Source organism: Arvicola amphibius, chromosome 12 (assembly GCF_903992535.2).
Source record: "Arvicola amphibius chromosome 12, mArvAmp1.2, whole genome shotgun sequence".
Taxonomy (NCBI): Eukaryota; Metazoa; Chordata; class Mammalia; order Rodentia; family Cricetidae; genus Arvicola; species Arvicola amphibius.
Window position 1 is genome coordinate 27,509,622 of NC_052058.2, and position 1,128,531 is coordinate 28,638,152.

Genomic DNA, 1,128,531 nt, shown 5'->3' on the forward strand with positions numbered 1-1,128,531 from the left:
ATTAACTGCACGTCACACAAGGAACCTTTAGTTCCTGCTCGCTGCAGTTTTCTTTTCGTAAAGACTGCGCCCATTCAAACGGAGAACAGAGATGCCCCACACGGCCCACCGTAAACCCGCCTAGTGTTTACATTTGCAGTGGTAAACACAATGGTATACACAGACATGCATACACACGTGCATATACGTGTGTGATAGAGCTCAAAATCTGGCGGACATGGACGAAAGCGTGAGCTTCTTTGGTTCATCTCTGGGATGTTACAAGAGCAACGCACTCTAAAACAATTAAGTCGCATGCATAATGCCGAAAGAATGTGAGCAATTCTGTGACCAGCTTTAAGCCATCTGCTTGACTCCTCTCTCTTTTTGAAGGAACATATATATAGGAAAAGAGAATTCCGTTTTTGTTCTGTTGCATATAGAGAACTCTTTTGAAGCTTCCAAATAGTTTGCTTTTGGTAAATTTGTCCGCTCTTCTATTATTCGAACACATAGCAGTCCTAAGCTACCCCTGTGGCTTCTCCTGAAAACATCTCTCCACGTGAATTAGCTAAAGGACAACTGAAACCTCTTACCAATATACAAGTAACATTTTATTTTATATTCTATCTTCCATTGGCATAAGCCTTTCAATGTTTCTTTAAACCAGTGAAATATACAAATCACACAAGGCAGAAATATGTACATTAAAAGTACAGAATAAAGGCCATAGAGGATATACAAAATATCTGAATGACGCGTAGAATATCTTACATTAAATAGTTTTTTCTTAAAGCTAGGATTGTTAAACTCCACTCTGCTCATGAACATGAGTCACTAAAGAGAACATGATCTAGTTAGCAAATACAAAGAGCGTACTTCGTGGTTTTTGTAGAATAAAAACCAAAAAAGTGACATGTTAAACTAAATTAGTGCTTTTTCATTTCAAGATCTTTCGTTTGCGATTCACTGTGGCTGAGGGGAAATGAATATTTGGGGGCAATAAGTTAAGAGCCACGGGGCTGAGGTGACCGGAAGGCCACCAAGCCAACGAAGGGAGACAGACATCTTTTTATACCTTGAAGAACAGCATCAGGTCCTACAACAACACAGCAGATGCCACTTTGGGAATAGAGGTGCCCTTATTTTCAAACCTCGTTTAAACTAGCTAACTATGCAGTGAGCTGATTCGCTTCAGGGACTCGGGTCAGTCCTGTCAGACAGGGCAAGCACAAGTCCTCACTGAGAAATGAGCAAAGCAAATCGAGACGGGGTTGGTGCTCCTGGGCTCTGAGAGCCTCTCAAGGTCCACAGCTGTGACCAGCCAGCAATGCCCTCCCCGCACAGGATACCAAAGAGAGGGTGGAGAACTGAGGGGGGGGGCAAGGAGGAGAAGGGCCACCTTCTAACCAACATGTATTTCAGGACACTAGCCCTGAAGGCTTCTTCAGAGCCTAGCTTGCTTCCTGGTGTTCGTGGTAGGATCCCAGAGAGTCACGTGCCAATGTCAAGACTCAAAATTTTGGAAAAGAAGAAGTCCCAGTTGGACTTCAATGAAGGACAATACTCCAGGCAGAGTGCAAGCCCAGAGCAAACTGTAAATCTAAACCACGGACTGCACTGAGATATAATTATATCTATATTTATATATGTATATTTATATATATGTTATGTACAAAAGACTGAGATATCAGGCACCATTAAACCACTCCCTCCCCCCTTATAAATGCCACTGTTCAAGTACACTGGAACAGTTTTTGCGTCCACCTGCAGGATAATAGGAAAAGCACAAATGGATAGTCTAAACACAGGATTATAATGGTCGCAACACCTCTGTGGACTCCTTGGGCCGAGTAATATCAGCAAAACCCAGGAAGTTACTGTACTTCCAAAGAAAAGCTATTAGAGAAAGACGCAATCCCTACGTAGCTGTTTTGAGCATAACTCCTCACGTGCATTTCCTGCCCAGCGAGCCATGAGTATCCACGGGAGTCACCATTTCAAGCATGGCCAGCATCCCATCCCATAAGGGCACAGAGTCTAGAGAGAGTTTGGGGTCAACTAGGAAGGTGGCTGCCAGTTTCTCCTCAAAGAGGTATTCTGTCCTTCTGCAGTGCTCAACTACATGTGATTTCCTTGTCGTCTGGGTAGAGGGTCTGCAAATGGAATTCATGGGTAATTTTAATTTTTAAGACAGTAAGATGGCTTCCAAATTGAGACAGTTTTTGAGTCAAAATTCCTTCCCAGACATAAAGTCCAGTATTTAGAATGTGGCCTCAATGTAGGAAATTTCAAGTTTTCTAATTTCTGGGGACATCCTGCCCCTGCAGCCTACCAGCTCCCCAACTTTCATGAACTGTTAGAAAAAGGCATATCCGTAAATGGAGTATCTGTAGCTGGGCTATAATAACAAACATGATATGCCTGTTTAGGAAGATAGGAGATTCTAGCTCTTACATTCTAAGAGATCATTCTGAAAATACAAAAAGCAGGCTGCTAACCTCTGGAATGGGGAGTGTCTCATAGTCTGTATTTTTGGCATATGTGTGTGTGTGTGTGTGTGTGTGTGTGTGTGTATTTACTATATCTAGATTTAAGCTCTTTTGTCTTATAGCAGAGCATCTGCAATTCATTTTGACCATAGGAACTGAGTCATACATGGGTCTGTACCACCCTCTTTCACTAGGGTATCACCCATTCCATAGGACTCCATATTTGAGAAGAAAATAGTTCCTATACCTTCTAGATGTGAACCCCAACCATGCAGCTAAGTCAGAATATGTGTTATTTCCCCTTTATCCTGTAGCATCAGAAGAGAGAAATTTTGTACTAACTTTGCAAAGATTCATAAAATAAATATTTTTCTTGGTTTTTCCCCCCGCTATTGCCAGATATTAATTACAATATTAATAATAAACCACAGAGTTCTTAGATGGTAACAGAAAAAAATATGGTTCCAGCTGCAATTCCTGGGGGGGGAAATAAAAAGAACCAGAATCACTGTACGTTCTATAAATAAGTGGGTCCTGGGAATGGGCTGAGTGATGGGCAGGCACACCACTATTTGCAAACGAACTGATCCACAATCTCCGTGCACTTCTTGCACTTGACATAGCAGCACCAGTGAAACTTGCAATGGCAGCGTTCAGTCTGCACTGTCTTAAACTGGTCATAGCCACGGCCGCAACACATGAGCTCGCAGCCGTCCATGCCCTCTGAGGTCTTGTTGCACAGGCGGCCTTGTGTGCCCAGCGAGCCTGTGCTCTCATTGCGCACACAGTAGTCCGGGCTTGGGTCAATATAGACCAGGTCCTGCGTGGTCGGGGAGTTGAAGCGGCTGTTGACCTGGACCAGCTTGCCCCGGCTGTTGAGCCTCATGGCGGCAGCGCTGTCATACTTCTCCTTGAGGGCATCGCCCACCTTTCGGAAGTCCGCCAGCTGCAGCCAGCACGTCTTCAGGCTACATGAGCCAGACACTCCATGGCACTTGCAGGCTACATCTGCCAGGTTGTACACTGTCTGCAGGAGGAAAGGGAGAAGGTTACTGCGCGCATTCTCGGAGGAGCTGAGGTTTGGGCACGAGCATGGTGAACGAAGCTGTCTTCTGCTTTCTCGGGGCAGCCATGTCTCTTGGCTGAATCAAGGGCTGTGTTTCACTCCTTCATCCCCCAGCACGGGAAATACTGTTACCTTCTTTGAAAACCCTACAGCTCTTTAGCATCTGCCATTCTGTCTACAACCACCGCATTCAATGGGAACAGAAAAAAACACAATGTTCCAGTGGCCTCTACTTTTGCAGGGAAATGTCACCCGTACCACATGAAGTCCATTTCTTGCCTGTCTTCCCTGAATGCAGACATACACCCAAGCTTCCGAAAGATGGGCTGTTATCTTTCAACTCACAGAGAAGGGAATAGAGAGCTAGACAGATGAGTTCCTGCCCAGCCACTGGCAAGTCGAGAGTGCTAGGATCTGTATCCAGACAGCAGGCCTTCCTACAATGACTTGGATCCATCCCTAGAGGGCTCAGTGTTCCAGTCTTCCCCCATCCTACCATATTACTGTGTCCTTCTAATGTCAGAACAGCCCTGACACCTGTGATCTCGTCCACTCAGACCAGCAGCTTTGTAGCATGCACAGAAACATGCTAGCACTGTGACATGGCGAGCAGGTGGCTTACACAGGTCACACACCAGGGTGGAGGGGAACTTGATCTGGGTCTCAGGTATGCTCACTGCCATCCACTTCATAGCACCTACTCTGTCCTGCCCTATCCCAGGTCTCAAGGACCACCTTGCAGTCACAGATGGAGAATGTCTGATTTTGCCCTTGAACTTAGGCAACTAGCTCTTCCTTTCTAAGTCTGTTTGCCACCTGTAGATGGTACCAACTTCCTACACAGTTGGGAGGATAAAGAAGAGGAAGGCAAGGGAGCATTTGGCACTCCAAACCCAGTCAGTAAACCTGGTTTTTCACCAAGGTGATGGGTCCATGGCCCTAGGTTTTTGCCCAGTCACCTTGGGCAAGAGCAGTACCCAGAGGTCTGCCCCCACAGCACTATGCCCAACAGTCTGGGAGGTGGTGGCTGCCTATTTATAGTCCTGACTGCCCACAGTCCCTCATGCTAGCAACCTTCCAAAGTCATCATGGTGTGGCAGTGCTAGCTGGGGCCTGTGCAGTACCCAGTCATTGCTGCTCAAACGACTACCTTCCTCCTCTCAGGACTCACAAGGGCTTTCTTTGAAAAGAAGCCTCAGTACATTCTCGTGCCATAAAGACTTTCAGTCTGAGGAAGGTTTTGTAAATATATTTACTCTTTGCTCCCTTTTAAGGAAAACCAAAAGCTAATGACCTAAAGAAATTTTAATATGGTTTCCTGGCATAGTGTACAACTTTCAAAGGTCCCAACCCCTAACTTAGAGAAGAGCTGGTTCCTGTGTCACCTCCCCAACCAAAATCCTTCCTTTAGGTTATCAGTCCCATGATAGAGCACAACCAAATAAATGTCACACATCAAAATATGACAATATCAAAGTATCGATACCAAGGGCAACACAAACAGCAAAGCCACTTCTCAACTTCTCCAGGGGTCCCTCTCGCCACTTGGAAATGCTTGACCCTCTTCTGTCAGTGGCCAAGCCCTGCAGGAGTTCTTTCTAGGGAAGAAGTGATAACGACATCCCAGAGACAGCCTGGCACATTTCTGGTTGTATGCACCAGTCAGATCCTACAGAGGGGAATAATGTCAGGAGGGTGGCACCCTGGGAATGGACTCTTAGGGGCTTCCAGAGAATGGAGCTGGACCCCTCCCCTGCAATGACATGTGGACCCATGACAACCACAACCTAGAGAGGACCAGTCCCTGAGGTGAAGACCTGAGCAAGGGCAGCAAGCACACGTCCCCTCAGGGAAGCATAAGCAAAATCACATCACACTTAGTCCTTACCTGTCACCCTCAACTATTTACCCTCCAATTTGAAAGGAAGTTAGCTGGAATTATCTGCACAATCTTTGACTTCTCTATGTCCTATTATTCTGTAATGTTTAATAACTTATCATTTGTCAAGTACTGACTACTGACTGACACTAAGCTAAAACCTGAGACGGAAGCAAAGGCAACATCGTTGTAGGCCGGGTTTCCCATGATATACCCTAACACCTGACCTCACTTCGTCTTCACAGTGACTCTGAGTGGGAGCCATTGCCATGGCCATGGAAAGGTGTGGAAACGTGGAAACTGAGGCCCAGAAACCGACAGAGACAGACTTGATTTAACGCCAGCATCTCTAGTACCACAGTGCAGCTCTTCGGCCCTACACTCTGATTATGGCACGTTAACGGAGGTTTATAACACAGATCCACTGGCTGTCTTACATGGCCACTAAGAGTTCCCCTTGACCTCAGTTTCCCAGTCTGTGAGATGAGGCTGTGGGACCAGAGCGTTCTAAATCTCTTTCCAGTCCTCGGGTCTACACTGTGATTATCTTCCTCTTTCCTCACCCCAAAATAGAGAAGAGTGAGATCTGCAACCAGAAAGTTCTTGGCACCTACCTTGGATTCTGTGAGAGAGAAAAAAATAATGGTCCTGGTTTTCAATGCTGCCAAAGTTAAGAAACATGTTCACCCCTTCATTTTAAAGCGGTCATAAAGTGCCATGTGTTTAACCGCAGGGGGAAAAAGGGGGCCTTTTTAAAAAATACCCTGGAGTAGCTTTTCATATCTCCAGCAGGATAAGGAAAGAGCAGGGACAAGAGGCTCAGGGAGGCTGGGGACAGATTTTCTGTGTCTAGACTCTCAAGAGCCACCCTGGACTCAGACTGAAGCAATGCCACACTGCTAAAACTTCTGTCTTTCCCCTAACAAAAACCCTTTGGGAAAACTCTTGAGCCCATCAGGTCTGCTTTAGTCACAAGGCAGATGAGGAGAAAGAAAGGAGGGTCCAAAGCTAGGTAAGGCCTTGCTAAGTGGAGTACCTAATGCTTTCCCTAACTGAAACCTGGCCATGAATGGATGAGCTCTGATAACCATGCATGCATAGAGACCCAAGGTATGGGTGTCTCCCAGAAACCTGAGCTGAGTGATAGTGCCAGGAGAGAGAACCCAGCTCCTGCGCACAGGCAGAGAGGAGGGGTGGCAGGGAGACTAAAGTACTCACCCTGCGGCCTGCTTCATTGTTGTGCAGGTTCATGAGGATGCGCGCGCTCTCGTAGGAGCCCTTGGCATGGATTCGCTCCCGTTCTCGTGCGTCCACGAATTCCTTGGCGAAGCGGTAGCCGTAATCGATGTTGTCTCCACAGCCGCCCCACAGCCAGTCCCTAGGCAGGTCCTTAGGGCGCGCAGCACGACTGCAGCCACAGGTGGACAGCTCACCCTCGCGGCATGCTCGGCTCATGGCATTCACCACCCCAGCTGCGCTCACCGCATACGTGAAGGCAGTCTCTCGGCTGCCTGCGGGAGAGGGGAGAGGATGAAGGGTCACCAGATTGCCTGCCCCATGCAGAGCCCTAGATTTTGGGTTGTATGTGTGTGTGTTTGTGCGCGCGCAAGCGCGGGTGTGGAAGGGGGAGGGGGTGGGAGGCGGTACTAAGAAGACCTCCATCTCGCTGGCCTGTGTAGCAGCTGGAGAAGACTGAGAGAGCCCAACACACACCAGTTCTTGAGGAGATGCTCCAGCACACAAGGTCTTGAACCCAATTGTGGAGGCTGTGGCAAAACACAGGAGCAAGCAATTCTCAGGACCACTGAAGGCAGGAACCCCTCTCCCCTATAACAGCCCATAAGAGAGAGAAGAGAAACTTCCAACACACAGCAAACGGAGATTATATGGTAAAAGAGAGAGCATCCCAACATGTCTCTCAGCTGCTACTGGAGCAAACAGGCAGAGATAAACCTCAAGCTGATGCCCTACACTGAACCCCACCCTGAAACACACACGCAGGCCCTGGGCCCACCTTGACGCAAACTCAGAAGGATGGATCAAGTCACACAGAAGCACCAACTAACAAAGGAGACAGAAATACCTGCATCTACTGGGACATTTCAGAGCCTAGTCAGGAATTCAGTGCTGCTGGATTGATTTTCCACTAAACACTTTTTAAAATATTCAATATGCCTTATTTCTTAAAATTCACACAAAAGAAGCCACTAAAAGAAAGCTCAGAACTGGGCCAGACTCCCTTATCCTTGTTCTAATGTTGATATTATTTTCATCTTGAACAGAACAGAATTTACTAGGCTCAGAAGCTTCTGCGAATCTCAGGTTCCCATCCTCCGCCAGACATTGCCTGGGGGCCACAGATACTTTTCACCTGGCACCCTCCTCCCTCATTAGCTACAACCTCTCCTCCCCTGCAACCACCTTTTAGGCTCTTTACCCTGTCACCCCTACAAGGGTTCTAACCCTGCCCTGAAATCTCTCATTTGAGAATGGGTGGTTGAAACAGCCTCCTGGTTGGCCTTGGTACAGTACGCCTCTACCACTACCCTTCACCCCACAGTCCCCAACTCTCCTGCCCTATAGCCCCATGCATAGCCTTTGTCTCAGAGAAAACAGACTTGGGGAAAATGGGGGTGGGGAATAAAAGAGTTCTTCCCTCCCCAGAAAACACTCACAGGAGCCCTATTAGCAGAGACTAGCTTAAGTTTGACTTGCAAACTGAGAAATTTCTCTGTATTTCATGTAACAAGAAGCAACTTGATAAACAACTGCACTGTGAGTGGGAAAGGATTAGCGTTCTGCCCCTGAAGGAAGCATGGCCTGGGTTGAAAGATGGGGCCTTCCTTTCAAAATCAACTGTAAAATAAGGGTATTGAAATTGATGCCCATGAAATAAAGGTCTCGTCTGATGCTCAAAGCCCATGTATCAGATTGGGTTTTCTTTCATATAGTGAGAAATCTTGCTGGCATCTTTCTGGAGTAGGGATAGCACAAAGGACAGCAGATCTCAGCAGGACCCAGCCAGCCCCAAGAGAAGGTCTGTCCAAGAGCGATGGTCCTGTTGTCCTGGTTACCCTCTCCCCTCTCCCGGGAGAAGCTCTGCCCCACAGCTCACTGGGGCCATTTGTGACCCCCAGGAAGGACCATGGCTTTGACTTACACAGACTCTCCCCTCCCACACTTAAAAAATAAATAACTTCAGGAGTGTGTTGGTGGTTGGCAAGAGGATTCATGCAGAAAGTTCCAGTGGGGCTTTCTATCTGTCTAGTTCAAATTAGACAGCAGAGTCCATGGAGGAGTAGAAATAAATAAGGAGGGTGGATAGATTGGAGTAATTTGCAGATTAACACTGATAATAAGAAAATGCTATGGCCTGGGCAGGACTGTGGAATAAAGTGTTGTGGAGAGAGGAAGAGGAGATAAAGTGATCCTGAGGGGTGAGACACTGTCCTGGAGCACACAGAGCATAAAGGGCCTTTTTAAAAACACAAACCACCCAAACTTTTTTTCATAGGCCTAGTTCAGTCATTTCCATTTTCACCCAGAATATAAAACCTGGTAGGACTCTCTAGGCTAACTGTTGGCTGTGCAGAGACATCAGTTTAAGAAGTGCTGTTTGGCTGCTGCCAGAGCATCTATCTCGCTGGTCATCGTGCTGGCTCATTGACTGGGTCTCCCTCTGCATGAAATCTATTCTGACTTGAATCCTCGTGCCCCTTAAAAATGGTGCCTTCCTGACATCTTTTCACAGTGTAGAAACAAAGACAATCGAGAGACAAAAGCTGGAAGGCAAGGGGAACACGATGAAAAATGAGAATGTTTCCAACATGAGGCCTGGGCCCTTCAGGAGGCGACTGTGCGCAGGGCCTCCAGGGCAAGTGGCACCTTAGAAAAACGAGCTGAGAAAAGGGTCAGAGGTGGCAGCAGGAGCTTCTCAGACACTGGCCTCTCACAGGGTCACATTCTCACAGTCAAGTCTCGTTTTCCACGTCCCTGGAGTACTGGGGGTTTTGGAGTGACATGGGCACACCTTGGGCACCAAAGATATTTTCAGCTTTTCCCTAAGATCATTGACTTCAAGCAAAGCCTGAGTTAGGGAAAGAAGGTAGAGACAATTTCCCGTTCTTGGAGTCCAGTCCCTGTCCCTTCTCATCAAGAAAAATCCATTCTAATTTTCCTGCTCTCCTTCTCTGGTTTCAGAGAGTTAAGAAATAAAAGTCCCACCTAATCTTCCAGGTGGCTTTCTTCTCTAGGACCACCAGGTCCTAGGGGACCTCTGGCTAGTGAGGATATAGTCTGTGCTTCCTGGGGCATCAGATGACCTACCCATAGCACCAGCTCCTTCCTCCCCACCAGGCTATGAGAGGATGGGACTCACACAAGCCCCACCATCCAATCCCTACCACCCAGTACCCACCACTGAGTGCCACAAGGCAAGGACCAAAGAGGACACTGGCAAGGGACAATTAAATGCAGGTATTTGAAGCATCAGGCCTTGAGGAGACAAGCACTTTGAATCCTGGGCCACACTTAAAATGAATCTCCATCAGTAGTGAGATTAATTCATCAAATCAGAGTTTATTCAGTATGCTGTGGGCCAGAGCAGGCTATGTTGAGGATGAGGAGGGGATGTTAAATCAAATCTGAATGCACGTGAGCACACAGTAGAGTACTTCCAAGTACCCTCTTCCTCTGGCTTTTTCTAGTTACTGTCCCCTTGAGAAAGCAGCGTTCCCAGGCTTTAAGAGGCTATCACACTGCATACAAGAGGGAATGCTGAAACTTAACATTGTGAGAGGGTTTAGAAGGAGGATTTAGCTCCTTTCTTACAATATCAGAAGGCAGAAATGTCTCCACCATAGCCCCATGTGTCTACCTTAAGACAGCCGATGTCCAGGGACCATTCTTAGTCCCCTAGGCTTAGCTACTCCAGTGGAACCCCAGCATATACATTAGCACGTTTTAATCATTGACAGAAAGGACAAAGCCCCATGAACCCTGCAGGCTGGGGCTACAGGCTGTTCTCCCACTAGACTGAGGAGTGGCTTCCAAACCTGTGTTAGTTTATGAAACCCGTTGGCTCACGCATCCACTCTTTTTTGTTCTCAATGAAAGCATTTTTTCAGAGTTTTCTTTCAAAAGTATTTTACCCATCTGTGATGGATATTAAGCCAACTTTTTATCTCCGGTCAATATAAACAGTTAAGTGCCTTGATAAATTGCTTCTTACTTTTGGAGTCAATGCAATATTATTAATTATAAGGGCTTGTTTGCATAAAACTAAAGAGACCCACGATATTCACACTAGAAACACACAGGGCCCATCTGTCAAGTAGGATTCTAGACTATTGCAGAAAACCACAGACAAACTGAGTTTTTTTTTTTTTTCCTCTTGGTCAAATTTAAATGTTGTCTCCTCCCTGAATGGACCAACAAATTCAACACCATATTTAACATTAAAACTCAAGCTGCAAGCAAAACATTTAAACTGCTATTTCAAAGTTTCTCGGTTGAAAGCTCAAGTGTGTACTTTTCTGCCGATAGTCGAAAATCGCACACATAAATTGTATCACTTCTTATTAAAATTCTTTTTGGGACTAAAAATAAAGCTTTTAACTTTATATATCTCCGTAGCCTCAGGAAATGTCTATATTAGGAAAATTAAAACCTTACTGCCGGCATTGCCAGCGTTCTGAAAAATGACAACTGGGGGCGTTTGGATGGTGCTTCAGACACTTCTAACCATCCCAAGTGCCTTTGGATTTAAAAGGATTTCAATGGCTCGGCTTCCCCCATCTACTTTTGATAATTCAAACCAAGTCTCCTGCTCTTCTACTTTAAATAAAATGAAAAGAAGAAGAAGAAAAGGAAGAAGAGGAAGGTGGAGAAGGAGGAGAAGGAGAAGGAGAAGGAGAAGGAGAAGAAGAAGGAGGAGGAGGAGGAGGAGGAGGAGGAGGAGGAGGAGGAGGAGGAGGAGGAGGAGGAGGAGGAGGAGGAGAAGAAAAGTGCTGCAGGGAATGGTGGTATCTGTGGCATTCCCTCCTGAATTGTTTCAAAAAGTTTAGAAACTAATGGTCAAAGGTGGGATCAGAATTAATACTGTTCTGGATAATGACAAAAATCTTCTAGCCATCACCGAGTTGTAAAGTGGACACCCCACTGAGCATTCAAGCAAACATAAGGGCATAGGACAAAGCCGGTGGCATCTCAAGTGTTTCCTTACCTATCTGCATCACCCTGCCAAAGACAGAGGTGTTGTCCACTGTGCTGCAGTTCCATCTCCGATGCCGAAACTGGTACTGGCATTCTTTGATGCCTGTCTTCGCACCTTCCCCAATGTACTGCATGTGATCCTGATACAAGTGGCAGAGTTTCTTCTGTCCTTGAGAAAGTCCCGCCAGCTGGCTGCAGAGAGGCTGTGCACCTATGATATATACCTCCGACATCTGAACAGGGTTATTCATACCTAGAGACCTGCAAAGGGGAGGGGGAGATGTGCATTCAAGATTTACGTGAATTCTGGAGGTAGCTCCCCCCCACCTCCCCGAAAGCATGTCAGCAATACAGGGCTTGAAGCATATAGATGCCTTTTCTCTGTGTGTCCTCACAACAAAGTCTGAGAAGGACTTCATAAAAATCCTCTGTTAAAACTGTACTAAGAAAACAGAGGTATTGTGTAGTCCCCACCCGGCCATCTGGCTCCCTCAATTGGTATTTTGACTGCCTTCCTTTCTGGTCACTACATATTTGAGCCAATATGTCTAAGAGTCACCCAGAAAAGGAGGGAAATGAATGTTGTCAGAGACCGGCCACTGACTTTAGAGAAAGTGACTCAGTCCCCACAAAGTGGACAGATATGTCTTTAAAATACAGGAACATCAAAAGCAGAGACACAGCAGTACCTTCCGATGAGTGGAAGAACAGAGGGGTGTTTACACAGACTAAAGAAAATCACCCGTGTTTTCAGACACATTAAAAGGGAAGGATCTAAGACAAAATCCAATGTCCAGAGGTCACAGTCAGAGAAATGCTTTCTCGGGAGAAAATATCCAGAAAGCCATCACATACAATCCCCTGGATAGTTTGCAATTTAGAGAGAAGCCCTCATTTAAGGGACATTTGACTACTTCAAGTTTATTGCCTTTTGATCAGATTTCAAGAGCAAAAGTCTCTACTTGGGGGTTAGCTGTCTTCTAGACAGCTTCTGACACTGGGGATTAATAATTTCAAATGACAGAAAAATAAAGGCAAATAATTATTTTTTATTTTACCTAGAGGTAGCAAAAAGTCAACTTTATAGATACACTTACAATTATTAGAGAAGTGTATTTCCTTTTTATTACACGAGGTACTAGAAGCCCACAGCTCAACAAGGGCCTCATAGAAAAAAGTTCAGATTTATAGATTCGGGTTTCCCCCGTGGAACTGAGTATGTGATTTGTAAAATTAGCAGGTTACAAGAAAATTCATATTTAAAAGGCACATAGAACATATATGCATCTGTATTAGATAAATGTACCCAAGCTCAGTCTCCAAAGTTCAACGCTGTAGCATAATGTTTGTTACAGTTTAAAAACGGCAAGAGTAGGCACACAAAATCAACTTACCACCAAGAATTAGCTTCTATTACAACCTGGGTGAAGGAGAAAAATGTGGCCAAAGCCATTAGGAAGAACTTGGAAGACATTGCACCTCCAGCCGTCCCCAAAGCCACTCCTGGGCTTAATATTCCAATGGACTTCTGGAGAGGGAAGAAAGGAGCAGACATTTATTGCCTTCAGATAGTTTTCAAGCATACAAGTTTAAACAACGGAAACATCCGAGGTCTCAAGTTTACTGTTGACTGACTGCGCTTCTCCGTAAGTTTTTTGATGTCAAGATATAGGCAGTTTCTTTTTCTAAATTAATCCACCCACGCAACCTCACCAGGAAATCTTATTTCGCTGGGATCCTGCGCGCGGGACACGCCAGCGATTACAAACATGTCTCAATGCTGTTTGAGTCAAAGCCTGGGTGCCAAGTTTCCTGCGACTTCCAGTCCCGCACACCGCCCCCCCACGCTACCCTCTAGTCTCCCGCTGCGCTGGGTCCCTCCTCGGGAATTAACTCAGAAACCCACCGCCACCCTCGTCCTCTCCCAGACCTGGGCAGAAGCAACAAGTGGAGCCAGAATTAATTCCATGGGCGAGAGGAGAGCGAAGGCGAGTGGAGCGCACTGCCGGAGGCTGCCGAGGAGGCGGGGTGGCCGGCACGGGGGTGGGGGTGGGGGCAGGACGCGGGAGGGAAGGGCAGGGGGTGGGGGCGAGGCCCCAGGGACCAGCGCGCGCGCGAGTGCCCAGCTGGGAAATGCAGCTCCGAATTAACATCGTATGTTTCATAATCAGTTTACGGGCCGATTTTGGGAAAGCCATTTCCAGATGGGGAAGAGCAGCCTGGGTTTCCTTTAGGATCTGCTTCAGCCAGTTTGGGGCGGGAAGTAGATGGGGTTGGGGGTAAGGGATAATGAATGGGAAGAGAGGTCCTTTCCCCCCCCATCCAGGGAAACCGGAAAGCCTGCCCCCTCCTGCCAGCCAGCGGCCTCCTCTCAGTCGGAGAGGAGGGATACAGGTCTCCCGTGAAAAGACGGGTCCGGCCGACTTCGGTTCTTTTCCCTGCCGGTCCCTTCCCTCCCTCGTACCCCATTATCCTGACGTTTTCCTCTCCCTCTGGCCCCCAGGTGAAGCAGCTGCTGGGAGTGGGGGATGGAGACCACAGAGGGCCTAGTGTTTCTCTTGGAGTTGTCCCCCACGTTTCCATCGCACCACTGAGCCTGTGCCTTGAAGTTACACTGCCACCCTTCCTCCAGCCTAGCCTCTCTGGCCCAAGTCGGACTCTTCGGTAAACCGGCCGAAAGGACAGGTCCCCAAGCGGAGCCAGAGATGCATACGCTCCAAAGCATAAGCGGTGTCCCTGACTTCCAGGGCGCAAGAAGCCGGGCGGAGAACGTTCCCTTCCTGAAGATATTCGGGGGGCAAAAGGTTCAGTTGTTGTTCCCACTGGTGACTTTTCCACCTGCAGGCGGCGGCGGAGAAAGGAGAGTGTGGGAAGGAGGAGCAGGTTTCCAACGTCCCTTTTCACGTCTCTGATAAGTGTAACTCTGCGATGCCCGCAGCCCCCGAAGGAGCCCCTTCCTTTGGAAAGGCAAGAAAGGTGAACCTTGTCCAGGCGATGGAAGGGCCCTGCCGAGGTCAGCTCGGTAAAACGGATGAAGGGGACCCTGTCGGCAGTAGAAACACTACAGAGCCCTGGAACACGCGGTAGCTTTCCCTTGCGGGCCACCCCTTTGGCTTGAACACCTCCGGGCTCCTGGTAGAGGAAATGCTTATGTGCTTCCCAGCGCCGGCTAACCAGTGCTCCAAACTGCGGCCCGGTGGTCCCCAAAGCACCGCAAAGCAGGGGGCGCATCCTGGAGAATGGAAATCTGGAGTTTCCCCAGTCTTGGAGAGAGAAGGTTCAGTCTCCTTCCCTACCCCCCGCCTGAAGTGTCAAGTTTCCTCCAGGGGAGGGGTGGGCTTCGGGGTCTGTCTTTGCGCGCAGCCCCCGCTACACAGGCTAGAGTGGAGGCTGAAACCATTTTCGACAGTGTGCGCGCGCGTACAAGCGTACACACACACACACACACACACAGTCGTGCACACTTACACACACGCGTGCATCGACACAAACGTTCCGAAGGACTCCAGCTCTTAGATCGCGGCGGGCCTCACTCACTTTTGGAGCTTCACAACGGGCGGGGCGCGCGGGGCGGGGCGCGGGTGGAGGAGAAATTGATAACAGATTCGGCGGATTACAGGGAATCTCTTTGTTAGAGCCGAAACCACACAAACCGAACCCTCTCCCGGCCTGACGCCCCCCGGGGCAAATCCACTAGTTCCCAGAACCCTCGCCAACTGCGAGTGGAGCCACCCGGTTTCCTCAACTCCTGTCTCCTCGGCTCCAGAGTAGGGGTGTCACGATGAGATCTCGACAGGAGAGCCCCGAGAGCAGATTCTGCCTTGGACCCTCTGCACTTGCCTGGAAACACCTCGGTTTTCTTCCCTCTCCACTCTGTCGCAGCCCCACAAATTTGAGCGATTCAAGGAACTCACAGCGAACTCACTAATGAACACCTCCACGTTAGAGAGTAAAACATCCGTCCGGGTGTGTTTATCAGAGATCGGAAGCGAAGAAGACGGTGTGAAAGGAGAACTTTCGTGAGACTGCCACAGCGGGGCTAAAACAAAAGTTCTGGTTAGAGTTATCCAGAGAATGAGCAAAATGTTTTCCAACAGGGGCCCCCGGGAAAGCAGACTGAGAAGCCGGGGTATCTGTCCTTGTGCGCGTGCAGAGGAAGCGGCGGGCTTTTAAGCGAAGGGGTGGGTGAGGTAAAGGAAAGGCGTTCGCTGGTCTCGGAGCCAGAACAGCTGAATCTCGATGATGCTGTTTCCCCATAAGCGAACCCCAAAGCCTTCAGGATGTACTAGATCAAAGGTGCAGACCGTAGTGCTGTTCTAAAGGTGCCGACAGGAGAGGGAGAAGAAAGTTAAGGAAAAAGAGACTTCCTCGGTCTAGAGATACAGGATGAGGGAAAAAAAATTCAGTCATCAAGTGCAGAGACAGGCGGTCCCTCAAGACAAACACTAAAAAGGCTAGGCAGAGTCTCGCCACCCCCCGTGGTGGGGGGCAGTAGCCCTACCTCACTGCTTGGTCATTGCCTTCTACTAGACTCTACATTTAGGGCCCACGCTCTGGGAGTGGAAATGATGAGATATGCCAACTAGGCGGAAGAGAGTGACCCAGGCTCAGGGTGGCGAAAAGCAAGATGGGAAACTCCCAGAAGATCTCCGTTCTTGAAGAGGTGGAAAATGAATTGTGTTTCCCGGTTTGCTCTTTCTCTGACGCAAGAAGAGGGATGGAGAAACTTGCAGACATAAATTTGGTTCCTCAGCTTCAGGAGCAGCCAGAGAGAAGACCCTGAAGAATGACCAGTAGGGGGTCTACTTAAGAGGGGTAGACAAAGGAAACTGCTCCCCACTTCTCCCGCCTGGGCCCAGCTGAGCTATAGCTGTCCCACACCGAGAATGTGTGACCATGGCACTGTGTGTGTGTGTGTGTGTGTGTGTGTGTGTGTGTGTGTATGCACACGTGCAGCAGGCAATAATAGGCAATGTTATAAGTCAGAGGTTGTCTGGAGTTGCAGATAGGGCAAAGAAACTTGTACAATTCCAAAGCCACCGAGACTGGCTAGAAGGTCGGGAACCGTGATAATACAGAAGAAGATTACTCTAGCTTGATTCCCCTCCATTTCCTGGGCCTCAGCGATGCACCACAGGACTCTTCAGGACCAATACACAAATACTTCTCCTAACTCAGCAAGTACTTAGTCCAAACCTGAGCTGAGTATTGACTCAGGTCGAGCACGAGAATGAGAAACTAAAGATCAGTTCAATCTCCAATCTTCACAGGGATTTTTTTAAACAGACAAAGTTTATAGACAAAGACAAAGACAGGTTTTTTTTTTAATAGACTAAGAAACAGGCTGATGGAGGGAAAGCACCACAGAAAGAATTGGTGAACCGACCAACGCCACACCCGAGGCCTCTTACTGTGACACTCCCTCTCCAGTAACCAGAAAGGGTAGAAATCCTTTGTACAATTTCCTGAGGCCCTTTTGCTGGGTTACACCTATGGCCCTTTCCTATTCGTAGCTCTAAGCAACACAAATTGTCCCCTGGCGGAGATCTCAGAGGTCATGGTGGGTGAGAGGGATCGAGTGGTCGTCAAGGGATGCAAACTGAAGGAATGGAACTCGGAGGCGCCCTACTTCCCGATGGCCAACAGGGGGCAGCCGGCACCGCGCGGTCGGTTAGAAAAGGCCGGGTTAAAGCTCCAAGTTTTGCGGGCGCAAAGCGCACCCCTTAATGCACAGGAACGCTCTGAAGGGGAAAACCAGGGGCTTGGGCTGGGCGTCCTCCGGAGGATCTTGAGCCGAACCGCAGAGAGGAAGACTAAAGCCAGCTTGTCCAAGACTTTAGAACAACTGATCTCCAGTGCCCCCCCCCCCAAAGCAGAGCAAGGGTCCCCACGTGTCCATCCATAACTCCACTTTCCATCACTCCCCAGTTGTTGGGTACTCAATTGTCTCCTCCTACTGACCCCCAAAAATCTCCCTTGATGGAAACGGTCTTGAAACCAAATCTGGCTAGGACAGCGGCCGATGTGCTAATATCAGCCTGAGGGCAAAGGCTGAGGAGCTGCGACCTCACTACAGGGCCCAAGTTATTTCCCCAAGAGCCAGTAGTCCTTTTAAAGTACGGTCTGGTTCGGACAGGGCACGGAGAGTAAAACGGGGCCTCGGAGCACCAGGGTTTAAAGGCCTTTCTTTGAGGGAGGAAGGCTACTTGCTTTTAGGAAGCAGCTTCCTTCCAGTTTTCATCTCATTCTCTAGAAAGCTGGAAACGAGAGATAGGAAGTATAAATGGAATTTGTTATTGAGATATGGAGGGCAGAGGAAAAGTTGTTTGGAAAATTGCTAGTTATATTCCAAGACGAAACGTTAACTTTTTTTTGTAAAAGTGAACTCTCGGTGACCCTCAGAGTGTGTGACTCGGCTTTAACATACAACTGACAATTAAAACAAACACGAGTTCACAAACTAGCCCCCGCCCGCAACGCTGAAACCCCAGAGTTTCTAAAGCACCGGGCTGACTCCGCTCGGGGGGGTTAGGATTAAAGCCACTAGGACCACTACTCCCCGCCCCCACTGCCGCAGTAAAGGGCCTGAGCTCACCCAGAGGCCGCTAATAATGCTAATAACGCGACCCCGCTCCCCGCGCAGGGTGCGCGCTGGCCCCCCGCCAGGCACTCTTAAAGGCACAGGGGCCTGGAACGCTCGGGTTACTTGACCTGGATAGCCCAGAACCCGGCCCTGGTCGGAGGATAGGGGTGGGAAGTGCATTGCTCGTGGGGGGGGGGGGTGGTGGCCCCTAGTTTCCCTAGTCCCGAAGCCGTTTCTTCTAACCCAGTAGTCCTGCCCCTCAATTCTCCAGCCAGTCTCCCCGTGCCCGTGAAGTGAGCGTTTGATAAATATTTGATGAATCGAATCACTATCCTGTTGCTGAAACACACAACACTCCAGGTTCTAGGGATAAAAAGGAACGCAGTCTGTGACCCCTACTGTTTTTCCTGCCCTTGCTCTTCTCCATAGTTGAAAAGGTTTGAAGAATAGTCCGTGCGAAAAGTCTTCAAGGACGCAGAGGCAGTGTCCCCAGGGCAAGGGACGAAGAATCAGGAGTCCCTGCCAACGAAGTTGGGGTTTAGCTTTCTCTAGGCGGTCGGAGAAATGGAGGGGGTAAGAATAAATGGATGGAGTTCAGTTAACTTAAAAAAAAGTAGTGAGCGTCGGTGCGCACAAAACACTTACCTTCATGGCGAGGGGGAGGGGGCGCGGGGAGGAAGTCGCCACCCGAGCGAAGGCGGCCTAGGAATCCAAGCGAAGACGCCGGGTTAAGCCTAGGGGGACGAACCAGAGCAGAGCTGTGGAGTCCTCCTGGGCGCGTCGGGTGGGCGCAGCGACCCGAAGCAGAAGCCAGCACTGGCGCCCGGGCTCCGGCTGCCGACCTGGTATAGCCTGGAGATGCGTCCGGGAACCGAGAGGGTGCAGCGCGCGGGCCAGCAGCAAGCGCAGGGCCGAGCCGGTACACGGTGCAGGAGCCGCGGGTCCGACGAGGGTGCGCAGGCGACTGTTCCGCGGCTAGGCGCTCCCTCTCTAACGTCCATCAGCGACGGCGGTAATTAGGGCTTTCCAACCCCAAATGTGGGCGTGATTGTGCAAAAGACTTTACAACAAATAATAAAAAAAATTCTTCACAAGAGGGTGAAAAAAATGCCCCACTACTCAACTGTGGCCCGAGGCGGGAAAGGGGGGGGGCGATCCCTGTGCCCAAGGTGCCCCCAGTTCATTCACACCACGAATTCTGCAGACTCTTGGCGGCTCACGCCTCCTGATCGTCAGCTCCTCCTCTCTGGGTCTGTGGCCGAAACGTCTGCTTCCAGGGGCTGTTCCTGCAGCTGAGTTAGCTAGTGGACGTCTGTGTACACACAGACACACACCCAAACACAGACACACACACACAAACACGCGCACACGCGCGCAAACACAGACACACACACATACACACACACACACACACACACACACACACACACACAAACCCCAGCAGCAGCAGCAGCAGCAGCAGCAGCAGCTTTGGGGACACAGAACAATCAGGCACACATGGCTTTTTCTCCGGGAGATGCCGCGGAAATCGCACAAGTCGCCATCAGAGCTGCAAGAGTCAGCGCCAAATTTTATCCTTTCATTTTAGGGTCTGGCACAAACCAGGCGTAAAATGGGTGCAAGTCCGCCCTGAACTTTCCGCCGCGTGGTGGCTTGAGCCGTTAATGGACAGCTAGCCGGTGAGGAACGTTGGCTTCCCCCTTTTGGTCCCCTTCTTTCTTTCTTCGGGTTAACCTTCTTCTTTCCAACCCCAGCCTTTCCAGAAGAGCGACGGAACGGCGGGCGAGGAGCTCGCCGGCGGCAACTCAATTCCAGAGGTCCATGGCGGTCGAGGCTGCCCACCTCCTCGGTCGCGACTGGGGTCCGAGAGAGGCGGTAGTGGGGCCCGGAGGAGGCGGCGGAAGGAGCTCAAGAAGCAGCGGCCGCACAAACTGGACTCCGGACGGCGGAGGCGGCGCCTCTGAGCCTGCAGCAACTTTCCAAGCGATGCGGTGCCCCTCAGACTGACTGCCCCAGCTCGGGGACTGCGTGTCCCCCCCCACTCCTGGCCAGCTCCCTCACTTTTGCTTTCCCTCTCTCCAGACTCCTCTTTCCCCTGGTGTACTCAGCGGAAAAAATACATATACTTTTTTAAAGTTGCAGAACCAAACCCGGCTGGAGAGGCAAAGGGGGGTGGGGGGGGGGAGAGAAAAAAGTCAACTTTGCCTATGCGCATGCGTGGTGAGGCTGTCCTATGACAAACTTCGCAGGATTTTAAAGCTGTACTACGAGCCCGGGGTGCCGGGAGGCGGGGTACGCTCCCTCCTTGGGCCCCCTCCTCAAGGCTCCCCATCCCCCAGGCATCTGTTGAACGACGTCCACTCGGCCGCTGTTGCCTGCCAGCCTCCTGACTGGTTCTTCCAAAGCTATCGACCAGTTTAGGAACCTGAACCCCAATTTTCCGACCAGACCCTTGGCTCACCTATCACAAACTGCACTCACTGGGGCCTCTGCAGAGACGACCTCCCTGATGTAGACCCTCCTAGGGATGTCTCCTTCCTACGCCCGGTGAAGGGTACTTAAAGCCTGGGCGAGGAGGGTAGGGTGGGTTCGCGCATTCAGCAAAGTCCCCGGTGTCCTCGAGGTTTGGTAGACAGGATTGCTTCTCAGCCTGAGACCCTGCGCGGCTGGGAAAGATTAGGAGGTCATGCCGCCGCCCACGTAGCTGCTTTCAGGTGAGAAGACCGCAAAGTTGAACTGAACCGGAATTTGGACTCGGGAACTTCTAGACACTTCTAGATACCTGAAATGTTAAGATTTCGGAGCAGAGTTGGTGGATGTGCTCCACCCTAGCCTACATCATGCCATGGGTGCCACCATTAGTGTCTCATGGGGATAGTGCTGTTCATCTCCTCCATCTTTCCCATCTCCCAAAGGCCAAGGGGGAAACACACACACACACACACACACACACACACACACACACCAGAGCAGAGTCAGTTTTGTTCATCCACAGGCTTGCCCTTGACCTGAGCCCTTGGCACTGGCAGAGTTTGCTGCTTTGGTCCCACACCCAACCCACATCCCTGGCAGCCCACCTTAGCGCATACAAAAGCCAGAGATGTTCAGTTTCAGATAGGTGACCACACCTCCATCAGCCCAGTCATATTTGCACCCACTGATTGCCTCCCCATCACTTCATCCCGGTCCCTTTGCTGGGAATGCAAACATTGTTCTGTAAACTGTGCAAACTGCCTGAGATGGATGGATGTGCTCCGCCCCCAGCCCCTTACTGGCTTTCTTTTTGCTAAGGATGCCTGAAACCCTAAGGAAAGCCAGAGGATCTGAAAACTCCCCTCATCTCTTGGATTTCCTTTCCTCCAACCCTTTCTAAGCTTTCACTCCTTATTGATCTGTGGGCATTTTGCAATTTTTTTCCATGCAGCTTTAGATTTGCACACTTGAGGAAAAGGAATAAAAATGAGGGATTTTTACATCAGGAGAATTGCTTCCAGGCGCCGGCTCCTCCCTTCACTCCCCTTCCAGCAATTCAACCCTGTAGCAGCTGCAAAGATATTCCCATGCCCCCTCCCCCAGCCCAGGTGTCCCCAGCTCTGCCCTGGGGTAGCACATCTCCAGGATATAACTCTCCAGCGGCTGCTGGGAACAAGCAGAGAGTAGCTATGAACTGTGAACAGAGCTTCCCAAAGGGCACTGAAGCCACCTGGCACCCAAGTGCCCTGATTTCCAGACACAGGCTACATAAATGAACAGGGTCAAAGCAAAAACACTGGCTTCCCAGCCCTGAGCATTTTCTTTATCTTACTTAGCTCTTGTCTGAGTTACCTGGATAATTGCTTGATTCTCTACAGTTGCCTTTGTGGGTTAGATTCAGCCTCAGTGGTTCATGCCTTGATCCTCTAGTGGAAGATGAAGCCTGGAATCCCAATTCCTCCTCTGCTACTTTCTTGTTGCTCATAAGACTTCTAAGCACCTCCATAGCTTCCGAGATGCACACAGAGACACACAGGCATACTTACACACACACACACACACACACACACACACACACACACACACACACCAAGCAAAACCAGCCAGAAATTTGATGGTACACTCGAAGGGCACTTAGAATGGACAGGATGGCTTTGGCAATTAGTGGGTGGGAAGGATGCACCAAGAGGACTCATTGCTAGACAAGGACTCTTTTAGAAAAAAAAAAAAATCAGCTCTGAGAAACTGAGGTTTTCAAACCCTCTTTGTGGCATACAAATTTTGACTGGACCATTTCTTGCTATTCCTTATTTCACTGCCAGAGAATGTTCATACTTTTCGCCGAAGAAACACAACACATTTGATTATTGGCTATTTCCCCAGACATCACCCATGCTATTTGAGTTATATACTATATTTTATTGCTCAAGAAAATATCTTGGCAAGATTTCCAGCAAGCCTATCTGGTCCCAATGACTTCAGATAAAGGGATGAGAGTTTCTTAGCTGGTGACTCAATGGCTGTACAGAAGCCTATGTCACTGGAACGCTGAGCTCCAAGTACAGAGGAACTCAGCTATATCCTTCAGACATGGGGCCTAAAGAAACGGGAAATCCCCTGTGAGCCTGAGCCAGTTCCCCTGTGGGTGCTGTTGGTTGGTGTTACTGGGAAACAGATAGAACGCAGAGAAATCAATGCCTGGAAAGACCTGTGGAGACCTGGGAAGACTCTGGAAGGAAAGCCTGTGTGGAAGTCCTGCATCTCTTGGCAAAAGATGCCTGCACCGGGCGTGTGTTCTCAGATTAAGTCATCTGAAGACATGCTGGCAGGGCATCACCATGCCTCTCTCATTAAACATGCTTTGGACTCCGTGGAACAAATAAATCAATATTTTCTGGCTGCTTTCCCAACAGGGTCCTTTCCTGAAGCACAGTGCAAGATAAGGAATTTATGAAGGACGGCATCCGTGTGCCGCCTTTCCCAGCAGGAGAAAGCAGGACCTGGGTTGTCATTCTGGGAAAATCTACCCTCCTTTTATGCCTGGCAAATAATGTTTTATGGCCCTGGGTTTATGGCGGGTGTTTTAATGATCTGCTGTAGAAAGCGGGTTTTCTCTCCAGTCCCTAGAATTTGTCAAGAGGGCCTTGAGGCCATAAAAGAGGGCTGGGCCCCAGGGACAAACAGGCTCCATCTTCTGAAATAAACTAATAAAGGGCCCCACGATGTTCACCTCTCTGCTTCAGAGTCAAGAGCAGGAGGGCTGTGTGAGGGGACAAAGAGGCCGGAAGGAGCCAGGAGGCTTCCTCAGCACCACATGGCCACAGTCAAAGTAATCCCCTCACATAATGCTGCCACTGGCCACTGGCCTGTGAGGGACAAAGGCTCCCTTGAGGTTAGAGGCCATTTTGGTCTCTGGGCAGACTCAAGGACATGTCTTAAGAATCTCAAGCCCAGCCAGGCTTGGTGGCCATGAAGGCACACGTAGACACACATATCTCATCCCAGCACTCAGATGCAGAGGAAGAGGCAGGAGAATCTGTGTTCGTTATCAACCTGGTCTACAGAGTTCCAGGACAGCCAGAGCTCTACACACACACACACACACACACACACACACACACACACACCCTATTTCACAAAACAAACAAACAAACAAAAAGAACATGTTCTCTATGCCCCGGGCCTGCCCTCTCCAGAAGCCCTTTCTCATACTTGTGGTACTTTCCCCTGGCCTTGAATGGATAGTTTGTTCTTGTCTGCATTGCTGCTGCTTGTTTGTTACTGTGGCTTGTTGGTTTTTAGGGGATAGCAGGGACAGAAAGAAAAAAAATGTGACTTTTCTGTTCTGGTTTTTGTTGGCCAAATGATCCAACAGTGGCCACATGTCCCTGTGAGTCTCGGTGTCCTCACGTGTAAAGAGGAACAGTAAAGAACAGAACTGAGGTGGGTCCGACCACTGTGACTGTACAGAAGGCCACAGTCTACCTCTGTCCCACTCTGCCAACGGTGACTCCTGATGTGTGGCAGATGCTGTGAGTTTGCACCACCATGGTGGCTGGGGGACATCCTGAGGAAGGTGGAGCCGGATATGGCAGGCATTTCAGCATCATGTGGCCGGCTACATGGTTGGGGGGCATCTCTAAGGCCAGTGCAGAGGTGCTGGGATACTGGTGGGCACTGAATGATAATTCCATCGGGAACACTTACCCAGCTCTCACTGCCAGATGCCAGTCCTGCCTCAGCTCATACTTATGGCCTTACTTGGTCCTCTCTTCGGGAAGTAGATCATAGTAGCTGAGAAGGAAGAAAGGGGAAAGCCAAAGGAGGTCACAGATCCCCAAAGCCCATGTTTTCAGGGGCAGGATTTGGAACTTCTGATTCATGCTTCACTGCACACCGGATCGGCCACCCCAGAACGGCCACCCCTCAACCTCCATGCCAGCTGAGTTTTATGGCGGTGTCAGATCTTTGTTCTAGCAGGAATTAGCTGACTTGAAAGCCAGGACTCCCCTTCCCTCTACACACCCAGATCCAGCAGTCCCCTCCCCCCATCCCACCCCTGAATTCTTACCTTTCTTCCCGGCTTTCTGGAAACAGCTTACATGGGACTCCTTCCACACAATCCCGCAAGTGACCCTGGCGGCGCGGGGAGGGGACGGGGTTGGGATGCTTGCTCTCATCCTGCAGCTCAGGCCCTGTCTCTATCTTGTTTAAAGTTCCTCAGGGCCTCCCCAGACCTTATGGATCAGCTCTCAACAAGTTTACTAGGTTACAAGTCTCCTCTGGGTGTGCCCTTTGTGTTTGGTCTTCCACGTGTATGAGATACAGTGGTTTTCTATTTGGATTTCCTCACTCTCTTGGGGTCACCTCCTCCACGACCTATTGATCTGAAGCAGTCTCTGTCATCTCTGTCTGCAGAACTTCCCACCCCTGTCCCTGCTCTGGGGATGGGTTTCTCCCTCCCTGCTGATCACAAACAACCTTATTTAAATTTACATGCATATTCGCCTGTTTTCCATTTGCCTGCACTAGAATGTAAATGCAGGAGGGCAGGGGTCTCTATCTTGCTCAAGGCTGTGATTCCCCATGACTGCCCTGGTGAACACGCTCTGAAATATGAACGAAGGGGTTGTTCTTCCCATGCTGTTGGCCTGAGTAACAGGACATAAGGGCTACAAGTCATCCACCTGTAGCCTTATAAGGACAAAGATAGCCCTCCGAGCTCCCGAAACCCTAAATGTTTTCCCGCTTTTCCCTCAGCCTTTCCCTGAGGTGCAAAGAGTCCACTAAGAGAAATCATTTTTCTCTACAGATATGTGCTATCCCACTTTCTTGTCTCATCACCTTGACCTCTGAGTCTGTCCGCTGAGTTGGCATTTGCTTCCGAAAGGCAAACACTGTGGCTGTTGTCTGGGGGGGGGGCGCTGAAAGCAACCTGCTCCATATTCATTGGGGGCCACCAAGAAGTCACCAGCTGAGTTGAGGAAAGCACAGACTGACCATTTCCAGACAGGGGGTGGTTCTTTTCTCGGCTGGATTTCTTAGAGAGAGAGAACGAAAGGCTGGGTTTTTGTTTTGTTCTATTTTGTTGTTAGCCTGTTGTGAGTGTTGTATGTCTAAATCTGTGCCGTAAGGCTTTGGAAGTCAGGGTGAGCTTTTTTCAGAAATTCTGTTCATTCCCCCCAAAACCCAATACATAGCCACTTCTGGGTAGGTATTAGCAGGTTGCTCTACCATTTAGTTAAGCTCCCTCTTTAGAAGGGAAATCGAGATACATGGAGTTTATCTCACATTTTTTTTTCTGACTTGAACATGCTGTGACACCAGCTGGCAGAAGCATCAGAACTCTCTGAGAAACAGCTGCGACTGTGCTGGTCTGGTTCTAACTAGATTTTCATACAGGTCAAATCTGTCCCTTCTCCCGAGGAAGCAATGGCCAGCCTTTTCAGGATTACCTGTCAAGGTGAGACAAGCTGAAATGAATACTAAACCAGGCTCTGAAACAGACTCAGCCTGGGAGCCAGGCATTTCCCAGTGCTGATGAACAGGAGCGTCTCTCCTCACCAGTCCCGTCCCTGAGACTCAGCCTGGGAGCCAGGCATTTCCCAGTGCTGATGAACAGGAGCGTCTCTCCTCACCAGTCCCGTCCCTGAGACGTAATCTCTAAATATTAGACTTCAATTTTATTCATTTCTAATTGACAAATAGAAATTGTACACAGTTGCAGTGCACACATGTTGTGGTGTGTGTATGTTAGGGCTAAGTCAAGCTACGTTGCAGGTACAGAGAGATCATTCTCTCCTGTGCAAGAAACATGGTTGTTTTCCTTTGGGTCTTTTGGGGATCTAACCCAGGGCTCTACTCATGCTAGCTGGGTGTTCTCCACCATGCTACAACCTCAGCCTAAACCTCTAAAATAATCCGTTCTCAGTAATTTTAAAGTATCAAATACATTATTAACTATAACTGACATGTTATACAGTGTATCTCTTGAATTTTTTCCTTAATATAATAGAAATTCTGTATATTGATTGACATCTCCCCAGGCTACTCTTTCTCCTCAAGCCTGGTAAGTTGGCCAACTTTTCATTGTTAGGACAAACTGTCTGAAAACTAAGGAGGAAGGTGCCCTTCGGTTCACAGTTTCAGAGGGCACCATACATATTCGGGTGGGTCTTTTGCTTTAGGCCTGAGGTAAGGTGGAAGAATGTCATCTCAGGAAGGGAGTGGCAAGGTAAAGCTGCTCACATCACAGCTGCTGGTGGAGAGGGTGGGATCTTAGGTTTCTAGGGCTATTGGAGACACCATGAGCACGGCAACTCTTATAAAGGAAAACATTTAATTGGGCTGGCTTACAGTTTCAGAGGTTTAGTCTATTATCATCATGACAGGGCATATCAGCACACAGGCAGACCTGGTGCTGGAGCGGAAAGTCTTACATCTTGATCCTCAGACAACAGAAAGTGATTGACACAAGGCATGGTTTCAGCATAGGAGACCTCGAATCCCACTCCCACAGGGACACATTTCCTTCAACAGAGCCACACATACTCCAACAAAGTCACACCTCCTCATAGTGTCACTCCCTTTGGGGACTATTTTCTTTCAACCACCACAGGTGGCTAGGACAAGATACACTACTAACAGGCAGGCCATCAATGGCCTACTTCCTCCGATAAGGCCTCACCTCTTACAGTTTCTACTACTTCCTATTGTCCATTTCACTGTGCCCATGACAGATTAATACGCTGGTGTGGTCAAAGCTCTGATAGGTCCAGTCACCTCCAAACACTGTTGCATTGGAGAGTATGTCTTCAACTCATGAACCTTTGGAGCCAAATTATAAGAGCTTATGACCATTGTTCTCTACAGTACTTCGAGAAATCTGATTTTTTTACAAAAACAATATGCATGTAAGCAAGATTATGTGCTATTTGTCTTTTGTGCCTCACTGACTTCAGTTCACAGAGTGTCCTCTTGGTTCATCCTGTGCTAAATGACAATGTTTCTAAGAATAGGAAGGTATTCCATATGCATGTATGCACCCTGTGTTCTTTCGCCCTTCCTTCCTTCCTTCCTTCCCTCCTTCCCTCCTTCCTTCCTTCCTTCCTTCCTTCCTCTTTCTTTCTTTCTTTCTTTCTTTCTTCCTTTCTTCCTTTCTTTCTTATTTATTTTACAGTACTAGGAAATAGGCCTAGAGCCTCACACATAATAAGCAAGAGCTATATCTTTGGGGAACATCCCCAGCCCTTCTATTGATGACTACTTAGATTGATTCTGTATCTTGACTATTTTTTTGCTGCTCTGAACATAAGAGCTCAGATATCTCTTCCAGTTACTAATTTCAATGTGTGTATGTGTGGTGTGTGTGTGTGTGTGTGTGTGTGTGTGTGTGTGTGTATGTGTGCGTGCATATGTGTAGTGTTTACTAGGTTACATGTGTGGTGGTTTGAATGGGAATGACCCCCAAAGACTCATAAATGTGACTACTTGAATCTCAGTTGATGGAACTGTTTGGGAAGGTTTAGGATGTGTGGCCTTGTTGAAAGAGGTGTTTCACCATGGTGTGGGGTGTGGTTGAGGTTTCAAAAGCCCACACCTACCCACCATTCCCAGTCAGCATTCTCTGCCTCCTGCGTACAGATCAGAACAGAAGCTTACTGCTACCGCTCCAGCACCTATCTGCTTGCTCCCTGTCATGGGTCATGCTTTCACTCTCTGAAACTGTAAGTCCGATAAGCCTGGTCTTCTGTAAGATACTTCAGTCACAGTGTCTCTTCACAGCAATAGAAAAGTAACTAAGACAACATGCTAGCTTTTTCTATTAGTCTTTTTTTTCCAGAAATATCCTTGTCTGTACTGTCTGTACTGGTCATACCAATTTTCATTCAAGTTTTTGGAAAAGGTCATTTTTTTTAGTGTGTTTATGTGCACCTGCATGAGCTTGTGCTTGCTGTGCTGTAGAGGGACCTGGGGGAGCCAGAGGGAATCAGATCCCCAGAACTACAGCTCCAGGTAGCTGGGAGCTGCCTGATGGGGGCACTGGGAACTCAACTCAGGTCTTCATCAAGCACGGCAGGTGTTCTTACCACCAAGCTGCCTGACTGGCCCACATCTCAAATGTGTTTATCATTGTAGTATATGCGGATGTGTGTGGAAATGGATCCAATCATGCAGAGGCCAAAGATGACAGCCACCTTCCTCAATCTCCACATTATTTTTTGAGAAAGGGTCTCTCACCAAACCTCAGCTAGTCTGACTGGCCGACCAGTGAGCTCTGGGATCCATTAGGATTCCAGGTGCATGGTGCCTGGGCTTTTAATGGGTTTTGGAGACTGAACTTGGCTCCTCATGTTTGAATTGGCATCTCTTTAGTCCTGACCTTTAATTTTTGGTACAAAGTCCATTGTAGAAAAAAATGTTAAAAGAGGGCCACACACTATCAACATTTGGGTCAAATATTTTGTCTTCTTGACCCCAACATTATGCAAAATATCCAGGAAGTGGACTGTATTTTAAAACTTGTCCAGTTTTTAAATTATGATTTATTACATCAAGTTCATATTTAACTGAATTTTAGGCGGAGTTATTTTAATAGCATTTTTAGTTTATATGAATATTTCCAGCCTACTTTGGAGGAATGTCACATAATTCTAAGTAGCAGAATAAATTCTGAGTCATTTTAATTTTGTATACTTTGCCATTGTCGTGTCCAAAATGATACTCTGTTATGACTTCCCATATATATATATATATATATATATATCAATAAACAATTTAATTTTGAGTTAAAGCTGCTTTTTTTTTCACTTAGTTTAATCCCCAATGCAGTGATCTCTATGTATCCACTAAGGTCAAGTGACGATTCATTGACTTTGAAAGGCATCACTAACATTCCCTCAGCAAAAGATCCCTGTGTGGCTGTATGTATTAATGTAAGTGGTTTTGAATTAAGCAAAGATCTCTACTTCACCCAGAAGAAAAGCAGTTGCTCCTTGGTAAGACCACAGAATTCAAGAAAGTGAAATGAAAAATGGCAAAGGATTAGATTTACCTATTCCGGCGGGTACATATATCTACTGAGTATATACAGGAACACGATGGCTCCGCTCATGTGTCATGGTTGGACAACCCTCTTCTACTCAGCCCAGGGGCACGATCCTACCCCCACGGCCCCCACTCCTTATTCATGCAGATATGTCATAACAGAGATTAGCTGGTACATAAGGGCCATCCCTCCCTTGTCTTGCCTACTCCATTCAGGGAGGTTTGAAAATATCTCTTGACTATTTGAAACCAGGATTCAATGCATAGGAAGCCAGCCTCTATTTCAAAATTCAGCAACAGAACATACAAGCAAATCATAAATTTAGTGAGTCAGTTTGCTGGGACTGTATTATGGATACAAAAAAAAAATAAATCACAGAGCAGCTTAAAACCCACGGGAAGAAATGGCTGTAGATGCCATTGGTGTGCCATTCGCTCCCCATTCATGTATTTAGCGTTAGCTAACTCAGCACATACTCCAGATATGCAGCTGCTCACTCATCAAGCTCTAATGGCATACCACTCCTCTCCTTGTTGAGTTAGGACTGGGTTGGCCAGATCCTGATGGCTTGGCCGCTTTAGTCCAGCAATAATGACTGAGTAGCAACTAGATGCCAGGGGTGGAAGGAATTGTAGAAGGAGGCCTCCGAGGCATGGGTGGGACAAAAGCTCACAGAAGTAGACACGCACACTCTGGATACTACCGTGCATTGGTAAGTCTGCTGAGCTGAGATCCTAGCTAAGAGGAGTGTGCTGGAAAGGGGACAAAAGGGTTCACAGTTTAAGTTCAACATTGGGGTCCTCCTTTGCTGACTGGCAAACCCTAGAAAATTTCCAAACCGTGTCCATCCAGACAGTGGGTCTGACGCCCTTTGAGGATTCTTTACAGTGATTGTTTATTACTCATCAAAGAGAAGGTTTTGATAAAGTGGTAATTTGGGCATAGTAGAAACAGTCTAGTGTTAGAGAATAACTTACGGCTATGGTCTTTCTCTCTCTCTGTGTATCTGTCTGTCTGTCTGTCTGTCTGTCTGGTTGATTAAAATTTAGATTCCTGTAATAAAACTAAACTCACCACACGGCCGTGGTGTGTGCACCTTTAATCCCAGCACTTGGGCGGATCTCTGTGAATTCAAAGCCAGCCTGGTGTACAAGAGCTAGTTCCAGTATAGGTTCCAAAGTTACAGAGAAACCCTGTCTCAAAACAAACAAATAAATAAGTAAGTAAATAAACCACCAAAAACTTTAACTGCCCTCCTGCTTTTCTCCAGAAACACCCATTTTCATCTGCGAGGAGCGCTCATTTTGCATACAGACTGTCTTTGATCCCCAACCACTGAAATTAGCAAGAGCCTTGGTCACTCTGACATTGCAGGGGAGCAGAACAAGCTGAAAGAAGTAAAGAAAGCAGCTCACCTAAGGAGCTGCAAGAGCTTTAACTCGAGCCCCACTTCTTTAGAGCTGAAGCAGAGGGAAGAAGCAGAAAGAGAGGAACAGAAAGGGAGGAAGGACACAGTCGGGTACCAAGACAATCCCCCCAGGAGAGGACAGGAAAGAAAGTCCATCTGCTGCCTTCTCTATGACTACAGATGGCAATCATTGATGTTTAAGTCAGAACTTGAGTCATATATGTCTTTCATACACATGACAAAGGATGCATGGTACTGGAACTAGGTTGTCTTTTTCTTTTAAGCCAGTTGTGTGGTTGTAACATGGTCCACTATTCCTCAGTTTCTTTCTGTTTGCCGTACTTTCCTGAGGTGTGTCACTTCATCTGTATCTATATCTTTGAAGAATGTCACCCAAGGTAGGATCTTGATTTCCAGGTGGCTCTTCCTTTATCTACTACGCATGTAAATACTGGTGATGCAGAGAGGATGAACCAGGGTTCTCCTCTTCAGGGCTAAAAGTAAAATGATTATCCAGGCACGCACAGTAACGGTGATCGGAATAAGACTTTTCAATGCCACACAGTGAGGTATGTGGCTAGCAGTGGGTCTTAGTTAGGGTTTGTTCTTGCTGTAAGGAGACACCATGATCACAGCAATTCTTACAAAGAAAACGTTTAATTGTGGGGGCTTGCTTACAGTTCAGAGGTTCAGTCCAGCATGGCCAGGAGCATGGCAGCATGCAGACAGGCATGGTGCTGGAGAAATAGCCAAGTGACCTACATCTTGAAGACAACAGGAGTTGACTGACACGCTGGGCAGTATCCTAAGTGGAAATAAAGGTATCAGCTCCCTGGGCTTCTGTAAGGATGAAGCAAGAAAGCCCACTGGCAGGGTTCAGTGTAATAATTGGCGTAAATCTTGTTCTCAGTGTAGTACTGTACCTGGAGAGTCGAGAGATTGGGGTAAATCAGTCACGACAGAAGAATATACTGTGGGAATTTGCACAAATCCACAACACAAAATTGTTTCCTTCTGATTTGTCATTTTTCTAAATCTGGAGGGCTCTCAGAACGAGGCCGCTGTTAGTGGGTGGCTGTCGGAGAGCCAGGTTCTTGATAAGCACAAGTTCTGATGAGGGGAGCGTGGGGTGAGGAAGGACCAAGCCAGTGCTCATCACATAAGGGAGAGACGCAGTGACTATCACGCATTCAGGACCATGGTACTGTTTCCTGACAGGTTAGCAGGGCTCCTGCTAGGTATCAAAGAGGCACACAGAGATCAAGTGATTTACTTGGGGTCACCCAGCCAGGAAGTGACAGCGACAGGTCTCAGTCCTAGTTTGAGTGACCTCCCAAGGCAGCCTAGGCATTGCTAAGGCAGAAACGCTCCGAGGAATTGTGTGTTGTTGAAACAGAGGAGCAAGTGTGGCTTACCACAGCAATTCCTTCTTGTTGCACCAACAAACACACCAGAGGTTTCTGGGTGATGAAAACCCGGCTTTCAGAAGGGGCTGTTCCTTAGCTCTGAGGAGCAGAGACATCCCTCTGTAGCAACAACACACTGAACTCAGTCCTTCCCCGCCGTGAACATTACCACCAGGCATCACCAAGGCACAGAGACATTTTCTTTCTTGAGAGTTTCCCAGGACTTTACAAACATGACCCTATTAATCCACTCAATACCCGGATGAGCTAGGTAGTTGGAAGTTATTATCATTCTCACTTTCAAAGTAGAACATCTGAAGCCGAGAGAGATTAAGCAATTAGTCTGAGGTCAAATGGCGAAGCAGGGACAGACCTGGGAATGAAACAATTATCTTCTGAAATTCCAATCGAATGCACAAACTGACTGGCTTTTCATCAAGACTTCTACGGTTGCAGCTGCCTGGCTTTCCATGGATTGCTTTAATACCAACACCCAAACTGACATCAGGTTTCCCTAAAGCATTAGCTGAAAATAAGGAAACAGGTGAATATTCCCCCACATAGTGCCTTACGCCAAGTAGGGTATCAATTTTATCTCCATCCACAGAGCTTCATTCATCTCACCTGCGAGCTGTGTTGGACGACTAGAGCCAGGAGGCAGAAGGATCACATGCGAGTTCCTCCCTTCAGGCCACATCCACCCTTTTATTTGGAAATGGGGTTCTCTCTCTCTCTCTCTCTCTCTCTCTCTCTCTCTCTCTCTCTGTCTCTCCCCTCTCTCTCCAGCCCATAGCAAACATTTTAAAATATTTTGTATTCCTTTTGGAGAATTTCATAACATATATTTTGATCATATTCTTTCCCCCGACTCCTTTCAGATCATCTCCTCCCTACCCACCTAACCTCATATTCTTTCTCTTTTAAAAACAAAAACTAAAATCAAAAAAGCACATATGCACACACACACACACACACACACACACAAATACATCAAACCAACAAAACAAACAAGAACAAACATACATCACGGAATCTAGTTTGTATTGGTTGCCTACCCCTGAGCATAATGCTTGCCCCAGAATGTGCTTTGTATACCCAGTGACAGTCTGCTGGAAAACAAAACAAAACTGATTTTCCATCTCCCAGTGGCTACCAATCTTGCTAACGGGTGGGATTCTATGTCCACTTTCCCTGCTTAGTTGCTGGATTTTGTTGAGGTTGAACTTGTGTAGGTCTTCTGTGTGCTGCTACAGTGACTGTGGAGCCATATGTGTGATCAGTCCTGTTATGTCCGGAAGATGGTGTTTCCTTGGAGCCAACCACCAACTCTGGCTCCTACATTCTTTCTGCCCTCTCTGCCACATAGATCCCTGAGCCTCATGGGCAGGGGTTTGGTAAAGACATTTAAAGTATCTCATTCTCTGCACACTGTCCTATTGTGGGTTTCTGTATTAATTACTGGGTCCTACAGAAAGAAGCCATCATGATGAGGGCTGGTCAAGGCAGTAATCTGAAGTTCCGGTTGAAGTTCCAGGCTCAAGGTCCAAGCAGTCCCAAGACAGGGTATTTCTAGACAGCCCATACTGACTTCAACTGGTGGTCATTGTGCTTCAGCCTCTTGAGTGCTGGGATTACAGGAATAAACTAATGTGCTGTGTTCTTTCTTTTGGGTGCATTTCCATGTGTGCGAGCATGCACATGTTCATAAGTGTGTGAGTGGTATGTATGCAGTTGTGTGTGAAGGCCAGAGGTCAACTTAGGGTGTTATTTAAATCTTCAGGACCACCTTGGTTGGTGTGGGAGATCCATCTGTCTGTGTGTGTCGCTTTTCTTCGTTAATAAATAAGAAACTGCCTTGGCCTGTTGATTGGGCAGAGCTTAGGTAGGCGGGGAAACAGAACTGAATACTGGGAGAAAGAAGGATGGAGTCAGAAATGCCATGGATCCTCCACCTGTGATAGATGGTGGTTAGAATCTTTGCCAGTAAGCCACTGCCACGTGGTGATATATAAATTACTAGAAATGGGTTAAATTAATTTAAGAGTTAGCCAATAAGAAGCTAGAGCTAATGGGCCAAGCAGTGTTTTAATTAATACAGTTTCTGTGTGGTTATTTCGGTTCTGGGCAGTCAGGACAAACAAACTGTTCCAGGCCCTCCTGCTACACTTGGTTGTTACTTGTTTGGTTGTTGTTATTGTTTTGTTTTGAGAAAAATCTTCCACAGGGACCTGAGGCTAGCTGATTAGTCTAGGCTGGGTAGCAGTGATCCTCAGAGACCTTACCTTTGCTTCCTCAGTTACAAGCCCACCACACCTGACTTTGATGCTAGGAATTGAACTCAGTCTTCACACTTGTGTGGCAAGCATTTTTATTGCCAGAGCTGTCTCTCCAGCCCCAGGTATTCTTTTCTTTAATGATAATCTGCAGGACACAAAGGGTTAGGGAACATTCTGCAATTTCTCTGATGTTGAGATAGAAAAGATGAATATAAACTCTTTTTAAGTTACATAAATGTAGACACCAACATTCCAGTTCTGAGTGCTACTACAGCCTTTAAAGTCTCTTTAGTCTCTGGGATGTACAGTTCTGACAGGCGACATCGTATAACCCAAGGGAGGAGGGGAGCCAGGAGGAAGTCCGGCTTCAGGCCAGCATTTCTAAGGGCATAAGCATAGGAAATTGGTCTATGGCCAATAATAATTTTGTGGGCCCTCCAAATACCTGGAATGATTTCCCCCTTTTTCTGACTACGTCAATCTTTACGACTCACCTTACAATCACCCACTCTGTTAATGATTTTGTCTAGCTTGGGGTAAAGTGACTTCAATGAGCTTTTCCCTACTGGGTGAGAAATATGGTGCTATTTTGTTCTCTTGGTGGGAGACACTCACTTTATAAGTAGTTACATGCTATACTCTGGGGGTTGTTTTTTGTTTGTTTGTTTTGTTTCAGAATTCATGGTGGTCACTCTTGGATCTGTTGGATTTCAGTCTCTTTGAGAATCCACATCAGACTTTTGGAAAAAGTCTCCCATGCCTCCACAATTTCTGAGAGTGCCAGAGTCCTCCAGCTGGTCACCAGAAATTCTGCTTCCATCCCTATCACTTCTTGCCCTCTGTAGTGTGAATCTAATTGGTCTTAATAAAATAAAAACTGGAGTCAGATATTAGGGGGTGAAAGCTGAGAGATCAGAGAAGCAGAGCAGCCAGCCACTAGTTCTTACCTCTATGAAATCCTCACACCAAATGGTGTCCTCAGACTGAATGCAGTGAGCTCCTGCCTCCTCCCACTTTATATTCCTCTCTCCACCCAGTCACATCACTCCTGTCTCCACCTCCCTAGTGCTGGGATTAAAGGTGTGAGCACTGTTTCTCTTTTAGACTGATTCAAGCTCATGTAGCCAAGGTGGCCTTGGACTCACAGTGATCCATCTGCCTCTGTCTCCCGAGTGTTGGGATTAAAGGTGTGTGCCACCACGGCCTGGACTCTATGGCTAACTAGTGTGGCTAGCTCCACGCTCTGATCTTCAGGCAAGCTTTATTTGTTGCAGCACAAAATATCATCACACCCCTCTTTGTTTTTTTCAAACACACTCACACACACACACGCACACGCACACGCGCGCACACACACACACACACACACACACACACCACTGAGCCTGCGCAAAAAGAAAACTACTTTCTATCATATACAGTATCGCCACTGTCTTCTGTCCAGGAAACAAAACACTGGGGGAATCCTGAGGTAGGGCAATTCTTTCCCTGTGGGCCTCTACCTCCCTTTCTTCTACACTGACAATATGATGGCCAGAAGCCGGATCATCACCACCAGACAGGGGTTCAAGCCCACATTCAGAACCTTGGCAAGGACTCGCTTGAGCATTTCCACATGGAGCTGAGGTGTCACATTGCCCCACGGATCTTCCAGGATCTTTCCACAGAACACGCGAAACTAGCTGTGCGAAGGGCATCATACATTATGGTACCATGCACATGCCTGGATGCCTTCCCAATTTACTTAGACTTGAAAGAACTGTGGTCTAAAATCAACTAATCACACCACAGATTATGGCTGCAGCTACTGATTGCCAAACAACCCAGAGCTAATCTCACAGAAGTGTGAGCATCTGTGTGGAAGAAAGGAAACAAGCACCAGGTGATGGAAGCAGCTCCCCAGCGTCGGGCCTACTACTGTTTCCCACCCTAAGGAAGCTCACATTTCTTAGTGTACAAGTTGGGCAGATTTTTTCCCCCTGCTTGTTTCAGCCCCAGTGTTTTATTGTCCCAAATCCTTGCTCTTGACTTGAGTTCATGTGTTTCATGGAAGTACAAGTGGTAATTACACAAGTCTTTCCTTCCCTGTCATTGGCAACAGTCACCAGGGAAATTTACAGCCCCCAATATCCAGATCTGGAACCTGGTTATTAAGCTTGGTTGAGGAAAACCCTGACGTGGCAAATGGCATGCGAACAAGGACCGGCTCGAGCAGCTCTTGGGAGAGAATGGCTGGGAGCGAGCCAGTGACCAGCAACGTAATTTCATTACGTGCTTATTATTTATGATATATTACTGCTAATAATAGCTATTATCTCCATTTTGCTCATGACCTAGCATTGTAACTGTCATTGTGTTAAGTGTTCATTTGGTCCTTTTATGATTTTTTTTTTGTAATAAAACAAACTTCTAGTTCTGAATGATAATTTGGGATGAGAAAGCGAACAGCTACGCGGCAGGCCGATGCTGACTTGTTTGGCATGCAGTAGAATTGGAATTCTAAAGAGAGTCATAAACTCAGGCACACTCAGATGTTGGCAGGCAACACAATGGGTGGGCTTGGCCAGGTGTCAACTTCTAGAGGACAGTGAGGACAATGGAGGGATGGTCATCTCCTCTAACACTTCCCCACCCTCCTAGACTCTGAGCCATCCGTGACTACGCTTTCCAAAAACACTTTCAAAAATAATTTATTTTGAAACAACTTCAAACTTACTAAAAAGCTGGAAGAGTATAAAAACTGCATCTACATCTCCACTTTTTAGCATGTCACTGCACTAGCTCCTGGGGCTCTTTTCTTTTATGTTGGTGTACAAATCCATTATTATCAATTTCTCTCAGCCACGTAACCACAAGCTACAAGGCCCTCTGAATTCACCAGTATAGATTTCTCCTAAACAAGACCATCTCTGTATCACAGTATGATGTGGGAGTCCCCTCTGTATGCTGTGAATACCATTGGTTAATAAAGAAACTGGCTTGACCTGATAGGGTAGAACAGAGCTAGGCACAGAAAACTAAACTGAATGCTGGGAGAAAGAAGGGTGGAGTCAGAGAGAAGCCATGTAGACAGGCTGAGACAGACGCCAGAAATTTACCCAATAAGCCACAGCCTCGTGGCAATACCCAGATTAATGGAGATGGTTTAACTTAAGATATGAGTTAGCCAGAAATATGCTTAAGCTATTGGCCAAACAATATTGCAAATAATATGGTTTCTGTGGCATTATTTCTGGGCTGAGTAGCCAGAAATAAACAAGCGGCCTCCTACAACAATAGCAACTCCTAAATAAGGAAGCTATCTTGATATAGCACGGGCATCCAATCTCAGGTCCTCTTTAAATTTTGATGCCTGTCTCAACACACAGTCCACAGTTCCATCTAGAATCATGTATACACTGTGGTCTGTTTAATTTGGGTAATTCCTCAGCTTTTTCAAGTACTGGGAGTTAAACCTAGGGTCCCCCATGCTTATCAGTCCATGGCTCCACATAATCCTAACTTTGTAAATAATTTCTGGACTAAGAATTCAAATTCTTGTGCCTACAGGAGAATCTTGTCTTTTTCTGGGTTTTATCTGAAAAGACTCAAACGGAAAGTTCTTTTCTGTCTTGGACTATAGGAAAGGTTGCAACCTTAGGGTATATGGCAACAATTTCTCCTGTAGCTCTTGCTCTCAAGTCAGTCACTGGATACAGTCCCTCCCAAGGCAGGTAGATATCTTGAGGCACTAATCAGCAAGTAAATGAGAAAATGCCCCACCCCAAGCCAGTCCTAACAATGCTTAGGCTTCCTCCCTCAGACTCCATGGCTGGTGGCTAGCAGTTAGTGTTCCTGTGGGCTCTGACCAGACAGTGGCTACCTTCATATGTGGTATATGTTTCCCAAACTAAGTTTGAAAGAAAGAAAGAGAGGAGGGAGAGAGAGAGAGAGAAGAAAGAAAAGAAAAGAGAAAAAAACCTACGCAGTTAGTGACTGAGCAGCAGCCGCCTGGCTTGCCGGTCTCATGCTGTTGTACTGAGCTATGGTCTTCTTTGGGAGTCATGGCAGAATGAAATGTAGCTTTGCTATGAGCTGTTCCTTTCATTGTGTAAACTGGATGGTTGCATCCCAGCACTCATTTCCTGTTTTTATTGAACCTTGAGCAGGAGACTCTATGCCCAGCAAGGAAGAAAATGAGTCTTTCACCCTCACCAAGGAGTTATGAATTCCAAGTTCTCACCTGTAGGGCTGAGAGTGCCCAGGAATATATGTACGCATGTGTTTGTTTAGATTATGGAGCCCATAGCTGCCTTGAGCTCACAAGCATTCCACGCACGGTGGTTACAGGTAAGCACCGCAATCTTCACTTGTGCACTGATTTATATTCATGAAACTTCTATTCTTTTCTGCTGTGTGTAAAGAGTCCATCCATGCAAAAGAAAAGAAGAGAAAAGCCCTAGTAGATAAATGCCCATCTTTCCTCCGGCAGTTGCTGAGCCATAACTCCCTCATGGGTAAGGTACAGGACTTATCAAGGTCTCTGTCCTGGAGTCTTCCTACAGGAAGTTACAATGTTGTGACAGGCATTACCTTAAACCAGCTTGCACTTGGACAGGGGTCTAGTCCTCTCACACCGATGTTTCTGTCAAAGATGCTCCCATAATCTAACAGGAAGATAGGACTGGAGGGACAGCTCAGCCAAGCAACAGAAGCTGTTGACCAAACTCTTTTGCTCCTAAAAACTGGGAAATTTTTAAAATCATCTTGGTACTGTGTCTTTTGCATTGCCACCAAAACATTCTAAGGTAGAGAGTCAACCATTTATCTCTGTACCCTGCACATGTGGTGTGTGTGTGTGTGTGTGTGTGTGTGTGTTCGTGTGGCTGTGCATGAACCTGTGTGGAAACCATGGTGTCTTCCTCTCCATTATTCTCCATTTTAGTTTTTGAGGCAGGGTCTCTCTGGATGCAGAGGTCACAGATGGCTAGCGCTGTGCGCAGCAAGTCCTGAGAGCCTCCTTCTGCTTCCCAGTGCTAGGGTTAAGGTAAGTATCATAACACACAGGTGGGTTTTGTTTTGTTTTGTTTTTCACATGGTTGTTGGCCATCTGAACTCAGGTCCCCATGCTTAAAAAAGCCAATTCCCAGCCCCTACTTCAACACTCTCAAAGTCCAACACAGTGGGAGGACCAGAGCGACCTTGGTAGTGAAAACTGACAAACACTGGCCCAGCCAAAAGGGCAATGTCAATATCAGTGTAGTCATGTTTCAAGTATGGGCCCTCCTTGATAAGCTGCCCGAAAGACAGCCATTTATCAGCTCTGTGGCCTTCCTCTGAATGGCCCTTAAGTTCCACAGGCTGAGCCCGAAAAAGAGAGAGCTGTCAAATCTCAGCAGAATGTATCCTACAGTAGACCTGATTAGTGACCTCGGGAGCAGCCAAGGTCATACGAACAAGGACAGTCTGAGCGGCTCTCAGTGATAGGAACTTACGGCAGCATGACAATTGAATACAATGTGATCCCCTAAATGAAAACAGAACAGAGGGGGTGAACAGAAAGGAATCCGGTATTCACTCCATCCCTAAGGTGTGATATTACTGCAAGGAGGGGGATAAATATCGCCCATTTATCATCTTCACAATCAAGAAAACCACGTATCTGTGGGCATGGAGTCTCATGGGTAGGCTCTGTGGAATGGGCTTAAACTGGTCTCTTATAAATACATATTTATGCTTCATTCCACCACTGGGTATCTGTGAGGGCTCCCTAAAAGCACCGGCATTATGGGATTGTGGTGAAGGAACCTTCACAGACCCATAGCACTGAGCGCACTATGCCACTAAGTAAGGGCCCTGCGTGGACTACATCTGGTCATCCCCATGACTTCACGTCTGGTAGTTATGTGAATGTGGGTCACGGCGGTGCTCACTGAAGAGCCGTTGCCAGGGCGGATGCAGGTAGGTGCTCAGACATCATCAGTTTCAGTGTCCTGATGCTGGCAAATCCTCAGGTCAGGTCATACGAACAGCTCTGGATCCAGGATGAGGCTGTCTTCTCTGGTCTTCTGGAAGAGCAGCTTCACAGACAGTAGAGGCAGTTGTGGGAGACTTGGAGACCCAAACCACAAGTGTGCCCAAGTCCCACCTGTGAGGCCCCAGGGAGCTCTGCAGTGGCCAACTGGTCCAACAACATGTGGGCTGCTGTTTGTATCACCCATGGGCTAGCTTTGTGGGTTACAAAGTAGGGGTTCCATCTGGCCGGCTAGGTTGACATGAACAGTCCTGAAAAGTGCTTCAGCAGGCCTATGATGTGAGAAATTCTTCCCTGACAGAGCTCTCTTTCTACCAAAAGACAATAAAACAAAAAGGACAAACAAGGCCCCAGTGTATGTCAGAAAAGTCAGCCCCATAAACCGAATGATTTTACTGAGGCCAAATGATATTTTCCTTGTTGTCAGGGATCAGCTGGGACATCTGCCTAGATCAGTTGCTTATCCCGGACCTCAGTTTCCCCAGCTGGTAAAACACAGTTTCTAGCGACCACTCAACGGTTTTGTTCTTGATAAGAACTGTAATTCAGAGTTCTAATGGAAAGCTGGACCTGGTTTTGTAGTCTTCAAATGGACATTGAGCAAGATGCCAACACTGTGAGGGAGTGTTATCTGTTATCTAACTCAGGCTGCAAGGGCCCATGAGTCCACACACGGGTGACCGTGGACATCCAAGCAGGGGGCAGTGCTGATCATAATTCTTCCTAAGTTTTTCATCTCTCTTTTCTCAGATGGAATCCACGATTTTCCCATTAGAAACCTCCCTCCTACAGGCAATGAGGCTGTCAACCACACAGCCTCATCCTCTCAGCTCCCACAAAAAGGAAAGATTCAAAATCCAAACAGAGCTAAGGTGTCTATCCCTTTTGGGGACATTTGTGGATATTGAAAAGGAAAAGGTCTCTTCTCTGAATACTTCAAATGCTCAGAAAGATCTTTGTTACCAAGGAGAAAGCCCGCACAGACTAAAGCCACCAGCACAATGAGGAATGCGAAGAAGGAGAGGGGTGGGAGGGAGAAGAAAGAGGGAAAAAAGGGAAAATAGAGGGTGTGTGTGAAAGGAAGGGAATGGAGAGGGAAGGAGGCATGGCCCACGACCTAACTTCCTAATCTGAACTGCATGGCCAGCTGTCCATCAAGGCAGATTTCCATCCTGGACTTTCCAGTTAATAAAAACAATAACTTTTCTACCGCCCTTCTTCCTTCCCTCCCTCCCTCTACCCTCTCTTTCTTTCCTCTTTGGCCTGTATGTTTCTTCAAATGGTAACCAAAGGCCCCCAAAGTGTTAGAGATGGTCACACAGCATATGTGTAAAAGATGGAATGCAGTCACTTCGGAAAGAAACAAGGTTTATTTGATGAATATAAATAAGACAATCAGCACAAAGTACTCCTCATACACATGATAACAAAGTTATGAGCTGTACATACCTTGCACATGGTATTTCTACTAGACATGAGGTTACAATGACTGGCTAATACATGCCCACTGGTAGTTTTGAGGGTTCCTTAATTTTATTTATTTATTATTTATTATTTATTTTTCACATCGATGTCCATAATCACATGGTCAATATCACAACCCACATGCCACTCACTTGAAGAAATATTACAAGAAGCACTATCAAACAAGGGTCTCAGGGAACTAGATACATGGACCCCTGGCAGCATCCAAATGCACTCTACACAAAAACACGGCAGAGAGAGCTTATTATCAATACATTTGAGGTCTCCTCATAAACACTGTTTAAAAAGTAAAATCCACTTTCAAAGGAAAGTTGACACACTGTGAAGGTGCATACTGAATACACAAAATCATTAAATACAAAATCGAGACTGTATATAGAAATCAAGAGGGGTTATAAATACAAGCCTGCTCTTGCGCAAGGTAAGACTTCAACCAGTTCCTCCTAAGGGTTAGCACAACCTTGTTTTTGTCTAGTTTCAATTATACTGGATTAGAAGGGAGCCTGCTAAAGTTGCAGAAAGGAAATACCTCCCGAATATCACAGTGTTTGCTGTAAACCCAGACACTATTTTCAATGAGTGAAAAGGGGTTTCTTTTGTAACCCCCAAACATCGGAGAATATTACAGAACATAGGAAAAGATGTTGTGTTGGATGGAATTCACTTTTCCAGGGACCAAATGATACATTCGCATGAATGTGAGTTCAAAAATACTTTCAACCAACAAGAGTGGGGCCAAAAAAATAAAAAAAAAAGATCCCCCAAACAATAGCTGTGACAAAATTGGCACAAAGGTAGAAATAGGTAAAGACACACGGTTGATCGCTGTGTGTGCTACTTCAAGGACCCCGCTTAGCATCCTGCTTCTCCTACTTCCTATTTCAAGTATTTAGTTGCAGAGTTCAGATCATGACCTGGTGGTAGGCTGTGAGGACTTCTCTGAGGATACCCACACCATACCTGGGGACCAGTCTGTGGCTTGGGTTGTCACTGCCACACTCCACCAAAAAATACTAAATAAACTTGCAAAGAACTCTGCTCCCTTCCCTAACAACGACCTACACCCTTCTGGTAGTTAAAGGTCAAACTTTTTAAACACTAATGTATTTGGATCATTTATGTTAACATGTAAGCTTTACATAGTTCACAATTTACCGACAAGAACGAAGCCCACAGCAGGAAACCTGCTTGAATATATTAGTCCTGATGCACCAGGAATAAAGGGTGCGGTTCAGGAGCAGTTTCCTTTCCCCAGCAAACAAGGGGTTTGTCTTCTATCTCTATGGCTCATGAGAGAGGTCCAGAGTTAATTGCACCAACATTTTGGAAAGTTATAATGATTTGATTCAATGCAAGATTTCAGCAGCTTCTGCTTAGAACCCTTTCCACAGCAGCAAAGAAAGACAATTGTATGTATTAAGGCCACTCATGCTAAAATTCACTGTTTGTCCTTTAGGAATGCAGGAAAGAGGGTTCCTCCCCTCGACAAGAATGGGTCAATACAAGAGCTGCACATTTGCCAGGCTCAGTTGTGTGTTTTGTATGAAGTTGTAATGACTAATCATTTTTTATCTTCAGAGGAAGCAGCAGGAGTAGAAATCTCCTAAATACCTTGTCATTGTATGTAGAAGACCTCGGAATGCGGTCTCTTTCTCTGGCATGTGCTTTCGATAACGACTCTACCGTACCCACAGACAGCCTGTGCAATGCTATTTACAGACACACAACTTTTGTGATTGTTCTTCATTCATCAATGATAGCACGTTTGATGCTGAAAATGCTTTGGAATCCACATTAGAGACATTTTCTTAAGAAAAAAAAGAAAACAGTGAGAAATGACCCTTCATTTACAGAAGACCCAAGCTCACACTCACTGCTTGCACAGCATTTGGATCTTGAAACATGAATGAATCTTTCAGCTTCTGCATGGAGCCCTGCATGTGTGAGAAGGAGAAGAGCCTGAGGCCGGGTCACGTCCCAGCCGTGCCTGGGGATCAAGGAACAGGTGGAGTAGCCACACGCAGACGCCTCAGGCTTTTGCCACTCTCTTGCACATGAACAGGACGATAAAATTATGAATGACCAATTTAGATGTGCCACACACCGTCAGAGACACACATCATGTTCTCATAAGGCGATTTCTTGGCAAGTTATTAGTGGTTTAAAAAATTGATTTCATTTCCAACCTGGCCCAGAGGTAACAACTGATAACACCATCGAAATGTGGTTCCTTGACTGACAGATTAAAGAAATAGAGGAGGGCTCTCAATTTTTGGTCTTTTGGTTTCCTTGTCAAACACTCCACGCACTGTGGTGTATAAATGCCACCAGCAGCACTCATCCACAGCAAGTTTAGACTGCACGGTAATCTGATGTGTTAGGACCACTTAGACCGACCAGCTGGATAATGGGAGATGGGGCGAGCTGTCCAACAGATACTGAATCCACAGTTTGAATCCTGTGCAGTGCCAGTGTATCCAGGAGGCATAGCAGCAGAAATAAAATGCTCACCATGTGGCTTTCAGCAGAGACGGTCATCCTGTAAAGGTCCAAATCCTGACAGAAAATGAAAGGACTGTCATCTTTCTCCTTCATACTCTTTCTTTCCCATACACCCAAATGCAGGAGGCATGAGGTGACCGGAATCATGCAGGAACGCGAAGGTGAGAATCCCCCTTCCGTTCGGACCTGCCGCTGAGGCTGGTGGTGGGCAATGGAGACAGCCACGCTGCAGGAGAATACGTGGCTATGACTGCAGTGCGGAGTTTTCCCTTTAGCCAACCTTTCTGACAGCTGCAACGAGAAAGTACATGATTTAACAGGGAAGGACACTGGTGGGACTATCTGCCACATATGGTGTGGCAGAGGCTCCCTCCCCTTCCCCGACCCCGCCATGGCTACTCCCTTTGGTTCTGGTCAGGTGAGAATGGAACGGGAACAGAGAAGAAGGACAAACAGAACGGGAAGTGAAATTGTGTCCCACCAAGTGTCTTGAGAAAAGGCCCTTCAAACCATGTCCCGTACTGCCATATCAGTATCACACATTACTGATAACCACAACGAAAAGGAAGGGGAACGAATGTGTCAGATTCTCCTAAGGGTCATTGTGGCATGATCAAACTGCATGTCACTTTTTTCTTTCCATGTTTGCTTTCTACAATGACTATGGTTTTACTTTAAAAAAAAAAAAAACCCTCAACTAAGAGATTAGAATGTTAAAGGCCATCAATACGCCAAAAAGCGTTAGCACTCACTTACAAGCCAGGTGACAGCAACAATTTCAAAGACCTGTAAGCCATGTGAGAGCAATGACAAGTGACTGTTGGAGCCGGCAATTCCATTGATGTGTACACGCCAAAGAACCGAAAACCTGGACTCAAACAGATTCTTGAACACAAGCGCTCCAAGTGTCATTAGTCACTGCAGCACCAAGTGCCTGTCAACAAAGGAGTGGACAGCAAAATGTGGTGTACGTGCCACACCACACTGGAGTTGCAGCTGCGCCTGGCTTCTCCGTTCATGCTCAACCACGCGCTCTACGCACTGCCACTCAGAGACCCTTGGAATGCTGGGTGTTTCCAACATACGGATGTCATGTGGCTATCTGGAGACTGTGGCAGGGAAGAGTGGGTGTACACACGCACACACACGCACGCATGCATGCACACGCACACACATTTTGTCTCATTTTACTTTTTGAGACAGGGTCTTGTTACGCATTCTGACGCTGAATTCACGATCGCCGATCCTCTTGCCTCAGCCTCCCGAGCGCTGGGAATGCAAGCACACCCCACCAGGTCCTGCTTTCTAGCTCACTTTTTATACTGACCCTTGGATGTCTGACTTGGCGGTTGATGCACAGTTACACTCAAGTCCTACCGGCTGATGAGAAAGTCAAAGATCTCTGCGTCTGCCCAGGCAAGCATCTACCTCGGGACATCCTTAAGCAGTGTTCACGGAACGGATGGTGTAGATAGAATCGGCAAACTCATACTTTGGGGAGTTTGGGGTAATTCTTCTGGTTAAAAAAACTCGATTCAGGGCAAAGAGTGGGTGCTGCAGAGCCAGAAATTTAGGGAGTTTCTAGTGCGGGTCACGTTACTCACTCTGGCACATAAAATCTCTGCAAACTTTGTATGAAAATTGTAAGTCTGAGCACGCTTTCTGTTTCATGAGCTGTGCATAGCTCTCATTCTTTTGTGTGCTAAGCATTCCTTAATCATCCCTTTAAAGGGCTAACCGATATATTAAAGGGCCTGTGGTGAGGCGGGAAAGGGACTCCTGCAGCAGTGTTAAAGCGCACAGGTTGTTTCCTTTGCAGATGGGGGACTAAATGACAAATAATTACGGTCGATGTCCAATGTCTTTGATATTTTCCCAAGATAAAGCAGCAGAGAACAATTGTTTATTCGGTTTTGAGATGAGTTCCCAGCTGGCCACCACCAGTTCACAGAGCAGAACACAGGTCTCTCCCATGATTGCAGTGTACGGCTGCGGGGAAGGCGATCCTTATCTTTAGGCAAGAGAGCTCTCAAAAGTCCCCGATGGTTTAAATACTGACCTTAAAATGTCATTTAAAAAAAAAAAGTCACAAACAAGAGAACCAATAAGTAGCATGCCTGTTAGACATTTAGTGAGGACCCCTCTGAGCCCTTACATCAGCTACCTCTTTTAGGTCCTATGACACTTCTTAATTTTTTTTTCCAGTAGAAAGACAACAGACAACTGTCACGGAGGTAGTCATAAACTTTAACAGTCTACCATGCAAATAAAATGATTTTTAAAAAAATGTTGCCACCCTTCAATGAAATAGTTTTTCACCAAGAGGCTCAGATGCCCCTGAAGCTGAAAAATCAAACCAAACCAACCCCAACCGGACACTGCCAGCAGTTCCAATGGAGAGCATCACTCCTTGAGGGGCAAGCAAGAAGGGACTTTTTAAAACATTTAAAAAATGGGATCTAGCCTCCCTGCAATGCCAACCAGGGACCCTACACACTGTAAGGTGATTCCCAGCTTGGCTGATCTCCCTCACAAGTATGCTTAAACCTCTTCAGTATTCTCTTGCAAGGAAGATCCAGCTCTGTCTTCCGGGCAGCAGACAGCTCTGCTGTGATGGTTATGGCCACTCCAATGCACAGTTGTTTAGAGCGTGCCACCCTTGTTCATAGCTCTCTGTAACCCTGCAGCACTTGGGATGGAGGACCAGGCTGGCAAGGTCGCCTTTAGCCTTTGCCAGCTCTTTACTTCTCCCCGCGCTGTACTCTCCGGCATCACAACATTGTACGTCTCCTAAGTGCGTCATTTTCCCACAAACAGTCCGGTCATTTCTCCATCGGATCGATATCCTCATTCTCAGCTGAGATAGTGTGTCACCCAGGAAGTCTCCCACATGGTCCTTCTCTTGTGACTTTTCTAGACTTGCCCTAACCACCATGGTAGCTGCTGACCATATGTGGCCACCGAGCACTCAAAACACACCTAATCCAAATCGAAACACACTTAAAGTGTGAAATGCACACCAGATTTTGAAGATTTAAAATGGAAAGAAGAATGTACACTATCTCAGGAACAATTTTTAATACTGACTTCATGTCAAAATACTTTGGATGTATTGAATCCAGTAAAATTCACTGCCTAAATTCTACCTATTTCTTACATGTGGAACATGTGAGCACTTGGAAACACATGTTACAGAGGTGACTCTCCGTTCTGTTTCCAGTGAAACCTATAGCCCAGTTTGGTGAGGGCAAGGGCAGACTGCTCTTGCTCACCCAACATCCCCTGAGTTTGTACAGTTGCTGGAACAGATGTGACGGTGTGATTAGAGTAGACAGGGTCCTGAAATCTCCTCCCTACCCAGCCTCCCTTGGAACAAGCCTTTCTACCCCAACTCCAACTCCAACCCCAACCCTTGGCTGTTGAAGTGAACTACAGCAGACCATAATTATATTAATTAACCTATTTAGGGCTACTATTCAGTTTGTTTTAAATTAATATAAAGGAAGTTTGCCCAAATAGATTTAGGTTAAGGACGGGGCCTTCTTTAGCAGATGTCTTTCTCCTGTCATCATTACTAAAGAGAAAGCCAAGTGTGAAAGCTGTGGGGACACAGTGGTGTCATTCCTCAGGGGTGAGGAAGGACAACATCCTTTAGGACAGTGGTTGGTTCTCAACCTTCCCAATGTTGTGTGTACCCTTAATACCGTTCCCTGTGTTGTGGTGACCCTCCCCACAACATAAAACTATTTCATGGCTACTTCATAACTGTAATTTTCCTGTTATGAATCATAATGTAATTCTGGGGCTGGAGAGATGGCTCAGAGGTTAAGAGCACTGACTGTTCTTCCAGAGGTCCTGAGTTCAATTCCCAGCAACCACATGGTGGCTCACAGCCATCTTTAATGAGATCTGGTGCCCTCTTCTGGCATGCAAGCATACATGGAAGGAATGTTGTATACATAATAAATAAATAAAATATTTAAAAAAAATAATGTAATTCTGAAATACAGGATATCTGATACTCAACTCCCATAAAAGCACTGTTTGATATGCCCCCTCCCCTGACACAGGAGTCAACGTTCACAGGTTGAGAACCACTGCTTTGGGTGAGGAGCCTCTCCACAACACAAGTGACAACCAGAGTAGAAAGAACCTCAGTTCTATACCCACAAGCAAGTCAAATCGGCAGTAATCTAAAAAGAACTTAGAGCCCAGGGCTCCAAGAGCCTTCCCTTTCAAATCCTTTAAGGTCTGCCTAGACTTGTGAGGTAGGAACCCCTCCCCCCCCACACACACACACACACACACACAGACCTTCTAGGCTTCCCTCAGGAGTCTATTAGCATACCAAAGCTCACACTGGCCCCCAGGCTTTCTCAGCACCTTGAAAACCTGTTACAGAGTCCCTGCCAACACCTAGGCTCCTCTCAGCTCTTCTCACCCCCACCCTTCTCACCCAAAACTTCCCCAGCTTATGCCCCTGCCCCTTTCCAGCTTCTCACTCCTATATAACCCTGACATTTTGGCCACACACTGTTTTTTGTTCTCTCTCTCTCTCTCTCTCTCTCTCTCTCTCTCTCTCTCTCTCTCTCTCTCTCTCTCATTCTTACTGCCTATATGGGCTGTAAGAGGGACCTGTGGGGTAATACATGGGTGTTGCTTGTAAGATGCTGTGTTTGAAGGAATCTTTTTGGAGGAACAGAAATCCAGCACTTTGCACAGGCAATGCGCCTGGTGTTGGCAACAGTCACAGGAAAGGGCAGGCACAAAGCCCACGTCCTCACTTATTCTATACTCTCATGGGGAAACAGACTATACACAGACATAGGAACTGACACCTGAAGGAGGTTTTAAATCTCCATGCCCTGAAGGAGACAAACACCTGAGATCAGGAAGGATACATTTGATTGACCAATTATAAATAACCAAGAAGGGGCTGGAGAGATGGCTCAGTGGTTAAGAGCACCGCCTGCTCTTCCAAAGGTCCTGAGTTCAATTCCCAGCAACCACATGGTGGCTCACAACCATCTGTAATGAGATCTGGTGCCCTCTTCTGGCCTGCAGGCAGAGTACTGAGAATACTGTATACATAATAAATAAATAAATTAATAAATAAATAAATAACCAAGAAACAGTATCTCTGACTTTGGATGGGGAAGGAGGTTTAAAAGTTCTTGGTGGAGGAGGGAAAAAAAAGCAGATTGACTTATTTACACAGTTTTATCTCATGTCTGCACCCAGACAAGCAATTACAAACATCCGCAAGTGTATGTACCCCCAAATATTGATGATGTTTTATCATGGAGATATTTATGTTTTTCTGAGAATTTTTTTCTTGCACTTTTTGGAGATTTTAAACTGAAGAATGTGGGACTGCTGTCACAGCAGATGTAAAGTTAGTTCTTTTATGGGAAGAAAAACCCCTAGTGGTGTCACTGCAGCCTAGGGTGCAAGAGGGCCGAGGGACAATGTACCCCAACAGGGAGATTCTGGCCCAGGACATTCACCCCCAGGAGAGCCAGCTATAAATGTGCCTTCAGACTGTTTTTCTTTGGAATAAAGGCACCTGCCTGGTTATGGCTTTCTTCTCTGCCCCTTCATCGGTGATTTGCAGAAACGGGCTGGGAGAAAGGGGTCTTTGGTAAACACAGAAGGGTTAAAGGGGAAACTGTTTAATAACAGTAGTAAAACGCAGGCTATTTTTGACATCTGGGTTAATGTCCACTCCGTTCCATGTGCTTCCCAAATGTGTGCAGTGTGCCCCAGGTACAAAAACAGACACCCATTCACGACAGCCATGGATGCCCCTAACATATTGCACACGGTACCCACATAAAAGGCCAGCCCCTGATAGACTAATTAACCGTGGAGGAGGAGAGGGCTCCTTCTGGGCCTGGGGCATCCTTTAGAACAGCTCCTCTGAGCAGCTATGCACAGGAAAGCCCAATACAGTCGTTTCTGCTAAAAATAATAATAATAATAAAAACATATAACTACATCTGTGTTATAACTCAACATCTTTTAAAATGGGATGGATTGGGTTTCCCGTTTTCTTCATGAAGATTTATTTATTATTGTTGTGATCAAAGTGGCAACAAATTATGTTAAACCATTTAATTTTCTTGATTGGAGCAACCACCTTGAAGCCATAATTCAAAAATATGAGTGGAGAGCAGCATTTTACCTTGAGAGTGGCCTCCTACAGCTCACAGGGCAATAAAATGTAACACTTCGGAGTTACACTGCAGGGCTGGAAGGGTGGGGGTAGGGCTGGCCTTCCAGCCCTGCTGGGCTGAGGCTGTTGGGATGAAGAGCTGCAGGAGGCAGCAGAGGAGGGCTCTGCCTTTCATCTCTGCCCTCTTTCCGCTGGATGGGACTCACCCATATTTTAAAGGAAGGGCTTCAGACTGATATGCACCCTATACCTGGAAACGGCCTCACACGGGGCTGTGAATTCCTTGGGATTTATTTTTGTAATTATTATTGTGGTCAGGAGTATTAATGGCTCATGTTTGGAGCAGGCTGTCTGCCCAGCATCTCCTCATTAATTATCTCAAAGAAGTCGTAGGGTACCACCCATCCACTTGCTTGGGTTGTAGCCCCTCGGCATCCGTGAGAACTGAGTGTTTGAATCACATGCCCTCCTTTGCCTCCTTTGAACCTACATCCTTTTGACTCCTCAGTCCTTTTTTTTCTTCTTAAGTCAGAATTTCTTAAACCTTGGTCTTTGTCTCTTGTCTTTCACCTCTCCAACTTGCATGAGCTCTAACATGGATAGTATTTAGCTCATATCTTTCTCTTGTAAACAACCTCTAAACACAACATACTCTGTTTCATAAAGCTTTATTTTAATACTTTACCGGGACCAACTTTTGTCTCTTGTCTATGAAAACCTCCAGGCCATTGTAACACGAGGCTTCATTCCCCGAAATCTAGCGGACAACACCCTGCCACATATTAGCCTTGCCTTGGACCACTCCTGACACCCAACAATGACCTTATCTCAGGGGAGCACCTGCTATGTATCATCTGGCCGTGCATACACACTTCCATGGCCACCAGCAAGCTCTGATGCCACCTTGGTTTACATTTGGGGGTCTAAGTATGGAGGACTGAATTACCTCCTTCACAAAAGCAGAAGGAAACACCAAAGTCCCCCATCAGCACAGGTGGGAGGAGCTCCATCTAATCTTTAACACACTGGTTGAGGAGTAATGAGTGTTCTGTTGTAAATTTTTTCTTAAAAACAAACAAACAAAAAAAACCAGATCCTTGAACAGCCTACTTTTGAAGGACTCTATTCCAGTTTCCTCAGTCTCAAACATATGGACAATTGTGGTTGAAAGTTCTCCGCTGCCAAGCACTGACCTCAATGGACGAGGTCTCCAGTCTCCTGACCTCTGTCACTAAGATGCCAACAGCACAGCCTCACTCCTGGTCGCGACAATGAAAAGACTCCAGGTATTACCAACTATCTCAAGGAAGAGCACAGCTACCGCCAGGTGAGACTCCTTGGTTTAAATAATTGTTATGAACAAATCGGCTGGCTGTGGATTTTAAACATAGAAATACGCATGTGTATACATACAGTTACCAGCCCAAAGGAGAGATGAAAAACTTTCGCAGAAATAAAGATTTATTTCTACACTACTTCATATTACTTGAGATACAGCTGCCTGAGCTTAAAAGTCCCTGGAAGTCGGTATAACCTGAGCACCAAACATAATGAAAATGTACAGCGATCTGACATGAAGTAGACAGGCCGCTGTGCTGAGAGAGCAAGGCACCTAAGACACTTGCTGAGCTAAGTGAGAAGGTAGAATCTAGTTTAAATTTATGGCATTCCTCTAGTGTCCCTCTAGGAGCTTGGCATTTCGCCAGGGTTCCTTGTTAAAAATTTGTTAAACGTGTTTGGCATTAACGCAAACACAGAGTGGCCATTTGTTACGAATTCTATTGGAATGCATTCATTTAAGGCAATGAAGTAGTTACTAGAAGAGAAAAAAAAGTTCATTAAGTACATTTCAAAAATACAATGATGTATGCAGCCTAAGTGTGGCGCCCCTGTGGCTATATAAATCGCCAACAGAATAACCACACATTGTGTTCAGTTTGAAACTGGACTCTCTTAAACAGAAATGATAGAACAAAAACTCGTTTTGTTTGTTGTCAAAACTGACGTGAGCCCTTCTTTTCTGGACTAGTTGAAACAACCCACAGTTTGGCATGGATTTTCTAACATCTCCAATCAGGAGAACACACAGGTTAAAATAATGCTTTGGGAGTCTTTGGGGGAGGGAGAGGGCACTGCCGACCATACTGGACATGAGAGCTGATTCAGCAACCAGAATTCCCATGCTCTGGAGAGAAGGGAACCTACCCTGGGGAATCCTGCAGCCGTCCACTCAGGTGGGGCCACACTTCCGCACCCTCCTACTTACAGGAAGCTGTTAAGTTACCCACAGAGGGGGACCATACGCGTTCATCACAGGGGATGGAATCCTATGTGCAAATACCCTAAGCCTGTGTACAGACCTCCCGTCTTCCTGTCCCACCCCCAGCCTATTCACAACCAAGGCATTACTGCTGAGTAATAGCTGCTGCTTGGCTGGCTGAGAATGGTTCCAAAGCTGAGCTTCAGGAGAAAGTGGCCATGGGCCATTCCATGACACGTGACCCTATAACACAGCTTACTAAGGATGTTAATTTAAAACATGTCATTTGGGGGCCCACTGAAGCTTACTTGTGGGTCTTAAAACTGAATTAAAATTTAGGCTTACCCAGTCACCTTCAGAAAGTCTGACTGGAGTATTCTTGTTTCTGAATGAGCATCCCAGCAACCAGATCCTAGTTCTCAGAAGACACTGGAATAAGCCCACGTGAGTAGAACACCCAGGCCTCTCCTGTTTGGCTCTTTTGGTCCTCCGTGCTTGGTGTAACCTGGGCTGCCCTCAAAGGGGACAGAGCCAGGATCTCTTTCTTGGTCCCAAGCTTTTAAACCATTCTCCCAGCTCATGTGTGAATTTAGAGAAAACCTAGAATTCTGTGGGTGGCCTGGATGAGTCTGGTTTTCCATTCACAAGTGTCAAGTGGGACCAGGAGACAAGAGTGAGCAGAGGGTACTTACTCCAAAGGAGGCAAGAACATGAGATTCAAAAGGAAAAACCAAACAACCAGAATAACACAAAGCCAGTTTCAGTCTGTGTGCTTTAAAGTTCATGCCATTTGGGAAGACCCTTTTAAAGAAAACACACACACAGAGAGAGAGACACATACACACACACACACACACACATACACACACACACACACACAGAGAGAGAGAGAGAGAGAGAGAGAGAGAGAGAGAGAGAGAGAGAGATGGGCAGGAAGAGAATAGAGGGTTTCACACTTGACAAGGAAAAATACATAGCTATAAGGACACAATATAGGATCCCTCAACAGGGAAATTGAAGAGTCACTCTCCATGATAAATCCCCACTCCCTCCAGCACAGGCTTGTTCAAAGTCAGAAGAGAATAAAGTAATACACGTTTTAACTCCCTTATAAGAACTCTGTGTTAGGATCAACTTGTCATATGTACGTACATAAGAGAGACCTTTCCAGAAACTGGATACTAAGAAGGGTGTTGTGTTCAGCAAAGAGATGTTCCCTCCAAGTAAGAGGGCTGGAGAAGCATTTTGGAGAGTCTGAAATATGAAGGGACAGTTTGATAGCTTACCGACCAGAAGTGGCTCAAATGACAAGTGTTTCCAGCAGGATCCTCAAGGAGCCCCTGACGGTAATTAGTCTCTGGGATTTGAAGGCACCCTTCCCGCCTTGCTGAGGTGGAATGCCATTTACTCTTGGGCTGGTGACTAATTAGGGGTCTCGTTTGAAGATCAAGGTTTTGCTATCCCTGCTTCTTAATAACATGGTTTGCCTGTCGGCCACCTGGGTCCAGGCAAGACCTCCCTTTCCCCCTCCCCAAACTACCAAGCACTGCCTTAGGCCAGAACAAGTGTGGGCAGGAAACCACAGACCCAGCCTTTTGAGCAATTTAACCCCTTCCTCACCAGCATCTTGCAATCCTGCCCTTGACTGAGTTGTCCTGAGGTGGAGAAGTCTGACCTTGTTTCTCAGGCAGAGTGAAAGGCTAGGCTTCCAGGCAAAGGAAACGCTTGAAGGTGCAAAACCCTCTGTGCATGCTTCCTCACTGAAGGAGAGAGTGGAGAAAACCCCACTTTTCCAGACAAACAGAGGATGAAGAGGCTCTTTGCATTTGCTTTGAGTTGGGCCATTTCTGGAACATACTTTACAAGTGATTAGCTAAAGCAAGAAGGAGAAAGAACCCCAATGCATGAGACGCAGACTGTGTCTGCATCAGTACACCCCTCCCAGGGCTCGGTGGGCATGCGACAGAGCCTGGGAAGGGTGCTACAGTCTTTAAGATGTGGCAGGGGAGATGCCAAAGGAAGCAGAACAACCAGCTGCAAAGCGTGAAGGTCTAACAACTTAGGCAGAGCACACACAACCCCTGAGGTTGGTCCTTTGGCTGTTGACATGTTCTGGTCTGGGTAGGCTTTGATCACTAAACCCATCAGCGTGCCAGTGTGACAATAGGTGGTGCAGCAAGTCCAATCTGGTTCAGTTTAATTTCTAAATGCCCCTGCATGCTGCCAGTGATGGCCAGCTGAAGGCAGGCAACCCCACCACCGTGAACACAGCCATCCTTGTCACCATTGTGAAATTCATTTTACAAACTGTTCACTTTGGGCAGATAGAAGTTTTGCATTTGATTAACTAGGCTTTGATTTCCATTTACTGCAAATTGCTTTGTGTTTTCTAAGCAACCATCAAGAGATTCCTCCAACAAAAGGAAGTAGCCCTCCCTTTGGGAGGAGACCCTCTTTGGTAGGTGGGAAGGAAAAGAGAAACAAATACAGGCCAGTAACCAGCCAGGGGGCCCAGGTTTTAAGGGTATTCAGAGTCTCTAAGGCTAATAATCCTCACCTTTCAACAATTACAGGAACAGGACAAATGCTACCTCGCTCCCGGTGTGTAGAGTGGAAAGTGAAGAAACGCATCCTGCAATGAACTGCACCAGCAGACTCAGTCTAGATTTTATATTGTCTGTGAGCTGTGCTTACGAAAAGCACAAAAGCTGACCCATGCCCCCTTTCCGTTCCTTCTCCCCCTTTTCCTTTCCTCCCATCCCGCTGTGGGAGTCCTAGCTTTCTCAAGTGTGGAGGGCTTCCCGTTTCTCTTTCCGTTCACCAGGAGCCATGCTAAACTCTGACTTCATGCAACACACACCTACTGGCAAGTCGGCCACTGTTTTAAACAAATCATTATATGGAGCATGTGCTTAATTAGCTAAAGCCATGCTGAGTATCAAGCTTGATAAAGCCTCATTCATATTCACCTTTGTTCGTAGTCACCCTTGCACTCTGAGAGTGGGGAAAAAGCACTGTAACGGGTGGTGGGATGGTGCTGTGCTCTGTGTTCCCGGACATGGCAAACTCCCAGCTTAAAGCAGCACCCCCAGCTTCTGAACTGATCTGGGAGGAAGATGGGAAGAGTTTCTGAGGAGGAAGTCAGCCTTTGGGCCTTCCACACGTGTGCTGGAAGCACGTGATCCCTGTTTTCGGACGGTGCTGACGGAAAAGTACTGCGTAGTTCTCTATGTTTCCAGGGTTTTGCCAGGCCTCTGCTTCAGTCAGTCTAGTGCCCCAGTGTCGGGTCACCTAGAGCTTCCTTTAAAAGCCTCTGCTCTAGAGGATCAAGACACAGGTAGGTAGACTTTCCTGGGAAGACTGCTTTATGGTCTTCTGGCTTCTTGGTATTCTGGATAATTAATCATTTTTAAATATGAAAAAAATTAACATGTCTGAAGCGTTCTTCCAAACTGTCAAATGTTTTGCCTTAACACAGATCCTGTGTCTCCATTTCCCAGTGAATCCAAAGCAATACATTTTCTGTTGGAAAGTCAACTCTTGAAATCCCATGCAGAAGCCCCAAGCAATATATCTTAACATCTTAATTTCATTTAGGAGGAATGCAACGATTGATCGTTTATCATCCTGAGATTGAATGAACTATCTGGAGGATTCCAATCTATTGCTTCTACAAAATTGATGGAATATCCATATGTCTTCTGGCTGCATGGGGGCTTTGGAGTCTAAGTTATCTTTGAAGGAGTTGAATGCTAAAAAGATTACCGAGGGAGGGTCTGCCTTTAAAGACAAAGTGTAGCTCCAAAGCTTGAGTTGCTTCACTCCAGAACCTCCCCCAGCTATGACCAGGATGTCTGCTGCTGGATTACTCCCCTCTTCCACCCTTTATGCAAATCCTGTCTTCCTCCCCTTATCCCTTCATAGATAACCTTGAAATGCTTGGGGAAAATAGCACAAAGCCCACTGGCATTAGTGGGACCTGATTTCTCATGCATAAACTGCCTGCTTAATGTACAGCTACTTTGTCTAAAAGGAATTTTGCTGGAGTAGAAACAAAATGATGCCTTCCCGGGATCAGTGTTGAGGTCATTGGCATTATAGATGCCATCCTGGTTCTTATACCATGTATCATCATTATCTTATCCTGTATTTATATTGCTAGGCAGAACTGGCCAAAATACCATCGGATACTGTGTAATTACTGAATAACGCTTTAGAGGAGCGCCGATAGTGTTACAGATCTTTTGCTACAGGTATGGATAGGAGCAAGAAGTAACATCCTCAAGTGTATGACTTCTACAATGGTATTTCTGCAGTAAGTACCCGCTCTGTGATTTCCATAGGCTACAAAGCTGTAGGAAATGCACAAAGCAAACGATGGCTCCAGATATGTCTGAAAAGGCTTGCATCCCACTGCCCAGTGGGCCACTGAGAAGGGAAATGATGACATCCCCTCCAAAGCATGAGGAGTGTGATAAAGGCAGAGGTGATTTCGGAGAGACTCTAAGGCCAGCCATATTCTCAATGTGCCAAAAAGCAGACATGCTCTCTGGTTTGAATTTACATTTAAGTCCCATGACGAAGTCTGACCTTGGAGGGCCGCACACGAAGTGCAGGGACCCAGGGCCGCAGCCCTCCACCTTCCATCTCTACTCCAGGTCAGGGAGCTAAGTGAACTCTGCAATTGTCCTGAGACATCAAGGCTCCAAGTGTAACCAGAGCAGTTAACAATGGGGCCCTCTCCTGGGCCTGTTCTCTCAACGCCATGGGGCTTCCTGCTATCGCACGTGTTTGACACGTCGATGTGTGAGTTCTCTGAGGAGGGGGGGTTCTATACAGCTTTTTGTCACTGGCCACTCTGAAGAGCAAAGACGAGAAAGAGCATTTTCATGATACATGAACCAGCTAGAAGGTTCCTTATTGGGCAGGCTCAGCATTCAAGATGGAAACTGTCTGGATGAAGTAAGGCAGAGCAGGTGCCTGAATCTTAAGAGTAGCCTTCAAGCTCCTGCCGTCCAGTGCAGCTGATTGCCAATGTCCTCTGAAGCCAGACCTGAGAGTGGGCAGCACCTGTCTGGGTTGCGAGTGCTGCCCACTGGGACTTGGTACACAGTTCTTTCAGACCTGAGCACGGTGGCCCTGGCCTTTTACCTACTCACCCTCTGCTTTCCCATAGAGGTCAGTCTCAGTGACTCTCCTTCGGGGACCTTCCAGCACTGTGGTTCCTGGTCTCTGCCAAACCCTTTCCCACATTCCCTTCCCAATGTCTGTCCAGCAACCCCTGGTTTACGGTGTATGTGTCGGGGGGGGGGGCACATATCACATATGTCTATTGTTTGACTGCAGCCTGAGGTGGCCTTCCTAAAGATAGGCTGGGTGTGTGTCACTCACTGCTCCTAATGTACCTACCAAGAATGGACTGAGGAGAGCTGAGTCTATTGGAGATAGCAACTGTTTGCTCCATGTTTACCATGTCCCAGGCAATCCCATAGCTTTCAGGATTTTTGACCTGGAGCATTTGCTGTTGTCCTGATCCTTAAATGTGACAGTGGGATGGGGTCTAACTGTGTGTGCATCCTGTGACCTCTTCTCCTTTCTAGTTTGGGTGAGCCTGGCTAAGTTCCTACCCTCTACCTGCCCCCTCCGCTTTTCTCATTGCTCATATAAAGACAGTAATTCTCAGCACTTCAGGCCAGAGGACAAACAAATGAATCTTCTAAAATGACTAACTCTGTCAACCTGACAGACTCTAGAGTCCCCACGAAGACACGCCTCTGGGCACACCTCTCAGGGACTAACTGCATGAAGACCTACTCTGAGGTGACAGACACCCTTCCAGGGCTGGAGTCCAGGATGGCGGCAAGAACAAGAAGAAAACAGTGGGTTGAGTAGTGGCATCCGTTCTCTGCTTCCTGAGTAAGGGCGCGAAGTGGCCAGCTGCCTCCCACTCCCGCATCCCCCCCCCCCCATCCATGGGCTTGTTTTCTGCCAACTGTAAGCCAATATAACCTTTCTTCCTCGTGTGCTTCTACTCAGGCATTTTGTCAGAGCGACGAAACAAGTATCTAAGGTACCTGCTCCTCTGTGGCCTGCCACCTGCCTTCTAAGCCCCATCAGCAGCAATCCCCAAGACTTGGAACTGTCCATGAGGAACAAAGACCTGGCCATCAGGTTCAGCTAGCCTGGGGTGTTTGTACTTCGGATATACATGAGCTGGGCACGAACCCTGTCATCTTCATGAGAAAAGAAAATGTGTAGAAAAGAAGGAGTTCACCAAAGGGGCCAGGAGGAACAGTGGCAGAGGAAGCCCAAGCTTTCTTCCAACAGTGAATTCTGTGCCTCCCACCTAGGGCACTCCAGTAGCCAGGCCTGTTGGCAGCTTTATGCTCTCTCTTGGGTTCTTCCTGTTGGCATGAGCCACTTTGCTTCACAAAGCTTCAGGGGAGGGGGAAGCTCATGGTTCCAGCTGTCAGACAAACTTTCAAGGATATTTCTGTGCCAGGTACAAACCTGGACAGGACGGGTGGCTCAGGAAGAAATCTTCAATTAATTATCTGTAGGCGTTTAAGCCACAGGAAGGAGCAGTTCGCCTAAGTTTTGGGGAGGTCAGAATCCGATTTTTGGGCTGTAAATGCGAGGGAGTCAGGGACTCCCTTGTGAACGGGTGCCAACACAATGATCTATTTTACATTCCTTCACAGCTTGTTTTGGCTAAACACAATGAAAAAAGGGAGAGGGAGGGATTACAGCTTTTAATTCTTTCGTGGGCTGGGGCATTCAATCATGCAAAAGAGTCACACCACACATGCACCAAAGCCCAAGGCGTTAGCTGAGGTTGCCTGCTTTCTCGCTCTTGAAGAAAGAAATGGAGCTGAAAACTCAGGAGGCCACAGGCTATGCCTCGAGGTCTTCGGTGTGGCCTGTACTGGACATTCCTGATGGGAAAGCCAGACTCTAGTAACTGCCCTACTGGCCAGTGCTCAATTCCAGTCGAGCCCCAGGGCCTGGGGTAATCTATGAATAACATTTTCTGGGAGTGTGCCACTTGTTGAGTTGGAATGGTGGGGAATATTAGCAGAGAAGCAGAAAAGCCCTCAGTTTCCCCCAAATTAAGAAGACAGCTAGGATAGTGTTACTTCTACTTCCTACTTTTAAAAATCCTTCTCTTCCCCTTCCTTTCCACCTATATACAAGTGATCATTCAATACAGTAGGCATTTATTTTTTCTAGCCATGAAGTAAGGTTGGGGAGTCAGTAATACAGAGGTCCTGATATTTGAGGTTTGCAGAAATTGGGGCCAAAGAGAAATACCCAAGAAACTGCCATACTGTATGATAAATGAGCTAACTGCGGGGCAGAGGGCAGAAAGAACAGGTGGCACTTCTCAGAAGTAGCCTGAGAATCAGAAAAGACTTCGGCCAAACACCCAGGCTAGGATGGAAGGGCTAAGAAGCTGGAGCCCCAAGGAAAGGAAAGAAAGGAACATTCTAAGGGTAGGGTTAACAAAAAGGAAGGCCAGAAGCAATACAGAGTAATGCAGACCAGAGACAGCTGGGCAGGGGAGTCTTCTCACTGATGTTGTAGACAAGGTGGAGAGACAACCAAGGTGCCAAGTCTACAGAGAGCCTTTTGGCTACGTCATGGATGTGGGAGGCTTCCTTTAGGGCAGAGGTGGATAAATGTGTCGTTAAAGAAGGTCTATCCAGCCGGGCGGTGGTGGCGCACGCCTTTAACCCCAGCACTCGGGAGGCAGAGGCAGGCGGATCTCTGAGTTCGAGGCCAGCCTGGTCTACAAGAGCTAGTTCCAGGACAGGCTCTAGAAACTACAAGGAAACCCTGTCTCGAAAAACCAAAAAAAAAAAAAAAAAAAAAAAAAAAAAAGAAAGGTCTATCCAGGCCAAAGGGAGACTGAATCAAAGAGATGGGAGGCCAGATAGCCTCCCCCCTAAGAGACAAACAACCCCCTAAACAGTGTGAGTTGAACTGTATCCTCTAGGAGACAGAGTCAAATCTTTCTAATACATTTGAGTGTCGCAGCATACCCTTGATGGAGCTGGTGGTAGACAATCGCTTTATGCTGTCTGCTGACTTTCTCACCTGCTTGTTCATCCAGTTGCGTATCTAATTCAATAATCATTGAAGTTTTCTGACCACAAACCTATGGATGTGACTTCATTTAGACGTAGCCATCCGTATACAATTCAATATAGTCATGCTGGATTAGGCCAAATCTTAAATAACTGGGGCAGGTAGAAGAGAGGAGGAAGACGGACACACAGACACAGCATTCCTGGCACAAGAGGTAAGTCAACCGGAATGAGGTACTTACAAGTCATGGAACACCAAAGACTACAAGGAAGGGTTTTTTTCTCTGGACCCTCCAAAGAAAGCAAGCCATGCTGGCACCTTTATATTGGACTCTGGTCTCAAGAAGAATGAGGGAATATATTTTGGCAGTGTGTGTGCTAGTCATGTTTTGTTAACGTGACCCAGACCTAGATATACCTGGGAAGAGGGAAGCCCATGGCCTGTGAGCCTGTCTATGGGGGCATCCTCTTGAGCCTAACCCACCGTGGGCTGTGCCATGCCTGGACATGGGGGGCAGGCCTATATAAGGAAGATAGCCAAGCAAGCCAGGAGATCAAGCTAGTAAGCAGCTGCCCCTGCTTTAGTTCCTGCCTTGGATGTTCTAAACGATGAACTGTAACCGGTAAGCCAAACAAACCTTTCCTCCCCAAGTTGCATTTGGTTAGGGTGTTTATCCCAGCAATAGAAAAGCGAAGTAGGACCAACATGGGAAGTCATGCAGCTTAAAGTGCTTTGTTGGGGCAGTGCTAGGGAACCTTCCCAGGTGTCTGTGGGGGTCCTGCAGCTCTGTACCCAACGAAACGAAAACTTCAAGGTGCTGGGGCCCCGGTAGCCGAGGGCCATCTGGGGGTCAAGAGGCATCTCCCTTCGTTCCACACTCCAGTTACCCAATTGCACAGCATGTGCTCTGAGGCCGGGGTCAGGCTCTCTTAAGAGTGGCCATCTGTGAGAGAATTTGCACCCAAAGTCAATATTTGTTGCAGGCAGCTGTTGTGTTTGCGATCTGAAAGCCCCAACAGGTTTGTTAGAGATAGCAGCCCGTGTGGTCTCTAAGCCATCAAGTACCCTTGTCCCCAGGAAACCCCTGAAGATAAACCAACAGGACAGTGTACCACAGTGGATTCTGGCAAGCAGCAGTTCAGGAAGCCTGAGGGGACAGCCCAGGCAACGGTCTTCAGAGAAGCTGGGCACACAATTGAGGTACTTGTACTGCTGCGGGGTGCAGATGGAGCCTCCCTGCCCTCCCTTGGTGCTCATCAGCTGTTCTCAGCTGGAAGCAGTAAGGTCATCCTCTTCCCAGGGACACTAGCTGAAGCAGCTGATGGCACCGCGGGCCAGCAAGAGCACACATGTCACAACGCCTCCCAGGAGGATGACATCTAGGTGACCACAGTTCTGACCTGAGTGTGGTGTGGTCAGGAAGTACTGTCCTGGTTATTTAGTGCACAATAAAGGTCTTTGGGTAGTTTAATCCATGGAGGGTGAGTTCAGTCCTGGCCTTGTCTCTGGTTAGGTGTGTAACCTTGAACCAGAGTCTGGGCTTTGAGTGCATTATCTGTGAGACAAACAGAAAAATCTAGATGACACATAGAGGTGTTAAAAGGAATAGCAGACACTGTACATGTTACTGACTTTCGTGGAGAGTTCGAGAGTAATGGAGCCTTAAAAATATAATATATATTTTATATGTATTTTATAATATATAATACATTTGTTTTCATCATGATATCATGAGTCACTCACCATCTCAGAAGTACCAATTGGCCAGCTCTAGGCTTGGGAGTCAGGGAAAGGAAGGTGGCAGTGGGTAGAGAAGTTCTCATAGGAACCCTGCTACCAGAGGCCATTTATTTCCTTGATCTCTCTTGGCTATCATGACAGTGCCCGTGTCATCCCCACTCTGCTGAGGGAACCTGAGGTTGACAGTCTTTAAGGGATGTGATGATTAGCAGAATAGAGCCCAGCCAGAGATCTTCCCTCGACCTCTGCAGAACACAGACCCTCTCCTAAGTGAATTCAGGACAGATTCCTTTGCAAAGGATTTTCAGGCAGGTGGGAGAGGAACTAGGGAGAGCCCCACTTTCTGGAGGGCTTTGGAAAGTTCCCTCCTTTCTCCAACCTCTGTCCCCAAATCATCTCCAGTTTCCAAATTCTAGGAGGCGTTGTAAGGAACAGCCAGGGGCTCCTGACTCACTCCCTGGAAATTAATCTGCTGAGCCTCAGTTTCCTTATCTGTCAAATGGAGAAGGTAGCTCGCCCGCCCACAGACTTCCTGAGGCTTGAGGGTAATAGGAACATGAAAGGGTCCTGTCAACAGTTGGGATATTAGAAAGGATGCACAAAATTATGGCAGATTGAAAAAAAAGAGAACCGGAAGGAAATGGCCCAAGATAAAATGCATTAATATTAACCAACAGGTTTCTTCAGAACAACAAAGCAATGAAACAATAATTTTAGAGAAACAAAATCCTGCCTAGGAGAAGTCTGCCAGAGGGAAAGGAAATGAAGGCACAACCAAGTGGCCCTTGGCTTACCTATCTGAAAAACACAAGATGAAACAGATTCTTTGTAAACCAATATTTGTAAAAGCCCCACTGGGCTTTTTGCCTGCACAGACTGCCTATTATCTTGGCAAGGGATGAAAACAAGTGAATTCTTCTCTAAAACGAGCATGAAGCAAAGTCAGGTGAATTTCTTGGCATGACTGAGCTACCATTCTTTGAGGCCCTACTGTGTGCTGAGCACAGTGCAAGGCACTGGGCACCCACGTTTCATTTGACAAAAGAAATCTTAGCACTCTTACGGATGCGCAAAACTTAGTTATTCTCCCATTCATTCATATGTTCTGTGCCCCACAGATGTTCCTTGAGTGTATAACATGTGCAGACTTGGCACTAGATGGCACAGATACCATCATGGACAGAGCCTGGTTTCTTGAAGTCGGGTAGGGTTTTCAGCCTCAGCATTTCTAATTTGGAGAAGAGGTGAGAATTCTTTGTTTGGTAACTGTGTTTGTATTTACTTATGCGTATGTGTGTGTGGGGTACAGATGAGCCAGCAGCTTGTGTGGAGGTCAGAGTATGATTTATAGAAGTTGATCCACTCCCACCATGGGGGGGGGGGCAGGATTGAACTCTGGTCCTCAGGCTTGGCAGTAAACCGCCTCATCTGCTGAGCCATCTAACTGGTCCTGCTTTATAATTTGTTGTAGTAAGGAGCTGTCTTGTGAATGGTGGGATATTTAACAATGTCCCTTGGCTCTAACCACACAGATATTACCCTGCTGTAACGACCCAAACTCTCTCCAGATCTCGTTCCATGTCTTTGGTGGCTGGAGTGGGGAGGAGACTGCTCCTGCTGGGAACTGCTGCTTTCGGTTAAGGGATGAGAAAAGTGAATCTTAGAGAGGATACAGCCAAGGTTACCCTTGCAGTAAGGGAGTCGTACACATAGAGCAGAAGCCAGAGCTGATCTTTGAAGTCTATACGCCTTGTGTCTGCATGATGAGATCCACCAAGAGGTGGGAGTTCCTGGGCCTGAGCCAGCAGGACCCTATCTCTTTTACAATCAAGGCATGTCTACCCTTCAATTACGCATTTGGATTCTCTGGCTTTTTTCCTTTCTCTCTCTGCCAGATCACATCAGCCACAAACATTTCATTCCTGAACGTAGGAGGGGAATCTAGTTTTCCTGCATTCTGGACCCAGATACCCTTGCATCTTGCTATGAGACACGAGTCAATCTCCAGTGAGCTGCTAGATTGCATTTGGAGCAAAAGTCATGTTTTGACTCCTTAAACAGTAAAGTCGGCAAGGAAAGAGAACTTGGCTTATATCTATTATTTTCTCTGTGTAGCCCTGGCTAAAACACCATGGAACTCTTAAACCTCAAGGTTGTGTTCCAGTTCTAAGCGTGGCCTAACAAACTTCCGCAAAGGTTGCTCAGCCAATATATGTTAGATAAAGGATTCCTTAGCAGAATGCCTGCAAGACTCCTGAGCCTGCATTCATATCTAATTTATAATCACCCTTTGAAAAACAAAACAGGTTCCTCTTTCAAGGAGATCACATTACCCAGGCCTCGCATTGTGCAGGGGAGCGACAGGTGTAATTTATGTGAATAATCACCCACAATCAGCTGCACTTAAGAACCAACAAGGAACATGCTCTTTAGAGGGAGAAACTGCTGAGTCACACGCTCGCTCTCTGCTCCCTAAAGGGTGCCAAGGCCACTGACTGCTGGCATACCAAAAGGAATATGGCTGCCTATTACAATTCTGGTACCTTGGCCTGGAGGACCTGAGACCTGTGCCGATATGGCTGTGGGCTCCTTGTGTGCCCTGGGAGAAGAACTTTCTCTTCATTGGGACTCAGTTTCCCTAAGTCAGGTCTAGGTTCTATGAGACAGGAAGCCTTCTGCTTTAAACGCTAGTGATGGCTTGCCAGCTGTGGCATCTTCTCTGAAGGTATTGCTGGAGCCTTTTAGTTTCTAGGTGAAGGATACCCATGGGAAGGACCAGGACATTAACAATATCATCTCCCTGCAGACACTCCGCTGTGTCAGCATGCGTGAGCTTTACCTGCATGACCCTGTCTCTGCTGTCCGGTTGGAGCCAAAGCCAGCTATACACAGGGACACAAGAGACCTCCAGGTTTATGCTACAGACCAGAAGTCAGCAAGCTAGCAAAGGGTCAGAGAAACAATGCCCCTATTTCTGCAGATGTTGGGGTCTCTGTCACAGCTCTGTTCTGCCACGGTAGCATGAAAGTAGCCACAGATAATATGTGAACAAGAGCGGTGCAAGCTTATAACATAAAAGGAGCTGACAACCCAGATCAGGCTGTTGTGTGGTTCCAAGCACCTGGCTTGGTTCCTCTCGATTTCAGCTCGCCACAGTATTTTGAGCCTAGAGAAAGAAACCAATGCTTACCAAGAGTGATGCATATGCTATAACAGGTTTGTCTTCCTGGGGTTGGAGCCTAGGCAAAAACCACTCAAGAAGTGTGTGTATGCTTGAGGACCAAAAGCCTCTAGATAATCACCATCAAAAGTGATGCCATCTCCCTTCACTGGACTGGGGTTTCCACTGCCCGAGAACTAGGAAGAAAGGATGCTGGGAGACAGGAGCACTTTTCCCAGTGTGAGGAGAGATCTGGAGCCCAAATGCTGCAAGCAGCAACTTGGGGGGGAGGGGCTTTTCCTCCCACCAGAACACCTTTTCGGCTTACGCGTGTGCACAGTTGGATCAGAAGGGAACAGTGAAGGAGTAGTTTGATTGTAAGGTCCTCACAGGGAGCCCCAGAGCCTGACTGACCTTTTGAAGTCTGCTGGGGGTGGGGTGGGGAGCACCTCCTTATACTGTATTTCTGACTAGATCCTGTCTCTGATTTTCCCAGAGTGCCTTCTCAGTGTTCCTTTGATGGTGAGATTTCTGCCTTGATAGAGAGGCGCAGGCTAAGGGAAGAGACGGAGAGCAAAGCAGAGGGCCAAGAGGAGAGACCTACTTAGTGAGTGGATAATCCACACCAGGGACTTGGGCCTGCTACCCCTTATTCCCCGCTGCTGGCAAGGATGTCTTAAGGAATTGGGACTCTCCAGGAGGTGGGGTTCTCATGGGCTCCTAGCACGGCTTCCGATGTGTAGATAGAAGTTCCAAGTCATGTAGGAACCTATGCCAAAGCAAGCGCTTAGTTCCCAGTCCCGTAAAGCAATTGGAACCACTTCTAGAGAAGCAAAAGTGGGTCCCTCCCTATGACAAGCCATGGTGCCCTTGTCACCTGAACATTAATATTTGTTCAGCACACTGTCTTTGCCTGAGGTACTTTGGACTCCTTGGTGTCATTTTTAATGCCACCTTCCTGCTAGCAAAATGTCATAGTACAAAGAGGTCCCCAGGATGATAACGGGTGGCCTGTTACAAAACCACACACACACAAATCACCTAGGCATCAAGTCTCGCAAGGCACTTTGATTGTAACTTGCTAAAGAAAGGCTCAGCGAGCTCAGGATCCCTCTATATGGCTGTCCTTCCTGGGTGGTGGCAGGTCCTTTCCTAAGTCACCATGATAAGGAAGGGACACAAGTCTCTGCGATGGTACTGTCTTCAACATACATGAAGAGTTTCAAGGTATAAAGCAAACTGGCAGGAGGAGTTCTTGTCTGTTCGAAGGATTTGGCAATATCAGTAATCAATCACGATTGTCAAGGGGCTAGGCAGAGAAGATGTTGTCTTCAACTCCATATGCCGATAACCTGCGTCTAGGGTGGCTTTGGGCCCAGATCCCACGGACACGTGAAACCTTTGGACCAGCCTTCTAAGACAGGATCAAGCTAAAGTACTGAGGTTAGCCAGCGTGTTATAAGGTGTCATCGGCCGAGGGTGTTTTGAGCAGTCAATTCCTTCTCACTGGGGAGACAAGAAGCTGTGGCAGGTGCATGATAGACAGGAAGGAGTGGCCAGACTGTGGCAAAAGCTCCTGGCCACAGGCTGAGTTTAAAAAGGGTGTGTGGCATTGCGGTCATTCGGAACCTGGGCTAGAAGATCCCATCTCTCCAAAGGCTCTCTCAAGACCTGCGGTGTCCTTCACCCTAATAGTACTTGGTAAGCATTACCCGAGGAGCAACAGTGTGCTAGGCGACAGCACCAGGCACCCAGCAGCCCTCCCGATATGTACTGTGACATCAATTCCTCACTGCTACCCTCTGTGACAGGCTACTTCATCCCCATCCCAACCTGTACCAACCCGCCATACCTGCTGCCCCAGGCGAGAAGAGCCAAAGGAGCCAGAGCAATGGTTGTAAAACAACAACAACAACAAAAAAGGGGGGGGGGTGGGAGAGACGATGTGAGAAGAGAAGAAGTTGGAGAGGTGAAAAAATGGGTGGGTGGGGTAGAGACTAGGGCCATGTGCAACAAGGATACAGTGTTGGATGGCCACGCCACCTCCAGGAAGCCCTCCCCTGTTTCCTATCTGAGTTCAAAGGCCCTTGTCTTTTTTCACCATGCCTCAAGCCTTGGCACTTCCCTGACACAGCTGTATGTACTCCCAGCTAGAATGACCACACAAAAACAGGGAACCTTCTCAGGCTGTAACTGGACCACAGCACTGTGCCTGAAGCAGAGGATTCGCTTGAGAAACTCACGCTAATCTCTTAAGAGGACTTGATTGGGGGTATAGAATCAGACCCAGACCAGGGCATGCTAAAAAGGCAGCTGAAGTCATAGGCTGGAAAAATGCACAATATAAAAGTTGAAATCTGCTGAACATAATGGCTGGTACTGAATATGAAGTTTTGCCGGTGTGTGGGGGGGGTGGTGGTACTTACAGGGGCTTCTGGGAAATGGCTATGTGGGAGTCCCCTTTCCTCCTACTTAGATACTGACAGACCCTGTTAGAAGTGGAGGCCGCCCTAGATGGTGAGCACGCTGACGGCTCCCCAACCCTTCTGTGCGACAGGAAGGGGCTTTGAAAACTCAAGCTTTTGCCTTGAAACTAGAGGCATCTTAATCCATTGCTTAAGAACTTTTGCCACATATAATTATTGGCCTGAAATATCAGTCACTTTGCAAGAATTCTATGCTGACAGAGGGCAAAAGAGAAGCGTCTAGAATATCAAACGGCAAAGAGTCCAGATTAAAAAGGGAGATGCGAGACGGGCTGCTCCCAAGTCACAGCCTCTATTGAGTCCAGTCTCTGCACAGCACCTTGGCCCCTCTGTCCTCGTCCTGCAGGCAGCTGGGTCCTGCTGACACCGTAACTCACTGCAGACCCTGCGGCTGGTCGGTCACATTTCCTGGAGAAATCCCTCCTTACTACCCTTCTGATTGCCATTAACAATCAGTGTCTGGAAGTGACGAGGCCGTTGAAAGAAGAGAGGTGGGGGTGCCCCCTGAAGGGACCAGACTCCAGAAAGCATCTAGAATATCACAAAGGGGAACACTAGCCTGAGATGAGACCAGTTTCTTTCTCTTTCTGCGTTGGTGATACCTCTAGTCACTGGCCATGGGTTGGGTTAATCTCAGAGGAAGCTGGGTTCCTTTGTCTGCACCCTAGCCAGCTTGCCAATTTGAAGGGTTCTAGAAGGTGACTGGGATCCTCTGTCCCCTGGGCCTGTGCTGGAGTGTCCTTAAAATATGGAGTGGAGTCTTTTCCTTAGAGAGGCAGCAGAATTTGGGGTAACACTAACAGATAAGGGGGCAACTCCAGATCAAGGCAACTCTGTTCCCTTTCAGATATAAAGAGATCACAGACTGCTGGGAAAGGAAATTAAATAGAAAGAGCAAATCCCACGAAAAGCCTTAGAAACCAAAGTCTGTGGAGAACACAGGCTGTGGGGACAAATGTCTGAGTCCCTGCACCGTGGCCGCCCTTGTTGTTATTAGCATTTTACTTCTCAGCAAAGAAGTTCAAATGCTCAGACCAAAGGGCTTTTGAACCACAAATGTAGTGGGGGCTACTGGTCCACAGGAACATGGCTTCCTCCCACAGCATGGGAGCCACTGCCAACCTGCTTGTCCTTTTGAAGGCTTGGAGGAGACAGTGGGAAGACATCTCTGTAGGTCAGTATGTCCAACCCTTTAAGGTCATTTAGGATGGAAAAGGAGTGGTCAGGCAGAGACTCTAAACAAGTCAACTGCTGAGCAGCTGCAGAGAATTGCCGTCCTCTTCTTTGGGGTTTTGTCTCTAGTCTTTTCTTTCTTCTCTGAATTCCCCACCAGCCCATGAGACTGCTGAGCAAACCACAGCTCTCACCCTGTCACCAGGCTGTGCTTATGAAATGTGGGTGAATGTCAATGTCACCCAGCTCATTAATAATTGATTTCCAGCCCTGTCTCTATTTGCAGAGCAGAAGCCACTTACAGAGTCTATTATTCCAACTCTGTGTGGGGGTCACGAGGCCAAAGAGGTTCCACCAGGGGTAACCTTTGTCGACAGCGATCACCATGACAAACACCACACATCTCCAGTCTCAACACCGATGGCCTGGAAGGTGCCAAACCAGCCCCCCACACTGTTGACGGGGTTAGAGTTTGCTGAGTTAAAGAGCTCTATATATGAGCCATGCAGCTGGCAAAATGGGATTTTTCCGTTTTAATTTTGGTCTTTGTTGAACAACGTTGCATTCTTTAATGAACATTTTTGGAAACGTTCATGGAAAAGAGCATTTTCTAATTCACAAAAACAAAACCCCACTTTTCTTCCTGCCTCCTCAGGCAAAAAATAAAATAAAATAAAAATAAAGAGAAGGTAAGAGCCCACCCCTGGCTACTTGTGGGTCATTTTAAGTCCGTGAAACCCATATAATCCCAGAATAACTGTTTGTGTCTTTTTCTACCTCAGCGACGGCAACCAGTTTAGACAGGAATTACTGTTTTGCATTTACCTATTAATATTTTTGTCCTACCAGCCATGATTCCTTCTAGCCCTTCTTTGAAGATTCCCTCAACACTAAAGTAATGTTTAACAATTAAATGAAACCAAGAGTGTTTAAAAAAATCCTCACGATTACGGCTCGGGGGTTGTGAGAAGTCTTTAAGAGGGAAATGTCTCTCCAATTACGGCCTGAGACCTTAGAGCTAATTACATAATTTTTTCTGTGTCTGAAAAAGAACTTAATCTGGAAAAAAATGTGTGAGGAATCACAGTGATAACGAGAAGGATAAATCTGGAGGTGGGTCCATCCACAATCTTAGAAAAGGGAGCTACGGAGACCACACGATACTCGAATTAAGCACAGACCTATGCTATGTGAACTGGTATCTACCCTAAGCATGACAAGCGGGAGGAGGGTCCTTCATGAAACAAGATCCTTGTGGTCCAAATGCACTAGGAATCAGTGACTATTTTCCCTATGGCTGTAGATTTCCTGACATGTAGTTTTATACTTAGGGCTTTCCTAAGCCCTGTAATAAACCAATATGTTGAATTTTGTTTAGCAGAGAATGGACAAAATGTATGTGGTTAATTTTGTTTTTTAATCTGGAGGTTTGGGTATATCACTGCTACAGGCTTTGCTTAGCATACACAAAGCTTGGGTTCAATCCCCAGCAATAAAATTTATTTTTTTAAAAAAAATTAGAAAATAATTCTTAGTTAAGGAATGTTTATTTAGATAATAAAGATTACTTACTACAAATAACACTGATTTAATATATCCTGTACAAATATTTTCTTGTGGATTAGCTCTTCCCGGTTCCATGGAACCTGGGCATCCTGGAATATTCTTTTGGAAAGGTTAGTTGAATTCTGTGATTTATAAAGAAAGACCCTCAGGTACAGACAGAAGAGAAGATTCACTTGGGATCTATGGATTATCTTGGGAGGTCTCAGATAGTTACATTTCCAGGGCAATACTCTGTGGGCTAGACCCCATTATGGCTGACCTGAAGTCATGCCCTCCCCTAGGGTACTCTTGGAGTCCAAGGTTGGAATGGGTTTATGCTTATTTCTGTAATGATGCGTTTAAAGGACAACACACACACACACACACACACACACACACACACACCTGAGGATCTGGAGTGTGGTTTATCACAGCTGGGGCCCACTGAGAGAGTGTTCAGGTCCAGCATTTCACACCTCACTTCTGACTGAAAGCTTGATGTTTTAAGAATGATTCAGATCTAGAGCTGGGGAGCTGCACTGGCAGAGCCTAAGACAGACAGTGCTTCAAGAAGGTAGCTCAGATTAAAAGCTTGGCCACTGACTTTGTGCATGAGCCCAGAATGCTTTCTTGGAGTCTTCAACTCCCCATCTGGAGAAGGGGAGAGGGAGACAGCTGGAGGATTCTAAAGGCCCCACCCAGCTTTGCCATTCTTTATCCTCCTCTCCTGGGAGTGACCCTCCAAGCTGAACTCTCACAATGACTGTATCATGAATAGCTGCTTTTAGAATCAAAACATTCCCCTCTGGAAAAGACATGTCTTTGTTCCTTTAAGAACACAATCAGGGCTGGGCGGTGGTGGCGCACGCCTTTAATCCCAGCACTCGGGAGGCAGAGGCAGGCGGATCTCTGAGTTCGAGGCCAGCCTGGTCTACAAGAGCTAGCTCCAGGACAGGCTCTAGAAACTACAGGGAAACCCTGTCTCGAAAAACCAAAAAAAGAAAAAAAAATAAAAGAAAAGAAAAGAACACAATCAAGCTGGATTGGTGCCTTACAGTCCACTCGCTCATGCAAAGCTCATGCCATCTCTGGGAGACGCTGATGAGCACAGTCTTGGAAGATCTGATTGTCCCCTTTCCTTATAGACTGCCAGATGCGCAAGAATAGCTGCCTTAGCCATCACCTCCACTGTAGGTTTCTACTCCCTATGGAGCAACTTGGAGGGACAAGAATATGTAGACTTTTTTTAAATGAAAATTTCAAAAACTGAAAAATTAGGTCCAAAGTTTGGGTTCAGCTCAGGTCTTCCTCCTTAGAAAAAGTCTCCATTCCTGAAACAGTATTTGAGAGAGAGAGAAAAAAAATTGTATTCAGGACATCAGCTGTGAAATCATCCAGTTTTTGAAATATCAGCTTCCCAGACCACCACCCGTTATGCAAGCTATGTGCAACTGGCGATTTTTCTTGGCCAAAACTTCAAATTCCATGTTTTTAAAATCGAGATCACACATAATTGACTTTTCCAAAGATCTTCAGCCAGTTATAAGACAGTCTAGTCATTCTTAGGACCGAGCAAGATCACAGCTCAGCTGGGAGGCCCAACGCTGTCCAGTCTTGCCACTGGTTCTTGCTGGGGCTTGGATCTCTCGTGGAGCATGCATGACAGGAGTCCAGTGGGGGCCTCAGAGGAGAAGCCACAGACACTCTACCACAGTCAAAGCTAGGGGCGACCATTCTAATTCTCAGTGTTATCTGGCTTGTGCATCTGATTATCTTTGGCAAAGAGAGGTTCACAGGACAGCTTATCCATTCATCAAGAGGAGCTTGCGTAACTTCGCATTGCCTTCTCCAGCGTGAAAACTGTCCTTTTCTCAGCACACATCATCCACACAGTCCAAACACTGGGAGCCTAAGAGTCTCCACAAGATGAGTTGTCTGGAAAGCCAGACAAGGACTGTCGTTAGATTCCATAGAATAATCCAAGCAGGAATCTTTTTGCCCTGGTTAGTTTCACAAATGTTCAGAATAGATAAGCCTTGGTGGTCATGTGCCAAGACAATGTGCTTGGATCCCTTCAGCCTAAGACATGCTAGGTCAAGTGACCAGACTGGAGACAATCTTAAGGACTTCTGCAAATTCTGCCAAAATACCCTTTCTCAAGCAGCCACCGTGTCCCAGGCACTGTGGAAATTGATGGCACACACCATCTTTAGCCCTCTAAGCAGCCTGCCTAGTCAATATTATAAAACCCATTTTAGAATCTGAGAAATTGAGGTTTTAAAAATCTAAGAATTTAATCCAGGATCAAGCTTTAAATAAGACTTGGATTAAGACCAGGGCTTGTCTGTGGTGGAGCCAAGACATGAAACCAAATGTGCAAAGCCTGGCTTCTTCTCTGGCCCCTGGAGATGGAAGTTTGTTATTCTTCTCTTTAAAGGCTGTAGCAGAGGTCGCCACTCCGTGTGCTCCAGTTCTGAGATCTCCAAGAGCAGAAGCTCTTTGGAGGCTTTGGCAAAAGCTGGGAGGTCATGGTGCTGGAGATCAGGGATGTCTGTAGCTGGGGTTTCTCATTCCACCTGTGAAGTTAGACTAGTCTCCCAACTTGATTGAGTTGATAAGCACTCAGGCTATTAAAAGCTCACTTCTGGAGGGACCTGTGAGGGAAACGTATTTCTGGATGTCTGTCTGTGAAGGTGGTTTCAGAGCGGATTAAGGAAGGGGTGGAGGAACTGCCTTTTGCCTCACAGACTGCAGACTGGGTGGGAGTGCAGGACACAAGGAGAAAGGGAGCTAGTGAGCAATGCACTCTTGTGCTCTCCTTCCTGGCCAACAGTAAGTGAGCTGCTTTATTAGGCCCTCCCAATGTGCTGGACTGAAATCTCTAGAACCGTGGGACAAGAGCAATCCTTCCTCCTTTAAAACCAGCCCCGCTGTATGTCACACTAATGAAGTGTTTAGCTACAGATACCAATATCAGGATTCGCAGCTCCCTGTTTCTCACATTTTGAACACGAGCCTCTGTCACACCTAGTCCTGAATTTCCTCTCAGGACTTCTATCTGCCAAGAAGGTGGTACAGTTATGATCTCAAGGGAAAAGAAAGAGCTTGGAAGGTGTCCCTCATGACTTCCCTTTTGATCTTTCTCATTGCCAGACACTTTAGGTCACCCTTTTCTGGGTAGGTTTTTGTATACTTCAAGGTCATCAACCTAGCTGCCTGAGGGTAGACCAGATGTCTCTGCTTGACACACAAAGAAACATTCCAGGATTCTTCAGCCAGACCCCCTCATAGATTCCACTGTAGCCAGTATATCTTCCTTCTTGCTTTTATTTGCAACTAGAACATCACCGAATTTTTCACACCGTACTCAGACTTTGGTCCTTAGAGAAAGGAATTCTTCATAGGGATGTCCTCCTGCCCTGGGCTATCAAGGTGATTTTCTAGAACATTTGCTCAAAGCTTCTGTTGGTTCTCTACAAAACCCGAGTCCCCTGTTTCCTGGCTGTCGTCCCCTTCCTGAACCCACAGTGTCTACGACATTCTTGTATCTATCCCTGAGGCCTCCTCTCTGAGGAGCATAGAGGACTAAGGCTGAAACAAAAGGACTGTGGGGGAGAGCAGCAGTGAGAGGCTAGCCACGCTTAAGCAGTCAAATGTCTGAACTCAGAGGGAGAGCTGCAGGCAGACAGGGTTTACATCAGCCAGCAGCACAGAGGGCCAGAGCAGGGACTCATCGGAAGAAATAAAGAATGGGAATGTTCAGCTGGACATCAAGAAAAACATCCTGATAAAAAGGAAAGGCTCCCACAAGGGGGATGTTCTCATAAAGATGAGCAAGTGGCCAGGTCATCCCTGTACCCTCCCAGCTCTGCTCCAGCGGCACAAACAAGGCCTGGCTGCCTCAGCAGCTAGAGCCCGACCTCCCTCCAGGTCCCCTCCCCTGGTAAAGACAATAGAGGTGGCGTACACAGATGATGGAGTGGAGCGAGGGGGTCACTGTTCCCTGTGAGGCTCCTTAGTTGTGAGAACTGAGGCAGCTTTTAGGCGGAATCACAACAGTGGTGGTCTCGGGGAGCATCTGGCCAGTCCTTCGGGGGGTGGAGAAGTATCAGGAGGTCAGCCAGCAAGAAAGTCCTTGTCCCTGCTTGTGTTTGTTGGCTCTGCATGCTGCTGGCTTCTCTTGCTTTCTGCTTACACACGACTTCAGCTCATGAGTTGGGGCTGCTTGCTTACCCTTTTTAACTCTGGCAGGCCACCTCTTGCAGCCAATCCGCTCCACCTCTGCTCCTCCACTTATAATTCTAAAAACCATAACCTGACTGCCCAGCCCATCTTTTCATGGAGGTGAGGTCACAAGCCCCATCCAGGCAATTACCAGGCAATTAGCTGCCAATGAGTGATTCGGGTACTGGCCTAATAGAACAGTGATGTCCAGGGCAGGACAGGGTGGCGCTTACCTGACTGCCTGGGCAGCAGATACCCTATATGGGAAGTTTTTTTAGAATATGATATAGGCCCTTATGTATCAACTTACCTGGCTGGGACTATCCTTTCCCATGTTCCAAGCACTTAACTCACTCTTCCAAAACTTCAGGGCTCAGCCTCCCCAGCTACTCTCCCCTCTGAGCTCTGAGTTGTCCTGCTTGACTGGGTGACTGCTCACTGGACAGAGGCAAGGCTACCTTCTTACTCACACATGAACGTCCATTGGGTTTATTAGGCTTCAACAGCAGGCTTTTATTGGTGACTGATGTGCCATTTGTCCTGCCCTTCCTGACCCCATGCCAGATTCCACATTCCCACCCTTTGCTCTGGCTATAAAAAGAACAATCCTTCCCCACCTATTAATGCCACTGAGTCCCCCACCTCATTCCCGATGCTGTGTCGTGGAACAGAGGAAACGAAGAAATCGCTTCTGAGGTTCTTACCAAGGAAGGAGAGAAGGAAAGGGAATGACTACATGGCAACCGTAGCTAAGACATCATAGTAGTGGATGCTGCCCATCATATGCCAGACACCATGCTGAGGCGGGTGCCTCACTTCATCCTCAAACAACCCTGAGAGCTAGGACTCGCCAGCCTCTACAGGAAGTAGATGAAGAAACACAGTGTATAAAGTTTTGCTTTCTTACCCAGGAACTTATGGTGGCACGGATCATATATGAGATTTGACATCCATCCACACCCTAAAATACGTGTACTGTTGCTGTCACTGATAAGCCACTGTCACCTCACATGCTGCAGCTCCTGCACCTTTACCTGCGATGATAGATTGTTTTCTTCTGGCTGTTTGCTTCTGCCTCTTGCATAGAATCAACAGTACCAGGCTCTGCTGGTCCCCCTCCCCATCTCTCTCTCTCTCTCTCTCCTCTCTCTCTGTCTCGTGTGTGATGTATATACACATGTACTGACACATGTATACTCTAATGCTCCCGTGCTGAGAACAGCAGGAGCTGTCAGGTATCTACGGCTCCATCATTCTCTATTTTACTCCTTTAAGATAGAGTCTCTCACCGAACCTGGGACTAGGCTGGGAGCCAATAAACCCTAGTAATCCTCATGTCTCCAACCCCAACAGTGCTGGGGTTGCAGACACAGGTGCAGTCATGCCCAATATTTTAGATGGGTGCTGGGCATTGATCTCATTTAGATGGGTACAGCAAGCATTAGGACCCACTGGACCATCTCCCCAGGCCATGTTTCTGCCTTTAGAATATCTCTGCAAGCCTATGTGGAGGCTATAGTCCAGCTTCATAGGCACCAGGACCACATCTCATCCGTCTCCTGAGCTCCTTGCAGAGCTTCTCAGGAAGACCCACTGCATCACAGCCCTCCCTAACCATACTGCAAACAACCAGAGGGCTTCTCCTAAGAGGCAGATCCAGTTACAAGACTGTTGTGGAGGAATTAGGACGGAGCGGTGAGGCACATTCCTGGAGCACTATGGGAGGCCTAGGCTGTGAGTGTAGCTCGGGTGGCACTTGGAGGGCTCGGGTGCCTGGGGCAGAGCAATGTGCCAGACTTCCAGTCAGAGAAGTCTGGCCCCTGAGCATCTCATGAGTGTCCATCTTCCAGGTAAGAGCTCTCAGAAATAACTGTCAGCTCAAGAAGCACTTGTAGCATATATTGCTACCTTTCAGGAAGGTGTCACATGGAGCAGAGACAGAGTACACACCCTGCAAAGACGGGGGGGGGGGGTGTGAAGGGGTCAAAAGCTCCGCGAGCAAAGGATGACCTGCAGCACTCAGGTGTACCCCTGGGGCCAGGCTTCCTGCCCAGTTTGTAAGAGGTACAGCCCAAAGTTCCTTCTGTGGTTCAAACATGCTGGACTAGGTACCCGAGAGCCCCTACTGTTGCCAGAGGTGCTCAAGGGACAGGAGAACTAAAGACTCCCTTGAGAGGCCCTAAGACCCACCATCCTGTTTCTGGTACCTTCGTTACAATCCTTGAGCACGGGCAGGGCCACTCAGTAGATATCTAAGAAATGAGTAAGTAGAGAGTCCAGAGACGATAGAGCAGCAGCTTTCCAACCGGGCATAGGTAAGCCTGGGAAATGCTTCTTTTTGCAGGGAGGTGTCAAGGTGTCTACTTCATTGTTAACACAAAGCAAAACTAGCAGAAGCTACTGAGAGCCAGGTACTGAGCAGGGCACCCTACGAGTGTCTCCAAACGTCAGTGTTCCCTTCCTAGCCCAGGCCTACTAGCAGCGAGGGTCCCTGCTGTTCTCTCCTTCTTCAGGGGTACCCTACCCTTGCCCCTGCTAAGTCCAAACTCCCCATTTCCCTCCGGGAGACCCTCCTTGATCAGCTTGTAGCCCCTTCTCCTCGGGCCACTCCATCCTACCCTTTCTTCTGGACTTCACTTTGTCCCAAGCTGTTCACAGTGTAAGGCACTCAGTGTCACTTGCTTAAGATTTTATTGGTAATCTGGTTCCTCCAGGGAAACCCAGGGCCTATAAGGGGAAATATTTTAATGTCTGGTTTTCTGCTACATTTCCAAGGCCCACTTCAGCCTCTATTCAAAGTGTGTGCGACTTTACCACCAAAGCGCTGGGACGCAACGTGGTGTGCAGTGACTCTTCTTTCACAGCTGGGGAAACTGAGGCTTAAAGCAGGGTAAGGAACTTCTGAAGAACAGGAAGTCAGTGAAGCTCTCACAAGGAAGCTGTGCACAGAGTGAAGCCCAGCCCAGCCCCTGCCACTTCAATTGAAAGCAGGGAGCTAGGATCTAAACTCTGATTAACTTTCAAGGCTCTCTCTCTCCTAAGTCTGGAACTCAGTTCAAGTTCATAAGCATTTCCTCACGAGAGGCAGAGCTGCAGGTGGTTTGGGGCACTTCCCTCTAAACAGAATTCGAGATCTGTTTTTCCTACTCAGCTTTTGGACTTGGGGCACTTTCTCAAGGGCTGGTAACAGCACCTGGCACACAAAGCTGTTGGCTGCGGAGGCTATGTCTCTCTGCTGATTGTCCAGAAGAGCTCCCTGCTCCCCAGGGCTGAGTCTGTGTTTGTTCCTCCTCCATGGAAACTCCTGATTCCTCTGTTCCTCTACCTCAGCTTGCTTTTGCAGCCTCTGAGAGGCAGGGCAGGACCCGGTGGGCCATGCTTGCAGCCTGGCAAATGTTCCTGGAGCCTTGTTTTTTGTTCTGTTGCTGGGCCATTTGTTTTTATAGCTTATCATTCCTGCAGGGGGGCTTTGAAAAGCTGCCATTGCTCAATGGATGTTTCCGGTTCGCCTCCATCAAGCCACATTTAATGAAAACCAGTTTAAGGCCCTTCTTTCTCATAAAATGTCTCAGTGCTGCTCCGGCAGCTCCTCTTCAGGAATAATGAAGATGAACACTCCCTTTCTCCTCTGGCTGCTTATCCTCAGGACGGCACACAAAACTCCAGCCCCAGGAGGAAATCAGGCAAAGCCACCCTCTGGGAGCAGAGGAGCTAGCTTCAAGAATGCCAAGTCTTCCACTCTGGACCACGGGAGCTGGTTCTTCACCAGAACTGAGGAGTTGGCAAATCACAAATAAATTTGGTTAAGCCTCTCAAAGAACTCTGGAGAGTCCGTGCTGAACTCTATACCTAGAGTCTCACAGCAGGGCAGGGTTCCCTGGGGTAAGCTGAAAAGAGAGGTGGCCTAAGTGGTTTCATCCAATGTGCCCCTTTTGCTCTGGAGGCTCCATGAGGCAGCCAGGGGCTCTTCTTTAGTGTCTTAGCCAGCTTGGGAGATGCCCCGTGAGTAATAGGATTGGCCTGCAGCCGGGGCTGAGGAAGCTACCAGTGGCTGGTTTCACAATAGGAAGAGGTCCCTCTGGTTATCCATGCAAGCCCTGGGTACCACACTTCCAAGGAACACCTGCACAACCCCAGGTTTCCCTTTGCCCTCTGGGTGTGCCCAGTCTATGTGCATGACTGTGGCCCAAGGGGGTCCTTCCCTCCTATACCACTCAGCTGTTCGAATAGGGCCCATGTTTTCTTCCAAGGGCTATTTATTAATGTATTTACTTTTCTATTTTAAGATGATTTCTGTGCACTCAGTCCTACATTCCTAGCCCTGGAGAGGTAGAGGCGGGAAGATCAGAAGTTCAGGGTCATCCTGTTCTACACAGATAGTAGCAGGCCAGCATGGCTACAGGAGACCCTGTCTCTAAGAAACCAAATGGTCCCTGTGATCTCAGTCTCTTCGGCTTTAGCCTCCCACTGACTGCTGCGCAATGGCTGCAGGTGACCTAAAGGGCTGACCGCAGTGGGCCAATCGGCTTCTCCGCCTTGGAGATGTGGACCCTGTTTTCCTGCGTGGGTCCCTACAGTGACCATTAGTTTAGCCGTCACTCCACCCACCACACATGTTCCATGTTGTACCTGTGAGCCAGGAAATGGAAGCTTGTAGCACTAATAATAAAAACTCAAGATCAGATATTGGGATTCAACCTGAAGACCAGAGAAGCAAAGCAGCCAGCCACAGGCTCTTACCTCAACCTCAGTCTGAAAATGGCAACCCTGCCTCCAGGAAACCTCAGAATGAGACTGAGACTGAGAGCTGTCTCCTCCCGTTTCAAAATCCTCTCTAGTTCTGGGATGAAGGGCATGCATCACTTCTGCCTGGTTTTCATGGAAAGCTAGTGTGGCTACCGGGATTAGAGGCGTGTGTCATTGCTGCCTGGTCTGTAAGGCTGGCCAGTGTGGCTGTTTTATTTTTTTGATCCTCAAGCAAGCTTTACTGATTAAAATGCAAATGAAGGCTGAAGAGACATGGCCACTCTGATAATGCCTTAGTTGTGCTCACGACATTTTGCTGTTAGTGAGGAGGAGTGTGGACCTGCCATGAGTGGGGACAAGGACTGAGTTAGGGGAGATGATATCTCAAATAAGTCCACCCTAGTTCCGGCAGTCAAAAGCCACCCGTTTTCTGGAAGGCAGTGGGTTTTTCTGAATCTCAGTTGTTCTCCTGCAAACATGGCTGACCTACATGGAGGCTCTTCAGTGTGTGCCCTGCTTACTTGGAAGCCAGGCAGGCGGCAGTGCTGCTGGGAGAGGAAGCAAAGCTGGCACTGGAGAGAGACTGTCGCTTTCCCTCTGGCTAACATCATTTCAGAAATGGAGCTCCTCAGGGGCCACACCCCACACTTAGTAAGAGAAATGGGAAGCGGATGTTGACACCAACTGACAAACTCTTCTTAATATTTGGTAACAAACGCACTCAGATGTTCAAGTCACCTGGCATGCTGCAGGTTCACCAGAACAAGAGTTACAGTTGTTTTCAAAACTCTTCAGTCAAGACTGAGATGGCTCATGAGTGAGGGTGACTGACACCAAATCTGATGACCCGAGTCTGGTCCCCAGGGCCCTCCTCGCGGTGGAAGGAGTCTGTTTTCTGGTTGTCTTCTGACCTCCACTCATACACAAACTGTGGTATGCATGCACCCAAAATAAAAAACAAAACAATTTAAATGTAATAGAGAAAAAAAAACACAAACAAAACGATTCTAGAGTGTGAATAAAACATACAATTGAAGTCGACTACTTACTTAAAATATGGGTAACCTCTACTGCAGAAGGCTACAGGAAGGGAACTCAGTGCTCCTCCTACGGTCCCATCAGGATGGGGTGGGGATGAAATGAGGTCCCTTCGTGAAAGCACTTGGTGAAGAGCAGAGAACTGTGCCCTGGTTATTCTCAATTTCTAAAGATGCTTGTCTGCACTGCTGAGACCTGAGCCCCAATCTGGAACGCTGCAGCCCTCCAAGGCGGCCTTCTTGAAGCAAGATGCCTGAGACAATATGGAAACCAGATGCGCACACCGTCTTACCTCTTTTTTTTTTCCTTTTTCCCTATGCTTTTGTAACTTTCAAAGCTGTTCCACATTCATAAGCTCTGATATCACTAAGCTCCCAGCTGCTCTGCCAAGCTGTTAGACTGGTTATTGCCTTCCAGAAGGGAAACTGAGGCTAAGAGATTCAGAGAAAGCAAGAGGCTTGAAATGGAAGGCTTTGACCTAGGCAACTGCCCACTGGCAGACCTCTGCTGCGATCTATGAAAGATCTACCTTCCCCACACGCTTAACCACCCATGCACAGGACTGTTCTCCCAACACTTTGAGGAAACTGAAGCATCCTGGTAAATATTACCCTGACAGCAATAATGAGAATAGAAAAGCAGCAGCTGCTTCTAAGCAGTCCTCTCTCTCCACCCTCCTTCCTTCTCTCCCTCTCTCCTTCCTACTCTCTCTCCCTCTCTCCTTCCTTCTCTCTCCCTCTCTCCTTCCTTCTCTCTCCCTCCCTCCTTCCTTCTCTCTCTCCCACCTCCTTCCCTCTCTCCCTCCCTCTTTTTCTTGCCCCCTACTTTCTCTCTCTCCCTCCCTCTTTCCTTCTCTCTGTTCCCTTCTCCCTACCCCCGTCTCCAAAATGCTAATAGAAAACCTGTGCCCTAAATTATAGGTCATAATTTAGATCACAGACTTCACCGTGACTTCTATCCTAGCCAAATCTGGTCTCTGCACCTTTGCCCTCTGCTGCCCTCCCTGGCTTTATGCATACGTGCTCCTGTTCCTTCTCTCCTCATCAAGGCCTCTAGTAGAGATATCTGCCTCCTCCCCTCCTTCTTATAGGCCTCTCATGACTCCTTTCCTCTGCAGTTCACATGTTCCAGCCCCCCGAAGTCTCCATTCTTGGTCACAGTCATCTTTCACAGAATTGTGGTCCTCTCCCTATAGGTTCTTCTCTGAATGACTTCATTTAGCTTCATCTCTTCCACTGAAATTGAAACCGCTAGAAGGCAGGGAGGGGTCTCATCTCAGAATTCAAGGTTCAACACCAGGGACAGTGTGTAATAAATACTCTTTGAACTAATATATAAATACTAATATGTCAGTTAGGTTCCACGTAGGCTGTCCCTTAATTTGCAAGTCTGATGAGGTCTATAGGACACCTTGTGTTGCAGAAAGCATGTCACTCATTTGCCCGAGGTCCCACGGCAGGGTGGAGGCTGACTCAACCACTAGTCTGCCTGATTTCCAAATGTCTGACCTAACACAATGAAAGAAGTGATGTGGGGAGCCTCTGAGACAGTCCAGGATCTCCAAAGAAGCAAGACTGGGTTGGGCATGCCAAGGTAGAGAAAGAGCTATTTCAGGAACCTGTTCAGGTTCGGAGGCAAGTCCCAAATCTGAGAGGACAGGCTAGCTGGCTGGAGTCCCGGAGGAGTCTGAAGCCTCAGATAGGGTATTGCAGACTTGCTAAAGCTCGCTTTTGGTTCTGCCAAGGCCTCCACTAGTTGTCTGAGGCCCAGCCACATTACAGAGGGCAGGTTTGCTTTGATCAAAGTCCACCAATTTAAATTTCCAACTCATTCACAACACGCCCTCACAGAAACATCTCCAGTAATGCTTCAGTCACGATCTGGGCATTGAGGGCCTGGCAACGACACAAAATTTAGCAGCGGTACTCCTGACAGTCACTGTTCCGAGTCGGCCATTATCAGTAGGCTGCTGCATTCACTGCACCTTGCTTTTCCTCTTTGTCTATTTTCCTTCCCCTGGTGAGCTGTTCCGAACATCGCCTAGACGGCATCCCATCCTTGTGTCTGCTTCTAACTCTAGCTCCAGGGCCGCCCCCTTCAGAGCAGGTTCCCTGAGACTTAGGCGGCACCACCGGAACCAGGGTCTGATTGGCGGGATAATTTCCACGGTCTCAATCTCTTCTATGCACAGGAAAGACTGTATACTAATGCCACCTTGGCCACTGCACGTAGGGAATCAACTCTCTGGGTTCCCATGGACACCATTGTTTCCATTTTCATGTTGGGACGGCCTACTCCCATTGATTGCTTTCTGCACTCTCTTCTCCCTCCCCTCAGCTCTACCTCTGCCACGTCCTCTGCCTCGTTCTCCTCTGCCTTTGAGGTGTCTGGACTCATGCACACCAGAGAACGGGACCTATCTAGTCTATCGTATTTACAGGCTCCGTAAGCAAGATCTAGTGACTGAATCATGGAAAATATTCCTTATGTGAAAAAGGTCATTTATGACTTTGTTCTATTAAGAGTGTCCCGTGTAACTAACCCCACCCAGAAAATTAGGGGGAAAAAGAAAGAAAGAGAACCCTTAGTGTGCCCCTGCGGTCCTCATACTTTCTCACACAGCCATAGGCATGTCATTTCTGGTGATTAAGTCCAGCTGAATGGAGTTCTCCTCTAGGGAGGAGATAAAGGGTCTGTTTCATGTTGCTTTCAAATAATCTCTCCCTTAAAAAAAAACTGCATTAAAATTTTGTCCAAATGGACTTAATAAGAGGTTAAAAATCTGACCAGATTAATTCTATTCTTGAGTAGCTGAATAATTTATAAACACTCTTCTCACCAAGACTCATTTTGTTTGGCCTTTTCGAGTTAATAATTGTGCTTCTGCATCATTACTGTGGAGCTTCCAGCGTTCACTGTTTTCCTTTTGCTGACAACAGTGAATTATTTAAAAATGTGCAGAACGTCCTTTGTTAATAACTGCCGATCCTCTAGGGAGCCTCACGAGGACCAAGTCACAGCTAGGAGATGGTGGTTTGAAACTCGAACTTTGCTGTCAAACCTCTGCACTGAAGTTCAACTGCCAAAGAGGATGGAAGCCCATGGTCGTGTCTGTACTCGTACGGCTGAGCAGGGAGGGATAGGAATGAAGATGCCAGCAGGTTGGTTCTTTATTGTGTATTACAATGTCTCAATGTCCCATGGCCGTGTGTGGGACATTGAGTGCTTTTGTGAATGGTTCCTTGAGAACACCAGGAAGGAAGTAGCCTTCCCTGGCCTTATCTAGGGAAGACCCAGTGTCCCTTACAAGCATGTGAAGACACAGGGGAGGCCCAACTCTCAACTGGAAATCTTATCTATCTATCTATCTATCTATCTATCTATCTATCTATCATCTATCTCTGTCACTTTTGCTGGAGTAGAGTATATTGTTCTGAGGTGCAGGACACCTGAATAATTGTTATTCATGGAGTTCGGGGTTCCTTTCCTGGTCTTCAATTGTTCCATTTTCTAGATGAGAAAGACGGATTGAAAGGGCTTCAGAGCGCCCCCTGGCTGTAAACTTCCTTGATCCCTCTCATAATCTATGAAAAGAACTTTTGAGATCAAAGATGGGCTCTTTTCCACCAAGTAGCCAAGGATGCTGCCTGATAGGAGCACAAGGTGTCTTTAACAGGTAAGACAGGAGCTTGGGGATCTCTCCTTTCTTCTAGTATGTCTATCTGCTTTCAGCAAGGAAATTCAGAGATTACTCTAGGGAATCTGTGTTCTGACTGAGGTCTCTCTTAGGAGCATAGGCCTGTTTTCAGGGCACACCAAATGGATAACTCTCTCCTGAGGTGTAGTGGGTCCTGGACTGCAGCAATTGACCCTTTCTCATTATCCCCAAACTCCAAACTGTCTTTCTTCACTGACAAGTAATGACCCTGCTGGACCTCTTCCCTGCTGCTTGCCAGGGACTTGTTTTCATGCAGGTCTCTACTGAACACAGATCCTGTCTTCAAGGGCAGTGCCAGCCCTACATCTGAGTCACCAGCTGCATGTGCAAGGTTGGCAGATAACCCTCTGCCCAGACCCCAGACAAGGTGAAGCTGGATGTCCAGTCTTTGATACCTTCAGTACACAGTGACTCTGGAAAAGAAGAAAGGAAGCAGGGAGAGGGAAGGAGGGAGAGAGAAAGGGAGGGGAGGAAAAAAGGGAGAGTTCTTGGACTTCAGCTGGCTAAAGCCAGCCCGGAACACTGGCTCCCAGAAACAAGTATCCCCAGGGGGCTACTGATTCCATTCCCTACCATCATGCCCTGCCACTGTAGGGAAGTCAATGCTAGGTGCCATGGTCAAAAAATCAAATCACACTCACAAATAACAGGCATAACCCTAATAGCAGAGACCTGCCGGCCCTGCTCACGGGACCAGAAAGGGCATTTGTTTCTAATTAAACACCAAAACCCTAAACCTTTCAACTCTGCATCCACAACTACTGTAAATGTTTATGAAAAACGGGAAATTCTCATTTAATTCAAACCATGCCAGAAAATGAGTTTTCATTGTCTCAGTCTAGAAGCCCTCTGAGCCCAGCCTGAGTCCATCTGAGCTTGAGATTGAGAGAGACATGTCCTGTGGTGAGCCCAGCCCTTGCAGGTCTAGCTAGGAAGCAGCGGCCTCAGGGAGCTACTCTCAGGGAGCAAAACAGACCCTGTCTTCCTGAAAGAGATATGGCCAACTGAGAGTTAGGTCTAACAGGAGAGTCACAGACATCTAAGGAGGTCAATTATGTAGTCCAGAAAAATAATGAAGATGGGAAAGTCTAGAATCAGACAAGTCACGCCAACAGCTCTCTGCTGGGAGGACTTGGACAAAGGAGTTTACCTTTCTGAGTCTCGACTACTTCAGAAATCATGACAGCCATGGAGGAGATGAAGCCCCAGCAAGGAAGTGGTAAGGTGGAAAGGGCAAGCAGGGACCTCACCTCTGCTCTGACAGGCTGTCTGTTCCTCATGCAGCTCGTACTGAGAAGCCTTAGCAGGAGACACACCCTTCCATTGATTCTAGCGTAACTGTTCCAGTGCCTGTCTCCCAAATCCCAGTCATAGACCATAGCACCTGGGGGCATCACATCCAGAACCAGAGGGCTGTAGAATTTCCCAGAATAGGCAGGAACTCTGCTTCTTACTCAGAGGCTGGCTATGCTCCCTGAGGAGAAACATTTGGCTAATGCAGGCAGGGTAAAGAAGCCTTGGGGGCCAAGTTGACATATTTCCTAACTCTTCATTAAGCCATCCACAGATTTCTTGGGCAGATCTTTGGAGAAGAGGGTTAGCACCGAAGATCTGAATCTCCATCTCCCCAACCCTCCCCGAGTACTACCTAACACTGCTAACAGTGGTCCTTTGAAAGCGGAAGGGCTGGCCTCCCCGTGTCCCAAATGTAATGGCATAAGGGCCACCAGGCAGGGTAGAAGGCATAGGTTTAACCCCACAGTGCTTATTCATCACACCTATAAGGAAGGCTGTGGCGATATCTTGTTTGTACAAATAAATCTTCCCTGAAGATTAAGAGTGTGGAGCTAGCCACTAGCTAACCATAGAGGGCTGGAGGTCTGTACAGACAGACAGGAAGTGATATGGCTAGGTGGGAGAGGAATGATAAGGCAGGAGAAGACAGGAACTCACCCTCTTTTGGCTGGGAAGTTGGGTAGGTAAGTAGGCTGTGATTTTGCTCCTTCATCTCTCCGATCTCTCAGCATTTCCCCCTATGTTTGACTCCAGGCTTTTATTACTTAGACCTATCAGAACTCAAGCTACAGAAGGTAACCAGGCTCCTACCTCTTCCACCTCCAAGCCACTGGTGGATCTGCCACTCTCCCGGGCCACCCATAATGTCAACTCCTTGAACCGCTCTGATTCAGTGTGATTCTAGCTCTGGGCCGAGAGTTCTGCTGAGAGGAGCCGCCTTCTTTTTGCAAGAGGGGTCAAAGCTGAGAGGAGGGTGGCTGGCAGCCATATTGTCTATCAGCTAGAGCCTAAGCAATAACCAACACACAGAGGGAGGCCTAGTGGAGGGATATCTAGTCTTAAGTATCATCAGAATCCTTGGAGCTCAATATGCCTGAAGGTGGAGCTGGCTCTAATTCTAGTAGCCTCGAAAGCTCCCCACCTGCCTGGTAATTTAGAACTGGGTTCTCTTTGACTCACAATCAAACTAATAGGAAAGAACTGCTGAGCACACGCGAGAAAGTGAAGCCTGTGGACAACATCCAACAAATACTCTCTGTCTTCTCCAACCTGGCACCATCATAGGTCATTCGTGGGGGCCACGGGTGTATCCACTCAGAACCTCACAGTTCGCATCCTTTAAAGAGATGCGCCACGTGTGCTCAAATGATGGCACTATAAAGAGAACCATGGCGGGCTCGGCGAGAGGGGGCATAAAAAGTTCCGTTGACGCACGGCTGAGGGCCGTAAGATGGATTCATGGAGGTAGCCTGGTAGCAACAGTTGCAAACGACAAGCAGAGTTGGGGATAGGAAGTGACACACGGTATGCTAACCGAGTGGATAGTGTAAGCAAAGTTGAAGAAGCCATCTCTGGGACGGCAGAGGCAGTGTTGACAGACATCCATCAAAGAATGCTGGTAGCTATTGGGAAGGGCCCTGTCCCTCTCACACACCCTGGGTGCTGCATCTCCAGCCTGGAGCCCATTCTGCCCACTTTTGCCATTCCACGCTTCTCAGTCTGTAAAGGATTCGAAATTTTGTTTCTCCTGGCTTCCCTGGAGAGAGTCATTTGTTTGAAGCTTGCCCCTAAGCTCTGCTGCCACAGAAAGTTAAACCGCTTGCATGACTTGGTGTACTCTGAAGGCAGCTTCCAGCATGAAGCCACGCGGCATAGGCAGGAAGTGCATCTTGGAAAAGGTCAGAGGAACTCTATTCATTGCCTTGTTTGCCCTTGGCAACCTCTTCCCACTGTGTGATGCTGTATTCCCTGAGGTGTCCATTGCCCGGGCTTTGCACCCGCTGCTCCTTCTCTCTAGAATGGCACCACTTTAATGACTCAACTCCAAATTAGTCCTCAGATTGAGACTCACATACCACGTCATCATGGAAAGTCCTCCTGGACTCCTAAGGTTCAACTCTTCTCAGCGCAGGGTGAAGAGCAAGGACTCTTAGACACAGAACACCGGGGTGAGAATTCTTGTGTCAGTATTCACTAGGTTGGGTGGCCTTTCTGTGCCTCAGAATTTTCATCCATAATGTTGACATTGCAATCGGGAGGCTCAGTCGCAACAGCAGTGTTCCCAGACGATACACCCAGTGAACATGAGTCATCACCCCAGGCTTCAGAGCAACTCTTCCTGTCTCAGAAGCTCTTCAAAGGTGCAACTGAACATGGCCTTGTGTCTGGATTGCCATCTGCCTTTGCCAGCTGATCAGTGAGCAGGGCAATGTCTGGTTCTGCTTACCAGTCTACTCCCGGCACTTAGAACACTGGCACATAGTAGGTGCTCAATAAATTACTTGGGAGTTTGGGCATGGATAAGAGAAACCAGAGGAGTAAAAATAGAGGTCCAAACAGTCTCATACTTTGTAGAAACCCTAACCTCCAACTGTCCCTCCAATTAACCAAGGAACAAGATTGCCAAGGTTGCAAATAGCTGTGGTTTCAAAGCAAAAAGGTTTCTGATACGCTCCAGCCATCGGATTCCCCTTTAGCAGCTCATATTCTCCTTGCAAGTGGAGCAAGGCTCAGAGTACACATGGCCGGCCAACCAGATGCAAGAGCCCGAAGTGTGCAGAAGTCAGTCTGATGTGCATCAAATGACTCTAATCCCTCTTCTACAGTCCTTGACAGCTCCAGAGAAGTGTCTGTGTTTGTGACCTTTGGCTCAGATTTTACATAATATTTTGCTTTGCTTGGCAATGCTATTGTCTGAGCACTTACATGTTTGGGGTATGTTTTTAATACTTGTCTCATACCATATAATGGGCTAAATTCTCCTCTGAGATCCATGCTGAATCTTGGAAGTATGGAATATGTTATAGATCTGGGATAAACAGTGCTTTCCATGCCAAACTTCCCATCCATCCTAACTCCATGACCCTCCAGAGATCAGGGCTCAGCTTGCAAGTGACCGAAAATGAACATGGTTTGTAGGGAGATGCTATTCATAGTTTGCTCTACAGAACATGCTGAATGAATTCTTCACGAGTCTGCAAAGCAGATGGGCAGGCTGACACGGAGGGACCAGAGGCGGATGGTCAGCCCTGAGGCTCCAGTCTTTAGCTTCCCAAGGCCTGCAGCTCTAAGTAGTTTTTAATCACCTGAGTGAGCTCAGCCTCTCTCTATGGATGTGAACAGGAGATGCTTCCCTCCATAATTCTTTAGCCTTCTTCAACCTGCTTGTTCTTTGCCATCTCTCATCCTTCCCACAAAGCCATGCATGGTTCCTCAACTGTGGGATTCTGGTTGCTTGAGGCACCCATGGTAGATAGCTTTGAACCGCAACCCTCAGCTCCCCATAGCTTCTAATGAAGAAGAAAGTGTTGAAGGGTAAAGAGATGCATTCATGAGTTTATGTAAGGCCCACATGCTACATTGAGACTGAAGCCAAGACACCAGGCTGCAGAAAACCCATCCTGCCACCTAGCATGCCACCAGTGCCAGCCTAACCCCCAAAGCACTGAGCCCTATCTCATCAACTCCTTTCAGACCTGCTCCACAGCTAAGCCGTCAGCGCTTTGCATGCTAGAAATCCAATTATCTATACTAGACAACACATGTGTCCCCAAGAGGCCCAGCCTGGGAAATAAGGCTGGAAGGCATCCCGAGTACGTGGACCCACGCCCCAGGGTTGCACAGGTTTGGGGATATGTCAAATTGTTCCCCAAGAGGCTGTATGGGACAATGCCCTCAGCCAATCCATTAGTGCCTTCCTACTTCTGGACTCTCCTCTGGCAATGGTACACAAAGAATAAGAGAGACTGATTTATGTTTGATCTTTTTTTCCCTCAAGGACATGACCCTGTGCTCTAATCTGTTTCAGCTTCTCCCTGGGCAAGGCAAGTTCATGTAGACTCATCTGCTCTGGGGGAATGGAGCCCTACTCCATGAGGTAAGATGACTTTCCTATTCAGCAGTCTAAGAGTGCTCAGACATGATCTCACTATCGTATTCCAGAAGCATAATGGGGAGGAGAGAGTTATCTCCTCTAAGCCATGGAAGGAAGTGCCAGGCAAACTCTTGGCAGCTCTCCATTCTGGGTAGGCCACAGGGTGGTGAGGTTCTCTTTGAACCTTGATTAGCCAGGGCCCTGAAAGGCAGCAGTGGGTACATAAGTGGGCATGGCTATTTGCCAATAAACCTTTATTTAAAAATAAAAACAAAAGCAGGGCAGTGGTGGTATTTAGCATCCTAACCACCTCTATGTCCCATACACCCAGATGGAGACAGACTTCTCGCCCTAGAAACCATCTGAAAATGCAAAACAAGAGCAGGGATTATCAGCCTGTGTACTACTGACAATGGGGCCAGGTAGCCACTGCGAACTATAAAAAAAGGGCTGTCCCTATGTGCTACTCAGCAACATCTCTGGTCTTCCCTTTTAGAGGCCAGCATCATCCCTGATTCACACACACACACACACACACACACACACACACACACACACACACACACACGTCCTCAAACTTTGTCAGAGAGTTCCAAGCGAGCAAAATGGCCCACAGCAGAGTAGTTCTCTGACATTTGAAGCCTTCAGCTGTGCCCCTATCTGATGTCACACAGCCTCTCAGTTTGCACATCTTCTGGCGGAGAAGCTTGCCACGTGGCAACACGCTGCTTTCACAGGGTGCTATAATAGCTCCCTTCTTGGTATTCACACTGCAACAGCCCTCCCCAGTGGAGAGCCACCCACAAACACCAGAGCAAAGCTGGGTGGGCCCTAGATTACATGGCCAAGGAGAAAAATGGAGGATCTCGTTTCTTTCTTTTTGTAGAGTGTTCTCACCATACGGTGCTGTTTCTCAGGAATTGTTTGCGTTGACTTTTAAAAGGACAGGGTCTCTCATTGTGGCCTAAGACTTACAGACTAGGCAAGCAAGGCTGAATGGCCACTAAGCCCCAGAGAGTCGCCTATGCTTATCCTTCCAGCCCTGGGGTTTACAAACACATGCTGCCGTACCTTTTCTTGTTGTTGGGTTTGTTTTGTTGGCATGGGTCCTGGGGACTGAACTCAGAACTTAGGGGTAAACACTTTACTGACCAAGCTCTCCCCACCACTGTAGACTGAGATTTTAAGTGTAGTGGCTGGAAAGAAGCATATGCTCTTAACCTAGCTGCTGGCCCAGTCATCCTCCTTCATTCAGCCAGTACTTTACATCTGAGGGCTATTTGTCTTCCCAGAATACTCTACTTTTTGCCCTATAGGTGGAATACAGGGACAAGAGCTAGCCCTAGCTAGGTCTGCTCAGCTCTCTGCCTTAAGCAAGAAATTCACCGAGGTCCAGTTTTAGATTCTTTGTCAATAAGCCAAGGGCAGTGTTAGTGCTGGCTATGGAATACGTCCATAGACAGGAGAGACAATGCAGGTTCAAGGCTTTTGCACCCCTTAAAACTGCACTGACTCTTACCAACATTGGAGACCATACTGCCTCTCTAGAGAAGTGGGTCTCAAACTCTCTAGCACTGGGACTCTTTAGTACAATTCCTCATGTTGTAGTGACCCCCAACCAGAAAATTACTTCATTGCTACTTGATAATTGTAATTTTGCTACTGGTAGGAATTGTATTGTTAATATCATCTGATATGCAACCCCTAAGGGGTTGAGAAGCTTTGTTCTAAAGATTCCTACCCGACTTTCCCTTCTTTTAATTTTAATTTTTATATTTTAGTGAGCATTGACTGGTGTGTTGTCTGCATGTAAGTCTGTGTAAGGGTGTCAGATCCTTTGGAACTGGAGTCACAGACAGTGTGAACTGCCACATAGGTGCTGGGAGTTGAACCTGAGTGCTCTGGAAGAGAGTTCTTAATCCCTGAGCCATCTCTCCAGCCCTCCAATTTCCCTTTATATCTGCTTTTTTTGGGTTCTGAGACTCCCTGAATCCTTTTCTGGCTTTCCATTGTATCAATCCTTCCACCCCAAATATCCAGAGTGCCTTTCTTTTGTTCAAATAGAAGCTGAATCTGGGATTACCTTACAGAACAGGATGAGTTATAGAAAAACAGTTGGAAACCATTACTCTTGGGGTGTTCCCTAAGTGTCCAGCTTGAACCACAAACATTATTTGGGAAGTTGTAGGTTAAGGTCTCATGCAATACCAATTAGCAATGTCCAAAGATCACCCGAGAAGCACCTCTCTGCCAAGAATGAACAGCTCTGCTCTTGGGGTCCCCTGTTCTGGGAAGTCACATATTATAAGCTCCTCGGAGGCTGTGGCCTAAGAGCTCCCCTACTACAAATGGGACTGACTGTCAGGAAGTCTGTGAAAGCTGCCACTGGGAGATCCTTTAGCTTTGGTGACATCTTTGCAAACCAAACAGCGTATGTTGTAAGGGAGTGAGTTGATTCTCCTCTGCTTCATTGCATGCTTTTCAAAATGGCCACAAGAAGGGAGCTTGTTGTTCCGCCCCTTGACACTGCTTGGGTTACGATAATTGATGAACCTGGTAGAAATTGCCCATCTCTAAGACTACCAGCTTTTCCCTTGGTCTCCCGAAGCCCAATGCTACCATGCAAGGCACCAAACTACCCAGGGGAGACCATTCTAGGAGAACGATGTGGAAGAAAAGCCTGGCCTTCAGCATCCCACCACGTCACCAGACAGGATAGAAATATTTCATAGGTTCAAAGCTAGCAACTTACTGTTACCAAGTGAGCTCCCTGCATGCCATATAGAACCACATCTCCAGCATAGCTTTGATGGAATGGCTGAACCAAACTAGCCTAAAGACAAGTTTGGGGTTGTTACTTATGCAACAAGAGGTAACTAGAAAAATTTCAGAGACGAGGAAAAGCTATCATTATGTCACAAGTCAGCTTAGAAATATGACCAAAGAAGAACCTAATGAAGAAATATTCTGTCATGTGGCTCAGTTACTAAGGTCACTGCCCTGGTAAACTGCTGGACCACTGAGTCTCTAATATCCCTCCCCAAGAGCATCAAACATCTTCTAGCAAGACTCAGGGGAACAAGATTGTTCCCGTATCTTGTGGCATGCAAGAGGTTAACTCATCAATCTGTCCATGGTTAAGTGCAAGCCTGGCTTCATCCATTCAGGCAGGTTTTGACTATCCTGACATTTTCTCAGTAAAAGGTTTACCAAGCTATCACCTTGTCTTTTTAAAAGGAGACCAAAGAATTAAGGTCTTCCATGGACTTGGATGAGGGTAAGATAGACAACTCAGTGAACTGGGCTCTGGACTCTATAGCTCTGTTGCAACAAAAAGTGTTTAATCTGAAGTGAAAGTCAAAATTATGCCTGCAGGTACCAATCTTCATGGTTTGTAACGACCTTTCCAAAAACTTTAATTCTCTACCCTAAAGATAGGAGAAGAAAGCCAAAACCATGCCTGCATGTACCAATCTTTGTGGTTTGTAAAGACCTTCTAAAACCAAAATTCTCTACTCTGAAGATAGGAGAAGAATAGCAGTGGCATTCTGCACATCTGTGTTCCACATTGTTCCTTTTAGGCAAGTAGGCATGACAGGCACTCTTCCTGTATTATATCCATCCTCTTCATAATAATAACACTCACAATTTCCTTGAGGGAAATTATCCTTCCTCTGCTTTCATTTTATGCCCCTCGTGAGTGAGGATACTTGACTAGAATTGGCCAACTTCATCAAAACATGCACAGGCAAGGGTAGTGAGGCACCAGGATGCAATCCAATACAATGCAGGTTTTCTCTGAGATGTTTATTGGAACAACTAAAAGGCAGTCAGTTACTTGTTAATGCAGATGGTACCAGCCCACAGTCACACCAGTGTGAAAACAGGACCCAAACAAACCCAAACCAAAAATGAATCCAGCCAAGAGACGAGGAGTGCCTGGGATGGAGAAAGAGGGTGTTTTGATGGTGTCACGTGGACTCCTGAACTTTCTGGTTATATAAACTGTAAAATTCTAGATTTCCTTCTTTTGAAATTAAGCCAATATGAGTTGAGTACTTATTACTTGAAGCCAAGAGTCTCAACTAACAGAACAAGTTCATATGTCTTAATTGAGTTTAGTGATGTCATCAGCAAGTCCCTAGTTCTGTGTTCACTATCTACAGAGAGATGAACTTCCAAGGCTGGCAGTGAGCAGTGAGCACCAAGCACACAGGTCCAGTTGCCTCCCTCTCTTCTTTTCACTGCTTTCCAGCTGCATCTTTTTTTTTTTTTTTTTTTTTTTTTTTTTTTTTTTTTTTTATGGAGCTCATCTTTCTCCAGCTTAGACATCCCAAATGACAAACTATTGGAAGGCATTTCTCTCCATGCTAATACCTGTGTTTAACTTTTTTTTTTTCATTGTTGGTTTAAAAAAAAAAAGATCATGATATGATAGCAAATGAATGTTGGCGAATTACCAAGTGACAGGCGTAAAATTTTATGAAATGCACATTCCAGAAGAATGTGGAAATAAGCCATCCACTGTAGTCCAGTTTGGCAGAACTATTACAAAAATATAAGTTTGGCATATATTGTAATTCATTTAAAGATGCTTAAAAACCCATCCATCAACCATGCACTGAAGGTCAAAGAAACACATGAATCCCAAATTAACAGTCACTGGGGTATAAAGCAGAGGCCTGAAAGTCAGCTCTGGCTACCATAGAGAATGCACATGTGACAAGAATGGTGGTCTGCTTATTTGGAAGACAGAATATCTATAACCTTACTTAAAAATAAAGAATAACCACCCATTAGCAGTAAGTAAAGCAGGGAGTGGTCCTGGAATAAACATCTCAGTTTTGTTCCCTGAAGAGGATTTTGGCTAGTAAGAATGTCTCCTAAGAGTCTGGATTATATTTTTGCCTGTAAGGACCATGACACTAAAGGGAGCAAAGAGAGTATAATCATTTACTAGTGCCATCCGGTACACTCTACCCTGTCATGAGCTCTGAGGGTTCACTTCCTTCTCTACAGATTACTCAGTCCTTGGGCTACAGTGATTGGCTCCAGGATGGGCAAATGTCCTGCCCAGTCCATTCATATGACCTGTTATGTGAATGCTGATATAGAAATGGAATGTAGTCATGTTAGTTAGGTTTTCTAGATGCACAGAGATGTATTTCAGATGGAGAGGTATTCCTTGAACCTTTCAAAGACCTACAGAATAAGACATTTAAAATGTTTTAAGAACTTAGACATTTTTCAACAGTGAGATACGTCTGCTTCTGGCAGCACCAATTACTTCAGAGAGGTTGATGAGCATTGGAAAAACTCATTATAGAATATGCCTTCAATGTGACAAGGTTAGCCATCTGGGCAAGAAACTGTTCTTGCCTGAACTTCTTGATGTTATGCTGTAAGAACTTGGCATGCAGGACCCACAGAAAAGTGACTGCTGGTCTTTCCAAAAGATAGAATATTCCATCAGTGTTCCTGCTTTGCAGAAGAAACTGCCAGACATTCTGCAGGATACAGAAGAAAGCAACTGATGAACTTTGCCACTAGAAGGTAGAATAGACTTTCAAATTTCCTCTTCACTAAAATGTCTGCCAGATATTATGGGCCTATGGGCTGAATATGGATGACCCAAAATTTATGAAAGAACTTTGGGTGACTATCCAGGCAGCAAGATGTCTCTGTTAATTCTAGAGTTTTGGAAGTTGCTTACAATGCACTTCCTGTTTACGTAGGTAACAGTATATTCTTCTGGAGTCTTTGATGGAGTTGAATACAGATAGTTATAGTTTTTCTTAGTTATGATAAAATATAAATTAGTTATGAATCTTTAGACTCACAAAGAAACATTGTAACAGTAATTCTTGTTCAATACCTGTATAACATGAGGGCCTGCTTTGTTGGGGTTTCTGTTCTGCCCAGTTCCCACAGCCATTTAGTCCCAGAGAAAAATCACACAGAGAGTCTACATTAGGTTATAAACTGATTGGCCCATTAGCTCAGGCTTCATATTAGCTCTTATAACTTGTATTAACCCATTATTCTTATCTATGTTAGCCACATGGCTCAGTACCTTTTTCAGTGGGGTAGGTCACATCTTGCTTCTTCAGTTATCTGGGTGTGTCTGGGAAAGAATAGGCTCCCTCCTTCCCAGCATTCTCCTGTTCTCATTTCCCCACCTCTACTTCCTGTCTGGCTACTGGCCAATCAGCATTTATTTAAAATGTAATTGACAGAATACATAATTGCCCCCTACCATACCTGTTTTATTATTATATGTATGTAATTTTATTATTAAATTATTAAATTTATTATATTTATATAATTTCACTATGCTAAAGCTAAAACCTTCCTTTTTAATTAGACAGAAAAGGGGAGATGGTGTGGGGATGGCTTTCTGTATATGTGTTGCTTTTATTGGTTGATGAATAAAGTTGTTTCAGCCAATGCCTTAGCAGAGTACAGTCAAGTAGGAAATTTAGAGAAAGAGAAAGGGAGTAGATGGAGTCAGGGAGAGGCCATGTAGCTGCTGAAGACAGGCCACAGCCTCGTGGTGATACACAGATTAATAAAAATGGGTTAGCTTAAGATATAAGAACTAGCTAGGAATGTGTCCAACTCATTGGCCAAGCAGTGTTGTAATTAATATAGTTTCTATGTGATTACTTGGGTCTGGGTAGCTGGGAAACAAATAAGCAGCCTCTGTTTACAGGTGACAGAGGTGGACCCCTTTCTTCCAGGATACTGAACAGAAAATAATGAGGAATGTAGAGAAATGGCTGCTTTCTCCCAGGCCACCATGTAAAGAGAAGCAAAGAGAACAATACAATAGTGTGGGAGGGGTAAAAGATGGAGAGATAGATGGAGAAGGCAGAGGTCTGAGATCCAGCTGTGCCTGCAAGCAGAACCACCCCTGCCTGGACTTTGGAGGAACTTTAGCCAATAAATATTCTTTTCAGCTTTAGCCAGTTGGAGCTGGGCTTTCGCCACTTGGAATGGAACACATTTCCACGGGCATAGCTACCCACCATACTTACAGCATGACCAGCGCCATAAAAGAAGTTGGACGGAGCAGAAGGACGACCCAGTTCTTACTTCAAAGCAGCTCCCAGTCTGAGTTCAGTGCGCTGATGGTTCGCTAGGCACCTTCTTGGTTTGAGGCCGAGGGAGGTACTAGCGACTCCATGGCAAATGTTAGCCAGCCCTCCCTTGACAGAAAGGATGGCTTTCTCCTGACAATTTGAAGAGGGGAGATTTGAGTTTATCTGGAAGTGGAAAGATGCCATTGTGCTCTTAAAGAAGAGCAAAGCCTGAGCAGCATGGATGTGAAGATGATTTGCTTTGAGTGCAGTAGAAGCGACTGAGTGAGAGATCACAAAATGTCCACTCTTTCCTAACATCCATCCTTTGGGATTCTGAAGTGCTGTTTCTAAGAAGCTGCACAAATGCAGCAGCCCCAGCTTCCCTGGCTGTAAAGAGGGAAGTATCATCCCCATGTTGACGGATCCTTGGGATGAAAAACTGCTAGGTGTACAACCCACTTCTTCCCTCCCTTTTACTATGGGATCTTCGATTTTTAGCTGGACTCCTGGCTACTAGAGAAAGGACTACATTTCCCAGCTTCCCTTGCAGCTGTGTCTGACCATCTGGTTAAATTCTGGTGAGAGGAATGCAGGCAGGAAGATCCTCCAGAACTTCGTCTTCATTTTCATATCCTAGAACAAGGTCCCCAGGGCCATTCTGAGTAGCCCTTTGAATCAGAAGGTAGAAGTCACGTGCACAGGCAGGTCCCAGTCAGTGTGCTTTGCTGGCCACTGGCTTTCCATGGTAGCTCCTTGACTCTGCTGGAGAGCAAAGGCAGCCACGCACTGCACATGTGCAAGGACATTTGAGTTCAAAGGGCAGCTGCTGAGTTGAGGCTGTCATTTGCTGATCCCTTGTCTAGGACCAAAGAGTGGCATGGAAGGGGAAGCCAGGTTCCTGATGACACCATGTCACCTGCCCAGCGCCCTGATGTAGACTGCCATCCATCAGATCTATTTTACATAGGAGGAAAGAGGTTTCGTGATGAGGCTAGTATTTCTGTCATTCTAGGCAAAACTTGATACTAATTAAAATCACTGAGAAATACGATAGCTTTATGGTATGATTCTGTAACGTAACATTATTTTACAACAGAATCTATTTCATGCTATATTGGTTTAGCATAAGTATCAGAAATGGATATTAAAGGAACAAGGAATTTACTTATGATAATTAGATAGCTGTATATATATATATATATATATATATATATATATATATATATATTTAAATTTACCCCACACCCAAGTTGGGAATTCAGTAGTCAACAGGCATACCAGCCTGCTGGAAAGGGAAGGCAATATGAGCTGCAGGCTAAATGGGGCTATTAACCCTTTCTGCCCTGAGTGGCTCTCCTTACTCTAAATAAAGTCTGTACATCAACCCTGTGTTAGCACACTCTGCCCTCTGTTAGATGGGGCTGGCACGCCTTCCCAGTCTGGGCCATGCTCCGAGGAAGGAAGAGCGCTAAGCTTTCTTAAACATCATAAAGAAGATGTGACTGCTGAAGCCTCGAGGCTCACTTGGGTTTGAGCTCCCAGGCCTGGCTGTAAGTCACCCTCTGGCAACCAAAACCACATGAAGCACAGTGTTGAAAACTTGCTAAATCATTTATCACTCAGAGGCTTTTAAAATAAAATACTCTCAGAAACAGTCATTTGATTTCGGAGCCCGCACCCCGGGCTGTGCTGCGCAGGGTGTAAATACTTGCCATGTAGGCGTGTTCCACACTGCTCTCCTTCAGAAGACATTCCTCTTTCATTCCACATTTCTTCAGAAGGTTCAAACTAGATTCTTGCATGCAGTGAGGAGCAGCTATCTCTGAGGACAATGTCCCAGGGCTTTAGCTCTCTGGCTCTGGAATTAGATAGGTGCCCTTGGCTTTTACTCTATGATAGCCATTCATTGAGCTTCTACTGTGTGTGACTGCATGGGCTGAAATCCAGCCCCACTATATACTCAGTGTAAGACTTGGGGAAAAGGCAGACTCTCCCGACCGAAAAATAGATTCACGGAAGAATTAAAATTATTTCATTCACTATGAAGAAAAGATTAAGCACCTGCTCAGGGCTAGATTCCATTTTATATAAGAAAAGTAGGCAGATATAAGTAGGCAGAAATCCTGCCCACATTAGAGAGGTGGAAATAGTTACCATTTCCTGTTACACCAATGATATCTCTCTCTCTCTCTCTCTCTCTCTCTCTCTCTCTCTCTCTCTCTCTCTCTCTCTCTCTCTGTGTGTGTGTGTGTGTGTGTGTGTGTGTCTGTTGGAATATAGTCTACATACTGGAAATCCAAAGGAAAACAATGTCCCCATTCCCATGATACTTGCCTACTGAGAGAAAGGAGACAGTATACGGGTCTAATCAAGACTGGTTTCCAAGGTCACCATAGGGAAGAGTAGCATGACATAGTGTTGGAGAGGTGGGTCTGCCCCAGTCTCTAGGACCTGGATGTTCTGATGAGTCATTTTGAACTTCTCGACATGAAATGAGATTCCAGTGGGGTCATGGATGTGTGTGACTCTCTCTTTCTTTAAAGCCTGATCCTTTAAGAAGGGGGTGAGGACCATGGGGAGGGGGAGGGGAGGGAGAGTGACACAGCAGGAGCTGGTGGGAGAAGGTGAGAAGGCAGGAAGGCCACAGGGCAGAGGCTTGTCAGGATGAGGGCCTGAGATACATTCCCCAGCAGGTAAGGGATTTGGGTCTAGCGCCCTAACTGGGGCCTCAGAGAATCACCCAGGTTGGGACATGAAGCCACAGTGGGGGATGAGGTCATGTAGTGATTAGTGGAACGGCAGACAGCAGCCTGGATGATTTCCTTCTGGCCTTCCCTCTCTACTGCTTTATCGCTATCCCGTGAGTCTTGTTCTTGGTGCAGGCTTCCCTCCTCGGGCCCTGCTGGTCTGGTTCTTTTTAAAGGTGACTGCTTTTGGTGCTTTTTCATTTTTCTCTGGACTAATTTTATTGCTCTTCGGCTGCCTTGGCAGGAAGATGCTGTATATTAAACTAGTTATTATTTTATTTCATGGCTCAGTCGAATCCATATTCAGCTCATTACAAGTATGCCGGCCCCTCTAGCCAAGTACATCTTTGCCATGATGGATTCTCACCAGCAGAGATTTGTTCTTTGTCTTCCAGGTGAAGAACTGCACATGGCACAGCTGCCCTGCAGAGTGAGTCAGTGCAGTGATACGGCTGTGCTAGTCCCACTAGGCCTCAAAGCAGGGCCCTATGGACTATGGGCTACAGGCTCCGTGTGATGGGAAGGGCAGCAACCAGCAGGCAGCCAGCATCCCAGAATGACAACGTTTAACTCCTATCTGCTGCCAGCTCAGGGCTTCCTGGAACTGTGTCCATTGGAGATGGTGGCCTTGAACTTACAGAGATCCACCTGCCTCTGCTTCCCGAGAGCTGGGATTGAGGGTGTGCGCCACCACTCCTGGATTCTGACCCGCTCTTTCTTGCTGATTGCCTTTCCTTTCAAATCACACATTCTCCCTTTCAGGCCCCTCTGTTTCTCCTGTCTTACTGCTGTTGCCTGGGCCTTCCTCTGAGATACATTTTCTGGGTTATTCCAAAAGCTTTCCTGTCTTTTTACTTCTCCTGACTGGTCTCAAATAAGCCAGAGAAATCTTATCAAAATAAGGTTTGTTTGTGACAAAGATCTGCCTGCCTTTTTCATAAATATGACTTGATTCACTTGACTGCTCACTTTACTATGGCCACAGGTGCCTGGTGCATTTGGCCCTGGTTCCTCCTAATTCGCTCAAGTTGACCATTCTGTCTGTCTTCACTATATTCTTGTTAGATGGCTAAAACATACAACAGATACCTCCTCACCCCAGGGCCTTTGCACGCACTGCTTTACAATGCCAAGAGTGTTCGTTTCCAGATGCCTGCAAGGCTTGCCTCCGCTGCCTTCAGATTCACACACACACATGACATTGTTGCCGGACCTTCTCTGAATCCCCAGGAAACGCTGGACTTATCCATACCCACATATCTTCCTTTGGCTCTGTACTTAACAACAGAGACACATTTATCACCAAGAAGCATTATCGTGGGCTTATCATCTTAAAATCCCCTGTTCCCAAAAGCTACAATGGGAGCTGCTGAGGGGTGGAAGCTGCCCTCTGTTTTCTTCCGTGATGATCTCTAGTGATTCCTCTGATTCTGAACACACAAGGGAGGCTCAGTCAACGCTGACTGTAGTGATGGAAGGAAGAGACGCTCTTTTAAAAAAATTGAGTGTTTAGCCAGGTGTGGTGGTGCATGCTTTTAATCCCAGCACTGGGGGTGGGGGGACAGAGGCAAGCGGATATCTCTGAGTTTGAAGCCAGCATGGTCTACAATGCAAGCTTTAGGATGGCTAGGGCTGTTACACAGAGACGCCCTGTCTTAACAAAACAAAACAAACAAACAAAAAAAAACCCTGGCTGACTGTGTATTAGTCTAGATGTGCCAAGTTACGCTGATGGCCCCATCTTTGGGTGTGGTTTTACACATCACTCCCATTCAGTCATGTCCGCCTGGGGCTTCCTGTCGTGGTTACTTGGGCTCTGGCTCCAGGGTCCAACAGTCAGGAAGGTAGGCAGGAGAGACCAAGGTAAACCACTCACAGACACTTCAGACTTCTCTCATTACCTCTGCTTATAGCTCATGGCTGGGACACTACTGATTTCAGGAGGAGCAAAGGAGGTGGCCATGTTTCCCAGAATGACATTGGCGAAGGGCTCAGGCTATGTCTGCTTCCCTCAATCCCTGCAGCCTTGCCAATTCTTCCCCTTCTGTTGGTCAACAGCCTTCCAACAGAGTCCTTTTTCTCCGCAACACACATACACACAGACCTCAAGAGCAGGCACCCACAAAGTCAGAAGTTTCACTTAGCCACTGGTACCTCAGAGTTGGGAGGGGGTGATGGTTCAGTTGGTGAAGGTTGACTGAGGAGAAGGCGGGAGAGGCCACAGGTCATTCAGCTGTGTTAGGCAGCAGTGGCACACGGTATCCTGTCCACTGGCTAGAACGAGGCCCTGCTGATCTCTGTGTGATACCACAAGCAGCCGGAGGAAGTGAACCTTAGCTTTCTCTATCTTAAGAAAAAAATCTATTTTTTCTTAAATGTAAAAGACCCATGATGGCTAACCAGGCTATGTGCTAGCAGAAATTCCAGATATTCCTTATTTCCCAACTACTGCTCTCAACGGGGATGTTGTTATGTCAGTAATTTTACGAACATCTAAATCTCCATTCGCCATTTTGACAACTGGTACCGAGTATCTGCTATGTGCCAGGTACCTAGTCAACAGAATCTTTGCCCAAAAGGGAACCAAATTCTACAGGTTGACAGAGAGTGAGCAAGATAAATACGTAAATATGTACTCACTCTCTCTCTCTCTCTCTCTCTCTCTCTCTCTCTCTCTCTCTCTCTCTCTCTCTCTCTGTGTGTGTGTGTGTGTGTGTGTGTTATTCAGGACAGGAGAGGAAGCTGAGGAGGGGACTCTTCAGTGTGACTGGAGCTAGGTGTGTCATTACAGGAAGCTGCAGATGCAAGTCCCTTGAGGATGCAGGAAGATGACATTAAGCCATCCATCACCTGTGTGGTTCAGGAGGCAGAAAAAATGCTCTTGACTACTCACAGGCACTGCAGAAGGTGCACATGGAGGGACCATGACATCCCATCCTCTTAGAGTGGTAATCGAGGGGTGGATTTTCCATTTCCCTCAACTTCTAGTCCTCTCTCCTTTGGACTATTCCAAGAAGTTCCAGGGAATATGGCTGGGGGGTTAAGCAAACAGTAGCCTCACACTTATTTCCAGGAAATATTACCCAAACCTCAAATTCATTCTTTTTCATGAGAGAAGCTACCCTTGCCTCTGAATGGAGCAAGCAACAGTTTCTCAACTTACCAGGTTAAACAGATACTTGCAAAGACCATATTTGGCAGCCACTGAGGATTAAGAATTCCTCCACGAATGTCTTGGACTCCATCTAAAGAAGGAATTTGCATTCATTTCCATGGCATGATGAAGTTTAGTGGCTGCAAAGCTCTGAGAAGCTGGGTCCCTGCTCAGAGAGGAAGGGATGGACCACAGAGAGCTCTGCCAATGGGAGGGGAGAACCCAAGGAGGGCAAGATAAGAGCCAGACGTGTGTGGAAATATTTCTCTTTGAGGATATTCTTTGTACCAATTACTCTTCAAAGATATCACGTTAGCATTTTTGGCACAACTTGACAATTAAATTAGATGAATGGTTTTCAGTGTTTTTGCATCTGCCGTGCCTGAACCTCTCCTTAAGCTAACATTTTCAGCCTGTCACACACATTTTTAAACTTTGGCAAATCATATAAACACTGATTTCAATTAGGCAAAGAATTTAAAAACATTTCAGCATTCATCTTTTTCAAAAATGACACGGCAAATCATTAATTGGGTTTGATTATCTCTCTCTGGTGCCCACGGTTTGGGAGTGGAAAGATACAGTCAGCAAGCCTCCAGGGTGATGCTTTTCAAGGTGGCTTCATTTCTTATAGGCAGAGAACTGCCCATTCCCCAAAAGGACTAATGCCTTGAGCGCCCCTCCATTTGAATTTACTCCTCTAGAGGAGCTTTTCTTCTGGGACTTCTATTCCCATGTGATGGCAGGTCTGGTGGGCAGGAGGTGACAGCTGGGACCGACCTGGTGAAGGAACCCAGGCAGAGTATGGCCAGAAGCAAAGTCAAGCCTTTTCTTATCTCTCCGCTTGTTGATGCCCCAACCAAGCTTGATTTTCATAATGACTTCCAGATGGGTTCCAAATGGTCTGGGAGAAGAAGGTGAATGCAGAGGGTGGCCCAGGGTGATACCAAGAGGGATGGAGACAGCCATTATGGGGCCCTGTGTTCAAAGGTTTCCAAGGCCTCTGCCCATACTGTTCTCTAGCTCCAGGGAGGAACAGATGTTCCATGGTCAGATAAGCCACGAGGCCCTTGGAGGTGATTAGGAAGTTCAAGGAAAATTCCAGACCTTGGAGAGTCCTTCCTCTGTCCTTTCCCCACACTGGCCTTTGCCCCTGCAGAGACTTCACTTCGCTTTGTGTTTCCCTTGCTTTTGACATGCTCCAGGTCAGATTCCATTAGTCAGCTATGGCTAGCATCAGTGAGGGAGAAGATGCACTCATCTCCTTCCCTGCTGTGAGCCGAAGGCTTAGCCCACATCTTCAGTGATAATTGTTGGCTCCTCCCCAGCTTGATCCCTCAGCACACTTGAGGATGCTCAGCACTTTGCTGATTCCCTCCTTGGGAGAGGAAAGCTTCTGAGACAGTGATCTGGTGGGTTTTGTGCACTAGAGATCCAGGGCCTGGCTACATTATATGCTTTTCAGTTTGGATGCTGTGACAGCTGAGGCCTGAGTGGCTAGAAAAACTATGCTTTAAGGGGTAGCCAGTTCCTAGGGATGGCCATGGGATAGTTGGCCTGGCAGGGGGTGGGGGGCATTTCTTCTCTCTCTCTCTCTCTCTCTCTCTCTCTCTCTCTCTCTCTCTCTCTCTCTCTCTCTCTCCTCTCTCGTCCCTCTCCTCCTCCCTCCCTCCCTCCCTCCCTCCCCCTCCCTCCCTCCCTCCCTCCCTCCCTCCCTCCCTCCCTCCCTCCCTCTCTCTCTCTCTCTCTCTCTCTCTCTCTCTCTCTCTCTCTCTCTCTCTCTCGGGATTGGAGGGTGGTGCTCTACAAGTCTACAGGGCTCTTATACCCAGAGCAATCTTGCCCCTGGGCCAGGTACTAGAAGTCTAGAAGAGGCCCTCTACCCCAGAGGCTGCGAAACTATTCAAATGAGTCAGTCCCTGGCGGGGCTTGCTGCGCCCCGCAGAAACCACTACAAAGGCTCGCCATGTTTTTCCTGGCTCCCTCTGCTTTCAGATCACTGGTGCTGCCCAGGTGGCCCCTGCACCGCATGCTGTGGCTCCTCCTCTTGGGACTTTGAAGAACAAAGAATCTTTGAGTGACCCTTGTTGTCCTCTGGTATGTTAGCCTCAGCAATCTGAATAATAATAAAACCCCAAATCCACAAGCTCAAACCCCAGGGCTGTGATACTCACATAGTAGGCACTCAGTTAAAGACCCCCAAAGCTTGGGGACTGAGAGGCCAACCCCAAACATACAAGTCTACTGTAACTTCCTGCCTATTGTTTCCCCAGGTCTCTTCCTTTCCCAGGAGATAAGGGCCACAGCTGGCCACCCAGTCGGTGGAAATTCAGGTGATCCCTCCTCTCTCTGGGCCCAGGGAGCACCGATCTTCCAGCCAGCCACCGGTGGAGTGTGCAACCCAGGAAGGTGAGGCTGACGGAGCTGCTGAAGGGAGGTGGCATTGGGACACTGGAGGGGCTTTTCCTCACTGCCTGTCATTGTGAGACATTCCAGCTCAGAAGAACAAAGGCAGCAGCCAGGGAGCCTCTCCTTTTATGGCTCCATCCTGGCAGCACTTCAGAAATGACTTGGAGAGTGGAGAACAGGCCAGGCCGGCTTAGTCACCCACCCATTCCTGTGGACCCGAGCCTCTGGTGCTGGAACAAGAGGCCAGGGATCGGAAGTGAGAATGGGGCTGCTGAGGGGACATCATTCTTAGTGATGGCCTTTCCTACATCCATCCCACCCAATGGTGGGTCCCCATGTGGGCATCGAAAGGAAAGGCTGAAGCAACCATGCTTAAATTACTAAAGTGGTTATTTTGACACTTGGGTAGGGATATTTGGAATCTTCTAGAAAACAACAAATCGAGTGTCCATTTCAGGCCAGATGTCACATGGAACGCTTTGTGTGTTACAACTGAGTACCAACAGCCCTGTACAGGAGCTACTATGCTCACTTTTACATGGCTACATGGAGTCGGACCAGGGTGAAATCACTAGTCTAAGGTCACTTAGGGAAGGTGGCTTATGTTTAAACATTTGCCTTCCAACCACAAAGCCCATCCACTACCCCAGACAGCCATCCTCAAATATCAAATGTTGTTAAATGTTCAAAAAACCTGTTGAGGGCCTCTGCTTTCTCTGCTCTATTATTTCAACCCAAAGAGCAGCAATTCTAAATTGCCAGCTTCCTCCAGAAGCTAAGAAAACGATGAGGCCTATGAAAAGTTCTTTTCTATACTCACCGTGTGAGTTTGATCACATTGGTTAACTTCTCTGAGGTTCAAAAAACTGCAACAAACAGCACCTGCAGTAGATATAATTGGCAAACCAACCCCGGCTTCTTCCCACATGCTCTCCCCCGCTATCACCTCTTAGGCACTTGCCCCAAAGTAAATACTTCTGGAACATTCTAGAACCACAGAACACGGCATGGTAAAGAACAGGTTTGGGCGTGGGCTAGATCTACACATATCTCTACGGCTTGCTGGCTAAGTACTTTCTTTTCCCTGAGCCTCAGTTGCCCCATCTGCCAAATGGGCACTGGGGGGTAGCAAAGGCTGCACCAAGAACTGCCTGGGAGGAGGCGTTCTGCACAGGGCTGGGCAACAGCAGGCACTCAATAAATGTCAGCCATTAAGATGCTCGTTGAGCTTTACGATTCACTCAGTTCCTCACATGCCTCTGTATCTGGAAGGGCGCAGTGAAGAGCAACAGATGCTGGAAGCTGGAGTCGGGACACTGGGGCCGGAGGGTGGGCCCAGAAGCCACGTCCCAGCTTGCTGGAGGCATGCCACGAAAGGGGCGGAAGGGTAGCTAGATGACCTATGTGTGTGTGGGGGGGTCCTCCTCATGTGGTGTTTACACATTTTTTTACTTATTCCTCCACTTATCCAGCCAGGATCGATCTTCCTCTGATAGACTTCCCTTACCATAGTCAGCTGCCTGGCCCTTCCTCACCCTCTGGTCAGGCCTCACAGTCTACACGAATGTCACGGCGCAGGGAGACACAGGATGCCTCTTGCACACCACAAGTCTAAGTAATGGGTCTGTCAACAAACTTATGGCCGTGGAGAAGACCCACAATCTCCTTAGCTGAGTGGTCTTATTCGACTTTCCTACTGCTCTGAAGGGAGGAGGCGCTAACTTTGGGCCAGTATGTTTAACAAAGTGCTTGTTCTCAGCAGCAAAGGCCTGTTCATTGACACGAGGGTCATATTAGAAATGAGGGAATATACTCAATTATGTTGGCGTTTGTGTCTAGATTAGACACTGCCTTGCAGACAAGACGTGATGGGCAGCTCCTTGAAGTTCTCACCTAGACCATGGACTGCGCATATGTCTTCCCAGCCTCAGAAGGACGCTGAAGAATCAGTGCCACTATTTCCATCTAACCTCTACGGACGCTTCTGTCTATCACACAGAAGTGACCCACTGGACGCTGCGCAGCTCTGTAGTAAGGACCCTGGCTCTACGCTGCCCACTACCTGCTCCATCCACATCCTCTGGTGGCTGTTGTTTCTCTCAAATCCCTGATAAAATCTGTCAGCTTCTCCCTTTGCCAGAGTTCTCTAAGTAAACACTGTCCCGAATCATACTTTCACCTGCTAAGTCTCACGGCCTTTTAAGGGGCTGCACAGAACGAATCTTTCCTAACGGGAAGAAATTCCAGTAATAAAACATGGGAAAGGAGGAGGATGTCCGAGGGAAGGGTATCAAGGAAGATGCTAGCCTTATGAAGACCTAGGGCTGTGGTTTAAATCTCCTGTCCTGTTGGTCAGTAGTAGGCATGGGACCTCAAGTGAGTCATGGAGGGAGTGGTGCTTTGGAAACAGTCCGCTCTGCCTTGAGTCTGCAGGGGACTTGTACTAACCTATCTAGAAGTTTGTATCCTGAAGCAACAGCCAGAATAGTCCACTGGCAACTATGTTAACAGAGTAACTATGCTAAAGGGGTGACTACGTCAGATGTCACTAGGAGAGGATGAGAGGCCACCACACACATCTGGGCTCCTCAGACATGCGACCATTGTTTCTGTATTCAGAGCTTGAGAGCATTGGCCCAGGGACACTTCCCCTGCTGAAAAACCAGCTACAGAGGAATCTCAGAAGGTTAGGAGCTGCCTGGCTATGGCTGGAGCTACAGGCCAAGTCCTGGGCAGTGACTTGCAACTGCTTCATGCCTTACTGTGATCCCAAGAACGGGTCTTTTTACTAGCCCAGTGTGACAGGAAAGAACCTCGGAGACCCAGACAGGCGGCGGATGATTGATTTACTTGAAGACCACAAGGATGTAACTGAACCAGACTCAAACCAAGCTCTCGGAGATGCAAAGGCTCCTCTGGTTAACCTCTATCAAACTTCTTCCATTCAAGCCACTGTCTATGGAATGCAGATCAGATCAGAGAGGACCAGGGCCCAGGGCAATGTTGCTGCAGGGACAGAACCTAGACCGGCGTGTGCTCTCTGAGCATATGTCCTTGGCATCACTGTACCTCTGGTCTCTGGTTTCGCCTTATGGAACGGGACTGAAGCAGAAGTCTCTGCCTTTCTTTTTGGTTCAGAGACAAAACATGAGATGGAACAGTGGCATCTTCCTACACAGCTGACTCTCCAGCTGCCTGCCTAGCCCATGGCCCCCAGGCTCTCTCTGGCCTCAGCTGACTGCTGTGCCTCCTGCTTCCCATCCCTCAGTTCCCTGTCTTTGGCACCTTGTCAGAACCGAACTGGTGACAAGAGTTAGTCACACAGCATCCTGCAAAGTTTAGGGGAGACTCCCTTGAGGGTAAGGTCACTTTTGAAGTCCCTGAGCCCTTTTCCTCAGCTGATTGAGAGTTCTAGGACCTTGGGGGTCCATGTCCAGAAAAGATGCGCCATGCTTCATCCTTGATAACTGGTGCTTATAAGAGACCAAAACCAAATGAGGTTCTGACTGCCAACCGGGCTATCTACTCTCAGCCACTTCCCAGGCCCCAGAGGCCTTCATGAGCCACTTGCAGCAGGGCTACCTTCTCTTTCACAACTGATTTTTTTTTTTTAAAAAATCTGCTCTTAATTGCATGCTGTGTGTTCAGATTTCCTGAAGTTCATGAACTGCTGTGAAATTCAAGACAGGTCTGTGTTCCCAATGGTTGCTACTTTTTAATTCTCAGTTCCAGCCACCCTCCCTGGGGAAAAAAAAAGGTGGGTGAGAAAGAGAAAGTCCAAGCAGAGTCAGAGAAAATTTATGTCAGTTAGAAGGAGGAGGCCAGCAGTGAATAATTCTACTAATAAAAGGACGGCGTGTGTGTGCTTGCGTGGATGCATGCGTGCGTGCTTGTGTGTACGTGTGTGCACCAGTCAGGGTGCTCCGTAAACACTGCCGCACACAGTAGGCCCCAGCACAAGTCTTCCGGGTGGGTTGGTAGAAAGTACAAACCAGAGGAATCAGACGGCAGCTGAAAGGGGAGCCAGGAAGCCTGAAGACTTCCCTGGGTCACAGGATGAGTCAGAGGATCCCCAGAGAGAGAGAGCCCAGGCAAGCTTCCACCCTGGGGCCTGGGCGAGGAACCTACCAGGTGGTGGCCACAGGCCCTTAAGAGGTGATCAGTAGCAACAAGCCAAGCCCTGCAACATTTTCTGCTTTTCTCAGGCCTTGGGAAGAAGGAAAGAGAGGCCAGGGAAGGCACCACAGTTAAAAAATGGGAAGAAGAACATAAAGTATTATCAAGGCAAGGGTTTTCTCAGTATAAGGAACTAGCTCTTGTGGACCAGGATGGCCTTGAACTCACAGAGATCCTCCTGCCTCTGCCTTCTGAGTGCTGGGATTAAAGGCTTGCACCACCGCCACCCAGCTACAGGCAGGGGTTTTCTTAGAGCCCACTGTGTGCCAGGCCTTGAAGCTGGAGAGATGATGGAGGTAGTCCCGATGCCCTGAAGGTCACCTACAGGCTAATACAGCAGGTGCTAAGGGTCACTAAGGGTCTCCAGCAGCAGGCAGACAGGGGGCTTTGCTCACTCCTGGCCAGTAGTATTTGAATCCCCAGTACTTGTCCTGTGACCTCTGCCAGAGTCTTTCAGGTGGGCTTCCTGTGTCCTCCCTTGCCAGTGTCCCCTGTGACTTCTTCAGCGCCCTCACCAAAATCTAATCTGTCACCCTAGCCTGGCTGCTCCCTATGTATTCCCAGACCTTGCCTCAGCCTTCCACATATTTCCTTCTGCTCTGGCCTTGGCTCTTACAATCAGCCACCTCTTCGTCTTGCTTTTTATTTAAAGTAGACAGAGACTGCTCACATGGCACTGGCTATTTCCAGGAAGTGGTGGTCCTCTCTGAACTCCCCTCCCTTATGGATTTCCTTTTTTAAAATTTTATTTTTAAAACAATCTTATTTTACATACTAATCCCAGTTCCCTCTTGCTCCTGTCCTCCCACTCCTTCCACCTCCCCTTAGCCCCACTTCCCATCCATTCCTCAGAGAGGGTGAGGCCTCCCATGGGAGTCAACAAAGTCTGTTGCATCATTTGAGTAAGGACCAAGGCCCTCCCCCTGTATCTAGAGTAAGAAAGGTATCCCTCCATAGGGAATGGAATAGGGATAAATACTGGTTTCACTGCTAGTGGCTGCCAAAGCTGCCCAAGCCACATAACTGTCACCCACATTCAGAGGGCCTAGTTTGGTCCTATGCAGGTTCCCCAGCTGTCATTCTGGAGTCACTGAGTTTGAACTTGCTCGGGTCAACTGTTTCTGTGGGTTTCCCCATCAAGGTCTTGACCCCTTTGCTCATAATATCACTCCTCCCTTTCTATGACTGGACTCCAGGAGTTGGGCCCAGTACTTAGCTGTGGGTCTCTGCATTTGCTCTCATCAGTTATTGGATGAAGCTTTTATGATGTCATTTAAGGTAGTCATTAATCTGATTACGGGGGAAAGGGCATTTTAGGTACCCTCTCCACTATTGCTTAGATTATTAGCTTGTGCATTCCTGGGAATTTCCCTAGTGCCTGGTTTCTCGCTAACCCTATAATGGCTCCCTCTTTCAAGGTATCTCTTCCTTGCTCTCCCTCTCTGTCCTTTACCAACTCCATCTTCCCAATCCCCCATGTTCTCCTCCCTGCTCCCCATTTCCCCGACCCACTCCCCTACCACTATGCTGCCACATTACGAAAGAGATCTTGTCTACTTCCCCTTTCTGGAGGATCCATGTATGTCTCTCTTAGGGTTCTCCTGTTGGGAGCAGTGAGACCCCAGATCCTGAATTTCTTGTAATCCCCTGATCTGAGTGCCTACAGCTGCTCTGAGCACGAGAACTTCAGGAGTTCCTGATGGCAGGAGAGTGGTTTCTGGTGGGTTTGGCTGGGGCGTGGCTATCTCTATATAATCTGCCCCTGAATACAATAAAGGGGGCATTCTTGGGGAATTCAAGGATAACCCGTGTCGCTGTCTCGCTGTCTGTGTGTGTCTGTGTATTTTAACCTCCAGCCCCTTGCCCGAAGCTCAGTAACTGGGTAATAGCGCACAGAGCTCAGACACGGGGACGCGGTGCGCGGCAATTGGAGGTCGCCACCGAGATTTCGGCATTCTCCTTGTTTCCTGTCTTCTCTGAAGTTGTGGATTGTAGGTTGGTTATCCTTTGATTTATGCCTAATATCCACTTATGAGTGAGTACATACCATGTCTGCCTTTCTGGATCTGGGTTACCTCACTTAGGATGCTTTTTTTCTAGTTTACTTGCAAATTTCAAGATGTCATTGGTTTTTTTTTCTTCTGAGTAGTACTCTATTGTGTAAATGTACCACATTTTCTTTATCCATTCTTTGGTTGAGGGGCATCTAGGTTGTTTCTAGGTTCTGCCTATTATGAATAATGCTGCCATGAACTTAGTTGAGCAAATGTCCTTGAAGTATGGGTCTGCATCCTTTGGATATATACCCAACAGTAGTATTGCTGGGTCTTGAGGTAGATTGATTCCCAGTTTTCTGAGAAACCACCATACTGATTTCCAAAGTCGCTATACAAGCTTGCACCCACCAGCAATGGTGGAGTGTTTCCGTTACTCCACATCCTCTCCAGCATAAGCTATCATTGGTGTTTTTGTTTTTAGCAATTCTGACAGGTATAAGATGGTAACTCAGAGTTGTTTGGATTGCATTTCCCTGATGGCTAAGGATGTTGATCAGTTCCTTAAGTGTCTTTCAGTCATTTGAGAGTCCTCTGTTGAGAATTCTGTTTAGATCTGTACCCCAGTTTTAATTGGATTATTTCATATTTTGATATCTAGTTTCTTGAGTTCTTTGCATATTTTGGAGCTCAGCCCTCTGTCCGATGTAGTTGTTGTTTTGTCTTGTTGTCTGTGTCATTCGCCTTATAGAAACTTCTCAGTTTCATGAGGCCCCATTTATTAATTGTCAGTCTCAATTCCTGTGCTATTGGTGTTATATTCGAGAAGTGGTCTATGGTGCCAATGAGTTCAAGGCTATTTCCCACTATCTCTTGTATGAGGTTTAGTATGGCTGGATTTATATTGAGGTCTTTGATCCATCTCAACTTGAATTTTGTGAATGGGGATAGATATAAATCATTCTTCTACATGTTGTCATTCAGTTATGCCAGCATCATTTGTTGAAGATGTTTTCTTTTTTTCCATCATATAATTTTAGCTTCTTTGTCAAAGATCATGTGTTCATAGGTGTGTGGATTAGTATCAGGGCCTTTGATTTGATTCCATTGGTCCACCTGTCTTTGTTGTGTGTGTGTGTGTGTGTGTGCCAATACCAAGCTGTTTTCATTACTAAATCTCTATAGTAGAGTTTGAAGTAAGAGATGGTGATGCCTCCAGAAGTTCCTTTATTGTATAGGATTGTTTTTTGGCTATCCTGGGTTTTTTTGTTTTTCCATATAAAGTTGAGTATTTTTTTTGAGGTCTGTGAAAAATTGTTTTGGGATTTTGATGGGGATTGCAATGAATCTGTAGGTTGCTTTTGATAAGATTGCCACTTTTACTATGTTGATCCTTCACATCCAATGGCATGGGAGATCTTTCCATTTTCTAATATCTTCTTCAATTTCTTTTTTTAAAGACTTAAAGTTCTTGTCATAAAGGTCTTTCACCTTTTTGGTTAGAGTTACCCCAAGACATTTTATGTTGTTTGTGGCTATTGTGAAGAGTGATGTTTCTCTGATTTCTTTCTCAGTCCATTTCTTATATGTATATAAGAGGGCTACTGATTTTTTTTAAGTTAATCTTGAATTCTGCCACATTACTGAAGGTGTTTATCAGCTGTAGATATTCCCTGGTAGAATTTTTGGGGTCATTTATGTAAACTATCATATCATCTGAAAATAGTTAAAGTTTGACTTCTTTCTTTCCAATTTGTTATCTTCTTTTGTTGTCTTATTGCTCTAGCTAGAACTTCGAGTACTATAGTAAATAGATATGGAGAGAGTGGACAGCCTTTTCTTGTTCCCGATTTTAGTGGAATAGGTTTGAGCTTCCATTTAGTTTAATGTTGGCTGTTGGCTTGCTATATATATATATATATATATATATATATATATATATATATACTGCCTTTATTGTGTTTAGGTATGCTCCTTGTAGCCCTGATCTCTCTAAGACCTTTATCATAAAGGGTTGTTGGACTTTGTCAAAAATCTTTTTCAGTATCTAATGAGATGATCATGTGTTTTTCTTTCAGTTTGTTTATATGGTGGATTACATTGACAGATTTTCATATGTTGAACCATCCTTGCATCTCTGGGATGAAGCCTACTTGATCATGGTGGATGATTTTCTGATTGGTTCTTGGATTCAGTTTGCCAGTATGTTATGGATTTACTTTCATATTGACAACCTCCTGTATGAGTTAGCTATGGTATGTGACAAATTTTTCCCATAGCTATTGGATTAAAGGAGCCACCAGTTATTACTGATCATGTGTCTTGGTCAGTGGAGTAATTTGCCTAGCCTTGACTGGGCTAACTCATGCTCCAATGCCTGTTGACTAGGTGGCTAATCTTGGCTTGGTTCTCTCATGTGTTCTGGAAGTTAACTGGGACAAACAGTCGCTCTTGTATGGGCCTACCCTGGGTTTGCTTTCACACAGCAAGACAGAGTTCTGAGAAATGAAGACAGGGGTAAGGGTGTTCTGCATGAAACACAAGTTCACGCGGAGATCACAGGTCCCATGGGACTGAGGCTCAGAAAAGTCAAGCTTTTATTTCCACTGCATTCTCTAGGCCACTCTCTCCAGGGAGTCCAGACTCAAGCAGAGGAGAAACTGAATCCTACGTCTTTATAGAAACAACGATCAAGTCCCAGTGCAAAGAACAAGAATATGGGGAATCTGGAGGAGCAGAGGCAATTTTACAATCAATCTACTACATTCCTCTAAAGCAAGTTCTATCAGAGAAGGGGCTTCAGCGAGCACATAGCGCTGGCCACACACCACAGAGGTTTTCATCTGCTAGTGATTGTGTGTGTGTGTGTGTGTGTGTGTGTGTGTGTGTGTGTGCAAGCACATGCACACATGCACATCCATATATTTTTGTTCAAGGTGTGTGCTTGGTGTGGTTTTCAACTTGAAAAAAAACCAAAGGCAAATGACAAACCCTTTTATCACACTGGCTTCAGGGACAAGGTTACATTCTGAGTGAGACAAGCTACAACAGGCATCTGTAGCATGGAGCTTTTCTATGCTGGGAGACATATTTGCCCCGTGGGATATCAAAATCCACGTAATAACAGGTCATGTTATAATGAGGTTTCGCTGCACATGCTTGCTCTCAATTTAGACAGCAGGCCTTGCCAGGTCTTCCTCCAGCTGCTGGCTTCAGACCTCTCTTTCCAGCAGGATAAGAACTACCTGTCAAAATGCAAAGCTCTACCAATGAAATATACAGCGCGCGTTGTGGGAAAGCCGGCGGTTTACTTCCACAGGCTGCAGCTGGTGTGCATGGCTGAAATGATTCATTCCTCCAGCCAGCAAAACAAGTCCGCATACAGGGTCTCCGAAACAGAACACATCCTCCCCCTTCCCCATGCTCCACACTCGGTGCATGATTTAACCTCCTTTGCACGGAGGAGCAGCAGGCTGGAGGCTGGAAGAGGATGCTCTCTTCTGTGCTGCCCCCTGCTCGGAGGCAATATACGGTTACAGTTCTAGGGAAGCAGAATGTCTTTTAAATCCTGCTTCAAGTATCTACACATTCCGTACTAAGCTGCAACGCTTAATTTAATATCTCCATGGCAGTGGTAAGGGTTTCAAACAAGACCGTCTACAGTCCCGGAGACATCGGAAGAGGGCCCAGACAGTGATAAAGTAGCCTAGGGATGGTTGTAATTGTGAGACAGGCGAAGACTCCACAATGAAAGAAGGGCTTCTCATGTCAGGTGTAGCCACACCTGCCTTCTAACTGTGGGGAGGGCAGGCTGTTCTTTCTCGTTTGAGGGCTCAGGGTTGCATCTGAGGAAGTGACAGGCACTGCAAGAGGCCTAACAATGAAAATGATCATTTGGCTAAAAATCTAAGAGCAAGAAACTCATCTAAGCTTCAAACAATGGCCTTTCAGTGTCAGAGAGCCCTGGACCCCAGAGCCTGGTAACCAGAAGAAGTTGAATTCATTTCTTTTGGAAACCACTGTCTGGATGAGAGAGCCTTAGATTTGCTACCAACTCCCAGGAGATCATTGGAATCATTTCCCTGAATCAAAGGTGCTAATTGCTTTCATAAGGGGGCAGGCTCCAGTGGAATCCAAGAACTTGGCAAATAGGATGTCCGCATTTCTCCAGGATCGAGCTGTGGAAGACAGTCTGTTGACTGACTCCATGCATGCAGATGACCCTAGAGGTGCTTGTCTCTGTTAAATTGGAACCCTGCCAGTCCACAATTCAGAACAGACTGACTGAGAGCTGGCACAATGATTCAGTGGGTGAAGGTGCCCGCTACGAAGCCAGCTGACCTGAGGTTGATCCCCGGGTCCCACTTGGTAAAACGATATAAAGCAGAACCGACTCTTGCAAAGTTGTCCTCTGGCTCTCAATAAGTTCACCATGGGCCCCATGTACCACCCTGTGTCCCCCCCAACACACGTAATATAATAAATATAATTAAAATCTGTTTAAAAATACTAACTGAATGCCGCAAGTACTGGAATTGAGTACTCTTCTAGGCACAGTCAATAAAGCAGCCTCTGCGCTTGGCTGCGTTGGGTTTATAAGCAGAACCAGGAGTCAAGCACACAGCTTGCCGGGCTCATGATAATGGCAGATAGCACTTAATCCAAGAGGGAAGCCAATGGAAGAGGGCGGGTGGGTTTGGATGAGGCGATGAATCAATGCAGAAACTTGCCTGGCAGAGGAGAATCCCAGGCAGAGAGTACAGTCCTGCCAGAGCCCAGGCAACCGATGTCTAGGCAGCTGGGAAGACAGCCTATGGAAAGAGGTAGGCAGGAAGGAAGGGGACCCACTGTAGGAATCTTGGGTGACTCCAGTTTTAAGGAGGCAGCTTTTGGTGGCTTCCATTGTTTGGTCCTCCAAAGAATTGGCTTTTAGAGTGAACAGCTCAAAGAAGTACTACAGGTATCTCTCACTGTCCATCGTGCCCCCCACACCTGAGCCCTCCTCATCTTACTCAGACTTCCTTAACAGAGTGAAGAAACTGAAAAAGAAAACTGCACACATCTAAAAATATACATGCCACGCGGAAGAAAGGGGGCACGCAAGTGCACGCATGTTGGAGGGGGTCGTCCAACAAGGTAAGATATAGACTTAATCTCTTTGAGGCAGTGATCACCCTGCTGACGATTAAAGTGGCAAGTCTAAAGGTCCAGGAAGAATGCTGGGTGGGCTCGTACAAAACGAATTTCCTATTTGTGGCCAGCCAGCACTGTTTCCAAGTGGGAGTCACGGTGAAGGTGAAAGTAACCAGGGTCCTTGACCATTGGTCCCAAGTTCATGAGCAGGCTCTTGAAGAAGTGATTTGTAACGTTCCATGTACTAAGTATGTTTTCTTGGGAAAGGGTCCAGACCTTCTCAGAAATTTTTGTGACCGTCTACAAAATGAAGAGCCCTCTTTACATGGAACAGTATCTGCCCTGACTTTCCTTCCCATGGGAGGAGTCAGCGGATGGTTCTTCCCTTCCTGTCCCAGGATAACTCTGTCATCAGGGAGAGCATGCCCGTGCAAGGGTCTTCACCAGTCATAAGGCAGGTGCCCACAGTACTCGTCTGTGAATTCACAGTGCTGTCCCTTCCTGTGCTCCAGTGGGCCAGACCACTGTCCACTCCTGCAACTGCACAGAGGTTCTAAGCTCCAGACACACGCTCTCCTCTGCTAGCACACAGCTTTTCCCTCCGCAAGCACACAGCTAAAATGACAATTCTATGCTGTAGACAGCAATGCCCTATGGCCAGCGAGAGCATGGGCTGAGGTAGCATACTCTGCATGGCCTCCATCACTCAGATGCTTACATTATGACTTGTGACCATTTAGGGGACCTTACAACTGAAAATGGGGGTTGTGAAATATTTCATGGTGATAGGCAGTTTTTGAACTTCTACAATAACAAAAAAGAATTCAGAATCAAATGTTTGCTGAATATGTTTCTGGCAGCACTCATTCCTGCTGTCTCACACGACTGCCCTACACCTTGGGCTCTAAACACGCAACACATCACACTTTGTGCTATGTGTTCTGTGTTACTAAGTCAGTGCCACCAGTCTCCTGAAACACCTTGGTTCAGATTCAAGACCCCTGTATGTTATGACTGCCTTGTTCCTACTAAACAAACAAGACCCTATGCTCCTACAGAAGCATAATGGCTTAAGGAGGGAGAGCCAAGGCTTCTCTGGTATCTCTACCACCATTCACTAGTCTGTATGTATAAAGATAGTATATCTTTGAGCTGTATTGTACAGGAATGTTTGATTTTTAAAAATTCATGTTTGGGTTGCTGATGTGAACTTAAAAAAAAATCACTAAATGAATTTTGGTTTGAGATTAGAACAGAATTTCCAACAATTTCTGAAATGGCCCTGAACACATCTCTGTTATTTTGTACTACATATTTACGCAAAGTGGTTATCTTGGAACTCATGATTATAAAGTCAAATTATAGGTCAACTCTGAAAAATGTTGAAGAAACTCTATGTCCTGCAGAATCCAGTGTTCACAATTTAAGTCTCTTTGTAAAAATAAGCAAGCAGACCCAGCTCACTGGTATGTAAATTTGCTTTCATCTTTAGTAAATGGTAAAGTTATATGTTTTTTTGTTTTGGTTTTTTTGAGGTAGGGTTTCTCTATGTAGACCTGGCTGTCCTGGAACTCGCTCTGTAGACCAGACTCAAGAGATTCACCTGCCTCTGCCTCCCCAGGGCTGGAATGATTACTTTTTTAAAAAAATAATGTTTGGCTTTTTAAATTTTATTTTAAAAAATATTTATTTATTTTATGTGCATTGGTGTTCTCCCTGCAGGAATATGCGTGTGAGGGTACCAGGTCCTCTGGAACTGAAGTTACAGACAGTTGTAAACTCCTTGTGGGTACTGGGAATAGAACCCAGGTCCCTCAGAAGAGGGAACCACTGAGCCATCTCTCCAGGCTGTAAAGATATTTGTATACCACTCTTTTAAAATACATTTCATTATGATTTATTATCAGTGGATATTTCATTTGTATACCTATTTCATGTACCTATATTCCTGGGATTGTGTGAGAATTTCTCAGGTGAAGGGGTTGCAAGCAGAAATGATAGAAGCCTGGCCCAGTTACTCCCCTCTGGAGCTAACAGAAAGCTCTAGAAACTTTCCCTGCTCTAACAGAAGCATGGTGAGGACAGAAGGGGGAATCTGCTCGGTCAAATAGAGCCCCAAACCTATAGGCAGTCAAGAGGCATTTATAGATGTATGTGCTGATCAACTCCTTCTCTTTTTCTGAGAGGCAACTTTATCTGAATTCCAACCTGTGGCTGGGTTAGGAGTAAGGGTGGTCTATTACAATTGAGACTGCCTGTTCTCATGGAGTGTGGGGGTCACATCCATAAGCTACTACCTCATTGAGTAGACTTGCCTTTACAAATGATTGATCTATCACAATGTTGCAGAGTTGAATGATTCCCATTTCAATAGTTTTCAAAGTCAGCCCAAACTGTTGACTGCCTTTCTATCATGTGCCTCTTCGGGACTCCATTCAACACTTCTGCCAGGCTTCAACTACTGGCTGTCCTTATCTAAAGGAGTATTTGCTGAGCCTGACCTGAAAGACCTCGTTAAGGCAGGTGACAGATGTCTGCTGAACACAAGTTTCAACTTTGTAACATATAGCAGAGGGGCTGTGGCAATCCATCTGTGTCTCAATTGCCTGGCACATGAGCAGCGCTTTGGAGAGGAAGCCCTGGTTAGAATAATGACCTAACACTTGCCAGCCCAGGAGCTTTCTTAATTTGTGATTGTCTCACTTGACAAAATAGGAATAATAGAGTTTTATTTATCAAAAATGGACTATTTATCATGGAATCTGAACATAGTACCAACTAGTTACTGACTTAGTATCATTACTGCGTTAGCTTCATGGTTGTTATTATGTTATGAGGACCAAAAGAAGGACAGACAACCTTACAACTAAACCAGAAAGATGATGGCCAAGGATATACCAGGCAGTATCAGTTTCTCTCATAATTTACCAGGTACAAGTGTATGCCAGCACTATGCTTGGTGCTAAGGTAGTATCCTAACTGGGAACTGTACTCAGCCCAGGTGAGGGATCCAGCCAAGTATATGATGGGAGAGACCCAGCTCCTCCCACGCATTCAGGGATACACTGAGTTGTTTCCCTTTTTGTGACCTTCACAGGGCAGCAGAGTGCTTATATGAGCTCTCACCTGTGAGCCCTTCTTAGCCTCTCCCTAAAGATACAAGGCAGGAATCTAGCTTTTCCAAGACCTCCTGGGCTAGCATCTTGGCTCCTCCACTTGTTAGCCATGCTGCTCTATGAGTGTCACGCAAGCCTTTGCTTTCTTAATTGTAAACCATAATAGCCCTGGACCAACTCAGAGAGGTTCTTCTGTAACTGCACACTGCTTTAACACCAGCAGCCCCGGAGAACACACAACACAGCCTTGTAGCACAAGGTAATGCTCTAGGGCTCGGTGACCGATGACTGAAGTTGGGTCTGCCACTTCTTAGCTCTGCCTCACTGAGGGTAAGGTACTCATTCTTTTGCAGACTCCTTCCCCCTCTGCAAAGCTGGAATGAAAACAATACCCATCCCCTGAAGTCTGGATACAGATTCAGTGAGCTGCCAAGCAGGAAGCCCTCACATCCATGCCTGCCTGAGATCCGGGGCAATGAAAGCACCCACTGCTCCATCAGATCTTTGTGCTTCCTAGCCAGGCACTCTGGGCTTACCGCCTGGCTGCACCCTTGGCTCGCTGCGACGGCTGGGAAAGAAAGGCAGACCCTCCTCTAGATGAGCTTCTATTGCCACACGTCTCCCATCTTCCCGGTCACTTCATTGAATGAGGAGATCCAGAGACAAATCCCAGTCCATTTGCTTCTGTCACCTAAACTCAGCAGAGCAACCAAGGCTCGTATCTCCCTGCTTAGGTCATCGCTTTTGCAAGAGACATTCAAAACTGGGTGGGAATGGAGTTTAACACAAGACAGAGAACCACAACTCTTGGAAAGATTGACAAGCTAGCCCCACAAGCAAATTGCAATCACCCATGTAGCACTTGGGCAGTCCAGGCCTGAGAGGGAGGCTACCCAGATGAATGGCTTGTCTTAAGCTAAGCAGAGGCCCAGATTTTATCTCAGAGTCAATGGACAACGAGAACCAGACCTGCCTGCAACATACCCTGGGAGTTCCAAATCCAAATATGGTCTTGTCTTGGCTGTTCTGGGAGCCTGATGGATGTCAGTCCATTTGGTAGGAAGTGGAGAGGCACTCAGGTGGACACTGGCCTCCTTTCGGCTGGCTGTTCCTTCCCCTGTGGTGCCAGAGATTTAGTGACTTGGGCTCTTTGGTTTAATGTCAGATCCAGACAGTGCTACCTGTTCTGTCTTCTTCTAGGAAAAGATCTGCAGGGCTATTTGTCCTGTCTGCTGGGCAGCATTTTGTAAGATTGACGTTTCTAAAAGGAACCTCTATCATGTCTTGGTTTCTCCTGCTTGCAGGTAGTTTATGCATCAACAAAGCTCCGGGATGTCATGTCAGGTGACAGGGTTAGGTGTACCACTGCTGAACTATGGCTTCCTTCCTCCAGATGAGCTCCAACAGGCTACCTGACAATGTGGCCACATGGCTAGTAGGGTCTAATGACCCAACCACAGGCTCAGTTTTAAGTTATAAAGAAAAAGACCCCAATATCCATGCTTTTGCCTGTTTGATTTTTCTGGGGTTCTAGACCTTAAAACTAAGATCTTAGGCATGAGATCTTTCACGTTGCCCAAAAATCATAGGCAAGACCTAAAAGGAGGCAATAGGAGGGTAGATGTAACATATTACAGTCATGCATGAAAATGTCATAATGAGGCCCATTAGTATACATAATTGATATTTATTAGTAAGAAATAGGTCATGATTTTTTTTTAAAAAAAAATAAAATGTCTATATGAATTCCTGCTTAGAGACTTGTTTGAGGCATGGCATCTTGGAAGACAATAAAGCTACATGGTTGCTGTTACTTGCTGTCATGGCCAGGGAAAAGGCTAGTGAGCAGGCCATGGCTTTCAGGTCTCTCTGACTCCCTGCCTTTCCTCTGTGGCCATGTGAGTGACTACCTTTTCAATTATTAAGAACACAGCCTGACCTAGAAAAATCTGCAGGTTTTATGGAAATAGGGCCCACAAACAAACACAGCTGGGCCCAGCTTTGATGCTGATAAACAAAGCGAAACGGGGCAGAACCCCAGAACAAAATCACAAGCCTGCCTGGGACACAGAAAAGGAACGCTTTTCCCTCAGCCTGCAGCCATAGGAGGGAAGGCTCCAGCAAGCTGTGGAAGCAGCACTGGGAGCTGGGCTTCCTGAGAGACATGTGGGAGCACAGTTCACTCAGAGGTCTCCTCTGCAGGCCTAACTTAGAAGCATGCTGGTGTACCCCCAAAAACCTGGCAGGAGAAGGAGCAGAGGCTACAGAAGGTTAAGGAACACAAAGAAGCAAGCAAGGGGAAGTTGATAATTCCCAAGAGAGAGGGGACTGAGTGGGTGGGACCAAAAGGAGAATGGCTTGTTCATCCAATTGGGAAGCAGGGACCCCACAGCTCTTCTCAGCAACAGGGACCCTGGCCTTTAAGTGTTTCAGAGAAGCCCTGGGCAGTCATATGCGGGGCAGCCTGTGGATCCAGGACACATTTCTATACTTTTTTATGTTAATTTCTTTTTTTCTTAAATTTTCTTTTATGTGCATGTGGGTTTTGTCTCCATGTATATCTGTGTTCCATGTGCGTGACTAGTGCCTGTTGAGGCCAGAAATGTGTGTGTGTGAGTGTGTGTGTGTATCTTCTCCTAGGATTAGAGTTAAAGGTAGATTCTAGCTACCATCTGGGTCCTCTGGAATAGTGCCCTTAACCACTGTGCCATCTCTCCAACTCCCCCTTAGTTTCTTTTAAAATGAAATTTATTTCTTTTGCGTGTAATATGCACACGTATATGCATGTGTTATATCACATGTATAGAGATCAGTGGACAATCTTGGATGTCATTTCTCTCTTTCCACTTTACGGGTTCTGAGAACTGAAATTGGGTCATTGGGCTTGGGGCAAGCACCTTCACCCACTGGACACAATTTTAAACAACAAATCACCTCAGTCTAAGACAAAAGCAGATTCTAGTCACAGTGTGTAGAGAAACTCTCTTCATAAAACCATAGTATAGTATTCTGGGTGAAGATTTATAAGTGGGTGTGTGTATATGTATATGTGTGCCGTGTATTTTATGTGCATGTATGTTATATGTGTGTGTGTATGTGTGTGTGTGTGGTGTGTACATGGAGAGGCCGGAGAAGGACATCAAGTATCCTGATTTATCATGCACAATCTTATTTCCTTGATACAGGGTCTATTCCTGAACCTGGAGCTAAGCTAGTGGCCCCAAGATCCAGCCACCCTCCTGTCTCTGCTACTGATAGGCACAAGCAATCATACCTGATTTTTTTAAGATATGTATTGGGGATTCAAAACCAGTGACTCTGACCCACTGAACCATCTCCTCAGTCCCCAAGAGCTTGTGATTAGAGTGTAGGTGTGCATTCGTGTACCTGACCATCCCAACAGAAACACAGGACTGAAAGCATCTCATCAGAACCTCTTCATAAACACAGAAACACAGCTGAGCTGATGACTGAGCTTGGGATCTCTTTGGTCACTATGAATTTCTTTAGTCAAGCATGCTCGAGAAAAGTTCTAGCTGTTCTCTTCTACTAACTGCTTTGGAACTCATACAGACTCCAAATTCAGACCTTCAGTGGTGTAGTTAATTACACAGAATACTCAGCAGAGAATGAAGGATGCTCATTGCAGCCTTCCTGGTACCAAGCAAACCCTGGAAATAGGCGGAAGCCCTGGGGAGAACCCTGTATGAACAGTTTCTCCACAGCAAGAGACAGTGCACTTCATGGTACTCAGTACAGAAGGCTGAACCCTTCCCTGACATCCAAGGAGCAACTGGGCATCACATCAAGTGAATTAGAAAGACCCCAACAGGAAAACTGTTAGCTACGTTACTGTAAAAAGTCGCACGTGACATAATCCATACATTTGTAAATAGAGAGACCTGTTTTAAACTCAGATTTGGGAAGGACATACCATCTGTCAGCCGTCAAGTCATCTGGAGAAGCCAAACTATGCCAAGGTAATAGGTGACAACATGAGCTTCCTTTTCCATATTTGAACCCAACTCTAAGGGGAAGAATTTCCCTAGGCTTATTCTTCTCGTTTCGTTGCTGTTGATGTTAATTCTTAATTGTTGTGTTTTTGCTTTTTAAAGCAAATATTCTTGGATAGAGCGAATGGGAATTACTGGCAATCCTTCCTCACTTTCATCTTCTTTTAAGTGGGACTGATAGTCACATATGGCTTCCTGTTTACCACTTCGTGAGACCGAGTGCTGTCAAAGAGAGGTCTAGAGTTCAGAGAACTCCAATGCCAGGGCAGAGCCCCAGAGCTGGGTGAGAGGAATGAAACCCTGCTCGTGTGTTTTGTTTTCCAGATGTGGACACTGAGATCAGGGCACAGGCAGGGCGTGGAGGATGCCATTACTCATGGAGACTAGAATGACTGACAAGCAGAATGACCATGGACAGTGCAAGATCTGCATGGTTCTGGCCAGAGCAGCAGCTGCCGAGGTTGTACCAGACATCTGTAGCAAAGGTGAACGGTGGTCTCTGGGGCTCTCCAGATAGGTTCACTGATCTCCTCTTTGCCAGACTGCTTGTCAGCAAATCCATCTCCTTTATTCTCATCCTTACCACCCCCTAGGAGACCCAGAGCAGGCAATGCAGTTATGGAAAGTCACAAGGCCTGTGACAGGAACAGACACGGAGCCTGTTATACCTGCCCAGCGCTGTGCCACATGCCTTCTGAAGACACTTCTCTGTCCCTGAGGCCTTTCCATAAGAACAGCTATAGAAAAGACTGGTGTCTGAAAAGATGCCAGCCCAAAGCTAGCCTTGTGAGGCATGGCACATCGACAGGTCCATGCTGCCTACCAGTGACTGCCAGGTGAGTCTTCTTACCCTGACACCCCTGGAGAAGCAAAGCTGTACCTGTGCAGCCAGTGTCCTGGGCACTGGAAAGTATCTCTGTGGGATCTCACACACTGTGGGCACGCCATAGACCCTTTAAGGATGCCCCATCTCCCCTGGCTGTATCTCTGTACAGATGTTTCCCCATTGCTGTCTGGGGATAGTACTGGCAACAAGGACGCTAGTGAAGGGCAGGGCAGTGAGAAGAGGGACAGTGTGCAAGACAGGCAGGCTTAGCGTTTCATTTGGACCCTGCCCTTATTTCTTTCCCATGCCAGAATCTCAACTTCTTATCTATGGTGAGAAAGTGACTTGTTTCCAAGAGCTAGAGGGAGAAACAATGAAATCCCCTCCGATCAGATGGCTGAAAGCATAGGAATTCATTTATCTGGGAGGCAAACTGTAGGTGCTTAACATCAGAGAAGTTCTGGCCAGGCCCCACGAGGCTCTGCTGAGAGCAGTTCCCTCTACCCATCTGCCACCGGCAGTTGACATTCGACCATTTCAGTCAGTTCTTGCACTGGTGCTGTGCATGCTAAATTGCATATGGGAATAATAGCCCTCCCCCCATTTGTAAGGATAACGAGGTGTTTGATGACCTCTCTCCCTCCCCTTTCACTTTGCACATAAACGGTACAAGCATCTCATGCGTGTCTGGCTTAGGATGACATGCTGATTGCATAATGGCAAGCAAACATAATGTGATGACACTCTATGCTACGGGAGGGCACAGAGGAGGTGGGCCAATTAGGCTTGAGACAACAAGCTGTGCCCCTTACTCCTGATCCTCTGGGTGGAATAAGGCCTTAGTGCTTGGCCACTGTCTGCTTCTCAGCACGTCGGCCCTCTGGGTGAGTTCTGCTCGCTCTCTAAGCACAAATGGGGATGGGAGACGATGGAGAGTCATGTGGGGGGTATGCGAACACTGGGACAGATGTGGGATGCCAGGCTCACTGAGTATCCCAGGACCAGAGCAGGAAGAGAATTGGAGGTGGAGATGCAGAAATGCCGTTTCCCCTCCCAGGGCTCCTGGCAAGTCTATTCACGACTGGCTAACATCCTCTGTTGTTAAAGGCAGTTGTTCTTCATGCCTAAGCCAGGCTCTGCTGACATCAGAACACTCATTTTTATAAGAAGCATCAGTTGATTCCTTTAAGAGGGCCATGAAGCCTTACTGAGCACACACCCTGTGTCCTTGCTGTGCTATTCAGGGATATGGGAATATTTTATGTGCCTTATGGATGAGGTGCTCCTCCCCCTCCCTTCCCCACTCCAGGACCAAACATCTGCCTCTTCCTACATTTGTACCTTCCCTCTTAGTTGCCTCTGCTTCTTCCTCTTGGTCCCCTAACAGGCAACATTCTCCCTTGTCACACCAAGTATGTCTACTTCACAGCTTTTTCAACTTCTCTCAACACCTGTCGCTCCACTGCTGAACCTCCCGGGTGCTCCTTAGCTCTTCTTTCACTCATTGAGGGATTGTGTGTTCAGTGTTGGTCCTGGACAGTCTGCCTCAGAGTAACAGTTTCCCCAGGTCCTCTTCACTTCAACCTTCCTCTCTAGGAACTGTATTTTGTATTTCGTTTGTTTGATTTTTATTTTTGTTTTTGTCTTATCTCAGTGACACTATGCTCTACTCTTTTCCTACCTTGATGCTGGCCTTTGCTTCTCATGTATTGCCTTAACACACACACACATACACACACACACACACACACACACACATTTCTAGAAAAAGAGATTGCACAGACATGCCCAAAGGTACAGCATTCAAAAATGCCCAAAGGTTTAGGGAGATAGATGAGATCAAGAGTAAACAACACAGACCAATAATCCTTAGCATTTCCCAAATGAATATACTTTCCAAAACACAACTGATGACTGAGCAGCCTTCTGTAGTTTTCTCTCTGTGGTAGAATTTTGTTTAAGAAGACCTTGTAGTGACTAGAATTGTCCAAGTAGACACTTGGAAACCATGGATAAGATCTTAAGAGATAAGTGTGCTTTTCTACAAATACTTTGATTACATGATAACTTTGCAGGATCTCTTCAGTATCTGGCTATTACCACAACCACCATCTTCATCACCATTATTTCCAACACCGTCAACATTTTTATCACTAGCTCCTCCGTCATTGCCAGGTTTATCTTCTTCATCACCCGTGCCCCATCAGTGCCAAATTCTTCATCTCATATCATCATCATCATCATCATCATCATCACCACCACCACCACCACCTCCATCATCATCATCCGATAGCACTGGAAAAACATCTCCTATGATCCAAGTTTTATGTTGCACACTTTATGGCCTTACTTAATGTCCACATCAATTCTACAAAATTGGTTTCTTATCTTGGTTTAACAGATAAGAAAACCAAAGCATTCATTAGCTATTCATGACCACACAGGTCCTCTACCCAGAATGCCATGCTGACTCAGCTAGATGGAGATTTGTTTCCCAGTCAAAGAGACTCGAATGGATAAACCAAGCACACATCCAACAAGATATCACCGAGAAGGGAAGCCCTTTAAAAATGAGCAAGCAACCGGTCTTGCCATAAATTACAGATATGCTGATACCAGGGAACGTCACCTCCCAGTCCCAACTGGATTGAGACAAGTCTGTCTTTCAGCACGTGCACATTCCAGCTTGTTAAAAAGAGATGATGGCATGGTTTTTTTTTTTTTTTAATGAAGATTTTTCATGTTGTGCAGATCTAATGCAGTGACTGGAAGATAAAATGCCTCTTTTTTCCTATTTACTTAGAAAGACCTGACAGTTTAATCGCTTTGTCTGCTAACGTATACGAGGGAGCTTATTGATGCAAAATCAAGTTATCGGTTCAGATGTCAACTGAAAGATTGAAAGAAAAGACATATGTGACTTGCTTATCTTCAGCAGGATGCACTAAGACCAAACAGACATTTTAAAGCAGCGTTCTCTTCTACGGATGCCTCTGAGGATTACTCTAGGCTGAAATTGTCTTTCCCTAACACTAAAGCTCTTCAAAGACTCAGTTCCCACTCTTACTGTTCTGGAGACAAGGAAAGAAGAGTAGGTGAAAAGCCCTCTTACAAATTGATTTCCCCCAAATCTTTGGCTGAGCAAAAATGTTTCCATGTAAGAGCAGGTGACATGAAGAGCTCCCATAGGTAGTACATTAAGACTTTCCTTAGAAACAAACAAAACTGTGAGGATGAAAACTAGACATCCCTCCCGGTCAGGATCTAATGAAAATATCAGTGTTCTATGCTCTTTAAAACTGACCACTCAACAGCTTTACAGGAGTTAGTCCATGTGTATCATCGCTTACAAGAGCTCAAATGCAGACAAAGGAAAGTGCAACGGAAGAAATCAAGTCCCTTTGCTCAGAACTGCAACGGACCTGGGACCCATGACTGTGCAATTTTCAGTTACTAGTCTCTAGCAACAAAGCACAGCCTTGGCAGAAGCATGCTGGGAATCCACACTCCTAGATATAGTCAGCGTGACACACTTAGCACTTTCTGTTCAACCTCACCTCATTAAGGACCCAAGGCTTAGGGAACCAAAATAGTGGAGAAGACCCTTAAAGCCAATCTATGGCGTGCATTAAAAGCTTTGCGGGGGGCGGGGGGGGGGGCGAAGAGGGGGTTGTCAAATCCTGCTAAAAAGAGAAACAGAATATGTGGCTTGAAACACAGTAGAGGGGAAAGTACAAAGCCTCAAAGCCAAGAAAGGACCATCAATTCAAACAGGGCAGTAAAACCGAGAAAAGGAATGAAAGGAGGAAAGAAGGATATGAAAATGTGCAAAACAAGACGAAGTTAGGGCAAAGCAGTATGCAATAAAAGGAATTAATTTCATCCATTTAAAGACAGAGACACCGGAAGTTTCTCTTAAAAACTATTCATAAAAATGGACCATTGAAAGTCAAAGGCTAAAACAGCAAAACTGGAAACACACATTCAAACCAAAATGAGGCTGCATCAGAAATATTATCAGACAAAGTTGAATTGTAAAGGCATCAACAGGGAGAAAGGGGATTTTTAAAAGAAGTCATAAAGAGTAGCAATACTACATAAGGTGCTTCCTATATCTAGGAAAACCGATCCCGGAAAAGAGAAATAAAAAATTGACAGGGTTACTCAAAAATGACCAAGATCCTCAATCAAGAGTATTTTCATCTTAAATCTCCCAGAGACTGAGCAGTTAGCAATGAGAACGCCAATAGTGATTTGGGAGATATAGATTTATAAGTTAGTAAGATCCATTTAAAAGTATGCATTATCTCCATGTGACTGTGGAGTGTTTACAAAGCCAAACGAGTACTCAGTCACTGAGTTGAATCAACACATCCCAAGACATGGGGCACTATAATCAACACCTGACCGGAGGTACAAGTACCCTGGGTATGCGAGAACATGCCTGTAGCTCAGGAGAGTGGGGCAGAAAGGTCAAGTGTTGCAGACCAGCCTGTGCTGTATATAGTGAGCTCCAGATAATCTGCAACGCAAAGACGGACTCAGACAAAAAAGGGAATAAAGACAGAACATTAAACTTCAGGACTTCCCACATTAAGGTCAACTCACACAACTTTCTGCCTAGGAAGCAAGTTTCACTTCCTGAGGTGTCTTTGCGTTTTCACTCTTTAGGAAAACCGTTTCTGACCAGCATAGGCCCATTCCCCTCAGTCCCAGTCACTCCACTGTGTTTTCTCCATGGCACGTACCCAAGGCGTCATCATTATCTGTATTAGCTTCCCGGTTTACTATACTCAGCCTCACTGAGCAATACATGATCTGCAGTATCGGCCTCCCAGCTTGGAACCTTGCACACGGTAGACACTCCAAGAACATTTGCAAATGCCAGCCTGACTCTCTGTAGCCTGTAGTAGTCATGGCTCCTCAAAAAGACTTCAAAATCTAGATGGGATAGGAGGATGACCTGTGATACAGTTTCGAAAGGAAATGGCGAGTGGATCTGTCATCGTGCTTGTGGTATGTCCTCCATGCCAAACAAATGGCTGTTGAGTAAATGATTAGACTATGATTTCCATGTGGAGCAGCTACCTCATAGCTTAAGAAGCCATGTTGCCTGTTGAAAACCGTATCTTGGTAACCAGAGAGTCTGGCTCCTGGCTGCTTTTCCCACAGGCCTCTACTCCTCATTGTAATACATCCTGCCTTTTAGAGGCTTCAAGTGTGGACACAGAAGACAATGTGTAACACCTTTTGCACTAACCTGCCCTGTTCACACCATTAGCCTACAAGCCTTTGTCAAACAGACTAAACTCGATGCGTTCATTTCTTACAACGGCTGCACAGAGACAACGATCGCTCTGTCCAATTAAAGAACAACTTCGATAACTCCAAATAAGAAGTGTGTTTATGGGCTGGAGAGACGGCTTAGGGGTTAAGAGCATTGCCTGTTCTTCCAAAGGTCCTGAGTTCCATTCCCAGCAACCACATGGTGGCTCACAACCATCTGTAATAGGGTCTGGTGCCCTCCTCTGGCCTTCAGGCTTACACACAGACAGAATATTGTATACATAATAAATAAATAAATATTAAAAAAAAAGAAGTGTGTTTATGTTCCTAGCTCACTGGGTAGAGGAGGAAGAGGAGGAGGAATTGCAGGGTGGGGGTGGAGAGGAGGCCCTGGACAAATGAATCATTGGCCTCCATCTCACTTCTAAATCTGCAAAATCGTCATGATGTTGGTCTTTATTTTAGAAGCAACTTTGGATATTTAGGAGGTTACTCCATTAGAATACTAAATACAGTGTGTCCTAATAACCTTGATCAGTGTTGCTAAGACTTCTGGCCCTGGCATAATAAACTCATAGCCACTTGGTATTGGTTCAATAGTTTCCCTTAAGAAACTGGTTTTCATGTGGGCATGGCGTTTCCCACCTGTAACCCTAGTATGCAGGAGGCTGCAGCAGAGGACTCCAAGTACGAGGCCATAGCAGACACTTTGTCCCAGAGGCCTAAGGACTGCGAGCAGTCTTAGAGGCAGAGCTCTCTCTTAGCACACACAGAGCCTGATGGTTCCATTCACGGCACTCACTGCGAAACAGCCAGGAAGCCCTAGCCAGTTGTTGTGATGACCTGTCTTCTAAATCGCTTCTGGAGAGCTACCACTAAGATGGAGTGAGTCTTAATGATCCTTTGAATCTGGTTTAATCTGCTCCAGACTAAAGCACAGCTAGATCGACCTGGGCCAGCACCACGTGTATTTGTTAAGTGGCCTTTTGGTGAAGGTTTCAAAAAGATGGGGATGGTGGAAGGGTGGCCAAGATAATACTCGACAAAGGGCAGACTATTGCTATAGTCTTCTCTGGATTGACCCTCTTTCCTCGGAAGCAACCCTTCTAGAATGCAAACTTTCCGTTATAAACATCTGCTTGCCAGATCTGCTTCAACACCATGGCCAATGGCAGGAGCCATCGGCCACAAAAGAGTCCCTTGGATTGTTGACTATCCAAAGAGCATGAACAGTCTTTACATTGGTTTCTGAACCCAGAATCAGCACTACTTTGATGCTGACTCTTTGTAAATATTAGAAAATTCTAGAGGGCTAGTCCCAAGAGTTACCGCCTAACCTTGCTTCCACCCAAGCAAAGACATCAGGAACTCAGTGATACTCTTAAATGTTTGTGTTCTAAAGTATGAAATGCCTTCATTATTCAGAAGTCACAAAACTGTCTATATACATAGTAGAGAAACTGCCATCATGGTCTAGGGATGAGTGCATGTTTTTCTGTATGTATGGCTTCTCATGGGGCTTCGGTTAAGCACCACTGACATTTTGGGATGGCTAATTCTGTGAGGAGAAGGTTATCCTCAGTAATGCAAAATGATGAGCCAAGCCCTCCCTACTTTGGATAACAAGAGCCCATGCTTTCTCCCCAAACTTTGAGTTATGACAAACAAAAATGACTCTGAACACAGCTAACTGTGCCAGAGTTGGGGGAAAACAGTTCCCAACTGATATGTCTCTGTTTTAAAGTTTCTCCTTCTTATAGTACTTTTGAGACCATAGTTTATTGAGAGAATCTATGCATAGTTTATTGAGAGAAGCAAGAATCATTCTAAGCTAGGCAAGTCTCAATTAAACTACTCATACTTCGTATGTGTGAGGTCTTGGTCTGGCAAGAATAGTGACTTTTATGTTTTGTGCTTCTCAGATGTGATCTTTATTGGGAGCTTTGGGGTCAAAGCAGGCCCTTGCACACTTCCACCCTTACCAGGAGGCAACAGCATGGCTGCTGACAAACCACATTCATCTCTGGGACTCAGTTTCCCCATGAGTGGCAATGCTCTTATAGGGCGGGCACTGATGCAGAGGAATATATCCAAGATGGGAAACAGAACGGGTTTCTACCATTTACCTCTTACTAAAAATGCGGTGATGGCAGAACAGGTTTCTACCGTTTACCTCTTACTAAAAATGCGGTGATGGGACCACAGCCAGCATTAGAAGTAGTGACCAGTTGCATCAGTAGAAAATATTGAAGAAGAGGTCATCAGTGAAAGAAGTTATAAATTTGTAAATTTATTCCAGAATATGGAGATGCAATCTAGCGCTCCTAGATGATGGATGGATACAGGAATTAGATAGCAAGAACTGAAGATAAGAGATGGTCCAGCAGACAAGGTCCAAACTAAGCCAAGCAGAGATAAGCACACACAGATGGAAAACACATGGGCTTAGGGAATACCAGGCACATGGAAAAGAGGCGAGCACTAGAATAGCTTGGCATAAAGAACTAAAGAAAAAACACCCATAAGGATCTGCTAAGAAAAATAGCAGGTGGCTCTGAGGACTACAGATTCATAGGCTTCAGGAAACAGCATCCATGGAAGGGCTACCCATCACACAGAAGGGGATTCAAGTGTCTGTTCCCCTCTCCCATTACAGCCCAACTTCCAGCTGATATACTTGGGGTCCATTTCACTTGACTATTGGAGTGTAAAGGTTTGAATGAGAATGTTTTCCCATAGGCTGACCTATTTGAACATTTGGTTTCCAGTTGGTGCCGTTTGGGGAAGTATTGCCTTGTTGGAGGAAGTATGTCACGGGGGGCTGGGCTTTGGGGTGAAAAGCTTCATTCCATTTGCAGTTCTCTAGTACTGCTTTGGGCTTGCATTTGAAGTTGTGAGCTCCCAACGTCCTGCTGTCATGCCTGTCACTTGCTGATATGCCTTCCTGCCACGGCGGACTCTTACCCTTCTGGATACATGAGCTAAAATAAATTCTTTCTTCTCTAAGTTGTCTTGGACACTGTGACTTCTCACAGCAGCAGAAAAGTCATGGCTAGTTGGAGGAAACCTTCTCCGCCTGTGTGCCTGAGTTCTCAGACTGCAGAGGCATGGCATATCTGTGGTGTCCATGTGGGTCTGCCACTCAGAGGAGTGTACTGGCTTTCATTGAGAAATAGTAAGGCCCTGATTGAGGACAGGAGATCTTAAGGTATTGAGGAGACTTTCCTTCCCTTTCTAGGGAGGGCTTTACAAGGTAGGGGGATTCTGGGGGCATGGAAGCTGCACCTTCCCAAAGTCCACACCTCATTCTACCTGTTTGCACCTTCAAACTGACTCATTGCCCCCTTGTAGAAGATCACAAATAAGCACCCTGGTGAGCAAATGATGTCCTGAACCAGGGATGCTGCACTCAGATAGCCATAGGCTGTTACTGAGGATACACAGCTGGGGATACTCAAGACTGCAGCAACACCCAGATCCCTTGGCCTTGTTCTCAGACTCAAAAGGTCTGGATCTTCAAGAACCCTAAATCCACAGGAAGCCTCAAATCCAATTTGCTTTCCAAAAGACAAGTCAAATGTTAAGCTTTCTCCTTTAAACAGAAGCCTGAAATACGATGTTTTTCTTCTTCTTCCTTCTTCTCCCTCCTCTTTGTTCTTCTTAGTTTGAAACAGGGTTTCACTGTGTAGCCCTGGTTGTCCTGCAGCTAACTTTCTAGACCAGGCTGGTCTTGAATTCACAGACATTCACCTGCCTCTGCCTCCTGAGTACCGGGATTAATTGTGTGCCACCACCACCCAGCAAGATATGCTATTTTTACATTCTATAAAAATCTAGCTGGATCCTTTATTCCCAGAGTACATGATTCCTTAATGCTGCAAAGATCCATATGGACATTCATAGTTTTTAAGAACGCAAATTCTAACAGACATGGTCATCATTTTTACTGAAACCAAACTAAAACATCAAGAGTCTTTCATCAGCTCCATTCATGTAATGGTGTGACACACTGAAGTGGGATCTCCCACCCATTTATTCAGTTCCCACTCTTCCTACCTAGTCAGTTCAGAGAGAAAAGCCAATAAAACACATGATGCTAAGAAGAGCTACACTCTGCTCCCTACATTCTTAATGACTTGACAGTCAGCCTCAATATGAAGCTGATAATAGCAACAATTATACAAATATATTATTATATCTATCTATATAATACTATATGAATGCATCAACCAATGAGGACAAAGGGATTAGACAATATTCTACTTTATGGAAAAGAATTAGTTTATTACTAATGCTTTACCAGTCTTTATTTCCTCCTTCCTGTCTATGTCTCTGCTTCCCCATATTTGGATGCAGGCTTGGGGATCTCTAAGAAGGCTAGCATCAAGCTGAGGAGCATCGGAGGAGGGAGGAAGTGCTAACAGATAAAGATGGAAGGTAGGCAGAGCAACATGCTAGTCCTTGAAGGACTGATAAACCTTTATATTCACTGAAAAAGATAAAATAAAACCACTTGGAGTACATTATGAAGTAAGTTCATGATATAATTTACATTACATGACGATCGCTCTGCTTAACTGGCTAATGGGTTTATGCTTCATGCCCTTGATGGGTATCAGTCTCCTGGAGAACAGTACTTGGTTATGTCCCTTGAATGTCCTCACATCACATACTGGTAAAACCAATGACTTTGAGAGTGTTGTATACACCTGAGCACCAGAGATACCTTCAAGCACAGACTTCTGGGCCCTACAGAAAGTTTCTGAATCATTGGAGCCAGGTGGGTTCAAGTATATAGCTGAGGCATTCCCATGCGATGCCAGGAAACAGGCTGCTGGTCCAGGCATTGCACTTTTGCTAAGTCTACATTAGCCAAGGAAGGGACATGAAGACTCTGTAAGAAGAAACAATGGAGCAAAGCCATGTGGTTTGAGCATGTCCTGGAAGAGCGATGACTTAACTCTAACTATTCCTCTTTGTCTTTTCCAAATCATTCTCTTTGTCAGTCTCTACGATGACAGCAGCAAAAGGATGAACCCCCCCCCACACACACACACAACCACTCTGAAAGGAAACATCCTCCAGTGATTAGACAAGATGAGACGCTGTCGAGACCACACTGCCTGGCTTAATTATATATTCAATGCCATTCATATATATTTGCAAAAGAATGTGATTTATCTGTGTAGGCAGTTATTATCTGACTCAATCTGGAGAGGATATGAGATGGTGATCCATCCCTTGGTAATATTCTGAAACTCAAAGTCAAATTAAATTTTCCTTAGAATAAAGATCATCATGGCCCATGGCTATTTGATTTGGAGTATGTGACGTTTGTGAACACACAGACCATACAACAAAGTGGATGCAAACCTTTTTCTAGACGAACACTTAGAATGACAATCTTAGGAACTTATTTTGCTAAGAAATATAATCTCAAGATTACAAGGTAAATGAGACTCAGAATAGGAGGACATTAAAGGGATATAACCATGGGAGAGTGGATTTGGACCTGGAGAAGGTGGGTACAGGTGGCCACACACACACACAAAAAAAAAATCCCAAAAAACAAAACAAAACAAACAAAAACAAAACAAACAAGAAAACCAAGCACACAGTTAAGGACCTGTGGCCTCTGTGGGTTTACTTGTGAAACCTTTGTTTCCATACAAAAGCACCACTCACAAGCAAGTTGTTACTGTAGGCCAATCAAAATTGAGCAGTTCACACTCAGGGAGAGTTTGGGGTTTGGGGTCTAGTAGAAGGGCCACTTGACTGAGGCTTGAGGTGTCATGGGTCTATGTTTTCAAGGAAGAAGCTGGTTAGACATGTTTCAGGCTTGGACAAGGCCATACTTAAACATTGAGGGGTATTCCTGTGTGAAAATGCATCTACTCAATAGGAATTCAGGATCTCTCCACTGTGAGGTCATTTGGGATGGGGGTGGAAGGTCCAAACAAACAAACAACAAACAACAAAATACTTTGGCAAAAAAAATCAATGTAGCATTCACTACATAGCATCAACCAATGATCCTCCTCTCTATCTGCACAGCCAGATGCAGGACAGTGCACAGCTGCAGTAGTAACATATAGTGTGTGTTTGTTGGGCCTGGATCCACAGTCCATGATGATGGAAGTCATGGAACAAACAGTGTGGCTAGGAATTAAATATAAAAATAAGATGCAATCCTATACTCCAGAAAAATAAAAAGAGTCCAAATGAGTCCCAAATCCAAGGTCTCTCTTAATCCCAGCAGTCCACATCAATTGCAGTTACCCACCTCCGAAAGGGCAAGAGTAAACACTGGACCTGCTCTGGTGTTACAATGCCACTGGATCCTCCCCGCTGTCTCCCTCCTCCTCTTCTTCTTTACAGACAGGTAAAGTTGGATCTCTTGAAGGAACTGGGGACTCCCACTCTAGGCAAAGGTTGGACAGGTGATCAATGTACAGCATGAGATTTGGCTGTGCCTACACGTGCCTCCGACAGAGCTGGATCATCTAGGGCAATGAAAATTGTAAGCAACAGAGAGCAGTATTAACAGCATGGGCTGGGAACCACAGGCAGAACACACAGCTCCGCAGCACACCCAGCAAACACTGGGGACCGCAGGCAGCACACACAGCTCCCCAGCACACCCAGCAAACATTCCTCTCCTTACTCATTCACTCCATACACTCCAGCACCATGCCAGGCTGTGGATGGAGAGAGAGATGAGGAACACCACACACACACACACACACACACACACACACACACACACACACACACACACACAGAGGCCCTGCTCTTGTGGATCTTTTGGGGTACTGGGGAGACAACAAGGAAAGTGATCACAGGACAGTAGAGTTGAGAAGCCAGAGCTTGCTGGGAAGCACAAGGGCAGTCAGTGATCAGGGGAGGCTTTCCAGAGTGACATTTACTATCTGATCTGAGAAGTGAAAGGGTTGGGGGGGGGGGTGGTCAGCATGTGCAGAACTCCAGAGATAGAGAGCAGGGAAACGAGGGTGCTGGGGTGGGCTTTATTCTCCCTCATTCTCCAGCCCATGAGCCCACACCATCTGGAGCACCCAGGCTTGGCATCTGCTATCCGCTTCGTGAGTTGCATCCCATAAGCCAGCTGCATTTCTCCTTTTGGTACGATCTTACCAGAGCAAAGGTTTTAGGCAGGAACTAGTTCTGTAGGAAGCAAGAGGAAAGCAGAGTCCAGAATACTCTGCAGTCTGTTGTAAAGCTCACCTAAGGGAGGTAAGCTTCACGTGATGGTGTTGATTTTAAAAGTCTGACTCAGAAGCACCTAGGGTTCCTCCCGTTGACTCTCCTACTGTGCCCGTGCTCTTCCTCCCAAGACCCTGGCAGACTGCAGGGGAGCGAGCATCTTGTGCCTGCTAGCCTGGGTAGTTTTCATCTTCGCAGAAACCCTCCCACTTGCCTTAGGGAATTAAGAGAAACCAGACAGCTGAAGAAACCAGTGTTGTCAAGGGCCCCGACACGGAAAACAAAACAAAACAAAACAAAACAAAAAGTTTGGGAAAGTCCCAATAGCTTGAATGCTGCCCAGGGTTCTAGCCGCTTCTGCGTTATGAAAGAAACCATTGTAAGGTGCAGTTAGAAAAGACAACTCACGCCCTGTCGTCACACCAGAAGCTCACAGTCCGGAGTGGCTTTCCTTTACGTTCTAATATTATCATAAAACACGAGTCTTGAGAATATCCCCGACTGAACCCAGGAAGAAACAAAAACCCTCCCTTCTAAGAAGGGGAGCAGGCAGCTACTTGAGAGACAAACAGACGATGTCTTCTTAACCTCTGACAACACAAATTTGTTTAGGTTTGCCTTCCACTAAGTAAGTAAGCAATTAGGTTTTTTCCAATAAAAATATCCCTGTGCATGTGCAAACACCAGAGGCAATCATATAATTACCCTGCCCAATCAGATTCAATTGCTGACAGTTGAGTTCCCACTGCTCATTAGCTTCAGATCACAAGGAGGTCTTACGGAAGCTCTTGCCGGCTCCTCACAAAGGCTCCTATACACAGGCATAGACCTGGCACTGCCTCACGCAGAATAATCACCCCTCAACAAGCAGTGCCAAGGCAAGCCCACTCTGGCTTTCCTCTGGAAAAAAAAATGAGAGAACTTTGAAGACCCACTGCTTTAAAATGCCCTGGCTTCATTTGGGGATCTCACTGCTAAATATAAGGGCAACCTTTCACCCCCACACTTTAAGTGGCATAATTACATAATTAAAACCAATTATGTCATTTAACAGAGATGTTTCCAAGCCAATTACCTCAATCATTGACCTCAGAAGATTTCCCACACTGACCTGTGACAATGAAGATTGGGATAAATTTAGACACTGACTTCCGAAACAAGGCTGGCACAGCTGCTTGGTGGGTTGGCACTAGTGCAACTGCAGAACTGAATGGAGTGGCCTGGTCTAATGACGCCATCACTGTATGTCTGCACAGTCTGCCCAACACTCTAAGGCAGTGGATAACTGGCGTTTCATTCCTCTTGACAGAGACGTCTACATGTGGCTGGGAAGGGAGGTGAGGAGACTCATAATGCTGTCTGGGTGAGTCAGCTAGTTGACTGCAATGGTGGGGTACCCGTGTCACCCCAACTTCCCTTTGCAGGCACACGTCTGCGTTCAGCTCACCTGACACGGATCCATGAGGCTCCACTCCAGCTCATGGATCTGGCACCCCTAGGTCACATGACAGTCTGTTGTCTCTTAGCAAGCTTCTTGTCTCAGCACTAGTTCAGAGTGAGCACACGACCCCACGATGAGACACAGGGAGCCTCTGCTGGGGGGTCTTGGAAAGGGAACCCACTTTTTTTAACTGTGCTTACATGTGGAAGGAAGAAGATCCTGGTGTTCAGTAGCCATCTTTGGTCCCAGAAAGGGAATAAGAAAACAGAGACAAAGAACTTGGGTCTGGGAAACAGCCCCCATGAATCAGTTCCTGCAGACAGCATATTTGGACATATTGGGTCAGCTCTAAAGGAGAGCAGGAAAATGATGAGGGCTGTCACGCCTACGGCTTGGACCCGCTTGCTAACAAGGATGAATTGAATGGAGCATGGCGGTGGGCAACAGTCTTGGCCCCTGCTCGCGACATGGTTAAATGCTGCCATTTTCTGACTTATTTAAAGAACATACCATTTTATGGGCAGGAAGAAAGACTTTAATCTGCAAGATGATTTTTATCACTAACTAAACATCCTTGTAACGTTTTGGTCCTCTGCTTTTGTCAAAGTTGTCTCTCCCCGGAGTTAAGGCAGCTGTTGGTGCTGAGACCTCCCTTAACTGTGCACTTTGCCCAGTTAGGGGGATCCCTTGTGCTTACTGATGCCTGAATCCACATGGGATGTAGGAACTCCGGACAATGAACTCATTTTAAAAAATGGGACATTTTCTCTCTTTTTCCTCAGACCTTGAGGAAACGCAACATGAGCAAAAATTCCTTAAACGCCAGGGTTTCAAATAATATCATGTAAGTGTGGGACAAGAATGTTATTTGTTATGAGGATCACCTGTGTACACTGGGTTGCAATAGCATCTTCAGCTACCTACCAAATGCCAGTATCAACCATTCCTCAATCTGAAACAATTAAAAATATCAGCAAACAGAGCCAAATGCCCAGTGATGGGGCTGGGACCAGAACTGGTTGAGAGCCACCATTCTAATACAGCATTTGCGCAATGACCAACTCTCACCAGAGCATCTCTGAGAACATAGTGTCTTGTAGTACTGTGGTCTCGGAAGAGGGAAACACCACTTTCCTCAGTACTTTAGAGAAACCATGTAAAATAGCCCTGGGGTGAGGTAGCAGAAGGAAAAGCAATGTCAAAGGTAGCTATGGCTATTATCTGTTACAGGTGTGGAGCCTCTAAACTGAGTCATTCAGAATCAGAGCTGAGGGGAAAGGTTTCTATAGAAACAGTACTGCCTAAACATCGAGAGCAAAGGACACCAGAGGAAGAGACTATCACAAACAAAGGCCAGGCCACTGGATGGGGCGCTACAAAATAAGCTTTGACTTCACCAGGAAAGAACAGAATTTAAGAAGCCTTACCCTTTCTGAGGAGTAGATGGAGTAGGGGGAAGGTGGGGGAGCATGAGGAGGGGAGAGAGAGGGAAGAGGGATTGATATGTAAAATGAGGAATATTTTTTAAAAATTATTGCTGTTCTCCTCACATTCACATTTGACCAAAAACAAAGAAGAGGGATGGCCTCTTTTAAAGAAGACCTAAAAGTCACCTACTTTAGAGAAAGAAAAAAAGAAAGCGAAAACGTGGTGAAACCTCACTGATTTAGACAAGTGAGAGAGGACATTTAAAAGCAGCAAAATTGATGGTTTTGTAGAAGTTCTTCCAAAGAAAGGCACATGGTTGCACTGTAATAGAAGTGACTGAGAGCAGACCGTGGATCGAATGAGAAAATAAGATAAGCTCACTGAGTTAACACATCCATTGCACTACTGGGAAGAAGACTCAGTTAGCTTCACCTCCCCTCAATGAGGACAACCAATTGGCTGGCTGTTCAGATGGAAGGCAGCCTCCTGGAGCTCCCAGAGCTCTTGGCTCTAGGCACAGATTTCCAACTATCTCAGGGCCCAGTTCTGTAGTGTGGAGCTGCGGGCTGCTTCCCGCCGCCCTGCTCTCGGCCACCGGCTAGCTTAAAACCCGAAATAACAACACACAAATTGTATTCTTTTAAACACTGCCTGGCCCATTATTTTCAGCCTCTTATTCACATCTTGACTAATCCATATCTAATAATATATGTAACACCATGAGCGGTGTCTTACCGGGAAGTTTCTAGCGTACGTCCATCTTGGGCTGGAGCTTCATCGCATCTCTCTCACTGAGGAGAGGCATGGCGGTCTACTAACTTAGGAGAGGCGTGGCATCTGACTGAGCCATCTACCTCACTTCCTTCTTCCTGTTCTGTTTACTCCACCCACCTAAGGGCTGGCCAAGGCAGTTTCTTTATTAAAACAGAAGACCCTCCCACATCACAGTTCAGATCAAGTGAGTCCAAAAAACCATGTTAGTTTATGTGTGAACACTGGGCCTTTGGAGGCTTATTGGAATGAAAATATTTGGGTCTTAGCAACTGTCTAGGCTAGAAATTGTCTAAGGCGGAGAGATGAAAGGGAGCATAGGCTCCACAGAAGGGCATCTCAGCTCCCTCAAGTCTTAGGCGGCCTTATCGCTAGCTTTCAACTTCTCAACACCAGCTACCAGTGTTCCCAATCTTCTTGATCCTCACCGTCCAACTGCCTCTATGCCTCACTGACCTCTATAAAATCTGACTACGAAGGAGACATGTCTCAAATAGACAAAAATCACGAACAAGGGTCTCAGAGGGGCCTTGGTACCCCCTATTGTTTCTTTCTCTTTCTTTCAACTTTTTGTTAAATCACATTTAGAACAATCAGAGAGAAACAGAAGAGCGTGACTTGAGGTTCCAGCCCGTCAGTTCTCAACCTGTGGGTGGTGCAGGGGTCACCTATCAGACATCCTGCATATCACGTGTTTACATTACAGTTCATAACAGTAGCAAAATTACTGTAGCAATGTAAAGAATTTTATGGTTGGGGGGGTCACCACAACCTGAGAAAGTGTATTAGAGGGTCGCAGCATTAGGAAGGTGGAGGACCTCTGTTCTAGCAGAAACCGAGTGATTCTCCTAAGTCCCATAAGATAAATAACAGCTGCTTCAAGAGGCTGGTGAGTAACTCTAGAGAAGCTAGGCTTTAAGCATAGAAAGCTTCACAGGTCGTACACTCTTATAGACCAGTGTGTCCATACTTCATATGTACTGTGTTCTTGTAGACCAGTGTGTCCACGCTTCATATGTACTGTGTTTTTGTAGACCAGTGTGTTCACTCAACACCCTTCCTATCCCACGTTCTGGCCCATTTGTGCCCCTCAGAGTACCTAACACTAAAGTCACACAGTGAGTTCTGTGGGTGTCGATAAAGGGGCGTCCTAGTTAAGCCTGCAGTAATGGTACACAGATACGCCCGGTTTGTATCAAGAAGTTAAGGAGGGAGTGTGAGTCTGCTTCAGTAGGAATGTATGTCTGCTTCTTAAACAAACCCAGGGCTCTATCTCACCCACAAGACAAATACTGCCCTCCTGATGTGCCGTCTGTATGAAAGGCACAGATTCTCGATGGACCATTGTTAGAGCCAACAACAGGAGACTACCCAAAGCGACAGTTCTGTATGGGGGTTAGTGAGGAGTCCCACTGCCACTGCCCAGCAGTGGACAGAATCCCAGGTGGCACACCAGTGGCATCCAGCGATGAGCTTCTGCAGGCCCAGAAATTTTACAAAAATATATCCTTAAGAGTTTGATTCTGAGATCATGGCTTTTATCATATTAATAAAGAAAAACTAAACAATGCTAGCCTTAAGTTTCTTATAATTTTCTGAAATGTAATTTATCATCAAGTTCATGCTCTTGAGTGTGAAGTTCAATGATTTTGAGTAAATCAATACCAGTTTCGAAACATTTCTATGGTCCATGCCCCAATCCCCAATCCTGTCACTGTTTACCGAAAATGTTGTCTAATTTCTGCAACGAAAGTTCTAGGGCTAAAAGAAAAGTGCTTTTAAAAAAAAATTCACCTTTAAAGTGTGTGTGTGTGTGTGTGTGTGTGTGTGTGTGTGTGTGTGTACAGGTTTCCAATGGAGGTCAAAGCCACTGGCTTCTCTGGAACTAGGGCTAGAGGTTGCACGTTGCCTAACGTTAATGCTGGGAACTGAACAACCAGGAAAGTTCCTGCTCTTCTCCATTGAGTCAGCTCTCAAGCCCTAGGACTTTACATTTATTTATTTACTTTTACTTTTTATACGTCTGACTGTTTTGCCTCCATGTATGTATGTGCACCACATGCTTGCCTGGTGCCCGAGGAAACTAAAAAAGGGTGTTCATTCGTACCCTTTCAAACGGGACTTACAGCTTGTTGTGAGCTTCCGTGTGGACACTGGGAGCTGAACCAGAGTTCTTCTGCAAACAGAACATGCTTTTAACCCAGCCAATTGCTCTAACACCCCCAAGCCTTCCTATACTGGCTAAATATGGCAATCCTAATCCAACACCAAAGCAGAATTAAGCCAAGAAATGATTGTTTGTGGCTCAGAATGAATGGGAAATTATAAAGAAACCTGAACTATTTCGGTAGATTTGAAGTGTCTCAGCTCTAAGATAGTCAAAACCTGGCTCTAGATAGAATTCAGCCACAGTGACAACTTAAGGAATTCACAACTCGATGCTGTTTTAAGAGGCTGCCTGGGACCTCAGGCACTCAGAGGATTATATGCCACATTTGCCTTGAATGGTTAAAGGGAATGTAATCCTTAGTTCTGCAACTCGCGATCAGAACAGGAAAAGTGACTTTTAGGGGCACAAATTATAGGGAAGTCATTCTTGACCCTTCTAGGGGTGGTCACAAATTTGAGAGCATTTGGTAAAAGTTGTGGACCCTTCCCCTTAAGAAAGTTCATTTACAGTTACACTCCTTTACAAAGCATTACTTTGGAGGCAGCTAGAGCTTCATAGAGCCCATGATATCCACAGGCCATTTAAGGTCCAAGAGGCTTCCAGTGGGACTGACTGCATGAACCCCCAAGTTCTCTGCCTTGGTAGTTCTCCCTCTTATTTGAGTATGGATGGAAGACGCTGGGGCCACGGTGAGAAACTAAAGCAGGAATACATGGCTGGCTGCTGTGCACCGTCTGTCAGTTGAACAATGGAGCAACTCGCTGGGCTCCATGGCCTCTGGTTTCATTGCTGGGGAATGAACAGGCCAGCTTGACTGTGTGCACAGGTCATGTCCTTCAGACCCAGCAGCCAGGTTTCTGGGAAGGGCTCTCTCAGGTTCTGGAGCACCGCCCAAGATTTTGTATTAAATTTTTTTTTTTTAAACACTGGCTATGTGGTGACCGAAGTCAACAAAGCAGTCTTAGTTCTAAATCATCTGATTATCAGATCCTGCATCTGCAGCACAGAGGTCAGGAAACAGTTGGGGAGGTTCTGGGACATTTTTCTTTGAGTCTAAGAGAAAACATTTGGCAGGGACAGAAGAGAATGACATCCCAGCCTGACCACTTTCCCATTCACCAACATTCCTTTCCTCTTGCCAGCTGCTGGCCTTTCCTCACAGGGCAAGCTGTCTACTGCTCTAAACTGGCTGCTGGGGCTCCATTTTACTTCAGTTTTATGAAGTTAACTTTCTTTGGGGGTAACCAAGTGACCAGACACAGACTGTTGAATTAGGTAATAGTCTCAATGGCCAAAGAACAGGTGTGTCCAGTTCTAAACCTCACAGAGTTTAAAGATATCTACAAATTAGACTCTGCTCGTTTTCAAGAAGAAAACAGCTAGGGGCGGGGGGGGGGCAGTTAAATGCCTTACACAACTTTACTTACACAGCCAATGCAGAGAGCGCTATAGTCATACTGGCTTGAAGAGATTAATCATACAACCTATAACGGAAACTAAACAAGAAATAATGCATGTTTTATTCATTTATTTTTCCTCAAGACAATCTACCACTTTAAGGAAGTTTATTATTATGTCCATTGACATGAACCATAAAACTAATTCGAACGTTTATTGGTACTCGCTGACATCTAAGCAATGTAGTCGTTCACGGTTATCACCTCAAAGACTTTGTTGTTCAGGTTTTATCTTTTTCTGCCCTAGATCATGAACAGAATGAGAAACGCACAGCCCCTGTTCCTGCTTGTCAAAGGGTACTAATAACGGCTGCTGGAAAGAGCATGCTGGGAAGTAATGTTCTACACTTTGTGTGAAGACTTAAGGGGGAAAAAATAGAGAGCTTGTGTAAATTACAGACAAAGTTGACAAATTTCACGGCTTAGTCATGGTTAACATATCAGATTTCATGCTTTGACAGAGATTAACAAGAAAATCATATTAGAGTTCCAACTATTAGTTGATTCTTAGGTATTTGATAAAAAAACTCCATGGTCTCCAAAGTCTCACTGCCCATTCAGTCCCACTTCGGTCTTTCCTGCGATGGATGCCCACACCTCCCCCCTCTCCCCTCCCCCCCCACCAGGCCAGCAGGAGCAAATGGGGTCTCCCAAGTTCCTGAGTTACCCTCTAGTCAGGGCAGGGGCCAGTAGATGCTTAGCAGGGCCAAAGAGGGGGCTCTCAACCTCTGTGGAATCAGGCAAAGTTTCACATTTGCAACTCAGCTGCTAGCACCATAGAGCTTAATATCCAGCCTGCTTCTATGCACCATGGAAGTCTGCCTCGGTGCGTGCACTAGGGAGGGAAATGAAATGTCACTTTTGAACTATGATATTTGAGTTGAAAAGTAAGTTTTCCTATCTTTATGAGGAGGCCATACAGCTGAAGTCTTGCTGTTAGAAGTGGCCTGCAGGCAGGGACTTCAAAAAGCCTGCTGCCTGCCATTTGGCCTCAGGGTTCTGCATATCCTCTTTCTGCTAAGAGCCCTGCTTGCCTGTCAGCTTTGCATAAAAGATGCCAATTTGTCAGCCGTTTGCTTTTCTTCTCTCTTCCTAAGGAGAAGCTCCCTCCACCTTTGGTCTTCAACATGGCATGTCCCACTAGCAGCGAGAAATCCATTTGAATTCTCCTTGTCTCAGACCCATTTCCTTCCCAGGCTGTCCTCCTGGACCTTATAGGATGTTCTTAATCAGAACCACATTACTTAGCGAGAGGAAGTCCTCCAGCAGAGGCTGGCAAGATTCAATGGCAAATTAGTTTCAGAATGTGGAGGGTCACATTGGGAATAAAAGGCGCAGTTATCTATTGTGTTTTCTTTAGTGGAGAGAATTAAGGCAGGGTGCCAACTCTGAAGAAACCTGGATTTGAATGAGGAGTGGTTGCTTCAGAAAGGAGCACCACTGATGGTGAGCACAGCCCTCAGCGGTGGAAACTCAAGCCCTTCCATTCCAGGTATCTCCAACAGGGGCAACAATTGTCTCTCAACCCAGATGGGGCTTCTTTACTTCAGCGTACCCTACGTGGGTAAGATTAAAAATAGCTAAGTTTGCTTTTTTCAAGGTGACTGTCTTATGACTATGTGTTTACACACACTCACCACACATCACTACCTTTGTGTGTCAGATGAAGCACATTTAAAGAATAACAGCCACACTGACTGTCTCGTGTGCCATGATAAGCACTTTGCACACTTAGTTTCTCAAATCAGCACGGAAGAGGCCATCTTTGTCCTTATTTTACAGACTGAAGGTGACTGTACCCCCAAAGTTAGAATAGAGAACCCAAGATCACATTTAAGAGAACATGACTCTTTACGCTGTGTGTGTGTATGAGTTTGTGTGCTTGCACGTGTGCGCATATGATTGCATATGAGTGCATTGTGTGCATGAATGTGTGTGTGTGTGTGTGTGATAGGCAAGGGTTTCTGAGCGTGTACTTGTTTGTGTGGTTGTGTGTGTTCACACATGTATGTGGTGAGTGTATATGGAGACCAGAGGTTAACATGGGATGTCTTCGATTGTTTTTCCCATTTTACATTTTGTTTTGTTTTTGTCTGTGCATGAGTGTGTGGTCACGTGTGTGCCAAAGTGAATGTGTGAAGATCAGAGGACAATCTGGCCTTCTACCATGGGGGTTTCTAGAACTGCACTCAGGCCATCAAGCCTGGTGGCAAGGACCTTTACCCGTGGAGCTGTCTCACTTTCCACCACGGCACATTTTTGAGACAGAGTCTCGTTCCTAACCGGGAACTTGCTGGTTCAGCTAGACTGGCTGGCCAGGGAGTCTCCAGGGTTCTCCTGTGAAGGGAATCCAGATGTGTATCACCGTGCTTTGCTTTTTATGCCGTGCTGGGGACCTGACTTAGGTCACTTCTGGAGCCACCTCCTAGTCCCATCAGTCTGTGTTGAAACTACTGGGCATACCCAGCTGCAGAAGTGAGCATGGCTTCCACTAAGTGCCCATGTTGATAGTAGGGAGAGTCAGATTTCTAGGATAGCTTTGCAGAAGGAGCCACGTCACTTGACTAAGGCGTGAGTGTTAATCAGGGGTAGGCTTTAGCTGAGTGTGAGGCTTCCCATGCAAGGAAGGGGACAAAGGGAGAAGTTGTGGAGAATGCCAAGATTAATTTCATGAATTTTTCCAAGTCCAGCTTGGCTGGAGAGACTGGGAGAAACAGGGGGGCGGGGTGCTGAGAGGAAATCTGCCCCCAGCCACTTTCAAACTGCTGGCGTTCCTTTATCATGAGTGTGTGCGCCCCAGAGACCTGGAAAGCACACTTCCAGGTCACCCCCACCTTCTCTAACACCTTGGGGGCAGCAACAATTCGAAGGAACTTTTTCATCAAATGCCCCTCCATAAAACCATTTCCCAGGAAATGGAACACAGCATGGAACCAGCAGACTGCATTTTCCAACAACAATGAGCATTGTGGGGAACAGGTACTGTATTGAAATGATTTCCCTCCAGCTTTCTGCCAAGTCTGTTTTTCAAGGAGACCTACATTGCTGGGTTGAGGTCTCCTTCCCCTCTGGCCATCAGGATTGGAATAGGGAATAGGCCCCTGTCTCTTCAACACCCATGTGTAAACCGCCAATAAACAAACCAGCAAAGGCCTACAGGGCCTAATTGCCTTTTAACTCCCCCAAGATGATAAACTCCCAGAGCAAGAAGGCAAGACTCCCAGGGGTTTAACAAGTTTATCTGTGGCCACTTGAACGTTTTCTGTCTGCCTACACTTCAGTGAATTCACTAATAAAAGGATAAAAGGGCCTGAGCCCCAACCCTTCAGTGACTAAGAAATCCCAGATTTAAAACGTATGGCCAGCAAAAATTAAGCCATTAGCCAAGCTTTCCTTCGGGTGTTTGTAAAGGTTGAAGTGACCGTGGCCGGCCCTGCTTATTCCCAGCACTGGAAATTTCCCCTCTCTGACTGAAGACACCAATCTTACCTTAAAAAAAAAAAAAAAAAAAAAAAAAAAAAAAAAAGCAGTCGTCTCTGAGTTTAAGTGATGGTAGTGACAGGTGAGAGAAGACCACACTGGTGATGGGGGAGGGTCCCCAGTACTCTACTTCTCCAAGGGACTTGGAAGTTTCACTTTGTGGCTGTTTCTGTTAATTTACAACAACTCGGGGAAGGGGGTTGGAAATCCAGGCACTCTGCACTTACTAGGATTAAACTGAATAGGAAGATCCGGTGGGCGCACTGGACACGGGAAGTGGGGGCGTGGCCTCCCGGGAAGCTGGTTCACAACATTTGCCTGTATCAATGTGAAATTTCACTTTCCGAATTTATTCTAAAGAGAGGATAGGATAAACAAATAAAGGTCAAGCACAAGGAACTTTCTCAGGAGGCATTTTTACAAGGTCTGGATAGGCAAAGCCAGCGGTGTTGGAGGCTTTATACAGAAAAACTAAAAAGACACATAGTTCCCTCAAATGTTAGTATTTCTATGAGGTATATATATGAGGTATATATATGAGGGAATTTTTGCTTTCTTATACAGGGACTTGCATTAATTGATCACTTATTAACTTGCAGTTCTGGGCTAGGCAAGTCCTCTGCCACTGAACTTTTCAATTTTCAAAACCTTCTTATTTTGTTTTTATTTGTGTAGGTGACATGGGAGAAGGGGAGCATACATGCACCTGGAGGTCAGAGGTCTACTTGCGGGAGTCAGCTCCTTCTTGCTACAGTGTGGGCAACAGTGATCATACAGGTCTTCAGGGTTGGCCACAAACACCTTTACCTACTGAGCCATCTTCCCAGTTCCAATTATTTAAAAACATTAATAATAAATATAGGTTGTATGCTGGCTAGTTTTATGTCAACTTGATACATGCTCCAGTTATTGGAAGGAGGGAAACTCAACTGAGAAAATGCCTCTGTAAGACTGAACCATAGGCAAGCCTATAGGGCATTTTCTTAATTAGTGATTGATGTGGGAAGGCCCAGCCCATAGTAGGTGGTCCACTCTGGGGTGGTAGTCCTGGGTTCTACAAGAAAGCAGGTTAAACAAGTCAAGAGGAGCAATCTAGTAAGCAGCTCTCCTCCACGGCTTCTGCATCAGTTCCTGCCTCCAGGTTCCTGCCCTGTTTGAGTTGTTGCCCTGACTTCCTTTAGTGATCAACTACAATGTTAAGTGGAAGCCAAATAAACCCTTTTCTCCCCAACTTGTTTTTCGTCATGATATTTCTTCAGAGTAATAGGAACCCTAAGACATATTGCCTTTAGAAATTAGTTAAGACACACACACCCCGCCAAAAACGCTACCACCATCCCCACACCACCACCATTCTCCCCAGCAACAGGAAGAGAGCCATGTCTAAGACATCAGGGGACGACCTTGCTTCCCTTCATCTGAGAGACATGAATACAGGACGCATATGATAACATATGACTTTCATTGGTACAAAATCTCCAGAGAAATGAGAACTAAATGGAGCCACTAGCTGTAGGCTCAGTTCTCAGCAGTGACCTTATTGGGCAGCTCCTGTTTCTCCTGTCCCTTTCACCAGGAGACAAATGCTCTGAGATTCTCTACCACGCTGACCTGCTCATGTACTCCAGCCAGAGCAGCCCTGAAGCAGGGAGACTGCCAAGGGAAAAACCTGGAGCGCTATTTTTCTATTAAAACCTTGTCCATGTTTTTCCTATTGGAACCTGGAAACAGGACAAATTCTGAAGGGATCCAAAGGAATTTCTTTAGAAAAGAATTCTGTTAACACCAAAAGCTCCCCAAGCGCCACACAAAGCAAATGCTAGACTTCATTAGGCTGAAATGTACAAGCAGGGTTCAAACCCAAAACGATCCGTCCTTCGCAGCAGGCTGGGCTACATCAGGGCTTATGCGTTTGTACACTGATCCCCTCACATGCCTGCATCTCCCTGCTTCATCATCTCCTAATCAGGTCCAGATTTTTCTATTGCTCCCACAGTGTGAGCCATGGAGTTTTCAGATTTGGGAGATGCACTGTGGAAGGCTATGGAAGTACACAGGAAATCTGGATAGAAATACACTCCCAACTGAAGTTATATTGCAGACCCCTGAGAAGGAACAAATGGAGCGCAGAACTTGGAACCTAACTGGTCCCAAGAAACTGTTAGAACGTGGGTGCCTGTGAGGGTTGTGTGTAGAAACGGTGGGGAGAATTTCTGACCAATGAATGGAGTAAGCGGGAGTTGAAAGGATTCCTATGAGCAACACTGCATCTGTGTTTTAGGTATGCCTGCCAGAGCCCTAGACTGCTTACTGAAGGATCAGATTTATGAGGGATAAGCTTCATCTCCGCAGTTCAAACACAAATGACCTCTCAGTGGATTTCATCTGCAACTTTATTTGAAGGGCTGTTCTTAAAGTCATTTTAAGAAGGTTTCCTGACTTCATAGATGACAGTATTATATAACATGAGCCCTTCGTGGCCAAGCAAGTGACAGTCACATCTGGAGCCTGCAAATCGGGGTTAGGCTGTTTGTCGTTCCCCTTGAAGATAGCTCCACTCCATTGGCCAGTGAGTCCCCAGGGCAATTGTGTGGCTGAGCAGTGTTATCAAATTGATTTAAGCTATGCATTCTTCTCAAGACTGGCTTTGTTTTTATGTTTTTTCAAAGTGGTAGCCCTGCTTGATATTAACACATCTCTTCCAATAAAATAATCAGAAAATGAACCAAGATGTAGACAGCTGAATCTAGTGTCCAGCTGGTTCAAAAGCCAGGCAGAGTGTTTGGCAACAAAAACTCATTTTAAGTCTGCCTTCCATTTCATGTACTCCGGAACCAGAGACAGGGAGGCATCTCCTCACAGCTCACGTGGATCTAGGGACCAGCATCTTCTTGCTTTTCCCAGTGACTCTGCAGATTCCAGGGACGCCTAGGCATAAACACACAGGCTTTCGTCCTCTAACCCCACACGGTCTGCTTCCTCTGCACCACACCATCGGAAGCATCTCCTCTTCACAGGTATATGGTCTTGGATTTGTCACGCTGAATGCGAGACTTTACGAGGCCAATAAAATGACAGCTGTATAGAGGGGGACTGGGTGGCTTTTACCAACTATGACACACCACTGCCTTTAACTCCAGAGGATCAGGAACTTGAAAGCACTGAGACCCACTTAGCTTGGTGTCTGTCATAAAGTTCAGGCTAATCACATTTCCCCCAACTCACAGCTCTATCTTAAATCCTCAAGCTTCTCCTAGCAGACTTAACTGATGCAAGTCTTGATTATGCCTTCTCAGGCCATAAATTCTAGATATTTATAACGTAACTGTTGTCATTTGGGTCAATTAAGATGCTTTTACTGGCTTGGAACAACTACCTATGGGGCTTGTCAAATACCCTGACAGTGGTTTATGACCCTTTCTGGTGATTTTTATCTCACAGGGTTATGAAAGATGGCTGCATACAAAAATCACCAGGAAGCTTCTGAAGCATTTTCCCTGCTTCGTGATAACCCATACCTGTCTCTCCTCTCGCTCCTTTTCTACTCACACAGAAACACAATTCTACTTTAAATCCTCTCCTAGAGTTGGTGCTTTTGGTGGCCTATTCTCCTCCCAATGCCTAAGAGGAAGAGAAAACACCTCATGAGACACTCTATCATTAAAACACAACACAAATCAAGCACCTAAGTAGTAGGCTGGCTAAATAAGCAGCTGGAAATGCCGTGCTTTCCAGGGCCCCACGTCTCTGACGAGAAGGCTTGCCTTTACTTCTCATGTGGAGCAAACAGTCCCTCCTGAAAAGCAGAATAGATGACAACAAAGAATGGAATTTATTGGGGGATTTCACCCAGACAGGTTACAGCTTCTGCTTTTCTGGGATATTACATCCTGCTGTGCTTCCTTTCACCGAGCCCCTAGGTACCTACTGTTTTCCAGGCACTGGGCTAGGCCAGGGATAGAGAGAGATCAAGGAAATTGGAGGGGGGGGTGCTGGAGAAGCAGACATATTCATAATGACTGTGCCAAGTGTTAACACACTCCGGGAGAGTTATGTGCACTAATGTCAAAGGCACTGACAAGTAACTTTGCTTCTTTAGGGTAAAGGAAGGTCAGAGATGCTTGCTCGAGAAGAAGCGTTTCTAGTTTGAGTCTTTGCAAATGCCAGGAGACAGATAGGCCAGCAGAGTGGATGAGCATCTCCAGCAGGCAAAGCAAAAGCAAAGGGTGGATCTGAGGAAATAGGATGCATGGGGACTTCCCACCATGCTTTATGTCACTGGTAGCGGTAGGGTGAGCTGAGGTCAGAAGGATGCCACAAGACAAGGCATTGGATTCCTCAAGGCATTGGATTCCTCAGCTAAGCGCTTTCTCCTTCCCGAGTCAAAGGAGAGGAGGCACAATGGCTTTCCCCAAAGCCAGCTGAGTAGGAACCACTGCCCCACCCCCAAGTCTATTTGCTCCATGGCCTCATCCACATCCAGGTAAATCTCCCAGGCTAACTTGGCACCCAGCATTCTGAAACTGTGGTCACACTTCCTGAGTGAGAGAGCACTCCAATTTTGATTATCAAAACAGCACTCTTTGTAAAGCCAGGTGGAGCATCCACAGTTACACCTGGTAAACACACAACATGCTGACACCATGCAAGACATTGTGGTGAGGATGAGTCAGAAGGGTGGTGGCACAGGCATGACTTCAGAGTGCAATGTGATCCCGAGGGACTCAGGGACACACACTGGATTTTAAGTTAAATGGTCTTTAATCGACTTGCTTTTCCCATGCCCTAACAATCTGATAATACAGCTCTGTTTGAAATGGAACACCAGGAACAAAACATCTACCACAAAGAAAGATAGTGTTTGGAAGCTACAGTTACAGCTTGTAGAAATCCATACCACAGATAATGCAAATTACTGGCTACCATTCACTTCCCCAGACTGGCTGCTTATAAAGGCTCGTAAATCTACTGACAGTGTGGCTCAAAAGGCCGCAAACCATCTAGTGACAAAAAATAAATTTTCAAAAAATATTTTGAAGGTGTTTGTTGGTATTAAAAATGTAAAATATCTAGCTTTGCTTTTTTACACTCTGTTCTGTTACAAAAAGGATGAAAGCATCTAAATCCAAATAGAAGAGGCTCGTGTTCCTAAGGAGGGAGCAGGGGAGGCTGCAGTCGCATCCCCCGTGCTTGGAGTGGGATTTGGACAGCACTCATGTAAACTTGGAAAGCTTTTAAAACCGAGCATCCCCATTCAATACCCAGCTCTCCAGCTCTCCTCCAGGAGCAGGGAGGTGCTCAGGCCCACTCCTGCAGAAAGCCTAGGGACAAAGGAGTCAACTTTCTTTCCTTTGTCCTGAGGCTCAGGTACAAGTCTCCTTGCAAGTAGTGGAGGATGGCAAAAAGCCACGGAGCACAGGGGTCAAAGTCCCTCAGCCTGCTTCGTGCTGCAGAGTGGGAGGAAACCCTTCTGTGTCCTCTGGCCCTTGACACGAATGTCAGTCTTTGGCTCAGGGGTGTCTTGAGGACGCTAGATGGTAAAGCATGTAAGGGTGCCCACAACCTGTGCACTGCTCAATAAATATTAGCTATGACTGGTATCCTCTGGTTCCCTCCAAAGGCAGACCAGAAGAAGGGGAACAAACAAATAAGCAAACAGAAAACATGCACGCGATCGCACGAGGACCAATACCGGAATAAAGAGGAAGGTCTGAGAAATGCTGGCCACTAGTCTCTCAGAATAGTGAGCTCTGAGAGCTTCAGTAGTCAGGAGAGGGAGACAAGGCCAGCTTAAAAAACTCAGAGGAGGCTCCTGAGGGGGCATTTCGAAGCTGACTTCCAGAGAATGATTTAGGGAAATAATAAGGGCATTTTGGATAATGGTAGGCCACAATCACAAGGACCCGGTAAAAGCAATGAACACTATTTTCATAAGAGGAAAAAACACCCCATTATCTGGGAGTGGTGGAAAATTCATAAAATCCATACAGGGAACCATCAAGGGACTAAGACTAGGCACTGGAGACGGAACCTGAGCAACTAGAAACAGAAAGGGGATGGGTGAGTTGTCACAATGGGCTGGGACTATGGGTTAGACAGGCTCCCACATCTGGACGCGGGGAATAGTACCAGGAACTGAAGGTATGGTGGTCACTCTAGAACTATACTAGGACAGACAGACAGGAAGCAGTAGCCAGAAGAGGTACTCTGTGGGGTAAAACTGGGGAGCTTCCAGGGGTGATGAGCTACACAGGGTCTGGAGGCTACAGGGTCTGACCCTCAGTACCCCTGAGAGACCCACCAGACATGGCTCGGGCCCTGACTCATTGGCAATTCAGCTTCCCCCATGCGGAATGTGAATAAAGTAGGCTTATTTCACATGGACTTTTGCTAGGCTCATCCTAAAGTGGGAAAAAAATGGTGACTATTTTGGTCATTTGGTTATGATAAAGACAGAAATAAATCAATAAGTCTGCACATGGTCCTAAGCTAGCAAATGAGACCATGGCCAATCCTCAGGTCTCCCTTTCAGGTCACTGGCATCTAGCATCAGTCACTCCATATTTGTCAAAGAAGTCACGGTGTCAGTGTAAACGGAAACACAGTGTTCCTGTGTCAGCCACCTAGCCTGCTTCCATAGAGATTCAATACAAGGCTCAAGGAAAAAGATGATAGTTCTCTTTCACTTAAAAGAAATTAAGTTGCTTTAAAAAAAATTAAAGGCTAGTACTTCTTTCCTAAGAGGAGGGAGGAGATGACACATTGTACTAGTGATTACCTGCCCTTTTTAAGCCCCGTCAGCAGCACAAAGGCTTAAACTGAAGCTAAATCCAGGGCACATTATCCCTCTAAGCCCACGCCTTAACTCGAGGGAACTGAAAGGCATGTCTGTATTTCTGCAAGAGGAAACATTTTAGGGAGCACCCTCTTCTCAAGTAGGTGTGTGCCAAAAATATCTAAATCTAAACGTAAAATGAACTTCTGCTTTAGTTACTTTAAAAAAAAATAGTTTCTCATCTCTGTGTTTCCCCAAAGTTCATCTTGCACAATACAAACTACAAAGACAAGCTGGGTCTGACCTGGTGACCTGGTAAGTCTGGAATGAACAGCTAAGGAAGTGGGTAGCTGGGGAAATTCTTGCTTAGCATGTCTTTTTGATCCTTGAAAACCACCATTGAGGGCCCTGAGCATACATGCTTTTGCCTCTCCATTAAGCTCATGGTATTTGGAAACCAGGTTTTGAGAAAACCCACATAATCAGAGGGGATCAGGCAAATGACCAAGTGCTGACGACTGTCAGTGACCAGCCCTGGGGCTCAACAGACAGGAGGACTTCAGATGGTCCAAGAACACAGCCGAAGAGAGGTGCTGGGGTACGGACCGAGGGTCTTCTCTGAGAGCCCCACAGCCCAACTGGCTCTTCACTGCTTGAGTGGATATCATTTTTCCATCTCTTACTTATGTAACAGACGGATATTACAATGTAACATTAGCTTTTACTAGCCAGCTTTGCTGCCTTAATGAATCAAGTCCAAAGGCAATGATTGCTTTGATTAGAGAAGGAAACAGGTGGTTTATTGGGCTTTCTGGATGGGTAGCACCAGAAAGGTAATGTCTCCAAAATGCTTGGCCTCAAAGATTTGCTACTGTTACCAGAGGGAAAGACACCCATTCGCCTCTACAGAGGCGAATTGGCTTCTCATGATTTGCAGCCAATGTGGGTTAGCCAAGGTTGAAGGGTTCTGTGCAGGGATTCTGCGTGACCCATAAGACCCAGGTGTCCTTGGGGGAAGTGACAGCATCTTTTGAGTCCCATTTTCTAGCTTCTGAACTGAAACCTCTACTGGCCGCTGAATGAGTGTATATGTGGGAACCAGTACACAAATATTCTCCATTGCTATGAATACAATATAAAAAAATCACATCTTCTACCTCTCTCAAGTGTAGTGACTCAAATCCATGGGTAAACTCTTTTGAATGGAGAAATTTTCCCTTAGTAACACAGGAACAAACAGAAACGTGGGTTCAGTTCCATTGTATCACTGGGTTGACTGTTTTAGCAAACAGTTCCTCTTCTCTGGATCTCCTGAACCAAGTGGATTGGCCATGTGGGTGACCTAATGTTGTCCCTTTATGAGCTGAAAGCTGTAAATTATGTGGGTGAGTGAAGAGACAGCATCTTAAAGTGACACAGCTTCAGGGTCACAGAACCGCTGGGCTGCAGAATCCCTGAGCTCTGCTCTTCCTTGACATTTCTCTAGAATTCAGTTCATCAACTGGACCTGGTGCCATTGTTCCGAGCAAGGAAGAGAGGGTAGAATCTCATCACAGCTACTGATTCCATTCTTTTAGTGACTGACAGATTCTTATTTTTACTTAATTTTGTGATTTTTAAGTAAATGTCTGAACCCAGTTTAAAAAACAAAAACCAACCAACCAACCAACCAACCAAACAAACAAAACCCCCAAAACACTAGCATAAGTATTTGTGTCTTCTTTACCTCCTTTCTCTTCTATAAACAGGACAAGAGGAGACCTTTCTGTGAAAATGAAATTTTTTACTGTCCCAGGAGACTAGAGCTCGCCAGCACTGTCTAATGCTGAAGCACTAACTACCCACTTGACATAGCCATCGAGTTCTTTGGAAAATGACCAGTATGATAGAGGAACTATATTTTAGTTACTATTGAATTTTAGTGGATTCAAATTTAAACAGTCTCACAGGGCTAATAAATACCTCAAAGATTCACCTTTTACCCCTGTGAGTTATCTCTTGCTGTTCTGTTGTTGATGTTGTTTTCTATTTTATTTACTCATGCCTTTGATTTTTATCTTCTTGTCTGTATTTACTCTTAAGGTTTTTATGAAGACCAGGCATTAACGAAGAGACAGATTACAACAGCACTTGTCTAGCCTTAATCCCTTCTTCCCTAGATCCCACCCAGTCCTCAGGCTCAGGAGAAAATAAACAAACAAACAAACAAAACCTTGAAAATGTAGGTAGAGAAGATGAAAAACCGAGGACTCCAGACAAAAGCAGGCCAGGCCCTCGCTAGTGCGGTTGTCTCTCTTCCCCAGACAAAATGAGTGGACTCTAGTGTGACCATGGAAGGGAAGTGGAAGTGCCGGGGTGCAGTGTGGCCTCGAACTCCCACATAGCGGGATTCCTTGTGGGGTGGGGAACGGGGGCTCTGACAGATGTTACTTTGTGAGTGTTCTGCTGGTCCTGATAAAATGGAGAAGCTGTGGAACATTTTTATGTGGAGAAACTTTTCATATGACTAGAACTGAGAATTGGGAGGTTAGCTTGTCGGGATTCAAGCAAAGAACAGGTAGCTGACCATAAAGGGCTTTTAGAAGGAAGTGCTACTCAGGTTTGCTGACACTATCCCTCCATAAACGAAGCATCCAGTACTCCCTAAGGCCTTGCTACCTGCTTCATGCCAATGAGCAATCTGCAACCTGAAGCTTGGCATTGGAGGGACAGCGAGGCGGGATGAGAACTGAATACCCCAGGAACAATCAGAAGCCCCGAGTAACGAACTCTGGGGTGCTCAGGTCCTTTCGTCTTTGATGTCTAGACTTGGGTGGTGTTAGAAAACTTGCTCCAAATCCTAAGAAGTAAGAGGGACCAACTAAAAGAGCACTACTTAAAAGTGATGTGGGAAGTACTTTAGATGATGTTAAATTTAGTTTTTTATTGGAGTTATTCATTGTTTCTTACTACTTCTGGATTGTATTCTAAATGGACAAGGACTCCTAAGCACATATACACATAAAAGCCATTTATGCCGTAAAGCAACCAGCTGTACTAGGCTCACAGTGGTAAACTCTACAGAGCGGGCACTCTGCTACTGAACACAGGCACCTACGTTGAGAAGCAACAATTCCTATGGTGACAAGTACCATGGGAAGAGTTCAAAACAGGGCTCAGTGGCAGAAAGGCCCTGGGATACGTGGACAGCCCTGGGTTGGTGTGATCGGCGTAGTTCCTTTTAGGAAGCAACAGCTGAGCTGAGACGGACACGATGGGAAACCGTCAGCCTTTGGAGAGAGGGGGTGTGGGTAGTGAGGTCAGGTACAGCGGCTCTGAGACGTTGGGTGGTAATAAGCTGGGTACATTGGCAGCAGAGCAGAAAGCTGGAAGTCCAGGACTGGTTGAACATAATGTGTGGTTTGTGACAGGAAGGGGAGGGGTATACATGGGACCAGCTGGACCGTCCCTGGCAAGCAGAGTAAGGGTTACTGAAATATGCAGAGCCACTTTCTTTGAGTATACGATCAGCAAAGACACTTTCTATATTGCCTTCCTCTCTCCAAAGAGATTAGACCTTGATTGATCAGAAAGAATTTCCTCAAAGGGAAAATTTCACAGGTACCTGTTGAGCAATGAGCTGGGGGAGGAAATTGTGTTCTTCCAAATACTCACCATGCATCTCTAACCATCAAAGTCACTACCACAGGGGCTTAACAGAGTACAGGAGCCTCCATGGTAGGTACATACAGTCACCTCAGGTAGGGGACTTGGAAGCTGTACCACCTCTAGGTTTAATATAAATATTTTCCCTGCCACTGGGAAAAGTACAGAAAAAAAAAACGGGTATGCACTGAAAATTAAATGGAGAGTAAATACCCAGAGTAGCTGAGCCGAGATCTAGATAAGGGTGGGGAATCTAAGAGTGGGAAGTCACGTAACACAAAATAAGAAAGAAAGAATTTCGGCAGTAATGATTGGTTGGGGGGGGGGGCTAGATGGAAAGAATTTGGAAAGTAAGAACTTCCAGATGGCCTTGCTGGTGAAGATAGCTATATATAGAGACAGAGGGGCTAATTAGTTCCTGGGCCAAGGCCCCAGTTTCTGTTGAGTGAGTGATTGTCTTGTGGTGGTTTAGTTCAATACACACCACATCGTGAGTAAATTAAGTATTTGAGGGTTTTTTCCCCCCAAGCAATGGGAATTGCCCAACCTTAATATAATTAATTAAGAGTCAATGAATGTTTAATTTAGTTCTGGTACTTGTACCAGCAACACAATGAGCTCTTTGTCTTGGCCGAGGTTCCTAAATATTGGGAAAGGGAGAAAGGCTGGAAAAGAGCAAGAGTTAGTCAATAGTTTTCTCCCAAGTACTCTGATGCACAAGTTGCCTCCCCTGCACAGCAGCCCATTCAGTGAAAACCAAGAGCTTATCCCTGGGGAAGGCTGTGGATCTTCTAGGAGTGAAGATGTTGCCTCATGCCTCTCTGTTGGCATCAGGAAGTACAAGGAACACTTTCAAACTGCAGTTTTTTTCAGCTGACCAGACCCTCTTTTCTGGGTACCAGCTCAACTACACTCTCATTTTTCTGGGTACATGCTCAACTACACTCTCATTTTTCTGGGTACATGCTCAACTGCACTCTCATTTGACGTGCCCTTACTTTTGAGTCATAAGCAGCCAAAAGAAGGTTAAGGAAACCTAAGGGATAGAGATGGGCTAAGTTGCGGAAATATTGTCTCTAGGATGCTATAACCAAATGAACAGCTTTTGGCCAGTCTCCAACCATCATCTGGCAGACGACTAGACAAAGATGTGTGGATTTTTATTGCTGCAGAATTCCCATTATTGACTCCTTGAGAAAAATTCTAGTAAAGACAACAGTGAATTGGAAGGTGCCTCCATTCACTGTCTCTACCGAGCGTCAGCCCTATGAATGGTGTTTTATTGTTGTTCTCTGAATCAGTGCTCACAACAGCACGAAACATCCAGTGTTCTGACCATTCTCCATGGAGCACACAGAAGCTGAAGTTTGAGGTACCCTCTTGGTTAGTAAATAAAGAACCTGGGGTCACAGCAAAAGATGCTCAATCTTCCAGTCCACACTAACTTGCATTCACACCCCATCCTGTGCCAGGTTATTCTCTCAATGAATTCTCACCGTGTGTAAGAGCTGGAGAGACAAACAGCTGGGTGACTCTGTGTACCCCAGCCGAGGAAGGCACCGGTGTTTTTTTTTTTTTTTTTTTTTTCAAAGAAGATGCTGGGTGCTGTTTTCATACCAGCCTGCGGAGCCGTGAAAGGGTTAAGAGTGATCCCTGGATCTGGGGTCACTGGTTTCTCATCCTGGTCACGTTTGATTGAGAACTAACACGCTAGAGAAGAGAAGGCAGGAAACCCGGGGCGCAGGTGAACATGAGAGTGGAGTCATTTTGCCTCTGGAAGCTCCTCTCAGTCCACTGCAGCACTGCAGTGAGGTGCGGTGAGAGGGAGAGAGGGAGGCCAGGCCAACAGGTCCAGTTCGCACTTGTCTATTCTACTAGTTTGGTTTCAGTGGAAAAACAAGGACACCCAGCTGGGCCCAAGGTTAATTAACCTTCATTCCTACCACACCTTGTAGGATTTAAGTGTCCTGTGATGACTGCAGGTCTAACATAGAACTTTATAGCAACACCACAGAAGACAATCAATGCACCACAGCCTTACAGGCTGAAAGGGCCTTGGGAATTTTGGCAAATATAACTTTTTCCTCGCTACAGTGCAATTCTGTAGGGGAAGAGAGTGGAGAAGAGGGGACTGGTTAGTTTCAATTCCTCACTAGTTAAAGGGCTTAACAGTGATCCCAACTTAATGACCAGGATACCCTTAGGCATCCAATTCTTAGCACATGTCCTCTTCCCATGCTGCATTCTATCTTCAGCTGTCCTGCACACCCTTACGGTCCATCTGTCCATCTCTCCAGCTAATCCAGACAGAGCCCTTATTGCCTGCACCTGCTGGCACCAAAAAATGCAAAGTAAAGTTCCTCCTTTTAATAGGCTTTGGGACAGATAACCAACGAGAGGTACTTTGCCTGGCTTACAGACACACTCAATAAATGCTTTCTTAAGATTCACACAGAAACCAAGACAGGACAGTCGTGGGAACCGGTATTGCTTCAGCAGCTCTGAGAGTATGTGGTGCAGAGGAGGCACCCATAGCATTGATTAAAGGATGAATGGGTAGCTAGAAAAAAATTTAGCCAGTTCTGCATGGGGGGGGGGGGGCGCTTTCCAGGGACACCAGGCAGTGGTGTCTTTGGAGGAATGACTCCCTTCTAAGGGATCTTGTCTTAGTTCAGGAGCTGTGATCTCAGGACTTTGCAGTCAGAAGGACCCCAACAGGAATCTTGCTCTGCCACCTCATTACCATACACCCTGGGGCAACAGTTATTTGTCTTTCTAAGAGGGCAAAATAAGAACCTCCCTTTCGAAGTTGCTGGGATGATTAGAGACTGGTCAAGTGAAATGTAGAGGAGATACAAGCAAATCCTACCAGGAATTCCTATCAGGCCTGACTAAAAGCTCCTCTCCATCCATCACCCATCAGTACTTCCTATTTACCAGGCATTAGCTTAGCCCTCTAGAAATGTCAACACACTCCATGCTCATAATAACCCCGTGAGTCAGGTACTGTTATCGCCCGTTCTGCAGATAAGGAAAATGGGAGCAAAGAGGGTAAACAGCTTGCTAGAGTCACGCAGGCAGGAAGTGGTCTAGCAGGGATTCCCACACTAGCAACCTGGCCAGTATCTGTGCACTCAGCCCCTGTGATGTACTGCCTGCCAAAAGAGTACAGGCTTACTTACTTCTATCTTCTGAGGCGGGGGAGTAGAAGTGGGGGTGGGGACAATGTTTTCAACACTAACCACACCTAAACCAAACCTCAAGGACATTATGTGAGATAATACATATTAATTAAAAAACAAAAAACCGTGATTGTCAAAATGGCCATATTAATATGTCTGTCATCCTGACAGAGTATAAGTGAACCCATGTAAATGGGACACTAGTTTCTATATACCCCTTCCTTCCCTCCCCTGAAGCTGTTGCTATACCATATTTATATGACCATTTTAACAAGTACATTTCTATTCTTTAATTACTATGATAAAATTTATTCATTAGCATAATTTTGCAACAACTCAATGACATTAGGTGTTGCTGTCCGTGATTTGAAAATGATGTGGAGAGAATTTCCTTCATTCCAAACCTCCATCCCCACCCCAGCCAGGCCTCTTCCCAGTCTTGACACACTGTGAAGCCGAGTGCAGCCAGAGCCTGCCTTCCTGGAGACAAACCACATTCCACAAGCAAAGGTAGCATGTCAAGGAGAGTGCTGGGTTGGAAGAGGGCAGCATGGTGCTGTTGAGGGCCTGTAAGAAGGGCATCTGCTCAGACCATAGGGACGAAACAAACGGCGAGCACAGTTTGGAGCCTAAAATCTACACAATGGGAAGAAAGAATCCAAGACCGTCTGGGTTCATCCCTGTCTTGTCTGGGACAACTGAACCGGTCTTAGTGGGAGTAGGACCCATCTCATGCACTGTTCTGCCTGCCCGTCACAGGGTGTGAAGGTCATGCCCTCTCCAAATAATAGCATTTTAACCATGGGGGAGATACTAAAGGATAACAAACAAGTATCAGACATACAACGAGCCTGTGTTTCACGTGTTATCTACCATACTAAACATACATGTTTGAAAAGTGAACAACTGTTCTCTATCTCTTCACTTACTAGCCTAGTGGACAGCCAGGCACATTTGGGGACTTCATAAAATAAGCCCCTGTCCCTTGCTTATGGAGACTTAAACCATTAGTTAAAATGTCTGACTCCCTTCACTGGACTGAACATTTTAGGTCAGATTCTATTCTATTTGCTGGCAAAGAACAGGTATTTAACATAACATGTGCTGGCAGCACAGGCACATACATGACTTCTTGGCGATCTGTCTTGCATGTAGTAAGAGGATCTGCTCAGACCATAGGGGGATTCGGGTATTAATTGATATTTACTATATGCCAGGCACTGTCTAGTCTCTGAAGTCACAGAAGTGATGAAAATAGATTGTCTTTATAGAGCTTACATTCTACTGAGGTGACATGACATCATGTCTCCTCCTGTCTCCTTTTCTTCCTCCTCAGTGTATATACAATGCTTGGATGCTAAAGGTGCTGGGTGAGAAAGGCCATGTATTCTGTCACCTCCCACATGGCCTTCTAGAGGCTTCATTCATCTTTTAAGAGCTGGGGACTTAGCCATGGATGGTTTCAGGTGTTGTGGGCACATCAGCTAAAACCTCTGCCTTGAACAATTTAGCACAAAGGGAGGTTCCCTCTTCTTTCCGAGTATGTGGCTTTGAAGTAGATCTGAAGGCATGGCTAGGAGCTCAGGTGGTGGACTATGCAGACACAAAGACTGGGCGTGAGAAGCTGCTCACACGAAGACAGGCAAACAGAAGCTGAAGGCACAGCTTGTCCCCAGCATCACATGCTGTCTGTCCGTGCAGTCTCCCAAAATGCCCAGGCTATAACAGCCTTGAAACTCCCCAAGTCCCATGCATATGACTGTGCTCCCGCTATTCATTGGGACCAGTGTGCTCTACTTCCACCATTTTGTCTGAACTTTACCAATCAAACACTGTTGGTTCTGGCTATAATCTGATCCTGACTGAGATTCACCTATGAGAGGTAATCTTGACAAGCCATTTGGAATCTCTCCTGAAAGAAAAACACAAGTAAAAGCCAGCATTCTTCCAGGGGAATGGAGCTGACTAAAACGTCCCCAGGTGAAGCGCCATCCGTCCGCATTAGAACCTGCCTGGAGAACACTTACACAGACACTAAGATTAGAGCATCTTCATAAGCGGTCTCAGAAGGAAGTGTGGCCCTTCTGCTACGGCTCTCGTCTCCTGTTTTCAGTTAGAAATACTACCTTGCATGCATTGTGAGAAAATGCTGGCAAAGCCATGTCTAGAAGGAGCATTAAAGATATGACAAGATCTCACTCTGCAGGGGTCTCTTGCAACCTGTTGAAGTAATTCTTCCGTCTGGTACAGCAAGAGCAAAAGCTCCCAGAGAGACAGCCTGCCTGGATTTATTAGTTCTTTCTTTCTAAATATCCTTTTTTTGGGGGGACCTCTTATCCAGATAATCAACCACTGGTTATTTTAAAAGTGTGCTAATATTTAGACAAATCCTTCTAGATCTCTCTCAGGTTGGAACAGGAAATGCTTCATGTCATTTTAATGTTTATCAACATTAGTGGTGAAATCATATCATTCTGAGGAGAAACCTTTTCAGATGGTTTTTGATATGGCTTTATCAATTAGAATGTAAGGTCAGGACCATGCACAAAGGAAAATCACCTATAAGGCATGTACTCATCCTCTCTGAAGGTCAACAATTTCTCCCATAGATTTGGTTTTTAAAATTCTTTTTGATTTGTTTTAACCTTTTCCCATTCTCACGATATCCATAGTAACCAGGGATGGGGAGAATAAAACAAACATAAGCAAATTATCAGAGGCGGGGTTAGCGTGCAGTATCTGAGAACTGAAGTGTCTGCTTCTAGTCTTTGCTTTACTGGCTGGTGACCGTGGGCAAATCACTCATTCTCCATTTTGCCATCTGCAAAATGGGTAGTAGCATCCTTCCCCACGCCACACAATGGATGCAGGGTTGAATGCCATATCTCTGATGCCGTGGGCCTCACCCAATGCATAGGGCATTTTAGACGATCCATAATCATCTAAATCAATGAATGGTTCTACAGATTCATCTCTCCTCACCAAACCAGTAATCCTCAAAATCGGGGTTTGGCAAGCTACCCTTGTGAGAAGCCAGCAAGTAAATAATTTAAACATGACTGGCCATATGGTTTCCATCACAGTGACTTAATTCTATGATGCTGCATGAACCTAGCCACAGAAAACAAATTAATGGGAGTGGCTGGGCTCCAATAAAACTTTATTTACAAAACCAGGCAGGCAGGAGACTAGCCTAGCCTAGTAGGTCATAGTTCCAAAACCTCTGCTTGCTAAAATCAAAGCCTGATCTGAGCATGCACATTTTACACTGGCCTAAAGGTTTAGTGTTGGACCAAATCCAGCAAAGAGGAATGAAGAGGTGAGTCTATTATACCCAGGTTCACTTCCAACACTCACTACATTCCAGTATACTTCATGGTATATCAATTATAACAATCACCTGCCTCCCATACCATCTCCTAGCTACTCACCCATACAGGAAATCAGCCTGTTGTACACCCAGTCCCTTAAAGAGACCAGGCCTATGGCTAATGCCTTGGCAGGCCAGAAGCTCTCTTGAAAGGTTCCCTTTCTCTTCCTACTATCAAATCAAATGATAGCCCTTCTTTGTCTAATATTCAGAGATGAGTCAGTAACTTTATTACCCATATGTAGACAAAAAAATGAAACTCCTTCTTCTACTTCCTTTTATTCTGTGGGGGATGGGCAGGCATGAGAGAAAACTGCCAGAGGGTTGTTGAAGTAATTCATTCTCATGCTGAACAGCTACGTGGTCCAGGCTCTGCAAGAGCTAGCCCAGTAGAGAGTCAGAGCTCAGAAAACATGGAGGACTTTCCCCTGTGCCAATACTGGAGATAGAGATGTGCTGACCAACTCTAAAGGCCAAGTTATTAAAATCTATATTGTGCTCATAGGTGGTTGACAGTGCTAACCTACTCCGTATCTTATGTGGCCAGATATTCTAACTTAATACAATCTACAAGCATTTCACAGATTAATGCGCTTATTTTTCAGGTGTGTGTAGGGGGCTCTCCTACTGGATCATAACCGTAAAAGAACCAACAGATCTCTAGATCCACTCTTGTCCTTGCTCCATGAGGCTTTTATTGTATATCTGTAGAAAGAGACTCTAGATTGCAGTAAGGGCACTAGGTGAATAATTTGGGCGGAATCATCTCTCTGACTCCACAATCGGCTGTTGTTATTTCCCCCATTTTACTGATGATAAAACTCCGGCCATAAAGGTTAAGTCTTCTAGCCCTAGGTCAGAAAGCTAACAAATGGCAAAAGCAATAACTGAACTCAGTTCTATTAAGGGCCATAACCTGACTCTTCTGATTCCGTTCAGTTCCCCTACACAATGATTCCCGTTGTCCCAGCACAGACAGTGACTCCATCGGCCCTGTGTATTTCAAAACAAAAAGCGATCATTCTCTTTCTGCCCTGATCATGTTTGTTCCTAGTGTCTAGGAATTGCCCTCACCTATAAAAAACAGGGTGATTTTCCATTGTCAATACCCATTCATCCTCCTCCGAGAGATCCCTGTGTGAACTTACTCCATGTCTCACATTCATTAGGCTGTGAAGAGTACAAGTAGCTTTTTCTCCATCTTTCCATGGCTTCCCAACTGGTGAACGCTGAGTTCTTTCTTGGTACAAATACAAGGCACTCATAACTTTTCAATGGATTATGAAAGTTATTCCCCCAGGGACTCAGCAAAGCAGTCATCTCTAGGCATAGCCTTTGCATTACGTCAGGGAATCCAGTCCTTGCTAAGCTAATGGTGGTTCTTAATAATATTATTGGAATTATTATTACCTTCAATTAAAAAGCTGGCCATGAATGACTTACTACTTCAGAGAGACTCCCTAAAGAGTCACATCAGAATTTGGAATCTTTTCACCTAAGGGTACTGGGAGAGCAGGAGCCAGAGTCCCTGCCCATTCCCCTAGTAAATACATTATTTAATAAATATACCACATTCAAATACTTTTATGTTTTTGGCTGGTTACCAGGTTTTTAAATTGCCTTCCTTAAAGGTAGATAGGGCTGGTTAATCACTACCACTTTGTTCTAAAACATGCAAGGAAACCAAGAAAACTTGAAGCACTTACTCACCAAGGCATATTAGGATAATATTCATACTATGGCAGTGACCTTCAGAGTGCCATCCCTCTGGAGGTCATGGGGAGCATAGGGTGAGAGGTACATGACAGTACTAGCTTTTGACAACACCTTGGAAGCCAGGAACATTGCTCACTGTATTCAAGGCCTACGGGTTCTTATTCTGTATGTATGCTTACAATTAGAGGGGGTTCCTGAAAAGACAAGTTGGAACACACAGGCAGCTCAGAAGCAGGCTTTGCTGTTCCCAGAACCTGATGTTAAGACAGAATATAAATAGGTCCCCCACCTAGGAAGATGAAGTCCACGGCTAGGAGGGGAACAGCACCTTCAGCCCCAATGCAGTGAGAGGCGAGTCATCTCCTGGTTTAGGACTAGATCTCAGCGACCCAGGTGTAGAACTCTGGGAGATGGAATTTCTGAGGTCAGGAAAGACCAGAGACAGAGAAGCCAAGGGGCCTGCAGACAGGAGAAAGAATGCAGGCTCAGGGCTAGAGATGAAGATGCAGGGACACATTGTTTGGCTCCTGATACAAAATATAAGTAAATATTTGTTTAATAAGTGAATGAATAACTGAGACAGACAGCATTCTGCCTGACCCAAAAGCTCTACCTTTCCTACATCAGCACCTACACAAACTCTGACTTTTAGTAAAAGATTTTCCCTTCCTGCCCCAACCAAGGCCAAGGCATTTGTATGAACGGATGGCACTTCATGAAAGTCTGTGGAGCTTGGAACTGGGTGTGCACACATGCATAGGCACGCATCCAGGTTCCCTTGAGTTCACAAAGGGTGGGAAGGAGATGGAAGGATAGGCGGGGACTGCCCAGTAGGCATCACTGCTGCCTGGATCTGGAGGGCTGGAGCCCAAGGAAGTGTGCCATATCCTGAGGAGTTAACTAGGAGGGTCTCTGACAGACTCTCCTGATGTGAAGGATGCTGAATAGAGCAGATTCTGAAAGGTTTTGTTTTTGTATTTTGGTTTTTTTTTTTTGTTTGTTTTGTTTTTGCATTCCCACGAGGAAACTGAGGCTGGGTATCTGAGCTTCTTTGTCTTCCTACCCCTTCCCTAGGTGACTTCCTTAGCTGTACTGGTCCTCAACAGCCCAATCCTGATCATTCATTTCTTTCTCTCTCTCTCTCTCTCTCTCTCTCTCTCTCTCTCTCTCTCTCTCTCTCTCTCTCTCTCTCTCTCTCTCTCTCTTTTTCTTTCTGTCAAGGAAAGGGGTACCACATTTACAAGGCTCCAGCTCTAGGAACAGCCTGGGACTCTTCTTCTGGCAAGCCTTTCGCTGTCCTGACACACACCCTGCTCTTACTATGCACCTTATGAAGGTCGTGCTCCACTCAGCCTCCATGCAGAACCCACAAGCAGCCTGATCTGCATAACTTGCAGAATTGAATGCACCAACTCAGGACTCCAGCTTCAGGCAATTCCATCTCCAGGACTGGCTGATGGTGTGCCCTTGTGACCCAGTTCTGAGATAACCAAAAGCGACTTCCTGCCCAAAGACTAAGAAAGAAAGTTTTCAAGCAATGGAATCAGTCATTGATAAGGCTGAGGGGATGTTCTGGCTGCGACAAGGGCGTGATAACGTGGAGGAAGCAGGGTGAGACAGTCCCCGGTCTCCATCTGTAGGTCCAGGACAGCTGTGCTCTCCAGAGTCTGACCCCACCCCACAGACTTTCCACTAGCCCCCTGCAGGCATATTTCCTGCCTGCTTGCAACTGGCATGGAAGCAGTCTGTGGCTGCATCTTGATGCTACTTTGCAGACTCACTCTGCATTCTCAGACTCTGGGGAGGAGAGGTGATGGTATGAAACAGGCCAAGGCAATGAAGATTCTCTACTTTATACTCCAGGGACTGGCTCACTAAAGGGTGTGTGACACCAGTGAGACTCCATGGGCTAGGAAGATTGTGTCTATGTTTTCCTGGGGTATCCACATTGACACCGAAACTTGGCGGGGGGGGGGGGAAGGGGGTTCTCAACATCTGTTTACTGTCTTATGTGAATCTGATGTGTGTCCACTAGAGAATAAAGTCCCCTGGAAAGTACAAAGCCAAAGCTCTCAAGAAGCAGGGTGCTAATGACATCCTTTAAAGCCCCGGGTGCAACCATCCCGAAAATCATCAGACCCTGCTTTTTCAGACATCAAGCTGAAACAGTTCCCTTCTACCCTTGTACTAACAAATGTAAGCAGTTGCAAGGGCTCTTCCACATTCAGACGGGTGGGAGAGGATCCTGCTCTCTTTCGAGAGGGATCGTGTCCCCACTTCCTACAGGTTCCTTGTGAAAAAACAAGCAAACAAAAAAAACCCATTAGACCAAACACTCCCTTCTAACTCAGGCCCCATGAAAAGAGCAGGTTCATCATGAGCCTATGTTCCATCTGCCAGCCAGCCTCAGCTTGATTCAAGTACTTCCTGAAAGCTGAAATGACAGAAGTGTGACATTCTGCCCAGCTAAGGAACATAGTATTGACCAACAAGATGTGTACTCCAGTCACAAGGGCCAGTGCACGGTAGTGAAGTAGATTTTTGCTTCCCCAGGCAGCAGCGTCGGCTCAAGCAAAGGGGCACATTCCGGTGGTCTCACATACTTGCATGCTGTGCCACCTCCGAGGAAGCACTCAGTATTTGCTGGGTGAATAAAGAATGAGGAATTTGTAGAGTTGGGGACATGAGCAGTTCTGGGGCTCTTCTTTTGGCTTTCCCATATCTAGGCTGAATGGAATTTGAGGAGCTATATGCCATTGTCACCCGTGACACATTCTTTCCCAGGAAAATTTCAAGAGCGGCTTTTGCTTCAGTCACTGAGAAGTGTCTCTTTTAAATGGTTTGTGTGTGTGTGTGTGTGTGTGTGTGTGTGTGTGTGTGTGTGCATCCATGTGTCTGTGCATGTGGATGCTTGTGGAGGCTGAAAGATGGAGTCAGAGGCTGTGAGCAGCCCATGGTGGGTGCTAGGAATGAAACTCCAGTCCTCTGAGGGAACAAAAGGGTCTTAAACGCTGAGCCATTTCTCCAGCAGAATTCTCTTTTTGGCTCTCATGCCTTTTGCCAGCACGTTCTCTTCTTAAAACACAGCTCCCTCCACCCAGGCCAAACAGTCCCTTCAGTGAGATGAAGACGGGAGAGGGGAGAGTTGGTTTTACACACTGACTTATCTAAGCTTTGCTTTTAAAACTAAGCAACTCAAAAAACAGATGAGGTGCAGCATTTCCTTGATAGGAAAACAATGCTTTGTGAGACTATAGCCTGTAGGTGCGTTTATTTGCCTGGAGGGAATAATTATAAAATCTTGTTACCACGCCATTTACCCAAGACTTACATTTTCATGAGCAAATGTGGCTCATGAAATCAATTCTTGGGAGTCTTAGGCTGAGAGGGAGTGGCCTGTTGGCTTAGAGAGTCTTCTCCGAGGGGTTCGCTACCTTAGCTGGCAGCTGGGCTCTGGGATAGGGCTTTCTGATATCCGGTTCGGGTTAAGCAAGAAGTTGCATCTGTCATAGAATACAAGTCAGGACTCACTGACAAAGCTTTCTGGGTCTTTGCTCTCGTCTATGGGTCCCTTTCAGTCATACATTAAGCCTTTAAGCCTCTCCTTTTGATTTAATACCAATGCTTTGCAGCTTTTAAGAAAATCTGCAAAGTGAACTTTGTTGTGCAAAGTTGAATTTTCAATTTCTCCTTAAGTTTTTATTAGGTCAACATGGAGAATAAAACAGATGCAAATTTCTCCCACAAACTATCTTTTCATTAAGGTCATAGTGATTTGTTAAGAGGATTATTCCGAGGGGTTAGAATGGAAGTTAAAAATCAGGATTAGCAACTACAAATGCTTAAAAGAAATTACACACACACACACACACACACACACACACACACACACAAACGAGAACAAAAAACAGAAAACTGCCCCTTGAATACTACTTAATATTAGTATTTACTTGTCAAGAATTTTCAAAATCTTGGTCTGCTTCAAGTGAACATCAATGTATGATCATCAGTCATCCTGTGGTGCCCCCTCAATAACTCCGGGGTCTCTACACCTTGGCCAGATGGAATTTGAACCTTCCTCCTTAACAGACAAGGTTCTTCTTACTGGAGGGAAACTGGGACTTGGAGAGAGCACCTGCCTCTTTAACAGGACCATTTTCATAGGAATTCATGGGGAAGAGATTTGGGGTTTCATTCTTAAAATAAGACCAAATTTTGGGGAACAATTATACATAAATTATTTTTTAATAAAATTTCCATAGTTCATGAGTTTTATAAGGAGGAAGAAATGAAACAGGTGTTGGCTTATTCAGTCCATTTTTATTTCCTCAGCCAGATGGTCTGAGGGCTTGGTGAGCCACCCCTGTCTTCTGTCAGTGCCCTCATCAAGAGAGTAAATCATAGTGTAGACATTTACCATTTTACCCAGCATTGCCGCAAAGCCCCTCCCCCTGCCGTGCACTCACTCACTCACTCACTCTGAAGCCTCTAGGTTATCATCAAGCTTATTAAATTCCCTATTTTTAATTGATATCACTTGATATTGAGCTTGCGGTGACACAAGCCAGTCTTCCCATGTGCCTTTATTAGCATGAGAGCGCATGTCTTTGGAAAGCTGTACTACCTCAGTTCCCACGTGTCCTGCGGTTCTATTGCACTGGATGGTTGGATTGAAATGCCCAGATCATTTAGAAAAAGACAGACAGAGCTCATCACCGACCTGGTGGGAGGCTCACATCAAATGAAGAAGGATGTCTGGGGAGGGGAGTCAATACATTCATGGATGTTTTGATGTGATTTTGACTTCTTTGCAATCTTAAAAACTCCAGAACAATGAGCTTCTGACATGCAGAACGCAAGGAAAGCCCTGTGCAGTTAGTCCATGCTGCTACAAGGTAGGTGCAGGGAGAGGAGGGCCCTTCTGGTCAGCCTCCTGCAAAAGTGCTGCGGCAGACTGTGGCTCATGAGGGGGAAATAATACATTTCAGGCAAGTGTAGGTTAAATAAGCCCTTGAGGACCAGTCCATGAACTCCACTCTAGTGGAAAATGAGGCCCACATTCCAAAGCAATTTCACAACACGCCCAACCCCCCCTTTTAATAACAGCCCATTTTTATGTAGGGGGTTGCCTATTCTGCAATTCTGTAATAGTGAATTTTTGCTCATTGTGTTTCGGCATCACAAGGTGTGCCTGTTTCTTCCCTGCGTATCAGTTTGCAGAAAGTAATTGCCCTGCAATTCTTAATCCCACCGTTCACACATTCCTTTCTACATTGTCCCGCTTTGTCATGTCTGACCTGTCACCTAAGAGCTGATCTTCCTCAACTAAAATCCATTTGAGAACCATCTTTTCTCTTCATGATGTCTGGTATGAAGGTGTACTGTTTTGACTAAACTAGCAAAACATTTACAGAGTGTCTTTCCCAACCCTAAGGACAAACCTGTTTGTATAATGAAATGGCACACTTGGACTTGGGACTACTACTTAGTAAGTGTGATCTAGTGAAGAATAATCTTGATATTTTTCCTTTGCCTGTGCCACACACTATGCTAGGAATTATACACGTCCAATCTTTTTTAAATCCCTGATAACCTTCACTGTAGGTTTGTCCCTTCTCTACGCCCATGGAAAAGTGCCATTAGGACCAGAAATGTTGTCCCTGCCCTCTTTTATTATTGTAGCCTTTTATAAAGCCAGCATCTGGAACAGAGCAGGTACCCAACAAGCATCTTCTGAATAACCAAAATCCCCACTTTACAGATTGGGAAACAGAGGTACAGAGAAGCATTTTTTTCTAAGGTCAAAGAAAGAGTAAGTAAAATTTTAGGCTTCAAATAAAAGCTAATAACAACACATACACTCTTGAAAGATGTATATTCTCCTCTCCCCAATACACACTCATATACACACACTGTACACATACACACACGAGAGAGAGAGAAAGAGAGAGAGAGAGAGAGAGAGAGAGAGAGAGAGAGAGAGTCTCAAAACTCTACCTAGTTCCTCCTCACCTTTAGCTAACCACTGGTCAGTAGCTGAAGGACGAATTCATATCCATCCAAATCAACCTGTCCATACTTGGTTGGCATATTTAACTGGTTCTTGGTGACCTCCCTGCCCCTCTCCTTTGGTGTGCTGCACCCCTGGACTACAGACTATTTATTGTAGCTACCACAAGGTATATAACCAATCAGCCTTGGAGAAAAGCTGTTCGGCAGCAGCCGGGAAAGCTGAACAAAGTTATTTGGAAATTAATCTGAGGCTGAATGCTGTCTCATGAGTCTGGCTTTGGGAGAAAAAAGATGAAAGGAGCCTATGCTTGTTGTTATTAACGTGAACTTACATATATCACACAGACACACCACCAGTGCACTGACTGAAAGTTAAAATATGATTATCAAAGGATAAGAGGGACTTACAACTGTGATATAAAACATCAAGAAATATGTCCTGGATCTCTGCATTCTGCAGGGTTACAAAGTATGTTCTGAGCTAAGGAGAGTTAAAAGAGAGAGCAGGAGTGAGCAAATTGAAATATCTTTAGGTAGACTTAAGTATAGCTTCTGAGATTATAATTCAGATCAGGGCTTGAAATCCATTTCAACATTCCTCAGCCACTAGTCATCTGACAAAGGCCTGCAAACAGGGAGGAGGAGGACGGCTACCACTGCCTGGGAAGAGGGGCTTATCTGATTCCTGTCCATCTTTCTGCAGGTTCCAATCCTAGCACAGCTGGCCTCTCCTCCCAGAAAGCCTCAGCAGGAGAGTGTAAAACCCAGCAAACTGAAGGCAGCGGCCTGTAGTCCTGTAGGGCCCTTCTTTGTGGGATGTACCTGGCAGGGGAGGAGACATGCTGCTGGCAGAAAGTCAGGCTCTGGGATAGGACAGCACCTACTTGTACCCTGGTAGCAGAAGGCCATTCCATGTGGACAGCCCACAGGGCCACCAACAAACACTAACCGATGGCTCAAAGTTTCCCCCTCCCCCCTAGGACCAGGTAGACTTCCGAAAGCCAGAAGCATGCATGCAGGGCTAATAAGCACTCTCTTTCATTTACATACTCCAGCATTCAATCTTCTGTCCATTCAGGGTCAATTCACCCACCTTCCTTTGTTCAAACTGTAACAGAGAGTTGGGGTTGAAGTGTGAATTGCCCACCGCAGACTTGTGCTTGAAGCACTTGGTTCTAAGCTGGTGGTACCTGTTTCAGACGGTTCTAAAGACTGGGGGGCATAGACCTCGCTGACAGGCGCACACCACACCTACACTGACCTTTCCTCTTTTTGTACTTCGCAATGCTCCAGGGTATGAAAGCTTCCATGAGAGCTGCTGCCATGATGCTGTTCTGCCACGCCTTGGCCTCCATGACGGTCAGTTCTTCTGCAGCCATGAGCACAAATGCTTTTTCTTTTAAACCCCTTTCTGTTGGGTACTTCTCCACAGGGATGAGAAAAGCTAGCACACGGAATAACTCAGTGCCGTTAATTAAATGCACAGACTTGGGTGGGCCTTTTGTGAGATTTCTGGAGAGCTCCCAAAGCTGACCAAACTCCAGAACCCTCATCTATAGAGATGGAAACCAGCACAGCCGACCCTGGAGGGCAGGCTGCCTAGAGGTCCCGAGTAATCCCCAAACCCTTACTGCATTGCCTGGTGCAGAGGAAGTGTCACACAGCTAGTGGGGTGCACATGTGGTTGGGGGCTCTGTGGAAGCTGCTGCAATAGAGGTGGCAGGCGCCAGCCTCCGGGCAAGCTGAGAAAGACCTCTGGTCTGTGTGGCTAGCCCTGGGCAGGGGATGTAACACACGAGCAAGATGGAAGACAGAAAGTGATAACAACCATAAAGAAAGGTCCCCGAGGAGGTGAAGAGGCTAGAATCAGTCAGCCTGAGAAGCCTTCCTGTACCCTGCTTGCCTCAGAAGCCTGCCTGGATCATGCCTGCCTGAGAAATCTGTCTGTACCATGCTTGCCTGAGAATCATGCCTGTACCATGCCTTCCTGAGAATTATGCCTGCGTCATGCCTGCCTGAGAATCATGTCTATATCATGCCTGCCTGAGTGAGAATCGTGCCTGCATGACTTACACAGGAGACAGGAACCTTTTTCCCTTATAGAAGACAGCTCACCTAGAGTTTCAAGTAGCCCAAGGAAAAAAGAAGCCTAGCTCCTACCAAGGTGGCCTTTGTGGTTACTGGGGAAAGGAGAGAGGTAGAAGAACACAGTGTGAGACACAGGGTGTCTGCCCCTCTGTGCTACTGTGGAGCGAGGAGGCTAAGAAAGGACAAAACAGACCTGAGGAACTCAGGACTATGCACAGACCAGCTCCTGAAACTGTCCTGAGGGGCCTGTTCTGAACGATGCAGCTCAGCTCCTGTTCCTCAGGGGCACATCTGTGATCCCCTGCAGGAAACACATCCCGGTGCGGTGCGTGGCTTGTCCTGGAGACTGGCAGCGCTCATTTGCATACTTAAAACCCCAAGAAGTTTGACAATGGATAACTTGTTTAACTGGCTTGGTTCAAAATTATCTCACCTTAAGATAATAGTTACATCCGGTACTCTCTACAGAGGAAGACCGGCAGGTCCCAGGAGAAAGAGCGAAGGGGACGGAGCTTGACCAAGCTGAACCTGAATTCTGTTGCACTGGGGAACAGATCTCCCTTGTCCCTCTCATTCTCATGGAGTGAAAGTACCCTCTCGCATGCCACTGCTCTTTGCCATAAGTAGTGACAATGCTGACATGTCTGTCAAGCAGAAGTCACTCAAGGGGACTGCCTTTTAGCTAGCTACCGAAAACAAACGGCAGAATGTGCTCTCAAAGAGGTCTGATGGGCAACAGATTTTCAATCAGAGCCACTGGAGGATGTGGAGGTGGGCACAGAGGTAGGGGGGCAGGCAGGGGAGAGGACTCAGTAATCCACATCGAGGCACCCCCTCATCCCATGCCCTCACTGGCTACGCCCTCAGTTTCCTTATGATGAAATTAAGGAATGTGCTGCCTTTCATGTCTACCCGTTTGTCACCCTAAAGCAAAAGGTCTTGTGGAATTCACGGTGGCCACCATCTAGGGAGCCCTAAACCCACTCCTCAGATGCCATCTCCTAGCATGGTGATTGTCATGCTCTCTGTCTCCTCCCATGGTCAGGACAGCATTCTCTGGCTTACAACCCTCCATAGCTCCCTAGTTCTTTTAGAACATTAGGAGGCCTGCTCTAGTCTGAAAGCTCGGCCCACCTCTCCTGAGTCACCTCACGACGCCTGTCCCTTCAGGTTAGGGACTGAACCTTCCCAGTCTGGGAGTCTTCCCCCATCAGACTTTCCAGAGATTTTATCTGAGAGATTATCCTGGTTCTTAGTCTCTTCACGCACCCCTCCCCATCTCGTACTGACCACTATCTAACTTGTTCATTTACTTATTAGTATCTGATTTCTGATTTCTCCCAAGGACAGAATGTTATCAACTGCTCTGCATTTACCTGACTTATTTACTTGACAACTGCTTCCTTACCTGGCACAAAGACTTAGCAAGAAATGGATGCTTAGTACATTTCGCTTAGAATAAGGGGTGATTGGTCTCTGTGAAGAGGCGTCCTGCTTGCCCCTTCTGGGCCCATGGCAGATACAGTGTGCTGGAAACCACCCAGGTAGAGTGAAGAACCATGCCCCAGCACCCCCTGTTTTCCATCCTTGCTCCACATGCTTGTCCTGGCCCCTTAGAGCACACTGTGTTCTTTCTATCCTTGCTACTATGAAGGGAAGACCTGTGCTTGAGTTCTTTGTATCTTGGGTCTCTACTGGACTCCACGGGTCTTCCATGGGGATCAGAACCCAGATTGCTCTCCTAGACCCAAAGCATCTCTACACCACGCCATCCAGGGTGTCTGACCATTTAGGAGGGGCTCACCTTAAGTATTTTAAAATGTATTAAATTACTGCTGTTTTCTTCTACTCGTGCATCATCTCAGAGAAAGGACATTTCCAGCAGAAATCGTACTGGCGGAGGCCTTGAACTCAGGGTTCCTGTCTCTAGTCTTGGCTGGGGGTCCCTGAGAAGTCCTTCTCATCTGTCCAAACCTTGGTCTCTCTAGTACATGGAATGAACCTGAATGCCCCCTTTCTTTGTTCCTACTCTGAGCCTTAGGCCTCCATACCTGCCATCTTACAGTCCACAGGCGTGGGTTGGTGAGGGGTAAATCTGAAAATTATAGCCAAACAAGTGTTTTCCCAAGAAAACCTCACACTCAGGGAAAAGGGAGAGCAGACAGTACTCTCTAATTGGTGTTTCAATCCAGACTCCGCCTGCCATGCACAAGCTTGTACCAAATGAAGGGATTTTCATATCCCTTTAAGATTCAAGACTTTCCACAGACTGCAAAACTGTCAAAATTATAGCAGTGCCCATTCTAGGCACCTCCCATTTCATCATTACCTACTCCTGCACGTTAGCTCAGTCTGCTCGGTCAGCAGACTCTGAGGCTGGCCCAGGACAGCACAGATCTTCACGGATCTCCCCCAGGACCAGAATGCCACAGTTCCATAGAGGAGATGGGCCATTCCTTCTCCCGTGAACACTCCAGAGCAGGAGGCCCGCCTTCCTTCAGATCCTGGGGGCCTTCGGGAGATTGTATGACAGCTTCAATGTAAATAGGACACATCTGTATGAGTCAAAAAAAAAAAAAAAAATAGCCGCATCCATGCAGGGCCGTGGCCTGTGTTTATTTATCATCCACAACTGGACATCAGGTTCTGGTTTTGGTTCAGCTGATGGTTTCTGACAACCTCTAAGGCATTTTGAAACAATTTCAGCTTACTATTGACTGCAGAAATTATCCTCCGTCTCTTTTGTCTCCCAGTAATTTTTTTTTCCTACTACCTGGCTGAGGAAAGATAGCTGGCATCGACAAAGGTGTTTGCATCTCTTGGACCAGGACCTGGCTACACACGTGTCTGATGAGACACGTGCTTCTTGCTGGCAATCAAGACCCTCTGGCCTGCTTTGGCTCTCTGCTCCCTGCCTGTGACACTTAGTGTCAGGTAGGAGGGCTTCTGAGGCATTCCTTCCTCCGATCCTCTTTACCAGTCAAGTGAGTGGTTGTCTTTGTCATCGAGAACTGAGGAACAGAAGGCACAGCAAGAGTTAAACATATTGACAAAAGGTCACATCCTGGAAAGTGTCAGAATTGGAACCTGATACTATGGCCTATTCCTCACCATCAAGAGTCCAGACAGACAGGCAGGCAGGCAGACAGACAGACACACACACACATGAAAGATACTCAGTTATGAAGGCAACATCGTTAGTTTTCCTCGGAGACACTATTTTCTCCCCTGAAAGTTACTATATTGTTCATACCCCATACACTTCACATCCAAATCACTGTTTCTATCATCTGTTTACCTCAAATTCCTGCACAACTTAATTCTATTGGACTCTGCAGGTGGATGATAAAAATGACTTCTACTAGCAGTAACACTGGTGGTGTGTGCTGCTGACCTTTTGTTGACAGTAGGTTGTCATTTGGGGGAGTGACCTTCAATGTTACCTCAAAGTTGTCAAGGGATTACTGTAACCTATCAAAACAGCACCTCAAGCAAAAGCCAAGCCTGGACTGATGTGAAAAGATACCCATAAAAAAGGAGTACAAGAGAGATGCCTACAGTTTTTGTAGAACAGCTTAAATCTTGTAAAAATAAAGTACGTGTATATACGCACCCCTGTGTGTGAGTCTTGGGAATCTCCACAATGACATTGTTGAGGGGAAGGGGCTGAGGATGTGGAAGGGAACTTTCACTTTTATATTCATTCATCTCTAGTCTATCCAATTTTTATAAGCATGTCATTGAAAAAGCAATAAAGAAGGCAGTTTAAAGTATCTTTGGTCAGTGGGCATAGGCAGATCCATCACCTGTGGTGAGCGCTGCATGGTGATTCTGTCCAGGCTATATCATCCCCTGGACCTCCTGCCTGCTAGCTCACCTCTGTCTTAGAGAGTCCACATGATCTACCTCTTTTCTTCATTTAGAGCAATTCTCATTCCTGGTTACATATCTCAATAGTCTTGCCTTCTGCATCCAGGCACATCAAGGCAGTTGAGAACAGTTTGTACCTCAGAGGAAGCTGCTGAACTGAGTCCTGTAGACAGGGAAGACTTGCAGCACCCCAGCTGGTTAGGAGGTGACCAAGGGTCTCACAGGTCTCAGGCCCCAGCTAAGCAGTACCCAAAGCTTCACCCCCATTTTGAACCAGGCCTTCTAGCTGTGCCACCCACACTTAGCATGCACAGCTCTGTGTTTCAGAAGACAGATGTCCCGGCGCATTGGCAGGACATGGACCGGGTGCTGGGTAGTAGCACCTGCCAATCAAATTGCTTTTCCGGTGAGCCTACTTTGCCCAAGCTCTTAGAGTACAGTTTCCAATCTGACTTTCATGTTTCAGGCTGAAGTTTCAAGGACGCATCTGGACAAAATATGCTTTCCATATAGGCCAACAATTTATTTATTTATTGCTTATGACATTGTACTTGGCAGCTAGGAAGACATAAAACAATTTGAACCACTCTGCAGAAAACGGGTGCAGGGCTGTCCCCAGAGACCCTGATGGAAGATAATGAGGGCCAATGGAATGGAGCAGATCTTTCTATAATTGACAGGCAGAGCTTTGAGAGGCAAGGCCAGCAGTTGGCATTCCTGCCAGGATCTCCCATATCTTTCTGCTCTGGCTCCTGCTTTGGCACAGAGAGGAGACCAGAGACATATACTGGAAGCCTCATCTGATGGTTCAGATTGAAGCCAGTGTGAGGACCTTTGCCATCTGCCTTTCTTGCCAGGGTGCAGGGAGGTTTTGAAAACTCATAATGAAGGGCTAATTTCACTTCCCTCCGTCTTTCCCCTGACACCAAAGGAGCCCTTCTCCTGGCCTACCCTCTCCTCGCAGAACAGAGCTCTGCCAGTGACTGACAGGAGAGGAGAGGGTGTGTACCCAAGCTCCTCCCTCTTCTGATGGTTGAGGCTTAAGCTGACACGCCACAAGTCCGCTGGAACTTTCCAGCAGGCCTATCTGCAGGTGTCAGCCACCTACAGTTAGGATTTGACAGCTACACTTCATTGCTTGCCTTTTCCTTCCTGTCCTGTTCCTCACTGCCAATCTGATGCTTCCTGGGACACACTTCTCCACTGTAAGTGTCTGTGTCATACCCATGTCACAGGGCCTCTTACGCAGCCCCCATTCAGACACTTCCTACCACAGTCTTGGCTGGTTTTTAAGGCAGAGGCTAAAAATTAAAGTCCTATGATTGTTCCTGGCATATAGGCCCATGGGCCTGCACAGGGTTTAAAGTAATTCAAATCAGTGTACTTCTGTTTTTGTTTTTGTTTTTTTTTTTTTTTTTAAGGAAGATTTAACAAGTAAATCTAAATCTTGGCTTGTACTGAAACAAACAAACAAGAAAGGATGTAGTTATAATTCTACTGGGCATGCATTTCCTTATGGCCTGGGTGGAGATTCTTGTAAGTCTTCTTTAGCCAGGCCTTAAAGGTGAACTTATCTCTCCACTGATGCTTCTGTCAATGGACATGTTTACTCGACTCTTGAGGCTCCCTAGGCGAGCCACCTCAGCTATGAAACCAGGTGGTCTTTCTCTGCAAGAGTTTTGCTTTGTTGAAGGCCGAAGGCACTGCATGGAACAAGACCTCAACTGTATACAGAAAAACATGAGCAGAGGAATGGGTGTGGCCAGGGGTACCAGAATGCCAGTCATGGTAAACTTGCTCACAGCTCGCAAGTCTGTGTCGGGTGGCTGGGAAAGCCCTCCCCTTCTCTGTTTGGTCCTCACAGATGATCTACAAGGTAGTGTCTACTATTATCCTCATGTTTTACATGAGAAACTTCAACTTCAGAAGGCTGTAAAACATCTTCAACTCATACGTAAAGATGGAGCTAGGACTTTAATTCCTGTAACTCTAGCATGCAGGTTGTTCTTTTTCTACATGATGTGGCTCAGCTCCTTTATCAAGGGCCTTGGTGAGTCAGACACCATGACATCTTCATCCAGGCCTGACCCTGAGTCTGAGGGGTTCTAAAGTTGAACTTACCAAAAAGCAAAGGGGAAATCCATCTTCAAAAGGGCAAGATCTCATCAGTTAACAATGCAAACCAGAGGTCCCTGAGATTATTTCACCGGGACAACTGTAACAGATATATGGACCCAAGCACTTGACAGCTTTGGACCAACCCAGTATTCCCTTGTGGGAACTTTCGGGAAAGCACAGTTAGACTGTGAAAACCAGTTTCATCTACAATGCCTTTGGGCCATGCGAATGTGGGAAAGAGGATGCATGGCCAGTACAGTCCTCTCCCTGCAGAAGCACTAGCTTAAGTATATGAGTGAAGGCTTAAAAATGGCCGCAGAGCACAAACAGGACAGCCTGTGATGAAAAGAAGCTTGGCATGGTCCAAAAATCTGAGATGCTGGCCAAAGGAGTCATTTGAGGGCACTGGGCTAAGACTCATTGCACTAATTCACAATAGGATGGCAGCTTTCAGGGAGTAAAATCTGCATGCTGTGGCTCCACTTGCCACTCACCACCCTGCAGGGACCGTCTGGGTGCTGGGCAAGGCCATAGAATAGTGCTACCATGCATATCTCCCAGAAGCCCCTCTCCACCCCTTATTCTTTGCTCTCCTAGTAGGATGACAATTCTGACACATTTCTTCCTTTCTTGTCTCTTCCTTTCTTGTCTTGGCGTGTATGCGTGCGTGTGCATGCATGCATGTGTGCGTGTGTGTGCGTGTGTTAATCTCATCTGCCCTGACTACACAAATCATTTCCTTTCTGTCTCTCTGAAAAGACTATGAGTTACCGGAGAGATGGAGGCAAGACAGTAAGTCAGTAAGGATCCTTTATGAACACGGTACATCACAGATTACAGCCTACCCCAATTGCTATTATTATTAACCTGTATCATTATTTCATCATTATTTAATTCATTAAATCTCTACGTCAAAGTTTCCTTCTCTGATAAAGGCAGATAGTTACTCTAACACAAAGATTTGTTTAGAGTCAAATGAAATAATTTGTCTAAAGGAACATCAAAACAGGGGAAATGCCCCTCAAATGAAATCATATTTATTACCATTACTGCTATGAATACACCATACCTTACATTTTCTCTGTTGTTCTGAGGTGTGTCTCCCACCACACATTTCAGCAAACACTTGATAAACCAACTTGAACTAGGACTCGATAATGAATGCAGTTCTATGTTTCTAGAGCCCAACTGGGTAATAGTAAAAGGTATTAAATTGGCTTCTGTAGCTACATCACTGAGAAGCAGGCTAAGCTGTGCTATGAAAGAATTCAGGATCTCAGATGACGTCTCTTGAAATCTCTATCTGCCTACAATTACCCTTGTTTCCTTCCCTCTTCTTTTGTTGACCTTCAGGCAGAGTTCTCTTCCTGATGTGGCCCGGCAGCCTGTGACATTCCATAATTTCCCATCTTGTCTTCCACTTCCAAAGAATGTCTAAGGATTAAGACTTAGTGGTCAAGCTCTGTCATTGATCTAAACATGACGATCCCAATAGGAACAGCTTTCTCAGAAGGAGCAGACCTGGAGAAAGCAGACTCCGACTGGCTAACTTGAGCCAGCAACACAGAACTGGCTGCAGGATAAACCCCAGACTTGTAGAGGACAACCAGCACCTCTTAAAGAAATTCCATATGCCAGTATCAGAAGAGACAGAGAAAAAACTCAGGGGCAAGTCAAAGCAGAGGACAGCTGTGTATCACTATTACACATTGCATCCATTTTGTACACAGGCTCATGAACCCCTGAACCCCCATACTAAGTCACAAGAGGTTAGGGGATCACTTGAGCGCCTTTCACCTGTCAGTATGTGATGAAGCTTAGCTATGGGGTTATGGTTGCCACAGGCGTGCAACCAAGCAAGGGCCACCAAGCTCACTGACCTGTGGACTCAAGCTGACGGGCAGCCCCGTTGTGACACATCAAGCCAAGAGTCAGGACACCTGTTAAGACATCATCATGCCTCAGGTCTCATAGGACAGACAGGTTACAGCTGTCCTGGGCCTTTCAGAGGCTCGCAGAACACCTTGCACCTGTCACCCTCTGGAGGCAAGCCACCTTCTCCAAAGAAAACAAGCACAGGGAAAAACACACAACATCTGAAACTGTATCTTTTCCTGTTTCTGGGAGGATTTGGGCTTTGTTTTCTTGAAAGCTTTTTGTCCCTTCTGTCATCATATTCAAAACAACCCAGAGGAGGAACCTGTTCTGAAATCCCTAAGACGCCACTTACAGAGCTGCCTCTAGCCTAGAAGGAAGACCTGATTGTTGGCGGTGACTCTCTCTTCTCCTTCTGGTTCTTCTTCAGCTACCCACGCACACACTCTGGCTGTCTTTCCCAGCACTAATACATTGGACTCTTTATCCATCACCAGCACTGTGCTGTCTCCGCCACCTCTATCTCTGCTAGCACTTCCACATCACATGGACCCCGAGTCTCCCTGCTGGAGGAAGCTCTGAAGCACTGGCTTTAGATACGGGCCACCACTCAGTGTTTCTCCGCACATTCCCCTGCGTAGAAACTCTCTTCTAGCAGAAGGCTTTTCTGCTATTCATCCTCAGAGCAACTGGCAACATCTTCAGAATTCTGGCTGCTCCCCTGTACTCATGCGTTTAAAAATGGAATCAAAACCCATGTCAACACGACAGACACATTATAGGCCTGGTTTTTGTTATTTCTGAAGTGGACAGGAGTTTAGCTTGGAGCCTTTTGCAAGTTGTTTGTTTTCTTTGGCCTTGGCCATTCTGCCTCTTTGTGTTCTATGGTCTAGATATTCTCATGGACATTCATGCGCTCTTGTATATGTCACACACATATATACATACACACACATATATATTCCATATATATTACCACATTCTTCCCTACCTTCTATGCACCTGGCCAATACTTATTTCCCTTCTAACTCCCAGTTCAGGGGTCTAATTCTGGCATCCAGATGCCCTCCACACTGATCTGCATCTGTCAGCTTTTCTAGCCTTCCTTCACTAGCTTGGAGCCTCTCTGGATAAAGAGCTCAGTTTGCCCATCGCCACATACTCAGCTTCCAGGGCAAACTCTGGCACAGTTCACAATCCCAGTTCATGTGTTTTACATGTCCAAATGCATGGATGAATGAGACAAGGAGGTGCATGTCACACGTTTAAATCTTCCCTGAGAGAATCAAAGACCACACTCTTCAAAGGACAGCCAAGGATGCCTCAGTACAGCAAAGTCCTCCCTCCTGTGGTAAAATGATGGCAATGTTGGGCAATTATTTCACTTGACTTTTCCTTTTGGCTCCTGATAGTACGTCCAAGATGTCAACATGCCTCCAAGACAGCTTTCACCCATGGAATTGAGCCATTGGTGTGAGGAAGGCACAATCGCTGCCACAGTCTAGAGCTGAAGGGACCTTTCCCCTCTCTAGAGCTGAAGGGGACCCCCATCTCTGCAAGAAATTGAGAAGAAATGTGTGTGTGTGTGTGTGTGCACGATCTTCAACTTGAAGAGTCTGGGGAAGGAAGCTGGAAGTCTCCGCTTTCATTGACTTCATCTAACTGACCTTTCCTCCTCCTTGCTCAGAATCTGATGGTAGAATATTCCAAGGGCATCAAAACAAGGCTGAAGGCTTTATGTGATGAAAGGCATTCTTGATGGTGAGTGCCTGCAACCATTTAACATATGGAAAGACAGTAGTTTCCTAGTTACTGGAGTGGTGTAGTGTATTGATGCCCGTAATCCTGAGTGCTATGCCCTACAGACACAAGCCTGAGTCACAGTCCTGTCACTTGCTCTCCGCCCAAGGTCCTCACATCTTTGAGCCTCACAACCCTTACCGGCTAAAATGATGATGATGATGATGATGATGATGATGATGATGATACAAGAAGCATCAGTTCTTGTAAGGTGCAGAAACATCCACTCCTGCCCCTACCATGCTGGACACACGTAGACACATTGCTTTGCTTCACAGCATAACACCAGCCTTCCTTGCTTCAGTTACTTGAGGGAGGGGGAAATGTGCCAGCTTAACCCATTTCTGCTCTGGCCAACACTAAGATGCTAGGCCAGCTTTTGCTGTTGCTGTCATGAAAATGACCACATATTTAGGAGTTTATCATTGCCACCCCAGCCCTTACCACCCACTCACAAATTCTGCAGGACAGGAGTCAGGCATAGCGTGGCTCAGCTGTTTGTCCGTTCTTTAGAGGTACATTAAAATGGAATTGTCATTCTATCTGCAAAGTCCTTGCACATCATGCATGGGTGAGTTTTGACCAAATAACCAAAGGACAGAAGTTGTAGGGCAGAACCTTTCAATTCTGTTGATTACGCAATATACATTGCATTTAAAAACTGAATCAAGGGCCGGAGAGATGGCTCAGAGGTTAAGAGCACGGGCTGCTCTTCCAGAGGTTCTCAGTTCAATTCCTAGCAACCATGTGGTGACACACAGCCATCTATAATGAGATCTAGTGCTCTATTCTGACATATAGGCACACATGCATGCAGAACACTGCATATACAATAAATAAATAAATCTAAAAAAGAATTGACTCAAAAATACAATGCACAATACATGGTTGGTTTTTCATTTCTAGAGTTGGCTTATTTGGGAACTTTTAAAAGTAGTTTTTGTGTTTGTTTTCCCTCAAGAAAAATGAGACTATCTCCTTTCCTTGGGAGACTGAAACTCAGTTTAATGTGGAGGGTTTTTTGTCTACCTATCAGAGAAATTCTCTTTATTCTTCTCTTTTCTACCTTTTGTTCAATGAAGTCCATACCATCTCAAGACAATTAATTATTTTAAATGTAAAGTTTTAAAGTTTTTATCTGTGAAGTTTGATTCCAGACTTGAAAGTGTCAGCCAGTGGGGTCTAAACATGGTGGGTGGGCGTGTGGATCCCAAGTCAATCTCAACAGGACAGCGTGGGCTGAGAACCTTGAGACTCCGATTAGAATGCATCTTCTAATTTCTGTTCTCCCCAGTTTATTAGATCCATCTCACATGGAAAATTAAAATCCTGGGTCTCTATTCTATATCTGCAAATATTCTATATTTGCAAATGTAGATAAAACGTGCACACTAAAGTGCTTACTCCAGTCTTAACTGTCATATACAGAAAAGCAGTTTCAGCTGGGCGTTTAATCTCAGCACCCAGGAAGCAGAGGCAGGTGGATCTACTGGTCTGAAACAAAGTGAGTTTCAGGACAGCCAGAGATACACAGAGAAACCTTGTCTTAAAAAAAGAAAGAAAGAACAGCAACTTAAATATTTAGTAACTGTTAACAGCGAAGTTAGCTTTGCCAGGAGGAGTCTTTAGTATAACAAAACTACTTATTGTGACCACTAGAAAACAATGAGATGGGTCCAAGCTCTCTGAAGTCGAAAGCTTACACAGAGGAACCGTGAGGAGAGAAATGCCAATCACCAGGAACCTACCCATACAGTGCAGTCCATGCTACATCAACGTATTGTGTGTAGATACACACAAAGGGACGCGGCAGATCTCAGGGGCCCGTTGCTTCTAACGAGAAGCATGAAATCACTTCAGGCAGCCCTGGAGCTGAGTCCTGGCCAGAGAGGCAGAGGGGGGACAGCACCCTTTACACTCACAATAGCTACTCAACACATACTGAAAGAATAAGGGAACTGGTGCTGTTCAAGATGGGAAAATGTGACACCCCCCACCCTCACCCCAATTAAATCAAGTTTACTAAAATTCTGACTTACCCTGGTATAGACAAGACTTAACCCAATCTCTATCTTGGACGGCAGGAAGGAAATGCTTTTCATTATCGAATGCAGGCAAGGAAGACATGGAATGTAGGCAACCTGGCTGTATTTTAAAAGAGAAGGAGACACAGCGGGCTCTGAAAAGCCAGACCTTCCAAGCCAGATCTGCACCATGTGTAGCCCCTGGGATCTGCCTCTTATGCTGCACGTTGCAGAAGGGCTCAGAAGAGCTGGGTTTCTGCCAGGGCTGTCCCTTTGGCAGAGGAAGTCAAGAGCTGGGATCACTTCAGGCTAGGCTGCCTTCCCGCTTCAACCTTCAGGCCACCTAGAAGTGCTGTTCTGGTGGCTCTGACTTCTCAAGGGAGTTGGAATATGTCTTCCTCTTCAAAGACAAAGGGCCTTGGCTTTGAATGTCAAATGTCAGTGTAAACGAAGCCCCCAGCAGTCCCTGCGGACCACCTGTCAGGGGCCCAGGCTACAAGAAGGCTATGGCGGCCTCTTCCTTTTAGAGGCAGAACAGAAGGCAGTCTATGACAAAATGCTCTCAGCACTTAAGTATTATTTTTGAGTTCTTAAATGAGTTTTACATTTGGAGGCATAACTTTCACTGTGGATTTACCAGCACAAAGTGTGGCTATATAAATACAGCAAACAGAAGTACCCCAGTGACCCCCCTTCCCCCCGGCATTTTAACACTAAGAAAACAAGGACCCTATTTCTGATGATAGCGACTTGCTCTTAGCTGCTATTGCCTTGTTTCTGTCTGTGGCAAGTTCCATCTTGCAGTGACTAGCCTGTGACCATAAGGGACTTCTAAATTGTCCCAGATACTCCTCCCCAGCTAGCCTGGCCCCGCCTGTTCACCAGACCTTCATAGTTTTCTGATATACACTCTTGCCGTCCAAAGCATGGGCCTCATGCCGGCAGCAGGCATGCCTCTCAGGAGTAGAGTTGCCAGAAAAGTTCGGGACACACAAATCTAACTAGCTTTCTTCATTTCCCTCCTCTTTCTCTCAGAATCTGGCAGCTCTACCTGGGATCTTGTCAGAAACACAGACCCTCAGGCTCCACCTCGCCCCCAGGGGAATCGGAATCTACATTTAACAAGATTACGGGTGGTTGTAAAAATCTTTTGGAGTCTACTTGATTCCTACTATTTTAACCTTTTGGACTCAGCTGTTAAATTTTGATCTCACTTGTCACAAAGAGAATCACATGTCAACCTGTTCAGTTGGTGTGCATGCTTCTTCACCAGAAACTCACAATATATTCTACATGTAAACCAGCATTTTTCTCAACCCCGGGCACACAAGGAACCCCCACTTTCAACTCCCATGAGTCAGAACTGGTCCTGAGCTGAGAATCCCCATCACTACCAGGGAGCCGCCAGACTGTGTTAATTGCTTTCTGGGTGGTGGGGAAGGGGGCGGGGCCAGCATCTTGCCTTTGATCAGGAGGGAGAAGGAATGGTTTTACTTACATTCGGCTTTGTCTCTGCATAGGCCCAGAGTCCAGGATCCATTTCAAGTTCCCTTTTTCTAACTGGTTTTCTATTACTGCATACATACCTCCACCCAGGGCTTGGGGATGTGGGAAGCAAATGCGCTTTGTGGTACACCCACATGACAGGCTTCCAAATGGAAACAATATTTAAGTTAAACCTGGAAGATCAAGTTTGCTCAAATCTCACAACACAGGGATTTTTTTGAAAACTTTAGCAGCAGGTCCCTGTTTGATGGAGAGAGGCAAGCCTAGATGGAGAAATGAGGTCCTGTTAGCAGTCGCCAAACCCTCTTCTGGGCTGGCACCATCCCACTTGGTTTAATACTGGAGATAATAACGATACACCTAGGCTGAGCTTGGAGAGTTTCAAGGTGACTTTATAGCCACACTCATAAGGAGAGAGGTGAAGCTGTGGAGCAAAGACACAGGCAGGATTCTATAGGAAGATGGTGCCCAGGATGATGGACCACAAACTAAAGAACCACAGAGGAGATTACCCACAAGCCACCAGACACTAGGGACACGCAATGGAGACACCCTCTTAGCACTAGGAGGGTACCACTCTGTTCATATCATGATCAAAATCTGTGGTACTTCGCTGTGGCAGCCATGGTAAGGAAAGATGCTAGGGGGGGAGTTGTCATTGCGGTAAGAAAGCTGACAATGCTTCTTGCTGCTTCTCACTGAGCAGAGATCTCCTGATTCCCTCAGGACTCAAAACGATTAACTCTGGGTGACAGGACCCCAAGGGTGAGAACACAGAGGCTGGAAGCTCTTCCGAGCTGAACTGCTCTGCCAGGCTCTCACAGAAACACATGGCTACACTGGGTTTACACCTGAGCAGCCTGACTCCAGACCCAATTTTTAGAGTCACTTAGTAAAACGGCTTTCGGCCCAGTGGACAGGACAAGTGATAAAAATCTATCGAATACTTTCTATAATATGTCATGGATTTGACAATTCCCACCACCACAGTAAGGTAGAAAATAATGTGTTTATATTGTGTAGGAGAAGAAACAGACATTCAGATTGAATACATGGCCCGGGCTCTGAGAGTAGCTAGTGGTGGAGTGGGGTTTAAATCAGGCCTGTGAACTCTAGGAACACCTCAGTCACTGTAGGGACAGGAGCTGGGATCTGCTGTACCCTTGTGTAAGACTATTACCCCACTCTCTGCTCCACCACCCAACAATACACCCTGACTAGGATTCCATACACCATGCCCTAATGTGCACACCCGTATCCACTGTGTTCAGAAAGCGCCTGCCCCCGTGGAAGCTGTGCTTCCTCTGAACAATGAAGAAGTTGACTTCCCCCTGTAAAGCCTATGAGGAGGCTTCAGTTTGTGGACCAAAGCTCAATAACTGTCTAATGAATTCTTGATGTAGGAGGATCTTCTGTCTATGTGTTACTTTCATTGGTTAAATAAAGAGACTGCCTCAGCCTTTTGATAGGACAGCAGCTTAGATAGGCAGAGTAGACCGAACAGAATGCTGGGAGAAAGAAGCAGAGTCAGGCAGAAGCATGGCTCTCTGGCCCGAGACGGATGTAGGCTAGAATCTTGCCAGTAAGCCACAATCATGTGGTGATACACAGATTTATTAGAAATGGATTAATTAAGATGTGAGAGTTAGCCAAGAAGAGGCTAGAGATAATGGGCCAGGCAATGTTTTAAATGAATATAGTTTCTGTGTAATTATTTCGGGTAAAGCGAGCCAGGAGTTGGGTGGCGGGAAGCGGCCTGCCACACCTTTTACTACAAATTCTAAGAATTCTTCCAGACCATGCTTCTACGTATAGATATGAGATTCTCAACTGGGGGTGACTGGCCACACGAGGACATTCAGCCATCTTTGAAATGGGTTCTGGTTGTTACACTGGGGGATAGGAATGTTACTAGGATCTGGTAGCTAGAGGCTCAAGGATGCTCTTTCATATCCCACAATACACTGTGTGTAAGACCAGGACATCCCTAGTCCTGACTGTTAGTAGGACAAAGGTTGAGAAACTTGGACTACTGCATTCCAGGGTCCAACTGCCCATTCACAGAAACCAGCACTACTATTCACTGTTTGCAGCCTCCTGGGGACAACTTTCATGAACTCCCCAGGCTCTAGCTATCTTGAAAATGAACTGCTATGAGGGCCACCTCATGGGTTTGTTAGGGGGCAATAAGGTAGTACATGACAAAGTGCTAAGTCGTGCAGCAGTGCGGTGGCTCAGTAAAGTGGCCCTGATCCCCAAAGCAGGAGGTTAAGCACCAGGCTACGGGGCTTCAGAAGCTGTAGCTTGGTATGATTCGGTTATTTTAGCAGGGCAAGGGATCTCAGAATTAAGAATGGGAATCTCAGATGAGAATGGTTGATCCAGGTACTTACCATGTCTGTGCATACACAGCAGGGTTCATCATAGAGAACACATCCCAACAGGAAGTCGCTTTCCTGTTCTTCCTTCTATTTCATCTGTACCTTGCCCTTTTCCTTCAGTGCTGGTATTCAGGCCATACCATACATCTCTCTGACAGCTGCTGGAACTATTCATACTAATTGGTACCTAAACACACTTGATGTTAGGTTATACAGTGTGAAGTTGCCTGATAGTAAACTGTTTTAACTGAAGGCAAATGTAATAAACAAGTTATGTGGCCCTCTCTAAAATCATTCAAAGGACCCAGCTATTATCTTTGCAATATTTTTAAAGGTTTCTATGTATCAATACAGCTAGCATGTTGCTTTCATAACACAGCAACCATTTTACATGGTTTAAAGGATTTAATTCACAAAACAACTTCATTAAATGGATACTAGCTCCCCTCTTTTTTAATTAAGGAAAAACTAGTTCTAAACTCTTTGTGCCTAAGATCACTGAAGGCTTTTCTAAAGTCTTCACTCAGTGGTCCTGGTTTTCCTACTGTATGTTAACTATCATCTTCCTTTACATGTCACAACCTTTTCCACAAGTAAAGGAGTTTTAGGAACCTAACAAAAGCTTTTGTCAGTGTAGTGCTTTGAACAAGCATCCCCCCAACATAGACTCATGGCTTTGACTGTTTAGCCTAGAGAGAGTGGAACTATAAGAGGCATGGCCTTGTTGGAGGAAGTATGTCACCGTGGGGGCGGGCTTTGAGGTCTCATATGCTCAAGTTACATCCAGCGTGGTTGCCTGAGGATCAAGATGTAAAACTCTCAGCTCCTTCTTCAGAACCTTGCTTTTTGCCATGATGATAATGGACTAAACCTCTGAAACCTTCAGCCAGTCTCAATTAAATGCTTTCCTTTGTAAGAGCTCCCATGGTCATGGGTCTCTTCACAGCAACAGAAACCCTAACTAAGACAGTTGGTTAGGTTAGGTGGAGTACTTAACAGGTCATTTAACATATAATATACTATGTGTATTATATAAGATATACAAGGCACAATTATTTATATGTAAACATATGTCTCATGATTTGATTTTCCAAGCACAAGTCAGCTGGTTCATATAAGTCAGTTGATGCACAAACTCTTAGAAATTCAACTATTTGGGGACAGACTTCGCATGGGGTGTAGGAGCTGTGTCTACATCACACCACCTCTAGGATGGCTCCCAATGGTCACACAGTGATAAAGATGAGGCAGGAAGCAGGACAGTAAATGCTATAACTAAGCTCCAGGCAGGCTTTTCTACCTCCATAGACGCCTCACTTAACCTCTTCTCCTCAACTGAGAGAAAGAGAGGGGTTACACGCTGTGACCGAAGAAAAGGAAGTACAGGTTTGTGCAGACAGACAGCCCTTGATGTCTGTCCCTTCATTCAAGACACATGGAGCTGGTCATCCTGACTCTGGCTCCATGGCTGTGAATCTCACAGGACTCCGGTGGGCTTTTGCCAGCTGGCTACTATCCTACATCCTAACACATCCCAACAGGAAGTCGCTTTCCTGTTCTTCCTTCTACTTCATCTGTACCTTGCCCTTTTCCTTCAGTGCTGGTATTCAGGCCATACCATACATCTCTCTGACAGCTGCTGGAACTATTCATACTAATTGGTACCTAAACACACTTGATGTTAGGTTATACAGTGTGAAGTTGCCTGATATTAAACTGGATGGCTTATTATCAGATCCTTAGATTGACAGATAATTAAGAATATTTATTGTACCAGTCAAGGTAGTACCTGCTGATAATTTCAGCACCTGAGAGTCAGACACAGAAAGATCAGAGGTTCAAGTTTAGCCTGGGTTTTATAAATAAAAGGGTATTCTGGGATACATAAGACCTTGTCTCAAAGAAAAAAAAAGAAACAAAGGAAGGAAGGAAGGGAGGGGAAAAGAAAGGAAAATAAAACAAAATTCATTTTTTAGGTAAAGTTTTCAAAAGAAAGGGCTTTGCCTAGTTTCTGTTGAACTGCACATAGTAGGTACGCAACAAATATTGGTTGAAGTAATTATTAAACAGATGAGGCCTTAGTTAAGCCTCATCTATTGTGGTATGTGACTCCCCCCCCCGCCCCAGTGTCGTCTTTCATTTCTTTTCAAATCATCTGAATAATTTGTAGGCAGGGGCACAAGAGTTTAGCCTTTAATCTCATCAACAAAGGACCTTCCAAAGAGGGGACATTCTTTTGGCGGTCGTTTTGGCATTTCAGATATAATTACATTTTTCACCCTAAAATTTCCCAATGAGATTAAGACTTACATTCAAAGTCTCCTTAAGTCTCTCTCTCAGAAGTCTGCACCGGTAGCTCTATCCACTTTCACACCGTTTCTGAGGGAGGCCAGCTGCTGGCAGCCATGAAAGACAAAGCACAAAGGCCTGTCATCCACCAGAGCAAGGCCCGCATGCACAGCTCCTTGGAGCCTCTCTGAGACTGCATCACGACCAGCAAGTGTGTACACGCTTTTCTTCAGGCAAACGAGACACAACCCAGTCTTTCTCAACATGCTGTCTCCAACATTTCCTGTTTCTACTTTAGCGCAGTGGCGAAAACCACACAGACATCTAGGAAATGTTTTAGCTTTCTCTTTGCACTTGGCTGGGTTTATGGTACGTGGCAGAACTGTTCCTGACTTCAAAACATGGTGGTCATTCTCAAATGGCTGGAGATTCTAAGCCTCTTCACTAACTGAACTGCAACAGGGCCACTGGTGGCACTAGTTTACTGTGACTGCCTAGGCACAGGGTTTGGAACCTGTGAGGATACAGTTTTCATGGCTTAGACTACTTGCTTACTCATGAGTTAGTTGTAACCCATTCTCAGCATGGAGATCCCCGTCAGGCAAGATGCGCTACTCTGGAGTGGTGACAAGAGGCAGATGAGCGCTTCTCTCAACCTTAGCCTAGGAGATGGGAAGAAAGACATCCAGATTTTTTCCCACCCCACAGACACTTGACTGGTACTTCTAGACACTGTACTAGCTTCTGGTGCTTCCAATGCTTTCCCCTTTTCAGACTCTGCATTCAAAGAAGGGAAAAAGAATTCTTTCCTGTGCCAACTATACTGAGGGCCTGGGAGCCTGAATGGCATTGGAGATTGGCCATGGGAAGACTATAGCCGGGCCCTTCCTTTCTCAGGAGAAAGCAAGCTGTTACCATCCTCAGATGTAAAAGACCGGGAAGGATTTCTTATGACATGCTTGCATCATGCTCCTGAGCTAGGGCCTGATGCCAAGGAATGAGGACACAGAGAATAAATAAAACTGGTAAAACCATGCCAAATCAACAGCAGTCAGAGCCTGACTAGGAGAATCAGTTTACAGCCCAGCTCCACGAGGCAAGGAGACTCCCTTTCTAATGGCAGCTGTCAGAAATCAAGATTCACACAAGTCAGCAGCTAGGTGATCATCAGGTCTATTAATTAAACTATAAGCTGATCCAAGGCCGCCACAGCCATCTCAAGTACAGCAGGAATAATGATGCTCCAAACATTGCCATTAGCAGACCCACTGGGCAGTGGTGTTTCTCTATGCTCCTGCATGCCTAGAGGGACCCAGAGTGCCAACCTCAGTCAGCTACCTGAGCCTGCCTGGACTCCCAGCCTGCCTGATAGCTGAAGAGGTATCAACGTTCTGAAGAGATGCCAGTTCATCCATGCGGAGAGAGGCGTGTGGTAGTGACTCCGTCTGGAACAACCATCATAGAAACTCTCTGATGTACAATGTACAAAAATTTTCTACAATGTGCAAAACAGTAATCAGCGGTAAAAATGAATGGGGGTTGGAGGAAATGCAAGCTGCGCAGAGAAGGGGACCAGTGTACCTTTTAGTCTGGAACTCGGTCCTGGGGTTTCCTCTCAACTAAATTCATGAAGATGCCTTTAACCACAAATGACACTTTGTTTTAATTCTGGGTCTAACAAGTTCACTAGGTTTATTGAGAGAAATGACCTTCTCTCCCAGAGAGTATAACAACCTGTACTCTACATCAGTGCTTCTCAACCTGTGGGCAGCCTCTTTGGGGGTTGAACAACCCTTTCACAGGGGTCACCTAAGACCCTACGAAAACATGGATGTTTATATTATGATTCATAACAGTAGCAAAATTACAGTTATGAAGTAGCAACAAAAATAATTTTAAGGTTGGGGGGGGGGGTCACCACAACATGAAGAACTGTATTAAAGGGTCACAACATTAGGAAGGTTGAGAACCAGTGGTCTATATCCTTCCAAGATATCAGTTAAATCTAGTTTCTGGATGGTCTGACACATTCACTCAGACAGAGACCCTAAGGACATGTCTGGGGACAGGCAGAATCTATAGCTGCCTATATCCTGTGACTACCAACCAACACAATCCCAAGGAGGTCCTGACTTAGGAGCAGGCACTGTGTGCTGTCAAACAAGGCAGGACAGCTCTAGGGTCATAGGAACCTTCATGAAGGGCAAAAGGATTAGAAGTGTACCTCCTATAGAGTCTTTTCAGTGACCGTTGTCATCTTGAGAACAGTTCTGAGAGCAGCAATAAGGTAATTGTGGTTGTCTCATTTGCTGGAGCTTTTAATGTCTGGTAAGGGGTGAGGCTGAACGGAGAAGAAAACTGTGCTCCAGCCTGTGACAATGCCTACTAGTTAGATGGCCGCACGGCTGACGTCCAGGAAGTGCCTAAGAGTAATGGCTAAGGATGGGAACAAGAGCTGGTACCTTGTCACATTGATAAGTATTCCAAGAGGAATCCTGAGGACTCAGTGAAAATACCACACATTGGAATGTGTGGTCAACACACTCTAATGCTGATGCTGTGGGGGAGCTCAGATCCACAAGCAGGGCAGAATGAAGTCCTGTCTTCATCGAGGGCCTGTGTTCTGTAAACTCCTCATCTTTCTGGGAAACAGCATGTATAATGTATGAGATCCTAATCATAAGACAGAAGCTATAGGGCAGGGTTGTCACAAATGGTCACATTGATTGTTCTGGTACCTACTAACACAGTAAGGGCTCACTGACCCTGGCATCTCTCTGCACTGACTGACCCATAGTACACTTGTAGGCTTCCCAATGTGTGGAACTTTTTTTCTCTCTTGGAATTCAGTATTTCATATTCCACCCACTCATACCTGCATCTCTGATTAATTTCGCCAGATGTGAGCATCTGGATTCCCCCAAGAGTTGCCCCCCTACACATTCCTACCCTTCTTTAGGCCATTTGTATGACTTTTCTAACCTCATGGTGTTCCCAACACCTCCCAAATTGGTGTCATCTGTGGCCTTCCTTTGTTTGTTCTTTTTATCATCTTTACAGATTATTAATAAAGAAGTTAAACAAGACCAGACCACCACAACCCTCTGAGGCAAATGACAAGAGGGAGGGAAGGCCAGAGAACTCTCTGTTTACCAGCCTTGGCAGAGGAAGGATGTAGTGTAGAGACAAAAAACTCTGCTAGCAGCATCCCAAGGCTAGCCCAAGTCACTATCAACACCTCTGCTAGCAGCCTCTCAGGGCTAGCCCATGGCCACTATTATTTTTTATCCTCTTAGCCAGGTTCCAGGTTCCATGTTCCGGGAGTGTGGTCCTATCTAAGTCAGCATTCATACATAACTGTGCCAGTCAATGCTAGTGAGTTCCAGAAAAGCCACAGCACGAGTGTTCCGGCTTCTCGATCCTGCTGGAGATCTCCTACTCCTGACTGGAGTACGGGAAGAGCTGGATTGGGATCTCAGGCCCTTAGCTCCCTTCCAGCTCACCCAGCTGCAACTGTTCATTACATAGTCACTGGCTTCCCGTGTTACTCATTAGGCTTTCCTTTACCTGAAAGAAACTCTCTGTTAAAAGCATGGACAAGCCCAAAATGCTTCTGAAAATCTCAAGTTTATCAGAGACAGAACCAAGTAAGAAAAACAAAATATAATTGGAAAGGGTGTGCTTTGGGGATCACATGCCTGCCTGGAGACACAGAGGAAGCCCATGCTCATCCGTGCTCACGAGAATTGATGTCCCATATTCATTTTCTACCTTGATCTCACCACCCCAATTCACGAGCCCCATTCTTCTTAGCTGGCAGAGTGAGGAATGCTGAGGCATTGTACCCAGCTCAACTTATCTGGTACTTACTGGTACTTACTACAGTACCAGCTGTGTGGAACAGCCATCAGAAGAGGAAACAGAAAGCCAGACCACTATGGCGCCTGCATAGGTCACCCAGCCTAGTCCAGCGGTGCTGGGTTGAGGCCCAGGCCTGCCTACATCCAGAAATCATACTAGCTAGAGATGGGTCGCTCTTCCTTGGACCTCTGAATGTCCCCTGGGGATCATGGGTGCTCTTCTAGAGGAATATGTCCGCACCCACACAGACACCACAGCACACAGACTCTGCAGGGTTCCTGACACAAATGTAAAGTTTGTGAACAATCCCCAGTCCTTTCAGAACAGCAACTGCGCCTTTTTCTTTACCTGTCTCCTTTACTGAAATGAAAACTTTTACCCAATAAAGCATGGACTACAAAGATCGTGGATAGGACATTCAAGTTCTAGCCCTTAACAGTAGCTTTACTGTCTACTCAGATAGAAGATAAAAAATGTATCCAAAGGAATCACTAAAAGAGAGACAGTAGCAACGGGGACAGAAACGAAGCTTAAAACCAACTCACTCAGCTCAGAAACTGATTTTGCAACTGGAAGCAGAGACATTATCATGCCTCTTCCGAAACATCTCAAAATTGTTTCTGGTTGTTTCTGAAGAGAGAGCTGAAATCCACTTCTGCAGGGCAATATCAGCAACTCTAAAGTTCCAGATGGGAAGCGAAGCACCAGAGACAGCCAGAGCCTGCAAGGCACGCTGAACTGTTGGGAGTCCTGGCTCTCTCAGGAGAATCTGCAGGTGATAGCGCCATTGTTCTCCCCTCTCCAGGGACTTGTTGGCCTCAGGGGCTCTGTTTTTCTCCAAAACACCCCCTCCACACATACCTCCTCATTCCTTTATTCATTATTTGTTATTATTGCTATTATGATTTTGTGTGATGCTGAAGAAGAGCATGGGGCCTTATGCAAGGTAGCGTGCACACTATCACTGAGCTATAACCCGGGTGTCCTTATTTGTAGTTTTTATTTTGAATAGAGGACTCACTAAGTTGCCCAGGATGATGTTGAACTAGTATCCTCCTTTCTTAGCATCCCAAGTAGATTAGTTTGTCAGCCTGTGCCACAAGGCATTGTTTCTTTGTAATCTTTGCTAATCAAGTTCTCGCCTTTTCTGAGAGTCTGAGAAGCCACAGTCTTCTTAAACTTGGATTTCGGCCACACTTTAAACTCAGCTTGCATATCACTGCAACGAGAGGCCAAAGATTCCTAGGCTGTTACTCAGGCAAATGTGAAAGAGCACAGGTCAGAAGCCTACATGTGTCTTGGCCAGGATGCCTGGACATCTGGATAAGAGTCCTGGATCCCTATTCCGCCCTCCACCCTCCAGAAGCCTCTGTAACTCCGACACCCACAGAGGCGTTCTCACTTTCATCCCTTGTCCGACCGCCTCATCCGGCCCTCCTGGCTCCCCTTCCTAGTCTCTTCTCCAATGTGTACACTTGTCTGCATCTGCGCTGCCACTGCCCTGGGCACCATCAGTGCGCACAGAGAGTGGAGATGCCACCACTTCTGCTTTCCTGCCGTGACAGCTTAGCCCTACATAGCATCCAGGGCTGTTCTCCATCTCCGACCAAAACTCAATTATGTCATGGCCCTGCTTATGATCTTCCAATATCTACTCTTTTTTCTTAGGCTAAAGTCTGAGCTTTCTATTTGACCTTGAAGGCCCCCTTTCTACCTTCCCACCCTCATCTCTCTGTTCTGTGCTCTACTCAAGAGCTATGGCTTCCCTGAAGGTTTTCCTGCTCCCAGCTCTCTGTGCACCTGCCCGTGACTACGTCCTAAGCCCATCTTTACACGTGGTACACCTTGACTCTCACTCTTTCAAATTGGCTGAAAAATGCACTTCCTTACAGGGAACTCACAGAGCAGCCTTGTCTAATAAGATCCTCTTCCACTCAGCATCTTCCTGGTTTTTCTACCCAAGCAACTAATAAAACATGTTAAGATGATGATAAATATGTTTAATCGTCACGTCCTGCTCTCTGTGATGACATGGTCAGATTCACAGGGGATTGCCGCGTGTCCTATAGTCATCATCGCCCTCCTTGCATGTAAGAACTTAACCGTTTGATGATCAAATAAAACTGAGTGGATGAAAGAACGTCTTAACATCCAACAGTACAAGGCAGAACGACGTTGGCCCAATAGCTGTAGGGGACCTAACGTAGAAGAGGCAGGAAAGAAAACCCCAAAGGAAGGAGGAGCAAGAGGCTTCCAGCCATTCCATTTCTCCAGCTCCAGGACAAGCACAGGTATGCTATATGCAGAGAGAAGCAAGAACTCTACAAACGCCACACTTCCGGTGGGATATCCCTTCCCCTATTCTTCCATCTTTCCTGGTGGTTGATGCGCTGGGAGTTCCACTGGCCTTCAGAAGCACCTGTGTTGAAATGCTTTATCTGCTGGCCACGCTGCACAGCTCCGACTCTTCATTTATTTATACAGAGACGTACCTACCAGCATCGTGATCCCACACCAGAAGTTGCCAATGCTACGACTAAATTTTTATCAGTCAGGTCATAAATTTGCACATGCTCTCAATAGAGAACGATGGTCCTTTCTGCTGACTTGAGGAATAAAAATGATGTTCTATGCCTGCTCAACTGTGAGAATTGATAACAAGAGCTCAAACAACCCAATGTCAAAACAAATGTGGCACTAGGTCTCCAGGTACCCTAACTTGGTCTCCTACTGCCCTACCTCCTTGAGTGTCCACAGACAAAGCATTACTTGAGACGCTAAAAAAGAAGCTTCATTCAATGAAGGTGACAAGTTATTTGTTGACACCCGAGACTGTCACACCGGTGGGTTTTTGGCACGACAAGCAATAGAGAACGGAAGAGCTGCCTTCGCTGCTTCTGTGAGCACAGGAGATGACGTAGATAAGCTTCCCTGCACAGTTTCACACTCAAAAATGCATGTGCTGAGTGAGGGGGATAGCCCAAGGATGGTGGCTGCAAACGCACACCACAGGGATGCCCACAAGGACAGCTTGCTGGAAATGCATGCCCAGGTACATTCTCAGGGTAAGGAAAGAGGGGTGTTGAACCAGTGGGGTCAGGAGCACACCAGAGCAACAGTTAGTCTGAGGGTGCAGAAATACATGCTGAGTACAAGTTGCCCCGACTTTGAAGTTTGGGGGACCCATTGCAAAATGAAAATGTAGAATTGCCTTGTTGGGAAATGTTAAGCATGTCACAGTGGTGACAAAAGCCCTTTAAGTGAGGAATGGGCCCAACCCTTCAAAGGGCAAGGCCCGTGGATTGTATAGGCCACCCCCAGATAAAGCGAAGGTCTGACCACAAGGATTAAAGGTGGAGCAAGGTTAATTCTAGGGACCATTGAAACTCCTTAGAAAAGCAAACTTCCCCAGTCCACTTTGCTCTCATAAAACACCACTCTTGGATGATCACAGGGAGACAAATAATAAATCAGGCCTGGGCCTCCCACTCAGAAGTGCCGATAGAGGGAGGAGCCGGGGGGCTCTTATGCTAATTCCGATTTGTTATAAATTTTAGAAAAACTTGGCCTAAATTATGATTCATTTCAGCACCAGGACTCCAGTTGCAAGCAAAGCCCTCTGAAGCTGTTATGGGCATATAACTGATGCCTACGTAAAAAGCATGTTGTAATGTTTCTTTTATAAGGGCTATAAATCAAAACATTCAAAACAGTTTTTAATGTACCAGTATTATCCATCTTTAGTTATAAATTTAAAGTCTCTTCAGGCCTCAGAAATTGTAATACAACCAGAAACATGTGATGGTTGTTCAAACATAGAAGGATCCCCCAACGTCTCATTATTTCAACTCTTAAAGGAGCACCTTTAAAAGCCCAAGGTTATCTGAGTATGCACCTAAAGAAAGATAGCACCTTCCCCCCAAGAAGTCTATAAAACTTACTACAACATAGTAAAGTAGAATAATATATTCACTTATTTTCTGAAGACAGTTGTTTTCTGGGATGTATGGTATTTGGGGGAACTTGACAGAGCAATAAAGGGACAGGGACTTAACACTATTCTTTACATTTGTTTTGAGCAGACTTCCTAGTGATCTTAGAGCTGGTTCTGTTCCGAGAGGGACACAGGAAACAGCAGAGCGGATGTCCTGAATCCAGGGAAAGAACAGTCACTATTCAGGAAGGGACACAAGTACTGCCTAGTACCCTAACATTTGCTTATTGCAAAGGGTGTGCCTCACAGAAGGACCCCGAAGAGGAGCTTCTTAAAATCATCTCCACACATGTGGAGCCTTCTTTTGGCTATACATACGTGGCATGTTTGGTGGTAACAGTTCCATGTTTGCTTTCCAATGTCATAAACCCTCTCATTTAATAACGTTCTAGGTAAGTATACCTTTTCTCACTTCATGTTTTTCCTGGGCAGGCTCCTAGGGTTTTTGACTCTTGCTGTCAGGGACATCCTGGTATCACCACCTCCACATACTGACAAGCTTTCTTCTGGTCCCATCAGCATCTAGAGTGTCCCTGCCAGTCCTGCCTTCCCACTGACTCGGGAAAGAGAGACGAGAACTCTCAACAGCAGGCTTTGCTGATTCTACTGACTCGGGAAGGAGAGACGAGAACTCTCAACAGCAGGCTTTGCTGATTCTACTGACTCGGGAAGGAGAGACGAGAACTCTCAACAGCAGGCTTTGCTGATTCCACTGACTCGGGAAGGAGAGACGAGAACTCTCAACAGCAGGCTTTGCTGATTCCACTGACTCGGGAAGGAGAGACGAGAACTCTCAATAGCAGGCTTTGCTGACATGGTTCTTATTGACTATGCTGACAGATGTCCTCCCTGAAAACTAGTTCCTGTGTATTTCCTGTCGCCAGAGCCACCAAAGTCAAACGGCACACTTGTGGGACTTTAGTAGGTTCTCTGGAGAAGTGAAACACAGTAGTGAAACCAACATCCAAGTGTGAAACACACCAGTTTGGGGTTAAAATTTCATGGACTGTACTGTATGGTTCAGGAAGGCAGGTTTGGAGAAAACACACACAACCAGCTGTCTCCATGCCAACTCTCCAGCACTGTGCTCCCTCATGTTTGCCCCAGAACAAAGACCTGCATGTGGAATACTTTCTGACCAGAAAAAATTCCCCCGGCACAAAGTCTACCACATTCCTTGTTCTGAACAAAATGTCATGTGCAGTGTCATCAAATTCAATGGCATAGCCATGTCACCATACGAACATTCAACTCCAGGGAGTGGGAGGTAAACATTCATGGTGTATGGAGAAGAACAATTCCCAGCTACGAGCGTTCAGTGTTCCATTTCTAACCGTGTGGTATTTATAAGCACCCCTACTCAATTACAGCACAGAAAACAAAACAAAACAAAACAAAAGGAGGATCAGCTTTTAAAATAAGCAAAACCCCCTCTATAAAATGCAGTGCACATAATTAATAATGCAAATACTAATCAAAGCCACAGATAAAATACCACTGAGACCTCTTTGGCGACACATCCATTCTAATTCCCTGGGAGAGTCCCAGTTACCCACTGACCATTATTATTGCCTTGATCCTCCTGTGCTCTTCAGACCTGCCACAGAAGGGACAGCACAATCCATTCAACAGGTTTCTTAGAGATGACAAGTTCAGCTCCACCAGACATATACTGTTATTTTCCTTATTCCTTGCCAAACATTTGACACGACCAGAAGGACACAAGAGTCACAGCACACTGGGAAATCTGGTCAAGCGAGCAGTCAGCTGCAAACACAACTGGAGACAGTGACAGTTCCTGAGCCTGCAATCATGCCTTGAAAGAGTGTGGAAGAATCCTAAGGGCATCGTTTCATCCAAAATGACATAGAAAACATTTGGATTTTGCTAAACCCAACCCCAACAAGGCAGAGCAACAATGTAGTGGGGGTGGGGGTGGGAAAGCAAGGTGGGACGGACTGGGTTCTTGAGAATGGTTAAGAGCACGCGGCCATTCTGCGCTCATGGAACACAGTAGCAAACACAGGACACAATCACAAACGTCAGCGAGCACAATCGAGCACACACACAATACAACACTAGAATGCAATCTTTTTTTTTTTTTTTTAAGAAAAATGATAGAAAAGATGGTTTCTCACCCCTCAAAACAAAACTGGAACTTTGGTTTACAGGCCCGGCTATGCCCATATGCCCTCCTCGTCATCCTGCGGCCGGCCCGAGGTGGGGAGGTGCACAGAGGGGAGGAGCGCCAGAATGAAAGAAGAGAAGGTTAGTCACACCAACATGCACTGAAAGCACATGATTCTGAACTTTCTGTTTCATCTGAAAGAGCAAGAAAAAAAAAATCCACAGTCACTTAAATTCCACATTGCTGGTTTGTCAAACGCATAACCGAGTTTTGTATCTATGGCAACCCCACACAAAAACATTCCACCCACTCAAGCTGTGATTCTGTCAAGATTGGATTAGGAGATTAAAATTAGTCTACATTAGCAGATGATTATTTTTTTTGGTAAGCATGCAATCTGAATTGCATATGCCTAAGGAGTGGATTAAACCTTTAAAGTAAGCAGAGAAGTAATTATAGTAATCAAATACCCTTAATTTCTCTTAAGCTTAAAGTATCAATAAAAGATGAAGAAGAATTAAAGAAAAACTTTCTACTTAGGTGGAATAAACTCTTTATCATGGGATAACTCACATTAGCCACTTTACAAAGTCTCCGACACACTGCAGTCTTGTTCTAGTTGGTACCCAGCATAGAGAAAGGTGTGCATCTGTGCAACGACTGGTTTTCCATTTATAACCAAAGAAGACTGCAAACTTTCAAACCAGCAGAATGCTCGCAAAAAGGGTATTGCTTAGCTTAACACTGTATTCATCTACGGCTAAACAAAAACCAATTTGGTTTGAATTCTGGTTGAAAATGCTTCCAAAATGCCCTGGCTAACTTCTCCTAGAGAAGTGGCCAATAAGCAGGGAGCTCAAATTCTTGAAGACAGTAGTATGCCCTATGATAGCCTTTGCTCTATGGCAAAGTCTCAACTGAGAACAGTTCTCTCTGTCATGGGGTATCTCCAAACAAGCATGTAGGACAGAGCGGTCTATGAGCTGGCCCACACATCATCTGAGGGCAGGATGTTTTTAACAACTCACCAATGATAACAGAATTTGCAGGACTAGCTTCTTTGGAAAAAACTGGAAGTAAGGGGAAAGTAACTTGGAACATTTCTTCAGACTTGGATCTGTACTGTGGCAGGTGTGGGGGGTGCAGTAGCAGCTTGAATCCCATGGAAATGCCACTACCTCAGACCTCCACAACCAGGAATTACAGTTCAATACATGCTTTCCCACACTTCAGGAAGCCAAGGTAATTGTTATCTACTCGACGATTCAGATATATTCTCTTTGAACTCATTCCCAATACAGTTCTCTCCTTTGTTTATCTTATGAATTTAAAATATTATTTTGAGAGAAGAACCAGAGACAGATTGTCAAAAGAATCAGTGGTCCATAAACTTCAGAATTCCTCATGGGACTCTCGCCCAAGAGAGTTTGAACTGGGAAAGTCGGTCTGAATCTTCATTTGATAGTTTAGATGGACATATTCTAGCAGGAAGCAAATTCAGTGATCAGTTTGGAGAAGGAAGTGCTCCTGCAACACACATCTTTATCCCTACAGGATAGAGGGACGCATACTGTCACACTCACTGACCTTCCTCTCTGTCTCTGAAGAAAAGCAAACTTGATGTCCCTTTCCATGTTAATAAAGAAAACACGGTTATAGCAGGGCACCCCAGGGCAGGATTAAATAAGCTTCAGGGAACTAGCAACCTGTGAAAGTCAATGTAGAATTTCAGTGGGTATGTGTGTAAACATACTCTCTGAATAGAGGCCCTGACTTTCATCAAAAGGTTCTTGACCCCCAAAGTCACCTCTTAGGGAAACTCCAGGCATGGAAAGATGCTACAATTTGCCAGTTACAAAGCAAAATTGGAGGGTTTTCTGTGAAATGCAGCCCACAGCCCCTGCTGACCGCTTCCTAAATGGCTGTCAAATAACTTTGCTTGCAGAGCAATTTATTTCATTTTGCATTTAAAGCCCAACAGCATATTTACATGGAGTTTGTTCCAAGTCCATTCATACAGGGTTTCAATTTCAAAAAAGAGGAAAGAAAAGCCAATGCCACCAAAATCTGCCACTGCTTTTCTAACAGTGAAGTGTGGCCTAATGCAAATCACTTTTAGCAAATTAAATATATTAGAGAGTGGTAATTAATTATGATTGAAACAGACAGGAGTTGTAGCTGGAAAATATACACTGCCAATATCACTACTGTTCCTCGTCCACCATAGGAATAAAAGGGAGCTCCCAGATGTCGAGGGTCATTACAAACCAGATGTTGAGATCGACGTCATGTATGCTAGCGGATAAAGTAAAGAAATATGACAGCCCAATATAAACTCAGCTAACATTTAACATGGTGCAAAGGTGGGGAAACTTCTCTCACGAACTGAGAATATTATGTATTTTAAAAAGTTCTTCATTTTCAAAGTTTAAGAAGGTTTTAGAAAAATTAGAAGGGGAAATGGTGGCCATTTCTGGTCTTTCTTGTCTTCAAAGCGTAAACACAAACTGCCCCTCAGCACAAAGTCCTTTGGGTCAGAGTGAGTGTCCGCTTGAGAAATAAAAAGCAAAGACGCAGGAGCTAATCTGAGAGGCAGCTCCATGTCTCCCAAACATTTGCAACTGTCTGACTGTTCCCTGCTTGCCTCTCTTTATGTAAATATTAAGTTCTCCAGCAACCTTACCCCACAGAAATGTAAATCAGAAGAAAACAAACAAAAACAAACAACAACGTAACACATATGGACACTTGATCCCTAACTGCTGCCCCATCGTTTAGAGATGCCTGCAATTTAAAAATGCCTCCTCTGACGTTTCTGTCTCCAGCGGCTTTTCTGGATTCTGACTGGTGTTTGATCCCTGGTGTGTCCTTTGTGAGCAACTGCTCTGCCAGAAGTTGCCAAAATATCTGGATGGGAAGAGGCTGCTCTGGTCCGTCAGTCATCTGTTTGCTTTTGTCTACAGCATCTTAAAGCTGGGAACATGCTCAGTGGATTGAAGCCCAGAGACGAGAGACCACAAAACAGCCAGTTCTGAGGTTAGGGGAGGCTTAACTGTCAAACAACCTCAGGATGTGTCTACAGCTCTGAGGATGATGTGACGGACAAGAGGCCCTGATGGAAATCCTTACAGTCCAGATACCAGGCTCTAATGGGATTCTCCAAATACTGAGATAAAACAAATTCCTCCCTAGATGGGCTGCTCACTGTGGGTTTGTTGATGACAAGACCTAGAAGCAAAGGAACTGAGTCATTGTTGACAAGTCAAAAGGCTTGTTGTTATGTGTGTTGGGAGGGGGGTGGCATTTATTAGCCCATCAAGGAAGCCCTGAACAGGAACCTGATAGCCTGGCATGATAAACGACCCAGGGTAAGCCTTTAATGGATCTCGACATTGAAGTGGTAGGTATAGCAGGTAGGCAAACGCAAGCCCTTTTGGGGTTATTAGAATGATTTTTCCCCTTAAACCTGGAGGAGTAAGTTCTTAATGAAGACCTTATTGTCATACCTGTCTTACATAGAAAAGAGGAAGAAATCAAGGGAGAAACACTTTCAGTGGCTTTTGTCGGAACCCACCACCATCTGCAAGAAAGCAAGCCTCACCCCTGGCCAGGAGTCCTTACTGTGTGGGATGGGGGTCAGAGTGAACTGTCTCCAAACCATCCCTCACCCCTACTTTTGATCATGGCTTCTCTGAAACTTCAGGTCACAAAAGCAGGGCTAGGGTGTGGTGTTCACGACATGGCCTAGCCCAGGTTCATTAAATCATCCTCTTGACACTTTCGGCTGCAAAGTGTGCGAAGGGAAACAGGCTTGGAGAAAGCCAGGGAGGGGACCCTTGACAGGGCACTGCATTGTCTCCCATGTTCAAGTCCAAATCTTCCTCTAAAGTCTGCTTATTCACAATCTTTTCTCGGTCTAGTTCATGGATGCTTGATCTACAGAACAAGTGTCTACCCAGGTGATGGAGTCAGGTACGATTATGGTCTCCTATGTGACTTCTATTTGCTTCAGCTTGCATGTTCCCCAAAGAATAAGAAAGCCTCAGCCAGGCTTATATACATGTTCCTGGCTGTTTTAAGTATAAATGCTTGCTTGTTGCTGAGTTGTTTCAAAGCCACCAGCAAGTATCTGTGCCTCCTTTAGGTCAGAGAGACGACTCATAGCCATCTGCATTTCTCCACTAAGTTTGACACAGGTGTCAGGTAGCTTTTGGTAGAGATACAGGAAGGTGAGCTGAGGGGAGGATGAGGCAAAGTATCAATGAACCTCTGGCAGGGTGCTGTGGAGCCAAGGCAAAATTCCAGACTGGCCAAGTGGAAATGTGTATCATCCTGACTCTGCCCGAGCTGAACCCTAGAAAGCCTATTTGAATCTCCCTTGGTGGTGTGTGTTGACTCAGCTCGGAAGTACTCTGGACCATACACGAACCCCTTCCCCACATGGGGATGATCCCTGTTCGTGGGTGATGCTACAACCTGGGTCCAGTCCTTTGACTCCTGTAGGAAAAGGGTCCTCGCAGGCCATGGGACTTGTTCACCTGGCCATATCAGCAGCAGTTCAGCAAGTTTCCACGTCTCTGTGGGGGGGGGAGGGCAGTAGCTTACTCCCTTCAGACTGCCTGACAAGTTCTCAGACACAGGAGCCCAAGAGATATTTATAAATAAGTACCAAGGCCAGGTTTCGTTCTTGATTTTTCAAATGAGCCTTCTGAGAGAGAACCCTGTCTGGCTCCCCGAGCTGCCCAGGCTTGAGATTTGCTGCCCATGTCTCCCTGGCATATTTTTGCCCTTTCTATCACAAGCTCCATCCTTCCCTGGCTCGTTCTTTTCTCCCTGCCTGGTCAGGGCTGGAACTTCCCCGGCTGACTGGGAAATGACTGAGGGGTCCTCATGTGAAAAGGCGCTGGAGCACCTCTCAGGACAGAGGCAGACGGGACGGCCTGCGGAAGCAGGTGGGCTGATCTCAGGAAGAACCGGCAAGGCTACCCCAGAGACACCCTTGCTAAAGCTCTCAAAACATTATAGACACTTGGGTGGCAGCCCTTTCCTTTCATTTTTAACTTGGCATCTTCGGGGATTCGCTCAAAATTTTAGTTCCATGTAAGAAATTTATCCTTATTCCTTTCCAGAGAAAAAGACAGTCAGAGAAGACAGTCTCTCGTGAATAGATCCAGTCCTCTGGGTTGGCGCGGAAACTGCTGGACGGCTCGCCATTGGCCAGCAATATTGTTTGGGAGCACAAAGTCAACATCTGCTAGCAGCAGAGTCACTGCCAGGGAGCCATAAAAAGGGGCGGGAGTGAAGACAGGCTTTAGTTTTGCTCCTTCATCTATCAGTCATTAACACTTGGCTTTGTTAAACACAGTAAAATTTGTGTTTTGAACTGGAATATTTCTTGGCTGGTGGGACACCAAATTTCCTAGTTTTTGACTTTGCATGTCCCCTGTTGCTCACAGACAACAACAGGATCCATGCGATTCCCACACTTCATGGGGCGGGCGCTGTGAGAATTAAATCAGGGAATGAAAACTGAACTACTTCCAACTGGGCGCATCACTTGTATTGGGAGTGTCCTGGCATCTTCTCCGCACACTAGTAAATAGGTGCATGAATTGGGGTGTGTGCAGTGTTGTGCAGCGCCAGTATTTCACAAACAAGGTGTTGTTTTATCGAGTACCTATCAGACTTTGTGAGCGAGTGCGGCATGTATTAAAAGAAGCCTCCAGCTCCTTTCCCTCCGTTGTCCTTTATCTGGGAAGAACTGCAAGTGCCTGCGGTGTGCGTGTCAAACAAGATCCTTATTCCATCCGCTCAAGGGGGAGAAGAGGGAGTGGTATTTAGCAATCTAAAATGGATTTCCCTGTTTCCCAGCACTTCAAGGTTGGCCACCCCCTTTCAATAGTGAGCTGACACGCTGCCTGTTAGACAAATGTGGCTGGATTAAAGCAGCACGTTGAAAGGGAATCCAGCCTCTGATGTTGCCAAGCCTGAGTTCCACTACAGACAGACCGGGGAGTCAGGCTGGGCCTAAAAGCCCTGCTGACTGCAAAGACACACGGCAACAAATCTCTTAATGAAGCCCTAATACTGCAAACACAGTGCAAAAGTAAAACAACTCAGTAAACGGGAAAAGACCTGGTTTACCCTAAACAGAGCAAGAGTGCAATCCTGTATAGGTGCTAGCCTCCTTCGAGGAAAACTCTTTTGGATCCAAAGGGTCCCAACACACCAAGAAGCGGTGCTCTTTTCTCACACTAAGACTACCCCTGCAGGGGTTATCAGGACTTGCCTCGTGAGCTTACACAGAAGGAGTTAACATCCCACCCAGATTAAAGGGCTCTGGCAATAATCTACAAAGCCCAGGGCCTGCTAGTGTGCCTTCTTTCCTGGGCCTAGAATGGCTGGCTGAGCATGCACTGAAAAGCCTTCCAGGGCAGCATCGGTCCCCGTCTCCCTCTCTGCCTGTGGCTCCACAGAGTGTCACTCCAGAGTTCCTGCTCTTAAAAGTAAGCAAACAGACTTTTCCTTATTGTTCCTAGTGGTGAGAAATGGCACATACATTTTAGTGGCGTTGAAGATTCCTGATGGTCATTGTGAAGATCATAAAAAGGTGATGTTTATGCCATCGTTTTAGATCATATATTGATTTTTCAACCTGCTGGGTTTTAAACGAAGTATATTCCAATCTACTTATCACCAAAGAAGCTCTAGGGAACGAAGCAAGTGGCTCACAGAACGTAGCTTCATGGACACATCAGGAGATCCCTGGCTCAGCGCAGAGAGTTCTGGCCCCTGAGTAGCCGTGGTAGGAATCTCTGAACCCTTATCTCACACAATAAACACCAGCACCCAGAGTACAGCTCTTCATGGGCTGCTGGGTTTGAAGTCAAAAGCTGAGGCTCCTTTCAAAAAGTGGGCCATGGAATCAAATTTGCATCACACAAAGCAAACAAATAAATAAAAGGAAAATGCTTCCTGGGGCAAATTTCTAGACACACCCACTAAAATGAACAGTGATTTGAAGAGCTTTGGATGTACAACTTCATGGAGAACTAAAAATGATTGAGTCTCACTCATCTCTCCTTCCCTTTCTTCCCTTCCTCTCCCCCTCTTCTTTCTCTTTTTCTCACTCTGAAACTACAGTTTTATAAATTAGACACACAGTGGTTAATTTTTCTTCCATGTAGTAAACATGAAAATACATTTATACACATGCGTCTACGGGAGAGAAATTCCTAGTTAAACATGATTGTGTGAGATTCTTCCATATGTGGAAAAGTCCTCAGTTCATCTGACACAGAGCGATACATACATATATACACACAGGACTCTGTGTATACATTCGTCTCTACCCATTTAACCTCAAAACAGAAAATAAATTCTTTTTTCCTTTCCTAAGCAAAAGCTAAGAATAACAACTTTTACATATAGAGTTCATCTTCTGGGGGCCACAGAGCACACTGAACTCTATCAGGATTCAAAGGGCTTTGTTCTGGCTAATCTACTATTGAAGACATAGGGACCCAATAAAAGGCCCCAATCTCATATTTCACAAAGGGCAGAGGGGTCTCATGGGCTTTCCAATGGTTTTGTCAGAAGTCACAGGGACCAGAAGGCAGACTGAAAGTACCGCCTCTCTCTGGACATATGGGCTCTATCAGATTCTCATTGACTGCACACAAAACATCAGAGGAAAGCTTGTGGGGTTTGCTGGACAGAAAGCTCTAGGGCCTGGATAGGTTCTTTGCCTCCAGCCATTACCTCAGTAATGGTCTACTTGCAGAGTTGACGTCAAATTCCTCTTCTGCGGGAATGCTTTGAAGGAACATGAGTTCTCTACCTAGAGCGGATACTCAAGGCTCAGGTGTGAGCGGTGCATGAGGTGAGAAGACACGGGAGCAGGAACTCTCTTTTAATTCCCAGTTTAGCAAACCTATAGGAACTGGCAAATGGAAGGAGAGAGACAAGGACACATTTGGGGCCTAGAAGCCTCAAGAGTAAGGCAATGAGAGTTACGGTCCTTGAAGTAGGTCACAGGTTAAGTCCCCTGAGCATCAGCCTCTGTGTGAAAATACCACAGCTAAGAGGCAAGGCATGCTGGAAGCATGCACAGAAACTAGTGGCAGCAGAAAGAGGACCAATGATCACTATAGCTGAATACAGAGGCAGGAAACTTGCCAAGTGGAGTAAGCCAAATATTTCTGCAATCAATTTTCTGGGGAATAGTTTAGCAGAGCAGGCCCCTAATGTCAGAATGCAAAACGAAAAGGCCAGTACCTGCCAGGAGAGAACCAGTGCTGAAACTAGCCCAGTGTTCCAGGTGAACGGAAGACAGGCCTGGACCAAGGGGAAAGGCCTCGATTTCTTCAGCCTCTCGTGGTGCCAGGGCTCAAGGGTGAGTGAGCAAGGGCATACTGGCCCTGGTGGTCCTCACTAAGAATACTCCATGGTCTATAATGACACTCCCACTCTGGGTTACTTTTTCTTCTACTTGAGAGTCTCACTCTGGTGATCCCATGGTAATAGCAGAGTTTGCAAGAAGCCTTATTTTTTTTTTTATCAGGAATGTGATTGTAAGACTACAGAAGTATCAAGGGGGCCATGGGAAACGGCATGGGGGTGGAAAGAAAGGACTAAAGACACAAGACAGACAGAAGGGTGGTAGAAAGCAACCAAGTTGGGACAAACAGGAAAGAACTGATGAAATATTTTAATTCAACTTTGGGGCTAAAGATCCCACCATTAGAGAAAATGACTATTTTCAGCAGGGAAGGAAAAGCACGTTTGCATTCCAGAAGCGGTGGGTCTGATTTGGCCATAAAAGCATAGCTAGGTGTATCTGCACAAAAATCCCACGTGGATACCCATAGGGTTTGCAACCAATGCACTTAGAGCATGGGCACTTGCTTTGGGGTTTTGAGTTTCGTGTGTTTATTTTCTTTTAATGAATTCATTTCACTTTGTGTTTATGTGTGTCTGTCCTGCAGGGTATGTGAGTGCAGGATCCACGGAGGCCAGAAGAGGGTGCAGGAACTCCTGGAGCTGGAGTTATAGGTAGCTCTACAGCACTCAAGTCAATGCTGGGCATTGAACTCACGTCCTCTAGGAGAGCAGCAGTTGCCCTTAATCACGTAATCCTTTCTCCAGGCCAGTTATGTGTCTTTAGATCATGAAGAATCCTCCAAATACCAGTTCTTAACCTGTCTAACAGGGACATTTCCATCTGCCATTATTTTTTTATATACATAATAGGAACGGAGTAGTCAAGAAACATTGAATGTGCATGTGGAGGTCAGACAGGTGGCCATGTGCTTCACAATAACTAACACAGGACATCAATACAGAATTCAACCACCTCTCGCTTTTTCTATAATTTACATAAGCATTACATTTCCATATTCCTGGAGTCTATAGTCCTCCTAGAGAAGTAGGATTTCTTTTAGTAAAATTAAAAATTTCAAGATCTGGAAATCATGTAGGTAGTGAAATACACGTAGCCCTCCCCCCCCCCATTTCCTTTGCTTGGGTTTTCCATTCAGTGAATGAGGGCAGAAGACAGAAGCCCTTTCTCCTGGTCTTGGAATTTGTTGTGTACTCTGGGGTTTCAGTGCTAAAATGCTCAGGTTCTGTGTCCTCCAGGCCCAACTCCCACACCATAATCAGAGCATCAGGTGCCTTTACCTATATACATGCATTTAGAATGAGCAAGCAGTGAGATCTGGACTCTTAAAGATCTATTATTCCAGTCCAGTACCCAGGATAGAAATTCCTGGCTAGAAGGGCTGGCTGAACTGGCCTAGCTGTCCCTGGTCTGAGTGGGCATGCCGCTGTGCCATGCAGATTTCTCATTGATGGGTTGAGTACAAATGTGGAAGACAATAAAAAGTACTCACTAAAATACGCCTTTTTTTTCTGGGACAGTAAACGTTCTATGATGCCCACAAAAAAGAAAGCAGAGACTCAGTATCACCAATACGCTTACTATGTAAGGGAAAGAGCAGGTGGTGCTCATGACTACAGGTGCGAAGGGCATTTAGGAGAGATTGTGTTTTCACTTATTTGATGACATCAACCATGGTAAGTTCAATAAAAGATGAATTACTAATGTGTCTCTAGCATGTTCCATTTACTCTGGTCTTACTGTGCTGTGAGAAATAGTTTCTGTGTACTAAACTTGGCTAAAGGGGCTTCCTACACTATGGTCACAGTGTTGGAATGTTCTTTTCTATTTAGATATATATGATGACTGTAGTCATCCTGGAGTGATTGGCCTCTGGTTCTTAACTGTTCCTTTCTTAGGCAGGGGTTAGGATGCTTGCCCGAGGTACTGTCATGACTTCTTCAATGGATCTTCAAGTCCTACTATTCCCTCCTCATTTACTTGGCAATCCCTGAGTGCTGCGTATTTATGACTCTCCTTGATTTCATGAGTCCTCACCCTGATTTCATGAGTCCTGTTATTCAGATCATCTGGGTTGTGTGTGAGACACCTCACCCTCTAGGAAACAAATGGAAGAGGTGCTCTATCTTTCCACGGTGCAAACCACTAGGGTTGGTGCCTAAAAGTCCTTTCCTCCCTGTGAAAGTTCTGCTAGAAATGGGACCAATCATATTTTAAACTAGGTAGTCTCCTGATTTACCTGCTAGTCTGAGAACAGAATTTCTCAAAGCACAGATGTTACTATAAAAAAAATAAAACCATGATCAAATAAGTCTGGGAAATGCTGGATTAAATAAAATTATAGAGCTTTCTTTATTATATGCCTTTTAGATCCTTTGATCTGCTAATGGCATCAGGATGCTAGGAGATAGAATCAAAATGTACAGTACTTTCCCAAAGTTCTTGGCCCACCAAATCTTTGTCTCAAGACATCTCTCATGGGACTAATGTTCTAGAAGTTACTGGGGGAATGTAAGTTTAGACTTATAATGCTTAGATTCAGTTTCTTTCTAAGAGAAATCAAAAAAAATCACAGTAAAGGGCAAATGGACAGGAAAGAAATGGAAAAAAAATATATAAGTCTTCAAGTGCCTGGTAATCGTGTTTCCCAAAGAAAGATGAATTTCTCTGGAAACATAGCAAAGTGACTGATTTTTTTCATAGTTCCTCATTTTTGCGTCTTCTGATCTCTTCAGAGACCTCAGGAAACAATGGCAACGGTGGAGGCCACTTATCTAGAAGACATGGTTGGTTGGACCTGATAACGACCAGAAGGCCAAGGAAGAGGTCATTTCCCTTCATATCACCTCAGCTAATTCTGCACAGTGGACACTCAATGGAATCTCACCCAAACTAATTCAGCGTCTAGACTCCAGGATGCCACATTCTGATACAGGTCTCTCACTTCCTGTTAACCAGTAACTCCACCCCCAGGGCATCCCTATCCACAGCCTATACAATCATGCATAGGGTAGCTCCACCCCCAGGGCATCCCTATCCACAGCCTACACAATCATGCATGGGATTGCAATCACTTGGGAAGACTTTGTAGGCTTTCACAACTGCCACACTCTGTGACCGAGTTCCATAAAAATGCTAATGTTGACATCTAGGTTGTTGATACAGTGCAGGGGAGGGCCCCATTTCCTAAACCTGGAGGCCATGGTCTAAGAGGGGCTCTGGCTCAGGAAGTCTAATACTTCTGTCTCTGAGGCCATCCATATATCACACCAGGGGTCCTTGCTTAACATTCCTTTGCCCACTGAAAGGTTGAAATGTGGCAGCCTTGGTGATGCCAACTTTAAACTGTAAAAGTCCCCTCCTAGGTAAGGCCATTTTGTTTTTACCAAGTACAGAAACCATGGCCCTAATTAGCTTAAACCTTTAATCATCTATCTTGTTATGAATGACATGACCAAGGAAAAAAATTCAGTAGACACTAAGGGACCTGCATTGTTGCATTGTAGGGCTGGACAGTAAGCACCTTGAAGTCAGGGTTTTGTCTGGCCTGCATGCGTGTTCTACTCCAGGCTCAGCATGTGCTGGCACGTGACGTCTGCTCCAGGGATTACCTGGCAGAGTAAATGACCAGCAACCAGAGTTCATCCAGGTAGACTTCCTCCTGGAGCATGGGATTTTCCCCTGAGGACAATGCCGCTACCATCTCTGTGCCCAAGAGTTGCTCAGAGCATTCATTGTTGACAGCAGTGACAAACACGTGTCTGAGTTCCTAAGGACGTGTCTCAGCCAGGCACTGTTCCGGGAGTACTAACTAATTTTTGGAACTCCAGCACTGTACAATAACTGCTATTCTGTGGACACATTTAATGACGTAGACACATGGGAGGCGCCAACTGAGCAGTCAAGACACCCCACTGCCAGCCAACGCATTGGTTGGCTGAGACATAACCATTCACAAAGCACACAGACTTGATCTGGCCACTATTTCCAGGAGGGCATGTTAGGACGCACGTCTGGTTATATCAGCAGGTCCTTGTGTGACTCACTCCAATTCCTCCTGGTATCCTTCCAGCTCTCCCTGTTAACTATGTCTCAAGTGGGGGGGAGGATACCCACGGGGGCCTTCTGGCATGCATGGCTCAGAAGGATAGCCATCATGAGGTCTGCAGGCCTCCCACCAATGAAGTCTCACATTGACCTTTCATGGGAGAATGCCAAGGAACAAAGGGTAGTGTGCCAAAGGGCAGTAGCCAAAGGCAGGGAGGGGGAGATCTGAGACATGCTGGGATAAGCAGGTGTGAACACATGGTGCTAGGTGCCAAAAACTGCACACAAAACCAGACAAAAACAAGGACATGTATGGTAATGACATATATTAATCTTTCCATCTTCCAGGTCACCAGCCTCTAGAGCTGCTTCAGAGGGATGCAGTCCATGAACTAGAGCCTTTCTGCTTGTGGCTTTGGAAACCCACAAGTCCTAGGAAAAAACCTTCTGCAGTGCTGGGGTCTCCGAGGGGAAATTCTTCAGGGCACAAAGGCTGGGATCTCAGTGGTGTGTGCTCTATAGAACTGGCTCCCCCTGGAGTTTATTCCTGACAAAACATTCCAGAGGCTAAACCTTAACTAACTTCCTTGGGGTGCTAGTGAGGTGAGCGAGAGAGGAGAGGCATCTGGAAAGAGTGACAGGGGTATAATGAGCACAACCTCCCTAGCAAACACTGACGCCCTCTACACACAGTTAATAACTGTTTCTTGCCAAAGTCTGAGATGTGCCGGCTTACACAGAAAAAGGTGCTTTTCCCTAATGCCCCACAACTACTGGAATTTGTTGTATACACTATATTATGCTCATACAAAGGTACAGTAAAGGAAGAAAAACTACTAATACTGACTGTGTTGTTCTGCTTATTCGTATTCAATTTATTAATCTGCATATGCATCACCTTCGGGAGCTTTGCTGCTAGACCCTATAGCTTCTGCAGGTAGGGGATGAGTGTGAGCGCAGCTGAAAACTGCAGGCATCTCCTCTTTTCTTCTTTGGTTTGGCAACTTCATCTTTTCCCTCGCTTTCCTTAGTCAAGGGAGAAGACAGGCTTCAAAGCAAAGAAGTCAGGCTCCTTGACTTCACTGACTCAAAGGTCAGCAAAATGGATTTCTCCTTTGGTGTTTTACCTCACTATTAACTTGCATCGTGGAGGGACTGTCTAGGAGAGTGCTCAGCAAACTCAAGGTTTCTCGGTTGCCAAGCTCTTGGGAAGAGTGTGGTTCCTTTTAAAAGTTGCAAAGAGACATTCCAAAATAACTAGCCATTAGATATGAGCCAGCAACAGGATGCCTATCTATGAAAGAAGAAAGGAGGGGAGGAAAGAAACTGCATAACATAAACAAGAAAAGACAAAACCTTAAAGAGGAAGGAGAAAGGAAAACATTTAGATTCCTTGAGTGATGGAAATAAATACCAAAGCTATTAGTTTCAGTTCAAAGAACGTATCACTTTATGCTGTTTATTATTTCTTGAGGATTATTTATTTTATCTTAAAATACCCAAAGCCTAAGAGGGGTTCTAGAGGTGCGCAGCAGTGAAACTGACCTGGTCCGGAGAGGGCCTGTGGTTGGAGTGCTGTGACCTCCCAGGAGATCGGTGGTGGTGGTGATGGTGGTGGTGGTAATGGTGATGGTCGTCGTAGTTGTCTGCCATCAGCTTCATTCTGTTCTGAGTCTGCACAGAAGGAAAACCAGGAGAGAGCCTATCAGGAGCTAGACAACAAAGCCACCAGACACGGCACACTGACAGCACCTACGAGAAGGGCTCCCTTTACTCCACTCCCAAGCTTCTCATTTCTAGGCACACTGAAACCTAATAAGAAGCTTTAGTGAAGGAAGCTTCACCATACTCTTGAAACTATGTGACATCTATACATGTTAAAGTTCTTTTTTTGGGGGGGGGGTTAGATACATCCTAAGGTACAATTAGACATCCAAAGTAAGCTAGCAGCCCCAAGGTGCCCATAGTTGCAGCCTACATTCTAGAGAAGGTCAGAAGGAAGCCTTGGAAGGAATGCTGGGAGAGGGCTGTGTGGAAAAGCAGAATGACAAACAATATTCTCCAAGGACAAGGAAGGCAAGTCCACTCCAAGGCTGCCAAACGCAGGGACACTGACGGAGACGGGTCACCGCTGCAACATGACGGTATCTTGGGAAAGGTTGTCTACAGACATTTAGCTGCCATTGTTCTTTGCGGGAATTGGTGCCAAGTCAGTGGAAAACAGGCTGACTGCTCTAATCATGTGGTGTTTGTCATAACGGAGACTGGGAGTCATAGTTAAGTCCCGAGAGCCACAGGGCTGTATTCCTTTATGTTTCAGGGCAAGAAAAAGAGCAGGCATGAATTGAGTTAACGAGGCCACAATAACACACACACACACAAAATGCCCGAAGTCCTTTGAGAAGGGCAGCAGAAGAAATCAGCTTGCCTGGAAAGTCAGAGAGTCTGGACTTAAGGATAGGACTGCACAGATTCAAGTGTTGCTCCACCTAACATGCTGGCTGTGCTGTCCTAAGGTGATTAACTAAGCCTCAACTTCCTTACCTCTAAAATGGGAGGGATCCTTCCTGGGATTGCTGTGAGGATCAAGTGTCAGTCCAGTGCCTTTACTACCACCGTCTTCTCTGTCATCCTGCGCTGCAGAACTTTCTGCTTTGTGTGTGCTGTGTTCCTTGCCTGCAGTTCTTCTCCTTGGCTTTTCCTTCATCCTAATTCTTGAGTCTCACTGATTCACAGCACTTTCTGCAGCAGCCTGCTCTTGATTGTTTCTTTCCTTCCTTCCTTTCTCTCTTTCTTTCTCTCTTTCTCTTCCTCCTTTTTTCTCCCTCTTTCTTTTTCTTCCTTTCTTTTACTTTCTTTCTCTTCCTCCTTTCTTCTCTCTTTCTTCCTTTCTGTCTTTCATTTCTATCCTTCCTTTGTTTCTTCCTATTTTTTATTTTTTTCTTTCATCTTTTTTTTTTAGCAGTGCTGGGGATTGAATTCAGGGTACCGTACATACTAAGCCTATTTTCTGCCATGGAGCAATATTCTCGGCCTCCTCTAGGTGCTTTCCTTGTGCCTACCCTTGAAGCTTGGACTGCAGAAGCAGACACCAAGCTGATACTACTTCAAGGAGTGGCTGGAAGGGTGAAGGATGCTGTCATGCTAGATAGGTGCTGTACATCTTTCTTCAGTAGGATAGGTCACCAAGAGTTGAGGACATAGTGTGGGTTGCTATAACAGTTCAAGATGGCAGTGGACCATAAGTATTCTCAGAGAGCCAGAAGATGGGGGCCATCAGGGCTTCCAACCAGTCAGAAGTTTACTGTGCAATATAAATATTTAATAGATATAATCTACATGGGAGGTAGGAAAAGACAAGATCTCCTGAGTAAATTGGGAGCATGGGGACCTTGGGGGAGGATTGAAGTGGGGAGAGGAGAGCAGGGAGGGGAGGAGAGAAAAATGTAGAGCTCAATAAAAATCAATAAAAAATAATTATTTAATAGTAAAGAGTATTATAGACCCAAAGTTGTGCATGCTCATGGTATTTTTTCATGCACAGTTGTGCTATCCAAATTTCCTTTGGAGGAATTATTACTACTGTCATTCGGCAGCCAGGAAAAGAAGGCACAGACTTTAGCCTCAAGAGTCATTTCTTAATAAAGAACATGGACATTTCTGGGTCTTTCCATTTTCAACCCCCAGGCCCCTTTCCTTGTCAGGCTGCTAGCAGAGAAGGCCAACAGCTGAACAGGTGAAAAGAGCTATCCCTTAAGTACCTAGGGTCTGTTAAGCTTTGGAAACACCTCATGTCCCAACTCCACCTGCCAAAGGATGCCTCATGATTTATTCGTTACATCTTTTTAAAAGTGTACAATATTTGAAAGGTCCCAAAGTGAGCATAAAATGCATGTATATGATAAAAATAAAAATATAAAATAGAACAACTTAAACATTAAATAAAAAAAATCCAGGAAATCTATGGAAATCCACGCAATCTATGGCAGCTGACAGCATTCCCATTCTTCATTTGTCCAATGGACAAGTGAGACCTCTGAGAAAGAGCAGGCCAGTAGAGCCCTTGTGGACAAGATTCTCCTTAGTCCTCCTGCCATTAGACAGGAGATGCCGAAGTCCAGCATTCACATCTAAAACCCCAGTATCTCCACAGAGCACTGTACTTTTGAACTCACTGATTAATAAATCTGGAACAGTTTCTTCCAAATAGAACTCTAGGGGCCTGAAGGGAGCTATGGAGATCTGTGATGGTGGAGAAGGAAGGGCAAGCCCAAGAACAAGCGATCAAAGCTAAACGAACAAATAATAACACTGCTAGTGTAAACATCGTAATGCCCTTATCCTTCAGGGGAGCCCCTGTGACTTTATGAGGTCATTCTCTTCCCAGCGACAATCCTAAAGCTCCCTACCTTTGAACTGTGTTCCATAAAAGAATGTGCAAGCTAAACAAGATGCTGTATGCAGCCCTAAATGTGTCCGCTGAAATGAGGTGTGAGAGAGTAGGCATGTCAAGGGATGAAGACTGTAAATGAATGATGTCATCTTTCCAATTTGGTGCTGAAATATAAATAAACCACATTGTTCATATGAATACCAGATCTGGGGGAAATGTACACAGAGCAATCGTGAGCGGAAGAAGCTTCTTTTGATTAGTCTGGGATGAGAGAAGAGTGTGAAACAGAGGTGAAAAATTGAGTTTGGTCTGATACTTCAGACTATTTTTATTTATCTTGCTTGTAACATATCTCTTAAACTGTGACCGAGGCCTTACAGCCTGGGTGATCATGTTAGGTCCCATAAAACAACTGGGTAATCTGGCTCCTTTAACATAAATTGAAAATGGACTTCTTTTTGTATCCTGTCCCCACAATCTGTACTACTCACCCCATCCCTGCCCAGTTATACTGTTTTCTACCACACAAAGAAAGCCAGAAAGTATAAGAAATGGTAAAATAATACTTCTTAATGGTCAACAAAAGAAAGCCTGCAGGAAGTTTTTTTTTTTTTTTTTTTTTTTTTTTTTTTTTTTTTTTTTTTTTTTTTTTTTTTTTTTTTAACAAGGATTCAAACAAGGATGCCAGTTGTTCAAACTCTATAGAGTTTCAGCAGGTGGCCCACGTCCCTCCAACCAAAGGACACATAAAAGATCCACCACAAAGCATCAGGTCTTCGGGGCAGACCTAACTGAAAACCTGAAACCATTCATGGGGACTTGGAGATGGACAACCTTTCTGAAGTACAGCATCTAGGAACACAGGGACTTGATTAGTGAGTCACCTGGGTCCCAACCTGTCACTTTGAAGCTCCCATCTCTGGCCACCTATGTTTGACTCTTTTTTCTATATGTGACATCATGATTGTTGAGACAAATCTGGAGCTACTAGCTAGTCAATTTGTTCTTCTTTAAGGAATATTCTATTTCTCAATAAACTGGACCTAGTGCCAACCTGCCCAATTACCTCATCGTGAATAAGGAATACCTAGGTGTTATGAAGGGCATTTTCTCACTGTTCCCTAGCCTTTGGAATACCAGGGGACTTTGGAAGGCTTTTACCAGTACCAAAAGTCAACTTGGGAAACCAAGACTTTATCCATTAACTAAAATACTTGATAAACACTGTATGTACAAAGGTGCTAGATTCTGTATCCCTCTGATATTTCAAAAGGTTCTATCCATGCAGTTTTCAAAACAAGATGAAATCCTTGATTGACTAGTAGATGCCATAGCTTAATGACAATGCATAGCTATAAAAGTATAATATTAAAACTTTACACCTATCTTAGTCAGGTGGCAGTAAGGAATCAAGCTTTGTCCCGTCATCTAGATGATATTAGCACTTAAACCTACATAAGTGTGGTTTAAAAAAACAGAAGGAAAAAGGCATACGATAAGATTTGTTACCATGGGAAAGGAAGACCACACTGCGCCATGGTAATTACAGTTCTTTTCTATCAGGCTTTCTCTTTTTCCTCTTTCCCAGCAGGGGAATCTAAAACATTGTAGAATTTTTCTACATGTCTTTCTCTACCTGATCTGAGGACAATGGGAAGTTCCTGTCTGCAAATAAAAGATGAGAAACTGGCTGACAACCATAGAATAAGAAGGATGAAAATTGGGGCCCTTCTGAATGTCCATGAATCTTAATTGAGTAGGGTCTGGGTTTCAATGAATGCTGTGGGACAATGGCCTGTACCCTGTCACTTGTATTTTAAATAAATAAATGCTGATTGGTCAGTAGCCAGGCAGGAAGTATAGGCAGGGCTATCAGACAGGAAGTAGAGGTGGGACGACGAGAATTCTGGAAAGAGAAAGGTTAAGTCTGCATTTGTGACCCAGCTGCAGAGGAAGCAAAATGAGACTGCCTCGCCGAAAAAGGTACCATGCCATGTGGCTAACACAGAGCATAATTATGGGCTAATATAAGTTATAAGAGTTAATAAGAAGCCTGAGCTACTAGGTCAATCAGTTTATAATTAATGTAGGCCTTTCTGTATTTCTTTGGGACTGAACGGCTGTGGGACCAGGTAGGACAGAAACCTCAGTCAACAAATGATGAGGTCCCAGTGGACAATAAAATAAGCAGGAGATGAAGAGGCTACAGGAATCAATAAGAGGCTCCATGTAAGAGCAGGAATCAGAGAGGTCAAGTGTTTATTACGGACAATTGTTCAGAAAGTCATTTTTGCTGATCAATGACAGTAATAATTGTGTGCCAAGTTAAGTGTATGTAGCATGTACTTTTCAAAACCTCACTTTTGGGGGCCAGGGAGATGTTTAGTTGGTAAAGTACTGGCCATGAAAGCATGAGCACCCGCGTTTGATCCTCAGCATATGTGTAAAATTCTAGGGGTGCCTGATACATGCCTATAATCCTAGCACTGGGGAAGCAGAGACAAGAAGCTCTGTAGGGATTGCTGGATCAGCAGCCTGGCCAATTGGTGAATTCCAGATCCCAGTGAGAGACCCTGTCTGAAAATCCAAGGTAGATATTTCCTGAAGAACAGTATCCAGGTTGACCTCTGGGCTCTAAAATCCTATGCACATAAGAACACGCATAGGCACTTACACCTCTGTACCTCTAACACACAAACACGCACAGTTAAAATAATTATTATAAGTTTACTTGGCAATGAGAAAGAGCTCCTAAGTTCATAATCATTCTTCTAGTGAATGAAGGAACAGAAAAAAAATCAAGATTTGTGGTTTCAGGATCTGACAGTAGCAACATGAAGAGTAAGGAATGAATCCAGCTGCAGAGGCCAAAGCAAAGGTAAATAAGACACATGGGGAAGGAGGGCTGACTATAGCAGTGTGGGAAGAGGATGGGAGTGAAGGGGGGGGGGGTTTACATGAATAACCAGAGGCAGTAGAGAGTCAGCTAAAGGTAGGGGCATCAAGCTAGGCTCCTTTGTAGCTAAGAGTTGAAAGTTGGCTTGGATATGAGTAGAAAGAGGCAAGGATAGGCAGGTGCTACAGCCAACAGGTCTACACATGACCATGAACAAAAATGCAACTCAAGACATACTATGTGGATGTTACTTTCTTTATTCTTTATTATATGTGGAAGAAACAGAAAAAAACTATTTGAACTAACCACTCACCCTTATAACTAAGAAGATCCTGTCAGTTCTGGAAACAAGGGGAAGACTTTAGGATAGAACCACACCATACACTCATGTATGCCAAACTGTGACATCTCTGGGGAAATGGGCCAGGGTACTGGTGTCTGTTCACAAATATGGATTGGCCTCTTCTCCCTCAGCCCTCACTTCTCCCCATTCTGCCATCACATATTTTTTGTTATTACTTCCCATGAAATGTAAAAAATTCCTGTCAGACTTTTTTTTTTCAGAAATTCCAGATAAAATCCTCCCCGGATCATCCCCCAATCACATACCTCTCTTTTGTATGGGAATAATATACTCAAAGTCCACTGGTCTCCCTTCTACAGATACTGCAGGCTTCTCACTGTCTTGAACGGCAGCTGTCATAGTCTCTGGAGAAGCAGCACCTGCCCAGCACTCAGTTTGTTTCTATCAGATACTCATTGTGAATCCCAGCGAATCAGTTCCATGACTCAGTTTCTGCCTCTCGGGAATGGGAAAGCATAGGAATGAGGTCTTCATCCCAGGCAGATGCTGACTCCTCTCCTGGTTCCTTTAGAGAGCAGAACTTTCAGTTTTGTTCTCTCTCTCTCTCTCTCTCTCTCTCTCTCTCTCTCTCTCTCTCTCTCTCTCTCTCTCCTGCTAACATCAGAAGAGGAAGGTTATCCTATCAAGCAGTTTCCCGCTTCTTAGGAAGCTGGGGGAGCTGAGGGAATTCTCTGGAGGGTCATGCATAAGGATTAAAGCCAGCATTTTCTCTGTCCTGCTCCAGCCAGCACAGTTTACTGAGGGTGGGTGATGATTGACAGGGAGAGACCTCTACACTCTGTCCATTGTAGGGAGCAAGAGTTCCCTCACAGTGTGAGGAAGAATGTGGGCCTCTGAAGAATGGACCACTTGCCAATGTCAATAGTTATCACTCTGCTTACCTGGCCCTTGCAGTGCCAGGCAGAAATGGTGTGCTGCTCTATCATCTTCGTCACCTGGCACAACAGCCCTATGACAAAGGCTGTGATGGAGGCCTACTTTAATAAGGACAGAGGCCCGTGACAGTAAAAAGCTGGGTAACTGTGCATTACTGACTACTAACCCATAGAGGTGATTATTATCCTGGCTTAGCTGAAGAGGAAATTGAGACAGAGAGACTCAAGCCCTACTGACTAGGACGGTAGCATGCCTGTGGGACACCTGTATACTACACTTGAATCTTTGTGGATTGGTTCCCTCATAAAAAGAAAAAAAAAATCAAGATTATTCTGGAAAGGAGCTAGGACTCTGGAAAGACTCTCTGAACATAAAAGAGAAGCAGCTCACATGAGTTTAACGTTCCTGGTGAGAAGGATGAAATCCGTGGAGCCTCAGCTGAGGTTCAAAGCACTAACCCTACCGTAAACTCACAAGTCATCCTTGGCAATCCTCAAGGTTCAAAGGGGTGCGTGTTGTTCACTAACCCCACTATCAACTCCCAAGCCACCAGCTCCAGTCCATACTGCTTCAATCAGCACCAGAGCATTGGATCTGGCTAACGAGCTAGCAACTGCAGACTACCAAGGAATTTCTAACATCCTGAGCGCTGGTGCCTGCAGTGGGGTGTTAGGGGAAGGGGGGGGGCCTAGAAGTTTCCACCATTGAGCTCCTAGGCTAAGCGCAGGTCTGTTTAATTAAGTAGTGGGCAGCACATGCTATACTTAGCTTTTAAACACTTGTAAAGTCCTCTCTATTCATTTATCTTACTTGTCACTGACAAGCTCCTCAAGGACTGTAACAGTATGCAGAGCATGAAGAGCCTGGGTAAACAACACATATTTTATGTGGAATCTAAACTGTTTCAACCTGGAGAGTCAATAGAGGGTCTCAGAGAAGCCGGGACTCCTCTACTGAACTGCGAGAGGACTCTGGGCAGGGTCTGTTTTGAGCATCTCGACAAAGCAGACTTTGAGATCAAAGCTCAATTAAAAAAAAGAAAAAGAAAGACAAACCTGAAGATATAAAGGAAGAAAAATAATTGAGCAGAAAGAAGGACTGGAGATGGAGAGAATGAAAAATAGAAGCAAGAGAAGGAAGGAGGGAAGATGAAAGGGGGAGGAGCTAGAGCGAGGGCACAAGAGGCACTGAGGAAGGAAAAGGAAAGGAAGAAAGTGAGGGGTGAGGAGAAGAAAAGCGGTGAACAAAAGAAAGGAGGGAGGAAGAAGAGGATGATGGCATCTTAAAGTATTATGACGCAAAGTTGTGCAGATGAGGAAGGCTGAGATCTTCATCTGGTGCATGATTCCACAGATGTTTGTCCTTATTGGCTGAGAACGGCCCCACCAGATCATCTCTATCCAGTGCTGAAAGCAAAAGGAAGCCCTTACGGCTGGCACAACGAGTGGCCAGGCCAGCGGGCCCTGATGATAGGGGCCCTTGAGGTTGAGAAACCAGCAGCAGCTTAGAAAGGGACCACAATATTAGATGAATGAGGGAGATATAGAGAAAGGAACAGGTGCCCACAGAGACTTCATAGAACACAGAAGAGTCACAGATAATACAGGGCCCTCTAATAGCTATATCTTTATTTTAAAACGCACTGTAATAAATTATAGCATGTGCCTCAGAGAGAGCATCTAAAGAAAGTACACCTTTGGACTCAGAAGACACACAGAAAGGCATCCTCAACATGACTGACACTTGAGAAACTACCATCACAATGAAAAAGCAAAGTAAGAGCTGAGGCTTGGGCTGCCGACAGCAGAAACTGGATGTTCAAAGCAGCCCAGGGACGATGAACACATCCAGAAGAACCGCTCTGTGGCAGAGGGACATTATTCACAGAGGTCTGGATGCTTGTGCAAAGCAGGGAGCCAACACCATCTGGATCTGCTCTCAGTTCTGAAAGTGGCCAACAGAAAGGCGAAAACCGAAGACCTCTGAACATCAACCCTACCGAAGGAAGTAGCGACAACTCAAGGAAGGGAGGGACCTTGTGAGCAAGGCCGTGCACGCATGTAGTGGGGCTGCTGGCCGTACTGAACACAGCCTGAGCCAGGAGAGAGGCTGATGAGACAGGAGGGAAAGTCTGGCAGGACCAAAGGTACCCGGCAGCCAAGAAAGAGAAAGAGACTCAGAGGGAAGAGATGGCTGGCGCCTTGGACAGGGAACAAATCAGTCTCCCCAGCTGGTCTCCGGCTTGGGTAAGACAAGTGGAAGAAATGTAAACATACTCATTCATTTTCCGATTAGTCAGAAAACAAGTGGGAAGAGAGAATTCACAGCAAGTGTCCCAAACCCCAAATCCCTGAAACCTTCTTTGCAGCATTTATCTTCCCCTGGTGGCAAGCTGGCTTTGCATCCCTTCTTTCTGTTTGACCTATGAGATCCTTGCTGGCTTTATACAACAGACTCTGAATCCACCAGTCCTAGCTGAAGGGAGATTCTAAGTCACATATTCTACTCAGGATGGGTTTCCACTGCCCCCTTATAGATGATCAAACAAGATGGCTTATCAATTCAGTCCTCATAGGCTCTTCATGGCTGACATCCTTCTAGCACACAAACATGGAATCTCATCTGTAGCAATCACACCTTCTCCTCTATTTATAACCCTGAGCCAGAGGCAAGGCTCAGGTCTGTGTATCCGACAGAAACCCGACTTCCAGAAGGCAAAAAATGATGCTGTGCTCCATCATTTTCATTTTTTTAATCAACATATCAGGTTACATTAACAAATGGGTACATTAAAAAATAACCTCTAGTTATCTTTTAAAAACAGAACCCTCAAATCCTTTCTATAGTCCTGAAATTGAAATAGCACAAGCACAATGCTTGAACCTACACGAAATAGATATTCAAGTACATACATGATACATGTATGCTTAGAGGCTTAGGGAAAGCTGACTGGAGAATGGGAGAGATCTTCTCAAAGATTCTAGAGAATTTTAGGTTCTCAAATCTTTTCCCTGTCACCAAGGACTTTCCAGAAGATAGGTTCATTAAATGTTGGTGGTGGGCTACACTTTTAAGTAAGAAACGCTTACAGAAGTTCACCATGGTCCAGAGGAGGGAATGAGGCTTCTACAGGGTGAAGGAAACGTCACCACTGACCGAATCAGAACTGAGCCCAAGATTCTTCCCTGTTGAGCCTTCACGGTTGCCATCTGCCTTCCTACTGCTCTGGAAGGGAGGGCAAGTCTACCCTGCCTGAAGCCTGGAATTCCACAGGCCCATGTCAAGACACAGCTGTGGTCTGAGTACTTTAGTATGAATTCCGATGCCATTCCCAGAGTCTGGACAGCATTAAACATCCAATCAGTTTCATTTAGGTAGCTACAGACAGGTTTAAGAATTGTCCTATTCTTTTGAAGTAGGAGCCCTAGTTCTCTAGCTGCATTATTGACTTGGCTTTATAACTGTCTTCTATTTGAATGCCCGTAAGTTTTTGTATTACACAAGTCGCATTTGCTGATAACAAAACTAAGCAGGACCAGAAGCTGATTACAAAAAGAAAACCCCAATAGCCACTCCTGACATTGAGGTTACTTGGCTAATGTTTCTAAAAATGTTTGCAAAATGCAAGCAAACTCACATACATCCACACCCTGTAAAATAAAGTATCAGAAAAAAATAAAAGGGAGATGGCTCAGTTGCTATGCAAGCTGAAAGATCAGAGTTTAGATTCCTACAACCATGTACACATTGGGCACAACCCTGTAAGATCAGAGTTTAGATTCCTACAGCCATGTACACATTGGGCACAACCCTGTATGCCCTGTAACACTGGCATGAGAAGATGGAAACAAGAGGACAATAGGGACTTGCTGACCAGCCAACCTAACCAAAAACAGAAAGCTTTGGGTTGAGAGGAATTGTATCAAGAGTATACAGCATAGAGCAATGGAGCAGGACACTGACATCTTCTGGCCTCCATATGCATGCACACCAGCATACATGTGTATACACACACACACACACACACACACACACACACACACACACGCACACACATGCACACACATACACAAACATATCACATGCATTACAAATACATCAAACAACTGGTTAAAACTAATATCCACTATGTATTGATGGTCCTACCTTGATGCATTAGGATGGGGATCCTGGGAGGCCAGAGATCTTCATTTTATCCAAGGAGATAACCCCAGGCCCTAGAGTACTGGCTGCTATACAGTAGATATAAAGTAAATACTGACAGAATTGGACATCTGGGTGATTTTCAGCTTTTCTTTTGCCAGTAATGCTTCAAAGAATACGTTGGCAAGGGAACAACTTGCCTACTGACATGAGTTTGTTCTCAACAAGGATGAATGCTTCAACATACCACAGCTGTTTCCATAATAAGCTAGGAAAAGAGAGATTCAAACGATATTCCTGGAATAAAATATAAACATTTTAACCTTGGAAAGATATCACCAAATTCAACATCCAGTCAGGACCTCTTTCCCTGAACTGTGCTTACATGAACTTTCTTCAAACACTTTAATTTTCAAACATCTCATAGGTGAGACAGTGTCCTGCAGGTATAGCTCCCTAATTATAATTTAAGATGGAATCTTCTAATTCACTTAGAGGCTATTACTATTTTATTAGCTAGAAGACTCCTTTTCATGTTCTTTTCCACTTCTGGGTCATCTGGAGAGACTTTCTTACTTTGTAATGAGAAGAATTGTATATGACAAAGACAATAGTGGTGACCAATTTTAGAAAGAGCAAAAATGAGGTGGGGAAGGGCATTTACAATAGGTATGTGCCGAAATCTCGGTGGAGACCTCCAATTGCTGTGCATGGCGCCCCTGTGTCTGCGCTCAGTGAGCTTGAACCCAGTTCACAAGCTTAGGGCAAGGGGCTGGAGGTTAAAATACACAAATACATACAGAAAGAAAGACAGAGACATGGGCCATCCTTGAATTCCCCAAGAATGCCCCCTTTATTGTGTTCAGGGGCAGATTATATAGAGATAGCCATGCCCCAGCCAAACCCACCAGAAACCACTCTCCTGCTATCAGGAACTCCTGAAGGTCTCGTGCTCAGAGCAGCTGTAGGTACTCAGATCAGGGGATTACAAGAAATTCAGGATCTGGGGTCTCACTGCTCCCAACAGGTATGTGGGGTTGCACACAAGAAGTAAGGTTCAGGACGGAGAGCTCTGATCACTGGGGCACATCAGAATCTGCCAGGTTCACTTGTGAGGACAGAATCAGGAAAGCATCACTAGCCAGTGAGCCAGGTTGCAGTCGGTTCCCCTTTTCTTTATGCTATACCCAGGATGGACAGCAGTTATTGATAGACCATTAGGAGTTTTGGCACTATCAGCCAATAAAGTACTTCTCTGAAAAAGACTTTTAGATTTTGGCAAAGTCAAGTTTACTGATGGGAGTGTTGTGCCCATGTAAATACTGCCCAGTACATCTGTATTGGGGAAAAGGGTACGGTACAACTTTTCCCTAGATGGGATTTCTATTCATAGTGGCATCTAGATGGTGACCTGGTCTTTACACATTGCCACTAGAAATGGGAAACTCAGCACCTCAAGAGACAATGATTAAATGAATTCAATATGATATCTCCTGACCTTTTGCCTATTTGGAATTCTCTAGTTTCATTTTCAGGCAGTTGTGCCTCTTCTGCCTTTTTCCAGTCTAGGGGGAGAACTTGGACCTTCAGATATGTGAACACAGCTATTGTATGTATCTAAGCTCACCACTCACAGTGCTCTGCATTAGCCATGCCTTGTCTCCTCCTCTCCTCTGTACTCTAACACACGCAAGGTCACTATTCAGTCAGAGGAACTCATCTTATGGAATAAGTTCCAGAACACAATCTAAACTTAAGTCTTCACACGTGTCCTCACAGGTGTTAACACTATTTAAAGACAGTTAATAGGCTAGTAAGGTTCATCGATTATTTTTTAAAAAGCATAGGTTGTGATGCTAAATATTAACAATGTAACTCATTAAACTTTTATCCTGATTGCCAGTTTCCTTGCCAGTCATTTGCCAGTCATTTACACACACACACACACACACACACACACACACACACACACACACACTTTAATACTAGGTATAACTTTTAACTGGATATTTGATTTACACTCATCCACACTATATCTGAGTCTATAGTCCATCCTGCCGATGCCTTTCTCAACTGTGATTCTATCTGCTATTGTTTCACTGACCTCCACAATTTTGAAGCACCCCACTTTCAAAGGCCACATATAATTAATTCCATGTGCATGCTGGGAAGTCAGTGTCAGCCCTTCTAATCATCTCTCAGTAGAGGTGACAGTATTCCCTTAGCTAATCTGAGAAGGGAAACGTCTCAGTCATCTGTGAACCCATCCCCAGCCCTTCTTTCTCAAACTAGTTAAGAGAAAAGAAAGCATAGATGGGTTTGTCTAGATGAAAGCCTGGTGCCCCGTGTCTACACCAGTCCATTGACCCGATTTCCTATTGAACTTATCAGAAAAGCAAAGTAACCTGAGCCTTATTAAAATTAGAGTCAATGGAATCTAAGTGACTTTTGATTTTATTCCAAGTTTCACAAATTATTAATTTAATAACTTATTTCAGAACTTGGACATGGTTCAATATTGGCGCTACGCCACTTTATATAAATGACATTTGTCTTTGAGATATTAGAAGTAAATTTCTAGGAACAAGTAAATTTAGAAAAAAATCCTAAGAAAGGGGAAAATCCATCTCCATTTTTAGTTTTTTTGATGCTTTTATCCACTGCTAGCAGTGCAGGGTTGTAAACCTGTACAAATGTTCTCAAGAGTAACATGGGACAATAAGGCTTCCTGAAGAGACAGTCTCCTGAAAAGGCAGTTGGACAACTGCTCATTTGGCGTGGCAGTGGTGATAAAAGGGATGGCCCTGAGATAAAAATCACATTGGCAATCAAAGAAAGTTATAAAATGTTAATTGATCAGAATTAGTTTTAACAAACCATTGACTATTCATATAATGGTATATGTATAAACCACCCAAAAGAATGATATATATTTATATTTATTAAAAGAAAAACATAGCATAACATAGGGTTGAACAGAGAGAAAAAATCAGATTATCAAATAACCTGTTCATAGCAAATAATATATAAATATCTGTACATAAATGTATATGTATGTTTTTAAGCACATATGAAAAGGATTTACATTAGTGAGCATAAAATACTGATGACCATCGCTAGATACTTAGATTTCAAGGTAATGTTTTCTCTTTTCTTCTCTCTTATAAGATGTGAATATTTAATGCATGTCGTACACAAAATCACAATTATTTTTCTATATCATACACAAAAAGGATGAGATAGAAATTGCTTCTCAGAATATGAAATGCTATGGAAATCATTTCAGTTCTGCAGAAGGGACAGAAGTTTGGCTTTTCGGGAGAAATGGAGGAGCTTAACTTTAGAGGACTCAGGCTCCTGCCATCTTGTTTTAATGAACCCAGACAATCCAGAATTAAATGGAGGCCCCTGAATAACTAACTGGTCATAGCCCTTCCCCTTTCACCCTCGTTTGTTTCCCCCCTTCAAATTCTGGTGTTTTGTTTTTTTTAGCAACCAGCATCAGCAATGTTTTTCTAGTTTTAGTAAAATACAGTGACTTCCTCCTCCAGAAGGTCTCAGAAACCTGGCCCCTTTCAAATACTAAGGAATTCCTACTTCACAGCTGTAAGAAGAGGCATGACTGGAGATGCACACACACACAGCTGGACAGAAAGGGAACAAAAGTTCCCAAGACCCTGTCAGGCTCTGGACCAAGGCGCCAATGCCAAACTCAAATCCTCCCCAAGAGCTCTGGGGACCTCAGCTGGATCAAGTCACTGTCCATCTGAACGTAGCACTGTGGCCAGAGATAGGAGTCTCTTTGGTTGGGTCTTTTCAAGTTGAGCGTACAGCTCCAAGCCCGGGAAGCAGCCTGAGTACAGCAGTACAGTAATGTATAGGGTAGAGTCATGCAAGAAATATTTGTCTCATTCCCACACAGTCAACTTGGTAATTATATAGGAGCTTGGACATTAAGGACCCAGACATAAAGGGCTGGGTTAAAAGTGTAATTAAAGCTCAGAAGCAGCATGTGCCTGGGGATATTGTACTACACAACAACAACAAAGGAAAACATACAAAATCAAGTGGCGATTGGGGTCTGCTCTTTACTGGTGGGGGGGGGGGGGGGGGGGGAGAAGTCACATTAAAGAATAATGTTCCATAATGACTATTCAGGAGCAGACAGGAGTCGGAAAATGTTAATAAACTAGGTCTTTAGTTCTCTGGAATTTTAAGGTTAATGGACCAAGGTTCTCTCCAATTCTGAACCTTTATGGGACACTTTATTTGACATTTGTGCTACAGAGAAAACTCCTTTAGATGCCCTCATCCTATAACTGTATAACTAAGGGAGGTTATATTGTTTGCTTGGGGTGACTGGGTGGAGATGCCTTAACAAAAGAGCCAAGCTATACCCAACTGACTTCTATAAAGTCTATACACAATGAGATTCAACAGGCTCTCTTGAGCTGAGATGATCTTTCTATCTCATCCCAGGAGACATTTTATCATTAATTGAAAATTCTGGTTCCAAGCTTGCTTTGTGTTGACAGCTTTCATATCACACTCTTGCTTGGGAGAGCACAATGATTTCCTATTGTCTTATGCATCAGCTAGAAATGGCTCAGTTTGCTGGGCAGGGCCAACGTCTCGCTAAACTATCTATCTCCTCCCAGCTTCCTCCATAGAAACTCTCCCAAGAATAGTCTGTCTCTAATTACAAGGATATACAGAATCGGCCCTTCCCTAGGGCTTCTCTGGTCTGGAACAAGCCCCTCTCTACAAAACCAAACTCTTCAACTCCATCAGAGCTGGGCTCAAGATGTACTCTATTAAGAAAATTCTGGTAACTAGGAGTGTGCTAAGAAATCTAGAAGAGGGGTCAGAAGTCCCAAGCCAACGGCTAACCCTAAGCCACATTGCTAGCCATGTAGCCTACCAGGGTGAATGAACCTTTGGTTCAATTCTGATTGTGACTAGATTTTATCTATGTATATATGAGGCACCACCTTGAACCCGGGAAAAGTTGAAGTTCAAAGCCACTGTGCTGAGTATGTCTCTCTGCTTCCTTCCAAGTTCTTGTACTTCCTCTTCCCATTGCCTCTCTTACTGATAAAAACTTTGGATCTAAAAACAGGTATGAGCACGGTCCGACTCTGCCCTGAATAACATGTGGTTTGTTCTAAAATTAGAATTCTTTTTATTTCACCAGGGTGCGGATCTGACATCCTAACATACCAGTAAAATTCGAAGAGACTGTTATATTTGACAAAAATGAAGCTTCTGTCCTTTGTTTTCGTTGAACTTAAATATAAATGAATCATAATGAATGAAGAGAAATACAAATGGGAACCAAGACTCTATTTCAGATATCTCTAGGTGAGAGCCATCATCCACAAATCTATGAGCAGGTCATGCAGAGAGGGGAACAGGAGTTGTGGTTTTTATTCTTATCTGGGTTCCAGGGACCCTTCAAAAGTCATTTGGCTCTGCACACAGTACACAGAGACTGTTTCTGTCTTTGTTAAATCCCATTTTTATATGGAGATAGGACAATTTAGGGTTCTGTTTTTGGGAGAGGCTGAAGGGCAGGTACACCTAAAAGACCATATGTGACCACTCTTCCAGCAAGCACCGAAGGGTTAAAAAAGTACCTTCTTCCTCCTTGTGGATTTGCCCCAGAAGATCCTCAACACATAAAAGTCTACAAAGCAGTTCTGTTGAAGCAAAGTGTAAATTGTAATCATGACTACAACAAGCCCATTTAAATATTTTTTCATCTGCAATACCGAGTGATTCAGTCATCTCAAAAGCCGGACAGAGCCATCACACTCTATAGACTCCAGTGCATGAGGAGTGACTGACCACCAAACCATGTGAGATCAAAGAAGAGGGGAGGGATAATTGCTTTTGACCCAAGCAATTTCAAACATTCTGCAGTGGCTTTCAGCATGCAACTATCCTGGCCAAAAGAGGAGAATGTATTTCCAAGCATATTTTCTAGATTCAATAGTGGCAGTGGGAGCAAAATGACAGGATCTGCCTGAGGTGGTGCCCAAGCAGACCTGGTTCAGGAATGCGGGATGCCTGGCTCACAGCCAACTTCTTGACCTCTCCTTGGAAGAAGGAAAGACCAACGTCAGTAGGCTACTCTGTCTGCCTCTGGCGGGCTTCCTCTGTCCTCGGTGAAGTTGCCATGAAGTGGATTCATCACACAGTATTCTAGTATTTTCCTCAGAGAAGCCTTAGCTTTCTGCCTCCTTCACTCTTTTGGTCTTGGTCAGAGCATTAATATTTTCTCAATAGCATGGTTTGGGTTTGTTTTTATTTAAGTGGGAAGAAATTACAAAATTCAGATATTCTGGTTCATTTCAAAGAATATGTTCTCAGCTACAGCCTGATACTTTCCTCCTGTGGGGGCGAGCCATAGTTGGCTGTGATTCATCTCTTTCCACCAGTTAACAATAAAAAATTATGTCCCATTCTGAAGAAACAAAAGAAAAATTACAGTGGAGTTGTGTATTTCCTTTTCCATCCCCAAAGAGAATCTGAAGAATGGATTCAATATGCCAAATTAAGCCATGAGAACTTATCCATATCTGATAGGGGTTAGCAAATGTTATAGCACTGAACGTGGCTTTGACATAATTTATATTCCAAATTCTAAGGCCCTGGGTGCAGCATGGTCTGATTCCAGTTCTGACAGAGCAGTTGCTGCCCTGCGTCCTCTGAGAACCCTTATCATGTGTGTGACAAGCTGGAGGCTCCTCGTGTGACAAAGGAAAGTTTCCTTTCACAGCAACAGCACCCACGAGCCAGAACTGGTAACTAATCTTAAGGAACTCACTGCCACAGGGTCAAGCGCCGTCATTTCCTTGCAAGTCTGTCTGAGAGCAGAAAGCTTGATAATGTAACCTACCTTGTCCTTGGCCAAGACAAAGTGTCCACCTGCAGCTTGGATGACTCCAGAAGCTATCTTAAAAGCACATCTTCAGAGCTGGGAAGATTAGGACTCCTAAACCTTGGGCTAGCAGCTCTGGCTGGGTCTGCTCCACTCTACTTCTATCTAGACTTGCCAAGAGCACAAAGAGGCAACTGGGACATTCGCTCATTGTATCTGCTATTAAGATAAATCAGCAACACTTCAGTGTCCCAGCTTCATAAAAAAATAATCCCTTAGAGACACTGCTTCACTCTCCAAAATATCAACTGGTTACTCCCTCGCCTCACCAAGGGTTGCATCATTAGGAAGCTCAGGAATGCACAGGCTTGTCCTGAGAGACAAATCTCAGCTCTGAAAGCATCAGAAACCCTTGGCCCAACAGGCCTCCTGTTGCCTGGACATGCATGATCAGGGATGGGAGAGATGGACATTCCTTTCCCAGAAGGAAACGCTCCATATTCATCTAGTTTCTTTTTTTAAAAAAAAAAACAAAACATGTGTGAGCTGGCAGCGGTGGTGCCTTTAATCCCAGTACCCAGGAGGCAGAGGCAGGTGGATCTCTGTGAGTTTGAGGCTAGTCTCGTCTACAAAGCAAGTTCTAGGACGGTTTCACCTAGAAACCCTATCTCAACCCCCCCAAACAAAACAAAACAAAACAAAGAAACCATGTGTGTTCTTTCTGATTCATTTATGATAATTTTGATAATTCATGATCTGGTACATCGAAAAGCAGAAGAGGGGAATTCTGGCACCCTGAAAAGCAGAGGGAGGGGATCTATTTGTGAATGCTCATGCTTAAATTCCTCCTTGGCCAGAGAACAGGTCAAGTGGACTTTGGCCTATGTTGAGAGACTGTCAAAAGAGATTGTTTGGAATCATCAGTCCTATGACATTGCATGGAAACCCACGGCAGGCCCCATCTGCACATTCCCACACCTTTGTAGAACTCGCATGGCTTTTAAAATTGGGTCACACGCTGAGTGTTTTAAATAACACATCTCTGTGGGTCAGGTAGCAAACAATGGACCCATTTTACAGGAAGGCAAGTTGACTTGTTCATTCTTATCCAATCAGCAAAAGGAGACAAGTCCAGATTACACTTGCTAAGGGAGTAAGCTTTGAGTCCTCCCTCCCTACTCTCACTGACTCCTCAAAGACTGCCTGTGAAGGAGCAGCTGAACCCTAGGAGGAAAGGAAGGACGTGGAGAGTAGAGTCCTGTGTGGAGCGTTTGAGCCAGCTCATCAGCACTGACTGATGTTACCATCTGCAAACTGGGCATGGCGATGATAACAGTACATCTTCAATCTTCTGTGAGGGCTGCAAGAAAATAAATCAAAGGACACCATTGTGCCTGGCGTATTGCTCATTTAAGAAGCACTGGCTGTGCTCACAGTGTGTGGAATGATGCATCCTTCTTCCTTGACTGTAAGCTCCATAAAGGTCAGCACTGCCCCTAAGCTGTGAACCACACGCTGTGAGTGTGCCTGTGCTGGATCAACCTCAGCACCACCAAAGCTCTGAGGATCTGGGAGGTCGGCCAGCTCATCCTCTTCGCCATACAGATAGGCACTGGGTCCATGAGAAACATGTCAAATGCACTACCCAAGTTTCCCAGGGTGCTGGGAACAGAGTTAGGCCAGAACCACACTTCTCAGTTCTACTCTTAGATCATCAACCTTCCATACCTCCTGGGACCTTCCTGGTGAGGTGAGCCATCTCTTTTTCATTGAAACTTAAAAAGCTAGTCACAGACCCCTGCCTTGCACGGCACCCCTCCCCGCCCCCCATGTCTGCCCTCTGTGTGCTAGAACCCAGTTCACGAGCTTCGGGCAAGGGGCTGGAGGTTGAGAACACACATGCAGAGACAGACCGACACACAGACCTTCTAACACTAACACCAAAGCCCCCCTTTATTAACACCATGTAGACTTAAATACACTGCAGTCAATGGCCAACAGGTGACAATCCCATCCTCTGATCCTCTAAGCTAGGCACAGCTTCTAGTAACTTTAATTAGAAGGTTTTAGGAGGGAAGAGCAGTTGAAGGCCAGGACTCATTAGTCCCAACAGACCCCAAACCCAGAAAGCCTGACAATAGAAATGGCCTGACCTTGTGATCTCAGAACCTCCCTCTTACTCCAGCTTGCAGAAGGCAGAGTTGATGGTTGGGCCACAGGCTGTGTTTGTAATTCTAGGTGGGCTCGCCCAAGAGAAAGAGGAAGTAAGGCAGCCACAGGACGAGCAGCTAATTGGAGGTTTCTGGACACATAAGCACAGTCCTGCATTTGGCCTTCTGAGGTGCCATTCGTGCAAAGTCTCATGTTTTCTGGGATGATAGTGTTCCCTCTGATCTGAACTTGTAACCCTTGCACACGGTTCCATTACCAGATGGTGTCAGGAAGCACTAGGATGCAGACTCGGTGGGTTGTGCGCAGCAGGCATTTCCTAACGACCATATTAGGGTCAAGATAAGACAGCAGAGCTTGGGCTGTTGTATGCACTAATAAATAAATAAATAAATCTCATTTAAACAGTGGTGTTGTAGGGTTCTGGCTCCCCCACCTTGTCAATTTGGTAACTGCACTTGGGGAGCAGACTGAAGAATGGACTCAAGCCTTCTGGCGAAGTGTATTCATTGAGTGCTCCACATGAGTGCTCCCCTCCACAAACCCTTTATTTTACATAGTCTTCCTTCAATGTGTCTTTCTTGGGGATCCTCATCCTGAAGTTCTTCAGAAAACATCAGCATTGGGTTTCCCCACTGAACTAGCCATTACTGCACGACTCCTGTTAGGTGTTTATATTTTGCCTCTTCTTTGTCTCAGCCATTAGGAGATAAACTCCCTCGGGTGAAAGCTTTTGTCTGTTTTGCTCACTGGAACATCTCCAGAGCCCAGAGCAGTACCAGGAAAATAGTACGTGCTCAATTAACACTTGCTTTCTCACCCCCCCCCCCCAAGTCCTCCTTCTGTCTTGGTTCTCTCAGTTCCCTGGCCACTGGAAGAGCCTAGCAGCAGCCTTCCCACAGTGGTTAGTGGCATGTATTTAGAACAGAGTCTGGCAAGATTGAAGTAAGAAGTTGCCAGTTGCCTAAGCATCAGCATTAGCAAATGAGAGATGTATTTACAGAAGACAGCTATCCTCAATTCTCTAAAATCTTCAATAAGCAACCCCAACTTCAGTGACTCCACTTTGGGGTTCAGGGAAATAATAAAAAAAGGCTACATATTTAAATGTTCATTACAGTGTGATTATAAGAGCACAAACTAGGAACAAATCAAAACCCCCAAGTACAGGGGAATGATAAAAATTAATCTGCTTTTGATAGCTTTCAATGGGACTCAGGAAATACACACAATATGAATGTATAGAGAGATAGTGAAATCTGAATTCTTCTGTGTGTCTCGTCTACAGACCAATGTCTACACAATGGAATGTAGGAAATTGTAAATCTTAATGACGGTTACTTCTGAGTGGCGGGATTATGAATGATTATCAAATTTTTCTTTAGATTCTTTTGAAGTATTTTAAATGAGGATATATTATTTCTATGCCAAAATATTGACATGCTTTCTACCATGGAAAAGTTCATGTAGGAATGGCTATACAATTGAATCGTGCACAAATCAGTGAAAAATATCAAATACAAGAGAGTCTGAAACCTTTACATTTGCTGTCTAGCTTATTGCAGAGCCAACAACAGCAACACAGTCAGCATCTTAAGATGGAGTCAAATAAGCAAGAAGAAGATGTGATTTAAGCCTGTGCGCAATTTTCTGTATGGTGCCCACCTGCAACCCTGCACAAGCCCAGGATAGCACAGACTGGTCTGCAGAACAGTGCAGATCCACAGCAGCATGGTGTGGCTTGGACACAGTTACTGAGGGGATGAAGCACAAATCCAGAGCAAAGGGCTTTTCATCCATTCTGAAGTTCAGCATCAGGAAGACACAAGGGCAGGAAGCTGGGATTTTTCCTCATTCATTTGAAATGATAAGGTGAAGACAGCCCGGAAGGACTTTTAATTATGAGGAGTAGGGAGGGGTGCAGCGAAGGAAGGGGGGAGAGGAACAGGGATGGGGACATCAGGATTAGGAGAAACCGGTTTTTTAACTATGTCAAATGATGAGAAAGAAGTTGGAAAACTACTGAGGAGAAAATCTTCTAAGCAATTACCTTGAGATCAAAACCCTGCAGCCATGGGCAGATAGGTACCAACATCTCAGGAAAGCCAGCACTCCCAATGGGATCCCTGGTGCCCGGATCTGGTGACACAGGAAGAGAAAGGGCACCCTCTAAAGCCGGCACAGGGAAGCCTGGGATCACCAGGGCACACTGGATCCAGATGAGTGTGAATGAGTGCTCGGAGTCACAGAAGGAACCTCCCTATGCTTCTTGTCCCTCCCCCCCCATTCTTTCTTTTGCATCATCTCCTGTGCAGAGTATGCAAGAGGTATGGTTTGAGACCTGCCTGAGTTCTGCATCTACCCTTCCTAGAACTGGCACCACACAACCACACAGTCCCAGTTCTTTGTCTCTGCATCTCTAGATAGGATTATTAGTACCTGAGTTTCAAGGTTCCTGGAGAATTAAATGAGGGAATACATACATACATACATACACATATGTGTGTGTGTGTGTGTGTGTATGTGTGTGTGTGTGTGTGTGTGTATGCTGTACCAAGTTGAATTCCAAACCAATTTAATTACTCCAGCCTAAAATGTGCACATTAAAGTAATAATGAAGAATACGGACTTTGATTGTACCACACAAGCCTTTAAACAATGTCACCCTAAGATCCACACGTCAACACAATGTGACAATTGAATTCTTTCTCCTTTCAGCATCAGCACCTTGACAAACCCAGCAAACCTGATGGCTCCCTTGCTCCTTATGATGCCGTGTGCTGATGTGGAGACATCTTATCTGCACTCTGCTCTGGTGGTCGATCTGTATTTGTTGGAGGCGGTAATGAAGAGGTTAAAGTTGAGGGGATTTCAAACATGTCTAATCCAATAAGAGGCTTGATAAAACATGCGTTATCACTTAAAGAATAAATGTTTAAAAATAGAGCACAGATGTGCAATTTGAATAAGAGAGAGAGAGAGGGAAGGAAGGAGGAAGAAAGGGAGGGGAGAGGGAGGAAAAGAGAGAGAGAGAGAGAGAGAGAGAGAGAGAGAGAGAGAGAGAGAGAGAGAGAGAGAGAGAGAGAGAGCAGCATGTGAGAGATCTTCTTGGCATCTGCACACAGTTTTGTTTGGTTCCCTAAGCCTACCATTTTGGTGTGTTCTGCCAACATGGAGGTATTATTTGGGAGCTTCAAATCATGGAAGTTGGCAAGCTGCTCAGACCCAGTCCCCACATACATGTTATATTTGCCTCCTCATTAAAATTTCATTTTTATTTTGCTTTTGAAACATATGGCTCGGGCTGCCCCAGAACTCATGATCTTTTCGGTTCAGACTCCCTCCCACAGTGTCTAGATTATAGATTTTGCCTCCTAGCTCCATGCTTTTCCATAAACAGGAGAGCATAATAGTAAAGCTGCTTTCTTCAAGTTGTTCTACTAAAGAAAACCAAACATAAGCTAAAAGCATATATGCTATTTTATCTTCTAACCAGTATGTTAAACCCTTTGTCGCTGTGACATACACCAGAGAGAAAAGGTTTTAAAGGATGAAAGATTAGCATGGCTCACCGTTTCAGTGCCTGTCTGCTGGCTGTACTATTTGCCACTTGTGTGAAGTAGCACAGATGACAAAGGGTCAAGGAGAACAGAGTTACTCCCCTTACGGGTGCCAGGATGTACATGGAATATCAGAGAAAAGGTATGTCTTCTAAGGGCAAGTCTAAGTGACCTGCTTTCTTCAAATAGGTTCTAGTCTTTACCTTCCCCCAAAGCCTTCGACACAAGAACCTTTTAAAAATGGGACCCCTCATAACTAAACACTAACAACTAGAAATACTTATTCTAGGAACCTTGAAATATAATAGGACACATCCAAATTAGACAGGGATTTGTCACAAAAGACAGGCTTCCCATCAGACACCTCAGCAATTTCTGCTTCTGCAAGAAGTATTCTTTGATCCTGTGGGCAAGAAAATACTTAACAACAACAAAGAATCAAACAAACAGAAACCCCCTGTCTACTCCAAGCAACAGAAATTTGCCCTGTCTCTTTCATGAGCGGCTTTACCAGTGGTAGAAACCATAACTGTACAACCAGTGCTCAAGGGTGAAGTCATTGTCTCCTAGGTTAGAGTGCCGACGTACACCAGAGGTGCTCCTCCACCCAAGCCCAGAAACAGGAGCTAACCTGTTCACATGACTTTCTGACCAGACTCACAGGTGGTCCACAAGCATCCCTCTCATGGTCTAGGAAGATGTTGTTCTAAGAAGGTCTGGAGGAACACACAGATAACAGAAAATAGTTGGCCTCCACAGTTTTTGAACATACTCTGGGCTGCACTGGTAGTGGGACAAATAGATTCCTTGAGTTTTGGGGTTGAAGCATTAGCGTAGGAGAAGGAAATTATGCAGGCTGAGATAGCAGACCAGAATCCTGTCCAAATACAGGATATTAACAACAACAACAACAAAAACATTTTTAGTAACACTGAGTTTTGCCTTCTTGGGAACATGCAGCCTTTGACCTTGGAGAAGGGATCTGAGCATGTTTGAAGGGGGTTCTCTGTAGCATTCTTCAGCCCAATGCACTGAAGTCAAAGAGGGAGATGTGGCCACATCCTATCAGGGGAAAAGGGACAACTTAACCCAGTGAGAGTCGGCTGTAGCAACCAATGCATTTTCATTGTGGCAATTCAATCTGGTGTAGGTCTGTGATGCATTACAATGCTGGGATCAAATCAAGCTTTGTTGGAGCTCATCCAAGCACAACAAGAGGCTATGGGAACCCTGCTACATGGAGCTCCTCTATTGCTGTTTAATTGTGCTTACCCCACGCACTATAATAGTCATCTACATACAATGCAAGAGAAACAAAAGTGGACAATAGAGTTCCCGACTCTCAATGGGAGGGGACAGAGCTGGCTGATCAATGGGTTGCATTTGGCTTTCACCTCAACATGCTCAACTCAGGCTCATATTCAGTTGTGACTAGGATCCCAGCCTCAAGAAGCTCTCTCCTGGTCACTTTCCAGGGTGGCCTCTCTCTTCTGCCATGCATGGCCATATCTGTTTAGCTAATCCTTAAAACATTCCTGACTTTTAGACAACCCAAGGGAGGCAGGGGAGATTGTGCCCTGACAGAGTATCCTGTGATGACCTGGCATGACCAACCAAATGTTTACCAAGAAAAAGGCCCTCCCTGCCACTCTTGGGGAAACAGTGAATCAGTGGGCCTGTCTTCTCCTTTAACGCCTTCCTGCTCCCAACTGACCTGCTTATTTCCTGATGGCTCAGAGCGATGCCCAGATCTGGAAGGAAAGGAAAACAGAACCCAAGCACAATCTATCTGATCTCAGAAGTATTCTAACTGGTTCTGAGAAATAAGCTGGTTCTAATTTTCCCTAAACAATGGTGTCTGGCCCTCATTTAAAAAGGCATTTTCATCAAGGATGTGCCTATCAGTGCTTCAGCAACAGGGAAGCATTTGGGAATAAGGCTTAGGGGGTAAGATTTAGATTTAAGCTTTCTTCAAAAACCCTTTAGCAGCAGGCAAATCCAATGGTTTCAGAATTAATTATTTTGAAGTCAGCCCTTTTTTTTTTTCAAGGGCAAAGGAAAGGGGTTGGGGGCTGGGGCTAGATGCAAGACACCAAAGACCAAAAGATAGTAATTTTCGATAATTTTTAAGAACTCCCTAGAGGAAGAAAAAAAAAACAAAACTTAACTCATTCCCAGTTGAGAGCCACTCCCCAAACTGCACAAATCTGCAAGCCAGATTTTTTTAAGAGGTGGGGTATACCATTAGAGGTGTATGCTTCTGAAGGAGCAGAAATGCAAAGAAAAGAGAAGTTAGATAGACTCAGTGCCTCCTCTACCACACTATGTCTCATCTTTTCTCTTCTTTTAAAAAATGCAATGGGAAACAGAAGGCTAATCTGCACGGCTCTCTCACTCCTAGAAACTCAATGTCAACACTCAAGGAGCGTCATAGGCTTCTTTCATTGGCAGGCATAGCTGGAATTTCTGAACTCACTTCATATCACCTCCAGCTTTCCTGACAGCTGTTTAAGAGGAGTTAGGTATTTCTCAGCAAGTTGATTTATGAGACACTCAGAAGTTGCCAGCGTTGGAATGGAGGGGTCCCTGCCTAATGAGAATCCTCTGCTACATCTGGGAGCTGAGTGACATTTTACTCAAGAAAGACCCAGGATGCTGGAAGGGATTCAAAGGAGAACAAGGTTAAGAGATTTGGATGAAGGGCTCAAATTAACCACCCTTTCAAATGCTTTGGGCATGGGGCAAGGCCCCAGCAAGGGCCTTATGATGCAGCAGAAAAGGGGAAGTACCCTTCTGACCTCTCTACCACCTTCAGGAGAGTTTAAGACCCTCGAGTGAGACTTAAGAGGTGAAGTATTGACCAAAGGGAATGCGATACTACCAATGCCCCATTTCTCATCCATTCATGCACTGAACAAGTGCTTGCTAAAAGTCTGCTATAAGCCTGAAGTTGTGCTGGGCCAGGAGACATGGTGAACAAAAAGGTCACAAAGTCATCTTCTTGATTGGAGATCATAAAGTAACATGGCAAAAATTCATCTGTTCCGAGCGCTAAGAAATTGACATGTAAACAGGGTAAAGGGGTAAAATGGAGGCTGTGACCCCATTGGGAAGACTCTAGAAGGCTTCCTTGAAGAAGTGAGAGGGAATGAAAGAGCCAGCAAAGAAAAGAGGGGAAAGTATTCTTGGCCAATGGAATGGCATGTGCAAGGCGTACACTGGTCTCAGCCTTTATCTCTATACCAAGGAGAAGCAAGCAAGGGTTTCAGTAGTGAAGGCTGGAGGGTGATGAGAGCAGAATGAGACTGATCTTTAGAGAAGATTCTGTTCTGCTCATTGATGCCAAGAACGGCCCAGCTGCCAGCTATACTTCTAGGCTTAGATCACATCACCATGGGAAGGTGCAGCAGTCAGCCAGCAGGCTTAGTGCTGAGGCTGCCAGTAAGTGAGGGGAGCATTGTGACAAAATGCTTTGCTCTGGGACAAACTGAAAATCTCAGGACATGTGACAGACTGGTGTGAGTCTTTACTGTAGCTTCACTGGAAGTGGCAATACTTCTAAATATGCAAGCCAACTCTTGAGGACCCTGGGAAGCTGCATCACTGGATGCTGAGATGTATGTGTTGGAGGGACCGGGCTCTGCTCTTGGACAGTGTGAGTACTACTTCTTGATTATTGAGAATGTCTAGCCCAGAGAAGGTCTCTTTTAACAGACACTATACCAGAGTCCTGCAGAGCTCACTTCACCCCCCCCCCACACACACATATCTTGCTGTGTCCCACTACACCCCATTCTTCCTCACTTCCATCTGCTGCTCTCTCCTGCTCTGGCAGCTGACCTCTTGCTCACTCTTAGCAGCTCACTGGCTTGCCTACTGCTTCCTGAACTGAATCCTGTGTAAGGGTTTTACACAGGTTGTCCATTTCATGGAATATTATGATGCTAGAGACCTGCAAGACTTCCTCTCTCTCTTTTGTTTCACCTTTGCTCAAGGTTCTCCTTCCTGAAGAAGCTTTTCCTATTTACCCTAGTTTTAATTCTCTGCCCCCAAGTACAAGACAAATATCTATAGGGCACTCGGTCTCACCAAGAAACCAAGCCTTTCTCTTCTTTATTATCTGAAATACTGGAATTGGCTGATACCTGTGAAATATGGGACCAATGGTTCATTCAAGGTAAGGAGCATACTGGGTCTGGTTGTCTTTATCCTAAAACCCAGGGGAGCTAAAGAAGGTCAACCATACCACAGTGTTCAGCCTAGCAGGAGCGAAGGCGTAACACTCTACCAGCCTTAGAGCCCAGGTCTGCACTGCAGGGCGCTATGATGGTGGTTAAGTCATCTGGCCTCTTGGAATGTTGGTTTGGGAAATTTCAAATCAAGATGACGTATGCCTTTCTCACCATGGTAGGAAAACAGATGAACCCCCAGCACCTATCAGAGATCGTGGCATAAAGAACATAAGGTGGTTGAGTGCGGATGAGAAAAAAAGAGACAACAGTATGCATGTGTGTGCGTGTGTGTGTGTGTGTGTGCATGTGTGTATGCACACTCGTGTGTGTGCGTGTGTGTGTGTGTGTGCATGTGTGTATGCACACTCGTGTGTGTGTGTGTGTGTGTGTGTGTGTGTGTAGTACTCGGTATGGTATTTACAATCTAGCAATCATGCATTCCTAGAAGAAACGATCTTTGAATGCCCAGTTTGTGCTTAGTATGGTTCGGTGACTGTGGGAATGGCTAATTGAACCACTCTGTCAAGTCACCCAGGACTGAACAGTGGAGAGACTTCCTCGGTACAAGATACACTGACTAAAATGACAGTTTGTATAACATGGTTTCTCTCATGAACCAGAAAACCTCACTGCCTGTTCAGACTCAAAAGCAACTGACCCCACAACCATCCTTAACTTCCATTTTCCTTGCCTCTGGGAGACATACGTTCTCCCCAGTCATCCAAGAGGAGAAAAGAGCTATCTAAGGCTCACTTTTCCTGGTCAGTATCAATCTCCACAAGCTGCACCCACAAACCAAGGAAATTTAATGAGTGGCAAGGGACTCATCGGACTGAGCTGAGACTGAGGTCTAGGGGTCTTGACATGTCTGCCCAATGCTCTTCCAGAGCTTGCGCGTGAGGGGAAGGGCACTGGGAAGACTAGGTGCTAGCACCCGTCTGCTCTTTACCATACTTCCTCAGTATGTTATTGGCGAGCAGCAACTCTCAGCGGGGTGCACTACAATGGCAAGGAATAAAAAAATTAAACTGTCACTGAGGACTGGCGGTACTAGTAATTAGAAGTCGTGCAGCATTAGCAATAGCAGAAGAAAGAGGCCACATATATAAATAGAACACTCCTTATGTGACAGGCATGTGCAAAGCACTCTAAATACCACCCCCCCCCCCTTAAAGTCTCTGGGTCAATTGATTAGCCTGATACAAAAAGAAAGAAAATGAAGATCAGGGAGAAATCTGAAACCATTCAGAGAGATAACCATCAGTCTGTCTAGATAACAGATTCAAAGGAAGCAGTTCATCCATGAATGTCTTTGGTAAAAACCGCTGAAGACTGCGTGGCCTAAGCAAAGAGCTTAGCCTCTCTGGACACTGTCTTCCTCTCTCTGAGAGTGTCAAGCCCCCAGTTCATTGGAGTTTGATGAGTGAGTGCATGCAAAGACCTTAGACTCACTCCCAGCACATGATAGAAGCTCACAACTAAGACTAACTTCTAAGGCAATCAAATACCGAAGCCTACGAACTCCAGGCTGGCATTGGTGGAAGTCTTACCTGGGCATTTAAGCAATGACTTATAAGGTACCGGAACTTCACAATTTCTGGAAATATCCTGTTAGTTGTCACTCAGGATTTCTCTCCGCATGTGGTGGGGTGTGTGTGTTTTGGGGGATGGTATGTAGTCCTAAAGCCTAAGGCATACTACCTGCTGTGGGTCTTTGGATAATAATTCTACACCCTTGAACATGAGTTGTGTCCCCTTAAAAAGAGAAAATTCTGCCCATATGTGCAGAGCTGCTATGATGATAAGGGAAAATAAATCCCTGAGGGGCTGTGAACACATAGCCCATACCACAGAAAACACAATAAAAGGGAGAAAGAACTGACATTTCAAGTAAATGAACTATTATTCTTAGAGTCATAATCACTTGCAATGAAGATACCCAAATGTGGGATTTTTATCACCGTGTGGTAGGTGGGGTAGGAGGAAGGATGTCAAAGCTGAGCATGTCACCAGGGAATCTGATTTCCTTCTTTGCTTTTCCTTTCACCGTGAAAACCCTTCCAACTTTGCCTCACTCTAGGAGGAAGCCTAACTCACACAGTTAGGATTTCCAAGAGTCCTATGACCCCCAAGCTGAACCTGCCTCAAGAATAAAGGCTTTGTGCGGTTTCCCTCAGTTCTTACTTGCATTTGAGAAAGTTCTTATGATGCTGAAAAACAGAGAGGAAAGCAGCTTAATTTAAAAAATATACAAAAAACTGAGAAAAGTAGAAATGATATGGAGAAAAACCTAAGAGCTGGAAAGGAAAAACAATCCCCTGTGACTGGTTGTACCACTCCTGCCCCCACCCCTGCTTGGCAGCCTGACCAAGCTATTTGACTCTGAAGGGTGGCCACCACATTTGGAACCACTGGGAAAAATAAAACCAATAAAATGATACTACAGATCACAAAATGATGTTGTCTTCTGTGTGGTCCCGGACTTTATGGCCACCAAATCCTAGAAATCTGCACAAGAGGTGACAATCAAGATAAAAGTAGTTCTTCTGTATTCCCACCCTCCACAGTGGGGTGTCTCTCCTTAGCAGCTGACTGACCTGAGACCTTTGGCTCATGTGTGCATCGTAGCTGGAGCCGTGGTACTTGGCCGTAAAATCTGGGCTGTAGCCAGCATCACAATTGCACGGTATATTTGAGCACGGGGGCTGTTTCCTAGGCCTATAAACCTGTGGGAGAAAGCTACAATGGTTAGGTGCAGGAGGAGAGGGTGCTAGGTGCTCAGGGAAAAAATTAGGGGAAAGCAAAGAAAGAGGCTCATCTTGACTTACTAAGGCCAGGTGGTTGAAAAACCCAATGAAGAAGATGCACAGCCCCAAACAGAGGTCAGTTATAAGCAGTCCCCGAGCCCCGGGAACAATGCTAGCGAGGCATGCCACTCTGTGGAATGACCCCAATGTCTGGCAGCAACTGAGACCCTCCCTCTGCAAGGAGAAGGTTGCCCAGGCATGCCAGGGTTCTCTCTCTGTCTTTCAGCAAGGCAGTCCTATGGGAAATGGACTGAAGCTCACTGCCAAAGAATGCCTTTTCCTTCCCAAAGAAGGAAAGAGAGGGCATTTTGCGGGGTAAGGAGGCTTATTCCAGGTACTGTGTTCAGTAGAGTTCATCTTAGCAGGTAAAGAGTCAGTTCCAGGGCCCCCAATCCATGGAGACATTCTGCATAGTAACCATGTGCCATTTAGAGAGTTCCACAGGTTCTAGATGAAATGTGGCGGCCATACACCCTTGAGCAAAGTAGGTTTGATAAAGTAAGAATCTGAATGTATGCTTAAGCACTGCTCTACCCAAGTCCTCATCATATACAGAAGTGATTTCTTCACCCCCAACCCATGTTGGGGAGAGAACACAGGGCTAGTCAAATTCCCTACCACTGAGCTACACCTTGGTCCTTTGCCAAGTTACACACGGTGAAGAAAGATCATCTACAGATTTCAGAGATGGCTTCCCAGTTACTTCAGGTACAATTATTTCTTCTCAAGCTCCTTCCGGAGAGCCCTCCCTCAAGCAAAGAGCTTTCGGTAAAAAAGTTAGGATTCTCCCTCCTTCCATTTCTCTAAGATGAACACAATGGCCTCGAGAAGGATATAAAGGATAATGGGGCTCAAAAGGTGACTTTAAATTAGAATGGATCATGGTAGCCAGGTCTCTAAGCCTAGTCTAGGGGGACTAGAGTTGGGAAATGCTCCTTCACCGAAAGATCCTGGAGGAAACAGCTGGAGAACACAAGCTGGAAGTAGAAAGGGAAGGAACCTCTTGAACTAGATGAGCGGGTTCGTCACAGAGCTCAGAAAGTGAGCAAGACCGAAGTGAAAGATAGTCCCCAGAGTTTAACTAGGCATTTCTCGGACTGAACTAGAAGTGGGAAGCTACTGAAAGGGAGAGAGCTGAGAGCTACTTCTGGGAGATGATACAAAAGAAAGAAAAGCCGTGCCAGTCGCAGGCCACACAAGCCCAGCCGCATGCACATCAACAGAGAAGCGGTAACGTGGCGTTCCAGCAACAGTGCAGGCCATTCTGCTCCTACCTGGTTGTAGCTGCTGGAGCTGCAGAATGGGCATGGGAAAATGAAGAATAGCAAAACCCAGGGAAAGCACCGAGGCCCCAGACCCAGCAAGACACACCTTGCGTGCAGGACGCCCCACCTGCTGCTTTAACTGATGCACCAGCCGGTCTTTCTCCCGCTTCAGAGCCATGACTTCTTCCTGGGTCTTTTTCTTTTTGGAGGCAGACAATTCCAGCAAGGCAATGTTTGCATCTTTTTCACTAATGGCCGCAAGAAGTGCTTCCTGTCTGGTAAGATAAAGATGATTGTGATTCTTTTTTGTAAAATGAAAAACAACAACAAAAGTCTTCAAATAATTGGCATTTGTAATTCAACTGAGCCACAGACTCTGACCTCTGCGGGAAAGAATTATACACAGTGCATAAGATGAGCTACACTTGGCTCTCAGAGGGACAAAGTAGCTGGGTCAGAATCACTAAGACTGGTTCACTGTGTCATCTGATATAAGAGTCCTTTCAAAGGCTTCAGAGATACAGTGACAAATGAAAAAAAAATGGGAGAAGCCAATTATCTATTCCTAACACTATTGTATCCATCCATCAACCCATCCATCAATCCTCCAAGTAAAACTCTCTGTCTCCAAAGCAACCCCCAAACAGTAGGCAGCAAATTCACTATCATGTGAGATTTTTTTCATATGACACTTTGTTTCTGATGTCAGGTAGAGATCTTTCCAAGGGTCTCCTTTCCACTTGCAATTCGCTCAGTGAGTGTGACTCTTGTGTTCATTTCAGAGGCCTTGCCTGTGTCACACAGCTCCTCTGCCTCGAGATTCCAGGCCGAATGTGTCTTCTGCAGAGACGTCTGTTCAGTTAGCAGCTTTCACATCTGCCCCACCTGTCACCCTGTGTCCCTGCTTGGATTCTGTCACATACTGTTCCCCACGGTACCCTTCACCACGTGACAGGATAGTTTGTGCTTATTACTTGTGATGCCTATGAACTTGAGACCTCATTTATTCTCAGTGCTCAAACATTGATTCTACTAATAGATATGTTCACTTTATTTTATTTTATTTTATTTTATTTTACAAACTTTGAAAGCTCATTGGCCTTCTTTTTTCCTCTTCAAAAGTAAGAAATCTAGGGTCAGCAAGATGGTTCAGCAGTTAAAGGTACTTGGGTCACAAGCCTGATAAAGTAACCAGAGTTCAGCTTCCGGCAACCTAGCTCCACAAAGCTGTTCTCTAACTTTTACATGCCCACTGTGCATACATACTACACCCTGCCACATCATCATGCATTCAAGAATGCATGCACAAATGTGTGCCTGTACACACACACACACACACACACACGCACATGCACACGCATGCACGCACACATGCACAAATAATAAATAAATCTACTTATGATCACGGCCTACTTGGAAATCTCCAGCTGTTTCAAACTGCAATGTGGGATCGTCTGGGACAACCTTTGAAAAGCAGATGGCTTTACTGGGGTGTGTTTCATGGATTCCTTCTCTTCCCCTACCCTCTGGGTCACTTCTGAAACATTCTATATGTTTCAGAAGACCTCATAGCTCCAATAAAGCCTCGATACTGGGAACTTTTCATGCACTTAAGTTCAAGCCTAAAACCTGGTTTTTAAACTAAGACATGCTTCTGGGCTGCATTTCTTAACCCTATCATCAGAATTGCCCTCTTCTAGATATTTGGACAATGTAGTCATTATTTGAATCTCTGACCCCTGTGGTTCCCCCCCTCCCCGCTCTTTTTCATGACAGGGACATGCATGGGTCTTTCTGGCCTCCACTAATGCCTGGCAGTAAGAACTTCTGCCAGAGGCTCAAGCTGATGGGTGCGTGAGTGGAGCACATCAGGAAATAGCTCCACTTTTCAAATAAAGACTGGTATAACTCAGAATACTTGTAATAGCATCAGTACCAGCTTCACGGGATAACGTGTTGAGATGGCAGAGCTGCTTTTACCAGGCTTCACCAGATCACATGTCAAGATGGCGAACCTGCTTACCATTCTACAGGTACACATCTCTCAAAAACGCCGTGCCAAAGAGTCTGCATGGACTTCGCAGTGGGGACAGCCCATATGCACAGGCTTACATTCAAGTTTATTACCCATGGACTCTTCAAAAATACATTGCAAAAATGGTGATTGAGAACTGAAAATACTTTTATTTTAAGCTTTTGAATGGCCGGACCAAATTTTTCCATAGGGGGAGAAATGCAGAAATATTTCATTTAAACCTCCTAATCGACTCCAATGTTAGCCATTCATTCTCTCTAACAGGCCCAGGTACAACACATAGGTTCCTGCAATGTTTTACTCCACCCTAGGCTGGCATCAAAAATATTATTTTCCATGGGTGTTACTTAAAAGAAGGAAGCTTGTGAATCCCTATGATTTTTTCTTTACGGCTATATGAAGCCACTGAAAATGCTAATAAAATTAGTGGTATGAAAACATTTAAGGTTGCTGGGAAACCGTTCATTAGAAGTCTTATGATTTCATACATTTTAGAGGCAAAGGTATTACCTTCTTTTCTGGTAAATCATCTTTCCAGAATATTTGTACAGCAATGAGCCTTCAAAGACACAGGTGGTCTCTTTCTGGGTCAAAGGGCAAGATAGGTTTACTATACCAAATCATAGTGATGAGCACTGGGCAGGTATGCTGCTGCCTATTATTACAAAAGCAGGAGCAATGGGCAGGCATGCCATTGCCTCTTCTAGCTCCCTAAGCTCATAGTCGCTCTCCTGTTATACACTCAACTGCGTGTAGACGTTCATCTGATCTCTATGGGACCAGCTACAAGTGGAATAGATGCAAACACACTAACGCTGATCACTGAAGCAATAAAAGGTTTCATCTCTGGCACAGGTGTCTCTCCTCATCTCTTGTACTCACATTAGACATGGGGAGCCTGCTACGTGCCACCAGAGATGCCTCAAATTCTCCATAGCTCTTGAGATAGTGTATATCCACCAGGATCCTGAATGGTGAGTGTGAGAGGCATGGAGTTCCCTTGACTAGTTTCCTGCTTACTCCTTTCTACATTATCCTTCCTCCGCAAAGACATCATCAGAGTAAATGCAAAGGATTCTAAGGAAATCCTTGAACTCACCAAGAAACATCGGGTACAAGCTTCCAGAGCTTTGTAGATTAAAACATTTTCACTGAAGGAATGACATCCTGTCTGTCTTCCTCAGACTTGAGGGCACACAGGGGCACACAGTTTTCACATGTGCAAGCCTGGGACCATCCAGTTTGACACCCACTTGAAAAATATTGAGAATCTCCTAACAAGGCTTTCTGTGTATACTTTGCCCCCTTTGCCTACTTTCCTCTTCCAAAGTTGGATGGTGCACAGCTTGACCAGCAACTTGGAGACGCTACCAGAACCCAAAGACAGCATTTAAAGCTTCCTCTTACCTCAGAAGCCTAAAATTTAGAGTCTTAAGTGTTTAATACTTTCTTTTTCTTTTATGACACCATTAAAAGACCAATAACAATAATAAAATCATTATGAATACAATAATATTATGATGAATTATGATGAATCACAGATATAATGATATTATTTATTTTCATTATTACTATGGCCAGGAATTGAACTGGTGCACTATGTAGCCTTGATAAGCACTCTATCAACTGAGTCACATACTTTGTCCCAATAAATCAATTTTTAATTCTCACTTTAGTGCTAAAAAATACAAATGAGTTTCTAATTTTTTATAGATAGTATCAACAAAAACAACTCACAAAACAATTCTGGTACAAGTACTTTCAAGGCCATTCACCAACATTAATACTCAAAATAATCTATTTGGTTCTTCATATTTTTATTTTGATTGACCAAGCTGTCTTACATATGTTTGTGCAATACAATTATTGAATTTGAAGTAAAATTTATTTAATGGAGATCATATACATTTTGACCTCCTCACTGAAATATTGGCTAGAAATTAACAGTTCCCCTTAAAAATATTGACATTTTATAGTTAATAATTGCATTATTTAAAACGGCAACTATCATAAGGTAATAAAAATGCATGAAGATACAAAAGCATGATGTCATCATGGACCAGGACATTTGAAAAGGTTAAGATTTGCCTCTGTCTGCATTCGTACCGCAATCTATGCCAGGCTAAGGTTCTACGTTGGCAGAGTCATTGTACTGTGTTTTATTCAACTGGCTTCACAAAATGACCATGGCGGAAAATTCGTGGAACTGTTCTGTAGTATTTTTAAATCATTATGAGCTAAATTCTGTGCACATATGGATTTTCATCATATTTACTTTAAAAGTATTCTTTTTCATAGTGACAGTAAACATCATTTAGTAAAGATGAGCTTTATTTTGCCATCCTTACATCATCCATCTCTACTTTTACAGTTCCTGGGCACTCCCTTGCCAATACACGGCCACAGAGCACCCACACACAAGTACTTCACTGAAGCGTGAAGACCTGCTTGAGAGAGCAGAGTGGGAGGCTTGTGTGAACTATTTCCATGCTTCCCCATGAGGAGAACTCTGCTTCGGCCTCCTGAAAACTTAAAAATAAAAATATTGGCAGTTATGAAGCGCCATGTTAAAACATGTCAGCTTAGAAGACGCACAAGTGACAAAATGCGTGCCAGAGACACAAAGAGAAATCCTTCACTTTCCAATACACACGCCAGAGACGCAAAGAGAAATCCTTCACTTTCCAATACACATGCCAGAGACGCAAAGAGAAATCCTTCACTTTCCAATACACACATTGCCTCCTGCACCCAACGCTGGGCTTACTCCGCTTCAGAAATTGATTCTGTGTCACCAGCCGGAAGTGTTGCTAGACCTTTAAATCACTTCCATCACTCACGCTACCCTTTCTCTTATTCACGGACAACATAAGAATTACATATAAATCCATCCTTAGTCATTTAGTGTGGTTAAGAATAGACTGGAAGCTTGCAATATTATCCTTAGAACACTGCTCAACACTAGTATACAGTTACTGAGGTAATCTGTCTGGGTACCAAAATATAGCTTAAAATATGAAAAGGAAGCCCAAATATGCTAGCAAAGAAGATAAGATAATGCAAAGAGAAATAAATCGCTGGGGTCTGCTGTGTGCCAAGCTGAGAAAGTGGAGCATAGACAGCGTTTTATCAAAGTGCAGCCTAAACAAATGTCAAGGAGAATAACTTCTTTAACAAATATGGGCAACAATGGAAGGGAAAGAGGAGGAGTTCTGCGCCCCCTCATGCATTTAGTAGGGGTTAACAATGGATAAAAATACGCACGGGAACACACTTAATAACCCTCAACTGTCATTCACTTTGTAGGAGGTAGTCAAGACACAGCTAATAAAACACCAGAAAAAAATGGTTTTAGCCACCCTGAAAACATCCTCCAGGGGCTAGCACAAAAGAGGGCTGAAGGCTACCTTCTGCCACGATAAATGCCTCCTTTTGTGTGTCGCCCGTGACTAACCCTCACAAGGAGAGCTTCGGTATCGGCTGACAGTAATACCCAGCTATGACACTTATTACCGTCAATTTAAAAGGGTGCATGATAAACATTTCTGTTTCACTCCCTGCTGCTGTCATTCTGCTAATGATGATTTGAGCTTGGAGAGGGGAACTAAAATTAATTTTAAGAGTTTCAAGTGAAGCAAGCCAATTAGGGGCTGTTATAAATTGGACCAGAGCAGAAGCATTGAACACTTTTTTTCTTGGGGGCTCTTGTTTTAGTTAGCTGGCCCATCTTTAGGAACACATTCAATTACAAAAGCAGATGCTTGAATAAAACTGCATTCCATGAAGAAACATTTGGATAATGACATATGAGGGTGGGCCTACATTATGTATGGTGCTCAGCCTCAGGCAGTCATGCTCCAATCAGACTGTGGGGGAAAAATCCGCTCAATCAACTTTTCCCAGTTAATTGTTGTTTTCTTTCCCTTATGACCCTGAATCTTCAACCGTAAGTTCAGTAGGAGGTGACTTAAGACAGCCGGTGACGAAAGATCTTGCTCAAAACAGTCTCTCTCACAGCCCTTGGTGAGTGCTGGGAGGAGGTTAGCTGTGATCGCTCCTGGGAAGGGCTGCTCGTCTGCTTCTGTTGGAAAGGTGTCTTTTCAAATGGCAGCTGAAGATAGAAGTGGTCTTTCATATCGATTAACATTCACCCTGCCTACTGACACAATGATGCGTAGAACCAGTATTAGAGCTTTTGCAAAAAAGTGACGTAGCTCACAAGGTGTGATCTAAAAGGTGACATGTATTGGAGTCTCATCAAAGACCAAGGACAGAGCAGATGCAAGCAAGGCTCTGGCACACCAGACTCTATAGTGTAGCTCACTCTGTCACTCACCTATACCTGACCTTTAAAAAAGAATAGCTAATTCCAATTACCAAGGATGCAGTCTTTGAAACTTCATAGAACGTGACTGGGATTTCCTATCTCAGAGGCCTCAGAATCTTGGGAAAGTCCTTTGCTCAAGACAGCAGCTTCCACCAGAATTCTAGCCTAATACATGACCAGCGGGGTAGCTGGTCAGCCTAGCTCTCGCACGGGGACACCTGTGGTACTGAGATGGCAAACGCTAGCAGGTGTAGCCTTAAGGAAGGGCAAGTGCTGTGAATATAACAATTGATTTCCCCACATGAACAAGGCTTAAGGCCAGAGGAAGTGGAATGTCAGCAAAAAGCTACTAGCACCACCTGAAATCACCCAATTTCTATCCCTTTGGTGAAGTTGATAAAGAGGCAACATATGGAAGAAGAGTGGGGGGGAGGGCTATTGTCGAGTTACCCAAGTCTTAGCACTGAGGTATGGCTGATTACTGTGTGCTAGATGCCAAAGCAAGAAACTGGGGCAGTGGGGGCTGGAGAGATGGCTCAGCAGTTAAGAGCACTGACTGCTCTTCCCAAGGACCCAGGTTCAATTCTCAGCACCCACATGGCAGCTCACAACTGTCTGAAAATCCAGTTCCAGGGCATCTGACACCTTCACACTAATGCACATAAAATAAAGTTAAATAAACCATAAAAAATTTAAAAAAAGAAACTGGGGCAGGGAGGGCAGGGCTGAAGGCGGGGACGGGGGAGAGAAACTTTCTTTTGAGTACCTTAGTTTCTTAAGAAAAAACGTACCCACATAAATAAAGTATCACTGGGGTAATTTCGAGAAGGTACCATTCCTTAGTGCCTGAGCTTTGCCATCAAACATTCCTGTAGTTGCATGTTAACATTGCTTACTGTTTGGCTAACTGGGCAATCATTTAATGTCCCTGAAACTTAGATTTCCTTGTAAATGAACCAAGGACAATAACTATAAAAATTAAATGTGATAATGCACACAAAGACCTTAGTTTGGTTTCTGACTAGATCACGTGATATATGCTAGCAATTACTATTACAGAACACCAACACCATCAAATTTAGAGATTTGAAAGTTTTGTATGGTGTATACCAGGCCCCTTTTTGCATTAAATATATTTAAACATGTAATGAGTCTCTTATTTTCAAGACAGGGTTTCAAAGAAACTCCTAAAATTGGTTTCTGTTAACTGAACATTTGACTTTCATGAGCTGACATCTGTTTCACAAACAAACTTAAAGGAGAAACCAGATTTTGAGTGTGGAAAAGGGTCTGTGTACCACAGAAAAGTGGCATCCCAGACAGCCAGGCCTGACTTGGTTACTAACTGTTCAGTCTCTCTCCAGCCAAAAGGCCACACAGGAGTGGGGAAGCTGTGAGTCCACGCAGCATGGAGTGGGGAAATGGGAATGCGTTCTGAAAGGTAACTCTTTGAAAGCCAAGGTCAAGTACACAGTCAAACCAGTGTCAAACAACTGGAAAACAGCAACCAAAACCTCCCATTAAAAACAGTTTACAGAGGGCTGGAGAGACAGCTCAGTGGTTAGAGCACGGAGTCCAGAGGGTCTGGGTTCAATTCCCAGCACCCACATGGCAGCTCGCAACTGTCTATAACTCTAGTCCCAGGGGATCTAACACCCCTCACACAGACATGCCTGCAGGCGAAGCACCAACGTCCATAAAATACAAATAAAATCTTTATATTAACTGATAAATGTGGAAATGTGGAAATCAGGGAAGGTGAGAGAAACGGACTTCCATCATCTACCGCATAGATATGGTTAAATGTCAAGACTTGATCCTTAACATCATTTGTCTTCTGGAATGAGAAGGATTCTCTGTTGCCATTTACTTCCAATAAGACCATTCTATGTGAAACCAAACACCAGAGACCTGAGGGGTTACTGATGACCGACAGTAAGAAATCATGTGTCTGGACTTCCCTGTTGACAAATTTTGTTTAATGACTACCTAAAAGAAATCTCTTGTCTATGGTGATCAGTGACTTGTTCAATGGTTTTAACTGTTTGGTTGGTACTCAGCAATGGCCAGAGAATAAGTCATCAATTTCAAGGGTTAGCCCACAGGGTACTTGTTCATTTGTTCCTTTTATTGGCAAGTTTCAGATGTAAACATGGGAAAGGAAACAATGCATCACATCTGTATGTCTTATGAACGATGGTGTGGCCAGGCAAGGCTGCAAGGAAGACTAAGAAAACATAATAGTTGCTGGAAAAGGGGCTGAAAGAGATGGCTACTAACTGAAAGCCCTCTCTCTTGCTGTGCACACAATGAATTGGCCAATAATTTAGGATAACCTTTCCCTGGGAAAGTAGATGCTCTTGAGGCATCTTCGTCAAAGACATAATCGCTCATGCTGTGTCTGTTACTTTGAGAAGTCTGGATTTTAAGTCTGCCATCTCATGGCCATTGCCATAAATACTGTCATTTTCTTTTCTTTACACCTGTGTTCCTCCCAAGTAGCTTCAAGTCTAACATCAATATTACTAAAAAGTGACAAACAGTACTCATTTTTTTTTTTTTTAAAAAAAGAAAAGGACATCGACACAGGACAGATCCACTTTGAATTTTAATTTCATTTCTGCCAACATTTCTTCTTTTCATGAATGTAAAGATTCAAAAGACCACTTATCAATTGCCAATTTATTGATACCAGATTGGGGCTGCTGAGGGATCAGTCAAAGGTAAGAGATTCAGCTGACTGGTTTTTTCTGCTTTTATTGTCTTTACTTTAGAAGGAGGTCACTCACTGGACATAAAATTGTTTCAGCATTTATGAACTTGCCAGGGAGTTGGTAGAAGAGCATTCATAATAAAACTGATTATAAATCCTCTGCAATGATATCAAGAGGATGGGATTTCCTGAAAATTATTTATAGGCCAAATGATTGAGATTACACACACATATGTGAACATGGTGTGAGAGAGAAGCAAAACTGTATTCATCACAGCTCTAAACAAACGGGAGAAACTGCTCAGATGCTGTCATAAAAACAGAAGCAGCCTGCCTGATGTCTGCTCACTAACATTTGCCGTGTGCATCAATGGGAGAGAAAACTAAAGTACACAATGGTTTGCCTGGTGAGATTTTTGTCAATATAGTGTGGCCTTAATCTAAACACTGGAGTTAAGTAGGATTCCCCGCTGTATGCTGTGAATATGTTTTATTACCATTGGTTAATAAAAAAGCTGCATTGGCCTATGGAAGGGCAGAATAGAACTAGGCAGGAAAACTAAACTGAATGCTGGGAGAAAGAAAGCGGAGTCAAAGAGACACCATGTAGCTGTTGAAGGAGAAAGATGCCAGAACCTTACTGGTAGGCCACAGCCTTGTAGTGATACATAGATTAATAGAAATAGGTTGATTTAAGATGTAAGAACTAGCTAGAAATACACCTGGGTCATCAGCCAAGCAGTGTTGTTATTAATATAGTTTCTGTGTGATTATTTGGGTTTGGGCAGCTGGGAAATAAATGAGCAGTCCCCGTTTACAGTGGAGTGGGAGTTTATTTGATGGTTGTGAATGGATTTCAGAGCCCAAGTTCCAAAGGCATTGGTTTGTGCTTCTGTAGCATCTAACTTAAGTCCTGAGATGCTAAGCAGCTGATAAAGAGACATCAGTGACAAACAGCTGCAAAACTCAGCCAGTCAACCCAGAAATAACAGAAAGTTCTATATGCCAGCTACCTGAAATTTCCAGATTCATGACTACCTCTATGGGACACTACCAGAGAGGTCCGCGTCAATGGGCAAGGCAATCCAAAGCCAGAAAACCAGCACAGAATGAGAATCCAGTAAATACCCAAACGTCCCACACCTGAAAAAAATCATGAGGGAATCAGCACAATAGTACAGAAAGCCATCTCAGATTTATAGTATGGGTGGCCTGTGGCCAAGGAAGTGAAATTTCCATCCTGGGAGGAGAGAACATACAAGTGGGAACATTTCTGACACGAAGTTAAAAAGTCCAATCTGAACTAAGTCCTCTTCTGGGGTGGCTGTTTCCTGACCTTGGGAGTAATACTAACCATATGGATGACCAGAATCGGGGTCTTTGATTCTTTCAAATCTTTCAGCATGTATTCACCAAGGGCCCCTGGGTACCAAGTCCTGGGGAATAAATGTATAAACAGGATAGATACCATCCTTGCTTCAATGGCATTTATGATGTTGCCAAACTCAGAGACCCCCCACCCAGTCCTGACGCAGCTGTGATGGCACAAAATACCAAGAAATGGCCTTTTATTGTGTGTTGTGGGAACTCCTTCAGCCAATAGCCTTTAAGATACCAGCCCACTCTGGGCATGGTCCCCTTTGATATGACTACAGTTTTGAAGAACAAAAGCAGGCTCTCACAGAAGATCAGATTCCTATACATCCTACTTAGAATTCACTGGCTGTGCATAAGAACCCACAGGTGTGGCACGCAGCTCACAGGTGTCAGGCTGGAATGACAAGCCCTATGGTCTGTATTCTGGCATCTAACACTAAGCAGAGACTAAAACACAAGTGGAAACTTCACCTTCTATCTGTAACTGGTAGGCTAAGTGGTAGAAGGATTTTTTTTAGGGCTGAGGGGTTGAGACAGAGCCTCTCTATAGAGTCCTGATTGTTCGGAACTTACTATATAGACTAAGCTAGCCTCAAACTTACAGAGATCTGCCTGCCTCTGTTTCTTGAGTACTGGGATAAAAGGCATGCACCACCATGCTCGGGCAGGTAATTCACTTTTTTTTATGGGACAGAAATAGATGAATATTGACACTTTCATGATTCAACCTAATACATTCCAAAAATAAAAGGAGTATTATTGGCCTCTTTGCTTGTTTAGCTGGTTATGCCACATGCCAACAGATAATATTTTTAGCCGTGAAGATGAAAAAGGCTGAAGCAGTTCACTTCCCACCACTAGAAGGGATTAACTCAGTGTTCAGCAAAAGCCTGTTCCATGAACTGGAGGAGAGGGAGGGGACTAGAAGCTCACACTAGTGACAGATTTCAGCCCATTATAGAAGGCCCTAGACCTGGAAAACCACTCACTGAGAAAACATCCTGGCGACCAACCTGAAGCAAATTCCCATTCCCTGTGATGCTGATGTGTTTACTGATTACTTGGAGACCAAATCACCCTTCTCCCTGGACAGCTCCGAGGCTGCCCAGCTTAGGAGCAGGGTGCTCAGATCTGAACGTCAAGTCACACATCAAAAGGCAGGAGACAAAGAAGAGTCAGACTGTACAGCAAGTTGCCTTTCCAAAGAGCCACTGAAGAAAGGACCACTAAGAACATGTCCTTAAAGGTGAGTGCATGCCTACAGGTGGGGTCACAAAAAGGCAATCTAATGTTGCTAACCAATATCCTGGTGTCTTCCATAGTCAGAGACAGTTTGCTAAGGACAGGATACCACACATATGCTAGGAGACAGAAGCAATTGATGAGGCCATAAATTATTCTATCAAGTAAAATGAAATAATGTGAAAACTAAAGTAATAAAAATAGACCAATAATGGTCGTTTTTTGACTCTGTTAGAGTAGAGGCTAAGCAAGCATGAATAATTCTCTTTATGGTTACTATATAAATAGTCAAGGCACAATAAAGCACACTGTTTGACTTAGTCCTTTTAACACAGCTTTTAACAAAGTTAGCACTGCCACGGTAAGGTTGAATGGTGAGACTGCTTTTAAAGGAACTGGAATTTGAACCCAGGTCTGACCAGGTCCTGGAACTTTCTTAAAATGTTTGGCTGTAGTAAGAAAGAAATGTGCTTTTGATCTGGGAGGATGACAACGATACCTTAGTCTGAAGGCAGGAAGGACCAGAAGGACTGGGGAGGAAAAGGGAGGCAGGGTGGCTTCTAGATGGTTTGTCTGGAGAAAAGCTAAGGGGAATCTAGCATTTAAAGTGTATCTCTCCTGTATATATATATATATATATATATATATATATATATATATATATAAACTATGCATTGCTTTCAGGGTGTTGGAAGGTCAGCAAAGGACAAGAGTGGTAAAACTAAGTAATTTAGAAGTTTCATCTCAAAGACTGGTGATTAAACATATATGCACACACATGTGCATGACCGCACACGCAAACAATGGGCATTAGGAGTAAGATTGCTAACATCTTTTCTGGAGAAAAAAACCTTCTGAAGTATTGCAATTGTTTTTTCTCATTTTGGTTACTAATATGCTCTTTTCTTAAGTGATGTTAATGACATGTAATATTTGAATATTCATATTTAATAGCATTACATTGTCAAGCATATGTTGTTTTCAAAAACACTGTTCTATATTTTTGTCCACAATATGCAAAGTCTAAACAGTATTCATTCTATTGTTGAATATTACTATAATTAGGATGGATCTGAGAAAACATGCTTGGTCCTTCTGTATCCTGCATAGATGGAGGCCTATGTTTCTCTTCAAAAACTGCTCAGAATTTACTTAAATACTGTTGAGAATGTCAAGTTGGCTGACTTAAAAATGGTTTTGACTTAATTACTCCTATGATAATATCTGTTTCAGATATGATATCTTTAGGACACAGGTAGACTACTTTTGATTCCACAAATAGCCTATATCAGACGTAAGATTCAGGTTCCCTCTGGGTTCCTCAGTAATCAGAGTAGGAAGGAAAAGCTGAGTTGGTTTACGCCAACCATTGGGAAAACTAAACCTGAAGATGGATGCTGTTGTAGGAGCCCACTTGTTCATTTCCCTGCTGTCCAGACTCCCAAAATAATCACACAGAAACTACATTATTTAAATCACTGCTTGGCCCATTAGCTCTAGCTTCTTATTGGCTAACTGTTACATCTTAATTTAACCAATCTCCATTAATCTGTGTATCATCACAATGTTGTGGCCTACCAGCAAAGTTTCAGTGAGTTGTTCCCTGTCTCCAGTGGCAGCTCCATGGCTTCTCTCTAGCTCCTCCTTTTTTCTCCCAGCATTCAGTTTATTTTTCCCTGCCTAGATCTGCTCTACCCTATCAACTGGCCAAGGCCGTTTCTTTATTCGCCAATGGTATTCACAGCATACAGAAGGAGAATCCCATATCAGGATGCAAGGTCCAGTGTGAAATGCAAAGGCTGCTGCCTCACCCTGTGTTGTTCCTTTGGGAACAATAAAACTTTTAACACAATGCAGTATATAAATTGCTGGAACATATGAATAAGAGAATTATCAGTGCCGATGAAGACTCAGGACATGGCAGTTCCCTCCTTACCTCTCTGCTGGAGTGAATTCTTGGGGGCACCTTCCCAAGAATAAACTATGATTTCAACTAGGGCTCAAGGATACAGTCATAGATAGGTAAGAAGAAAGTTGGCCAAACTACTTGCTGAGCAATATTCAACACTGTTGAGTGGCTGCCTCACCCTAACTCTGATTGTATCTGGTATAAGCAAGCTTTATAGCAGACACTGCTTCTACCATTTAAAACAAACATATCAAGCCAAAGGCAAATCGACAGATCAAATGGTTGATAGAAATCACAACTAGGAATCTATGGACAAAAAAAAATCAATAAATGTTTCCAAACATATTTAAAGTATGACCAACTGGGCCCAACCGCCAAGACGTCTCATTTTGCATATGCACATATCCCAAGACATGTGGGAAAGCAGAAGATCCAAAGCACTTCAGGTCCCACACGTTTTGGATAAGGAGACCCAACATATAATATATGAGTGAGAACAGGAAAACCAGTTAGCACAGGTAGCTTGCATTTATAACAAGCACTTATTTCTACTATAATGTTAACTTGATGATTATAATTATTATTAGTGTAAATAAATCGTACATTTATTAGCTAAAAGATAGGTGCATTGAAATCACCAACCTTTAATTAGGAGGAAAAATATTACCTTAAAGAGGGGCTGGGGTGTTAAATAACAATATTCTTAAACTATTTTCTCTACATGTTTATTCGTTCCTAGTGTTTACAACAGTATCAAAATTTCACCTCGATATACAAAGCCTACAGAGTGTAGGCAAGAGAAGGAAAATTAATTTGTCTGATGAAGGGGAGATAAAAGAACTGCTTCATACAACTGATGGTATATTCAAGATAATGTTTCCATTCTAAAACTTTGACTTCCTCTCTTAATTTCTGAGCAGGACTCTTGAACACTTAAGCCCATTATTCAAATGAATCATTACAGCCAAAAAAATATCTGGAAAGGATTGAAGAACTGGCAAAAAGTTATCAAGAATATGAAGTTAATTTGCTTTAAAGAAAAAAATATACATGGATATAATGGTTACTCATTTTTACCTAAGGACTTTTAAAAATCTCTCAACATAATAGAAAAACCAGCAAAAGTAGATGCAGGTGCCCAAAACGTCTCTCTGTTCTGTTAAAGAAATCTGAAATTCTTCAGCCCGTCTATCATAAACAACACATGTGAGCTGTGACCATTTCAGTTCAAATGGAATTAAATTTGCCTATAGATTAAGGAATACTAATGAGGTGCCTAGAACAGCAAAATAACAATTGTGATATGACAGCTGTGCTCTTTAGATCATCCCCTTCTTAGAAAAAAAGCAGAAAGGTGGCAAGGTGACACTGTAATTTCCTGATTATGAAGACAAAAATTAATCTCACATTTATGGCTTTTAAAATAATTTTACAAATAAGAAACTCAGTTACATTGATTAGTATTCATCATTCTCATCTTAGCCATGTGCTCCAAGATCATCTACACCTCATTTATTTATTTCACCCATGAAGACTGCTTATAATTCCCTTATTTCAAATTTGAAAATACTGCCCTGTCTGTGAATATAGAAGCCTAGAAGAAGTCCCAGTAATTGGTGCTTTTAGCTGAACCACTTAATCTTGCTTAAATGCCCAGCATACATGAAGGGGAATGATGGAGAGGCCCAGGGTTAGAAACGACCCGAAGGTAAGTGCCCGAGGAGGGTTCATAAGCACCCAAGGAGTTCCAAATCATGGAAAGGAACAAGTCACCGAGGAAGAGCGCTCCACTAGCTGAAAGCAAGGTGACAGCCAGCTGTGAGAGTTAAGACATTATTGTCTTCTGTAAAGGCTGAACTTAAGTACAAAGTAGACATGTAATCTCCAGCTCCCCAAACACCCCATTTGGCCACTAAAGATTGCTGTTTTCCATTTCCAGACATTTCCCCTGTCGCTGCTTTTTAGACTTCGGTTTCTCAGGTTGTAAGTGTTCCCTTACTTGCAGAGCAGCCCCCTTTAACACTGAATCATAGCGGCAACTGGAACGAACTGCCAAGGGGGCCTGCCAAACAAAAACTCCCTGCTGGTGACATGACCACCTAGTGACCCTCTAAAAATGTTGTAAACAATGTGAAAAATAGCTCCCTCTTGTAGGAAACGGCAATTTTTTAAATTAAACGTACATCGAGTGTTCACTTATATACAGATAAATGGTGTTCAGAATCACCTTCTCTGTTTCCAATTTCAATCTTTTGAACTCAGCCCAAACCTAAATAAATAAACGTTGATACTAAGAAGAAACTAAGAACTCAAGAGCCTTGCGATTTCGCAAACAGCTTTTTTTCATTTTCGAAAATCTAAACTCCGGGCCAGACAGAGAACAGGTAATGAGAAAGAGCGGGCTTGGCAGTCCCTCTGTGGGTCTAAGCTGAAAAACACGTCAGGCAGCAGTAAGTGGCTATAATTTGGCAGGCTTAATGTCTTCAAAAGTTTGCAGCTTGCTTGAGGAAAAAATTTAAAAACAGTTATAACATTTACAAATTGAAATACAAACACTCAGCTAAAAAGCCACCCTGGTGACATGTCATCATCCTGTGACTTTCAAAGATCGCCTTCCTCTGCACCTCCAGGACAGGACACAGCCATGATTGTTAAAGCTGGGCAGTGGGAAGCCACCTGATGCTGTTCCATTCGCGGTGACTAACATTGGTACATTCCGTTTACGCTAGGGATACCAAGACATTCAAGATGACTCTTGCTTTAAAAGATGAGATGTGTGCCCAACAACACAAAGAAGATGGGAAACTACATGTGACTGAGTGATTTCCAAGGCATCAGAGTGCTGTGTTCCCAGAGAGTTTATCTTTCTAAGTTCCAAAATTAGAAATCTCAGAGCAACAGAAGTACGGCATGTCAAGGCTGTTTGACTCTCATTGCTCTCTAGATCATTCTGATGTCTTTGGATGAATTATTTGCAAACACTTGCCCAGGCCATAAAAATTCAAAGTGCTTCTGAAACAACGTGACATCAGCCCCTGTTTGATTTTAAGCCCCTAAGATGCCTTGATCAACCCAGCACGGGAGTACCAGCCCTTTCCACCCCTCCCCACCCCATCCCCATACCAAGGCAGGGCAAACATCTTAGAGTTCCCCACTCAAAGGGAAAGCAAGGAAATTTATGTTCTTCTAATTCTGATTTAAAAAATAATAAGATGAAAAATTATGCTTACATTAAAACCAGCTCATCCTTTTCAAATTTTAGCTTTAGAACTTGCTTTATTAATCAATGAACACATCAAGTTCAATATGCTTTGGGTGAACGTGCCACACATGGAAGTAAAAAGCCATTCCCCTTGACACTAAGAGGTGAGGCAGTATTCAGAAAAGAACAGCAAATCATGTCCACATGTTGGCATGGGAAATCACTGCCCATGCACCTACTTCTCATTTTGTGGCACAGTCCCCCAACCTGAATTAGCAATTTTTAACATATCTTTTCTTCTAGGGCGAGGGGACGACTAGAGGCAAAAGAACACTGCCACATTACTGGGCACACTGCAATGTTGGATTTTTTTCAGGGTGTTTGAGAAGTAACTGAAGACATGCCCCTTCTGTCTCAGTATTTGAACTGGGGAAGTTCTCACTGATAGAATAACTGATCAGTAATAAATCTAAGTGTATGTTTTAAGGAAATAATGAAAATAAAATGATGTTAAGTAAACCTATTTAATTCCCAGAGTCTTAGCGTGCTCATCCTACAGCCAAGACACTGTCGTAAAGCTCACTCGATTACTGCCAAAGGACTGCATTTTCCGACTTCTAAGTTGAGCCCAGTAATAATTATCTCACAGGATTGATGGAGGAAATCAATGAGATATTGCATATGACAAGTTCCACACAGGGCCTGGCACGTGGCCAGTGGGCAGTGACGAAGGAATGAGGGACAGAAGGGACTAGAAATCAATAAATATTGTTAATTATGGTATTTCACGCTTACAGAAACTATTTATCCTGTGAGCTGACAGCTGAGGAAATGCCGTCAGCATCCTTAGTGAGAATGGCGGTGTATCTGCTCTCAGGTCTCTAAACCTCCACTTAATGTTAGGGTCAGGTGATAGTTCTTTTTCCTGAACGACAAGGCAAATAAGGATAAAAAAAAACCCATATATATAGTTGGCTCAATATTCAAATATATTGTTTAAATATTCATACATATATTCAAACAAATGGACACGCCTTTAAATTTCAATTTGCCACATTCAAAAAGGCTGCTGTTCCTGTCTGCCTATAACTGTATTGCATATGTCAGGTGGAAGTAACTACTAGCAATGTTCTAGGTTTCCCAGAAATCCAGTATTTGCCGGCAAAGTCTCTGAACTGGTGCCAAGCACTACGGATTCTCTAGTATTCTCCAAAAGTTAGCATGGCTTGTTCTAAAACCATGAAGAAGAGAAACAACTCAGGTTTACTAAAATTTCTTCAGTGCAAAAACTATATCATAATGCAATAGTCAGAAGGATGGGCCGAGAGACATGCATACCTTGTCTGAATGCAAATAAGGCATTTCCTAGGAAGTCAGGATTTTTACTTGAAAAGTTCTCAAATAAAAATAGGGATTCCAAAAGACCAAAGACCCCCTGAAGACCATACAGGGCCACCAGAGCTCTGAGAAGGTCAAGAGAACCTCCTCCTCCCATTCTCCTCCGTACACTTCACCATACCCAAGAAGCAGTCCAAAGGATGCTGAGCTTCCAGAAGCAGGTGAGCTTCTGGAGGATGAGACAGATGCCGAGTCAGCTGCTTCTGTGATGGACTCCACCTCCTGTGTTCTCATTTATTCTCTTTTTCTGAGTCTTTTAGCTACCTCATCCAAAACAAACAAGCCATTTAATCTAATGAATTATATACAGGGACCTTTCTGCTATTATTATTATGTGCTAAAAGCGAAAACAACTTCCTTGCAAAAAGGAAAAGCACAGACTGTATAATGTTATCAAGATTATAGTAATTTTAATCAGAAGATAATGAAGCTGAATGGATCAAATGCCATCTCCAGTAAGTTTTTCCACATGATAAACCAGGCTTAAGCCTATTCAGTAAAGAGAATTCAGAAACACGTAGATTGGCTAAGGTGAACAATCCATCAAGTTTTCCACCAGGTAGACGTTTTTCTCCCCCAGATCTTTTTAGCTAGGTTCTGGACTAATGTTTTGAGTGATTTTAGTCTTTTGTAGTGGAATTTCAATTTGGGACCAACTTTATACTCCCTAACAATTAAGCCCACACAGCAAAAGCAGCTGTTTTTTACAACATCTGCCGACTGCCCAGTTTACCTATCTGGTCCCTTTCCCAGCGACCAAGAGAACATGAATCAATGTCCATCATCCGTACAATGATTCTGGAAAGGACACAAATCCTAAACTGGACAATCTTACCACAGGTTCACAAAAACCCAAGGATGAAGTCCCTTCCACAGTTCCACAGAAATTATGCAGGCTTCAAGTCTTGCCACAGAAAAAAAGGGGTGACCATTGTCTCCCCAATTGCTCCAGGAACAGACCAGTTGGACATTTTCAGTCTCTTTCATTTGAAAACAAAGACTGAGGGTAAAATATAACAAGTGGCATCTTTCTATCTCCATACAAAAGACTAAATGATAAGCAAAACAGTATCATTAAAATTTACTGAAGTATAGGAGACTGTCTTTCCTTAGCTTGTAATGTAATCAAGACAGAAAAGTGAGGGTTGGGAAAATCTGGTCTGCTCTGAATCCAGTAGTTAATTTTGCAGTTGCACATTCCTTCAGTTTATGTTTCTAATTATCGGGGATGACAGACACTTTTCAGTTTTACAGTTGATTCTGAGAAGCAGAGTGCACTTAAATTTACACGAAGTCTATTTTTTATTCTTAACGAAGAATAGTAATTCAGATATGTTTGGCTTTCTAAGGTCTTCTTTTTCCTTCTGAAGTTGTGGCATGATGGTTGAAAGCCCTCCCAAAGTAAATTCCAGCAGGGACTTTTTAGAATGCAGTCTTTGCCCTCAAGGCTTAACCTTTTGCCAGCACTCCTCCCTGACATGAACCCCATACCACACAGTAGTCCAGGGTCAAGGTCATCACATGAAAACAGAGGACAGGTTCACCCCGTCTTCTAACAGAAGCACAAGGCAAATGGCAGACCTGACACAGGAATGAGCCGACAGGGCAGAGCCACAACACCGCAGGCAGATTAATGTGCTTCCCACTGCCCGGGGCCAAGGAGCAGTCCAGGCTCCGCAGAAAGGCTCGGTGAAGGTGTTTATCTCCCAACCATCATTCATTTACTGTCCATAAGGAAGCACGGATCTCATTAAGGCTCAGAATTACATTGATCAACTTAATAACTTCTTTTTTATGTTCTTTATTTTTTTATTGATTTTTATTGAGCTCTATGCTTTTCTTTACTCCCTCCCTGCCTCTCCCCCCCTCAATCCCCCCACAAGGTCCCCATGATCCTAATTTACTCAGGAGATCTTTTCTACTTCCCATGTAGATTAATTAGATCTATGTAAGTCTCTCTTAGTGTTCTGATTGTTGTCTAAGTTCTCTGGGATTGTGATTTGTAGGCTGGTTTTCTTTCTAGGCGAAGGAAGGGAAATCTTCTTTGACTTTAGTTTAGAAACCTGAAAAGAGGCTAAGCAAGCGGTGTGTAGCCAAGTGGCTATACAACCTGGCACACACACCTACACACCCTGGAAGTTTTTTCATACGTGCCTTTGAGAGAAAGGCAGATGAAAACTGATGGTTGGCCATGGCTGGACCATAATGGGAAACAGCTGGAAGAACACCCTGAGAATATCACCATTAAATATGCATTTCTGATCAAATTCAGCTGCCACCGAAGTGTCCTGAATGATTTATATGGAAGTAGTATGGCACTCACAAACAATACTATAGAAATAATGCTCAGATAAACAATGCTATAATTATTCGGTATCGCGACTATGCCTACAAAGTGAGTTAAGCAAAGAGTGACCCATGATGGTAATTTAGGAGTACCCAAATTTGGTTCTAGAATAATCACCTAAAGAGTGTGAATTATACCTGTAAAACAAAGAGCCATGATGAGATACACATTTAGTCCAAAATGAGGGAGTAAGGCCAAAGCAGAGGGAGCACGTGGGCTAAGACGGCAGGGATGTGGACTACAGTGTCCCCTGGCTCACTGTGTGGAGCAGAACCTGCGCTAACCTGCGCTAACCTCAGGGGACATGCTTTAGGGAGAGAGAAGGTAGTGCATTGGCACCGAGAGCACCAACACCAGCAGCTGCTGCTGTCATTGCTCTTACATGCTGTTCCCTTCATCATATCTGTAACATGCACTGGTGTCAGCTAACACTCTCCATAAAGAACCAAGTAATTGAACATCAGAGTCTGTAAAAGGAGATGCCAGATTCCGGCATCTAGTTAAATGTGAATGTCAGATAGACAGTGAGTATTTAGGTTTGTAGTAAGGGTATGCTTTCTTTACCACTGAGAGACCTAACGGGGAAACCCACTCATTGCACATCTGAATTTTGCTTTATCTTACACTTCTTACATTTTATTTGGCAGCTACTTTTATGGCCCCTGGGTCTCTGCTGCAGCTATCTGCCGTGGAACAAATGGGGGCGGTTACGCTCTGATCAAACTTCATGTACGTAAGAAGAGGACAGATGATGTTAAAAGTTGACCCATGGGCCATACAGAAATCTAAAGCTAAGTCTGCCCTGAAAGAAACACTAAGATTTCACAAAAGGATGACCAGCCTCAAACATGGTGAGTGGCACATTTTATGGCAGTAATAGAAACAGAATATGCCTGTGCACTATTCCTGAGTATTCATAGTTGCTTCTTTGTCTCAGAAAAAATGCTTTGACATCATGTGTGGATACTATTGCAATTGGGGGAGAGGAAATCAACAGTAAACAGGCATGCATGGTCCTTCAACAGCAATGATACCCCATCCCTACCTTTAAGGGTCTCACACTGGATTATGAAGGTCCATTAAAAACAGCGTGTGGGGGCTGAGAAGATGACTCAATCAGTAAAGAGTTTGTCACACAAGTACTAGTATCTGAGTTCAACCCCTTCATCCATCTAAAAAGCCAGACATGATGGGATGTATCTGTAATCACTAGGGCACTGAAGACAGGCAGCTCTCTAGGACTCGCTGGTCAGTCAGCCTAACTGCTAAGTCCAGGTTCCAGGAAGAGACACTATCTCTCTCTCTCTCTCTCTCTCTCTCTCTCTCTCTCTCTCTCTCTCTCTCTCTCTCTCTCTCTCTCTCTCTCTCTCTGTGTGTGTGTGTGTGTGTGTTTATTCTCCCCTTCAACCCTCTCCCAAGGTCCTTATGCTCCCAATTTACTCAGGTGATCTTGTCTTTTTCTACTTCCCATGTAGATTAGATCTATGTAAGTCTCTCTTAGTGTTCTCATTGTTGTTTAAGTTCTCTGGGATTGTGATTTGTAGGCTGGGTTTCTTTGCTTTATGTTTAAAAACCACTTATGAGTGAGTGTTGCGGGAGCTCCTTCTACTCCTTCAGCCAATAGCCGCTGAGATACCAGCCCATTGGGGCATGGTCTCTCTCTTTAAAAGAGCGGCCACTTCCCTCCACTCACTCTCTGGCTTCCAGCGACTAGGCTCCCTTCCTGATTGCGCAGAGGGCTGTTGTCTGGGACGGTGATCTGTAAGTTTTTCCCCTTCAAATAAATAACCATTCTATTAATCATAATTCCTAACTGGTGTGGGATTGTTTGTGACTTACGCCTTCAAGTGAGTACATGTGATAATTGTCTTTCTGTGTCTGGGTTACCTCACTCAAAATAATATTTTCTAGCTCCATCCATTTTCCTGCAAAATTCAAGCTGTTGTTATTTTTTTCTTCTATGTAGTACTCCACTGTGTAAATGTACCACATTTTCTTTATCCATTCTTCAGTTGAGGGGCATTTAGGTTGTTTCCGGGTTCTGGCTATCTATTTCATAAATAGTACGAACACAGACATCTGACTTCCTTACATTATGGCATTTTTTTTTTGAACATGCAAAGAGAGTAACATAATGAATACGTAGGAGACCACCACTAAAATTTCACAATTGTACCATTCCTTCCTATCCTTTGTCTCTGAAATATTTTAAAGTTGACTATCAGGATATTACTCTATAAAATATAGCAGTTCACGTCTCTAAAAATGAAGAACCTTTTCCTATATACTAGAGTCTAATAAATGAAAGCCTCTTTACTTTGGCTGTCTTATTGAAAAGACACCGCATTCTCATGATATGGTTTCTGAAGGCAACATTAGCCCATTCACTAAAATGCACTTTTCAGGAGAGGTATGAAGTTCCCCAAACAAATTCTCAAGGATACTTTTCCTGTTTTTCCAGCCCTACTGAGCCCAGAGCAGGGTTGGCAATGTTTCTCTTTGCATTTAAAGTAGGAGGACACATTGTCTGCATGGTTCTGTCATCAAGAGCCCTGCCATGCTCTCCAATTTTAGAAAAACCATTTACCTCTCTGAAGACAGATCATTTTAACTTAAATTGTATTTCCACAATAGCCATAACAGATGAGAAGCACATTCATAATTACTGCCCCAACTTATAAGCCCCTTATTTTCCTTTTTAAACAAGCTTTACTTCCAGGAAAGCCCAGGGCACTCCCTCCTTTTTAGAACGGACTTCAGCCATACATGTTATAATGTGTGAGGTTCTTTCCTCCTGGACTGTGCACACTGGGTATGTGTCCGTCACAGTCTCTCATCGCTAGCAGGCAGGGAAGAATGCCGAACCTTTAGTTAGTGTTTACTTGTGCAGGAGCTGCCTTGCCATCCTGGGTAGGTGAAAATTTCTTTTTATTATATGTAAACGTAACATTCTGTTTATAACCTATGACTCTAAATTAACATATCCAAACTAGTAAGATTTTCTGATTTTTTAAAATTCAATTGTGCATGCCATTTTTGGCAATTACCGGAATGAACCGTGATATGTATCTGATCACAATTTGACCAAGGTTTTACCCCCTCACAGACCAACTTGCATCTAAGAAGATCAAACAGCTAAGACCTGCACAAGGAGCATTCTTTTTCAGTTCTTAAGTGAGAAGAGTGCATCTCCATTGTGCAGAGCCAAATGTGACTTGGAGCAATGGAACAAGTGCCAGCGAAGCCCAATTTTGGTGAAGTTTTTCTTCCTTTTTTGGCACGCATAGTGTTAGAGTCAGCTGCCAGATTGTACAGCCCTTCAACTCTGTGCCAAACTCTGTCAATTTAAGAATGACCGATTAAAGCAATTTTTAGAAAATCCGTTTCCATCCAAGTGAAGACAGTCTTAGCAGTTGTCAGTGTGCTAATGGGCTCCCAAGTTTCCTCATGGTCAGGAAAGTGAGTCATGATCTAGTCACCCTCTCTCGCTCCTTCTCCTTCCCTCTCTCCCTCCCTCCTTCCCCCCTCTCTGTTTCTCAGCTCAATCATCTTTCCTTTTTTTCTGAATGAAGCAAGAATTCCTAAAGTAGAGATTTCAGAGCAGAGCACACATTCATTGACTACAGCATCCTCATAAATCAAATTATGCAAAACACTCAAAATCACCCACATTACCTACTTGGGGGGAAAAGGGAGACTTTTTCTTCTTCTTAGACCTAAGAATGATCTGAAATATACTTTTCTTGGCAAATTAAGTTGCCCATCCATCTCCAGCTATTGGTTCTTGTTCAAACTGGTGTAATGGTTCTACATGGGCTGGTCCTAAAGGGTCCTGAAATTTGTATTTAATCTAGAGATAAGTGCAGCAATCAATCTTTCCCAGGGTCTAAGAGAGGCATTGTATTCTACCCGCTGACACAGCACATACAGCTATTGTGATGGCTTTCTGCCTATGACTCAGAGTGAGCATTTTCAGACAAGCCAAACTGGCAAGGAATTCTGGGGAGATGGAGCTCCACATCAAGGAGTGGGCTGTTACAGGAGGTTCTTCCTCTGGATAAGGGAACGGCTATCACTGGAGCTTACACAAGGCCAGGCTGTGCAGAGGCAGTGGCAAGCCAAGGGACCTCTTCCCTCATCTCTAGCCTCTCTAATTAGTGTCTGCTCAGGTGAGCTTGGCTTAAGTGCATTTTGACAATAAGACTCCATGTCTGCCTTGCCCTTGCCATCCTCAGGATAAAGATAGCCAACAACAGCAGTATCCAACCTTTCAATGGAATAAAAATGAGAAGGCTTTAAAAGAGTTGGCCTAGCACCATGACAGAGAAAACGAATCTGCTCAGGGATCCAAGCTCTAGAACAATAAGCAGACTACACGAATCTACAGCCCAGGCAGCCAGAGGAGCAGCTGACTAGAAAGTCCACCCCCACCCCCAGAGACCCACTAAGTGCCAGTGCCTCAGGATGATTCGTATGGCTGCAGGGCCACCAGCTAGGTTGAAAAGGGACATTTGCACTATTCAAAGGTTAGAACATGCCAGCTGGAGACACAGAGAGGAAACAACACCCAAATCCAATGAAAGGGAAACTGTGATGATCAATTTAGATTAATATCTTGACAATAGCATGGGGACGTGCCAGAGGCGACGGGTAAAAGAGATGCATCTTTGAGGGCTCTGTAGAAGGAATTACTTGGGTGTGTTGTGGGGTGTGTGTGTGTGTGTGTGTGCAGTGCGTGCGCGCCAGCGCGCGTGTCGTGGGGAGGGGCTCAGATCCAAGGAAGGACAGTACAATCCCATAGAAGGAGCTGAAGAAAGAAAAACAAAAGCGGGCATGGGGAAGGCTGCTAGCGTGAATATGATTATCTCTTCTCCCTCCTCTGCCTCTCTCTCCCCACTGCCCTCTGTCCCTCCTTTCTCTGCCCCCTTCCCGGCTACCAGATGTGAATTCTGCTCTCATCAGCAATCCAGACCTTACTGAGCTGAAACCAGGAGCCAAAATTAACCTGATTCTCTCAAGTCATCTGCATCAAGTGTTCTGTCAAAGCAAACAGGAAAAAAAATCAATACAGAAAACGGATATAAAAGTTTTAGTGTGCATACATTTATGGAATAGAACCACACAGCAAAGTTGTGTAGCCTTGCAAACAATGGAAGGAGGCAAAGTAATGCTGACTCTGTGGTGAAGGTGGCGTCAGTCAGAGGAGAGCTTACCCCCAGGGACAGTGGCTGAATGAAATGTGGGGACAGACAAGAGCCCTTTCTGCAGGAGCTCTAGGAAGCAAGTACACATCTCTAAGTCTGTTTCTCACATCTGGCACACTGGGAAGTGATGTGGGAGTCCCCTCTGTGTGCTGTGATTACCATTAATGAATAAAGAAACTGCTTTGGACCTATAGCAAGGCAGAACTTAGGTAGGCAGGGAAAGCTAGGCTGAATGCTAGGAGGAAGAAGGGAGGAGTCAGAGAGAAGACATGGAGCTGCTGCCAGAGTCAGAAATGCTGAAACTTTGCAGGTAAGCCACTGCCATGTGGTGATACACAGATTAATAGAAATGGGTTAGATTCATATGTAAGAGTTAGCCAATAAGAAGCTAGAGCTAATGGGCCAAGCAGTGATTTAATTAATACAGTTACTATGTGATTATTTTGGGTCTATGCTAGCTGGGTGGCCAGGAACCAAAAAAGCAATCTCCCACAACAGGGGAGGGCTGGCTAAACTTTTGGAAACATCAGGTATGCTAGTACTTTGTTAGAGGCAGGACTCTGAAACTGTAATGTATAGCATACCTTTGCTAAGAGCCCAGAACCAGGGAGAAAGGAAGGCTAAAAGGAACTCTGTAGGTTTCTATGACTAATAGCACCTGGGGAGGGGTCTCTGGGATGAGTTACCTGGCTAGTGTCCCCATTAAGCAGTCGAGCTAATCATGTTCTCCTGTCACTTGCGGTTCCTAGCTTCTACCAGTTTGGGCTTTAGAACAGTTCCACTCATTCACACAGTTAGCAAATATTTATTGAACATTTACTGTGAATCAGACCCCATGGTAGGCATCAGAGATAAACAGGTGAGCGAAATCAACAGGCATCCTGCTACCCTCATGGGTTTATAAATGAACGAGGGAGAGAGCAATAAGAGAAGAGGCGTTAATTAATTAGGCATACTGAAGTGTCAACGTTAAATCTCTTGTGGCATACTTAATTACCATGGAGCAATTATAAAATGGAAACCGCAAGGAAGTTTCGAGGGTTTTGTTGTTTTTGTTGTTTTACCAGAGTGCAGGTTCCAACCCACTGGCACATTATTCCATTGCTAAGACATCTGTCGCAGGTGGTTTGAGAGGCTGTCATGGCTCCCAGAGGTACCAGCAAAGCAGCTGGCTCAACTTGCCTCTGCTGTCCTAACTGCAGGAGCCTTGCAACAGGTGAGGAAAGAAACATAAGCTCAGATGACAGCCAGGCAGAATGACTCAACTCTAACCCTGCTTCTCCTGAGTGCCTCACCTGCCAGGAAAAAAGGCTGGAGGCCTTTCAGGAGCTTTCTAACTAGATATGCTTAGCAACACCAGGAGTGTCACAAACCAGGGACAGCAGGGGGACTCACAGACCTGTTCTGAAGATGGATGACACCTTCATGAGGGCTGCAATGAAAGATATTTTGAGAATGAGCAAGAATGTTGTCATACGTGTGGTAGAGCCATAAAAATGCAATAGTCCCTAGGGTTTAGTTCAATAACTATTGGAATCGACACTATGTCGGACCATGGGAAAAGGCTAATGAACAATGTGGTACACCACGAGCTTGAGAACAAAGCAAAGGTAGCCCTTTGCATTATTCATCCACTTTCCTTGTAACCAGTGCTGTGCTCCACCTTGGGAATACTGCTCACACCCCCACATCTCTGGGTCCTCTGCCCTGAGAATACCGCTCACACCTCCTCTTCTCCACGTTCTCTGCCCCAGAAATACAGCTCACACCTCCTCTTCTCCAGCTCCTCTGTCCTGGGAATACTGCTCACACCTCCTCTTCTCCAGCTCCTCTGTCCTGGGAATACTGCTCACACTTCCTCTTCTCCAGCTCCTCTGTCCTGGGAATACTGCTCACACTTCCTCTTCTCCATGTCCTCTGTCCTGGGAATACTGCACACACCTTTCCTTATCCATAAAACACTTCCTTAATCTCTAATGTCAACATTTCATGCTCTCCTTTTCTTATGTTGGGGGTTTCTACTTAACACTATCAAAATATCTTATTTCCAGGTATAACCACACAAATTTCTCATTTTAAAATATTTTGATATCAAGTTTTTTCAGGTATTTGTATATTTTGGAGATCAGTCCTTTATTCAATGTGGGGTTTTGGTGAAGATCTTTTCCCATTCTGTAGGCTACCCTTTTGTCAAAAATCAGGGGTTCATAGGTGTGTGGATTAATATCTGGGTGTTCAATTCAATTCCATTGGTCTTCCTCTCTGTTTTTATTCTAATACAAGGCTGTTTTTTTTTATTACTATAGCTCTACAGTAGAGTTTGAAGTCAGGGATGATGATGCCTCCAGAAGTTCCTTGATTGTACAGGACTGCTTTGGCTATCCAAGGTTTTTTGTTTTTCTATATGAAGTCGAGTATTGTTCTTTCAAGGTCTATAAAAAACTTTGCTAGGAGTTTTGATGGGCATGCCATTGAATCTGTAGATTGATTTTGGATAGATTGCCATTTTTACTATATTTATTCTACCTACCCAAGAGCATGGGAGATCCTTCTTCTGGTGTCTTCTTCACCAACACCACATCAAACAGAGAACTGATCTTCAAAGTATACAAAGAACTCAAGAAACTTGACATTAAAAGAACAAATAATCCAATAAAAATGGGGTACAGACCTAAACAGAGAACTCTCAACAGACAAATCTTAAATGGCTGAAAGAAACCTAAGAAAATTCTCAACATCCTTAGCCACCAGAGAAATACAAATCAAAACAACTCTGAGATTCCATCTTACACCAGTCAGAATGGCCAAGATAAAAAACTGATGACAGCTTATGCTGGAGAGGATGTGGAGTAAGGGGAATGGTCTTCCATTGCTGGTGGGAGTGCAAACTTGTACAGCCACTTTGCAAATCAGTATGGCAATTTCTAAGAAAATTAGGAAACAATCTACCTCAAGACCCAGCGATACCATTTTTGCGTATATGCCCAAAGGATGCTCAATCATACCACAAGGACATGTGCTCAACTATGTTCATAGCAGCATTATTCATAATAGCCAGAACCTACAAACAACCTAGATGCTTCTCAACTAAAGAATGGGTAAAGAAAATGTGGTACATTTACACAATGGAGTACTACTCATTAGCAAAAAGTAATGACATTTAGTCAGGCAGTGGTGGTGCACAACTTTAATTCCAGCACCCAGGAGGCACAGGCAGGCAGCTCTCTGTGAGTTTGAGGACAGCCTGGTCTACAGAAGTTAGTTCCGAGACAGGCCCCAAAGCTAGAGAAACCCTGTCTAGAAACACAAAAAAATAAAAAGCAAAACAAAACAAAAATGACATCTTGAAGTTTGCAGGGAAATGTATGGATCTAGAAAAAAACCACACTGAGTGAGGTAACACAGACACATAAGGACAAATATAATATGTACTCACTCATAAGAGGCTTTAGACATAAAATAAAGAAAAACCAGCTTACAATCCACAACCACAGAGAATGTAGACAAAAAAGAGGACCCTAAGAGAGATATACATGGATATAAATAGGAAGGAGAAAAAGACAAGATCTATCCATCCAGACTATCAGGGAACTGCATCAGTTTTGTTTAAGACATTCTACCACCTAGAACAGTGTTTGGCATAAAGTAGATCCCCCAATACAACATCTATGCAACAGATATGGAAGGTGGCTGGGTATTTCTGTTTCAACATGTTGACAATAAAATAAACCAAACTGCTGGCAGGTACTCCTAGGGAAGGCAATTTTGGTTAAAAATATCCTGGGATCCTTGAGAGTACACAAAGGAAAACTTTAAGTTTGTGTTTCGGTTCACTGAACACCAGGGCTATACTGAAGAGAGCAGGATTACAGAGAAAAGAAAGTGGCCTTTGTGTATATACTTATCCAATTTGAGATTCTTGTCTTGTTAGTCTCCTCCCTCCAAATCTGGGCTGTTACCCCTGCCTGATACCCAAACTCTTCTAACTAGAAGTCCATAATCATAATCTTTTCACGAAAACATCCTTCTGGTTGTATTGCTGAAGTTCAGTGTAGTAATTAACCTCCACTGCCTTTTGAGACACTCATTTAAGCCATACTTTCAATATGCAATGTTCAGACTCCAGAAGAGCTAGGGAGGTAGGGTCCTTACTTTGAGTAGAAAAGAGGACACAATCTTCACATCCACAGTAGTTCAAGAGTCAACCTGGTTGGAAAGGAATCCCATGGGAATTTTTTGGAGAGGTCCTATCAACCTCAGTTCTTCTAGTGAGAGTCCCAAGACCCATGTTCAGCACCAGAGAACATTTAGACATCAAAGAAAAATCTCCCCAGACCTGTAATCTGGAGCAGAGAAAAATCACCCAGGCACTCCTAGACCTTATATTCTTTCATCAATTTCATAATGCTGTGGTGTCCCTGGTCCCTCAGCTCTCCTGTGACCTTACACTGTCCCTCAGACTTGCTCTCTGTGTTAAAGTGGTGTCTTACCGTCTTAGTTTGAGGAGGTCACCAACTTTGTGCTCACTCTGCAGATGTGGCTCTATGTGGCAGGCCCTCCCTCCTTCTGAGGAAGTGGGGGAATCTCTCCAGATCCTTGGCCTTCAGCATAGGTGGCTGTTACCAGGTAATGGGCATAGTCTGGCCCAGTGGATGACAGGCAGCTTTCTTCTTCCCTGGTCAGCCAGGGGAAGTCAGTCTGCCTTTTAGATGGGTTCCCTTTACTTCCCCATTTAAAAAAAAAGCAAGCCCTTCATTAATACTAATTACTATTATTTCTTTGACAGAGTTAAGAGACATGTTGCCAGTTTTAGGGACATAAAATACAGGTCCATTTAGTTCTTGCCTCATTAATTATTCCAACATTCTCAACTATAGCTGGAGAACACATTTTTTTTTCTTCACTGGACATTTTAGGACAGTCACATCCTGGGAAAGCAAGGTCTACTCTCTCTGAAATGGACCAATATATTCCCCAGGTATCAATCTCCTTATTGAGTTTTGAAGTTATCCACTGTCAGGGGCACTCTGTCTTCAATTTACAATTATTCCCACTTACTAATGGTAAAGGGAATGGGAGAGAGAGGATGGAGGAGGGAAAAAGGTGGGGAGGAGGAGGAGGGAAGGAAGGACACTGAATACATGAGAGAGAATGGGACAGATAACACACCAAGGTTGTCCTAAACAGGCCCAACCAAAAATGTCCAGTGGGAAGACCCTTTCTCTTCTTTATCATCTTCCGAGGAAGTGTGTGGCAAGGCCAATAACCATCCAAGTGAATTCCAATTCCCATAGACACATGAACTAGCTAAACTGGCCTTTCATTTGTGCTTTTGTCTCAGGCCCTGAAAACACCAGAAACAGGTATCTGTCTCCTAAGTGGAGGGCAGTGAAATGGGCACAAGGAATTGTTGTCAAAGGGATTGGAAGAAACCTTTCCTGGCTGCAAACAGAAGTTAATAGCTAGAACTGTTGACCTAGGCCTTTGACTCAGACTTCTTTAACTATGGACCTTCCTTTTTCTAGGTGGTACCCATTCCATTAATAAGGAGAAAGTGAAAGGTCACATTGATGTGGGATGTCCTTCTGTATACGAGTTGCTTTTATTGGTTGATGAATAAAGCTGTTTTGGCATTTTGTAAGCAGTCTCATCTTACAAAATGGCACCCAATGTGGGGCCCAAACAAACAACCCAGAGATTAAGAGTCTCATGCTCTACTGACTGGCTCCATTAAGAGAAGGCTTCCTTACTCAGCATTAGTAGCAAATACTGCATGACTTCTATAAGAGCTGGCTTCCTGGTTCATGCCAGTCCTGTTACAGAGCACTTAAAGGGATTTGTGAGCAGCATGTTATAAATTGCTCAATGGTGACATAGACCCATTGTGCCTCTGGAAATGGGGTGCTAAGCATGGCTCACAGAGGCAGTGATCATACCTCTGTCATGTTGAACTGGGCAGACAAACAGGCAAGGCCGTGGGGTTGGTCCTAACCACACCTGCTTAGCATTAAAAAAAGGCGCTCCTGGTCTGAAAATGATTACAGATACACAATAAACACAGATTCAGACAAAAATAAACTGAATGGTCACAGTGTGTCTAAAAAATGTATGTAGGCTTGGGAGAAACAGGAAAAAGAGTATAGACAGTTATAAAAAGACAGTCATAGATTAAAGGATAAAAGATAATAAAACAAATATTAAAACGTAATAGAGGAAAGGAAATAAGCCACATACAGATGGAAATACACAAACAGTCTGGATTATGTATATTATTGTGTTTTCTTTGAATTTTTTGACTGTGAATGAGCTAAGTACAGAGAGACATTTCATTATATAGGCTGCTAAACTAAACCAACATATATTTTAAAGGTATCTTGACTTCAAAATTTGACTCCAAGGAAGGATATATTATTTTGGAAAAGAGGTTCTGCTTTTGTTTCCCCAGATGGGAACCTATGAATTCCTTCCAGGCTAATATGGTTTGATGGAAAAAGAGCCCCACAAAGGTCTCCATGAATCCTAAAAATACTTTGCCCAACAAACAACAGAAAGCAGTTTGGAGAAAAACACACCCACATTCCCAAAATGATTGTTTAAAAATATTTGTTTTCATTTAAAGGGGGATATGATATAGAAATGAATATTTTGCATTGGAATGAATCTTGGTCTATTGATACAAATTTAATGATGATTTTGTTACACTGTGTGTATATATTTCTACTCTTATTTAAGGAATTATGTTTATAAAGCTCACTTAAGTAATATATAATTAAAATTACAGATTAATCATCATTTATAATAATCAAACTTTAGTCATATTAGTTAGGTTTTCTAGATATACAGAAATATATTTCAGTTAGATAATCTTCAACACTTCAAAGATCTACAGAATACAGCATTTAAAATGTTTTAAGAACTTAGACTTTTCTTGACAGTAAGATATTTCTGCTTCTGGCAACACCAATTACTACAAGAAGATTGTGCACTGAAGAGGCTCCTTATGGAATTTGCTAGCCATTTGGGCAAGAAACTGCTCTTGACTGGACTGCTTGGTAGTATGCTGTATAGACTGTACAAGTAGGACCCACAGAAAAATGACTGCTGAACTTGCCTAAAAAAGGTGAGATGACCCTTTAGGGTTCCTGCTTCACAGAAGGAACTTCCAGACATTCTGCAGGACACAGAAGAAAGTGACTAACAAACTGAAAATATAGACAAAATAGTCTTTCAAATTTTCTGCTTCTTGGAAAAGTCTGCCAGACACACACTATGGGCCTGTAGGCAGAAGATGGATTCCCCAACATTACAAAAGAATTTTGGGTGACTTTCCAGACAGTCAGATGTCTCTGTCAATTCTAGAGTTTTGGAAGTTGCTTACAATGCATTTCCTGTTTACTTAGGTAATATTATATTCTTCTGGGGACTTTGAAGAGATGAAGACAGATAGTTATAGTTTTCCTTAGTTATGATAAAAGATAAATTAGATATAAAGCTTTAGACTCACAAAGATAGGATATATGATAGAGTATTTCCTTAGTTTTCCAACTGTTTTGTATATGTAATTTTATTATGTTAAAGTTAAAACCTTCCTTTTTACTTAGACAGAAAGAGAGGAGAGAGAAGTAGGAGGAGTCTAAGAGATGCCACATAGCTGCTGAATGAGAAGCACCCTTACCGGTAAGCCTCAGCCTTGGGATGATACACAGATTAATAGAAGTGGGTTAATTCAAGATGTAAGAGCTAGCTAGGAATATACCTAAGCTATTGGCTAAGCAGTGTTGTAATTAATATAGTTTCTGTGTGATTATTTGGGTCTGGGTGACTGAGACATGAATAAACAGTTTCCACTTATAAAAAATACCTAGACACACCCGAAACATGTACAAAGACATTAGGCATTAGAGTGGAGTTAGAGTTGCCATTAGCTGCAGTGCCAGTTGCAGTATTTCTGTGGATGTGACTCTATTTAGTTGGAGACATCATAGAGACTAGTAGAGCTGCCTAGAACATCGTCTTTCCATTTTCTCTGGAACGTTTTACTTACAAGGCAAATGCTTTCTTTCCTCATTTCCAACCCCTTGCCCCAAGAACAGTTAAAAATAAGTTAAAACAACAATAATATCTCATCTAGGAATCATCTCAGAAAGGCATGTGATTTCTCCTCATGGACAATGGTGCTTTACATTCAGTTTGTACCTGATGTCAACTTGTCAAGGCATCAAAAAGGATCTTCAATTAGCACAGAAAGCATGGGACTTGAGTGTAGCATCTAAAAGCCACACAAATCAGGTTCCCAGGCCACACCCTGCTGTAAACAGCTATTCCCAGTCAAAACAGGAAACAGATGCATCTGTGCTATGAAAATCAAAGCTCAGGGAGGGCTTTTCATTAGGCCTACAGATGCTCCAGTCCACACTCAGGGCACACCTGGCAGGCTACCTCAAAAGGTATGTTTAGGAACATAAGTGGATACACAGGCACCTACCCCAACCAGGGGAAGGAAGGCACAGTGCAGCTCTGAGTCTAATCGGGGCTTATTTACAGCAGCCTTCAGCTCCACTGGAGATGTTGTTCATTACCCAGAAAGTCAGATTTCCGTGAGTTAATTTACAACTTGAAGATGTGATGTTATGGGCCAGCCTAGACTTTGATTTACAGCAAATTTCCTACTGGCACGAGTTTTTATACACCAGGCTTTAGGCTGATCCTCTGACCGACAAATAATGCTCCGCAATCATACACCATCGGGCAAACAAGCTGCAGTACACACTTTTACCCCTAATCCTGTATATAAATTTTACTCGTTAAACTTGTGTGGTTCTCCTCCGAATGAATCGAGGAATACGGTGCCCATTTGGTGTGTTGTTTATTATGGTAAAATGTGACATAATTGACTATTTCCTTGGTGAAACAATTTTTAAAGTTAGTTTTTTATAAGGTTTCTTAATTTTTACTTTTTAAAGGGAATCAAAGCTTTCAGGGTCCAGAAACATCTTGATGACTTTATGAATAAGAATGCTGGCTTCTGAATGGCAGGCCTGACATCTTTTCAATGTAATGTATGCAAGCGACTGTGAAAATATATTTTAAATTTTTTCCCAGAAGAGGTTTTTTTAAGGTATTGCCATATGTGTAAGTGTGCATACTATGCACAAGTAAATACATTGATGAACACATTCACACATAGGACACAAGATCACAGTGTTCCCTAACTCCTGACAGTATAAGTGTGGAGATATCTGGTCTAATCGCTTGTTTGGGTAAATCTAGCTGTTTCCAAGACAACTGATGACATCATTTGGGATGGTGTGATGAGGAAGAAGGGAAAAAAGAAGAAAGAAGTATAGGTTGAGAAGGAATATTTTGTAGATCTCTACTGCAAGTGCCTCATGGTTGTGATAGGTAATGCCAAGTTATTTTATTGATCAACATTATTTTCAAAACCTTGGTGGTGGAAGAAATAAAATTCAGATGCTGGGAAGGCAAAGATTGAGATTCATATATAATCTTAAAAAGTCTGTGAGACAAAACTAAGAAAGTATATCAGCAACCTGAAACTAACAATTGTCAAGATCCCATACAAGTGGAAATTTAGATAAAAGACAAGAAGGTCAGAAAATTTTAGGTAAAAATTTATGCCTATAATGTGACATTAGTTTAAGAAGAGGGTCCATAACAGCTAAAATGTGGACAAAAGATTAGACCAGACAAATAACTGAAAAGACTTTCAAGTAATGGATCAATGAAAGAATGGCCACATTGCTAACAATTGGGAAATTATGATGTCAAAGCATTAGGAAGCTGAGGCAGGGCATCCTGAGTTGAAGGCTACCATATGCCACATAACAAGTTTAACACAAGCATGGGTAACACAGTAGGACTGTATCTCCACTAACCAACTAATCAACAAACTAACCAAGTACAGAAGTCAAATGACAAACAACCTTCTTCTCATAAAGTTGAATCTATTAGTAGAAAAAAGCAGAAAGGAGTAAAGACAGAATTCAAACAAATAATTCCAAAATGACCAAAAGGAAAGTTATTACAATGGATAAGAGATTAGAATATGGCTCTGTATGACCAAGCTAGGGAATACTTCAAACATAGCCGAATGTTGTTTTGCAAACCATGACATAAAATGGGCATACAGTGCAATGGCAATGAATGATGTGGGTTGCCCCTCTATATGCTGTGAATATGATTGGTTAATGAATAAAGAAACTGCTTTGAGCCTATAGCAGAGCAGGGCAGAACAGAGCTAGGCAGGGGAAAACTAAACTGAATGCTGTCAGCAGGTGGTATGTCCAGAAGAGGAGGGCAGCAGGGGGCATAGACCTTCCTAACTCAGCACTAACCCAAACATCCTCACTGGAAAACAGCAACCATAGGCTTTAGGGAAGTCAGAACTGACATCTGGGGCCTCAGGTTGTGGTATGTCACCCAAATACATTTCGACATTCTGTCCTGGATGTTGATTTGGGCTTTTGCCCAAGATTTTGTGTGAAACCTTGGACAAGGAAGTCTGTCTTTGCCATAGCAAAGACTCTGTCAACAGTCAAAACAATGCTGAAGCAGTGACAGCAGAGTCTGGGAAGAGATGTTCAGGGCTGTGACACTTCACAGAGGACACTCCACATTCATCACGGTGCTCCAAGTTCAGACCTGCCCGTGGGACCTTTTCCAGGGCATGTGAAACTCTATGCAGCCCTTAAATGCTGGCAGCAGAGGCAGTAGAAAGGGAACTCTACTCCTCAGCCCCCAAACCACAGGTCCTCCCTGCCAGGCCTGTTTTCCAGGCTGGGTGTCAGCAAACGTTCCGAGACTTTCCTATATACCCCTAAGGAAGCACTGGGGGCGGAAGCACTGGTCTGTGAGTTTTCAGGCTCATGTAATGGCCTCGTCTCTTTTTTAAAAATGCCTTTTTTCCCCTCATGCCTTTGTTCCCTGTTCTATTTCCTGTTTTCAGAAAGTCTAAAGCCCATAAAACTTCCCTTGTATCAAAAGGGAAGAGTTCTTCAAAAAGTGAAGGAGAATTAAACACAGAAGCAGTTCAGGGCTTAGAAGTCAGTCACAGGAGGGAGTGACTTTCGACTTAGCAGCTAAGCATGGACCAGGGTCTGACAACAGAATACAATTCTGAAATCAGTCGTTAACTAGCCTTCCAGCATTCTTCCTGACTTCCAGTCTTCCCAGGGCCATTCCTGAGGATGTTTTCTAAACAAGGATTCCTAATAAATATAAAGAGTGGTCTAACATCGTGGATGTCGGTCTGAGAGGAAGATGCAGTCATGAGAAAATGTCCACGCATTCACGGCAATGCAAAAATAGCAACAGTTCAAACACCAGCTTCTGAACAGTAGATAAAAGAATTTCTGTTTTCCACTTAATCAGCATTCTTCCCCTAATTAATGCTGCTTCTATCCCCATTTTGCAAAAGAAAAAAGTCAGTGGATAATAACTAGGTAGGGCTGGCAAGCACCGAAGCCAGGAATTTAAAATATGGCTCTTTCCTTATACTTGCAGCTGGATGTGTCCTGCATAGAGGGCTAATTCTCCACCCACAGACACCAACAATCTTCCCCAAAGGGACACCTTGAGGATACTAAGATGACTCCGTCTATCCTGCTGCAAAGGGTTTCACACAGAGAAAGCAAGCTGAGTAGGAAGGACCTCCAGCGGACACTGAAGGCTGCCTGTCTTAGTGCCCATGCTAGGCAACCACTCTAGCACAGAAACAGTTGGGCACTAAGTTTCCCCATGGATAAAATAGAAGCAATATTTATAATAGCAAGATCATAGGCAAAAATGAGAAATCAATGAAGTTATCCGAGAAAAGCATTCATACAGTGCCCAGGGTAAGCTGGTACTTTCTGAACTATCACATTAATAAACATATATTTTTCTTAGTCCAGTAGCCCATCATTGTTAAATACGCCAGTATATTTGATCTAGTTGCAAGTAATAACAAATGTGGAATTTACTGCTTGAAATAATGTTCTCTTTCCCTAGAATAACAGCTCTAATGAAAAACTTCAAGTTGATCCTATTTTAAAGTATGATTGTTTTCCACAAATTAAGGACAGACAGATAGTGCCCCCTCCATATGCCTACCATTTGGATTTACTAAGGTTAGGGAATGCCTTCTATGACAATATGGAAAAAGAGTTATCTGGTTGGGTGACTTGTCCCTCAGATGATGACACCAGATAGACATTCCTAATGTCCCTACAGTGGAGACCAACACTAAAAGCCACAGGGGACCTTTGAGACACTGGAAGGTCTAACTGTATACACCCATAATCCCAGGACTAGGAAGAACAGGGGTTTGAAGTGGCCTGGACTGTATATATACAAGATCTTGTATCAGAAATTTTAAACAAATATCTTTTTTTAAAGAGAAGAGAAAATAAACACAAACCAGAACTGTCACAGTCCTAAGGTGCTATGTCCCATGTCACCTTTCAATCTTTCCTTCCAACCATTGCAGGATACCCCAATGTCAGTATTTCGTTATGAAAATATTAAAAAGTAAGTTCAAATACTGACGATGCTCTGTTAAATGGGGTTGCTTTTACTATAGAGAGGGGAGGCGGGCTTTTATAGTAGCTACAACTCATTTTGAACTAGGAAATGTTTCTGACGAGTTATATAAAGGAGACAAAATCCTTCATACTTGAGTTTTTATATGTGTTTTAATTAAAAAGAAAAAAAAAACGGTTTCTGATTTGTCATCCACGTTTTTGTGTCCCCCCCTCCCCGTGCACAGAATCCAAGAGTAGGATGGAAGGGCAACAAATCTGTTTCACAGCAGATTTAAGACTTACAGAAAATTGCCACGGAAGTTCATCACTTCTGTGTTTTCCCCAAAGCAAGGAGTCCATACTGAGCTTGTCAACTATCTTCATCTTGGTTACCAGTTTGTGCAGCAAAGGCTGCCTGGTGGGGTCACTGGACCTTATGGGCAGTCATGTCAACAACAGAAGTTGTGAGACTTGGGAATACCTCAGACAAGCTCATAAATTACTGCAGCGCAGAAAAGGTTCAAGATGGTCTGTTCATTTTCTCCCTTGCCTTTTTGTTTTGTTTTGTTTTTGTTTTTATTTCACCTTGCTGGAGATCAAATCCAGGGCTTTGCACGTAGGAGGCAAGGGCTTCACCACTGAGCAACAGCTCAGCCCAGGAGGTGCTCTGTTCACTGTTTCAAGTTCCCTTCTTCCATGGATGCCTCAGAGAGCTTTCCTTGCTCCCTAGGCTCTAGCATCTAAGATTTCCTGCTCCTCTTACATTTCTTGCATATACGTTCTATTAGCTTATCATCTCCATGAAGTCTTCTTTTGTCTATTAGTATCTGTCAGGTATTCTTTGTGTGAGTGGGGGGGGGAGAGAGAGAGAGAGAGAGAGAGAGAGAGAGAGAGAGAGAGAGAGAGAGAGAGAGAGAGAGAGAACAGAGAACAGACAGGCATATATAAGGAGTTCAGAGGTCATGTGTCTGCCTTAATAATTCCCCTTCTTATTTTTCATAGTGTCATAATGTGTCACTGAATCTGGGGCTTATTGATTTGGCTAGGCTGACTGACCAATGAGCAACATCCTACTTCTTCCTTCCCAGGGCAGGAGTCACAGAACCACACCACCATGCCTGGCTTTTTAGGTGGGTGCTGGGGATCAGAACCCAGGTCCTCAAGCTTGCACCACAAGCACTTTACCTACTAGGCCATGTCCCCAATCCCACAAGCTAGTTCTCTGCACACAGCTAGATGCTGTTGAGTACTCACAGAGGAAAGCCCTGCACATTTACCCACAATGTGAGCGGTGAAGAAACACGGGGAGGAGAGATGCTCCCAGCACTCATGGAAACCCCCAAACAGATCCTGATTTGGAAATCTGTTTTCTGTGTCTTCCCACTCAGTCTTTGAATGTTAGCATCATTCTTTGGCTTCTCACCCAACCCCTCCCTCTTCAACTTACTGGAACAAAGGGACCGCCTAACTTGCAGTGTTCCATGCTTTCTGTCCTGACGCTCCTAGGGCTTTCCTTCAGCTGCCCTCCACTCTGATCTTGAGTCTCAGACTTCTCACTGTCTCCATGGGTGGACAACAGCAGCACACAGCGGCCGTGACATGAGTGTTCTTTAATGACTAGCCAAGGGTCTGCATGCATGAAAGGCAAGTTGCCCCCAACGCTGGGGACTTGGGAGGCAAGGAAGGGTAGTCTGAAATGTGGTAATCAAAGGCCAGTAAGACCATCTCCTGAAGCCTGCCCACCCCACACCCTCCCATCGCGCCACCTGGAAACGTCCCACACTTTGCTGTCCCGCCTTAACTAAGCTAGTTCTGTGGACCAGACTAGTCAGAGGCAACTCTCCCCACCCTGAGCCCAGTTTGTTTCCCTTGCTTCACTGAGCTCATAATGATTGCTTCTGATGGCTTCTTTAACATATGAAGGTCGCAAGGAATTATAACCCTTTCCTGCAAGGTGCCAGCTACTTCCGCTCCATCTCAGTGGTACTGGGGTACTGGGACTTTGAAATCAGCCATGTGGTTAAAATATTGAGCAAAGACTTAGATCTTGAAATGTGCATTTATCCTTTCATTTATTTTCTTAATTCATGAATTGACTGCTGCTGTGGATTCAGCCTGGACATCTGTTTTAGATGTGGAAAATTTTTAAGTTCATTCATCACTTGAGCTAAACTCACCATAGTGTGTCACACAAAGCCTGCAGAGAGCCAGCTTACAGTAGGACAATTATCTTTTCCTTTGTAAATCTAATAAAAGATTGAGCCAAGTTCCACCCTGCTGTGGAGTGTATGTGCATTGTAATGGGGGCAGAGTAGTAACTGAAGCCCGGATTATCTATATATTTTGGAAGAGATTTCAGAGTCCTCTACACATCTAGCCATGAAAATGATTTAATTGCCTACTTGGTGCCAATGTCCATGACTACCAAATATATTCTAAAGGCACAAAACCCTTGGCCTCCGTGCTAAAATAAGGCCTTACAATTAATTCCATGTGTCTCTGTGTGGGGATCTGTGCAAAACACTCCCTTGTTGTCACCTCTGAGGACATATAATCATATCTATAATTTTCTGATGATTACTATGAACTGGGCACTGGGCTACACAAATTACCCAAGTATCTCATTTAGCCTTCTCAATAAACTTGTGTTAGGTAATTACAATTAGGATCCCCATCTCAAAGATGACCAAACCGCGGCTTGGAAAGGTAAAACCATATGGCCCAGATGATACCTCTATTCCTTTTCTCCACAGCTGTTATACAATGCCAGCCAAAGCAAATTAAAGGAGAAGGGGTTTACTCTGGCTCATAATTTAAACGGATATAGGCTATCATGGCAGGTGAATGAAAAAAAAATAAAAAGGAAAAGACATGACTGCTCCTAGGTATTATGGAAGAGAAAGTTTATTGCAGATAAAAGGGAGAGTATAACCAAAGACAGAGACATCTGGGAGAGTCCCGTGTGGACATGACACTGAGCCTTGTGAGGGTGAGAGGGACTGGGGGACAGAGGTCTGGATCATATAGGGAAGAGCAGCCCAGCTCCCTGGACTGGGGAGTTCAGGGTAGGGGGTGGGGTATGCCAGCCAGGAGGACCCTGCTACAGGTAGGGGCTGAGGGATGCTGGGAGAACCCAGCTGCCAGAGTCACTAAACAGGAGCCTCAGCCATTTGTCCCATGTATCAGGAGCTTGTATCTGAGCATGTATCACAACACAGCTTTTTAGACCTCAATGGGGCAGGAACTAGAGAGCCAGGGAGGGAAGGCAGGCAGTCTCTAGCTCTCCAGGCTCACCCGAATGGTCTTCTACCTGCTAGTTAGTCCCCATGTCCAAATGCCTCTACTCTGTCTGCACAGCATCACCATGGCAATCGGGTATTCAAATACAGGAGCCTATGGTGAAAGGGACACTTCACATCCAACCACAACCACCGGCAGTGCCACACTGAATACATGTAGGGAAGTGTGGGAGTGTTGGTTATTGGTTTTGGCTATGGTTAGAAGTCAATGGCAAAATGTCCCTCAAGATGATGAATAATATAAAGAATGACTGGGTTGTGTCTAGAGAGAAACACTCACTCAGCTAATGCTCAGCCTTTAGTAAGGTCACTCCCGGAAGTCCATAGGAAAACACATTATGCAGTTCTACACTGGAATATGTGTGCATACAGCATGGGCTGGGCAGACAGCCTGCTTTGATACTCATTCTCCTAACTACTATCTATATGACCCTAGGCAAGCCATGTCTCTGGGCATCAATTTTCTCCTCTGTAAAAGGAGAATAAAATTAGTATATGTCTACTAATATGTAGCATGGATATTGAGAAATGTTAGGTAAACCCCACCATCTAGATGTTTTAATAATGATGACTGCTTTTGCTGCCCTTAGTCACACTAGACTTGATTTGGCTTCTCAACTAGTTCTTATGCAGTAGAATATTTCACTATTAACTTTTCATTCATTTTGCTTTCTATAGTATCTTCTAGTTCTTAACACTTAATTATATTTTATTGTAAGTGGAAAACTCGAACAGGGAAAATTTAAAAAAAAATCCTTTCCAGTAAATGTACAAAGATTCAAACTAAATGTCTACTGAGCCATCAGAATCCACTGGCAAGACTTCTTAACTTCCTATTTTATCATAGGACTCCTATAGGTCCAAAAGAGTTTCAAAATCAAATTTTGCAAAAATGATTATAGCTTGCCGCCCAAGAAGTCCCACAGCAGCCTCTGAAAGACAGGGGCTTTCCAAGGCCTAAGACCTTTCGATCTCAGGGAGGAAGATGATCCATGTCCTAGAAACTGCCCCTTCTCTCTCTGGAAGCCACCACTTTACCCAGAGAGACGTCTGACATGGTACAAAGCCCTCATCAGTGCTGCTGATCAAGCAGGCAACAACACGTTCTTTTAATTCTTTCATTTTATGGCCATGCAAAGGGCTCCAGGGCTTCTGGAAGCTTAAAAATTAGCCATGGTAGAATAAGGGCCACAAAAGGAGTTTGTTGTTGTTGCTTTTTGTTTTGTTTTTTTAAGATGTATGTATTTTCATTCTATGTATATAGGTGCTTTCCCTGCATGTTATGTCTGTATACTACATCCATAAAATGCCTACGGGGATAGAAGAGGGAATCAGATGCTCTGGACCTGCAGCTAGAGGTGGTTGTGAGCTGCCATGTAGGCACTGTGAGAATTTGTGTAAAATTCTCAAAAAACTTAAAAAAAAATTCAGCCTCCTTTCTATACCCTGAGCTGGATATATTGAGTATACTGTATAACTACAGGGCTATGATAGGACTTACGGCCTGGGAAAAGGTCTCTTTGGGCATCACATTGATTATATATTTGGTTAGTTGGTTTTGGCCTTGAACACATGATATTTATTCTCTGGGCCTTGGTGTCCCAGAAATAAACAAAAACAGGCAGGACTAGATAGCCATTAGGATCAGTTGTGTTCCGTTCATATAGCCTACAGTTTCTGTTTTCAATTTGGTCTTGTTTTAATAAACAATTATCAACAAACGTCCTACACTTAGTAATTTTTACACACCGCATATGTATGTAGCTGCATGAATTTTCACAAAATGATCATATCTGCGGACCCAGTGCATTTGAAGACACAAAATCTACTTACAACCTAGAGGCTTTTTCTGCCTCTTCCAGTCACTTTGCGACTTGAGAAACCACTGTCCTCCCATTGGGGTTCTACCATTGGCAATTTTTTTCTATTTATGCTTCACAGGGTTGTATACTTTTTTCTTTTTCTCCGTAATGGCTTTCATTCAACACACCAGTTAAGCTCATCCCTGCAGCAGCGTGTTAGAACAGTTTGCTCTCATCTAGCATGCAGTACTGTGTGAACACGCCACTAGCCCAAGGCTTACTATTTGTGGTTATTACCAGATGTCTTCAATTGTATCCTCCTTGTGTGGGTGGATTCGGAATGGAATGGAGGGAGAGGATGGGGTGAACATGATTGAAATACATTATATGCATGTAGGAAATTCTCAAAAAATAAATAAAAACATTATTTAAAAAAAGAGCCTTACCGGGCGGTGGTGGCACACGCCTTTAATCCCAGCACTCGGGAGGCAGAGGCAGGTGGATCTCTGTGAGTTCGAGGCCAGCCTGGTCTACAAGAGCTAGTTCCAGGCCAGGCTCTAAAAAAGCTGCAGAGAAACCCTGTCTCGAAAAACCAAAAAAAAAAAAAAAAAAAAAAAAAAAAAAAAAGAGCCTTGAAGTCAGCATGATGGCACAGGCCTACACACAAAGATCTCAAGTTCAAGGCCAGTTTGGGCTCTAGAAGGCCTTGTCTAAACAAACAACAGGTTCAAAAGCAGAAAAACTCCCACAATAGCTTCAACAAGACTTTGCTTATTGCCTCTTGACACCATGGGCACCATGTTTTTCCTAAATCCTCAGGGAAGCTGAGCATCTTCTAAGTCTCTAGAGATGCTGAGTGGGTGAGCATCACCAGTGTGTTATCAGACTTTTCAGACTTCACAGTGTTCCACTAGAGCAGTGGGTCTCAGCCTTCCCTACACTGAGACCTTTTATTACAGTGGTTCCCAGCCTTTCCAATGCTGCGCCCCTTTAACACAGCGATTCTCAACCTTCCTGACACTGCGACCCTTTAATACAGTGGTTCTCAGCCTTCCCAACACTGTGACCCTTTAATATAGTGATTCTCAACCCTCCTGATGGAGGCCGGTCTTCTATCAATCTGTTGATTTCATTGGTTAATTAATAAAGAAAACTGCTTGGCCTAATAGGTTAGAAAATAGGTGGGTGGAGTAGACAGAACAGGAAGAAGGAAGTGAGGTAGATGGCTCAGACAATTGCCCTGCCTCTATAACGAGATGCGATGAAGCTAGCCACCAGGTCAGACATGCTGAATATTTCCCGGTAAGACACCGCTTGTGGTGTTACATAGATTATTAGATATGGGTTAGTCAAGATGTGAGTAAGAGGCTGGAATTAATGGGCCAGGCAGTGTTTAAAAGAATACAATTTGTGTGATGTTATTTTGCGTGTAAAGCTAGCCATGCAGGAGCCAGGCGGCCAGGAGCGGGGCGGCGGGATCCAGCCCACAGCTCCTCGCTACACCCTCCCAGTGCTACGACCCTTTAATACAGTGTTTCTCAACCTTCCTAACACTGTGACCATTTAATATAGTGATTCTCAACCCTCCCAATGTTGTGACCCTTTAATACAGTTCATCGTGTTGTGGTGACCCCAAATGATGTAGGAGTGTTTCTATCTATCTGTTGTTTCATTGGTTAATTAATAAAGAAACTGCTTGGCCTGATAGGTCAGAACATAGGTGGGTGAAGTAGACAGAACAGAATGATGGGAAGAAGGGAAGGGAGGCAGTTGCCATAATTCTCCAATCCGAGATGGATGCAGGTTAAGGTCTTTCCCGGTAAACCACCACCTTGTGGTGCTACACAGATTACTAAATATGGGTTAAAGCAAGATGTGAGAATTAGCCAATAAGAGGCCGAAACTAATGGGCCAGGCAGTGTTTAAATGAATACAATTTGTGTGTTGTTATTTAGGGGCATAAGCTAGCCAGGCGGCTGGGACCCAGGCACGACAAAAAGCAGGCCTGTTCGCCTCTTCACTACATCCAAACTGTAAAATTATTTCATTACTACTCCACAACTGTAATTTTACTGTTATGAATCTAACGTACAGATCTGACATGCAGCATATCTGATATGTGACTCCCGTGAAAAGGTCATTTAACCCCCAAAGAGATCCTGACCCACAAGTTGAGAAACACTGTTGCTAGTGGTATACCCCTGAGGTTCCAAGTCCCTTTACAACAGACAAGTCGAAAAGACAACAATGTTGCCCCATCACATGACCCACTTGGCCAAGAAGCCACCACACAGTCTAACCTGAAGAAGACCTGCTGAACATCACTGGAAGAAAGCCCTTTGAGAGCAAGAAGAGGGCTAGAGGAACATAATGAGATGACATTTGAAAACCCATTATCATTTCTCAAACAATTAATCTTGGGAAGAACTTATTAGGAACACTGGAAGAGAAAGAAACATTGTTTCATGTGATGGTAATAATCAGGATAGAGAATTTCAAGAGAAATTTAGCCACCTCTTTCAGAAACACGGAAGATTAAAAAGGACCCCTGTGTTTGCAGAAAGACAAGTCATCATCCACATCTCTTGAGAAGGCCAGGATACATGCCAGCATATATAGGATGTGACGTGGCAGCCAGTGTGGACACCGGTGGGCTGTGCTGGCCTGAAGACAGACTCTAGTACATTCTCGCCTGGGCTTCCTGCCCCTGCTGCTCCCCTCCCCACTTTCTGAAAGGAACCACAAGGCTTTTCCCCAGATATACACCTAATCCCCACAATGTTCCCCACCTAAAGCTCATCATGACTCGGTGTTGCTCATGGGATTAAGTCTGGAGTCTTTTGTGGATTTTAGCACTTAGGCAATCAGAATTTGACTTCTGCTTGTCTGACCTGCTCATTTCTCTTCTACCTGGCTGAATGGAGTTTTTTATGGTTCTCTCTGTCTGGGTTCTCTGTCCATTTCAGGTCTGTACCAACCACTTCTGCTTGCCTCCCAGGTCTCGCGCACCTGCCCAGTGTCTGAATAGGTTCCTGACAGTCTCTTCATGATCCTGCAGTCCCTCTAACACTCAAATTATGGATCGCAGCCTGGACCCCTGCTACAGATGCCTTGGTCAACACCTCACCTCATACCCTTAGCACTCCCTAACGAGACACTTGTCAGCACAGCTTACAGGGGACACCTGTGACTGCAGCTAACAATATCCTCTTGACAAGCAGCGCCTATACAATTCAGGGTCATCGGACAAAACTGCTCCTCAGTTCACGGTGGAAGGAAGGCAGAGGGTGAGTACCTCTACCTTTTGCCCTTCTGCTTAAGCTGCTAACAACATTCAAAAGGCCTGCCTCTGAGGAAATCAAACCTAGACAGCCTGTCTACCTCCCAGCTGGACTGTGAGCTCCGGGGAGCTGGAGGCTGAGATGGCTCATCTGTCAGTAGACAGATGAGTCTGGTGCCGAGCAGAGCCATGTCTGCTGGATGCATGCATGTGAGCCACTCAACGAACACTTGTCCCGCTGCTGCTTCCTATTTAGAATCGAAGAAGCCCAGCAAGGAACTCAGGCTGGGTTCAGTTCAAAGGGTGGACACCCTGCTACTGACTGTGTAGCCTGGAGCAAGAGGATAGGTTGAGCATTTGAGCCCCGGATCTTCTAGGCAGCGAGGGTTACAGGAGGGGCAGGGGGAAGAGTCCCCAAGGATGGCACACATCTGTACATATGCTTATGTGGGATGTTCAGGTCATCCTTTGTGAACAAATTCTCCCCCACAAGTCTCGGGAGCACTGGAGGGAGGAGAATGATATTCAAAGCAGGAGTGGGTGAGCTGTCTTTACAGGGTCAGACTTCTGTTTTGATAAAGATTATTTTAAAAAAATCCAGAATGGAAATCAGGGAGAAAAACTAGATTAAAAACTATCTAGACATAATTATTACATATAAATAGACATAAAAGAAGCAGTTATGGTGGCTTACGTTTCTTTACCCAGGAGCTCGGGGGAGATCCTGAGATTAAGGCTGTCCTAGGCTACAGTGTAAGACACAGTTTTTCTAAAAAAAGAGAATGCAAATAAGTAAATGTATGTCAGGGATGTGTAGGGATCTATATCCCCTACACATATGAGAGCAGACATGTAATGTCATATTATGCATGGAGATTTTAAGTTTCTTCTTTGAATTTGCTTTTAACAGCTCCAAACACAAACATGTGAAGACTAAGAAATGCTTAACACATTTTAGAATCAAACTAAGATCAACTGTCTCAATGCTGCCTTTATTTGAAAGACTTGTAAAAGCTACATTAACGCACCAGATTAAAAGCTTCGACTATGGGGCCAATAAAAGAAACATAATAAAAATTATAACATGGTCTAAAACAGATGAAATCTTTATCTGTGACTGAGGCCGAATTAACTGAACATCTTTTGACACCTTAGGTTTAAAGCCACCATTAATAGACAAACTTCAGAAAGAGGAGGAACTCAAATTCCTTTTCTTTCCCTTTATCTAGCTGTTTTGTGTTTTAGGAGGGAAAACTCCAATCTCGGAAAGAATGGAGAGTGTGTGAAAGTTTTCACCCCAAGCTCTCAAAGTTAGTGCTTGCAGGGCTGGGCTTTCTCTCTCGACCCTCGCCCACGACTGTGTATCTTATGTATCTACGCACATGGAGGACATAAAATACATGTCAAACAAAATAAAGCAAGTTATTAAGTACAACAAAACCCTAAATCTTAGTGGAAGTCAACAGATAAACAGACTATAACAGTAGAATAGTCTAAATACACAATGCATAATTCATGGCTAAACCAAGGCTGGGCTTGAGCAATATTTCACAGGCTCCCCCTTGCAGTGTTAGAGGTTAAGACTGGGTAAATTGCACTGCCTTTGCTAACTCAGCAAAACTGTGGACAATTAAAAAGGAAATCTCCAGTCTCTCCAATAATGGGAGCAAGGCAGCAAGGCAGGGAGCTTAGATGGAGTTCTTTAGCTCTAGAAAATAGACATTAAACCTCTCCAAATACTAGGCCACCAATTGCCATATTGATAAATCATCTTACAGTTGACAAATGTTTATGTACTGTTTCAAGTACTGTGCTGCTGGAATTAAGGAAGTTGATGAACCTCATGCCAGCACCTCAGCATACCCACTGTGCTCAGTTCAAATAGGTCTCCAATAAACACTGCTGAATAAATGTCCTTGTGATTTCAATTTCTTGTCTACCAGCTACAACAATGAGATACGCAGGTGAATGTGTGGCACATGTTCATATTGCCAACATGGCAGCACCTAGAATCTCACTGAGATAAACCTCTGGGCATACTGTGAGGGATTTTCTAGATCTGACTAAGACGGGAAGGTCTAACCTTAGTGGCCTCCCTCCGTGATCTGAGATCCCTGCGTGGGTAAAAAAGAACGAAGGCTATCTGAGCTCAGCTCTGGCTGTTTCCTGCCTGTTGGTACGTTGTGACCAGCAGTTTCTCATAGTCATGCAACCATGTCAGCCCCATCATGATAGCTTTCCTTTAAACTGGAAGCCATAGCAAACAAAACCAAACAAACCCTTCCTTACTTAAGTTGCTTTGATTAAATACTTTGTCTCAACAATAAGGATAATATCTAAGGCAGCACCCAAGAAACAGTGGTAATAGAAAGTTGAATAATAATGAGCATACTTACTCAAGCTGAGATCCTGACAAGCCCTCCCATTTATTTCCTCAAACACAGACCAAGCAAAGGAAACTAGGAAGACAAAGCAAGACCTTGGCAACTAGCCAATGGCGTCAGTGAAGCTCTACGCTGCTAAAAATCAGTCTTACAGAGACCATAGGGCCACATCAATGCTGAGATACAGAGTAGAACATCTTTTTCCACACCTAAGAAACGAGACTAGGAAACAATGCCAAATAACTACCCAGAAGCTCGCGCACTTGCTGGCAAAGCGGAGGAGGAGCTATGCTCGTGATATCCTGAGCCTGCACTTTGGGGAGGAGCTGCATCCATCACGAGCTGAGATCACGGGCTGAATTTTCATGGCTTCCAGCACTTTACAAATACTTAAAATTGCAGGACTTACAAGAAAGACTTGGGCAGAAAAACAATATGAGAACTCCACTGTTCAGACAGGTACTGCCTTTAGAATGTGCTCGGGTGGGAGCGACAGATCAAAACAGCCACGTGACATGTTAAGAGAAAGGTGTCTTTGGTAGGCAGTCACCACTAACTGACATGGCCTCAGAGTGAGCAGAACATTGCAGCTCTTACCGAATTCCATGGGGAGGTTTTCTCCACTAACTTTTCTAGCAGTTCTGAGAGATTTGCCAGCCTCCAGCCGGTTTTCCTTTGATAAACTATACAACTCAAGTTCCTTTGACAGATTGGTGGCATAAATAAACAAGAGGCCACTACTGTTGGTGAAAACTGGAATGTTCAAAACGAATCAGAGAATTGAAGTAAAAAGTCATCTACCTAGACATATCAGCTAAGAGGGATGGTGGTATACCCCTCTTGAAAGCCTGTCTATAGTTAACCACCTTAGCTCAGTCCACCATTCAGGAATCAAGAGAGCGAGGGTGGCAGAGAAACCTGAGTGCTAGCATCAGTTGTCACTAACTGTGGAAGATGATGGTGAGCTGGTGGACTTAAAGGAACAGGCTAAGCACAGTCTGGGGGACAGTTGGCCCAGTGTCAGGTTTCAGCAGCATAGACACACAAAGTAGACTTTCTTTCCAATATAAAATATATATTGAAAGCAAAGCCGTGCACCTTTCACAACATGGAAATAAAACCCCACACTCTCCTTGGGCCTTCTCTGGGCTGCGCTCTAACGACAGGAGGGCACTTGGTTGGGAGTCGTTGAGGAAGACGGTACTATGAAAACCGCATCTGCATTGGCTGGAAAGGGCTGGCGAGGACATCACCCGTCATGTGGTTTAATACTCCTGTAGGAAATCAGGCCCCAGAAACTCCCGAGTATCCAGTGACAGGAAAATCTCTATCTTTGCAAACCAGTCCACTTCCTTCTTTCCAGTAACAAGAATGGTACAATTTATTCTGTTGCCCTTTTTACCTTGGTTGCCAGGGATTTCGGGGCCAAACTGGATGATCAATTGCAATGATTATAATAGACTCTGTAGCTAAAAGAGTTATTTCCTTCAGGTCTTTTCAGGAATTTTGTTTTCCACTTTTAACTTTGCTAATCACAGTCCGTATTTTTGAGTCTGCAGTAAGGGCACATGGTGAAAGCTCACATGCGATGAGGGATTTAATTGTAATTTTAGTTTTCTTTACAGAAAATGATAAATTGCATATAAATCATGATGGTTGTAAACTTAAGGGTCACGTCCAAATAACACAATAAATATTCTTTTGGTAGATCTGGGTGAGTCTAGAGGGTGCATCTTTCTCTCTAGGGCTAGGTAGCTATGACTACATAAGTTATGTGCTAAGTTGCCATTGCACTATTTTATATTACATTATTTTGCTTATGGATTATGACTTTGACAAAATAATACACACTTATTTATAGTTGGTGCCATACAGAACATGAATGCCATAATTCTGTAAGTCTTGGTGAAGCTCACAGTCACAGTGAGGTCCTGAGAGCTGGTGCTGAGGGTTTGGCTGAACCCACGGACTCTCGGCAAACAATTCATTTCTACTGCATTCACCGGGTGTTTGAAATGGACCATCATGCCATTTTCACTTTGCCTCAATGTTTTCTTTTTTTTCTTAAGTAATACATCTGAAATTAATGGTTGATTTGCTTCAAATGGTCTATTTTCCTGCCCTGAGCCTGTTCTATTAGCCAGCTTACATTTAAACATATTTTAGTCATATAGATTTTCCACTGACTAATAAGCAAAACACAGCTTTCCAAAATCCTAAGAAAAGTAAGTTGACTTTCTTTCAAATTGTTGTTTGAAAAAAAAAATCCACATACATTCCCAGGCTTGGGACAACCCGGAGAGACCCCCCGAGTTTTGAAAACGTATCCATTTCCTTGCGCGTGGGGGCTCTACATCCTGGATGGCACAATGCACTCAGTCCCCCTGTCAGTTAGAATTTAGGAAGTCATTTCTCTTTAATGGTTGCCAGACCTCCTGGATAAGCTGGGGCACTTTGCTCTGCCCTAGGTCTCTGCTGAGAATGGAACCTTCCTAATTCCTTTCCCTGCACCTCCCCAAGAACACTGGGATCCCGCTGGCATGCAACTGTTTTGACCCTGGATCATACTGCTGTACCTTTACAGTGGGGTTGCTGCAGTCTGGTAACTGATCCTTTCCTGGTTAACTCGAGTCAGCTCATTTGCCTCATCCGATACTACCGCCATGCTTCTGTAACTCCGCCTCGCCACCCCCTATGTCTCACTTGCTTGACCCAGCTCCAAGAATAGCTGGGGAGCCTTGTTCTTCATCTTTGCACAAGACCAAGAAACCAAGGGGCCCACACAGGGACTGTGCATCTGCAGAGAGATCCTCTTGGGAAAGCTACTCAATGGTATGGAAGCTATGTTAGCCCTCCAGTCAAGTGTGAATTCTAGTTACGGCATCAGCCTCCTGGAGATGCCTTAGGATCAGATATAAAGATTAGGCAGAGTACCTGCTATGGCAGGTATTGTGCTAAGTGCTGGTTTGAGGTGAGAGTAAGCAATGAGCCTGCATTCATGAAATTTGCTTCTGGTAGCAGAGGGATCAGATGCTAAGTGAATATCTGAAAATTATATAGTTACAACTTTTGGGAACTGCTGTCAGCTAAGTGGACTGGTGAGAAGCAGAACCCTCTGAAGTGAAGATGAATAGAGATTCAGTACACAGAATGACTCGCTCCAGAGTTTAGAACAGACAGAGGTCAAGAAACTAGAGTGCATGGACCCACCGCCTGGGTCTGTAATAAAAGTCTAATTGGAACCCAGCCACATCCGTCTGTTTACATCCTGTCCCACTGCTTTTACACTAATATAACAGAGTTCAGTAGCTTCAATAGGCACACACAGCCTAACTATCTGGCCCTTTAAGAAAATGGTTGTCAATTCTGAGATAGAGTAACCCTCAATAAATGTTTAAAACAAAAAAGTCATTTATATATTCTATTTTAAAACACTCAAGAGAATAAATGTATTCTGCATACCAGAATTCATAAGAAGGAAATACTTTAGGTTCTGTTTTCATACATGCAAAAGGATATTTAGGGTAAGTAAGCAAAGGGCTTTAGTCTAAGGAGATTGACCAAGGGCTTAAATGGAAAATTCTGGAAAACTTGAAAATGTGTGACTATTATAAAACCAGAACTTCAAACTGAAAGGCCAAATAATATACAGGGTCACTCTGGGAACAAACTATAACATCTAAAGGATACAACTTTACTGTAAGAAACAGAATAAATGAAACAAAAATATTAGCAATGCAGTATAGCAGGACTACCGAGCAATAAGGAAAGACATCTTTAAAACAATCCACCGTGAGCCGGGCGGTGGTGGCGCACGCCTTTAATCCCAGCACTCGGGAGGCAGAGGCAGGCGGATCTCTGTGAGTTCGAGACCAGCCTGGTCTACAAGAGCTAGTTCCAGAGAAACCCTGTCTCGAAAAACCAAAAAAAAAAAAAAAAACAAAACAACAACAAAAAAAAAACAATCCAGAGAAAGGGTAACCACAATTTTCTGAACCAGAGTTTGGGAAGTAATTCTAGACACAAAAGAACAAAGTTAAGCAAGGCTTCTTGGTAGCAGTATTTTCTCGGGTGGGTTCTGTCTGCTAGAGGCAAACATGTCTCGTTTAAGAGAGGTTTCCTGATTCAGCTTTAGCTGCAAAAACCTTGCAGCTCTTTTTAAAGGCCCCACCAGAAAATACTTAAATGGTATTTATGAATACCCAACAGCTTGCTTCTTGGTGGTAGCAGGACCTTGAAACTCCATAGAGTTGTGGCAATAAACATGGCTCCCACCAGTACCTCCACTATGAGAATAGACTCTCAGAAAGCTAAGGAATGGGGTGGATCCAGCTGTCAAAAACACGGCTCTAATCCTAGCCATATTGCTTAGCAAATTAAAGACTCATGTGGTCAGAAAAAGAGAGATATACAGGAAAGATAGATTCAGATGAAAGAAAACCTCTAAACAGTTAACAGTGTGTTTAAAAATGTATGTAGGCTTGGGAGAGAAAAGAAAAAGGATAAAGTCCTTCTAAAAAAAGAGAGAAAAGTTGGGTGTGGTGGCACACACCTTTAATCCCAGCACTTGGGAGGTAGAGTCAGGTGAATCTCTATGAGTTCAAGGACAGCCAAAGAGACACAGAGAAACCCTGTCTCAAAAAGCCAAAAATTAAAAATAAAAATAAAAGAAATATAGTTTAAAATAAGGTTATAAAAATATAAAATACACAGAGAATCTTAATACTGTATGTTATTGTGTTGTCTTTGAATTGTTTGATGGCTGAGGAAGGAGAAACAGCTGCTAAAGACATTTGATTATAAATGCTGCTGGATTAATCCAACCTATATTTTGAAAATGCTTTGACTTCAAAATTGATACGTTATTTTGGAGAAGAGGTTTTGCTTTGTTTCCAAAGGAAATGAGAGGCTGTGGATTTATTCTGGGTTAAGAAAAATCAGGTTTGATCAAGGAAGACCCCCTGAGAAATCTCCAATAGGAGCGAATGTCCCAGACGTCTGAGTTCTACATCCAGAACAGCATCAAGATGGAGATGATCAAGTCTCACAGAATATTCCAGTCAGGACTTGACCAAAATTCTAAAATTTTTTTAGGTACTCATATGATTATCAGTGCCCCCAATCAGCAGGAAGTAGCCTGGAAAACTACACCAGCATTCCCCAAAAATGGATTATGGATGTTTTTCTTTGTTTAGAGTGTTGGTTACAAGTTGTTATGGGTAATGGTCAGGAAGAAAGCTAAACAAAGGAGATTAGATTCAGAGTTCTTGTTTTGAAAAAAAGGGGGGGAGTGCTGTGGGACAATGATCTTGTACCCTGTAAAGATTTTTCATTTGTATTGTTTTAATAAAACAGTGATTGGCAAGTATAGGCAGGTGACCAGACAGGAAGTATAAGTGGGGCAAGGAGAACAGGAAAATCTGGGAAAAGGAAAGAGTCAGTCTGTAGATGTTACCCAGACACAGAGGAAGCAAGATGAGAATGCCTAACTGATAAAAGGTACCAATTCACGTGGTTAACACAGACAAGAACTATGGGTTAATGTAGGCTGTAAGAGTTAATAAGACGCCTGAGTTAATAGGCCAACCAGTTTATAATTAATGTAGACCTCTGTGTATTTCTTTGGGACTAAAGGGCTGTGGGACCGGCTGGGACAGAAACCTCTGTCAACAGACTGGAAACCTTTCTATAGATGCAGTGGGAACTAGAAAAACAGTGGAGAGAAAATAACATCAATCTAAGAATGGATGATTTGAGAGTGAAGTAAAAATCAAGACAGTTCTCAAGATGCAAAATCTGGAAATGTTCATTGCTAAATACATTATATCAAAAGTATTTCTAAGAGCATAAAGAATCACACAAGAGAAGCTTGACATATAAAAATGATGAACAAAGTAATTCCTCAGAATATTATTTTTTAAAAAGATAAACATGGTGGCATGGGTGTTTAATCCTAGTTCTCAGATGTCAGACGCAGGAGGATTCCAAGTTCCATGGCATTCATGACTGCATAGCAAGTTCCAGGCTATCAGTATATCAAGACTCAAGACTCTGGCTCAAAATTACATGCACATCACATAACACACACACACACACACACACACACACACACACACACACCTAGAGAAGTTAATGAAGCATAAAGTGATAGGTTAAGAATATCAGATTGACTTTGGGAGAACTAGGGTTTGCCTTAAGTAGGATAGAAGCATTTTGCTGATGGATTTCCTACCTCTTCTCTCAGCACTTCATCAGAACCATAATTCTTGTGTGTGCCAAAAGTCTTGCATAGCATATGGAACCCTGCACAACATCACTACCAGCTCCTGGAAAAGACTGACTGCAGAGGTAGTATATAAATGGCTCTTTTAGCTGGAAGTACTAGCTTGGTACCAGCTGAGTGACAACATACAAAGAGGTTAGGCTGCTGCCCCATGGCAATTCAGAGTGTGCCTCAAGCCAGTGCACGGAACATGGTGTCATTTCCCTCCAGGATGAGTTCATAGTAAACAGGGCAAGGAAAGAGTACTTCCTCACCCAAACACCCATAACTCACTGGAAGACTATTGTTTCCACCAGAGAGTAATGCTGTGATCCGATAGACTAAAAGCCAAGACTTCCCTGTGTTCATTCTAGGTTACTCGTTCATTCTATTAACCCAACCATCATAAAGGAAATCAGCGTTATTGCCACTCAACAGGGATAAAGGTGACATGTGTAATCAAGAGATTCATTAGAATGCCTAGAAGTGAAATACACAGCCAGTGAAGAGAGTAGTCACAATATGTCCAGGTCATCATGGACTGAGATGACCTTCACCACCAAGAGGAGACAGAAAATGGAAACCGAGATTATCCATGAGAACTTGTCCCTGGATGCAGAAATGGGAATTAGAGCAGTTTTATGTCTGTGATGGTTAGTTTCAATCATCAACTTGAAACAACATAGTCACCTATGGAGAAAGCCTCACTAATGGGTTGTCTACAGTGGGTTGGCACTATAGGCATGTCCGTGGGAATATCATTTTAATTAAGGTAAATGATGTGGGAAGACATAGCCCACTGTGGAGAACACCATTCCCTAAGCAAGCATTCCTGAACTGTTAAAGAACAGAGACATCAAACTGAGCATAAGCAAGCAAGAAAGTAAGTGCACACACATTTATTTCTCTCTGCTCTTCATTGTAGATGTGATCTGAATGGCTGCTTCAAGCTTCTGGAACAATGATGGCTCTACAAGCATGACTGTTCCCTGAATTGTAAATTAAAATAAATCGTTTTTCCTCTAAGTTGCTTTGGTTGGGATATTTCATCACAGCCACAGAAATAAAATGAACACATTACCCCATTATGTCTTTTCTCCCCTTTCCTCTCTTCTATCTAGCAACAAAAAAAGACAAAATGTATCATTGTTCATGTTTGATATATGGTTTAAAATGTCATTATATCACAGTGACATAGCCCTCAAGGTGATTTGTAACTTTCCCTAGATAAGGACACAAAGGATGTTAATATATCCTGCCCGAGTTTCTTTCTGACTTTTTTGTGATAAAATACTCTGACAAAAGCAAGTTAAGGGAGGACTGACCAAATATCTAGTCCACAGTTCAAGTGGAGGAAAACCAAGCAGTCGGAGCTTGGTCACATAAAATCCACAATCAGAATGCAAAGAGGAATGAGGGCATGTCAATCTCAGCTCTCCTTCTCTGCTTAGAGTCGGGGATACAGCCAGGGATTGGGGCCACCCACAGTGGGCAGATCTCCCCAGATTAATGTTAATTCACACAATCAAGATACTGCCCCATAGGGACAGCCACAGGGTGGTTGCTCAGGTGATTCTAGAGTCTGTCAAGTTGACAACTAACACTAATATCACAGATAGCAAGACTGTCAGGTACTATGCATCTGTCCTTTTAGCTCCATCTCACGTTTCAACCCTTGCTCCATCCCTACAGGACGGCACACTTGTACACTGGCATTCTGTGCATGCTTGGGCATTCAGCAGAGTAGCTCCAAGGGCGGATGTACGCACATACATAAGATTGGGGAATTTATTTCCCTGTTTTCCTCCCTGCTAAGTCCTCCTCTGAGACTGTGTTCCTCTAGAGAAGATCACCCTTCCTGGGGCAGCTCAAAATGACCATCTCTCCTTCTACATTCTAGAATTCCCTCTTTCCTTTGTCCTTTTGGGGCTATAAGTGGTGACATCTCTGCTCTTACTGTCCCAGGTTTCGGCACAAATGTTACTAATTCCCTATACCTTACCCACACTGTTAAAATTAAGCCTCATGAATGAGGATTGTTGGATTATCATAATTTAGAATATCTGCTTATCTATATGCATCACAATTACATGTTGCTACAAATCAACACATCTACAAGGGAAGATTCTTTGAGACATATTGTACCTAAAGATTTGGGGGATACTAAAACCAGCATTTGCAACACATGATGATATTAGAAAAAGTAGCTAAAAGATTTTCTGGGTAACTAGGAAAAAAAAAACAGTTCAAGGTGGTTTGAAAAATCAGCACACTTCACTTCTGGACATCTCTTGGCTAATTTCTGTGAAAAAGTCAAAGCTGCCTAAGACTCGTCTAAAAACCAAGTAATTCTGGTTAAGTAAAATATGAACACAATTTACTGATGCCTTCTCTTGGGGCCAATGTCATATGGATGACATGAGCAGGCTTTTCTTTATGATCAAATGGCCAACTAAATGAATACTGGGAAGAACCTGTATGTGCCGGGTAGACATGAGTTTTCAGACTGAGCATGCACAGGCAACCACCTGCATGAAGGACTGGCTCTCATTTGGCAGGCCTGGGACAAAAGTAAGTAAATAAACAAATACATACACACATACATCATACATACATATATACATATATACATACATACATACATACATACATACATACAAAAAATTGTTAAGCAATCTTTACAAATTCCAAGATGGCCTGTCTAACATACGCATCCCAGGATAGCTTTGCGTGGCCTAAAACATCTGTAGATTGTATTACATTGCAGTCAGAAGGCTGGACTCCCTTTGCGTGTATACCCATTACACAAAGGCTCTTATACACGCAGAGTCTGTGAGTGGACCCATCACTCACTTACGGGGCCCACTCTACAGGAAGGCTTGTTATGAAACTGGCTGCTTCGGCCCACTTCCAAAGCCTCAGATTCTGCAGGGATGCAGGGGACCTGATGTCCACATCCCTAGCGAGTTCCTGGGAGATTCTGAGATTGCAGGTTCAGGAACCACAACCAGAGAACCAAGGTAACATAATCAACAGGGGAAAAGATCAAAATAAAGTGAATGCTTAACCAAATAATTTATTTAGAGATAAAATTCTTCTTCTGAATAGCTTTTTAAAAAAACCTCGTTGCCAAGCATATCTCTAATTTAAGAAGAGTTTGTAAAAGCACCCCTTTATAAATTGCCAGGTATAAATGTAATATCCTGGATAATGTTAACTATTCCATATTTCTGTGTTCCTTCCCTGGCTAAACGCTACCTCTGTGGCACACCACTAGTCAGCAGCACACTGTGCTCCTTCACACATTGTACGTAAATAGGTCAGAACCAGAGAAAAGTGTGATTTAGAACAGAGATCTGAAATGGGAGGTGGGAGAAGACACTGTGTTGGGATGAGTGACAAGCTCCAGGTAGGAAAATTAGAATCTTAAAAGACCAGGTTGTTTTTAATTATCTACTATTGGTCCAGTTGAAAAAAATATAGTTGAAGAAAAACATTTTATTTTTTATATAATTCATATTTAAAACAAAAAAGCGTTATAACTGGGTGATTTCTTAAGTATTATAAAACCCCTCTGTTGTTTGTGTTTCTGAGGTTTCTGTCCCGCCTGGTCCCCGCAGTCATTAAGTCCCAAATAAATCACACAGAGGTCTACATTAGTTATAAACTGATTGGCCCAGTATCTCAGGCTTCTTATTAACTCTTACAACTTATATTAGCCCATTATTCTTATCTGTGTTAGCCACGTGGCTTGGTACCTTATTCGGTGGGGCAGTCACATTTTGATTCTTCTGTAGCTGGGACAGGACTGCAGACTAGAATTTCCTTCTTCCCAGAATTCTCCTGTTCTCACTGACCCACCTTTACTTCCTGACTGGTTGACCTGCTTATACTGCCTGTCTGGTTACTGGCCAATCAGTGTTTATTTAAAATATAACTGACAGAATACAGGTCCCACACCACCTCTCATTTCAAGAAATAGTGAAAAATTAGGTTTACATGCTGACCTATAAAATATATTGAAAACTATAGAATGTTGTTCTTTTGAAGTACCCAGCCTATATGACAAAAACAAAACATTCAGAAGATTCAGATACTTCAAATGGAACAAACAAGCTATTGGTTGGGAAAATTAAAAAGTCCGAGATCCAAGGGTTTTTTGTTGTTGTTGTTGTGTTGTTGTTGTTATTGTTGATTTTCTGTAGCATTAACAGAAAGTTAGAAATCCTTCGATGAGCCAGAAGGTGGTGGCACACACCTTTACTCCCAGTACTCAGGAGGCAGAGGCAGGTGGATCTCTGTGAGTTCAAGGCCAGTTTGGTCTACAGAGCAAGTTCCAAGTCAGCCAGACAAACCTTGTCTCAAACAAGCAAAACAAAACAAAAAGAAAATAAAAAGAGAAAGAGCAAAAAGAAAGAAATCCTCCTGTGAAGATTAAGCCATCTCCTTGTCTCAAAGTCATTGACACTTTATTTGCACAAACATTCTCTGGTGAAGAGAGCCAATGCCAACTTCAGTTTGCTGGTTTCTTGAGTATCCAGTGTGGTTGGCAGGCCAGCATTCACCATTATTATCTTAAAGGTTGAAAAGCACCATTATGTGGAAGGTAGGGACTTAGCAGCACTGAACTCTATTGTTCTGGAAGAGGAGAAAACACAGGACAGTGGTGGCCCTGAAAAACCTGGTAAGTTCATTTTAGGCTTCAAAGAGGAACGGAAACTGCAATTCCTTGTACATTCTGCCCTTTAAGCCCTGAGGCCTGGAGGTTCACTTCCTGCTTTCCTGAAATAGTTTACTACCTTTCCACTTGTAATTTTGGTAAATTTAAGCAGTTGAAAATTTTAAAACCTTTAAATCAAAATGAAAAAAATAAATATTTCTCCTCACAGCTTTCCCACCTTGGTGAACACGCACTGTGATGAACACTAATGACGGAATGCTGAGAAAGTGCACTATTGGACTTTGTGTTTAAGGAAACATAAAAAGAGGCACTATGCTGGAAATCCTAAAATCAAAAGCATTTTAAACATGTGAATATTCTCTATGATATTTTGGTAATTTTTCTTTTTTTGCAAAGCATAATTTTAAAAGAGAAGATCAAAGAGTATTTTATATCTGGTCCCTGTTGATTTATTTCAGTTTAAATGCTGATATTCCTTAATTCATGATGAAATTGCACAGAGCTCAATTTATAAACATTTCTGTATGAAGTTAACAACTGCCAACTGCAGTAGTGTGTCAAGCTGTAAACACAGTCATGGAATATTGGTTCTTTCCGAGAACAGATGTTGGGCCATCTCCACAATGGCTCTGATTTTCATAGGAAGCACAATAATCAGTATCCTTTTAAAGACATTCTCGGGAGAACAAACCTGGCTCTTGAGTACCTGCTGTCTGCGTTCTTGGTATAGTGGTAGACATAACTAATCGGTCCTAGAACTCTCTTTGGATCTCAGACTAGCCTACATACACTTCCCAGCAACCATTACTGCTTTCACTTCCTACAGTTTAGGAGTGGTAACTGAACTTATTTTCTATTTAACTCATATACTGTGTTGACTCTCAAAAAGTTTTCCTGGATAGTATATTTTCAAATGTTACAGAGGTATAATAAAAGTGTTTAAAGAATGAAAAATTTACATATAAGTTTCACAGGCTGGGGTTGCTGCTCAGTGGTGGAGCATATGATTATTGTATGTGAGACATTAGGATAAATCTCTAGCACTTGGAAGTTGATGATGAAAATAATTATAAACAATATCCATATTGGTTATGATGTTTAGCTCATTTGGCATCTAGTTCACCCTTTAGGGCAACTCTTGGCGGCTTTGGCTCTTCCTGCAAGCACCTGCAGAGCAGCCCATGCTCCTTGTGTCTTCCTTGTGCTCTGATGGCAGCTATTCTTTAGATGGAACACTATACTTAATGAGTGGTAACCAGAGTCCATGGTCTCTAGACCCTAGGGACAGAGTGTTTAGATTCCACTGGGAGTTTGCTGAGTATTTATTTGCCTTATTTCCTTCCATGCTTCAGCATTCCTAGGAGAAGTAAGGTTTAGAGACAGATCATCCCTGCCTCATGACTTTTACAAGGAAGCTTTGACATACACAGGACACTAGACAGTAGCTACAGATGTCCTCAGAATCAGCATCCTTAGATGCTCTGTCACTCTGCCCTTGGGTGAGTGGCATAGACCAGTGACCTCTGAAGCAGGCATGGACATGGAATTGCACAGCCATAATCCTAGGATGTGGTGGAGGCTATTCACCATGTGGTCTTCCACCACTACTTCAGGCAGAGGTGATTTTATTGAGGGAAGGCAAGATCTGCTTGGAATGGTCTCCAAGGGATCACCCCTTTCCGCTTCCTTCAGCAAGCCCCTCAGAAACCATCCTTCCATCGGACACGTGATAATTTACAGGAGACAAAGTGAATAATAAAGTTTTGTAAATAATACAAACCATAGCCACAACAATGAGAACTTATCCAAATAACTGACATTGAGCCACATTTGGCACCAAACATTTGGGGTATGAGTTCACAAAAAAGCCATTTGCCTGTGGCTTTTTAGCCACTGACACAGGCCAGAGCTGGAATGGGAGTTATAGCCCCACCAGGCTAAGCTAAACATTCTTTTCCCTTTTTGCTCAAGCTTATGAGCAAGTTTGAGAATTTCTTGTTGTAGCTTCTCTGAAACAGTCTCCAGCTGCCACCCAAACTCCAGAAGCACCTGGGCTCCAAATGCCACAAGACTCCCTGGGCCCCTAGACTGGCTGGTTCTGCCTTTAGGCAGCCCCCACTACACCTGTTTTTTTTCTTTTTCTCTGAAGCCCTGTACGTTTTTCAGACAGTTCTCTCTCTCTCTCTCCCTCCCTCCCTCCCTCCCTCCCTCCCTCCCTCCCTCCTTCCTCTCTCTCTCTCTCTCTCTCTCTCTCTCTCTCTCTCTCTCTCTCTCTCTCTCTCTCTCTCTCTCTCTCTCTCTCTCTCCAATCTGGGTATGGACTCTCCCTCAATCCCCTTCTTGGTCTGCTGTCAAACTAGGTAGCTGCCTTGAAATCCAATCAGGCTTTTACTGTTCTACACAGCAGCAGTAAGTCTCACATCTTCATCAACATCATCAGTAGATTTTATAAGACAATTGGGAATTATTAAAGGGAGGAATTAATTAAAAGAGAGATTTTTTCCCACATTAAAAAAGGGCACAAAGCATTAAAATAGAGGGATTTAGATTTCTGTATGTTAATATGCTAGACAGTTTGAAATTGGAATGATTAAATGAGAGGATTTATGAAATTTAGATTTATGAAATGCCAATTGTAAGCATTATTAGTTTATCATTTGTGTCTTATCACTAAAAAAGTTGATTAATCTGAGTGTTAAGATACAGGCCTTAGAAAAACCTAATAAAACAGATCACAGAGATGTTCAAATACAGACAGAGGAATTTAATGGAGAACCAATTTCATCATTGCATTATAAGAGTAGAGAGGAACAGCCTCAGGTTTTCAGAAACCAACCTTAATATACCCAGTAACCTTATAGAAATTTCAGAGGTTCTGTTACAGCTAACTGGACTCCCATGCCAATGTTATATTTAATGAGATTCAAGGAGGCAATAGTCTCAAATGGCATGCGTTCACCTTTCGTGAAGCAAACGTTAAACTTGTGGTCAGTTTGCAATAGAATTATCCCTAAAGAATGGATAGACTTGATTAAAGGTGTTTTAGAGCCAGATCCACAATTATAATAAAGTATGTGGTTTAGAGAAGAGGCTACGATTACTGAACAATGGAGTAGATTTAGGGCTAGAGAAATCTCCCAAGATCAAATTCTTGGAAATAGAGATTATGCTAATATAGAAAGGCAAGCTGTATATGATGACCACACCCTGGATTGATCCCATGCAGCAGCTTTGAATGTTTGGGACAGAGTTGGAGAACTAGGAAAGAAAATTGAGTCATTTACTAAAGTTTTACAGGGCCCAAAGGAAGCCTTTATGGATTTTTTTTTTTTTTTTACAAAGACTGATTTCAGCAGTAAACAGAATGATACCAAATTCAGAAGAAAGACAAATACTAATTGCATCTACGGCTTTTAAAATGCCAATTCTCTATGCAGAAGGATAATTTGGCTGTACAAGGGAAGGTCAGCACCTTTGGAGGAATGGATTTGAGATACAATATTAAATTTCATGACCATGATAGGAAAGGTGATTTCCACAGGTTTGAGGGAAAATAAAAATGTAAGATGTTATAATTATGGCAAACAGTGTCACTATAAAAGGGATTGTAGACAAGGAGATCCTAGAAATAATGTTTTTTTTTTAAAGAATAATCCATTCAGAATGCCCTTTCTTCTGGATTATGTGACTAGGATGGCAAAGGCAGACATTGAACTAATGAATGTAGGTAGGTCAACGAGGAATATTCAAGGTAATCCTTTGCTGTCTGGAAAATTAGGTTCAGTTGTTTCTTGTCATCATAGAGGAAAGTTTTTCCCAGAGTAATTAAAAAACATAATACCTATAGTAAGAAATCATACTGCTCGATAAAGAATAGCTATAAAGAAAGAACAAAAAATTCACAAGAAACCATAAAGTGAGTATTTTGGCAAACTTCAATAAACAAAGACCAAAATTAAAAACATGAATAAGTGATGTCATTGAAGGTCATGTAGACACAGGTGCAGCTTTAACAATAATTTCATCACAATCTTGGCATCCAAATTGACCCCTTCAGGATATAAATGTTCAGTTTTTAGGTATTGGAACTTTACCTCAGGTAAAGCAGAGCATGAAATGGGTTGAATGTATAGGGCTGGAATGACGGAGAGGAATAGTAAAGCCATATATGACTAACATAGCAATTAATTTGTGGGGACATGATTTGTTAAAGCAATGGAATACTCAGAATAACATTCCCCCAATCTTAGAAACAAATCATAAATGAGCATATGTTTCCGGGAAAATATTAATAATATTGCAAAAATATTATAAAGATAGTCACTGACCATTCTGCTTGTACAAGAACAGAGCACAACAGCTGCTGGTATTTCAAAGGCACCAACAGCCCTACCTTTAAAATGATTGACAGACAAATTGGTCAATGGCCTTCAACAATAGAAAAAATGCAGATATTAGAACCTCTGGTACAGGAGTAACTAGATGCTCAGCGTGTTGAAGAAGAAACCAGTCCTTGGAATTGTCCTGCATTTGTTGTTAAAAAATAATCTGGAAAATAGAAAATGGTAACAGATCTAAGAGCTGTTGATAAAGTGACTCATCCAATGGGCTCTCTACAGTTTGGCATTTTATTGCCTTCTCCAATGCCTAAAGGATGGCCTCTTGTAGTTATTGATTTAAAAGACTGTTTCTTCACTATACCTTTACAAGAAAAAGACAGAGAAATATTTGCCATTACAGTGCCAACGTATAATAATTCTCAGCTTGCTAAAATATATCAATGGAAGGTTCTCTCACAGGAAAAGTTAAATAGCCCTACCCTGGAAATGATACATAAGCAATTTCCTGAATCTATAGTTTGCCATTACATGGATGACATTTTGCTATCTGATTGAAATGTAAATACTTTAGAAAGAATGTTTGAAGAAGTAAAGAAAAGTTTGCCTTGTTGAGGAATACAAATTGCTCCTGTAAAAAATACTAAGAGGAGATTCTATTAATTATTTAGGTTATAAAATAGGTTTACAAAAAAATTAGATGCCAAAAGGTAAAAATTAAGACAAATCAACTTCAGACTCATAATGACTTCCAAAGATTGTTAGGAGACATTTCTCATCTATGATGCACTATTGGGATAGGGATAGGTCCCGATGACCTGATTAATTTAAATAAAACCTTAGATGGGTGACAAGGCCTTAAATAGTCCCAGAGAATTATCAGCTGAAGTTGAGAGAGAATCGATTTTGATTGAAGAGAAATTACATAAAAGAATATGTGGATTATATGGATTCCAATCTTACCTGCATTCTGGTCATATTACCTCCAAGCATTCCCCTATAGGAATTTTAATTCAGAGGGAAGATATTGTTTCAGATTGGATCTTTTTTACCACATAAACAGAACAAAAATTAAAAGCTTATGTGGAAAAGGTTTCTGAGATAATTCTACAAGGAAAATTGAGACTTCACCAATTAGGGGGAATAGACCCAGCAGAAATTATAGTACACTTTAATAATGATAAAATTGACAAATTATGGGAAGAAAGTGAACCCTGGCAAAGAACTTGTAGTAATTTTGGGGAGAAATTAACAATTGTCCTAAAATCAAGAGAATTCAACTTACAAAGAGAACTTACTGGATCCTTTCTCACATTGTAAGGATACACCAATAACTGGAGCCCCTATATTCTATACTGATGCAAATAAATCAGAAAGGGCAGGTTACAAATCAGAAAATTTAGGTAAAGTGGATTTAAGCCCTTAAGATTCTGCACAAAAGTCAGAATTACATGCTACTATAATGGTACTAAAGAATTTTAAAGAACTTCTCAACATAGTTACCGATTCTCAATATGCAGGAAGAGTTGTTTCTGTATAATGAAACTGTTGAATTTATACCAGATGATACAGAATTGACTTCTTTATTTATTCAGTTATAATATATAATCAGGAATAGGAATCACCCCATATATATATAACATACATCTGATCCCATACAGATATACCAGGTCCTCTAGAATAAGGTAATGCAAAAATAGATAATTTATTGACTGGAAATGTGCTGAAGGCCTTAGAACTTCATAAAAAACATCATGTCACTAGCAAAGTTTTAGAAAAGACTTTTTCATTATGTGGCAACAAGCCAAGGAAATTATAAGGAAATGTTTTTATATAACCAAATACTGCAGGAAGTAACCCAAAGAGTACTAAAAAAATAAAATATGGCATATGGATGTGTTCCATTTTGTAGAATTTGGAAAGCTAAAATATATACACCACACCATTGATACCTATTCATGATTTCAATGGGAAACTGCTTTGAGTTTGTAAAAGGCTGATTTGTTAGAAGTTACAGCCATCATAGGGATACCTGTACAAATAAAGACAGAGGATGTTCCAACATATGTCTCTAAGAAGATGAAATGGTTTTTTGCTTATTATAATACAAAATACATTACAGGTATATCACACAATCCTACAGGACAGGCAGTTATAAAAATATCAAATCAAACTCTAAAGGCTATGTTAAATAAACAGAAATGGATGATAAATACTGCCAGGAATAAATTACGTAATGCTTTATTAACATTGAATTTTCTAAATGCTAATGAGAAAGGAATAACAGATGCAAAGAGACATTAGATAGTAGAAAAAAACCTACAGAATTAAAACAGCTGATATACTTTAAAGATGTACTGACCTCAGAATGGAAACCAGGACATGTGTTACATTGGGGACAGGGTTTTGCTTTTGTTTACATAAGAGAAGAAAAACTATTGATAAAGATTTGATTTGAACAAAAGACACTTCTTATTTATAAAAGATGATAGTTCACTAAGAACCATGGTCATTTAATCTAAAATAAAGCAAATGCTTTTCATTTGATCAGATATTATTTGCCTAAAGAGAATCTTCCCAAAATAAGGGTTTAGAAAGGATTTTTTTTCTTTCTTTTTCTTTTTTTTTTCTTTTCTTTTTTGCCCCCTCCCCCCATCCCACCCCACCCCTATGTTCCCATTTTTTGTCCGGCAATCTTGTCTACTTCCAGTATCCAGGAGGATAACTATATGTTTTTCTTTGGGTTCACCTTCTTATATAGCTTCTCTAGGATTTTTACGAATTATAGGTTTTTTTTTTTTTTCAGGAGAATAAAGGTATCCAGCTAAGGAATCTGAAGACCTCTAGACAAATGAAGCATCAGAAAAAGGACAAATCATCCAGAAAACAATGTATCATGTAAAAGAGTAAACTGGCCTATTGGTATATCTCATTTCCAACAGGATAAAATTTTATAAACTTTCCCAAATGTCTGTTAGAGTTCTGTTCTCTACAGACATATAATGTGAATGGTCTTTTTGTAGTCCGAGTCTAATTAAAAATTAAAGCTGACTTTTGAGTTGGAGTGTGGCTCTCTCCTTCTCTAAACCCAGGAATGTTCGTTAAAGTGAAACCCAAAATGTCTGTCTCATGTCAGAAGAGCCACCTCATATGGGACAGAAGAAAAATAAAAGGATTCTTCTATTGCCACTAATTTCGTAATCTTTTGGTTATATATTGACTCCTTAATAACTTTTCTTAAGGTATAAGATTTATAAGATTAATATATATGTATATGTGTTTTAAACTTTTGTCATGATATTAATGGTCATGTACAGTATTAACTAATTCTAGAAAAAGGTTTCATCTACCTTCCTGTACATGATTTCAGGTTTGAGTCTTTATCAGTTTTCTGCAGTGAACCATGAGCACACCTAACAGTGACCATTGAAGTCTCCAAAAAGAGCATGGGGCCCCACAATGATGATTCCTCCAGGACTATGATAACACCATAAAGCTGAAAAACACCACTTAAAGATTAGCTTTTGACTACAATCTGCTCAGAAAAATTTCAAGGTGGCTAGCTGAGATGATCCTGTATAACATACTGCTCTAGCCAGGACTTGAGAACAAGCCCTGCACTTTCCTATTACACAGAAACTAGATAGGATTTGAAGATTAACCTAAATTTTTATTTTCAGGATCCCCTAGAAATACCATTTCCCTGAGACAGCAGGAAGTAAATTTAAGAATAAGACACCCACATTCCTAAGAAGTAGGGTGGGTGGCTTTTGCACTCAATACGTTATAGATATTTGTTATTGTTGATGGGGGTTAGTTATAAGTTGTTATTGGTACTAGTCAGGAAAAATCTAAACAAAGGAAATTAGATTCAAGGTTCTTGTTTTGAAATGAAAAAAAGGGGAATATAGATATGATAGGATAAAAGGGTAGATTATGGAATCTACTCTGAAAAGAAAAATGGGGGATAGAGATATGGTAAGATAAAAAGGTAGGCTATTGAATCTACTTTTAAAAAGCATCTACTAATTTTAAAGGTTTTACATTGCATTAGACTTTTGTATATTGATACAAATTTGAGATTAATTTTGTTAAAGCATACTATACATACATTTCTAATCTTGTTCAAGGTATTGTGCCTATACGACTCACTTAACAATGCAATGCAAATTTCTAGTCCATTTTTTAGGATAATAAGGAAGTGCAGGTTAGTAATTAATCACCTTGCCAAACTTAGGTATATTTTCAAGGTCAGAGAGAGATATATTTTAAATAGGCAGGTCATCTTGAACACTTTAGAGATCTACAGAATATGGCATTTAAGATGTTTTAATAACATCAGTTCTCTCTCTCTCTCTCTCTCTCTCTCTCTCTCTCTCTCTCTCTCAGTGAGACATGTCAGCTCCTGACAACACCAATCTACTTCACAGAAGATGATGGGCATAGAAGCAACTCCACATGGAGTTTGCTTTCTTTCTTGCAAAAGTAAGCCACTGGGTAAAAAAGTGTCCTTACCTAGAGTGCTGATAGTATGCTGTCCTAATTGGACAGACAGGACAAAAAAAAAGAGAGTGACTGCCAAACCTTGCCCAGATGAGGTATGACAGTTCTTCAAAAACCCTGCTTCATAGAAAAGTCTGTCAGATATCCTAGGCCTGTAGGCCAAAGATGGATGCCCCAACGTTGTAGAGGAACTTTGGGTGACTGTCCAGGCAGCCAGTTGTTTCTGTCATTTCTCAGTTTTTGGAAGTCACTTGCTCTCACTTCCTGCTTACTCAGTTAATATTTCCTTCTTGTGTTTCTGTGGGAGTTGAAGACTAGATAGTTACAGTTATAGTTTTCCTTGTTTCCCAGATGCAGGAAGCAAGTTACAATAAAAAATAAATTAGGTACAAGACTTTGGCTTACCAAGTTAGGATAGATAATGGAGTATTTTCTCCGAATTTGTCAAATGCAAATGGACTAGACATTGTTGACATATTCATTGTCTGTATACATTATATAGAGCTATTGTACTTATGGTATATAGTTTTCTTATATTAGTTACAGCCTTCCTTTTTATTTTAGACACAAAAGGGGAAACATAGTGATATTTCATTTGTATTTTAATAAATACAGCTTGCCTGAAAGCCAGTACAAAGCAGGCACACTAGTCAACCATACAGACCAGGTAGTGGTGGTCCACACCTTTGATCCCAGCACTAGACCTCTCTAATTATAAGGTAGGATGAGACAGAAACTCACTTCTTTTTCAGTCTGAAGATTTCTTAGAGGTAAGAGCTCTCTAGTGGCTTAGCTGCTTTGCTTTTCTGATCTTCAGGTTGAACCTGAATATCTGTTCTGGGTTTTTATTACTCATGCTACACCACTAATGGGATCAATACGTTTATCTTCACTTTTTCAGGCAAAGCAGCCAAGGAAAGAGAGGTTCCCTAACCTTTCCATGCCAGCTCTGTACAGATATATTACACACGTGCATACACTGAGTCTTCACAATTGCCACCATGGATATATTTTAGTTTTCTCTGGCTGCATTTATCGCCATATCATCTACTATATAGTTTACCAGTTTCATTTGTTTAGTATTTGTGCAATTCATCTCCCAGTAGACTCACTGTTTATATATCGATTCAGATCTTGGTCTGATTTATTTATCAGTATACCCCTAACCATGCACAAGTGGGTATCTGGAACCAGCCTCGGAGCATACCAAGGAATGAAAAACGTGGCATATATGCATAATGAGATCTTATTCAGAAGAAGAAAATTAGGTCATTTGAAAAAAAATAGACCTGGAGGCTATCACGTTAAGCAAAACAAGCCAGATTCATAAATACAAATATTTTTCTCTTACATAAAATTTAGAGGGATTAAAAAGTCCCTGAAAGTAAGAGGACAGATACTAGGATTATATAAAGAAGTAAAAGGAAGGGGGTATAAAGAAGGAAGTAAAAGTCATGAATACGATCAAAGCACACTATATAAATGCATGAAGATGTCCCCACGAAACCCTCGATACAAATCATACATGCTGATGGAAAGAACGTGAGGACAGGGCAAGATGTCCAAATCTTGCAGGGGTAAACTTGTGATTAGTTCCTTTTTCTTCTTTTCTGAATGTTAAACAGAAATGTGGTCTAGACCAAACTTCAGTCATACTATAGTTAAGGTAAACAATTTCTCTGTGAAGGATTAAAGCAAATATTTCTGACTTTGTAGCCCCAAATACCAAACTCTGTTGCAGTTCTTAACTCTGTTGCTAAAACAAAAGTGTTGCTTTAGTAGACAAGAAGTGGGTATTGCTTAATTCTACAGAAGTATCTGTCATTTAAAAAAAAAGGACAGGATAGTTTGTCAACCCTGTGTGAGAGATAAAGGAGCAAAAAATGGAAAGAACCTGGGTAAAGGATGGACGTCATGGAATAGAACTTCCTTATGCACTTAATAGTGGGTCCAGCTTTGGAGCATAGAACCTGTAGTATTTAGAAGTAAATGCACACACACACACACACACACACACACACACACACACACACACATCATATACACATATGCTCATGCATGCACGTGCATGCACATGAACACATATTTCATAGCTAAGCTTTGACCTAATTAGCACATGGGTTTCCCAAGAATCTTTGGGTTTTAGAATCCCTTGGGAACCTAGGAACTGCAGATACATCACAGAGTCTTCCACAGATGTAACATTAGGCTGTCTGATTGCTTGTGGGAGTTGTTGCTTCATCAGAGTGGGTTACACTCTGGACACTTACTCTCCACCAAAATGAGGCATGTATACGAAAAAGCCCATATCATCTAATTATATAAGGTGAAAGGAGAATTTCTTCTGGCCTTTTAGACCAGGAATTCATTATTTCTGGCTTGTTCTGCAGCTGTTTTGCTGAAGAAATGAGAAGGCAACAGTGCCCCAGGCAGACTTTTTCTAAAAGTTTTTGAGACTATTGAAACACAATAGTCATAATTTTCTTTACATCCAAAATATATTTGCATTGACTGCTATATTTTAGGCAACTTGATCTCTTAGAGAAATTAATCACTGCCAAATCCTGAGACCATGACAAGGCAAAGCTAAGCTTGCCTGAGGCCCAGCCAGTATGCTTGAGCTGAAAGGAACTTAGAAAATAACTGATTTTCCCATATCCTAGGTGAAAAAACAGAGACCACGAGAGATTAACCAACTCAGAACCACAAAACATTAGGTAATGATTTTAAGAGAGAAAAAAACAATGAATTTATATTTGTGGGTCTTTTCTTAAGTAGGATAAAATATCTCTACTGCTTCATTTTCACCTTTGCTTAAAAAATCCAAAGAAAAATGCCAACCACAATGTTTTTATGGTGTGTGTTTGTGTATGTGTGTCTCTCTTTGTGTGTGTGTGTGTGTGTGTGTGTGTGTGTGTGTGTGCAGACTATGTCATGTGAAGTGTCCAAATGAGGATGCTGGCTGTAGTGTTCTATTACTCTGCCATATTCCTTTCAGACAGGGTCTCTCCCTGAACATAGACTCAACTGCAAGTTCCAGGGCTCTTCTCATCTCAGACCCCTACCTGGACGGGGGTAGGTAGGTAGGACAGGAGCTCTTTACCTGCGTGTCAATGATTGAAGGTCTTGTCTTGATGATGTGCAGTTGTCTTTCCAGACCCTACATCTCAACCTTTATATAAACTTTATGAAAAATTACAACTATGACATCAGAGTTAATAAAAATTCCAGATTTTTTTTTTACCAATTTCTTAGTTTTATTCAGTTTTGAAAGGAAGTTGTCCTGGGTGGGAGTTCTGTTGGTGCTTGCCAAATAACAGCTGCTATGTCTCAACAGGGATGCTTTCCCCTTCACCTCTAGAAAACGCTACAGCTCTCAGAGAGAAGATGCGGATGGAGAAGTACTAGTCACATCTACTCAGATACAGAGAGGTTTTGTGGGTAAAAAAATTTCCCCGTTTACTAAGTAAATTCTTACCTGACTTCCAAAGTATATTATGACTTATCTTGGGTATAGAGAAAGAGGAAGTATTGCACCAGGACGCACACTGCAAGCACGGAAACCAGGCAGCCATCATTGAAGACTTCCTCTTAGCTGTAGAAGCAGCACACAGGGCATTGGGAAGGCCCGGCTCTCAAGCTTAAGGCATTGGGAAGGCCCTGCTCTCAAGCTACCATGGCTTTGGACCATAAGAGGCAGGGCATGAAACAATTGAGATTATGGGCCTAGGACTTCGATTTCTCTTATGCCAAATAAATACATAAATTACATAAATAGCAAGAGTATAGATGATTCTCAACTTACCATAAGGTAAGAAACTCCTCTCTGGTGAAAGTATTGTAAAGTCAAAAGTGCACTTAATATTCACAACCTTCCATACACCACAGTTCGGAAGAGCCTACCTGCCAGGTACTCAGAACACTTACACTAGGCTACGGCTGAGTAGAATCATATAACTCTAATGCAAAGCTTCCTTATGATCAAGGGCAGGAGGACACAAGTAACTTACTGTGTAGTGAAGGGAGAGAGAAACTCTAGTGGTTAGATAAGCCATCGTTTGCAGCATTATAAAAAAGAGAAATTGTAAGTCATAACAAGTCAGGGACAACTTAAAGGCATCATTTCCCCAGTGTGGTACTCATAAGAATCAGGAAGTCTGGGGCCTCATGACAATCTCTCTTAGAGTACACAGGAACTATCACCACAGTCCAAAGCAGTGCTGTCCCCAGCGAGCTTTTCTACAAACTGGTTGGCAGCCATGCCTCAGATCATCAGGTTTGTGGCAAGGAAGTCGCTCAACAAGGCCGGCCTCACTTTGATCCCTTAGCTGCTGAGAGCAGGCACGTGCGAAGCCTCTTCATCACATCCATGTTGCGCACGTGCGTGCACACACACATACAGTGCACGCGCGTGCGCGTCTGCACACACACACACACACTCACTCACACACATATACACCTTATAGTAAGGGGCATCTCAGGTGGAGCAAGAAGTTCTGCTGGCTCTTGAGCCTGGTGTTGAGGGGCTGGAAGGCTTCCCCAGTAAAGGGCTCAGGCATACTGCACACTGAATAATCCATGATGACAGTGTTTTATGGAGATGATAAATCCCTTTCTTTGCAAAATAAGCATAACTCCCATGTCTGCAAATCATCAGGCACCTACCGTATGCTTTGAAAAAAATGTGTCTCAGCTGCTGTTCAGACAAGCACTTTCATATCCAGGCATGTGCAAACACTTCTGCTCTCTTTTTCTTTCTTGGTTACATGGTAACATGTATCAAAAGATTCAGGAGGCAAAGTAAAGACGAAATGTAAAAAACACACTATGATTTTATCAACCTAAACTCACTTTCAGATGCTAATAAATGCATGACGCCAATAGGCCTGTATTTCTCCCATCAGTAATACTTTCCCCTTTTCTTCCCTGAATACAGTGTGCAGAGACACACACCCTACATGTATGTACCAAATAACATCAACCCACGCCTTCACTACATGTAGAATATTGGGTTTCACCATGTGCTCCTGTACATATATGAAGCTATATAAACATAATACTATCCATTCAAAAAGGCCCCAGTATTGGACAAATAAGTCTCTTTACCCTGATACACTTTCATAAACAATGTTTTTAAAAGGTATGTATGCTCATGTACCTAAACTTTTCTATAATTATCTAATTGTTTCCCATAGATACATTCCTTAAAATAATGGCCACATCAAAAACTGTGACTGTATCAACAACGCCTCAGACCTATAGTTTCTGCATCAGGATGAGTCTAGTTCAGAACTCTGACAGAGCTCAGTGCTGTGGAAAAGCCGAACATCTGCATTAATACAGTAGCCACTGCCTACTTGTGGCTTCCGTGCATTTGAAATGTGAGCAGTGGACCGGTTTCTAATTTTATTTAATTTTAATCTAAATAACTAGACTTGGCTAGAGGCTACTATATTCTAGGTCCTACATCCACTTCATATTTCTTAAGCTTTTTAGAGACTATATCCATTACGTCTCTTAATGAATCCCATATACAACCTTTCAACCTTGAAATTAAAGGATACTGTCTTTCCTATCAAAGAACTTTATGTCCTGTCCTTCAAAGAGGGTTTATAGCTCGGAGAGGTAAAAAAGGCCAAGCATTGTTTTGTTTTGTTTTTCTCGTTTCATATATGATGGAAACTGAATGTGGGGAAGGAGAGCAATCTGCCCGCAATTAGTTAGAATAGGCAAATGACACATAATCCGTGCTTTCTGCTCTTTATCCATTATTCTTTATTATAAAGTTAGTTCATATTACCTGAGCCTAAGGCAAATGGAGTCCTGCCGAAACTGCATACTAGCCAGCCCACTCCTCAGCCTTGCCTTTGCAAGAGACACTGGCTGACTCTTCCATCATCCTTTCTTACCATAATCCACTTCGAAGCGACCCACTTCTGCTGGAAACCTTCCTTGACTGGGACTGACTTAGGTGCCACCAGCTCCTTGAGCCCTCACTTATGCACATGCATTGTAGCTGCCTGCTTCCTTATCCGAAATGAAGTCTGTGAATGCAAGTGCTATGCCACTTGCATTCTGCAGTTAACAAAACAATCTCTCGCCTAGGGTGGGCCCGAGGACCACTTGCCGGATGAGTAAGAGAAACCAGTAAAATGAGTAAATCCTGAAAGCGTCTTCATTCATAAGATGTAAGCACTCTGGGCTTAAAAATAAGTTTTGAACACCACTAAAGGGATCATCAAAAACATATACATAACTACGAGGATAAATGAATCTTTCTGGAAGCGATTTAGGATCTCTCCATGTATTTATTGTACACTGTACATTCCCTAGCCTTGAAGCTCCGGAGAGGATGGAAAGGACAGACTTGCTTCTGTAATATGACACAAGAATCGGGAAGGCAGCGGCCAACTTCAAGCAGTGAGAGGTGTGACGGCTGAGGTCAATGGGTCAGTCGATACCCAGAGACCTGTACGGAAGACCTGAAAAGAGCAGAAGGTGACCACACCCCGCACATGGAACACTACCATCTTATAAAACTGTGGAAATAAAAACACAACATCCAGGTATGGGTAGGAAAGGGGTAAAAACCCACGCAAACATAAAGCTATAATTAATACTTTGATTCTTGGCATAAAGGGAATGTAGCAGGGGTGAGATGTGCATGTGTTTATGGGTCTCTTGGGCCTGTGCTAACAATATGTCCTGAACCAAGCAGCCTGGCTGAAACAATTCTATAATCTCTGGTCCATTAAAAGGATGATGATCGATGGGCATCATACTTATTATGTTGATTCTCACAGCTGTCCAATGAAGTGGCTACAACCTTCATCCCTTTTTAATCCACTAAGAACCTAAGGCATGGAGAAAAATGTACAGGCTCATCACACAGAACGCAAACTGCACCAAAACAGGTTGACCCCAGGCCCCCATCCTTTCTCCCTCACTATTCCATAAAATGTCTCGACTACAGAGGACACTTACTACAACCACACTGGACTGTTTAAATGAACTGAATTAAGGATAATTTGAAATTCTGTTTCAGAGTCACAAAAACCACACCTCAGGTTCTTGAGAGTCACGGAGAGCAGGCGGCCAGCATTCAGGCGAGTTTAGTCAAGGAATTCTTCACCACAGAAAGTTCTACAGGGCAGCCAAGCACAAGACTTAGAGTTCAACATGGCCCAATTCGTGGCTCCAGGATCTTTCCAGCATTCTGCCCTGCTTTACAAACTTAGCTTCCCACATGGCAGCCTTACAGGAACTTAGCCTATGAAGGCCCTTTGGATCCTGACCCCACTCGGGACTGACATGGTACAGGTAACCAGGTGGTCAACTATTAATGCCAACCTCGCATGCTACATTGGCCATTGTTCTTCACGAACGAGAGACCCCAAATTGTGGCACACAGAACTGCTCAGCATGTGTGAATAGTTACAGGAAAGAAAATAAAAGGCTTGCCACGACATCTTCAAAGAGCCGACCTTAATAGAAACACCGAATTTTTATCATTCCTTCAAAATGATTTCTCCTATTAAATGCGAGCCCCTCCATCAAAGCCACACAGGCTCGTTTAGTCCAGGGCTCTCCTAGCCCTGGGCAGCACATGCTCGTTCACATCTTCTCATGTAACCCTCTCGGCTACTGTGAATGCTACAAAACCCACTTCAAAGAATGTGGGAGGCAGGAACAGGATCTACAAGGCCAGGAAAAAAGACTTCAGGGATGGGCTAATAGACAAAATTTTGAAAAGAAGATGAAAGCATTTATGGATAGCTTCGTAAAACTATCTGCATCAGTAAGCTGCAAATGAAGCAAAAGGATAAACAAAAATATCTCGTCCTCATCTAACTCCATTTGTTAAGAACTCCAGCGTCGTAAGAAGCAGGAGAGTACTTGGCAGTGGTTTGGGAAGCTTTGGGCCATTGTGTATACACCTCCTTTGCAGTCTCATGACAATCCCATTTGTGCACACCAAGTTAGCAGCATAAAAGTACGTGCATTTTTGCAAGTGTGAAAACCAAGATAATTTCAGCCTGAAACTGCCAGAGTGTCTACATAGGATTAGGATCAAAGCAAGATTTCCCACTGTCCACACTGAAGGATTGACGCCGTAATCTAATTCATTTTACTTTACGTTTGTATTTTGAAGTATAAGTCATATTCTATATTCTTTCCTTTCAATTCAGACCCACAGTAGCCGGGCTTGCATAAAAATATGTCTTTTTGAAATTCAAAGCTCAGGCATGAAACAAATAGGAAAAAGAAAAGACAAAAGTTGGCTGACATCATTATTCTCTCTTCAAAGCGAGTTGGATTGGTAGACGACATGTTGTAAGGAACGGTGTGCTGGAGAGCACGGGCTTCTTATTTTTAAGCCTGTGTGTAATATGAATAGCGGCTCTGGCCCATTTCCTCCATCACATCTCCAAGCCTTTACCTGCCCAGTCAGAGTCACAGATACAACAGCACATGCTAACATGCAATGGGGCACAAGAATGACAGTAAAGTCGTTAAATTGGGTATTGGCTGAGAAGAGCACCTTACGCCCTGTTTCTTAGATGGACTGACTACATCTCACCCTTTAGCTTTGTCTTCCTGGGACCCACTGGCCAGAATTCTCCCTTGACTCTGTAATACTCTTAGACTTTACTTTAGCAACCTCCCAGTACATCCCTCCCACCCCTGCAGGGATGTCCTTGTTAAGCCTGCCTCGACTACTACTGTATGAACAACTCAAAGGCAGATGCTTTACATACTGGGACGAGGCCCAACATAGAGTAATCACCCACAATATCTGTTGAAATACTATTTGTTGACCAAATCAGCACAAGAACAAACAAGAATCTAACCAGTAGTTTCAACTCCACATAGGCAAAATGCTCCCTTAGGAGAAATCTGTTTGGGCACTTGTTCTCTTAGTGGGATGGGGACTAGTGTTGTATCAATGAATAGATGACAAAAAAGGACCTTGCACATATAATTAATATCATTGAAAGAATGATGTTAATAGGGGCAAATCATCCGGGATTAACCTAGTGAACCCAAGGCAACCACCTAAGCCCTTAAAAGCAGAAGAAGCTGAAGATACCCTGCAGGCAGGAGAGCTAAAGAGATTTGTAATACAAACACTATACCTATGTGGTTGTCTTGTAGATGGGGTGGCCCATGAGAAAAGCAAGAGAAGGAAATTATTTTTCCCACAGCCATGAGCTTGGAGCTTAGGTAAGAACCATAGGCCCAATTTAAAGCTTAATGGCAGCCCAGTGAATCTCTGAGTGGACCATCCAGCTCAGCTTGGATTCTTTCAGTTGTGGAGATAGCAAATTGATGTGATATACTTCTGTACTTGTATACCAAGGCAAGGTTCTCCCAGATGTGGAGATAGCAAATTGATGTGATATACTTCTGTACTTGTGTACCAAGGCAAGGTTCTCCCAGATGTGGAGTTAGCAAATTGATGTGGTATGCTTCTGTACTTGTGTACCAGGGCAAGGTTCTCCCAGATGTGGAGATAGCAAATTGATGTGGTATGCTTCTGTATTTGTGTACCAGGGCAAGGTTCTCCCAGATGCAGCCAACCCCAACATAGGAAATAGGCCAGCCCAAGCTGTGAAGATTGGAGACTGGTCTGGAAAATGGAAATGATCCATATACAGCATGTGAAGGGGCAGGTTTCCGCAGTACTCACAGACCACTGGGGGTCTCTAGGAAATGCAGTGTGCCCAGTGTCACCTCTGAAAGTAGATGCTGGCCCATCAGCTCATACTTCCTCAGGGACAGTAACCTCAGTACTCCCAACCTCCCCAGATCCCGCTGGTCATGTGGTCTCTTCTATGAGAGGAACACACTTGATCAAACAGCTCCTCAAACGACTAGAAAGTAAGATGGGACCCCTTGGGCTGCTATGCACGTAGACAGTGGTTTACAGAAAGTGGGTAATGTTTAGCCTTCCCAACATTATATCCCCAGTGGGAGAATTCTTCACATGTATGTGATAGGGTGAGGCTTTCCATGTAGTGGTAGATGTAACAGATGTAATTTCCCTGACACATTTCCCCTCACTGAAGTCTGCCTCGGCACATTGCTATATCCACTGGGGAAGCTCATCTTCCCTCCCGCTACAGGACATTGGAACTTACTAGTGAGTCATCACTGTGATGACAGGCAAGCTCCTTCCAAAATGTGACTGTTGGTAGTGTCTCCTCGGGCCACCGTCCATCCCTCAGCTTTAACCTGTGCCAATGCTTTAATACATTAACCTGACTCACACAAGAAATGGGTAGTCCTCAGCTTATCAAATCCTACAACGACTGCTTCATTCTAGAAAGCACTTCAGTTTGCAAATGTGAGATTTATGCTGTCATAAAAATAGCTTGGAATCAAATTTCATATACCTAGAGGAAAGAACAACCCAAACTTCTACTGAGGCCCTTTTGGGTCCTGGCTATCCCTATTCTCTGAAACAGAACCTCTGTGTGCACCGATTTTATGAAGTTCACCTATTCTATTTTCTAGTGCTTCTGTAGTTCAAATGCATTCCGCCAAAAGTGTGTGTAAAATTAATCCCCAAATGAGTGCTAGAAGGTAGAGGCCTAATTAATCAAAGGCATCATGCCATTATCCATGGAGTGGGTTCCTAATAAAGGAAACTCAAAACTCTCTTATGCTATTATGGTTCTCTCTCTCTCTCTCTCTCTCTCTCTCTCTCTCTCTCTCTATCTATCTTTCTCTCATGTGTGTGTGTGTGTGTGAGACGATGGTTAGTGTCACATGAAGACCTTTATCATACGTAAATCTCTCAATCTTGGATTTTACAGCCTCTAGAACTGTAAGAAAATAAACTCATGTCATTTCCAAACTAGTTTATTTGTAGGTTTTTGTTACCGAAACACAGAATGGAAGAGAAAGGTAACTCATGGAAACAGTTAAGCTCTGAGTTTTGGTTAACCTGTCTGTCAAATGGATCATCTTAGAGTACCTGCCCATGGGCATCTGTGAGGATCAAGAAGAATGTATATCGGGAGCTTTGGACTCTTTCTAGACTACAGCAAGCCCTCAACGAACATTAGGCTCATCCTAATTATGACCATTGTACCTCTTTTCAATTCTGCATCATTAGTGACAAACTTCCAGCCAGCAGGGACACAACAGGCCGAGCAAAGTCAGGATAGCTGCCTTCTAGCTCTCCAGCTGGATAAAACTTTTAAACTTGGCTTCTCCTGCTGACTCTTTGAGCCAGCCATCTGATGACTTGTCACCATCTCTTTCACAGGGCACCACACTTCTGGGGAGTCGTTACTAAGATTTAAGGTCTGCATGATTAGACTGTCGAGCAGAATTCCTCTTTTCTTTGGCAGAACTGCCAGGACCGTCTACACCTGCCTTGGAAGAAGACCATAACCTGAATGTTTCAGTTCATTACAATGCCTTGGGTGAAACACACAGCCTGGGAAACAAGCTTCATATTCAGAGCTGAGTGCACAGTCAAGTCACCAGAATAAAGGACTTGGGATGAGTAAATAAACCTAGCAATCAGAATCCAAAGCAGTTCCCTCAGTTCTTATGCCGAGATGAACACTATCAATATTAAATTATCTCTGAATCAAATACTGAGCAATTGTTTTCATTGACCAAATGTTACTGCATGAATAAGTTGTCTATAAAATATATGGCACAATACTCCCATCACCTTTCTCCTTCCAGAGGCAGAGGAAGATCGTGGAATCTGACCTCTGACTTAGATGGATGGATGACTGCTGGCAGCTAGCCGGGTTACTCAGTCCTACTCCTCTGGAGATGTGGAGAGCACCAAAGTCAGAGGGTTGCTGTGTGATCATCACAACAAGGCAGCTATGTAGTTAGGACAGTACCTGGTATGTAAAACATTACAGAAATCTATCGTCTTATTAAAATGCCCCAAAACACACTATATAGATTCACCGGTAATTCCAGTGAATCCAGCTTCCGAGGGATGCTGGCTTAATATTCTCTAATGGAAAGCACTTCAAGTTGATGTAGCCTCAAGTTCATAAATGTCTGTATGTCCAATTGGGCATGGGGGAAGGGACCAACTTTTGGAAGATGAGAGTATGCACACTTAAAGCTCACACTGTTGACAGCTAAAGCTTCTCTCTGTCTCTCTCTCTGTCTCTCTGTCTCTGTCTGTCTCTCTCTTTCTCTCTCTCCCTCTCCCTCTCCCCACTCCTCTCCTCAATTTATTTTTAATGGTCCTTTCTCCACTGGGCAGTAAGGGCTATGGTTTGAAGTAAATGCCTTCAAATAAACATCTCTTGGTGCCAGAACTGCCTTGGGCACATAGTTTTCTTTCAATGGTCCTGGGAAGTGGTTTGTTAAACTATTGTTCTCGATTAAAAACTCATGTGTTTGTTCAGTCCAATATGGGTCGCCACTTTGAGTGAAAGATCCCCTTGACATGGCGAAACCCCTACTTGTGACAGGCCTGTGCCAAGCATGCCTGAGCCAGATGCAGGCACCGGGTTTCATTAGCAGCCACCGGATTCCATGTAAAATCAGATAATGATGGTTTTTCTCCTCTTCTCTGAGCAAATAGCCTCAGCTTTTAATCAAGTCTACATATGAGAAACCTCTATGTAAATAACACCACGCAGCACAATGGTTTTAAAACTATGGTTCATCTCAACTTTCCTGACCTCTGACTGTTTAATCTGAGAGGGACCTGTACAATAGCAACTGAAAATAAAGGGCTACAATATTTATTTTGGCAGATTCCATACAAATATCATGGGTGGACATGTGGTGTGTGGGAATTCTCTACCACACACAGAGAGAAAAGGAAGGACAGGCTCTGGAGCCCATTTCTCATTTCCCACTCGTGGGATAGCATCTATTGGATAATGGTGGTATTAGGACTGCAAGGACGCATGCTGCTTTGGAACGCGGTGCCAAACTCTGTGGCTGGTTACCGGAAACCTTCTGCCCCACCCCTTCGGATGTTCAAAGGGTGCAAAAGAAAACCTGGGGAACCCAAACCTCTTCGGAGGGGCTGAGTCTCAGCCTGGGCTTCCTTTCCTTTCTTGTGGGCACAATTTTGGGCGTCTGACGCTAATTATTTGCAGGTGCATTTCAGCTGCGTGCAAGGGACTGGGTTCCCAATTCGGGCTTCACAGGTGTAATTAGTAATTCCCACCTCAGTCTAAGGGGGCAAGTGGATAATTACGCCCACAAGGTGGTAACCAGTCCTTGTGGGGGTCTAGTAAGAATACTTATTCAAGACTGTTAACTTGTTATCCGGCTTCACAAAGGAGGATCCCAGGCATCAGAGGGCAATGGCTGTCAGGTGTGCATCTGGGTCTAAACGTGGAACCCTACTTGGAGGGTAGGTTGGGAGGTTTTCTCTGACTTGTTACATCCTTAAAAGAGTGGAACCGTAGACTGCCATAAACAAACAAGGAGCACAGGATGCTCAGAGGAATAAAGGAATAAAAGCCAGGGCTGATGACAGAGTAATTCAAGGACACCTACCTCTGAGGTGGCGGCTAATCAGAGCCATAGAATTAACCTTTGGGAGTACAAGAAAAGTGACCCAAGAAGGAAAACAAAACAAAACAAAACAAAAAACAAAAAAACAACTAGCTATTAAACTACTGTTTAACAATTAAATCCATTTCATATAAATCATCTCATGTAAGCTCAGAAGCTAAAAGTTATAATACTCAAAATTTTCATAGTAACGGAGTGTTTTTTGTTTTCTGACACTGTTCTAAAATTGTTTGCGTGTTCAAGTAATGTTCCTAACACTACAAATAATGACTCTACCACTTTTAAAGATGACAGAATTGAAGCAAGTGCCGGTAAAGCGACACGCCCAAAGTCACATGATCCATGGAGTCAGGTCTCCAAAGGCTGGCTTCTGATGCCAGCTTATTTGCCACACAGGATACCACAGTTTTCAAATGAGAAGATGAAGTCAGAAGCAGAAGGATCTGCCCTTCAAGGTATGTCTACATGAGGACATTCATTTGTTTAAATATTCATTCATTCATTTAATAAGATAAGGCACACCCAGTAACGACTGTGTTTTAGCTACTGTGCTGGGCACCAACACACGGTGGGGGGCATTCTTGGCACAACTGTCAGGCCAATTTATGATCTACTTTATGATCTAGAAATTTCCTGGGATTTGTGCTTAATGTGGGGAGGAAGAGAAGAGAGAACAAGAGAACTAGGAAGGAAACAATGAGCAAGGGAAAGAAATACAGAAGAAGTGAGAAAGTCAGTGAGGTGGCTCAGTGGGTAAAGATGCTGCTGCCAAGCCTGGCAAACCGAGTTCAAGCTCTGGAATCCACATGAGGAAAAGAGAGAACCAACTCCTAAAAATTATCTTCTACCTTCCACATATGTATCACCACTTATGCGTATAAACATGCATACACAAATAAATGTCATAAAAGTCTAAAAATTATTATTAAAGTAAGAGGGAGAGAGGGAGGAGAGAGAGACAGAGAGACGGGAACCTAGAGAGTGAAGTTAAAGGTGGAAAAGTCATCATTCCTAACTAGTTTGTCTTCTGAAGGTGAATATCTTATTAGTGAGACAGGAAAGTCACTTCCTTCAGCTAACAAACGGACTGAACTGTGCTGGAGAACGCTATGGCAGTTCCTAGTGTCTATCTCCTCCGCTAACTGCAGGAACAGGCACCCTGGCTATGGTGGCCTGCGAAGGAGAGAATTCTGAGTGCATTGTGGGCAGTCCTTCTGATGCACGGAAATGGGCCTTCTGAGGAATCCTTCATACAACAAGGCCAAGGGTTGCTAAGGCAAACCCCACACCTGGGCGCTCAGCGATTGGCTGCATGCATTTTATCATCTGTAAGGAAGCAAGCTTTAACAGCACATTTCTGTATTTACCAGTTGGTCAGATGAGGGCCTCACACCAAAGTTGGACAGAAAACAATGTTCTCTTAGGGATGCAGGAAGATTGAGAAGATCCCAAGACCCAAGAAACTTAACCACTGTCACCTGATAAACTAAAGGTCTCATGAAAGAGAGATCTGACATAGTGTGTGTGTAAGCGAAATATTTCAACAGACTGCCATTAATTTCTCATAATGGACTTAGGAGCACCCTGAATCTACAACCTTACTAAGAACTCTTTCTTTCACACACCCACACACTCAACCCCCCTACACACACAGCTCCTATGGACCCCATACTGCTGATAAGAGCTCTTTCTAGGACTTTCTGAGAACAGATGATCTGATATTTTAAAAGATCTCACAAGAGTCAGTAGATGCTGTGGCTTGGAAATTCGCACATCATACCCAAGGTGCCACAGCTGGCACGTGTCTCCACATAGCAGCGTCGGGGCACGCAGCTTGCTCACGTCACGCTGCTGGAGCGCACATGGAAATGTTTGGAAAGTGATATTTTCTTTGATGTTTCCTAGGACCTCACTTAAAACGTCAAACATCTTTTCTTTTTTGGAAAGGGTGGTAAGGATATCTCCACTGCATGAGTCCCTTTGCTTTACCAGTTTCACGAAAGAGCTGGACATCTGTCCTGCTGGCTTATGAAAGCCTTACAATAGAAAAGTACAACCCAAAGGACCTGAGGTTTCTACCTTGACTTGGTGTGCTCATCCAGGAAATAATGACCTTTTAAGATCTTCACTTGTTCTGCAAAGAATTTAAAAACCAATGAACACGAGGCTCATTCCTAAAATGTTTGCTGTTACAACGAAATTCACAAGCCGTCTTGAGGGTCAAGACCAGTTACACACCTTAGGGAAAAGAAGATGCACAAGGTCAGGGCCCTCCCAGTGAGCATGCTTAGTTGTAATTTATTTGTTTCTTTTTATATCCAGATGTACTGTTTGTGACTTAAGGAATTTTGAAGGTTTATCGTGACGCCTAGACTTTCCACAGCCTCCCTTCCTCTGTTCTCCTCTCCCTCCCTCCTGCAAGCTCCAGTCAGAATGGCTTTGCCAGGATGGCTTTGCCAGGATCATTGTGGCTCAACTCGGAGGTCAGGTACTGTGCAGTGCCATTCATTTCTACTTTAAAAGACATGGCGGAACCATTTGGCTCCTTTGTGCCGAGTTAGTGGACCAAGACTGGGTCCATTTTAATGAGACACTTTATGTCCATTGTAGTGAAGCTGAACTCATGAGAAAGCCGGTCATGGGCAGTCACCCATCTGAGTGATTTGAAGTGACCTCAAAAAGTTCACCTGCCCCAGAATCTGAAATTCCCATCATTGAAGAGAAGCCTCATGCAACGCTCTTTGCAAATTTCCCACATGCTCCCAAAAGAAACATATTGTTAAACTTTGTAGCGGGCACTTCTTGTGTTTGCGGAGACCTTTCACACTTTGGCACATGACCTTCTTCTCATGCCTTACTATCTCAGTGCGAGTGGGGTCCCCACTTCTCCCTGCTTCTCATGGGCATTGATCCAGTCTGGGTCAATCACTGTGTGTGTCCCTCCTAAGATTCACAAGTGACTAGCTCAGAGATGCAGCTCTGACCCATATGAGACTCACATAGAGGTGAGGGGAATCGGGAGGTATAACACAACCGCACAGAGAAAATTCATTCCCAGAGGAGGGGCACTTTATAGAAGGAGGTGCCCTGAAGGCATCCTGGAGGACACAACAGTAATCGCTGTGTTATAGCGCTGGATCCCTTGAGCTACCATGTGTGCTGAGTTCCTCTCTGAAGCTGTGTACTGACTAGAATGCTTTGGAACGACTTTGGAATATAGTTTATTCAATACTAATAGAGCTAAAGAGGTTAGCTAGAGAACTAAGGAGCTCAATGTTTAAGAGTACTGGCTTCTCTGCTAGAGGACCTGGCCTTGATTTCCAGCACCCACACGGCAGCAGACAACCATCTACCACTCCAGTTCTGGGGTCCTGGTACCATGTTCTGGCCCTATGGATGCTCCACTCACATAGCATATAGAGTGATCACTCACTGACATAGCACATAGGCAAATCACCCACAGACATAAGACAAAAGAAAGAGCTCAAACTAAAAACTACCTGAGTGAACAAGACAGGTCACAAGCAAGTGTTGGTGCAAGGCATGCCGAAAGTGTAAAGCAGGCAGCTGCCATGGGGGTGAAGACAGCTTCAGATCGTGAGGATCAGAGGGCCATGGGCAGGTAGCAAGAAAGGGATTTTAAAAATGGTTCCGAAAAGGAAAAATAAATGAAATGAAGAAAAGATAAACATTTAATATAGCCACTTCAAAATACAGTTTCACAGTGTCTACCAAGGCTAGAAACACACACTCCTCCGGCTTATCCATCAAATTCCAGCATATTGTAATAGCTCAAACAGGCAACAATCAACTGTCTACCAAGAGGACACTGGGTACTTGAATTATGACATAATCATGCAGAGATAGATGGTCATATAAAAAATACAAATGAATTAAAACACACAGTGAATGTTATAGACATAATGCTGAGCTAGAGAACCAGAGATAAGCGTAGGTAAGGCGCAGTCCCATTTGTTTCGAGGTCAGCAGGTAAACTTCTCCTACAGGTCTCAGAGTCGGACTGGGGTTAGTGCTGGGGAACGGTGACTGGCTGTGAGACAAGAAGCTAGTCTTCAGGGTTCTGGTCTAGACGCTTGCTATGGGTCGCCGGGTTTGCGTGAAGCTCCCCAAGTTCTACACTATTTTGTATACTTTCTGTGCTAATTACAAAACTAATAAAAGGAAGCTCTAGAAATGGCTCCACGGACAAGAAACATTGCTCAGCAAGCAGAAGGACCTAAGTTCAAATCCTCAGCATCGTGTTATAAAACAGAACAGGAAGGACTGGGGGCATCTGCAATCCCAGCATTAGGTAGGGGACAGGTTGCTCCTAAGAGCTTACAGGCTGGCAAGCCATCCTAGCTGAAAAAGCAGTCTTCTGGATGAAAGAGAGACCTTACTCATGGAAATAAAACATTGCTATAAGGAAGATACCCACAGTCCTGCTCTGGCCCCTGCATCCATGCACACAGGTACACAAATCTGCATACTCAGATAGATCCATGCAACACACACACACACACACACACACACACACACACACACACACACACACGAAACCAGTCTCCACTCCACACAACTGCTCAGTGGATGTGCCTTTTGCTGGCCTTCTAGTTTTACCCGTGGGACTTCTTTCTGCCTCTCCTTCCAACATTCCAACAACCAAGGGCTGGGACACATGGAACCCCTGTTCTGGAATTCCATCTTTGATAGTACCCACACTACTCTCTCCTTTCACACCTATGTAAAAGCTCTGATAAGGCTGGAGATAGGAATCCAGGAACTATTCTGGAAGAGAAAAGTTTCTGTAGACTGGCAGACGAGTGGTCCAAATACCGCACGATGGAACAAAGAGTACGCAGACTGCTCTAGACTATTCACGCGAGCTCATCTGATCTTCCCAGGCTTTGATTCCAAGGCAACAGTGCACTTAAGATGCCATGGCTGATTCTCACTTAACAGATGAAAATGATGTGTGTCACTTCCAGTGTTGCCGTTACACCCTTCCTTGCATTAGTCTCCGACGGTTTTAACAGGCTACCACAGCCCAAGTGTCTCAAACAACAGAAGCGTTTTTTTCTCTGCGTGCACAAGCCCCAATTTGCTCTGGAGGCCTCTCCAGCTTAGAGATGGACATTTTCTTGCTGTTATCTCTCTTTTGCACACCCGTACCTTAGGTGTTTCCATGTATTTCAGGGTACCAGCCAGACTGCTCCCCACCCCAAGGACCTCATTATAACTTAACCGCGTAAGGCCATTGTCTTAGGGCTTCTATTGCTGTGATAAAACACCATGACTAAAGACAATTTGTGAAGGAAAGGGTTTATTTCAGCTTATACTTCCACTTCACAGTTTATCCCTGAAGGAAGTCATGGCAGGAAGCCGGAAGCAGGAACTGAAGCAGATGCCATGGAAGAAAGCTTCACTCTGGCTTGTTCTTCATGATTTGCTCTGCCCCACTTTCCTTCTTTCAATTTTTTTTGAAATATGAACTTCAGTGTTGTCTGACCTGCAGTAGACATCACTCAAGCATGGCAAACTTTTATACTAGCACATGAAAACTGTTTGCATCTTTTACACAACCAGTGTCTATACTGACATCCCGGGATCCCTGTCATAATTTTCAGCTTATTTATGGCTGTAGATGCCTTTTCCCACTGAATGTTTTAGAAGGCTGTTGGTTTATGTGCGCACCAAGCAGCTGATCCCTCGTCTCATTACTATCTGGGCCGAGTTGTTCCATTGTGTATCTTTGATTGGCTCCTAGGAGCTTTTTGGATCCCTACTTATTATAGGGCACTGATTCATGTATTTGAACCCCCCATCTCACCCCTAGTGTGGTGCACCATGCCCGCAACACTGGCTTTTCATTTGCAGGCTCTCTTAACTCCTTAACATTGTATGCACCATGCTTCTGTCTGTAAACCTATCATCTCCCAGGAGTTTCCTCTGTGATCCCTAGTGCTAGCCACCAGATCCTGAATTTTTGCAACTCTGTCTGCTTTGTTATACCACCCAGGACTGTGTGCTCAGGGGTGTTCACAACCCACAGTGGGCTGGGCCATTCCACACCCATCATTATTCAAGAAAATGCCCCACAGGCTTACCCAGTGGCCAAACTGTGGAGGCATTTTTTTTTCAGTTGAGGTCCCCTCTTCGAAAATGACTCAAGATTGTGTCAAGTTGACCAAAACCTAATGAGGACACCCATATACCCAAATACAGTCACATTCTGAAGTACTTGGGACTGTGACTTTAGCATATAGACAGGGAGGGTTCCTGGTCAAGCCTATTTCTGATTTTTAAGCATCTGAATGTCAGCACACAAATGGTATTAGATATGATAGGTTAAAGACAGACAGGCCCCATTCGTCTGCATCCTATCCCATCATTCTGAGTCCCAGAGTGACCATGGGGGTAGTGGAGAATCCTGAAAGTGCATTTTTAATATGAGGAAAATATAAACTTCTGTGTGAACAAGAAGCAAACTCCAATATGATTCACTCTCTGTCCATTTTGGATTCTAAATGTCAAAGCAGACGCCGGTTACAGTGTATAGAAAGGACAATGACTTCTTGTTTGTTTCCCAATGTGAACCTGGGCAGATGCTGAGTATTTCTGGAGCTCCCAGGACATTTTACCATTTTGGCTGATATCACATGGTTTACATCAACACTGCGGAAAAGTGCTGTCAAAGTCGATTCCTGATCATCGAAATCTCAGTGCATATGGGGCCTGGAATAGTTATAAAACCTATATGTCATCTGGATCCATATTAACACTTAAGAAGCCCTGGCATATTCAGTTCATTCTAGTTTTAAATGAACACTGTGTGGGCCCAGCTGAGTTGCTCTGGCCTGAACATGGCTGGCATTGAGGTCAGTGTTTCATGGTTCTCCATGGAATTCTAGAACATGGTCTTCTCATCCTTGTTTCCCTCCTGTTCCAGATAATTCCTTCATCCATCAACCATCACCATTTTATCATGATTTGTCAAGGTCTAAGGTTGAGCTACCATTTTTTTCTTAACCATCACCTTTTTTTTTTGGTAACTTTTACTGTTTTTAAATGCTAGATTTATAGTTGACCAAGAACTTCAACAGGCGCACCAAAGGTTGAAACCCAGAAACTCTTCTTTGCACCCCCATTTCAAGCTGTCAACAGGGAACTTTAGATTTGGCGTCACAGTTTCAGGTTTGTGCTGAGGCAGGGCAGGTACAAGCCGCTGCGGCTACTCTCTGTTCCAACATATGCATGCAGGGGTAGTGGGTTTCCCAGAGTGTGCTGGAATCTTCTTAACATTCCAGCACTGCTAACAAGTAAAACCATTTCCAGGTCAGAGTAATCAGAACACAGAACACAAAGTTTTGCAGAACGTTGTCTTTAAATGATCATTTTCTGAACATCCAGGAATAGAAAATAATGCAGATTTTTTTTTTTACATATGTGGGTGCCCTTCTCTGTATAGTTCTGTGTTTATGTGACTTAGTGTAAAGTCACTATTCTCCACAATACAAAGGTCTGTCTCCAGCTAAGCACTAGTAATTGTGTGTGTTTGTGTAAACCCACACGGGCAGGCACATGCTAGGGAGTGAGAACAAGCCACCACTGAGTTACACTCCCAGTCCCATCTAATTATTCTTATCTGGAGTCACATCATGTTTCTTTTCTCTATAAATTGGCAGAGTTACTGTCTGAATAATATTAAATTGGTGCCATTTTTTCATGTGCAATCATTAATTAAGTCCTGTTACAAGGTCAGTCACATCTCTAAAGACAGTTTTTCTGTAAATCCAGAATTTGACTGGAGCAGAATCACATAGTCTAACCCACTGGCTAGTGTTAGTATCGTTTTTGTGTTTGCGATTTTGCTTAAACTACTCCATATAACAACACTATTCTACTTCCACCTCTCTTCAGTGTTGAGATCTGAGCATGTCCCTTTCTGGGGACATTTCAGTAAAAAAAAAAAAAAAGAAACACAACAAAAACAAGGAGACGAGAAAGCAGGAAAATGCAGCTGCAGAGACCGCAACGAGCCTCCAGCATCTCACAAAAATGCATGCCTGCCAACAGCCATCGCAGATACTTAACTAAGGCAATATTGGCTAATTGTAAGACGGAAGTGCCCTCAGGAAGCAGCTGGGTACATGGTACCTTTGCTTTGTCACTATGTCCACGATAGCCAAGAGAGTCAACCCAGGGTTGTTCTAGAGCAAACAACTATCATTGCCTCAAAATGATTGCAACACAATGATCTGGGAAGCCACGCTCATGTGATCCGAATAAGGGCTCTGGCTGACCTGTGTGACTGAATTATAATATATAAGGGTCTAAAGTCAGAATTCATTCACTTCAAGCATAACTGCCTGATTGTGGCAAATCAGGAAGCTTTTCTAACTTTAAGTTTTCCCTCATCAAGAGGCAATATAATATCCAGGAATAGCAGCATGTAACATAATCCCATCGCCAGGGAAGCTGAGGCAGGAGAATCATCACTAGTTTAAGGTCACCCTGGGCAACAAAGTGATGGAGGAGGGTCATCTGTCTATGTGTTACTTTCATTGGTTAATAAAGAAACTGCCTTGGCCCTTTAATAGGACAGAAAATTAGGTAGGCGGAGTAGACAGAACAGAATTCTGAGAGAGAGAAGGCAGATGCTTCAGGTAGTTGCCATAGGCAGTCGCCATGCTTCTCCTCTCCAAGACAGACGCAGGTTAAGCTCCCTCCTGGTAAGCGACCACCTCATGGTGCTGCACAGATTACTAAATATGGGTTAAAGGAAGATGTGAGAATTAGCCAATAAGAGGCTGAAACTAATGGGCCAGGCAGTGTTTAAATGAATATAGTTTCCATGTAATTATTTTGGGTAAAGCTAGCTGGGTGGCGGGAAGCGGCCCTCCGCCGTTCCATCTACAACAAAGTGAGTTAAAGCAAGCCTGGGCTACATAAAGAGACCCACCCTCAAGAAAAAACCATCCAGGAAGTGGCCTGGAGTGTGTGTGCAGTGCAGTTTGTTGTGAGCAGTGAACTCACCCATTGCAGTGCACACACCACGCAGCCTGACAATCATTGTTTCCAGTCACCGCTGGCGCTGTCGAAGAGACGGCCTTCTCCACCTCACCAAAGTCCGAAACTAGATCCAGAGACTAAGACCATGTCAAGGAAGCAAGCCTAAAAGCAGGACTTTCTGCAGTCATTCCTATACTTCTACCTATACTCGTTCTATAGAAGGTTTTCCTTGATCTTTCCAAAACATTCACTAATGTATTTATTTCTTTTCCTATAACTACCTAGAGGGTTACAAAGAGATGGAAATGGTCTGCAAATGGAAGGGCTGATGAGACAGATTCTGGTCCAGGAGGATTTCAGCCCTTCTGCCTGTCTCTCTTTGGGGCCCATGGCTATCATTGAGAACTGGAGGAAGGAGGAGCCATAGAACAGATTCAGCCTGCTTTACGTGTTGCTGACAACACCCTTCTTTCCATTAGCTATGGCACTGCCCGACTACCTGAAAAATAGAAGTCACATGTTCCAGTTGTTCACATTACTCCAAACAGTTCCCCTTTGAGGAAGGAACATCTTTCCCTGTGTTCTTTTGCAGGTCACTCCTGGCCTATTCCAGTGTGCTTACTCGATCCCTCTGTAAACATAGAGAGCAAAGACTGCAGTAAAAAGAGGCAAACAGGACAGTCAATCAACCCCTTCCTGCCGTCTACTGATGCTGTATCTAATTATTCATAAATGCCCATCTGCTGTGATGGTAAAGTCAGTGATGAACAGTTTGTCACCAAGGAAATCTCAGTAGAATAGACATCGGGTTTTTGTTTTAATATGCCCTTTTTCCGTTTAATGAGCACAATTCTTCTCTGAAACGTGACATTACTAACTCTTCCATGGTCACTGGCTCTCTATGATCTTTACTTCTCTTTATCTCCCTCACTGACAAAAGCCTGGGTTTAAAGCTATAAAATGTCTGGAATTAGAACTATATGACTCCTGCCTCACAAATAAGAAACTCTCACATGGAAAAATTTCTAGAATTCATAATACATGCAGAGCTCCTCATGAGGGACTTGGGGGTGGGGTGTTTACAAACCTGTTCTACTCAGAAGCAATGTCAAGGTCACATGGCATTGCGTGTATGTGGGACAATCCACTGTTGTGGCTATGGCAATTGCATGTACATGGGCCAATCCACCGCTGTGGCTATGGCATTGCATGTACATGGGCCAATCCACAGCTGTGGCTATGGCATTGCATGTATGCAGGACAATCCATTGCTGTGGCTATGGCATTGCATGTATGCAGGACAATCCACCGCTGTGGCTCACTGATTGAAACCAGCTGGGAAGTTGTCAGCCATCTTAAACACTAGCTAGGGTCACCGCTGTGCTACCAACTATGGCTGTCTGGAAAAATCGCTTATGCACTGAGGGGCACGAAGGAACAAATTCTGAGCTGAACTTTTAAGAGGGTGGGGAAAGCTCTACAATGGCAGGCAAGATTAACCCTTTGTAAGGCCAGTCTCTCTCACCGATCACAGCTAAAACTCCAGAAAACACAAGTGTAGCTTTCTAAAGACTATGATATGCTAGCAGCAAGCCATGACACTAAGAGTTGCAGAGAAACTTCTCTTTCCTGACTCCTAAGACAACAAGAAAAAAAGAAATCAATATTCTCCAAAGGACTTTGGCAAAGGATTTATACAATATTCAAACTGCAAGTACGAAGTAATACAGAAATGTTAACGAAAAAGTTTGCTCTTTGAAAATGAATGAATTGTTCTATATCTAGATATACTGATTGAGAGAAAGAAAAAGAATCCAGATATAACCAACAGAGGTGCGAAAGAGTCCATCAGCAGCAGGGACCAGAAAGCAGGAATAAGGAAACCTGAGTGATTTTATGTCCACGAATCTGAGAACACTGACAGAACAGATCAACAGCTTGACAGGAAAAACATGATAAAACTAAGCACATTGCTATCAAATTACTTAATATCAACAATACAGAGAAGTCCCAAAGACACTCATATGCAGAAAGAACATTAGAAAGAAAAATGAAGACTTTTTCAAATAATGAACGTTTATAGAATTGTCACCAGCAAACCTGTACTACCAAGACCATTAAAGTCTTTAAACACAGGGAATCTGATACAGATAGATATTTTGAGTCATAAAAAGAAATAAAGAACAAAAAAAGTTGTGCACTGGTAAATATGAAAATATTTTCCTCAGTATTTATAGCTCTTTAAAAGATAACCAACCACCCAAGCAAGTGTGATAAGAATGTTTTGTGGTCTAAATGAAAGGATTGAGCAGCAGAAAAGCAAGCGATAGGCGAAAGTGCACACTCTGGAGTTTGAGAGACAGCTGTAAATGTGAAAGCAATCGCCCAAACAACAAAGGCGACAGCTTCAGCGAACACACTGACATAGAGGACTAAACGTTGTCAATTTTTTACAAAGCCTTGGTTAAGTCAGACCACATGGCACATGCCAATAGTCCCAGTGCTGAGTAGGCTAAGGCAGGAATATTACAAATTTGAAGCTACATGGTGACCCTGTCTCATATTTTTCAATCCATAAAAGTTCAACAAAAGAGGGATTAAATAAAACATGAAGCAAGTTATAAAAAGTAGAAGGATGATACACTTAAACTCAACCATAACAAAACATCACATTGAATCAAGTTGTCCTAACTGATGGAGGAGGGTCATCTGTCTATGTGTTACTTTCATTGGTTAATAAAGAAACTGCCTTGGCCCTTTGATAGGACAGAAAATTAGATAGGCAGAGTAAACAGAACAGAATGCTGGGAAGAAGGGAAGTGAGGCAGTTGCCATGCTTCTCCTACCCAAGACGGACGGTGGCTAGAATCTTCCCGGTAAACCACCACTTTATGGTGGTACACAGATTATTAGAAATGGGTTAATCAAGATGTGAGTATTAGCCAATAAGAGGCTGAAACTAATGGGCCAGGCAGTGTTTAAAAGAATACAGTTTCTGTGTAATTATTTCGGGTAAAGCTAGCCGGTAGCCAGACCGAGTCTGCCGCTCTCCTACTACACCTAACTACCCACAATTAAAAGCTAAGCCTTTCCTATTGGATAAAAAGATTCATATATGCTGTTTGCAAGTGTAAAGATACAAACTGGGAAAAAATATAACATTGGGAAGATGCATGTTAACACCAATCAGAAGAGAAGTATCCCTAGTAAACAGAACAAAGAATATGTCCAAGAACAGAGAGGATCTTTCTAGGAAGAGCCACGTAAGCAAGTCTGTACTATTAAAATAGAACATCAGAAGAAAATACTCCCAAATCAGCTATTTAACAAAGAAATCAGATGTAGACTACCAAAAGAACTATCAAAATTCAAAAATAAGAATGAAGTGCAAAACAAAGTAGACAGCATGTCAAGAACTCATCAAAAGCTCTATGCAGGTGGAAACCATGTACAGCAGGAGCGCCAGCCCACCAGTCCTGTGCACAAGCAGATTAAAACTGCTCTGATGCAACAGACATCTATTAGAACAGCTCCCTGGAAAAGACAAGGCAACATCCTCGAGCGTTGAGCAAGGGTTTCAGAAGTTGGGATTCCCATGCACTGAGGCTGGAAAAGTAAAACAGCATGCACATTTCAGAAAACAGTAAACAACTTCTTAAACAGCCAAGCCTTGTGTTATCAGCCACCTGCTCCACTCTCGGGTCTTTACACAAGAGAAAAGGAAACATACACACACAGGGAAACATGCACAAAGGTAATGGTAATTTTGTTTCTAATAGCCAAAAGGTAGAAACAATTCAAACGTCTAACAATTAGATGAATGGATCAATAGTATGCCAATATTAATGACATATTAGTAAGCAGTAAAATGAATCGATCTCTGATTCCCATAATGTACCTGTGTGGAAAAAAATAAAGCAAATAAAGGTACATTTCCTAGGATTCTATCTCAGGCTGCTAAACAGTTCAGGAACGGCAATGTAGTCGACAGCATTGTGATACACAGCATATGTGTCTACAATTGGGGTGGAGAGGCTTGCAAAAAGCAGGGGTGGCAGATTACCAGGGTATTTGGAAATCTGAAGGAGCACAGGATATTTATTTCTAGCTTGACTATTTACACAGTCTAACTTTAGAGCCCCAGCCTCGACAGCTTCATTGGACTGCCATTCCTGCAGGAAGCATCTTGTCAGAAATAAGCATCAACTAAGGATGACTATATATGTGCTGATTAGAACATCTATTCTAGTCTCTCTATCCAGCAAGGCTGAGGTCCAACTTCATCTTTTCTTGGTCTTCATGCAGCCAAACAACTGTTGGATGAATGGATGCAGTGAATTAACTCAAGGCAAAAAGCAAAATTACACCGTGGTTCTTTTTCTTTTTTCTTTTTTAAATTGAGGCAGAGAGAAACTTTCATTATGATTCAGTTATAGAACTGCAGCTGGGTTCATCTCTAGCCTCAAAGGTTGAGAGAGACAGAAAATCAGAACGAGGTTAAGAAATGTGTTTAAAGTTAGAAAAAAAATGAGTATGAGTATGGCACTAGAAGTTAAACTCAGATTGGCTAAATTCAAAGTTCAATGACAACTGTCTCTTTTAAAAAAATGATGCTTAAAATTATCCTGACCAAAAATTATGCCCTTAAGACAACCATGAGTGGATCAGAAGTGTTGGGGGACTTCAGATGAGCAGAGGTATGCACTCACAAAGGAATGTGGCTGTCCTGTCTCAGGGACAGCAATGAATGCCTAGCTCTCCTTGTCCCAGAAGACAATGCATTCCAAGCTTTCAGACCTATTGAAGACTGGAAGAGCTCCTGCTATTCAGCTGTCCGGCACCCTTGCTATCTCAAGGTTAACTAATTATTTTCCTTTATAATTCACTGGAGACTGATAACTATTATCCCCCTGTCCAACACAGACTGACAAGTACTCTGGTTAAATATAGGTTGCTAGGAATTAGAGTGGGGAATTTGGGGATCTCAAGTTTATCAAGGGTATGTGAGCTCATGATTCCAGATCATTACCTTGGTGGGGGGAGAGGGAAGAAGAGTGGGAGTAAATGGGAATGGATACAAAAATGAATACACTCTTTCCTAGACTAAGACCCAAGGAAGAAAGAAGCAAGGTGTGTGTGTGTGTGGGGGGGGGGCTGCGGCACTCGCCATCCTCCTGCTTTCTGACTGGCAAAACACTCGAGTGATACAAAGTTCGTGTGTGTACATGTGCAATGTTGGGGCATGGAGGAAATCAAAGAGATGGCCATTTGGCAAAGTATCTGTCACAAAGACATAAGGAGATCCCTAGCAACCATATAGAATTGGGGCATAGTGCACGTGTCTGTAACCCTCGTACTGTAAGGTGGAGGCAGAATGATGCCTGAAACTCACTCAACAGACAGGATAGCCAGACAGCGAGCTCTGGAGACAATGAGACTCTGTCTGAAAAACCAAAAACAAGGCAGAGCATGATTGAGGAAGGTAGCTGAAACTGGTATGTACATATCAGTGGTTTCCATATGCACATACATCACACCCCACACATATACTCCCACATATACTATACTACACACACAACACACACACACACACACACACACACCTGAGTGGGAAACCTTAAGAGCTGAGTTATATACAAGAAGGAAAAACATAAGAAAAATAAAGAATGAGAGAGAGATGGAAAGATCAAAGTTTATAAATAAACATAAATGATAAAAATGCATACATTTGTCGGGCAGTGGTGGTGCATGCCTTTAATCCCAGCACTCGGGAGGCAGAGGCAGGCGGATCTTTGTGAGTTTGAGGTCAGCCTGGTCTACAAGAGCTAGTTCCAGGACAGGCTCCAAAGCCACAGAGAAACCCTGTCTTGAAACCCTCCCCCCAAAAAATGCATACATTTTAAGAACACACATTGGCAGAAATACTGGTTGTTCTCCAAAGTTCCCATCTGAGTTATCAATGTTCACTCCTCTGTGAAACTCAACCAAAGACACTATTTTTCAGCCTCCCTGTAACTAGATATGGCCTTGTGTCAAGAGATGGGTTCAGTCGTCATACAGAGAACATGCAGGCTGTACCTTTAAAGGAGGTACTATGTTCTTCCTCGTCCCTGTTCCAGGGGCAAATGCACAGACGAGAAAGAAGGATAACTAGAAGCTACACCATGCTGAGGGTGTTGGAGAACCAACACAGAAGAGTCAGGTCCCTGGGACTCTTAAAATGCCAGGCCTGTTTATTGGCCTATACAGAAGCTGATATAAGGAAAGAATAAATTACCATTTTACGTAAGTCATGAGACTCTAGCGTCGTCTCTTTGTTGTAGTTGACTGGCCAAAGCTCCAACCAGCATACCAGATTTTACGAAATTGATAATTTGTATAATATATTGAAAAAGTAGAAAGCACACTTTCATTTCCTCGTGCCATTCTCTTCTACAACAACCTTCTCCAAGCAGTGAATGATGAGCTAAGTCCAGGAAGACAAGTAAAGTGTAATTTACTGTCCCAGATTTAGGACCTAGAGAAATCCAGTCCAGTTGCTGAAATGGATCAACTTTCCATTACAATTTCTTTCTGACGATTTGAAATATTTCTCCTCTACTGTGGACTGCATGAAGCGAGGACTTCTTGATGAAAAGCACAGATTCTTCTATTCCCATAATCCCCCTGCAAAGCTGTGTGGCCCCAGTCCTGCTTGTCAGAGCTGCTGGCTCCTTCCCTTGCAAAAGCTAGTTATTATATCGAAATCACACTAGATCATATTAGTTCTCCCCTCCAGTTTCCGCTCTTAAGAACTTGGAGCCTCATCACATCACAGTGAACTATTGTAAAAATATAGGGTAACAAATGTTTTCTGCCAGGTTCTGCAAACTGGAATGAAGCAAGCAACATGCATTTGCACCAAATTCACTCCAGACCAGATTACCTGTAGAATCACTTGTGAGTTCTCAGATAAAAGCAAATAATAGAAATCATGCCAAAGCAAGTGAATAGCTTTCGATTCTTTAAATATTAAATAATGATATTTTCCCTACAAAAAGGGAAAATGCACAGCAATAGGTTAATTTTTATGAAAAATAAGGTTTATACTCTCTCCCATGTATATCCTACATATGTTTCTATTTCTGCGCATACACACAATGGAAGTGTGTGTGCATGTGTGTCCAAACACAAGCAGTGGAAAAGTGGGATAGCATACCTTTCCACAACAGCCCCTGTGGTGATTTGAATGAGAAATTTCCCCACAGACTTGGGTATCTGAACTCTCTGTCCCCAGAGTTTGGGGAGGTTTAGCAGGTGCAGCCTTGCTAGAAAAAGTAGGTCCTCAGGGCTGGGAGACTTTGAGAGGACATAAGTTTGGCCTACCTTTAGTTCACTCTGCTTTATGCCAGTGGCTGAGATGTAATCTCTTGGCTTCCTGCTCTGGCCACCAGGCCTGCATACCATGGACCAGTTATGTTTGAGGAAGCAGTGCCTGAAAGGGGTAAACTTCTAGAATGGTCAAAATATTCTGGTGTTTGTGATGGCAGTAATGTATTTATACAAGCGTACAAGTGTGTTCACTCCAAGCAAATTTATCAGCTGAAGTCTGACAATTTATGTACATTCATTTAAAGGAATACATGATTTAAAATTTTTTAAAGACCATAGTAATTCCAAAATATGATCATTATAATAGCAAAGTGTGAAAAGATCGCTACTATTTTCCATCTAAAACACGAGGACCGAAGCAGTGGTATGGGCACGGCTATAACAGTAGAAGCATTATGTCAGAGGACGAAAAGAAGAGGTAAAACTAAAAACACAAGAGTTCACAGGAAAAACCACTAACAACGCTTGGATCTGAGCTAAAGCGATAACTTCAACCCTAATTGCTTTACTTACAAGCTGCAGTTTTTACTCTTTCTTTCTTTCTTTCTTTCTTTCTTCTTTCTTTCTTTCTTTCTTTCTTTCTTCTTTCTTCTTCTCTCCTACAATACATCCAACTACAGTTGCTTCTCCACTTCTCCAGTCACCCACATATACACCTCCCCCACTCCTTCTCTGTTTCCCTTCATAAAAAAGCAGGCCTCCCAGGGATATTAACCAAACACAGCTAACACATTACAGTAAGACTAGGCCAAAAAAAAAAAAAAAAAAGTCAGAGACATCCCAACTCTCACTGTTAGGGAGTCCCATGAAAACACCAAGAAAACCACCCTAAGATATTTTTGCTGTTTTTATTCTTAAACTAGACCCATTGAATTATTTATAATTCATTTTTCTGTGACACATGTTGAAAGGACATCAGGACATTACTTCTCCTCTCTAGATTACCCAAGGTGAGGCAGAAGCTTTTGGGCTTCTAATGCCTACACCACTGGGGACAAGAGTCTTGCATTATAGGTTAAGGGAACGTGGTCACAGGAGTCCAATTTGATTTTCAGACGTGGCAGTCACCCACATCAAAGGTTGTGAAAGCCAAGCAGGTATCTGAGGTTCAAGTTGATTTTTCAGAGTTAAACACAAAATACCAACCAACCCTGACACTATGGACAGAAAGGAGTGACTCAAACGTCAAAAGGAAGAACAGCTTCAGGATTGGAAGTCTGAGGACTGACGTTCTAGCATTATGTTCTCCCTATACCTGCCTCCCTCCCTCCATCTGCCCCTTACCCCTCTGCACTGGTTGTAATATCAGGCTACGTGTATATGACCTGCTTTTCCAGCAGAAGGATGCCAGAGAGATGCCAAGCTTCCATTCTAAGACAGTCAGTGCTCTTACTGGTCTCCTGTAGCCAGAAAATTGAAGGGAAAGCTTAAACCACAAGGTGAATGGCAAGAAGGCAACCAAGACCTAGAGCTCAGGACACATACAAATACAAACACACATTTTCAATGAGCATGATAAAAGGAATATAGTCAGTGGTTCATCCGTCAAACAAGGACAACAGGGGGAAGAGAGAGGCAATGCGTGAAGGAAAAAGAAGTGCAAACAGACAAACTTGAAAAACCTTCCCCATTTAAATCAGTCAACCGAACAAGAGATAGACAAATAGGATTTCCCCTCGTTTCTACCGGGAAGGGAGTTTCCAATTAAAAAAAAATAAATATTAAAAATTGTCAAAAGTCACTGCTGGCAAGTATTTAGAAATGGATCGCTTCATATGCAAGGGCTTTAAATGCAGGATGCCTATCAGCAAGATCTGGAGACAAGTCCAATATTTAATCACAAGGAATAATTAGGTAGATCATGATGTCATGCAAAAGGAAGAATGCTCCCCAGATACTCAAAATAATAGGAAAATCTGTGCTCATATACAGCACCAAGCTCATACATGTTGCTAAGGAACCTAGGTGATACTGCAGGAAAGGACTATTCCACTACTTTCAAGAAAGGGAAGGAGGAAGAGAGGGAGGGGGATGTGGAGGGAGTGAGGGGAAAAAAAATCTAAATGACTAAAATATTAACAATGACTGTATCCACATGGTGATGGAGGTCACTCAGCAGAGCTTACACCCTTCGAAATGATTGATGTTACAATAATAGTAATCCTTTATTTTTATAACTATTAAATAGGATATGTTCACTTAGAAAAAACATGAATATAACCAAAAATAACAAAAGTAAAATATCTGAAACACACTTGGAACTCATCTTTATGACATACTCAGTCCGAGTGAAAAACCTCAAGCTGTCTTTGACTCCTTCTTTTGCTTTTCCTCCTAAAGACAAACTGTTTCCATGCTTTATTTCCCTCGACACTTGATATACATTTTCTGAATCCCACTTTGCTCTGTTTCTCTGTCTTTCTTTCACAGCCACTTCCTCTAAAGAATCGGCTGAGATCATTGGCCAAGCCTCTTGACCTGAGCCTGGGTCCTAACATACTTCTGTTCCCTGCTACATTTCAGATCACAGAGCCATCCTCCTGTCACCTCTAGTGACACTGCAGGCAGAGCTAGCTCCGGCTCCAAATTCCTTACTATGACATTCCAACGTGCTGGTCTAACTGGGCATTGCCGGCCCATCTCCACACACACACTCCCATCAGCTGCCTACTCCTCGGACAACTGTCCATTTGCTATGACTCCCGGACATTTACAGTTCCATGCTATTGATCATAATGTCACGCCTGATTCACCTGTTACAGAAACTAATTATCTCTCAAGATTCCAACCAAATTCAGTCACCCCAGTGAAGTCTTTGCTTAATCTTTAATTTAGAAAAACAGCAAACACAAAAACAATTGCTTTTCTTGGCCAGTATCCCTTAAGAGTTTTCCTCTCTTCGTTGCAATGAAGAACGTTCTTTAAAATCCATTTTCTTTTAAATTTCTTTTTATTCCTTGAGGTTCTTTGGGCAAGACATATATGTATTTTAGACACTTCAGGAAAAAATGTATTATACAGAAAGTTAAGGAACACTGCTGCCTTCCAGACTGTGTGCTAGGCAAAACTGCATCTGGCTGTTCTCAAAGCACACTCTGCTTTGTGGGCACTGTCACGCCTGTTTTCCACGCAGCTAGAAACAACATTGAAAGCGGAAGTGACTCGTCAGAAACCACCGGCTTTGGTAGGTCTGAGGTTCTATTCCCAGGTGGCCCCTCTCACTCTAGCCAGTTCTTTGATCATGTGATCCATGTTTCCACATCAATATATATGAAGCTGGATGGATCTATACACATAGAACATGCTGGATCCAAAAATCTAGTTTCCCAATAGAGAAAATGCCCATTGCGTAGCTTTCAGTTAGCTCTAAGCTAAAAATCCTATACCCCAGGATCTGTTATTTCTCTCAGCCTATGTTCCTACAGGAAGGCCACTACTTTGTGATCAGTGTCCACACTTACGTGTTGGTGAATTGGAAAGCTTTGCATGTGAACTTGGCTTTTTACTGAATTCAATGTCTGGCCTTCTCTCAAATCCCAGTGTCTTCAGTGGTATCTATACCAGAGAGGCCTTGCCCATTCTATGGTCACCCAATGTCTTTCTACCTCATCAACTACCTGGCCCTCTCCTTAGTCTGTATTTTAGTCTTAGAACTCTGAGGGGCTAATGAACTGGAGAGAAAAGGGTCTCCCCGTTATGCTTCTCACTACCAGTATGGGTTCTAGCATCTCTGTCTACTGGAGCAGCTGGAATTCTGGGGGAACTCTAGGGTTTTCCAAATCTTGAGACGCCTGGGACTTGATCTTCACCGTACAGAAAACTAATTCTACTCATACCCAACTTGGTTTCCCAGAGCTACCACAAAAATTACCACTGTGGTAGCTTCAAGTATTGCCACAATTCTGTAGGCCAGAAGTTCAAACACAAGGCTTTAGCCAGGGTGGTTTCTTCCTCAGGCTCTGAAGGAGCAACCAACTCATAGATCTCCTCTTGTTTCCACTAACACCTGGAATTCTTGACATTCTATGATTTCAATGCATCATTCCCATCTCGGGCATCTCCTGATGGACCTGAGCCACTGTCTCCACATATCCTCTCTTACTCTGACTGGTAAGGACATCTGTTAGTGAGTTCGGGCCCATCTCAAGCCAGGATGATCTCATCTTGAGATAATTTCTGTTTGCAAAAACTGTCACCAGGCCATGTCACAGGCTGAGGTTTATAGTGAACGACACTACTGCATTCACGTCAACATTGGCACAAGGCTCATTAGACAGCAGAGTTATTTTGAATTACTCGCATCAACTGAATTTACTCTGACATCAATGGGAAAGTAATGACTTTCATTTTCTAGATGAGGGCAACAAAGACATAGGTGGCGCAGCAGTTTCCCAGGTAACCTAACTCAGAACTTAACCTCTTTGACCAGGGGTACCTGTCTCAGAAATACACATCAGTACTTACGTGTACTGCTGAACAGGCGGGACCACCTCTACAGAGTCACATTGTTAACCTCAGGGTTCCAAGCCAACCATCTTTGGCAAAACACGACATATATAAGATTGCAGCTTCTATTTAACCATATCAAGTATCACTAATTGATCCTAGAGTTTACATTTCTTTTCCTGCCCTGCAATAAAATACCCTGGAAAGAGCAACTTACGGAAGAAAGTGCTTATTTTGGTTCATAGTTGAAGGGTGCAGAATATCATCATCGGGAACTCACAACAGGCATCTGAAGCAGCTGGTCTCATCACAGCCATAATCCAGAACAGAGAGTAAGAAATGCATGCATACTTGTGCCCAGCTCTCTTTTCTACCCCTAGCTAGTCTAGGATCCCCCTGCCTAGGGAATGGTGCTACTAGCAGTGGGTGGGATGCCAATTAACGTAATCAAGATAACCTCCCCCAGTTTATGCCAAGAGGCCATCTCCCAGGTGAGTCTAGATTTTGTCAAGTGTCAATCACAGGATTCTTTCCTACAGACCTTAAGTGTTCTACATGTTCACCACCCACCAGATCTAGGTACGCGGGATAAACTTCTTTGTCTAGAACCTTGGTTCTAGAACTGCCCCCATCCTCACTTATTTTTAGCAGTTTCTTTTTAAGAAAAAGAAAGAGGAGAGGAAGGAGAGAGAAGAGCACACGAGGAGGAGGGAGGGAAGAGAGACTGCCGTTCACTCTTCTGTGCCTCTGGTGGCTAGCAGCTATGGTCTCAGCTTCTTGCCCGCCTTCCCCTACGATATGTATGTATTCGCCTTCCGCAGATGACAGAAAGGGCAAGACTGGACCACATCAACACAATGGACAGCCAGACAGAAGCCCGGGCTCAAAATCCAGACCCCACCAGACTTTGTTTGAAATTCAGAGACAAGTCTGGGCTTCAGGCACATTCTTAGAAAAGCTCTGGTGTTAGGAAGAAGCCTGGCTTCAACCGCCGAGGGAAAAAAAAAAAGACAACCACATAATGAGTTTATTTCTACGTCAGGGATGGAGGCTGGCAGTGAATTGGGATACATATGGCAAAAAGACAGCAGGTGGTGCTTCCTGGAGCTGCTTCTGCTGTAGTATTCCAAAATAAAGCCCAGTCTTTAGTCTTACAACTCGACTTCTCTCTATCCATAAGCTTTCCATAGAGAATGGCACTTGGTACAGCTCTACTATCCGTCATTCAGTCACGGCTTTTATCTCAACACACATAGCAACTAGTGGGAAAACATTAGAAAAACAAGACAGGCAGTGAATAACAAGGAGACAGCCAATTGTCTATGGGTTGTATGTACAACCTGAACACTGGGGTCACTAGGGACTCCTTTAGTTTGGGTCACACTTTTCTTGTGTGGCACACATTAGTAGTTAGACTTGTTTCTCATCTGTCCTTCTTGTAGGTCTAAAAGCCATGTTCTATCTGAATGTGTTTCTCGTCCATTTCCTGCCCGCCTAAATTTTAAAAGGTCTACATATGCCAATGACTTCCACAGTAGAAGTAGACCAAAACAAAACTGCATGGCAAAAAAAAAGAGCTCACTTAGTCATGCAGTGTTGGCTGTAGGACTTTGTTCTCATGAGATGTTTCAACAGAAAGTCCATGGGTCCAGGTACCCATGTGTAGAGGGTGTTGTTCCCCAGAAACAATGGACTTGAGAGATGTGCTTTATAACATACCTGAAAGTCACTTGCTAACAACCACTTCTTCTTTTACTCACGCTGAAGATAGGCTCTTACACAGGTGAGAGACGCTCAGCCTTGAAAGATAACTGGAACCACTAAACATCTCCTGACCATTGACAGCAGAGCGGGGCCAAGAGCAAGTCTCTAAACTCCATAGAAACTGATAACCCAAGTCCTCACAGCCGGATTCCAGAAGGCAGAGCAACATCTGCTCTTTTGAATCTCCCCAGTTTTTCTGGGACTTTAGAAACTTATCCTGCATCTTCACATTATCAAGCCCCCAACACTTACTATGTTTCTCCCCATAATAAGATGATGGCAGGACAAACATTAATTCAGAACTACTTGCTACAAACATGGCCCGGAATTTCTTCCAGAGGTTCTGGTCACAAATGACTGGCATACTCACTAACTTTTGCTAAGCCACATAGTCTTGGGTAGGTGGGGTTATCCCAGGCAATGTCCTTGATCTCTACACACGTGATGCCAACAGCTACCTCCCACTTCTTTCTACCCCTCTCCCCGGCTGTAACAGCCCAGAATAGCATTCTCAGTGGCCAAACATACCCTTAGGAGCCATAATCACCCCAGGCTGAGAACAACTGATATGGTGAGAGATTATCTTAAAACCAGAATGACCTCCCGCTTAGACCCCACCTCTTAAAGTTCCACCCCCAGCCAACAGTGCCCCCCAGAGAGCGGCTGATGTATAGACTACAGCAAGCTAGTGCCACTGCATTGAACACTTCAAAATGTTCGAAATGCTAAATTTCATGTCCAGCATATTCCACCCCATTTTTTAACCAAATCACAAGTCCTAATCCCACAAAGCGCCTAGCTATGTTTGAAAACACTCCTCTTCTCACGCTTTATTTTTTCTGTTGTGGCTTTGTTTTTTGTTTGTTTGCTTGCTTGCCTGTTCTAACTTAAACTCCTTAGCAAAGGAATCTAAGGACTAGAATCTTTACCCAGAGGACTCTATGACTACTGGAGAGCAATGCGCACACATTCATACTAGCAGAATTTCTGGAGGCTCCTGATTTAAGAGCCTTCTTGTGAAACACATCAAATCCAAATCCCCTAAGGACCTGGTCTGTAGGCCACAGAAGCCCAAAGACCTTCCAATTGCCATGATGTCCTTGACAAAAGATTGTCTGGCATTGAGCTGTGAGGCCATTATTTTCATTTAAACCATACATGTCATGTCCTGTTTGTGAGAAACACGTTAAACAACTCAGAAACACTTTTGCAGTGGGCTCTCAAGCGTGATTCACATTCCTATGGGCGGTGAACTATAAACTCTGGGGAGGCCTCTAGGGAGGGTGGGACGGCTCATCCTCAAAGCTCTCCTGACACTGGAACCTTCCTGTCCTTGTCTGATGCGAGCCTTATAATATTCTTATGCCCCAAAGTATGATGAGAACGTATTATCTTCAGCAACTTGACTTCTTTAGAGATTCTGCCTTAGTAAAGATTATATTCATTATAATGTGAAGAGTTTGGCTAAGGAAATACCCAAGAGGAAGATAACGGCCCCATTTCCACAACATTGCAAGAAGTGGTCTGTCCATGAACAAAAGGCAACTTGGAGATCAGAACCCGCCCAGGGTTCCTTTAACCATTTTGACTGTGTAATTAATTTCTTGGCATTAAATGTATTTATAATATCATGTGATCAGCCCCACTATCCATGTCTAAATCTTCTCATCAGTCCCAATAGAAATCTATTCCTCTCTTAATGCTACAGCCATACTATATTTGTGGTTGTTGTGCTTTGCTTGAGACAGGGTCTCAATATACAGCCCTGGCTGGACTGAAATTTGTTGTGTAGACCAGGCTGATCTTGAATACATAGATGATCTGTCTGCCTCTGCCTCTCCCTCTGCCTCTTGAGAGCTGGAAACACAAGCTTACAGCACCACACCTGGCCAGCTACACTCTTCATGCAGAAACTAAAACAAACAAAAACTGACAAAATCTTACAAGGGAGTAGGCGGGCTGGGATGTGCATATATCATGGCTTGTTTGGGGTTGGATGAGAGGTCACTGATGAGCACGGCTAGACCTGTTATGCAGCACAGAGGAAAAGCACGGGTGAAGAAGGCAAGTCTGGAAAGATTCACTTTGGGGTACAAAGATGAGGACCACTCCATTGGGAATGGATTGATGAGTCAGCAAGTATGAATTCGTTTCTGGAATGGCAGCTTGACACCGTCCACCACGCACCCTGCAGTCAGCCACCAAGTCAGGCCTGGCCTCTTCTTTTCCATAGAGCATTAACTTAAAAATACAATGCAATTATTTCTCCATATCTTGGCATCAAGTATTAATAGTAATAAAGCACAGGAGGTGTGGCCTCCTATCACTGTCACTAACCCGCATGCGCGTGTGCGCGTGCACACACATACACACACATACACACACATACACACTTACACATACATACACACTTACACACACAGCACAACTAAAATACTTCTAACAGGGAACTTGTACTACTCAAGAAAAAAGAAATATCAAGAGAGCAGAAGTCTTATTGGTGGAATTAAGAAGACTTAGTTGCTATTCAGCACCATACCCTCAGCTTTATCTTCTCATGTCACTCCTACTCTGAGCTAAAACATGGTTTATATATTACATGTCTTTGGTCCATGTAGGAAGGAATTTAAATTTACTGTGCTGGCAGGAGAAATGAATTTATAAACTCTACATACTTAAGTGTGCTTAAAACACTACTGATAATAAGCTGCCACGAGGCAAATGTGTGATCTAAATGACTCTGAGCAAAAATATTTGTCTCTGCTGCCTATCACAGAAGTGCAAGGCTGCTCACAGTGGAACAAAGATGGAGTTGCAGCCCTGCCAAGAAGCCTTCAAGTTCAGGCAGAAGGTGTGCAGCACCTCACAATGACAACTCACAAACCAAGAAGGGACAGATTGGTCCAAACATATATCTCCACACTGGGCAGCAAGACAAACACACTGGGCAATCCAACCACACCCAAATGCGATGCCTGCATGCGTGGCTTTGCACCAGCATGGGGCTGATAGGAGAAGCAGGAAGAGGCCATCCCGAGCACCACTCTGCCTTAGGGCCAAGCTGGATTCTGTTTTCCTAGCATGTGGGATCAAAACTTGGACAAACATTCTTGTCAATGTCCCTGATGTTAGTAAATCTTCACAGAAAGAACTGCTCTTTTTGCCTAGTTCCTGTGCCCTCCTATTTCAAGAACGGAATCTTCGATATTGCCCAGATCTAGCCTGCCCCCAGCATTATGGAAACTGTGCCTGTGGCCAGTCACTGAGACATAGCAATGCATCTCCTAGTAGGTCCTCGCTTGCTGTTCACTCTCAGCCTCTAGCTTTCGAACGTCTTCTCTAAATGACTAGGAGAGACAGGACCTGAGGCTCTTTGCAACTCTGCAGAGAGGCCTCGAGACTTCTACAGCAGTGTTCCATGCTTCCCTTTAAGAACTTTTAACCCATAAAATAATTTCTTGGAAGTTTTTTCTCCTTTTTCCCACTATCCCACCCTTTCTAACACCTTGGAGTAACTCCAAGGCTTCCTGCAGGGCTTCAAAAAGCTGTCTTCACCATTGTCCGTGCCACTGGGCCTGAGGGACAGAATCACCCAAGTCTCCAGGCTCTCTTTCTCACTAGCCTGGCAGAGCTGTACCTAATGAATACCAATGGGCTTCCTTGGTGCCTCTGCTGGGCAGGGGCAGCCATCATGCCCTTACATCCTAACTTGTAATGTATCATTGTGCTTGGCTAGATGGTGTCATAGAGGTGACCACATTGGTGTGCATCCTTCCCTTCCCAGCATGCCCACATGGAGCCCTGGACCTCCTTTGAAGAAAGATAAGCAAGTGTGGGCCAAGTGCTCAATGCTCTTGTTTGGACATCCTAAGCAGGAGACCCCTGAGTGGGAGATCCTTCCTACGCAGGAGACCCCTGAACCCTGCTGGTGTCCTGTTATCTGTTCTAAGACCTCCTTGTGCTGAAGCAGGATATAGCACAGAGAGGAGAAAAGTCACCAGACCTACAGATGGTGGTCTGTGCCTACGAAACGGAGTGCAGGGTGGGACTGGGGTAGAAATGCCCTTCATCCTAACCTAAAAAATGAAAAAAACAAAACAGAAATCAGATCTCAATTCACAGAGCAGAATTCTTTTCCCAAACCTCCTAGTATTCATCTTCATTTCACAGATATTTAAAGCATGTATTATGTTGCTATGGACAATTAGCCTTTTATCCAATTTGACTTGAGAGTTTAACTCTCCCACCCGAAGGTTTTAATTATACCCTCAGCCCAGTACTTAGGCCCGGGTTCCTGCAGCTGGAAATCTGCCCCAGTGATGTTGTAACCTTGTTAATGTAACAAAAGAGGAGTTTACTTAAAACTGGACTCACTATGGACTTAAGCCAAATTTACTTGAAAGAGGAAAAAGTCTGTCAAAAGTCCTACAGTAAACACGGCAAAGCGGTTCTTTCAGAGCCTCCCCTAATTCACAGCGACAAGCAATTTACATGTAAGTGGATTCATATGCCCTACCGAGAGGCCGAGGCTCCATGGCGCAGACGCAGAGCAGGCATCCCCTCCCCACACCCATCTCCTCTTTTTCTTTTCTTTCCTCCCTTTCAGAGTTTTTTTTTCTTTCCCATTTTGGATATGCACAGTAAGCTGTTCTCCTGAGCAAAACAGCATAAACCCACAATGTTTTAATCGTCCAAAGCGTAATTAGGACCCTCTAAACATTTACCAAGCCAGTCGCTCTGAATAAAGGCATCCAGAATTTCTGAAAGCCACTCACAGACCTGAATGTCGTCCTGTCAAAGACATACTTTGCATTCTGTCTAAGCTGCTTGTCAAGTTCAAAAGCCTCCCCAGCTATCGAGGTATAAGTGGGAGGTGCTGATGAAATAACCGAGCCCACGTTTGTCATGGTTGCCAAAGTCTGGCAGGCATCTTACCTTCTCTCGTTAATTAGATTACCTTTAGAGGCCACAGCAAGCACGCATTAGACTAAACACGCCGTGACAACAGGGGAGGGGTTGAGGGGAGATCCTTCTAAAACGTGTTAAAGAAAATGACCACTCTTAACATCTCTGAGCACATGGGGAGGGGGAAATTCTGTGGGTGATGTCCGGATGCAAGGAGGCGGGAATCCCTGGCATCTTAGACTGAAAACGAAAGAAATGAACTCCCCCTACCCCAAGGAGGAAGCCAGGCAGGGGCTTGCTTTAACATTCATATTACTGTGCTCCTTAACAAAATCCACCCAGAGCAAACACTGGCCTGCACTCAACTTTCTTTCATGCTCTCTGAAAGCTTAATTGGTTCTAACAAGATCAAAAGTTGTTTTCCCCTTTGGCATGTGTTTGTATTGTTCCTGTGCTATCTGGAAGCACTAGACAACATCAAGGCGGATCCATCATTCTCGGGGCAACTCCATTCCAAGTAGTCATTCCAGTCCACATCCCCTGCACCGTACGTCTCATGGGTAGCAGAGAATCTGCTTGGTCTCTAGGGACAGAACAAGGTTCTTTCTCTCCCTGAAAGAGCAAGACACAGACCACAGGGTCTGGCTGCTCCTAAGACTGTGCCCCAATAAACCATTCAGTGTGGAAATGGCAAGTCCAAACCAGAAGACTTAGGAAAAGAATTCTACGCTTCAGATGGTCCAGAACTCAGCCCGGTTGCGGCTTTTCAACAAGCCTATCATAATGGGACCTCTTTAACTACCTCAGAATTATTCTAACCATTTCCCTCTCTTCTTCCACCTCTCTGTCTTGTTTTTGTTTTGTTTTATTTGAGGATATTCCATTTATAGCCTTTGGTTTCAAATTTTGAAAGGGGGTGAGGAAATTACCAAGCAAACCACCTTGTGTCTTTAGAGCTCTAGTGAGGGCTTCAGGGGCCAGAGCATAAGCAGCAACAGGCAAGGGCTCAGAAGCCAGAATTACCTCTCGCTAGCTGTGTCCCTTGGGCAAGCGCACTTAGCTTCTGTGAACCCCAGTTTCCTGCTCTGTAACTGGAGAATATTACCTTCTTCACTGGACTATTGCAAGGAGTCAGTGTGGAGGGAAGCAACAGACAGCACTGGGTCATGGGGGATGTGAGGCAAAGGAACTGTGTCTTCCTTCCACGGAGAGAGCTGCATCATTCCCAGGTCTGGCCCTTTAATTACACAGGTGAAACTTATCTAGGCTCTATTATTTTATTATATATACATACTAAGAACTAACTTAGAGATTGTTTACAAACATCTGATTTCTCTTTGTCAAATGGCTAAGCATGGTAGGCTCCACATTCTGGTTGGCTGTTTGCCTACCATTCTTTGCTTTTTGATGGAAGACAACATGGTCACTTTCCAACCAGTGCCAGCACGACATTTAAGTAGATGTCCCTTCTCTTTAGTAAAGTCATCTGGCACTTACCCTTCTTTCTGTTGGAACACAGGTGTGATGCCCCCTGAGCTATGGTAGAAAGTTTGAAACATATAGACAAAACCTGGCCATGACAGAGAATAAAATAAATGTGGTTGTCATAAGGTAGATACCCTCTTAAATTTTCTCTGGACATCTTTCTTTCCCCAGATACTAGAAATCAAGCCTAGTGCTTTTTCATGATTGGCTACTACTGATGACATCCACTATGTGTAATTTTTCTTTGACCCAGAAACTATGGCTACAGAGAAACAGGGACCCTAGGATACACTGAAGATTCAAGTGGACTTAAGAGAGGATTAAGTCACCACCTGAGGTGTAGATTGACTGATGTTCAGCATTGCCATTCCGTTCCCTGTCCCAGCATGCTGCACTACCACATGGCACAGTGTGGCTTTAAAATCGCCTGTGATAGTCTGGTTTCCCTTGACTTACAAATTACTATGTTTAGAAGTCTCCATGCTTACTCTTGGTCATGCTCCAATAAAACAGGACCTCACCAGAGAGCCTGGGTCTCCCCCAGAGTATGACGAACACTTCTTGAAGTGCGTGTGGTAATGTGTCCTCAAAACTCTCCATCTCCCATTTTCCCATTAGAGTCACTTTCATGTGGCACCCCAGGATTCTCCATAAATTGCCCTCTTAGTAGGGATTAGAGGGGTGTAAAGAGCCCTCAGTACCCCAACCCCAACAGTTCAAGCTGTCAACACCAGTAGACAGTCACACTTCACTGCCCTCTGATCCTGAACAGCAAGGCTGGTCTCACAGTTGCGCTCGGTCCCCAGACACTTTAGGCTCCAAGTTGGAGCTGCAACATTCTTTATCCCTAATACCTTCCTGTTTGAGGCCAGAGCCTCGATGTCTTGATTCAGTGTTGACAGGATGAACAGGAGAAACCAAGAGGGAAGGCAAAGGTGCCAGTGTGAGTATGTGGAGAACGTGAAGCGGCTAGACTGTGCTATGACTCCGTGGTGCAGTCCCCTTAATGTGGGGTTCAGAAGCCACATCTGATGTCTTCCCCTTTTCAAGGACACTGAATTAGACTCAAGCTTAGAACTCTCAAAGACCACTTAGTAGAGGCTACTGCAAATTGCCTGCCTCCTGAAGCTTCCAGAAACATATACTGAGTGTCAGGATGGTTATGTGATCTAAGGAGCCAAACTTCAGAAGATCAACTGAAAAGGACCTCCGAGCCCCTCCCTCTATAGTAGCACTTAGCAAATAAAATGCAACACGGGCCAGAGACCTTGTTGATATGTCAAAAAGAAAAAAAAATGGAAAAAGGAACAGTATAATAACATTTTAATTAAACGAATACATGCAAAATATTTGAGCATGCAATCAATGAAGGTTATTGCTGAGAAAATTAATATTCCTTTTGGTCATAAGCACTATTGGTGATCTGGCATTCATTTCACACGCACAACTAGGTCAGTTCGGATGTGCCATGTTCCCAGTGTGCAGCAGCTATATGTGGCTCAACCTGGAGTATTAGGTAGCAGTCCCGTGCACTACCTAGCCTCTCTGAGAACACAAATGTAGATGCACATGCATATATGCATAAATATATGAAAGCCACTGGCCCAAAGTGGGCACAGAACAATGAGTATCCTTTTGTTCCTTATAATATTACTAAGCTGTTGTACGCCTGACTCAGCTTTAGGTATATTGCAGCTTAATCCAGGAACAATTGCTAATAAATGATCTATGAAAATGGTGCTTTTGTAGGGTCCAGCTTTGACCTGGGGATTTCACAACTTCAACGGGGGTGGTCACTGTGAGATCCAGCATTTTTACTCTAGCCTATCACCATTAAGAATATTGCCACTCCCATTCCTCCTGCTAATATGCCCCTTGTCTATTATTTACTCTGTGCAGGGCAGTGCACATGTGGAAGTCCGAGGAAAACTTGCTAGAGCTGGTTCTCTTCTTCCATCGTGTGGGTTCCTGGGATAGGGCTCCTGTCACTAAGCTCGGCAGCAAGCATCTTTACCTGCTGAGCCAACTCGCTACTTTCCTAAGACATTTTCACTTCTTTACTGGCCTGCTTTCCACTCTTTAGGACCCACTCCAATCCCTCTCCTGATGAATTTCTCTCTCATTTCTGTGGAACTGCTGAAAACACTCTTTGTATATATCTGGCTTAAACATAATGATGCAATTATGCAATATTATCTGACTACTATTTAGCTATTAGCACCAGGCTTCATACCTACATAGGTCTCAAAATAAATACAAGTTGACGACCCTCAAATGAATAGGCTGAATGTCACTGTTTGCTAGCTGATAATGCCTTCAAATGGCAGTGTACCTTACTCTTGCTTATGCATTCTTTGGACACTGATTTAGAAAATTATCTTTGAGGTTTTGATCATATATACATATATATATGTATATATATATATATTCTTCAAGCAGGTTATGCAGGTTATAACCAAACATGGGCCATATGCTTATCCTTTCAGATTCCACATTCAATGGGTTTTGTGTATTACAGAATTAATAACATCATCATGATTTTCAGAAAATGTCCTTTGCCCCCAAACCAAACCCTGTGCCTGTTATTAGCAGTCAGCACTCCACCTCACTCTTCACTGGCTAATCACTCACTTATTCTGTCTTTATATCTGCCATGTAAGTTGTAGGATACAATAGTTGGCCTTTTCTGACTTCATCCACTTAATATTTGAGGATTGTCCATGTTGTAGCATTGAATCCACATATCCTACTAACATACCATACTTGATCATCCATAAAACATAAATTGGTCATGTGCATCATTTCCACTTTCTTCTCATTAACACAATGTTGCTGTGGACATTCCTGCACCATTTACACAGAGTGGTCACGTAGATGGAAGTTTCTGTCCTTTAATCCTAGCACTAGAGGGGAATATAAGACAGGAGGAGACCTAGAGGCTCAGGGCTCAGTCTGCAGTCACCCAGCCTTGGTAGAGGTAAGATTTCTCTAGTGGCTGGCTGCTTTGGTTTTCTTTTTTTTTTTTTTAAAAAAAAAAAATATTTTATTTATTTATTTATTTAGTGTACAGCATTCCTTCCATGTGTGCCCGCAAGCCAGAAGGGGGCGCCAGGTCTCATTATAGATGGCTGTGAGCCACCATGTGGTTGCTGGGAATTGAACTCAGGACCTTTGGAAGAGCAGTCAGTGCTCTTAACCACTGAGCCATCTCTCCAGCCCCTGCTTTGGTTTTGTAATCCTCAGGCTGAACCCCAATATCTGTCTCTGGGTTTTTATTATTCGTGCTACAGGGTTACATATTCAAAAGTAGAAAATAGTGCATCTTATGAGAAAACATCTTATCTCTGTGTTTAACATTCTGGGAAAGTACTAAACTTTTCTCCAACATGGACACAACTTTATAAATGTTCTAGCAAATGTATGAGGGCTCTAGTTCCTCTACATCCTCACTGATACTAGCTCTCAGTCCTTTGCAGCCATCTTAGCGGGTATAAAAGTGATGTGGGATTCCCCTCTGTATGCTGTGAATACCATTGGTTAATAAAGGACTGCTTTGGACCTATAGCAGGGCAGAACTTATATAAGCAGGGAAAACTAAACTGAATGCTGGCAGAAAGGAGGAAGAGTCAGAGAGAAGCCATGTAGCCCTGCTGGAGCCAGACAGGACTTTAGCTGAACTTTAAGCTATATCCATGTGGCAATACACAGATTAATAGAAATGGGTAAATTAGTATATAAGAGTTAGCAATAGAAGCTAGAGTTAATGGGTCAGAAGTGATTTAATTAATACACTTTCTGTGTGATTATTTCTGTTCTGAGCAGCCAGATCCAACAAGCAGCATTCCGCCAACATAAAAGAGGGTTTGCTGTGGCTTTGATGTGTATTTTTTCAAGTGATGATTTGAACCATCTTTCAGTGTTCGCATTGGGTATTTGTATGCACTCTTTAGTGAAACAGTCAAGACTGTGGTCTACTAATGTCCTTGGCCTGTGTCAAGACCACAGTAGAAGCTGTCTCTATGTGACATGGTAAAGGCTAAGAGAAAGAATAATGAAGAAATCCAAACTTAGTAGACGAGCATCAGAAATTAGAATATGGGTGGCAGGACAACTGGAAAGGTAGAGGGGCAGAAAGGTGGTGCAGTTCAAAGGACTAGTTCCTCAAAGCCCTACTACGATCTACTCCTCTTTGTGGAAGCAGGAGCTTCTATCTAAAAGGAAGCTGTTGCCAGGAAGGCCTTTAGTTTCTTTCCAGGCCGCCCAGTAGCTCAGACCCGAAATAACCACACAGAAACTATATTATTTAAAACACTGCTTGGCCCATTAACTCTAGCTTCTCATTGGTTAACTCTTACATTTTAATTTAACCCATCTCCATTAATCTGTGCATCGCCACGAGGTCATGGCCTACCAGCAAAGTTTCAGTGTGTCTGTCTCCAGTGGTAGCTCCATAGCTTCTCTCTGACTCCACCCTTCTTTTTCCCATCATTCAGTTTAGTTTTCCCTGCCTACCTAAGCTCTGCCCTGCTACAGGTCCAAAGCAATTTCTTTATTCATTAATGGTAATCATAGCATACAGAGGGGAATCCCACATCAGGAAGTCAGGCAACCGAGGTCAAAAGAGAATGGCTGTTCTAGTCACAAGACAAAGTCATGATTCTCAAGAGAATTGAATCTCCTGGAGTTGCTAGTGAAGCAGGGCACGTGTCAATGGTGAGTCAGAAGTTTAGTCATACACAATCTCTTGGATGGTGACAGTCAGTGACCATATTGAGCAGGAACCTACTGGTTAAGATTGACCTAATGTGGGCATGGTAACAAGGAACAACCACAAGAATACATGAAGTCCTACATCTCTACATCTTCCAGCAGATGGCAGCTAAAGCTTCAGGCCCATGTTGAAGACATAGAGTGACCCAGGGTAAGGTTCACAGGCACAAGGAGGCCCTAGCTGACCCAGGACACATACCTGACCACAAGAGAAAGAACAGGAACACAGCCTCTAGCCTTAAATATCAACCCCACAAAAGAAAATGGCATTTAAATCCTGATAAGACTTAGTCCTCTCCTGAATATTATAAACACTTGTATTTAAGGAAAAAGGCAACATTAAATTATTGAATTTAAGACATACATATAATATATAAAATAAGGAAAATTCAACCAACAAACTAACTCCAGATGAATAAATCCTAGGCAGAATAAAAAACTGTGTGAAAATCTAGATAACAGGTCTTCCCTGAGCTCCTCACTCCACAGCAATGACTTCACACACTACAGAGTCATAGTAACAAAACCAGAGTGGCAATGACACAAAACTGGAGACCATGGCCTAGAAGGGGCGAGCCACATATAAACTTTTCTGTACAGCGTCTTCAACAAACAGTGGTGGGAAAATGGATGGACACCCACATGTAGAAAAATAAAACTGGATCATACAAAGACCAACTTAAAATGCACCAATGACCTTAACATAAAACTTGAAATTCAGAATGTGTAATTTATAGTTTTCAAAAGAGATAAAAAAGTTTTGAAAATGCCACATCACTTACTATTTTTTAATATAAAAAAGAGAGGTAACATCATTTCCAATCAAGAGAAAGCACTGTTACAAAGATTTTATTCTATACAAATGTGAATCTATTCTCATCCTTAATAATGAGAACACAATGAATAGACATTATTCAATTTCTTGAGCTGTTACGTATCTAGCCTCATAAAATTTCTAACCACCGAGCAGATATGATCCCCATAACCATTTAGTCCTGCCATGGCAACAGTTATCTTGTCTTCTCTCCTGTGAGACCTACTATGTGTGCACATTTACATTTTAAAGACGAGTTTTCTAGTTCCTTTAATTTTATGGTGTCTTACTCAAGCTGGTCAAACTCCCAATCCTCTTCCCTCTGTCTCCTGGGAGTCCGGATACCATGCATATACCTATATCCAGCTTGGTCCTTTAGTTTTTAAATGAAGCAACTTCTACACCTGTGAAGCCCACCGTTTAATGCCTGAGTAGCATGTGGGGCCACACAAACGCAAGTTCACAGTCAAGCCCTGTGGATAGGCAAGCTGCCCTGGAAGTGCAGTGAGCTGGTCTTAAAGCAACCTGAGTCTTAGAGTCAAGGATCGATACTGAAGACCTGAAACCTAACTGCTGACTGGGATTAAATACCCTCTAGCTGATCAGTTCTGATCTGGATGTCACAAAAGCCAAAGTGAGTGCGGCTAAAAGAATTTCTGGGGACAAGGCCCTAATTTACTCAGAGTATGAAAACAAAGAAAACAAGGAATCAGAAGTCCCTGGCAGCAGAATTGCTATTCAGTCTGCTAATTGCTACTGTGAGAGTTCCTTTCTCCCAGCAGGCACTGGTTGGGGGGTTGGGGGGAGCTCTTCTGGGGACTTCAACATCCAAAACTGAAACCCCCCTGGTCCTACACTGGCTGCTGCTCAATACAAACAACATTCTCTTTTATAGCTTAATCATCATTATTTCCTCAACTAATAAAACTTAAAGAAAGAATGTTTTCAAAGATGCTAAAGGGCAGAGGCCCATTTTATCTCAAGTCAGCCTTGGTAGGAGTCCATTCCTCTTTTCCTTAGGCTTATATTCTTTTTTGAATTATCGTATTATTTCAACTATGAAAAGTTACGCAATAGGAAGTAGGTAAATTTGGTCTCACATATTTGTTGTGTGTGCAGTTTTAGCTGCATTAACAAGCTAAACTACAAGCTCAAGTTATAAACATATTTTCTGAATTTTTATTCTCCCTTTAACTAAATGCTTTCATTTATTTTTATCATGTTCTTCACTTCCCTCAAGTCCTTTAAGTCTCCCCACCCAACTTTATATTCTCTCTCTCTTTTCAAAATCAGACAAACCAAAAACCACCCCACGAAGACGCCAAACCAAACCAAACAACAAACAAAAGACCATTAAGACAAAAAGTGCCAGGACAAACAGTGAAATTCCTTTTGTGTTGGTCAACTACGCCTGGGCATAAGGCTTGCCTGATAGTATGGTTAATATACCCAGTGACACTCCCCTTGTCCCTCATTGGCAAGTATCAGTTGCAAAGAGCTTTAGGTTAGAGTGGATCCACTACCCTCTTCTTATGCTGGGATTCTGTCTGACTTCAATTTGAGCAAGCACCTGCATGCTGCTCCAGACTGCGTTCATATATGCATGCCTAGAAGTCACTTCATCCTTGGAGTTGCCCACACCTCTGCCTCTAATAATCTTTTACCTCCTCTTTTGTGTAGCTCCCTGAGCCCGGAGGGGAGGGGAGTCTGCTAGGCCTAACATCTCCAGGCTAGCTTTTAGAACCACTTTTTAGTTGTTATTTTTAAAAAGACCTTTTCTTATCATAAACATACAAATTATTATTATTATTATTATTTTTTTTTTGGTTTTTCGAGACAGGGTTTCTCTGTGGCTTTAGAGCCTGTCCTGGAACTAGCTCTTGTAGACCAGGCTGGTCTCGAACTCACAGAGATCCGCCTGCCTCTGCCTCCCGAGTGCTGGGATTAAAGGCGTGCGCCACCATCGCCCGGCTTACAAATTATTTCTAATACCATCATGAGGGAGACGCAATGCCAAAACTTCATACCCAGTTACCAAGGACCAACACCAATGTAAAATGTCAGCTTGATCTAATGTGACGAGGCCTGCCTGGAGTGGCAGCTGAGAAATCATGCAGTTAGCTGACAGCTTGCAGGGTCCACATGTCAAGAAGACTGCAGGCGCAGGCAGGACGGCTCCAGCTCCACTTGGAGCGGGCCAATTTGTTTTAAGGCAAAGGTAAGGTTAAAACTTAGGAGTCTTGAGGTGGATGACAACCTTGTTGCGTGATTACGCATTTTGCCCACCTTCAGCCAAAATCCCCAGTGCTGTTTTCGCCCTTCAGTGCAATCACATCATTCCAACCACGGGAGGGACTGTTTTACCAGCCACTTGAGTAATACCTTTGACTGTGGGTCCCACCTGAATGGTGGGACCTCCCTCCTTTGCCTCAACCATTCCTTTTATCTCTCTGGTCTAAACTGACTTGCTGCTCCACAAGAGAAGCTTCCAAGGGGAGTTTCTCCTAACCACTGATGGGTGCTTCCGGCAGCGCCGTGGAAGAATCCTATAACCCTGTGGAAGCGTCTTAAACCTCTGCAGTTGCTCTCCATATGGAACAGATACTCCAAACTTTCCTGATCTGAGCACTTGGCACACTCCACAGCAATTAGCAGCTTAGACTGCCAACTTCATCGTAACAGCATAAGCTTCACAAGGCAAGGGTCATGGCACCATGCCCAGACACCGTGCCCTTCCATAGAAACTACCCAGTAGCCAGCTACTTGTGGACTATGCAGAAGAATAATGAAAAGATTGTCCAAAGAGGATGGATCCTCAAAACCCATCACAGGAAGCGAAGGGGGAGAGTTTATTCTGTAGCTTGGAGAGCAGTTGGGAGAAGACAGGACATCAGAATAACCTTAGACACTCAAGGGTTGTGACAGAAATTCTTCAATGGCAAAATGGAAAAGACCCAAGAGCAAAGGTGTAAAACTATAAACATACAGTATAATTGAAGGCAAATGTTTTAAAAGGGCTGAGTTCATTTGCTGACTGGGGGATGCATCTCTCTGACTACTGAAAAATAGGTTAATTAAAAACTTATGAAGTAGCAAATCTGATATATACATATATATATATTCCATACTATATATATGAAAACATATACATGTATATATATTCACTTGATCCTAGAACTCTACAGAGGATATGACATCAGTGCATATTTTGCCAAGGTCACATAGTAAGAAGAAGAAGCATAGGGCCATGATTAAAATGCAGGGCATCCATCCCTATTCCCCAAACTCCAGTTACTTTATCACTTCAGGAGCCAGGATGGGGCTAAATGATACCCTTCCTGAGAGTCTACTGAGAATTAAAGAATGCCATTAGAGGAAATAAAAGCTGGATGCCATGACGCCCTGTTCTGTAACACCTAATTACTGCTACTCAGGATGGCCCGGTTCAATCCAAGTGGGACCCGGAACTTCCTCGACAAGCCAAATATGAACAACACAGATTCATATCACCTGAAATTCCATGTTTCTTCCTCGACAAGCCAAATATGAACAACACAGATTCATATCACCTGAAATTCCATGTTTTGAGATCGAAGCAGTTTTATATTGTGGAATATTAGTCGAAGATGTGGAACATTTGTTTCATTGATGCAAAGATGGGTTGCATTCTTTTATGTTGCATTTGTTTAACTGTGTGAAGCTGTGTTCCTTTGCCTGCCTGAAACACCTGATGGTTCTAATAAAGAACTGAGCAGCCAATAGCAAGGCAGGAGAGGAATAGGTGGGGCTGACAGACAGAAAGAATGAATAGAAGAAGAGAAAAGAGGGAGGAGCAAAGAAAGGAGGAGGAGAGGACACGAGGGATCAGCCACCCAGCCAGTAATGGAGGAGATGAAAGAAAGGTATGTAGATCAGAGAAAGGCAAAAACCCAGAGGCAAAAAAGGAGATGGGATAATTTAAGTTAAAAAAAAAAACGAGCTAGCTAGAAATATGCCAAGCTAAGGCTGGGCATTCATAAGTAAGAATAAGTGTCTGGAGCTGAGTGGCAGGCCCCACAAGAGCAAAGAGTTAAAAAAGAAAAAAGAAAAAAAAAACAACTACAGTTTTTTTTTTTAAACTTTCTTTTAATTTATTCTTTGGGTATTTCATTCTTTCACATCCTGCATCGTGATCCCATTCAGCTCCCCATCCCTTTGTATCCATCCTCTGCCCTTGCAAACCCTCCCCCAGAATAAAATAAAATTTAAGAGAAATAAAAGAAAAATTTCATCATGGAAGCTGTAGTGTGACACAGTGAGTCGTCACACAGTAACCCCTTTTATCCATGTATCTTTATTTGTTAAGTGTTCATTGCCAAGAGCCATTGGTCTGGTTCAAGGCCTCTGGTTTCTGCTACACCAATCAATATTGGGCCCTCACTAGGACTCTTCCTGGATACCCTGCTGTTGCCCTGTGTCTTGGAGATCCTCCAACTTTGAATCTGCAGCACCTGCTGTGAGTTCCAGAAGATTATAGACGGTGGATGGTGGATGTTGGAGTGAGCCAACCCTAGTTCTGGCCAGGTCTCTCCCCCGACCCCGTCCTCACCCTCAGGGGCTCTCCAGCATTGCCCTGGCTAGTTTACCCCTTGCAGCAGTCAGCAACTGGCTCTCCTGCTTTATGCCCTCAGGGTTGGCTTTTCCACACCTATACCAGCTTTCTCTCATCCTTACCACTACATGGCAGCTGATGGGAGGTGTGGCCATCTATCCCACTCCCACACCCTCAGGGCCAGCTCACCCACGAGGCACATCCACCAACAGGGTCAGCTCTACTGTACTGCCTAGGGGAGAAGCAGGGCCCACTCTTTTCCTGAGTACAGCAGCTAGGAATGTGGAGGGTCAGCTCTCAGCTACCACAAGTGGTGAAGAGTGAGGGGTGGGGGGCACTTCCCCATCCCCTTCCATGCTGCTACATGACAGACAATAGGGGAGCCAGTTATTCCAAGCTTAAGCCTGGGGGCCAGCTCACCAACAGGGTTACCTCTCCTGTGCTGCCCAAGCAAGGTGCAGGGCCTGCTCTCCTGAGTGCTGCAGCTGGTGGGTAGGAACAGCTCTTCTGCTCCGAAGACCTAAGGGCCAGGTCTCCCACCTGCCGCAGGCATCAAGGGACAGAGTGGGGGCATTCTTCTTGGGATACCATCTCTCTTCAACTTCCTTTTTATATTTCTATTCATCTATTTAAACATGTATGAGTATTTTGCCTGAAAGTATGTCTGTATGCCACATGGGTGCCTGGTGTCCTCAGAGGTCAGAAGACATCAGATCCCATGGAACTGGAGTTACTATGAGTTATGAGCTACTCTGTGGGTGCTGGGAATCAGACTTGGGTCTTCTGGGAGAGTAGCCACTGCTCTAAACCCCTGAGGCATCTCCCTAGCTCCTTCTCTTTAACTTCTACCGCAGCACTGAGTACAATGATTCCAAGTTCTTGACCCATCTGTAATGCTTTCAGGAGCCATTCTCCTCTACAGTAATCAGATTTGAAAGCTGACCCCCTCCCTCTGCCCTCTGCCCTGCCACCAAATCTGGATCAGCTAAAATAAACCATATGATTATCTACCTATGAGTTATATGGCTATGAAAACCACTCCATGACCTCTCAAGTCATCCAAATGTTACCAAGGTTGGACCTACAATAATCAAGACTAGTATATACTCCCAACAAGCAAAAATGACATCCCTCTGCCTCAACAACTAGTGTAGTGGGAGGTTCCTAGTCTTTGTTCCACAACTGATGAACAGCTTTCTAGTTAACGTGACGTCACTAGGTCCTAGTCACTGCTTCTCAACTGATGAATGACTTCCTAGTTAACGTGATGTCTATGTAATCACTGATAAGAAGCAAGGCAAGATGCTGAGTAGGTACATTCAGATCTTGTTTGATTCAAAAGCTTAATATCAGTATTATATGGGTATGATCTTGATCTCATTATCTACATTATAACGATGAGTCTCTTTATTAATCCTTGAGTGCGAAGAATGGTACCAACCACATATTTGAGTGTACAAATGTTGTAACAAGGCCGTTTGATCATTCCAGCCACTCAGCAGCTCAGATCCGAAATAAACACAAAATTGTATTATTTGTAATACTGCTTGGCCAATAGCTCTAGGTTCTTAGGCTAACTCTTATATCTTAATTTAACCCATTTCTAGTAATCTGCATTGTCACGTGGCTGTGGCTTACTGGGTAATGTTCTGTCTGGCTCTGGCAGGGCTACATGGCTTCTCCCTAAACTCTGCCTTCCTTCTCCCAGCATTCAGTTTAGTTTGCCCTTCATAGCTCGATTCTTTTGCCCTATCACAGGCCAAGCCAATTTCTTTATTAACCAAAGGTATTCACAGCATACAGAGGGGGAATCCCACATCATACAAAGTTTTCAAAATTCTGTTATTACCACTTAGTCAAGGAGCAAAAATAAAACAAAATAAAATATAAATCAAGTATCAATAAAAGACCTTCCCTTCCGCAGGCATGCACAGAAGCATCACTGGGTATATGAAGAGGTTGCTATATGTCAATCCCGAGAACATTGTTAAGTATAAACCCAGGGAGAACAGGGTCATAGGCTAAGGAATGAATCCTGTGGTATAAATCTTCTGGCTTTTCCATAGGAGATATCAAATGCTCCTTTTTGTTACTTTGTAACATCTTTAAAAAGTAGATGATTTGTACATTCGGTCACATAATAATTCCAACATTATGGAGAAAGGCCTTCGTTAGACTTTTTCTCCACATGAAAGTGTTTGTAATTTGTTGTACAAATGTTTATCTGAAAAAATAACATTTATACTCAAGTATTTATGACTAAAATGATATAATGTCTAGTATTTACTTCAAAAAAATCCAGCCATGGGGTGGGGCTTGGCAATAAAACAATTGCTAAAGTCAGACAGGAGCTCATTTTGATTTTAGGTGCAATTGACATTAGAGAAAAGATTTAGCCATAATTCATTCAAGCCCATTGGGCCACCAATTAGGAAAGAGATGTTGCACACAGAAACACTCACCTCCATCCCACATAGTTGTCTTCTCCCTCTGCCAGACGAAAAGTTCCATCTTATCAATACCAGGCCAACAGCTCTGCCTTACCCAGGGGCTTGGGTACACAGAAGGGCAGGGTGAGACTTAAAAATGTCTGACTTAGTAGGAACTCTCTTTGAGTTATATGCATTTGAGAGATTCAACTTTCCAAACAGACAGTTGATTTCACCGTAACAAAAGGCCTTCTCAGCAAATGTAGGCCTGTAAGGGGGCGCTTAGGACTGTGAGGAAAATGGCTGCTGCAGAAATACAGCATGTGGGTAACTGGGAGGGAGACAAGAGTCTCCTGTTGGGATCAGGCATGACCTCACCAGACTCTTGGGTTCATGGAACCAGAGAGTCCCTTATGCCACTAGGCTTTTGCAAAGGCAAGCACACTTATCCTGAAACACATCCACTGCCCATCACTAGCTCTGTCTCCCCACCTGCTTTTCTGTTTACTTAATATATCACACAAAGGTACGTCTGCATGATATTCTTACAACCCTACAGACTTCTCCTCTAGTGCAAGTTTATCCATGAGGTAATTTGGATTATTCTTCGATTAGACATTAAACCGTTGACCAGATATTCAATAAATGTTTGTTTGGTCTCTAGAGAAATAACTGACTGCCCCGCGTGAGTACTTTCAAGGACAAGCCAGTGGCTTCACAATGTCAGAGCCACTGAAGAAAGCTTAGCCTGTGCTTCAGTGCAGTGGGCTGCATTGCAGGAACTGCCACCAAAGGCTTTCCTGGGAACCAAGCATGCCCTCAGCTTCACTGGAAGAACACCACATCTCTAGAATGTTCTCTTTCATTCCACCTCAAGAACTTCTCCCTTTCAGACAAACGACTCCCCTAGGGTGACAGAACAAAGGAGGATTTGTGGAGCAGGTGCCCCCTTCACTACTGATGACAGAAGATGGCACTCAGAGCCCCAGAAAAAGACTTTTCCCAGGTAGGGGCTGCAGCAGTCATTCATGCTGAAGGATAATTTGAAACTATTCATCTTAGGAACCAATAATTTTTTTGTTTTAAAGTTCTGACTTGAGCATTAAGCAATCTGTTTCTCTTCTCCAAATTATTTAATATGTGAAATATAAATCTCGTTTTGTTTTGTTTTTTGAGACCGTGTTTTTCTGGGTAGCCTCAGCTGTTTTGCAACTCGCTCTGTAGACCAGGCTGGCCTCGAACTCATAGAGATCCACCTGTCTCTGCCTCTGCTGGGATTAAAGGAATGTGCCACTACTACCCAGTTCAAAATGTAAATCTTTCAAAACAATAGTTTCTTAAATCATTCTAACAGATTTCAAGTACTTGGCCATGATAGCACAGCTTTCTGCACTGTGTCCCTCTGGGTCCCAGAGGAAACAGAACTCACCACGTCTCCAATGAGCAGACATCAGTGAAGGAGAAGTAGACAGTGACAGTAAACTGAAGATACAGATGCTGAAGCATCGAGAAACTAGCAACAGTAGGCAGCCATTGCCATGGGCAGGCTGAGGCACAAAGGAAGCTGTGTGCCAACTCCCACGTCTAGAAGCATGGATGCATGCTAGCGAAAGAACCTGCAGCCAGAGAGGGAAACCCTGCTGCCAGGGATGTGCCTTGAAGCAAGGGACAAGCAAAGCTTTCTCTTTTCACCCTCCTAAGGCCAGTGCTTCTTGGTATTCCCAGATCCCAGCAGCAAGGGAGTCAACTGCAACTCCACACAGGGCTGGCTTCTAGAAGAACAACAGGTAGAGAAACCTGGAGAGCAAGCGCCACCATTGGTGACTTTCAGACACCGCATCAGCTCACGAGGGCCTTGCACGAGTGTCTAAGGGAACGATTCTTTTTCCCCCAAGAAAACTTCTCCGAGACATAAACCAAGAAAACAGTTCCAAACCTAGGGCTTGGAGAATGGGACACAGAATGCTAGTTTGAAAAGGGAACAGAAAGAAAGCAATTTAACTGTTATCACAACTCTGTGCTGGCATCGCTGTGCACACTCTCCAAGTTGCTAGAACAAGTGAAGCACATGACCTAAGAACAGTGGGCCTGATCCTCCTCCAGGTTGGAACTAAGATCGCAAGAATATTGGTTTAGCCTGAGGATCACGCCAAATGCTTCAGTTCAATTTATACAATCTGCTGGTTCCCAAACTCTGTCATAAACAAGAGACTTGGGCTGGACTTGATTGAAGGCTTGGCTTTCTCTTTATTCTGGGGAATTAAATGGCAAATACATTTCGCAGACCAGACAAAAGTGCCAGGTCCAGCTAGTCTCTGCTCCTAGCAATCCTCTCACCCAGTCCTTCTCTTTCCCACATGTTTGGTCTGCTGCCTGCCCGGCCCAACAGTCAAAACCTGAGTCTTGCAAGACAAGTATTATGTTGGAGAAGTATAGAAAATCTGTTGAACTGTGGGGGACTCAGAAAAGCACTTGGAAAGAGAAGAAAAGACAAGGAAAAAGGTAGGGAGAAATAAAGCAAGGAGCATGAAGAAGAGGGGGATGAGGAGGAGGAGAGTGAGTGGAAAAGAAGAACTGGAGACTTGCTGAATCAGCCGCACACCCGAGAGAGTCATGGCACATCATGGTGTCACATCATCCTCTTTAGCAAACTGTTGTTGAATGCCTAGCGGGGACCAAGAGCTTTTAAAGCCTCCTCCTCCAGCTGTTCTCCTCTACAAACATCTTCACAGGCCTGAAGCCTACTGTGATGCCTCCTTTCAGTAAGGATGTAGACGCTGATGCTCACTCTCTACATGCTTAGGGCTGTGGCTTTCCCAGTGTCTGGTCAGGGGCATCCTGGTGGGCAGCAGTCTCTCGACCATCCACTGACCTGCATCCTAGCCTCAGTGTTCTCAGTTTTCTTCTATTCTAAGCAAACATGGCTAAAATGACTCCCTGGGAAAGGACCAGAAGGACATCTCAGAGATATCAAATGAAAGAGAGTAATAAACGTGGGTGAGGCGGGTGTTGTAGCAGTCATAGAGTTGGCCTAAGTCTTGAGAACTGTCCAGTTCTTTATTTTACCCCACAGTTGGGGAAATGGAAAGCCAAAGACAGGCACAGATTAAAGAACAATAGAATCCCGACGCTAGAAAAGACTGTGGAATCTATAGAATAGCAGGCATTAAAGGAGAAAGTCTTCTAGAGCCCATCCAGGCTGCAGACAGTCTCTGAAGTCTTGGCTCGGTAAGATGGTGAGCTATTCTACAATGCCAAGATGGCAAGCCAGAATCAGGAGGTCAAATTCATCTACCCAAGCCTCCACACCACCATAACTTCTGGGCCTGATTATGATCCTGGGTAGAGCAAATGCCCTGTGGCATTTATATCCACTGTATATCAAACTAAATTAGAGATCAGACCCTGGAAAGTTTTCCCTTTCCCTACTTTATGAAATACCAGTCTTTAAGCCAGGAGGCTGCTTGTGGGTCTCTCAGGCTCAGTATCATGAGTGTCTTGAGTTGGGGACTATCCTAAGCCTTGCAGAAAAAATTCCTGGTCTCTACCTACAAGTAGATGGTCTGTGCCAGCAGAAGCTTCCTTTCACCTGACAGCCCAAACTGTCTCCAGACCTTGTCAAACATTCTGGAGAGGTAAAATCAAACCAGACGAAAAGCAACGGTGTCAGAGAATCATAGCATCTCAATGAGATCATCTGAGTCCAAAGCCCAGCTCCCAGATGTGGAGATGCAGCAGAATGCTGGGGCTGGTCCTGATATCCAAGGCCATGACAGCAGTGCTTCCGGTCCCTCGGTTCCTGTCTGATGCCCTGTCCTGTTTTTACCTTGTGGGGTTATAGCTGGTAGCATCTCCTATAAGTTTTCAACCAAACCACTCAGACTCCTGCCAATACGATGCTGCTTAACTGGAAGAAAATGCCACATGTCCCCCTTTGCTCTGCCTTTTTAGGAGAGACTGGAAGACCCCCATAAGTCTTCTCCTCCTTTTTAAAGGGTGACCTTTCCTAAGCCCCACAGACTGTTGTAAGGATAGAGATAGCATGAGGTACGGTGCTTGGAATTGCTTAAGTTCCACATTTCCCAAGCATGTGGATTATTTAACTGCTGATTGTGATTATTTAAGCGGAAAGCCTACACTCCTCTAACTCAGAAAATGTTTGTATTTCCATTAAAAACCACCAGGCCAATGGCCCTTTTGATTGACACTTTTCTCTATTAAAACGATATATCTACTTCATGTTTCCAGCCAAAAGACAGGGTGCCCCTTATTTTGTTTTAAGATAAGGAGCTGATTTTCAAGGTTTCCTTCATTCACTCCCTTCCTGTCCCCCTCATTCCCATCACCCCACCCTGTCGCTCTGCTTATCTCCCCACTGCTCCCCATTTAATGGACACTGGTCCCTGAATCCATAGGCTAGAGAACTATGCATACAGTAGCTAACATCCTATGCATAGTACTGAATATGCTTGTCCTTGAGTTCAGATCCCAAATCCTCCATGTTTGTAACAGTGTCCAGGAACCATCACACTGACCACCTGGCAGGAGACAGCAGTGATTCATGTGACATGTCAATAACATCACATAAATATATCTTGCTAAGTTTAACCTCACAGCCTGAAGCACAGAACAGTATTTTTGCCTGCATTTGATTCTCTGAAGGCATTTTAATCAAATAGCACATGCCTCTTTGTGGGAATCAAGGAAGGTCCTTGATTCTCTATGGCAATCAACTTAATCCATTTCAGAGTTTTCCTCTATATTGATTATTAATCATCATTTCTGCTTTGTTCATTTATTTCGTATCTAACGAGTGTTATGGGGAAAAGGCAATGCATAAAATACAGAGGAGATCTACTCTTGTCCTACATGAGAGGCAGTGTTGAACCAAAATGCATTTTTTTTTTTTACTTCGAGACAGGGTTTCTCTGTAGCTTTGGTGCCTGTCCTAGAACTAGCTCTTGTAGGCCAGGCTGGCCTCGAACTCACAGATATCTGCCTGCCTCTGCCTCCTGAGTGATGGGATTAAAGGCGTGTGCCACTACCGCCCTGCCAAAAATGCATTTTGAACTGCATTTATCACAGGAAAAAGAAAGAGTCTGGCAATTCCTGACTGATCCATTGTTCCAGGTCATTTTACGAATATATGGATTGTACTTGAAGGAGACTTTGAAGTCACATTGTGTCCCTTGACAGACAGAGAGACAGACAGACACACACACACACACACAGAGAGAGAGAGAGAGAGAGAGAGAGAGAGAGAGAGAGAGAGAGAGAGAGAGAGAGAGAGAGAGGAGGTGGGGACAGATAGAAACAGTATGGGTTAGGAATAATCTGTTTGAAGTGAATGCGCAATGTGGTGCGGCGGCTTACCAGCTGGTCTATTTTTTTTCTTATTCTGTAAAGAATTTCAAGTCCTCCCAGTACTTGCTTTCCTTTACTTGTTGATTTGCCTTCCACCGTGTTAGCTGTTCATAGTTCTAGCCACATAAAGGCTGCATCTTCCTGCTTGCGTGGGTAACATGTGTGACCGTGTGACTTCAAATTGGCTAGTGAGCCACTCCTTCCCACACCAGGGCATGTACAGTATTGGGTCTATGAATAGAACCTTTGTCAGGAGTATTTTCCATACCTTAAAATAGCACCTAGAAGAGTGCCCAGCGCTCAGAGCGGCCTTATACAAAGCAGATGCTCAGCAACTCTTTTTCGAATGAGCTGTGAACTGACTCAGATGTCAGTGGCAGATACGCGTAACTTCGAGGCCAGGGAGGTTCCTTTCATTTCCCTTCCTTCTGCTGGCTGGAACATGGATTGGACACTTGGAAACGAGGCCAGAATTTCAGCACCAAAAGGTGGTGGCCAAATGCCGCGAGTGGCAAAGCTTCAAGACAGAAGTTTGCTACTTGTACGAGTTTTCTGTTCCCTGTGTTGGAAGCTAACTAGAACATTCCACTCTTGTAAGGTTATTTTCTTTACAGTTAAATTTTATTTCTCCACTATAAGTTTTATATGCAGCAAATGTTTTGTCTTCTGCTATGGGCATTAAGCTACCAATTTCAGAATTAAGAGTGGGAAGCAGAACTCGTGAATGACAACTAACCATACTAATGCCATTGCCTGTAGCACAAATCAAAATCCACGCTGAACAATACATCCTCCATAACATCTCTTCCCTCCTTCCATGCTTATCATCTTTAATCTCCACGTGTAACTATGCAGCTACAATAAGCATCCCAAAAGTCCCATCTAATGCAAATGCCTTTCAAACCTGGGCAGACATTCTAGGACTTTCCAGACATGTGACCATAATACTTAATATATTTTAAGCTGGACTTTACGGTTTTTATCAATAATGTATTTTTTTAGAGAAGAAACTACGTTGCAATTTAAAAGAAAATTCTATATTGAATAAAATTAAAATTTGAAGATATAATTATTCTAAGTGTCACAAATGAATTAATGACAAAATAATGCACTCTTACAAGCTGGTGATTACTTCTCATGAATGAGGATCCCATTCAATTCCCGAGACGCCTCTGGGAAATAGTAGAGCCCCCTTACAACCAAGTTTATCAATTGGAAGTAATGGCTGCCTTCAGAATTCCTCTCCCAGACTCCATTTATCCTGTGCAAATTGCCAGGCACTTAGAATTCCTCCCTGAAAAAATGTGATTTGTCTTTTCTCATGATGGCATGAGGTAAAGAAGAAATTGATTTTATCATATTCTGTGTGTTGCCTCTGCTTTGAAGGGCACTTACCTAATGAGTGGCTCTCTCAGAAAGGATCCCAGATCAAAGGGGCCAATAAGATGATGTCGTAGCTTGAGAGGGTGCTGTAGCCCACGGGAATGCACTAAAACAACTCACTATATACAAAGGCTTGAAAACTATCTGGAGGAGACGTCTGAAATCTAACCATACCCAGGAAATGAAGATGGACTCCACAAAAATCATCAGATGAGTTAAAACGCTGAGGTTTACATAAAACTTTTACACAGGTATGGGAAATCGCCAGCAAAAATCAAAAAGACATACCTCAAATTATGGGACTGGCAAGTAGTTGTTAAAGCACTTGAAGTGACTTAGCATTTTATAATAAATGAAAAGTATCAGCTGCCTGTCTGCCTGGGAAATTATTACGACAGGTCAACCTGTCTGAGAAAATGCACAAGCAGGTCAGGGTCTCACGGTCGTCATTCCTTTTAGCTACAGATATCAAATTCACCTGCCAGAAATTAAATGACCAAGCTTGGTTACTGGAATGTAAGGTAATTGCGCAGTACTTAAAGCCAAACTTGGAAAGTTCTTAATAGTCTTTTAATAAAAGTCTTTCTTAAGTACGAGCAAATGTAACAAAAATAAAACATCATAAAACGTCTTAGCAAAAGCTTTTGGATATTTTTTAAAGTAGAGCAATATTCTCACACAGAGGGAAAGGTAAATACTGTCTTCTTTGACGGAAATACACAGTTATGAACTGTAAGTTTTTTCCAGTATCAGAACGATGGCCAGCAGTTTGGATACAAACCAATAAAAATCAAACTAAGAGAGTGTTGGGCAAAGAACACGATTTCTTCATGTAAATTCAGGGGATCTCCCTCACACTGAACTTACCTTTACTTCCTGCACTGATGTGGAAAGTAGTAAGGCTCGTAACATTGTTTCTTCTCTCTGTATCCCAAATAAACCGGAAGGCCCTTCCATTTGTAAATGGCTTTATAAGTGATGTGTCAAACCTCTCTAAAGGTTACATAATAAAACACTTTATTCATTCATTTCCATCACCCCTTTTACTAAAAGTGTAAGCTTAACAAGGTAAGGGGGATTTTCTATTTCCTCTAGGTTAGCACCTACCTTGCTGTAGAGGATCAGTGAGAAACTATGATTTTTTTTTTAAAACTAGTTCATCCTTTGGTTCCACAAATGCTTATTGGTTCCCCATATGCAGTTTTCAAAGGAAACCCAAGTGCAAAGTTACAGCATGAGATTAACTTCCAGCCAGAAGAACCAGGCACTTTCTCCTTCTAATTCTGATCTAGATCTAAATCAAAAGAACACTCTCTGCCCAGTGAAGAACAATGGCAGGAGAAAACACAAGTCAGTGTGACATGGGACTCAAGATGATATCACACAACACACACACACACACACACACACACACACACACATGCACGCACACTCCACTTAAAAATGAAATAACTGGGAACTGAAGAGATGGCTCGGACATTAAGAGGGTTTCCTTTGTACTCTTCCAGAGTTCATTTTTCAACACTCAGGTCAGAGGCTCACAACGCAGGGGATCCACACACATCACACACATATACACACGTCAACAAAACCGGAAACAGCCAAAAGTAAATGGCTACCAAAGTAGGACCAGAGACTCTTGAGGTAATAGAACAAGCAAACTGTTCTCAGGGACTGTATTATAAGGCCACGGATGATATATGTTCCATGTTGCTTCTCTGTGTATCCTGTTTCTCTCTCTCTCACACACAATATTATATTCAAATATTATATAGCAAATACATAAAAGGTTATCTCTTGTATGGCTGATGCTAGGGTCAATTTGGGTAAGGAAAACGTAACGAAAACAAGACAAGTGGGCAGAGTGCATGGAAAGACATTCCAGTTCATTGTGAGGACACACGAGCTCCTGTACCCGCACGGAACATGGCTGCTCCCCTTGGGAAGTCACGGTCTCTAACAAGAATGGTGCTTCCCAGGGCCTGGGAATCCTTCCTCGGCAATGACCCGCACAGGAGTCTCTAAGACCAGTTGGGAGCGTGGATCCAGCTGGCTTCCACTTCTAAAACTTCATACCACTTGATTTTGCAGATGAATTGTAACAGACACACACCTCTCAGTCTTTAAAAGCCCACGTTAGATTTAAAAGCACTTTCCACACATGCTATTTGACAGGCAATCCAGTCCAGTACTTCATTTCTACCCTGACCTTAACACACTTCCGTAAAGCAGGCCGGGCAGGCATTCCTCCCTCCATGTTAATGAAGAGAAAAACTTTGGCAATCAAAAGGTGTCTCCTCTCATGTCACAGTATGAGAAATAATGCCTTTGTCTTGACTCGGTGGCCCACCCTTCTTCCCTCTGGTATGGCATGGTGACTCTTTCCTACCAGGGGTTAGCAGACCTGCTTAAAGATGAGTTCCAGCTGAATGAATATTCCAAGCTTTACTATTGCTTGATTAGTAAGCATCAGACATTGTTAATGCACATCTGATTGTTTCAGCAGCTTACACGGGGCCGTCACTACCATGTAGCAATGCAACAGTTAGTTCAGAAGCTTGTTCCATACCTATGTCTCCTTAGTCCCAAGTAAGGCATCCATAAGCCGGTCTGTTGGGTGAATTTAATAATGAACTGGGTTTACATTGGGTTTAATGAAGCAGGACTTTGTTTCTTTGACCAACAGAATTAACAGAAGAATTCTGTATTTATTCTGCAGTGGCAGCAGATTAAACACTTCAGAAATAATGTGGCAATTCTCCAAAGAGGCCTTAGCTAGGTGCTATCTGAAATCATGAAATTAAGTAGGAAAACATACACATGGAAATGGCTTGTATGTTTTAGAAAAATAAATCCAATTTTAGATAAATGGTACTCCTCACAAAGCACCTAGACATATGACATTGTGTTCACCGGTCGACAAGGCCTTTATAGACACATATCATTTTCTGGGTGTCAAGCTCTCTGCTCACACTGTTAGAGGAGAAATCTGGGGGTAGGGGAAGCCAACAAGGTTAAGGGCAGTTCCCTTCCACAGTTACCAGGTGGAAGTACTAGGATTGTATCCCGGATCTGATCATTCCTAATCCAGTATAGTCCATTACTACTCCTTTTCTCAAAATTATGCAAATTCATACTCTTTTTATAAACAAGAATCAAAGGGCTCTTATAACAGCATATTGTACAATATGGGGAGCCACTGAAAACAATGAGGCCGCCTGCACACGCAACAGCACACAACGGGGACAGAATAGGGATGTGTTTGACACACGTGTGTGGTTTCACCGTCTCATCTACTCATTTGCCCAATGGTCAGTGAGCACCTGTCATGTGCCCAGCTCTGGGAATGGCAGCAGGATTTCTGTAGCGACTCAGGCAGACGGATGTTCCAGACCTGGTACAATGAGCACAAAGCTCCATGAGAGAAGGAAGGAGCAGAAAGGGAGCCTGAAATGGAAGGCTTTGCGCTAATCCTGGCCAGGTGGCTGTAAGCAAATTATTTGAGTCTCTCGGAGTCTCAGTTCCCTGGCTTCTAAATGGTGTATAATAATATCTGTTTTTATTATATCATCTTTTATTAGACAAAATACTATTTTATATGAGTTTATATGTGAAAAAAACTTACTTGTTCTTTGGTCTTGGAGAAACTGAGGTACTTGAAGAGACATAAAAGTTTTCTTCTCATTATTAAACCCTTCAAAAATATTTCATTCCATATTTTCCATGATCTAAGCTTCTCGGTTTAACTGTTAACCATGTGTAAGACTTGCTGGGTCACCATGAGGTCACTCCTCCATACCTAGCCACCAATTTCAAAGTCTGTGTACTGGCTTAAGGTGCCACAATTGTGGGAGGAAGTGGGATTTAAATTATATCTTTCGATTGTTTCATTTAACCATTATAAGAAGTGCAATTTCGTGATTGTTCTTAGGAACAAATACATGGCAACTATTTTTCAAATCATTAATAATTCTCCTTCCCATTGTCTCCATGCTGATCTTTCATTGGAAAGCCAAACAGGAGCTGGGTATATAGAGGAGGGTGAGTTATGGGGCCGCAGGAAGGCTGCTTCCCAGCAACCAGCCTCACTGTATTCACAGGAAGCAATGAAAGCAACCCAGTTCTCCTGCTACTCACCTGTCCCTCCACCTGAACCACAGTGTGCCTGTGGGAAGAGAGTCCAACCTGTCTTTTTAATCAGTCTACTAACTCTGAGTCCTGTGTCCTTGCAATTGAAAGTCAGTTCTAGCCAGGCACTGAAAAGGAGTGAGGATAACAACTGGCAACATCCTAATTGCTCAGGGACGTTCCCACTGACTGCAAGTAGCACTCAGACTAACCTCGAGGCTGAAACAAGGCCTCAGTCCTCTGCCACCGCAAACCTGGTGACAAACAGATCTGTGAATGCCAGTGCCGTCCATAAAACACAGACATACATATTCAGAAGCTGGCTATGCATGTTTAAAGTAATGGATATTGAAAAAATATGCCAAACGAGGCACCAAAGCTGTAATTAAAAAATCAAGCAACACCTCAAAAGTCACTAATTTTTTCTGAGCTCCTTCTCCAAGTATCCAGCCCTCCCTTTTCCCTACACTCAAAGGGAGGCACAAAGACCAGAAGAGCAAAGATGGCGACTCACTTCATCTCCAAGATCTCCTCTAGCTGTTTCCTCCTCTCTAGGCGGAGGTTGGCCAGGTGTGCTTCCTTTTCGGCCAGAAGACCTGCTGAGCTCGAGCAAGGCGCGCTTTGGTGGCATCCAGCTCCTGTCTGGTCTTCTCCAGGGCGTTCATCAGCTCCTCTATCTGAAAGGCATAGGGAGGTGCACAAGTGAGCTCTCCTTCAGTCATACGCAAGGGATGTCTCGCGACCTGTGCTCTGACAAGGAAACACAGAGAGACAATGGGCCATCTACAACTCCACACAAATGGGACTCATTTGTCGCCTGTCACTGATAAAAAGCGACGCTTTCAAACTCATGAAGTCTCCCAACTCCTCAAGGTCTATTTAATTGATTGGCAATGATCTTTATAGAAATTCTTTAACGTATCTATCAGAAGGGGGTTGCTTGACCCAATTCCCAAACCTATGGGTAATAATCTCAGGTACTTCTGTCCAGCTAGAGGAATGTAAGACTCAAAACACACTTTGGCTGGAACTATACACTTTTGTATGGAGCCCACAGTGCTTTGACAGAAAGTTAATCAAGTGTTTCAGATTCATTCATGTTTTAACCTATCAAACTTTGTTTGGTAGAGGTAACTGACGTCCACAGAGCCTCTGGAGCCTTGCTCACCTCGCTTCCCTGACATACAATCAGGAAAGCAGGGTTTGGCCAAAGGGTAAACAGAATTCCAGCCACAAAAGGTTCAATTTGGTTTGCCCCTGAAGCTTGAGAGGGTTCTAAACTTGAACTAAATGACATGTAACTTTTATAGGGTGCTAATACACTGTAGAAATAAGCCAGACTATCAAATATCTAGGATTTTCAGCCAGGTCTCCCAAAAATTGGACCAAGGATCTATGAGACAAGGCCTTACCCTCCTCCAAACCATCGGGGGCTTTTAAAGCCAACACACAACAAGGAGGGCAGGTGTTTATGGTCATGTTCCAGAGACTTCCATGAAACAAGCTGGTAAAATGTCATTCCCTGTGCAGGCGCAGGCTGCATCCACCCTGCTGATTCAAAAATCATGGTCTAGGAAGTTTCTAGATTCCAGAGTTGATGTGTGGATTTCTAAGACTCTCCTTGCAGCTGAACTTGGCAGCAATGGAATCATCCATCACTAAAGTCAACAGAAAATCCTTCACAATGTGTCAATGACATGTAAGGTCCCAATTCATAAAGACTTGCTACACAATTTCTGCAGTTTTACATGGACTTCATTCAGAATAAGCACTGAAGTTCATTTCCAAGGTAAATTACATGCTTTTAAGGTTCAGAAGACCTTCCATCTTGCCCTGATAGAAAGAGCAGATTTAATGAGCTTGTAAATCAAAGCTAAAACTAAAAAAAATTTAAAAGCACAGAATATAAAAGATAACTTACAAAACTCACAGAATCATATATGTTTAACTGTAACTAGTATTACTCTACTATGCATAAAAGGTAAAAAATCAATTAAGTTTTTTAGTTTCTCATAAAGACCATTAAATGACTAGAAGCCCTTCTGAAAAGTAGCATATCGAAAGGAGTCTAATTCTTTTATAGACTTATTATTACATAGCAGTATTTCAAAAAGATGCCATAGGTTGAAAGGATGGCTCAGTGGTTAAGAACATGAACTGCTCTTAGTGAGGACCCCAGTTCAGTTTCTATCACCCCACTTCAGGCAGTTCCCAACTGCCTATAACTCTAGCCCCAGGAGATACAACCCTACCTAGCCTCTGTCAGCGCCTGTACTCGTGTACATACATGCATGCACACAAACACCCGCGCATGTTTAATTAAAAATAAAGATGTAATAATAGATGTCATTCTAAAGACCAATTCAGGGAATGTGCCTGACTCTTCCACATAGGACAACCTATGTCCTCTAGAACCCCATCTTCTGTCCCAAATGTTCTTTACTTCAAATAGACTATTTATTCCAGGAATGTTATTTTTCTCTTATTAGCTGGAGCTTGAACTGTCTGAATCTGTAGATGCAGAAATAACAAACTCAGCTAGGTTTACAAGTTGTTAGCTCTCCTGCCACCATCCGGCTTGTTGGCAGATGGCAGCTAGCTTCACAATATTCCAACCAAACAACTTTTAACCAGTTCCGGTTGGCAGTATCAGTTGTTATATCAGCGACTCTACACAAAGAGCCTCTGGACACCTGGGAGGTGTCGGCATGGTGGAGATACCATTTCTTGCCAATCTGGCAGTCCTAGGATCAGGAGAGACTGGGTGTTTCCCAACATGTTGCCAGTAGGGTTTTCAAATGCGTTCTTCAGGCTCTTCCAACCCTACCCCAGTTTGTGAGTTCCTAGATAGAAAGTGCTGCCTGCCATGGCGCTGGCCCCTGAGCCACAGTTCCCGCAGCCACCTGCAAACAATCACTCTCGCAGGGCACGTTTCCAGGCACTGCCATGGTTAAACTCTGTTTAACGTTTTAGAGCTCGTGAACACAGAGGAGCAAGAGGTATTTCCCCTGGGGCAGGGGTCATTAGGCCAGGTTTCAGTATTCTAGTTCTCTACAAAATCTGAAAGTTACAGATATGAAAACTTAAGTTTTCTTTTCCTTTATAATTAATAATGTTATATTTAGTTAAGATACCCCCAAGTCCCATCTCCTAGAAATAAATATCATAACAGTTGGTTGTAATTTTCTCCTGTACTTATACACACACATCAGAGATTTTTTATATACAAATATGTACATATGGAAATAAAATTTTATAAATGATTAATGCATCATGTGTACTTTCCTTTGTTATTAAATAATCTTTGGAAATATTTTTCACAAATTAACAGTGCTGTAGCCTCTCTCCATTTTCCTATATATTATAATTTCCTTAGTGCTACGGTCTGAGGTTTATGTCCTATCCCAGAACTCATGCTAAAATCCTGAATCTCAAGGACAGGCATTAGGTTTGAGGGGAAGGATTAGGTTCATGAGGGAAGAATCCTAATTCATGATTACCTTTGATTAAAACAAGAGCCAGGGAACTGCTTCTTCTTCTTCTTCCATGTAAGAGCATGGATTAGAATTCAGCACAATGGCACATGGAAGTCAATCCTCTCCTGAACTAGACCATTCTGGTGCTATGGTCTGAAGTACCCAGCCTCCAAACAGTGAAAAACAAGTTTCTGTTGGTTATAAGTCACCATTCTGAGTAACAGCTCAATGAGCCACCACACTTATGAGCTGATTGTTTTTATTTCTTTTGCAAATTCCTCATCACCCTTAGCCTCAGCCCTCTGCCCCAGGAATCTGAGCATAGAGCTTTCCGTCTTTGGCACAGACACTGAGGGGTGGACGGAGATTCCCGTCTCTCAGTGCTCATCAGAAGTCTCTTCAGCCCTTAGCTCCTCCTGCCTACTCGGCTTCTCTCATACATATTTACCACCTTGGTCACTTCCATATGGATGTTCTCATAGCGCTTTAAATCAACTCTTGTCTGTGGCAACACCTGCCTGAACCAAATCAGTACTGTGCCTCTTCCAAGTCCCAGCTTGCCGCTCCCTAAACACACCTACCATATGGGCCCAACACTTAACCATTTCCCAATCATGTTGTGCTTAAAACCTCAAATCACAAGGGCCTCTTTCTTCTCCTTTCTCTAACACCCCACTTGTAACCAAGGTCCAACAGTTTCTATTTTGGAAACGCATTTTCAATCCATCAGTCCACCCTAGATTACTTTACTTTTAATGCCACTATCTCAGGTTTCTCTCCCCTTTCACGTGTATGACAGGGCTACAGTAATGATACATACATGCATACATTGTGTGCCTGTATGTATGTGCATGTATGTACATATGTATGTATGTAATGTATGTGTATATGTGTGTATGGATATGCCTCTGCTCCTGGCTCTGTCTCTAACCTTGCCCTCAGTGAGGACCTGGTTTCATCATCAGCTTCCCTTGCAATAGAACCTGTTTCTCAAGTCTGATCGATTTTCTAAAACATAATTAGAAAGGGGTAGCTGATGAGGGATTCCCCTCTGTATGCTGTGAATACCACTGGTTAATAAAGAAGCTGTTTTGTACCTATTGTAGTACAGAATAGGGCAAGGTGGGAATACTAAGCAGATAGAAGAGAAGAAAAAGGTGGAGTGAGAGAAACCATGTAGCTGCCACAGGAGACAGATGCTGGGTGCCAGATGGAAACTTACTGGTAGGCCATAACCATATGGCGATACACAGATTAATAGAAATGGGTTAATTTGAGATATAAGAGCTAACTAGAAATATGCATAAGCTAATAGGCCAAGCAGTGCTTTAATTAATACAGTTCTGTGTGGTTTATTTTGGGTCTGGGTGGCCAGGAATGAATGATTAGCTTCCACCTACAGTAGTAGCAAAGAGCAGACTAAAGTAAAGACCAGGAAAAAGATGTTAGGGAATAAAAAGGAAGACATCTTTCAAGCCAGGACTAGAGGGAGGTTTTGTTTGCTTTAAAGAAAGAATAAGAGATTTAAGAGGAGGAAAATGGGGGTGGTAGGGAGGAAAGCAGTGCTTAATGTTTATGCTGCAGACTTCCAAGTGTTTTCTACAGGTCTGAGTCAAGGTGGGGCTTCCCTTCCCATTGCCACTGTCAACGGTTTGGACTGCTTGTCTGGGAACTGGCCTCCATCAATCTGGGATTCAAAGAAGCTCCACAAGAATTATAACCTTCTGATTGCCGAGGATCTACACATTATCAACATCTGTCAAAAATATCACTGGCCTACATCCCATATCTGGAAGGATATGGTTATCCATAGCAGTGTGCTTCAAACTTGTTTGCCAGATATCAAGGGCTCCACTAAGGTGTCCTGGGTGCTGATAGGTTAGGAGAATGGGAAAGAGTGGATCAGCATTGGTCTCGTTCCATCATCCCCAACACAAAGGGAGTTAGAGGTCTATGTTTTTCTGTCTATTCATAGTATTTCACTTAAAATTTGACTTGAAATGTTAAAAAAATAAGGTTTTTTAAAACACTAAAGAATAGCTAAATGTAATATTAAATTACGTTAAATTAGTCTATATTAGTAATTCCTGCTTCAACATGTACTAGTTATCAAAACCTTGGGAAAGCAACTGAGGTCTCTTCACTGAGAGTGGTGGTAATTCCTTACAAGTCAGGACACGTCTGACATGAAGCGATGTACATGAAGTTTTTAGTGCAAGGACAGGCAAGTGGGGCATCTGGTACATTCTTCACACAACAGGCAGCTTGGCAAGTCGCTTAGTAGACATGACTCAAAAGCAAGCTGCTTATCACTTATAACTGGATAGCTCTGGATTACAAAATTTCTGGGCCTCAAGTTCCTCACTATGAAATGGGACTAATAACCAGCTTGGCTCAAAAGAGCACTGTGAGAATTAGTTAATCAGTTTTCTCCTTGCTGTGACCAGTACCCCTGAAGAAGCAACTTAAGGGATATGAAGCATTTATTTTAGTTCACAATTATAGAGGATATAGTGGCAGATAAAACTTATGGCTGTGCCAACAGGAGATTGAGGCTTGTTCACACTCAAGTTGTCTGGAGGCGGGGGAGGTGGATGTGTAGCTCACTTTTCTCCTTTTCTATTCTGCCCATGGCTTCAGCCTATGAGATGATGGCCACTACCACATTCAGCTGAAGGACTTTCTCTTTGGGAATCTGAACAACCCTCACAGACACACTCAAAGGTGTGTTGCAATCTCCTAGATTATTCTAAATCAAATCCAATTGAAAATAAAGATAGCTAGAACTTATGTTGTAAAAGTGATGGTTTTTATTAGCTAGCGCCTAGGGAATGTTTAACCCATTATATGTTTGCTTGTTACTGAATTCAATGATTTCATTCTTGCTGCCACCTACCTTCAAGCACACAGGCACAAAAACACATATTTCTGAACTTGACTTCCCTCCTTCTTAACCCCAAAGATGCTCACCTTCCAGTGTCCCATTGACACATTTCCCCTTTATGCCATTCATGACCTTTCAGTGATCAAAACCTGGAACTCTGCAAGGAGGCCTGGATCGAGTGTTGTCTGCATCTATAGTGATGGAGGAGGGTCATCTGTCTATGTGTTACTTTCATTGGTTAATAAAGAAACTGCCTTTGCCCTTTAATAGGACAGAAAATTAGGTAGGCGGAGTAAACAGAACAGAACTGTGGGAGAAAGAAAGCAGAGTCAGGCAGACACCTCAGGCAGATGCCATGACTCTCCTCTCTGAGACAGACGCCATGCCTCTCCTCTCTGAGACAGATGCAGGTTAAGATCACTCCTGGTAAGCCACACCACCTCGTGGTGCTACACACATTATTAGAAATGGGTTAGTCAAGATGTGAGAGTTAGCCAATAAGAGGCTACAGATAACGTGCTAGGCAGTGTTTAAATGAATACAGTTTCCACGTAATTATTCCAGGTGTAAAGCTAGCCGGGTGGCGGGACACAGCCTGCCATTCCTTCTACATATAGGATCCTTGGGACCTATGTAATTTTTTTCTTTAAGCTTTTTTAAACATTTTATTTTTGAAATTAAAATATAACTATATCATTTTAATCCCTTTTAATCCTTTCCTCCATCTGTGTAAAACCCTACCACTAGAATTCTTTCAAATTTGTGACCTCAATTTCTTTAGTTGTTGCTACACACACACACACACACACACACACACACACACACACGGTTTAGCTTGCTACATATTAAAATCACTTATGAAGTGAGTCAACTCCAACGCTTTGATCACACACAGAGGAGAAGCCAGGCATACATACTTTCTTAAAGATCCAGGTGATTTCAAAGTGTGGACAAGCCTGGGAACCCTGGATTGTTCCAACCTCTCTTTAAACTTGCAAATCCTTCCTTATCAAGTGGGAAGACAGAACTGTAATGCAGGATTGACAGAAGTCAAACCTGAGAAGATAAAGCGCCCAGCTCTCTCTGTCTCACCCAATGGGGCATTTACTACCCAGCCTTCCTCTCCTGAGCCCAGAGGTATTCGGTTTTCACAGTCTGCACTGATTCTGTATAACAGGTTTGCTAGCTATAGCTAAGCTATAATCACTGAGAGATCAGCACCCATCACTGTCCCTGTGTTCATGCCTAATAAAACCTGCACAATGGAAAGAGTGGGAAGACAAAAACAATTCTGAAATGCTCACTCTGACCCATTTTGTGCAACAATGAATGAATGAAGCCTTACAGCCAACCTTGATACTTTCTGCCCTTCAAAATCTTGGACTCTGTTTGCCTGGGACCTTTCCTTCACTGTGAAGACAAGAAGCTCAGGTATGGCTCCTGAAAGAATGAAAGCCAGGGCTCACTGATACCCTGGCAAGAACCAGGATCCCAGAGTTCCACAGTAGCCTAAGAAAAATGTCCTCAGTTCTGTGATGGAGTAGAGCCCAGTGGTTCTTAGGCCTGCTCTGTACTCTGCATGATCCACTCTGCTGAATACCAGCTACAAGTTCATCCTCAGCAGGTCTGGGTTGGCAGGAAGGCTCAGAATCAAAAGACAGGAACTTAATTCCAGTTGTGACTTTAAGAGGACTGTGGAAGGGAAGTCCTAAGGGATACAAAGGACCAGAGCAGCAGGGCCTCCCAGTATTCTTTCTTCCAGCCCTGAGGCCAGTGCTGAGTGCTCTCCACCCTGTCCTTTGAGGCAGAATCTCTCACTGACCCGATCTCTTGCCAATTTGTCTAGACTGGTTAGTGAGGTTCAAGAATCCTCCTGCCTTTGACTCCCCAACGCTAGAATTAAACTACAAAACTATATGCCACCAGGCCTGGTGCCTCTCTCTCTCTCTCTCTCTCTCTCTCTCTCTCTCTCTCTCTCTCTCTGGAAATTCAAACACAGGTCCTCATGCTTACATTAAAAGCACTTTATCAGCTGAACCATCTCCCCAGACTGGCTCCACTAATGCTAAAACAAAACCCCAAACCCTAAACAACAAACAATTATCAGTTATTTCTTACTTTATTGGTCTTTCTGTGTTACAGACTATAAAATGATTAAGTATTAAGACCATTCAGTCTCACTTGAATAATTCCTAACTCTACACACTTTAATAATAATGAAGCCATCAGCGGATAGATATCTAAAGAGTCCTCTACAGTTCTGGAGAAACAAGGACCTTTGAACCTGAACAACAGGGCATTAAAAAGATAAAATTTAAAACCCATTTAAGATAAAAAAATGCTAATATGTATCAACCTAAACTTGCACACACACGTGTACAACTGAAGACTTGAAAGCCAGTTTCTCTGTTACCTGCCAAGAACACTGCCCTATGTCCCTTTCCAAGGCCTGGCAGGCTCCTGAGCTTTGGAACTGCTCACTTGGCCTGATCTGATGAGAAATGCTTTGACGAAGCTTCCACCTGCCCCTTCGTATTACATGCCAGTGACAAGACGGTAAGTAGGTTGTGCTCCTGATCTGGAATTTTGAATACTGTATTTTCAATGCAGATGCTTGTCGATGGTGCGTTCCATCATCTATCCCCATTTCCTGGGATCCATTTCTAGTGTTTCAGTGTGCCCTCGCCTCAGCCAGGAAAATCCCCACAACCCAAGTTACAATAAACTGGACTAAGAACTGACCCGGGAGAATAGCGGGACACTGACAGTCCTACCGAAGGTTGAGTCATTAGGTGACAAGACCTAAGGCTAACCCCCAGCCTCCATCACCCACATGAGAAGCATGGGGTGCATGCTTGCCATCCCCACACTGAAGAGGTAGAAACATGTCTCTTCCCAGAGCTCACTGTCCAGCCAGCCTCATCCAAGCCACAGACTCTAGTGAAAGACTTCACTCAAAAATAGGGTGGACAGCACTTGAAGAAAAAAACCCAACGTCTGTCTCTATCTTGCACATAGACAAACATGTGCTCCTCATGAACATGCACACACGCACACACACACACACACACACACACATGCAAGGAAAAGAAAGATAGGAAGGGAAGGAGATAGGGAGGGAGGGAGGAAGGAAGGAAGGAAGGAAGGAAGGAAGAAAGGAAGAAAAATGATATAATGATACAGGCTTAACTCCTTCCTCCTCGGAAGCAGCAACTTTCCAGTCAGTAAAGCTGTGAGCCTTAGGATCCCTTAGGAGCCGGAACTACTGCTAACCTGGTCTTCCAATTACCTACACCTGCACTTGCCTCTTTCCCATCCTCCCAATCTTCCCCACTGCTGCATTCAAGGGACATCTGTTGGAAAATGTTGACACTGATAGCCAGACTGCCCATCACCTGGACCTGCGGAGTGTGTTTATAACTGCCTTCTCCTTGGCTGAATGAAGGCGTCTAAGCACCCTTTCCTCCTGCCAAACAACACCCACTTTGAGCTCCTCAATATTAAACCGCATTTAAAATGTCCTGTGTTCCCTTTCTCTTCAGGGGTGGTAATCAACAAATCACCACTGTGACAAATAGCGGTAGAAAAGATATGTGCAAAACACATACATCTGACCTCACAGGTACCATTAAGTCAAAGGGTACTGGAGTAAAAATAAGTACAGTCCGAATGGCCTCAGGCAATGCTCTAACTCTAGCTGGTACCAGGTTCTGTGGTGTCCCTAAAAGGACAGCTATGGGGACAGGCTTCCAGGTGTGCTTTCTGTGGGCACTCTCTGAGTAGCGGATGATTTTCTTTCTGTGTTCTGTGTTGCTGCTCTGAACAGTGTCATTTGCCCTAATTGGGCTTGGCATTCTTTAGAACAGCACAGAGCATGGTGTGGAGCATGGGTTCCAAAGCTAGATAGTTGCGCTCCCAAAGAGGCTAAGCCCCCAGCACACTGGGCTGTGCACTGTCATTATATTATCTCTATCTCTATATCTAATCCCTATCCCTATTCCCTATCCCTATACCTATCCCTATCGCTATCTCTATCTCTATCCCTATCTCTATCTCATCATCTATGCCAGTCTTCTTATCTGCCAAGTATGGCTGCTTATGGCACTTGCCAGGTCCCACGGGGACCACCTGAGCTACTGCAGCTGCCTGCCTGTTTCTAGTGTGCATGTGCGAGCCTGCAATGACTGTTGAGGGAAGGCGCGGTGGCTTAAACGCTGGTGTTTAGCGTTCAGACCGTGAAAGATTGAATAATAAGAAAGACAGAGTTGGGTTCTATCCTTCTGAGTTTTCAGAAAGATGCCTATGCTTCCTCAATCAAGGTGGAAGGTTTCAGCTTAATCTATAACAAGCCAATTAAACGTCTGCAAACTGTGCATTGTTTATCTTTTAAGCTTATTGATCCCAAATGTAAAGCTGGAAGGATGGAGAGGGGTAGCAGGACACAGTATCCCGAAGAGAACACCCTGCGCAGTGCGGTGCTGGATCAGCCTGTCTCGCCTGCGTCACCAACCCCCCGTGGGCTACGGAGCACTAGGCTTGGGGTCATTATTACCACAGGAATTGGATTTTCAGTTGTTCATTTTAACCCGCTTGAATCTAAACACCCATGCACTCACTTAATTGGAAGAGGCAGTATTGGAGCAGGCTTTATAGCTCTGATCACAAGAGGGAGGGATCCCCCCCCCCCATTTTATTCTCTGTGGCATGCAGTAAAACTTAAGAGTACCATTTGGTTCAGCTGTTCCACTTAAGTAATTTACTCTAAAGATATGATAGTGGAAGTTCCTGCAGGAGATTATTCTAGGTATTAAACATTCACAATGCTGTTTTAAGTATCACAATAAATGATGTGTGTATATACATGTTACACAGACATAGCAAAATGCATAGGTGTGTTTGCCCTTCCACAGAAATGAGATAAGCAATCTACTCATATACATGATAATCTTGCAAAGAATCTGTTATTTTACAAAAATCACAGGCACCCATTTGTTAGGATTTCAATTAGCTATTAGACACTAAGTCAATGATTCACTAAAACAAGAAAGAGAGTTAGGACAACCTAAGTGAGAAAATCTGGTTAATAAATACTGAACCGATTACAACTATGTGGGAGGATTTAATTGTATATCGTTGGGGGAAAAAACAGAGGGAAGTGCATCAAACTATTCTGATCGTTGGATGGTATCTAGCAGATGTATTCTAGGTAATGTATTATTTTCTGTCCTGTGTACTTTTTCCTGTAAGTGGGCACTGCTCATGAAAATAAGTAATTTTAAGACATTTCAACCCAGAACAGTCTGCATAAAGAGTAGCTGTCCATTGTGGGCAAATGGGTTATAGATGAGACTGGAGTCTCCAAGACGAGGAAGAGGAGGATGCATGACTGCAGAGCAGGACAGGGCTCACCAGCCGCAGCGATGGTGGTGACTAATTTGCCAAAATGACCTCAAAGCTGCTATACTTCCGAGCAAGAGTGCCTGGCTCCTGACAGCCCATTAGATTTATACTGATTGTAATATGGTCGCCAGGGAATGCCCATGTGCTTTGGGACTCCAGAGCTGTCAACAGCAGTTCCTGCCACCGTCCACCTCCATCACTGCTCTCCCTGCCACGTGTGCCTTGATCATACCTACCTCCTTTCCCCTGTTAAAGACTTCATGGGCTTCACCGATTAGACTGATAACTTGCTTTGGGGTTTTTGCTTTGTGTTGATACAGCGTTGTCTGATTTGATACCGTTTTGTTCCTGATGCACTCAAACTATACGATCAGGCTCTTGAAAAATCTGAACCATTTGCCCATGTCATCTGGCCGCCTTTATCAGCATGGTCTGTTCATGCCCAGTCGACAAAATCCGGGTAGTGGTTTTAGGCAGACCTACTTTCTATGATACTAGGGAAGTACTGAAGCAATTTTCCAAAGGGGAAGAATGAGATGGGTCTCCTTCAGACCAAGCTTAGGAGGAGACACCTATTAATGCTATCAAAGTTAAATCAGATTGGCCAAATCAAGCTTGAATCCAAGTCTGGCCTCTTCTTGTTCTCAGGCCACACGTCTATCTTCTTTGAGCAACAAAACTGGCTTCTCCAACGTCACCTTACTCCTTGAGCACACAAGATGCGATGCATGCTTCATAACCTTCCTATTGGGCAAAGCATATTCTCACATAATACATGATCCATAAATGACTAGGGAGATATGCTGAGAAGGGGGAAAAGAAGGCGCCATCTCAACAAAGACTTATGGCCCCTGACTTAACAGTAGAGTGTTCCATAATCCATTGAATCCCCACATAGTCCCAAGAAGAGGATCACTAAGCAGATAGATAACTCGAGACGAGAAAAAGCAGAAGATCTGCCATAGGATTGCATGGGGCTATTCTTCACTGAAGTATGAGTCTTCTAAGTACAAACACAACAGGCGACTTGTTAGAAGGCAGTAAACTGGGAGATGTTGGAAGAAGCTCAGGGCCCTGAGCAGAGAATGAGCTCACTCATTTTGGCTAGAGCCCCTATACCTGAAAAAAACTCCTAGAATATGCCTAGCGTATACAGACACATGCCAAACATGTTAGTAGATAGATCTTGTATCGTTTCGTTTCACTAAGTTCTTTGATCACAGTTCTATTGTAAATATCTTAGCTGGTACTTTTATAAACTTGATAACTTGGAGTTCTGTAGTCAGAAGTCTGGTAAAGTATGCCTGAGCTAGCCACTCAGTCTCAAGAGTTTGCTTTCAAGATATTGGCACATTGCTTCTCATCGGGAGCCTTGGGTCCTTTAGGCCCATGGCAGTGAGGGCAGAAGACATTTTCTTGCAGAAAGTAGGTATGATGTCACTATTCTCTGGCCACTCCAAGCTCATAGAGGCTGCCCACAGTTCCTTGTCATTCGTCCCCTTCAAACCTTTAGAGCTGGCAATGGAGAGTCTCCTCAACCAGACTTGTCTCCTCTATTGGCCCAACTTATTCAGAAAGTGCTTGGTTCATTTTCAGGACTTTACATGAAGGCCGGGGCCACCATATACCAATGCTCTTCTTAAAGTTGGCTCTATGCTATGTAATAACCTAAAGGCAAATGCAGTTCTCCTGTTTCAAACGTGATGCACACACCAGGAAAAGGAACTCTCATAGATCATCATAGAATTCTGCCAACCACCATTTCCCAAGCAATACCCATCATACGGAAACAACTGAACATGCTACCAAAATATGTTCATTGCTTAGTTTTCTTCCCTCTAAAGATATAAATTGTGTTTCAACCCATCTAAATATAGAGGTGAGCTTTTTAAAGAGATAGAACTTCTGAGGAAAATCTACAGTTATCACTTGTACTTCACAGAAACTTTTTTTTCCAAGAACAAGGCAAGGATATCAACAGTCTCTTGCCTCTCTTCTTCAAATACTTGGAGTTCTAGCCATTGTGATAAGGCAAGAAAAAAATGAAAATCGTAAAATCTAAGAAAAAAATAGATAAAGCTGTCTCTAAATGCAGATGACACATTGCCTAGAAAATTCCATGTAATCTCTTCAAGTTCCCAGACAAGGAAATTCAGCGAAATTTCAAAGATACAGAATCAACACACACACAAAATTGGTTTGCATTTCCATATACTAGCAAAAATATGTGAAAACAAATGTAGAGATAGATGCCACTTATAATCATTAAAAATGAAGTAGGTAATTGTAAGTTTAGTAAAATGAATATAGGATCTATACACAAAAAATTACAACATTCTGGAAGATCAATACAATTAAAGCAGAAATGTAGTATCTGTGGGAATTTGAAGAGTAAATACAGTAAAGATGTCATTTTTCCCATACTGATCCATAGTTTTAACATAATTCCTATCAAACTCTTGGCCAGTTTATTGTAGGCATAGACAAGCTACTGTAAACTTTATATGAAAAGGCCCAGGCTTCAGACAAGCTCAAATAAGCCAAAGAAAAATAAAGAGAGAAATAGCTCTACCCTCAGTGTAGCTCTAGCAAACAAGACAGTGTGATACTTGCATAGGAATAGAGATGTGGATTGACGGAACCGAATAGAGAATGCAGAAATAGGCTCACACAAAATATGACTGAGTGATGTTTGACACAAGCAACTCATTGAATAGTCTTTTTAACCATGTGGGAGTAACTGGACAAAACAGACAGCAAATACCAAAGGAATCAAGACATAGATTCCTACAAAAGAGAAAGAAATGTTCAAAGCACAGTAAGCATTAATCTTACTATGCACAAGCTGGGAAAGATCTCTGGCATTTTCAGCTGCAGATGGGTCAAACTGTAACATATCCATGGACGGGTTATTAGTGAACAGTCAAAAGGAAGGAGTTCTGATACACATCACTCAGATGGCTCTCAAGCAAATTGATTTTTTTAAAAGTAAATCTCAAATTTACAGAACATCTTGGTACATGAAGCTATAAGCAGCAAGGAGGAGGAAACCAAAGGTGGTCGAACGTTCTGGTTCCTCACTGTCCAGTGCTAGAGCTCCAGGTGTAGACATGGAGTATAGCTATGCAAGGCGTGACTCTGGGGTGGCCTTGAATGAAAGACACGTGAAATCTATCCCTACTATTTCTTAAGACTCTATGTGGATCTGCAACTATGTAAGAACAACTGTTTATCTTCCAAAGTTTATTCCACATAGCAGGAATTACATCCATAATAAAACAGCTGGGACCAAGGATGGGCTTGAAGAAAACAGTCACAGATGGGCAATTACACATCCTCACACTGAGGATGAGTCTTCCTAAAGGAGATTTAAGTGCAGAGTTATCATGTAAAAAGCCTTTCCGTTCTTGAGGCAGACTACACATCCAGGTAAAAGGTCACGATTGAAATCAGTGGTTTCACACCTACTGAATCCACACACGAAGTCCTGAATCGTGACAAATGCCCTCACTGTGCCCTGTCTTCATAAAACAAGCTGTCACACACAATGCATACACTTTTTAATGCAATAGTAGGCAATGGGCAGTATAACACTACATATGAAATGCCACCAGCAGAGACTGATTTCTTTATCATTATCACCCAGATAAGTGAAAAAATAACATAATACTTCTTTATCCTCAAATTTAATCTATTCTCCAAATGATTGGAGCATGGTTTGGTTAGTTCCTCAGTGAGAGAAAAGCAAAACCTAGGCATGAAGTGCCAAAAAGAAATCTTCCACTTCAATGTCTCCCATACTTATGTTTTATAGAGGCTTTGTGCTACCCTAGTCCTTCAGAAGAAAATCTGCCCATACGCATCGCATCCCCCAACATCTCCCACAGTGACTTGGTCCCCTCTTCTCATAGCTATTGCTGCTGCCTGGGAAAAAATATTCGTAAGTAGTTAACTCTGGGGAAATCATAAAGAGGAAAGCTTGGAATGAAGAGGTCCATCCCAACAGTCCACCCCATATACAAAGGGATGAGAATGAGAGATGCCACACCCACAAGGCAGCCAGGTCATGCCTCTCCTTGCCTTCTTTACATCTTTAAATGCAACACAACCGCAGATCTGTGGAGCCTGGCCTAGCTTCCATCGTATAGCCACCAATGTGCTGCTCAACATCCTCCCAGGACCCCAGAGAATGATAGTTTGCCTTCTGGTCATCCGTCTGAACTAATTAGAACAGAATTTTGATCCTAGACTCCCAGAACTAGGTTATTCTGGTTCTCCTTGGCTCTGCCCCCCCCAACCCCTGCTAAGTGCTACAGATTGGTCCTGAGGAAGCACAGACTGAAGAAACCCAGTGGCTATCAAGGGTCATACTCACACCCTGTCTGGAAACGGCCACTGTACACATCTTACATGCATAGTGTTTGTGCTTCAGAACAGACACTGGTCTTTCCTGATGACACATGTGTACAGATGTAGTCTCTGTCCCTCTAGGCAGAAACAGAAAGTCCCCGGTCTTCACAGACCATGTCGGAAGGGAAGGGTCTACTGGACAGCAGTTTATACTCAGGCATCCGGCTCCTGCTTTACTAAACACACACACTGTGGTTTACAAACATCTACATTTTCTCTAAAGGGCTCTTTCTCTTTGTTTGTGCCTTTGTATTCTATCTTCAAAATAAGTATTTTCGTTCTCCTAGCGGTTCTCCAGATTAAAAGTAAATTCAGTGTTTTGATTATCAATACAAGATTATAGTCTCATCTGATATAAAGTGGTTAGACTTAATCCTGCATCAAATATCACTCCAGTATTAAGTAGTCTCAAGACAAGTTTAAGAAAAGAGCTCGGTTTCCTTGCCTGAGGGGCCAAATATTCACTCAACGGCCTGGCTGCTTCAGCTGGGACTGTTTCTCTCTTTAAAGCCTCTCAAAATAAATGGCTTTGCTTAAAAGTATTCTTCATTCAGTTTCCTCTCCCCTCTTCAGGAATGTGCAGTGTTATACGTAGCTATAGCCAATCATGATATCCAGAGTTCAATGTGAGAAACAGCCTTGATATTTAAAATGCCTAACAAGGATGCATGTATTTAAACAAATACCACATTTGGTAGGTCACACTCGGTAACCTCAAAACCCCTCTCTCCAAGCAATAGTTCCTTTTGGACTACCAACAATTAGGCCATGTAACTACCCTGTGCTCAGTTCCTTCAGATAAACTGTGCTGCGCCCAGCGAGCCACTCTCCTGCTGGCGTTGGGGCCCCGCCTGTCAGGCCCACTTCTCTGGTTAATGTCAGTAGCACTATGTATAAAAGGTGACTCCAGTGTGTACAAATGTTGATCTTTCAAGAAGTCATGCCTAGGCTCACACACACATCCACTCTTTCCTCTACCAGGTCACCAGCAGGACCCGAGGACAGTCCAGGAAGGGACTTGCCAAAGGCCTGGTTTGACTTGTTAGGTTACACAGCACTTGGGACTTCCCTGCCTGAGATTAATCCATAATCCTGTTTTGTGTTTAAAGAACACAGGTTCTAAAGGCCTTGCCTTTGAGACAGTTTCAGAGGTGACGGAGACATGTTCTAATGCAGGGTAACAAATTAAGTGCCGGTGTGAACGTGCCCTGGGAGCAGGGAGCAGTCAGAGGTGGCACGAGATGCTCGCCCTCATCGCGTCATTTCTTAAGGTTCCTGTAACAGACACTAAAATCATATTTTAATAGCTGCAGTGTCTGTAGATAAAAATAAACACACACACACACACACGTAGAACCTGTCTATAGTTTTACTCGTGGCTATGCTAACTAAATGAAATAAAAATGCCATTGATGGGAAACACAGCCGAAGTTTCAAAGAAATATAATACTCGCTGATGTGACTTTCAAACTTCATTTAATCTGAATACCAAGTAGTAGAAATACTCTCAGCTCAGTGCTGAACAATCCCATTTTTATTACACTGAAATCATTTCTTCCCTTGCCAGCTCCATTCTACCCCCTTTTTGCTACAAAGTTGATGTCCAGAAAGTTTCGCCTTTCAACTCTAGCAGACCTGATTAAAAAAAAAAAAGCAAGATTTCCCACTGCTGTAGAAACGATCACCAATGTGTTTTTATCTGGATGCTTCTAATAACCTAAAACTCTCCGCTCCTCAGTGAAGAAAGGGGAGGCCCAGGGGACGGCGCTGCTGAATGGGATGGCTGTGTGGACCCCTCCACAGGCTGTGACCACCAAGGTGTGGACAGAGCCAGTTGGACTGGTGACATCTTCTCCAGTTTAGAGAGACAGAACCAGTGATCCACACTCCTGCTTCAGCCTGTGACTTGGCTAGCCTAAGACATCACTTACAAAAGTTGGCCAAAAGGCTGACTGTTAGAAAGACAAAAATGAGCTAAGAAAAATGTTTCCACCTGAACATGGCAACTTAGATCGTGTTTCTAAGTATGGGAAGAAAAGCAGAGGAATGAAACCGTTGTTTGTGATGTGATGTGTTGCATGCTCACCCTTCACTCTTTCTGGCTGGAGTGGGAAGGAGTTGCGACCTTGCTCCCACAGAGGATTCATCTTGTTTTGCAAAGGGACTGTGTGGATTAGGTGTGAGCATCGCTAGCTCCCTGCTTGCTCCTCTTGCCATGTCCCTGTAGCCCTGGGAGAATTCTGAGGGTAAGGTATCATTTTCCATTTTTGTATTTTCAACTTTCAAGTCTTAGACTTAACGCCACCATGTGCAAAAGTCCCCTTCGAGTCTCCTCGATAAAGCAACTGCCTACTTCACACCTCTCTCTATAATTCTTCATCTCAGCTCCCAGCTTGCTTCCTTGGTAGTGTGAATCACTTCTGTAAATGGCTTAGCAGTTTCTCTATATTTAACTTGCGTTCTCCATGCCAAAATCTTTGCTCCATGTCTGCTGTACCCCCTCTGCCCTCTGAAATGACCACTGTGAGGCCTGGCACCCACAGCATTCAGTTAGTGCATAACTAGAATTGGAAGAAACAGCTAGGTTTTGCATATATACCTGTGCCTGAAACCACTGGCACCGGTATTCTTGAGGCCGCACACCCCCATACCACCCTGGCCCTCAGGCATCTAATACCGGATCTGAAACTCTAGAGGTACAGCCCAGCAAATTGCATTTCAACTCGTTCTGCACATCTTGCTTGTTAAATTATGTGTTCTACCAGTTCACAGTCATGCTTGCTCCCAGAGGGCTCTCAGACACAGACATCAAGACGTGCTCTAAGTGGGGAAGGCAGAGCGAATGCTTTTTCACAGAGGGACTATCCTTACATGCAAGGGACTGTTCCCCGTCAGTCCAGGGCAGGCTTCAGATTCATGAGTAGGTCCGTGTTTGGGGAAAGGCTGTAGAAAGAAACTCGATCACTGTGTCATCCTAGGCAGGTGGCAGATCTGGCTGAAGGTGACAGTGCCTCAGCCCAACCAGCACTGTGTGTGGCCATCCTGCTCAGTCATGGTCAGGGTCCAGATGGCAGTGAGGACTGTGAACTCCCTGTCCTTACTTCAGTGGAAGGTTCCTGAGGACACAAGCATGGCCTGTCACTGTGGTGACCTGGACTTGACCCCACACCTAGCAGACTACTCACAGGTGGGTGTGGAAGGACGCATGGCTGAAGTCATTCTCCAGTCCATCCACGCAGCGTTATCCACTAAGTTTACCAGTGAACTAGCAGCTTATGTGTGGGAGAACATCCAAGGCTCAGGGCAGCCAGAAACAGCAAGTAAGATGATATCAGTTCGGTCCTGGCCACCTGCCCCTCCCCTTGCATCTCTGGCTAGGGTGCCTGGCCTCGTTAGTTGGAGAGAGCACACCGTGCCACTCAGGGCTGCTGCAGGAACTAAGGAACTGTAATTCCCCCTCGGCGTGTGGAGGAGGGGACGTGAGATGTCTGTGTCTTTGCTGTTATTTGCCTTCTGTAAGGCTAATGCGAAGGAGTTAGGGGATTTTATTCCTGCCTGACCCACAGCAATGAATGCTACAGAGACATACCACTGTCCAAACACGAGGACACACAGGTCCTGGGACAGGAGTGATGAAGGCTCAAATCCGCGCTCCACCACTTACCAGCTGTGTGACCTTGAGCGAACCACTTACACTCTCTGGGCTCCCGCTTTTGTGAACTGGAGATAGTAATACACTTCACTGGAGATCACAGTGAGGCCTAGAGATTAAAATATCCAGGAAACACTCAGCCCTGTGCCCTGCCCTTAGTAAGCACTTGATAAATGATAAGCATTATTTGCTAAATCTAACAAGAAGCAGCCTAGGATTCCAGCACTGTACAAGTGGCAGAGGCAGGGTGAGTAGCATAGAGGAGCTGGAGACAATATAATCAGAGGAGCAAGACAAGGGAGACGAGGCTTCCTGGAAGTGACAGCAGTACAAGGATGTTGTGAAGCAGGGCCACAAAGACAGACACTGGCTGGCAAAGAAGTCACAGCCACTAGTGAGGCCTTACAGGCAGTGACAGGCCCCTCTGCTGCTGCTAATACCCAGCATGCCTGGCTGGATTCTACTGCTAACAAGTTTCTCAAGAGATGCAGAACTTCTAGCTTGATTGTCCTGGGATATCTTACTGTTGAAGTGGTACTTCCATTACAGAGAAACAAAAATAGGCCTAGATTCACCAAAGACACATTTGTGGGCTACATCTGGATTATGAGCAAGCAGTGCCGACACATTGTTTTAAAGGAGGAGTGGGGGGTGGAAACTATTGAGGTACGGAACAGTAGGGCTGGGGAATCAAGGAGTGTTCTGGAAACCAGATATGTGGCAGGGTGCAGAGTAAGTGACCAGAAGCAAGGAACTGATGGAGACATTCCACGGTAGAACTGAGAGATGGCAGGGCAGGCCGAGAATGCTGACAGGGAGAAAGAAGTTCAAAGTGCAAAAGGAATAGAGACTAGGAATTCTCCGTCATTCTTCACCCTCTCCCTCTTGGTGGACCTCAGCTTCCTCCTCTGTAAAAAGGCTTCATGAGCAACCAAACTGACAAGGGGAGTGGGGGTATGGGTGGAAGGGAGGGGAGGGAAGGGGGAGGAGGAGGGGAGGAGATGGAAATCTTGAATAAAAAAAATGAGAAAAATTAAAAAAAAAAGGCTTCATGAGTTAGATATCTGCAAGGGTGTTCTCCAGCTCCTCCCAGACCATTCAAAATGCCTTCAGCCTTCACCCACTGCTCCCATGTCCTGCTGGGGGCTGAGACTATCACTCAGTGCCAGAAGGAAGAGTCCCCCTTGCAGGATCATCTGTACGGTCCCGGGGGACAAGATGCCTGAACCACTACAGAGTAGAACCCCAGATGAGGAGACACATCTAAGACTCTAACATTCACCTTCTTCACAGAACCTCCAGTTGGGCCAGACTCTGGTCCATTGGACAGACAGAGTTTGTATGGAGGGGGGCAGTCCTGTTATTTCTGTAGGAGAACTCAGGCACAAGGTCAGACAGCCAGACAACCAGAGGATTAACAGTCCAATAGCCTAATGCTAGTGTCTCAGTTTCAGCCACTCCGTCAGGCCACCTTCCTTCTGGAGTCTTTCAAAGTGGTGTCCTTTTAAAATGGTGGCTAAAGTTACATAGCTGGGCCACACGCACATTAATCAGGGCCAAGAGCCAGGCTTCCTCCCCTGCTCCAGAGGGTGGTATGGGTGCTTTAGTTCTCTTGCTGGGGAGGGAACATCAGGGCCTTTGATTCTCAAAACCGGATTCCTGCTGCAAGGAGCCAACTTGTCGGAATGCTGACAAGGGAAACACACAGGCTGCATGCAGGATTCTGCCTCGGGTGACTCAGGAGAGGTGACTATCCAGGTGTCTCTCCCTCAAGACTGGAGAAGAGAACCTGGGACTGACTAAAAGAACCAAGGTTTACACAGCCACACTGGGGCACACCAGGGACAGCACCTGGATCAGAGATCACACAGACCATGGGCCAATTCCTAAGCACTCTGGGTAAAGAAAAAAAAGTCTTGAAGTTTTTCTCCCTACCAGATTGAGAGGGTCCTCAAAATACCTGAGATTTGATTTTTCTACAAATTATGGAAGATGGGAAAAGGATTATATTTTAACATTAAATTTTATTTTTTAAAAAGTAAACTTTGGCATCTGTATACAGGGAATAAATTTGTCATGTATAATTATTTACAAGGACATATGTATCACAAAGGTTTCTTGTACTAGTGGACTTTTCTCCATCTGACTATGGAGATCTCACCTCTATTATATACAAACTGTACATCCAGGTTGCTTCTTTTTCTACATACTATGTTTAAGTTGATCCAATTGTTATTATATTTTTTTAAAAAGGCAAATTCTATTTAAAAATAAAGAAAATATTTATATGTAGAAACAAAGATTTGTTTCCATTTCTTCTTAACATGGTATAAAATATAGTCTAGGGTATTCCCAAGTTCTAACAGTAATATCCCCAAACTAATTACCAATAGAAAACTTTAACAGTTGTATGTGTTTACTCTATACTAGGCATTGATACAACATTCAAGAAAGTGAATAGCAGGGGCCATAGAGATGAGTTAGAAGTTAAGAGCACTTGCTGTTCTTATAGAGGATCCTGGTTTGGTTCCCAGCACCACATGGTGGATCGTAACAATCTGTAACTCCAGTTCCAGGGGATCCAAAGCTTTCTTCTGCCTCCACAGGCACCAGGCATGCACATGGTTCACTTACATACATGTAGGCAAAAACAATTTTTTTTAAAATAAACATTTTTAAATAAAATGTTGAAATTTAAAAATAAACATTTTTAAATGTTTAGAAGACTGAGAATAACTGTATGTAATGTCACTTCTTCCTCACACTTTTTAAAAATCTAGTCCCATTTTAAAGTTGTAAAACTAAAACAGTAAAAGGCTAAGCAATTTTCCCATGGTCACACAGCTAATAAATGGGATTTGAACCTAGGATCCTAGGCTTCAGATATGATGGTCTCCAAGAAAATTTGCTTTGTAAGATTTGTTGCAAGAGTTAAATGTGAGGCATTTGTCATTTTACAAGCTCCCTAGAAGTTCATTCACCAGTAACCAAAGCGTATTGCCTCACAGGGCCAGGCATGAGGTTCTCAGTTTCTGTGTTCTTATCCCCTTTCTTCCCATTCTCCTCCTGTACCTCTGTGAACAGACTTCATTTCCAGCTGCACTCTGAGACTCCAATGCACATTTCCTGAGGACATGAGACATTTGTTGCCCCAAGGAAACCTAGGGTGAGAGCTTTAGCTCAGTGATAGCCTGCTCACCTAGGATAGGTAAGGCTCTGAGTACAGTTACGCGTAAAGAGCACATATATACAGAGAAAAACATGTTTACAAATTTTTGAAGCACAAATCGCTAACTCAACTGGAAACGAACCCAAACTGCTGAGATATACAGCACCCAGCACGGAAATCTGGAAGGTTGGACAGATAACGTTTGCCAATGCGAAGTTTGTTCTGCTCTAAAGTCCACAAACAATGTGGCTCATAGAGGCCCTGGGGTCAGGGGCCTAGCTAAGGGCAATCTTCTTGTAAAGGGGAGAGCATCAGCTTCATGGCCAGCCAGCCCTACTGACAGCTGACCAAGACTGGAATGTGAAGATAATTATCTCCCGGTCCAGTCACGGCGTGCGTCTCTCTCCTACGGTATCACCTTGAGGACTGAGCCAAGACATTCCAGCCTGAACGAAGGTTTATTTATGAAAGGACTCAACACTTTCAGATCTCATACTGGTTGTAGGACCACTGATTTCCATTCCCAAGTATCCAATTTCTTCAGTTTCACAGGGCATAAATGAGATTTCAGGTCCTTGTGCAGGAGGGGTACTTTAAGAAACTGAAATTTTTTTTCTTCAATGGGGTAGAATTCTCTGCTAACACATCCACAAAGTAAAATCACCACTAGAGGCTGAGCATTAAAAAAAAAATCCTGTAAGTCATAATACCACATTCAGGTAGATACAACTAATTGTTTTAAATAACTCAAGTTACCTGCTTGTTCTTCTCCAAGCTCCAAGGTCAATGGAGGAACAGACTACAGCTGCTCTAAATGGGAAAGGAAAGCAGTTCTTCCTCTAGTCAGGAGGTGGTGTCCTCACATGCCTGGTGGCCAGAGACAAGCCATTAATCTGGAAGGTTATGCAAAGTTCTTTGTGATGTCCCAGGTTCCGCCGACATATTTTATGAGGAACTGGCCAAGAGGCTAAAGTCAGGAAAGTGTGCGGAGTGTAATAGGAAGAGATGAGAGCCACAGAGGTGGGACTGAGATGATAACAGGAGATACCCCAGAACGCTGGCCATTAAGGTCCCCACAGCATAATTTACAGAGAGCATGGTACCAATCACTCAATGATATTAGTGAATGGCAAATTGAAAATAGTTTACAAAATAGGCATGAAAAATGAGAGAGCTTTTTGTTGGACGCTCGTTCTATTTTATAATACCTGATTGTAGAGGAATTCCTAAGTGTGTGTTTGTTTTCATATAAAAACCCAACCCTCTTGGTAATCATTGCTATAATACTAGATGAACAGCCTTTCTTGGCTGGGCATGTTGGGAAGACATATCTCAGGTAATCAAAGGTAAGTTTACACACGTGTAACCCTAGCATGCAGAAGTCTGAGACAGAAGAATCACAAGTTCAGGGCTAGCCTAGACTACACAGTCAGATCTTGTCATAAACCAAACAAACGAAAAAGTAGATTAACTTTATTGATTCTTACCAATATTTAAACAATATATACTTATAGTATTTTTCAATTCTGAAACTACAAGGAAGTGATGGAGTTGAATATTCTATTTTGAGAGTATGAAAAAGTGAGAGGGGGAGAAGGGGAAGAGGGGGAGAATGAATAGAAATGATATCTGAGCATGTTGTCCTTGGCTAGTGACCTGGTCACTACTTAGCACAAATATTACAAAAGCACTCAGCATGTATTTCTCCAAGGTCTAGAGAAATGCCAACCAAGGACTCTCCAGAAAGACCATACGAACCCAGGGTGTGAGGCGAAAAGGATTTTCTTTACTTACGTACTTTACATTGTTACTGATATTTTGCTCAAAATTATTTTACAAAAGAAAGATGCCTATGACGAGCCTTGCCCTAGAAAGCTGAGGGTACAACTGTTTCTTAAGCTCACTTAGCTTGCCCCCGACCCCTGACAGCCCTGCTTCCCATAAAGTCGTCCTATATCACTGCAGAACAAGTGCCATGTCCCTTCGGGGAAAATCTCCCTCCAGGAAAGAAATTCTAAATAATCCACTTTTAGGTGAAAAAAAGACCTTTCAATTCCCCACTCTGCCCTTGAAGTTAATGCCATGCTTCTGGTCTCTTTCCAGTTCACAGAAAGACTTGTGGCTGCTGTTGTTTAGAGAGCACCTAGGCCACCAGACCAGAGGGGAGAAAGCAAGCGGGCTGACGCTTATCTTGTGCAAAGCACAAACACAGCACATTTAAAAGATATCCTCAGTGTCATGTTCTGAAGTTTGCTAATTCTATGATGGACAGATGTAACATGAGAAGAAATCTCAAAACACAGGGCCAAAGTTAGACAGCAGCCACTTTTGTATGAACTAGCTTCCCAAGAACTGGAACCATGGGCTCGCACAGCCCTCTGAACTGGCTTCCCAGCTACTTACTGGAGCCATGGGTTCACATGGCCCTCTGAACCCGCTTCCCAGCTACTGGAGCCATGGGCTTGCAGAGCCCTCTCTATCTCACTCCCTTTAGTGTCAACCCTGGTGAGGCTGGATGTTAGAGGCTTAGCCTTTTCTCTCTGAACATCCAATTCTTCTTCTTCTTTTTTTTTTTTTTTTTTTTTTTTTTTTTTTGGTTTTTTCAAGACAGGGTTTCCCTGTAGTTTCTAGAGCCTGTCCTGGAACTAGCTCTTGTAGACCAGGCTGGCCTCAAACTCAGAGATCCGCCTGCCTCTGCCTTCTGAGTGCTGGGATTAAAGGTGTGCGCCACCACCGCCCGGCCATCCAATTCTTTTAACACTCTCTATTGGCAAAGAATGAAACAGAAGCTTAGCACTCGGAAGCCATGGGCCGCTTCTGTCAGGTGTCACCTTTAACACCTGGGAATGCTGCCAGCATTTATTTTTTCTAGGGTGACCTATTCCGACCCAAATCCTTACTGTGAAGACAAACACAGCTCCATTCTCTGTCCACCCAGAACACGGTCACTCTACTGCTCTTCCTTGTTCGGAGGGCTGTTTCCACATCATCTCACAAAACTGGATGCTCCAAGCTGGAAGCAGCTGCAATTCCTCTCTGGACATTCTTCTCCTCCTCACCAGCCATCCCTGCAGTTCTTTATTTATTTTCATACATGATCCATTTTCAAAAATTTATATGAACAAAAAATGAACAAGATAGAACCAAATATTTCTAAGAGGCCTAATTAAACTTCACTTTTTAGACTATTCTAACAAAGCCGATGGCTATCCCATGTTCCATCCAAGTCTTTTCATGTATATGGCATATGAGCGTACACCAGTACACATGCATGTGAATGTATGTGGGGTAGGGGGACAGAGGCCAGTGTCCTGCTGTCTTCCTCTACCATTCTCCCACTTTGTTTCCTGAGATGGCCTCTCACTGAACCTGGGGCTTGCCTATCCAGCTAGCCTGGAGCTGGCCAGCAAGCACCAGGGCTCCTCCTGCCTCTGCTTCCTCAGAACTAGGATTACAGGCACACACACACGTCTGATATATTACATCAGCGCTGGGGATCAACCTGGGGCCCTCATGCTTGTACAGAAAATGCCTAACCAACTAAGCCATTGCCCCAGTTCCACCCTGCTAACTTACTAAATCTACAACATAATTGAAAAGCATATGTTTGTGGTACCCTGATTAGGATCAAGGAGTACATTTATCAGGATATTAATGGTTTTCATGTTAATCCCAACTATATCAAAGTATAAAAGTCCTGCATTCATTACTAACCCTTTTAGATATACTTATTACTAGTATTATTATCATTACCATCATCTTCATTATGTGTGTGTGTGAAAGTATCCGGCTTGTATTTGGGTGACTGTGGAAACCACAGAGGGTGTCAGATCTCCTAGAACTGGAGTTAGCAGACAGTTGTGAACCACCCCACATATTCTGGAAACCAAACTCAGATCCTCTAGAAGACAAGAAACACTCTTTACTGCTGAACGATCTCTCCAAGTTCTATTTCTCTATGCCTTTCCTACCTTCTTCTCTGTGAGTGATGGAGGCAAGGTAAACTCCCCTCCTCTCTAGAGCTATATGTATCCACAGCGAGAGTGGACACAGTGAAAAGAAGTCACTGGCTTTAAATACAGCAAAGGCTTGGTGTGCATACTGTATTCATTGTCTTGTTGTAGACAGCGAGAATCCTGCATGAGTAAGTGGGGGGGGGGGGGGGCTAATACGTGCATGGCATTCAAAGCAGCATTCGAAGTAGGAAGAGTACAAATGTAACCAAAACAGAATGGAGTGCAGAACGTGATGGTCCATATTCAACATTAATTCCTAAAAGAAGCAAGTAATGGCACACCCTAAACCACGGATGAGCCTAGAAAACATTGTTCTAGGTAAAAGAAGCCAGAAACTAAAAGCACTGTATATCTCCACTGACAGGAAGATTCTAGAATAAGTAATCTACAAAGAAAGAAAGCATATTAGTGGTTAGTAGAAAGTGAGAATTGCAGAGGACAGGAAGGGATGTGATGCTCCTGCTTAATGGGTGGAGTTTCCTTTAGGGATCATGAAATTATCCTACAACTAACTGCAATTGCAATTGTAAAATTCTGTGAGAATACTAAAAACCAGCAAGTATTATACTTCACATGAGAGGATTGGTCATTATGTGAATTTTGTCATAATAAATCTGACATATGATTTTAAATGGCAGTGGATATCTGCTGTATTTGAAGCACCAAGCTGGATAATCAATCCTCACTTAGACATAAAGTCTATAAATAAAGATACTATATGCTCGTTGAGAACTATGATACTTAAGAAAAGACTCATGGCTTTAACAGATTAAGTTAGAAATCTCAGGGGCTTATTACAATTTTATGAGGAAAGCATGCATTTTGGAAGTGGTGTTCATTCTGAACAGTTATTTTAGGTTCATTATGTCTAATAACTAAATTCTCTTCCACTATGGGCAGGTATGCAGAGCCCTAATCACTACAATATACCCACTTTGAAAGTGGAAAAAAATGTGTCCATTGACCAAAACTCAGTCATATGTCTCTTCACAGCTACAGGAGAGTCTAAGCAATGTTTCTATAGTGTACATTAAAGAAAGATGCCAAGTTTAGTAGATAGTTTAGTAGTTCAGGGTTTATTATTGTAGAAAAAGGAAGTAGAGCAAGGGACATGGGAAGGTCATAAGCATCTACTTCATATCACCGTCGTTTCTAAGATATTTCCTCTTAACAAACAGTTGGTACAGTCAGAGAATAATCTGGTAAAAATACATCAGAGTATTTGGCATCCATTACTGAAGTATAAGACACATGAGACCTGTGACCTAAGATGGCAGAGCTATGACCTAAAGTGGTAGAGCATAAATCACACGAACCTGTGACCTAAGCTTGATCATAAGACACATGAAGCTGTGACCTAAGATGGATCATAACACACACGAAGCTCTGCCCTAAGGTGGCAGATCAGAAAGAAAACGTCATAATAGTTTTCTTCTCTCTCATGCCTTGAATCTGGTTTGGGCTTAGAACTTAAATGAACCAAAAAAATATGGAGAAGGTGATGCTATGAGCCTCCTGGAGTGTAGATGCAGGAGCTTCATGGGATGCTGTCTAGAGAACTCTTTTTAGAGAAAACTGACCTTCCCGACAGTGGTGAGGATCTGAGGTCCATCAAAAGATATCAGCAACAGCCAGATATATAAGTGAAGCCATGCCTAAGAACTCATTCTGATTGCAACTAGAGAAAGAACACTAGAAACCACAGAGCTAGAACACAGACTGTGTAATTAATTATGTTATGTCAATAAGTTGGGTGTTACTTACAGAGTAACTGATAACTGACACAAACAAGAATTTCATCTCCAAGTATATGCTAAAGATAAATTCAGACATTTTTATTCCAAGAGAAATGCTTAACAATGTTCACCAAATTTGAAAAACATGGAAACAAAGATGTCAAACATTATAAAAATGGCTACATAAGATATATTTATACAAGGAACACTATGAATAGACAAATTAAGATAGATATATAGGATCCAACTTAGACAAAGTTCAAAATAATACTATTAAGAAAAGAAAGTCACCACATCCTACCTGATCCCATCTTTTTGTAGAAAAGAAAATATTAAATTACTAAAAGTATACCTTTATTCAACCAGTCATCTGGGAAAAGAAATAATTAAGTCAGACCAAATCCCCCACATCCCTATCTTCAATAAACGTGTTGTGGTAGTAGGAGACAGCCAATAATAAAAAAGACAAATAGCATGTATAGTAAGCCACAGATGGAAAAATATCGAAGAGAAGGATTCTCTAAAGGAAAGGAGGTGGCAGGTTGGAAAAATATGCAGCTTTAGGTAGTATATCCCAGAAATACCTGGCCAAGAGGTCTTGAAAAGGAGGTTTTAGTAAAAAACACAGAGGTCAAAAGACCTCTAGGGTTTTCAAGGACAGAGGTGGGGTCAATGAGGGATAGAGGAAAGGATGAAGCAATTAGCAATTTTGCTGCATTTAAGAATGTATGAAATAGGAGTGTATATTTCTTACAAAATTCATATCTAATAAAATTATAAAAATAGTCTATACTGGTTAGGAATACATACATCTGCCATACACTCATGGAAAAATACACACACAAGAGAGAGAAAGAGAGAGAGAGAAAGAGAGAGAGAGAGAGAGAGAGAGAGAGAGAGAGAGAGAGAGAGAGAGAGAGAGAGAGAGAAGGTGTTGAAGGAAGCCACTTGGTGGTTCCCGACTGCTCAGCCCTGAAATAATAACACAGAAACTATATTATTTAAAACACTGCTTGGCCAATGACAATAGCATATTTGTGGCTAACTCATATCCTAAACTAACCCATCTCCATTAATCTGTGTGTTGCCACATGGCTGTGGCTTACCAGGTAAAGTTCCGTCTGACTCCAGTGGAGCTACATGGCTTCTCTCTCACTCTGCCTTCTTCCTCCCAGCATTCAGTTTAGTTTTCCCTGCCTAGCTAAGTTCTGCCCTGCTATATGTCCAAAGCAGTTTCTTTATTCATTAATGGTAATCACAGCATACAGAGGGGAATCCCACATCAAGAAGGAGGCTTCACACACACACAGTGAGAAGGAGGCTTCCTAACTGTCAACCGCTCTATAGGTATCTTGGGTAGACCCCATTGAAAAGAACAACATCCTGCTTCATATCCATGACCGGATGGTGTTATTCCACTCATGGGGATCTACATTAACATATCAGTGCCTCTTTGCCTACTTCAAACTGCAAGCTGACATCGGAACATGGAGCTGCATTAAGGAAGGCAGACAGGAAGAGAGATCCAGTTCTGGGGTGACTATGGTAACTGAGTGCTCAGTACTTGTTAGTGACTTCCCCAAATCTCTATCTACCATGGCTTCATTTCATCTTCTTCATCACTGGATGGGGTTGTCTCTACTTGCACACAGAAGAGCAGGCAGAGAAGTGATGACCCAGGATCATACAGCAGAGATGTCAAGAAGCCAGACTTCAAACCCAGCAGCCTGTGTGATGGCAGAACCATAACCTGTGAGCTTTGCCACGAGCGCAACAGCCTCCTAGCATGCCCCCAAACTCTTCCCACAGCGTGCTAGTTGCAGACCGAAGTGAAAACCAACCATGCATGTGTCTGTGTGATTGGGCAATAAATTATTAACTGTACAGCTCACATTTGCTTTGGCTGATAGGATTAGAGGCTTGGGCTGAATCTATGTAAACCATAATTGCCCACCAATGTGAACCTGAAACCGTGCCGAGTCTTGTAATAAAAATAAGGCAATGAAATAGTGTCCAAAGAGTTAACCCTCTAAATGCTTCGGAACACTAGACTTCTTATGCTGGGGTTGGCTTTGGGGAAAGGAGGAAGGGGATGGGTGAGGCAGGGTGCTATTTAGCTTTGAAAATACACCCAGATTCTCACTGGAATCCACACTCCTGAAGGTGACATTTTTATGTGTGCTAGCGCTCTGCATCTATGAGGAAAGTTTGCTTACTGCTAAAAAGCGAAGTCTTAGCAAGACAGTCATCTGCCATCACAAACTGGTCAAACTTGAGAAAAATGGAAGGCGTGGTGGGGATACAAAAGTAAGAAAAACAGCTCATTGTATCATACAGTTGGTCACAAGGTGGAAAAGTAGCGTTAACAGGAACTTAAATACGTACACCACCTATCACCTATATATGGGAAGGACTAATCTTTATAACTGGAAAATCTTGTTTGTTAGGAATTATGAAGAACTTCTAAAGGATATTTGGTGAGACATATAAAAACAATGTTGGCCTGGAAGACGGCTTGGTGCTGGTAAGCCCTTGCCGCACACACCTGTGATCTGGGTCCAGCCCACACTGAGGTAGAAGGATAGAACTGACTCCACAACATTGACCCCTGACATCCATTTGACTGCCCTGGCACATGCATGTGCCCGCACGCAACATGGATACACACAATAAAGAAAATTCACTGATGGCTAATTACTTTAGGGGGATAATTTCTCTCGTAAATGTAACTGGTGTTTTTCCTTGTTTAAGCAATCAAATACACATCTCTATCTCCTGGAGCTTGTTGAATGCTGACAACTGCACAAGACAACCCAGAATGGCTGGCTCACCCTGCGGATGGGGGCATACAAAGACACATATTCAGAAACTCTCCCAAACACACCCCCAAGTCATTTTGTCTTCAAATTAAATAACTGAACTAGAATTTTCTAACAACTGTTCCAGAATGCTTCTTATCTATAGTTTCAAATTTCTTACTTTAAGTATATTAAAACTTGATTTAAATTATTTTCTTACTGGAATCAAAGTAAACCCAGTGCTCCCAGAGGGACAGTTCCAACAAAATCAACTTAAACTTTGCTTCACTTAAATATAGCCAACAGGAGGGAAACACCACACACATAGCAATTATGGTGAGAGAATCAAAGAACTCTATACAGGAAAAAAAAAATAAAAAACAAGACAAAATTTTTTTTAAAAACTACCCTCAAAATGTCACTTGTGGAATTTGAAGATTTTGGAGCCTTGAGAGCGATCTATTTTAAGGAGAAACCCAGAGGAAGTAGCATCCCTTGTCCCTCCTCTTCCTGCCACCCTAGAGAAGGAGCAAGGGAAGATACAAGGTGCAAACCACCAGGCCCCGCCCTACCCTCTCTGTATCTTTATCTCTATGGCTGTCTCAGAGCAAACCCACTTCACTCTGAAGTGAATCCCCTCCCCATTCACGGGGAGCTCCAGAGAGACTGCTGACTTCTCAGGCCCTGTGCAGGGAGGTCCCAGCCGAAACTGTCTCTGCCCCTGTGGGAAACCTGCAGTAGGAGCAAACTGGGTATAAAACGTGATTCAAGCTAAACAGACATCTTCAACAAAGATAGAAGAGAAAATGTTCACTTTCATCAGACACTGTGAGATGACACGCGCGTGCGCGCTCACACACACACACACACACACACACACAGATTACTACAGTCACAGCTGGCTGGCTAGAAAAAACATGGAGGAATTAGAGCACCCCTGCACACTGCTGGCGGAATGTAGAATGGTGTATCCACTGGGAAACAAGGCAGTTCTTCAAAACCTTAAACACAGAATTACCGTATGATCCGACAATTCCACTTCCATTGTATGGCTTGAGAACTACACACAGTGACACCAGCAGACAGAGTGGACGCCTCTGCTGACCACAACAGAAACAATGCACATAAGACACATGGATGGGGTGGATACAAAGTAGTTACTCTGCTAATACATTATTCATTTATAATTCACCCCTAAAAAGAAGAAAGTCCAGATACACTGGGGAGGGGAATGGTAAGTGAGATGAACCAGAAATAAAACGACAGATATGGTAGAGTTCCATTCATCTGCTATCCGTCAAGCAATGGAATTTGCAGAGACAGAGACTAGAATCATTATTTCCAGCGGTGGGAGGAATGGTGAGCTAGTTGACGCATAGTATATTTCTGCTTGGAAAGTTTCGGTGATTCTGGAGGTGGATGCGCGGCAAAGTACTTACTACTGCTGAGTACTTGAAAATAGCTACAATGGCAAGTTGTATTTTATACATGTCTTATGAAAATATTGACTCAGGGTATGGTCATACACAGAATTGTCCTCAACTATTGCGTATACAAATAATCTGCTGATCTACTGGAGCATCTATGAGGGTTTAGAAATATGCTGACTGGGTTACTAAGACCCTCTAGTTAGTGCTCTGGTTAGTGTCCGTCTGCTCAGACACTATGCTGTAGTGGACAGAACCACACCCACTTGTGTCTTTAACCCTCCTCCTGCCTTCAAAGGAGCATGCGCAGATCCTGACAGACATCACTTATCAATTTCAGCACTGAGTCCTCTAGGACTCCATAATCCTTTCTGATGGAAGGTCAGACAGCCTCCAGCTAGCCAAGATCACCTGTCAAGATGAAATTTATTCAATAGAGTGATCTAGTTGCCAGTATAGCTCTTTTACTCCCATGAAAATCTTACATATTACAAAACAGACATCAAGCTAACAGCTCCAGCCACAGACATAAAGGGGCAGGTTCACCCCATTCTCTGTGTATGACTTTTCGCTGCCCAGAATCTGACTCATACCCTAGAAAGTTGGCTTGGATAACAAATACAAGTATCCAGAGAGACAGAGGCTCAAATAAGCCTTCTAATAAAAAGGAGTTAGGCGAAGAGAATTAAGCCTGTCCTTACAAAGGGCACCATTGTCTTCTGGAGCAGGCTTGAAGATTCTTTTTTTCTGCAAAAGGATCAGACAGTAAATATGTCAAGCTTGGGGAGCCATCTGTCTCCATGACAACCACTCAACTCTTCATCATGACAACATACAAATGAATGAACAGGGCTGCAGTCCCAAAACTTACACACCTCCCTCCACAGGTGCCATGGTGGACTTGGCTGTGGGAGTGAGTGTGCCAAGCAGGGTTTTAGGCAGTTCCCTTTTAGTCTAGATGTCTGGAAGCCTTCTTTTCCCTTTCTTTCACTGCCTGCAGAGAAACCATCTCCATCCTCATCTGAGTTCCCACACCCTCCACACCCACAGTCGCACACTGGGACAGAGCCGTAACTCAAGACAACTCGTCCAAAGAGCAGCACTAATCCAGAGAGGAAAGAAGAGAGAGAGAAAGGTTCCATGAAGGCAAAACCTTGTGTTGTGTGCCGTCTGCAATACAGGCACGAGGTGGTAAGAGGAGACAGAGGAGAACTAAAGACTAAAAGCCAACTCCGTTGCCAGCTCCAGAGGCCAAGCGGGCTCAGCAGCGCAGAGGGACTGCTCCCTGATTTGACCTCATGCCACAAAAGCTGATACTCTAGAACAAGAGAACCAGTCATACACCATGAATCCTGAGAATAAGCTTCTAGAATCCATGTGTAAACCTGACATGACCAAGGCCAGATAGTCTACAGAATGTGCCCTGCGGCTAAGGGGAGTCCAGATCACTCTAAAGACAGACACAGAACAAAGACAGGTTATTTCTCCTACCGCCTCTTTCAGTGATTTCTACTCAACCACAGCCCAGTGCCACAGGGTCAGTACTGTGGCTGGAGCTTAAGGGGAGAGAGACTTGGCTGATCTGCATGTGTATCCAGGAGCCCTTCCTAAAGTCGTCACTTCCTAAAGCTGGAAGTAAGCTCAGGGGCAAAACAAGCCAAGTGAAGAACAGACAAGGCAATAAGACAACCAGGCCTTACATATCCCAACAAAAAGCTCTTGCCCGTGGATCATGTGAGGAGGGGAGGTGATGGGGGAAAGACAGAGAAAGAATCAGAAGAGAACCAGGGACCAAAGGAAAGGCTCAGTCAGGATATCTTGGCATAATTCGAACCAGAAGAGATGAAGGCCAGACTGAAAGCAGAGGTGGAAGCAAGAGGAAAGGGGAGCTGATCCAAGATTGTCTCGATGTGAAAACCAGCAGAACCCAGGGAGCAGTTAGATGTGAAAAGATGAGGATGTGAGGTCCAAGGGAGAACAAAGGAGGCCAACATCTGGGCTTGAGACAGCTGGGCATAGGCTCGGCCATGTCTCTGTGAGGTCATCCCCAGTATGATCCTCCCAGTGACAGAGAGAACAGCTCACCCAACAAGCAGATGATCGTAGAAACTTTCAACATGGGAAGATATAAAGCCAAGACAAAGTTTAGAAATACCTGGTAACAAGTAATGGAGCCATAATTACACACATCTAAACAAAAGGCGAGCAGATGCCAACGGCTGTCCCGTGTCATTGCGAAAGCGGCTTCACTGTACACGGCAGTATTTCTACCATGTTTTAGTGTGTTCTGCCTGTAAAATACACAAAGCTATAAAATGTATATCACACGTGTGTCTGTGTGTTTTACAGCCAGGCCACGTCTTAGATGAACACTTCCTGTCTGGTAGTATTTCATTAGACACGGCATTTTTAAACAATGGAAGAAATTTTAGTAAATGTATCTTTCAATTACCCACCAAGGAAAAAAAGATCAGAGCATGGTTATACTGATTTACGGTTTCTAAATGATTGTTATCTCTCTTTAAATTTTTCTCGCTATATAAAATAATGGATATGTCATTAAATACTCACCAAATTAATGTGGGAAAATGGCATTGATTTGCTGGATACTTTCCTGCCTCAAGTAGCTAAAATTGAAAATGTTTGTGGGACAAGGGAACAGGACAACGGGGTAGTAAGAGGCCCGGGGACTCAGCAAAAATATTCCCAGAACCACAAGTGATGTCTAAATGACAGCTAGGAACCATGATGCTAAAGCCCCCGGCTCCAAAGTCCACCCTAACAGAATGTTTGATAAAAACTGGAAAAGCAAAAGTCTTCAGATTGGAGAATATGCTCATGTTCTGCACCACCCATCAGAGAACGCAATAAAGAAGGTCACAAGCACTTCCGGGTCCAGGTTCATGCTCTGAAATGTGCAGTGGGGTGCCTGGACTCAGCTCAGACTCCAGGGTGCAGCATCATGCTTCTCTCTGACCATTTTGAGGTAGTTAGTAGGGAGCAATGTCAGAGTTGGGATTGGGATCACCGTTTCTCCTTCGGAGGAGAGGGTGACGTCACTTAGGCTGGATCTCTGCTCTCTTCAGTGTTCTGTTGCTATTTGCTCACTAGCCTAAGCTCACTCACACCTCTGAGCTGCTGTGCATGCTCTTCCTCTGGAGCGTTCTCCCCTCTGATATTCACATGAGTGCTCACCACTTCTTTAGCTCTTGGCTTGAATGCTACACATTCCTCCTACCACAGCTATTCTTCTCCCTTGTTATCCTCTAGAATACCCTACTAATGCCCTCAGTTCCAAGAAGAGCAAGGGACCAACCTACTTTTTCATCCTACCCACCCTGCCCCCTTTGGAGATTGGAGTCCAGGACCTTGCGCACTTTAAGCAAGCACTCTATACATCTGAGCTGCATTCCCAGCCACCATCCTGAACTTCTTTTCTGCTGGACAGAGTAATGGATCTTTAGATTGCTGTGGTGTTTCACTGTGTTTTATATTTTTAGTTGTACTAGTGACTTTACCATCACTTTGATGGAATGTGACCAGAGCAACTTAAAGAAAGAAGAGTTTATTTTGTTGCACAGTTCCAAGAAGGAATGAGTCCATCATGGCGGAGGGCTAGGCAGCAGAGCAAGCAGCTGAGAGATCCTATTACAGGGGCATGCAGGAAGCAGAGAGAGCAAACTAAAACGAAGGAGAAGCTATGCCTTCTCCTGCCTGCCTCAATGATGTACTTTCTCCACTGAGGGAGAAGCTATGACTCCTCCTGCCTGCCTCAATGATGTACTATCTCCAGCGGGGCCACACTTCCTCAACCTCCCCAGACAACACCACCGACTTGGGACTAAGTGTTCAAATGCCCAAGACTCTGGGAGACATTTCTCATTTAAAGCCCTGTGTTATTTTTACATTTTTCTTCTTGTAGAGCAATGAATCAAACCAGGGGTGTTGTGTGTGCTATGCAAGTATTTTCTAAGCACTGAGCTACAACCTCAGCTCTATCATGAGCTGTCTTCTGACAAGGAACCATGAAAAATAAAAGCAATAAATACATTTCTCTGATTAGCAAAACTGTTCTTGTTAATTACTATGAAAAAAAAAGAAAGAAATGAATCCTAATCTCAAGAACCAGCCCTCAGGTTGGAAGCAGAGAAAACTTTCATCTCTATGCGGAGATGAAGCCAAGGTAAAATATCTTTATTTCTTAGCAAAACAGTTGTATGCTGGTTTTGATTAGATCCAGTTGTAATTGGGAACTTGAAGAAATGATGGAGAAACAATAGAGAAACAAAACTGTGAGGCCATGGGAAAGAAAGAATAACAAATAGTTGTGTGTTTTTATTCCAACGGGCAAGTATACAAAGCACTTCTAAAATTTATTTCACAGTTGAAATCTGTGTTTAGCTTCATTTTGTGGCTGCCTCTGCAGGTCTTCAGGCTGTGTGTACAGGGTGTTATAAATACTTTTGGGGGTACTTCCTCCCACCCATGTACCAAACTATCAATCAAACTGACCAAGTAGCTGTCAAAGTCTATTCTGAGGACCCTCTGTGGCCCAGACCAACTGTATGCAAACCACATGGCCACAGGAGCTGAGCTGTTTGCTCCACAGATTCCTCTGTTCTTTGGCCTCTGGCCTGGAGACTGCACCCTGCCTCTTAACTCACAGGAACCCCTTAACCTCCTCTAGGGCACGGACATACAAGACCATATTTAGTTCAACCCACCCATAGTTTACTTCACCCAATCAGGTGAGGCCAGACACCAAATAAACACACAGAAGAAAGTCCTTTCTGTCCCAGATATCTGCTTATGCAAAGTTAGTGTCCTTTTAAAGGTTACCACTTTGGTGCCTAAGTGTCAAATTATTCTGGTGTCTAATTGAGGAGTAGAAAACACACCCAACTAATGTCACCAAGTGAATTAAGGAGGCTATGATGTTTCAAGGCAAGAAAATAAAGTAAGTAGAGAGCGAGTATCCACGGATGCATATATATCTATATGCGCACATATATACCATATGTGCATGCGTGCTCAAACAATGAGGGTAGGCTTGCTGCCAAGCATTAAGAGAAGTTTTAAAAATTTATGATGCTGGGAAAAAGTATACAGAGCCATAAATCTTAGACCTGCCTCCCAATCAATGCTGAACTACCAGAACAGGCATGCAAATCTTTAATACAATGTAACCAGAGGAATGGAGTGTTTAACTAAAGACATAAAATTAGCGATGACTCTAACAAAACTTAACAGAAAAGGACCGAACGTCTGAGCAACACAAGCTCTAGCAACAAGAAGGATGAGGACAGCAGCTGTGCTGGCCAGTTCCTGAGTGTGCTCCATATGCTAAGAATGGCAGCAATGACTTCCTGCTGGGATGCCAGCGACTGACACGCGCCACTGTGGACACTGCTCTGTTTTCTCTCCATTTTAAAGAAGAGAACACTGAGGGGAAGCGAGCTGAATCACCCTCAACATTGTCCAGTGCACACTGATAGACAGGCCTGTCTGACCCTAGATTAAAAACTGAAAGGAGAGACTTACCCCCTCTACAGTGGGAAGTGAGAAAAGAACAAAAACCAGATCCAGACAAAGAGAGGAAACCAGCACAAACTCGGGGAGTTTCTGGAAAATTCAGGCCTCCATGGAGCTAGCATTGCTTATGATGTTGACATGATTTTGGCAATGCAAGGTTTTCATGTGGTTATAAATGACTTTGAATTTTTCACAATATAGAAGCAGGAATTTGAAGAGTTGGAAATCCAATCAGTGTATTATTTATATGATGCTTGGGAAGCTAGAGTACTTCGTTTCAAAATAAAATCATGTGGTCTGAGGGGAAAAGAGAGATAAGTTTACAAAATATGCCAGAGCATTCTTATCTCCACGCACATCATCTGCAGACTAAGGAGCCGCAGCAGACTTAGAAGTCGATGTTCCTTTGCTACACACAAAGCTTTCCCCTCATGACCTTTTGAGAAATGCCTTTGGAGCCGCCTCTAGAGTCTGGCACAACATTCCAATAGTGTATGAAGCCTGCCATGTAACCTTACAGACACGTGACTTTTAGAGCCAATCAGGAAGCCAAATTAGGATATGCTATGTGTTTGGGGAAGAACAAGCCACGATGACAACAGAGGCCGTTTTGTGGATTTCAAGGCGGATAGAGAGGTTCCGGAAAGCGTTTGAGTAACAACTGCCATCCTGGGAAATGAATCCAGATTCCACTGGTGACAGGCGACAGGGAGAACATTCCTTCAGGGAACTGAGAGGTCAGTACTAATCTCCTGAGGATAAGGCTCAGGTGTGGCTGTGGCATTTACACAGCCCCAATGTGGCCCGAACTTCCCAGCACACAGCTGGTGCCTGACACAAACTTACAGATGACTGTGACCCTGTCTGCCAAATAAATCTCTGCTGGCCCAGTGAAAAAGCCCCTGCCCATGTAATAGCTATTGGTCCAGACCTAGAGACTCAGGAAATGTACAGTTGCCCCAGAGAACTCACTCAGAAAGAGCAAACTGCTCTATGAACTATCTGCTTCCTGTGCCACCTTCTGCCAAGTGTTTGCAGCTCACAGACCGTGTGCGCCAAGTGTGTGTACAAAGGAAGCCAGGACAGTGGCTCCAGGGCAGGGTGAGAATTGGGCTTGTTCTGGTATTTTGTCATGTTCTTCCCTGCTGTCTTGAACACCTTTGAAGACATTTGCCATGGAGTGGGTGCCCTCGGCAGTTAGCACTCTCGAAGAGGGAGGCAGATCTCCAGAGGTGCACTCAAGCGTTGACAAGCTCATCTCTGGCAGCCAATCTGTTCAAACCATACTCTTGACAAAATCTAGACAGTGCCTGTCTGATGTTCAGCCATCCGCATATCCTACTCTCAGAACAACTGGGGACTTATCTTTATCTTTTTACACACTGAGTGCTGAAAAAGACAGCACTGAAGAATACTTTCTCACAGGGAGATCAGCACTGGGTCTCTGCCCTTTCCCTCTGGTTCTTGCCCCCACAGCCTCCTAGCTCTTTATCCGAGGGCAGGGAGAAGGGCCAATGCATGGAATTGCTGCTGCGGGAGCTTACTGATAATTTTCCCTACTTGTAGCTCTGTTTTGTTAGTGATAGACTACTTCTCAGCTTACCATAGGCTAAATGTATTCTGGAGGTAGGTAACACGAGCCTTGCCTTCTAGAGGAGGGAGGGTGGAGTCCTCAGGCATCTGCTCATTGGAGAAGAGGCTAGGTTTACACGTGTGCAAATGACTGCTCACTATGGTTTGGGACCATGGGATGCACTCTATAAGGTAAGCATGTGAGAGTGAAAGGAGCAATTAATTAAGAAGAACGTCAAGGGAAAACATCATAGCAGAAAAGATGCTTGAGCAGGACCTGAACAGAGCAAAGGAAGTCACCTGCCTATCTGAAGGCAGACCATTCTGGTCCCGGGCACAGCCACAGGACCTGCACAGAGTGAAGGAAGTCACGTGCCTATCTGAAGGCAGGCCCTTCTGGTACTGGACACAGTCACAAGACATGCACAGAGGGAAAGAGAAAGTCACTTGCCTATCTGAAGGAAGACCCTTCTGGTCCCGGGCACAGCTATATCCCAAGACCCAAGAGCAAGGCAGGAATGGAGTCTGCTGTGCTGGAACAGTCATTGAGAGACGATCGGAAAAGAGAGGTCCCACAGATGCTCAGGACCAACTGCACAGGGTAAGAGAGGCTACAGAAGACCTTTACAGAGATACTGCCAGGACGAGAAGAGGTAGCAACTCAGCATGCATCAGCATCTTCATGGCACACCCAGTACTTCCTGTTTCCTAAATGAGCTCACTACTGTGGATCTCAGATGCAGACACTAATTCACCTTCCCCCACATTACACAACTATCCAGGGTAGCACCAGGTCATGAGGGTTCCCATATCTAACCAGTATAAAGAGCGCATGTCTTAGGGAAAGCAATTACAACCCTGCACGGTACAGATAATCAAACACGCTAAGTAGGAGTGGTAAGGTGAGCCCTGATGGTGCTATCAGTAGTTATCTACCGCTTTGTAAAAGACAGAGTGGGTCACACGCGAATTCCTAAATTATTGGAGTCAAACTTTTAGAGGTGAATTTCACATTCACAGCCAACTAGTCAGATGATAAACAAGTATCTAAAAAGGGCAGAAGACAGGTGTGAAGCCCAGGTCCCCCTGTTCCGTGCAGTCCTAGCATGGCAAAGGGTATATGCTATTTAATAGGTGATTTTTAAATACAATTAAATTAATCACACCAGTATCATAAGTAGATACCTAACTATCTTATTTAAATTCTTAAATATTTAAACTAAAAAAAAAAAAGTTCTCACTGGAAAATAGTAGATGAAATAGTAAAGGTGCCATGTCTCTAGGTACAAATAATATTTATTGACCTATACATAATGGAAGGAGGTGGCCATCAGGAAGGGAAATCTCCCAAACCTGTAGAAGCTGCCTTGAGTGGAAATAATAAGCCAGCCCCTCTTAGAGAGTGCCCTGTGGAGCCCATTCATCTGCCCTGCCCACTGGACCGTCTTTCCCATCTTCTGTTTGGCTGTATCATGATGATGTCTATCTACTACTGAGTGTGGAATATTTCGCCTCTGCAATGGTCCTTGAGCCATGAAGGAGGGTTTGTGATATAAATGTTTCATTATGGCTGAGCATGTTACAGTCATGTATCCTAAGATTCTGTGTTGACCACTATCCACTGCACCGAGAACGGGATATTTCCAAGCTGGAAGAACACGCACATACTCTGCCAAAGCGTCCTTCATCAAATCTGGATTTGCAGGATTGCCTAATGGGAGCTTATAACTAAGAGTCAGTGTGGACTTCAGAGGTGAGGAGTGATGGACAGGAATGCTAACTGTTTGTCACAAATGTTTTCCAGCTCCTTCTACACCAGCTTCATTCATGAGGCTCGGTTCCTTAAAAAGCACGTAGAACTGTCTCTATCAGTCATTCTGGTGAAACCCTTCCAATCAGTAAGGAGGAATCCGAGTGAATTCTGCTTCAGCAAACATGACTCTCTACTTCACACTGCATCTGCTCCATCAAAAATTAAGCTCGTGGAGCTTGTCCTGTTATCAGCACTGTGACTTTCTAGACCAGCACTTTTTAAGTTTAAAAGGAAAAAACTCTAATTTTGAACAATCTTAGTAGACATTCTAAGGAGAAAACTAAAGTCTTTTGTCAAGTAATTTGGAAAAATGCAGGATTAAGGAAGGCTAAATAGTTCTCTTGCCTTCAGAACTTCTCAGAGTCTTTTATATAGGGTAGAGTAGGAATTTTTTCCAAAGTATTTGATAAATGGAGCCATTCTTTCCTATATTACTGTATCTCATGCAACTATCATTTTGATACACATGTTTTGAGAAATGAAAACCTGGATCATATCAAACTGCTACCTGTCTGGTTAGTCCATTTTCTCTTTTCCCACAGCTCACTGTGACCCATACTGTCGTGGGGGGGGGGTGGGTGGCGGTGGAGGGAAAGATCCTATTGACATAATGGCATGTAAAAATAACAGTCTACTTCACAAACAATTACATTTGAAAGCCACATAGATCCTACCCTTGGGAAATTAGTTATGATCCCTCACAGCACAGCACTGAGAAGTCACTGCATTGTGTAACTTGTGTCCAGATTGTCATAGTTCTAATCTATCTTATGCCAAAAAGTAACAATTAATGGAGGTGTTATTACAGCCCACTGCTCGAGGGAAGAAAACATGCTGTGTCCATGCAGGCTATAGAGGTCTCTTCAACATGGCAGAGCCTGCCCTCCAGAAGGGAATCTGTCAGAGAGTGCAGAGTCATTGCATACATTGCCAGGCTGGTACCATCTTTCCAGAACCACCCCCCCCCCCACGCAGGGTCTCCCTGATCCATAAATGGGTGGCTCTATTTCGTTGCATCCCTCCAGGTGACACAGAAGTAAGTCACTCTTACAGAAAGTGTCATTTGGTCACTAGATATGGTCTTTCTTCAATAGTCAGACCCAGAAATTGTAGAGATGGGGGTGACTGTCCCCCACTACAAGCCTCTCTTCCCATAGGTAAGAAAACAGAGCTGTTAATGACAAAACTCGTTTGTTCAAGACTAACCAGCTCATTTGAAATGATGGCCACACTAGACGCCAGCCCCACTGCCTGCTTGTGCCCTCATTCCTCCCTGCCAGGATGGCATAGGCATCAAGGAGTTGGAACAACAGCCTTTCACTCACTACCTTCACCGAGACTCATTTGCTCATCTAGAATGGCTCCAAAGGCAGCAGAAACCTCATGAAGTCATTGAGAGTATCAAACAAGTCAACGTGTTCTCAGTGACTTGGTCAACTGGACTGGTGCTGAATGCCTCTATGTCCTAAGAAGAAGGAAGTTAGATAGGAAAGTATGGAGACCAGCCATGGCTGTCAGCTATGTTCATCAAACAAGAGTACAGCATGATTACTGCCAGCTGGTTGCTACATATCTGGTGGGTAAAAGAACAGATATCCACTCAAGACTACAGAACTCACTCCCAAACTGCCCTGAGTATACCTTCCCAAAGGCTGCCTGGCTGGGGTTCACAGCCACTAAGACCCATTGACCTATCGATAATAGGATACAAAAGGTAGCTCTAACCTCAGACGGCATCAATTCCCTTGACTACTCTAGGTCTAGGCAATGGCAGAGGCCTCTGCTGTAACCACAATGCAGTAGGAATGTTCCCCATGCTCCATCCTGCCCCACCTCCCTACAACAGTCCAACAAAACTGGTGTGGGATGTCCTTCTGTGCTTGTGTTGCTTCTACTGGTTGAGGAATAAAACTGTTTCAGCCAATGTCTTAGCCAAGTAAAGCCAGGTGGGAAATCTGAACAGAGATATAGAGAAAGTAGGCAGACACCATGTATCTGCTGGAGGAAGATGCCAGAAAACCTTACCAGTAGGCCACAGCCTCGTAGCCGTACATAGATTAATAGAAATGGGTTTATTTAAGATACAAGAACTAGCTAGAAATATGCCTGAGCTATTGGCAAAATAGTGTTGTAATCAATATAGTTTCTGTATGATTATTTGGGTCTCGGTGGCTGGGAAACCAAAGTGCAGTCTCCAGCTATGCAAAACTCCTGAAGGTTGTTCTCAGAGTTGCATTTTCTGCAAGAACTCCACAGGTGACATCATCCTTAGACTAGCCTACTGCTCAGCAAAAGGGGCATTTGCCATCCTTTTTGTTTTTGCCAAACAGTCCACACTCATTTTCTAGAATAGGAAACATCATAGGTTTCTTTATGGGCAACATTCTTTATGGATGAAGAAAAGTGGTAGAGATAAAATAACTGAAACCAATTTTTATTGTCATTTAGAGAGTCCTAAACTTTGTAGGTTAAACTGACAGCAATTTGCTCTACCATCAACCCCACTGCTTGAGTTACTTTATCTTTAAAGACAAACAATGGGCACAGGAAATGATAGCAGATCCCATTTTTAAAGTATGGATAAAGTTTGTGGGCATGGCGGCACATGCATGTAATCCCAGCACTCAGAAGGCTGAAATGGGGAGGACTGAGAGAGCAAGGCCAATCTTGGCTACATGGCAAAATCTTGTCCCAAAATAAAAGACCAAAAAATAAAAGTAAAAAAGATAAACTTTAGTTCACTGAGAAAGATTATTTCTTGTCGCCCTGGATAGCTGATGTGAAATCCACTACTACTGAGAGACACTGTGTTCTAAGGTTTTAATCATTCATATCCTACACAGTGCAGCTACAGTTGCAGAGCCAGAGAGAGGCACAGATGGCAGCAGGCATGCCAAAGCCTAGGATGCAGTTTTTCCTCTGCCAATAACTCCCTCTAGACTCTTAGGCAGGTCCCAGATTTTTGCTGGATGCTACTTCTCTCACCAGCAGAACAAGAAGCTTATATTTAAAATAATAATAATAAAAACAAAGTCTAAGGTCCATTTTAGTAAGGAAAACTTACGCTTGTTTAGCCTTACAGGTTTTTTCCCCAGGCAACATAAATAAGTAAGATGTGGAGGTAATGTGTAACAGTAGAGAAGATGTTAAAAGTGTCATAAATTCAAGTTACCCAGTCCACAAACATGAATTACAGGAGAGACTGTTAAATGAATGGGAACAGATTTTATAGCTATATTTTCCTTTTGCAAGGTTTCCAGATAAATCATTGCCTATGGCACTGACTGTCATTTCCTTAACCTGGAGTGTTCGAATGCATAGCTCAGCGATGGCGTGGACAAGCCACAAGTCAAAGGTAATGTTTTCTAGAAATTAACCATGTCTAGGTCTCTGCCTTGGGTCATGACATGCTGACATACTAGCATCTGTTAGGAAGTGGGTGTGGCATCGGGGTGACACACACTGTGATTTGCAGGTCCCTCCAGCCCCGGACTTCTGGTAGCAAGAAATGTCTAAGGACAAAGCTGCCATAATTACCCTGGCCAGGGAGAGCAGGTTTAAGTGGACTGGTGTTTTTGAAGCATGCTGAACTCGACTGCCCCCTAGAGGTGGCATGAACAGAATGCATGTGAGTTACATAAATTCTACCATGGAGAAAATTAAAAGGTCTGCCACTAGAATATTTTCTTCTTTTATTCCCTTGCATTTCAAATCTGGGTTCTTAAGCAATGCCTTCATTTATCTACTACAGAAATGGTGGGGTCCATGGAGAACACAAAAGTAACAGATGTTCTCAGCACACGCCTTTGCCTTGTTTGTTGTTATTGTTTCGCTGTGAGACAGGGTCTCACTATGTAGCTTTGGGTAACCTAGAACTTGCTACACAGATCAGTCTGACCTTGAACTCGAAGCTCCACCTGCCTCGGCGGCCCCCCATGTGACGGGTTTAAAGGCCTGTGCCAAAATGCCTGGCTTGTCAGCATATGTAATTACCACCCCACATCTCAGTGGTTTTCCCCGTACAATTCTGGTTCCGGTTTTAACCTCAGGAAACATTGTCTTCCACATCTTCTCAGGGCTGGGAGCAACTGTGACAAGAACAGTAAAACTCTGAGGTCTCTGCCACGTTTGACCTCCAGCAGGATCTACAATTGTCACAGAAGCCCAAATACTCCAGGCTCTGCTTCCCTGTTTATAAATGAAGGCAGTCACACTTGCCCCCAACCCTCAAAGGCAGTGGGAGAACACAGACAAGAGCATGCATGACAACACCCTAGGGGGAAAAGCAACAGTCTGGTCAAGGTGGGTTGCTGCTCTGTGACTGATGACATGGAATACCAGCGGTGACTTTAACAAACATTTTTAAAAAATTAAAAATAAAAATAAATTTTAAATGCTGTCTGCAGATTATAGCCCAAACTCCAGTAGCTGTTTGGCAGAGGTCAAAGTTTGGAGTAAACAGAAGCAGGCATTCTCCACAGGCCCTCCTAACTGGAGAGGAGAACACCTGGAAAAGACTTACTCTCAGCATTACCTAGAGCCCCAGGAAGGTGGCCACCTTTCCCTTGGGCACCACCATTCAGGAACCCAAAGGTGCAAAAATTAGAAAACATCTAAAAGATAATCCCATCCTCCTTGATGGCTGCCCTTGGGATGAACAAAAGAGTACTACATCACTGGAGCCGGAATCCTCTCGTCCTGCTCTGCATCCTGTCATTCCAGCAGACCGTGCCCTCTCATTATGAGGATTTAAGTTGACAAATACATTGAATTTCATTGTGCATGAGCCTCAGCTTTTGGCAAACCAACATCCCCTTTATAGGGACTGCCAAAGAGCCACTCGTGGAATGAAACCTGAAAACCCCACAGAAAAGAGGGAGCCCCTCTCTCCAGGGAGTAATTTAGTAGGTAGATTAGGCAATACTTGATTAAGAATAAACCTCTCTTTTCTATGGATATACACAGTGTTTGTACAGAAGGGCTGAATGAAGTGGAGGATTAGGTCACAAATCCACAGGAAAAAGCTGAGGACTTTTTTCTCAGAAGAAATATGCAGGTTCCTCCCCATTCGGAAAACAGTCATACTTTATTGGGGAAAAGGGAAAACGGAGACATGTACACACAACAGTTTTCTTTATGGGATCTCACTTGGCTGAGAACTGGGCAGCCCAAAGACCCTGAGCAAGGCATTTGACACCCAACAGTCTAACTGCTAATAAGAGCCATGGTTCGGAATCAAGCCTACCAGAAACTGGTTGTCAACTGAGATTTTTAAAGACTGCCCATATACAACAAAAGTCATTTGTAATTCTTGGGAATTTTAGTGTGAAAGAAAACCAGTGTCACAATAAATCCCAGAGAGAGAGAGCGAGAGAGCGAGAGAGAGAGACAGAGAGAGAGAGACAGAGAGACAGAGACAGAGAGAGGGGGACAGAGAGAGGGGGGAGAGAGACAGAGAGAGAGAGGAGAGAGAGCATTTCTGTAGAAACTGTCAGTACAATCAGAACAACACCCACCCCCTACCCCGCAAAACAGCTGCCCATGTCTTCTGCAAGTGAACAGTCACATAAACCCTTTTTATCATTTGAAACCATGAACAAACAGTTCAGGCCAGCAACGTGAGATTTACCCACAAGCCAAGGGGACACCCCAAAGTTCTATGTACCTCTATACATTGAGACAGAAAAGTACGAAACAAGCAAAACTCATCCAAAGGTTAAAAGATATATTAAATTCTAATGAAGTTGGAACAGATGTGGACACTCAAGCTGAGCTGGGATGGCCTTTCTCATCTTTCCATATGTTGAAAATGATGGCTGAAATGAAATCTCCCTAAGTCACCATGCGCCATGACTACCAGACAGCCATGAAAAACTAGGAACTCGATAAATGCATTTTGACAGTGATGAATCTCTGCGCACTGACTGGTCAGGTTTCCTCTCACGGCAGTTCTTAGGTAAGTGTGCCATAACATGAGAACATAGATCATCGTTAGAGGAACAATTGTAAGCGCACAAAATTGAAAGAGAAATAAATTTAAGTCCATGAGTTGAGAGATGGACAGAAAGACATGAGGCTTAAAATCGTTGCTTGATATATGCATACTGCCCTGTGAAGAAACAACTTAGCAAGCTTGGGGACTTCGCAATGAAGTGTCTGTTCACTGGAAGCTGTGCATTGGAGACTTGATGTTTGTACACTTCCTCTGCTAGTAGATTCTGACTCTAATTGGAAGAACAAAGTTAAATAAAGTCCCCTGGGAGGAAATATGGACATACAAGTTTACTTAATTTAAATTATTTCTAGATATTTTGTGATCTACTCATTTTGCTTGTTTGTTTTAGTTTTTAGAATTCTACTAGAACTAGAATAAATGGGAGCATTCACTCACTTTCCCAGCGAATCGCAGTGGGGTTTAATCACTGGTAGAAAAGGAACTTTACAGTTCCCTGGGAACCTATAATTTGGAAACGGAAGCACACAAGAACAGACTTTAGTTTTCAGGCAATAAATTGAAGAGAACTCTGCAGACATACAACAGAAAAGGAGCATAAAATATTGGCTTGCGTGTTTCTTAGAATGTTCGTTCATTAACTCGATAAGCTGCACAGGGAAAAATGGAGCCAAAACCTACAAAGAGGCCCACTGGGACTTCTAATTGGCATGTTTCTTTGGCAAGAAAGGAGTGGCGGGGGTGGGGGAAACATCCCACTCTAGTGAGGATGGTTTAGTGTGAATCTCAAGGAAGATCACTTGTTGAAAAGTCTCCATATGGGTTCTGACGAGACATACAGAAGCCCAAAGCCCCAAGGCCCAACATAAATATTATACTTCCATAATCTGTGTCCTGGGAAAAGTTCTACAGAATTATACAAGAAAAATATAGACATTCATATCTACCTTCATACGCTCAACATTAACTTAAAAAATGTGCAAATATTTCTTCCTTGTTGTTCCAAAGGTGCTTGACTGAAAATGTCCATTGACTAAGGCCATACTCTGTATCTTTATGGCTCAAAAAGATGAAACAGTCACCAAGTATCTGTTGGGTGATAGTCCCCAAAGATGTCATCGCCTGTCATTGATAATTAGCTTTCATTATCAGCCTCTGTGGGAAGAAATGCTACAAAAGTTGGAACCATACAGGACCCCTTCCCAAACCTAATCTTGTTGCATGCATGGGGAAGGTAGGGCTCACTCACAGTCTTGATGGGAGGAGGAAGGACTGGGGAGATTCTCTGTTTTCATTCAGGCTGCAAAAGACCAGCATTTGAAGATGATCTTGGCTCCTTCACAGATCTTTAGCCTTCCATCCCATTCTCCTTGGCCATGAGCAAACATATACCTCTATAAAGTTAAATCAAGAGCTCTCTCTTCCTACTAAGTATGAGTGTTCTCCTTTGAGAAACAAGATGTTTTCAGACAAAAAGAAAAGAAACCCTCTAGATGAATACTAAACTGCCAGCCCTCTTCAACAGACACAATGAGCGAGGTAAGGTTCATTCTAAGTATCGTTTAATACCAAAAGAATCCAGTGGGACAGAGTAAGTGGGACAGAGAAACAGATTATACACCAATGAGCAATTGCATACAGATGTGCGAACTCCCAGGTTGCACATAAAAGTTCACACTGATGACTTACTTTGGACAACCAGAAGATCCCACAAGCCTACACTGAGTTTCGTTAGAACAATGCTCATCAGAGTTTAAGACTTGTGTCCTTAGATGAGGCATGGGCTCCCAAATGCCTTACAGTCCTCCCCCCCCCCATCACATGCACAACTAAGGCCCACTAGAGCGGAAACCTGTCAACACGCCCACACTTGCTTTTCCTATAATTTAAAAACAGGTCTCAAAAATTTGTCTCTTAACACACCAAATGATTAGCCTCAGTTATTCAGTCTTTCTGGTACCTTCCCCTTCCATAAGCATAGTGAGTTCTCCAACCCTCTAGTCAGCCGTATGCCTTGCCAATGACCGGAAGTGGAACAAACACCGTCAGGTCAAGACGAGGCCTACAACTTCTCCAAGTCTGGTCACTCTCACTTGCTGCTGTCAGAGGCCAGTTTTCCTTAGTCTGAGCCTCAGAATGAACACACAAGGAACAGCTGCCCCTAGGGATGTGAGCAAGTAGGACAGATGCCCGGCAAAAACTATCCTGGAGCAGCAAAGACCCTAGGTCAACATGCAAATATAGAACAATACACCATGAGCTCTTTAAAAGCCTGAGTCTGGAGATGGTTGTTACAAGGCAACTACTAACCAATACATCTCTACCAGGCATCATCAGTTTTCTCCTAACATACAAACCCATCTCTTGCATGTGTTACTAACTGAGACCCTGAAGGTAGTTGCCATTCCTGCCATGAAATTATAAGAAACCAAAAAAAAAAAAAAAAAAAGCCACACGTCACGTCTTGCTTTTACTTACAGTAGTGATTCTCAACCTTCCTAATGTTGTGACCCTTTAATACAGTTCATATTATGGTGACCCCTAACCAAAAAAAATATTTTTGCTTCTACTTCATAACTGCAATTTCGTGACTGTTATGAATTGCAATGTAAATACAATTTACATTACAACATGCAGGCTACCTGACAAATATGTCATGCTTGTGGAAAGGTCACAGCCTCAAAAGATCACAGCCCACAGGCTGAGGACCACTGACCTGGAGGCTCCAATCTCTGTCATTGTATCCTACAGGGAGCAGGGGAATCCCTGAGTGAGTGGAGTCCTGAGTGCTGTGTTGTTGACACAGGCACAGCCATGTGAAGGCTTCCATAGCCTCAGGCTCAGAGGGATGACAATGCCTTCCTCTGGAGACCAAATCTGAGTGTGGAGTATGTACAGAAAATGCTCACCATGGTGTTAGCCACCTGAATATTTATGGCCTGGAGACTACTCCCCTACAGAGACTACTCTCACTGAAATTAACTAAACCTGTCTTCTTGATCCAACTGTGTACCATAAGCCCTGCCTCCTTGTTTATCTGTATTTAATAACCCTGCCTCCTTGTCCAGCTGTATGCAATAATCCTGCCACCCTACTCAACTCTATGGAATAAACACACCGAGCTTCCAGGATGCTTCAGTTTCTCCTGCAGAGAGAGCTGGTCACCAGAACCCAGCTATCTGTTCACACGTCCATCTGTCTGTCTTCATTTATTTGACACCCCAGTTAGATCCAACCCTGGAGCCATTCTGGACACAACGATGCCCTTGTTTAAACAATAAATGGTAACTCTTTAACTTTGTCATTAATTTTATGTATCTCTTTCAGCTCAGCATATTCTGTCTGTCTCTCTCTCCTCTTTCTTTGTGTGTCTCCTTCTCTCTCTCTCTGTGTGTGTGTGTGTGTGTGTGTGTGTGTGTGTGTGTGTTCTGCCTCCTCTCGTCTTTCTCCTAATAGAGTGTCACTATGTAGACACTATATATCCCAGACTGGCAACTTGTAGTCTTCCCGTCTCAGTGTCCTAGTGCTAGGATTACAGGCCTATGTGACCCCAAGCCCGGCTCTGAGTTCTTACTTGAAGCCTCTTCCAGAAGTTATTATTATTAGAGAAATGTGCTCATAATCTCTTCCTAGATACCATCAAGTTGGCTGGGTAAAATCAAGGCATCAATTGTCACAAACCACCAGTGCCGAACAAATCAAATTAGCCAGTGGCAAACGTTCAACTACACCTTAACCAACCAAATAAACCAAATCCTGGCTGACACTTAAGGACTAACATATGAACAGTAAGTACTTAAAAGAACACTAATATTAAAAATGAAGAGCATCTAGAAAATTCCATTCTCAGAAGGCAGCAATTACTGCATCTCAGCACATCTGCTAAACGATTCAGGCAAGGGGGAGATTCACTCCCTATTAACCTCAAGCAGAGACACTTCCATCTCAATTAATTGTGACTTCTTTTTATTGCATTTCAAATGTTATCCTTTATTTGGGGTGGTCAGGAATGCAACTGAGCAATTCCAGACCATGTTATCTTTTATGAACTGGTCTGCGAGGCAGTTATCAAGGCCCCTTAAGAAAACACAGCTATACAAAAGTTCATGGGCCAAAAACAAGACATTAATTTCTGTAACTAGATGTGTCCTAAGAAAAGAACAAATTGCTACACAGAGAAAAGACAAAAATGTATATGCTCAATGCAGACCAGAGCACAGCTATGTAAAACCTGCACATAACATACAACTCGTTTCCTTATTATAAGTGTTTCTGTGTGCATGTGCATGTATGTGTACATATGACATGGTAACCTACAGGTGTTGGTCATTTTTTCCCCCATGTGGGTTTCAGGAACCTATCTCGGGTTGTCAGGCTCAGCAGCAAGTGCATTCACCCTGAGCCATCTTTCTGGGCCCAGGCAACTCTTTTTCAATGATTTCTCATCTTTTCTTGTTATTTTAAAGACAGTCAGTTTTCAGCATTTTTTTCTGAGCACAGCCTGTGCCGGGAATGATTCTGAGCTCTTGAGAAACTCCAACTCAGCTCTAATAGTGCTCTGGAGCAGAAGCAATCGGTTCTCCTTTTCAGACCAAGGCTTGGAGAAGGTAAGTCATCCTTCCAGGAATACTCGAGCCATATATTTTGAAGTGTGGAATGAAATCCAGAGCCAATTAAGGAATAGCAACAATAATCCCCTCAATGGAAGTTCTCACTCCAAGCACTGGGAGTTTTATGGTTTATGCTTGGACTGTGCCTTGTTCTGCCAAGCAGAGAGCATAGCATCCTGCAGGAGGATGAAGGCAGAGAGCACAGCATCCTGCAGGAGGATGGAGGCAGAGAGCACAGCATCCCACAGGAAGATGGAAGCAGAGAGCACAGCATCCTGCAGGGGGATGGAGGCAGAGGCTGCCACTGCTGCTAGGATATCGGAATCCAATCAGGCTGTAGTTGCATGAGGCCTTTGCAGTTCATTTAACCAAAAGACTTTATCTCTTAGTTGAAATAAAGTTGTGCCCCCACGACTCACAATTAAGAGCCCTGTTGCTCAGGTAGCATGCAGTGTAAATGGGATAACAGCTAACATACAGAAGGCAGCAGAGCCTGGGACACTGAAGCAGATAATGAAAGGCAACTATCCCTACCGTGTTCCTCTGCCCTCATTTGTGGAGAACAGGAGGACCTGGAGTCCTTCAGATGTTTTTGCGATCTTTTTGTGACTTCTAATCACAACACACGTAAAGTGACCAACATTGCTCTGGGTAATAAATGTTGTGAGAAATACATTTTTTAAAAATATGATATATTTAAAAAAACTACAGCGTTCTTCAAATTTTAGTTACTACCTCATTCTTTAGACCTTGACCTAACATCTATGACAGAAGCTAAGATCCCAGTTCTTAGATGTGACCTGTCAAAATTACTGAGGAAGCTATGGGCACATTTCAGCTAGAACCCATACTAAAGTGGACCCATGAGCAAAGAGGACCCAGTGTTAACTGTGCTCTCACGTCTAAACCAAGCATCCATGCAAAGGACACTTGACTAGAACTGGCACCACAAGGCACGTCTAAGACAGAGAAGCACCGAAACTAAGAGGAGCTGAGAAACCTCCGTCTGGGATGGGATGCAGATTCTCCCCACATTCCTTCCTTGGAACAGTTATTCATTTCTCTTTTGGGCAATTAAAAGGATGAACTATGAGTACACACTAAAATTATCTACTTCTATCTCCAAGGAGGAAACCAATATATAACTGCAGAAAGACACTAACTAATAAGCAGAATTTAACATGAACTCAGGCCAAGTTGAACTCAAATTGCTCTGTTTAAAGACAGGACTGGAGTAAATAAAAGCACTTCAAAGCCAATGTCCTGTTTCAGCCTGAATGTTTTATTGAGCACATGGGGAGAGCTCTGTCCCAACACAGCTATAGTTAATGAGAAGAGGTTGCTGTTCTGGTCTATCAGTTGCTTTCCAAGGTAAGACTATCATTGAGAGATAACTGTACCCACTATATTCAGACAGAGTTATGATCTTTTTTGGAGCCCCAGTTTTTGTAAACTGATCAGAGGAATGCATCTGAATGCCTTTTCTGATAAGGACATGCATTCCCTCCCACACAACTTAAACACAATTCCAAACAGACTTGACTTGCCAACCATGTAATTGTAGCCCTTACCTTTTAAGGTGAGGTCCAGGAAGGAAGAACCTCTGTGTAGCAATTTCAGGACTTTCCAAACTCAACTCTTTTTGAACATTATTCCAGAAATGATGCTTTTTACTGAGAAAGACCTACTGAATTCCCTGGGATCTTCCTGTTAGTGCTGGACTCGGGGCAGTAAATCCCACCATTGCTGTGCACAGATTCCTGCAGCACTGGCTACAGCAGACAGTCTGTCTCTAAACATTTAGGTATTAAGAAGCAGAATGTAGACTTACCTGCAAATGCTGTGAGTTGTCGACCATGCTGTCTTCGCGCCGGCGGACTTCTTCTAATAACTGGGCATTCTTCTTCTTCTCCAGCTGTTGGTTGTGCTTGAGGCTAGCCACCTTCTTATTCTGATCTTTCATATGCCTGAGAAAAGCCAGCAGAGTGTGGTTATATTCAACGATACGGAAGGCATGCCACAATAGATTCAAGAAGGACTTAAGTGCAGAATGTCCTGGCACAGGCTTAGGAAAACCAGGGTTCTGAGAATCCTACATCTATTCAATCACAAAACTGGCAGGTGTCAGGATGGCACTGGGATGTCAATGGTAATAAGACAGGTGTAATTGTCATTTCTAAAGAGCAGTAAGTTTAAAGGGAACATAAATACTAAAGATATACAGTTTGGGTCTCCTAAAGCTGAAGGAAGTAAACAGCATGCCATGAGAGATGGTGGCATGCATACAAGGACAGACAGCAGATGGAAGGAGATGAAGTTAGACACTGTGGCCACAGAAAAGGTTTCCAAAACATATCAAAGGATTCATCCAGGAGGAGCAACCCAGGGTATCTCCCCAACAAGGCGGCTCCCCAGGTAGAAAGACATGTAATACAAGACAGAAGAAACTTGACTTCAGGGGAAACAAAGGGTTACAAAAATACTCCACGGGGTGGAAGTGAAGTGAGGAAAGAGGACTCTAAAGTATAGCGGGCAGGGCACACAACATCCAGTGGTCTGGGATACTGCTTTTATTTCCTTCAAAGTAGCTGCTGTTCTCACTAGTATTGTTCTTTTGAATCTTGTTCTTTTTCTGAAATATTAATCGACTATTTTGACTTTTAAAATAACAACCCAGAGTTCCTGATCAAATACATTGTTAACACATAGCTCAAAGTTTTAGCTAAATACAACGTTGTACAAGGCCCTGATACAGTTTCTAGTAGGTCATCCTGACATGGAGTGTCAAGATGGTAAAGACAAAGGATAAAGGATAGGTTAGGATTACATTCCATAGATGTAGGCTGCCATGTGCACAGCAGATATTATAAATCTAACCTAATACCACAGTGGCAGGAGAGCAATGCCAAGGGCTAGGGACTGGGCCCATGAAGAGGAGGCTAGGGTGTGAATCCTCGACATCCTCCCTAGTGCCTTCTCCTGTGTCCTCGGCACCCCTCCAGCAACCACTGTGACTGAGCCCTGACTCCCAAGCCCAGCATACTGAGGAGCACAGACGAAAAGAGAACTAGATGATGAACAGCAGAAGTGTCGGCTGAACTATCACAGAAGCAGATGAAGGCAGCTCTCCGCCAGCCATTCTTCCTTCAGGCCTCACAGAATGGTGCGCTCTCCTCCTTCTCCGCTCCAAGAAAGTCATGCAGTAAACTTGTAGCTCACCACTTTCACTGGACTAGTTGTCCAGCAAGCCCCAAGAACCCTACTGTCTCTGCACCTCCAGCTTAGAGAATGCAGGCATACATCACTACACCTGCTCCTCCCCCATATGTGCTGGAGAGCTGAACTCGGGTCCTCATGCTTGGACAGAAAGCGCTTTGCCAATGGAGGCACCGCCAAAGCCTGTAATTGCTTCACTAGAGAACACTCTCGGAGAAAAACATAGTTTATATTAATGCACACCATTAAATAGAACTAACTGCTAAATGCCCTTATCCAAGCGTGTGCGCGCGCGCGCACACACACACACACACACACACACACACACACACACAGAGTCTGGTGGCAAGTGTTTGCATGAAGAAATGGCACAGCATTCTCTGAGTATTCCAAACACAAAGACTCCATTTCTATGGATATGACAATTTTTAATAGACATATAGATGGATGGATACATACATACATATATAAACATAAATAGGTACATAGACAGATGGACAGACACATACATAGCTACATAGATAGATAAATTGCAGATTCCAGGTCTTTTAAAGTTGTTCTTCACTCCAGATGAGTAGCTAAGAAAAATGAAGACCTGAAGCCCCGTGGCTGCGGGGCAGGACTCTCTCCAGCATTTTCAGCCATCTCCTCAAACACTGCTTTATTGAAAACGCAAAAATTTGACCAAAAAAAAATTGGATTCCAGGCAGGAGGTAGCCAGGTGGTAAGAACGGATGGCAGGGTGTCCATGGGACATCATCAGCTACAAACCCAGTATACGCCTTCCCTGTGGAAGTACAGCAACTTTCAAATACATTTCTGACAGCTGAACTTTCTTCTGAGTTGCCAGGAAAACTAAAAAGGAAGAGGAAGATTTCTCTTTGGCAGTAGGAAGGAAGCAAAGAGCGGCACTGGCAGCATAGGAAGAAGGTCAGTGGTCTTTGGGTAGTAAAGAACTCGCCACTCAAGTGTCCCTCAAGAAAGCCAGTTTAAGTGGTACCTGGGAAGTCAGGTAAAGGAGTCGGGAGATGCAGCAGGCCTAGGTCCCTCAGCTAAGACAGGGTCTGCTTTGCACAGATCAGTGGCGTTCAGTTAAAGCATGACCACTGTGAGCTTTCCTGGGGCGCTTGCAGCTTCCCATAGTCACATCTACAAGAAGCCTGCCAGGCCCAAATATCTTCCCCATCTATAGAAACAGATCCACATTGAATAAACCAAGGTGCTGAACTCAATACAGTCTTCTACCATCCCCAGTGTATGGGAGGCAGGTTCTACAGGACCGCAGACTCCCCACTCTCATTCTAAACTCTTTGAGAAGAATGTCATTTGTGTCTCTTTTCTAACTCCCGCCCACTGGGTAACCCTGAAATCCCATGGGGCTCACTTAAGGAGTTTTGTTCTAAGATTCAAAATAAAGACTAAAGAGACTGGAAGACAGTTCAGCCGTACAGAATGCTTGTTCTGCAGTCATGAGGACTGGAATTTGGACCCTGGCACTCACATAACAAACTAGGCATGCCATGCATGCCCATAACTCTAACTCCAAAGGGGCAGTGAAGACAGGGGAATTGCCAGGACTCACTAACTTTTAGCCTACTCAAGAAAAGGCAGGCACCAGGTTCAGGGAAAGTGAATAGGCAGAAAGTGATACACACGGAAGCTTAACCTCTCTCCTGGACACACATACTCTCTCTATCCCTCTCCTTCTCCCTTTCCCTCCACCCCCCATCTCTCTCACACACACTGAAGCTCACAAAAGCACTTGCGCAGAAACACAGTACATTCATGAAAACATTTTTGTTGAAACTAGAAATGGAAATTTGAAAACTTCCACTTGTCCATTAGAAGGAAATTGACTGAAGAATTGAGTACATTGACAGAATGGGGATCAGGCTAGCTAAAAGATTAAGGCCAGATGAGAAAGTTCCTAGACTCCAAGACATTATAAACAGGCACAGAGAGCAACAGGATGATACATACAATCTTAACTGTTTATGTAAATATAAAGCCCATTTGGAAACACAGAAACATAAATGGGAAGCTGTGGAAATCTCACACTGGTCTACTAGTGTGACTAGCTAGTGGGGGAAGAAAAACAAGTGTGAGAATGGGATTGGGAGAAAGGAAACTCTGTGTGTGTGTGTGTGTGTGTGTGTGTGTGTGTGTGTGTGTGTGTGTGTGAGTAGTAGTAGTAGGAGGAGGAGGAGGAAGAGGAGGAGGAGGAGGAGGAGGAGGTGGAGGAGGAGGAGGAGAAGGAGTACGTGCAAGAAATGCACTGATAGACATTAGACATAAAAGGCACAAATCAGTGACTTCTGCCCAATCAAAACACGAAGCGTTGCCCTCCCAGGCTGAGGGGTCACTATCTTAACTTCTCTATATGGGGAGCATTTCACCCCCTCTTTACTTCACAGACACTGTTGCTGCAATGATTGATTGAATGCGAATTTAATTAAGAAAGCAATGCCCAGGTTTGTTTGTTTGTTTTACCATACCCCCCTGAACTGTAGGTCTAATTTTTTAAAATGCTTTTTTTTTAACAGTTCATGCTGCTCTTGTATCAGCAGCAGACAATAATTCTCATCTGTATTCTGCTTTAGTCTAAAATTTAAACCTTTTTTTGGCTAAGTATCTAGTGTAGTGATAGCTAGTCTTGTCAGTTTGAGTAGTATAAGTCACATGTCTCCTATTTAACCTATTAGGAAAGTCCTATGTTCTTGTCGCTTTCACAGATGAAGAAGCTACCCAGAGTTGTGGAGCTAACAATGTCAGAGCCTCAGTTGGTCCAGCTCACAAACTGTTCCTTCCCATTTTGGTCCTTCGCGTCTACACCATGCCAATCAAGCAGAGAAAGTATTGTAGCATTCTTTTTATTGCGCCCTGCATTCTCCTCTCTCAGGCAGCTGTAGCAAGATCTACAAACCTCATGACACAGCTGTGTTCTCTGTTCCAGGCCCTGTAATCAAAAGGGAACTGAACAAGATGATCCTGGGCATCAACTTGATGGAGTGTTAGAGACCTAAACGCACATGAGGGGACAGTCCTGGGGTAAACTATCCATGAGGGTGTCAAGATGCAGGGGAGAGGACCTCAGTGTGTCAGGCTCATAGTGGCAACAACGTGATGAACTGAGGACCGGCCAGGAAGCCAAACACAAGGTCAGCAGGCACCTGCAACCTTCCTGTAACTGCCTGTTCTCAATATGATCGCCTTCCAATTATGAAGTCTTGTGAACCAATCTATTCTCTTTGGCCAAATTGTTTCTTGACTCTAATATTCTGAAATATTATTGTCTTAAAGACTCTTATTCTAGCTGCACATACTAATTAGAGGTAAGGACAAGAATGACAAAAACGAGTGACAATTAAAATCAGATTTTAAAAAAGAAATGGGAGAGAAAGACAAAGAAGCAAAAAAAATGTTTATGTCATTTAATGGCTCCCCTGAGGATGGAACTCCAGGAAGCATGGGCAAACTTAAAACAAGGCAAGGCCGAAGTTAAAGCTCCCGCCATGCTCCTACTTCCTATCTCCTTTGGCACACCATTTCCTTCTCAAAGACGAATAAAAAATGGAATCTGAACATTTAAAATTAAACATTCAACATAATTGCCACAATTCCAGGGAGCATTGTATCCTTCTAGAAGCCTGTACCTCTGCTGTTAGACACAGGAACATTAGGGCCAATTTGGTGGGGTGTCAGCTGTATTTACAGTTTGGGGTAATATAAAAACATATGGAAACCGTGAAAATCGACTCCCAGGAGGCTAGTGTCAGAGGAAACCAGCATTCCACAGTCTGGCCCGAGGTTGGGGCAATCTGCCCAAACAATATACAATCAGAACAACCTCCAAGCATAGGGGCACTTGGTCTGAGCAAGACCTGTTTTTAACTGCATCTGATCTGGAACTGGACTACAGCAGTTCAGACATAAAGCGGGGGTATAACCGGGTAACAATCTTACATGATCATTTTTCAAATGAGAGTAGAGAAATAATGTGTTGGAGTTTTGATTCTTTGCTATGAGAAATCAATCGAAAAATGCTGCTAAATAATAAAACGTCTCTCTGTGTTTTCGGAAGTCGGAGATCATTTGAAATGCTGTGCTAAAGGCTATAAAAATATTTCTGCTGAATGAAATAACACTCTGACATGGAGGAAGATTTTATCCCCACTCTACACATGAATAAATGGAGGCTTGCAGAGGTGATTTGCCACATGTCATTCGGTTTCTAAGTCGGGAGTAGAGAATGTAAGCCATTGTTTCTGGGATGCCAGAGACCACAGTCTTATCTGCTGTACTACAGCAAAAGTAAAATACGAGATCTTAGCCACAAAACTATACAGAGCTTACTAACCAGGCCTAGACACTCACTTGGGAAAGTTAGCCATCTTTTCCTTATGGAGGAAGTGAAGCACCAGCCTCAATACAACCAGTTGTTCTATGTAATCATTGCAGCATGTGGTCCCACTAAAATGTGGCTTATTAGATTACCCCCAAAATAATTTGGACTGGTATTGAATTAGATATACTGAGGCACAAAAAAGTTACCATGAACCTATCATCCGCAAACGGTAATCGGCTATGCCCTTACAGCCTATGTGCTTTGGTAACACAGGCATGGTCTGGCCGGCTGAGAGCAGGGCATCATCCTGATTGTATTTCTCACCTGTAGCCTTAAAACGGGGAGAATGGAATTCTAAGTTCATGCCATTTGCTGGCCCAGTTCTTCCCTTGAAGCTGCCTGCTGGCTTGAGGCTGCCCTTGGTCCTTAACAATGCACCAAGTTCTTCCCATATGGTCCTCTGTCCAGTCTACAGTATGGATGTTTAGTTGCTTTTGTTTGCTTGTTGGTTTGTTTTCAAGCTTTCAGGAGACTGGCTCCGTCCATTCTACTAACATGGCGCCTCATATCAAGTCATGGGAATGCTACACTGGTACCTATGTCACATGACAGACACACCTGTCACATTTGTCATATTCCATCCTCTGGATGTGAGGCACAGACACTGGCCATACTCAGGTTGGGGACGGTTATAAGAAGGTGAGAGTATTATGGGGTAGATATCATGGGAACCCTATGAAAATTCTGTCTCCCCGTACACTACCCAACTGAATTATGTATGGAGATGGCCCTTTCTGTGTTATAATAGAGTAGCTATTAACCCCACATGACTAGTGAATGTACAAACATGGCTACTGAATCTATGGAACTACTTTTATTGTTTGTTTGGCTTAGTTTGGTTTTTAGAGAAAGGGCTTTTCTACATAGCCCTGGCTGTCCTGGAACTCACTCTGTAGACCAGGCTGGCCTCAAATTCTAGAGATCTACCTGCCTCTGCCACCCCAGTGCTGGTATTAAAGAACTACTTTTTAAATATCACAAATGTCACATTTGATATTTTAACTTTAAAGAGTCACAGCATACTAGTGGCTAGACAGCACACAGGACATCAACTAATGCACAAATTCCATGCGAATTTTAAATCTTGGTTGTTGTACTATGCTATCAGAAGTTTTGCCATCTTTTTACTGTTAATTTTAAACAATTATCAGGAACTGCTCGCCTCGGTGTCTACTCAACAGAATTAACTTTCCATTGTTCCAGACTTTTTCCAAACCATTTTCATCAATACAACCTAAAGAATCTTAAAGGCCTAAGTGGCAGCTGAGAAGGAATTACAGAAATTTATGCACTCTATGCTTTCCCAAGTAGTTATCCCCATGGCAACACACTACAAAACAAATGTCTGTTCTTTCCGCTCTTCTTCACATAACTCAAACCTCCTCGCTTGGTCTGATGCGAAGGAGTAGAACACCACTTCCTCTGAGACGGCCTCGGCATGGCCAAACCGGTTCCAAATCTCATAACACCACTGTTTCAGAGCGCCATGCTTTTCCTAACTGGTGGTTTCCAGGCAGTCTTCTAAAACCACTAGTTAAAGATCTGTCCATAGTTAGAAGCAAAAGCGTGAAGAGGAGAGGAAAGCGGAGGCCTGAAACCCTGTGGGCCCTGAGAGCACAGACATAAAGAGTGCTTACTTAACACCGTCATAGGATTCCTCGAGATGTTTAATATAAAATTACTGGGAAGCTCCGAAATGAGACAGCACCATGTGCTCACTGCTTTCTTGACCCAGACTGCTTTGACTTGCTGAGTCATCTGAAGCATCAAGCCTGAGAAGCAGATCTTCAGTCAGCTTCATGAACTTGACAGCGTACCCCTCCATAAGTCTGCCCCATCCGCCACCAACGGTGCTGGCTACTTATACATTTCTTTAAACCTTTGTATCTTAAATACGTTCACAATTTTAACTGAGCAAGATTTCAGGAAATCACATTTCTTCTGCAGATTATGACTTCATATAAAAAAACAGAGTATGAATACATAAGTGATCATTAAAGGTATTTTGGGGGCTGGCAATATAGCTCGGTGGTTTTCTTACTGTACAAGCTTGATGACCCAGACAGGTGGAAGGAAAGGACCTTCTCTAAACAGCTGCTCTCCTACTTTTATATGTACTATCTATGATTTGTGTACATTCACAGCAATAAATAAAGGAGTAAATTTTAAAGGATACTCTTAAATTTAAAAAAAAAATCAGCATGAGATTCATGACAAAGACTTAGGCCCCTGGCTAGAAGCAACAGAACAAGCATATGCAGCTTCTTGTTACACATGAGGAGACATCCACTCAGAGGAATCCACCAACAGACACACTTTTATTTGGCTGCTATAAACTAAACAAGGCTCTCAGGCCTTGAGGGATCTGTTGAGCAAACTGGGAATTTACCAATTCCCAGGGTTCATCAATTAAAAGCATTTCCGATGTCTTCCCTTTGTTGGACATCCAAGCAAGAAAATAGCCCCATCTGTTGTGGTCCAGGAATTTTTTACTAACCAAATGATGGTTAGTTCTGACTGTCAGCTTGACTAGATTAAGAAATACCAGGGTTGCTTGGTATAGGAGGTCCTTCTGTTTATGTGTTGCTTTCATTGGTTGAAAAGAAACTGACTTGGCCTTTTGATAGGGCAGAACTTAGGTAGGTGAAGTAGACAGAACTGAATGCTGGAAAGAAGGGCAGGGTGGCAGACGCCATGGTTCTCCTGCCTAAGACGGACGCTGGTTAGAATCTTGCCGGTAAGCCATAGTCATGAGGTGATACACATTAATGGAGATGGATTAAACTGATATGTAAGAGTTAGCCAGACATAATGGGCCAGGCAGTGTTTAAATGAATACAGTTTCTGTGTGATTATTTCAGGTGTAAGCAACTCGGGTAGCTGGGACAAAGGACTTGCTCTCCTTGTAACAGCTGCTGGGAGGCACATCTTCAGATGTATCTGTGAAGACAGTTCCAAACAAGATTGACTAAGAAGAGAACACCTGTCCCTCGTGTGGGTAGCACTACCCCACAGGCTGAGGTAGGTCCCAAATGAATAAAAGGGAGAATGAGAAAATGAGCTGCATGTTAGAATATTCTCTTCCTGCTTTTGCTTCTGCTGAGGTAGCAGATGAGGCCTCTCGGTGGCATCATGAGTCATTCTTGCCTGCCTTCTCCACCATGATGGATTCTATCCCCTCAACTAGTGAGCCAAAAGAAATCCTTAAGTAGCTCTTGTCCTATATTTGGTCACAATGGTGAGGAATACTCCAAGAATTTGAACATAGTTAACTTTTAATCTTTTTTTAAGAAAGCACAGCCCTCACCAGGATAGGTTCTGCTTGGATGCAACATGTGCCTTGTTCTTGCTAGGATGAAACTATAGGGTCCACATAGACTCTGAGAGTACCAAGCTAGAAGTAAGCCTCTGATAGGCCAAATGGAGAGTACCAGGCTAGAAGTAAGCCTCTGATAGGCCAAATGGAGAGTGGCTTAGGGTCTGAGGATCTGTGTTCACACCTTAGATTGGCAACTTATTCATTGAAAAAGCTGGAACAAGCAAGTTAATTTCTCTTTTATAAATACGTTATCTGTGTGATAGGATATGGGTAGTCACGTAGTATGTAATCAAAGAAGAAATAAACGAGTTCATGAACAAAATGTATGATTCAGTGGGGTTCATAAATGCTGCTTTAAAGTAATTTTAATGACAGAAAAGACTAATAATATCTTCTGTCCTCCTCACATCTGGGCTAGTTGACTTCTGGGTGGTAGATACCTACTAATGACTGACAACTGTTAGACCAAGCTGTTGGAAAGAGAGTTCCCATCCTCTAAGTCCTGTACCCCAAGACTCACACTGTGCTGTGAAGATGGCTGTCTCAAGTCCTGTACCCCAAGACTCACACTGTGCTGTGAAAATGGTTATCTCAAGTCTCACAGTATCTCAGATTCGATGTTGACATCTGAGACCTCAGAGAATGCAATGGGACAGACCCAGGGAGTGAGGGCTTTGAGAAGAGGCCATGTGGCCTCTACACCATCGTGAAAGTAATAACAACATGGAATGCAACATTTTCTGTCTTGAGTTCAGGGAACAGACTTCTACTCTGCACTGTAAGTTATAACCACTCACCTCCCAATCATAAGATATACCCAGGCAGCTCTCAGTCTACCTGTCCTGTATGGGAACTGATGCATGCCTAAAGTTCCAGATGTTTCTATGATTTCTCCATCAAACCTCTGGATATACTTGCGCCACAACAACCAGAAAATGTCAAAGGCTGGTCCAGACTGCCATTATTTTATAAATATTATAGAGAACAGAGAACATAGATCGCCTAGCCTGCATAGGAACCCATCCGTGTTTCCTGATGAGAGTACATAACAGACATCATGACTCCCCAATATGAATTCTTTTTCCTAAATAAAACCATCATTTCATAAAACACAATTTTCCATCAAGAGCCATCATAGGCTCATTTGCTCTCTGCCCCTCCCTATCTCTGTCCCTCACTCCTCTCTTATAGGACGCATTAAATCTCTACAATTCCCCATACTTTTTCCAGTTTCTACCCAGATGGCAGGACTTCTAGAGCTTGTAGACATAATGTGTTCAAATCCAGAAGAATTTAGTTCTGTCTAAAATCCATAGCGCAGCCACCAGGGACTCCCACTCAGGTTGGGAAATAAGAAAGCATGTATCATTTTTACTTCTGTGTTTTAGGACTAGGCAATGCTTATGCTATACATGACATCCAATTTGATCCTTACAGCCACCTTATAGCATGACAATCGCAGTAATGCATTGCTGAATGATGTAGAAATGTCCTGAGAAATGAAGTTAGGCAATTTTGTTATTATGCATGCACCAAACACCCATATATACTCTACAGGAAATTATGCACATAAGCTACAGAGTATATTCCATCAGGTGTGAAGTCCAGCATCGGTCAGCATTCCATTACATGCTGTATGACTGTTCAGACCAGAATGATGGTGCTGAGATAACAACTCATTCGGATGTTCTTCCAGGTAGAATCCATGCCGGTACGCTACATTCAACAATGCATGTCATTGGCCTCGCTTGCTTTGTCATTCTCAGCTTTCTGTCACCCACTACTTTCCTACTGTCATAACTAGCCAGGATAACTGCCTCCACTGCAGGGGGGAAAGCCCACTGCTTAACGGTAAACGTGTTAAAACTGCCACTGCCACCCTCCAAAACCTGCTTGTGCCGAGACGTGCAAGCTCGTCACATGCCCATTCCCTACAACATAGGACACACACATGTGGGTTTCATAGCCTCTTTCTAGTTTAGCTCTCTCCTATAAGCCTAAGCCATCTTTGTGAAGGCACCTCGTCTTTAGGCAAAGTCTCTGTCTGTTCCATATGCACTACACGCCATCTGAGGCTCTGTGAAGGCAAGCAGAGGAGGCCTTCTACAACACCAAAGAACCCATGTATGCAGTGAGCGGCTGGGCACTGGGAGATGACTCAAGCTGGGCAGGGTTCCCATGGGAAAGTGATTAATGGCTGTAGCTCTAACCCCATCACAAAGGAGAAGGAATGAAAAGTCAGATCGTATCCACTGCTGCTCTTATGCCAGCAGCAATAAGTCATGCTCAAATTTTACCCTTGTAAAAACTCTCAATAGCAATTATTAAAAGAATATAAATACCTAAGATATCAGATAAAGTAGGAAAGAGGAATTCCTTTGTAAAAAGTGAGTCTCTTAATCTCCCAGCACCACAGTCTCACGCGACCCACTGCAGCTCCATTTGCCGGTGTAAATCTCATTCCTTCTTGCATGTCACGAAATCAAAATTCATGCCTCAAACAAATTAGAAAGCAAGAAGAATTTTCCTGTTTTTCAACTGATGGATTAAAAACTTCTATAAAAATCAACATAACAGAACCCCTGGCTGTGATGAAAGCAGCATTCTAGCTGATGGTTTGTATGTGGTCCTAGGGTCCATGTGTTAACACTATCTCCAGTATAGCAAGCAGCCAAAGGAGGTGAGGCAGAACAGAAGATGCTATACCCATGGGTACCATCCTTCTGGGGGGGGGTGAAGGCTGTTAGCTCTGGAGAGGATCTGCTATGAAAAGATTCTTGTTCTCTCTTCTCTTCTGCCTTTAGCCATCAGATGACACAGTAAGAAGGCCTACATTATAACAGATGTTAGCACCTTGACTTCTCGACTGTGAGAAATAAATGTCTTCTCATTACAGAACAGTTACGGTATTCCATCACAGCGGGAATAACGCTAAATGACCTGGAAAATAAGGAGCTACAGCCCTAAAGCTTTCAGAACTCAAGTCCTCCATTGCTTTGCTTTTCTTTTTAATGAGATCATTTGAATGTTTGTAAGACTTTATTTTATGTGTATAGATGATTTGCCTGGATGTATATCTAGGTACCATGTGCATGTCTGGTACACAAGGAAGCCAGAAAAAGCCATCAAATCCTCTGGAACAGAACTTACATCTAAATATGAATCATTTAGAAAGATAAGGTTACTTTTCCTCCCTCTCTCCCTTCCTTATTCCCTTCCTCCCTCTCTCTCTCCCTCCCTCCCTCTCTCCCTCCCTCCCTTCTTCTTTTACTTCTTCCCCTTTCTCTTTCTTTTGCATTCTCAACATGGAAATGAATGAAAAGGATTATAGCTTCCCTGGTTATTGGCATCTACATTCTTTATGGCTGTGTGGATAAAACTAATTAAGGAAAAAGTCCTGGCAACACCCAAGAACATGATAGCCCATAAAAACAATCATCATTACCTGGTGACTGAACTGTCGGTAGTGGAATATTTTATGATACAGAATTACAAATCTCTGTGAACCAGGAGCATTTCCAGGCCAATTAATCAATGGAACTTTTCTATGAAAACACATCTTGATTGAGCTATTCACATGTGAACCCACAAGCAGCAATGACTAATTACAAGCTTCAGACCTGTGAAGTTTGCTGAATGCTTCTCCTCAGGCCATTAAAAACACCCAGACAAACTCGGCAGAAGAATAAATTAACTAAAGAAAGTTATAGTCACAGAAAGCAATCCATCAAAGTGTGTGACCTTTGCACAAGAATGATGCATATTTATTTGACACCGTAGGCTCTCCTATACTTCCCCCTTTGATGGGTTGGGTAATTCCCACTACCAATAATGAGAGATATGTGCTAAAAATGAATAGCTGCTAACTCCAGCCATCTGTGCATTCCTGGTACAAACAGAATTGAATGTCATCACTACCCTATTGGATTTCTTGGTAATGCTATTTGCTGATAAGAACTTTGAAAAAAAAGTTTTCTTTTTCTTGCTCATACAAGGCCTGCCCATTGCCCTTGCAGCATAAAGAAGTCCATTCTACTCTGAATTCAGGCAGCCCCTAAGAGGTGGGGTGAGATAAACCCATGCTTATCAAGATAACTGTTTCCCCACTCAGTATAAATTGAGACAAAGTATACCCAGACTCAAATGATTAAAACGTCCAGATTCTTAGCAGGCTAGCTCATTACTTTTCATCCCTCTCTTGCCAGTCCTGAAAGCTAAGTAGCTGTCCTGTCTTAAGAGCCTGTAGCTATCACTTCTAAACAACCCCTCTACCCAAGGACTAAGCTAAAATGGACTTAATTCATTTTCCCTTTATGAATTACTGGCTGTCAAAATTTTGAGAAAGGTCTTGAGCATTAATGGAGACCTTTAAAAAGAAAGATCATGTGCTAGAGAACCTGAGACAGTACGCTGGGGAGTCAGAAAAGCTGGGTGACTGGGAAGTCAGCAGTCAGTTCTCCAGTGTTTACATATGAAAGGAGATGCTGGTTTGACTTCATCACAGCCAGTGGCTACAGAATAGAGAATGTGCCATTCCTGGGCCTGGAAGCTCTATGCCCAGGTCTCTGGGCAGCTAGCTCATCTGCAGTGAGCCACCTTTCCAAGGGCACCATCACCTGCCCCTTGCGGAGGGGACTTCAGCTCCACTTCCGAAAACTCCAAAGTCTAATGATCAGGTGGATCACCCTTACTCAGGGACCTTACAGAAGGCTGTGGTACTTAGGATCCTCCCTTAGGTGTGATCATTAGATCTAATTTTATATGACATTCGATGACAGAACTGCTAAAAATATTTATTAGCTTGGCTAACAACTAAAGAAAAAATGGTAATCACAGCTCTCCAGAGAGGCTCTTTACATTCCATTTTATAGCACTATAAAATGAGGTCATACCCCACACATTTAAATGGGCAAATTATCTGGCTGAAAGTGGCTCAGTGCCTCGATAGACAAAAGCAGCTAAGGGGACGTTCAAGGTCAGGGTTCATTTCAAAGACAGTGAGGATCTCACCCAAAGGTAGGAACCCTTTACTTCACATGAGTGACTGCAAGTATGAGCATGTTGTTTAGGGGTGTGGTGCTTGGTAAGCTGCTTATAACACTACCTATCACACCCACAAAAAGCAGTGTCAATATAGAGCTATCAACTGATCATTTATAAGCAACGTATTTAACTTATAATAGCACAAAACTCTTTAAGAACCTGATTTTTAAACTTTGACCTTCATTAAAAATACTACCAAGTATAAGACAGAATTTTGTAACAGAACACATTAAAGATAAGTAGTTATTGCCAGTATACAGGAAAAAGTAAGACAGTAAATGAAGGTCTAGTATCCACAACATATAAAGAGCACAACTCAAGAAAAGAAAAATAACAGTTCGATTAAACATGAACAAAGGATTTCAAAATACTTTCATTTCAAAGAAGATATACAGTGGCCAATGAGACCATAGAACTACATTCTATATCATTAGTCATTAAAGAAAGCAGGTCAAAACCACTGCATACACTGGGATGGCCATGATCAAGAAGGTGAATAACAGCACATTTGGGTGAAACTGGAGTGAATTCATAATGATTATGTGTTACTGGTGCAGACATAAAATGAAAAGGCACTTTGGAAAATAATTTGCTGTTCCTCGGAAGTTAGTAAGAATCAGCACAGACCAGGGACTCCGCTCCTCCACCCCACTGGTCAGAAGATCCCAAGCTACTGTTTTCATGGTAGTTAAAAAGAGGAGACAGCCAGGAAGCTGATCAAAGGAACAGGTGCACAAAATGTGGTGTCTCATGCAATGCAACATTCTTCATCGATAGATATTAAAAATCAATCAACAAACACTGCATACATGCAATGCTGAGTATATGAAGTGTCCAAACACATAAACCCAGAGGGACAGCAGAAGAGTCCACAGAGGTTGGAAAGCAAGAGGAATGAATGGGGAGCGGGTGGGAGCAGCAATACTAACTGTGCGTGGGTTTCTTTTCCGGGGATACAATTTTAATTCCAGAATTAGATAGTAGAAATCGTTATATAACCTTGGGGATATAGGAAGACCAGCTTTTAAGGGGTTAATTTTTTGTTATATGCACTGGAACTTTTAAAAAGCACGCATACTCAAAATAAAACAGAAGTTCTATAACCTCTCAAGCTACCCCAGGAATCACTCCCGCTAAGGAGTTTTCATTAATCTTTCTAGAAATATGTTAGGCATGGTGTAAACATAAGCACACAAGCCCCTCTAAAATGAGAGAGCACAAATCTCTAAGATTTATAATCCGCCTTGGGTATCAGGCCTGTCAGGACCACAGTCTGTGGCACAGAGAAGAGGGATGTCAGGAGAGAGCGATGTTAGGAGAGAAGATGCTGGCAGGAACTTGAGACCACCCTCCGGAGAAATGAGGATCTGCGCCTTTCTGGAATTTTCAAACAGCTCTGCCTGGATATCCCACACACACATCTTAATACACTCCAAACTATATCTCCACTGCCCCACACCCAGAGCCGGAATCCCTTCCCCCTTCTACCCCCCATCTCCATCAGTCATTCCAGATTAGGAGAAAAGAAGACTAAACCCCTTCTTCCTTGCACGCCATACACAGAGGATCACTAGGCTCGGCTGTGTCATTTAAATAAAGTCTATCAAAGTAGTCCCTTTCTTTGTACCCTTTTTACTACCATCTTATGGTGTGACACTGAAGTAGCTCCCATCTGGTTTCTGGTGCCAATCAAAGTGCTTAGCTTTCCAGCTTCCCTCATCTTCTTATCCATCCACACATGATCAACTAATTAGTATCATCAACTAATATTCAGAGCACTGACCATGAGCCAGACACTGAGAATACAAAGCTGAAGAGGGAGTGGTATCCCTCTTCAACGTTTAAGGAAGCACGGAGGCAGGAAATAGAATGAGGTGCTTCCTACAGGAACATTAAGTATATAAGAATGCAAGAGAAACCCCTGCCTCTTGTCTACTAGAAGGTAATATCCAAAGTGGGAATTCAATGATGAACAGGCAATGAGAAGAAAAAGAGCATTTGCGTTATGTTCGAAAAAGCACATTTCAATGCAGAAAGACAAGAAATGGCTAGCAAGCGCAGGAAATGAAAAGAAATCCAGTAGAGATGGACACCATTTATAAAAAAGGGCTAAGGAAGGTGTCATATTCCATATCTGTGATATTAGCATGCAGGAGAGACAGAGGTAAAAAGGTCAAGAGTTCGAGACCACTTAGAGATACATAGTAAGTTCTAGACCAGTCTGGGAAACATAGTGAAACCCAGTATTTAAAAAAATAAAAGAGGAACAGCCTGGAGAAGTATTTCAGTGGGTAAGAGTATTTGCTGACCTGATTTGAGACCCCAGCATCCACATGAAAAGGTGTAGGCCCAAAGCAAGATAGCGTGGGGACAGAAGACTCACAAGGGCTTGCTGGCTCCCACCATAGCTCCAGGTTCAGTCAGAGACCCTATTTTTAAGGTGATATTTCCAGGAATGCTAGAGCAAGGCACCTAAGGTTCTCCTCAAACTTCCTTCTGTGCACATACACCTGGACACAACCATGGACCACACTTAAACGCACGCACTTTTTAATTTAAACTAATCTAACCATAAGAACGAGTGTTGTGCCTACAATGCATTAAGATGAGACCTGAAATCAACCAGAATCAAAGTAGGACTAAGTGTGAAAAAAAAAGTTGTGTACCATGTGGGGGAATTGTTGATAGTCTATCCAGTGTAAGATAAGGACTACAGGAACACCGGTGCACTGAATGCTCTCCCTGGCTTTATATGGATTGGAGACAGACTGACAGTAGACCACTGGTTCTCAACCTTCCTACTGCTGTGAGCCTCTAATACAGTTCCTCATGTTGTAGTGACCCCCCAACCATAAAATTACTTTGTTGCTACGCCATAACTATAATTTTGTTATCAACATCTGTGTTTTGCAATAGTGGGGAGTCGAGATCCACAAGCTGGGAACCACTGTTTTAGAGGCTCCTGCCCACCACGGTAGGCAGGAACGGGTAGAACAGGGCAGCTCACAACGCAGCAGCTAGGAAGCAGTGAAGTGCACCTGTGCTGACGTCTTTCTGCTCTTCTCATTGTGACTCGAGGCAGTGCATGGCACCAGAACACTCACAGAGAAGGACAGCTTTCTCTCTCTGGAAACATGATCACAGGCACACCCAGAGCATCCTTCTGTAGCCTCCGAGGAGCTTCCCATTCCAATCCAACTGACATTTACAACAGCGTAACATGACGATACACAGAGAGCAAGCGACCTAGTGTGTCTGGATGCTCATGCCTCAGACAGCCTGGGTTCAAAGCCATAGTGACCTTGACTAGATTATCAGTAGCCTCAGTAAGTCTCGATTTATTCATTTATCCACTGCAAATTAAATACTTTCTATGGAGTTGCTATGGTGATTAGAAAAACTAAAAAACAAAAACTTTACATAGAGCCTGGTCCGGAGAAAGTATGTAATTCATGGTGGCAAAAGTTTCGAAGAAAAGCACTTATCATCTTTTTACAAAATTACAACTGAAAATATGGTTCAACTGTACTTGAAGATAAGGTCTTGACAAAGCCGCATGTGTTTTTAAACATTACAAAACTTAGTTACTAGCTCCTGAAAAGGGCCTAGAGACAGCAGCTAACAACAGTAAGGATGCTGAGCAAAGTGAAGTTACTCACTCGGCTCAAAACATCTTCAAAGCCTGCAGAAAGGCCAATGTCTGTGGGAGAAGAGGAGGCAAAGCAAGCAGACTGACAAACAACAGGCAGCAGAGACCTCCCACTCTCCCCAGCAGCCCGGACGGGAGAAGCCAGCACAGACCCTTTCCATCAGGCAACAGACAAAGTCATTAAAGCTTCAAAGTTTAAAGTTTAAAAGTTTAAAAACAAAACAAAACAAAAGGCCCCAGCTCTGTAGGAAGAAGAGCATACAATCTGATGGCATGATACCTGCCCTCTGACCTGAGGCAAAGATGCGGACCAAGTGACCCCACAGTTGGTCACTGCCCTTCCCTCTGCCCTGCCAGCCCTCCCCCCTTGTCTCAGGCAAGATCAAGGCAGACGCAGACATCGCTCTGCAGAATGGCAAGCTCTCCTCCAGAGTTGTTTTGTTTTTACTTTGTTTTGTTTTCCCAAAGGAAAATCATCATCTATCACACCAGAGGCCTTCAGTTCTTTCCAGTGCTTTATGCTACAGGGATTCTCTGATCACACTGTGTGGGGCCATGTAGAACTGTCCCAAAAATGATTCCTGGAAGAAGCCGAAAACCCCTCCTAGAAATACATCTTTTCTCTTGGCTGCCTCCCCAGAATCCCCGCCGGGAACCATCTTAAGCAAGCAGGAGGATGGATGGCCCAAGGTCTTCCCCCATCTCTGCCGTTCATGAATCTTGAAGCGGGTCCAGAGCTGATGACTACCTTCTACAAAGATGCTGCCTCCATGGAGGCCACTCGCCAAGCCCATTCACACTCACTTCAGAGAGAGAAATTTCACATTCCTGCTCAGGAGAGGGCAAGGACCAGACCTACAGCTCGAAGAAGACTGCTTGGAGTGCCAACACAAACAGCTTCTCGGCTTCCATTGTGAGACGCTTTCATCAATGCTCAGAATCCTCTGTTACAGAAACAGATTTCCACCCCAAAAGAAGCACATTAGAGAAGTCCCCACGGTTTCTGGGGTGCTCGGGCCAAACCAATTCATACTAAATACAAAAAGTTTTGCTGTGGGATAGGACAGAGAGGTTAGACGCTGCCCCAGGGAGAGAAATGGCTGTGTGCGAAGACTGTTCCACAGTTGGTAGCTGTGTAAAAGCGAGACAATCACTTCTAATCCTGAGCCTTGGTTTCCTCCTTGTAAAAACAGGACTGGTGACGTCATCTTTCATCATGCTGCTGCTATAGGGGAAGCAAGAGATAAGCCTTACAGAATGCAGAGCACCGTGCCTGGCATCAAATAGGTACTCAGTGAAGACTTCCTTAAGTTCTGTTGCTATGACCCGCAGCAACAACCACTGGCTGCTGAAGTGTAGGGTGCGACCACGCCTTTTTCATCACACAGTAGTTTCATATGCTTCTTGTTTCTCCTCTAGCACAGTTATTATTGGGAAAGGGTAATTATTCTTCCAGAAACATGGGAAGCATAATACAAAATTTGGTTGACTTCGATAGCCTTTGTCCTTTAAAAAGGCAAGATGGCTCAGCAGTCAAGAGCACTGGCTGCTCTTCCAGAAGTCCCAGGCTTTGATTCCCAGCACCTACATCTTATTCCACAAGATATAATATCCTCTTCTGGCTTTCGTGGAAACCAGGCACACACATGGTGAACAGACATACATGAAAGCAAAATTCTCACATACATAAAAAAACATCAACATAAATCCTTTCTACAAAAGTATGTCTTCCTTATCACCAAGGTGCCTGCTCTGCTCCCTCCTGTGCTTACCCTGTTTAGGCATCAATCTTCCTTCTACCATTGGTTTCTTTCCCTGCCCTTCATCATGGGGAGACTCCTAAATGCCACTTACAACACTCCGAAAGTCCATAATATCTCTGTTGAGTATGCAAGGGATTCACTGTCTTGTCTGATCCTTCTTGTACATTTCTCCACCTCCTCCAGGGCCCAGCAGACCCGCCCTTTCTTTTGAGGATGCCTTGAATATTCTCACTTCCTTCACTTTTTCTCGGGCTCCTCAACTACTACCTCATCTGTTAAAACATCGTGCATATTTCTGGTCCTGAATAAAGACCATCACATGCTTTGAAACTTCCCTGAGCCTCCCCTCCCTTGAATGCTCACAACACTCATAGATCCTGCCACCCTTTGCCACATACAAGACCAAGCTTCAGTGTGTCACTCTAATTTGCCTACTAGGTGAGGCTGCTTACCTCCCCCAAAGCATTAGAAAGCAGGCTGGTTAAGCTTCTCTGTTCTTAGTGGCATCTTGCCATGCTTTCTATTCCTGCTCCTATCTCCTGCAACAGTGAGATGGGAACTGTCTGCAGGTAGAGCGTACGGAAGTCAGGGGAAGATGGGAAACTAGGATTCTCAAGAAAAAAAAACATGAATTTCTTGTTGCATCACAGAGAGGAGTATGGAGAAATCAGTCAGGATCCAAGTGGACACACAGCATGACACTACTCTATACAGAAAGAACTGTAGAACCCTCCCCACCACCCCCCTCTCACTGCCTCGGCAACTCACATTGCACTCTGTGCACACAACACAACAGAATCTCTGCCTTTCCGTGGCTTACATTATTCACGACTCACACAATATGTGTTGTGTCATATTTATGGAGCATCCACAGCTTGCAGAATAAGTCACTGCCTGAGAAGATAGAGTGAAGAGACAGCAACCAAGTGGCTGCGTACATGGTCTGTGTTCCAGTGGGATGCTGCAAGAATGCATTGTACAGCCTCAACCTGGGCTGGCTGAGCTCCAGCAAATAGCCAATGAAGGAAGTGACATTTAAACTTCACTTGACCTAGGAAAAAAATGAAGTTATATCCATACTTCAAGCCTTACACTAAGATAAATTCCAGATGGTTCAAAGGCTTAAATTCAAAAAGTCAAACCATAAAAGTACTAAAGGAATGTTCGCATCCTTTCAAAAATGCATATGTTAAAATCCGAACCCACAAGGTAATATTATTATGAGGTGGGGCCTTTTGGAAGTGATGAACGAGATTAATGTCCTTATAAAAGGGACCCAAGGAAACTTGTTTGCCCCAACTACATTGTGAGGAGAGAGTGAGAAGGTCCTGGGTTTCAGTTAACAGCAGGACTTCAGTGCACAGAGACTCTGATACCACTCTGACCTTGGATTTGCCACTTTCCAGAGCTGTTCATAACAACTCTCTGGGTTTTTTGTCTTTTTTTTTTTTAGATTTCTGTTATTAACAGCTAATTGGCTGATTGTATTTTGTTATAGGATCTGGAACAGACTGAGAAAGATATTAAAACACTGAAAGAGACCTCAGGACAATTGTCTGTATGGTCTTGTAGTATAAAATAGAATTCTAATGATACAAACTTTTGGCAATATTAGTAAGACAATGTGACAAAAATAAGAGCCGTTTCTAAACTGATTCTATATAAGTAAAGCCAACAGCAGTTATGGAAAGGAAAGGGAGTGAACATTTAAGATTGAGACCAAGGATGAACTTCCCCAACATGCAAAGAGTTTCTCCTACAAATCCATATGAGAAAATCAACAGAATACTATGGGGGAAGTGTAAATATACTCAAGAATATCCACTTGTGCTTGTAATTAGACCAAAAGAAGTCAGCATTTAACTAAAATGCCATTTCACTTGCCCTGGTGACAACACAGAAGAATTGGAAACATACACTCTCAGTCATTTGACAGACAAATGCCAAGGGGATGTCAAGGATTTTAGTGCCTGTAGAGAGCAACCAGCAAAGTCCAGAAAGATTAGAAGTATCCCAGCAACTTCACATCCAGGAACTTAACCTCCATCCCCATCCATTCAGAGCACAGCAGACAGCACCTTTTTATAGTTACAGTTCCAACTATGCAGGAAAAGAAAGGATCGGGCATACCTAAAAGGCTTTTGGGAGGCGTCTGGCACATGAAATAGTACGCAAAAGGAAAAAATATTTTGTGTTCAGAAAGGGAAGATCTCAGATATATTTATGAAGGGGAAAATGCCAAGGTTCATATCAGTGAGCATTCTATCACTTGCATAAGTGTTATATATATAATGACTATCTGTTATATACAATCATAATAATTGTATATTATATAAAATACTATCACTCTGCTTCAATGTCTTAGGATTCTTTTTCTATGGGCGGTCTTAGTTACAGTGTCAAAGCTGAAATTCACTTATTATCTGATAAATGTTTATAGCATAGTTAGAGGAAACACATAGATGGAAGAATACCCTGAATATGGGATCAAGCCTCTTTTTTTAAAAAAAAAAAAATCTGATCTTTTACTTCATGAATACAGAAAGGCAACGGCTTAGTCATTTAAGTGGTTCCAGAAAAACTTAAAATGTGTCCTAATAGAAGACAAATACTGAATGAATTCTTTCATGTATACATATAAGAGAGTCATCTCCATGCATAGGATGGGTTTCATATCTTCCCTGGCATTTGCCAGATAATGTTTCCAATGCTTCTGTTAAAAAGTCAACTTCTTGGGGGCCTACTGAAGAGCTTGGACACTTTATTGCAGCCACTTGGTTTTCTGATTGGAGAAACAATGACAGCTATCTGGACAGGGGTCCTCTCTTCCCTCTTGAACTTCCTGCTCTCACCTGTTACTCTTGGCATGAAAATCTTTATCACGGCCAAACTGTAACAACTAAAACTGCTTTCATTAACAGGTCTCTCTGAGCCTGCACTGTATTCCATTTTCAGTGAGAATCATGACCCCAAGCCTGTGAGGGATGAGCCATGACATATATGTCTCTATCTTTACACATAAAGAGACTTGGGCATATGTCCTGTCACATATACGAAATCAATGATGACACTACATTTTGGAATGTAGTCTAGCTCTTTTCTTACATTTATTGTTCTAACAATAGATAACAACATGAAAAAACTAGGAATGAAATATTAATATAATGCCTGGTCTAGGATAGACAGACAAGAAACCCAAGTGCCATGATTCTTTATCTAGTCAGGAATCCCTAAAGAGTCCCTACTTAGCATGCTTAGAAGGTGCAAGAGTACCCACACTTGGCAGAGTGATAGGGTACCTATCTGCCAATTACCCAGTGAGTGCTTCTCACCAAGGCCCCTTCATTGCAGGTTATCAGGAGATTCTCCAGCTAGCAATTACTATAGCCAGCTCATTCCCTCCACGGTAATTATCTGTGAGCAACGCAGCATGCTGTCCTTGGAACCATCAAACTGACAAATGATTAAATAGCAGGGGCTCTGTAGTTAAATTTAAAACCACTCTCTTCCACTTCAGTTCACGCACCCCAGTCCAGCCACAAAAATATCCCAGTGGCCAACGCCAAAGGCCAGGAGAGCCCATCCCATTAGGAATGATCCCATCTAAACAAGGTGGTCCTCGCCTAGTCAGGGTCTTCCAACACGGTTTTTCCCAAGACCTGAAGTGCAGATTTGCAAAGTAGTTCTCTACATGAAATTCTGCCCCACCCCACATCAAAGTAGTTGCTATTTTGTCTTTACAACTAAAGACTGGAGCCTTACACAGAGTAATTCATTACTTCCAAGCACAGTGGCAATCACACTCCCCCTTTCCCTGAGAAGAACTATCTTAAAGAATAAGCAACAGTGCATACAGCTCTTTATGTGTCAACAGGAGCAATGTTTATACTACCCAGGTTGCCAGCCCTCAAAATCCAGGAAACTAGCATTGAAGCATAGGCCTCGTCATTCTTGGGCTGAAAAGACCAGTTGTAGACTCCAAGGGAAACCCACTTCCATTTCCAAGACCTCTCTATAGTCTCTGAAATTCAAGTTTTACCATGAAAACGATTCTCCAAAATACACTGCATTTCCAGGGGTTGGGAAGTTAAAAAAAAAAAATGCCGTTTCCTATCTCCAGTAACAACAGTCACCCCCAATGAAAATCCTGCTGGGCTCTGGTTTCCCATCCTCCCTATCAGGTGGACTTAGTTTAAATTACAGTCTGTTTCATCTATTGGATATTAGGAGATAGTAAAACCATCGCAATCCCCCCCAAAGGGAACTTCCCAAACCTTTGTTCAATGTAAAAATGACAATGTATTTTCTTCAGAGGCAGACACGCAACATCCTCTCACTTTCAAACTGGCTCACAACCCCAGTGGCTTCACAGAGGCTCTGACGGGACACAGGATGGAAATTCCAACCCTCACTGAACACGGAAGAAACATCCAGCCCCTAGGTCGTCAGGTTTCCCTACAACTTGAGCCAGCATTGTGGGTAATGAAGTGATAGAATTCACATTTCATAAGGGAGGCTGTATAAAGGAAATATGATATTATTTTTTTGTAGAAAGTGATTTATAATAATACCAAGAAACCAATTTTTAAAATTCCTTCCCCATCTCAACATTTATAGGAGAGGCTAACGTATCTTGAGAGATTTACTATTTGCTGATATTCGTCCATATGGTGGCACCAAGCAAATGCTCAGAGAGGGGAGGGAGAGAATGGGGGAAAGATTTTGGGTAGAAAAGAGCAAAGAGCTCTGCTAATTTGGTATCTCTCCATGTGGACTGGACCTGGGGAGGGCTTCCTGGAATGAACTCTCGCCCTTGCTGCAGTTCTAACAGACCTACAGCTTAGGAAATGGCTTCCCTTATGTTTGGAAACAAAAGGAAGAGCAAAAGATCTCAACTACTATGTCAGTTGTGTTCCCTCCATCTTCACTGTGTTTGCGAGTACAGAAAGAATGCTGGAATAGCAGTTCCGGCAAAAACTAAAACATAGAAACACTGTGAAGCATAAAGTCCTGGTTCCATAAATCAGAGCCGGCTCAACGAACATTCACCATGGCAAGTCCCACTGCAGCCAGGCTGGGTATGTACCAGCACCCACCCCTGGCTACACCTCAAAGGTTCAAAATCATTTCTAAATATAGACCCTACTTTATGTCTGTAGGAGCTGTAAATCAGAGAAAACAACTTTTTCCATCCCCAGTAAAATATGTGCACCCAAGGAAAACTTGGGATTTCTGGCTTTCTACCAGCTTTGCTTGGGCATAACACTTTCTGACACTTTGCTAGAGACATCAGCATCGATACAAGGCAGATTTGAAGAGGGAAATTATTTTTTGACCTGTGGATAACCCCTCTAGCCTCAACAGAAAGGGAAAGGGGGCTAACAGACACCCAGAAACCAGTTTTTCCAGTTATTAACATTGGAATAAGTTGTTTTTCTTGGGGACCAAAATCCTTCCTTATAGGATGTGCTGGCCTTTGAACCAGTGAGCAGAGAGGTCAAGTGTGTTTTGTTGTTATATTCCCATCATAAAAGAACTCCCAAGAATAGTCCATGAGAAAGCAAAAAGGGAAGAGCAGAAGGAAGAGGGGAGGGAGGAAGGGAGGAAAGGAGGAGGAAATACGAAACAAAGGAAGTGAGGGGAGGAAAGAAGTAGCTTGGACAGAGATTTACCCTGCCACCATTTTGTCTGTGGTTTGTTTTTCTTGAATTTTCAAATACCTGGCTTGATGGAAAAATATTTCTTTTCTTTGGATTTCCAGTCTAGTGTCTAACACAGCCAATTGAGAACTCATGAGGATGAGGGAAGGGACCAAGAAAAGGGAGAGAAAGCTAATAGAAGGTCTTTCCTTCAAGAGCACACATTCAAGAACATCTCTGGCCTGGGGAAAACACTGTGGTTCTAGAAAAGATGCTTGAAGATCAGGTGAAGGCCACTGGAAGAAGTACCACATGGCTAGGAACTGGAAGAACAGCATCCATGCTGGGCCACAGGTGGTAGGGCCAGGATGACCCCCCCCCCCCAAGCTCCACACAAAGGCAGAGGCCAGCTGCACAGCAGACAAGTCCATTCTCCCAAAGCCCCTGGCACACACTCTCTACACACCATGCTTGGGGAAACAGCACATGGGACAGAACTGTCCAGCTTTCCTAACTGAGGGACTTCTTAGAACTGCTCCAACGGTAACTTTGGCTGGAGTCGTGGAAGTCGGAAGAAAATCAACACTTACTCACTGGCTATGTTAACACTGGTGAGTACTCAGCTTTTATGAACGCCAGTTTCTTCTTTTCTGACATGGAAGAGATTACAGTCCCAACCTTAAAAGTGGTAATTAGAAGAGGCTACTAAGTCAAATGTTATCATTTCAGCACCAGCACGTGGTGACTGTTATCTATAGATACCATTCCTCTTTTTTCTATTTCTGTTATTATTGTTACTACAATAATTATCAACCTGTACCATAAGCGTTAAGAAGAAGAATATTATTCTTCAATGTTAGGCCACTTTTGTCAGCTATTTTCTAAAATGCCAGCACATACAACTGGGACCAGCACACAGTAGATGCTCCCTATGTTTTAAAGGAGGCAATGAAACAAAGAATTGACTCTAGCGAATTGTGGGACAGTAAAAGAATAGCTAGGTGGTTTTCATTTTATGTCTTAAGCAACAGGTCTCTGAGGTCTGGGAATGGTGACTTCATCTTTTGATAGAAAAACAAGGGATTGAGAGAGCACAGTACTCAGTTGGGAGAAATGTCACAAATAATTTATTTGGGTAGAAAAGTTTGAAGTAACACTGCAGCAATGATTTTCGCCTGCTGCCAGGCACCAACCACCAGCTCAAGCCATTCACAAGGAGATGTGTGATGTCTGTCACACACAGCACATTCGTAGAACACATGATGCCCATATGCAAGGCAGAGCCGATAAGATTTGTTCCAAAAGCAACTCCTTCCCCTCTGCAAGGGGACACTAAAGCCCAGACAGCAAAATATTTAAGAAAGGATCCAAAGGAAAGGGGAAGCTGGGAGAACTTTCTGGCTTTATTTAGTTGATACTTTGGCAGGAGCTTGAACTGCATCCCAAAGGACTGTTTCTTTTCTAGTCAGCCCCTGCATGCATTTATCACAATAACCTGATCTGTCATAAGTCACAGGCTAGAAATGAGCAAATCTTACAAAAACCTGCCCCCGAGTATAATACAAGGATCCTGCTAAGTCTCTCCTGTTCCCACTGCTTTGTGTGCAAAGCGACTCTGCACAGATGTGTCCACTGCAGTGAAGACCCAAACAGGGTTGGACTATGACACGCTCACTTCACCAAACCCACATCTAGCCTGTCCACCCAGGCTTACGTGCAAAGCTTAGAAAGGAAATGAGGTAATCTATGAAGGCTTCTGCGGTGGAGGATTTCGCATGGAGTTCAGAGCACGTGGTAGAAAAGTCCAAACGTTATTAACGTTTCAAACTTGAGAGGTGAAAACACAGACGGCAGACCACAAACTCCTGAGCTCAGAGAGGTCAGACGTGATATGTCTAAAATCCACAGTGTCTGTATACATCCACATATGCGTATATGCGCATGCACACACCATACACACGCACACACGTGCATACACACACACACACACACACACACACACACACACATTCCAAGAGTAAGTCATACAAACACAGCGTATGGGCCAAAGATCCCACAATCAATTCTATTATTCCATTTCATCTCATTTTGACCGGTAAACTGGAAGTAGTAGCAGGAGGGGCATAGCTTATTCTGAAAGGCTGCCACAGCTTAAGAAAGACATCCTAGTCCTTCAAGAATGCCTCCTCTCCATAAGCTCCGGACTATCAAATTCTTCCTAGACTAAAAAGTAAACATCACAACGATGGCCCATTTCCCCCTTCAGATTCAATGAAGAGATAGGTTAAATGGTATTGGAATGATCTGGATCTCTATTTAGACTGTACCGTTTATCTATTAGATTTGGCAGTTATATTTTACCAAGCATCAGCGCACACTGCCCTTCACCTAGAGACTTGCTAGTTACTCCAAATTCCTGTCCATGGTAGCCTTGTACCATACTGCAGATAACAGTCCATGTTCATACACTAGGAATGAGAGAAAAACTAAATATATTGTTGCAGTTACTGATACAAAATGAGGATTAAAAAAAATGGAAGTCCCAGGCAAAGGGACTGAGGTATGTCAGCAAAGGCTTAATATCTAAAGGTGTAGATCAAGGGTAGCAAAAGGGAGAAAGAAAACGTAAGAAAATAAAAAGGTAGGCAGGGAGGAAAGCTGACAGCTTCGTGACCGAGTCCAAGCCCAGGAGAGTGGGTGGGGAGGGGAGGCTTGGATGCAAGTGGCTGAGCCTCCTGCCCACCTCCCATTATGAAGTGTGTGATTCTGCAAATAGGTTCACCCATCTGCTCCACTGCAGGAACCACTGACTCTCTGGAGATCGCCTGTCGTACGGCTGAGCTATGGACTCGGAGCATAGCTCTGAAGCAAAGCTTTTAAGAACAGAGCTTCTTGCGGTCTGAGGAAGTTCAGGAAGTTCTTGTGTGGTACCTGAGACCCAGAGACTATTCAGGGCCTGAGAGCCACCAGGGCTGGGAGCTAGTGCTGAGACGGGACCAGGATGTGAGCAGGAGGCCTCATTTTGAAATTATCTGCTGCTGATGTAAAGGCTGGTGGCTTGGGGCACAGAACAGATAGACTGGAGAGCCTGCATAAAGAGGAAAGCTAAATAAAGCTTGTCTCTCAAAAGAGTAACTATACCAACCACAAACTTGGGGCTTCCCTTTTTCTTCCATTTTATGTTTTCGAAGTCTACACAGCCCCAAACCACACAATAAGCAACCTTTATCAAAATCATAGTTTGAATGATAAAAAAGTCACTGCCAGATTAAATATTTCACTATTAATTGTATTAAGTTATCATGAATTACTAGACAAAAAAAAAATTCCTTGACTTGAGAAAGGGAAAATCATTGACAGTAGAAGAATCCAGAGTTGGGATAGACTTTTCAAACATAATGTCCACTTTTCTTATTAATCTTCAGGTGCACAGTCAAAAATAAATCGAGTTTTATACTTGCTTCTACATCCTTTGCCTCGGGTGTTTAAAGCATAGTGCCCAGCTGATAAAAATGAAACCGTTAAGTCAAAACTGAAACAATGACAGAAGTAGCATGTATGTACACTATGCAACGAACATACCAATAGTTTTCAAAAGTGACAGTAAGGGAGTCCTACAGAGCTTTGCAAACACAGTGATTTACTGAGCATAGGGTCCAGTTGGTTTGGTCTGAGCTAGTCCACTCAGCCATGACGTCACCCGTGCAGGGAGGAGCTCTCTCACTCCAGGCTGCACTTAGCATCTTGTATTGTTTATCTCCCCAGATCTGCACTGTGTCCTCATGCAGCCTAGTTTGGTGAACAGGTCCAGTGATCTCGCTTACTAAACAAACGCAAGCAGCAAGCTGAGCTCGGGAGGGAGGCAGGGAGAGGAAAACGGAGAGTACTGACCTGAGAGTCAAGCTGATTGGAGCGAGCGAGGGTGAGAGCAGCAGTTTGGAGACAAGCAGAAAGAAAAGGGTAGCAAAAGAGAATAAAAGGAAGGAGAAGCATTAGATTTAAACATACAGCCAACAGATGGTACATTAGCAGGTTTTATAACCAAGTGAAGGATAATAAAGCAACTTTTATCTGATATACACCCCCTCCAAAGCCCTGGGCTCACACCATAGGCTGTTCTGTTGTATATCATGCATAGAAAACCGTATCTGCTTTCACACACATAGTCACACCAGCACGCGTAGGAACCAGAGGGACATTCCTGCCTCAATACAGTGGCCACATTTATTTTTTTAAAGGAATATTTACAGAGAAAGTCCCTTCCTACCTACCTGGGTGCCCATAAGTTTTCATTATTTGCTATAAAAATCAAAAAATCCTGAAATCACTAAGGTCTATCAGTAAGCTGTGATGTCACACAAAATTTATCTGAATAGCGGGTTGGATGGTTGCATCCTTAGAGACATTTTCTTTCACTCCTAAAACCCAAGGGAGCTGAGCAATTTGGATTTGGGCTCAAAGATTCTCAGAAAATGCTTACAGGACACTGTGTCCAGCAGTGAGAAAAGGCCCTGTGAGGAAGGCTGGTGATAGGGCACCTCCTTCCCATTGGCCTTCATTCCTTCCTGTTGAGAAAACAAGGTCCGACTTTGCCACTGAGAATATCCAGATGCTTGTTAACTTGTTTGTTAACATGTATAACATGCCCCTCTAACCAGTCAGAACTGTCGTCTCTAATGGGAAGGAAAGATTAGCAGGAAAAGCTATGATCATCTTCCAAGTTAAGAGAGAAGCATGTAGTAGTTGTTTGTTTTGTTAGCCTGTAAATGCCCTTTGAAAAACAAAGTGGACACACAAAAGCAACACCTGCCAGCTGGCTGCCCACGAGAGTCCTGCCAATTTGTGTTGTGATACAGTCTTAAGGATCCCACATGAGAAGGAAAAATAAATGCTTAGGATAAAGTCTAACCTAGAACATTTCAAACAAAAACAATGTTGACTACTATTGTGGAATGTTACTTTAACTATGTAAAAATGTGTTGCATTCATTGATGCAGCATTTGTTTAACTATGTAAAGATGTGTTACATTTGTTTACACTGACTGCCCAAGGCACTTGATTGGTCTAATAACAATTCCAATGGCCTGTAGCTAGGCAGTAGAAGGATAGGTGGGCCTGGCAGGCAGAATGAGTTTGTAGGAGGTCGAACCTCGCTCAGGAGAGGAGAAAATAAGGGAGAAAGGAAGGAGACACCAGGGGCCAACCAGCCAGCTGCCAGCCAGCAGACATGTAGGAAGCAGGGAAGTAGGGCATACAGAACGCAAGAAAGGTCAAAAGCCCTGAGGCAAAGTGTAGATGAACCTAACCCTAACCCTAACCCTAACCCTAGGAACAGGTTAAATTAAGTTATAAGAGCTGGTGGGACAAGCATAAGATAAGGCTGAGCACTCATAATTAGTAATAAGTCTCTGTGCTATGGTTTGAGGGTTGGCGGTCCGAGAAAGCCTGCCACAAACTACAATGCTAAAACTCAAAAAGAAAACTTTAAAGAACACATATGGTGAGAATGCAGCTTTACTAAGCTTCGCAGTCCAGACCTTTGGGTCGGGTGTTTCAGGATCACATATGGACTACTTTTCCAAGGCAGGTCATTGTGGGGACTATGGCACCAAAGGGCACCTGCCGTTCCTAATCCTTCTGAATCCTAGGTGATTAAGCTGAGGACCTTGGCCAAAGGGTAGAAAATCCTTGTTCAGAACAGCTAGCACATATTTAAGATGGAGCAGCCTTCCCCAAAGGACCCTTTCAAAGGGTCACTATGTGGTGTTTAGCCACTTGCTATTTGTTTTAAAGAAATTTCTTGGGCTGGAGAGACGGCTCTGTGGTTAAGAGCACTGGCTTCCCTTCCAGGGGACATGGACTCAGTTCCCAGTGCCCACATGATGGCTCACAACCATCTATGACCCCAATTCCAAGAGATCTGACACCTCTTCTGGTCTCCTTGGGTACCAGGTGTGCATGTGGTACATACACACCCAAGCAAGCAAAACATCACACATAAAGAAAAACAAATCCCCCAAATAATTTTAAAACATTTCTTCAAATGCAATGAAAAACAAAATTACTCAGAAGGGGGAAAAACGTGCATATCAAAATAAGTAGACCTACCAGATTGCCCCCTTACTGTGAGGCCTTTAGAATACGTTAGCATACTCTAGAAGCAATAACAATGTTTAAGCTTGCATTTCAAAAGGAGTCCTGAAAGGCATCAAGGACTAATGTGTGTCAGCACATTGTTGAAAAAAATCAGAAGAGAAAATAACAGTTTCTTTCTCAATATTAGATAAGGGTCTGTTTGGCACCAAAAACCATCTCTCAATGTCTAAATGACTGATGGCATTAGCCCTCAGTTCAGATAATTCAGCGGTACCTTGTCTTCCATTTTGATGTTATGTCTTATGAGTGGAGCCTCCTGGTGCCCCTCCATCATCTAGAGGATGTGGCTGAGAACTCAATTTGAGCTCTGAACAAACACCAGGAATATCCCTAGCAGATTTAAGATAATTATGCTAAAGGTCACACAACTGATTCCTTCCCATGGGCAGGATCCAAGAAGGCCAGCGGCAGAAGGCCTTGCTTGACAGACTCGATTAACCTCTCTCCTTCGCGAGCCACCACAGATTAACTATGAATTTCAATAAAGCCTGGAGACTGTGAGGAGCGCTCACACAGAGGAACAATGTGTTTCGCCACCTCCAAGGTTCGGTCCGCTGCTCAGCTGTGTATTCTACATGACAGTTGACATCACAACAGAGCAAAGACATCGGCCTGTGTTGACCGACTTTCAGGTTTGTTCCAGGTAGGCCCTGTGGCCAACTCCTCCAGAGCATCCTACAGTTGAGACAGAAGCTTCCAGCTGGAACACCGGCATCCAGGACAAGAGTTCATCACGGGAGGGGCACATCAACTGAGACATAGCGTGGACCTTAAAGACTGAATCTACAACAGCTGAGGAGAAGCAGCACTCCTGTGGAACTGAAGGGGTAAGTTCACCAGAAACGCCAGCTGTCTGCTCTGCAGAATATAGCCATGGTGGAGAAACTTTTGAAAATGAGAGGATGAACAGAACAAGAAAAAGAAAAAAAGCCCACCCTCTGGGACAGAAGCTGGCCCGTGCCAGGGCATCAGAGTCATTCTTAGCCTCAACTGTTGTGTTGCAAGTGACAGAAGTTCTGGGACATTTTAGAACATGAGCTGCTACAGAAAGAGGGCTCTTTGCTCTGGTAGGTCATGTTACAAGTCAGAGACCACAAATTCATTTCAAGTTCAATATTTTGGTTTTCAAACTCACAAACTTAATTGCAAGCACTCTCCGTGACTCCGAAATGGAGATATATGTCATAATACTAAGAAATTTAGTTCTCAACATTATGAGGTATGAATCTTGTAGTTTCAGCCAGCAGACAGAGATACCGATGTGAAGAGAGCTGCCTGACAAAGTCGAGGAAGACGCTCTGGTAGGATGAATACACATGCAACCCAGCAGATAATGCTTCAGAAAGAGGCCAAGGCTGAGCCCACTTTTTCCCAGGACAGTTCCCTCTGGATCTCCAACTCCATCTCCTTAGAGGCCCAGACTAGGCTAGGGCTCAGACATTTCCCAGACTGTGATCTGCTGCTGGACCCAAGATGCAGGCAGGCAGAAACCTGGGGCAGTCAAGCCCTAACACATGTTTTATGAATTACAGTGCCTGGGAGGCATCAGCTTTAAGGAGAGGCAAATGCAGAGATAAAGAAAACGTGCAGAAAGTACATAAAGATAAATGCCTGTAAAATCACTGTGGCTTTAATGCCTTCCATATTGAAGAAATCAAACTGTGAATATTCGTGAAGATTTAATGGCTACACAGCCCAACTAAGACCTGTTTGTCCAACTAGATAATTAAGCCATTTATATGTAGACATTTATAGTAGCTGATCCTGATTTTCAGTAACAGGTCTCAGGAACTGCTTTAATGCAGAAAAATGCCTTCTGGACGTGCAGGGCATCACTTTCCTTTCGTGGAGACCAATAACAAAAAGGCAGGGCTCTGGTGACTGCGAGGCCTGCTCAGGGAGGACCCTCTGGCTTCCCGTATGACTTCGGTGCTACCGACCGAGTTAGTCTATGTCGCGGCATGGTGGAAGGCATTGTTCTCGGTGGCCAGGCTTTAATTCCGATCTTAATTCTTCTGAGCACTATCATCTTCGGGAAGTTACTGGATTTGTATAATTCATGCTTCCTCATATATAAAATAGGGATCATTATAGTTTCTGTGAGTAAGATTAAGTCAAATACAATACTCCAGGTTCCGTGCTCAGCAGAGTATCTGGCACACAATGATCATAAAATACATATACTTTATGGCTATGATTATAATTGCTGGTGTTGTCTAGGGCATCGTCCATTGAGAGTACTGCTTCTCAGAGAAGTAGACTAGAAGTTCAGAAACCTGCACTCTGGCTGCTCATCTCTGAGGACAGAATTAATGACCAGGAAGTTATTTAACTTTTCAATGTCTAGTTTGTAACAAGAATACATGGTCTTGAGCTCTTTGTGATCTCATCCTAGCATCCTCTCCTTCAGAAAGACTGATCCTGAAATATAATTCCAAATAGCCACGTGGATATATATATCTAAAATTAACCATGGTCAAAGATTTTTAACAACCAGGAGACTGGCAGAACATTCCTATACCTTAAGATTAAAATGAAGCCCTTGAAGATTTTTTAAAAATTTTTATTATGCTTTCAATTTTTCTTTTGCATGCATGTGTTCATGTGTATGGGGGAAGAGACATATATGTGCCACAGCAGGTGTTTGAAGATCAGAGGACAGAGCTCCCTCTTTTGATTAGGTGGGTCCTAGAAATCCAAGTTGGGCTTAGTGGCAAACACCTTTATCTACTAAGCCATCTTGCCAGCCTGCCCTTGAAGATGTTGGCTTGCATAGTCACCTCATTAAAAAAGAACTCTGCCTTAAGGTGCTAAAATTAGTCACACCATATCAAACCTAATTACAGTATCAACAAAAAAGGCTAAGACCATTAAAAAGAACCATTCATAAATTTGGTGACTGTATAGTCAAATACAATACTGAAAACATGGCTGAAATTCAACAGTGGATGATCTGACCATTCAACACCATCAATTTATCCTGAGAATTCATTTGTTTTGGTATTCTGCTCTTCATAATGAGGTTAGTGTCCCACCTTATATGAAAACTGGGTGGAGGAAAAGCAGAATACACTTTAATTGATTGTAGAAATTCAGTTTTCATGGGATTTAAGGCCACAATGCTGGCACATAGCAAAAGCAAAATCTGAACTCAGGTCTTTCTTTAGCAAAAGTCCATTATCATTCTTGTAAGGTCACAGCGACCACGCTGCACATGTCTTGAAGCTCTGTAGTACCTCCCAAGTGTCTCTGGCCAAGCTGGCCAACATTCGCTGATTTATTCAAAATTGGCTGATCTCTTCCATATGGACTGAATCTAGGAAAACAAATTCCACCTTATTGCAGAACCAATGAGGAGGCCTCGGAGGTTATACAGAGCTACGTAATAGTGTTCAGAAAGTCCTTTTCTTAGAGAAGTATAGGAAAAAAGCATTAGCGATAAGCTTATTTTTAGTGACCAGGCTACACATTAATATAATATAGGTATGGTTTATCTCAAAATCTAAAGACACTGGAAGCCTGTTTTAGACTCTACTTAAGCAGATTTAATTCCATTTATTTTTCCAAATAATCTAAGATTCTCTTAAAAGATGAATTCAAGAAATATTTTGTGTGGTGTGCCAAAAGACAGCAAAAAAAAGCATGAGGCCCCCTTCCTCTTATTTTGAATGAAGAAATTCCAACTATATTTCTCCATATTCTTTTTTGCTTGTGACAAACCAAAACCACAAATGTTATCTTTAATGGGAAAGAATGAAGGTGATAGTCCAAAACCCAAATTTTTGCTTATTTCCTGGCACAAGTACCAGATCAGAGATGGCCCTCAAGAAAGCCAGACACTGTTTCCCTAGACACTGAAGAGGTCCTTAGTCCCTGCCCCCCGAAGAGCAACCACGTGCCTCTGTAGCATTCCACAGGAAGACAACAGCATCCCTTGCCTGTCCGGCTATATTCCTCACACACAACTTCCTTTTAATTTATGGTATGAGTGTAAAAGTGTGCATTTCAAATCTATCACAACTCAGAATGTATACCAAGCTATCAGTATTTGCTCACCTCTGACAAAGCTAAGGACACAGAACTCACCTCTCAAGCTCCGCGATCTTCTTATCTTTGTCGTTCTTTTCGTTCTCCACCTCCTTGAGGATCTCCAGCAACCTGTCCACCTCTGCTTGTGCTTTGCCGCACTCATCGCGATAGTAAGAGGCTTCCTTGTCCAGCTGCTTCAGTCGGTCTGCAAACTCAGGGTTCATCCTGGAGTCATCTTCAATATTATGTGCCTTCAACATTACATTTTTAAAGAATGTAGTTAAGACAATGGTTCAGAACAACAGACAGTGTAGTCACCAATGGCCCAGAAAGTAACTTTGGAGAGAAAATAACCAACAAGAATTATGGGTATTCTGTCAGAGAGAAGGCAAACTGAGAAACAAAAATCATGTATTTCAGCTACCTTAGATAATATTGGCTTTAAAGTATATAACTTCCCATGGTGAGGGTCTTCTACTATTGACGTTTTGTTATGTTAAATTTTGCTACTTTTGACCTTTCCTTTCCTTCAAAATGTGTGGGACAGGTGAAGGAAGAGACCTGTGTCTTTGTTCTGTTCATTCAGTAAGAAGGATGGAGATAATACAGTTCCTCACAAGGCCATTTACATTAAATGTTTCCATTTTCAATCCAAGAGAATTGAAAGGCAGAGTGGAAAATTGTTCTCTAAGACCTGGGAAGGGCCTATGTAACCAGGTAGCATTGAGGAGACTGATTGACTGAGCATATCACCCTAATGAGAAATACCAAGAGAAGCGGTTTGGAATAAAGACTTCTTCAAGTAAGGAAGGGCTTTCCAGCTAACAGTCATACCCATAAATTCTTATTTACTTAAATAGGTTTAACCTAAACCATGAGGAGATGAACTAGGTGATGAACAAGCACACAGACAAGACTCTGCAAACACATGCATGAGAAGATAGCACTGTACACACCAGAACAGACACAGTCAAGAACAGGCAACATCACTGCAGAATAATTTGCAGCCAAAGTCTGTGAGGTTGTGCATGTGCGTGTGTGCGTGTGTGTGTGCGTGTGTGCATGTGTGCGTGTGTGTGTGTGTGTGTGTGTGTGTGTGTGTGTGTGTGTATGCAATTATAGTTTATTTTTTCCCCAAATAAACTTTTGGCTGAAATATTCCCAGACAGATGAAGGAACACTGCAATGTTTGCCTACCCCTTGTTTCCCTTTATTCCTAATTGGCTTCATCAAAGAGCAGGCAGGGAGAAAACAAGTCGTTTAACAAGGGTGCACGTTCAACATAGAAAGTTCAGAGAAGTCATACATGTATGGTTCTCCAAAACATCCGTGTGTGGAGTCATAGAACATCAACAAGTGATTAAACGTAAGTTGTTCTGCTTTCCAGCTAGGTGGAGCACATGTCCACTGTGCTTCTATGCACGTCTTGTATTCATTTCAGGGAAAAAACAAGGCAAGCAAGCTCTAGCTACTGTGGAGTTAATGGATCATGCACGGTTAGAAAAATTAATACTAATACTACTGTTAGGTCGACAGTCTTTGCAATGATTTAGTAAAAAAAAAACTCAAAATTAGTATAAATTAAATAAATTTCTTACTCATGACAAAATCATTTTAAATAATATTTTGCATGTAACATTATTTAAGCATGAGGATAAAGGGGAAATAATTTTTCATATTCTTTAAGATTTCCTTAAGAAATAAAATCAACTATGATAAGGAACTTGTAAAAATCCATCAATTCAACATAGTATTATGTACTGGTTATTCCCTTTCACCAGCAGACCTCAAAAGCATTTTCATCTTATTTAGTGTGCACTCTGGGCCTCTTTACACCAGATTATTGTACCTTTTAATTATTAGTAAAAAAGAAACATGAATTAATATGCTTTTAGGAGTTTGTTCCTATAATAATTGTATTTTATACAAAGTACTTAATATTTAAATAGCTTAACATCTATTCTAATAATTTAGAGAAGATAATTTCAATTTAAAATGAACTAACTATATACTTACTGCTATCTGTGATCAAAGTAAATTTCAATACTTTTGTGGCAGAAGAACATAGTTTTAAATAGCTAAAATATATTTTAATCATCTCTTTCCATTGTTAGACTGAATTACCATTATTCTATGACAACTAAAAATCTTTTCATATCACTGTCAAATTCTCCAATCAATATCATTAAGATCTTAAAAAACAATTAATGAACTAAGCAATGAGTAATTAGAAACATGAATAAACATTTCAGAGTTAAAATTCCTTTCCCATCTCTTATGTTTGATATTGACAAAGGGTTAACATTTACCCATGATATTCTATATTGTTTTATTTTAAATTATTGAGGTTATTATTATTACTACCACTACTATTATTATTGTTATTATTATTTTGATGAACAAATAAATGGTTAGTAACCATGAAACATCAGTTCTTCAGTTCATTTTTTAAAAGAATTTTTAAAAAGTTTTTTTTTTATTTATTATGTATACAATGTTCTGGCTGCATGTATGCCTGCAGGCCAGGAGAGGGCACCAGATCTCATTACAGATGGTTGTGAGACACTATAGAGTTGCTGGGAATTGAACTCATGACTTCTGGAAAAATAGCCAGTGCTTTTAACTTCTGAGCCATCTCTCTAGGGTCTCTCTCTCTCTCTCTCTCTCTCTCTCTCTCTCTCTCTCTCTCTCTCTCTCTCTCTCTCTCTCTAGGATTTCACTGTTTCACTGTGTAGCCCTGGCTATCCTGGAACTCAGTCTGTAGATCAAGCTGGCCCCAGACCCATAGAAATCCACCTGCCATCATCATTGCCTGGTTCAGTTCTAAGTCTCAATTTGTCCCACCTCATATGTCAGAGGGCAAATCAAATGCACTGTCTAAGGACAGTGAAAAACAAAATTACAAACAACTAGAACATAATATTCATGTTCTATTATGATTATGTTGTAATAATCCCAAGCATAAGACTTGTTGTATAGATAGTTTAATAGGTTTACTCAGTTTTCATCAACACATTCACTAGGGAAGCCTCTCTGGAAGGTTTAGGAAGAATGTACAGGCTGTTTCTGGTAGGCATCCATGTCTTTAACAGTGGGTGAAATTAGAGAAGTTTATACTAGGGAAGCCTCTCTGGCAGGTTTAGGAAGAATGCACAGGCTGTTTCTGGTAGGCATCCATGTCTTTAACAGTTGGGTGAAATTAGAGAAGTTTACACTAGGGAAGCCTCTCTGGCAGGTTTAGGAAGAATGCACAGGCTGTTTCTGGTAGACATCCATATCCTTTGTTTGATCATAAGAAGACAACCCAAGGCCAGTCTTTAACAGTGAGTGAAATTAGAGAAGTTTATACTCTTTTCAGTCAAATAAGTGAGTATGGATAAAGGACTCATTAATGTGTAGACAAACAGAAATCTATCAAAAAACACAAAACTGCCCTGCATCTTGAAAGTACCACTGATCACTCATGCAGTACTGAAAGTAGGTCATGTCACTAAAGCCCACTGGCAAGGTCACAGCTGACCTAAGTCTGTTAGGTAAAACCTGGAAATGCTCTTTCCTTTTTAAAATGACTATACGGCTTCATAGGTACCCATATTTAAAATCCCTCTCGCTCATCTCCAACACAAGACTACTGATTTCAGTGCAAAGAATTTCTGCCAGACTACCTTCAATCCTAAAGAAGCATCCTTAGAGGGGCCTTTTGATAGACACGGAAAGATGGCATTATAAAAGACTCACATCAATAGAAACTTTAAGAAAGACTTATATAAGGACATGAGGAAACTCTTTCTTAGGGTTCATGTAATGGTAAAGACAGTTTCTAAGACCTAGGAGATCTGTAAGTCCCCAGTCCAGTCTAAGTACAAAGGGCAAATGTCTGCATAAATTTCCAAAGAGTTATCAGAGTTAAGCAGCTCTGTGCAACATGAATTGCAACTGTTCCAGCAAAGGTGTAAGTCTCTAGTTGGGAGAGAATGAGTGTGCTGGGCTAACCCAGTGCCATGGGGCCAACACTGCACACCAAAAGCTATGGGAGGTAACCAGATTTATAGAACTAATGCTTCCTTCAAAGGCCTAAGGCAAGAACAACCTCTAAAAATGGAGAGGTAGGTAGACTGTTGCTTTTTCAAAGAACAAAAAGTTGCTGCATCTACAATGGATGTAGCCTAATGTATCCAAGATACTACAGGCTGAAGACAAAGTAATTTATATTTCAAATATAGCACCACTGTAAGAAACTACTGCCCTGGCTTCATTCTTCTGTGTTCCAGACTTCAGTGAAAATGAACAGCAATTATTTCTTCCTAGGGACCTAAAGGTCCAACAAGAGCTTGTCCAGCTGAGAACTGGCCCATGTCCTTCTACGGCACATCATTTTCTTTCTATTTTAAGTAATCAGAAATTGGATTCTTGAAAATATAAACCGGTAGCAGATTTCTCAGAATTTGTTTATCATGAATATGGCCAAGAATACAGACACAAGAACATTCCTCCAGTTACTAACTATTCATTCATTTAGTAACATAGATATTAAACTTTTGCAGTCATTAAAGGCAAATCTGGGTATCAAGTTCTGTCTCAAAATGTTTCTTGAGGAACTTAGAGGAACTCTCAAGTGTACTGTAGAAAAACAGGAAATTGGTAAAGCATAGGACAGAAATGTCAGTCTTGCATGCAAGTCCTGTAAGTTTGGGGTTCTCAACACCATGTCTCTTGTACTTTGGAATATGTAGAAATTCCCTATAAATTGTAATAAAAACAAGGGTGGAAGCCTCACTAATGTGGGCCAGCCGCAGCATCTGGATGTGAACTGACTCTAAAAGCCTGGATAAAGCACAAGGGGACGCTCACCATGATACCTAGCAATTATCGTAATGAAAGTGAGCAGAACTATGTCAGGAACCAGGCAGGATTTTAGTTGACTGATGTATCTCAATCAAGGAAAAGAGTGGTTAGCCCCAAAGCTGGCAAGGGTCATATTCACACACCTCGAGCTTATTTCTACTTAATCTTATAAAGGTTGGACACTGTTTCAGTGAAGTACTAATCCATAATTCCAGATGTCTAAAAAGGAAAACATTAACTTCAGTCCAGAGCCCTGCTGTGACAGAAGGCAGGGGACATTCACTTATAATATTATATAACACTCCCTTGGAAATGGGCCCTAACAATTTTTAATAAAAAATGATTTCCCTCAAAAACAATGATTAGTTGTATCCATAAAGTACAAGCCAACTGTTAGGTAATGAAGCTGTTGATTTTTCATCCCTGCTGCTTCTAGACTGCAGCAGTAATTTGCTAAATTTATGCACCGTGAAAATGTGATTCTCAGTTACAGCGCCCTGCTGTCTTAATGTCCACAGACGGTGTCGTCGACATTCCTTTATATCATAATAGCAGGATGGGGCGTTAATAATTTTAGATATTTACATAATTCTAGGTTATGAACAAAACAGACTCATTAAGTTTTACAGAACTACAACATGTTATAAAACTTAAATTTGGGTTCAAATAAAAATGAATACCAGACATAATTATTGACCCTAAGTAATATATTTTGAAAATAATAATAATATATATTAGAATCTTGTGTTCTATCCTTCTAAAGGAAGTTAGTCTTTTTAAAATTCAAATTGACTAAATTCAGAGCATTCATAATCAGCATATTAGAACTCTACCAAAAATTTTATTTCATAGATGAAACAAATATGATATATATAAAGAATTATTCCAAAGATGCACAAAAATAAAAAACAATATATTTAGCATATTTTATGATACTTCAAATAAAATGTAATTATTAATATAATTCCTCTTAAATCTAGAATTTCTGAAAATTAGAAACATTGAGAACTAAGGTATTATCTAGAGATTCTAAAATAAAACATGTAACTTTTAATCATGACATTTGGAATGCTATTTTGAGTTCTTTGGACATTGAAAGACTGTATCATTTGTTGGATATGTGTTTGTGTACATGTGTGTCTTTGCATGTACTATCTATATAGCCTGAATTATATCGCAAATAGTTATAAATAATTGTAGTTTTCTACCATGCCACAGGATATTGGTTTAAGAGTGAATCAAATAGTTTCAAGAAATAGACTTTTAAAAAGGAGAATTGCTAAGGCTAACCAACGGCCTTGGAGATGTGTACAGTCAGCACATCAGCTTCCTAGGAATGCACAGGACTGAAGGATATACTAGACAGGAATGTTTTTCTAAACATTAAGATGTTTTCTCTGTGTAGAATGAAAAAAAAATGCCTGAGTTTTGCTGTTATTTTTGTTTGTTTTGTAAATTGTTAAAGAAAACGTGAGCCCTGCACAAAGTATGTCTACCAGATATAGGATTTCAAACGGATATTGACTGGCCAGGGGTCTCATGGGAGCAAATCAGAGGGGTTTCAAGGGCACCCCTGACAGCAGCAAGGTGGCCTCAGTGCCCATAGCAAAGCACTCAACATGTCCAGAAAGGCTAAAGATTCTTCTAAAATATATGAAAGACTTCTGGATCCTAGGGCTATAACCAAGACAGCATTGGAAGCCAATGATAAACTCTTTATCTTGTCTAGACTTAAAAACGGAGGGAAGAAAATTATTCAACCTACATTTATTTGCCATGACAGAACAAAACTCCTCCAGGATCAGAGGCTGGCAGTTAGGTGAGGAAAGATTACTATTAGGAGGACCAATAATGATTCAAAAGCAAAAGTTTAAGTTCCTATAAAATGACAGTAGCACATTATTTACCAGCATGGAGCAGCTACAAAAATGAAGGAACGTGTTTACTAAATGTTGTATTTGTATTCTAGAATATATTTACAGAAAGACTTCAAAGCCCAATCCTTATTTACCCTGAATGTAGACATACAGACACTGTACTAACTGTAGCATGTGCTCTGTTGTTGTTGGTTGGTTGGGGTTTTTTTTTGTTTGGTTGTTTGGTTGGTTTTTTGTTTTTTGTTTTGTTTTGTTTTGTTTTGTTTTCCAGACAGGGTCTCTCTGTATAGCTCTGGCTGTCCTGGAATTTGCTTTGTAGACCAGGCTAGCCTCAAATTCACATATATTCTCCTGCCTCTGCCTCCCAAGTGCTAGGATTAAAGGCATGCAACACCATACCTGGCTTATGCAGAATGTTCTTATGTAATCAAAGTGACTATAGTAAATTCACCAGAAGTGTGAAGGTGGCCATATTCAAAATAAACACACAAGAGAAAACACTTCCTGGATATCAAAACGTGTTAGAAAACAAAAGAAAAAATATACCGGTTTCTGTAACAGCTTAAAAATTATATATGTGCATATGTTTCACAATAACATCAAAAATAAATACCCCAGTCCTGTAATAGAAACATGTCAAAATTTCACTATAGAGAACCACTAAAAAAAAGTTGGGTCATGTTTATGAATGGTAAGAAATGATATTAGAAATGTATCAATGTATAATATAAATTATCATATAGGATGAATATAACTCAAATTAAAATCACCAGCAATAGTGATTTTTTTAATTGACAAAAGTAACCTTGAAATTTACCTGGAAGGTTAAAAATAAAAAGCGAGGAACTCCTGAACAAGACAGGACAAAAACAGGGAGAATCAACTGAGGATATACCCCACTAGGTGTTTAAATATCACAGCCACAGAGTTAAGGTCCTCACCCAATAAGAGACACAGCTAAAACTGAGACATTCATCCCTCCTGGAGAATACAACACAAAACAGTGGCATCAAGGCCAGAGAACACTTGACAAGCAATGAAAATAGCTTATTATTTAGAAAACATATTTTACCTCTCAATTTAATAAAAATACACATGATAAGAGGTGTATTAATACAAAAATAGCATTAAAAATTTTTAATACATGTGAGTGAAATCAGAAAATGACCTCAAAGACTAAAGAAAATGAGAATATTCTAAAACATAATTCCACTGGTCAAAAGCTCCAAAACAATTCCCTCTTTAATAAAAAATAAAATTGTCACAATATGAGAAGAAATTGTTTATAGGATAGAAAACAACTCATATGAACCAAGAACAAACCCATAGATTAGAGACAAGAACTTAAATGGCCAAAGGAACTAAATTCCAAAAGAAAAAGTACTGAGCTAATAGTATATATTTAAACCCAAAACACATTAGAAATTAAAGAGAAGGAAAAAAATGACCTAGAGAATTTTTAGAAGTTATGTAAAATGACAACTCTCTGTGTGGGCCAGGGTGTGGTCAAAAAGTCACAAGGTCACATTTAATCAGTGCTGGAAGAAGTCTCTCTGAATTACAACTAAGTAACAACTATTGAGATGTCATTAAAAACCACGACTACGGGTGGAGAGTTTCACTCTATGAAAAAGGAAAAAAAGGAAAGGTTAAAAAAGGAGAAAGAAGGGTGGAGGTGGAGGTGGAGGTGGAGGAGGAGAGGAAGGGACAATGAAAGGGACAGATGGGTGGAGGGGGACTGTCACAGCTTTATTTGTGGAATTGGCACAATCAGAGATAATGTGTGATCAAAATCAGTGTAATAAAGAGACCAGAAAGCATACAACCATTAAGAGTATTCAGGAAAAATAGTGAATTACATGAGGAAATTCTACTGCTTTATTGGAAGAAAATGAGATATAAAAACTGAGCAAACATTGTCGTGGGATTTTGATCCATTTAGTCAATAACCTGGGGCAGCAAGCTCCAGGGCTCTAGGATGGTCTTGTCTGCTGCAGGACAACTGATAAGCTGAGGAGGGGAGGGTCTCTCACTCTAACACTCTAGTAGGAGTGGAGCAGGCAGCTTGCTGCTGGTGCTCTTTCCCCTCGGGCAGCACAACCACAGATGCAGCGTCTAACCTGTCCTGAGTCGGGGAGTGTTTACCCCTAACATACATCTAAATAAATTCTTTGGAACCTCTCTCAGACTCTCAGGGTTTCTCAGTACATCTGGCACCAAATGTTGTTTTGGTTTTTTACAGGATCCCATAGAGATATCATTGCCCCCAAGACAGCTGGAAATAATTCTAAGAAAATGACGCCTCCTCTCCCAACAGATGGGAGGAATAGGTTTTGGTTTTTCTCAGGGTTGGTTATAAGTTATTATAGGGTTGGGGGCAGAATAATAAATAATAGTAGACTCAGGAATCTCATTTGGTGCAGAAGAAAGGGGAATAGATAGGACAGTATAATATAGTAGATTAGTATATCTACTTGTAAACGATTTTAGCAACTACTAGTTTTAGACAATTTACACTGTATATTTGATACATATTTAAAATTATTTTTGTATTCCTGTCAAAGATAATTTTTTATTGATACAAATTCAAAATTATATTTGTCATATTGTGTATGTTCGTATTTCTGTTTACAATATTTTTGTACACAAACGTAAAATTATTTTTGTCATATTGTATGTATGTTTCTACTCCTACTTAAAATATTTTGTATATTGATACAAATTAAGGATATTTTTCTCATATTGTACTACACATTTCTACCTCTGATCAAGATTTTATATATATATATATATATATATATATATACAATTTTGAGGCCATTGTCCCAATGCTCACATCTGTTTAAAGACTGTTTATTTTTGTAATGTGAAGCTTTAGTCTTTAAACTACATAAGTTATTAAGAATTACAGGTTAATTACCCCATCACAACCATCAGACCCTGAAAGCTACAAATCCCATCCTGCCCCCAAACTCACCTATACCCCCCATCCTCATTGGACTATGAAACACAGCCTGCAAATACTACAAGAGGTAAGTGACCAGTCACCTAGCAGGACACCCAACTCTCTAAGCCCTCCATACCAGGGCAAAACCTTGGGCCCCTCCCCACTTGCCTCTGCTTCTCTAGCTAGCCAGCAGGAGAATTGCCTGCAGGTAGGCTGCTCCAATACCCCCATGATGTGGGAGAGTCTTCTGTTTGAGTTGATTTCATTGGCTAATAAAGAAACTGCCTGGCCCATTTGATAGACCGCCCCTTAGGTGGGTGGAGTAGACAGAACAGGAAGAGGAAGTGAGGTAGAAGGATCAGTAAGATGCCACGCCTCTCCTAAGTTAGGCAGACTGCCGTGCCTCTCCTCAGAGAGAGAGGCCAGACGCGATGAAGCTCCAGCCCAAGATGGACATACGCTAGAATCTTTCCGGTAGGACACCACTTCGTGGTGCTACACAGATTATTAGAAATGGGTTAAAGCAAGATGTGAGTAAGAGGCTGAAAATAATGGGCCAGGCAGTATTTAAAAGAATACAGTTTCCGTGTAATTATTTTGGGGCATAAGCTAGCCGGCAGCCGGGAGCCTGGCGGGATGAAAAGCAGGCCTGCCCGCCGAGCTCCACACTACAGAATAGCGCCCATGTGGACAACTGAATCCACAGAAAGCTTGAGAAAGCTTGGGAAAGAATAGAGTAAAGCATGGCTTCTTGGTAGCAGCAATTTCTCGGGTCTGAACATGTGTTTTTCAGTTTTCAGCCGTAGCAGGAAAAAAGCTGTGCTGTTTTAAAATGCCAGCTTTCTGGACCATCCTGCCAGGGCAAACTCTGACTCTTTCAAGCAGGCGGTCCTGACTATGGAGCTTTTGATTGTTGTTTAACACTGTTGCAGCTTGCTTGCTGGCAGGGACCTTGAACTGCCACAGAGTTGTGTGATAAACATGGCTACAGCGGGTACCTCTGCCATGAGGCTGGAAAGCTAAGGAATGGGCTGTATCCAGCTGCCAAAGTCACGGCTTTAGTCCTATCGATATTGTTTGGTAAATTAAAGGCTCGTGTGGTCAGAAAAAGATATATAGTAAAGATAGATTCAAAGATGAAGAAAAACTCTAAATGGTTTACTATGTGTTAAAAATCTATGCAGGCTAAAGGTTAAAGTTCTTAAAAGTAAGAAAAAGGAAGTAGTTTGTTGTGGTAGTACACACCTTTAATCCCAACACTTGGGAGGCAGAGGTATATTGACCTCTGTGACTTCAAGGTGTGGTAGCACACGCCTTTAATCCCAATGCCTGGGAGGCAGAGACAGACAGATCTCTGTGAGTTAAAGGTGTTGTAGCACACACCTTTAATCCCAGCATTTGGGAAGCAGAGACTGTGGATCTCAGTGAGTTCAAGGACAGCCTGGTTTACAGAGTTATTCCAGGATGAAGATATACAGAGAACCCGTCTAAAAAAATAAAAGTAAAAATAAACAAAATAGTAAAGGTAAAAATAAAGCTGCACAAAGATGGAAAATACACAGAGAATCTTGATACTGTATACTATTATGCTCTTTTTGAATTGTTTGAATACTGAGGAAGAAGCAACAGCTGCTAAAAGATATTTGTTTATAAATGCTGCTGAACTAATCCAAGAAAGATATTTTGAAAATACCTTGACTTCAGAATTTGGATCTAAGGATATGATACTTTGGAAAAGAGATTCTTCTTTTGTTTTTACAGAAAATGAGACCCTATGGATTGCATCTATCCCAATATGGTATGATAGACCACGCCCTCCAGAAAGGTTGCTGTGAACACCTTCAAAAAATTACTTTACCCAACTGCCGACTGAGATGAACCTGGCACACAGGTTATACCATGAAAGACCTAAATAACAGCGCCCCCACTCAGCAGGAAACAGTTTGGAGAGAAAAAACTGCGCCCATTTTCCCAAATATTGTTTATAAATGTTCTTTTACATTTAAAGGAGGATATGATATAGATATGAATAATTTGCATGGATATGGATTTTGCTTTAGTGATTTAAAATTAAGGTTAATTTTGTTATATGTATTTCTGATACTGATTAAGGTATGATTGTGTTGTTCATTTAAAAATGTAATGTGTAATTAAGAAATAAAGGTTGTTAATGGATAATCATCGATAATAGTAAAGTTTATAGTCATGTAAGTTAGATTTTCTAGATATATAGAGATATATTTAAGTTAAATAGGCATTCTTCATATCTTTCAAAGACTATGGAATATGGCATTTAAAATGTTTTAATAACTTAGGGCTTTTCATGACAATGAGACACATCTGCTCCTGGCAGCACCAGCTACCTCAAGAGGAAGATGGGCATCGAAGAGGCTACTTATGGAGTTTGATAGCCATTTGGGCAAGAAACTGCTCTTGCCTGAACTATTGCATAAACTGGACACAGAGAACCCTCAGAGAGATGACTGCTGAACTTGCCTATAGATGAGATGATCTTTTGGGGTTCCTGATTCAAGAAAAAGTCTGCGAGACATTCTGAAGGACACAGCAGATACTGACTGAACTACCTTTGAAATTTCCTGCTTCATGGAAATGTCTCTGGATACTATGGGCCTGAAGGCTGAAGATGGATGCCCCAACAGTACAAAGGAACTTTGGGTGACTGTCCAGGCAGCGAGATGTCTCTGTCATTTCTAGAGTTTTGTAAGTTGCTTAGTTCTTATTTACTTAGGTAATATTATATCCTTCTGGAGTCTTTGATGGAGTTGAAGAATGGATAGATAGTTAAAGTTTTCCTTTGTTATGATAAAAGATAAAATGGATATAATATTGTAACTAATTCTTACTTGATAACTATTTTGTTATATGTAATTTTACTATGTTAAAGTTAAAGCCTTTCTTTTATTGTTTAAACAGAAAAAGGGGAAATGATGTGGGAGAGTCTTCTGTTTGAGTTGATTTCATTGGCTAATAAAGAAACTGCCTGGCCCATTTGATAGACCGCCCCTTAGGTGGGTGGAGTAGACAGAACAGGAAGAGGAAGTGAGGTAGAAGGATCAGTAAGATGCCACGCCTCTCCTAAGTTAGGCAGACTGCCGTGCCTCTCCTCAGAGAGAGAGGCCAGACGCGATGAAGCTCCAGCCCAAGATGGACGTATACTAGAATCTACCTGGTAAGGCACCACTTTGTGGTGCTACACAGATTATTAGATATGGGTTAGTCAAGATGTGAGTAAGAGGCTGAAACTAATGAGCCAGGCAGTATTTAAAAGAATACAGTTTCCGTGTAATTATTTCGGGGCATAAGCTAGCAGGCAGCCAGGAGCAGGGCAGGGCGAAAAGCAGGCCTGCCCAAAGCCCTTACTACACCCCCATCCCATTCATTGGACCCCAAAAGCTACAAATCCTACTCTGCACCCAAACTTGCCTATACCCCCCTTCCCGCAACCTCAGTGAAACTCTAAAACACAGCCTGCTACTATACAGAGAGGACCAACAGGTGAGTCCCCAGCCACCCGGCAGGACACCCCACTCTATAGGCCCTTCATACTGGGGCAAAACCCCTTCCCCCTCCAGGACCTGCTTTGGCTTCTCTAGCCAGTCAGCAGGTGAGTTTCCTGCAGGTAGGCTGCACCAAAACCCCTGTGACACAGACAGTGACAGTACAGAGCAGACCAAGAACAGTTCCCAAGATACAGACATTTACTGCAAGGATTGAACCAAGATGCAAAGACAATGCTGGCATCAGCTGAAGGAAGAGATGAGTTGGTACCCATGTACAAATTCATCCAACAACCTAAAAAGCAACCAGAACCCAGTGATCAAACAATAGGAAGACTTGGCCATCCTAACCCAGAAGAAACAGAAGAAAACGATTTTAAACGCAATGTTATGAAGATGATGGAGACCTTTAAAGAGGAAATGAAAAGTTCCCTTAAAGAAATGGAGGAAGGGCTGGAGAGATGGCTCAGAGGTTAAGAGCACTGATTGCTCTTTAAAAGGTACTGAATTCAATTCCCAGCAACCACACGCTGGTTCACAACCATCCAAAAGGAGATCTGATGTCCTCTTCTGTCATGCAGACAAGCATATATTAAATAAAATAAATCTTTAAAAAATAAAAGAAAAAAGAAATGGAGGAAAAGATAAACAAAAATGGAAGAAATTAATAAATTTCAAAAAGAAACTCAAAAAAACCAAGAAAAAGCCATCAAACGGGTGAAGCAAACAGTTCAAAACTTCAAGTCTAAAATAGAGGCAATACAAAAAATACAAATCAAGAATATTCTGGATATAGAAAATCTGGGTAAATGAACGGGAACAACAGAGGCAAGCATAACCAACAGAAAACAAGAGATGGAAGACAGAATGTCAGGGATTGAAGATACTATAAAGGAAATAGATTCATTGGTCAAAGAAAACATTAAATTTACAAAAAGCTTAACACAAAATATCCAGGAAATCTGGGACACCATGAAAAGAATAGGGATAAAAGAAGGACAAGAATTTCAGCTCGAAAACACAGGAAATATATTCAACAAAATCATAGAAGAAATTCTTCCCAACCTAAAGAAGTATATTCTTATGAACGTACAAGAAGCTTACAGAACACCAAATAAATTGGATCAAAAAATCCCCTTGCCATAAAATAATCAAAACACAAAACATATATAAATAAATAAAGAATATTAAGAGCTGCAAAGTAAAAAGGTCAAGTAACATATAAAGGTAGACCTATCAGAATTGTGCCCGACTTCTCAGTGGAAACCATGAAAGCCAGAACCTGGGCAGATGTGCTACAAACACTAAGAGACCATGAATGCAAGCATAGACAAAGGTTTCAATCAACATCAGTGGATAAAACAAAATATATTCCATGACAAAATCATACTTAAGCAATACCTATCCCCAAATACAGCCCTACAGAAAGTACTAGAAGGAAAACCCCAACCCAAAAAAGATAACTGCACCTACAAAAACACAGGCAACAGATAACCTCATACCAACAAAACCCCCAAAAGAGAAAGACACACACTATCACTGAAAAATAACTGGTCATTAATATCTCTTAATATCAATGCACCTATAAAAAGACACAGGCTAAGAGAATGGTTACAAAAGCAGGATCCAACCTTCTGCTGTATACAAGAAACACACCTAAACCTCAAAGACTGACATTACCTCAGAGCAAAGGATTAAGAAAATATTTCCCAATCAAATGGACCTAAGAAATAAGTAGGTGCAACTGTCCTAATATCTAACAAAAGAGATGTCAAACTGAAATCAATCAAAAAAGATGGAGAAGAATACTTCATACTCATAACAGGAACAATCCATCAAAATGAAGTCTCAATCCTGAACATCTGTAAAAGAAACATTACTAAAGCTTAAATTGCACATCAAACCCCACACACTAATAGTAGGAGACTTCAACACCCCACTCTTCCCAATGGACAGGGCAACCAGACAGAAACCTAACAGAGACATAAGAGAACTAACAGATATCATGACTCAAATGGAATTAACAGACATCTACAGAACATTCTACCCAAACACAAAAGAATAGACCTTCTTCACAACACCTCATGGAACCGTCTCTAAAACTGACCACATTCTCAGTAACAAAGCAAACCTCAAGAGTTACAAAAAAAATTGGAGTAACTACCTGTATCTTATCAGATCATCATGGTTTAAAATTAGAATTCAACAGCAACACTAATTTCAGAAAGCCCACAAACATATGGAAATTAAACAGTGCTGTACTAAACCATCCATGGGTCAAGGAAAAAATAAAGAAAGAAATCGAAGACTTTCTAAAATTCAACAAAAATAAAGGCACAACATACTCAAACCTATGGGACACTATGAAAGCAGTGCTAAGAGGAAAGTTCATAGTACTAAATCCCCACATAAGGAAAGTAGAGAAAGCTCACACTAGTTATTTAACAGCAAAACTGGAAAGCTCTAGAACAAAAAGAAGCAGACTCACCCAGGAGGAGTAAAAGACAGGAAATAACTGAGGGCTGAAATCAATAAAATAGAAACAAAGAAAACAATACAAAGAATCAATGAAACAAAGCAGGTTCTATGAGAAAAATCAACAAGATAGACAAGCCCTTATCCAAACTAATCAAACGGCAGAGAACATCTAAATTAACAAATTTAGAAATGAAAAGCGGGGGAGACAGGGAAAGAAGAGGAAGAGATGAAAACGGGTAGCCTCCTCCACACAAAGGTGCCCAGCGAGGGAATGTACACGCATGTGCATTCCTCCTGCTTACATTCTAAGAGAGCTATCCCCTGGCTTTTTTTCATCTCCGATATCCTTCTTTATTCTTTCAATACCAAGGATATATAATATATTATTTTTAAAACTAGGAGAAACTCAGTCATTTTTTTCAAGCTATTAAGGGTTGAAAACCCATCAAGCTGCATTCCTATCAGACCAAAAAAGAACTGGATCCTGAGAATACCTGCAGACAGGGGAAGAAAATAGAACTGGCTCTATTCCCCAGATGCCAAACCATTTGGGTAGTTTAACTAATCTGGGGAAGAACACCAGTCTATGGCTTTGAATTAGTCACTGAAAAGCCCGCAAAGTTCCTTTTGAATAGCAGAGGTCTGGCCCTGGATGGAAGGTTAAGGGGAAGTTGAGGATGCCATGTTATTAAGTCATTTCGTCTTTGATGCTACCTACTCTGACAAGGACTAGTGAACTCCAGCTTATGTCTGATCATATCCCAGCTATAAAACACAGCAATCCCTCTATGTTTCAGACACACAAAGCACGACCAATTTGCATTCTCTTCTTGTCCCTAACTTGTAAATTAAAAAAAAAAAATTGTTCTAGAAACATTCACAAGAAAACATGCATTTTTATTAGGGTGAGTCTTCAAACTTCTAGATATTCTGATTTGGTTGGGGGCATCTTTCTTCACCTCTCACTATATCTATTCAAATGTTAAGGGAAAGAAAACTTGGGCAGTTTGTCCATTTGTTTTTGCTACTCTGCTAAAATCCATATGTGGGATGTTCCAGCAGGGCATTGGGGAGTGTGTCTACAAATATATATATGATGGGTAAAACGAAGGGTCCAGGTAGAATCTACTAAACACATCTAGGCATCTTGCCCATCACCCTGTAGGCAGGCAGAGCATGCTTAACAAATAAAACTGTGTTGACTGAATTGCTTCCTTGACGCATGGTATTTCTTTTATCTGTGATGGGGATTGATAAATAGAAGATAATTAGAGGGCATTGCTGGTCACACTTGACAAGTGACACATCCTAGTCACCTCCATTCAATACACCTGCCACTAAGTCAGTCTGGTGACAAGACAAAATGTCTTCCCCTTCCTTCCTACCTACCTACCTTCCTTCCTTCCCTCCATTTTAAACAAACTAGAGAAACACGTTTTGCACGAATGTCATTAGAATAAAGAACTAGCGGTGACATCCAAACTATTTTATTAATTTTGAACTGGTTACCTGCCTTTCAGACTTCATTAAACTAAATTCAGAATTGCTACGGTGTGTTACTAGCAGACTGTATTAGGGCTGCTGACTTTTTATTATTGTTGGGCACGTATCAGTCCCCATGAGCACAGCCCAGATTTTAAAGCTAAAGCCAGCTTAACATTTAGTTCAGAGATGCAGCGCACACGAGCTGCTGGCTGTTCTGCAAATGCTATCCCTGTGGCCCAGGGAAGCCTGTGCTTAAAGCATCTCACCAGCAATTCTATAAGCCTGCATCCTTGGCTGATTTGTTTTGTTTTGTAGTCTAAGAGTTGAAGTTAGGAAGAAGGTAATATCAAAGCTGGCCAAATTTCCTTAGTCTCTCAGTTTTTAAATTTTTGAAAGAAATGGCACTAGTTCTGTGCAGATCATTTCTGTTGACAGAGTGGAAATGGGAAGGGCCTGATTTCATTTTGGACACTTCCCCAGCGTGACACACTGTCACGTGGGCTCAGTGGATCCTCATGCTTTGATATGTTACAGCGGGGACTTTTGGAAATGACTTACTGGGTTGTACATTTGATTGAACAACTGCTCAGCTTGCTACATGGCAAAGGTGGGGAGGCATTGCAGCGCAGACAGGGAAAGAAGGAGAGACCCAGAAAAACAGCATTATTAGCTCAGCAAACCCAGGGCTCGCACAGACGAGCTGGTCTTCAAAAAAGAAGAGATTTCAGTTTCTAAACATTCCACAGTGGAAGTGAAAGGCTCTAGGGGAACGCAAATGTTGACTTTGGCTCCTAGAAAAGAATAGCTGAAACAAGAAATTTAAGGTTTGTGTTCCTTTCCCTCTCTTGAGTTAAATGCCCATGAAATAAAGAAAACGGTCCACTTCTGATGACACATGAAGTGCTGGCCTCCAACAATGAATCAGAAGGAGTGCTTCTGGCCAAGCCCACAATTTATTACCTGAACTTCAAAGATGATAATAATAAAAGATTAATTAAATCTTATCATTGAATTTATAGCTCTTCTCTGGAAGTACCAGAAGCCTACAGTTTCTATCTGGTGTCTACATTAAATGGAGGTTAGGAAGCAGCAGGCTAACAGTAGGGACACATCAGAAAGCAGGGCAACACCACACTGATTTAAAGGAGCAAAGGAAAATTCAAGTCTGGAAAAAAAGTAAAGGGAACCACAACACAGTGTTGCCTGTTACCAATTTCTCCTGTCTCAGTTATGAAAGATAGCCTGTAACGTTCCAAGGGCTTTAGAGTATATATAGGCTCCCATTAAATTTGTGCACAGTTAGATGTCAGAAATATTACTGTAAATAGTATTCTCAACTTGCGTTTATTAAATATCTACACATTAATTTGAGGCTCAAGATTGAGGTCTTGGAGGTGCAATACGAGGGTAACTATTAATTGGTACTAGACTGAGACACTCCTTTGAAGACAGGACACCTGTTTCTTCAACTGGAGGATAGTTGCATGCTTTTTAAGAAAAGTCTCACAAAGCATGGTATCAATCAGAAAACTGAAAAGAGTAGAAGGCATGGCACTTGGGGGTCTATGTCTTCTCAGGAGTTCCTAAAGACACAGGTCAGTTAACCTCTATAGCTTGAACCTCAAAAAAAATCATTCAATAGATGATGCAATCCATACATCAATAAGTAGGTTCTTCTCACTCCCTGGATAACTAACATTGGCGGATAGATTTAATTATTATGCACACTAGTAATTATGCTTACCTGGTTAGCATTGTTTAATGAACTCTCTAAAATCAGTAGGATTTCCTCACACGTGAGCATCTGATTGTCATTTCTAAGAGTTTCAGATAGAATTCACATAATCCCTTTTCTGTATAGAAGCATTTTTATCCTAAAATATTTGAAGGAATCATAAACCCTACATGAAAAAGTGTTAAAAATGACTATGTATGCAAACTCCTCCACAAATTTGTATGTAAAAAAAATAGCTTACTTTAGGCATGCATTATTAGTAGGATAAAAAGCTAAATCCCAAAGTGGATTCCATTGTTGCTGGCAGAAAAATATTCTTTTCAACTATATGCTACTAATATATGGATTTTATGAACAGAAAGGACCTGGACCATCACAAATCTTGAGCAAAATACTATTGGGAAAAGTCCATGGTATATTTATGATACAAAATAATTATATTTTCAGCTTTTATTTAGTAAATCTATTTAATCCACAAGTCACTAATCTTTTCATTTAAAAGGTGCTGAGGGCCCTCTTTTAAGCTTTTAGAGTTGCTTTTTTTCTTTGAGGAAAGAATGTGTCCATATGTATATCCATACACTGTAGGCTTGTGTTTTCAAGTATTTCATATAGACCTCTTTTCTCTCTAAGATGATGGATACTTGAGGTATTAATGAAACCATCAGCAGAAACTAGAGACTACTGAAGAAAACAAAAACAAAAACCACTTCAACCCTAAAGTTAAGTCAATACTGGAGAGCCAAATGAACAATGTGGCATCTACTGGTGAGACATAAAATATTTAGGTTATCACAACCTTTTTAAGTTCACTAAACCATATAAAGGTTATGTACTCAGAAATAAGTTCTCTTTTCATGAATTATATAATTCCCTTACGGTGAGACAACTCTATGTGTCACTTCAGGGCTGGTGACGGTGTAGAAAACTAAAATGTCATCAACTACCACACCAAAATGTTACAGGACTTGGACTGTGAATGTCAGTAAGTGGTGACGCCTGGGAGTCTGGGAAAAAGTATGTTGCCAGTGAGTGGCCTGCTGGGCAAACCCCAGAGGAACCTAAGCAAAGTAGGCTGAACTGCAAAGATGCAGATTCAGTCAAGAATCAAGTCATAGACATGGAAACTCCAGCAACAACGTGTGGACTGCTTCTCTTTGTTCCTAGAGGATTTCAAAGACCAATGCTGAGCTCTATGGACAAAGGGCAGACACCAAGCACACATGCACAGCTATCCTAGTGTGGAGCCTTGGTCTCCGTGACAGCGCAGCAGAGTTGATACAGGTGCACTCCAGGCTCTGGGTGTGTCTGAGATTCTCCTACTCGGCACACCATGGGTGAGATAAGATGGTACAGCAGCCATTTCCCTTCGCTATCGTGTTGTGGGGGAGCATGTTTTATCACCACTAAGCTCTCTTATTAAGTAGAAAGCATGGTGTATCATAGAGCACAATGTAAATATTTAGAAAATAGTTCATACACCAAATGCATCCATAGCCACCTAAATACCTTTAGATGGGCAATTTAAACGTTTTCATTTACTAGTCCAGATTTCTGTTTAACTAAATACTACTTAAAATGAGGGAGATATTAAGAATGCCTTTATTTTTCCATGCCTCTGTGTTTGGGGGGTTGTATGCATGTGTACATGGCTGTGTGCACCAGTACAGACATGTATCAAGCAGAGATAAATATCAGTGCCTCCCTCAGCTGCTCCTCCACCTTTTATTTCTTGACATAATATCTCTTATTAACCTGGAGCTCACCAATTAAGTAAACTGGGAAGCTGAAGATTCTGGAGATCTACTCATCTCTGCTGGCCTGGAGTAGGAATACAGGAGAACACCACGCCTGTTTTTCTTACATGGGAACTGGGGATAGGAGCCGATCACTTTACCCACCAGCCCTCTCTACAGCCATGCTCAATGCTGCTTCTGAATCTTAGTGAGGGGACTTTCTTAGTGTGCAATTTCACCTGGTGACTTTCTAAAGTCCCTACGTGGTAAGTCTGGAATAGTCACATTTCCGTTTTAGTTTGCGTAAGTTCATCAAAAATAGAGCATTTAAATATTAAGCATTCAAAATAATTCTTGTGTAGATACAAACATTGTTCACAGCTCTGGCCATCCATGCCATCTGTCTTCATAACTATAGTTAATAAATCACTATTCTAGTGTGCTATGAATCACAATCAAATCTTATTATGTTTTATTATATATTTAGATTCTTATCTCTTCTAAGTTTATTAGTTGTCAAGGGGAACAAAAGACTTAATAGCATTATGAGTTTTCTATGAACAATGAGTGCAGACGAACCACACAACATAGGGAAAGAGTCAGAGGAACAATGCATGACTGGAAATGCAGTCCACAAAAGTGTTCAGGTTGGAGCAAACAAGTGGATGCCACAATGGAAAGACCCTGCTTTCTTTTCCAAAGACTTCTGGATATAACAAGCTTCCTTAGACAGTAAACCATTATTAATTCAATATAAATCATCGTTCTACAGATGCACTAGGGGGCTGACTACTTTAGTGAGCATCTAGAGACTGAGTGTTGCCAGAAACATTCTTGCCCAGTTGTATTACAAAAATTGATCTGCATCTGAAGCTATAAATTTTATCAGAATATGAAGCGATGTCCGGATTCTTCCCTTTGCTGAGAATATCCTCCTCCACCTTTTCAGAGGGTTTAGACCCCCAGACAGTGGTGGCTAGTTTTTATTCTTTTTCATTTCTCTAATTATTTTCTCTTTTTCAAGTTTTCTTTTGACCGCAAAATTAAGATAGGTTTTCATATTTACAAACAGATTTGATTCAGACTTCTCAGGAATCAACTTAAATGTTTCTTTTATCAGCAGATAACCCATGATAAGGAGTTTGTTTATTCTGAAAAAGGCCTCTCCTCTAACCATTTTATAAATTCATCAATGAGCCCATCTGTGCTTAGACTGCACTTACCTTTTTAAGCTGTGCTTCCAATTTGCTACACTCTTCCTTCTTTTGTTCGATGGCTATTTCTAGGGATTTTAATTTGGAGTCCCTCTTCAGTCCCGCAGAGGCTAATGAAGACGCGTGTTCTTTGAGGTCGATTAAACTGGACTGAAAGGAGGAGAACACCTGTGAGGAAAGCATCAGGATTTCTCCGAGCAAGGGCATCAGTACAAACTCACATCGCCGTAAAATATGCATTCAGCAGAAGGGGTAAGTTTTACTAAAGTCGTTAACAGTGGGCTCTCGCCACGGAACGAAAGTTGGCCAGCTTACAAGACAGAACAGACTTTCATGGCAGTAGAATCAAACGTGACTAAATGGTGTGGTCAATCAGGGCAGTTTTCACATCTCAAAGTCATGTTCAAGATCATGGTCCTAGGGTGATCTTTCAGCATTGCATCTCCAAACACATGCCCTGAACTCTCCATTTGTATTTATTATAATTAAGTTGTGCATATGCTGAGATATGAAAAACAACAAAACAAACAAACAAACAAAAAAACGCTGACTTTGATGCTTCTTTCCCAAGGGTAAATCAAATGTAAAACATCCAATTGCATTTTATCAAACTCCTCTTTAACAGAAACACATGACTAATTTTTCAAATATCTTCTAATGAATCAAAGATAAAGGTATTTGAAATTCTAGGATAAAGTAGACTCCAGAATCATTGAATGGTCAATCTCCTAGCAGATATAGGACTGCCAATAGTGCTCAGTTATCAACATGCCCAGAATCCCAGAGTTTCCCTCTAGAGTCTGAATTCCAAAATCCAGAGAAATAAATACTTGAGCATATCTCTAAACATAGTTTTTGCTACCTATAGGGGCAATGTTTATTACCAAACATGAAACAGCTAACAACAACTATTAACCAAAATGTGCCCACTTCTGCGCTTATATCAACATTGCAATATCAAAGAAGACAGGGAGTACACAGTGTTCTTTCAGGACACGATGCTGCCTAACACTATACAAGACCTTGTTCTGAGCACCGACTGAGGCCGTCATTACCCAGCAGAAAACTCCCACACACGTTTGGAAGGACAGGTGGGTAGCACTCATTTTTCAAGGCAGCAGGCTGGCACTCACATCCGCTGTTAGTCTTGTCCAAGATCACTCAGCCATTAAAGGCAGATTCAAGTCTCAAACTTGGGTCTACAACTCTGATTTCACTTCTACAAAAAATGAAGGCCCTTATAATCCAGTTATTTTGTCATAGTGAAGACATATTATCACCCAAAGTAAATAGTAACTTCCATGTGAACTGAAGTTCTATGTTGTTCTTTTTTAAAGTGTAAATTGCCAGTTGTGACAGCCAGCTTTATTTTGGCTACACTATGGCTCCTAGTTATTAATCTAGGTGTTGTGAAGACAGTTTCAGACACGACTAACGCCTATAATCAGCTGGGTTTAGGTTTTAAGAAAATTATCCTCGGTCCTCTGGGTGGGCTTGATCTACCCTTTGAAAAAAGCCCTTAAGGAGCAAACCTTCAGCCTTTGTCCCAGGTGGATACAGTAGCAGCCTAACTCCTCCAGGTAGTCACATGACATGTGTTGGGCTTGTCCACCCTCCCTTAGATCAAAAACCATTTCAGCGAGTCCCTTAATTTAAATTTACTAATCTGGTCCTGGTTTTGTTTTTTGTTTAGTTTGGTTTGGTTTGGTTTTTGGTTTTGGTTTCTTTGGTTGTTTTCTTTGAAAGAACATACCTTACCAAGTAGCAACGCCAAGCGCATTTGACAGTATCTGGAAAGGTTTCTGCCATTGCCCATGTGACTGATGCTAATCATGGTTAGCACTGCCCATGTGACTGATGCTCAATCATGGCTAGCACTGCCACGTGACTGATGCTCACCATGGTTAGCACTGCCCACATGACTGATGCTGAGTCATGGTTAGCACTGCTTACAAAACCAGTTCCACCTGAAGCTTGCCACCTCGCCGAGGTCTCTTTTCCACTAGCAGTGCAAACCCTCAAATGGCACTTCCAAGGCCAAACAGTGAGAAATCTTATAAATGAGGACAAAGCTAGTGTGCTTCTGTCACATGCAAAGACAGACCCATCCAGTCAGAACTGGCTGTGCAATGCAGAGTCAAAGAAAAAATCTCCTTTCTAAAGATCTAGGAAGCATCCATTTTAGGGACAAGAGACTGCGTTCTGGTTCCCTCAAAACTCCTCTTGCATCAAAGCTCAAGTTCCTATTTAGGGAGGACTGTAAATTGTGTAGAGTTATTAACACACAGGGGATGGAGTAGCTCTGGAAAGATGAAGGTGCAGCCGTGGACTAGGAAGACCCAGCAAGACAAAGGGGCTTGAGCCATCCTGCAGAGTGTGCACGTCTGGCCAACAGAAATCACTGTGGCAGGGACAGCTGAGGATGAGGACAGTGGGCAAATAAGTTACATAACTGCTTCATCCATAGCTCCATAAAAGTATCCTCAAGAATACTGAACATGTTATAGGTATCCTCTGGAGCGTGGAGACTGCAGCTCCAAACAACTGCTCCGGAATCTCCAAGCAACAAAGTTCTTTATAATACATTGTCTTACTGTAAAAACAGAGGTGGGATTTATATTCTGTATTCAGCTTTGCTATAGTGTGAAATGGCTTTAAATAATTTATTGTACCATAAAAAACAATTCCAGAAGAGAAGCTATATCTAACTGAGAAATTTGTCTTCATGGTCATGTTTTCTAACCAGGCAATATTGGGTGGTTCATTTGAGAACTGCAAATAAATTCAAAATACTCCAAAAGCATTTAATAAGTAAAGAGGAGTTACTATTATCATTGTTGTTATTGTTATACTAACTGATGTTCAAGCAAAAGATAAAAGGACCTAAAAAAAAACCCTTCTTTAAGGCATACAAGTAATAGTTGGTAAAGTAAAACACAAGAAAAATGCTTCTAGAGGCCACACTGCCCAGCCGGCTGAGTGGTAAAGATGCCCAAAGACATCTTTGATGAAGGAAGACACTGGTACTCTCTTCCCTGGAACAGAGGCAGCCTTCTGAGAGTAAGGACACCATGTTCCCCAAGTCTTCACACTACACTGTATGTCCCCAGAGACTGTTAATGAAATCAACTTCAACAAAACAGCGTTTGGAGAATTGTGGATGTGGTACCTTCATTTCCCCAGACTCACCTCTTTCTCCGTGAGTTCAGCCTGTAAAGCATTGACCTTTTCTTTGAGGTCTTTGTTCTCCTTTCGAAAGGATTCTATCTCTTCTAGTCTCTCCCGGTCATCTCTCTCCCTTTGCTCTTTCAAACGCTCTATTATTCTCTCCTGTGAGGCAAAAGAAAAAAGAGCACAGGGGTGAAAACTCACCAGCATGTATCCCTAAGCATATTGTAAAAGAAAATATGAGACAATTAATCTAAACAATTCTCCGTAATAATCAACATGGAAACTTCAGCACTGGATATATGTATATATACATGTATTTGTAAAATAAAATCAATATGCAATCACTTTCGACTTGTTAATGCAATTTATCATTACAGGGTGACAAAGGAGTGTGTGTGTGTGTATCTTTGTGTGTTTTGTGTGTATGTGTGCACATGTGCATGTGTCTGAGTGTGTATATGTGTACATATCTATGTGTGTTTATTTGTGTATGTGTGTGTGTTTGTGTGCATGTGCATATAGCTGTATTGCGTGGGTGGTGCGTACATGCTAATGTATACAGATAGACATATGTACAGGCTGATATATGTGCATAGAAATTCTGACATCTGCTATGTTCTTTGGTCACTGTTACCTCATCTGTTGAGACAGGGTCTCTCATGGAACCCGAAACTCGCTGACTTACGTAGTTCGAACAGCTAGCTACAATGATTCTCCTCTTGTCGTCTCCACAGTGCTAGGATTACAGGTGCAAGCTGCCATGCCCAGCTGTTTTGGGGGGCACTAGATGCTGAAGTCAAGTCTGCACAGCTGTGTAGAAGGCACTTTACTGACTGAGGCCTCTCTAGCCCTAGAAGAGACTATACTGGCACCACTACTACTGCTCCTACTATGATTACTGCTGGAAAAGCTTTTGCTGAAGCTTACACTGTGGCACAAAAATATATCTCAACTGATTGAAAAGTAAAACCAGTCAAGAGAGAAATTATGGCACCCAAAGTGTTTCTCTTTAATAACAGCAGGATAGACTACCAATGGTCAAGCTATGGGCTGATCTTCAGCCCTGGTATCTGGGAAATGGCAAGAACACTTCTAGATGAGGGAGGTTCAGCCAGAAGGCTCTGTTGCAAACTCCCTGCACAGAGAGGGGAAGAGCAGTGGGCTTTTTGATATAAACCCTGCTTCCTTGGCTTCATTTATCATGAAGCATCAGTTCCTGAAGATTTGTCTCAGCGCACGCAGAAGACTATTGGGCAGTAAAGAGCCCGAGACTGAACAACAAAGAGAATGTGAGACAGAAAGAAGCCTCACATCATTGTGGGGTCTGTTTGTTTGCTTGGTTTTATTTTTGCTTGTGCTTTCGTTTGGTTTGGTGTTTGGTGTGCCTGGCTGTGTGCTTCCTTCAGTGGCTTATTTAGAACTCAGGTTTTGTTTAAGCAAAGTGCAGATATCCCTGGGACTGAGAGCTTGTCCTGTGCCAGGGGCTGTCACGTGCCCTTCTCATCAGTCATTATCACAACCTCGAGGGTGCAAGTAGCACAACTGCTGACAGGGCAGAAGCGAGGCCTCTTAGAGCGCAGAGAGACTATCTGCCCATCCAAGGGGACCCAGCTTATTGTCGATATAGACTGGACTAATGAAGAGGATGTGAGAGAAAGACAAGCCTATCAGTAATGCGGCTCTTCCAGTGTGTCTGGATATAGGTTGTTGTTGGTATTGTTGCTTGGGTTTTCATCTTCTGTTTCTCCCAGAGGTCTCTTGACAAACACTGGGTACTCCAGAACTCAGGTTATCAGAACTCAGAATGCAGATAGCTCCTGTACTGAGAACTCATTTCATGCCAGGGGCTGTCATATGTGTTTAATGAAAAGAACGTGTTTAATGTGCCTGAATATTAACCTGTGATTTAAGATCCCTAAGGAGGCAACTGTGCTGTCAGTGATAATGGTGTATATATTAAACGATTTGAGGAGAAAAATGGCTATAGTTACCTTGCAATTTTTAAAGCCTACTAAGTAAAGTATATTAGAACAGCGGGTGGCCCAGAGCAAATAGGTCTATTAATTAAGCATATCTATTTCTTCTCGATCCCCGTTATGGTTCTATTTTCATCTGCACATGCAAGTGATAAGTAACTAGATGCTCATGGGATCCACAAAGGAAGACATGGCCACAGTGCACCGTAAACCTCTCAGAACTTTTAACAACTTCAGATTGCCAAGCCTTCTGACCTTTGCCTGCGCTAAACTGTCCATTCTACCACCTGGATCTCCCCATCCCAACCCCTATATCAAACATACGCTGGCCTGACAATCCTGACGCTCCAAGGGGACCATATCACCCTACTGTAAACCTTCCAGACGCCCTATAGTCCAGTCACATCGCATTTATTGCTATTTACGTTTACAGTTTACATAGTTTTGATTTAAGCCCATTGTGCCAGTTTAGTCTTCCAAAGAGCAGCATCTAAGTCCAGAGCTAGCAAACTGCCTGGCATACCACACTGCAGGGCACTTTAAAAGGACAATGGAAGGGAGAATTCAAATTAGGGATCCTCCTGGCTTCAAAGCAAGGGTCATGAAATTAAGAACTGTGGGTAACATTTAGAAGGTGTCAGATCATCTGGGAAATAGGTAAGTTTGCTTTAAGCACTGAGCACAATTGTCTAAGCATGGGTGGCGGGGCAGAGACAGAGAAAAAGAAGCAAAGCAAGCATTATTATACATAAAAGCTTATTGATGATTCAGTACGACAAAAATACTCCTTCACTGATCACCAAACTAATTTAGCTGTCAGCTACAGAGAGCCAGGTATCTAAACCATGCGATAAAAAGCCCTAATATGTCAGGATCCACTTGATGAACAACCAACTTGCAGAAATTCGGACACCACGTTCTTGTTGGAGCCTGGTTTGCCTTGGCACATACTCTTCGGGTACTCATCTGGCTCTGCACAGTGCTGTTCACATTGTGTTCTATCACAGGGTAGGAGCAGCATTTCAGTGATCTGGGGTTCTGCTATCCAGCCTCCCCAGTGGCTTATCTGTAAGGTAGCTACGGCAGGGCGTGGCCAGACTAGCTTTATAAACACAGTGGGTTCGATCTCTTGAGCTTCTGGGTGGCACAATCTCACTTTCCACTGGTGCTGGAGCTCAATCCTAGAGCAGCCTCACGCATGCTAAACAAATGCCCTACCACGATGCTTTGTCCCTGCCTAAGTAATAAAATTTTGACTCAATGAGCTGCATCGTTTTTTATGCCTTCTACAGTTGAATTAAGATCCTGGAAATTAAAAGAAAAAACCATTCCCCTAGTGCCATAATAAAGGGAAACAGTAAGCAGAGTTTGACACAGTCTACAACCAGCCAAAGACAGCAAACTCTTACTTATTAGTGGCTGGGGACATCATTCAGCAGAACAGCACATGCCTAGAATATGCAAGACCCTGAGTTACCAATACCATAAAAAATAGCTATAACCCCCCAAAATTTACTAATAATTTTTCCTAATATACTAATTGTTTTTACACCATGCCTTATTCTAGAACACTGGGTCTCAACCTGTGGGTCATGACCCTTTTGGCAAACCTGTATTTCCAAAAATATTAAAATGTTTTATGATTCATAACAGTATCAAAATTACAGTTATGAAGCACCAAGGAAAATAATTTGTGATGGGGGTCACTAAATATGGGGAATTGTATTAAAGGGTGGCAGCATTAACAAGGCTGAGAAGGACTGCTCTAGAGGAAATGTTCAATTAAGCAAGAGTAAAGATGGTATTGTCATGGAAAAGCTACTTAAGTTACATCATGATGTCCTTATAAGGATAAGATCAGAAATGTTTGCTCTTTGTGATGCCCAATCTCAGCCGTCAGCGTGACAGCACTGAGCCACAACTCAGAGATGAATGATGCACACCTCTGCTCTGTCTGCAAACCTCTTCCAGATGATCAGAGCACAAGGGTGCTGGCTCGAATTCTACATTAATCCTGTGTTGGAATTATAATATGATGGCATTATTAAGAAAAGGGGAAAGTGGGAGGTAGGATCTAATTGGAGGATGGAGGGGTGTGTCTCTTTGGAAATTATTTTTCCTATATCTCCTTTCTCTGCTTCCTCACCATCACAATGGAAGAAGCTCTCCCCCACCATAGCCTCTTCCCCGGGATGGACTGATAAATAGGAACCTATGAGCAAGTTGCTCCATCAGGTCCCAGCTACAGAAAAATAATTAATACAACTATATTCCCTCACTTATGAGTTAGGTGGCCTTGGGTGAGTCAAACCAGAAGAAGCAATGAAGTCTCAACCATAGGGCAATACAGACAGGATGGAAGTGACTTCCAGGAGTCCTGGGTGACCAGTTAGCAACTTGCATAATTAACTGATGCTGCCTACCCAGTCCAACTTCTAAGAAACTTATTTTACTTTATTGAGCCTCTATCCTTTCTTCAAATTGGAGGAGCAGTTTATAGTTAGCGTTACCTGACATAATCTAAAATCACCCAGGAGATGGGTCTGCTGGCATGCCTATGCGGAATAGCCTGGTTTCATCAACTGAAACAGGAAGGGCCGTCTTAGTTGTAGGGAGGAACATTCCTTTGCAAGGAATCCTGGATCATCGGAAGGGAGAGACCCAACTAAGTAGTAGCTTTTACAAATGTATTGTTCCCTTTTTCTTATTGTGGACAACATAACGCGATACTTCAAACTCCTGTTACGTTGACTTGATGGCCGTGAAGGACTCGAGTACTTCTTTCTCCTTGAGTGGCTTCCGTAAGAGTACTTTATACAGTGATAGGAAAAGAAACTAAGAGATAAGCTGGTGCCAGAAGTGGGTCTGTTGATAGAATAAACCTGACTGTATGGCTCTTAGGCCACTGGGGTTTTGTGTCTAGAATACGGAAGAATTCGGAACTGTAGGATAGAAAAGCTATAGTAGAATCTAATGGGTCGTTCTGATGGGATTTTGGAAGACCAAGAACACAGAGAGAAATGTGGACTGAGAATATTCTGATTTTAGAAGCAACAAGAAACTGTATAAGGAACAGGGAGGGGGGCTCATGTGTGATATTTTGACCACTAATATGGCTTTCTGTATGGAGAATTTGAGTAAAGTTGAATTTAACGGTAATGAACTAGACTGTCTGACAGTAGAAATTTGAAGGCAGGACAGGATTCAGGTTGAGCATGGTCCCATGTCACTTCACTTATTCAGATCTACAGAAAGTTGTAAAAACATATAGTTTGTGGAAGAGGAGAAGAACCTTGAACAAATTAAACTTTGCAGCCAAGGAACCAGTTGAAATAAAGGGGGTAATTATTAAAAAAAAATACACTGTTCTATAATGGACCAATAGAACAAGATGCCCTGAGGGCAAGATATGACCCACTGAAGGCTCTGACTTGTGAAACTACAGGCTTGTTTGAAGAGGAAGGTCTAAATTCAAACAGAGATGCTGAAAGAGTCCACTGAAATGTGTTTCCCTAGGGTCAGGTCCCAGAAACCCATACAACTCTGTTACAAGAGACTGAAGGACTTCGCATGGTTGCTGTTTTGGTTTCGCTTGTGCTTACAGCACCAGGTCACAACCCATTGTTCCCAGGAAGTAAAATCAGCAAGTTAGAACATATCCATAATCAAGCACAGAGAGCAATGATACACTTACTAACTTGCTCAGCTTGCGCCTCTTACTCTACTATAGTTCAAGGTCCAGCCCTTGAAATGGTGCTGCCCCTACTCAGGCTGGCTCTTTCCACCACAATTAAGCCCATCTAGAAAAAGAATTTTCCTCACAGGCATGCCCACAGGAGGCAAACCTGATCTAGGCCATCTCTAATCGAGACTTTTTCAGGTGAGTCTAGACTGTATAAAGTTGGCTACTAAACTGAACTAAATCGTATTCAGCCATGTGTTATTGCTTTGGAGTCATGAAAGAATGAGGGGGCTATGGAGAGCATCTGAGGCCAGGCAATATGGGGTAGCACCAGAATTCCTGTAAAGAGGCCCTCAGGGGGCATTGCATGCAGGTCTGAAAGTAAAGACCAAGACATCCTAGAAACTCCAGGATCAATCCTGGAGATGCCAAGACCATCCGATAGATGCCAAGGAGAGTTGCAGACGTGGAACGGAAAATGACCCACAAGATTATATGCTAAGGGCAGCAGAGCTACAGGGGCGGGGTTACCAACGCCTATTGGAACCCAAATGATCACACTATGCGCCACAGATGCAGGAGTGGAGTGGGAGGATTTGGTGATCTCCCTGCCAGGTTTTGGGATGTTTTTATTGTTGTGTTAGTGGGGGTTGTTCATTTGTTTCTCAAGGTTGTTGTGTTTTGCTTTTAAGTGTAACTGTTCCTTGTGCCTGCTTCTTCCATTCTGGAAGAACGCTGTTTATTCCTGAAACTGTGCAAGCTGTTCTTCATTGTAGAGGAGCTCACACTGCAGAGACGTTGGAAGGATTTGAACTCTGAAAGCCGACTTTTCATGTTGGACTGACTCTTTTACATTATAACATGGTCATGAGCTTACGGAGGCAAGAAAAGCTTGTGGGAAAGGTTATAGCTCACAAGCAATGTATCTGGGTGTCAAGCTGACAAGGGTGGAGTTAGCGTTAATTGCCAACTTGACATAACACAGGATCACCAGAGAGATGAGCCTGTGGGCATACATTTGGGAGATTTTTATCTTGATTATACTAATGCATACGGAAATATCTATTTTACTTGTGGCCATGAATGATCTCAGAGCAGTACGACCAGGGTTATATTAAGTAGGGAGCTAAAGGCATGTATGCATTTGGAGCCCTCTTCCTCTGGCTGTGAACAGTGCCCAGCTGCTTCTAGCTCCCCGCACCTTGATGCCCTGCCATCTAGGACGGTACTGGCAACTGTGAGCTAAAACATAATTCTTCTCCCTTAAGTGCTTTTGTCAAAGTACTTTACCACAGCAACAAGGAGCGGAAATGGGAGGGAAATTAGCGGTTTCCCAACGTATCAGAATCTCTTGTAAGCTTAAATATTACATGCCACTGTGGATCCCAGCAGAGGAACAGAGAAAATGGTGTTGTCAAAAGACCTCAGGTCACAAGACTATTTGGATACAGCCAAAAATTTCCGACCTACAGGAAGAAATAGTTCAATATTTCCAGTGATGGCTTCACTAGCTCCTATTCAATGAGTTTTCTCTGCTTTCCTAAAACATTAGCACAAAATTCACTCCAAATAAATCCTTTTGTATTAGTTTTTGTTGTTTTTTTTTTTGTCAACACAGTGAAAAACTCCCAAATCAATAGTAAATAGACTTTGTAACCAAACTAGCTCAGAAGCCAAAGCTTATCCATTCAGTGGACCTCAGCATCTTCGTTCTTAAGAATCAGTCTTGGATTTTTGTCCATGTCATGGAGGTCCCAGCTCTCTCCCATCACTGACTGTCCTCCCTGTATCTACTAAACCATCTGACTCACGGTTGTCCCTCCTGGTTCTTCCTGTTTTCTGACTTCTAGTTCTCCAGCTGTTCTTCTGGTTCTCTATTTCAGATGCTATAAACCCAGAGTTAGATATCTATATAATCTAAATAATTTCCTGTGCAGGTGTTTCCAAAGAGCCACAAATTAGAGGGCGGGCAACTCAAAGGTGCATGAGGTGATCCAGTACTGAGTGAAACTGGGCAGAAAGACTGGCTTCAGTTAGTGACCACGAAGCAATGAAGGCAGGGGAGGAATGGCAGGGCTCCCATTAACCTCAGCTCTCTTTCTCTGATGCCCCCTTAGGCCTTGAAGGAAAAAGTTAACAAAAGGATGTTTTGGAATTGGGAAATTCCTTGTCTTTAAACTCAGATAAATGAAAAAGGGCCCAGTGGGGGGACAAAGATAATATCCTGTCAAAAATCCATGACATGGAATTTATATGGGATCTCTTTAAGTCTATGAATGTTAAGAAGAAGTAAGAAGGTACTAACATATACCCAAATATGAAACAGGAACACATAATTTTAATACCCTCTGAATCATTTCATTTTTATAAACAAAATTACACAGAGAACTCTAGAAATAACTTTTCCAAGTTGGAAGAATATCTTTCCTTGAAATATACTAATGTATTAAACAATATACTAAATATTCTTATAGATTCTCAAATAAAATTTATAATCTTATAGTTTAATCTTAAACTTATAAACACATACCTCTCTAATATGTCCTTAAAGTCTACCTCACCTAGAAATATACCCTTTCCTTTAACTTCTATATACTTATTGTATGCCACAAAGACCAAGGGAGCTGGGTAAAGCACACTATTCAAGATTTCTTGTCAATGGCTTCAGCGGTTCTAGGACACTAGATTTTCCATGATACGTCCTTCTAATTCTGAACCTACAGTACAAATCACGATTAAGACTAGAGAGGGAACTGATGTACTACCTTATCTAATTCTTTCATCCAAAAGAAGATTTGAAGGCCTAAAAGGAAAAATTACTCATCAAAGTTACCAATTAGAATAGAGATGGGACTGTGTAGCGTGATTAATAAGAACCCAGACACAGAAATTGGGGTTCAACCTGAAGATCCAAAAAGCAAAACAGCTAGCCACTGGCTCTTACCTGGACCTCAGTCTGAAATGGCAGTTCTTCCTCCAGGAATCTCAGAATGAGACTGTGTCTGAGAGCTGTTTTCTCCCGTCTTATATTCGTCTCTGGGCTGGGATTAAAGGTGTGCACAACGACTGCTTGGTTTCTATGGGAAACTAGCATGGCTACTGGGATTAAAGGTGTGTGTCACCTCTGCCTGGTCTGTAAGGCTGATCGGTGCAGCTGTTTTACTCTCTGAACTTCAGACAATCTTTATTTATTAAAATTCAAATGAAATATCACTACATTGATTCCAGGAGGCAGGATCACCATTTCAGACTGAGGTGGAGGCAAGAGTCAGTAGCTGGCTGTTTTGCTTTTCTGACCTTCAGGTTGAACCTCAATATCTGTCTCTGGATTTTTATTAATCATGCTACATTTGGTGTCCAACATTTGGGATACAAATTCATTTAAAAAGGCTGTTTGCCTGAGGCTTTTTAGCCACCACCTGTGCTTGGGAGAAAAAATAGCACTTCCAACTCCCATCTGCCCTGAATTAGCTTCCCCTCCTGCCCCGGCTGTCTGCCCATGGCTTCCTGTGGAACCTGTGTATTACTGCCACCCCACATGTGGCAACAACACAACTTTCTGTGCCCTGGCAGCTTCCTATGGCTCCTGTGGTCCTGGAGGCTTGCTACCAATCCCGCATGCTGCTCTTACGTGGCTACTGCAACTTCCCTTGGCTCCTATGGCCCTGGCACACCCACTGCAGAGCTTCCCTGAACAATGTCTCTTTAACAAAAATCCATTCATTTTGGTTGTTTTGAGTTCTGCTTAAAAAATCCACAGGTTAGCAACACTGGAATAAGTAAGACCATAGCTCCAGCGTCACTGGACTCCTTTAGTGGTGTATCTGTAACACCTACTGGCCCACATCTTTATTACACCTTAACATTCTCATCTGAACCAGGATTTTAATGAAAGTAAATCATCTCATAATTGCAGATAATATCACCATCCACAAATTTAATAACCTTTTAATTTATACTATGGAAAAATTTCTAAAAGAGGTATATGACCTACCTTGAATGTATACAATCTTAGCCATCTGTGCTATTAGTTTGATAATTCATATTATATTCTTAAAGAAATGGTTTGATAATACAGTCAAGGATGAAAAACTTATAGAAATGATATAGGCATTAAAGACTATTAATGAGAAGTTGGCTGAAAGGATCCATACCATTGAAAATGATAACAATAATTTGACAGGCAAAATTCACTCCATGGCAACAGGTTATAAAAACCTTACAAAATGGTACTAAAAGATTATCTAAAAGGATTTATACTGTTGAAACTGACAATCAAAATATGTTAAAAAGTTATAACAAGCTATCAGATAGAACATCCCTCCTGGAAGGCACTCTACATCCCACCCAAATAATCTAAGGACAAGAACATAAATCTAAATAAATAAATAAATCTAAGGATGAGAAGATATTATTAACAGAAAAACTTAAATACTTGAAATCATATGTACACGGTGAGAACCAGAAATTAATTGATTCGATGACATCATTAGAAATAGTCACTGGTCAAGAAATTCAGACTCTACAAAAGACAATGATACATAGATTTGAAACCATTGAAGAACTTGTCAGAATTGATAATTAAGGAGATGAGGTACAGACAAAAGACAATAATAAAGACTTAACATTGCCAGTACCTTTCATAGATGAGATTACTAACCAATAGTTTTAGCTACTTATCCTGTTACTATTTCTGAAAAGTCAGCAAATAGTAAATACACAAAAGGATATACAAAATGTAAATGGGAACGTATATGTATGAAATATCTAAAAGATATTAAGCAAGCAGCAGTATCTTGTGCCATGCAGTCACCATATGTGAGGCAGTTGGTAAAGACATGGGCTTCAAGAAATAAGGGAACTACACATAGCTAGCTTCGATTAGTCTCAGCTGTACTAGAAGATGGTCCACAGTTACAGTGGAAGTGTATTTGGAGAGAGAAAGTTAAGGCCCATGAACATCAAGGTAGAGTCAGAGGTTTTAAAACCTCCCAAGATCAAATTCTTGGTGAAGGCCATCATGCTGATCAAGGCAGTTAAGCTATGTACAATGAACAAATCTTGTCTCTGTTCTATACAACAGCCTTGAATGCTTGAGACAAGATTCAAAAATTAGGAAAAATAATTGAATCATATACTAAGGATATACAAGGCCCAAGAGAACCATCTAGTGACTTTTTGCAAAGATTAACTAAAGCTGTACAAATAGGGGTACCAGATTCAGAAGCTAGATGAGTATTCATTGAATCTCTGGCTTTTGAAAATGCTAATTTAGGATGCAAAAAAGATACTTGGGCCCTTAAAAGTCAGATCAAATGGACAAATTGATCCTACACACAGCCAATATTGATTCATTTTACTAAAATACTGAGACTTTGGTAGGAGAAGCAATTTCCAAAGGTATGGAAGAGATATCAAATACCAAATGTTTTAATTGCAGCAGAATAGGTCACCCAAGAAAGGACTGTAGACAAGGCATCCCTAGGAATAATGTTTCTTCTGGGAATAATCCATATAGAAGACCCCAACCTTCTGGATTATGCAGAAGATGAGTCAAAGGCCAATACTGGACCAATGAATGTAGATCAAAAAGAGACAAACAGGCATCCCATTACTAACAGGAAACTCCTTAGGAGGCCTCTCAAATCCCCCAAGGTCAAAAGTGATCTAGTCATTCACAGCTCCTGTGGAGGACTTATCTCCCCCAGGAAAATAGAAAATCCAGTCCCTGTCATAAAAAACTCTTCTTCTCTGAATGATTTAATAACCACGGAGGATGAATCAAAAATTCCAACAGAAAATAGAAAATGTATATTTTGACAGACTTCTATAAATGATCAAAGACCAAAGCTGAAAGCATGAAAAATAACATTATAATTGAAGGATGATTAGACACAGGTACAGATGTAGCTATTATTACTCCAGAATCTTGGCATCCAAATTGGCCTCTTCAGGAGGCATATGTTCAATTCCTAAGAACTGGAACCCTACCTTAGGAAAAACAAAGCAAGAGATGGGTAGAATTAATAGAGCCAGAAGGACAGAGAGGAAGGCTAAGGCCATATGAGGCTAATATAGCAGTGAATCTATGGGGTTGTGATCTGTTACAACAATGGAATAACCAAATTAACATTCCTGCAGTCTTAGAAACGAATTATAAACCATGTTATATTTCTGGAAAGGATGTTACAAGGTGTTATAAAAACATTCACTGACCATTCAGGCTGTACAAAACCACAGAATAACCACTGGTGAACTCTCAGAGGTACCAATAGCCCTACTCTTAAAATGGTTAACTAAGAAATCTTTATGGGATAAGCAATGCCTTTAACAAAAGAGAAACTGAAGGCTTTAGAACAGCTGGTACAAGAGTAACTAGATGCTCAGCATATTGAAGAATCAACCAGTCCTCGGAATTCTCCTGTCTTTTTTGTTAAAAAGAAATCTGGAAAATGGAGAACAGTAACAGAGCTGTTAATAAAGTGATTCAGTCAATGGCCTCTCTACAATATGGAATTCTTATGCCTTTCCTCTTGCCTAAAGGATGGCCTCTTATAGTTATTGATTTAAAAGACTGTTTCTTTACTATATCTTTACAAGGAAAAGACAGAGAAAAATTTGCCTTCACAGTGCCTACTTATAAAAATTCTCAGTCTGCTAAAACCCTGAGAGATGTTAACATCTGACTTCTTCCCAAACTCGTTAGAATTGTTCTCCCTTCTACCTTGAACCTACGGTCCAGCAGACTCATGGCTTACCCCACTGCCATCAAGTGTTTCTTTAAACACTACTTTCTTATCTTTAACTTGACCATAAAACCCCATGAGTCCTGTACCCCTCACTGATTTCTTTCCATCTATAGAAAATAACACCTTCTGAAAACCCACATATACCACTATTTGTCACTTTCTGTTTCTCCTTCTCCCTCATTAGAATGAGAACTCAGTGAGAGTTGGGGCTTTCACCCACCCACATTAGGGTGGAATGTTCAACCAGTATCCAGTATCTACTGGGCATCCCCGTAAGGTATTCTGCTAAGCCCTGGAGATGGCAAACTAAAACACACAGGGTATGTTATCTTGCTTTGGAGTTCAGTATAAAGAGGGAGTTAATCCCATTAAAACAGATGAACAATGAGTTAAAATCTCAGCAAGGGTTTGTGGGAGTTTGTAGTGCAGAACGAGAACACTAACATGTTGCCTCTACAGAAATGATTCATTAAATAATAATAACAACAATAACCCCTCTCAACAGCTCTAAATACATTTTCTTCTCAATATAACATAATCCTCTGAGGTGGGGACTTTTATTGCCCCGATTTCACAGGTAAAAAAACCTGAGGAATGCAGAGGCTAACTCACCTAAACAATGAGTACTGGACCTAGGATTTGAACTCACACACCTATCTGCCGAGTTTATACTCTTGACTATTGGATAAAGCAACCTCCAGGAAGACTCACATAGAAAACCTGCACATAGAAAACCACATCCTAAGCAAGTAGAAGCAAATGCAAAGTGATGGAGGCGGAAGAGAACATGACATACTTGAAGCTTGGAAAACAAACAAAACTAGGACACAGAGAAGTAAGGAAAAGACAAGCATGAGGAGGAAGTACCATCCACAAAGGGCCCTGTCAGGAAGGTGGGCAACCCTATGGGGCAGGGTAAGAGTTTTATCACCAAAAATTTAATGATAAGCTAGTGAATGCTTTTTCAGACAGCCAAGGGTGATGCTGTGTCTGAGTTTCAAAGGGATACCTGTGGCTGCATTGTGCCCAGTCTCCTGGCTAACATGAAGTCTAAGAATTAGCTGGGACAAGAGGCAGTGTAGGGATGGGGGAAAGTAGATATATTTGCATGCACTTGGATCAGCTCCTCCCAATACATTTTCTCTAAATTCTGAATGCTTTATTTGGAGGCTAAACTCACCTTTTCTGACAAGGCTTCCTCCAGTGTGGCCAGAGCAGTGTCTGTGTTGCTGGAATCTGTCTGCAAGGACTTGACTCTGTCTTTCAGGTTGGTCAGTTGTTTGTCCTTATCCCTAAGTTGTTCTTGCAAGTTTTCAATCTAAAAATAAAGAGAAACATATTTAATACACATTTTATAAGTAATCAAAGCTAAGATTCTTGAAGCCATCTCTTTTTTAATATTGATTTTAAGATATGATATTACAGACATCAATATTATATTCTGACTTAGAATCAAGAAAATTTTGATATTTTAATCCATTTAAAGTCTATATAAAGTCAATATAAAGTTCTATTTATAAGCAGAATATTGTTCTCCATACAAATGTAAGCCCCATAAACATTTAAATACTATTACTTCTCTATTTTTCTAGCAATTTAATCATACTTTTAAGGTTCAAGTGCACACAGTTTGCCACAGTGAACCAGAGAAACATTCCCACAGGATTAATTCATTCCCTGAGCAGACACTGAGTGGAAGCCTCTCATTGTATGGCAGAGCCCATACAGTCATTCACTCACTCCTTTATTCAGCAAGAAACTTTGTGATTTACCAAATGTTGTCAAGTGGCTGTTTCAAAGTGACCACATGAGAAGCCAAGTAGGTTATCAGCAGCAGACCGTTAATGGGAAGGACTTGTGATATAAGTCCTATGCAACAAGTGCTAAACACTCCACTTGGCAACTAAGTCATATGCTGGCAACCAACCAGCCACTTTATCCAGTATCTGCATCCAGAAATAAACACAGAAAACAGCCGATTATAAGGTCTGCCTGGCAGCAGCAGCAAGGGCCTTCCCTAGGCATTACGTCCATTATCATTCATGTTTTTATTCTCTGCTTTCAAATCATGTATTTCTTATCTAAGGTTTTTTTTTAAGACCACTATGCAAACAATTTATTCGTATTAAGGGTTTTAAAATGACAAGGAAAAAAAAGCAGTACAACTCTAAGATAAGTCCATTCAAAATATTTGCATTCTGCACCCAGCTTTCTCAGGGACTCATTCCAAACACATACTTCCCATTGTGCTACGCAAGGAACTTCTGAGATTGCTTGATTCTTTTCACATGAATCTGGAATACCCATTAAATAATGGCAGCAGTCATGGAAATGGAGAGGAGACAATGATGGGGACAAAGGAGGGACCACTACAGCATCATCCAAATGGCTCTAAAGAAGACAGGTATGGTAACCTGCACTATGATCCTGAGAGTTACAAGGCAGGAGCAGAAGGCGATCGGAAGTTAAGAGTACCCTGGGGCATATAGTGAGTTCCACAGCAGCCTGTGCTACAGAGCGAACACGGCTCCAAAACAAAACAAAATGTAGCTCTAAAAAGAAAGGCAATGGAGCTGGAGAGATGGCTCAGCAATTAAGAACATTGGCTACTCTTCCAAAGGGCGCCGGTTCAACTCCCAAGGCAAATTTTTCTCTGTCTTTTCCTTGTCTTTTCCCAACACTCTCGTGGCAGCTCACAACTATCTGTAACTCCAGTTCCAGGGGATCTGACATCCTCTCACACACAGACAGACAGGCAGGCAGGAAAACACCAAGGCACATTTAAAAAATAATTATTAATAATAATAAAGCTGGGTGGTGGTGGCATACGCCTATAATCCCAGTACTTGGGAAACAGAAGTAGGCACATCTCTGAGTTCAAGGCCAGCCTGGTCTACAGAGCTAGTTCCAGGATATCCAGGGTTACACAGAGAAGCTCTGTCTTAAAAAACCAATGGGAGGGGCAATTCTTAGGACACACATGGTGGAAAAGAGAAAGAACTCCTGTACCTGTAAACATGTGCTGTGGCACAGGCATGTCCATGCTCATCATAAACACACAAATAAATATATACAATAACATAGTTTTATATATCAAATACACAAGTAAATAATAAACAAACACAAATACACACAAGTGAGTAGCAAAAACAAAAACAAAAAAACCTGTCCATATGCTACAGTTTGGGTGTGGTCTGTCCTCCAAATGTCCTCTGGAAGCTGGGTCCTCAGTGTGTTGAAGCTGAGAGGCGGTTGATGATTTGACAGGAGGGAAATAGAAGGTGATGATGTCATGGAGGCTTTTTTTATGGATAAACTCCATCTTCAATGGGTGGAATTAGTCTCATTGGATTTGATTAGTTCTCCCAAACGTGCTTCTCTATCAGAGAGTGAGCCTGTTCCCTCTGCCAGCCAGCTGTCAGGATGTGATTTGACAAATTTACATGTGCTCCCATCTGAATGCCACCTGCCAGGCTGCACTACACCGGGAGCTGATGTCAGTGCAATGCTGCCAAGCACCCAGAACCGTATTTCCCCATCATACAGAAGGAGCCATCACTGGTATTTTGCAGAGTAAATACAGAAGTCACATCAAGTTATATGCCCTGGAATTGCTATGAAGTAAATGAAAACATTAGAATCTGAAGAAGGAAAAGGAATAATATAAAATAATTCAACATTAATTTTGTAAAAATTAAGTTCTGGCATAGTTTTTTATGTGTGTGTGTGTGTGTACTTATTGATCTCTAAAAATTTCATTTGACACTAAAGTTTTATTTTCTCCCATATTTTCTCTGTCTTCTAGATTTTTTCCTGAAGATAATACACAAAATAAAGATAATTTTAAACCAACTAAAGGACACCAAAATGGTTTTAAAATGAGTTTTGAAGTAAGTTTTACTTCTTTTGTAATTATTAAAACAATCTTTTTATTTTCATACCAATCTCAGTTCCCTCTCCTTCCCCTCCTCCTGCTCTCTCTACCTTCCCACTACCCCACTCCCCATCCATTCCTCAGGGAGGTTGAGGCCTCCCATGGGGGGCCAACAAAGTCTGTCATATCACTTTGAGGCAGGACCAAAGCCTTCCCCCTGTATCTAGGCTGAGCCTATGAGGTATCCCTCCATAGGGAATGGGCTTCAAAAAACCAGTTCATACACTAGGGATAAATACTGGTTCCACTGCCAATGGCCCAACAGATTGCACAAGCCACACAACTGTCAGCCACGTTCAAAGGGCCTAGTTCATTCCTATGCAGGTTCCCCAGCTGTCCATCCAGAGTCAGTGAGATCCCACTAGCTCAGGTCAGCTGTTTCTGTGGGTGTCCCCGTTATGGCCTTGACCCTTTTACTTATATTATTGATCCTCCCTCTTTATGACTCCAGGAGCTTGACCCATAGCTTAGCTGTGGATCTCTGCATCTGCTTCCATCAGTTGTTGGACGAAGGTTCTATGATGACAAGGTAGTCATCAATCTGATTACAGGGGAAGGGCAGTTCAGGCGCCCTCTCCACTACTGTTTAGAGTCTTAGCTGGGGTCATCCCTGTGGAATCCTAGTGCCAGGTTTCCTACTAACCCCACAATGACTCCCCCTATCAAGATATCTCTCTGCTTGTTTTCCCTCTCTATCCTTTCCCCCGACTGGATCTTCCCAATCCGTCATGTTTCCCTCCCCATTCTCCACCCCCTTTTTGCCCCTCCCCTCCCTCCCACTTCCAAGTAAGTTTTACTTCTTAAAAGAGCTTGTTATATGAGGAAATGTTCCTTTTAGCTCCAAAGAAAAGTAAGTTCTTTCTGAAAAATAAATTTTGGGAGGCTGACAAATATCATCCACCTTTCTCTTGTTCTTCAACTGTTATGGCACTTCCAAAAATACTTGGGATCTTTTTCTTGAAAGTATGAAGCTGCACTAAGTTCAAATAGTAGGTATTGGTTATTGAACAACCTGAAATCCAGGGTTAGGACTGGGAATCTTAGGGACAGTTTTTAAGTAATTTCACATTTTTACAAAGATACCACCCACCCTGGGATGCAGAGAACTCACTGGTCACTGTGACTCATAGAGTGAGACACAGGTCTGTGTGCCCAGGCCTGAGAAAGACTGCACCTGCCTTTGAAGAAAGCTGCTTCTTGTCAGAGCCATCCGCAACAGTAACCATGCTGTGTGTCTGAAGCAAGAGCTGTACTTTCAAAGCAGATCCCTGGAGAGCAAACAAGGCACTGGTGGGCTTGCTTTCAGACCCCAGGGATCACAGGACCAACCCTAATCCTGATAGATTTAAGCTAACTTCTGAAATTCTACACTCACAAGAGTGCCTGTCAGAGTCCTTGACTCTCAGTCAGTCAAGCAAGATTTCAAATCTATAGGACTATATGACTTCACTCCTGAGGGTCTTTCAATGGGTCCCACTCAAGGAGATGCAAGAGGCCTTCAAGAGATGGTTGAGGAGCCAGAGAGGACTGCAGCTCATTGACACATCACTGTCTAGCAGGGAGTGAGATCCTAGGCTCAAGGCCCAGTTACTGCCAGAATGACACAAACAAAAAGAGAATTACTTGCTCTTCCGCCATGCCTACACGGCTTCCAGCTCCCAGGAAGAGACTACATCTTCCTGCCTTTGGTCTGCCTCCTGTTGTGGGGATGCTTTCCCCCACTCAAACTCTGCTCAACCTCTGACTCAATCTTTAGATGCGGACACACATCCTTTATCCTTGAGAAGCCTTCTCTGCTTCTGGAACTGGGTTTTTTCCTCTGAACTGTGCATACACTATCAGAATTGCCTTTCAAGGGATGGAGGTGGAGCTGAGGGGTAGAACTCTCCCTCTTGGTTGTAAGCCCAGTTAAGACTAATATTCTCACTTGAACATCTCTGCTCATTAATTTGCTGAATAAAATGGAAAAGAAAAAAGGTGGGGCCTACTAAAGAGATTATGCTACATAAAGAGAAGAGACCAGAGCAAGCAATGGCTGGGTTCCTGTGGGTCTGGGATTCCAGAAAGAATATACAGAAAGTGACAGATAAGGTCTATGTAGAGGCTCGTGCTATAGTATGTTTACATTTGTCTTATGCAAAAGTGCCTTTCTGTTCACTTTAGAAGATTCTGAAACTCAATAACTAAAACGTCTCTCTCTCTCTCTCTCTCTCTCTCTCTCTCTCTCTCTTTCTCTCTCTCTCTTGAGACATATTTCTGGAATTTGTATTATCCATACCTTGGGTATTAGTTAAAGTAATTATTCAGAAAACAATCAGTCAAATTGAGTAAAAAATATGGAGGAATTAAAAAAAATGCCGAAAAGTTGAAAGTTACATGAAAAGGCCAGAATTCTATGCCTAAAGTCCTGACCCAAGTGATCCCGTACAGACGCTACGCTGAGCAGTGGACAGCAGACATCTGGGCTTCAGAGCAAACTACCGCCTTCCATTCCATGCTGAGCCTTACAGTCACCACAGAGCAGAGACGCCATCAAATTCCCAGCATTTCAACAGCTCTGGCAAGTGCATTTGGTTAAATTAAAAAGCAGAGACAAGAATAAGCCAATGACCTAACAGCTAGAGAGACTAGTGATGCAAACTATGTTCTCACCTTCTGGAGTTAGATACTCTTCATAAAGTCAGAGGGAAAGCCAGAGTCTGGTGGCCAAACAACCAACCCATATCTACAATACCTAAATAAGGCTTTAGTGTTCCAGACCCAGCAAAAATATAGACATTGATCTTGATTCTCTCTTCCCTTCCTTTCCTCCTACCATCTCTCATGTGTTCCAATACACCCGATGATACCATCCATACTGACTTGATAAATACTTTTCTCCTTTTATTGTGTGACTCTGAAAAGTTACACAAACATACTCTTAGGGTATATAACTTTTAGACTGGCTTTTTGCACTGAGCACAACTGCCTAGAGATTCATTCAATTGCCAGTCGTTATCATTGATTTCTGAGTAGGCACTCCACGTATCACTATGCCAGCTTCTCTCAGCATGGATCTGTCAAGGGCATACAGGTTGCTTCCAGTTTTGGCTATTGCAAGTATTTTACTATGATTATTCACATATTGATTTGTTGATTTTATCTTTGAGCAGAAGTTTTACTATGCTGGTATAAATGCAACCAGGATGTGATTTCTGGGTCACATGGAAGTTGTTTTTATTATATAAAATGACTACTGGCGTACTTCTAGAGTCGCTCGCATTTCACATTTTTTACGTCTTCGTCAACGTAAGAACAGTCTGCTCTACACCGCCACCAATGCTGTGTCACTAGCTGTGATTTCAGTGACTCTGGCAGGTGTCCTGCTACTCTGATTTCCACACTGGTTAGTGATCTTCATGTGTTTCCACACATGCACTTCCTCAATGAAATGCCACTTCATACCCTCACGCCACATATAAACATTACTCCAGGTAGGCTATGTATGGCCTGAAATGCAAAGCTGCGGCTAAAGCGGCGGGAAAACCGCAGGGAAAGGGCCTGGGTCACTGATCTGGGCAATTTCTGCTGCTTATTTGTTTTTATTTTCTGGCAAAACCACAAAAGGACCATTAGAAAAAGTAAAAATAGAAATGAGAGTGCATCAAGTCAAAGACCTCTCCTGCAGATGACACCCTGGGAAATGCAAGGGAGGCTGTCATTCCCTTTACCTCAACAACCAACTGCAATTTAGGAAACTCCCTAGGGGACTGATGGTTCACAGTATGTAGACAGTGGCTCTTAGATCTTCAATGGCTCCCAAGAGGACAATGTGTCCAAAGTTTTGTTCCCACCAGGTGGTGCTGATGCACCTCTTTAATCCCAGCACTCCACTGCAGAAGCAGGCAGATCTCTGTGAGTTCAAAGCCAGCCTGGTCTACAGAGTGAATTCCAGAACAGCTAAGGCTACACAGAGAAACCCTGTCTCGAAAAACCAAAACAAAAATAAAAGTTGTGCCTCAATGCATAGCCAGGCTGGGGGAAGGTGGCACTGTAGGAGGGAGAGCCTTAGGAGGTTTTACGTCACTGGAACATGTTCTTTGTCCTTGTTAGGGTGGTGATGTTGCTGTGATAAAATATTATGGCCAAAAGCACGTTGCGGAGGAAGTGATTTATTGGGTTTACAATCACACACTGTACATCACTGGAGGAAGTCTGCTCAGGAACTCAAACAGGACTAGAACCTGGAGGCAGGAGCTGATGCAGAGGCCATGCAAGGGTGCTGCTTACTGGCTTGCTCAGCCTGCTTTCTTATAAGGACCCAGGACCACCAGACCAAGCATGGTACCACCCACAATTGTTTAGGCCCTCCCCCATCAACCCCTAATTAAGAAAATGCCTTATAGCAAAATCTTATGGAGGTATCTCCTCAACTTAGGTTCCTGCCTTCCTTACAGATAAGTCTAGCCTGTGTCAAGTTGACATAAACTTAGCCAGCACACCCTTTAAGGGAATTATGTGACCTGGTACTCTTTTCTTTCTCTTCCCTACCACAAGGGGGACAGCTTTCCTCAGCTACATGCTTCTCAGAATAATCACACAGAAATCTGTATTAGTTGCAATACTGTTTGGCCAATACTTTAAGCATATTTCTGGTTAACTCTTATATCTTAGATTAACCCATTTCTATTAATCTGTGTATCTCCACGTGGCTGCAGCTTACTGGCAAGGTTCCAGTGGGGTCCAGCAATGTGTCTGTCTCCTGTGGCAGCTACATGGATTCTCCCTGACTTTGCCTACTCTCTCTTGTATCTCTTTCAGCCTGGCTTTACTCTGTTAAGCCACTGGACAAAAGCAGAATCTTTATTAACCAATGGCAATAAACATATTCACAACATACATCACTGCTGTGAGACAATGGTCATTGTTAACCCTTTCACTTGTATTGTTTTAATAAAATGCTGGTTGACAGTAGTCAGGCAGGAATTAGAGGCAGTGCAACAAGAACAGGAGAATGCTGGGAAGAGGAAAAACTCAGTCTGCATCATCACCCAGACACAGAGGAAGTAAGATGAGACAGTGTAACACAGACAAGAATTATGAGTTAATGTAAGTTATAAGAGTTAATAAGAAGCCTGAGCTAATAGGCCAACCAGGTTAGGTAGTAATGTAGATGTCTGTGAGCTTTTTGGACTGAACAGCTGCAGGACCAGGCCAGAGCAGAACCTCTGTCAACACATCACCTCCCATATCAAGTGGGTTTACGTCTTTTGACAAAGCCAGGAAGCACTTCATCTTTTACTAAGGCCTCAAGTTATCTCTTCAAGTACTTTTAGCTCCATATTCTTTCTCCTCTCTTAATTTCTATATGAATATTAGACCATATTGTCCCCCACAAGTCCATGAACTCTACCCATCTGATTTCCCTTCCAGTTCCTTCATTCAGATTAAGGAGCCATTATTGAGAGTTCCCAAGCTCAATAATGCTATCTCCTGTCACATCTACTCTACTTCTCAGTGTTCCAGGGAGGGTCTCTCCCTCTTTGAGAAAATCTATAATTACCTATTCAGTCAATTTAATAAAAATTGCTTTAATTTTTTCACCCAATAATCCCAATATCTGACGTGCTCGGGTATCAGTTGCTTCCCCTCACTCAAGTTGTGATTTTTCTTCTGTAATGGTTTCTTATGACACTATACGATTCCCTATTGCATCCAGGACATTTCTAGGCATGGAGTGTAACATTTTGGTGTGCTTTAATTTTTTTTAGTGTCTTCCCATCTTCCATCGTCTCAGGCACTGTGCCCCTTGTTTGGTGGCTAACAAAGCAGACATGTTCCCCATCGGACTTCCCTGAGTCGCTTGTGATGGGTGGCCTGTCCAGGGACTCTTCTGACAAAGCTGCCACAGGCAAGCGTAAGATCACCACTTAGAGCAGCAAGATATGACTGACAGGCTGGCTGCTGCCTTTTTGCTGGTGACATTTTGTGGGTTGACTGGATCGCTACTAAAAATCCTGAGTCTCCCTTCCCTACCCATTCTCTCTCCATCGCTCCCTGTCTTCCCTCCATCCTTTCCCTGTTGCAGGGTCCTGAGACAGTTACAGGGACGGATGAAAGCCCAAGGTGTTCTGCAAGATTTGCTTAGCAAGCCACCCACAGGGTTCCTTCCTGCCAGCTTTCAGAGTTTTTTATGACTACTCTTACTGTTCAGGTAAGTGGACTTAGTGAATTTATGCTATACTTATCCAGATCTGAAAAACCACTAGAAGCCTTTTGTTTTAAAATGGATTATTTTCATTCATTACTCTCAAAAATCTCACCACTAAAATCAATCTAAAAGCTGGTGGAGTGAAAATTCATGCTCACGCTGAGAGATGTCTGACTCCTGCTTCAGCTATACCTTAACTGTTCAGATCCCTTGTAGAATGGAGGCTCCCAGCTCTCTTCCTGCACCAACACATTGCCACCAGATAGCAGAAGGAAGGGAGTCAGGGTCTAGCGGAAAAAGCAGGGAAAGAACCCGGCTTGCAGAAGTGACCTTCTCTCTGTAAGTCACTGGCAATGGAAGGAAACTCTATGGAAAGTCCATTCAAAGAGGATCACTATAATAAGTACAAAGGGCTGGCTAATGATGCCAAACAGAATAAAGATTTGCATCATCTCACTAATATTTGTGTATTTTCAATCATGGAATTGGTACACAGTAGGGCTACAGTAACTCTTCCTGGCTGAAGACAAAAAAAAAAAAAAAAATGACCTTTTAAATACTGGGTAAAGCGTGCTCAAAATGACTTCCTCACAGACAATCTTTTTGAGAATAACCACATCGTGACACCCTGTGGAATACTTGAGATACTGCACAATTCCAGCTCTGCCAAAGCCAGAGGCTTTGCAGATGTGGAGGGCAACCGCAAAGGGAGCCGTTCCCCAAGGCACATCACCCAAGCTAAAGGACCCCAGTGTTGCTCCATCCGCAGCCTGTCCCCATGGTAAGGTACCCCCGAAAAAGAAAAAGGGGACAACTGCTTCCCCACGCTTGGCACTTCTCTGGATTCCAGAGCATTCGTGATTTCCTTTTTCTTAAAACTAATTTTAAAATGTGACCCAAAACCCTTTAACCAAGACAGTATGTTCTCAAGTAGTTATGGAATTTTGTGTAATTTTTTTCTTTAGACATAATGAATAAGCAGTAAATTTAAAATCATCGCCCAAACTGTTTAAAACAGAACATTCTTCAAAAAATCCAATGACAAAATTGCAGAGTCCAGGCAGCCTCCAGTGATTCTCAATGGTGGAAGGAGTCAAAGCTCACAAGGCAGACAGCTCTTGGGCGCTCTGGCCATGGCTAGCAACAATGCAGAGAGGACACCCGTGAAGGGAGACACCTAATGTCACAGAAATTTGCGTTTACTAAATAGACTGAGGGGAAAATTACTTTTGTTAGTTTTCCACATAAAAGTCGTGTAACTCATTAATTTAGGTACAAAGTAATATTTCTTTCATATTTTGTCCCCCCAAATAAAAGGTAAAGTTTATGCAGGAATCACTGCATGCAGCAAAAGTACATTTACATACACATTTAACAGGAGACCATTAAACATTTTTATGATGCTAATTTTGACCTGGAAATCTATGGCTTATATGTGTCATACAATTTGGGAGCAAATTTCAACCATGCAGAGCTTTTGTTGTCATACTCCTTCTTTGTTTATTTGTATTTGATGTCAGCAAGTGTTCTGTTTATTAGCATATGCAAAACACTCTGAGAATAAGAAGAATTAAAAAGGAAATAAACAGATACACAGGAAAATATAAAAAAAAACCTTTGAAATAGCAAACAATTCACAGATGATTCTGAAACCCAAAATGTGTCTGTTTCCCTTCAGATGTTCTCAGGTGGGCTCCCTTTTAGCCCTGTGCAGTTGTGTCTACTTACGGCAACTCTATTTGAAATCTGAAATTTAGTTGACAAAATACTGCCTGTCTTCTATGCTTGCTTTAATCGCTACTTGATCCTTACAGTAAAATTCAATTGCAACAAACTTTAAACAGCTTTGAGTCTGCTAATCTTTGACTGTTTTCGTACTTAAAAAAAAAATGACATTAAAGTCAGTTCAAAAAATCATTAAACTCTAATAAAAAAGTCTTCTCTCGTCCCACACTGTCAATAAACGACATGATAATCTTGTCACTTTTTTGGCCACTGTCTCAGGAATGCTTCTTAAGTACTCAAAGGATTAAATCAAATCTCACCTGCAGACAGGCTTTGCATTTCAGCAGAAAAACCTAGTTCTCAAAAGGAAAATTACTTTCATTATCTTAAGTTAAAACCAAATATTCTGTCCTGGGGAATTTGCAGGAAAATAGCAGCATCAAAGAAAACAGCTCCTTCAAGAGACTTCGCTCCCTAAGACCTTGTCTGAGAGAATTATTTAAGGGAGAATTCCTTTTAGGAAATATTTTCTCAAGGTCATACTAAGACAGCTATAAAACTGTGTCATTTAAATTACTTCAAGCCTTGCCTTTTCGCAATTTGATTTTATTTTTAGGGGCTGAAGACTTTGGGTCTTCTTTGAGAATTATTTTATTCACGGTTACTGTTTTGAATTTTGACTATCTACAGGCTTTTGCTTTTTAAAAAGGCCATATAATTTTGAGAGCCAAACATGTAAAATCCATGTGAGGGAGAAAAATATAAGATGTTTTCTTTGAAGCTTAAGAACAATGGAAGAGATTAATGTGAAATTAAAAGTGTTTACGAAACTGGGTGACAATAACAACTCTAGCACTTATGAAACTGTTCATCAACTTAAAGCACACTGTGCACTCTACGAAACACTCACTAGGATAACTATTCACCTGGCAGGAACTGACTTCCTAGGACAAGAAACCACTTCAACATCCCCCTCACATACCCAACCAACCATACTGTTGTAAGACTCACTGGAGACAGGCAGGTTTAGAACACGTCAAATTTTGGATTTTTAAATCTATTTCCTAAATAAACAAAATCCTGACTCTCTCTCTCCCCAAATCTAATACAAATCCAATACTTCCCCAGAGGAAGGACAGAAACCCGAATGAAAAAAAGGGGCATTCGTCAAGGAGCCGACTTCATTATTTGCAGACAATTTATTTTGCTATTGGTTAGTGTTCTTCATTTGAACTGTTCTGTCCCCTACAGCAAATGTTCCATCTTAAAAAACACAGTAACAGATGCTAAGAGAGTAAAACCCCAAAGCAACAGTACTGGTGGGTGTAGAAGGGATTTTTTGGTAGATTGAAAAAAAAAAAAACCATCAAAAACCGGTACAATGTGAATAAAACTTGGTGTGCACGGATTTCACAACCTGCAAAGTAATGTGGCCCTAGACTGCGGTGTGTTTTTAATTGTAATCTTTGCAAAGGGAGATTAAGTGCATTTCATACCACACCATCTGCAACATGAAGGGCGCTCTTAACTGACATGGAAGAATTGAAAATCTTTGCAAGCCAACTTTTTATTTTCACCTTAGAAAAAAGTGTAAGTGGAGCAGTAACATGTCTATACTTAGATATTGGAGCATAACCCATACTTTAACTTCCTATTATTTTCTCATGATCTATACATTTGATTCTTTACTACTTGGTACATCTGGGCCCAGCCTTGAACCCTGAGGAGCCCAGTCCTGAAGAAGGATGCTTCCCAGGCACCCAGCAGCCCTTCACTTTAATTGGATTGCTTTCTGCCATATGTATTACCTTACCTGCAGTTCTGACTCAAACGATGGCCTATGCTCTCTGTGAGCTTCACACCTGCTACTCAGGAACTCTGGCCGTGTTTAACATTCCTCCTAACTATGTGACAAATGGATGGCAAAGAATTACGACAAATGGTTTTTTTTTTTTTTGCATGAGGCTAAGGTTAAATGCCTTCTCAAGAGTCTAAGAATATTTGTAATAATATGATAACCATGCATAAGTATGGGTTTCATTCTGAAATTTTCACAAAAGAACCTAAGGTAGTTTGATAATATTTGCCGCCAGGATCCTCTCTGGTTCCCCTTCCCCTGCCACTGATCCTCTCTCTTCTCAACTAGCCTCCCCTCTACTTTCATGCCTTTTTGTTTTGTTTTTGGGGTGTCTGTTTTTTGTGTAGGGGACACTGGATGAGTCTCATTAGGGTTGGTGGGCAGGATCACCAGTGAGGAGGTAATTTACAGGGAGGGACACAGGCACCTTACCAATAGCTACACCACCTTTCACAAGACAGACACAGTTTGTGACATTCCTCATGGACTCAAGGGAATGAGTAGACCGAAAGGTCACAGACAGAAATTCAGCAGCCTCTAAGAGGTAGCGACATGCAAACACAGGCAACACACAACTGAGAACAGTCAATGACACCAGCAGGGTCACCTATTCCAGTCTCCCCGTTTGTTGAGATGAAGAACAGAGCAGCAAATTTATAAACATATACATACACACACACGCACAAACATGTATTTGTATATATTTATATTTAAGTATTAAACTATAAAATATCTATAATGCTAAGGATTCCAGCTTGCTGGCACATGAGAACTATTTGGATACCTGGTTATAAGAGTCTTTGAGCCCAGCACCAGAGTCACTTATGGTCCAGGGGTTGGTTCCACAATCTGTCTGATGAACTAGTGCTATATGTGACTTAATCTAGTCGATTTTTCCAAGTCTAATATTGAGTTGGAAGTGTCACTCTAAGACTCCAACTCCCAGCCTGCCAAGCCCTGACCACACAGGGTATTTAAGCTCACGCAGGAAAGAGGAGCACGTGGTTTTGGGTTTGCATGTGTGTTCCCTCCGTCTTCCTCTCGCTAAGCTCTCCTGGCCACCGGGGAGTGTGTTGTCTATTAAACATGGGCATTTAACTTGGTTTTATTTGGTCTGATTGGAGTTCTTTTGTGTTGGCGGAGCAGCTCGTCTTAAGATTTTTCCTAACACCAAACACTGGAATCCAAACATTTGTATATCAAATGAGGAAGAGAAATAATAGTGTTGACCTATTTATAACTCAACTGTCATCTTCTTTAAAAACATTGAAGAGACAATGTCCTCTCTAGCCTCCCGTCACTGAAGCTATGGTAAAGGTCTGAGGAGGCAGAGAGCATTTTCCCACGACATTTAGTTGAGGGATATACATACGCCACACATGCAGAGATTCAGGCCAGGTCTGAGCATGTGGGTAGAAACAGATCTGTCTACCTGCACGTCCTCCCTAAAAACAATGCAGACATTGGGAGTGTTTGCAGCAATTACATGCACAATCTGACACCCTCCTCATAAGCACTACTTCAAGGCGATGTTACCATCTACTAATAAATATTCTACATATAACCCTGCCCTTTGCTTGGAACACATTTGAGACTGAAAATAAAAAACAAAGACTGAGGGACATAACGGATTCCCATAAAAAGCAACACACCCAGTCGGAGAGCTTCGGTGTAAATGTCCCACCTCTGCATTTAAATCTCCAAAAAGGGCCTGGAGTCTAAACTAGACCTGGGCAGATGAATCGAAATGGTTAAGAAAGCCTTTCGTTTTCTTCCTTTCAAATCGAATGTCCCTCATTCCTTCCTGCAGTCAGCATCTGTGTTTCAGAGGTCCGATTACAGCACAGGCAGAATTTACAAAGTCAAATAATGATGCAGGCCCTACATTCATGGCTAATGGAAAGGAGTCTGTCTTCTGCAAAGTGTCAAAAATCCAATCGCATCTGCTAGCCTGACACTGAAGAAAACACAAACCCAGCTTCTTTTCCCAATTAAATACAGGGCTCCTTAAACTTCCCTGGGAGAGCGGCCCTGCAGCGCAATTGGATATTTAAAGAAGCAGTCTGCTTTGGTTTAAGCACTTTTGTTTCCCATTAAGAGCCAGAACGTGTTTTGTTCCTTTATTGTCCAAGGCAGGCTCCCCACAGACAAATTTCTGAATCCCAGGGATAGATGGTTGAGGATGGCAATCAACAACTTGATTTGTTAACAGACTGCTCAAGTCCCCTAATGCCGCTGGATGCTGTCCTAATCAGAGGCCACACTGGAGGGAAAAGATCCAGATCCGCATGGATCCAAAGGTACCACATGCCAAGTCACTGCAGCACTGTCTGCAAAAGGCACTGAATAACGGGAAGTTGCTGCTGCGAGGAGAGCAGCTCAGCAATTGTATACATTTGCTTCCCTGTAGCACGAGTGAGGTGCACAACAAAGGCAAGCGCTGAGAACACACAGCACGTTCAAATGAGCCCAGAATAAACGTAAGGAGGAACAGTGAGTGCTTGAGTTGCCCACTCTCTGGGAAGAGTGCCTATCTCTTCCAAGGCAGTCGGCATATTTTCAAATCCAACAGTAAAATAAAAATCTAGCTGTAACTTTTAAAAACTTGAGAACCTTGCTCTAAGCGCCTAACCTTCCAGTCCCCCCGCCCCCCCAACTAGGCTTCTTCTTCTCCTAGGCTCAGTAATTGCTGGCAAGAGGGGCCACTTGCACCCTCACAAAAAGGGGCAAGTGGCTAATTATTTCTGTCCGAGCCCATCTGCAGGCAAAATCAGTTGCAGATGTAGAACTGTACCCACCAAAAAAAAAGTTGCTTCAATACCATGGGCCTGAGATACAGGGGAATACCAAGGAAGCCAAACTACAGCCAAACTCTGACTGGGGGTGGAAAGCCCTGTTCAATCCCATAAACGGGCAGTCATGGTAATTTTCTTTGAAAACAAATTAAGAACAAGAAGCAAAATGGAGATGGGTAGAAGGAAGAAAAGAAGAGAAGGGGAAAGGGTGGGGAGAATGAATTTAAAGCTGTTTAGACAAACAGGCCAAACCTGCTCTCCAGATTGAGCTAGGTCTAAATGCTGAGCCTCAAGCTCCTCCCTTGAAATGCTCACTCTGATTCCCTCTCTGCTGAATGTGAAAGACAGGGGAAAGAAAGGGGAGCCCTGAGCAACAAGCACTTAATGTAGTCTACAAGGGTTTCCCCAAACTTCAGGGACTGTGCTCGCTGGCTGAATCCTTGCGAGGAGCCTCTCATTTGCTGACGTGATCCGTTTTACAGATAAGAGTTGCCTAAGGCCAGGTGGAAAAGTGGGAGTTGAATCCACAGCTGTTGGAGACTAAACACAGTATAGTTTGGTGCCAGAAAGTACCAAGTGCTAAGGAAAAACCAACCAGGCCTGAGGAATGGAGTGCTGGAGCCTGGAGCTATGTGCAATTGGCCCACAGCAAGGAAGGTAACAAATGAACACAGAGGTGAATAAAGAATCAGCAGGGAAAACTGCAACACCAATCGCCCACCCTCCACACCCCTATAGACAAGAAGCACAGACCAGCGGTGGTGGCGTAAACCTTTAATCCCAGCGCTCAGGAGGCAGAGTTCGAGGTCAGCCTGGTCTACAAGAGCTAGTTCCAGGGTAGGCACCAAAGCTACAGAGAAACCCTGTCTTGAAAAACAAAAACAAAAAAAAAGAAAAAAGAAAAAAGCACAGGGGAACAGCTGCTGCAACCCTTTAATACAGTTCCTCATGTTGTGGTAACCCCCAACTATAAAATTATTTTTGTTGCTGCTTCGTAACTGTAATTTTGTAATTTTGCTACTGTTATGAACAGTAATAAAGACATCTGATATGCGGCCCCTGTGAAAAGGTCGTTAGACCCCCCCCATAGGAGTTGTACCCCACAGGCTAAGAACCTCTGAGCTAGCAGCTTCACAGGCGCAGCTCACAAAGCTGTCCACCTCCTGACAGCAAAACTTTTGATCCCTAGTAATACCATGATTGAGAACTCAGCAAATGCTGGAGCAGTTGCCTCTTCTGTCCTTTATTCCCTCATTCATTTAGCTCCCTGTTGAGTGTCTCCAGAATGTGTGAGATGTGTTTTAAATGTCTAACTAAATGACTCATAGAGATGTTCTGGATCAAAGAGCCAAGCAGAGCTTGCCCCCACAGAATGCTCTCAGTCCTGAACCAGATTCTGGGAGCTATGGAGCAACAAGCACTTACTTGAATTTCTGAAAAGCTGGATCTCTCTCTCTCTCTCTCTCTCTCTCTCTCTCTCTCTCTCTCTCTCTCTCTCTCTCTATCTCTCTCTCTCTCTCTCTCTCTCTCTCTCTCTCTCTCTCTCTCTCTCTCGTAAGCAGGAGAATATTTGAGATGCTCCGTGACAAAGAAAACCGAGAGGCTCCCATTACTGGAGGGGCATCTCATGTGACAATATGCATTGGTCCAAAAGAGAGCAGGACTCCTCTGGATAGATGAGCAGATCAAGCTACTTACGCATCTGGCTGTTCCATGCCTCACTTGCAAACCAGAAGCTGATGAAGTCGCCCCTCAGTCCAGTCTTATTTAATGGGCTGGTTTCAGCTGAGGACTGGACACAGCTAGGACTTGTGACATAGCACTGAGCAACACATCCCCAATGGAAAGAAAGTTACCCAGGGATAGTGTCTTAGTTACCCTTCCCAGTGAGAAAAAATACCTGGGCAAAAGCAACATAAGGCAGAAAGGGGTTGTTTTGGTGAGCAGTTTGAGGATGCAGTCCATGGTTGATAGGGAAGCCACAGCAGTGAGATTTAGGGCAGCTGGTCACATTGTACCTATTCCTCATCACCTAGGTGATTATCATAACAAATGGAAAACTAAGATTAACCATCACAAACAGCAAATGGATTGAGACACAGTGAGATGCTTTATATAAATACAGAGTTATCACGATGCCTAGGAAGGAAGCCTTACTTCATTCCTGTGGAGTCAGGAAAGACTTCTGTAGAAAAATCAACTATGTGGAGATTGCAGGGTACGGCTCACTCATGGTTAATAACAGTAAAGCTAGATGCTGGGAGAGAGTTTATAACAGAGACAAAAGAGGACCAAAACCCTGTAAGAGAGACCACACACCATACAGGCAAGATTGCTGGTAACGGTTGTACCACATGCCAATGGCTGGATGTTAACATAGAAATGGACAAACCACTGGTCAGTAATGAAAAGATCAGACCACTACTTCCTACAGTAACATGGATGAACCTCATATACCTCACACCATGTAAAGGAAGCTGGACCCAGAAGACTGTGTGCATGTGTAAGCAGTCTAAAAAGGCAGACCTGTGAGAGTAGAGGAACGAATCCATGGTTGTGGGGGTGCTTTGGTGATCAGAGGAACACAGAGAAAGTCCATAGAATAATGAGATTATAAATCTGAACTACGGGGTGATCACAGCATTGTAAATGGTACTTAAATGTACAGAATTCCACACTGCAAAGTTAAGTTTACTGCGAACTGTGTCTTGCTTTGTTTAGTGACTCGAATCACTCAAAGGTGCTTATAGGGTGATGGAGGAGTGTCTATGTGTTACTTTCATTATTAATAAAGAAACTGCCTTGGCCCTTTAAGAGACAGAAAATTAGGTAGGCGGAGTAGACAGAACAGAATTGTGGGAGAAAGGAAGCAGAGTTGGGGAGACGCTTCAGGCAGCCGCCATATGCAGTCGCCATGCCTCTCCTCTCAGAGATGGACGCAGGTTAAGATCTCTCCTGGTAAGCGACCTCCTCGTGGTGCTATATAGATTACTAAATATAGGTTAAAGCAAAGATTTGAGAATCAACCTATAAGAAGCTACAGATAACAGGCCAGGCAGTATTTAAATGAATACATGTTTCCGTGTAATTATTTGGGTAAAGCTAGCCGGCGGCTGGGTGGCGGGACACAGCCCTGCCGCTCCATCTACAATAGGGTAAAGGTAGAATGACACAGACTTAAGGGGGAGGTAGAGCCCATGGCTTCAGGAGCTTTTCTGTGCAGCTCCTTCAGTCTCGGACACTGCAGGAGAAGGCTGGCTCAGCAGGGCACTAGGTGAAAAGCGGGTGTGTGCCGCTAAGGCTGCCTTGTCTCAGCAAAATGTGGAGCAAGACGGTGCAAGCTATCAGGGCCAAGTGCAGATTCTGTGCATGTCCTACACCCTCCCCATGAGCCCAGCAAACTCTCTGCCCTCCTCTCAACCCACCCCTTCACCCAAGTGCACTGAAGTCTGAGAACTCTTAAGTCCCTCTGTTACTTGATAAAAAGTTGTTCCCCGCTTTCACTGACGTGTTGTGTTCCCAGATGGACCTTGTCTCTGGCAAGGGACTCCTATGGCCTACATCCCCATGTATTAAATCCATACACTACTTTTAGATACAACCCTCACCCATAGTTAGGCTGTTGGTTCTAGCATCTCGGCTTTACTTTAACTGCTGATCATCATTTTCCACTGAACCAAAGTTCCATGGGGTAATCTCTCTCATATGAAGTTTTATAATCTTTGCACCCAGTACATAGTGTCCTCAATATATGGTTGCCAAGTAAATTCAGATGTATTAGGTCTGCAAAAAATGTTCTTAAGCATCTTAATTCTATGACTACAACAATGACCAACACAGCATAATAATTCGAAGGGTAAAATAGTGGCACTCATATCTTGCTGAGAGCCAACAGCTCTCTAATTGGACTCAAGGCCCACTCATCAAGAGGAATAGCAGACTACCCAGGGTGAGTGAGGTCATGGGTCATGGAGGAGATTCTACTACCATCACTCTTCTAAACCAGTAGAATTCTTAGTTGCATTCTAAATATGCATCCTTATATACACAGGTAAGTGTAGCTTTCACCCTTCATCCAAGCAACTTCTGTCTGCAACAGAAAGAGACCATTACAGAAAACCATACCAATCAAAATGCAGAGAACACGTGATCCTGTGATGTCTAACCTCAATTGATACCTCTACAACGTAACTCCTACACATATGGTACCTAGAATTTGATCAAGGGAGAGGGGATAGAAATATTAGAAAGGGCCAAAGAAAACAATTAGTCAGCTTTGAGAGAGCGTCTCCTAGAAATGACAGGAAAGCTGGACCCATGACCTCCCACCAACAGAACTGCCTAAGACCTGAACAAGGAAGACACCGAGAGCCATGCTAATGTGGATAGATGGAAGAGGATCCCTGGAGCCCTACCCTAGACAAAAGAACTGCATGCAGCTGAGGAATGCAGGAAAACTGGAGAATAGTCTCACATAGGGAGAGTCTCCCAGTAGGTTATCCAATACCAAATGGTCAGCCCTGAAATTATATACATACAAATAATACTATATGGACTGAGAGGTTAATTTAATTATTTAGGAAGATAAATGAGAGATTTATGAGAAAGAAAAAGAGAGGAAAATAATAGATATAGATGATGGATGGATAGGTAGATAGAGATAGGTAGCTAGCTGGATGGATGGATGGATGGATGGATGGATGGATGGATGGATGGATGGAGAGATAGACGGACAGACAGGAGAGATACAGATAAATAGTTAATGGAAAAGAGGCCATGAATCTGAGAGACAAAACAAAGGCACATGAGAAAGGTCGGAAAGAAGAAATGGAGAGAGAAACTATGTAGTTATAGTTTAATTTCAAAAAATTATAAAAGAATCTTAGTTCTTCTAAAACAGTAGGAAAAGCAGGTGAGCAGCTCCTGTGAAGCTCGCAGACAGGAGCACTTGGGAGGCAGAGACAGGTGGATTTCTGAGAGTTTGAGGCCAGCCTGGTCTACAGAAAGCGTTCCAGGACAGCCAAGGCTATTACACGGAGAAACTCTGTCTAGAAAAACCAAAAAAGGAAAGAAGGAAGGAAGCGAGAAAGAAAGGAAGGAAGGAAAGAAGGAAGCAAGCAAACAAGGCTGCCAGCCCCACTTGGGGAAACCATGTATGGCTCAAGAACATAAGTTCATTTTCTAACACTTGTTCTACTGTGACTGAACATAATATAATCCCTGCCTTCCACCTTAAAGTTTGAAGGGCTGCTGCTCTGTCTTGCACAAACCTTGTGTGGGTACAAGCGTGAAATTCTAAAGGAAGGTACTATGCTCTACAATTGGAAAACAAAACCATCAGGTACCCTAGGGAAAGCCAACAGATGTGAGCCCAGTGGTAGCAAAGAGATGAAAATTCAACCGAGGGCCTGCAAAGAAGACTGAGAGAAGAGAATGCTGGGGATGGGAGTGGGAGGGGCTTGCACTGGAAGTGGATGTGGGAGAAGACACCAGATGTGCAGTGTGACCAGGTTACACACAACAAGAACTAGGCTTAAGAGCCCAAACATCATGCTTTCTCTGGGATGGATGACTGCTTGCCACTGAGATTCTTGTTACCATGGATAGGGACCAGAGGAGTCTACTTCATTGCTTTCTCAATCATTTGTTTCATGACTGTAGCTAGGCCTCATTTCTTCATCCAGGACATGGGCATGATGCTCACCATCCTGATGATGCCACAGGATGTGGATAGGACTAAATGGGACAATAGGAAATGGATTAAAGCCCCATCTCAGTATCTCATGCATCATGGTACCATGTGATACACATTTTACAAACATTAGTCATGCTAGTCCTTCAAATAACACTCCAAAGATATTGAAGTGGCTCAGGTTTCTCTCCTCAGAATGGCAGGCAATAAAAAGACAACCTCTGGAAAGCTGCTGGGCAGGGGGCAGGGGGTGTTTGGGGGTCGTCAGGAGGCAGACTGGCTAGCTGCAGTTCACTGCTCCTCTCGGATTCAGCTGAGACAGCTGAGTCATCTATAAAACCCCACTCAGGCTCCTAGGAAGCTAAAGGACCCAAAGGCTATTGATTATAGGGCAATCATTGTAATTCAGTGGTTTTAGGATTAAGGTTATATCTTTGGAAAAATAGAATAGAACAACATAAGTTCATCCTTTCAATAAAATTATATGCAACATCAGAATTCCAGGCTGTTTGTGTAAGGTTTGCTGGTTGGGACATTGGGTAGGACTTGAAGAGCAACCCCAGACCTGTGCCTACTCATGGGCCCAGAGTGACAGATCTGCTCGATGGAATAAGAAAACTTAAACGTTGTTAAACAGAAAGAGGAGCCTGGAGTTAAGAGGACAGGCTGCTGTTCAGAGGACCCAGGTTTGATTCCCAACACCCGCACAGAGGCTACAATTCCCTGGAACTAGAATTCCAAGGAATCCAATTCCAGCTTCTGGCCTCTGTTGGCGCCAGGCATCCATGTGGCAGTCCTACCTACAGGTAAAGCACCCCACACATAAAATAATCATTTTAAAAACTCAGGGAAATGGAGTTCAGGGATTTAAAAACTGAAATTCTAGAGTCATTCTGTTTCAAATGGCTAGACTCAGTTTTATTTAGAGATAAACAGGTAAAACTGAGTGAATAGCCCATAACATCTCTCGTCTATATGACAGAGACAATATGATTGGCTTCTGTACACAAAGTGCTTATTATGGGCCCATGGTTCTCTGAGAGGCAGTCTTTTCCTGACAGATGTTTTTAACATCTGCTATCCTATTTCACAAGCAACCCTGTGGAAGTGATATTCTCTGTTCGTTAGGAAACCGAGGCTACTAGTATAAAATAACTGAGACTAATTACACAACTAACGAGATTCTGGCTTGAGGCACGCTTTGAATACTCAGAGGGTTATCTCGTTCTTAAATAGCCATTAAAATTAAAAAAATTTTCAATATTAAAGCAAGCGAGAAAAACTGCTTCAGCAACAACCTGAAAAACATTGTTCTTCAGGATATGTCAAATTTTTAACCAAGTGTGGTGGCTCGCACGTATAAGCCTAGCGCTCAGGATGCTGATGCAGGTGGATGGCCATAAATAGAGGCTAGCCTGGGGTAAGTAAGTGAGTTCTAGGACAGTCCGTTTTCACTTAGTCTTCAAAATGGCTCTCGTGTTACATGTATGTACTTTTACAGCACAAAAGCAATTAAGACCTGATATGCCATACTTCAGTGCCACAGCAGAGGTTAACATGGGTTTCAAACCTCCATTATCTTGGGAGGGACACAGGCTTCTGTGTGTAGAAACTACTAGAGCCCCATTAAACGTAAATTAAAACTACAGCCCCAGTGACTACGCCTCACCAATTAAGAAGTGATAAACAGGCAGCCTCTTTTCAGCCAAGGGACCACAAGAGTAATGCAGCCTCCTCGCTCTGAACCTGGGTTCCTGTGTCCTCCATGGAATGCAGGGCATTCTGAGGAAGAAGACAGCAGGAGAAGAGACAGGCATCCCTATCCTGAATTTCAAGGATTTCTCTCTCTAAATAGACGAGCATGTGATACAAGCAATAGCCTTTCCCTCCGAAGGAATAACACTGTTTGGGGACCATAAAGTGCATGGAAAATGAAATGGTTTGATTATCTTTAGCATCAGTAAAATTTTATTGAAATCCGAGGCCAAATAAAAGCATGTCCTGGTTCTAATATACAACCACGGCTTCTATTATTCAGAGGAAAGCTGACTGTAGTCATCAAGGCTGCCCCTAGAGCTCAGACAGCACTTTCCTAGGATGTCCTGGGGAATGGGTGACACAGACAAAAATGCAAACATGACAAAGGTTGGCTTTCAAATTTTTCTGCCGGCTCTCTGGAGGCCAATCTGCCAGGGGCAGCCCAGTTGCAGGAAGCCGCCACTCTAAGGTGAATTCATCCTATTTCTGCTCCTTTACCCAGTCCTCGAGTCTCTCCACTCTTCAGCTGTCCTTGCACCCACTAGTGTTGAGAACCATGGCAGCACTGGGGCGTGGTTCTTGCCTGCCCACACTTCCATACCAGTAAAAGCACAAACAGAAGCAGATTTTAATGGCTTAGTTAGTTAGGGTGAGTTAGCGAGGGCTGAAGAAAGGCAAAGGCATCAGATCAGGCAACCAGGACTTTGGAAGAGGCCAGGTCAGGTAAGGAAGAGGGAGGACAAAGCCTTGAGCCTCATTAACTTCTTAAGAAATTCATCTCTGATGTGCAATATTGGGTGTTTACTGAACAAAGCCCTAAGACCCTTCAGACTCCTGCTCTCCTAGGCCAGGGATGTAGTCTTTGTCATACGACTATCCTTTTTCGTTCATGTTGACAACAAATGCTTTGAAAGACCTGTCCCTACAAGGGCTCAGGGTTTAACCTGCTCAACACCACAAAAATACTTCCAGAGGTCCTTGTAATAGAATAGAAGGAAAACATGCACTGTCGTTTGGTCTTCAAAGTTTTCCTAATGTTGAAAGGATGCTTGCACACTTGGCCAACAAGAGAAGGCCATTTTGCCTTGTTCCAAATAGAAAGGAAAGAGTCACAACCCATTGCTAGTCATGACCAATAGGGAGGAAGAGGCAAATGAACAACACAGACTAGGGCACGGGCTTGAGCTGCCCTGCAATGAATCTGTTTATACTCTAGGCATTATTACTAGGAAAGTTGGGGCCCCCGAGTGCCACCCAGACACGGAATAAGTATGAAAGGGCTATTGTTACCTTTCAAGAGGTGAGAGGAAAGTGCTAGCCTCATCATATCTGAGTAAAAGATGGATGGATGCTGTAGAACACGCTCGCTCACAGGCCTTGGGAAGGGGAACTCTAACCTTCCTTTCATTTCTTCATAAAATGACATAAGCAATGTGTTAAGGGGTTGAGTAGGAAAATGATGCTTTCACTGGCCATTGGAATTCTGTTTGAAGAAAACAATAAAAGGATACAATAAGAGCCAGTTCTTCTTCATTTGTTCTCTATGATTCCTCACAGCTTCTTACAGGGCAAGCGCTATGATAGATTTCATCCCAGAGATGAGGGGAGAGAGGACCACCAGGAGCTGGGTTAAGCCACAGATAGGAAGAAAAGAAGCCAAAACTGAACTCTAGCAGTTCCCTTCCTCCCACTGCCCTGATAAGATTCCTTAATTTTTCTTCTTCTTCCCTTTCCTCCCGCACATACGACATACACAGTGCCAACTAAATCTTAATACTTTTATCTTTACTTCATGTATTTAAAATTTCAATTGTGCTCAAATATAAAATGATTTTATCAAATTCATCATCTAAACCACTTGAAGTGGTATCAAGTCCATCCCACTGGATGCTGCTGCCATGGAGATCTTCATCTTGACACGGTAGAGCTCTGTGCCTATATAGCAGCCCTCTCACATCACACCTTCACTCCCTCTTCCTCCTTTCCTTTAATCTGCCAGCATCATACCGCTCGCAGCGACCATTCCTTACGCCATACTGTGGGAGGAGGGATTTTCAGAACTATTAGCTCATGACAACTGCAATTCCCCAAACCTTGTTAGTTTCTATATTAGGGTGAAGAAAGGACCACCTTACCAACGGAAAGATTAAATAAGGTGTGTGAGAGTGTGCACATCTCACATGTGGGTGAGATCATAGGGATAGTGGCATGTTACATAAATGAAATAGAAATTAAAAAAACTGAAATAGAAAAAAAAATCTGCCAGAGAAATGACCCAACTGAAAATATTCAAATAAAGGAATCTTTAAACAATACATACCACTCTGCATTATGAACACATACACCTAAATCCTCTAAATTACGGGAGTCGGAAAGGGATGCTACCAATTTTAGTTTCAACAGAGCACTTGCTCATGAATTATTAATTCAGGTTATAATTTCCCCACCCAGATATCCTGGGACTGATTATCAGAAGACCGTCAGTTATAAACTCTATTATGGAATGAACCTCACACATGATGGGCTCCATGAACCCCTTCTGTATTCAGGCCTCTTCTTCACATTGGGGGGACACATACAATGGCCATGCAGGGTACGAGATGTAGAGCCTAAACGGTTTGTCTCTGGTTGTCGTGAACCAATAAATTGTAACTCCAACTGCATCTCCTCCCAGGGAAAGGTCCTGAGTTGCAGTTTCACCTAAAGACCAATGGCATCCAACTGTTCACCATGCCTCCCCCAGGCTAAGGTCAGTATCTCCCCCAGCCATAATCTGATTGTATGTCTAGTCACTGCTACAGTCAGTAAAGTTCCCTATCTTCTGACACGATAGATGGCTTAATTGTGTATGTCAACCTGACTAGATTACAATATTCAAATGTTCAATATTCAAATCTGAATATTGTTCAAGATGCTTCACTACAGTATGGAGGGGAGTAGAAAATACATTTAAATCAGTGTTTTTAGTAAAATTGATTAATCTCTACTGTATCGGTGGGTCCCATGTAATCAACAGGCCTAAACACAGATAAATGACTCACCTCCCCCCAGCTAAGAAGCAATTCTCCAGCAAATTTAATCTGCAGTTTCAGCTTTCCTGGCTCTCCCAGGTTCTCTAACAGACTTCCGTGGACTGGATCTACAATTCCCCTTAGGTGTCTAACACAACAGCCTTCCATCACATTTTGAACTCTCAATGTCTCCAGAATCATGAGCCAATTCTTAAAATAAAATCCCTGGGTGAACATGAACACCACAGCTTTGTTTCTCCAGATAAACTTTATTGCACACTTCGCCCTCTTCTCAACATGGACATTTTGTTCTAAGACTTTTCTGCTCTCCTAAAGTCCAGGGTCAGGAAGGGATCCTGGAAGGCCTTGAGGTAAGGACATAGTGACTTTTAGAAACATTTCAGGTCTCTGGGGCTTATGTTTTTCTATATAAAAAACAAAGTGACTTAGACTCAAAAACATTCTTATATTTGCATTGTTGTTCAAAAAAGTTTTTCTTTGAAGAATTTAGAAAACACACGTAGATATTTTTTCCGTTGCTGTGACAAAACACCCCCACATTCAAGGAAAGAAGGGTTTTATTGGCTCACCAGTTTGAGGGTTAAGCCATTATGATGGAGAATTGAAGGGAGGCGGAGCCAGCAAGGAGTGTCATCAGGAAGGAGAGAGCAATGAGTCTCTAACTCTGTTAGCTTTCTCCTTTCTATGCAAACTAAAAATCAGTTCCTTTAGGATGGTCTTCCCATCCATTGGATCAAGATAATCCTTAAAAGGCATGCCAGAGGCTACTCTAAACTAAACAATCCTTCCACAGGTGGGCCAAGAGCCTTGCCTTCTAAGTGATTCCAGATGCTGGCAAGCTGATAATCAACACTGACCTTCATAACTTTACACTTTGCTAATTCAACACCCAAACAGTAAGCCATAGCCTTCTACCACTTTTCCTCCAGTCTTATTGGCCATCTCATTTGGAAAAACACATTCAGCCCCAATTTCAAAATCCCTACAATCTTTAAACAACTTCCAATGCTGTCTAAAATTCAAAATCTATGTCTCTTCTGAGACTCAAATAAATCTCTTAATTGTGATCTCCTATAAACTAAAAAATAAATTACATGCTTCCAACATACAATTACAAAATAAAATAAAAAATAAACATTCCATTCCAAAAGGAAGAACTGGGCTAGCAAGGAAGATTAGACCAAAGCAAGCAGATAAACCAGCAGAAAACACCAAATCTAGCAGCTCCATGTCTGACATCTTGTGCTCATTATGAAATTCTCTAGGCTCCAAGAGGCGTGATAATCTCACTTCCTCAGTTCTGCCACCTGCAGGATAAAGTGCCTCTCTCTTAGGCAGATTCTACTCCACTCTATCTGCTTTGTGGGTGCACCAAGGTCCTGGCATACTAGGGGCTCTATTACAACTCAGGCTTCACCTTGCAGCTTTGTGTAGGTTCTCTGGGATTCCTTCCAAGGACTCAAACCCAGGAACACTGCTTGGTGTCAGTGACTCTCTGGAACTGTGGAGGACTGCATGACCCCAGCAACGATCCATCTTTCATGCCTAAAAAATCAGTGACCACATGGGTGACCACTACCAATTCCCGCTTCCATCTCAGGTTGGAGCCAGTTCCCTTGAAACACAGTGGCTTCTGTTATGTATGCTGACCCTGGGGAAAGACTGTCACAGGCAGCTGCTCTTTGGGGAGCAAGGCCCCTCTTCAGTGGCAGTATCTGTTTCAGTTCAGGCTCACTCTCTTCAAAACGAGTTTGCATTTCACACAGTTGGTCCTTTTGATTGATGAGGTCTTGCTCTCTGGGCACGTGTCCTATTGTCCGATTGCAGAGCAGGATGTTTCTCTTAACAGCTATAGATCCTTTTTCAGTATGTACTTTGGCTGCGAAAGTTTAATTTGCTAAATCTATTTTCCTCCTCAACAAACTGATGTGGGTGTGTGTGTGTGGTGTTTGTGTGTGTGTGTGGTGGTGTGTGTATTCTGCATGCGCATCTGCTCAGGGTTTACTCATTATCTCTATAGTCCTGGATAGATCAGTAAAAAGTAGCCAGGCAACAACCTGAATGCTCTTGTGTCTTCAGATTTCCTCTGCCAAACAAATTAGCCCTATTCTCTTCAAATGCAGCTTCAAATCATTTTCTCAAGACAATGGAAAGACTTTTGATCAAATATGACACAAAGCCCTAATCTGTTTTTTTTTCTCTGCTGCTCAATTTTCTTACACATCATTTTTTTCTTTCAATCTCCCATAAGAATGGGCTTTACGTTCAGCTTCTATCATTTGAGGGCTTTTCTATTCCAAAGCTCCAATCTCTTCAACAGTTCTCTTTAAACCAGTTCCAAGTTTAAGAGCCATACAGACAGATTTAGCCCAACAATAACCCCAACTTCTGAAACCAATTTAGTTACCTTTCCTGTAGCTGTAATAATATCCTGGCAAAACAATTTAAATATATAAGGATTTATTTTGGCTCACAGCTCGAGAGTATAGTCCAGCACAGTAAGAAAACTGAGGTGGCAGGACCTTGAGGCAGCTGGTCATATCACATTGACAATCATGAAACAGAAAGCAAAAAAACCCTTGTGTTCAACTCTTTTAATTCTTCTTATGCAATCCAGGACCCAAGGCCATAGAATGGGCCTAAATTCCTTCAGGGTGGGTCTTGTAGCTCCAATTAACCTAACCAAAATAATCTCTCAAAGGCATTTCCATAAATATGCCTAGAAGCTAGCCTCCCAGTTTATGCTAGATCATCTCAAAATTACAATCCACACTGACTACTGCAGAGAGATAGATATATTCTCCGTAGTTAGGTCTTATTCCAAATCAAACTCTATTGAGCTACTTCATATCTCTCTCTTTAGAGTTGGACTTGAGAATAAATCTATTGCTGTGATCACTTTTTCTTGGGCTGTTTCACTCTAGTCTTTCCATTGCCTTTTGAGTAACTATACAACTTGATAAATTATAAATATTTTACAGCAATGAAATAAATTCTTATTCAGAAATGTGAAGATTCTGAACTGTCCAGTATAAGATACTCACTTGCCCTCTATACTGTGAGGAATCCAGCTCTATTTCCACCCGTACATTCATTTTAGTTTTCTTAACTCTCTAAATGTTTACCAGACATGTACAGTTTTAATTTCTCACTGTTCCCTCGCAGATTAGTGAGTTAAGCAAAATCTTTACCATGTGTTTACTTTATAACTATGTCAATCACTAGCAGGATCTCACCATTTTTTAAAATTGCTACAGATAATCTACTATACTTGGATCATCCTTAGTACACTAATATAACTGTCAAATGAACAAACAAATAAATGAAGACAGTATTTTTCCATGAGCACATGGATTTCTCCATGCACAAAGCTGAAGGGTGAAATCGAGACCACCTCTGAGCATAGCCAACCGCTACTATTTACCAGCTGCATTGCCCTTCGAAGGGTTGCCATTGGGATTTAAAAAAAGAAGAATCCATGAAAATGGTAAGTGCTATGCTATGAAGACTTGTAAGTACTCTGTAAGTTAGACCTGTGGTTATTATTACTAAACAGACTGACTACTCAGACCACTGCCCACATTCTAACTTTTATGTAGTAGCCCTTCTGGTATCACATACCCAAAAGGTGCTTCATAAAACTGATGGCAGTGGCAGTGGACCACAACAGTTCCAAAACCTCCTGGACTGCCAAGCTTAATAAAGTGTGTTATCCATTCTTCCCGACCACTGCTGGAGATGTTACAGCCTGACCTTCTATTGATCCCTACATCATCCCAATGGACCTTGTTCCATTGTAATTTATTACAACGGCTAAATTGAATCCACATGACAGTGCGCAGAGCCAATTCTCACTGTGGTTCTCCCTCTCCCTGTCCCCCACCCCACTGCCCCCAAAGATTTGTGGAGACACTGAATTAGATGATTTACTCAATTCCAGATATTACCGCTATTGAATTCCTTTCTTTAATCTTGCACATCCAACTAGGAAACGATAAAGATTGTTTGGCATGATTTGTTTTTGCAGTCCTGTAAATTTATTATTAATGCCGAGTCAGTAATCTTCACTTGCCTGCTCAATTCTTCCAGCCATGGTCTTTATCTTGAGGAATTCAAGTTGCTTGTTGCTACTGACATCTCCTATATTCCTCAAGCCTTTTTTCTCAGTTAGGAAGAAGCAGGTCCAGAAAGATATCTCACTAGCTGCAGGCACTACTTCATATAAATAACAACAGGAACAAGCAGAGGCTGCCCAGGAGTTTGCCAATAGATGTCTGAGCAAATTAACACCTCCTGTGGGCTACAAGGCAAACTCAACTGCTACAGTTGATGCTCACTATGTCCCCTGCAGCTCAGCACTGGGACAGTGCCTCGCTGCTGCTTGCTTTATCTCGAATTACTGATTTTGTGAGTACTGTAGACAGCGCTCTTCTGTCTTCTTCACGCTCTGCTCTAATCCGTGCTGACATTCTAACTAGGAGACTTATCTAACAAGAAACTAGTTTTGTCCACTACCATAACATTTAGCCCCAGTCTGTTCAGTTCCCACATCCTTGATTATAGAGACTATAAAGGCATCAAAAGAGGGATTAAAGGATGAACTATTCAAAGAAAAAATGTTTAACTTAAAATTCTAAATAAAGATCTTGTGGCACTGAAATGAAAAAAAATGTATAAACCACAGAGAAATGTACAACAAATGTTTGAATTACGAACGGAAATGAAATAGCAAGCCAAAAGCTCAATTATGTTTCCTCAATAATAACACTTTCTAAGAGTTTAGATTTGAACACAGCAAATAACATATATTTCCTTATGACAAGGCCATGTTTACTAGAGGATTAAGTTAAAGTTCTGTAAACAGACAAATACATAAATTACCCTGGGTGTTTCAGTAAGTTCTATATCTGTGACATTCAGTCAACATCTATAAAAATATTTTAAAAGGGAGGTTTAAGATAATACAGAGTAAAATTAGCTGATATATACGAATGAGTATTAACAGCTATTACAATAACCAACTTAAATGAAAAAATCTTTAATTCTATTTTTTTCTAAATTTCATATTATAAATAAATCCAAATTTTCCTTGTTAAGGTTAAATATTTATTTTGTTCACTGCCTTATAAAAATAAATAGATAAATATATTGTATAAAATCAAAGTATTCCATTTTAAAGACCTAATCTGATTTTTTAAATGAGAAAAGTTATATCATTTTTTCCTCAAACAAATGAAGGTTGAAATCCATACTTCTCTTTGAGCTGTTTGAAAATAAAGTACTTTATTCCTCAGAAATAAAAGATAAACAACAAGAACAGAAAAAGTTCAGTTTCAGGGAAAACTTCACTCCACCTTTAAATTTTTGGCCAGTTCCATGCATCTGATACAGGGAGAAAGCGGCATCAGAGCCCCCAGACACTCTATCCTACGATGCCCCTTTCTTTAAAAACTAGAAAAGGGGAGGGATCCATACACTCCCTCGTCCTATTACAAATGGCAATCGCAATGGATAGAGGTTCTCTTCGTTTTAAACATAAAAACAAGCGTGGTTCCTTTTTGCTCTCAAGTCTGCTGGTTCATGCCTTCAACGCACACGCCATTGACACGCATGTGTACACAATCGCGTCTCATCCTTTGCTTTGCAGACTTTTAAATTAACCTTCCACCATCTCACTTCCAGAATCACTGTGCCAGGTTAGCATCCAAAGCTCTGAATTCTCTCCTTAGTTCTGCCGAGCTAGTGTTAGGCAAAATATTTGCTTTCTGGATCTCAGACTCTCCTCTCATCTTCAGTGGCCAATGTTCTCCTCCCTGCCACAACTATAGTTTCAGGACAAAGACCTGTATGGTTATGAGATTATGACATGGAAAGTTGTTCAAACAATGAGATTATCTGCATAACTACCTCGGAAAGTAATAGCTTTAGAACCGACTATTGGCAGGAGCTGTAAGATTGATGAACCTCAAATGCATTATGCTAAGTGCAAGAAGACAGACACAAGAGATGCACATGACTCCAGCTCCATGATATTTTGGAAAAGATAAAATCACAAGAAGGGGGAATAAATGAATGCTTGCCAGAGGTGGGAAAAGAGACGGACTGGAGAGAGCATCACAATGAAGTTTCTGGGGTAACAAAGTTGTCTTGTATCACAGTGATGGAAGGGATCACACAATCCTCAGCTTTTGTTAAAACCCATAGAAATACATACCATAAAGAGTAAACTTTATGATATGCAAATGTAAAGATAGATTTAAGATAGTCTCTAAAAATTAGTTCCACCTGCTCCCCAAGATCTTTGATTTAGATTTAAAAGATTTAATAGGCTTAGGGTTAAATTCTGATTTTATTCTAAAAGAGTAATTTGTCACAGCTTAACTTGATGAGTATTTCACTCAACACAACTATGTTAGAAAACTAAAACTGAAAGTGAGATATGAGCCTATCCTCATTTTACAGATGGGGACATCAGGCCAAAGATGACGTAATTAATGTGCTTTTAACAGTCTGAGCCTGGAATGTCTACCAAAGTATATATGTGCCAAAGGCTGGGCTTCTATTAGTTTGCAGTCTTACTGAGAAGAGATGCAACTTTAGGAGGCCGGGCCTTGTTGAACGACATGCCACTGAAGGAGACAATTATTCCTAGCCCATTCTTTCTTCCTTCCCTCTTTTTTAATCTTGGCTTCTTGCTTTCCGACTTGTGGGTACAGTTACACCACGGATTCCTATCACTGTGGGTGATATTCTTCCTAACCACAGGCCTAAAAGCAACGGAGCCTACTGATAATGGCCTAGAACCTCTGAAAACATTAACCAAAATAATAAATAATAAAATTGCTCCTCTTTTAAGTTGATTTTCTCAGGTATTTCATCATAGCCATGATAGAAAGTTGACTAATATATTCATGATATAAGCAATAATTCTAAGCAATAACATTGGGATTCACAGACAATAAAGCAGACATACACACACACACTCTCTCTCTAATACATTTCTGTCACATACATTATACATTATTTAAATGAATAAAACTAATGAGTATTTTCTATGCCATTAACTATTATTTTATGATACCACTTATGCTGATGAATTTGCACACATAACTGTATCATTACATATTTGGATAACTCATCACTCTGAAATATTTTCACTGATTCAAAGAAATTTTTCTTAAATCTTATGTCTAAATCAATGTTTACATCTTAATTTTTTTTCCTTAAAATGAATTCCAATGGAGAGAACTAGTGATTTAAGCAGCCGTGGTAATGACTCCACATTTATTTCCCCCAATATCTAATATTTATATGTGTCATCACAAGGTCACACGGACCATTCCTGTATACTAAGAATATGTTGGTAACATGGAAGGTTGACAAAGGTTCTTTGTCCCTGCATTCCTACCTTACCTGATTGCCCATGACCGTGCCTCCAGCAGTTCTGAAGCTCATAAACACTCAGAATTAGAGGGCTGTGGTGTATGCCACCCTTCATAGGTGTTTATAAGTGTATCATATGTAACCTAAATAATTTAGATTCATATTTTCGCACTACAGAAAGAACTATCTCCACCCAGTGTCAATGGGAGCTATTCATTCCTGCATATCTTGTTGGCTTAGCTTGGCCTCATTCAGAATTACTCAGAAGAAGCCACAGAATGAAACAGGAAGTAGGGAAGACCTCACCTCTGGAAAGGAATGACATCCCATTTCACTATGAAGAAATGTCTGAGCCAAACAGTAAATCTGTTCCAGAAAAGAAGTATACTTTGCTCACTCCCATTAAATATTTAGAACACATTAAAAATCTTTCATATGTGCCATGAAGGTGGCTATATGACAGAATACCCTATAGGCTATAATAACTTTTTGTCTATACCAGAACACATCAAACCACAGCCCATAGGCCAACTAGACTGTTTGTGAAATAAAGCTTTATTGGAATATAGCCATTCCTACTTGTATACTTGCTTAGAGTACACCATAGCTTTGGAAAGATTGTTCATTCAGTCCATTCCATTTCAATTTTTTATCTTATTTATTATGCATCTATAATATGCCAAAAAAAGTGTGCTGGTTAAAAGGATAAAAGAGTGAATAAGACCTGTTGTTTCTCTTACTGAACTCCAGATTTCATAGGGAAAAGGGACACAAACATGTAATATCACATTCTCAAAAATCTCAGCTAGTTGATCTGATATAACGTAGTATGAGTGGTGTAATGACAGCTTACTCTCTAGAGAACATTTTAAAATAATGAATTCCCTCTAAAATTATAAAACTTCATAAACGTTCCAATGATTCACAACCTGAAAAGTCAAGGCTTTAGAAATGGTTTTGTTGTAGATTGTGCTGCTTTAGTGGACTATAACGTTCTTTGTCCGTGTGCTCTGAATACCAGTCCTGTTTACTTATAACTGAACTTCTGATCAATTATTTTCAACAAATTGGCATGCCAACGTGAAAGACTAAATCCACATAAAACTTAAGAAAGCTTAAAAAGGAATCCTAGACACAAAAGAACAGAGTTATGCATGGTTTGGTAGCAGCATTTTCTTGGGTGGGCTCTGTTTGCTAGAAGCAAGCAGAGGCATGCCACCTTTAAGAGAGGTTTTCCTGATCCGGCGGTAGCAGAAAAAAAGTTGTACCACTTTGAAATGCCGGCTTTCTGGGTTGTGTTGCCAGCACAAACTCTGACTCTTTCTGGAGGTCTGGCTATGGAGCATTTAAATGGGGCTTGTGAGCAACGTGTTACAAACTGCTTAATGGCTCAACATAGAGCCACTGCATACTTAGAACTGGGGTAAGTGCACGGTTGGCAGAGGTGGTGAACAGACTTCCACCATGCTGGACTGTGCGGAGCAAGCAGGCATGGCCCTATGTACCCTAGCAGTGCCGCAGCTTAAGTTTTTAAGAAGGGCTTAGCATTTTAAGAATCACTCCTGGACAATAAAGAATTAGAGATGCACAATAGGACATATTCAGACATAAAAGACCTCTAATTGAGTCACAGTGTTGGATAAATTTACATAGGCTTGGGATAGAGAAGAAAAACAGCATAGAGAGTTATAAAAAGAAGTAAATGGTTTAAAAAATAAAACAAAGTTTTTAAAAAGAAAGAGTAAAGACAGTCATAGAATAAAAGGAGTAAAATAAGTAGGCCATGAAAAAATGGAAAATTCACAGAGTCTGGATTACATATAATATTATGTTTTCTTTAAATTTTTTGACTGTGAAGGAGCTAAGTACAGAGAGACATTTCATTAAATGGGCTGCTAAGCTAAACCAACATACATACACACACACACATATATATATATATATATATATAAACTTAAAGGTATCTTGATTTCAAAATATGGATCTAAGGGATCTAAGGATATGTTGCTTTGGAAAAGAGGTTCTTCTGTGGTATCCTTCTAGACTAATGTTGTTTGATGGACCAAGACCCCCTGAAAGGTCTCTGTGAAACCCACAAAAGAAAATGCTTTACTCAGTAAAAGCAGGAAGTAGTTTGGAGAGAACTACACCCAAAATCCCTAAATGATTGTTTATAAATGTTTATTGATACAAATTTAAGGTCAATCTTGTTATTGTATTTGTACAGCTCACTTAAAAATGTAATATATAATTAAGAAATATAGGTTAATGGATAATCATCTATAATACTCAAGCTTGTAGTCATGTTAGTTAGATATATAGTGATATATTTCAATTAGATATAGGTATAGATAATAGGTATTCTTCAAATATTTCAGAGACCTTCAGAATATGGCATTTAAAATGTTTTAAAAACTTAAAACTTCAATAATAATAAATGAAGTTTAAAAAACTTAGGACATTTCATGACAATGAGACACATCTGCACCTGGCAACACCAATTACTTCAAGAGGATGATGGACATTGAAGAGACTCCTTATGGAATTTGTTAGCCATTTGGGCAAGAAACTGCTCTGGCCTTTTGGAGAGGCTGACCAATCCCTTGTCTGAGTGACCACGCTTCACTGGCCTGCACTGCTTGATTGTATGTTGGGTCAATTGGACATGTAGAACCCACAGAGAAATGATGCCTGAAGTTGCCTAAAAAAAAAGAGACAGTCCCTTGGGGTTCTTGCTTCCTGAAAGAGTCTGACAGACACTCTGCAGGACACAGAAAAAGCTACTGACAAACTGCCAATATAGGTGGAACTGTCTTCAAAATTTCCTGCTTCATGGAAAAGTCTGCTGGATACTATGGGACTGTAGGTGGAAGATGGATGCCCCAATGGTACAGAAGAACTTTGGGTGACTATCCAGGCAGCAAGATGTCTTTGTCAATTCTAGAGTTTTTGGAAGTAGCTTATAATGCACTTCCTGTTTCCTTAGGTAAATATTATATCCTTCTGGAGTCTTTGATGGAGTTGAAGAATTTATTGCTATAGTTACAGTTTTTTCTTAGTTATGATAAAAGATAAAGTGGATATAAATATAACTGTAATTCTTGTTTGATACCTGTTTTGGTTTTTTTGTTTATATGTAATTTTTACTGTGTTACTATTAAAACCTTCCTTTTCATTAAACAGAAAAGGGGAGGTGATGTGGGATTCTTTCTGCATGCTGTGAATATGATAAATTCATATTTATTGGTAAATAAAGAAACTGCCTTGGCCTGTTGATAGGGTAGAACTTAGTTAGGCAGGAAAAACAAAACTGAATGCTGGGAGAAGGAAGGCTGAATGAGGGAGATGCCATGTAGCCTGGCCGGAGATAGATGCTAGAACTTTTCCTGGTAAGCCATAGCCTCATGGTGACACACAGATTAATATAAATGGGTAAGAATTGGTCAATAAGAAGCTAAAGCTAATGAGCCAAGCAGTAATTTAAATAATATAGTTTCTGTGTGATTATTTTAAGTATGAGCTGCCAAGCAGCTGGGAACCAACAAGTGGCCTTCTCCTCCAACACACTTAAGTCTAATTCCTAAAGTCATGTAACAAAATACATCCAGTTTAGTGGCTTAAAACAACACCCACTTATCAAACACAGTTGTGTAGGTCAGAAGTTTTACCTAGACATGTGGAGTATATCCTCAGGGATGAGACCAAGGTGTCAGCCATGATGAATACATCTGGAGTCCATCCTCAGGGATGAGGCTCCAACAGAAAATGCACTACCAAGAATTTTCTCACTGCCAGCCAAATTTGTCATTGTAGGGTCTTGGAACTGTAATTTCACTTCCTTGCTGGTTTACATGAGAAATCACTGCCAACCTCAGGGCCTGATTGCAGCCCCTGTCACATGGCCTCTCCATGTGACATGGTCTCTCTCAAGTCAACAGAAGATAATTTAGGATATATTGAACTTCCTGGTCTTCACAATGACTGACTTCCCTGTCTTTAACTGTAGGAGTCAAACTTAAAGTGCTTATGTGATAGGTCACATATACCCAGATCATCTCCATTTCTTAAAGTCAACTGTACTATGTAATATAACTTAACAATCAATACCAAATCTATCACAGTCACATTACCAGGTGGATAGTCAAGGTATGGGACACCAGGGAGGTAAAAATCTTAGTGGATAACTCAAAATCCTACTACAACATTTTCATTAGAATTATAAATTCTTTAGAAAGAACCATAACTACATTAAACAAGTACAAGTTATTATCTACATGCTTGTGTTATTGTTTTTTAAAAGCAGCAACCTATGCCATTTATTCAGAATTAAGTTTCAGTATAAATTGTCTATTTAAAGTAGTTCTATCTTTTGATTTGTGTAAACTGTATAATCGGGTAAGGAAAAGGAAAAAGAGACACTAGAAATGATATTATAATATCAGAACAGTAGGAAGATGCTATGGAGTTACAGGCCCCTGGAACGTACAACCCCTACTTAACATCTATTTGTGGGGGAAACTTACACATGTATTATATAAGCTTTGAATTATGGGCTTCCCTCACAATATACATTGATAAATGTTAATATAGATATGCATAAACCCTTCATAGCAGAGCAGAATCAATTGCCAAATAGAGGAGAAATAAAGTGAGAAAGACAGACAAAAAAAATTTCCTTCCCACATAAATGAGATTGATTCAGATCAAATGGTCTGGGGAATATGGAAAGACAAGCAGAATCATCTCCAGACAGAAAAATGTAAAGGCTCAACCACTTCTAATCCCTCTGACAAAACGGCAGGCAGTGGCTGGCAACCGAGATGGCAGACGTGTTGAGTTGTCTGTGCCTATCAGGATGACAGTCACAGTCAGGCACTCCGGGCAATTTAATTTTAAGTATTTTAATGGTGTTATTAGGTGATTATACGAAAATATTTTTAAAAATCTGCCATGGTGAAATTGAGTGAAGAATATAGGCCTTAACCTAGTCAGTATTTATTTAAAAGTCAATTTGCATCTCTTGGTTTGGCTCAACTCTCTGTGAGTGAGAATCAGTTCTCAGCATGATCTGGCCATGAACTGCATTTTGAAATAACACAGATAATCGTTATTGCCACTTGCAAGTCATAAGGGACTGGCGGAGTACATTATAGTATGGAAGTCAAAATGTCACTCAAATTTTAACTACATAATATATTTGATTGCTAGAAGACATAAAGAAAAGCCCCTTACTGGGAAATTGGTATCATAAATGGAGAAAGAAATATGGTCCTGCTATATTAAGTTACCTTTGATCTCCCCAAACACACTAGGTTGCCTCTTCCTGCTAAGCCTTGAAAACACTCCTCCTGTTGCCTGGACCAGACAGTAATTCTAAGTCCCTCAATGCCAGATTCAGTCCTCAACATTGACAGGAAGTACTCCTTGCTAATTTCATTCTTTCTAAGAGGTGAGATGTCCCTCCTATGTACAGATTCACTGATACCATGACTACAGTGAGCGGATCAATTTTAATACTAATAACTGTAGGAATCCAACAGAAAATAATATTCTCTATACTTATGGGGCAATGTATATAAATTGTAAAACATAAAATAATAGTAATAGTTCAAACATCACTGTCCTAGTTACATTTCCATGGCTGTAAAGAAAAGATTTTTGGGGAAAAAAGGTTTATTTGTTTTACAATCTCAGGTTACGGTTACAATCTACCATTGGGGGAATTAAAGGCAGAAAGGCAAGACAGGAGCTTGAAAGTAGATCTATGTCTCCCAAAGCTTACATCCAACCAAGTAATTGACTTTGCAGCCAAAGAAGCTATGCAGTAAGCATGGAGGATGGCGGGTAAGTAGGCAGGCTTATACTCTGTCATATCTTTTATACAGTACAAGAGAATGGGGCCACCTACGGTGGACCAGACTCTGCCATATCAGTCAGCAATTAAGACAATGCCCCATCTTTCAGCTATGGCAGTCATCTTCCAATAACTCATCAAAGTGACAAACACAAAGGACAGGAGGAGGAATGCCACTATATGTTATCCAGGCCTTTTAGGAAACATAGAGGTGCTCCTTTGTCCCATACATGTGAATCTACAAGAAGGGCGATATTGTAGACATCAAGAGAATGGGCACTGTTTAAATGGAATGCTCTAGAAATATATTCCATAGCAATAGGAAGAGTGTACAACATCAGCCAGCATGCCACGTGCATCATTATAAACAATAAAGTTAAGGGCAAGATTCTTGCCAAGAGAATTAATGTATGGAATGAACTTATCAAGCACTCTGAGAATGAGGCATCTTCTTGAAATGGGTGAAGTAAAATGATCAGAAGAAAAAGGAAATCAAAGAGAAGGGCACCTGGGCTCAGTTAAAGCCTGATCCATTCAGAGAAGCACATATTGTAAGTAGTGTAGGAGGGTCTTCTTTCTATGTGTTGCTTTCATTGGTTGAATAAAGAAAACTGCCTTGGCCTTTTGATAGGGCAGCCCTTAGGTGGGTGGAGTAGACAGAACAGAATGCTGGGAAGAAGGGAAGTGTGGCAGATGCCATGATTCTCCTGCTCAAGATGGACACTGGTTAGACTCATGCTGGTAAGCCACAGTCAAATGGCGATACACATTAATAGAAATGGGTTAATTAAGATGTGAGAGTTAGCCAGTAAGAGGCTAGAGCTAATGGGCCAGGCAGTATTTAAATGAATATAGTTTCTGTGTAATTATTTCGGGTATAAGCTAGCCAGGCGGCCGGGAGCCAGGTGGGATGAAAAGCAGCCCACACCTCTTACTACATGTAAGGACTAACAGAAAGGAGCCTGAACACTGGAGTCCATTCCCTATGAATTTCTGGCTTAATGTATATAAGAAATAAAGAACCTACACTGTAAAGTGGTTTCTCTTAAAAAAAAAATGGAAAAAAAAGCAAAAGCAAGTCCCCATTGACATGCCCGTGGGTCAATCTGATATAGTTCTTCAACTGTGACTCTTTTCTCAGTTATAACAAGGTTGGGTCAAGCTGAAAGTCAAAAATTAGCTAGCATAATTTCCTATGTACACATACCAACAACTGTAAACCACCTCAAAGTTCTATGGGAGATGCATGAACAAATGCTTCACATGTTGGCTGAGGTAATACTCATAGCACAGAGGTATTCTGCTAAACCATCTAAAATGTATTTCAAGAAACACTACCTCTGGGCAAGGGGTCTAGCTAGTCAATATAAGAAGGCAGTCCATATGAAAGGAAAGGATTCCCATGGAACAACTTTCTCTATGTAAGCATCCATGGCATGTATGATCTGTATAACAGGATGCTGATTACTATCACATGACTGGGCTCCACCTTCCAGATGTGTCTAGTAATCTCCTAGCTGTGGCAAACAAAACTGCTCCCTAGGAAGTAGTAAAGAGAGTGGAAAACATACTGCATTAGACCCACGTTCACTAGTGTGTTTGCAGATCCAATCCCTGGACTTGCAGCTGGTTTCCTGCCATCATAAAGATGCAGAACAAGTCTGCATACACCAGGTCACATGTTGGGTGCACATCTGACTACAGCTAAAAGAACCAAGGCTGGAGGTGGTAGGTGTGAGAAAAGCCATCGTTATCTCCTCTGCATGTTATTATTCATGGGATGGTTCACTCCTGCAGCCTACACAGAACATACCGTGCTGGGAACAGTGAGTGGGTTTGGCATTTCATTGGGGCAAATGTCTCTTCTCATAGATGACAATATTCTGAAGACAGAAGTAGAGCTCAAAGAAATTTCTCTTCTTCCTAGTTCTCATTCATTGAGATCTGAATGCATTTTGATTGAAGGACGGTCAACATGTGGTGACAAGTTTGCAAAGAGATAAAGATCATAAAATCTTTCCCACAATGCAATACCAGCAAAAGAAATCTACAGAATATGACACAAAAGAAGCCTAAAGCTCAAGTGAGACGTTTGGATCTATTCTAGAAGGGCTATGGATAGATTCTATCAAAGAGGCATACTTGAACAAAATTTGAGGCAGTCCTAAAAGTCTGAATCCCTACTAAGTTGGCGATGCCAGGGCAGAGAGAGAAAGGTAAGAGGACATCCATCAGCAGCGGTGGCATCTGACCACACATTTCTGATGCTTTTTGCCTCCTTTTGGCCTCCTAGTACTGACACAGTTCTTGATTATAAATAATCTCATCCTAAAGACCAATTATTGTGGTTTGGGATAGTCTTTGAATATATTTTTATAGCTTAAAGGAGCCAGAAGTGGTTCAGCACTATGCACCACCAAGCAGTATGCTTTTGACAATATGGGTTTACATAAAGGGTTGTTAGGAAACAATAGTTTCTTATCAGAATATCATTTTCCCCAGAACCAGAGGATGTCTTTTACTTTATGAACCTTTGGAACCTGGAGAAGCTACTGACACATGGGGAGCATTCAGTGAAATAATGCATCCTTACTCCTGAGTTTACTGTCTGTCAGAGTTTCAACCACAATAATCCCAACCACGTAGAATGAAGGTGCTGAAGTTAGCAGGTCCATATACACCATACACAGGCGCCAACTCCACTCAGCCCTCACCCCATTTTTCAAGTCAGAAGGCAATCTACAAATCTGCTTTCTTCCCTCGATATATAAAATACTCCTGTTTGTTTGCATTGCTCATATGACTAAGGATGAAAATGGATACTGAGAATTTACCCAGTTTTAATGTATTTAGAGCAATTTTTAGGTAGCAAATGTATTCTCTAAGAATCTATGGACTGCATGACAGTCCAAAACTGGTCTAAATACTGCTACCATTTCTAAAATCATGGGCATTATTGCATTGTACATTGCAAATGTAAAATGTCATCAAGGTTTTAGGGCATTTTCTACAAGAACTCAATAGTCAAGTTATACTTCATCAGCTGAACTCTGTATTTGGGTATGGGAACAAAAGGCTATGGGATCAGAATAAAACTCATGCTACCCTGCCTTTGGTAGTAAATCAAGTGGATAGCCCGGTGAACACTCATATATATGCACAATCTTGGCACAATCTTGTCACCTAAAAATTTCCATACATTGGCACTATGAAATAGAGCCAAAACTATGGCCTCAGGGTCAAAAGTTGACCCAGAGCGATCTGTCTTCCTGTAAAAGATGGATCAGAGCTGACCTGCCAGTCGAGCTTCTCTGTTTCCTCAGCTCCAGTTAAAGGAGTAGACCCCATTCTACTAACACCATAGCACAGTGTAGGTCACCAACGAGGTAACACTGCAGTTTTGACTTTGAAACAAGTTTATCATTATTTCATGCCAACACACCCTAATCCAAAGCTTATGCTATTCTAATCCAGACCTGCTCTAAAATAGATCATCATGTTGAATGTAGACAAAACTCTAAGTCTCCAGATGCAAAGACAAAGAGTCACTGGCTTCTATACTATCTCCAAATTTTAAAATTAATTCTTGGAGAATTTGATACTTTGCATTTTTATCATTCAGCCCTCTCCCCCAACTTCTACCAGATCCACCTCCATACCCATTCAGGATTGTGGTTTTTTAAACCCATCAAGTCCAATTAGTCCTGCATATACACTCTTGAAGATGTGACCATCCACCAGAGGGTGGTACACCCACCAGAGACCAACCCTTAAGGGAAATGATCCACTCCCTCCCCATTTCCATAGAACTATCAATATTAATAGCTGGGGGTAGAACTTTGTGTGTACCTCTACCCTCTATGCACAATTTTTGGAATTGTGTGTATTGCTTCTTTGTAGATAACTTCTCTGTCACTATGACGTCACAACAAACCACGCCCATTGCTGCGCTGCATCACTATGATGTCATAACAGATCATGCCCCCACTGTGCTGCATCACTATGGCATCATAACAGATTATGCCCCTCACTGCATGACAGCACTATGATGTCATAATAGATCATGCTCCTGGCTGTGCTGCACCACTATGACATCATAAGAGATCATGCCCCTCATTGCACTGCATTACTATGGCATCGTAACAGATCATGCCCCTTGCTGCACTGCATCACTATGATGTCATAACAGATTAAACCCTCACTGCACCGCATCACCATGATGTCATAACAGATCATGCCCCTCACTGCGCTGCAATGCTTTCACTGCCTCTCCAAACATATTGGCAAACACTTAAAAAGAAGGAAACATAGGCTACGGTGTATCTAGTGGACAAAGCACTTGCCAAACAAGCATGAGGACCAATGTTTGGATCCCCAGAATCCACATAAAAGCCATCTGTGTATGGCAGAGAACTCAGGTACAGCCACAAAGTAGTGGCAGCCCAGCTGCAGACCCAGAGCACAGAAGAAAAGACAGGAATCCCTGAAGCACACAGGCTAGCCAGACTAGTGAATGATGAGCTACAGTGAGAGGCCCGGCTTCAACATAAATGGAGATCTAACAGGGAGAAGCTTGATGTCATCCTTGCACCTCCACACACCTGTGCACAAACATGAGCACACATGCAGATGTACCCTCATACACCTTTGAACATGAATATACATATGACACACATATACGTGTAAAAAATAAAGAGGCAAAAAGAAAAAAATAATGTGAAGCTAATAAACCCTTTCAAATTTCCAAATCCAGTAAGTTCATGATTAAACATTTTGCCTAAAGGATATATACTACTGTGCTGTATGTTGTAGTGTTCTCAACTTTATAACTTCCAAACTTGTACTCAAACCTTTGCTTCTGGCTATTAGGGGAAAGTTGAAAGTTCTACAAAATATGCTCATTAGTTAAAGTGGTTATGTGTTACCTACATGCTAGAAGTATCACCTAAAAGTCTTCCTAACAACTATTGCCACTTACTACTCAAGATGAGAACATGTAGTCTCACTTCCTGGAGATGCTGAGCTGAGATCTTACCCCTCACCTCACACCTGGTGTCATCATCACACACACTGAGGTCAAAACAGAAATGTTTATTTATTCAATTCGCATTATCCGACTTATTCTATTTTCTCAAACACACACACCAAAAATAAAACCTTGCACCTAGATTACACGACCATGGACAAGTTTATCATATGTCAAAAGTTCCTTAGCTTTTTGAGGTATATTTTGGACTAGGCCACCAGGTGACAGTCAAAAGTATCTCAAGAGTGAATGTGATAGAGAAGTCAGCACTAGTACTCAAAGCTTGCATGTTCAGCGGATGCCAGCTTGGTTTTCTGTCACTAATGAGGATTGATGAAATTATTCTTCTGTGGATTGGATCTAAAAATGTTCTTCAAGGTCATGTGATAGATAAAGGCCTGGGCCCTAGCTGATTGCATTTTGGAAAAAGGTAGAAAGTTAAGGAAGTGAAACCTGGCTAGAGAAGGTAGATCGCGGGGGCAAGTGCTGGAAGGGGGTGTTATGGGAACTCGTTCAGCTAATAGCCTTTTAGATAGCAGCCCATTTGGGGCGTGGTCTGTGGTACTATATCTGTGTGCACTAGAAGCTAAGAACCTAGTTGCTGGCCCCTACCTTGCTCAATACATTTCTGAGATGTCATGAGATGATAGTTTTGTCTGGCATACTCTCCAGTCACCATGATGTTCAACTTCACTTCAAGACCCAAGCAGCAGAAGCAGCCAACCAGGAAATGAATCCTGTGAGACTGTGAGCCACTGTCAATCTTTCCTCGCTTAGTTTGTCACAATAGTGGAAACTAACACAATCTTCTTTTGAGTTCTTAGAACACAGTCTCATTCCTGCTGATCTAAAAGGTGACACCTATCCTGAGCAGCCACCTTCCACCTTCAGCAGGTCTCCTCTAATCATCTTTATTAATACCTGGTGCTTTAAAACAGAAATCCACTGAAGAAGCCCTTGTCCATGAATATCTTAATAGAAATGAATTAACAATACAACCAATCAAATAACCATATACTGAGAGCTCTAGACAAAAGCTGTGTAAGTCTTTAGTAAAGTATTAACGATTTAATATAACTTTGATTTGTTTGTGAAATGAAAGCCAGTGTACCATATAGGTTTCTGGTCAAGCATAATAGGACAGGGATGCATTGGGAAGAGATTTTCCTGTTCTCTAAGAGGAAATACCAGAGATTTCATTTACAGAGCACCAGAAGCATGGACAAGTGACCTTTAAAAAAGCATCAACAACAAGAAAGATGCATGGTATAAAAAAACTATATAAAAGAGACAATGGGAATTCCCCAAAGTAAAATATGGTGATGTCACAAAATCAGGATCCCAATAGGGAGTGAAATGGACCACTGAAAGAAGAAGAAAAGAGGAGCCCTAATGAGGCGGAGTATCTTATTAGGTTACTATGGTGGAACTCCTTGTACACTCTCTCCACCAATTCCAAATAAGGAAAAATGGGACATTTACATAAGAAGTGGCCACACCTCTCCCATAATAGTCCACATGGATTTAGCCATTGCTATGGTCTGGGTGTGACACCTAATATACATACATACATACATACATACATACACACATACATAACACCCAATACACATATATACATATGTAGATACATCCAATATACATATATACATATATACTCCAAATATACATACATATACCCAATATAAATACATATATACACCCAATATGCATACGTATACCCAATAAACATACACACATATATACCTACATATACCCCCAATATAAATACATACATACATCCAATATACATACATACATATACTCCCAGTATACATACATGCATATACACCCAATATACATGCACATATACACACCCAATACACATATATACATCCAATATGCATGCATACATATAGACAACCCAATATACATACATATATACACACATATATACTCAACATACATACATATATACACACAATATACATATATATACCCAATATACATACATACACATACACACATATATGTGTGTGTCAAAATATAATCACAAGTGTGATTGTATTAATAGGTGGAGCCTTCAGGAAATGTTTGTCTGAAGAGCCATGGCCATCTGTGTGGGATAACAACCTTATGAAATGGCAAAAGGAAGTAGCTTAGCCTTCATAGCCGTCCATCATCGTTCATGAATAAAGCACTTATCCAAGAAGACCTTTATCAGCCACCAAAACACAAACACTTGGATCCAGGGCTTTCTAGTCTCCAGTGCTATGAGAAACTAAATATCCACTCTTTATAAAACACTAAGTCTCAGATGGTTTGTTATAGCAGGAGGAACAGATAAAGACAAGATGTGATCAATCAAAGTTTATCTAACTGTAAAGTATATCAAAGATTCATTTTAATATACAATCCCTAAATACACTGGTCAACTTTCATAATGAGAAACATTAAAATCACCACTTAGGAATTTTTCTTCTTTCTTTTTTATTTATTAATTAATTTTTTACATACCAATCCTAGTTCTCCTTCCTCCCTTCCTCCCACTCCCCCTAACACATTCCCACATCTGCTCCTCAGAGAGGCTAAGGCCTTGCCTGGAAAGTCAACTATGACTGTGCCATCCCATCCTTGAGGCAGGACCAAGGTTTCCCCCCAAAACCCATGCCTAAGCTGAGCAAGGTGTCTCTCCATAGAGAATGGGCTTCACAGAGTCAGTTCACGCATTGAAGTTAGATCCTGAACCCACTGCCAGTGGCCCCACACACTGCCCAAGCCACACCGCAATTTTTTTCAATCTATTTGTCTTTCCATTACAAGAGACTGAACTCAGGGTCCCACACATGTTGTTCCCACTGAGATACAACCTCAGCTCTTATCCTGGCTGACTTGCATTTTAGATTTGTATATAAATTGGAATATATAATTCCTTATTGCTTAAGATTGCAAATTAAAAAAAACTATTTCTTGGGCAATCAAATAGAAAATACACAGGTCATGCTAAAAATGATACAGTAGAACTCTTAGTATATTAAATACCAGTGAGTAAAAAACTGATACATCCTAATCTAAATTTTAAAGATATTCTATCTCCCACAGCTCCAAAGCTCTCTGAAACGTCAGAAATGAATGGTAACAACGCCCATCTTCGAGGAGTTATATCAGCTACTCACTTTTTTCTGAAGAACATTGATTTTTCTTTCCTTTACTTCTAACATATCTTTCATGTCACGGATCTCTCCAGCTAGGGTCCCCTTCTCTTCTGTGAGGTCTTGCAACTGTTTTGTTTTCTTATTGAGAAAAGATTCTTTCTCTTCCAGGCGTAATCTCAGCGCATCTACCTGAAATGAGGACAAAGGAGGAAGGTTTCAGTTTTATACAGAGGTTTTCAGTAATCAGTGTGGGACTTGGTTTTCCAGCGAGGTTGTCGGTTATCAGTGCGGGACTGTCGTGGGGGTGGCAGGGGAGAGTCCTGCAGTACATCACAATTAAGTCTCTGTTCAAAGACACCTTGGTGGGGGCTAGAGAAGCCGCTCAAAGGTTAAGAGTACTGGCTGCCCATTTTTTCAGATGACCCAGGCTCAATTCTGGTACCTACATTGTATCTAACAACCATCTCCAAGGGATCCAACCAACTCCAAGGGATCCTACACCCTCCTCTGGCAACTGTGGACACACATGGTACACAGACATAAATGTAAGCAAAACATCCATATGCATAAAATAAGAATAAATGAATCCTTTTTAAGTCAACTCCATGAATTTTAACAGCCTACAATCTACCATGATGTGCAAATAGCTGAACGGTGGTACTTAAAAAGAAAAGTCTATATAGGTTTTAGGAAATAAGGCATTACAAAATAGTAGCATGTCTCTGTGTTTATTTCCCTACTCACGGGAAATAGTATGTTTGCTGAGGGTAGTGAACAAGGCACACTGATTCCTCCACATGAGATGCCTGGGAGGGAAAACATTGCTCATGTTTTGCAGGATCTTCCAAGAACACAGAGAACCAGAGAACATCTGGATGAAGAAGACAGACACGCAGAGGAACTGCTAAACTAGAAAAACGCATGGGCCAGAAGGAAGCTACACTGCCAGGGCAAGGAAAGACATGGGAACAAACAGTCATTCTCAAGTTGGATAATGATAGCTTTCCAGACACTTTTCAAAAACAGCAAAGATCACCAAAAAATTCTTATTTCTACCTGAGCTCAAACAATAGAAAATCAAAACTCTCATTTTTCAAATGTTACTAGTTAAACAAATAAAGCATAGGCTCGATGTATTTTTATTTGTGTGTTTATATGTAGCATATGTATGTACTCATGTGATTGTGAATATATGTATGTGAGGATGCATGTGAACATACGTGTTCAAGCACATGAAGTCCATAAGGTGATGAGAAGTGATGCCTTTAAGTGTTTCCCACCCTGGTATATTACTATTTTTCCAGACATGGTATCTTACTGAACCCATGCTTCACTAACTCTGTTATTCCAGTTATACTGACTGGCCAGAAAGTCCCAGGGCTCTTCCTGTCTCTGCCTCCCCAGAACTGGGATTATAGATGAATGTTGTCACATTTGGCTTTTCCCTGGATGCAGGGGTTCCAAACTCATACTTGCATGGCCATCTCTCCAGCCCCAAGCCTTATGTTTAATTTAACATTCTGGATACCACACACACAAAGTAAGTTTTACTTCTACACTACTCCGATCAGATTATAAAAGAAAAGTATCACTGAAGTATCAAAAAAGACAACACAAAAAATATGAAAACCACTGAAATTAATTTTGTCTTTTCTAATTCTCCTGATCAATTTATATCATATTCTCTCTCATGTTTACAAATATAGATCATACCAGTTTCTGAGAGCAACTGTGACATATTATATGAAGGCTTATTGTTCCTAATTATTATTAATAACTATCTACAAGTTTTCCAAGGAAATTTTTGATAAACAATGATATCTAATGCATTACTCCCAAAGTATTTGCTTTCTCAATTGGATGTTAAAAAAAGATTAGATATCTTTACTAAAATTATTGTACTCCCATTTTAGCAGACCTCAGTGATGACATCTGAATGGTTCTGTCTGTCTTAGATACTGTTCTAGTGCTGTTAGAAGTTATGAGTAAGGAAACTCTTAAAAGAGGAATCACTTATTTCATTGGGATCTGCTTACAGCCTCAGAGGGATAGCTCATTATCGTCATGGTGGGAAGCAGACAGGCATGGAGCTGGAGCAGTAGCTGAGAGCTTTGCATCCTGATTCACAGGCATCAAACAGAGAGACACTGGGCCTGGTGTGAACTTTTGAGCTTTCAAAAGCCCATGCCAAGTGACAAACCTCTTCCAACAAAGACACACCTCCCCTCAAAAGGATACACTGCCTATTCCTTCCTACTAGAATGGAGGAAGCATTCCTTCCTACATCAATGGAGAACAAGCATTCAAATAGGTGATTGTATGTGGATCATGCTCATTCAAACAACCACACTGTCACTGCATAATGCTTAGATTAATCAATTTCCCAAAGAGGTAATAATAAAAGATAGTGCAGAGGAAGCCTTGAGTGAATTGTAACGAGCAGAGGCCCTCAGTGAATATGTATTGCCTGATGTGGGCTTACCATTTTATTCCATGTTTCCTTAAGAAGGGATAATAAGTATGGCTACCTGGAAGGAAACACGAGAGAGATCAAGGGACAGAGACTGGCAGGAGTATTGCGTTTTCACTTTCAGTTTGTAAAGTCTTTATATAAGTCCATGGGGAGGAAATTCTGATCTCGAATTGATTAAGAGGGTAGAAATATAATGAAAGAATTATCAAAACTCACCAAACCACATAGTTTTATAATTCATATGTCAATATAGTTAGATTTGGAATTTCAATCAAATTGAAAAAATATATAAATATTCAACCAAGAATTAGCAAACATACCATTCTCTTTCATGACTACGAGAACAAACAACAGCAAAACCAAGTCCGGAAACGAAAATATCACATAAGCCTTCTGAGAGAACAAAGGGGTTGGAGGACAACAGGTTACTTATGGATGATGGGATACTGTGGTGACCCTTGATACAGAGACAGATGTCTGACCCTTGCTTTCCATAACAGAAAATCAACAATCAGCAGCAGCACCAACCACCAAGAAGTAAAAATGAAAAGATAACAAGGCAAAGGGTTAGAAGTGTTCTCCTTGAGGGAAAAAAAAGATTGGCAACAAGAAGTGGAAGACTATTGTGTGCCTATCAATTAGTGTTGAGAATTTTGCCTCTGTACAGCATAGAGTAGACTTAAAATTTTAAAAATGTAGGCTATAAGAATACCATAATAATGGAAAATAAAAAGGCTCGTGAGCATGATGAGGACACAGTGAGGAAGCAACTTGGAACATCGTAAGGACACATGTTGGGCCCAGGTCTATGAAGATCAGGGCAAGGAACTCTCCCCTTCCCCAACTTTAGCCGCAGCTTCTAGACTCTCAATGCCTAGTACTTTTTGGTAGTTTTACTTGGGTAAACTACCTCAGGAGACGATACCTTTGGGTAGACATTTGCCAAAAGAGGATAATGTTATGTCAGGAGAGGATAATGTTCACAACAAGGAAGTTACTGGAGAATCTTCTTTGTTTAACCCTATCCAAAAATGGGTGTGTGCACCAAAACTGTATTCTAAAATGTCAAAGGCTTTTACAGTTTCTGCCCCAGAAGAGAGGATGGAGCTGGGAATTGCCATGGAGGAGTGATGTCAGGAGCCTGGAGCTATGACACAGTGGTTCTGACTACACTACCAGAAAGGGTAGATATTCTGTGATCAGAGACTGAGAACTGCAGGTTCTTCACATATGATAGCTATGCCTCTTCCTATACATTGACCTGGGTAAACAGGCTGGCAGGAAAGGTTTTAGGAGTGATTTTGATCCTCAAACCTTCAAAATGAAAACCCTCTGCTTCTACCTAAGCATCTAAGGTTCTGAAGTGGCTCATCAATATCTAAAGTTGGCTTCATCTGCCAACCAGAACATCGCCATTACTTTCTTTGGGTTATCCTTATCTGATAACAAAATAGGATTTGCACTTCGTGTTCAAAGCAAGGTCATTTGAACAGCTCCTTGATAAACAGCAGAACGTAGTGTTCCACAGTATAGCTGTCATTTGAAACCGTTTTTATCGATCATAGGTATTATCACATGAACTCACTCTGTGAGATTCAGAGAAGAAATATTTGACGACTGGTGGCTTAGGCCTGCATCCTAGCTACCAAAGCAGGATGCTCTATGTGTGGACCAAAAGGAAATGTCCACAAACAAATTTGGGATAGAAGTAAATCCCAATATGCAAGGATGAGAACAGAAGTGGGTTGCAAACATTTGGAAGAAGTAGCTTCACACTGACGAATAGAACAAACAGCATTTATGGTACTTCCTTACCACCTGAGGTTTGGCAGTGCCCTGATGAACTATGCTGAGCTCAGAAGAGAAAAAAGCGAGCCCCTCTATGAGAATATTCTTCCTGGATTGAAAGAGAGCAAGAATGGCTGTGATCAACATACTACTCATAACACCCAAACTCAACATGGCAGGGAGATGCCTGTGCCAGCTGAGGTCTTCTATTGGGGCGTTTATTTTCCATGAGCCATAAAGCATGAACTGAACTTCAAAGGAATTTGTATCATGGCCTTCAATCACCTTTAGTCTATCTCAAAAGCTTTGTACAGTCTCCTAGAATCAAGAAGATAAAAAAACTTGAGGCTCTTTTTTAAAAATAAAATAAAAAACTAACCTGAACTGCATCCAATTCTCAACCAACATTAGCTCAGCTCGCAGTAAGCAAGTATGACATCATTTCTAAAGTCAAACTTGAACTTCCAGATGGTGCAAAACTACAAGCAGGCATGCAGACCTTCTAGAGCGCTGAAGTTTAAAGATGGTGAAGAGTAGGCAAGGAAAGAGCAGAGCCTATGAAAAATTAGAATGTATAACTCTAAAGTGGGTATCAGTGAGTAGATAAAAGTTCTGTTACTAACCCAACAGCAAACATCATTAGAAAAAGGAAAGAAAGAGGTTAGGAAAGCCTTTCTGTCCAAGTCATGGGCCAACATCAGGTAGAAAGATAAAAGTTGAACTGCTTGAAAATGTGGAATACCTTCCTTTGTCCTTCACTCAACACCAAATAATTTTAAGAGCCTTTGACACTCTCTCTTAAACTTTGGCAGTTGACTCAATAATAATATCTGGCAAAGCAAAAAGTGCCATCATTTCCCAGAAAAAAAATAGAAAGAATTGAGAATTGTATGATATAATCAATGCACAAAGACCCATACAGCTGAACTCCTCTTTCTCCCATATCAGTTAACCACATGAGGCCCAGCTGTCTAGTGTTTAAACTAGCAACAGCTTTCCATTTTAGGAGAATTGCTCATCTCCTTTGGATTCAGCTGTGTGTGCCTGTGCATTCACATATGTGTGTGTGTCTCTGTCCATGTGTGTGCATCCATAAAAACATGTAACATGAAAATTTAACTTTTTATTTTGCAGTATAAAATAAAGCAATTTTTATCACTTAGATTCCAGGTAATAACTTGAAAGGAAAGCACTTTGGCAATGAAATTGCCAAAAATTGCCAAAATCATAGTTAAGCATTATTGATCTTCATGTCAGTGCCCAGGAATTTTAAACAGTCACAAGAGGGAGATGTGCTTCTAAAGGTTCTAAATAAATAGTCCCTGACCTCTCTGACAGATTTTATGTGGGCCTTCAGAGACAGGTTCAAGACTGTGACAAAACACCAAGTGCCATTTGATGTACAAAATATATGATTTTTAGAATCAAGTGGTTTTTGTCAATCTTATAATGACAGCAACACTTGAGAGGATGTAAGAATTAGCCAATAAGAAGCTAGAGCTAACGGGTCAAGCAGTGATTGAAATAATATGGTTTCTGTGCGATTATTTCAGTTCTTGGCAGCTGGCATGAACAAGCAGCCCCTTATTATACAATTAATGCCAACATGGTTGATTAAAATCCACTTAAAACCTGAGAAGGCTTGAAAAGGAATTCTAGATACAAAAATACAGAGTTTAACACAGCATCTTGCTCTTTGCTGGCAATGTGATGCAGCTCCTTTAAGAGAGGTTTTTCTGACTCAGTGGTAGGAGAAAAAAAGCTGTGCCATTTTGAAATGTCAGCTTTCTGGGCTGTGCTGCCAGTGTGACCTCTGGCTCTTTCAGGAGACCAAGCATTTAAATGAGGTTTGTAAGCAGTATGTTACAAACTGCATAATGGGTCGGCATAGAGCCACTGCATACTTGGAACTGGGGCAATGGGCATGGCTTGCAGAGGCAGTGAAGGGACTTCCATCATGTTGGACTGTGCAGAGCAAGCAGGCAGGGCCATATACATCCTAGTAATGCTGCAGCTTAAGTTTTTAAGCATTAAACATTTTAAGAAGTGCTCCTGGACAGTAAAGAATTACAGACACACAATAGGACAGATTCAGACATAAAAGACCTCTAAATATGTCACAGTGTTGGATAATTGTACGTAGGTTTTGGAGAGATATGAAAAAACTAGTTATAAAAGGAAGTAAATAGTTTTTTTTTAAAAAGGTAAAGTCTTTAAAGAGACAGAGTACAAACAGTCATAGATTAAAGGAGTAAAGATAATAAAATAAATATTAAAAAGTAATATATTTAAAACAAATAAGCCATGTAAAGATGGAGAATACACAGAGAGTCTGGATTATGTATAATATTGTATTTTCTTTGAATTTTTGACTGTGAAGAAGATAAGTAACCAACATATATACTTTAAAGGTATCTTATTTGCAAAATTTGGGTCTAAGGATATATTGCTTTGGAAAAGAAGTTCTTCTTTTGTTTTCACAGAAGATGAGAACCTGTGGATTAATTCCAAACTAATGTGGTTTGATAGACCTGAAATGTCACCTTGAACACCCCTCAAAAATTACTTTGCCCAATAAAAGTCAGAAGCAGTTTAGAGAAAAACTATGCCCATATTCCCAAATATTGTTAATAAATATTTCTTTACATTTAAAGAGGGATATGCTATAGAGATTTGCTTTGTGATGATTGGTTTATTGATACTAATTTGAAGTCAATTTTATTACATTTGTATTTCTTCTCTTGATTGAGATATTGTGTTTGTACAGCTCATTTTTAAGTGTAATGTATAATTAAGAAATATAGGTTAATAGATAATCATCTATAATAGTCAAGCTTGTAGTCATGTTAGATTTTCTAGATGTACAGAAATGTATTTCAGATGGATAGGCATTCTTCAAATCTTTCAGAGACGTTCAGAATATGGCATTTAAAATATTTTAAAAACTTAGGGCTTTTCATGACAATGAGACACACCTACTCTTAGCAGCACCAATTAATTCAAGAGGGTGACTGGCATCACAGAGGCTCCTTATGGACGTGGATAGCCATTTGGGCAAGAAACTGCTCTGAGTTCCTGCTTCATGAAAGAGTCTGCCAGACATTTTGCAGGAGACAGAAAAAAGTGACTGACAAACTGTTAAAATAGGTGGAACTGTCTTTGAAATTTTCTGCTTCATGGAAAAGTCTGCTGGATACTATGGGCATGTAGGCTGAAGATTGGATGCCCCAACGATACAGAAGAACTTTGGGTGACTGTCCAGGCAGTGAGATGTCTCTTATCAATTCTAGAGTTTTGGAAGTTGCTTACAAAGCACTTCCTGTTTACTTAGGTAATATTATAACCTTCTGGAGTCTTTGATGGAGCTGAAAATTTTATAGTTATAGTTTTCCTTAGTTATGATAAAAGATAAAGTAGATATAAATATTGTAACTGTAATTCTTGCTTGATACCTGTTTTGTTGTATGCAATTTTACCATATTAAAGTTAAAACTTTCTTTTTTATTTAAACAGAAAAGTGGCGGTGATGTGGGATTTCCCTCTGTACGCTGTGATTACCATTATTGAATAAAGAAACTGACTTGGCCTGATAGAGTAGAACAGAATTTAGGTAGGTGGGGAAAACTAAACTGAATGTTGAGAGAAAGGAGGCAGAGTTGAAGTGAAGCCATGTAGCCCAGCTGGACACAAACACTGGGAACTTTACCTGGTAAACCACTGCCATGTGGCAATACACAGATTAATAGAAATGGGTTAAATTAAGAAGTAAGGGTTAGCCAATAAGAAGCTAGCGCTAACGGGCCAACCAGTGATTTAAATGATATGGTTTCTGTGTGATTATTCTGGGGCTGAGCGGCCGGGAACAAGTGGCCAACCTTCCTACAAATGGAAAACACTTGATGGAAAGGGAACATTTGAAAACTGTCACAGACTCAGGATTTACTTGACTCTTCTTCTAGAATAAAACAAACATGCCTTCATAAAGAGCAAATATAAAAAATAATGTGCCTAGAAGACTCACAAAGACTCCCAAGATGGTTTATTTCACATCCAAACTCTTTCCGTTTTGTTTGTTTTGCCTAATAGTAGACTTGGGTTAAGGGTCTATTTGAATTTGATTCAACTCACAATCATTCAAATGAGAAGACAGTTTCCAAATTGGAAGGATACATAACATACACAGCTTCCAAAGACAGAAACACCAAAATAACCTCAACCCTTAAACTTGCTGTGGCAACCACTCAATTTCATTCACACCCAACTCTTTTCCTTCCTGAATGGTGAACAAGATTGGGATTTCTATCACAGAAAGATGAAGCCTGGGGTTTTAGTTATGAGATATAAGCCCAAATGCTGCAGTACAAATGCACTTCCTGTTGGCCCTGTACCAATATTCTGCCATTCCTTAGGAAAATCCTGGAGGCCACACTTAGTAGATGGTAGAGTTGCAAGATTCCAGAATCTCTAAAAGTCTGGCTCCTCAAGGGACTGAAGGAAGGGAATCCTCCACAAACGTCAGTACCAGCAGGGGTAGAATAAAGACTATGAAGCCTTAAACCAATCAAAAATGTTTACCATAACTTCCAGATTTTATAAGATGTATGCATCTAAAAACTAGATGTTTTACACATTACCATGAATGTAGGAGAAATGAAAATCCCTGTTCTCTTTTACATGTAGGACCTCAAATTGTACTTTAGTTCTTTTTTCACTCCACGCTAAAATAAAGGGGAAAAAATAAAAAGATCTAAGGACAAAACTCAAAGGAAGCAGAGTCAGAGCCTTTGAGAATGAACATGTGAGATAGGTATCATGGACTTGGGGAAGAGGAAGAATGAGAGCAAAAGGAAGACTCTCCTTAAACTCACAGACAGCATCGAGTTCAATGGATAGAAACCACACGTTCAGACAAACAGCTCTTCACAAACAGGAGTTGCAGATACATGTCCAACCAACTCATAGCAACGACTGTGAGCTCCCCCAGAGAACTTCTTCATGCATGAATAAAATGTAAAAGACAGTAACACTGCCTCCTTCATCCAGTTGTTCTGAGGATTAAATAATAACAGAAGTAAGGAACTTAGCACAGTGCTGGCACCCAGAAACACTCAATAAATTTTTGTTATTGTGATTATATTTTATTACTTTGCTTTCTGCAGCCTCTAATGCAGTGATTTATGTACTGTAGGAATGCAATAAAGGCTGGATGATCAACAGTCCACAGGAAGAGCAGAGAACCAGCAGGTAATGCTTTGTGCTCTAACATGGACCACAGTGTTGTATATAATCCAACAACAACTTTAAAATATTTCAGCACACAATGCATGATATGTGTGTAGGTCCTGGGAGGTGTCTGGGTGGGTGGATACATGTGTTTCCCAACTGGGAATGAATTCTCCAGGGCAACTAATTAGTTTATAGGCTTTTATTGAAAGCTAACAACACAGACTTGGCTACAAAAAGCATCTTGATATTCTCTGCAGTTGATGAGCATCTGAAAATTGATCTATTACCATAACTGATGTGAGGATGACTATTCTTGATGAGGTGAGTGTTGTAGACTGGCTAGATCAGGCACGTCCACCCTTCTAGGAAAAAATATGATAATATAAGCCACACCTGGAACTTTAGATGTTCTAAGAGCTACATTATTAAACAGAACAGTGAGATTGTTTTAATAACATATGTAATGTAATCCATTATATCTAGAATATCACTATTCTGCATATAATCAAAATGAAAAATGGGAGATATTTTATTTTTCAGATTTTCTTCTAAATCTAGAACATATTCTGAACTTCCTGCACACCTTAGTAAGGACGAGCCAGGCCTTAGGAACTCAACAGTCATGTGTGACCTATGGATATCCTATTGCAAGGACAGGTCTGTGATTCCAGTAAGGCCCCACGTTCCAGCCCTTGGAACATAAAACTTCATTTAGGATTTGGTCTCTTTTGTATTGAAATGTTTCCAGTCATATTTCTGTCCAGCAACAAACAAGTTCTCTAACTCTGTTGTGGAAATGTTATCATACTGTCTTAGGCTGACACATGGCTCCAGGACAGAACAGAAACTTCAGAGAATGTTTGGAAAGGCTCCAGATGGGACCTACTAGGCTGGTGAGACAGGGGTCCTAACAACAGTCCTACAGGCTTCATTCTATAGCCATCAGAAACTACTGACCTCTAGAAGAGGACTGAGTGACTACCTACAAGGACACTGACCTGGTGATTCCATTGGCATAATCTTGAGAGAAGAATTCAAAATAAGCACTGTTATTAAAATTTTGTATACAAATCGTTAAACATATCAAAAATTACTTTTTGGGGAAAAATACCCCTTGGCAGTTACACTACTGAAGCCGGCTGTACTGATGAGACTCTGTCTACCTCCTACTGAGCGCCCAGTTGTGACTCAGACTTCATCTCTCCTCTGTTGGTATCCTTTTCATATCCAGTAAACAAATGGGAAGATATGCTTTGGGGTCAGCCATTATTCTAGGTGTTAGAAAGTGCCCCTTTAACAGGGCACTCAGGTCTGTTGGCTTACTGAACTATATAGCTAAGGGAATACAGGGGAGGGCAGAGCAGCTAGATGTTATGTCTTCAGCCTTAGTAAAAATAAACTTCATGATAACTGGAGAGAAATACATATGTGAAGTCTAAGAAATCAAATCAAGGCTTTTAGCACTGTATTCAAATTGTAAATATCAGTAGAAAATCATAACATATGTTTTCTTTTTAGAATTTTTTTTCTAATTTTGTGCATTTAAAAAAACCAAACATGGTTCTCTCAATCACAATGAACACCCACAGCAGATTATGCTTTCTTAAACAGTGACACACAGCTGGAAATTTCATTCAAGATATATCTTAACACAAGCTTAAGCACAGGCTTAGGAGAAAGATGAGGGCTCAGAAAAAAGAAAGGCACACCAACTGTGTGTGTGTGCGTGTGCGCGCGCTATGCAAACTTAAAGTCATGGCAGATAAGGTAACCTAAGTATGGGATTCAGCTCCTCGAAGCAGAGCTGCCAGGTGATGGTTGGAAAAGGCATTTCTAACCAAAAGAAAATGTCATTGCAGAAATGTTTGATTCGAGGTCTGTATTCAGAAAGTGTTCAAGGCAATGTCAGAATACCCCTCTGACCAAAACCAACATGTTAGGAAAGCCTAACAGAGTTTGTTCACTGGACAAGATTGCAACAATTTGAAGTTACTTTTTCTTAAAATATTTCCTCAGACAACTTGTATAGAAAACAGACCACAGGGGCATATGGAGCCCGGCTACAAGTAAGCAGTGCTCCTGGCCACATGGGAGACGGCTGCCATGAGAAGAGGGTGAAGTAGCTGTGTGCAGTCCATTTGGGAACATCCTCAGGAGACAGACGGCAGGACTAAAGGCCTATGCATGCGCAGAGAGAGGAAGGAAGAGATTAAAGATTATTCCTTAGATACTGGAGAGAAGAAAGGAGCAGACATTTAAGAGACCGCTTGGTCAGGAACAGTATGGAGAAAATGTGGAAAAGACATCAAGATATTAGGATTGGACACCTACAACATATGATGGCTGGAAACACCCAAAAGATGAAGGACTCTGCGACCCACTACCCCTGACATAAAGAACTTGGCCCGAGGCTAACCTGTGTGCAGAGGAGGAACAGGCTAAGAACCATGGGAAGGCTTCTCTGGAAAACTGATTAGGGCAACCTCTGCATGCTGTTTTAGACCCTCACCCATTTCAATGCAGCCACTGAGACCAAGTTCAGCAAATGTGTAAGGAAGGGACAATGCTCTGTCTGAAAACCAACAGAAGTCCCTTCCTCCTAAAAGGCTTTCAGCCTTTTGTGGTAATGCCTCTCACAATCCTGTAATAAGAGAATGGACCAAATGTTAGGGCTTTCAGGCCTGCCAGGTAACATCAGTTAGGTGTGTCTTCCTCCTGGTCACTGCAGTTAGCACCAATGCTGCACAAAAGGAAAGGGACATATAATCCCACCCACGTGGAGCTTTTTCAAGAAGCTAGAATTTGGGGATATTTAGTATTAAATAGCTACATGCTATGCTTATAAAAGTTACAGTCACAAACTTATTAATAGCACAAGTTATACTCTCATATTATAAAGATGGATTTGTCTTACCTACTTGTCAAAAAATGATACCCGAGTCCCTCACAGAACCTACTCTACTGAAGATGGCAAAACTGGGGCAGAGGTGCTTTCTATCAGCAATGCAGAATTCCTATCAGACGTGAGCTAGGAGGCCAGCCAACTCCTCATAAGACTGTTTTCTTACTTCGGTTTTTGGCTACTTCTTACACTTAAAATTAAATGGTTTTAAGCGACTAGTCCAAAGTTCAAAATTTAATGTTAAGTTCAGTCCCAGAAAATTTCTGAAAACACATGGGAACTGTGAGTCATGTGTTAATACTTAAAATTCTGTTAATAAAACTTCCATCGCTAACCTTACCTCATTGAACTTACCTCACTGGGTTTTATGCTTACTATAAAACCCGAGCTGTCGCAGTTTTGAGTTACTACAAAAGGAAGTGAGCCATTCCAAAATCAATGTTATTTCGCAACACGATGATAGTTATAAATTCAAATACTTAAAACCAATTTGCAGAACTATCAATCTTAGTATCTCCTAACATTTCAAAGCCATCTTCCAAGCTTTTATCCTACCAAGAACTAAGATGAAGAAGACATACCCCCTTCTCTTCAAAGCACACTCAATTTAAGCACAAAATTACCGTAAATATTTGAAGTATTGGTTCTGTTTAAATATGCAATAAAAATTCTAAGCTATTCGTTTACTCAAAACCCTGGGTTCAATTCTCAGCACTGAAAAAAATATTGAAACTATGACTGAAGCCCAAAGAATTCAAATCACTGATTATTAAGAATTGAAATTAAATAAAATTCTGTGACTTCTTAGATCAGAGTTTTAAAAAAATCCAGACAAATAATCTCCTAATGTATATTTAAAATGATTATGAATGAGTAACAATTTAGACACTGTCCTTGCTTGTGAAATGTTTATAAAGGGTAATAATTCAGAGCCTGTCCTTATTTGTGTCCCAAACCTTAAGGATTTGTGACTATGAAACACCACGGAAAATAGGAACCACCATTTAATTCTATAAGATTTTAAAAACAACTTTTTTTATTATATCGTGGCATCACTTCTACCATTATCTCAAAAGCTAAATGAATCTATTCTGCTTCACATAAATGGCGCTCTCTAGTCAACAACCACTTACAACAATTCAAATGTTTTGTCTCTTTAACTTTTACAGTGGTGTCAAAAATTCATATTTGAGAAAAATTCATGCATTGAACTTAATCTTTTCTCAGGATAGCAGGCTAAAACCATCTCATAATCCTGGGCAGCAAGTCACAGCTCCCACTCTCGTGCACTGTTGCCATGCTTTGATATTAGGCAAGTGCAGGGAATTAAATGCATTTTCCATATAATGTTTGCTTTCTTAGCATACATTAGTCACACATATTAAGGAATTTCATTGAGACATTTCCACATAAGCACACTGGGCCAGATGGTTTTATATCAACTTGACACAGGTGAGAGGCATCAGAGAGCAGGAAGCCTCTGTAAGATCCAGCTATATGCAGCCTGTAGGCCATTTTCTAAATTAGTGATTGATGGGGGATGGTCCAGCCCATTATAAGTTGTGTCCTCCCTGGGATGGTGACCCTGGGATTAATAAGAAAGCAGGCTGAGCAAAGCAGGAGGAGCAAGCCAGTAAGCAACACTCCTCCATGGATGGCCTCTGCATCAGCTCCTGGCTCCAGATTCCCCCCACCTTGCTTGAGTTTCTCTCCTGATTCCCTTTAATAATGAACTGTGACGTGAAAGAGTGAGTGAAATAAACCCTTTCCTCCCCAAGTTGCCTTGGTCATGGTTTCTATCACAGCAATAGTAAGCCTATGACACACGCCGTACACTTTTATCATATTGACTCCCACTATCCCTTTCTCCTTCTGCACCCTAGTAGAACAACTGTTCAGTTCATGTTCTTTTCCTACCTTAAATTCAATATATAAAAAAGAATATGTGATATTTTCCCTTGGGAGACTGGCTTATTTCGTTTATTGTTTTATTTAACTTGATCATCTTCTACGTCTATTCATTTTCCTGCAATGGCATGATTTCATTTTTCTTTATGGCCAAATGATGTGGGAGGGTCTTCTGTTTTAATTAAGAAACTGCCTTGGCTAGCCCTTAGGTGGGTGGAGTAGACAGAACAGGAAGAAGGAAGTGAGGTAGATGGCTCAGTCAGATGCCACGCCTCTCCTAAGTGAGATAAATCGCCATGCCTCACCTCTCTGGGGCAGACTGCCGAGCCTCTCCTCAGGGAGCCAGATGCCATGAAGCCAGCCACCAGGACAGACGTGCTGAATCTTTCCTGGTAAGACACCACTTTGTGGTGTTACACAGATTATTCGATATGGGTTAGTCAAGATGTGAATAAGAGGCTGAAAATAATGGGCCAGGCAGTGTTTAAAAGAATACAATTTGTGTGTTGATATTTCGCATGTAAAGCTAGCTGTGCGGGAGCCAGGGCGGCAGGAACGCACCCCGTCTGCTCCTCACTACAGCCAAATAAGACTCTATTGGGTAAATACACCACGTTTTCTCTAACTGTCCATCTTCTGATGAGCACCTAGGCTGACTTCATAATGTGGCCACTGTGGGAAGTGTAGCAACAAACAAGTGTGTGGGGGGGCGTGTCTCTAGCACATGTTGATGGTCACTGCTTGGGGTATATCCCTGTAAGCAGCCAGATCATTTGGAAGCTGCACTTTTAATTTTTGACAATAACATCGTCATCTTATGATGGGGTAATAGGAATGTAGCCACACCATAAGCCGGGAGCATCTATACATGTCTTTCTCCTTGTAGGTAACAGTGCTTTGGAGTGAAATGAAAAAAGCACCAAATGCCTTATCAGTTTGATATCTTTACCCCAGCAGGCAGCAAGATGATATAGCGGGGAGCACTGTTACCAGCACTACAATCAGAGAAGAACCTGAATCGAAACAGTGCACCAATCCGCAGGCCTGCGGTGCAAGTTGGGATTCACAGCAAGTATGAATTCACTATGCTTATCCATAGTCAGTTAATATCATTGAGTTAAATGTTAATTTTTGACACTGGATTTTCATCTAATATGTAATTCTTATTTGGTTCCATACAGCAGCACAAGCTAACCATACTTAGTGCTTTATTTGTCTCTGGCCCTAAGCTATCACATGTGATCATTATTACATAGTATAATTTTTGGCTGACTACTGAATTCTTTTTTTTTTGAAATAAATATCTTCCCAAGTATAAGAACTATGTCTCTAACGTATAAAGAATTTTTTTAAAAAATAGCCCAAGGTATATAATTTGGGGAGAAAGGGTTCGAGTTTCACGATCAAGACAGCCTTTAAAATGCAGTAAGCTTACAGAATGAAAAGTTAAAAAAAAAAGCTACAGACATGCTAAAAGAAAATATGTGCCCCATTTTGTTTTGTGATATGAGCTCTAACCAGGATAATAGGCTTATATAGCATAAAAGAGAAGACTAGTAAGAATAAAATTAAAGAAGAAAGTGCAAGTATTTTCATGGAAAATCACACGAAGATTTTATTAAAGACAGTACATAGATAATCATTCTCAATGAGAAAAAGAGAAAGGAACTTTGAGTAGACTATTGCAAAAACTATAGATAAATACAAATTTATTAAATGTCTAATTAATGCTTAGTTATATAAATCATATAAAATAATTAAATTAACACATTCTTCAGTTTCTCCTTGTGAACGAAGGACAGCCATCTACCAGCTGCCATGGGGAGCTGAGAGTAAGAAACCAATCAGCCATTTTCATCCCCTTCTTGTTCCCCTAGAGAAACATGCTAATGAAAAAGAAAAGAAGACACGGTCTGCACAGGAAGAATTGTTTATGTTGGTATATACAGCTGTGGTGACACCACCTAGTTCTTTAATACAGTCCCAGAAAACAGGAAAGCATAATATCTATAAGTAAGTTCTCTCAAGCTAGACCAGTGCAGTGTTAACCCTCTTCTTAATCACTACTATTTAGAGAAAAAGATAACCTCAAAACTCCAGTTTCTTCATCCATAAAATCGGGATATGATATGTAGACATAAGGTCTAATTGACGCATGACCTCCCAGGAGTTATATTAAGATGCATTAGAAAATAAAGTAGAAATAGTCAACAAATAGCTGTTTAATAGGAAATGGCAACATAATTTATGATTGTATGGGATGGCATTTAGCTGTCATCTCCATGAAATCAGTAAATTAAATTACACAGTATTGCACAGCAGGTACCATGACAGCCTAAGCAAGCTGACGACGGTGGTAACATTAGCTGATACTTGAAAAGCAGCTTGAAGAGAGCCGCAAGCTTCTGAGACAGGTAGAGCTGTTGTTCTCTGTCTCATGAAGCCCAGAGTCGTCCAGCCTGTGAGTGTGTGGTACAGCCATTTCCTTCAAACTGAAACATTAACTCCTGGAGGAAGAAGAGAAGCTCATACACTTTACCGGGCCCCAAAAGGCACAAGATTTTGCAAGGTGTCTCCCCAGAGTGATACAAGCAGTAACAAATGCTGGTGGGAAAGCAGCTCTCCAGTCAGCCCAGCATCCAAGCTGCCTGCAAGCTATGCAAGGAGCTCCAGGGATGGAGCTTTCATGAGTTCTGACCTGTGCTAGGTGGGCTTCTCAGTGATGCTCCCACTAGTAACCCCCAGAGATTTGCTCTCTCATCAAGATATACTCGCGTGCAGTCATGTCGCTGGTCTGGCATTGGCACCTTCTTGGAGGTAATCAGATGTCTGATCATGTCTCCCAAGGAAAAGTCACCCATGAAGGTGTCACACTTGAGACTTACCCATGTGTCTATCAATTTCCAAAGAGCCAACCATAATCATCACACACGGGAGATAACACATATGACAAACCCAGTGGTGTGAAGGGGAAAAGGGCAGACATAATAAAGTTATTGTACATATATTGTAGTTTCTGATAGGTAGCTGATAGAAAGATGCATACATAGAGAGATGATAAATAAATACACATACAATAGACTGGTATTATTTTTAGGTGAAAGCATTAATGGTTTGAAGGTTTCCAAGCTATAAAAACACAATTATATGTGTATATATTATATAGTACATCTATTTATATTATATGTTTATAAATTTATAAATGTAAATATAAATATATAAATTTATATTATAATTATCAAAATAGCACACATATATTTATATATGCATATATAAAAATATATTTATACAATATGTATAATTATAAATATAACACAATAAATAAAATGCACAAATATATATTTATGTGTGTTGGTTCTTACTGTTGTATGCAGATAGCTATATAGATACATACATATAGACAGACATATATGTACATACATACACAGAAAGACAAATAATAGATAGACTAAAAGATATAGAAAGTAGAAAATGGTAGCCCCACTCTTCATCCAGTCGAAAATGCCCCCAAGTGTCATCAACTAGGGAATCCTCCAAAATGTCAATCACATGTGTGCAACTTACATCTGTATATTCTCATATATAATTCTGAAATAGTTTTCACAGATTTACTTTTCAAAGTAATACAAACACTTATCCTGGCCTCAGGTGCGGTGCTCAGAAACAGCTTTCTGAGACAGAGATAGCCAAAGGCAAGGTTCTTGACTGGGCCACATTGCAATGCATTCAGCTGAGGCACGTGTGAGACAGAAACATTTAATGCCGAGCCAAGTTGGAGTTTCTCAGGGCAATAATTCATGAGAAACGGCAGAACTGACCTTCAAATAGGTGGCTGTATTTAATTCTGTGAAATTCCCTTGTTCACAGCAAAGGCTTCTTCCTCTGGAGGGACTTGAAAGCCTCCTCCTATTAACACACAGGGAGCCCCACAAGTGGAAAGTGCAGTCACATCTACGGTGTGTAACCAAAGTAGAGCTATGATACTTGCACTCTTTGATAATTTAAAATATTAGTATTATTATCATTATAATTACTATTATTCATGTATTGTGGTGTGTGTGCATGTGAGAGAGAGAGAGACAGAGAGACAGAGAGACAGAGAGCTATGTGTAAGGCCAGGGGGCCTTAGCACAGCTGATGTCATGATGGAAGCACCATTCAGGCCATAAAACTGAATACACAGATGGAATCTTCACACTTCCAAGCACAGCCTGCTACCCATTCATAGAGCAGACTTCTCTTAAGCATTCTCCAATATGAAAAAAAAATGTGCCAGTGGAGAACAGTAAATGGAAGTTCCCCCAAAAGATGTGCCTTGTGCTCTGAAACCCCTAAGTGGAACTCATTGAGAAACAAAATCTTCCATGAAATAATTAACGATCTCAAGATGAACACATTCTGTATTACCCAGGTGGGGCTTAAACTCAGTGGCAGATGTTCTTTTGTCAAAGAAACATAGGGACTAAGGAGATGGCTCAGTTGGTAACATGTCTGATGAGCAAGCATGAGGACCTAAGTGTGTCTCCTTGGCATCCACGTAAAAAAGGCTCTGTGAGGAAACACATCTCAGCCATAACAGTGGGACTGGTAGAGATACGCAGATCCCTGAAGCCCTACAGCTGCCCAGTCCAGCCAATCAGTGAGCACTGCATTCACCTCTCAAAATACAAGGTTAGGTACAACTGAGGAAGACATTCAGTGGGAACTTTGGACTCCACACGCGGTTGCACAAATGTGCACACACAGACACATGCCTTCTGTAAGAGGACAGAGAGTGGGCACAGAAGAGGAGAAGCAATGGATGACTAAGGAAGAGAGATTGGAGTAACGCAGTACAAGGAGTGCTTGGCGTCTCCAGGAGCTGAGTGAGGAAAGGAGGCTCTCTTGCAGTCTCCAGAGGAGAAGTGCCTGCTGACACGGAAGCAGGGATGTCTGGACTCCACACAGCATATTTCTATAGTTTTAAACCACAGAATTACGGTCATCTGCTACAGAAGTCCTTGCAACCCAAGGGCTAGGGAAATGGCTGAAGCCTGAGTACCTCAGTTTAATCATCTGCGGGCAAGGCTGAGCACAGTGGCTGCACCTATGATCTCAGTTCCGGGAGGCAGAAAAAGGCTCCCTAGAGCTTGAGGTAGCCAGTCTAGCCAAGTCAGTGGACTTCAGGTGTAATTAGAGACTCTACCTCAAAAAGATAGAGACGTGACTAGAAACTAACGCACGCTCGCTCTCTCTCTCTCTCTCTCTCTCTCTCTCTATCACACACACACACACACAGAGAGAGAGAGAGAGAGAGAGAGAGAGAAAGAGAGAAAGCAAGAGAGAGAGTGTGTCTTTCATCTAGCCATTTACTAATTAATATTTACTTTTTATGGGGATACAGAGATAAATGAAATACTATCCTTGCTTCAAGAGGCTCTCACTCTAAAGGGAGCACTCTGTTCTTTGTAATAGCGAACTGACATCCTGGACAACATACAGTGGAAAACTTCTCACTTTTCCATGCTGAGATTACTACACTGACTCTATATTAAATAGGTCTTCAACATACTTGCAGGCTAAACACACAATCTAAATGTTTTTTCCACACCTTTATCAAAAGCATAAACCTAACCAAATGTCCTTGGATGACCAGAGAGCAAGCATGGAAAGAGGTCCAGGCCCACAGAACAATGCAAGTTCCCAAGAATATAACATTTGGCGCAATGGTCCTGGTTCTCAGCTTACAGGCTATACTTTACACATTATTACGAATGACAGAAAGGCCACCATACTGGAAGTGTTAGAATAATCCCTTCTGGAGGACACCAGATTTTGCCTGCTAACAATGCTAAGGAGAGTTTACACAGAGGGGAAAACATCCTACAAAATCCACTTTTTGCAAATACAAACTTTTGTCATATTTGAAAGAATATCTATGAACTTGTAAGAACAAGAAGCTTTTGAAATGTATAGCCTGAGAATATCAATCCTTGTATGACTATAAGTGAACCATTTTTATGTGCTCCTTCCCCAGTAGCTGCTGTAAATTACAATCTATTTAAAATGTACCAGGGTGCCAGGAGGTGCTGCATCCCTTTAATCCCAGCACTCAGGAGGCAGAGGCAGGCGGATCTCTCTGAGTTCGAGGCCAGCCTAGTCTGTTAGAGCTAGTTCCAGGACAGGCTCCAAAGCTACAGAGAAACCCTGTCTCAAAAAAAAATAAAAATAAAAATAACAAAACAAAACAAAACAAAAAACAAATTGTACCAAGGTAAAGTAAAACTTAAAAAAAAAACTTCTGGGTACTTCAGGATTATACATCCTATCCAAATTATTCATGAGACAGAATTAAAAGACAAGAGACATAAAACACAATTATCATATCTTTGACAATTGTCCTTAACACAGAAATTTGGGGTGATCAAATTAAGGAGAAAAAAAAAAGATCCTTCCCATTTTTGTCCTTTGGGCAACATTCTCAATGCGAAGTTGTTTTCCAGGCAAAGATGGATAAAATTCTGTTCTCTGTAACCTTCACAAAGATTATGAAAATGACGTTCCATTTCATGGGATAGGATGATGTTCCCACTGATAGTCAGTCATGTTCCCATGAGGTCAGTGTTGGCAGACAAGACCTGCTCTCTCTCTCTCTCTCTCTCCGGGGTGGGCATAGGGACCTCAGTGTGACCTCCAAATTCCATTTCCACCACGGGGAGATATGCACCACAGAAGTTACTTCTGTCGCTGAGGAAGATAAGACTGTCTGCAAGCTGGACAATGACAACACATTATGAACGAGAAAGAGCCCGCTTTCTTTCAGAGGAGTCTCACATTCAAGTGCCTGCTTTAGAATTCCTGCGACAGTATTTGAGGGGCCTCATTCCAGTTTCTATTTAAAAGGGCTATAGTGTAATCATAACAAAACGCCACCATTTATTGAATAACTTAAGAATATAATGTCATTGTTGATAGTGAAACAGACACCATCTTTTTCCAATTTTGGGGAAGGAAAGTGGAAGACTCACCTGAGACCTGTCCACTATAAGTCAGAAGCAAGCCCCAAGGGCCTATCAGAAGAGCACAGGAACGAGGGATGGGATGTGGAGAATATTAGTTCCTCCCACTCCTGAGCTTCTCTGCCTCTCATATCAGGGCCTGAGAAAGCCATTAGAGCACCATGCCCCCAGAATACAGGGCAGGAAGTCATTCATTAGAGATGAAAATGGTCCAGCAAGAGGAAATTTGGTTTCTCTGAGCCACAAAAGAGAGAGTGGAAAGGTCTGGGCTCAGACCAAAGAGCAGACAAAAGCAAGCTGCATTTGTCTTGGCCAAGAAGCCTGATAGCACTTCCTCAAGCCTCTGCAGCCAGCGTTGGTGCTGGGAACATAACATAGACTTTAGTTGGCCACTTCATGGAATTAAACTCTGGCTTCATGAAAATGGGACACTTTCAAGACCGGTTGTCACAGGATCCTTGTCACCTGGATGCTCTTACGCCCATGTTTAATTCAGACACTCACTGGCTAACCTTTCCCTCCCTTAGCTCATGACTCAGACTAAACACTACAGTTGGAGCTGCCTGGCTGTGGGGATCAAGGTAAGCAATAACCTGGGCCGTGTGCCTCCTGAAATGGCCTCAGAGCACGCTCTTACCCCAAGAGGCAGCCACCTGCCCCTCTGCTCCTGCCTGAGGCTGCAAAGAAAAAGCCCAGCTTTCTGCAGAGCTTCACACTGCTCAGAAGAAACTAGAAACCTGCACTTTGAAGTAAAAAATCTTTGGGTATTTTTTTTTCTTTTTTAATGTTTTCTTTGATTAAAACAACAACAAAATAACAAATAAAGTCCCAAACAAAGAATACCGAGTGACTTCAGAAAGAGCTCTGTGGACAGGATTCATCCAGTGTATTTTCCAGCACTCAAAACTTCTGGGAAACATAAGATAGTTATATGCAAAAAAATAATAAGTACACTAAGTGGGACAGGATCAGCATTTTTCTAAGAAAACTTTCAATTTGAATTGAAAATAAAACAAAAAATGTCCTTCTGTATGCTTTTGATATTCTGAAATTCTAAAATCGGCAAGATTTTTAATTTCTTCTTGAAAGCAGAGTTCTTATCCAACAATCCCAGATAGCTTATTGAACTCATACGGATAAGTGATTTTCTTAAATTTTTAATTGAAATCATTTCCAAAAGAGTTTTAAAAAGAATAAAATATATAAAAAATATAAGCATGGCTAGTGATGTACCCCATGGTAAATCAAGGAGTCTATGGTTTCATTTCCAACACCACATTGAAGGTGGTGGGCAGCATTGCTCACAGAATTCAGTTAATATTACTTGGATATACTTGGCTATCTCTTCTTCACAGACACCAACAAGTGCCAGGATCCGTGTCATCTCTGAGAAAAGGAGTGATTGTGAGAGACAGATCTGCCTTCATCAACAGGCTGATAACCTAGTCAAAAAGATAGGCAAATAGGCAAGCCAAAGAAAGTATGGCTGCCTTTTACCACAGGGGAAGCAGATGATATAGTGGGGCCACCTAAGTTCATCTCAGATGAATGAGTGGCATCTGCCTGTAGGAGGAAATAGGGAACTTATGGCCCAAGAGAGAGAGGGCAGTAAGCTATAAGGATGACCAAAGACAGAGAAGACCTCATATCTAAATCCTGGAGAAAGCATGACTACCATGAGATCCTCCAACAGTTTGCTGTGCCTGCAGAGTCCGTCAACCCACAACGACAGGGACAGTTAAACAGATGAGCTGGCCACACTAAAGATCCTGAATTTTGATCTGACAGCAGACAGAAGTGACGTGAACAGATTTGATTTTGAAAAGCACCTTGTAAATTCATTCTGGTTTCAAAATTATTATTGTGTATGTGGGCATCTGCTGAGTTAGCTCTCTGCCTTCTTGCTGTAAACCTCAAGTGATAGACAAGGTGATGGGAGGTCCTCACCCAGGTCCATCTTGCCATGTCTAGAGACTAGTGGGCACCTGACCATCTGCAGACCAGCCTCTAACCTTAAAGATGAGTGTGAGCAAATTCAAGTTCCATGGAGGCCCATTCATCCTAAGATTACTCCTGAAAAAAAAAAAAAAGTCTTTTTCAGCAGTAGCTATCTCGTCCTTCCAACCTCTTTTGGATATCTAGTAGATCTTCCCTGAGTTCTCATGATTGGCCACAAGAGAGCCAGTGAAGAATTTTCTGAGCCAGTCTCTATCACATCAGAAACACCAGGGGAGCCTGCTTGTTACCACACAACCTAAGGATACCCCACTACTACAAATGAGAATATATCGCACAGACAATGGCAGGGAAGTTAAAATGAGAAGCCTCCAAGAGAGGCTAGTAGGCAGCCGTTGGATCAGTCATCACCAGGAGTTGAGGTTTCGAGAAGCTGGCATGCATCTGGGGAGTCAAGGTTCCGGTAACAACAAGCATGGCATCAAATCTCACCAGAGCCTATCAGTCAATGTTTCTGGTGAGTATGACACAGCCATCAACATCTCCAACAGCAACAGTGACAAGGGGCGGGGGGGGGGGGCAGTGGAAGTTTCTCCCAGGTCCTCTTCAGATTTACAGTAAAGATGTTAGAACACTTAATCTTCATTCTTGACTAAGCTTGGAACCATCATGAAGATGTGCATCAGAGGTTTTGTTAGGGCATTTCCAGAAAAGTTTAACTGAGGGGCTAGGCCTCACCCCGAATACAGACATCACCATAGATGGGGATTGGGTTCCAGATTGAATAGAAAGAGAAAACGAGCTCATAGCGGGCACTTCAGCTCTGCTTCCTGATTGCTGATGCAATGTCATACACTGCCTTAAGTTCCTGATACCCTGAAATCCCTGTGTGATGGACAGACTCCTCTTCCCCTAGAACTGTAAGCTAGAAAATTAACCCTCCTTTCTGACCATTGCTATGTGTCAGGACACGGCAACAGCAGACTGATTGATCCAGTATAGCATCGCTTCCTCTTTCATCTGGAAATCAAGGTTGGGGATTCCTAAATAGGTTCTCACTGTACAGAATTTAAAAACATCATCTTTAGATTTCAAAAAATCAAGATCTCCAGACACAGAGAAGTTTTCTCTCTAAAGTAATGATGGGAACTCGGAACAACGCCATATGGGCCTTTCTCTGGGTGGCTCAGAAAGCGGGAGATTTCCATCTTTATGGCTGGTGGATAACAGAATGGGACACGTTGGAAGGGTAAAATCCAGGAAAACTGGCAAAACCAAGCCAGTGTATATATAAATATTTTAAAAGAGAAATGAGTTTATGGGACTCCAAAAAGCTGCAATTACAACTTTAGATATTTTAGAATATGGAAGAATTTCTGGAGATCAAGGTGAAGTGAGCAATATACAAAATAGCTGAGTGCTTGACATAGAACCAGACAGGAAAGAAAGCACAGTGAAGAAGGTACAGTTTAAGGACAGGACTGGATTACTAGGGAGCCAATAAATGTTTGTCAGAGCGATGGACTGGTGAACAGAAAGGCCAAGGAATCAATGGATTGGATACCCTTAAGTGAGTCAAAGTAAAGAACTGCAAGTTCAATCCATCTTTGGCACCAGGCTTTAGTGTGAATATAAACTGCTATATCAACATCTCAGCTGCTTGCTTCTGCAAATCTTTACCTAGAAAAGACAAGGTCATAAACCAAGAAATAAGTCTACTATTTGCTTTAGGATATTCTCAACAGTCAATTTACTGATAACCGTAACTGCACTCGAGAAAAACATACCATTATGGACAATATTTAATCTGTTAGTCACATTTGTCTTCAGGACCCTCACTATGTTGTTCCTTCCATCATGAGGTTGTGGACTTAGACTAGTTTTAACTGTGTGTAGGCAGAGACTGCTCTTTCATTTTCCAGCTGCCCAGACATGAATAACAACAAAGAACTATATTAATTACAATACTGCTTGTCCAATAGCTTTGGCATATTTCTAGCTAGCTCTTATATCTTAAATTAACCCATTTCTATTAATCTGTGAATTGTCATGAGACTGTGGCCTACCGGTAAGGTTCTGGCTGGCTGCTGGCATCTTTCTGCTTCTGCAGCTACATGGCATCTCTCAGACTTTGCCTACTTTCTCTCTATATATATCTGTGTTCAGATTTCTCGCCTGGCTTTACTCTGCTAAGCCACTGGCCAAAACAGCTTCTTTAACAACCAAAGGTAATAAAAAATATACATAGAATACAGAGGGAAATGTACCGGCGTGTACCAGCGTGTACCGGCGGTCGGAGGGGTTTGGAAATAACCAAAATAGTCCTTTTATAATAAATCAGTTTTAATAAAAGGAGAAATAAGGGAACTTACAGAACCAGCGAAGCAGAAGGTAACGCGGGGGAGAGAAAACAGGGCTCCTTCCGGCGCCCTGATCCTTTTTAAGGGTACCCTACTCCCCTGGGGCAGCCACGCCCCTGAACGCAGGGATTGGGCCAGCTGCCCCAACAGGGAAATCCTGTATCAACTGAGTCTGCCTGCATGACCTATTTTCAATCTCTGGAGACCAAATCCCAAGCTACTATAAACACTCACCCTTGATTTCCCCTGTAAGAAACTAACAAGGCTCTGTCACAGTAGTAAGTACCCTCACTGGGATAACTTGTAATATCTGTTGGTATTTTATATTATTTTAGGAACCCAGAAAATAGAACTACTTTTTAATTACTTCAGTTATCAGGATATGTGTCTTTGAATGTGACAAGATTAGGTCACCTGGGATACTAGAAGTTTGGGAAATTTCACTTTGGGAAGCACCTAAGAGTTTGAATCAAAGCCAACATAGCCAACTATGTTATATCTTCTAACTTTGTATCAGGACTTCATTCATATGTGTATAAATATCCACATGGTACTTACTGTGTCCTTGCTAGCATTCTACATGTTGGTATCACTGGTGAATAAAATAACTTTCAGTTCAGGAGAAGAAGCAGGAAAGGAAGAGAAAGAAATAAGTGTAGTGAATAAAGCACTAGATAATGGCAACAGCAGGGGAGGGAGACTCCTACAGTGGGAAGGGGATGCAGTTTTAATCAGAACACTAGAATAGACCACATTGAGAAGTGACACTGGAAGGACACAAGAAGGTTAGGAATGTGGTAGGCTGGCGTGAAAACTGTAGAGTGAAGGGCCAGGCTGCACAGTTATCTCCCAGGGATGAACCATGGTATGCTAAAGACACTTTCCAGGCTTCCCTATACAAAACTGTGTCAAAAGCAGATTTCAGACTTAATGTCAATTGGCAGTAGGGAGACATGTATAAAGACATGAACACACAAAGACACTCAGAGCACAAACGGTAACAACAAAGGGATAAACACTAATTCTTAGCACACAACAAAAAATTTGAAATGACCAATCATTTCTTGTGGACATAGAAAGAGAAGAGAGCTCCGAATACATATTTTTGTATGCAAATGCAGAATTTGTAAGCATATGCTCATTTCAAAATATCTTAAAAGAGATATCTCTTGGGAATAACCTTAATAACATTATTTAAGAAAAACAGGAATTCTAAGGAAATACCCTGTAATATAGAATTAACTTGAATTAATCAACTCACCCTAAGGTAATGTGATGTGTGAAAACATGCTTCCTGCATGTTGAACTGAGCAGAGCTAACAGTCAGGGCCCTGTTGACCCTAGCCATGCCTGCTTAGCATTTTTTTTAAAAAGCAGTTCTGGTCAGAAAAGGATTACAGATGTGCAATAAAGACAAATTCAGATAAAAAAGACCTCTAAATGGGTCACAGTGTTGGATAAACGTACATAGGCTTGAGAGATAAAAGAAGAAAATATAGACAGTTATAAAATGAAGTAAATGGTTAAAAGGTTTTAAAAAACAAAACAAAGTCTTCAAAGAGACAGAGTACAGACAGTCATAGACTAAAGGAGTAGAGATAATAAAATAAATATTAAAAAGTAATAGAGTAAAAGCAAGCCAAATAAAGATGAAATACACATAGAGAGTCTGGATTATGTATATTATTGTGTTTTCTTGAATTTTTGACTGTAAAGGAACTAAGTACAGAGAGACATTTCACTGTATGGGCTGCTAAGCTAAACCAACATGTATATTATAAAGGAATATTGACTTCAGAATTTGGGTCTAAGAATATGTTGCTTTGGAAAAGAGGTTCTTCTTTTGTTTCCACAGAAGATGAGAATCTGTGGATTCATTCCAATATAATGTGATTTTTGGTGAACCAAGATCCCCTGAAGTTGCCTTGAACACCCCTCAAAAATTATTTCACCCAATAAACAGGAAGCAGTTTGGAGAGAACTATGCCCATATTCCCAAATATCGTTTATAAATGTTTCTTTACATTTAAGGGGGATATGCTATAAAGATGTACATTGGCATAGATCTTGGTTTATTGATACAAATTTATGGTCAATTTTGTTATATGTATATTTCTGCTCTTGATTAAGTTATTGTATTTGTGCAGCTCATTTTAAAATGTAATGCATAATTAAGAAGTATATGTTAATAGTCATCTATAATAGCCAAGCTTGTAGTCATGTTAGTTAGGTTTTCTAGATGTACAGAGATATACTTCAGATGGATAGCTATTCTTCAAACCTTTTTAAAGACTACAGAATATGGCATTTAAAATGTTTAAGAACTTAAGACATTTCATGACAATGAGACACATATGTTTCTAAAAGCACCAATCTACTTCAAGAGGAAGATGGGCATCAAAGATGTTCCTTGTAAAGTTGGTTATTCATTTGGGCAAGAAATTGCTCTTGCCTGGACTGCTTGATAAACTGGACATGCAGGACCAACAGAGAAATGACTGCTAAACTTGCCTAAACGTGAGATGATCCTTCGTGGTTCCTGCTTCATGAAAGAGTCTGACAGACATTCTGTAGGACACAGAAGAAAGTGACTGACAAACTGCCAATATAGGTGGAACTATCTTTAAAATTTCCTGCTTCATGGAAAAGTCTGCTGGATACTATGGGCCTGTAGGTTGAAGATGGATGCCCCAATGGTACAGAAAAACTTTGAATGACTGTCCAGGCAGCGAGATGTCTCTGTCATTTCTAGAATTTTGGAAGTTGCTTACACTTTATTTCCTGCTTACTTAAGTAATAGTATATCCTTCTGGGGTCTTTGATGGAGTTGAAGAATAGATAGTAATAATATAGTTTTCCTTAGTTATGATAAAAGATAAAGTAGATATAAATATTGTAACTATAATTCTTGATTGATACCTATCTTGTCATATGCAATTTTACTATGTTAAAGTTAAAACCTTCCTTTTTATTTAAGCAAAATACCATTGGTTAATAAAGAAACTTTCTTGGGCCTATCCATAGCAGAATAGAGGGAGGCAGGGAAAACTAAACTGAATACTCAAAGAAAGGAGGCAGAGTCAGGGAGAAGCCACTGAGCTATAACAGATGTGCTGAAACTTTGCTGGTAGGCCACGACCTTGTGGTGATGCACAGATTAATGGAGATGGGTTAAATTAAGATGTAAGAGTTAGAAAATAAGACGCTAAAGCTAATGGGCCAAGCTGTGATTTAATTAATACAGTTTCTGTGTGGTTATTTTGGGAGTCTGGGCAGCGGGGACAAACAAGTGGCCTCCTACAACAGTAATGCAAAGATTCAATATCCTCCACATGTGACTTTTTTAATAAATTAAAAACAAATTAGATGAATTAACTGAAGAAAAATCAATAGTCATAACAAAGATTCTGAAGATGTAATTTTGTACGAAGAGCAGTATTATGTTTACCCTATTGGAAGACATGACAGTAGTGATCAGGCCAACAGGAGAGTCCAAGACAGTAGTGATCAAAGACAGGTAATAAGTTTAGAAATAATTAAAGACTATTAAATAGATTATATTAGGATAAATTCATAATTGGATATAAATTAATTTAGATTTATGCCTTGTATTCCATGCTAAAATAAATGCTTTGTAAATCCTAAATATCAAGTTTATTTTTCTAAATGAACTGAAAGTAACTACACAAATTACACCCTACGCTTGTAGTAAAATATAGCATATGAGAGAAAATCAAGAGGTCAGCCGTCTCCTTGGCTGGTTTGAACTCTGAGCACAGGGCTAAACGAAAAGCATCAAGTCATATAACTATGGACACAGGCTATGTCCAACTACAATTGTTCTGACCTTGAACCTGTATTTCACTCTCAAAAAGAATGAATAAGCTCTAAAAAATTTAAACTATATAACATATGAAGACAGAAAATAAATACAACAAAGAACAGAATATTTCTGATCCCTGGAAACTCTGAGGAGTGTGTGATCAGTTCAGCTACTTACAGCCAAAACTTAAAAAAATGCACAAAATAAAACTAAAAGGTCAATAATAATATAAAACATTAGCCTTTACTAAGATAAATAATTAATATCCCTGATGCATAATCACACCAAATATTAATCTATTATTGTTCAGTCTATGCAGACAAGAAAGAAAATATGCACAATAGAAGATAGAAATATATTCAACCCTATATAATAACTACAATTATAACAAAACACAATAATATTATGTTGAACCCTATATAATACCTACAATTATAACAAAGAACAATAATGTTATGTTGAACCCTATAAACTTTAAAATCCCAGAGTTAGCAAGAATATGGAATTTCTTTGCTGCAGCCTTAAACCAAGTATATACATATTACCTCCAAAATATACATGTATAAAATATCATAAATGTATAGAATGTGCCAATCAAAATCAAATTAGCTTTTAAAATGGCAATTTAGAAGTCTATACAGCATGCCTTAGAGATAGCCCTGTGTTCTAACAGTCCAGACATTCAGGAGGACACTCTACTACCTCAGAGGTAGACTACCAACTTCATTACAACCACACTTAGAAATGCAGACCATGGCACACAAGGAGACTAAGAAAACCATAACCAGCTGGGCATGGTGACATACACTGGAAAAGGCAGGGGAAGCAGGGCTTCAAGGTCAGCCTCAGATACACAGGGAGCTAGGAATCAGCTGAGTTACACGAAACTGTGTCTTTAAAATACAAAATTAATTAATCAATTAAATTAAATTACAGTAAAAATGGTTTAAAACTATATGGATACAGTTTTAATAACATTAAGCTAACTTAAAAAACAAAACCTCTAAATTTTAGGTAAATCACTAAAATAATGATGTCAAAAGGAATATATATATATAGCAGAACAGATTTTGTTTTTGGTAAGAAATTTGAAAACATTTTTCTAAATTCTGTCATAATGTTAAAGTTATGACCGATTTAAACATTAATAGTATAATTATAATATACATTTTCATAGTAGAATAAATTATTTTTGGAAAATGGTTTCTAGCAAGAGTGAAACAGGTATTATTTTTTTAATTTCCCAGCATACAGTTACATATCAAATACTGGAAAATCAGATTATCCAGCTCTAAAAGCAATGCAGACCATTCATCACAGACTTCTCTGCATAAAAACCTAGTGGAGAAAGGTTTTTATGGACCGTGTTAATCTCACATCCCTGCAGCCTAAGGCACAAGCTTACTTGGGTCTCCACTTACCCCTCTGGGTGACTCCTGCCTGTTTAGATTGCTCACCTAACCATTGCCTTAACCATGCTTTGGCAGGAAGAGGGGCCTCTACATCATGCTCTCTGCAACTGAGGCACTGTGGCCCCAATGTTTCCATAGCAGCTGCGGGAGCACAGTCCTTCACGTTCCCTGTACATGCCGTTCTCATGCTTTTAGAGTGACTGACCAAAACAAAAACATGCAGCTTTACTTTAAAGGCACGTGAGCTGGTGGCCAGTCTGAAGAAATGGGACCTGGTGTGTCTGTGAACTCAAACCCACAGTTGAGTGCCAGGGCAAGCAAGGGATTCTCTCCAGGAAACTAAATGAACCACCAGGGCAAAAACAAAGAGACAAGCAGTCAGTGTAGCAGCTGACATCTCTCTCTCTCTCTCTCTCTCTCTCTCTCTCTCTCTCTCTCTCTCTCTCTCTCTCTCTCTCTCTCTCTCTCTCTCTCTCTCTCTCTGCTCTGAGAGGCCACCTTTCTGGCTTTTTTGTTGTTCATACCTGAAAGCATCAAAGGGCAGAATATGCCAAATGAGAGGAAATGATACAGCGTGGACCACCGTGCAGAGCGGCCACTCCCACAGCCAAGCAGGAGAGGATGCTCATGGGCCCTGCGCACCATCACACCATCGAAGCCAGGGGAAGAGGACGGGACTGCAGGACAAAGCAGCTTTCACCTAACAGCCAGTTCCCCCTGAACCGTGTCAACAGCTCAGGCAAGGCCAAATGGCTTATTATGTGAAAAGTCCCGAGGACTGTTTCTTATGTTTAGCAGCAATTGCGTGGCTTGGTCACTGCAACAAATATTGCCGAACTGTTTAACTTATAAGAGACATTTAAAAGCGAAAAAGTCCAAATTCTAAATATGTAATTCATAAAACAGCATATTTTCTTTAATTCATTTTCTCAAAGTTTACAATATCTGTACTAATTCTCTGTAACTAGATATGTTCTGGATACATTCTTAGAGAATCTGTACAGAATAAAAATTTGAAACATCTTAAAACTAACTAAAAACATCTTTCTAGTATGCTGCAAGGCAAATGCTTTTTAGATGTTTTGCATTTTTATGCTAAACAGCACAGCTGTGATTGATAAAAAGCAATCAAGCTAATTTAAGTCAATCAACTCCAGGAGGTTCTCATCGCTTGGATAAAAATGCTCTCTCACTCCTCAGAAAATAAATAAAGATTTAACGGAGTGACTGGATTTTCTTGAGTCTGCTCTCTTGCCATTCCAAAGGCAGCATATAACCAAGAAATCATGTTAAGCAATTTCTGTCACTACTTTAAAGGAGCATTCAAACTTTTTAAGTCATGTTTAATTAAGTAGTCCCGGACAATAGTGTATTCTCAGAGACTAACAAACACTGAGACAATAACACACGCGCATACATACAAACACACACACACATACACATACTTACACACTCATGCACATATACTCTAGTGAAAGGTTCAAAATTGCTGCTAGAAAGGCTATAGGTTCCTTTTCAGTCTCCAAGGAGGCTATCATGTTAAACAGTTTAGTTGCCGTATTAAGATGATCCTGGATTTTTAAGATCACTGTCTAAGTATGTAAGTTGAGGGATGAGCCAGAGAGCAGAGTCATGCCTTTGGGCAGCTTCATACATGATTAGAAAACCAGGAGGGCTGTTAACAGTCCTTTCCCATGGTAAGGACGGGGAAGGGAGATGAAATAGTCTCAATCCCCATTCCCACCAGCAGGCCACTATGCTGCACTTTGGACACTTGGGAGCGTGGCCTGATGGACTGAAACAATAGTAAAGAGCCTCGGCAAAGGCACTAGCTACTCTGGGGGGAAACACACCCAAATCATTTCATCTTCGAAGTAAATTGTCTCCAAAAGGCAATCTGGAAATCCCATGAGGCATTTCTGCCTCTTGTCATACAGATCCTGGGAAGCCAGAGAGAACTCTGATCCCCATGCCTCTAACAGGCAAGTGTGTTAATGTCCTTTTGTAAATTAAACAGCCTAAGGGTGCACAGCCCACGCTAGTTTGCAGATAGCAGATGCTGTGTACAGCCTTCTTAGGTCATGAGTTCTCTTTCTTAACTTCTTAAACATAGTAAGGAGGAGTACATTAAGGAAAAAGCCATGATACGCAAGTGAGCAAGACTGGAAATCTCCATCTGAAGAACTTCTCATGGAATCAGTGGGTAGTACAAAAAAAAAAAAAAAAAAAAAAAAAAAAAAAAAAAAAAAAAAAAAACCGTGATCGGTGGATTTTTTTTTTTCAGATTAATTCAGAGTAAACACAAAAGAGCATCAGTCCCCTATGATCTTAGAGATTTTCCTCTGACCACGACAAAGATTTCTCAAGGCTGCCACTGGCAATTATGGAAGAAATGCCTACAATACGTAAGCCAGCCACAATTCACACCCATAACCAAAACTCCATAGCTTTGCAGTGGAGGTGTGTGTGTGTGTGTGAGTGTGTGTGTGTGTGTGTGTGTGTGTGTGCACGCGCATGCGTGTACAAATTTCTACTTTATGCAATCCTCCAGTTTTCTGTTGATACCAAATATGTGCCCACATTTGAACTCAGTTCCAACTAATGCTATGCAGCTGGAAACAGAACAGCTCCACAAGTTAAGAACTTGTCTTGATAGACTGAGACAGACTGAGCAGACTGATGGTTAGTTCAGATGCCAGTTTCAAGTATGGGTCTTGAGTTAGCCACACAGCCACCCATTCAATCTGGCTACAAGGTAGCCAGTTTGTTCCTCTGACTGAACGATTTGCTAGAAACGCTCTTAGAACTGAAGAAGACATTTTCCATGTGGTTAGAAGTTTGTTCTAAAGGATAAAATTCTAGAATAGACAGATGAAAGAGATGCGAAAGAGAAGGGGCAGGGATCACCCATTTCCCAAAAGTGTTCATCAACCTGCAAGCTTTCTGAGTTCCACCTTTAAAGTGTGTTACCTGGGTTCCACTGGGCATGCATGTTTGATGGTCGCAAACATGCATCAGTGTCTCTAAATCCCTGGAGAAAGAACAGGATTTCTTTGCATTACCAAGAACATGAGAGTATTAATTATGCCTTTTAGTTTATTTTTGATGTTGTGCATCTGGAGCTTGGCTGACTCCAGAGAGCTTTTCATCCCACTCCTAGAGAAGGTAAAGGACTTCCATTAGTGAGCCTTACACTTGCAAACTAACTCCCCCAGGCCCAATCTGAGACCTCCTCCATGAGGCACTCAATTTCTGAATTACCGCTCCCCTTCTCCAGGACCAGGTAACAAGCAAATACGGTCCGTTCTAGTCCTTCTCTGGGTACTCTTGGAATCACTCAGACTATTTATAGCACTCCTAAGCCTGCTTACCCTGACTCAAATATTCCTTCCCTGAAAACTCAGAGCAAAGCTTCTCCCCATGCTTTCTTCTAACTTCGTCTGTCTCCTGCTTGACCTCAGTACTTCCCTGTGTGGCTCTCATGGCAAGACACACAGTCCTTTGAGGAATCTTCTCAACAGCAGGAGACTCAAGATCGGTCAGCCTGGCCAAACCTGCATGAAAATAAAATCTGTTTTGAAACCTTAAGACACACTTACACTATTTTACCCTAGGTTAAGCAAGAGTGCCCAGAAGCCCAACTTCAGGAATGTCTATAATCAAGGGCCTATATTCTCCCACAATACTGCACGTTGGACAGGCAGATGGACCTGTGGTTTGGAACTTGTCCTGTAAATAACAGAGTTAAAAAATATCAATGCCTAGAGAGCAAATAGCAAGCCAGTGTACCACTCCTCAGTGGCCAAGATGGTGAACACCTACAGAAGGCACATTCATGAGGACAAGGCTCCACCCTTGCAGCCACATGCTCTAGAGGTATGCTCTTCAACATCGATACCACCAAGGTCTCCACATCCTTGCTCTCACCCTCCCCTTTCCAGCCACAAACGCACCGTGAGGAATGCTTGAATATATCCACATTCTTACCTCCATGTCCTGCTCAGATGCAATGCCACCCTTTCTCCCGCCATTTTCCCCATCATCAGGACTCAGTAGTCTTCGAATCCCCAGTATATCTCAACAGCTGAGTGTTCCCACATGCCACCCAATTTAGAATGGTGATTTCTTTATTTCTTCCCTCATTCCTCAAGCCACTTACCAATTTCCTTCTCTTGTTTTCTTCCCTTTGGAACCAGTTTTTATCTCTACTCTAAATGGCATCAACTGGTGTGAAGAGTTCATTAAGAGGTAGGTATATGACAGGCTTTGTACTGCACCTGCATCCTGCCACTAACCCTTAAGGTAAGTATTCCTATCTCCTCTGCTTTAGAAACAGACATTCTAGAAGGTTAAATACATCATGTAAACACCTGCCTGGTTATTCTTGATGATATCTTCAATACCTACACCACTCACTGGATACATAGTAAGAAAACGGCTATTAAGTAATTCATACAAGTAATCACTAGGCACATTTTACCAGCAGTTTGTAGTGTATAACCCATCATAAGATAACAAACTTATTGTGTGACAGTTACATTTCAACTCAGGCCTATTGATATCCAAACCTTACTGTTAAGCAGAATACCCCACTACCTCCTGGAAAGCTAGGGACAACCTTTGAGTGGGAAACAGACACCAAAGAATTGATCAATCAAACAGTAGAGAAGTGTAAAGAGAATTGAGCTCAACAATTACCTTCAAAATTGGAAAACTTTTTGTTGCTTGACTAAGAGTCCAAGTAATGTTTAACCGATGTGCTCTGTTTGATATGAACACTATTATAAAATTATTTAGCTGTTTGCCAGTATTTTCTTAGAAATCATAGATTGGATGAACGAATAAGTGAGTCAGTGAAAACAAGCCCCCCAAGTCTAGACTTCCTGACACCCTTAAAGTCAAAGGATCCACCAACACTAGACCTCTAGCTCCTGAAAGTAAGAATCATCAATGGAGGGGGCTTCTACTCCCCAGTTCCCAGAGTTCCAGCTGAGCCATGTCCCCTGGTTTACAAAACATGGCTGAACCCTGTAATGTTGATACAGGAGACGCTGGGTTATGAGAAAAAAACAATAGAGGCAACTTAGGAGACAAGAGCTACAAGCTGAAGAGAATGACAAGAGAAATGATATCAAGAGGAAAGAAGAGAGAAACAAGGAGAGGAAAGAGCGATCAGAGTATTGAATGAAACAGCAGTAAACATAATGAGGAAGCAGTGATTCTCACTGCTAAGAGATGTCATCTTAGGAGCACAGAAAGGAATGGGAGCAGGAAGGAGGAGTTTAGGACACTCATGGTGCCAATGGAGGCAATTCCTGTTGGAATGCTCTGACCTAGCATCAGAGACACAACAGACATTGAAGACCAAAGAAAAGTTACCCCTGTGCAAAACCCTCTGTGCCCACTTCATTCCTACCACACCCCCACACACACAACACGATGTAACCGAGAACAGGCAGGACACCACGTGCCAGACCCTGTGAGAACTGAGCTCAGGTCTCAGGCAAAGTCAAGGTCCCGGCACTGTGCATCATGAAGAAAGGCTCCTGGCAGTGACAGTTCTGGAAAGCAGAAAGACAAACAAACAAAAGACAGCGCCATAATTATGCAATGAGAGAGCAGTCAAGCCGGGCAAGTCAGGGGTTAAAAATTGGACACAATTGCATTTAAGTCTCCCTGTCCCCAGTGAGGGTGGAGATATTTATTGTGCAGGAACATTATGGCTTTCACTAGGGCCAGAATATAAACTGCAACAAATAAGTTCCCACCTGGCTCTCCCTGCTCTGTACATTAGGCACAGAAAGATTATCTATGCTTAAGTGAAGTCTTGTCTCTAGCAAGAACTGAATACATACATACATACATACATACATACATGCATGCATGCATGCATACATACATACATACACACATACATTAAATGTTACAGTGTAATTTTAAAGAACATTGGGAAACTCTTTGATTTTCATCAGTGACATTGTCTTTCTCTAAAACCAAGGTACATTATTTCTGAGCTATGCATGACTTACCCGAAGTCATGTATAGGACACACACATCTACTCTTATGATTTACGTTACTTATGTGTGTGTGAGTGCTGCACGTGTAATGTATGTGTGTGGTGTATGTGCACAAGTGTGCAGGTATGCACAAGTGTTTGTTTGTGGACGTCAGAAAAGGACTCCAGGTATCCCGCTCTTGACTCCATTACCTATAAAGCAGATGTCTCACTAAGCCTGGAGCTAGGCTGGGGGCCACCTGGCCCCTAAGACTTTCCTTCTGGTGCTTTCACAATGCTGGGGTTATAGACCTGTGTGATCTCACTCAGCTTTTAGTACATATTTGTTGGTTTATTTATTTAATGTGTGTGTGCATGTTGCATGTGCATGTGTGTGTGACACATGCCAAGGCTAACATATATGTCTGGGGTCAGAGGACAACTTCTTGGGTTCCCAGAGATGGACTTAAGTCATCGAGCTTGGGAGTGAAGGTCTTTACCCACTGAGCCTCTTGCTGAAGCCACACTTGTCCTCTACATTAGGACTCGGATCTGAACTCAGGTTCCTGCAGAGGCAGGAAGTACTCTCACCCCCTGAGCCATCTCTCTACTCCAAGTTATGCAAACTTCTTATTAATTACAAAAATACAAATACTCTAACTTTCCAAGACACCAGTGTTTCAACTGTAAGCATGTTATTTCATCTTAAGGTTAAACTCTGAATATTTGTGCCTATAGTTAAACTCTTTCATTCAGAATTACTCATTAAACTTCTATCTTTAGAAGACTGCTGTAGAAAAGCTAGCATATGTATTCAAATATGTATGTATATATAAATAAGCATATCTACGCAGTTTTTTTTCTAAAATTAGTTGTTAAGGGGGTATGATTTTAAGTTTTTCTGAAGGAAACAAGAATGTTTGAGCCCTCTGCTAAGGCATTCTAACTCCTCCATAAAGCAACATAAAACTTACGAATTCTCATCACACGGGCTGGCTGTGATCCACACCAGCTCCACAGATACCCCCCCCCCCAGCCTCTCGGCCGCACTCCAGGGCCAACACACGGAACTGCACAGCCACAGAGTAAAGGACCTCTCTCGGATTATTTGGCTTTGTCGAAATGGATGAAAGTTCACACAGCCCACTTCTTCCATCTCTAATATGAGAAACACTGAAAATAAGCTGTGTCCATCTACAAATGAATGACTCACTAAAGCACCGTGTGCAGAATAATCTCCAGATAGGGGCAACAGGGTGCCAGCTCCAGATGTAGTGACCAGAGATCCCGAGAAGACCCAGCAGGAAGAAAGGGAAGTTGTTGCGTTCACATTCAGTAAATTCTCATCATATTGAAAGGTTCTCTACAATACAATCCAAAGCCTTAGCACAAACACACAGTTTGTAACAAGACTGTGAGGAGACATTTCCAGTGAGAACCCTGGGGAAGGGTACAGTGTCAGTGTGTTTAGAAAGAACTGTGAGGGTGGGCAGCTCAGTGGGTAAGGGCACTTACCACCGAGCCTAAGGATCTGAGTTCAATCCTTGGGATCCATAAGATGTAAGGAAAGAACTGACTCCTTCACGGTGTCCTCTGACTTGAACAAGTGCACAAGAGTCTCCACCAACCTAAGGGCTTTTGGTCCTCATAGCTCAAGTCCAGATACCCCAAGAAAACACAAAGCATATCTGATTATCGGATTCACCCACCTACCACAGAAATACTTCTCATTTCAATTCACCCATGTAAAATGCAAAAGCTCTCTGATCTTTAAGGGAGTACATGACTTGTCTACACAGTTATTCTAATGAAATACCTAGAACCTAGCCTTGAATCCTCTTTTTAATCCCATATCCAGTCCTTCCACACATTCTAATGATTGCCTGCTATGATGTGAATGTGAATTCTACTGTAATTCACTTTTGAGCATGCTCCTTTCCAAGCAATGATATGGGGGAGTCATTGAGAGGTAATAGGGTTAGGAGCTGGGAATATGCAAACATGGAATTAGAGCCTTTAAAAAAGAGACCTACAAAGCTGGTTAGACCCTTCCCCCCATGTAAAACAACATGGAGAATGACAATTCTAAGGACCATAGCATTGGCTCTCCCCCCACACTAGATCTACCCTGACTTTGGACATCTCAGCTTCTAAAACTGTAATAAGCCATCCAGGGATTCTGTTACAGTTATCTATGTGAACATCCAGGAGACTACCCTTCCAAAATGGAGTGCAAAACATCCTTTTCTCTCACTCGCTTCCACATTATCATTGGGCCTCGGCCATGATATCAGGGTGTCTACAGTGGCCTCAAAGTCACTGGCTCATACCGTAGAGCAGTCTTTTTAGGAGGGAAAGCCAGTCATCTATCTACTGTCTTCCCCCCTCCAGTGACTTCCATTATACTGTCAACCAGTCGTGTGTGTGCATATGGCAGTCAAGGGAAGGCCTGGGGTTTCCTGAGCTATCACTTTCCTCCTTGGCCCTTTGGACAGGATCTCTCCCTAAACCTGGAGTTTGCTAGTTTCCACTGAACTGGTGGTCAGCAAGCCCTAGCAATCCATCTACTGCCCCATTTTACAGGCACACACAGCCCTACCCAACTCTGTCCACGAGTGCTCGAGATCAAACTCAATTTCTCATACTTGGCACAGCGAGTGTTTTTACTTGCTGAGCTCTAGCCTCTGTGATATTCTGTCTTCTGCTACTTTTTCTTTTCCCCACCATCTCCCCCATCCTAGAAACACTGTATTTGTCAGTGTTTACAACAATTCCCTCCTCTGCAGACCTCTCTTGAGTTAATCCCCAATAGCACCTTAATGCCCAGAGTCTACACCTCCTTGTCTCTGCCTTCATTATGGAACTTATTCTACAGTGCAGTCTTTGGTTCTGGAACTACACATGGAAAAAGACTAGAAACAAGTGAATTTCACATAATGTACCCTAGCCCCTCCCAGTCAATATATATATATATATATGTGTGTGTGTGTGTGTGTGTGTGTGTGTGTGTGCGTATGTATATATATATATATAGAGAGAGAGAGAGAGATCAGATAACTTTTAAATCAACTCTAACTATGGCCACTTTGCATATACAAAGCTGTATAAAATGAAAAAAACCCACCAGTGTCAAGTACTACAAACATCTAGGGATAGATTTACGGATTATTTGACATTACAAATGGGCTTTGGCACCTGTAAATGTTTAATAAATGTGATATGATACTATCATTTGAGTCTTGATGATATATGACACTTCCTGCTGGACAAAATGTGTTCAATTGTGTTAACTCCATTAGTGACTTCATCCTACGGATTTTTCCAGTGACAAGCACTTTAATCAAGTTAGCCATCAGTAGAAAGCACCACTGTGCCAGGAAAAATAAAAACTATGAACCATAGAAATATTCCTAACGTGAATTATAAGTTCCGCCCTGGAGATGACGCAATCAGCGCAGTGAGTAGGACCAAGGCTTCGTGTGAAAATGTAAAGGACCAGCAAGCACTCTAGCAGAATCATGACACAGCCACCATCACTTGTTTATTTTTTAACATTTTTATTTAGTGAGAGAGACAGACAGACAGAGTCAGAGGATAACGTGCAGAAGGAGGTTTGCTCCTCTACTACATCGGACCTGGGGACTGAACTCAAGGCAGTGGAGTTGGCAGCAGGAGCCTTTACCCACTGAACCATCTCACCAGCCCCTACATTTATTTCGTCATAGGACTGGGAACGTGAAATGCCTTCCAGGACTCTGAAAAAAATCCCCAAACTTTGTACAGTCTTTAATATGAGCCCGCACTTAAGGATACCTGATAACAGTTAAACACAAAGCCAGATGAACAGAGCTAGATGTAGAAGACGGAGAAACACAAGGTAAAGATGGTTCCATCCCCAAAAACGGAAGCATCAAGTTAGAGAGCAATGTGAAGGACTCAGCGGTGAACGCTGTAAAGACAGTGATGAAAGTGACCACTCCCCATTGTGAGTAACAGACAACAAAGCTGGGAAGTCCAAAAACAAGAGGAAAATGTGATTCCACCTGGACAAGAACACAAGCCCTTTGACTGAACAGAAGTACAACCAAATCCCTTTTGCTTTCCCTCAGATCTTATCCACGCTAAGAAACATCCTTCTCTGCCATGCCTGCTGCTCTACGTGCTGTCAGGTTAAGACACTGTGACCCTGCCCTTAGCTGCACTGTATCTCTTCTGGAGCATGATATTCCTTTGAAACTCTCCTTGTAGAGAAAGAATATACATAACAGGGCTTACTTCACTGGACTGGTGTTTTCTTTCTCAACTTCCATAATTATTTTAAGCCAGGTCGCAAAGGCTACTTTATTTTATCTACAAACATTTCCAAATCTTTATCTATAAGATAAAGATTTCTTCTCAAAAATAAAACCATTACCATGTCATAAGAAAATTTACCAATTATTCCTTTACATATTAACTGTTTTACTTTTAAATTTCTTCAGTTGGCACAGAGTTTTGCTGTTTCGTTACTTAATAGGATCATAATAAGGCCTGCACATTATTTTGTGTAATGTGTTGTTGAGTGCTTTTTAATCTATAGGTTTCTTCCCTATCTCTCTTTATTTGCAAATATATAATCTAATTTATACGATCGGGAGTTTTCCACATGGGGAGCTTGTTTACTATGCCTCGCTGAAGGTTTTCTTTGCCAAGTTCCTCCTAGGCTTTACTACTTACTGTAATATTCAAACTTATTTTCCAGAAAGACTGCTTCATTAGCTTATACGTGTAAGACAGTGTCTCATTATGTAGCCCAGGCTGGCCTCAGATGCATGGTCCTCCTTCCTCCACTTCTGGAATACTGGGGCTACAGGCATATGCCACAATTGCAGCTTTTTATCTGTCTGCACTCTTTCCCAGTGTTGAGTCAGGAATTGACAACCCCATCCCCACCCTTCTGGCAGCATGATAAGCTGTTCCAGGCAACGTTTCCTGTCCCAGGGGAGGGTCTGTCCACTTCTACAGCAGCCTTGATTAGGGAAATAGTGAAATGTAGCAGCAGACATGGTGACTATTGCTGGATTGTCCTGAGTTCTAGGACTTTTTAGAGGAATGGCTAGAATATACATTAGCATACATTTATTTATAGTTAGCATATATATGCATATATCCTATATGCACATGCTTATCTTTAAGGATGAAACATTCCCCGAGGTCACCCATATGTTTCAGTTCCATATGAGCCATGGTACTGATTGGAGTAACCTGTGCACTCTCCTATGCTGAAAATCAAATTCTCAGGGACAACAAGAAATATTCCCTTAATTCTTCAAATAATGAGCTTAGACAATAATATCCACACTACAACGAATAATGTATTGCCCAAGGAGCCTTAAGGAGCTTTTATATTTCTGTTTGTCCTCAAGAAATAGACATACAGAAGACTGTTCTAAAAGTACCTGCAATGTACTGGCTCCGTGTTCATCCCCATAATCCAAACTTCTCCTGGAGAAAACTTCATTCTTTCTTCATTTCTTTCTAATTATTTAAAGATTATGTTTCAGGATTTAATTTGGCTTTGAAAATATATAAACTATTCTCACAGTTCAAAAGCAAATCTATAACATAACGTTCATTGAAAACATCTAGGTTCGATGGGCGGTGGTGGCGCACGCCTTTAATCCCAGCACTCGGGAAGTAGAGAAGGCAGATCTTTGTCAGTCCGAGGCCAGCCTGGTCTACAAGAGCTAGTTCCAGGACAGCTGGGGCTGTTACACAAAAAGTCCTGTCTTAAAAAACAAAGCAAAACAACCAAACAACCAAACAAAACATCTAGATTCTGTCCCTGTAAACTCCATCCTAAGCCCTCCGTATTTATTGACTGATTTTCAGATTTGCTTGCAAACATACAGATATGGTCATAGGCCTTCCATCCCACACATAAACAGGTGAGCCCTGCTCTCTTAATCACCTGCTCCTCTCTCATTTGAGAGTGTAGTCTACAGACCACCCCTTATCAGTATCCCAAGACCACGTTTGTATTCTGCATAGATCTAAAGGATTCCACCTATAGATCACCACAATTTATTGAATTGGTCCAATCCTGGTAGATGTCCTGATTATTTCTAGTGTTTGTGGGTATTAATCAGGAATGTTAGGCATTTGTATATATTTTTATCAGTGTACCTTGGAGATCTATTTCTAGAACTGAGATTCCAAGGCAAAGACGGAAAATTTAGTAACTGTTGCCAAACTTGCCCAAGGGAATAACCATTCTGCTTTAAGAGCATCATTATTAGAGAGTTAGTTTTCCCAATGGTATGGCCAACAGAAAACACTTGAAACTTTTGCACTCTTGCCGATCAAGTGAAAATTACTCTTCAGTGTAGTCTTCCTATGCATTTATCTTATCAGATTACACTTAAAACACTGGGCACATTTATAGTCATTCCTCTGTATGCTGTCTGCAGATCAGACCTATTTTATATGGTTCTTGGGTCTTTGGTTATGTATTTTCAAAACTTCCATTCTTTAGAAATATGAATGCTTTGTCTATCACAAAATTTTCTAAGTTGGTATTCATGTTCAATAATTTTCATAATCAAAAGAACTCTCACCAAATGTGCCAGTTTTAGACATAACTCATATAGGATGATTTGCAGGAGGCTAAGGAGATGACCCAGTAAGTGCTTGCTGTGCAGCTATGAGGACTTCAATCTCCTGCACCCACAGAAAATATCAGGATACGGCATTAGGACTCTGTAATCCCAAAGCGGGGAGGTGGCAACAGGAGGATCCTGGGATTGCCTGGTCAGTCTAGGAAAATTGGCAGAGAAAAGAGGAAGACACTCACCATTGACTTTTCACCTCTTCATACAAGTACACACATATGTGCTCACACACATATAGCAGACAGATACACAGATAATAAATAGAATCATTGATAGTTAAGGATATTTTGTCTGTTCTCCATAGGGGTTAACTCACATCTTCTCCCAGTACTAACATAAAACACTGCCTAAGACCAGCCACTTCTGAGATAAAAGATAATAACAGTGTGTTATTAGCTCATCAAGTATTTTTATGTTTTGATTGAAATAGAATGACATCACTTTCCCCCCCTTTCCTCCCTCCAACCCTTCTTAGTTACCTTCCCTGAAACCCGGCCTATGTCCACCCAGCTCTCAAGTTCATAGTCTCGTTTTATTTGATTATTATTGTTGCATACATATATGTGTACAAATACATGTAAATAGGACCCAGTGAACCCAATTTGCTGTTTGTAAGCTTATGGTTTCAAGACTGACCCTCTGCACTGCACTGGACAACCAATAAGGGGCCTCAACCTTGGGAGAGGTTAATTCTTCTTCTCCCAGGGTCATTCATTGCCTGTGGTTCTTTGTCTAGGTGTGGGACCCTGCAAAATTTTATCCCTTCCATGTGGACATTAATATAGTCATTGCTCAGGTCTCATTTGTAAAAGCATTTCTAAACGAGACTGTTTCGCAGCAGACTTCCAGGTATTCTGACTCTCATAATCTTCCTGTTTTCTGTAGCATTCATTTCTAAAAAGGAAAGCACGCAAGGCTGACAGTTCTGTTCAAATTCCCCCACGACGCTGTCATGCCCTTTAGATGGCAAGGGGCAGCTTCCCACAGACATGGCAGAAACACAACACAGACTACCCCCAGACAGCACTAACACACAGACATGGGTGCTCTCGTGGATGACTGGTGAACTGGATACTCTCACCGCCATTCTCCAGTTGTTCCAGGCAAGGACTTTACCAAGTAGACGTCTCACCAGCAGAAGTACCAATGACCCATCTATTTCCTCTCAAAATAAAAGAAAAGAACTCTGATCCACTATCTCTCCACCCCAAAACAATGGCCGCTGATGATGAAAGGGTTTAATACAGAAATTAAAATGATTCCGTTATCTCAATTAACATGTTTGGCCACCCAGGTCAGATAACCCCCACAGGCTCAAAAGGGGAGGCCAAGTTCTTTTGTTCCAGTAGGAAAATAGGTTGCTCAAAAAATGCCTACCATAGCCAGGGCTTGGAAAGTTTTTGATTAAAAGGGGATTTTTTGTTGGAACACTTATAATGAGATTTGAGTTGCAGTAACAATATAAAATTGAAAGCAGAATTACATACAAAAAGAGTAGTGTAAAATAGCACTATTTTAGTACAATGGAAAATAAGGTGTTTGTGGTTTTGCTCCATAAATTCTGTGTTGTCTGCTTTTATGTACTCCTTCTTGGCCTTTCTGAATAGCCATTCTGATTTCCAAGGCCTCCTGGACCAGATTCATTTGTGGTGGGGAACCCCCACAATCAACATCTCTGAGGCTCGACTTTCTTCCTCTGTTTTATTGGCTTTTCAGGACTAATTCGGGGCCATGCATCACACTGGTGTTCAGTTACAGGGCGGACAATGAATTTTCCTAATCCATTTAGTGTGCTGACAGAGCCCTGTTCACAATTTATAGAATTTCCTTTTAGACATCTACCTATTTCACAGTTCATTAGAATCCAAACTGGACACCTGTGTTTGTAAAGTCAGAAGCAATTTCATCCTAACAAGGTGTTAAATAAGGCATTTTCCAAGAACTCGAGCAACGACTGCACTAGACTCCTGACCTGTGGAAGGGAATGATGTCAGCAGCTATCTGGGCCGACTTCTGAAGATCCTGAAAGTGCCAGGCAGCAGTCACAGGAAGTTCTCACTAGAGCTCACGACTGTCCTGGCATTTCACCTTGGTTCCTTTGTCTTTCTGTGGATACCTGAGGAGAGCAAGAGGCTGCCTGCCTAATTCAGCAGGAGAGTTAAAATCTATAAAAATAACAACCCCTTTAGCCAGTTCCTTCCCTGGCTAGCTACAAGGGCACTTTGCCTGCTCTGGGTCTCCAAAGCCTGACCCTGACTCATTTTTATGTGACCCCAAACTTTCTATATCATTACTAAAGAGAGACCCAAAGCCTGTAGGCATGAGGGGAAGGAAAGTGTGGTGTTTGGAGCTGCCATTATCCATGCTCTCAAAATGGGAATTGGGATGCGTGAGGCAGAAGTGGTGACCCCTATGACTGTGGTTCCCAGCGTTTCTTTTCCTATTGGCAATAAAGCATTCTGCAGACCTCCCACCTGTGGCCACCACGATAGTTACTGCTCTGCATGTTTACGTCTTTTTCTTGCAGTTAAAAGTGTTATCAATAAAACTTTCAAACGATGCCTTTCTCCGCCAAATAAAAACATTTAAAAATGTGGGCCAATAAGGGGACTGAGCTGGAAAAATATAAATGACAAGAGGACTGTGTGTGTGTGTGTGTGTGTGTGTTTTCAACAAGTCCCTTAATTTATTAGTTCTAAAGACATTCCTTACAAAGCTTAAAAGGGGAACACTGTCCTCACAAGGGCAAAGGGTACCAGAGCCTGCAAATCTGGCTTGGCGTGTGTGCTAATAACTGTTTAAAAAGCACCTGCATTTGAAAATTAAACAGGGAAACTAACAAAAGTCTATCTGAAAAAAAAAAAAATAAGAGAGACAGTAGCATCTTGAAGTCGTCTGAAGTGGTTAGAAAGTCACTTCCCAGCAACCAGGACAGGAAGTGAAAAGGGAATCAGAAGTCCCTCCCTAGAAATCCCACATAAAATCAAATATATATTATGACAAACTTATATAAAACAAAAAAGACAACTACTCCATGTTCCAAGCTTGTGGGACTTAAAGACTCAGTAGTGGAGAATTATAGGCCATGCAATGTTCCTGACTCCCTGTCACAGCAACCTTCATGTCACCAGACAATGTGGCACAGTCTGTCTCAGCACAGATAGCCTAAGGAATACAGACACGCGCTTGCTTACCCGTTTAACATATTCATTGTTAGATATGTGGTTTTATGAGTCATCTTAAGAAATTATAGCCCAAGTTTGCTCCATGATCAAGCTGTCACACTGAGTCACTGGTGACTAAGACACTGAGAAATGCTACCATGAGCTAAGGAAACCCCTCCTCCCCCTATCGGTACCTTCCACAAACTCCCTAGATTGATCGGCACACTTCTGCTAAAAATTCAATTACAAAATAAAATCCATTACAAAAATACAACCTGTGTATCACAGAAAACCTGAGGCACACCTTGCTCTCTACCTCTCAGAGAGAGCACGGTAGTTAATTTCCTGTATTTTTTTACCTTTTGGTACACAAAACAAACAAACATACACACACATCGTAAACATTTTTCAAAAAATAAAAATATTATACAATGTAAACTTTCTAAAAAGTACTAACTAATGTCTCAGGTTAGTCTTATTATTGTGGCCAAAATGTTACCTTGAGGACTCATACCCCTCCTTCTTAGCCAGGATAATGTCACACCTAGTGAACTCATTAAATCAAATATTAAGGCATTATTATAAAACTGCCAGGTCTCTGTGTGAGACATCCATCCGGTAGAATCCTGATTGGAAGAAGTTTGCTCATGGTGAAAACAGGTCAATGCCCAGGACCCCAGTCAAGCCATTCACCATCTTCTCTGGATGTCTGTCTTTACCTTAAACCAGAGCAACTAGAATGGTGACTTCACAGGTGGTAATACAGGTTTAACTCAAGTCACATTGAAAACACTCATCTGTAGTTTCTAGAAGTCACTTTGGCAGCCACGGAACACTGGCCAGACATTTTGGTAATCAGACTAGATGGAAAAGCTCAAGACCAAAACTCCTAAAATGATGCCTTCCCTACTGAGCAGCAATCTGCAGAGCACAGATACTCAATAAGGAACCTTCCAGTTACATACATCACTGTTACGTCAAGTTGAAGTTGAAGGAAAGGCTGAGAGGAACACAATAGCCATCTAAAGCATCTCCAGGCATGTGCAATAAAGCCCTGTTGTACGGAGACCTGGAGAGTCTGCACCTCCACGTGCCTGATACCTCTCCTCAAAGACATGAGCCAAGCAGGTCAGGTTTCTCAGAGTAACTTCGCTAGAATTAGCTTCAGCCATAGTATACATAAATAGACATTCTGAATGGTTTGCAAATTTTAATCCCCTAAGGAGCTACTTATTTATGTATCTATTTCCATTTTCTTCCTTCACTTATCTGCTATTAGACAGCAGACAGAACACGAAGTCCCTACGGGCTTACTAGTAACCAGCGGCAGTGAGACTGCTAGGAGCTTATGGCATTGTCAACCACTTCTCCATCATCACCCGTGTGCTGAATAGAGTCCATTCCTAACAAAGATAGTGTCATTGCCATGTCACAATGATATGTGAACAATGGCCATACCATATACGGCACAAAATCTGTTCCGATAAATATGTACATGCAGTCCACAGAAAAGAAGTTGCTAATCTTGGAAGACCTTTGGGGAATCTAAAAGCTACCCGAACTTATACATATTACTGCATGTGAATGTAAGTATATGTTGGCCAACAGGAATTTTTCTGGAGAGAGTCTACAGACTGTATAATGTTCTCATCTGTGTTGATTACATTATAAAAATAAAATCCATGGACCTTTTCTCTGGAACTCACCACCCTACCTAGCTTACGTTGCCCTTGCCTGTTGGAGCAAAGACCCCTATATTCCTTGTTCATTGACAAGGACTTAGACATATAGACCACCTCCCTGACCTAGCTGCAACATAAACTAGTAAAAAACAAACAAAAAATCTTGAACATTGTATAGCACTAGCCCATTTCTTCTAGAAAGTACACGTAAGATTGACCACGACAAGAGGTTTGGCAATCATGATGAGCAGGAGAAAAGGCTGCCCTATAAGAAAGCAGAAACAAAAGTCTTAATTTGGGAACGGAGTCAGTGCTCACTCAGTACCTGCTTTTATTTCTCTGTCAGGGACACATGGCTTGAACTGGCCATCTTCTATAACCGAGTGAGGCTTCCAGCAATGGGACTGAAGCAGCAGCACAGCCACGGAACCTTCAACCTACAAACTGTCCAGCCTGAAAGACGTGCTGGGGCGATGGTGACACAGAGCTTATGGGAGTGGTCAACCACGAATGGTCCAACTTGTAGCCCTTGCCATGTGAGAGAGACCAAACCTGACACTTCCTGCATGGCCAGGAACCAGAGGCAGGACTCCCTAGAGACCCAGGACAGAACCAAACATGACTGGCAAAAGAAAAGTCGGTGAAATGATTCTTAATGATTGTGCTCATAGATTGGTGCCTAGCCCAAATGTCATCAGAGGGGTGTCATTGGGCAACTGATGGGAGCAGATGCAGAAACCCACAGCCAAAGATGAGGTAGAGTCAGAGGAACCACAAAAAACGATGGGGAGGAAGAACTGTAGGAGTCAGAGGCAGTCAAAGACACCATGAGAATACAAACCACCGAATCAATTAAGCAGGGCTCTTAGGGGCTCACAGAGACTGAATCAACAAACACAGACCCTGCATGGGTCTAAGCTAGGTCCTCTACACTTACCTTATAGTTGTATAGATTGGTTATCTATATTGAGAGTGGGGGTCTCTGACTCTTTTGCCTGTACTTAGGATCGATCCTTCTCTTCCTACTGGGTTGCCATGCCCAGCCATGAGATGAAGGTTTGTACCCAGTCTCATTGTATCTTATTAGGCCATGCTTAGTGGATATCCATGGCAAGTCTGCTCTTTTTTTTTTTTTTCTGGTGGTTGGGGCAAACGAGGTGTTGATATTGGGGAGATGGGAGCTAGGGAGAGGAACCGGTAAGAATGGAGGAAGGGGAAACTGGTCAGGATATAATATAGGCAAAAAGAATAAAATTTAAAAAGAAACATTAAAAAGTAACTGAACTGAACTGTGAAAGTCTGTCCTCTATAATCACAGAGGCTAAAGTTTCAAATGAAACTCACAAAGAGAAAAATAGAAAAGATTAGAATTTAACTTGTTCAAGTATCCTAGCAACCAACAGCAACAACACTAACAATAACAGCAATATAAGAAACTCAGCTTGCAATTGAACACTTTACTAGAAGGAAGGAAAACTCTTTCCTGAACTCTGTATTCAGACCTTCCCCACACATACACATGCTAAGATGGAGACGCATGCACATCCATGTACCTCCCACTTCTAAACATTGTATTCCTTCACTTTAAAAAGTGCTTTAATTCCAACCGAAATAAATGCTAGGACTTTATCCTTCCTACTTTCTGGATATCTTAATAATGACCAAAAAAAATCCAAGAAAGAACACAAGTCAATTTATTAGCACCACAACTGCTAAGCAGAGCATGCCTTGTTGGATGGGGTAAGACGGTGAGCAGGAAACATTAAGGGAAATACAAAATAAGACGTGGCTGTGGGGTCCTTTGAAGCTATTTTTAAAAGTAAAATGTTATGGTAAGACTCATGTGGTGTATCTCTGTACATGTATAATTATTATTCCACTGATTTATTGCACACATGTCAAAGAGCGCCTGGGTATTTGTACAAGTTAAAACAAACCAACCAAAGAGCCAAGCCACAGAGCCACAAACCCAGACACTCGCCCCCCACCTCTCACCCCACCCTTCATCCCACCACCTCGCAAACACAAAGGTCCTACTTGCAGAACCTTCCTTACAGACAGGAACATTATGCCAGTTCAACTGTCATTGTGCTCCAGAGGAATAGCAAGTGGCGGCGCTCATTTATGCCACACGGCAGACACACGGAATACCCAGTGGTGGTTACCATTTATACCACACCGCAGATACACGGAATACCCTGTGGTGGTGATCATTTATACCACACCGCAGATATCCGGCTAAAGCCAGCTGGCAGCACAGATATTCCAGAGAAGCCAAGGAGACTCTTTCCATTTCCTTCGACTCTGGCAAGCTATTTGGAATGAGTCAACAATCAAGCTGCAAGCAACTGTCCCATGTCACCTCTTCTGAGAATGAGCTCCACATCCCTCAGCTGTGTTTAACTCGCGTCTTTCAACATAGGACATAATGAGATGGAACATATCTCACCTAACAACCACTCTCCCATGAAGCAACCACTTATGAGGTAGGAAGACTGTGGCTTCCCTGTTGAGCTAAAGAGAGGAGATAGAGCTTCAATGCATTCTATCCTGCTGCGATCCCTTCCCTATGATTCAACAATTATAGCTAATTTCAACAAAATTGCTTTCTTCAAGAGACAGACATCATTAGGTAACTTGTTCCTCTGTTTCTATACACAGCACTCTTAAAGGAAGAAAAAAGGTAAAGGAAAATTCCTCGGATGCTTCAGCCGATAGACTTATTAATGTGACCCTCTCAACATCAAAGCAGGAGTGTGGAAAGACCGTCCCATTGTCCTTGCAAGAAGAGTGACTTCATTTCTACTTCAAAGCACCCTCTCTCCATTGGGCCATTTAATTATTGAACATGGGATAGAAGCTGCCCACATAATGTCACCTCTGTCTTTTTCATGACATATATATGGGTCTAATTTAAACTGTGTTCATTTGAAAGAAGTAAAACAGAAGGATGGACGGGCAGACTGCCACAGGCATTAGTGTCAGGCAGCGAAAGGAGAAGCCTTTCTGAACTGGCAGCGATTCTTTCTCACTCTTGCCTTCCGGATAGGAACTGTTGGGGGACCCGGGAGCCTGTTTGTTCAAGCAGGATGCCTTGGTCCTCACATTTCCTCTCACCCAACTCTCAGTAACACAATGACAATAGCCTTAAGAGGAAATACAGACTGCAGAGGTGCTTTGTGAAGCAAAAGCTGTGCTTCTGAACAGGAGTCAGTGAACTACCTGGCCTGTGCACAATATGAAGTGAGGAGCCTTGACTGGACACCCCAGTGCCTGCTAGCGTGACCTGCTTCATAATGGTCACACTGGGAGGGGTGGCAGGTGCTTTCCGTGGGAGGTGAGACAGGAAATACGCTCGACTCTGTGGGCCACGAAAGCTCTGTAACAGCTGCACAGCCCTGCCAGGAGAGCAAGAAAGCCGACAGAGAGAATAACAGGCATGGTGGGTTCTAATAATATCTTATGAAATCAAGCAAAGGCCAGATTTGGATCCCGTAATCCAGTTCTAGATCGACAACTGCTAGAGGGCAGAAATGTCTAATGAGTAGGCATGAGTCACAATGGCACTGCTAAACCATGACTCAGTGATTAAAGAGCTAGGCTTTAAATTTCGCTAAACTAGTGCATTTAAGTAGCTCTGTGTGACTAATGGCTCAGTACTGAATAGTAGAGTTCTAGACAGATGCTCTATATGGATACCCTGTCAAATGAGATAAAAGTCATCTTCCAATTTATACCATTAATGCATGAGTTAAAAAAGAAAATGTCCATTCAACTTTGACTGAGGGCACAGATCTCCACAACAACCCAACCAACTCCTAAGACAAATGGAACTCCTCCTTAACTACCTTAAACTCTATATGTTCAAAGACAGGTTACAAAGAACCCCAGAGAACACATGCCAATTACATTGCCTTCTCCCAGAGTAATCCAAAAGGCACTGCCTCAACACACAAATCGGCTTTGTTTACTAACTTCTCTGCTATATCGCCTATCACTTTTGACAGCTATTTTATTTATACAACAACTAGTGTATAGATTGCATTTCTTATTAGACAATGTGTAATCCAACCTGAAGAAGAAAGAAAAGAGGATAATAACACATGGGGTAGCTTTTTCGGGGAGCGGTGGATGCTTTTGTTGTTCCTCTATGTATGAAACAGAAAGAACAGAGCAATATTTCCTTTAAGAACATTTTCTTAATTTAATTAATAAGAAATTATCTTTACAAATAATGTCAAGTAAGGCATGGGCTAGTCTAACCATTTTATGATTTTGATGAAATTTAATCATTCCAGATACAATTCCTCATAATTCTCAAATCCAAAAAATGCTCTAAACAATGGAGAAATAGAATAGAAAAATTGTAAATATGAAACACGCCAACAGTAGGCAATGAATCCGGTCTTCATCCTTATTTATCCCACTTCAGTGTGAGACTGTTTTCCCTGCAGAAAGAGTCACATGATGGGTCTGGGGGATTGCCTCAGTTGAGGGGGCGAGGGGATATCACAAAGCTATGCTACACAAACAGGAATCATGTTTGAAAAAAATCTGAAATTCTGCGAGTCCCAAAACACATATGGCCCTGATAGCTTTGGGAAGGGGTTCTCTATGGAATGTCTCCCCGGAAAAACACAGTATATGGTGATATGTCCCTGCTCTTCAGAGCCCTAGACATTGCCTTACCTCTGTCTGAAGGATGGCAGCCCTCTGTTCTTTGGCAGTAAGGGACTCTTTAAGCACTTCGATGTGTTGCTTGCAATCTGAATTTTGATTGCTAAGGGTTTCAAGCTTTGTTTGTAAGGCAAGAAGTTCTGACTCCTTCTTGGAAAGTTCCTGCTTCAGCTGGTCGATCTGGAAAACAAGACAATTGCAAAATCTGAGAAAATTCTCTTCAAACAGTTTACACTTGACAACTACCCGTTTCTCGCTGTTTTCAATAGGTGGCAGTTATAGATCCAGCAGAAAATGCCATGAATCTGCTTATAGAGATGGCCTTGGTCTGCAAGAGACACTACTGAGACAAAAAATAGGTGGGTGCCTTCCACCTCACTGAGACCCTGGGTCTGCCATATTATGAAAGCATCCTGCCAAAACCTACTTGTCTCAGAAACCCAGAAGTCTACTGTTAGCATGCAGACCATGGGAAAGGGAAGGCAAAATAGTTATTTAACCTGAGCTACAAGTTCACAGTGGAGACAATGGCTCAAGAGTACCATTTGAAGATATCTTAAAAAGAAAAATAATTTAAGACATTAAGGCTCTTATTTTATTTCTATTTAACATAAGAAGACAAAGGAACTTAAAATATATATGAGGTACAAGAAAAAGCAATGCAAGAAACACTCATCATTCAAATAACCAAAAATAAAAATAATAATAATTACAATTAATTTTATCAAAACCATCCCACATTTATCTTCCTCTTGCCCTCTTTAGAACTGTCACTGAATTTTGGGATCATTTTTAGTTTTATCACTAACTTATACATCCATACAGAATATATTATTTAATTTTTCATATTTTATAACTTTGTGTTGCATATGCCTTAAGTATTTGTGTCCTAGAGATTAAATATGTCCGTGCAAACCAAGACACACAGATTTCAATCATTTTTCTTAAAACGAGCATTCCACTGTAAGAGTTCACCTCAGCTTATTTTTCATCTCTGCTACTTACCTAGTATTTATTCTAGATTTTTAATCTTTACAACATTGGTACTCTGAAAATATATAAAACCCCGTCATATAGGCATCATCTTTTCAAGCTTCGATCCAGGTGTGAAGTTGCTGGACCATGTAGCATGTACTTAGTCATTATTCTACTGCTGTGAAGAGATACCATCATCACAGTAGTTCTTAAAAGGAAAGCATTCTGTAAGCAAGTGCTCACAGTTTCAGAGGTCCTTTATCCTCACGGCAGGGAGCATGGCAACATGCAGGCAGCCACGGAAGTGCATAAGGAACTGAGAGCTCTACATTTGAGGTTACAGACAGCCCGAAGAGAATGAAACTGGGCCTGGCTTAGGCTTTTGAAGTCTCAAAGCCCACCCCCAGTGACACAGGTCTTCCAACAAGTCCAACTTCAAAAGTCCCCATAATGAATCACAGTCTCAACAGAGTTGAAAAGTCAGTTCCAAGTCTTTCTGAGATGCGTAGCAATCTCTTTAACTGTAGCCCCCTGTAAAATCAAAATCGAAAAGCATATCACACACTTCCAACATATAATGGCACAGAATATATAAAACCATTCCAAAAGGAAGGAAAAGGAGCACAGCAAAGAAATACTGAACTAAAGCAAGTCAAAAACCAGCCAAGCAAACTCCAAACCCTGCATCTCCATGTCTAATGTCCAAGTGCTTTTCAGATCTCCAACTCCTTACAGCTTTGTTGACTGCAACACACTTCTTTCTCTGGGGCTGGTTCCACTCCCTGTTTCAGCTCCCCTCAGCAGGTATTCCACCACTCTGGAAACTCCACCATCTTGGAGTCTCCAATACAATCCAGGTTTTTACCTTCACAACTTCATACAATGTACTCTCTGAGTAGCCATTCAGAGACACCATGGACACATGCCTGGCCTCACCCGCTTTCCTTAGCTAAGAAGGAATATTCCACAACCCTTTCATACATCCTTTATTCTAAAGGCAGAACCACATGGCCAAAGGTGTCAGGTTCTGCTGCTTGCTGGGGCTGGAATATGAACCCCTCATTCAATTACATCTGCATCAACTTTCTGTTGTTGATGGTTCCCTTCACTGCTTAAGATTTTCTTTAATTCCCGTCTCTGCTCCTCCCTGTTCTAGAGACAGCCGCTTCTTTTCGTGCAGTGCCAGCCTCGTTCCAGAGACACGATGGTGAAGGTCGGAGTTAACGGATTTGGCCGTATTGGGCGCGTGGTTACCAGGGCTGCCTTCACTTCTGGCAAAGTGGACATTGTTGCCATCAATGACCCTTTCATCGACCTCAACTACATGGTCTACTTGTTCCAGTATGACTCCACCCACAGCAAGTTCAAAGGCACAGTCAAGGCTGAGAATGGGAAGCTCGTCATCAACGGGAAGGCCATCACCATCTTCCAGGAGCGAGATCCCACCAACATCAAATGGGGTGATGCCGGCGCCGAGTATGTTGTGGAGTCGACCTGTGTCTTCACCACCATGGAGAAGGCTGGGGCCCACTTGAAGGGTGGGACCAAAAGGGTCATCATCTCCGCCCCTTCTGAGGATGCCCCCATGTTTGTGATGGGTGTGAACCATGACAAGTATGACAATTCCCTCAAGATGGTCAGCAATGCTTCCTGCACCACCAACTGCTTGGCTCCCTTGGCCAAGGTCATCCATGACAACTTTGGCATCGTGGAAGGGCTCATGACCTCAGTCCATGCCATCACGGCCACCCAGAAGACTGTGGATGGCTCCTCTGGGAAGCTGTGGCGAGACAGCCGTGGCGCTGCCCAGAACATCATCCCTGCATCCACTGGTGCTGCCAAGGCTGTGGGCAAAGTCATCCCAGAGCTGAACGGGAAGCTCACTCACGGGCATGGCCTTCCGTGTTCCTACCCCCAATGTGTCCGTCGTGGATCTGACATGCCACCTGGAGAAAGCCGCCAAGTATGATGACATCAAGAAGGTGGTGAAGCAGGCATCTGAGGGCCCACTAAAGGGCATCCTGGGCTACACTGAGGACCAGGTTGTCTCCTGTGACTTTAACAGTGACTCCCACTCCTCCACCTTCGATGCTGGGGCTGGCATTGCTCTCAATGACAACTTTGTGAAGCTCATTTCCTGGTACGACAATGAATTTGGCTACAGCAACAGAGTGGTGGACCTCATGGCCTACATGGCCTCCAAGGAGTAAGAAGCCTGCCTGCCCTGACCACCCATCCCAGCAAGGACACAGCAAGAGAGAGGCCCTCGGCTGCTGAGCAGTCCCTGTCCTAACTCAACCCTTGACACTGAGCATCTCCCTTACAGTTTCCATCCCAGACCCCCAGAATAGCAGGAGGGGCTTAGGGAGCCCTACTCTCTTGAATACCATCAATAAAGTTCATTGCACCCCTCAAAAGAAAAGATTTTCTTTAATTCCCTTTTACAAAGTGTAAACTTAGCTAGGTGGGGTCTTGTCCTGAGGTAACCATTCACTTTATTCTATTTAGCATAAGGATCTCCTTTGAACTTCTTATTAGTTGGAGCAGTGAATTTAGCACCATTACACTTCCTGGTGCTCCTTTTCTTTTCAAACTATACATTTTGTATTTTTCCTTTCTCAGCTTGCTCCTTTTCATATGCAGAGTGGCCACTAATAACCATGCTACAGAGTCAATACCAGGCTGCCTTGAAATCTCCTTTTCCAACACCATTAATCCAAAAAACTCTTTAATTTAGCCTCAGGCATATTTTTTGGACAAGGCCAGAAAGCAGCCACATTCTTCCCTAAAATATCATAAGAACAATCTCTAGGCCACTTATTAAAACTCTTCCCCCATAAAACTTCTTGAGTTGTGCCCCCACAGTTCAAATTGCCCTTAATATTGTCTTCCATGCTCCTATGTGCTTAAAGCACCCACCCAATTGTTTTTCTATCCCAAAGTCCCAAAGTCTTCCATATTGCTCCAAAACAAAAGTTAGGGCTGTCCCAATACCCTACTCCCGATACCAACTTCTGTCTTAGTCACTGTTCTATTGCTATGAAGAGACACCATGACCAAGGCAACTCTTATAAAAGAAAGTATTTAAAATTGGGACTTGCTTACAGTTTCAAAGGTTTAGTTCAGTATCATCATGGCAGGGAACATGACAACACACATGCAAATGTGGTGCTGGATAAGGAGTTGAGAGTTCTACATCCAACTCATCAGGCAGCATGAAGGGAGTGACACTGGGCATGGCTAGAGCTTTTAAAGCCTCAAAGCCCAACCCTAGTGACACTTCCTCCAATAAGGCTTCCTAATCATTCTCAGGGCAAACCTCTTACTGATGATAAAACATTCAGATATGTGAGCCTAGCATACCATTCTCATTCAAACCACCATAACATCCTAACCCAATTTTACCAGATAAGCAAAAGAATGTTTTCCAAAGCAGTTATGTTAATTTTCATGACCACAAGCAGCTTGTAAAAATGCCATTATCCCACAGCTTTCCCAGGATCTTATGTCACCAGCCCACTACACTTGTGACAATTGATATGAATGTTAGATGGTTTTCACAGATGACTTGCACCAGCAGGTCCTCCTCTCTTCTTCACCACTGCCATTCTTCTGAACCAGAACTTGGGTCTGTTTTCCCGCTCCTGACCTCATGCTGAACAATGATTCTGAATGCTGCAAAGTATCAGTAGCTCTTCCTGCCCTAATCTAGAGACAACTCACAGCCTCTGTCTCCATACGCAATGCCAGCAGCATGCTATGAGTCCAGCCACCTTGTGGCAATCCCAGCTGGCAGTCTCTGCCCCCTGCTGGAATCCAGTTAACAAGGTGCAGAATCATCAACCCTGTAGAAACTCCACTCTGCGGAAGTCCACACAAGCCACATGAAAAGGTCATTCAGAGAAAGGGCCTGTCTTGTTCTAGGTCCCAAGGGAAATTTTTTCAATGATCCATCATTTAGTTTGACATCTGGCTTTCACATGCAGAAAAATAAAGTTATTTATTAACAAATATAGTAATTAGATCTTTGAAGATGCACTTTTAGGTTTGAGAAAATTTTCTTTTATTATAATCATTTCAAGAATTTCTTTAAATCATTAAAGAATGTTTATATTATCCAACATTTTACCTCCATCCCGTGCTTTTCCTTTAATATGTTGTAATAAGTCACATCAATGAGCTTTCGACATTATCTATTCCTTGTAGTTTTTGAAAACTTCACTTAGTCACAACATATAAAAATTTTCAGTGCTTCCATTTGCAGATATTCTTTCAGGATTTTTCGTCTATGTTTTGAGGTAAGAGTGCTCTGTTTTATTCCTGCCTGTGCTGTTGTATTTGGGGTTTGGTATACACTTATCTATGAGAGTTTCTTTTGATGTGCTTAAAGATCTTTTCTGTAAAGTTGGATTGTTTTTTATTTTGATGTTCATTAGAAAACATGAGCAAAAACATATATATTTCCCTACTAAAAATTCCAAATTGCATAAGTTTCCATATTAATTTGAAGGAAAATTTCATAAAACTTACTTATCTCTTCTACCAATGGTACCTAGGATTATGCATTCTCAAACATTTATCTTGATGTTTTCTTGCTTGATCTCATCAAAAGTAGGCCAAATTAAAACAACAAATCAGAGATCCAGTATCAGAAGTGATAGTCAGACAAGTTCATTTTTGGTTTCTGCTCATTAATTTTTGCTATTATTTTTAAATTTTTCTTTCCTTGTGCCTTCTTTGGGAATATTTATTTGCTTTTCCTAAATTCATAAAATAGAAATTTACCTCATTGATTTTCAGCACTTTCCCTCATTTCCTCCTCTCTTCCCTGTGTGTGTGTGTATGTGTGTGTACATGTATGTCACAGGTATGCACATACACATGAAGGCCAGAGGAGGATGTCATGTGTTCTCCATCTCTTCCCACCTGCTTCCCTGAGATGGGATTCTCACTGAACCTGGAGTTTATTGTTTTTATTTCTCTTCCCCCTACCACCAGTTAGGCTAGCTGGCCAGCAAGTTCCAGTGATCCCCTTTCTACCACCCCTTCATTCTTAGCATGAGATTACAGGTACCTGTAGTCACACCCAGTTTTTATGTGAATTCTGAGGTTCCAAACTCAGGCCCTCATGCTTGCACGGTGAGAGCCCTTACTAAGCCAATTCCCCAGTATCCATTATTTCTTACCTAAGACTTGTGACTGTTAATTTCTTTGCTACATCACATTAGCTTGATGTCACTAATTCAATTTGCAGTACAGACATTATTCAGTACTATTCTTAATCTGCATTATTTTCCTTTGAGTCGTGAATAGTAAATGTGTGTGTGTGTGTGTGTGTGTGTGTGTGTGTGTGTGTGTGTGTGTGTATTTCATTGGATTCACCTAAACAAGGGAAAATAATGCTCCTAAAAGCCATAGGTTAGTTACCAAATGGGAAATCCACTGTCAGTTGGCCAGGAGTGTGCTAGGGGCAACCATACAATGTAGACAATTGCCGCTGCCCTTTGCTGCCCATCATTGCTGAACAACTGAATAGACCACACACTTTGATCACAGAACATGGAGAAATCAAGATAGTATTGACCAGAAAGCTTCCTCCCTGTTAGCTAGCTTTCATAGTCCAGAAGGATCTGTGCAGGCTGCTTAGAGGGAAACGTCATCCCCGGTCTTACTTACAGCTGAGGTATAAGCTATAATAATAATCAATGTGTCAAGCTATGCCCAAGGGTGAAACACTGGCATGAATTCTATTGGAGTAACCAACTGATCTTCTGATTGGATTTGAGGCCCATCCCACAGGAGAAAGCACATGCTTGGTATGATAATTATTGCCAAGAACCTCTGGTTGAGGAGCTCAAAGACCCCAAGGATAAAACTAGAGTTAATATTTTGTTAATGGTAACAAACTGTACTCTACATCCATATCTCTACACCCATAGATTAGTGTAGTGAATGAAGGTTAGCACAGATGCTCGCAGATGGTCAAAGTACAAAGTACTATGGAGTGCTCAGCAACAACTGGGATATCCCCCAAGGCCCAGGGACCATCTGAGGTTGGTGTGTAAGAAGACTGCAAAAGTCAGAGGCCACGGAGGACCAACGTGAAACAAAGCATTCTGCATGAGAGGACCACTGCTCCCATGACCTGTGGTTGTCTACCCAAGTCATGTATAAGAGTATGACATTAACATTTCATTATGGCTCAGAGAGGTGCTCATGAATCCCCGCCTCTAGCTGAGGTGCTATTGATAGTTGATGGCTTTGAGGGAGAGGAAGAATCAATTTCCTTAAGGATATGGCCTCTGGTGGGTTGACCATGCTCCTGTGCATGACCTCACACCCATGAGTATATGGGTAAATCAACTGGACTCAATGAGACAAAAAAAAAAACCCATGAAGTTATGAGGATGGTATAATCTGAGCAGATAGGGAGAGGAATGTGGAAGAAATACGACAAAAATAATTGTCAAAATTACCAAAGAATCAATCAAAATATTATACTAAAAAGAGAAGTCAAATATATTCAGCCACTGTTACATGCATTATCCAATAGTATGCCCAGCATTAGATAACTCATAAAATTAGGAATCCCAAATATTTAGCATGTTTTACTTTAAGAAGTCTGTTTCATTTGTTTATTGCTTAGAAGATATGTTAAAACTACCCACCGTATGAGAAAATAATCAATTGCTTCTTGTACTTCTGTCAATTACTTTAACTTTAGAAATGTTTTCTTTGTTTAAAGTCTACAGCAGCTTTTATAGCTAGTATTTGGCTAGTTTTCACATTTTCATTTTCAATGTAACTGTGTGGGAGTGTGGCATGGTGTGGTAGGTGGTATGGTGTGTGCGTGTGCGTGTGCGTGTGTGTAGAAGAAAGGAAAGGAGAGAGGGAAGGAGGAAGGAGAAAACAAACAAAAACCCTCACTTTTATTCTTTTTCTTGAATATTAGTACTTATTGCTAAAATAATTTCTAGTTTAAAGACATTTATTATATGGTAGAGACCTGTCACCAAGCATGGCAACATTAGTTCAATCCTGAGGTAATGGTAGGAAAGAACCATTTCCTGCAGGTTGTTCTCTTTCCTCCACAGAAACACACACACAGACGGGGGGTAACTTTTAAAAAGAGAGGTCTTGACTCTGGGAATAGTGCCTGTCAGTCAGCCATCTTCATTGGGAAGATGACCATGCCCATGCCCCTCACGGCAAGGACTTCTCCCTACTTACTGACCACACAGCAAGGCTCCTCTCTACCTACGAGTCACACCTTGCCTAACTCTTAGTCACTACAGCTGTGCAACCATCATCTCAAACCTCAGAACATCTGCATCTCAGAGATAAAAATAACCCAGAAGAGACCACTCTGTTTTCTACCCTCTGTCCTCTGCTCTATGTGCCCAGTGATTCCTTTCCTGTCTCTGGGCATTGTTATGCCCTATATACTTCACGTAAATGCAGTAAAACGTGACCAATGACTTAGTGGCTCCTTTCATACAGCACACTGTTTACTAGAATTATACTGTGACAGAGCTTCATTCACTTTTATCACATAGTAACATAATGCTGTTTTACTAGTGTATATTTTACTTATCCATTTATTAGGCAGCAGACACTTAAATGGCATTCTGAATATTCTGAATAATGGCATTAAGAACATTTATGTACAGGGTTCTGTAGATACAATCTTCACTTCTTGAATGTACCCCAAGAGTGAAACTCTTAAGCCACAAGGTAACAAAAAGTTTAGTATTTTAAGAAACTTAGTGGTGGATGCATTTTTTTTTTTTGGTTGCTATTTAAGGTAGTGCTGCTTGCCCTCAGATCCACTGTGCTGCAATAACTCTGAACTCCTGGCCCTCCTGCCTCTGCCTCCCACAGCACTGGGCTAATGAGACTTCATAGTCTGTGACAAATTCCTCACCACTAGCAATGTACATAAGCTCTGGATTATTCCAGGAACCCACAAATGGTGTGGGATTCCCCTGTATGCTCTGAATATGTTTTATTGCCATTGGCTAATAAAGAAGCTATTTTGGCCAGTGGCTTAGCAGAATAGAGCAAAGCAGGAATTCCAAGCAGACAGAGGTGGAAAGAAGGCAGAGTCAGTGAGAAGTCATGTAGCTGCTAAAGGAGAAAGATGCCCCTACCGGAACCCATGGGAAATTTGCCGGTAGGCCACGACCTCATGGTGATGCACACAATAATGGAGATGGGTTAGTGGAGGACAATAGTCTATAATCACTATTAACCCCCGCCCCCCACACACACACCTCTCTCCTGCGGCGAACCCCCCTGGCCAGCAGGGAAGAACGACCACTGATTCTAGGATTCTTCTCAAATCACGCTTTATTGGAGCCTCTTGGTTGAAGGGAGAGCAGGAAGCGAAGGGCCCAGAGCACTAAACGGCAGGGAGAGCGGACACGGGTCGTGCCTGGATTGGCTACTCGCTCGTCTTTCGATACCCCCGGCCACGGGATTGGCCAAGATTACTGCGCACTACTGCGCATGCGAGAGGTTCCGTCTACAGCCTTGCCATATATGGAGTTGTTTACTCGGTGGTGCAGTGGCTCGGCGCCATCTTGTAATGGCGGCCAGCAAATCGGCTCCCTGCACTCTCCCACTATGAGAACTCTGATTCAGTCCAAAGGAGACCTTATTATAGACTATTGTCTTACACAGCCTTTCCTTTCTATTTCTCTTATTTAATTTATTCTGTTCTGTTTCCTGATTTATTAAAAATTCCTTCTCCTATTGGCAGATAAAATGATTAAACGACTGACTACGCTTTTCTGCTCTTATAATCTGTTGTTCCTCAGTATTTTATTTAGTTATCATGAAAACTACTTGGTATGTTTTAGAGTCCCTTGATTGATCAATCTACATATTTTGACCATTTCCTTTGTTGACTTAAATGGAAAGAGCACACTAATGTCATGGGCCATATCTTATAACTTCTAACTTATGAAGCTTATAATTTCTGATTCTATTGTTTCTCCTTTCCATTGTTTTTCTTACAGATTGTATGAGTTTTAAAAAAAGAAAGAAAACTTTGGAGATGTACTTGAGACTAACATCAGTCAGGTGATTGTTTAGACCATTTGTTTCTGCCAGCACCTGAGACGCCCTTAACCCAGGACTCGTCAAGCTTACTGCCTACCTGTAAGTTCTGAATCTGCTCACACAGTGATCCCTCCATGTCTCAGAGAAACAAAAAATCTTGTGCACTTTTCTTTTGGCTCAAAATTTTAAAACAGACCATTTTTCCTGGGGTCCCTTAGAAAATGTAGAGGTGTACAGAGTAGGAGGGTTATTTTGGGTTCCCCTTCCACTAACAGCGTAGACGACTGGGACCCCGGGGTTATGTGGTGCTAGTAGTGACATTCTGGTGACATGCCTCATCTGAATTAGCCCAACTAGTCACCAGGACTTTCTCCAATGTCCTTGAAATTGTGGAAACCAAAACTCAAGTCTACCCATCCGATTAATGGCAACCTGAATAAACAACCTGTTCTCCGCCTAAAGCTCAAGTTCTACTAGGGCTTTGTTTCAGCCTTTGAGATTCCTTAACAGTTCATACATTTGAATGCTTTTAATTAACATATATTTTACTTAGCATTTTGCTGTTTTTGGCAACAACAAAAATGGCATAAGCAATACCTAAGTCATTCGTGCAGCAGCTGAGCATGAGCACAGTGGTCCTATGAGTAAGACTGTGAGTGGGACCCATGGCAAGGGGAGTGAGACTTCTATCTTCAGAAGGCTTCACGTCATAGAACTCACCGGGAAAGTAAATGTGACAATTAGGTTTGATTGGCAGCTTGAAATATTGTAGACTCACCTAGGAAAGGACTCTCAGTGAGGAACTGTCTAGCCGAGGTTGGCCTGTTGACAACCAAGTAAGCCTTTCTCCACTTACTTGTTTTTGTCATGGGATTTTTCTCACAGAAACCAGAAAAGAAACTACCATAGTAGGTACAGATGGAAAAGTCAAAGATGGAAGGCAAACCACTAACGAAAAGTCTCAGGATGTCAGGGAACACATTTCCTAGCTCACCAAATCAAAAGGACCGATGGAGGGTGGGGAAAATGGTCCCAAGAAGGATTCTGAAAGACTTCAGGAGAGATTCCTCGTGACTTATTGATGGGAATGTGTTGGATGCTAACATATGGGTATCCATGGTACATTGCTTGGGGGAACGATGTGCCAACTGCACAGCACCCGTGAGGTTAGAATCCTGAATCCACATTCATGTCTGTGTTGAACAGAACTAAGAGTTTCCTCTCCCAAGGACTGACAAGAACATGATGTAAATAAAGAGATTTATTTCAGAATTAGGATTACCTAAAATGATAACTTTAAAAAAGCCTTTAAACTCTGTTATGACCCACAGGACTGGGGCTTGGGACCCCAAATAAGACTGTGCCACTAATCATACAGCCAGCACATATATAAAACCCATTCTGCCTAGAAGCTCCCAGGGTTGTCAGCTCAGCCTGCATTAAGTGAAGACAAAGCTCATAGTACCAACGTCCATCTGTGAAAACTACCACAAACACCCAAGCAGAAAGTTGTTCTGGGGCTGGCATATGGAGAAGCAAATGCGGATGAAGCTCCTAACGCACGGAAAAGACTGAGCAGGAAGTGAGGAGCAGGCTCCACACACACACCTACTTTCTTCCACAAAAATGGCTGGTGGTGATAAAGATGATTCAGTCTATAAATATTCAACAGGCAGTCTCTTCAACATAGCTTTCAGACTATCATTGCCATGAGGTAAATTTTAAATAAACATTTATGCAGACAATAACTGAAAAAGGATTTTCTGCAGGGAATACATTTGGAGGGTAAAAAAACCTACATATTTCCAAAAATATGTCTTTTGCTTCTTTCACAGCCATAAACCCAATAAAAATGGAAAGTGACGTAATCAAACATACACGAGGATTGAAGCCAGAGAAGGCTTCTCTGTGATGGCCAGAAGAAAAGCCCATTGGAATTACATCACCTGCCTCCTATGAAGCCCATGTGGACATCAGACACACTTCATCCTGCCTGGGAATTCTTCCCCCACTTACAACTGTGATACAAGCAAGGCTCTGGAAAACCCACCTTATTATAAAGATCTGCATTGGTATGGATTTTGGTTTATTGATACAAGTTTTAGGTCAATTTTGTTATATGTATATTTCTGCTCTTGATTAAGGTATTGTGTTTGTGCAGCTCATTTAAAATGCAATGTATAATTAAGAAATACAGGTTAATAGATAGTCATCTATAATAGTCAAGTTTGTAGTCATGTTAGTTAGGTTTTCTAGATATATAGAGATATATTTCAGTTAGACAGATAAGCTTCAAACCTTTCAAAGACCTATGGAATGTGGCATTAAAAAGGTTTAAGAAATTAAGACTTTTTATGACAATAAGTCACATATGCTCCTGGCAGCACCAATCTACTTCAAGAGGATGATAGGCACCAAAGAGGCTCCTCATGGAGTTTGATAGCTATTTGGGCAAGAAAATGCTCTTACATGAACTGCTTGACTGGATTTGCAGGACCCACAGAAAAATGACTGCTGAAGCTTCCTTAAGAAGATGAGACAGTCCTTTGGGGTTCCTGCTTCATAAAAGAGTCTGTCAGACATTCTGTAGGACACAGAAGAAAGTGACTGACAAACTGCCAATATAGGCAGAACTGTCTTTGAAATTTCCTGCTTCATAGAAAAGTCTGCCAGATACTATGGGTCTGTAGGGTAAAGATGGGTGTGTTAGGGCGGCTGACCAATCCCTGCGCTGAGGGGCGTGGCCGCTCCAGGGGCAAAAGGTACCTTTAAAAAGAACCGGGTTTGGGAGAGGCGCCCCTGTTTTTTCTCCCTCTTGGTTCGCTGCTCTTCGCTGGAACCTTGGCTCTGTAAGTTTACCCCACTTCCTTCCCTTATTAAAGCTGATTATTTCAGATAAGGCTAGTTTTTGATTATTTCCCATTTCTGCCCGACCGCCTCACTACATGGGTGCCCCAGTATTGCAGAGGAACTTTGGGTGACTGTCCAGGCAGTGAGATGTCTCTTGTCAATTCTAGAGTTTTGGAAGTTGCTTACAATGTACTTCCTGTTAACTTAGGTAATAGTATATCCTTCTGGGGTCTTTGATGGAGTTAAAGAATAGATAGTTATAACTATAGTTTTCCTTAGTTATGATAAAACATAAAGTAGATATAAATATTATAACTGTAATTCTTGCTTGATACCTGATTTGTTATATGTAATTTTACTATGTTAAAGTTAAAACCTTCCTTTTTATTTGGACAGAAAGGGGAGATGATGTGGGATTCCTCTCTGCATGCTGTGACTATGTTTTATTGACATTGATTAATAAAGAAGCTCTGTTCAGGCAATGGCTTAACAGAGTAAAGCCAGGCAGATAATCTGAACAGAAATGTAGAAAGAAAGTAGGCAGAGTTGACAAGATACCATGAAGCTGCTGAAGAAGACAAATGCCAGAATGCCAGAACCTTACCGGGTAGGCCACAGCCTCATGGCAACACACAGATGAGTAGATATGGGTTGATTTAAGATGTAAGAGTTAGTTAATAAGAAGCCTAAGCTATTGGCCAAGCGGTGTTGTAATTAATATAGTTTCTGTGATATTATTCGGGTCTGAGTGGCTGGGAAATGAACAAGCAGTCTCCATCTAAACCACTTGGCCAAGGAAAATAGCTCTTGTTTCACAGCAGATACATCCCCCTGGTGTTGAGAAAGTGACATGCTTATTGTTATGCAGTGGGTTATGAGGTTTATAATCTGTCAGAGGTTTATAAAATATGCTACAAATTCAGAATAGAAGGGGAGACCCATAACAGCACAGTGGTACCTTTGACAAGCACTGAAGACAAGAGAGGAAAGGTAACACAGAAATACTGAAGTCAGGCGATGAAAACAGTATTAAGCTAGGAATAAAGGCTTCTATGAAAACAGTATTAAGCTAGGAATAAAGGCTTCTACAGAAATGAGTATCATCATTGTTTGGAAAAGCAATTATTGATATGACCCATTACATTATCAGAAGTTTAATGATGTAGCTGAAAGTAACTAGTACTTTTTAATGGGCTCTTAGATTTGGGTTTCACAGTCCAAATCATCGAAGAAATTTGAGTCTCCATCAAGGAAGAGTTTCATAGGACAGAAAGTCTTTCGAGGGGCCTTGTCTCTTGAGGCTAATATCTATATGTCAAAGGACTGACTAGGCGCAGGGGTTTCTACCTGGCCAATATATACGATACCCCTGGCTTCCTGCCAGTTCAAATTCTAAAGCTATGCAGTTACACTTTTACAGTTCATCTTTCACCTTCTCCCAAAATATTCTGTCCTTGTTTGGCTATGGTGCCCTGTTTACATAAACAAATGTAGACCTTCAGTGCTGCTTACTTTAATTACAGAGATTTTCAGAGTCCCTCCTCCACCCTACCGCAGTGCCAATTTCCAGGGCAGTATCAAAGTGAGGGCACATAACTTTCTTGACAGTTCAAGCATTTCCCTCCAAGTGACTGTAAACAGCATTTCCAAGCTTAAATAAGAATCCTGCTCACTCCTCAGTGTAGAAGAATCAAGACATGTCAATAAAGAAATAAGCAATAAATGTTATGCCCCAATCCAATAAGAACATGCTTTCAACCAGAAAACATAAAATTTGACTCCTACTAGTATATTTAGTTAATATTGATCAGTCTAACATTTTATAAGGTATTTATTACAAAGCCACTCTTCAAGTCAGCTCTACAATAACAGCATTTCATCACTATTATTAATTGGGTTATAGTTCTTTAAGAATAATGTTTACAATTATTAACCATTGTTTTAGCCAAGCATCTTAATTATATTGTCTTTTTAAATCCCCATTTAATCTGTGTGATCCATTTCTAAGTCTGACAGTGCTGCCCCACTTTATAGAGGCAGAAAATGTTGCTGGGTGACATAATCAGTTCTCTACAGCCTCCCTGCTAGCAAAGACAAGCTGGAGGTGGGTCTGAGTCAGTTCAAGTAGTAATTGCTTTCAGAAACAAAATGGCTTATCAGAGCAATAGAAAAGTACAGTCAAAAATTATGCAGAGAAAGTCTAAATTGGAGACATCCACTGGGCTCCTCCCCTTGGAGACAGGGAAACCCAGCAGAAGATGGGGAGGAAAGATGGTAGGAGTCAGAGGGAATAGGGGACACCAGGAGAACACGGCCCACTGAATCAACTAAGCAAGGTTTACATGGACTCAGAGAGACAGAAATGGCAGTTAATGGGCCTGCATGTACCTTCTCTAGACCCTCTGTGTTTATGTTATAGGTAACGGCTTGGTGTTGGTGTGGTACTTCTAAAAGTGGGAGTAGATGTCTCTCTGACTCTTTCATCTGCGCTTGGAACTTCCAGCTCTCAATATGAGGACTTTTGCTTTGTATCTTATTTTTGTCCTGTTTGGTTGTGATATCTTGGGGCCTTGCTACATTTCTACAAAGGAAATGGGTAGAAGAAGGGAGGTTGGGGGAGCTAGGAGGAATGGAAGGAGGGGAAACTGTAATTGGAATGTATTATATGACAGAAGACTCTCTTTACAATTAAAAAATTGTAAAAAAGCATCTCCAAGTCTCAAAAGATCTATTTGTGGCTACTCATAAGCCTCATGGTTATGCATATGTAAAACTGAACATTTCAGATGTTCCTCTCACATACAGCCCAAAGCTAAATGCGGACAAATAGAAGAGATACAAACTAATGGAGCAGCTTCCTCTAATAATGCTTCCTGAATATTGAAGAGTAACCAAGTGAGAAACAAAGACAGGCACCACACCCAATGCTTGCTGAGGGTTTCTGGAGGCCAGGCAAGGCTGACCACCAGCAATTACTACTTGAACTGACTCAGACCCACCTCCAGCTTGTCTTTGCTAGCAGGGAGGCTGTAGAGAACCGATTATGTCACCCAGCAACGTTTTCTGCCTCTATAAAGTGGGGCAGCACTGCCAGACTTAGAAATGGCTCACACAGATTAAATGGGGATTTAAAAAGGCAATATAATTAAGATGCTTGGCTAAAAAAAATGGTTAATAATTGTAAACAAACTCTCTGGGAAATACCAGAGCAGCTCAGTGACAGAGCTACTTTTCTCATCTCTATTTCATGAAGAAGGAAACTTAGAAAAGCTGGATTATTTCACTAAATGGAAGCACTGACGCTTAAAATTATTTGCTTTATGCTAAAAGCAGAATATCGTAACAGTACTTAAACGTGTTAACAGCTTGCGAGAGCAGCGCCTTCTGAGACCCCGCTGTCCAGTGATGGGCAAGCACCAGGCAGAGCAGCACATCAAAGGAAAGAGAGCAGGAGCTGGAAAAGTGGGAAAGACGGAAACCTGTGGGGTCTGGGGACAGAGAAACACAAGGCAGCCCCTCAGGCTCCCCTTTGTAGCCTTTAAATCTGAATTTAAATTTCCCGTGTTCTGCCTTACTATCCGTGTATTTCACGTCTTGGAGGCGGCAGGTAAACCATAACTCTCCCCTCGAACTGAGACCATGAAGGGCTGAGACTCTGGGACCTACCTTGGTCTTCATAAACTTGGAGTGGCTTTTGTACACCTCGATTTGCTTGATCTCCTCCTCGCGATCCTCCGTGTTAAGCACACCATTGGCTTTCAACATCTGGATCTCATCCTCCAGGTCTCGGATGTTTCGCTCCAGTGAAGCAATTTTTGTGTCCTGTTGATAAAAGGGGGAAAAAGTTGAAGAGTTTTGCTTTGATTTGTTTTTTTTTTTTTTATTTCATCATTACCAAAATAGAATTTTTTAAGCTAAGAAGGCAACTCTGGTCGTGTGGCATTAGCCATACTGCAGAACTAGCCTGGGGTTCCAGAGTTTGCGTTTTCATGTGTGGGAGTCACTTGTCAGGTGACTGCCTGAATGGTCAATGAGCAGCATACATCTATGATACGGGAGTAAGCTAGACTTCTTTCACTACTGTCCAGGAACCAGATTACTAAGCAACAGAGGCAAAAGCCATCTAAAGTATAAAATAACCAAAAAACCTATTTCAGTGAGAAAATGTATAATTTTGTAGATAGTTAACCAGGGAGCATGTCCTAGTTCATCTGTAAACACAGAAGCAGTTTGTTTCTGTTTGTCTCTGTAGATTCTGTGGCTGCTTGTATAGACACGCTTGGAATTTAACTCCAAGAGAGTAGGAAATTCAAATTCAAAATGGAAAGAGGGATTCTCATCTCAAATACAGACATAAGTGAAATTAAATAAGTGAATCCTGATTTTGTATGACTGATACAATAAATATTGAAAACTTATAACAACTGGAAATAATATATCACAACGTCATGATTTATTTGGCAAGCAGTCAGGTCCCTACGTGACAAAAAACATGACTACCTTGCAAGCCATTTCTAATCTATTGATTTACAGACCTGAAAAACTAGAAATATTACATTCAGATGTGGGATTAATTGAGAAAAAACATCCACTGACAGACTCTTTACACAAGAGAATGCATAATAGGAAACGGTGCTCGAGGAAGTACAGAATAGAGGGTTCCAACAGGGCAATCCACCAAGCAAAACAAAAAACATCGCCTCAAGCTTCCAGAATGAGAGACAAGATGTCTAGAGATGCCCCAAGCATTCCCACTGTCTCCACTTGCATGCATTACATTACAAAGATACAATTAATCAGTGGTAAATTTGTCGTGAAAATGAGCCAATAGTTCTTTAATAACTTAAATTTTAGAACCTAAAATGATTAATTAAATAGTAAATACAGTACATGGTCCCTGTGTTTATTAACTCAGTTTTAAAACATTGGAACTAAATGTGCCTGCCTTTTTCTGTGGCTACTGTAGATTTCCGTTTTCTTTGTTACATGTCAGCACCATGGCAATTCTTATTGCTGTCCACCGGAAATAGAGAAAGAACAACAGAAACTACTTCCTAGACTCCCTAATGGGTCCAGAACCAAATCCTTAAAGTAGAATTAATGGTAGTCCCATTAATCCTCAGGAAAATCCCATCAAAATAAAATTAAAATCTGAAAATTTCAAAACTATTATGAAACCCTAATCCAGTTTTATCTTCCTTTGAAAATAACACTATTGTATTTTTCCAATTATAAAAGCAACATTCTTTCAATTAATTAAAAATTAAGAGAATCTCCTATAATCCTACCATTGAAAGAAAACCACTATTTGTGCTTTATACAAGCTCTGTCAGTATTTCTCAATTTCTGGTGTAAGTTCTAGCTTGGGTAACAGGATCACTCTTTGTTGGAGTTATATGAACCCCTACTCTGTAAAGTGATAAAATTTGAATGTGGGATATAGAGGAGGGATCATATGACGTCATGGGGACAGGGCCCTTGGGATCATAGCAGTATTCTCATCAGCAAAGACACTAGAATTCTCCAGTTCTTTCTTGCTCTCTTGCATATGTGACCACTGGACAAAGGTGACCATCTGCAAGTCAGGAAGAAGGTCTTCACCAGAGTCCACAAGGCGGGTGTCCCGGTCTCACCCCGCCAACCTGTAAAGGCTTACTGGTGACTCCTCCCAGGCCGGCTTGTTAAGGAAGCTCTGGGAGGCAGACCCTGGGAACCTCACTAACTTGCTTCAGTTTTGAGCTATGAAAACAAAAATAGGAGGAAGAAAAGCAGCAATAACCAAAAGGCTATAAAAGTTTCTAAACATTCATAATAATCTTCGAAGTGAGTCACATTAAAATAACAAGTTTCCTCACTATAAAAATGAGACAGGCTCAAGGCTATTAAAACCTCGAGAAGTTACATAAACGATTGTGATAAACGCAGTTACTGTTTCTCACAACAGTCTTAAGATTCTATTTACACTCAAAACATAGGGAAGGGTATTGGTTAAGACAGTAATCACAATGGGCTGGGAAGATAATTCATTAGTAAAGTGGATGCCTTGCAAGCAGGAGAACCTGAGTGTGACTGCCACCATCTACATTTAAAACAAAAAGAATGGGACATGATGGTGGGCAGAATGGATCCCTGTGGCTTACTGGCTGGTGGGCAGAATGGATCCCTGTGGCTTACTGGCTGGTGGGCAGAGTGGATCCCTGTGGCTTACTGGCTTGTGGGCAGAGTGGATCCCTGTGGCTTACTGGCTGGTGGGCAGAATGGATGGATCCCTGTGGCTTACTGGCTGATTTGCCTAACCTTTGTGGTGAGCTCAGGTCATTGAGAGATCCTGACTCAAAATGCACACTAAATGACACCCAAAGAGCAACACCTGAGCCTCTCCTCTCGTCCCTATGTGCAAGCATGCACATGTGTATGCCCACTGCATTCGCACTTGTGTGGTAGAATATTATTTTAAGATGTGTTACATTTATTGATGCTGTGAACCATTCTTTTTTACTGGTGCAAAGATGTGTTGCATTCTTTTATGTTGCATTTGTTTAAATGTGTTTTTCTTTCTGTCTAAAACACCTGATTGTTCAATTAGCTCAGTTTGGGAAATAAGCAGGCTAACTAAAAGATAAAACAATTATATTTTTATTTATTGTAAGGGGAAAACTCATGAAAGAGGAACGAGAAGTCCAAGCTCAGCTGTGCTGCAAGGGAACCACACAGAGCATGAACCGTTTTTCTCTGGGTCCCAGAAAGCCACACCCTAACTTTGTGTTGACAAAGTTTCCCATCACCTGATTAGTCTAATAAAGAGCTGAATGACCAATAGCAAGGCAGGAAAAGGGATAAGCAGGGCTGGAAGGCAGAAAGAATAGATAGGAAGAGAAATCTGGGAAAGGAAGACAGAGGAGCAAGAAAAAAAAGGAGGACATCAGGGGCCAGCCACCCAGGTATACAACAAGCCTCAGAATAAGAAGGAAAGAAAGGCATATAGGAATAAAGAAAGGTAAAAGTCCAGAGGTAAAGACAGATGGGATAATTTAAGAAAAGCTGGCTAGAAACAATCCAAGAGAAGGTCAGGCATTCATACAAAAGAATAAGCCTCTGTGTGTATTTATTTGGGAGCTGGGTGGCGGGTCCCCCAAAGAGTAGAAAGCCCAAAGAGTAAAGAGTAAGAAAAAACAAAAACAAACAAAAAACTACACCCTTGTATCACACATATATACACAAAAAATGGTGAATATTATATATGCATGTATGTATATGTGTGTATTTTTCTTTCTCTCTGTTGAAATACAAAGTGACACCGTTGAGATTTACAAGTGTCCAAATGCAAACAGTGAGTGCTTAACAAGCTAAATTCAATCTTTATAAGAATGTAGCTGTGTTAAATGTAAATGATGATTCAGTTTCCTTTTCCTCCTATAAAAAAAATCTACTGCCTGGTCTACAAGAGCTAGTTCCAGGACAGGCTCTAGAAACTACAGGGAAACCCTGTCTCGAAAAAACCAAAAATCTCCTGATCCTGAATGATCACAGTTATGTGACTAAGCACATGTGTATATTACAGCAGTAGAATCTGCAGTTCTCATATCTTTGATACAATTTTCTAATACCTTCTGGTAATATTTCAGGTCTTAACCATGTGGGCAAAAAGAGAAGACCCTGCCTCCTATGAGCCTTCATTGTTGATCATAGTTAACTCCTAAGGCTCCAGTTAGCAACAGGCATAGCTATGAACACCTACACAGGTGAGAAGGCACCTTTCCACCTGACGCTGAAGACTTACATTCTATTGAAGAAAACCAGAAGAGTCCAGATGGGAACTTTATTACCAAAGCAAGGCTTCTAAATCTATATGTACCTGGGTTTAAAGTTAAGTAAACAGTGGAACAGAATGTTTTTCACTTCAATAATTTCCTTAAATTAACAATATTTTTCTCTTTTCTTCATACATTTGCTTTTTCTTTAGCCACCATCATCCCAAAATGCAAAAGGGAAAAGAGGAATAAGAACGAAAATGAGTGCCCTGGAAGGATCTATTTATTCTGTCCTTATTTATAATCTTGTTCCTATATTAGAAATCTACTTCGAAGGCAATAAAAAGCATTCCTAAGACTCAGAAGCCCAGAAAAATACAGGACAAACTTGAAGAGGAGACTACATTACGATCTACCGCAAAGAACAGTTACAAAGCACAGATGCAGAATTGGGTTTGGCTGAGTACATGATGTTCAAAATCAAGCCAGAGAGAGTGAGGAAAGTGAACTTGAAGATCAGACAATGCTGCCATGTTTCTCGCCTCTTGCATGCCTCAGCTCTGACATGTGTGTGACAGCACACACCAGAGGACTGTGGAAGTACACGGGACTCCAGCGTGGCTGAAAGCAGCATGCTGACATTCTCAAAAAAAAAAAAAAAAAAAAAAAAAAAAAAAAAAAAAGGATGGGCAGTAGCTATAGCCTGCGATGAAAATTGGAAGAACTTCAATGACAGCAGGCTGTAACAGCCCCAGGGTTCTGGAAGGTAGAGATGCATGCAGTCTCTAGAAATCTGAACACTGTAATGCTTGCCAATGACTCACATTTTAAACCATCTGTTATAGTTTTCAAACACACGTAGGTTTTTTTCACAAGTAAACATCCTCCAGAAACACAAAATTTAGGGACTGCCTTTGAGTCAGAGATAAAGAAATAAAATGCAGTATAGAACAAGTTATAATACCTAAAAGCTCTGTGCCAAGGCCTAGTGAGTCTGAGAAATACCTGTTAGAAACTGTCAGTGTATCAAATGTCCGCAACGCTGAGAAATCCTACGGCGAGGTATTTTGCTCGGGTTCATCCAGGCTTGTCACCTTTAGGCATCAATTCTCTTTATAGACAGAGCAGGGCTAGAGAGGATGGTTCAGTTGGTGATTCCACGCAGGCATGAGGACCTGAGTTTGGGTCCCTAGCACCAGCTTTAAGAGAAAGGCATAGTGGCTCCCACCTGACACCCCAGTGCTGCGGAAGCAGTGACAGGAAGCTCTTTGGAACTTCCTAGCTAGCAAGCCCACCCCTGTTGGTGAGCTCCAGTGCTGTGGGATCTTGTACACTGAGAATATGTGTTGTTCTTAGTGGTTGATAAATAAAGCTACTTTGGCCTATGCCAAGACAGGATAGAGCCAGGCAGGATATCCAAGCAGAGATATAGGAGAAGGGCAGAATCTAGGAGACATGCCAGTAGCTGCCCAAGGAGCCACATGCCAGAGCACCACCAGTAAGTCACAGGCCACATGGCAGCACACAGATTAATAGAAATGAGTTAATTTAAAAGTAAGAGCTAGCTAGTAACAAGCTTGAGCCATCAACTAAACATTTATAATTAATATTAAGCCTCTGGATGGTTATTTAGAAACTGCTGTGGGGCCAGGCAGGACAGAAATGCCTACGTTTACACTCCAGGTTCAAAAAGAGACCATGACTCAAAAACTAGTTTTTTTTTTTCAAGGAAAGCACCAGATGCTGATCTCTGACCTCAGTATGTGCACACAGGAGCACATGCATTCCACATACACACACAATTATATGACTCCATAAAACACAAACCAATGTTTGGATTTGTCAAGGGAAAATATTCTTCAATGATTCAAATTTAAAACTGGTAGGACTTAAATATTCAGATTACCATATAAGCTTCTGTCACTCAAAAGCGGTCACTAAACTTGGTGGCACACACCTATAACTCCCTATAACCATACATAGCTCTTGGGCGGTTGAGGCAGGAAGACTACAGATTCAAGGCTGGTTTAGACTTGGGGGGGATGTGTAAAGGTGCAGAGAGAGGGAGGGAGGGAGGGAGGGAGGGAGGGAGGGAGGGAGGGAGGAGGAGGAAGAGGAGAACAAGGAGGAGGAGGGAGAGGGAGGGAGGAAGGGAGGGAGGGAGGGAGGGAGGGAGGGAGGGAGGAGGAAAAGGAGGATAAGGAGGAGGAGGGAGAGGGAGGGAGGGAGGGAGGGAAGGAGGGAGGGAGGGAGGGAGGGATTGAGTACCAGCAATGACTAGAGCAATACAATAACAGAGAATCTCCTCATCCTGAATGCACCCTTCATGTCTTCGTTGATAGCTTCTCCACAGCCATGAGCTATGACATCCATAAAATTGTCTGTTTTAATGCTATATTGCAGTTATAGACTGTAATAATATTTAAAAATGCAAAGGGGAAAAAGACCAAAATATGTTTGTTTCTGCTACCTATTAGGGGGAAAGCCTGACCTCTTACAACCTATTTCTTCTCATACGTGCATAAAATAATGCTTGTAAAATTTTACACGAAGTATAGGTCATAGTTTCCCTTTAACGATTTGCACGAAAGACCATTTTTACATCCATCAGCCAAAATAAGTATCTGATATACAAATGAAAATTAAGTCACAAGAGTGCACTCCTAGCAGACATTTCCCCCATAGGATTGCCATGCTAATTCTTAACCCAGCCATCAATGCTAGTAACAGCTGCCAAGTATCACTAAAGCAATGCAGATGCAAGCTGAGCAGGAAGATTCAGTAAGTTTCTTTTCTTTTGAAGAATTTAGGATTTTCTAACATAGATATGCTTCAGCAGATTGAAATTAAACATAGGCACAGGGAGTTCTCTCATTCCAAAAAGGTACATTGGACATCTACTTAGTACCAATGGAGATACCAGGTAAGTCTAAACAAGATTCTTGGGCATCCTTCTCTCTCAGAGAAGGGATCTAGATCCTTGCCACTCACAACCAGCAGCGTGGCAGTCAACTGGGGTCTTTTCAGACACACAAAAATCTCAGGCTCCAACTCAGAACTAAGAAATCTTAACCTGCCTCTTCCCAGGTCCTAAGGAGAGTCCAGTGCCCTAAATGACTGACTGCAAGGGTCTATTGTGGTGAGATTTTGTTTGTGCTGTAACGAATAAAGCTTGCCTGAAGATCAGAGTGTGGAGCTAGCCACTAGTTAGCCACAGAGGCCAGGCAGTGGTGGCACACACCTTTAAACCCAGCACTCAGGAGAAAGAGTCAGAGGGATCTCTGTGAGTTCAAGGCCACCCTGGGCTATACAAGATACAATCAGTCTAAAAGAGAAACAGACTCAGACCTTTGATACCAACACTTGGGATCACACACCTTTAATCCTAGCCCTAGGGAGATAGAGACAGGAGTGATCTAGCTGGGCAGGGAAGGGATATAAGGCGGGAGGAGACAGCTCAGAGTATTCTGCCTGAGGATTCTGTCTAAGAATTCCTAGAGACAGGGTTTCCCATTCGGTCTGAGAAGTCAGAGGATACAGGAACTAATGACCCTCTGCTCTGCTTCTCTTATCTTTCAACATTTACCCCTATGTCTGACTCGGTGTTTTTATTATTAAAACCAATTAGAATTCGATCTACAGTCCATCAGCTATAACAAGATTAAATGCAAAGAGGCCAGAACAACTTACTGGATGAGTACACATAGATAAATATAAACCCACTTTCAAAGGCTGTTCAGCTTGGCACATGGGCCCAGAAATCCTGTGAGAAAGCTGCCTGGGGCAGCTACGCCAGTCAGAAACGCCACTGTAACTCTTTCTGTGTTTGTCAAACATCATGTTCTCTTTAAGCAGCAAGCAACAGATTTCAACTCCTCTCTAGGAACTGAAGGCTGAAATGGCAAGTGGGTGGAACATTAGAAAAAAAAAAAGAAATATCAGTTCATGACAAGAAAAAATGATTATGTGAATTCTGAGCATCACAATGTACTTAGCTCTGAAGACAGCAGGAGTTAGGGGTTTCATTTTAATATCAGGACAAGAGAGAATATATAAACAGTTTCAGAGCACATGGAGCTCACCATGGCCACATATCAGGCCGCAGGCACTGATCACCATGGGGCCAAACTGGCTTAAAGAAGATATGATGCAATGCTCAGGAAACAGTCCTACATAATTATATTACATTTTATTTAGAAAAGAATTCCAAACTTTTATTACTGGATACCATGGAGGCTTAAGAAGGCTCAGTCTTTAAAAGCCATCCTCTTGCAGATGCAAGCGCAATTGTGCAGCAATAGCTAGCTGAGTCACTGTGTAGCTCTGGAAGGATCCGCACTGTGCCGTAACCATAGCTGCACAAGCCCCAGCCAAGTACTGCAGAGCAAACTTGACTCGGGCCCACAACATATTTGAAGGAAAAGGAATACATACCAAGAAACCAAAACCTCATTGTCTTGGTTGGTCCTTATCAAACTATGAATAGATAGTAACCTAGATTATAAGACGATAAAGAGCGTGTCAGGTTTCAGATGACATTTTGTGTGTTTATCTGTTTGTAAAATATCTATTTCTTCGTGGGAAAATGTACAGACACAGAATCAGGTTAGATTAGAACCAATTAAAGGCAAATTGGCCACTTATCATAGTCTCATGTGTCTACACTGATTCATTCCTAGGAAGCCCTGCCCTGGATCATGTCCTTCCTGCCACTCTGACTCTGATATACATGATACTGATACAAGTCTATGAGAAAAGTGCATACCTTTTATGGTACTAACTTTACTGTATGGCTTTGGAAAAGATGGCCTCTGTATATGAATTGGTTGTAATCCTTAACAGACGTAAGTCTAACAAAAGAAGCTAAAGGGATGTGAGAAGGGCTCATCTATTAAGAATGCACAGGAGGCCAGCTCTCTTCTGAAAGGAAAGAGAGAAGCAGTGGATTTGGGGGAAAGAAGAGGTGGTGGGGGAACTGGGAGGAGTGGAGGTAGGGAGGCTGCAGCTGGCATGTATTGTATGAGACAAAAACACACAAAAAGAAGAAAGAAAGAAAAAATTCTGCTTGTTCTTGCAGAGGAGCTGGGTTTGATTCCCAGCACCTACACACAGGCTCACGACCATATATAATTTCCACACGCATGCACATGCTGCCCATACATACATGCAGGCGAAACATACATGATCATGAAATAAATCTTTAAAGAAGAGGGAGAGAGGAAGAGAGAATGATAAAACCCAGACAGGCTACATAGAAGGTGAAGACAGCCTTTACAAGCTGTGCAGCTACGCGCAGATCTCAATTCAGACTTCCACATTTTGAGATACTCAAGTCTCTCTCAAATTAGAACATGCTTATGAATGTGCTAAGAAAATTACAACTGTTTATAATGCTCAGGAAATGTTATCATGCATTACCGCCCCACCAGGAGTAAAGAGGAACCACCAGCATCATTCCACACCAGTGCCCCCGCTGATTCTCTAGGGGCACAGGTCAAGAAGGCAACTTCTATGTGCATTCCACCTGGTCAAGCTTGGTGAACATGTTCCTAGCATTGCTATGAGAAGACAAGGGAAGCTTCCAGAATAGCAACCACTGTGGAAACCGTCTGTATAGCAACTGCTCGGTGGTTTGTTTGTCTTGCTGTGGGGGCTGACTCCTGTTGTTTCGTTTTGTTTTTATTTTTTTCTGATCCACTTCTTTCCCTTTTGGGAACTGTATTTGCCCAACTTGCTCTGGCTAAAGTGGATGTTCCACTGTTTAGCCATGCCCAGAGACAAGAACCGTGTGTCTCAAGACTCAGTGGCTGGCCCAGGGTGAACTTAGAACTCTGACAAGGTCAGTCAGGATCTTTAAGAAAATAACATAAATGTAGTTGAGATAGAGTCATTCTCTCCTTTTCTGAGAGTAATGAAAATGTGGGTGACAATACTGACAACAGTCAATAAAAACTTGCCAATGACAGGTCTTAGCACAAACTGAACAACTAGACCGCACTGCATCTGAGCCGTCCACTGGCTAGACTGCCAAAATGCATAAATATGGATGGGTTCTGTCACCTGCTGCAGAGGAAGTAGGCATGAAAAAGTTTTCCCAGGTATAGTTAAGTGTAAGATTATCTAAGGATATACAGAAGTTTAAAAAAAAAAAGTGTGGGGTGAGGGAGGGAGTAAGATATCATTCCAGAGTCCAAAAATCTTTACAAAGCACAAAAACCTAATGAGGGTTTCAGGTCTGAATAAGTTTAACTTGGGAAGGATAAAATTTCTGCCAGCCAGAAGTTATAAACTCAGAAGCAGTTACTATGGCATTCAGGATATAATGTTTGAATTAATTAGAAAATAATTAAGGAGTAGTATAGCAAAGAAAATTAAAGAAACAAACTAAAAAAGTACAGACCACAAGCCAGCTGGGGTAGCACAAGCCTCCACCAGCAGGATTTGAGAGGCAAGAACAAGTAGATCTCTGTGCATTTGCACCAGCCTGCCAGCCTGGTCTACATAGTAACACAGTGAGACCTGCCTAAAAACAAAAGGAAAAGAAAAGGGTGTCCCATTTCACCACAAAGGAAGGAAAAGAAAGGGAAGATGGGAAGCCAGGTAGTGGTGGTGCACTCCTTTAATCCCAGCACTTGGGAGGCAGAAGTAGGTGGAACAAGTTCCAGAACAGGCTTCAAAGCTACAGAAAAACCCTGTCTTGAAAAGTAAACAAAAAACAAACAAACAAACAAACAAAAAAGGAAGATGAAGTGGAGTGACAGCCATCCTTAGAAATGAGTCAGGACTGTGCTCCCAGGTATGCGGGCATCAACTGTAAACTGGCAGACAAGGTGACAATAAGATGCTGTGCGGGAGTTAATGGTCCAAACAGAAGCTGGAGTAGAAGACTATGGAGATGATGGAATCGCCAAACTGGTGGTAAAATATTCTTCAGCCATGTCTGAAAATCCAGACAATAAAAACTGATGGAAATCATGGAAAGACCCAGAAAATAGAAATGAGAAAATTAAATAGTAAACAGAACTGAGAAAGATGGGTGTAGTGAAGAGCTGCGGGCTGTGTTCCTGCCTTTCGCCTGGCTCCCGCACGGCTAGCTTTACACCCGAAATAACAACACACAAACTGTATTCATTTAAACACTGCCTGGCCCATTAGTTTCAGCTTCTTACTCACATCTTGATTAACCCATATCTAATAATGTATGTAACACCACGAGCGGTGTCTTACCGGGAAAGATTTAGCACCTCTGACCTGGTGGCTGGCTTCATGTCGACTGTCCCAGAGAGGAGAGGCGGGGCAATTTGACTGAGCCATCTACCTCTCTTCCTTCTTCCTGTTCTGTCTACTCCACCCACCTAAGGGCGGGCCTATTAAATGGGCCAAGGCAGTTTCTTTATTAACGAATGAAATCAACACAAACAGAAGACTCTCCCACATCAGATGGGCATCAAAGCGAGGTTCAAGATACCAGTGGTAACAAAGGCAGTTTCAGTGAAGCTCTGATAACAGAACCAGAACCTGAGTGAGGTATAATGGCACACACTTGGGATCTCAGCCCTTCAGAGGCCACAGAAAATGAACAAGTTCAACGGCCAACCTAGGACACTCAGAGAGGCCCTCTATCAAGAATAAACAAACAAAATCATCATTTGAACAAGTACACTGGGCTACCTCTGAATCATCCACTCCCTGGATTTCCAAATTACATAAACAAGGAAGGGGATGCTGGCTAAGGATGAAATCATTTCCATGCGCTAGAGACAAAGTGAAACAGGCCCTGTAGTGCCGTTTGGAGACATGTTGCTTCAGCACCAACAAGGGAGTAAACAAAAATTATAAACTATTTCTAAGATAAGCAGGTCCCTTTCAGAGAAAAAAGACACAAGAATACACATTGATATCTAAAGTTCTCAGTTTGGAGAATACATCAAAAGTTTTATTTTCATAACTGTACCATTTATGTTTCATTTAGATAAAAGATAAAAATAGAAATATTTGTGTTGCCTGAATATACAGAAAGAAATAGCATGGACAAAATAAAACATTATTTATTCTGGTATTAAAAATGTAATTTGGGACCCCCACCCATGGGAGCACAGGAGACCTAGGAGCAACCTCCCTACAACCCAACCACCTCCCCCACAGCAACTGCAACCACCAGAGCCTTGGGCCCACTCCCACGTGGAGATGTGAGTACCAGATACCCAAGGCACATCCTGTGCCCAGTTCCCACCCTCTGAAGCCAAGGAGACATGGGGGCACTCTTTCCACAACCCCAACCACCACCTAAGGCATCTGTGACTACCAACCATGGGAGACTTGGACCCACCCCCACTGAGAGAGCATATGTGACCACCAGAGCCTTGGCCCCGCTTATACCCAGAGGAGCTTCTGAGTCATACCAGCACCCACTAGAGGCACAGAGCTGCATACACCTGGAGGAAGAGTGACCACCTAAGACACAGGTGTACCAATCAGAGGTAGAGAGACCCCTTGAAACATAGACTCCACCTTCACCCACTGAAGAAAGAGATGGGTAGGCAGTAGTGCAAGAACTTATTAAACAACATAAAGAACAATATGGAACCACCAGAAACTAGTGGTTCTACAACAGTAAGGTCTGAACATCCTAACACAGGCAAAGCAGAGGAAAACAACCTTAAATATATAACTTTATGAAGATGATAGAGACCCTTAAAGAGGAAATGAAAACTTCACTTAAAGAAATGGAGGAAAAGACAAATTAAAAAAAAAATGGAAGAAATCAATAAATCTCTTAAAGAAACCAAGAAAACAGAGAAATAAAACAGTCAAACAAGTGAAGCAAACAGTTCAAAAAAATCAAGACTTGAAAACTGAGATAGAGTGAATAAAGAAAACACAAACTGACAGAATTCTGGAAATGGAAAATCTAGGTAATGATCAGAAACTACAGATGCAAGCATAAACAACAGAATACAAGAGACAGAAGAGAGAATCTCAGGTGTTGAAGATAAGACAGAGGAAACAGATTCACCAGTCAAAGAATAGCTTAAATCTAACAAACTCTTAACACAAAATATCTAGGGAAAATGGGACACCATGAAAGGACCAAGCATAAGAATAATAGGGATAGAAGAAGAAGAACAGTTTAAAGGCACAGAAAATGTATTCATCAAAATCATAGAAGAAAACTTTCCCGACCTAAAGAAGGACATGCCTATGAAGATACAAGATGCTTACAGAATACCAAATAGACTGGACCAGAAAAGAAAGGCCCCTCATCACATAATAATCAAAACATTAAACATACAAAATAAAGAAAGAGCTGAGCTCTTTCTGAGCTGCAAAGGAAAAATGCCAAGTACCATATAAAGGCAGACCTATCAGAATTACAACAGACTTCTCAATGGAAACTATGAAAGTCAGAATGTCCTGGAGAGATGTTCTGCAGACACTAAGAGACCATGGATGCCAGCCCAGACTGCTATACCCAGAAAGCTTTCAATCATCAGATGAAGAAAACAAGATATTCTATGACAAAATCAGATTTAAACAATACCTACTCACAAATCCAACCCTATAGAAAGTTCTAGAAGGAAAACTCCAACCCTAGGAAACTAGCTATACCCAGAAAAACATAGGCAACAGATAACCCCACAACAGCAAAATCCAAAGAAGGGAAACACAAGCACTACCACCAACAACCTCAAAACCAAAACAATAGGAACTAACAATCACTGGTTATTAATTTCTCTTAATATCAATGGTCTCAATTCACCTATAAAAAAGACACAGGGCAACAGAATGGATACAAAAACAGGATTCATCCTTCTACTGCAAACTTCAAAGACAGACATTATCTCAGAGTAAAGGATTAGGAAAGGATTTTCCAATCAAATGCACCTAAAAAGCAAGCTGGTGTAGCTGTTCTAATATCTAACAAAATAGACTTCAAACTAAAATTAATCAAAAGAGATGAGGAAGGACATTTCATATTCGTCACAGGAAAAATCCATCAAGATGAAGTCTTAATTCTGAACATCTATGTTCGAAATACAAGGGCACACCCACATTTGTAAAAGAAACACTACTAAAGCTCAAATCACAGATCAAATCCTACACACTAATAGTGGAGACTTCAACAGCCCACTCTCACCACTGGATAGGTCTTCCAGACAGAAACTTAACAGGGAAATAAAGGAACTAACAGAAGTATGACTCAAATTAATTTAACAAACATCTATAGAACATTCAACCCAAATACAAAAGAATATACCATCTTCTCAGTACCACATGGAACCTTCTCAAAAATTGACCACATACTTGGTAACAAAGCAAACCTCAAAAGATAGAAAAAAATAAGAGTAACCACCTTTATCTCATTGGATCACCATGGCTTAAAGTTAGAATTCAACAACAACACGAATGGCCACAAGCCCCAAAAGTTATAGAAATTAAACAATGCTCAACTGAATTGCCCCTGCGTCAAAGAAGAAATAGAGAAAGAAATTAAAGACTTCCTTGAATTTAATGCAATGAAGGCAAAACATACACAAACCTATGGAACACTTTGAAAGCTGTGCTAAGAGGAATGTTCACAGCACTAAGTGCATACATAAAGAACTTGGAGAAGTCTTACACTAGCAACTTAACAGCACACCTGAAAGCTCTAGAACTAAGAGAAGCAAACTCATGCAGGAGGAGCAGACACCAGAAAATAATAAAAATGGGGGCTGAAAATTAATAGAAACAAAGAAATTAATACAAAGAATCTATGAGCCAATTAGAGTTGGTTCTTTGAGAAATCAGTAAGATAAACAAACCCTTATCCAAACTAACCAAAAGGCAGCAAAAATATGCAAAGAAAAAGAAGGGGGACATAACAGACACTATGGAAATTCAGAGAATCATCAAAATGACTTCAAAAACCCATACTCCACAAAATTGGAAAATTGAAAGGATAAGTATCACATATCAAAACTAAATCAAGAATAGATAAATGATTTAAATAGACATATAGCCCCTAATGAAATAACAAGTCATCAAAAGTCTTCAACCCAAAAAATCCAGGCCCCGATGGTTTTAGTGCAGAATTCTACCAGAATTTCAAAGAATAGCTAATGTAAATATTCCTCAAATTGTTCCACACACTAGAAACAGAAGGGACATTGCCAAACTCTTTTAAGAGATGACAGTTACCCTGGTACCCAAGCCACACAAAGATGCAAACAAGAAAGAGAATTAGACCAATCTCCCTCATGAACATTGATGCAAAAATACTCAATACAATACTGGCAAATCAAATCCAAGAACACATAAAAAAAGATCATCCACCATGATAAAGTAAACATCATCCCAGAGATGCTGGGAGGGTCAACATACTAAAATCCATCAATATAATCTACCACATAAACAAACTGAAAGAAAAACACACATTATCTCATTAGATGCTGAAAAAGCCTTTGACAAAATCCAACACCCCTTTATGATAAATAACTTGGAGAGACTGGGGATACAAGGAACATACCTAATCATAATAAAGGCAATATACAGTAAGCCAACTGCCAACATCAAATTAAATGGAGAGAAACTCAAAGCAATTCCACTAAAATCAGGAAAAAGACAAGGCTGCTCACTCTCTCCATATCTATTTAATATAGTACACAAAGTTCTAACTAGAGCAATAAGACAACAAAAGAAGGTCAAGGAGGTACAAGAAGAAATCAAACTCTATTTGCTGATGATATGATAGTTTACATAAGTAACCCCAAAATTTCTACCACGGAATGCCTACAGGTGATAAATACCTTTAGTAATGTGGCAGAATACAAGAAGAACTCAAAAGAATCAGTAGTCCTCCTATATACAGATGATAAATGGGTTGAGAAAGAAATCAGAGAATCATCACTCTTCACAATAGCCACAAACAACATAATCTTAAGGGTAACTCTAAGCAAAGAAGTGAAAGACTTGTTTGAAAAGAACTTTAAGTCTTCAAGGAAAGAAACTGAAGACGATACCAGAAAATGGAAAGATCTCCCACGCTCTTGGATAGGTAGGATCAACAAAATAAAAGTGACAATCCTACCAAAAGCAATCTACAGATTCATTGTAATCCCCATCAAAATCCCAACACAATTCTTCACAGACCTCAAAAGAACAATACTCAACTTCATATGGAAAAAACAACAAAATCCGGATAGCCAAAACAATCCTGTACAATAAAAAAACTTCTGGAGGCATCACCATCCTTGACATCAAGTTCTATTATAGAGCTACAATAATGAGAAGAGCTTGGTATTGTGATAAAAACAGACAGGTGGACAAATGGAATTGAATCAAAGACCTGGATACCAATCCACACACCTATGAACACCTGAGTTTTGACAAAGAAGCTAAAAATATACAACAGAAAAAAAGAAAGCATCTTCAACAAATGGTGCTGGCATAACTGGATGACAACCTGTAGAAGAATGCAAATAGACACATATTTATCACCACAAAACTCAAGTCCAAATAGAACAGACTTCAACATAAATCCAGTTACACTGAACCTCATAGAAGAGAAAATGGGAAGCAGCCTTGAATGCATGGGCACAGGAGACCACTTCCTAAATATAACACCAGTATCAGACACACTGAGAACAACAATCAATAAATGGGACCTCCTGAAACTGAAAAGCTTCTGTAAAGCAAAGAACATAGTCAATAAGACAAAAAGGCAGCCTACTGAAAGGGAAAAGATCTTCACCGACCCCACATCAGAAAGAGGACTGATCTCTGAATATATAAAGAACTCAAGAAACTATACATCAATATACCAAATAATCCAATTTAAAAATGGGGTACATATCTAAACAGAGAATTCTCAACAGAAGAATCCCAAATGGTCGAAAGACACAAGTAAATGTTCAACATTCTTAGCTATCAGGGAAATGCAAATTAAAATGATTCTTACATTATACCATCTGGCACCTGTCCAAATGGCTAAGAACAAAAACACCAGTGATGGCTTATGCTGGATAGGATGTGGGGTAAGGGGAACATTGCTGGTGGGAGCACAAACTTGAAAAGTCACTTTGGAAATCGATATCATGGCTTCTCAAAAAATTGGGAATCAACCTACCTCAACAACACCACTCTTGGGCATATATCCAAAGGAAGCTCAATACAGTAGCGTTATTCATAATAGCCAGAACCTGGAAACGACATAGATGCCCCTCAACTGAAGAATGAATAAAGAAAATGTGGTACATTTACACAGTGGTAAAAAAAAAACAATGATATCTTGAAATTTACATGCAAATGGATGGAACTAGAAAAAAACATCTTGAGTGTGGTAACCCAGACCCAGAAAGGTAAGCACGGTATGTACTCACTCAAAAGTGAATATTAGACATAAAGCAAAGGATAACCAGCCTACATTCCACAACTCCAGAGAATCTAGATAAAAAGGAGATTTCCCTGGGAAGGAGAAATAGAGAAGCTCTCCTAAGAAAATTGGGAGTGTGGGGGTGGGGGAAGAAGGGAGGGTGAAAGGAGAGGATGAAGGAGAAAAGGAAGAAGAAAAGTAAGTCCTTTGGTCATTTACTATAGCACAAACCACCATGTTCGTTTGATGTGATTCTCTTATTTTTTTTCTCCACTGGTTTCTTCTTTCAAAGACATTTGAAAGTCTTTTCAAAATGCAAATCATGACTGTATTCAGAGCTAAAATTTTGCCTAAAGTAAGCTTATATAATTCTGTTTCTCTGGTGGACCTTCCTCAATTGTGCCATCCTTTTTATAGGTAAAATATAATTACCAGATTAAAAGGGAGGGGTTAAAGAGAGCAATTCCTTGAGGATCTGTTCAATATCAGGATCTTTCCATTGGCATCTTCACAGTTCAGTCAAGGAAAACCAGATTAATAATTTAAGGTTTTGAAGATAGCTTGTTGTTATTGATAGGTGTTTGCTGGGGGAATGTTTGCTGTTGTTTTGTTTCAGAGAGGGTGTCAAGTAGCCTCGCTAGAATTACAAGTGTATGTGTCATCTTTTAACAACCCTTATTAAACCCTTATTGTTGTCTTTCCTAAATAACAATTGCAGGTCATCCCTACATAATAAATGCAACAAAACTGGAAGTATTGACAATTAGAAGGGAAAAAAATACGAGCACCTATCCTCCACGTCAATGTTTTCGGAAATTTTCCCCCAAGTATTTGCTCGACATTGATAAGTAGACCCTCTTGATCTGTTGCAGCTGTGGTAACCTGGTAATCCAGGAGACTAACTTGAGCCTAGTAGTCACGGCTCAAAACCTGCCTGGGAATCACACTGGGACCCCTTCTATAAGAGTAGTAATACATCTCTACTCCTAACATTATACAGTTATGTTACCTAAAGCATTTACAATAATCATACTGATCATTTCCTTTACTATTCTTCTTTAAAGTTAATAGCAACTGGTATATGAGATCTAATACACAGAACATAACATTTATCTGTTTAATTCAGTGGTTTGTGTAATCATCACAGCTAATTCTAGAACATTTTCAGATCCCCCAAAGCTCTGCACCCATTAGCAGAAAGAAGACTCATTTACCTCCTTTCCCCAGAGTTGCTAGCAGTCACTAATCTTTCTATCACTGCTCTGCTCATATTGGGCACTTCACATAATGAAAATCAGGTCCTAGCTGGCCCTTTGTGACTGGCATCCTTTATTTATAATAATGTCCTCACAGTTCTCCAGGTTACAGCATGAATCAGTAATTCATTATTTCTTAATAAGTAACATTTGACAGAGTGGATACCTCTGGCTGTATTTCTTCATGATGGACACTTTATTTTTTTGTAGGTGTGACAAATGAGAGCGACATTTGTTTTCAATTTTGTGGGTGTGTGTCTGGATGTAGGATTTCTGGGTCATGTTTAGCATTTTGAGGAACTACCCAGCAGTTTTGACAAATTGGGTCTGGCAGCCTTTTACATCCCCAAACAAACATTTGAGCCTTGTTTGTCGGTTTTTATTTTAGTCATTCTTTATGGAGAAGAGAATTAATCCAAACATAATTTATTTGCATTTCCTTAATGACTGATGATACCTAGGGTCCTTTGATGCCTATATTGTCCACCGTGAATACCTCTTTGGAGAATGCCTGTTTAACTTCTTTGGCCAGTTTCTAATTGGAATAACTGCTTTTCATTGTGAGCTTTTCCTACTTTCAAATTAGTAATTTTACAGAAAAAGTAATATATATTTCAAGTTATTCAACTCACGTGAATCATTCCATTTATCATAAATTGTAACAAAGTGATAAATGGGCATATGCCAACCAGCTCACACAACAGGACATGACCACTAGCGCCAGGATATTCTTTCCTGAGCCCCTGATTGTTTCTTTCCTACTCTGTATAAATTAGCCACCATCTAGGTATTTCACATGATTAATTAGTTTGACTGTCCCAAAGGACATCATGTTTTACATGCCTCTTCTGGAATCGGGATTCTTTAATTTGATTTGCAGATATTGTGTTGTTGCATAGACCAATAGTTTGCTACTTCTTGCTTCTACCTTTTGTAGAATGAATAAGCTAGGTTTTGTACAATCAACGTTAGAATTAATTCTAGTTATTCTGGATTTGTTAATGTCATCATAAATGACATTCTTCTAAAAATTTCATTTCATAATTGTTAATAGAAGATTGATTTTTTTTAATATGAGCCAGAAAACATTTGGCTAAATATATTTTTAATCTAAACACATACATGGTGTGGGAAAGTCCTTCGGTCCTATGCATTACTTTTACTGGTTAATGAATAAAGCTGTTTCTCGGCCAGTGGCTTAGCAGATAGGGCAAGACAGGAGTTCCCAAGCAGATAGAGGAGGAGAGAGTAGACAGAGTCAAGGAGATACCATGCTGTCACTCACAGGAGACAAATGGCCAGAACCTTGCTGGTAAGCCACAGCCATATGACAATAAAACACATTATAGAAATGGGTTAATTTAAGATGTAAGAGCTAGCCAATAAGAAGCTAGAGCTAATAGGCCAAGGAGTGATTTAATTAATATAGTTTCTGTGTGATTACTTTAGGTGTGAGAAGCCAGGAATGAATGAGCAGTGTCTGACTACAAACTGGTACCCAACATGGGACACAAACACATGACCCTGAGAATAAGTCTCATTCTCAAAGTTTACGCCACATTTTTGGGTGGGGTCTGTTTGCTGATGGCGAACAGAGGGGTCACGACTCTTTTAAGAGAGGTCTTCCTAATTCAACATTATCAGCAAAAAAAAAATCCCACATGGTTAAAAAACAGTGGCTTCCTGATTGTGCTATCAGCACAAACTCTGGCTTTTTCAAGAGGCCAAGCACTTGAATGGGGTTTGTGAGCAGTGTGTCACAAACTGCTTAATGGCACAACATAGACCTGATGCATACCTGGATCTGGGGTAATGTGCACAGCTTGCAGAGGCAATGAACATGCTTCCATCATGTTGGAATGGGCAGAGTCAAAGGCAAAGCAAGCCTTGGTCCTAGCCATGCCAGCTTAGCATTTTTTTTTAAAAAAAAGTGCTCCTAGTCAAAAATAATTACAGATTTTGCATGCAATAAAGACAAATCCAGATGGAAAAAACTTCTAAATGGGTCATGGTATTGGATAAATGTACATAGGCTTTGGAGAGAAAAAAAAAGAATATAGACAGCTATAAAAGGAAGTAAGTCTTTTTAAAAATAAAAAAAGTCTTTACAGATAAAGAGTACACACAGTCCATAGATAAAAGTAGTAAGGTAAAAATAAGCCATGTAAAGAGGAAATACACAGAGAGTCTGAATTATGTATATTATCGTGGTTTTCTTTTAATTTTTGACTGTGAATGAGCTAAGTATAAAGAGACATTTCATTGTATGGGCTAAGCGAAACCAACATATATATTTTAAAGGTATCTGACTTCAAAATTTGGGTCTAAGGATTTGTTGCTTTGGTAAAAAAAGGTTCTTCGTTTGTTTTCACAAGGGATGAGAACCTGTGGATTCCTTCCAGACTAATGTGGTTTGATAGACCAAGAACCCCTGAAGGTCACCATGAATATCCCCCAAAATACTTCACCCAGTAAAAGCAGGAAGCAGTTTGGGAAAGACTATCCAAATTCCCAAGATGTTTATGAAATGTTTGTTTACCTTTAAGGGGTGACGTATATACTATAGATACTATAGATACTTTGCATTGTGTGGATACTTCATCTACTGATAGAAAATTTCAGGTCAATTTTGTATATATTTCTACTTTTGATTAAGATATTGCTTGTGCACTCATTTTAAAATGTAATGTATAATTTAAACATTAGGTTTAATAGATAATGATCTATAATAGTCAAGCTTGTTCTCATGCTAGTTAGGTTTTCTAGATATATAGAGATAAATTTCAGTTAAGATAGGTATTCTTAAATCTTTCTCAAAGATTACACACACACACACCACACAACCACACACACACACGAGAGAGAGAGAGATTTCCTGTGATTGCCATCATGTTTTCTTCTAAATAAAAAGTACATTTACTTATTCCTTTCTAGTTCTTAGAATTTTGATGCCCACAGCACTACTGAGCAACAAGACAAGACCCCATCTGATCCCTATATCATGGGAATCAACTGTTGGTGTGAAGTATACCTGATACAATCTTTCTTGTTGTTGCCCTCTTCCTAGACTAAGAGACAACTCTCCACTCCAATCAGAAGTTTTGATAGATGTTATACTTATCAAAGGTTTCTATTTAAGTCACCTTTATTTTTTCTTTATATTTTTAAGAGTGTGGGGACTAACACAGATAACTAAATATTAGTATACCTTTGCAGTTTTCCCCACTGTCTATCACGGCACTTATTTCATTGAAATAATTTATAGTGGCATTATTCAGACAATTCCTTCCAGTGCCCTTGGTAGAGCTGGGCAGCAACAACAAGCTTAAGTGGAACAGGACAGGCAGTTCTCCCTTCATTCCGTTTAGGAATATTTTTCCTATGATCTATAGCTCCATCCACAAACATTTGGTAGGATACTCTGAAGATGACATCTGGGCCTACAAAATTGTGTTTGGGTTCTGAGGGGGGGAGTTTGGCATAGTGGTAAGTTTTTACATGACAGCATCATTTTCTTTCAGACTCTGGGACACTTGGATGTTCTACTTCTACTCATGCAGTTTTGGCAGAATGTAATTTTAACAGAATTTAGATATTTACCTAAAATTTCAATTTTGTTATCATGAATCATTCAAAAATATGGTCTTGTTTACTTTAATATTTGGAGTAATATTCCATTTTTCTCCTAATTTGGTTATTGAGCTGTCTCAGAGTTGATGAGGCTTCTAAGGATCTGTCATTTTTGTTATCTCTCGAGAGTTGGTAGTTAGCTTTGGTATTCCTATCTAGGAAATATTAACTTTTCAATTCACTAATTAGACTTTCCTTTTATTTCTTTTTCCTTCTACTTTCTCTTGTTTTCTCTTCCTTTGCTTCTAGGTTTAAAAACTTTCCTCTCAGCCAATGATATGGCTCACACTGATCCCCATAACGATCCTTAATACCTTCACAGTCTCTGATGGTCACACGGCTCACAACCCACAATGCATCCATCATTGTTTATAATTGTGGCGGCTTTCCAAGGCCTTCTTCTAATGCCATTTCACACCCTCACTCAATCATTTAATATCCCTCTGGGTTCCCATGGCCCATTTTCTGCCTTTCTTTTCCTTTTTTCTTTTTCCTTTTTTTTGGTTTTGTGTTGTTTGTTGTTTGTTTGTTTGTTTGTTTGTTTGAGATGGGGTTTCCCGAGACAGGGTTTCCCTGTAGCTTTGGAGCCTGTCCTGGTCTAGCTCTTGTAGACCAGGCTGGTCTCAATCTCACAGAGATCTGCCTGCCTCTGCCTACTGAGTGCTGGGTCTAAGGGCATACACCACCACCACCCAGCCCATGTCTGCCTTTCTTATCGAATTTTGTAACCTGGGCGTCCACTCCCTTCTCTTAGCACTTTAATGACTGGCAGCTCAGTTGTGTTTTCTTGTTGTTATAAAGATCTACCATATGGTGTTGTGCACAAAATAACTGTTCAATAAACACTGGTGTGTGTTATTCAAATTAAGGAGTGATATTTTCACAACTAACAAAGTTAATAGCAGTACTTATCAACTGTAAACCCAGTAAAACAATCAGAGTCAAATATATTATGGGAAGGGTTCCAGAAGGACAGGAAAAATGCTTTATTTTTTTTTAAAATCTTACTTCTTCTAAAAACAATTAAATATCATTCAGCGCTACATTTGACAAGGCATTTTGCTTTTGCTGTTTTTGGATGTTACTTAAAACCCACACTTCCCCACTTATTTAAGAAAAATAGTTAAGTGGGACAGAAACAGTTTCAAGCGTAAGATGAAAAATATGAAGAAATTTCCAAGGGAGGAAACTAAGCTACAGGATATAATTCTAGTATCGCAAATGAATGGAGCACATTCTTTTAAAAAAAGGCTTCTCTGGTTGAATTCAAAACCTAATACACAGGAGGAGACACTTACCTGGCCCAGTAAATCTGAGTAAGAACCTGTATTGGGAGCTCATAGGTGCCAGGGTGGCCCTACAATTATTATTCTGCTAAGCGGACATAGTGTCAAACTGCACTGCCTCTGTGCCCTTCTTTGCAGAGATTAGTGCAGCTCTCAGAAGTTTCTCCACTCTGTAGATGGTGGCTAAGACGGACACTCCAAGCTGGTAAAAGTGAAGAGAGTCAGCGTTGACCGACTGTTTATCCACAACAAGAAACCTATACCATACACATACACGAAAGGCTCAGGGACCATCCTCAAAGAAGAGGCAGGACAATTTTAAGAGCTAGAAGTCAGGGAAGACCAGAGCAACATGGTGGTCAGGATAACAGGACCAGCTGCACTCGTGGATTCACAGAAGCTCTGGTTGCCTGTGCAAGAGGCCAAAAGAGGAAACAAGTCCACGCCCTAACGTGGAGGGAGATAGGATTCATAAACCTCCACCCCTAACTTGGGAGCATAGAGAGCTGATGGTGTCTGGGGGAGGGAGAATAAGTTCTCTTTGAGGGTGTGGCCTCTAGTAGGCCAATAACACAACAGTGGATAGCCATCAAGAAATATACGGGCAACACAAAATGGACTGAGTAAGTTTATTTTCAAAAAAAATGACATTTAATTGGTTGGGGTAGGGAGGTGGGGAATGTGGAGGAATTAGGGAGAGAAGTGGAGAGTGGATATAATCAAAATATATCATGGAACATTTGAAAATAGGAAATATTTTAAAGATTTTTTAGAAAAAAAAGACTTCATGGTAAGACTCCAAACTCAGAATGGGAAACAGGATACATGTTGGTTACAAGAGACACATGTGAAGGCTAGATAACACATTTGTGAAACTAATCAGCCCTGCTTCACACCACCAACGTCTATATGTGGGAGCAGACTTTACTGCTGGCAGAGGAGGCACTTTGCTTAGTAAGATCACTATTTTATTGCTTTTGTTCACTATCCATAGAAAGAACAGAACATGCTCATTTGTTTTCTCTTCATTAACTTTACTTGCATGCAATACTGGGATCAAAGCAAGTATCACACACGCGAACAAGTACTCTACCCCAGAGCCACAACCCATGGTGGTCAGAGTCTCAGGGCCTAGAGGCCTTCATTACAGCCCAACCAGAAGAAGCTGTTTACGGCACAAACCTTCCTATGAAGACAGCATAGGGCTGGGAGAAGAAATCATTTTAATTAAGACCTCAAACTTTCCCAAAGATGAATGAAATAAACCTAAACAGGGTCTGAAGTCCAAAAGCAACTGATGGCTAGCTATCTCAGGGTACCTTGGACTCAATCCCAGGACTCAGATCAATTCAAGAAGGTTACTGGCTGTGGTCAAACCAGTTTTGGATTCAAATGGTCCCTTATACCCTGTAGGCCTGAATGAAGTAAATTTGATCAAATGTTAGGATTGTTCTTAGGAGGAACTGAACCCACCTGAAGGACAGCATCACCTGCCCAGGCACAAAGACAAAAGACAATACTCAGTTTTAATAAGAAAAGCCAGCTTCTGCTCTGAGTCACAGCTGAATGTAGCCATGCCCTTTTGAGAGCCATGGGAAGGTACTTACTTGAGTTTTTGGTTTGTTTTGGTTTAGAGACAGGGTTTCTCTGTGTAGCCTTGGCTGTCCTGAAACTTCTCTACGGACCAGGTTGGCCATGAACTCAGAGATCTGACTACATCTGCCTCCTGAGTGATGGGATTAGAGGCATGCGCCACCACTACCTGCTCACCTGAGCCTCTTACTGAAGCTCATCCTGGTACTGCTTCTTGCTTAGTTCCAACTATTTCAAACACCCTTCAGGGATAAATGATAGTCAAGAGGAATGGTCCCTGCAACACTTGCCTCAGGTGGCCACCTAGATAAAAAGGGAAAGGCCCATGTTCCAACAGAAAGCCCATATTTTGCTGACATTGTGCCCCTGGCTTCTTAATCTTCCGAAGTTAACAAGCTACCAGGTCAGTATGACTTCTGAAATTTGTACTGATGCTCTTACATCACTCAGGGATATTCACTTGATAAAATCTGCTGAAGAACGGATAATTTCTGCTGTACTAGCAGAAATTGGATTTTCTCTCCTTCTTTCATGTATGTGTGGAGTGGCTATAAACATGTTTGTGGGTACCTCATGCAAGCATATACATACATGGAGACCAGAGGTCCACATCAGGTGTCTTTCTCAATTGCTCTCCACTTAATGTTTGAGACAAGCTTCTCATTGTAGCTGGAGTTGGCCAATTGCCCCGACTGGCTGACCATAAGGCTCTAGAGACCTGCCCCTAGCCTCCACATCTCTAGACACCTGCCCTGGCCATCACACCTCCAGAGAACCTTCCCTGCTCTGACCTCCACACCTCCAGAGACCTGCCCCTGGCCTCCACATCTCCAGAGACCCCGCCCTGCCCTCCACATGTCCAGTGGACTTGCCCCGGGTCTCCAGTGCTGGGGATTTAGGCGTGCATCACCATCCTGGATTTTGTGTTTGGTGCTGAGCTGAGGGTCGGAATTCAGGCCCTCACACTTATCTACACAGCAAGCTTATTACTAGCCAAGACATCTTCCCATCCCAGAAAATGTCTCTGTTGGTCATCAGCTTTACTTGTAAGAGAGCACAAGACATTTTCTTCTCAATCCGGGCTGTTGAGTTTCACATGAGGTTTTACACCCTATTCCTGTAATCATCATTTCTCCAGCATTGGCTGAGTTCCCGTATTAAAAGCAAAACAAACAAAACCCTAATTTTCTCTCTTCCCTTCTTTCTGTGAATTGGGGCTGTCACAGCCATCTTCCTTAGCCAGGCAGGGAGAAGTTGTCATAAAACAGCTCTCATGAAGAAGGACTAGACCGGAAACAGAATGAGACAAAAGTGTGCACGCTGCTGTTTCTTGAGTCCCTGGATCAAGCTGTGCCTGGAATCACACCACGGTTTGGCTTGGTTTTGTTGTTGTTGTTGTTGTTGTTTTGCTTTGTTTTTGAGTTAAATTTCCTTATGATTTCAACAGGTCTTAGACTCTCACTGGCTTACAAGTTCTGATAAGAAAAGTTTTCAAAACAGCTGACAAGTGCGGCCGTTCACATACTCTATTTTCTTTTCACTTTTAAAAACTGGATAACGTTTATCAGTAAACTCAAGAAAGTGAAAGCTTTGGGCAGAATGCTCACAGCAAGTTTATAATAAAAACCAGTTAAGGGTACGCTCTTTTTTAATGGCAGTAGCATTAAAAAGAGAAAAATGAAGACCCAGACTTTGAACTGTTGTAGGCAGTTCTCCAAAAGAGCAGGAATGATGAACTCAGCAGAGAATCAGAAAAGGGGCCTCAGGAGCGCCACAGGAAAGAAATCTCCCAGGAAAGCACACACAGTTTTCTACAAGCAAATGTGGGACGTACCTGCCAGACCAAATCAGGGCCAAATCTAAAACGTGGAGACTCCTGCAAGAAGATAAACCATCAGTAACTCCACTGTCTTTCCCTCCTCTCAGGTTCACGCAGGAGACCTAGTGGAAGGTGTGTCTATAGAGAACTGTCCCCCGAACCCCACTGGGGTGCAGACGGCCTTCTCTAGGGCTGACCCTGCAGAGATTTTCACAGAGACCAGTCAGTCTGTGGGTCGGAGCGCTCAGAGATGTGGGAGCTCTGGGATGGAGCCCGAAAGCAGGATTTTGCAGACCTTCACACCAAGCCCCTCTGTGGAGCTGATGCAAATGTTTGTGGAAACAAATGGGGTTCAGAACTTCACCCTCAGTTTTCTTAAGGAACAAAAGACAAGTAAGGGACAGTCTGTCAGTTCTAATTCATGCCACCTTCCTGAAACTAGAGAACACTTTAAGACAGCCTCTCTGCATTTCTGAATAGGGCAGGGTGGCATATGTGATCCTGGCATTTGAGAAGGAAATACAGGATGATCCGGAGTTCATGGTCACCCTTGACTACATAGTAAATTTGAAGCCAGCTTGAGATACATAGGACATGAGACTGTCTTTAAAAAAAAAAAAAAAAAAAAAAAAAAAAAAAAAAAGTCAATTTCTTTCTAACTTCAGGTTTGGCAAGGCACTAGATAACAAAGACGATGTCCAGTCAAATCCAGGGACAAAAAAAAAAAAAAAAAAAAAACCCGCCAAGCCCTAAGTTTAAGTTCTGCTTAGTGGTTCTCCTCTAAGGCTTGTACGGTCTGGGCTCCTAACTTTCTCTCTAGTTTCTAATGCACAAAATTAGATAAGGCCAAAGCCTCTGTCACAAGTACACAGGTTACGTAGGATATGACCCTGCACCAAGGCTCTCCATGACTCAGTTTAGGTGTGTGGAGTCTTAGATGCTAATGGGACCAGACTTCTCCGTGGATAAAATATAAGACAAAGCTCATGTGAGCCAGGAGACATGAAAAGGACAACCAAATTTGGACTCTGTTTCCTGAGAAATATATTCAACTTCATTTGTCCTAAAAAATATGGTTCTATATCTATGCTCAGTATCACCAGCATCCATAAATGAAAACTTTTAGGTTCACTCAACTGAGAATATGCTTATATTAATTTTGCCCTTACACCATATGCCTCCCCAGTTAGCTAGACTAAATGAATGCTCTTTACTTACTTTTTCTATTATACTAAAATAGGAAACTAGAATATCAAATAAAACAATATTTCTACTTTAAACAGTCACAAAAAGTGTAGTTATCTTTAAAGGGAGACATTTAACGAGGCAACACCTACCATATGAGGCAAGATGCCTCTCAGAGAATCTCCAGACTCTCCTTTTACTTAAAGAAATGGAAATTTGGAATTATATTACATACATCCTCTTATTGCTTTTTGTGAACACAGAGGCAGTCAGTGCAGAGGCAGGTAGTAGAGAGGAAGAGCCTTACTTATAAAATAAAACCAGCTCATTTCTCTCTTCTCTCTGTCTCTGTCTCTCTGTGTGTCTGTTTCTCTCTCTGTCTATGTGTGTGTGTGGGGGGGTGATGTTTTATGTTTTATTTTTCGAGTTTTAATTTTTTACCCCTTCAATCTAATTTAATTTTTGGTTGCAATGAGAAGTTGAAATGCCAGCAATAAACCACTGTCTTCTAAGTAAAGAATAAAGTTACATGAATTAACAACCACAACCCACAGCTAGCATTAATCCTCACTGTTCAATCTATTTCATATTTCATTCAAATGATGCTTTCCAAACCAACCTGCTCACATAGCTCCTGAATGCCCTAGTTCACGGAACTGCCCTGGAGTATAGCTGCGAAGTCACAAAAAAAGCTATGCTATCACCAGAAAACAAAGTCCTTAGGTTAAAAACACTGTCACTGACAGCTATAAAAAAAAAAAAAAAAAAAAAACTCGCTGCAATTGTACACACCAAAAATTTAGCAGTCACTGAAGTTTTTCTCTAGGGTCTGGGAACTTTGCAGAGACAATCTGAAATTATGTACTGTGAGCCAGGAAGCCAGCAATCTGCAAACAAGCTTCAGGATTCTCATAGGACAATGGAGTCTGGGGATCTCTGAGTATGAGCTCAGACATGCAGTCTGCACACTGCAGACACAGTCATTCTGAAAACATTTTCTCCTTAATACAACAATTTAAGTAAAATAATTTATTTTTAAAATAAATAATTTTGCCATTTGTTTCCCTCTTGGCAAAAACAAACAAAAAAACCCAACTGGAAATAGAAGAGTTCAAATGTTTAGACACTGACAAACCAAACATGTTTCAATCACATTTGTTTCCTGATCAGAAACAAGATGTGTCCATCACCGCTGACCTGATTATTCTTCACATGACCTAAACCTAGTTGGGAGGATCTTTTTTCCTTTTTTTATTCCTTAAGATACTTTCTCCCTGTGCCTCTCAATAGTACTTCTATACTTTGCAAGCATTTAATAAAGTATTCTTACTTCCAGACTGGCTAAGAAGAAAACACTGGAGTTAACAGAAAGTATCCTTCTTCGGGGACAGCAGAGTTTTCTCACTGGCTGCTCCAATACATCGCCATGTCAAGTCCTGGTTTCTCAAAGGTGTCTGTTCCTCTCCCTCTTGGGGGAGGGGCACTTGGTTTAGAAGCAAACATTTGTAAAGTTCAGACAAGTGAGCTCTTCAAAGGCACTGGTCACACTCTAGGAAGGAGCCCCGCTCCATTCAAACAAGGGCTACTGGAGCCCTTTATTCTTTTGCCTGGAAAAGCCCTTTAATTAAAAGGCCAGTAACTGAGATGCACTAAGAAAAGCAAAATGAGCCCGAAGCGGCGCTCCCTCCACGGTGTCGAGAGAAAAACACTGGATGCAGTGCACATTCCTGTGAGGCACCATCCAGTCACAACAGACTCCCGGGCACTGCCCGGTCTGACAAACATGCTTAGCTCCCTACCTTCATCTCGATGACGGTCTGGAGAGCCTTGGTCTTGGCTGGCTCCGGCTGAAGTTGGCTCCTTCGGTGCAATTCCTGGGGAGGAACACGATAGAAATAAGCCTGACGGTTCATTCTTCTGTTATACCATGACCTTTACACGGCTACCACACAGCCCACCGGGTCCAGCTCCCCTGTATGCAGACATAAACAAGCCACAGGTGCCTCTTCCCACACACTCTTCAGCATCCCGCCCGCCTGCAGCCTGCGTTCCAGTGAAATGCTCCTGGCACATGCGCTATTTCTGAAACTTCCATCAATAATTAATGTCAACTGTGACAAAGCCAGAGAGTAATCATAGTCCAAACACTGTTCAACACGGGCTGGTGCCCAGCCTTCAGATCATAATTTACTAAATTCTATTACTCTCTGCTCCCAGCACTAACGCAGCAAGGAGATACAAGAAGGAAAATGACTAACGAGGCTGCAAATCTGCCGCCCGCTCGCTCGCATGGCATGGCGTTCTGCTACTGAGGCAGGTTTGCAGTGAGCGATTCAGAGCCATTTCGGTACAACTGTGACACTTTCCGGAGTGGTCTGATGAGTCTCTGTGAATCTCTTCTCACTTCTGAGTTTACACGTTAGGTTCTTGTTCAAAAATCACATCTGTGGGTGATAAGCTGACAGCTCATGATGCCAAGGAATTAAAACTGGCATTTGAAACCAACTGTGTCAAAAGAGAGGCAAAACTGGCCAAAGCCAGATGGATACCCAAGAACTCCTGGAAGGCTGGCTGAGGTTCCCTCAGTGAAAGAGCAAACAGCATCATCCCAACTTTAAGCTTGAAGGCTCCCCTGCCATATGTCTTTCCTCCAAAGAACCACTAGCCAAGGCTTTGAAAAGCCATCTCAACAGAAGAGGAAACACAAAGTTTGTTCGTGTCATGTTTTGTTTTTCTCCACAAGCATCAACAGTTTGTGGGAGTCATCGCCAGGAAGGGACTCACAGGACTCGGAGACGCCGGCTGCTGATAGAGGTCATTTATGGAGAGTCCATGAAGATTCACTTCTGGTTCCAGAAAAGTCAATTCAGAATCACTATGGAGTACCTCTATAAACATTAATGTAAAAACTGGGAGTGTACAATGTAATTAATATCTAGCTTTTTTCCAGAGGGGCATTTAAATTAACTACTTTTCATCCCTTCTACCTACTGACACCACCATTCCATAAAGATCGGAGACACTGATATAAAAACTGTTAGAAAAAAACACATTCCACACTGAAAGGCGGTCTTAACTGGGATAAGGCGGATGAGCAGGTAACCAGTATCCTCGTTTGGCAACCATTTATGCCAGTAACCAAGAAAACCCGAGCATGTGCTGAAGATCAACTGGGGACTTACGACCACCATCATGAGCTTGGACTTCGGATGATAACATCCCACCCTCAACAATCCAAGCAACAGAAATCAGCGTTCTTATGAAACATTGTTTCTCAAACTCTACCTAATTATTTAAGATGTTCTCCCCTCGGCTGACACGTTGCTTCTGGTAACACAGCCCTGGGAGGGACAGAGTCTAGTCTAGAACTCCTAGCCTCTATGTGAAGAGAGACACAGGGATCTCTGGCTTTCCAGAGGCTTGTGAGTGAAGGGATCTAGTAATGGGGGCACTGTCGGCTCCCTGGAGGTGGCGAGGGCTTTTGAAAGACCCCGGCACTGCTTCTTTCTTGGATGTCTCGGAACTACCAAATGAGAAAGATGGCGCAGGATGTGAACGCGAGGTGCTTCTGGCAAACATTAAGCACCAGCATCTACCATAGCCCACTTGAGCCACCTAAATGGTGTCACTTAGTGGGGAGTTGGGAAGTGTGGTAGCTGGGATACTGTTTCACTGGGTCCCCCCAAAGTTGCACTAGAATCTTGGTTCTGAGCGTGGCAGAACACGTAGGTGGTGCAGCTGAACGGGATTTATCAGAGACAGAGGACACTGTGCTCAGGCAGTGGAACTCCTCACGGAACCTTGGTATCTTTCCTGAGTGGCGGCTACAAGAGTAAGCCCATTCCTTAAGCACCCCATCCTGCACATGACCACACCCTCTCGCATGCACCCTCACCATGAGCCCATTCTTCAAGACATGATGCAGCCAGGGGCCTCCTAGAGCCCACACCATGCTGTATAGACTATGAACTCTCTGTTCAATGTATCACTTGTCTTAAAAAGTATCTGGTATCAAGTGTTTTGTCTTAGAGTAGAAAACACAGAAAATATAAAGGAGGACCTCACTGTATAGCATTTTGTAAGATGCAGAAACTAAAAAATATATAAATAATGATCTAATGGAAAATGAGTAAATTATCAGTTTATTACAGTTTACTTAATTCTGAGTTTGTATACTTAACTGTAACACTAGCTTGTAGATCCAGTCTCAACATTCAGCTTTCAAAGATCACAGCCAACCCAGTTCCATACACCATGGGCTGAATCCCACATAAACATCAACGGCTAAAGAGAGCTACTTAGCCCTTATCACCGCTGCCAATATTGCTGCAGTCCAGCAATCCAACCTCACAGACAAGAAAATCTTATGTCACTCACTCCTCAAAGTTGGTCTATAGTTACTGCTATTTAAAAAAAATGGACCTCCCAGGTCAGCAGTTCTGAAACCAGGTAGTGCCAAAATAATCTTTAAAGAGGGCCAGAGAGATGGTCCAGTGATTAGACACACTGGTTGCTCTTCCAGAGTGCTTAGGTTTAATTCCCAGAATCCAGAGAGTGGCTAACAGCCCACCATAACTCCAGTTACGGGGAGATCCAACAGATCCTCTTCTGGCCTCTGTTGGCACTGCATGCCTGATGCACATGAAGGCAAAAACATCCATACACAAAATAAAAATAAGTTTAAAAATAATAATCTTTAATGAATGTCCAAGCAAGGTGCAGCACAAACACTCAGGAGGCTGAGGCAGCCTGGGCCACACAGCAAGACCCACCTTTTCAAAAGAGGGAAATCAAAGAAATGATAGTTTCATACCGTAATCAATACTGTCCTAGAATAAAAATCAGAAGATAACCTGAGGAAGTAGGCTGATGTTACATAAAACAGATACAAATAATCAAGAAACAACTAATTGGAATTAACACAAAAGCCACAGAGTCAAGGTATGTGCTGCTCTACTTTCTGCAAAGCATGAACACGTCAGGATAGACATGCCAAACAATGCTGAAGTTGTGCAAGATGCTTCCAAAAGTAGAAATGGTTTTCTTCCTAATCCTCTTACCGCCTCTGACGGAAACCTAGCTCAGAATCCAGACTAAACTTCACCTACTATGGCACTCCTTAGAAAATAACGTTTCCTGGTACCTGGAAAGTGTGATTCTCCTGGAACTCACTCTGTAGACCAGGCTGGCCTTGAACTCACAGACACCCCTTCTGCCTCTGCCTCCCAACTGCTGGGATTAAAGGCATGTGCCGCCATTCCCTAGCTGGAAATTTTCATTCTTACCTTAACGGTACTCTGTCAATCATGACTTCAGCTTGTAAGGACAGCCTTGATCTCCTAGTGCCAGGTAAGAGACTATAATAACCTGTGTGCAGCGTGCACGGGGGTCTCAAAGAGCCACCTTAGCATTACATTCATCTCTAGGATTCTGGCAAGGCTCACAGCACCTCAACAGAGAGGACCAGTGACCCCTAAACATTTGGGCTCCTCTTTCACAGTGTGGAGTCGTTAGGAAGCTCCCTGCCACCAACAGTCTTGTGCCTAAACTGAGTTTCCTAGTCAACGGAGCTCAGACAGCAATAAGACAGTACCTCCCAGAGAAACTTCTAAGCTACTCCTAAGACTCCATGCCTTCCTATCTGCTAATCTGCTGAAGGTCTCCTAGTCCCGGGAAGATAGCAAGGCCTTGACTCAAGAGAATCCTGGGTCGCTGAAGCATGAGAACTTGAAAGGTCTGGATTTGTATAGAGGAAGAGAGTACAGATGAGCAGCACACTCTGTGAAGCTAAGCCTTGAAGCGTGCAGGCTTTACCTAAAAGAACCGCAGTTCTCTGCTTCAGTGCCTGCATGGATGCAGGAAAAAAGAACACCTTTTCAGTCCTGCACTTTTTGCTGCTCGTGAATCACTGCAGACATTCGTGTGTGATTCTGTACCCAAGTTTTTCCAAACAGACAGTAGATGAGTTCTTCCCTGGATGCTTGAAACTACCCGTAGCCATCCGCAAGATGTGCCCACCACGCATCTGAAATAGCAAATGGCGCTCCCTGGGAGAATTTGATGTTCTTGCCAGCTATGAGGGTGGGGGAATCGAAAGTTTAGCTTAAGTGCACTTCGACCCAAGACTTTTCTGAGTAAGAGATCTCTAAAAGAATCAAATAAAAGTGTGGTTTCTCTCTTAGAGGACATACACACACACACCACACACACACACCAGTGCATAGGGTTTCATTGTGGCCTGGCTCAGAATCTTGCCTTTGAACCAGATTTGGGGTTAAACATCATTCATGTGGGAAACAAGCAGTCCTCTGAGTCTCAAGTCAGAAGCCCACATCCCCACCTGAGGCCCGGGATACAGCCCTCCTCCCCATCTCCAGACCAAAGGAAAGCAGCTTGACTGGGATGCGGGGAAGATGCAAGCACAATGCCTTCTAACCTGAGAGCAGCACACAGTTAGATGCTCAGTTCTGGCTGCTGCTTCTAGTCATACCCGTTCTCAGTATTAAAAACAAGAAAAGGGAACAGGGGTGGGGGGACTGACAGTGCAGGTCCAACTACAAGCCTTTCCAGGTGATCAACCTAGAAATATACCAAGATCCTACAATAGGGGCATGAAATCTCAAGTGGCTCATTAGAGTGACATCTCTTGACACTTAATGAGAGTCTGGAGTCTAGCATCTTAACCAGGATAGACAATAGTGTCCAAGATGAGCCTGGCCAAACAGTGTTCATATATATCACACACTTTCTTCAGTAGACAACGGTGAGCAAAAAGCATTCAAAACTCAACTTCCTTCCCAACGGTGATTAGTATTTTTACCTGGCTCTTATCTCACAATGGATCTGGAAGTCTATGTTATGAACCAGCTAGCACAACTTAGTGATATTAAATACTATGTTATTATGTTCAGCAATGTATGAAGTGAGGAACAGAGATGACGTATCTCTATGGCATGATGCCTGGAGCTTGGAACAGAAAAAATTGGAGTCACCCCAAGAAGGCGTCTTTCCCTAATCATCTTTCAATGTACCTGGAAAACAATCTGAAGACTATGCTTGGCTAGAATCATCTCTCTGAGCACCAACATATGAGCCTCAGTACATGGCCTGGGCATCCTCCAAGCACGGCAGCCTCAAGGTATTATCACGTTTTACACTTACATAGAAAGCCCCGAAAGTTCTAGAAAATAGGCAGGCGATTGCATTGTCCTTGAGGGTCTAAACCTATATAGCATTGCTGCATAATAGGAAGCAGTAATGCTCATTCACAGGACTATTGCATTCAGCACGGAAGGCAAAAAGGATCTGTAGCTGTGTTCCATGGTTGCCACTCTTAGGGCTGGGGCTGTAGCTCAGGGGCAAGGTACTTTGCTACCATGAGTGAAGCCAGCATGGGATTCAGTCCCTAGCATCACAGGGGGAGAAAAACTACTGCCACTCTATAGGCCAAGGCCGAGTGGAGGAATGAATGAGAAAGTAACAAGACAGTTTAAACACCAACCCCTATCAGTCTTGGAAACTGAAGTCCTATATTTGGCATCCACTGGGGAGGCCCTGATTTTCCATTAGAAAAATCAGACTGGAAGATGCGATTCGTCATTTAACTACTCACTCAGCACTACTACCACATCATTAACTCATCACTGACCCAAATGTTTTTAGGTCTGTACAGCCCAAATGTAGAAACAACTCAAATGTCCATCCATGGATTAAAAAGACAAACACAATGTCAAAAATGCACACAATGCGATGATTTTTTTATATCTATTACACCATAGGTTGAACCTTGAAGGCATTATGGTGAATGCAATAGGCCAGTTACAAGTAGAGAAATAAAGACTGCAAAAAAGCAAGGTCCGGGGTGAATCTGGAGTTTCAGTTTAGCAAAAGGAAAGTCATAGAGATCAGTGTTTTAAGCCATGGGCATGGACCCATAGATTATGAACCTATCACAGAAAGGCTGGCAGCTGGCCCTCCACATGACCATAGGTTCCACACCTTCACATACCCTCTCATGGTAATTTTTAAATATACTTTCTATATATTACTGACTAAAGGTTCAACTTTATCCTAACTTCTAAAACCGAGTATAACTGATTAATGTGTGTGTCTAACATGGAGCAGTAAACTCCATGAACACTCTGTTTCTGCTATATTCCCAGGAACTACTGCTGTGCCAGCCAAGAGTGGATGCTCAACACTGTTTGGCCACTGAAACAGAACAAATGCATTGCACTTGGGAGTCTGGATGTTCTGCAGTGCTTCCAGCCAAATGCAGGTGCTGTGAGGATAACAGCTAGGAGTTACTTATGCTAAGCAGTCTTCTAAGCACTTTATAAATATTAATGTGTTTAATTCTCAGAATAACCTCCTTAGGCAGGTACTATTATTATCATCCTTTTTCACTTGTAACAGAAGCAGAGAAGTTAGTAATTTTCCCAAGAAAAAAGTGATAAGCTGCAGGCATTTGTTGCAGGCAGCCTGACTTCAGAGCCTGGGGTGCTGATCAAAACTCATGGTTTGCCATATGGCTTTGACCGGACATTGGAAGTACCATCTCGATCGCCCTCTTTCTGTGTGGGAACCTCCCTGTATCTACTTTGGCTTGGCCTTCTAATTCCCATTTTAAATTCAGTACTTGAAAACATAAAGAAATGTATATCGTTAACAAATAAATAGTTCTGATAGTCATATTAAATATTAAAGCTTAAGAGATAAGCATGAATAGGCACACAGAAGTGGGGTAAGAACAACTCTGCTCTGTACCTGTGAGTTATTCACTTCTAAATTTAATCAACTCTAAACAAAAAATTTAGGTAATCCAACACAGAAGGGGAAGGGGCTACCAAGGCCCCACCACTAGCTGAGGAACTATTGGCTGTTGTTAGGGATGTGGCCAGACCATTGGTAGGTTGCCCATGTTTTGGTGGATGGTTTCAAACCCATGTGCATATGGACAGCACTTAGACCCAATTGGTCATTAAAAGAGAGGGGAAGGTATTAGTAGTCCAAAGACAATTTGGAATGGGGTAGGGATGCATATGATCAAGACACACACACACACACACACACACGTTCATATATACACATGCTCATATATATATATATATATATGAACTTTTCAATGAATAAAGAAAAAATATTATTTAAAACATCTATTAGGAAAATATGTGTCTGCACGTGGCAAGGAGACTTTTTCTTGCCATTATTCTATCAATAATAGAGTGTAGCAGTGGTTTGTATGGCATTTACAATGCATTAAAGGCAATCTAGAGATGCTTAAAGCATACAGAAGAATGAGTACGGGTTACATCAAAATCTACTGTGACATCCTGTATAAAAGACGAGCATTCAGACTTTGGTGTGTGAATCCAGTGTATGGAAGTTTCAGAGCTGTGTGTTTCACCTCAGTGTAGAAAAACTGAGTGACGAGGGAATCCCATGGTTGGCGAAAGATTCAGCACCCTGTATTAGTTTTGTGTTGCTGGCACGAGAGATTATACACATTGAACAGTTAGAAAGACATGGCTTTAGCAGCTCCAGGATGGCTCAGCTGGTTTTGAGCATATCAGAACAAAATTAAAGCATCATCAGGGCTGTGTTCCTCTTTGATATCAGTAGGGCTCCAAGCTCATTTAGCTCTTTAGCCTTTGCAGGGTCCTACAGGCCCCAGGATGGCTCTCATGGCTGTGGCAGAGCTTAGGATTCCTCTGGCCTCCCCAGCTGTGGCAGTTCCTTTTGCTTCTAGTCAGAGTTTACAGACTTAAAGGGACACATACACTTATTCAGTATAATATTTGAATGTCTGTGAGTGTACTGGTCCAGAAGGGTCTCTACCGGTCCAGACGGGACCAGACCAGTATCTACCAGACCAGACTGGTCCAGACCAGAGGACCAGAGCAGACCGGACCAGACCGGTTTCTACTGGACCAGACCCATCTCAACCAGAACAGACAGGACAAGACTGGACCAGACAAGAATATACTCATCCAGACCGGTCCAGACCAGACCAGACCATACCGGACAAGACCGGACAAGACCCGACTCAACTGGTCTAGACCGGAACAAACTGCTCTTGACCGGATTCTACCAGACCAGAGCAGTCTTGACCGGACCAGAGCAGTATTGACCAGACCAGACTGGTCCAGACCTGTCTGGACAAGTATATTCTTGTCTGGTCCAGTCTTGTCCAGTCTGTTCCAGTTGAGTGTGTGTCATATGTGTGTCACATGTGTTTTCATGTGTGTGTGTGTCATGCGTTGTTGTGTTTTTCATGTGTCAGTCACATGTGCATTGCATTGTGCTGTGTGTCATGTGTTTGTCATGTATGCGTCATTGTTTGTCATGTGAGCACTATGTGTCATTGTGTCATGTGTGTCGTGTGTGTCATGTGTTTCGTGTGTGTAATGTGTTTGTCATGTGCATGTCGTGTTTTGCCATGTGTGTCATGTGTTTGTCATTGTGTCATATTGCATCATGCATGTGCTATGTGTGCATCATGTGTCTCGTGTGTATCATGTGTGTCGTGCGTGCACAGTGTGTTATGGTTTTATCATGTGTTTGTCATGCATGTGCCATGTCTGTGCCATGTGTTTGTCATGTCGTGTCTTGACCAGTCCAGACTGGACCGGACCAGACCAGTCTCAACCAGAACAGAACAGACAAGACTGGGCCAGACAAGAATATACTCGTCCAGACCGGTCCAGACCAGACCAGACAAGACCGGACAAGACCGAACTCTACTGGTCTAGACAAGAACAGACTGCTCTTGACCAGATTCTATGGGACCAGACCAGTCTCAACCAGACCAGACTGGTCCAGACCAGAGATAGTGAGTGGACGTGCTATACATGTGATAGGTCTGTAAACTAAGAAGAATGAAATGAAATTACACTTTAAGCTAATGGGCGCTGTGATGGGATCATCTTAGGTGTTCTTGGGATAGAGGTGAGTTTTATTTTTGTAAGGTGGGAAAGGAATCTCTGGGATTGTAATAAGTAGAACAATGCCACTTACCAACGGTCCCCCTCTCCTGTGTCTAAATTCTGTAAAGGTGGCACATTCTATGGCAAAGATATTTTATGAGTGGACAGAGATAGGACCCTACAAGAGCTGATGCCACAGCCATGAGAGCTGTCCTGGGGCCACCCCTTTTCCTTTGTTCCCTTCCTCTTCTCCCTCATCCTCTATCTCCTGTCTTTGTCTCTTATTTTCTGCCTTTTGTCCCTCTGCAGCAAATAAATCTCCTTTGTGCTGAGAACTTGGTTTTAGGGGGTCCTGAGCCAATACTTTTCCTTTCAGTAACATTCAAACAAAAACCTGAGGGATAAACAGCAGCAAGCATGTAAAGAGCTATAAAACGCCAGAGCCAGGCAGAGGGAAAAAGGAGTTCGATGGGGGAACTGGCATCCCAGGGCTCCATGGATTCCATCTGAGAACATCTTTCTTGGTGCAACACTCAGCAGTCCACATTCTAAAGCAGAGACCTAAAGTGGCCCAGCCACCCTCAAAACAGCCCCACCAGACACTTGCCTGCATTTTTGCCAGTTTCCTCTCGTGCCCTCTTCTCTCTCCAGCACTTGAAAAGGTATGAGAGAGAGGGAGCGTCTGGCTGCTTGCCAGCTCGAGCCATAGGGCCCATTTTAGAGATGCCAGAAGGGGACGGCACATGAATCAACAGCATGTTCCCAGCACACCCCCGCCATCCAGATGGCAGCACACGACAGGAGCATGGGGCAGTTCCTACGCAGACAGCTCCTCTAGATAGAGACATACTCCACATTTTAGACCATAGAAGGACAAGGCGATGGTGTAGGGATGGTGACATTTATACAGAAAGGCCATGTCCTTCTTTAGTTAGAGACCATTATTCAAACACTCATCTATAACAAAACCTAACACTGTAAAGTAGTAAGAGCTCACAGAACTAGAAGACACCATGGAAACCAGCTGGCATAGCCTCTCACTCCCATCTATCTCCCATGTGGGCCACTGAGCTAAAGTTTGAAAGACTTCAGAGCTGAGAGTTCACACTTCCACAGAACATTAAACTGAAAACTTCTCTCCTTGGCTGTGCTAAGCCAAACCCACTCCCTCTGATTCTCCTTTGATCGGATTCTTCAATACCTCTTTCCACGTCCAAGCATTTGCTAATTGCTTGGCATAAACTATTGCATGTCATTCATATCCCGCACTAAGGAGGGAAGCCCTCATCTCAGACTTCGTTTTCAAGAGGAAGCAGGGACCTTCAGAGCTCAGAGAGACCAAGATCAGACCTCAGAAAACCAGAGCTGAAATCCACCTTTGTCATTTCCAAAGCACAATGGAGACCCAGCCGTACGGCTTCCAGAGAATGTCATCACATTTAGGGTATTGTGGGGTTGTAGGGATCTGGATGCCTCATCTCACTCTCACTCCTGGGGACGTTTCTTATGAAATGGTACTTCTTCAGTCGCTCTTCCCAGAGCCCATGCTGCTCTCCATCTAACAGTGATGCTCCTTATCGGGGATGGCACGTCTGCATGCAGAGGACGGTGCCCTGCCAGTGACTCTCACCTGCACAAGCACATACTTCCTGCCTCTCCAGAGCATAGCTTTTCACACAGCTGACTTTTAACACCCCTTGTAGAACTTCCAAACATTTGGCTCATGCTGTCCCACAGATTTGGCTTCAAGCCATCATCCATGCCATGACTAGGGGCTTCAGGATACATGTGAACACACATGGCCTGCTGGGAGTGTCTATCTATAAGCCAGCTCCAAACTTGCTCCAAGCCTTCCCTCCAGTCTTTGCAGCAAGCTCTGGGCAACTCTAGGGTACTTTCTGTGTTTCCTTATTGTTCTATCAATACTGGTGAAAACCTAATGTCAGTGGGTTGACATAAAGAATGAGCACAGGCAACGGACTGAGCAAGGAAGCGCCTGCAAATTCTGCAGCTCGAAATGTATCCTCGTTCAAATGAACCTGACACTTCAGTCAGGAAAAAAAAATAAAAACTTTTCTAATGTGCAAAAATTAACATCATCACGGTTTCACAGAAAGAGAGCTTTGAAGACTGGGTTCAAAACACAATACAATATGGCATTTGTGAATTTTTTTTTCATATCTCTGGGAACAGTGAGTGGGCCCTTCCTCTGTGAAACACATAATTGCCGGCCTTGAGATTGTCATCCCCATCTGGATGTGCCATAAACCAGCTGTGCTCCTCCTCTCTGTCTTGTGGCCTCAGGTGTGAGGACTGGAACTCTCTGTGTCTCGTGGCCTCAGGTGTGAGGACTGGAACTCCCTGTGTTTCGTGGCCTCAGGTGTAGACAAGCAGTAATAGGGCACAAGGGAAGAAGGTCAGACACACGCAGCACTGACAAAGGGGAATACTGTTCTCAGGGGTTGCAGTTCCAGTAGAGGATAAAGAGGAAGAGAGTTTAAGGCAGGGTCTGTACCTGGAGGAGCTGCCCTACGGTCATGTCAGTAAGGTATGCACAGGTTCACTGGGCTGCTGACCTGACCAGAGCACAGCACACCCAGGGCTGCATGGCTAAACTAACAGCGCCTATCACCCACTGTCAATCACGCTCTCTAGGCTGAAGCCAGTTCAGTCTGCTCTTACTGTCCCTGACACAGCTCTCGCCCACAACTCCATGAGATCCGGTAATTATCTTCACTTGCAGATCAAGAAAAGACCAACAAAGACGAGGGGAGTAAGGCCCAGAGACCACATGAGGGATAGATGGACAGACAGGTGATGGAGCAAGTTAGGAACATTGCCTCCAGAAGGCAGAAGTCATCTCCTGGAAAGATGCTGCACCTTCCCCATGATCCCATCTCTGCTCCATACCTGAGCTAAGGTGGAGCAAGCAAATTCGGCATCCAGATCCCTACAACCCCACAATACCCTAAATGTGATGACATTCTCCAATGTTTGCCGCCCCCCCCCCGTGTGTGTGTGTACATGCATGTGTATGTGAGGTATAAGGATGTGTGTGTAAGTAAGAACATGTGAAGGTCAAAAGCTGACATGGAGATGCTTTCCTCCGTTGTTTCCCACATTATATTTTGAGTCAGGGTCTCTTCCTAAATCTTGTCATTTCGGGCTGACTGACTGGCTAGTTCCAAGAATCTGCCTGTCTACCATAACAGCTGGGATTACAAGTGCGCTCAGACCAGGCTTTGGTCTGGGAGGTGGGGAAGTGAAATTTGGTCTTTATACTGGCAGAGACAACACCACCCACTGTCTTCCAGGCTGCAGGTCTACTATCTTTATCTCCAGTAGATATACCAGTGGATTGAAACGCATAGAGGTAATCTGCCTAGGGAGATCACGCAATAGTGTAGCCATTAGATACTGTCAAATTTTCCCTTACTTCAGTGTCTACACTTTCTATCAAGCCATAAGGTCCCTAAAGGCAAATAAAGCATCTGTCTTGGCTACAACAGTCTCTGTGGTCCAACATGGCCTAAGTACTCAGAGAGAGTTCTTTTGAGGAACAAAATGTTTGACTCAGGGTAGGGGTACATCTACTGTATTCAATAGCACCTTTCTCCCCCACCTTGTACCCAAATAATATACTTGGTCAGAACCTATGAGTGTGACTTCACCTGGAAAATGCCTTTGTAGATATTTTTAAATTAAGGATCTCAAAATGAGATAAGAAAAGATTATCTGGACAGGCAAAAAAATTCAGAGAGGTCCAGTGTCTTCAAAGGAATAAAGACCAGGTGGGAGCTGCACTAGGCAGAAGACACGTGGACCAAAGGAGGACACCAAGTTCAGAGGATGGTGAGACTAGAGGAGGAGGCCCACAGTCAGTAAACAGAGAGAAGACTGTGCAGACAGAAGTAAAGACAGAAGGGAACACAGTTCCCATCCAAGGACACCAAGGAATGCCAACAGTCTTCAGAACGAGGAGAGGCGAGAGTGAGTTCTCCTAGAATTTCTGGAGGCAGAGGACCCTGCCAGCATCCTGATTTCAGACTTCTGTCTCTAGAGCTGTGAGCAACTGAATTTCTTTCCATTGAAACCATGGGAGTAAAGGCGGGGGTCTGTGTATGGACGTGTGTGTGTGTATATACATATGTGTGTGTGTGTGTGTGTGTGTGTGTGTGTGTGTATTCTCTTTAAGTAAAATGTGACAATGAACTACAGTTTGTGGCAAAGACGACCATAAAAACTCGATGTTAAGTCATCAGGTTGCAACAATATGGTCCGTTGAATAAGCCAAGGGGCTGCGTTGGGCCTGGGACTGGTGGAGTATTAGGCATGGTTTCATCGGGCACATGCAGCAAGAAGAAATATTCTGTCGCCGGCCTGGTTTAAAGAACTCCAAGAGCACTGGGCTACCACGTGTGCACAAAGCTTCAGGCAACTTTGACTGTTACAACCCACACTGGTGCTGCCTGTACTGGAGACGGCTGCTGCACCAGCATGGTGATGCTCAAGCAGAGACAGAAGATGGACAGCGTTCTCAGAGATGCCTGGTGACATGGTAGAAGACTTATCACACTCTCCTTACACAAACAAAGAAAACCACCCAACTCTCCCTGCACTGAGAAAATCCAGGAAACATGTCTCCCCAGACAAAGAAAGAAAACTGCTCAACTCTTCCTGCACTGAGAAAATCCAGGAAACAATACTTGCTATGATCATGAGAGAAAAGCCCCCAAACAAGGAAGTGTAAAACACAATGAAATGCCCATCTCACACTGGGTTCTGATAGTGGTGACATCCAGGACCAGGCAGATTGCTCTCAATTCATACCTACGGAACAGGACAGACTTCCTTCCACATATGCATATATCGGTAAATATGACCAAACCTTCTTAAGATGAATTATTGGGAAGAGATAGGGGAAATAAAATTAACTACTTTGTCTACTGGAGGTTAGCTTCTAACAGCTACAATGGCATAATTTTCCTGTTAGCCAGGCTCTTGAAATAATAATTGAACTGGCAAGTCCGTTTCTCATAAACACTTTCATCATCTCAAGTCTGACAAAGCCGAGCTACTGAGCCACAGATAAACGTTTCTTCAAGACAGTAAATCATGAGCCATATGTTAGAAATTACTCGCACCCCTATAAGTGGGGCTATACCCTCTATGTCCTTTGGAAAACAGTGCAGGGTTTTTTTTTTTTTTTGGCAGCAAGACTCACTTGAGAACCCTTGGGGATAACATGGCTAATCCCTAGCACGACACTGAAGCTTTCAGGGTCGTATTTCACAACAGTGTTTTCAGAGTCTGCTGAGACTGTGTTTGTAAAAACAGACACTGGACAACAGAAGACGACTGGAAAAGGAGCTCCAGTCACCTCGAATTGATGGAAGCTGGTAGTGCTGGCTGTGACGAGACGCTGAAGCTCTGCAGCCCAGGGCTCGCTTCCTTTCTAGCAATGTCACTGTGAGCACGGGACTTCAGGAGCTGGGAAATGGACATGGTGACAATATGGGTTTCGCAGGGTCGTGAGCAGTAAATGTGACAATATAAATGTGTCTAAGCTTCCCTATCACAATTTTCTAAACTAACAGAATAGAAGTTGAAAGGCCTACTACCGTAGCAAAGAACTTGAATGACAAATGAACTCAAGGTTTCTGTACGTCAGACCTGGAAGTAACACATTCATTTTTGCTCATATGTCATTGACCTAAATGTAGTCATGTGGTTATGCATGCAAGTCCAGCTGGGAAATGCAGTCCAGCTGTGTGCCCATGAACAAGAGGAAACAAAACATTGAGCAATAGAAATGTATGCACCTGTACTCAACAGTTGCATGAAGTAATCCCTACATTGGCCACATGAGAAACTGAGGCCCCACACCACTCCTCTGACTTCCTATCTGCTTTAACTAAACTACAATGGTCATAAGCCAATAGTTGACTTGCCCAATCTACTACTTCTCTTAATTCAGCATGTGCTGAGGAAGTCTACTCACTATTGTTGGCAATGGTGAGGACAGTAAAGAGAGTAAAAATACAAACTGGAAACCTCCCAATTTTTCCAAAGTCTTTGTATCTAGTATAGGACATCATATACTAGAAATTGGCAACATGAACCTAGCAACACTTATCTAATTCCTATTGCATAGATTGCCTTTGCAATCACAACAAACTACAGTTACAAATTTAGGAGCTAAAAAGAATACATGTACACACTCTAGAGAAGATACAAGCAGGAAGGAGCCTTGTCCATTCTGATATCTGACACCAACACAGAACCCAGGAATAAGTAAGCATGGGTACTGCACTTTGAATAAATGAACCTGATATGGGATTTCCCATCTGTATGCTGTAAATATGTTTATTACTATTGCTTAACAAAGAAGATGATTTGGCCTATGGCAGGGCAGAATATAGCAAGGCAGAAAATTAAAGCAGAAATAAAGGAAGAAAGAAGGCAGAATCAGGGAGACACCATGTAGCTGCCAAAGGAGAAGGATGCCAGAACCTTACTGGTAAGCCACAGCCTCGTGGTGATAGACAGATTAATAGAAATGGGTTAATTTAAGATGTAAGAGCTAGCTAGGAATATGCCTGAGCTACTGGGCAAACAGTGTTGTAATTAATATATTTTTGTGGGATTGTTAGGATCTGGACAGCTGGGAAGAAAGCACAGTCTCCATCTACATGAACCATCAGGTCTTGCTCTTTGATTTCATTCCTTGGAAATCTCTCACTGTCCTGCATAAACTAGTGATGGAGGATTCTCATTGGCTAATAAACAAACTGCGTTGGTGGGTGGAGTAGACAGAACAGGAAGAAGGAAGTGAGGTAGATGGTTCAGTCAGATGCCACGCCTCTCCTAAGTTAGTCAGACTGCCTTGCCTCTCCTCTCAAAGAGAGATGCGATGAAGCCAGCCACCAGGTCTGACATGCTGAATCTTTCCCGGTAAGACACCATTCATGGTGTTACACAGATTATTAGATATGGGTTAGTCAAGATGTGAGTAAGAGGCTGAAAATAATGGGCCAGGCAGTGTTTAAAAGAATACAATTTGTGTGATGTTATTTCGGGGTATAAGCTAGCCAGTGGCTGGGAGCCTGGCGGCGGGAACGCAGCCCGCAGCACCTCACTACAAACTAGCACACTAGTCTTTCCCTTTAGCGGGGCACTAAAGGATTTGACCTTTCCATGACAGTCATGGGGAGTCTGGGACAAAACGAACAAGCATTTTAAACAGATGCCAAGGGATAATGGAGCTGACCCAACCTAAACAGAAAGCTTTAGTGAGAAGGCCCCCTACAATGGCAGGCTAGATGAGACAATGGTCTGAGCTGAGCAGAGACAGTGTGAGAAGAAGGTCCTAAATCAAATAACACGCAGAAATTCCAGGTAGCTTTGTACAACCGACCTGAAGATAAGGAAAAGCCCCCATGGGGATTGTACAGGATTCCCGAATTAGACAAGTACATGCAAGTGCTGATTGCTGGATGAGAAAGAGTGGAAAAAAGTAGATCTGATGAATTCGACTTCCATAGCAGTCATGTCTAAGGCACCTGAAACTCAGTCAAAAGATGCCTGGTTGGTACTGACGTGTGGACCGAAAGTAAGGAAAGAATGCTGGGGAGAGTCATACTGAAGATCACCAAAGGAATGACAGGATCAAATCATAAAGATATCAAAGACCACCACCATGCCTGGATCTAGTACCACTGTATAATGGACAGAGGGAGCAGAAGATGGACCGAGAGAGAGCTTAGACGTATAAGACATAAGAGAAAAAAATCATAATGCCCAGCTGACTTTGGACTTTATGGCTCCATTTCTTTATCTATGTAGTGGACTCAGTAAGTGTCTTCTATATGACAAACGCTGTCTAAAGACTGAAGAAAGAGACAGTGTTTTCAGTGATATACTGAGCAAGGCAGCTATAAAAGGGGGGAAGGATTAAAAATGAAATAAGATATTCAACAAAGGAAACCAACAGGCATAGGGAGGAAGGCTATATCAGGATCACAGTCCAAGAGGTTTTCTTTCCAGACAGCACATACACAAAGACCCGGTGATGAGACAGAACCCAAGCAGACAGCAAAGGCAAAGGGAAGAGAACAGAAGTGTAAAAAGCTTCTGCTTCTGGAGGGGCAGCAATGTAGGAAGCACAGGTCATGAAGAGGATCACTGCTCTCACCCTAAAGGCAACAGAGCACCATCAAAGCCACCAAAAACAAGAGTCACACGTACAACGGCATTATTTCCGCTGCCTGGCAGAAAATGGGTGAAGAACTGAGGATCTAAGCAGCGAGTAAGATGATGGGAATCAATGCAAGGCTTAGAAACAGAGGAAGAGGGAACTCAGGTGGCTTTGAGATGGAGTTTTTATAGTTTGGATCCAAAACGTCCCCCAAAGGCTGATGTGTTCACCATTTGCTCTCCGAAGACACGATGTCCAGAAATGGTGCTTTGGGAAAGTGACTGATTGGCTCACGTAGCCTCTGACCATGTCACTAAATTAATTGATTAATAGGCTCATAATTGGACAACTTTTTAGAAAATGAAAGAGACCTGAGAGGTGGGACCTGCTCAAACAGAGTGGATCTTTTGGGGTATGTCCTTGGGGACCACACTTTGTGCATGACCCAACCCCTAGCCCACTCTTCTGAGAGAGCTGGGATGGGGCAGACCAGGCTCTTCTAGTAGCCTGACAGAAATCTAAGCCTTAGTTTTTTGGTTCACTAAAATGGGACAAAGCTAAACAGACAGTCCTCAGAAAAACCACAGCCTTCTGCTGGCTCAGCAGACATGCCAGGGCTCCTTCTGCTGGCTCAGCAGGTGCCCTCCAGTCTCCTGATAACTAAAGATAGCTTTCCCTACCCTGCTGATGGACGGTCTCTAACCACTAAGACCTTCCACCAATCAGCCCCCATACTAATCTTTCCTCTGCCAATCAGCACCAGATTAAATCCTCCTCTCTGGAATTCCCCTAACTCTGATAGAAAGGAGCTTGTGACCTTTGGGGGTTGCTAAATGCCATCCCAACGTTGAAATTAGTAAAGTGGTCTTGTTCTTGCATAGGTGGCTGTTGGTTCTTCTTTGGGGGCTTCTCTCAGACCCTAAGGCTTCCTGGCCGCTAGAGATGAGCAACTCTACGCCACAGCCTCAACTGAAGCAGCACTCTGGCTCCCTAGTGGCCCACAGCAATGATGCTGAACATCTCTGCAATAAAATCATGAGCAAAATATAAATCTCTGCTCCTGAAGGGGACTAGCTACTTATCCCAGCAGCAGAAAACTATCACAGGAGCATAAGCATTGGGGTCTTAGGCATAATCAGCTGTAGTGGGTACAAGAAACATCCAGAACAATCTCTGTGCTTCCAAAGTGAGCAACCAAGTCAATGAATGCTAATCTTTCAGTCATTGTAAAAGACAAAGACTACAATGTATTACATAACCTACCAGCTGGGCCAGCACAGTAGGTAAACAGCTATACACAGGAATCCTTCCTCATTGGTTCTTCCTCCAAGAACCATCTCCCTGCCAGGTTTAACAGCCACTTTGTCCTCATTTTTACTGTCCCTTATCACATGGAATTCTGGTCTATTCTCAGTTTCTTTCCCACACACTTTGCCTACTCAAACCTTCTGGGGGAAAAATAAAACTGAAAACTACCTACCTTCTTTTCACTAACAAGACTATCCTTCCCCGACTCTAACAGTTACGCATGTTCCTTAGTTTCTCCCACCAAACCACCCAAACCCAGCCGTGAATTAAAACGCATTCCTATTCTCCAGTCTCAAAATCCAGAGTGTCTGTTGGCTAAGGATGCAAGTCTAGAAATTCTCCAGAGCAAAGCCCATGTCCCAGGGCCTGATAATCATTCCCAATAAAACTCCTCACATTAATACCACGGATCTCTTAGGAAGCCAATTTTCGGCAGCTTTGAGCAGGGTGACTTGAGGTGAATGTGCCAAGGTGCAATGTTCGGGCTGTCAGGACCTCTGGCATCACACACAACACTTGGTACTTTCTGAAATCGGGACTTAGCAGCTCAGAAGACAACCTTGTCTATTCTGTGCTCAAATGCATCACTTGATGGCTACATCAGCCATCATGGGAGTCACTGCACCACTGAAGGTTTCAAGCCCTGCAAACTAGCTATAACCCCTCCCTGTCCCTTCAAGAACCAGTGGTTAAACATTTACCAGCATGCCACCAAATGCAGACTTTTTCACCTACTGCTTATGAACACTCACTGTGCTCTAGTCCCTGTGCTAAGTGTTTATATGCCTCAGTCTTCCAAGCCACCCCAAATAGGACAATGAAATTGCCAGTATCCATAAGTCTTCCGTCTCACTCTGCCTGACTTCCCCCCATTACTTCAGACCTCCTCTCCATCTGTGAAGTCATGATCACCTCCCTAACTCCTGACCTATTGCTCCTTTTCAAGCCATGGCTGGGTCCTCAAGAATGCTAACAAACCATCCATAGCTAGGAAACTGATTACCACACTCAGGAAGTTGAGGCAGGTGGACTCTGTGAGTTCCTGGACAGCCTGGTCCACATAATGAGCAATAGGATATCTGTGGTTACACAGAGATATGCTGTCTCAAAAAAAAAAAAAAGAAGGAAGGAAGGAAGGAAGGAAGGAAGGAAGGAAGGAAGAAAGAAAGAAAGAAAGAAAGAAAGAAAGAAAGAAAGAAAGAAAGAAAGAAAGAAAGAAAGAAAGAAAGCAAACAAGCAAGCAAACAGACAGGAAGGAAGGAACAAACCTGAAAAAATGTCTGCAGAGGGGGCACAGAAAGGATATGAAAATTCTCATGCTAGGATCAAAGGCATACACTTCTATACCGCCATATTCCATTTTTAAACTTATAAAACATGGACTAGAGTCTAGAGCAATCAATGTGCTCTGAGAGAACTATATTCTTACTTCTGGAAGGTTGTTTTCTGGATCTGATCCGGAAAGAGTATTTTCTGAACATGTTTGGTCACACAAGGAGCAAATGCTACCCTGAACTCAGAGACAAACTGCAAAGACAGAGTTTGCTCCCAAGTCTGCACCCGAGCAGCCATTCCACCAAGGGGTGGAGGAACCTTGGTACTGCAACACGAGGCAGACCACCACTGGCCAGCTGGGTGAGCAATGTTTTCACTGGAACACCCAAAGGCAGCAATCAGTTTCCCTGTTAACCATTTAAAACCAACAGTGTCCTCCAGGCCAAACTCCAGTTGGGTACTGAAAGCCTCTAGTTTAACTTTACACATGAATTATAGGATTTTAACATAATAATGACTCGCATTGGGGTTGGAAATCAGTTTCTCTTAATTATACAAAACATATTATGTGTGTATATAAATAGTACCCATAAAAGTAAATTAAAATTCCAAAATATCATTCTGATGACTTTGTGTTTGTAGAAAGTCTCCAAAAATGCCCTAATCAAGAAGTTCATTTGCACATGCCTTTCAATCTAGAGCAATGGACATCTGGCAACCAAACGGGAAAACTTTGAGCATTTCTAAATTATAGCTCATCGCTTTTTATTATTTATGTGTGCATCTATTTCAAAATTATGCCCGACAGATTAGGATTAAACTAACTTAAGGTACTCATGGGAGACCTGACACAAAGACATTGAGAAATGGTTATGAAAATGAAGGAAGAGAGTCTAAGTATTTACAACAGGACAGTGAGCCTAGGGGACATTATGCTAGATAAAATAAGCCAGATATAAAATGATGAAGACTGAACTACTTCACTGACATATGAAAACTAAAAATTTGATCACATAGAAACAGCAAATGGTGGCAGTTATGGGACAGCATCACTCAATGGGTATAAAGTGTTACTTATAAAGTGAATAGGTTCTAGAAAGTTTATGTGTGCTATGTTAAGTATAATTCATACTTAACATTTACCTAGAGAGTGGATCTTAAATGTTCCCACCAGATGGACAAAAATGATAAACATGTAAAGTGCTGGATTGACTGACATTGAGATCATCTTCCTTAGGTTCAAAGAAAGATTCTTGGGCCTTGACACTAAGAAAGTTCTTGAGCCAAATCAAGTTAGCATTGTGCCCAGATTTGGGTTCTCTGAAAAGCAGCAGCTAATTGCCTGTGTGCAGCTAAAAACAAAACTACTCAAGGAAGTATTTCTACCTACCTAGTACCAACTGAGCAGAAACCATCAAGATTGCCCAGTATCTCTGTTCTAATTTGACTAAACTATGCCATTAAGTACCCAGATACTTGAAGTACATGCGTCTGACCTTAAAATAATGTTAGAAATTATCTGTGAAAGCTAGAGAAGGCTTTAGTCCCATTTGTTGTTCTTGACATCTGGCTAAAGAAGTTATAGTTCAATCCCTTTCATTCTAATTATGACAGAAGAAAACTTATTTGAAGAATGTAATTACTAAATGATGAAACATTCTCAAATTATACATGTCTGCAGCAATTTCATTAAAGTCTAAATCATGGTTTTCAATGCTTATTGAAGCATCCATTGAAATGTTCCAGATATAATATGTTTATCGGGGACCAGGAATTGAATACCTCCTGAATCATTCCAGGATTTTGTGATCATTCTCCAGAAAAACAGCAGCATATTAAAAACAAAACACCATGGAAAAAAATAAAACCTCATGAACTGAAGCCACAATATTTATTTACAGTGCATATCAGAGGACCATATGTATGAAAAAAGAAGGTCCTTAGATTTACACAAATGCTATCTCAAAATATTCTCATTCTCATAGACTAACTCAAAGAGCACCCTTGTGCAGAGGGCCTGATGTACATTAATTTTTTACTGCCACAATACAACCTTGCATGAATCCACCCATCCAGTTGCTCAAATTTCTGTGGGAGGCAAGAATGCATGTTTTGCTCACATCAGACTCTCTCCAACTCCCTACAAGCTGCCTGGCACAGAGTTAGCATTCAAATATTTTTTTTTGTACTAGATGCATGGTTTTATTTTAGTACCCTGTTAACTCTATGAAAGACCACATTCTGTTAAGTATGTACAAATATCTGTGATCAGCTCCTTTAAAAACTTAATGACTTTTAAAAATTAATAATTATTAGCTTATTTTCTCTGTGTGTGTATGTGTGTGTGTATGTGTGTATGTGTGTACATGAGAGTCACAGCCCATGTGTAGAGGTCATAGGACAACTTATGTGTTGATCTGGGACAAACATGTGGTCTCAGGGTTCTAATTCAGGTCACAGCAGCAAGAGTCTTCTTGCCCACTGAACCACTACACTGGCCTCCTCTTAATTTTTAATGCGATATATACATTCAATTAGATACATATTTAGAAAACATTGAAAAGCCTTGACAGACCCATTAAAAAAATTCTGAGTTGTATTCAACAGCAGCAGTTATAGTGAGCAAGGAGATAGTCTAACAAAAGGAGGGGAAGAAAGAGAAGGAAGGGGTAGAAGGAAGATGTGGAGGAGGAGTAGGGAAGGAAGAAGAGGAAAGAAAGGGTTTGGGGATGGGAGAGGGGGAGAAAGTGAGAAAAGAGTGGGGGAAAGAAGAAAGGAGCTGGAAGGAGGGAGAGAGGGAAGAAAAGGGAGTGAGAGAAAGGGGTTGATTATGAGGACACAAAGATGGACTCAAGTGGTCTTTAATTCTGTGTCCCAGTTTCTGGACATGACAGGACCACGGCACTTGTGGACTCATAGCTGTGGTGACCTGCACAGGACCTGACAGACATTACGCCTCTCGATACTCCAGCATGCAGAGGGAAGGACTGCATGAGCTTCCACCCCTACAAGAGGAACTATGGACAGGTGATGGTTTCTGGTAGGCTGACAACTCTCTAGTGGGTAGACCCACACCCAGGAGTATATTGACAGCACAAATTGAACTCAAAGCTGCAGAGATGGAGGATGTAAAGGTAAATCTGGGAAGGATTGGGAGGAGTGAGAAATGAATATGATAAAAACACGTTGTATGAAATTCTCGAAGAATGAAAATACCTAAATCTACTTCTTCAAAGGTACTTTCACACAAACTCTTTTTTATTTAACTTTTTATTGATTCTTTGTGGATTTCACATAGTGCATCTCAATTCATTCATCTTACTGTTCTTTCAAATCTGCCTCCTGCACTTGCAAAGTCCCCTCCCGCAAGACAAAACAAAATTTAAAAGAAAAATCTCATCTTGGGAGCTGCAGTGTGACATAGTGAGTACACAATATACCCTTTTGTCTATAGCTCGTACTCGCAAGTGTTCATTGCAAAGAGTCCCTGGTTCAAGGCCTCTAGTTTTTGCTACACTATTGATACTGGGCCCTCATTGGAACTCCTCTTGGATATCCTGTTGTCCTGTGTCATGGTGATCCTGCAGCTTTGGTTCTCCAGGACTGGTTCCTTCACCAGCTCCAGAAGATCATAGATGGGGAGTGAATGTTGGGGTTGGTCATCATAACCCTGGTTCTGGGCCTGCGTGGTTGCTGAGTTGGTCAGCCAGCCAGCTCTCCCTCATCTTCAACAGCAGGGTGAGCTGTCCAGGACCACCCCAGCTAGCTCTCACATCCTCAGGGCCAGCTTACCCACACCACCAAGGACAGCTCTACTGCGTTGCCCAGGAGAGGTGCAGGCACCATTCTCCCCAGTGCCGCAGCTGCCTAGAGGCAAGGCAGCCCTCTTGCTCTTGTGACCTCAGGGACAGCTCTCCCACCTGCCACCAGCAATGTGGGTGGGTACTTCTCTCTCTTGCCAGCTATCACATTACAGATGAGGAGTGGGGCCAGACCTCTCATGGTCACATTGCCCCCTCCCCCACACCAGTCAATGGGAGCAACTCTGCTGTGCTGCCCAGGCAAGGTGCAGAGCCAACTCTCCTGAGTGCTGCAGCTGCTGACAAGTAGGAGCAGCTCTCCTGCCAGTAACAGGTGGCAAGGGGTAGTGGGGTGGGGAATCTCTCACTCACTCACACCAGCAATAGGGCAGAGGGGAGGCAGAGCCAGATCTCCCATTTCACATTGTCAGGCTGGCTTACCCATGTCCTTGTCAACAGCCTGAGCTCTACTATGATATCCTGATGCGTGCTGCAGCCACGGAGGGACAAGACCAGTTCTCCCCAGTGCTGCAGACACTGAGGGACAGGACCAGTTCTCTGCAGACACTGAGGAGCAGGGCCAGTTCTCCCTAGTGCTACAGACACTGGGGGACAGGGCCAGTTCTCCCCAGTGCTGCAGACACTGAGGGGCAGGGCCAGTTCTCCCTAGTGCTACAGACACTGAGGGACAGGACCAGTTCTCTGCAGACACTGAGGGGCAGGGCCAGTTCTCCCTAGTGCTACAGACACTGGGGGACAGGGCCAACTCTGTGCAGCCTTATCCTCTCAGCCTCAGGTGGTAACAGGAACCACAGACCATGGTTGCAGCAGGGCCATGGGCACAGACATGGCCCTTGACAGCAGCCCAGGCCTGAACATAATCATGGCCCCAGGTGACATAAACAGGCCACCCACCTCAGCTCACTCCTCAACTCCTCACTGTCTTCACCTCTTTGGATCTGCCTCTCTCCACAGAATACAAACCATCCTACCATTCTCTCTCTCTCTCTCTCTCTCTCTCTCTCTCTCTCTCTCTCTCTCTCTCTCTCTCTCTCTCCCTCCATTCCCCGGTATTTGCTTACCATAATAGAGCCAGACCAGACCAGAGGGGCAGGGGGTATGTGCATCATTGTCTCCTGCTCAGTCTTAATCCACATAAACTTTTAACACCCCATAAAATCCCATCAAACATAACTGCTTGCCTCTTGTAGAAAATTTTCATTCCTTTGAACAAAAAGACTTTACCCTTACTAGCTACCTACCAAGCATAAACATTTCCTTTAGCAGATTATAGTAACCACTCTTCCGCTGTCTTCAGAGTTTGATTTTTAAAGCCATACTCTATTAAATCCCTGATCAGAGTAAGCAGGAGCCTGTATTCCACAGCTGTGGGTGACAATACCTACAATGGCATGAAAAATTTTCCTCATTAAGCCCCATTAAACAAATGTGTGGCCTCAACTCCAGTGAAATCTCTCAGAAAGGAAAGATTTTGCAATTTGGGTCACAGAAGTGCATTGCAGGATCCCAATTACTCCACTGTCTGATTAATGTCTGTCCAAACTGTAATGAGACCATCCGCAACTCAGCTAACCACCTAACAACACACATCATAGGACCCATTCCTTTATAATGTTGATTCTTGGTATCCAAGGCCTGTGGTTCAGACAGACTATTTAAAGGCATTGAAGTAACAACAGCATTGCCAGCTGTGGCAAAGCCACCAAGACTACTGTCAGGTCACAAGGCCAGATGGAACAGATGCCAGGAACAAGACCAAAAAGCAGAGCGAAGATTCATTTAAGAAGAAATATTGAACCACACAGAGCAGCAAGCCCCATGATTTTAAAGAATCAATAGCTAGTACAATGTGGATAGTAATGCATCGGTACCTTACGAGGTTGTGATACCTCAAGGGCCCTGCCCAACTGTTCAGTTGACCCTTTATATTTTATTTCCTTTCTTGTCAAATACTATCTTGAACAAGGTTAAAATTTTCAGTAGAGTTGGTTTGTTTTTCAAAAAAAGCGACACTGGGGTTGGAGATAAGACTCAGCAGTAAAAACACCCGTTGCTCTTAAGAGAACTCAAGTTCAGCTCTTAGGAGAAAATATACTTCTGGATGCTTATGCAGAGCTTGTCAGAGAGACTCACTCCTCCTTAGAATGCTCACAGAATAGTATTTCGGGAGGCTGCTCAGCACAGTAAGAAAAATGAAGAGGACATCAGGAATGAAAGTAAAATCTGGGCCTTCTGCACATGCCTACAATAGATGCACTCAAGAAAAAGCCATGTCAAGGTTAACACATGCAAGAATGGCAGAAAAAGACTGAAGTCCTTCCAGACCTGGGCTATATGCAACAAGCAGAGCATTTCCCACACAAGGGACCATGCTATATAAATGTGGGGGAGGCGGGCGCTATGTGGATGGCATAGGTAGGTTATCACTCTCAGGGCACAGCAATTTCGAGCACACGAATCTCCCAGTTCATCCACTGGTCCATTCCCATTCTCAGGTGTGCCTTCCCTTTCTTAATAAACTGTCTCCATTCCTCTATAACCAAGCCTCAGATACTGACGGCATGCTTGGCCCTTGGGCTGGCTGGAAACTAGGAGGAGTCTGTTCATACATTCCAAAGATATACTTTATGGTCAGAAAAACATGGGTCTCTACAGAAGAGCGCAGTAACTGACTGTGAAGTAGGGTAAAGATGCCCAGGATAATTTGGCTCTGGACTTGAAACCTCTCCACCTCACTGAAGTTCTAGTCAAGTCTATGAACCACTGTTATTACCTCCTTTCCAGAAATTCTCCTTCATAGGGAAACCCAGGCTTCACGCTCAGTTATTCAACTCTGCCTTATCAATGTTGGACAACCAAGACCTGAAGAAAGAGACCAACTACACAGATTACCACTGTGAGACTGAAGATTCCAAAGAGACAGACTGACAGAAACACGAAAGGTCCTTAGCCCCGTGGTCTCCAAAAACAAACAAATACAGCCTTCTTACTTCGTAACTGTGCCATGTGTGCTCACAAACTGTTTCCATGTAACTGCTTATAACACCCCTTCTTCTCGTCTGCCCCAGAGACAGCCAGTTCCCCCTTCCATCTCCAGGATGCTGCCCCAGATGGCTCCCGCCTTCACTATCAGCTCCAGACACAGCATGTGCAAGCTTTGCTTCACAGTATAGAGTGTTGGGTGTTTGCTTATTTTCTTGCTTTTTTTTTTTTAAATCATACGTCTCTGATGGCCTGAACTGCTGGAGTTCAGAAAGAAGAGTCTAATGTCCCCTTCTATAGAATGTACATAGACAACTATCTACTTAGTTGCCTTCTGTCATCACCAAGGCCCATGAGGATGTCCAGCAACTCCACCAGATCACAGGGGGCCCTGCAGAGGGCACAGTCACGTCCAGGAGAGCAGAGAGACAGACCTGGACAGAGAGGACAAGATTGACTCCATTTGTCCCCGGAACCTATGAAATAACAAACAAAAGCCCAAGGCCCCTTAGCATGTTTACCATTCTGTTTTTGATGGCATGCTGAAATTATTAATTTTCTTGTTTCTTGGTGTAACTGCCTTGAAAATATGTATATGCATATGAATAAAAATGAGTGTTTGGGAGAAGGCCTGATAAGTACATTCTTATGAACTGAAGTACTCCTAACTTCTTAAAACCCATTAAAATGGTATCTTGGGGTCTATAAAACCTTAAAATGTCATTTGTTTATATAAAACAACATTTACTGAGGATATAGCCCATTCCTGTCACTGGAAGCTTTACATGGTGGCAAACGACATCTAGTTGGGGCATTATCTTCCCCATTATATAGTGACTCTATTTAAATTCCTATCATGTATATTTCTGGAAGCTTCTACAGTAGTAGGTTTCCATATGGTTTTGGCTCCAGGGAAATAACAGACACAATTGGACTGATACACATAGGAACTTACAGAGACTGTGACAGCATTTGGAGGGCCTATTGGGCAAATCTATGCCAGATGACATCCCAGCACAGAGAGGGGAAGTGGACACAGCCCTCCCTTACCCAGAAGCTACATCCAATTGGTATCTGCTGGCAAATAATCAGTTTTCTTCAATGAAGTGCCACTGGGTATGTCAATCAATTACAGGGCAGGCCCTATGCACAGGAGTGGTTGGCCATTACAATATGGACTCCATGGAATTTCTGTTTGTTTGGTCTCGTCTTGATGTCTCCTTTATTTTGTCTGTTTTGATTTGGGCATTTTGTTGTGATTGTGTTTCCAGGTTTGTTTGGGGTTTTTTTTGGTTTTGTTTATGGTTTGTTTGCTGGGAGAAGAGGGTGTCGAGATGGATGGATAGATGATAGATAGATAGATAGATAGATAGATAGATAGATAGATAGATAGATAGATAGATGATAGATAGATAGATAGATAGATAGATAGATAGATAGATAGATGATAAATAGATGATAGAAAGATGATAGACAGACAGACAGACAGACAGACAGACGATAGAATGAAAGTAATTGGATGGGTAGAGAAGTGAGTAGGATCTGAAAGGAATTGGAGGTAAGAACATGATCAAAATACATTGTATGGAAAAACTAAAAGGAAATAATTTAAATAGTGTCGTTTAAAGTATAGATTTTAAGTTAAGGATTGCTGAGGCTATAGAAATGATCTGATCAAAGTGAAACACAGTTGACAAGGGATACAAAATCCTTTTTTGGTATTTCCTTTTAAAAATCTATTTTATATATGATTATGTATATGTCTGTTGTAAACATATGTTTATATTTTTAGAACTATTATCTGATACCAATATGGTTTAAGTAAATGGTCATATAAATACAAACTGTAGTCAGTCTGAATTACTTTTAGAACATATTATAACCAAAATTTTTAAAACAAAGAACTAGAAATACAACCTTAGTTGAGAAATTTCTTGGTTAACGATTATCTTTGATCTTATTCTACAAGTTCCCTAGAAAGTCCCTGTTGCTTGAGAAAATAAAATGGCTCACGTGACATGAAGGCTCCAGGTCCTGTTTAGACCTATCTTCATGAAAAGCTGACCTCATCTGAGGGATAGCTAGACTCTGCTATTCCTAGAATCCAGAGATTAAAACCCTAACTTAGCCCTACACTTACAGATTTGAGTAGTTAATATGCTTTTCTTTATAAATATTTTATCAAAATAATTAGTTACTTTCATAGTTCCAGAAAGGACTTGGCATGTTGCCAAGGGAGGGAAACAATTAATAGTCCTAGCCTGTTATGATGCCTATGAATTATAACAATGACCAGCATGGCAAGACATCTCTAAAAGATGCATTCAAATCTTGATGGTGACCAACAGTGGTCTAATTGGACTTGAAGCCTGCTCAACATGCAGAAAGTCATGTCTGTTACTAGAAACCTAGCCAACTGCCTGGGGCCAGTGAGGTTGTGGATCTTAGTTGTGAGTCTACTATCACTGCTTAAGTAAACCAACATAATTCCTAATACATTCTAAATATACATCCTTGTACTTTCACCTCTCATCAAAAATCTCTCAGCAGCAGAGAAGAAACCACAACTGGTCAAAATGTAGAAAACAACTGACCATGGGGTGATGTGGGAGGCCCCTCTGTGTGCTGTGATTACCATTAATGAATAAAGAAACTGCTTTGGACCTATAGCAAGGCAGAACTTAGGTAGGCAGGGAAAGCTAGGCTGAATGCTGGGAGAAAGAAGGGCAGAGTCAGAGAGACGCCATGGAGCCGCTGCCAGAGTCAGACATGCCTAAACTTTAGCTGGTAAGCCACGGCCATGTGGCAATACACAGATGAATAGAAATGGATTAAATTAATATAAGAGTTAGCCAATAAGAAGCTAGAACTAATGGGCCAAGCAATGATTTTAATTAATACAGTTTCTGTGTGATTATTTCCCCGTCCAGGCTAGCCAGGTGACTGGGAACTAACAAGCAGTCTCCCCACTCCAACAATGGGGTGATGATCCCCAATGATTACATCTACAACATAACTCCTGTACCTAAGGATCATGGAAGTTGGGATGGAAAAATTTAAGAGCCAGATGATGGAAATCTGCTGTGAGATTGTGTCTCCTAGAAACAACAGGGAGCCTATGCCCATGATACTTCAACAATATGGCTACCTCCTCCTCTCCAACCAGCAGGCAGCACAAGTGATCTCTTCAGCAGGGCAGTAGAGCTGGACTGAATGATCATCACCCTTTGGCAGGCGGATCTCTGAGTTCGAGGCCAGCCTGGTCTACAGAGTGAGTTCCAGGAGAGGCTCTAGAAACTACAGGGAAACCCTGTCTCGAAAAAACCAAAAAAAAAAAAAAAAAAAAAGATATCAGGGAAAGGAAGGTTTGCTGGGGGTTTGTGGGTGTAGGAGAGTAGAAAACAGAGAAAGCTACATCAAGATTAGCATATGAAAGAAGTCAGTTGGCAGAAAAGGACCGGAAGAGCTTTCCCACCTGGGCTATATACAAACAGAGCATGCCCCCACCCAATGCACATAATATACAAATTTACAGGAGATGGATTCTATGGAAATGACCAATAACAGGTCATGAATTTGATGACCCAGGCAGAGCCTTTGAGAACTTGTATTTCCCTCACCTCACAAGCCCACTGTTACCCTCAGGAGTAGTGCTTTCTCCTTCTTAGCAAGCTCTCTCTACTTCTATCTCTAACCATGTATCCCTAGTCCAATACTTTGTCCTGGGACACAGATGCCTGGAAACTTCAGGTGGTACTCTAGGACTTGGCATGCAGATCTCCACCTACAAGTTCAAGCCCAGCCTAGCTCTACATAATGAGTTCCAGGCCGGCCAGGACTATACAGCAAGACCATGTACCCAAAGAGCAAAATAGAAAAAGAAAAAAAGAAGATATCTGGTATAATATAAGAAACACAATTACCATTGGTTACTGTTCTCCCTGCTACAGATCCACAATATGTTGGATAGGTGTATCTTTATGTAAACATCTATTTTAGTTCAATATCTCACATTCCCCTGAGATTATAAAGGAATATCGGGTTTATTTGAAAATAGGAAAAATACAGAATGATTTTGGAACAAGCAATCACAATGCTGCCACCCACAGATACAGTCAGCAGTATTTTCTTTCAGTTTCTCGTCTATGGGGTACTTTGGCTGACTATTTAAGAGATTTGTGCTTCTGCACTTGTAGATAACCTAAACTAGGATGATATAATACAAAAGTTTTGTTTTGCTTTTTTTCATTTAGAAGAAATGAAACATTTTCAATATACTGAGACACTGTCCATTAGATAGTGCTTAAAAATGCATGTAATGGTATAAAAATACCACATCTTGCATGTTGACACAGGTTTCTGTCCTGACCAGTTCCGCAGCTGTTCAGTCCCAAAGAAACACACAGAGGCCTACATTAATTATAAACTGATTGGCCTATTAGCTCAGGCTTTCTTATTAACTAACTCTTACATTAACCCATTATTCTTGTCTGTGTTACCATGTGGCTTGGTACTTTTTATCAGTAAGGCATTCTCATCTTGCTTCCTCTGTGTCTGGGTGATGACAGCAGACAGACCCTTTCCTCTTCCCAGATTTCTCCTGTTCTGGTTGCTCTACCCATACTTCCTGCCTGGCTGCTGGCCAATTAGCATTTTATTAAACCAGTACAAGTGACAAATCTTTACAGGATACAAGACCATTGTCCTACAGCATTTGTATAAGTTTAAGCATATTCTTAGCAGTTAGATACATGAACATAAATTTAAGAGAAGGTAATTTTTGTCAACAAGAAAACCAAGCCAAATAATGCGTTTGATTCCCAAGACCCACAATGTAGACGGAGCGAACTGACTCCACCAAGTTGTCCTCTAACTTTTATGCTTGCTATGGCAAGTATACACACACAAAAAAAACACATTCATACACATAAACAGATACACACATATGCATGCACATACATGTAACAAAAATTAAAATAAATTTTAAAATTATTTTATAGTGATACATTACTTGAGAGAGTCCTTGGTTATCCATGCATATTGATTTAAAAAAAGAAAACAGATAAGTTGGCACTAGAGTTTGTAGGCCATGCTTAAACCACACTTAAAGAATTGTATACTTTGAGAGTCTAGAAAACTCCATTCCCCCATCACTGAGAGTTGCTCAAAGAGTAAATTGAGCTCAAGAAGGAAAGGGCTCACATGCATAATTATGTTTTACTATTTCATAGATGGCATTTTTATTATGTGTAAACTGCTTCCATTTTGCAAGATGCAAACTAGTTGGCAACACAGCAAAGTCAACTGTGGTCATTTGATCCCCAAACGCATGAAGAGTTTATCAGATCCAGACAATGTGGGCATAAACTGATGCGTCTTCAAGCAGATTTTCCAGTCACTCTCTTTGGAGATGTAAGCCAAAGAAGGGTAGAATTTCCATGACTCATCCTGTCAAATCATAAAGATGTCATGGGGACTGCCACAATGGACCATTAATTGTTGCCAGAAATACTAGGTTCTGAGTAAAATGATGGCAATTCCAAATCTCAGAGAGAAATTCTGGACAAATATTTTAAAAAAAAAAAAAAGCTTTTGCCCCTCATTTTAAACACACTTAATTCTGTTGTCTTAGCTTTGTTTTCAGTTAGGTTCCACCTTAGCCAACAGGTTGGGGATTCAGGACACCTGCTTTGTTTAAGTTATCCTTGTCTCATACTGAGCTTGAAAGCCCTGCTTTGCTGTGTCTCATCATTTTGCAGATGTAACAGCAAAAACTGCTAAGATGTTATAAACCCCCGTGTGTCCATAGCAGTTACAGACAGACGGAGGGGAGGAGCATTTGTGCTGGTCCTCACCCTCACAGACATTTCTCATCCTTGAGCTACATACAGAAGCCAATAGCTTTAGAAGTGAACTTGGTGGTGACGGACACGTTACTGGCTCCTTAGAAACAGGCAAAGGGAAGATGCTAGTTAGGCTCACCTATAGAAAGAAGCAGAAGCATTGCCCAGCCACGCATCAAGGGCCTATATATCACTCGAAGTAGAGCTTGGAAGTTGAGAAGCATACTTGAGACGTCTCTGTGAGAACTGACAATACCTTCAGGCCAGAGGGTAAGCACAGACTCCACAACCTTGGGAAGGGTGGGGTGGCTGGAGCCTCGGTTGCTCATCCTTTCAGACACTCAGGCTCAGACAAAGTAGGTGTTCAGAGTTCTGGCTGAGGCTCAGAGACGACTTTTGCCCTCCACCCACTTTCCATAGTTATGTTCTTTAGGGTCTGCAGCAATCTCTTGCCCCATCCTTCCCCTCTACCCTTCTAATCCCCAATCCTATATGGGTATCTATATGCTTTTTTGGCTTCTGCATCTAGATTATAGCCTCTTGGTTCATGCTTATATTCTGGACATTTCTTTTGAGGTGTCCCCCTCATCATTTAGACTCTTTTAAGTTTCATGAGGATGTGGGTTCATTGTTCTATTTCCAGAACCTAGCATAGTGTACACACTGTACATAGCCATTGCTCAGCAGACAGAAACATCAGATGACTTTGTTCCAATGGGACTCTGAAGACCCAGTGTTGGGTGTTGCCACAGAGTCCCTCAGCAGGGAAACAGAAGAAAGGTCTGTCTGGGGATCCAGGTCTTTCTTGATGGTTGATTTGTGCCTTGGTGAGTGTTGTCAGTAGGCTCAAGTCTTACTCATTTTTAATCATCAAAACTATCAGTTCCGGGCTTTAGAGAATCCTCAACCAACCTGTCCACGAAAAATACAACTGAAATTTCATGAAGTCCCTGCAGGCAGAGGACTGTTGCTCTATAGATTTATAGGAAGGGTACATATTCACATATTTCTCTCCTTGTCTCGCCCCAACAGTCTATTATAGTATAAAAATAAACACTTTAGGCACAAACCTTAAGGGTGCTTTTTCAATCAACAGATATTTTTGCAATGTCATCAGCAGGGCACAGATAAAATATCACGTTGTAAATTAAACTGCAAGTAAAATTCCTCATCTTTTTTCTTTCTCTAAAGCAACTGAAAATATTTCTCTTTCATGAAAGAATAGACTACCTGGGGCTGGTCAGTCAAATCTGTAAGAAGAGAGGGGATTTTATCTGATTAATACAAGGTGATCTTGGTGGTTTTCCCTTAATATAAATTACTATCTATAGGAAAAATGATTTTTTGAGCCTGACAAAAGAGAAAAGAGCATGCCTGAAATGGCACATCTTAAGATGTATAACTTTAAATCTGTCTAAACTTAGACAATGCATGTAGTGCAGGGATAAGACTAGGATGGCTTTTATGCAACTTAGTGATTGCCTGATGGTATGTTCTCCAGAGAATCAGAGAGGTGTGCTTTGTGCTAAACCCCACATTTTATGCTCTAACCTGAGCAATGCTTTAAATGATGCTATAGGTGCGACCTTTTACTCCGGGCTTAAGTTACACTATCAGGCATTCCTCGGGAAAGTCCATGAAGCCTCGAGATTGAATTAAACTAAGTAAACTGGCATTAAAAGCAGAAATCTTGGATAAACCTCTGTGCTGTCTCGGTAGATGTTATTTTGTTTATATCTCGTTTTTCAGATCTGTGTGTTTTAAGAACTGTAGCATGATATACTATGACTCGCAGTCACACTTGATAATCAGTTACTAGAGGGCACTCAGTTCTCAAGTTTGAGCAGCTACAATACGATAAGAACATTACTTGCTCTGGTCTATGGCAGCCCTACATATTAGACACATTAGATGTGCCCAGCATTGCTCTACAGCACTTGAAGCTCAGAAGCTACATCAACCCACTCACTTTCAGCATGGTTGGTGACACCACTCAGGGGACTGGAGGGTGGTAAACTAGCACAGGTATTGCCATGGTCAAAGGTGAACCCTAGCCCCTAACAGTAAATCCCTTAATGTCTAATGTCTCTTCTTAAAGAGAATTTCGATTTGCTTGTTCTTCTCTAGTGAGGCAATCAGGAGAAAAGACTGAGAAAACTGAACTTACTGCTAGTACTTGATAGAGATGTTTCTCTAAGTAGACATTTGGGGAATGTGAAAAAGTCATTATACAATAGTGAGGAAAATTCATAAACCTTTATGTAACATGAAGGGGCCTGCTCATTGGGGTTTCCGTCCTGCCCGGTACCGCACAGCCAGCAAGCCCCAAAGAAAATCACACAGAGAGTCTGCATTACTTATAAACTGATTGGCCCATTGGCTTAGTCTTCTTATTAGCTCTTGTAGCTTATATTAACCCATTATTCTTATCTATGTTAGCTACATGGTTCGGTACCTTTCTCAGCCAGGCAGATTATATCTTGCTTATTAGTGGTCTGGGCAGGAATGAGGAGGGAGCTTCCTGCTTCCCAGAATACTTCTGTTCTCATCACCCCGCCTCTACTTCCTGTCTGGTTGACCCACCTATACTTCCCGCCTGGCCAATCAGTGTTTATTTAAAACATGATTGACAGGATACAGACAATTCTCCCGCACCACCTTTAAATCCCCAAATTTACAGACCAGGAGATATGAATGTAAACCAAATGACCATGCAGAGAAAGATTCTACTACATATCCTGAACCATGCTCTAACTGAAGACCAGGGCATGGGCACACGACAGAGAACAGACCTTCCTCTGTAGAGAATTATCTCAGGCTGAGCTCCAACAGGTAAAGAAGGTTCTAGTGAAACATGGAGCAGCGGAGGAGTCTTGTACTTAGAGTCCATCCAGAGAGACCACATAACCTTAAGAACTGGGGAACGAAGAGAGTTACGCCCCCTGGTGAGCTTCAGGTCCATCACAGCTCGGTTCCTGGTAAGCATTGGTGATTCTTTTCTTCCTGGCAGGGAGTTAGTTTAACGGCTATAAAATAAGGATAACATTGCACACACATGGCAGCTACAAGGGTTAAAATGAAAACTATGAAAAGCTCCTGGTGCAGGGAAAGAAAGGAACATAAAGAACTGGATGTGTATAATGACTGTTTACCTTTTATTATAAATTGACTGATATGAAAAAATATAAGTAGCGTCCTCTATGGCTCCATTGAGTGTACCTTGCATAGCCTCCATTCAGAATACCAATACCTGTCTGTGTGTGTTCTACATTGTCTTTTTCTTCTCCTCACAATGCTTCTCTCTCAGGATCAGCAGGCCCACAAGATATTAAATTATATTACAGGACTTCATGCAAATATGATCAGGAAAGTGTTCGGGAATTTCTAATCACAGTCATCTCCACACATTAGAACATTCAGTACAATCCCTGGGTTTACATGCTATTTACATTTCACAACATAGTATCCCGACAAACTAACTGCATGAAACGCTCAGTAAACAGCAAGTTACATGGATGAACGGTATTGGAAACAGCACCTGTGATGTAGTTACTGTATCAAATGCATGTTATGGAATGGCATTGTCTGCTGATGGAATTAAGAATCATCTAGAAGTCCAACCATGAGGTGAGGGTATCTTCAGAGGCCTAGCTGAGGAGAGAAACCCACCCTGAACGTGGGTATCACTGATCTACATGCTGGGGTCTCACACTGCATAAAAAGGAGAAGCATGGCTTTCCTCTCACCTGCTTCCTGACGGCAGACACAATGTGATGAGCTGCCTCCAGATCCTGCCTATGCATTCCTTCCCAAGACCTCGATCTGCGAGTCCAGACACCTCCTTCCTTAAACTGTTTCCCTCGGGTATTTGTCAGAGCAACAAGCAAGTAAGGCAATGGCATTTTGGTGGCTAACCCTAAAGCAGCTGACCACATTAGAAAGGTACTGAAATATCATGGGACAGCTCACAAGATTTCTAGGTGGGCTGCCAATCAGGCTGAAATAGAGCATCCCCCTCACTCCTTCTAAACTGTTCCATCTCTCATGATAGTGGCCAGCAGACCAGTCCTCAGAGTGATGTCCTTCCCCTTTCTGAACCACTACCAACTGCTTCTTTAGTCTGGAATGCAAGGTCAGGAAAGCAAGCATGCTTATCTTATCAGCAATAATCCTCTATACCATACTATAGTAAATGCCCAAAAGAGATTGAATGGATGGATGGATGGATGGATGGATGGATGGATGGATGGATGGATGAATATAGTTGCTATAGCTACAGGAAGAATACATCTGTATTATTTCTGTGATTCCCACAGAGAAGATCCTGGTCATGAAATGTCAAATGGGAGAAAGGACAGGTATGGACAAGGACCCCCGTGACTGATAGGGCTTGAGGCAATGCCTAGATCTTTTCTCCATCGTGAGAACAACCAGTTCTCAGAACAACTTGGCTTCTGATGGAAACCACTGTACTCATTTGCGCTCAATGTCTCCCTCCTAACTTCCCCGCAGGCTGCTTCGTGCTTTGCCAGGAATATAGAGATATTGTGCCATCAAAGGCTGAGTTCGGATAGAGGAATTGAACCAGTTCCCTCCCATACAGAAGGCAGCCAACCAGGGCTGTTGACAAACGGGATTCTGTGGAATTTGGACTGTCGTCACCTCTTCCATCTTCACTTTTCAACGGAAGCTTAGTGCCTAAAATGAACATTTAAAAGCCAGAAATAGAGCACACGACTGGGCCAAAATGAATGGTCCCGTTTGAGAGGATTCTTTCAGTGGGAGGGCAAGGCTTGGTGGCATTGTGGTAAGATCTCAATCAACCACTGTCCCTATTTCACACTACACCAATTGAATCGTGCCTCTAAGGTGGAGAAAATATTTTCCCTCAAACCAAGATGGCATGCAAATTGAAGGCCAGGATCTGAAAGCCACATTCATCCACTGCAGAAGATACAAATGAATAAAAGACTTAAAAACTCCAAGGACTATCAAAGAAAAATCAGCCCTTCCAATGGTAAGAGCCAACAGGGAGGGAAGCCACGTGCATCTGCTAACACTTCAGTCCTAAGCCTATGTAAGGCTCCTCTTTTGTTCAGTTCACTGCTTCCTGACAGCTTCATCTCAGGTATTAAAGCTCTTCTTACAGCTCTCTGCAATGACTACCTATGCTGCAACCCTGGGGGTAAAGAGACGAGCACATCTGTTCTAAAGTCTTCATTCCTAAGTGAATATTTCTGTGCAATAAAAATCAACCAGCCACATGCTTTCCTATCCACCACACAGATTTAAAAATATTGTGTCAAGTATCATCTCCACCAATTAAAAGTTGCCAAAACTACATGTTAATTTATTCACATCATTCCATATTGTTTAAGAATCTTTAGTCAATAATATATAAAGACATACCAAAAGCAATTTAGGAGAAATGGAAAGTGATATGCAAGTTTAAAGCTTTGTATGTTTACCATAGGTCAATTAGATGTATTGAATAATATGTATACACACACACACAAAGAATTATGTAGAATCACAGGTTTAAATCTGGATCAGAATGAAAAAAATTATCCAACATTAGCCATGGCTGACAAGAAAGGGGAAAACATTAAGCCTCTTCCAACCTTGGCGGTAAAAAGGACACTCTCCTTCACAACTGAATACACCTAAATTCACTGGCCCAGCTATCAAAAACAAGAGGGACAGTTTTTATTACTTGGCGTGGCCCAGGCATGTGCCTAGGGATTCCAGCTAGCAATTCAAAGGCTGGCAAGAGCCCTCAGAGTACCAGTTCCCAGCAGCAGGCATTTTGCCGCTGCATCCCTTGGGGTCTGGTGAGTGAGCTCTGCTCCCTCTCCTTTCACCGTCCCGGTCTAGCCTTATTCCTCACCTCCCTAAGCCCTTTCCCTTGAGCATCAGGCTCCCCTCAATTTTCCCAGCCCTCACTCTGACCTTCAAACCCATCACTAAGGTCTTTAGTTAATCAAACTTCTGTCTTAAGGTTTAGTATACTCTTCTGCACATGCCTCCATTTTTCCTATCTGTTAACCACTCTACAGGAATCCCAAAGCTGCCAGCAAATTCTGCAGTAAAAAGAAAAATGAGCATGTCCTGACATCGAAAAACTAGTTTGCTGCTCACACTAGACCATAGTAATCTCTAGACAGACATATAAGTTCTCCAAAACACAGGCTACACAAAGTGCAACAAGACAAGGCCATGTCATAATTTTTCCTGAGCACAGCATGATAAGGTCACTATGTCACGACAAAGTACCAAACATCCTCCTTACATGATTAAATATAAGTGACTACCATTTTATGTACCAAAAAGAATTTTACCTCTGCTCTAGTCTGCCCTGTATATAGACATAAGCTACTGACCCAGTTGTAGAATTACATTCACTTCTGACAAAAAAGCAAAATCCTTCTTCCTTAGGCCCTTGCTTGATTCACCAATGCAAGTTCGAATCTTAGAATGGGCGTTATCAAGGGCATTCTTACAGAGTCATCCCTAGATGCAGCAATGCACACACTTCCCTCACTGCTAGTGGTCACATATTGATTGAAGGAAGTCATCAAAAGGCATTCCGCAGGGCTCCCTGACTGCACTGGTGCTGACATCAAGGGGAAGAGACTTGTGTGTTCTGTAGAAATAGAATGCCCCTAAATGATGCTTCCAGCCCACAATGGACCAGGCCAACAGCTCCCTCATAATTCCCAGGGCTCTAGCTGAAATGTCCCCTCTTCAGATGTAGCAAGCTGCCTCCCATATTCTGAAGTCAGAACAGTTCCTTAAGTAACCATTATCGTTCCATTCATTGGACTGATACCCTGAGGGGCCTTCCACCATCATTCCCTACGGTTGACACGGACCAGCTACATTAACAGCTATCGGTTAAAGGGGAGAGGATCCCAATCAAGACAAATTATTTGTAATTTTCTGCAACAATACGAATCACCCACCCCTAAGGTATTTTCTGGCCTGTTTCCTGGGGCTATCTGGTCTGTTTGCAAGTTTCCATCTACTTACCTTCACCTCCCCAGCATTCAGCATCAAGCCTAGTACAAAATATAAGTCAAAAAGCTAAAATTTGTAGCTCTATATAACTAAAAATACATGAAACGTCGCCATCAGAAGACAGGAAATAGATATGATTATTAAAAAATCAAGTGCATAAAGAAATACAGCACACATGCCAAGAGTAGGGAGAGGAGCTTAAGAAATAGTACTGACCTAGACCTCTCAAGGGTAGGGCAGTGTTCTGTCATGATGCTGAGTGATACCTGAAGGGGCTCGGGAAGATGGCTCAGTCACCCAACTACTTAGCATGGAGATCTGAGTTTAAGTGCCCAGAACTCACATAAAGTTTGGGGTTATGGTGCACACCTGTAATCCCAGCACTGTGCATGTGGAAACCTCAGGCTCCCCAGGGCTCCCCAGGGCTCCCCAGCCAGCCAGTCTAGTCGAATTGGGAATCTCTTACTTTAGTGAGCAACCCTGTCTCAAAACATCAGGTAGAAAAGTGATTGAGAAAGACACATCATCAAACTTTGGCCAACGAACAGGTATACACGTTCTAGTGTACACATAAACATGAACACACTGAGACACAAAAAATAAAAAGCATAAGAGAATACAGAATGCTGATTGATTTATCTAAGGTAAGAGGCACAACATTAGAACAGACTTAAGTGTGCACAAAACTAGAAATATGTCAAGACTAACTTCCTAAAATTATATTCTGGGCTATTTTATTTTTTGCTTTGACTGGCAAATACCTGTTGTTGATTACTATGTAGAAGGCATCTGACTAAAATATCCCTAATGAACGTGAGAATAAATCATACACTTTTAAAACGCTGTTTACCACACTAGTACAATGTAACATTTATTAAATAACCAAACAAATCTATCATTTTAAAGAGTGATAAGGAAAATTTCAGAGACAGCAATGAAAACCACAACAGCACATCCACATCCAGGTACCACAACTAGTGCACCAGGCTTTTTCTTTAGGTCACCAACGAGCTCCCAAATGATGACACAGAGACGAATAATTAAATATGAATGCTTGGCCTAACTTGCGCTCATTTCTGGCTGGTTCTTTTAACTTAAATTAACCTGTTTGTCTACCTTTTTGCCTTGGGGCTATTGCCTTCTTTCTTTCCTTCTACATATCTTAATTTCACTGCTTTTGTGTCTGGCTAACAGCTGCTAACAGCTAATAGTTTCTTGTTCTGGGGCACATACCCCTCTTTCTCCTTGTTCTCTTCTTCTCTTGTTCCTCTGGAACCTAGATTTCTCCCCCTATTTATTCTCTCTCCCTGCCAACCCCACCTATTCTTCCTCCTGCCTGGCTATTCAGCTTCAGGTGCCTTCAGCAGGCAAGGTGAAACAGATGCAACATATCTTTATATAATTAAACACACATCCTTACATCGTTAAACAAATGTAGCATAAACAAATGTAGCACACTTTTACACAGTTAAAGTAATATTCTGCAGCATAAACAAATCAACACATCTTCCCCTAGTTGAAATAATATTCCACAACAAACTAATGGGGAGGGTAGTTTTAAAACCATCCAACTAGCCGGGCGGTGGTGGCGCACGCCTTTAATCCCAGCACTCGGGAGGCAGAGGCAGGCGGATCTCTGTGAGTTCGAGACCAGCCTGGTCTACAAGAGCTAGTTCCAGGACAGGCTCCAAAGCTACAGAGCAAACCCTGTCTCGAAAAACCAAAATAAATAAATAAATAAAAATAAAACCATCCAACTTACTAAACAGCAAGAGAATATTTATTAGGATCCTTGAATTCACTTTCTTCTATAAAATTAAATGTGATTTTTTGGGGGGAATAACTTCATAAATTTATACATAAGAATTAAGTATGTCTGAAAATAGTATTATAATATCTTCTTGGTGGAACTAAATGAAATTAATTATTGCAATTTCTTAGAAGTGATTTTGTTGAAGAAATAACAACTTCACATTAGTAAAAAAATAATAAGCAATACAAATTGTTAGAATACAATCCATTAATGAAGTTGTATGAGAATTCCAAGTGCTTGTGAAAAAACTCCAAGAAAACAAGACAGGAGTCTTGTGACCTCAGTTTCTTCAAAACACAGAATTGTTCTTGGAAAGTCTTTTTGTGCACCTCCCAAGTGTAGCAACGGGAGCGAGTTTACTTTGGCTGCTATTATGCATATGCCTCTGTAAAAAAAACATGTTTTTCTTATATGTGCTTTGTCCTTGTGATTGTATACTTTACTCAGGTGACTCTTCTTAGCCCTCGGGAGTACAGAGTGTCTGATGCTCGGAATAAAGTTGGCCATTGCACAAGACTTTAGCCCCCTCCCCCTGCTCTCCCAGGCTCATACTGCTGCTGACTAGAGCAGTAAACAGATGCATCCTGATATCTTCCCAGCTTCCCCCAGAATCTCAAAGTCATAACCTATGCGCATGATTGCTAACATAGCTTCTAGATGTATTTCACCAAGTGATAATTACAAAGTTAAAACATAATAACAGCACGCATCAGGCGCTGACCATGGGCAAAGTACCATGGCACCTGCCTTGTCTCCTACAATAACCGTATTGGCCAGGAAATACCACTACACTGATCTACAGACATAAGAATCGGGGCTATCATATATTCTGGTTAGAATTCAAGACACAAAAGACACATCAGGGCTCATGTCTTTAAGCTCCATTTACTGCATACCTCACAGTTTTTTCCCCCTGGTGTCCCACAGAGCTCTCTAAAGCATGGTGGTCCAGCACCCTGTGTGGTGGTTTGAACTGGAATTGCCTCCTGTCTTAGGGTTATTCCCTGCTGTGATAAAATAGCACAATCAAGACCATTTACAGAAGCAAGTGACTGCTCCACAATTTACTTAGAGTTTCAGAGGGGTTAGGCCATGAACATCATGGCAGGCAAGCATGATGCTGGAGCAATAGCTGAGAATTCAAATTCGCATCTGATCCAGAAGTTTCCAGCAAAGAAAGAACACGAGGGCCTGGTGTGAGCTTTTGAAACCTCAAAGCTCACCCCCAGTGAAACATCTCTTTGAATAAGACCACACTTCCTGATCCTTCCCAAATAATTCCAAACATATGAATCTATGGACGCCATCCTCATCAAACCATCACATCCTCATAAAATATAAAGTGTTCATCCAGAGACACAACGAAAAACTGAAAATAACATGGCCTAGGTCATGACACGCTCTGCTGCCTTTCCCTACCTGTTACAAGTGGAGCTGAGACCTTAAATTTACTTAACACGTCACATTGTTGAAAAGCATCTGAGACAGAGAGCTGCAAAATTAGCATAGCAAGAAGGCATTTAAGGATAAAATATATACGCTGAGAGGAAGGAAAATACAAACATGTTGGCAGCCCCGCTCACAACAGCCATGGTCGTTGGAAGACACATTGAAGCAGGGTCTTTACTCCTGGCTGCCACTCTTGTTTCTCTCAAATGTTGCACTTACAGATCTGATATTTACAGAAGACTTACATTTGAAACCTGGCTTCAAAGCTGTGTAACCTTAGAAAACTTAACTTACTTTTCTTGACCTTCAATTTGCTCATCTAAAAAAAAATAAAAAACAGTATCTCTCCCAAAGATCTGAGGTTGGAAGATCCATTGCTATGATCATTTGATCATCGCAATCCAAAGACAAAAAGGCAAAAGTATGTCTGTCTATAAGTCGGCTGCCAAGAGAACATTTTGCAACAATGCAATTGTTCTTTGTCTACGCTTTCCACTTAGCCACATGGAACGATGGAGCATGGAAACATGGATGGTGAGCTCTTTAATTCCATTTAGCCTTAATTAATTTAAATGTCAATGGCCACATGTGGTTAATGGCTACCATATCAGATGACATGGGTTTAAAATAACCAAAATGCCATATCCCTTTGAAGAGAGGAAGACCTACCCCAAGGCTGTGAAATCCAAGCTGGTGGGCCAGCAACAATCTGCTATCAAATTTTCACCAGCCCACAACAGAACAGACAGAAATCTTCAATGTTATGAATCTTTCATAAGTCTAAATGTGTTCCTTTTAATTGACCATCGCTTCTGCTGTGCTTGGATGTTCACTACATTTTTTTTTAAAAAAAAGTCTAGCCTAATCATTTAATCTTCTAACTATCTCTAAGGCATTTCCCTGAAGATACACAGTAAATAAAGCAAATACCCACATAATGAAACTTACTTTCTCATGAAAGGAAAAAAAAAGAAAATATACCCACACTAACTTAAGAAAATTACTCAACATAAGGTGATATAGAGGGAGGGGAAGGAAACTAGAAGGTTGGGGACACCCCTTTACATATGGTGCTATTTGATCAAAACTATTAAAGAGGTTAAGGCTTTAATCATGCCACCCACACACACACCAAAAAAAAAAAAAAGATTCTCCACATGTAAGACACAGGAGTACAAAGACCTAAAAACAAAACCAAAGTTGACATACCCAAGAGAGAGGTCGTTGCTACTGGAGCAAGGTACTTATAGAAGACAAGCTGGAGCATCCTCTGGGCTCAGATTATTCAGACCCTTAAAGGCTATTGTAAGAGTTATTTTTCAAATACATTTTAATTTTAGGATAATTTTAGATTTGTGGAATAGTTAGATTAGATAGCTCTGCAAGTCTGTCTCTCACTTTATTGCCTAATGTTTAATATTATATACTTTATGGCACATTTGCGGAAACTAAGAAAATAATATCAGCTCATTGCTATAGTAAGGAAATAACACCACTTCAACACTGTTCGTTGAATTGTAGTCTTTATTCAAACTTTAGCAATACTTCCACTAATGTCTTTTTCTGATTCAGGGCCCAGTCATCCAGAATATTGGACTACATCAGTCATTTGTATATTTTCCAGTTTCTCTGTCCTTCCTTTGTTTGTCTTGCATTATGATTTTAAAGAGTACCAACCATCTATTTTGGACATTCATCTTGGTTTTCTCGTATTTGGCCATGAATTTAAGGGACTTAAAATAATCCCAAGACAAAGTGCCTTTGTTGTCTCATCAGATCTCATCACAGGACACCAACATGGCTGAGTATGCTCGTGAGGGACTTTGACAAAACTTTTTAGAGGAAGACGCGAACAATAGGAGAGTTCAGAGCAGAAGAATACAGCCTTACTTTGAAAGAATTACTCAAGATTCAAGGTGGGAAATATCCTATAGGAGGCAAGAAATGGAGAGCGGTCAGGGAGGAAAGAGTTGGTAGAAGTCGTTCAGGATGGATACAGTGGCGATGAAGACAGCAGGAAACAGGTAAGTGCTACCCAAGTGATAGAACAAACAGGACTCATTCATGGCTTAGAGGTTAATGACACAGAAGCCCAAAGATTGACTTGGCTATCACATGGGAAACTGAAAGAAGATAAAGTACTTGGTGGGGAGATGAAAAGTATAGGTTGGATTCATTGCTTCTGTAATGCCTATAGAGCGTATTAGTAGAGAGTGGAGCAGAAATGAACAGATGATTTAAAATTCAGAGGTTAGGCTCAGGTCAAAGACATAAATCTGAGAATCACTGGTAAGCAGATGGCATTTAGATCCATACCCAGCATGATTTCACCCAGGGATTGAGTGTTAAAAAAAGAGAAAAATTGGGGGGGGGGGTCTAAAATTAAATGATGGTAGTATTTGAAGACAGTTGCCCTTTCTTTGTTCAATTACAATGTTGGAAAAATTAAAAGTCACCAACATCAAAGATATGGTAACACATATGACTGATAGATAGATGAGAGATAGATAGATAGATGATAGATAGATAGATAGATAGATAGATAGATAGATAGATAGATAGATAGAGATTGAAAGATAATATATAAGATGCAGAGAGATGATACAGAAACAGAAAGACGGTGCTTTATTTTAATAATTTCAATATCATAAAAGCCATAAGCCAACATAAAATCTCAAGCTCCTTTTAATCCTGAGGGTCACCCCTGCCCACGATGGCTTTTATGGACTGGGCATTGGTAGATTGGTAAAGAGAAGGAAGTTGGTAGGGGCCTGATGATAACAGCTCCTCTGATGATGGAGAGCAACAATTGCCTGATGATGCCAGTGTGGTGGTCAAAAACAGAGGCTCTGGAGCCAGGCATGGGTGTGCCCAACATGACCCCTCATGAGTGACAGAACTTTTAAAAAGTGGCTTTCAGCTGGGCATACAGACCGGATTGTAACCATGTGCTGCTCTCAATCCTGCAGTGAATGCAGACTCAGTTAATCACGGCTGGTGACGGTGGGGCATTCAGTCCTACACAGGACTTCTATATCATCTCCTCTGAAGCTGAGGAGACACTGGGAAAGGCAGGGCAGATAAAAATGTGACAGCTGAATGATTGGGAAGGGGCTCTGAAATGCTAACTTCATAATGGTATGGCTGAGCAATCATGAACTCACGGCAGCTGAGACATCTTGCACTGGGTCTGCATTAAGAAAGCAAGGATGAAGAAAGGGCTCATGGTGCTCGCCCTCCCCCTAGGGACTATTTCCCACTAAAGGCTTCTGGAGGTAAGATAGAGTCATTGCGGTCATTGTGGTAAATGGCAGAGCCACTGGTGAGCTGTCCTTGCTTTCCACACTTACATTCTTGCGGGCACCTAAGCCCAGCAGGTCAGAAAACAAAAATAAACCAAAAGAAGACAGGAAATGGGAATGGAATTGTTGATAGGAAATAAGTTGGAGGGGATGAGAGAGAGATAAGAAAAGAGTAAAGAAAATATGAATATATATAACTATAGCATATATACTGTAGAAGAGTGGCAGATTTTATATATATATAATATATGTATGTATGTGTATATATATATATATATATATAATAGAGAGAGGGGGAGTCAAAACATAAATTTAATTAAAACAAAATAAATGGTTTTCCCTCTGCCTCTCAGCTTGCTTCCCAATAGAACAGGCTCCTCTTCTAATGGGCCATTTGCCCTATGCATGGCAACATGACCAAAATTTTTTGCCTGCCAACAATGTAATTGAAAACTTTAAAAATAAATTATGCATGTGACAAGTGCAAGATCGTGTGTGTGTGTGTGTGTGTGTGTGTGTGTGTGTGTGTAATGTAATCGTCAGAGGCTAACTTCAATTGTCACTCTTCAGGCACTATTCACTTTCTGAGACAAGGTTTCTCATTGGCCTGGAGCTTGGCTGCAGCAGCTGTCCAGAAACCACCAAAGATGCTCCTGTCTCTGCCTCCCCAGCACAAGGGTGACAAGGGCACACACCATGTCCAGCTCTCTACATGACCTGGGGGATAGAACTCAAGTCCTCACATTCGGGAGGCACATTTTACTAACTAAGGCATCTCCCCCTCCCCCCACACACACACCAATTTGACAAGCAAATTATTTGTAATTAGGGGATGAGATGTGAGAGAAGTAATTAGTGTCACAAGTAATCATTTACAGTCAGTTCTTTAATACCTGTATGTCTGCAAGCTGCTTCCTTAATAAAAACTAAGATCTTTCCTCCAGATACTGATTGAGGCTTGCAATTCTTAGACTCAAAATAAAAGAGGGGGCGAAAGTTCAAAGATGGTAACTCTTAGAGAAAGCTTAGGGAAGGACCAAGAAGCAAAGCCACTCATTCCAGACCTTGCTCCTAACACACGCAATACCACCCATCTTCCTAGACTGGGGTTATCAAACTTCAGTGTGTAACAGAATTACCCAGATTTGCTAAAGTAGACATTGCTGGACCAGGTCCCAGAGCATCCAATTCAGCATGTCTCATGTGGGCCCTGAGATGTTGGGTTGAAAACAAATTCCCACGTGATGCTGATGCTGCCCATCCAAAGCCTACCATGACCATGAGTAGTGTCCACTGTGTCAATCCCACGATAAGGAGATTGGTGTGGACACGGATCTCTTTTATTTACTTCCAGCAGGAAAAAGATTAATGGCCAATGATGCCTGCAAGATTTTACCATATGATTTGCAAATCCAGCCCCAGATATTTCCTGTGTGAATCATCCTGCAACCATCCGTAACTTCCAGGAATTCATGGACACCAAACCACACTCTTTGGAAGGCCTCCCCGAAGAGGAAAGCTTAAAGGATTCCCAGGGGATATGAAGCAAAGGCATTCAAAGATAAATTCAACTATTACTTCATAGCAGCCTAGAGGCTACATGTAATATACTAGACACTGACAACAAAAAGGCCCAAGTAACTCATGAAAAAGGCAGCCCAGGCAAAGTTTGGTTTGGTTTGGTTTGATTGGTTTGGTTTGGTTTTGAAACAAAAATATTTATACCTTTTCATAAAGTATGAATCCTAATACTTTCTTTTAAGCCCTATTCCCATTGAAGATTGATGGGAAGACAACAATGTTCTGTTAAGATCAGTCTGTCATGAAGCACAAATTTAAAAATCAGCATTTATACCGAAGACTTGCACTCATAATTCAACACTAATTGATAATATACTCTGAGCATTCTTGGATAAAATATACCTTTGCTTCTTTCTCCACTTCAGGATGCCCCTAAGAGCACAGTTGTGGGGCCAACAACTCCTGTAAGAACGAGTTGATGAGTGTCGTAAGAGAAAAACAGTACTAGGAACAGAAGAAAACCAGACCATTACCCTGGAGAGAAGAACTGAGATTAGCTGTGGGAATGCAAGGGTACCCTTGGTGCAAGCATAACCCAAGATTCTAACATCCCATGGTCAGGGAAGGCCGTGGAATGTGCCAAAACTGAATGATGCCTTGGGAATGGAGTGCAGTGTGAGACTGTGAAGCAGGAGGAAGCATGATCATAAGAGACACACCCTTTGACTCACGACAGCCCTTAAGAATGTGGCCTTATGCATCGCATTCAACAGACACCAATAAATAAAGCTTCAAATACACAGAGAATGAAAAAGGCAGGGAGAAGAGGTGTATGCTAAAGGATGCAGAACAGGGACATGGGATGCACAGGTTTGTAGCCTGAAAAGTGAAGTTAGTAAAATTAGAGGGCACTTGGGATCTTCTCTCTCTCTCTCTCTCTCTCTTTCTCTCTCTCTCTCTCTCTCTCTCTCTCTCTCTCTCTCTCTCTCTCTCACACACACACACACACACACACACACACACCTACATGAAAGATGACAATTTTATTAGTTTACTTTTGCACCACTGTGTCCAAAATGCCAGATAGAAACAACTAGAAGCAGGACAAACTTATTTTGACTCCTGGTTTCAGAGTGTGCTGTCCATCATGGTCAGTGTGGTAGAGAAGAGCAGCTCACATGGCAGCAGACTAAGAAGCACCGAGGAGCGGTGATGTGCAAATCCCTCTGCCCATTGTACAGGATTGCTCACATTCCAGGTGAACGTCATCCCCTCAGCAGGGCCTCTCTGGAAACACAGGCACCGTGTGCCTTGCCTATCTCCTAGGTAATTCATACTTCAGTCATTTTGGCAATCAAGATTACCCATTATGACAAGTATGTCAACCTTTTTCACAACAATTACAATATTACTATCTATGTACAGCCCATAACATCACATTATAAACTCTAAATATACAAAGCAAAATATATTTTAACAATTAAAAGGTAAATGCATAAAGGTTTTACCATGTACAAAAAAGTAATTTCTCAGCTATAGCACAGAACTTAAGTATAATATAATAATAATGCCAGAGGCTAAAAATGTAAAATTTGAGGTTCACAAAAAATAGTAGAAAAAGTAGAGATGGTAATCACATGTCTGACCAAGAATATTCTTATTTCCCCAAAGGCAGGCACTATGACAGAGTGGGAGGACTTCCAGGAGGGCTCTTCTGGGCTGCTTCCAGATAACGCTGATACAATGCCCCCTGCTGGAAAGGACTGCCAGAAGTCAGGAAGCTGAGCATCAGCGGGAATAGCCAGGAACCTTCATCAGAGGCTGAAGTCCAGCTGAAACCCACACAAGCCAGGGTGCTGACTTCGAGGACATGCACCTCTGCTGCCGCGAGGTTGGCTAGCTTATGCATGGTACCTTTTCAGGGGGAAGAGCTGCAGAAGTCGTGGCAGTAGGAGAAAGGAATCAGACAGAGCGGACTTGTTTAAATTTTTCTGTAAATCTTAGTTTTGTGTCAAAGTAAGTGCAGAGGGCCAAGGAAGAAGAAAGCATGTTCTATCAATGTTCTAAGAAACATCCTCGTGGTCACCACATATGCTAGCCAGTCCTGAACTTCAACCATCCCCTAGGGTTTACTGTTTGAGACAGCCCTACTGCAAATAAACAGCACGTCCTCTCCCTCTCAGAACGGCCCCAGTTTAGAAGATGTGTAGAATCCCTCTCTCTCCTCTTCGGTGCTCCCTCCACACCACAGTTAAAAAGATTACTTAGTCTGTAGAGCTTGATTCCTTCCGAGTTAGAGGAGACCACAGTTTCCCACGGTGACATGCAATGCCTATCCTGCCAGCCCCCTTCTCTGTCTGTCATCCACCCACAGTGAGGTTCGTCTTCAGCTCCGTGGGAGCTCTGGGGTCTTCTGCCTGGGCCTTGGACATTTGCTGGCTGTTCTTCCCATCATCCCCTTCACCTGCTAATTCCTACTAGGCGTTCAGCTCACTAGAAAATCACTGCCTCCAAAAATCTTTCTCTCACCAAGCCTCCAGAACATGGTTTTTTTTTTTTTTTATAACACTTTGGTTAAATGCTTGTGTATCTAGGTATTTGGTGTTTGCCTGCATGGAACAATCTTGGAGGGTTCGCACTGTGCTGGACCTCTCTCACCTTTGAACCCACAGAGCCTACAGCAACATCCCATGATTGAAATCCTCAAACAAGACTACTGGGTTAGCAAGCTGTCTCATGTGGACACATATTGCAATTGTTGGTAAAGAAATAAATCTCCATTTGTAAACAGATTTCTTTTATTTGTGGGTATATTAACCTTCTAAAGTTCTTGGCACAGTTCACTGTAAACTTACTGACTTAAAACAACACAGATTTCTGCCATTTCATTCTGGAAGCATGAGTTTACAATGGGCCTCACAGTGGCTATACATAGGTGGCAGCAAGGTCGCATTCCTTGTATGGCTGGCTTGCCTAGCAAGAAGGAGGATATACTAAATACTAATGATCTAGGATAATCTGCCCACTTTGTGAGCAGCAATCCCATGAAATCTGAAAGGTCCTCTTGTAAGAGCAGCACAATCATAGGCTTTTGGATTAGGGTGCCCCCATATCTGAGGGCCATTATCAGGCCTACAACCACTTTTGAATGGATGGATCTCTTTCCTTATAGGAATGCTGATAGCAACAACCTGAGAACAGGAACTATCACAGTTCTGAATCTCAGAAAGCCTCTATGAAAACTCAACTATTTGCGAGACAGAAAATATACAGTAACTCTTTCCATGAAAGTCTGTCTCGTGTACTGAACATCTTAGATGATTTTCTCAAGACCTGGTGGGTGTTTGTGGGATATTTGTGGACCTGTGGTAAAATACCAAAGCAGGTCCAATCTTTTTTTCTAAGATTTAATTTTCATTTACATATCCATATATCTGCCTGTATGATTGCATATCCCACATGTGTGGGTACTTGGGGGAAGGCCAGGGGAGGATATCAGACACCCCTGAAACTGGAGTTATGTGTGATTATGAGCTCTTAGACATGCGTGCCAGAATTTCCACTCGGGTCCTCCAGAAGAGCACCAAGTGCTCTTCACCACTGAGCCACCCCTCAACTCCGATCCTTCTACTCAGGGTCACCCTGCTCCTCTGCTTCCATGCAACCAGCTTCTATTTCACAACAATTGCGCAAACTCCATTACTGCTTTGGAGACCAGGAACAACAGATGATTAAGTATTCTCCTAAAATGTGTGCACCAGTAAGGCAAGGCTAATGTAAGCAACCACAGCCCCTCCAGCCAGCGCAAAAACAAGATATATGCAACAAGCATGCGTGAACAACCAGAGACACTGGCAAACATCCTTGTCAGCCAACACTTACAGCCTACAGGGGCACCCTTCACTTGGTTCTCCTATAGATTTCTCCCAGGACATCCGCGAACAATGTTTGAGACAAAACACACCAAAACCATCACTTCTCAGCTTGAGCACTTCTGTCTGCTCTCCTCTCTCAGACCCCTAAACCTAAGAAGATTTAAGATTTTATTCCCATCAACACATTCTCCCAACCCACAAAAGTACCTGAAGCTGTGTTTTCTACTTCACCGACCTGGTGTTTTTCCAGCGTCAGTGGGGATCTCCACCACACCACCAGATGACGGCATCAAGCCTTCCCAGACTTCACATATGTTTACTGAAAGAACAAACATAAAGTTGTCCGCACTCGGGCCTTCCAGTTGGCCTGTCTAACACTCGCTTGCACTTTCATCTTCACTGTGAAGCAAGCCTGTTAAAAAATTTATTTTCCAGGTGCCACCGTGGATAAATCCACCTTTTGATCAGGGAAAAGCTTACGTGAAGTTGAGAGAGGACGCGTTTTCCTTTCCCTGGGAAGGTCTTGGGGATGTCAGTCACTGTAAAAATCTTCTTGTGTGCACGCTACCCACATCTGCAAACTGTTCTTGTAAGGCCTATTCCGAAATCCACTTAAGAGCATAGCTTTCCCCCATGATAAGCAGTCTTCCCTGGAAAACACCAGCTAGGTCTCCACAGCTGGACTAGAAAGCCACGTCGTTTTCAGCTTGATTTGGCTGTTATATTTTTCTATGACAGGACAGAAGGAAGTGATTCATACACCTGAGGTCCCAAGAAATGGAAAATTTCACACCAGAGGGTATTTTGATTTTCTTTCTTTGGAAGTCATGATGTACATGTGAGTTTTAGCAAGCCTTTACCCAGTCGAGGAAAAGGAAGCCTGAGATGGGAAGGCACACTATGAAAATGGTTCCTGTCTTTCTATGCCGGCCCCATGCACTTAGGAAGTCATGATGTAGACGGAACACATACGTAATTACTGAAGAAATTATCCCCATGCACACACCAGGGTCATTTGTCCAACCCTCGCCCTCTACCACTCAGGCATTTTGTTTTCTTAACTGGGAGTAAACTAAATCAATAAAAGGAACTCATTAGCTGAACTGGAGCCCCGCTCAGGGCACACTGAGCTGCGAGTCTGTGAGAGAATGGAACAGACTCTGTCCTTGGAAACCACAGACAAAAAGAGACACCCAGATAACTCTGCTGCCTTCCTTTCCCTTGCTCAGCATATGGAGTTGGAGATGTCGTCAAGCCTCTTGGAAGGCCTAAACTGGACAAGCAGGCCCATACCTAAACAACTGGCCTGGCCTGCCTCGCTAGAGAGCTTAGTACATTACTACTATCTTGGGTATAGTATGCCCAAAAGTCCTGGACCCGGGTTCAGCCTGCTCCAACAGGTCCATTCACCCCAGAGTTTCACAGGCTACATGGCTAGTCCTACGGAGACAAAGAGGTACAGTTTCCAGATGGGAAACCAGGAAGAGCTTGGTCAGGTTATGTTCTATAGATGTTTTTTTCAACTAAAAAAAAAAAAAAAAAAAAAGAGGATTCAATTAAGTTACTCTAAAATTTGGACCTGAACTAAAACGTTATTATATTTTCACTTAAGTGCCTTTAAGATAAAAATAGCATAAAAACTACAGTTTGGGGCTGGAGAGATTGCTTGGCAGTTAGGAGCACCTGATAGTGTTCAGGTAGACCAGAGTTCAATTCCCAGAAGGTATGTCAGACAGCTAGCTCACAATTGTAATTCCAGCTCTAGGAGATCTGAAGCCCTCTTCTGGCCTCTGCTGGTACTACACTTACATGTACACAAACCTACACACACACACACACACACACACACACACACAATCTTAAAACAAAAACTAAAGAATTTTAAAATGCAATTCAAGATGTCGAAGGAAGAACTTCTTTCTCCAGAATTGTTCCAAGAAGGAATTTGGGGTGAATTATAGTTTCTGGCTTGCCCTTCCCTACATATCAGGTTTCATACCCTCTGAAAGGAATGTAAGTAAAAATTACTTCAACTGCTTTAAGGTTCCATAAACATAAAATACCACAAACACTAAACTACACGATTTTCCATGTGCATACGAATCATGGTTTATGACTCTATAATAATCAATTAGCAATTAATATTACACCACCTTCTTGACCGTCTATAAAATATATAATGGGGAAAGTTAAGCAAAGAGTGTTTCTGAACTGGATATCCAAATAACTACTTTAAAGGGAACAAATAGATGAGAGGACCCCCAAGGCTGTCAGTGACCACAGACACGGGGTATATTTATGATTAATTAGGAGCAATAACACTATTTAAAGGTATCTGTTGTGAAATACAAGTGAGTTTTAATTTTTGTGAGATTTTGTGCTAATTACAAGGACAGATGTGCTTTCTGTAGCATACTGCTTAGACTATAAGATATAACTTTCGCCTTCTCATCAGAGCCATAAATAACATCTCTCTATTCTGCCCCAGTCCCATATATCACAAAGCTGGTTGAACTGTATCTCTGGCTTCTGTAAATCATACTCAGGGCTTAGCAGAACCTCCTCCTAGAATGCAGGAAGGGGACGCGTGGCAGTGAGCTCTAGAATTACACACTGCTTGAGTGTGAGTTCCTTCATCGTCCATTTTAATTGATTTGCAGAGACAGGAAGGAGGGGGAACACGAAATCTCTTACAAACCTTCCCAGCCTCTGCTAATTAGGCCAGACCCACATAAAGCACCTCATAGTTTTAGAAAAATCTGAAAGCAGTGAAATAAAAATGAGACCAGCCGCGGGAGGCACATGTCTCCCAACACCTGCGACCCTGTGCAAGGCCAAGTTACAGGTAATGCACACACGGACCAGCTTCTCCCTGGATCACAGAAGGCTGACAATTTGGTCCATATTTTGTCTTCCTAGAGGAAGTGTGTGTGAAACAAGCCAAAATTGCCCAAAGAGAACATGAGAAGTCGCGCCAGGCATGGGGAGTTCAGCTAACAAAACATTAACAGAAGTAAGCAAGATTGACTCAACTGTCAGGACCAAAGACACCGATTCTGCAAGAGAGAAACAACGCGTGTAAACCTTCGCTTATATTTTCCTGGAGTGTTTGTGTCAATTAAGTTGCTGAGTAAAATGTACACGTTAAAAACTAAAATGTCTAAATCAAAGGGTCCTGTTCTAGAGTCTATTTTACATGCTGCCCCCAGGAACTTGGAAACTGTCTAGTACGTTTCTACATTTAAATAAACGGTGGTTGAAAGAGGCACCTTAATTTTTTTTATGTTTCACTTTGTCTTTTGCTGCTGCTGTTGTTTGTTTTCTTTATTTTCAGGGTTCTATATTTCTAAAATAAGTTCGGGTGGATTTTACCCCATCACCTCCTCTTGTCTCCCCGTCTCTCCCACAGATCTTTCCTCCATCCAAGTCCCTCAGGTACTTTCCTATTATTTGTATGTGAGTTGCTGGGTTTAATTACAGTTGCCTCTCTGAGCCTGGGTTGGGGCTGTATATAGGGGTAGGGCATTGCAACAGTGGCTACCCTTCCCCCAGCAACCTTCAACTTCCCATGGCCCCTCTCCTATCTTGAAAAGAAATGATGACAAGTTCCAACCTGTCCAAGTCCTGACCACAGTGACAGTGAGCTTGTCAACAGCCTTGTCAACAACCAGGAGACAGCAGTTCACAGCACTCCTTCACATATTCCAGCTCTCCCATTTATTTCTGCCTTGTGTGACGTGCCCTGAGCCTCGGAGGCTATAGTAAAGACGTCCCATGCAGGGCTGAGTGTGTAACAACCACGTATCCTCTGGTAATTTGTCCATTTAGCAAAACAAGAGCACCCCCGCAACCCCAGGACCTGCAGGAGAGTCTTGTAACGGCACCATCAGTCATGAGATGCTCCCCAGTCTCAGAAATGGTGGGTGTGCAAAATGAGTCATTACAATATGGGCATATCCAACACAAAATATCAAACATGAAAAAGACAGAAGGTTTGTCCACTTAGAAAGTTAACTCACAGAACCCAGCCCGACACAAAGAACTAGAAGGAAAACTCCAACCCAAGGACGTTGACTACACCCACAAAAACACAGACAACAGATGATCTTACAGCAGCTAATCCCAAAGAAGGGAAAAACACACAAATTGACATCACCAACAACGAAAACTAAATTAACAAAAGATAGCAATCACTAGTCATTAATATCCCTTAATATAAATGGACTCAACTCACCTATAAAAAGAGACAGGTGAAAAGATTGGATATGAAAACAGAATCCATCCTCCGGCTGCATACAAGAAACATACCTCAACCTCAAAAATAGACATCGCCTCAGAGTAAAGAGTTGGGAAAAAAATTTTCCAATAAAATGTACCTAAGAAACAAGCTGGTGTAGATATCTTAATATCCAACAAAATAGACTTTAAACTAAAATCAATTAAAAGAGATAAAGAAGGACATTTTATATTAGTCTCAGGAAAAATCCATCAAGAGGAAATCTCAATACTGAACATTTATGCCCCAAATACAAGGGCACCCTCATATGTAAAAGAAACACTTCTAGAGCTTAAATCACACATTAAACTCCACACACTAATAGTGGGAGACTTCAACACTCCACTCTCACCGTTGGACAGGTCAGTCAAACAAAAAAATTAACAGAGAAATAAGGGAACTAACAGATGTTATGAATCAAATGACTGAACAGACATCTATAGAATATTCCATCCAAACATAAAAGAATATAGCCTCTTCTCAGAACCTCATGGAACCTTCTCAAAAATTGAACACATACTCAGTAACAAAACAAATCTCAAAAGATACAAAAACATTGGAATAACCCATGTATCTTATCGGATTACCATTGCTTAGAACTAGACTTGAACAGCAACACTAATTCCAGAAAGCCCACAAATACATGGAAATTAAACAATGCTCACCTGAATAAATCATCAATGGGTCAAGAAAGAAATAAAGGAAGAAATTAAAGACTTCCTAAAATTCAATGAAAATTACCACGCAACATACCCAAACTTATGGGACACAATGAAAGCAGTGTTAAGAGGAAAGTACATGGCATTAAATGCCTACATAAAGAAGCTGAAAAAAATCCCACACTAGCAAATTAACAGAACATTTGAAAACTTCAGAACAAAAAGAAACAAACTCACCCAAAAGAACTAGACAGGCAGGAAATAATAAAATTAAGGGCTGAAATCAACAAAATAGAAACAAGGAAAACAATACAAAGAATCAATGAAACAAAGACTTGGTTCTTTGAGAAAATCAACAAAATAGCCAAACCTTTATCCAACCTAACCAAAAGGCAGAGAGAGAATAACAAAATCAGAAATGAAAGGGGGACATAACAACAGATTCAGAAGATACAGAGAATCATCAGGTCATATTTCGAAAACCTGTACTCCAAATAATTGGAAAACTTAAAGGAAATGGACAACTTTCTCGATAAATATCACTTACCAAAATTAAAACCAGATAAGCAAATTAAACAGACGTATAGCTGCTGAAGAAATAGAAAAGTCATCAAAATCTCCCCAAAAAAAAAAAAGCCCAGGACCAGATGGTTTCAGCTCAGAATTCTACAAGATTTTCAAAGAACTAATACTAATACTCCTCAAATTGTTCCACACAATAGAAACAGAGGGAACATTGCCATACTTTTTATGAGGCTACAATTACCCTGATACCTAAACCACAGAAAGACATTACTAAGAAAGAGAATTACAGACCAATCTCACTCATGAACAATGATGCAAAAATACTAAATAAAATACTGGCAAATTGAATCCAAGAACGCATCAGAACCATCATCTACCATGATCAAGTCGGCTTCATCTAGAAATGCAGGGATGGTTCAACATATGAAAATCTGTCAATGTAATCCACCATATAAACAAACTTAAAAATAAAAACCACATGATCATCTCATTAGATGCCAAAAAAGCTTTCGACAAAATACAACATCCCTTCAGGATAAATGTCTTGGTGAGAACAGAAATACAAGGAACACACCTAAACATAATTAAGGCATTATACAGCAAGCCAATACCCAACATCAAACTAAATGGAGAAAAACTCACAGCGATCCCACTGAGATCAGGAACAAGACAAGGTTGTCCACTCTTTCCATATCTATTCAATACAGTTCTTGAGGTCTTAGCTAGAGCAATAAGACAACAAAGGGAGATCAAGGGGATAGAAATCAGAAAAGAAAAAGTCAAACTCTCACTATTTGCTGATCATATAATTGTTTACATAAGCAATCTACCAAGGAACTTCTACAACTCATAAACACTTTCAGTAATGTAGCAGGATATAAGACAAACTCAAAAAATCAGAAGCCCTCCTTTATACAGATGATAAATGGGCCAAGAAAAAAATCAAAGAAATATCACCCTTCACAATAGCTACAAATAGCACAAAATATCTTAGAGTAACTCTAACCAAACAAGTGGAAGACTTGTATGACAAGAACTTCAAATCTTTGAAGAAAGAAATTGAAGAAGACACCAGAAAGTGGAAAGATCTCCCATGCTCATGGGTAGGTAGAATTAACATAGTAAAAATGGCAATCTTACCAAAAGTAATCTACAGATTCAGTGCAATGTCCAGCAAAATTCTTCACAGACCTCGAAAGAACTGTACTCAACTTCATATGGAAAAGAAAAAAACAAAAAAAAAAAAAAAAACAGGATATCCAAAACAATCCCATACAATAAAAGAACTTCTGGAGGCATCACAATTGCTGACTTCAAACTCTACTACAGAGCTACAGTACTGAAAACAGCCTGGTGTTGGCATAAGAACAGACAGGAGGAACAATGGAACCAAATAAAAGACCCATATATTAATCCACACACCTTCAAACACCTGACTTTTACAAAGAACCAAAAAATATCAAATAAATAAAAGAAAGCATATGTAACAAATGGTACTGGCATAACTGGATGTCAATATGTAGAAGAATGCAAATAGATCCATATCTTACCACCATACACAAAACCCAAATCCAAGTAGATAAAAGACCTCAACATAAATCAGCCACATTAACCTCATAGAAGAGAAAGTGGGAAATACACTTGAATGCATTGGCAAAGGAAACCACTTCCTAAATATAACCCCAGTAGCACAGACACTGAGAGAAATAATTAATAAATGGGACCTTCTGAAACTGAAAAGCTTCTGTAAGGCAAAGGACACGGTCAACAAGACAAAATGACAGGCCACAGAATGGGAAAAGATCTTCACCAACCCCACATCAGACAGAAGTCTGATCTCCAAAATATACAAAGAACTCAAGAAATTGATCATCAAAAGAACAAATATTCCAATTAAAAAAATGAAGTGTAGACCTAAACAGAAAAATCTCAACAGAAGAATCTAAAATGGCTGAAAGACACGTAAGGAAATGTTCAACATCCTTAGTCATCAAAGAAATGCAAATCAAAACAATTCTGAATCTCACACCTGTAAGAAGGGTCAAGATCAGAAACACTGATGACAACTTATACTGGAGAGGTTGTGGGGTAAAGGAAACACTTCTGCATTTCTGGTGGTAATGCAAGCTGGTATAGCCCCTTTGAATATCAGTATGGTTATTTCTCAGAAAATTAGGAAACAACCTTCCTCAAGACCCAGTAATACCACTTTTGGGTATATATCCAAAGGATGCTCAATTGTGCCACAAGGACATGTGCTCAGCTATGTTAACAGCAGCATTGTTTGTCATAGCAAGAACCTGGAAACAACCTAAATGCCCCTCGACTGAAGAATGGATAAGGAAAATGTGGTATATTTACACAATGGAGTACTACACAGCAGAAAAAAAAAACAACATCTTGAAATTTGTGGGCAAATGAACAGAGCTAGAAAACATTACTTTGAGTGAGGTAACCCAGACACAGAAAGACAAATATCATATGTACTCACTCATAAGTGGTTTTTAAACATAAAGCAAAGAAAACCAGCCTACAAACCACAATCCCAGAGAACTTAGATGACAATGAGGACCCTAAGAGAGACTTACATAGATCTAATCTACATGGGAAGTAGAAAAAGACAAGATCTCCTGAGTAAATTGGGAGCATGGGAACCTTGGAAGAGGGCTGAAGGGAAGGGGAGCAGAGAAAAATGTAGAGCTCAATAAAATCAATAAAGAAAGAAAATAACTCACAGAAAAACAAAAGGTAGTAACTTCTCAATGGGAAAATAGAATGGGTCAGTTTCCTATACCTACAATGGTACAGACAAGTGCACAGCCCATCCCTCACTACTCTGGTCCATGTTCTCTCCTAGCTCAGACTTCCTACAGGTGGGGCAAAGAAAAGTGCCCACTCCAAGACTAGCTTTCTATGCACGTGCACACCTACATACATACCCATATACATCCCACCCTTGAGGCTAAAGTCAACAAATCATGGCATGCTAACAGAATCCAGCTTTCTAAATAAATCTTTATTTGACCACAACCACATTCCTTCTGTGTGTACATGGTATGTGACTGTTGTCACCTCAGCTATGAAGCAGCACCAAGCAATGACAAGACCAAGGGACTATCAGAGCTTAAAGGCTGATTGATCATCTATTCCTTTAAGACAAAGTTTACCGAGGTATACACTAAGGCACAGGCCCTAGAGTGCAGAGGCCATGTTGCATGGTCTTGCTTTCCGGTGTCAACTGACACCAAGGCAAGAGCAATCACCGTCTGCTCACTTGCAATTTTAGTTATCTCAGGGCAACAAGCCTCTCTGTTGAGGTGAAAGGTCTTCTGGCACACATACATTTTCATAATTGTCCTCATTCAGGCTAATTCCTGTTTCCAAAAGCTCTCTACCTCCATTTTATCCTTCTCTTGACAAGTTGAGTATGTAAATTAAACACACACAAGCTGCACGGCTTAAAGTAACTCCATCAAATTCCTTGATTAATTGCATCGGCCAGATGATTCGAAGACATCACACCAACAACATATTTATTTACACACATACAACATGGAACACTTAACCATGAACCAACTCATAGCAACTTCCAAGTACCACCATTTCCCACACATCTACTGAGCATGCGCTCTGTGCAGCTCTAGGTAAGGAGCCACCAAATAGCATGGCATACATCCCCACTTCAAGAGTCAGCCTGATTTCCTTGAACTATTTCAGGGAACACACAGTAAGGAGCATAAAGACAAGCAGAGCTTCTAATTAGCCAGAAAAGGAAGACCCACCAAATTATATGGTAGGATTTTGCTACTAACTGTTTTCAGGGTCCTGTTGCAGTAAAATGGGATACAGTTATGGCTCTTTGTATAGCTGGAGCCATACACAATGCAGGAACAGGGGCTTTGTTAAAACATGCAAATAAAAAGCAAAGAGAAGGACACATCCTTTGGACTACTGAAGAGGAACAGAATAATACTTACAGAACTGGGGTTAAAGAAGAAAGAAGGGAAGATTTTAGGAAGGGGGATTTTTTTCAGGGAAATGAATTTCAAAGACAAAATGTTTTGGGTTAGGGAACAAAACAGGACAAAAAGGGTGTGCAGTCTGGTGTATCCACAAATCCTTCATAATGAGCTATTACGCATTCACCAATTGCATACTGAGTAACTATTCTTTTCTTAGGGAACTTGAGCACAAAGTAAATTCTCCTCCGGATTGAAAAACTACCATTGAAGCTGACTTCATGTTGCCGTCACTATGCGGAAAGTAGTACAGTATGGGTGAATTATGTGCTGAAATACAAAGCACAATAGGTAGGTAGAGATCTAACAGAAAATGCCTGGGCTAGGACCCAAGGAGTTCACGATCCTCACACGTGCATTGTGTGTTAGAAGATGCTATGCCAAATATGTGTGTTAGAAACTGAATCAATTTATCCATTGTAATGCACATTCTGCTCATATCCTGGGACATTAGAGTTCACTCTAGCACTGGTCTTTAAAACCAGGGGCATTATGGATACCAATTGTGAGTTCAAGTCTTTACCCAAGTGTATTGCTACCCACGCTTAAATGGGTGAAGTCCATCTTTTTTTATTTTTTTAAATAATTTATTTAATAACTTTATTTTATGTGGATTGGTGTGAAGGTATCAGATTCCCAGAAACTGGAGTTACAGACAGTTGTTAGCTGTCATGTGGGTGCTGGGAATTGAACCTGGGTCCTCTGGAAGAACAGTCAGTGCTCTTAACCGCTAAGCCATCTCTCCAGCACCCAAAGTCCATCATTTTGAGGACTGCAAGAGAAATCCTGGATTCATTTAGCCAAGCAGTCAATATCCTTGCTGTGCTGCCAGTTATAGGCTAAAGATTATTTCTAAACGATCCCGATGTTACCATCTATGCAATTGGCCACATGCATGTGTGTTTTAGTGAAAGCACTTCTTTAGGTGCATTTTTAAAAGCAAAAAAAGCTCCTTTACTATCTGAATTGTTTATAATGGGACAGTTGGAGAGGCGGCAGAAATGACAGCCTTTAGCAGCCTAATCCCCAAATATCAGGCCCATGCTTTTTCAGCTTATTCCATCAACTCTCATTGATAACATGGCTACTTCCTATCTGCCAATTCCCCGGCCATCTACCAGCAGGACTGCTTCCCTGGAGGCCACAGTTGCTTCCCCAGATTTCTTCCCTGCAGCGTTTTCCCTACTGAATTGCTTTCTCATCCCATACCAGGATGATTTGATATGTCAACTTTTCTTGGCTATTTGATTTTACTCAGATGTTTATTCGGTACTAAAAAATGGATTTCTCCATCTCAACATTCACCTTGGAGACGGCGTCACTGGGGTGAGTGCATGGAGTTGAGGTCCTGTGTATCAGAAGATGCTGGTGACATTTCTGGCCTGCACCTCTTAGATGTCAGTAGTAGATGTTCCTCTAAAGCCTAAGCATGTTACAGTCAAAGGTTCTTGCCAATCGCTGGCAAACGTCCTCTCAGAAGAAGCTCTTCTGGTAAGCAGTGCTCTCTTCGGTCTCATCCACGGTGACAACAGGAAAGAAAGGGATATGCTAAAGTTGATGACTGGCCATCAACGAACTATTCCAAGCATATTCATAACATATTCTATGTGAACTCCATCCTCATAATCTTCCATTCTAAAGATGAAGAAATGCCCAGTCCGAGGCCATGCTGCTACAAAGCTGTACCATGACCTGAGTCCCTTGATGCCCAGTCCTTAGCTCATAATGACTGAACCATCTTGCTTCTCTGGAAATGCACAAAATTAAAGCACAAAGTGTACCTGTATCTGCCATGCCTCGTTCACAACCTGGACCACCTGGGAGACCAGCCCACAGTCACGGTTACCTCACTGGCAGAGCAGGGGCTTTAGCATCCCGAATATTTTTTTTTAAATTTATGCCCTGGCAATGCTGAAGCAAGCACGGGAAGCCTGTATATGGTGGTTCTGTTGAACTTGTCCATATTGGGTTTCATGGTCTATGTTGATGAGGACAACTGACCAGGTCTCTTCCTCAAGAGGGCACCAGATCTCATTACAGATGGTTGTGAGTCACCATGTGGTTGCTGGGAATTGAACTCAGGACCTTTGGAAGGACAGGCAGTGCTCTGAACCACTAAGCCAGCCCATCCTCCCAGAGGTTAAAAAGGAAAAAAAAAAGAAGCAACCACTATAATAACAAGAGATTGGCATAAACAGAGTCCACGTCTATGAGACACTAACAACCCATATGAGTATGACCAGTCACTTTGGGCCTACAGGCTAGATTTTCTTCAGTTGAAGTTCCATTTTGTACAAGTAAACTCTGTCTTTATGGAGCACCTGCAGGGAGGAAAGGTCCAGAAACTAGCATGGTCCTGAGAACGTAAGCGGCTGTCTGGGTTAGGCTTTGTACTGCTGCTACGAAACACCATGACCAATAAGCAAGTTGGGGAGGAAAGGGTTTATTCAGTTTACACTTCCATATCACAATTTATCACTAAAGGACGTCAGGACAGGAACTCAAACAGAGCGGGAGCTCATGCAGAGGCCAAGGAGGGGTGCTGCCTACTGGATGGCTTCCCCTGCTTGCTCCGCCTGCTTTCTTACAGAACCCAGGACCACCAGTCCAGGGATGGCACCACCCACCATGGGCTGGGTTCTCCCCCTTCAATCACTAATTAAGAAAATGCCTCACAGATGGATCTTATTTCCTCGACTGGGGCTCCTTCCTCCCGATGACTCCAGCTCGGGTCAAGCTGCTGTACAACCTGCTCTACCCTCATGCGTGAAACAAAGCACGCAGCAACTAACTGGTAAGAGGACGTACGCATCAAGTACTAATTTCAACTAAACGTGGAGAAAATCCAACCTGGCTGTGTCACAAGTTAGAACCATTTTTCTCTATAAATAAGTTTTGAAAATAACCAACAAAGCTAATGATAAGCTAATGATAAGCTGTAGACTGGCAGTCCTTCAGTTTAGCAAATGGTGGCACAAGTGATCGGAACTTCAGCTACCCATTTGTTTATGGAGTTTTCCCTTGCGTTTGAAATCTATTTGACCTCTTTAACTGGATAAACACTTCTCTTAGGCTCCAATAAGATCGTTTTTAGTCTGCTGAGTAAATCCTCTGAAACCTTTGCCCAGTCCATGCAGGCTGTTGCCAGTCTCCAATATGTTTATTATTAATGAGTGAAGCTTCCGCTTCAATTTCACAGCTACTGACACTTCTTGGAATAAAGTGGGGAGAGGAAGTAGAAAGTGGCTTTGATGGTTTTGATGAGCCCAGGACTCAGAACAGCTAGGCCAGAGGAGCGTTAGTGCTGATGAGAACATGAGGTCCGGCTGGGTGCAGCGTGGTGCCAACGGCAGGTTCTTCTACCTCTGGGTGAAGCAGCTCTCCGACCAGCAGCTGCTCTGGGAAGCTTGGGTTTGTTTCCTCACACTGATCTGTGGATTCAGCTGCAAAATGGAAGAGCTGACTGCAATAAAAGAGAAGCCTCCTAGAAAGGGCATCTCAGAACGCACAGCGCTTGAGTCTTCCTGGAAAACACTACATGTTCAGTACATTTTTTTGATGTTGTTGATTTCAATGCACTTTTATAATCACTGCAGGCTTTCCATATGAAATTACTTTTGAGTCTTGGTTTTTAAAGTAAATATATTCTTTTGGTTTATTATTCTAGTAATTTTGCAACCCTGCCGAGTAATGTTTAAAAAAATAAATAAATAAAATGGGATTCGCCTATGGAATCCATGATATGCTACACATTCTTCCTATTTGTAATCAATAATCGAGATCAACGAGATCAAATCTCGTACTTGCCTTGTTGACACCCTGAATCCAGCCACTGTGTCCGCCTTTGTCACCTGATTCTGTGAGACCCCTGACAGACTGACAGTCCCTGCACCTGTATCAACAAGATGCCAGCATCGACGCCTCCTCCCAAAGCAAAGGTGTCTCAAATCTGTATGATATATCAATACCCTTCCGTCCTGCAACAACTCCTGCAAATGCAATGAAGTTAAGATCCAGGCAGCTCTGAGCTTTTTACAGTATTTATTATATGCCTTTAAAATAATTTATAATGGAAATTCTGAGATGTCCTTCACTACAGAGGAGACTGGTCCTGGGCCCAGCAACAGAACACATGTTCATAGGTGCACACAACTGTGTGTGTGCAATGTATGCGCACAGAAAAGACTTCTGTTCACTTAACTCAAATTTATTCAGTACAGTTTTATGTTATTTATTTTCTTGAGTTTTAGACAAGATCTTTTTTAGCACATTACAGAGGCCTGGAGGGGCTTTCTGCATAAAAGACAAAGCCAAGCACTGTTAATGCAAAGTATAGTAACTCAGTGTTTGGAGAAACATGGCCAAACATATTTGAATATGAAGCCATCGGGCCAAGAAATCTTGATGTCGAGAAGCTGAGGGCAAAACTGGCAATGGGGTTCTCATTATCAGGAGATTCGTGCTACCTCGGGGCTATAAGGTCCAGCCTGCCTCAATCTAACAAAGATGCACACGTATGATGCCAGAACTTTTAATATGCAAATATACCAGATCATTTGCATGCTGATAAAACAGACAGCATAAGAGATCCAATTTGCAGTTCCTGCGGCACCCATTACAAAGTAAGTGACACTAATAAGTTACTTAATGCTTCTGACCTCAGTGTCCCCATCTCAGCAAGCCAGGAAACTAGCATCTACTTCCTACAGGTTGCTGTGAGCAGTAAATGAAATAAGATATCTAAAATAGCTGTTGAAACACCAGAACAGTAAGAGTTCAATGCATATTAGTTAAGATTATCTACTTTAGCTGATATCTCTGCTTTAAACCGCACCCTTCCCCCAAAAAAAAATCTCCATTAAATTTCTCAAGTGGATATTCTTACCAAATAAGAGAACAAGGTCCAAGTGGTAGAAATACCTAAAGCTCAGAGATAGGTGAAAAACTAGAGGGCACATTATAAAGGATAAACAAGAGGAAACACACCACACAAGGTCACACAGATGTGCCATTCACACCAAGAAAACAGCAATTGAGAACTTACCTTCAGCAAGCATGAGAGATTCATGTCCTTGGGGAGCTGTCTAGTGTTCAGAGATAATAAGATCTAAGATATCTTACCAAGAATTCTCCTTCAAATGTAAGACTGAGAGAACAGGGTGAGGCTCCTGTCACAAAGTTTGAATTCCTTCCCCCCAAAACTGGTATATGCCAGGTAATTCAGGGAGCTTTTCGAGAAGCCTCCTCATTACGTTTTTATAGCTCCCTTCCCATCATTAAAAGGGAGCGCACTTCTAGTGGGTAAACATCCTTCAGTGGAACAAACTTGGAGCAAGAGTATTCCTGAGTGAAGTCGCCTTTGTTTTCTAAACCTCCTGGGCACACTTACACTGATGTGTGAAATTCCGTGAACTCCAAGCAGGGGGTGTCGCTCAAGTGCTTATAATAGCATGGAGGAAAAGACAGACTTTCTAACCCACAGGCCAGCAAAATCATTCTGCCTAATAACCTTATTTTAAATAAAAAGTCAATAAAGAATTTACTAGAACATGAAGCTGACTTTGGGAGGACACTCAGCACGGGCTTCCTGGGCAGCCCTTCTGATAGGTCTTCACCACCTACATCCATGTGATCACAGAAATCCCAGAATCTTCATGGTGGCTGGAGGCTCTTCTTGGGCATCCCAGAGCCTAAAGACCACGCCCAGCTGCCACCAGCTTTGCCCACAGTCTCACCACCCAGTGAGTCTATTTGGTCGACAGAACAACCCAAAAGTCCAGTTAAATTCTGTCTGGTTGAGACATGATTGAAAATCATCCTGGTTTTATTTAAATAGTACCTGGGATTTATTTTTAAAGATAGGACTAGTGAAAAAAATCCAGGTAATATTTTGACCTTTGCTAGTAGCTACCTCGACAAGTGGCACTTCTCTGCTTTAAATAACTTGTAAAATGCTACCAGAGAGGCCCTATGCTCACTTTCAGAGCTGATCCATAGTCTCCTGTACCACAGGAAATGCCCAAACTTCTCGACTGGGAAGAAAATATATCTCATTCAAGAGCGCCATCTAGTGGGAGAAGAGAGGCAGGTCCCAGGCCACTCGGCATTTGAATGGTCTGCTTTAAACCCTGTAATTTTGGAAGAAACTTACTTCAGGGTTTCCCAAAATACATTCCTGATAACAGGATTCTGTCATCAAATGCATTTGGGACTTGCTGGGTGAAGATCTGTGGAAAACACAGCTCTATTTTGGGCTATCACGAACCCTACCTATGCCAAGGCACACTGGGAATCTCTGAAGGGCGAAGGGGGGTTTCTCATTTGAATTTGACCAAGCAAACTTTTTACTTTATGGAGATGCTTCAGAACTTCTCAGAGAGCACTGGAATTTCATACAATAATGTTGCAGAACTGCTGATCTAATCTAGTTCTTACCTCAACATTTTACACACAGACTCCAGCAACAAAAGTAGTGTATCCTTGTTCTCGGGACAGTATCCTAGCCCGTCACAAACCGAAGCAATGAACTTCCTCCCATTGTCTACCACTAATCCTTGGGTATGAGAGAAACTAACTAGAAATCTATCCTATTACAGACAGATTAAATATTGATTTTAAAATATTATCATCACAAGTTCTGGTAGCTATTGTATTTTAATCTGGCTAAAGATGAACCTTAATACTATATGCCAACATGGGGGTAGTTCACCTGCATATATTTTATTGTTATTGATATATTTGAAGAACGGTTTAAGAGCATGGGAAAGGTATTTTTTATTCTTCCCAGGCATATTCCATTTAACTGCAAACCTGAAAGACAGTAACCATACTTAGAATGACAGCGTGGGACAACAGTGTGGGACAACAGCGTGGGGCGGCAGCGTGGGACAACAGCGTGGGACGACAGTGTGGGACCACAGCGTGGGATGACAGCGTGAGACCGCAGCGTGGGACCACAGCGTGGGATGGCAGCGTGGGACGACAGCGTGGGACGACAGTGCTAGAAATTCAGTGGCAAAATTATTGCTACACATACAATGAAGAAACTCTTTTTCCATTTAGGAAGCACTATAAAGGGGGCAGAAGCAATAGCTCAGTTGGTAAAATATCTGACACACACACATATACACACACACACACTAGGGCCTGGGTTCAATCCCCAGAACTTACAGAATTGTGCTGTTGTTTTGTTCATTGTTTTTGAAAAGTATGTAGGACATGTGCTTATAATCTGTGCAGTGGGGATGCACACACAGATAGCCTCCGCAGGCTTACCGGCCAAGGACCCTAGCAGGCATCAGCTGTGCACCAACTAACAGGAGCATGGTGCTGCAGCTGAACTGATGGAGCATCCCCCAGAGCCATACCTTCCCAGGGCAGCATAAGTGGCAGCCACCTTCCCATACAGACACCTGTTCCTGCATCTCCACCGCCATGTCTTTTGTAGAAGGAGCGGTGGGGCTGTGTCCCGCCACCCGGCTAGCTTTACCCAAAATAATTACATGGAAACTGTATTCTTTTAAACACTGCCTGGCCCATAGTTTCAGCCTCTTATTGGCTAATTCTCACATCTTCCTTTAACCCATATTTAGTAATCTGTGTAGCACCACGAGGTGTGGCTTACCAAGAGAGATCTTAACCTGCATCCATCTCGGAGAGGAGAAGCATGGCTACTCACTATGGCGACTGCCTGAAGCATCTCCCCACTGCCTGCTACCCAGCATTCTGTTCTGTCTACTCCACCTACCTAATTTTCTGTTCTCTTAAAGGGCCAAGGCAGTTTTTTTTAATTAATAAAAGTAACACATAGACACTCCTCCATCAGTCTTTTTAAAAAAAAAAATTAATGGGTTTTTTTTTTGCATTTTACATACCAACCACAGTTCCCATCCCTCCGCTCCTTCAGCTATCCCCCCACTTCTCCCCAACCTAGCCCCCCCATCCACTCCTCAGAAAGGGCAAGGCCTCCCATGGGGAGTCAACAAAGTCTGGTACATCAAGCTGAGGCAGGACTAAGCCTCTCTCTCCTGTATCTAGGCTGAACGAGGTATCCCTCCATAGGAAATGGGCTCCAAACCATCAGTCCATGCACCAGGGATAAATCCTGGTCCCACTGCCAGTGGCCCCAAAGACTGTCCAAGCCACACAACTGTCACCCACACTCAGAGGGCCTAGTTTGTTTGGTCCTGTGCAGATTCCCCAACTGTCAGTCCAGAGTCTGTGAGCTCCCACTAGCTCAGGTCAGCTGTCTCTGTGGGTTTCCCCATCATGATCTTGACCCCTTTGCTTATATAATCCCTCCTCCCTCTCTTCTTCCAAACTCTGGGAGTTTGGCCTAGTGCTTAGCTGTGGAACTCTGCATCTGCTTCCATCAGTTACTAGATGAAGGCTCTGGGATGACATTTAAGATAGTCATCGATTTGATTACAGGGGACGACCAGTTCAGGCACCCTCTCCACTGTTGCTAGGCTTCTTAGCTGGAGTCATGTTTGTAGATTCCTGGGACTTTCCTTAGTGCTATATTTCCTAATCCCCTAATGGCTCCCTCTATCGAGATTTTTTTCCTTGCTCTCCCTCTCTGTCCCTCCCCCAACTCAACCATCCCCTACCACTCATGTTCTCCTCCTGACTCCCAATGTCCTCAGATCTTATCTGTTTCCCCTTCCCAGGGGCATCCATGCATGTCTCTTTTAGGGTCCTCCTTGTTACATAGCTTCTCAGCGGTTATGGATTGTAACCTGGTTATCCTTTTCTTTTACATCTAATATCCATTTATGAGTGAGTACACACTGTATTTGTCTTTTGGGTCTGGGATACCTCACTCAGGATGATTTTTTTCTAATTCCATCCATTTGCCTGAAAATTTCAAGATGTCATTGTTTTTTTACCACTGAGCAGTACTCCATTATGTAAAAGTACCACATTTTCTTTATCCATTCTTCGGTTGAGGCTGTTCCCAGGTTCCGGCTATTACAAATAATGCTGCTATGAACATAGTTGAGCAAATATCCTTGTGGTACGATTGAGCATCCTTTGGGTAAATGCCCAAGAGTGGTATTGCTGGGTCTTGAGGTAGACTGATTCCCAATTTTCTGAGAATCTGATTTCCAAAGTAACTGTACAAAGTTACAAGTTTGTATTGTGACCAGTAGTGGAGACGTGTTCCTCTTACTCTACAACCTCTCCAGCATAAGCTGCCATCAGTGTTTGTATCTTGGCCATTCTGACTGTATAAGATGGTATCTCAGAGTTGTTTTGATTTGCATTTCCCAGATGACTAAGGATGTTGAGCAATTCCTTAAATGTCCTTTTGCTATTTGAGATTCTTCTGTTGAGAATTCTCTGTTTAAGTCTGTACCTCATTTTTAATTGAATCATTTGGTATTTTAATGTCTAGTGTCTTGAGTTCTTTACATATTTTGGAGAGCAGCCTTATGTCAGATGTGGAGTTGATGAAGATCGTTTCCCATTCCCTAGGCTGTCCTTTCAGACCTTGAAAGAATAATATTCAACTTCATATGGGAAAACAAAACAAATTCAGGATAGTCAAAACAATCCTGTACAATAAAAAAAAAAACCTGGAGTCATTACCATCCCTGACTTCAAGCTATACTACAGAGCTATAGTAATAAAACCAGCTTGGTATTGTCATAAACACAGACATTGGGATCAATGAAATTGAATCAAAGACCTTGACATTAATCCACACACCTATGAATACCTGATTTTTGACAAAGAAGCCAAAATTGTACAATGGAAAAAAAAGCATCTTCAACAAATGGTGCTGACACAACTGGATGTCAACCTGTAGAAGAATGCAAATAGATCCATATCTATCACCATGCACAAAACTCAAGTTCAAGTAGATCAAAAACCTCAACATAAAGCCATTTATACTGAACCTCGCAGAAGAGAAAGTGGAAGTAGGCTTGAACACATTGGCACAGGAGACCACTTTCTAAATATAACCCCAGTAGCACAGACACTGAGAGCAACAATCAATAGATGGGACCTCCTGAAACTGAGAAGCTTCTGTAAGGCAAAGGACACAGTCAATAAGACAAAAGGGCAGTCCACTGCAACATCTGGCACACTGGTGACGTCAGAGGGATTATGTATTCAAAATTCATACTCTATAGTCCATTCCTTTTAAGATTGAAAAAAAAATGATCTGACAGTACTTAAATATTAAGAATGAACAAAAGAAATAAAGTTTTTGGCCTTGGGGTTTTTTGTTGTTGTTGTTATGTTTCTGATTTGGAGATTGGTTTGTTCATTTTCTTTTGCTTTTCAGTTGGTTTAGTTTATTTTAAGGGAGGATGTTTTTGAGACGGCGTCTTCATGTGTTTCCCACATTGGCCTTGAACTTGTAGCAATATTTCTGCCTCCACCTCCCCAGTGTTAGCATGACAAATACACAGCACTATAGCCAACCCTCCTTCCTAGATTTTAATCATCTTTTAAAATGATTTAAAAGCTATGCAATACTGTTGTCAGATTCCTATTTAAAATTTCTCCTATTAAAATTATCTCTCTTTAAAATCATATAACGGATTGTTGAGATGGCTCAGCAGTGAGAAGCATTCACTGCTCTTCCAGGGGACCCAAGTTCATTACCAGGACTCACATCTGACAACAACCGGTAAATGCATGTCCAAAGACTCTGAGTCCACTTCTAACCTCTGCAGGCACTGGACATGCTCTCATACATAGACAGGGTACACAACTAACACACGACACAGGGTACACAGACATATACACATAAGTTTAGATTGTTTAAGAATGTGTTTCAAATTGTTTAAGAAAAATTATTCGATTTTTTTTTAATTTAAAACAATGAATCTGGGCATTGACAGCTCACACCCACAATCCCAACACTAAGGAGGTTAAGACAGGACCGCAGAGAGCTCAAGGCACACAGTTCCAGATCAGTGTGTGCCAGAGCAAGAGAATAAACAAACACATAAATTTATCTTAATGGAGATGATTCATATCAATACCATTAGGCACGAAGGTTTTTCTGTGCTAAGACTTAAAGAATGCATTCCATAAGGGGAACTATAGAATCCATAGATTTATGCTGACAACATTTGCTTCCCTAAATAGCTATTCCCGTTTACACGAAGCCTGGAACTGCCTAGTCCACAGTTAAGAGTGACAAGCTACCGGGGTAACAGCAGGCAACCAGGCCACTCCTATTTCTGTCCACATCAAACACATGTTACAACTGAAAGGCTCTGGAAATACCGGCTTGTTTGCACACAAATTCAGATGTCAGTGTAAAGAACTTGTAGGTGAGACACAAGTTCTAAAGATCTCCTAAGCTCGAAAACCTTAAGTTTTCGACAAGACTTGTCCTTCTGGTAGGTGAAGAAAAGGCCTTAATTAGGAACGCAACCTCAAAGCCCGAACAGGAAATTTAATACCTGCACGTGGGGTTGGTGCTTTAATCGGATTAACGGGGGCCCACATGGAAAGTGGAATCCAGACAGAAGCCTTGTCAGCCAGGCTGGACATGTGGGGAGAAGGCTGGCGCCCAGGTCTGCACTTGGCACAACTTGGAGCTAGCTGTGACTTCTCTGTCTGCCCTGGAAGGCTGTCTGCTTTTATCCTGCCCGTGAATCGCAGCTGCAGGACAGGAAGTCGTAAGGCGTCTCTGAGAGGCATGAACTGACCTGAAATATCTTCTTGGCCCCTCTTCTGAACCTCTATCCTATACCCACCCAAGAATAAACAACATTCTTGAAGAACCCGCCCCCAACCACAAACCTTTCTTCCCCATTTCCAGAACTGCAGTTTATAGATTCCCTTTGCTTCCTGACAGGACCCACCGCTATTCCCTAAGATCCGGCTCCGAGTTGGGATGCACGTATGGTAAGCATAACTAATACTTGAGAAGAAGGTACATCTGATTCATTTTTTTCTTGCCTATCTTGCCCAGAACTGGATTCCCATGTAACAGTTGGTCACCTGGCACATTTACTTATCCATTCATTCATTCAAAACTTGACTGTGTTCTCCTTATGTGTCCAGTCTAATGCGAGGATCTGAGAATGCAAAATGGATGCGGATTAATAATTCTGGCCTCATCTGCTTAGCAGCTGCATAAACTGGGACAAAACGCTAATTTGTCTAAGTCTCAGATTTCTCAGGTCTGTGAGGTAATAATGGTACCTGTCTTGCAACATTTAATAACTGAAAATGCCTTCTAAATTAAGTTAAATAACACAGAGAATGGTGTTAGTCACCAATGTGACTTAAAAAGGATAATAATTGAGGGCCATTAAGATGGCTTAGTGGGTAACAGCTCCTGCCATTAAGACTGAGGAACTGAATCCAAGCCCTGGGCCCACATGATAGAAGGAGAGAACCAACCCTTGCAAGGTGTCCTCTAAGCTCTACATGTATGTTGTGCCATGTACATGTGTGTATGCATGCATGCACACACACAAACACACACACACAAACACTATTTTTAATTTAAATTTTTTAGCAGATTATGATTTTAAATTGTTTTAGAAACTATTACAAAAAAACTACAAAATATTGTTTCATATTTGATGTGCAGAACAACTTCCTAGCTCTAGAACTGATTTTCAGTGAAGCCTGCAAATCCCACCCCTAAAAGAGGATAGACGCAACTGACTTCATTTTGGGAATTAGAAGTGGTTCAGACCCCACTTATTGGACTGGCGTTTCTTAAGATCCACCCGCCTTCATCTTTCCATGTACCTCTACCTTCTTAGCACAGGGAACATGTTTGTCCCCTAGAGATCATATTAGGGTAGCCAGCGCCACTATATATGTGGTGGCTAGCCTCTAGCATCAACTATTGACGGCTTTAGTATTCCCACAGGATCCAACAAGGATCTGGGTTCTCCCAAGTCATCCAATTCGGTGTAAATGAGAGACTCCTTTTTCATTTCCTGGTCACCCAGACCCGAATAACCACACACACATACACACACACACACACACACACACACACACACACACACACACATACACTATATTAATTATAACACTGTTTGGCAAATAGCTCAAGCATAGCCCTAGTCAGCTCTTATATCTTAAATCAACCCATTTCTATTAATCTATGTATCACCACAAGGTTGTGGCCTGACTGTAAGGTTCTGGTACCTTTCTCCTTCAGCAGCTACATGGCGTCTGCCCGATTCCACCTTCTTTCTCCCTGCATTCAGTTTAGTTTTCCCACCTAGCTCTATTCTGCCCTGCCATAGGACAAAACAGCTTCTTTATTAACCAATGGTAATAGAACATTCACAGCATACAGAAGGGAATCCCACATCAGCCGGGGACACTCTGCATTTGTCTGCTGGAGGCTTGGCATGCTTTTCAGTCTCACGTCAAATGAACTTCCTACAATCAGCTATTGCCACCCTCCCCACTGAAATGGAACCTACGGAAGAGCATTAGTTAGTCTCCCCAAGGTGCCCTAGAATATGTATGTGTGTACAGATGTACATATAAATTCACATGGGATATATTCTCTCCATCTCTCAATCTCAGAAGATGTATCTGTTTGTTACCTCCCTCCTATGAAACAGGGAAGAGTGCAGGGAATCTACTCTCAGGTAGTTGCATGCCCCTGACTCCAACCGCATCCCTTCTTTGATCTACCTCTTTCTTTCCTGGGGGTGGGGAGCTACTCTTCTGCTATCATGCATTTGCTACTGAACACTGGTCTGTGAACCAGCAGCAAGGGCATCATCTTGAGCACGTTAAAACAGACATAGTATTGAATTCTAAGCCATATCAGAGGAATTAGAAACTGTATTTGACAAGATCCACAGGTAAAGGAAACTTTGTCAACATAGACAGTGGCTTGAAGACATATGTGACCTTAAGAAGTATAGAACTAACTAGTTTTCCTAGCTGTGAAACGGAAACAATTCTATCCATTTCCAAGGCTCACATGAGGATTAAATGAGAGAAAGGAAACTTCTAGAATGAGGTAAACCTGGCCACCCTCTTCCAGATTTCCCCATTAAGCTGGACAAGCCTTGTGGTGATATACAGATTGATAGAAATGAGAAAAATGAGTTAATTTAAGCTATAAGAGTTATCCAGGAATATTCCTAAACTATTGGACAAACAGTATTGTAATTAATATAGTTTCTGTGTGATTACTCAGGTCTATGCGGCTAGAAAACAATGAGCAGTCTCTATCTACACACATGCATAAACAGTACCTGTCTGACAGTGAATTCCATCCTTTTGAGCACAGAGCACTGAAATGCATCCCCAAGTGGATGTCTCATGTTTCTGTTCACAGTCACTGGCAAAATCTCTGATTCATTTGGCATTTTAGCTTAATGCACCATGGCATAAAGCTTCATCGGGCATGGTTAGGGCATGGCTAGGTTTAAAAGACATCAAGAGCTTCAACTCCATCTCACCTGATCCCAAGGCTCCACTCTCAGTCTGAGTCCCACATAACTCACATTTTTTTTGTTTAAGTTACAAAAATAGGAATATTTGAAAAAACTAGCCAACTAAAATGTCAGTTTCCATAGCATGAGGCTTTAGGCCAAATTAATGTTGATGCTTCAAGAATTAGAACAAAAGAGCTGAATGTGGTGGTAAAGACTTGCAATTACATCACTCAAGAAGTTGGGGCTGGAGAGTCAGGGATCCAAGGCCCATGTGATCTACCTAGTGAGTTCCAAACAAGCCTGAGCTACACAGCAAGACCCTGTCTACCAAAACCAGAAGATTTGGCACGAACTGATCTTTGGGTCACCGACTTATACTGTGCTTTGAATGGCTATGGGGACCCCAAAATGGCCACAAGTTGAAATTCCCAAATTTACATGTTAGTGGAAATAAGAGCCCCATGTTCCACTACTTACATGTTGTTGGAATTTATATATTAGCAGAAATCAGATACGCCTATGAAAGTGGTGCCCTGGTGACTCCATGAGTATGTCTGATAAATCTTCCTATTAAGACCCAAGCTGACAGACTTGCTCTCTCTCCCCTTGATCTACTCCTTCATGTTATGAAGCAGCAAGAAGATACCCACCGGATGCTCTGCAGATACTGAACCAGCCTCTAGAACCAGGCCCAAAACCCCAAACTTTCCAGAAAAAGTACCTGGCCCCGACATGTGTTTTTGTTGTTGTTTAGAGTTTGGGGGGGGGGGTTGATAGTTTGGGGGTTGTTTTGTTTTGCTTTATTTGTTTTTTGTTTGTTTACTGGCTGGTAGGTCTTTGGTTTGTTTTGTAGCAACAGTAAAGTAACTCTGAGTATGCATAATCAAGTAGAGCCAATTTTCTTGAGTCTTGTGATGTAGTTTTATTTTTTGAAACAAGGTATCACTTTGTAGACCAGGCTAGCTTTGAACTCACAGGGATCTGCCTGCCTCTAGCTCCCAGGTCCTGGGACTGAATGTAAGTATTACTATACCCAACATATTTTTCCTTTTCTTTCTTTCTTTTTTTAACAATAATTACAGCACAAGAAGTTTATCATCTTTGCCTATTTAAAAACAAAATAAGAAGTAGATTGTTGGAGACATAAGAGCAATTTCCACTAAGTCAAAACATAACAGAAGTATATTCCAACTTCCAAATTCTTATCAAAGATTATGTTTCCCTTAGTTGGAGAATTCCTGTTAAGGTTCCAATCTTAATTTACAATGAGGCAGGTTAACTAGACACATTCAGAGAAACTTTCTCTCTCTACGAAATGTCTCCTGTGCTTTCAGATCAGTACATCTGACATAATTTTTATACAAGACGATAATGTCTTCCTATCAAGTCGCACACAGAAGACTGGTAGTAAAATAGGGCAGCCAAAATACTCTGGATAAAACAGGACACTAGACTACGTGCTCGACCCTGCTAAATTGTGCCCTAGGGAAGATCCTGGCCCACCCTCGGAACTCTCAAATTCCTTGTGTGCACTTCACAAACCTACTGCCTTAGATGATCAAAGCCAGGGGCTGGGAAGCTTTTCTGAAAAGGGCCAGATAACATTTAGTGTTGAAGACTAAATGTCTCTGCTACAAAGACTCAGGTCTGCTGTTGTAGCTCAACAGTAGCCATGGACAGTGAAGGACCAAATAGGTATGACAAGCCTCCAATGGACTCCATCTATCCAAATAAATGCCACTTTGACATGGCCCGTAGACTGCAGCTGGCCAATCCTGATGGACAAATACCATTTTACCATGTCTTGTGTCACATGATATGAAGAAGTAGATAGAGAGAAAAATCATAGGAGACGTACAAAATTCCACGGGGACATCTTGAATTTTGATTTAGTTTCTCTTTACCCACAATATTTACCAAAGTAGATAAGATATGAAAGTCAACTCTTACACATTTACCAGGAAGCCATGTAGGGACTCAACACTATGTCTTACTCTATAAACTGCAATCATCCCAACTATAATCTTTCTCACCAGTAAATTCTAATTCTTGGAAGATACATGTTCATTGCAACTGTCCTTGAAAATCCACCTCAAAAAGACATGTCTCATTCATAGCACACAAAACTGGTTTTCCCTTCCTCTTTCAGAAGAGAAAGAGTAGATACAGAAAAGAATAGACGTAACTAAGATTTTTCATAAAACAAGCATTATGTTTGAGTGGCTTAAATATAGGAAGAGGAAGGAAATGGGGTTAATGGCAATTTTGATAGACCTTAGACACTTTCTAGGCTATTATCTCATTACGCTGTTATAGTATATAGTTGTGGCGCTATGTTTTGGGCTTATGGAAAGGGGTATCCAGAAGCCAAATTATTGTCATGTAGATCTGAGCAGAAAAGGTATAAAATCAACCCAAGTCGGACTCCCTACAAGTTCCAGCTGGATCCATAAAAGGTAAATTCAAAATCTATGGCTTGTCAGATTATAGAATGTATGTGGAGCTACAGAAAAGGGACAGAAGGCTGTGCTCAGAGGGGGGCCAAGGCATGTGCCTCCCATGGTTTATGGGCCTTGGGATCCCACCCCAGCTCATCCTCATGGCAACAACATCCAGCATCTGGACTTGACATGCTGCATTTTTCAGGGGAGAGTCTATCTTGGATGTTCTCACTGGGATTTCTGGACCAGAGTTTGAATGTCTACATATACCACACTACCATGACTGTTTTCATCCTATTTCCCATCCTTACTGCTGAATCTCCCCCAGAGAGAAAATAAGCACACCCCATCAGTTCATGAGGCCTATAACTCCAAATATCCCAATTCTATTAGGGGACTAAGATGAACCCTCCAGGAATCACTCCCATCCTAAAGAAGACATTGCTACCCTAAACACATATGTACCGAACTTTGGTGAATTCAGTTTCAAGAAAACATACTGCTGGATTTAAAGACAGGTTAACATCAATCCAGAAATAGTAGATGGTTTCAATTATCCACTTTCTCCAACAGACAGGTCAACAAGAGAGAGAGAGGAAAAAAGAGAGAGAGAGAGAGAGAGAGAGAGAGAGAGAGAGAGAGAGAGAGAGAGAGAGAGAGAGAGAGCACAACATGAGAATTAACTGACACCATGTAATAAATGAGCTTGAAACAACTACAGAATGTTCCACCCAAACACCAAGAATACACATTTTACTCAGCAGCACATAGAAGTTCCTCTAAAATGGGACATCCTAGGACATAATATAAACCTTAATAAATTCAAAAAGACTGAAATAACTGTGTGTGTCCCCTCTGATCACAGTTCAATAAAACTTAAAAATGACAGAAAACAAATCTCTAAAAGGCACAGAAACTCATAGAGAATAAACAGCTCATAGTTGAATGATGAATAGGTTGCAGAAAACAATCAAGAAAGATTTTTTTTTAAATCCTGGAACTAAATATAAATGAAAAGACAACACAACGAAACCTCTGGGACATACTGAAAGCAGTCCTATGAGGAAATTTAGAGTTCTAAGTGTCTACATTAAAAGAAAAATAGAAAGAGCACAAATAAATGACCTAACAATGAAACACAAAATTTGGAGGAACAAGAACAAACCAGATCCAAACCCAGTAGGCAGCAAGAAATAATAAAAATCAGAGCAGATCAATGAGATAGAAACAAAGAAAATGACACAAAGAATGAATGAATCTAAGAGCTGATTCTCTGATAAGATAAACAAGATTGACAGACCCTTGGCCCAATTAATCAAAAGAAAGAAAGACCTAAATGAACAAAATCAGAACCATTACAACAGACAACAAAGAAATCTGGAATATTATAAAGGAATACTTTTTAAAAGCTCTTCTCCATTAAACTAGAAAACCTAAAAGAAATGGATGGATTTCTAGATGTAGCAAAACCACTGAAATCAAACCAAGAAATCAACAACTTAAACAGACCCATAACAAATAGGAGCTTGCTTGCAACAGTCATAAAAAGTCTTCCAGCTTAAAGAAAATAAAGTCCAGGGCTAGATGGATACATAGAAGAAATCTACTACACTTTCAAAGGAATATACCAAACCTTCTAAACCCACTCACAAAAGGAAGAAGATAGAGAAAGAAACAGAAGACAGACTCCCAGAGAGGCCTATGATGCCACTTTCCTCCTAACACAAAAACCAGCTAGACACAGCCAAAAAGAAAATTGCAGGCCAATGAACATGGTTTTTTTCTTTTTTTTTTTTTGTTTAAATTGAGCTCTACATTTTTCTCTGCTCCCCTCCCTGCCTCTCCCCTCCCCTTCAACCCTCTCCCAAGGTCCCCATGTTCCCAATTTACTCAGGAGATCTTGTCTTTTTCTATTTCCCATATAGATTGACCTATGTATGTCTCTCTTAGAGTCCTCATTATTGTCTAGGTTCTTTGGGATTGTGATTTGTGTGCTGGTTTTCTTAGATTTATGTTTAAAAACCACTTGTGAGTGAGTACATGTAATAATTGTCTTTCTGGGTCTGGGTTACCTCACTCAAAATGATGTTTTCTAGCTCCATCCATTTGCCTGCAAAATTCAAGATGTCATTATTGTTTTCTGCTGTGTAATACTCCACTGTGTAAATGTACCACATTTTCCTTATCCATTCTTTGATCAAGGAGTTGTTTTCAGGTTCTGGCTATGACAAACAATGCTGCTAGAAACATAGTTGAGCACATGTCCTTATGGCACAATTTAGCATCCTTTGGATATATACCCAAAAGTGGTATTACTGGGTCTTGAGGAAGGTTGCTTCCTAATTTTTTAAGAAATCGTCACACTGACATCCAAAGGGGCTGTACCAGCCTGGATTCCCACCAACAAACGTATAAAGAAAGAGAATATGAACACACTCCCATTCATGACAGCCTCAAATAAAATAAAGTATGTAGACTAAACCTAACCAAGGATATGAAGGACTTCTATAATGAAAACTTTAAACCTCTAAAGAAAGAGAGAAAGACAGAGAAAACAGAGACATCCCATGCTCATGGATTGGTACTAAAAATGGCCATTTTACCATAAGCTATTTACAGATTCAATGCAATACCAATCAAATCGACATCTCGTTCATCATAGGAATAGGTAAAAATAAAATTCAAAACTTCATATAGAAACACAAAATACCCCAGAGAGACGGAACAATCCTGAGCAAAAAGAACAGTGCTGGAGGGATTCTCGTTCCAAGTCCGAAGATGTCTTCCAGAGCCACAGTAATAAAAACAACATAGTACTGGCACAGAAAACAGACATGTGGAGCAACGGAGAAACAAATCAAAGACCTAAACATGAGTACATGTAACTTCAGCCATTTAATATTTGTCAAAGATGCCAAAAATGTGTTCTGGAGAAACGAAATAATCTTCAACAAATGGAGCTGAGAGAACCAGAAATTCTCGTGAAGAATGAAATTTAGATCCGTGTCTATTACCTTGCACAAAAACTAACTCCAAATGAATCAAAGACCTAACTGTGAAACCTGAAACACTGAATGCCAGACTAAAACATAGGCAGTACCCTACATGATACAGTTACAGGAAAGAGCGCCCTGAATAGGACTCCAGGTGCCTAAGAATCAAGGACAACAACTAACAAGCGGGACTTCATAAAATTAAAAAGTTTCTGTACAGCTAAAGAAGCAATCAATTGAGTGCACAAAAACCCACAGAATGAGAGAGAATCTTTGCCAGTTGTACATCTGAGAGTAGGTTAATATCTAGAATGAATAAAAAACTCAAAACACTAAAAAAAAAAATAGTCCATTTAAAAATTGGGCCTGGAATCTGAATAGAGAGTTCTCAGAGAAAAAAAAGAAATGGCTAAGAAATAGCTCAAAAAAAATGGCCATCATACCTAGCAATCAGGCAAGTGCAAACCAAAACAACTTTGAGATTTCATCTCACCCCAGTCAGAATGGCAAAGATAACAAAACAAGCAATACCAACTCCTGGAGAAAATATGGGGGGTGGGGAGGAAGAAAGCCTCATTCACTGTTAGTGGGATTGCAAGCTGGTCCGCTCATCCTGGAAATCAGTGTGGAGAAGACCCAAAAACTAAAAATAAATCTATCATATGACCCAGTCATACTAACTACTCTTTGGCATATTCCCAAAGGACTAGGCGATCTACCCCACAGATACTTGCTCAGCTGTGTTCACTGTTGCCCTATTTACAAACGCTAGGAAATGGAAACAATTTAACTGTCCTTCTAATGCTGAGTGGATAATGAAAATGTGGTACACATACACAATATTATGCTATTCCACTGTGAAGAAAAATGAAATCATGAACTTTGCAGCTAAATTGAATTAGAAATGCTTATGTTGAGTGAGGTGACCAGATCCAAAGCGATAAACCTCACAAGCTTTCTCTCATCGGAGGCTCCTAGCTCCAAATGTCCAGATGTGAATACACATCCTTGGTACCTGCAGAAATCACGGAAGTGAAAAGGGACCATTTCTGGGTAGGAGGATGGATAGGGAGCAATAGAAAGGATAATGACGGTGCAAGTGATCTGATGGGGAAAACGGGGGAGTTCTAATTCGGGAACAGGGAAGGAAATTAATACAGAACAAGGAGGCAGGGAAGTAAAATAATAGCAAGAATGTCTGGGAAGGTCATACAAAACCATGTTAGTAACTATCTGCTTAAAATGCCTATAATATGCATAAGTAGTATACAAATATAGTGTAAATGAAATTTTTACATCTTGGTTGACAAGAATCCAACGAAAAATCTAACGAAAAATCTAACAAAAAATCCAACACCAAGCTTAAGAAGCCTCTTTCAAGTGGTTGGTCATGGTTGTCCAAGAGAGTCCCAAAACAGTATACATTATTGCTATTGCCTTTGGTTGCTTCCAAGGGGGTGGAAGGTAAGTCCCTATTGCTGATGACACTAGGCATGTCAAACCCAGAGCCCAGAAGCTCCTGAGCTGGAACTGACCTAAAAGCTTTCTCCCTGAGGAATGGCTTTCATGGCAGCAGAAGGCACCATGCAAGCTTCCAAAGGAGAAGGAAAAAAAAACAATTCAACGCAACTATGAACCACAGCAACAACTACTCAGAGTGAAGTAGTGGTACACAACCTTGGTAACCAACAGCCCTGCAATTGGATGTAAGATGCCCCCTGCACATAGCATGAAGAAAACCATGCCTAGTTCTGGAAACCTAGCCAACTACCCAGGATTAGTGAAGAAGTCGTGGATCTTGGGAGAAGAACCCACAGACACCACTTTACTAAACCAGCATAATCCCTAACTACATCCTAAATATTTGTCCTTATACCCACAGGTAAGTGTAGTCCTCACACCTCATCAAGGAAACTTCTCTTTGCAATAGAGACTATTACAAAAAAAAAAAAAAAAAAAAAAAAAAAAAAAAAAAAAAAAAAACACAGCTAAGCAAAATGCAGAGTTGTGGAGCCCAGTCCCACTGATCCATCTACACAACAGCTACAAACTTCACGGACCACTGCGGAAGAGGACACAGAGAGACTGTAAGAGTCAGGGGAACAGTTTGCTGTGAGGTTGCATCTCCACGTAATGTCAGAAGCTACACCCAGAAAGCTCACCAACATGACCGCCTAATCATAAGCTACAGAAGAAAAACAAAGAAAGACAAGCCAAGTAGACAGGGAACACCCACAAGGTCTCAACCCTACAGAAAGAACAGGCAACCAAGGGATGCTGAGAGTGGGAGAAACAGTCTTCCCCAGAGATGAGTACACCAATTTGTTATCCAGTACCAAATGGCAAGCGCTGAGAACATATGCACACAAGCTAACATTCTACAGACTGAGCAGGTTGTGCTTGTATATTTAGAAATGCCTTTTTACACTCTACCTCAGCTGACTTCCTAATAGGATGAACGAATATGAAATTTAACATGCTGTTTGATTTGCTCAACTTCAGTTACTTATGTAACTCATGTGAAGCTATCCCTGGTTCTAGTAACACCATGAAGAGCCAGTGAACTGACTTGGTACTTACAGCCAGGCCTGTGACCTGAGTTGGTCCCCAGGACCCACATGGTGGAAGGAGAGAACTGACTCCCACTAGCCATCCTCTGGCTTCCACACTCATGTGTGTGCTCACTCATCTACGATACACATGCAAACATGCCACAGTGTGTGAATATAAGAAATAATGAAGACAGAAACTAATTTCTAAAGTTAAACAAGTCATTTTAGATGCATGATTAAAAAGAAAACAGAGAAAATGAAAGCGCTAGCCCTTTGACTAAAATATAAACACTCAAGACCCCAACCCCTTGAATAAAATTCTGTTACACATCCAGATAGAAGGACAGATCTACAGAAAGAATCAAGGGTTCTAAGCTTCCTGATAAAGTCAAGTTATACTGACGTTAGCTGAAATCTTTTTTTACCAGTGCCAAAACTCACAAGGCGCTCTTTAGACAGGACACTACAAATGCTTGCAAAGCGTTGTGCTAAATGACTCAGTCCTCACTTTCGTCACCTGTGTGCTGTTCAGACTCTAGTTACTATAGCCATCCTAACCAGCTTAGAAAGGACTCCCTGTCCAGCCCATGGCAGATCAAGAAAGAAAAATCCAAATGTGAGGAAATTGCTAGAAACACAAATAATGTCAACTGTGATGTGTGACCTTTGGCAGCATGGATAAAACATTTAAGGTCAAAACAGACTTAAGGTTTGAGTGGCCAAATTTGTGAAGCAGTCAGATCGTTAGTTGGTTAAAAAAAAAAAAAGTCCAAGTATCCACTGAGAGCACAAAAGCAGCTTTAAAGGTATTTACTCTCTCGGGAAAACCCACAGGGACAGCTAACCTGGCTCACAGGAACTCACTGAACAGACAACCAGAGAGCCTGCACGGGGCCGACCTAGGCCTTCTACATGTGTGACAGTGGCATAGTTTGGTCTCCTTGTGGGACTCCTGGGAGCGGAAGCAGAGGCTGTCCCTAATACTTGGGCTGGCTGGTTTGGGGGATGCTTTCCCTCATATTCAATTGACTTGCCCAGCCTTAATACAAGAGGAGGTGGTTAGTCTTGTGGCAACTAGATACACCATGCCTTGTTGCTACTCATGGGACGCTTGCCTCTTTCTGAACAGAAACAGAGGAGGAGTGGATTGGGGGTGGGGAATGGGAGGAAATGAGGAAGGGGAAACTGTGGTCAGGATGTAAAACAAACAAACAACAAATAAATAAATGAAAAGCATTCAAAATATCTCAAAACCGCTGAAAGTATCAGTAAGTTGAAAGAAAAACATTCACCTTTTCATATGTTCCCCCGAAAGTCTGTGTATAAATGCAAGCATGCTAATAAAAATAAACCCATATTAAGATTTTAATTAAAAAGCGTTTACTTTGATTCTCACCAAAATCGAACTAAATGAGCTTCCTCTTGTCAATAGCCAGGCCTGTGGGCAGATGCTCTAGCAGGAGGAAGTGATCAGACCTGAAGGAGGGTCCATGCTCCAGCAGGAGGAAGTGATCAGACCTGAAGGGGGGTCCATGCTCCAGCAGGAAGTGATCAGACCTGAAGGAGGGTCCATGCTCCAGCAGGAAGTGATCAGACCTGAAGGAGGGTCCATGCTCCAGCAGGAGGAAGTGATCAGACCTGAAGGGGGGGGTCCATGCTCCAGCAGGAAGTGATCAGACCTGAAGGGGGGGGGGTCCATGCTCCAGCAGGAAGTGATCAGACCTGAAGGAGGGTCCATGCTCCAGCAGGAAGTGATCAGACCTGAAGGAGGGTCCATGCTCCAGCAGGAGGAAGTGATCAGACCTGAAGGAGGGTCCCAAAGGAGCAGAAACTCTCCAACAGCAAATTGCCGTTTTAAACTAAATACATTTATCACCAAGTTTTTCAGTTCCAGCATGCAGATAACTGCAAACACTCAACTTGAGTTTCTGACATCTTGTTATAGAAGAAGAAACAGCTCACATTCAGGATCACATGAGGGATGAAAGTTCCCCCTAAGTTACTAAAACCTACCAAATTAAAGCCAAGATGGCTACATCTAACGCAAAAGCAATGGCTCTGGCCCAGACTGAGCTGCAATCACATGGTTTCTGCCAGCTCACTGGGTATATAAATATCTGTGCATTTATCTGCAGTTCGTCTCCATCTCTTCCTCGTAGGAAGATTACAGACCACCTTCTGACAGGAAAACTACACCGCAATGCAAACCGTACCCAACAAAAGAATGGTATAAAGGATGACAAGGCCACCCAGTCGCTTCCACTTCATGCTCACCTACCTGGTCTCTGCCAGAGCGTGCAAGAACACACAACCATCTTCTCCCTGTTCCTCCAAGGCTTACTAGAAAAGGCCTAACTACCAAGCAACTGGGATGGCTCGTCACTGTGACAGTGTTCATTGTCAAGTTGACAGAATCTAGAATCACCTGGGAGACGGGTCTCTGGATGAGCTGTGAGCATTTACTATGCAATTTGCTTAGGGAAGACCCACCTTAATTGTGAGAGGGAGCATCCCCTGGCCAGGGGACCTGGACTGTGTGAACTGGAGGGGAGCGCTAAGCGTGCATTCCTCGCTCTCTGCTTCTTAACTGCAGATAACATGATCAGCTCCCTTGAGCTCCTGCCACTGGATTTCCAGCATGAGTACCATGAACCAAGTCACAGCAGCAGGAGACAGAACAAAGACATTCCACAAAAAGCAACAGCATTCTCATATCCCCAGGGAACAAGCTCAGAAACATAGTTATTACACATAAGGGCTTGAGGGTGTAACTAGTTAGACCCATCCCTTCTGCTTCCTAGAAACGTAAAGGTAAACCGCACTCAGTCCCCCTGTCCATGTCGATAAACGCCAAAACAACTGTAACCTTCCTTAGCCAGTTAAACAGGTACTAACTAAATGTTATATACGGGCCCAAAGTAAGTGTTCTGCTATGTAATATGTTGCACAATAATATACACATTCATTATATAATAGTAAATGTAATATTATATAGTAGAAATATAAAAATTCTTCTTATTATATCATCACTATGACACTAATCATATAATTCAATTTCAGCATATTATTTGCAGATTTCATGAACACACTATTTTCCCCTTTAAATCACAACTTACATTCAACTGAAAATCCTGCTACAATCACAGCTATAAAAATGACGTCACCAACCAAAAAAACTAAACCAAAACAAATACCAACGACAGCAGCAACTTCTAGGTGACTCTCTTCTTTCAAGCCACCAGAAATGACTGGCACATGCAAATACAACACAAAGAACCCAAGAGTTTATCCGTTGAGCAACAAAAAGCACACTTTCTGCCTCCCCGCTCTCCCCACATTGGTAGTGCATTCTCTCCCCTTGGCTTATTCAGAAGAGCCTCTGGCAGCCATGGCTCCAATGCTGCCACACCTAGCAGAAACGCTCACTATTCAGTTACTATTCAGATGCAGCTCAAGGTGAAGCTACAGGCTCTCTAGAGAATCAAATGGAAGTGGCAAGGGAAAACTGCAAGAACATGAGTGATCTGTCTCAACTAAAGACCTAAGGATGAGGCGGCAAAGCTGCCCGTCTGGCCAAGGCTAAGCTATGTGAACAGCCCTTGCCTCCAAAACGCCAAGTCCTGAGAAGGCACGCAGCAAGTGAAGCCTCATGCATAAGAATAACCTTGCATAATCTCCCAACCTCCAAACCAGTCCCAGCTGGTTTGAGCCAGCTGGACTCTTCTGCATATTGTAATTGCTGATGGCTGGACCCTTCTGCATATTGTAATTGCTGCCTGGACCCACGTTGGCAAGCCAATTCTACCACCTCAATGACTTCTCCACCTGGGAAGGATGGCGGCACACAGCTATTAGCAGTAGCGTCCAGATGAAAAGAATATTCGAAAGCATCCCTTTCATGAAGGATTCTTTTTCCACATTCGTGAGTTATGAAATACATTATATTTTTCTCTTGGCTCTTATCCCCATTCTTTCTTCTGGGATAATGAAGTATTTTATTTTTCACAGCAAAGTAGAACTCCCAAAGAAAGCCGAATTGGCAGGGCTACTGCTAGCTTACATTTCCTCTGTACAAATTAGAGAAGGAATTCCCTTGTCCAAGCACTTGACTTTTTACCTATTAGAGCATCTCTGCCATAGACTGATTTTTGTTACAATAAGGGAATGTGTTGACACCTCCTGGCAGACTGTCCTAATACATGTGTGCAAATCTATGCTTGCTACGATATAAACAGTATTCCCTGGAGCTGTCAGTGCCCATCTACGACTCCACACCACAGCTCTATATCATGACCTCCACACAGATAGCATCACAACACTATAAATAAGCTATAGGCATGCCTTACTTCGTGATATGGATATGCTCTGGGAAATGCAATGTTTGAACAGCAGTGACTGTGCTTGCACCAACCCAGGTGGCAAAGCCCGCTAGACACCTCAGTTCTATAACACAGTCAACTGGCTCTGGGCTACAAAACTGCACAGCATATTGCGGGCAATGCAAGGGGATGGCAAGGTTTTGTGTATCTAAACAGCTGTGACATCCATTAGGTAATGAAAGCATTCCAACTGTTATAATCTTACTCAACTGCAGTCATGTGTGTGGTCTCTCACTAATCTTTAAAATATCATGTGTGGCACATGGCTATTCTTGAGGTCTGCATAGTCTGTTCTGACAAGTCAGATTCAAATACTGGATGTGAATGTGTGACTGTATTTGTTACCTGTATTGCATGTTATTTGTTCATTATTTCATTTTTGAGATTATAATATAATTACATCATTTCTCCCTTCCCTTTCTTCCCTCCAAGCCTCCCACAAACCCTCTCCTTGCTCTCCTCCAAATTCATGACCCCTTTTTTATTAATTATTGTTACAAACACACACATGTATGTATAGTTCTAAATACATATATACAACCTGCTCTATCTGTATAATGTTATTTGTAAGACCCTATTTCTAAAGACACCATGCATTTCAGAGATGAGAGGACCCTGAGCTAGAACCGACCTAAAAGTCCCCTTCCCTAAGAACCAGCTTTCATAGTATCTGAAAGAAAGCAACCAACATTCCTTCCCAGCTATGAACCACAACAACCAGCATCAAATGATAACCCTAATGGTTATTATACAATGGTGGCACACACACCCTGATAGGAACCAACAGCTCTGTAATTGAACCTAAGACACCCCAAACACACAGCATGAGGAAAATCATGCCTAGTACTGGAAACCTAGCCAACTACCCAGAACTAGTGAAAAAGTTATGGGTTTTGGGAGAAGAACCTACAAATACCACTTTAATAAACCAGCATAATCCCTAACTACATCCTAAATATTTGTCCTAATACCCACAGATAAGTATAGTCCTCACACTTCATCAAGGAAACTTCTCTTTGCCACAGAAAGAGGCTGAAACATGATTAATAAAAGCTCAGAGACTGATAATGGGGTTCACCCTGAAGATCCAAAAAGTAAAACAGTCAACCACTGGCTCTTACCTAGACCTCAGTCCAAACAGCGATCCTGCCTCCAGGAATCTCACAATGAGACTGTGTCTGAGAGCTGTCTCCTCCCATTTTATAATCCTCTCTAGGGCTGGGATTAAAGGTGTGCACCACTGGGATTAAAGGTATGCACCAACCGATTTCTATAGCAACTAGTGTGGCTACTGGGATTAAAGGTGTGTGTTACCACTGCCTGGTCAGTAAAGCTGACCAGTGGGGCTGTTCTACTCTCTGATCTCAAGCTTCATTTATTAAAATGTAATGCCACTACAGAAAACCACAGCCAAGAAAAATGCAAAGTTGAGGAGCCCAGTCCCAACTGATACATCTACACAACAGTTACTATACCTAAAGTTTAGGGACCATTGTGGACAAGGACACAGAAAGATTGAAAGAGCCAGAGGAATAGGGAGTTTGCTTTGAGAGTGTTTCTCTCAGAAATGTCAGAAGCTACACCCATAAAGTCTCACCAACATGACCGTCTAAGCATAAGCTGAACAAGAACAGCAACAATAGACATGCTACAGACATGCTAACGGAGATGGAAAACAGCAACAATAGACATGCTATAGACATGCTACAGACATGCTAACAGAGATGGAGGACAGCCACAACAGACATGCTATAGACATGATAACGGAGATGGGGAACAGCAACAATAGACATGCTACAGACATGCTAACGGAGATGGAGGACAGCCACAATAGACATGCTATAGACATGCTAACGGAGATGGGGGACAGCAACAATAGACACGCTACAGACATGCTAATGGAGATGGGGGCAGAAGGGGGTGGGGTGAGCCCAGGAGGCCTTGACGCGGGGGGGGGGGGGGGGGGGAGGAGGGTTGAGGTGGGGGGGAGGGAACTGCAGGCACCTAAGGAATGCTAAGAGTGGGAGGAATAGTATTCTCCAGGAAAGAACACACCCTAGTTAGTTACCCAATACTAAATAGCCCTTAAAACAAAGCATGACATTTTTAAATAAACTTCACCCCCCAAAAACAAAAAAGGATCATTATCTATACCAGGCTAGAGTGTGCCCGGATACTATCAGAGCACTCTTTTTCTTTTTAATTGAACTTCTTTATTGATACTTTGGGAGTTTCACATCATGCGCCTCAATTTCACCCACCACCTGGTCCCCCCATATTCTCTCCTCTCCTGTGCAGTAACCCCCACAAAAGAGAACAAAACAAAGAAAGCAAGCAAGCAAACAAACCAAAACAGAACAAAAACAAATTAATAAAAAGTCTTTGCTTCTTCTTTCCTGTCTTTCCAGCACCTCTTCATTTTGTCCTGGTGGCACGAGGGCTTTTGTCCTCTCAGCCTTTACTACCAGATTTTCATTGCAATGGATCAAGGCCTCTGGCTTCTGGTACTCCATCATCACTGGATCCTTCTCGGAAGTCCTCTGGGGTATCTCATGGCCACCCCCAGTCCTGAAGATCCTGTGCATATTGTTCCACAGGACCCGCCCCTTCATGAGCTCCAGCAGGTCCTAGATGCTAGCATGGGCCAACCCAAGGTCCAGCTGTGGGCCTAGGTGGTAGCCTAGCTGGTCAGTCTGGGCCACTGGGGCCACCATCAGGTGAGAGGACAGAGCCAGCTCCCTACACCCATGCCCTCATTGTCACCTGTGCTTCTCTTGATAAATTAAGAAGGGACTTTTTATATCCGTAGCAAGCTAATGACAGGGGGGGAAAAAAGATAAAAGGGGAAATAAGGATTTCTAGAACAACCAACTTATTTCCCAGGTAGAAATGTTCATCTTAATTTTGTATAACCAAACATCTTAGTAACGGTTGTGAAAATAATTACCCATTTTGAAATCCAGTCATAGTGACACAGGAATAGACTTCACTACATAGATACTTCTTCCCTAAATATACTTACCTGCCATCAACTTCACCTTTCCTACCCTTAGAGTCTGGCTTTTAAATTAAATTATTGAGCATCCACAAAACCCAAGATAATGAGCTTTCCAGATCCAGGAGCCCAGTTTCTAAAGCAATGGGGGGGCCAGACCAGGAGAGCCACAGCTTGAAGAAAGGAGATAACTCAAAGCCTAAAACATGTAAACAAGCAGACTTTTATGTGCTGCTGCACTTCTGGAGCACAAGCACAGACACAGGTCCTGTCTCCCCTGCTATCTCATCACATCAAGGTCACCGCATTGCTGCCAGGGACAGCAGGAAAGCAGCCCAAAGCCAGCGCTGGCGAGGGCAGAGCAAGCCTCCCAAGGCTTCACTTTCTTTCAGGCTTTAGTCCTATATTGGTTTTCTTCTTGCAACAGTTTTCTTATACCCTGCTGACAAAGAAGAAACACTCTTGCAGAGGTTAGCCACTCTGCTCAAGGCCATACTCCTAGGAGTAATAAGTCTGGCTCCACAGCTCTCCCCTTCTGACCCTCAGACTGCCCAATGCTGAGGTCTACATCCTTGGGGCCCCAGGTTTCTTGCAGCTCTTACTACATTGTAGCTTCTCACTTTAGAGGCCTGGGCTAAATAGAACAGTTCTAGCAAATTCCCAGGAGACTCCATTTCTGCTGCATGTTGGATTTGGGTAGCAAGGCTTTGGAGCAATGTTTCTCAACGGGATGAATTTTGTTCCCCAGGGAACTTCTGGAAATCTATGGAGACGCTTTTGATTGACACAAGTTATATGGGGAGGATTGATGCCATAGTAACATCTCTAGGCATAGGTCAAGGGTGTTGCTGGGCATCTCACAAGGCCCAGGGTAGCACTCACTCACGACAAAGAAACCGTTCCAGAATATCAAGTGTTGCAGATGACAAGGCCAGTTCTAGAAAAGACAAGTTCATTTAAACTTTTGTCAAATCCGTTGGGGTTTTGAGATCAAAGGTAACTCTATATTTCAAAGTTTCTTCCAAAATCCTGGCAGAAGCATTGATATTATATAACCAATGGCTAGAACATCAGGAATCTAATTTCCTCTCAAATACACTTCCAATATATGAGGATAAGCAAGTCAGCTGATTACAAACAAGAGCTTCAGAAACCGCCTAGCGTTTCTGCCTAGGTCTTCACTTTCTGGCACTGAAGGTCACTTGAAAAAGCAAAAGCGAAGATTTTTAGATATAAATGTTTTAATTTCCTGTTTGAGCCGCTCAGACCTTACCCGTCTCTGATTATGCAGCACTAGCTACCAGGACCCAGCGTCAGTATCTTGCTGGGAAATTGCCATCCACACAGTTCCCAAACCCAATACAGAAACCATTCATCTGGATCTTTAAGGTTCATAGCATCAAGACGTTAGTTCAGCTTTAATATTTTGGGCTAAAATGCAAAGTCTTTATATTTTCTATTGTTTGGTTATAGCACATTCTTTAAGAAAACTAAATATAAGTATAATTTGAATAAATTAAGGTCTGATTAAAACCACCTGTCATTTCATAGACGGGAAGAGTGTAGGAACAAATGCCACTTGAACTGATGTAAAGCTACATGCAGTTGTCTGTCTTTGTAGCTATCTGCTACTAAACTTATCAATAACAGAGACATTCACCCCAAAGGCCCAGTCCGAATGCAGCCCCATTGCAGTGTCCCCTCCAGACCTACATGAGCCCATAAACAAGAGACTGAACCAATGAGCTCCCTTATCCTGGCAGATTCAGCGTCCTGGGTTCCCATCCTCTCCACACTCTTCCTTCTATTTCTATCTCTGTGCTCCTCCCTTTTGGTACCTTTCTTCCCCTAAATACAGTTTCTCTCTGATACTTCTGCTTTCCTCTTTTTTCTTCAACCATAGCTGGGAATCCTATTTCAGAGCGACCTCTCCAATTCCTCTCTGTCTGTTCCCACTATCATCCCCTTAATGAGACCTTATGGAGTCCCATAGACTTTCAAAACCAACTCCTAATTGATGGGCACAGGATTGAGGGAACTGGCATGATAACCAGCTTCGGAGAAAAATTGGGGTTATGGACCTGGATCTGGAAAATCATGCTTAACACCTACTCCCCACCCTAACACTTCCTGCAGGCACCAGAGACAGTGTAACCCCATGGCTAGGAACACAGCCTTGTAACCACCCTGACTGTGACTCCCTGTGTGGTCCAGGCAGAGTAGCCCACATCCCTGTAACAAGGTGATATTAATAGGTTTATCTTCACTGAGGCTGTGGTAAAGATTAAATCCATGAGTTACTACATATCAGTGGTTTAAAATAGCATCAGACATATATAGATGATTGGAAAAGTCTACACCAATCTTCTCCTCTACACTGAGGAAAAGGGGAACCAAGGCTGCAGGGGAAGCTCACCAACACAGACATAGAGACCAGAGGTTTGCTGCTCAAGAAAGCCTGAGTGTGAACCGACAAAGAAGCAAGGAGAGAGAAAGCTGGAGCAGAGGAGCTTGGAAAGGCCCTCTGTCCCTTCCTCAGCGTTTGTACATCCGTCTCCAATCAATGGAGGATGCTCAAGAGCAGGTCAACGTTTCTCTCAGATGACCCTAGTAGCGTGTGAGAATAAACTACAAGTTATACCAAACTGGAAGACGGAGTCAAACAAAGGGAAGAGCAATGGGCTAAAAACTCACAGACAGATCCAAGAGTGTAGAAGACGTTTCTCCCTCTCTTGGGTCCCATCGATTGCCCATAGCTCTGCATGGAGGGGTAAAGCCTGATAGGTTGTCCAATCCCAAGCAGTTATTCCTAAATCCATTACACACACATGAACAATACTGAATGGACTCGGTTGGGTGCATTTATGCATATATGTGCACGTATCTATGCAATACATGTAACAATAATTAAAGAAGAGATCCAGAGCTTTAAAGGGAGTGGAGAGAGGGACATAAGGAGTTAGAGGGGGAGAGGAAGTATTGGAAATCATGTAAAAACAGTGTTTATGTATGAAATTCTCAAAAAAAATTAAAAATTAGAATGAAAAGTGTATGGAGAAACCGTAGAATAAACAAGGTCCGGTGAAATGTGAAGATGCTTCAGTGTTGGCTTGAATACGGAGTGGACCATGAGCCAAGCCATACCCCTGGCATCTGGAGGCTAAGAACGGCCAGGGAATGCATTCCTCCCTATGGTCTTTAAAATAAGCTATTCCTTAGTGTCTGGCATTAAAGATGTATAAGGTGTATATATCTCTGTTCATATGTTGTGCAGAATGCTTTTAGGAGACAGTTACATATCAATAATTATAAAGAACCATAGGCATTAAAAAAATTTGAATGAGTAAACTGCCTTGAGAAGAACCAGGTGTATGTGTGCTAAGTAACAATAGACCAACACTTGCTGAGCACCTACTAGAAAGCAGACATTACATGAGGTAAACGTGCCATATTCAAGTCGCTTTATCAAGCCCTATAAATCAGATGCTTTTCACACAATATAATGATGTTTACAAGCAAATGCAAGGTAAGACCAAGATGGTAGAGAGGTTACACGCGTATTTTCACAGTTCAGTGCAAACAGCTGAACCTCAACAATGACCTCTAAAAATACCAGCAGGAAAGGCTTTAGCCTGCAGAGAAAAGGCAGTGGTTTAGGGAGGGAGAACAACCTAGCTTTACAAGGCCAACTGACATCCTTTCTCTCCTTTCTTCAAGGAAACATAAACGCCATTGGTTGAGGCAGGCCCTGTTCTTCCATAGGAAGTGGAGGAGCATGCTAATTCACATTCTACTAGCTTAGGAATGTCTTACAAATTTCAGATCGCTGATCAAAGTGCTGAACAGCTACTTGGAATATGACAACAGGTCCCCAAAATAATACAGAGAAAACACAAAGGCAAAGAAAGTGGTCAGGTTAAAATGAGAGAAAAAAATCAGAACACTGAAAGAGTACTGTTTTCAATGGCATTATAACAGAAACCAGATGAGAAATCTACTAGGGAAAAAAAAAAGCCCAAAGAACACAAAGCAGAGAGGAGAAGAACTGTAGAGGAAGAAATGGCGGGGAGTCACTTGGACTCCCACACAACAGGTGACGGTACAGGTTCCTCACCTCATGGGCCATGTCCTGTGAGATCCTAGGGAAGTTACTTACCTGGCATGACGAAACCATAGGGAAATACCAACACCTACACCTCAAACCGTTGTTCTGGGGAGGAGCTGAGCACAGCACTGAGCTACCTGCCTGTACCAGGAGCACCTTCCAGTCAGCAGTGGGGCTAGCGATGATGACGATGTTGCTATTAACAGCACCCAACGGGGCTACCCAAAATGAGACTCCATGAGCCTTCCTTACCTACTACACACAAAGCCCAGTAAACCTCGGGTATACAATGCCCTGCAGACACCTCGGGTGGCTGCATATCAAGAAACACGACCACTTTGAACCACGCCCCTCATGTCTTCTACACAAGACACAAATGTCTGCAGGATGACAAACGGAGGAGTGGGTATGGATGCAAAGCCAACCACAGCCTAGCGAAGCAGAAATCAGTGACTTCTGCAAGGGGTTCGTGGCCCCTCTCATGTGACATGCCGAACGTCAGCACTCTCAGTTCATCGCCTTGAAGTCGCCACCGGACTGCCACTATCATTGCACCCTCTCCACACCGCTAAGGAGAAATCTTAATGACACCCACTGGGGCTTGTGCCTGGCAGCGTTTTAAAAGTGTCTCAAGTTTCAAATGTGCAACTGGCTGGGACCCAGGCACCATGTGGTATTCTGCTTTTTAAAAGAGCTAAGGTCTGGGCCTTAAAAACAGCCTAAAGCTTGACATGTATTATGAAATAACTTTAGGAGAGACCACCCCACCTGTAAGAACATGGAATTTAGGTTCAATACCAGCATTCATAGTCATTTCTACTATGGCACAATTAGATGTTAACTCTCTGTGTGGCCTCTGCCAGAATGAAAACCTCTTCCTCCCTTTAAAGAAAGCATCTTACAATGTATTCCACTTTAGATACCAATGCAAAAAGCGATGTCCCAAATATCATTGTCTAAATCACAATTGATAGCCAGCACACTAATATACACAGTTTAGAAAGGAGCTCTTGATGCCAGGATCAAGCCATTAAAAAATTGCAGAGGGTATGGATTGGAGACAATGGCTTAGTGGTTAAGAGCACACACTGCTCTTGCAAAAAGATGATGTGGGATGTCCTTCTGTATAAGTGCTGCTTTTATTGGTTAATGAATAAAGCTGTTTTGGCCATTGGCTTTGTAGAGTAAAGCCAGGCAGGAAATATATATAGAGAGAGTAGGTGGAGTCAGGGAGACACCACATAGCTGCCAAAGAAGACAGACACCAGAACTTACCAGTAGGCCACAGCCTTGTGGTAAAATATAAAATAATAGAAATGGGTTAATTTAAGATGTAAGAGTTAGCTAATAAGAAGCCTGAGCTAATGGGCCAAATACTGTTTTAATTAATATAGTTTCTGTGTGAGTATTTTGGATCTAGGTGGCCAGGAAACAAACGAGCAGCCTCTGCCTACAAAAAACCAGAGTTCCGTTCCCAGCACCCACACTGTGTGGCTCAGAACAACCTTTAACTCCATCTCCAGGTGGATCTAATACCCTGTTCTGAACTGCATGGGCACTGTCCAAACACACACACACACACACACACACACACAAAATTGGATTTAAAAAAAAATAAAGTTGCAGAGAGTGGGCACAGAATTCTTTAAAAAAATATATTTAAGGATTCCCAAGAGAAATAAAAAGAAAACAACAGAGGCTGGAGAAATGGCCCAGTGGTTAAGAGCACTGACTGTACTTCCAGAGGACCTGGATTCAATTCCCAGCCCCCTCATGGCAGTTTAGAGCTGTCTGTAACTCCAGTTCCAGCAGATCTGTCACCCTCACACAGACATACATGCAGGGAAAACACCAATGCGCATAACAAAATAAATAAATCTTTAAAAACTAAAAAGAAAATAACAGTAATAGACAATAACAAATCTAACAGCAGCTAATCTCTGCAAACAGGAGCTATGTTCAGTATTGAACCATTTCCTTGACAAATGACCACTATAGTATGGCCCTTGAATATAGAAACCATTCTACAAATCTATGAGATTCTCTGCAAAGAAAAAAATTAACTCTGCCCCATTAGTAGCTGTTAAAATCATGCACTAATGAGTTCATGCTGGTAGATCAGTTCCTTGCCAAATTCATTATATTACCTGACTGAGTTCAAAGATACATGCAGAAAACAGAGAGAACGCCTCCAGCCTAGAGAAAACTAGTGTGTTTATCCAGGAGGGGAGAATGAATAAAACCATCTATGGTTTAGAGTGCGGGAAAGAAAAAGAGCTCTCTAAAACCAGAGAACCTAGTCAAGTGACTCAAAAAATGTTTCCAACACATTCAAAACCATACATGAGTTCAGATATTAACGTAACACAGTTACATGCTTACTGCTATTTCAATACATACCTTTACTTAAGCTGGAGTAGGGCTCTGCCTGAGGCAGGATTTTTTAAAATAGCAATAATAAAAAATACTTAATAGTATTTAGAGCGAAGCATGTGTGGTCATAGCGTTTTAAAGAGGAGAAAGGAAAGGCAGTTCCAAACATGTGCAGCACATTTCCACCTGATAGAACCACTGCGAAGCTTTGTGGTGCTGGAGTGGGGGCAGTCCATGTAGAGAAATATTTACTTAAAAAGCAGAAAGGGAGACTCGAAGCCAGCTTGAGGAAAGCACGGACAACAACCTTTAAAATAAAATAAAACTGCCAATTAATGGTGAGAGTCTGGTGATCAGAAATTAAGGTATATATGATATCTTAGATCCATGACTCCTAAGAGTTAAATGCCTTTAATTTAAACTAAATCCAAACTTTCCCTTGATATCTATAAGATATCCCCTCCATCTCCCACCTTAGATGTTTTTTTACAGGACTCAGATATATATTCTGAGAGGGAAGGAAGGATGAATGAAGGAGATGGGGCGTTTCTAGGGGCAGTGTCTCTCAAGCCAATGTCTTCTCTCCTCCTCCTCTTCCCAATCTGCCCACTTTCCCCTTTCTCCACGCCTGCTGCTTTTCACACTCGAGCCCCAATCCCCCTCACTCAGCACATCTGTTTCCTACTTCAGTTCCCTGCCCTTACAATATGGTGTTTGCGGTTTGCCCTGCCTTGAAGTTTCCAGAAACCGAGGCTGAGAAATTATGTACTTTTCACAGGCCTGCGCCAGCCACCAGAAGGATATATCCTTTTATAACTACTCTGGTCTCCCAGAGTGTTTTGCCATGTCTGAAGTCACCTTTTGGTAACGGTGTCCTCTTCATAATTAGAAGAGATGTGGGTGTTGCTTAATCTAGTAGGTAGAGTGCCATTCAGCCCTACCCCAGATGCTGCTAAACACAGCCCTCTATATGAGAAACTTTCCTGCCTGGCATAGGGCTGAGCAACTCTGGACTACATAAAGGAAGCAATACAGAGGGGCTGCCCCTAACACTGAAAATGCTCATGTAGGGAACCCACCCAGGGGCCTGGCGTCCCAGGGATACAACCAGCTGGGGAGTTTGAGGATCTCCTCTTGATTGCATCCTAGACTGAGCTATGTAACAACTACATATAAACATCTTGTAGCGTCACCTGAGCACACATGAGCAGGCTTTTTCTCAAGTAAGTTCTTCAAAGCAGCTACAGGTGTTTAAAGCACTCATTGTAAAGGCCTGATAAGTCAAAAAACAGAGATACTGATACTAAATACACAAAACTTAATAGAAAAAAAAAACAAGGAGAAAGTCTGATTTAAAAACATTTATTTCTAAGGGAGGTGTATGAGTTACTTTTTTATTGCTACAATGAAGACAACTTAGAGAAGGGAGATTTTATTTAGGCATACAGTTCCAAAGAGAGAGTCTGTCACCATCATCGTAGGGAAGTGTGGCAGGAAGCAGGCATGGCAACTGGATTAGCAAATGGAGAGCTCAAATGGTAAACCCAAAGCCTGAAGCAGAAGAAGCAAATTGAGAAGGGCACATAGCTTTGAAACCTCAGCGTCTGTCCCCAGTGACATACTTCCTCCAGTAAGGCCATATTTCCTAAACCAAATATTCAAACCTCTGAACCTATGAGGTTCTTCAAATCACAATGGGGATTTCCATGACACAGCAGACACGGATTGTCAGAGAACAGTTCTTCCACAATGGACACCATGTTGTTCTAAGGACTGAACTCAGGTAGTCAGGCCCAATGGCAAGTGCTAGCCCTTGCTGAGCCATCTCACCAGCCCAACTGTGTATGTTCATTAGGCCAAGAAGTCCTAACTGGCTCAGAATAACGATAGATTTGCCAGGTGTATCATAAAGTTAGGGAATTCCTCCCACACGGGCCCTCATGAATCCACGTAAGTTCCTATCCCAACACTCACCACTCCTAAAAGAACCTCAGCCCTTTACGTTAACTGCCAATATCTCCAGGACTACAAGTCTAATCATTTTAAGGAACGGGGGGGGGGGGGGGGAGGCAGAAAACATGTCTTCTAACTAGAAAAACATTCCAAATGCTGGGAAATAAAATGTAGCTAGTTGACGACATGCTTTTTACCAAACATCTTGATTTTTCAGAGTATTTATTTATCTGAATCAGAAGCCAGCATGCTTTCCTTGCATGTCAGGCTAAGAGGCAATACAGAGAACACCACACACATACGTATTATATGGTCATTTTGTAACTAACCACTTAAAGGGGTAAAACACAGCCAGGCTCAGCGGCTCACACCTGTAATTCCAGCTCAGGAGTGAGACAGGAGATGGCCTTGAGTTGCAAGCCAGCCTCAGCTACATAGTGAGTTGCAGGCTAGACTGGGCTACAGAGTAAGACCTGTCAAAATAAATAAACACTAAAATAAACAAATAGGTTAATTAATAAAGAAAGAAATACTACTATCTGTTAATAGAAGGCCAGAGTTCAAGGTATAGGCATGATATTCGGAGCCTAGGCTATATATAGTTTGCTAACTCCTAGCTATATTACCAAATATAATTTTTACTATGACACTTCAACTTGCCTTCCTCCTTTTTCTACAATTTGCTCATATGTGTTTGTACTTTCTCTTTAGCAAGGAGGGCACCATTCCTTATTGGGAAGACCTATTCATGATGCATCCGCTATGAGAACCATCCACCTATTCCACGGCTCAGGGACCTCATAGATTAGCACTATCTCACTTAATAGGTCTTGTACACGACGGGACCAGAACCAGGCATGGTGGTGCATGTCTACAACCCAACCACTCAGGAGTCTAAAGCAGAAAGACTGCCATGGGTTTGAGGCTATCCTAGGCCATATGGGACCTTGCCTTGATTTTTTTGTTTTTTTGGTTAAAAATAAAGATATAACAAAAAAAAAGATCAGAGCCTTTTCTTGACACCTTGAAATGCTTCTTGCATTACCAAAGAATTTATATGTCCTGGTTTGCTTTCTGGAACCACGGACAAGACGACTCACATCCAGCATCTCTGGCATACCCATCTTTGGTCTGTGTACCATGTGCCCACAGTGGGCTGAGCCCTCCTGCATCAATTAGCAACCAAGAAAATGCCCCCAAACATGCCCACAGGCCAATAAGATGGAGGAAATCCCTCAACTGGGAACCATCTTCCCAAGTGTGTCGAGATTAGCATCACAGGACTCAGAACAATCAGAAGACCAGATCCTAATGTGTGGTCTTCACTCTTGGTCACCTGGAGTCTCTGGATGTGGTTAGGAGTGGTTAGAAATAAGATGCCTGGGATAAACAGGCCTCGAATTGAGGCCACAACCTATCTCTACTTTTTCTGAGAAACTGCCTCATCTAAGAGGGGAAAACAAACAAACAAATAAAAAAATACCATCTACTTCATTTGGGAGATAAAATGGAACTTCTTAGAAAGTGGGTAGCACCACCTGGTGCTAGTGTGTGTGTTCAGTAATTGTTACGTCATCAATGATGCTAGTGTGTATTCAGTAAATGGTACATCATCAATGTGTGTGTTCAGTAAGTGTTTCATCAGCAAAGCTTAAATTCCCTGGACCTCGCTGAACTTCCTGGATTATGGGAATCATTACACGAGCATGTTCCATAAATTACTAAACCTTCTCCACCAGTGAGGAATTAGTGTCACTACTTTAGACAAGAGGACCTTAACATGCCAAGTCTACCTCAGTTCCCCAGAGTCATAGCTTATGAGACACACTAATGTATTCACACTAAGTGCTCACAATCCTTTCTTATAACTGAGCTTTTTATTTGTGATGAGTGTTTTAATAAATCATGATTGTGATTAAATCATGTCTGCTACCAAAAAAAAAAAAAAATACGGTTCAGAGGGTCATGAGGACAGCAATCGCCTCTCCTAACACAACTTTTGGACAATCTCTGCCCTCCCCCACACACACCCACCCCCCCACCTCCCACCCCTTCTTCCTACACAATCTGCTGCTTGCTTCCTTTCTCAGCCACTGGAACTGCCTTGTGTCTAATGGCCCCCTGGGGCTCATCCAGTCTGTTACTGTAAAATGCGGCCAATTATACTCATTAAAATCAATATGGGGTAAGACCTGACCCATTTCAAATTAGTATATAGCATTCAACTTTAAAGAATATATTAGAATCTGAAGACAAAGCAAAAGAGAAACAAAAACAAAAGCCAAAAAGAGATGAATTACTGGTGCATATTCCCTACACCATCTGAAATGGGAGGCTAAAGCTCTGAGATTCTCATCGTGGGTGTGTTGTGTTGTTAACTTGGGTACAAAGCAGCATTTTTCTGAACTATTTCATTGCCATCCATTCTCCATGAAGTGTAGAGAAGATGGAACCTACTTATGACAGAAGGAATCTATTGCCTTGGTATCTGTCTGTAAAAACTCACATAATTTCAAGAGGTACTGAACTCAAAATTAAATGTTTCCTCACAGAAGGCGCAAAGAAGGAGTACAACACTCCAGCGTGTGAGAAAGGGCCGTCACAGAATTACCATGTACCTGGAAGCACTGGTGGCCACAAATTAGCAGGTTTGCACGAAAAAGCTTGCAAGTGGCCCATCGTGAGAAATGCTCTGAGTGCTTGGGCAGGACTCCACACCGTTTCCTCATCCCCAGTCACAACAGTGGCTGCAGGATTTCAACACAGCCAAGGCATCCAGAATTTCTCCTCAGCCTTCACAGGCATGCTGATGATTCTCACCTACCCACTGTCCCACCTCCTGCCCACACAGACCCAGCCTGCACTTAATGAGCTGTCAATGCCTTAGCTACAAGTAGAGATGAACTGTCCCTGCAAAGTCCCTTCCATGGCCACTACCCAGATTAGATTACTGACCACCAAACAACCACAATATCCTTCTAACTTCACTCCCTGACTCTGTCTCTTCCTAAATCCAGCTGATCATACTGTATGCCACACACCCCAGGGTAACGCTTCGAAAGGGAGTAAAAGCCAACCCTTGGTGTCTAGTACTCGGAATTCTCAAAGATCTAAACCCAAACCAGCTGTTCTGCCGCTCCCAGCCCAGCTTCCTGAACCCGGCACCGTTCTCACATCTGTGGCTTGACTTGACAATCTCTTCTCCAGCCTTGCTGCTTTGCCATCAGATTCTTCTGCTACAGAAGCAGCAAAGGCCCATAAAGGGAAAACTAGGAGAATGGCCACGCTGGCCAGGTGGAGAACAACATTGCAGGTGAGCAGGTCAGTCACCTAGCTAAGGGGCCACCCTCAGGAAGGGGAATCCATTTTCAGCCATGCTGAAGAGCTGGAAAATCAGCTCAGCAGTTAAGAACATTTGCTGCTCTTCAGAGGACTCAAGTTCAGTTCCCAGGGCCCATGCTGGGAGACTTACAAATGTCTGCAGCTCCAGCTCGAGGGGGCCCAATGCTCTCCACGGGCACCGGCACTCACATACCCACATATCAGCACACACAGAGAGACACATAAATAAAAATAAAAGTTTTGAAAAGACATAGGATGAGTTATCCCTTAATGAGAGAATGTACTTTTTCTTCCCAGAATTTCCGCCCCAATACAACCACTATTCAGCCACTGTAGGGCTCTATTAGGTCTGCCTGCTTTTCTGAGTCTTGACTCAGAAAGGTATAAGGCTTCTTCTCTCCTTCAGGTAGTGGCCAGAGCCTAAGCGTGCCTTCTCTAGTACTTGGGCCTTTTCACTCTTTCTCTAAAGCTCTCCTCTCCTTCAGGTGGCTGCCATGCAGCTACTTAGAAATGGCATGGCGTTTGCTCTTTCTCTTCTCTAGCCCCTTCTCGGGTGAGTTCCCGAGACTGCAACTTCTCTGCCCTGGAGTTTTCTTTTCAATTCTAATAAAACTGTCTTTGAAACTTCTGAAGTTTCGACCCATGACTTTAAACTCTACTACAGTGCTACAGTACTGAAAACAGCCTGGTATTGGCTTAAAAATAGACAGGAGGACCAATGGAACCGAATCGAAGACCCAGATATCAATCCACACATCTAAAAATACCTGATTTTTGACGAAAAAAAAAAGCTAAAAAATAAAATGGAAAAAGAAAGCATATTCAACAAATGGTGCTGGCATAACTGGATATCAACATGTAGAAGAACACAAATAGATCCATATCTATCACCATGCACAAAACTCAAGTCCAAATGGATCAAAGACCTCAACATAAAGCCAACCACATGGAACCTTATAGAAGAGAAAGTGGGAAGTACATCCGAACGCACTGGCACAGGAGACCACTTCCTAAATATAACCCCAGCAACACAGACACTGAGAGAAACAATTAATAATAATGGGACCTCCTAAAACTGAGAAGCTTCTGTAAAGCAAAGGACACAGTCAACAAGACAAAACAACAGCCTACAGAATGGAAAAATATCTTCTCCAACCCCACATCAGACAGAGGTCTGATCTCCAAAATATACAAAGAACTCAAGAAATTGGTCACCAAAAGAACAAATAATCCAATAAAAAATGAGTACAGAACTAAACAGAAAACTCTCAACAGAGGAATCTAAAATGGCTGAAAGACACTTAAGGAAATGCTCAACATCCCTAGCCATCAGAGAAATGCAAATCAAAACAACTCTGAGATTCCATCTTTCACCTGTAAGAATGGCCAAGATCAAAAACCCTGATGACAGCTTATGCTGGAGAAGATGTGGGGTAAAGGGAACACTTCTGCATTGCTGGTAGGAGTGCAAACTGGTACAGCCCCTTTGGATATCAGTATGGCGGTTTCTCAGAAAATTAGGAAACAACCTACCTCAAGAGCCAGCAATACTACTTTTGGGTATATACCCAAAGGATGCTTAATCACCACAAGGAAATGTGCTCGACTATGTTCATAGCAGCATTGTTTGTCATAGCCAGAACCTGGAAACAACCTAAATGTTCCTCGATTGAAGAATGGATAAGGAAAATGTGGTACATTTACAATGGAGTACTACACAGCAAAAAAATTAATGATATCTTGAAATTTGCAGGCAAATGGATGCATCTAGAAAACATCATATTGAATGAGGTAACCCAGACCCAGAAAGACAAATATCATATGCACTCACCCATAAGTGGCTTTTAGACATAAGGGAAAGAAAAACCAGCCTACAAATCACAATCCCAGAGAACCTAGACAACAAAGAGGATTCTAATCTACATGGGAAGTAGAAAAAGACAAGATCTCCTGAGTAAATTTGGAACATGGGGACTATGGGAGAGGGTAGAAGGGGAGGGGAGAGGAAGGGAGGGGAGTGAAGAAAATATATAGCTCAATAAAAAACGATAAATAAATAAAAAAATAAAACTGTCTTTGAGCTTCCTTGTGAGTCAGTTCTTAAATTATTTTATCAATGAGACTATGGACCCCAAGAGAAGAGCCCAATTTCCCCAGTAATAGGCAGTGACTTTGGTGGGACTACCCAAAATTCCTGGTAAGACTCCCATCTCTTGAGGGTCAGCCTGCCACGTGTGGAGCCAGTCACCAGCTCTACTCCCTTTAAACTGCACAGTATCTGTCACTCCAGGTCCTCCTGGGAACACCCAAGCAGTGGTACAAGGTTTGAGCCAGACTGAGTTGCCCCAGCTCCAACATTGTTCCATGTCATTTGAGGACTCACGACTCACTCTATAGAACAAGGATGGTAACAATGCAACATAGCACAGGGCACACAAAGTAAGCATTAGTACGTGTGATCTATTTTTTAATCACAAAGCTGACATGGATACTTGTAGTTGTTGTGGGCTTGTTGCTGCTGCCTGTTGTGCAATCCCCGTTTCCTGGGGGCAAGAGTTGGCCCTTTTGAAACTGGTGGTCAGTGCTGGTGTGTTGTGATTGGCTAGAAGTGTGTGTCATTAGCTACTGTGCTTTTGGTTCGCTGGCAGGTTGTTTTGGCCGGTTTTGCTTATGCATTGTGAGTCTGCATGCACTTGCTTGAGCTTGCGCTATTGCCCTGCCCCAGATACTCCCATAGTATCTTGCATGCATATATTCATTATGTACCCAAAATAAACTACTGAAAAATTAATTCTCTAAGTGTTTTAAATAATTTCCACTAATTAAAATATTTGCTCAACATCTACAGGCAAATATTTGGGATGTGAGAATATTCATAGAGTACTAATCGGGTTTTTGTTTTAAAGGCATTATATTAAAATGGGAATAATGGTTCATTTTTATAATATATGGGGGAAAGAAATCTTATAAAAAGACCCTGCACATAAAAATGCTAAGTCTGTGTCTTCAGAATATTTTCTGTGATAAGCCTTGTGAATGACTAATGAAATAGAATGACTAAATCTGTAGAGTCAGAATTAGATATGTCTACCTCAGCAAAATTGTAGTGCAGTCAGCAGAACTAAGGACAGGCATGTTAAAGAAAATGAGGCCATGTGGTTTTGACGGGGCGGGGGGCTGAGTGAGGCATCATGTGGAAATCTGAACAGAAATCTGATAAAGGTTTGATCCATCAGCAAAGACATAAAGCTCAAGGTGACAGCCTTGGCCTTGGTGGATCTTCCATTAGCCTCAGAACATTCTAGATAGATAAACACATTGATCGGGAATTAACATTATCTACTTCTCACTGCCTCCTCACAGTACAGAAGACGAACTCAGACCCTGTGTTCTGAATTTTGCTGGCCTTGGGCTGTTAGAAGCCCTAGCCCCAGTGGTTTGAGGGTTCTTTTGCTTCTACCACTGAAGAAAAGCTAGCTGACCCCAAGAAATTAGCATAAAACATCAATAGCCATAGCAGCACATGATAAACCCTTTGAACCCTGTGCCTGGGAGTAAGGTAAGTCCACGAAGACCTCTGGTTCTGCTCTGACTCCTTCAGTATAAGTCTAACAAATGTGAGAATAATGCATTGTGTATTTTCTCTCTTCAGTAGGATCGAGGGTATTTTGGATAGCTTACGCAGAACAGTATGTTTTCAGAAAAAGCTAGAGTACAAGGTAAGCCATCAAACCCTGTCTCATCTAACCGACCTCTGTGGAAAAACATGGATGACGTGGTGAGTAATACTGAGTCTCGGCCGGCCCCTCACATGTCAGTCGTAGCTCCTGGCAATGATTTGAGCGTTTCACATAAGCGGAGATCATCACATTCATTTTGTTGTTGTTACTGCTGTTGCTGCTGTCTCCTGCTCCACAAAGAGTGGTTTGACTCTCAGCCTGTTCCAGACCACAGGAAAACAAGAGGACACTAAAGTAAGCCACTCTGCCTCATGTGCAATTCCTGCCAACTCCAGAGCGCCTGAAACAGTGGGCTGTGAGGGGCCTGGGGATGGGAGATCTGTGAGGTCCAGCCTCTGCCTGACTATGAATCATGAAGCCGCTAGCACTCCACTCCGCCAGCATTGTACCACAGCTCCGACCTGGCTGCACTGCACGTAATGAAAAAAAAAAAAAATCAGGAACACACCGAAGTTAAAACCTCAAGAACACTTTAAATCCTGGTTTAAATTCATTTTAATTAGCAGAGGTCAGGCCGTTTGTATTTTCATGCTGAGCTATTCTTACTAGTTTAATAACAAAAGCTGTCAGACATATTGTTCTACTAACATTGAAAACCCTGCCACAGAAGTGCATTTTAAGCCGCAGTGGAGAACATGGAAACAGCTTACAGTGAAATCGGCCTTAACGGATAATTAATGAAGGAAATGGCCCAGACTTTTGGTTGGGAAACAACTATTTGTGTGTTGAATGTTTTATGGGTCAGAAACATGATTTTCTAGCATTACCATTTTTCCAAAGCGTCTCTACAAAGAACACCAGTACAGTAAAAGTGAGTCACATATTTTGAGATTCCCGCCTTTCCTAAGTCCTCTGTCTAGAAGGGACCCTTTTTATTTTCTCACAAAATGCCTGTTCTGTCCAGAACACTCCAGCAAAGACGCTCCTAGGAAAGGGACATAATGAAATAAGAGCTGAGACTAAATCAACATGGCTCAAAAAACATCTCTACCATTTGCTGCCTATGCAACAGTAGCAAGCTTCTTGATGCCCTTTGTCCTTCAGGTCCCCCAGGCAAGAAGGAAAAATAGTAGCGCCCCTCTCCCAGAAGGTGAGGAAAACCGTCTTCTGAGGTCCTTCCCTGGCTGGCTCCTTTGGTCACTGGGCTCAGATCATGGTCATAGAGAGGCCTCAGCAAGGCACCTTTCCTAACCACCAAGCTGGAAATTAGCCTCACCTGGGCCTTTATGCCTCCCTCCCTCTTTCATAACACTCCTCTCTGTGCCCGCCTACTTCTCACTATAGAAATCAAGTCGAACTATCAGTTACCATCCCACACTTTCAATAAAAACATACGCAGTGAGGGGCACACACCTATAATGCAGGACTCCAGAGGCTAAGGAGGGAAGGTGACAAGCTTGAGGCCAGCCTAGGCTATCTAGCAAATTCAAAGCCAATCTGGAGTACTAACTAGACCCTGTTCCAAACACACAAACAGATGATTCCCCCTAACTAATGAATAAGTGAACCGCCAAATGAACGAGGAGTCTCCAGACTTCAGGGACTCAGCACACAGCATCTGCACAATGCCAACCACTCAGATACTGCTGGAAACGTTTGAATTATGAATCGCGAATGACGTTAAATTCAGAGTTCATTCCGACTCTGAGATGCCCCTTCTTGCTGACATGGTTAGTAAGTATTCCCTGCTCTTTACTCAGCAGGATGCTGGTGAACAGCTTCGGGAATGGCGCTTGAGAATGGGAGGAGGCCTGCTAGGCCTCACCGTATGCTGGCTGGAGGTTCCACTCAGCTGATTCCCACACTGATCTCTTCACAGGCCAGCCTGCTTAATCAGTGCATTCAGCTGAGGAGGCAACAGTCGACTTGGAAGACAGGAGTAAGAGTTCCGTGTGATCGACTAAGGATGCATGCATCAGTATCGACTAAGGATGCATGCCTCAGTTTCTGAGGTGGAACTAAGCCCAACCATGACCAGTTTCAAGTGACCAATGACTTAAGAGCAGACTCCCCAAATTCCTAAAAATTTAACCAAGGACCTCCCAAGCTACTACAGTCTTCTCTTAGGAAAGAAGGTCTTTTAAGCCTCTAAACTATGTTCACTGCATCCAAACTAAGGTGTGTACTTTTAACATAGGCATACTTTTTACATATTGTCTGTTCTTGATAAGCCAAGATTAGAACAGTCAGCTGGCTGGTTTGATGAGCAATAAAACTAGTTGGGTGTGCAAGCTGCCCTTTTTGTAACACCTCTCAAAGTGATGTTAAGGGTTTAAACATAATCTGCACCCACAGAAGACCTCTGTGAGAACCGATCCATTTCAGAAAAATAGGAATTATGTTTCCATTCTTTTAAATGGAAATGACCACACAAATGAACCAAGACAGCATCAAGTAAGTGCTATTTAGAAGCAAAATCTAAAGCAGAAAAGCAGTGGCCCCACTCTGACCACAAGAACCCAGCATGGAGAGGGGGTATATGTGTGCGCTTAGCCTGGTGGTTTCTCTGGCATCCCATTCTAGCTACATATATAACACCATCCCTTGGTCCCAAACTAAAGCAGCGGCTTTTCCTAACAATAGAGATGCTCTTTTCCCACAATTCTGAGACAGCACAAGTAACATTTCAAAACCTAACGCTCTCCATGCAAGCCATGATGTTTGTTGTTCTTCTTTAGACTAGACTGGAGAATCACAAAGGAGGAACGGGGGTGGGAGGGGAGTTGCTGCTCTATGTATCAGTCGCACACTGTTGCACAACACATAACCCCCAAATTAATCAGCTCAAAAAACACATGTTCATTACCTCCCCCGCCATGGGTCAAGGAACCAAGGCCGCAGCTCCAGCGTCGGCTAGCACTGGTTACCTCATCTGATGCTCAGCTGTGGCTGCCGGCAGGTTTCATTGCTGGCTTACATGCTGCAGACCTCCTCGCCTCCCTGGATGCTGGCTGAAGGTTGCCCTCCTGTCCTTACCATCCAACCTTTCTACACAGCAGCTTGCTTTATCAAAACACTATGAAGGCAACAAGGTAGAAGTCTTCTGTAGCATCACTTGGACGTGGCATCAACGTCCATTGCTTCTGCTGCACTATTTCTTTAGATGCAAGTCTCTACAATTACCCAGTCCTCGAGAGAAAGTAATTACAGTAGGGCGTGAATTCCAAGTTGTAAGGACCACTAGAGATCATTGTAGAGATCTGCCCACCACATTCACACTCTTGGAATTCAAATGGATAGAGCAGGCCAACAAAACACCTCTTTAAGTATCTTAATATAAAACCAAGCCGTGTGGTTTCCAAAGTATGCGGCTAAGACCTCATGAAAATAAAACAGGTGAGATTAAGAGTAAAGGACATTGGATCTGAAAATACCAAAGTCTGCTAAAATAATATTCTAAGCACATACAAACAATATTAGGGAAATCTTATGGGAGCATTGGTATCTTAGCAAATCTCAGCAAGGAAGCCACGCTTTCTTAACGGCAAACAAGGGACTAACAGGGCAGCTACCCATCTAAACAGGTATTCAATACCAAGAAATCTAGTCTACTGTGGAATTAGTATTTAGCACTGTCAAATATCAAAACACAAATATGCATTTTGAAAACGTATCTAAGGCCTGCAATTTGCTATGTGGTATGTGTCTCCCTTTAGCAGTTTTGCCTACATGATACTTTTAGATACATCTCTACGACAGTAGCAAGAAAACTGTGCTAACAATTTCAAACCCTGGCTGGCACCCACATTTTTTTCTAAGCTTTAACTAACCATAAATTCTCAGATATCTGAGCATCTCGACATTCGGCGGTGGTGGCCAGCCAGAGAAACTGCCTCCGGATGACTTCAAATGATTTAATACACTAAGGACGGAACACATACTCAGAAACCCTGGAACAGTCTGTTCTAGACAAATGTAAACGCAGACGAGGATTATCTCAAACCTAAATGGTCAGAGTCGCTCTGTACATTTTACCATTCTTTTCGAAAGCACACACGTCTTCTACTTTCCATCAACTCTGTCTCTGATTCAGTTATGCAAATGCCTGGGCTCACTGCGGCCAATCACCTATTTGGTTTGTTTCTTTAAGAGATATCTGACCAACAACCAAACTTAACCAGACCAGTCCCTAAAGCTCCCAAAACCATAGCCACCTGTGGAAAAGTGACCATAAAGCAACTTAAGAGTTACTGTGTGCTGCACAAGCTTGACTGGCAACCAGATGCGTGCGAGGAGTGCAGAAAGAAGTGCACACGGAATTCCACTTTAACAGCCATGGGCAGAGCAGAGCAGGGAGCCGATGACAGGGGAATGAGGTTGAGACTACAGGCATTTTCCAACTGATGAAACAGCTTAATAACAGATTTAGTACCCAACGCGAGGCTCTGGGGGAGCTGACTGATGCCCTTACCTCTCTCAGATGGATGTTTTCCTTCTCCTTCTGGTCTAAAATCACTTCCAAGTGGCTGACCTGAGACTCAGCCTCTGCCATCCGCCGTGTGCGCTCACTGTCATCCTCGAGGCTTTTGGATGGTAAACCTTTACTCTGCAGCATCTCCAGGAGCTTTTTAATGGACTCATCTCGGGCATTGAGAGTCTGCTTCTGTGTTTCAATTCTCAATTCCATTTCCTCCAATGTCTTCCGCAGGAGGAACAGCTCCTTGGCCTGTCTGTCGTGCTCAGCTTGGAGCCTGCGGAAGTTCTCCTCTGTCAGCTCGATGGTGAAGTGCTCCGCTCCTCGGTTGCCGCTCTCTTGCTGCAGGAGGTGGTTGAGGTCTCTCTGGGTCCGCAGCTCATCCTGAAGGGCCTGGATGGTCAACTGCAGATGCTACAGGAGAAAGATGGAGCAGGAGAGGAGAAAGGAGGAAAGTCAATAAACAGGTCATTGTGCTATCCGCCACGACCACACCATGAAGATGGAATGTTAATCATGAGGTCCAGGGGCCAGCTATGAAGTCCTCCACGGTGACTTCAGAAGCATGGGACAGCACATGGAGAGGGTAATTAATTCAGTGATGCTTTCTGAATGTCTTAGGAGAAGAGAAATGTACACACACACAGAAACGGTATATTAGTGTCGAACCACGTGGGAAATTATACATCTACGGTGTTTAAATTAGGAAGGGCAAGGGTTAGGGGGAAATTTTCATGAAACACATCTTCTTGGGCCCACAACACTCCAGACTCAGTATTCCTTGTTTCCTAAGATGTTCTCAATCCATCATTTTCCATGATAAATGCATAGCCATTTAAAAATGAAAATAATAGGATCCAATACAGGTAGACGCAAACAAGGACTTTATTTTTTACAAATAAAGCTGCGAACAGGTTTAGTAAACAGGATTACTGCCTCTGCAAGCAAAAGGGACTAAATGGAGACACAGACAGCACATTCAAACACACGAGGAGGTGAAGCTATGCAGCGCAAAACAAACGAGCTGCAAAGAGTGGACAAACCTTGGTTCTTCTGGCATCCAATAACTGAACAGCATGGGAAATGAAAAAAAAAACGAAGCAAAAAATCAACATAAAGAAAAGTCCAGTGCAAGCAAAGGATATTCAACAAAAAGAACTTAATCAACATAGAATACCTTCACAAAAGAACAAAAAAAAGGAAAAATTCTCATTACGCCAACACCCATAAGCTACACACAATTCAGAGCATTGAAGCTGGATCAATGCAAAAAAAAAAAAATGAAAGAAAGAACGAGAAGCCAATCAAGGCTTATTTCAATAGCCTTTTGTTTCCCCCTCTGTCTCTGACCCACCCACAATTTTTGGCTATCTTACCAGAGAGGAAATCTATAGAGTACCCAAAACATTGTTTCCTGCCACCACAGTGGAGAGCACCAGAGAAAGTAGTTAACATTGGCAACAAGAAACCCTTGAATGAAGTCAGCTGGTGAATTCATGTCTTCCTTTCCAGACCAACCTCAGACTGCTCAGAGGAGGCAGCCACAAACCTGAAGACGGTTTTTTGCCCAGGGACATACCAGGAAGCTTCAAAAATAGCAGTTACTCATTCATTCACGGACACATAATCCTGCCTGTGAACCAGACCGCAACACTAAGCAGAGGAATCGAGCTGCACGTAAGACAGGGCTCCCGCCCACAGGGACTCATGGTGTTGTAAGGCACAGATAAAACTATGTCTGAGCTATATAAATATTGGAACAGTCAACATTTGAAATCTGTCTGAAGTCCTGTAGCTGATACCCGAAGGTGCTGAGATCTTTCTGAACGTGGTTTCACCCAGAAACTTGCCCAGTGTTGTACACTGCTGAATTACACTCTAGAATGTCACACTTCATCTGCACACTTGGGAATGAGAAGTTCCTTGAGGGGTGTTCTTCTTAGCTGTGTGCCACAGTGCCTCATGGGATAGTGAATCCTACATATTGACATTGATTACTGATTATTTCATGATACAACATAATCTTATAAATGTAAGTTTCAGGGTCTTTTATTCACAAAGCTGTGTAACCACCAACACCGTTTTTATCATGTTTAACAGCACAGAAAGGAACGCTGTACCTTTTAGCAATCTACTTCCCATTTGCTTCCAAAGACCAAAGCCCTGGGAGCCAATAATCTTTCTGTCTCTAAAACTTTGCCTATGAAAGACATTTCTTATCAGTGAAATCATGCAATAAGTGGCTTCTTTGGTTTCATATACATTCAGAGTTTAGTACTTGTTTTAGCAAGTATCAAAATCCCATTGCTTCCTATAACTGAATTTTATTACATTATAGAGATATACTAAATTTTATTTATCTATGTAATCAGCTTGTTTATATACAGGTATTTATATCATCATTGTTGACACTGGCCAAAAAGTACAAATAATCCATGTGTCTATCAATTAATCAGTGCACATATGTGATGTATCCAGTCAATTAAATATTATTTAGATAGAAAATGTGGTGCTATAACTAAAGGATGACCCTGAAAAATACTATGTCAGCATAAAAGAAGTCAGTCACAAAAGACCACAAACGGTGTGATTTCACTTACACAATATCAGATAAGCAAATTCCTGGCAGATTGATTACAGAGAAGACAGTGTAACTACCAACCACTACAGTGTCTCTTCCAGGGTGATAAACACAATCTTGAGCTAGGTGGTGGTGTCGGTTGCACAGCTCTGTGAATATATGGGAACTGACAATTTGTACTCATGGGGCGTAAACTGTAAGATAAATCATTTTCACCTCAATAAAGCTGTCGCAGAAAGTATAAACTAACAGCACAAGGCCATATGATCTTTCTCCACCAAGACCCCACATCTAAACCAATCAAACATTGCACTGGAGCATGGGCCTGCTTTGGGGTGTGCTTTAGCTACAGTCTTCTGACTACTTAAATGTGCTTTCCTCGAGCACGTCTTTGTCCTTTGACAGTGGTGTGGGTTTCCGAGTTGATGCAAGTTAATTTGGAGACAAATGCGATGAATCAAGATGATGAGAATGGAAATTGTCTTTCCTGAGAGCAACCAAAAATCATGTTTGTTCTCTCTCTCTCTCTCTCTCTCCTCTCTCTCTCTCTCTCTCTCTCTCTCTCTCCCTCTCTCTCTCTCTCTCTCTCTCTGTTTGTGTGTGTGTGTGTGTGTGTGTGTGTGTGTGTGTGTTACAAGACTCATAAACAAGCCAGAAGGTTCTAAAACAAATTTGCAGCAATGCTCTGATCACGCGTGCCAACACTGGCAAGATAACAGGAAGAGAACTGTCCCTGGGTGGACGAGTTGTCTATCACCCTGGTCCTCAGTTTTCATATCTAAACAGCAGGGCTCAGTCTAATGCCCATCTTCTTCCTGGGTGGAATAACACAGGTGCACAGTTTAAGGGAAGAAGAGGAGGGCCATTTATCCATTCAGTATACATTTATCTTCTATCTCTCAGACTCATAAAACATAAAACAAGAGGAAGAGAAAGTAGCTCATGTTCATAGCTCCTGTCCACATGTAAAGAAGCAAAGCCACAGAAGAGACACTGTGTCATGAGAGTCATGACAGAAAGTCATAGCTGGGTAGCCAGACACACAGAGAAGCTGTCACAAGAGAAGGACTATGTAGATCCCACCAATGAGTGATGTCTTCAAGGAAAAATGAGAGTCTGCCCATAGCATAAAGTTGCAAACTGAAGAGCCCCTGGAAAAGAGAAAGAAAACGTACTAAGGAACAATCACAGTAAAAACCTGGACAGGACTTACATCTGCCACATGTGGCTCCAAGCTCTAGCCAACTTTCCTAACAGCCCAGAGAGGGTACGCACTGTTACGATCTCCACGTGAGGTATGAGAATGTAGACACAAATGAAGCAAGTTGTTCCAGCTCGTTCAGCTTGAAAAGGGGCATAGCCAGACGCTTATCTAGCCCCTCTGACCTTCGCATCCCTGCTCGAACCATAATTGCATGTGGGCTTGGAAGTGGAGCAAGTCCTTTAGAACGCACTAAGAACGGAGTGGGGTGGTTACAGCAGACCGGTGGGCACGTGTAACAGCTAGAGCGATTCTCACAATTTAGAATTAGCCATCCTATCCATGCTATATTTTGTAGAAAGGTAGCTAAAGGGAAGCTTGTAGTTTACATATTCTTAAGAAACACTTTTCCATTAGTCTGTTAGTCACAAAATGGGCAAATACAATGTGATAGTCAATCTAAACTTCATTTCCTAAATGTCACAAATCTACGTTTGCATTTAGTTTTTGCTCTATTTTAATGTTAATATGTCCAAACTTAAACATTGATAACCTGGTTTCTGCACAAAGGATTCTTTAGTAAAATGTATACACCTGGTAAGTGTTGATCATCTTTCAGGTTCATAGCCTTGAACACAGGGACTAGGAAGACATCTCCTTTGATATCACTTTCTACCCTATCCCCAACTCTATCTCTTCCTTTTCATCTCTAATTACTCAATCTTTAAGAAACTCAGCTTGAGCCAGCAAAATGGCTCAGTTGTACTCTTGCCTCCCAAGCCAGGAAACTTGAGCTTGAGCCCAGAAACTCATGTAAGGGTAGAAGCTGAAAATGAAATTCACAAAGCTGTCCTCTGACCTCCAAAGGTATACTGTGGTGTGTATGCCCCCGCACACACCATGGACACAGACACTGTAATGAAAAATAAAATTAAAAAATAACTCAGTTTCATAAATTTGCTAGATATCCTTATCTCAGGTTAGATATTTAAGAAAGATAATTTCAATTTTTAAATGTAAGAGTACCCTTGCTAAGAAATTTTGCACTAACAATAGCCTCTCAGTTTCCATGTTCGTAATAGAGATACAGTAGAGATAGGAGGTATTAACTTCAATGAAATAAAATCACTTAATGATGATTAAGTGAGTTACTGCTTACAAAGTTCAATATGCCAGGCACAGAGCACATACCCCACCAGTCAGGATGGGCTAAAGTCACTTCAGAGATGACCACAACAAAGTCCTACATTCTGAAGAGGGCAACCCACCTGCTTACCTGGAATTGGACCTTCCAGGGCTTTCAGGGAACTTAAAAGTTAGGTTGTCAACCTCATTTACAAATGAGAACAACAGATGCACACAGGTTACAGGCCCAAGAGAACACACCTGTGCCCCAACAAAGACAAAACCTTTACTTCAGGGATCCTGTAATTGGTACTGGGCAAGCAGACAGAAAGGGGATGACTCTAGACTGACAACCTGGGCTGCCATGGGGTGTCCTATAGGAAGGATGTGACATGACCCAAATAACCTCATTCACAGAACTGAGACCACCCAGTACTTAAACAGTATAGGATACCTAAAAGACAGTTGATATAAGACCATCTGTGAAAGGAATTTGGTTGTGTGAAGAACTAAAAAGCTTGACGGTACCAGCTGCCAAAGGCAAGACTACACTCAGTCCTCATCAGGAAAATTTCTCTGTGCAGAAGATGGTCGTCAAGACAAAATTTCATAAGAGAACAGGTGTCTGTGGGATGCTGAACCTCACTTGGGTCATCTGGATTAAGCCTGTTCCCCAGGGACATCATGGAAGAGGGAGCAGAAAGAGCTGCCAGTCCGGAGGACCCGAACAAAACAGTGGCTTCTGGACACGAGAAGCCACTGCACTAATGAACTGACAGCTGTGGGTGTCTTCATAACATCTGCATAAGATTAACTCAGACAATGCTCCAGCAGACCTGAAGGAGAAGCTGCTGAGTCCCCACCCCAGCTGAGGAAAGAGTATGGCCCCTGGTAGGTTGGTCATGCTCCAATAGGTGGCCACATTTGTGCATATATGAGCAACACAAACTGAACTCAGTGAGTTATTTTTTTGAGGGTGTGAAATTTGGAGGAGAGATGAGAGGTAAATTTGGAAAGTGTGGTGATTTGAATAAGAATGGCCCCCATAGGGTCATATATTTGAATGCTTAGTAACTAGGGAGTGGAACTATTTGAAAGGATTAGAAGGATTGGGAGGTGTGACCTTGTTGGAGGAACTTTGCTGTTGGGGATGGACTTTGAAGTTTCAAAAACACATACTAGTCCCCCACCACTCTCCCTACAGAGCAGGATACAGACCTCTCAGCTACTTCTCCAGCCCCATATCTGCCTATGTGCCACCATGTTCCCTGTCATAATGATAATGGACTAACCTCTGAAACTGTAAGCCAGCCCACATTACATACTTTCTTTTATATGAGTTGCTTTAGTCATGGTGTCTCTTCACAGCAATAGAATGTTAACTAAGATAGGAAGAGTTGGGGGAAGAGGGGTGAATACAATCAAAATTCATTTTGTATGAATGATGAATGAAATTCTCAAAGAATTCATTAAAAATATTATATCTTTTAAATGACAAGGCTGCGGGGCTGAAGAGATGGCTCAGAAGTTAAGAGCACTGATTGTTCTTCCAGAGGTCCTGAGTTCAGTTCCCAGCAACCACATGGTGGCTCACAACCATCTGTAATGAAATCTGGTGCCCTCTTCTGGCCTGCAGGCATACATGCAGGCAGAACACAGTATACAAAATAAATAAATAAATAAATAAATAAATAAATAAACTACAGGCCTGTGTCAACAGATCTAAATGGAGAGAGAGAGAGAGAGAGAGAGAGAGAGAGAGAGAGAGAGAGAGAGAGAGAGAGAGAGAGGGAGAGAGGAAGAGAGAGAGAGGGAGAGAGAGAGGAAAAGACAAGGCTGCGGCACAGTGAGATCTCTGTTAAAGCCATAGTACCGTCTCCAAGAGTCAAAAGTCAGAGCTACAGTGGCCAGTTTCCACTCCCCTTGTGTTCACATTATTCAGCTCCCTCAGTTGAAATCATGCTCCGCTCTTCAACCGTGTAAATGTACCTCTTTTAAGTCAGTCTCTCAGATTCTACCGGCTGTGTAATTATGAGCCTACAAAATAGCAACCTGCAGATTGTATTGCAGTAACCTCTCTTTGGAATCTCCCGGTCATCACAATGGCTGAACTTCCTATAGCCTTCCACTGAGAAAAGCCCTTCCAGGGTACCCCTTCATTTTCCCACCTTCAGCCTGGGTATGAAACTACTCACATCTTAGCTAACCTCCTCAAGTACAAAAGCACGTGCATTGGACAAGGATGTAAAACTCTTTTACTCAGCATCCTGATTCTAGGCTCATTCTCCAGTTTTCCACAGAGAGTCAAAGCTCAAAAGGCAAGCTCCTTTCTCTATGACCTCTGGGAAGAGTCTGGAGAGAACAGCAGCTATGCCACAGAAAGCCCAGGCTGCTGGCTGTAGTCATTTTGCCAGAAGCACTAGTAGACTATACCATATGCACCCTGACATGTGTCCTTTAACAGTCCCTGCATAGCCTTTCTTCCTACACAGAAAGACCAATAGCACTTCAGTCCATAAAAGGGGAGTGTTTTAAAGGACTCTTCTTATATTACACATGAGTCAACAGCCTGGGGGCTAACTAGCTTGGTAAGTCCAGTTCCTTTCCAATCTCAAGCATCCGGAAGTTCAGTGACAGCACCCTAGGACAATGAGGGAAGTCATATCAATGTCTTCCAGCATCAGTCATATTTTCTGACACATCTTCCCATAATACTACAGCTAAGTAAAAGTAAAACCCCCTTCCAAGCATAGTTAGGCTTACAGAAAACAAGAAAGCTCTAAGGAAAAAAGAAGAGGGGGAAAGAATGGGTATGAAGAATAAGGGAGAGAGAGAAAGAGAACACTCCCATGCACGCAATAAAATCGAGAGCAAGAGCCAAAGCAAGAGCTGAGCCAAAGAAGGCAACTGAGACAGAAAGCATGCTTGTTTCCCTATCATGCCCAGGTTTGCACACTGAGTAGAATGGCCTCAGGTAGCTTAGTTCCCCTGATCCCTGACAAAGAAAAGCATAAATCTTCTGGGGTACAGAAGAGCAGAAACAAAAGCCCCTATAGGGGGCAAAAATGCTTCATAAGATGAAGAAATTGGAGAGAAGTATCAGAGACACTAGAAACATTTCATGACTGATACTCATATATAGAACAGGTAAGGTTTTTGAAATGTATTAATATACAAATGAGTATTTTTAAAAGAAATAGTAAAGAACTAAAGATGTAAGAGTGATACTACAAAATGAACTGGCAGATTTGAAAAAGAATAAAATTATGTAGTAATGAAAAGTACAGAATTATGGTCAGCCAACAGGTTAGAGTATTGAGGTCAAGAAACTCCACCACTGCCGCCACCCATTGGACACTATAACCTACAAAACCTACTCTGCTGCCCAAACCCACTGAACCCACCAACATTCCCCTGGCCAACCATCCCCCACAAGATCGGCAGCCCCTCGAGGAACAAGCATGACCTGCACCAATTGGAAGAAGAGCAGCCTCCAAGAGAACAACCCTCTCCAGCAACATCAGCAGACCCTATAGCACAAGTGCCACCCACACCAGTAGGAAGAAGAGGCATAGGCAAAATCCCCACCAGCTGGAATAACAGAATACATAGAAACAGGCAAAACCCACACCAGCTGGAAGAACAGACCCCATAGGCATAAGTAAAGTTCAAACCAGCCAGAACTGGATCTAGGCACCCAAACCCCCACAAACCTCAGCTTAGACAACCTTCCTCAACCTGACACCCAGTCAATTACCAGAATCCTTGGTCATTCAGACCAAAATACAACAAGGGAAACAGACAATAAAGGAAGAAAACACCCATCCAACTAAGATATCATAAGAATCAATACCCATACCTATAATTATTCCAAAAGCAGATGGGTAAATAGTAATTAAGAACACACTCAACAACATCAAGAGCAATATGGCACCGCCAGAACCCAGTGCTTCTACAACAGCAAGACTTGAACATCCCAACACAGATGAAGCAGAAGAAAACAACCTTTAAAAACTTTATATAGAAGACAGAGACATTTAAAGAGAAAATGAAATTTTTCCTTAAAGAAAGTGAAGAAAGACAAACAAAAAAATGGAAGACACAAATAAATCCGAAAAAAAAAAAAAAAAAAAAAAAAAAAAAAAAAAAAAAAAAACAAGAAAAAGCAATCAAACAGTTCAAGGCTTGAAAATTGAAATAAAGGCAATAAAGAAGACACAAACCTAGGGAATTCTGGAAATGGAAAATCTGGGTAAATAAACAGGAACTACAGATGAAAGCATAACCAACAGAATAAAAGAGATGGAAGAAAGAATCTCAGGCATAGAAGATATGATAGAGGAAATAAATTCATCAGTCAAGGAAAACATTAAATCCAACAAATTCTTAGCAGAAAACATCCAGGAAATCTGGGAAACAATGAAAAGATCAAACCTAAGAATAACAGGAATAGAAGAAGGAGAACTCCAGCTCAAAGGCACAGAAAATATATTCAACAAAATCATAGAAGAAAACTTTTCCATCCTAAAGAAGGACATACCTATGAAGATACAAGAAATTTCCAAAATACCAAATAGATTGAACCCAAAATAGTACCTTCACCACATAATAATCAAAACACTAAACACAGAGAATAAAGAAAGAATAGTAAGAGTTGCAAAGGAAAAAGACCAAGTAACATATAAAAAAAGACTTATCAGAATTATACCCAACTTTTCAATGAAGACTCTGAAACCTAGAAGGTCCTGGACAGACATTTTGCAGCCACTAAGAGATCACAGATGCCAACCCAGACTACTATACCCAGCAAAACTCTCAATCACCATAGAAGATGAAAACAAGATATTCCATGGCAAAATCATATTTAAAAAATACCCATCTACAAATTCAGCCCTACATAAAGAACTGGAAGAAAAACTTCAATGCAAGGAAGTTAGCTGCACCCACGAAAATAAAGACAATAGATAATCTCACACCAGCAAATTCCAAAGGAGGGAAATACACACACACACACACACACACACACACACACACACACACACTACCACCAACAACAACAAACCAACAACAACAAAGCCAAAATATAACAGGAATTAACAATCACTGGTCATTAATATCTATTAACATCAATATCAATTATCTATAAAAAAGACAAAAGTTAACACAATCCATCTTTCTGCTGCATATAAGAAATATACGTCAACTTCAAAGACAGACATTATTACCTCAGAGTAAAAGGTTAGGAAAAGATTTTTCAATCAAATGGATCTTAGACACAAACTGGTGTAGCTATCCTAATATCTAACAAAATAGACTTCAAACAAAAATTAATCAAAAGAGATGAAGAAGGGCATTTCATATTCATCACAGAAAGAGTCCATCAAGATGAAGTCACAATTCTGAATATTTATGCCTCAAATACGAGGGCACCCACAACTGTAAAAGAAATATTACTAAAGCCTAAATCACACATTAAATCCCACACATTAATAGTAGGAGACTTCAATATCCCAATCTCACCAATGGACACATCTGCCAGACAGAAAATTAACAGAGAAATAAGGGAACTAACAGCCATTATGACTCAAATGGACTTAACAGACATCTATACAGCATTCGACACAACATAAAAAAAAATACCTTCTCAGTAACTCATGGAACCTTGTCTAGGATTGACAACATGCTCAGTCAGAAAGCAAATCTCAACACACACAAAAAAAACTGAAATAACCACCCCCCATCTTATTGGATCACCACAGCTTTAAGTTAGAATTCAACAACAGCACAAATTACAAAAAGCCTAAAAACTCATGGAATCTGAGCAATGCTCAACTGAATAATAACTGGGTCAAGAAAGAAAGTAAAGATTTCCTAGAATTCAATGAAAATAAATGCAAAATATACTCAAATGTATGGGACACTATTAAAGCAGCGCTAAGAAGAAAGTTCATAGCACTAAGTGCCCACATAAAGAATTTGGAGCAATCTCACAACAGTGACTTAACAGCACACCTGAAAGTTCTAGAAAAAAAAAAGAAGCAAACTCACCCAGGAGGAGTAGAGGACAGAAAATGATCAAACTTGGGGCTGAAATAAGTAAAATAGAAAGAAAGAGAATAATATAAAAAATGAATGAAATAAAGAACAGGTTCTTCAAGAAAATCAACAAGATAGGCAAACCTTTATAGAAACTAACCAAAAGCCAGAAAGAGACCATCCAAATTAACAAAATCGGAAATGAAAACAAGGACATAACAACAGACACTGAGGAAATTCAGAGAATCATTAGGTCATACTTCAAAAACCTGTACTGCACAAAATTGGAAAATCTAAAAGAAATGGACATTTTTCTGGATAGTTGGCAAATACCAAAATGTAATCAAAACCAAATGAACAATTTAAATAGATTGAGAACACCTAAGGAAATAAAACAGTCATTAAAAGTTTCCAACCAAAAAAAAAAAAAATCAGTCCAGGGCCAGGTGGTTTCAGTGCATAATTTTACCATAATTTCAAAGAAGAGCTAAGCCAATACTCCTCAAATTGTTTCGCACAATAGAAACAGAAGGAACATTGCCAAACTACACAAAGATGCAACAAAGAAAGAATTACAGACCAACCTCCCTCATGAAATACTCAATAAAATACTGGCAAACTAAATCCTAGAACACATAAAAAAAAAATCATTCACCATGATCAAGTGGGCTTTGTCCCAGAGATGCAAGGATGGCTCCACATATAATATCTGTCAATGTAAGCCACCATATAAACAAACTGAAAGGAAAAAAGCCTGTATGATCATCTCATTAGATGCTGAAAAAACTTGGACAAAATCCAACACCCCTTCATGATAAAGGTCTTAGAGAGATCAGGGATACAAGGAACATGCCTAAACATAATAAATACAATATACAACAAGTCGACAGCCAACAGCAAATTCAATTGAGAGAAAATCAAAGCGATCCCACTGAAATAAAAAACAAGACAAGATTGTCCACTCCCTCCATATCTATTCAATTTAGTACTTGAAATTTTAACAAGAGCAATAAGACAACAAAAGGAGATCAAGGTGGATACAAACTGGAAAGAAAGAAGTAAAACTTTTGTCATTTTCAGATGATATGATAGTATACATAAATGATTCCAAAAATTCTACCAGGTAACTCCTACAGCTGATAAACACCTTCAGTAACATGGCAGGGTAGAAGATTAAGTCAAAAAACTCAGTAGCCCTCCTACATTCAAATAATAAATGGGCTGAGGAAGAAATCAGAGAAACAACACCCTTTACAATAGCCACAAATAATATAAAATATCTTGGGGTAACTCTAATCAAAGAAGTAAAAGACCTGTATGACAAGAAAATCCCTAAACAGACATGTGGATCAATGGAATCAAATTGAAGACCCTAACATAAATCCACACACCTATGAATACCTGATTTTTGACAAAGAAGCCAAAATTATACAATGGAGAAAAGAAAGCATCTTCAACAAATGGTGCTGGCATAACTGGATGTCAGCATGTAGAAGAATGCAAATAGATCCATATCTTACCACCATACACAAAACCCAAGTCCAAGTGAATCAAATACCTCAACATAAATCCAGTTACACTGAACCTGATAGAAGAGAAAGTGGGAAGTAGCCTTCAATGAATGCATGGGCACAGGAGACCACTTCCTAAATATAACACCATTAGCACAATCAATAAATGAGACCTCCTGAAACTGAGAAGTTCTGTAAGGGAAAGGACACAGTTAATAAGACAAAACAGCAGCCTACAAAATAGGAAAAGATCTTCACCAACCCCACATCGAAGAGAGGGCTGATCTCCAAAATATACAAAGAACTCAAAAAGCTAGATATCAAAAAAAAAAAAAACAAATAATCCAATTTTAAAATGGGGTATAATTCTAAACAAAGAATTCTTAACAAAAGAAGCTCAAATACCTGAAAGGCATTTAAGTAATTGCTCAACATCCTTAGTCATCAGAGAAATGCAAATCAAAACAACTCTGTTACACCTGTCAGAGTGGCTATGTTCAAAAATACTAACGACAGCTTATGTTGGAGAGGATGTAGAGTAAGGGGAACACTTCTCCATTGTTGGTGGGAGTACAAACTTATATAGCCACTTTTGAAATCAGTTTTGGTGGTTTCTCAGAAAACTGGAAATCAATCTACCTCAAGACCCAGCCAATACCACTCTTGGGCATATACCTAAAGGATGCTCAATCATACCACAAGGACACTTGCTCAACCATATTCATAGTAACATTATTTGGTTTTGTTTGTTTGTTTGTTTGTTTTTTACATTATTTGTAATAGCCAAAACCTGGAAAAAACCTAGATGCCCCTCAACCAAGGAGTGAATAAAAAATGTGATACATTTACACAATGGAGTATTACTCATCAGTTAAAATAATAATGACATCATGATATTTTCAGGTAAATTGATGGTACTAGAAAAAAATCATCCTGAGTGAGATAACCTAGACCCAGAAAGACAAACATAGTATATACTCGCTGTAGGGTAAAAAAGCCAGCCAAAGAAACCCACCCTGGCCCTGAAACCAGAGCAAGTGAAAGAAACACCTTGACTCTGAAATCAGAGCCAGTGAAAGAAAGATTTAGCCCTAAACCCTGAACCAAAGAAATGCATACTGACCCTGATACCAGAGCCAAAGAAATATACTTTGGCCCTGAAACCAGGGCCAGTGAAAGAAATGCATCCTGGTCCTGAAAATAGAGCCAAAAGGCTAAAAAGGGCCAGTGAAAGAAATAGTTTGGCCCTGAAACCAGAGGCACATCTGGTGGAGGAGTTACTTCTGTGTATGTTTTGCTTTCATTGGTTAATGAATAAAGAAACTGCCTTGGCCTTTTGATAGGGCAGAACTTAGGTAGGCGGGGAAAACAGAACTGAATGCTGGGAGGAAGAAGGGCGGAGTCAGAGAAGCCATGGATCCTCCGCCTGAGATGGCACCAGTTAGAATCTCCAGTAAGTCACTGCCATGTGGTGATACACAAATTAATGAAAATGGGTTAAAATAATATGTAAGAGTTAGCCAATAAGAAGTTAGAGCTAATGGCCAAGCAGTGTTTTTATTAACACTGTTTCTGTGTAGTTATTTCGGATGTAAGCTAGCCGCATGGCCAGGACAAACAAGCGGCCCCTCCTTGCAACACACATTTGCCTCTGACCAACTGAACATGAAACCAACCAAACCCTGAGCAGGAAACCAACCAACCCATGAGCACAAACTCTAGCAGCACCTGACTCTGAATCCACAGACAGGGAAAGAAACACACCCTGGCCAGAGTCAGTGAAAGAAATACTTTAGCCCTGAATCCAGAATCTAAAAAACACACCCTGACCCTGAAACCAGAGCCAAAGAAGCACACTTTGGCCCTAGAACCAGAGCCAGTGAAAGAAATACACTTTAGCCCTTAAAATAGAGCCAAAGGAATAAAAACAGACAGTGAAGGAAACAGAGTTTGGTGCTGAAACCAGAACTAACTCTGCATCTAACCAACTAAACCAACCAATCCCTGAGCAGAAAATCTTCTCCCTAGGAAAACTCCACCCTATTATATAAGTCCCTCTGCCTGTTCAATTACTGACTGTCCTTTCTCACCCCAGCAGAGGCAGCCAATCTCCTGAACTCCTCCTTCCCAAATAAATCTCTTTCTTTTTTTTTTTTTTGGTTTTTCGAGACAGGGTTTCTCTGCAGCTTTAGAGCCTGTCCTGGAGCTAGCTCTTGTAGACCAGGCTGGTCTCGAACTCACAGAGATCCGCCTGCCTCTGCCTCCTGAGTGCTGGGATTAAAGGCGTGCACCACCAACGCCTGGCAATAAATCTCTTTCTTAAATGAGTTTTGGGTGAAGATTTTCTTTCACTGGCATAGAGCAGAGGAACCATTGCTGAGATGTTCCCTTGGAGGGGCGCTAAACAGAAAGAAAAAAAAAAACTTTGCTGAGACATTCCTTTAGGGGAGCTGAGCAGGAAAAAAAGTAACAATTTATTGCCAGGGCTGAAGGAGATTGCTATGTTTCTGTAGAGTGAAGCAGAAGAAGCAACATCTTGGGCCAGAGAGAAGAAGCAGATATCTTCTGGAGAGACCCCTAATGGAGCCGGGCATGGACAACAGAGCTCAGCTATAATAGGCTCTCCCTAGGAGAGAGGCAGGATTGCTACATTCTTCAGGGAAACCATCCCCCACCAAACTCCAGTTTCAGGTATAGCCTGACTTCCCAAAAGTCAGGATACCTTTCCCTCCAAAGCTGTCCCTTTGCAGCTTCAGGTATATAGTCAGAATATCGTTCCCTCCAGAGCTGTAACACTAGCACTCACTCCAAGTGGATATTAGATGGAAATCAAAGAATAACCAGGATGCCACCCACAGCCCCAGAGAAGCTAAGCAACAACGAGGACCCTGAGAGGGACTCATGGATCTCCCTGGGAAGGGGAAATAGGTGAGATCTCCTGGGTGAACTAGGAAAATGGGGAAGGAGAGAGAACAAGGGATGGGAACATGAGGTTTCAGAATGACTGAGCTGGGGGAGGTGTTGAAGAAGGAGAGCAACAGAAGAAACCTTGATAGAGGGGGCCATTATGGGGCTAGGGAAAAACCTGGTGCACCAGAAGCTCCAAGGAAACCAGAAGGATGACCCCAAAATAAGACTCCTAGCAATAGTGGAGAGGGTGCCTTCTCCTGTAATCAGACTGATGACTATCCTAACTGTCATCATAGAACCTTCATCCAGTAACTGATGGAAGCAGATGCAGAGATCACAGCCAAGCGCTGGGCTAATCTCTGAGAATTCAGTTGAAGAGAGGAGGAGGGACTACATGAGCAAGGGGATTCAAGATCATGATGGAGAAACCCACAGAGACAGCTGGCCCGAGCTTGTGGGAGCTCATGGACTCTAGACCCACAGTTAGGAAACGACAGTCCTGCATGGGGCTGATCTAGGCTCTCTGCATGTGGGTGGCAGCTGTGTAGCTTAGTCTGTTTGTAGGGCCCCCTAGCATTGGGTCCAGGATCTTCCTCTGGTGCATGAGCTGACTGTTTGAAACCTATTCCCCATGGCGGGATGCCTCACCCAGCCTTGATGCAGCGGGGAGGAGCTTGGTCCTACCTCAACTTGATATGCCATGTTTTGTTGACTCCCATGGGAAGTTTACCCTTTCTGAAGAGTGGATGGGGGAGTAGAAAGGAAGTAGGGCAATGGAACAGGAGGAGAGAAGGGAGAGGAAATTGTGGCTGGTATGTAAAATATTTTTTTAAAAAAAAATAAAAAAGAAAAATACAGTATTAATAATGAAAGCCTCATAGATGAGTTAAGATAAAACAGGAAATGAGTGGACAAAAGTCCAATGGAGATAACCCAAAGAACTGTTGGTTTGTTGAAAAATCTAATACAGATGTCAAAAAGCACAACACATAGGAATATTTAAAGATAGAATGCAAATGAGTTTAACCTTTAAGCAAAAAAATGTAAATCTTAATGAAAGAGATAAATGACTAGAAAAGCATCCATCACAATCCAATTCTAGAAGAAAAGGAAGCCTGGCAATTTCTGTCACTATTTTAAAAAGGATCCATGGTTAAAATCCTTACCTTAAAGAAAGCCCAGATGATTCCAATTTACATACTCTTCTGGAGAATCTGATGTGGGAGTCCCCTCTGTGTGTTGCTTGTATTAGTTAATGAATAAAGAAACTGCCTTGGCCTGATAGGGCAGAACTTAAGTAAGCAGAGAAGACAGAACCAAATTCTGGGAGGAAGAAAGCAGAGTCAGAGAGATGCCATGGATTTGCCAGAGACAGACACTGGGAATTTTACCTGGTAAGTCATTGACACATGGCAATACACAGATTAATAGATATGGGTTAAATTAAGTTGTAAGAATTAGCCAATAAGAAGTTAGAGCTAATGGGCCAAGAAGTGTTTTGATGAATACAATTTCTGTGTGGTTATTTTGGATATAAGCTAGCTGGGGGCGGGGGGGTCAGGACGAACAAGCAGTCCCTCCTTGCAACAAGAACCTCTCTATTCATCCCTTGAGACTTGACTAGCTTGATACAACAGCTAGCTTCAAACATGAAGAAAGTAACTTAGAGCCCAATTCACACCCAAACCATGAGTACTGCTCAGAAAAAATAAGTCAGACTTATAAAAGAAATTAGAATGTATAACCTAGTTGTACTTGTTCTAGAAAAAATAACAGAGCAATTCAGTCTCAGATAAACTTCTAATGTAAAAACCACAATGGCAGAGAAAAGAAGAAAGCATACAGCATCCGCTCAAGATAGAGTCATTCATATTTGTTTGTCTACATCTAAGCAAACTAGGCATAAAGAGAACCATTCCTAAAGTGTATGTCCACTGTATAACTGGAATAAGAAGTATTAGAAGAATTCCCATTAAAATGAAATGAAGTCATGCCCACTGTCAACACCATCTACACAACACTCTCCTGAAGGCTTGGGACAAAACAGCAAGGCCAGAAACTGAATATTAGAAGAACTGAAAAAGAGAATAACTCTGACATTATTAACTGAACTATGTGGCTATAAACTTAGGAACATCAAAAGAATCCATTAATTATAAGAAATAAGAAAAATACTATCCTACTAACAGAAAAAAAACAAACAGAAAAAGATGGGTAAATTTGACAATATTAATATTAAAATCACAAATTTCTGTTGCACAAAGGCAGCATGGAGTAAAAAAACAAACCATAAAAATTAGAATTGTTATCCATAAATGTCAAAAGGTTATTGCCTACAATGCAATCCCATAAATTCAACAAGAATAACATAAAAATGAAAGAAAAGTCAGTCCTGGTGGGCTCATGGCTTTAATCCCAGCATTTGGGAGGCAGAGGCATAGAGATCTCTGAGAGTCCAAGGCCAGCCTGGTCAATAGACATAGCAAGTACCAGACCAACCGGAGCTGTACAGTGAGACCTTCTCTCAAAAGAAAAGGAAAAGAAAGAAGGGAGGAAGGGAGAGAGGGAGGGAAGGAGGGAGGGAGGGAGGGAGGGAGAGACTCAGGGGCTAAGAAGACACACTGCTCTCCCAGAGTACACAAGCTCCATTCCCAGCACCCGCATCTAGCAGCTCACAACTGTCTGTAACTCCAGATCAGGGAATCTGACTCTCTTCTGAGCTTCACAGGCACCCACTTCACAGAGGAGAAAGGTAATGTAGCATACAGCATCCTCCATTCTGGAGCATGTTCCAGTCCTGGCCGGATCACATCCTAGCTGTGTGATAAAAATGTGTTTCTTAGCCTGAGTCTGACTTCTCATCTGGAAACTGGGGGGTGAAAGACTACCTTATGTCATTGAGTTCAGATAAAATGTTCCTTCTGCAGCAAGTGTGAACTAGGCCATACTCTCCATATGCCTGCAAGGCTGGTTTCTACATCTGTCAAACACCACCCGTGGTTGAGGTAGAGACCAGGACATATGTAGGCCCTGGGGTAGGAGCATGCTGACACCTGGCATTCAGACAGGAAGCTGTCTACAAAGTGGGTGGTGAGATAAAATCTCATAAGAGTTGATGTCTGGTGGGAAGTCCCGCCTTTCTTCTCAGTCTAACGCTGTCCATGTACAGTTAAGGGAGAAAGGTGTGGGGCTGAAGACAAATTGAGATTTTCCCATTTACCATGACTTCCCCAACCTAACCTAGCCCTTTATCTATGCCACAGTTTGGCCGACTGTCAATTGGGAGTAATTGTGGGAACGTTGTTCACAGTTACTGTGTCACGGTATTATTCGAAAGAGCCAGCGAGACTCCATTTCCTCCCGACAGGCCCTGAGTGGAAAGGAATTCTCAACTCACAATATTGATGGCATTACAGCCTGAAGGAAACACCAGTTAAACGGCATTATCAAGTTACCAGACACCAAGTGTCCTTGTGCTTTTACCAGTCTAGTTAAGTCTGTTTCCCAAGGCAGCTTCCCTGGAACCGCATCCCCTGAGCTGCTCATATGTCCACTTGGAGGCTGTGCTGAGTAGGAGGAATGGTTACGTTAGCAGTAAAATGACTTATCCCTCCTTTTACAGTCTCAAGCATTCACACACAAAACACCTCTCAAGTACCGTTGTTAATCCCTATACTGAAAGGGACAGCACGGTCCCATGGTGCGAATAACAGCCGCTCGGATCCAAAAGGGACGATGAGTCAGAGGAGACTGGGCCACCAGTCAGTCAGCACAAGGCCACAGGGGGATGGAGGCCAGGCTTCCGGTCCTCTCTGTGGGTAGTGGAGCGGTGCTGCCCTAGACCTCAGTTCACTCTATCCCTCTCTCCTCAATCCTGCCAGCTCATTCCTCTGCCGGCACGGCTCTGACGCTGCCAAACCTCTGTCCACTTCACAGGAGGATAAATCGGGGTGGCTTAGAGGATCACACTGCACTCACATCATGGGCGGATACGGGCCAGAGTCTAAACTTGAGGCTTCTCCCAGCCAACTCTAACGTCTCGCAGAACTTCGTTTTACACAGCTCCCATCAGTTCCCATCCTCAGCTCATTTTTATAAAGAGAAAAGAACAATGAAAATGCAAGAAACCAAACCATACACGAGTTTATGTGGAAAAATGAGGAAGAGAGATGCACGCTTTGCCTGAGCCAATGTTTAGAAGGCCAACTTCCAATAGCTACCGGAGTCAGAATCTAATCCAGATTTCAGAATGTCTAAAATACAAAAAGGTAAATAGAATGAAAATATAATTATATATGTATGATGTGCATGGAACACACAATTATTTAAATAGGCACTAGCCAGATGTTTAGAATCTGGGTCTTATCCCCAAACATGGAAAATATGAGTTCCTGGCAGATTTTTTAAAAATTTGTGACCTTAAGCTCTTTTCCACACTGCGGGGGAAAAAAACAAAAACTGATAAAGTTTTTGCACTGTGAAGCAGTTTCAGGCCCCACTGCTACAAAACTGTCTCCAAGCTATATAAAAATATGAATTGGCTTATACCCAGAAGTCTTGAAATTTCTCCTTCTTCTTTTTTTTTTTAATAAATACATACTCCTTCTCAGACAAGGATTAAGTATAACTCTTTCAAAGAAAACAGAATCTCTCTGCAGACCACTTAGCCTGCTCCACTCCTCTTGTGACTTTATTTTCTTATTAATCATTTTCCCATTGTCTCTAATCACATTTTAGGACAGGTTCTCTGTTCCCTTTCTCTGTAATCCTGTGTGCAGGATGCACAACACTCATCGTGGCTCCAAAGCTTCCCTGGGCTAAGCCATGCGTGTGAAAAGACAAACAGACCAGCTAGAAACACGTGCGCATGCTGGTGGAAGGCTCGGTGTGCTGAGAAGGGTACGAAGGGGAGAACACGGGTCCGGGCCCTTCCTTAGTGTAGGGGACAGCAAAGGGAGCTGGACAAAGTCAGAATCCTGCTGACTGGTGACTCTCAGAGGCAGCAGGACCCTGGGCTTCTTACACAGACATGGTGTCACTAATGACGGCAGAACCTACTTTGGTGGATAGATGGCATTTTGCCAAGATTAATAACACAAAGGACAGAATACATAAGGAAGTTTGCCTTCATAAGCAAGGAGTTCTGGTTTTTATTACATACCAATACTCTAAGGTGACATGCTTCTGGAATATTACATTGAGCTTAGATTCAAGAATTTGTGTTCCAACTATAGCTTTGAATCCAACTAGTTATATGGTCTAGGGGGGAAAAAGTCACTAATCTTAATCTGGCCTCTGAGAGCAGTGAAGAAGAGCAGAATTTTTGCTCCCAATCTATCTACCCAGTATATCCTGTGTTGCTTTCAGCAGATCACTAGAGCACTCCAACTACTGACGCTCCATCCATAAATAAAAGGCAATGATTTTAACTAACTTGTGGAGTTCACGCAAAGACAACATGAGATGCTTGTTGAGTAAGCACAGTGGTTCCCATAAAACAAGAAGCACGGGGGCTGGAACGTAAGGAATGGTATCATTACTTTGAGATAGTGATGGCTAGAGGCCCAGAATGTGAAATTCTCTTTTTTCTCCCTCTGTTTAAGCAAGAAACAGAGATGGGCCTACTGAACATAAATCTTCAATCATCAAACAAATGCAACAGTGGAAAGAATACACTAAGCACTTTGGCATTTTCCTAACTAAGGGAAAACAGGAAACAGTTGTTTTAAGACCCGCTCAAAGAGTGGATGTAATTGATTTTCAATTAACTGGCCGGCATGTAATTCTGCAAGGGGTTCTCAAGAATACCAACCATTCCTGTTTTGAAGGTTACGCTATTTTTTCTCATACTATCCATAATATAAAAGCAACTACAGGACAATAGCATCCCCTACTGTCAGTCACCACTTCCCAACCTGACCTAAGTTTAAAAACCAGCTGAAGTTTAAGGAGCTGGGCACAGCAGCAAAGAACAACACAAAACTAACTTTCATAATTCTTTGTCTAGATTCTATTTTTTTGACATATAGCCTTTTATCAATGTACTATGGTTTCTGATCTTGTAATTATGTGGGATTTCTGTGTGTGAGAATGTGTGTGTGTGTGTGTACATGTGCCTATATCTGTGTGTGTCTGTGTGTGTGTATTTCTTGAGCTTCTTTATTTGGCTCTTTTTCCTGTTTGTTTTTAATTTTTAGAAGCCTATTTGTTTTCTAATGAGAGAGAGAGAGAAACAAAGGGTGTGGATTTGAGTGGGTAACGAGGTGGGGACGATCTGGGAGGAGGTGGAGAACGGGAAGCCATAATCAGAATATGTTGTTATTTTCTATTTTTAAAAAAAGGAAAAGAAAGTTAGAAACTTTTTTAGTGAGTTTCAAGAAATAACCTCAAATGTGTAATCTAGTGCTGATAGCTTAAAAAATACAGTATTAGCAACTACAGTATTAACAGTCTACGTCACACAAAGCCACAGGACAGTACTTCAGTCAGTACCTGAGTTTAATTGCTTAGTAAATCTTTTTAGGTGGCACCTAAAAGTCTTTATTGCCCCTTTTTCCTGTTATCTTCTCTTTGCCATCACACAACACATTCCTATAACAAATGGCAACCACCTAAGTATTTCAGAGTACGTAAAAAGGTTTATCTCAATTAATTTCAATTGCCTGGATAGATGATAATACTACCTACCATAAGCCAAATGGAGACCCTAGCTAAACTCAAACCCTTCTAATCAAAACTTTAGTGAGAAGAGATTCTCCTTAGGACCACCTGCTTCTTTCTCACTGCTTCTTGGCCCATTCTACCCCAGGGAAGGGAAAGGAAGGACACACGTCACACAGTGTCTTTGGACCAGCAGCTCTTGCCAGTAGGAACTGCCACACACCTGCTGAGTAAGAATCTAAAACTATGGCATGACCCTTGGGGCATCTGTAGACACATGAAAAATGTTTAAGAAACATCTTCAACCTTACTATTTCTTTAACCAAAGCTATTTTGCTAATAAAAATGCAAACAGAAAATGCAATGGACACAGAAAGGAGGTACAGCCCCAAGGGCCTGAACGCCAGTTTCTGTAACTGATTAAGCTTAAGTAAACTATAAGCAGTGCCCCCAACATGGGGACTACAAGATAAAGAAGGAGGCAGGTTATCTTCACAACCTACTGAACTGTCTACTATTTGACAGGTGTGTGTGTGTGTGTGTGTGTGTGTGTGTGTGTGTAGAAAAAGAGAACATGAGTAAATGAATTAACAAGATTAAAAAAAAAGAACCACACACCACGTGATTAGTGTCTACTTGAAGGTACTCAGAATCATCAGGAAGACAAACCTCTTGCCATCTGTCAGGGCACTGCCAGAGAGGTTTAACTGAGTGGGAAGACTGGCCCTGCATATGGGTGGCACCATTCTGTGGCCCAGGGGCTGGAAGCTGGGCACCAGCATTCACCGCTTTCTGCTTCCTGAATGCAGAAGTCGTGTGACCAGCAGCCTCACATCTATCTGCCCTACTTTCCCAACAGGACCGCTGAGCACCCTCTTCCACTGCGAGCAAACAGACCTTGTCTTCCTTCAGTTGTTCATGTGGGCATTTTGTCTTAGCAATGAGGAAAGGAACATAGAAGTCCCATGAAAGGGAGTGTGGTCAATATATCATTAAAAATGCATTGTCAATAGACAAAAACAAAACAGAGACCAAAGTGATCATTGCTAGGTGTATGGAAGCTAGAGCGTGACTACTAAAGATGCAGGAAGGGAGAGAATGCTACATTTTATTTGGATAATTATGACTAATTTACAATGTTGTGAATATATTTTAAAATTCCCTGAACTGCACAATTTTAAACTGTGAGTTTTATTGTATGTCAAGTATATCTCAAAGAAGCTGTGATGGGGGAACAGCGAAATGGCTTATCAGGTGAAAGTGCTCCTTGAGCAAGCATGAGTTCCACCCCAGAACCCATGTGAAAGGAGTCAGAAGAAGCAGGACACACTGGTAACCTCAACATGCCTACAGTGAGACGGGAGGTATGGATACGAGAACTGGCCGGAAGCTTGAGGGTCAGCCAAACTGGAGCACAGCGCATTGCAGAAACAAGAGACTCTGCTCCAGCAAGGTAGAAGAGGACTGACTCCCAAATGTTACCCTCTGACCTACACACATACATCATGACATGGCATGCATGTGCATACAGACGCACATTCATGCACACGCCAAAAATAACTAATAATGATGATAATGGTAATAAAATGAAGGGAAGGAGAAAAGAAAGGAAGAGCAAAGGAAAGACTGGGTGATGAGAGACAGACATTTTCACTGATGCCTTCCTAGTTCCTACTTTCATTTGTCAAATAGTCTTCCCATAAACAACTTACATACTTAAAACTGTTACTTTAGTTAATATTCTTTGGGTTGAAAGCAAAAGAAATCACTGTGTCCTGTCTTAAGTCAAAAGGGGGAGCACAGAAAAACAGAGAAGAGTATGCCTACCTCTGAGAAAGTGCAGGCCGGGAAAGGGGAGACATAGCAAGACTCTGAGAGAAGCACGTGACTTGTTCTCAGCACCTCCTTCCAAAAGGAAAACACACAAGGCAGACGTCACGCCAGGCCCAGCTTGAGCCAGACGTCCACCCCTGAGCAACAGTGTGGCAGAAGGTGTCCACCATCAGCAGCGACTGCAAGAGTAAGGTTAGTAGTCAGACCGAGAGGAACCTGTAACAACTGCGGTCACAGGGGTGAGCTTTGAAAAAGAAGAGACAGGAATGGCTTTGAATAATACTCTAGTGCTATGGATATGCTGGTTGGAGTGAGAGATTTCTAGAACAATACATACAAAGCTCTGGTCAACTACATGTAAACAAGCGACCTTGTGACTTTCAAGAGGACAGAAAGGAATGACTCAACAGTGAAAGTTGCAACGACTTGGTGGGGAATAATATCCCAAATTAAGAACACTGACTTTGACTCAGACAGCCTCCGGCCAGGCTCCCGTCAGCCCCTTACTAGCTGTGTGATCAGAAACCTTGTGGGGGTTGGGGACACTGGAAGTTTTCTTTTCTCAAAATCTGGGAATAATCCAAAATCCACGCAGAACCATGATACAGTTAAGTGGATGGTCCACATGCCCCCTACCTAGTAGACCAGCCAACATGCAGCCATCATTTTGAAAGCCACCATTATAATAGCAAACCTACCTAGGTTTGTGTGAAATCTTCCCACAATGCCATGGGAAGAGAATGGACTTAGAGTAGAAGAAAAAGTGGAATCACATGTGTCTGTGTTCTACACAAACAAAATCTTTCAACCACACAAACTTTTAAGTCTGGCCATCTTAATGGCCAACCTGAAGCAAACCACACAATAATCTTGTTTCAGATGAGTAAACCTGACTGCTGCTTTCAAAGAGACAACAAAAAAAATTAATAGAACCAACCTCTAAGCATTACCAATGGCGGGGACCAGAAGGAAAGGTGGCCCTGCTTACTTCTGCAGGAGGATAAACTAGCCACAGTTTGTGCAAAGTCACTGCCAAGATGACTGCACCGCTAGCTGCGAGCCACAGCACCCAACCTGCAGGCACTATTCCTCCCCAGTTTTCTGCTTCTTCGACCCAGCCTTGTTTGGTACTGAAAGCCAGAGGGATTTGATCCCCACACAATTAGTGCCAGGACATGCGCAACAGCCAGAAGCAGTGGAGACCGCGTGCCACCGAAGGTGCGGCTGCCAGTCACTGGGAACCCCATGCTGCTAGCCAGAGGCTCTGAGGTCTGGGGACCTGGCACAGAAGATTCATTCCAACCAGGATGAAGTAACCTCTCTGAAATGATTTCTCAAAAAACACCTTTAGGGAAGCTTCTGAGGCTTAATGTTCTTCTGCCCTAGGAGCATACAGACTTCACAGTGGGCTTAGAGGGAGAACTGTGTAGGATAAATGTCGGGAATTAACGGGCCACTTTGGAACCTGGAAAAGGCTCCAAACTGACAACTGATGATCCTTGTTCTCAATGTGGAACCAGGAGGGGAGGGGAAGGAGGGAGAGAGAAATGAGAACAGTCCTTTTACAGCCACAATGATAAATACGTTAGATGTCTAAGAAACGAGATCCTTGACAGCAATCTTGCACAACTAGCTTGAAGTCTTTTTTTTTTTTTACTTTATCTGGATAATTGTGTACCTATTGTTCACGACAAAAGATATCCTTAGTGAAGATTCAGAAACCATGTATGTATGTATTCATGAGCACATAGATTTCATATGCTTTCAGATTCTTTTTCAAACCTTTAAACCAGTAAGGGGGAAGAGAATTTTCTCCAAAGTACAGTAAAAAAGGTATTTTTAAACAAGGTCTTGCAAAGTGCTTCTTTCATCTATGGATATTTCTTTGGTTTTACAATTCACTTGGGACTTTTAAAGCAAAGAGGAGAGAGTGGCTTTCAGCTCTAGCCCTGGAACAGAGTTGACCTAGCAAGTCCAAGAGGGGTGGGAAGGATCTGACAGCGCGGGCTCGGCTGGAGCCGGAACCAGAGTCTCTGAACTGCAGACAAGAGGAACCGAAGCAAGCTCTTACTCACTCCAGGTCTTCTGGGCGTTCTTCCTAGGAAGATGAACTATTGATCCTGGGCTACATAAATTTCAATATACTAAAGCTCTCCCCAAGTTACAGCGGGGCCAAAGGCACTCCTGAATCCACACATCTGCACCCCATTTAAAACGGATGATTGTCCCTCATCATTGTTCAGGTCTTCAGCTGTGAACTGAGAGCAGCTCGCTGCACAAACCCTTAGAGACCAGGGTCTGCGAAATGAGTGAAGTGGTTGTTGTTTTTTTTTTTTTTTTTCTGCATCTTTGAGCATTTTACTTCTTCAACTAAAAAATCTAGAGGGAACTAAGCAAGAATGTGAAGAATTACAGGTTTATGGCTACAGAAAGGAGAAAATAAACACAGCAAGAGCAGTGTCTGCAGCACACATGGCATTTATCCCTTTAAGAAAGCTTTTAAATGATGGGGGGGCACGTTTTAGAAAGTCTGGAGATGTAGCTAAGTTTATCGAGTGCATGGCCTAGCCCTGGACTCATCCTCAGCATTCTATAAACAGGAAGTGATGGTGCACACCTGTAATCCCAGGGGTCAGGAAGATCAAAAGTTCAAGACAATCTTAACTTCACGGGCCAGCCTGGAACACATGAGATCCTGTCTCAATGGAGAGGGGGTCAGCACCAGGCAAGTGTTCAAAATTGAACTATATCTCTGGCCCCTTTATCTTTTTTTTTAACTTTTCAGTTTGAGACTGAATCTCATTAAGTTCCCCTTGCTGACTTTAAACCTGATTCTCATGCCTCAGTCTCTTGAGTTGCTGGGACTGCAGGCCTTCACCAACAGATTGAATTCGAAGTATCTTTGTTTTCATTTTAATGATATTCTACAAAACAAAATTATGTGGTGATTTTACTTCAATCACTCGGTGACGTCACCTTTAATCCCAACACTCAGGAGACAGAAGCAGAAAGGGTCCCTTTGAGCTAGAGGTCAGTCTGGTCTACACAGCAAGTTCCAGGCCAGCCAGCGATACATAATGAACCCTGTCTTATCTACCATGTCCCAGATACAATGGTTCAAAACTAGGTTTGGAGACTACAGCAGTGAAAGCCAGAAAAAAGACAATATTCTCAAGCTTACAGCACTGAATATCTAGAGAGAAAAGAAGGCAACCAATTAACAACAGTACAGCCTGACAAGATATGGTAAATGCATACGTAAATAAGATATGAACACAGTCGAGGCGGGCAGGCAGACTTGACACAGGTGATGTCTTATGCAATGTGGTAAGCAAGCGACCATGCTTCCTCTGGTAATGTTACATTTATTTCAGCAGAGACCTGAAAGGTGAAAGATATTTTCAGAGAACAATCCATTTATCTATATTAGTCACACAGAATGTTAAGGGCTTAAAAGGATATTCTGATTAGTTTAAATGCTATTGAATTTTTTTTTTTTAAAAATCTGCAGAAATATTCTAATACTTCATATACTAAAACTAAATCAAGGGCACTGTAGTAACCATTGTGCTGTCACTGAGACAAACACCATAACCAGCAGTCACTGCGAGAAGAAAGAGATTGGGGGTGTCTTACAGTTCCAGAGGGGGTCCAAAATGGCTGGGGAGGCCTGCCAGCAGGAGCATAAAGCTGAACAATCACATGTCATGTGCACAGAGGAGGAAGGAAGGGGGAGAGAGAGGTAGGGTAGAGCTACATATTCGCAGGAACGGTTCAGTGACATGCTTCCTCCAGCAAGACTCCACAACCTCCCCAAACAATGCCAGCTGAGACCACGTGTTCAGATGCTTGTGTCTGTGGGGGGCAAGAAACACAGGCACAGGGGCTGTTCTAAAGAGGAGCCTGCAAGGATGGCAGAATGCAGGCAAAAAAGTCAGCGAGAAAGGAACAACCCAAGATAAAGAGCCGCCAGGGCCTAGACTGCAGCTGACACTCCATCTCTAGCAATGCAGCAGCACGGATGACCACCAAACAGTTGCAGAAGGCAGAGCCAATGCAAAAGCACTGCAGTGTGTGGTGTGGGAGGCAGAGTGGAAAATGCCCGGGGGCAAAACCCAAGGGAAAACAAAAGTAGTGAGTGGAGCCAAGAGCTGCCTTCAAGAGGCCAGGCAGGATCAAGGAGGAGGGGGTAGAAGGGAGGCCAAAGAGGAGAGGAAAGGACCATGAGGAAGTCACGGCTGAGCTCCCCACATAACAGCAGTGAGCTGTGGACATGGAGCGATCCCATCCTGAACTCTATCTCAGGGCAGAAGAAAAAGAAAATTAGTTTCCCTGAAGAAAGAGTCACCAAGGCCTGCCTGCATCTAACTTTGGCATTCATTTCACAGTGCCTGTAGGTCTAGGAACACCCATAGAGAGAAAAAAAAAACAATTCCAGGGTATTCCTGAACAATCACTAAGTAGAGGAAGAAATCCAAAGGAAAATAAAAAGCTATCTTGAGGGAAGCAAAAACAGAAACACGTATGAAAGTCTATGGGGTTCAGCAAGGCACTACAAGGGACGTTTGCCGCCATAAACGTACACTCACAAACAAGTCCAGTGCCATATCCAAGTCGCTCACTACTAAACAGAGAAGAAATGAAAGAGAAAATAATTTTAAAATCAACAACTGTAGTAGAATTTTTGAAAAACTAAAACCGAGGCTTGCCCTGGACTGAAGGGAGGAAACTGAATCAGCACTGAAGGAGCTAAGGGGACTGTTGCCATGGTGATCAAAGATCATGAGTGAGAATCGTGGATAACACAACCCAACCGATGCAAGTTAGCCTGTCTCTGTTTCAGAATGTTGATATGTGTATGCTTACATAGATTGAACTGAAAGCTAGGACTACAAAAACAGTCAGAAGTAAAAGGATTAAAGAGCTGCCGAGGAGCCCTACAGGCATGGGGGTCACATGGGAGTCCTGGCATGTCCTGGGGGTGTCCTGGTGTGTCCTGGGGGAGTCCTGGCGTGTCCTGGGAGCCCTGGAGTGTCCTGGGAGCCCTGGTGTGTCCTCGGGGGAGTCCTGGTGTGTCCCGGGGGCCCTGCTGTGTCCTTGGGGGAGTCACTTAATCCCTGAGAAGCACCAATTTCCTCATCTATAAAATCAGCTGATAACTGCACCTCACAATTTCAGATTCGATGCATTCTCCATAACATGCTTCAGGCCAACACTGTGAGGAGCTGTTTGAGGAACCACCGCAATTGTGTTCAAATCAGCCGACCTACCCTCCTACCACGGAAGACTATGGTGTGTGCAAAGGTTAGGAGAACTCCTCCTCCTGCTTCCCATCATGCCCCTGGCAATAGCCTCTCCACCAGTCCCGTGAGGGGGTCCAGTCTATTTCCCCCATCCTCTATCTCTCAAACCTGTGCAGACCTCGAGCTAACTCTGAGTAATAGAATTCTGAGTTGATGTTTCCATAACCTTGAACTCAGAGACCTTGATACTTTCACTTCCACACTCTTGAGACTTCTGATAGAGAAGCAATTACAGAGATTGAATAACCCCTCCCTGGAACAACTGGGAAGCTTAACTATATATATATACTATTTTCATGGCAGTGATTCCTCCAGAGGAACCGAATGAGGTCCTAAGGATGACCTCCCGGGACTGCAGAACATGACAGGCACAAAGCACAGGCCTATGATTTCCTGACTCCAGACAGTGAAGCTGGAGTCTGGGGAGATGAACAGGAACTACAGAAACACCTCACACACACTTGAGTATTTAACCGTTAATCAACATATTAGAGAAAAGGGGAGGAAACTGCCTGAGGTCAGGAAAAGAAACACACCCCCAAAAGAGTGGAAATGACAGTTGAAAACTCAGGCTTTGAAGACACCAAGCTATTTTCTTGGACACAAGAGACCATGAGGAAGGAAGGCCAGCCAAAAGGCAATGCCAAAAATCAGGCATGTGACAGAAGCTACTATAACGGCCCCTGTCACATCAACAGATGATGTCATCCTCAAGAGGCACCTAGAGGTGATAAACAGAACTGCCATCTGGGTCCAGCCATGCCCAGCATAACCTAATGACCCCTAGAGTCATTAGAAAATTAAACAACTGTGGTTTTAAGTCACCAAGTTTAGGACTGATTTACAGGGTAGTCCATAAATGGTACATAACATGTTCAAAATACTGTTCTGTGATATAAAATATATTGGTAACTTGTTTAGGCTTACTATGAAGCTAGTTCTAAAACCCACTTGCCCTCTCATTTTGGACCTGTTGCGTAAAGCTACTGTCTGGGTCCAGCCTTCACCCAAGTCCCTGGTATCCATGTTTCCGGGAGTCTGAAATGCTTGGGTAGAACTTTCCATTCCAGGCCCCCTCCCATGGGAGTTGCCGCAGTCCAGACTCCACCCCCGAGAAAGCCCGCCAAACAGTGACCCGTCCCCAGAGAGGGTCAAGACCACCCCCACAGGTTATTTAAACTGTCCCCAGAGAACAAACACATGGTCTTTCCAGTTCTCCTTCCCCCATACGTGGTCTTCTCAGTCTTGGTCTTCCTTTCTCCTCTCCGTGGTTTCCGAGTCTTCCTTCCAGGTCCCTAGAAGGCCACCCAGGAGTGCTGGCAACCATTAACCTGAGCTTTTTCTAATTCGATTTGATTTCGTCTGATTTGGATTATTGTGTTGGCAGAAAGGCTTACTGGGATGGAAAAACTTTTCAGTCTCCCTCAGAGAGTAACAGCTGTCGCCTTCATTGGCTTAGCTGTGACTACTCAAAAAAAAAAAAAAAAAAAACCCTCCCGATATCAAGGTTCTTGACTATTGATGTTCCCTCATAGAGAGATGGCTAGGAAGAATCATCACTCCCCCAGCCAAGACTACAGCAGTCCCTTCTGCACCCCAAAGCTTACCTGCACATGGCCTTATGGTGTCAGAGGTACTAGAGGTGCTGAAGTTAACTGGAGAGGTAGCTCCATCTTTGCAGCTATGGGGGAGTCATCAGGATGCTGGGGTGAAACTTCCAGTGGTAGAGCCACTTTGAGAACCCCACTCTCTTAAGTATGCCCTCATCTACACTCTATAAGTAGGTCTAATAAACTCATGGGTTCCCCTAAATTGGACTTTAGTGAAATCATACTTTGGTTCAGTGGCAGTGCTCTATAGAGGGGAGTTGGTGTTTATTTACATATCACCAGGGTGAGTATTCTTGTTATAAGGCCTAAGTTTGTCTCAAAGTGTTCTCCAAACTGTTCCCTTGTCTAGAGACAAATGTAAACAGCAAAACAGTCCAAGAGTAAAAACATGCTGCTCTTGAGAAGAAGAGGATAAACTGAGTAAAAACATTATGTCCTTGAGAACAGCTACAAAGTAAACAATTTCTAACAGGGGTCACTATTGTTAGCTGCACAGTTTAATGCCTGCAGTCGGAACAAAAATTTATCAATAGAAAAGACACTGTGTCTAAGACTCCCTCAATCAGGAACTCCAGCATTTTATATATATATATATATATATATATATATATATATATATATATGTGTGTGTGTGTGTGTGTGTGTGTGTGTGTGTGTGACCTCAAAAATTCTACTAGGGAGCTTCTACAACTCATAAACACCTTCAGTAATGTAGCAGAATACAAGATTAACTCAAAAAAATCAGTAGCCCTCTTTATATGATAAACGAGCTGAGAAATAAATTGGAGAAACATCACCCTTCACAATAACCACAAATAGCATAAAATATCTTGGGATAACTCTAACCAAACAACTCAAAGACCTGCATATTAAAAACTTTAAATCTTTGAAGAAAGAAATTGAAGAAGACACCAGAAAATGGAAAGATATCCCATGCTCTTGGGTAGGTAGAATTAATAAAGTAAAAATGGCAATCTTACCAAAAGCACTCTACAGATTCAATGCAATGCTCATCAAAATCCCAGCAAAATTCTTTACAGATCTCAAGAGAACTTTATATAAAAAACAAGATAATCAAAACAATCCTCTATAATAAAGGAACTTCTAGAGGCATCACCATCCCTGACTTTAAACTCTACTATAGAACTATAGTAATGAAAACAGCCTGGTATTGACATAAAAACAGACAGAAGGACCAATGGAATTGAATCAAAGACCCAGATATCAATCCACACACCTAAGAACACCGGATTTTTGACAAAGAAGCTAAAAATATAAAATGGAAAAAAAAGCATATTCAACAAATGATGCTGGCATAATTGGATATCAACATGTAGAAGAACACAAATAGATCCATATCTATCACCATGTACAAAATTCAAGTCCAAATAAATCAAAGATCTCAACATAAAACCAACCATACTGAACCTCATAGAAAAAAGTGGGAAGTGCACTTGAATGCATTGACACAGGAGGCCACTTCCTAAATATAACCCCAGCAGCATAGACACTGAGAGAAACAATTAATAAATGGGACCTCCTGAAACTGAGAAGCCTCTGTAGAGCAAAGGACATGGTCAACAAGACAAAACAGCAGCCTACAGAATGGGAAAAGATCTACCAATCCCACATTGGACAAAGGGTTGATCTCCAAAATATACAAAGAACTCAAGAAACTAGACATCAAAAGAACAAATAATCCATTCAAAAATGGCATAAACAGAGAACTCTCAACAGATGTATCTCAAATGGCTGAAAGATACTTAAGAAAATGTTCAACATCCTTAGCCATCAGAGAAGTGCAAATCAAAACAACTCTGAGATTCCATTTTACACCTGTAAGAATGGCCAAGATCAAAAACACTGATGACAGCTTATGCTGGAGAGGATGTGAAGTATATCCCTGAAGCATTTGGCCTGTTAGCCATGAGCTCAGACTAGCTCAAAAAACAAAAGTGGAAAGAAATCAAGGATGATACCTGGCACCAATGCTAAGCCTACACACACACACACACACACACACACACACACACACCACACACAAGCTGACATAACCTTCCATTTTCAGTGACAGCATTACAAGATGTGGTCAAGGCAGCTGTACTACTTTCCCTGATGGGATAACACAACTGTCACACTGGTAAGGTATTTAGTCTTCCTAGTCATTGGGGGTCTTCATCTGAAAAAGAAATGGGGAGAGAAATTTACCTTGATCGGAATGCTTGCCATGCAAATGACCTGTTATGCTATCCATAAAGCGCGTATCACGGCATCTTCTAAAAACAAGCACTTACTAAATGGCAGTCATGGGCAGCAGCTGCTCTAGCAGAAGGCCTGAGTTCACGCTACAGTGTCGTGTGGCTCACGACTGCCTGTAACTCCAGCTCCAGAACAAAAAGCAGTTGTGTTTATAAAACAGTTATGGTTATCTATGGTTTCCACAGCATGCCAAAACTAGAAATTAGATGAAGGAGGCATGCTGCTGGTGAATACGGTTATCTGTTTTCAAAAACTTGTGGCATACTGACTAGTAGTGAAGACATATTTACAACATGCCCAAATGAAGTGCATCCCATGTGTCCCAAAGCACAAGAACTGGGAAACTAGGAAGGAGATTGTGTGCAAGACAATCAAAACCTGAAACCAAGCCAGATGTAACATAATAGAGAAGTGGACGAGGAGACAAGTCTATTTATAGGAGAGAATTCCAGGTATGCCCAGCCAAACATACACAAACCATCACTACACCCAACCAAAGAGATGAATTTCCCAGACAGTATTGTATGAAATACACCATTCTCCAAAGAGGAAGACTACATCATCCCATTGGAATAAAGTTTAAAATCAGGCTAGTTAACTGTGCTGTTTATGAACATATACTTAGATGGTAAAAGAATTATTTTTTTAAAAAGCAAAGAAGATGACGCAGGAGTCAGGGTAATAATTGGCTTTGTGGGAAAAGCAAGATTTTCAAAGGGAAAAGGACGCAGGGCCATCTAGTTTTCTCTGGCCTCAGACGAGAGTGGTGTGTATATAATACTGACCCTGCAGGCTGGGCATTCACATTGCACCTATTCCCTGTAGCTGTGTTATAGTAACCAAGAAATTTGCTTAAAACATTCTTGCCTGTCCCACCTAAACCAGGCCTTTTAAAGAAGAATGCCAAGAGGGCCACAATGTATGAGCCTGGCTCTCTCTTCCCTGGAAGACAGAAGGGATGCAGGACAGGTAGGGAAGTGGCCTTGCCATCTACAATTTCTGTGACAGAGTAACTGAACCTTCACAGCCTTCCCTGTCTCAAGAGAGTCTCCCAGGTCGATCTCGGTCTTGTCTGAAGTGACTTTTAAAATAAGACAAAATGAGTTAAATGAAGAAGTCTGCGACAAACACAAACAAGAAGTGAGGGACACGAGAAAATGCCACGAGAAAATGCCACATGGGCAGGCCATTCAGCGTGCACCAAGTGCCAGGACAGTAACTGTTCAGGAGCCACACAGTCAAAATCCTTCTCTAAAACACTAAGAGGAGAGAAGCCCTCTTCTGCCTCAGTCTGGGAGGCTGGAGGAAGAATGGGGAGCTTGACCACGTAGAAGGAATGCACATAGACAAAATGAGCCTAGGGGAAGAACACTGGGAGAGTGTTCTCTGTGCCCAGAGAACAGACGCCAATGAAGAGGAGATTTAGAGCCATTAGTCCCCATTTCTAGCACTGATACCCATTCTACCACCTTCTGAAATTTGGCCTCAATTCAGGCCTTTTCGGCTATGGTAGGATAATACGGATGAGGGCATTTACAGAATTCTAGTAACAAAAATGTAGCCAGCATGCAGGACTCCCTCTCACGGATGCTGTTGTTTAATAAGGAAACCTTGAGGCACCAAAGGATCATCACATGGCATCATGGTTGTATGCAGAACACCTCGCGGGCCTAGAGAGCAAGAAACATACATCAAGAAGCATTTCAGAGGTGACCACCTAAGCTGTGCCCTGTACAAAGCTTTGGGATCTCAGGAAAATGACAGTGAAGGCACAGGCACAGTTTGAAGTACAGTGCAGGGTTAAGGAGCTGGGAGGCTGTGCCCAGAGAAAGCTGGTGTTGCCAGAGTGATGCATGCTTCGTAGGAGAAGGACAAGGTCCCTGAGGTTCTGCAAGCCACTTCAATACATTTGGGTTTTGCTGTGCGTGTAAAAGGAACCTTTAGAGAGGTTTAGCCTGGGGAGGGAGACTTTCCAGGGTTCAATTTACCTTTTGGAACGAGTGAAGGAGGTTTCCCTTAGTCTGCTGCACTGTCTGGCAACAGGACAAATCCCGTTTTCCCTCTCCATGGCCCTCTCCAGCCTCCACCCTTTCAGCACACCAAATCTCTAAATCTCCCTTCAGCCCAGCAAGGTTCATGTCTCATACTTGTGCTCTAGAAAAGATGGGTTCTGAATCTTCTGTGCCGCCATGAGGCTTGGGCCTGAGCCAGAGGCTCAGCAGGCAAAAACCCATGTCCTACAGACCTGACACCCTGAGTTTAATTCCTGGAACCCCCAAGTCGCAGGAGAGAACCTACTCTGTAGTGTCATTTCAACTGTATTTTAATAGATAAAGACTGCCTGAAGATCTGAGAGTAAAGCAGTCCACTGGTCAGCCTTACAGACCAGGTTATGGTAACACACACCTTTAATCTCAGTAGCCACACTAGTTGCCATAAAAACTGGGCGGTACCTGCCTTTAATCCCAGCCTGAGAGGGATATATATATATGACAGGGGAAGACAGTTTACAGTCAGTCTCCTTCTGCTATTCCAAGAGGCCGGACTGCCATTTTAGACTGAGGTCAAGGGAAGAGCCAGTGGCTGGCTGTTTTGCTTTTCGGATCTTCAGGTTGAACCCCAGTTTCTGATCCTGAGTTTTTATTATTCAAGCTTCACTACTCCCCAAAGTCATCTTCGGATTTCCACATGAACATCACGTGAACTTACATGAACACATGACCTCCACCCCATACACTCACATGAACAGTAATAAAGAAATTTAAACAGTAAAAAGCACATTCGCTATGCCTCAGAAGCTGTTACAAGAAGTGAATTATTTGGGTCTGAACAGTTCAGAAATGAAAGAGTCTCCACCTACAGAACGGCATGCCAACATGGGGCAACTACATCCACATAAAAAACTAGTTTTTGAAGGAATTCTAGACACAAAAGAACAAAGGTAAATACAGCTTTTTGATAGTCACATTTTTTCAGATAGACTCTGTATGGCTCCTTTAAGAGAAGTCTTCCTGACTTAGTGTTCACAGCAAAAAACTTACATAGCTTCTTTAAGATGCAGCTTCCTGGAGATATGGCTCAGCGGTTAAGAGCACTGACTCTTCTTCCAGAGGTCCTGAGTTTAATTCCCAGCAACCACATGGTGGCTCACAACCATCTGTAATGAGATCTAGTGCCCTTTTCTGGGGTGCAGGTACACATGCAGGCAGAATACTGTATACATAATTTTAAAAAAGATGCAGCTTCCTGGTTCATGCTGGCAGAACGAGCTCTGGCTCTTTGGGGAGGTACTGCACTTAAATGGGATCTCTGAGCAGCATGTTACAGATTGCTTAATAGCAACATAGACCCGTTGTGTCCCTGGAGCTGGGGCGGTTGAGCATGGCTCACAAAAGCAGTGAACATTCCTCCACCACGTTGTACTTGGTGGCGCAAACAGGCCGGGCTGAGGAGTTGGTCCTAGCCACACCCACTTAGCATTTTTTTAAAAAGTGCTCCTGGTCAGAAAATGATTACAGATCTGCAATAAAGACAGATCCAGATGGAAAAAAGACCTCTGAATGTGTCACAGTGTTGGATAAATGTATGTAGGCTTGGGATAGAGAAGAAAAAGAGTATAGACAATTATAAAAAGAAATAGGTTTAAAAAACAAAGTCTTTAAAGAGACAATAACAGTAATATAAAGGAGGATGGATAGTCATAGATTAAAAGAGTAAAGAAAAATAAGTCACATAAAGATGGAATATACACAGAGCATATGGATTATGTATATTATTGTGTTTTCTTTGAAGCTTTTGACTGCAGAGACATTTCATTCTGGGAGCTGCTAAGTTAAACCAACATATATATTTTAAGGGTATCTTGACTTAAAAATTTGGGTCTAAGGATATGTTACTTTGGAAAAGAGGTTTTGCTTTTGTTTCCACAGAAGATGAGAACCTGTGAGTTCCTTCCAGGCTAATGAGATTTGATGGAACAAGACCCCCACTGAAAGGTCTCAATGAACCCTAAAAATACTTCACCCAACAAAAAGCAGGAAACATTTTGGAGAAAATAACACCCAAATTCCCAAAATGATTGTTTATAAGTGTTTGTTTTCATTTAATGGGGGATATGATTTAGAGATGAATACTTAGCATTGGTATAGATCTTGATCTATTGATACGAATTTAAGGTTGATTTTTTTATACACTGTATATATGTATTTTTACTCTTGTTTAAGTTATTATGTTTGTCCAGCTCATTTAAAAATGTAATATGTTATTAAAAAATAAAAATTACAGATTAATACTCATTTATAATAGTTAAACTTGTAATCACGTTAGTTGGTTTTCTAGATACATGTTTCATGGAAAAGTCTGTCAGATACTATGAGCCTGTAGGCTGGAGATGGATGCTCCAAAGTTACAGCAAGATATCTATGTCAATTATAAAAGTTTTGAAAGTTGCTTACAATGCACTTCCTGTTTACTTAGTTAATATTATATCCTTCTGTGGTCTTTGAAGAGTTGAAGACAGAGATTTAAGGTTTCCCTTAGTTATAATAAAGAATAAATTAGTTATAAAACTTTAGACTCACAAAGATGAAATAGATAATATTTTCTTTAATTTTGCCAGATACAAATAAACTAACTATTATAACTGTAATTCTTGCTTGAACCTGTTTTGTTATAGGCAATTTTACTATGTTAAAGTTAAAACCTTCCTTTTTATTTAAACAGAAAAGAGGAGATGATGTGAGATTCCCCTCTATATGCTATGATACGTTTTATTACCATTGGTTAATAAAGAAGATTGTTTGGCCTTAGCAGGGCAGAATATAACCAGGCTGGAAGAGATATAGAGAGTAAGTGGAGTCAAAGAGACGCCATGTAGCTGCTAAAGGAGAAGGCCTGGGAACAACTTTGTGATGATACACAAAGATTAATAGAAATGGATTAAGATGTAAAAGTTAGTTAATAAGAAGCTTGAGCTAATAGGCCAAACAGTGTTGTAATTAATACAGTTTCTATGATTATTCGGGTCTGAATTGTTGGAAAACAAAGAAGCAGTCTCCACCTACATATATGAGCAACCCTAAGTGGACTCATACAGCTACATGTGTGTGTGCAATAACAGTTAAAGATGAAGAGGTGATGAATATGGGAGAGAGAGGGAGGGAACACAGGGTAGAGTTGGGAGGTGGGGGTGTAAAATGATATAAATACCATAGTCACTGGAATTCTCAAAAAGGACTTTTTTAATACTTAAAAAAATATTTTTACTCTGTTATCTTGCCAATTAAAGTATATAGAGCCTAAATTATATAATATCTAAATTTTACTTAAGATATTTTAACAAGGCTTCCTCCTTTTTTTATATGTCTACTATTCTCATAATGACAACATTAAATATTAACATTAAAAAGATAGGCCAGGCAGTGGTGGCACACGCCTTTAATCCCAGCACTTGGGAGGCAAAGGCAGGTGGATCTCTGAGTTCGAGGACAACCTGGTCTACAAGGGCTAGTCCAGGACAGGCTCCAAAGCTATAAAGAAATTCTGTCTCTAAAAAAAAACAAAAAAACAAAAAAAAAAAGCTATATCCTGGGTCTGGTAAAATGGTTCAGTGGACAAAGATGCTTGCCACACAAGCCCAAGGGTGATCTAAGTTCGATTCCCACACCCTGCCACAAAGGACAGACCTGCCTGCACAAAGGTGTGCTCTGACCTCTGCACTTACATCAAGGCAGGGCCAAGCACATCTGTGGACACACACCCACACATAATCATTTAAAAGATATATATTGATACTCAGACTACTTAGCTCAAAATAGAGAGGATACTGGTTTCATGGAGCACTATGTAGAAAAGGACCTAAACACACACAGTTTTCTACAGATGTCAGAATGCACTGCGACTCTAGGGGCATCTGAACCCCTGAATGTATCCAGTGGGAGAGTCACTGAGGTCTTCTTTTTCCTAATTCGCAGGACATAATTTTAGTATTGTCAGTTGCCCTGGGGCGCGGTTTCCTTGAGTGGAGTGTGTCTGGCAATTGACCACAAGGTGGCACCAAACTCACACCTACAGGACAATCACGGCACTTGAGCTGGATGTTTCCATTTTGCTCTTTTAAACATAAAGCACAAAACATCTTCCACAGGTTATAGCTGTGGTTCTCAGCCTTCCTAATGCTGCGACCCCTTAGTACAGCTCCTCATGTTGTGATGACCACCAACCATGACACTGCTTTCGTTGCTACTTCATAACTTAATTTTGCTACTGTTATGAATCATAAGGTAAATATCTGATATGTGACCCCACAAAGGAGTCACACTCCACAGGCTGAGAACCACTTCTTTATAGTTTATTACCAACAACCCAGATTTACACACACACACACACACACACACACACACACACACGCAAAAGTTAAAACTTTTTGCCACCAGTAAGAAACTTCAAAAGTTGCCAGGCGGTAGTGGCACACACCTTTAATACCAGAACTCGGGAGACAGAGGCAGATGGATCTCTGAGAGTTTGAAGCCAGCCTGGTCTACAAGAGCTAGTTCCAGGACAGGCTCCAAAGCTACAGAGAAACCCTGTCTCAACAAAACAAAACAAAAACTAGACAGACCTCTTCCCGAGGCAGACCTGTGTCACATCTGTGCAGTTTTCAATAGGTAGAGGGTAGAAGGGAGAGGGATGTGTTTGAATCCTAAAAATAAATGTTCCTGTGTCAGATCACGGTCCAAGAATGTAGCTGTATGAGAATTCTGAGTGCTTGTCAGAAAACTACAAGAAAACAAGACAAGGGTCTTGTGACCTCGGTTTCTTCCTTTAAAACAGGGGTTTGCTCTTGGAATGTGTCTTCATGCCCCTCCCAGGGCATGGACGGCAGTGACTTTACTTGAGATTTCTCATTACAACTGGCTATTGTTATTTGCTTATGGGCCTCAATGGGGAAATGTGGTGTCGTCCCTGTCCCCCACACCCCCCACCCACCACCCCCGTGTAGCTTGTCCTTGTGACTGTACCCTTTGCTCGGTGATTCTAGCAGAGCAGAAACTATCTGGTGCACTGGAGTTGACCATGGCTGAGACTCAAGTCCATCTCCTTTTGGCTCCCTTCTCCCTGCCCCCCCCCCACCAATAACAGCAGTAAACGTCCCTCTTCTTGGGGGGGGGATAATCCTGAAACTAATTTAGCACTCTAAATGATACCCAGATTTTTTGTCCTTTTATTTTCAATTTTATTCGATCGAGCTTAGATTAACTAACATAAATCCTTTAAAATTCGATGTTATTTAAAAAATTGAAACAGATTTGCAATTAATTCTTAGTGCGGCAGGTCATGGTTATTTTAAAGGGATAAGATCTATTTTGGGAGAACTATCCTTTCTATTCCCTTCATTGTCTTCATCCTACAAAGCCTGTTCTTGGGGAAGCTGGTCTACGCTGGTTTAGAGCCCTAAGAACTCATTATGAAAGCCAATCTGGAGACAGACACAACACATCACTGTGAGTTAGAGGAGATTTCTGCCAATTAAAATGGGAGCTCACTGTGCTCCAAGCCTCTGTCCTGGAAAAAAAAAGTGAAGGTTTGAAAAGTCACAGTGTCCTGTCAGCATGGGAGGGAAGCCTCCTGGCACGATAAGCTTATTTCTTCCCATTTCCACAAGTCACCACAGAAATCCATGAGAGGCCTGTGGGCTCATTAACCTTTGGGGGAGGAGCTAAAATGAAAGAGCGCTAGGCTGGGGACGTAGCTCAGGGGTAGGGTGCTTGCCTAGCATGCACAAGGCCTGGGGGTTGAAAGTAAGAAGAAAGAAACCAAGAGAGTAAGTCCCACTCTGAGGTCACCAAGCCACCCAGTCTCAGGGGACCCAAGAAGCCTTTCTAATCCTGCCAGCAGAGCCCAAGACACCTGCTTGTTCTCCAGAACATTACTCAACCAAGGAACTTTATTGTGACTCTTGGCTTCGAGTTATTCGTGACTCTCGAGACACGAGGCAAACTTTTCCGTTGGTTTGCGCCTGTGTCCTAAGCATGCAGGTGGTGTGAGATTTCAGGCACAAGCCATGTGGGGGGGCCTTGAAGATCTTTCCTAGGCAATGCCCACCAAAAGAGGCACAGGAAAGCAAGTACATGTTCACACTAGCACAGCTAGTCACACTAGCATGTGGTCACACTAGCACAGCTAGTCATACTACTACATGTTCACACTAGCACAGCTGGTCATACCAGTATGTGGTCACACTAGCACAGCTAGTCATACTAGTACAGGGTCATAATAGTACATGGTCACACTAGCACAGCTAGTCACACTAGTACATGGTCACACTAGCACAGCTAGTCACACTAGTATGTGGTCACACTAGCACAGCTAGTCATACTAGTACATGGTCATACTAGCATAGCCCTTACAGCTGCTCATTCATCATTCTGGATGCAAATGTGCAGGGTGACCCCTCCACCCTGCTGCTCCTTCCATGAAGGGAGCTTCACAAAGTCACGGTCTCCTCTTCCAAGCAATGGGAAAGCCTGGAGCAATCCGGAAACCAGGGAACTCAAATGTGCCAGACCACTTTTGAAATGCTTCGAGTCCTTTTCATACCCTGGTTAGAAAGCTATTACAAAATCTAGAATGAATTCAATATAGCACTTACTCTCTAAGCAGTGTGAGAATTACATGATTTCAACAGGGGAAGGAAGGGCATGACCAAGAGTTAGTGTTAGAACCCACAACAAACACCCTTGATTTAAAAAAAAATAGGAAATTAGCATTCATAAGGTGCTTGCCACATGCCAGCTACAGTGCTGAACACTTAAAATTTCCATTTAAAATTTTACTCGATAACAGCAGGCTTCCAAGGACCACTGTAAATCCTCAAGTGGTCCCTTCTTTAGTGCTCACATATACCACCAGACTCGCCAGGAACCAGGCAGGCCCCTCCAACAGTCTCGCCCCCCACCCCCACCCCCGCCACTCAGGGGGCTCACTGCATTCCACCAGCACAGCCAAGTCTTGTTTGTTTCCCATCCCTGTGCCCTAGGTCTTGCTTTCCTTCCAACACAGTGAAATATCAACTTGAATACAGGGGCCTAGAAGTTGTCAAGAACCAGAGCAAATGATGTTTCGTGTAGGCTCTCTTCTTAGCTTACTGGTGGAGAAAAAGCTTTCCATGGAAGGGACTTTTACACAGAAAAAGTTCAAGTCCCTCATCCTGCCTGGTCAGCCCTCTGCCCCAACTCAAGCCAGGGCTGATCACAACCCTTGTCTTCGAATGTCATTACATACGACACCTTGCCAGACCATGCAAGCTTTCAGGCTAAACAATCTCATATTCATATTCTCTCTCTCTCTCTCTCTCTCTCTCTCTCTCTCTCTCTCTCTCTCTCTCTCTCTCCCTCCCTCCCTCCCTCCCTCTCTTTCTCTCTCTCTGCCAGACTCATCCGGAATTATGCCTAAGTGGTTGCTGCTTTCAACAATGCTACCATTTAGGTACAGTTTGAATATAGAACCAGAAGACTATGTGCTAGAAGCTTGGATCCCACTATGGGGCCCAGGGAGAAGTGGTTAGGGTCCTTGGAATCCATGTTCTCAGAAGGGACAAATGTTGTTTTCAATGGAACCCTGGTGAGCTGCACAGTGGTACACTCCCACAACCTGATCTCCAAGTCTCTGTGGCTGCCTGTCATTTCGAGTGACTGCTTGTTCCCTTCTCTATAAGATCCTAACATGATGGCTGTGGTCTACCATATTGCTAATGTAGCCAGAGGAGTGCTTGCCAAGTCAACAGCATTATCACACTTGGACATTCTAGCCATCAGAACAGAAAAGCAATACATCTCTTTATTTTATATGTTACCTACCCTCAAAAAGTCTGTTATAGTAACAAAGAAGAGACAGTCAGGCCCTTGCTCTGGTGTTCACTCTCTCCCCGTCTCTCTCAATTTCTCTCTCTTCTCTCCTTTCCATTTCAACCTCTCTCGTTTTTTTTTTCCTTCCAATCTTCTTATACACTAGGAAGTTGGAAGTTCCATAGCACAATTTCCCACTAAAATATAAACCTGACAAGGGAGGGAACTTTGTCCTGTTAATCACGGGGTTTAGATGCCTACAACATAGTAAGTTCTGTTAAAATACATAATAACTATGTATTTTAATTTTAGATAATTTTATATCCCCACACACACACACTAAAAGGCTACAAAGTCACAGCAAGTGTCTAGCTTCCAGCAAGTACACAGAAGGGTTCACTTCATCAGGAAGCTTTAGGCTACAACACAAAGTTGCCTAAGTTTTGTTCCTGATTGTAAAGCTAAGACATTTTATCATAAATTTCTTTCCATCACAAAATATCCCATCCTCATTGGCTTTGCAAATTCTGCTATTTGCATACAGTACCATGATACATGGCTAGGCCAAAGGATTCAACAACAGCAACAAAGAAAGGATTGCTTATTTCAATAATCCTTTCTTTTGAAATTTACTGTTCTTTGTCCCCTGGGAACACAATGCAGGAGCTCTGGCTCCTCGCCCTTCAAGGTCTGTGTTCCTGGGACTTATCAGAATAAACAGACAGAGAGATACAGAGGGATACTTCAAATACCACATTAAACAAAATATCCTTTTACATTTGCAAAATAAACAGGATTCCATTGCTCATATCTCCTGGATAAAGTAGAAAAAAGAAAAGCAAAGAAAACAAACCCATGGAAAGGGTCCAAGGACTCTGAGAATGTCTAATGACGAGGCTAAACCGGCAGCTTGAGCCTTTGGGCTCTGGAGTCCACTGCCCTAGCAGACCCACTCCCCTCCCCCTCAGGGGGTCTGAGAACAACACAACTTCACCTGCTCTGTTGAGCGTGAAGCTCTACAGTTAGTGGAACCAAGTACTCGAAAACTGTGTCTCCAACAAATACCTGCACCATCTCTCAGAAAAGTTGGAGGAAGCTCTGTACCTCCACTCAGTATTTAAACCTCAGTGAGTTGACAAATGAGACACACCGTCCTTTAATAAAAGGTGGGCTCTGCCACCAATGTTCATAAACGGGTTTGTAAATGCGGTTACTATGGGAATGAACTGAACTTATCCCCTCTATGGGCTTCAGCTGTCTTTTGGCTCTCAAGCCACACCTCCACACCATGAATTCCTAGCAAATAAGAAACTAGAATGGGGGCGTTCCCACTGCTAGGACACCATGGGTTCCACTGGGAGAGTGGGTCATGCATTCAGCAGGGACTGGGTGCCGGCACCCTGCTGGGTCCCATTCCACTTCCTCTTCTATTCATCCATCCAGTGTTCTTGCTGGCTGTGCTGATAAAGGCAGAAGTACAAGATGCTAATTTGCATGCTCACTCTCTCTAAGACCACACCCTTGAAAGACAGTTTTCAGCCTCTGAAAACAATGATGTCTGAATGCAGGCTGTCCTGCATTCAATCATCTTCCACAGCTTTTATTAGACATCTATCTCCCTGATGGCAGCCTCCGGAGACAGAGAACTAAAAGAAGAAAAGTGCCAGCTGTCTGGCTGGATAGACGGGCATTTGTTCTGTCAAACAACTACTTTATATGTGTCTGTGGGGGTACAGAGATCTGTGAGGATTTAGATATGTGTTTTTTTTTAATTAATATATAGTTATGTCATTTTAGCCCTTCCTTTTTCTCCCTTTGACCTTTCCTATGTACACACACCCCACCCCACCCCAAGGCCCTCAAATTCATGGCCTCCATTACTTTCATTGCTGAGATATATTTATTTTTTCCTAACTCTATAAATATAGCCTGCTCAGTCCACACAAAGTCGCTTGTATGTATATGATTTCAGATGATTTCAGGGCTGACCACTTGGGTAGGGGAGAACCAATCTCAGGGCTCGCCCCTGGGGAAGACTGTTTCTCCCACTCTCAGCACTCCTTAGTAGCCTGTAGCTCTTTGTCTAAGGCTGAGGCCTCATAAGATAGCTCCTCTCCTCATTAAGCCTATCTATTGGAATCATCCTGGTCCAGGTCTTACTTGGGGAGCCATAACATTTCCAGCAAATGAAAGCTCACAGCAAAATTCCCAGTCCTCTGCCTCTTACTGAAAATAATGATTGTAAATCATTAAGTAGTGCAATGTTCTGTTTTGATATATGTATATGTGACTAAATAAGCCAATGAACATATCTATCACTTCATTTACTTGCCTTTTTGTAGTAGTACATTAAAATTTACTCTTAAAATACATAATATGCATTTATTAACGGCAGTCTACCTGATGTGAAATAAACCTCAAAACGTACTCTTTGGGGCCCCGAGGAGATGCTCAGTTTGTAAAGGGCTTGCCACGTAAGGATGAGAACCTGCGTTTGATCCCCAGGACAAATGTAAAAACTCCAGGCATGGCACAAAGACAGACAGCTGAGGCTACCTGCCTAACCAGTCCAGCCCAATAGAGCAGCCCCCATGACCAACTCTCAAAAACACAAGGCAGGTGATACCTGGACAAGTTAATACCCAAGGTTGACTCCTGACCAATGCATGCATGCATATATGCATGTCCATGTGCCCCACACAGAGAGAAGGAAAACATAAAACAAACAAATAGAAGTCTTCCTGTCTTACTGAAACACTGTACCTTCTAAAAGATGGTTTCTTATTCTCTTTCCCCTCTTCTTCCACCTCCGGCTTCTTAGCCTTCATTCTAGTCTTAAAAGGTCAATTTATTTTTTTTTTCATTCTGCTTATAAGAGATATCACTCAACACTTGTCTTCCTATTCCTGGATTATTTTATTTAGCATAACATCTATATATGCATTCATAATGTCGCCAAAGACAGCAGTACATTCTCTTAAAATGACAAATAATATGCTATTTTTATCTAATCTTCTGATGAGAGACACTGAGGTTGATTTTATACCTTGACTATTATAAATAATGCTACACTGGATATAGGTATGCAGACAGCCCTGGAAGGGCAAGCATTTTGCCAAATGTTATAAAAAGATGTTTCAGGGCCTATGGAAATCAAACACAGGTGCTATGGTCATTCTATTTGTCCCTGGGAACAACTGAGGCAGGAGAATGATTATTTAACAAATATAAAAATATATGAAGTGTGGGGAAGGAGACCAGAATTGGTGGGCTCAGGAGAGGGACAAGAACGTCAAGTTCAGAAGTGACATATTTGTATAAAAAGACCCGAGGCAATGGAGAGTACCGAACTCTCAACCTGACTAAATCCCACAGACTGCTCTCCAAGATCACAGCTGTTTCTGGACACAGGGGTGGAGTATTTGTTCTGTTTGTTCCTCACAGAAGCGACCATTAAAAATGAGCCAAGTGCTGACGGTGCAGTGGTGAACATAGCCACTTTCGGGGGGCAGAGGGAGGGGATGAGCCTCAGAAGAGCTCAGCACCTTCTCCTGGGACGGAGTTAGTAACTTGAGGAAATAAATACCTGTTGAGGAAACAGAAAGCCCAGTCAGGCACATGGGGTCTAGGATTCCAGTCCTCCAGCGTTTGGGTTCCACTACTTCAACTATTTTCACTGCGGAGGCAAAGAGAAACCGTGGGTGGGCTCAGGAGGTTAGCTAGAGAATGCCCCATATGTGTGCCCTATGACAGCCCACAGTGCACTCAAGGCAGAACCCCGACTTTGAGCAAAGATTTAATAGATGGCGACCTACAGAGCTCAAAACGTTCACAAGCAAACAACATAAGTAGGGAGCTTTATCTAGCTTATTACTTGTGTCTTGGAGACAGGCTTTCACTGTAGCCCAAGTGGCCTCAAACACAAGTCTAGGTTCCTGCCACTTTTGAAGCTACCATCCAAATAACAGAAAGAAAAGAGTGGACTAATGTGAGCTATTACTTACTTAAACTCTCAGAAACTCTGGGGTTCAACTTTAAAAAAAAAATTAACTGAAGAAAATAGATCTCTAAGGCAGAGCTTTTAACGTTTATTTTCAAATAAAGTGGCAGTGTACTGCATTAGTTAAAGTAATATTAAGAGAACAGTTTGTTCTGGAGTTCTCACTGACATAAATAGAGTAGGCCTGGTGCACACACACCAAAACGGTGACAATGAAATTAGGGCCTAAAGTGGCAGCAAATTACCCTCTGCTCATCTCACCAACACCTAGGGTTCAAACACAGGGGAGGTGTCATCTGAGTGAGCAGACCATTTGGGCACACACCCACCTGCCCTGCCCTAGCCTACCCCCTTGTGCAATTACCCAGTCTGCTAGAGCAAGATGTATATTGACCCTATAATTACCGGATATGAACTAAAAAAACTGGGCCTTTTTAAAGCGTGGCTGCATCTCCCAGCTACCCATTATCAGCAGCAGAACAAACACGGACAAATACGCAACAGCCCCAGTAACTGAGACCCGCCTGCCGCCAGACACAGCCACATCAGGCTTGAGCTTTTTCCAACATGTCCTGCAGAGCTAATTCTTGGAAAGCCAGAAACACGGGAATTAAGTAAAACAAGAAGACCAGAAGCAGGCTGCACACAGAAAGAAAGAATCAAGGGAAGAGCCCACAGCTGCAAACCTGTAACGAGCCTCGTGATGTTAGAGGAACAACTGGTGGTTATGGTGGGTGTGGGCATGCAGCTCCGCTTTGAAGTTTTCCTGCTTTGTCTTATGCACCTTCTCAGCAATCCTGTGAGATGCGTATTAACAGGTTTTCAGTGAAAGGGCTACAAAGGTTTACAGAGTCCAAGCTCAAAGGAAGGGGCACAGCCAGAGCTACATTCCAGGATGAGCTCACTCCAAGCCTGCCCTGGGAAGGAGCGAAAGAAAAGAGAAAGCGAGGACACAGGATGCCAACACTCTGCACTCTGAGTCTATCACTGCTCTGCAAAGACAAAGACTAGCACAAAAATCTAAGCTCAGGGTCCAGGCCCTCTGTGTAATTTCATGGATGCTCTTTCTCTCAAATAAGCACCTACTACAACCATTGTCATCCTTGGGACAGGAATTGAATGTTGTGATCCCCTCACGTTCACATGCTGAAGCCCTAACTCCCACTGTGATGTACATGTAGTGGTATCCTTGGAATCAATTAGGGCTGGATGGATGACGGTGGAGCTGCCGTGACAAGATTAATGTCCTGACGGAGAGACACTGGCTCTACCAGACATTAACTAAAGGCCAATGTGTGCTCCTTTTCCCGTTCCCTTTTACTCTGCACACAGGAAGAAAGCAGTCCTCTGCAACTCAGGAAGACATCCTGACTTACTTCCCATTGTGTCAGACACTCGGACCAAAACTAGCTCAGGGAGGGGAGGATGTATTTGGCTTATACATCCTGATCACAGCTTGTGACTAAAGGAAACCAAAGCAGGAACTCCAGACTCAGAAGTCAAGAAGTCAGAGAGGCATGGAGGAGTGCATCTTACTGGGCCTTCTTCTCCTGATGCACCCTGACCTGCTCAGGAGCAGCCCCGCCCACAGTGAGCTCCTACAGGTCAATCCCATGGACGCATTTTTTTTTGCCTGAAGTTCCCACTGTCCAGATGATACTAGCTTGTGTCAAGCTGACAAAAACCTAACAAGAATAGAAGATCCTCATGAGACACTGAATCTGCCAGCACTCTGGTCTCAATCTCCCCAGACTCCAAAGCTATGATGAACTAATGTCTGTTATGTAACCACTATGTCCATAACATAATATAGAATCACTATGTTACAGTAGCATGAGCAGACCAGCATGCCGTATACAACAGGTAGAGAAACAGCAGTTCTTTCAAACATTGATTTAAAACAATAAGAAAAGAAATATTTCCTGGTGGAAGATAAAATCAGGGGTTATTTTGACAGACCAACTAACTGCCTTTGTCAAAACAATTTCCAGAACACTGGAGAAGAAAGCAGAACTGCAGAGGATGAGGGCAGTAGGCACTGCCCCTCTTCCTGCCACTGCCCAGCAGCAGCTCTTACAATGAGGTCAGCACAGAGCTTTCCAGAGAGATGCCTCAGCAGCCACAGGCACTTGCTCAGCAGCCACGGGCACTTGCTGATCTTGCAGAGGATTCAGGTTCTGCTCCCAGCAGCCACACGGTGGTTCACAACCATCCCATAACTGCACTTCCAGGGGATCCAATGCCCTTGCCTGGCCTCTAGGGGCATGGGCAGCAGGCATGCACAGAGTGCACATAAAATTAAAACAATCTTTAAAAAGTTATTTTATAGATAAAGAGAAATCTCTTGCTACACTTATAGACTATAGTCCTGAAAAGTTCACCCAGAACAGTGAATCAAGAAGGGACCATTGAAAGAAAAGAGGATGGAAGCAGGAAAAGGAGATGAGAGAAAAGGAGAAAACCCAACCATCCAAGAAAACAAGGCTGCTCAACACGTGATCTCCGCCAGATTCTACAGAATCACACTTGAAGTGGCAGATGTGAGCAGGAAGGAAGCTCACGCCCAGGACGGCAGGAGGACTATTCTGGGGAGGTGTGTTAGAGGAGGGAGCAGGTTGTCTGGAGAACTAGCGCTTGGATGGATCTTGCTCTGGCACGTGTACCCATCCACTCACACATGTATTCATGCATGCATGCAAGCAACAAATGTCTACCAAACCTCTGCTCCAGCTGTCAGCAGAAGCCAGAGACACCATGGGGAAGCAGACATGATACCCATCTACAGAAGGTCACAAGCCACTAGAAAAGTACAGATAAGCACTAAACCAATTAACGCTGCTCATAACGGAACATGTCTCAGGAACTCCAGGTGCTCTGCTGCGAGGGAGGTTAAGGGAGGTGGTCTATGATTCCTGAAGAGGAAGATGAGCAGAGGAAGAAGTAGAAGCGGGGCATGCCAGAATGAAATCTTTCCATTTTGTCCTGAAGAGAAAACATTTAGGTTTATTATGAGGGGGACTCCAAGTCCAGTTCATACTTAAAAATAAAAATCGGGACAGATGGTAGTGGTGCACATCTTTAGTCCCTGCACTTGGGAGGCAGAAGCAAGCAGATCTAAGAGTTCAAGGCCAACCTGGTCTACACAGCGAGTTCCAGGACAGGCAGGGCTACACAGAGAAACCCTACTCCAGAGAGAGAGAGAGAGAGAGAGAGGGATGATGACTGAAGCAGAATGGGGGGAACGAGATGTAAATATAGGAATCCCACACTAGCTCCAAATAGGGTATATTACATATATTAAGTTTGTTCTTTATTTAAAGGGAACTCACGAATTACAACGAGGAAATAGAAATGGCGTCCGACATCCAGACATCCAGGTGTGGGGCACAGGAAGAAGAGGGGCGAGTGGCTTTTTGGTACCCAAAGCTACGCCCCAACCTGGTCCAGCCTCTCAGCCATTGGCTGAAGGAGGTTCCCCAACACCTTCCCCTTTTGTCTATGTAAGAGAGTTCCGGGGCTGGAGAGATGGCTCAGCGGTTAAGAGCATTGCCTGCTCTTCCAAAGGTCCTAAGTTCAATTCCCAGCAACCACATGGTGGCTCACAACCATCTGTAATGGGGTCTGGTGCCCTCTTCTGGCTTTCAGGCATACACACAGAAAGAATACTGTATACATAATAAATAAATAAATATTTGAAAAAAAAATTATAAAAAAAGAGAGTTCCAAGCCCAATGCAAAGCTATATACAATAGAAACAGAGATCAAGTATAAAAATTAGAATTACAACCAGCATAAACAATATTAAGCAAGGAGCATATGCTAAATGTTTCAATAATCATTCTATCCTAAGGAGTATAAGTCTTGCATTAGAAATGGCTTGGCTAAACCGTAAGAGGAAGGTAACTACGACTATCTAATCTTCAACTCCACTGAAGGCCTGAGATGGGAGATAATACTACTTGAGTAAGCAGGAAGTGCAATCAAGTAGTTTCCAAATGAGCAGTAGATGACAGAGACAACCGGCTGCCTGGGCAATCACTTGAAGTCTCATTTGCAATGTTGAAGCAGCCAACTTTGCCTAAGGCCTAGAGTAACTGAAGACCATTTTCAGAGGCAGAAAAAAATTTCAAAACTGTCTTACCCTGTCTTGGCAAGGTTTGGCAGTCTTGAATCCTTTTAGTTTCTATACAAAGAATGACTCAAGGCCTTCTGCACACTGGTTAAAGAGGAAGTCACTGGGATTATAGTAGCAGCAGTTACCAAAAATTTTGGTCATATCTGCCACAAACTCTGTCAGCTTTTCATAATACCATTTTTTTTTTGAAGAGGGGTAGGTGCGAAGGGGCTCTTGGTCTGGCTGCCCTGGCCCCTGGGCTCCCCCTAGGACCGCGAGGAGCAGCTGGCAGTTGAGAGGAGTGCAGCAGAGGGTCTGATGGATCTCGCAGCGGGTAGGACAGCACTGGCTGAAGGTACCTTAACATGGGGGATCTTCTTAAAGTTTTGACACGCACAGCCCTTGAGCAAGGGCCAAAGTTTTTCCTTGCTGTTGAAAATGCCCAGCCTACAGAGTCTGAGAAGGAAATATATAATCAAGTGGATGTACTATTAAAAGAAGCATAAGGCATCCTGGAGGACTTGCAGTCATACAGAGGAGCTGGCCACAAAATACGTTAGGCAACCCAGCATCCAGCAGATGAGAAGCTGCAAGAGAAGGCACGGGGCACACTTGTGCCACTAGTAGGCAAATTAGAGAAATGTTATGGATTTTCTCAGAGGCTAGAAGCAGCATTACGAGCCTCCTGGGAGCCTTGACTAGTATGCCATACTCCCCCACCCAGCATTGAGAGTGAGAGCCGGCTCTTGCTAAAGAGTATTGCAATTAATATAGTTTCTGTGTGGTTATTTCGAGTCTGGGCAGCAGGGAACGAACGAGCAGCCTCTGCCAACAGATGAAGGTGATGATATGGTGTGGTGTGGATAACAGAGCAGAAGGAGGTTTGGGCGACAGGAAAGGGACAGGTACAGTGACCACCGAAACTGTCCAGGCTGGAAACACTACAGCACACACTAAAGCAGGCATGGGAAGAAAAAAAAGAGAACCAAGCCAAGAGAGACTAGCTGACACCGAAAACAACTGGAAGAAGAGTTATGAAGAGGTAAAAAGAAATCAAAGGAGTCTCAAAGATGTGGCTGGTTGTGGTTGGTAGGTAAGAGATGTTCCCAAAGAAAAGAGATGTCCCAAAGAAAAGGACACAGGACAAGGTGAAGGGAAAATGGCCAAGTTCAGACCGACCTGGTGAACTGTAAGTATCTGAGTCTACTGAAAGTCCCTAGATGCCTGTGTTCCATGTCTATGTATTATTATTCATTGCTATATGAGGGTATTACAACAAATTTACCAGCCCAAAACAATGTGCGGACATTGAGATGTCTCAGTGGCTAAGAACACTGGCTACTCTTCCAAAAGGCCCAGGTTCAATTCCTAGCACCCACATGGTGGCTCATAACCAGCTCTACCTCTATTTCTGGGAGGATCTAATGCCCTCTTCTAGTTTCCTCAGGCACACATGTGGTATAGGGACACACATGCAGGCAAAATACCTGGACACATAAAATGAATAAACAAATAAAATGTAAATATTTTAAATACATGCTTAATGTCTCATTGTTTATATGCTTAAGAGTTCAGGTTGACTGGGCTGGCCTCACCTGACTGCAGGATGCTTCATTTCCTGGCTCAGATGGACATTAGCAGCACTTGACTCATTGAAAGCTGCCAGACTGACAGCCTCAGTTTCTTGCTTGTTTGTGACCAGAGGTGCTTTTAATTTCCCGATCAGGAAACCTTCTCCTTGGGCATCTAAACACACAGCAGCTTTCTTCATCAAAGCAAGAAAACAGCCTCCTTCACAACTCGGCACTCCAGTCTCACGTAACACACTGTGCACACCACCATCTCTGTTGTGTTCTATAGGTCACAAGCCAGGGACAGATTCTGCTCTCACCCAAAAGAGAAAAACATCACAAATCTAGGAAATGGGGATCCACGGGGGAGAGATACATAGACTAGGTAGGTCCACCATTCTCATTTTCATTTAATCTCCAAGAGTTAGAATCCACTGGACCCATTTCCTTGCTGGCTATGTCCCTAAAGCCTAATCAAATGCAGATCTATAATCCATGCATCCCTTCCCATCAGTCTACCTATGGCCTCACATCATCTTTACACCACCTCGCTCCTTAAACTTTTCCAGAGAGTCTCTCCCATCTCCCTCCAACACAGTATCCTACCGCTTAAAACTGACTGAAAGTAATTGTTCTGGAATTTAAGAACAAAAAAATGTGCACCTCCAATCGAAATAATAAAGGCTTCCACTTATTAAATATTTACTATACATCACTCACTATAACAATAATGCAATTTCACATTTAATTCTTACAATGATACTAACTTAAATGAAAAACTTGTTTCTATTTTGAAGATGATAAAACCAAGACATAAAGAAGCTAAGTAGTTCCCAAAGTAAGGAATACCAACTAGCCAAAAGCTACGTTGATATTTGGGGTGTGTGTGTGTGTGTGTGTGTGTGTGTGTGTGTGTGTGTGTGTGTTTGCTCGATGTACCACAATCATGCAATAGCTTGCAGGGACCAGAAAAGGAGTCAGAGCCCCTGAACCTGAAGTTACAGACTGTAAGCTGCCATGTGGGTGCTGGGAACCAAACCTGGTCCTCTATAAGTGCAGTGAGTGTTCTTAACCTCTATCTGTGCAACCCCACAAAATGTACTTTGAATTTAAGAACACTTTCAAGCAAATGTGTAGCTTTTTCACATGCTAATATCTGCCGATGTGTGCATAAAGTAATGCACACACATGAAGACTTACCTTCTCCCCACAGACAATGAGGATTCACAACCATCTATAAAGTCTCCTGACTCACCCGCATGGCTCCTTTGCGGGGCACCAGTAATCCCTGCCACATTCTCTTCGTATACGGATCACAAGTACATCGGCAGTACTCAAGCAAGGACAGTTCTGTCCACTTCGAGTTCATCTGACAAAATCTAAAGACACTTCTGTTTGTCACAGCTGGGGATGGTACACAGCTAGCGTTTAGTGAGTAGAGACCAGGGATGTGGCTGTACCTTTCTCAGTGCTCAGAACATCCCTGCCCCAACACAGTGTCAACAGTGTTGAGCTGGAATATTGCAAGGCCCTGCAAATTCTCTACCTGTTTCATCTGAATCTGTCCTAGCCCTCCAAGACCAGCTACCAGAGCAGGGATCTCATGGTATTCTTGTCATTTCCTCAACAAGCACCTAAATTTCAAGCAGTTGAGAACATCTGAGAGATACTTTGTGTATTAAGATCATGATGACTACATAGTAGGCTTTCCTTCTATAGGAGCTATTTATCCAAGCCAGGCAGAGTAGGTCCCACATGTAACTCCAGAACTTGAGAGGCTGAGGCAGGAGTTCTGCAAGTTCAGATCCAGGCTTAGCTATAGAGAAACACCCTAACCGTCCCCCCAACAGAAAGAACTATTTGTTCAACCATTTTGTATTCTCTCTCCAAAGTCAGAGCTTCTACCATAGCCCTCTCCAGCAGTTCCTGGTGCTGGAAGTTTTGCACTATAAAACAGATCTCTGGTTTAGAAAAGGTGTGTAAATGAAACAAGAACCAAAAATGGAACGAATTAAAAACAGAAGATGCAAATGCCAAGGACTGAAAGGCGTTTCTTATGCTAATTGTTCATCCTGAAATGTACAAAAGGACAAGGCCATGCAAATGGACAGCAAACCCAAACTAATTCTTCTAAAACCACACATCACTGTGAGGAGCAAGAACACTGTTCTAAAGGTACTCAGATGCATTTGCTGAGCAAATAAACCCTGACCATTTGTTAGCAAAAGTGGGAGTCGCAAGTATATTAAGACAAGGACACTTTATAATTCTAGAAAGGAAATGGACCTATCATTGCATTTTCCATGTACAAAATTTTAGATCTATTCTCCAAATGATGTGTCAAATGGTCTACCACTCCAGTGAATTCTGTACCAAGTAGGGAAATGTCAAGTTGTGTATTTCGACTCCTCAGCTCCCCAATCTCAGGGTACAGTCTGGCTCCTCTTTCCCCACACAAACAAAAACAAATCCATTGAATCCCAAAATAACTCAAAGCTTTCGGGCCCCACCCACACGTCTGAGGAGACTGAATTGTTCTGTCTGCTCCAGCACTGTACTTCCCACAGGGAGCTGATTAATCAGACTGGACAGGACCACACGGTCTCAGAAATTCCTCAGGAGCACCTTGATTGTTCCCAATTAGTAAGGCTAGCCACAGAAGCCCAGTGAATCAGGCTGCTGCACAGTGCAGCCGAGGCCATTAGCTCCCACTGGTTTGTGCCCCTCAAAGCATCAGATCAGAACTGGCTGTGCAATACAATGGTTGCCCTGGATTACTTCTAATGAGGGCTTTAGAGAATCAAAGCAGTCGGGAAGCCCCAAAGCACTATCAGTCACATTTAGAACTCAATGAACATTGTTTTGGAAACACTAGATCTAATTTCTCCAATACAGTTTTCTAGGCTAACGTGAACACATCTGAAAGAGCAATACAGGTGCATACCTGGGCATGACATAAATGGCCCATAGTAAAGTTCATCTGAGCACTAGCCTGGTTCCACAGTGAGCTGATGTAAGTAGATTGATTCTTTGGATAGACTTGGTTTGGAGTTTGAACTGATATGCATGAGGCCAACATGTGCCTATATCCTTCATTCACTGGCTCACACTTGACTCCTGAGCCCAGCCCACAGTATCTTACAGATGAAACCAGGCTCCTCTTCCTCCTTGGTGACATGCTATTCTCTAAACAGTGGGTTCCAGGATGACTGTTCATTGAGCTCTTACAATGTTCCTAGCATGATACTCAACATTGTATGTAAGTGATCTGGTTTAGGTTTGTCTGCCTTCTTTTGTAATGCTAGGAATTAAGCGTAAGGCTCACACAATGCAAGTGTTCTATCCCAGCTTTCGCCTCACTTTTCACACTTGGAGAAAAGGCCTCGCTGAGTTCCCAGGCTATCCAAAACCCACTTTGTATCCAAGATGGGTCTTGTGGTTCTCCTGCGTTAGCCTCCAAACTAACTGGAATTATAGGTCTGTACCACCATGTCTAGTTTGACTTAATTTTTCTATACTAGGCAAATACCATTAACTTCACTTTAAGAATGAGAAAACTGAACCTAGAAGCTAGACTCTGCTTATTAGGCACCCAGAAATTTTACTCCACAGTCTTTGGTATTAACATCCAAAATGGTGTTCTGAATCCCTTGCTATTCACACATACCCACAGAAGATACTGATGAGGCCCCTGCAACGTCTGGCTGCCAAGGCAGGTCTCACAGGCAGACCTGCATAAACATTGAGCAGTCCGCCATTGCTATGCACAGGCGGAAAAAGTATCTCAGTCGGGTAAAGACCAGAGCCATGTGTGAAGGTCTCATTCCATTCTCATAGAGCTAAACTCTGATGAGACCTTAAACTCTGTGGGATGAATGGTCACCATATCATAACGTAAGGCAATTTTTTTAAAACCTAAAGAAGACTGCAAGCATCAAGGAAATCACTTCCCAGAAGCCCATCCATTTATGACCCATTGCATGTATGCTTGATTACATTTAGAGATAACAACCTGCCAAATAGAACTACACCATTTACAAGTTTCCTCTTCTCTAAGACTTCTGCCTTGACCTTTTAAAATAAAAGGTAACCTTCCTTTCAGACTACACAAGAAAGAGGCAGTGGATCCTGACAACAGAACAGGTGCTGTTTTCCCCGAGTTGGCACCTGTGCATACGGCTTGGTACCAAGCAATTAGTGATGCCGGAGAGAACTTGAACCACACTCACCCTCAAGTCCCTCTCTAGAATACGAGAACAAAACCAACTGTGGCACAGGGAGCACTGTGGTTTCTTGATTAAAGGAAATCACATTTCTAAGTGATGCACCAATAGTGTCCCTCATCCTTCTCTATACTCTGACATATTTTAATACTGAACACAACAGAACAACTGGGCTCTTGGCTGTTGTTTTACCTTGTGTAATGATTCTTTAAACTCTCCATAATTATTACTGTAGGTAAGAGAGGCACCACACAGTCATACTGGAACCAGCTACAGTGCGAGGCGACTTTAATCTAGTTTGCACATTCAGTGTAGTTCCGTACTACAGCTATTGCAACATTGCAAAGCTGGTCATGTACAGCTTGCTTTTCAAAGGGCAGCTGCATCCTTAGAGGTGCAATACACACTGAATCCTAGCAGCCTAGACTATGAGACCTCAAGTCAGGCTCCATTTCACCTGTCAGCTTTCTGACTCACGGGCAAAGGGTCACGGGCAAGTCTACCGTCTCCAAGCCTTGCTTTCCTTTACTAAAACAGAAGAATGGCACTTGCTCCCTGAGTTTATCACGAAAGTCAAATGAAATCATATTCTGTAGACTCCTCATAGGAACTCAGTACCTGAAGCTGTAATTAGTTCTGCTGTTAATGTCCACATGTTGCCCTGAAGGTGACCTGAACAACATCTGGTTCTGAATGGAGAGCTTAACGGGAAAGTTGAGCAATAAAATGACTAGGAACAATGAATGGCCTAAAGTGACATTTTGACAAGTGGATAGCTTATTTGGTAGAAATCTACTTCAACATGGGTGCGTGAATTTGCAAAAGTGTGCACATGTGCAAAATCTGGTTTCGTTGCTAAAAACTCCACCATAGCATCGCCATGACTGGAGCACAGAGCCAGACTGGGAAGTCTATCACAGAACAACTGTTGGGTTAAAATTAGAGCGCTGCTGCCCAATGAAGGCTCTGTCTCAATTTCCTTTCTCCTTTTTCTTCTTGTCACCCTCCTACATCAAACCTTCCTACCCATGCCAAGAATATACAGTTTAGAAAAGAGACCAGGGGAAAAAAAGCAAAGAATTTCAGGGGAAATAATCAAATACCAGAACTACCGGATCATAAACACTGTACAGCACCGCTCTGCATAAGAAACTCTTATTAACTGTTCAATGCAGTTTAAATATCTATAACTAATAGGCAAGTCATATATTCTTACTTCCACTTCACAGATCAGGAACCAGGATGTACATAAAAAAATCACCTATTCAAACCCTAACAGCTGGTAAGTAGGAAGTCCGGATTTAAACTCTACCCTCGTGGTACCAAGAGTCTTTTTAATAACCCTTGCCATCTCGAAGCTCTGTAACTGATGTGGGGTCTTGTGAATACAGAGTAGGGTTGGTTTACTTCTCAAGGAGCACATAGTAATGGGAAAAGAAGAGAGAGCCACACGACAAAGTGGGAAACTGCTCTCCAAGGCTAAAATAAAAATGGTGGGAAAGTACCATGGAGGAAGGTGAATGAGAAAGCCGGTTACTGAAGAGGCCATGTAAGGGCTGAGCGCCAGAGGACAAGAAAGAAGGAAATGGGCAATGGAAGCATGAGGCTAGGAAAGATCCTCCTGAGCTGAGGGAGGAAGAGGGCTGTGCATGGCTGAGACACGAGAGAAGTAGAGTAGAATTACAGAGAACACGGAGCTGACAGGAAAAGTCTCTTCAACCATGCTGTGGAGCTGTGGGGGAGTCTGTAGGCAAACTATGGGCCGTGAGAGCCTGTGGAGGCAGCTGTTGCCCCACGACAGACTGGAAAAGATAAATGGGGAAGGTCCACTGAATGTCCTGAAGCATGGAGGTTGGTGAAGACGGCCAAGCAGACAAAGATACCAACTCTACCCTGAAGCATACGAAAGGAAAGATGGCGCTTGAAAAGGCTCCAACAAGACAAAAATCACTCACATGCAAAACAGCAGCTTAGCGTCACCAACATCTACGACACCACACTGAATACAGGTACGCTGTCTTGAACCAGTAAGATAAATAAGAGAAAGCTTCAAAAGCAAAGGTCACCAACAGAGACCAACCAAATCCAAATGTAGATGGTCAAGACTCAACATTCTGCTTCAAGAACTCAACTAAGAGAGATAAGAAAGTGAAAGTAACCAAAAAATTAAAAACAAAAATAGTAACTCTGATTGGCTGCTGAAGATATCAGACTGTGGGTCCCAGAGAAGGACGTTAAAAGTTAAGAGGTGGAGCTGGCTAGTCGCTAGGCTGCCAAGAATGACAACCGGGTGGAAGGAGATAGCCCACTCCCACAGCTGTTCTCTAATCTACACGTGTGCACGGTGGGACATACACACAACATGTAATGTAAACCAAATGTAAATTGAAGTGATAGTTCATTAATGTTTTAATCATTAAAGCCTGCCTGGAGATCAGAGTGTAAAGCTAAGCCACTAGAGGCCAGGGAGTGGTGGCACACACCTTTAATCCCAGGACGCTGGAGACAGAGGCAGAGAAATCTTTGTTAGTTCAAGGCCATCCTGGCTATACAAGATTCAATCTGTCTAAAAGAGAAACAGAGCTCACACAGTGGTGATCCCACCACTTGGGATCACACACCTTTAATCCCAGCACTAGGGAGGTGGAGACAGGAATGATATGGCTGGGCAGAGAGAGGAATATAAGGCGGGAGGAGACAGGAGATCATGCAGTCTGAGGTTTGGTGAAGACAGCTGCAGTCTGAGGATCACCCCTGCAGTCAGAGGACAAAGTCTGAGGAGACAGTCTGAGGACAGGATCGCCCCTTTGGTCTGAGCAGAGGTAAGTAGAGGTAAGAATACTCTAGTGGCTCTACTGTCTCTCTGAACCTTCAGCTTTTACCCCCTAATACCTGACTCTGGGTTTTATTTATTAAGACGAATTAGAATCCGTGCTATAACAAATGCAAATAAAAAAGAACTTTAAAAAAAATTAGCACTTGCCAAATGGTTGATTAGGCAAAGGAATTTGCCGTCAAGGCCGATGATCTGAATTTAATTCTGGGACTCCCATGGTAGAAACAGATAACCCAACTCCCAATATCTCCCAACATTCTCTCTCTCTCTCTCTCTCTCTCTCTCTCTCTCTCTCTCTCTCTCTCTCTCACACACACACACACACACACACACACATTAATCGTACCTTTGAATTTTTTACACTTAGAACAAAAAGAGAGCCATCACTGATAGCAGACAGTGGCAGCTAAGCTGGGCTATGCAGCAGATAGTGTGCTATATTTATATAAATGGATATCCATAAAAATGGAGGTCATGCTCGTACGATGAATTACATCATATGATGTATTACATCGATGCATCACAGATAACATATGAGGGTCGTGGAAGCCAAAGTACAACCCAGGGAACAATTGGGCCTCCGAGAAGAGTACTCTTGTTATCCTAAGAATTACTCCCATGATGGGCTACAAGTCATGGCTCAGCAATCAGAGGTTCCCCCCAAGACTCCATGGAGATCACACATGCCACAGGTACGGAAGAGAAGATGCCGTCTCACTAGCACGAGAGCTTCTATCCAAAGGACTCGGGCAAGTTCCCCATAAGTCAAGGTCCACACTGAACACTACACCTCCTCCTGGAGAGGAAAGGGGAGAGAAGGAAACAGGGAAAAGAAAAGAGAAAGTTATAAGGAGGGAAGAAAGAAAAGGGAACATGGGTGAGAGAAATGGAAAAGAGGAAGGGGGTAGAGAAGAAAAGGAGGGAGGGAGTGAAGGGGAAGGACAAAGAGAGGGAGGGAGGAGAGGAGGAGGGGAGGAGACGGGGAAGGGAGGGAGAGAAAGGGGGACGCCAGAGGAAGGGAAGGAAGGAGGAAGAAAGAGAGGTAGAGGGAGGGAGGGGGAGGGAGAGAAGGAGGGAGGGAGGAAGGGAGGGAGAAGAAAGTTTACTACTTTTGCTGCCAACACAAGAAAATCCAAATAAGAGTTTAGATTTTGATAAGAGTTGGTCCACCTCCACTTCCTAGCCTCTGCCTACCAAGAAACAGCCTTAAAAGAGGCTATTAAATGAAGACATTGGCCAGAAAACAGTATGCACATCTTAGACTAGGCAGATGGACTGGAGAAAGCAGAACAAGTATACGATTCTACTCATATGAAGTACCTGTAATGTTCAAATCCATAGTGTGTATATATAAAAAAAAATATTTGCAGTTACCAGGGGCTGAAGGGGAAGAAAAGAATAGGGAGTTAGAGTTATTACTAAAAGGCTATAAATTTTCCATGGAGTGATTAAAACTAGAAAACTGGTAGCAAATTTTGTACAATTATAATTATATCATTATAATTATATGAATAACACTATTAAATAGCACAGTTAACATTTTTAAATAACACATTTATAAAAATGCATAGTGTACACCAAAACCCATTAAGATGTACAATTTGAACAGCTGAGTTGTATTACATGTAAATTATAACTCAGCGAAAGTGTTAAAAACATGGGCAACATGTACATAAAATATTGGTGAAAGAAAGACGGGGAATGCAGGCACCCAACCACCGAGCAGATGAACCGTGGGGGCAAGGCATGCATGTGTTCTCCTTGCTAAGCTTTTCCAGTCTTCCCCAAATTCTAATGAACTTTATGATGCTGCCTTTGTAGACACAATCAGTATAGGGAGGTGGGCACTGGCTGTAGCTAGGTGAGCCTCAGATGTTGCAGCCCCTCTGGGGCTGTGCTTTAAGGACCCAAATGAGACTAATGACGGAGCCAGGGACTCTGGAGGAAGGCTGCCAAGATTCCTGCACTCAGAGCGCCTCTCAGGACCTAATTACTCATCCTCATGTCCACCGTGTTCCATGTTCTTGGGCGGGGGTGGGGGGCTGCTAGTAGATGTCCTGCCCTCGGTCAGTCTGATCTTGGAAGCTCATCTGCATCTGGAGCCTCCAGCTTTGACTTCTTGCCAGCCTTGCCCACCAAGAAGTCAGTTTCTGGGTTGAACGCAGAGTTTCCACAATGGCCTGGACTGTGACAATCTCTGTGAATGTGACAATGGCATGGGTCTCAGAATTCACATCATTGCAGCCTATTGTAGGAGGTAAAAATTGTATTCTCTTCCCCCTTATTAATGTCTTGTCTGTACCACTGGCTGACATAAAAGCCACAGGCATTTGGTTAAGACGATACTACCCACATCCCTCAGAATCTGTGTACAGCCATCCTGCTCAATGGTGGTGTGGCTCTATTCAGAGCCTGGTGTGATGGTGAACTGGGATTTGTACTTGGTTCCATGGGCCAGTGCTTGCTAGCCACAGCTATGACCATCCCGAGTTCCCAGAGCTTAAATTGGCACAACTGCCAATCAAACCCACTCTGATGTCACAGACGCCAGCTTCCTTCTCTGCCACAATGTCCACTTCTACCTTACTTAAGTAAGCCAAGCCGGGGGTAAGGGCCCATCAATATGTGGCTTTAGCTCGTTGAGGTTAATTTCAGTCACTTGGTCATACTGGCAGTCAGGGTCAGACACTAAGTGATCTTCAAATTGTTTAGCTAGATTGGCATTGTCTGTTTGTTCAGCCAGTCTTGCTTAGTACTTCTACTTCCTGTGGTTGGATGGGAATACTGATATAGCCCTAATTTCTGCACCCTTACTGTAGACTGTTGCTATGCCAGTACAGGAGGTGAAGCCAACACCAGGCCATAGTAGTCTACAACAGTAACTGAGCCACCTTTCATTGGGAGATATCTACCACTTTCAGGATCACAGCCTTGGGTAAGGTCCAACCAGAAAGGGAGCCCATCAGCTTCACACAAATCACCTTGGACACTTCAGCTCCCAGGGGATCCCAGCCACGACATTCACGGCATCAGCAACCCTCCTCCAATGCACCCCCTCCCCAGGCCACCACCATTATGGGGCTGGGAGTCAGTGCCAATCAGAAGAACTCCAGGATGACCTGGTGAAGTATTCTAGATCCAGGCCTCCAGAAGCCCACGCCATACTTGGCACCTGCAATTGTCAGGAAATGATACACTTCTTGATTTCTGTCCTTGGCCTGATGCAGGTCTTTCTCACTGACAAGCTGGGCCTCAATCAGATAATCACAGCGGATGTTGATGGCACGGCCACCTTGGGCAGTCTACCGCTAATGAATTGTAGCATAACCATCTGGGTTGTTTTATTGTTATTGGCCACCTGCTTGGACCATAGATACAGTACATCTTTCCTTGCTCAATCTCCTGGTTGGCTGGGTCATCCAGGCGTCCATACGCAATCTTCTCTGAGAGTCAGAAGTTGGTTCAGCCCTTTGTGGACAATGTTAATGTTCTTCTCTATCAGATATCAATGGATGTACTCACTGGGCTCAAAGTGGCTCACAGCCACCTTGGCCCACTGGCACAGGACAGAGGCCACATGGTACTGCCAAACACCCAGGGCCTTCTGTAGCCAGATCCCCAGTAGAATGTAAGGTGACATTATGTGCACTGACAAAGATGAAGTCACATCACTTTTTAATATTTTTAATGGTTAAGAAAAAAGAATATTTCATGACATGGAAATTGTTTAACTCAAATTCCAGGGTTAATAATAAAGTTTTATTGGAACACAGCTACGCCTATTCACTTGCAAGAACCTATGTCTATTTTTATGTAGTCACTTACAAAAAAAAATTGTTGCTGATCCTCTGCTAGGGGCTAAAATCAAAACATAGTATTTGTTAGCTAGGGTTAATCCATGGCATGTGAACACCCCCAATTAATTAGGCCTTCACTGATATTTATTGAGGGACTAAAACCAACATTTCTAGGCCACTCTCCATAGCAACCTGCCGGGAAAGCCAGGCCACAACCTCTGCAGTCACTGTTCAGGGAAGTCAGGATTTGGTCAGTGACTAAGCACTTCCTCATTAGAGCCTCTGCTTCCAAAGAAAGATTCTGTTCTCCCCCAGACCAATCATGTAAGACCCCTCACTTCTAGTGAGCGTACCTCCTTCTTCACGACAGTGACCACCAATGAGAACATGAACCTGAAACCTTCTTACGTGTGCACCTTCCCCTCTGCTCTGCCCGCTCGAGTCTACGCCAGACGCCAGAGATGTTGGTAGCTCTTGCTGCAGCACATCTTGATAAACACCATCTGCTCGCTTTCCTTTGGGTAGTCTTTGTTTCCTTTCCGTTGACCTGGAAATGTCTTGGTCCCTAGAGATATGGTCTGCACTGTCTGTTGCCATGGGCTCAGCTTGAAATTGCATGTAGTACCCAAAGAGGTCCCTTGTGCTTTGCTGTCACAGGGTGCCAAGTCTGCAGAGCTATGCTAAAGAGTGTGTGGGTGACTTCTACTCTTACACTGAGTTCCTGGCTATAGATTCTTTATTTCCTAGAACTGGACTTGGTTATCGGTCCCCATTTGTTTGGAGAAATTAGTCCACCCGTTCCATGCTTCTATCTGCTTTTATCCTGTGTTGTGCTATCGCTAAGTATTGTTTCCCATAAAGAGAACCACGGGGTACATCCCCTGTGTTGGTTGAAAGTGTTATTTAATCCAGAATCACAGTCTGGGAGTTTTATAGTTCTTACCAAATTCATGTTCACATGGGGAAACTTTATGTGGGTCATAAAAAAAAGAATGTTCTCTTGCTTCCCTCTTCTACATTTACCCTGAGATACTGGCTCTAGACCAGAGAGGACAAATCTTCTGGTTTTCCTGTAGGAGGGCCAGAGCCTGTCAGATTGCCCTTTGCAGAGACCGGGCAGAGGTTTGGAGGTGTGAGACACAGGACACAGAATGCACATACATCACTTTCACCAGACACGGTTATCAGACACGGGTTACTTAAGTCTGACCCTTCTCTTCCTCTAAAAGAAAAGGAAAAAAAGGAAATACTACCTCTTTCGCGTCCTTCCATCAGAACCCCACTTCACAGGCCTATCCCACATAGGTTTCCCAAACCCATATTCAGGAGACACTCTAGGAAGTACCTGGTTGTGAGAAAATTGTTTATTTGCACTTTGGTGGGGACAAGGGGAGGAATACAGTCTCTCAGACCCAATCTTATTCACATGGAGAAGCCTCCAAACAAAATTCTGAGTAAAACTGCTTTCCTAAAAAATAATTTGGCCCAATCTAAGGAAAAATTTGAGAATCTTAACATAAGCTGATTTCTCCAGGAAACCCTCCTCTTCCTTTTCCTACTGCTGCTTCCCTGTGTCCTGCTCTCTCTGCCCTCCTATCCTCTCGTCTCCCCTGTGCACTTCTACCCATTCTATTTTCCCTCCACTTCCCATTAACATTCCCACACCTCAAAAATGCCAGCTGCTATTCAAAGATCCATCCCCTCTGTCTTAGGGTTTCTATCGCTGGGACAAATCACTATGGCCAAAAGCAACCTGGGGGCAAAGTGCTCTCTATCACTTTACAGCTATTATTAAGTCTATCACTGAGAGGGCAGGAACTGTGGCAGCAACACAGAGAAAGGGGCAGAGGCACAGAGGTGCTGCTTCCTAGATTGTTCCCTGTGGTTTGCTCGGCCTGCTATCTAGACCATCCAGGCGCACCTGCACAGGGGTGCCACCACACACCAAGGGCTGGGTCCTCCCACATCAATTGTTAATCAGGGAAATGCCCTACAGGCTTTCCCACAAGCCAATCTGGTGGGGGACATTTCCTTGATTGATCTGTACAAATGACCCTAGCTACTGTTAAGTAAACAAACAAAAAACAAAACAAAACAAAAAACCTAACCAGAACACCGACCATGAGCCAGATATTCAGCAAACTATAGAATTTAAACCTTAGACTTTAGTTGCGTGCAAAGCTATAATTAAGGATTTCCTAAATCAAGACAAGACTTCTATTTCTAGAAGAATTTAAGAGTTATTTTGAGTGCATATGACCTGGGTAACCAGACTTTATCAACTTAAACACATGTTAGATGGAATGTAAATCTTCAACAGTTCTATTCCTCAAAAGTATCTATAAGATCTGTGTTTCTATAATAAATGAGGGTTAAAAAGAGAAAATCCTAAAAGTAAGATAAAGCATCCTAAAATCCATACCCAAACATCTCCGATAAATGTAGATCATACCATAAAAATCATATATTTGGTAAAAAGTAAAACTTTAAGATATTTCTAGTATAGACTAGAAAACAACCTTTTCATGCTTTTTTTTTAAAAAAAAAAAACCAGTTACTGCATTGTGTGTGCATGCATGTACATGCGTGTGGCACATACATGCACCTGCAAGCATGAGTGCACACAGGCACATGGCATGGCAAGGGGATGATGGTCAGAGCACAAGATGCAAGAGTGGATTTTCTCCCTCCCCGGTAGATTTCAAGGATTGAATACAGGTCACCCAGCTTGGCAGCAGACACCTTTATCCAATGAGCCACGGAAAACAACTTGTAACATTAAGAAAAAGATACTAAGTTAATAGTGAGCTCTTTCACCTTATCCAAAGATATTCCCACAAGCGCTTACAGTCACACAGTTTACTCTCCCAGGTACATAAAAGCTATCCTCCTAAGAATGGCTATTTGGAAGGCCCATAGATAGGTTCAAGGATTTCATCTCAAACCCTATATTCTACTGCTACAGACATATATAGTAATCTATTAACAAGGGACTCCCATACCATATGCAGCTCTCCTCGCATAACTTAAACCGCCTCTAAACTGGGTGTACCAACACATAACTGCAATCCCAGCACTTGGAAGGTTGAAGGAGGAGAACTGCTATGAGTTCGAGGAAATGGGGCTATGTAGCAAGTATCAGGCCAGCAAGAATACTGCATGAACTTTTACTGGAGTAATGTTGTAAGTGGAGACTGTTCATTTATTTCCTGGTCGCCCAGACAGGAATAATAACACAGAAACTATAGTAATTACAACACTGTTTGGCCAGTAGCTTATGCCTATTTCGAGCTAACTCTTATATCTTAAATTAACCCGTTTCTATTAACCTGTGTATCGTAATGAGGCTGTGGCCTACTGGTATCTTTCTCCTTTGGCAGCTACATTGTGTCTCTTTGACTCAGCCTACTTTCTATTTCTCTGTTCAGACTTCCTGCCTGGCTTTACTAAGTCATTGGCAGAAACAGCTTCTTTCACAACCAATGGTAATAAAACATATTCATAGCACACGGAGGGAAATCCCACATCACAATATGAACTATGAAAACCAAAGAAATGCTTTCACCCAAGCCTAGCTTGGTAACGTAATGAGTTCCATGGGCTTACTTACAGGAGCATAGTGAGGAGCCGCTTATGAGTGTGGGTGGCATGGGCTTCTGTGGCCAAGAAGCTTGATCCTGTTGACCTCAGACTAACATTCCATACAATTTAGGAATGATATTCCAAGACACAGAGAGGCTTATTCTATGAAGTGCTATGGCTGAACGTGAGCTCCAAAATGAGAGCATCCTTGATTAGCTGGGTAAGGATCAGGGCAAGTCCAGTGCTGACACTCCTGCAAACAGATCTGTCCTTAGGAAACCTATGGCTGACTCTGGCAGAAGTTACTAATGACTCCCTCCACCCTAGAAGAGCTCCAGGTCCGTCTCAAGCCCTCAGCACAAGTGGACACGTGCACTGCTTTCAGCTTCCTCTTGGCTGACCACAGTGGCAGGTCTGTCGTTCCCTGCCTGCAGGAGAGAATAAACACGGTCTTACAGAAACTCTTGGCTTTCTGGGTTGTCCTCATGACCTGCGAAATTTGTTCCCTTGGCCTCAGCTAAGCAATTGATACTTCCAGTTCTGAAGTTACTTACAAGGACTACTAATTATTCCCATTTTTGTCACTAAGGTCATGATTTCAGTCATTATGTTCTACCCAGGGTCTCAAGTGCTTAAGCACAGCTACTTTCCCATTAATGACATAATAAAAGGTCAAGAAGACCTTACAATATAGTCGAATCTGGAGACAAATGGATATAAGGTCTGAGAGGTAAAAGAATGGATATCTAGTCTTTGCTGGATGATAAAAAGAGAGGAGCACATGCATGTCAGGAACAATGTCAGACAGAACCCTGGCCTAAGACCCCCTGGGCAACCAGCTATGAAAGTCAGGATTTGGTTAGTAACTGATAATTTTCCCCTATTTTTTTTTTCTATCGTACTGTACTTCCAACTTCCAACCAGGACCAACCAAAGAAAGCCAAATATGCATCCCAAACTAATTACCAGATAGGTTTCATTTTCAGTTAGCTCTGCAGCTTCCTCCATGGAGTCAAGGTACAAGTCCCCTTTTGTCACCAGGAGGCTTTCTCATTCCACACCAAACCCTGGGAACCTCTGTCAAACACATTTCAGTGATCACACTCATATGTACACATAAATAAACACATATGTAAAAACAGCAGGGTCATGTTCAAAAGTCTAAAAGCTCCGACAGCCAGATGAAAAGGCCCACTCTCGGTAAGACAGCACAGTCTCACCTACCTCCCAAAGGCTCAGGTTCAGCTGCTTGCGTTAACGAACACCCACTTCCCACACAGGCAGATCTGCTGTTCTTAGCACGCTCGTCATTCCACTGCTGCACCGCAGCTCCGCTCAAACCGGGAGCTGACCCACCTGATAGGCCACGGCGGAACGACAAACGGGTCACCAGTGTACAAAGAAGTCATTAATCCCAGTACCACCGTCCAGCCAGGCGTGTCTGTCCAGCCAAAGGAAATGTCCATCAGCTCACCCCAGCCTGACATACAAAAGTACACTTTGCGATGCGTGCCACATCTAGAGAAAGTCGAGGTAGGAAGAAGCTCTCTCTGGGCCCCAGGAATGAGTTCACGCCAATTCCCGACACAGCTGTCAGGTCCTTCCCATGGATTTTCCAATTAATTCTCACAGCAGCCTGAAGATGCAAATACTACTAACGAGCCCATGGTGTGGATGAGGAAGCCAGAACTCAGAAAATTCAAGTTCTTGGGTTTCTTACACAAGACATGAGCCTCTGCCATGGGAATCTGTATATCCAAAGGGCTTCAACAAGATGCTCCAAATGAGAAGCAGATAAATAAAATGCTTTGAGTGGGGAAGGGAGTAGCCGGCCCCGGAAAATGAGCTGAAGAGTTCTGTGGTAAGATGTGCTTCATGCTGTCAAATTCTACGAACTGTGTAAGTTACGGGGCACACCATGGCTCCAAAATTATGGGTGAAGGCCATAATATGCTCACACCTCCCACTACGGGCAGTACGTCTAGATTAAGTTAATTAACATTAGTGACATGAAATAAGATTGCAAACCCTAACTAATAGCATCGTAACAATGCATCATTGAACACTAACAACCTCACACTAACTCCAGACACAACTACCAAGTTTGCCACATCTTTTCTCATGTAGTATTCACAACAGACCAGGAAACTAAAGCTAAGAGATCTGGGGAAGGGTGCCTAGAGACCAACATTATCGGTCAGACTTTGTATCTGTGCTATTACTACATCCACATTCTACATACATCCTTACTTGATTAACCACACATGTTAACAGCTCAAGCATGACAGCTGGCGATGAAGAATAGCAATTACTCATCATTATTTAGGAACTGAAAATTAAATCTTAATATCTGCTCAGTCCATTATCAATAACGCCAGTTCCAGTTAGAGTCATGTATTGTGCTTTGATAAATACAGGACATAAATTCTTCTTCGTGTCTCAATTAATTGTAGTTTTTAAATTAACCTGGCATGGGCAGTTGTCTCTCAAATTATTTAAAATAATCAGTAATTTCATATAATAGTCTATTTTCATATCAAGCCGGCATTTCAACAGCATTTTACAGCCTAGTAGTTATTACATTTTAGTCAATGATCCCATAAAATTACATGAAAGTCAGGCTAAAATTAGTGGAAATATCTAGACATCAAACTAACATTTGAAGGTCTTTTAAGAACTAGGTTCTTAAAAACCTAGCCAGGCGGTGGTGGCGCACGCCTTTAATCCCAGCACTCGGGAGGCAGAGGCAGGCGGATCTCTGTGAATTCAAGGCCAACCTGGGCTACAAGAGCTAGTTCTGGGACAGTCTCCAAAAGCTACAGAAGAAACCCTGTGTCAAAAAACAAAAAAAAAAAAAAAAAGAACTAGGTTCAGTAACTTGCAGTTTGAATATATAGTCAACTTCTATCAACTAACAGATAAAAAAATTTAAATAGCACATGGAAATCCCATGAAATCCAAATGTCAATAAGCTTATTTAGCTCCCTCAGAGCATAACTTCTTAAATTTGAGTATAGGTTCTAATATCAAGGGACCTAGGCAGGGGTTGGGCACGGGAGCAAGTTTAAAAGGAAAAAGCTGGCAGTAGTTAGCAGAGAATGGGAGATTTTTATTCAGTCTATGGCTTTACAGACTCCTTCAAAAATATGTACTGAATATCACTTTTGAAGCACGATATAGGCCTTGCAGACACAGCAGTGAACAAGACAGGCATGGCTCCTGTTGTGGACAGGCTTACAGGTTGGTCAGTGGAAGAAATACAACAAAGAAATGTTAGTCTCACAGGAGTCTCAGTAGGGAGACATCCATTGCAGGTGCTACCTAAGACAGCTTTTTAGAACAGGTTTCCAAAGGCCTCTACCCCATGTTATGCATACCATATGGAACTCCCTCCCCTTCAGCATGGACTAAATCTAGTGACTTGCTTCTGTTGAGCATTATTAGTGCATTATTAAAAACCCTGGCTTCTATATTGCTTATACTCCCTCTTTCTCACTTGCTCTAAAGGAAGTTAGCTACCATGCTGAAAATTGACCTAAAGAGGCCTAAATGCAAAGACTAAAAGAAGTCTCTAGTTGACAGTCTAGGAGTAACTGAAGTTCTCAGTCCAAAAGCCCTCAAGGAACTGAATAACCTTAGGACAAGGTTGGAAGATGTCCCCACTCAAGCCTTCAGAAGACACTAGAGCTTTGGGTGGCATAACCATATGTTAGAGACACTGAGCTACAGGAACCAGACTCCTGACCCACAAAACATGAGACAGTATCATTTTTAAAGCACCTAAGTTCAGGAGAATATTCTTCTACAACATTACAGATAAACGGAGTTGCTCAGAAAATGCCCACTCAATGCTCACAAGCTTCTCTGGCCTCTCACAAAGGAAATAGTTTGTAGAGCATTTACTAACAGACTTAGGTGCTCTGGTAACAGCAACACCAGCGCGAGGCATGGTAATAATCCCTCCTAACAGGCAAAGCTGAACTGGTCCCAACTTTGCAACAGAACACACATCAATGGGACGAAAGAAAAAGTCCATCTCTTGGCAACGTGTTCAAAGTAGGACTGGAGAGCTGGCTCAGTAGTTAAGAGCACATACTGTTCTTCCAGAGGACCCAAGTTTGATTCTCAGTTCCCACATGGCAGCTCACAACTGCCTCCAACTCCAGCTCCAGGTGATCTGTTAGCCCTGACCTCCTACACACACCACACACCACACGACACACATACACACACACACACACACACACACACTTTTTTTAAGAAAGAAAGGATGTGGAACAGAGTAGAGCAATCTAATAGAGACTGGATGGCAAACAGATACAGTGAACAACAAAATGAACAAGTCAAAATGAACAAGAAGCTGTTTCTATAATTCAGCTCAGGAGAATCAGCTGGACTTACTTTTCCAAGGACAAATGCATCTATGGTTACAGTGGCTCTTGCATACTCTCACATCAAATGTCTTAACATCTTGAACTCTAAGTGAACTTTTCACTGTAAATTTCTCCCATTAGAGTCCCGAGTTAATGTTGACTGGCAATGTCAATCCAGTAACTGACATACTGGATCTTTACTAACTAGTATAATGGCTTCGCACAGTATGAATTCAATACATATTACAAGTCATTAATATATCTCAGCTTTTTTGACAGAAATATGCACAAAAAATGAAAGAGAAAAGAATGCCTACAAACAGGGTCAATGAAAACCATCAGCTGGAGTACTCTAAAGCTCTAGATTTCTCTGGCGCATTTGTTAACACATAGGCATGTGTGCACAATGTCTACAATGTAAAGCAAGAACGATCAGAGACCGTCCACTCCAAGACAGATCGTGTAGGACATACACCGTTTGCTACACAATCATAGAGTCTTGAGAAGCCTGTCGTAGGCTTCCACGCTTAGTCTGATTTACAACAGACACCACCTCACTTGTCAATCTGCAAACTTGAGGAATGAATTCTGAAGTGCCTTGCGGAAACTCTGAAGTACAAACTAAGAGACCAACACCTGCAGAGCAACATTAGCAAACAGTCTCAATCGACTTTTCTCTTTAAATAGCATTAATCACTTCACACATGAGAGCTCAAAAAAAACTGAAAGAAAATATTGTATTAAAAAGCTTCACATGGGTTCTTTAACTTGTGTGGTAACATTAGCTCCAAGCAGACTTCAGAATGCACTGGAGCATCCAAACAACAAAACAATACTGCACCCAAGGCAGTCAATCAAATGGAAGGAGATTTTGCAAGGATGTGAGGACTCTACAAATCTATTGGGCTAGATCACAAAAGCAGCAAAGAATAACCACACCACAAAGCTCAATACTTCCATTGTAGGGACAACAGCAGCTACCTGATTTAAGATCTCCAAGGATAGCTGCAGTTTTACAGAGAAACCACATTTCCTCCTTAAAAGTTCAAGTTCTAAACAGAGTACAAATTCATGGGAATGCCATTTTTACCATTATTTTTACCAACTTAGAATATCTCTGTAATAGTTACTCTTGACTGTCAACGTGGTGTGATGATGCGGGGTCGCACAAGACACTCCTGAGCATAACTAGGAGAGCATTTCTGTGTTTAAGTGGAGAGGGAAGCCCCCTCCGAAGGTGATGAGCATCATTTCATGGACTTTGAGCCTCAGGCTACAGAAAGAAGAGAATGGGAATTCATCTCCCTCTGCTTCCTCATACTCTCGGCCCCTGCCTTCTCCACCATGATCAATGCACTCCCACAAGTGAGCCAAAAGAAACCCTTCCTCAAATTGCATTGTAGGGAATTTTGTCCCAGCAATGGGCTAAAGTAACTAACAGAGTCAGCAAGCAAGCCCAACAAATTGGGCTCGAGGGACAGACTCCCACTCCTGCCTTGTTGAGAGTGAGCCAGAAACCAATCAGGGACACTGATTAGGAGAGATGTACCTCCATTTGCAGAGCCTTGCTTCTTAGGTTAGGTTATCCTTGAGCAGTACAACAGAGATCTAATGCATGCCAAACAAGAAACTACATATCCTACAAGCCACATTTCAAAAGCAGAAAAACAGTATGTGTTCAAATTAGTTCCAATAATATGTTTTATTTAACCCACTACATCAAAAATAATTCATGTCAAGACAAGAGCAATATAAAAATTTCTGAGACATTTTATTATTTTTGTTGTAACCAATCTGTTAAATGTGGATGTCCTATTTAACCACATTTCAATTCGGAGAGCCCACATTTCCAAAGCCGAAGAGCTTCATGTGGCTGTGGCTACAGAACTGGGAAGAGCAGGGTTAGTGCAGGAAAGAGCTTCTGTGTTCTTGATTACTAATCAAAACAGCTTATCTCTCATGGATTTAAGCCAAAGCCAACTACATAACAATGTTTAAAACAGAAAACAGCCCACAGCAACTTCTACTTACTTATGAAAGAATATGTGCTTCTCAGTATTTATTATTGGGATGGATAGGCCAACATACACTTACATTTCAGTGCCAACACTAAGCCAAGGGTTTCATGTAGCTCATTTCTTTTACACTCACTGTAAGTTTATGAGAAGTTGCATTAGTAATCTCCATGTCATGCCAAAAAAAACAAAAAAGCTTAGAAAATCAATTAAGTTGCTTAAGGTCACACTTCACTTCAAGAAGGCAGTGTTGCATGGGTTTCAAGCCCAGCACTCTGACTCTAGAGTGTACAGTGATTTAAGAACAGAAAAAAAAAAGTCAAAGTCAAGAAATCTTGCTCTGATATGAGTACACATGAGAAAAGACAGAAAACAGTTGAAAAGCTCAGTCTATTTTTTGAGGTGCAGAGATAAATTCGCCTACAAGTTAAAAAAGAGAAGGGGATGGGGAAGAAATTCAAGGGGAAATCCAAAACTGCAATGAACAACAGATTCCTATCAGCAGTTGGTGATGAAGATGATGATAAAAAAAAAACTAATACTTTTGAATCTTCAATTTGGCCCTCATAATGTGCTGATTGATTTCTCAGATCCAACACAACTGACATCTGCATCCAAAGCTGCTACCAGCTCTCCACTCACAGAAAGTACAGCAATAAACACTGTCTCCATACGGCTATGACTGTGGCTCAGTGATACTTTGCTATGGTGCATGAGGCCCTGGGTAGAACCCCTAACATTGAAGAGGGAAAAAGAGGGAACAACGAATGTCTTCCCAGACGGCAAAATCACCTCTAGCTGAAAACTCCTATATGAGTATTTCACAATTTTTGTAACAATCTCAATGAGCAGCATTAAAATTGTCTTTACAGTTACCAGGTGGTGGTGGCACACACCTTTAATCCCAGCATTTGGGAGGCAAAAGCAGGCAAATCTCTGTAAGTTTGAGACCAGCCTGGTCTACAGAGAGATAGTTTCAGGACAGGTTCCAAAAGCTACAGAGAAACCCTGTCTCAAAAACCAAAAAATTGTCTTAAGAGTTAAGAAAACTGAAAGTCTGGTTGGGCAGCATGTAGCACAGAGATCTGTGTGCTTTCCTGCTCCAGCCGGACGTCCCTAGATAAGTTCACCTCCTACCACAGCCATGATTTATTTCCCCTTTCTGCTCGCGTGTTTTTAGCTCAAAGCCATGTTTCCATGGCTGTCTTTTAGGGACATAACACTTACAGTCTGAGAATGCGCATGTCGAGAACAAGACCTTGTGCTCTTAACAAAAACAGCCAACTGTGTAATTAAAAGCAACACATATGTTTTATAAGGAATGAAGCTATCGATGCAACACCTTTTAGATAAAGTGGGAAGTGACTACAAGTGAAACCTCAGATACAGCAAAACGTCCACCTGCTTCAAGTTATAGATTTGATCTTGAAATATTACACACATGGGAAACAGAAGCTAATTATTATGTCCTATTTTTGTATGTGAAAATTACTTATGATCTGTCTGTTAAACAATTCAAAATGATCTTGAGTGATAATTGACTATGAAACTAGACCAATTTACACCTACAACACAATCCCTCTGAAACCACCTAAAATTGGAATAGCCATAAAAGAAAAACACTTCTATGAGTATCAGTTTCTTTGTTTGAGCCATCAGTTCCCAAGGTTGAAACCAGGGGAGGTGCATTTAACTATACACGACTGACACATAGGAAAGAACTTTTCAGTTTGACTATGCAACAGAAATCCTAGGACGCTTGCACTTAAAGCAGCCATTATTATAATGAATACATGCTGAGCATTATTAGATAAAAATGAGGGCTGTCTTCTAGCTAACTCCTTGTCAATATTATTTAAAGTATTATATGATTTGTTTAAGGTCCCTGTTCCATCCAATGAGGGAAGACATGCTGGTGCTCAATTTACCTTTTTAAAAATTGAATTGGATGATTGAGGCGAATAGACTCAGAAGCACATTCTCCTTAGTATTTCACTGTCTCAAAGAGGGAGGGAAGGAGGGACCAAGAGAGGAAGGAAAGAAGGAGGGAAGGAAGGGGGGAGGGAGAGGGGGGGAAGGAGGGAAAAAGGGAGGGAAAGAGGGAAGGAGGTAGCAGGACAGAAGACAGAACGTCTGTTAGTTACTGTTGTTATCGCTAAGTCAAAACACCTGCCAAAAGCAACTTAAAGAAGAAAGGCTTACTGTGGATGCATTTGAGGATACAGTCCACAATGGTGGAGAAAGCATGACTGAAACAGCAGCTCTACAGAGGGGTCAAGGACACCAGGAGAACAGAGCTCCTAGAACCAACTAAGCAGGGCTCACAGGGGCTTACCGAGACTGCAGCAGCAATCATGGAGCCTGCACGGGTCTGTGCTAGGTCCTCTGGATATATGTTATGGTTGTGTAGCTTGGTGTTTCCATGGGACTTCTAACAGTGGGAGCAGGGGTGGTGTTTTCGTGGGACCCCCTAACAGTGGGAGTAGGGGAGTCACTGACTCTTTTGCCTGCTCTTGGGACCCTCTCCCTCCTACTGGGTTGCCTCACAAGCCTTGATATGAGGGTTTGTACCTAGTCTTATTTTAATTGTTATGCCATGCTGAGTTGATATCCCTGTAGTGATGAGGTAAGCAGGCCTGCTTTTCATCCCGCCCAGCTTCCACATGGCTAGCTTAGCCCCGGAAATAAGAATACACAAATTGTATTCTTTTAAACACTTTTTAAACACTGCTTGGCCCATTAGCTCTAGCCTCTTACTGGCTAACTCTCACATCTTGATTAACCCGTTTTTAATAATCTATGTAGCACCACGAGGTGGTGGCTTACCGGGAAGATTCTAACCTACATCCATCTTGGGCTGAAGCTTCATGGCAACTGCCTCACTTCCCTTCTTCCCAGCATTCTGTTCTGTCTACTCCACCAACCTATGTTCTGACCTATCAGGCCAAGCAGTTTCTTTATTAATTAACCAATGAAAGTAACACAGACAGATGACCTTCCTAAATCATTTCCCCTTTTTCTGTTTAAACAAAAAAAGAAAGGCTTTCACTTTACCATAGTAAAATTACATATAGCAAAACAGTTACTAAGCAATAATTACAGTTACAATATTTATATCTATATTATCTTTTATCATAACTAAGGAAAACTATAATTATCTATCTATTCTTCAACTCCCTCAAAGACTCCAGAAGGATATATTACCTATGCAAACAAGAAATAAACAACTTCCAAACTCTAGAAATGACAGAGACATCTCGCTGCCTGGACAGTCACCCAAAGTTTCTCTGTACCGTTGGGGCATCCATCTTCGGCCTATAGGCCCATAGTATCCAGCAGACATTTTCATGAAGCAGGAAATTTCAAAGATAGTTCAGTCACTTTCTGCTGTGTCCTGCAGAATGTCTCACAGACTCTTTCATGAGTCAGGAACCCTGAAAGACCATCTCACCTTTAGGCAAGTTCAGCAGTCCTCTCTCTGCGGGTTCTTTGTGTCCAGTTTATGCAACAGTCCAGGCAAGAGCAGTTTCTTGCCCAAATGGCTATCAAACTCCATAAGGAGCCTCTTCAATGCCAATCTTCCTCTTGAAGTAGATTGGTGCTGCCAGGAGCAGATGTGTCTCATTGTCATGAAGAGTCCTAAGTTATTAAAACATTTAAAATGCCATATTCTGTAGTCTTTGAAAGATATGAAGAATGCCTATCTAACTGAAATATATATCTATATATCTAGAAAATCTAACTAACATGACTACAAGCTTGACTATTATTAATGATTATCCATTAACAACCTATATTTCCTAATTATGCATTACATTTTTAAAATGAACTATACAATCACAATACCTTAATCAAGAGCAGAAATACATAAACATATAACAAAATTGACCTTAAAATCCATACCAATGCAAATTATTAATATCTATATCATATCCCGCTTTAAATGTAAATGGACATTTATAAACAATATCTGGGAATATGGGCATAGTTATTTCTCTCCAAACTGCTTCGTGCTGAATGGCTGAATGGGGGTGCTGTTAATCAGATCTTTCATGGTGTAACCTGTGTGCCAGGTTCATCTCAGTCGGCAGTTGAGTGAAGTAATTTTTTGAGGGTGTTCACAGCAACCTTTCAGGAGGGCGTGGGCTATCATACCATATTGGGATAGAAGCAATCCACAGGGTCTCATCCTCTGTGAAAACAAAAGAAGAATCTCTTTTCCAAAGTATCATATTCTTAGATCCAAATTTTGAAATCAAGGTATTTACAAAATATCTATGTTGGATTAGTTCAGCAACATTAATAAGCAAATATCTTTTAGTAGCTGTTGCTCCTTCCTCAGCATTCAAACAATTCAAAGAGAGCATAATAGCATACAGTATCAAGATTCTCTGTGTATTTTCCATCTTTGTGCGGCTTTGTTTTAGCCTCTATTTCTTTTATTTTTACTTTTACTTTTTGAGACAGGTTCTCTGTATATCTTTGTCCTGGAATAACTCTGTAGACCAGGCTGTCCTTGAACTCACAGAGATCCGTCTGTCTCTGCCTCCCAGGCATTGGGATTAAAGGTATGTACTACCACACCTTGAAGTCACAGAGGTCAATCTATTTCTGTCCCTTGAAGTCATAGAGGTCAATCTACCTCTGCCTCCCAGGAATTGGGATTAAAGGTGTGTACCACCACACCCAACTATTCTCTTTCTTTCTTTTTCTTTTTTTTTTTTTACTTTTAAGAACTTTAAGATCACCAAGTGATGGAGGAGAGTTATCTGTCTATGTTTCTTTCACTGGTTAATTAATAAAGAAAACTGCCTTGGCCCTTTAAGAGAAAATTAGGTAGGTGGAGTAGACAGAACAGAATTGTGGGAACAAGGAAGTAGAGTGGGGGAGACGCTTCAGGGAGTCGCGTGGTGAGTCTTCATGCTGCTCCTCTCCGAGATGGACGCAGGTTAAGATCTCTCCTGGTAAGCCACAACTCGTGGTGCTACCCAGATTACTAAATATGGGTTAAAGGAAGATGTGAGAATTAACTAATAAGAGGCTGAAACTATGGGCCAGGCAGTGTTTTAAAAGAATACAGTTTCCGTGTAATTATTTCGGGTGTAAAGCTAGCCGGCGGCGGGTGGCGGGACGCAGCCCAGCCGCTTCTCACTACAGATTGGCGCCCGCTGCTTCACACTACAGATTGGCGCCCAACGTGGTGACTAAATCCACTTAAAAACCTTGCCCGCTTGGGATCGGAAAGAAAGTACTCTGAGACCATGCCAATGGCTCACTGCTCCCTGCCTGCACCTGGGCAGATGGCGGAATAAGGCTTAGGCGAGCGGGACAGCATTTGCGGATTCCTGCCGCCATAGAGAGAGAGATGTTTTCAGACTGCACGGTGCTCTGCGCTTCAGATTCGGCTGTGACTTGGATTAAGAGAGTTTCTGTGCTGCACGCTCAGTATCAAAATTAAACTGCTGAGTGCAGCTCCAATGTGGACTGCTGTGCACCTGGAACTTTGTGCAGCTCAGGGGCACCAAATGACTGAGGCAGTAGCAGCTTTGGCTCTGCTCCTCCACGCTGAACTGTACTGAGCTCAGGCAGGATCTATCGTAATTACCATGATAACAGCGCAGTTAAGGTTTAGACTTGGCTGGAAACAGGCAGTACCGTATTACCTATAAGTGGCGCAACTTAAGTTTTTAAGAAGTGCTTAACATTTTAAGAAATGCTCCTGGATAGTAAAAAATTACAGATTCACAATAGGACAGATTCAGACATATAAGACCCCCATATGGGTCACAATGTTGGATGACTGTACGTAGGCTTGAGAGAGAGAAAAAAATAAATATATAGAGAATAAAGTTAATGCCTTAAAAAAGGGGTAAAGTCTTTAAAGAGACAGAATAAAGTAAAGTGATAGAGTGAAAATAAGCCACGTAAAAATGGAAAATTCACAGAGAGTCTGGATTATGTATTTTGTTGTGTTTTCTTTGATTTTTTTTGACTGTAAAGGAGCTAAGTACAGAGAGACATTTCATTATATGGGCTGCCAGGCTAGACCAGAATGGACATCTTAACGGTATGACTTCAGGATTTGGATCTAAGAACATGATGCTTTGGAAAAGAGTTTCTTCTTTTGTTTTCACAGAGGACGAGACTCTGTGGATTGCTTCTATCCCAATATGGTATGATAGACCACGCCCTCCTGAAAGGTTGCTGTGAACATCTTCAAAAAATTACTTCACTCAACTGCCAACTGAGAGGAACCTAGCACACAGGTTATACCATGAAAGACCTAAATAACAACGCCCCCACTCAGCAGGAAGCAGTTTGGAGAGAAATAACTGCGCCCACATTCCCAAATATTGTTTATAAATGTTCTTTTACATTTAAAGGGGGATATGATATAGATATGAATAATTTGCATTGGTATGGATTTTAAGGTCAATTTGTTATATGTATATGTATTTCTGATTTTGATTAAGCTATTGTGATTGTAGTTCATTTTAAAGAATGTAATGTATAATTAGGAAATATAGGTTGTTAATGGATAATCATCGATTAATAGTCAAGCTTGTAGTCATGTTAGTCATTTTCTAGATGTGCATAGATATATTTCAGATAGGCATTCTTCATATCTTTCAAAGACTGCAGAATATGGCATTTAATGTTTTAATAACTTAGGGTTTTTCATGACAATGAGACACGTCTGCTCCTGGCAGCACCAATCTACTTCGAGAGGAAGATGGGCATCGAAGAGGCTACTTATGGAGTTTGTTAGCCATTTGGGCAAGAAACTGCTCTTGCCTGGACTGTTGCATAAACTGGACACAAGGAACCCACAGAAAGAGGACTGCTGAACTTGCCTAAAGGTGAGATGGCCTTTTGGGGTTCCTGATTCGTGAAAGAGTCTGCGAGACGTTCTGCAGGACACAGCAGAAAGTGACTGAACTGTCTTTGGAATTTTTCTGCTTCATGGAAATGTCTGCTGGATACTGTGGGCCTGAAGCCCGAAGATGGATGCCCCAACGGTACAGAGGAACTTTGGGTGACTGTCCAGGCAGCGAGTTGTCTCTGTCATTTCTAGAGTTTTATAAGTTACTTATTTCTTGTTTACTTAGGTAGCATTATATCCTTCTGGAGTCTTTGATGGAGTTGAAGAATAAATAGATAGTTATAGCTTTCCTTAGTTATGATAAAAGATAAGATAGATTTAAATATTGTAACTGTAATACTTGCTTTATAACTGTTTTGTTACATGTAATTTTGCTATGTTAAAGTTGAAGCCTTTCTTTTTTGTTTAAACAGAAAAAGGGGAAATGATGGAGGAGAGTTATCTGTCTATGTTTCTTTCACTGGTTAATTAATAAAGAAAACTGCCTTGGCCCTTTAAGAGAAAATTAGGTAGGTGGAGTAGACAGAACAGAATTGTGGGAACAAGGAAGTAGAGTGGGGGAGACGCTTCAGGGAGTCGCGTGGTGAGTCTCCATGCTGCTCCTCTCCGAGATGGACGCAGGTTAAGATCTCTCCTGGTAAGCCACAACTCGTGGTGCTACCCAGATTACTAAATATGGGTTAAAGGAAGATGTGAGAATTAACTAATAAGAGGCTGAAACTATGGGCCAGGCAGTGTTTTAAAAGAATACAGTTTCCGTGTAATTATTTCGGGTGTAAAGCTAGCCGGCGGCGGGTGGCGGGACGCAGCCCAGCCGCTTCTCACTACAGATTGGCGCCCGCCGCTTCACACTACAACCAAGCTAAAGAGATTCTATTCAGTCATATTCTAGTTATGTTTGAGTTTGAGAAAGAAAGGGTCAATCCAGACTAAACTAATTTTAGATGCATGTACACTAAGGCAAATTGTATCCTCTAAGTGAACCTGAAAGAGAGTCCCTTATCTTCTATCTTACACCTATTTATAATTGGGCATATAAACGATTAAAATCAAATGCATCACAGGAAGGGACAGGTATAGTAAGAAAGGCTGACATAACCTAAGCCTGTAAATCAAACTGCAGATCCACCCAACAACACCACTATAACCAAACCACTCCTTCCTTTATAACCCATAAAAAGAAGCCTCACCAAATAACTTGGGACCTTTGAGTACTTTCACCCTTCGGCCCACTGTCACTCTTGAAAATGTACCTGACCTGTTGTATCGCTTTGCTTTGCATAAGTTACCTTGCAACTTTTGCAAATATGTGTGAACATTTATTTCAATTCTTTAAGTAAGATACCAAGAGCTTGGAAATAACAGCCTAGCCCTGACCACTGGTAACACGCCAATAGTCCCTCACCTAATATCTTGCATATATTATCAACAGAATAAAATACACAATGAAGCAGGGGTGTGCCAACCTTTATACTCTAAGGAGGTAAGAACTTAATGAAAATTTTGGAGCATTCAGAGTATTTGGAGACAGAGTACAAGAAAGTATAATGCATGGAATATAGGGTTATTCTACTAGGAACTCATTCTTGTAGGAATAGATGAAGAATAGTCTACTACTCTGTCTTCTGATTACATCATACTAAGACGAGGGGATGCAGAAAAAGATAAGCCAACTGAGCAGCAGCTAGGTAGAAGTTATTTATCACAGGAGAAACCTGTTTGTGGAAGGAAACTCCGATTTCAGCTAAGAAATGCAGGAGAAACTAGTCTCTCCAACCAGTAACAAGAGACACTTTACAATGAAAGAGAAAATGCAGACAAAAGCTAGGTCTTACTGTGGAATGACCTTCAGACTTTTAAATATTAGGTGTCAGGGGCACAGAAGGAATGTAGCTGAACAGTGCCCACATCTCCAGAGCTACAAGAACACCACTGTGAGTCCATGGCCACAGCATGAGAATGAGGAAAGTTCCCTAAAACTTAACTGGAACCATCCTACATGCAGCAGCAGGCGAGGCCCACATGCGGCCCCACTAGTCCCATGTTCGTGGGCATGTCACAGAATGAACAGCAGCCTGCAGACACTAGATTAGAGTCACACTTACGTTCTTGGGGGAGCTTGACTACTGCTTCTCCAGCTAACTTCAGCTGGAGCTGATGGAGGTGATGTTCTTGTCCAGTCCTACCATTTCACCTGATCTATCCTTTGGTTTTGCAGCTTTAAAAAATAAAACCCAGGATAGCCAGCTCCGGTGGTGTGGATTCAGGAAAGCTGGCAGCGGGCTGACCAACTCAACCACCACCCAGGGCCAGCAGATCCAGGGCTTTGAGTTGGCCCACCCTAAACATCTTCCCATCTAGGAGCTGCTGGAATGTGTGAAGGAGCTGGCCCTGTGGAGCCATAGCTGCAGGATCCCTGTGACTCGGGGCTACAGCAAGCTATCTGAAAGTCTCTATGAGGGTGCAATATTGGTGTTGCAGCTTCAGAAGCCAGAGGCTCTCAGCTAGCCTAATGACTCATTGCAACCAACATTCACAAGTAAAGCTGTTTGGACTGATTTGGTGTGTGACACACCGAAGCTTCCAATGCCACTACAATGGAAGAGTATGTGATGAAGATGCAGGAGAGACGAGGAGTGGAATGGTACGGTCACAGAATGCTGCAGCTGAGACTGGAGTGAGTCACTGCGGGGCTGGGAAGGAGGAGTCAATGAGATGGGTTTTTTGTTTGTTCGGTTTGTTTTTCTCTTCCTTTTCTTTTTTGATTTTTAATTTTTTAATTTTGATTTTTTTTTATTAACTTTTGAGGGGAAGGCAACAAAAACAGAGGGCAGATACGGAAGGACTAGGAAATGAGTAGGACTGGAGAACCAGATGTGGAATACCCAAAGATTCAATCAAAAAATTATTTTATAAAAACCAAACCCCCTAAGCTGGAGAGAAAGAGCACTTGCTGCTCTTCAGGGGACCCCAGTTTAGTTCCCAACAACCATAGCAGGCAGCTCTCAACCTCCTGTAACACTGGCTCCAGGAGATCCTATGCCCTCTTGTGGCTTCCACAAGCACCTGGACATACACGGCACACACACACACACACACACACATACACACACACACACACACACACACACACACACACACACACACACATAAGTGAATAGGTAATATATAAATCTTCTAAAAGTGAAAGGAAATGCCCAAACTCGTGAAAGATGGCTAAAAACCTACTGGCTAAACCACCCCAATATCTTTGGCTTATGGGATCAAAATTCCCACAACAATAGATGTTATTCTTCCAAAACCTTCAGTTTCCTTTAAGAAACAAGCAGAAACCTGTTGTTGCACTAGAAAGACAAGCTCCACCCACCTGGAGAACAAGAACAAGAAGTCAACAACAGCAACTAGCAACAACTGTATAGGCTCAACTTCACAAAAGTTGCTTAATTTTGGTTAAATAAATAGCTGGCTGGAAAAGAGTCAAAAATAAGGTTGATATTTCAATCGTAAAAAAATATTTTCTCAGTTAATAGTAAAAATTATCTCATTATGGTTCTTTTTCTATTGTGACCCAGTGACAGCCAAGAAAAGCACGAGCGCATTAAATGCAAATCTGGAGTGCTGTCTCCTCACAATGAAATGCGATAATGCTCTCCGCACAACTTCCCTCTGGAGGACAAGACACCCTGATGAATAAGCATGTTTATTTAGCTTTCTCTTCAGCTTTTCTATCAAGTCTATTTTACCCTGCATAAAAGGCCTACCATTCAATTTCCTGGAAATTCTCCCACTGAATTTTGTGGGTAAAAACTACAATCAACTCAATACCAGGTGTCTAGTAATGTTCTTATTTCTATGCCAAAATAGAATTCCGTGACTTTCTTTCCACAGCTTGCTGTTAAAACTAAACTGGCTGGGTCATTTCTCTACCACCCACCTAAATGACTGAATGAGGAGAATGTTGCAAGGCTTTCAAAGAGCACAAAGCAACAAAGGATGGCAAACACCAGCAGTGAGCTGCCTGGTACTTGGAGTTGACACGGATTCTACAGACAAAATTAGGTTTCCTAGGAAAGTTACTAGTGACGTCTGACATCAGAACCCAAAAGGAAGTGACAGTGTGCTTTATTTTCTTGGAAGCAATCCGTCAACATACCAATTGGAAGTAAGAGGAACGAACTGAGCCACACATTTACCAACATGATGGTTTGTAAGTTCACTGGGTTTTACTAAGAGTTAAGTTAGTTCATGGGACTGGAGAGAGAGCTCCAGCACCCACAAGGGGTGCTCACAACTATGTGTAACTCCAACTCCAGGGGACTGGGCACCTCTGACTTTCACAGGCACCTGCATATACATGTACATATCCACATGCAGTCATACACACAACACATAATTAAAAATTAAATATATTTAAGACGATAAGCTAGTTCATGATCACATAGCCAAGAGTTTACTGACTGGCCTGCTGAAGAACTTGGATTATCTGATTATATGGGACAGAGATATGGTCAAAATCAACCGGAAGCCACAATAGTAACCCCACTCAAGGTACAGGACATGCACATCTTTAAGGCTGTATTTCCACAGCTCAGTAGAGATGTTGGCAAGGTGCTGTGGGGAAGACACTGCACACAAAGCACCTGCTTCTGTTTCCACGAGTGACTCAGACTGACAATGACCCTGAGCTTTCATCCCTTCATCAGTTAGACAGGGATAATGGCTCCTGCACTCATCTCAAAGGGGCTCTGGAGCACTAAAATGAGAACACAGGGGGAGCATTCAGAGTACAGCACAGCTTGGACAAGTTCACGCTCACGCATGGGAGATATTCCAAAACTAAACCCGTAAGAAGTTCACTCTTGCCAATATTGCAAATTATTCTCCCCCGAAAGACTGCCATAAGGATCAGGGGTCAGGGCTTTCTGTTGTGCCCTGGATGGAGGCACTAAGAAAGAAGCCTGGTCACTCCTCGGTGACAAAACACAAATAAAAGTAATGTGGTCAGGTGGTGGCCCTGGTGGTGACTGACGCACAGCACACCCAGCACACCCAGCACACTGTCAGCACACTGTCAGCACATCCAGCGCACTGTCAGCACACCCAGCACACTGTCAGCACACCCAGCACACCCAGCACACCCAGCACACCCAGCACACCCAGCACACTGTCAGCACACTGTCAGCACACCCAGCACACTGTCAGCACACCCAGCACACCCAGCACACCCAGCACACTGTCAGCACACCCAGCACACTGTCAGCACACCCAGCACACCCAGCACACCCAGCACACTGTCAGCACACTGTCAGCACACCCAGCACACTGTCAGCACACCCAGCACACCCAGCACACCCAGCACACTGTCAGCACACCCAGCACACCCAGCACACTGTCAGCACACCCAGCACACTGTCAGCACACCCAGCACACCCAGCACACCCAGCACACTGTCAGCACACCCAGCACACTGTCAGCACACCCAGCACACACAGCACACCCAGCACACTGTCAGCACACCCAGCACACCCAGCACACCCAGCACACCCAGCACACTGTCAGCATTGCCAAGAAGACCAGGAGGTCAGAGTTCCTGCCCTGGGGCAGCCCCCTCACCTGTCTGTTTTCCTCAGCCTTGCTCACACCATGGCCAGCGGCTGACTGAAGAAGGCACTGCTGAAATCATGGAAGCTTCCTCTCTGATAAACACGGCAATGGCACCATCACACCTAAATAACTTGGAACTGTCAGGAGGTCAGTGGATTAAAGCCCAATGGTCATTGAATTATAGGATATTATCAACAAAATGGAGGCTGATGGGAATGGCATCACTGATGTCTCAGAATTTTTTAGTATAACGACTAGGGGGGAAAATTAAAGATGCAGACGGCAAAGAGGGAATTCATGAGATATTCTTAGCCTTTGACGAGGAAAGATATGGTTGTCCAGCACAGCAGAATTGCATCACATCAGGACTAAGAAGAAAAATTAACAGATGGAGATGTAGGTCGAATGATCAGAGAAGCAGAGAGTGATGAAAATGGACACAGAAATTATGAAGGATTAGTGCACGTAATGACTACAAAATGAAGACCTATTGTGCTAGTTTGATGAGAATGGTCCTTACAGGCTCATTGTTTGAATAATGCTTGGTCCCCAGTTAATGGAACCATTTGTGAATGGTTAGGAGGTGAGGTCATGTTGGAGGAGAAGCATGACTGGTAGTGAGCTTTGAGGTTTCAATGGCCCAAGTCAGACCCCGTCTATTAGTGTTTCTCTCTCTCTCTCTCTCTCTCTCTCTCTCTCTCTCTCTCTCTCTCTCTCTCTCTCTCTCTCCCTCCCTCCCTCCCTCCCTCCCCCCCCCTCTCTCTCTGCTACCTGTGAATTGGGAATTAAAGCTTGCAGTCCATATCTACTTCCCGCCATGGTGAACCTGTACTAACTTTCTGAAACTGTAGGCAAGTCCCTAGTTAAATGTTTTCTTTTGTGAGAGTTCCCTTGGTCATGGTGTATCTTCACAGCTATAGAACAGTAACTCAGACATCTATATTAAACTACTTTCTCCTACGTCAAGTCAAATTGAATTTATTATTCAAATCTCTTGCACACATACACAAAAAAAGAAAAATTAAAGAAATAGGCTTATTAATTCATTCTGTTTCTTTAGAAAATGTGAATGTCAAAAGAACCTTCCATCCACACATAAAAATTTAAATATATTAGTTAATGGCCCTGTCTCCTATAGATCAAGCTACATGCCAGTTTATAACATAAACACTTGTACTATCTTAATGATTAAAAAAAAGCCACATAGTGGACTCTCTAAAATTCTGGTTGCAGTGATTGGTACTGGTATTTTTTTATGCATGCAACTTGATAATCAAACAAGGTCAGACATCTGTATTAAAACTGAAGAAAAAAAAAGAAAAACAAATTCAAAACCTGACCAGATGGGTTCTCACTCAATCTGCTAGTGTAAAGTGCCATAGCTGGTTTGATGAAGGCAAACACACTAACCTCTGGTTGATGTGCAGAAAAGGGATGACGGTTAAACTTGAGACACAGCCTCAGTGTTCTCTCACATGTGCCAAGCTATGGTGACAGGGACAGACTGGTGACACACCCGAGCATGTGGGCTTAGTGCTCTGTCATCTTACAAGACTGAGATGACAACAGGCTGCCACTGGCTGACAATGCTTAACGAGAAATCTTTACCAAGGGGGCATCTTTGCACTCTGACTTTGAAACCTTCTGAACCAAGACTTGGAGCCAACAAATTGGGCGGAACCTGTGGACTTTAGAATAACCATCAATACCCCTGATCAAGAATGTGTAATCTATGTCCACTGCAAGTTGTAATGCAAGCCTTTCAGTCTTTCCTAATAAAGGGGTCATCAACTTAAAATAAGGTTAGTGATTCACTATCTAGAATTTCAGGCTTTATCAATTAATCACTTAGGAAATTCTCTCACATCGACTCTGAGGTATTGCCTCCATTTCCAGTTGAGGAAACAAGGAACGTGAGAAGAAAACAGAGAGGGGAGCAGGGAGAAAGCTCAGCCCATGTCTGCTGCACAAGCACGACTGCATTACCAACTCAACCAAGCAGAGGAACTGAGAAAACTAGATGACCTGGTGATTTCTGCCATCACCTGGGAAGTGGGCTCAAAACATGAATCTTTTCATACGGGGATTCTCAGGAAGGAGAATGTGCTAGTAAGGCAACCATGCACAGCCAAAAGATTGTGGACAACATCTCTCCAGGCAGAAACTATGGACCTAAACTATATAATTTTTATATGTCAAATTAATTCATAATTAAATATAGTAGGTTTCATGAAAAGTATTGAAAACAATCTTCCGTGTCTCCTGGGCATCATAACGTCCCAAGTCATATCTGGTAAGAGATTAATTTTCCAGTTTATGGATGTTATTCAATTTTAATTCAAATCAAATACATTTCACCTAGTGGGTACAAAGCATGATGTAGCCGAAAACATGCTGTGTAATACATTCAAGTCAGCAGATAGCCTGTGGTTGTGGTGCACATCGGGCGTGAACGCTGAAGAGGCAGATATAGGAGGAATGTGAATTCATGTAAACATATCAGCCTTCAGTAGCCCAGGAACAGCAAAGATGCTGTGCTCTGTTAGACAAAGAGGTGCTTCAAAGAGATGGGTTGAACGGATGCACATGTGGAGGTTAAAGGAAAGCAGGCCTCTTCCTCTGAGGCTCTCAGCCTCACTGCCTCAAGGCAGAGTCTCTCACTGATGCGTGGCCAGTGAGCACTCAGTGTTCAGCTGTCTCCATTCCCCAGCTCAAAGACGCACAGAGCCATGCTGGCTTTTTACACCAGGGCCTCAAGCTTTCAGTGCAAACACTCATACTCCACGAGCTCTCTCCTTGCTCACTAGAGGACTAATTTTAATAAAATATTTCAAATATCAAGTTTATCAAGGTGGAAGTCAATTTCGACAGGCAGTTTCGACCCAGCACACACGGCCACCTTGGAACGTTAGATGTCAGAATGATTGCTTTCCTCCGCAGCGCTTCCTGGCCCTTGGCTATGAAAGCATCTGCTGTGCTTGATTCTAAACTCAGCGTTGCTCACTGCACAACTCCACATCCAGCCACCCAGGGCCCACAGGAGGTTGAGACCAGTTGGAAAAGCCATGTTCTATATGGCTCCAGCAATACACACGTAGTTTCAAAACTTAATTTTTACTCTTTAAAGGCAAAAATAGGTTGGTTTAAAGTCTTGACCACAGGAAAAGCATAGCTGAGGGCTGGGGAAGAGGCTGTGAAAGTGTTTGTAGCTGAGTCCTGGTCTCTAGCACCCAGGTATTAACTAGGTGTGGCAGCATAAGCCTATAATCCCAGTCCTAGTGTAGGAAGCAGGGGTCTTGATGGCCAGCCAGTCTAGCTGAAGCAGTGATCTCCAGGTTCAGTGAGAGACCCTGTCTTGTCTTAAAAAAAAAAAAAAAGCGGAGGGAGCAATAGAGAAAGACACCCAACATCAATAATTGACCTCTGCCTTCCATACATGTACAGGTGGGAGCACCTACATACACTTGGGCACACACATGCATATCACACACACACACACACACACACACACACACACACACACAATGATTTTAAAATGTGCGCCGGGGCCAATGAGATGGTTTGGTGGAAAATGTGTTGCTGCCGAGCCTGACCACCTGAGTCTGATCCTGAGCATCCCATGGTAGAAGAAGAGACAATTCCCCTGGCTATTTTCTGACCTCCATACATGAGCCATGGCACACACTCCCCCTATATAACACATATACACACACATGAATACAAACATACATAACATATAATACATATAAAATGGTTTGATGTGTTTAGGGCCTAATGGTATGCACCTATAGACCCAGCAACTCATGAAACTGTAGGAGGAAGACTATTTAAGCTGAGAGTTCAAAGTCAGCCTAGGCAACATCGTGCAAAGCTCATCTCCACCACACAGAGACATACACAATAAAGTTTTAAATGGAATTCTCAGCTCCTAGCAACCGGCAATAACTTTCTATTGTCTTGGCTATTCTTTCAAAGGCAAGTCCACATAAAACACAGAAATTCCTACAGCACTCAGGTCACACAAGTGATAGCTGACATCCTGTTCTACAGCTTTGACATGTCCACGTAACCATCCAGTTGCTTACTGATTTTTTGTTTGTTCGGTTGGTTGGTTGGATGGGTTTTTTTGGTCTTATGAGACAGGGTTTCTCTATGAGATCTGGCTGTCGTCAAACTCCCTCTGAAGACCAGGCTGGCCTTGAACTCAGAGATCCACCTGCCTCTGCCTCTCTAGTGCTGAGAACAAAAGCGTGCACCACCACTACCCAGCTCAGTTGCTTATTGTTAATGTACAGACAGCATTAACAGTATCTTCTCAGTGTTGCATTTCATAGTTGGCTGTACCATTATTTTTTTTACCAGTAGCCCACACAGAAATACTAATAATTTTTATATTATTAGGATAAAATCCAGATGTGCTTCAGATAACAAGACAATAAAGATAAAATTGTCTTACTCTATCACACACAAAAAAGAAAAAATGTAGAAGAACATAATACAGAGCTGCTCTGACATCCTACATGAGATGCCTGTGTCTTCTACACCACCACACATTGTCCCGGTCCCCAGCTGACCCCATGGTGAAAGCACAGCTGCTCCAGCTCAAGCCACAGTGTTCACATTCCAGCAAAAAGGGAAAGAGGAAGGGAGGAAGACGTGCCCTTTCCCCGTGCGCTTCCCAGAGCTGTATTTATGATCCGCACCGGTCCCATTAGTTACATCCTACTAACATGGTCATCCTTTCACACAAAGACTGGGAATTTTAATGTTTATTCTGTGCAGCTATGTGCCAGCATAAATCAGGAGCATGTTTGTGCTACTATAGCATGGGGAACAGCTGGAAAGGATCCGAGCGGAAAGGAGCATGCTTTCTGCCACTGCCTTTCTATCCTCGATTGGAGAAAACCTCGTGGAGTTACTATAGGAGGAACAGAAGAAGCAGCAAATCCTATCACAATCTCACCCATTTCGGGTGGGGAGTAAGGCCATAGGAAAGTAAAATTTCTTGCCTAAAGTCACAAAATACCTTCCAGCAGAGGTGAACTGTAAAACAAAATAAAGAAAAACAACAAATTTGGAATTTCAGAATTACAAAAGCAAATTTTATTCTTTGTCGCATATAATATTAGAGACATACAGTCATTCTTATGTTGACCCCCCAGTAGATGGCCAAAACTGGATATGGTACTGAATCTTGTATGTTATACCAAATACCAAGTGACTGACCCTGCTAAGTGACTGACAGGCAGGTAGTATATACAGCATGGATACTCTGAACAAACGGGTGGGGATTAAAATTCCATCTAGGTCAATAGTCGATTCCATCATATCTCTCAGAATAGTATGCAATTGAGAACTTGTATACTGTTTACATAGGGCAATTCCTGTCTAATATTGTTTGCCCATGATTGACTGAAGGTAATAATTCTTGGGAAGAAAATTCAAGTTAAACTGAACATCTTGTATTTCTATTTGCTTTTTTAAAAAAAAAAAAAAAAAGGTCTACCATTTCTACAGCAGATTTATAATTTAAATCTCCTAATATTCTATCTAATTTTTTATGTCAAGAACAAGGTGCAGCAATGATGCTTTACCTATAGTCCACAGGCAAACAAAATGCCTTCCCAACAGTTTTTATAAGTGTTAAACAACACACTATTTGTGCTTAACAATTTATTTATGTTTAAATTAATCAAATTTTCTAGTGTCATAAATATATGTGTCAGGCCAACCTTTCCACAAAAGTTACAGTAAATGCTTCAGTTTGAAACCCTGGAGAGCCTGTATACACACATCTAAATAATGTGACCTATAAATCAATTTTGATTCATACAAGCTGAAAATATGCAAATCGTGTAGAAGGTCTGGCTTACTTCAGATAGACAGAAGAACACAGCATGGAATGTAAGTGATGTGTTGAGGTCCTGAGAACACCTATGATGCTCAGAGAGACTACAGAGAATGACAGGGGCTGGGTGGAGAATCAAAGTGAAAGCCTAAATTACACCAGCAAATTATTCCAACATATTCTCTACCTATGGCTTTAAAAAGTTAAAATTTCACTAACAAATTAGAACATCCTCATAAATTCTCTTCCTGACTATAAATATATTTTTTTGATTATGAATAATCTGTTTCTCCCATATGCTATGGAAATCCTGCAGAATTTTTCAAATAAAACAATTTTATGGCTCCATGCACATTTTACAACAAGGAAACCAAGAGCCTTGGCTCCACACATGTTCCTTCCTTCAAGGGATGCACATTGTTCACCCAAAAGAGAACCATCACAGATTGAACCTCTAGCCACATCCCCCACCCCACCTCAAAGGAATCTTATCTAGCTTCTAATTTTGGCTACCAATTTCCAGAATCACAAAGAATGGGGAAAAATTTCCAACTCTCTGCAGGGTTGCAATCAACAAAATCCAGACTGATGGAAATGCCACAGGACAAACAACCCAGCTCTTCAGGAACTAGAGAACAAATGAGGACAGGGGATAAAATGTAAAACACCAACCAATCTCTACATGTGGTCCTTATCTGAATCCTGAATTACACTAATTGTTAAAAAAATAAATAAATAAACTCTAAGACTTAGGAGACAATGGGAAATTTGAGCGCTGCTTGAATTAATTTTTTTTTATTTTTTTCCTCTTTGGTTTTACTGGTTTCAGTTTCATACATTTATGTATTGAATTTTAGTCATCTTCACCCCATGTCCCCTAGGCCCCTCTTCTCCAATGAGATTGCTCTTCCCAACATGGGTTCCCGCTGCTCCTATGTATGTGTATAATACGCTGAGTTTAATTAGAATTTCTTGCTCAAACACAGGTCAGAGGTTATTTCCTGAAACAAAGGCAACTTAACAATGGCTCCAACACGAAGAAAATGAGACACTGTCCCTCTAAGTGTTCAGGTTAAAGGGGCATCTTATGAAATCATTATTTTGGGGGGTTTTATTTAATTTTGTTTTATTTTATTGAGCTCTACATTTTTCTCTGCTCCCCTCCCATTCAACCGTCTCCCATGGTCTCCGTGCTCCCAATTTACTCAGGAAATCTTGTCTTTTTCTACTACCTATGTAGATTAGATACATGTATGTCTTTCTTAGGGTCCTCATTGTTGTCTAGGTTCTCTGGGATTGTGATTTGTAGGCTGGTTTTCTTTGCTTTATGTCTAAAAAACATTTATGAGTGAGTACATATAATAATTGTCTTTCTGCGTCTGGGTTACCTCACTCAATATGATGTTTTCTAGCTCCATCCATTTGCCTGCAAATTTCAAAATGTCATTTTTTTCTGCTGTGTAGTACTCCATCGTGTAAATGTACCACATTTTCCTTATCCATTCTTTGGTCAAGGGGTATTTAGGTTGTTTCCAGATTCTGGTTATGACAAACAATACTGCTATGAACATAGTTGAGCACATGTCCTTGTGGCATGCTTGAGCATCCTTTGGATATATACCCCAAAGTGGTATTGCTGGGTCTTGAGGAAGGTTGTTTCCTAATTTTCTGAGAAATCGCCACACAGATATCCAAAGGGGCTGGTCAAGTTTGCACTCCCACAAGCAATGCAGGAGTGTTCCCTTTACTCCACAACCTCTCCAGCATAAGTTGTTATCACTGTGTTTGATCTTGGCCATTCTTACAGGTGTTAAGAAGGAATCTCAGAGTTGGTTTGATTTGCATTTCTCTGATGAAATCTGGGACACCATGAAAAGACCAAACCTAAGAATAAGAGTTGTAGAAGAAAGAGAGGTTCAACTCAAAAGCACAGAAAATATATTTAACAAAAGCATAGAAGAAAACTTTTCCAACCTAAAGAAAGATATGCCTATGAAGATACGAGAAGCTTATAGAACACCAAATAGACAGGATCAAAAGAAATATCCCTCACCACATAATAATCAAAACACCAAACATACAGAATAAAGAAAGAATATTAAGAGCTGCAAAGGAAAAGGGCCAAGTAACATATAAAGGTAGACCTATTAGAATTACACCTAACTTCTCAATGGAGACAATGAAAGCCAGAAGGTCATGGTCAAGCATTATGCAGAATTAAATTTTTTTAAATGTCATTAATTTTTCATTTATGTGCTAACAGCATTATACTTAGAACTTTCTTAAAGGTTCTTACCTTTCAGACAATAAGGCTATGACTGTATTTGTACGAAACTGGTTAGTATGGAACCTGAGATTTGCTCAAAGTCATAGAGGAGAGAGTGGGGAAGGCAAGGGAGGTAGAGGATTTGAGTAGAAGATGCTGAGCACACAGGAGTGGGAGACCCTCACATTCTGGTGCATGTTCAGAGTCATCCCTAAAAACTGTTAGCACATAACAAGACATTGTACTAAAATCTGAGTAACATCGCTATACTTAAATACAGTAAGATTCCATACTAAAAAACCTTAAACAATTTCTGCATTTCAAATTCCACTGTGAACAATACACTAATCCATTCAAAACCTTTTGCTTTGGAACAGTTTTTAAAAGGAAGGGTCTGACTTGCCTGCAGTAAAGTGAAATGCAGAGAAATGGTATATGATTTCAAACACATTTAATTTTTCTACAAACCAGCAATATCAAGACTTCACAACTATTACATTCTGCCAACAAATTGTAAACAAAACTCTAATGAGCAACTCCACTAATACCTGTTTTACAATGTTCATTACTCTGTGGCCCAGTTCTTAGTCTGCTATACAACTGGAAGCTCAACCAGCTGTCAAAGAAAAGAATGAGTTAGTCTTAATCGAAGCTTTAAAAAAATCCTATGCTCTAAAGTACCCTCCCTTTTTTAATGGCTCCTAAGGAGAAACTTCAACAGCCACTTATAAAACATTTTTATTAACCCTATTAGCTATCTCTGTGCACACGCATGTGCACACACACACACACACACACACCACTTCCTTTCTTGCATCTTTTGGGTTTTCTCCCTCTGGCAATCACATAAAAAGGGAAAAGCAAACAAGCTCCAAGACCGAGGAGGTAAAGCAGTACCCTGAAAGCAGAACTTCTTCCTTCTGCTTAAATCTACACATCCCAACAGCACAACTAATGTTAAATTACACCACTGGTCTAGGCAGTTATGGAGTGAGTGACTGGGCAGAAGTCACCCTCACTTCAGAAATGAAGAATTCTGAGACTAAACCAACAGCAAACTGTGGGAATGAGTCAAATGCAGGTGACGCATTCAAATCTCCTGTCAGCTCGTCCAAATATTTGCCTTCCCCCAACATAAACGTGTGACGATGTACAAATCATTTTCAAGATAAACTACTATTCTGTAACCTGATCAGTACTTAACTCTATCTAACATCCTTCTGTGTGACTATCCAATCATTACAGAGAGTTCCAATCAGCAAAGCTGTCTTGGCACCTTGGCACCCAAGTACTGTCCACAGACAAGCAGCATCAGTCCCAACCAAAAGCTTGTTAGACATACAGAATCATGGGCCCATCCCAACCCAAATAAACCATATTCTTCATTTAAAGAAAACTCCAAATTAATCACGCACCCTGAAGTTTGTGGAGGACTGCTCTGCAAGACCCAGAGCTGAGGTTAGTCATTCCACAAGTCCATGCTTCTACAGACTGCATACTCAACTTCCACCCTCTCCAATGATCCAATCATATTTTCTTATCATGTATATACAGAAGAAAGAGTATTCCAGATAGAAAATGAGCATCTGAAGATTTAAAGTTAAATGGCTCCTGATGAATTATTACTATACCCTTAGATCAGAGCATCTCTCAACCCTTGTCAAAGAAGTCTCTCCTTGCCATTGATGGCAGTTAACAAAGAGACACACTCCCATTTTTCAGTGTGCAGAGACTAAATGACCATGGCATGCTCAGTCCTATATGGGACATGCATATTAACCTGCAAGGTTTGTGGAAGAGAATGAAGAAAGACTGTAACATCCATAGGTGGTCCATGACATCAAGGAAAACAGTGTTCCAGCCATAACAGAGTAGATACATATGCAAACTCGCAGTGATCGTGGCAAGACCACAAGCATAGAGGAGGTAACGCGGACATGAAATCCAATCACCAGGTAAGTAGTTACTGGCATTTTTATGGCTTCTAGGAGAGAGTTGGTTTTCTTCAATGATGTGTGAATGCGAACTCGGGAAAGAAGATGTGTCTGCAAAGATTGATTTACTCATTAAAACCTCAGCAATATGAAAAGATGGAGGCTACAGGTCAAGAAGCTAATTACTTTGTCTCCTTGAGCAGCCTTCCCTTTCCCAACTCTGTGTCAGAACTAACATCCCAGTGACAAACAGATAAAAAACTTTTTGGAATCTATTAAACTAGCAGCCCACTAGCTTCCATCAGTGTCACCAGATGGACCTGACACCTGGAGAAAAGCTTCTCCCATCTTGTTGTTGAGAGAGCTGGGGGAGAGGGGCAGACCAGGCTCTTCTAGTAGCCTGACAGAAATCTAAGCCTTAGTTTCAGTTAACTGAAATGAGACAGAGCTAAACAGACAGTCCTCAAAAAAACCCACAGACTTCTGCTGGCTCAGCAGGCACCTCAAGGCCCCCTCTGCTGGCTCAGCAGACCCCCAAAGCCCCTTTGCTGTCTCAGCAGGTGCCCCCAGTCTCCTGATAACTAAAGATAGCTTTCCCTACCCTCCTGCTGGAAGGTCCCTAACCACTAGGACCTTCCACCAATCAGTCCCCATACTAATTTTCCCTCTGCTAATCAACCCCAGATTAACCCCTCCTCTCTGGAATTCCCCTAACTCTGCTTTAAAAAGAGCTTGTGACCTTCATTCAGTGTTGCCAAGTGTCACCCCAATGTTGGAATTAATAACACACTCTTGTTATTGCATATGTGGCTGTTGGTCTTCTCTGGGGGCTTCTCTTGAACCCTAACACTGTAACCTCCTATCTGATATACCCATCAATACATTTTAAATTTGTTGCGACTTATGGCTTCTTTGTTTGTAAAACTATAAAACTTCAAGAAACTGTTTCCATGTTGGAACACAGAACCAGAGGTAGGCCCAAATCTGTGTTCACTCAGAATGGCTCCAGAATAGTCTCTGAACTGAAATCACACTCTTCCAACATAGTTGCAGCATGGATTTGTTTTATAATTATCTAAAAATTTCCCGCTAGCTACATCACCTAAGTACGCATATAAACCTAGTTAGCAGGTCCCTTAAGTTTTCTTCATTGAACTGTAGTTAATTCACACATTACCATAGCTTTGTAAACGGAGACTGCTCGTCCATTCTCGACCACCCAGACCCGAACAATCACACAGAAATTATATCAATTACAACACTGCTTGGCCTTTTAGCTCAGGCTTCTTATCAACTAACTCTTGCATCTTAAATTAACCCATTTCTATCAATCTGTGTATCGTCACAAGATTGTGGCTTAATGGTAAAGGTTCTGGGCATCTTTTCCCTTTGGCAACTACATGGCATCTCCCTGACTCTGCCTATTCTCTCTCTCTATATATATATTCTGCCCTGCCATAGGCCAAAGCAGCTTCTTTGTTAACCAATGGTAATAAAAGATTCATAGCATACAGAAGGGAATCACACATCACCATAAACAGGGGTAGGGATGTTCATTTAAAACTATATTTCAAAATATACTAGTTGAGCACCCCTAAATTCTCAAATCTAAAACTTCTAAAGTGTTTTGGAGACACTTAAATGTTTCAACTTTTGGAGGCTTTTGTATTTCAAATTTTCAGACTAGAGATGTTCTGGATGAGATCTATGCAACCTCTATCTATGTTAAAGTTCATTTCAATGGCCTTTGTCTTCAGGTTTCATGTAGTTCTCGATGTATACTAATTTTTTCATCCAACTTTGACAGCTTCATGAACGTGCTCCTCTGCCCTGGACAACCAACAACATTAAACACAAGGACAGAGGCTTAGAGACCCACAGTATCTCCTTCCTCCCACCTGACATGAACCAACTAGTGTTCGTAGGTATTGTTCTACCATGGCTATTAACCCACCTAATGGCCTTGTGTATAAAACCACCCTCTAATTCCAAACGTAATACTGTGGTCAACAGATATTTCCCAGAGTAGTCTGGGAGCCGACCCGTACACTGCCACAAAGATTGGAAAGAGGCTAGTTTCTCACCTCCCTCCTCCACACTGACACTAGTGACGAGAAGAATTCATTGATAGTCAGCCTCTTAATTAGCTCAAAAATGACTGTCTTCACATTAAGATACATATTGTTATCTGTGCTGAAGCTAACAAACAACAATTATACTTCCTTCTACGAAATCAGTTTTCCACGAACAAAAGCAGTCCCCCTGAATAAACTGTTACTGCTTACCTCTAATGGCACAGTGTCTCTCGAGTATCTGCATCCTCATGTTTCAAGTATATTCTACATAAATGAGTGAGTGACATGCTCAGTGAAGGAAAATCATTAGACAATGAGTGTGGTAGCCATATATTTTGTAAATCAGTTCATTTTCTATAAATCTAAACTTTTAAGATTCACTCATGTAGCACTTGGGGGTTGATAGTATCCCTGTAATGTCAGCAGTTGTGAGCTGCTCTGAGTCGGTAGGCCAGTCCCAGTAGTTAGAGGCCTGTCAGGTAGGCCAGGCACTGTGAGATGCTGTCTCAGAACAAAACAAAAAACTTCATTTCTCTTTTAGTTTTACTGCTCCGTCATGAACATACATATTAAATGACTCTTAAGGCAACACAAATGATTTAAAGATAAGCAAGATAAGATTGTTTCCTGAAGGGACAATGGAAAGGGAAGACTTGCACACAAATAATTATGATAGAATGCAATACACAAAGCAAAGTCCATAACTAATACCATAAATGTGCTATAAAAATTCAGAGGAGGATGTAATTTCTAGCTGGGATGATTAGAATGGAAAACAATTATCAAAGGAAGTAGTGTTTATACTGGCTTAATAGATGGATAGATTTCAACATGTGGCTAAGAGATCTGAAAAACAGTACTGACAGGAAACAGAGAGGTTCAGAACAAGTAAGCTGCAAAGTAAAGAATGGGGCGTGAGGGTTGAGAGGTGGCTCAGCTGTTCAGAGCACCGAGGACCTGGGGGATTCCATTCCCAACATCCACAGAGCAACTGACAGCCATCCTTCCTCCAATTCCAGGGAACCTGATACCCTCTTCTGGCCTGTGAAGACACAGGGCATGCACACGGTGTGAAAACATACATGTAGGCAAAACACCCAACTAAATAAATACCACTACACCAATATACTACATAAAACATGGAGGCATAGGGAATTGTGCAGGAAGGTCCAGAAAATGAGAGGTGGGCACCTGAGTGAGGAAGGGCAGGACGGACACTGAGCCTGAACAGAGAGGGTATCCAAACACCCAAGGCTGACCATTGCATTGACCTTTTGGAAGGGATCAAAGATAATCAATAGTACATAGAGACAGGGAGACAGACAGACAGACAGACAGACAGACAGACAGACAGATAATCCCCATATCATTATTTTCTCTTCAAATCTAAATGCCTGGGTGGCGTTTCGCCATATCAGAATAAATATTTAGATATTTATGCTAGTTTCTGTTTTGTAGGCAATTATTTGTCTTGTTTGTTTTTGTTTGTTTGTGACAGAGTCTCACTATGTAACCGACTGGCCTGGAACTTGCTATGTAGACCAGGTTAGTCTTGAACTCACAGAGTTTCATCTGCCTCTGCCTCCCAAGTGCTAGGATTAAAGGCATACGCTAACAGGCTTAGATTTTTGTCTATTTTGAATAAAGAACAATTTTGATGAACATCATTTTACTTTGTGTGTATACAATTCCTAGAAGAATAATCATCGGGTCATGAATGTTTTTAAACTGTTGATAGCAATTTGCCAATTTCATTCCAAGAATAAGGTACCTACTTATGCTTCCAAAAATTGTGTTCACCTGTGTGGCTATTTCCTTCTAGATCAAAAGAACGTGAACTTCTAGGCACTCTTACCTCTACTACAATGGGTGAGAAGACAGATTAAAAAAAAATGAGACGAGTTAACGCCCCAAGAACAGAAAAAAAAAGTACAGTAAATTCTGTCCTCTTGTTTTACCTGTAATTCCTCAAGGGCACCAGAAGACTTTAGACACAAACTGACTTCGTAAGTAGGACCTACGGAGCCCCAAGGTGGGGCTTGCAAGAACCTTGTGCTTGATTTAATTCTCGGCTGGATCATCTTAAAGTTCATAATAAGTTTTATATGAGCCAATCCTGTTCACACCACAAAGTGCCTAAGGATATACACACTAGACACTGTCAAAAACCTCCACAGACTAGAACTGTACTATTCTGTTTATAATAGGGAAGGAGAAAAATAATCAAACTAAGTGATCAATGTTTGCTTTAAAAGTATGCATTTTTCAAGTCATCATCAAATTACCTCCTAACTTCGGTATTCAAATGCAGAGGACAATTAAATGAAATGGTTAACTCTGGTATTCAAATCAAGAGGACAAATAGATCAAATGGAAATCAGAAAGATGCAGAAGAGTCCGAAGAAACCAGTAAACAAATTTTTCAATACCTAGAGACAATAATTCATAAAGACACTGAATTCGAAGTTAATGAGAAGTTGGCTTTTTCTGTAACTATATCATCTTCCCAGTGGGTTCTTGAACTGAATAAATTTAATTCTACTTGGAAATTTTCCTGGAAGCCATCTGGAAGATTATAACTGACAGGATAAGTATCTTTTTATTATCCTGAGCCACATAAGACAATTGGTCTCAGGGGTCAATAAAGACAAGTCCAGAGGAACCCATGGTGGGAATCTTCCTATTCCAAATGACTTTTAGCCAACCCAAAATGTAATAGACTACTAGTATTCCTAGTGTGAATGCTGTCTTTTCTCCAGGTTTTATCTAAAGCTTAAAAAATCAAAACGTATCAGCATTCCACAGACAGATTCATAGAACGGCAGACCCAGGACACATCAGGCTAAAGTCTAGGTTCATGCTTTCCTCTCATCCTAATTCCTATCTCAGCATTCTCATGAGCATCCTCTTACATCCTGTCTCAAGCCAACTTCACCAGAACCAGACAAGTGTTCTCAAGAATGACGGTGCTGGGCTGGACCTTCCAAATTGGTATTTCTGGGGTTAGAACTCAGATTCTTTGAATCCACTTTAGGTGAACCTATGCACAAACCGAAGCTTCTCTGAAGTATTATATTATTTGTATTTTGATAAATAAACCTTGCCTGAAGACCAGAGGCAAAGCTAAAGTCATGAGCAGTCAAGCAAATTCTTTAATCCCAGAATTTGGGAGACAGAGTCAGATGGATCTCTGTGAGTTCAAGGCCACCCTGGCCTACACAGATCAACGCAGAAAGAAATCCAGGTAGTGGCGGCTCACACCTTTAATCCCAGCACTAGAGGAAATATAAAATGGGAGGAGAGAGAGGCTTAGTCTGTTTAGTGTGCAGTCACCCAGCCTTGGTAGAGGTAAGACTGCTCTAGTAGCTTGGCTGCTTTGCTTTTCTGGTTTTCTGGTTGAACCCCAATTTCTGTCTCTGGGTTTTATTATTCATGCTACACTTCTCACATCTGTGTACAGATAATCTGTGGATCTTGCCAAAATACACATTCCGATAAACTGAGTGTAGGTCCTGGGATATGAGCATATCCAAGAGCGTCAGTTTCTACACTAGCTATACATTAGTGTTGTTTGGAAAGCCTTTTAAAAAGCCATATACCCAGGCCAAAGCTCGACAACTGCAACAGAATCCCTAGTATTGGGGTCCGGGCATCACCCTGGAGTGTGACTGTGGGCACACAAATCCTAAGCTCCCCTTGATCTGTGGTCCCACTTTAACGCCCTTACTTCTCCCACACATGTGCCCCCTCCACTACTGGCTACCCACTCAGCCTACTTCAGACCTTCTCTTTGCCATGGCATGGCAACTCAACCCCACTTCTGCAGGGAAGACTCCCTAACCAATGTTCTCCACAGAAAATCCACAAGAGTCCTTGCCCTGTCTATAGTGCTCAGAACAGAGTATCTTCGGGTCATCACATAGAAGCGATGCCCGTTTTTGTGCGTAATTGAACGTTTACTTCATCCTGAGAGTCTCAGCCAACCACCAGTTTCAATTTTCAACCTGCCTTATTAAAAAGCAAAACTAAAAATTTTTGCATGTGTGTGATTGCCCTCCTCTGTGTTTGTCTCGGCTTGCAGCTTTTACAAGTTTTGACTAATTCAGTCCTCATACAATCCCATGAGGTAGGCATGAGAATTACCCTCATTTTCGTGCTATGGAATGGAGGACGTTCAGGTGCGAAAGTCACTTGCTCAAGGATGCACAGCCGAAAGCTCCTGTGGAGAAGCAGGACTGGAATCTAGGAGCCCTCTTTTCCAGGGCACACGCCACAGCTCCCTACACAGTGCTCTGTAATGGTCACAACGCCACGAGGCTCAGCACACCCCTCAGCATTTATGAAACAGTTCCCGTTTTTTGTGGAGACGTTCTAGAAATCTAAAAGCAACGGATGTTGATCAGAAAAAGCATACTCAGGGCTGGGACGGGGAGGAAGGAGAAGGAGGCGACTGAGAGGAAGAAGAGGAGGAAAGGGAGGAGGAGGGACAAGGAGAAGAAAGAGGAGGGGGCTGAGGGAGGGGCCCCACAGGTCAAAGGGAAGAGACTAAAGACGGCTGTGGATGCCAGTCAGTGAAGGTCAAGGTGCCTGTGCCAAGGCCCTCTCGCTGCCTGTAGCTCACCTGAGGCCTGAGGCGGGAGCTATGAGCTGGATCTAAAACAAGCAAGGGTAACAGGCGTGAACCAAATCACACCTCAACGTCCAGAACATTCCTTTCCACGGCACTACTAAATAAGTTTCGAAACTAACTACCACAAACTCTCCCAGAGTCCCTGCCTCTAAGCCCTAGGGGCAGAGGCCCCGCCCCTTTCTCTCACGGGGCTGGGCATGTGACCTTGGTCTGCTTCTTGCCCCCCCCCCCCCCGCCCCCGACGTACCTGGTGGTTTGCTAACGCCTAAATTAATCGAACTGTGTCGCCTGTTCAGATTTTTGTTACACCTGGAGGGAAAGGAGTTCTGGTATTATTTAAGACTGCTGATGTTTAGCTTTTTGTAGGATTTTAACCTGGAATATAAAAATAAGCTAGATGGAAATGGGGAGGGGGCAGAGAAATGTCATGGCTACTCACAGTAGAATCGGAATAAAAAAGTAAACTTCCTTCTGCCTTCACACACTGTGCCACCAGGTATCCTCAATTCCTGAACCCGGATATACCTCCGAGTCTGTTTCCAATTTTCTGGAAGATTCTGTCATTTTTAATACCATTTGATAATAAAGGCATCTACTAAGTGCTGAGTGAGCCATTTCTGCGCTACCTAGGTCTTCGGCAGGAATCGCTCTCCCTTTTCCACACTCCAGAGAGCACCTCCAAGAAGCTGGCTTACTATAGTCATAAAGATGCAATGAGCAGACCCCCGTTCTGTGCTGTCAGCCTTTACACTGGCTGCTTCTTTTTACTTATTTATTTTTGTTAATTTTGGTTTTGCTAGGGAGGGGACGTTTCACTGCCTGCCATTCTTGATATTTCAACCTCCTGGGGGAAATTGCAGGCCCAGTGCTTCTTATTTTCTTAAAACAGAGTCTCTAAATTACCAGAGTTAGCTTAAACTTTTTCCTTAAAGCCCAAAACATGGTTTCAGCAGCTGTTAGCACCTGAAATTGCAGAAATTGTTTTATAAAAAAATGAAATTATATGCAAAACTGTATCCAAAATGTCAAATTTCTGAATATATAGAGTAGTCTTAATTTATATCGCTATGATATGATACAGAATTTAAATTTAGTAAATGAACTTTGATGAAGGATTTAAAGACAAGGAATAAAAGTATATACTCATTAAACAAACCATGCAATGTGGTACACAAGCATTACGCTATATGAATAACTTAGCAAGGTCACGCTATAGAGAACTCACAGTCTATTCCTACAATAATGACTAATGCTTACTGACCACTTAGTACTCTGAGCAGATAAGTCATTTAAACCTCGCTACAGAAGACATCATTGTTTTGTTTCTCATGTTTACAGATGTTAATCTGGGAATCTGGAGACATCAATACCAGATTATGATACAGAGACAAATGACATGTTGGTTTGGTTTTACTGAGGTTTTCAGAGGCAACGGTTAAAGCCTGGTATATCTGCCTCCAGAGCCTTCCTCTTAACTGCTCTCAAAGTACCCTGTTAACATATCCTGACTCAACCAATTATCACACCATGCTGTGATGGTTAACTTAAAGGTTAGCCTTCAACCTTGCTCCCAGTTTCAAGAATCAATGCATTCTTGTTGTGGGGGCACCTTACCCATGCCACTAACTGCCTGTGACAGACAAGGGAGCTGATCTCCCCTTACCAGCTACAGCACTCAGCAAAGAGGACCAACCCTGCTTCTTGTCTGAGCAGCACAGTAGAGCTGACCCTGTTGGCAGATGTGAGGGTGAGCCAGCCCCAATGTTGTGTGCATGGAGAAACTGTCCCCGCTATTCATCTGTCACATGGCAGCATGGGCAGGGGAGAGAGTTCCCCACCCACCCATCAACACCTGAAGCAGGTGGAAGAGCTGGCCCTGTCCCTCCCCAGCTTCAGCACTTGGGAGAGCGGCCCTTGCACCTCACCTAGGCAACCCAGTAGAGCTGGCCCTGATGGTGTAGGTGAGGAAGAGCTGATCCTAAGGAGCCTAGGAGGAGCTGGTCCCACCAATTGCTCATTCTTATAAGAATGAACTAGCCAGGGCAATGCTGGGGAGCTCACCCTGGTGGTGAAGACAGGGTTAGGGCAAGCTGGCTGGCTGACCAACCCTGCCAGACCCAGAACCAGGGTTATGTGTTGGCCTGCCCCAAAATTCACACCATCTGTGATCTGCTGGAGCATGTAGGGGTGGACGGTGGGGAGGGATGTGGTTGTTCCCGTAGACCCAGGGCTGCAGGACCTCCATGATGCAAGGCTACAGGGCAGCAATGAGAGGTCCAGGAAGACTCCCAGTGAAGGCCCAGGTTGACTGTGTAGCTGAAATCCAGGGCCTCGAACGCCTGCACGTAAAAATGTCTGGATGAAAGGGTTCGCTGTGTGGCTCTCTGTGTCATACTGCAGCATCCATGAGATTTCCCCTTTCCTTCTCCTTTTTTTTTTTTTTTTTTTTTTTACTTTCTCTCTTAAATTTTACTTTATGGGGCAGAGGAAGATGGGTGGGATCAGGAGGCATAAAATGAGAGAAACAAAACATAAAAAAAATTTAAAAAAGAGCCGGGCGGTGGTGGCGCACGCCTTTAATCCCAGCACTCGGGAGGCAGAGGCAGGCGGATTTCTGAGTTCGAGGCCAGCCTGGTCTACAAGAGCTAGTTCCAGGACAGGCTCTAGAAACTACAGGGAAACCCTGTCTCGAAAAAACCAAAAAAAAAAAAAATTAAAAACAAAGAATCAATGCATTCCTGTTTCCTTCTGTCTCCTCATTCCCCAAGATAGACTAGGAAAACAGTACCAAAGCATTAGCTGATCTGTTTCTCACACAAGACCAAACTAAACTTTGCCCCTGCTGAGTCCAGGCTGTTGAGTGAATTTTGCAAAATGATAAACTACCTCAGGAAAGAAAAGTCAGAATTTAGAAAGCTAAACTTCATTTTTGTTACAAAACTGGAGCTCCATCAATTCCCAAACAGAAGACTAAGTCCTTTAGCTTAATAGACTGATCTGTGACAGTTTGTGTCACTCAGAGTAGGAAAAAGAACTGAGCATCCTGGAAAATCTCATAAAAATTATCTGCAAATAACGAGAAAGATGTTGAGATATTAACGCCTCCTCCACGAGCAGATCGGGATGCTTCTGCAGACACCTTCCATCTGCCTGTCTGCCTCCTCCCCCACGAGCACAGCCCCACTCCGCTCAGGGCTCATCTTCCTGTCTAAAAAGATACAGCCAAAAATTGTTTCAGCATGCCGGAAGGTGTGGTCCTCACAACTCAGACACATTTGGACATCCTAATTTAAAAGCGGATAGAAAAAATAAGTCTACTTGTGGGCTGCTGCTTGCTGTATTTCAAACACATCTTTTACAAAACCCCCTTCTCTATTAAAATCACAGGCATGAGCATGGGCTCTAAGTGGAAGCCACAGCAATCACAGCTAATGCACAGCATTGTTCTGAGCACTAGCACGCAGCAATTCCCCTAGTAACCCTACGATGTCACTTTCAGTCCACTTTACAGAGTAGGAAACTGAAGCTCAGTCATGTTCATCAACTTTACAGACCCAGGGCTTACTACCAGGGCTCACAACACTCTTTTCTACAGTGGGGATAGGTTCTTTGGCGGTAGAGTCACCGTTGTCCATTGTCGGGTACTTTACATCTCTGACGTCATGACTTCCTAAGGGACAGCACGAGATCCTTCTCACAGAACACTGGCACTGTAGGTGAACTCTAGAGTCTCTTTGCCTTCTTCTTTTCCCAATCATCTTCCTGCAGGCACTGCGTCTCAGCCATCTGGCCAAGATCAAGCGCATCTTCCTTCAGGCATTTCAGGAAGCCAGCTCTGCTCTCTGAGTACTTACTACACTCAACATGCACATGAGTTCTCTTGGCAAGAATCTCACCCTTAACTTGCTTGTTTATAACAATACAAACAGCATGCTGGGTAATGGTCTTCCAGTTTTACCATGGTAACATTTATGGGCGTTCCTTTTGAAACAGTACCCTTCCTTTGATGCCTACATACAGTACTGCCCTTACTGTAGATTTGTATGTGTGTGGCTGAAAGAGCAACTCTGGTTTATAAAGGGCCTGGAGAACATGCCTTGGGTACCACTCTACTTCCCCTTTCATGTTGTCATGGTTACTTTTCTATCACTACGACAAAATACCACGATCAAGGCAACCTATAACAGAAAGCATTTAAATGGGGGCTTACGATTCCAGAAGGTTAGAGTCCATGACCACCGTGGCAGGGAACGTGGTAGTAGGCAGGCAGACATGGTGCTGGGGTAGTAGCTGACAGCTACATTCAGAGCCAACAGCCGTGAGGCAGAGAGATGCCTAACTGGGAATGTGAGTCTTTTGATGTCCAGTCTATGCCAGTGACGCACCTCCTCTGACAAGACCACAACCCCCAGTCTCTCCTCAACAGCCCACCATTTCCTAGCAATGCACACTGCACCTTCATTTTTTAATCCATAAAAGGGGAACAGAAACCACATCTCATGATGTCATTACGAGTGACAAATGAGTCAATATAGGTAGCTGGCATGCAGTAAATGATCGATAAATGTTAGGTCTTACTGATACTCTCTTCAAAGTATCTATTTAGCTATTAAGAAATGGTAAGTCATTAAAAGAAGCCCCTGGCCATGCTTAAGGGAAAGTGGCAGATGCATTGATAGGGCTTATCTGTGGAATGAGGGACAAGTCCTGTTTCTCAATTTCTTGTGAGGCGCAATTCAAACCCTTGTCCCCTTTCATCAGACCTTGTTTCTGCCCCAAAAGGAGTGTCTGGTACTACTTTCCAAATATAGGAACATTTACTGGGATATGTTGTCTTACGGACAAGGTCACTGTGGGCAGAAGCATCCCAGCTGCTCTCTACATCTTCTTCCTTGGGTGTGGAACCCCAACAGGACAGGACAAGCCCAAGCCATCATCTTCCTCCACCTCAGAGGCAACAGTGCTTCCCCAGGAAGCCCACCCACAGCCCAGTTTTCCAGCCTCAGAAGAGAGCACCCTACCGCTCCTCCTCTATCTGTGCATTTCTGGGATCTGTACAGTAAGACATCAGAGCCACCTTCCCTTTCTAGCCCCACATTCTCCCTGAGTGTGGAGACTACATACATGGTTTCCAATGTAGTGAATATGGGCAGCCTGGGATCCGGCTGGATACAATAGCAGGTTACACAGAACCAGAGAATCTTGTGTCGAGGCACGAGCACAGACTGCTCCACATTGATTCACACAGCCATATCCTGCCTTCCTCTGATCTCTTTAAGTATATATTCTCCTGGACAGGTGCTCAGGAGAGGAGAAAGGAGCAATAGAATTCAGTCACCAACAATCTATGTAAATCCCTAACAAACTCAGATTACTTTCTGATGGCAATGTGTGCAATAAACTGCATTGCAGCCAGACAATAATGCTTATCCTAATGAGTAAGCACCTTCTGGTGTAGAGATTTTCCTAACAGACTTCTTCTGCATGCCATTCAGACATGACAAGGAACTTTCTTAGGCTATGCACCCCCCAAGTTAAATAATCATCACTTACAGTGGTTATCCTGCCCAAATCCTAGCACTGAGCTTAAAAATGCACACACACACACACACACACACACACACAAATCACCTAGTCATGTTGTGTACCCAATCTGAAATTGGAAGCAGCTGCTGGCATAAAGCTAAAATACTATGGAAATGAGCAATGTCCTCAGAAAAACCAGGCCGGGGAAGCTGATTTCATCACAGCTTTATCTGCCTGTGCTTTCCCCGGAAGTTCAAGACCATGAACAGCTGTAGAACTTCCAGTCATCAATAAAACAAAGGCAGTTAGTTCCCCCCTGCACAAAGAGCTCTGTACACGGGATTCTGCATCTACCTTCTTGGCATAGGGGGTGGCACCTTAGTCTACACTGGACTTTTAATAAAAGCTCTTTCTTTGTTTTTGTGCAATTCTCCTATGGAACTTGCTCCTCTTCATTCCCAGACAGACACCAGCCAACCACAAGCAGTCATGATCATGTCTCTGGCCCCTGAGAATTAACCAATGCCTGCGATGCCTTACTCATATCCCCTCCCACGCTTCAGACCTCATGAGCGGCTCCTAACTCCTTGAGACCAAAAGGGTTATAAAGCTGCCCTTCTTCTCAGATTCAGGAGGAGAAGGGTTTTCCACTCAGAACCATTGTCTATGTTTTACCAACACTGATTCAGAAATGTCCTGATTTCACCTTAACTCTGAGAGTGTATGTGTATCAACCAAGGGATGGACCTCAGGAACTCATGGGGATTATGTCCTACCTATGGGAAGTAGTAGCTGCTTCACTTCAGCCTACTGGATTCATAGCTACAGGATCTTGTCCATATTCAAGAAAATCCTGGGAAGTGGAAGTGGAGAGATGACTCAGTAGTTAAGAGCACTGGCTGATTTCCGGTCTCTGTAGACACCAGGAACACATATACATATATTCAGGCAGAAGATTCATGCTTGTAAATTAAAAATAAATAAATATTCTTTTAAAAAGAAAAATAAAAATCCAAACCCTTGGTTTTTCATATGGCATTAACCTTTCAATCTTGGGCACTAACTCCCAGACAATTGGTAGAAAAGCCAGAATTAGTTCTAGGCCTCCTAGTCTAATGAAATTAAAAATGCCTTAACACTATACATTCTTATGCACTTCATTAAATGGCTATTTAATAAGGAAATGCTATATTCAGAGTTGTCATTTTAATAAGGGGATGAATAGAGGAGGATGGATAGATGGATGGATGGATGGATGAATGGATGGACAGATGGGCGGACGGATGGACGGACGGATGGATGGATGGATGGGTGGGTGGATGGATGGACGGACGGAGGGACGGATGGATGGATGGGTGGATGATGGATGGATGGATGGATGGATGGATGATGGATGGATGATGGATGGATGGATGATGGATGGATGGACGGATGGATGGATGGATGGATGGAAGAAGAGAGAGGCAGAGATGAAAGGATGGACAGCAGGAAAGAGGGATAGTCAGATACATAATAAAATAATGAGGGAGAAAGCAAAATATAATCCATAAATTAAGCTACTTTTTAGAAAAACCTGAAAACCAGCATTTAACCCATCAATACGACTGTCATGCAGTCGATGCTGAGTAGGAAGCACACCACAGGGTCTAGAAGTTGACAAGGAGGTAGAGATGATATTTTGTCTAAGCCAAGGGTATCTGCCCTTTTAGAAAGTCCTGAGAAAGGGAGCATGGCAGGCCTGGAATCCACAGGTAAAACCTATTCCAGGGTATTTAAGAACAACCTTTTTCCCCTCTGCACTCTCGGGAGCATGGAATATATTTCTGTAGCATTTCTATTAGGAGGCTAATTAGTATAGCTGAGAAATGCCATCAACGGCAAAAGTAAAATTAGCCTTCACTTGTAAAACTTCTCCTGAGGGAAATGCTGGTGGCTCCTGTCTCCAGCAAGCACGGTAATGGGACTGCTGTGTCATGGCATGACAAACAGATTGCCTCATCAGCAGCCTGAATACAACCGTCAGCATAGGGTAGGAGTTCCAGTATCCCTGCCTCACCTCCCTCCCCAGCTCACCTGCTTCTCCGCTCGAGCTCCTCTGCCTTCCCTTGTCACACCTAAGCACTGTGCCCATCAAAATGCACGTAGTGTGTGTACATGTGCGTGCGTGCATGTGTGTGCATGCATGTATGCATGTGTGCATGTGTATGCTACATTGTGTGTGCATGCATGTGCGTGCGTGCATGTGTGTGCATTGTGCACGTGTGCACATGTGTGTGCAAGTGTGCATGCGTGTGTGTGTGTGCATGTGTGTGTGCATGTGTGCATGTGGAGGCCAAGAGGACAAACACATGTGTTGTTCAGCATCAACGGTTTGCCTTTTTGGAGACAAGTCCTCCCACTGTCCAGAAGGCTAGGCCAGCTGATCAAGGAGCCCCAGAGATTCATTTGCTTCCCCAGTGTTGGGGTTCCACCAGCACACCTAGCACTTTTATGTGTATGACAGAGGTCAAACGCAGGATTTTATGCTTGCAAGGCAATCACTTTACCTACTCGAGCTATCTCTCCAATCTTCTTGACAAATTTTGAGTAGTAAAGTTATGTTAGTGTTCTGTGGATAGTTGAGATTCATTCGTAGTCTGAGGCTTCCTTGTAGATGGAGTGGCGGGGCTGTGTCCCGCCACCCGGCTAGCTTTACATCGAAATAATTACACAGAAACTGTATTCTTTTAAACACTCCCTGGCCAATTAGTTTCAGCCTCTTATTGGTTGATTCTCACATCTTGCTTTAACCCATAACTAGTAATCTGTGTAGCACCACGAGGTGGATCGCTTACCAGGAGAGATCTTAACCTACATCCATCTCGGAGAGGAGAGGCATGGCGACTCACTATGGCAACTGCCTGAAGCGTTTGCCCAACTCTGCTTCCTTTCTCCCACAATTCTGTTCTGTCTACTCTGCCTACCTAATTTTCTGTTCTCTTAAAGGGCCAAGGCAGTTTCTTTATTAATAATGAAAGTAACACATAGACACTCCTCCATCACTTCCTGGGTTTTTTGTTTATTTGTTTGCTTGGTTAGGTGGTTGGTTGGTTTGTGAAACCAAGAAGTCTCCTTGGATTAAAATTACTTCTGCTTCACAACCAGGAATGTCTCATTATCTGGATATTTTCTGAATATTTCCTGGGTCTGAAGAAGAGATGCCCTTCCTTTTGCCGAAGGCTGGACTGTTATTCTTTTCTTCCAGACTTTGCCTCAGCAGAATCACCCTCCATTTCCTGGCTCATTCCCCTCCTTCTGTGGCCTCACTGGAGTTCACAGAGCCAGAGCACACAGGAAAACTCATAGAAGCAAAACCCAGCTCATCTTTCTACGCGTTATCCATGCTATATTAAGCACAGCATTAGCATCTCATGATGCAGAGGAGGAAAATCCTCTAAGAAAACATAACCTTTATGAGCCGATTTGTCTTTCTCCTCTTCCAATCTAAGTGCAATATCTGGAGCACAAACTCTGCCCTGAATTCATCCCTGGGCTTTACGAAGTCGGTCTCCAGGCAGGCATTTTCTAGGAGCTGCTCCTCCCACTGGAGCTGGGACTCCCTCGATCTCACTTCTGGGCCCACCTTCTGCCCCTGTGAGCACCGTCTCCAGCGCCCTGTTCTCTGTATGAGTGATTTCATCATCGCTTCCTTCTCTGGGCTTCTGAATCATTTTCACTGTATCTTTTAATGGGAGATGCAACTCTCCCCCTCCCTTTAATTGGTCTTTGTGCAGAACACTTCCCCTCCTGATTCTCAAGGCAAGAGCAGGGTTAGTACATCTCTTTCATAACCACAAAGCTTCCAACGAGAGAGCTCTGAACAGTCAAGGCTGTACCGTCCAGACACATTATCTATTAGTAACAAAGTGCGTGCTTGCATTGGTTCCTACAAATTCCAGGAAATCCAGAGGTAAGGCACAGGCTTCAAACACAATGCCGTCAAGACTCCAGCTCCCCTCCACATCTTGGTTTTGTGCTCAATCTGACCCCCTTCCCTGTCGTCGGCATCGGCAACTTAGATGTTTGTTTACACTATTAGCATGACGCCAAACATTTTTGCACGAACTTCCTACCTCTATCCAATTAAACTGAAATCCTACTAAATTTATATACACCTTCTTTACAAGTGAGGAAACAACCTCAAAGACTAAGCTGAGCCAAGTTCCGCGGCTGGGAATGGAACCCGGGCAATCTATCTCTAAAGATGTTACTTTTAATTGCCACCAAGGACAAGCAGAAATGGAGGAAGCGGGCCCTGCTGACACCACACTGCCAGTTCTGCTCACAAAGAGTCCGTGAACATTGAGTGTATCAAAGGTAAAAGGAAAAACTGGGATTGGCAGGATTACTATACACACACTATAGAGGGGTGTCATTCTAAAGTCTACAGGGAGGGTAGGAAATACGTAGCAAACAAGTGTTAGTGACCTGCTCAGGAATGGCACCAAGTTCCGACTTTCACTACAGGTCATCAGAGGTTCTGAATGAGACATGTCCAGGGCTCATGTAAAGTCACTTCACACCTGTCCTAAGAGCCCCCATGGACAGAAGCTCCAGCCACTCTGTACTAAAGCCAACTCTTGCTTTGGGCATTCTTCTTATCGTTAGTCTGCCTGGGTTCAGCCCCAGCTCTGCCATTTGTTATTCGTGACTCTGGGCGAAGCCTTCCCCTCTTAGCCTTGCCTCAGATGCGTTAAAAGCTGGTGCTGATAACTAACAGCACTCCTCCATGAGATCATCACACATGTTAGAGATGCCATACATGAAACCTTAACCCAGTGTTTAGCACCCAGTCTGCACTATTACCATCATTTACTTCAGGTGCACACGGGCAACGCTTGGAAAGCTCAAGTAACCATTTGATTTCTTATTTATCAAACAAGCACGTGATAGGCAGAGAGGCACGTTAGAAAGAAAAGTGATCCTAAAACTGCAGATGTTTGCCTGAAAAAAACAAGAGCCTAGACCTTTCCCTACCCCAGCTTCATGCCAACTCCTTCTAGAAGCTCCACGGGAGCTGAACTGGGTGCGTTCTGTGTCTGTTCCCTGGACTCTGGCTAGGCTTCTGCAGAAGGGGGAGAGAAATCATGCCAATAGCCAATATTTATTCTACTAAACAACCTGAGCAAGAGATTTTCTTCCCTAGACTGGTTCCCTGGTAAAGACTGAGGTAGTCATCGTCTATCTCAAACAAGTGTGCCCTCACTGTGTCCTTTACTCCGTGTCTACACAGAAAAAAGAACGTGTTTCTACTACAGCTTGTGAAATGGTAGAGGGGTAGAAAGGACTTCTACTTCAGCAGAAACCTCTTATCCTCAGATATAACTAGAATCAGTAGGTACCCAAGTAACTCTCACGTGATACTCCACCAAGATCTTTGGTTGCCCTTTCGCAAATGACTGAATTTTAGCACTAGATTTTACCTGCAATTACAAAAAATAATAATAATAAAATGAAACAACTGTCTGAGGTGAACTGGAAATTTTTGAGCCCAAAACATAAACATAATGAGATAAAAGTCCTTAGTAAGAACATTTAATACATATTTCACTACGACACTTAATATTATTCAACTCCTTTCAAGTAACTTATTCTTGAAGGTGCAAGGAAGCTCTCCACCTCAGTCCACTGTGTCTCAATGCATGTAGAGAACGTGTTTAGTCCATCAACACGGTTCCGCCTCGGCAACATATATACACTCACCCAAGTCCCCACAACGGTTCCTGACTCCCCAGCAGAAACTGAATGAGCTGAAGACACATCTCACCTCCCCCAAATTTCATTCACCTCACTAACTACTAGGAACTTGCTTCTGATACACAATAATGCTTGATATCAAACAGTCAGATCTATACATAGGTTCTTCACATAGACAGTGTTAGATGCTCTTGAAGTTTAGAGATGAGGAAGTGAAATACACATAGTTCAGGTTACACACATTTTCCCCTGTGAATTATGACGTTTCCATTGGCACCTCAAAAAGTACATGGCTTTTAAGTCCAGTGTCCAAAAGTACATAATTTTAAATTTTTAAGAAGGCAATTTTTTTAGTATTTTCTGTATTTCTAAAAGGGGGGCAGTCTCTAAATCTGGTCTTCATGTATGTATTATCTAGCTTTTCAATCTCATATACATTCTTACTGCAACTGGTGTCAGGGCTCTTTGAAGAAGTACAAACCATACATGGCTCTTTCTAAAAGTTCTTCCAAGAAACACATCAGTGTATTTTAACTTCTTCCCATTCTTATTTAGATAATATGCACTCAGGAACATTATCTTGAGATGGTTTTTTAAAACTCAAGCTGTTACACCCTTAAAATAGAAAACAGCAAATTTTAACATACCCAGTTCTCAGACTCTAGATCCTATCTAGCACCAAGTCCCACCTACTAACGTAAAATACAATTCCCACTGAAACTAAGGAAGCGTACAGAAGGCGGGTAATGGTTCTGACAAACCATTTTTTCCCCACAAAGATGCAATATGATATTAGATAAAGAACCATTTTGCTAAAATATGATTTCAGCAGTTCATCCTAGTATCATCTGATACAAACTTGTGTGATTTCCCCAATGGGCATAGAGAGAAAAATTGATAAACTGGGTGTGGAGGTCTAGAGGCCAGAAAGCTATTGAAATGGCAGTCCAAGACAGAGGCAATAGTTATTAAATTTCCGAACCATCAAAGTCTTACTTGATCTGGGTCTTTCTAATAACGGAAACAGACACGCTTCCAACTATGTGATACCAATGTTTTCCCAGCAATGGCCATCATGACCCCAACACCGTGCACATACATGATCTCTTAGAAAATCTATCCATGCTGTCTGTTTCTGAGAGATGTTTGCACGGGCCTATTGGGCTGTGTGGCTCTAAAAGCAGATACGGACTAAGGCTTCGGACCCAAGCTCTGAGCTGGAAGTCGCAACACAGTAGTCCCTGCTGAGCGCTTGTACAGACACTGTAAAGTTGACACTTTCTCACAGGGGCAAAGGGAAATCAGTTTTTTGAGAAAGGAGAGAGGGAAAGGAAGACCTTGCATTAGTGGTCATCTTCCGAATAATCGTGAGCCAGCCCCTCAGGGCATCCGGCTGTCTTGTCTATCCTTTCTTCCCAATAAGTACCCCGCTTCCACCATCACCCTTCAGTTTGGATGGATCTCTGCTACTTTCGGTTACATTCTTCCCTAAACAAGAGAGGAAATGGAGTGAGTAAGTAAATGGTCTGAATTTTCAAAGGGAACAAACGGAAGCAGAAATGAGGAAGACTGAGGCCCAAGAGGAAGATCTGACAGACAGAACGTGAACTTCCTTCCCAAAGACCAAGCCTGAATGAGGGCAGAAACCAATTCAAGAGAAAGCTGAGAGATGCCAGTAAAGGAACTCCTGGGCCAAGAGGCTTGCAAGCTGCCTTCAAGTTCCTAAGAATGAAGACGAGCTCAAGAAGTTTAGCTGAATTAATTGAGGCTATCCTCCTTAGAACCCAGCTGCACAAAATAAAACCTGCCTGTCCCTGACGGGCCACTCGTGTTGATTCAGAGGAAAGGATCTCTCTCCTAGGTCCTGAGTGATGACCTCTCATTCGTCTGCTACCTAGAGATTAATTGTCCTGGAGTTGCTTCTTCCCATCCTTTGTGGTAAGGTTCCCGAGCAGCCATCCTCCTCAGCTATTCTCTTTTACTTGACAAGAATGCATTTGCTATCTCTTGCTTGCCCCGCCTCCTCTGCCACTCCCTGCCACGAGCTCCCTTCCTCATCATTTCTCTCCATCTTTTCTTCTTCCCCCTTTGATAGTATCACCCTCCTCCAATGTGTAACAGCCACAAATGTCTTCAAATATTTCCAAATGTCTTCTGGGGGACAAAATTTACCGCCAGTTAAGAACAACTACATTAACTTGATCAATACATATGGCCAAATGGGTAGTCCCTGGTCAACAAGTTAACTTGATCAATACATATTGCCAAACAGGTGATCCCCCACCAGCCAAGGAGACCAGATGAGACGCTGCCACTCTGGACAACCGGATGGTCCGCGGACAGCCAAGGAGACAAGATGAGAAGCTGCCGCTTTGGTTTTTGCTTCTTCCTTTCTGTCTAGAAAACAAAATGGCTGCAAGTAGCTTCTAAAACGCAGTCAAACGCTGGCTTCCCAAAGACAGAAGAAATTGCACATGCCAGACTTCTGTTTGTCAGGCTCCCTCAGCTCTTAGCTGCGTGCCTACACTCTGCCAAAATTCTGAGATCCCAAACTTTTGAAAATGCTTTTTACAGCTTTCAAAGCCTGACCTTTAAAGCAGCTTTATCTGGGGGGTGTATGTGTGTGAGAAGGATTTATAATTCTCTATATCCCTGCAAAGCCAAGCTATTTATTGAGTTCACCTGGTGGTGGTGATGGGCATTTGCTCACAGATGTCAATGGACCCAAAACACCACCACATGAGCTCCACCTGCAACTAATTCTAGAAACTGCCACTGAGCTCTGGCCAGAAGAGAACTCACCCCATCTGTGTTGGCAATAAAATCACCCTGGTCTTTCCTTCTTGTCAACACAAACTCGGTTCTTAAAAACCTCTGAGAAGGTTGTCCAGAGGAAACGTTGTTAGGCAATGAATGTTCTGGGGACGATCAGTATTCCTGACCCTTAATCCTACCTTCCCCTCCCTATGCTTGGTTTCAATAGTACCTTTGGCACAGTGGGACTAAAGGAATCTGTTCACTGAAGCAGTCCAAAATGTTTTCTTCGGTTGCATCTGCACTACCAGAATTCCATCGCCCAACTAACATGGTCCAGAAAGACAAGGAGAAGCAGAATCATTCAGCTCTGCCAAGGTCCAGCACACAAAGTCTCCTTCCCTCGTATGGACCAAATCTTTCCAAAGAAAGCCTGAGAACAAAATGTAAGGCTACTCGTGGGGTACACATGCCTGCCTCTAGGGCTGACTGCAGATCACTGAGGCAGAAAACCGCTGACATCTGTGACCAAGACGTAAAGCTCACTTCAAATCATTCTTACACCCTAGCAGAAAAGAAACCCACTGTGGCACGGTGCCATGTCATCCATCTTGTGAGCCAAGGAAATTCATTCCCCCCTATCTACAGAAGACATTTAAAATTGCATTTCTGTCTAAGCAGGTCATCACCTAAGACTGGATAAAAGATCTTCCAGCCTAAAAAAAAAAACGGGGCGGGGGGGTGGACACATAACATCTGAGTAGCTTCAAGGTGTCTCAGGATGAGAAGGAACTTTTTTTTTTTTTTTTTGGTCTTTGTAAGTTCTGGCATTCTGTGCTGTGATGCTGCTGAATTAGACTATCCAGTGCTAACCCCATGTGCCGGTGTAACTTTGGGAAAACATGTACACAAGCATGAATGCCTCAGATGGAAATAAAGTGAAGAGCCTCACACAGAGGCAGTATGTTGTTGAACAGAATGCACAGTCAACAATGATTTACATGGTCAGGGCTTTACTTTCTCACATGACTAGAAATCAGAGGCAGGCCATAGAGCGAGCCTATTTCTCAGCACTTCTTTTGGTCTTTAATCTATGACTAGACCATGGCACACACAGTCCCAAGGCATCGCATCAATACAGAAGACAAGCAGAGAAGAGCATAGAAGAGAGAAGAATAGCTACATAATAGGAGTGGATGGGGGATTTTACAGCAACAGCATCTGAAGGCATATTTAGTTTAAGATAAAGTTTCATGGTCAAGAAAGATTGAGAAATTGATAGACTAAAAAATTTAAGTGCTGTTTAACTTCAAGAGTTGGAGCACTACATATTGTGATATGTGGTATTCCCTGGTTAGGCCCGTCATAAGAAAACACCACAAACGAAGCAGCATATTTCATTATCTCCCAACTCTGGAGGCTGAGATAGAGTGTCAGTCCAGCTGCTTCCTTTGCGGGCTTCCAGGGAAGGATGTGTCCCAAGACTCTCTCCTTTGCTCAACTACAAGGTCACCCTCTGGTTGTATGTGTTCACATCCTCTCTCTGGGCGTGTCTGCACCTCTGTCCAAATCTACCTTTTTATAAAGGCAACAGTCAAACTGGATTAGGCCCATTCTGAAGATTTTAGGTTGATACCTATGGAAGGGTCTTTTCTCCAAATGAGGTCATTTTCAGATAACAGGAGTTAGGAATCCAACCTACCTTTAGCAAGGGAGACAAAATTCAACCTAGAACATATGCATTATGAGTTTCCATGGCAAATGTTTCTAGTATATGTGTCTAAAGTTTCTTTGACCAGAAAATCCTCTTTGGAAAACATTTCCCTGGCCACACTTTGGACATCCTTTCTTCAGGGACTTCTACCAAAAGAAAGAGAGGACAGTGGGAAGACAAATCGATTGTGGTAACGTATCCGATTTATTCTGTTTTCTGTTGCTATAACAAAATACCAGAGACTTAATGAAATACAAAGAAAACTAGGTTTATTAAGCTCATGGCTCTCATCAAAAAGTTATGTGGTGATAGCAACTTCTTGGCTCCTAGCGAATGTTCCAGTGTGTTGGCACGACATGGCAAAAGCCATGTGCAGGGGTGGTGAGGAAACACATGCAGAAAATACCAAAAGGTTGGGGTGGTCTTCTTTTACACAGCCTGCTCTCACAGGAACCGCTGCAGTCCCTAGGAGCCAATCATCCCCATGAGACCTAAGCCAGTCTCCAGAGACCTAACCCAGTCCTTGAGAAAGACATTCCTCCACTTGTGAGGGTGAAATCACCCCAGGACCCATTTACCTCTTAAAGGTCTCACCACCTTCCAACACAGTCACACTAAGAGAAAAGCTTCCAGCCCATTAACATTTAGGAGACAAACCATGTCCAAACCACAGCAGCATCGAACCTCTAGTCCCCTTAACCCTGAGGAGACCCAGCAATTCAGGATAAGCCTTCCCTGCACAAAGTGATGACAGTTTCACTGCTGTTGGACTGCCCTGCTGCAGCTGCCTCATGCCCTTCTCGTCAGGATGAACTGTACCGCTATCAGCTCCCAGCTGGTACAGCTCATCAGAGCCGGCACTCACAATCAAACAAGAACTTCAGAACAGGGTCAAATGACTCCTATTGAAAGGCCTGTGGTTATGCATAATAAAAATAATTTTTTGGGTTTTTTTTGTTTTTTTTTTTTTGTTTGTTTTTCGAGACAGGGTTTCTCTGTAGCTTTGGAGCCTGTCCTGGAACTAGCTCTTGTAGACCAGGCTGGTCTCGAACTCACAGAGATCCGCCTGCCTCTGCCTCCCGAGTGCTGGGATTAAAGGCGTGCGCCACCACCGCCCGGCTTAAAAATAATTTTTTAAGATACATAATAAAAATAAAAATATGATGGGGCTGGAGAATGTAACTTGTTAGAATGTTGGCTTAGCATACACAAAGATGTGCATTCAATTCCTGCACCTCATAAAACTGGGTGTGGTGGTGCACCCTTGTAACCCAAGCAGTCCAGGAAGTAAAGCAAAAGACGGCAGTTCATGAGCATCCTTGCCTACTTAGTGATTGCTGGGTTAGTCTGGAATACATAAAACCCCATCTCCAAAGAGAGAAGAGAAGGAGAAAAGAGGCAAGGAGGGGAGCGGGAGGGGGAGGAGAGGGGAGAGGAGAGGGAGAGAAGAGAGGGAGAAGAGCTCTCGGCTTTTCCAGTTTCAGTCTCCAAATGAGAACTATAAGTGATAGTTGAACGTGGATCAAAAGTTCTTATTAATATTGATTTAAAGTCTATTATTTTCTGTGGGGCTAAGTCAGAAATAGAAATGATCGCATAGACCATTGCTTAAAAGCTGTACCATTTCCCCATACAGGTTTACTTACACTTCTTGGGTTACGCTCCCAATGACCTTGTCCCAGTTCCTCACAAGATGAGTAAATATTAGATCTAGTACAGTCTCCAGTGTGTGGTGCTATTTATATTCCTGCAGAGCCTTGGCTAGCTACACACAACCTAGGAAATGTCTAAAAATTACTCCCCTTATATCTAATTTGGAAAAGAGGTCATTAAAACTACAAAGGTAATAGTGGTACAAAATATTCAGGCATATGAAAGCCAGTAACATCTGTGCACTAAATTGCAAAGATCAAATCCTACAAAAATTTTCCATTTCTGAGTGTTTCAAGACAAGGTCTTTCTCTATTGCCCAAGCTGGTCTTGAACTCAGATTGAAGCTATCCTCCTCACCTTAGTCCTCTATCAAGTAGCTTGGACTAGAAGTGTATAGGACTCCACCCAAATTTAGGGCATTTCTGGACATTTACTTCTACCATATATTCTCCCTCTGAGATCTCTACTATCATGGTAGATAAAGTAGAGATACAAAAGGCTAGAAACGCCAGAAAGGTATTGAAGGGTACACCTGTAATTCAAGCACTCAGGAGACAGAGACAGGAGAATTGCCTACATAGTTTAAGCCAATCTTGGCCTATATGCCCAGTTTCAGGACAGTCAAGACTACATTGTTAAGACTCTGTCTCAGCCGGGCGGCGGTGGCGCACGCCTTTAATCCCAGCACTCGGGAGGCAGAGGCAGGCGGATCTCTGAGTTCGAGGCCAGCCTGGTCTACAAGAGCTAGTTCCAGGACAGGCTCTAGGAACTACAGGGAAACCCTGTCTCGAAAAACCAAAAAAAAAAAAAAAAAAAAGACTCTGTCTCAAAGAGAGAGGGGGGGGGGAAGAGAAAGGAAAAGAATAACCTATTCATTTCTTGAGAAATTGAGTCATTTGACCTCTTTATAATAGTATATTAATAATATATACTATTATTATTATTATTATTATTATTATTATTATTATTATTATTATTATTATTATTATCTCCCAACATCCAGCACAACCCTACAGGCCATCAAGTAACATCAAAAACATTCATTAACAAGGTTAATATTATTTAAAATTGTATTTTCATTTATATGAATATAAGTGTTTTGCCTACATGTATGTATTGCATCATGATAATACCTGGTGCCCTTGAAGGCCAGAAGAGGGTGTCAGATCCCCTGGAACCAGGGTTAAAGTCGCATTAATAACCATATGGTTGCGGGAAACCACCCCAGGGTCTCTACAAGAGCTGTCAGTGTTCTTAACCACTGACACCTCTCCATTTCCACTCGTGATCATATTGTAAACTCACCTTTCTCCAAATCAATCTACTGCTATGATGGTTGAGAATGTGAGCCATGGGTTCAGCCACCCCAAAGAAATAAATTTCCCAGAATACTGTGCTCTGCTCTCTGCATCAAACAATGGAGACATGGATGACAACAAAGAACTGTGTAGCCATGCACTCTGAACTCTGGCTGACACACATGAAGCTAGCCTTGCATCTAGGCACTCTGGCTTACATACATAAGCGAGCCCTGTACCCATGCATTCTGGATTTGGTGGCTTATACACATTAATCTAGCATCTGCCCATGCACTCCAACTTATACACATTAATCTAGCCCTGCATACATTAATCTAACCCTACACCCATGTGCATGGAATTACACACATTAAGATAGCCTCCACCCATATGCTCTGGATTGCTCAAGCTAGCCCCACATAGATGCACTCTGGATTATCACGTGACCCATGACTTCAGGCCTGCAACTCCAGCAGATGTATTTATATCCATGTATTTATATCCATATGCATATTCCTGTGTTGCTGAAAAGAAGGGATGGGAAGTAAAGAAGGGATGGAGTATCTATCCAGGAACCTGATGATCATCAACACTTTGCTTGTAAGAAATCTGGGACTACCTACCCATTGGATCTGTAGTTCCAGAACTTTCTCTAACACAGGGAACAGAGTTCAACAGCCTCCCTTCGAATTGGAAGATGGTCTCAGCTCCCACAGACAGAACCAAAGGACATCAAAGCCATGCCCCTGAGGGAACATGCTGTGGGCTGGCTGGGGACAACTCTATAAAAATATGAATGCCATCGCAAGAGCGCACGAGTTCCTCCGCGCCGTCCTACAATGGCTCTGCCTCCACTTCTCTTCGGCGTAGCACAGTTCAAATGTTTTCAATTCTAACGTCTAACATCCGTAGACAAGTGACATTTGCAGCTGCAGCTTCTGGCTGTTGTGAGCCACAGTCAAGTGTCTCTTAAGACTTTCGTGTCCCTTTCTTGCATAAAGAAAAAGCTACTATGCTTGGCTCTTAACCTTTAAAAGAAGGGTTGCAGTTAACTTGTAGTAACGGTGCTGATTTTATTTCAAAGTGTCCCCCCAAATGTTAAAGCTTTGCTAAAGGTGGTGCCCCTGGAAGATGGTGGGGCTTAGGAGAGGTCCTTGTGTCACTGAAGGCATTCCCTTGGAGGGGATCATGAAGCCCTGGCTAAACAGTTTGCTCCCCACAGACTCTCCACCACTGCCACCCACTGTTGCCCATCAGAGGCCCAGGACAACAGCTCCACCCAATCCTGGACTGAAACCTCTCAAACCATGACTTGAAACAACCTTTGCTCTCCGTAGTTACCTGTGTCAGGTATGTGTTATAAAAGTAGATAAAACAGGTTAGAAACTAGAAACAGCATCAAACCCATTTCTAGGAAAAATAAGGTTCCTGGTTAGAATACAAATCCTATTTTTTTTTAGAATAACAATTACATTTTTAATGGTTATAATGGGAAACTCACGTCACAGAATGGGGAGTCTGACTTCCTCTGTGTCCAGCGGGAAATGCGTCAGAGAGAGTGCACACCTGGTCCCGTCTCAGTTTTTTTTTCCCTTGGTTCCAGTAGCCAACGCCTTAACTGGTGTGATTGGTTAACAGAGCGATCACCTCCCCTTTTGATTAACAAGATTGATCCAAACCCAATACAACTATATACATAGGAACAGATACCAAACATAAACCTACAATAATAAACAATATTAAGCAAGGAATGCATAACAGAAGTTTTACCAAACATTCTATTTTAAGGAGTTTAATCTTACATTGAAAGTAAGCTTGGCTAAATCATGAAGAAGGGTAACTACAATTATCTAATCTTCAACCCAATCAAAGATCTGAGAAGGGGAACAATATTACTTGAGTAAACAGGAAGTGCAATCGAGAACTTCCAAAATGTGCAACAAAAATGACAGAGACAACTGGTTACCTAGACAATCACCCAAAGTCTCATTTGCAATGTTGAAGCAACCAACTTTGGCTAAGGCCTAACGAACTGACATACCATTTTTAAAGGCAAGAAACTTTTCAAAAACTATCTTACCCTGTCTTGGCAGGATTCTACAGTCCTGTTTTAATCCATTTATGGATACTATGTAGTGGTTGAGGGTACAGGCATTTTTTTGCCAAAGGCCAGTTCTGCCAAGAAGAAGACAAGCTCCCAGTGGAGTGTCTCTGGTGCTCAACATTCTCTCGGGAGTAGAATCGGTGTTGCCAGGACAGTGTCTCACTACCACAGAACTCTAAGTTAGATTAAATGCCATTTTCTACAGCTCTTTGAAGAGGTTGAAGATTATCTGTCAATATAGAATATAATTTCTATGTATCTAAAGAACCTGATTAGTCAACTATAATATAACAATAGATGACTATTGATCTATGATTTTTAATAACCTATCTAATTTAAAGAAGAAAAAAAAAGAATACAAATCCTAAATATAACCAAGTTCCTAATCATATCCGTTAGAGCTTGTTCGTTTCTTTTCCTCCACCATGATCTTCCTGCTATACTAGCACTCTCTCTGCTCGGTGCCCCTTCATAGGTAGGAACCAGAAAGTCAAGAGCCTACTCAAAAACCCTAAAGGCCAGCTCTGCTACTTTCCGACTTGGCCAAAAAATCTGGGCAAGCCCTGCAGTCTCTCGACAAATGCGTTTTTCTTTAAGATAAGGAAACCTCTAGTGCTGGCCTCAGACAACTGATTAAAGAATGAGTGATGACATTCGTAGCGTTCTGCTGGTGACACGCGGGTCACTATAAACCACATCAGATGGCTACTGGCGACGGCAGCAGTAAATGGAGCAGCCACAGAGTCTAGGCTGCTTCCCAAAGTTTATTTCCTCTAGGTTCACTATTTTCATTATTTGTCTGTTTTCCCCATTTTGGTTTCCTTTGACACATGTAACCAAGGCTGCCCTGGAACTTCCTACATAACCAAGGGCAACTTTTAACCCTTGATCTTCCTTCCTCCTCCCAAGTGCTGGCACTCAGCATTTTCCCCCATGCCTGACGAGCACCACTTTTAGGACAAACCTAAAAAAAGCCTACAGATTCAGTTACTACCACTATGTCTATCATCTCTGTCTTAGAGGAGAAGACTTCACCCCCCACTTCCTCCAGCTGTGTCAGGAGAATTAAGACCTCAGTGTGACATCTTCAAGAATCTCTTGCCCTGGGATAGCAATTCTCAAAGCCAAGCTCCCAGATGTAGAAGACCTGGATCCCCATGTTGCTACATAGAAAATATCTGACATGGAGAGTCGCTTGACTTGCTTCATACCTTAGGGAATAAGAAATAAACGTCAGTGGCCAGGTATGGTGGTGTACACCTTCAATCCCAGAACTCAGGGGGCAGAGGCAGGTGGATGTCTGAGTTCAAAGCCAGTCTGGTCTACAGAGTGAGTTCTAGGCCAGACAAGGATACATAGCAAGATGGTGGGAAGGGAGGAAGGGAGGGAGGGAGGGAGGGAGGGAGGGAGGGAGAGAGGGAGGGAGGGAGGGAGGGAGGGGAGGGAAAGAAGGAAGAATATTTGTGTTTAAGTCACTGAGATTTGAGGTCTATTGTCACCCCCAGAAGAACCTACCCTATCCTGAGCAAGAGGAATGCATATACCTCTAAAAGGGGACCCTGATATACTTCTAAAAGGGAATAAAAGGGGCCTCTACTAAAAAAAATAAAAATAAACTTAGTTCATTATATTCATTTTACTTTGTCTCATCCACATATTTTGTAAATGTCAAAGAAGACACAAAACACGCTGACACTGTAGCATAATGTATTTAACAATAAACACACATGTATAAATATGGATTGGTGCTCAGACATAAACTCAATAACAGAGGCAGAGGCTAAAAGTCACTTTCGAGCTGACAGACCAGAGACTACCCTTCCAGCTGTCTGCCACTGATTTCATTCGTTGCTGAACTGCTTCTAACTACTTAAAATGAGAAAAGCTACAGAGAGGAGAACAGCAAATGTTGGAGCCGAGAGATGCACATCACAGTAACATGTTCACCGAGCGTTCAGGAGCCAGCAAATCAGAACACAGCAGAGAACAGTGGTTCGGAAAAGAAGGGGAGCTTCTGTCCCATGGGAAACGATCGCATTCTCCGCATCTGAAGAGCAGCGCCAGCTCTCCGCCAGATAACGAGATCAGGTGACTTCTCACAGCACACAGAAAGCCACAAAGATCAGATCCGTGTGCAAGTCAGAAATGCACCCACAGCTGCTTAGCTCTAAAGTGCTAGCGTCAGAGAATGGGGTGGAGGGGTCAGCAGATGAGCCCCAACCAAAAGGCAGAAAGCAACACTAGGCCTACGGCAAGACCAGCTGTCAGTCATTAGTTCCGCCAGTTGGGATTATCCCAGACTTCTAACAGGGAGTTCATGGGCCCAAGGGCACAACACCCTTTCTCCCCATTAGCGCTCTCTCTACAGTAAGAAACTGAGATTTAGGTATAGGTGCATCTGATTCCAAAGCACTTGTGAAAACAACACTGTGTAAACAGGACTCAGATGATACAGAACGGACGCCGACGGGGCAAGAAAGGGAAAATGATGTCGGGGAAGCTAACCGTGGGAAGGAAGAGGAAGAACACCGCAAGAGAAACCTCAGCTCTGTGCAGGGCGACCACGGATGGAGCACACAGCTCGGATGTGGAAGTAAGTGGTACAAGATGAGACTGGCCCAGGTCTTCCAGAAGGTGCCATGGGCTCAGTCAAGGAGGCACAATACCTTCTGGAGATGATGAGCTTTGAGAAGGGAACAGGGGCTGTAAGCAGGGGAATAGCCACTGGTGGGTGGCGGCGCCTTTAATCCCAGTACTCGGGAGGCAGGCAGATCTCCATTTGTTTGAGGCCAGCCTGGTCTACAAAGCAAGCCTCCAGGACAGACTCCAAAGCTACAGAGAAACCCTGTCTCAAAAAAGCAAAAAAAAGGGGGGGGGGGCGACGAAATTCAATGAAGACTCTGGGAAACTAATCTCACTAATTAAACTATAAGATAGAAGATGGATCAAAGGCTAAGAAGGCACCTTGAGCATAGTCGATGAATACTAAATGGATAAAGGCTGAAGACCAAGCTAAGGAAAGTTTCCTTTACCTGGTAAGGGAAACCCCATTCTTCCCAATTCTGTTCAATGTTGTTGGGTTGGCTACTTAGAGAATGCTGCTTATTCTAAGAAACAATGCTGGTTCAACAGCAAGAAAGATAACAAACAATAAACCATCACCAATCAAGTGTGACCTTTTAATGTGAAATGTTTACTCATGCAGAGGGTATCATTTTCCTCTTCTATGCTGAGGGGGGCATCTGAACTGCTGTTCCAACTGCTGAAAAAGAGAACAAAATTAACCACGTACAAAAGTTGGCACTGAGGATCAATCCTCCCCCACTCTGCAGCTATGTGGAAGGGTTACTGGAGTAAGGAGATCAATCAATACACTATAGTACTTCCTGGGTTCTGCTGTGGCATCCAAACGAAACATTAAGCTGTAACCTTCTTGGTGGTGCCCAACTTCCTTGACACATACAGTAAGCCTGGAGCCATCCGCAAAGCCTGGGAACACTGTGACAGTCAGAACCTACCTGGTTTCTTCTTCGTGAGAAAACTCTCATCTGCTCCTTGAGGACAGACATCCGAGCTGCCTCCCTCTTTTCTCAGCACTCTCTCTTTCTTGAGCTCGGGACTCCAGAAAGTCTTGATGCTGTTCATGGATGACCCCAGTTTGCTGTCCTTAATGTCAAGCTCCTTCCGGAGGAGGTCATTCTCTCTCTGCAGTTCTTTGAGCTGGGCTTGAAGATCCAACATGGTGCTGTCTCTTACCTGCCTCAACATGGAGGGCACCTGGTGGTGGTGGTGATGGGATGAGCCGCTCAGCCCCCCGTGTTGATCCGTATAGGAAAGAACGTCCGTATGGGAAAGTCCAGCGGACGCAATATTGGGACTACTCCCCATGGCTGTGACCCGGCCTCCATACACAGCTCGATTCGTGGCCCTGCCCAGAGTCATTGTACCCTTTGGGTAAGTTGTGGACGCCACCCCCTTCATGGTCACTCAAATACATGGGTCCAGATGTGGCATAGGCTGCATTAAGGGACTGGATATTCTCCATAGACAAAGTCTTGCCTGTTCCTCCCCCTCCCCCACTGCTTGTTCTTTCGGTGGCCCAACCGAGGAGACCTTGGCAAACGAGGTGATCTGGAAGGGCTACCTTCCAGATTAGTGATTGTTCTTGCACTTCCATACATTTTTCTGCTGTGATGTGGTGCTATTCAAGAGAAGAAATGCTAGGCAACCTTAGAGTTTAATTCCTCCACAGCCAGAATTCTCACCACAATTCTGTATAGTCTGTGCCGGCAAATGGCTCCACTCAGAGATCTGCAAAACAGAGAAAGGATAATTAAAAACAAACTTCTTCAGAACTCTAACTAACTACAGTTGCATCATGTCTTAAAATAGATTGATAGTAGTAGAATACTCTCCTAGAAAGAACAAGGTCCTGGGTTCAAGTCTCAGCATTGAAAATAAAATCTATATAGATAGACAGACAGAATGATGGATGAATGAATGAGAGAGAAATGATAGACAGACAGACAGACAGATAGACAAGACAGACAGACAGACAGACAGATGACAGATAGGATAGATGAGAATGATAAGTGAGTGGCACAAAATGGCACTGATGGATGGTAGATGGTAGAAAGAGTAAAGTGCTCCCATAACATCTACTTATAAAGAAAAAATCATTCCCAAAACACTTCATGCTACATGTAAACTTTTAAAACAAATTTTCCCACCCTGACTCCAAAGTCAAAAGTGATCAAAACAAAAAGGAAATTCTTTTTTTCCATAGGAAATGAAGGTTCTGCCTCTTGATTTATGCTAAGTATGGTTTGGAAATCCAAAAGCTCACCATTTAGACCGTTAGCAGTAAAATAACCCATCTTTAGGACATGGCCCTCAAATACACATAGCTTAAAATAATGATGGTGAGGAAGTGCTGCTCCTTGGGTGTCTATATCTGACCTATGCGTTGTCCTTTCTCTTCCTGCGCCCTTCAGGAGATCACAGAGCTCCCTTGTACTCTGCACCCAGCACAACCCTCTCGAGACAGTCCTACCATGCACTTGCCACCGACACAGGATTTGGAGCTCACTCCGTCTCAGAGCTAGAACCAAGAGGTATCTCAGCCAGCAGAACACCTGCACATGTGGTCAGAGTCTCAGAGCTGTTACCCAGGGAAACAGCAGTCCTTCCTGACTCTTCCCGTCATACATCTTCCAGGCTGGCATCTGAGAGTTCTTTTCCATATTAGCTGACCTTAATCTTCATATGAACCTCCTTCCACACATAATAAAAATGGCACAGGAGTAACAATGCCAGGGGGTTAAAGCTGAAGTTCCTGGTCCCCTAACTCCCTAAAAAACAGGAAGAGAGGCTCCCTATGGTGGTGAGCCAAGTCGATCAGGGCAGTTTCATGTAGCTGGGGCCTCAGGGTTGCAATTATCACTTCAATGCTGGGTCTCAAAAGGCCTTAATGGGGCCTCCCACCTCCTGCTTTCAGGAAATATTCAGTGTGTTTTGCTTTCCTTCATCTGGAGATAGGAGGACAGAGTCTAAAGAGGGGCAAACTCCCACTTCTAATGCAGACGAGATGGTGACCTTAGGCAAATTTGAAAAACTGTCACGGATTTACTCTTCGGTAGCTAAAGTGCAGATATATACCATCTAACTTGTTACTTCATACCAGATGCTATCTAGAAAATACCTAGTTGCTACCTAACATAAAAGTCAATAAACAGCTTTTATAAAAATAAAGAAATAGTTTCTGTTTAGTGTCTCAATGAGATTAAAACACTAAAAACCACACACAGAGGCAATGTTTATTTCCATCTCCCTATCATTTATCTCTCCTCTCACATCTAGACACTTTCTAGTAATGCAATCTCTATTCCTTCCCTAAAGGAGCACTTTCTAAACCCCTACTCCCGGTTCATGAGGACTCACGGCTGCCTCCCACGACTCCATCCTGGAAGGCAATCAGAGGTGAAAATATAATCCAAGTCTGTCTAATCGTTATACTCCATTCCAGACCTGGTAAGTAGTTCAAAGAATGTTGCATGACTCTCACTGGTCCAAAAAGACTCCATATTGTGACTTCAGGCAGAACAGATAGGAAAGAGGAGGTCACCTTCTTTTAGAACTAGTTGTTTTCAAGATGGAACTCTGGAAGTGATGGCTGAATGCTCAGCCCCAATTAAGAATCTACATTATGCCCTGAGGCTCTGGAATGTTACAGAAAGGGCAGAAAGAATGGACCAATCAGAGGACAACAGAGGTGCACAGAACATGGACTCCCGGTACTCCTGTGACTGAGATCACCTGCCAAGGTCTGCACAGAGGCCCATGTGGTCCCATCCCTCGCTGAAGGTCTATAGGCAGTTTACAGTTAATGAGGAAAAGATTTTTCTCAGTGATTGTAGCCTTAAGTAACCCTTAGTAAACTCAATGGCTCATTAGCAAGAAGACACAGGGATGGCAAGATCACTCAGTGGGCTAAGTGGGTAAAAGTGTTTTGCCTTGCAAATTTGATTACCTGAATTGTATCTCCAGGATCCATAGTAGAGGGAGATAACCAATTCTCAAGAGAGTTGCCTCTGAGCTCTATAGGTGTGCCACACTCACATACACACATACACACTCTCCTACACACATATATACTCACCTACACACATATAAACTCACCTGCACACATATAAACTAACCTACACACATATACACTCACATATACACATATACACTCATCTATACACATACATACCACACTCACCTACACACATACACACTCACATACACACATATACACTTACTGACACACGTATACACTCTCCTACACACATATACACTCACATACACATATAAACTCACATACACACTCACCTACACAGATACACACTGACCTACATACACACTCACCTACACACATATACACTCACCTACACACATATACCTCACATACACATATAAACTCACATACACACTCACCTACACTGACACAAATAATAAACAGTAATTTGAGGGCACATGATCGCAGAAGTGGGGCTAGCTGGGCAAAAAGGAAGGTCATCAGGGAGAAGAAGATGGACAAGAAGGGTAACAAGGGGTGAACGCAATCAAGATACATCAAATCCATGTATAAAAATGTCAAAATAAAAGCCACTGTATGTTGTTAGGAAATATATTTTCAGCAAGAATATAAATAGAAGGAGAACTCTGGGAAAGAATGAGGAAGCCGCAACAAGAACAGGGAGAGGAGGACATTAGGGGGCCAGCCATCCAGCCATCTAGCCAGTCACACAGTAAGAAGAAAGAACGGTATACAGACATAGAGAAAGCTAAAATCCCAGAGGCAAATGGCAGTCGGAGATAACTTAAGAAAAGCTAGAAAGAAACAAGCCAAGCTAAGACCTGGGTATTCCATAACTATAAATAAGCCTCTGTATGTGACTTTATTTGGGAGCTGAGTAACAGGTCCCCCCAAAAAGTCAAAAGAGTAAACATCCCACAATAGTATATAATACATAAATGCTAATTTAAAAAGAGGAAAAATAAATAAAAGGCAGGCCTCTGAGAAACTACCAATTACAAGGGGCCTCTGTGGGAGGGAAGCTAAGCCAAGGGAAACAGCTGCACTTGGGAGTGTGTAAAGCCAACAAGGAGATGACACTGATCATTCTGGATCTAGTCACCACTGAAGCTCATCTCTCCAGGACCATTTCAACTACATGTGTCAGACAGACAGGCATTAGCAGCCCCAAGCCTTAGCCCGTCTTCCCTCCCTTCTTCCCTCCTGTTTTCAGGTATTTCTTTACTTATGTGTTGTATGTGTGTGCATGTAACCTATTGTGCAGGTCAGAGGCTAGCTTCTGGGAGTCGGTTCTCTCCTTCCACCACGTCAGTGCCCCGGACAGAACTCAGAAGAGTAGCAAGTATCCTTGTCCACTGAGCCTTCTCACCAGCACAGCCTCTTCTCGTTGTGGGATATTTGTATATTGTGAACATATACCAATGTGACTGGCTTAATAAAGAGCTGAACGGCTGATGGAGGCGGGTCTTCTATCAACCTGTTGATTTCATTGGTTAATTAATAAAGAAAACTGCTTGGCCTAATAGGTTTAGAAAATAGGTGGTGGAGTAGACAGAACAGGAAGAAGGAAGTGAGTAGATGGCTCAGACAATTGCCCTGCCTCTGCAACCAGATGCGATGAAGCTCCAGCCCAAGATGGACGTATGCTAGAAACTAAACGGTAAGGCACCACTTCGTGGTGCTACACAGATTATTAGATATGGGTTAATCCAAGATGTGAGTAAGAGGCTGAAAATAATGGGCCAGGCACTGTTAAAAGAATACAATTTGTGTGTTGTTATTTCGCGTGGTAAAGCTAAGCATGCGGGAGCAGGGCAGCGGGAATCCGGCCCACAGCTCCACACTACAAACGGCCAATAGGTAAGCAGGAGGTATAGGCAGGACTTCTGGGGCAGAGAGAGGAAGTAGGAGGAGATAGTCAAATGCAAGAGAGACATGGAATGAGTCAACACACAGAATGGGAGAGAGGTAAAAGCCACATGGTAGAACATAGATTAATAAAACTATGTGTTAATTTAAGTATAAGAGCTAGTAAAAAAACTAGCTAAGTCTAAGCTAATGGCCACGTTTCATAATTAATAAGAAGTTTCTGTGTCATTATTTGGGAGCTGGCTGGCAGGACAGAGAAAGATTTGTACACCTTTTGAGTTCCTCATAATGCCCTCCTATCTGACTCTAGGTTCAGTCCTATGACTTTGGCTAAGTGAAAATCAATGTGAATGAAGCAGAAGCTTGGGGACAGCACCTGTGTGTTTATGGCATTGTTCGTTGTCCTTTACAACACCAGGAAGAACATGCTTTACCGACATGAGAAGCACAAAACATAGCCAAGTTGGCCCCTGCCAGCAGTCCACCAACCCCCAAACAATGAAAGCAAGCGCCATCCAGTTGAGTGGAGTTGCCTCCTCAGCGGCTGCCCACAGATGCATGAGCAGCCCTGCTAAGATGGGCTGAGCGCACACAGACCCCATCAGTGCTTCTTAGAATCTCACAGAACTTGTGTGATCGGTTGTTTGGCAGTATGTGGGAGCAATGCGTGACAAATGTCTTTGCCCATGAATTTGTTTTTGCAAATTCTATCTTACTTTGGGTTCCTAACATTACACCCTAAGGAGTCTTCAGATATATGGGAAGAAACATTTTCTGTAAATGTTTCCCGTTCCCTAAAAAGACAGTCTTTAAAAGGATTCTCTAATGGTTTGTAGCTTAGGCACTTTGTTTGAAATGTTACATGCTCAAAAACGCCGTTTGTGTTTTCCTTGGAAATACACAAAAAGCATGCTACTAGTTAAGAATTTGGTATGAGCATATTCTCATACCAAAAATCTCTCATTGGTAAAAAGAAGTACCAATACACCAATAATAAGAATTCAGTTATATAAATGATAAATAACACAGACAAGAGAGTGGACCAGCATGACAGCGTGAACATCAAATGAGACAGAAAGATGTTCCTGACATACTGATAGTAGGTAAGAGCAGAGTAAAAACGCGCGCGCGCGTGTGTGTGTGTGTGTGTGTGTGCGTGGACATGTTCCTCACACTTCTGGGAAGCACAGATATGTGCACATACTAGCAGGGAGACTACAGTAACACACACAGACCGACACCAGAGCTCAAATCCCAAGCACCCATGTAAGACTCCAGCAAGACCTGAATTCAATCCCAAGCACACCCACATAAAACTCCAGAAAGTCCTGAGTTCAGATCCCGAGCACCCACAAAAGAGTCCAGGCATGCTGCAAGGGTCTGTAATCCGGCACTGCAGTGACAGGTACACGAGGCTCACTGCGGCCAGCTGGCCACAGACCTAGCTGCAGGTTCAGCAGGAGACTCAGCCTCAAGGGAACAAGGTGGAGAGTGACAATAGCAGGACACCTGACATGCTCCTACATGCACGTACTGGTACTGGACCCACACATATGCACACACTTACACCACACACGCCATAGTCACACATAGTAATAATGACTGTGCTTCCTTATTTAAAAAGCAAAAACATTCTGACATTGGCTCCTGGTTTCTCTGGGCTCTCTTGATCCAGGGTTAGTACCAGATTTAATGCCAGTATCAGGAACAGAAGCCTTCCTTCCCTATGCTCTTCAACCAGTAAACAACAGACAAAGTCATCCCGATCATGAAGTGGTTGGCTAAACAAACACATGAAACCGGACAGACTGGGATGTTGATTACATCTCACTCTTTACCATGTATTTTCATCTATTATCTAGTCTCTGTCACTTATTGTTATTTTTTTCTTCAAACACAGTCTAATCCATATAGGCAACATAAATACATACATACATACATACATACATACATACATACATACATTACATTACATTATATCCCTATCTCATTCTTAATGTTTGTGTTTTTCTGTTTCTCTAGCCAACAATATAATGTATTTTTGTCTCTTAGTATTTCAAAAGTGTATATCTTTTTATTGGATGAATGCATTATATTTTAGTGCTTTGACTGTATCTCTCTATTCTTAATAGTAACTTCTACTGCCATTCAGTTTACTTTTGCCTTTTTTTACTCTAAATGTTCATTTGTCTTCAATCATATTTTCAAATAAGCACACCCATGCTGCATATTCCAGGGATGTACTATAGACATCTCTTATTGCCAATTGTGAACAGCAAGAATTGTTCAGCTGGGAGCAGCTCACGTAAAGACGCTCACTGGAAACTTACATGTTTTCTGGCCAACATGCATGCTGGAACGCCTGAGTCCAGTACCTGAAGCCCACGTAAAGGCTGACAGAGAAAAATGACTCTTCAAAATCATCTCTGACTTGCACACTGTGCCGTGGCACACACATATAGAAACACAATTAAAATAGTAAATACTTTCTGTATAAATTGATGTCCCACAGATCATCCAGGATGGACAAAATCGCTAGAGCTCAGTTCTTAAAGAATCAGAACCTGAGACTATAACATATCTTTCTTCTAAACTGTCTTTTAGATAGGGTTCACTATGTAACCCTGGCTGGCTAGAGCTATTCAGGCTAGACCGGCCGTAAACTCACAGAAATGCACCTGCCTCTGGCTCCTGAAACACAGGAATTAAAGGTGTGTGCCACTACACTCAAGTCATTTTTCTAATTTTAAATGTGTCATGAACCTAAATGCTTAACTTGTTAAAATAACTAATAGGTTATTATAGAGAATACATGTGTTAAAGATTAAACAAAAATAATCTTACCAACAATGTCCCTTTAACAAAATGATGCTTGTGATATATATGTAATTTTTGGATGAATCAGGATTGAATCCTACATAAAGTCCCATACCACACTCTCCTTTTCCTCAATATTTCATTCCTAACACCGTCTCCTTTTTAGACATGATTATTAATGGCTATTATAAAAAATCTAAAAGATGGCCACCAAAAATCCCTTCCCTTTCTGTAGGTGAACATTCCTCTTTCCTACCAAGGAAAATTCTATTTCCTTCCTTCTTGAATGTGGAGTGGACTCACAACTGGCTTAAACCAACAAACTCAAAAGATGTGACATTGTTCTCACACTGAACTTTACCCTAAGAGAGCCTAAAAGTTTCTCTTTGTCTCTTCAAATTCATCTGACGTGACGTAAAGGAGTTGTAGTCTCTAATCCTGACCATCAATCTGTCAAACGCTTAGATTAGTGGCATACGCCTCTGGGTGTCATTTCCAGAGAGAATCACCTCTGACCTACTGATGAGTTTAAACTCTAGTGAAGTCCTCAGAGGTAACGAACTGTAAAAGGCAGAGGCCGGGTGGAGGAAGTCAGCTGTAAGGGCAGAGGCCGGGTGGAGGAAGTCAGCTGTAAGGGCAGAGGCCGGGTGGAGGAAGTCAGCTGTAAGGGCAGAGGCCGGGTGGAGGAAGTCAGCTGTCAGGGCACGTCCTTCAAGAGCTGTGTCTCACCCTACCCCTTTCTTCTGTCTCCTGGCACCAAGACACAAGCTTATCATCTTGCCCTCCCCAAAATCATGAGCCAAATAAAGAATCCCTCCCCTAAAGGTGTTTTCTCAAATAGTTTGTTCAGATATCTAGGTCACAACTAGCGCAGAAGTCCAAGCTGTACTATTGGAAACAGACTGTCACAGAAAATCTTTGGAGATGAGACTCTACACAGAAACACAGTTGATATGAAGATGCAAACATCCCAGCCAGCAGCCAGCACTCAGACAGGCCAGCGAGATAAGCCACCTTGAACTGCCATCCAGTATCACTGGCATGAGTGACACTCCAACACTAGAAGCAGGATCAGGACCATCAGTCAAGCTGCAGAGCTGTGGAAAATAACAAGCTATTACTTAAAACCTCCCAACTTTGGAACCAGTCACTTAGAGCTTTATTGAATGGTTATTTAATCACTTATTTAACTAATCATATGACACGGGTTATTTGTTGAATGAAAATGTAATAATGTTGTGATGGAAAACATTTCACAATATTTTGATTGAAAAAGTCCTAGCTGACTAATATTTTGATTGATGAAGCACTGGTTACTACCCGAGGATCACATTCTAGAAGAAATACAAGATAAAAATGGAACATTTTATACTCCCATCTTTTCCTTGGCTAGTTCCCCTTCACAGCCTATGCTCTTTACTCTCAGCGTTCCTTGAAGCCGCCATCTCTCCTGAGGCTACCAAAAGTCCCCAAATCAATGACGACTTCAACACAACACTGTATACCCAGTAAATACACGTTCAGAGGAATAGTGCCCCTCTCCAGCGGTTTTCACCCAGGACTTCACGAGCAATTTAGTAAATGTCTGGATTCATGTAGCTGATGGGAATTTGATTTATACCGAGAAGTCTCGGCGATGTTGGAAATACAAGGGGGTGAACCCAAACGTGAATGCATGATATAATTTCCCAAGATGATTGGGCAAGTGAACCCTTTTCCACTTAATATACTTGAAATTTCCCCTAGAACATTCTAATTTCCTCATACAAGAAATGCTTGAAGGCAACAGATTCATTCTTGATGTTGAATGCCAGGGTGAAAGGGGCTGAGATATGACAGTGCTTCTGTCTTTGGAAACCTGCTCCTAGAACGGACTTTCTTAAGCAATTCTCTTGAGCTCAGATCCAACATGTTTGAAGGAATGGTGGTTACAAGACCTGGGTACTACAAAGTTGATCTCTAACAAGGAAAGGTGAATGATAAAAGAAATGTCTAGAACCATGCAGTTGGCCACACCTATAATCACAGCACAAAGCAGAAGCATCAGCCATCTGAGGCCCAGTCTCAGCTATGTAGAAGGTTGGGGACCAATCTGGGCTACATATGATACTCTCTAAAACAAAAATAGAAGCACTACTAGATGTGGTCAAAGTATGAATATTTCATAATGAAACCCATTATTTTGTAGAGTAAATAAAAGTTAACATAATAAAAATAAATTTGAAAACTGACTGGAGTTTGACCTCAAAAAAACTCCAAGAAAAAGTATAATTCCCTATTTATTTTCAAGCCTCAATAATGAAGCTGGAGCGTCAGAAAGAACATGTCATCCATCAGCAGTTCACGCCGAGAAGCTGAGAAAAACACCGATATTTGCACCACCAAGATCACACTAGACAAGAGATGCTCGGTCCAAGTGATACCACAGAAACTACCAAGTCCCAGGCGATGCAGAGGCATCGAAACGGTAACAATAATTTCTTCATCACTGCGGATCTGCTTTTCCCTCTTAAAATGTCTCTATGAAATAAATGACAATACACATAGCAACTGCTCCCTCTTCTCACGCATTTGCAAGGATGGTTCCAGCTTTTGAAGATTTCCAGCTGGATATAGCTGGACTACTGACTCTGGATGAAGAATGTGAACACGTCTGACGTGAAGTTCCTGTGTGAGCTCTTGGTACCCCTTACCTGCTATGTTCACAGTTTCCAGATGTTTCAGGAACTGAACTCCAACAAGACGTGAGGAAAGTTCCTGGGAGGAAATTGCACCTTACTTTGAACTTTCTACAGGAATGATTATCTGATTAGAAATTCAATGACTGTGGGAGAGGTTGGGGTGCTGCAGGACCACAGTCTAACTATGATATATCTTAGGCAATCTCCAGTACCCTTAATAGCCATTCCTTGTCCACCTCTATGTCCGACTTAACATCCTCGTGCCGATCAGGTAAAACCTCTTGGGGTGTCTGAGCCTCCACCGATGTCATTAGACACATGTGTCTCCCCACTTTGCTGCTGTACATGCCTACATCATGTCCCTAGCAATGTGCTTGCAGAGTGTGTCACTTTATGGTTTCCTTTGCTCTGTTACTCGAAAAACTTTATGGAGCTCTTATCATTTGGGGGATATGGAATCTGTGCAATCTGAATCTGTGTCCCCAGGCCATGGTCAATGACACTTGAGTTTGTAATCAACTATCTCTTATCCCTAAAACCTGGGGGGTATGAATATTTGTGTGTACATGTGTGTACATGTTTACGTGTATGCAGTGCTCATGTGGAGATCAGGGGACAAACTCGAGTGTCATGAGCAAAACCTTCCTTTAATTTTGTATCATATCCCCTCCTGCCTCCTCCTCCTCTTTCTCCTCTCTCTTCCTCTTCCTCATCTTCCTCCTCCTTTGTATTTTTTTTTTTTTTGAGACAGTGCTTCTCTGTGTAGCTCTGGTTGTCCTGGAACTCTCTCCACCTTGTTGGCCTTGAACTCAAGAGATTTACCTGCCTCTGCTGGGATTAAAGTGCTGCACCACCATGCCTGCCCTTTTGAAAATTCAACTTATTATTACATATAAAGGTGTGTGTACACGTGTGTGCGTGCATGTGCGTTTGTGCGTGCGCGTGCGTGTGCGTGTGCGTGTGTGTGTGTGTGTGTGTGTGTGTGTGTGTGTGTGTGTGTGTGTACAGATACAGTATACCACAGCACATTATGGAGGTCAGAGGACAATTTTAGGGAGTTGGTTCTCTTCTAACATGAGTTCCAGGGACTGAACACGTCACCTTTACCCCAAGCATCTCACTGTTCTGACCACCAACCTTCTTCTCACTGACCTGGAGCTCCCCGATCAGGCAAGACTGGTGGACCAGTGATCCTCTCCTCACCTCCCCAGCGCTGGGATTTAAGTAAGCACCACCACACACCTGTCTTTTTCATCTGGGTTTGGGGATTGAATTCAGACCCTCACATGGCTGGCAGAGCCTGTAGGGATTCTACACTAAGTCTTCTGCATATGTTATGGCTGAGTAGCTTGGTGTTCTTGTGGGATTCCCAACATTGGGAGCAAGGGCAGTCCCTGACTCTTTTGCGTGCTTGTGGACCTTTTCCTCCTATTGGGTTGCTTGCAGCCTTGATGTGATGATATGTGCCTGGTCTTATTGTAACTTGTTATTTCATGTTTGGTTGATGTCCCTGCTCTTTTCTGAGGGGAGATGGAGGGGAATCTGGGGGAGAAGAGAGGTGGGGAGCGAAGAGACCGAGGGGAAGGGAAACTACAATTGGGATGTAATATAAAAAAAAAAAGAACACTTTAAAAAAAATTCAGACCCTCACACTTACAGCGTGGCTATCATCACAGCCCACACCTCTACTTTTTAAAATTAATTTTAATTAGCAACCTAAGCCAAACACATTACTTAGAAATAAACTTCTTATGCCAGCTTTATAGATCGGGCACAGTTTCCTGGGACCAGACCACCCCTAAGGCTACTATACACAGAATTAGGTCAAGCTTGTTCAAGAGGTGCAGGTTGAGATAATGAACTAAGCTAGAGGCAGGTTCCCCAGCTGCCACGTCCCCTACGCCACCTCGTGATTCCTACCTGTTCTGAGTCACTCACCCCCTCCGCCCTCTGCCCAGCTGTGTGAGCTCCCCGGCGTATTTTAAGATACTTGCTCTGACACTCAGGCTTTTTTCAGTTGTTGTCTCCTCGCTTCTCATCTACCCTGGTGGGGTTTTTTTTGTTGTTGTTCCTTTTCTTTCCTTTTTTAATTCTCTAAAATGAAATTTCGAGAGCAATTAAAAAGATGAGTTTTTTTCAGCAATCAATAATGCAATAATGTCTCCTTCCTGTTACCAACTTCGAGAAGACCCCTTTAAGCTTTCCTACCCACCTGTAAATGTGCCATTAGAAAGTAAGATCTTATTATTTTAAATACTTTTACAGAGCCAAGATAGGAGTCCCTCAATGGAGTTTCTTTTTAAAATTTCTCTTTAGAATACCTGCTTATGTATATTTGTAATATACAACACTAAGAAGGATAAATTATTCATAACCTCAAAGTGCAAAGAAACAAATGTTGCTGACATAAGAGAAACCGTGACACCACAGGGTTCAGTTGCACAACGCCCTCCACTTTACAAGCGCCTCACGAATAAACCTGAAGTCCAGGGTAAGTTCTTCTTAGAAGTCAAGCGAAATAACAGATGGTTTTATGAATCTATGAGGATGTTGTCTCTAATTGCATATGGATTCATAAATAAAATATGCACTCACCCACTTGCCCTCTTAAAAAGGTTTAAGGACTCTCCAACTAGAGGCTCAGGGGAGCATGGTTGGAAGAGCCTTAAGTCTTGTCTCCCTCAAGTGTCTCCCACTATCACAGCCTGGAATGCTCTATTTTAAGACAAAAGCACTTCCTGCTATCTGTTCTAAATTAGGTTAAGTTTATTTCCACAGATTTCAGCCTCAGTCCATCACCTGAACCCTGCTGACAGACCGTGTGAGCTGAGATCATCAGTATCTCCTAAGACTTAAACAACTGAAAATATCTGTCTTTTTTTTTTTTTTTGACCAGCCTCTTCAACTTTTTAAATCTCTGGGTCACAGATGACATTTAATTCCAAAATAAAATCTCTGTACAGGCAGATATGATATCGAACAGTCTCAAGCAAGAAGGCCTGCCCATCAGGATGAGGCTGCTGCAGATGTGTGGGTCATGGCTAATACAGGGCTGTTTAGAATTTGCTTCTAGTTGCCAACACAGATAGACAAAGATAATTAACTTTAAAATCGGAAGGAAGGAAGGAAGGAAGGAAGGAAGGAAGGAAGGAAGGAAGGAAAATCTGAAAGTCTGACACTGTGATGCTCTCTTTCCTCCAAGACGATGCCAGACTAGAGCCAACCAGAACCCTCAGGAGAGGGCATGCACCTCTGCTTTCCCTATCCTTCCACTCCCTACGGCCTTATATTCTGCCCAACTCCCTCTTTCCATGCTTGGCCTATAGGCAGTAAGATGCTGGCTCACTACCACATAAAAGGCCTTAAAAAAGAATCCATTCTCCTTCATCGCCTGCTTCAAGTCCATTCTACCTACTTTCTAAAAACCTCCCTCGAATCCATCTCCCCGGGGGGTTCACACATCTGCTGCCACCACCCTCGGCAGGCCTCTTGTTTAAGCTAGCCCATACCCTTCTGAACCACCTCCCATTCTGACACCCTCTGCTCTATTTCCAAAACATCAGCCAAACTGTGTTAAGTTACAATTATAATCACAAAAATACCTCTACCACCCACTTAGAACATTTCCAAGCTTCCCAGTGCTGCACAGATAAAACCAAAAAGCCTGTAGGTGACTCGCTCCTTCACCGTCTCTGAACAGGTCTTCTTCCTGTCCCTTCCTGTCCCTCTGCATCACACATACTGTTCCCTTCATTTAGATTCTATCACCTGATAGCCTACCTTCATCAAAGTCAATCCCTTCGAATCACATCCCCAGACTCCATGAATGTGAGATTTGTGGTCATACCCCCCCTTCACTTTGCAATACAAGTCCATGAGAGGAGGTAAAGAAATAGACGGACATGGGTAGAGGGTACCCAGTGAACAGACCTGGAATGTCCAGCTAAGGTAGCAGGTAGGTTCCAGCACTGAAAGCTTAATTTGGACACGTGACATAGGGGATGAGAATTTGGATGGGAGTTTAGTCTCTTTTAATATAGTTAGTTGGTCTTATTTGTTTTTATAGACCTAAAGGACAACACATACGCTAAAGGGAAATCTTTCTTCTTTTGGGGACATCTCACTACGTAGCCAAGAATGACCTGGAATTTGCTCAGGCTGGCACCAAATTCCCAAGTGTGGGGATTACTGGTATGTGCTACTGCAGGCTTCTATAAAGGCAAATATTAATTGCACAGATTGATTTCGTTCTCATGCCTGTTGCCTCTGCCACTATCAGGACTTAAAGCACGGTCCATGGCACATCCAATAGCCCATACATATCTTCAAATCACTCCCAGTCCTTGAGATCTCATACTATATTCTCATCTCTTGGGGTCTCTCTTCTGTTCTAAACCCCATTGTGTATTCCAGGTTTTAACATTCGATCTAACATCAGAAGACTCCAGAGGGGAATACAAGCCTGAGGACCACATCTATGCATTCCAAATGTATACACTGAGCCAGCAAACTGGCAAATAAAGCATCCTGCCTGCCTACCTCGACAAAGGTAAAGGTCAGAAAGACAGTGCTTTAATTCTGAATTAGAATGCTTACTCCTCCAAGTTCTAAATAAAACCCAGTGGCAAAAGGAAGGGCCTACCCACCCCTAAAACCCTCTGCCCTCACTGGTAGCTCACATATATGAATTCTGCTAACTAACACACTAGACTATTTCTAGCTATATCCAAGGTAGAGAGGCTTGTTCTATAAAAGCAAAAATTATGCTGGAGTTCAGGTCTTGTGGGACATTCGGTCTCTATCACAAGTGCCTGCTGCCTTTCGGCACAAAAGCAACAGTAGATGACTCATAACCAATGGGCAAGGCTGCATTCCAATAAAACCTGATTCTTTAAAAATATGACAGTAGGTGGATTTGACCCAGAGGCTGTAGCTTGCTGATATCTTGTCTATTGCCTTGTAAATATGTGTCCCTTGGCAACCCTAAGTGCAGGGATGATCAAAATGGTAGCAGGATTTGGAGGCAAATCAGGGATGTCTATACAGGCAGGTCACGGGCCTGTACAAGAACGGACTCTGGAATGCCAGGCTCTGCAGACACCTGCACTCGCCCACGTGAAGTCCTCCCCGTCGGGGAAGACACAGTCACAGAAGTCCAGAGTGGCCCCAGTGACTCTTCCTACACATGTCTAAGGACACAGGAGCCATGCAAGACATTCTTTGAATGTCTGAAAGAATAAAACTGGTGCTTCAGTATCGTGACCTTTCATCGTAACACTGAAACCACTTTAGAGGACATTATGTGACAATTCTAAGATGCTAGCCAGCAGGGGAAAGATGCAGTGTTTTCAAAAGAGAGGTCTCAAATCAGGCCTCAAAACCAGGTCTGACTGGATCCACACACATAGCCATCTCACTTCCTGACATGCCCTCAAGCAGGTACTTCCCTGGCCTTCATTTTCTTCAGCCTCGAAGCTGGGGATGACAGCAGTCCTTCTCAGAGGAATTTGGTGGGGGCATTAATGGCACAGTGAAGTGACACAAGAAGTATACTCAGCAAAATGCCCAACACACAGATAGCATCCAATAAAAGCTAACCTGGATGACACTAATAAGCCTAAGGCCACTAAAAACCCCCAAAATATCTTGGAATTCTCTCAACTCATTAAGTTTAGCCCTGTCTGGCTAGCTTGGGTCAAACTCAGCTTGCTATTTAAAAATGTTTCAAATAGTGCTTAATTTTTTTTTCTCAAGTGATGGGTTCTCTTTTCTTTCTCCTATACATAGAAGAAGCAATACCTTTTATAGTTTTATTTAAAAGTCTTTATACATTGTATTTTGATCTTATTTATCCCTTCCCCAAACTCCCCCCAGAACCTACCCACCTATCACACTTTCTCTCTCTTCTTCTCCTGCCTCTAAGAACACATACACACAAACACACACATATACACACACAAAAAAAATCAAAACAAATAAGCAAAAGACCAATAAGACAAAAAACAAATGCAAAACAAAATCAACAAGCCCACAGAAAACATGGTGTTCATTTTGTGTTTGGCCTGTCCTGGGGTGTGTGTGCTATACCCAGTTAGACTCCACTGGAGAAACCGATTCTCCCTGGGCCAGTGTGCATTAGTTGCAAACAGTTTCTTGGTTAGTGGTCCATTATTTTCTAAAACAAGAAAAGTCTGAAGCTACAATATTATACATCTCTAGATATTAAGAAATCTCAACAATAAACCATTTAATCTTTAAATGCTACAAAAATATGAATTGGGGGTAAAAAAAATCCAACTTGCTATAGCTGAAATTGCCAAAAAAAAAATACTTCCCAGTCATTTTCCAAAACTCTCTAGGAAACTGAACCATGCCTGTGCACACCTTACTACTCCCCTTTAGCCTTCTCATACTCGTTTCATAATTACTGTTTTCCATGTGCAGATTCAGCATGATGACATGTTCAGCTGCCTTAGATCGTACTTTAGAGCAACGCACTTGAGCGATAAGGTTGACTATACTCCATACCACAAGGTGAGTGCTCCACCCACCCAAGTTCTCATCCCACCATCTTCCTGCCAGCCATTTCCACTGCGTAAACCCAAACTCTACCAAGTGATTCCAAAGGATTAAATTTAAAATGTAAAACATCTAATACCTTTTTAAAGAAATATGTCCTTAAAGTATTTAGCTAAATCTACAAGTTAAAAGCATAACAAAAAAACACAACAGTATTTGAATAGCTTCTTTCTAGAAAAGAATATATACATGATCCCATACACAAGAAAAATCTTAGCAGCAAGAACTCAGCCAACAACAGGAGGTGGAGAAGACTGTAAATGTGCAAATTCAGAGAAGAGCCTTCATCTGTGTTCTTAGTGTGCACACATCTACCTAGTCCATCTACAGAGCACAGCATTCATCTGTGTGCTCAGTGTGCACACATCTACCTAGTCCATCTACAGAGCACAGCGTTCATCTGTGTTCTCTGTGCACACATCTACCTAGTCCATCTACAGAGCACAGCGTTCATCTGTGTTCTCTGTGCACACATCTACCTAGTCCATCTACAGAGCACAGTATTCATCTGTGTGCTCAGTGTGCACACATCTACCTAGTCCATCTACAGAGCACAGCATTCATCTGTGTGCTCAGTGTGCACACATCTACCTAGTCCATCTACAGAGCACAGCGTTCATCTGTGTTCTCTGTGCACACATCTACCTAGTCCATCTACAGAGCACAGCATTCATCTGTGTGCTCAGTGTGCACACATCTACCTAGTCCATCTACAGAGCACAGTATTCATCTGTGTGCTCAGTGTGCACACATCTACCTAGTCCATCTACAGAGCACAGCGTTCATCTGTGTTCTCTGTGCACACATCTACCTAGTCCATCTACAGAGCACAGTATTCATCTGTGTGCTCAGTGTGCACACATCTACCTAGTCCATCTACAGAGCACAGTGTTCATCTGTGTGCTCAGTGTGCACACATCTACCTAGTTCATCTACAGGGAGAACAGTCTCTCAGTGACATGGCTAAAGTTCATGAAGGAATTGTGCCTGAACCTTTAAAGAAAATCCAGAGCACAATGCTGAATTGGATTCAGAAACCCCTTGAAAAACTGAATTTATAATGAATGAGATTTCATATGTTCAGTCGTCAAGCAACAGAAGGAGATCTCTTGCTTATGAATTCTATCCAATAGGAAAAAATGAAAAGGGACACTGAGAGACATGTGTGGGATCTACTCAATGAATATTTCCTTCCTTCTTTTTCCTTTTTTTTTTGTTTGTTTTTGTTTTTGTTTTTCGAGACAGGGTTTCTCTGTGTATCTCTGGCTGTCCTGAAACTCACACTGTAGAGCAGGGTTGCCTTGAACTCACAGAGATCCACCTGTCTCTGCCTCCCTGAGTGATGGGACTAAAAGTGTGTGCCATTACTGCCCAGCCTGAATATTTTTAAAGAACAAAAATCTGGAATGTAGCTTCTAACATGCCAGAGTCCCTCTATGAGAAATGAGGCCACATTCCCTTTATCTGGATTGACATTAACAACTCTAATTGTTTATACAAGGTGGTCAGATATTTAAACCCTAGAGGAAGGGCTCTTGAGAGTGACAGAGTTGTACTTGAAGGGAACTCAATGAAAGAAAGCTGTAACAGATGGTGAAAAATCAAGGTTTTCAAATAGGCAGAGTCAGGTATGGGGGCAGATCCATAATCATATGTGTTAAGGAATTTGCAAAGTCCATGAGACTTCAAGGGTTGTCTTTATTTCAGCAGTCTGAAGACAAACAATGTGAGAATGGCCTTGATCACCACCACAGACACACCCACTGAGTTTGAGGATCTCCCTGTAGCCAAAGTCAATGAGAAAGGAAAGAAGACGAACTTGGGAATCTAAAGAATGCGTTCCCACTAGGTAAAAGGTAAAGGATGCTCCTCAGCCTGAGTCAAAGTCACACACAAGTTCGATTTGTGAGAGAATTGAGTCATCACCCAGTGCACAGCGGGGTAGACCAGCTGACTGCCAAAGAACCCGCCTACAATAATTAGCATCATATTCCAGTTACAAGCAGCAATTTAGATAATGCAGTTAAGTTAATGATGCTAATTTGAATTATTAATATGAAGAGTACTCAATCTCTAAATGATTTGGGCTTTATGAAAGTATAAGACTTTTAAAAATGACCTCACCAACCTTACATTTATATAATTAAAGAATTACTATAATAATAATAATTTAAGTCAATCCTAGGGTTCTATGAGAAAATTTATTCCAAAGAGCACCCACCGAGTTTGAGACATCTTGGTTAAGAGATTTGGCATACATTAGAGGTGGATCCATGACCTCATATTTATTATCTGTTTAACTTTGAGCAAGTTAAGGAGCTTCCCCAAGTTTCACATGGTAGTCTGGTCTCAGCTGCAATGACAATGACTTTACAAAGTTAAGTAACGAACAGACGTACTACTTAATGAACGCCTTCCCTTCCAAGGCTCACAGACTCTGGTCATGATCATCGATCTTGACCAACAGACACATTGGGATCTTATCTTTAACCTTGTAGTATAATATTTCTTCCTTGTGAGTAAAGTAGAATTAATAATAGTAAATGCAAGAAAGGGTCTTCAAAGACCCTTCAAAACTTCAAAAAAGTTTTCAATAGTGTATACGTGAAAGTAAAATTTCAGCAGCTGCGGCATTTGTCCAGAATATTCACCATCCCTACAGTGTCCCCCTGACAGGAAGAGAGCCTTTCCTCCTCCATTGGTGCTTGACTTGGCCATGTGCCTCATTTTAGCCAATGGCAAGTGAGTAGGTGAGACACACACTATATCTAAACACTCTTAGGAGCTACCCTACTGCAGGTAAATCACTGTTTTCTACTTGCTGTAAGGCTAACTATCCAAGAATAGGCCTCCAGCCGAGTCCTAGAGAAAAGACAACCAGAAACAGAACCACAGCCCAGCCTTCAGAGCAGAGAACAGTGCTAAAAGAGAACACACACCAGTTAGGTGACATTTGGGTCAAAACTCTCACGTTCCCTTGTCTTCATCATATCGCCAAGCATGGTAACGTCTTCCTTCAGAACAGAATACTTCACGCTAGGTCTCTAGACAGATACAAATTGTCTGTAAATTATCTTTTCAGACACCAATGAATATACCCAGCCATTTCAGCTGTCTCCATGTGTGTTTTCTTTATTAGTGTATCCCCCAAAAAAGACATATTCCTGATGCTTTGACATAAAGTAAAGGCAACTGCTTAAAATGTTCAAGGGGATGGGTACATCTTAGCATGCTATGATAGAGCTATACAAACAGCGCGAAGGTGAATGTCAGCTAGAAAAACAGAACTCAGGATGATCGGTACCTGTACGAATACATGTCTAAAGCCCAGATCCATACTGTGGCCAGTTGTGCCTGTCCCAGACAATGCTGTCACCATCGAAAGGCAAGAGAAAGTGGCTCCAGGCATGTGCTGTGCCCCATCTTACAATTTCCAATTGCACTTGAGCCTTTCGCAGGATAGATAATTCAGAACACACAGCTCGTGGAAAGCAGGAACCTCGTCTCTTTCCTCTCCCTAACCCCGTAGTGTTGTAATTAAAACTACCTCAGTGTAGAATAGTTGAAGCATGCTCTTTGAGGCCAAGAGTACAAGATCCAAATCCCAGCTCCTCAATTTACTGGGTCAGGAGCTTGTAAGCAGAGGCTACAATCTCTTCTCTGCAGTGAACATTTTAGTGGCCCCAAGAGACTCCCCACTGCCACCAGCAGCATCCCTGCCTGAGGGCTTTTTTTGAACCTTGGGAAGCAATCTTCTCCTGCAGGAGACAGAGTCAAAGCGCCAGGAAATTAAATATACTCAAAAAACATATAACACCAAAGCTTAGAGCAGAATTATTTATATTAGCCAAAAGGTGGAAACAACCCCAGTGCCCGAAAGTATCAAATAGGTAAATCCAGTGTGGCATATGCACACAATGGAATGTTAATCCGCCTCAAAGGGAATGAACTCTGACAGGCACCACAACGCAGATGCAAGAAGCACTAGAACATACTGGAATTTCACACACAACTCAACCCTTTGCCTAAAGGGAATCAATCCCACAAAAGTTATAGAAACTCCCCAGATAGCAAACAAAATGTCCAGGACAAGCAGATCACCAACACACCTTCTGACTTGGGGAATTAGGAAGCAGGTTGGCTGTGCCCTTCTCTCTCTGCTCTGACTTGCCATCTTAGCAACAATAAAGATATATTTTGTCTTTTTCTAGCTCCTAGAACCATGACATTCCATCCAGGTATAGCCTTTGCCAAGTACCACCTGTTTGTCAGAATACATGAAGAATGATGTTACCTGAACATTCACCTATACCACTGGCAAGCCTAAACAAGAGATTAACACTCAGGCCTATTCTCTTAAATAAGACTAACAAGGGTTGGATAAACATCTTAGTGGTAGAGGTTAGGGTTAGTATATGCAAGGCTTTGGGTTCAATCCCTACCATAAATAAATAAATAAATAAATAAATAAATAAATAAATAAATAAATACACAAACAAGCAAACCAAGTAATGAAGAGTCTAATATCTAAAGACAGCCTCATCTGTCTCAGGCTGGTCTCAAACTTGATGTATAACTGAGGATAACCTTGAACTTTTAATCCTCCTGTGTTCCTTCCTGAATGCTGGGATAGCAGGCATTCAAAACCATACCTGGTTTATGCTCACGATCAAATGCACATCCTTACACATGCTAACAAGCACTGAGCTACAGCCCTGTCTCAAAGAACATCCATTTCTGAATACGTATTGTTCTGAAAACTCAGACAAATGCTGACTAAACTTACATGTTTAAAAGAAAGGAGACTATTTAATTTTGCTCTTTAACACAACTCTCAACACTTTTTCTTCCTGCCATTTCATATACAATAAGACTTTTAACCTTTTCTTATCCCATACAGCTAGGTATAGTTGACCAAGTCAAGTCTGAAGCATTTGACCAACCACCTTCATACTAGCCATATATAATGGCTTCTGTCTTTGCTCAGTTATATTATGAAGTTGGCTTTGCTGCCTATATTTTTTCCATTTACCCCTATAAAATAGTGGCAGCATTCATGAAATAGTCTAGTGATTGTACAAAGACTGCGGTGGACTCTCCTGAAATACAAGTGCTTTCAGGATACAAAGACATAATAGTTCGAAACATCAGCTCCTAAAAGGAGGCTTGGAAGTCTAGGACAACATGTGAAAGGTGGGGTATTGGTGCTGCCTTTCCAAAGTTTCAAGTCACAGGCAGCCAGGATACATGGTACATGCAGCCACGCTCTCTAGCGTCAAGGGGAAGCATTTCAAAGGATAACTAAGCCATTTCTACTCACAAACTGTGTCACACCACTCTCCAAGGCTATATGCTATAAGTTACTCCCAGATTTCCCTATTATTATTATTATTATTATTATATTAATTATTATTATTATTATTATTATTATTATTGGTTTTTAAGATGGGGTTTCTCTGTGTCACTTTGTTGCTTGCCCTGGAACTAGCTCTTGTAGACCAGGCTGACCTCGAACTCACAGATATCCTCCTGCCTCTGCCTTCCGAGTGCTGGGATTAAAGGTGTGCACCACCACCACCTGGCTTATTATTTAACGGTTAATCTGATTCTGTCCACTTACTGTAAACACTGACCTTTGTGTTTTTAAAGTAAGATCCATATTCTATTCTCTACTTAAATCTACTGAAAAGATTTCGGTCCTTGATGGCATTTGGAGAGGTTCTCAAAATCTCCAAGTGGTGTGGGGTTTCACTGCAAGTCTCTGGTGGGAGCACCCACACATGCAAAACTGGTCTTTGAACATTAGCAAGGCTACATAAAGTGTGTTTAGTAAATGAAGTCCCACGAGGCACTAAGGTCATATCCTACCCTCCCATAGTTCTCTGGGCCATCCTGCGATCTTCTCTCCCAGTTTCTGGCTCCTTGACCCAAGCCAAGCCCCAAATCATCCCACAAATTCAAGATCCGGGGTTCAGTTCGTAGTACAGGAACAAACATTCAGAGTCTCCACGTCCACCCTTGACCTGAGATCCTTGAGAGTGATGCTCCAGTTCTCGTTTCTTTAGGGCTCATGGCGTCCTTGCGCCCGATCAACCTCTCAAACACCCCTCACCACACCACACACACATCCGAAAACACCCACGTCCACCTCACAAGCCGCAAATCTTCCATCTTCTCATCTCTGGACCTACGCCCATACTGCTTATCGCTATCTGTACCACCAAAATCCACGCTCTCTCTACTCCAGCGGTTCCATGTGCTACATACAACACCTTGAGTGTCACCATCTTCAGGAGCCCTTCCTTCATCCTTCTCCTAGAACCTCTGAAGTCCTCTGTGGCAGGCTAGCTGCTTCCCAGAAGAGCACCTGTTGCCACTGCCCACTCAACACTCTCCACACTCAAGTCCCAAGTCACCTGCTCTAGTCACAGTCCTCGTGCCCAGAGGAGACCTGCCAGGCAAGTCATAGACACACAGTGACTATACACTATAAGACTTAGTTCCTAACTCTATTGTAAAAGCACATATGCTATTTTTGCTCCCAAGGTGGATATTGTAGACAAATGAGAGTTACTGAGTTAAAAGTCTGTACACATGAACACATGTGTACTTATTAGTGTGTGTTGGTCTTACACGATACCTTTGAAAAAAGTTGGCCTAAGTGATAAGAGACAGAGGTCCCAAATAAGGAGATTAATAGCAAACACACAAAGGGGACCCAGGTCTCTGAACCCCAGGCCAGTGTAACATTTCTGTAGCTAAAAGCATCCGCTCTAAAGTTATTCTAAGCAACTCTTCATGTTGTGAATTCAAGGTGGGTCATCGGTGTATTTGAAGCTTGTATATAAAAATAACAATTCTTATTCATCCTTAACAAAAATGGCAAAGAATTCCCCTTGTGTGTCAGCCCCTGCTAACTGCTCCAAGTCCCCAAGCATAAACAGCAGCCACAGAAACCCTGTTGCCTTTGCCTTCATGTCCACCCAGCATCAAACAGGACTTGTCCTCACAGAGCCCACAGGAATGTGAAGCCAACATCCCATTCCCCACCCAACCTCCTGCTCCCCTAGGGGAAGGCTTGAGAACAAGGAGAAGGAGGTGCCAGGGTAAGAAGGAGTAGAAGGGAGCTTCACAGTATACAGGGGACAAAGGCATTCAGCGTCAGAAAAGATCAGAAACCATCTCCTAAGAGCAACGCCAAAGAGTCAAGAGCCCTGCTCCAGGTGAATAATGCCCCCTTGCTCTTCAAAGTCACGACAGTTAGCTGGAACTGGCTACTAGGAAGGTAACATGGCAAGCCTGCTTTCCACCCAGGCAAAGAACACCATCATGCCAAGGGTGTGGTGTCTGCCGGTTCCACTGAGAAAATAACAAGGGGTCACAGATCTATCCAGCCCAAGTTCACATCTTACAGGGGTGACCAACTCAGCACCTCCAGAGAACAGGTTTCCAGCCTCAGAGTAGTTCCAGGACTCCAGAGAACCGTCAATCACTGCAGCTGTACAAAGGATGGACTCTCACCCCAACCGTCCACAGCGTCACAGTGAATTCACTGCAGGTGTACAGAGGATGATCTCTCTCCTGACCGTCCACAGCGTCACAGTGAATTCACTGCATAAGAACTAACAGCTGCAAAGTACAGCAAGGTTTAGTTTCTCAGGAAACTCTGCTCTTTCTTGCTATAATTAGTCATGCCATTTTAGTAGAAATGTCTCTCATAATTAGCATAAGGATCTGAGCGTATTCTTACAGAACAGTCAAACTGCTCAATTCCCATTCAAGCTCTTCTCTTCTGACCCACTAAGAAGTTACCATGAATTAACAGTTTGCTCCTCAAGCATTTGAGGGAATGCACTTTGCTACCTGCAGTTCATTCATACTCAAACTGTGCAGGGTTGGAAAGCGGGCAGGCAAGAGAAAGGCAATGTTGGCGACACCCAACCATGCACAAAAGTTCAGTGAGGTCAGAAGCGGCTCACCAGTTAAAGTGCTTGCCACATAAAAGTCAAAAGTTTGTATCCCCAGAAACCCACATAAATGCCAAGTAGACACAGCTGTCTACCAGTAAGTAATTCTGGCTCAGAAATCAGAAAAGGGGATCCCCAGCAAGGTGGCTAGTAAGACTAGTCATTTCAGCGAGCTTTGGGTTTAATTAAAAAAACCTGCTTCAATTAATAAAGTGAAAGAATAATGGAGGATGATCCCAACATCAGCCTCTGGCTTCCGTATGCAAACACACACATGTGCACGCACACAAATGTGTGCCTACATACATGCAAGAACATGTGTGTGCACAGGCACATTTGTTCATCCCCAAGCATATCCCAGAGATGGCCTTTTAACCTACCCTCATACAGCGGGGCTGTAATCTCGTCACTGACTTCCAGGAAATGAATGGTCAGCTCCTTTCCTGAAAGGGCTGGCTGCCTTCCTCTTTCTCATTCTCCCTTCTCTCTCCTTTTTAATTTTGTTGAGTGCCCATGAGGTGCCAGCAAACAGAGATCTCCTGGGCTCTAACCAAGATGAACTTGCCCTGGCAAAGGCAATGCAAGTTCAAGAGCAGAGGAATCAAACTTGGAAGCAACAGATTTCGGAGATGCAAGGGGAGAAGGGATGCTCAAGATCCTGAGGTCACAGTCCTGGGAATCAGGCAGCGGAGTTTTGAGGGAGTTCAATGGGAGAAGACGCTGCACCAGCCCAGGAGAAGGGTGCTGGTTCTATCTCAGTTGAGCCAGTGAGGGAGCAGTGCTGGGCTTTCCCAGCTGGGGAAGAGTACGTAGAAACCACACAGATGCCTCAGCCCTGTGACATCCCAGCCCCCATGCTTCTTTTTGCAGGTATAGGGATGGTCACTGCTCCTACTGTGTCCAATAATAATTAAGCAGCCTTGAGGGTCAGAAGGATGTGGGTCTGAGCCTAGTGTTTGGGCTCTACTGCTCCTTCAGTTTGTCCACTAAATAGTTAATGAAGAAACCTTCCCCTAGGTCCTAGAATACAGCCAAAAGGCAAACATCTCTTCCTTTGGAGTTTAACAAATTCTTTGAATCTCAGTTGCCTTATCTATAAAATGGGAGTAATGTACCTAACTTTACGGCAACATAAAATGAGTAATAGAAAGCCCTTAGCAGAGTAAATGCTGAAAAAGTTGGTGTTTTTCACTGAACAGAGCCAAGTGAGCCATGCCGCACACTGAGAGGAACTGCCCGTAGCTCACCTATGAGCCCCAGTGCCAGTCACAAGGAAGATGTTCAGCAGTTAATTCACGAGTGAATGAATATCTGCTTAGTTAACAGCAGTCATGTATGGTGACTGAGGATCGTGAGTTTTCTCCAGGCCACAGAGAGTCTACTGCTTGGGCAAGTAATAGGGCACACACAGCTTTGTCCTACAGACAAGACAAAAGCCACACACAATCAACTCCAGCCTTTCTGTAAACATGAAAACATGTCCTAAGTATAAGCATTCCAATTTAACTATCTGTTTGTACAGAGACATACATGGACAGCTAATGTGAATGCCTGCCTATTACTTTCCCAAGTACGAAGCAAGGACACGCTGGCCAGACAGACATCAGGTTAATCCAGAAGACAACCAAAGGTAACGTCCAGCAGAGGAGCTAAGAGTTAATAAATAGTAGGGATGCACTAAGACATGCTGCAGAAACACACACTCATAAAATCCTTACAGCTCAAACCATCAAGGTTTGTGTCTCTTGTAGAGTACACATTCACCCCAGCTGAGCCAGGGCCCCAGGTCCAAGGGGGCCCCGAGCTTCTGTGATCGTCACACCGTGGAAGGTAGCTCTGGATGGGCTTACACTGCACATGTAACGTTCTACCACAAAAGTGATCCAAGTCCCTTCTAATGCATGCCTAAAAAGAGAGACCAGGTGGCTATGGGGACAGATGAAGGCACGAGAAGTTTCTAAGACACGTGTGTTTATCACAGGGTACACAGACGAGACAATTGGACGGCTCTCAGACTCACACGACCTTGACCCCAGGACAGTATGCAGCTGTCCTTTAAGACACCTCAGGCAACATAAACCTGAACTCTTGAGACTTGAGAGAAATTCTTCTTTTTTCTGCAAATTTCTTAGTGGGGTTCAGCTAAGTTTTTCTTAAGAGGGAAAAAGATTATGCAACTGAAAAACACTGGGACCTCTAGCATAAAGAGAATTCTTATATGGACCTAACAAGGAGAGAAGGGACAGAGGTTAAGACCTGGAAAATCAAAGTAGCCCCTCCCGTGAAAGCTCTAGACTGTCTAACAGGTAACAGCAAGAAAAAAGGCCATTGGCAGGTTCTGGAGGACCACTGTGGCACCCTCCAACTCTATTCCCTAACACAGTGAAGCCAGAGCAAGACCAAATCTCATCAGACAAGGTCATCAGGGGCTCCATAAACGGTTCCGACACAGAGCAGAAACCTCCACCCTGCCGCTGAATAATGATTCACATCCCGTTAGTAATTCTTACATTACTCATCCCTTGCTTCCTGCCTGATGCGAGGCCATCGATAGCAGCTAATGCTAACCTTCGGGAAGCTTGTGCTTTGTGCTCAGATTGCAGGTTAACAGAAAACCATGACTTACAGTCGCCCGATCACATTTTATCCACATTCCCGAGGTCCGCTCCATGCCCAGCGTCCCCACTGCCTTCAGTCACACTGACACTGATTGCCACATACCCAATCCTTGACTCCCAACCTCGTTTTCTATCTGGAACTAAGGTGCCTACTCAATCTTAGTTGAACGGCCTTTTCCAATGTTATTTCTATGGTTCTTTATACTATCCAGCTGAAGACAGGGTAAACCTAAAAATCAGAGTGATACTGTTTGGAACTCCAATCCCTCTACTTATTCGTTCTGTGATCTTGGGTAAATTCCTTAATGTCTCAGCTTCAATGCTGCCATCTGCAAAATAAATTTGATAGTGTCTGCTTTGAGGAACTCAAGAAAGCACACATTGAAGAGGGTGCAATAATGTGTAACAGGCTCTCTTGGGGGTCACCAACCAGCCCCCAAATCATGACACGGAGACTTATTATTAGTTATGAATGCTTGACCATATCTTATGCTTGTCCTACTAGCTCTTATAACTTAGATTAACCTGTTTCTCTCCTGTTTTACTTCAGGGCTTTTTACCTTTCTTTCATTCTGTATGTCCTACCTCTCTGCTTGCTTGTGTCTGGCTGGTTGACAGCTGCCTGACCAGCTGCCCCCAAATACCTTTTTTTTTCTTTTTCTCCCTTGGACGCTTTCCTCTTTTTCTCTCCCATTCTCTTCTCCCTCTCATTCTCTCTTCTCTCTGTCCCACCAGCCCCACCTATCCCTCTACTGCCTAACTACTGGCCTTTCAGCTTTTTATTAGACTAATCAGGTGCCTTAGGCAGGCAAGGTGACACAGCAACACACCTTTACATAGTTAAATGCAGCACACCTTTATATAGCTAAAAGTAACATTCCACAACAATAACGTCTTGTAGATAAAGCAGTTCTTTTGCTTCATTCAGTAACAATTCTAGGAGGCAGGTATGGTGGCACTCAGCACTTGGGAGACAAAGAAAGCATATCAAGAATTCAAGGTCACTGCCCTGCAGTCAGACTGATGAGTATCTTAAATATCACCATAGAACCGTCCAACAACTGATGGGAACAGAGGCAGAGACCCACATCGGAGCACTGGAGCGAGCGCCCAAGGTCCAGTTGAAGAGTGGAAAGAATGAGAATATGATCAAAGAGGTCAAGACCATGAAGAGTTCATCCACTGAAATAGTTTACCTGAGCTAATAGGAGCTCACCAACTCCAGATGGACTGGGAAGGAACAAGCATAGGACCAAACTAGTCCCTCTGAATGTGGTTGACAGTTGTATGGCTGGAGCAGACTGGGGGGCCACTGGCAGTGGCACTGGGTTTTATCTCTCCTGCATGTACTGGCTTTGTGGGATTCTATTCTCTTTGGATGTATACCTTGTTCAGCCTAGATGTAGTAGGGAGGGCCTTGGACCTTCCACAAGGCAAAGAGAGAAGGGGAGGGAGTGGGAATTTGGATTTGGTATTTTTAAAAAAAAATAAAATAAAGAAAAGAAAAGATAACTCAAAAAAAAAGAATTCAAGGCCAGCCAGGACAACATGTCTGTTTCAAAAACAAAGCATAGTAGTAAAAGACAGGGTAGGCTAGTACTGCAGGAAAGGGGCCATCAAAGCAGGTTCCAGCTCTGTTATTAGTTAGATTTCCTTTTGTTCTGTTCTGCTGAGCTAGAGCTTACACACAAAACTAACATCCCGCAACTCTGCTATGTTAAAGACAAGGTCTATCTTCATTGTTATTATAGTTGGCACTGCCTCTCCAGGTATTATGCCTATGTTCCCAGCAGCAGGACAAAGTGTCAAAAGCTATTGGAGTGGACCAGCCAAGTACATCCTCTTTTTTAACCTTTCTGGAAAATCCCCACCCAATAATTTCTACTTCTATCATGATCAGAGCTCCATCTCAGGTTTTCCCCATGATGCAACAGTCTGGGGGGTTAAAATAGGCATATATTCTTATGTCAAAATTGGGTTGCTTCAGTTAAAAAAGCAGGGGTGGAGTGAAGACGGGACAGGCAACCAACCAGGTCTACTCTACTATTAAATTAGATGTTTTATGGAAAGTGTATGTTTTATATATAGCACACAGCTCCTTGATAAAAGCCACACTAGAGCCAGATGTCCTGACGACATGCAGCACTTAGGAAGCCCAAGCTATAAAAACTACTGCTACTTCGGTTGTTGCTGCTGTTCATCTTACTTGCTTTCTGGCTAAGTGGAATAACTTGGTTATAGCTACAAGTGCCCCTTGCATTCTGACAAAGCATGGAGAACAGGGCAACTTAGAGAAGAAAGCATTGCATTTGGGGGTTCATGGTCTATGACCATCACTGTGGGCAGCAAAGCAGCAGGCAGGAAGACATGGTCCCAGAGGGGTAACTGAAAGGTTGCATCTTGATCCACAGGTTCTAGACGCAGTGAGAGCTAATAGGAAAGGTGTGGGCTTTTGAACCTCAGCATGCCCACCTCAGAAACACACCTCCTCCAAGAAGGCCACACCTCCTAATCATTCCCAGTTCCACCCGCAGTGGACCAAGCATTCAGACAGACCAGCCCATTGGTGGGGCGCAGCATCCTCATGCAACCACCCCAAGAATCTATTGCTCTAGTTGTAGCTCCAACTCCCTCCTTGGCATTTCATCCAAGAATTCTTTCCCCACCCCCTGCTCCTAAAGTAAGTCCCAAAATGCCAGGTCCCCAACCCTGGCCCACACCACAGCATTAAGGATGTTGTCACAGAATACTAAAACAAAAATAGTGCCCTAAAACTTAAAGTTACACAAGTTTACACACACCTGCTGTGACCATCAGACTTCCAGAGTCAAACACAGTCTATCCAAAACGAAAGTTAAATAGTGTGGGTGTGTGCACGCACGCACATGCGTGGTATGTGTGTGTGTGTGTTGTATGTGTGTGTGTGGTGTGCGTGTGTGTGGTCTGTTGTGGTGTATGTGTGTGTGGTGTGTGTGATGTGCATGTGTGTGGTATGTGTATGGTGTGTGTGTATATGGTGTGCGTGTGTGGTGTGTGTGTGTGGTATATGTATTCTGTGTGTGTGGTATGTGTATATGCATGTGTGGTGTGTATGCATGTGGTGTGCGTGTGTGGTGTATTTGTGGTATACATGCATGTGGTGTGTGTGGTGTGCGTGTGTGTGGTATGTGTATGGTGTGTGTGTATATGGTGTGCATGTGTGTGTGGTGTGTGTGTGGTGTATGTATTCTGTGTGTGTGGTATGTGTATACACATGTGTGGTGTGCATGCATGTGGTCTGTGTGGTGTATTTGTGGTATGCATGCACGTGGTGTGTGTGGTGTGTGTATATGGCATACATGTGTGTATATTATGTGTGGGGGGTATGTGTATTCTGTATATGTGGTGCATTGTGGTATGTGTGTAGTGTAGGGGGGATGTGGTGTGTGTGGTGTATGGTATGTGTGCATGTGTGTGTGGTATGCGTTGTGTGTGTATAACGTGTGTTATATTGGTGTAGGAGGTCCTTCTATGTGTTGCTTTCATTGGTTGAATAAAGAAACTGCCTTGGCCTTGTGATAGGGAAGAACTTAGGTAGGCAGGGAAGACAGAACTGAATGCTGGGAGGAAGGGCAGTGTGGCAGACACCATGAAGCTCCTGCCTGAGACTGATGCTGGTTAGACTCTTTCCTGGTAAGCCACGACTTCATGGTGTTATATAGATTATTAGAAATGGGTTGAATCAGGGGCTGGAGAGATGGCTCAGAGGTTAAGAGCATTGCCTGCTCTTCCAAAGGTCCTGAGTTCGATTCCCAGCAACCACATGGTGGCTCACAACCATCTCTAATGGGGTCTGGTGCCCTCTTCTGGCGTGCAGGCATACACACAGACAGAATATTGTATACATAATAAATAAATAAATAAATAAATAAATAAATAAATATTTTTTAAAAAAAAGAAATGGGTTGAATCAAGATGTGAGAGTTAACCAATAATAGGCTAGAGATAATGGGCCAAGCAGTAATTTAATTAATACAGTTTCTGTGTGATTACTTCAAGGGTTAAGCTAGCTGGGCGGCAGGGATGAAAAGCAGGCCCATGCTCCTACAACATTGTATGTGTGTGTGCACATGCGTGTGTGGTATGCGTGGTGTATGTGCATAGGGTGTGTGTGGTGTGGGTGTAAGTATTTGTGTTGTGTGTATGTGGTATGCAGATGTGTGCAGTGTGCATGTGTGTCTGGTGTGCATGTGTTGTGGTGTGCATAGTGTATGTATGTAGTGTGTGCAGTGTGTGTGTGTATGTGTGTCTGAGAGAGAGAGAAAGCCCAGAGATGAGGATAAGCAGATTAAGACTGCATTATCCAAGCATGAAGAGAAGGGCTGGGGAGACGGATCAGAGGGTGAGTGCACACAAGCATGGGGACTGGATTTCAGATCCCCAGCACCCATGTAAAGGCTGGGAATGGCCCTGTGCCTTTAACCTCAGCACACACTATGGAGATGAATGGGGAGAGGTCTCTCAAGGAAATAATAGTGGAGGACACCCAACATTCTCCTCTGGCCTCTATACATGCACACATGGACACACATCCAAATACCACGCACATCAACACACACACACACACCAAAAGAAAAAGAATAAAAAGAAAAATATATATACAAATAAGTAATAAGTGTTGCCAGGTGTGGTGGCACACGCCTCTAATCCCAGCACTCAGGAGGCAGAACCAGGCAGATCTCTGGGTGTTCGGGGTCAGACCAGTGTACAAAGTGAGTTCCAGGACAGCTAGAACTACACAGTAAGACCCTGTCCCAAAATCATGGGAGGGAGGGAGGGAGAGAGGGAGGGAGGGAGGGAGGGAGGGAGGAAGGGAGGGAGGGAGGAAGGGAGGGAGGAAAGGAGGGAGGGAGGCAGGGAGGCAGAAAGGCAGGGAGGCAGGGATGGAGGCAGGGATGGAGGCAGGGAGGGAGGAAGAAAGAAAGGGATGGAAGGAAGGAGGGAGGGAGGGAGGCAGGGAGGGAGGCAGGGAGGGAGGCAGGGAGGGAGGCAGGGAGGGAGGCAGGGAGGGAGGCAGGGAGGAAGGAACTCTGACCCACGTGGAAGTACCGATTGTAGTTTATGATTCTTCCCCCCTACTTCAGGCAGTCTACCACTGAGGTTGGACTTCCCCGTGCGACTTCCTTTGTCCAAGAAAGGGTGTCACTGAAAGTGACATTTGCTTAAGTGGTTTGCCGAGATGCTGGGCTGCATCTGCCATAACAAGAGCAAACCACAGGAAGCTGCTACCCCTTCGACCTGAGCCCCGGAACACACATGAGACACACTAGAACTCAGCCTACAGCTTATAGTCAAGATGCTCCCAGAAGCTGGGCCTGCGTTAGCCTGGGCTCGGGAGCGTGAAAATGAAGGACCTGTTGCTATAGAACAGGAAACTCTGTTAGGCTGCCAGAGGTGTATGATGTAACATTACCATTTGGTATGTGTCGGTATTTCTTTCTGTTCATTTACTTCTATCCCTTTCCTTCACCTAGAAGAGAACAGACAGAAGACGCTCTGGCTGCGGCCAGTGATTTCTACCCTGGCACCAACTGCTATAAACCCGCAAGACCCATATTCTGAGCACCGGTGCTTTTCTGTTTTCTGTTTGTTCCACTGTCTTATGAAATAAGGAAAAACCATCAAGAAGCTGTCCAAATCTCACTAAAACTGAACTAGTAGCTGGCAAGAGGTCCCCATGGGAAGGGCAATGGTAACAGGTTGGCTGCTTTGAAGACACTAGCGGATATTCTAGGACAAGAGGTGAAACAAAGACCACACAAATCAGCCTAACCAGAGCCACAGCCCATCTGCCAAGGAGACTCTGAGGGCAGCACTACCACCTCGTGATCGTTCACAACGAGTGTCTGACAAACCCCACCACTGGGCTGCACAGGCAGCGAGACTCATGGACTTAAGCCTGTGACTTTTTACGAGAGAGAGAGAGAGAGAGAGAGAGAGAGAGAGACTATTTTAAAAGACTAATTTTAAGTGTAAGCTTATCTAGTCACTAATGAACAGATATTTTCTTGCGAGTGAAAGATGAAACTCTAATGCCTTAGGTTGTAGGACACCAAATGACTGCTGGTAAAAGCATTTACTCAACCAAGATGCACTTAAATTGGAAATCCAAGGGATCAAGGAAAATGAAAGAGCATGAATTTTGTTTTATTGGTTTTTAACTCGTCATCAAGTTTAGAACTAACTGGCCAAAAATGCTCTATTAGAAACACACAATACACCAAGTTGTTAAATTAGCCTATCGGCAAAACCAAGAACCTTTAGATGGACAGGCAAGCAGGCAGGCCTAAGGACCATTAACATCACAGTGGGCTCTTCACAGGGTGGACTCTGTATACTGGGGTCTCGGCTTCACACTGGACTTGTGGAGACCACACAATCAAAATCTGAATTCAAGGCCATGGCAAGGTCACACGGACTCTGGGAAAGGCAATATACCTACTTCCTTTTAGTCTCTACCATGATGCTTTAAGGGGAACAGCAGCACCTACCTCATATGGGCTCTGCTACGTTTAGAACAAGATAGAGTATGTGCAGGGACTACAGCAGCAGTAGCAATGGTAACAGTACCTCTAGACATGCCTGGCACCTGCTGTCCTAACCAGTATGTTCCAGTGCACAGCTTGCTCAATGCTAACATCCAGGTCCAGTTCCCATAAAGTGACGTCTCTCTGGGTGTAACTCCCGATTTTCCAATGAATTTGGGAAGTGGGGTGATGGAAATCAGCCTTTGACCACTACGAAGTTAAGAAGACCTGGTCCTTCATCGCTGATTTATCCACCCAAGTCTCACAAGCCATACCTCCTTCCCCCAGAAATATCAAAGGCTTTTATTAGAGTTCAGAAGCAAACCAACAAGATGCCTCGCATGACAAGGTAAAGTCCCTTGCCTCACTGCCACCTTCATCCTGACTGACACCCCACCAAGGAGAACCAGGCAACCCTCACCGCTAACACTAACTTAACATGAGTTGAGTTAGACCATCAAATCTTCATAAATCCTTTCTATTTATGAACCTACCAAATCTGATCTAAGGAGCAAACTACATACCCAGAAACTGTGTGGGTTCCAAAGGACAAGGGTAGAGTGACCATAGGAAACAGAGTGCCACACCCTTCTCTCAGACAGCTCAACAGTTAATCCACCTCTTATAAAGAGGACCGGAATTCTGGGGGAAAGACAGACCCTTCCAACCATTCCAACCATACCAGCATCCCATGTCCGTTTCGTTCTTTACACAGACTCATTTCATGTTTAAGCCAAAGACCTCAGCACCCCAGCTACTACAACTAGTGGTGGACAGGGAAGTCAGAAGACCCCAGGTCGAACATACTTGCTTTTAAGCCCATTTTCGAGGAGTTTGCTCCCTGCGGCTCTGCTTCCCGCAGCTGGTGAAAACCAATGGTTAAGTAAAACCACTGATTTAAAGAGCCAACCAGGAAACTAACCACGACAAGGGGGAGCAGCCCTCCTCTCCCGAGCATTGATTGGTTCTTGGGGTTCCACCGGTCCCATTCTACCCACATAAGTGGCAGGTGTGGCTGTCAGTCACGGAGAGAGCTGACAATTCACCGCTCCGGGAGTAAATTGTCTTTCATCCAGCAAAGGCAGGTAGCCGCCTAAAATCGATCTTCTCCTAACAGAGAGGACCCTCCCTCTGGCGACGAGGAAAAAGACCCCTAACTACAAAATAAATTATGGAGGGCCGAAGAGAGGAGAGTCTACGGTTACTATTTTATTATCACACAGCAAAAGAGTCCTTATTCCTCACTGTCCTAAAAATGATCTTTCAAAGGTTCGGACAGTAATAATAATAATTTTTAAAGGTACCCTTGTAAGTACCCCTTGTATAATTAGGATATGGGGAAAGAGAGAGTAGGAATGTTGTTTAATTTCACATCGTATTCTTTCTCATTCACCACCTCCTACCCCTCCCCAGTAAATCATCTTCATTTTCCCAGGCATGGGTTTTTCATTTTTAACCTGCATCCCCACCATTCTCTCGGAGCCCACCCAGACAGCCAGGCTCACAACCCCCGAGGCTGGGGTTTCTCTGTTCTCCACTTTATTCAGCTTGGGGTTCCGCGAGACCCCCGCCCTTGCGAGCACCCCACCCCTCCAGGCAAAGACGGCAGCCAGGCACGGGAGGGGAGGTCTGCGGGGGAAAAAAAGGCGAGGACAGTGAGGGTGGCTACGAGAGAGAGACTGCAGGAGGTGGCCCGGACCGCCCGGGCGAGCGCCAGAGCAACTGTGCACTTGTTCCAATCCGGGGGTTTAGACACCGAGGCAAATCCGCCCTTAGGCCGCCCCATCCCTTCCCCCGCCCGAGAGAAACCCGAGGAGGCGGCTGCGTCTCCCCTCGGCTCCCCCGAAAACGCATTGCAGCTGCCCACGAGCGGCGGGGACCCACACGAGGGAGCCGGGCCCCGGCGTCGGCGTCTCACCTTAGCGATGCTCGCCCCGGCGCGGTCCCACATGGATTTTTACAACCTCGCGTGGCCGCGGCTCCGGGCTGCCGGGAGGAGCCGGAGCGACCAGGAGCGCGAGACAGCGGAGCGCGGGCAGCGCGGGCAGCGCGGGGAGGCGGCGGGGAGCGCGGCCAGCGCCGAGCGCCGGGGCCGGGCCGGGCGGGGCCGAGGGGGCGGCGCCCGCCGCAGTCCCGACACGCGCGCTCGCGGCCGCTCGCCCAGGCCCTGACTCACATTCCCAGCATTCCCGAGGAGTCTAGAGGGGCCGCGGCTGGGACCTGGGCACCTCCGCGGGGGGCAGCAGAGAGTCGAGTGCGCGCCAACTCCGCAGCGCCTCCTGGCAGCCTCCGGCCCAAAACACTGGACCACCCCCCCCCCCAATCTTACCCCAGAAGTCCCTCCAAATGCTGCCAGACACTCCTGGGGAACAAGGACAGCACTTGCCTTTCAACTTAACCTGCAGAACTGGGTTGGGGGTTCCTACCTCCTGGCACCATCCATTCCAAAGCTTCCGGTTTCTTAGAAGGATGGATTCCACAAAACAACTACTTTATTGCCACTTCCTCGTCCCCCAAGGAAAGGCCAGACAGAAAGGAAAATCGGAGAAAAATTAAGGGTCCTGGTCATCATATGTGTTGGGTGTCTCATCTGACCACCATTTAAAGATGGGCCCTGAGTTCACGCAAGCACACACTGTTCATGAGGTGGACAAGGTTTTCATTGGCAAGAGCTTCTACTCAACAAGAAGTCTTGAACCCCTGCTGCTGTCACTTTGCATTAGGGAGGGAAACGTCAGAGGCATTTCCCAGTTTGGGCCCTTTTAGTCAGTAGTCAATTCCAGAACAGCAGTGATTTCCTTTATTCTGCTTCCAGCAACTTCAGTGGCCAGATACAAATGTCTCCTGCTGGGAAGCTCACGCAAATAAAGCAGATCCAGCGGTGGGGTGAGTGGAGGAGCCGAGTATTAAAACTCAGTTTGCTGTGTTGTTCTCCCAGTGACTGGACACAATCCTTCCTCCCACCCTGGAAAGGAGACACTAATGTTGACTGCTCAGAGAACGGGGGAGAGGGAGGACTTCCTATAGCAGCCTAAATGCTTCTGCCCTTTATAGCCACAGCCTCTGAGTCCCATACTCTTCTGGCCATTCCCCACAAATAGCGCCCATTCTCCTAACCCTGATACCTGAAGGACAACACCAAACTACATATTGTGTTCTGTTTCGACACAAGCCCTTGGCAGCCTGGCATATTACATATGAGAACTATGTGAGATTCTTGAGATACCTTGTATCGGGTGTTTTCTGAAATGTGACTGTCCTCACTTGCCTCTCTGCTGCTGTGGTAAATCAATGACCAAAACCGACTTAAAGACCAAAGGGTTTATTTAGCTTACACTTCCATGATACAGTTCATCACCAAGCAAAGCCGGGACCGGGGCACAAGGCAGGGAATGTAGCAGAGGCAATGGCGGGTCACTGCTTACTGCCTTGCTTTCTATGGCTGGCTCAGTTCGCTGTGTTTTCTTTTTTTTTTTTTTTTTTTTTTTTGGTTTTTTTCGAGACAGGATTTTCCCCTCACTGTGTTTTGCAGCCCAGCCTGGACCATGATTCCAAGAAGCACCGCCCACAGTGGATTTGGCCCTCCTACATCAGTCCTCAATGCCCACCAGCCAGTCTAATGGAAGCAATTTCTCAGCAGAGGTTCCTTCTTCTTGGGTGACTCTAGTGCATGTCAAGTTGACAACATTAGCCAGCACAGTGACAATGTGCTTTAAATGTATGTGTGTATACATCAATGTATATACATACATATATATGTATATACACATATATACATGTATGTGTGTTGCCTGAGCTCCCTCTTCTTGGGTGACTCTAGTGCATGTCAAGTTGACAACATGCACAGTGACAATGTGCTTTAAATGTATGTGTGTATATGTCAATGTATATACATACACATATACACACATATATACATATATGTGTGTGTGCCAGCCCTAACACTTTCTCAGTCACTCTCACAGAAACTGTAGAATGCTAATTATCTTCCAGAAACACCAAGGGATACACCCAAGGTGGCACTATTATGGATTTCTTTTTAAATGCACTGTTCAACATTCACTATTGATTGCATTCATTCTCTTTTCCTTTGACTGTGGGTTTTAAAAGGGAATCCTTAGATGTTCCAAAGATAATGTATTATCTGTTTGTAGGGACAAGAATAGTTTTCACACACACACACACAAAAGACTCACGGTTTTCAACAGATTTCTTTCAAAGTAGGTCCTTAACTCAGAAAAAGAAAGAAAGAAAGAAAGAAAGAAAGAAAGAAAGAAAGAAAGAAAAAGAAAGAAAGAAAGAGAATAGTCATTTTCATAGGAAACAAAGGACTGGAAACTGTAGAGTTCTTGGGCATGTTGTCTTCATCTTCTCTGGGACTTAGTTTCCCATCTGAAGATTTTAAAAGCTAAATTAAAGGAACTCAAGATCTCATCCAGCTAAGACTCTCTAGCTTAACGATAGATATATACATGTGTACATATGTACACAGATACACCACCCCACACGCCAAGTGCTAACAAGTAGCCATTCTGAGGTTTTCACCCAACTGGATGGAAAATTAATTTACAATCTTGTTGGTACAAAAGACACAGCATTCACCTCAAATAGAATAAGTAACTTTATTCTGAAGTCAAATATGAGTGGCCATGGCCCAGAAACACAAATTTAGGTTATCCCAAACGCCATGTTCCAATGCGGTAAAACTTTAATGAAGTTTTTGTGGTTATAGAACAAAGCAGTCATAAGTCAAGACATTTTTTAAAAGCATCAGGGGAAATCTCAAGTAGGCAGGTCACAGCCAAGCAGGAGAATCTCTGTTGTGGGTCTCGATGTCATTTGATGGCTTGCTTAGCTTTTGGGTTTGTGAAAGCTGGGCATCAGTACATTCCAAAAGGGTTTACCCGAATAATCACAGTCTGTCAGGGCACACACAGAGGGAACAGTAGGTGGCTATTTGGGATGCTAAGAAAACCCAAGATAATTTGGTTCTGTATCTACAACATTTCGACTTTGCACAGCCACTGAAGCCACATCAGCCAATCAGACCTGTAGTGTGTCTAACACAGGGCAGTTTTTGGTAGAAGCATCCATGTTTGACTGTGGCCTCTTGCCTTACCGACTTTTGTTTGTTTTGACTCATTCTCTTTTCTCGGTTTCTCACATCTTCATGTAAACACTCCTCTAGCAAGTCAGCACCACTTTGTAGCAGATTTTTTTATTGTGAATTTATTCATTTATTTAACAAATATGATAAAAAAAAAAACCACACAACTCCAACTGCTTAAGAGGGGACAAAGTACTGGGAACAGTAGGAGCATACAGGAAAAAGGATCAGAGAGAGGAGCCCAAGACAATGCTTGCCATACCCCACCACACCACCAGACCCATCAAACTGTCCTACCCTGAGTACGGTCTGGAGTAATGCTACACACATGTTGGAAACTCAACCATGATGGGGTTTGTGATGAATGCCTGTCCCTAAGTGGACTATAATGGACTCTCCTCGGTATTTGAAACTGAACTTAGAATGAGTCCATTAGCCAGCACTGAAGGGTAAGCTCTGGACTATGGTATCCAGAGGTCTTATGCATGCCTGTGATCCCAGCACTTGGGAGACAGAAGCAGGACGATCAGGAGTTCAAGTCCAGTCTGGGATACATGAGACCCTGATTCCAAAGTGACGACAACAAAACTCCCATCACAGCAGTAAAGTCACCCAGGAGCGAAATCTAAAACTGTTTGTCCCGGGAAGCTGGCACAAAGAAAACAGATAACTACATATACAGAAACAAGATTCCTTATGACAAAGAACTTAGTTATGTTGTGATATGATGTCCTGCTGACCTGGCACCAGAGGGATAGCAAGCAACCTCCACTAGCCACGAAACCCCGCTAGGCTATACCTGGCCTGACTGTGGAGTTTTCACACAGCCCCAAGGCCATCTTTTGTGTTACAGACACCTTTTGTTGCCCTATGTGAATCTTGACTTTTTTTATTTTATTTATGAGTTTCTGATAAATCCAAAGTCTATGCAAAACTTGGTTCAGAGGAAGCCCAGAAAACTGTGGTGCCTCATGAATCAGGCACCTGGCATTGTACTGTCGGAAGCTCCTATCAGTTTGTTTTGGGACATGGAAATCTTCTAGCTAAGGTGTAAGTACAGGAAAAATAAAGATGCCGGGGGGGGGGGGGAGGGGGGGAGGGAAAGCGCTGAGGTTCACAGAGATGGAGCTCCCTGCACCGCAGAGGGTACGTCCATTCTCAATGTATCCTTGAGTTTTCATTTCTCGGGCCCAGGTGTACACACATGAACCCACACATCCACATTCATGAATTCATGAAATACTTGTGAAATTATGTAACAGTTTATTGTACATTCCCAATCTGTGTAACTCATCAGTGTCTCCAACTTATGGTCCCTTAAACATAGTTCAAGATGTTTGTGTACCAAGCCTCTTTTATCCTGAGATTGTCCATCGAATTACTGACATCATCATCTGTCCCGTTATTTAAGCCTAACCTAAGAATGCCATTATGCCTCTTCTTGCTTCTCCCGCACATCTGTATCATCAGTCAATTCTGTCAGCTAGACCTTGGTAAGAGCCAAGCCACCTCAGTTTCTGAAACAAAGGAGAAAAGGTGTGCCCCAATAGAAAAGACTCAAAATTCTAAAGTTTTCAAATCTAACTACCAGTTGTAGCAGTGCATGCCTATAATCCTAATGCTTGGTGGAGGCTGTTCATTCGTTTCCAGCTGCTCAGACCCAAAATAATCACACAGAAACTATAGTATTTGTAATAGTGGTTGGCCAATAGCTTAAGTGTATTTCTAGCTTGCTCTTATATCCTAAACTAACCCATCTCCATTAATCTGTGCATCACCATGAGGTCATGGCCCTATTGGCAAAGTTTCAGCGTGCTCTGGCGGAGGTGTCTGTCTCCTGCAGCGGCTACATGGCTTCTCTCTGACTCCGCCTCCTTTCTCCCAGCATTCAGTTTAGTTTTCCCTGCCTAGCTCTATTCTGCCCTGTCATAGGCCCAAGCAGCTTCTTTATTCACTAACCAATAAAAGCAACACATATACAGAAAGACTTCCCACATCAGGGACACCTGGAGTTTATGGTCATCCTTGGCCACATAGTGAGTTTGAGGCCAGCCTAAGTTGTCTCAAAAAAAATCACATATAAAATACCGTGTTGCCCAAATAGCTGTCCTGTTGTCATTAACCCTCACAAACCTGCCAGTGTAGATATGATGATCAAGGACAGAGGGTTGGATGGGAGCAACTGTCCTGGTTACACAATGAGGCAGTGTCATAAAATGACAATTTCTCTCTCTCCTCTCTCTTCCTCCTCCTCTTCTCTCCTTCATTTAGTCTTGCATTCATTAAGGATTCTCCACTTTCATTTTGACTTCAACAATAGAAAAACAATTACACACATCTGGATGGCTCTTGCCATGTGCTAGGCCTCTCTCTAAGTAGTTTTTAATCTTGACCCCTCTGCTCCTAAAGCAGTTACACTTTAATGCCACACTCGCTTTCCTGCAAAAGCTGAAGACATCACAAAGAGCAAAAGCTATTCCAGAAACCCACGGAGGGTTTTTAATCAGAGCCCTATCTGGGTTTACATCCAGGTAAATGTTGAGATGACCTGACAAAACTTTGAAACAACTTACTAATAGAATTTGTGTATTAATTTCTCCCCATGCTGCTGTGATGGAGGCCATGCAAAACAACCTACGGGAGGAAGCACTTGCTCTAACTCAGTTTCAGAGGATTCGGCTCCTCATGGTAGGGAAGGCATGAGGGTAGCCTAGTTCACATCATGGCATGTCAGGAAGCAGAAAAGGGGGCTACTCCACCACCTAGCTTCCTTGAATTTCCTCAGAGCCCCTAGCCTATAGGATAACTCTTCATCCACATTCACTACCCTCCCCCAATCAAGTAATACTCTAAACACCATCCCTACATACCCAAAGAAGTGATGACTCGGTCTCCTAAATCCAGTCAAGTTGATAGTGAAAATTTATTTCATTTTAAGGTGGGGGGGGGAGAATCAAGGGTAAGGTGTCAGAATAGAATAGATGCCTGAAATGTGAGTTACACACAAAGTTAAGCTTTCCTCTGTTCACCTCCACAGTGGCAAAACTTCTGCACTTAATACAGAATTATGTGTCAAGCTTAAAAGTAAAAGGGAAACTAAATTAATATTTAATTATGTGTCATTCATGAAAGTAGAAGGGGAACTAGGGAGAATAATTGGGAGGGTATCAGCATGAGTGGAAGGAGCCAAGAGAAGGTGGCAGAGGTAAATGTAGTTGATTATATTACATGCAGGAATGAGAATGCTATAATAAAGCCCCTTTTGTATAATTAACATATGCTAATAAAAACATAAAATAATTATATGTATTCAGATAAACTGCCTATGTTGAGGTTCCTTATTTATAAAATAATAGTTCGCCATTCCCTTTTAATATGCCTGTGATGTGGCCAAAACAAAAGCACTCAGGAAAATTTCTTTAATCTCTTAAGCATTGACTCTGGATCTGTATGCTGGTCATGTTAAGCAAAAGAGTAATATTTGCACATAAGAGTTTCAAGGGTTTGTAACTAATCTGTGAAAGCCTGTGCCAAATGCCCTGGACTACATCGAGACAAGAAAAACTTCTGTCCTGGGTGCAAAACTGGGGTAGTGTATTTGGTTACAGAGAGTAAAATTATCCCAGTAAATAAATACATTGTATTTTAATTGTTTGTTACAATAGCTGGGCACAGCAGTGCACAGCTTTAATTCAAGCACTTAGGAGGCAGAGGCAGGCAAAAGTCTGTGAGTTTGAGGCCAGCCTGGTCTACAGAGTGAGTTCCAGGACAGCCAGGACTACATAATGAGACCCCGTCTTGAACCCCCCAATGATGTTTGTTGCATACACACAGACAGAATATTGTATACATAATAAATAATTTTTTAAGAAACTATCATTGTTGTTTAACACTTATAGTGGGGTGTGGGGTGTGTGTGTGTGTGTGTGTGTGTGTGTGTGTTTTGTAAGTAAGGTTTAATGGGAACTGCTGCAAAAGGAAATAAGAAAAAAAAGAACAGGAGCTGCCAATATCAAGTTTTCCTTGCTGGGTTCATATACTAGGGCTATTAGCTAATGGCTAACTTCTTGGTACAAGTTTTCTGTGCCACCCAGAATGCCAGCATTCATCTTTGCAGCCTAGAGACTTTCTAGGTAAAGAAAAACACCTACCGACAGAATGGGGTCTTCTTGTGAGAGAAACAGAAGCACCCTAGAAACGACTCTGAGAGATGGATAAGGTATTGCTCAGTTGGTAGACCATCTAGTATGTTAAAAATAAAAACTGGGCTCTACTCCCAACACTGCATGAATCCAACCGGCCCACATCTGTTTTCTGTGCAAGCAGAAGATAGAAAGTCACCTCTGGCTACACAGCAAGGTCAGGGTCAGCCTGGGATACAGGAAACCCTTCCTCGGAACAAAAAGGCTCTTGGAAGCACAATAAGCTTGCTGCTACCCCCTTTTAAACAAGGACCCAAGGGCTACAAAACACCTCCTTTAGGCTACATACTTGAAAAGTCAATGAGATAAATGACTAAAATGTCCAAGGACCAGATAAATATGAGTCATTTTTCAGTAATAGGAGAATCATTAATGTAATTTGAAGAGTGGAATCTGCAGTTGTACTGCAAAGATACAAGTGATGGGCTCATTAATCAACCTGCCTTAGGACAGGGGCCAATGCAAGATAAAGGCATAATGGGGCATGGACCAGCAAATGGGACCGAGCAGTGCTTTTCTGTCCAAGTGGGTATCTATCCTACCACCTACAAGACACTAAATGTTCTAGCACACTGTTACAGACAGAACAAAACTTACATTGCCAAAAATTCACCCATTTCTTGAAAGAGGTTTTGGATCAGCTTTGAGAAACTGTTCTTTTCCAAACAAAAGCCTTAACTGCACGATTAAATGAAAGCAAACTCATTTGCTTGGAGGAGAACAATGGGAGAAAAGTTATTTTAAATGGAAAAATGTGTACAAATTGGCAATAACTTTAGAATGATTGCTCCCGGGTTTGATTAATGAGATGTATGATCAGCTGAACAAACAAAGAACAGTTAGTTTAGGACATTATTTACCTAACCTTTTAATAAAAAGTTTTTTGTTTTTTGTTTTTTTGTTTTTTGTTTTGTTTTTGTTTTGTTTTGTTTTTAAATCACCTTAGGAAAACAGGAAGAATGGTTTTCAAATAAAACCAAAGGGGCTGGAGAGATGCATCAGCAGTTAAGAACTTACAGAGGACCTATAGGGAAGTTTACGTGCACCTGTAACTTCAGATCCAGGGGATCTGGTTGCCTCTCCTGACCCCAAGGGTACCACATGCACATGGTGCACAGACATTCATGCAGGCAAAACAATCAATAAATCTTTTAACAAAAAAAAGTTTTAAGCAAACTTTTCATAAACGATGAAAATCTGCCTTCTGAGAACACTCTGATCCTCAGAGACTACCCTCTGACCTCTGATCTCTGACCACCTTTAGCAGCCCGGTGTATGTTCCCTTGGGTCCCCTACCTCTGATTCTAGGAATCAAATTCTGAGCTTTGCTCATGGTTGGCAAGCACTGAATTACATCCCCAACCTGCTTGGACTTCGAAACAAATGTCTGTGTTTCAATGGGTCTGGTTATGTCTTTTTGTGTGTAAGTGTCCATTTGTGCCCTGGCTCTGGATTTACCTCTAATCCCCTGGCTTCAGGAGTTCTCACACTGCCTTTTCTCTGGCAACAGTGATTGCTCCAGGAGCTAGATGCATGACCATAACCATGCCATCAAAATCCATTTTGGGGGGCTGGGGTGATAGCTCAGTTGGTAGAGCTCTTGCCACACTAGAACGAAGACCTGAGTTTAGTTTCCAGAACCCACATTTTAAAAGTTATGCTCGAGCCAGGCATGGTGTCATGTACGTTTAATCCCAAAGGTGGGGGAATCTCCGTAAGTTAAAGGGCCAGCTTGAGCTACACAGCAAGTTCCAGGCCTGCCAAGGCTACATAGTGAGACTGTCTCAAAAAATAAACAAACAAGTCTCAAAATATAAACAAACAACAAAAGTCATGCTTGGTGAAGTCTTGTACCAAAGGCTGGAGAAGTAGGGGAAGGAAGGATTTCTGGGCTTCATTTGGTCAGTCAACTTAGCCTGATCATTGAGTTTCAGGCTACTCAGAGACCCCCATCTCAAAAAACTAAGTGGCAAGTTCTTGAGAAATGACACTCAAGGTTGACCTCAGCTTAAACAACAGAGAGAGAGAGAGAGAGAGAGAGAGAGAGAGAGAGAGAGAGAGAGAGAGAGAGAGAGAGAGAGAGAGAGAGAGAGAGAGAGAGAGCCTACTGGACCTCCTCACTTCTCCAGTAAAGAGCCTACAGGATGTACTAACAATGCTGGTGGCATCTGTGGCCCACTCTTGTGGAAAAGCTGGAACTGGTGAGAAGCAGAGACAAGAGGCAGACATTGCACTTTACACTGCTGAGGACCCTGAAATCCCAGTCATTCTAAGAGCTTCTCCGTGTAACTTGTTCTTCCTGTCCATGAGTCATACCAGCATCCCTCCTGTAACTGGGTCAGCCAGGCAGCAAGTGCTATTTCTCACTAAGGCTATTCTTCATTGTTGTCTGCCACTTGACAAGTGGGGAGCCCCAATCTACACACTTGTCTATGATTTAATTGCCCTCATTTAAAACTGTATACATTGTAGGCATTGCCCACATCATGGTACATCTTCCACTTCCTTTTCAATGGCTAACAGACCGGGGTCTGTATGAATGTTTATGACCTCATCAAGAAGTGCTATGACAGCATCGGGGTGATGATTGATATGCAAATGAGAGGTTGGCATTGATGAAGTTTAAGTGACAATTCCATAGCCACTCATACAATATTCATTAGACCTATCTTACAGCGTTTATTATCTCTGCCACCTACTCAGAAGACCGAATAGTGTGCCTTACGCACTCCAGTTTGACCAGCACATTAAGCATAGTGACCTTGAACTCATCCGCTCATTCAAAGGGTCTTTAAACCAGTTTGCTAATGGAACATTTTGGGTGTAATTGAGTAGAGATTATATTTGTGCTAGATGTTGAGGCCTGGAACCATAAGTGTGAGTTAGGAGTGAGCTTAAATGAGTCCAAAGAGTTAATACTCAAAATTCCCACCGTGCAATTTCTAAAACAAGAAGAAAAGTGTAATAGGTCAGATTGGAGATTGACATCAAGTCTCAGGTCATCCACTTACAAGTTATATTATCTTGAGTAATTTAGTTAGTTCCCATAGTGCTCCTAGTAATAGTAGAGTGTGATGGCCCACGTCTGTCTGCGATCACAGCACCCACGAGACTGAGACAAGAGGATGACAAATTTGAGGACAGCTTGCACTACGGAGCATGATAGTATCTCAAAAGGCACAGAGGAATAATTAATAGTACTTGCCTCATACATAACTTGAAGCTACTAGATAAGGAAATGGTTGGAAAGTTCCTTTGGCTGTGGCAGACCTCTAGTAAATGCTCAAAACATGAAGATTAGCATCATCTTGATGTGCAGTAAATTCAGCTGTCAGGGCTATATTCTGTTTCTGCTTTGCAATTTCCTCAACTGCCAATGTGACTTTCAGAAACTGTTCTTTCTAAAGTTTCAGGAACACACATAAAAAAACTGGATGCTGGCCAGGAAACATTTGGAAGCAAAACAGTCCTAAAAATAAGGAGAGGAGACTTGTCTTTTTAAAAGCCACGTTTCTCTTTAAGAGCAAAATTAGACTGTGAGTAAAGATCAGAATGCATTCTTTCTGTGACCTTGTTCCGAAGTGAAGTTTCTTGGAGCATGACACATGTCAGATGTTGTTCAGAGTGGCATATGCCCTTTCCGGGCCTGTTGAAGATGCACTGCATGTCTGGGGGTGGGGCGGGTGGGTGGGTTCTAGCAGGTGTTTCAGAGCTAAAGCAGAGAGGGGGTCCTCCTGCAGAGTGCAAACAGGAACAAAAAGAGTGATATCCGAAACCCTTCAGGCAAATGCTCTGTGAAACAGGCTCAGCAGCCTGTCCTTGTCTGGTTTTGAGTCCTTGGAAATTCAGACTAATTATTCATAGAAACCCTACTACACAAGGAATCTTGCAGCTTGGGCAGAACTGCAATTTAATAACTTCCAAGAACCAGTTCCTTCTTACCATTTCCATGGCTACCTCCGTGCCCACCGCCACCCTACCTGGGGAGCATCTGTGCAGCCTCAAATGAATGGCGCGTGCCCCCAAAAGCTATTGTTATGGAGTCCCTTGCTGATAACTTCCTTGCCGACTGTGCTTCTGCATAACCCCAGTCAAGAGGAGGAGCCAGAAAGGCAGCTCGGCCGGCAAGTAGGACCGAGCACTTGCTGCTCTTGCGGAGGACCTGAGTTTGTTTCCCAGCACCACGTCTGGTGGCTCCCAACCACTTGTAACTTCAGGTCCTGGAGATCCAACACCCTGTTCTAGCCCCCACCAGCTCTGCACTCACACACACAGACACACAATTAAAGTACAGTAAATCTTAGCAAGATAGCAATGGAAGTCAGGCATGGTGGCATACACCTATAATTCAACACCCAGAAGGAGGATTTCAAGTTCAGGGTCCAACCTGGAACTATACAGAGGGACCCCGCCTAAAAGAAGGACTAGAGGCTGGAGCAACGGTTCCCCACTAAAGAGAGCACCGCTTAAGAGGACCCAAGTTCAATTCTCAGCACCTACATGGTGGCTCAAAACCATCTGTAACCCCAGCACCAGGGGATCTGATGCTTTCTTCTGACCTCATTGGGCACCAGGCACACACAGTACACATACATACATGCAGGCAAAACACACATAAAAATAAACAAATAAGTTTTGAGAGAGAGAGAAAGAGAGAGAGAGAGAGAGAGAGAGAGAGAGAGAGAGAGAGAAAGGGAGAGAGAGAGAAAGGGAGAGAGAGAGAGACTGGCTAGACTGAAATAGTCGGCTCAGGGACTCATAGCTACCTCTCCACACACACCTATCTGCTCCCCTTTTACCAGGAATAGGTCTACTTCCATTGTGTCAACCCCAACGCCAAGCCCATTGTAGCGATATGACAAATATCTGGAAACCTTGAGGACAACCTTATTTATTTAATAATTTTTCACATTAGCCTTTGGAAACTCAGCAAACAGGCTTTGCTAAGAAACTCTCCTGGAGAAGGTCAAAGACATCTGTGTTTCCATGTAACCAAAAAGTATATTGATGACACATCATCTACATTCTAGAGAATGAGTTGGTTATCCGTTTCAGGAAAGAAAGTGATAATTGTAACAACTGGCACTAATTGGCTATATAATCAGTTAGATATAAACAGGAATTGAAAGAGACAAAGAATGGAAGGGAAATCTCCCCCCCCCCACATAGTCACACCCAAAAACTGGAACGTGTCAAAGGAATACTGATGGCGCCGCTCACCGTCTCCAGCCACTTTGTTTTGGTTACCTTTCTATTACTGCGAAGAGACACCATGATCAAGGCACCTTACAGAAGAAAGAGTTACTGGGGCTCCCAATTGCAGAGGGTTAGCAGAGTCTGTGACTATCATGGCAGAGAGCATAGCAACAAGCAGACCAGCATGGCCCTGGAAAAGTAGCTGAGATTGTACATTCCCACCCAAAAGTAGAAGGCAAAGAAAGATAACTAGGAAAGGGATAGGTTTTAGAAACCTCAAAGCCAGCATGCAGTGGCACACCTCCTCCAACAAGGCCACACCTCCTCCAACGAGGCCAAACCGCCTAATCCTTCCAAAGCACTTCCGCCAAAGCAAAACCAAGCATTCAAATATATGAGGCCATTCTTATTCACACCCACAGCATGTGGCTCTTCAATGTGTTCACCGGAAAAACAAAAACAAAAACCTTCTGTGGCAGCCTCTATTTCCTGAGCCAGTTACCCTCAGCGGGGTATCCTATGTCACGGAGCTCACTTTCAACAGAAAACAGTGCATTTCATTCTTGAGTAGTTCAGATAAATGTGTGTTTATCCTATATTAAGCCCTAACATGTATGACTCTAACTCCACCTGCTAAAAGCATTCTGCTCCCTGATAGATGCCCCAAGGCTAACAGTTGCGATTTGGGAGTAAGACAGTTTCATAGTTGAGTTTATTACCTAGGATAATCACAGGCAAATTGCTTCTTTCTTCTAGCCAATTTCCAAAACTAGACATTTAATTTCCTTTTTAATTTTTTAATGTGTATGGAATCTTGCCTACATGTATGTCTGTGTAGCGCTTTTATACCATTACTGGATTTCCTGGATCTGAAATTACAGATAGTTGTGAGCCTCCATGTGTGTGCTATAAAACATACCTGGAACCCCTGGAAGAGCAGCCGGTGCTCCTAACCTCAGAGCCATCTCTCCAGACCCTAGACACTTAACCTTAATATGTTGTCAAGACTAAAAGACATTTGGCTGGGTGTGGTGGCTTAGTCTGAGGTCGATGGGTTGCCGCAAGGTCAAAGCTGGGTTGGGTTGGGTTGCATAGGGATTTACAGGTTACGCTGGCCTACAGTATGAGAAAAAAAAAATCAAAAGATACACTATGGAGGCCCACATATGTGAGCCTATTTCCACCTCATCTCAAGGTCAGAGAGTTTGAATTTGCTCAAAGTTGTGACAACAAGTGTGGCTACTCAACTTGACCTAGGGCGTTGTTATTTGGTCTTTTTGACATTAAGATGGACAGTATAGGTAGATCCACTTCACCCTGATCAAATGTCAGGAAATTCAAGCTTACTTCTGCTCCTTCTTTTGAAATAGAAGGTTTGACCTTGGGAGTGACTGCCTTCAGGATGGTCTAGAAGAGGTTCACCACCTAAATAACAGAATGCTAACGACTTGATGTCTCAAAGTATTGGAGCAAATAACTTTTCAAGCTGTCCTCTGTATGCTGTTAAAGCAGTCTTTTATCTTCTTCCCCCTGTTGTATTGGGGTTTAAAGGTGTATGAAAAATTAAATACAGCCGATTTCAGTATTCACTGGCATTCCCTCCCAGCACTATCCTGACTTTTGTCTTATTATTTTTACTGGCATATTCATCCTCTTTACTTATTTTTCTAATCCTCGTGCCCCTACCCTGGTAAGTGGTTTCCTTGTCAAAGCTGGTCCCTGACAATACACACAGACCAAGCATTTAGCTCAGAGTGCCATCTATGAAAAGAGGTGGTAGTAACCTCCTTTTATTCCTCCTTCCAGATTGCAAGCATCCAACTGCTAAAAGACAATAAATAATCCCATCTAATCTTCTAGACCAAGGCTTCAGGCTCTTCAGTTATTTCTTCTGTAAGGAAGATGTGACGTTCCTATGACATACAGGGGGTTAGTGTCCCAATCAACACCCAGAATTGAACCACGCTCTGCAGGAGATAGTTCTAGATAGTAGAGCTCCTGCAGTGGTGGAACACAGTAGCCCAGGAAGAAAAGCCTCTCTCTCCTCAGGGGCACAAGGGGTTTGCAGTGGCCATGTCTGCACCCAAGAGTTGCAAACTCAGCAGCAGTCCCATCATGCTAGTGGTTTGAGCTCAACTGGAACACTTCTGAAGGTGAAGTTCATTCTTCCTGTGCTGTAGTTAGTCTAGCCACAAGGAAAACTTGGAAATACTGTTTTACTTATCTGCATACTTTGTTTCTTTGAATAAAACTGGGTTGTATTAATAAGTGTAATGGTCTGTCCTGTCCCTTTAAGAGTCAAGCCACGCCCACTCCCTCCCCCATCCGCTGAGACAAGCTGATCTTCAGCTTCCAGCCCAAGTCCTTTCTTTCCCATCTCTCTCCCAAAGAGGCAGCTTCTGTCTTGCTCCCTTCTCCCAACTTCTTCCCTCCCTCCTGCCTCTCTCTCTGCTCTTTTCTCCCCTTCTCCCCTTTTCCCCTTCCCTTCCATAACCCACTAAATAAATACCCACTTTCTCTGCATGGCATACCTAGACATCTTGGTCTCTCACCTACCATGCAGCTCCCTGCCTGGGACCCCACGCCTTCATGGCCCGCCATGGTCTGGGGACCAGCAGCATTTTACTTAGACCATCACAATAAAGAATATAGGACAATGAACATTGAGTGGGCAATAGGAACTGTCTGCTGCACCCACTCACCAGACCTTGGCTTGTTCCCAGTGCTTGCTCCCCGCCCAGCTGGATCAGCTTCTAGAACTTTAGAAAATAGGACCACAAAGGAAAAATTAGAACACCAAAACTATATTCTCTCTCTCTCTCCCTTCCTCCCTCCCTCGCACTCTCTCTGCTTCATTCTCTATTTGTATGTGTATGTGTGGGTGTCTCTCTGTCTCTCTCTTCTTAACTCCCTGCGCTCTCTGTATTTCTTTCTCTATTGTGTATTTGTCTCTCATGTGTATCTATCTCTGTCTGTCTCTTTTTGTGTGTTTCTCTCTGTGTATCTCTCTCTGTCTCTGTCTGTCTCTCCCTCCTTCCTGATCACAATTATATGGGCTGTTCTACCATGTCTTCCCTGCCAAGAATGATCTGAAGTCACAATCCAAAACACATTTTTCTCCTTTAACTCGGTTGTGTGAGGCATTTGCCACAGCAACAAGAAAATCTGAGTGATGCAGTGTATAAGATTCTAAAGGGTTGATTATACTCTCCCTAGTTCTCTGCATGACCTTGTGTGCCAATGCTCAAATCCTGAAAATGGCTCAGCAGGTGAAGGCCCTTGGTGCAAGCCTCACAACCTTTGTGCAACTGCCAGAGATGATGCAAAGGTAGAAGAGAACCAACCTCACAGAGCTGTTCTCTGACCTCCACATGTTACTCAGTGTGTGTGCCCATGCACAGGCACGCATACACACACACACACACGCACACACACACGCCATGCTTATATGTAGACAATAAAATAAACCTTTAAAAGAAATTTTAAATTTTAAAATAAAGTGTAGTTTAATTATAGACTAAAGCCATAAACTGCTTTTAAAATAGAATAAAAGTAGAAAACAATCTAATTTTGCTTATTTTTCCAAAACCCAAACTCATTCTTCTCTGGGTAAGAAAATACTTGCACCGTGAGGACTAATCTGTAATTGTTTCTAATTAGATCCAATGCCCAAGCCATCCTAGGTGTCTGGGCGCATGACTAACACTTGCCTCACCTCACAGTGACTGCAGACGTAGCGTGGGTGAGGGTGTGAAGAGGAGGTGGCATCTTCACACTCCCCCCTCTCACCATACAGCTGAAATCAGGTCTCTCCCCCCCCCCATCAGGGGCCCCCGAGGCTCTTCCCAGATGTGTGAGAATGGCAGGGACACTCAGCTATTGAGTCATTCCAAACACAGATTAGAGACAGGAGATCAAGAGACCTCTGCATTCCACAGAGGTGACTCTGCTAGCAGAACCAGGGAATCCTGGGTAGCATCCTCAGCTGCCAGGGAGAATGGGGGCAAGAGTAACTCATATGAGAGCTCCATGAGCTAATAGAAAGCCCCAAACATAGGCTCTGAACAGGTAAATAATCAAAAGTGTTCGCAACAGATATCCTACTCCACAGACAGACTCTACCAATGAATACCTCTATAGTCTAGAAAGCCTACCAGACAAATCCAATGGGTGGCGTCAGAACTGAGCAAACCTAGTTCACTTTCGAACCAAATAGCAACAGGACTGGAAAAGGGCCGCCTGCTGCCTGTGACTGAGCATCACTGGTAGACAAATGACATCTCAGGAGGAGAAAACAAGCGTTACCCAAGGGGAATGGAAGTTAAGAAAAAGAAGATGAGTCTTAGTGAAGGTCCCTCATCCTGGAAGCTGAATCTGCATCTCACGAAGAGGAAACCTCTGAAATGGAGAAGGAGCTAGTTTTATTGGGCGAGGATTTGTGGGATCTGTGAGTAAAGGCAGAGCAGATTCAAGGTCCAGATAATACCAGCAATTAATGCTACACCAGTATTCAGCGTGAGCACTACATTTGCACAAATGACTTTACACACATTAGTAACAACAGCTGATCTGGAGCACTTACTGCCTACCAGTACATACCAACACAAGTCATTTATAGGCTTCATCTCATTTAACCTTCATCACCGCCCTCTGAAATAGCTCTCATCTGAGATCTGTAAGATCTCATTTGTAAGTATACTCAGATGAGATGACTTGCCCAAGCATAAACAGCTAGTAAGTTCAGGCTCCCTGGATACAATTCCCAGAACTCACGTAAAGATAGAAGAGAAATCTTAACCCACCCGCTAGACATCTGAGCCTCAGACTATCTGCCATGTTCCTGATGATGCTTCAGTGCCCACCCTAGCCTTTAAACCAGCAGCTGGCTCTTCAGAATGTGCAGCCCACACAGCCCCAGGATATAAATTTGTACCAGCCTCCTCAGAGTGGGCTGTGGTTGGGTGTTCCAATTTTAATCGTCGACAGCAGTGGAGTTCTGGCCATTCAGTCCTCTTCGCCAGAGAAAAGGCGGCCACAATCTGACAAAGCAAACTCGGCAAACCCATGAAGGGAGGGGTGGGGAGCAGGTGTGGTCCCGCTTGTTGCACCTCTGCCGTGAGACCGATTTCTAAACCATGGCATGACCTGAGCTTCTCCATAGCGGAACCTTTTCCAGTTATTAACAACAATCACAAAATAGTACTGTGTTTTGAGTGCCTCCCAGCATCTTCCTCACCTGGATCCTTTAATCTGAGAAAGTTAGCCCTGCTTCTAGCATCTTCATTCCGTGGAGCTGAAGGGCTTTGGGGACATAAGCAAGCCAGACGAGCAACAAGATTTCTGGTTGACTTCTGCCTTTAGGACTTGACTCTGACCTTAGGTAAAGAATTGTACCACCGGGAATTCATTAAAGGAAGTAGAAACAGGATGTCTGGCCCTCACCGAGTGAAGCGCCAAAGGTTAACAGGAGGACTTTATTCTGCCTCTGGGCTTCTTTATGGTCTAAGGCTGTCTCTCCTGGGGAGCGCACCCTTCTGCGCATTTACAAGATCACAGAAAATTGGCGCTAAAGGCAGCTGAGTACACATGTTAGCTTTCCATATTTTTTTACTATTTCATCCTCCTAACAATGTTTTGAAGAAGTGAGTGCTGATATTATTCCCACTTGACACATAAGGAAACCAAGACATAGAGTTTGCCTGGTTTATATGGCTGGGACTAGAACTGGGATCTCTGAGCTTCCGACAAATTCATAACTGACTGTGCATGTACATAGAATGATGTAAGACTCATGCCGCGAACTCTTCTTGAAGCCTTAACTAATTGAAAGTGTATGTAAAAGCAGACAGGCTTTCAAGGCCTCCCGTCCTAATGATAAAGCCAACTGTCACTAACTGAACACTTACTGGCACCAGACACGAGACTATAAAGTTTATGTATGTACAGCTCTGCATTCACAGTCAGCATGATTCTGGGTGGTAGAACACGGTATTCCCCGTTTCCCAGGTTGTCAACAATGATTTCAGTATAAGATATTCCCTCAGAAGATTCTATAGGAGCCTAAAAATGACATGATGTGGGGTGGTCTTCTGTATGCTGCAAACATGCGTTGCTTTTATTGGTTGATGAATAAAACTGTTGCAGCCAGTGGTTTAGCAGAGTAAAGCTATGTGGGAAATCCAAACAGAGAGAGAGAGAGAGAGAGAGAGAGAGAGAGAGAGAGAGAGAGAGAGAAGGTGGAGTTGAGGAGATGCCATGTAGCTGCCAAAGGAGAAAGAGGTCTGAACATTACCAGCCAGTCACGAGCCTTAGGGTAAAATATAAACTATTAGAAATGGGCTAATTCATAGTTAATGTTAGCCAGTGAGAGGCTTAAGCCATTGACCTAACAATTGTAACTAATACTGATCCTCAGAGTAGTTATTTTATAAGTGGCTGTGAGAACTAGGAAGCGGGTCCCAGCAGGTAGAGAGAAACTGGTCCGGCGGAACTGGGTGAACGGGAGAAAAGCCTTCTGTCTACAATGGCATCCAAATGTCCGCAGGTAGGAGATGGCTTTCTTGTTTAAGACAAGTTGCTCTTCCCAGATCTGGGCATTCCTGTCCTCAAAACCATTACTGCTCACCGAAAGGCCATGCTGCCTCTAGTAATTAATATGCTGGGGAAAGGAGAGGCATTTCTCCTTTGTTTCTTTGAAGTGGCCTCTCATGCAATCCAGGATGGAGCTCTACTCACTACATAGCCAAAATGGCCTTGAACTCTTGATGCTCCAGCCCCCGCCTCCTGAGTGCTGGGATAACGAAAGGCATGACTTAAAAATAACTCAGTATTCTTAACATAAAAAAATTATTTTGCAAAACAAAAAGAAAAATAAAAACTTGTAAGGGACATTTAAATTACTTCTTACACTGCATTCACACCACTGTATCTGGAATGGTAGACCGGTTAAGCAGCTGGTGGCTCTGACTCATTGAATCCTAAGTCCTAGTTTCTACATTCCTGAGTGCAATTGGCCTAGCATGCATAAAACACACTCTTGTTATACAACAGGTACTCAAAGAAAGACAGGTGTTACACATCATAGCAACGAGATGCTATTGTAAGCAAAATGTTTTGAACTCATATCCTAACTGTTCTGCCTCTTCTGTGATAATAACAATTACTCATTGAGGGATACTTTGATGGTGACTCCTTCCTAGAAACCTACATTTGGGACTTCTCTTTCTGCAGAAGGTTCCAGAGTCTTTCCACAGTGATGGTCACTTCTCCTTGCTAAAAAGAAAGCCAGAACACCGGCAGCAGCAGGGTGGAAAGGTGTGACTCATTATCTCTGTTCAGTTTATTAACAGCCTGGGAAATGCAGATGTACCGGGTGAGGACCACGGAGGAGATGCCAGCCTGCTTTCAACTTTTGAATTTGTACAGGAACATCCACCAAATGGTATCCAAATGTTCACGCAGGATGGTGGCTTTCTTGTCTAAGGTGAGGAGGAACGGTGGTGTGGGTAGGTCAGGGACAACTGACTTCTTAGCACCCCAACTGTGTGGAAAGAAATGGCAACAGCTAAAGCTGGTTGGCTCCACATTGGGGCTCAGTGCCTTTGGAAATGTATGGATTCCCCAAGCTTGTTTATCCATCAGGAACTCAAACAGGAAAGCAGCACACGTACACCAATCTTGTCAATGGTCACTGCCAGTAGCCGGGTGTTGTATAGGTTTAAGACCCCCGTTCACACTCATCTCCGTGAGGCTGGTTCACTAGACTGTAAACTGCAGGTGATGTTTAGAAGTCACACACCTCCGAAGATACCAGAGGTAGGGGCTCCTCCAACAAGAATTAAAAGAGAAAAAAAGCGCACGGCGTGGTGATGATATGGACCAGAAAGGCCTTTGAAGCCTTGGTTAGCTAGAAAACTATTTCTCAGCCGGTGATTCCCTGCTGCCATTGTTTTCTCAGTCCGTGTGAGCTGTTTCTCCATTTAGAGCCACGTTTTTCCAAGAGCCAAGATGTATTCCATAAATGCTAATCCCAGGAGATACTCCTGGGAGAGAAACTGGACACTACCAAATTCTCTCAGAGATTCCGGAGGCGCATGAGCAAATGAAAGCTTCTGAGGAGATGAAGACTCGGGAGAGGAAGTGATGGGGATGGTGGCTCCGCGTCCCGGTCCTGGATCCTTGGGCCCCTTATCATTTAGCTTCATGAAGCTGATGTCCCTTGAGACACACGTTAGGACCATGGTTCCCCACCCTGCAGGCTCATCACACTCTCTTAGAAAGCTCAGTGAGCGTTCTTGGCCCTGGCCCCTTGCCTTAATGAGGGCCCTGAAAATTCAGCTTGCTTTAAGTCATTACATTCTAGAACCGTCTTTTATACAACAGTAGACAGCTAATGTGCCAGTAACAGGTCCTCTGGCAATTCTGTGTGCCCTTTCAAAGCTTCCTGATTTGTGAAATGGGGAGACCATTTCTTCCACATGCTTATTTCAAAGATATGAGGAAATACTTCAGGCAAATCCTGTCATGTAGTACCTCCATTCAGCATGCCCATAATATCAATAGGCTCAGAAGCATGAGATTCCCATGTTTCCTATCATTGTGATGAAATCCTCCCAGGAAAACTACTTAAGAAAGAGAGAGTTTATTCTAGCTTACTGTTCATGGCTCACCATGGCTGGGAAGTCAAGGAGGAGCTTGAAGCCACTGCTTACATCAAATCCACAATCAGTAAGCCAATGAATGCATGAGCACAAGCTAGCACCCAGCTTGCTTCTTCCGCATTGTGCAATCCAGCCTAGGGAGCATCCTCCCACAGCTAAGGTGGGTCTTTGGGGAGGACAAGAAGCATAAGTGCTTACCGCTCAAACCTCGTGACCATGAAGGTGGAAGGAGAGAATCGGCTCCACAGAGGGTTCTGGTCGCCACACATGTGCCATGGCATGTGTCCCTACACACACTGCACACACAATAAAAGCAATACATACGTGTTGGACAATGAAGGCTGACTGAGAAGCCAAGAACAATGGCACTGGGTTTTGATCCTACAGCATGTACTGGCTTTTGGGGAGCCTAGTCTGTTTAGATGCGCACCTTCCTGGACCCAGATGGAGTGGGTTGGAGCTTGGACTGCCCACAGGGCAGGGATCCCTGACTGCTCCTTGGACTGGCAAGGGAGGGGGAGGGGACTTAGGGGAGGAGGAGGGAAATGGGAGGTGGGGAGGAGGTGGAAATTTTTAATAATAAAAATAAATAAAAAAAGATCAACAAAAAATAAAAGCAATACATTAACAACATTTAAATGAGCCTTCACATATCAGTTAATGAAATAAAAAATAATCCCTGCCAGACATGCCCAGAGGCCTGTCTCCTGGGTAACTCTAGACTGCCACGTTGACGATTAGCACTAGCTGTCACAGTCCTGAGTCTGGAGTAGGGATAGAGAGATGGCTCAGTGAGTAAAGGGGCTTCGCCACCAAGGCCTTCGGTCCCAAGGACCCACAAAGTGGAAGGAGAGAACTGACTCCTGAAACTTCTTGTTGGACCCCCATATGCATACAACAACCTGCATGCCCCCCACAGACACACACACCAATAATTTTATCTTTATTTATATATTTATTTTGGTGTTTTTTGTTTGTTTGTTTGTTTGTTTTTTGGTTTTGGGTTTTTTTTTTTTTTTTTTTTTTTTTTTTTTGGTTTTTCAAGACAGTGTTTCTCTGTAGTTTTGGAGCCTGTCCTAGAAGTAGCTCTTGTAGACCAGGCTGGCCTCAAACTCACAGAGATCCACCCAACTCTGCATCCGGAGTGCTGGGATTAAAGGTGTGCGCTACCACCGCCCGGTTTATTTTGGTTTTTCAAGACAGGGTTTCCCTTAGGAGCATTTCCTGGAACTCAATCTGTAGACCAGGTTTGCCTTAAACTCACAAAGATCAACCTACCTTTGCCTCCCTGGTGCTGAGTGCACCACCACGGCCCAGCAAAATAATTTTATTTTAAAAAGTGATACCAGAGTAATATTGATTTTTTTTTCATTCACAATACTGGGTAGAACGTTGTGTTCTGGCCCTTAAGTTGGTTTGCTAAATTCTCTTGCCAAGTTGCCTACAAGCAAGTGACTTTGCTTTGACTACTATATCAATTACCATTAAGTTACAGGGTATTCATGAAGTGTTCAGGCTCTTAGACAAGCACATCCCATACTGAGTGGCCTCCAGCATTTCTCACATATGAATCTCTTTTTCTGTTCCTGTGATAAAATACGCTGGCAAAGAAGCTTAAGAAAGGATGGGTCTGTGTGGGCTCATAGAGAGGAAATCACAGTCAGGAAGCAAAGGAGATGCTGCCTGGGACTCAAGTAGTTGTCCTTTAAGGGTGTGTCTCTCCACTTCAAGTAAATCTGATCATGATAGGTGTTATGGTACAAATAAAATGGTGTTGTGCCATGAGGGGCAGTGGGCCACCAGGTAGGAAGACAGAGAAGGCTAGGCTCACCATGTAGAGTGAGGTTGGATATTTATTTAATGAGTTATAGAGGCGGAGAGGGAGTAAGGGGAGAAAAGGGAAAGCAGAGAGAGGCAGAGCGAGAAAGAAATGGAGGGAGAAGGTGTGTTTATTTGGGGCTAAATGGATGTGGGACCTGGTGGGACAGAAACCTTAGCCAACAGCTGCCTTTTCAGGAGAGATAGAAAGGATGGTGAGAGCTCAGACTGGACTTGGCAGAAGGAGGGGGGGCTTGTCTCTTAAAAGGACAGGACAGACCATTACAATAGGCCCTCATAGGCAAACTCAGAAACTAATTTAATCTAAATAAACCCCTCATGGTATGCTGGAAGCTTGCCTCCTATGTTTCTAATTCTTTCCAATTGACACCAACTACCTCACATCAACCCCAAATTACTCCCCATTTGGCAGATAAGGAAACTGAGGGTGGCTCAGAGACAGCCAGGACTGTGACTAAGGTCTCAGAAGCAAGCCCTACTACCCAGGGCTTCACGGTGCTCTACAGTCTGCCACTGGAAATCATTCTCCCCAGTCCAGCATTGCTCTTGATTGGGCAAATCCTCTTTTCATTGCCAACAGTAAAAATCACATCTGGATGTGCTCGTCCAGCAGTGGTGTAGTTTATCATCCTTTCGGAGTGAGTCCTTGCAGGCTTTCTCTATTAATAATATGAATTGCAGGCTGACACTGAGTCAGCATGTTGAGTCTCATATCCTGCTTCTTCAAGTGCTGAGTAAGAGCTTTGCCCTTGCTTTCATTCCCCTCCCCGTGGCGTTCTCCTGGAGAACCGGTTTACACCGCTGCTGTGGGCTGATATGCCAGCACAACGTGGCAGCCTTCTTGGTTGAAGGACTCTAATTTTTCAGCACCTTATGGTCTCTTTTTGCCCTTGAGCTGTTGCTTTGATTTTTCACTACTATGAATTCATGGCCAATTGGAGGGAAATGTTTGTCGAGGTCTGTCTGTGTAAAAGTGGGCTAAGATAGGGAACAGAAGAGGGGTGTGTGAGGACAGTTTGTCGTCAGGTGTCATCCGGATCCCCTGGAGACCCCTGGTGGGAGGGGCAGGGCTTATTTTATGAAAACACAGTGCCGTTAAAAAAAAATATCTGGGACGTTTATTAAAAAAAAATCATAATTCTGATCTGGGAATGGCAGTACATACCTTTAATCCCAGCACTCAGTAGGCAAAGATGAACAGATCTCTATGTATTCCTCGAAGTCAACCTATTCTACATAGCAAGTTCCAGGCTGACCAGGGCTATATAGTAAAAATCTGTATGAATCAATCAATGAATTAATCTGGTTGAACACACACGTGTGGAACACAAGTTTGAGGCCCACCTGAGCTGAGCAGCAAGACCAGATCTCAGAAAAGAAACCAACCAACAAAAACAAAACCTGGTGTTTGCCAACCAGAAGGCTCAGTATACAATCTGTCCTTTATGGCAATGATACAAGAAATCTGTCAGAGAAGGGCACAGGCTACTAAATACCTGAGAAACACAAATCAGCTTGCTAAATGCCCTTCACCTAGCTTGTGTTTCATTGTTTCCCGAAGTTGAAAATCAAACCTGATTAAGTTAGAAGCCCTTCTAAACAAAGTCTAAATATTCTAATCCAAGAAATCATGTTTCTGCTGCAGAAACCCTGGAAAGCAATGAAACCATCTATGTAACACCCCACATCAAAGCGTGGATGGAGAGAAGGATTTATGATCAGTTCAGCACCATCGGTCTGGTCCACAGCATTAACAGTGTTTTTCACGTGCTCATCCTGAAAGGTCTCTGCCCGCTGGAGAGTTCTCTGACCTCACTTCCACAATCTTACAGGCTTTTTAACGTCAGGATGTCAAAATCCCCTGCAAGGCTTCCTCCCTGCCATTCCGACCTGCTGACTCAGGCCAATGCCACCTCCAAAACCAAACTTCCCTGCCCCTGCTCAGAACCCCTGCTATTGCTTTGAGTTTCTGTTAAGTAATTTGAACCATGTCCACCCCTCTGTATTCATATGGTAAAGCACTGGCCCCTGATATGGCTACCTTCGAAGAGAAAGCCTTTATAAAAGTAATTCAAGCTAACAAGAGATCTTAATTAGAGGAAAAGTTGTCAGCACGTGGTGGCACACCCCTGTAATTCCTGCACCCAGAAGACAAAGAGAATCTGGAGTTCAAGGACAGCCTGGGCTGCGGAGAGAAAAAGAGGCTGACAAAAAGCCAAATAAGGACCCAGCAAGAAGCCAGCCATCTGCAAAGCAAAGCGAGGCCTCAGAAGGAAAGCACTCTACCTATACTTGCTCTTGTGATTCCAGCCTCCAGAGTTATCAGAGAACCGATTCCCATTGTTCAGACCACTTGGCCTTTGGTGTTTTCTTTTGGGAGCCCAAGTTATTGTGATACCTCCTTTTAAATTTCAAAATTTCTCCTCAGAGAGCCTTATTTGAAAAAAAAAAAACGTGATATGATAATTGAACTTGTAAGAAGCATATGCATTTTCTGCTATTGACAGAAATCATGTGCACGACATGCATTGTGCAATTTATTTAATCAGACATGACTGCTAAAGCCATCACAGAGGTCAATATTTATCACTGTACATATATTTCTTAGTTAAAATGTGAGTTTGGAGGTTTCTGTTATGAAAATGTATTCATGAAAATTGTCTCACTTTCTATGTCACGGATGAGAGATGACAAGTCACATAGCCACGTACACATAAGCGGGGTGGGGTGGAAAGGGGACACTTTTACCTGAACTCCCTTCCTCATCATGCTGGGTGCGATGGCTCTGTGCTCTCTCACAACCTGGGGAAAGTTAGACTACTTTCAGATTCCAAGTTCAGTACTTTAGTGTTTCTGTATAGAATTTGAATAAAATTATTTATGAGAGTCATAATAAAAAAGTAAAGACTATTTCTCCTAAGCTACCCTCTTTAGTAGTTAATACTATTCTATTCTTTTTTTTATTTTTGAGACAGGCTATTGCTATGTAGCCCAGGCTATCCTCATACTTATGACTCACCTGATTCTGCCCCCAAACACTAGGATTATCGACCCCGCCCTTACTTTTAATTTTTGTACTAGATTCATTTATTTTCCTACTTAATGCTTCATCCATGTATCTGATTTCCCAAAGCAAATCGCTAACTCATAAGCTGTGGCTTAAATCTGGAATGTCCCTGAAAGGCTTGGTCCCCAGGGTGTCACTACTGGAATAAGACAGAAACTAAGAGGCAGGGCCTAAGTGGGGAAATTCTGTTATTATTTAACTAACATGATATAGCACCAATTTGTCTTCTAAATGTATACATTTATATCTGTAGACAAAAACTACTCTCAGCCTTAATCGGAGAAGCCGTCTTTACAGCAAATGGTGGTGAATGTAGACACTGACTACTGCCCAACATGATGAAAATAAGGACCTGTGGAGGGACAGCCTTTGCCAAGACATTTACACCTCGCCTGCCCTCCATAAGCACCTGCACGTGTGCACACATTCACACATGAGCACCTGCTCCTGCACATGTGCACACATTCACACATGAGCACCTGCTCCTGCACGTGTGCACACATTCACACATGAGCACCTGCACATGTGCATACATTCACACATGAGCAAGAGCACATGTGCACAATTCACACATGAGCGCATGCAAGTGTGCACACATTCACACATGAGCACCTGCACGTGTGCACACATTCACACATGAGCACCTGCCCCTGCATGTGTGAACACATTCACACATGAGCACCTGCTCCTGCACGTGTGCACACATTCACACATGAGCACCTGCTCCTGCACATGTGCATACATTCACACATGAGCAAGAGCACATGTGCACAATTCACACATGAGCGCATGCAAGTGTGCACACATTCACACATGAGCACCTGCACGTGTGCACACATTCACACATGAGCACCTGCCCCTGCATGTGTGAACACATTCACACATGAGCACCTGCTCCTGCACGTGTGCACACATTCACACATGAGCACCTGCTCCTGCACGTGTGCATACATTCACACATGAGCAAGAGCACATGTGCACAATTCACACATGAGCCCCTGCACGTGTGCACACATTCACACATGAGCACCTGCACGTGTGCACACATTCACACATGAGCACCTGCATGTGTGTACACATTCACACATGAGCCCCTGCACGTGTGCACACATTCACACATGAACACCTGCCCCTGCATGTGTGCACACGTTCACACATGAGCACCTGCATGTGTATACACATTCACACATGAGCCCCTGCACGTGTGCACACATTCACACATGAGCACCTGCACGTGTGCACACATTCACACATGAGCACCTGCCCCTGCACATGTGCATACATTCACAAATGAGCACTTGCACCTGTGCATACATTCATGCACACACACAAAATAATGAAAATACAAACAAATCTTTGAAACATGTTATGTAACCCTCTTTCATCCTTAAATGTCTAGAAGAAAGTTGTATAAATTCTGGGCATCTAATGACCAGTATCACTTCAGTAGGAGTAATCAAACTCCTACTACTTATCATATCTATGAATAAGAAATAAATTCTAAATTCTATTTTCTAAACAGAGTTTATCTAATGAGACTCTAACATTATAATTTATAAGACTATAAGTTAAAATTTAACAAGAATTAAATAAGATTAAACATGGTAAAGATTCGTGATTGTGAGGACAGTAGCTCATATCCATAAACCCAGCACTGGGAAGACTCAAATACGAAGATCCCTAAACATTTGAATGAGAGCTTACTTTCAGGAAAGTCTCTATTATAAAAGAGAACCATTATTATTATCATCATCTTGTTCTGTAGCTGCTTCTGGAAAATAATTATCTCACTTAAAAGAAACAAAATTGTCACACATTCACTGCCCAGCACACGGGTTTCTGTCTTTCATTGTCTCTGGGCCTGAGAGGAGCCAGACAGAGCTGTGCTGGTTAGACATTTGGACAATAGAGCTTGGTTTCCTTACTGCCCTTTAGGAGGGAGCTGAATTTGCCTCAGTCATGCCTTCTGGTTCTGTAGTTAGATTTTGTCTTGTAGCAATGTGACACATGCAAACCTCAACTACAACCTGATTTCTCAACCAAACCTATTAAAAAATTCAGTATGAGGAAAAAAATGCTAGAAGATGGGCTTGCTGATTCCAGGTCACAAAAACTCTAGTTTTTTGTTTGTTCTAAAAAACAAAAAACAAAAAACTTTCAATATCTGAAACACAGTTTTGAACACACTGTACAGAAAGGCAAGTTAAGAGTATCAACATCTTATTGGAAAGCTTCCCACTGCCCACAATGCAGATTGGTGTGCAATCTGTCAGGGATCTCAGTCCTTTCTGTGAGTCTTCCCTCACCACACTGACATGTGTCAGCGACATCATCTTGTGAACACAGCGTGTGAACCTCAAAAGAGAACCCCAGGTCACATCCACAAAAGTCTATGGCAATGCTCGCCTTTTAGTCTACCATTGTCAAAGAGGATCCCTTTTGTGGCACATCAGGGGTCTGTGAAAGGTCTCAGGAGTCTTCCTGACACTGACCAGATTTATTACTCCTCCAAACTCCCCCTTCTCTTCAAAATTCAAGAGTTTAATCAATACCAACTAAATTTGCAAACAGTAGTTTAGGGCTGACCCTTGTGACTTAGCACAGACACACAATCTGTTTCCTCAGACCCGAAGGTCCAGTACTCTGGCATCCAGAACATGACAGGTGAGATCTTTGAACAATATTTTATGAAGCCAGGTGGTCATGGTGTCACTCGGGATGCAGAGGCAGGCAGATCTCTCAGTTCAAGGCCAGCCTGGTCTACAGAGTCAGGGCTACACAAATAAACACTGTCTCAAAAAACAAAAACAAACAAACAAAAAAACAAAGAAAAGAAAAGGAAAGGGACTTCTTAACAACTTCAGCAGTTAACTGCTGCAGAAGGGACATGTGACTTAATCTACTCAGATGATAAGGGACTTTAGTGATTCAAGAAATTCCTAGGGTGACACACGTCCCACATTAAAAAGAGAAAAAGAGGAATCTTTGTGTAAAATCTTTTTCTGATGACCAAAATGGGAGAAATAATTGAATTCTCTATTGGCATTAAAGCTAGAAAGTATAAAAAGTTAAAAGCTACATTCAGAAGGAATAGCAATGTTATCTACCTCACTATTTTGATTTATGTTATTTCTTTTTATCTTTTACAAAAGATAAAATGCTACCTGCTTACAGTGTATGGATACTAATGAAAATGTGTCACCAATTTTATTGTTTTTGCTTTTGTTTTTCAAGACAGGATTTCTCTTTGGGGCCTGTCCTGAAACTAACTCTTGGAGATCAGGCTGGTCTCGAACTCACAGAGACCCGCCTACCTCTGATTCACAAGTTCTGGGATTAAAGACATGTGTCACCATGGCCCAGCATCCAATTTTTTAATGTACATCAAAAAGAGGTTAAAAGTCCCTCTCTTTTCCTTTGGCAACTGTTTGAAATAAAACCTCTGTTAATAATTCATTCCATAGTCTTCTAGTTTCTTCTGTATATGGGTGTGTGTGAGCACATTCAAGTGTATTTACCTAAATAGACTATACTATGTATATTATTCTTTGTGTAGGGGTGTGTGTGTACATTCAAGTGTATTTACCTAAACAGACTGTACTATGTATATTATTCTCTGTGTATAAGTGTGTGTGCATTCAAGCATATTTATCTAAACAGACTGTACTATGTATATTATCTTTTACCCTTTCTCAATACCAAAAATGTTATGACTGTGTTTGTCTATTCATATAAATCAGCTTTCTTAGTAACTACATGTCTATTGATAAAACATAATTTAACCTACCTATTATGAATAACATTTAAGCTGATTCCAATATTTCATCATAAACCTGATAGTATCACATCTGTGTGACTGCAATTGAAAAGTATTGAATAACTATCCATATTTCTCCAAGAAATGGTAATTAAACTCCTAATATGGAATTGCTGAGCCCAAAAGAAAATCCATTAATATCCTGATATATGATAATAAAAATTTCCTCTGAAATGTTGCAACAATTTAAACACTCAAGAAAAATATTCAGCCATACTAACCCAATCCATTACCACCTTTGAGAACCACAGACAATTTGTCTTATAAACGTATTTTCATGTTGACATTTACAGTCTCTTATCAAACACTAAATATAGGGTTTAAAGGGTGGCTCAACAGGTAAGAGCACTTACTATGAAAGCATGGGACCTGAGTTCAAATCTCTGACAACCACATGAAACTCTGGGCATAGCTGGGCACAGCGGTGTACAGAGATAGAATAATCACTGGACTTCCTGACTGCCAGCCTAGTTTCAGCCTCAGTGAGAGACCCTGTCTCAAGAGAATAAAAATAGAGACTGGTGGGACACCTGACAGGCTCCTCTGTCCTCCACACATACTTCGACAAAGACACTCACTCCTACAGGTATGTAGCACGCACACTCAAAGAAAAGAATAAAATTAAAGACACACCTATTGTTTACAAACAACATGATAGCGGATTTGAGAGTTTTGAATCTCTAGCTCAGTGAAGTTGCTCAAACAACAGCCCTGTTGTCCTTTCCTGGGTTGTACCCTCTCCCAAATGCTTGAAAGTTAGGTAGGAATTCCTGGTCCCTATTGCTGGCTGAGGCTTGTGCCTTGAACTCTTGTGCTGACAAAGCCACCCACCTACCTCTGCTTCTTAATGGCAGTGCCTTTTCTTTCCAGGGAGAAAAGCATGTTAAACCACTATCTATCAACTGCTTACCCTCCCCTTATGTGCTGAAGCTGATTCAGGCTGGAGTAAGCAAAGATTTCAGAGCAGTCCTACACTCCAGATTAGCTCCCAACACGGGTGGATTTCCAGCCACCGAATTCGCAGTAGCTTTCTCGGTAGCTCCAGGATCTCTGCGCCGAGCTGTAGAAGCCGCATGCTTCAGCACCTGGACAGCTCCCTGCCCAGCGCCCCTAGAGAGAGGGCGAGAGCCCTCGTTTACTGAGCCCTCTGGCGGTGACTTTATTTGTTCACAATTGTTCTTTTTGTTTGCTTTTGTTGTTTTTATACACCCCAATCAAAGTTTCCCCTCCTTTCTCTCCTCCCAGTTCCTCTCCTCTACCCATACCTCCCCCCCTCCTCCTCTTCTGTTTCTCTTCAGACACTGGTGGGCCTCCCATGGATGTCAGCCAGCCATGGTATATCAAGTTGCAGAGACTAGGCACCTTCTCTTCTACTAGGACTGTATGATAGGACAATCGGATAGGAGGAATGGGTCCCAAAAGCAGACTACAGAGTCAGAGATAGCCCCTGCTCTCACCGTTAGGAGTCTCACAAGAAGACCCATGCAGGCTCCTTGGTTGTTGGTTCAGTCTCTGTGAGCCCTTGTGAGCCCAGGTTAGCTGGTTATGGGGGTTTCCTGTGGTGACTTTGACCCCACTGAATTCTACAATCCTTTCTCCCCCTCTTCAGCAGGATTCTCTGCGCTAGGCCTGTTGTTTGGCTGTGGGTCTCTGCTTTTGTTTCCATCAGTTTCTGGGTGATGCCTGTCTGATGACGGCTGGGGTAGTGGGCTAGGCGCCAATCTGTGAGTATAGCAGAATATCATTAGGAATCATTGCGCTGACTCTGTTATTGTTGCTGTTGTCGTTGTTGTTGTTGTTGTTGCTGCTGCTGCTGCTAGTCATTGTTGGTTCTATTCTAGGTCTCTAGAGCATCCTCCCTCTGGGTCCTGTCCCCCATGGGTGAGATCCCTCTCAGGGTATGGGTCTCCAGCTGGGACAATCATTAGTTGGTCACTCCCACAATTTCTGTGCTTTCTTTACCCCAGCTCATCTTGTAGGCAGGACAAATTGTAGGTTGAAGGGTTTATGGTTGGGTTGGTGTACCAGTAACACCACTGAAAGTCTTGCCTGGTTACAGAAGATGACCAGTTCAGGCTCCACATTCCCTATTGCTAGGAGTCTTAACTAGAGTAACTCTCATAGACTTCTGGGGGTCTAGGCTTCTAACTCATCCCAGAGATGCGACCAGATTTCAGTTCTCTCTCCCAATACTCTTTCCCTCCATTCTCCCACCTGATCCCTCCTGTTCTTGTCCCCATTACCCCCTTCCAGACTCTCAACCCCTCCACTGGTAATAATAATCCCACCTCCCCTTCACAGTGAGATTCATGCACCCTTTTCCCCCTTGATTCCTCCTTGTTACTTAGCTACTCTGGATCTGTGGATTGCAGCATGGGTCTCCTTTACTTTTACAGCAATATCCAATTGTGAGTGTGTACATATCATGTTTGTCTTTCTGGGTTCACAGTTGTTCTTAAATTGCTCGGAAAAAAATCTCAATCATCGTTAGAAAAGATAAAAGCATCTTTTAGGAATATATAGAATAAATATCCAAGTTCCCACTATTTCCTTAGTGGTAATTCTGAAAACACAAAAACGTATATACACCTGCATAACAATATCTTCCATGTGGCTATATTAATTCTAGACACATTCACCTTTTTTGCTTAGAAGACTTTTCATAACTACAGCACACATATATACTCATACTCCCATATGAAAGTGCACTCTGATGCTGGATTGGTCATGAATCCTGATTCTGTCATTTTCTAATCACTAAACCTTGTGATGTGTGAATCCCTCATCTGTAAAGAAAGAATTATAAAAGCATGTGCCTCATGAAGAAGAATCAGTTTTATGTAGGTCTGGGTAGGCTGACCCTGCTCTAGTATGTGGCTCCATGCCCAAGCATATATGGGCAGCACTAATTGTACACAACAAATTATTTTTTTAAAGAAAAAGGACGTTAAGTTGGAAGAGAGATGAGGGAGTTAGAGAAAGGGAGTGGGGATGAATATGATAGAAATACATTGTACACATATATGAAATTATCAAAGGGTGAAAAAAATGTTTTTTAAAAAGTATGTGTCTCAGAAAAAATGATAAAGTAGAGGTCTATCATTCAGTAACTCATCACTGCTGTTATTACTATGGTTAATTACACATTAGCTGATAGTATTCTGCAGAGTTGTGACTACATGTGTTCCTCTGTATTCTTCCAGTGAAACCCAACCCCAATTTGACAGTGGTTGGGGGAGCTCTGGAAGGTTGTTAAGTCATGAATGTGAATGGTTTTAGTGCTCTAAGTTAAGAAATCCTGGAGTTTACTGGTTCCATTCTCCATGAAAGGACACATTAAGAGGAACTATGAGTCAGAAAGGGGCCCCTTATTCTTTTGTTTCAATTATATTTCTAGAACCTTCAGATTATTGTACCATACGTGGTTACCATTTTGTTACCATTTTTGAGGCACTGCCAATTCAACCCAGGATCTACACATGCTAGATAAGAAGTCTACTTATCTGAGTCTACCTCCTCAGTCAACTTTTCCTAGCTAGTGTGGTGTTAGTTAGTCCTCAGTCAAGTTTCCCTAGCTAGTGTGGTGTTAGTTAGTCCTCAGTCAAGTTTCCCTAGCTAGTGTGGTGTTAGTTAGTCCTCAGTCAAGTTTTCCTAACTAGTGTGGTGTTAGTTAGTCCTCAGGTTAGTCCTCAGTCACTTTTTCTGTCACTGTAATACAATCCATGACAAAAAGAAACCTAAAGGACAAAGGGTATATTTGGACTTACAGTGTGAGATTACAGTCCAGGGTAGCAAGGAAATCAGGGTGGTAGGGACCTTACTTATAGCAGTTGGTCACATTGCATCTACAGTTAGAGAATCGTGAAGGATTGTGCTCAGCTAACTTCCTTCTTTCTATGCAGTCCAGAATCCTAAGTTGGAAATGGTGCTCCCCCGACTTAGAGTGGTCCTCCCACTCAAGGTACCTCATCAAGATGCTGACCACAGACAAGGCCAGAGTCAAATCCAAATGTAATTAGTCCCTCACAGGTGTATCACTCACTAGTGTGTCTCCTCACAAGTGTGTCTCCTCACAGGTGTGTCTCCTCACAGGTGTGTCCCTCACAGGTGTGTCCCTCACAGGTATGTTTCCTCACAGGTGTGTCCCTCACCAGTGTGTCTCCTCACAGGTGTGTCCCTCACCAGTGTGTCTCCTCACAGGTGTGTCCCTCACAGGGGTGTCTCCTCACAGGTGTGTCCCTCATCAGTGTGTCTCCTCACAGGTGTGTCTCCTGACAGGTGTGTTTACTCACAGGTGTGTCCCTCACCAGTGTGTCTCCTTACAAGTGTGTCTCCTCACAGGTGTGTCCCTCACCAGTATGTCTCCTCACAGGGGTGTCCCTCACAGGTGTATCTTCTCACAGGTATGTCTCCTCACAAGTATGTCTCCTCACAGGTATGTCTCCTCACAGGTGTGTCTCATTACAAATGTGTCCCTCACAGGTATATCTTTTCAAGGTGTGTCCCTCACACAAGTGTCCCTCAGAGCATCTGGGAAATAAACAAGCAGCCACCTCTACAGATTGGTGTGCCAACATGTGCCAGATAAATCTACATAAAACTAGAGAGCACTTGGAAAGGAATTCTAGACACACACACACACACAAAAAAAACAAAGTTTAGCCACATTCTTTTCAGATGGGCTCTATTTGCTAGCAGCGAACAGGAGTGCCAGGGCTCCTTTAACGAAAGGCTTACTGATTCAGCATAAGAAACAGTGGCTTGTGGTTAGTACTGGCTTATTGGTACAAATTTCAGGTCAATTTGGTTATATGTATATTTCTGCTATTGTATTGTATTGTATTGTATTGTGTTTGTGCAGTTCATTTAAAATTATAATGTATAATTAAGAAATATAGGTTAATAGATACTCATTTATAACAGTCAAGCTTGTAGTCATGTTAGTTAGTTTTTCTATATGTATAGAGATATATTTCAGATAGTTATTCTTCAAACCTTTCAAAGACTAACAGAATATGGCATTTAAAATGTTTTAAGAACTTCAGATCTCTCATGACAATGAGACATATCTGCTCCTGGTAGCACCAATCTACTTCAAGAGGATGATGGGCATTGAAGGAACCCATTATGTAATTTGCCTTCAATGTGACAAGGCTAGCCATTTGGGCAAGAAACTGCTCTTGCCTGGACTGTTTGATAGTAGGCTATATGAATTGGACATGCAGGACCCACAGAAAAATGACTGGTGAACTTGCCTAAGGGTGAGACCATCCTTTAGGATTCTTGCTTCATGAAAGAGTCTACCAGACATTCTGCAGGACACAGAAAAAAGTGACTGACAAACTGCAATATAGGCAGAACTGTCTTTGAAATTTCCTGCTTCATGAAAAATCTGCTGGATACTATGAGCCTATAGGCTGAAGATGGATCCCCCAATGATACAGAATAACTTTGGATGACTGTCCAGGCAGCGAAATGTCTCTGTCAAGTATAGAGTTTTGGAATTTGCTTACAATGCACTTCCTGTTATTAAATAATATTATATCTTTCTGGAGTCATTGATGGAGTTGAAGAATAGATAGTTATAATTATAGCTTTTCTTGGTTTTGATAAATGATATAAATATCGTAACTGTAATTCTTGCTTGATACCTGTTTGGTTATATGTAATTTTACTATGTTAAAGTTAAAACCTTCCTTTTTATTTAGACTGAAAAGGAGAGGTGATGTGGGATTCCCCTCAGTATGCTGTGAATATCATTGGTTAATAAAGAAGCTGTTTTGGCCTGAAGCAGGAAGGAATAGAAGTAGGCAGGGAAAACTAAACTGAATTCTGGGAGAAAGAAGGCAGAGTCAGTGAGAAGCCATGTAGCCACCACCAGAGACAGATGTACTGGAACCTTGCTGGTAAGCCACAACCATGTGACAATACACAGATTAAAGGAAATGGGTTAATTTAAGATGTAAGAGCCAGCCAATAAGAAGCTAGAGCTAATAGACCAAGCAGTGATTTAACTAATACAGTTTCCGTGTGGTTATTTAGAATCTGGCTGACCAGAAAGGAACGAGTGGACTCCACCAACACCTCACAGGTGTGTCCCTCACAGATATGTCTTCTCACAGGTGTGTCTCCTTACAGGTGTGTCCCTCACAGGCTTGTCCCTCAAAGTTGTGACCCTCATGGGTATGTCAGGTGTGGCCCTCATGGGTATGTCTCCACATAGGTGTGTCCCTCACAGGTGTCACAGTTGTGTCTCCTCACAAGTGTGTCTCTAACAGGTATATCCCTCACAGGTGTGTCTCCTCACAGGTTGTCCCTCATAGGTGTGTCTCCTCACAGGTGTGTCCCTCACAGAAGTGTCTGGAAGTTTGTCTCCTGGAAGATTCCAGGGTCCATCAAGCTGACAATCAGCACAGACCATCACAGAAAGCTTGTGCTTGCTATAAACAGAGCAATGGACATCTTAACAGCTAGATAGTGTTGTGTCTCTCATCATTTCTGTAAAATAAATTCTATTTCTATTCTTTTCATTCTCTCGTTTGTTTTTTATTTGTTTGCTTATTCTGTTTTGTTGTGTTTTGGGTTTTTTTGGTTGGTTGGTTGGGGTTATTTTTTTGGTTGCTTTTTGGGATATGGTCTCTCTACATAGCCCTGACTGCACTTGAACCCACAGAGATCCTCCTGCCTCTGTCTCCCAAGTATTGGGATTAAAATATTATACCATGCTATCCAGGAAATAAATTCTTAAATGTAGAAATTATCAGTTGTTTTTTTTTCTAAAATGATGAGTTAGAAAGACCCAAACCTTTAAGTCATGTCACCATGGATGGAGAAGGCCTCATTTAGTCTTCAGAGTGTGAGATGTCCCTCATCTGCCTCTTCCTCCCAGGTCTCTAGTTTCTTTTCCCTCAGAGCCATGGGTAGTTTGGGTCATAGCTTCCATGAGTGCATCAAGAAGCACTATGTGATGAACAAACCTTGCAGATTACTGGGACTAATTCATCATCACAGTCACTTCAATAGAGCAGCAGCCAGCTGATACCATGTGCCATCTTGAAAATAATCAAAATGATGTATCTCATCCTTCTAAGATTCATTTGGGAGGATTAAAAGGTAGAAGACAGCAAAGCTTCTGTTCTACAACAATGTAGCAGCTAGCAAGGACACAAAGCAGTACCTTTTCCTGATGTCAGCAGTGTGTGGATCTCTATGGTAGGTGTAGCAAGAGAGAATGCATGTGTGCACACACACACAGACCAGAGCACAGCTTCAGGGTCATTTCCAATAACTATCCACAGTGATTTTTTGAGTCATGGTCTCTCACTGACCTTGAATCACCTTGGCTGGACAACAAGTTCCCAAGAGTCTTGTCTTTATCTTCCACTTGTGATATCGCAAGCACAGGCAGCTGCACCAGCTTTTCTGTGCATGTGTGTTCTAGGGATTAAATGCAGGTCCTCATACTTCCAAGGCAGGGACTTTACTAACTAAGCCATGTCTCCAGCCTCAATCCTCCTCCTTAATGATTTGATTCTGTTTGGACAGTCAAAAGAAGCATACAAAGAATAATACCAAAGTCAAGAAAAGAAACATATTCCCAGGTGCTAAAGGGTTTTTACAAAATGTAATTTATTCTCTCATTCTGACTGCAAACTACTAAGGAAGCAAAACTTGGACAAGCTAAACTGTTTGCCATGTCTCACAGAGCCTGTGGAGGACTGTCACCACCTCAACCACATGTATCTGACTCATTCACTTAGTGGCTAGACTCCCCTGCTTCTAAACAGATGGACATAGATGGAGACAAAGAAACCAGGAACACTGAAGAAATACAGGGAGTACTTAACTTAGGAGTGCTGACTGAGCAGAGGACCTGGGTTTAAATCTCGCCACTCACAGGAGAGATTGCTCACAATTTATACCTCCAGTATTAAGGGATCTGACACCCTCTTCTGAGGCCCATGGGTACCAAGCATGCACATAGTACATAGACATACATGCAGGAAAATACATAAAAAGAAAGAAAGAAAGAAAGAAAGAAAGAGAGAGAGAGAGAGAGAGAGAGAGAGAGAGAGAGAGAAAGAGAGAGAAAGAGAGAAAGAAAGAAAGAAAGAAAGAAAGAAAGAAAGAAAGAAAGAAAGAAAGAAAGAGGTGCAGGAAGTCTTTCTGTGTGTTGTTTTTTATTGGTTAATGAATAAAGAAGCTGTTTTTGGCCAATGGCTTAACAGAATATAGCCAGGCTGGAAAAGATATAGAGAGAGAGTAGGCAGAGTCAGGGAGAAGCCATGTAGCCCCACTGGAGACAAATGCCAGACGGAACATTACCTGGTAAGGCACAGCCACGTGGCAATACAGAGATTAATAGAAATGGGTTAATTTAAGATGTAAGAGCTATCTAGAAATACACATAAGCTATTGGTCAAACAGTATTGCAAATAATATAGTTTCTGTATAATTACTTCAAGTCAGGGCAGTTGGGAAATGAACTAGCAGCCTCCACCAACAGAAAAGTAATAAAGAAAAGATAAGACACCCTAAAATGCAGGAAAGCATGGAAAAAAGCCCAAAGGTGAGAATCAGTCTAATACAAGATAAGAGAAAGGGAAGTGGATAAGATGGGATGGTGGGAAGAAGTAACATCTCAGTAAGAATTAGGAGCCAATGTTTCTGGCTTTGAAATCATCCAGGAGGTTTGGAAAGTCTAAGCAAACTGTGTTGAGCAACAAGGAAACACAGAAGACTTGGGACATGAAAGTTAAACTAGAAGTGAGTGTTTAAAACCTGGATTACAAGGTCCCAATGAGGAGCAAAAGGAGGGAGATTATGAGCAAGGAAGTCAGGACCGTGAAGAGTGCGTTTACCCATTGAGACGGTGGGACAGATCTAACGGGAGACCACCAAGTCCAGTTAGAATGGGACTGATGGAACAGGGGACCAAACCGGACTCTCTGAATGTGGCTGACAGCGGAGGAGGACTAAGAAACCAAGGACAATGGCAATGAACATGACCTCTACAGCATGGACGGGCTCACTGTGAGCCTTGTCAGTTTGGTTGCTCACCTTCCTGGACTTAGGGGGAGCTGGAAGGACCTTGGACTTAACATAGTGAAGGGAACCCTGATGGCTCTTTGTCTTGGAGAGGGGTGGAGTGGTGGGGATATGGGTGGAAGGGAGGGGAGGGAAGGGGGAGGAGATGGAAATCTTTAATAAAAAAATAATAAAAAAAAAACCTGGATTATACCCCTGTACCCAGTTCTAAGGAGGCAGATTCAGGGATATCTAGGGTTTGAGGTCAGCATGTGCTACACAGTGAATTTGAGGCAAGTCAGAGTGTTGATCTATAGTGAAACAGAAAGAACCAGTCCTAGTTTATCACTGGTGGGAGGGGAAACTAGGTGGTAGAGTGTGTGCTAGAATTCAAAAGGCCGTACATTCAACCCCTCACATCAAACACAAAATAAATCAGTGTGGGGACAGAGAGATAGATCAGTGGTGAGGGGCAGAGAATGTTTGCCGAGTCGCTGGTACATTGACTTTACCAGAGGCCATTGAGAGTGTCCAGCAGGTGGCAACTGATATTCATAAGGTCAACCCACCAGATGGACAACTATCTGATGGGAAGAATCTCGTAAAGCAAGGCTATGGGACCACTGCCTGTGTATAATTCTGTCACTGTCATTTTCCTCATGTGCTACTAAAAACAGTATTTTTCCCACTGCTTGTGTGTTTATCTCATGTATATATTCTATCTGTGGGCACACATATAGCTGTGGATGATCAGGAAGATGATTTCTGCTTTATCTGGATAATTCTGATGACTAGAAATAATACCAGGATATTTTCATTACTCAGTCTGACATAGGAAAATAATAGTATTCTCAGTCACAGAGACAGATAATTTTAGATTTCAGAACAAATTCAAAGCAAACTGGTTGCCCCTGGAGACAAATACACAAGGACAATTTCCCAGGTGTTCATTGCTGATTCAAAGTCAGGCATGAAGCAACTTTAGTAAACATAACTTTCTCAGCAATGGACTTTCTGCATGCACTCCCAACCTCAAGGCTGAGCCAGCTAACTGTCATTGTTTAAGTCCTGAATTTCAGTGTCAAGCTCTGTCTGGGAATCCTGACCACTCAGAGCTGCATGCTTACTTTACTCAGCATGCCCAGTCATTGTGACCTCCCTAGCGTGAGAGACACTGTGTGACCAGTGTATCTCTGTTTCTTATCGTTTACTCAAGAAGCTGAGTGATCCTGAAAATGTGATTCATATTTGTCCAGAGTCGTTTCTGTAGACACAGATGTAGGAGAGAAATGTGTGTATGTATGTCTCTCTGTGTGTGCATGTGTGTGCGCATGTGTGTGCATGTGCGTGCCTGTGTGTGTGTGTCTGTGTGTGCCTGTGTGTGCATGCATGCACCTGCGTGTGTGTCTGTGTGCGTGTGTGCATGTGTGTGTGCATGTGTGTGCGCACATATGTGTCTTGTGTGTCCATGTATGTGTGTGTGCATATGTGTATGTGTGTGTGCGTGTGTGTGTGTGTGACTATGCTGAGAGGGAGATGTAGCTGGATGTGCAGGAGGAGAAGCATGAGAGATGGAGAGAGAAGTACTATGTAGCTGTGTGTAAAGAGATGCAGCTGTGTGGAGATGGAGAGGTTTTCAGAAAGGGTGACCATCAGGAAAACATGTGGTTGTTCCTTTTTTTAAAGTTACCATCAGCAAGCTTGTGTTTCCTTATTTATCCTCAATAGAAAAAGTCTAGCCCTCAGATAGAAAAAGAAATTTCCTAAGTCCTGCTGCTCTGAAGGCATTCTTTTAACTACCCAGGTGAAGTCCTGGCCCCTGAGCTCCCAGACTGCGATAAATGCTCTTGCAGAGGAGCCAAGTTCAGTTCCCAATACCCATGGCAGGCAGCTCACAACAATATATGACTTATGTGTGTGCATTGTACAGAGCATGTATATGTATATCTATTGTGTGTGTATGTGGGTAGTATATATGCATTGCGCACTTGGGTGTGCAGATGTAGATTCACATGTATGTGGGTTTTGGAGCACCTACTCATACCCTCATACTAGAGACACAGATGCCAGCGGCCACACTCAGAATTTTCTTATAATATGTGCTGGATATCTGAACTTGGCCTTCATGCCTGCACAGTAGGCACCTTCCTAGCCCCTCTAAGTAGGATTTTAAACCAAAACTCCCTTCTAATTCCTTTTTGAGAGAGCTTCTTCATGTTTAAATACCTTGAGTACATGCTGACTGCTTCACCTGCTGCCTGCCTTCTCCTTTGTGGAGCCAGAGACAGATATTTATATGACTTTCCTACATTGAAGTAGATGTAGTCCATTTTGATAAGAATATTTTCCTACATGAAGTTTCATCTTTGAAATTCTAAAGGGATCTAGAAAACAGTTCTCTTCAATCATCAAGGTTTGCCCAATTCTCCTTGCTAAGTTTCCTCTGGAGATATAATTCTAAGCACAAATTGGCTTTATTTCAGTTTATACACTGGATTTTAAAAAGAAGCATCTGGGGCTGGAGAGATGACTCAGTGGTTAAGAACACTTGCAGAGGACCCAGGTTCAGTCCCAGCACCCACACAGCAGCTCACAACTGCCTGCAACTCCAGAGGGTTTTTTTTTAAAAAAAAATAAAAGCCAGAAATATATGTCAGCAGTAAAGGTTCTTGCCACCAAATATGATGACCTGAGTTCCATTTCTGGTTCCCACATGATAGGAGGCAGAAACTGACTCATGAATGCTGTGCTCTGACTTGCACGTGTCCATGCCCTCTCCCCCATATCAAATAAATATATAAATAAAATCTTAAAACTTCCAATCAAAAGGGTAGAAATGCGTCAATGGTTAAGAATGAGTGCTACTCTTCCAGACCTAAATTCAATTCCCAGAACACAAAGCAGCCGCTCAACCAGATGTAACTCCAGTTCAGAGGATCTGATGCCCTCTTCTGGCCTCCACAGGCACTGTAGCCACCTGCACAAACACACAAGACATACAAACACACATGCATATACACAGATACACAGCCACACAGACACACACACGATTTAAAACGACAGCAAACACTTTCCAACCAAAGAGATTTTCTTCTAAGATCAGCACAAATTACAGGAATCACGTGTGAGCATGCTGAGAACCCCGCGTTCCCTGAGTCCAGAGTCTGTCTATTTTCTGTATGAACTATCAGCTCTGACATAATTTCTTTGTGGGTACTGACTTACCACTCTGGCCGCTGAGAAGTAGTAATGGAGACTTGAATGGAAAGCTTTATCAGGTCTGAGGGGTGAGAATGAGCTTATTTCCTAACTCCTCCCACATTGGGTCACCAGATAAAAGTGCCTACTACTATTGTGAGGGGAATATGTCACTTAAGTAATCATCAAATCAGTCACAGCTGACACCACCTTCCAGAAATGAAATTTCCAAAAGCATATTTAAAGCCTAAAGAAACTAGTTCAAAGAAACTCAGCAATTTACTCTTCTGCAGAAAAATGTCTATCACTGAGTTACTCATGGGACAGGTCTTATAAGTATTTGTTATCAACAAACAAGCTGGTATTGGTATCGGTTTTTAGTGTGAGGGAAAGTTCTAGAGAGATGGGTACTATTGATAACTGATTGCTAAGCCAATTTTTTTTAGTAGCAACTCCTGGGCTGTTTTACAGCACCAGGGCTTTCTTTCTTTTTAACCTGGGGATTGAGCATTAGCCCTTACACATGCAAGGTGCGTTCTCTCCATTGAACTGCAGCCTCAGCAGCTCTGCCACCAGGTTCAGCAAACTTAACAGTGACTGCATAGACTTCAGGACATTTATCTTTTTAGCAAGGAACCAGACTCCTCAACAATTTCATTTCAGCCATTTGCCAGTCATGTTAACAACGGTCTATCCTCAGGATAGAGTTAATGTGTCTACAGACCGCCCCTGCTTGGAAAAACTTAGCAATATTTAACATCTGCCCACAAAAAAAGGCACTATGAACCCTACCTTATAGTTTAGGAATCAAGGGTGGGAATTATGAAGAGTGTGAGCTTTGCCCACCTCTACCAACCGAAAAGACACTAATGACTTGTCATGCTTGTAAACGTCCCTTCAGAGTTCAGGCTCCACCTCACGTTCCATGTTTGTGTGCGATATCAGGCAGGCCAATCAACTAAAATTGACAAGTGTGCAAGATGTGATGGGGTCCACCTGAAACCCAGCACTTCGGGAAGATGATTTGAGGCAGAATGGTCTCAAGTTCCTGGCCAGCCTAGATACGTAGCAAGACCCTGCTTTAGAGAGACACACAGCAAACAAGTGTGAGATGAAATTCATTTATCATCACTGGTATAGGAAAACATTCTTTGAACTTACTCAGTGTGGAAGCCTTTCTTAATTGGTAAAATGTCTGATATGCTGAAATTGTTCCTAAAATAATAGCTTCCAAGTATACCCAGCTGGAATTCAAATAGTCTTATGTAAGTCAGAATTTAAGTCATAATCAAGAAGAATCTGTAATTAAACCAGAGTGTTGGCTAAATAGGTGCTTGTGTTTGCTTTGAATGTAACCATGGAAGCATCTAGGGCTACTTCCCAGAAATGAAATTATCTGAGAACTCAAATTGTTGTCTGCTTTTACTGAGCCTTGGGCCTTTCGTATACCAAAGGCAACCCAGAATCATCCCATTAACCAGAAGAGCTATTAAAATCATCTGATTACAAGCCTCCTGGTCAAAGAACATTTAATTTTTTTAAAGTCAGGCCTCCGAATACAGAGACTCACATAGTTCTCTGAGGAGAAGGATTTGAAGAACACATCCCATTTAGAATCGAATGTTCCAAGGTATCTCACTCTGTGCATTTCTTTTATAGAATTATTAGAGCATTGAGCTAATTAACCAAGAGAAATAAAATAAAGGCCACATCAGTCTTTGTTTTCTGGGTTTTGTTTGTTTGTTTGTTACCTAAACATAATAAAAGCAATATACAGCAAGTCAACAGTCAACATCAAACTAAATGAAGAGAAACTCAAAGCAATCCCACTGAAATCAGGAACAAGACAAGGTTGTCCACTCTCTCCATATCTATTCAATATAGTAATTGTGGTTCTAGCTAGAGCAATCAGACAACAAAAAGGAATCAAGGGGATATAAATCATAAAAGAAGACATCAAACTCTCATTATTTGCTGATGATATGATAGTTTACATAAGTTACCCCAAAAATTCTACCAGGGAACTCCTACAACTCATAAACATATTCAGTAATGTAGCAGGATACGATATTAACAAACAAAAAATCAATAGCCCTCCTATTCACAGATGATAAACGGACTGAGGAAGAAGTCAGAGAAACTGTTTAGGTAGAAGTGTCATCCCAGCCCCTGGCACCCATGTACCCAAAGAGTCTGGAATGTTTGGGTGGAGGCTCCACCCCAACTCACCTCCCTCTGGAGTTGTCTCAGTCCAGACTCCACCCCCAAGAAAGCCCTTCAAATGATGACCCAACCCCCGAGTTGCGCAAGACCACTCCCACAGGGTATTTAAACTGCCCCTCAGAGAACAAGTATGTGGTTTTCCTGTCTTCCTTTCCTAGCTCCTCTGGGGGACTGGAAAGCCTTCCAGGAGCCTTTGTATCCATTAAACTTGGGCTTTTTCTAATTTGGTTTCATTTGGTCTGAGTTGGGTTATTGTGTTGGCAGAGAGGATTATCAGGGTGCATAAACTTTGCATCTGGAGGTCCCACTGAGGAGGTGTTCTTTTCTCCCACTGACCTGAGGCCACATGTTGGGACAACACCCTTCCCCTGCACCTGAGCTCTGCCAGGCTAAGATGGACTTTGGGTAAGTCGTCCTTTCCAAGTCATTGCCTTAGAGGCCCCAGGGCCTCCTGCTGTTTTCTGGTTGTCCTGCCAGAGATGTGGCCATGCCAGGCTTCCAACCTGTTACCAGGACCAGCACCTGCCTTGTTCCATGTGACCCTCTTTTCAGAAGATGTTTTGTTCAAGGGAATTTCCCACACACCCCTTGTTTTTGGTTTTGTTTTGTTTTGTTTTGTTAACCCAAAGCCTACCACAGTGGGCGCTTTGCAGGAGGCTTCCAGTCCCAGCATAGACTTGCAAAATGGGCAAGTCTGCAATTCAAGGCCTGATCCCCAAATGCCCTTGAGCTGCCTTTTACAAAATCTTTTTAAATTGGGGCTGACACCATACGTTGCCGGCGTGGGAACAAGTGAACCAAACCTCCATATGCCCATGATTTCTGGATACTGTGCTCTTCCCTCACCCTTCTATTCTCTGGCTGTTTGCTGTTTGTCTGCATTCCTGGCATGTGATCTGTTTCTGCTGGGATTCTCCCTGAGATGGATCCCTCCCTACCCTGCTACTCTGAGCTACATAAGTGTTCCGTCCTTCTGCTTCTGTTCTCCCTTACAGAATCTGCTGAACTGGCCCTCAGTGGAACCGCCTGTGTGCTCGCCCGGCTCCTGCGGCCTACTCCAGGATTTTTAAGTTGGTCAGCTGACACAACTTCCTGGGAAAAGTTTTATTCATCTGTCTGTTAATATATATGTGTGAATAATGTGGCCACCATATGCTTGTTTTATATCTGTATATGTCTGTGTGTTTATTTTAAAATCTGTAAAACTTGTAACTCCAGATTACAACAGCTCTGGAAAAATACAAACACATGGATAGCTGCCATCTTTGGTAAGAGTACCCATGTGCGCTGGCCCTACCAAGGAGATGTTCCGCCTCTGATGTACTTTGGCTTACTAAAATATTTTTTCTAATCTTCTTGCCTCTACTGACATTGGTAAGCTGTAACTGATTGGGTAAACCATATGTCCAAATTTAACTTATATATTTAATTTAAATATACCTGACAGGTAATGGAACCCTGATTCTCAAGTGCTTTCACAGATCTAAGAGTATGATATTTAACAAAAGAGCTTCTTATGACAGAGACATGTCAGCTCCTGCAGCATCCTATAACTCCTCCAAGAAGATGCATGATTGCAGAAGCCCTTCCTCCTGGAGGCTTGCCATTGGAAGCCCCACACAGAGTTAAAAAGCTGACTTTCACCTCATAAGCTGTCCTGGAAAATAGACAGCACTACACCAGGAGATCAATTGTCTTAACCTGCCAAAACAGGTAGACCAAACCCTACCCCCACAGGAAAATCTGTCAGGCCTTCTGGGCTTAGGAGCTAAAGGCAAGCACTGTTTCTAAAGTCGGTGTTCACCAAAGACCACGGAGAGACTGGGATTGCCTGGGTAGCTAAAAAAGCTATCTCACTTCTGCTCATTTATTTATCCCTCTCGGATCTGTCTGATGGTATTTGATGACTTGATATATTGATAGCTCACTACTACATTAGTTAAATTTCCTGCTAAAAGTACAGTCAGATGTTCCTCCTTCATGGGCTTTTTTCAGATGTAAATTCAAAGATTCAAAACTTTAAATTTTCTCTAATTGTCTTCCAAAATATTCATGCCTTTTAACCTAAAGCCATAGCCTTCTGCTATGACACCAAGATGTAAATCTGTTCCATCTGTCTTACAGATGGATACCTACAGGTTCCTGGAAAAAGTTCTGCTGTTGTATCAAGAAATCTGGTTGGTGAAAACTAACAGTTTCCAGAGCCTACTTTGACCCCACCCATTTTCAAGCATATTTTACAGGTCACTCCTGCTGTCTGGGCCAAGACCAACTTACAGAGAGCTCTCCAGATAACACCTGTTCCAACTCCTGGGACTTCACCATTGGTACCACCTCTTCCGGCTCAAATCTGGTTTTAAAGGGCTCATCTGTTCTCGTGTCTCATTCAGCCTTGCCTCTCCTGTACCACCAGGGCACTTCTCTAGCTCTTTCATCCTGGCAGCTGCCACCCTTCCCATGGCTAGCCATGTTCATAGGGCCGATAAGAATTTTTTTTTCTCCTAGCAACCAGCCTTCTCATCTCCCTTTAGGAACAGATGCCTGGCGTTTCCAGGATAGCAGTTAACCAGATGCCTCTCCACATACCTACCACTGAGTGTGAGCCCACCAGCTCCCAAATCCCCCCACCACATCAGCCTATGCCCATAAGAAGTAGGCAGACTTGAATCAATGCCCCTATATCCAAAGAGTCTGGAATGTTTGGGTGATGGCTTCACTCCAGCCCCTGGCATCCATATATCCAAGGAGTCTGAAATGTTTAGGTGGAGGCTCCACCCTAAGCCACCTCCCCCTGGAGTTGCCTCATTCCAGACTCCACCCCCAAGAAAGCCTGCCAAACAATGACTCCTCCCCAGAGATGCTCAAGACCACTCCCACAGGGCATTTAAACTGCCCCCAGAGAACAAACATGTGGTTTTCCTGTCTTCCTTTCCCATCTCCTCTCTGGGTGGCTGGAAAGCCTTCCAGGAGCATTTGTATCCATTAAACCTGGGCTTTTCCTAATTTGGTTTGATTTTGTCTGATTAGGATTATTGTGTAGGCAGAGAGGCTTTTGGGGTGCAGAAACTTTTCAGACATATCACCCTTCACAATAGCCACAAATAACATAAAATATCTCAGAGTAACTCTAAGCAAATAAGTGAAAGACCTGTATGACAAAAACTTTAAGTCTTTGAAAAAAGAAATTGAAGAAGACACCAGAAAATGGAAAGATCTCCCATGCTCTTGGGTAGGTAGAACAAACATAAGAAAAATAACAATCTTACCAAAAGTAATCTACAGATTCAATGCAATGCCCAGCAAAATCCCAGCAAAATTCTTCACAGACCTTGAAAGAAAAATACTCAACTTCATATGGAAAAACAACAACAAAAAAACCCAGGATAGCCACACCAATGCTGTACGGTAAAGAAAATTCTGGAGGCATCACAATTCCTGACTTCAAACTCTACTATAGAGTTAGAGTAATGTAAACAGCATAGTATTGGCATAATTGGATAAAGGGCACCAGCTCAAGTCTAGTTGTGTCATGCAGGCATGGGGCAACCTGGGAGAGGGGAGAGCTGGGAGTTGGTGGGCTCACACTCAGTGAGAGGTGTGGCTGGAGCAGCATCCAGTTCACTGTCATCCTGGAGTCCTCAGGCAGCTGTTTCTTGAGGGAGATGAGAAGGCAGGTTTCTAGGAGAAAAAATATATATTGTTATTATTGGCCCTATGAATGGGGCTAGTCATGGGAAGAGTCATTAACTGCCAGAAAGAATGGGACAGAGAAGTGCCCTGGTTGTGCAGGTGAGGCTCAGGTGTATAAGTGGGACACAATAGCAGATAAAACCAGAATTTAGTTGGTAGGTGTCATTGATCCAGGAGAGTTGGTACCAATGGGTGAAGTCCCAGGACCTGGTTCAGGTGTTGGTGTTGTCTGGAGAGCACTCTGTAAGTTGGTCTTGGCCCAGACAGCAGGAGTGACCTGTAAAATATGCTTGAAAATGGGTGGGGTTAAAATGCGTTCTAGAGACTGTTAGCTTTTACCAGACCTGATTTTTGGTACAGCAGCAGAACTTTTTCCCAAGGAACCTACGGGTATCTGTAAGACAACTGGAACAGATTTACATCTTGGTGTCATAGCAAAGGGCTATTGCTTTAGGTTAAAAGGTATGAACATTTTAGAAGACAATTAAAGGGAATTGGAAACTCTGAGCCTCTGAAGATACACCTGAAACCTCTTAGTCCTGGACTATGGAGCCTGTGAAAGAGGCATACCTGTCTGTATTTTATCAGGAAACTTAGCAAATGAAGTAATGAGCTACCAGTATCTTAAGTCATCAAATGCCATTAGACAGATCTAAGGGAGATAAATTAGCAGAAATGAAACAGCTTTTTTAGCTACACAGGCAATCCCAAGTCTCTTAGTCCTGGAAGAACACCAGCCTAGAAGCAGTGCTTGCTGTTAGCTGCTCCTGTGGTGGAAAGATTTAGACTACCTGCCTTGGCAGGATGTGAAGGTTGATTCCCCAGGTGGCATCCAGGAAGCTGAAGAGGTGGAAGACCACTTTTTGTTGTGTGGGTGGCTTTGCCAAACCCAAAGGCAAGTCTTGAGGTGGAAGGCCTTTTATAATCATGCATCTTTTTGGAGGAGATATAGGATGCTGCAGGAGCTGGCATGTCTCTGTGCTAGAAGCTCTTTTGTTAAATTCCATACTCTCAGATCTGTAAAGGCACTTGAGAATTGGGTACCATTACCTGTTAGTTATATTTAAACTAGACATATAAGCTAAATTTAGACATGTATTTTATCCAATTAGTTACAACTTACCAATGCTAGTAAATGTAAGAAGATTCAAAGGAATATTTTAATAAGTCAAAGAATACTAGCACATATGGGTACTCTTACCCAAGATGGTGGTGGGGTCAAAATGGAGGTTACCCACATGTTTGTATTTTTTAGAGCTGTTGTAATCTGGAGTTATAAATTTTACAGATCTTAAAACACACACACATACACACAGAGAAATAAAAAAGCACACTGTGAAATCAAACATACATACTCACTGAGGTATAAAGCAAGCATACTGTGGAAACACACCCATATACTCACACAGACATAAAACAAACATGCTATGGCCACATTATTCTAACAGATGGACAAATAAAACACTCGGGGGGGGGCAGTTTAAATAGCCTGTGGATACGGTCTTGATCTCCCCTGGAGAGGAGTCACCATTTCGTGGACTTTTTTGACCCTCCTTGGGGAGGAGTCATTATTTGGCGAACTTTCTTGGAGGTGGATTTTTTTTTTTTTTTTTTTTTTTTTTTTTTTTTGGTTTTTCGAGACAGGGTTTCTCTGCAGCTTTAGAGCCTGTCCTGGAGCTAGCTCTTGTAGACCAGGCTGGCCTCGAACTCACAGAGATCCGCCTGCCTCTGCCTCCCGAGTGCTGGGTGGAGGTGGAGTTTGGACTGAGGCAACTCCCAGGAGCTGGGGTGCAGTCCCCAGCCAAACAATCTGGATTTTTTTATATAAAGGGGTTTTAGGGAACTGAGGTGATGCTTCCCACCAAACAGAGAGATGGGGAAGAACTGGGAGAAGTAGAGGGAGAGGAAACCATATCAGGATATAGTTATGAGGGAAAAAAATCTATTTTTAAATAAAAAGGAAAATTGTGTCAAGAAAGTGTGACATGTACATGCAATGTAACACTACTCAGTCAAAAAGGGACCAAAGTACTAATGAAGAGTTCAAGAATAAGAATATAGGAATGTAGATTCCAGAAATAAGAATGTAGAAATAAAGGAATATAAAGTTGTAAGCCTAGGGGAATGAGAGCAGGCTGTCAGCAGCTTTCTTAGCACCTTAAGGATGAACTATTAACAGTGTGTTACTCTGCTTTACAACCCATAGCTCTGTCTGCAAGGCTGAAGTGGCCCTCTGCAAACTGAGGGTCAGCTTTTAGATAATCCCCCTGGGCACCATGACCAACAACTGATGTGAACGGAGTTAACTTTTAAATGATGGGATGTACCTGACTTTTTGGTTATGCATTGTCCCGTGACCTTCCCTGCTAAGCAAAACTGGCAGTATCAGGGAAATCCAGAGCTTCAGTAAACACTGTCAGGGAGCATCAGAGGAAACAATGGACTAAATGCAAACAGTATGGTCTCAGCTAGCTGATAAGCTTTTTGTGCCCCATGGAGAGTTATTTATTTATTTATCTTATTTTTTTTATTTTTTCCTGGAATGATGTTTGCTTCTGGTTTACTAGACTTCGGTGGTCTATCCTCATCTTTGCGTGAATCCTGTGGACCCAACAAGTTGCATAATATTGTGAATTTAATTAATGTCACTGAGTTGTTCACCCTAAAGTGGCTAATTTATGTTCTCTTCAATAAGTTACACAATAAAAAACACAAAGTAGAAACACCTCAAGTAAATCTTCCTATGAATTTACTATTTCAAAAAATACTTTATTAAACATTTATTTGAATGCAAAAATGAATCCAAAATTAAATAATTTCTTCTGGAAAAAGGCCCAGAAAAGAATATAGAACTGTTTATAACTTATTAACTTGCAAACACACTGAATCTCTGCCAGGCTTCAGCATAATGTAATTCCATTGAGTGTTTGGTTCATTTGGAGCTATTTTTCCAGGCTAGGGAATGTTATTCACAGAGTGGCTCTTCAAGTATTTATAGTTAAATGTCAATCTTTGTTTTTTAGCTTCTGTGGACTGAAAGCCTCAATTTGTGGCTTATGAAACGGAAGTGTCCTTAGGATGTTTGTCACTAATGACTGGGAATTTCACCTCCTCGACCCATTTTCCAGGCCTTTCATCACTAAATACCAGGGATCAGGTGACATCAAGAGCAGAATTTTAAAACCCCCTGTGGTCCAAAAGCCCCAAGGTCAAGGTATGGGCAGCTCTGCTTCTCCTGAGGCTTCTGTCCTTAGCTTGCAGGGGGCCTGTCCACTACAGTCATCTCTGGGAGCTCTTGTGTGCATATCTCCTCTAATAAGGACACCATTAAGTTGGACTGGGGCCCACCCCAACACTTCCCTTCTAACTTAATTGCTTCTGCAAATATTCTTGTCAACCAAACATGGTAACATTCTTAGGTACTTCAACATATGAGCTTGGGGAAACACAGTCCAGCCTGTTACAGCCAATTCCTGAGGAGACTGTGAGACAGGGACAGGAGAGGAGTGTGGAATATGGGAAATGAAAGCAAAAGTAGGACTTCTGCTTCAAGGGAGGCGAGACAGCAGCAACCAGTGGGGAGGAAGGAGGTAAGTGGGGGTCCAGACTCCACCTCCGGGAAAGCCTGCCAAGCAGTGACCCCTCCCCAGGGAGGATCAGGACCACTCCCACAGGCTATTTAGATTGCTCCCCAGAGAATGAACACATGGTCTCCAGGTTTTGTGTGGCCTCCCCTTATCTTTCTTTCCCTCTCCATCTTTCCCAGTGCCACCTGGGGAATACTGCACTAAACATGGGCATCTTTTATTCAGTCTAATTTGGTCTGATTGGAATTATTTGCATCACCAGAGAGACTCATCTTAAGAAATATTTCTAACATATGGAGATTCCACGGGGGGGGGGGGGGTCTGTTTTTCCCATAGGCCCAGGGCCATGTATTGGAAAATGCCCTTCTGGCGCAAGCTCTAGGTCAAGCTAAGATCGGCTTCATCTCAGTGAGTTCCCCTTTTGGAGTGCATAGGATCCCTGGGGGGCCCATTTGCACTCTCTTATTTTTGTTGATTTTGGGGCTTTTCCATTGAAGTTGCAATTGTGCCGTGAATGCCCATTCAAAGTGGCGATCCAGGCCTCGCTGAGATGGGACTTGGGTGGACCAGAGACTTCTTCCACTCATTTCTCATGAACCCTCATTCTTGTCTCAAGAGCTCTATCCGGTAGATGCATTCGGGCAGGCTTGAGTCCTGATTGGCATGGGTTCTTGCAATTCAAAGCTGATTCCTTAACTGCCCTTGGGCTGCCTTTTACAAAAAGTCCTTTAAAATTGGGACTAACACCTAATATAAAAGCAAACAAGGCTCCAAAAGCCCATGGTTTTTAGATGCGTGCTCCCTCCCTCCCCTTCCCGCCCTGGCCTTCCCTGCTTCTCTAGCTGTTTGCTGTTTGTCTCACTCTGGGAGTCTCTAAAACAGATCTGTTTTCCCTGACCTTCCACTCGAAATCCATATAGGTCCTCAGTCCTTTTGTTTTTGTTCTCCCTGCAGCATCTGCTAATCCAGTCCTTAACAGAATCACCTCTGTGCTTCCCTGGCTTCTGCCATCTGCCTTCACCAGGATTTTTAAGTTGGTCAGCTGACACAGGTTTCTAAAAGTATTTTATTTGTCTGTCTGTTAGAATAATATGGCCACTGTATGTCTGTGTGAGCATGCCGATATATTTTCATCGTTTGCTTGCTCTATGTCTTTAAGTGTGCGTGTTTTAACTCTAGATTACAACAGCTCTGGAAAAATATAAACACGTGGGTAACCCCCATTTTTTGCATTCTCATAGTATTCTGTCTTTATGTGTATCGTGTGCATGTTTTAAGATCTGTAAAACTTAATAACTCCAGATTATACAACTCTGAAAATATACAAACATGTGAGTAACACCAATTTTGACCCCACCATCATCTTGGGTAAGAGTACCCACATGTGCTAGGATTCTTTGACTTATTAAAATATACCTTTTAATCTTCTTACATTTACTAGCATTGGTAAGCTAAAATTAATTAGATAAAATATACATCTAAATTTTAGCTTATATGGTCAGTTTAAATATAACAGATAATGGTACCCAATTCTCAAGCACCTTTACAGATTTGAGAGTATGGCATTTAACAAAAGAACTTCTAACACAGAGACATGCAAGCTCTTGCAGCATCCTATAGCTCCTCCAAGAAGATACGTGGTTACAGAAGACCTTCTGCCTTGAGGCCTGCCTTTGGATTTGGCAAAGCCACCCACACAACAAAAAGCAGCCTTCCACCTCTTCAGCTTCCTGGATGCCACCCAGGGAATTGATCTTCTTATCCTGCCAAGACAGGTAGTCTAAATCTTCCCCCCACAGGAAAATCTTTGGGCCTCTTGTACTGAGCAGCTAACAGCAAGCACTGCTTCTAGGCTGGTGTTCTTCCAAGACTAAGGGACTTGGAATTGCCTGTATAGCTAAAAAAAAAAGCTGTTTCATTTTTGCTAATTTATCTCCCTTAGATCTGTCTAATGGCATTTGATGACTTAAGGTACTGGTAGCTCATTACTTCATTTGTTAAGTTTCTTGATAAAATACACAGAGGTGTGCCTTTTTAAAACAAGCTTCATAGTCCAGGACTAATGGACTTTAGATGTATCTTCAGAGGTTCAGAGTTTCCAATTTTATTATTGTCTTTCAAAATGTTTATTCCTTTTAACCTAAAGCAATAGCCTTTTTTGTGACACCAAGATGTAAATCTGTTCCAGTTGCTTTACAGATACCTGCAGGTTCCTGGAAAAAGTTCTACTGTGTTATCAAGAAATCTGGTCTGATAAAGACTAACAGTCTCCAGAGCGTATTTTAACCCCACCCATTTTCAAGCATATTTTACAGGTCACTCCTGCTGTCTGGGCCAAGACCAACTTACAGAGCGCTCTTCAGACAACGCCAGCACCTGCACCAGCTCCTGAGACTTCACCCATTGGTACCAATTCTCCTGGATCAAGAACACCTACCAACTAAAATCTGGTTTTATCTGCTATTGTTTCCCACTTATACACCCGAGCCTTACCTGTAAAACCAGGACACTTCTCCATCTCATTCTTTCTGGCAGTTAATGACTCTTCCCATGACTAGCCCCATTCATAGGGCCAGTAATAACAATATATTTTCTCTCCTAACAACCTGCCTTCTCATCTCCCTCAAGAAACAGCTGCCTGAGGTCTCCAGGATGACAGTGAACTGGATGCTGCTCCAACCACACCTCTCACTGAGCGTGAGCCCCCACTCCCAGCTTTCCCCTCTCCCACATCACCTCATGCCTGCAGGAAGAAGCCAGACTCGAGCCGGTGCCCCTTTATCCAAGTTAAAATGTTTGGTTGAGGGGCTCCACCTCAGCTTTCTGGACCCTTCCTTATCCAAAAAGTCTAGAATGTTTGGTAAAAAGCATCACCCCAGCTCCCTAACACCCCTTTATACAAAGAGTCTGTAATATTATATTTGGGGGCCTCATCCCAGCCCCTGGCACTCATGTTTGGAACACAAGGCAGGAAGCTCCATTTCAAGCCCCCTCCCCTAGGAGTTGCCTTGGTCTGGACTCCACCTCTGGGAAAGCAAGCCAAATTGTGACCCTTCCCCAGGGAGGGTTAGGACCACTCCCACAGGCTATTTAGGCTGCCCCCACCAGAGAATGAACACATGGTCTCTGGATTTTGTGTGGTCTCCCCTTTTCTTTCTTGCCCTCACCATGCTTTCCTGGTGCCATCTGGGAGCACTGCATTAATCAGGGGCATCTTTTATTGGGTCTAATTTGATCTGATTGGAATTATTTGCATCAATGGAGAGGCTTGTCTTAAGAAATATTCCTAACACCTAGGTCAGGGTGTGTGGCCACACTTGTCAACAACTGTGAACAAGTTAAAACTCTGACCTTCATGCAAGATAGAAATAGGCTCACATTTTTGGGCCTACACAGCAGGGTATAGACTTTTAAGCTCAGGTATATTCTTATGATTTTAATTAGATAACTAATAATCAGTTCTGGGAAAGAATGACTACTCTCAGGTGAGGCCCATTTATAACATGAGGCTGAAACTTGTGTTGTCTGTCTTCCTGGAAAGATACAGAAACAACATAAGATAACCGTGGTTCTAATCTAAGGCTCTGTGAAATACTGAATATTGCCATCCAGTGCAACAAAGTGGCACCATTGTTAAACCTGAAGATCACAAGGAGAAAAGACCAAATCCAGGACTATTAATTAATGAAAGCTGTATTTGGGCTGCACCCAGGACTGGCCAGTGGGTTGCCTCACCCTAAGTCAGGTTTTGAGAGAGCAGCCCCTGCCAACCTCCTGTGGTCACTTTTATAGGAGGGATAAGGGTTCTCTGTTCACAAGGGTGACAGAGTTGGCTGTTAGGCAGTTAGAAGATACAATGTCAGAGGAGGAACAAGGGTAAGGATGTATGTTATGTGAATGGGGTTTGCAAGCAGTTAACATCAGACATAAGGAACAGGAACTAATTCGTCATTACAAATAGCAACCTTAACTCGCAAGGGCTTAACACAGGACAAACAGGAACTTACTGTTTGAGACGAAACAGAACCCTTAACCTGTAAGGTATGTTGTTGCAGTTTTGCTCTCACACAACCCCTTGAGAAGTCAACACAAAACAGAAAAGCTTTTTAATGTATATGCTGCCAGCTCAGTTTACTTGAATGAGTTAAGAATGAGCCTCCAGATGTACACATGCGCCACTCAGCAGCCATTCCTCTCATTGGCTGAGAGACGTTCTGGAGGAGTGAGCTAGAGAGGAAAGAAACTCACATTCTGATTTTGTTTTCCCTTTTATGTACACATTTTATTTATTTATTTATTTATTTATTTTTGCATGAATGTGTTTGCTCTCAATCAACATTCCTTTTGTGAAATGTGTGAAGGGAAGGGAATTGGGGCACTAGCGTGTGTCTATGGCAACACAGCCTTCAGAGGAGCAGGAGAGATCATCGGTCTGTGCTGTGGATGCCTCCTAGAGAGAAGAAGCAATCAGCTTCAGTTTGTCTTCGGTACAGAAAGGCTTTCTTTGCTTCAGTGGAGGATTGGAGTTCTTTTCAGTTTTGCCTTCCCCATCTACAGCAGCAGAGCATACTCTCCCAGTTCATAATTACTTTCTCTTCTCTCTCGTTAGCTACACATTGTGAGCACTATGGGAAGACAGGATTGTTAAGGCTGACTATTCTCATTCGGCTTTGGAATCATCAGCCTCTGTGTGTCTCTGCCTCTACACTTCACCTCGAGGTTATGGATAAAATAAAAGTCAAAAATTCCCATAAACAGCTAATTTTAATTTTGTATATCCTCTTCTAGAGAATTTTTAAAGGGAAAAGCTCTGTGCTGGTTAATTTTTCATGAACTTGACACAAAGTAGGTTTGTTTAGGAAGAGGATGTGTAAGCAAATGAACCCTTTCCTCCCCAGGTTGTTTTTGGTCATGGTGTTTATCACAGCAGTAAAACAAACTAGAACAGGCTCAAAAACCACTTTTTAAAACATTCATATAACATTGGTTTGAAAACAATATTTTAAAAATACAAGAAAGGAAAATTCCAAGTCAATTATCATCATGCATACCAAGAGAAGAAAAGATCATAAGTAGAGAATGGTAGTATACTTCTGATATTATAGAGAATATCAGACCAATATGTTTATGTAAAAATATAACTTGCTATAATGTTAGAAAAATGTAATGTGCTAATGAAATTTATATATCAAAAATAAAAAATAAATGATTAACCCAATAGATTGAAAAAATCAGCTTGGTAAAATTAACAAAATTTTTCATCAGTGTCTAAAGGAAAATGAGCTTTAAAATTCAAAGGGATAAACACAGAACACCTCCAGCAAATATCTTTCATTATGGTGAAATACTGAACATCCCTGAAAAATACAAATGATGCTTGTCTTCCCAGTGTCCCCAGTCTGTCTTCCCAGTGTCCCCAGTCTGTCATTACAGCCGTGATCCTTCCTAGAAAGTTAGCTAAAGAAAAGGAGACCACCAGGGAGGTAGGAATAGTAGAATATAGATAAAATGAAGGCAGAGTTGAGCAGTAAAGACAAATTCAGTCAGGGGGTGGGATAGAAGAGGAGCAAAGAGAAGACAGGAGAAGGGTGAGCCAAAACCAAGCGTGTATGGTAAAGCTGTGTGGAAACTCACAGCCTTGTAACCCAGATAACAAATAAAATAAGAGAGGACACTAGGCCACCTGTTGTTACAAAAGAGCAGGATTGGGAATATGGGAAGCTAAAGGTCTAAGTGGGGATGGGGACATGAGACCTGGAAAATGAGGGGATGGTAGAGCTAATCCAAACTAGGGGTGTATAAAGAAGTCTGATGAAATCCACTAATTTTTAAAAAGGAGTATGAATAGAGGTTCTATGCATGAGGAGACAATACTTTCCTAGAAGACAAAAATTTTTCAATGAAAATTTCAGTGCCGGTCTTGGGTTGCATCCCTCTGAGTTATTGGTCCTGGAGGCTCCAGAAATGCTGCCAAACAACACAACTATTGCTGCTGACCTTGTTTTCCTGACATAACCAAGATGATATGCCCCTATTGCTGAAGATACCACATACTCTGGGTACAGGAGATAGAGAAATCAATCTTGAACTGACCAGAAAAAGCTCTTCTTATTGGCTAGATTTTTATAATACTAGAAGGTGTTAATGCAGAATGCTGGAGGAGAAATGATCTTACCCAGTGGTGGACCACCAGTGCTACAATATCAACATGCCAGGCAAGATGTGTCTACTGGTGCAATAGTGGCATAAATATTATGGGCATAACCAACCCCTTTCTGATTTCTCCACAGGAAAGAATTCATGCCTTATACTGTAAATCTGCCAGGAGGACATGGAGTAGTAGTTTGAATGAATACTTGGTCTCCAGTTGGTGGTTCTGTTTAAACAAGCATAGAAGGTGCCTTGCTGAAAGAAATATGTCACTAGGGTTGGTTTTTAGAGCTTAAAGACTTGCACCATTTCAAGTTTTCTCTTTTTGTTTCCCGCTTGGGGTTTGAGATGTGATGTCTCACCTGTTCCTGCCACCCTGCCTGGTACTTGCTGCAATACTTCCCCACTATGACAGCAATGGATTCTGTCTTAGGGTTACTGTTGCTATGATGAAGCACCATGATCAAATGCATCTTGGAGAGGAAAGGGTATGTTTGGTCTATACTACAACATCTCTGTCCATTGTTGAAGGAAGTCAGGAAAGGAGTTCAAACAAGGAAAGAACCTCGAGACAGGAGCCGATGCAGAAGCCATGGAAGGGTGCTGCTTACTGGCTTGCTCCTCATCTCTTGCTCAGTCTGACGTCTTATAGAACTAGGACCATGAGCCTAGGGATGGCACCACCCACAATGAGCTTGGCCCTCCCCCCACCAATCACTAATTTAAAAAGATGCCTTACAACCAGATTTTATGTAGGTATTTTCTCAATGGCAGTTCCCTCCTTTCAGATAACTCTACATTGTGTCTTGACACAAAAACTATCCAGCACAGAATCTTATCTCTTTGGAACCATAAATTCATAATAAACCTTTTCTTCAATAAGTTGCTTTGATTATTGTGTTTTATCACAGCAATATAAAGGTAATGAATGGATATGGTATGATGGTTTGAACAAGAATGGCCCCCATAGGTTCATACATTTGAATACATGGTCCCCAGTTAGTAGAACTGTTTAGGAAGGATTATAAGGTGTGGCCTTGTTGGAGGATGTATGTCAAAGGCAGACTTTGAATTTTCAATAGGCTCAGGACATTTCCTGTGTGCCTCTCTCTGCTCTCCTACTTGTGGAATAAAATGTAAGTCTTCAACTGTTGCTACCACCATGTCTTTGCTCTCTAGTCATAGACTCTAACCCTTTGAAACTGTAAATTTCGGTTAAACACTTTATTTTGTAAAAGTGGTCATGATGTTTTGTCACAATAGAAAAATAACTAAAGACATGTGGTTAGGAAAAGCATAGGCCCTAAGATGAACCCTATTGTTATTTTGCTATGTGGCTGTACTATCAAACTGCCTTCTAAATATTTATATTTATACCCATAGATTTGTGATGTCTCCAACCTTAGATGGAGAAGCTTCTTTTGTAATAGTTTGTGGTTAATATAGGAATCTGTAACTGCTCCAAGTGCTGAGAGTAAGTGACCGTAAGTGCTCATCCATTCACGGGACATCTGCATCACCTTCCTCTCCTACAATGATCAGGGAACAGTTCAAAGAGGGAGCAAAGGGCGAAAGAGCTGGGAGATGGGGAGGGCTGCTGTGGGGTGCTGTCTCCCGAACATGATAGCACTCAGAGCAGCTGTAGCCACCTGCATAAGATCGAGCCAGAATCTCCTGAGGAATCATCGAAATTAACAGGAGTATAATATATAACTTAGATGTCTAATAAGCAGATACCAGTGTCAATCACCTAATTTTTTAAGGAAGATGGTATAGAAGCAGAAGCCACTGTGAAAACTACCATCTGTAAAACCCAAAATCATGAGACACTTAAAAGTAAATCCAGAAAATGTATGCATCTTTTTTGAATAAAAAACCTTTGAAACATTTGTAAAAAGATTCAAATGAAGCTATATCCCCTATTCATGGGCATTATGTAATAAAGATTTCAGTTCATCAACATTATTTCAATCAAAGGCTTTGACAAGCTGACATTAAAATACAGAAAGAAGATAAAAAGACCTTCCAAGATATAAAGACTCACCTGGAAATCAAGATTTACTTGAAAACTTAAATCACCAATTAACACACTGGTATAAATTAAGCAAAAATATAGTACACTTTTGGGGGAAAAATATGCCCCCACTCATATTAAACCTTCATGTATGATAAAGTTGCTTTGAAGATCAATAGAATCCAGATTCATAGCACATACCAAAAATAAAAAAAAAAAAAACAACTGGATCAAAGATTCTACCATGAAAAAACCTATCTTGAAAGCTTCCTATAAAATGAGATAATATACAAACAATAAAATACGTATTTATATATTTTGCTGTACTAAAATTATAAACCTATGCTAACAAATAAATGATGAAAATGAATATAAATCCAGGTATGGTGGTGGATGCCTTCAATCCAAGAACATGGCAGATGAAGCAGTTCAACTTCATTCTCAGCTAAATATTGAGTTCAAGTTCAGCCTGGGTACATGAGATATTGCCTGAAACACAAGAAGAAAGGAAGAAAAGAAGAAAAGAAGGAAGCAGGGAGAAAACAGGTAGGCATGTTAGCACATGCCTGTAATACTAACACATAGGAGGGTGATCCAGAAGGATTGCCTGAAAGAAACCAGGTCCACATAGCAAGACCCTGTCTTTAAAAAATAGGGATATCCAAGGGTATTGGAGGTGCAAATACCATAGGATATTTGCCAAGAAAAGCTGCAGGCATGGGGATGAAATGACCTAAGATAGGATCAAGAATTACCTAGGATACAAATCTCTGGGCATGTCTGTGACGATGTTTCCAGATTGGGTTAGTTGAGGTGGATAGCCCAAACAAGTACCATTCCATGGGATCTGGGGTCTTAATGAAAGAAAAAGAGAACCCAACACTAGCTTCCACACCACACCACCCCCTCCCTCTGTACCCCGTGTGTGTGTGTGTGTGTGTGTGTGTGTGTGTGTTGACTGTGGATACAAGGGTCAACTTCCTCAAGAATCTGCCTTTCCTCACAAAGACAGACTGGGAGACTCAAACTGTCAGCCAGAAATAAACCTTCCCTCTTAAGTTGTATTTATTAGGAATTTTGTCACACATATGAGAAAAGTAGCTAATATTAAAAAGATGGGGCCAGGGATTGGGCAATTATTGCAAAAAACAAAAGACATGACAGTGTGGCCCTTAGACCTTTGAAACTGGTCTGGAGGAGGAAAGTAGGAGAGTTTGTAACTTAAAGGGTCATTTGGTGAGAGTTTGAAACACCAAAATGCCGAGAGGAACACAGGGTGGAGGCTCAGTTCATGAGGTTTCAGAAGGAAACAAAAACTCTGGATTGAGACCATTCATGTTTTAGGCTGGAGAAGAATATATCTTCATTCTGTCCATGCCCTGAGAAATTAAGTGAAGCTGAATAGATATAAACGAATTTGTCTGGCAGTAGAAATATCAAGACAGAATAGCATTCAGGTCGTTGTTCTTATTCAAGTCTACAGTGAAACAGAGCACAAATGGAGCAAAAGCAAACTGAAAATTGTTCTGTTTGGTGGGTAAAGGAGAGAGTGAAAAGTTGTATATAAAGCTGGTCTAAAAAGCTGCTGTAATTCTTAAAAAGATCACCACCATTAAAGTGAATCTCATGCTGCATAGGGACAATGGATGCTGTAGAATGTTTTACCACATTGCGAACCCCAAGATGGCATTATTTGTTGGCAAAACCTGCCTCTAGCTGTGGTGTGGCCCAGCCCTAGCACACATCCTTAATCCAAGAGCTTTCTGTTTATTGTAAACAGGATTAAATAAAGTTAACTGGCAGAGCAAGCAAGTAGCAGACAGGAAGTAGCCATAGAGAATAAGAGGGAGTCAGGAAGATGGATAGAGGGATGCACAGGAAGAAGTAGGGAGGGCTTTGAGTCTGTCAGTCCTTTTTGGTTTGGGAAAGTAGAAGCTCTCTTTCTGGAACATCAGCAAAGGAGAAAGTTGAGCTAGCTGCTTTCTCTGCCTCTTTGAACTATCAGGTTTTCACCCCAGCACCTGACTCCCAAGTTTTAATCAGCAAAATAAAAGGATAAAGGCTTAGTTAAAACATTATTTGTCTCCCTATATGGAGGTGGCCGAGGCAGTAGGTGGTTGGACTTGAAGGCTCCCTTGGGCTGTGGCTTCATGACTGGAAAGACACAGTCATTAGTAATAGGATGGGGTGTAGTTGCTGTGCTGCAGATATAAGAACCACACACTGACAGCTCTATCTTGTGAAAGTTCAAATTCATTCAGAGGAGAGAGCCAAAAATAGGAATGCTGCTACTGAAAGGATTCCCCGAAGGGAAAAAGAAAAAAAAGTGATGTGGGAAATCCTTCTGTTTACTTGTTGCTTTTATTGGTGAATGAAATTGCTTTGGCCTGTGATGGTACAGAATACAGATAGATGGGAAAACTAAACTGAATGCTGGGAGAAAAAAGACAGAGTGAGAAGCTATGATGACACCCACAGGATACAGACGCTTCTGCCAGAGCCTGCTGAAACTTTGCCAGTAGGCCATGGGAGCCTTGTGGTAAAATATAAAATAATACTCATGCATTAATTTAAGATGTAAGAGCTTGCTAGGAATACACTAGAGTCATTGGCCAAGCATTGTTGTAATTAATACAGATTTCTGTGCCATTATTTCAAGTCAGGATGGTCAGGAAACGGATTAGTGGCCTCTCCCAACAAACTGGTGCACCAATGTGATCAACTATATCCACATAAAACCTGAGAAAGCTTAAAAAGGAATTCTAGACACAAAAGAACAGAGTTAAGCTGGCTTTTTGGTAACAACATTTTCTCGGGTGGACACAATTCCTTTAAGAGATAGCTTCCTGACTCAGTGGTAGCAGCGAAAACTTCACTGCTCCTTTATAAAAGGCTTCCTGGTTCATGACAGTTGCAGGAGCAACTCTGACTCTTTTGGGAGGTCCAACTACAAAGCATTTAAATGGGGTTTGTAAGCAGAGTGCTACAACTTGCTTAATGGCAACACAGACCTGATGTGACCTGACCCTGGATCTGGGGCTGAGAGAATGGCTCTCAGAGACAGTGAACTTGCCTCTGCCATATTGGACTGGGTAGAGTCAACAGGCAGTGCCTTGGACTTGGTCCTAGCCACACCCACTTAGCATTAAAAAACAGGCACTTCTTGTCAGAAAATAATTACAGATACACAATAAAGACAGATTTAGATAAAAAAAAAGACCTCTAAAGGGGTAACATTGTTGGATAAATGTACATAAGCTTGAGGGGGGGGAGAGTATAGACACAGTTATAATATAAAAGAGTACAGACAGTCATAGGTTAAAGGAGTAAAGATAATACAATAAATATTAAACTTGTAGAAAAATTAATAGAGTTAGGAAAATAAGCTACATAAATATGAAAAATATGCAGAGACAAGCCACACCCACTCCCTCCATTCCTGAGGCAGGCAGGTCTTCCTTCCTGCTTGTAGTCTGAGTCTCTTCTTTTTCTGTCTCCCTCTTGTCTTGAAGAGGTAGCTTCCCCCTTCTCTCTTGTCCCCCTCTCTCCTCTCTCTCTCTCTCTCTCTCTCTCTCTCTCTCTCTCTCTCTCTCTCTCTCTCTCTCCCTCCCTCCCTCTCCTCTCCTTCTTCTCCTTCCCTTCCATACTTCCATAACCCACTAAATAAATATTCAACCTCACTCTGCATGGCATGCCTATCCATGTCTCTGTCTCTCCCCACCGCTGCATGTCTCCCTGCCCGGGACCAGCAGCCTTCAGAGACCTGAGGCATGGTCTCTTGAGCCGTCCCTGCCTGGAACTGGCAGCTCTGGGGCCCGCAGCCTCCTCCCCCCCACTCCTCGGGGACCTGCGGTGTGGTCTCCTGGCAGCTCTGGGGCCCGCAGCCTCCTCCCCCCCACCACTACTCGGGGACCTGCGGTGTGGTCTCCTGGCCACTGCTTGCTTCAGGCACTCGGGATCCCCAGCATTTTTTATTCATCCATTTCACCTATTACCCTCCCAGAAAGCTGGAGACTGACAAGTCTGGTGACCTTTGCGCTATCTTCATGGCTAGAGACTTTTCAGGCATCTGATTCTATCCCAGACCCTCAGTGAAAGTTTGTTTTTCTCAGTCCATCTGTAGAACCTGTTCACATGGACTTTTCAAAAGGTTTCAGTGTAGTCACATCTGATCTGTGAGAAGGCAAGCAAATACCATTACAGGTTCCTTGTTATGCCCAGTTTTGTGGGGTCCCTCTAAAACCACCAGGAAGTCCACACTCCTATGTAAAAGCAAAAGAGCCTTTATTCAATCTTAAGCTTGGCCTCTCTGTCCAACACAGTGTGTGAGAGCAGGGAGTGACCAGCCCAGTTGGGATAGGGGTTTTATCACAGCAGAGGTTGGGGTAAGGAGATTTCCAGGGTTCAGGACTCTGATTGGCTGGCATTTGTCTAGGGGTCTTGGCAAAAGGGAATAGGTGAGTCCTGGGCTCAGGGACATCTGGTGATCTTATCTAATCTTTTCTAATGGTTGGAAAGTCAGGTACTTCCCTTTAGATGCTGGCTCTCCCAGCGTGATGGCAGTTTAAGGATTTTCCTGGAACCCGGGGCTGCCTGCCGTGGCAGCTGTGCGGCCTGGGCCCCATAAGGAGACAGACTGCCCTGGACCCCACATGGCCTGGGCCCCATTATGTGGGGCTGCCCTGGGCCTCACAATCCTAATAACTTAGTTAAGAAATAGGCCCAGTTCTTGCCTCTTGAAACAAAACAAGACAGTTTCTGAAGAAAACACGAACAAAGGACAGTCACTAATGCACCTGACAATGAGGAAGAAGGGCAATCGCACATACTAGGCCTGGGCCAAACACTCCCCCGCACTCCATAACCTTAAGGGAATAACCAAATAAGGACAAAGTCAGGACTGAAAGAGCAGATCAGACTCCATTTTGAGAAAGAATTCCAATTTAGACAGGGCCTGACCAGAGGATGAACTTAGTTGTAAACAATTCCAAGAAAGACTACAAACTGCCAGGGTCGCATCAGGGCCACCCCATGGGTAGGGGGGTAGGGGGAGAGCCAATGAGAAACTTTGGTAAATAACATCCACAGTCCATAGATATCTTTGTGGCTATTGATAGCAGTTGTTTGAAAATTCCCTAGACCTCGGCCAATGAATTTAAAAGTTGTATACCCTTATCCAATTCTAAAATGCCAAGACTTGTACCACTCTGCTTCCCTTTAAAAATCTCCAACCCCAAAGGTTCAGGGCTGTTCTCCTCCACCGTCTGTACCAGCACGCAGGATGATGGTCCAAGCTAGAGCTTGTGATCAATAAACTCCTTTGTGTTTGCATTGGATACCAGCTCTGTGGTGCTCTTGATTGGGGGTCTTGCCACATGGGCACACCAGGACTTGTTCAGACTTGCCCAAGAATGAAAAAGCTATAGCCTTAGCCAACCCCTGTTAAGTCTTAACCAATTAGAAACGTACTAATACAATTGCCACTGGTGTAAGCCAATCCTAGCCTGCAAGCTTTTCGGGGGAGGGGGGCTTACCATTTTTGCCTTTGTGTTGGATGTGCAGCCCCACCATGCAAGTACTTCTGTTCTCGAGATAATGCGCTTGCTAATTGCATCCATGGATGGCGGTTTTTATGGGGCTTCTCTAGGACCCTAACAATCTGGCTCTAACTTATTTTGTTCTTCAAGGAGATCTATGTATGCTCTGTTGCGCAAGTAGAATTGAGTTAATTACCAGGAAAATAGTTTTTACCAAATTGTGTTCTGCTTAAAATATGCCTAAGATAAAATAAACTACTTGGAGTCAAATTCCACAAGTTTGAACCAATACCAGCTACTGAGTTGTGTTGAACAAACTGCCTCCCACAGCTCATCACCCTGCACCCCTTAAGGCTGCAGAGACAGCCCCCATAAAGTAACGGATGAGTGTCAAACGGACAAGAGGTGGACCAACTATTGTCAACAGGATAGGATCCAAAACCAACCATTGCCAGCAGGATAGGGTCTAGAGCCAACCATTGTCGGCAGGATGAAGTCTAGAACCAACTACTGTCACGGGGCAGGATCTAGAACCAGACATTGTTGACAGGATAGGATCTAGAACCAACTATTGTAAGCAGGAAAGGCTCTAGAACCAGCTGATGTAAACAGGAAAGGCTCTAGAACTAGCTGTTGTCAACAGGAAAGGATCTAGAATCAATTATTGTCAACAAGATAGGATCTAGAACCAGCCAACAGACAACCCTTTAGGCACACCTGTGAGGGAGTTCCTAAGCAAAGTCAGCAGAGATGATAAGACTCACCTCAAACTGTGCAGCACCATGCCATCCCCAGCTATGCAGCCCTGTAACCCCACCCCCACCCCTGTGCATGCACTCTCATTCTCTTCTTGTTCTCTTCCCCCCTCTTCTTCATTAAATTACTAAAAATGTAGTGGAAGTCTCGAACTCCTGCCAGCACGACTTTGCTGCCATGTTGCGCTGGACCCTTGAACTGAGCCAGAACAAACCCTTCCTTCAGTGTCTTTAATCAGGAACATTGGCATTAGAACAAGAAAAATAACCAATGCACATGATAATTCATTTCAGACAATATTCACTGTAAAGAAAACTGGTGAACAATTGTAGAGTTTTCACATTCCTGCTCTTAGAGTTTGGAACTCCCATAGCTTGGAGCTTCCAGCTGAATGCACAGAAGACACAGCAAGCAGCTCTGAGGCAGTGAGCCAGAGGTGCTGAAGAAGAGGCAAGCTGCGGGGGACACAACACAACAAGAAGCTTCAGCTGGGCCAGGCTTGCCACCTCGGTACCTGCGACCCTGAAACAAAGCTGAAGCAGTAGAGAGTTACCTGGTACAGATGGCAAGACACAAACAGCTAGGTGGGAAAAGTCAGAACAAAGTTTACTAGAGGTCCTCAAGAAAGTAAGCCCACAGCAGAAAAGGAAGTGGTAGTGAAGTTGTAGAAAGGAAGTGAACCATGACAAAGATGATTACGAATGACAGAAACCACTCAGATCCTTAGTGGAGCAGTTCCTACGGCAGCTAGCATCTGTTAAGTGCTTGCTTTGTTTATTCTTTACTTCTTTTATTTTCCTTTTTGGTTTTTTGAGACAGAATTTCTCTGTGTATCCCTGGCTGTCCTGGAACTTGATATGTAGATCAACTCACAAAGATCTGCTTGCCTCTGCTTCCAGAGTGCTGAGTGCTGGTATTAAAGGCATGTGCCACCTCTGGCTGGCTCTGCTTACTTTGTTTATCATTTATATATGCCTTTTGTATTAAAAAAAAAAAAGGTTATTTCAAACTAAAAGGAAACCATGCAGAAAGTGAAATTCCTGAACGTGTATCAATTGTGAAAGTCTATACGGGCTCATCTTTTAGAAATCTGTGTTCTGTCACAATTAGACACCAATTTCTAAAATTGACATTTGTTTTGTTTTTGAGGCGTCTATAATACACACCGAAAACTGATTCTATAAATGACTAGATGGCAAATTATGTACTCTAATAAATCTCAAAAGTAAGTGGCAGACTGGCAAGGAGGCTCCCTGGGAAAGGGTGCCTGCCACCAAGCCTGATGACTTGAGTTCCATGCCCAGCACCTGTGTGGTGGGAAGAGAACCACCAGCAGTCACTTCAGAGGAGCTGCAGACAGCAATGGCGTAGAACTCAAGGGTCTATAATGCATGAAATGTCCTTGTTCTTATCTAACAAGGGGGAGGTAACTGCTAGACTATTTCTGCTTTTTTTGTATCTCTTGTTGGAGCAATTGATAGAATAGCCTAAATCATGGACCTTACCATCTGTGCCAACTGTCCTAACACCTGTATCTTTTAGGTTAACTCAGAAAGTCCAATTAAATCATAGTTCTAACTAATCATCAGTGCTTTTATAAAAGTCACCTTCATTATAATCTGCAAGGAAATTGCCCAATGAGCAGTGGGATTTTCCCAAGAGAAATCACAAAACACAATGTGGGATTCCCTTTTGTATGCTGTAAATATGTTTTATTGACATTGGTTAATAAAGAAGCTGCTTTTGGCCAATAGCTTAACAGAGTAAAGCCAGGTGGAAAATCCAAACAGAGATGTACAGAGAGAGTAGGCGGAGTCAGAGAGATGCCATGTAGCTGCCGGAGGAGACAGACACCCAGAGCCTTGTTGGTAAAACACAAGCCTCGTGGTAAATATGAAATAATAGAAATGGGTTAATTTAATATGTAAGAGCTAACTAGAAATATGCTTAAGCTATATTGGCCAAATAGTATTGCAATCAACATAGTTTCTGTGTGATTATTTTGGGTCTGGGCAGCTGTATCTGGGTTGTAGTCTTTGACTACAATACTAGATACAGGGGGATCCTTTTATATAGTAATCACACCATGCCAAATACAGCAGGAACACGGCAGCAGCAAGTAGGAGGGAGCACAGCAGAAGCAAGGGGCGTTCTGGAGTCAGTCCCCTGGGTGGGTGGGCTTTGCCTCTCCCGGGTGCACCTAGTGGAGCTTTGCTATCCTCGGAGCCATGTTGTACAAGCTCCAGTGCTGTCTGCTGCTCCTCTGACATGGCCGCCGGCAGAAAGCCCAACACACAAAAAACAAAAACGTTTACAATGGCTTGTGATGGTGCTGTATGTGCATGGTACCCATACATGTAGATCAAACACTCATCTACATAAAACAAAATAAATAAATTTACAAACAAATTTTAAACAGTGAATAGCATCAAATTCTAAAGTAAAAGTTGTCTATCAAAAGAGAAAATCGTTAATCCAGGCTTGGTGAATCTATACCTGTAATCCCAGCATTTGGGAGGCTGAGGCAGGAGGACCGCTGTGAGTTCATTGCCTGCTTGGGCTACATGGAGAGTGCCAGGCAAACCCAAACGGTCTTGTGAAAACTTGGAGACAGCTTCAGGGTTTTTTTGCTTCACAAGTTGATGGTGTTTACACCATAGACAGAGAGAGTAGATGCAAAGATTGTGTTTACACCACAGACAGAGACAGTAGATACAACAGCAGTTTGGAAACATTCTTGCTGTCAATGGAAAAACTACTCAGGATTTGAACAAGGTGTCTGAAAGATCAGAAGTAGGATTTTCTACTTCCGTTTACAGCCCGTTGAGGGCACAATACTTTTCACACTGACACAAAAAGTTCAAAAGGCATTACAATGAATTCAGCAACTCTTTCTTCACAGAGTAAACTGGGGATTCCTTTACTGAGCATCTGCTGTGAGCCAGGAATAAATGCCAGGCCATAGAAGATGAAAGTCCTCCCACATTTTGCTTTTGTACAGTTGAATTAAATGAGATCAAGCAGGTCTCGGTGGAGACAGAGATCAAAGGTTGCCTGGGGCTGGGGCTGGTGGATGGATTATGCATTATTTACTATTTTTAACCACGTGTGTTAGATCAGGATTGACTGGGCTGTGTGAAAAGAAAACAAGAGGAGTCTGACCTCTGGAGAAGCGAGCTGATCTTTAATAAGAGTCATGAAGGGTGGCATACTATCCATGAAGTGGAGACAGTGTGCCCAGAGTGAAGGGTATCACATACCCCATGAAGTGGAGACAGTGTGCCCAGACTGAAGGCATCACGCACCCCATGAAGTGGAGACAGTGTGCCCACATGAAGTGGAGACAGTGTGCCCAGAGTGAAGGGTATCACATACCCCATGAAGTGGAGACAGTGTGCCCAGACTGAAGGCATCACGCACCCCATGAAGTGGAGACAGTGTGCCCAGAGTGAAGGGCATCACTCGCCCCATGAAGTGGAGACAGTGTGCCCAGACTGAAGGCATCATGCACCCCATGAAATAGAGACTGTGGCCAGGAACAGGAGGCTTGGGGTTTTTATAGGTCAGAAAAGGAAATTTTTGGGGTGGGAATTCCACCTGCAGATCTGTTCTCCTGTAGTCTCAGACAAGTAAATGTGTATATCTCTGCATGGTATATTCATGTGAGTGCGCATCCTTGGAGGCTATAGGCGTTGGTCCTCCTGGAACTGGAATTACAGGGGGTCGTAAGCTACCAGATGTGGATGCTAGGAATTGAACTCGGGTCCTTTGGAACAGCAGCGGGCTCTTTTAACTGTTGAACCATCTCTTTAGCCTTCCTCTTTGATGGCAAATGACAAAGTGTCAGGTCTCACTAGGTATAGCCTCAGGTAGTCTGAAACTCACTCTGTCAACCAGGCTGACCTTGAACTCTTAGAGATCCACCTGTCTCTGCTTCCTGAGTGCCAGTACCACTAACAGACATTCTATAGTAGTCATTGATATATAATGACTCTTTATTTTCCAGCATATGGCTGCTCCAACTCATATATATTTTAAAGGGCTCTCTCTCTGTGTCTCTCTCTCTCTCTTCTCTCTCTTTCTCTCCCTTCCTCCCTCTGTCTCTCTCTCCTTTCCTCCTCACATTCCTCCATTTCAGTCAGTGTTAAGATCAAAACTAGAACCTTCTTCAACTGAGGCAGTGCTGTGCAGCTGAATAGCATCCCTAGACCAGAGGGAACATTTTAGAATGATAAAAAGGCTTAAACATGGACAGTGGGGAAGATTACTCTTTAAAAAAGATTCTCCTCAAATCCTATGAACTTAACACATGAGGTCCAATGCAATATTAATTTTACTTTCTGTTGTGATGGGAGCAGCGGGTTGCGTTCCACCACCCAGCTAGCTTTACCCGAAATAATTGCACGGAAACTGTATTCTTTTAAACACTGCCTGGCCCATTAGTTTCAGCCTCTTATTGGCTAATTCTCACATCTTGCTTTAACCCATATTTAGTAATCTGTGTAGCACCACGAGGTGGTGGCTTACCAGGAGAGATCTTAACCTGTGTCTTTCTCAGAGAGGAGAGGAGAGGCATAGCGACTGCCTGAGGCATCTGCCTGACTCTGCTTTCTTTCTCCCACAATTCTGTTCTGTCTACTCCGCCTACCTAATTTTCTGTCCTATTAAAGGGCCAAGGCAGTTTCTTTATTAACCAATGAAAGTAACACATAGACAGATGACCCTCCTTAATCAACTTTCTTAAGATATATTTTCACTTTTAATCATTTATATACATGTATGTCTGTGTGAGGGTATGGCTGTCAGTAGAAGTCAGAAACAGCATCTGATCCTTTGGAGCTATGATTACAGGTGGTTGTGAGCCTCTTGACATGATGCTGGGAATGGAACTTGCATCTCCTGAATAGTTATAAATGTTCTAGCCGGGTGGTGGTGGTGCATGCCTTTAATCCCAGAACTTGGGAGGCAAAGGCAGGCGGATCTCTGTGAGTTTGAGGCCAGCCTAGTCTACAAGAGCTAGTTCCAGGACATGCTCTAAAACTACAGCAAAACCCTGTCTCGAAAAAAAAAAAATGTTCTTAACCACTGAGCCGTCTTTCCAGCCCCCAATGGGATATCTAAGTTTTACACTAATATTACAAATGCTTATATGCATCCACTTTCATGTAAAATTGACATTTGGGCATGAGAAAGGTTTCTTGGTTAACTTATTTATTTATTTATTTTATTTAGCTATCTGCTGTAGGACAATGGTCTGTACCCTGTCAATTGTATTTTAATAAAGTGCTGATTGGACAGTCAGGAAGTATAGGCAGGGTGACCAGGTGCGCCATTTGTTGACAGAGGTTTCTGTCCTGCCCTGTCCCACAACCATTTATCCCAAAGAAATACAGAGGCTTACATTAATTATAAACTAATTGGCCTATTAACTCAGGCTTCTTATTAACTCTTATAACTTATATTAGCCCATACTTCTTTTCTGTGTTAGCCACATGGCTTGGTATCTTTTTCAGCGAGGCAGTCATATGTTGCGTCCTCTATGTCTGGGTGACAGCTGCAGACTGAACCTTTCCTCTTCCCAGAAATCTCCAATCAGCATTTTATTAAAATACAATTAACAGGGTACAGACCATTGTCCCACAGCAATCTATTTATTTATTTGGCAGTACTGCTAAGTAGTCCCAAGTTGGCCTCAACCAAGAACAATCTTCCTGCCTCAGTTTCCAAAGTGAGATTCCCGGTGTGGGTTGCCACAGCTGGGTGAGAAATGCGTCTGAATGACACTAGCTTGCATTACATGGAAGCACCAGAGGAGGTTTGGGGAAAATGTGACCATCCAGGCAGCAATGAAGACCCACAGGCTGAGGCACCCGTATCTCTCCTGTCATTTGTCAGGCTTGAACAATGGGCCCACAAAACTGGAACTCTCTGGAATTTCTTGCTGGGAGAAAGAAAAGGCCAAAGTCTATAGTGAGCCAGAGAGGGAGCTTGTTTCCTGGAAAGAGATTTCACATAGTTCTGCTCATGCATGGCTCTTGCTTCTGTTTAAACCTAACCTCATTTCTGATGAACCTTGGGTAGGGGAAGGGGTTGTCTCTAGACCTTGGTGGCCATGCCTGTATTGTTAGAACTGTTAGGCCCAGACTCTGCTCTACCAAATCTGGGAAAAGAAGGATACTGGAGAGGGGGAGGGAGAATGGAAAGTGATAAGGAGGGGGAATATGATCAAGTATGATAATACCTGTTTGGAAATGTCACAGTGAAATCCATTATTTTGCACTTTGAAAAAACATGACAAGCAATTATGGGTGAGATATAGTGCAGTAGGAGACCAGTTGGCTTAGCATGTACTACATATATACATACATGCATATATGTATGTATATGTGTGTATGCATGTAATGTATTGTGTATATATGTATATATATGTATGTATGTATATATTAGCATGCAATATATGTGATATATATTACACACACAAATTTTGATCTATTTTCCACAACGATTTTACTTTACAGTAATAATAAATCACAGAACTTTTACAACTCAAGTAAAATTATTATGTAAGATAAATATTGAATTCTGCCTTGTAGATAATTTTTAAAGTGTCATATTTAATTAATGACTATACACAGAGATATGCAAACATCTACCTCGGCTCTTGCAGTTTACACTAATTCCATGTAATTAGTCTCCACAGAGAATAAATAGTCCATTTAAAATGAAAATTTTAAGCATGCTTTGAATTATTGTTTTCTGTCTGCAAGTCCTGATTCACAGGAGTGTGGACTGAATTTCCCAAAGTTGCACTGTGTTAAACGTTCTGCGGGCTGGTTTGCTGACTGTGGAGATCGGGAAAGGTACACTTGGGAGCCAAAGTCATTTGGGGTTATCTTCAGCCCCTCAGTCGCCTACCTCCCTGTGTGACCTAACTTCCTTTCGCCTACTAAGTAAAGCATTTAAGAAGGCACAGACACCTAAGCTTGCACCAACTCACAGTCTGAACCTATTATCAGAGGACCTCTGAGGCCTGCGGCAGAGGTAGCCTGCCCCATGCCCTCTTGATGCTTCTACAAGTGCATTTGAACATGCCTGACTCCAGAATCTCTTCATTCTGTTGCTATACAAACCTAACATGACTACTACCATACTGAAATTTGCTATTAATCTTTCACCCTTTAATAAGGGCATTTTATACCTTTGGAATATGGTATTTGAGGTAACCTGAATTTGTGTTCCTGGGTCAAGATCACTCATATTTGACTACAGAATAAATTGTCTTATTCCCTTTGAGGTTTTAAAAAAAGTGTTTGTTTTTGTACCAGCAGTACTTTCCAATAACCTTTATCCATGGCTTGATAAAATTTCACTTGTACCATTTTGCTTTTATACTCATTTAGTCTTTTGGGCAGGTTAGAACATCCAAGGTCAGAGGTATCATTCAATCCTACACACACACTTTAAAAAACAAACAAACAAATAAACAAACTTGGGGACTGGAGAGCTGGCTCAGTGGTTATTAGCACTGATGCTCCTCCAGAGGACTGGGGTTCAATTCCCAGAACCTACATGACAGCTCACAACTGTTTGTAACTCCAGTTCCAGGGGACCCAACATCCATCCATGGCAAAACATTAATGCACATAAAAATAAAAATAAGTAAAAAAATAGAAAGCCAAACTGTAACATGAGGGGCCTGCTTGTTGGGGTTTCTGTCCCACCCAGTACCCCACAGCCGGCAAGCCCCAAAGAAAATCACACAAAGAGCTCTATAAGTTATAAAGCTGATTGGCCCATTAGCTCCGGCTACTTATTAGCTCTTGTAGTTTATATTAACCCATTATTCTGATCTATTTTTGCCATATGGCTTGGTACCTTTTTCAGCTGCTTCCTTGGTGATCTGCGCAGGACTGGGAGGAATCAGCTTCCTCCTTCCCAGAATTCTACTGTTCTCATTGCATCATTTCTACTTCCTGTCTGGTTTTCCCACCTATACTTCCTGCCTGGCCAATCATGGTTTATTTAAAACATGATTGACAGATTACAGACAATTCTCCTGCACCACCAAACTGCTATAACACATGCATCAGAAAAATTAAGGCTGGGGAGATGGGCCAACAGACAAGATTGTCTTCCTTGCAAACATAAAGGCCGGGGCTTAATCCTGGGCACAGCGATGCACACTTGTAACCCAGCAATGGGAAATGCAGACAGGAAGATCCTGTGTCCACTGGCCAGCCAGTTTTCTTGGTGAGTTTCAGGCCAAGGAGGGGGAAAAAAAGGTGGGCGGTGCTTATTCTTGTTTGTCAACTTGTCTACATCTGGAATTAACTAAACCCAGGCTCTGGGTACACCTGTGAGGGATTTTTCTTAATTGAATCATCTGAAGTGAGAAGATCCACATTTAATCTGGGCTACACCTTCTGCTGGCAGTCTAGATAAGGGGCATGGAAGAAGGGAGCTCTTTGCCTGCCTGCTGTCACTCCCGCTGGCACATCTGTTCCCTCACTGGCATTGGAGTCTACTTCTTCCGGATTCTGCCACATGCTGAGACACCCAGACCCATGGACTGCCCAACTGCTGGTCTCGTGGACCTTCTTCTTGGTAGACTGCCACTGCCAGACACCACTCTGTAAGCCATCCTAATAAATCCCATATATGTGGAATATATATGGGAATATATCAATTCTGTTCTTCTGGAGAACCCTGGATAACAGAATGCCTAAGGAATGATATCCAAAGTTCTTCAACACATGCATACACCCACCACACACACACACGCAAACACACACACATACATACACATACATGTGCATATATAGCCTCATGCAAACACAAAGAGAATTAAAGAAAAATTTAAAAATCCATAAAATAGCCATGCTTTACCAGAAAGAAAGAGCCTTCCTCAGTGGTTTTTACCAACGCCCGGCTTTCTCTACCTTCCTCCTTTGTGTGTGGTATTTTAAATTTTTTTTTTTTTTTTTTTTTTTTTTTTGGTTTTTCGAGACAGGGTTTCCCTGTAGTTTCTAGAGCCTGTCCTGGATCTAGCTCTTGTAGACCAGGCTGGCCTCGAACTCAGAGATCCGCCTGCCTCTGTCTCCCGAGTGCTGGGATTAAAGGCGTGCGCCAGGTATTTTCAATCTTAAGGAGGGCATAGTAATATTTTTTTCCTTTTTTAAAAGAAGTGTGTCACCAGAGAAAGGAGAGGTGGGGTCCAAAGCTGTTCATCAGGGAGGGGTCCATCCTTAGCAGCCTCCACAGCTGCTGTCTGACTACCCATCCCAACTAACAAGTGGGCGAGCCCTGACGTGCTGCCTAGCACTTCCCGTTTCCTCCGTCCTGTCTTTCTACACACCTTTCTTCTTCTTGGAATGTCCTTGATCCTTGTCCACCAATGCTCATTTGCATATCCTCTGACCTCCCAAGCTCAGAGAGGAGTTCCTCCTGCCTTTGGTGATGCTGTTAGCCAGACTTGGTGAGCCCCTCCTATAACATTTCCACACTTCTATGGGTCTGTGTACATAAGGCCTCTTCTTGTTAACATGGAGAGAACTCCATCAGGGTAAAGATACGCTTTCTGTCCACAGCAGGAGACAATGCTGTCACCCGTGGCTGTCAGAGGAGCTCCCTTAATCTTTTAGGGACCAAGACTCAAGGAAAACCAGATCTTTGGCTTCAGTGCAGAAAGAATTTAAGCACAAAGCAATATGAGACAGGGTTGGTGTTCATTAAGAGATTTTTCAACAGATTTCCAGATGGGTTAATAGAAAGGACTTGCTCGGGAAGATGTAAGATCTACCTGAATTGAGTATGGGCTCTCTGAGAGGGACTCACACTACACTGGCTTTAAAATATTTATATAGGGTTTTGGTGGGTTTTGAGTTTATTGTCTTCAAAGGGTTGCCAAGGAACCTAAATGAGATCACCGAGCAGTTCCTGAGAGGCACCTACTTGGTGGGGTTAGATCACAAGAATGTACTGCAGGAAGGTACCACAGCTCTACTGTAAATCTTGTTGTTGAGAGGCTCAGGAAATGCCCACGGAAGGGATGAGGCCAGAGCTGCAGGTCTTACAAGCTTGGGTCTTAGGCATGGTTTTACAAGAGGAATATTATTTTGATATTGGCAACCTTCACAGCAAGTATTGTTAATTGTGCTGGAATTCTTGATTCTTGGCTAGTGAGAGGCATCCACCAGACTCTAGAGAGCATTGCCTTTCCCTTCCCAGGCATCTACGGTTTGTTTTGTCTTTCCGTATTAGGTTTTAGGTGTGGGGTGGAGGGGGTATCAAGAGGATACTGAGATGGATTACCAAGGGGTAAGAAGTTTATAATAAGAGTTATATATGCCAAAGACAGAGAAAGAGACAACGGCATGGCAGGGGACCTGAGGAGAATTTAGGCCCCAGCACCACAGACAGCATGGCAAAGTCTCTGAAGAGAGAAATCAGCCCAAGTGGCAGAAGTGTGTGTGTGGTGGGGGTCTGACCTTACAGCTTTCTGAGGATAGGGGAGGTTCACAGCAAGAGGCTACAACTAGGCCTCTCTGGATCCCGGGCAGGAGGTAGGGAAGGAATGGGAAGCGAGGTGTGGCACCAAGTCCCTCCCAGGTGAGAAACCCTGGTCTTGGGATATCTGATAGCCAGGGACTCACAGAGGATGTCTCAGATGGTGCCTCAGGAGTCTGTGGGTAGAGTGTGGCAGAAAACGCTGCTGGAGCTGAGACTGGAGTCTAACATTGCATTCTTACGCTCTCCTGCCTCTCTTTCTTCATCTTTGCATAACCCAGAGCTACGCTCATCTGGCCTGTATTTACTGAGTTCTCACGTGTGCCAGGCTCTGTTCTCTAGATATAGATGTCTTTGACCTGTGGGGATCACGAAACAATGAAAGAAACCGTTAATAAGCCTAGAAAGTACAGCCCTGTTTACTGGACAGTCATCACACACAGAATGGAGATGAAGCAAGGTTAGGGAGGAGCAAACAGCAAGACTGGAGCCATCTGAAACACAGGCAGAAGGTGAAGCCAGTTGGATTTGATGGATTTCTTGGCAGAGGGAAAGGAAAAGAAAAAATTACAGATGTATTGTTTTTCATTTTAGGTATGGGTGTTTTGCCTGCATGAATGTCTGTGTACCACATGTGCCCAGTTCCCTCATAGACCAGAAGTTCACCAGATCTCCTAGTACCAGAGTTACAAATGTTTTTGAGCTGCCATAAAGGTTCTTGGAATCAGACCCAGGTCCTCTGAAGAGCAGCTGGTGCTCTTAAATGCTGGGCCATCTCCCCAGCCCCAGGTTTTAGCATGGTAAGTGCCTAATAGATTCTGTGTGACTAAGCTCTGTGACAGTAGGAAATTTATTTTTTAGACTATCAACCTATAATCCAGATGAGCGCAGAAGCCTATAATTCTAGCACTAGGGAGACAAAAAAAGGGGAGGCTCAGGACTTCAAGGTCATCGCTAGCTGCGTAGTGAGTTTGAGCCCTAGACTACATAAGACCCTGTCCAAAAACAAAATAAAAAGACCAACCTAGGACCTAGGGATGGGGAGGGCAAGGTGAGGACTAAAACTTGTGGGATACTATTTTTTGTTATTTGTTTGTTTATGTGATGGAGGGTCTTGTGATGGGGCCCGAACTGGGATGAAGGTCACAGCCATCCTCCTGCCTCACCTTCCTACTTCCTGGGATTGCACGCATGCACCACTACACCTGGTGAACCTGTAGATTTGAGAGAGCATCTAACGCATCGAGTTTTACAGGAGAATTTCGCCATACTGACTGGATTCCATAGGAAGTTTCTGTGGGATTAGACTTCAAAGGCAGACAGCTTGGCTCTCCTCTTATTCATCCAACCTAAACAAAGCTATCTAACCTCACTAAGCCACATTTTTATTCTCTGTCAGGTGGGCACAATACTAGGATCTGCAGCTGGGTTTTAATTTTTTTCCCCAACAATTATAGAATCTCATTTTATTTAAGGATCCAAGAATAAGAATATAAAAATGTAGATTCCAAAATAAAAAGTAAAAATAAAATACTATAAAGTTGTAAGCTTAGGAGGATGAGAGCAGACTGTCAACAGCTTTCTCAGCAGCTTAAGGATTAACTATTAACAATGGGTCGCTCTGCTTTACAACCGACAGCTCTGTCTGCAAGGCTGAAGCAGCCCTCTGCAAACTGATATTAGCCCTAAAATAACACCCTGGCCATCCGTGATTAACAATGGATATGAGCTGAGTTAACCTTTAGGAGATGGATGTACATGACCTCTGGATTATGCATTATCCCTGCTATGTGAAACTGGCAGCATCCAAGGGGAGAGCACAGAGCTTCAGTAAACACCTGGGAATATCAGGGAAGACAACAGAGTAAGTACAAACACTAGCTTAACTGAAAAAAAAAAAAAACTCTGTTAATGAAGATTGTAAAGTAAGGCAATCTGCATCTGAGTTTTACCTCGAGATTGTAAGAATTTCTTTGTTCAGACCTAATGTTTGGTGCACCACACTGTAAGAACGTGAGATCAGAAACCAGCCTTTATCACAGCCTTACAAACCCATCTCTGGCTGTGGTCTCAGCTAGCCGATAAGCTTTTTGTGCCCTGAAGTGTTTTTTATTTTAATTTTTATTTTCTTCCTGGAATAAAGTTTGCTTCTGGTTTCTTAGACGTGGTGATCTGTCCCCATCTTTGCATGATTCCCCTGGACTGAACATTTTTTACAGAATTTTTAAAATTAAAAAATTATATTTGGTATTTTCTTTTCTAATTCTGCTATAACACCAAGTTATCTTTTAAAAGCCTGGATGAAAATGCAAAACTGCAAAGGGTGAATCTCTAAAGAATAAAATGAGAGAATGCCTTTCAAGTACTTAGCGCACTGCCTGATACACAATCTACTTTCCACAACTGTGAGTTGATTTCAATAGTTCTTACAACAGCTTTTTAGAAGTTTTTATTATTGCATTTTTATTTTATGTATGTGTGTGTACAAACACATGTGCCTGGTGTACAAGGGCATATTTGCTAAGACCACAGTGCATGTGTGGAGGTCAGACGTATCTTATGGAAATCCGTTCTCTCCTTCTGCTGTGTGCATTCCAGGATTAGAACTCAGGACATCAGGCTTGGCCACAAGTGCTGTCTGGACCCTCTGTGCTGTCTCAACTTCCCATCAAGCAGTTTTGTTTTCTTCTTTGTTCGAGAATATTGTGATCAAAATTTTTTGTTCCAATCCAGTGATACCTTCGGAGACAAAGATAGTTCTTGCTGTGGCATATTATCTCGTGCCTGCAAACGTCTGATGAAGCTATCAAGCAGAAGTATGTTTGTTGTCTTCACGGAGTGTAAAATAAAATGCAAAGTTAAGCTCTTATGAGTCTCCCCATAGACTGAGCATTGTTCAATTCAGTGCTTCCAAGTATCTTTGTGAAGTGGCTCGTTTTCAAATGTTTCCAACACGGGGGAAGGGAAGCCATCTGTTGCATCATCTCGTGATATTTAGGGATTCTGCGTTCTCAGAGCCCTTCCAGGGGGAACGTTAGGAAAAGTGGGTGGCCAAGAAGTGTGTCTCCAGCGGGAAGGAGTAAGCAAAACTGGTCATGAATCTCTCTGGAAGTAAGTGTAGACAAACAGCAGCAAGCAAGAGAAGGCAGCACTTCCGGAGAGGAGAGAGGAGAAACAGGAACAGGGACTCGCGCTCTAACCTGGGCGGTGTGAGGCGGACACACTGTATAGTTAAACTGAGAAAGATCAACTGGGAACTGTATGTTAGTGCCTCCTGCGGAAGGCAGGCACCGGGAAAGCAATGACGCTGGAGCCGGGCAACTCTCCCCAATACTCATCCCTTCAAAACTGTAAAGTCGAGTTCTACTCTTGTCCCCAATTTTTCTAGGGAAAGAAACGGAAACTCGCAGGAGCCAGTTAACTTCTTCAGGCATCACACAGCAGAGTTGGCTGAGAAGCAGGCAGTTGGGAGCACATCTGTTCAATCAGAGCTGTTCTCCACCTTCCGGGCGGGCCTTAGTCACGCAAGGAAAGCAGCCCATTGAAAGTAATATGGGGGCGTGTGGTGGAGGAGTGGGGACAATAGGGAGACATAGAGAAGAGGCTCTGGGAAAATCTCCTTCTCCTGTAGAGTCTGGGGAACACCCCAGTGTCAGTGTCTGCGGCAGCCACAGTGACTTGTCCTAGACAGGCGCTCGACAAATTGTATGGAGTAGGTGCTGTGCCTGCCCAGTGGAACACAGTTTGTAATCTCAACACTCCAAAGGCAGAGGGGGACCTGAAGTTCTGCATAAGGAGTTGGAAGCTAGCCTGGTCTACAAGCGGCTCTGTCAAAAAACAAACAAACAAACAAACAAACGAAAGAAGAAAGAAAAGCAGGGGCTGTCAGATGGCTCGTCTGGTAAAGGTGCTTGTGGCCAAGGTTGAGTTCCTTTACTGGGACCCAGATGGTGGATGGAGAGAATCAACTTCCACAAGTAGTGCTCACACATACATGTACTCTGACACACACACACACACACACACACACACACACACACACATGTCAATAAATAAATGTTAGAAATGACCTAAAATACTTAAAACACACACACGGTACAGCAAGGAGGAAGACTTGCTGCCTTTTCTGCCCTTTGGAGACAGTGAACCGGAGAAAGACACTAATATCTGTTAGAGACTGGAAATTCATCCGTTAGAAGTTAGTTAATTCATCCGTTAACTGGGCCCCGGTTTCTCTTTGCTCTGGTTACGTATAAATACAGCTGCTGGCAGGCCAGTGTGGACTCCATCTCCAGTACAGCCACCACCAGGGTTAACTGTATTATAAAAGACGACCAAAGCCCCGTGCAGCTCTCTGGTTCTTTCTTTGGTGTCTCAAAACCGTGTTCTGAGGCTTTTGAAACAGGAGGTTTTGCATACGGATAGCTTTTAAAAAAATTCCCGTGAACCAGAATTGAAAGGTGTGGTAGTGCACCCCTTTAATCCCAGCAGTGGGGAGGCAGAGGCAGGCGGATCTCTGTGGGTTTGAGGCCAGCCTGGTCTACATAGTGAGTCAAGGTCTCTATAAAAAAAAAAAAATCTTGTAAAAACTTTTGTTGTCCTATTATAACAAAATATTAGAATGCTTAAGAAATTTTATATGAGATTTATTTATGAAAGTCAAACTTCAACAACTAGTTCACATAGTATCGTGGGAACAAGTGGCCACTTAACAATGAAGTTGTTTGTGCCTCTGAGCTCAAACATTAAGATGCATGTGACAGAAGACCCGACTCATTTCTGTTACCTTCTGAGCATCTGATTTCTGGACATGTTCTGTGCACATGCCCTACTTCTAAAATAAATAAATGTGGTTTAAAAACAGGATTGGTTTGTGTGGAGCAGTGGACAGGGGCATGAATAAGGACAAAATATGGGGCTGGAGAGATGGCTCAGAGGTTAAGAGCATTGTGTGCTCTTCCAAAGGTCCTGAGTTCAATTCCCAGCAACCACATGGTGGCTCACAACCATCTGTAATGGGGTCTGGTGCCCTCTTCTGGCCTGCAGGCATACACACAGAAAAAAACTATTGTATACATAATAAATAAAAAGAACAAAATATATCAACACATTTGTGGGACCGAAGAGATGGCTCAGTGGTTAAGGACATTTGTGGCTCTTCCAGAGGATCCTGGTTAAGTTTCTGGCACTTACATGATGGCTCACAGCAGATCTGTAACTACAGTTCCAGAGATCTGATTCTTCTGGCACCAGGAAGACCTATGGCACATGCATGTGAATGAGGCAAACACTCGGACATATAAAATAAAAATAAAAATATCTTTTTAAAAAAAGAATACTTGTATGAAAACACCATAATGAAACTCATTACTTTGTATGTTAACTTTAAAAAACATTTTTTTTGAAAAGGCAATTAATGTGGGCTTTATTAATGAAGTGCTTATAAAAATTAACTCCGCATAGTTTGGAATAGTCTCCAAAGGACCAGGAAGAAAGTCATGATTTTCTATCATTTTCAATTTTCCATGTTAATCGTGTAAAACCACAGCTTTTCAGCTTTTCAGTGAATACCATATGGCATTTTCTTGGAGGAAGTTGGGACTCTACTGCCATCTGCTGTGTTCTGTCGAGATCAGATTCAAAATCCCCCACATCAGAGGGATGAAGAGTACAAGGGCCATCCAAACAATTAAAATGAGAAGGGGGAAAAAGTACACGGGAAAAGCATGAGTGACATTGCTTTGTGTAGTGCTATTTTATTTGTATTTTAATAAAGTTTTCCTGAAGATCAGAGTGCAAAGCTAAGTCACTAGAGGCCAGGGAGTGGTGGCACACGCCTTTAACCCTAGGACTCAGGAGACATCTCTGTGAGTTCAAGACTACCCTGGGCTAAACAAGATCGATCCAGAAACAGATCCACAGAAACAAAGGCTCCCACCTTTAATACCAATGTGTGGGAGCACACACCTTTAATCCCAGCACTAGGGAGGTGGGGACAGGAGTGGTATGGCTGGGCGGAGAAAGGAATACAAAGGGGAAGAGACAGGAACTCAGTGGAGTGTGGAGTCTGAGGTTTGGTGGAGACACAGTGCAGCCTAGACAGTCTGAGCATCGCCCCTTTGGTCTGAGTGTTGGTAGAGGTAAAAGGTATCTCTAGTGGCTTACCGCTCTGCTTCTCTGATCTTCAGCCTTAGCCCCTATATCTATCTCTGGGATTTTAGTATTCATGCTACAGCTTTGTGAGACATGAGCTCTGGAAAAATATGTTTGCCGTCATACATTCAACATATGTGAGAAGTATGGGGAAGGCTTATGTGTGGTTTTCAAAATAAGATAAATTTGAAGAACAAAAACAGAAAACTATATAACACGACTTGGCCCTTCACTATCTTTACAAAAGAATCTACTTCCATCGACACTTCCCGATTTTTCTCTAGTCTTTATTGTCACCATTCCTACCACAAGGAGTCACAACCATCGCTCTTTTGTTTATTTGTTTTGTAGAGACAGAACCACGCTGTCTTGATTACTCTGGGTTTATGAAGTGAGGTTAGTCAGGCCTTTAACTGTCTTCTCTTCCATGTGCCATTCTTCTTTAATACAGTTCCTGAGGTTGTGCTGACCCCACCCAAAAATATTATTTTTGTTGCTACCTCTTAATAGTAATTTTGCTGCTGTTATGAATTCTAGTGAGAAGAGCTATGTTTTCCAACAGTACTAGGTGACCCCTGGGAAAGGGTCAGTCGTTCGACCCCAAGGCGTCAGGACCCACAGGCTGAGGACTGCTGAAAACTGCCAGGTTCTTGGTGGCTTCTGCTGGAGAGTGGTCACAGCTGCTGCTGGATTGCTGTTATCCGTTGTTTCCTGAGCAGGATCTGAGTGAACAGCTGGGCTGACTTAGAACTAGAACTTCTCCTGCTTCTGCCCAAGGGTTGGAATTAGAGGGATGAGGCACCATGCTGGGCTGGGCAAGGTTTTAACAAGTGATGTGTGAGTCTGCTTTTCCCCTCAGACCACTTTATATCTGGGCAAACCCCAGAGATGCTTTCCATGCTTGGGGAGCCTCTTCTCTCTCACTTAATCCCTTCAGCAAATACAGACCTGCTCAAACCAAGATTCCTCCTCATGGTGTGCTACTGTTGGTATCTCAATGGCCTCCCAGAGAGTCATCTTCCAGTAGTGCCCTTAGGGATGGGTGAAGCCTTTAGGAGGTGTGGCCTTGTGGAAGTTAGGTCATTGGACTGGGGTGGTTCTTAAAGGGGATGGAGAGGCTTGGCTTTCCTCTTCCCTGTCTTTGCTTTCTTCCTGCCTAGAGAGCCTACTTTTAAGTTACCCTACAGTATGCTGTTGCTGTGTGTGTAGACAGTCTTTATCAGGTTATCCTGATACTGGCTATAGTGTGTTGTCTGTGTGTGTGTGTGTGTGTGTGTGTGTGCGCGCGCGCGCGCGCGCGCGCGCGCGCACGTGCAGGGTCTTTATTAAATTGAGGCTGTTTCCATCTCAGCAGCAGCAGCAGTGACGTCATCACCTCTCACCAGCTGCCTCTCCACCATCAGCCACCTGTGCACCCCTTAAAAGTGCCCGCCAGGCACAGCTCACTCTCCCGCCTCTTGCTCCTCTCTCCTCTTCTTCCTCTTGTCTCTTCCCTGTTTGTCTGTCTGTCTGCCTCTCTCATGTCCCCACTAGGACGTGGTCTTTCACTCTTCCTCTCCCCTTAGAAACCTCCTGCACTAACTTGTGTTTGCTTAGTGGCATTCTTTGACAGGGCCCACTGAAAGGTACCCACTTTGCCTTTCTTTCTTTTAAATCCTTTCAAAGGCAATTCCCTCTATGAGGGACTTGAAGTCGGAGAGAACTTAGACTGACTGACATTTGGAAACTCCTTTAGCAGCAGCGTGGAGAGCAGGCATAAGAGCTCTCTTGGAGAGAACTCCCAGGGTGGAGGCGGTGGCTGTGAAGACAGACTGAAGACACCCAGGGCCAGATGGCTCTCCTGATCTTTCGTTCCAGAGACCCTGAGGTCAGAAGGGTTAACTGACTGGCTCCTTCCCCTCCGGTAAGTGTCACAGCTCTGATGGAAAGGAATCCTGGCAATGGAGAGCCAAGGAATGCAGAGTATTACAGCTCCAGTGGAAGAGTAGTCCAGATCACAGTAAGCATAGCTGTTTACCGCCCTGCTCTAGGGAAAGGTTTCCCAATGCAACAGCTCTGCTCTGCCAGGAGAGGGCGATCTGAGCAAAGGTGTTCCGGCTCCGCTGGGCACTCTGGTACTCTGGAGTATAGCAACTCCGCTCTGCTCGAAGAAGAGCAAAAGTGTTACGGGGGGGGGGGGGGGGGGGGGGAGGGGGGAGGGCAGTGTTCCAGTCCTGCCCCACGTGGTCTCTGCTCAGCTGAAGTTACAGCTTTATGCTGTTATCCAGCGTGTTTGGCGGCGGGGGGGGGGGGGGGGGGGCTTCCTTTTTGCCTTATCCCCTGCATACCTCCAAGCAGTGCTATATTCGGGTATCTGCCGTCATTGATTCTCATAACATGGTTGAAGTATCTCAAGTGCCTTTGCCATATTCTTCTGAAGATGGAGATGTTTCTTAATGTCATAGGTGCTCAGCCTGTCTCTTCGTGTGCCGCCTAGAGTCCTCCTGAGCCATGCCGTCTCGAACACATCCAGCCGCTGTTCTGAGCAGCGTTCCATTGCCCTGGAGTGTTAGGAGTCTTTAATACATTTCTCCTCAGCTCTTCACGTGCTGCGCCGATGATCACAACATGAACCAAACTCATATACCGGTCACCAACAGAGCTATCTCCGGGGCACAAAGAGGCACTGACCACCGAACTATTGAACAACAGAGCCTATGTCTAGCTGTCTGAATGACCCCTGTTAATGTTTTAAGGCTCAGTCAAAATTGTTACTTGTTGCTCTTCCAGAGGTGCCAAGTTCAGACCCCAACACTCAAGTCAGGTGGCTATGAATTCATACCTGTAGTAGCTATGCCAACCCTGTTATTGGACAGGGTGGAAGCAGGGGAGCACATGCACATACATATCTTTAAAAACAAAACAAGACAAGATTTAAAAATGGCTCTCCCTCAAGGTAGTCACTAGGGATAAGCGTACCTTACCTCCCTCCTCCTGGAATCCTAACAATAGAACGATGCTAGTAGGGTTGCTTTCAGAGCGAGCATGAGTGACGGGTTTCAGGCTAGAGCTTGGGTGAGCCGAAAGTAATGACACTGGACGGTACGCACCCAGCATGATGGCTTCTCCATGGCTGTACATACTTGGGCATCGTCTCCCAAGAACCCACGTGTAAATGACGGCAGTATTGTATATAACTGTCTGAGAAGGGTGGATGGATACTCAGATGAGGGTCTCATGATCCTCCCTACCCACTCCTCAGATGAGGGTGTGTTAGTTTGAACACAGTTGGCCCACATAATCTCATAGGGAGTGTAGCAGAAACCAGAGACCTTAGGAGGATTCTAGGTGTCACACGAAGAGACAGGCTGAGCAACGATGACATTAATAAACATCTCCATCAGCCAGGTGGTGGTGGTGCACGCCTTTTTTTTTTTTTTTTGGTTTTTTTCGAGACAGGGTTTCTCTGCAGCTTTAGAGCCTGTCCTGGAACTAGCTCTTGTAGACCAGGCTGGTCTCGAACTCACAGAGATCCGCCTGCCTCTGCCTCCCGAGTGCTGGGATTAAAGGCGTGCGCCACCACCGCCCGGCTTCTTCTTCTTTTTTTTTGGGGGGGGGGTGCACGCCTTTAATCTCAGTACTCCGGAGACAGAGGCAAGCAGATCTCTGTGAGTTCAAGGCCAGCCTGATCTACAAGAGCTAGTTCCAGGACAGGCTCCAAAGCTACAGAGAAATCCTATCTCGAAAAACAAAAAAGAGAGAGGAGAGAGAGAGAGAGAGAGAGAGAGAGAGAGAGAGAGAGAGAGAGATACTTCGGCCATATTACAAGAATCAATGATGGCAGATACCAGAAGATAGCACTGCTTGGAGGAGCACACCGGATAAGGCGAAGAGAAAGACCCAGAAAACGCTGGAGATACAGCATAAAGGAAGACTGTGGAACCTCGGGTATGACAAAAACACAAGCATCTAGGACTACCTAGGATAGGAACAACTGAACAACCATCATAAACGGCTGCCCATGCATGCTTAAGCATTGCCGGGGCATAAATGATGATGATTTTACAGAACTTCAGTATGCAAGGCTTGATGAGACGCAAGAGACAGACACACACTATGTGCCCCAGGCGTGCCTAGTCTCTCAACATTTTTGTGATAAAATAAATTTTTCCTTTAAAGAAGAGAGTTGCATCTGTTGTTTCTGTCTGTTTGGAAACATCCGTCGGAGCCAAGGCGACTCCCTGAGGCCGGCGGGAACCCTGGGAATTGCAGACGCCCCTACAACGTGCAGTCGGAGGAAGCCGACTCAGGCCGAACACACCCGCCAGCATGTGCCACTCTGATTGGCTCAATTGACCCCTAGGCATCCAATCGGCGTAGCGTTTGTTGCGCAGTCGCGGCGACCTGGGTACACAAGTGGCCTGGTAGAGCTGCGGGTGGGCGACCGGGCCATGAACCTAGGGTAAGCGGGCGGGGACACCCTGGCTGCTGGGCGGCGGGCGCGGGGACGGCGGTCGAGCGCGGGCTGTGGTGGCGCAGCGCCCCGGAACGGGGACGGCGCGCCGGAGGGCGAGCAGCTCCGGTCGCCACCGATGCCCTGCACCAAGCTGGGCAGGACTGAGTCTGGGCGTGGTCTTCATTTCAAAAGTTCAGCGTTTTACCTGCTACCAAACCGGGACGTAACCGCGCATCCAGAAGCTGGATGTTAGGTTCTCATCTGGGAGTTTATCCTGCCCTCGGGAAGAGAGGTGGGATAGGGCACTAGCAACTTCGGTTTCATTCAAGATGTTGCCTTATAACGTAAACATGAGCTGTTCATAGCCCTGCTGTCGGATGCCTCAAACAAGCTTTCTCCCAGATTGTTTCCTTTAACAAACTAAGGCACTTTGATTCCTCTATCAAAGCGGCACTGAGTTTAGCGTTGCTAGTTAGACCTTAACCTGCTCGCCCGTAATTGCTTGGTTGCTCTTTAACATCTCCTTTGCCTTCGTTGCTGTTCATGGACACATTACCCACCCACCCCCAATAAAACAATGAAATACTGCGTGTAATCCCACCAGTGGAGTTTTGATGATTACCTTAATAGACGAGATAAGTTTTGCTGGTAGCGTTTACCGTTTTTATGCTGGTGCCTTTGACATGTAAAGTGTCGTACTAGCCAAAGTTTCTTATGCATTTATTATGATAGTAAAAACAAAGAGGCACTAAAGCATCTGTGTATTACATGAAATATACCAAATTGGGTGCTTAAGCAGCTGTCACCTTGGTGACCATTTTAAACATTTCCAGGTGCTTGCAGCCCTCCTTAGAATACGTCAGTCATGCACCATTACAAAACTAATAAATGGCATATCAATGTCTTACACCTCGGTAAGTAGTTGCGGTAGCAGCATGGGATTTTTGGTATAGAGCTACAGGTTAAAGGATGCTGTTATAACTGAATTACTTTATTCCTTACCAGTAGCAAAAATCATGTTTCAGGTTAAAAATGACAAACGCTTGCCTCACTGAGAAGTTATAAGTCTTTTCCTGTGATTTTTTTCCTCAGTTGAAAAATCCTTTTAAAATATTTATTTTAATCATGTCTGTATGGGTGTCGTGTCTGCACATAAGACTATGGGCCACTTGTGTGCCTGGTGCCCTTGAAGGCCAGAGAGGTGGTTGTTAGCTACAGTGTTGGTTCAGCTCTTAAAAAAATACTCTAAAATATAAAGACTACTTTGGAGAGAGGTTCAGGCAGGAGGCTCAGGAATTCAAAGCCGGCCTGGCCTACATAGTGAGGTTGAGGGCATCCTGGACTATATGACTTTAGAGAAACAAAACCCCTGCTTTGATGGTCACATGATTCCTATATACAGTCAGAGGAATAGGTTTACTTTCAAGGTTCATATAAATATTTCTGATTGCTATTAAAGTGTCAAAATCAATTTCTTTTTATATTTCAGAGATGGCTTAAAGCTTGAAACTGAATTATTGGATGGAAAAACCAAGCTAATACTGTCTCCATATGGTATGCTGTGTTGCTGGAAGTCTACAATGTTTAAGTTTGTATGTAGAACATGTAGTAGTTTGGCAGACATTTTGCTTGTGATAGAGACAGTTAAATGACACTTGGAAAAAGCTTTTTCTCTTAAATGTCTTTGAATTGATGTTTATCCGAGTAAAATCAGATTGCGGCAGTGATTGCTGCTGTCAGTTTTGGTTCCTAAAATGTATTCCATCTGTCATGTTTTTGATGCTAGCATACCTTCTTGCTGAATAAGTAATGCAGGTGGAGTTTAGAAAATTATATGCTTTTGCATGGTACCAAACTATTGTGTGAGAAAGTTATATTTATACAATGTAGCCATAGTTGCTAGAGTATTATTATTATTATTATTATCAATCTTTGTTAGTTTTGAAACTCAGTATAGTTTTCATTCTTCTCCACGACCTTACTTGCCTGCTCCCCACACGTGGGTTTGTAGTTTTGCCCTGGAAAGATACCTGAAACAAAGATGAAGTGGAGGTCAGCACCTGAGCCACCACCCTGTAAAAGTTGGACTACTCGAGTGGGACTTTGGGCTGCTGTTTTTAGGTTGTCATCTTAAACAGCACTTAACGTTTTCTTTTGTCACATATGCTTTGGGTTTACAGTTTAGTAATTTTATTTTCTTTTGTAGAGCATAAATCAAAAGTTTCTGTGAAGGTAAGTTAAGTGATTTTTGACCCTACCTGTTTCCATGTGTGAAATGTATACTTTCATTGGTTCTAATGCTGAGGCAGGGTCTCTGAGTTGTACCCAGAACTCGCCAGTCTAGTCAGTCTGGGCAGCTTTCTCTCGAGGATTTCCCGCCTCTGCTTTCTGAGCGCTGGCATTGCAGGCTGGCCTTCATATGCGCCCAGCATTCATGTGTGCTCTGAGCATCTGAATACTGCTCCTTCCAGTTTTGTGGCAAGCACTTTAATCACTGGGCAATCTCCCCAACCAGAACTTTGTCTTGATAGTATAAGAAGTAGTCATAGAACTTGGTTTAAAAAAGAAAAGAAAAGAAAAAAAGCAGTGTACTATGAAAAGGTGTTTATGACATAGTCTCATCCAGTAAGCTCTTGGGAATGATATGGGCTCTGTTGCTTTTCTTGCTCAGGAACCTGAACATAACTGAACCTTTATGGGTAAGGTTTTGATTTTGTTTTTTTTTTTTTTTTTTTTTTTTTTTTTTTTTTCAGTTTCCTTTTATTATTCCTCTTTGGTTCAGAATTAACTAAGTATATCTTGATATAATGTGCCAAGTCATTGAGTTTTTCCGAGACATGGTTTCCTGTGTAACAGCCCTGTAATGTTAATGTGTAATGTTCTGGAACATTCGCTTCATAGACAGGCTGGCCTCGAACTCACAGATATCCCCCTGCCTTTGCTTCCAGAGTGCTGGGATTAAAGACATGCGCCCCCACTTCCCAGCTGAGTTTTTGGGTTTTAGTTGTGTTTTAAGAAAACCTTTTCTGTATAACACTTCTGGCACAACTGGAATATGGCAAACAAATCCTCGTCACTGGACTGCAGTCGGTAGGTTTGTGTCCAGCAGGAATTTCCAGCAGTGTGAAGTTCCACACGGCATCCAGCTCCAATCTGGCCTCTTTTGTCCTCTTCAGGAGAGGGAGACAGTGAAAAAGCTCTGCCCCTGTTCTCCAGAAGAGCGCAGGTCAGGTCGATGACCACAGTGACAGAGTTGGGGGGAGCTAGAGACCTCGAAAGGGGAGCAGCTGCCAGGGTAGAACCCAGAGACGATGCACACATGGGCTGACAGCTGACTTTGTGATTGGAAGTTCAGAGACGAGGGATTAGTTAATGAAGTTGGGAAGTATATTCTAGGCTTACAGAAAAGATTTCAAAATGCCAAATTATGAAACCTAAGTTATTGTAGAAAATGGTGTACCCAGGGACACCCAGGACGCAAAGCTTGTTTGGAATGTTTGAGTTTTTGCTCCAATATCTTGAAAATGGTGTGACTTACTATAGGGAATCCATTAAAGACTTAAAAAAAAAAAGCCAGGTTTCACTGTGTAACTCAGGCTAGCAAAGAACTTCATTGTCTTCCTGCCCCTGCCATAGTGCTGGGTTTACAGGCATACACTACACGCTCAGCTCAGTGTAGGATTTTTGATAAGGGAGGTGGATATGATCTAGCTTCCTAGGTGGGAAAGCACAGTGTGTAGCCCTGCGAAGGCCGACAGACAGCCATTACTGAAACTGATTACTGGTCAGTGACAGTAAGGAGCTCCTGGTAAGGCCCTGAACTTACCCTGGTGGCCGCAGGGAGGAGAGGAGCCAGGAATGGTTCCCAAGGCCTGCTACAGGAGTGCACAACGCTTAGGAGTTTGAATGAGATGATGTTTAGAGAAGTAAAGTGCCCAACGATGACACAGTCTCGTGAGTGAATACAGCAGGAGAGGAGCATTCCAGCGGCTGGAGATGGAGTGAGCTGGTGGGTGGGGTCACCTGTTGGAGCCATGCACAGTGTTTGATATTTTGATAAAGTGACTTTTGAAAAACTAAAAGGACTTGGTTTTGAGGTGTTTTGTTTTGAGAAGTTGGGAAGTATATTCCGGGACTATAGAAAATATTACAAAATGCCAAATTATGAAAAATAAATTATTGTGGAAGATGATGTACCTTGGGGACATATAGGACATAAAGTTTACCTTTATGTCTCCACACAGCCCTGGCTGTCCTGGAACTCAGAGATGCACCTGCCTCTGCCTCCTGAGTGCTAGAATTAAAGAGGTACACCGCACTTGGCTCTAAAATGACTTGTTTATGCCTAAAAATGAGAATCTGAAATCTGGCATTCTTGAATTTCCTGAACTATTGGAGGATCTTACAGCTAGGCTGTATCCTGTACAAGAGTGCAGCAGAGCTGGGAAAGTACAGTGGCATCCTTTAGATGGTAGAAACGCCCTTGAGATCATGCCAGTTTCCATCTGGTCTAACTTTTCACCCATCATTTAGACAGTTATATTGTAAAAGCTCCAGGATGCAAAAGCAAAAAGGTACCTGGATGCTGGGGTTATCTAAAACCTGCAGCCAGCAGCTGGAGAGATGGCTCAGTGGCTAAGAGCACTGACTGCTCCTGCAACAGGGCAGCTCACACCCGTCTGTAACTCCAGTTCCAGGGGATCTCACACTTCTTGACCTCATAAGCATAAACTCAGGCACACATACGTAAAATATGTATTTTTAAAAACAATCAAAACCTAGAGCCAGGAATACACAGGTGAGGGGTTTGCTTAGTATATGTGACAGACTGCAGATTAAAGAATGGAAAAGAAAGGATTGTTAAGAAGGAAATGAGCAAGCGGGGTGGTGCTAGGATGGGCAGGTAGTAGAGCCCAGCATGTGTAAACAGTACATAGGATTGGGATGTGGGAGAGAATGGGCTAGAAAGCAGGAGTGATTGTCTTTAGAACTTGGAATTGTGGAGCGCTTGCAGTTGTGGGTCCTTACAGGGTCAATATAAGATCACTGAGATCACAGTGTAACATCAGGGACACTGGGGAATGAGTGAGGCCATCTGGAGACTATCGGACGAGTATCAGGAAGTGACTGCCAGAGCGTGGAAGAATTACTATGTGGATGTGACCACGATAGTAATTCACATGGGATTGGAATTGGTGAGCATGGCCGAGCAGCTAAGATAGTCAAGGGATAAGGACTGGTAACCTCAAAGAGAGTGTGAGTTACATAATTTACTGGTACAAAATTCAAAGCTGGCATAGATTGAAGATGACCTATAATATACAATTTTATTTGTGTTCTCTATTACCTAGAGTTAAAATAATTTCTCATTGTTGAGTCTTTCAAGTGAAAGTTTGCAAAGGTAAACAATATCTTATGGCTATAGTACCTAATTAAGAGCAAAATGAAATGCTTAGATGCCTGGTTTATCACAGATTTTAAGCATAAAGATGGTGTTAGCTGGGTATAGTGGTTTATACTTGCAGTCTCAGAAGAGATGAGGGGATCAAGGCCAGCTTAGGCTGCATAGCAATACTGTGTCTCCAGACAGAAAGGAACAGGTCAGGTTTTTCATACACTGTCATAAAGAATAAACTTGTGTTTTCACAGATGGGAAATAAGATCAAGATTGCAAAAGGTCCTTTAAGAATAAAACAGACTGGACACATTCTAAGATCAACACAGAATTCTTACATTGGGAGTGAAAACGTTTTTCAAAAGAAGATAGTCAGTTTAGAAACTTCACAGGCAAGATCTGAGAAAAGCAGATTGCCGTTTTCACCGTCTCAGGATTCATGTCAGCAGCATGCAGAAAAAGACTGTCTTCATTTCCCGAAAGAGTCTTCACCTGCAGCCTCTACTGTCCAGAAGATTATAAACACCACAGATAAATGCCGAGTGGCTCAACAGAAGACTTGCAAAACACACTCCAGCGAAAACACGAACAGCAGCATGGTGTGTCTAACCCAAGACCAACTACAGCAGATTTTGATGAGTGTGAGCCAAGGAAATGGATCTGTGTCCCTAGCTGAAAATGGAAAGGAGGAGAAAGCAAGTAAGATTCTTCTTAAACCGTGTTAACTATTAATTTTCCCAGTATGTACTTTTGTATTTCAGATTCATTGGTTGCTTTTGAGACTGTCTCCTGAAATCTGATTTAACATGCAGTGATCTTTTGTTTTTTGGGAATGAGGGTGTTACAAGACAGGGTTTCTCTGTGTAGCCATGACTGTCCTGGAATACGCTCTGTAGCCTGGCCTCAAACTCACAGAAATCCGCCTGCCTCTGCCTCCCGAGTGCTGGGATTAAAGGTGTGCACCAGCACACATTCGGCCTTCTTATACATAAAATATGTAAAACTGCTTTATAATGTTGCCATATGTTAGGATTAATGCTTAAAATATTTTTCTTTCTTTTTCTCTTTCTTTCTTTCTCTCTTCCTCCCTCCCTCCCTCCTTCCTTTCTTTCTTTCTTTGTCAGGCTCTCTTTATGTAGCTCTGGTCTGGTCCTGGAGCTTTGTACATAGACCAGGCTGGTGCTTAGACTCACGAAGATCCATCTGCCTCTGCCTATTGAGTGCTGGAGTTAAAAGCCTTTGACACTGTGTCTAGCCTCAAAGTAATCTTAAAAGCTGGTTTGGGGGCTGGAGAGATAGCTCAGCAGTTAAAATATTTATATAAGCCTGCAATGGGGTTTAGCCCTGAACTCAGCAGACTGAACTCAGCAGACTGAGGCAGGAGTACACAAACTGAAGCAAGCTTGAGCTACACAGTGGGAACCCATTTCAAAAATGAAAAATTACACACAAGGGTTTAAGAAGATAAGCCTCGGGGGCTGGAGAGATGGCTCAGCGGTTAAGAGCATTGCCTGCTCTTCCAAAGGTCCTGAGTTCAATTCCCAGCAACCACATGGTGGCTCACAACCATCTGTAATGAGGCCTGGTGCCCTCTTCTGGCCTTCAGGCATACATGCAGAGAGAATATTGTATACATAATAAATAAATAAAATATTTTTTTTAAAAAAGAAGAAGATAAGCCTCTGATATTGAAGGAATCTTAATTAAGACGCCTTGCTGTGAAGACTTAGTTTCTGAAATACCACGTTCTGGTTCCTGTTTGTGCTTCCTGTCTTCCCTCCATCCCCGCCATGGTTGACTGTCGTGTTCTTTGACCAGTGTAAATCGGATGTATTCCTAGAAGAGGACTGTAGGCTTCTGTTCCGCTAATCAGGGTTTTGTTTTAAAAGCCCAGTATCAGCTTGGAGCTAAGGCGTTGACTGTGAAAGCACTCAGATGCCGTGTAAGGGTCACGCAGCCAGCTTGGGTGCCGGGAGCTTCTGTGTGCTCCCGCATGTGCAGAGTGGGGTTCCTTCTCCCCGTCTAGACATCTGCAAAATAAAGGAAGCTGGCTTTCTTTAGGCCAGAATTGTAGCTCAGAACTGTATAGGTATAAGGAGAGTTAATACCAGTAGAGTTAAGACATTTTACTTAATCCTGAGGTAACTTGCATTTTAGATGCTCCCTCTTCTAAGAGAAATTACTCATTCAGGAGGGATCACAAGGATGTTTAAGCTAGAGCATGAGCTTTTTGTTCAAGACTTGGTTTAATTATGGTAGCTGGGCACATAGGCCACGGTTCACAGAAAACTTCCACAGATAAAGAAGAAAAACAATGCCATGGTTGTTGATTTTTAAATAAGTTCATTTATTCATTTATTTTACATCCCGGCCACAGTTTCCCCTCTCTCTTCTCCCAGTCTCTCCCTCCATCCCCTCTCTGTTCCCAACCCCCAATCCATTATTCCTCCATTTGTTTATGGGAGGTCATGGTTTTAATTAAACTATTTGCATTTTCCTCTCTCTGTATTGTGATTTTTATTATAGTTATATAATTACAAATAACATGTAATTTTAAATTATATAAATTAAGCTATAAATATAAATTATTTTGGAGAGAGTGAATGGAGGTGTTTTGTTTTGTAACTAGGCTGGTTTCAAACTCAGTACATAGCTGAAGACTACCTTCTGCCTTCCTGCCTCCACCTCCTGAGCTTTTCAACACAGGTATGCTCCACCTTACTGGTTCACGCAATGCTAGGGATGGAGTATACTGGGTTGACATAGGAGCAAGCATTTTGGTGTGTTCTAGACCAGCTTAGTGGTATTCCCAGCCCTGATTTTTCTGTTTTGGTTTTGGTTTTGTTGTTGTTGTGAGAAGTTGTATGGCTATGACACGGAGTCAGCTATTTAATCTCTGGGCCTCAATTTTCTCTTTTTCTTGATTATTGTTTAGGGTAAGGGTCTCATGTAGGTCAGCCTGGCCTCAGTCTACCAAGTACCCTGTCTCAAACGAGAAGATCCTGTCAGTCTGTTATTTTTATTTGTTATAATAACCCTGCTGTTGTTTCCAGGGTTGTCTTGAACTCCTCCCAGTTTTTATTCCCTTATCTCCCAAGTGCCAAGACTCTAGGTTTGCCCTACGTGCTAGATTATGTGGTGCTTGGGGGTCAGCCTAAGGCTGTGTTCATGCAAGGCGGGCACTCTACTGACAGGGCTGTCGGCCTTTGTTTTTGAGATGCTGTCATGTAGCTGAGGCTGCCTTAACTTCTGATTCTCTTGCTCCATCTGCTGAGTGCCAGGATTACAGGTGTGTGCTATCATTCCCAAGAGTCAGGCTCTAACTGTGTAGCCAGGGCTGGCCTGAAACAGATTGGCCTACCTCTGCCTCCTGAGCGCTGGGACTAAAGGTTGTGCTTCCACACCTCCCGGTTTTCATTATTTACTTATTTTGAGACAAGGTCTTACTCTGTGTCCTAGGCCGGCCAAAGACTTGGTACGTTGTCCAGACTGGCCTCAAACTCTGAGTGATCCTCCTGCCCCAGCTTCCTGAGTTATACCTGAGGGTTATGGGTATGAGCCATCATGCCTGCTAAGACTTTTCTTTTGACTGGATATTAGGATGGGATGCTATACAATAGTGTGATTTTAAAACATGTGTTTTATTTCCTAGGCCGAGACAGTTTCCAGTTAATCAGTGTCCCTAGCCAGCCGGAGGGTGTGAATGCCACAGGGTCACCGCAGACAACAGGGGCCGTTTCCCCCGTCTCAGATGAAGGGAAGTGTGTCCTCAGTAGAGCTCAAGAGGCCCTTCAGCAGTGTGAGCAGAAAATGGCCACGTATGTGACTCACATGTGTTTCTTGGGTATTTGGAGACTATGTATTTGCCTGTCCATTGCATGTGAAGTGCTCTGAAGACTTGGCTGTCAGTCACATGGAAACATAATGATAAGGCTCCTTGATTCCTGTGTGTGTTCTATCTTAGAGAGAATGAGTGGAAGCCAGCTGACATATTCAGTACTCTGGGGGAACGGGAGCGTGATAGAAGTTTGCTGGAAGCCAGAAGAGTGCAGTGGAAGAAAGAGCTGGGTAATTTATATGCTTTCTGGTATAGGTCTGTTGGCCCATGGGATAATTGGTTACCTTTCAGTACATTAGCAAGTCTTGTTCAGTATGGGCAGTGTGCCTCTAGCATCCTGGAGTCCTGCAAATAGTCCTGGACCTTTTCTGTGTGTGTGTGTGTGTGTGTGTGTGTGTGTGTGTGTGTGTGTGTGTCTGTGTGTGTGTGTCTGTGTGTGTCTGTGTGTGTGTCTGTGTGTGTGTGTCTGTGTGTGTGTCTCTGTGTGTCTCTGTCTGTGTCTGTGTGTGTGTGTCTGTGTGTGTGTGTGTCTGTGTGTGTGTGTGTGTGTGTAGGTCAAAGAACAATTTGTAAGGGTCAGTTTTCTTCTTCCACCATTGGGATTGGATTTAGGGTGTCAGACTTGGTGACCAGTGAGCCATCTCACCAGCCTATAACTCCAGTTCCTATTTTACTTTCAGAAGTTAGTGAGAACTCAGTACATGCTGCCCTGAAATAGGTGGTACTGTTGCCTAATTTTACAGAAGAAACCAAGGTTAGCATGAAAAATAGCAGTGTATCTGTTAGGTCAGCAGGAAGCAGTTGAGGTTGGAGTTGACCCTAGAGTCAGGCTGTGTACCTTATAAATCTGTTAGTAATAATAAAGGTGGAAATGCAGAGCAGTTAGCACAACAGTATTCTGAGAAATTGTTTCACGTTACTGATCTCTGTAATAAAAACATTCTGTCTATGCTGTACTTAAGTTTAACTCTAATTCAATGTTTTCTTTTATCCTTTATCCTTCAAAGCTCCTTTCTGCCTTGTGAGTCATCTTCTCCCAAGCAAACTACTTTGATTAACTGCTTCATTTTGTACTCCTTAAGTTCGTGATTTGTTTACATGATTTTTTTTTACAGTTTTTGTATGTATTTTTTAAAAAGGACATTATTTATAGATGAACAGGTTGCCTTAAAAAAGAAAGAAAAAGCAGCTTCTCAAAAATGGAATGATCCTTGGAAAAAATCCGAAATAGAATGTGAGAAACTTCAAATCCTTGACCAATCTAAGGTAAGAATATCAAATTCAGTCAAGCATTCTTTTTTTTTATTGATAATTATTGAGCTTTACATTTTTCCCTGTTCCCCTCCCTGCCTCTTCCCTCCACACTGCAACCCTCTCCCAAGGTCCCCATGCTCCCAATTTACTCAGGACATCTTGTCTTTTTCTACTTCCCATGTAGATTAGATCTATGTAAGTCTCTCTTAGTGTCCTCGTTGTTGTCTGAGTTCTCTGGGATTGTGGTTTGTAGGCTGGATTTCTTTGCTTTATGTTTAAAAACATAAACATATGAGTGAGTACATGTGATAATTGTCTTTCTATATCTGGGTTACCTCACTCAAAATAATGTTTTCTAGCTCCATCCATTTTCCTGCAAAAATCAAGCTGTTGTTATTTTTTTCTGCTGTGCAGTACTCCATTGTGTAAATGTACCATGTTTTCCTTATCAATTCTTCAGTCGAGAGGCATTAAGGTTGTTTCCAGGTTCTGGCTATGACAAACAAAGCTGCTATGAACATAGTTGAGCACATGTCCTTGTGGCACAATTGAGCATCCTTTGGATATATACCCAAAAGTGGTATTACTGGGTCTTGAGGAAGGTTGTTTCCTTATTTTCTGAGAAATTGCCACACTGACATCCAAGGGGGTTGTAGCAGCTTGCACTCCCACCAGCAATGCAGGAGTGTTCCCTTTACCCCACAACCTCTCCAGCATAAGTTGTCATCAGTGTTTTTGATCTTGGACATTCTTTCAGGTGTAAGATGGAATCTCAGAGTTGTTTTGATTTGCATTTCTCTGATGACTAAGGATGTTAAACATTTCCTTAAGTGTCTTTCAGCCATTTTAAATTCCTCTGTTGAGTGTTCTCTGTTTAGGTCTGTACTCCATTTTTTTAATTGGATTATGTGATCTTTTGGTGTCCAATTTCTTGAGTTCTTGGTATATTTTGGAGATCAGAGCTTTGTCTGATGTGGGGTTAGTGAAGATCTTTTCCCATTCTGTAGGCTGCCGTTTTGTCTTGTTGACTGTGTCCTTTGCTTTACAGAAGCTTTTCAGGTTCAGGAGGTCCCATTTATTAATTTTTTTCTCTCAGTGTCTGTGCTGCTGGGGTTATATTTACAAAGTGGTCTCCAGTGTCAATGCGTTCAAGTGTACTTCCCACTTTCTCTTCTATAAGGTTCAGTGTGACTGGCTTTATGTTGAGGTCTTTGATCCATTTGGATTTGAGTTTTGTGCATGATGATAGATAAGTGTCTATTTTCATTCTTCTACATGTTGATATCCAGTTATGCCAACACCACTTGTTAAATATGCTTTATTTTTTTCCATTTGATATCTTTTGCTTCCTTGTCAAAGATCAGGAGTTCGAAGATGTTTGAATTGATATCCGGGTCTTCTGTTTGGTTCCATTGGTCCTCCTGTCTGGTTTTTTTTTGTTTTTTTTGTTTTTTTTTTTTCAGTTTTTCCAGACAGGGTTTCTCTGTAGCTTTGGAGCCTGTCCTGGAACTAGCTCTTGTAGATCAGGCTGGCCTCGAACTCACAAAGATCCACCTGCCTCTGCCTCCCGAGTACTGGGATAAAGGCATGGGCCACCAACGCCCGGCCTCCTGTCTATTCTTATGCCAATACCAGGCTGTTTTCAGTACTGTAGCTCTGTAGTAGAGTTTGAAGTTTGAAGATTGTGATGCCTCCAGAAGTTCTTTTATTGTACAGGATTGTTTTGGCTATCCTGGGTTTTTTGCTTTTCCAGATGAAGTTGAGTACTGTTCTTTCAAAGTCTTTGAAGAATTTTGCTGGGGTTTTGTTGGGCATTGCGTTGAATCTGTAGATTGCTTTAGGTAAGATTGCCATTTTTACTATATTAATTCTGCCTACCTAAGAGCCTGGGAGATCTTTCCACTTTCTGGTGTCTTCTTCCATTTCTTTCTTCAGAGATTTAAAGTTCTTGTCATACAAGTCTTCCACTTGTTTGGTCAGAGTTACTCCGAGATATAATTTTATGCTATTCGTGGCTATTGTGAAGGGTGTTGATTCTCTGATTTCTTCCCCAGCCCTTTTATCATCTGTGCACAGGAGGGCTACTGACTTTTTTGAGTTAATCTTGTATCCTGCTATATTGCTGAAAGTGTTTATGAGTTGTAGAAGTTCCTTGGTAGAATTTTTGGGATCACTTATGTAAACTATCATATCATGAGTAAACAGTGAGAGTTTGACTTCTTCTTTTCCAATTTGTATCCCCTTGATCTCCCTTTGGTGTCTGTCTTACTGCTCTAGCAAGGACCTCAAGAACTATATTGAATAGATATGGAAAGTGTGGACAACCTTGTCTTGTTCCTGATTTCAGTGGGATCACTGGGAGTTTCTCTCCATTTAGTTTGATGTTGGCTGTTGACTTGCTGTATATTGCCTTAACTATGTTTAGGTATATTCCTTATATCCCTGCTCTCTCCAAGACCTTTATCATGAAGGGATGTTGTATTTTGTCAAAAGCTTTTTCAGCATCTAATGAGATGATCATGTGGTTTTTATTTTTCAGCTTGTTTATATGGTGGATTACATTGACAGATTTTCATATGTTGAACCATCCCTGCATCTGTGGGATGAAGGCAACTTGGTCATGGTGGATGATGGTTCTTGGATTCAAGTTGCCAGTATTTTATTTAGTATTTTTGCATCAATGTTCATGAGTGAGACTGGTCTGTAATTCTCTTTCTTAGTAATGTCTTTCTGTGGTTTGGGTATCAGGATAATTGTAGCTTCATAAAAAGAGTTTGGCAGTGTTTCTTCTGTTTCTATTGTGTGGAATAATTTGAGGAGTATTGGTATTAGTTCTTCTTTGAAAGTCTTGTAGAATTCTGAGCTGAAACCATCTGGTCCTGGGCTTTTTCCTTTTTTTTTTTTTTTTTTTTTTTTTTTTTTTTTTTGCTTGGGAGACTTTGATGACTGTTTCTATTTCTTCAGCAGTTATAGGTCTGTTTAATTTGCTTATCTGGTCTTGATCTAATTTTTGGTAAGTCATATTTATCCAGAAAGTTGTCCATTTCCTTAAAGTTTTCCAATTTTGTGGAGAACAGATTTTCAAAATATGACCTGATGATCCTCTGTATTTCCTCCCTTTTCATTTCTGATTTTGTTAATTTGGATATTCTCTCTTTGCCTTTTGGTTAGTTTGGATAAAGGTTTGTCTATTTTGTTGATTCTCTCAAAGAACCAGCTCTTTGTCTCATTGATTCTTTGTATTGTTTTTTTTTTGTTTCTATTTTGTTGATTTCAGCTCTCAATTTGATTATTTCCTGCCGTCTAGTTCTCTTAGGTAAGTTTGCTTCTTTTTGTTCTCAAGTTTTCAAGTGTTCTGTTAATTCACTAGTGTGGGGTTTTTCCAGCTTCTTTATGTAGGCATTTAGTGCTACGAACTTTCCTCTTAACACTGCTTTCATTGTGTCCCATAAATTTGGGTATGTTGTGTGGTCATTTTCATTGAATTTTAGGAAGTCTTTAATTTCTCCCTTTATTTCTTCCTTGACTCTTTGATGAATGATTCAGGTGAGCATTGTTTAATTTCCATGTGTTTGTGGATTTTCTGGAATTAGTATTGCTGTTGACTTCTAGTTTTATACCATGGTGATCTGATAAGGTACATTGGGTTATTCCAATTTTTTTTTGTATTTGTTGAGGTTTGTTATGTTATCGAGTATGTTTTTGAGAAGGTTCCATGAAGTTCTGAGAAGAAGGTATATTCTTTTCTGTTTGGATGGAATATTCTATATATGTCTGTTAAGTCCATTTGAGTCATAACATCTGTTAGTTCTCTTATTTCTTTGTTCATTTTTTGTCTGATTGATCTGTCCAGTAGTGAGAGGGGAGTGTTGAAGTCTCCCACTATTAGTGTGTGGGGTTTAATATATGATTTAAGCTTTAGAAGTGTTTCTTCCACATATGAGGGTGCCCTTGTATTTGGGGAATAGATGTCCAGTATTGAAATTTCCTCTTGATGGATTTTTCCTGTGACTAATATGAAATGACCTTTGTCTCTTTTGACTGATTTTAGCTTGAAGCCTATTTTGTTAGATATTAGGATAGCTACACCTGCTTGTTTCTTAGGTCCATTTGATTGGTATATTTTTCCCCAACCCTTTACTCTGAGACGATATCTCTCTTTGAGGTTGAGATGTGTTTCTTGTATGCAGAAGAGGGATAGATTCTGTTTTCGTATCCAATCTGTGAGCCTGTGCCTTTTTATAGGTGAGTTGAGTCCATTTACATTAAGGGATATTAATGACTAGTGATTGCTATCTCTTGTTAATTTAGTTTTCATCATTAGTGATGTTAATTTGTGCATTTTTTTTTCTTCTTTGGGATTTGCTGTTATGAGATCATCAATTGTCTGTGTTTTTATTGGCGTAGCCATCTTCCTTGGGTTGGAGTTTTCCTTCTAGTGTTTTTGTGTAGGGCTGGGTTTGTGACTAGGTATTGGTGAAATCTAGATTTGTCATGGAATATCTTGTTTTGTCCTTCTATGGTGATCGACAATTTTGCTGGGTATAGTAGTCTGGGCTGGCATCCGTGGTCTCTTAATGTCTGCATAATGCTTGACCATGACCTTCTGGCTTTCATTGTCTCCAATAGGAATTCAGGTGTAATTCTGATGGTCTACCTTTATATGTTACTTGGCCTTTTTTTCCTTTGCAGCTCTTAATATTCTTTCTTTCCTCTGTATGTTTAATGTTAGTGTTTTGATTATTTTGTGGCGAGAGGACTTTTTTTTGGATCCAGTCTATTTGGTGTTCTGTAAGCTTTTTGTATCTTCATAGGCATATCTTTCTTTAGGTAGGGAAAGTTTTCTTCTATGATTTTGTTAAATAAATTTTCTGTGCCTTTGAGTTGAACTTCTTCTCCTTCTTCTATACCTGTTATTCTAAGATTTGGCCTTTTAATGGTGTTCCATATTTCCTGGATATTTTGGGTTAAGCTTTTGTTAGATTTAATGTTTTCTTTAACTGATGAGTCTGTTTCCTCTATTGTATCTTCAGCGCTTCTGCTGTTCCTGCTTGTGTTTGTGGTTCCTGATCTTTTTCTCATGATTTCTGTTTCTATAATTCCTTCAGCTTGTGATTTCTTTATTGTTTCTATTTCAGTTATCAAGTCCTGAATAGTTTCTTTTATATGTTTGATTTCTTTTTTTTTTTGTTTTTCTTTAAGTGATTTGCTGATATCTTCTAATTTTTTTTTTTTTTTTGCCTTTTCCTCCATTTCTTTAAGGGAATTTTTCATATCTTTAAGAATTTCTAACATTCTCTTGAAGTTATTTTTTTAGTTCATTTTCTCTGGTTCATCCATATTTGGTTGTTCAGGTCTTGCTGTTGTAGGGTCTTTAGGTTTTACTGGTATTGTGTTGCTCTTTGTGGTGTAGCGTGCGATTTTACCTTTTCTACTCATCTTTTCCTCTCATAGGTGTGGTTGGGGCTGATGAGATTCTGTTGAATCATCTTCTAGGTGCCAGTGAATCCGACGCTCAGATGGTTGTTCCTCGTGGGACAGAGTCAGTGTCAGTGTTCTAGTTTCCCTTTGGTTGCTCCGTGTTCCTGGAGATTGCTCAGCATTCCTGTGCTTTGCTCTGCTCCCTTGGAGTTTGCTGTCTCAGGCCTACCTTGGCCTAGGCTGCTGGCTTTGATCTATTTCTATAAATCTTGGTCTGTATCCCCTCCTGCAGAAGTCCCTGGCTTGGAGTTGGACCTGTTCTGGTGGAAATAGCTGACTCTGGATCTGGTCGCTGGCTCAATCCTGATCCGCCAGTGTCCCCGGACTGGGTTGGCTCCCGGGACTGGATTTGCTCCTGGCTTCTGCTCCCGGTGGAGCTTATTTCTCAGTCAAGCATTCTGCTTATGTCTTTTGTTATTACAATTTTGTTCTGACTTGTTTCTTTCAAGACAGTGTCTCACTAGTTTGCTCAGGCTGTCCTAGAATTCACTGTGTAGACCAGGCTGGCCTCAGACTCCCAGAGATCTGCCTGCTTCTCTAGAGTAACAAGATTAAAGATTAGTGCCACCATGCCTGGCCTTTACCACAGGTTTAAAATGTGAAGTGTTCAAATTATAGGACTTACTTTGATGATCTGGGTTTCTTGAGGTGGGGTTTTGTTATGTAGCCCTGGCTGGCCTCAAACTTGTGACAGTCTTCCTGCTCAGCCACATTGTACTAGATTTCCAGGCATATGCCATCATGCCCAGCACTATAAATCTTATCTTTAGTGCTTACTGATTAGAAATGAAAAACTACTTTTCTTAGGTTTGACTAGGTACTTAATCATGGCCCAAACTAGTTTTCTCAGTTTCCATTTGAAATTTATAAGCTGCCTTACTGATCTTTATTGGCATTTAATTAAAGACACAGCTTGTCTTTCTTCCCACCCTCCTTTGTTCCTGTTTCTCTCTCTCTCTCCTGCTGTTTGTTCAAACATTCTGTCACAGGGTCCTTGACCGGTTCTGGCTGTCATGTTGATGGATGGCCAGTACTTAGAGCTAGTCAGTCCTTGGATGGTGAGTTCTAAGTGTTAGTACTTTGGATGTTTGGACCCCTTAGTCCTTGATTTCTGTATAACCTATTTGCCTCAAAGGAATGATTTTGAGTCTCTTTTAATTGCCAATCATTAGATTTTTTTACTTTTTAATTTTGTGTGTGTGTGTGTGCATGCATATGTGTGGTTTGCTTGCATATCTGTATGTATATATATATTCTCAAGTATGTAGTTATATATGTACACATGTGTATGTACATGTGGAAGCCAGTGAGTGACTTCTGGTGTCTTCCTAGACTTCTCTCTACCTTGGAGGCAGAGTTTCTCACTTGTCTTGGAGCTCCCAGTTCAGAGAGTCTGATTCTGGGGCTTGAGCTCACATTGTAGATTATGGACAGGCCCCCACAACTGCCCAGCATTTATGTGGGTGTTGAGGGGCCAGACTCCTTCTCTCTTACTGTCAGGGGCTTGTGTCTGTGGCTCAGTAGTGGAAGTGTGAGAACCAAGACTCGAACTCCAGGGCTGGCTAAGCAAGAGTGAGAGAAGACTGTGATGAACTGCTGTCCTCGTGCACTGTGAGTGTGTGCTATTGGAGAGCGGCCTCGTGCACTGTGAGCGTGTGCTATTGGCAAGTTTCTGTTGTTGCATTTTTCTTTTTGTACGTGCTAGGCAAGAGTTACATTCAGACCTTGGAGAAATACTATTTTATTGACAAAAAGAGTGAATGAACTTGGTAATACAAAGCCCATCCCTTTACACTGTGCATGTTTAAACTCCTTTTGTGCTTCCAGGTTAATGAAGCATGAGGTTTTTGAGATTACCCCCATTGAAATCTTGGCTTTCTCCTCATGAATAGCATCCTAGAAGCCCCTGAAATAAAGAGTGTATGTTCTAATCCACACTTTCATACAGAATAGTTACCATCGCTGAGCACACTCCTGCCACTTGCCCTCCCAGACCATAGTCCTGCAGTCGGCCAGCAGAAAGTTATTTTGTGCTTTACCTAATTAAAAACAAGCAAACAAACCTCCCACCATGTTTTGAGGTAAAGTACATATAACTTAACATTTACCATTTTTAAAGTATTGGTTTTTACATTTTTTAGTATGTTTGTGTCGGGGGGGGGGGAGAAGGGGTGCACACACACCACATCCTGTGTGGAGGTCAGTAGGCAACATTCAAGAGTCACCGGGTCTGGGATTACACTTGAGTCAATCATTGGGTTAGGCAAATGTCCTTACTTGCTGAGCCATCTCATTGGGATGGTCAACTTGTACACTGGGAATAATTAAAGCCACAAGTTATTACAAAGTCATTAATATGTGACTTAGTTAGGATCTCTGTTGCTGCAATAAAACAAAACACCATGGCCAAAAAGAAGTTGGGGAGGAAAGGGTTTATTTGGCTTATACTTCTGCACAGTAGTTTATCATTGAGGGAACCCAGAACAGGAACTCAAACAGGGCAGGAACCTGGAGGCAGGAACTGATGCAGAGGCCATGGAGAGGAGCTGCTTACTGGCTTGGTCCTCATAGTCAACTCAGCCTGCTTTCTTGTAGAACCCAGGACACCAGCCTAGGGATGGCTCCCACCATGGGCTGGGCCTTCACCCACTGATCACTAATGGATCCTAGAGGGGCATGTTTTCACTTGAGGTGCCACCTCTTAGGTAACTGTCTTGTGTTGTCACATTGACACAACACTATCCAGAACTATATGTAAGCTCCTCAAAAGACTAGCCTGAATTTAAAAGGATGTATAGAGCCTATGAACATTTAAAAAAATATAGGAAGACATTAAGAACAACTGGTGCGCCGGGCGGTGGTGGCGCACACCTTTGATCAGAGCACTCAGAAGGCAGAAGCAGGCAGATCTCTGCAAGTTCGAGGCCAGCCTGGTCTACATAGTGAGTTCCAAGAACAGCCAAGACTGTTACATAGAGAAACCATGACTCAAAAAACAATAAATTAATTAATTAATCAATTAAAGAAAAAATAACAACTGGTGCTGGAGAGATAGCCCCGTGGTTAAGAGTACATAGTGCTCTTAAAGAGGACCGAGTTCAGTTCCCAGTGTCGATCCTGGGTAGCTTACCGTGTCTTCAGCTCCAGCCCCAGGGCATCCGACACTCTGCTTTGGAACTCTTCTGCTCCCATGCACATACCTACACATACATGAAATTAAAAATAATAAAAATCTTTGCCTGTCCTGGAACTAGCTTTTGTAGCCCAGGCTAGCCTCGAACTCAGAGAGATCCGCCTGCCTCTGCCTCCCAAGTGCATTAAAGGCATGCGCCACCACCACCCGGCTAAAAATCTTAAAACCTTATGCCAGCATATTAGAGAATTTTGAGAAAAAATGGCCAGAGAAGCAGAGATCAAGTGGTAATATACTTCTGAAGAAATTGAATCCATCATTCAAAGTGTCTATATTCAGGAAGCTGAGGCTGGAGGATCATAAGTTTGAGGGCAGCCTGAGCTACAGTGATCTCAAGCCAAAGATCAAGAAGGGAAAGAGGGGGACCCCAGCAAAGTAAATTCCAGGCCCAGACGTATTTACAATAGGAAGAAGGTTTTTAGTGCGGTGTTGGGACTAGTGATCCTGATAACCAAGACTAACAACACTTTTGATGTTAAAACTGGACTAGAAACCTTGGAAAAATTACAAAGAATAATATGGAGATTGGATTTATCCAAGGAATGCAAGCTAGAGTTAATACTCACAAACTAATGCTACTTGTAGAAATAAACTTAATCAAAAAGGCTAGATTAAACTAGATGGTTGTGGCTCACGCCTTTAATCCCAGAACTCAGAGGCAGAAGCAGGTGGATCTCTGTGAGTCTAGGGCTAGTCTGGTCTACAGAGTGAGTTCCAGGACAGTCAAGGTTATACAGAGAAAACCTGTCTCAAAAAAAAGTCTAAATTAAGATTAATATTTCTGCTGAGCAGTAGTAGTGCACAGCTTTAATCACAGTACTCAGGGGGCACAGGTGATGTAGGAGGGTCTTCTGTTTTGTGTTGATTTCATTGGTTAAATAAAGAAACTGCCTTGGCTTTTTGATAGGGCAGAAATTAGGTAGGCAGAGTAGACAGAACAGGATGCTGGGTAGAAGGCAATGTGGCAGACGCCATGGCTCTCCTCTCTGAGACGGACACTGGTTAGACTCATCCTGGTAAGCCACAGTCAAGTGGCGATACAGATTATTAGAAATGGGTTGAATCAATATGTAAGAGCTAGCCAATAAGAGGTTAGAACTAATGGGCCAGGCAGTGTTTAAATGAATACAGTTTCTGTGTTACTATTTCCGGGTCTAAGCTAGCCGTGCGGGACCCAGGCGGGACAAAAAGCAGGCCTGCTCGCCTCATCACTACACAGAGGCAGGTGGATCTCTGTGAGTTCAAGGCCAGCCTGGTCTACAGAGCAAGTTTCAGGAGAGCTAGGGCTGTTCCACAGACAAACCCTATCTCATCCACCCCCCGTAAAAATAAATAAAAATCAATGTTTATTTAAAAAAAAAAAAGATCTACAAAAGCAGAATGATGGGGCTGGGTAAACAGCAGAGCCAGGAGGGCCTGAGTGGGGTGCAGGCTTGTGACCCACACTGGGGACATGGAGACAGCAGGTCCCTGGGCTTGCTGGCCATCAGCCTAACCTGCTTCAGGTTCCAGTGAGGAAGCCCTGTGCACAAAAGCAAGATGGATGGGGTCTGAGGAATAAACAACACTGTGGGATGAGCTCTCTCCATCCCACACCCACTCCCAGAGGAAACTGATGATTTGATAAAAAAAACATTTTGCTCTTAAATTACATGTCTGGATGAAGGACAGAGCTAGAATATATATATTTTTGATTTGGCCAAAAATTCTGAGTAGATACAACTCTATGCATGGTAAAGAATGTGAAAAACTAGGAATTTGAACTGTATGCTAAAATTCTATGAGTCATGGTTTAAGTAATTTTTAATTGAAAATATTTTTTAAAATTTAATTAAAATATAGTTACATCATTCCCCTCTCCTGTCCTGCTCCCACACCAACTTCAGAGTGTTCTCTTCTTTATCGATTGCTATTGCACGCATATATAGACAAATACATTCAGAAATACAACCCACTGAGTCAGTTCAGTGTTGCCTGCATGTACGTGTTTCAAAGACTGAGCACTTGGTATTGAATAACCAGGGGCCTCATCCCTGGGGAAGACTTAATTTTCCCCCCTTTGGCTTGTAGGTCTTCATCTGTGGATGGGGCCTAACCCTAACCTCGAGAGTTCCCCATCTTCATTGGGATGTCAACTGTTGTTCATGTCTTCTTAGGCAGCCATGTTGAGATTTCTTGATTGTAGCTTCTCTGTCATAGCTAGAAGACACACTTACAGGCAGACTTTCTGCTCCTTTGGCTCTAAAAGTCTTTCTACCTCCTCTTCTGTGAGGTTCTCTGAGCCGTAGATGTAGGTCTTGTGTTGTGAGTATCACTTGGGCCTTTGGCAAGTCGTGTCTTTCTATATAATGATTTGCTGCTGCTGCTGCTGCTACAAAAAGAAGCTTCTTTGATGAGAGGTGAGGTCTGTATTTACCTGTGGGCATAAGGGTAAGTATTTAGACTACAGTTAGGAACTACACTGGTTTAGGGAACTGATAGTTGTGGGTTTCCTAAGGCCCAGGATCTCATTAGCCATAATATAGCTGACTAGGTTTACAGAAGCAAGCATGATTTCCCTCCTATTAAGCAGACCTTCCTTGAGTTCAGTTAGACAGTGTTGATTACTGCCAAGATATGCGTGCCACTGTTGTCCCGTATGCTGGTCACTGTTGGGCATCACAGCTGGACAGGACTACTGGTTGCTTCCTCCCTGCCTTCCTGTGCTATGACAGCTAGTCTGCAGGAAGGATGCTCTGGCCCTCTAAGGATGTGGTGTCTTCAGCAAGATGGACTTACTGACTAGAAATACCCTATCTTGTTTTGGGAGCCTCTTGCACTCTCTGACCAGCAACTTGAAAGGTTTCTCAGTCTTTGGTTCTTGGTGGAGGTACAATGACCCCAAATGGTGTGATTTCATTTAAACTATAGACATTTGTATACATATACACTTAGATGTAATTTTAGGTAAATATAAAATAATACTTAATATTACTAAATTATTATTATTAAATAATTCCCTGTCATTTTTAAGCATTCTTATTATTTATCCCTCCTCCCTCAGTCTCCTTCTGTATTGCTTTCCCTCCCCCTACGCCCCAGTAGAAACCCTTTCCCGTTTTTCCCTATGTATTTCCTGCCATTCTCACCCAACCCCCACATCCCATTTACTTTCCTGGTTTCTGCAGTTTCTCTAGTGATGGAGGAGTGTTTATGTGTTACTTTCATTATTAATAAAGAAAACTGCCTTGGCCCTTTAAGAGAAAATTAGGTAGGTGGAGTAGACAGAACAGAATTGTGGGAACAAGGAAGTAGAGTGGGAGAGACGCTTCAGGCAGTCGCGTGGTGAGTCTCCATGCTGCTCCTCTCCGAGATGGACGCAGGTTAAGATCTCTCCTGGTAAGCCACAACTCGTGGTGCTACCCAGATTACTAAATATGGGTTAAAGGAAGATGTGAGAATTAACTAATAAGAGGCTGAAACTATGGGCCAGGCAGTGTTTTAAAAGAATACAGTTTCCGTGTAATTATTTCGGGTGTAAAGCTAGCCGGCGGCGGGTGGCGGGACGCAGCCCAGCCGCTTCTCACTACACTCTAGGACAGTGGTCTTCAACCTTCCTAATGCTCTGACCCTTTAATACAGTTCCTCATGTTGTGGTGACTCCCAACCATAAAATTATTTTGTTGCTACTTCATAACAAATTTTGCCACTGTTAACAGATCATAATATAAGTATCTGGTATGCAGGTTGAGACATCTGAAGACTTGGAGCTATGAGCCATGGAGTCTTTCTATGTCCAGCATATTTTCTAGTTCGTCCATTTACCTGCACATTTCATGATTCAAGATTTCTTTTTCTTTCCTTTACCAGCTGAATTGTATTTCGTTATGTAGCTGTCCATACCTCATTGCCCGTCACAACAGCCATCAGCTGGCTCCAGTTCCTAGCTCTGTGAACCTTACTGAGCGAGTGTGTGTGAAGCAGGAAGGAATGTTAGTTGTTCTGCTGCTTTTATTCTTGGAAGATCTACTCAGTCGCCAGAAGGTTCTTTCCAAAAATTACATTTTTATAGGCTGTTTTAAATGAAGAATCAATTAAATACAACATTTTCTTTCTGTGTACCTAGATGTTTTACACTCTCTACCAGAACATGTTTAATATACAATTCTGAAGGTCAGAGTGTGTCTCCTTAGTACTATGAGCAGATTCTTTGCTTATCAGCAATGCTTCTCCCAGGGAAAAATGCCTTCCTGGGTTAGATCTGAGTGAATACCCTGCTAAGATTACCCTGTCGCGGCCTGACTAACTTCCTCAGGAAGCAGGACTGCTGGAGTATCCTTGCAGCTCTGCCAGACAGGAGCAGCAGAGGAAATGGGCTGCAGACTTGAGTAAACAAGTAGACAGGCAGCCAAGGAAAACAGAGGTGACTCAGGAAGTTTGTGAGATTCCAAGTACTTACAAACTTATGCATATTCTGAAATTATTTGGGAAGTTAAACATCCTTATGAAACCTTTCATAGAATGCATTTAGTGTGGTTTGGGGCACTGACTGCTTTCCCAAAAGATCCAGGTTCAAGTCCCAGCACCCACATGGCAGCTAACAACTCTAAGATTTGATTCACACAGACTTAACCTGCAGGTAAAACACCAATGCACATAGAATAAAAGTAAATAAAAAAACTTTAGAAATGAATTTTTTAAAAAAATCTCAAGATAGTTACCTAATTATATAAAGAATTAAAAAATACAATTTGTCAGCTTTTATGATGCATAAACTACTTGACTTCTTTACTTTTTGAGATTTTATTCACTTTTTTTAAAATTTGTATAGGTGCTCTGCCTGCAGATATGTCTGTCCCACATGTGTACAGTGGCCAAGGAGGCCAGATAAGAGTTAGGGTCCCCTGGAACTAGAGCAGCTGGCAATTGCCAACTGCCATGCAGGTGCTGGGAACTAAACCCAGATCTCTTCTTGGAAGAGCAGCTCTCTCCCTAGCTGTCACTGTTTGTCATTTATAATTTTGTACGGGAGTAGTTGAAAGGTTCTGGGCATTTCTCGTTTGTCACTCTCAGGGCGAGGAACATGACAGATGGGCAGTGCACTTTGATTCCTTAAAGAGTCATGCTGGTTCTCAGTCTCAGCTGTCCTGTCAGCGAACACACCAACCCCTGGAGTCCTGTTGTGTCTCTCCTGACACTCAGGAGGTGGCTGATGTCCACAGTGTGTACACACCTTCACTTGCCATCCAGCTGGAACCTTCAGAAGAACAGAGAGCCAAAGCTGTTACGGATATGACCGTGTCATACAGTCAGAAAACAAAGTAAGTTTACATTTAGCGTTTAGTCTTCAGAAAGTGTATTAGACTAGAACTGTCACTATGTCCAGTTAGTTTCAGCTTGGCATTTTTCTTTGAAATAGAAGTGATTAAAGATGTAGCTTAAGCAAAAAATGGTTAACCTTTCTGGCAATTCTGAATAACTAATGTGTGTTTCACAGCTTTCTCCGTTCTATGACTGCACTCTTGGACCCAGCACAGATCGAGGAGCGGGAAAAACGCCGGCACAAACAATTAGAACATCAGGTATCAATCACACTGAAGCATTTGGTGTTTGCATACTGTGCCTCACAATGTAAAACAGTGTTCTTTGCCTTAGTAAGTCATGATGGCCAGCACACACTTAAGAAAATGGAAAACTGAGTATTTTTTTCCCCGAGAGAAGCTTGAATGTAGCTCAGGCTGGTCTTGAATTTGCTATGTAGCCAAGGCTGGTCTTGAATTCTTTATCTCCACCTCCCAAATCCTGATTTTCAGCTTGGGTTCAGTTATATCCTGCTGTTAAATCCAGTCTCTTAACACAACTGGTATACTATTAGAAATAAGCTTGGGCTGAGGACCAGACAGTATTATTGTCATGCTTCCTGACTTTTGTCGGATCTATTAAATGAGTATGTTGTATACATGACTTTGAACTATTATTAAATATTAGCTACTTCCTCAGAGTTCTGTTTGGGTCTTTGAAAGAAAACATACCAAAAAAATCAAAGTAGATGTCTGACTAAGCAATCTAGTAGCTAATAGAAGGCTAAGATTAAAACTCTTTTCAGGCTAACGTTAGAGACATTTCATGATCTAAGTTTTTGTGGTTCTCTTTTCTCTGAAGAGTTTGTGTGTTGAAATGAGCCATGTTGCTTAGATGTGGCTCAAACATTTTCTTACCTAGTCTTCTGAGTAGCAGGGGCCGCAGATAAACATTCAGCATACAGTTGAAGCACGATTAATCAAAACTCAGAGAGAAAAACTGGGGTTAAATCTGAAGGTCAGAAAACCAAAGCAGCCAGACGCTGGCTCTTATCTTGACCTTGGTCTAAAAATGGCGATCCTGCCTCTAAGAATCTCAGAATGAGACTGAGCCTGAGAGCTGTCTCCTCTTGTTTTAAAATCCCTTCTAGAACTGGGATTAAACGCATGCACCACTCAGTTTCTATGGCAACTAGTGTGGCTACTGGGATTAAAGGTGTGTGTCACACCTGCCTGGTCTGTATGGCTGGCCAGTGGGACTGTTTTACTCTCTGATCTTCAGGCAAGTTTCATTTCTTAAAATACAAATGAAATATCACTACACTCTGTGTCCAGTACATCGCTGTGCCCAAGTTTAGCAATTCTTTTGAATGTTTTGTGAGTAATTTGGCCCAGTTAATTTTCTTTTTTGATCATAGTAAAAAGCTGAGAGCATCTCCCATTTATTTGTCAGTGTGACGAGTAGTGAAGTGATCTCTTTTGTGATACACATGCTAGGAAACAGTTATCCCCACCCTCCATTGTGTCTAACTGATAAATTATATTCTCACCATCAAAGCTAGCGCTACATAAATTTTTATTTGTGAGAGTAACTTGTAATTACTTCTGACTAGAAAGCAATCATGGCTCAGGTAGAAGAGAACCGCAGGAAGAAGCAACAGGAAGAAGAACAAAGAAAGAAGGAAGAGCAGGAAGAGGAGCAGCGCTTGGCTCGGGAACGGGAGGAGATGCAGAGGCAATATGAAGAGGACATTCTGAAGCAGAAACAGAAAGAAGTAGGTAGTTGTTTTGTGGAAGTAAGGAAGAGGCTGAGGGTCTGCACATGTTTTGAATAGTACAGCTACATGTCAAAACATTACAGCTAAGGAAAGGGAGGCCTGGCAGGGTCACACTCCTCATATGGTCCACGTCTCAGATGCTGCATGCTTGGCGTGTAATGTGAGGTGCTCAGGGTGAGCGCCAGCACCAAGCTTCATTATTATCTGGATAGTAGATACATAGAGCCTTCTAGGGTCCACAGGATGGCTCAGCAGGTAATGCGTGTTCACCACCAGTACCTGGAACACATGTCCCAAGGAAGGATTTGGAAAGCTGACTTATGACCTCCATATACACACTGTGGGACAAACATTACCACCTCCCCACCCCTAAATAAATCAAAATTAATAATGATTCTAGATATTAAAAAAGAGTAATGATTGGCTGGGATTGCTGAAGAAATTCCTGACTGTGTTAGAGGCTTCCAATGGGCTGAGTAGGTAGCGTAGTCCAGTGCTGTGTCCGAGCTGACCAGATAGAAGAGCAGAGCATCTGGTGCTGTTCCAGTTGTCAGTGGTAAAAACACCAAGTCGGCACTTTCTTGCCAGTTTCTACTTTGTATCTTTCAAAAGTAGGATGTGGAAAGGTATGGTTTGCACCCTCGATTCATGGACTAGGCTGAGACAGATGACATAGTGGTGGCACACACCTGTAATTCAAAGTTTGGGAGTTCAGGGGCAGCCTGGTTTACAGTGAGACCCTGTCTAATAGCAAGAACAGGCATGTTAGAGTTATAATCGCTAACAGGCCCTATTGACTGTTCCTCAGCTGATACCTACCCCAGCACCCGCTCTGTAGGGGAAGCCTGTGTGTTTGTACTGAATGTGACCAGTCACTTCACTGAATGTGCTTGCTAACTCTTTTACTGTATACGTCAATTTTGCTAGGAAATCATGACTCTAAAGACAAATGAGCTGTTCCACACCATGCAGCGCGCTCAGGAGTTGGCGCAGAGACTGAAGCAGGAGCAGAGAATCCGAGAACTGACTCAGAAAGGACATGACGCATCCAGGCTGATTAAGAATCTTGGCAGTAAGTGACTAATTGGAATTTTATTGATAGTTTTGTTTCTGAGGATGATTTTAAATACTTGTCTACTTTAAATCCTTAAAAACACACATTAATTAAATATTTTTAAAGGAATGGAAGCTTTTCGCCCAAGCCACCTTGAGAAAACTGCCCTGAAATAGTACATGCTGCAGTCTTTTTCATAGAAATTTTCACAGTAATCCTGACATAGGTAAAATGTGCACTTTTCCATTCTTAGATTTTCAAATTCAGCAAGGTCTGAGAATATCGGTAACTTTTAATAATAAATTTAGGCTACACTGTAAGACTTTCAAAAATTTGACTACAGTTTATGACAAATGAGTAAAAATGTCTTTGCTGCTGTACTTTCCCAGGACCTTTGGTGCTAGGCAGACACTGTCACCAGCTGGAGTGCGTTAGTACTCTGTGTGTCATTTTAAGATCTGTTTCTCATTGCCATTCAACACAGCAATAGTGGATTATAAGGCGTCCACTACCATTTCCAGTTCAGGAAGAGATGCTGAGGAGGCTGCTGAAGAAACCTGTGCAGCTACTCCTTCCACAAACTCTCCCAGGATGGACATTGGCGTGCAGACAGGTATTCATGGAGGGCTTTATTGTTCTGTTTCACATTTAAAGTAAAGACATCTTTGCAATGGGGTGTCTTGTAGCCAAGGGTGACCTAGAACTAATATTCCTGCCCCCACATGTGGAACACAGGGATTACAGGCGTGTAGCACTGTGCCCTGGGGATTGAGCCCAGGATATAGTGCATGCTAGGCAAGGAATTCGCTGGTCTGGAACGCTCAAAAATCTTCCTGCCTCTCCCTTCCAAGCTCTACTATTAAAGGTGTGCACCATGTCCAGATGTCTGATGTTCTGTAACATCTTCATACTTGTACAGTTACCATCAGTTTTATAACCTTTTCAGTATTCAAATTTATTTTTTTTTTTCTTTTTTTTTTTTTTTTTTTCTTTTTTTGGTTTTTCGAGACAGGGTTTCTCGCAGCTTTTTTAGAGCCTGTCCTGGAACTAGCTCTTGTAGACCAGGCTGGCCTCGAACTCACAGAGATCCGCCTGCCTCTGCCTCCCAAGTGCTGGGATTAAAGGCGTGCGCCACCACCGCCCGGCTCAAATTTATTTTTTATGAAAGATGCTTTTTAAAAATACAGAAAACATCACCAATTTGCATGTCATCCTTGCACAGGGGCCATGCTAATCTCACCCGCTTTAGTGTATGTACATTGGAAATGAGCACAGTGTTCAGAATAACTCACAAAATAAGTGGCCCTTCTACTTTCTCCAGCTCATGTACATTCTGCCTGTTCTGTGCTTTTCATGTAACCAGAACTACGCTGTTAAAGTGGTCTTTGTTTCTGGCTTACTGACTTCCCAGCATGATATATGGGTTTATCTATGTTATAGATCTTATTAGGACACAATTCCATTTATTCCTTAGACTTCACTGTGTGAATTATACTGGATATTGTTCTATCTATGGACATTTCAGTTATTTCTGCTTTTTCTGTAGATGTTTTGTTCTCTTAGGAAAGAGTTAGAATTTCTGAGTTTTGTGATAGGTGTTGGGGAGCCGCTGATCTGTCATCAAAGCACCTGTCTCAGCAGTGTACAAGTGTTCTCTTCTCTCTCCATGTCTTTGCAGAACTTGGATTCTAATCTGCATTACCCCAGTGACTGACTGATAATGCATGTATTTTCATGTGCTGGTTTTAAATTTTAAATAATGCGGTATTCACAATTAGACACTCCTGAATATTTTTAAAGTGATTTTTAATTTAGTATCTATGTAATGGGGTGGATAGGTGTGTGTAAATGAACACAGTGCCTATGGAAACCAGAAGATAGTGTCCAGTTTCCTGCAGTTATAGGTGGATAGGTGCTGGGAAGCAAACTTTAAAGGAAGTACTGCTCTTAACCTGCCAAGCCAGTTCTTCATCCAGCTCGTAGGTCTGGAAGTTTTTAAGTTCTGCAACATCTCACCCCAGAAAGGAAGCCCAGAGAGCAGAGTGACGACCGCACCAGTGCCCACTGGTGAACCAGGCTCTATTGGGGTTACTAACAGGAGGGTTACTACTGAGATCAGGGGTAACTCAAAAACAGCTACGTCACCTAAGAGCCCACCCCCAAGATTGGTGCCCGCCCTGAAAGCTGCAACCTGGAGCTCCACACAGCTCGCAGACAGCTCCACAGTAGGATTTCCCGTGTAGTTCTGCAGGGCAGTCTCCTCCAGCAAGGCTTTTTTTTTTTTTAAATAATGCTGGGAGGGGGGATCCCTCAAGAATCTTCAAGATTTTTCTTAGACATGTATCCTTTTAACTCTTGGGGCTCAAGAGCACCCCCCCCCCATTTCCTGAAGGAAACAGACATCACCACAGCTCTATTTTCTGCCAGCTACTGGAGATTATCTCAGCACACCAGACAGCCAGAGCTCATACTAAATAAACTACGGGGATAACTGGTATAAGGCATTTTGCTATCTGTGGTGCCACTCAAATGCATTCTTAAAATTGCTTTGTTAATGGTAAGGTTGGATGCTGCACCTGCTGTAGAAAACAGTATAGAAGTTGCTCAAAAAACTAACAGAATTCCATTTTGGGATTTACACCTAAAATAATTAAAACAAAACACAGAAAAATTCCAGGTATTCCTCAAATAATAGAACCTTGGAGTCACAGCAGCATCCCTGAGGTCGCTCCCAGCCTAAGTGTGCAGACAAACAACATTAGGCCAGTTTATGCGGTGGAGTCAGCATAAGGAAATTCTGCAATGTGTTCAACATGGTTATAAATTCAGAGTTTTATACTATTTGAATAAGCCTGTCTGTTACTTTTTTTTTTTTTTTTAATTTTGAATAGCCTGGAATTTGCTTCCTGGAACTCTGTAGACCAAGCCAGCGGAGCTCGCTCCAGTCCTCTTGCCTCTGCTTCCTTACTTCTGGGATGACAGGTGTGTAGCACAGGGCTGGTTATGAGGGCTAGCTTCTAGAATATCAAAGCAGAATAGTGGTTACCAGCTTCTTTTAAAGGGGATAATTAGCAGTTCTTTAATGGATAGTTTTATTTGGAGGATGGAAGAAGGCACAACAGGTAAAGGTGACTGCCACCAAGGCTGAGGACCTGAATTCCATCCTTGGAATTCACATGGCAGAAGAAACTGACTTCTATAAGATGTCCTTTGACCCCCATGTGTGTAACATGTGGCATGACCCACCACACTAAATAAATTTAATAAAGACAAAGTCATTAAGTATCTTTGAGAAAAGTGTATTTCTACCTTTTGTTTTATTTAATCATTTGGAATTTTTATTTAGATGACTTAAATTTAGGAATTTTCAACAATGAGCTACAACACTGTGGATCATTAACAGAGAGGGGCACTAGAAACTTTCCTTCTCCAGAGATTTCTACAGAATTTAATGGACATACTAGCACTAAAAATGACAAGCAAGAACTAAGTATTGCTAAAGGCACTAATTTAGACAAGGAAACCAGCTGGCATAAAGGCCAGTGTAATCAGTACAGAAGAACAGAGAAACAAACAAAACATATTATGAAGAAATGTCCTAAAAAGCCCGCTTGGAATATAAACAAGCCTCTGAAAAGGTATGTCCCTGCATCAGCAAGATACCCCATCCATCTCCAAAAGGAGAAAGAAGAAAAAAAGTTAAGAAGGCAGATGGAGCTGCTTCACTTACTAGAAAGAAACAACCCTGCGAACCTCTCCCAAAATAGAGGTCCTTCCCCACAAGTTCTTGCGCCATCTCATCGAGAAACTGAGTCAGAGAACAGGTTGCAGCTAATCAAAAAGGTAAGGCTTTTATTTCATTACTAAGTATGTATTGATGTTTAGAAGGCTGTGATTCATCTAATAGGTTACAGAAAATTACATTAGTGGTCAAAGGAAGACATCCATGCTTGTTATGTGAAATATTTGACTGTTGTATAATACCTGAACTGAGTAGCTGCATCAGACTGTAACCCCAAAAGCCAAATAATCTTTACTCAGATGAATGCTTTATTCTAATGTATACAAAAATGTCATAATACATAAAATGATATAGTATTCAGATGTAAAGAAAAATCAACCCTATCTCAAAAAAAGCAAAACAAAAAAAAAAAGCTTATAATGTAACAAGCAAATACATGTTAGGGGACCAAAAAATAATAAGTGATTAAAGAATGAAATGTAGGCAGGATACATGAATCCTGGAAGATAAAAAGCTAATTTATCTTTTTTGACAGACAAGTAAATAAAATCATGGTAGTGAGTATAAAGACCTAAACAGAGCCGGGTATGTTTTTAATCCCAGCACTCTCGAGATAACTAAGGGAGTTTGAAGCCAGCCTGGTCTACATAGGAAATCCTAGAGACCCTTCTCAGAAACAAAACAAAACAACAAAAAAACTTAGCAAAGCTCCAGAATAGTCATCTTAACTTAGAAGTTCATGTGATATGTAGTTTTGGGCTGATCAAGTGTTTGAGTGCCTTCCTTAAAGTAGCTTTATGAAGTCTTTGTGAGATAATTAGAATACTGTGATTTCATTAAAACAATAAAATTCATACAGTTGATGTAGAAAGGAATTAATTACTGGTCTGGGACTATATTGTTTCCTATACAGTATTTAGATGATTTAGGCATGTCTGAGAAGTTGGTGAGAAAGCTCAGCAGAATGGTACCTGCCAGAGCCTGACGGCCTGTTACTAGGACAGAAGCAGTTCTAAGTTGTCTTCTGCCTTCCATGCACACACTGACACATGCGTGCATGTACATACACAATGTTTTAAGTATCTGGGGACATGTAAAGATGTCACTCTTACTCCGTGTTTGCTTGTGTTATCCATCTTTTAGGCAGAAGAACCTCTGAAAAGTCCTTCAGATATTGAAGAATGGTATGTATATTACTTCCTTAGCTACTTAGTGCTTTTTGTGAGAAACAAAATACCCATTCAAAATCTGGATGAACATAGTTTGATGTGCAGATGAAGGCAGCAGTAAGAAAGAGGTATGGTTCACTTTCATTGATCTTTGGTAAAGGTTTAATATATAGAGTTTTTTATTATTATTTATTTTGTATACAACATTCTGCCTTGATGTATGCCCGCACGCCAGATCTCAGTACAGATGGTTGTGAGCCGCCATGTGGTTGCTATTGAACTCAGGACCTATGGAAGAGCAGCCAGTGCTCTTAACCTCTGAGCCATCTCTCCAGCCCTAGAGGTTTTTTGTTTTTTGGGGTTTTTTTTTTTTAGCTGAAGTGGACCTAAACAGGTTTTTTCCCATGTCTATGGAATAAGCATTCACCCTGGATAAATCTGATAGGGAAACAGATTGGTTAAAAACAGTAAAAAACAAACAAACAAACAAACAATGCAGTTATTAGGTGGGAGGTTTGTAGTGACCCTTTGCTGTGCAGACCAGACCGGTTTAGACTCCTTTCACAGACGAGCTTTAACAGTGACTGCAGTTCAGAGAGCACAGGCACAGCTTTATGGGAAATGGTGTAAAGAGAAATGCCCCACATGGTCTTGTTTTTTGAAAAATAACAGATCTTAGATTGTTATCCATAGTATTCCTTAAGGTAGACCAGGCACATCTTGAATAAACTGCAGTGTGATTCGATGTGTCTAAAACATGCAGTTTCTAGGGACCAGAGAGATGGCTCAGCAGTCAAGAACACTGACATGGATTCAGTTCTCAATGTCCTCTTGGTGGCTCACAACCATTTATGACTCTAGTTCTAAAACATGCAATTTCTTATTAAAGTTTGGGTTTTTGTTTTAAATAGGTTCCAGTTATCAGCAATAAAGAGTAGAACTCAGCAAACTCAGACTGATTCAGTACACTCACCATTAAAAAATAGTGACTATGAAAAAGAGAACCTGGCCTTAGGAGACAGTCAAACTCAGTTATCAGAGAAGATGTCTGAGACAACTCACTTTATTCCCTATGTTCGAACAAATGAGATCTATTATCTTGATCCGGATGCACCTTTGTCTAGGCCATCAACCCAAGAGAACCAATACCAAAAATTTCATGGTAAGTCAAGTAGCGTTACTACAAAAATTGAAGATGTGGGCTAGACAGATGGTTCAATGATAAAGAGTGATTATTGCTCTTTCAGAAGTTTGGTTCCCAGCACCCACATTAGGTGTTACAGTGCCGCTTAACAACTCCAGCACCAGGGTGATTCAAGGCTTTCAGCCGCCATAGCCACTGTGCACACACACACTAACCTTCTAATATAAGGCCAGGCAGTGGTGTGCACACCTTTAATCCCAGAACTAGCACTTGGGAGGCAGAGGCAGGCGGATCTCCATGAATTCGAGGCCAGCCTGGTCTACATAGTGAGTTCCAAGACTGTCAGGACCCTACATGTTTCAACATTAGTCTATTACTATTAGTAATTTGCTTGACGATTTTAAACCTCATCTGTCCTTTAGATTGTGACCAACAACAAGAGCTATTTGACTCTGACCATACCAGGGATCCACTTCTTAATCCTAAATTGGTGAAAAACAGGGATCGACAGCAAGCTATCCTTAAGGGGCTTTCAGAATTAAGACAGGTATGAACTTTTAACCAAGTATAAGTAACTGTTTAGATGTTTGTTCTCTATGTTTGTATCCTAAGAACAAAAGTCCCAAGACAGTTTGGATATTTATTAAGACAGTTTTTATTTAAAAATATGTACATTAAACATCAAAACACAATAAAGTGCTAAAACCAAAGAAACAAATACACAATTATGCTTTAGTGAATTTTAACCAATATGGTCCATTCTTTGTAAGTTTAGAACAGAATAGATCTGTTCCAAGAATGACATTATATACACGGAACTATTCACCAGACACTTTTTTTATTCAAGCAAAAATAAAACCCAGTAATGTGCTGAAACCTGCCCGGAGGCCTATTACACTGTACTTGAGAAGAATTTGTCTCACGTGTCGTTTACCCTTTATTGTTCTTCCCAAAGCTAGAAAACTAACCCATTTACTTGTATCCTTTAAGTGCTACCTCTGGTTACATACAGCTTGAGCATGACTCAACCTTAGTAACTCATATAAAGGAACAAGAGAAAGAAGTGTGACGGTCACACTTCACCATAACCCTCACACTGTTTCAGCAGAGCTAAGATAAGACTCTCACTGTGTCTTCTCATGATTTTGAAAATCATCCACGTTGCTTATATAGTAGAAAATACTCTAGCTAGGTAACACCCAAAGGAAGAGGGACCACTACAAAAATTACTTAAAAAGATCAAACTTGAGCTATGTCCAATAACAATTCTATCCTGAGCCAATTATTTTTCCCTACCATGTATTTAATTTGGCTATCACACCTTCACTAACTATCAATGTGATTGCAGGGTCTTCTCCAGAAACAAAAGGAGCTGGAAACGAATCTCATACCCTTAACTGCAAACCAAGAAGACAATTTTAGTTCTTCATTTTAAATATGCTCACCACTCAACTGCATTTTCCAAGCACCCAATGAAAAACTTCACATTATGTAAGGAAATGCTGTATTTTTTTAAAGACAATAAAACAGTTTGTAGTTTAAAAAAATGATCTCTGCCATACTAAGACATAAACTTACTTCCTACTTACCATACTAGAGTCTAGAGACCTCTGACCTGTTAGCGGTGTTGAGGGCATGAGAAGTACTATATTAACACACTGAGCTAAACTCTTACTCAAAGCACTCAAATTCATTTCAGAATCCTGTGGCTTTTCTATAAATTTTGTTTTCATAGTATTAAAAGTGGAGATGCCCCAGTTTTCACAATATAGATTTATTAACAGTAAGCAAGGGATGTAAGTTATATAAGGGCTTGAAATTTATCTCCACCATAAAGTTTTTGTATAGATTTAGTATAGCACTAAGGTATGTAACTAGTTCTAATTAAGACCACCTCAAAGATCTGTTCCAAATTATTCAATACCACTGAAAACAGAAGCTGACAAAAAACGTAAGTGAAGCTAAATTTTTACACAGCTAAACCTGGAGATTGAGAAAATGCTACTTGGTATTGTAGACATAGGTTTGCTAAATTGCAATTGCACTGTTAGATATAGCTTGAGGTACAGAGCCAAAATCCTATTAATATTGACACTGCTGGCTTATACCTGTGTAAAAACACTATACAAAAGCTTTAATCAAAATAAATAATTGACATTTCAGCAAAGTTATCATCTGACATTAAAGAAAATCATTTCTATTTACCATTCTTTTATAAACATCAAATTTTACATATAAAACAGACTTCAATTTGAAGCCCAAGTACAGGTAACAAATGTGAAACTGGAAGGTGCCAACATGAGATAATTTGATTACAGTATGTCCAAAAAAGTATTTATTTCAATTTTCAGATGCTTCAAATGTTACAGGTCAACATGATTTAAGTATATGGGAAAGAAAAAATTTTCTTAAAAGTTAGGAAACTTGAAAAACATGAATTCACTTTTCAGAAACTGAAAAAAGTCCACAACCTATTTTTTTCCTTTTCATTTTTTTTTGAGTTATTGTAATTTATCTTTGGACACATCCTTAACTTAATGGAGATTTCTCTCTATCCAAGTTTTTGTAAGCAGATAAAAAGTAATTTTCATTTTCTTGAGACTGAGTTGATGCAAGGGCATATGGTGCCCCCAGAAACGTCTGATGAGTGAGAACATTAAAGTGACAAAACTGGCGGGACATTTCTAATTGACTTTGATAAGCCTGAACGTTGCTATATGAATCTTGTTCTGCTGAATTGCTGTTCTCTCCTTCAGAGCATACTCTATCAATAGGAGCTCTCTCTTCACAATCAATATGGGAAGTCTTATCTTCTAATAAACTGTTTTGCACGTCAAGAGATGACTGCAATTCAATTTGATTATTGTTTTTTTGATCTGTTCCACTTGATCCTTTGGTCTCTCTCGCCAATATTTCTGAATGAAAATTGCTGAATACTTCTATATGTGAGATTTCGTCCCCTGAATCCAGAGACATATCCTCTTCATCCTTTTCACCGTTTTCTAAAAGAGCTACATTTAAAAAACAAAAAGCCCTCCTCTATTGAAATACACAGTTTGTTTAGTTTGTAAAATTATACACTACTCACACAACATAGTGCGTCAGGATCTGCAAAGTCCACAATCCCTTAAAGCTTGGTCTTCTGCCACAAGTTCACTTAGTCACAACACTCACATTAGGTGTGAGTGTCCAGATAATCCGATGCTAAAAGCTTCTCGAAATGTGTTCACGTTTAATGTTGGGAAATCCCAACTCCCAGCTCCAAAGGGGTTAATGTCAAAACAGCATCTAAAGTTATACGGTAATTCAGTATTTCATAAGACAAATATGAAATAAAACTTCTGACATGTAGCTTCACTGAATTACTAAACTGCTTATCTCTACTGAATGCTCAAGTCATCTCTGCTTTTCACAAAAAACAATTTAAGAACAGCTTTTATTTAAAGTCTGGAACCAAGCAGAGGTCAGCTCACAGAAGATTCAAGGTAAGATACCCTCACTACCTTGTAATTAAACTAACACATACATCTGAAGACCTTTCGTAGCCCAATAATCCCTCTACCTGCCTTCACAAATACAAAAACTGACAGCTAAGAGAAGGCAATAAAGCTTATACTCCCTCAGAGGGAAAAATAAACCTCTAAATATGTACTGTCCACAGAATAGACGAATGAATGCATAGCCTATACTAACAACTTGTACTGGCTACAGTATAAACAAATGAGCAGATCTTGTATATAGTAAGTCCTACAGTGATGTCTACTATTGACTGGAGTAAATGGTTTCAATAAACATTTCACTATTGGATAAACAAAACCATTCCTCATTCTGTCTCACCTAAAGAAAATGAAAACTACTAAAAAGTTACCTGACTGTGACTCAAGGTTCTCATTAGCACCAAGCAGCGGAAGATTTTCTTCTGTGGCTGAGCTGTGATACCCCACAAGACTTTTAAAGTTTTGCATAAAGTCTTCAGCAGTTGCAACTACAATTCCATTATCTGTATAACTGGAAACCATCTTGATAGTCTTCTCTAAATTAAAGAGAGAAAATGTACAGAAACTGATATATTCAGAATTATATTAATACCCACTCCAGCCGTATCAGCAAGAGCATGTTCCTACCTGTTAGAAAGACTATGTGTCGCTGCTGTATGTTCTGAGCCTGAAGCCTGATAAGGCAGTCCATTTCCGGAGCATTTCGCATTTGTGAGTCACAATTGTGATAGGACAAAATCTCAACCAGATGTTTCTTCTGATACACATTTAGAAGAGACAGTAGACTCAGAGCTTTAGTATTCAATCTGTTGAGATTAAGCAGAGTTCAGTACCTAGATAGTGGCATTTTAAAATCACTATGGAGATTTCTGTTTCAGCACTTCTCAACTGAGGAGGCTAATAACCTCCACAAGCTGGTGAGCTTATTGTTTGATGTAAGAATGCTAGTTAAGAGGAAAGGAAAATGGGAACTGTGCATCTGATGAGCATGTTTTTTGAGGACAATCTTGGAATTCATTTAGACTAAAACCTGAACCATCAGTCATTCTATTTACTAAATTATTATTAGCTTTATTAATGTTAGACTTTAAGGCCATCTAAGAAAAAAAATGTTGGGCACAGTGGCATACGTCTATAATTCCAGCACTTCAGGAGGTGGATAGCCTAGACTACATTGTCTCATGAACAAATAGAGTATAATTCTTCCTAACATGTAGCTTTTAAGCTATTTATAATACTTTAAGGTAAAAACTGGAGATACACCTTTGGGTGTGTTATGTCTACACTATATATGAACATATACATATATATATATATATGCTTATTTCATAGGTTGTCAAAATGAGTAAGTCTAAAAAAGCTAAGTACTAGCCAGGTGTGTGTTACAACTTTTTAAATTCCTGCATTCAAAGAGGCTGTGGAAGGAAGATTTTTGAGTTTGAAGCTGTTCTGGATTATATAGCAAGACTGTGTCTCCAAAAGACAGAAGTATTTTAATTATGATACATAGCCAAACACTGGAAATATTTTGCCCTGAATTTTCGATGTCAATAGGTGTTACAGCAATCAAAAGACCTGTGACATAGAACTAGTTTTGGTGGTGTATACGTATAATTCCAGTACTCTGGAGGCAGAGGTAGGACTGCCCATGAGTTTAAGGGCGCCTGGTCTACTAAGTGAAGGCTAGCTGGAGTTACATACAACAAGAGGTCTATTTCAGAGAGGGTAAAAAGTAACTACTGGGGACTGAAAAAGAATGGTTCATTGAGTAAGAGCACTTGCTCTGCAAACATGAGGATCTGATTCATATCCCCAGAACCCACACAGCTGATGTGTCTAAATCCCAGCATGGGGAACAGACTGGCAGTTCATGAGAGCTCCCTGGCAAAGTGTAGTTGATATGGTGAGCTGAACCAAAGTTCATGGAGAGACCCTGTTGTAAGGCAATTAAGATGGAGAGAAAGAGGAAAACAAATGACATCCTACTCTGGCCTCTGCATGCACAGGTGAGTACACTCCACATACAAAATTCTGTGACTTACACTTAGGAAATTCTAGCTGATAAAAATCCTCTAACGTGTAATTAATTATTAAAAAGCTCCATGAACACTAACAAGATACAGCATCTCAGCCTGGTAGTGGTGGCGCAAGCCTTCAATCCCAGCACTCAGAAGGAAGTGGTAGGCGGAACTCTCTGAGTTCGAGGCCAGCCTAGTCTACAAGAGCTAGTTACAGGACAGCCAGAGATAAACAGAGAAACCTTGTCTTGGAAAAAACCAAAAACAATTTAAAAAAAAAGTTACAGCATCTCAAACTTACCATACTAAGTGCCCTCCAAGGGAGTGACTCCCCCACATGCAAGAACCCACGCAAACACACATTATAAACCAGTTTCTAACTGAGCCTTTTCAGGCAGAGACAACCCTTGGCGATTTGATTAGTTACCAAACTAACTTACTTGGGACAGGGTCTGATTTACACTGTAAATATAGATCAGTTTTTTAAATGGCTTTAAATTTGTCATCTATATCACAACCTTTCTCCCTAAGGCTTGGATAACTATGTAAACAGGAAACAGAAATATCCTAAGAGCCAGGTGTGGAGTGCTGCTGAAAACTGCCTTTTGGTCTTTTAACAGGGTGGCTGCACTCGAGAATGCACAACAGCTGGGTTGCCTGCCAAAGACTTGAACAAAGACAAACCAGCCAAAATTCCAGCATGATTAGGAAAGATACTTATGAGGCCCATCCCTATTGGCAGCAGACAGGGGTCTGGTAACAACAAAGTGTCATTTTTCTTCAATTAAAAGTGGGCCCTGATATGATATGCTTATGCTTTGATGGGCAGCCTAATGAAGTAGTATATGGGCCAACAGTAATTGGATTCAGTGGGTTATAAAGGAAAAAAAGAGAACATGAACTTGGGAAGACATGGTATGTAGAGAGGCCTGGGAAGAGTTGGTTAAGGAGTAGATAGAATCAAAAATACATTGTATATGTGTATGATATTATCAAAGAGTAAATTAATGTATTTTTAAAAGGCTTGAAATATAGCTCACAACATGTACTTCGTATCTAGCATCACCAAAAAATTAGAAGATTTCTGATCCTCATGATTATGCAGATCCACATGCAGATTAAGTCAATTCTAATTATCATACTATGAGAACTTAACCAAATTTTTTATGTCAACAATATCACTTCCTCAAAAAGAATAGAATAACTCAGTATTTATTTATACCCACTTACTGTCTGTTGACATACATGAAAACTTCATAATCCACAAACCCAGAAAAAGGAAAAGTTTTGTAAGCATTGTTAAAAATCAACAATTATTCATAGCTGGGTGGTGGTGCCAGCACACACCTTTAATCCCAACACTCAGAAGGCAAGAGAGAGGCAGGCAGATCTCTGTGAGTTCGAAACCAGCCTAGTCTACATGAGATAGTTCAAGGGCAGGCTCCAAAGCTACAGAGAAATCCTGTCTCAAAAACAAACAAAAAATTTAGTATTTTCTATATCTTACCTGCCCAGTTCCTTTAGTTTCTTTTGAAATTTACAGTGGATTTTCCATTGCCATTTCCCTTCTGGAGTGCTAAGTTCTTCAAGGAATGTCAAAAAAATTTTAAGGCTCTCTGTTAGAGACAATGAAATTCAGATGTTAAAGTCAGTACAAAACAGTGTCTGTCATGCTGAGGTTTTGGAAGAAGTGCTTGTTCGTATTTACACAGGTCTATTTTTTCCCCCTATGCACCCAAGGGAAAGGGAACTCCTTATAGCATTAAAACTCTTAAAACACCTACAAACAAAATAAATACCCAATAACACCACCACCACTAGAATAATCCAAGTGCCACAGCAGGCAGTGTAGACCAGATTTACATAAAAGTATATATAAAAACAGAATGCAGAAGATGAGGTGGCAAAAACTCAGGAAAAGATAGAAATAAGCCTGTTAGCTGTGAATGGCACAATAACAATGCACTTTTTAATCCCTTAGTTTTAATTTTCCCTGAAAACCTAGGGCAACCATAACCCAGAAATAACACACTGAAAATAACATACTCATTCTTACCAATTGTGACAACCTCTGGATTTAGGATTGATTCATCAGACACAATAAAGCCACCAGACACAAATAACTCATTGTATGTATGATTTTTAACATCATCCAGGCTGTCAACACCAGCAAAACTAACACATGGGAGCTTCTTTAAAGTCACCAAGCAAGGTACCTGTTAAATACCAAAAAAACCAAAAATAGGATGGATAAATGAACTAACAAATATATATAAATATAAAATAACCCAAGAAGAATAAAACTTAAAAAATATACGATCATTGCCTCTGGCAAGTAACAAAATTAATATTTGAAGTACTACTTCCCAGTAGTATAAACCAACATACATGAACAGAACACTAAGCGAAAGGAATTTACATTAGGCTAAAAACAAGAACTGGATAAAATGCTAATATATTTCTAAATCCATAAACAGCCAGAATTTAAAACAGGGAGCCAGGTGTGGTGATACTTGTCACCCTACCTGAGATGAAGAGAATTAAGAGGACAGACTGGGCTGCACAGTTTAAGCTAGTCTAGGCTACAAAGGATATCAGCTCACAAGCAAACAAACAAAAGGGACGGGAGGAGAACCTGTGGTGCTACAATAGTAATGAAAGGCTGATTTGAGGCAGGCTCCTAAGAGCAGGGAAATACCTCCACATCCAAGGTCAATGGGGACTCATGGCAAAAAAAAAAAAAGTTTTGTCTATATATGAAGAGTTAGCAGAACACCCCTCACCTCTACATTCAAGAAACATCTATTACTTTTAACTAATCTAAATCACAGGGAACAGGGAAGATTCATAACACACACCACCTTCATATACACAATTCTCACAAGCTGGTTCCTGGACAAGTACTTAAGCATTATCTTCATTTTATGGGGGAAAAAAAAAAAAAAAAAAAGCTTTTTTTTTAAAGAAAAAGTTTTGTTCTTAGAATAAGATTTAACAATAGGGTAGTTTTAGAAAGTAAATCAGTGAACTTAATAGTATACCTTGTGAATGAAATCTGCAATGTCTTCATTTTGAATAATAATCAATAGTTTATCTAAGGTTGACCTTCTTTCCAAAAACTGATCTGGATGACATTCTGTATTGCCTAATTTGGTAAGATACTCCTGTCAAAGAAAAACAACAAAATCAACATTAACAAACTTTTTAGCAAACATCAATTTCCAACATTTATTTAGCAAATAAAACATAAACTGATAAGCTTTACCTAGGACAGTGAACTTTTTTGACTTTAGAAGACTGGAGAGCTCATCATAACCACTCTTACAATTTAAAGAAAGCATACAAAAGCTGAACTGCTGTTACAACAATGGATTAGTCCAGACCCTTGGCCCACTTTTACCTCCATCACGGTAAACCCAGGACCTCTTAGTGATCTGTGATGGTATTACCAGAAATACTTCCCTTCAGAATATGGCCATGACCACTGAAGTTTAATCCAAAACAACTCAAAAAGAACTCAAGGGCCATCTTTAATATGAGCAGAGTTGCTTACTAATGGTATTCCAATTTAGCCCTTTTCTGCCAAGTTTCCATCTTCAAACACAGCAGCTTCAGTCATCAAGCATGTCTTCTCCGTGTTGGTAATGCAGCACCGCCTTTCAGAGGGCACAGCTGTATGCTCTTAGGAGCTCCCCTGCACTGTTGCTTGCTGGCCGAACCCTGAACCCTGAAGTGAACTGCAAGATCCTGAGGTGACATTCTTCATTCCAAAGACAGGAGATGAATTTTTTTTCTACATTAACAAAGCTGCTCAGGTAGCATAATCGAAACTCTGCTTGCTTGTCAAGTAGACTACCCAGTTGTCAAGACAACATTTTTGTAAAAACTTAAAATGTAGGGAAGCATTTTCCACAATGATTTTGCCTTCAACTCTGCAGTTTTTAGGATGGTCACAAACTACCTTTTAGTTTATTAATGAAAAGGTAACTTATCCGACAAGAATAATGGCAAATGTATTTTTTATACATTTTCAATTTAAACTTCAAATTACTCTGGATACTACTACTTAACTAGTATAGTAACAAAACACTTTTATTCCAGAAATATTTAGAAGTTTAAGTTTTTTGTTTGCCACAAGGCAGCTCACAACTATCTGTAACTCCAGTTCCAGGGGATCTGACATCTTCATACCAATGGATACAAAAGTTAAATAAATTATTTTTTTAAAAATGATGTTCTAACCTGATTTTCTACAAGATTTGAAAGAGATAATTTCTTACTCTATGTAAATAATAATAACTTAAGCTATAATTCAAAGCACCATTCATAAAGAATTGTATTTCCTATCTCTTCAATACAAATGTTACCATGGGTGTTGAACAATCCATTTTTAAAAAGGGATTACACTGTGTTCAACTTAAACTCTCTTGCTTAGTACTACACCAACATGCAGCTATGTCCAGAGTTCTGTGTTAGAAATGTGTTTCTAAAGTTGAAAGTTAAGCTCTATGTTCAATTACAGAGAACAAAGATGCTGTCAAGTCTCTCTTCATCTTTCTACGAAAACACACAGAAAGTACAACAGTGATATGCATCCTTTTTCATTTCAACGCTCTTCATCTATTACTTGGGATATCACATTAAACAAGCTAACATGAGATACCTTATAAAGATAAATGGATTAAGCATTTGTTATTGATACTGAGTTCTTGAACTATTTAGTTTTCTAAGTCCCTCTGCTGCCGCTAACAAAACAAACAGAAACTCCAGTCACAATAAATAAATTGCATAAACGGAACATGCAGTTACTTCAAAACTCCAAGGTCAAATACCTTAAGTGGTATTCCATAGCTATGGGAGTCTTTCTCATCATTAAAAGTTGTGACATGGTCAGGGTATGACAAACGAATGTGTCATTATGCAATTTCTGGATATTTGTTTCATTCTTATCATTAAAACTCCACATGAGAGAGGAGCAGCACAACCTACAATAACACTTTGCATTTTTCCTTCTCATTCATTAAAAAAATTAAGCAAGCCTTATATAAAACCTCCAAATCAAAGGCCAGCAAACTAGCTCAGTGGGAAAAAGTACTTGCTGCCAAGTCTCTGAATGAGTAGTGATTCTCACAAGCTGCCCTAGACTTAAGATCCTCCATACATGCACTTAGTACCCTCCAAAAATGATAAAAACCTGCTTTTTGTTTTTTTGGAAATCTAATCTCAGAATCAAGTAAATCTACAGTTATGACCAGAGGCTTCTTCCTACCCCATGATAGTGGGGGTCAAACACTTGTTAACTGAGCTGCAGCCCCAGGCCCTTATACACATACAAACATTCTTAAAAATTCAACAGAAAAGATTCTGACATCTACAATGTTGAGATCATAGGTTCCCAATGCACTATTCTATTCAATTCTTAATTACTAAATTCAGAAAATAAAATATGGCCACCTTTAAGATTCAATTTTAGAGAGTTCAGACCACTGAGTTTATAAAGCACTATAATTACCTTCTCAATATTTACCTTTATTTCTTTGCAAAGCAAGCTCTCCTCTTCTTCATGAATGTAAAATTTCACAGTATTTTTCTGGACATCTTTCATTATTTTAACCAAACTATTAAATACTTCAGGTTCTAACTGGCTTATAAAATTTGAAAGAGCAGGCTGTGCAGAAATGTTTATATCGCCAGGTGATTTTGTTATTTCTTTTTCTACTGGTTCCAGAGCAGTATCACCAGGTACAGTGTGATCAGAAGTCAAAACTAATTCCTTGCAGGGGTGTAGCTGATTCATTTCTACTTCAATCGAAGAGGAATACTGTTCATTAGAACTGATATCTTTTAAAGGTTCAGGACACAATGGCTGAAAAAGGTCTTTACTGTTGAAGTCACTTGAAGAAACTGATACAATATGCCTTCCCAGAGAATTCAATGCTGTTGTATGAGAATGATTAGGGCTTACTGGTGGCAAATTCCCACCCTTAGCTGATGCTTTAATAATAATAGTATTTAGTTTTTCGTGCAAACCATCTACAAATTCCTGTACACCAGCTTTTGAAGTCTTAGAATATATGAACTCAGAAAGGCGATTCATCTTCTCTTGTGCCGAAAAGATAGGTGTGGAAATTGTACTAACATATGAAACATTCTTTTGCTTCAAAATCTCTTCAATCTTTCTAGAAAAGAGATGGAATTCTCCTAACACTGTGTTCTCTGTGGTCTCACTCACTGCAGGAGGCTCTGCTGCTGGCACACACTGCTCTTCCACTGTCACCACCTGACCTGACACCAGGTCCTCCTCAGTGGTGCCCTTTACAGTGTCTGTAAACGGAGAGGGTGGAAACTGGTAACCAGCACTTCTTTCTCTACTTATTACCCGAGGGTCGTGAGGAAAAGCCTCCAGTGGTGGCAGACACACCAGTGATTCTCTTGGTGATTTTATTCCTATACAAGAAGAGTTTATTATTATAAGAGCAATCCAAATGGGTAACATTAAAAAAACAAACAAAAACCTCATTTTTAAGAACAATCAGATCAGGTACATATTTAAAAATATACATTGCAAAGTAAATTCAAAACATCAAAAAATTGTGTGAACCCTAACTGCTCTACTTATAGGCTAGGCTTTGGATTTCAGTAAACAGAACAGCAGTGCTGACAGTTTTTTCTTTACAAGTTCAAAAAGTGTCTCTCTGGAAAAAGGTTTTTAATAAATTGCCTTTTTGGCAAAACACGTTAAGTCGCTTTCGTGCCATTCTGTACATCTGATGCTAACAGTTGACCAATAATTATCATACCACATTAGTTGAAGAATGGAATATAAGGCAACTAGAAAGCCCAACATAAACATTATAGCATTTAAGATCTTAAAAAGTTGCATCATTTTTAGGCTTGCTTTCACACATAGGTTGGTTAATGGATTGCCTACAGCATAACAGATTTATTCCCATAACAGGGAAAAAAGGCTTAAAAAAACAGAAGAATTATTTCATAGCTGTAACAGTAGTACCCTTTACAATGTTCTCCTACTATTTTCATTTACTTTGTAAATAATTCCAAGAAGAAATAAGCAAATTTTATTTCTTTATTCCTGTAATCCAAAACTATGAATTTTGGATTACAAAATCTTTGTGTAATCCAGTGCTAACAGGACTACAACCTTTGGCTTGTAAGAACTGGCTCAATCTATTAGTTTATACTGTTGTTTTCCTCACAAATCTTAAATTCAAACATGATTAAATTTTTAAAACTACTTTTCAAAGCAAGAAGTCTATTTTATAAATATGAGGAAAAATATATACAACTTTAATTTACAATAATATATTTTAGAGATAAAGTCAAAAAACTGTCACACAATTTTAAGACCTGGAAAAATTAGAATTTTTCCTTAAGTCTTTATCAACACCATTCCCTAACACATCACCACTGTAGTATAGAAAATGGTGACTCTAAATCAGAAAACCCTAAATTTTCAAACCTCTAGTGAGTGCTACAATGAATTTACAAGTTTATGCTCAGATATAGCTGCATTCTTTCTACACAAAATTCATTTTTATTTTCCCCAAACTGTTTTCAATGTCATGACCACTATATTCAATTACTGTAAAGACACTAATATAGTAAGAACAACAAGCGTAAAGGTCAAAACAAGGAAAAAAAAGCAAAACACCCAATTAATTTGTCAACCATTCAAACTGTATGAAATTAATATTATAAAGTTCAAGTATTGCCTGTAAGACTCAGGAATACTGAATGTTCTACATTTAAATTTACATCATTAAATTAAAAGTATTTAAAATAATATAAAATATATAGAAGGGCATATAAGAAATTGGTAACATTAACCTATTGAGAGCAAAGTAAACACAATACTTTTCTTTTCTGTCTTTTAACCCCACCCATTCTTTTTTGTTTTTATGAGACAGGCTCATGGTGGCCTGGAACTCATAAATCTTCCTGCCTCAGCCTCATGAGTACTAGAAAAATTGAGAACAATTATTTTGATTAAAATTGTAAAAGTTTTTAAAATATAGGTCATCTTTAATGCATTTATTTTTCCGACAATATAGGTGTCTTTTAACAGATGTTTGAAATAAAAGCCAAGTTTGAGCCACCGCACCACGGGGGGGTGGGGGGGGAACCATCAAGAACATGGATTTTAAACAACTTTATAGCCTAGGCTACACAGAAAAACCCAGTCTCAAAAAAAAAATTATTTATTTATTTTTTTAAGAGAGGCTGTCAGTGGGTAAAAGCACTTGCTATGCAACATTAGGACCAGAGTTCAAATCTCTAGAACATATGTAAAAAGTCATGCATGGTTGCACATGCCTGTAACATTACGGGGTGGAGAGAGGTGGACCTCAGGAGCCTGATGGCAAAACAGCCTAACTTTGGGACTGGGAAGATAGTTCAGAGGTTAAGGACACTGCCTGTGCCTCCAGAGGACCTGGGTTCAATCCCCAGCACCCACGTGCAGTTTACAACTGTCTGTAACCCCAGTTTTAGGAGATCTGATACCCTCACACCAATTCACATAAAGTTGTTTTTTTCTTTTTTTTTTTTTTTAAAAGCAGCCTAACTTTTTGAAAAGGCAGGCTTAGGCTTCTGTTTCCGTGAAGACCAACCCTCAAAGCATTAAGGCAAATAAACCCACAATAGAGGAAGAAATCAATGTTCTCTGACCTCCACTTGTTCACACCTACACACTTGAATGTACTCATATTCCCTATATATATATACCCACACATGACACTTAAAAGCCAAATAAACCTCTTCAAAAAACTGTGAACATAATCTAATTTTATTTTACACAAATTACTCCATATGATTTTAAGATCAAAACTTTAAAAACACCATCTTCATCAATAAATGATTTAATAGACAGATGCCATTATCTATAATACATGTTTATTTTACTGATTGTTGACACAAAGTACCAGTCATTTGATTTTTAACATGTGAAGAAAATGAATTATTTCTCAGATGGTAATGTCATTTAGATCTAACTTTCAATTATACAGTATGAATACAGTATCTGAAGGAAGAGGATGAAGATTATGAAGTTCAAACAAGATTAACTATTTTTCATAGAAAGATGTACTTGCAGTACACAACATAGATGGAACCCTGACCTAAAGTTGAAATGAAAGTGCCAAACAGGCAAGAGTGGGTTCAATTTATGGAGAAAAAACTAAACACATTGTAAAGAAAGTGAGATGAGTGGCCGGCCACCTACTGTGAATGGAGAGACTGGAGAGGAAAAGCTAGGGTGCCAGAACTGCTCTACATCTTGACTTAGGTAGTAGTCACAAAGTTTATTTATGTGGATATTACTGAGCTGTACACTACTACTTGCATACTTTCTTACATCATGTATTTTTAAAAATAAATCATCTTTCCTAGGAGATAAACATCTTCCTGAGAATGGTTAATTATTTACTAAGAAAGCCAGTTAGCTTTTCTTCTAAATTAAGAAACCTTCAGATTTTCCCATGAATAATATTAAGAAAGCCATGTAACTTTCCTCCTAAATTAAAATAACAAAAAAAAACCCACAAGATTTTTAAGAGTAAGGTATTAAAACAATTGGAAACATTAAAAAGGTCACTATCAGACTCAGGCAAGAAAATAATGCCAACAATGTGCAGAGAAACTGGGTCTGACTGAGCTCAGTCAGACAAAGGAGACTGTATCCTGTGCCATCTCCTGCAATTAGATCATCAGCAGGACTTTTGTTTCTGGAAACAGTTTTCAATCCCTTAAACTATCTGAGAAGTTAGCTTTATATTCAGAAAATTTGGCCAAGAAGAAGAAAAATTATGAACAGAGTATGAAAAAAAAATGACCAGGTGGTGGTAGCACACACCTTTAATCCCAGCACTTGGGAAGCAGAGGCAGGTGAATCTCTGTAAATTCGAGGTCAGCCTGGACTAAAGAATTAGTTCCAGGACAGGCTCTAAAACTACAGATACTTTGTCTTGAAAAAGGGAAAAAAAGAAAGAAGGAAAGAAAAAAAGTGGTTATCTTGTTGCATTTTAAAAATAAAGATTGGTTCTTATAGAATATCCGAAGAAATGCACTAAGAAAACATTTTCATATTCCTTAATCACCTGATCAGAACACAGATCACATTTGTTAAGAAGAGTATCTGATACAATTAAATTTTAAAATGATAATTAAACAAAAAGATATTGTCTAAACTTCTCTCTATGGAGCACAAAGTAAATCCATTTCCTACTGATGAAGAACCAGAATGCAAGTAGCAATTCTGAAGAGGGCACATTGGGCAGAAAAGCAAAGTGAGCCTTCTCACCTGGTGTTTGTTTCTCACCATGTTTCCCATGCTGGTCTTCTGGGCTTCTTGCATTCCCTCCTGAGGAAAGCATCCATTAGATTTGCAGACTCTCTTCAGATACCAGTGACACCTATTAGGTACCTTTCAGACAACCACAAATGCTAACAAAGGAATAGTCCTTTCTTTTGCCTAAATATTCTTAAAAGGTCATTTGGAAATGGGAAGCTTCCCATTTCCCTTTCCATTCAGGTAATGGAAAAAAGCAGTACCTATATTATTTCTTAAAATGACTCAACAGCAGTTATAAAGGTTTTTAAATGAAGAAAGGCTGGGATAACTATCACTTACAAACTACTTTTCTATTTTATTTCAAAGTTTCACTGTGTCTCCATTTCATAAGAGTTATCAGTTCTCTCTCCATCATCAGGTCTAGGATCTCCTGCCTCCTCTGGTAAGGTAGGAAGTAGAGAACAGTGCAGAAGCCAATGGACACTCATCAAGTTTTAGAAATTCTTCTCAGAATCGCTACAGGTCTCATAGATTATAAATCACAAGCAGTCTACTTTTCAGCAAAAGTCATTCTTTCTTCAATTTCTTTCCAAAGTCTAAATAAAGGTATAGGAATGGAAAAGATGTGCCCAGAAAACAATTCTAAACATACTTAGATAACAAAGACGAATGAAAACTTGAATATTAAGAGCATGCAGTGTGTTTATGGACAAGTAAGAATATTACAAATGACAATCCTTCAACAACCATCAAATGCCAGTGGTTCAATAAGTTTCCATGAGCTATTTGCATTGGTCATTTCAGGCTGTGCTCTAGAACAAACCATTAGGAAATCAAATATCCTAAATACAGATGAGGCTCAACATGACTATTTACTATATGACAGACAGCTTTGTAGTGAAGTTTACATTAGTGAGTTTAAAATTACTGGCTACCCAAAGAGCATTATTTCACTCCAACACCTATTTCCAAGATCAGTTTCTAACAAGTTTTCAATTGATAATATGAATGCTAAAACTCCACAAGAGTAACTATGCCCTAAATCCCTGTATTAATAAGCCCTTTTGAAGATACTTGCTGATGTCAATCAAGAATTATAATAGTAGCCGAGTGATTGCGGCACTCAGGAGGCAGAGGCAGGTGGATCTCTGAGTTCGAGGCCAGCCTGGGCTACAAACCAAGTTCCATGACAGGCTCCAAAGCTATACAGAGGAAAAACTGTCTTGAAAAACCAATAATAAATAAATGTGAAATAATATATTGCTAAAAATAAAGACTCATGGCAAAGCCACATTAGATAGTTACCTTGTGAACCAAGATGGGAATCTAAAAAAGATGAAACTCTCCAGGAAACTGGTCCTTAAGTAAAAAGAAGCAAACTTATGACCAAGTATACTAATCCTTACCTGTAATTGGAATCAATTTCCAATGTATTTCTGTCTCTTCTTCATCATGTGACTTAGAATGTTGTCTAAGGAATCCATGCTCAATGGAAACAGTGGGACACAGACTGCACTCTTCAAAATTACTGACATTAATTAAATTAGGATCCTAAAAAAAAGTACATATATTTAATAGCTTTCCTTTTAATATCAAGACTATACTACTTCCTCACCACAAATGCACAACTTCAGTCCAAGCATTACAAATAAATAAAACCAACATTATAAAGTTGTAATAGTCTAGATTTAAATTTAAAATACATTTTGCCAAGGCCAGGAATGGTAGTGCTTGCTTATAAATAGGTTTGGAAGGCAGAGGCAGGAAGATCAAAAGGCTATACCTTTTGAGGTCAACCAGGTTTATACAGTGAGTTACAAACCAGCCACAGGTTCAGAGTGAAACCCTGTCATAAACAAGCATACACCTCCCCCCAATGAATAAATGAAATAAACAATATATAGTGTCCTTAAAGGTTATCTGGGACTTGGCAAGATGGCTCAGTGGGGAAAGGCACTTGCCATCAGCCCTGATGACCTGAGGTAGCTCTCTTCAGGAGCCACACGATGGAAAGAGAACAAACTTTCAAAAGTTATCCTCTGACCTTCACATGTACTCAAAGAGTAAAAAAAAACAAATTATAAGACGATATAAAGAACATTCAGCAATAAAGAATATCAACTGCTCTTACAGAGAACCAGGGTTCAATTCCTGAAACCCCACACAGCAGCTCACAACCATCTTAACTCCATTCCTTTCAAGAGATCTGACACCACTATTATACCAAAGATGTATGTGGTGCATTTACAAACATGCAAGCAAAACAACCACATGAAATAAAATACATCTTTAAAAACACATAATACATTACCACACACACAAAACTGGTACTGATTTAAAGAAGTGAGTGGTAAACTTTTGTTTTAAATTTTATAGGCCATAATTCAACTCTGTCATTGTAATTTAACAATACCAACAGGTAATATTTAAATGAACAGAAATAGAATTTAAGTTATAAAAACAGGAAGAGGCCCATACTCTTGTTAAATGTATTAAAAAAAAATTAACAACACAGGTTAATATCTCAGTGCCTACTACATAAGCCTCCCTACCCCCATCTTCTCCCTAAAATAAGTATCTCAAAACTACATGAAGTTTGAGGCATGCATACAACTTTTATTCAAAGGCAGAATAAGTAAGCTATAAGCCCTTAAGACTATTGTAGCATCTTGGTATTACCTTCAATGATTTAGCTCTTTTAGGGAAGTAAGGACTAATGCAGAAGTCACTCTCTACTAAGCACAAACCATACATAAACAAACTGGATTCCATAGTAAGCAAATCTGAGAGTCACCTCAGAGATAAATCTCAAACTCTACTCATATGTATTTGCTACCCCATGTTAGTAAGTTCAGCTGCTTCATCTGCCTCACTTTCTGTTACAGCAGAGAACAGCCACTGCTTAAAGGACTCATTATGAAACAATATGAAACTAACTCCTACTATGCCAAGTTTTACCACACTGACAAACTTTACATTATTTATAAAGCACACAAGCATAAAGAAAACAATTACTTCAGTATTTACCTTTTTACAACAAGAAAAGCTTAGAATCACCCTCCAGGACAAACACTGTTACTCAGGAGTATGTCTTATTTCTTTCTGAAAGGAAAGCCACTCCCTGAAGTGCACCTACACTCTTTCTTCAGCATACACAAAAGCAAACAGATAACCAGAAAGTCATGTTTCTGTCTGTCAAATGTAGCTTATGGTCAATGCCTACCTCACTGGTAGAACCAAGAGTAGGGTACTTTACAGACGCTGCATCAACTTCTAGCAGTGGGCTCTGAGCACCCTTAAAATGAACATTTTCAACGTTTGTACAAGCAGGCTGCTCACAGTCTTTCTTATCTAAAGGATTCAGCTCATAGTCACAGTTTTGTCTTAGCTCTTCACAGGCACCACTGCTACTCAGTCCTAAGGCCTTGTTGACTGTATCTGTCAGGAATGCATCTGAGTGCCTTGCATCTGAGTGTCGTTCATTTGCTAATGCTTCTGATAACCAATTATAAAGCTTATGGGCATCTCCAATGTTACATGCCTCTTCCTGTTGCAGTCTCAAGTTAGGATCGTGTCCAAGTAAGCCAATGGACTGTGGAGACTCTGAGAAAAAGAAAGAAACGCCATCTCTTGTATTTTAAAAGCCAGCATACTCATTTATGACAGAATGAAAAAACTTAAACTTTTTAAAACCCTTTAAACTTAAACTTTTAAAAATATAACTTAAAAATCATTTAAGGCATTTATGGATAGGAACTAAAATATTTTAGGCTTAGATTTTACAAGTGTGTGTGTACTTTACAATAACTGTTTCTGAAAAATTGAAGTGCATATTAAAGAACAAATAGCATGGCCAGATCCTTGTTTGTCTGAAAACAGTCTTTTCAAAAGCCAAATACTGAAGATAAAACTAATCTTAACAAACCAATAGAGAGGCTACTGAAATGAATTAATTTAAAAACCAAGAAGGACACAAGAGATGAGACATAGACACTGAAAGTAAAGAGATGCCAAAGTAAAGAAAATCCTACAAAATTATACCAGACAACAGCACCATCAAATACAACTTTTTGCAATGACTGCAATATTCCTATCAGTATGGTCCAAACAGCTGTATGGCTGGTGAAATGTTGTTTTATTTCATTTTAATTACATGTAATGACTACCACAATGAATAATTCAAGAATAAAAGGGTTCCAGATGTGGTGGCATATGCCTATCCCACATACCTGGGAAGCCAAGATAAGAGGTTAGCCTGGTCTAAACAATGAGCCAAAAGCCAATCTGGGCAACTTAGTGAAATCTTGTTTCAAAAATAAAGAGAGCAGGGGATGCAATTCAGTGGGTGAGTGCTTATCTAGCATAAACAAGGCTTTTTGGTTTGTTCAGAGCATAAAAGTATATAATATACCAAGGACATTAATCTGCCAAACCTAGTCCAGACAAATACATTTGAAAAGAAAACAAGTAAGGATTATAAGCACAAAACAAAAGGCCAAACCTCATATTTCATGTTTCTGAATTAGCCAGTATAAAAAAGTTAAAACACTGTATGAGTATTTCTACGATAATAGTCTCCCATTTCTATCAACTGAAAATGATACAACAAAGAAACACAACAATAATTGAATTAATCTAAGAAATTTCATTTTAAAGCTCAGAAGGGTTTATTCATTAAGCAACAGTCAAAACAATCCAACAAACATCTCTAGTTTCGAAAACAAAATACAGTATAGAGCTAAGTTTAAGCTATGCTTAAAAGTGTTGAGTATACTTTATCATATTAGCCTAAACTGAACAACGAAGAAATATGACATACCAGGGTAAATGTTTTATATTAAATCAGACATTAAATGTTTTAAACGTCATTTTAAACTCTGGCCGTCTTTACTGCAATTCTATAATCTGTGTGAAAGCAGCTATACAAATGAATGGTCATGGTTGTATTCTAATACTTTTTTTTTTTTAAAAGAAACACAGGAGACAACTCTTTCACTCTTTAGCTGCTTGAGCATCAGAAATGATATAATAGTAACTATCTGGACCAGCAAGTTCATGACCAACCAAATACTTCAAAGGAAACAAATGATTATTGAATCTGTCACCCTGGAAAGGCAACAATAAGAAATTCAGGAAACAAATACACAAAAGCAAACCAGATCCTTGCATTTGGATTCAGAACCCATTTTAGTGGTGACACGGTAACGGAATTCAGGCTGATTTATGTTTTCTTGTATTGTACAAAAAAGAATTGAGCCGTAACACAACACACACCTGAAGAACATAGCTTGCTGAGAAAGGAAAGGACCAAAGGCAAACAGCAAGAGGAACATATTAGCACTAGCAAAAGTGGTTAACAGCTAGAAATGTAAAGCCATTGCAGTGACTTATTATCTACTGTGAGTGTAATTTCTAAGGATAGGGTCAACCAATCCTGAACAAGCCAGGCAGGCATGCTCACATTCCAGGCCAGCTAGAGCTCCAGTGTGACACCCCGTCTCAAAAAAGATAGGGGGAAAAGAAAAGAACATAAAATCCAAACCCAACCAAGCACCTAGGACATTCTGTATTTGACTCTTAGGCTTAAGTAAATTGAGGACCTCTATAACATGGAAAAGAACAGAACTATTCTTTAGCTAATTCATAAAATAGCTATTATAAAAGTAGTGTGCCATTTTACCTTCATATAGATGGTAATTATCAGATGAATTGCTGGTTTTGGCGAACTTGTTCATATTTTCAGGTAGATCCTCAAGTTTCCTCTTCAAGATATTTTTGCTTCTGGTATCTTCTGTATCTGGGTCCCCACCCACATTTTTTTTTGTACACTGAATTAAATTAATCAATTCTTTGACTCTATCCTTATCATAATCTAGAGAATGAGACGACTTCTCCTGGACAGGATCAGTAGTTTCACCCCTTGAGCTATTTCGTTTTCCAAATTTCATTTTTGAACCATTAATTTCTTCATCTTGACCTTCATAATCTGAAAGGGGACTAAATTGTTGACGTTTTCGATTTTCTTCAAATAACTCTTTTAATTTAAAAATAGGTAATTGATACATTTCTGGCTGGAAAATGTAGGTATGTAAGCAGTCGTCAATATGATATTTATTTCTTGGTGCTGAGTATAGGAATTTTTTATCATCTAATCGTGAATCATATGAAAACATGAAAAATTCTCGCTTACCTGAACCAAAACCTCGCTTAAAAAATTCACTTACGTACTTTTCAACAACAGAATGAAAATTTATAGTGTTTATATCTTGGAATTCTTTTCGACACTGAATCAAAGCAAACTGTAAAAACTGAGTTATTTTTAATATATCTGATATGCTCTCATGTTTCTCCTGTGGTGCTGGATTCATTACACCCTTTTGTGCTGCAAATAAACAAAAAGTAAAGCATAGTAACAATAGGGAAATTAAATATGAATCTTCTTATTACTGAAGTATAACATCTGAACATTAATGCTGAACCAGTGTCTGCTTCTGGTACACATGTAGCATAGCAGCCAACTGACGAGTACCATGTTTCTGCTTAAAATGGGCCAAGAACCAAAACAAATGAAAAAGGAGAACAGATTTTTAATGGGAAAAAAACTCCTCACTAACAATCTGCACTTCCTTCTGGTCCCAAGTCAACCCAAATGGTGGCAAGAAAATTGCAAAGAATGGGGTAAAAGAAAGATTTGCGATTCTAAGCAGTATCAGTTTACAAATGACAACAGTGTCATTCCATCTTGCTCATAAAATAACTTTATATAAACTCATTTCCTCATAAGCACATATCCATGCACTGAGTAACCACAGCTGAGAAATCTAGGCTTAATCCAAAAGTGGGAATTAATAGTATTCAAGTTTGTTGTTAGAAAAGGTAAACAATAAAAAAACTTCTCTAACAAATATTCCAAATTCACATTAACTATGAATGGCCTAACTGATGTAGGATTTCCCTCTTTATGTTATGAATATGTTTTATTACCATTGGTTAATAAAGAAGCTCCTTGGGCCCATGGCAGAGCAGAATATAGCTAGGCGGGAAAACTAAATGCAGGGAGAAAGAAAGTGGAGTCAAGCAAATCCAAGAAGCAAGATGTGTGGTAACAAACCACAAGCCTTGTGGTAAAATATAAAATAGAAATGGGCTAACTGAAGATGAAAGAGCAAGCTAGGAATACACCTGAGCCACTGACCACACAGTGTTGTAATTAATATAGTGTTCGAGTCTGGGTGCCCAGGAAACAGAAGCACAGTCTCCATTTACACCTAATATTTAATACGGCATATGACACTTTAAAATCACTAAAACTTGAATGCAAAAATGAATCAGAGAAAAACATGCCACATAAAACTTACTAAGCTGTGCTCACTTCGGCAGCACATATACAAAAATTGGAACGATACAGAGAAGATTAGCATGGCCCCTGTGCAAGGATGACACGCAAATTCGTGAAGCGGTCCATATTTTTAGCTCAATAAAAATCAATTTAAAAAGCTTACTAAGCTGTAGTTCTAAAACAATTATAATAAAATTTCATTAATGATTAATGAAAGCACTGAACAAAAAGAAAAAAAAACAAATTTTCATAGTCAAAAGAAAAAGTTCAGGTAGCTGGAGAAATGGTTCAACAGTTAAGAGCACTGGCTGGATTTCAATTCCTAGCAACCACATGGCAGTTCACAACCATCTGTAATGAGATTTGGCGCCCTCTTCTGGCCTGCAGGCATACATGCAGGGAGAACACTATATACATTAAAAAAAGAAAAAAAACTTCAAAGCCAGGAAACAACATACACAAAAACAGGAAGGGGAACACATCAAAGTCATGTTTTATTTTGCTTAATCCACAGAATAATCCCAGAATTTCAAAGAATAATATGTACAAAAATAATATGAAGCTTTACTGAAAAGATTTTAATAGTATCTACCAGCAATTACACTTCAACATTAAAAAATAAAACTTACTGATAATTAGGCATCTAGGTTCTTGAAACAGAAACAAAGCATGTAGGATTCGAGACTTGACAGTCTGATGTTCTAAAAAAAAGAAAGAAAGAAAGAAAATAAAGAAGAAAAAGCCAAAAAATATTTTTAAATTGTAAGAATTAAAGCCAGACTACCTACCATATGAAGAAATCATCTGGTATGGAGAGAGAAGAAAAAGATATCCTCGGTCTCCTAAAGGTTTAACAAGAACCTGCAGGTTGGGAAGACAGCAGAGGTGTATCCACTAAATTATTACTACTACTTTAGACGCAACACTTACTACTATGTATTAAAAAAATGTAATCATTTAAAAAAAATAAAGCTACTAAATTAGGCTAAACTTCTTCACTACAGTAAAACAAAATAACATTCAAACCACAAAACCAGAGCTGTTACAAAAAAAACCCCGACTCAAAAAAAAAAATTAGTCCCTAGATACTGTAATTGCAAAACACACACACACACACACACACACACACACACACACACGCTAGAACGAGAGGGGGGAAGGGAAAGGGAGGAGGAAGAGAGGGAAGGGTAGGCCCCAACCGCGAGGAGACTGAGAGAAGAGAAAGAAAACAGGGAGAGGCAAGAAAAGGAGAGAAGAAAAACCTAAAAAGCAACCAGAAAGTCAGATCTGATGGCACAGGCCTGTAATCTCAGCTACTTGAGAGGCTGATATAAGTGGATCACAAGTTCAAGGGCAGCCTGGAAAACTCAGATCCTTTCTCAAAATATAAAAGAAAAAAAGGGCTGGGAATTATAGCTTTGTGGCTGTGGTCTAGCGTATCTCAAGTTCCAGATTCCATGTTCCGTACTGTGGGGGTTAAGGGGGTCAGTTAAGCTCTAAAAATCCTAAAAGCAAAATAAACACCTTGCAAGACAAGATCTCACACTTGTACCCATATTAAACCCTTCTTTTGGATTAGTGTATGCCACTAATCACAGTCTTTGATAGCGAGAAGCAGAAAAAGTTCATATGAGTTCAAGGTTAGCCTGGTCTACATAATGAACAACAGGCAAGACCATGTTTGAAAACAAATGAAATTTCTTAGTAGAATCCATTTTTTCAAAATAAATAAATATTGTCAACCCTGAATTATGTATGTATCTAGCATTCAACCATTATGAAATATATATTTATAAACAGAGGACATGTACAAAAACTGACCACATGGAACTTAAATCTGAAAAACATCTGTTCAGATTACGGTATGATTAAATTAGAAATTAGAAAGCAAATAGACAGATAAAGAAAAGCTAATGTATACATACTCAAGGCCTGATCCCTACTCTCTAAATACATCAAAATCTACAGCTCTCAGGACAAAATCCAAATTCCCATGCCCATACTGGCTCAAAGACACTGAAGGATATAGCTCTCTACTTTTTCCTCTCAGATGGTTAAATTTTTTTGTCCTTTTTAAACATTCACCAGATTATCTTGTTCTTTTGAATCTGTAAATGGCTCAGCAGTTAGGAGCACCTGCTCTTGTGGAGACTTGGGTTTGATTCCCGGCATAAATTACACAACCACCTGTAACCTGCGTTCCACCAGATCTGACGCCCTTTTCTGGCATCCACAGGCATTAAGTATGCACACAGTTTACATACATACATGCATGCAAACACACACATAAAGTAAAAACACATCTTTTTGAAATAAATGCTATAGTCTGTCTCATTCAGTATCCCATGAATATTTGACAATACAACATTTATAATCACAATGTATAATAAAAATGGATCTACAGAAAGTTTAATGAAAAGCAAGAGTACTATATCTATTTACACAGAAATCCAGGCCAGCCAAGACCACATAGCAAAAGCTTGTCTCCAAAGGAAAAAAGTACTAATAGTAAAATACCCAACAGAGACCTTGCAGGACTTCCAGTGTCAAAATTAAATTGAAATATTAATGATAACTTATGATATATTACTTTTAAGGGATAATGGAAATATTTAAAACTTTTCACTCACAAGTTTTTCTTTCTCCAGTTTTTGCAGTAAGCACTCCATATTACTTCCAATTCTTGTCTTTTCTACAACTTCATAAAGGCTACAATACATCCCATTCTTTAAAACTAACACAAAGAAAAAATATACAGTAAAACATCAAATCAGGTCTGCTTCTTACATATTTAAGTAAAATGAAATTACTTTACCTTCATTAGGACCCAAGTATGTGTCTTTATTAAATAATGCAGGAGGAATTTTCTGTTTCAAACAATCAATACTCATAACTGTTTCAACATCTAACTTCTCAGGACTGAAAGAAAATATAAAAGCATGTTTGGCATACCTACATTTTTAACTATAGCAATGTTATCAGACATATTAATATAAACACTTAATAAGATACAGGCTGGGAATGCAATTCAATTGGTTCAGTGCTTGCCTAGCATATAGAAGGCCCTGAGCTCAATCTCCAGTATCACATAAAATAGGTATGGTGATGCATCCTGTAATGCCAGCATCTGGGAGGTGTAGAGTGCAAGAGGATCACAGGTTCAAAGTCATCCTCTGCTACACAGTGAATTTGTAACCAGCTGCTACCTGAGACCTTACCAGAAGGTCAACAAAATAAAATACACCTGATGGGTAATGTATGCATTTATTAATAGTTTAACCTTATTCTAAAGAGATACCTGATACAGGAAGGTCAGGTATCTACACTCAAGTAAGTAGCAACTGGCAATACTGCCAACATTACATCCTTAAGTCAGAAGCTACATGCCAACTTTACTAACAAAAAGAAGTTATTATTTACAGTTATAGTATGAGCTGGCATAATTCTCTTCTTTAGGAGATGCTGAAGATCAAACCCATGAGTTGTATGGCAAGCAAGCATTCTACCACTGACTTTTATCTTCAAGCATTTACACCATTTTCTGCATATTAATAAGAAAACTTTTAATCCTAACATGCTATACGAATTATAAACTGTATGTATATTAATTTACCACATCAAAGCTCTTTTCAACAAAGAAGTGTTAGCCACCACCACCCCTCTTCTGTTTTGAAGCAGGCTTTCACCATGGTCTGTAGCACAGAAGTCTAGAGTTCACTATGCAGCCAACAATGTCTTTGAACTCTAGATCCTCTGCTTGAGCCTCCCATGTACTGGGATTACAAGTATGTTCTACCATACATAGCTTAAAATGACAACTCTTAAGTCTACTACATACAAGCTGCTTAAAAAAATCTAAGTAGAATAAAATTTTAAGTCTTTTAGACTTAAAACCACTCAGAATAGACTATCCATCTGACTAGTATTCAAAGTTGAGAATCAGAGCTTGTCAATTAACTTCCTGAAGTTACAACCATTTTATAAACACATAAACATTTATGTTTAAGTTTTTATAGACCACAATAAAATTTAATATCGGAAAAAATAGCTAGCAACCCAGGAATGGTGGTATATAATTATAGCCCTATCACACACGAAGTTGAAACAAGAAAGACTGCCTGAGCTATATAGTGAATTCCGAATAATCCAGAATAAGATAAACTGAAATTTTTTAAAACAATCAAAAAACTAAAGAAACTCAGTCTCCTTAACTGCCAAATAATTTAATTTTATTTAATAAAATTAATAAAATAATTTTAATTTTTAAGTTAATTTTTAGCCTAGCTATATGAAATGAAGGGTTAAATGTCATTATACTTTATCATTTATTCCCCTTCTTTACGATCCTCCCTCTGCCCCTTCTCACTATTTTATTTTAATGTTATATACTTACAGCTTGATAGGCAAAAAGGCACGAGTGGATGACCTCAAAGAAATGTAACACAGAAGCTTTCCTTTATTTAAAAGTTGTCCTTTCCACAGTGTGTAGTAAACTCTTTCTAAACACAAGAAATAAGAGCCCAGTTGTTTGATAGCCCAGAAGGTAAATACTTAGTAGAAATGAAAATTATCTAGAAATAAGGATTAAGTAAAAAATCAACACAGAAGTGACATATCCATCAGGGAAAGAGCTTCACAATGTTAAGATTTTAGGTTCAGTTTCTTTTCCCTTTAACAGAAACCATTCCAGCTTCAATGAACCATTCCTAGCCCTAACCAATGAACCAACTTCAAAAAGCTATTCCAACTTTCCAATGAGTCCTCTCATTAGAAAGCAACACAAACAATGTAGTCACTGTCCCAAAGGAGACTGTATTAAACCTGGTTAATATCTCCTCTCTTTTGTGATAAACTTAAAAGGCAGCATTGATTTTTTGTCATCAAAATCAAAAACCTCTGGTGAATATATGCTTTTAAAGTGTATAAATTGTATAAATTGTAAAACCCAATTTATCTTTTTTTTTTTTTTTTCAATTCAAAGTGCTAGAGATTCTGGTCCATCTTCAGAAGCAGTAGCATATTCTAAAAAGAGTCCTTATGTTTAAATGACCAAATACTGATGCTACATATAACATGACCTCACTTGTTTTATATTTCATATTATGAATAAGAAACACTGAACTTATTAAATTTTCACTGTTTATACTTTCAACTTATAAAAGTAAAAAAAAATAAGACTCTTACCTATGTTTCTATCTGCATTAAAGCTGTTAGATCTACAAATAATTTTTTAAAAAGAAAGGAAAATTATTACTGATTGGAAGCAACATGAAAGTTAACATTTAGGACCCTGACATACTTTCTGTGTTTTTGTTGGTGCTGTTGTATTTTCCAGGGCTGGGGATGGAACCTATAACCTCACACGTACAGCAAGCAATTTAAACTGAACTAAAGCACCATCCTGTGAGTGCCATTTCCAATGGAACTACAGAAAAGAACAAAATTCTTGCAAGTAAGAAAACTTATTCTTTACAAAACTTAGTAAATCTAGTTCTTAGAGAAGTGCTTACTGTTCTATTACTGATTTGCCAAAATTTATGAAAGCTGTTTTATATTTTCAAAAGTATCCATTTACAGACAGAAGACTATTAATACCTTTGTCAAATATATATATGTATATATATATACATATACACACACATTTCAAGATATATATATATATATATATATATATCTTGAAAATATGATTAGAAAAAAATGCCCTTTCTATACAAATACATCCTTAGCCATGTAACAAATATTTAAGCTCTTATTATTTATTAGGCATAATTCTAGGTAACAGAATTCTAAGTATAAACAGAAGACAGTCCCTATTTCAAACAAATTACAATCTAATGATGAAGAAAGGTAATTATCAACAAGTACAGTTTATTAGATTATGATTTCAAGAGCTACACAAAATCAAGTACAAGAGTTTATATTAAAAATAATAAATAAAAACCAAAACTCAAGAGAACATCCAATGATAGCAAAGGCTAGAGGAAACACAAGAAACAGCTATGCAGGAACTAGGGAAAGGAATAGCAGTAAATGTGGGTCCCAAGGCAAGAGTCCTCATGGCACATTCAGAGCACAGGGTGGATGTCTCATCAATGTTTGTCTGGATCAATCTGGGGGTCAACAGAAGGGATTCAACAAAGTAGGAAAAGAGCCAGGCACTCAACATTCAGGAGGCAGAGGAAGGTGGATCTTTGTAGTTTGAGACCAGTCTGGTCTACACAGCGAGTTGCAAGACAGCCATAACTACACAGACTTTACCAAAAGACAGACAGACAGACAGACACACACACACACACACATAGGAGATGAAAGGGGGGCAGTTACTATTTTCAGGAATATGACTTTCATAATTATAAGTGGTTATGTCTTTTAAAGATCATCTATGAAAAAAATACTATAATAAATGTGTTATGTCAGCATTCATATATATGAAGCAAAAGGAGAAACCCAACTCTGCATTATATGAACTGGTACTTGTAGAGGTTTTGAGGTCTCACCAAGTATGGGGGGAAAAAAGTACTGTATCAGTAGGAAGGAATTGGTAGCTCATACCAATGCTCAAGAGGCTGAGGCAGGATCTTCTCAATCTTAAACCTGAGTTCTAGCAATAGTAAGCTCCAGGCCTGACTGGGCTACAGTATACAAGACAACTCTAGCTCCAAAAAGAAAACCAAAACAACCAGAGTGTTCTTTATCAAGCACATTTGACTTTAAAAGCCAACAGAGATCACCCTATAAAGATATGTTTGTTTTTTAGATAGTTTGAGAAGTTACATTATGTTTATGAACTCAAAAGAAAATATCACCTGAGTCTTAAGACTAGGAATGTCTAAGAATTCCATTAAATATTTCATTTCTCTGGGACAGAGCTTTATAGAAACTCGATTCTAAGAGAGCTAAAAACATAAAATTTCTGTTTGGGGAAGGCAGGGACTCATAGTAAAGATGGCTCCAAACTTACTGGACAGCCACGACTGACCTCTATGTCCCAAGTGCTGGGAGTACAAGCATATACCACATAACCAGTTAAAATTTCACTTTTCAAAACTGCTATTTATTAAAATACAGATAAACCTTCAGGAAAAAAAAAAAACAGGAAGGAAGGGAGGGGGGAAGAGTGAGTGGAAAGGAGGAGGGGGAGTGAGTGGAAGGGGGGCCCCCACAACTCAGTTGCTAGGTAAATAAAAGCACATTTTAGTTCCTAACTAGATAAAGTCAAAAAAGTTGAAGAGGACAATGGTAACTTCTGAACTATTTTTCTGTGTAAACTTGTCTTACCTCAGTGAAGACACAAACTTTGCAGTTTGTTTATCATCTTTGTAAGTAAAAGACACAACTGCATATGGACAAACATGTCTTGGCCTTTGTCTTAGTTCATCAAAGCCATACTCATAAAAATAATACTAAAAATAAGAAAGCACAAAATTAACATTTCAGAATAGGCAAGTAGTAAAGAAGATATTTTATTAAAGTATCACCTAAGCAGCTCAGGCAGGAAAGAAATTTCCTTGAGCTCATCTACTTCACCGAAACAAAAATTGGTACTTTCTATGCATTCTATATACCAGATGCCAAGGTATCCCTGAAGTTTACTTCTGAAGTGATGACAACAGGAATGTGCAATTAACTTTCTAATGAAAATACTATAAAATGGAATCTAAGCAATGTCAGCCCAGAAGTCAACTTGATTAAAAAAGTAAAATACTGCCAGGAAACAGAGGCAGGTGGATCTCTGTGAGTCCGAGGCCAGCATCGTCTACAAGAGCTAGTTTCAGGACGGTTATACAAAGAAACCTTGCCTTAAAAAACCAAAAAGTAAAATACTAAGGACAAAATTTCAACCAATATTAAGTATCATTTTCTGTGTTAGTGCAAAAGAAGACTATAAATGTAAAAGTCAAGTTGATTACTTTCTCAACTCACAAGCCTCTGCCCTTCCCCCTCTAGTCATCAATGCTGGAGTTTTCTGACTGCAGAAAACTGAGAAAGAAGGCCTGAGTCTATAATCAAGTCCGTTTTCCTGGGAAATTACTAATTTCAATAATGTTTCAAAATTCTTCCAAAAGGTTTTTTTTTTAATCTAAAGCTCTTGTTTATAAGTGCTAGAAAACCCAGTCACTAACTGTATTTCAAGTCTACCAACAACGCATCATCAAAAACAGTGAACTGAGGGAGCGCCTAACGCCTTTCATGAGAATAATTTTGGTTAAAACCCCCAGTCATAGGCCTCCACTAAGACACTTCAACAAGGAGCTAACAAACTATTTTCCACAAATACTGCAGAAAGCTTTTGTTATTATTTTATGTTTTTGAGCATTTGCCTATATATATGTCTACCCTGGTGCCTGAGGAAGCCAGAAGGCATCTGGTCCCTTGGAACTGGAGTTACAAACATTTGTCAACTGTCAACCATCACATTCAGGTCCTCTGGAAGACTAGCCAATGACCTTTCTGATTTGCCTGCCGCCTGTCCAGCCCCAACAAAAATTTTGAAGATTATTTCTAGGCTCACCATATAATACAAGAGAACAATGTCCACAACTAGATATCTTACATTACCAAGTAAAAACCCTCAGGGCCAATAACGGGTTACATCTTGTTGAGTTGTTGGCCAAAAAGGTACCTACCACAAATCCATCCAAACAAGACAGGTTACTGTCAAGTTTACTGGTTACCCTCTACAACCTGATGATCAGGCCCTACTGCTGAAGACATTATGTCAATTAAACATGCAGAAACTGGGCTGGTACCCAACTATTCATGGTGCTGGAAAGTACACGCTACCAGAGAAAATCAATCATCAGTATTACTCAGCTATAAACTTTGACCTACAACAGCAATTTGCTTGAAAGATATTTGGTTAATAACATTTGAACCACAATTGCACTAGCACTTGGATTGGATTAAGGTACACTCCATGAGATGGAACCCTCTCACTGCTAAGAACCTAGGACTAAATAAAATAAGTCATGGGCCCTAGTGGAAAACGTACTACTATTACTCTGCTAAACAAACACATTAATAAAATGATTCCTAATGACATACGGTTATACCCATGAATCAGTGCATCATTTAACCCTCACAAAATAAGCTTGTTGGCCGGGCGTTGGTGGCGCACGCCTTTAATCCCAGCACTCGGGAGGCAGAGGCAGGCGGATCTCTGTGAGTTCGAGACCAGCCTGGTCTACAAGAGCTAGCTCCAGGACAGGCTCTAAAGCTGCAGAGAAACCCTGTCTTGAAAAACCAAAAAAAAAAAAAAAAAAAAAAAAAAAAAATAAGCTTGTAGTAGGTGGGAATTTAATTAACAGAGACCTACAACTGGAAAATGTGTGGAGAGAGATACTTTGTAGCACTCAGTACTAAATAAAAATGCCTTTATCAAACTCCTCCCCACTCAAGGCTCAGGATCAATTCAAAGAGGAGGCAGAAAGCTTACAAGAGCCAGATGTGGTACATGACTCCAAGGAAACAGCATAATCTAGCCAGGACAAGACTGATACACATATGAACTCACCACACTAGACCTACACAAGTTCAACCCACATAAAAATCCCAGCAATAAGAAGGGGAATTAGACGCAAAGTACCAACCCTAACTAAGAAGACAGCTGCAAATAATTGATACTTATAAAGTTTGAGACCAAGCTGAACCTACATAAGACCCTGTATCAAAAAAGAAAAGAGAAAATAGCCTAGTGTAATGGCACACACCTTTAATCCAAGCATTTAGGAGGTAAGGGACATCCCTCAATGAATTTGAGGCCAGTATAGTCTACCTAGTGAGTTTTAAGCTGCCAAAGACTATACAATGAGAACCTGTTTCAAAAACCCAAAACAAACTTCTCAACAAAAAGCTTACAACGCCAGTATATAGCTTTAATGCCAACATGAGGCGCATTATTGAGGCATATTGGGACCTTGTCTCAAAGATTTTTTTTTTTTTTTTTTTTTTTTTTTGAGACAGGGTTTCTCTGTAGCTTTGGAACCTGTCCTGGAGCTAGCTCTTATAGACCAGGCTGGCCTCGAACTCACCTGCCTCTGTCTCCAGAGTGCTGTGATTAAAGGCGTGCGCCACCACCGCCCGGCGAATCTTTGAGAACAAAGCTTGTACAGTTTTCTGTTTATCTGGTAAAGCTTAAAAATATACCCTAAGTCTGAATTGTAATAAATCAAAAGAACAAAGTTTTATGAACTAAGATAGTCAAGGAGCTTGACATTTACTTTGAAAAGCAAATGGTATTTTATTCACCAATACAATATTTCTAGGAAGCCGGAATAAGTGAGTTCCAAGATAGGCTCCAAAGTTAGAGAAACCCTGTCTCGAAAAAAATAAAAAACAAAAACAAAACAAGAAAAGATCTTTCTAGGGTTGTGAAATGCAGGCATTTCAGGATATAATAAGGTGATGCTAAAGCGAGACGGGTCAGCAGCTGAAGTGCTTGCTTGATCATGAGGACCAGAGTTTGGATCCCAAGACTGTCTTAACATGCCAGGTGGATATCCTGTAACTCCAGCTCTGATCTGATCTGTTACCTCTTCCTTCGGCCTACACGCCTACAAGTGCAAGCACCTGTTTGCACACACTGGAAGACAGACACACACATAAATACAATAATAAATCTTTCACATTGAACTGGATCCAAGTACATACCTGAGTGAGTTCATAGGCTCTGTAAGCCAAAAGGGATGTAATTCTACTGGCATTTTTAGACACATGACATTCATGCTTTGGTGTGGGATCCAAAGCATTTTTATTTAACATAGGCTCCAAGCTTTTTACACTCAGAGGATCATAAATACTCTTTATTTTACCCTAAAATAAAGAAAACATTTTAAGTATATGTTTAACCTAATTTTTACTACACACACACACACACACACACACACACACACACACACACACTATCATAATGAGGAAATACAAGTGCTATTCAACTGCTCACTTACATTACCAACATGTTATTCTCTCTTTTTTTTAAATTTTCTTTGGAAACACTTTAAATGTGTGGTGTGTGTGTATGTGTGTACATTTGTGAAAAAGACAGAGAAGGCCAGTGAGACAGTTCAGCAGGTAAAAACACCAAGCCTGATGACCTGAATTTGATTCTCAGGTTCCACAAGGTTGCAGGAAGAACTAACTCCCCCAATCCCCAAGTCTTCCTCTGATCTTCACATGCATCCTGTGGCTTGTGCACCCCCCACATATATTAAATTGGCAGTGAGTCCAAGGCCATCCTACAGAATGAGTTCCAGGACAGCTAGGGCTGTTACAGAGAAACTCTGTCTCAAAACATAAAATTCTCAAGTATCTTCATATACCACCAAATATAGACTTTTAATTCAAACTCCTAAAGTCATGAGATCACTTTAAATTGAAGTCCAAGTTAAATGCTATCTTTGATATATACAAATAAAAATTAAAATTTTAAAATTACCTTCATTATTTTAAAAATAACAACATCTCCCACTGCCCCAACTTCCAAAGGATTAGCCTGTAAGAGATCTGCATATCTACACAGATAGACACCTAACAGAAAGAGAAAAATATTTTGATTAGGTTTTTTTAATACAAATATTTAACTAATAATAAAAGGGATAGGAGATATGCCAACTTTTTTAAAGAGAAATACTAAAGACAGCAAAGAAGGCTGATGCTTAAACCAAAGTAAAACAGGAAATTAATCACGTTTTTCAAAATCATTTTGACTAAAATGAAACATTTTAAATCATAATATTTGACCAATCAGAAGTATGCAAAACTCAAAAACGAAGAAATAAAATAAGCATTACATTTCAGAACTTGGTCTCGTTATAAACAGTTACTATAGGCAGATCACACTGAGAGTTTTAAGTAGGGACGAAAAGCAGTTAATAAATGAAAAGCAAAAACGAAAAACCAAAATAATTACCCATGGAAGGACTGCCAAGAATGGTTATTTTGGACTGGCCCACTTGCAATCCTTTTTCACATATGCTTTGAACCTAAGTAAATGAAACATTTCAATTTGAAATCATAACAGGAAATAATAATTTGTAAAATTTCAAAAACTAATCTTCCAAACTATACAGTACAAAAATTTCACAATTCATTTCAGTTAAATAGTGAGATTTAATGTAAAACTTGCTTAAATTTCTTAGGTAATCCTATCAAACTTATCCTGATCTATGCTACTTGTAGCACATATTCTCACAAACAAAAAGGAAATAAGATACAAAAATAGTTAAATAATTTTTAAGATTTATTTTTAATACTCTTATTTATGAACAATATGTATTTGTCTGTGCAGTGCCCTCAAAAACCAGAAAGGGGCAGTGGATTCTCTAGAGCTGGAGTTACAAGCACTTGTGCTGGGAACTGAACTCAGGTCCTCTTGAAGAGCAGCAAATATTAATCTCTGAATCACCTCTCCGACCCCAAGTAAAGAGAAAGTTAATCACTACTGTTAATTAAAGGGGGAAAAATGGCTATAAGAAATATATGAAGGGGCTGGAGAGATGGTTCAGCTGTTAAGAGCACTGACTGTTCTTCCAAAGGTCCTGATTCCCAGCAACCACATGGTGGCTCATAACCATCTGTAATAAGATCTGGTACCCTCTTCTGACCTGCAGGTGTACATGCAGGCAGAACACTGTATACATAATAAATAAATAAATCTTAAAAAAAAAGAATATATATGAAGCCAGGTGGTGGTGGTGCACACCTTAATCCCAGCACTCAGGAGGCAGAGGTAGACAGATCTCTTTGAGTTCGATGCCAGCCTGGTCTACAACAGGTAGTTCCAGAATAGGTTCCAAAGCTACAGAGAAACCCTGTCTCAAAAAACCAAAAACAATAATAGTAACTATATGTGTGTGTGTGTGTGTGTGTATGTATGTATGTAAGATTATAACTATAACTATATATATATATATGTATATGTATATGGAGAGAGAGAGAGAATTTTGTTTTCCTAAGAGAAAGTGTTTAATCAAGCATGCTCTAAGGGAAGAAACAGAACTGATCAGAGAAACAATGGCTACATTTGAAAAAGAAATTACAAAACATATAATCTGCCCCTCTGAATCATTTCTTCTACTTATATGTCAATAAAAATGTTATGTTACAGTAAATGCCTGTAACCACAGATGACTGGCAGCAAGATGCCTCCAAGGTCAAGGCCAACCGATCTACATAGCAAGACCACGGCTCAAAAAAACAAAAACAAAAACAAAAAAACAAGGGCTGGAAAGAGGACTCTGCTTAAGAGCCCATAGAGAACTCAAATTGAAGTCCCAGAACTCACGTCGCTACTGCTTGTATTACAGCTCACTACTGTAACTCTTGCTCCAGGAGAGCCAATACACATCCAAACTCATGTTCACACACCATACACTTTATTAAAAATAAAGATAAATCATAAGGAATAAACAAAGATTAGGTAAGAGGGCTTAGTAAGTAAAGGAATCTACCACCAATATTGAAAACCTGAGTTCAGCATACTCTCTTTCATGGAAAAAAGTTAACCTCATGCTTATCAAAATGTATTGTTGAATGACTATGAAACTCGTGGCCTACAATAGAAAATGAATTATCTCACCTGGTATCGATCAACCATGAGAAATGCGTAAGATTCTGAAAGTTCCTTATCCAATCGACCATCAAACTTCAGTTCTCTTCTCTTTTCTGTAAACTAAAAGAAATTTATCTATAACTACTTAGCATGATTGTTTCATTAACCTTAAGGAAATTTTTCTAAGAAACCTCAAACCTATCAAAATATAAATCTTTCTTTCAGTGCTTTCTGCTATTCAATTGTTCAATTTTATTTCTTCCCATTTTAATCCCCCATATAAAATAGTCCAAAGTATCTAGTACTTACCAATTTTAGCCAATTTTCTATTAAATATTTACTATTCCCCCATCTCCTCAAAGATTATAAATTGATGTTTTCTTATCTTTTATTTTTCACTTAACATGGTAAACTGGACGTAACAGGTGGTTGAATTTATTTAAACAGGCATAATGGCACTTGGAAAGCCAGCAGTCTAGAGGCTGAAACAGGAAGATCCCTTTGAGTTCAAGGCCAGCCTCTGTTTGGTATCCTAACAGTATGCTCCACATTCATCAAGTAATCTAAACTGCTGGGTTTACTTTTAGATTCAAACAGATTATCTACTTAAACTATAGAACAGCAAGCATTTTGTATTTGTATTCAGGCTACCTCTTCAACCATATACTGTAACTTCAGATAAAATTTCCTTATACAATTAACAAATAATCCCTATTATACCATGAAACCACATCAAACTACCAAATGTTTATTTTTTTGAGAACTAGTAACAGTGCCTTTCAGGAAGATATTCAAAGTTAAATTTTGGTAGCATACTAGCTGGTATAAAACCAAAACTTTGCAGCATTTCACATCCATTAGAAAGCATTAAATATTAAACATTCTACAATTCCATTTGTGTGTTATATCAGAATTATACATGCTGGTTTTCCTATATTATACTCAAAGAACATCTAAGTTGTATGTGAAATTAGAATTCATTGTCAATAGTTGCCCTTAGTATATACTTTTACAGTAAGAATTTCTATGGGGGAGACTTTCCCCTACAATTACACTTGGAAATCTGATACAGGAGGATTACTTCAAATTCAAGGCCAACCTGACCACTCTCATCTAGCATAAGACCCAATCTTTTAAAAGAAATTGTTTGAATCCACAAGAAAAAAAATTCACTAAAATTAACAACATAGCTGGCACTTTTAGAAAAAAAAAATTATTTCTTAACACATTAAATCTTATCTTTCAATGTTGCCATTTAATTAACACATATAAAAAAGGAAAAAACTTGTCGATCTACAATTAAGTACTCTTATAGTAAGCTATCCCTATATGGATGACTAAATTTCAGGATTATGCAGAACTACACATTAGTAACAATTTAACACAGCAGATAAACAGAGTATAGCAATAAAAGAGATACAATTTAGGAGGGGGATATATCTCAGGATAGAACACTTACTTAGCATGAGTTCAACCCAGGTGTTTAATTCCTAGCACTACAAAGAAATCACTTCAAAAACTTAAAAAAGAATTTCTTCCACAGGCTAATTACATACCTCTTTTTCCAAAAGTTCATTATGTATCAAGCAAGCTCTTCTATAGTTAAAATGTGTTACTGAGGATGGCTCAAGGTAAGATGAATGGAGAATATTTAAAACATCTTCAAATTCTCTAGAGCCTGGAGTTAATGACTGGAAAAGTGCTAAAAATTAAAAAAAAAAAGGCACTGTAAGATTATTCTATCATAAATGTACATTTTTCTGGTTTTATATCTAACTTCAAATGAACAAAAGGCATTAAAAGTTACTTTATGACGTGAAAGAGTTATTAAAACTCACTGAAGATGACCAACTAGACAGCCAAACAGGTGAAGGTGCTTACAGCACAGACCTGACAACTGAGTTGGGTCCTTAGATTAATCCTCATAAAAAGTTGTTTACCCTCCCCTTGCATAACCATGTGTACATGTGCATACACACACAGACATAAATAATGTTTTTAACTCACTGAAGAAAAATTAAGACTTACCTAGACTAACTAGTTCCTTCAGCAATGCAGATCTGGCTTCACACACAAAAAAAGGTTGCAATTTTATAAGCCTCAAAGATGCTACATAAGGCAATCTGTTGTTAAATTCTCATGGGAATCTATACATGTACTCAATTTGTCTCAATCCCTATTTACACTGAAAAAGTATGCCTAAGACTATGGTAGTTTAACAAATATAAAGATTTACCATAAATGAAAGCCTAAACCCAGCACGAGAGCTCCTGTCTATAATTCCTACACTTGAAAAACAAAAGAAGATAATCAAAAGTTTGAGGTGGCCTGATCTAGAGAACAAGTCCAGGCCAGCCAGGACTTTATAGCAAGATCCTGTCTTTTAAAAAAAAAAAAAGCAAAATTCAATTTTAGATAATGCACCTATAAACTAAAATGGTATTTTGTATTTAGCAATAAAGTTATAGTATTATTGATAAAAATGCAACATTTTTAACTACCAAACATTAAAGTTGGAATAGGGTTTCTCTGTGTAGCCCTGACTGTTCTGTAGCTTGCCTCTGCCTTCAGATCGCTGAGGTTAAAGGTGTGCAGCACCACTTTATCCTAGCTCTTTGATGGCTAACTACAGATCAAGTTCAAGGACGGCCTAGGCAACTTAGTGAGACTTGTCTTCTAAATAAAAAGGAAAAATAGAACATTTGCTTCGTATGTTTCAATAACAGTATCAGAAAACAGATTTGTAAAGTTTTAAAAAACTGAAATACCAGATTTGTCATTTACTGGTCTTATAGCATAATACATAACCTAATCAAACAGCCTCGTTTTCTTATTGTAAAATGGAAAATTCCACTTCTAATAACCATTATATGTCAAATACATTATGTAAGGCAGTACAAAGAAAGAAGTACTAAGCAGAACAAAGCAGCTGGTGCAAGGTTAACACAATTAAGTTTGTATGCCTTGTGTTTACCATTCTACATTCCATTTAATTTTCTTTTTCCATCTCTGATATAAATTCTCACTTGGCCGGCCTAGGCTAACTTCAGATCCTTTCTTTAGTCTCCCAAGTGCTGGAAATAATAAGCATGTCTCACCTCATCTGACTCAAATTTGTGTGCATGCATGAACGTGGGTATGCTCATACCAAAATGTACACGTATAGAACAATTTTCAGATCGGTTTCCTCCTTCGACTGTGGTGAATCAAGCTTACATACATAGTGAGTGCTTTTACCAGCTACGACAACTCTCTGGCACTGGAATTTTTATAATAACCCACTAACCTATTTGGTATAGTAACCAAGCACAGTGGCACATGCCTTTAATCACAACGTTCAAGATAGGCAGATCTCTTAGTCTGTGGCCAGTCTGGTCTACAGACTGAGTTCCAGGCCAGCCAGGACTACATAGTAAGATCCTACCTCAAAATAAAAAAAGCCAACAAACAATAACCTTAAATAATGCTTAATAACCTTAAATTTCTAATGTTTACATAAAAATTTCATTCAATTAATTTCAAATACCAGATCTATACATATAAACTTTCCACAAATCAAGGCATACTTTTTTACTGTAGACAGAATTATTCACAGAAAGAGTTATATTCATCATTTGTATTTTTTCATTTAAAGGTCAACAAATACTAAAGTAACTTTTGGGTTCCAATGAAAACACTGATGTACATATATTTATATTCTGAAACAAGGTCTCACTAAAAAAAAATCCCCAATAGTCTGAAATCCATTGTGTAGCTTAGACTGACCTCAAACGTGCCATCTTCCAGCTTCAGCCTCCCAAGTACTGCGATTATAAGCATGTGCCATCACTCTCAGTTTTATACATACTCTTAGAAGTATGCCACTTTGTAGGGCTGGAGAGACAGCTCAGTGGTTAAGAGCATGTACTGTTTTTCTAGAGGACATAAGTTCAAGTCTCAGCACCCTCGTTATTTGGCTCATAACCTGTAACTCCAGCTTCAGGGAATCTGACACCTTTGGCTTCCTTAAACACCTGCACCCGAGAGTACATCCCCTGACACACAGACACATAATTTAAATGTAAGTAAAAAAAGTATGCCACCTGAAAGCTAATTATAAATAAGCTGTTTACTGTACTTTGTTTTTTTTTATTAGAATATAAAAGATACAATGTCAAGTGGCATAGCCATTCTTTAACTAGGTATGTATCACAATAGTATTATCTCTATAAATGAAGTTTTTGATTACAAATTGTCCTAACAATGTGCATTAGGTAAAACCCAATGTATACCTACTTTAAGACAACATAGCAAACATCCTGAGAAATTAAACATGGTTACAATAATGTAACTGGGGGAAAAAAGCGGCTGTTGAGATGGCTTAGCTGTCTGTGTAAGCCTAATAACCTGAGTTTGGGTCCCTAAAAGCCACAGAAAAAGTCAGATTCTGGTAAAGTTATAAGATAAAAGGCAGAGAAAGAACTGCTCCCAGGAAGCTCACAGTCAGCTAGCCTGGTAGAAACAAGAGGTAGAAAACGGAGAAAGACTGACTGACTATAAGCAAAAAAACCCACAAAAAACAAAAAGCAAAAAAAGAAAAAGAAAAAAAAAAACAAACGGGGGTGGGGGTAAAACAAGAGTAAGAACTACTAAAAGTATCCTGCAATCAAATTTGTTCATGTATCCAGTCTAAAGTGTCATCTCCGTGAGAACACACAATACACTTGACTTGCTCACCTTATCTTTCCCATGTTTGTAAGTAGAAGTATGAGTAGTGCCAAGTCAATTTCATGGTTAAAATACACAGACAGTACTTTTTTTTAAAGTTTATATAAAAAATATTTTTCACTGAAGCATAGATCACAAGCTGCTTCCCCAAGACACACTAAGAGAATGAATATGCTACACTCAAAACATTATCCTCTCACATCAAGATGACTTAGGACAGACAGTAACAGGCCCACATGACCCGCTTATTATTAGAGTTCCAATCCCAGTAACACCTGATGGTGGGGAAGCGGTGTGTGCTTTTGAAAAAAAGTGATTAGCCGGGTGGTGGTGGTGGTGGTGCACGCCTTTAATCACAGCACTCGGGAGGCAGAGGCAGGCGGATCTCTGTGAATTCGAGGCCAGCCTGGTCTACAAGAGCTAGTTCCAGGACAGGCTCTAAAGCTACAGAGAAACCCTGTCTTGAAAAACCAAAAAAAAAAAAAAAAAAAAAAAAAAGAAGTGATTTACTATTTAGACCTAGGTTCACACCATATGAATTTAGTTCCACATCAGAGTATCAATAAAATTCAGCTACAAAGTAGACCCTGTCACAACAAAAACAGGACAGAATAGCAGAAATCAGGAAGATTTGTCAATCAGAACATTGGCTGTGCTTCTGTTCTCAGAGTAGTAACAAAAGTTTTATGTCGAATACAAGCACCAACTACCAAAATGTTTAAGTGAAGATTTAGTGATAAAGCACTTCTAGCAAGCACAAAATTGGGTTCAATTCCAAGAACTGCAAACAGAATAAAAATTAAGAAAGCAGAGCAGCTCTTGCTAGCTTGGCAGAGTAGAGCACAACTATATCCCAGCGTTCAAAAGGCTGAGACTGAGTCAATCCTAGGTCATCCTAGGCTCTGCACAGAACACCAGTCAGTGACATACACTGAGAGAAGACCCTATCTCAAAAGAAATTAACAAAAAAATCCATTAATACATACATTAACACTATCTTAAAACAAAATGCAAGTACAGAAAAGAGAAATAGATGTTTAAATTTGTTTTATAGGAATGGTGGATGATTCAACATTTTTGTTACGTTACCTCCTGCTAAAGAAATTTTAAAGTTTACACAGACATTACTTTCCTTAAACTGAAAACACTATTTCCAACCAATCTAATCATGAACAAATACTAGTCAAACACTGGGCTGGCAAAACGGCATAGTGGTTAAGAGCACTTATTGCTCTTGCAAAAAACATTAAGTTTTATTCCCAACACCCATGTCAGACAGCCTAAGGTCTGTAACTCTAGCTCCAGGGCATTTGATGCTTTTGGTCTTCAAGGGCACCTGTACTCACCTGCATATACCACACCTCTCCACACACACATACAAAATTACAGAGACACATACAAATGTCACATAAATTAACTGTTTGTAAAGTACTAAACATTTCCAAATGAATCCAATGCAATGTCCTATAAAGTCATGTCAAGAATAACTACAAGAGCCGAGCAGTAGTGGCGCATACCTTTTTTAATCCCAGCACTGGGGCGGCAGAGGCAGGCAGATCTCTTGTATGTTTGAGGCCAGCCTGGTCTATAGAGTTTCAGGACAGGCTCTAAAGCTACACAGAGAAACCTTGTCTCAAAAAACAAAGAACTACAACACCTGCTAATGGGAGAAAATAAATCTTAAAAATGGAATAATAGAAATAATCATATTACTTCAGGTCTAACAATAAATACCTGTATCCTAAGCATTTCACAACTAACAGATTCACTAGTTAGGCCACAACTATTATTTCTCTGATTTTTTTCCCAACAATTATATGTACAAAATAAAATTACACCATCTACTTTTAAAGATTTCAAGTTCAATTGCTGGTAATGGCAGTTTAGAAATTTATTAGGCTTACCCTTTGCACATTCCCTGGTGATCTGTTTAGTAAAGTCACTATCCAATACACTACTTCCTGGATTCTGACAGCTACTGAGTCTTATCACTAGGTCACCAACACTTTGATACTGAAACCTTTATATGCGTAATCTCAACTATCAGAAACACAAAAATACACGGGCGGTGGTGGCGCACACTTTTAATCCCAGCACTTGGAAGGCAGAGGCCGGAGTGAGTTTGAGGCCAAACTGGTCTATAGAGCAAGTTCCAAGACAGACAGGTTATAAGAAAAACCGTGTCTCGGGGAAAAAGAAAAAAAGAAAAAACCCACCAATACAATATGCTTCTTTCTCAAAACTGAAACAAGCAACAAAACAAACTAACCTGAGACAGGTAACAGTTATGATGGATAATTAGGTAGGTGGGACTCAAATTCAGGTTCTCTGGCTCTAAGATTATGTGTAGATATGAGATACCGAATCAGATCAAAAGAAATTTAATTGTATCCTTATTTTGCACACCAGAAATATGTGCGCACAGGAAATAAACTGTTTTAAAAGAGAAACTGACTTCTAACACGTTCTCCACCCCGTCTTTTTTTAAGGCCTTTGTTTAAGTGTATGGATATTTTGCCTCCAAACACACATCTAGGACATTTAGAGATAATTGAGGTAAGAGAAAAACAGATAGGTACTAAAGAATCAGAACCAGAGCCAAATGCAGTGTTGACTGTCTGTAAATCCAGAGGCGAAGAAAAGAAATGATACAAGTTTAAGTCCAACCTGGGATACATAGTGAGTTCAAGGTCAGCTTGGTCTATATAGTTAGACTATGTCTCAAAAAAGGTTAAAAAACAAAACCAGAATTAAAATTCTAGAATTTTCGCCGGGCGGTGGTGGCGCATGGCTTTAATCCCAGCACTCGGGAGGCAGAGGCAGGCGGAACTCTGAGTTTGAGGCCAGCCTGATCTACAGAGTGAGTTCCAAGACAGGCTCCAAAGCTACAGAGAATCCCTGTCTCGAAAAACCAAAAATATAAAAAAAAAATAGAATTTTCTTTTTTCTATTCATTTTTTGAGACATGGTTTCTCTGTGTTTCTTTGGAGCCTGTCCTGGAACTAGCTCTTGTAGGCCAGGCTGGCCTCGAACTCACAGAGATCCACCTGCCTCTGCCTCCCAAGTGCTGGGATTAAAGGTATGTGCTATTTCCAGATATAGCATTGCAATCCCCGCCCCCCAAATTTTTTAGGTCAGGTATGTAACACATACCTGTAATTACAGAACAGCTGAGGCAGAATTGAGTTTTTAGTCAGCCTAGACCACATAGAAATAACCTTGTTTCAAATAAAATAAAAAATAAAAACAAACATCAGTCAAGTTCTAAGTTTAACCTATGCCTGGCAGCACAGGCCTGTAATCGCAACTACTCAGGGTCTGAAGTACAATGACACCAAATACTAGACCACCCTGGGTTACAGTGATTTCAGGACTAGTTTGAGCATCTTAAATGAGACACTAACTCAAGATCAAAAGTTAAGATAGATAATGATAGAAGCCTTCCCTGGGTTCCTTCCCTACTGCCACACCCACAAAACAATAGCAAAGAATAGCAACTTTGTTCTTTAATCAAAGAACATTTTCCTCAATTTGACCGATTGATTTTGTGCCAGTATGACCTCCTTGTATTATATATACATGTATGCTAAACTTTAGGAAACATGGAACATTGCTATCAAAACACAGAATCTAAGTTTTCCGACTTAAAAGTAATTATAAATTATAACTACAGCAGGCAATGGAAGGTACTTCAATGTATCTCAGTAGAGCACTTTTCTGGCATGTAGAAAGTCATGAGTTCCATCCCAAAACCACAAGAACACAAAAAGATTCCAGGTACATGTGGTGGCATCTATCTATAATCCCAGTATTTAGGAGGCTGGGACGGAGAATCAAGCTGGAGGCAAGTCCGTAGAAGAGTGCTGCTGTCAGCTCTGGTCATTTTGCAATGAGTGACTATTATAAGCAGAGAATAAGTGGCATCTATTACTCCCTCCAAGGTCTAGCAACACTGGATAAGAAGGGACACTGAGAATGTACAAGTCAATAAAGGGCGGCATTTAAGTCAACCCCGTGATTACCTATGCATGACCTATACAAGACAGAGAAGGGATGCTAGTGTTCCATTCCTCTCTGAGGATGTATACTGTTAATGGTTGATGGGGTGGGAGATAATTCTAAACCATGTGTTCACCATCAGATCCCCTACCATGTGGGTGCTGGGAACCCAACTAAATCACTGTCCTAGAAGAGCAGCCAGTGATCTTATAGCCCTTCTGCTTGTTAATCCCCTTTCCAGCTAGCACCCATCTCAACATTGGTGAGGGTGGAGAGGGGGTAGGGGGGAGGTGAGAGGCTTAGGGTTGTTCAGTCTACAAAAGGTGCAGACATACAAAATATCAATACACATATAATTTTTAAAAATAAAGTGTTTAAAGGGACACAAAAAAGGGTAATGGGATTATGACATTATGTACATGTATGAAAATATAATGAAACCCATTAAGCCATTATTGTATATAATATATGCTAATAAAAAGTTGAAAACTGCCAACAGTGGTGGTGCATACCTTCAATTATAGAGCACTTGGAGGCATAAGAAATCTCTGAGTTTGAGGCCAAACTGGTCTGTCTACAGAGCCAAGTTTCAGGATAGCCAGGGCCACAGAGAGAAATCCTATCTAGAAAGAAAAGGGGAAGCCAGCCTGAACTACATGGAAGAAAAGGAAATAATCGGCAAGGCAACTAGTGACCAACGGTGGTCTGTGATTATGAGCCCAAGGCTGGTTTCTACTGGTCCTAACTACTATCATACAATGTGTCTCCATTTGTTCACAACTGATTTGGGTTTTTTTTTGTTTTGTTTTTTTTTTTTTTGGTTTTTTGAGACAAGGTTTCTCTGTAGCTTCAGTGCCTGTCCTGGAATTAGCTCTTGTAGACCAGGCTGACCTCGAACTCAGAGATCCGCCTGCCTCTGCCTCCCAAATGCTGAGACCCGGCCACTACTGACTTGTAAATGGCTTTTTTATCTAAAAAAAAAAAATTACTCATGTTTTAAGAATGTGTTTCATTTCTACATCAATGTTGAATGAACATAGTTACAAATACACTGGCATAAGTCAACACGAGCCAGCAAATTAAATTTCTTGCTCAGGTTTACTTCTATGTAAAGAAAATCATTCTTTTCAAAATCCAGTTATCCATATCCAACTACTAAAACACCACAGCTCAAAAGAACAACTACAGAGCCAGGTCCAATTTATGCAAATGGGGAGTTGGAGGCAGGAAGTAAATCCAGCCTGGGCTATAGTAAAACCTGGTCTTTAAAAGAAAAAAAAAAAAGTCACTGCAAATTTTGTTAAAAAAGATGAACTTTTTTTAGAAATTGTACCACTAGTCTAAGAACTTTGGAGAGTACTGTCAAATTCAATTATTAATTTTAATTTACTTTTGATGACATACCAAATGTAGAATAAAACATGGCAATGCAGATGTAGGCCAATGCAATTCTCATGGTTTTCTATACCACAGAAAACAGCCCAACCAATAAATACACACCACACATCAAAATCAGTAAAATATAGGTAGTCATCCCTTGGACTCCCTCCCACTCTTGGGCGTTCTCACAATTTAATAAATCTCTATCTGCTCTGAAAAAAAATTAAAATACAAAACTTTTCAAAACATATAATCCCCCAGTATTTAATCTCAAATTCTCCCCAAGGTTGAATATAGGCTATTCTAATTTCATTGGTTTCTCATACAGCTGATCAAAAGCTAACTTTAATTCTATTTTTTTTTTTTTTTTTTTTTTTTGGTTTTTCAAGACAGGATTTCTCTGTAGCTTTGGAGCCTGTCCTGTTTAATTCTAATTATAATGCCATTGGTAGCAACACAAGCCATAAACTCAACACTAAAAAGGCTAAGACAGCAGTATCAAGTTTGAGGTCAGCCTGAGCTAACACAGGGAGCTCCTGCCTCAAAGAGGGGTGGGTGAAGGGGATTCTCATCTTTCTCTGACTGTGTATGTATGAATGTGGTCAACTGCCAGGCTTTTGCTGTTAGGACATGATAGACTATTCTCTGAAACTGTGAGCCAAAATAAACCCCGCCTCCCTAAAGTAAAAATAAAATTTAGACAATTAAAAATAACCTCGCGACACAGAGTAGTTCCAAATAGTTTACACATATGTTCAAATTCCATCTCCACCATTTACTAATTGACAAGTTACTTCTTAGTATTTCAGTTTTTTCCATAAAATGGACATAATGCCTATCACAAAGAATTCTTGAGAATGTTATTATACTCAAAGTTTAGAGCAAGTATTAAGTTACTATCAATTGCTTGCTAGTAGTATTACGCCTCTAAAATGGCTGTATTTAGATACTATCATGGTCAAGGAAAGATCAAGTAAACGTTTAAGAGCTGGACAAGTCACTATAGGTATGAAATCATAGCACTTAGGATACTTGAGGCAAAAGAACTGCTATGTTTGATCCAGATGGGCCGTGCAGCAAGATCTGTCTCTGTTATAACTTTAAAGTCAACAAATTATACTTGATAGTATTTACTTTTAAGATTTTTTTAAAAATTAACACCCTAACTTTAAATTTCACCAGAAAGCAGTCAAGTCTATTAGGATATGAATGCAACAAAACTTGATGTTGAAAAATTCAAGACCAGGCCAGGCAATGGTGGCACACGCCTTTAATCCCAGCACTCAGGAGGCAGAGGCAGGAGTTCGAGGCCAGCCTGGTCTACAAGAGCTAGTTCCAGGACAGGCTCTAGAAGCTACAGGGAAACCCTGTCTCGAAAAAAACAAAAAAAAAAAAAAAAAAAAAAAAAAAAAAAAAAAAAAAAAAAAAAAAAAAAGAAAGAAAGAAAGAAAGAAAGAAAAAGAAAAAAGAAAAATTCAAAACCTATCTGTAAAAAATTTTAATCTAGGAAGTCAGATGACCAATAGTACACCATAGTTTTCAAACCTTCCAGTTAACTATGTTGGAAAGAAACCAATGCCTATACTGTTTGTTTTTTTCCTTTCTTCCAACAACTTGTTCTCTATTGCTCACTATAAACCTATTATGTGATGTTAAGAAAAAAATAAGAAACAGGCATGGGTATGATGATGCTCGCCTTTAATCCCAGCACCTGGGAAGCAGAGGCAAGTGGGTCTCTGAGTTCCAGGCCAGCCTGGTCTAAATAGCAAGTTCCAGGCCGGCAATGACTACATAAGAGACCCGGTCACGAAACGAAGAACAAAAACACTCTTGTAATTATTCTAAAGTGATAAACTGTGTTTTCCTACAAAAAATTTGAAATTCCAAGACTAACTTCTTCCAATTTAGGATAAAATCCGAGATGGTAAGATAGTTGTCGAAAGCTCTCCATTAAGAGCTAGATCATAGTCTCTATCACCTGTAATTTCCACTAGTAGGGAGGCTTAGGCAGGAGGATTTCAAGCTCAAGGCCTGACAAGGAGAGCCTATCTCTATTTTGGGTTTTCTTAAGTTTTGATTTAGCCCTATCATATACTATTTGAACAACTACGGCCTGATATACAGTTATATGTTAAGAATTATTTTCAGTAAACATGAAAAGTCTACCATGCCTTAACTACAGCCTCCCTTACAGATGAACATAAAACTGCATCCCTAAGCAAAATGGAAAATAGAAGCATTTCCCCCAAGGAATAGATAAGACTCCACGGCAAAAGCAGCAGGGTTTATATTCCCTAATTCCCCATGCCACTTTCAGTATTTTCAAGTGCAGGCAGAGCAACTTCTGGATTTGGCTTATGCAATTTAACACATGCCATCTTGCCATGCTTCAACCAAATCCCAAGGCTAAACCAACTAAAACGGAGGGTTTTTTTTGCTGTTTTGTTTTTAAGATGGTTTGTTCTTATCCTTGGTCATTTAAAATCTAAAGGAGATGTCAAGAAAGCTTGATATAGGTTGAAAATGTTAAAAAAAAAAAAAACCCTACTTTCATAATCAGATCCTATATGAAAGAACTTCCAACCTACTCCAATGACTATCGGGTGAGTAACTTTTCTCGGATTAACACAACCATGCACTTTCACTACACCAAGAAAATTCACTATCTTGCCCTACATCCTTAAGTATATTACCTCATTTAAGAATATTTCTAGAAACATTCCTCAAATTAGGTAGGCAAAGGTCAATTTCTTCCTCCTCTGCGTTTCTCATGCTATTTCCTTGGCTTTGTCATCTAAAAAGAAAGGAATTTTCTTTGTATTTTTATAATCTCAGTTGTGCAAATAGAGCTGGTTACCCAGGTGCACGTTGTTTCACGCCTAAATCTTCCCAGGTCCAAATGGAAAAAAGACAAGGGAGAGGGAGAACGCAGGTTTGGGAAATAAGCAATTAAAAAAAAAAAAAAAAACTGTAACATGAAGGTAAGGGAAAATTTAAACCAAATCCAGAAAATTCCAAAAACCTACTCTAACAACAACAAAAAAAAGTGTTGTACGTTTTACAATATGGCACTCAGATTTCAAAAAGTAAACAACTAATGTACCTGTTCCTATATTGATGTTAAAAACTAAGTATTTTTTGTAGAAATCTGAAGTTGGAGATTCTTGGTCATACTCGAACTTCTCATTTTCCTCCACTGGGCAATTAATGTACCAAGAACCTACCTTCCCATCCTTTTCAAGTACAAAAGCCACAGTAAGTTTGGAGTTAAACATGAGACCCCTACATAATCTAAGCCTTAAAAATAATAAAAAAAAAAAACTATATGGAAATGAAGTGTGATGAAACACTGGGCATGGAGCTCATATCCTAACGGAGATTTCCTAAGTAAGAGAAGACGCTGGCATCAAGCACATTTCAAGTAGACACAGGGCTGAAGAATTTCCACAGTGAGAAACACTTGTCCTCAGAACGCAATGGCCTCAGAATCCACGGCCACCGGCTACTTCCACAAGCGGACTTCTCAGAAGCATCTTTAGGAGGCCACATCAGCTTCTCTGCCTTCTGGGGGTTGGGAAGGAGGGGCGCCGAGCACCGTCTTCCCTCTCCGGGAGCCGCAGCCTTATGGACGCGCTTCAAACCTGAGCTCCTTCCAGCTTGCACGGGGAGAGGGGGAGCGGCGGAGCGTGCTTGCACCCTCGCCTCTCGCACCGGCGTGCGTGTTTACGTGTGTCGGGTGGGTGTGGGAGAGGAGACAGAGAGGTCCTAGTGAGAAGATGAAGGGGGAGAAGAGAGAGAGAGGGGTCGGGGATCGGGGAGGAGGGGAGGCACCACCTTTCTTTTCTCTGCTCTTCCTGGGGATCTGAAAACTCCGCCTAACGGGCCTTTCCGGCTCTTCGGCGCCTTTGGGGACAGCGGCCGCGGCCGCCTCGGAAGCGTGCTGAGGCTGCTCGTGGCAGTGGCTCCGGGCGGTCTCCTCGGGCCCCGCGCCGCCGCCGACCTCCGCGGCGGAGAAGCCACTGCCGCCGCCGCCGCCGCCATCTTGTGGCGAGGACTCCGGCTCCGGAAGCGCTGGTTTCATCCCGTCGTCTCCGCCGCCGCCTCCCCAGCTCCCGTCCGTCGAAGAGGCCTCGGTCTCCGCAGCAGTCGCCATGGCGCGGGAGTGAGCAGCTCTGGGAAGCTTCCGCCCACAAGGTCGACGGGCGTGCGGGGGGAAAGGACGGCGGGGCTGGCCCGCCGCCGGATTCTCCCCTGCCCGCCCCCGGGGGCCGCGCTCGCCCGCACAGACGCCTCCCGAACGTCAAGGAGGCCCCAGCGCGCCGTTCGCCCCCTTCCGAGAGCCGCTTCCCACCTGGGCGGCTTCCCCCACCGGCCCCGGCCACCAACGTGCTCGCGTCGGGCCCGGGAGGGGGCGGAGCCTCGGAGGGCCCGCTCCGCCAATGGGAACGCAGTGCCCGCCTTCGCGAATGCGGAGAGACCTACGGGGGCGGGGCCTCGCGACGCCGAGCCCGCCAAAAGGGGCGAGCGCCACGCCCGGCAAGAACGTCGACGCCGTCGCCTCGGGCTGAGGGACTGGGCCTGGTGGTGTCTGCGGATTCCTGAGCCCCGGCGCGGTCCGCACCACGTTGGAAGAGGCCAGCCCAGCGGGGTCTTCCAGACACTTGGCGTGGCCTTTTTACGGCAAGGCCGCCTTCTCGCCTCCTGAGTTCTGTGGGCCGAAAGGGGCAGATAATTGGCTGATCCCGGTTTTGTGACTCAGTTTAGCACTGGATGCTCATACAACGGCGCACGGTTCGATTCCCAGCAATCACATGGCGACTGACAACAAGCCGTTAACTCCATTTCAGGGGATTCCTGCCCTGCCCTGGCCTCTGTGGGCACCGGGCATACTTGTGGTGCTCTGCCCTGCATCAGACAAAACACATACACACGCAAAGTTTATAAGATAAATAATAAAATACGCATTAGCGCAGAGAAGAAAATGGCCTCCAGGGATAGGCTAAAGCAGGGTGGTTTCTATAACCGTCTATTCCCTCCAGACCATCTGCCTTCCAGGAGATCACGTGGCGCGGTCCTCCCAGTCCCTAGCATGACGTAAGCAAACACTCAATACTAGGGATCCTTCCACATAATTTACATCCTAATGATGAGGGGAGAAAGACTGCTGGCTTTTAGATATTCCCCCTTGGCTTTTTTCTCTATAGGGTACACACACACACACACACACACACACACACACGTTTTCACCAAGAAGAAAGTAACTTGATAGTCGAAGAGGTTTTCAGTAGCTTCTTTCTAGCGAAGCCATCCGGCATTACCATCAATACAGACAGTACATAAGCCGTGCTTTCTTTATGCTAGGTAATACCCAAATCAGTTAAACCTATATTAACTCCAAATCATTTTCACAAGAGATACCAAGGAAACGCTTTTGTACAATTTAAATGTTGCAACTTGGACAAATTGAGGTGACAAAAGTCAACATATAAAACCAGGTCTCGGCCGGGCAGTGGTGGCACACGCCTTTAATCCCAGCACTCGGGAGGCAGAGACAAGCGGATCCTTGTGAGTTCGAGACCAGCCTGGTCTACAAGACCAGGACAGGCTCCAAAGCTACAGAGAAACCCTCCTTTGGAAAAAAAAAAAAAACAAAACAAAACAAAACAAAACAGGTCTCATTTCACCCAAACTACTTAGACACTGCACTAGCTAAGATCCGTTTTTCATGCAGCTTTGCCTTCAGTTCCAAGAGCTACAAACAAGCTGGGATAAGCCCCCCTCTTTTGACATCCGCAGGTGGGGGGCCGGGTTGCAGTGTAAATGCTGCATTGCACCTCTGTGAATCAGCCAATCAGGGAATATGTGAACAGAACATAGGTGTTGGGAAATTAATTCAGCCGGATCTGCTTGTCTAGCATATGCGAAGCCCTGGATTTGATCTCCAGCATCTCATGAACTGGGCAAAGATGACAGCTCTGAGGAGACAACAAAAGAGAAGTTTAAGGTCATCCTGGGCTACCTAGGGAGCTGGAGGCGAACGTGAAAACACACTTTAAAGCTTTTTTAAAAAATGGTGATAGAATAAGGGCTAGGTTTAGGAAAACTTGTACATTGTTGTAAAGTATCTTTTTACAATAAGTCTAATGGGAGAAGATGAGCTTGGTGACACACCTATTCACAGCACTCAGGAGACAGGGAGCGGCAAGAGGATCCATACAAGTTCAGGTCATCCTTGGATACATAGAAGAAGCTGTATCAAATAAAATAAAACATAAGAGGGCTGAGAATATAGCCCAATGCTAGGGATTGAGTTTGCCACTAGCATTCAGGAAATACCACAAAAATAGATACATAGGAAGGTAGGTAGGTAGGTAGGTAGGTAGGTAGGTAGGTAGATAGATAGATAGATAGATAGACAGACAGACAGATAGATAGAGATAGGTAGATACATCTAAGAAAAAGGCCTGCTTTCCCTAATATGAGAGAAGATCAAAAACTCAGACCTTGCTTTCTTTTTCCCAAATGTTCACTTTTATCAAGTTAAAAGTTAAGTGGGGGCCAGGCAGTAGTGGTGCATGCCTTTAATCCCAGTACTCAGGAGGCAGAGGCAGGCAGATCTCTGTGTGTTTGAGGCCAGCCTGGTCTACAAGAACTAGTTCCAGGACAGGCTCCAAAAGCTACAGAGAAACCCTGTCTTGAAGAAAAAAAAAGTACTAATTATATACTGGTGATCTCATTTAATAACCCACTCAGCAAAAACCAGCTTTCTTTGGAAGGAGACTATATCGACAACCAGAGTTTGATGGAAAAGAATTCTTAAAACTAAGACCAGTATGGTTCTAGCCCAAACCAACATTTATTTTAGAAAATCGGTGAACTCAGGGTTATAATTTATATTTTTTAAATCGGGAAGCTCTAAAATATAATGTGCCTTTTATTTTTTGTTTTGTGCTAGGGTTTCTTGTTCAACAAGCTGCCCTGGAATTCCTAATTCTGCCTCCAACTCCTTAGTGCTGAGATTACAGGTGAGTGCAACACCCATCTGAAAATAAATAAAATAGTGACTTTAAATTCCACTGCATAAAGGTACTAACGATCAATGTTAGAAATATTTCTCAGGCTGGAGAGATGGCTCAGCAGTAAGAGCACCACTGGCTGCTCTTCCTGAAGACCTAGGCTTAATTCCCAGCACCTACATGGCAGCTCAAGACTGTAACTCCTGTTCCGGGGGCTTTGACACCCTCACACAGACATGCATGCAGGCAAAGCATCAATGCACATAAAAGAAATAATTTTTGCTGGGCAGTGGTGGCACATGCCCTCAGGAGGCAGAGGCAGGCAGATCTCTGTGAGTTTGAGGCCAGCCTGGTCAGGCTTCAAAGCTACAGAGAAACCCTATCTCAGAAAAAAAAATTATCAATTGCTTATGCCCAGGACTGTAAGGTATCAAGGATATGACTCTGGAACAAGCAAACAGACATCATTACTTTTGTCAAATTGACAGCTCAGTGGTCAATTTGAGTGGATCATCTAATTCTAGTATCTATAGGGACTGCTAGGCTGAGACATAAAGATTGGGTAAGTAGTCCCCTCCAGGAGGAGCAGGAAGGGAACAGAAATTTGCTAAATTTGCGAAAAGCCATAGCAAGATACAAAAAGTATCCTCCCACAGGTTTGTATGTGCACATGTGCACGCGTGTGTGTAGATGTATGGGGGAGGGGCACTGCCACAGAGCAAGTAGTTCTAAAGCCAGAGCTAGCACCAGTCAAGGGTATAAATCTCTGTCGTCTCCACCCATCACTAATGGGGAAGCAGAAATACAAGAACACTAAAGAATAATACTAAGCAGTGAAAAACTAAATATTGGGACCACAATTCTTTGTAAACTTAGAGACATATGTATCTAGTTCAACTCTACATTTTCATTAATTAATTTTTCTAGTTCATGAATAAAATAATGAGTTTTGTTACATTTTCATATATGCATACATATATTGCTCATTTCCACCCACTACCCTCCTCTGCTTCTTCTTTCCACGTCTTCCCAATTTTCTTCCTTCCTTCTGTAGATTAGTCTTCCCTGCTTTCACGTGTCTCTATTCTCCCTCCCCCCTCATATGTACATACACAGACATATGAGACAAATAAAGCAGAATTTAGTGCATCATTACATACAGTGTATGTCTAGTTCCTGCGGTACAAGGGATTAAACCACACCAAGTTTATCCATTGCTTGGGATGTCACCCAGGGCTCCATTCACATTAGGCCAGCGCTCTGCTGAACTCACTCTGTAGCCCACGGCGGAACTCCTTCCTCAGCCTTCCCTGGCTACAATCACAGCAGTACAGCCCCACACACAGCTTGTTTTAAAAGGGGGAAACTATGGGCAGTGGTGGCACATGCCTTTAATCTCAGCACTGGGAAGACAGAGGTGGGCAGATCTCTGTGAGTTCAAAATCATCCTGGTCTACAGAGTAAGTTCCAGGACAGACTCCAAAGCTACACAAAGAAACCATGTCTCAAAAACAAAATACAAAGGAAAAGGGGGGGGGACTATAATGACTCAAGATCACACTGCAGTCTAGTAACAAGAACTAACACATGAGGGTGTGGTTTAGCATTTAACAACAGAGGATGAAGAGGTGGTGGAGGAGGAAGACTTCTGAGGCACCTTCTGAGGGTATCAATATACCTTCTGATTAAACCTTACAGAAGACACTGTTATCTTTGTTGTAGAAAGAAAAAAACTAAGACTGAGTGAGGTTTTACAACCTGATTATCCTTTGCTGTCTGACAAGATAGGCTCTGCCCTTAGCTCCCAGAGTTTATGTTTTTATTGATCCAAGACCTTTTCCCGTAATTCTTGAGCATTGCTTTTAGATCATAAAATCCACTCTTATGAGTGATGTCGCTTGGGCTTTACAACAGCCTAAATGACTTCTATGGTATCTCAGGCCAGGTGATCTTGACACCCACAAGCATTATGTTTATCTCAGTCAAGCTCCCTAAATCTTGGGCACTATCTCTGAGTCAACAGTACCCATTCTCGTGAAAGAAGCCAGGTGTACTATGTAAGGATCTCAGTGTAAACGTGGGGCTGAGTTCATTGTTATCTGAATACTTTTTTCAAAATTGTGTTGTGCTTAAATCAAGCTAAAGTAAAATGGTCTGGACGAGACGATAGAAGTTTTGGTTCAGCACCAGTTACGATGAAATGGGGCTGAGCTGAGTTTCAATCCTGTCTTTTAGTGGATCTTTTTTTTTTCCTCTGTCTGCTGTAAAACTTGCAAGAAAATCACCACAACCGAGTGATTATCTAATATAAAAGCAACAGAACCAAGTTTCTAACCTGGTTAATTTCCTCCAAAAGCAGTTCCACTGTGCCATCTGACATTGAAGGTCAAGAACCATGTTTGGTGGTGCATAATCACAAGCTGAGATAAAGGGATAGTTAGCCAGGAGTTCAAGACCAGCCAGGGCAACACATCTATGGTAGGGCTGCACACATACCATCACCACCACCACCACCAGCAGCAGCAACAGCCTATTAGTGGTATAACTCAGCAGTAACAGCATTAATTACTGATGCATAAAAATGTACGTATTTGTATTATAAATAGTCAAGGATATCCATTATAGTGATACTTGTGATAGCAAAGAATTGGAAGTAGTCTAAATACCTGTTTAATACTGTGTAGGTCAGAAACAGGTGAATCTCTGAGTTTGAAGCCAGCCTGGTTTCCAGGACAGGCTCCAAAGCTACAGAGAAACCCTGTCTCGAAAAACCAAAAAGAAAAAAGGAAAGAAAGAAAGAAAGAAAGAGAGAGAGAAAGAAAGGAAAAGAAAGTACAAAACAAAACAAAAACCAAAAATAGAAGGCTCAGAAGAGGTAAATCCATAGCAGAAGAAGGTTGGTGGTTTAGGAGAGGAAGGAAAAGGAAGTGGATGCTACTAAGACAAGAGGGCTTTGTTTGTTTGTTGGAAGTGGATGCTAATAAGTACAGGAGGGGTTTGGTTGGTTGATTGGTTGGTTGGTTGGTTTGGTTTTGGTTTTTCTCTATAGCTTTGGGTCCTGTACTGGAACTCACTCTGTAGACCAGGCTGACCTTGAACTCACAGAGATGCCTCCGCCTCCGCCTCTGCCTCCGCCTCCCAAGTGCTGAGGTTAAAGGCATATGCCAGCACCACTAGGCATGCACAGACAGGGTTTCTTTTGGGTGATGAAATGTTCAGGAATTACTGACGATAGTATAATTGCACAATATACAAAAACTCACTGAAGTGCACATCTTGAAAAGGATTTCAGGGCTGGGGTAAACAACCTTGCAAGCATAAATCCTGGAGTTCAATCCCTCAGAAGCCATGGCTTTACTGTTGCTGTTTTAAAGGCAGCCATGTTTGCCCGAGTTTATAATCCCAGTGCTGGGAAATAGAAATAGATTGAACTTGATGACCAGGCAGCCTGGCCAGCTTGGTGAAGTCAGTCAGAGACCCTATCTCAAAAACAAAGTGGACAGCAAATGAGGAATGACAGCAAAGGTTGTCCACTAGCGCGCGCACACACACACACACACACACACATGTACGCACACACAATGCATTTTGTTACATGTCAACAGAGTAGGCCTTCTTTGAGGACAAAGAACAGAAAGATCAGCTCTTTCTTGCTGCTATTTTTTTTTTCGAGACAGGGTTTCCCTGTAGTTTCTAGAGCCTGTCCTGGAACTAGCTCTTGTAGACCAGGCTGGCCTCGAACTCAGAGATCCGCCTGCCTCTGCCTCCCGAGTGCTGGGATTAAAGGTGTGCGCCACCACCGCCCGGCTCTTGCTGCTATTTTTGTGTGGTGTTTGTTGTTTGTCTGTTTGCTGTTGTTTTATGGGTTTTTTTTTTTTTTTTGGTTTTGGTGTTGTTGTTTTTGAGATAGGGTGTCTCTGAGTAGCTCAGAATTTCCAGAACTCTAGATTCTTCTGCTTTACCCTCTAGATGCTGCAATTACAGGTATCGACCTGGCCAGTCACTGGCTTTCAATAAACAGATCACCATAAAGTCTACCAACAGAAACTTGAAGGAGCAGAGTCTAGACTGATCAGCACACTACCTAGCTAAGCCAAGCCCAGGCTTCTAACCTAGGATCAGATATACAGGTATCATACCTACCTACAAGTTTTATGTAATTCTTAAACAATAATATAAAGATCATAATTTGCCTGGTATTTTCTAAGTCCTTTACATGCTATAACTCATTTGATTTTCACAGGAATCCTGTGGGGTTGGGAAAGTACTTACCCCGTTTTTCTTTTCTACTGTCTTTGTCTCTTCCTTCCCTTTTTTTCACATTTATTTATTTGTTTGTTTGTTTTTTTATTGTGTGTTCACAAGTATGGTGGTCCAAGCGTTAGTTTCCACTGCTGCAGCAGCCTGCCTCTGCCTCCCAGTTACGTTACCACCTGTTGCCAGGTGCCTCTCTATGTCAACTATGTGACATGTGCAACCTTTAAAATGCCTGCCAGGTACCCACAGAGACAGCTCACCTGAGCTCCATGGGAGCTCACGAACTCTGGACCCATAGCTAGGGATCCTGCATGAGACTGACCTAGGTCCTTTGCATGTGGGTGACAGCGTGGTAGCTTGGTTTGTTTGTGGAACCCCAGCAGTGGGATCAGGACTTGTCCTGGCGCTTGAGCTGACTTTTGGGAACCTATTCCCCAACCCGTGTTCCCTTCCTCAGCCTTGATGGGGGGGGAGGGGCTTGGTCCTGCCTCAACTTGGTGAGCCATGCTTTGTTGATGCCTATGGGAGGTCTGCCCCTTTCTGACTGAGGAGGACTGGCTGGGGGAGGGGAATAGATGGGAGGTGGAGAAAGGGAACAGGAAGAGATGGGGGAGGGGAAACTAGGGTCGGTATGTAAAATAAATGAAAAAAAAAATTAACAAAAAGCGCCCAACCAGCTCGCTCTCTTTGCCTCCTCTTTCCTCTCTTGCCTCTTGTTCCTCTCTTGCCTCTCTTCTTCCCCTTGTTTCTTCCCTGCCTGCCTGCCTGCCTCTCTCCAGTCCTTTTTCACTTTCCTCTTCCCCTCCCCCAATAAACTTGTTGCCAGTGGCATGTTTGCTTAGTGGCATACCTTGGCAGGGCCCAAGGAAAGGTACCCACTTCGCCTTTCTCCTTTCTGTCCTTTCACTAGCGGTCGCCTAGCAGCTATAGAGTCTCTCCTTCCACCACGTGGCAAGCTCAGGCTGGTAGCAAGTATCTTTACCCATTGAGCCATCTCTCCCCCTCCCCCACTTTCTGTTTTGTGTTATGTTGTTGTTTATTTTGATACAGGGCCTCACTCTATCATAACCCAGGCTGGCCTGGAACTTGAAGCAATCCTCCTGCCTCTGCCTCCTAAGAGCTGCATCTTGCCCGGAGGTGGTGGCCAGGAGGCAGAGGCAGGCGGATCTCTGTGAGTTCGAGGCCAGCCTGGTCTACAAGAGCTAGTTCCAGGACAGGCTCCAAAGCTACAGAGAAACTCTGTCTCGAAAAAAGGGGGGGGGGGAAGAGCTTTATCTTGTCTTTGGGGGAAAACAAACAAAAAACAAAAACTCTTGGTATTTCATGTGACGTGATTTGAGTTTATTCCCAATAATTTCTTTCAGGTGCATATCATAAATAAACTGGCTCTGTTATATGAGAAATCTAAATTTACCCCAATATAAATCACGATGTACCTATTCAAATGTTTTTACATGATTCATAAAGAGTCAAAATGCCCTTTATTGCACCTGAAAAAGTAGATGAAATCATTCGCTAAATAAACCCAAGGCTGGTTGAAATAAATCAAAAACAATGAGGAGTGATTGTGTTGTGGCAGTCGGCTGTCAGATGAGACCTCCTTGCCGTCATTTCCACCGCTGCTGTTTCCATCAGAAGAAAGATCCAGGTTTATATAAACCTCTTGTTGTGACTGATGGATGTCTCTAAATAGGGAGTCTGATGCCAAGTACGACAGATCTTAGTTTATGGTCCTTCCTGCAACCAGGTATTGCTTCGGGGTAAACTACTAAGACTCAAGCCTCCATTAAATTTATCAATGGCTAAGTCCTACTTGGCAGGTGATAATGGTTGGAAGTAAAGAACTTCCTTTGGGTGATCTGTTCATATTTAGCTTGTCATGGCTGGCTCCTACAAAACCCCTGATCTCAAGCCACACCCCAGCTCACATGACTCTTGTCTCCCATTTAATCCTACATGCAACTATAGAATATAAGAGGTGTTGCCTTTTCGATTGCTGGCAGCCATCATGATTCACCCTCAGATGGTGTTCATCTGTCCGTCCATCCATCCCCTCACTGACTACCTCAGCACATCCTCTTTGGTACCTGAACCACCCACTAAAGCAGGTCTCTGGCACAAGCATCTTCATTATTACTCTTTTTTTTGAATACTATCTCTTGCAGATTTGTAGATGATTTCTGGACAGAATCATCTGGTTTCTTTGTCTAACTACTGAATTTTGAGCCAGACTTTGTTTACCAGATTCAGGTTCATAGTACCAAAATGGTACTGGGGCTTACTTTAATTTTGCATGTGTCCTCCCTCTCCAGTTCACAAAAGCCTATTAGTAAAGGGCATTTGGCATGACCTTGTCTACACAATAAATGCAATAAAGCACTGGTTTTAAAAGAACATTGGAAAGCCTCCATCAACTTATAAATGGATAGATGAACAAAGTGTAGTCTAACTATAATATGGATATTATCTGTCCATAAAAAATATAAAGTGCTGATAAATGCTGCTACATACGTAGAAACAGTATCCTAAATGAAAGAAGCTAGTCACAAAGAGTCACATAATTTGAAATATCCATAAGGGGAAAAAAAGGTTGGTGACTAGAGGCGTGGAGATGAGGGAAGTAATGAAAGTCTTCTAACACTAATTGTAAGAGAGGAGCTTGACTGTACTCTGAGGCAAGAGGATCAGTAAGTTCAAGGTCAGCCTGTACTACTTTTTTTTTCTTTCTTTTTTTTTTTTTAAAGTTTTTTTTCAAGACAGGGTTTCTCTGTGGAGCCCCAGCTGTCCTGGAACTAATTCTGTAGACCCGGCTGACCTCAAACTCACAAAGATCCACCTGTCTCTGGTTCCCAAGTGCTGGGATTAAAGGTGTGTGCCATCACTTCCCTGCCAGCTTGTACTCCTTACGTCAACTCTTGCATAAGTAGAGAGATAGATAGAAGATAGATGATAGATAGATAGATAGATAGATGAAAGAAAGAGAGAAGGAGAGAGAGAGAGAGAAAGAGAGAGAGAGAGAGAGAGAGGAGAGAGAGGGGGGGAGAGAGAGAGAGAGAGAGAGAGAGAGAGAGGAGAGAGAGAGAGAGAGAGGTAGTGATTGTAACAGGGCTCCCAGACCTTACTTAGCACAGCTGGATTCAGGCTGTAAAAATTCAGCATTTAGACAGCACCACCTGCCAAAAATGAAAACAAAGACCTAATCCATCAAAGTCCATACAGTCCTGGGAAAGTATCGAAATCTACTCACCTTGTCTTTTAGCTTCTGCAGTTCTACTTCTGGCTAACTGTTCTTGTTAACTGAAGTGTGTCAACCCAGGACATGGATTTTGTGTTTAAAAGCTCGCCCCGAGAAAGGCTCAGGGCTACCCTGTTCCCGGTGTAGCCTAATAAAGACTTTCTGTTGGGTTGGACCCACGTGTGGGCAGTCTTCTCTGGTGAATGCCCCACATTACCCAATTCTGAAAACACTGGTGCCAGCTGTGTAAATGCCTGTTAGTGAGGGGCTATCTAAACTGCTGAACTGGGTGCTGAACTATTATACCAATTAAACCTTTTTTTTAAAAAAAAAGAAAATTGATACAGGTCCCTCTAATACACCTTTTTGGGTATATTATGCGAGAAGATATTTGATTTCCAACTACTGCTTAAATTTGTGTTGATTACACAGAGGTAACAATAAAAATTTTCTACACCCCCCCCCCAAAATAAAATAAAACAAAAACCCTCTCTGTTCTACAAATACGGTAGTTACATAAAGCAAACACGATAATAAGACATAGCTTAGGTCATTTAAACCAGCTACACCCTCTGCAAGAATGCCAATCATGTCTCCATCTATTTTTGCTGTTTAATTGTTTGAGTTGTTTGTTTTGTGTTTTTTTTCCATTTAGGGTCTTCTGATGTAGCTCAGGTTAGCAAACTTCCTGCCTCACGTTTTGAAGTGTTGAGACTATAGGTGTGTACTGCCATTACTGTGCTCCACCTCTTTGATTACCACATATTCGTGATTTTTGCTAAAGTTAGTTAATATTAACCTTCTTTTTAAAAGCCTGTGAACCAGCCAGACATGGTAGTGCATGCCTTTAATCCCACTACTCAGGAGGCCAAGGCCAGCCTGGTCTACAGCAAGTTCTAAGACAGCCAGGGCTACATGGAGAAAACCCTGCCGCAAAAAACAAGAAATAGGGCTGGAGAGATGGCTCAGAGGTTAAGAGCATTGCCTGCTCTTCCAAAGGTCCTGAGTTCAATTCCCAGCAACCACATGGTGGCTCACAACCATCTGTAATGGGGTCTGGTGCCCTCTTGTGGCCTGCAGGCATACACACAGACAGAATATTGTATACATAATAAATATTTAAAAAAAAAAAACAAGAAATAATGCATATGACCAGGTGTGCTAGTTTACACTATAACGTCAATTCTCAGGCAGCTAAAACAGGAGGATGACTTTGAGTTCCAACAAAGCTTGAGCTATAGAGTGAAGTCCTGTTTCAAAAACACCCAAATAAGTGCATACCATGAAGCATAAAGTTCAGTGAACTAAGAAAACATTCCAGATCTTTTTTTTTCTTCAAAATAATTCCAAGGAAGGGAGGGGAAGAGAAAGAGGAAGACGAAGAAGAAGAATTAAACTATACATTCCTAAACCAGGCAGTGGTAGCACACACCCTTAATCCCAGAACTCTGGGAGCAGAGACAGATGGGATCTCTGAGTTCAAGGCCAGCCTAGTCTACAGGGCATATTCCAGAAGCCAGTTCTACACAGAAAAAGCCTGTCTCCAAATAAATAAATAAATAAATAAATAAATATTCCATTTCAACTTTTTAAAACAAAATTATCTTGTTTTGCTTTCTGAGATATGTATGTCACCAGGCCCAGGTTATAGTGTTGGGATGACAAATGTATGGTACCAGGCCCAGGTTATGCAGTGCTGGGTTACCAAATCTAGGGCCTCTACATCCTCAGCCCGGGTTATCTGTGAAAGACCCTAATTTCTAGGATTCAGGGAAGGATCCCTCAGACTCAATAAGCCACGCCAATGGATGCAAACAGCAAGAGGTTCTTTAATGTCGAAGGCACCAACGGGGAACTCAATACTCCAGTGAGACTGAGCCCCCCCACCCCCTTGTATTCTTCCAGCAAGCATTTATAGGGTCTCAGAGTTACATAATAGGGAACCATAGCAACAGCAATATCATTGGTCAACTCAAATTAACACATGGGGGGGATCAACATCAGGATGAAAACAAGTCTAACAGGATGAAAACAAGTCTAACAGGATGAAAACAAGTCTAACAGGATGAAAACAAGTCTAACAGGATAAAAACAAGTGCATTTCCTTTTGATAGAAATGGTCCACAGCACTAACTGGTAAAGCTATTGTACAATAAACTGTCAGTAGTCTCTGGTTCAGCATATCTTATAACCTATATTAACTGTATAGATTGTGCACTTAAAACTGTTACCAAGTTGTTAGAACCTTAAGAACAAAAACAAGTCTAAATTAAACCAGTTTTCAGCCAGTTTCTGCCTCCTGAGCTTTGATACACAAAAAAATGGGTGTTTTTCTTAAGACTGCTCCTGCCACCCACAGATATCCTGTTTTGCCCCCTTGGCAGGTGCAGCTGGTCTCAAGGCTGCTTCTGCTACTCATAGGTATCCTGTTTTTCCCTAGTTGATCACAAAAACATCTAAGATGGAGACTAGAGTTGGGGTCTTTCAATCTGGTTTTCAAGTTTCTCCTAACAAAATATTCCCAAAGGGGAGGAAAAAGCCATTTATTTTCCACTCAGTATAAAAAAAGCTTTGGTTAAAAAAGGAGATTAAAAAACAAACAAACAAGCCAGGTGGTGGTGGCACATTCCTTTAATCCCAGCACTTGGGAGGCAGAGGCAGGCGGATCTCTGTGAGTTTGAGGTCAGCCTGTTCTATAAGAGCTAGCTCCAGCGGGGCGGTGGTGGCGCACGCCTTTAATCCCAGCACTCGGGAGGCAGAGGCAGGCGGATTTCTGTGCGTTCGAGACCAGCCTGGTCTACAAAAGCTAGTTCCAGGACAGGCTCCAAAGCCACAGAGAAACCCTGTCTCGAAAAACCAAAAAAAAAAAAAAAAAAAAAAAAAAAAAGAGCTAGCTCCAGGACAGGCTCCAAAGCCACGAGAAACCCTGTCTCCAAAAACAAACAAAAAAACAAAAAGCAAAAAAAAAACCACCAAAAACCAAACAAACAAACAAAAACTTGTAGCTAGATAGTCCACGTCAAGTTTTAGTATTCCCAAAAGTTCTGAAAATTAATTAATTATGATAAATTTTCTTCTAAGAAGTCTTTGGGGAACTAGTGAGATTTAAACCAGTTGATGGATCAGTCTGTGGTTTCAATTTATATAAATTATAGAAACATAACACCAGACATTTCTCTAATTGAGGGAAATGCAGTTTTCAGTTACTTATTGAGAGGGATTCTATTTGTGGTTAGTGCCCTCTAGTGATTAATTCATTCTCAGGAGAGTCTGAGTTTCTCTGGGGATGAAATACATGATAACAATGCTTAAAGAATCAGTTTTGCTTTGTGTAGAGAAAGCTAAAAAAAAAATAGAAAATACTATTCACACATTAAAATTGGCATTAGGATCACACAAAACCTATCCTTCTTACATGCTTGCTCACATTCCTGCTAAAGGTGCTGCTTAGACTCAAAGGGCTGCCCCATTCTCTTCCTGCTTCTTGTCCATTGATAATTGAAACATTATCTCTTCTTGGGAGGAAAAAAGCTCCTAAGACTCAGGATGTTCAGACATCTTACAGAACTCACAAGCCCTCCCTGATGTTATACAAGCAGTGAGCAATTGCTCAGACAGGAAACCATTAAGGGGCCACCTCTGCAGATCAGGCAGAGAATTCAAGGAATGTGGCTTTCCTGAGTCCTTGTCCATGCAGGGGTAGGCTTTCCCATGATGCAGCTGTCTTTGAGTCATCCGTCTTCCTGTAAGTAACCTCAATGAGGGGCTGGAGGGATGGCTCAGAGGTTAAGAGCACTGGCTGCTCTTGCAGAAATCCTGAGTTCAGTTCCCAGCACCCACATTGTGACTTGTAACCATCTATAACTGTAGTCCCATGGGATCCAATGCCCTGTCTTCAGTGTGCAAATGTACATGCAGACAAAACACCTATATACAGGAAGTACATCAATAGATGAACTGTAAAAAATAACCCCAGTGAAGAAGTCATTGGTTCACCAGGTTAGATTTCAGTGAAATGTTTCTTTAGTCTATCAGTGCCCTATCCATAATAAACGTAATGTTTATCACATGTCCTCAGGAAAAGTCACCCATAAGTGAAAATGAGTTCTTCACTGGCTTAACTGGTTTAGTGTCATAGATTATATGGCCCACAGTATTATATATTTCTTATACGTACAATGGACAATGTAAGACAGGGAAGACTACAAAATTTTGTTCCAAAATTTATTGTACCAAATAGAATGCTATTTCAATAAACACATCAGAGAACACTTAGAATCATATATGCCCAACCTTTTGCCCAACATTGCAACAGATGTTTTTATCTATGAGGTTCAATGACCGAGAACCCCACAATGGAATTATATTTTAACATTCAAAACAAATCTCACAGTGTTTGAATAAGTTTATTCATAGTTTTCCTCAGGCATATGCAGCCCATAAACCAGTTGGTTGGCAAGACCTGTGAGATTCATATAGAATTACATATAGAGTGTCCTAGTTAAGATTTCTATTGCTGTGATAAAACACTGAGACCAAAAACAAGTTGGGGAAAAAAGGGTTTATCTGATTTACATTTTCATATTATAGTCCATCATCAAAGGAAGTCAAGGCAGGAACTCAAGAAGGGCAGGAAACTGGAGGCAGAAATTGATGCGGAGGCCATGGAGAGATGCTGCTTATTGACATGCTCCCCATGATTTATTTGTTCAGCCTGCTTTCTCAGAGAACCCAGGACCACCAGCCCAGGAATGATATCGCCCACGATGGGCTGGGCCTTCCCCATCAGTCGCTAATTAAGAAAGTGTCCTACAGGCTTGTCTGCTTACACCTCAGTCTTCTGGAGGCAGTTTCTGAATTGGGGTGTCCTCCTTTTGTATGACTGTGGATTGTGTCAAGTTGATACAAACCTAACCAGCCCACAAGGCCACTTAAATAGTTAAGCTTCAGAAATGATTCAAGAAAAATTTCATTCTTCTAAAGACAGACACTGAATGTTTACGTTTCCTCAAAATTCATATGTTGAAACTTAATCTCTGGTGTTATGACATTTGGAGGTGGAAGCTTTGGGAGATGTGGTTGTTTAAATGAGAATGACTCCTATAGGCTCATAAATTTGAATTATTGGTCCAAGTTAGTGGAACTGTTTGAGAAAGATTAGGAGGTGTGGCTTTTTTGGAAGAGGTATTTCACTGGGGATGGGCTTTGAAGTGTAAAAAGACCAGGCCAGGCCCAGTCTCTCTCTGCCCGCATCTTGCAGATTAGATGTAAGTACTCAGTTACCACACCAGTATCACGCCTGCCTGCCATGATAGTCATGGATTAACCCTCAGCATCTGTAAACAAGCCCCTAATTAAATGGCTTCCATTTAATTAATTGGTTTGTTCATTTGTTAATTTATTGGGGTTTTTTTTGAGACAGGGTTTCTCTGTGTAACAGTCCTAGCTGTCCTGGAACTAGCTCTTGTAGACCAGGCTGGCCTCGAACTCACAGAGATCTGCCTACCTCTGCCTCCCAAGTGCTGGGATTAAAGGCATGTGCCACCACTGCCCGGCCATAAGTGGCTTCCAAGTAAGTGACCCTGGTCATGGTATTTCATCATAGCAATAGAACAATAACTAAGACGGGGTGATCAGGCCATGAGAGGGAAGCCCTTGCAAAGGAGAATACTACTGTTATCCAAAGGACCCCAGAGGGGCCGAAAAGATGGGTCAGCAGTTGAAAGCACTAGCTGCTCTTCCAGAGGAAGAGAGTTCAGTTTCTAGCACCCACATGGCAACTTATAACCATGTATAACTCCAGTTCCAGAGGATCCAATGCCCTCTTCTGGCCTCTGCTGGTACTGCATACACACAGTAAACAAACATGTATGCAGGCAAAACATTCATACACATAAAATAAAAATAAAAAAAATCTTTAAACCAAAGAAGGGACCCCAGAGCTATCTTCCTTCAAAGCATGGAAAGACACACTGAGAAGATGCTGTCTACAAACCAGGAAATTCTTCCTCACCGATCACCCAACACCTTGATCTTGGACTCTCCAGTCACAAGAATAGTGAAAGATTTAGTTGGGTGGTCATAGCAGCGGCAGCGCACACCTTTAATCCCAGCACTTGGTAGGCAGAGGCGGGTGGGTCTTTGAGTTTAAGGCCAGCCTGGTCTACACTGTGAGTTCCGTGGCTGTCAAGAGTTGCACAGAGAAATCCTGTCCCAAAAAACAACAAAGTAGTGAAAGATAAATTTCAAACTGGAGCTAGCTTGGATGTTCTCCTTCATGTCAACTAGCTTTTATAGCAGGTGCTGTACAGGCCTCAGTGATTTTACTGAGCCAAGAACCATATTAACTATGAGATCAACTTGTAAGTCGAGATGTTCATACCTGTGGCATTACTGTTATGGGTGTGGGTGTGATCAACAGTTCTTCTACTGGTTTTGAGGCCCACTCCAGCACAGGGAATCCTGCCTGGTAATGTACACCTGCTCAAAAACTCATGGTGTCGAAGGTCATAAGCTCTAGGGAGGAGCTGAATACTGTTTTTTAGCCAAAACAACAAAGTGTCAAACTGCCCTCTAAATATTTGCGTTTATACCCATAGACACATGCTATTCTCAGCCTTAATCAGAGAGGCCTCCCTCTCCAGCAATAAATACAGAGGCACACGGCTGCACAGGCATTGGGAATAAAACGACAGGTAAGCACTTAGCACTAAACAAGCCATTTCTGCCTCCTCTAAACCATAAGGGAAACCGTGGGAGACAGAAAGAATGCAGGGCCAGAATGCAGGAAGAGGAAACATTGTCTTCCAGGCAAGACATGGCTGCTGCAGCCACGGAATCCCAGGCCCTCCACATGTCTGCACCAGACCTCCACAAGAATGGGCCCATCCCTAGTGAGCCCCTGAGACAGAAGGGGCTCAAGGGGACCTACCCAGCACTGCTGAACTCCTTGCTACTGGTAGATTCATGGAAAGAGAAAACCATCGCTTTCGGTTGACTCCAGCAGGCCTCGGTAGATGGTCCCAACCAGTGGCTACAGCGCGGCCTCAGTTATATTCAGTGGGTCATAAAACAAAAAGTTATAAATGTGGGAAAGGGAGGAGGAGAGGCATTGATATGGGACAGGAGGGAGATAAGAGTGGGGTGAATCAGAATGTATTATATACATGTGTGAAATTGTCAAAGAAACCAAAAATTCCATTATTTATATAAACCATTTAGCGGTATTCTGCCGCAACAGTCTGAACAGACTCAGACATCTGTTTCCTCCCTTCCAAGGGGAGTGCGGCAGTGTGTCAGCAACAGGCTCCACCACCCACAGCTTCTTCTCCCTGTAGCGGAGGACTGCGGGTGCACACGGATGTGGATGCTCTATTGGTACTTACCACACACCTGCGAATTCCAGCCATTTGAGTCATTTAGAGCTAGCGCCCACTTAACTACGTTCACTCGGCAATTTAGCAATCAGTTATTGAGCAATTTGTGTTTGCCAAGACACAGGAAGCAAAACACAGGATACAATTTCTGCTCACAGATGTACTCAAGCAAAGGGGAGCGCTAAGGCCATCCTACAGAGGAGACTAGGTAAGTTAATGGCCTTCCTCCACAATGAGGAGGAAGTGACAGGTGTGGACCATGCTAAAGGACTGCCAAGTAGAGATACCAATATGGTTTCTAGCCCACAATCACCCATGGTAAACCACACACACACACAACACACACACACACACACACACACTCACCTGGTCCCAGATGCCTTTTATATCATTTGCCCCCTCCCCAAGGTGCATTCTAGGTGGAATGAAAGCAACAAAACCAGTTAAAACACCATTGCAAACCTGGAAATGCACACCTTTAATCCCAGCGCTGGGAGGCAGAGGCAGGCGGATCTCTGTGAGTTCAAGGCCAGCCTGGTCTACAGAGCGAGTTCCAGGACACCAAAGATTATGAAAAGAAACCCTGTGAAAAACAAAACAAGCAGAGACACTATTGTTAAAAAAAAAAAAAAAAAAAAAAAGAAGAAAGAAACAGAAAAATGAAAGAAAACAAAAACTAGGTAAAGATGACTTAGGACATTTAATTATTGTCAGCTCAGATGCAAACCAAGATTGTAGTAAGTGTGAAATTTTCAAAGGGCAAAGCGAAGGGTACAGGAGACATTAATGGTGGCCTGGGAACAGAGTAATGGTAGGATTCTCACTTGGCATTTACAAGATCCGGGGACCAATCCCAGCCTGGGAGAAAGCGTTACCGGAAGAAGCTAAGCCACTGCTGGGCTCCCGCTCTCACCTATTCCTCTCTGCATTGTAGAATTTTATAAAAGCATTAAATAGTTAACCATAAAATGAGGCTGTGAGGTATTTTTAAAAATAAGTAAAAAAATCCTTCCGGGGCTGAGAAATACTGCTGTTCAGAAGTAGTAGCCTTAGCTTACTTTGTGTGAGCAAGGCCCTGGATTTATTTCCCCAAGCACAGCAAAACAAGAGCACCCACCCTGCTGCGAACCCTGTCCCGCTCCCCTCCCCCCCAATCCACAGTTCAGGCTATAAAGACACCAGAGTAGTTTGTAGTTTAAACATATGTCCTTGTGAGTGTCAGTGCCTATGATACCCATAAAAAATATGCCCTTGTGAGTGTGGGTGTCTGTGGAGGCCAAAGGAGACCAGGATACCCCATAAAAATATGCCCTTGTGAGTGTGGGTGCCCATGGAGATCAGACGGGGCCAGAATACCCCAGAGCTGTAGTTAAGTTACAGATTCTTGTGAGCCACCTGGTGTGTGTTCTGGAAATAGAACTTGAAGTCTCTGTATGAGCGGAAAGTGCTCTTAACTGCCAAGTCATTGCTCCAGCCTCTGGAATGTTTTAATGGAAGGCCACAGGCTTGAAAGTCTAATGGAGCACAGATATAAAGGTAGATAAGACTAGACTCAGGTAGTATCTGGTGCCCATCATAATAGGTCATACATATATAACATTTGTTTATTTTGTGGTACAACGCTCAATCACCTCTAGCCCATATACCTTCTATATACACAATCCTGTTTTTAAGAAAAAGTTTAACATCTCCAAAAAATAAATAAATGGATACAAGTAGAATGTCTGAGATACTCCTTGAAGCTCTAGGTTCTGAGAACAGAAACTAATACTAAAGCGATCCACACTAAACTTCAGTCTTTCGATGCTGAACAGATCCCCGGAGCACATGCACAAATATTCCAGCAGAGGGCAGCAAAACGTCACAGTTTCAAAACCAGCGTTTCAGGTGTACGTACACGCATATAGAATAGGGATATGAGTATATGTGTATTCATGTGTGTGTATATATAAGATATAGATGTGTGTGTGTATGTGTAGTTTTTTTAAGCAGATGCTCATGCATCCTGGCCTGACAGAATTTTTAAATATTCCAGGAAGTAAACTGTGGTGACACGCCCCTTTAAACCGGCATTGGGACAGCAGAGACTGGCAGATCTCTGTGTTTGAGGACATAATGAGTTGCAAGCCAGCCAGGGCTAAATACCCTGTCTCAAAATAAAATTCGCCGGAAGAGTTGTATGAATAAATGTGTGTGTGAACGTTTTATATAGTAATTCCGGCATTGCTATCACAACACTTTAGGCAGAGCAGGGTTCCTCCTAGAGCTCTGAGTTGGGTGCAGTTCTTGGATAGAGCCTGGAACAATAGCAAGAGGGGTAAATTAGGTCACAATATCTCCATACAATCATTTGCCTGTTGTTTATGAACTTATAGAGTTGCGATTTAAGGTCCAAAGGATTCTTTTAAAAACTGACTTCTTTGTGTGGGTATGTGTGTGGGCACATATATGTGGCGCTCAAAGGAGAACTTGCAAGGATGTGTTCTCTTTTTCCACCGTGTGGATTTCAAGGTTCAAACCCAGGTTGTCAGGCTTGGCGGCAAGCCCCTTTACCCACTGAGCCATCTCATTGACCAAGGATTCTTTTTTTTTTTTTTTTTTTTTTTTTTGGTTTTTCGAGACAGGGTTTCTCTGTGGCTTTGGAGCATGTCCTGGAACTAGCTCTTGTAGACCAGGCTGGTCTCGAACTCACAGAGATCCGCCTGCCTCTGCCTCCCGAGTGCTGGGATTAAAGGCGTGCGCCACCACCGCCCGGCTTGACCAAGGATTCTTGTTGACGTTTTGTGTACTGAGTATGTACCCTAAGGCCTTTGCATGCTAGGGGTCTACCTGGTGCTAGATGCACAGCCCTCTAGTGACTTGTTTGTAAGAACCCGATAAGGACAGCCCTGCAAAGACGGCGGCCGAGTGTTCAAACGCTCCAGAACGTAAGAATAATGGCCCACACATCTGTGAGGCCACTCTCAGAATCATCAGCCATCAGGGAAACAGACAGACTCTCTGAGACGTGATTACGTACCTGTCAGAGGACGGAGACCAAAGACGGGGCAATCTGATGCGCTGTTGGGATGTAAAGAGACACGGCCACATGGAAAACAGTTCAGAAAACACTTCTCGCCACGAGAACGCACCAACTGCACTCTCAGTGCTTTCTCAAGGGAAGGGGGAAGTACAATAAACCTTGCCTACGAGTGTTCATAACCGCTTTAACTTGTCCGTCACCCAACAGGTAATGAGCAAACATACAACACAGACAGACGGTGGAGTGTTACTTATCACTGATACAAGTGACAGCTTCCAAGAAGGCTGTAAATGTGATGAGGGAGAAAAGGCACAGGAAACTCTGGAACGAGCTTGAGCGGGTGGGAGTGGGCGAGTGGGCGAGTGGGTGGGGACATGGGGAAGTCACAGGGATAGTGGGAGAGTTCAGAGTCTTTACTGTAGTTACCGCTACAAGATTCGAAACATTTCCCCGAAGCTTTGGGCAGTCCCTTAATACACGTTCCTTTGATCATGTGTAAATTATACTTCTATAAATGTTATTTAAAATTAAAAATAAATACTTGCCTGCTGTAGTTTGTGACAAACCAAATATTGACTAGACACTTGATTTTTGATGGGAGCCCCCAGTCTAACCTGAGTAAGCCTCACCTGGCTCTAATACTCCAGCGTCCTCCACATAGCCCTGGGGCATCTCATAACTGAAACTCTTATTGAGAGATTGTAAACAGGTAGCTGTGACAATTAATATAAAGAAACCCAGATCCTATAAGCCTTTGCCCCCTTCCCCCCAATGGAAACGATTTTCAGAGTGCTGTCACATCTAAATGTTAACGTGGATGTAACTGCCAGTCTTATTCAGATTCCGTTATTCTCGCTACACACATTTGCGAGTTTATGTGTGTTATGCTCTTGATGGGCCATAAGAGGAACAGTGTTGGACTAATCAGTGGTTAAGAGCTTGATGTCTTCCCGAGGACTTAAATTTATAACCTCAGCATAACTGACACTCTCTTTCGGCCTTTGTATACACACATATATAAGCACACATGTACATACACAAAATTAAAAAAAAATCAACATAGATATTTTTTAAAAAAAGATTAAGGAAGGTCCCTTTATACTGTTCTTTTTTTTCTTTTTTTACAGGATTTCTCTGTAGTTTTTTTTTTTTATTTAACTTTATTTTATGTGCATTGGTGTGAAGGTGTCAGATCTCTTGCAACTGGATCTTCAGACAGTTGTGAGCTGCCATGTGGGTGCTGGGAATTGAACCCAGGTCCTCTGGAAGAAGAGTCAGTGCTCTTAACCACTGAGCCATCTCTCCAGCCCCCCTCTGTAGTTTTGGAGCCTGTCCTGGAACTAGCTTTTGTAGACCAGGCTGGCCTCGAACTCACCGAGATCTGCCTGCCTTTGCCTCCCGAGTGCTGGGATTAAAGGTGTGCGCCACCACCACCCCGGCCTCATTTTTCTTTACATATTTTGTCTTTGTAGTTTAAACTCTATTACTGTTGAGATGAAGTCTCTTTGTGCAGCCCAGGCTGGTCACTAACTTGTGGTCCTCCTGCCTCTGCTTCCGAAGTACTGCGGTTACAAACGCGTTCTCACCAAGCCCAGCTCAATCTCTATTGATCTGTTGTCCTGTTCCCTGTTTCCATGTTCTGCCATCTTTCCTTATTTCCTTACTATTGAGTCTACATGAATATTTTTTTTGTGATTGTATTATTTTTTTCTTGTGGTAATTGGGATTGAATTGAGAGTCTTGCCCGTGTGCTTTATCACTGAGTTATTATGCCAGCCCTCTGTGATTATTGAATCCCACACTTTCCATTCAGTACTTAATGTAAGTCTTACTTATTTGCTGACATTTTCTAATTTCTGTTTCAAGAGGATTTGTACGGTGGGCATTGTGGTTAACTCCTGTAATCCCAGCACTAGGAGACAGAGGCAGGAGGACCATAAACTTGAGGACATCCTGGGCTACGTAATGAGACCCTGTTTCTAAAAATCAATGTACAATAAAATCGATATAAAAATAAAATGTAGCTCAGAGTACTTGTGTGGCATGCAGAAGGACCTGAAGTAGATAAGTCCTGGTGTCGACTACAAAAAAGGCCATTACTGATGTCACACCCTTTACAGACAATGGATGGCTTAGAATCTTGTTTAGTAGATGACAGTATTTAACTCATCTTGCTGTCAGAATCACTTGATTGTCTCTTCTCATGAATCTTGCAATTTTGGAGGATTGGGGTATGATTTTTTAATGTGATTTTTAAATTTTTATTTAATTTTATTTCATGTGCATCGGTGTTTTGTCTGTGTGAGGGTGTCAGATCCCCAGGAACTGGAGTTGTAGGCAGTTGTGAGCTGCCATGTGGGTGCTGGGGGTTGAACCTTGGTTCTCTGGAAGGGCAGTCAGTGCTCTTGATGCTCAGCCATCTCTCCAGCCCATGATTTTTTTTTTAATTAAAGAATTTTAAACAGATTTTGAAACAGGGTCTTGTGTAGTCCCGGCTGACTTTGAACTTGCCACACAGCCAAAGATGTCCTGGAACACCTCACACTCCTGCTTCCCCCTTCGAAGGGCTAGGACAATAGGCATGGAACAACACAGAGCTGATTCTGAAGAGAAATTATTCTGGATCATTCTCAAGAGTGATTTCGGTGTTTAAGTGGTACTGCGAGGCTCCCCCCCCCCCCCCCCCCCCCGCCTGTCCTTGCCTGAGAAAGCAGAATGGGTTTCCCTGGCTGGGCTGTCAGGTTGGAGGTGGCAAGAGGCTTCTTTGATGGGTGTTTGTTATAGCAGGATCCCCTTTGCTTTTGGGTGACGAAAAGTGCTTCCAGACTCATAGGTCCCTGCTCTCTCTGGGAATGGTAGAGGTTTCTCATTAGTTTGACAGGGTCCTGCTGGCAAGTGCCATTCGACTTCCCTGGTATCTCTCGGGGGTGTGGGGGAAGAGCTTCATGTCCTTAGGGCTCCAGTTCATTGCCATTTCAAGTGTGCATGGCTCAGCTAGCGCTGCTGTCTGGGGTCTGCCCGGACTGTTGGCTGCTGTTGAGTCTGGCTACCTTCCGTTAGGCAGGAGGGCAGTGAGCTACCCTGTTAGTGTGTTGTTTCTAGTCGGGGGATACCAAACAGCTGTCTTCCTAGACTCCCGTTACAGTCCTATGGTTGCTTCTCGCGTTATTCCCGGGCTTTGTGGTTGTTGTGAGTGTAGGAGGGATAGGGAGGAACGGGCCCACACCATCTTATCTGGAACAGAATCTGGTTTATCTCGATTTTATTTTTACTTGTAGTAATAAACACCTAACAGTTACCATCTAAATCAGTTTTAAGTGTAAAATATTGTTCAGCCTATTTGAGTTGCTATGCATCTGCTCCTCAGAATGCTTTTTTTCCCTTTCTAATTATTTTTTTGGAGATGATGTTTGTGCAGTCCAGGTTGACCTTGAACTTGCAAAATCCCTCTGCCTCTGCCTCCCTAGTGGTGGAATTACAGGTGTATGCCATCATGTCCCAGTGAGCTTTCTCATCTTAGAAAGCTAAAATGGCATCCATCCAATTCCCACATCCCCTCTCAGCTTCTGGCAG

General features: G+C 42.7%; 4 protein-coding genes, 1 non-coding gene and 3 pseudogenes across 9 annotated transcripts; 3 read left to right on the forward strand and 5 right to left on the reverse strand.

The window, feature by feature from the left end:
• Window positions 1–571: 571 nt before the first annotated feature.
• Wnt5a (Wnt family member 5A) lies at window positions 572–20,366 on the reverse strand. 2 transcript variants are annotated; one of them, XM_038349648.1, is made up of 5 exons: window positions 18,858–20,366; window positions 13,024–13,157; window positions 11,640–11,890; window positions 6,635–6,927; window positions 572–3,498 (listed from the first exon to the last, which is right to left on the reverse strand). In XM_038349648.1, the coding sequence occupies exons 1-5, from the start codon at window positions 18,861–18,863 to the stop codon at window positions 3,040–3,042; spliced, it is 1,143 nt and encodes a 380-aa protein (XP_038205576.1). In that variant the 5' UTR covers window positions 18,864–20,366; the 3' UTR covers window positions 572–3,039. The 2 variants fall into 2 exon arrangements, with proteins under 2 accessions (XP_038205576.1, XP_038205575.1); XM_038349647.1 differs by lacking the exon at window positions 18,858–20,366 and adding an exon at window positions 13,560–13,646.
• A 195,292-nt stretch (window positions 20,367–215,658) lies between these two features.
• Erc2 (ELKS/RAB6-interacting/CAST family member 2) lies at window positions 215,659–897,267 on the reverse strand. The gene is given in 22 exon segments (XM_042054009.1): window positions 215,659–215,829; window positions 217,097–217,225; window positions 249,267–249,414; window positions 384,463–384,542; window positions 384,545–384,625; window positions 438,228–438,363; window positions 467,322–467,333; window positions 473,673–473,866; window positions 491,324–491,359; window positions 495,460–495,600; window positions 498,640–498,780; window positions 512,209–512,346; window positions 559,431–559,598; window positions 612,437–612,604; window positions 628,979–629,134; window positions 658,986–659,060; window positions 769,674–770,090; window positions 770,720–770,743; window positions 896,605–896,667; window positions 896,669–897,061; window positions 897,063–897,176; window positions 897,178–897,267. Coding segments are annotated over 22 exon segments (3,075 nt in total).
• Window positions 614,598–615,609, forward strand: LOC119827343 (annotated as a pseudogene).
• On the reverse strand, window positions 831,340–832,934 carry LOC119827648 (annotated as a pseudogene).
• A 122,603-nt stretch (window positions 897,268–1,019,870) lies between the features above and the next one.
• On the forward strand, window positions 1,019,871–1,056,475 carry Ccdc66 (coiled-coil domain containing 66). Of its 2 annotated transcripts, XM_038309522.1 has the most exons (17): window positions 1,019,875–1,019,933; window positions 1,021,417–1,021,481; window positions 1,022,134–1,022,159; window positions 1,025,577–1,026,021; window positions 1,028,975–1,029,140; window positions 1,029,287–1,029,390; window positions 1,030,314–1,030,426; window positions 1,044,141–1,044,388; window positions 1,044,565–1,044,649; window positions 1,045,981–1,046,142; window positions 1,047,073–1,047,217; window positions 1,047,684–1,047,812; window positions 1,050,546–1,051,042; window positions 1,052,085–1,052,125; window positions 1,053,022–1,053,272; window positions 1,053,677–1,053,801; window positions 1,054,603–1,056,474. In XM_038309522.1, the coding sequence occupies exons 1-17, from the start codon at window positions 1,019,923–1,019,925 to the stop codon at window positions 1,054,687–1,054,689; spliced, it is 2,700 nt and encodes an 899-aa protein (XP_038165450.1). In that variant the 5' UTR covers window positions 1,019,875–1,019,922; the 3' UTR covers window positions 1,054,690–1,056,474. The 2 variants fall into 2 exon arrangements, with proteins under 2 accessions (XP_038165453.1, XP_038165450.1); XM_038309525.1 differs by lacking the exon at window positions 1,022,134–1,022,159 and having other exon boundaries at window positions 1,019,871–1,019,933; window positions 1,054,603–1,056,475.
• LOC119799664 lies at window positions 1,048,377–1,048,472 on the reverse strand (annotated as a pseudogene).
• Tasor (transcription activation suppressor) lies at window positions 1,053,892–1,104,415 on the reverse strand. 3 transcript variants are annotated; one of them, XM_038309519.1, is made up of 24 exons: window positions 1,103,887–1,104,415; window positions 1,091,523–1,091,668; window positions 1,089,994–1,090,086; window positions 1,088,326–1,088,398; window positions 1,087,852–1,087,943; window positions 1,087,068–1,087,229; window positions 1,083,696–1,083,820; window positions 1,081,602–1,081,633; window positions 1,080,811–1,080,916; window positions 1,079,233–1,079,336; window positions 1,079,048–1,079,151; window positions 1,077,206–1,077,278; window positions 1,077,047–1,077,118; window positions 1,074,759–1,075,460; window positions 1,072,302–1,072,681; window positions 1,070,485–1,070,629; window positions 1,069,088–1,069,147; window positions 1,064,297–1,065,216; window positions 1,061,811–1,061,933; window positions 1,060,826–1,060,985; window positions 1,060,277–1,060,385; window positions 1,057,379–1,057,557; window positions 1,057,123–1,057,287; window positions 1,053,892–1,056,265 (listed from the first exon to the last, which is right to left on the reverse strand). In XM_038309519.1, exons 1-24 carry the CDS (start codon window positions 1,104,203–1,104,205, stop codon window positions 1,055,784–1,055,786), a joined length of 4,926 nt encoding a protein of 1,641 aa, XP_038165447.1. In that variant the 5' UTR covers window positions 1,104,206–1,104,415; the 3' UTR covers window positions 1,053,892–1,055,783. The 3 variants fall into 3 exon arrangements, with proteins under 3 accessions (XP_038165447.1, XP_038165448.1, XP_038165449.1); XM_038309521.1 differs by having other exon boundaries at window positions 1,056,134–1,056,542; XM_038309520.1 differs by lacking the exon at window positions 1,069,088–1,069,147.
• Window positions 1,076,443–1,076,549, forward strand: LOC119799636. Its single transcript, XR_005282912.1, has one exon. It is a non-coding gene; the product is annotated as a U6 spliceosomal RNA (small nuclear RNA).
• Window positions 1,104,416–1,128,531: the final 24,116 nt, after the last annotated feature.

Coding starts and splice junctions, on each gene's coding strand:
- Wnt5a (XM_038349647.1), bottom strand. CDS start 13,598: ATGGAATTAATTCTGGCTCCACTTGTTGCTTCTGCCCAG. Junction 13,158..13,559: donor CACTTGTTGCTTCTGCCCAG/GTCTGGGAGAGG, acceptor TTCCCTCTCCAG/AAGTCCATTGGAATATTAAG. Junction 11,891..13,023: donor ATAGAAGCTAATTCTTGGTG/GTAAGTTGATTT, acceptor TCCCCTTTGCAG/GTCTCTAGGTATGAATAACC.
- Ccdc66 (XM_038309522.1), top strand. Junction 1,044,389..1,044,564: donor TCATACAGTCAGAAAACAAA/GTAAGTTTACAT, acceptor TGTGTTTCACAG/CTTTCTCCGTTCTATGACTG. Junction 1,053,802..1,054,602: donor GGCTTTCAGAATTAAGACAG/GTATGAACTTTT, acceptor ATGTGATTGCAG/GGTCTTCTCCAGAAACAAAA.
- Tasor (XM_038309519.1), bottom strand. CDS start 1,104,205: ATGGCGACTGCTGCGGAGACCGAGGCCTCTTCGACGGACGGGAGCTGG. Junction 1,079,152..1,079,232: donor ATACTTGGGTCCTAATGAAG/GTAAAGTAATTT, acceptor TCTTTGTGTTAG/TTTTAAAGAATGGGATGTAT. Junction 1,061,934..1,064,296: donor TGCTTTGCAAAGAAATAAAG/GTAAATATTGAG, acceptor TTTCTTTGACAG/GAGTATCTTACCAAATTAGG.